A 1,153,433-nucleotide genomic window follows, 5' to 3' on the forward strand; every position below is an offset into this window, starting at 1 on the left:
ATAGATAGTTCTACAACTTCAGAATCTGGGTTAGTAGAAAGGCCAGGTGTAGCGATATGAAGACTGACCTTAGTGTTATCGTGGTTAGTAGTTACTGGGGAAGCATTAAGACTACTGATGGTCAGTATTGGTCTTTTGTACCCAGGACCAGCTGCACTAACCTCAGGATACTGAATGTCTTGGCCTGTTAAATGAGTGTTATCAGTGGTCTGGGGAGATTGTGTAGCTTGCCAAACTGATCTTAAGCATTTCACTTGGGCAGCTACGTACTCTGGTTGAGGGTCTGTCACAATGAGTGCAATATCATTGACTATAGCAGTGTTAGAAGAAATGCCAGAAGGCGCAGGAGTGATTTCCACTGTTTGGGCTAACAAAATCTGCAAGAATTAATTATCTTGTTGTAGCTCTTCAACAGATAAGGACTGCGGATCATAGTCGCAAATGTCATAATAGTTATACATGGAAGAAGGGTCAGCAAGCCAGTGAGTGTAGTACCGTGCTTGTAAATCTTTGTTTACTAAGGCGAGACTGTTCTTTAACTAAAGTTCTTGTTTGCTGTCTTTAGGGAAACTGTAGATTTTTGCAAAGGTTTCTTAACCCGAAAGGAAAGCAGCCTTGGTCTGTGTGTGCCTTTCCTGCCTATGGAACAAGACATTTTTGGCTCTTGCATTCTGTCAAGGATGGCACTCTATTAAGAGTGGCACAGGACACCCAGGAAGGATTGGGTGGTTGTGCCAAAGTAAAGAGGACAGAATAGTTCACACACAGAGGAAAGAAAGGATAGCGAAGAGTAGACAAGTGTAGAAAGGGGAAAGGTACAGCATAGATTCCCTCTTGGGGTGTATGCAGATATAGGATAAGAGTATTCCACGAACCTTAGGAAAACTCTAACCCTCTGCACAGTTTGCTATAAAAGAGGCCCACACTGTTTGCTCATGGCTTGGAACAACAGCTATGGGTGTCTGTAACGTAAAAACTAGACAAGGGAAAAGGCAGAGGTTGCCTGACGGAAACCAACAGACAAGCTCTGTACAAGGGGTTTACAAACAGTACAAGTGAAGACACTAACAGATAAATCCAGGGAAAAGGAAGTTGAATAGCAAACTAGCAGAAGAAAATGAAGGGAAAGCCGGATAACAGGATTGGATAGGGAGAAAGAACTGAAGGTTGAAAACAAGTAAGAAAGCAAGGGAGCAGCAGTCAGGAAACAGAGGAACTGTAATATCTGAAAGTAAAATAATGAAGGTAAACTGATGTAGATAACAGAGGACAATAGGGTACAAGGTAGAAAGCTCAGAAAAGCAGGGAAGCAATGGACCAGCCCAAAAGGAGCAGGGCTGTAAGGAAGGAAGCCCCGAGGGATAGGGCTTAGGGCAGCGGAGTGAAGCAGGCTGCACGGCAAGGAGCCCAGAAGGGCCGGGCAGCAAGGAGTGAGCCCAGAGGAGTAGGGCCGCAAAAATGTAGAAGGGTGCAGGAGGACTGTAGAAGGCTGCTAGACTGGAAGCCCAGCGGATGAAGACTGTAGGTTGAAGGCAATGGAGTGATCTGCTGTAAGGCAGGAGCCTGGGAGGCAATGGCGGATGGTAGCAGCGGAGTGTGATCGGCTGCAAGGCAGGAGCCTGGAAGGCAAGGGCGGAAGGTAGCAGCGGAGCGTGATCGGCTGCTTAGCTGGAGCCTGGAAGGCAATGGCAGAAGGTAGCAGCGGAGCGTGATCGGCTGCTTGGCAGGAGCCTCGAAGGCAAGGACCGAAGGTAGCAGCGGAGCGTGATCGGCTGCAAGGCTGGATCCTGGAAGGCAAGGACGGAAGGCAGCAGCGGAGCGTTATCGGCTGCAAGGCTGGATCCTGGAAGGCAAGGAGGGAAGGTAGCAGCGGAGCGTGGTCGGCTGCTATGCAGAGGAACTGCATACAAAGATACGTAGCTCGAAACAAAAAGGTGCTGGAAGGACTTTTAATGCAAGAGACTGAGCCCCTTCAGGCAGCAGCTTTTATACTGCCCAGCCCAGCACAGAGGCAGGCTAATTGGTCGCACCTGGCTAAGCACACCTGCAGACAACCGGCCACCTCCCTCTCTGTTCCTGAGCTGGTGGAAGCAGAGCAAATCCTTAAGGCTTCTGGGGATTGTAGTTACGAAGATGACGAATAGGAAGGGCCAGGAATAGATGGTTGTAGTCAAGTGCATTGTGGTAAGTGTAGTTTTGCAAATGGGAAATAAAGTCCAAGAAGTGAATATCAGTTGATCCAAGAGTTTTCCACAGATAAATGAATACCAATTTGTCCATCTTGATCGCCAATGTAGGCGCCCATGGCGCAGGCATGACAATTGCATCCACATGGGCACCATTATCCAGACTGGATTCCAGACAAGTGCTCAAGGTCTTTACCTTAGGTACTACTGTGATCTGACTGCCATCAATCAGGAAGTTCGTATAGACAAAACTCAGCTTCTCTCTGGCTTGTCTATGGCCATATAGCATTAGCATGGTCTTAGTCATGTAAAGGCACAGCCAATTGGTGGACATCCATCTCTTAACGATCTGGTAGACCGAGTCCAGCATCTGTTGGTCTTTTTCGTATTCCCCACAGATCTCCATTGCCAACAAGATGTCATCTGCGTAATTGCAGAAGAAAAGACCCATATTTTGAAGCTCCAGAGATAGTGGAATGATATGCTAAAAATCAGGGGGGAGAGACATGCCCCCTGAGGGACATGCCCTCAGGGGGAATGCCCTCCACATGTGGTAATTTTTGATGCACTATCGCCCCAGTAAACTACATCTTTTGAGAAAGGATTTGAGCCAAATTATTGCCTCCAGTGAGAGGACCTTGACAGTTGCCATTCGACCCAACAGGATCCTGTAGTCCAGCAAGTTGAAAGCTGCCGATAGATCTAACAGCATAGATCTAACAGCATCAGCAGCCCCGACTTGCTAGACTCCAACCCGGAGAGCAAATGTGTCCATGTAGATCCAACAGAGCACTCTCAGTGCCATGGAAGCTACGGAAGCCTGATTGTTTTTTATGTAGAATGCCCATTTCTGAAAAGTGAGTCTGAAGTTTCAGCATAGCTACTTTGTCAATATGTTTCAAGAAAAAGTGTTAGTATTTGGCCTCAGATTGGCCACATTATTGGGGTCTAGTCCAGCCTTCTTTAGTAGAGTCGTGACTGCTACATTTTTTATCGAGAGTGGAATGCTGCCGTTCAAAAGGATGAATTTACGAACCTGCAGAGGAACGGTGCAAAAAACTCCTTGAGTTCTAGTATAATCTTGGATGGGAGGAGTTCGACCTGGCAACTAGTATGATGCATAGTCCTCAAAACATTATGGATTTCTGATGTAGTATGCTCCCTAAACCGAAAGCCAGCCTGGGATTTCTGTGGAATTTGCTCCCCATCACCCGAGGATTGGGGACTAGCTTTAAGATTAACATTTCCCTCGTTATGGGATTTTCAGTGATGACTGTGGCATGTAAAGTTGTCCTAGTTGATTCTTCTAGGATTTTTCTTTGAGCATTTTTTCATTTATCGGAAAAGGCTTTCTGCACTCTATTACAGTCTTCATTTGTTGGTTTAATGATGAGGTTTGTACTCGCGGGTTTCGTCCAAGACCTAAGGGGTCTGAAAAGTTCCTTAGTTTGATTCCTGGCCTGAAGGATTTGTTCACTGTAAAAGTTACACCCAGCTTCCACAATGTTGATGTTATATTCCTTTGCCTTGTGCTTCCAGGCTGCCAGGTTTTCCTGAGTGTTATCTCTCAACCAGGTATGTTCTGCATGCCTTTTTATGGTTTTTAGTTCTGCTAGCACAGGAGTAAACCATTTATGATGGTTGGGGTCGTCTCTGACAGTTATGGTTTTCAGGGGTGCCACCTGATCCAACATACTTAAAATCTCTTCATTGTAAGTACAAATAAGGAATTCTGGACAGTCAGAGTCATTCGTTTTGATCATTATATTCTCTACACATTTTGAAAGACTAGGTTCTGGAACAGCCTTCAGGTTCATGTTTAGCACTTTGTGCACAAGTTCATGGGTTCTTAATAGGGGAGACGGAAGTGTCAACTGAAAGGATATTTAGAAATGGTTCGACCAAATACATGGTGTAGTGATTATGTTGTCGAGAAGAATATTTCCACTTCCCACCCCGTCAAGGATGTGTCTTTTTATATATGTTGGTTCAAAATTGTGGATTGTTATCTGACGGCTATTTAGAGCCTTCTCGAGGTCAAGAGCTTTATTGCCTTTAATGTGACCTTTCCAAAGGTTAAAATCTCCCAATATCACTACAGAGTTAGCTGTCAGGAAAGGGGCTATAACATCTACGAGATCCTCATTAAACTTTGAGGATTCACCGGGTGGACGATTGATTAAAACCAGCTTAATGCTATGATTAAAAATCAGGAAGCAGTTTAATATGTAGTAAGTCACAACCTACACACTCTATTTTAGCTTCATAAAATCCAAGCTCATTTTTACATATAACAGCCACGCTGCCTCCTAAACCCCCCTCCCGATGCTTCCCAAAGGAAACATAGCCGGGAGGTGTCACCTGTTCAATGGTGGGGCCGTGTTGTCCGTGAGCCAGGTTTCAGTGATACACATGATGTCCACACTGTGTTCTAAGAGAAAGTCGTGAACATCAATCATGTGTTTCACAAGGGACCTGGTGTTTAGTCAAACTAACGTTAGTTTTGTCAGGAGCGACCCCTTCTTAAGTGAGGTATCTGCTCTCTGGGGACTCTTTGTAATAAGATGTAGATCAGCTATTACAGCATGGTCGGGGCCAGCAGGCTGTATGAACTCTGCTATCACTGCCCCAGCTAAGTTGGGGGTAGGTAAATCATGAACTGCTCCCTTTCCCATATCAACGTCAGAGTTAACTTGATTACTGGGAGTATGATTGGTATCTTGGGTTTTAGCAAGAGTTTCCTCGAACTCTGAACTGCACGCACAAGATTGTTCTCTAGTCTTGGCAATAGCTTGGAGAACTTCTATAATACCCATGTATCAAAAGTAAGGAGATGAAGACAATAACTTACCAGCGGCCGGGTCTGCCCGTCTGTGCAAGGACTAGCACAGACTAGCTGGTCCTGTGTGCGCCAGCGCGTTTGCGCCAGGTTTGGGGGGAAATGAGCGCCAAAAACTACAGCTGCCTCTGGGTAGTGTAGTCTTTGGTGCGTTAGTGCATGCAGAGGAGGAGTTCCTCTGGTTCAATTCGCACCAGTGTGTAACGGTGAGGATACATTAATTAATGAGTGCAAATCACAATCTAGGAACAATCAGATTGTAAGAACAATTAATAACGTCAAATGAAGTGATTTAAAAATGTGAGTGCAATCAGAATTAAAACACGTAATCAACGTGAATTAGCAGCACAGCAATCAAGTTATAACACATATAGAACGTGGAATAGCAGCAATGTGGCAGCAGATAAACAAATTAAAATAAGTATTAACAACAATCTATCTATTTATGCCATTGTATGCCCATCTAATGTACTGTACACAGGAATGTGAATGAGAAAAGTAAAGGCGAGGATGAGCGAACACAGAAACAGCATTAAGAACAAGAATACAATGGCTCCTTTGGTGGAACATTGTATAACTATGAATCACAAAGAGAGTGTCTTTGTATGGACTGTGCTGGTGTCCAATCTAAATGTCAAACATGTCAAACAATGGCTATTCCAAGTGGAACAGAGACTGATCTGTAGAACAAAGTCACATGTCAATGGTTTAAAAGAAGAACTTGTATTTGGTTGAAGAGATGACTGTTAGTGTGCTGCCCTCATTAATTATTTCACTGTATACACATTCTTTTACTGTAAGATGTATGTAGAGGCAAGCAATGCTACATGATTTCTATAGCTATTTGCCACAATCACATAGCTTGACATATTTTGTGCCTGATATTCACAAAAACAGACAAGGATTTCTTGCATTATTACCAAGTCCATACCTGTCATGATCACAGGTCAGGGCCATACCACAGGTCAGGGCCATACCAGTATCCGCATCACTACACCTACACCTGCTCACAGTAGTACGCACATCAATCCCTGGTCTACACAAGGGCAGTCTCTTAAAACCCACAGAGTAAGAGGAGACTGGACCATCTTCATATGTTGCTGGCGCTGCCATGCTGTAGGCCCCCATTAGCTTTAGTGTCTCAAAAGGCATTCCAAGATGGCCACCGTGTTTGCAACAGAACAGGCTTACAATATGGCCACTTGGAGGCCTATGGAACCTGAGCTGGAGACTTGCGCTAGTCTTGCAAGGATATCCACTACTTATACCACACCTCTGGCTTTGCCTGCTGTTTTGCGCTTTACCTGTTAAGCCCAGCAGAACGCTTACTGCAAGCCCTGTTTTCCACATGCCTTCGCAGAGAAAGAGAAAGAAGGAGATATCAGTCATCTGGCCTCCGACGCCCATTCCCCGAGCATGTAAGAGCATCCTCATCTGATTCCTGCACCCGGGAAGCCTCCATTCTCCTCAACTCTGCACACAATAGATCCACTCCCTCCTCTCCAGATACATCACTCCTCATCACCTGCAAGGGAGATAAAGAGGAACAGAGTACAGGGGGGAAAGCGAAAGCAACAGAAAGAGAGACATTATATCCCTAACAGAGACAACTAAGGACAAGAGAAAGGACAATTAAACAGCAAGAGAGACAATATAACACTTATCAGAGACAACTAAGGACACAAGAGAAAGGACAAGTAAAAGAGACAAGAAAGACAGGAGGAGTACACAGCATTTGGCAAGTCGCAGCTGATCTGGACAAGCACACACTGGTGAAGTAACTGGAAACAGATGCTCAGGAGTCCACTACATGCCCCTTTCATTTATCACAGGTACGCCCAGCCTTCTCGGGGGAGAATATATCAGGAACTAGTGGGGGAACAACGGTTTTGGGAGCACTTCTGTCATTAGTTCTGACAACTGTGTTTTTGTTGTAGGCACCCGTTTCTGGCAGTTCTCAACGTAGCCTCCAGGGGTTATCCAACCATGCAGCCTCTTGGGGTATCCAATCAACATCCCCATCCCTTCCTCTTCAAGCCTGTGGGGGGTCACAGCACAGCAGCACTGGCTTGGGGGTGGTCAGTGGTGTGGGTTACACAGCAGGGAGTTGAGGCACTTCCGCAGAGTCCCTAGGTAAGCGTTACAATACCATAGGGACATGTAATCACTTATCTGTGATTGTACTGGCTACACACCCTTTTACATTGCTTATCTTTATTTATTTATTGGAAATTTGTAAGGCGCCTCTACAACAATAGTGTTTCCAGGCACCACAAGTCGAAGCAAAAGAGAGTGGGGAACAAGGGATAAAGATAACAGCGGTCCTACAAGGCCTTGTGACATTCAGACCGTGCAAGTGCAGTAACAAGAATTAGGAGGGGGGAGAAGTGCCGTAGGAGTGAAATGCCAGGGTGGGAAGGGAAGTGAGGGGTAAGAAGAGAGAGTGGAGGAGAAAGGAGTGGTGGAGGAGGGGGAAGAAAGCCAAGGGGGCCAGGCAAGTGCTACGGGGATGCCAGGAGGGTAAGTGCCAGGGATTGCAAGGGGTGCATGGGTAGAGAGTCCACATGCTAAGTGCGAGGAGCGGGATTTGGCGGGGGGACCTGGTGCCCTGTAGAACTCATAGGAAATCAGGCAGCCAGTCACTGCGGCAGATGTGGGTGTTAGCAGGGGTGGGGGAGAGGGTAGGAAGAAGAAAAAAGGAGGATCTTGAGGGTAGGAAGAAGAAAAAAGGAGGATTTTGAGGAGCTTCCGGAACTTAAGGAGGTCCGGCTCAAGCCTGAGAGGAGAGAGATCTACCCATCACTCTCTGCTTAGAGAAGCGTCTGATCAGCATAGAGTTCGAGCTAGAAGAACAGGGGGCTCAAGCAGGGAGGTATTTAGGGAGACAGATTGAATGTTGTGGGAACCGAGGCCCCAGAAAATCCTGTGATTGATGCAGCATGTCTTGAACCTGATCCTAACAGCAACCGGGAGCCAGTGGAGAGATATTTTAGGGCTTCAGAGATGTGCTCTCTGGGCTTCAGGCAAAGGATAAGTCTTGCAGTCCTATTCTGGATTAGCTGAAGGGGACAAAGGGTGGATAGAGGAATATTCAGGAAGAGGCTGTTAGAGTAGTCCAGCCTAGAGAGGACCAGAGCTCTGGAGATATGGAATTTCTGGGGGAAGGTGAGGAAGGGTAGAATGCCTCTGAGGAGGTGAAGCTGATAGTGGGCCTTCTTGGCAAGGTCTGCAATGTGAGGAGAGAAGGAGAGAGAGGAGTCAAAGATTACACCAAGGTTTTTTGCCTCACAAGAGGGCGAGGGGAGGGGACCCATAGAGGGTGGCCAGAGGGTAAGAGGGAGGGAGGGAGCTGTGGTCCCAATGAGAAGGATCTCTCTCTTACTGGCATTAAGTCTGGAATCATTGGCAGCACTCCATGCCTGAATAGCAGTCAGAAAATCAGGAATGAGAGAGGAGGAAGAGGAGTAAGTAGAGGAAAGCTTGAAGGAGAGCTGTGTTTTGTCTGCATAACACTGGAAGTGAGGAGAGAAGGAGGAGATCAGGTGAGCCAGAGAAGCAAGGTAGATGTTGAAGAGCCTTGGCAAGAGGATAGAGCATTGAGGTATGGCGCAGGTGGAGAGAGTGATAGGGGAGAGAAAAGGGCCCTGTTAAACCTGGGAAGGTCAGTCAGAGTGGAAAGAGGTCAACCAGTCCAGTACTAGGCTCGTGATGCCAAGGGTATCACAGAGCCAATTAGTCAAGGTGTCATGGTTGACTGCATCAAAGGCAGAGGAACAATTCAAGAGGATAAGAACGAATGGGGAGTTGGAATTGGGATATGAGAGCAAGTCTTCACAGGTGTTCAGTAGAGCAGTTTCTGTGCCTCTGGCTGCTCTGAAGCCAGACTGGTGGTTGTGGAGACAACCAAAATATTCTGTGTGTTATATCAATTGGGAGATGGCCAGCATTTTCAGGAGTTTGCCCAGGAAGGGGTTAATGGAGATATGGCATTAATTAGTTGTGCAGGAGGGGTCAGCAGAGGGCTTTTTGAGGAGAGCATGAACACGGGAGTGCTTGAGGTAGCAGGAAAGAGCCAGTGGCAAAAGAGTGATTACAGAAATCGGCCAAGGCTGGTGCAAGGGAGGCAATGTTGTCCTTGATGGTTCTGGAAGAGCAGAGGAGCACCTGTTTGGAGGAGACTTTCATAGAGAGAATCTGTCTAGAGACCTCATCCTATGCTATGGGCGAGCAAGAAGAGAATAGATGGGAAGGTGAGAGGGGGTCCAAGGGAGGCCTGAGACCTGGAGGGGGATCTAGTAGAGGAGAGTGAGGACAGGATGTCCTGAGTTTTAGTTAAGAAGTGGGAGGCCAGTGAAGTACAGAGGGTCAGTGAAGGCAAGGGAGAAGTGGAGACTGCAGTAAGAAGGTGAGTTCCTTGCAGATTTTGAACAGTTCACCAGTGTTGTTAGTGGCCCCAGAGATGCAGGCTTGGATATGGGCCCTCTTCTTCGAGCGTCCATGTTCAAGCATAGCTGACCACTTCAATATGGCACCCTGTTCCACCCATACAATTTGTGGCATTTTTCAAGCAATATGGCTGTACCCTATTCTGCTTAGTCGTAGCTGTCCACTCCATTATGGTACCCTCTCTTTCCCTAACATATTGGGTCTTCTTTCCGGCAGCATGGCCAACCTCTGCTTTGTTCCATCCAAACATATGATAGGTCCAGCACTCTCAGTCTAATTTTTAGACGTGCACAACCATATAATGCCAGCTCACAGGTTTAGTTTGTATTCAACACTTGCAGTACCGACACATATCCATACCCCTCGGTCAGCTCAATACTAGTAAGTTGAAATCTGTTTTTGTTTTCCCTCCCTTTTGTGTATACATTTTGACACATATCATAATACAGGATGAGTACTTAGTCCACAGCTAGAGATACTTACTGAGGTATCTTTCCCCTCCCTTTCCAGATGTTTTATCAGTCTGAGTCTCTTTAACTTGGAGGTGTACTGTTTTCCAGTGACTTGAGGGTAAGTGTTGCAATTTCTTGTTACTACCTTTATCATACACCCGTATTCACTCCGCCAACTTTCATAACCATACAGGTTGTCTTATGAAATCCCCTTTCTTGTTTCAGGTATTTCTTCTCAATTATGCGGCCTGTGGTACTTATCCCAAGATTGATTCTTTTTCGGGAAAATTAACACTATAAGTGAACATATTCCACATTGGCCGCCAATTACTAATTCTAGGTAAGACACCATTTCCTTGTCTTCCTTTTTATTAGAATTCAACAATACAATACTACACATACTTGTCCCCTTTCTAACCTCATTCACTGTTTTTTCTATGTACCCTACTCCACGTCAGTGGTCTACAGCCCCAGAAGAAAATCTCCACACTTACTCTAACGGATTGAAATATGTGGGGCTTTACAAATGAGTTCAGTCAATCATCAATATTGAACATTCATATTCTTTGGACCCCAAGAATTCAACAAAGAACTTTGATTTTTTTCAATGTGTTCTATATCATGTGGCGGGACATGTGATATTGACGCATTGTACTATTTATCTGGTTTGTAAATGTGCACAGCACTTTGCAATTTGTTTTGTGGTACCTGATATGTTTAATGTATTATGATTATCTTTTATCATTTTTGTTTCTCCTAATATGTTTTTTAAAAAGTCTAATAAATTTTACATGTACTTTTATATGAGGTGATTATGATTTGATATTCTTGAGTGTTATAGGGTATTATTTCTCTCCACAACACTCATAATATGGAACATGTGTGTTACTGACAATGGGCCTCATTACGACCCAGGCGGTAAGGGGTTAATGGCGCCGTAAAAGGTGGCGGCGCCGTTAACCCCTTACCGCCTAATTACGAGGTCCCTTTGCGGGTCCCGACCTTAACGGCTGTTTTTTAACAGCCATTAAGGATTTGACCCGCAAAGGGACCTTGGAGGTATACCGCCTTCCCCATTTCCATTGAGCACTATGGGGGCAAAAATGGGAATGGGGAAGGGCCAATGGTGAATGGGGAATTACCGCCCCGCCAACTTTGGAATGGGGCAGTAATTCCGCCATTCACCATGGCGCAATCGGTAAAATACCGGCGGCAACCATGGCGCTACTAACACCATGGTTACCACCTGGGTCGTAAAGACCCCCAATGGGTGTTATGATGTCATTGTTGAAACAAATAATATGACCAGAAAATGACACTAAGATTAGAATTCATCATCATGTATATAAACTGTGTTATCTGTCTGTGGCCTGCTTATTGTCCCATGTTATTTGCACCTTAAGAACATAGCACAAGGTTAATGTCTACATATTCAGCATCTTTAGAGTATGTGTATCATGTTTCCAATGCAGTATGGCCAGATCAAGTAATCTGCTTGAAATTCTGTCATCTTTGCTGTTTTGGGAGTTCGTCTTAGAAATGCATGGCGGTGGTGCATGTTATGGTTGCATAGCTGGCAAATGTCTATGGTTTTTTGATTGTACCTTGCAACAATAATGTCCATTGTTTTTTTCAATGAATACATAAATAGACACGTTTGAGTTGCATTCCCCATAGGAAGAGTGGCTTACAACTTTTGTGTCATTTGACTGATCTGTATGATACTTTCCAAATAACGTATATACCCAACTCAGAAAGTTTGTGTGAAGTTTGTTACGGTTTCTTCAAGGAGTGGGCAACATTTTCAACATTTGAGTTAACTTGTATGGGAAAGACATTTCTGTCCAGCTACAGCTGGAACCGCTGGATGTATTTTCATCACACCTGGAATAAGAATTTCAACCAGATCCTGATAGTGTGCGTTCACATATTTGGTGTTAATATCTGAAATGTTTTTGTTTTTTTTCTCAAAAGTGCAAAACTGTATGTACAAGAAAGTATTGATATAACTTTGGTGCCCACAAGGGACCAGTAATGCGGATAAATTGGACTTCTTTGAGATGCTAAGTGTGTCCTGCAACATGGCTAAAGTCAATGCATCAGGAAAAGTAGCCACTGGTCATAGCTGCAAGCTATGGCCAGAGGCTCATTGGCCCATTTTTGGGTTATAGTGCGACCGGACCAGGTTGCAGTCCATGGCCAATGTCTAGTATGGATTGATTCATGGGGAAGGCAATATGGCTGAATGCCCCAGGAATAGTAGCCACGGGCCACGACCACAAGCTGAGGACAATGACCCATAGTACCATGATGGTATAGTAGCCATTGCACCATAGTGCAGGCTAGGTCCAGTGGCTGGTGTAGGTGGCTTGGTGGGGCTTGGGACATGGCTGCACCTGATATCCCAGACACTTCATCATAACTCGCATATCCTGCATGTATTGTTCAAAGTGACACACATCAAGGTGCACTGTAAAATATATGCTAAATGACCTTTATAGTTTTTTCATATATTTTAAAGAGGCATTTATTATCACTGATAAACAGTGCTGGAACAGAATGAAACATCTTCAGCTATAAAAAACCGAATGCATCCACTGAATAAACATTGTTAAAGGCATGCTATTGTTAAGTTGCCTGCTCAGTTTCTACTGTAGATTGGTTGGCCAGGCCTGCAATATGGCTGAATCAGATACCCCAGGCATTTAAGCGTCTGGCCATGCCCACAAGCCATGGACAGTGTCCCATGGTCCCCTTGTGGGGGGTGGGTGGTATATAGTGGACACTGGCCCAGACCAAAGGCTAGATCTAGAAGATATTGAGAGTGGTTTGCTGAGGCCAGGGCCATGGTCGAGCCTCATGCCCAATGCAATTCAGCTATAAATTCTGTTCAAATCAGTAAGCACTGCAACCAATATGTTTTTTCTAGGTGTGTTTTTTTTCTTTCTTATATTTTAAAAGAGGAATTCTTAATGACTTACATAGAGTACTGGTGCATCATGAAACATCTTCAGTTATGGAAACAGTTGAGATTCAGTGGAACACTTTGTTAAAGGGACGTTATGGTTGCAGGACAAAATTGAAAAACACAAGAAAATTGTCAGTTAAGGAAAGCTTTGCAACCATACTGCCCCCCTGCCATGCACTGCTGATCCAGAACATCAAACATGACATCACAAATGACCTTATTGATCACATCACTGATGACATCACATATGACATCACTAATCTGTAACAATCCTGATGGAAAATCCTGACAAGAGATTGTGTTTGAGGCCTTGTTACCACTTTGTGAAGTGTGAACGGCCTCTCATAAACTACTACATGTGTCACAAAACATTCCTATTAAAAAATAAACTGTCTATTGAAGTAGTAATGATAAAATAATATTCTAAACATATATTAACATAGACAATGGCTGCAGCATTGTTGATAGATGGAGAGTATCCATAATCTGGTAGACTTGTCCAGTAGAATTATAAGTACAAGCCCATCAGATCCTTGAGTGATGTTAAACCTGGAGCCTTGGGCTAGGTATACAAGAATTACTAGTCACATGTGTAGATATAGAGTATACTTACAGCATCAATGCATATAAATCTGATACACTGGCAGGTGACAGCTAGTAAGGTGGAAGCAATGACAAAGATTAAAACTAAGATCGGAGTCAGTCATAATACATATACAGTATACAACTTGTGTCATCTGTCAGGGGTGTGCATATTGTGCCATGTATGTGCACCATGAACTCAAGACAAACCCTATTAAATCTAATATTAGAACATTCCAGAAGGTCTGCATATATGGCACTATCCACAAATGCTTGACAGATTTTCAATTCAGCATTTACAGGTCAAATCCTCTGCTTAAACTTCTTACTCACTAAACAAAAAGATCTTCCCAAGATGTGTGATGCCATCCTAATGTCATTAATGATGCCATTCATGATGTCATCTCCGATGTCCATGGTATTGATCTAAGCAGTGCATGGTGGGGGCATGACTTAAGGTTGTATTGCTTAGAATAACTGGTACAGTTTTGTTTTTGCTAATAGTACAAAGTTTTTCCACTGAATATACATATATATATTTTAGGTGAAACCTATCATCCATAAGACCAGTGTTTGAAATTCCTATATTAGGGTCGGGCCCCTCAGGACTGGAAGGTTTTGTGCAAATCTGTGCTATGTTTCAAAAGATATAAAGTGTCAAATAAAGGTATTTATTTTCACTTTTTCATTCATTTTCCAAAAGAGAAAATGTCAATTCTTTACTCATGTGCACAGCGCAAACCCTAGGACAACTTGGTGTCAAATCGTGCATGAAGCACTCAAAGGAAAACATTTCTTGTTTTGGTGCAACTCCATCAATTATTTTCTTTTATTTGGCACCAGGGGAGTTGCTAGGTCTGGAAAAGACCCCGGGCTACGCTGATGTTGGAACTGTTGGGACTGGGGGCTAGCTAGTCTTTTGGCTGTAGCTCCTGAGATTCTATCCGGGGCTACACCTAAAAGATCAGGGGCTATAGCCACCTTAGCCCCCCCCCCTAGCAACGCCCCTGCTTGGCACAGAGCAGGGTGCCCCTGTAGCTAAAATGTCATATCTTCGATGACACATTGCTGCTACCAAGCTTTTTCAGTTCAGAAAGTCTGCCATTACACTATTTGAAAATCAAGATCCCAATCAACATTGGAAAGTGCCCTAAAATGTTATCTAATGTGTAAACTGAGGGGTTTGAGGGCATGAGCATGTGAGCAGGATAAGAAAGGAATGTTGGTGAAAGTTTGGGGTTTGAGGATAGCATAGTTTTAAAAAAAAATTAACAGGCCGATTCATGGAATAATTAGCGCGGCGCAAGTGGCCAAAAACGTGCGAATCGCAGTGGAATAGCGAAAATCGCAGTGGAATAGCGAAAATCGCACGAAAAGCAGCGCACATCGATTCATGGAAGGCCGTGCGCGAGAAAACCATCGGACGTGCGATAAGAAAGTGCGCGGCGCACGTTGGCGCACAGGCCATCTAACGGCATGCGCCAGGTCACAGCGAAAATCGCACAGTCCACAGCGAAAATCGCACATAGCGCGGCGCACGCAACAAAAGTAGGCGGAACACGGGGCGTAACACTCGGAATGGGGAACAACTTGCCAAAATGTGGGCGTCACGGGGGAAGCACAGGGTAAAAGTGCGCAGAACACCCACACGCTCGCCTACAACACGTATTCATGGAATAGAATAGGTCAAAAAAGCGCACGCTCAGACCAGCGCACAGGCACAAACACGACCGCCACAAGAAAGCAGGCGGTAGCGTCTCAGCGGCTGTAAGAAATGTGCGCCAAAAGGTGCGCCAACAAATAGCACCCATATACTGCCATGATGAATGTCCTATACTGTGGCCCTCCAGGACAAATGAGGTGCAAAGGGGTACCCACAAACACGGACACGCTGACAAAAAATGCGTGTGCGCGGGAAGTCTCAAACGCGATTTGGCCGGGTACGTGGATTTCAGGGGTGCGCGGGAAGGTCCACATGCGATTCCATCAGGGTAGGTGTATTTCAGGGGTGCGCTGGAAGTTCCACACGCGATTACAGCAGGGTACGTGTATTTCAGGGGTGCGCGGGAAGTTCCACACGCGAATAGCCTGGGCGCGTGTATTTCAGGGGTGCGCGGGAAGTTCCACACGCGATTCCAGCAGGGTACGTGTATTTCAGGGGTGCGCGGGAAGTTCCACACGCGAATAGCCTGGGCGCGTGTATTTCAGGGGTGCGCGGGAAGTTCCACATGCGAATAGCCTGGCCGTGTGTATTTCAGGGGTGCGCGGGAAGTTCCACACGCGATTACAGCAGGGTACGTGTATTTCAGGGGTGCGCGGGAAGTTCCACACGCGATTACAGCAGGGTGCGTGTATTTCAGGGGTGCGCGGGAATTTCCACACGCGAATAGCCTGGCCGCGTGTATTTCAGGGGTGCGCGGGAAGTTCCACACGCGATTACAGCAGGGTACGTGTATTTCAGGGGTGCGCGGGAATTTCCACACGCGAATAGCCTGGCCGCGTGTATTTCAGGGGTGCGCGGGAAGTTCCACACGCGAATAGCCTGGGGGCGTGTATTTCAGGGGTGCGCGGGAATTTCCACATGCGAATAGGCTGGGCGCGTGTATTACAGGGGTGCGCGGGAAGTCCCACACGCGATTACAGCAGGGTACGTGTATTTCAGGGGTGCGCGGGAATTTCCACACGCGAATAGCCTGGCCGCGTGTATTTCAGGGGTGCGCGGGAATTATCACACGCGATTTGGCTTGGTACATGTATTACAGGGGTGCGTGCGAAGTTACACACGCGATTAGGCTGGGTGGGTCCTGTCACCCTCGACGGCCCCTGCAGGCAGCCCACAAAACAGGGGACTACCCTGCACACCTGCTCATGTCTCCCACCACCCCCACCCCCCAGTCACCAGGGGTACCCTCCACCAGGCCCCCACTCATGTCTCCCACCACCCCCACCCCCCCAGTCACCAGGGGCAGCCTCCACCAGGCCCCCACACATGTCTCCCACCACCCCCACCCCCCACCATCCAGGGGCACCGTCCACCAGGCCCCCACCCATGTCTCCCACCACCCCCACCCCCCAGCAGTGCAGGGGCAGCCTCCACCAGGCCCCCACTCATGTCACCCACCACCCCCACCCCCCCAGTCACCAGGGGCACCCTCCACCAGGCCCCCACTCATGTCACCCACCACCCCCACCCCCCCAGTCACCAGGGGCACCCTCCACCAGGCCCCCACTCATGTCCCCTATCACCCCCACCCCCCCGCCACCAGGGGCACCCTCCACCAGGCCCCCACTCATGTCTCCCACCACCCCCACCCCCCACCATCCAGGGGCAGCCTCCACCAGGCCCCCACACATGTCTCCCACCACCCCCACCCCCCAGCAGTGCAGGGGCAGCCTCCACCAGGCCCCCACTCATGTCTCCCACCACCCCCACCCCCCACCATCCAGGGGCACCCTCCACCAGGCCCCCACTCATGCCTCCCACCACCCCCACCCCCCCACCATCCAGGGGCACCCTCCAACCAGGCCCCCACTCATGTCTCCCACCACCCCCACCCCCCATCATCCAGGGGCACCCTCCACCAGGCCCCCACTCATGCCTCCCACCACCCCCACCTCCCCACCATCCAGGGGCACCCTCCACCAGGCCCCCACTCATGTCTCCCACCACCCCCACCCCCCACCATCCAGGGGCACCCTCCACCAGGCCCCCACCCATGTCTCCCACCACCCCCACCCCCCCGCCACCAGGGGCACCCTCCACCAGGCCCCCACTCATGTCACCCACCACCCCCACCCCCCCAGTCACCAGGGGCACCCTCCACCAGGCCCCCACTCATGTCACCCACCACCCCCACCCCCCCAGTCACCAGGGGCACCCTCCACCAGGCCCCCACTCATGTCCCCTCTCACCCCCACCCCCCCGCCACCAGGGGCACCCTCCACCAGGCCCCCACTCATGTCACCCACCACCCCCACCCCCCAGCAGTGCAGGGGCAGCCTCCACCAGGCCCCCACCCATGTCTCCCACCACCCCCACCCCCCCACCATCCAGGGGCACCCTCCACAAGGCCCCCACTCATGTCTCCCACCACCCCCACCCCCCACCATCCAGGGGCACCCTCCACCAGGCCCCCACCCATGTCTCCCACCACCCCCACCCCCCAGCAGTGCAGGGGCAGCCTCCACCAGGCCCCCACTCATGTCACCCACCACCCCCACCCCCCCAGTCACCAGGGGCACCCTCCACCAGGCCCCCACTCATGTCACCCACCACCCCCACCCCCCCAGTCACCAGGGGCACCCTCCACCAGGCCCCCACTCATGTCCCCTATCACCCCCACCCCCCCGCCACCAGGGGCACCCTCCACCAGGCCCCCACTCATGTCAGCCACCACCCCCACCCCCCAGCAGTGCAGGGGCAGCCTCCACCAGGCCCCCACCCATGTCTCCCACCACCCCCACCCCCCAGCAGTGCAGGGGCAGCCTCCACCAGGCCCCCACTCATGTCTCCCACCACCCCCACCCCCCACCATCCAGGGGCAGCCTCCACCAGGCCCCCACACATGTCTCCCACCACCCCCACCCCCCAGCAGTGCAGGGGCAGCCTCCACCAGGCCCCCACTCATGTCTCCCACCACCCCACCCCCCACCATCCAGGGGCACCCTCCACCAGGCCCCCACTCATGCCTCCCACCACCCCCACCCCCCCACCATCCAGGGGCATCCTCCACCAGGCCCCCACTCATGTCACCCACCACCCCCACCCCCCACCATCCAGGGGCACCCTCCACCAGGCCCCCACTCATGTCCCCTATCACCCCCACCCCCCCGCCACCAGGGGCACCCTCCACCAGGCCCCCACTCATGTCACCCACCACCCCCACCCCCCAGCACTGTGGGGAACCTGCCAGCAGGCCCCCACACATGTCCCCCTGGCCCCAGGTCCTGACGATACACAATCATGGCAGTAATGGGCAGCATACCCAGCACAAACACCCAGGCAAGGATTTCATCCACCCACATAGTGAATGCAATCACATGACACAACCCCAATGCCAAGTATGCAAAAGAACACATGTCCGTCACACACACATACACAATGGGTGCAAGTGAATGTCAAAACCCATATCATGACATGTAACAAACCAATTAGAAAATAACACAAGTGTAAGAAAATATAAAAAATGTATTAAATACCAAAAATAAGTGAACTTTTCAAACATACAACGATGTGGCTAAGTAAATAAATGGTCCATGTCCGAGAACAAAAGTGATAAACAAAAAAACAAAGGAATAAAAAAAAAAATTTGATTTTGTCCAAAGCAATATCATGTCATAGGAAATTAATGAAAAACCATTACGTCATGGTGAAAACAATAACAAATTAAAAAAATGTATCTCCCAAAAAAACAAACTATATACAGGAATGTTCCAGGGTCCATGAGCCCAACACCAAAAATGAAACCTACCACTAACTAATGAAAAATATATGTACAAAAAAGTGGCCATTGTCCGAGCGGTCCAAAATAATAAAAATAAATAAAGGAAACCTAGCACTAACTAACTAAATAACTATATACAAAGGCAGCGGGCAAGTCCTGCGGCTCACTTGGTGATGTTGCTGGCCAGGGCATCATCGAACTCCATGTCGATGTCCTGGAGGCGGGACTCTGTCCTGGCCCCGAGGTCTCGCAGGGACAACCCCATGTCCACCTCAAACTCCCTGCGAGCTTCCTCGAGGCACTCAGCCCGCCTCAATGCTCGACGCATGGAGAACTCCGCCCTGACCATGGCGAGCCACTCCTCTTCCGCCCGCTGCCGCTCCGCACCTATCCGCTGGCCAAACTCCTCCCACACGGAACACACCACCATCCCAGGGTTGCCCTGCCCTCCGGCCGATGCCTGCCCCTCTGATCTTGATGGCCCCGAGCCATGATGCCTCCCACGTCGAGCCCGCTGCTGCCTCCGACGCCACTGCCTCTGCCAGCACGACGGCATCCAGGCTGATGGAAACCACTGACGCCATCGTGCACGTGCCCTGCCCGATGATGCCGTCACATCTTCCATCTGCTGGGGTCCACTTGCTGTGTTGTCCACCCCTGCTGGACCTCCGACTCCCAACTGTGGCAGGGATGGGATCCCCACCGAGCTGGCTGCATTGGTCGGGGCAGGTCCACAGGGGGCCCTGGTGGCATCTGGGCCGGAAGACGGCAAGGAGAACGACCGGTGGATAGCCTGCACAGAGGAGGAGAGGGCCGTCAGATTGGCCAACACATGCAGGAAACCCCCGAACATGGCCGATCCCAATTGGGCCACGTCGGCACGGTGCACTTCGTGATGACGTGCGTGCTCCTCCCGGGAAGCACGCACGTCATCACAAATCACAGCCGTGCGCATCGCGACCCCAATCAGGACCTTCTCCACGCGGCCAGGGGTTACCACGTCCGCAGGTGGAGGGGAGTCTGGTGACATGGACATCCCCTCTACCTGCGGACGGGCCTGGGACGGGGCATCCCTGCTGGTGCATGGTGGTGCACTCACAGGGTCAGGGACAGTGACATGCACAGGCCCCTCCACGGTGACCTGTGCTGCCTCCTGCCCCTGGCCCTGGACTGCACCACTTGCACCAGCAGGGATGCTCCCACCAGGCCCCATGTGTGCACCAGTGTCGGCCTCCTCCTCCTCTGTGCAAACCACCAACCTGGATGGCTCCTCACCGTCTCCCGCCGTAGCAGGCCCCTGTGGGGGCTCACCCACCCCTTCCGCTGCAGCCGTGGGGGCATCCCCGCCGCCTTGCTCCACAGCGCCGTCTCCGCCCTCTTCTTCACTAGCCGCTGCGTAGAGGGAGACAAAGGACACAAGCATCAGGCTACTGTACAATGGTCCCCTAGACAGGAAGCAATAGCAGATGAGCACCACTGTCAAAGTACACTTCCATCATGTCCCTCCACAACACATGGGTCAGTCCAGGCAAAACACACACAGTAACAGGCATGGTGCATGCAATGGACATTTCCATGCATGTCCAATGGACTCTTGAAACATTCAATGATATGTAACTCACATGCATCATGGCTCATGCATATCACATGCACACACTTCACCTCAGTCACATCCATCTGGGCCCAAACACACCGAACACAGGCGAAACAAGGGTAAGTTGGGTGCGTCACTGAATCTGTGCATTGTCACACACATGTGTCATGCATCCATGGCATGCACAAGTCACAGACACGCAGGTCAGGCACACAGACATGGCTACCATATATGTAACTGGCATCAGCACCCATCCTTCACCCCCAGCCATGTCCAGGTACAGAGACTGGCATGCTCTCATGTCCAAAATCTGCATAGGGCTCCCCATGCCGCATTTCAACACATGCAACAACCATGTGGGTCACACATCACTGGTCGCACATGCATTACCATGATGTCCCTGCACACATACATGCATACATGGCCCATGGCACACATACAGGCAAGTATCATAGAACCAGCACACCGCAACATGCCCTGTCTCACACAGTAATGCTTGGACACATACCGCTCAACTCCAGACGGGCCTCCCTCTCAAGGACCTGGGCGTGGAGCACTGGGCGTACGCGTTCCAGGACCCTCTTCTGGATGGAACTCATGTGGCCCGGCCCCCCTCCACGAGGCGCCGGGCCTTCACAAGGGTCCTGGACCTCAAGTCCTCCCAGCGCTTCTTGATCTTCTGGACGTTGCGGGTTGCCACCCCCTCCGCGTTGATGGCAACCACACAGTCGGCCCAGATCCTCTCCCGTCCTTCCTTGCTGGCGCGGGACGATCCAAAGAGGGCATCATACTGCCCCAGGACATGCTCCACCAGGACACCAACTTCGGTGGCAGTGAAGCTGGTGCCCCTCTGCCCCTCTGGCCTGGGGTTGCCACTGGTGCCAGATGTGGAAGTGCCCGACATGGCAACCCCAGAGGCAGGTGTGGGTGGGCAACTGGGTCCTGGGGCTGGGCTGTGGAGCGATGTAATCCCAGTTGGGAGTCTTCAGTTCCAGCAGGGGTGGACACAGCAACTGGACCCCTGCAGATGGCTGATGTGCAGGCACCAAATGGCAGGGCACGGTGGCAGCAGGCAGGCAGGCAGGCAGGCAGCAGCAGATAGCACGTGGGAGGCTGCTCGGGGCACTGGGGGGCAGTAACTCGGCCTTCTGGGCAGGAGCGTGGTGTTCCGTGTGTTTCCGTGTGGCCAGCTTGATACGGAGTGATTTGGCACGTGAAAATCCTGGACGTCAGCGTGAAATCCGAGGAAAGGCCCTTAGCGCGTAAGCGCGTCAGCACGCATACGCGATTCTATTGGACCAGAGTCCCTCAGCGCGTAAGCGCGTCTGACGTGACCCGCACGGGCGTTCCCCACTCAGCACGTGATGACGGAACACACGTGGAAATACTGCACGTCAGAGTGTCATCGCGTGATTGGCCTATGTACGTGTATTTCATTGCGTGTAATTGGACAAAAGTGTGCGTACACGCGATTGGCCTATGTACGTGTATTTCATCGCATGTAATTGGACAAAAGTGCGCGTACACGCGATTGGCCTATGTACGTGTATTTCATCGCGTGTAATTGGACAAAAGTGCGCGTACACGCGATTGGCCTATGTACGTGTATTTCATCGCGTGTAATTGGACAAAAGTGCGCGTACACGCGATTGGCCTATGTACGTGTATTTCATCGCGTGTAATTGGACAAAAGTGCACGTACACGCGATTGGCCTATGTACGTGTATTTCAGGGGTGCGCGGGCACTTACACACGCAAGTACGTCAGCGCACCTGTATGCCTGCTGCGTGGGAATTTCCACACGCTATTGGAGTGGGAACTAGATTCCAGGGGTGCGCGGGTCACACGCTCGCCTAGAACACACGCAAAGCATTAATTTGCGCACTTTTCAAATAACAAGCCAGATGCCAGGATGAACATACCGTTCCTAGCAGCAGTGGCAGTGGGCTACCAAAGGAGGAGGAGGAGGAGAGTCAGGGCCAGAATATTCACACCCAGAACCAGCCTTTTCGGGATGCCTGATGACCAGGTGTATGGAAGGTACAGGTTTCCACCACACATAATACTGGACCTGGTGAGTGAGTGGGAGGATGACCTCACATCACCCACCCTGTGCTCTCAAGCACTCAGCCCCCTGGAGAAGGTCCTCAATGTACTGCACTTCTTAGCCACTGGATCATTTCAGCGGACAAGTGCCATAGTGGGTGGGGTGTCACAAGCCACCCAGTCACGCTGCCTACACCAGGTCTTGGACATCATCACTGCACGCCCATCAGTCCGCAGGCACATATACCTGCCCAGAACACCTGCTGAAAGGCATGCTGCCGCCCTGGATTTTTACGGAGTGGCACGATTCCCCAAAGTGCTAGGTGCCATCGACTGCACCCATGTGGCTCTACGTCCCCCCAGGGCATCTGAGCACATCTATAGGAACCGCAAGCACTGGCATTCCATCAACGTGCAGGTAGTATGTAATGCCAAGGGAATCATCACCTCAGTATATGCCAACTATCCCGGGTCCACCCACGACAGCTTCATTTACCGAATGTCCACCCTATGCCGGGACATAGATGCTGGGCGGCATGGCGATACATGGCTTCTCGGTGAGTATGTATGCCACTGCACATGCATGCATGTTGGATACTGAGCAAGGTCACAACCCCACCAATGATACCAATCACCACCTCCACAGGGGACAGTGCCTACCCTCTCAGCCCCCACATGATGATGCCAATTCGGAACCCCACCACGCCACCCGAGGTAAGATATAACACAGCCCACATTACAACCCGGGGCATAGTGGAGCGCACATTCGGAGTGCTAAAGTCACGCTTTCGCTCCCTTGACCGTTCTGGCGGGCAGCTGTTATACGCTCCCCCAGTAGTGTGCAGGATCATAGTGGCAGCATGTGTCCTGCACAACGTTGCAACACGCCGGGGCCTGCCCGTGGACATGGTGGTGGCCCCACATCCCCAACCACATGCACAGCCGCTGTGCATGGGAGGGGAAAGGGCACGAGGGGAGGCAGCCCGTACACAGCTAGTGGCTAATTACTTCACATAGTATTCACTCCCCTGTGGAGTGCACACTGGCCTGGCACATTCCATCTGACAATCAATGATGACTCAACCTGACACTGATCCTGAATGTCTGGAGATTCAACCGTGAAAAGCATATCAGCCTGAGATTGTTCACCTGGAAGTGTTACAATGTGTGCATCCCTACCCACACACAACACCAATGCAGTTTTGTGAAGGAACACATTCAAGCAGCCAAAATTAATACCCACTTGCTAAATGCAACAAGAGGACAGTGCCATGTCACCCAACCCATCCCCAGCACCGCCACACAACACACCGTGCCATGTCATGCTATGTGCAGGTAAACAAAGTAATCCCCACAACGTGACAAGTGTTGCGATGTACAGTGTCCCCAATTGAAACTTCCTACACCTGAAATGCTCACTGTAATGCAGGACAAACAACATACTTGAGCACGTACTACCATAAACATGACTTCAGTAATGTAATAAATCAGTTGTCTCACCACCTGGATATGCCTGCACTCCCACCACTTCCAACTGAACAGTGTTGGTGCCATGTAGAGTTGTAGGTGCACTGCTGCCAACAAGGACCCCATCTCCAGACTAGAGGGCCTTGTGTAGACATGAGGAAGGGACCTGCAAATTGGGAGGCAGACACAGATGATAAGTTACACATCAATGCAACATGCAGTGTACAACACAACAGCAATATGCACTAGGAATGTATACACAGTATTGACTAGACTACCCACACATGTAGTGGGAGTCCAATGTCACCATGTACTTCAATGTCACTTGGGCACACCCTTTGCAAGCCCATGGAAACGGGAAGCAGGAGGGGTGTGTGTGACTCAAACCCAGGCATCTGAACCTAATACATGACAAGCCTGCATGTGCCCAGCCACAATGCAGCGTATGCCCACAGGAACCACGGAAGCCAACAATTTGTCCCAAAAAAATTGGGAAAAAAATAAAAATAAAAATAAAAATTAAAAAAAAATAAAAATGAAAAGAAAATCAAAAATGGCCATTAAAGGGCCCGGGGGGGTTGGGGAGGCCACCCAGGAGGTCCGAGGTCTGGGTGCACACCAGAAACCACCTGTGTGGATCCTGGGAAAAAAAAACACCTCCATGGGCTCATGGCCCACACGGCTACCCTATTGTGGGAGTATCACTGCTGTCGCTATTATCACCCTGTGCAGCTGCATCCAGAGGTGGTTGCACTATGGGAGGCAGCCCACGCAAGGCCCTACTCTGTTCCTCCATGGCTGCAAGCATGCGGGTGTGGTAGGTCTCGTTCTGGAGGATGAGGGTGCGGAGGTCCCCATGCAACAACTCACGGGATGCCCGGACCTCCGCCCTCGTTGCTTGCATCTCAGCTGAGAGCGTCCGGGTGAGACGCTCCAGCTGCTGTTCTGTCCTTTGGTGTGTTGAAGCCTCTAGCTCAACAAGAGTCGTCCTGAGTTGATGTAGCTCCTGCCTCAGGGCTTCCCTGTGGCCCTGGGACTCTATGGAGATGGCCTCCTGCAGAGTCGCCAGTGCCGCCCGCCTGTCCCTGTTGGACGCCAACATGTCCTCCCTGTGTGACTGGCAGATGGAGTCGGTTGCCTGCTCTAGTCGCTCCATCAGCCTTTCAGGGGGGACAATGGAAGTGGCCACCCTATCCATGGCCTGAGCCATCATCTCGGATGATGCTGCCTGTTGGGTAGCCATACCGTAAATGGATTGCTCCCATACGGTATTGCCAGGTGGCGTACGGCCACCACGTCGGCGGGCACCACACCTGTCTGGGGCAAGGCGGACTGCGCCTTGCTGTGCCGGCACTGCCTGAGGCTGCAGGACTGCATTCCCCCTCTGATCTGCTGGCCCAGGAACAGGATCAGATGTCGCGGAGTGTGACCCTGCATCCGTAACCAACAAAGGCCTAGCTGCCAACACTGACATCCCCATTGAGGGTTCTGACCCTGGTGCAGGTGGGTGGGACAGAACAGATTCCCTCCCTGGAACACTCACCTGCGACGGCACGTAGGTCTCATCATCCGAGTCAACAGCTGAGTACAGCTCGGGGGAGGTGCAGCCAGAGACACCCCTTGAGAGCACGACCTGCAGCACTTGTGGGTTTTCACCCACCAGCACACCACGTCCCTCACTGGTGGTTGGTCGGCCCTCGGACCCCTCCTGGCTCTGCACCATCTCCACAACCCCAGCAGTATCAGGTGCGTCTTCCCCTGCAATGACATAATGACAAAGAAATGGAAACCCGCATTAGCACCATGGCACACAATGAGGGCTGTGAAACAAGAGAACCAGTACTTGATTGACACATGTCCCACATGACTAAGACCCTCCCATGCATGCACCCTCACTGCGTATGAAGGGCAGGCAAATGGCACACACTCATTACACAAAGATGGAAGATGAACACATTTCATGCATGCTGCCTGGCAGTGGCATCACACATTGCCCTGTGATTGGCAGGTGACACACACATGCCATCACACAGATGGCATGTGCCATTGCTATTGAGTGTAGATGGAGAGGAGGGCAGCACTTATTCATTCTGTCCAGTTCCCACATGCAATAGCTTTTCTAATTCTGACAGGTCTGCTTTATCACCTGGAGCTGCCAGTCCAATATGGTCCAATTGCACAGGGACATGTGTGAACATATGATATCCAGGTAACAAAGTAACTCCACTTTACCATGGCCATGCCATACATGTGACTAGAGGACTGAGGAATGCCTAGTATAAGTGGTGGAATGCATACAATCTGTCTGATTGAACATAGGAAAATAATCAACAATGTAGTGGCAAGGTGACACTTCAAGGCCAACTTGGGTGCTGTTGGGCTAGATGTCTACTGTTGGCAGAAGGGATACTGCAATGGCGAAATGCAGCTGCGCAGGATGTGTTGCATGAAGCACATGGCTGACCCATTCGACTCAGGCGCACACACTCTCACCTGGCACACAAACAGATGCCCTCACACACACACCATGCACATGGATGACACACACATGCATGTGCACTCACCGGACAATGCCTCGTAATCAGGCAGATCTCCCACGCCTTGGATCTGTTCCTCCGTGATGTAGGTCCCAGCGACTGACTCATGTGGAGTGAGTTCCATGTCTTCTACTGGAGACCCACCTCCAGTCACTAGAGTTGCGGCATGACTTGAGGCCAGCTTCTTCTTTGCCCTGCGCTTTAGGTCATTCCAGCGCTTGTAGCAATCATTGGCTGTGCGCCTCACGATTCCAAGGGCACTTACGATGTCCGCAATGGTCTGCCAGTGTGCCTGGCGTTGTGCAGGTGTGGTCTTGGATCCTGCAACAATGACCGTCTCGTTATCATGTCCGGACACATACTCGACAAGTGCATTCAGTTCCACATCCGTGAAGCTGGGCTTCCTCGACGGACCGGACTGTGTAGCCGTGTCGGGGGCATCAGCCTGTGCCGGACGAGCATTCTTCCTCTTCCGCGTGGAAGGTGGTGGTGATCCTGAGTGTCCTGCGCCGCTCTGGACACTAGGGGCAGGAGCCCTGGTGGGCTCTGTATCAGGTGTGTGGGATTGCACACTCAGCATGGGAGTTGGTGCAGGCATTGGCTCAAGTGTAATGGTGTCATGGGGAATGTCAGCAGAATGGACTAGGACGGACACTGTCCTGGCTGGGTGTGTGAGAGCTGGGGTGAATGGAGCTGCAGCTGCCCCTGCAGCCTCTCCGCCCTGCCTACTTGGGGCAGCAGATGACCTTGCTGCCCCAGATCCACGTGGCATGATAGCATCAACGTGCACCAGCGCACGTGTCATAGCCCTGCTGACCTGGAAGTCAGCCATGGAGTCAGCCAGGTCTGGTGCCACAATGGGCTGGTCCAACAAGGGCTGAGCATGGATGGTGTCAGCCACTTCAGCCTCAACGGGAGGGGGGGAGGGGGGGAGGGGGGGGGATGATGGGTGCCCTTGACTGGTCCTCCACACATGGGGGGACAGGCTCACCCTGCAAGTTACGACCACGTCCCCTACCGGATCCACCACGGCCACCACTTGTGGCTCTTCCACCTTTGCCACCCTTACGGAATCCTCGCCTCCCAGCCATGGCACTGATATTAATGTGCGTATGGGAGTGGCTGTAGACAATTGTCCTGGGCAATTGGGGGTCAAAGGGGTTGGGTACCAGATGGTAATTGTACCCTAGTGCTCTAGCACGGCTGATTGTAACCCCTGGGGAAAGATGACGGGTCACGCAACGCACAGGAGGCCCAAAAAAGGGAGATGACGTGCACTCAACCCCTCCTAGACCACGTGTGCAGAAAGAAAAACCTGCACTACGCTGTGGCACCCAGTAACACAAGAATGAACGTATGCGTGTCACACGCAGCCTAGAATGACCTCTGAAGGGGTAGGCTACACACGGGGCAAGCACAGAAGTTGGATACGTGCGTGACTCACCGTCTGCCAGGTAAAAGAGCGTGAAAAATGAGCGCGTTTGGCTGGCAATACCCCCGCCAAAAGAAGATGTGTACGCTGTCTGAGAAGACAGGACAACAGTAGAAGGGGACACTGTTTGAGGGAACAGGCCCAGGTAAACCAGTACAAGAGGAAAAAAGAGAAAAAGCTGTCAGAGGTAACAGGGAGTACGAACTGGAAACGCTGTGAAGTAAATCGCGTGTGAAATGACAAGAAGTACAGAATTCACCCACTCGCTCTCCACGAAAAGCACGTACAAGGAAATGGTGTTCTACATGTACCTTATATACAGGCCCACACGTACAGCGTCACTTACGCGGCGTGTACGTTCACCAATCACACGCTTTGTCACTCCTGCGTGTAGATCCATTTTCACCAATCACACGCTTTGTCACTTCTGCGTGTAGATCCATTTTCACCAATCACACGCTTTGTCACTCCTGCGTGTAGATCCATTTTCACCAATCACACGCTTTGTCACTTCTGCGTGTAGATCCATTTTCACCAATCACACGCTTTGACACTGGGACGTGTCACGCAACAATTTCCTGCACGTGCAGGTGACTATAGGCGTGCATATGCTGTTGACGGGTTTACGCGCTAAGGGCCTTTCCTCGATTCACACGCTGACGTGTGGGATTTCACTCCCTATCAGGCTGTCCACGCGTTCACACACGAGAGACCACGCTCCTGGCCAGGAGGCCAAATTACTGCCCCCCCAGAGCCCTGAGCACGCTCCCACCTGCCATCTGCTGCTGCCTGACTGCCTGCTGGCCACGTGCCCCACAGTGCTGGTGGGTGGGGGTGTTGGGAGACATGGGTGGGGGCCTGGTGGAGGCTGCCCCTGGTGGCGGGGGGGTGGGGGTGGTGGGGGGCATGGGTGGGGGCCTGGTGGAGGCTGCCCCTGGTGGCAGGGGGGTGGGGGTGGTGGGAGACATGGGTGGGGGCCTGGTGGAGGCTGCCCCTGGAGGCTGCCCCTGGTGGCGGGGGGGGTGGGGGTGGTGGGAGACATGGGTGGGGGCCTGGTGGAGGCTGCCCCTGCACTGCTGGGGGGTGGGGGTGATAGGGGACATGAGTGGGGGCCTGGTGGAGGCTGCCCCTGGTGGCGGGAGGGTGGGGGTGGTGGGAGACATGGGTGGGGGCCTGGTGGAGGCTGCCCCTGGTGGCGGGGGGGTGGGGGTGGTGGGAGACATGGGTGGGGGCCTGGTGGAGGCTGCCCCTGTTGGCGGGGGGGGGTGGGGGTGGTGGGAGACATGGGTGGGGGCCTGGTGGAGGGTGCCCCTGGTGGCGGGGGGGTGGGGGTGGTGGGAGACATGGGTGGGGGCCTGGTGGAGGGTGCCCCTGGTGGCAGGGGGGTGGGGGTGGTGGGAGGCATGGGTGGGGGCCTGGTGGAGGCTGCCCCTGGTGGCGGGAGGGTGGGGGTGGTGGGAGACATGGGTGGGGGCCTGGTGGAGGCTGCCCCTGCACTGCTGGGGGGTGGGGGTGATAGGGGACATGAGTGGGGGCCTGGTGGAGGCTGCCCCTGGTGGCGGGGGGGTGGGGGTGGTGGGAGACATGGGTGGGGGCCTGGTGGAGGCTGCCCCTGCACTGCTGGGGGGTGGGGGTGATAGGGGACATGAGTGGGGGCCTGGTGGAGGCTGCCCCTGGTGGCGGGGGGGTGGGGGTGGTGGGAGACATGGGTGGGGGCCTGGTGGAGGCTGCCCCTGCACTGCTGGGGGGTGGGGGTGCAGGGGGACATGAGCAGGTGTGCAGGGTAGTCCCCTGTTTTGTAGGCTGCCTGCAGGGGCCGTGGAGGGTGTACAGGGAACACCTGTGAGGACCCACCCAGCCTAATCGCGTGTGACTTACCACGCACCCCTGTAATACACGTACCCAGCCAAATCGCGTGTGATGATTCCCACGCACCCCTGTAATACACGTACCCAGCCAAATCGCGTGTGATAATTCCTGCGCACCCCTGTAATACACGTACCTGGCCAAATCGCATCCCTGTAATACACGTACACAGCCAATCGCATGTGATAATTCCCGCGTACCCCTGTGATACACGTGCCCTGGCTAATCGCGTGTAAAACTTCCCGCCTACCCCTGTAATACACGTACCCTGGCCAATCGCGTGTTAAACTTCCCGCGTACCCCTGTAATACACGTACCCTGGCTAATCGCATGTAAAACTTCCCGCATACCCCTGTAATACACGTACCCTGGCCAATCGCGTGTTAAACTTCCCGCGTACCCCTGTAATACACGTACCCTGGCTAATCGCGTGTATAACTTCCCGCCTACCCCTGTAATACACGTACCCTGGCCAATCGCGTGTTACACTTCCCGCGTACCCCTGTAATACACGTACCCTGGCTAATCGCGTGTATAACTTCACGCGTACCCCTGATATGCACGTTACCCGCTTTGCGTTCCTTGTTTGGCAGCCCTGTAAACTGGTCCAGGGTTAGCGCAGCCCTTTGCGATGATTTAGCGATTTTGATGGCTTTTCCTTGCGCGAGGGCGTTCTTGGGGGCGTTACTGGCGCTGCTGCAGGGTCGCTGCGATACTCTGCGCCACGGCTGGTTTGGGAGCCTAAAATCCATGAATACGCTGTGCGCGGAAATCGGTTTTAGCGTACGTGCCTGGCGCAGACAATCGCACGCGGACACTCTGCGCCAGCCGCTTGCGACACTTTTCTGCGAAATTCTATGAATTACCCTGTAAGTGTTTTTCCAAGATCGAGTACCGTCACAAACAACCAAAAAAAGATGAATGACTTGAAAACTATGTTACATAGAGAGGTGGCAATAAGTGTGGTTGCTAGTTAGGGGAAGATGAATACTTCAAGGTAATGTAGGATTTTTTATGTGGGAAATAAATATTAAAAATATGCTTTCTAAATTAACTTAAAATGTGTAGTGGGGTTGTATTAAGGGGGTTTAATGTTTGTGTGTTGAAATTGAGAATTATTTTATTTAACTTTGTTTTGTGAATATAAAGTATGTCACTGAGATTCATTCATGGTTGATCCCAGGTTATGTTGCGTGTTGTTTTCATTGGATGAGGTTTTCACATGATCTGACGGGACGCTTCTCGATTCAGTGTTCTCTTTGATGCGGCTCTTGAAGTCAGGCTTTATGCAGAAGTTGTAAAAGTTGATTTTAGATTGTTTAATGTTTGATTTGTTTAAAGGGAGAATGTAAGTGATATAAAGGAGATAGAATAGTGTTGTCAGTTTTGGAAAAGAGGCATGGAGGTAAATCTGCATGATTTCTTGATGCATAAAATGTGACTAACCGAGAGCATACAATGTAACAAAGGTGAAGTATCCATTTTAAATAATGAAATCTAGACATGTTGTGTAAAACTTTATGTTCCGAAAATAAAAGATGTTTGAGTACTGGTTTGAGAACAGTGTTTTTTATTCAGTATATTTGCACATCAGAAGTTCATGGTGTTCTGTTATCTTTGTTATGTTCATATTTGTAAACAAAATAATTCAGGAGGATTGTGCATTGGTGCATCATAATCTAAATGTATTTTTGTTTTTTTGACATTAGGTCAAGGGGCACAAGCCAATCAGGATGCTAGGAACGTGGGCTGTATTCTCCAGAATAAGCCTGCATTACGAGCAGCCTGAGTGCTGCACCCATTCCCCTGCACATCCTTACCCTCCCCACTCCCCCTCACCTTTTAGCACCTGTGTAGTTTTCTATATGGGGACTAAGTGTTTAATAGAAGACAAAAAAAAGATTCTGACTTTGTGGTGTGGTTCTGCCATGCTGTACCTTGTGAAGGCTGTTTCCCTGTTGATGATGTCATGGTCTTCAAATGGTATTCAAATCAGGAGCTAGGGTGTGTCTTTTCTTTTCTTTCTTAGTGCCTGCATGTTGCTATGGGTGTTTAATTAAACCAAAAATATATGACTTTGAGATGGCGCACTCTGGTGTGCTGTATGTTCCCAGGTTCATTTCCCTGTTAATGACATCACTGTTATCATCAGAGAAAACCGATTTCAGAAAGTAGGGTACGTCTCCTTTTTTTCAAATAAACATCCTTGGCACATGTGTAGAAACTACATAGATGTTAAGGGTGAAATACACAATGATGGCAGGCAAGTCTTTTGGTAACAGTGCCACTGCCTGTGCTGAGTGCCTTGTTTCAATTGGACATTTAACTTGGGGGGCGGGTGGTTACCGGTAGGATAAGTCATAGCTGTGGTGCTTATTTTAAAACCACCTCTACCCAATTTAGAACTTTTAAAACATTTTTATGGTGTTTCTGAAAAGAATTGTGGGGTTAAAGGGGTAGATGGGAGGGGAGAAGTGTATGTAGGAAAGATAGGTGGAAAGTAGACCATTTTTATTTTTGATGACAAGCTTTATATTATATATTTATGACATGACCCGCGGTAGCGGGCGTGTAGTTATGGTTAAGTTGCTAAACCCATAGGAAGAACACTTTTTGGTGAGGTTTCTTTCAGGGGGGGCAAAGGTATAGGGGGGCGTAGAGCTCAAACCGCTGGATGAATTTTCACCAAATTTGTGGCAGGAGCAGCGGGTTGGTTCCAAAAGCGTGCTTTTGTAAATTTGGTGTAAATCGGTACAGTATTTTATTTTAAAAAGACCAAAAAGAAGTTCCAAAGAAATAAGTGATATCTGGGTCCTCTCCGCAGACACACTTCCCTGTTCGCTCCGCGGACAGGAACCCAATTGGCTAACGGGACTCCATCATGTCTGTGGACATACAACGTGTTCGCTGATTGATTGGAGTGAAGCGTGAGGTGCGTCTTATTTTCTTGATGTGCCCGCCATGTTTGATCCGTGGATATCCGTGGACATCGCGGCGTGGACCAGAGCAGAAATCTAATTTTGGGGAGTTTGTTGGTGTGGAAGAGTGGTTGGAGAGGGTGGGGGAGTGAGAGATGGGTCAAATGCTGTATTTGTTTAGGTGGAAGAAGGCTGTGATGTGATTGCGGTGTCTGCAATCACTGCGGCAGTCCACGAACATACCAAACACTGGCCACACTGTTGGGTATTTGACTATGCTCTGATGTATTGGTTTTGGGTAGTTAGTAGAGTATTGAGTATGTATTGAAGAGTTTGTGCATTGGCTGTAATTACTGTTTTAGCATGTACATTGAAGTGTATAGGTCTTGAGGTGGTTGTATTATGTTTTTGGGTTTTGGTCATGGGGCAGGTGTTCGCTTGCATGGGTGTGTTTTGCTGCGGTGATTGTGGCCAGGTCTGAGAGTCTTGAGTGCATGCCAGGTCCTAGAGTCCTGGGTGCATGGCCGAAGGCCGTAGGCCAGAGACCATGCACCCAAGACTCTAGGCCCTGGCCACAACCACCACAGCATAACACACCCATGCAAGCAAACATGATGGGTTGTGGTGAGTGGGCAGGTGTTTGATTGCATGAATGTGTTATGTTGCGGTGGTTTTGACACCGATCATTGTGTACTTACTGTTTGCTTTGTTGAGGCTGTATCCAGTTCTTTGGCCAGGCCATGCACCCAAGACTCTAGTCCATGATCACAAACACCACAGCATAACATACCCATGCAAACAAACATTGGGTTGTGCTCAGGTGTTTGCTTGCATGGGTGTGTTATGTTGCTGTGGTTGTGACTCTAATCATTGTATACTTACTGTTTGCTTTGTTGAGACTGTATGCAGTTTTGTGCATGGTATGGGAAAATGTAGCAGACATTGTTTTTTCATTCTCTGTGATAAAAGAAAAGATCACATTTTAGGGTAGGTAGTTTTTAATGATGTATTGCATTGCATAGCAGACATGTCTGTACTTTGATGACCCTCATAGTTAGTACTTTACAAGTACTATGCTTCAAACCAGTGTACTGTGCAATTTGCTCAGTTCCTGTGTTTGCTCGTATAATCATTGGAACTGTGGGAAAAAAAAATGTTCTACTTTATAGTCCAATCTTTTTTGTGGTTTATTTCAGTAGGAGGAATTGAAAAGGTGTATGGTTTTTGGTTTGGGTGTGGTGGTACTATTGTTGCAGTTAGATACTATACTATTGAAACACTTGTGTATATGCGCGTTATAAATGCCATATCATATCATGTCATCTAAAGGCCATACCATATCATACCAGTTGGCGTAATATAATTGTTTATTACTTATTGGATTTTTAGCAGTATTCTGCTATCTGTTTGGGTGTTGCAGAATTTTGGGGCAGTTAGATACCTGTTGGCGGATTCTAACTCTTGATAGTCTGAAGTTGTTGAGGGTATTTTTATACGTAAAAAGTGTTGCAGGGTTTCCTTAGAAACATGTATATTGTAGTATTCTGGTTGTAGTTAGATACCAGTTGGCGTATTCTAACTGTTTATAGTTTTTCACATTTGAAGGGTATGTTTTGAAGCATGTTTTCTCTTGTTGATGAATGTATACTTTACTTTTAGATAGCTGTTGCCTTATTCTATTAGTTTATGGATTTATAGGTTATTGAAGACATTTTGTAGATGTTCATACTCAGATTAGGGAATACATTTTGGTTTTAAGAATATTAAGTAAGCGTTTACAAGATTTGCTAGTAATCTCTGTTTTAGAATAATGGATGTATCATTACATTCGAACCATCCACATTTCTTTTTTATGTATGCAGTGTAGTGACATGCATTGGTTGTGGCTCCTGCGTGGTAGATTATGCCTACTGTTGTGAAGGTTTTCTTGCCAAGTGATACTTGTCCATGTGTGAATCCAGTCAGCTTGCAGTTCTTTTAGGTACCATCTGCATTGTAACACAAAAGCATTACTATTAGGTATTCACTATGTGACTGTATTTGCAAGGAGGAACGAATATCGGAATTGCAAGTAGTACATAATATGCCATGGTTTGCATTTTGTACACGCTGCTGAAATGGAATGGATTCACAGTTAGGTATGGATACATACACAAAGCATTCATTAGGGACTTGCTCCTGCGCCATATGGCTGCAGAGAGCGCATCTATGTTTCCACATGTATGAAATCTGATAGGTATGTTTTTGTTTTCCAGTACTTGTTGTAGCAAGTACATTAGAAATTCTTGTGGATCTTCTTGTGTGTTTATAGTGAATGTCACCATTCCAGCAGAGTAGTCCAATTCCTGCCTTCTTCCAGAAAAACTGTGCCCCTGATTCATGCAATTATTTGCGCGTAAAATGCAGATTTGCGCCCCATTCTGCCCGAAAATCCCCATACCTCAGATAATACGTGCAGATAATTCCATGAATCAGGCTGTTTAAGTGTTGTCAGGAATTGTTGGTTGCATTTCTGTGAAGGACTAACATTTGCAAACATAATTGGTCTGTCACGTTTAAGTAAATATTTTAAACAATTGGTGGCAATTGGAATAGAATATTGATTACTACATTTGCATAGCAATTTACAACAATTGTTTTGGAAAATTTGAATGCAACAGACAGTTCTGTGTCTAAGACATTTGTTGGAAGTGTGCATTGTTTCTTCGAAGAGGTAGTTGGTTGTGTTTGTGCAGAAGATCCTTCTTTGGTTTTGATCATTGATGAAGTATTAGCTTCTTTTAATTTCTTTGGAGGTATGGTTGTTAGATCCTGTATTATTTGAGTCTGTACTAGTTTTCTTTTACAAACTTTTGCTTTTTGAGGAATAGGATAGGTTTTCAGATGGGGTGCATAGAGTTCACATAGTCTATTGTATGCTACAATGCAAGGAATATCAGCATTTACTTTACTTGCATCAGAATTGACTAGAAATAGTCCTTCAAGTGTACGTAGGTGTGACAGTGCTACATAGCTCATGGCTTCTTTAAAGACGGTGCTGCCAATATCTATCAATGCTTGATCTAAGGTAAGATCTTGTGATTTATGAATGGTGACTCTGTATGCTAAAGATAGATAAAAATGTTCTTAGCGTACATACATTTCTTTCAAAAGAAGGAATCCGGCCGTTGAGAGTCCTATCCTTTTAACTTCTGACAATTTGTCAAAGCGAATATTTACAAACTGAATGTTACTGTCACGTGGGTATGTTTGAAAGCCAACAACTGCACAAAGTGCTCCATGAACTAGTCCTTGCTCCACATCAAGGTCACGTTTGAGCATTACTCTACAGCTTAAAACAATGTTAATATTTTCACTAAACCAGCTTTGTTAGAGATAGCGTTTTCTAAGGTCTTTAGTCGTGCTGTGGCTTGTTCACACATGGGTAGTGTCATACCGTGCACGTCCAGTTTGTCTGTGGAGTAAATTTGAACTATTGGTTGCATTTCTTTTTTTAACATTGTTTCAGTAAATTTTGAATGGCTTTCAAGAGTTGGCATCAAGGACATACAGTTTACATTTTTGTGTGCTAATTGTTCCATGAAATCAGTAGCTCATTAGTGATGCCTGTAAAGTTCATGGATGTGTCTGGTATTTAATATAGATTGTGCTTCTTTAGATAGTACACCAACTCTAATACTTTTCAAAATGTTGCCTAGGTGAGGTCTGCAGACTGACACATTTTTTCAGTTAATTCTTTGTATTGAAAATGCTGCCAAAATGTTGTATTTCCTATGCTGCCAAGAGTTTTACGGTCTAGTTTAGGCCCTAAGGTTTTAAAAACAGGTTCACCTTTCACTGGTGTTCATTGAAGAAGATCTCCAAAATCAATAATGTGTTTTCCTCCAAAGAGTTCTTCGTTGTCCGTTTTGCGGACATCTTGTAATCTGAGGTGAATCAAAGCCATTATTAGGTTGGAGACCATGCTCACCTCATCTATTAGCAGCATTTTCATTTGTTTTAAAACTCTGCGTAGTTCCATTGCAGCTTCTGGTGAAAGTTTTTAGTAGTCTAATTAGTTTGGGTGGGCTACTCGAAGGAGTAGCAATCGGTGTATAGTGACACCGCCTATGTTGTAGGCACCTAAACCTGTAGGGGCAGTTACAACAGCTGACAGTTTGTTGTTTGTCAATTGTTGGAAGAACTTGCTGATGATTTTTATTAAGAATGTTTTCCCTGAACCAGCTTGACCACTCACATATAGCAGTATAGGTTTGTACTCTTGACAGTACAAGTTTTAGTTTTGTACTGCATACCATGTTCAGTTTGTTTAGTTACTTCTAAGAAGATGCTACGCTGCTCATTTTTTAATTGCACTTTGAGTATAGCATATCTGTAGACCCTTCATACTGGCACATGCTGTTTTCTACTTCAGTCATGACTAGTTCTGCCTCATTTGCTATGAGTGGCTGCCCAAGTGGCTCTTGGCTTCCTGTTAGAGAAGGTTGACTGCTGTCAGGAGTGTCTATATTTAGTTGTGCCTGGAGTTCTTCTTTTTGTTGTTGTTCATTGTCTAATATGGTTTTGTACTCTGTAAAATGTATATCTGTTGTAGTTCTTTCAATTGCTTTGAAAGCATCTTCATAAGAGACATGGGTATCTAATAAATCTACTTCTTTTCTCCATGGTTTAAAAAGTTGCCATGTAATACAGTTCTTTATGTTGAGGAGTTTTTAATGACAATTTCATGTGATTAATGAGGCTGCATTTGGTAAGTTTCACTGGGCTGCCTACACAGTTTTCGACTCTGTATCTACGTTTCTTCTCATCTGGTATAATATTAGTTTTGTATGTGAAATTTTGGGTGGTATAGACACGTGGTTTCCAAGTGCTACTCCTGTTTGGGTAGTATGTGTCTAGTAAGTTGTTTTGTAAAATGTCTTGGCTGTTGGGATCACTTTTGGCTATTGTTTCTATGTCTTCATATGATTTGAGAACTCTTTTTCTGAATTTAGCAGGACCAAGGCTTATCCATACTATGTTTTCAGATTTCCTATAAAAGGCAGTGCCGGTTAAACGGTTTGCGGCTTCGTAGCAGCCACATTCTCTATGGGAGAGCATGTTTATGCCAAAGCTGTACAATTTTTGTGACAATGTTTTGTCAGATGATATGTCGTCCCGCAGGTCTTTCAGGTCTTTCAGATCTGTATCCTATGCTTTGGTTAAGTAGGCTGTAACATATCGTGCAACTGCAGTGGAATTGTCTGCAATGTATTGCCCATCTATATTTGCATTCGATAAGAAGGCAATGATTGGATTGTAATTATTGATGTACTTTGATCCTTCTGTTCTTTTTATGCAGTATGTGTTCTTAGGTGATTTGCCTTTGACACTATGTCTAACTGAAGACATGAAGTTGTTCACTTGTCCTGTTGTTGAAACTGGTCTATGGAAACCCAAGTGGCATTTGGTGTAGTATTTATATTTGCACCGACAATACTTGCCACACTTGTGTCTTTGAAATTGTAAAACATGTGCATGTAGGTCACTGTGTGTAGTTTGTGAAGGGATTTCACAAGTGACATATTTCTGAATAAATTGCAAAACAGTGGCATCACTGTCCTGACCAAATTTAGGAGCATCTTTAATCCACACAAGCATGTGGATGTGTGGTGTTCCTCTGGCTTGGTATTCTTTTCTCCAAAAGAAGTGTTGCACTTCTCCAAGGGGAGGAACTGTTTTATAACAAATGAAGGTTAGTATGGCAATATAGCGATGATGGAAATATCTTGATAAATTTACAGGATAAAGAAAGCAGAGTTCTCCTGGTGTTTTTATGTCTATATTTGTTTTGTTTTTATTTGCTATGCATGCAAAATAGTGTAAATCTTCCCATGCATACTCTACACAACATAGGGGGTAATTCATAGAATTCAGCGCACAAGTGGCGCACGCGGCTGGCGCACAGTGTGCGCGTGCGAATCCCTGTGCCAGCCGTGTGCGCTAAAATCCATTTCCGCGCACAGCGTATTCATGGATTCCAGCCACCAAAACCAGCCGTGGCGCACAGTGGCGCAGCGACCCTGCAGCAGCGCCAGTTACGCCCCCAAGAACACCTCTCACACAGGGAAAAGCCATCAATATACCCAATCCAGCGCAAAGGGCTGCGCTAACCCTGTACCAGCACGGCAAGCGGGCTACGTGTATCACTGGGGTGCGCGGGAAGTACCTCACTCGATTGGCCCTGTGCGAGCAGGGTACGTGTATTTCAGGGGTGCGCGGGAAGTTCCACACGCGATTTCCGCAGGGTACGCGTATCTCAGGGGTGCGCGGGAAGTGCCATACGCGATTTCAGCAGGGTACGTGTATTTCGGGGTGCGGGGCAAGTTTCACACGCGATTTCAGCAGGGTACGTGTATTTCAGGGGTGCGCGGGAATTTCCACACGCGATTTCATCATTGTACGTGTATTTTGGGGTGCGGGGGAAGTTTCACACGCGACATCAGCAGGGCACGTGTATTTCAGGGGTGCGCGGGAAGTTCCACACGTGATTTCATCAGGGTACGTGTATTTCGTGGTGTGGGGGAAGTTTCACACGCGACATCAGCAGGGTACGTGTATTCCAGGGGTGCGCGGGAAATTCCACACGCGATTCCATCAGGGTACGTGTATTTCAGGGGTGCACGGGAAGTTCCACACGCGATTGGGCCCGTGCGAGCTGGGTACGCGCATTTCAGGGGTGAGCGGGAAGTTCCACACGCGATTCCATCAGGGTACGTGTATTACAGGGGTGCGCGGGGAGCACCACACGTGAATTGCACGTGTGGGTCCTCCCAGGTGTTCCCTCTACACCCTCCACGGCCCCTGCAGGTGGCTCACACCACAGGGGCCTACCCTGCACATGTCCTGCAGGCACACCATCCACGATGGCCATGACCCCCAGCCAACCCACATGTCAACTTGCACTACTGCCCACCAACGCATGTCCCCCTGCACCCCCAGCCACCAGGGGCACCCTCCACCAGGCCCCCACCCATGTCTTCCACCACCCCCACCCCCAAGCAGTGCAGGGGCACCCTCCACCAGGCCCCCGCCCATGATTCCCACCACCCCCACCCCCCAGCACTGTGGGACACCTGCCAGCAGGCCCCCACCAATGTCCAAATCATGTCTCCCACCACCCCCACCCCCCAGCACTGTGGGGCACCCTCCACCAGGCCCCCACCCATGTCTCCCACCCCCCAGCAGTGCAGGGGCACCCTCCACTAGGGCCCCCACCCATGTCTCCCACCACCCCCACCCCCCAGCAGTGCAGGGGCACCCACCACCAGGCCCCCACCCATGTCTCCCACCACCCCCACCCCCCAGCAGTGCAGGGGCACCATCCACCAGGCCCCCACCCATGTCTCCCACCACCCCCGACCCCCAGCCACCAGGGGCAGCCTCCACCAGGCCCCCACCCATGTCTCCCACCACCCCCAACCCCCAGCCACCAGGGGCAGCCTCCACCAGGCCCCCACCGATGTCTCCCACCACCCCCACCCCCCAGCCACCAGGGGCAGCCTCCACCAGGCCCCCACCCATGTCTCCCACCATCCCCACGCCCCAGCCACCAGGGGCAGCCTCCACCAGGCCCCCACCCATGTCTCCCACCAGCCCCACCCCCCCGCCACCAGGGGCAGCCTCCACCAGGCCCCCACCCATGTCTCCACCACCCCCACCCCCCCAGCAGTGCAGGGGCACCCACCACCAGGCCCCCACCCATGTCTCCCACCACCCCCACCCCCCAGCAGTGCAGGGGCACCCTCCACCAGGCCCCCAACCATGTCTCCCACCACCCCCACCCCCCAGCAGTGCAGGGGCACCCACCACCAGGCCCCCACCCATGTGTCCCCCCCACCCCCAGCATTGCAGGGGCACCCACCACCAGGCCCCCACCCATGTCTCCCACCACCCCCACCCCCCAGGGGCAGCCTCCACCAGGCCCCCACCCATGTCTCCCACCACCCCCACCCGCCAGCAGTGCAGGGGCAGCCTCCACCATGCCCCCACCCATGTCTTCCACCACCCCCACCCCCCAGCCACCAGGGGCAGCCTCCACCAGGCCCCCACCCATGTCTCCCACCACCCCCACCCCCCCAGCAGTGCAGGGGCACCCACCACCAGGCCCCCACCCATGTCTCCCACCACCCCCACCCCCCAGCAGTGCAGGGGCACCCTCCACCAGGCCCCCAACCATGTCTCCCACCACCCCCACCCCCCAGCAGTGCAGGGGCACCCACCACCAGGCCCCCACCCATGTGTCCCCCCACCCCCAGCATTGCAGGGGCACCCACCACCAGGCCCCCACCCATGTCTCCCACCACCCCCACCCCCCAGGGGCAGCCTCCACCAGGCCCCCACCCATGTCTCCCACCACCCCCACCCGCCAGCAGTGCATGGGCAGCCTCCACCATGCCCCCACCCATGTCTCCCACCACCCCCACCCCCCAGCCACCAGGGGCAGCCTCCACCAGGCCCCCACCCATGTCTCCCACCACCCCCACCCCCCCAGCAGTGCAGGGGCACCCACCACCAGGCCCCCACCCATGTCTCCCACCACCCCCACCCCCCAGCAGTGCAGGGGCAGCCTCCACCAGGCCCCCACCCATGTCTCCCAGCACCCCCACCCCCCATCCACCAGGGGCAGCCTCCACCAGTCCCCCACCCATGTCTCCCACCACCCCAGCCCCCAGCACTGTGGGGCACCTGCCAGCAGGCCCCCACCCATGTCCAACTCATGTTCCCCACCACCCCCACCCCCCAGCACTGTGGGGCACCTGCCAGCAGGCCCCCACCCATGTCTCCCACCACCCCCACCCCCCAGCACTGTGGGGCACCCTCCACCAGGCCCCCACCCATGTCTCCCACCCCCCAGCAGTGCAGGGGCACCCTCCACCAGGCCCCCACCCATGTCTCCCACCACCCCCACCCCCCAGCAGTGCAGGGGCACCCACCACCAGGCCCCCACCCATGTCTCCCACCTCCCCACCCCCCAGCAGTGCAGGGGCACCCTCCACCAGGCCCCACCCATGTCTCCCAACACCCCCACCCCCCAGCAGTGCAGGGGCACCCACCACCAGGCCCCCACCCATGTCTCCCACCCCCCCACACCCCAGCAGTGCAGGGGCAGCCTCCACCAGGCCCCCAACCATGTCTCAAACCACCCCACCCACCAGCACTGTGGGGCACCTGCAAGCAGGCCCCCACACATGTCCAACTCATGTTCCCCACCACCCCCACCCCCCAGCACTGTGGGGCACCTGCCAGCAGGCCCCCACCCATGTCTCCCACCACCCCCCAGCCACCAGGGGCAGCCTCCACCAGGCCCCCACCCATGTCTCCCACCACCCCCACCCCCCAGCCACCAGGGGCAGCCTCCACCAGGCCCCCACCCATGTCTCCCACCACCCCCACCCCTCCAGCAGTGCAGGGGCAGCCTCCACCAGGCCCCCACCCATGTCTCCCACCACCCCCACCCCCCAGCCACCAGGGGCAGCCTCCACCAGGCCCCCACCCATGTCTCCCACCACCCCCACCCCCCGGCAGTGCAGGGGCAGCTTCCACCAGGCTCCCACCCATGTCTCCCACCACCACCACCCCCCAGCCACCAGGGGCAGCCTCCACCAGGCCCCCACCCATGTCTCCCACCACCCCCATCCCCCCAGCAGTGCAGGGGCAGCCTCCACCAGGCCCCCACCCATGTCTCCCACCACCCCCACCCAACAGCCACCAGGGGCAGCCTCCACCAGGCCCCCACCCATGTCTCCCACCACCCCCACCCCCCAGCCACCAGGGGCAGCCTCCACCAGGCCCCCACCCATGTCTCCCACAAACCCCACCCCCAGCAGTGCAGGGGCAGCCTCCACCAGGCCCCCACCCATGTCTCCCACCACCCCCACTCCCCAGCCACCAGGGGCAGCCTCCACCAGGCCCCCACCCATGTCTCCCACCACCCCCACTCCCCTAGCAGTGCAGGGGCACCCACCACCAGGCCCCCACCCATGTCTCCCACCACCCCCACCCCCCAGCAGTGCAGGGGCACCCTCCACCAGGCCCCCACCCATGTCTCCCACCAACCCCACCCCCCAGCAGTGCAGGGGCACCCTCCACCAGGCCCCCACCCATGTCTCCCACCACCCCCACCCCCCAGCAGTGCAGGGGCACCATCCACCAGGCCCCCACCCATGTCTCCCACCACCCCCACCCCCCAGCCACCAGGGGCAGCCTCCACCAGGCCCCCACCCATGTCTCCCACCACCCCCAACCCCCAGCCACCAGGGGCAGCCTCCACCAGGCCCCCACCGATGTCTCCCACCACCCCCACCCCCCAGCCACCAGGGGCAGCCTCCACCAGGCCCCCACCCATGTCTCCCACCATCCCCACCCCCCAGCCACCAGGGGCAGCCTCCACCAGGCCCCCACCCATGTCTCCCACCAGCCCCACCCCCCAGCCACCAGGGGCAGCCTCCACCAGGCCCCCACCCATGTCTCCCACCACCCCCACCCCCCCAGCAGTGCAGGGGCACCCACCACCAGGCCCCCACCCATGTCTCCCACCACCCCCACCCCCCAGCAGTGCAGGGGCACCGTCCACCAGGCCCCCAACCATGTCTCCCACCACCCCCACCCCCCAGCAGTGCAGGGGCACCCACCACCAGGCCCCCACCCATGTGTCCCCCCCCACCCCCAGCATTGCAGGGGCACCCACCACCAGCCCCCACCCATGTCTCCCACCACCCCCACCCCCCAGGGGCAGCCTCCACCAGGCCCCCACCCATGTCTCCCACCACCCCCACCCGCCAGCAGTGCAGGGGCAGCCTCCACCATGCCCCCACCCATGTCTCCCACCACCCCCACCCCCCAGCCACCAGGGGCAGCCTCCACCAGGCCCCCACCCATGTCTCCCACCACCCCCACCCCCTCAGCAGTGCAGCGGCACCCACCACCAGGCCCCCACCCATGTCTCCCACCACCCCCCAGCAGTGCAGGGGCAGCCTCCACCAGGCCCCCACCCATGTCTCCCAGCACCCCCACCCACCAGCCACCAGGGGCAGCCTCCACCAGTCCCCCACCCATGTCTCCCACCACCCCCAGCCCCCAGCACTGTGGGGCACCTGCCAGCAGGCCCCCACCCATGTCCAACTCATGTTCCCCACCACCCCTACCCCCCAGCACTGTTGGGCACCTGCCAGCAGGCCCCCACCCATGTCTCCCACCACCCCCACCCCCCAGCACTGTGGGGCACCTGCCAGCAGGCCCCCACCCATGTCTCCCAGCACCCCCACACCCCAGCCACCAGGGGCAGCCTCCACCAGGCCCCCACCCATGTCTCCCATCACCCCCCACCCCCCAGCCACCAGGGGCAGCCTCCACCAGGCCCCCACCCATGTCTCCCACTATCCCCACCCCACCAGCAGTGCAGGGGCAGCCTCCACCAGGCCCCACCCATGTCTCCCACCACCCCCACCCCCCAGTCACCAGGGGCAGCCTCCACCAGGCCCCCACCCATGCCTCCCACCACCCCCACTCCTCCAGCAGTGCAGGGGCAGCCTCCACCAGGCCCCCACCCATGTCTCCCACCACCCCCACCCCCCGGCCACCAGGGGCAGCCTCCACCAGGCCCCCACCCATGTCTCCCACCACCCCCCAGCAGTGCAGGGGCAGCCTCCACCAGGCCCCCACCCATGTCTCTCAGCACCCCCACCCCCAGCAACCAGGGGCAGCCTCCACCAGGCCCCCACCCATGTCTCCCACCACCCCCACCCCCAGCACTGTGGGGCACCTGCCAGCAGGTCCCCACCCATGTCCAACTCATGTTCCCCACCACCCCCACCCCCCAGCACTGTGGGGCACCTGCCAGCAGGCCCCCACCCATGTCCAACTCATGTTCCCCACCACCCCCACCCCCCAGCACTGTGGGGCACCTGCCAGCAGGCCCCCACCCATGTCCAACTCATGTTCCCCACCACCCCCACCCCCCAGCACTGTGGGGCACCTGCCAGCAGGCCCCCACCCATGTCTCCCACCACCCATACCCCCCAGCACTGTGGGGCACCTGCCAGCAGGCCCCCACCCATGTCTCCCACCACCTCCACCCCCCAGCAGTGCAGGGGCACCCTCCACCAGGCCCCCACCCATGTCTCCCACCACCCCCACCCCCCAGCACTGTGGGGCACCCTCCACCAGGCCCCCACCCATGTCTCCCACCACCCCCACCCCCCAGCAGTGCAGGGGCACCCACCACCAGGCCCCCACCCATGTCTCCTACCACCCCCACCCCCCAGCCACCAGGGGCACCCACCACCAGGCCCCCACCCATGTGCAACTCATGTTCCCCAGCCAACATGTCATCACAATCTAGATCCCTGGTCCCTATGGTCAGCCTCCAAATGCAAAACACCCACCCGAGTATTGCATCCACCCACTCATAATTTGCAATTACATCACAGAACACCAATTGCAAGTTCCGAAACAAACACATTTCCCTCACATACACCCAATGGGTGTCAGTGAATCTCAAAACCCATATCATGAAATGCATGAAACCAATGAGATACCACACATTGAACTTCACCAAAAAATATATGTATTAAAGGAAACATAAATAGAATCAAAAATGAAGAAACAGAAATGTGAATGTACAAAAATTAAAAGAAGCATGTCCGTGAAAAAAAGCAAAACCAAAAATAAAATTCCAAAGTAATGGTGTCCAAAGTCAATGTCCACAAACCAAAATCCAATGGGAAATAAAAAAGAAAGCCATTGCTCCATGGTTAAAATGTGAAAAAAAAATACAATCCAAAAATGAACTATGTACATGGGAACAAGCCAGGGTCCATTATCCCAACAAAAGAAAGGAAACCTATCTAACTACACTAACTAATAAAATAAACTATATACAAAAATGTGGCCAATGTCCGAAAGGTCCAAATAAAATCAAAACAAAAATGAAACCTAACACTACCTACATAACTATGTACAAGGGCAGCGGGCTAGTTTCACGGCTCACTTGTGGATGTCCTGGGCCAGGGCATCATCGAACTCCTGCTCAATGTCCCGGAGGTGGTCCTCCTCCATGGCCCCGAGGGTCCGCAGGGCCGTCGACGTGTCCACCTCCAAACCCCTGCGGATTGCCTCGAGGCACTCGGCCCGCCTCAGGGCCCTCCGCATGGAGTTCTCCGCCCTGACCATTGTGAGCCGTGCCTCTTCCGCCCGCTGCCGCTCCGCATCTATGGCGTGGCCGAACCGCTGCCACACAGAAGACACTCTTCTCTGTCCTGGGTCCTCCTGCCCTCCGGCCTATGCCTGCCCCTCCGATGTTGAAGGCCCTGAGCCTTCATGGCTCCCACCACGTTGCTGCTGTGCCTCTGCCCGTGCACTGCCTCCTGCTGCCTGCACATCCTCCGCCGGCTGGGGTGCAGTCGTAGATGTGGCCACCCCTGCTGGATGTCCGACTCCCGACTGTGGCAGGGATGCCTCCTCCACCAGCCTGGCCGCACCGTCAGAGGCACCTCCACAGGGCACCCAGGTGACTGATGGGTGGGAAGATGGCACTGAGGACGACTGGCGCGTAGGGGGTCCAGTTGAGGAGGGGGTCGTAGCAAGCCCCATCATACGGAGGAATCCGGCCTGGGTGACCTGTCCCAGCAGGCTGACGTGGTCAACGAGCCATTCGAGATGACGTGCAGTCTCCTCATGAAAAGACTGCAGGTCACCTCGCATGGCCCGTTGACGCAACGCCACACCAGTCAGCACAGGCTCAACCCGGACCCGGATAGCCACGTCCGCAGGCAGAGGAAGGCCAGTTGACGTGAGCTCATCCCCTGCCTGAAAACGGGTCTGGACGTAGGCATCCCTGCTGGTGCAAGATGATGCAGGGACAGGATCAGGGACAGGATTGCACACAGGCACCTCTGCGGCGGCCTGTGCTGCCTCCTGTCCCTGGTCCTGCACTGCACCACTAGCACCAGTGGGATCCCCAACTCCAGACCCCGTCTCTGGTGCTTGCACGGCCTCCTCCACCACCAAACCCCCCACCAACCTGGATGACTCTGTGCCATCTTCCCCTGTTGGGCCCTGTGGGGGCCCAGCTGCCCCTTCTGCTGCCGAGGAGTCCAACTCCAACCTCCGCCTCTTGGACCTCCCCCCGGCAGCTGCAGCCTGGGAAGCGGCACCGGACTCCTCACTCCCTGACGAGATGACAACATGGGAGGGGAGCGGGGCCTTGCGTCTCCGGCTGGCGGTGGGATCCCCGCCGCTGTGCTCCACAGCACCTTCTCCGACCTCTTCATCAGTTGACGCTGCAGACAGGGAGAAACAAAACAAAGGCATCAGGGCACTGTACAATGGACACATACACACATGGCAGTTGTACATGAGTGGCATTGGCAGACCGCAGACATGTCATCAGAATCCCCAACACACATGTCATTTCAACTCGCACACATGAGCCATACCACAGCCATATCGCAACTGCCAGCACCATTCATACACATACAACAGCATGAGCAGGCAAAGGTGAGCCAGACATCACATGCAACACAGGAAGTGCACCACACATGTACACACACCACCACACTTGCATGCATGTGTACACCCCTGCCAAGTGTTGCAGTGTTCAGACGGGCATCCATGTCACATCTGCCAATCAGGCTTCCACATACCGCTGTCACATGCATCCATGTTGCATCACTGTTGTCAAATACACACACATGCACATGTACACAGTGCTGATACATGCAGCCGAAAACAACATACATGCGTGACATCATGGACATGTCTACTTACATACACATTCATCCAAACATGTGTGCCCACACAACTGCATTTGGCATGCAAGCCTACACACACAAGCACCATCCATGCCTCACACATTCCAGCCCTCGCATGTGTTAGCACCACGGCCCTGTACACCCCCACCCATACTCGACCCCATACAAACAGATGTGCAACCTGCACACTACTGAAAAATCACCACACGCACTGCTCACAATCAGGATGCATGTACACCCACCGCTCGACTCCAGACGGGTCTGCTTCTCTAGGACCTGGACGTGGAGCGCTGGGGATATGCGTTCCAGGACCCTCATCTGTTCTTCCGACAAGTGGCCCCGGCGCCCCTTGGCATCCGCTGCCTTCAAGAGGCGCCGGGCCTTGTTCAGGGTCCTGGACCTGAAGTCCTCCCAGCGCTTCTTGACATGTTGTAAGTCGCGGACTGCCACCCCCTCCGCGTTGATGGCAGTCACGATGTCAGTCCAGATCCAAGTCCGTCCTTCCTTGTCGGCGCGGGAACTTCCGAAGAGGGCATCATACTGCCCCAGGACTTGCTCCACCAGGACACCAACTTCGGTGGCACTGAAGCTGGTGCCCCTCTGCCTCTCTGGCCGGGGGTTGTCAGTGGTCTCAGATGGTATTTGCCCCGACATGACAACCCCAGAGGCAGGAGTGGGTGGGCAACTGGGTCCTGGGCTGGGCTATGGAGCGATGGAATCCCAGTCGGGTGTCTTCGGTTCCAGCAGGGGTGGTCACAGCAACAGCACCCCTGGCTGATGTGCAGGCAGCAAATGGCAGGGCACGTGGGCAGCAGGCAGTCAGGCAGCAGCAGATGGCAGGTGGGAGCGTGCTCGGGGCTCTGGGGGGCAGTAGTTGGGCCTTCTGGGCAGGAGCGTGGTCTTCAGTGTGCTTACGCGTGGCCAGCTTGATACGGAGTGATTTGGCACGTGCAAAATCTGCACGTCAGCATGTAATTCGAGGAAAGGCCCTTAGCGCGTAAGCGCGTCTGCACGCATACGCATTTTCATTGGACAGAAGGCCCCTCAAGCGCAAGCGCCCCTGTGACGTGACGCGTACAGATGTGCATGGGCATTTCAGCGCGCGTGAAAAACTGCACGTCCGCGTGATATATGAGGAATGGGCCCATGCACGTAAGCGCACGTGAAAAACTGCACGTCCGCGTGCAATACGAGGAAAGGGCCCATGCGCGTAAGCGCGCGTGGAAAACTGCACGTCCGCGTGCAATACGAGGAAAGGGCCCATGCGCGTAAGCGCGCATGGAAAACTGCACATCCGCGTGCAATACGAGGAAAGGGTCCATGCGCGTAAGCACACGTGGAAAGTAAGTGACGTGATGCGCGCGTGCGTTTCCCTCAGCACGGGTTAAAGGTGAGCGGGCCCAGCAGTTCGCTGTACGTGCCTTTCGTGGAGACCGACTTGTGTTGCTGCTTCCTGTTGTTTCGCGCGCCATCACAACTTCACAGCTATCAAGGACGTATCTCTTCTTTTGGCGGGGGTATTGGCTATGCGTGTTTTTCTGCATCCCACTGCGGGTGCCCCTGTGTATCGCACCCATTTTCGATGTCATAGTAGCCTGCGTGTCCCGGGAGGTTGAATCCACGCACGTAGGCTGCAGGGTTGCGTGCACGGTTTTACTGCAGTTTTGGGGTGCCTGAGCATTGTGTGATCCGTCACCACATCACTGGGGTCACATACAGCCTTGCAGGTGCAGGGGGGCTGTTAACATCTTGCTTCCCACCCCCTTCACCCCAATTGCCCAGGTCAATTGTGGTGTGCACCTCCCATTGGCACCACTCCATCTGTGCCAGCACTACTACATCTGTGCCATGGTTGGGAGGGTACCAAAGGTGAGGGGCGCCTCAGCTGGGCATCCTCCTCGTGGCAGGCGTGGTCGGGGACGTGGCCGTGGTGACCAGGGAGTAGGGGGACTCCAGGGTGTCCAGGGCAGCCACAGAGGGGGAAGAGGCAGGGGTGCGCCACTTGAGCACAATGTTGTGCCATGTGTCGGTGCAGCCATGCCACCACCCCCTGTGGTTCCGGGGGATGCAGCTCATGCATCTGGCACAGGCACCCGTATGACCCGGCAGTCCGTTCCATCGACTGCCACGGGCCCAAGGGTAGTGGTAGCTGCAGGTGCAGCTGTGGACACCGCCACCCAGGCTCAGGGTCTGCCAGCGCAGGCTGCGTTGGCACTTGAAGAGCCCTTGGTAGATCTCCAACAGGCCAGGGAGAAAACCATAGGGGCAGGCCGGGCTGCTCAGTCCAAGACACGTGTCCCTGGGGCAGTCATGTCATCTGCTGCCCCGAACAGCCGGGTGTTGGCAAGTGCAGGGGCAGATGCACCGAACAGCACCCCGGTTGTGAGTCTGCCAACCAGGATTGTTGCGGTCAATGACCCTGCCACAGCTGATGTTGCTGTGCAGGGTCCATTAGTGGGCACCCAGCTGCCACTGACACAAGTCAGGCCTTTGGTCATCCCTCCACCTGCCACTCCCTTGGCTCAATCCACCGAACCCTCTGGCCATACTGGTCAGGGCGGCATTAGCCAGCCAGGGTCTGCGCCACAGTCCAAGAGGAGGAAGGTTGCACCTGCAGCACAGGCTGGGACCCCACACACAGCCACGACCTCCTGCATGTCGAGGAAGAAGCCTTTCTGTAAGCAGGAACTGGACTTCCTCGTGGACTACGTGCGGGGCCACAACCGTGACATGCTAGTGGGTGCCAATAGTCAGACTATGGCTGCCCAACGTGACACCCACTGGAAGCATGTTGCGGAACATGTCAGTTCATTCGGCCATGAGGTGCGCACGGCGCAGGAGTGCAAAAAGCGTTGGAATGACATCAAGCGCAGCACTAAGGCTAAGCGTGCCTCAAATTACAACTTGACTCTGGTGACTGGCGGTGGGCCTGCACCAGAGGAGGAAGAACTCACTCCGCATGAGGCTCTCGTTGCGGAGTTCATACCACCTGAATTGGTCGAAGGAGTGGGAGAGATGCTGGACTTTGATGCCCAGTCCAGTGAGTGTTGATGCGTGTTTGTTGAGGATGTGTGTGTTTCACTTTTGGGATGTGATGTGCATGATTGCTGCTACATGTGACGTGTACATTGTTCAGATGTGTAAGTAATGCAATGCTTCCGTCATGCATGTCTCCTCTGCCTGCATGCGGGACTCCATGTGGGCATGCTCCCTTGCCCCTCCTCCGCCACTCTGCACCCCAGTTCCACCTTTGCACTGGTCTGCTTCAATCTTGCCAATGTGTAGTTTCTTGTTCATGTGTCCTGTGTAGATGCTAACTTCCAGCGTAGAAACTGCCAGACATATGCCGTGTGGTACAGCCTTAGTACTCGATGCAGGGTATCTCACTTGTACTGTGCATGGGTCAGATGTCCCGCAGGGACATGATTGCCCATTCATGCTCCATGTGCATTGCACGCATGCCCCTATGTGTCCTTGACTGGATGATCACTGTAATATGAGTCCTTGGTTACATACATTGCCTGCCATCTCATCGGCCTCCCCATGTAAACTGTGGCTCAGTCCTGCGTTGCACACATGTTTAGGCTCTGACAATCTGTGTGGCTCACAGGCCTCAGCCTGTTCAATGGCCAATGACTCTGTCCAACTCTTGTTGTGTTTTCTTCACACGTGGGCAGCCTCTGGAGTTTTCATCATGTGTCCTGCCCACTGTCCCAGCATCATTAGCAGTGTTGTAATTTGAATCACATTAAACTGTTGATGCCAGTCAACACTGCCTGTCAATACACAGGTGTATGGTCAGCCTTCTGATACCATGCTAGGCATCCCTGCTTTGGTGGAGGGGTGCTTGGCTTCTAGACATGGTACACATTGAATGCACAATGCACATGATGTGTGAATTTGACATTGCACTGCCTTCACATTTCCTGGCACACGCCATGGAGTGCTTGTACATGTAGGTAGTGAGTGGCGTACACATTTTCTGCACTGCATAGACCCACTTCCATGGAAACTGCCACCTTTCAACAGGTCTGATCACAGAAGCTATTCAAAGTAGACCCAGCATGCATGCCAGGTCATATGTTGTGTGTCACATGTCTGCCGGATGCCTTTGCTGTCGGTGTGTGTGTGTGTCGTGTGCTTCTGACATGTGTAGTGACCTTTTTTCTCTCTATTTTTCAGGTGATGACGCAATGGAGGCGGAGGATGGTGTTGTCATGCCAGACACAGGGTTGGTAACACCACATCAACCCGGCACTAGTGGGGGTCGTGGGGTGGTAGGCCACGAAAACCCCCAAGTGCTGCAGTCCATCTTGTCTCTGGCTGCCTATGAGTCCAGCCTTGATGACGACTCTGACGTCCATGTTGAGTTGGATGAGCATCAAGTCCATGTGTCAGGGGTGAGTGATTCTGATGTGGACACTCCTCTGTCTGCGACACCTGCACTGAGGGATCAGACAGTCTTGGTTCCTCCGCCCGTGGTGGATCGGGACGCAGGGTCACCCTCAACACCAGTCACTGATGTGCCTGGGACATCACGTCGACGGGGGCATGTAGTCGTGCAGCCGCAGGCGGTGCCAACACAGCGAGGACCCCCGGTCCTTGGGTCCGGCAGGGGTCAAGCCCGGCAACGTGGTCGCCGCGCGCAACCGCTGTATACTGAGTGGGAGCAAGACATGACTGCCAATTCAGAACGGCAGGTGGCAGCAATGGAGAATATCGCTGAAAGCATGGAGCGTGTGGCCGATCTGTGCTCCCCCCTGCTAGGCAGGTGCTTCTCCAGCAGCAGGCGGCACAGTCCACGGCCCGCTCGCTCAGGCTGGGCATGGCGGCCTCAGACAGGGCACGCCAAGCTGAAATGTCGTCTCTGATTCAAGCAATTGCTGCTCACGCAGAGGCGCACATGGATGCCCTGAGGGAGGAGTATGCTTCCCTCAGATCCACTCTGGGTGTCCTTATGATGTCCCAGAGGCAGCAGGCAGAGGAGAGGTTTGCACAGCTTGAGCGTACCATTTCGGCTGAGCTACAGGCTTGCCGGGAGCTGCAGCGGTTGTCCAGCCAGGCCTTGCAGGAGGAACTGTGTTACACGTGCTACCTTGCAAGAGGAAGCACGTGTATCACGTGAGGTTCTGCATGCAGACCTATGTCACATCGCCACACAGAACCAGGCTCACCCATCCGGCAGACTTGCTGCCGACGAGGGGCAAGCTGCGGCTAGGCGTGGCCACGTCCTCCTTTCCAGGATGAGCCAGACTCGGACGACCATCTATCTCCCACATAGTTCGGGCTGTGCAGGCGTTGAGCCCATGGAGGTTTTTTTTTTGGCTCAGCATCATCGCATGTGGATGTTGAGCAGCACCCTGTACCTCCCCCCTCCTGGGTGCCTCCCCTCCCCCCCGGGTCGTATGTGGCCATTTTTGACTTTTCTTTTAGTTTAGTTAGTTAAGTTTCTGTTTGATAGTTAGTTTAAATAGGTAATGTAGGTTTTCCATTGTTAGTGCAATTAGTTAATAGTTGATTTAGTTTAAAATTGCTAGTCTATTGTGCTTTCATGTGACGGTGCGGTGCTTTGTGGCTTTTGAAGGCATCCACTGTCTGTTCCAGCTGGGCCCTCCATGGATGTCTTGTGTATGTGTTTGCTGCTTGGGGTCCTTGACTCACATATGCCACTCCTGCCTCCCTTATCCATGGTCTCGCAAGGATGGTTCGGTGTTACAGAATATTACACAAGGGCTTTGGACTGTCATATCTGTGGCATGTCTGGTGCTGTGTGACTTGTGTTGACACCCCTAGTGGGGATGATTTTGGTGTCATTGTCCACTGTTTGGCTTTTGCTAGATAGGGTGTGTCATGAATAATGTGTACATTGATTGCTATGCATTGTGTAGTATGTTTCATATCTTTCCTGTACACGTGCTTGTTGCAATTCATGCTGTAGATAGTGTACCACACTTTGGATGTGAAAGACGGACTGATGGTGTGATTTGTGATGTGACTCTCTGACATGGTCAAGTAAAGAAATGCCTGATGAGACACACACAGATGACTTTGAAGCATTAATCATGTGTTTCATGCCCTTTCTGCAGGGGGGTGAGCCTCCAGAGCACCTTTGCAAGCAGACATGGCCCATTGGATGACGTAAATCTGGACCCGTTTGTTGGTGCCCACATGCACATGTGTGCACAAGCAGAGGCACAGGGATTGCAGACCCACATCCTAGAACTGCTGACATGTTCCAAGGTAAGGTGAGCATCACAGGGGGGCCACGACACAGCAAAGCTTGCACCAGGCGAGTTGCACATGCAGGCTTAGTCACAACACTGAGGGTGAGCTTAGACGAATATTGGTGTTGAAGCAAACAATGCAGCTCAGATGTGTTTGTGGACTGATGGCTGTTGATAGTAGGGTTGTCTGGGACACATGCAGGGGCAGTGGCACATACCCTCCGGTACACCAAGGTCCATTGAGGCACTTGCAACAACCATGTAGCCTTCCGAGACATGGAAAGGGGCAGCTCACAGGGACATACAGCAAAGGACATACTCGGGTGCAGTGCATTTCATTTCCATGTACTTTATGATAAATGCACTGCAAACTTTGTTTCGGTCATGGTGGTACGCAACTTGCACTGAAGTCATGGCTTGCTATATGGGTCTGTATGCTTACCCAGGGAACATTGCATGTTGTGTGAATTGTGACACATTGGTGTTCCATTTGCCACACATCCACCGGTGGCTGACTTACTGCATTGTCTGTGTATGACCCGTCACAGGTGTACTGATATATATGGGTATGAAGCATCTACACCAGATTGTCTGTTTGTAGAGTACTCTGTTGCTATGGGGCATGTTTGGTGGTGTGTTTTTGTGTAATTGGCACGTACTGGTTGTTGACTGTGGCTCTCTTTGCAGCATTGCAGTGCTCCTGTAACCGGACCTGAGAGTGCGCAGGCAGGAGGCCAGCACTCAAAACCAGAGCTAAGTGTCTTGTTGTTTTTCTTTCAAACTGCTCTGCATAGGTTTGCTGGGGGGGTGCACTAATGCATTGATGTATGTGTGATTCAATTTGGTATGTTTTTTTCCCCCTAATCACCCGGAATCCTATGCAATTTTGAAACCTGTACCCTCTACCCGGTGTTCCTGCTTCCCGTACCTATCCAAGCAACGTTCCCTAACCCTCTTTCCCCGCTGGGGTTGCGGATGCCTGTGTAAGCCCCGAACTTGCAGGCGCCAAAACCCTAGAGGGGGTGGTTGGTTCGTACCACTCCTAAGCCTGGACTACAGAAGGCCATAACAATGATGTCCAAGTTCGTTTGGATTGTGTATGTGTTCATGCAGGTAGTACATTTTCGTGCATTCCCTACTTTCATGTGTCATTGCTCCTCCCCTCTCCTGCCACTCATTCCAGCTATCCAGTGTGCCAACACCTGTCCCGACTGCATATCCCTGAACCTCCTTCCCCACCAGGGTCTCAGGGGCCTGTGTGAGTTTGACCTTGCAGGCACCCGGGACACGGTGGGGGTGGTTGTTTCATGACACTCCCGCGCCTGTACATGGGACCTGTGACAATACACATCCGTTCATGATGCATCATCCTATGTTATGTACCACACATGGTTCACATCCTGTTGTGACATTGTTTTACTGTGCTACCTTGGTTGTTGAATCATTGTGGTAGTACTTGGCCTTTGTGAGGTACTGCTACGTCAAGTCATCTACTGGAGGTTGTTCGGGTTCGTTTTTATGCCTTGGATTTTGTGATTTTGGAAATGAGTGTGGATTCTGAGGGTTCAGGCATCTTTTTACACACAAGGTGGGAGATGGTGACGAAGGGTAAAGGTGATCCTGTGGCCAGGTGGAATTGAGGGTTGGAGGCTCCATGACCCAGGTGCAGTTGTTCAGTGGGTCATGGTCATTTGTGAGGGAGGGGGGGGTTGTTGTTGATAGTTGCCTTGCCCTGCAGTGTCATGGGAACCCTGACATTGTAATGGTGGTATCCTATGTACATGTTGTGTTCTGCTGATCAATGCCTGTTCATGTGTTGTGTTTTCCTTTCAGGTGCGAGGGGATAGTTGTGGTTTGACATGCTGGGGTGTACACATGGTGAATGTTCACATGTGATGTGTAGGGAACACTGATGGTCACTTGAGTGCACATGCATATGTGGAGTGCATGTCCTTGCATAACCACACACTTGCACTCTGATGCACTACATGTACTCCCACCCTTGCATATCCACGTGTACACTGTTTGCCTTCTGGTGCCCACTGTGTCCCTGCAGCACATGTTCTGTGACCGATTATGGATCCAGTACATGCCTAATTTGATGTTTGATGTGGTCTGTCACTCAGATGTGATGCCCAGGGTGTGCATCACACACAATGGCTGTTCACTGTGCTGTGCGCTGAGCAGTGTGTTGCAGGAGTAGGACACTGCACACATGAGCTGCAGTGTTGATTTTGCAATGCATAATGTGCATGTAGACAGGCATTCATTGTTATGTTACGTCTACGACTGTTGTAATGCATTTGCAAATGACTTATTTTGGGTGGGAGATTTTGTTGGTCTGTCATTTCATCTGATTCCGGGTCAGGCATCATTGTCTGATGCCACTGTACATTTAGGACATGGCAATGTGTACCTTATCGTTACTGTGTTGGTGTATGGGTATTGCTTGCCATGTCATGTTGTGGTTTGGGAGGCTTTGAGTGACATGACAGTGATGGCCATGGCCTGTTTTGCAGGTGTGTGTGATGCACACCTTGCATGTCAGGGTCATCCGCTTCTCAGAGCAACTAGCTGGGGGTAGATTTCTCTCCGCGGCAGGGCCCTCCCCCTGGAACAGACTTCCTGCCTGACTTGAACCTGAGGGGAACCATCTCCAGTTCTGGAAGCACCTCAAGACCTTCCTCTTTGCTTCTGCTTACTCTCTGCCTCTTCCTTGCAGAATTCTTCACTGGAACTGCACAGGAGCTGCAACTGGGCCACTCTCACCGACCTCGGTCCCTGGCCCAGCCACTCTCCACTTGCACTGCCTCCCTGGCAACCCCTGCACTGCAGTACTGTCTCTCTATCCCTACAGCCCTCCCTTCCCAGCACTTGTCTGCACTTACCTTTGCAGTTGCCACCAGCCAACCTATGTATTATTTTTTTGGGCTACTTCCCCTGTACTGGACTCCCCCCCACCCTTCCCCTTGCACTTTTCCCTTCCCCCTACCCCTGCACTTGCACGATCTCAATGACAACTGGCCTAGTAGTACCGTTGTCTGTCTTCCCTTGTTCCCCCCTCCCTGCCTCATCGCGCCTTGAAATACTTGTGTATGGGCCATATCATGTCATATGTCATGTGTGCCTTTTGGTCACACAGGATAGCTTGTGTTTAAGTAGCTAGGGATGCAGACGATGTGGCACTTCCATGGCAACTATCTCAGGGTGGTAGGGTTGTGACAGTTGACTGTCTCTTTGTCATCATCGATTGTCACCTGGTATGTGCCAGGCCTGTGTGCACTCCACAGGGGTGGGAGTTTAGGTGAAAAATGTGGCCACAAGCTGGGTCCGGGCTTCCTCGCCACGTGCCCTGTCCCCTCCCATGGGCAGCGCCTGTGCCTGTGGTTGGGGATGTGGGGGCACCACCATGTCCACCGGGACGCCCTGCCGTGTTGACACATTGTGTAGGACACATGCTGCCACAATGATCCTGCACACTACTGGTGGTGCATAGAGTAGTTGCCCACCAGAGCGGTCAAGGGAGCGGAAACGTGACTTGAGCACTCCGAATGTGCGCTCCACTATGCCCCTGGTTGCAATATGGGCGCCGTTGTATCTTACCTGGGGTGGTGTGGTGGGGTTCCGGATTGGCATCATCACATGGTTGCTCAGAGGGTAGGCACTGTAACCTGGGGAGATGATAATAGTTGGGATTATTAGGGTTTGGATATTTGTCTGTGTGTGACTTGCATGCATGTGCAAGGGCATTTGTACTGACCTAGGAGCCATGTGTCGCCATGCTGCCCAGCTTCCAGGGCCCGGCTCAGGGCGGACATTCTGTATATGAAACTGTCATGGGTGGAGCCAGGGTAGTTTGCATAGACAGAGGTGATGATTCCCTTTGCATCGCATACCACCTGTACATTGATGGAATGCCAGTGCTTGCGGTTTCGGTAGATGTGCTCAGTGGCCCTAGGTGGACGTAGGGCCACATGGGTGCAATCTATGGCACCGAGCACTTTGGGGAAGTGTGCCACCCTGAAAAAATCCAGGACAATGGCCTGCCTTTCTGCGGGTGTTCTGGGCATGTATATGTGCCTGCGGACTGAGGTGCGCGCTGTCATGATTGCCAGCACCTGGTGTAGGCAGCGTGACTGTGTGGCCTGTGAGACCCCCCCACTATGGCAGTGGTCCACTGAAATGACCCAGTGGCCAAAAAATGCAGGACATTGAGCAGCTTCTCCAAGGGGCTCAATGCTTGGGAGCAAATGGTGGGGGATGTAAGGTCATCTTCCCACTCCCTGACCAGGTCTAGGATGATATGGGGTGGAAACCTATACCTGCCGTAGACCTGGTCATCAGGCATCCCAAAAAGGCTTGTCCGTGGTGCGAAAATGCGTGCCCTGGCTATTCTCCTCCTCCTGCGGTGTCCCACGATCAGTGCAGCGACAAATGAGGCATTCATCGTAGCTGTATATACGCGTTTGTTGTTTGCGCGCACTTTTATGCTGTGCGCAGGGACGCTTCCGCCTGCCTTCGTGTGGGTGGACACGTTGACGCCTGTGCACGTCTTTTGCCATGCGCGGGTTTCCCGTATTCGGATATGTGGTAAGACTGTACGTCCGAGTGTCATTGCGTGTGATCGGAGGGGAGTGAGCGTACACGCGATTGGCCTGGGTACGTTTGTTTCGGGGTGCGCGGGAAGTTCCACACGCGATTAGCCTGGGTACGTGTGTTCCGGGGTGCACGGGAACTTTCACACGCGATTGGTGGAAATCCACGTGTGTTCTGTCATCACGTGCAATGAGGGAAACACCCGTGCGCGTCACGTCACAGACGCGCTCACGCGCTAAGGGCCTTTGGTCCAATGAAATCACATATGCGTGCTGCCGTGCATATGCGCTAAGGGCCTTTCCTCGAATTACATGCTGACGTGCAGATTTTTCACGTGCCAAATCACTCCGTATCAAGCTGGCCACGGGTAAGCACACGGAAGACCACGCTCCTGCCTAGAAGGCCGAACTACTGCCCCCCAGAGCTCCGAGCACGCTCCCACCTGCCATCTGCTGCTGCCTGACTGCCTGCTGCCCACGTGCCCTGCCATTTGCTGCCTGCACATCAGCCAGGGGTGCTGTTGCTGTGACCACCCCTGCTGGAACCGAAGACACCCGACTGGGATTCCATCGCTCCACAGCCCAGCCCCAGGACCCAGTTGCCCACCCACTACTGCCTCTGGGGTTGTCATGTCGGGGCAAACACCATCTGAGACCACTGACAACCCCCGGCCAGAGAGGCAGAGGGGCACCAGCTTCAGTGCCACCGAAGTTGGTGTCCTGGTGGAGCAAGTCCTGGGGCAGTATGATGCCCTCTTCGGAAGTTCCCGCGCCGACAAGGAAGGACGGACTCGGATCTGGACTGACATTGTGACTGCCATCAACGCGGTGGGGGTGGCAGTCCGCGACTTACAACATGTCAAGAAGCTCTGGGAGGACTTCAGGTCCAGGACCCTGAACAAGGCCCGGCGCCTCTTGAAGGCAGCGGATGCCAAGGGGCACCGGGGCCACTTGTCGGAAGAACAGATGAGGGTCCTGGAACGCATATCCCCAGCGCTCCACGTTCAGGTCCTTGAGAGGCAGACCCGCCTGGAGTCAAGCGGTAAGTGTACATGCATCCTGATTGTGAGCAGTGCGTGTGGTGATTTTTCAGTAGTGTGCAGGTTGCACATCTGTTTGTATGGGGTCGAGTATGGGTGGGGGTGTACAGGGCCGTGGGGCTAACACATGCGAGGGCTGGAATGTGTGAGACATGGATGGTGCTTGTGTGTGTAGGCTTGCATGCCAAATGCAGTTGTGTGGGCACACATGTTTGGATGAATGTGTATGTAAGTAGACATGTCCGTGATGTCACGCATGTATGTTGTTTTCGGGTGCATGTAACAGCACTGTGTACATGTGCATGTGTGTGTGTTTGACAACAGTGATGCAACATGGATGCATGTGACAGCGATATGTGGAAGCCTGATTGGCAGATGTGACATGGATGCCCGTCTGAACACTGCGACACTAGGCAGGGGTGTACACATGCATGCAAGTGTGGTGGTGTGTGTACATGTGTGGTGCACTTCCTGTGTTGCATGTGATGTCTGGCTCACCTTTGCCTGCTCATGCTGTTGTTAGTGTATGGATGGTGCTGGCAGTTGCGATATGGCTGTGGTATGGCTCATGTGTGCGAGTTGAAATGACATGTGTGTTGGGGATTCTGATGACATGTCTGAGGTTTGCCAATGCCACTCATGTACAACTGTCATGTGTGTATGTGTCCATTGTACAGTGCCCTGATGCCTGTGTTTTGTTTCTCCCTGTCTGCAGCGTCAACTGATGAAGAGGGCGGAGAAGGTGCTGTGGAGCACAGCGGCGGGGATCCCACCGCCAGCCGGAGACGCAAGGCCCGGCTCCCCTCCCATGTTGTCATCTCGTCGGGGAGTGAGGAGTCCGGTGCCGCGTCCCAGGCCACAGCTGCCGGGGGGAGGTCCAAGAGGCAGAGGTTGGAGTCGGACTCCTCGGCAGCAGAAGGGGCAGCTGGGACCCCACAGGGCCCAACAGGGGAAGATGGCACGGAGTCATCCAGGTTGGTGGGGGGTTTGGTGGAGGAGGAGGCCATGCAAGCACCAGAGACGGGGTCTGGAGGTGGGGATCCCACTGGCGCTAGTGGTGCAGTGCAGGACCAGGGACAGGAGGCAGCACAGGCCACCGCGGAGGTGCCTGTGTGCAATCCTGTCCCTGATCCTGTCCCTGCATCATCTTGCACCAGCAGGGATGCCTACGTCCAGACCCGTTTTCAGGCAGGGGATGAGCTCACGTCAACTGGCCTTCCTCTGCCTGCGGACGTGGCTATCCGGGTCCGGGTTGAGCCTGTCCTGACTGGTGTGGCGTTGCATCAATGGGCCATGTGAGGTGACCTGCAGTCTTTTCATGAGGAGACTGCACGTCATCTCGAATGGTTCGTTGACCACATCAGCCTGCTGGGACAGGACACCCAGGCCGGATTCCTCCGTCTGATGGGGCTTGCTACGACCCCCTCCTCAACTGGACCCCCTACGCGCCAGTCGTCCTCCGTGCCATCTTCCCACCCATCAGTCACCTGGGTGCCCTGTGGAGCTGCCTCTGACGGTGCGGCCAGGCTGGTGGAGGAGGCATCCCTGCCACAGTCGGGAGTCGGACGTCCAGCAGGGGTGGCCACATCTACGACTGCACCCCAGCCGGCGGAGGATGTGCAGGCAGCAGGAGGCATTGCACGGGCAGAGGCACAGCAGCAGCAGCAACGTGGTGGGAGCCATGAAGGCTCGGGGCCTTCAACATCGGAGGGGCAGGCATCGGCCGGAGGGCAGGATGACCCAGGACAGAGAGTGTCTTCCGTGTGGCAGCGGTTGGGCCACGCCATAGATGCAGAGCGGCAGCAGGCGGAAGAGGCACGGCTCACAATGGTCAGGGCGGAGAACTCCATGCGGAGGGCCCTGAGGCGGGCCGAGTGCCTCGAGGCAATCCGCAGGGGTTTGGAGGTGGACACGTCGATGGCCCTGCGGACTCTCGGGGTCATGGAGGAGGACTGCCTCCGGGACATTGAGCAGGAGTTCGATGATGCCCTGGCCCGGGACATCCACAAGTGAGCCGTGAAACTAGCCCGCTGCCCTTGTACATAGTTATGTAGGTAGTGTTAGGTTTCATTTTTGTTTTGATTTTATTTGGACCTTTCGGACATTGGCCACATTTTTGTATATAGTTTATTTTATTAGTTAGTGTAGTTAGATAGGTTTCCTTTCTTTTGTTGGGATAATGGACCCTGGCTTGTTCCCATGTATATAGTTCACTGTTGGATTGTATTTTTTTTCACATTTTAACCATGGAGCAATGGCTTTCTTTTTTATTTCCCATTGGATTTTGTTTTGTGGACATTGACTTTGGACACCATTACTTTGGAATTTTATTTTTGGTTTTGCTTTTTTTCACGGACATGCTTCTTTTAATTTGTGTACATTCACATTTCTGTTTCTTCATTTTTGATTCTATTTATGTTTCCTTTAATACATATTTTCTTTGGTGCATTTCATGATATGGGTTTTGAGATTCACTGACACCCATTGGGTGTATGTGAGGGAAATGTGTTTGTTTCGGAACTTGCAATTGTTGTTCTGTGATGTAATTGCAAATTATGAGTGGGTGGATGCAATACTTGGGTGGGTGTTTTGCATTTGGAGGCTGACCATAGGGACCAGGGATCTAGATTGTGATGACATGTTGGCTGGGGAACATGAGTTGCACATGGGTGGGGGCCTGCTGACAGGTGCCCCACAGTGCTGGGGGGTGGGGGTGGTGGGGAACATGAGTTGGACATGGGTGGGGGCCTGCTGGCAGGTGCCCCACAGTGCTGGGGTGTGGGGGTGGTGGGGAACATGAGTTGGACATGGGTGGGGGCCTGCTGGTGGGTGCCCCACAGTGCTGGGGGGGTGGGGGTGGTGGGACACATGGGTGGGGCCTGGTGGAGGCTGCCCCTGATGGGTGGGGGTGGGGGTGGTGGGAGACATGGGTGGGGGCCTGTTGGAGGGTGCCCCTGGTGGCTGGGGGGTGGGGGTGGTGGGAGACATGGGTGGGGCCTGGTGGAGGGTGCCCCTGCACTGCTGGGGGGTGGGGGTGGTGGGAGACATGGGTGGGGGCCTGGTGGAGGCTGCCCCTGGTGGCTGGGGGTGGTGGGAGACATGGGTGGGGGCCTGGTGGAGGCTGCCCCTGGTGGCTGGGTGGTGGGGGTGCTGGGAGACATGGGTGGGGGCCTGTTGGAGGCTGCCCCTGGTGGCTGGGGGGTGGGGGTGCTGGGAGACATGGGTGGGGGCCTGGTGGAGGCTGCCCCTGGTGGCTGGGGGTGGGGGTGGTGGGAGACATGGGTGGGGGCCTGGTGGAGGCTGCCCATGGTGGCTGGGGGTGGTGGGAGACATGGGTGGGGGCCTGGTGGAGGCTGCCCCTGGTGGCTTGGGGTGGTGGGAGACATGAGTGGAGGCCTGGTGGAGGGTGCCCCTGCACTGCTGGGGGGTGGTGGGAGACATGGGTGGGGGCCTGGTGGAGGCTGCCCCTGGTGGCTGGGGGGTGGGGGTGGTGGGAGACATGGGTGGGGGCCTGGTGGAGGCTGCCCCTGCACTGCTGGGGGGTGGGGGTGGTGGGAGACATGGGTGGGGCCTGGTGGAGGCTGCCCCTGGTGGCTGGGGTGTGGGGGTGGTGGGAGACATGGGTGGGGGCCTGGTGGAGGCTGCCCCTGGTGGCTGGGGGGTGGGGGTGGTGGGAGACATGGGTGGGGGCCTGGTGGAGGCTGCCCCTGCACTGCTGGGGGGTGGGGGTGGTGGGAGACATGGGTGGGGCCTGGTGGAGGCTGCCCCTGGTGGCTGGGGGGTGGGGGTGGTGGGAGACATGGGTGGGGGCCTGCTGGCAGGTGCCCCACAGTGCTGGGGGGTGGGGGTGGTGGGGAACATGAGTTGGACATGGGTGGGGGCCTGCTGGCAGGTGCCCCACAGTGCTGGGGAGTGGGGGTGGTGGGGAACATGAGTTGGACATGGGTGGGGGCCTGCTGGCAGGTGCCCCACAGTGCTGGGTGGTAGGGGTGGTGGGGAACATGAGTTGGACATGGGTGGGGGCCTGCTGGCAGGTACCCCACATTGCTGGGTGTGGGGGTTTTGGGGAACATGAGTTGGAAATGGGTGGGGGCTTGCTGGCAGGTGCCCCACAGTGCTGGGGGGTGGGGGTGGTGGGGAACATGAGTTGGACATGGGTGCGGGCCTGCTGGCAGGTGCCCCACAGTGCTGGGGGGTAGGGGTGGTGGGGAACATGAGTTGGACATGGGTGGGGGCCTGCTGGCAGGTGCCCCACATTGCTGGGGGGTGGGGGTGGTGGGGAACATGAGTTGGACATGGGTGGGGGCCTGCTGGCAGGTGCCCCACAGTGCTGGGGGGTGGGGGTGGTTGGGAATATGAGTTGGACATGGGTGGGGGCCTGCTGGCAGGTGCCCCACAGTGCTGGGGGGTGGGGGTGGTGGGGAACATGAGTTGGACATGGGTGGGGGCCTGCTGGCAAGTGCCCCACAGTGCTGGGGGGTGGGGGTGGTGGGGAACATGAGTTGGACATGGGTGGGGGCCTGCTGGCAGGTGCCCCACAGGCTGGGGGGGTGGGGTGGTGGGACACATGGGTGGGGGCCTGGTGGAGGCTGCCCCTGGTGGCTGGGGGGTGGGGGTGGTGGGAGACATGGGTGGGGGCCTGGTGGAGGCTGCCCCTGGTGGCTGGGGGGTGGGGGTGGTGGGAGACATGGGTGGGGGCCTGGTGGAGGCTGCCCCTGGTGGCTGGGGGGTGGGGGTGCTGGGAGACATGGATGGGGGCCTGGTGGAGGCTGCCCCTGGTGGCTGGGGGGTGGGGGTGGTGGGACACATGGGTGGGGGCCTGGTGGAGGCTGACCCTGGTGGCTGGGGGGTGGGGGTGCTGGGAGACATGGGTGGGGACCTGGTCGAGGCTGCCCCTGGTGGCTGGGGGTGGGGGTGGTGGGAGACATGGGTGGGGGCCTGGTGGAGGCTGCCCCTGGTGGCTGGGGGGTGGGGGTGGTGGGAGACATGGGTGGGGGCCTGGTGGAGGGTGCCCCTGCACTGTTGGGGGGGTGGGGGTGGTGGGAGACATGGGTGGGGGCCTGGTGGAGGCTGCCCCTGGTGGCTGGGGGGTGGGGGTGGTGGGAGACATGGGTGGGGGCCTGGTGGAGGCTGCCCCTGCACTGCTGGGGGGTGGGGGTGGTGGGAGACATGGGTGGGGGCCTGGTGGAGGCTGCCCCTGGTGGCTGGGGGGTGGGGGTGCTGGGAGACATGGGTGGGGGCCTGGTGGAGGCTGCCCCTGGTGGCTGGGGGTGGTGGGAGACATGGGGGGGCTGGTGGAGGCTGCCCCTGGTGGCTGGGGGGTGGGGGTGCTGGGAGACATGGGTGGGGGCCTGGTGGAGGCTGCCCCTGGTGGCTGGGGGGTGGGGGTGGTGGGAGACATGGGTGGGGGCCTGGTGGAGGCTGCCCCTGGTGGCTGGGGGGTGGGGGTGGTGGGAGACATGGGTGGGGGCCTGGTGGAGGCTGCCCCTGGTGGCTGGGGGGTGGGGGTGGTGGGAGACATGGGTGGGGGCCTGCTGGCAGGTGCCCCACATTACTGGGGGGTGGGGGTGGTGGGGAACATGAGTTGGACATGGGTGGGGGCCTGCTGGCAGGTGCCCCACAGTGCTGGGGGGTGGGGGTGGTGGGGAACATGAGTTGGACATGGGGGGGGGGGCCTGCTGGCAGGTGCCCCACAGTGCTGGGGGGTGGGGGTGGTGGGGAACATGAGTTGGACATGGGTGGGGGCCTGCTGGCAGGTGCCCCACAGTGCTGGGGGGTGGGGGTGGTGGGAGACATGGGTGGGGGCCTGGTGGAGGCTGCCCCTGGTGGCTGGGGGGTGGGGGTGGTGGGAGACATCGGTGGGGGCCTGGTGGAGGCTGCCCCTGCACTGCTGGGAGGTGGGGGTGGTGGGAGAAATGGGTGGGGGCCTGGTGGAGGCTGCCCCTGGTGGCTGGGGGTGGTGGGAGACATGGGTGGGGGCCTGGTGGAGGCTGCCCCTGGTGGGTGGTGGGTGGGGGTGCTGGGAGACATCAGTGCGGGCCTGGTGGAGGCTGCCCCTGGTGGCCGGGGGGTGGGGGTGGTGGGAGACATGGGTGGGGGCCTGGTGGAGGCTGCCCCTGGTGGCTGGGGGTGGGGGTGGTGGGAGACATAGGTGGGGGCCTGGTGGAGGCTGCCCCTGGTGGCTGGGGGGTGGGGGTCGTGGGAGACATGGGTGGGGGCCTGGTGGAGGGTGCCCCTGCACTGCTGGGGGGTGGGGGTGGTGGGAGACATGGGTGGGGGCCTGGTGGAGGGTGTCCCTGGTGGCTGGGGGTGGAGGGGGACATGCGTTGGTGGGCAGTAGTGCAAGTTGACATGTGGGTTGGCTGGGGGGCATGGCCATGGTGGATGGGGTGCCTGCAGGACATGTGCAGGGTAGGCCCCTGTGGTGTGAGCCACCTGCAAGGGCCGTGGAGGGTGTAGAGGGAACACTTGGGAGGACCCACACGTGAAATTCACGTGTGGTGCTCCCTGCACACCCCTGTAATACACGTACCCTGATGAGATCGCGTGTGGAACTTCCCGCGCACCCCTTTAATACACGTACCCTGATGGAATTGCGTGTGGAACTTCCCGCGCACCCCTGGAATACGCGTACCCTGCTGATGTTGTGTATGAAACTTCCCCCGCACCCCGAAATACACGTACCCTGATGAGATCGCGTGTGTAACTTCCCGCGCACCCCCAAAATACACCTACCCTGATGTGATCGCGTGTGTAACTTCCCGCGCACCCCCGAAATACACGTACCCCGCTCGATCGCCTGTGTTACTTCCCTACACCCCCGCAATACACGTGCCCCGCTCTCACAGGCCCAATTGCTGTATGTTGCCACTTTTGTGATGCGCTGGGACTCTACCGCCTGCCTTCGTGTGGCGGACGTGTTTCAGCTTGTGCGTGTCTTTGGCTGTGCGTGGCTTTGCCCTATTCGATTCCATGAATACGTGTGGTTCGAGTGCGTGTGGGCGTTCCGTCTGCTTCCCTGCAGATCATCCCCAGTTACGCCCTTATTTTCGTGCATTGTTCCCCATTCCGCGCGTTACGCCCCGTGCCCCGCCCACTTTCTGGTGTATGCGCCGAGGTTGTGCGCTTTCACTGTGCGCGTCACGCACGCCTTTCGGGATTTTGCAGTGACTTGTGCGCCATGCACGGGTTTGGCGCACATCCCGAGGTAAACACGCGCAGGGACTTCCATGAATCGTTTTTTTGCGCTTGCGCCTGCTTGCGCCTGCTTGCGCCTGCTTGCGCTAAGATTTTCGGCTCATGCTTGTTCCATGAATCGGCCCCTTAATGTCACAAACCATGTGGGTGGGCCAAGGTTTCTTATGATACAGCGTACTTCTACGTTTCATCAGAACCAGTATTCTTTTGTACCACGCATGTTTGCTAAAAGATTTGTAATGCTTGACTGTAAAACTTCATCTTTTTTTTTGCGTAGCAAATATATTTTGAAAATTGGTACCTGATTTTAATGTGTGTGTACCTTGGTAGCATAGAGTTGCTAGTTCACTTTCAAAGAGAATGTTGAATATCTATTCCACATTTTGTCTGAATCTGGGGTCTTCAGAATACATTTGTAGAGAGTGGTATTCTGATGCTGTTATTTGTGTGGGTATTTCATCGTACCTTCTTCGTTTTCCAGTAGGAAAGAGTAGAGGAAAGGCTCATGCTTCTACACTTTTTTCCCACATGCAGATTGGAGATCCTTTGGCTTTCCGCATTTGGTAAGTTTCCAGTGCATCATCTATGGTGTCTTTAGAGTGCAATGAGCGAATTGTATAATGGTCTAAAATATTGGATTCTGTAGTAGGAATTAGAAGTTGAAATTGGCCAGGTCCTGACGAGTCTTGAATTATTTCAGTGGTTTCCCTCAGGTTTTGTTCTATGTTTATTTCTTTGTAGTATTCATTTTTGTCTTTTAGCTATTGCAGGGCTTCTCTAACTTTAAGTAAGTCCAGTAGTTGTGGCCAAATTATTTTGTCTTTTGTAGGTACGCCATTTACTAGGATAATCAAAGATTCATCTATTGGATGCTGCACTCCCAGAATGTCTACATGTTCTTTGAGATCTAATGGCAAATACATTACTTTGCCATGAATGCTTTTCAGTAATTCAGAGGGAGGTTGTTTTGCTGTTTTTGGTTGAAGGCGTATTATTGCTTGAAATGGGTGCACTGTTTGAATTATAATACTATCATACAAGTTATGTTGTTTCAGTGGGTTTGGCCGTGGGAATATTATTAGTTATAACAAATGAAGATATTTGGTTGTTGTCACGTTTTGCAGTACAGTATCTGCAAAGTATTGAGGGATTGTTTTCTGCTATAAGATAGAGAGCTAATTGGAACCACTTGGATTCTTCATTATCTTCTTTGTACATTATGTCTACAGTTTTTCTGCTTTTTTTTAAAAAAAGTGCTGTGGCAACACACACTCTCATGGTTTGGTACTTCAGCAGATGTGCTTTTAAGCTTTATATTTCTTTTTTGCATGCGTGTAATAGAAGGTTGCGATCTGTAATGTTGTTGCTACTCTGTTCTAAAGATATTGAATTTTGCAAGTAGGTTTCACTTCCAAAATATTTTCTTTGGATGTGCTCTATTTCTTTGAGTAGTTCTCTGGCTGTACCATGTAGAAGAATGCTATTTAAATTGGCCAGTCCTAAAGCAGGACTTTTGGCATAGTACAGTTTATGAACGAGATTTCTTACAGTTGAATAGTGTGTTCCTATTATTTTGATATGATGTAAGGTGCTTTCGCAAGTAGGTCCAGAAATGCAGGCTAATGAATGTCCTCGTAGTCCTGTGTATTTGCGCACTGGACAAGAGTCCATAATTTGTAATATTTTAATTTTTAATGTGTCTTTGCCTTTCACATACTGATTGAGGAACTGTCGTAAAGATGTGGAAGATTTTTTGTGTACATTGCACATTGATGTGCACAGCCATTTGTAGATTGGACATATTGGTTCAGTGAAATGGAGAGTTGATGCTAAGTTTGATGGGGATATGTTTGTGAGCAGTGTTTCTTGTTCCATGATGGTATTATTAACCTTTTCATACCCTTGTCCACTGCTATGTATAGCAATTGGGTTTGTTTGCTTTTGTTTGTATGCTTCTTCATTGAAATATGGTTCTGTGCTGGTGGTGTGACCCCACTCACCTGCACAGATGTTTGCAAAGCTATCTTTGTTGATATTCCGTTTGTTGAGAAGTCCTTGTTGTAGTTAATCAATTTGTTTTGTTAGTGGTTTCATTCTGTTTAAAACTAATATGAATAATTTCCTTTGGAGAAGGATTGCACTGTCTATGATTCCAGGATTAGTTTTCTGCGGTAGGTTTTAAGAGTTTAGCATGATTTGTCCCCTGTTTTTATAAGGTTCTAAAGGACTCTGTGGCGGAATTTTATTTGTAAAATAATTTTTTGGGTATGCTTACTTGTGGCTACTTCAAGATTTATAGGTGCAGTGTTAGCACTGGTGGTAGCTTCAGTCTTTTTAATACCTTTCTGTTTAGTTTTACATTTTGAAAGAAGAGTCAACTTTTCTTTCCTGCAAGCTGCTTTAGATTCGGTTAGTGACTATATTAGCTGTTTTGTTTGAACTTTTTGTGTAAATTCTGCTAAAGGTGGATGCTAATTTTGTACACTTTTAATTTGATTTGCTCTATTTCTGCATTGTTCTCTACAGAGTTGCTTTTTGGTAGGCATTCTTTGGTTTCTGTTGGGGAAAAAAATAAAGTGGCTACCTAGTGGATCCAAAAGAAATATATTGGGGGGACATGAACAGTGGACACGGCCGAAGGCCATAGCTAGTGGATCAGCAGTGTTTTAAAATGTACAGTGGGCACGGTCGAAGGCCCTGGCTACTGGGCCTGACAGACATGTATAGTGGCCGCCGCCAAATGCTGTGGCCACCTAGTGGCTCTAAAAGAAACATATTGGGGGACATGTAGAGTGGACATGTCCGGAGGCCACAGCTAATGGTCTGGCAGTGTTTTACAATATACAGTGGGCATGGCCAAAGTCTGTGCTCTCTGGCCTGAGCCAAATGCTCTGGCTAGTAGGCCCGAAAGACATTTATGCCAAAAAGACATTCAGAGTGGCCACAGCATAAGGCCGTGGCCACCTACTGGGTCCAAAAGAAACATATTGGGGGAATATGTACAGTGGACATGGCCGACGGCCATGACTAGTGCCCCATAAAAAAACCTATAGTATAACGAAACCCTTGAAATTCGCTGAAAAAACTTTGCTTGCAGTACAGTTAAAGTTGCGCAGATTTAATGCAACAAAACCCTTGAAATTCAGTGGATGTGGGAAGTCACGACCAGCTTAACTCAGTTTTCTTACCTCAACTAAAATACTAAGAGTGTCATCAGAATGTCCTTCTAAATCTAAATCAATAATCCACTGTCTGTGTCAAAAGGCCCTCCTGTTGCTTACACTGATAACTAAACTTAAGGGTTTGTGCCAATGACTCCCTTCTCCTGGACTAGGTATCCTAGGTTCTGCTTGTGATTTGCCTTACAAGTTATTTACCAAGGGGAATGACTCCCTTCCCCTGGTTTCACTAGTTCAGAAATACAAAACAGCCAATCCTACAACATTCTGGTTCAGAAAGTTCTCTATTTTATTCACTCCAGGGGGAATGGCCCACCTTTGCCTGGAACACATTTTCCTAACACAATATTTGGCCTTCTCAGTGGGAATGTGTTAGGAATGATAATTTATTGTGATAAGTTATTATATGCCATTCATTCTCTTGCTTACCATTAACTACCACACTATACAAATATATGTATTTCTTATCTTGTAAATAGATCTTATGATTAGTTCTTGCTAGTAGACTTTGTTATGATCCTGGTCACATGGCAACAATGGAACCACTGTAACATCATATGATTCTGTGAGGAAATGTGCAGGAGATGAGAAGCAGTTGCTGATTAGAAGGGAGCAGCTGATGCCTCTTAGCTGGGGGTTGTTTCTATACATATGATCTTAATAAAGGATTAGTTCATTCACAAGCAATGTGTCTGGAAACTCATTCTTAACAGAATGTCTCCCTTCCATTGGCCCCTTGGTTTGGTGTCTGGCTTTCACTGTTTCACACACAATGAGGGGAATGCCTCCCTTACCCTAGCTGAAGGTTCTGTGGTCAGCGTTCTCAATTGTCAAGAGAATGATTCCCTTCACTTGACTGTGGCTTCTCCTTAACTTGGGTGAATGACTCCCTTCCCAAGGCTTCTAGGCTCTTTTTTAGCAGATGTAGCACAACGTATAGAATGACTCCCTTCTCCTGGTATATTGGTTTCACAGTCAACCTCATACTCAACTGTACTGAGGGGAAATGACTCCCTTCCCCTGGTTTCCTTTGTTTCCCCTTTAGGCTTTGCACAAGTAGGGTCCTCAACCCAGACTTCCACACAATGGCCCACTTGGTTCTTTGGCTTGCCAAGTGCTCCCAAGAGGAAGAAGACTCCGCTTTCTCTCTTGCTTTCTTTTGTTGTGGCTATCAGACCCGCAATTCTCTATTCAATCCACTGGACACACTTGGTTCACCAGACTGCCAAGTACTGTCACAAAGAAGAAGGTCTCATTCTATCTTACTTGTTTTTGTCGTGGGTCCCAGACCCATATTTCTCTATTCAGTTTGCTGGACAGATTTGGTTCACTAGCCTGCCAAGTACTGCCAGAAACAAAATGACTTGTAATGCAATTCTGATTTGGGTCTCAGACTGTTCTCTGGTGGTCAGTTATTTTTCCCTCCCCATCAACTATTTTGGCTTTCATGTTTGGGTATTGTAATGTATCAACATCGTTACTGTTAAAGAAAAGGAGGGCCCACGTGCTGAACAGCTTGATGGACGATACATAAGGCATCATTACGAGCTGTAAAACAGGCACGGCTACCGTCAAACTCGCTACCGGCACCACCACCCACGAATGGGCAATTACCGGCCCATTACAAGTTGAATGGGCCAGGAAATTGCCCATTCGCGGGTGGCGGTATTGCCAGGCTCCCTATACCCATTCTGCCCAATAGGGCAGAATTGTGGTGGGGAGCAGGGATGCACCGGCTCCGTTGATAACGGTGCCGGTGCAATTACGAGTTATGTTTGAGGTTGACCTGGCGGGCTGTAAGGCACCTGCGAGCAGAACTCATAATTCAGCAGTACGGTATGAACGGTGCCGGTGCCTTACCGGCACCGTTCACACCGTGCTGCCAACATTATAACGAGGCCCACAGAATCTTAAACTCAATGCGCTGCTTAATAGGAAGCCAGTGTAGCTGATGGAGCAAAGGCAAAGTATGAGAAAATCTAGGAAAATTGAGTGCAAGACAAGCTGCAGAATTCTGTAGTATCTGAAGATGGTTCAGTAAGAACTCTGGCTGGCTGTCCTAGATAGATTCCATTGCAGTAATCGAGTGATCACATTATGGAAGGGCAGCACTTTTCTTAAAGCTTTGAGTTTATAAAAACCAGAACTACATATCGGGGCAATATGTGCCTCTCTAGATCCTGATGACTGAAGTTCGATGCCAAGGCTCTTGGGTGATATACAGGCCTTTGGATAATGGCCCAATGAATCAGGCCAAATGTCTACATTCCATAGGTTACTGTCTGCCTCGGTGCCAACCATCAAGATCTCTGTTTTTTCAGCATTTAACCTCAGCCAGTTTAGCCATCCAGTCCCATCCAGTCCCCAATATCAACCAGGTAATATCTAAGTTTGGCGGGAGGGTCAGTTTCATTGGTATTGAGACGAAAACAGTTGTGTATCATCTGCGTGGGTATAAAACCGTGAGACATGATCAAATCCTCAAGAGGGTGGAAATATATGTTAAGGAGAAGAGGCGATGGAGAAGATCCCTGAGGGACACCACATGTCACAGGCTTGTGATTTAACTCAAACAGAAACTAAGAAATTGTTTTGTTGCGATCTGACAAAAAAGACTGAAACCAGGCAAGAGGAAGTCCAGTGATACCGATTTCCTCCATCCGTCCAAGCAGAGTGGCATGATCGATTGTATCAAAGTCTGTGGAGATGTCGAGCAAAATAAGCACTCTGAACTTGATGCGGTCCCGATCCATGGCCATATTGCCCAGGATGGAAATCATCACAGACACTGTTCCTCTAAGGGGTGTAAATCCTGCCTGGCAAGAATGAAAATGAAAATTTGATTCGAGAAAACATGAGACCTGTGGGGTAACAATTAGCTCCATAAGTTTGGCTATCATGGGCAAGAGAGAAATCGGCCGATAGCTGGAAGGTTCAAAAGGAGCAAGATGAGTTTTTTTCAGCAAAAGTATAAGCAATGCATGTTTTAATAATTCAACAATATATCCACTCAAAAATGAGTGACGTATAGACACAGAAGCTGGGAGAGACTGAATGATCATTAAGGGAATAGGATCCAAATGAGAGGAGGATTTGTGCTTTATTAAGGCTCAGGTGACCATTTCATTTGTAATAGGCTCAAAACAGAAATAGCCACTGTCCCATTCTAGACTAACAAGGATTAGGACAGGGGGCCCGGTGAAGTTTATAATTTCAGTGAGAACAATTTGAGATTATATTTTTCTCATATTTTCTGTGAAAAAACATCACATATGGCTGGAGACTGTGAGGGATCTATTTTAAGAGAAGGAGGGGCAGAAAGCTTCTTAGCAACTTTGAAAAGTTTTCAAGAGGAACAGATTGCCTCAGTAATGCGGCTTGCATAGAAAGAAGATTTTACATCTTTAATAGCCTGATGATAGGCTAACAAGGTGGTGTTATATATCTGTTTAGCTGCCGGAGAGTTATCCAGGTGCCATTTGTGTTTGGCTTTTTGGCAGGTGTGTTTAAGCATCTTCAGATTTGAGGTAAACAGTGAGCTGAGAGCTTTGAGCGGCAGCTGGACATTTTGTTAGGAACTACCTGATCAGCTGTTGCTGTCATTGCTTTTAACTATTGGGATGAGGAGGTGCTTCTCAGATGCAAGACCCTCTTGCCACCTGCCTCAAATCCCTACCGGGCTTCCCAAGCTTCCCCTTATCTGTTACTGGGATTGGGCTGCACTCTGGTTCTTCCTGGGATCGGGCAGCTCTGTCATTCCTTCTCCTTCAGTCTATAAACTGCTTGGGTCTGCGCTCTGCTTCACTGCTTCACGGTCTCAATGCTGGTAACCGACCATCCGCTCCATCTGGTCATGGTGGCGCCACTTCACTGTTTGTTAGGACCGGCGGGGAGGTCACTTCTAACTCAACCTCCTCTGGACTTCCACAGCTGCTCACCGGCATCTGCCGTTCTGCCTGGTTCTTCTCAGGACGTGATTCAAACTTCCTGGGTTAGTCATCAGCTAAAGATACCTAATTCTTTTTTGGGTTTCTTTTTATGATGCTGAATCTGCCCTGGCACAACATCTACACCTGTGACAGTAGTTGACATGTCAGTCCTTACTCCTCCCACAGGCCACCTCATCCCAGTACTTGGGTCAGGCAACAGCACAGGGTGTGCAAAGATCTTCTTTGTCCCAGTACATTTGGTTATGTCAATGTCACATATGTTACAGAAGTACATGGGCCTACTCTCAATATAAGAGTGTGTGCTGGAAGTGGGGTTGAAGGAGTAATGGGTTTGGGTGGAGGTTTGGAATAACACACTCTCCCGAGATGTCCTCCCTTGTCCTAAGAGGGGAGATTTCCTCCAATGAGATCCTCCCGCTGAGTACCATCCCTAGGGGGACTATGGGGTAGCAGCCTCACCTCCCTGGCCTCATGGGAAAGGGCTTCATCTCAGCTCAGGGAGTATTGACAACATTTTGGGATTCATCACAATGCCAACAATACTTTGGAAGAAAAACATATTTAAAGCATCACCATATTATGTGCAGTTTTACAAAATGTCATGAATCTGCATGTTCACAATTATTTTGCAATGCATACATGATTGTTTGCAACATCCACCTCCCAAATATTGTTGACATGATTATACAAGTGCTCAGAGATTTACCATATAATTTGTTATGGTCATTGCCAAATGGAACTCTGATGGAAATTGTGTGAAATGCATTCTAGCGTCTGAATATCCATTATGCTAATCGTTTGCACGAGTAATACCAGACATAGTCCTTACTCTTAATCCCCTGCAAGCCAAGAAAATTATATTGCAATGTTGCTCTCCACTTATATGGCAATGCTAGCAATGCTATAGTAGGAGACACTGAGCATGACATTTACCTACTCAAATTCCTTTGAAGGCAAACTACTATTTGAGTTCTATAATGTGTTAACTTGCAAGGGTACCACTTCAAAGCACCTTTCTAAAATATGTCCAAAGCATAGGAAGCATGGGATGAAGTTACACATCCAAGTAGACTGCTTGCAGTCAGTATCCAATATTTGAGCTGACATGTGGGTTACATAGTGTGAATGATGCTGTTGCTAAGGACCATCTTTTGATGGGGCCATACTACCTGGAGCTACTAGAAAGATTAAACAAACATACAAAAATGTGTGCAAATCACTTAAGCATCGGCTTTTACAACAGGATGCCGAAATAATGCTGCAGATTCTTGTAAGGTCGAATGTGGGTGCATTTTGGTCCATTGTTAGTGGACAAGATACCCACTCGGCTACTGCCCTATCAAACCCAATCCTGGAACAAGTATGGTTGGACTTTTACATCAATAGATTTGCCCTTAAACCATCTCAGGAGAACGACAATTTCATAGTCAGTATACCAAACTGTCCCATCTCTAAATGGGAGCCTTCCATTGAGATCGCTACTGTACTGAGCTTATTTAGAAAATGCAAAAGATCTAGAGCCCGTGGCCATAATGGGCTAACAACCAACACCTTTAAGTGTGACCCAAACTTATGGGCCAATCTGTTGTGTTATGAGTTTAGAGACATAATACAATGTGGTGTTTGACCAGGCTCATGGTCATTAGCAAATGTAATACTGATCTTTAAATGTGGCAGTAGGTCCGACCCAAAAAACTATCGGCCTACCGCCTTGATTGAAAGAGATTGTAAAATCTTTTTTGCCCTCCTTCTTTTACATCTTACGGAATGGGATAAAAACATGGCACCCCTTGAGCGCAAATCTCATTTTACTAACATCAATAAAATTGTGGTCGAATTCATCCAGGATGCTGCCTGGAGTAGGGACAGGGGTCGTATCTTTATGGCCTCGGTGGACCTCTCGGCAGCCTTTGATTGTGTTGATCACAACAAGTTATGGCGTATGCTAGCATTTTGGGGCTTGCCGAGGGGCCTATTGAGCCTGCTGGAGGGGATTTACAACAGTTCTGGCATTAGAATACGCTTAAACCAAGAGGGAGATATGCCATCTATCGTCCCCACTTATTGTGGGGTCAGACAGGGGTGTGTCTTAGCTCCATGGGTGTTCAACCAGTATGTCTCCAATGCAGCTGAACATCTCGAATAGGAGGGCCTATTAGCTCCAAGAATGGGATCTACTAAGATCATATGGCTGGTGTATGCGGATGACTTCCTGCTGTTCAACTAAACCAAGATGGGGCTCCAGCTCCTTTTGGACATTTTGCCAAATATGCCAAGTCCAATGGCCTGATTATCAATCCCTCCAAGGCTAGAATCCTTGCACTATCTAAAAGACCTTATAATAAATTATGCTATTCCTGGAACTTGGAGGGGGTTAGGGTGACCACCTCCAACTGCCTTACCTATCGGGGCTACTATGTTGGTGCATACAGGGGCCCGAGTGGGCAGCTTGATGTGCTCTTCAACAAAGCTAAGGCACTGGAAAACCAGATCTTGAAAATCGACTGTAAGTATGGTCGATTCTCTATAAAAAAAGACCCTTCTCTTCTCTGAAGGGAAAATAGCCCCTAAATTGAGATACAGCTTGGAACTATGTACAGAGCTTACTGTCTCTAAACTTGACGCCATTGAAGGTGCAATTTGGAGACGGGTCCTCTGCCTACCGAATTCTGTCCCTTTGACGGCAATTTGTTACGATTTAGGATATTCCTCCTTAAAGTCCTGTTTGCACTGGAGAATGCTCACACTCTATGGAAAACCCATGGCCCCATTACCCAACACTTTATACAAACTTGTTGCAAAGAATACAGAGTACTCTGGGTTCTTAATTAAATTCTGTAACTCGTGTGAAAAGATTCTTCAAAATGTTGACTCCGATCTAGAACAACTAACCACCAATCCAATGAAAACGAGAAAAAAGCTGTTGGATCATGATTGGTGTCTTACTGTTGATTGCTTCCATTCAAATAATTCTATGAATCATTTATCACACAAACACAAGAAAAGAGGCTCCCTCTCCCAGATTCTCACTATCTTTCCAAATAGAATCCATCACTCCTCCCTGCTAAGATTACCCTGGAATATCCTTCCTACCTCAGAGGTTAAGCTGAGAAGAAATCAAATCAAGGTGGAGGATTGTCTATGCAGATTTTTCCAGTCAGTACCTGAAAAGGGCAAAACATCTTATTTTACACTGTACGCAACTTAATACTCTAAGAGACTCCTGTTTGAGTTCATTGAAGGATCTGTACTTGGGGCTACCTGTTGATCTGGTATGGCAATGTTGTCTATGTGTTCAAAACATGCGAGAGGGCTTGGCACTATCTGGATTCATTTGCAATATTCATTTGGACCGCCCTAGATAAACTGTATGGCCGCAAATATTTACATGTTATTTTTTCTATCTGCTGTCTGATCTTTCTTTCTTTCTTTCCTCTCTCTTTCAATTTTTTAATTACTATAGGCAAAGCTGTGCTTACTTTCAAAGGGTCTACGGATCTGATCTTTTCCGGTCTTGTACTTCACTTTTTCTTTTTTCTTTTTTTCTTTTTCTCTGTCTCCTTTCGTTCTCTTTTAAATGTAACTGTTTTTAATATATGATTGCTACATGGCTGATATTTTTGCTCTGCTGATTAATTTGTACTACTGTAAACTTCTTACATTATTATTCTGTTTCACTGTAAATTGATCACTTTTGTAAAGGTTTAATAAAACCATATACAATAAACAAATTTAAAAAGATAAGTAACAGACATTCGTTATTCATATTACAACAATCGGAAAACAAGTGCAAACATGTACACATTTGATAACCTTTTGCAGAGCCAAGGAAGGACAGGGTCGGGGTTGTCCTGCAATATCTAAATGTGGCCTGGGCAGAAATTAGACTCATAAGGTATAAATGTGGTAAAATCAAGTATAGTGTAATAACGAGACCTCCACAGGTAAGTTATTATGTATTTATTTATCTATCAAACCCGAACCCGTACATCATCTGTTCACCGCTCCTTCTCTCACCCAACTGCCACCCCCCGAACCTCCACACCCCAACATTCTCTTTTAGAACCTAAGACAGCTGCTCGCGAAAGCACGAGCAACTACTACACATCTCCCCCTGTAACTTCAATAATGAACATTCATTAATTATGAACATAGGTAAGGCAAAGGTTGGACATGAAGAATTCTTAATATGTAATAAGAGGAACATAAACATCTATATGGAAATATTGATAATGAAATACAATCCAAACATTAATCATCTGCAAATTCTAAAATAAAATCCTTACGAGCAACTACTACATATAGGAGTCACAGTCGGAAGGTAAGATTATTTGATTAATGTGTGCACAGGAATATATTTGTTAGAGCTTGTGTTCATATTAGTTTTTAACCTCTTGACTGTGTATTCTCTTTTTAGGGTTTTTAGGTTTTTAAGGTCACACTTGCACAGTAGCGTATTGTAAATAGGCTAGACCAGAATACCAAGACTAGTTTGGACTAGTTAGCTTTATTTTGAGAACAAGTAAATGCCAGTTAACTGCTGTGGCTTCTACCATATTAATTCTTGAGACGGTTGGAATTGTGACCCAAGCGCTACTCTCTTGTATCATCTAAATGTACCTAACACACTAAACCATAGCTAATTTAGCAAGAATGTTTTCTAAATCATTGTATTTAAAAACAAATCATCAAAGGCTCAGTATGTGGTTGGAGCTGATTTCTTTTTAATGGTTTGCAAATGTGTGCTTAAACATTCTTAGCGGGACCCAGATGGAAGCTGGGCAAGTACATATGCACACAGTTTAGAGAGATTCACTACCCACACCTGCTGAATTTAAAAGGTACAGTTGGATCAAATTAAAGCACCACAACACGTTCTCAAAATGTTGTCAACGAATTTCAAGGTTTGTGTTATGCTATATCTTCTTTTTGGGCAACTGGCCATGGCCAATGACCAAGGTAGAAGGCAATGGCTACTGTACATGTTGCACCAATAATTTAAAAAGAGGGGGCCAGTGGCCCCAGCCATCCAGCTGAAGCCCAACTAGCAAGTAACCAGATCCCACCAGCCATGGCCTATGTCCATAGCCATTGGTCTCAGCGTCAACTCCCCTGCCTATTAATTAACCTGATCCCACCTCTGTAAAGAGCAAAATGGCTTTTTATTACAACAATCATTTTGCATGCTAAGAATGCATGGCACCATCAGGGGAAATGGCTTGCAAATGCAAAGTCTTCCCCAACCCCACTAGCACTCATTATGTGTCCCCCTCCTCTTTTCTAGGTCCACCACACCACGTCCTTGAGCCTTTTCTCCCTAGCCCTCTCCCATTACTCCCTTTAACTCTGAGGTGCCGTGACTCATTTTCTTTTCCCAGGGTGGGTTTTGATGTTACTGAGGGAATTTTGCAAGATTCCTATAGAATTCCCCTGTAAGACAAAGGGCCTCATTCCGAGATTGGAGGTAGTCATGGTGCTATTTGCGCAATGACTGCCTCCAATAACGGGTCTGGCACCGGTATGGTTCAATGGGGACTTACCAATGTAGTCCGACCTTTGCGGGACCGGTAAGTCCCCATTGAAAAAGCCATTCCCCATTCCCATTGAGCCCCCATAGGGCTCAATGGGAATGGGGAAGGCGCTAATAACGGTACCGCAAATTGCAGTACCGTTATTGCCTTTGAATTCCCTTAATGGGTCCCGTCCATAACGCCTGGTCAGACCAGGGGTTAAAGGATGGACCCGCTAAGGGAACTCGTATTATGGCGGTAAGGGATTACCGGCACCAGTCTCCTTACCGGTGCCCGATATCCCTTACCGCCCCACTCAGAATGAGGCCCAAAGTCTTTTGCCCAAACGGGCTCCTCAGCCCACACATAACTCCCCCAATGCACATGTGGTCCTCGTTCACGTTATTCTTCTTTTGATGCTAAAGCTAAAGATGGTCAATCATTTTCAAACCTTTATTATCTTTTTTGTCAGCATTTTGAGACTGTATGGTAATTCGACCAAGGTGGTATTCTGGCTGGCCCCACAATCTCCCTTCTCCTAACCGAGGATTAACTGTTGCCAAAAGTCAGCATGAACACTAAAGACCAGCAATCCATGCTGTCTAAGCATGCTTCTCTACCCAGGGTGGGCCTAACGGACAAGACCTTATCTGTCTTACTCCCTCTAGGACTTCCTAGGGTTACCTACTCTAGTTTTACCCAAAATGATTTTCTGAATGTTGTTAATTAAACACTTTCCTGTTCACTCTCTCCCTCCCTTTCACTCCTCTCCCTGGACTGTTTGCCTCACACACAACACCTCACCTGCACTCCTATCCAACTCCTCCACAATCTCATCAACACTTGGCTTCTACTTACATCCTCCTCTGGTCTCTTGGTCCACCTCTGCACCTCCTGACGTCACCCAAAAACTATTTCATTCCTTGTGGTCTTTCATATGCTTCATTCGCTTCCTCAGTCCTTCACCCGTTATATTGGTCCCATTTTTCAGTTCACATTATGGGCCAATCTAAGTCTGTCTTTTCACCCGCTGTTTGGTGATGGTAGGGTAAGACAACAAAACCTTTCTTAGCTCTGCCCCATTTTGCTGTGCAGGGTTTTGAAGAGTCTTTGGTTTTCCCTCTGCTGTATGTCAATTCAGCGTTCAACACCATTTAAACTGTGGTGAGTAATGCTTTTCTTCTATAACAGACGTCAGAATGTCATATACCTAATGGCAGTCGCCATTTTTCCACAGCCCTCTGCTGTGCTCGCTCAGGGCGGTAGTGTATGATGATCCAGGTAGTTCTGCAAAAAGGAAAGGAGAACTCAGGACATAACTGAGCATGCATAGCATTGGGTGATTGAAAGGTGTATCAGTCCAAGCAGCCAATGCACTTTCAGGGAATACTGAGACCTGGTCCTCCCAACTCCCTCACCCCATACTATTGGCAGGACAGGCTCTGGCTTCCACCCCGGTAGGCTTCCTACCCCTGGTCGGGAGGGGTCTCTGTTCCCCCCCTGACAGGGTCAAGCCCCTGACCTTGTCACAAACTTAAATTCCTGCATCTAAGCTTCATATTCATATGGGATGACCAAGTACCTAGGAGGGGGAAGTTTGTATTTTTTGTTTTTGATAGGAGCACTTCCTGTGGCAACCTGGTTATTACGTCCATAAGGGCTATAAAGATGTTTCAAATGCTTAGAGGGTAGAGATCCATATATCCACGTACGCATATCATCTAGGTTAGTGGGCCAGGGTTAGTGGGCCATAGAGTATGGCTATTTCTCAATTCCCATATTCTATCAAGGCAATGGCAGATCTTCCTTGAACCTTCACGGAAAGATATCCAGTGGAACGGACTGCCCATGATATGGATTCTAGGAGCTCCTTTGCCCTTTGCATCTAAAAACAGATCCATAAGGTACTGCTGCCACTAGGGCTATTCCTCTGATTCTGGCAGGTGTTCAAAGGGAGATTATTCTTGAGATCAGGAAGTCAATAGTCAGATCTGTACTGATTCTTCATTTTCTGCTCAGAACAAAACCTGGTGATGTGTCCATGTTAGACACATGCATAACATTGACCTTCCAACTCTGGATTAGGATTAAGTAATTTCTTTTTCTTATCGTCCATGTCTGGGGCTTCTATTTTCTTTTCACTATTTATCTTTATTGGTGGGGATTGGTTTCCTGTAAAATGTCCTCCTTTTGTCTGGGCTGCTGGTTTTACTTCAGTGGGTTTCTTTTCTCCTACCAGTAGTTCCCCAGAATAAATTGCTGAATGACAGGAATTGGCCATTTGAATGGCTTCTTCAAGAGAGGGCTTTGAAGTTAGTAGCTGACTTCCTGCAGATATGGAGGCAAAGACACATTGAATAGTTCTAGTAGTAACAATTATTTGGCCTCGACATAATTCTTCTGTCCCAGGCACTAATTCATGAGGTCCTGCACTCATTAGCAGAGCTGTCTTTGGATCTCCCCCTGCTGTAATAGACGATGCCAGAGCCTCATGCAATAGTGCTCCTGGTCATTTTCAGTCGCTCAAGTATTCCTCGTTTGACTGCATTACACAGAACATTTCCATCTGAAATTGGATCTTGGAAAGCTTGCTGGGCCTCTGCTGTGCAGAGAGGAGCTATTTATCAGTGCAACGATCTTGGCCTCAACCCGTAGTCTCAACCTCTGCCTTAAAATGCACAAAAAAGTATATGGGGTCTTCTCTGTTGCTCCATTAGTTTACTATGTGGGGAGGCATCAATAGTTGTCTTTGTCTTCCTGTGTTGGCTCCCTGTAGTGCCGTTAGAGCCTTTTAGTGTTGTCTATTTGTCACCAGTTGTACTTTAACCAGGGTCCCCAATAACTTCTCCATGATGGTGGGTGTGGATTCAGTAAGGTTGGGCAATTCTGGAGGCTCAACTGTGGACTCTAGGTTACCCTCTTCCTCATCACTTGAACAGGGGTATGTATGCTCCTGAAATGCTGCAGTACTGGCCACGGCTGCTAGGCCTCTCGCACTGGCTTCGGCTTTTCTCTCTTGCATGGATTTTTCTGGGGCCCTGCCCTGGATCCTTAATTTCTCCCTATTTGCTATTTCAATCAGCGTATCTTCTGACCCTGCTGGTTCACAGGAGCCATCTGACCCTTTCACTGAATATCCCAGAGTAAGAAAGTATAGTTCCACTCTCAACTCCCAGATCTCAATGTCAAATAATTCAGTGGCTGCAGTTCCCAAGAATATCCGGCCTCTTCCATTTTTTCCATCTTCCTCCTGTGGGGGCCACTGTATCGAGTTCTGGTCAATCGCTCAATTACACCACTAATCACCGGTGCCTTAGGAAACTCACAAATCTGAAAGACAGGTTTTTATGGTCAAATCTGTAATATCTTTATAGTCAGGAATTTGAGACTGTGGCGTCATTCGACTAAGGCGGTGTTCTGGCTGGCCCTCAATACACTGTGGGCTCCTTTCACTCTAACACAAGCTTCCTTGTTGCCCAAGGTCAATGTGAACACTAACGATCAGTGACCTCTACTGTCTAAGGTTCCTCTCTCCCAGCAGGGCCCTACAGGCCAAGGCCTTATCTTTCTTACTCCCATTGGAACTTCCTCCGGGAACCCTACTCAAGTGACCCCAAAATGAGAGTCTTATTGGTGGGGGGCTGCCCAACCAGGTCCTGAACAATCACCCAATTACACCACTAATCACAGGTGCCTCACCAAACTCAAAAGTCTGATAGACTGGTTTTTATGGTCAAATCTTTAATATCTTTATTGTCAGGAATTTGAGACTGAAGCATCATTCGACTAAAGTGGTGTTCTGCCTAGCCCCTCAATTTACGGCTCTTTTCACCCTAACACAAGCTTCCTTGTGGCCCAAGGTCAATGTGACCCAAAAGTGAGGGTCATATTGTTGTTGAATAGAGTCAGTTTCTTCAAACACTCGTCTGTTCTCTCACTCTCCGTCTCCCTGGTCTTTTACTTCCTTACATCCTACTTGTGTTACCCTCCTGCTTTGTCTTCTTTCATCCTGCTTATACCATCTTTCCCACCTCCCATGCTCCCATTCTAGTCCTTCTGGTTTTCTCTATCCCACTCTAACAGCTTCTATTTCCACCTCCTACTATCTCTGGTTTTATCATCTGCTTGCTCTCTCTTCCTTCTCTCCTCTGTCTTTCTCCTCCATCCTTTATCCTCCACTGTCACTCTGATCTTCTGAACTCAGCTCCATCTTATCTCTACTACGCCCCTCTCCCACCAACAACTTTCTCCATCCTCCAGCCTTTACTCTAAAACTCCTGTCCCTACCTTCTCTTGACCTTTCTCTACCACTCTCCCATTACAATTCATCCATCTCTCACCCTCTCCCTCTACTCTCTCCATTATCCGCTACAGTTACCATTTATCCCTCGTATGCCCCTCTCTACTACCACTTACTCTCACACATACTCTCAAAATCATAGCTTCACTCTCTCCACTAGGTCCCACTCTTTTTCACACACCACACCATAAATGCACCCCTGTCCAACTCCTCCGCAAATTCTTAATGCTGACACTATGGTCCAATCTAAAGCTGTCTTTGCCCATGGGATTGTTTTATGGTAGTGCAAGTCTACTATACCCCCTCTTAACTCAGCCCCCTTTTGCCAGCAGGATTTTTATAAGTCTGATGGATGTCAGATCGATCAGCAATCCGCTCCATTTAGGCTGAAGTGATGAATACTTCTCTTCTATAATAGGCGTTGTTATGTAATAATATGCATGCAGTTGCCGCTTTTCTTTAGCTGCCTGCTTGCTGTGACAGTGCATGACAGTCCTTGTAGTTCTGCAATCAAGAAAAGAGAACTCAGGCCATTATTGAGGGTGCATAGAATGAGGTGATTGAAAGTGGTATTGTCTTGGGTCTTAAGGCACATTCAGGGAGTGGGGTCCTCCAACTCTCTCTCCCACCCTCTGGGGCAGGATGGGCTCTAGCTTACATCCTGGTAGCCATTATACTCCAGGCCAGGAGGGATCTCTGTTCCCCCTAACAGGGGCAAGCCCCTGACCCTAACACATCTGTTATTCTAATTTTTCAGACAGTGATGAATATGTCTTCACTACAGAGAGGAGTTCTATTTCTTTCTCTATACCTTTATTGGAGTATGAATGTGAGTCTTTTGAAGCGTGTGGTGAGTAATCCTTTTTACAGATATGGGCAATGAGGTGGACTACAGAGAAAAATATTTTGGTGTACATTTGGCATCTAGATTATTTTGGATATTACTTTAGATGTAGATTATCAGCAACTACGTGTTGTGTTTGTGGACCATTATTGTGGACCCCTTGCTCACTGTTGTTCTTCGAGAGGCACAGCTCCACCTCACTGATGAGGCCTGACTAGGATGAAACACGTGTCTGGGGTTGCTGTTGGTACTCTGGTTCAGAAGAGAATTGCCTAACATTTCGGTGCTGGACTGCCACTGGGCAGGACAAAGACTGATATGCAGGGTTATTTCTCCTCTGTGAAATGGACAGTGAGCTAAAGACTTGGGTTAGCCTCTCCCGGAGGCCATCCACCCAAGAACAGGTCAATGGGCCGTGTTTGTGCCGGTAGAGGGAATCCCAGAACCCCCCCTTGTTTGTATTATTGTTGACTGACTGTACAGCTTTTTAATTTTTTAGGAAGAAAATATTCTGAAGAAAACACACTAAGATTTGAATGTGTGCTGATCTTTACAGGGGGACTAGAAGATAAACATTGTTCAAGGACTTTGTCAGAATAGTAAAAGTCAAATATTTAACATTTTCATTAAAAAAATAGGGCTCATTTAATAGCCATCAATGAAGTGTAGTAAGGGATATGGTGTCATTTAAAATACTATCATAGTATGTATTCAATTGTTGTGAATGCACCATGGGAATGTTTGAGACTTTAAAAAGTATTTAAATATAACTTTTATTTGTTAAGAGTATAGTTGATGTTGAACATTTTATTTTTGTTGGTATGTGATTGGTATTGCATTTCATTCATCAGTTAAATTGACGCCACCATCTCGATAAAGGTTTTACATAAAAATATGGATGTAGTTATTGGAAATCCATAACATTTTTATGGGTGGTGAACAAATCGGAAATTACCTTATTGACCTTTCTCCATGATTTTTCATTTCTAGAATTCAATGTGACGGTCCACTTCCATGTTTTTCTGTGTTAAATTGGATAAAAATGGAAGTGGCATGAGAGAACAGTTATGTCATTGCTAACGAGTCTTGTTTGATTATCAAAGACAAAGAAATCCTGTGTGCATTCACCAGATCATTGCCTCCATAATGTAGCATCACATTAGGATGTTTTATATTTGTCATAGAAACTCATTTTTAGTAACATTTGATTCCATGGCACCTTTATGATGCCAAGCCAATTAATTTAAAAATGTGGGACATTAGGATCATTCTCCAAATGTAAAGATCTGCAGAACTGCAATACATCATTTACCGATACATCCATGAATTACGAAAAAAATCTAACAGTTTTACCTTGAAGCTTTTTGTCTTCACTCTGTGACAGATCTGAAGTAAATTAAAGCTGCTTTCTAAGTGTTGTGTGTTTGTATGTAGACAAATAATTCTGGGAGTGTGAACGTTTTTCTGATAGGCTGGTCTGTCTGTGTTTACTGTGTTCTGATAGGATCCGGTCAAAATTACTGAATCCAAATGACCTACACCACCAAATTACCGAAAATAGATATGTTCATAGGACAAATGTTCATTCCGACATGGGTCAGAACAGCTGTCCCCACAGCTGACCCGAGCGAAAAAACAAAAGTCTGCGGGGGTGTTCCTCCCCTGCAACACCCTGCTCCTTATACACAACAGTATAGTGAGTGGGGGTTGTGGGGGACACCCCTGCAGCTGACCCAAAAAAAAACAAAAAACAAAAAAAGGACCCTGCAACGCCAGTTCCCAATCACACAAGTGAAATGGAACTGGTATTGCAGGGACCCGCAAGACTGAAGGAAATGTAAGTTGGGAGGTGGGGAGTTAGAGGGGGGATAGGGTTTCTTTAGATTTGGAGTTGTTTTACCTTCAATGACCGAATGAGAAATGTACGAACAATTTTGCAATGCGTACATTTCTCATTCGGTCATTTCCGTCGCAGTTATTTCTGCCGCGATAAAACAACCCCAATTCTTCTGATATTATGGAGGTTATACAAAAAAGTAAATACAATTTTCCAGTGTGAGAGCAGTGTGTTCCGAGTTACCTGTGGAGAAAGATACTGTTCCTGCAATCATTCTTTGCTGGCTGTCTTTTTGGAGGAGGAGCTACTCGCAGACAGAGCCAGCACCATACCGTAAATTCTCACTGCAGGCATGGAGCATGTGCGGTGTGAGAGCAGTGCGTTTCTTGTTCGGTAGACGGCTGGACTGCTGGACCCTAAGCCTGGGTCAGTAACTCTATTCTATGCTTGTTATCAAATCATTGTTTCCTTGTTTCCTGGCATACGAATACACAAAATTCACAAGCCGCGCTGCTCGTAAGTTCATCAACCATCCAGCTCATGGTTCGCTATTGACATTGATACTAACGTACTTGATACTCCTACAGTTTTATCTTATCAAACTATAATACCCCTGCTTGCCTTTGAACAGAGGAGAGTCTGTAGGCCTTTGAGCTCCTCTCGCACTGATTGGAGCATGAATTAGCTTGTTTAAGGTAAACGGCTTACAGACTATCCACATCACCTGCTGCTAGGAATTAACAGACAATCAGAGCAACGTATGCTCTTATTCATGGGAAGTGCCAAAGTGTGGAGAGAACTGTAAACCACACAATCGCTCAAATAATATAAATTTTGGGGCGGGATTGAGTAGGAACTCTCCGTGGGTGTGACTGCGGGCATATGTGTATGCCTTTGAACACCCATCTGTTGCAATAATAGTATACCGTTCTTGGTGTGACTGATATTTTAAATGAGCATCTGGTAACTGCTCAGTGATCTTTGTTTTACCATCCAAGGCACTATCTTTGTATTAACTGAATGTGTTGAAACAGAACAGTATTTTCAAGAGGAGTGACTGCAGGTCTTAATCCAATTTTCCGGCATTGACCCGGAAGCAGCAGCAAATTATGACAAAAAAACTATGTGCTACAGATGCTTTAACACTGCAAGATGTACCAGATAGGCTCTGGAAGTATGATGTTTCAGAACCATTGCCACTGATCAATAGAGATATTGCCCTATCCTTCCCACAGACTAATGAAGAATTAGTCCAAACTATTTGCACTGAAATGGGAATTGATCAAGAGCAATTGAGCTTGGGTAAGTACAAAGTAATGGACTCACATAAAAGGGGGTTCCAGAGTAAAATCACAAGGACGACAGTTAAACTAAAGCCTGCGTCTAGTCATGCTCTCCCGCGAACAGCTACACCTATTGCCGGGGAGAATATTACTGACTTCTATCTGCATGTAGGTCTTAGTGTGGAGATTAGACGGTTAACACCCAACATCTGGGCAAGTTGATAGCAAAGTAATTACGAATTCTAATTTTGTGATTGGCTCAACAGATCAGTCTCCTGAAGGTGTAACTAGGGAAGACTACCAAGTAACAAGGAAGCAGATTAGGGGGAAAAAGGTCTGAAAAAAATCAAAAAAATGGAAGGAAAAACAAAATCAGATGTAATTCTAGGAAATTTCTCAGAAACATAAACCTTGAGGATGTGGGAGAATATAGTTCTGTGGTAGGTGGTAGGTGGTATCTATCCAGGTGATGATGACGAGGGAATCTTATTGGATTGCCTCCCTATCTGGGGAGGATAGCTGAGGGGCATCATGCTGGCCTTGGAATCAAGACGACACAGAGCAACACAGGTTCAATCCCGGGGTCCACGCTTAGAAACCTCTGGGTATTATGCGCGTTATAAATAACCTATCATATCCCTAATCATCACCTGGACAAGGTCTGTCAAACCGAGACTGAATGTGTTGAAAGCATTGATGTTACTACTAACCAGTTAATTGCTCCTCAAGTGAAGAATGTACCTAGCTGTCTAGAAGGTATGGATTGTGCAACTGTCACCAATTTGAAAAATCTAAGTATAGTGACTCCACAGATGCTGAGTTGTTCGAATATTGCTCCCTCTTGCACCATACATAAGTCCCCTTGTATTGAGCAACCACTATTAAAGCAAGGGAAGCAGTCTGGTGATAAAGAACGGTGGCCATCAATTTTCAATATGACAAAGCGCCTGCAGCACGCTTTGGTGACCTTATCCCCTTGTTCATAAACAACTAAAAGCATGGACCCATTGATCCCTAAATTGAGCCTGTGCCCGATTCAAAAACAAAAAGCTCTGTCTAGTCCCAATACTGGCCCGAATGAGTTCCTAATTATAATTATAATTGGTTATTTATAACACGCTTAATACCCAGAGGTTTCTAAGTGTGGACCTGGTGATTGAACCTGTGTTTCTCTGTGTCGTCTTGCTTTAAAGGTGAGTGTGTTGCCCTTGAGCTATCCTCCCGAGAACAAACCTCCTATTGGGGTCTGGGGCTCTACCGATTGAGAGAGTCTGATTAAACTATTTCCCAGTAAGGAGAGTACATAATCCCTGTATGGTTTGGGAAATACGAACTACCCCTATGATAGCAGCCGTGATCAAAATGAAAGGAAGGGGGACCCCAAAATTCTAAGTAAAAAAGATGATATGATTATTTACTTTGAACTTCGCCCACTTTTCCATTTTGACATCACCATCAATCGATCAAACATTCTCAGACTAATCAGGGCAATCCCAGTTCTGGAGAGAATTTCCTCCCTCGATATTGATCACATTAGCTTCCCATTTGAGACTAGGTCAGACCTGGTAAAAATCCATCTGAAGTCCTCCTTTATCATACGGTCCCTGTTTGTTGAAAAAAACGAGTTGGTAAAACTTGGATGCTTGGTTTACCAAGATAGGAGGGAAATAAGGAACATGCTACATAGTAATAACAACGTATGCACAGCCCCAAATGGGGATCAGATAAATGAGGCTGAGGGGAAAGACAACAACGCAGACATTGAAGCGGTAAGAGAGGGCACCCTGTTTGGAAAAACTGAGTAATCTCAGCATTGGAGATACACTTGGGAATTGGTTGTGGCTGTTGGAAACTATAAGGTGGGAACTAACAAAGGGAGCAGGGGCCAATCAGGCTCTGTGATGTATAATGACATGTGCCTAGTTGTATGGAATGCGAAAAGGTTTAATAGCTTCCTGAAAAATGAAAATGAAATATACATTTTTCATACTAGTGACCTCGTTCTCTTTCAAGGAATATGACTTTGTGTTGATGGGTTTACGATTATTCAGCAACCAGCTGTTAGATCGAGCAGAGGACATTCCTCTGGTTGTTTATTGTCAGCCACTCGAAATTCAAGAGTTACATCCTTGGCCATATTAAAAGAGTCCTTTCTGAGTATTTTGGCAATTGCTATATAATCAAGAATCAATGTCAATAAAGTATGTGTACTCCTCTTAAATGTCTATTGGAACTCTGCAGTAGTTGAACTTGACTCCTTTCTGACTGCAATTTCTAACATTCGCGGATCATGCATGGCTACTGGGGAATCTCAAATAATTATTAGAGAGGTTCTCAATACACAAGATCCTACTTAATGCCTGTAAGAACGCTAAAGGTCAAAATAGTCTTAACAGGAACAAATGGAAAGCCCTTTTACGTGATTGGGACTTGTTTATAACTCATGGTAATGTGGTGGGGGATTTGCAGGGAATGAACACATGGAAAAGAGGGGCAGAGTCATCTATTATCAACTATGTAATTCTTACGAGAGATTTGTTTGACGTGTGCACTACCTTCGAAGTTAAAAATTCCACCTTAAGTTACCATAACATGCTGATAGCCTCATTTAAAATGGTTACAGAATATAACATCTCTCACTGCTATAGAGACTTGGTGGTTAACTGTGGTGGGAACAAGATCTGCAAGTTTAAAAATAGTGTTCAAGTTTAACGGAAAAACTAGAAACTTTGCCAAACATGCAACTGAGGAAAACTAAGGGTGGTGTGCACTAGCCATGGTTTTAAAGCATGTCTATGGGGTAATGAGATGTCAACATTTTCACAAATTGGGAGAACTGTGCACACACACAAATTTTACCGGAAACTCTGGGCAAAAAAAGGAATCATCACTGTCTACTGCTGCAGTTAAGACTAAATCGATTAAGTAGGGACGTCTATCTTGAAAGGAAACATGTATTACTACAATCATACACACATTGGATTCACACTCACAGACATCTGTTAGTGCAAAACGATGGTGAGATGATGTTCAGTACTCTTTGTCAAAATAACTCAAGAGATTTTTGGTCATTAGTCAAATGTTTAGACAATGTGCGATTCAAATCTCAATGTCAAGGGGTTAGTGAAGCTGTTGGTTTTCTCATTGGACTGCATTAAATGGAGGCTTTGAATTAGTGGAATGTATGGTTAATACAGCAAACTGGAAACTTGATTTTGACAGAGAGGAAGTGGAGTACATCATCTCTCAAGACTCTGGGCCTCATCACGAGTTGGGAGGTAACGCCGGCGCTAATAGCGCTGGCGCTATCTGCCCTACCGCCAAACCCACCGGCGCTATTAGTGCCGGATTACGGGTTTGGTCGATTTGGAATTCCCCATTGAGCCCATTCGGGAATGCCCCATTCCCCATTGGGCTCAATGGGGAAATTTCACGCTCATACCACCGGCGGATTTCCCGGCCGGCGGTATGAGCGTGAATTTTCAGCTGATTTTCCCCCAGCTCAGAACTGGGGAGAAATCCACCGAAGCCCTGATTTGGCGGACCCTTAAATCCGGCAGTAACAGTGCTACCGCCGGATTTAAGGGTTACAGCCAAACTCGTGATGAGGCCCTCTGTCTCTAGAGCCGGAGAGCTGAATTGCTTTACCAATCATATACTGAAATTGAATCAGATCCTGTGGTCGATTCTCCTGTTGTTTCTTTTCAAGGATATTCTTAGACATCAATGTATGCCAAGATCTTGGAAAGAATCAATTATTATACCAATTCACAGGAAAGGTAATCGGGAGAATCCTAATAGTTATAGACCTTTACCATTGCTAATAGAAAAATCTTTTCTGCTTTGATTCTGGAAAACCTTGAACATTGCACCACAGAAAGCGTCATCCTTTGTAAACTTTCTCTTAACGATAGGAAAAAAATGTCAGTTTGTCATTTCTGAAAAGTCTCTCTGCTGCAAAGCACGATGGGAGATATAACTACATTTTTGGCAGCGGTGGCAGCCCCGTCCCCATCAAATATGTAAAAACTACTGGACGGATTAACCCCAAACCTGGCCTGGATTTAAGCCCATGCTTCGTGCCCAAGGTGTTTCTTATTTGGTCCACATCCGCACAGCAGTTTTTGCCCTCCAGCTTTGCAAAATGTGGACTTTTCTCTACAGCAAAATGAATGGGAGTAGTCTGAAAACAACATTGTTTTGCTTTCTTAATGACTTTTTCGTTTTTTGACCAAATCTTTCCATACATTTTCAGTCAGGGTTAAGGGGGCGGGATTGCGTGAAAAACGTTTTGTTTGAAAAATGTCATCCAAATCCTTTATGCACATCACACGTTATTAGGAATAGAATTTTCAGATTTTCCATGACTCAAGGCTATCACCTTAACTATAGGACAGTGACCGCTGTCCTATAATAATATAAATTGTGATGTTAAGGTGACGATTTAATGTGACAAAACCCCTAAAAATCTGAAATTCGGCAAGTGTTAGAAACTGCCATCTTAACTATGAACCCCCATTTCATAGAGCATAATTTCACTTATGACATCACAAATAACATCACATATGACATCTATTTTACTGGTAGAGTGAATCTCACATCAAAGCAAAAGAGAGTCAACATTTAAAAAGCCTATTTCTGCTGCTACACTTCAAGAGTTTTGTGGCATTGAACCTACTGATCTTAACTTTCTCTTAACTCTAGTGTTTTTTTCTGAATTTCAGGGGTTTTATTATTCTATTTCCCCTAAGACATGCATTTCTAGATATTTCTTTTCTGATGTAATTTGCATTGTTATCAATATGTTTTCTTCAAGTTTTTATATGATTACAATGATCACAGTTAGATTGTGGTATTCTTGTTTTACTCTTGTAAGTCAACTTAAATTCATGTTCCTGTTACGCTTGCCCCTTACCCCATAGTACTCCCTCCACACACACAAAAACAAAATACAATACAACATTGACATGCAAGAGTCAAACTAGAAGACCACAAACTACGTGTTGTTGATTTAAACACTGTGAATGGTTTTTGAGATATGCAACATGGGGTTTTCCCCCATCGTGGATCCCTCAGGGCACTGGCCGTGTCTTGTGGCCTAGCCAAATGCCTATGTTTCCCAGGGGATTGAGAAAATCCATGCCTGTGCCCTGATTTTCCACAGACAATGAAGATTAAGAGATACTGTTACAAGGAAGATGAGAGGCTTGAATTTGAAAGAGAAGGTTGAAAGAAAAGGAAGCATTGAGATGAGGAATAGGAGTGTTATACAATGTAAGAGGGCATGAAATATGAGTATGTGCCCTAGGAGTGTGAGCCATAAGAATGTTTGTCACATGAGCACACAGTGTAACAATGCACGGTGTAAAAGACTGTGGCGTGAAAGCACATGGTGTAAGAAAATATGACGTATGAGTGTACAATAAAAGTGTGTGCCATAAGAGTGTATTCTATGACAGTATATGGTGTAAGATCACATAGTGTAAGAGAAAGTGGCATAAAAGCATGTGCCATCAGCGTGTGTGCCATAAAATTGTGTGTTGAAAGAGTGTGTGCTGTAAAACCATGCAGCATATGCAGTGTACGAGTGTGGGAAGTAATGGCACACAGTGTGACAACATGTAGCCTAAGAGCACGTGGCATAAGAGCGTGTGGTGTAAAAGCACATGGCATAAGTATGTGTGGCATAAAAACGTGTTGCGTAAGTGTGTGTGCCGTAAGTTCCATTAGAGCATATGCAAAGTCTGTGCTTTAAGAGGGTGTGGCATTAAAGTGCATTGCAAAAGAGCTAGTGCTCTTAGATCTTTTGGCATAACAACATTAGGCATAAGCCCTTACTGCATACGTGTCTGGGGCATATGTGTGTGTGGCATAAGTGAGTCTGAGTTAAGAGCACGTGCCACACCTGTATGTGCCGTAAGTGCAATTGGCATAAGGGAGTGGCAAGTGCTTACAATGACCATTTCCTATGTAATATGTATATATACATTGAGTGTCATGGCCATACCTTTCCTGAATCCAGTTTGTAGTTTAAAAACGCTGGTCTCTACTCTGCATGTGGCAATGATTTACTTTTCGAAAGCCTTCCAATTGATCAATGGCATACTCTGTGGCATAAATTAAAGAACTGGAATATCCCATCGTCTTTGCTGGGCATCTTGGAACATATTCACAAAAATACAATAGTAAGGGTCAGACTAGATGCCTCGAACATCCTAACGGAACATTTTCCAAATACAAGAGGCCTAAGGCAGGGTTGTATACTTGCTCCCTGCCTTTTTTTTAATCTTGTTTTTATTGTTATTGCAAGACCTTAGATCAATACAACAACAACCGACCGTGGTCGGCAGAACTGTGCCCATCCCCACCCCCCATAACGCACCCGATAAACCAGCTCAGTCAATGCAATCATCACTAATATCAGTACTCTGAAAGGAAGAGGTGTTCATTTCACAAACAGTGGCATTGCATTAATATACTCCCAGCCAGCTATAGGCTTACATGTAGTATGGGGGAACCCCGGTAGGTCTCTGCAAGTATGCTAATCATATCTAGAGTCAAACCAAGCTGTGCACTATCACCGGAATTTAGTAAAGACACAGTAAGTACATCATTGCCAAGAACATAGGAGCGAAAGGCGACCCAGTAATCGCCTGGGGTTGATCTGCTGGAGACAGATGCTATATACATTGTTTCCCAGGATTCACAATTGTTCATCGTACCAAGTCATTCCGCCACCGTGGGAGGCCTTACTCTCTTGCATGTTTTGGCCATTGGAGACCTAGCAATCACTGAGGCCATTGCCAGTAGTTTTATTTCCATTTTATTGAGGTTTTCGAAAGGTGTGAGTAACCAGGCTGTAGGTGAGTCTTGTGGGCAGCCTGGGATGATTTTACATTGTAGGAAGCAAATTTGAGTGGGCACCACTGGGGTATCGAGTCTTTCTGGCGTTATCAAAGGTCTCCCGTGTGATAAGTTTTTGTTAAGGAAGTTAGATCCTATATATCCTATATTCTCCCAGGACCCGAGGTGCCGTCTGTTTAGACGACACCACTAGCGGCATTAAGGCACATACTATCAATATAGGATTACTCCCTAGACTCCATCTATGCAGCTTAGGCACGTTAATAACAGCATAACCTCATCTGAGGTGTTCTGAGGTGTTCATGAAACAGCCTTTACTTTTCTTTTATTTTATTTTATTTACTTTTCTTTTCTTTTCTTTTATTTTATTTACTTTTATTTTTGGGTTGAGTTACTCTCAGTATTTTTTCTATGTCCATGGAGAAAAGACAACTTATTTCCTTTTTGACTTTTAACATTACAGTCCTAGGAGGTCCACAAATTAAGTATTAAATATTTGGATTACATTTAAGTTCTTTAATTGGTTCTCAGACACGGGTCGCGGCCCGTGTTCATGGAGCCGTGATCATGTGTCTCACACAACTGAGTTGCTCGGCAACGCACCGCTGCTTTCAATCACGTGTCTTATAAAAACCAGGTTGCTCGGCAACGCGCCGATGCATTGAAGACAGTCTGCCTTCAGCAGACGCGGAGAGAGTTTCTCCACTTCGTTCTCTACATATGGTGAGTTACAATCCACGCTTTTTCTATTAGCGATTAGCCACACTTGGGATAGGTTCTTCATATATATTCACTTTAACATTCACAGCAACTGCTCGCCGCACACGGTGGAGCAGCCTGGCCTCTGAAACATAGATTTCGCCATTACTCACCTACATCAGGTAATGGACCCAATTCCCTCCATTTTTGTTATAGGATATTTTTACTTACCTTTGTACTGATTTGTTTCTTATTTTCTTTTGATCTGCCTTCTGATCCAGCTGATTACATTGTCGGGTATGTGTTTACCTTCATATCATTTTGGAAATGACTGTTCATGTTGATATTTATATACTTACGTTGTTCTAAATATGGGAATTATTCTATATGGATATTTACCATGGGATGGTTGGAACAATTGCATTTGAATGTTATATTTCAGACTTGCCCTGATGAAGGAATTTGTTGTATTCCGAAATGCATTGGCACAATATAAGTCTACGGATAGAGTGATTTATGGCAATCTCTTCCTCACGAAGAACATTATTAGTGGCTGTTTGTCACTTTTTTCTATATAATAATTTTCTACTTGATGGATAAATCAACATTGAAAAACCATTATATATTTGACTTTCGTATTTTTCAAAGAATTGGATCGAAGGAACTAAACATAGCAAAATCACAACAAATACAGAACCCAGTTTGGGATTCCAGAGAGCGGCTGCATGATTGGGTCTTCACCTAATCTTTGTTTCTTGCTATGATTCTACATTGTACCATACACTCCACACAAAAATGTCTGCTCATGTTTGCAGTTCCAAACCATATGTATATAGTCGGCAGGGTCAAGGGAGCACCGCAGGCAGGTAGCAGCTCTGTCAGGGTAATATCCGTGTAGTAGATCTGGAGAGTGATACGATTGGTGTATGTACTTAAATTGTATAAGACAGAACCTGGAGTTTAGAGATATCATCTGGGTCATTGTGCAGATCATCTGCCATTGGGATTCCATCAGTGGATCTTGTAGCACTCTGTCCCATCTAGCCATGAATCTGCTCTCGGGTGCCGATACTATTCCGGAGCGATCAGTATGTATAGTGCCAATACTATTCTGGAGAGTCTGGGGGGGTTAGTCACAAACTGTGCAAGAGAGAAAGGTATTGGCAGTCAAGGGGACCTCTTCCCACTGCGCGTGGAGCATCTCCCGCAGTCTAAAGTATAGTAGCATAGTGACTGCATTCCATGGGCCTCGGCTCTTAAGGGTATCCCATTGGATAAACTTGCCGTCTAGGAATATATTGCCCAGAGCCTGAACAACCAGTTTTGTAAATTGCGATCTGAACCTCCCCTCTAAGGTAAGTGAAATCCTGTGCACTGAGTATATGGTGTAATCAGACAAGGCTTGGACCCATGCCCAGTGGGTAACACCGATAGTTTGTATTTCATCTCTAGGGATACGTCCAGTGGAGCCCCACAATGTACCTCTCAAGTCGTCTGGGTAGGTCACCGCCCACTCCAAACCGGTGTGTGGGAACTCCGAAGAGGGGAGCCACAACCATATCGCATACTGAATCTGCGCCGCCAAGAAGTATATGTATAGGTCGGGGTAATCTAAACCCCCGGCCGCGTATGACTGAGTGAGGATGTCTAGCGCAATGCGTGCCTGTTTTCCGGCCCATACCAACCTAGTTGACAATGACCGGGCGTGTCTCTAGAACTAAGAGGGGGATAACCATGGAACTCGGTACCAGCATGCTGCAAGACGCTTGCTGCAAGGTCCGCACCATGCTCCTGTCGCGTTCTGTGGTTGTAAACATTTCTTGGCAGTAAAAAACTAGTGTTAACTGCACAATTTTATTTGGCCTGGTGTGGCTGTAGTTGGGCAAAGTCCACTCTGTTCCAGAGCAGGGAATGGATGACTAAGGCAGGCTAGCTTTAGTCCAATGACCTGAGGACTTTTGTCCCTTAAAAAAAGGGTCTTCCTCTCCTCCAGCAGATACGCTCTGTTCTTCCTTCCCTAGTTAACATTAGTTTTACTGACAAAGTATTTTTACAACCTAGAACTCAACATGAGCACGGTGCTGACCTTGACAACAATTGTCCTGTGTTTTGTCTGTTGAGAGAGGGGTCACCCTCAAGGCAGTAAGGTTAAGATGGCCGAACCGCTAAAAAACCTCAGTGCTTCTGAGGAAGCTAGAGGGATGGAGAGCTATCCGGGGACCAGCAGCAAGCTGAATCCCACAGCTCTATTGCCCATGCATCTGGGGGCATGTAAAATGCTGAGGACAGCAACAGCGATAGTGCTTCTCAACATTCCTCCCAGTGGGCGGGCACTGTGGTCTCCCAAAGGTCACATGCCTCCTGCAAGTCACGCACACCAGGGTTTCCGACACTTCAGCCAGACACCTAGGGCATCTCTCTGTGCTCAAACCCGACAATTTCACTCTCCTGGGAGAAAGAAGAGTGGCCCTGGAGGAGATGAAGCAGAGGGACTTTGCTGCACAAGATGGAACTTGAGGCCCAGAAGGAGGCCACAAGACTTCCAGTGGGGATTAAAGTGTCTTTATAGGTGGATACCAAGGAAAGCCTATGGAGGTGTAAGAGGAGTTGTGGGTTGCAGCCCTTATGAGCTGTCTACCAACGGTTTGAACTGATGTAATTATTCAGTTGACTCCTGAAGAGACGCTTATCTGTTCCAAGATGATGTCTGCCATCCTCAGGAAGTTCTGCAAGACCTGAGAACAATTCCTCAAGAGCTTTAAAGTGCTCACCAAAAAGGGGAGTCAAACCTTTGAGGCCTTTACGTATCGATCCCTGAAATGGTGGTTGACACATTTACAGGCATGTTAAACCTTATTGCATGTGAGAGCAATAATAAACGATGTGAGATGGAGTTACACCAGCATATAGTGGACAAGAGTATCACAGACCGCCTGGAGCTTGCCCAGGCAGCCAACCAGTTTGTGGCTACTCGTGTCCAGAAAAAGGCAGTAGTCGTTGCATCCAAACCATCTGACAACAGGGTTGAGTAAAGTACATTTAAAGAGAGTACGGACGGAGATCTGCACCCTCTTGCTAAAACAGGGCTGCAAAAACCAGAGTGGAAATTCTGAAGACCTGCAATGTCTGCTCCATCAGAAAGTAAAACTGAGGGTTCCCCTAGCACTGGGGCACCTACATTAACAGTGCCTCAGGGCTGCCTTGTTTGTGAAGATCGAAGGCATAGAAAGAGAGATCCTACCTGAAGGTTAGACCCAAGCCGGCCATAGTTAGCGTTGCGTTCATGAAGAAGGAGGAAGAAGTAGACATAGTCAATGTGGACATCTTAGATTATGAATTAACACTCAGCCTAGGTTTGGCCGAATGCACCCTTGTATCCCTGAGTAGGAAAAGTACTGGGTCTCCCAACAAGGCCCTGGTTCCCACGAAAACAGAGATCTTTTTGGTCCCCATGCTCATTAATGGGAGCAGAGCCCCAGGACTTTGTGACAATGGTGTATCACCACTGTCTGACAACAGTAAGGTGAGGTAGGACAAGAACATCCCTGGTCCTCCCACACTAGTCAGGGTAGCCAGTGGTCTCACGCGATGTCCACTGGCTATTGTGTAGTTCAGTTATGGGGGGAAACCTCTCAGCTCTACTTTCCTGTTAAAGATGCCATTCCAGTAAACTGTCTGCTGGGAAAAGATAGATTGATTCCGAAATTATTGCCATTGTCACATGATCTAGGGCAAAGGAAGCAGCACGGGAAGCAGCACTGGTGGCCATGAAGCAGGTGCTCTTCCAGCTGAGGACAGCAAATAACCAGCTCCTGTGGTACTACCCAGTCCAGATCCAGAATCCACAGAGACACCTGATCCTGCCTGAGAGGGTCTAGTGGCCACTGAAGTGTGCTCAGGCATAGAACCCAAAACTGAAGTGGAGGAAACAATAGCTTTAGACCTCAAGGGTCTCCCCAAGATAAGTGACTTGTACATAGCTGGGGCACTGAGTCAGGCTGACTTTTGTCAGGCAGAGCGTGACTACACAACTTTGTCATAACTGTGTGATCAGGCAGAGAAGCAGACCTAAAGATCCTGGATTTTGGGCAAGAATGTATCAGCCAGACTGTGAATTTGGCATTAGTTCAGTATTAGTGCAACTGAACTCTGAAGGGGTAGAACAACATTGTGTGTACCTGAGCAGGCGCTTGGCCAAGCAAGAGCGCAAATAGGCTACCATCAAGAAGGAGACCATTGTGATAGTATGGGCAGTATGTACGTTGAAGCCCTATATATTTGGGTCTCACTTCACTGTCCAAACCATCCACAAACCTCTGAGTTGGTTTATGGCCATGCAGGAAGAGAACCGCAAGTTACTGCATTGGGGAATTTCCCTACAGGGATTGGACATGGACATTCAACACAAACCTCCAGTTCAGATGTCATCAGTTGGTACTTTTGCCAGGAGGATGAGCCAGACCCTCAGAAGGGTGAGTCTCAACATTTTTGGCAGGGGGGCATGTGAGGAATTGGCATCTGGCAAGGGTGCAAAGTGCTGCCTTTTTTATTCTGATTCACAAATAGATTGGTGTAGGTAATTCTGTCTCAAAAAAGGGTAATCTGCCAACCAGATTCCCCCTTTCCCATCGACTTTATGCTGAAAGCATAGTTCACTCATGACCTGCTGCATCAGTAGCCTGATCTGCAGTACCTGGTCTTCTCATGGCACAGAGCAGGTTCGAAGGTCACGAGATACCCACTTGACAACTGCAGAGACAGTTCCTGCAGTGCAGAGCCGGCATTTGAGATATGCTCTCATGTACCCAAAACTATGATGATCATAAGTTGCCCATGCTGGTGGCAGGATAAACTCTAAATAAAAGCTATGCCTACACCCACCACATTCCAATTGATATCGCACATGTGTCAACTCCTGTGAGTCACTGTTGCCAGATGGCATTTCCTCACAATAGCGCCCTAACAGAGTTTCACAAAATGTTTGGCTCAAGCACCAGTGCACCACACACTCGACTTTGAATCGCTGCAGCAGACACAGCATCAAACCTCTCCTGGAGAGCAATTCGACCAGCACTACTCGATGCCGCTTTTAAACCACACGGAGCATCAACTTGACTATGACTCAACAGTGACTCGCTGCCTGGATAAAAATGACTAAACATCTCCAGACCTGATTGGACCAACAAGCACAACTGCTCAAAGCCCAGTTTGACACTGTCAAAATACCAAGTATTTAAATAATGTACATTTGAGATGCTCTGTCACCCTGGTTCACTTTTGGAACCTGAGCATCTGGCTAGATCCATTTTGCACCATTTTTATCCAAGAACATATGCTTTTTAAACTCCTCGTATTTCTTGCCTGTTTTTCATCCTGCTGAAAATCCAGAGTGGTATAACTTTTGTTAAAGTGTTAATTTCTTAGGATAATTTCCTGTTGCCAGCCTCCCTTGGAGGGAACCCACAGTGTGCAAAAGACAGAAACAGATAACGACTAGCCGGGAGTATGTTGGAATCCAAGTATTTTGGCCGTGGCTGAATTTACCGCGGGCAAATCGTTCGCATGAGAAAGGTGCGAACTACCAAAAGTTTGCACCTTTCTCATGCGAACACACATACATTTTCACACACACACACAACACACAACACACTCCCCCCACCCACACCCTCAGTACACCCCCACCCACACCCCCAACATAAACAAACCCGACTAACCTTCATCTTCACGCTGGTTCCTGCAGCGCCAGTTCCCTTCCACTTCCGTGATCGGGAACCGGCGCTGCAGGATCATTTTTTTATGGAAGGCTGCGGGGGTGTCCCCCGCAACCCCTGCTCACTATACCACAGTATATTGAGCGGGGCCCCCATTTTTTCTTTTACAATGCTACCACTAAAGGATCAAACTTTTGGTGTTCGAACCTTTGGTGGTAGCATTTTTAGACCTTTTGGTCTTTGCAACAATTTGTTTACGATAATTACACACAAATAACTCACTGCATTTCTGCATCCATCATGGTTTATATATTTTTAAATATGTCATCAGTTCTCTTCTAATATGAAACTTATAATGCAATTGGACACATTTCTTCAAGCAAAGTGTACTGCTCATTTCTATTGGATATAAACACTTCCTGCAACACATGATCATTTCCTGTCACAATTACTTAATTTATGCTAATCAGTATGACTTTGCTCTTTTTTATATTGCACTAAACTACGAGATATATTCCACAGCCTTAAAAATGAAAAAAACAGGTTTTGGAAATGATGCACGTTCCAGACTTCTAGCACATTCTGACCAAGGTAATCTCGCCTTGCTTATCTGCTTCAACTCACTGCCAAATTGTATTTATAAAAAAACCTTTGAACACCACCGTTAGAAACTGGATAGTCTTACCATTTAAACTGCTGAATCACTACATACAGCACCATATTTTCTATGTGCTTAACACTTTACATTTTTATTGGGCTTTGAGGCATGTAGTCATCTATAATTCAATGGCTGCCTTTTGCTGACTTATATTCTATATTAGAAATCTATATTCTGTGTTAATTATGTAGTGCACAATGTAAGCATTCCTTTGTTTTTATGTTGTCCTAAACAAATGTGTGGATTGTCACATATTTTCTTCCAGTCTAGCTGTCTCAATGAACAATGCTTCTGACTTTTATAATGTTAGACAGGAAGGTGGCACACATGCCCTGAATGATATTTCCACCTGTCTATCGCCAGAGAGGAAGGATCTACTCCTCTTCACTCTACATTATTAATTTCGCTATTGGGTGTTTACAGTGTTTTTTATATTTATTTGTACATTGGTGTGCATTGGTGTGCTTAATTATATCCCACATTTGTATAGAATCTTCATTGGTCATTTCTTTTATTTTTCACTGTTGTTCTTTGATGTTTGGGTAGTGACTGGATCACATTCAGACGCCTTCTGAAAGTATAGTCACCACTTAGCTCACATTATCACAAAAGGGAAGGAGGTATGGCTCTTAGCTACGCCTGTTTTACCTTTATGATTGGAAAAGCTGTTGTTTTGTAGAAGTGTGGGGATCGGGATCGAGCTACCACTCATTCCTATACTGCTGCAGAGCAGAAGTAATTTCCTCACACACGCCCACTTAGGGACCTTCAGCAGAAACATTATGTAAACATTTCCATTAAAACAGGTTGGTACTGCCTCGGATAAGCTTAATGCTTTACAAAATCACAACAATGCATCACAAAAGGGGCATGTACATGCATCAACAAACAACCCTGTTTGAATAGCGAAAGGAAATGTGAGCAAGATTGCAAAGTCCAATCTGACCCCAAGCGAATCTCACTTCTAACCATGTGGAAGTAATGTTTCCTTGGGAAGACCCCTTCTCAATGAAATGGTAAAAAAAATGACTTGTGTCAACATGTCTTCTCTTATAAAACAGCAAACATTCAGGTTCATTATCTACAAAAGCATGCCTCTCACCACAGCAGATAATCACAGCAGAATGTATTTCATCTTTAAGGATCTGGTAATACCATTTGCTGTGCTATAAAAGTGACAGCGACTTACATCACCAAACACAATGAAAATTCTATTTTACTCCTTTTGTTAAGCTTGTGTTAATATTGCAATATTTAATGAACAATGACACGTTTCTCAGGCTGTACCGTGTGGTAACAGACCACGGTTTGAGTCGCATTGGCCTTTAACAAGGACCCCACAACATTACCACCCCGGTACGGCCTGGGAAACTCGCCATTAAGGATGAAATATTTCAATACTAACGTTATTCAAAGAAATACTAACCTAACATGGCTGCCATGAAAATGGAAGTGAGGCTCCAATCAGAGTCCATCTTCCATTTTCATGGCAGCAGGTGGGCATGAGGGTAGTGTTGTTGTGGTGCTGCAGTGCCGCAACCTTGTCAGGTAAGTGGGATGGGGGGGGGATGGGGTGGTTGTAGATGGAGAGATGGCAGGTGGATGGAGGTACAATGGCGGGGCAGGCGAGGACATCTCTGAGGTTGCTCAGAACACGGGTTTATACCATGATGTGCAGCCCACATACCAAGCAACCTGATTGGCAGATGTGCTCACCCCAGGTGCTAGTAAGTTTTTCAGATGCTCAAGCATGCGGTATGCATACAGCTATGTTTGTCTTTTTCTCTCTGTAGAAAGACAAGAAAGAGGGGTCGTCTACAGAGCCTAACCAGAATATTGCTTGAAAAGGTACATTACAATAAGCCCAATGTTACATGACATCAGTGAAATTATACTGATAATGGAGTATGTGAGAATCGATTATACCGAAATTGGCTAAGTTTTAAGAGCCAATCACTTATTTGTAAGTAGGTCTCGTATAAGCTCGCACTTTGTGCAATATAGGCATACTCTGTTCGAAACGTGTGGAAAAAGTTTCCGTCAGAACTCTACGACTAGCCAATGAATTATAAATTATGTGGAATTTGATTTACGGCATCTTACAATTGTGTGCATTAAAAAAATCATCTTTCGAAAGTAAAACAAAATGCAATATGTTTATCAAATGGTAATCATTAGAGTGTAGTGAGTGTTCCACATAAGAGTTTTAAATATTGCAATATTGCGATTGGCTTATTAAAACAGGCCTACTTACAACAGCATGAAAGCGGACTACAGTAGTAGAGGAGCACTATGAAAAAACTGCTACCCTTTCTCCTGCCTATACGTACACATCTGCACAACACTTGCATCATTCCAAAATGCTGATACCAATGTTTTCCTTGTTTACTTTCTATGACCTCTTGACAGCATAGCGACTTCAAGAAATTAACTGAGCTATGCAGTTGGTTTCAGCATTAGTGCACTTCCTTGTGTGGAGACAGCGCACCCCCCTAAAACCGTGTATTAAATCCTTTTCAGATGGAACGCTGGGGCTTCTATCTAATTAAGAAACCCAAACGCGCATCCCAAGAGTCTGTAAAGTGCTTTCAGCAACTTAAACACATGCTCATCTTGTCGAAGTAACCTTGTTGTCAGGCGTTTAGATTATTTATTTGAAAGCCCAGGGGGATGTTTCGCAGCGCATATTTAATTTGGTGCAGGACCTGAAGCCCAAGACGTCTAGTACGCTATTTAAAAACGCCATTATAAATGCGTCTGCCTTGCTTATTGGTAATTTGTCTCCACGGAAGAATCTTACACTCAACAAAATCCTGACATGTTTAAGTATTTCAGTAATAGTGTTTATTGTAATCTGAGTTATAAAATTGCTCTTTAAAGATTGTTTTCTTGTTTTATTGCTCTATTCTTTGAGGTAACATCTGTGATGATTTCTGAATCTATGGCATAGAAAAAGTTTAAAAAATGCCTCATAAACATGGAGAGACTATGCAGGCCCGTTAGCTGTGAAATTTTGTTTGCAATTCGAATCAAGGTTGAGACTCATCAGCCGAGCAGAGTTTTCACTTCATTATAGATGTTTTTCACCTCCATTTTTTCACCCTACTTTCTTCCCACCACTGGCTCTCCTGTCCCCTCTGTCATGGAAAAATGACCACTAACTATCATAGTGGATGGGAGAACATTGTATTAGTAAAAACAAGCAGAGGGACAAAACAAAGCAGTGACAGTACAGGCTTCCATGCACAGCCCTCTTTTACTGAAAGGAACACATGTATTTCAATGGAAAGGAGGGCCAGATAGGGCAAGGAAGCATACTGAAACAATGTTACAAGCAGGGAACAAAGCCCCACTATACAGTATTTGTTTCCAGCTGTGAGCTTACATGTTTGACAGTATTATCAGGGAGGACAGCATAGAATGATATATTTAGTTGAGCTGAATATACTCCTCAAAGGATCACACACACACAGATTTAAGAATCAGGTTGTGACTTCAACCCAATAGTTTTCAGCTTGAAGACAAAGTTCAATTTATTTAATCAGGACAGGTGATGTGCAGGGCACAGGCGATATAAGCTCACCAGGCCAGTTGCAGCAAAGTAAATGTCACTGTTCAAAGGTTCCAACATAAATCAGGTGCAGAACAAAGAAATCCTTATTCCACAGTTCGTAATCGAAGGTACGAACTAAAAGTTCAAAGTAAAAGTATTTGAAGTACCAGAGCCTTGTGCATATAAGGGTCATTAAAACAAAAGAATGACCAGCAGTTGATACCAACAGGGGTCATAACTTGCAGGTATTGGTGAGTCCACAGTGGTGGCCTCCATTGTTTGCCAGTGCACTGCCACCTGAATGGGAATCATCATCATTGAACTCTTCCACAGGATTGCAAAGTGTACCTTTTGGGTGCTGCGTTCTGAGATCCAAAGGGTCAGGCACTGAAGGTGGTACGCCAGAAGTGGGGCCTGAATTGCGTGTGTTCCCTCCGAGCTTTAACCGACTGATGAAGGTTCCTTAGCTGTGTAAAAGTGATTCAGAAGCTATGTGTCCTGGTTCAGTATGTGACCATACTGAGAGATTGAGGGTGGCACCGTCATCTTCTGGTACTGGCTGTTCCATTCCAGCAGCACTGTGAAGGATGTGACATTGACCAATGACTGGTGGCATCAGTGGTGGATTAGTCGGTGGTCGTGGTGGAACTGGAGTCAAGCCCAGGAAGATCGGTGACAGTGGAGGTAGTGCTGTTGGCTGGGATGGCGATCTTGCTGCAATGTGATGTATGAATCCAGGCCAAGATCCCAGCACACTTTACAGCAGAGTTATAATAAAGAGAACCTGGAATGGTCCACGCCACCTTGGCTGGGATGCAGATTTCCACTGATGGCCCTTAACCAATATCCAATCTCCTGGCTGCAGAGGGTGAAAGGGCTCTCTTGCTGGTTCAGGCAGGACTTCATGAACCGGCGCGTGGAGAGATCGAGCAGTTTTAATGAACTTGTAACAGTATTGGAGTAATGCATCATCCCCTAAAGGCACACATTCGATGTGGGGAACTGCCGAGTTGCAGTTCCCATTCTCATGGGATGATCTGTGAGGATTTCATGAGCAGACCATGTGTGTTTATGCTGGGTATTCTTTGCGTGGCAAATATAGCCATGGGCAAGGCTTAGGGCCATTTCAACCGTGTTTCTTTACATACTTTAGATAGCATTAACTTAAGGACTCAGTTGTGGCATTCTACATGCACACTAGGCTGGGGATGATAAAAGCAATGGCACTGATGAGCTATTCCTAGACCTTTGCCACTTCTTTAATATGCTGACCAGTAAAATGGGTGCCTCGGTTGCTATCTATGCTGAGGGGCAAGGGTATAAACTCTACGAACAACATTTTTGCCACTGTAATAGCATCTGCCTTTCTACATGGATTGGCGTCTACCCTTCCAGAGAACACGTCAGCTATAAATGAACAATAGGTAAAGTTCATGCAAATGGGGAGCTGCATGAAGTCTATTTGCACATGTCGGAAAGGACCCACTCTCCCAACATTGTGTGTTAGACACGTAATATAGTAACCTTTAGCCACAGAGGCTAAACCAAGGGCCATCCAATCTCGATTCAATAAGGTAATCATAGCGTTTGTACTTCTATGAGCTAAGCCATGAGCTTCACAGACCAGATAGGGGAGTAGTACCTTGGGTGCCAACAGGAAGCCATTTGGGGCGCAGGGAATCTACTCACAAATTGCAATACCATTTGGTCGAGGTCATGTTTTTGGCTTCAGTAGCGTGGTCTTGGAGGATTGCCAGACTGGAAAGGGAAGTGATTGGTGACCGTGGTACTGCAACACAAACAAGAAATTAATCGGAGCCAGAGGGCAATTTAATGGCACTGATAAGATGCTAGAATCTTCAAGTGTATTTCTTTGGGCTGTGAATCACTTAGAGGGATCATGTCCTTTACATTTAGCAATAGCTACAGCTGCAGGATGTAACAATGCATTCAATAAGGCTGACACATATTTTCAATTCAATTTTGGTGTGCCCATGTATGTTAAATACACATGATGCTTCATAAGGACACCAAAGTCATGGATAACCCTCTGAGCAAAACTTGCAGTCAGTGTAGATCATGACTGATCTATCCATGGTCAAGTCACATGCACAGGTGAGGGTCATGAGTTTGTTGAAATGTGCAGTTTTAGCACTGGCAATCAATATGCTTCTATAATGGCATGGGGTGCACATACCGAATAACCTGACACCAATTCCCCAGCTTCTGGGAAACGTATATAAGAGCCGTCCATAAAGAGGATCAGACTGGAGTTCAACAAGGGCACATCTGATAAATCAGCTTCGGGTTAAGAGGCAATTAGCGCGGCGCAAGTGGGCAAAAACGTGCGAATCGCAGTGGAATAGCGAAAATCGCAGTGCAATTGCGAAAATCGCATGAAAAGCAGCGCACGTCGATTCATGGAAGGCCGTGCGCGAGAAAACCAGCGGATGTGCGATAAAAAAGTGCGCGGCGCACGTTGGCGCACAGGCCATCTAACAGCGTGCGCCAGGTCACAGCGAAAATCGCACAGGCCACAGCGAAATTCGCACATAGCGCGGCGCACGCAACAAAAGTAGGCGGAACACGGGCGTAACACTCGGAATGGGGAACAACTTGCCAAAACGTGGGCGTCACGGGGGAAGTACAGGGCACAAGTGCGCGGAACGCCCACACGCTCGCCTACAACACGTATTCATGGAATAGAATAGGGCAAAAAAGCGCACGCTCAAACCAGCGCACAGGCACAAACACGACCGCCACAAGAAAGCAGGCGGTAGCGTCTCTGCGGCTGTAAGAAATGTGCGCCAAAAGGTGCGCCAACAAATAGCACCTATATACTGCCATGATGAATGTCCCATACGGTGGAACTCCAGGAAAAATGACGTGCAAAGGGGTACCCACAAACACGGACACCCGCTGACAAAAAATACGTGTGCGTGTATACCGGGGTGCGCGGGAAGTCTAACACGCGATTTCAGCAGGGTACGTGCATCACAGGGGTTCGCGTGAAGTAATTCACGCGATCGGGCCTGGAGGAGCGGGCTACGTGTATTTCAGGGGTTCGCGTGAAGTTTCACACGCGATCGGGTCTGGGGGAGCGGGCTACGTATATTACAGGGGTTCGCGTGAAGTTCCTCACGCGATCGGGCCTGGGGGAGCGTGCTACGTGTATATCAGGGGTTCGCGTGAAGTTTCACACGCGATCGGGCCTGGGGGAGCGGGCTACGTGTATTACAGGGGGTCGCGTGAAGTTCCTCACGCGATCCGGCCTGGGGGAGCGGGCTACGTGTATTACAGGGGTTCGCGTGAAGTTCCTCACGCGATCGGGCCTGGGGGAGCGGGCTACGTGTATTCCAGGGGTGCGCGGGAAGTTCCACACGCGAATAGCCTGGGGGCGCGTGTATTCCAGGGGTGCGCGGGAAGTTCCACACGCGAATAGCCTGGGCGCGTGTATTTCAGGGGTGCGCGGGAAGTTCCACACGCGAATAGCCTGGGCGCGTGTATTTCAGGGGTGCGCGGGAAGTTCCACACGCGAATAGCCTGGGCGCGTGTATTTCAGGGGTGCGCGGGAAGTTCCACACGCGAATAGCCTGGGCGCGTGTATTTCAGGGGTGCGCGGGAAGTTCCACACGCGAATAGCCTGGGCGCGTGTATTTCAGGGGTGCGCGGGAAGTTCCACACGCGAATAGCCTGGGCGCGTGTATTTCAGGGGGGCGCGGGAAGTTCCACACGCGAATAGCCTGGGGGCGCGTGTATTTCAGGGGTGCGCAGGAAGTTCCACACGCGAATAGCCTGGGCGCGTGTATTTCAGGGGTGCGCGGGAAGTTCCACATGTGATTTGACAGTGTGGGTCCTCCCAGGTGTACCCTGTACACCCTCCACGGCCCCTGCAGGCAGCCCACACCACAGGGGACTACCCTGCATCCCTGGTCATGTCCCGCAGGCAGCCCACCCACCATGGGCATGCCCCCCAGCAAAGGCACATGTCTCCTTGAACTAATGAACACCAACTCATGTCCCCTTGCACCCCCACCCCCCAGCACTGTGGGGCACCTGCCAGCAGGCCCCCACCCATGTCCAACTCATGTCCCCCACCACCCCCACCCCCCAGCACTGTGGGGCACCTGCCAGCAGGCCCCCACCCATGTCCAACTCATGTCTCACACCACCCCCACCCCCCAGCCACCAGGGTCACCCTCCACCAGGCCCCCACTCATGTCTCCCACCACCCCCACCCCCCAGCCACCAGGGGCACCCTCCACCAGGCCCCCACTCATGTCTCCCATCACCCCCACCCCCCAGCAGTGCAGGGTCACCCTCCACCAGGCCCCCACTCATGTCACCCACCACCCCCACCCCCCAGCCACCAGGGGCAGCCTCCACCAGGCCCCCACTCATGTCACCCACCACCCCCACCCCCAGCCACCAGGGGCACCCTCCACCAGGCCCCCACTCATGTCTCCCACCACCCCCACCCCCCAGCCACCAGGGTCACCCTCCACCAGGCCCCCACTCATGTCTCCCACCACCCCCAAACCCCAGCAGTGCAGGGTCACCCTCCACCAGGCCCCCACTCATGTCACCCACCACCCCCACCCCCCAGCCACCAGGGTCACCCTCCACCAGGCCCCCACTCATGTCTCCCACCACCCCCAAACCCCAGCAGTGCAGGGTCACCCTCCACCAGGCCCCCACTCATGTCTCCCACCACCCCCACCCCCCAGCCACCAGGGTCACCCTCCACCAGGCCCCCACTCATGTCACCCACCACCCCCACCCCCCAGCCACCAGGGTCACCCTCCACCAGGCCCCCACTCATGTCTCCCACCACCCCCAAACCCCAGCAGTGCAGGGTCACCCTCCACCAGGCCCCCACTCATGTCTCCCACCACCCCCACCCCCCAGCCACCAGGGTCACCCTCCACCAGGCCCCCACTCATGTCTCCCACCACCCCCACACCGCAGCCACCAGGGTCACCCTCCACCAGGCCCCCACTCATGTCTCCCACCACCCCCACCCCCCAGCCACCAGGGTCACCCTCCACCAGGCCCCCACTCATGTCTCCCACCACCCCCAAACCCCAGCAGTGCAGGGTCACCCTCCACCAGGCCCCCACTCATGTCACCCACCACCCCCACCCCCCAGCCACCAGGGTCACCCTCCACCAGGCCCCCACTCATGTCTCCCACCACCCCCAAACCCCAGCAGTGCAGGGTCACCCTCCACCAGGCCCCCACTCATGTCTCCCACCACCCCCACCCCCCAACCACCAGGGTCACCCTCCACCAGGCCCCCACTCTTGTCTCCCACCACCCCCACACCCCAGCCACCAGGGTCACCCTCCACCAGGCCCCCACTCATGTCTCCCACCACCCCACCCCCCAGCCACCAGGGTCACCCTCCACCAGGCCCCCACTCATGTCTCCCACCACCCCCAAACCCCAGCAGTGCAGGGTCACCCTCCACCAGGCCCCCACTCATGTCACCCACCACCCCCACCCCCCAGCCACCAGGGTCACCCTCCACCAGGCCCCCACTCATGTCTCCCACCACCCCCAAACCCCAGCAGTGCAGGGTCACCCTCCACCAGGCCCCCACTCATGTCTCCCACCACCCCCAGCCACCAGGGTCACCCTCCACCAGGCCCCCACTCATGTCACCCACCACCCCCACCCCCCAGCCACCAGGGTCACCCTCCACCAGGCCCCCACTCATGTCTCCCACAACCCCCAAACCCCAGCAGTGCAGGGTCACCCTCCACCAGGCCCCCACTCATGTCTCCCACCACCCCCACCCCCCAGCCACCAGGGTCACCCTCCACCAGGCCCCCACTCATGTCACCCACCACCCCCACCCCCCAGCCACCAGGGTCACCCTCCACCAGGCCCCCACACATGTCTCTCACCACCCCCAAACCCCAGCAGTGCAGGGTCACCCTCCACCAGGCCCCCACTCATGTCTCCCACCACCCCCACCCCCCAGCCACCAGGGTCACCCTCCACCAGGCCCCCACTCATGTCTCCCACCACCCCCACACCCCAGCCACCAGGGTCACCCTCCACCAGGCCCCCACTCATGTCTCCCACCACCCCCACCCCCCAGCCACCAGGGTCACCCTCCACCAGGCCCCCACTCATGTCTCCCACCACCCCCAAACCCCAGCAGTGCAGGGTCACCCTCCACCAGGCCCCCACTCATGTCTCCCACCACCCCCACCCCCCAGCCACCAGGGTCACCCTCCACCAGGCCCCCACTCATGTCTCCCACCACCCCCAAACCCCAGCAGTGCAGGGTCACCCTCCACCAGGCCCCCACTCATGTCACCCACCACCCCCACCCCCCAGCCACCAGGGGCACCCTCCACCAGGCCCCCACTCATGTCTCCCACCACCCCCACCCCCCAGCCACCAGGGTCACCCTCCACCAGGCCCCCACTCATGTCACCCACCACCCCCACCCCCCAGCCACCAGGGGCACCCTCCACCAGGCCCCCACTCATGTCTCCCACCACCCCCACCCCCCAGCCACCAGGGTCACTCTCCACCAGGCCCCCACTCATGTCTCCCACCACCCCCACACCCCAGCAGTGCAGGGTCACCCTCCACCAGGCCCCCACTCATGTCACCCACCGCCCCCACACCCCAGCAGTGCAGGGTCACCCTCCACCAGGCCCCCACTCATGTCACCCACCACCCCCACCCCCCAGCCACCAGGGGCACCCTCCACCAGGCCCCCACTCATGTCTCCCACCACCCCCACTCCCCAGCCACCAGGGGCACCCTCCACCAGGCCCCCACTCATGTCTCCCATCACCCCCACCCCCCAGCAGTGCAGGGTCACCCTCCACCAGGCCCCCACTCATATCACCCACCACCCCCACCCCCCAGCCACCAGGGGCAGCCTCCACCAGGCCCCCACTCATGTCACCCACCACCCACACCCCCCAGCCACCAGGGGCACCCTCCACCAGGCCCCCACTCATGTCTCCCACCACCCCCACCCCCCAGCCACCAGGGTCACCCTCCACCAGGCCCCCACTCATGTCACCCACCACCCCCACCCCCCAGCCACCAGGGGCAGCCTCCACCAGGCCCCCACTCATGTCACCCACCACCCCCACCCCCCAGCCACCAGGGGCACCCTCCACCAGGCCCCCACTCATGTCTCCCACCACCCCCACCCCCCAGCCACCAGGGTCACCCTCCACCAGGCCCCCACTCATGTCTCCCACCACCCCCAAACCCCTGAAGTGCAGGGTCACCCTCCACCAGGCCCCCACTCATGTCACCCACCACCCCCACCCCCCAGCCACCAGGGTCACCCTCCACCAGGCCCCCACTCATGTCTCCCACCACCCCCAAACCCCAGCAGTGCAGGGTCACCCTCCACCAGGCCCCCACTCATGTCTCCCACCACCCCCACCCCCCAGCCACCAGGGTCACCCTCCACCAGGCCCCCACTCATGTCACCCACCACCCCCACCCCCCAGCCACCAGGGTCACCCTCCACCAGGCCCCCACTCATGTCTCCCACCACCCCCAAACCCCAGCAGTGCAGGGTCACCCTCCACCAGGCCCCCACTCATGTCTCCCACCACCCCCACCCCCCAGCCACCAGGGTCACCCTCCACCAGGCCCCCACTCATGTCTCCCACCACCCCCACACCCCAGCCACCAGGGTCACCCTCCACCAGGCCCCCACTCATGTCTCCCACCACCCCCACCCCCCAGCCACCAGGGTCACCCTCCACCAGGCCCCCACTCATGTCTCCCACCACCCCCAAACCCCAGCAGTGCAGGGTCACCCTCCACCAGGCCCCCACTCATGTCACCCACCACCCCCACCCCCCAGCCACCAGGGTCACCCTCCACCAGGCCCCCACTCATGTCTCCCACCACCCCCAAACCCCAGCAGTGCAGGGTCACCCTCCACCAGGCCCCCACTCATGTCTCCCACCACCCCCACCCCCCAACCACCAGGGTCACCCTCCACCAGGCCCCCACTCATGTCTCCCACCACCCCCACACCCCAGCCACCAGGGTCACCCTCCACCAGGCCCCCACTCATGTCTCCCACCACCCCCACCCCCCAGCCACCAGGGTCACCCTCCACCAGGCCCCCACTCATGTCTCCCACCACCCCCAAACCCCAGCAGTGCAGGGTCACCCTCCACCAGGCCCCCACTCATGTCACCCACCACCCCCACCCCCCAGCCACCAGGGTCACCCTCCACCAGGCCCCCACTCATGTCTCCCACCACCCCCAAACCCCAGCAGTGCAGGGTCACCCTCCACCAGGCCCCCACTCATGTCTCCCACCACCCCACCCCCCAGCCACCAGGGTCACCCTCCACCAGGCCCCCACTCATGTCACCCACCACCCCCACCCCCCAGCCACCAGGGTCACCCTCCACCAGGCCCCCACTCATGTCTCCCACCACCCCCAAACCCCAGCAGTGCAGGGTCACCCTCCACCAGGCCCCCACTCATGTCTCCCACCACCCCCACCCCCCAGCCACCAGGGTCACCCTCCACCAGGCCCCCACTCATGTCACCCACCACCCCCACCCCCCAGCCACCAGGGTCACCCTCCACCAGGCCCCCACTCATGTCTCTCACCCCCCCCCAAACCCCAGCAGTGCAGGGTCACCCTCCACCAGGCCCCTCTCATGTCTCCCACCACCCCCACCCCCCAGCCACCAGGGTCACCCTCCACCAGGCCCCCACTCATGTCTCCCACCACCCCCACACCCCAGCCACCAGGGTCACCCTCCACCAGGCCCCCACTCATGTCTCCCACCACCCCCACCCCCCAGCCACCAGGGTCACCCTCCACCAGGCCCCCACTCATGTCTCCCACCACCCCCAAACCCCAGCAGTGCAGGGTCACCCTCCACCAGGCCCCCACTCATGTCTCCCACCACCCCCACCCCCCAGCCACCAGGGTCACCCTCCACCAGGCCCCCACTCATGTCTCCCACCACCCCCAAACCCCAGCAGTGCAGGGTCACCCTCCACCAGGCCCCCACTCATGTCACCCACCACCCCCACCCCCCAGCCACCAGGGGCACCCTCCACCAGGCCCCCACTCATGTCTCCCACCACCCCCACCCCCCAGCCACCAGGGTCACCCTCCACCAGGCCCCCACTCATGTCACCCACCACCCCCACCCCCCAGCCACCAGGGGCACCCTCCACCAGGCCCCCACTCATGTCTCCCACCACCCCCACCCCCCAGCCACCAGGGTCACTCTCCACCAGGCCCCCACTCATGTCTCCCACCACCCCCACACCCCAGCAGTGCAGGGTCACCCTCCACCAGGCCCCCACTCATGTCACCCACCACCCCCACACCCCAGCAGTGCAGGGTCACCCTCCACCAGGCCCCCACTCATGTCACCCACCACCCCCACCCCCCAGCCACCAGGGGCACCCTCCACCAGGCCCCCACTCATGTCTCCCACCACCCCCAAACCCCAGCAGTGCAGGGTCACCCTCCACCAGGCCCCCACTCATGTCTCCCACCACCCCCACCCCCCAGCCACCAGGGTCACCCTCCACCAGGCCCCCACTCATGTCACCCACCGCCCCCACTCATGTCACCCACCACCCCCGCCCCCCCAGCACTGTGGGGCACCTGCCAGCAGGCCCCCACCCATGTCCAATCCATGCCCCCCTGCACCTGGGTCCCAACATTCCCCAATCATGTCCGTAATGCCCATCCTCCCCTGCCAAAAGGCCCAACCAACTATCACACCCACCCACATATCAAAGGCAATTACATGTTACACCCCCAATTCAAATAATGCAATTGAACACATGTCTGTCACACACAATGGCTGCAAGTGAATGACAAAACACCCAACATGACATGCCTGAAAGCAATGAGATGATACGACACATTGAAGATTAAAAAATAAATATGTATTGAACAGCAAGTAGAATGGAAATGAAATAAGAAAAAACACAAAGCAAATCAAACAAAACAAGATGAATGTCCAAGAAAATAATCTGAAAAATTAAAATAAGCCAATGAAGAACCATGAAGAAGATCATCCTGGGTCCATGAGCCCAACCAAATTAAACCTAACTATGACTACTAACTAAAAACTGAACTATATACAAAAAAGTGGTGCATTGTCCAATCGCAACCAAAAAAAAATCAAAAAAACAAAGGAAACCTAACCCTAACTATACAACTATATACAAAGGCAGCAGGCTATTCGGACGGCTCACTGGTTGTTGTCATGGGCCAGGGCATCATCAAACTCCTGGTCAATGGCTTGGAGGCGGGCATGTTCCCTGGCCCCGAGGTCCCGCAGGGATAACGCAGTGTCAAGCTCAAACTCCCTGCGAAGACCCTCGAGGCACTCAGCCCGCCTCAGCGCCCTCCGCATGGAGTCCTCCGCCCTGACCATCGTGAGCCGTTCCACCTCTGCCCGCTGCCGCTCCTCACCTATCCGCTGGCACAACCGCTCCCACACGGAAGCCACTCCCATTCCAGGGTTCTCCTGCCCTCCGGCCGATGCCTGCACCCCTGATGTTGATGGCCCCGAGCCATGATGCCTCCCACGTTGAGCCTGCTGCTGCCTCCGACGCAACTGCCTGTGCCAGCACGTAGGCATCCAGGCTGATGGAAACCACCGACGCCGTCGTGCACGTGCCCTGCCCGATGATGCCGTCACATCCTCCATCTGCTGGGGTCCAGTTGCTGTGGTGTCCATCCCTGCTGGATCTCTGACTCCCGACTGTGGCAGGGATGGGATCCCCACCGAGCTGGCTGCATTGGTCGGGGCAGGTCCACAGGGGGCCCTGGTGGCATCTGGGCTGGAAGACGGCAAGGAGAACGACTGGTGGATAGCCTGCACAGAGGAGGAGAGGGCCGCCACATTGGCCAACACATGCAGGAAACCCCCGAACATGGCCGATCCCAATTGGGCCACGTCGGCACGGTGCACTTCGTGATGACGTGCGTGCTCCTCCCGGGAAGCACGCACGGCATCACGAATCACAGCCGTGCGCATCGCGACCCCAATCAGGACCTTCTCCGCACGGCCAGGGGTTCCCACGTCCGCAGGTGGAGGGGAGTCAGGTGACATGGACATCCCCTCTACCTGCGGACAGGCCTGGGACGGGGCATCCCTGCTGGTGCATGGTGGTGCACTCACAGGGTCAGGGACAGCGACATGCACAGGCCCCTCCATGGTGACCTGTGCTGCCTCCTGCCCCTGGCCCTGGACTGCACCACTTGCACCAGCAGGGATGCCCCCACCAGGCCCCATGTGTGCCCCAGTGGCGGCCTCCTCCTCCTCTGTGCAAACCACCAAACTGGATGGCTCCTCACCGTCTCCCACCATAGCAGGCCCCTGTGGGGGCTCACCCACCCCTTCCGCTGCAGCCGTGGGGGCATCCCCGCCGCCTTGCTCCACAGCGCCGTTTCCGCCCTCTTCTTCACTAGCCGCTGCGTAGAGGGAGACAAAGAACACAAGCATCAGGGCACTGTACAATGGTCCCCTAGACAGGAAGCAATAGCAGATGAGCACCACTGTCAAAGTACACTTCCATCATGTCCCTCCACAACACATGGGTCAGTCCAGGCAAAACACACACAGTAACAGGCATGGTGCATGCCATGGACATTTCCATGCATGTCCAATGGACTCTTGAAACATTCAATGATATGTAACTCACATGCATCATGGCTCATGCCTATCACATGCACACACTTCACCTCAGTCACATCCATCTGGCCCCAAACACACCAAACACAACGGATACAAGGGTAATTTGGCTGCTTTACTGAATCTGTGCATTGTCACACACATGTGTCATGCATCCATGGCATGCACAAGTCACAGACACGCAGGTCAGACACACAGACATGGCTACCATATATGTACCTGGCATCAGCACCCATCCCTCACCCCCACCCATGTCCAGGTACAGAGACTGGCATGCTCTCATGTTCAAAATCTGCATAGGGCTCCCCATGCGGCATTTCAACACATGCAACAACCATGTGCATCACACATCACTGGTCGAACATGCATTACCATGATGTCCCTGCACACATACATGCATACATGGCCTATGGCACACATACAGGCAAGTATCATAGAACCAGCACACCGCAACATGCCCTGTCTCACACAGTAATGCATGGACACTTACCGCTCAACTCCAGACGGGCCTCCCTCTCAAGGATCTGGGCGTGGAGCGCTGGGCGTACGCGTTCCAGGACCCTCATCTGGATGGAACTCATGCGGCCCCGGCCCCCCTCCACGAGGCGCCGGGCCTTCACAAGGGTCCTGGACCTCAAGTCCTCCCAGCGCTTCTTGATCTTCAGGACGTCGCGGGTTGCCACCCCCTCCGCGTTGATGGCAACCACACAGTCGGCCCAGATCCTCTGCCGTCCTTCCTTGCTGGCGCGGGACGATCCAAAGAGGGCATCATACTGCCCCAGGACATGCTCCACCAGGACACCAACTTCGGTGACAGTGAAGCTGGTGCCCCTCTGCCCCTCTGGCCTGGGGTTGCCACTGGTGCCAGATGTGGAAGTGCCCGACATGGCAACCCCAGAGGCAGGTGTGGGTGGGCAACTGGGTCCTGGGGCTGGGCTGTGGAGCGATGTAATCCCAGTCGGGAGTCTTCAGTTCCAGCAGGGGTGGACACAGCAACTGGACCCCTGCAGATGGATGATGTGCAGGCACCAAATGGCAGGGCACGGTGGCAGCAGGCAGGCAGGCAGCAGCAGATGGCACGTGGGAGGCTGCTCGGGGCACTGGGGGGCAGTAACTCGGCCTTCTGGGCAGGAGCGTGGTCTTCCGTGTGTTTTCGCGTGGCCAGCTTGATACGGAGTGATTTGGCACGTGAAAATCCTGCACGTCAGCGTGAAATCCGAGGAAAGGCCCTTAGCGCGTAAGCGCGTCAGCACGCATACGCAATTCTATTGGACCAGAGTCCCTCAACGCGTAAGCGCGTCTGTGACGTGACCCGCACGGGTGTTCCCCACTCAGCACGTGATGACGGGGCACACGTGGAGATACTGCACGTCAGAGTGTCATCGCGTGTAATTGGACAAAAGTGCGCGTACACGCGATTGGCCTATGTACGTGTATTTAATGGGTGCGCGGCCACTTACACACGCAAGTACGTCAGCGAACCTGTATCCCGTGGTGCGTGTGAATTTCCACACGCTATTGGACTGGGAACTGGATTCCAGGGGTGCGCGGGTCACACGCTGTATCCCGTGGTGCGTGTGAATTTCCACACGCTATTGGACTGGGAACTGGATTCCAGGGGTGCGCGGGTCACACGCTCGCCTAGAACACGCGCAAAGCATAAATTTGCGGACTTTAACAATAACAAGCTCAGACGCCAGGATGAACATACCGTTCCTAGCAGCAGTGGCAGTGGGCTACCAAAGGAGGAGGAGGAGGATAGTCAGGGCCAGATTATTCACACCCAGAACCAGCCTTTTCGGGATGCCTGATGACCAGGTGTATGGGAGGTACAGGTTTCCACCACACATCATACTGGACCTGGTGAGTGAGTGGGAGGATGACCTCACATCACCCACCCTGTGCTCCCAAGCACTCAGCCCCCTGGAGAAGGTCCTCAATGTACTGCACTTCTTAGCCACTGGATCATTTCAGCGGACAAGTGCCATAGTGGGTGGGGTGTCACAGGCCACCCAGTCACGCTGCCTACACCAGGTCTTGAACATCATCACTGCACGCCCATCAGTCCGCAGGCACATATACCTGCCCAGAACACCTGCAGAAAGGCATGCTGCCGCCCTGGATTTTTACGCTGTGGCACGATTCCCCAAAGTGCTAGGTGCCATCGACTGCACCCATGTGGCTCTACGTCCCCCCAGGGCATCTGAGCACATCTATAGGAACCGCAAGCACTGGCATTCCATCAACGTGCAGGTAGCATGTAATGCCAAGGGAATCATCACCTCAGTATATGCCAACTATCCCGGCTCCACCCACGACAGCTTCATTTACCGAATGTCCACCCTAAGCCGGGACCTAGAAGCTGGGCGGCATGGCGATACATGGCTGCTTGGTGAGTATGTATGCCACTGCACATGCATGCATGTTGGATACTGAGCAAGGTACCAACCCCACCAATGATACCAATCACCACCTCCACAGGGGACAGTGCCTACCCTCTCAGCCCCCACATGATGACACCAATTCGGAACCCCACCACGCCACCCCAGGTAAGATATAACACAGCCCACATTACAACCAGGGGCATAGTGGAGCGCACATTTGGAGTGCTAAAATAACGCTTTCGCTCCCTTGACCGTTCTGGCGGGCAGCTGTTATACACTCCCCCAGTAGTGTGCAGGATCATAGTGGCAGCATGTGTCCTGCACAACGTTGCAACACGCCAGGGCCTGGCCGTGGACATGGTGGTGGCCCCACATCCCCAACCACATGCACAGCCGCTGCGCATGGGAGGGGAAAGGGCACGGGGGGAGGCAGCCCGTACACAGCTAGTGGCTAATTACTTCACATAGAAATCACACCCCTGTGGAGTGCACACTGCCCTGGCACATTCCATCTGACAATCAATGATGACTCAACCTGACACTGATCCTGAATGTCTGGAGAATGAACCGGGAATACCATGTCAGCCTGAGATTGTTCACCTGGAAGTGTCACAATGTGTGCATCCCTACCCACACAGACACCACCAATGCAGTTTTGTGAAGTTACACATTGAAGCAGCTAAAATGAATACCCACTTGCAAAATGCAACAAGAGGACAGTGCCATGTCAGCCAACCCAACCCCAGCACCGCCACACGACACACCGTGCCATGTCATGCTAATTGCAGGTAAACAAAGTAATCCCCACAACATGACATCAGTCTCACTATGTACAGTGGCACTATTAGAAACCTGAAACACCTGAAATGCTCACAGCAATGCCGGACCAACAACATACTTGAGCACGTAGTACCATTAACATGACATCACAAATGTTACATATTAGTAGTCTCACCACCTGGAAATGCCTGCACTCCCACCACTACCAACTGTGCAGTGTTGTCGCCATGTAGAGTTGTAGGTGCACTGCTGCCAACATGGACCCCATATCCAGACTAGAGGTCCTTGTGTAGACATGAGGAAGGGATCTGCAAATTGGGAGGTAGACACAGAAGAAGAGTTACACATCAATGCAACATGCAGTGTACAACACAACAGCAATATGCACTAGGAATGTATACACAGTATTGACTACAGACTGCCCACACAGCTCATGGGAGTCCAACGTCACTGTGTAATTCACTGTCACTTGGGCACACCCTTTGCAAGCCCATGGAAACGGGAAGCAGGAGGGGTGTGTGTGACTCAAACCCAAGCATCTGAACCAAATACATTACAAGCCTGCATGTGCCCAGCCACAATGCAGCGTATGCCCACAGGAACCACGGAAGCCAACAGATCGTCCCAAAAAAATTGGGAATAAAAGAAATCAAAATAAAAATAAAAATAAGAAACAATCAAAAATGGCCATTGATGGGCCCCGGGGGGTTGGGGAGGCCACCCAGGAGGTCCGAGGACAGGATGCACACCAGAACCCACCTGCGTGGATCCTGGGAAGATAAAACACCTCCATGGGCTCATGGCCCACATGGCTACCCTATTGTGGGAGTATCACTGCTGTCGCTGTTATCACCCTGTGCAGCTGCATCCGGAGGTGGTTGCACTATGGGAGGCAGCCCACGCAAGGCCCTAGTCTGCTCCTCCATGGCTGCAAGCATGCGGGTGTGGTAGGTCTGGTTCTGGAGGATGAGTGTGCGGAGGTCCCCATGTAACAACTCACGGGATGCCCGGACCTCCGCCCTCGTTGCCTGCATCTCAGCTGAGAGCGTACGGGTGAGACGCTCCAGCTGCTGTTCTGTCCTTTGGTGTGTTGAAGCCTCAAGCTCAACAAGAGTCGTCCTGAGGTGAAGGAGCTCCTGCCTCAGGGCTTCCCTGTGGCCCTGGGACTCAATGGAGATGGCCTCCTGCATGTCCTCCCTGTGTGACTGGCAGATGGAGTCGGTTGCCTGCTCTAGTCGCTCCATCAGCCTTTCTGGGGGGACAGTGGAAGTGGCCACCCTATCCATGGCCTGAACCATCATCTCGGATGATGCAGCCTGTTGGGTAGCCATACCGTAAATGGATTGCTCCCATGCGGTATTGCCGGGTGGCGTACGGCCACCACGTCGGCGGGCACCACACCTGTCTGGGGCAAGGCGAACTGCGCCTTGCTGTGCCGGCACTGCCTGAGGCTGCAGGACTGCATTCCCCCTCTGATCTGCTGGCCCAGGAACAGGATCAGATGTCGCGGAGTGTGACCCTGCATCCGTAACCACCGAAGGCGTAGCTGCCAACACTGACATCCCCATGGGGGGTTCTGACCCTGGTGCAGGTGGGTGAGACAGAACAGAATCCCTCCCTGGAACACTCACCTGCGACGGCACGTAGGTCTCATCCGAATCAACACCTGAGTACAGCTCGGGGGAGGTGCAGCCAGAGACACCCCTTGAGAGCACGACCTGCAGCACTTGTGGGTTCTCCCCCACCACCACACCACGTCCCTCACTGGTGGTTGGTCGGCCCTCGGACCCCTCCTGGGTCTGCACCATCTCCACAACCCCAGCAGTATCAGGTGCGTCTTCCCCTGCAAAGACATGAAAACAAAGAAATGGAAACAGGCATTAGCACCATGGCACACATTGAGGGCTGAGAAGCAAGAGAACCAGTACTTGATTGACACATGTCCCACATGACTAAAACCCTCCCATGCATGCACCCTCACTGCGTATGAAGTGCAGGCAAATGGCACACACTGATGACACCAAGATGGAAGATGAACACATTTTCTGCATGCTGCCTGGCAGTGGCATCACACATTGGCCTGTGATTGGCAGGTGAAACACACATGCCATCACACAGATGGCATGTACCATTGCTATTGAGTGAAGATGGAGAGGAGGGCAGCACCTATTCATTCAGTCCAGTTCCCGCATGTAATTGCTTTTCTAATTCTAACAGGTCAGATTTTTCCCCTGGAGCTGCCAGTCTGAAATGGTCAAATTGCACAGGGACATGTGTGTACAAATGATATCCAGGTAACAAAGTCACTCCACTTTACCATACCCATGTCCGACATGTGACTAGTGGACAGCGACATGCCTAGTGAAAGTGGTGGAATGCAAACAAACTGACTGAATGAACAGTGAAAAAGAAGCAAATATGTTGTGGCAAGGTGACACTTCAAGGGCAACTGGCGTGCAGTTGGGCTAGATGTCTACTGTTGGCAGAAGGGATACTGCTATGGCCAAATGCAGCTGCGCAGGAAGGATTGCATGAAGCACATGGCTGACCCATACGACTCAGGCGCACACACTCTCACCTGGCACCCGAACAGAAGCCCTCACACACACACCATGCACATGGATGACACACACATGCATGTGCACTCACCGGACAATGCCTCGTAATCAGCCAGATCTCCCACGCCTTGGATCTGTTCCTCCGTGACGTAGGTCCCAGCGACTGACTCATGTGGAGTGAGTTCCATGTCTACTACTGGAGACCCACCTCCAGTCACTAGAGTTGCGGCATGACTTGAGGCCAGCTTACTCTTTGCCCTGCGCTTTAGGTCATTCCAGCGCTTATAGCAATCATTGGCTGTGCGCCTCACGATTCCAAGGGCACTTACGATGTCCGCAACGGTCTGCCAGTGTGCCTGGCGTTGTGCAGGTGTGGTCTTGGATCCTGCAACAATGACCATCTCGTTGTCATGTCCGGACACATACTCGACAAGTGCATTCAGTTCGTCATCCGTGAAGCTGGGCTTCCTGGACGGGCCGGACTGTGTAGCCGTGTCTGGGGCATCAGCCTGTGCCGGACGAGCACTCTTCCTCTTCCGCTTGGAAGGTGGTGGTGATCCTGAGTGTCCTGCGCCGCTCTGGACACTAGGGGCAGGAGCCCTGGTGGACTCTGTATCAGGAGTGTGGGATTGCACACTCAGCATGGGAGTTGGTGCAGGCATTGGCTCTAGTGTGATGGTGTCAGGGGGAATGTCAGCAGCATGGACTAGGACCGACACTGTCCTGGCTGGGTGTGTGAGGGCTGGGGTGGATGGAGCCGCAGCTGCCCCTGCAGCCTCTCCGCCCTGCCTCCTTGGTGCAGCAGATGACCTTGCTGCCCCAGATCCACGTGGCATGATGGCATCAACGTGCACCAGCGCACGTGTCGTAGCCCTGCTGACCTGGAAGTCAGCCATGGAGTCAGCCAGGTCTGGTGCCACAATGGGCTGGTCCAACAAGGGCTGAGCATGGATGGTGTCAGCCACATCAGCCTCAATGGGAGGGGGGGAGGGGGGGATTATGGGTGCCCGTGACTGGTCCTCCACACATGGGGGGACAGGCTCACCCTGCAAGTTACGACCACGTTCCCTACCGGATCCACCACGGCCACCACTTGTGGCTCTTCCACCTTTGCCACCCTTACGGAATCCTCGCCTCCCAGCCATGGCACTGATGTTAATGTGCGTATGGGAGTGGATGTAGTCTATTGTCCTGGGCAATTGGGGGTCAAAGGGGTTGGGTACCAGATGGTAATTGTACCCTAGTGCTCTAGCAAGGCTGAATGTAACCCCTGGGGAAAGATGACGGGTCACGCAACGCACAGGAGGCCCAAAAAAGGGAGATGACGTGCACGCATGTTAGATACGTGCGTGACTCACCGTCTGCCTGGTAAACGAGCGTGTAAAAGGAGCACGTTTGGTTGGCAACACCCCCGCCAAAAGAAGATTTGTCCGCTGTCTGAGGAGACAGGACAACAGTAGAAGGGAACACTGTTTGAGGGAACAGGCCCAGGTAAACCAGTAAAAGAGAAAAAAGAGAAAAAGCTGTCAGAGGTAACAGGGAATACGAACTTGAAACGCCGTGAAGTAAATCGCGTGTGAAACGACAAGAAGTACAGAATTCACCCACTCGCTCTCCACGAAAAGCACGTACAAGGAAACGTGTTCTACACGTACCTTTTATACAGGCCCACACGTCCAGCGTCACTTACGCGGCGTGTACGCGCTAGGGCCATTTCCACCTATTACATGCTTTGTCACTTCTGCGTGTAGGGCCATTTCCACCAATTACACGCTTTGTCACTTCTGCGTGTAGGGCCATTTCCACCAATCACACGCTTTGTCACTTCTGCGTGTAGGGCCATTTCCACCAATCACACGCGATTACACTCTGACGTGCAGTCTTTCCACGTGTGCTCTGTCATAACGTGCTGTGTGGGAAACACCTGTGCGGGTCACGTCACAGACGCGCTTACGCGCTGAGGGCCTTTCCTCAGTTTTCACGCTGACGTGCAGGATTTTCACATGCAAAATCACTCCGTACCAAGCTGGCCACGCATACGCACACGGAATACCACGCTCCTGCCCGGAAGGCCGAACTACTGCCCCCCAGAGCCCGAGCACGCTCCCACCTGCTGCTGCCTGACTGCCTGCTGCCCCTGCACTGCTGGGGGGGGGTGATAGGGGACATGAGTGGGGGCCTGGTGGGGGCTGCCCCTGGTGACTGGGGGGATGGGGGTGATAGGGGACATGAGTGGGGGCCTGGTGGAGGCTGCCCCTGGTGGCTGGGGGGTGGGGGTGGTGGTAGACATGGGTGGGGGCCTGGTGGAGGCTTCCCCTGGTGGCTGGGGGTGGGGGTGCAGGGGGACATGGGTGGGCGACTGGTGGAGGCTTCCCCTGGTGGCTGGGGGGTGGGGGTGATAGGGGACATGAGTGGGGGCCTGGTGGAGGCTGCCCCTGGTGGCTGGGGGGTGGGGGTGGTGGGAGACATGAGTGGGGGCCTGGTGGAGGCTGCCCCTGGTGGCTGGGGGATGGGGGTGCAGGGAGACATGAGTGGGGGCCTGGTGGAGGGTGCCCCTGCACTGCTGGGGGGTGGGTGTGGTGGGAGACATGAGTGGGGGCCTGGTGGAGGCTGCCCCTGGTGGCTGGGGGATGGGGGTGCAGGGAGACATGAGTGGGGGCCTGGTGGAGGCTGCCCCTGGTGGCTGCGGGGTGGGGGTGCAGGGGGACATGAGTGGGGGCCTGGTGGGGGCTGACCCTGGTGACTGGGGGGGTGGGGGTGATAGGGGACATGAGTGGGGGCCTGGTGGGGGCTGCCCCTGGTGGCTGGGGGATGGGGGTGCAGGGAGACATGAGTGGGGGCCTGGTGGAGGCTGCCCCTGGTGGCTGGGGGGTGGGGGTGCAGGGGGACATGAGTGGGGGCCTGGTGGAGGGTGCCCCTGCACTGCTGCGGGGTGGGGTGATAGGGGACATGAGTGGGGGCCTGGTGGAGGGTGCCCCTGCACTGCAGGGGGGTGGGGGTGGTGGGAGACATGAGTGGGGGCCTGGTGGAGGCTGCCCCTGGTGGCTGGGGGATGGGGGTGCAGGGAGACATGAGTGGGGGCCTGGTGGAGGCTGCCCCTGGTGGCTGGGGGGTGGGGGTGGTGGGAGACATGAGTGGGGGCCTGGTGGAGGCTGCCCCTGGTGGCTGGGGTATGGGGGTGCAGGGAGACATGAGTGGGGGCCTGGTGGAGGGTGCCCCTGCACTGCTGGTGGGTGGGGGTGGTGGGAGACATGAGTGGGGGCCTGGTGGAGGCTGCCCCTGGTGGCTGGGGGATGGGGGTGCATGGAGACATGAGTGGGGGCCTGGTGGAGGCTGCCCCTGGTGGCTGGGGGGTGGGGGTGCAGGGGGACATGAGTGGGGGCCTGGTGGGGGCTGCCCCTGGTGACTGTGGGGTGGGGGTGATAGGGGACATGAGTGGGGGCCTGGTGGGGGCTGCCCCTGGTGGCTGGGGGATGGGGGTGCAGGGAGACATGAGTGGGGGCCTGGTGGAGGCTGCCCCTGGTGGCTGGGGGGTGGGGGTGCAGGGGGACATGAGTGGGGGCCTGGTGGAGGGTGCCCCTGCACTGCTGGGGGGTGGGGTGATAGGGGACATGAGTGGGGGCCTGGTGGAGGGTGCCCCTGCACTGCTGGGGGGTGGGGGTGGTGGGAGACATGAGTGGGGGCCTGGTGGAGGCTGCCCCTGGTGGCTGGGGGATGGGGGTGCAGGGAGACATGAGTGGGGGCCTGGTGGAGGCTGCCCCTGGTGGCTGGGGGGTGGGGTGGTGGGAGACATGAGTGGGGGCCTGGTGGAGGCTGCCCCTGGTGGCTGGGGGGTGGGGGTGGTGGGAGACATGGGTGGGGGCCTGGTGGAGGCTGCCCCTGCACTGCTGGGGGGTGGGGGTGGTGGGTGACATGGGTTGGGGCCTGCTGGCAGGTGCCCCACAGTGCTGGGGGGTGGGGGTGGTGGGAGACATGAGTCGGGCATGAGTGGGGGCCTGAGTCAGTCAGTCTGGAGGGTGCCCCTGGATGGTGGGGGGTGGGGGTGGTGGGTGACATGAGCAGGTGTGCAGGGTAGTCCCCTGTTTTGTGGGCTGCCTGCAGGGGCCGTGGAGGGTGTACAGGGAACACCTGTGAGGACCCACCCAGCCTAATCGCGTGTGTAACTTCCCACGCACCCCTGTAATACACGTACCAAGCCAAATCGCGTGTGAGAATTCCCGTGCATACCTGAAATACACGTACCCTGCTGAAGTCGCATGTAAAACTTCCCGCGCACCCCTGAAATGCATGCGCCCAGGCTATTCGCGTGTGGAACTTCCCGCGCACCCCTGAAATACACGCGCCCAGGCTATTCGCGAGTGGGACTTCCCGCGCACCCCTGAAATACACGTAGCACGCTGGGAGACATGAGTGGGGGCCTGGTGGAGGGTGCCCCTGCACTGCTGGGGGGTGGGAAGGGTGGTAGACATGGGTGGGGGCCTGGTGGAGGCTTCCCCTGGTGGCTGGGGGGTGGGGGTGCAGGGGGACATGGGTGGGCGCCTGGTGGAGGCTTCCCATGGTGGCTGGGGGGTGGGGGTGATAGGGGACATGAGTGGGGGCCTGGTGGAGGGTGCCCCTGCACTGCTGGGGGGTGGGGTGATAGGGGACATGAGTGGGGGCCTGGTGGAGGCTGCCCCTGGTGGCTGGGGGGTGGGGGTGCAGGGGGACATGAGTGGGGGCCTGGTGGAGGCTGCCCCTGGGGGATGGGGTGCAGGGAGACATGAGTGGGGGCCTGGTGGAGGCTGCCCCTGGAGGCTGGTGGGTGGGGGTGGTGGGAGACATGAGTGGGGGCCTGGTGGAGGCTGCCCCTGGTGGCTGGGGGGTGGGGGTGGTGGGAGACATGAGTGGGGGCCTGGTGGAGGCTGCCCCTGGTGGCTGGGGTATGGGGGTGCAGGGAGACATGAGTGGGGGCCTGGTGGAGGCTGCCCCTGGTGGCTGGGGGGTGGGGTGGTGGGAGACATGAGTGGGGGCCTGGTGGAGGCTGCCCCTGGTGGCTGGGGGGTGGGGGTGGTGGGAGACATGAGTGGGGGCCTGGTGGAGGCTGCCCCTGCACTGCTGGGGGGTGGGGGTGGTGGGTGACATGGGTTGGGGCCTGCTGGCAGGTGCCCCACAGTGCTGGGGGGTGGGGGTGATAGGGGACATGAGTGGGGGCCTGGTGGAGGCTTCTCCTGGTGGCTGGGGGGTGGGGGTGGTGGTAGACATGGGTGGGGGCCTGGTGGAGGGTGCCCCTGGTGGCTGGGGGGTGGGGGTGATAGGGGACATGAGTGGGGGCCTGGTGGAGGCTGCCCCTGGTGGCTGGGGGGTGGGGGTGCAGGGGGACATGAGCAGGTGTGCAGGGTAGTCCCCTGTTTTGTGGGCTGCCTGCAGGGGCCGTGGAGGGTGTACAGGGAACACCTGTGAGGACCCACCCAGCCTAATCGCGTGTGTAACTTCCCACGCACCCCTGTAATACACGTACCCAGCCAAATCGCGTGTGATAATTCCCGCGCACCCCTGTAATACACGTACCCAACCAAATCGCGTGTGATAATTCCCGCGCACCCCTGTAATACACGTACCTGGCCAAATCGCGTGTGATAATTCCAGCGCACCCCTGTAATACACGTACCCAGCCAAATCGCGTGTAAAACTTCCCGTGTACCCCTGTAATACACCTACCCAGCCAAATCGCGTGTGATAATTCCCGCGTACCCCTGTAATACACGTGCCCTGGCTAATCGCGTGTAAAACTTCACGCGTACCCCTCTAATACAAGTACCCTGGCCAATCGCGTGTTAAACTTCCCGCGTACCCCTGTAATACACATACCCTGGCTAATCGCGTGTAAAACTTCCCGCGTACCCCTGAGATGAAAGTTACCCGCTTTGCGTTCCTTGTTTGGCAGCCCTGTAAACTGGTCCAGGGTTACCGCAGCCCTTTGCGATGATTTAGCGATTGTGATGGCTTTTCCTTGCGCGAGGGCGTTCTTGGGGGCGTTACTGGCGCTGCTGCAGGGTCGCTGCGATACTCTGCGCCACGGCTGGTTTGGGAGCCTAAAATCCATGAATACGCTGTGCGCGGAAATCGGTTTTAGCGCACGTGCCTGGCGCAGACAATCGCACGCGGACACTCTGCGCCAGCCGCTTGCAACACTTTTCTGCAAAATTCTATGAATTACCCTGTAAATGAGTGTTACAATAAATACCTGACAGTAATACAGCTCTCCATCCTGTGTAGATGGCAGCAAAGAAGCGGACTTCAGAACCTAACATCAGTTCAAATGTAGATTAGTGGCAGAAATAAGCAACTTTTCATATCACGTAAATTGGGAGTTAGACACATGCTGTATCTTCCCCTTAAGCAGTATTGACAACAAATTTTGGAGAGCCACAATCCTGGCAGCAGAATGGCCTTGCACTAGTGAGTCAGTCTTTTCTATCAACAGAGCGACAGTGGCAACAGCTCACAACCAAGCTGGGAGCCCCGCCCAACTGGATCTCCAACTACACTATGGTAGATAATGGGCCTGTGCTTGTCACTGTGTAACTGAGTCAACAAACCTTGAACAAACACATTGCTCTCATTGCAAAACAGCACAAAGGGCTTACTATAATCCAGGAAACCTAATGCTGGAGCTGTTGCGAGTGCTTGCTTAGTGGTGACAAAGGCATCTTCTGCTTTCTGCAGCCCTGGCAGGGTCTCAGAGGTTGAATCAAGCAAGAGGTCTTGAAGGGGCTTAACTATAGTTACAAATCCCAGAACCCACTATCTGCAGTAACTGACCATCTCAAGGAACCCTCTCATTTGCTTTCTGGTCTGGGGCTTGGGGACTTGCTGGATCGCTGTAATCCGATTTTGGGAAATATATCTATCCCCAGCTGAAATCTTATGGCCCAGGTATCACACTCAGGGCAGACACAACTATAACGTGTCTTTAAATGCCTTGTGGCCCTTTTCAGCAAGCTCTGTCAACAGAATGACAGAGTCTTCCTCACATACTTCTAGGCAGGGGGAGGCTAGGAGCAAATCATCTATGTACTGCACCAGTGTCAACCCTCCTGAGAACTGAGCTGAGTCAAGCTTTTTTCTTTAAAATTTGAAAAAATAGGTTAGGGCTCTCTTTGTGTACCTTTAGAAGACAGGTGAAAGTATATTGCATGGATTCATGGATAAATGTGAACATATGCTGACTGTCAGGATGAATAGGTATGAATAAAAATGCTAAACACAGATCTACAACATTAACATATTTAGTTGTGCAGGGAATGCATGACAGAATTGTAGCTGAGTTAGATACAAGAGGAAAAAGCAGGTAACAAAGCTGCATTAACTGCACTTATATCCTGAATAAAATGATAAACCTCTTCACCTGTTTTTTTGTGGGCAAAATCAGAGTATTACACAGGAGTACGGGTTGGTACGATAATAACTTGTTGGAGAAGGGATTCTATTACAGGATTAATGCCTTCTTCCTCTTGTCAGAAAATAGGATACTGAGGTACAATGGCACATATGACCGGGGTTTATCAGGATTCAGAGTAATTTTGACTGCTTCCACATTAACCATATAACAAGCGTCATTTGCATGGGCTGACCATAACTTGTCCGGGACTCGTTCCAACAGTTCCTGCCTTGAGCAGGGAGTGTCAATCCGATCTTCAGGGCTCAAATGGGTAATTTCCTGTAATACTGCCAGCACCTCATGCTCTCTGTGAGCAGGGATATCAAGGTATACACCATCAGGGGAACAGCGACTAGAGAAAAATAGCTTACACAATAAGCCTAATCCAAACAAATTCATGGTAGAGCAGGGACTCAGCAAGAAGCATGCCAGTCAGAAATTGGACCTATTGCAATCATTAGTGGGGTAGACACAGGATGGAGTATTGCTATACCCCCTATACGTACAGCACAATGTACTTGTTGTTTAAGCACCTAACAAATACAAAATAAATAAATAAATAAATAAATAAATAAATAAATAAATGAATTAAAAATGTCATCATAATGCATCATTCGTGGGAACTCAGAAGCTTTTAGCTTGGAGTGTGATGCTCTCATGTCAACCACAGATGAAGTCATTTGACCAGCAATAACACAATCAACATAGGGGCAGTAGAATCGATTGGCATGAGTGGTGCAACAAGTTGATAGACTCCTTGGCAATCCTAACTAGTGGTGTTAAGTGATGCCAGTGGAAACTGTGACCTAGTCACTCGGCTTGGTGTGGTTGGCTGTCTGCCTCTACCGTCATACAATGGCCGATGTGGACACTCGGCATTCCAGTGTCCGAACTCTTTACAATAGTTACACTGGTCACTCTGCGTGCTGGTGCAATACCTTTCAGTAATTTGCTATGGTTCATGTGATTGTGGTGCTCCTCTCCCTCTTTCCAGTTCTCGCTGGTGTCCTTCTGGTCCAGGGCAGAACTCTCCCCTTCCCTGCGATGGTTGTAAACTCTGTATCTGCAACTTCATAAGTTTTGCCTCAGTAGTTTCTTTCTGTCTTTCGACCTTTTCATGGAAGTGCTGTGCAGCCAATGAAACCACTATCAAACCCGTTCCTTGCCATCCTGTTAACACTGCTTTCATTCCCTACGATACCTTAGGTTGCAAGCCCATCAAAAACTGAGCCACCACATCTTGTGGTGCTATAATGGCTGCATCAACAATCCCAGAGTATTGTTCAAAACATCATTTCAAACATTCAAGATATTCTGCAGGATCTTCACCCTTCCCCTGCTTGCCCGCATTCAATTTCAACCAATCAGTTGTTCAGGGACAGATTTGAAGACTAGTTTGCACCAGTCTATCAGAAAATATTTTGAAGTCTCTAGCAGTAGTGGGTTCTTCAGCTGGCCAGTTGGATCGTACTTTCAAAAGGTTAATCCTATCTGTGGGAAGCACTGCTCGCAATATTTGATTTAAATCGTTTAACAGTCTATTATAATCTGAAGCTTCTCCTGAAATATAACAGGATCTTCTCATATCTTTGGGAATCTCTACACAATATTGAACAAGTCAGTAGCACTCCATGGTGCATGCACCGTAATTAGAGCATTGCCCCCTTCAGAGAGTTGTAAGACTGCACCAGTACTAGTATTGGGCTTTAGGGAACCCTTCAAATGTAGCTGAGAAAGGCGAAACAAGTTTTGAAATCTGAGCTGGTACTTCAGGGGTGAATGGACCAAACATAGAATGTATTGGGGTGGACTGATGATAGGTTGGCATTTGGGTAAAGTCTGGGTGAGCCGGTTGATGATCTGGTGCAACAGTTAAAATGACAGGGTTGTAAGTGTCGGAAAAATATCTTTAAGGCTTTCCTTTAGCTCACATTAAGGGATCATGTGATATAAATATTTGTACCCGGCTTTATGAGCCGGAACCTGCAAGTTGGAGTACTCAATTTTCATGGATTTAACTTGCTCCTAGAGATTTCCTTCTGTGTCTTTCAGTGACTGGGTTTTGGACTCAGTCTTTCTCTTAGTAGCTTTGGTGAACCAGTCTAGATAGCTGTCCCATTGCTGTTCCTGTACACATGCAACTTTCTTTTCTAACGCCTTACGTAAACTCGTTAGCTTGTCTAATTCAAATGTGCCTTCTTGAGGAATGTGCCTGCGTGACACACTGTGAATATTCATGCCATTTATCCCAGTACATACATGCTTTGGGTGAGTAGTGAGTAAACATGAAGTGTGCAGGGCTTCCTTTAGGAGGAGGTGACACTTGTCTAGACTGACCTAACCACAATTTCACAGGGGTAAGACAAATTATGACTTATTACATATCCAGGTCCGTTCCTAACTCCATCTACATCAGGACACTATCATGTCTCGTGGCTAGCAGAGTTTGAACGGCTCATAGCTGACCACTCTGCCACTTTTATTTGGAGGCTGAGATATTACAACCTCAATTCATCTACTGTAAATACATTTCAATGATACCCGCAGATGTTGATTGGATTTCAGATGACTGCTAGTACACAGCCTATATCCACTGTTAGCTACCCACAGTGCAGAGTGGTGGTTCAGCTTGGTTCAGAGAATTGGGTAGGTAAGGATCAAAGCAAGACACATAATCATTAGAAACAAATCCAGTTACAGTTCCCGTATTAGGCTAGAGGAGAGTGTGAATTATAAAGCAGCATCGCAACTGAGTTGCACATTTAGTGATTCAAGTATAGAGGAACAGGTTTCAACAAGACAACCATTTGGCTCTCATTAAAGTATTTTCTTCACACTCATACAGAACACATCCATCCTAATCTCTGGTCATCCTACACTACTATGACCGGTGCAGCGCTCCCAAGTCCTTTTAAATCAGTAGGGCGCATGGATCAGATAAACAGTTCTGTATGCAGGACACCTTCCTTCCTGTATCCTTGAATGTTCACAACAGTTGTCGGATTTCAGATTTTAGAATTCTTTAAACAGAGACAAACATTTCAACCCAACCTGTTTCAAATAATACGTATACAAAACATGACAATACAATGACACAATTACCTGTGCTCACCAACCCCTGATGTTTGAATGGCTATTCTTTTGCCTCTGCTCTCTCCACCTTCCCTGAGTCTCTGGGTGCTCGGGTCAGTTCTCCCCTCCAACAGAATAGTTTCTCCTGGGCCCACGGGAATCACTGGGACTTGTGCCCGGCGACCCTTGTACCTGGCCGCATGGCAGCAGGAATCTGATGTTGCAGTCAGCAAACATTTTGTGCGAAGATTACCACTGACATTTCAGTTGGCTTTGTTGAACTATTTATTAGTAGAAAGCAAACAACAGGAGAAATCAAACCGATGACAGTTTGATGGAAATGAGAACCCCTTTTCCTCCCTGTACTGTTCTCTTATACCCAAAGAAACACATGCATTTCAATGGAAGGGGAGGTCCAGACAGGGCAAGGAATCTTACTGAAATAACATTACATGCAGGGAGCAAAGCCGAACTATACAAGTATTTTATGCCAGCTGAGTTCTTACATATTAGACAGTATTATCAGGGAGGACAGCATAACGTGATACATTTAGTGGAGCTGAACATACCCCTTAAAGTTCCACACACAAACTGAGGCAGGTGAGCACACTTGTAGTATCATGACTTCTGTCGGTTAAAGCCGATTTTTCTAAAAAAGCAGGAACCTAAAACATGCTTACATATGTGAAAAGGGAAACACATCAGAAGTGAGAGATTTTAATGCAAGCATAACTATACATTGGGCAAATTGCCTTTAGTGCAAAGACAGGTGTGGTAAAGCCTACAGCCTGACCGTTACGGAGAATTATCATTCTTATATTTTATCCCCTCTCCTAGTGATAACCCCAGCACTTTTTGCTGGACTTCTGGACCTTTCTCTCTTAATCCTAAATGAGTGGAGCCTTTTTCCACTCATTCTTTCTTATGGACTCTGTCTTTTGGAACTCTATACATTGGAGTCTACATGTATTATGGAATCTGTCTGCTCCATAGCTCTTAAAGGCATCTGTGTTTTTACTACTGCAGTACACAGCTCCTTATGGGCAGTGTTTCTGGGGACCCTTAGGGTCCTCCTTTGGGACTCCTTATATCCTGAAGTAACTACCATTCCTGAAGTAACTACCATTCCTAATGATGTAGAGGTACATAGTGTCTCACCCAAAACTCTATAGTCTAAGCGTTTGGCACACACCTCCTTCAGTGGAGTGCCAAAGGGATGGATAGTATTCCCCTTCTCTCTGCTCCTATGACTTTTTAGTCACAGAGACAATCTTCTAGTTATTGCTGGTGGCAGTGGACATGTTCTACCAACTATTGTGTAGTTGTTATACCTCAGGCTATGACCATAGCCTCGGTAGTGCGTAAGAGGGGGACCCAAGTACCAACGTGGAGCCTCCCTTCTTTTTTGCCATTACTAGAATGGTTGTTCTTTGCTAGCCCTTCTTGTACCATTCCGAGAGGGGGAGGTCAGTGTGTGTGTTTTGCCATTGGAGGGAACCCTTGAAATCATGCTAATGATTCACATTACTCACCCAAAGTAAATTCTGAAGAATTTGAGTGCACCTCTACCCCAGACTTTACTGTCCTGATTGGACAGCCAAACACCCCTTTCTGTAAATTGCTGAGAGAAATTGCAGAGGAGTGTGTGCTGGAACTGAATAAAAGGTGAGGCTTCTGGATTGAAAAGTAAGTCGACCACTGGAAGCTGAAGTAACCAAAAAAGAAGACAACCAGAGACACCTGCAGGCCCTTAGCAACACTGGGAAGCAAGAACTGCTGTCCTGACACCATTTTCTGTTGGACAGAGGAGCTCCGAAGAGGACAAATCCTTCCCTTTGGCTTGTAGGAACAACCAGTCCTAGGGTGAACTTTGAATTGAGCCATCTCCCGAGGTGCTAGAAGTTTCATGAACTGCAGAACCCCAGTACCAGGAGACCTGCTGCCCATTTCGAGTGCATCATCATGGAAAGGCCAAATCTGTCAAAATCTTTGCTGAACCCGGAAGGACCCTCCAGTGATCTCATCCAACTCACCCAGGCCCCTTCACCAGTGCGTGGGACTGCAGGAAGTGAAGAAGATTGACCAGGTGAACCGTGTCCATTGTTGGTCCTGCAGAAAAGGGGCCAAAACCGCAGACTGAACTAAGAAGTTGCTGGAAGTTGTGCCACAGGTCCTTCCTCATGACTGCTGCTGAGAGATCCCGTCCATTGTCCTGCCTTCAGCCATCAGACCAAGGAATCCGGAGGGCAGGTCCAGAGCTGCAACATCACAGAGTATCCAGCACAAACATTTTCTAATAACCTAAGGTACTATGGGGAAAAAGGTATTGCCTACCTGATTCCAAGAAGCTGCTCCAGAGCATTTAATGCACCTAGAGGTGTCCAGAATCACCCCCTATTAACTCAGACTCAAGCTGCTGCTTGTGTCCCCTCATCAAGTACTTAACAGGTCTCTCTTGTTAGTTGTTAACTTGCTGCTTCTATAACACTAGATACTGGAAGAAATCCACAGGAACTCTTTGCATTCTGTCGCTTGTCAACATTTTGAGCCCTCTCCAAAATACATTTAGCTAGTGTTGTGTTTTTGGACTTAAAAGACTTGCTGTGCAAAGATACCTTATCTAGAAGACTAGCTAACCATTTTCCTCCCTTTAAGTGACTTTACTATATGTGTTTGCAGAGTAAATGTATTACTGTATGAATTGATAAAACAGCAGGTGCGCATAATAACCGATAATACAATAGCATTGGGCCTCATTCCAACTCTGGCGGTAGCCGTGCCCTTATTAAGGGCATGGCTGTCGCCGGACTTGCATTTTTTCCGGCACCCACGAATGGGCAAGAACCGGGTCATGCCGAGCTCGGCGGACCTTATAATTTCCCATTTGCGGGTGCTGGAATCAAGGGCCTCCCGATCCCTATTCTGCCCCATAGGGCTGAATGGGGATGGGGACATCAGATGCACCGGCACATTCAGAGTTGTGCCGGTGCATCCGATGTGCGCTGCTCGCCGTTACACCCACCGGGAAAAACCTGACGGGTGAAACGGCACTCTCAAGCAGAGCACATAGTATGGCAGTCCGGGAACAACGGTACCGGCGTGCTTACCAGTACCGTAGTTCCCAGACCGCCAGGGTCGTAATGAGGCCTATTGTCTTTTCCCTTTCTAAACATTACAAACATAACATTACAAATGTAACCGCGAGCAAACACACAAGTGAAAGTGCCCTTTGAAGTGTATTGTCCAGCATTCTGAAGTGGTCTAGTGTAAACATCTAAAGTATTTAAAGTGATTCTGGTGTATATGTAATGAATATATAAATATATAATTGTATATAAATAGTAAGCCTAAGAGTTCATTTGATGTGCATGTCTAGCTAAGGTTCATTGTACTTACCTACAACTCACATCTTCCTCTTAAGATAAGCCTGACTGCTCTGGCACTCTACCAAGGTCCTGAGTTTGTAGAGTCTGATAATAAGAGTTGGAAAACTACAAACCACTGGCATAGCTTACAAAAGTCTTACTACCAGAAGTAATTTAGTAAAACTCCCCTAACACTGGTGTTGCAGCTGGTGGGGTTGGATTACATTGATTCCTGGTTGTATTACATTCAAAGAATCCATCCTCAAGGTCACTATACTGTAAAGACAACAACTATGTCCACAATGGAAAACAATGGAGTGGAGATCGATAATCCACTTAAGTATATTCCACAGGCAGTTGTGTTTCATCAGCTTCATAATAAGAAGTTCCCTTGGAAACGCGTAAAACGCGGTTTTAAAGTCCACAAATGCTACATACAGGGGTAGTTTTAACCTGGCATGCTTAGCAATGACCACATTTACGCATAACAGGTTAATCCCTGTGCCTAAACCTTTCAAAAAGCCAGTTTGCCATGGATCTCTTAGTCTTTTCCTATCGAGCCAGCAATTAAACTCTCGAAGCACTAGGCGGGCAAAAATCTTTCCCGGACAATGAAGGAGAGCAATAGGCCTATAAGAGGCCAAATCTAATCTATTACCTTTTTTATATAATGGAATAAGTATAGATTTTTTCCAAGAGGGAGGCAAAATTCCAGAACGCATTACCTCTCTAAATATTTGCATGAGTATGCTCAACCAGATTTCGGGATTCTCTTTGAGCATTTTATTATTTAGACCATCAGGTCCAGCAGCCTGTGAACTACTAAGTTTTGAAATGTACAACAATATATTGTCCTGATCAAATATAATTTGATGTGCCCAGTTTCCATTCACCATGGCAATTTGGTTGTCAATCAAGGGAGTTTGATATATGTGCAGGAAATACGCATGCCAAGTTTCAGCAGAAATAGAATTTATTTGAACCGAGTTTTGATCTTTATAAGTTGCCTCATTTAGCACGCCCCATATTTCAGCAGTTGACTTGGCGGAAATGTTCCTTAACATACGTTCACTATCTTTCTGAAAATATAGGGCCTTCCTTCCTTTTTGCCAGTTTTTGTATCTCATACGAAGTTGTTTAGATTTCAATATCCTTTCTTCAATTGGGAGATGTTTTATCATACGTAACTGATGTCTTAGCTCAGATTTTTAGTTTTTCACCTCTATGTCAAATGTCTGGATATGCTCATAACCATTGCCTTGTGCAGGATCATTAACTGTCACATATTGTTGCATGGAAGACACATAATCCTTCCCTGAATTGTAAGACAACTGGTTATCAAAGCTCATCAATAGAGATTCGGACCATTTCAATTGATTTCTCGCATTGTTAGCAATAACATTGCCTTTATATCTCTCCCAGCATTTTGCTGGTAACTTAGTCTCCAATTCCCACTCTAGGCATGGTTGATGATGGTCGCTTTTATTATTAGGTCTTATATTCAGGGACTGGATCATGTTCATCATTGCTTTGTTTGTGAAAATATAATCAATGGTGGCCTCAAATGGTCCATTGTGCCAAGTGCTTACAGGCGGGAAGTCACCTTCCACTGCACCGTTAACCATTACCAATTGCATATTTTCCATACATTGGTTCCATCTTTTACTCCTTCAGCTGACAGTTTCTTTTCATTTTTAGGGGCCAGGTAAAGATTAATGTCTCCCATAATTAGCACAAAGTCTATATGTTTCTCTAATGCAATTCTCAAACAGATTTCCTCTAAATGGTCAAAAAAACAATCAGTAGACAAGTGGGCTTTCCTATTGACTAATATGAAGGTATGAACTTCACCAGACAATTTAATGAATTGAATAAAGGGTGAGCCGGAATTAAAAATGGTAACTTTAAACCCTTTTGATTTTCTTATAGCTGTGAGAAGGCCGGCCATAGGTCTCCCCCTAGGAAGGAAGATGGCAGGTTCTAACACTATCTCATAACCATTCCAGATGGGGTTTCAGCCAGCTAAGTTTCCTGCAATACTACAATGTCAAAGTCATCGAGCTCTGAGCTCTGAGTGTTGATAAAATGTTTAAACCCCCGGGTGTTCCAACATACAAGGTTGTTTTTTTCTTTAGTAAACTGGAGATTCAGTCTAAAATGAGGGACAAAACAAATGAGGAAGGAACTGCAACTCGGGGGAAAAAGAGATGCAGCATGAACTAGAGATGAAATGGTTGTCCCTTGATTTCACTTCTGTTTCAGAGTCCTCTTTGCCAGACCTCTGCAGAAGAAGGAAGCCTTGTCTCCCCAAAGATCTGGTGAATTTGTATGATGTGAAAACGGATATTCTTGATTGGCTGAGCACATATGAAATTACATGTAAAGTACAAGGTATTTGTAAAAGTGAGTTTGTTCCATTGGTAATCTCTAGGCTCCACCAGAATGGCTGTGATGCTGCGTTAGAGTTGAATAATGTTGATAGACAAGATTACCAGTTAGTAAAAACTGCTCTCATAGCAAGGCTTGGGAAGACCCCTTCCCAATAACTAAAAAGGTTTAGGGACCACAAGAAGAGAGACAGTAATGTGGGGGCACTTGGGTGTGTGAAAGCCTGAAAAACTTAGATGGGTGAATTAAGGGTTACAAAGTGAGCTATTTTGAAGGCATGAAGAGTTTATTCATGCTCGAAAGCATTTTTGATGGCTGATCCCCAGAGCTGAGACGGCATCTGGTGACTCTAAACAACTGGACCCCTCAAGCTAGCAGTTGCTGCTGACTTGTAGGTGGCAAACAGGGCTACTCACAAGGATTCTGGGGCTCCCCACAAGAGAGAAGAAGGGAGAAAACATATAAAGGATTAGAAGGATAAATCCACAAATATGCCACCAAAAGAGGGCCACAAATATAACAAGGGTAAATATCCCCCTACACAGCCTTATAGGGCTAGTGAAACCTCTGGACCCAAACCAGAGGGAGGTTATCAGAAAGCCCCATTCCAAAAGCCATTTGGAAAATGTGTGGTTTGTGGGTCTGGTGACCATGTGAAAGGAGATCGCAGATATAAGGGTAAGCCTTCAGGGATCCTCTCTGTCAGCTTACTATTCACACATGATGGATATACCAATGGCAGGGGCTAGCTTTGACCCTTAAGCTGAAGAATCCATTGGTGTTCAGGCTAGAGTTTCTTTAGTATCTCTGGACCTTGGGAAGAACAGAACATTGCATTCTATAGTTCCATTCCTGATAATACTAAAGAGTATTATAAAGACAGTGTACTTGTAAATGGACAGGAAACCCCTGCCACTAGTGACACTGGGGCCAATATAACTCTGGTAGATGAAAGTTTCTTTCAACCTGAGGAAGTTGGTAATGCGCTCAAAAGGCTTTCCAAGTTAGCAGGAGGCCCAGTGCAAACGTGCCCAATACTGCCAGCTATCATTAAGTGCAATGAGATGACTGTAAAATACCTGTAAGTGTTCAGTCAGAAGTACCATGAAAGGTACTGTTGAGCAATGATTTGAAGGCCTTGTGTATAGGCTCCAGCACACCCAAACCCCCCTCAGAGATCTTCCAACTGAAACAAGGGGAACCTAGAGTTATAAAGGAAAGAAGGGACCTAAGCTCAATGGGTTCCTGTTAAAAACCTAGAGGTCCCCCTTGTGACCCCCACCACCATTTGAGCATGAGTTGGTGCCAAAGGAATCCCCTGAAGAACCCTCTTCTGATGAGTCAGAAGAGGCGGAGATTCAAACCTGTCTAGAATATCTGGATTCAAGGATTCAAAAGACCATCCTGAGCTGCAGACTCTGCTTGGAGAAGGTGAACCCTCATGGACAGATATCAGTGGGGGACAGATAGAGGATCCCTCTCTAAAAGGTCTGCATCAGCAGGAAGCTTCTCAGAGTGAAGGGCAAGACCCTGGGAAATATAGTCTATACTGAGAGGATGGACTTCTCTACAGTGAGCCTATGGAGTCTATTCCAGGAGACCTCAGGAGACTGGTGGTACCCCAAGGATTAAGACCCACATTCCTGCAGTTTGCACATGAAGTCCCCCTGGTTGGGCAAAGGAGAGGATCTCATTGCACATTTACTGGCCCAAGACGGGTGCAGAGATTGAACAACACTGTAGGAGTTCTCACACTTGCCAGTTATCTGGCAAGAGTAGAGCCAATAATATGGCACCCTTAGTGTCTCCCCCAGTTGTGGGAGTTCGTTTTGAGAGGGTGTGGATTACATTGTTGGTCCCCTAGACCCTCCAATATCTTCAGGCAACTGATTTATATTTGTTGTGGTGGACCATGCCACCAGGTACCCTAAAGCTATTCCAATGAGAACTGTTACTGCACAGGCAGTGGTTAAGGCCATACTTGGTATTTTTACTAGAGTAGGACTTCCTAAGGAGATTGGATCCGACAAGAGGTCAATGTAATGTCCCACTAGATGCAGACCATGTGGAACTCCTGCGGGACTGCCTACAAGTTCTCAACTGCCAACTACCCGCAGACAAATGGGTTGGTAGAGAGGTTTAATAGGACAATGAATGAAGAGCATGATTGGAGGTTTGTAAGAACCAATTAGGAGAAAGTGTGACCTTCTTCTGCCATGCCTTCTATTTGCCTGCAGAGAAGTTCCTCAAGCTGGAGTGGGCTTTAGCCCCTTTGAATTACTGTATGGTCATCCTGTCAGAGGCCCTTTAGCCCTGATCAAGGACAGTCTGGAGAGTGCTCCTTCCCTCAAGCCAGTAAGTATTACTGACTATGTGCTAGGCCCTAGACAGAAGATATCACTCATGATGACAGAGGCTACTGAGAATTTGAAAGCTGGTCAACCTCTGGTTAAGCAATGGCACGATCAGAAGGAAAACTTGGGGGAGTTTACTTCAGACCAACAAGTTCTCATCATGGTCCCAGTAAGACAGAGGGTCTTACAGGACAAATGGAGAGGACCCTTCAAAGTTGTAGGAATACATGGAGATGTCAACTATTTGGTAGACTTGGGCAACCCCAAGGAGGCCCCCATGATCTTTCATGACAACCGTCTGAAGGCTTATGTTTTCAGACCAGAGATAGGAGCTTTGCTCTTAGCTTCTGCTCAAGAACAAGAGGAGAGTGAACCTCTACCAGATTTTCTAAGGGGACACCCTTCGGATGGTTCAGTAGAGGAGGTGAAACAATCTACTAATATGACAGTGAAGCAACAGGAGGAGTGCAAGGCTGTTTACTCACTTTTCCCCTGTTTTCACGTACACCAGGCTTGCCCCCTTGGGACCACCATGACATTGACACGGGTGATAGAGGTCAATAATATGCTTGACCTTGGAGTGATTGAACATTCCACTGTTCCATAGACCAGCCCAATTGTGTTAGTGCCAAAAGCAGGAATAAAATAACTTAGATCCTAGATGGACTATAGGGAATTAAATGCAGTTACCAAGACTGATGCCTATCCCTTGCCAAGGACAGATAAACTGATGGACAAGCTGGGCTCAGCATAATTCTGCAGTAGATTTGACCTGACAAGTGGTTATTGGCAGATTTCCATGACTGACCAGTCCAAGGAGAAGACATCATTTTCAACCCCAGAAGGCTTGTGCCAGTTTAAGGTCATGCCCTTTGGTTTCAAGAATGCACCTGCCACATCCCAGAGAATGGTTAACCATGTTATGAATGGGTTAGAAAACATCTGAATGGCATACTTGGATGACATAGCAGTGTTCAGGCCTACCTGGCAAGAACAACCTTGCCACCTGGCACATGTGTTGCAGGCCCATCAACAGGCCATTCTGACCATCAAGGGATTTGAGTGTCAAGTTGGTCAGAGTAAAGTGGTCTACCTTGCTCATGATGTAGGAGGAGTGGAGATCAAGCTCTTACCCAATAAAGTACAGGTTGTACACGACTGGGCTATCCAGCTACTCAAACTCAAGTAAGAGCTTTCTTGAGACTTCCAGGTTACTACAGGACCTTCTTGAGAACTATGGCACCTTATGTTCTCCCCTGAATAGCATATCCTCTCCCAAGTACCCTAAAAAGTTCAAGTGGAATGAGGACTGTGAAAAAGCCTTCAAAGGCTTGAAAGATGCCCTCTGTAAAGCTCTAGCGCTGAGAGCTCCAGATTACACTCAGGCCTTCCTAGTCCAAACTGATGCTTCCAACACTGGAGAGGAGCAGTCTTGAGCCAAATTTATTGCAAGGCAGGGCCCATCTGTTTTATTAGTAGAACATTACAAGATAGGGTAATAAGGTGGGAAATCATTGAAGGTGAATGTTTTTCTATTGTTTGGGACCTGAAGAAATTCACACCATACCTCCATGGAACTACTTTCAAGATTCAAACTGACCACCAACCCTTAAGGTGGCTGATGCAGATGAAAGGAGGATACACAAACTTGTTCAGGTGCTCCATAAACCTACAAAGCTTTCACTTCACTATTGAGCACAGGTCAGGTTCCCAACATAAGAATTCTGCTGGTCTCCCCACAAAGTATGACCGACTGGATCAAGAGAGCCACCCAGGAGTGTATTAGATCCTCCTGTGCCCTAGTCTGGCGGGAGGGTGTTATGGAGATTCATCATGTTTATGCTTCATCATCTCTCCTAGTGAGAGCCTCAGCACGTTTTGCTATACCTCTGGATCTTTTTCTTTTAATGCTGAATGAGTGGAGCCTTTTTCCACTCATTCATTGTTATGGGCATTGTCTTTTAGAACTCAGTTCTTTGTATTTATCTGTACTCTGGAGTCTGTCTGCTCCATAGCTCTTAAAGGCATCTGTTTTATTACTACTGCTGCACACAGCTCCTTATGGGCAGTCTTGCTGGGGACCCTTAGGGTCCTCGTTTAAGACTCCTTTTTCTATATCCTCACGTAACTACCATTCTTAAGGATAGAGAGATACTTTGCATTGCTCCCAAAACTATATAGTCTGAGAGTTTAGCACACACCACCTTCTTAGAGACTGATACTAAGAGTTGGAGATCTGTAAACCACTGGGGCAGCTTACTAAAGTCTTACTACCAGTGGGACCTTAGGAACACTCCCCTAACAGTGGCCTGGCACAGCAGTGTTTTAAGGGGGTCAAGGGGAGGGACACATCACCACTATGGTGACTCCACTGAAGCACATGAGCAAGATATTCCCACAGCCGCACAGTGACAAGGTTTTGAAATATCACTTTAGGTGGGTAAGAGACACAGCAGAGCAACTATTCACGCCATTGTCCGTAGAGGGTACCCACAAGCGGGATATCATAGGGCATATCCATGCCTATCTCACAGCGAACTATAAAGGTCAAAAGTTAAAGAAAAGACAGGGTGTTTTGGGAATTGTTCAAATTATATGAGGAGGAGGGAGCACCCATGGACAAGGGGGGAAGGATGAAGGAGGGCGTGAACATCTCCGCCCAGGTTACCCCTGTCACTGCATCTAGCAAAGCTGCTGCTGCGAGACTGTCAGCCCCGCTGTGCGCCTTTCCTCTAAAAGCAGACGGGGTATTCCAACCATAGATAAGCCACCGAAATACAAAAAGATTATGGGAGAGCGCACAGAGATAGATCAATTAGGTATTAAAAGTGGCGGAGGAGGAGCTTGTGCATGCAGCAACTGAGCAAGATAAGGGGTGGCTATGTGCGACCGCACCCAGCCCAATGGAGATCAGGATAAACAATGTTTAAATTGGATAGCAAGCTCCTTGTCGATAGACATTTTCCATCACATGGACAATTTAAAAATGGTTAAGATTGCAGGCCAGAGAGGACGAGGAAATGGGTATATGAAGAGAGTGAACAACGGAATGACAGGCCGTGGGCAGAGCAGCTCAGCAGAAGGCCTATCTACGTAGCTGCAGCTACAACCAAAAGGGGCAGAGAAGAGAGAGAGATAAATGAATTAAAGATGCAGTTCTCCATATTGCAGAAAGGCTGTGGGGGTACTCAGTATGTTCCAATGGCTGAATATAGCCAAAAGAAACTTGATGAGTAGCCTGCCTTCCCTTACTGTGGGTGCAGGAAAATTAATTAATGTCCTGGACAAAGAGACAGCAGGAATAACTTTGGCAGACGGTTACATGAAAAGTTTTTTAACCACCGTATTGAGGGAACAAGCGAATGACGTATGGTGGAATGCGGAGTATGAGGTGGTGACGATAAACAGTGATGGTCACGAAAGCATGCTTTCAATAACTGGAGGACAAATGTATGGAACACACTAAAGGAGATGTACTCAGATTCAAACAACATGCATTCCATCCTCAGTGGCACGTTGGGTCCAGATGAGGACCCTACACACTACATTCAAGAGATTAAAGAGAAGTGATGTTTAGAGATGTGACACAAATGGGACACTAACATACCTGTTTCCTACCACATTCAGTTGAGGAGCCTCCCAGTGGGGGTACAGGCCGAACTAGGAAAGGTAGTAGGAATAGAGAAAATGGGGTGGACAGAGATACAGGCCAACATGGTACATTACTGCAAAGCATAACAGGACAGGAATAGACAAATGATAAGATGATTGTCAAAAGGCAGAGGCAAAATGAATGCAGAAGAAATTGGCTGAAATAAACATGGAAGGAGCTGTCCTAACTGCCCAACCACAAAGGGGACCTGTGCCCCAACGGGTGTTTATGCCACAAGGTTTCATAAAGCCTGGAGGATTTGCACCACAGGGAAGTTTTGCGCTACAGGGCACCTTTATGCCACTTGGAGTGTTTACACAGCAAGGAGGGTTTGCACCACAAGGAGAGTTTGTCCCACAATAGGGCGTATTATCCTAGAACACGAGGGGGGTTCCAAAGAGGAAGGGGTTTTGGATATGGAGTAGCTGCCATGTGGGGGACAGTGTTGGGCTTGTGTGGAAATAGGTCACTTTGCAAGGGAATGCAGGAGCAGAAATCAACCACAGTATGGTCCTGAGGGCACTTCATTTTATCACAATATGCCTTACTACACTCAAACACAACAGCAAATACAGCCCATGCAATACACGTTTCCTCAAAACATTCAGGTTATGTACAGCAGCAAGCACCACCCACGCAGCACATCTTTCCCCAGACCATCCAGAATATTGCACCACTACAACCACTGATTATCCTGAATGCCCAGAATATACCAACAATGCCCTAGCAACAACCCACACTAGTGTTAATTACACAAGCAAATCCACAGTCACAGCCGTCATTCGACCAGCTCACTGGTAGTGCCTCAGAGCAATATCAGCTGCTGGATCCTCTCCAGGACCAAGCACAGGCACACATTTGGGTACAGACACAGGCACAGATGATCAACCATCAATGGGATACCAAATTGTTGCCATAGGGCATGGTACCACACTAAACAGGAGCAGCAGTGTTGGGGGGCAATACTTTCCTACCTCCTGGCACCAACATAAACACACAATAGGACGGCCAACATAGGACTCTGGTGTGCCCAATCCTATCAGTAACTGCAGACCAGGACCAGGAACTACAGATGGCAGTGAGCATAGGCGGCAAGACATTCTTATTGTTGACTGACACAGGGGCTTCCAAATCCTGCTTTAAAGAAGGAAGAATACCTTTGTTGAACAGGATAATGGACACATAGGGATTCCCTTGGGCTGTTGTAATGGTTCCTTTCACCAAAGACCTATCCTTACCATTGGCAATCAGGAAATAGTTGCACCCCTATTATATTTCAAAGAAACTCCCATTAACATATTGGGCAGAGATATCATGAGCAAACTCAACATGCCTATTTCATTCACTGACAAAGGTATAGTGCTTTCAACTGCTGGGGTGCATTATAACAAAGCACAAGAAGTGCTGCAAATGTTGTGCACACACAGTGCACAGAGAGGGATCCCAGTATACCCACAATTGTTCCTCTATTGGGTACAGGTGCTGCTCGGATGGGTACCTAGGATAGGAAATCACACATTTTGATTGCCCACAGAATATTTGTTCAGAACAGTGATGCACACAGAAGTGGTGCCAGGAACAGGTATTAAAATTCACCTAGATGTGGTAATCACACAAAAGGCTACAGTGATTTTAAAAAGGATAGCTGAGAACGGTATTGAATGATGCACTGTCCTGTGTATTGGAACACACCCAATGCCTGACTGATCTGACTGATCAACAGCTTTTCGATGATGACACGGACATAGGAGAGTTGGTGTTTGAGATTAGCATATCATTTCACCTGCACATACAGCATAGAGAAGTACCACAACTCTCACTCTTTGTAAGATAAATGTTACCTTTTCTGCAGAAATATTTTCAGAAGGTACCTACAGAAATTTGGACCAGCGGGACGCATGACATAGGACTACTGAAGGGAACAAGGGCAGTGCACATCAAACTGAAGGAGGGGGTCGTCTTGCCCCAGGTTAGGCAGTACCCCTTGTGTAGGCAGGCGGATGATTTTATGACACAATTGTAGCATTATGGCAACAGGGCATAATACAGTATTCAGATTCCTTGTGTAACACACCTGTGTACCCTGTGAAAAAAGCAAAATGTGGTCTTGGGGGATGGTGCAGGATCTCCACCCACTGAACAACATTGTGGAGGCAGAGTTTCTGCTGGAGCCAAATCTGGCCACAATCTTGTGCAATATCCCTACGGGGACAAAATGCCCTACAGTGATTAACCTTAAGAATGTATTCTTTTCAATATCATTACACCCAGATTCCCAGTACCTCACTGTGTTTACTTACTGCGGTCAGCGATTCCAGCACACCAGACTTTCAAAAGCATATTATGAATCCCCAAACATATGCATTATTAGAGGGCCTGCAGTAGCAGCCGTGTAGTTATGGTTGAGTTGCTTCAACTCATAGAACAAGCCCTTGCTGGGCGAATTATAATATTAGCACCGTTCAACAAATCCTCACCATACTTTCCAAAAACAGTAAATGGGCACCTCAGAACAATTATGCTAAATGTGGTGCAGTTTCGTTCAGGGGGTGCAAAGTTATAAGGGGGTGCCAAAACATTTGAAATCATCATAGACACAATGGCAAAACTATTTTACTTATGCCTACAGCCCAAACTGCTGTATGGATTTTCACCAACCTTGCACGAGGAGCAACGGATTGGTCCCAAAACTGTGCTTTTGCAAATTTGGTTTAAATCCATCCAGGAGTTTGAAAAGAAAATGGCCAGAAAATAGGTAAAACAAAGTGTGATATCTGGGTCGGATGTACGTGATTATTTCTAGATCTGGTCTGAAGAGTAATTTCCTGATTCGGAGACTGTGGACACCCCAGGATCAATCAGAGGGTACCTTGCTGTCTGTGGACATCAAAGATGCATGCTGATTGGATGTTCGAAAATGTGAGGTGCATCATAATTTTTGAAATGGTCGCCATATTGGATCCACGGACCACGGCCATTGTCTGCAGACAGCATGGTGCAGAAAAAAGTCTAGAAAATACATTTGGGGTTATTTTGTGGCCGAAAGAGTACCTGGATAGGGTGGGGGAGTTGAAAAAAGTTGATATGGAGCTCTTTTTATAGGTGAAAAAAAGCTGTGCAGGTGCCGCTAAGTCTGCAGTCAATTCTAATGTCTGCGGACGTCATTGGGATTGGGGGGGTTCTGGGTGAAGCTACAAAACCATTATATTAAAAAAAGACAGTCACAAGGGGGTGACTGTGTGAAGGTGTATTGTATGTACTTGTTATCTGGTTTAATTCTATTGTGATGGTTGTGGTCAGATTGTTGGGGGCTTGGCCGTAGGCCTACCCCCAAGAATCTGGCTGCTGGCCAGACACACTATAGCAATATATGCAAAGTAATTATAGGTACTTTTGTGGGAGCCTATGGTATTTGTAATATGGTGGAATGATATATTTGAAGTGTACATGGTATTTATGACTGTAGTACAATTCAGTATAGTGCTTATGGAATCTGTAGGTGTTTCTTTGTGATGAAATAAAATAGGATAATACTGGGTATGATTATTTAGTTGCAGGAAAAGCGCTTGCAGGACAGGGCCGCACTGTTGAGTGATGCAGGTGTGCAGGAGACTTGCTCGATTACACTTAGCATGCTACGCTACGCCCATGCTTCCATGCCTTTAAGAACTGAGGTCCGAACCCTTTGTGGCAAAGCCCTTGCAGGACAAGGCCACAGTGTTGAATGACGCAGGTGTGCAGGAGACGCTGCCCAATTACACGTAGCATGCTACGCTATGTACATGCTTCTGAGCCTTTAAGAACGTTAAGATGTTTGAACTCTCTGCGGCAAATCTCTCGCCGGAGAAGGCTGTGGTGTTGGGCGACACAGGTTATTGGCAGTGATGGGGTAGCAGCGCAGATTGTGAGCGTGGACAACCTCACCCTCCTTTCTGCAGCCACAAGGTAAGAAGGTGCGGGGAGCGATAGCACTGCTATACTCCATGCACCCCCCTGACCTTGTACTCCTCACCGTCTGCAAACATGTTTTCCCCTGTGACCGGTCCTCGCAACCCCTCCAAGTGCTCACCTTCTCCCCACCCAACATGCGCTCCATGGCAATTTAGACCGGTTTTGCTCCCTCGTAACTTAGGTTGCGTGCGCTCCCTCGCAACTTAGGCCGCGTGTGCTCCCTCGCAAACTTAGGCTGTATGCGCGCTCCCTTGCATCAGGCCATGCCCCATCTCAGGTGGTGTGCACTCCCTCGCATCAGGTCTTGCAACTACTTAGGCCGCTCCCTCACAACCTAGGCTGTGTGTGCTCCCTCGCATCATAGGTCCCTGCATCCTGTCCACGCTTCCCCTCCCAGTGGTCCCTACCTTCCCTTTGCATCTTTCCACCACTTCGCTCTCTGACCTATTGGTTTTTCATCCCCTTGCATGATGTCTCCCTCACCATTCCATTGCTTTATTCACTACTTTCCCTTTGCATTGCCTGCATACTTCCATTTCTAGGTTTCTTCAGTTGTGTACTGTGCGTTGGTGGTTTCAGGTTCTGCATTGTATTTTGACACTGCCTCTGTTTTTCTCTACTGTACTGACATTGTGTTGTTTTCTACAGTTTTGCATTGGATTGCTTGCATTCTTTACTTCTAGGTTCCTTGTTGTGTATTGTGCTTTGTTGATGGTATGGACATTGTGTTGTTCTCTATGGTTTCAGCATTACATTGTATTGCCTGCTCTCTTTACTTCTAGGTTCATTGTTGTGTATTGTGCTTGGTTGATGGTTCTGTATTGTATCTGATTTTGTTGGTCTGGTGTTTCTTGTTCTGTGCTGTGCTCCTCTCCCTGTTATGTCCCCCATTGTGCTTCCCTACTGGCGGCCCTCAGCGCTACCCCCTCCCCCTGCTTGGGCTCCCCTCTAGCTCCCCCTCTTTCCGCCCGCACTCTCTATGGTGCTTTCTGTCTCACCTATCTTCTCTAACTGCAATTCTATGGACTATTCTATTCCTCTCACTAAGTCTGGCAGGAAGAATCTCAAAAGGGACAACCTGGTCTCCAACCCAGGCATCCCTATCACTGATGTCTACAACAGTGCTTCCTCTAGACAGACCCTTACCGACATCCTCTTTGTTGTTCCCTCTCCAGGCATATGGACCCCCCATATGGTCTCTGTTGTCTCTCCTTTTTCCTCTTCTCTCATTGATGGTGGCACTTGGTGCAAGGCCTTTTTGGCCCCCTTCCACTTGTCTAAGACCATCATTAATGTCTACTTAAATGGCACTGTCTTGTGTCAAGGGCCCTCCGGCCAATCTCCTCATTTTTGATAGACGCTTCCCATGCCTTATCAACTTCCTTTTTTCTCCTGCTACCTCTACTTACCCTTCTCTGGCTCCTCTGCTGCCTCCTTCCTTCTCCACCTCTCTGGCACCCTCTGCTGCTTCTTTGGACACCCTGTTGCCTCCTTCCTCTACCATCTCTCTGGCAATCTCTTCTTCCTCTCTAACTACCCTGCCGTCTCCTCCTTCCTCCTCAGCACATCCTCGGGCACCTTCAACACTTCTGCTGGGTGTACCTCTGGCCTGTACCCCTCCACGAAGGTCCTTTAAAGATAGCTATCTGTTCCACATCGCTACTCTCAGCTCTCGCTCTGCTGTCAAACATTCCTCTGACATCTGCCGTCTCCTGGAAGAGCTTGTACTCGGTCTCACCGAGACTTGGTTCATGGCCAGCTCTATTACAGGTTTTACATTCTCCTTCCCGATGGCTACAAGATCCTCTCCGAACCCAGATCCAACCGTCCCTGTGGGTTGTGGCCTTGATTTTCCCAGAGTGGATCCCTGCTTCTGTCATTCCGTCACAGGACTATTCCTCCTTTGAATGTCTGGTCTGCAGGCTCCCTATCTCTCCTGGCTTCTCTCTCACTGTGGCCACTTTCTACAGGCCACCCGGCCAGGCTGCTCTCTTCCTCCCTGAGAGGACTGACCTCTCCTCCCCCCTCCTTGCCTCTACCTCTCAGCTTCTCCTCCTTGGAGACCTGGACCTCCATCCACCTGATGCTACTAGGCCCACTTTGGGACTCTTTGGTAACCTCTGCGACACTCTCTCTGTCTCTCTCTCTCTCTCTGTCTCTCTCTCTCTCTCTCTCTCTCTCTCTCTCTCTCTCTCTCTCTCTCTCTCGCTCTCTCTATTTTTCCCTCTGGCCTGACTCACTCTGCAGGGCACACCCTAGATGTTCTGATCTCCGCAGACCTTCCCCACTCTGCAGGGCACACCTTGGATGTTCTGATCTCCTCAGACCTCCCCCTCTCTAACCCCTCACCACTCCTCTTTCTTATAGCGACCACTTTCTCCTTTCCTCCCACCTCTCTCTCTCTACCCCTTAGGTCAAGCAGACCCCAACACTGCCACATACCTTCTCGGTCATCCGGCCCATGAATTGTGTGTCAGTTGAGGCTGTCACAGCTATTTTCTCTCCTTCTTCTACACCTTTGGCTGCCTCACACTCTGACACAGCCCTCTCTAACCTTCATCTCTCCATCTCTAACACTCTTGACATCCTTGCCCCTCTCATGAGGATCCATTTTAAGCCCACATCCAAGTGTGACTCTTGGTACAATTCCGACCTTGAAACCCTTAAATGCAAGTGTAGGGTGGCTGAGAGGAAGTGGAGGGCATCAGGCGCTCCCTCAGTCAAACTGGCCTGCCACCTGCTCTAAAGGCAGTAGAGTACTCTGTCCTCTCTAAGAAGAGAGCCTACATACAAGCCGCATCTATGCAGCATCTCACAACTCGGCCAAACTTTTCAAAATATGCAAGGAGCTGGCGAATCCTGTTGCGGTCTCTCCACCTCCTGTTCCCTCCCAGGCCCTCTGCATGGCCCTGGCTTCTCATTTTGCCAATAAATCTTAGGACATCCTGTCCACTCTCTCTTCCTCTACCTCACATTCCTCCTCCTATACCACTCATGGCCCATCTTCAGCCATTTCTCCTCTTCCTTTCTCCTTCTTTCCACTGTCCACCCCAGACAATGTTTCTAGACAAGTCCAATATATTAAAGTCTCATCAAAGCAGGTTATCCCCTGCTCATCCAGAACCATCAAGGACCACATTGACACCATTGCTCCAGCCCTGGCGATTTCTGCAATCACTCCTTTGTCAATGGAATGTTCCACTTCCCCTTAAGCACTCCCTTGTGCACCCCTTCCAAAGAATCCCTCTGCCTATCCTTCCTCTCTGGCTAACTATCGCCCGATCTGCATCACTCATTTACTGGGAAAACTCCTGAAAAAAGCTGGCCATCTATCAGCTTAATCTGCATACTGAATCAGTTGGTTGTCCCCACGGCCACCAGTAGTGCTTCAGAGCTGTCAGAAGAATGGAACTGATCTCCTGAACACCTGTGAAGACTTGCTCTCTAATCTTCACTCTAATCTTCCTTCTGTCCTCATTCTCCTTGATCTATCCTCTGCTTTTGCCATCCTGCTCAATCGCCTCCATGACAACCTGGGTAACACTGGTCAGGCCCTGGCCTGATTGACCACCTTTCTCACTGACTGGGGTCTTTCCTCTCTTCTATCGCTCTCTCTACTTGTGGTGTTCCTCCGCAGTCTAACCTTTCTCCCTGGCTTTTCAACCACTACATGGCACCTCTTGCTCACTGCATCACTACATTCTTCTCTAAGTTTCATTACTATGCAGATGACACCCAGCCCTCCTTCAGGCTACCCTCAGCCACCTCTGTGCCACCTCTGTGCCTTCTCTCATATCAGACTATGTGGCCGCAATTCAGGAATGGTGTGCCGCCAATGATCTCTGCCTTAACCCCTTAAGTGATAGGCTATTATGCAAGTCTATGCAAAAAGGACGAACATACTCCTCCTTGGCACTTAAGGGGTTAATGCCAGTAAGACCGAGATCCTCTTCATCGGAACACCTGCTCCCTTCTTTCCACTCTGTCCTTGGCCGCCCTTCCTGGGCCCTCTTCCTGCTCCTTACTGTGAGGTTAAGAACCTTGGTGTCATCATTGACTCCACCCTCTCCTTCTCTCCTCACATCTCTGACATCTGTAAGAATTCACACTATTAACTGTTCCTCCTCAGAGGTTTTCAGCCTTTTCTCACTTTCCCCCAGAATCTTATTGTCTCCAGAGCCATGGTCCTTTCTAAGCTGGACTATTGCAACAGCCTCTTTCTAAATCTGCCTGTCTCTGCTCTTCAACCTTTAACTTGTCCTTGGCCTCAAGCTCCCTGTGGCTGCGGGGATCAAGTTCAAGACCTTCTGCATCATCCACTAGGCTTTCTGGGGCCTGGGACCGTACTACCTCCAACTTTCTCTTCCTAAACATCTTCCTTCTCGAGCTCTCAGCTCATGCACCTCCAACTCTCTGAGGTCAGATGCTTCTCCAAGCAGAGTGGGAGGCAGATCTCATTCTTTGGCTGGGGCGTTCCTTTGGAACAGCCTCCCTTCCTCTCTCAAACTTGAGCAGAACCATCTCTGGTTCCAGAAGCAACTTAAGACCTTCCTTTTTGCTTCTGCTTTCTCTCTCCCTATCCCCTGCTGAGGTCCCGACTGCTCCGTGCACTGGTCACCTGACCACCCACTGAACTCGAGCCCAGGCTCCTGCATATCCAGTTTCGCCTGCACTGTGTCCAGCACATAAGGGTCTGTATCTGAAACTCTACAGTCCCTTCTCTCTGCACTTATGAGCCACCCTCCGGCAGCACTTATTGAGTTTCCTGCACTTCTCTCTCCCCCGCTTCTTCTGGCACTGCACCCCTCCATCTTCTCCGCACTTGTACGATCTGAATGACACATGGCCTAGTAAGTTCATTGTTTTCTTATCCTTCTGTTTCCCCCTCCTTCTCTTGTCGCAGCTAGAAGCACTTGTGTACAGGCGTGTTATAAATGTCTTATATCATATCATATTTAGATAAAGCTAAACAAGATAGTTCAAAACATTTAAGTGTATACAATTGTATGTATAGATTTACTTTTTGACCCTCATAAATAGTACATTTTATGTACTATGTTTGGTACAACATTAGTGTGTGGTCCACTGTTGTTGTATTAACATAAACTAATCATTGGATCATTGGGAACAAAAAATCCATAGTGAATTAAAAAAAAGATACTGGGCCTCATTACGGGTCGGGCGGTCCGGAATTAACATTGGTGGTAAACCCGCCGCCACTGTTAATTCCGGACCGCCCGATCCCAAGTCCTGCAGTCGGGAGGTGATCTGCCCGCCAGGTCGGACCTGGCGGGTTGAACACCTCCCGCCTGCAGGCGGACGTGTAAACACCAGCACCATCACGAGATGGTGCTGGTGTTTCCACTTCCGCATTGCCATTGAGTCCTATGGGACTCAATGGGAATGGGGATTAACACCATTCCGCCTCCGTGACTCCCGGGACACCGGGGCTGTAATGCCCTGGTAATTCCGGGAGTCACGGAGGCGGAATGGTAATATAATTCCAGCGGTAACCAGGCGGTTTTACCGCCGCGGTTACCGCCATACTCGTAATGAGGCCCACTGTATTTACATACAGTTGTTGGCATTTTCATAGTTTTAAAGAATATACATGTTACAGAATACATGTGTGCAGTAGCATGGATATATTAAGTGAGGTTAAGTATGATAGGATGTTTGTGTGAAGTGTGTTGTCTATCAGAGTCTTGAGAGTCCGTGTACTGTGGAGCACAGTGTATCTTTACTGTTTCTATTGCTGGAGGAGTGAACCTGCTAAATACCAAGACTCACCGCAGAGCGGTCGCAAAGTCTAGCAGAGTCTTCAGAGTTTGTGTAGTGTGGAGCACGGAGATTCTTGACTGTTTCTATTGCCAGAGGACTGAACCTGCTAAATAACAAGACTCACCGTGGAGCGGTCGGGGAGAGTCTTGAGAGTCTTTGGAGCTCGTAGAGTGGTTGGAGCAGTGCTACAGTGAAAATGGCCCCCGCCTCCATGCAAGATAAGGAGAAACCGCCTCAACAACCGCAAACAAGATCCCAGCCACGATGTGGGCAATCGGAAGCTGAGCAGGCGGAACAAGTGCGGCAAGAAAGACAAGTACGTCAACCCCCCCACCCATTATGTCAAGCATCCACAGAAACTCCTAGTACTCCTTACAAAGCTTGATGAATGGAGGAAAGAGAAAGTACTGTTGTGCACGTGTCTGAAAATTCAGAGTCGCAACATGGTTGTGCTGGTTGTGATTGCTTGGGACGCTGTGATTGCCGACACATGGCAAAAAGCTATTTTGATGGTAAACATCAAAGATTCAACATCAGGGGTGACATACACAATTCCGTTAGTCCTCGCATGATGTCTGGGCGGTTCGTGTATGACCGACAGCCTCATGAACACGCCAGATTCCCCAATTGCGAGTGCTTGCATGGTGTGCAAACCAGGGATTGTGCCGCGACTCACTCGTTGTATCAGAATTAGATCCACACACTATAATAGACAATGCAAACAACAGACTTACATGCCAATCAACCTCATAGATGACATCTTTGACATTTGGTGTGGCACACCAGAAGAATTGACTACCTTTTTTGATTACTTGAACTCAGTACATCATAGTATTAAATTTACAATGGAAATTGGAACACCATGTTTACACTTCTTGGATGTTTGCTTGGAAGTCAAAGATAATCAGATTACTACCAATGTTTACCATAAACCAACTGATGTAAATAATCTGCTGCATGTTACAAGCTTTCATCCTAAATCCATGTTGGGTAGTTTACCATACAGCCACATTCTTAGGCTGAAGAGAATAGTCTCGGATCCAGCAGGTCTCGATGTTGAATGTACAAAACTACTGGATAAATTTGAGAAGAGGGGCTATCCACACTCTGTTCTAGAGGAGGCTAAAGAGAGGTCATCTAGTGTAAGCAAGGAACATTTTCTAACTTCAAGAGTAAAAGATAAAGAGACACCACTGCTCTATATATCCAAATATTCATGACAGAGCTTCCAAGTGGGGAGAGCTATTAAGAAACACTGGGGTGTTCTTCATAGTGATCCACTCCTCCATAAACTATTTCCCAAATATCCAATGATGGCCTTTAAAAGAGGGAAAGGGAAACAATTGCTGTTGAGTACAAGAAAGAAGGAAACTTATCCATGCCTGGGTTGCTCACACTGTAACAATGTGATAAAAGGAGAAACTGTTGCAGATCCCCAAATGGGCAAAAAGTATAAACAAAGAGACTTTGCCACTTGCATTTCAGTAGGTGCTATCTATGCAATTAAATGCCCCTGTGGTAAATTGTATGTTTGGCCAGACTACCAGACCGGTAAAAGACAGAATCACCAAACGTAAATCAGATATCCGATGTAAAAACACTAAATCTCCCCTGGCAAGGCATTTCACAGAGTATCAACACACAGTAGCTCAGGTTAAATTCCAAATATTGGAAGTGGTAAAAAAACATTCAGAGGGGGGGATTATCAGTCAATCCTCGCCCGCAGAGAACAGTTTTGGATACATCTTCTAGACACTTTGAATCCAAAGGGACTGAATGAAGAGTTTTCTCTGAGATGTTTCATCTGATGTTTATCAAAGTATCGACATAGGCTCTGTTTGACAAGTTGACTGAGTAACCTAGGTAATGACACCATATTACCTTTTGGTGATACATCTGTCAAAAAATGACTTTGCAGAGATAGCTTACCAATCCATCTGGGAGCATTTGATTGAGGAACATGGGTAATGTAATATATAGGAGTGATAACCCATACAATTCACGTATTGACGTGAAAGATCTGTTAAAGTAATGTCAGTCCGGGATTTGTCTACCGGCCCTCTTGTCACAGTTCTATGTTAAAATGTACCGACTGAGGATAACCATGTATATGCAGGAGTAACACTGGCTATATGCATATAAAAGTGTTACCTCTTCTGTTGTGACCATAATGTAATCTTTGCAGACGATTATCATTGATGGATTGAGTCGCTTGTGACTCTGGCCATTGCCCTAATTCATTTAAACCCTTGTGCTACTTTAATTACATTACATAAACTTGAGCAATTTGTAGTTCAGAATTGAGCACTATTAGGAGCAACCAGTAACTAGTGAACATTTGCAAATTCACAAATTCGCAGATGGGGAGCAGGTGCAAGTGGATCTAGGTCACCTGGCCTTAGCCCCGCCCACCTGGTGCCTTCCTGCCTGCCGCTCTTTTTCAACACTTAGCAAGCCCCACTCACCTGGTGCCTTCCTGTTTGTGCTCTTTTTTCACCACTTAGCAAACCCCGCCCACCTGGTGCCTTCCTGTTTGCTGCTCCTTTTCCCCACTTAAGGAGCCCTCCAGCCTCTGTTCCCTTGCAGATGGGGAGCAGGTGCAAGTGGATCTAGGTCATCTGGCCTAAGCCCCGCCCACCTGGTGCCTTCCTGCCTGCCGCTCTTTTTCACCACTTAGCAAGCCCCACCCACCTGGTGCCTTCCTGTTTGCCACTCTTTTTCCCTACTTAAGGAGCCCTCCAGCCTCTTTTCCTTTGCAGATGGGGAGCAGGTGCAAGTGGATCTAGGTCACCTGGCCTAAGCCCCGCCCACCTGGTGCCTTCCTGCCTGTGCTCTTTTTCACCACTTAGCAAGCCCCGCCCACCTGGTGCCTTCCTGTTTGCTGCTCTTTTTCCCTACTTAAGGAGCCCTCCAGCCTCTGTTCCTTTGCAGATGGCGAGCAGGTGCAAGTGGATCTAGGTCACCTGGCCTAAGCCCCGCCCACCTGGTGCCTTCCTGTTTGACGCTCTTTTTCACCATTTAGCAAGCCCCGCCCACCTGGTGCCTTCCTGTTTGCAGCTCTTTTTCACCACTTAGCAAGCCCCGCCCACCTGGTGCCTTCCTGTTTGCCGCTCCTTTTTCCTACTTAAGGAGCCCTTCAGCCTCTTTTCCTTTGCAGATGGGAAGCAGGTGCAAGTGGATCTAGGTCACCTGGCCTAAGCCCCGCCCACCTGGTGGCTTCCTGTTTGCTGCTCTTTTTTCACCACTTAGCAAGCCCCGCCCTCCTGGTGCCTTCCTGTTTGATGCTCTTTTTCACCACTTAGCAAGCACCACCCACCTTCTTAGCCCTGCCTCTTCCTTCCTGCTCCTAACTATCAGATCAAGGGTGTCTCTCGCCCCCGGGTGTCCTAAGCGAAGGGCAGATGAAGAAAAGGGGAATTCCTGTTTGTACCTGTTCGGACCAGGAGGACCCAGGGCCCGACCCCCTGCTCAGACAGCAGGTGGGCATGCACCAACATGTGTTACTCCCTCTGGTCCCCCTGTGATGTTCCCTTGTGCCCCCCCATTCTCGCACACAGGTGTTGCCTGTTTTGCTTGATTCTTCTACCCTGCTCCCCCCTCACCCCACTCAAGCCTACTTCTGCAGGAGTCTGTCCTGATACATTCTGGTTTCACCATCACCGTCTTGTGGACAATGCTGGATTTGACTTTTATGGACTTCATTCATTCATGGTGCGTCACCCTTTCTCAACTCTCATGCTGAACCTCTTTTGCATCTTGTACTCATGGTGGCCCTGAATCATGCTGTTCCCATCTTCATCTTGTATCCTGGCTTGCAACATTATGTGCTACTACTGACTTCTGCAATTGTATTCACTCTCCCCTCTTGCTTCTCCACTCTTTTGACTGCTAACTCTCTGTTCTCTCCTCCTTTCCCTTCTCCCTTTTCCTATCTCCTCCCCTTACTTTCTTCTATGCACTTACTCTATCAAAATTGTCCCTGGACCTAGTATGATAGCAACCTCGTCTGTCTCCTCCTCCCTCCCCTTACTGGTTTTTTCCTCCCCAAACCCCCTCCAGCACTATCTGAAATGTCGTCAGGCCTAATATGATAGTCGCTTGTTTTGTTCCTCCCCTACCTTTCTGCACCCCTCTCCCTCACCTCTTGTTTTTTTTCCGGCTCTACCAGAAATGTCGTCCGGCCTAGTACAGTAGTCGCCTGTTTGTTTCCATTTCCTTCCCACTCTCCCCCTCCATTCCTTATCTATGTTTTAGCTCTTGCACTATCTGAAATGTCATCAGGCGGAGTACGATAGTTAATTTCACATCCTTACTGTTCATGGCCTGTAAGAATGTCATTGTTTTTTCCCTTGTTCCCTCCCTTGCCTTGAAGCGCTTTGAAAAACATTGTGTATAGGCGCTATATAAATAAACTATCATATCATATCACATCAAGGGGGGTCCTGGGAGTCCCTCTGCCAGACATTAGTCCTGGTTACGAGAGACTTACCCAGAGTCTTTAGCTCACTATCTTTCACAGAGAAGAAATATCCCAAACATATCAGTCTTTGTCCTGCCCTGATATGTTTGGGATATTTCTTCTCGTGAAAGATAGTGAGCTAAAGACTCTGGGTAAGTCTCTCGTAACCAGGACTAATGTCTGGCAGAGGGACTCCGAGGACCCCCTTGTTAATTTGCATATTTAAGTAACTTTGGGTCTCACCCAAGTTACTAGGGGAATCCAGATGTGGACCCCTTGCTCACTACTCTTAGAGAGGCACAGCTCCTCCCTACTGATGAGGTCCAACTAGACCGAAACACGTGTCTGGGGATGCTGTTGGTACTCTTGTTCAGAAGAGAATTGCCTAGCATTTTGGTGCTGGACTGCCCCAGGGTAGGACAAAGACTGATATGTTTGGGATATTTCTTCTCTGTGAAAGATAGTGAGCTAAAGACTCTGGGTAAGCCTCTCGTAACCAGGACTAATGTCTGGCAGAGGGACTCCCAGGACCCCCCTTGTTAATTTACTAGTGAACATTTGGTAATTTTTTTGATATTCTAAAATGGCGCCCACAGAATACTCAATCTGGAAGGGGACCTTGTCATGAACCATCAGCAGAAGGACTTGGGCTAGTCCTTTCTCTATTTTAATCAACCTTATGCAACATATGGGGTCCTTCAGTATGTGCTGGTTTTCCGGCGTCCTGCAGGGTTGCACTGGTTACAGAGAAACCCACCGATGAATGCGTGAGAGGCGCATCGTCTCGATTGAAGCAGGCGCAGCTCCCGCAAACCGTACAGACAGCAGCAGAAACAAAGACGTCCAATATCACATCTGTGTCATTTCACAGTTGAATTCGCAGGTGAGAATAACGCTGTATGGACACACTGCATTTTATAATAGGATTTTCTGGCCAAGTTTAAAGAATCCAGCTTGTGCAAACTCCCTTTTTTTTTTACACTTCTCCATAGAATTTCATAGGATCTTGTTACCGCATAGACATATGAGAATGAGAGACACTTGTATCCACAACTGAGAACCCGGATTGCTTGGAAATTCCGGCCTTAGCCTCGCAACTTGAGAAGTAAGCCTGCTGTTCAAATGCAGTTATTATTTGCCTCAGCACTCCATGATTATCTATTGTACAACGAACCCCGAGGGCAGATTCAGTTTGTTTACTGTCTACAATTGTGTTCTTATTATCTACTCATTAAATAGTGGGAAGTAGGTACCGACAGTATTGATTAGCCGATAGAAGGTCTGGTAACAGCTTCAGTAATGGAACGATGTGCTAATATATGATTGTGTTGGCTCTAAGTAGTGAAAACATTAATGATTAAGAATGCAGAGCACCAATAGCTATAAAGAGCTCTCGACTGACAGATATATGCTCTTTTCACATTAATGTTTTCAGCCTCAGGACAGGAGATTTTTCCAGTCTTGACGCTTGAGGATTATAACACAGTAGATAACCATTACCAGAAGAAGAAGTATCTTCAGGAGTATGTTCAGTAATTTCTATCAAGGTACACTGACTCCATCGTGTAATCCTGTTTAATGTTGCACACATGCAGAAGCACCACAAATAGATCTAGATAACAGTCATCAGACACGTATTACCAGGATACAGGGGAAATTATATGCGGGATTACATACTGGTCACAACAGTCGCTTTGTCTTTTTAATGTGCCAAACAACAGTTAGAATTTCCTTTAATTATGATCAACTCTACTCTATCCCTTACAAGTGGATTCATTTAGGTTTTCTGAAACTAAATTTTGATATCATTATTCTTCCATACATTTCTTATGCTTGATCAGACAACACTTTATTGATATACTTTCCGTCCACTTTGTTGTTTTACAGTTCAAAATGTTGGCTCAAGCAGAAGGGATGTTTATCCTGAAACGCGTCAGCCTTTCTATCTGAACTGTATATATGGATTGCTGATACTTACCAACACAATTTGCTGATATTTGATTTGGTATCTGCATCTAAAGAACAAATGAAACATAATTTGTCATTATCATTAAATTACTGTGTTTTTTACTAAATTAATGTCGAGTATGTTGTTTACATTCTTATTTGTTATTAAGCAGCACTAGTTTGTACATTTAGATTTGATGAACCATCTGATGATGGACTAGTAACAGTGTGCAGGGGACGGGAGGGTTCCTACTTTTGGATCCTCTTTTTTTCCTTACATATGTGTGTTGGTGGTCCTGTGCCAGGCTCACCTTTCCTCCACCGCACCTTAAATAAGTGTTAAATAACTATATATAATTTACAAACCCCCTCTTTCTAGAAACAAATCAGTGGAGTGCACCTACAAATCTCTTCCCACATGCCAATCAACCTCAGCAAGTCCTGTTCTACTCAGCACACTAAAACAGAAATTAGTGCACATGCTCACGAACCTGGGTATGGGCGCGGACACGGGCAACCAAAGGGACTTACTGGATACAACCAAAATCTGTCTGGATTGCAAGTTAGAATGTCAGGGCATGCAAGAAGTAGTTGAGAAAGTAGCTGGACACGAGGAAGACTTTTAATTTCCCACTTATTCAAAGGGAATCCATAATCATCCAGAAAAACATGAACAAAGATACAGACGTTCCTACACAGGCCCTTGCAACTCACGAGAATGACTTGCTTGGTGCACTGTTCCTCTCAACTCCAAGTGACACGAATTGTGACAATCAACCTCTCGAGAGTAAAACAAATATGCCAATGCTATCAAATAAGGCTGTGATCTGTCCAATCTTGGAGCCAAATAAAAAAAAAAAGGAGAAAGGAGAAATTCGATTGAAGTAGCTAATAAACTTCTACATGCTCTTACACAAATAAACACGAAGCGGAACCTCAAAAATAGAGAAGAGCTTATGGAAAACAAGAAGATTGAGTGGCAAAATGGGTTGACAGACTTACAACCCTACCCTTTAGACTTCCCCCATGAAGAGGTGGCAAAGCGGGGCTCTAAAATTAAGAAGGATTGAGGCAAGCCTTTCTCCTAGCATAAACTGCTCTCAACACAAAAACAAGTAAGATTAAAAAGAGTCTACACAATCAACAAATGCAGTGTGGCAGGAACAGGTCTTGAAAGGTGCAAAACCTTCCACGAGAAGACTGCATGGTGTGGCCTCTCGCAGAAAAATATCTTCTTCTGACAAATCCTCAACAGACTCTTCGCTAATGGAAGGCGATTTTCCAAAAATAAGGCGCACACAGCCCAGGTCATATGCAAGAACGAACGAGTCGGAAACTGAACGGGGAGAAACCATAAAAAAGCTCTACAAGATCTACAGCCAACACTGATGTCCTCGATGTCAATAATCATATCCCCGTTTATAAAATTGTACGAACAACTGAATGACAATGTCAAGGACCTGACAACACTGGTTTCCTTGATGAATTCTAAGGTAATGAATATGGAATGTGACAATGGCCTTTTTAAAAAAATGTACCACGAAGTGAACAAAAAGCTGCTCGCTGAAGTCGCCAAAGAAGTCTTGGGCTTGCTAAAAGCAAAACACCCACCTCATGAGATATGCGCAAATCTGGGAAAGATCTTTGTTCATGCCCTCACATTGAAATGTGTCATATGAGTCAAACTGGAATTAGTAATGAAATCAATACAGAGTGAGACACCAGAAGTGATTCAGGAATGATAGGAACAAACACAATTATTGAAGTGGAGGATGGAGACTCTGGCCCGAACCATCTTAAGGCCCCAGCCAATTCAGCACATCGTGAAACATGCCAACGGAGTCAAAAGGGAAGCTACAATGAAACTAACTCATTGTGTCATACTGTCATGAATAACCTTATGGATTTTATAAATCCAGCGCAGGAAATGATGGTCGTCTCTTCCTTCCCCAGCAAAGTTAAAAGCTCTATTCAAAGAGAAAATCCTGCCAGTGCAGGCCTTAAAAAACCAACTACTTCAACAAATGTTGAAGGCATAGTTAATAAATCGGACACGGTACTGTGTGCCATTGCTCATGTAAATGGAAACAATGATGGGATGTTTGCTATCTTCAACGCTGAGAATACGTAAAACACTAACAAGTCCACGGCACCGAAACCACTTCAAGTGAAAAAAAAACCCTAAAAATCAAAGCATAAAGAATTCTCGAATTTGTAACAACTCGATGAAAGTTCTACGCAACATTAAAACTGTTACTGTTACGCTGAACACCGATAAAAGCGGTGGTATATTGGAGAAATTGCAAAAGAACAACTCCAATGATCAAACAAACCAACCAACCAAGAAACATGGTAGAACTTATCTACATACGAAAATGATGAGGGCTCAGAGGACAAGCAAACACAGCTTGTCGAATTAGAACAGAGTGGCAAAAGTATGACTCTAAAAGAAGAGACACCGGATGATTTCAAAATGCCGAATGACCTAATCTTACGGAGAGTCTGCACCCTGGTCGTACCTAATGTACCACTGGAAATAGAAATGTCTAAAGCAACAAGTCCAACCTTTATTACGTTAGGAGAAAAATATTAAAAAACGAGTGCTCAAATGAAGAACACGCCAAATACAGGGTGCTCAGAAATATCTACTGTAAACAACAGCACTACCACAAGGCGAACAGACAACAACATAGTAAACATCGACCCAATGATTAGGGAACAGTGTCAAGTTTTAATGCACGACATGTTACAGAAAGATCTGGAAAAGGAATCCCAAGGGCAGAGAAGTGATAACATCAAAAGTACTCAATCAAAGTCTTTCAAGAAGCCACACTCTGCCTATAGCCTAATTCTGGAACGCATTATATCAAGCAGTGATGGCTTCATTTTAAATCAAAATAACGTTCTACGTCTTTTACACTATGTTCCAAGTCTCAGGACAATAGAATCAAATGACAGAAAGACAGTAGAGTTTGTAAAAGAATCTCAAAATGATAGAATCATATGCAACTTCTTGCTTGAAGTGGCTCTGGTACTTATATCATTGGGCTTTGATATCTTTGAAGTAAAAGATGAACATAGTATTGGAACCAAAAAAAAATCCCTTAGCCCAAAAATGCTGTGTGATGCGAGTCAAAACCATAATACGGAAACTGGAAGCCAAGCGAAGAATGGGAGTCGGAGGTCAGAATCCAGGACACTTTTTTAAAACAACTCAAATAAACAACCCGAGTATTTATAAAGAGGAGTTGAACATTCGCTTTAAGAAGCCCAAACTGGTCAGCGTGTTAAAATAACGTTTGGATGTGGAAATAAAATGACCATTGGGGCCTCACGCAATGGAGGACTTTGGAATTAATCAAATGACTCAAATGATTGGAACTGGCTGGTTGAAGATTTAACCAGAAAAAATCAAAGCTAATGCCAAAAGGTAGGAGATAAGACTACTCATGCCTTTGGTTCCTGGAATACCTGAGGCTTGCTGGTCCTCTTTCAACATAACTGGCTGGACAACCTGGATCTAGCTTGCCTACAGGACACTTGGCTAGAGGAATGCCCGATTTCTGAAGAGTTTGAGATTGCTATAAATCCTGCAATCTGAAGACAAAAGGGTAGACCAATGGTAGGTCTACTGACTCTAGTAAGGAAACGTTCTGGATACAGAATTATCAGTTCCAGGAACTTATCTGCATATATTCAAGTAACAGCCCTTGATCTTGTAGGCAAATCGAACTTAGAAAGTGGTTACATCTACATATTCAACCTGTATTGGCAACATTTAGCTGCGGGGACGACTGCCTTTATAGATCAATTATCCTCACTAATTGATGAGATCAATGAAGAAGACACCTGACCAAGTATAATTTTGTGTGGAGATTTAAATATCAACTGTATAAACTTCAGACAGACTAGTAACCACAATAAGACTGCCACAGCTCAGGGGGTAGAACACAGGTGTCTCGAAATGGAATCCAGAAACATGTCAATGCTAAATGGAAACACGCTGTCATGGCCCCTGGACAAGGGGCCAGTCCTTCCTCATCCTCAGGGACCAATCAGACCCAGTCCTGGCACCTCTGGCGCAAGGCTCATGTAAAAGCGTGCAGACTCTGTACCAATGGCAGGTGCAGCTGGGCCGGGCGTGGCCGTAGAACAACATTGGGAGGCATGTGCCAGAGTCCCTGGGAAGGGCAAGGTGGAGTCAGTAGGCGAGGCTAAAGGGAGGGGCCTGAGCTAGCCTATATAAGGCCAACCCATCCATGTGCCCTTGCTTCGTGTTATTCTGCTTTCAGCAGCGTCACGCTCTCCTCTGTGCTTACCTGTGCATCACTGGATTCCTGCAGCTCCATTCCTGAAGACATCTCTGAGGACACTGCTTACCTGCTGCCAGCTGCTACATCGCTGTGTGCGCCTCTTACCTGATCTGGCTACTCCATCGCTGAGGGCGCCTCTTACCTGATCTGGCTACTCCATCGCTGTGCGCGCCTCTTACCTGAATCCAGCTACTCCATCGCTGAGGGCACTCCTTACCTGCTGCCAGCCGCTACATCGCTGTGCGCGCATCTTACCTGCATTCCCTCACCACCGGAGTCTTCATTTTACCTGCATTTCCATCACTGCCAGAGAGTTTGTTTGTTTGTTTCTTTAGTATGTATTAGTCTTTATTTTACCTAATCCGGGCACCCAGTTACCCGGAGCTCCTCTTCTCTCCATTATCTCTGCGCTATCTTCATCCTGCCGCCTCGAATCTTCATCGAGCATCAGAACGCCATTCTTCGTCGTCGGTCTGCACCTGTGAGGGAAGAAAGAACACAACAGGTTAGAACTCATACGAATAACGAACGCTTGGCCGCACCATACAAGAGACTAGAGTTTCCTTATAAAGACCAACTCACCTGTCACTGTTGAAACTCCATCAGTCTCTAGGGACTTCCCGGACCCTCCTCAGCTACGATTAATTCTTTGTACCTATGGGGATGAAATGAGACATTGCAAGAATTATTATAGACAAAATACAAACAGTCTAATCAAACAATAGTCATAACTAAAAGACTTACATTCTAAGTGGATTGGTCGCAGCTGGTCTGGATCAACACTTCCACGGACCAGTGAAGCAACTCGGTCCATTCTACGCACCCCTGCTAGGATAAGCAGGACGGATAGCTCAACATTACAAAACAACAGGTGAGCTTGTATGAGAAGACACTTGCATACTGTATTTTGGCACGAAAGGGTTGGGAGAGGTCACGATATCCCCACTCCATTTTTATTGCCTCTCGTTTTCACTCAGGGGCAACACCAGTATCTCGAGCAGCAGGCCCAGCAGCAACCTGGAGGGGGAGACGATTCTCAGGAGTCAAGTCAAGGGAGGGCTCCAACCGTGCCCCAACACCCCCGCAGAGACCAGGTGAGCATAACAGAATGCAAAGCCTCTCAAAATCTCGGCCTGGGCGTTATGGAAACTTCTGACACCGACCAGTTAGCCCAACTATTGGGGGAGCTAAAGGCTGAGGTGCATGCCTCAAGACAAGAGACTAATTCCCTGAGGAGAGACCTTATTGTAGCCCAAGAAGGAACAGATGATCTGGCAAGACAAATGCTCCAGGCACACGCAGGACAAGTCCCGTTACTCGTGATTACACCAACTCCTTTGCCGCAGCCCTCATCACCAGTGCAGGTGGTACTCCCAGGGGCGGTTCCACTTGCTCCACCCGAACACTTCTTTGGCGACCCAAACAAATATGCTGTGTTCATGAACCAGTGGCGCCTCCACTTTTTGTGCTGACCAGGTGCCTTCCCTAACAACAGTGCAAGGGTGGCATTTGTGCTTTCTTATTTGGGAGGCTGTGCAGCTGATCGGTCTATACCATTAGTGGCCCAGGATGATCCAATACTCCAGAACTTTGCATAATTCCAACGAGAATTGGAAAAACTGTTCGCAAGGCACACCCAAGGACAAGCATTAGACAACGTACTACTATCCCTGAGAAAAGGAAACCACGACTTATTGACTTATATTGCCACCTTCAACCGCCTCGTAGCACAGACCAACTGGCCGGAGGAGAAACGGACCACACTTTTTTACCGGTGGCTTCGTGGTGAGTTAAAGAACGTACTAGCTCAAGTTGTTAATCCACCGAATGCTGTTCAGACTATATCAATCTAACTGTGCGATTGGACCACCAATTACAAGACCGAAAAATGGATTGCACGAGGGTGGAAGGGAAATCAGTCTACATAAGGCCTCGGGACACTCAAGCCAGGGGTCATGAAACCCCTGAACCTATGCAATTAGGGGGATTATGAGCTCCCATTTCTAAGGCTGAAAGAGAAAAAAGGAGGGAACAACCACTTTGTTAATATTGTAGAAAGGCTGGACATTTCTTACGAGATTGCCCTACTAAACCCCCCAAGAAGGTGGTAGGTGCCACGGACAATGAAAAAGAAGACAAGGAACAGAAGCCAGAAAACTCGGATGCTCGGCAAGTGTAGCGGTCCACTTGTTGAGCGGAATCAAGAAAGTTGTAATGACATCACACCTGGTCATTCCGGTATTAATAGCCCATTACCAACAACCATCAAGAGTACATGCTCTAGAAGCCTACATTGATAGTGGTGCAGTGGGAAATTACATCGATCAGGGGTTGGCTGCACAGATAGGCCTCCCAATTCAGCAAAAATCACACTCTGAAAACATCACTGCCGTGGATGGCTCCCAGCTGTCTTCTGGGCCAGTAACTCAACACACCAATGAGGTAATGCTGACATGTCAGGATGGTCATCGGGAAAGCATTTCGTTTGATCTCATAGGGGCCCCCCAGTTCCAAATTATCCTAGGAATGCCATGGCTTGAAACCCATAACCCAAGGATCGACTGGCGTGCAAGGAAGCTGACCTTCCCCCGAGAATGTGCCAAGAGCTGATACCTTAAGGATGTGAGGAAACTGCAACACAAGGAGAAGCCCATTCTGGGAATGTCGGGTTCATTGCCTTACGAATATCAAGACTTTGAGGACGTGCTCCAAAAGGAACAAGCCAACACCCTGCCACCACACAGAACTTACGATTGCCAAATCGATCTAGTCCCTGGAGCACAAGTTCCCTGCAGGAGAATCTATGCTCTGACTGAGCAAGAAAATCAGCATCTATGAACATATCTCTATCAGTACCTAGCTAATCTGCCCATCCAAGTCTCCAGCCTCCTCAGCTCTCTTCATCGTGCCAAAGAAGGAACCTCAGGACCTGTATAGACTATAGGGCGTTAAACCGGATTACCATTAAAAATAGGTATCCTCTGCCACTCATACCTGAACTAGTCAACCAAGTAAAGAATGCTCAAATCTATACAAAGTTAGATCTGCGAGGAACTTACCATCTGGTCAAAGTGAAAAAAGGTGACGAATGGTAGACAGCATTCCGAACCAAATACAGGCTTTTCGAGTATCAGGTCATGCCCTTTGGGCTATGCAACGCGCCAGCCGCATTCCAGTTCTTTATGAACGACATACTCCATGAACTGCTGGACATCTGTGTCCTTGTTTATATCGACGATATCCTCATCTATTCGGCATCCAAGGAGGGCATGTGGGCCATGTAAGAGCCGTTTTGGAAAAGCTCTGTAAGAACCGGTTATACGCCAAATGAAAATGTATTTTTTCCACTTTACAGAAGTCGAGTTCTTGGGCCTTATGCTTACCCCACGAGGGGTACACATGGACACTCGTAAAGTGGAAGCTATTCTTCAATGGCCATCCTTGACATCAATCAAAGGAGTGCAGAGTGTGCTTGGGTTTGCTACCGATGATTCATCCCAGGATTTTCTCAAATTGTCCACCCTATAACCTCTTTGCTAAAAAAGAACAAAACATTTTCTTGGACCCCCGATGCTGAAAAGGCATTCCAGGAATTGAAATCGGCTTTTACTTCAGCCCCTGTTCTCGGGCATCCACGACCCAACCTACCTTACGTGGTTGAGACCGGCGCCTCCAGTGTGGCTATGAGGGCAGTGTTATCACAGAGAGACCCAGACATCGGACATTTACATCCTATAGCATTTTGGTCCCATAAGTTTACAGCACCAGAAAAGGACTATGCCATAACCAACAAAGAACTGTTGGTGATCAAAGGAGCCCTTACAAACTGCAGACACTACCTCCTGGGGGCTAGGCATACTGTCACTGTTATCACAGATCATCGCAATTTGCAGTATTTAAAAACAGCCAAAGCCCAATCTTCTTGTCAGCTTCGCTGGGTTATCTTCTTCGTGGAGTATGATTTCATAATCATGTACCGACCAGGAGTGCGGAACGGAAAAGCTCACACTCTGTCACAAACGGGGGATAACAAAGACGCATTAATACCATCAGAACCAGTACCCCTCATTCCGGAGGAACGAATTCAGAACCAGATCGCAGTAACCGCCTGTTTGGAAGAATTGAAGGTTGACTTCTAATCTCAAATGGATCAAACACCCAACAAGAATGGTTAAATAAGGGAGAACAGTACTCTGTCACGGACAACTTACTCTATTTTCAGGGGGGACTATACATTAGGGATAAAGAAACTGAAGACAAGATTATAGCCAACTACCACGAATCATTAGTGGAGGGACACCCGGGGATTACTAAAACACGGGCCAAGATCAGGAAGAACTATTGGTGGCCAACTTGGAGAAAGGATGTGGCCCAATTTATTGCGACCTGCAGAGTTTGCGCACAGCAGAAATCCCAAAAGGCCAGCCCCTCAGGATTATTATGTCCCCTAAGCATACCACCGGTCTCTTGGCATACATTTATCCATGGACTTCATTGCAGACTTGCCTCCCTATGGCAGCTTCAACACAATCTTAGTGGTGGTGGATTTATTCTCTAAAATGGCACACTTTATTCCACCAAAAGGACTTCCTACTGCTGGAACCCTGGCCACTGTATTCCTAGAGCAAATAGCGAAATTACATGGCTTCCCTTCAGTACTGATCTCTGATCGGGGGACACAATTCGTCTCAGCCTTCTGGAGGAGTTGTTGCAAGATAGCACAAATTGATCTTCGCATCTCTTCCAGTCACCACCCCCAGACCGATGGTCAAACTGAAAGGACTAATCAGACACTAGAGCAGTACCTGAGATGCATGCTGCAGCAGACTGAAGGATCCTCGAAGGATTTTCTTTGGTTAACTGAATTTGCTTACATTAACTCTATCCACACAAGCACGGGACAGACCCCATTCTAGATTAAGAATGGTCAGCACCCTCGGACATTTTTCTTTGACCCACTTGATGAGCTAGAAATGCCGGCAAGCACCTGCCTACATAAGACTATTACCCAAACCCTCAAGGAAGCAACTGAGGGGCCGATTCATGGAACAAACGTGCGGCGAAAATCCCAGCGCAAGGTGGCGCAAGCGTGAGAAAGCAAGCGCACGCGCATGCGTGCGATTCAAGGAAGGCGATGCACTTGTTTCCCACTGGTTGTGCGCCAAATCCGTGCATGGCGCACGCGGGCACACACGTCATCAAACGGCATGCCCTACGTGCACGGCAAAAGCACACATAGCGTGGCGCACACAACAAAAGTGGGCAGAACAGTGGGCGTAACACATGGAATGGGGAATAACGCGTGAAAAAGAAGGCGTAACTAGGAAAGTTGTGCAGGGAACTACACGGAACGCCCACACGCATGCGAACAATCCGTATTCATGGATTCGAATACAGGAATCCCACGCACGGCAAAAGACGCGCACAGGCGTCAACACGTCTGCCACACGAAGGCAGGTGGAAGCGTCCCCACACACAGTATAAAAGTGCGCGCAAACAACAAACACCTTTTTGGGATGCCTGATGACCAGGTCTATGGCAGGTATAGGTTTCCACACTGTATCATCCTAGACCTGGTCAGGGAGTGGGGAGATGACCTTACATCCCCCCACCCTCTGCTCCCAAGCATTGAGCCCCTTGGAGAAGGGCCACATTTTTTGGCCACTGGGTCTTTTCAGCGGACTACTTCCATAGTGGGGGGGGTCTGACAGGCCACGCCGTCATGCTGCCTACACCAGGTCTTGGCAATCATGACAGCGCGCCCCTCAGTCCGCATGCACATATACATGCCCAGAACACCTGCAGAAAGCAGGCTGTTGTCCAGGACTTTTACAGGGTGGCACACTTCCCCAAAGTGCTTGGTGCCATAGATTGCACACATGTGGCCCTACGTCCACCTAGGGCCACTGAGCACATCTACTGAAACCGCAAGCACTGGCATTCCATCAACGTACAGGTGGTATGCGATGCAAAGGGAATCATCACCTCTGTCTATGCAAACTATCCTGGCTCCACCCATGACAGTTTCATATACAGACTGTCCGCCCTGAGCCGGCCCTGGAAGCTGGGCAGCATGGCAACACATGGCTCCTAGGTATGTACAAATGCCTGTGCACATGCATGCATATCACACACACACACAAATACACAAACCCTAATAATCACAACCATTGTCACCTCTCCAGGGGACAGTGCCTACCCTCTGAGCAACCACATGATGACGCCCCACCACACCACCCCAGGTAAGATACAACGTGGCCCATATTGCAACCAGGGCCATAGTGCAGCACACATTTGGAGTGCTCAAGTCACGCTTCCGCTCCATTGACCGCTCTGGCAGTCAGCTACTCTATGCACCTCCAGTAGTGTGCAGGATCATTGTGGCAGCATGTGTCCTGCACAATGTTGCAACACGGCAGGGCGTACCGGTGGACATGGTGGTGCCCCCACGTCCCCAACCACTGGCACAGGTGCTGCCCATCGGAGGGGATAGGGCACGTGGCGAGGAAGCCCGGACCCAGCTTGTGGCCACATTTTTCACCTAAACTCCCAACCCTGTGGAGTGCACACAGGCCTGGCACATACCAGGTGACAATCGATGATGACAAAGAGACAGTCAACTGTCACAACCTTACCACCCTGAGATTGTTGCCATGGAATTGCCACATTGTGTGCATCCCTAGCTACTTAAACACAAGCAATCCTGTGTGACCAAAAGGCACCCATGCAAGGTGTGAATCACACAGACCTGCAAACAGGCCATGACTATCACTGGTATGTCACTAAAACCCTCCCAAAACACAGCATGACATGGCAAGCAATAGCCATACACCAACACAGTACCAATAAGTTACACATTGCCATGTGAAAAAGTAAATTGGCATCAGACAATGATGCCTGATATGGAATCAGATGAAATGACTGACCAAAAACCTCCCACCCAAAATAAATCATACCCAAATGCATTCCAAAAGTTGTAGTTGTAACATAACAATGAATGCCTGTCTACATGCATAATGTGCATTGCAAAATAAACACTGCAGCTTCTGTGTGCCATGTCCACCTCCTGCAACACACTGCTCAGCGCACAGCACAGTGAACAGCCATTGTGTGTGATGCACACACTGAGCATCACATCTAAGCAACAAACTACATCAAAAAGCAAATTAAGCATGTACAGGATCCACAATTGGTCATAGAACATGTGCTGCAGGGACACAGTAGGCATCAGAAGGCAAACAGAGTGTACACGTGGACATGGAAGGGTGGTTGTACATGTAGTAGATTATATTGCGAGTGTGTGGGTCAGTAGGGACATGCACTCAACATATGCATGTGCAATCAAGTGACCATCAGTATCCTCTACACATCACATGTGAACATTCACCATCTGTACACCCCAGCATGTCAAACTACAACTATCCCCTCACACCTGAAAGGTAAACACAACACATGAACAGGCATTGATCAGCAGAATACATCATGTACATAGGATACCACAATTGCAATGTCAGGGTGCCCATCACACTGCAGGGCAAGGCAACTATCAACAACAAAAGACCCCCCTCCCTCACAAATCACCACGAGCCACTGAACAAATGCACCTGGGTTATTCAGCCTTCATCCTTGAATTTCACCTGGCCACAGGATCACCCTTCCCCTTTATCTCCATCTCACACCTTGTGTGTAAAAAGTTGCCAGCACCCTCAGAGTTCACCTTGATTTGCAAAAGCACCAAATCCAAGAGAACTCAAAACAGGCCATCACAGAAGCCAAGCAAATAGCCTGCAGGCAGTAAAACAAACCAGAACAGCCTCCAGTAGATGACTTGAAGTAGCAGTACGCCACAAAGGCCAAGTACTACCACAATGATGTTAACAACCAAGGTAGCACAGTAAAACAATGTGACAACAGGATGTGTACCATGTGTGGTACATAACATAGAATGATGCACCACGAATGGATGTGTACAGTCACAGCTCCCGTGTACAGGCTCAGGAGTGGCACGAACCAACCACCCCCACCGTGGTCTGGGTGCCTGCAAGGTCAAACTCACAAAGGCCTCTGAGACCCTGGTGGGGAAGGAGGGTCAGGGATATGCAGTCGGGACAGACATTGGCATACTGGATAACCGGAATGAGGGGCAGGAGAGGGGAGTAAGATTGACACGGGAAAGTAGGGAATGCACAAAAATGTAGTACTCACATTAACACATACACAATTAGACCAAACTTGTTCATCATGCACATAGCAGCAAATTACTCAAATGGAAGTCAAAGAGAAACGTATCTCTGGGGTGAGTGCTGGCCTCCTTCCTGCGCACTCTCAGGTCTGGTAACAGGAGCAGTTCAATGCTGCAAAGAGAGCCACAGTTAATAATCTGTGCGTGCCCAAAACACACAAACACACCACCAAATATGCCCCAAAGTAACAAACTACTCTACAAACAGACAATCTTGTGTGGATGCTTTCGAATCCATATGTAACATTACCCCTGTGATGGTTCATACACAGTCAACGCAGTAAGTCAGGCGCCGTGGGTGCATGGCAAATGGAACACCAATGTGTCACGATTCACACAACATGCAATGTTCCCTGGGTAAGCAGACAGACGCATATAGCAAGGTATGCCTTCAGAAGAAGTCGTGTACCACCATGACCAAAATAAAGTAGGCAGTGCATGTTTCAAATTCTACTTGGAAATGAAATGCACTGCACTCGAGTCTGTCCCTTGCTGTCTGTCCCTGTGAGCTGCTTCTTTCCATGTCTTGGAACGCTACATGGCTAATACAAGTGCCTCTATGGACCATGGTGGACCGGAGGGTATGTGCCACTGCCCCTGCAGGTGCCCCAGACAACTTTCCCATCAACTAGCCATCAGTCCACTAACACATCTGAGCTGTATTGTGAGCTTCAACACCAATATTTGTCCAAACTCACCGTCAGTGCTGCTACTAAGCATGCATGTGGAAATTTTGCTGTGTTGTGACCCCCCTGTGCTGCTCACCTTGCCGGGAGTCCCTTGAAAGACGTCAGCAGTTTTCGGATGTATGATCGCAATCCCTGTGCCTCTGATTGCGCACACATGCGCATGTCGGCACCACCAAATGTGTCCACATTCCAGACGTCCAATGGCCCATGTCTGCTGGCAAAGGTGGTCTGGAGGCTATCCCCCTGCAGAAAGGCCATGAAACACATGATTAATACTTTAGATTTATCTGTGTGTGTCTCTTCAGGCATTTCATGACTGGACAATGTCAGAGACGTACATCAGAAATCACACCATCAGTCCGTCTTTCACAGCCAAAGTGTGGAACACACTATCTACGGCATGAATTGCAACAAGCACATGTACAGTAAAGATAAGAAATATACTACACAATGCATAGCAAAGAATGTACACATGAATCATGAAACACCCCATCTAGCAAAAGAAGAACAGTGGTCAATTACACCTCAATCATCCCCACTAGGGGTGTTAACACAAGTTCCACAGCAGCAGACATGCCACAGATATGACAGTCCAAAGCCCTTGTGTAATAGGCTATTACACCAAACCATCCTTGCAAGCCCATGGATAAGGGAAGCAGGAGTGGCATATGTGAGTCAAGGACCCCAAGCAGCAAACACATACACAAGACAAGCTTGAAGGGCCCAGCTGGAACAGACAGTGATGCTTTCAAAAGCCAAAAAGCACCAGACTGTCACATGAAAGCACAATAGACAAGCAATTTTAAACTATATCAACTAATTACACTAACTATGAAAAACCTACATTACCTATTTAAACTAACTTTCAAACAGAAACTTAACTAACTAAACTAAAAGAAAAATAAAAAATGGCCACATACGACCCGGGGGGGGGGCGGCGGGGGTCAGGAGGGGAGGTACAGGGTGCTACTCAACAAACACATGCGATGATGCTGAGGAAAAAAAACCTCCATGGGCTCAACGCCTGCACAGCCCGACCTATGTGGGAGATAGATTGTCGTCCGAGTCTGGCTCTTCCTGGAAAGGAGGACGTGGCACAGGAGCATGACCATGCCTAGACACAGCTTGCCCCTCGTCGGCAGCAAGTCTGCCAGACAGATGAGCCTGGTTCTGTGTGTCGATGACATGTAGGTCTGCATGCAGAACCTCCCGTGATACACGTGCTTCCTCTTGCAAGGTAGCACGTGTAACACCGAGTTCCTCCTGCAAGGCCTGGCTGGACAACCGCTGCACCTCCCGGCAAGCATGTAGCTCAGCCTAGATGGTACGCTGAAGCTGTGCAAACCTCTCCTCTGCCTACTCCCTCTGGGACATCAGAAGGACACCCAGAGTGAATCTGAGGGAAGCATACTCCTCCCTCAGGGCCTTCATGTGTGCCTCTGCGTGAGTAGCAATTGCTTGACGCAGAGGCATTTCAGCCTGGCGTGCCCTGTCTGAGGCCGCCATGCCCAGCCTGAGCGAGCGGGCCATGGACCATGCCGCCTGCTGCTGGAGAAGCACCTGCCTAGCAGGGTGGAGCACGGATCGGGCCACACGCTTGATGATCTCAGCGAGGTTCTCCATTGCTGCCCCCTGCCGTTCAGAATTGGCAGTCATGTATTGCTCCCACTCTGTATATTGCGTTTGCGTGCGGCGACTGCGTTGCTGGGCGTGACCCCTGTGGGACCCAAGGACCTGGTGTCCTTGTTGTGTTGGCACCGCCCGCGGCTGCAAGACTACATGCCCCCGTCGACGTGATGTCCCAGGCACATCAGTGACTGGTGTGGAGGGTGACCCTTCATCCCGATCCACCATGGGTGGAGGTTCCAAGACTGTCTGACCCCTCAGTGCAGGTGTTGCGGACAGAGGAGTGTCCACATCAGAATCACTCACCCCTGACATATGGACCTGATGCTCATCCAACTCGACATGGTCGTCAGAGTGTTCATCAGGGTTGGACTCATAGGCAGCCATAGACAAGATGGACTGTAGCACTTGGGGGTTTTCGTGGCCTACCACCCCACAACCCCCACTTGTGCTGGGTTGATGTAGTGATAACAACCCTCTGCCTGGCATGACAACACCATCCTCCGGCTCCATTGCGTCATCATCTGAAAAATAGAGAGAAAAAAGGTCACTACACATGTTAGAAGCACACAACACACACACACACCGACACCAAACACATCAGGCAGGCATGTGACACACAAAATAGAACCTGGCATGCATGCTGGGTCAACTTGAAATTGCTTCTGTGATTAGACCTGTGGAAAGGTGGCAGTTTGCACTGAAGTGGGTCTATGCAGTGCAGCAAATATGTATGTTACTCACTATCTACATGTACAAGGACTTCATGGTGTGTGTCAGAAAATGAGAAGGCAGTGCAAGGTAAACTTCAGGCATCACGTGCAATGTACATTCAATGGGTAGCATGTCTACAAGCAAACCACCCCTCCACCCAAGTGCAAAAGCTGGGATGCCTAGCATGGTATCAAAAGGCTGACCATAGACCTGTGTATTGACAGACAGTGTTGACTAGCATCAACAGCATCATGTGAGTCAAGTGACAACACAGCAAATGATGATGGGACAGTAAGCAGGACACATGATGAAACCTCGTGAGTACACCCACGTGTGAAGAAGACACTACACCAGTTGGACAGAGTCATTGGCCATTAAACAGGCTGAGGCCTGTGACCCACATAGATTGTCAGACCATAAACATGTGTGCAACGCAGTACTGAGCCACAGTTGACATGGGAAGGCAAATTAAATGCCATGCAATGTAGGTCATCCAGGACTTGTATTACAGTGATCATCCAGTCATGGACACAGGGGCATAAGTGGAATGCACATGGAGCATGAATGGGCACTCAAGTCTTTGCGGGGCATCTGACCTCTGCACAGCCCAAGTGAGACACCCCGCATCAAGTACTAAGGATGTACCACACAGCATATGTCTGGCAGATTGGCTGCTGGATGTTAGCATGTACACAGGAGGCATGAACAGGGAAGTACCCAACAGCAATGTTGTAGCAGACCAGTGCAAAGGTGGAATTGGGGTGCAGAGCGGGGGGTTGAGGGGCAAGGGAGCATGCCTACATTGAGTACCCGCTTGCAGGCAGAGGACACATGCACGTCAGTCATGCTATGCATAGTCCCTGGGCTGAGAGGAAGGTCACCCCACGCTACATGCAGAAGTGCCAGTGAGCTGGAACATGGACCGGAGGGGCATACTGGTAACCAGCATGTGAGTAGGGTGCAATAGTGGTGATGCGGACAGTCCCCGTCTGTTCCACATGTCCACCATCCAGCAGAGTAGACATGCATCAGGGAAGCATTGCATTACTTGCACATCAGAACCATGTACACGTGACATGTAGTGGAAGTCATGCACAACACATCACACAAGTAAAACACACATGTCCTCAACAAACACGCATCAACACTCACTGGACTGGGCATCAAAGTCTGGCATCCCTCCCACTCCTTCGACCGATTCAGATGGTATGAACTCCGCAACGAGTGACTCATGCGGAGTCAAGTCTTCCTTCTCTGGTGCAGGCCCACTGCCAGTCACCAGAGTCAAGTTGTAATTTGAGGCATGCTTAGCCTTAGAGCTGCGTTTGAGGTCATTCCAACACTTTTTGCACTCTTGCGCCGTGCGCACCTCATGGCCGAATGCACTCACATGTTCCGCAACTTGCTTCCAGTGGGTATCACGGTGGGCAGCCGTAATCTGACAATTAGCACCCACTAGCATGTCACGGCTGTGGTCCCGCAGGTAGTCCACGAGGAATTCCAGTTCCTGTTTGCAGAAAGACTTCTTCCTCGACGTGAAGGCTTCTTCCTCGGCTGTGTGTGGGGTCCCAGCCTGTGCTGCAGGTGCAACCTTCCTCCTCTTGGATTGTGGCGCAGACCCTGGCTGGCTAATGCCGCCCTGATCAGTATGGCCAGTAAGTTCGGTGGATTGAGCCAAGGGAGTGGCAGGTGGAGGGACGACCAAAGGCCTGACTTGTGTCAGTGGCAGCTGGGTGCCCTCTAATGGACCCTGCGCAGCAACATCCGCTGTGGCAGGGTCGTTGACCGCGACTGTCCTGGTTGGCAGACTCACAACCGGGGTGTTGTTGGGTGCATCTGCCCCTGCACTTGGTCAGGGCAGCCCTGCGTGCCCCTACGGTTTCCCTCCTATCCTGTTGGAAATCTTCCAAGGGCTCTTCAAGTGCCAACGCAGCCTGCGCTGGCAGACCCTGAGCCTGGGTGGTGGTGTCCACAGCTGCACCTGCAGCTACCACTACCCTTGGGCCCGTGGCAGTCGATGAAATGGATTGCTGGGTCACACGGGCGCCAGTGCCAGATGCAGAAGCTGCATCTCCCAGAACCACAGGGGGTGGTGGCATGACTGCACCGACACATGGCACAACATCGTGCTCAAGTGGCGCACCCCTGCCTCTTCCCCCTCTGTGGCCAACCTGGACACCCTGGAGTCCCCCTACTCCCTGGCCACCCCGGCCACGTCCCTGACCATGCCCACCACGAGGAGGACGCCCAGCTCAGGCACTCCTCACCATTGGTGGCCTCCCAACCATGGCACAGATGTAGTAGTGCCGGCACAGATGGAGTAGTGCCAATGGGAGGTGTACACCACAATTGACCTGGGCAATTGGGGTGAAGGGTGTGGGATGCAAGATGTTAACAGCCCCCCTGCACCTGCAAGGCTGTATGTGACCCCGGTGATGTAGTGACGGGTCATGCAACGCTCAGGCACCCCAAAACTGCAGTAAAACCGTGCACGCAACCCTGCAGCCTATGTGCGTGGAATCAACCTCCCGCAGTATGCGGTGGCACCCAGTAACACGAAAAACGCGTACCCGTGGGACACGCAGGCTACTATGACCTCGAAAACAGGTGCAATACACAGGGGCAACTGCAGTGGGAAAAATAGCGTGTGCGACTCATTGTCTGACTAGCGCGATGCAGAAAAACACACGTAGCCAATACCCCCGCCAAAAGAAGAGATACGTCCTTGATAGCTGTGAAAAAGTGATGGCGTGCGAATCAACACGAAACAGGAACACACGTTGGTCTCCACGAAAGGCACGTACAGCAAACTGCTGGCCCCGCTCACCTTTAACCTTTGCTGAGGGAAACGCCCACGCGCGTCACGTCACTTACACGCGTATGCCCTTTCCTTGATTACACGCATTCACACGCACACGTGCAGTTTTTTCACGCGCACTGAACCGCTATACCCACGTCACGAGGGAAACGCCCGTGTGCGTAACATCACAGAAGCGCTTACGCGATAAGGGCCTTTGATCCAATGAAATCGCGTACGTGTGCTGATGCGCTTACGCGCTATGGGCCCTTCCTCCATTTACACGCTGACGTGCAATTTTTTCCGTGCCAAATCACTCTGTATCAAGCTGGCCACGCAACAACACACAGAAGACCACACTCCTGCCCAGAAGGCCGAATTACTGCCCCCCAGATCCCCGAGCACGCTCCCACCTGTCATCTGCTGCTGCCTGCCTGCCTGCCTGCTGCCCACGTGCCCTGCTATTTGGTGCCTGCACGTCAGCCAGGGTTCCAGTTGCTGTGTCCACCCCTGCTGGAACAGAAGACTCCCGACTAGGATACCATCGCTCCACAGCCCAGCCCCAGGACCCAGTTGCCCACCCACGCCTGCCTCGGGGGTCACCATGTCAGGGCAAATACCATCTGAGACCACTGGCGACCCCCAGCCAGAGAGGCAGAGGGCCACCATCTTCAGTGTGAAGGAAGTTGGTGTCCTGGTGGAGCATGTCCTGGGGCATTTTGATGCCCTCTTCAGAACATCACGCGCCAACAAGGAAGGACGGGAGAGGATCTGGGACAACGTAGTGGTTGCCATTAACACGGAGGGGGTGGCAACATGCAACATCAAGCACGTCAAGAAGTGCTGGGAGGACTTGAGGTCCAGGACCCTCTACAAGGCCTGGCACCTCGCGGAGGGGGGCCAGGTCAGCATGAGTGACATCCAGATGAGGGTCCTGGAACACGTAGGCCCAGCGCTCCACGCCCAGATCCTGCAGAGGAAGACCCGTCTGGAGTTGAGCGGTAAGTGGCCAAGCATTGGTGTGTGAGACAGGGCATGTTGCAGTGTGCTGGTAGTCTGATACTTGCTTGTATGTGTGACATAGGCCATGTATGGATGTGTGTGTGCAGGGACATCATGTTCATGCATGTGAGACCAGTAATGTGTGAACCACATGGTTGGTGCATGAGTTACAATGCAACATCGGTAGCTGTATGGCAAATGCACACATGAAAGCATGCCAGTGTCTGTTCTTGCACATGGTGGGGGTGTGAGGGATGGGTTCTGCTGTCATGTACATGTATGGTGCACATGTGTGTGTGTCTGAGAAGTGTGTGTGTGATTTAGGTACGCCATGGATTCATGACACATGTCTGTGATGATGTGTACATTCAGTGCGTTCACCGTTGTATGCACTGTGTCTATCCACTGTGTCTGTGGTGTGCAAGGCATGATGCATGACCCTCCGGTGATGTGTGTGCATGGGATCAGTGTGAGCCATGATGCATGTGAGTTTGAAGGCAAGATTTTGGTTAATAGAGGCCCTTGTACATGGATGCTGATGTTGATTGCAGGTGCCGTGCCTGTTCATGCATGTGTGTTGCGTGCATTCACCCATGTGTTGTGGAGGGACAGGATGGAAGTGACGTTAGACACTGCAACTCATGTGTTATTGCTTCCTGTCTAGGGGAATGTTGTACTGTACCCTGATACTTGTGTTCTATGTCTCCCTCTACGCAGCGTCAAGTGAAGAAGAGGGCAGAGACGGTGCTGTGCAGCCAAGTGGCAGGGATGCCTCCACCGGGCGGCGACGCAAGGCCCAGCCACCCTCCCAGGACTTGCCATCATCTGGGAGCAAGGGGGCTGGTGCCGCGTCTGCCACTCTGGCTGTGGCGGAAGGGCCGGGTGAGCCCCCACAGGGGCTTGCAATGGCGGAAGACGGTACAGAGACATCCAGATTGGTGGTCTCCACAGAGGAGGAGGAGCCCGCTACTGAACCGCACATGGGGCCTGGTGGGGGTAGTACCACTGGTGCAAGTGGTGCAGTCCAGGGCCAGGGTCAGGAGGCAGCACAGGTCACCACAGAGGGGCCTGTGCATGTCCCTGTCCTTGACCCTGTGACTGCACCACCATGCACCAGCAGGGATGCCCCGTCCCAGGCCCGTCCGCAGGTAGGAGAGAGTCCCATGTCATCTGCCTCTCCACTACCTGTGGACGAGGGGTCCCATGACCGTATTTGCTCCATCCTGATTGGTGTCGCGTTGCGCACGCGTGACATTCGTGATGACATGCGTTCTTCCTGGGCAGAGAACGCACGCCATCACGAACAGCAGCATCACGACGTGGCACTGTTGGGAGGGGCCCTTGTCGGTAGGTTCCTACATGTGTCGCGCACTCTGGTGGACCTCTCCTCCTCTGTGGAGACTATGTGCCAGTCGTTCTCCCTGCCGTCTTCCGGCCCAGATTCCACTAGGGCCCCCTGTGGACCTGGCCCGACCAACACAGCCAGCTTGGTGGAGCTCACATCCCTGCCAAAGTCAGGAGTCAGCGGTCCAGCAGGGGTGGACACCACAACTGGAGACCAGCTGATTGAGGATGTGCAGGCACCATCGGACAGGGCACATGGACAGCAGCAGCAGCAGGCTGTAGGTGGGAGCAATGATGGCTCAGGGCCATCAACATCGGAGGGGCAGGCATCGGCCAGAGAGCAGGAAGACCCAGGAATGGGAGTGTCTTCTGTATGGCAGCGGTTGGGCCAGCGGATAGATGCAGAGTGGCGGCGGGCGGAAGAGGCACGGCTCACCATGGTCATGGCGGAGTTCTGCATACGTCGAGCGTTGAGGCGGGCAGAGTGCCTCGAGGCAACTTGCAGGGAGTTGGAACAGGCCATGAGTGCCTCCCTGCGAGACCTCGGGGCCAGGTCAGACACCCGCCTCTGGAACGTCGAAATGGAGTTCGATGATGCCCTGGCCCGGGACAGCACAGAGTGAGCCGCAGGACTTGCCCGCCACCATTGTATATAGTGAGATAGTGTTAGGTTTCCTTTCTGTTTTTGTTTATTTTGGGGCGCTTGGACAATGCACCGCGTTTTTGTATATAGTTCTTTATTAGGTAGTCTTTTTTGTAGGTTTCATTTCATTTTTTGGGCTCATGGACCCTGGATTGGTGATTTGTATATAGTAGAACAGTGGATTTGTCTTTTTTTTTTTTCATTTCACCATGGAGCAATGGATTTCACTCATTTTTTTTCCCTTGGATTTGCTTTGTTGGACTGAGACTTTGGACACATTTTCATTTGGATTTCTTTGGATTCTGATTTCATATTTTTTATTATTTTCCGGACATGCTGCATTTTATTTCTTCTTTACATTATTTCATTTCATTACATTCATTTTGGGTTCAATACATTTTTGTTTCATACTTCGATGTGTAGTATTCTCTCATTGATTTCATGCATGTCATGATGTGGGTTTTCACATTCACTTGCACCCATTGTGTGTGTGTGACGGACATGTGTTCATTTACATACTTGCCATTCGGGTTGTATCATGTAATGGGCATTTCTATGTGGGTGCATGCAATACTTGGTTGGGTCTTTGGGCTGGGGTGGCGTGGGGTGTGATGTGGCTGGCCATAAGGCCCATGATTGAGGATCGTCATGATGTGGGGGCAGGGGGACATGAGTGGGGGCCTGCTGGCAGGTGCTCCTGAATGCTGGGGGGTGGGGGTGCTGGGGGACATGAGTGGGGGCCTGCTGGCAGGTGCCCCTGAATGCTGGGGGGTGGGGGTGCTGGGGGACATGTGTGGGGGCCTGCTGGCAGGTGCCCCTGACTGCTGGGGGGTGGGGGTGCTGGGGGACATTTGTGGGGGCCTGCTGGCAGGTGCTCCTGACTGCTGGGGGGTGGGGGTGCTGGGGGACATGTGTGGGGGCCTGCTGGCAGGTGCCCCTGACTGCTGGGGGTGGGGGTGCTGGGGGACATGTGTGGGGGCCTGCTGGCAGGTGCCCCTGACTGCTGGGGGTGGGGGTGCTGGGGGATATGTGTGGGGGCCTGCTGGCAGGTGCCCCTGACTGCTGGGGGTTGGAGGTGCTGGGGACATGTGTGGGGGCCTGCTGGCAGGTGCCCCTGACTGCTGGGGGTGGGGGTGCTGGGGGACATTTGTGGGGGCCTGCTGGCAGGTGCTCCTGACTGCTGGGGGGTGGGGGTGCTGGGGGACATGTGTGGGGGCCTGCTGGCAGGTGCTCCTGACTGCTGGGGGGTGGGGGTGCTGGGGGACATGTGTGGGGGCCTGCTGGCAGGTGCCCCTGACTGCTGGGGGGTGGGGGTGCTGGGGGACATTTGTGGGGGCCTGCTGGCAGGTGCTCCTGACTGCTGGGGGGTGGGGGTGATGGGGGACATGTGTGGGGGCCTGCTGGCAGGTGCTCCTGACTGCTGGGGGGTGGGGGTGCTGGGGGACATTTGTGGGGGCCTGCTGGCAGGTGCTCCTGACTGCTGGGGGGTGGGGGTGATGGGGGACATGTGTGGGGGCCTGCTGGCAGGTGCTCCTGACTGCTGGGGGGTGGGGGTGCTGGGGGACATGTGTGGGGGCCTGCTGGCAGGTGCCCCTGACTGCTGGGGGTGGGGGTGCTGGGGGATATGTGTGGGGGCCTGCTGGCAGGTGCCCCTGACTGCTGGGGGGTGGAGGTGCTGGGGACATGTGTGGGGGCCTGCTGGCAGGTGCCCCTGACTGCTGGGGGTGGGGGTGCTGGGGGACATTTGTGGGGGCCTGCTGGCAGGTGCTCCTGCCTGCTGGGGGGTGGGGGTGCTGGGGGACATGTGTGGGGGCCTGCTGGCAGGTGCCCCTGACTGCTGGGGGGTGGGGGTGCTGGGGGACATTTGTGGGGGCCTGCTGGCAGGTGCTCCTGACTGCTGGGGGGTGGGGGTGATGGGGGACATGTGTGGGGGCCTGCTGGCAGGTGCTCCTGACTGCTGGGGGGTGGGGGTGCTGGGGGACATGTGTGGGGGCCTGCTGGCAGGTGCCCCTGACTGCTGGGGGTGGGGGTGCTGGGGGACATGTGTGGGGGCCTGCTGGCAGGTGCCCCTGACTGCTGGGGGGTGGGGGTGCTGGGGGACATGTGTGGGGGCCTGCTGGCAGGTGCCCCTGACTGCTGGGGGGTGAGGGTGCTGGGGGACATTTGTGGGGGCCTGCTGGCAGGTGCTCCTGACTGCTGGGGGGTGGGGGTGCTGGGGGACATGTGTGGGGGCCTGCTGGCAGGTGCCCCTGACTGCTGGGGGGTGGGGGTGCTGGGGGACATGTGTGGGGGCCTGCTGGCAGGTGCCCCTGACTGCTGGGGGTGCTGGGGGACGTGTGGGGGCCTGCTGGCAGGTGCCCCTGACTGCTGGGAGGTGGGGGTGCAGGGGGACATGAGTTGGTGATCACTAGTGCAAGTTGACATGTGGCATGGCTGGGGGGCATGCCCTTGGTGGATGGACTGCCTGCGGCACATGACCAGGGGTGCAGGGTAGTCCCCTGTGGTGTGGGCTGCCTGCAGGGGCCGTGGAGGGGGTAGAGGGGACACCTGGGAGGACCTACAGTGCTAATTCACGTGTGGGACTCCACGCGCACCCCACTGGATACACATACCCCGCTCTGACAGCGAAATTGCGTGTGAAACTTCCCGCGCACCCCCAGAATACACGTACCCCACTGCACAGGGCTTATCACGTGTGAAACTTCCCGGGAACCCCCGAAATACACTTACCCCACTCGCACAGGGCCTATCGCATGTGAAACTTCCTGCAAACCCCAGTAATACACGTACCCCACTCGCACAGGCCCTATCGCGTGTGAAACTTCCCGTGCACCCCCAAAAAATACGTACCCCACTCACACAGGGCCTATCGTGTGTGAAACTTCCTGCGAACCCCCGAAATACACGTACCCTGCTCCAATGCCGTGTGAAACTTCCCGCGTACCCCCGAAATACATGTACCCCACTCGCACAGGGTTTATGGCGTGTGAAACTTCCTGCGCACCCCCGAAATATACATAACCTGCTCCAATCGCGTGTGAAACTTCCCGCGTACCCCCGAAATACACGTACCCCACTCGCACAGACCCTATCTCATGTGAAACTTCCCGCGCACCCCCGAAATACACCTACCCTGCTCCAATCGCATCTGAAACTTCCAGCGCACCCCCGAAATATACGTACCCTGCTCCAATCGCGTGTGAAACTTCTCGCGCACCCCCAAAATACACGTACTCCGCTCCAATCGTGTGTGAAACTTCCCGCGAACCCCAGTTATACACGTACCCCGTTCCAATCGCGTGTGAGACTCCCTGTGCAGCGGGTACGTGTATTCGGAGCGGTGTGCGGGGAGTTTAACAGGCGTTTTCGTGGTTGAGGGCCTGTGCGCCATGTACAGGATTTGTGCGCTGTGCATGGTGCACGGGGAGGGTTTGGGGGCGTAACTGGCACTGCTGCAGGGTCGCTGCGCCACGGCTGGTTTTGGAAGCTAAAATCCATGAATACGCTGTGCGCAGGAATGGATTTTAACGCACGTGGCTGGCGCAGAAAGTCGCACGCGCACACTGTGCGCCAGCCGCGTGCACCACTTGTGCGCTGAATTCGATGAATTACCCCCTAAGTGCTTAACTAAAACCAAAGAACAACAAAAGAAGTTCGCTGACAGGCATAGAAGGGAAGCTCAACATTACCAAATTGGAGATAAAGTATGGTTGGCTGCCAGGAATAAAGCACTAAAAGGGCCTTGTGTCTTCTGCCCTAGGTATCTTGTGCCCTATCCCATCAAATCCATCATCAACTCAGCCGTAGTAAAGCTAGATCTACCCGACAATACGTAAATTCATCCAGTGTTTCACGTTTCCCTCTTAAAGCCTGTGAAGACTGAGACTAGTATCAAAAAACCACCGGAACCTGAAATTATTGAAGGAGAACCCGAGTACGAGGTTGAGGACATCTTAGATTCTAAAATGGTACGGTCAAAACTGTATTGTCAAAACTATACTACTTAATCAACTGGAATGGTTATGGACCTCAAGTTCGCACTTGGGAGCCTGTGGAATTTGTCCATGCACCTCGACTAATCAGGCAGTTTCATTGTAACAATCCCACCAAGCCTGGACCAGGGAGAGGATCGCCCGTGAGAGGGGCCTTACGGGGGAGTGCTGTCATGGCCACTGGACAAGGGGCCATTCCTTCCTCATCCTCAGGGTCCAACTGGACCCAGTCCTGGTGCCTCTGGCGCCAGGCTCATGTAAAGTGTGCCTTGCACACTCTGTGCCAATGGCAGGTGCAGCTGGGCTGGGCGTGGCCGTAGAACAGCATTGGGAGGCATGCGCCAGAGTGCCTGGGAAGGGCAAGGTGGAGTCAGTAGGTGGGGCTAAAGCGAGGGGCCTGTGCCAGCCTATAAAAGGCCAACCCATCAACGTGCCCTCGCTTCGCGTTATTCTGCTTTCAGCAGCGTAACGCTCTCCGCTGTGCTTACCTGTGCATCACTGGATTCCTGCAGCTCCATTCCTGAAGACATCTCTGAGGGCGCTCCTTGCCTGCTGCCAGCCGCTACATCGCTGTGCGCGCATTTTACCTGCATTACATCACTGCCAGAGCCGGAGTCTTCATCTTACCTAAACCGGGCGCCCAATTACCCGGAGCTCCTCTTCTCTCCATTACCTCTGCGGTATCTTCACCCTGCAACTGCGAATCTTCATCGAGCATCGCGATGCCATTCTTCGCCGTCGGCCTGCACCTGCGAGGGAAGAAAGAACACAACAGGTTAAAACTCATACGGATAACGAACGCTTGGCCACTCCATACAAGAGACTAGAGTTTCCTTATAAAGACCAACTCACCTGTCACTGTTGAAACTCCATCAGTCTCTAGGCACTTCTCGGACCCTCCTCGGCTCCGATTACTTCTTGGTACCTATGGGGATGGAATGAGACATTGCAAGAATTATTATAGACAAAATACAAACAGTCTAATCGAACAATATCATAAGTAAAAGACCTACCTTCTAAGTGGATTGGTCACAGCTGGTCTGGGTCAACACTTCCACGGACCAGTGAAGCAACTCGGCCCGTTCTATGTGCCCCTGCTAGGATAAGCAGGATGGATACCTCAACATTACAAAACAACATGTGAGCTTGTATGGGAAGGCGCTTGTACACTGTATTTTGGCACGAGAGGGTTGGGGGAGGTCATGATATCCCCACTCCATTTTCATTGCCTGTCGTCTTCACTCAGGAGCAACACCAGTATCTCAAGCAGCAGACCCAGCAGCAACCTGGAGGGGGATACAATTCCGAGGCATCAAGTCAAGGGAAGGCTCCACCGTGCCCCAAACGCACCCGCGGAGACCAGGTGAGCGTAACACACTAGTGGGGACATCCCTGCTAACCCAAAGTGGAGTAGTAATAGTCATAAATCAACTATAGAGTACTTCTTTGTGTCTGACAATATACATGAACGAGTAATATGATTCAAAGGACTCAGATGAAAGACAGCGCCAAAATCCAGTTTTGCAAAGAAAAAAGATTTTAATTGATCATGCCCTTATATGACACGTGTTTCGGCTATTTCCACTAGCCTTTTTCAAATTAGGGCCTTAATATATCAATAACAAAAAAACACAAAATATTAAGCAGTGGAACAGTGATAAGAGGGAGGTGGAAAGCAAGTGGGGGCGGGGGAAGGTGAGATTAACGAGTAGTATCTTTACTGGAGATTTCCAAAACACACAGTGACCATGACTTGGTCAAGCTACTTGTTGTTGCACCTGTGAAGAAATCCACCTCAAGGTGAAACCACAATGTCTCAGTAGAATCCAACAGAGTTAGACTTTGCCTTAATGGTGACGATGTGAATTTGATCTCAAATGCTAATTTTGAGGAGCACGATAAAGTTGAATATCAACACCTCCTGACACAGTTAATCGAGAAAAAACAGGGGCTATGAAATTGTGCATTCAAACCTAAACACACCTTTGACCTAGAGGTCTTAAAGAGGAAATGCCAAATGTGAGCTGAAATTAGGCAGCTCTCAGAAGTAGATAAAACATCATACTTGGCCAAAAAAATCAGCAAAACAAAAATACAAAAACTGGTTGAAATCGCACAAAGTCATCATTATGCAACAAGATGCTGAGACAATTATGTCCAAGCTAACATATAAAAATTCCTGTGAATTTTGGAGGGTGATTAACAAAGAAAGTGGGTCGTAGTCAGCATTCCAGACCAACATGGTGTCAGAAACTGAGTGGATGTCACACTATAGTCAGTTGTACAGCAAATAGGGGAACAGCAAGGAACCAGTGCTTCCCAAAGTAGATCATTGGGACCTCAAGTTTTACAAAAATGACACCTTGATCATCATCGGGAAAATAAACTCCTCGTGGGCTTCCGGCCCTCACAACCTGATGAATTATAAACCAAAGAGGAACCCAGAAAGATGGGCTGAATTTTGTACTGCATTATTCACAAAAATCACTATGAAATGTGCAACCCCCTTTCCTGGAAAAGTTGATCATTGTGCAGATCTTTAAAAAAGGCAATAGAGCAAACCCTAAAGGCTACCTTCTGATAGCAGTCTTGGACGTGTTGGGAAAAATCTATGCGACTCACCTTCAACATCAGCTTCTTGAGTGGACTACATCAAACCAGCACGTTTACCCAAGACAATGAGGCTTTGTCAGGGGTGTAGGGTGTGGCCTGAATCTTCTGATATTAAATCTCATGAAAATGGAGGCCATAAGAACTGGGAGCAAGGTGTTTCTGGCGTTCATAGACTTTTCACATGCTTTTGACAGTTTAGATCGGGAAATCATGTCCCCTGAGCTTGCTAATGGCCATTAAAGAGCTACTCACCAATACTGAAGTTAGGATCAGGCTAGATCATGTGGGAACCCTGTCATCCAACATAAGAACGTTTTGCGCTGTAAAACAGGGGTGCCCCCTGGCCTCACTTATCTTCAACTTGTTTCTGTCTGACATTGGTGCAACTATTGAGAGTGTTCTGTCTTTTCCACCAAAAATCCATGGGTCTCACATAAGTTGGCTTCTCTATGCAGATGACTTAATCCTGTTGGATGCAACTCCAATAGGACTCCAACGGTGAGTTGCATGCTCTAGAGGATTACGTTAACATCAATGGTTTGTGCATCAATACGAATAAGTCAGAAATTATGTTATTGCAAGATCTAAGGAACAATAAAACACATAACAATACAAAATTTCAATGGCATCTGGGAAAAAAAACATTAGCTCATATCAGATACTTGGGCATGAAGATCAGCTCAAATTTGAATGATGGGCCTTGGGCAGAAAATGCCAAAAACAAGTGCTGACAGCTAGCAATTCAAGCAGCCGTTTTGAACAAAAAATATGGCAAGTTTTCTTTAAAACCAGTGGTTGCCTTTAACAAAGAAAAAGTGGTCCTGGCATTAATTTACAGGGTGGAGGGTGACCTAGGCTGATCATACTAACTATGGGCCACAGTAGAATATATCTTCTGGTCAAAGGTACTATGGCTACCCAAGGGCATTCTTACAGCCTGCTTTCACTATGGATTAAATTGAACATCGATAAACGCATGCATATGCTGGAACATGATAACAATCTACCGCAAAAAGACAATGGAAGACATTCTACCACAATTCAAAATTCAACATAATCTTAGGAGCGGAGATAAACAATGTATATTGACACTGTGGACAAAACGTTGTGTAGAAATTTTGAAATAATCTGACATTGACTAAAATAACTTTACGCACCAATCCAAATTTAGCAAATCAAGAAACTATGGGGACGTGATTGGATTAAGACTGGAGAACAAAGGCAAAATCATAGGATAATGAGGAATGTGCCCACTGAAGCCAAAGCATTTGACGAACTGCAAAAATATTTAGTATTATTTCCTGACCAGCATCATAGATCCCTGTACGTGAACTTTCTCCTTAATCTTTTTAAGAAAAAAGAAAGGATAAGCTTATGGGCAAAGTATGATGGGACCTGTAGCTCTGCAACCAGCAAGACGAAACATTAAAACATTTTACGCTCATTTGCATGGCAGAAAGAACAAAACACTTGGGGAGTATAATTGCAAATAGGCAGTCTTTAAATTCTGAATATTGGTGGCAAGTGCTGTTTAACGAATCTGACAGAAAATTAATAATTGCCTTGACTTTTCTTTTTGGAAGACATAAGAGACTGTTTAACAGCAGTGAATGACATCCTGTAGAAATCAGCAAGTGAGATGACCACATGAATGAACTGTTACTAGGTCCTTGTTGTTTATTTTTATCTGCTTCTTGACTCAAGCATGTCACATGACAAACAAGTGTATCTGTGCATTAACTTGTATTTTAAAGGTTTGTATAAATCATTAAAACAAGAAAATAAAGAAGTGTGTTGTAATTAAGGGCATGCTTAAAGTAGTTAGATATTTGTTGGCGTATTATAACTATATTGGATTTTAGAAGACCTATTGCTGTAAGAATCACTGTAATGTATACAATAAGTATATTTATGTGATGGGAAAGGGTAATAAACTATTGATAGAGGAATGTGTTGAGCACTACTGGTGTTAGTGGGTAAAGGTGTGGTGGAGTGATTGAATAAGTAGGCTTAGAATGATGTTTTGAGGAAACATCAGTGGTTGTTATAATATTATGATTTAGTGCATAGGTATGAGGGTTGTGTGGGTTGTGAGGGTGTAATTGAAAAGGGGTGAGGAAGTGTGAGCATGTGTGCTAATATGTGTTAGTGATAGGGGTATGGAAGAGTAAGGAAATTACATTTTGGTATAAAAGTTGATGAGAGATGGATGTGTTGTCAGTCAGTCAGGAATTAGTTGTGTATTGAAAAAAAAAAGGTTTTGCAGCTGAGAAAGGCGAACTGACAGGATGAGATTCTGTCTTCACCACACGCAGCAGTGAAATAAAAAGCAAAAGAAATGTCTACCACCATTAAAATCAAATAAGGGACCAGGTCCCTTTTCGGATGAAAGTGCCAATATTTTTAACATGTTTTCATGTTTTCAAGGGCCGCCATCCACAAAGGGACCAAGTCCCTCTTCCATTTAATGGTGGCAGCCATTTTTTGTCATTTATTTTCTCCCGTCTGACAAAAATAAAATAAAACTATCTGCACCCTGGAAAATCCTGGGGTGCGAATAGCTTTCATGCCTCCGTGCTGGGGTGGGCATGGCGTTTAACGTCCCACAGCCCAAAGCTCGGGATGGTGGGCCGTAAAACCGCCATGTCTGCCCCGGCGGTGGGGTGTGAAAACTAAAATGTTTAGATAGGAATAGAAAGAGTGTGAATGCTGTATTTGTAATGTGTTTATAAAGAATAGAGAAACGGTGGCATAGTGGTAATAGAATGTCTGTTTGTAGTTGGAGCAGTGTACATTGTGTTGTTGGAGTTGTTGTAGGGGTTGGAAAAGAACAGTACTTTATCTATAAGGAGCCTGACATGTGATGTGACCAGGTGCACAATGCTGCAATACATGGCATTTGACAGAGAGGTTAAAAAAGTGAATATGCTTAATGAGAAGCTTATTACAGGGTAACCCAATATATTAAATGGCCCGCGGTAGGGGGCGTGTAGTAATGGTTAAGCTGCTAAACTCACCAGAAGAGCACTTCTTCGGCAGTTTATAACTTTGCTCCACCTGGACGAATCCTCATCAAACTTTGCAAAAAAAGTATAGGGCTGGCTCTGAATTCTTTTGCCAAGTTGGGCGAGGTTTCTTGTGGAGGGGGGCAAAGTTATAGGGGGGTCCCAAAAATGTGTTTTTTTCCCATAGACTGAATGGGGAAAGACTTTGCTCACGGCTACAGCCTGAATGGCTTGACGGATTTACACCAAATTCGTGGCAGGAGTGGGGGCTTGGGCCAGAAAGCGTGCTTTTGTGAGTTTGGTGGAAATCCAACTACTACTTTTGCTGCAAAGAACTGAAATGTATGTCCCAAAAAATGTGTGATATCTGATCCATTTCCCTGTTTGCTCCGCGGACAGAAGTGTCATTGGCTGGTGGTATGGCATGCTGTCAGAGAATTTTGGACGCGGCTTGTGGTTGGCTGCAGGGAAGCGTGGTGTGCGTCAACATTTTTGGGGAAAGCCACCATGGCGTATTGGAGAACAGTGCAGCGGCGGAAGGGTCTGGAAACTGTACCGTATGGAATGTGTTGTCAGCAATAAAGGAAGGAGCGGGTGGGGGAGTGAGAAGTAGTTCATGTGACATAGGTGGGTAGGTGGAAGAAGACGGAGGAGTGCCTGCAGTTTTCACGCGTACTGCATCAAGTTGCGATTAGCTAGACAGGCGACTACTTTGTGTGGTGATTGAAGGCAGGTGTTGCAACGGCCTGATAGCTTGTGCTGAGAACTGTTTGCGCAGACCTCTTTACGTGGTGAGTGGTGGTATAGCAATTTTAGAAGGGGAATGAAGTCCACATGACATAGGTAGCAAACCGATTGTGTGTAGTTTGGCAGTGCCACAATAGTTTGGGAATGGAAATGGGGACAGGCATGGTATGTGAATGAAAGTATAGAGGGGTGCAGGAGAGAGTGTTTTCTTTTTACATTATGGTAACTGGTGCAATTTGTTGCTACATAGTTACATGCCGGTGCGCAGGTTGGTCAGGAGTGTTGGTGGTAGTGCTCTGAATGTGGATGGTCGAAGTTGGTGACATGGTGCAATGGATGGTGCCACTTTGTAGCAGTGAAAGTGTTGAAGGCCTAGACATGCACTCAAGAGGCTAGGAGTTTCCGATACACTCGGCAGTACTGCATTTTGGATTGTGCATCAGTTAGCGGGTGGTGACCTGTAAATACTGGGTGCAGAGCATATTTCAGACGCAATAGAGTAGGAGAAGTGAGCTGCCATGCGTACATGTTTGGTTTTGCAGGTGAGCACACAGTTATAAAATGGTAAAGTTTTTCATGTGTACTTGTTGATGGTGCTGTGAAAAGTAATGCAGTGTGGGTACTGGCAGCTGGGTTTGCATACTATTAGTATGGAAACGGATATGGTAGCAGTGCACCTTCACTTTGCTTGGTTAAATGGTGGTGCACAGGTTGGGTAGGAGTGATGGTGGTAGTGCTGTGTATGTGGATAGTCAAAGTTGGTGACATGGTGCAATGGATGGTGCCATTCTGTAGCAGTGAGAGTGTTGAAGGCTTAGATGTGCACTTAAGAGGCTAGAAGTTTCGGACACACTCAGCAGTAATGCATTGTGGATTGTGCACCAGTTAGCGGGTGGTGATCTGTAAATAGTGGGTGTAGAGCATATTGCAGACACAATAGAGTAGGAGAAGTGAGCTGCCGTGCATACATGTTTGGTTTTGAAGGTGAGCACACAATTATAACATGGTAACGTTTTTGATGTGAACTTGGCGATGGTGCTGTGAAAAGTAATGCAGTGTGGGAACTGGGTTATAAACAAAAGGAACTCGACTTGGCGTCTGCCAGGGTGAGCGCCATGGCACGCGAAACTCTGATATCAACCCAAAATCCTAAAACCAAAAGAGAACTTAAGTCACCTGTGTATGTTTCCAAATTCTCAATCCAAAGCAATAAGATTAAGAAAACCATCAGCAAACACTGGGGGATCTTGAAAAATGACACCAGGGTACAGAATTTAATTAGTGAATTACCAGTGTTTGCATACCAGCGCAGCAAGAATCTCAGGGATGAACTGGTACATACCAGACCGCCTCTCAAAGAACCCATAACTCAAAGAACCGGTACATTCCCTTGTTTTCATTGTAGCAACTGTAACTCAATAATCAAGGGGAATGTTATCAACCACCCAAGAACAGGAAGAAAGATTCTCCTAAAAACCTACGGAACCTGTGACAGCACAAACATTATTTATGGCATCAAATGCCCATGTGGAAAGTTCTGTGTGGGCCAATCCACAAGAATGGCCAAAACGAGATGGAACGAACACCGGTCTTGCATCCGAAATGCAAACATGAACTCAGCTGTAGCACGACATTGGATTGAAAATGGACACAATCTGACTCAAATAAGATTCGTGATTTTGGAAGTAATCGTGAGAAACAATCCACACGAGGACTTGAACCAGCGGTTGAACCGCAGAGAGACGTTTTGGATCGACAAACTTGGTAGCCTGGCCCCAAATGGAATTAACGAAGAAATCAATTACCACTGCTTCTTATGATCCGTAATTTTAACTGTTTTGATTGATATGTTCTTCGTACCCTATGAATGTGGACCTATAAGTTACCCTGCTGCATTTCCTGGACACATTGTCTGGGACCCAAGGTGCCGCCTTTGACGACACCAACCGTAGCAGGGGTCTAGACATGTAAATTGAAAGCGTTACAATATATAACCATGGAGTTAGGTTTTCTTCTATGTATGACAAATGCCACTGCATCATGTCTGGTACCCTATGGACCTAAAGGGGTCCCCCTTGGACGTCCCCACCTATAACACAGTATATATATGCTAATGTGTGAACTTAAGTGTTGCCCTCTCCATGTCACTAATGTTTTTACTGCACACCACTTACCAGGGGTCATCAGCCCTTGGCACGGCCAGGCTGACATTTATACTAATTGTATTTATGGCTCTTTTGATTTTGACTTTAGCATAGTATTTCTTTTATTTCTATCATTTCAATTTTGGTTTTCCATTTTTTAATACTCCACAATTCCTCATTAATAGCCATGAGGCCAGACAAATATTCGTATTTGTCCTAATCAAACCCATAGGTTTGAATGCAGCCTCCCATTTTCGACCGCGCGCCAATTTGGGCTGTCTTGCGGTCACGTGTCTTTTAAAGGAAGCGTTGCATTAGCGACGCCTCGATGCTACAGCCGCAGTGTTTCACGAGCAGGCAACGGGAGCACCACAGTTCCCCGTGTACAGCACGGTAAGCTTGTCTTAACGCTTCTGTTTCCTACACACGGATTTCACCCGCTTACCAACACATATGTTTTCTGATTACAGCCATACTGCTGAAGGATGTTCTTCTGCGCTGATTTTACATCAGGCAGTTTTGAATTCTAAATAGCTGAAAACGCCACACACAGCACACGCAATTTGCTATTTCAGGTAAAATATTTTTTTTACCTCACTGTCCTTAACACATACCGTATAGAGCCTCATCATTTTCTATTTTCTTTTTCTCAAATTTGCTTCCTCATCTTTACCATCCACTACTGTTACTTCAACCAAATGGTATGTTCTTTACATTCTCATATATATATATGACACTGACATGTATTAATGTGTTTTGTCACATGATGATGGTTAACTTTATTTGATGGTTTGGTATATATTATTTATAGACCTGCCCTGATGAAGGAAATGATATTACGAAATGCATTGGCAATTTTTTGGTCTGATTGAAAAACTTGATGTGGCAATTTCCTCCTCACTAAGAGTGTATTAGTGACTTCTCACATAAGAGATTCCTTTCTTGGATAAAATGATGTTGAAACACAACTGAATCATAACGTTGTCATTCTTCAATCAACAACATATATTTTTTACTAACTAATTGAACTTGAAATGATTTTTGTTCACTTATAAACCCGGATTGGGTTCCTGGGAGAGCGGCTGTGTGACCTCGTATCTCACTTGGTCTTCTTCTGCTGCACATGTATTTTGGATTTGGGTGTCTCTGAATTCATCACAGCCAGCTCCCTTTTTGAAAATTAGGATAAGAAATATTTGAACTAATCGACCATTTGGTTTACATTTTTTGAAAATTGATACTCGCCGATCTATTATCAAGTGGTGCCCACTCATTTCTCTTCTTGCTACATAGTTACATGCCGGTGCGCACGTTGGTCAGGAGTGTTGGTGGTAGTGCTCTGAATGTGGATGGTCGAAGTTGGTGACATGGTGCAATGGATGGTGCCACTTTGTAGCAGTGAGAGTGTTGAAGGCTTAGACATGCACTCAAGAGGCTAGGAGTTTCCGATACACTCGGTAGTACTGCATTTTGGATTGTGCATCAGTTAGCGGGTGGTGACCTGTAAATACTGGGTGCAGAGCATATTTCAGACGCAATAGAGTAGGAGAAGTGAGCTGCCATGCGTACATGTTTGGTTTTACAGGTGAGCACACAGTTATAAAATGGTCGTTTTTCATGTGTACTTGTTGATGGTGCTGTGAAAAGTAATGCAGTGTGGGTACTGGCAGCTGGGTTTGCATACTATTAGTATCGAAACGGATATGGTAGCAGTGCACCTTCACTTTGCTTGGTTAAATGGTGGTGCACAGGTTGGGTAGGAGTGATGGTGGTAGTGCTGTGTATGTGGATAGTCAAAGTTGGTGACATGGTGCAATGGATGGTGCCATTCTGTAGCAGTGAGAGTGTTGAAGGCTTAGATGTGCACTTAAGAGGCTAGAAGTTTCGGACACACTCAGCAGTAATGCATTGTGGATTGTGCACCAGTTAGCGGGTGGTGACCTGTAAATAGTGGGTGTAGAGCATATTGCAGACACAATAGAGTAGGAGAAGTGAGCTGCCGTGCATACATGTTTGGTTTTGAAGGTGAGCACACAATTATAACATGGTAACGTTCTTGATGTGAACTTGGCGATGGTGCTGTGAAAAGTAATGCAGTGTGGGAACTGGGTGCTGGGTTTGCATACTGTTAGTATGGAAGAGGATATGGTAGAAGTACACCCTCACTGTGCTTGGTAACTATGGTGTGTGCTGAATTGTTGAAGTCGGGCCAATGTGGTGAAAAAGTTGCAGGTAGGTTGGTAGTGGCACAATACTTTGTGAATGGGTGTGGGTAGGGGTGGTGGAGGTTGTGGTATGTTTGTAGACTGACCGGATCGTGATCTGTTTTTGTGTTTGGGTGCAATACAGAGGTTCAGTTTGTGATTGGTGGGTGCGTGTACAGGTTGGGTATGAGTGCTGGAGGAAGTGGTGTGTATGTGGATAGGGGTAGTTGGTGACATGGTCACATGCATGGTGGCATTATGTTGCGGTGCCTGTGTTCAATGCCTAGAGTATTGGGTGAATGGGCGAAGGCCGTAGGCCATGCATTGAAGAGCCTAGCGCTTGAGGACATTTTGACTTTGTATATGGTAGAGGGTGGTGACCTGTAATGCATGGTTGCAGAGTATATTTCAGACGTCATAGAGCAGCAGAAGTGAGGTGCTAGGTGTGTATGTTTGGTTCTGCTGGTGAGGTCGCTGGCAGGAGATGGTAAAGTTTTGGATATGTGATTGGAGATGGTAAAATCAAAAGTCACGCAGTGTGGGCACTGGGTGCAGTGTGTGCATACTGGCAGTATGGCAGAGGCCATGGTTGAAGGGTAGTTTGTATGTGTTCTATACTATGCTGTGTGCAGATTTGTTGAAGTAGGGCCAATGTTGTGAAAATGTTGGGGTTAGGTTGGTAGTGACACAATATTTTGTGAATGGCAGCAGGTAGGGGTGATGGAGGCAGTGGTATATGTTTGGATGCAGCTAATAGCGACCTGTTTTCGTGAATGGGTGTTTTATGGTGTGAGGGAGGCGGGTTGCAGTGCTGCTACGTATGTTAACTTTATGCACAATGTTGGCTGCCCACATGGTCACATGCATGGATTCATAGTGTTGTGCTGGGTGTGGGCAAGGCTGGACTGTTGTTGCATGGCGAATAGTGTGCTAGGTGTGCCGCAGGACCATTGTGGACGCTGAAATAGGGCATCCTGTAGGAAACGTTTGTGGTGGAGGGGCTTTGGAACAAAAGGAAATGTGCTCTCAGAGCGTTTAATGGGAAATATGGAGTTGTGTCTAGAACTGAGAATGTGTAATGCCGAGGTTATTGCAGATGGTGAAATGAAAAGTTATGCAGTGTGGGTACTGGGTGCAGTGTGTGCATACTGGCAGTATGGCAGAGAGTGTGGTTGAAGTGTAGTTTGTATGGGTTACATACTATGCTGTGTGCAGATTTGTTGAAGTAGGGCCAGTGTTGTGAACATTTTGTGGTTTGGTTGGTAGTGACACATTATTTTGTGAATGGCAGCGGGTAGGGGTGATGGAGGCTGTGGTATGTCTGTGGATGTTACTAATTCCAACCTGTTTTTTTGAATGGGTGTTTTATGGTGTGAGGGAGACGGGTTGCAGTGCCGCTAAGTATGTTTAGTTTATACAGAATGTGAGCTGCCCACATGGTTGCATGCATGGATTCATTGTGTTGTGCTGGGTGTGGGCAAAGGTAGACTGTTGTGTGCATGGCGAAAGGTGTGCTGGGTTTGCCACAGGATCATTGTGGATGCTGAAATAGGGCATCCTGTAGGAAACGTTTTTGATGGAGGGGCTTTGGAAGGAAAGGGAACGTGCTCTCAGAGTGTGCAACAGGAAATATGGAGTTGTGTACAGAAATGATAGTGTGCAATGCCGAGGTTCAGTATGTGATTGGTGCAGGCGTTTTGAAATTGTATATTCGCAAACAGTCGGCACTAAGTTAGTGTTGGAAAGTTCGAGTGCAAAGGGAATAAGTATTGTGTCTGTTTTACTGGGGTGTGGCCCTAGCTCTAGCTGGGAATGCACACGTGCCACATAATGGCATTCTGAGCATGGAGGCTTCGCAAATGGAACTGTGGGAATTCTCCAATAAGGATTAGAGGGTGTGGTTGACTGGTAGGGGCGGTAACATATTCACCGAAAGTTCAATGCAGTGAAGTGGCAGAGATGGAGAGTCGGCGAGAGCTTATATTCGGTGATACCTTTGTGCGCGATCTGCACAGGTATGCCGTGGAAAGAGGCTTCGATAATGACTTTCAGTTGGAAGGAGTGCAGGCTTTTTGGAGCACAGTTTTTGAGTGGGGTTTCGGGTGCATGGATCCCCTTTGCAAATATGTTGCTTCGGTTAGTACATTAGATGTGGTAGTCGTGCATTTTGGAGGACTACATTTGGCGTACATGTCGTGCTCTCGTTTGCTGGCTTACTTAAAGAAGTTGATGACAACTGTGATGCAGATGTTTCCTACTGCAAAGGTGATTTGCTGATGACAGCTAGAGGACAATGGGAGAAAGCTGGTGTAAATTGTGCAAGAGGTCGGGAGATGTTGGATAAACAGAAGCATGTGCGACTTTATGTGCAGTGCTGGGATGTTCTGCACGGACTATGAGAGCATTAGTAACCAGTCCGATTTCCAGTGGTTTCAAGGAAATGGCATTTTTTTAACCTCCATTGGCAATGCTGTTGTGTTTGCCATTCTGTAGAAATGTAAGGTAAGCATTCATGTTCAGGTGAGAAAAAAATGAGGAGCAGAAGCAAACAGACAGTGAGCAAAAGACAGAAAAATAACGAAAAAAAAACAGTATGAATAAACAAAAACTTGGTAAAAAGGAAAAAATATATAAGTGTTTTTAGAGACAATCCTAAAGACACAATACCCACCCCTGTTTCACATCCCCCGCAAACACCACCAATACCCTCTGAACCTCTTCCCCCTCCAGTTTGTAGCACAGTAATGCCACGGATTACGCTGCACTTTGAGGATTAGATGTGGCATTTCCGGCTCTTTTTAAGATGGCACCTATGGCACTGGCCATGTGAAGGCTAAGCCATTAGGCAATGTGGTGGGTGGTTGTGGTGTGTACATAAACACTGTGACAGAAGGTTTAATGGTACCAAAAAATTTAGGAGGCTATGGTGAAAGTGTGCATGGTAAGGGGCATGCATCCCTTGTGTATGTATGCACTCCACGCACTTGCTTAACGTTGCTCATATACATTCCCTGCTGCTTTTGTGGGTTAACTTCTCTGACATTTGTAGTGCATGCATTGCAGTGGGAAGACCTTATTCTGAAGTTTACAAGGTATGTGGCAGGCATCATGTTGTTATGAGTGTAGTGTGTGTATTATATGATATGGTGTGGTATGGTATTTTGTGCCATTTGTATCGCACCTACATACAATAGAAAACAGTCCCCAAGTGCGGGGGTTGTTAAAAAGCCAGTGGAGGGGTGGAACTGTAGGGGGGAGGAGGCCTGGGGCACAGATTATAGAGTGGGTAGGAAAGCAGTGCACAATACTTTTCAGCGAGGATGTGAGTAGGGGAAAGGAGGGGAAAAATAAGAAGCACATGGAAAGGTTTTCCGGTGCTTTCAGACCCTACAATGCTTCTCCTCAGGGTCCAGGGAGACAGAGAGTGTGTTGCACTGGGAGGCTGCAGCAGAAGAAACACAACTACCAACATGTGGTTGCGTGTAGAAGCAACTGACTCTGAGGGAGTACGAGGAAGATGAGGGAAGAGCTGGAGCAAGCAGATATTTAGGAAGCCACAGAGCAAGGTATTGAGGTCCAGGGACCAGAAGGCCTTCTGTAGAATGCATAGGGCTTTTAGTTTGTTGTTCACAGCCACTGTGAGGTATTGCAGACATTTTAGTCTAGCAGAGATAGGATCCCTGGCGTTCAGGCCAAGGACAAGTTGCGCACTCCTCTTACGGATGTGTTGCTGAGGGCGCAGAGTGAAAGCTGGCAGATTTAAAAATGGCCTGTGGCAACAGTGCAGTGTACACAGCACCAGAGCCATGCAGAGACTGACCTTTTGGAAAGTGACAGTAGGTTGCTAAGATACATTTAGTGGTGGCTTTACTGCCTTCTTTTTACGTGTTATGTCGTAGGTGGTTTAGGGGGAACAATTTTTGTAGCATTGTCGGAAGGAAAGAACTGAGTTCCTGCTTCGCTAATATAGTGTATGCTGTGGGTAAATGAAAATGTCCCACGCACATACAAACAAATTGCTACTTTATGGAAGGAGATGGGAGGAACATCAGTATGCTTTTTAAACACGTAGTGGACGCTTAGAGGTAGATATCATGTGCAGAGCCACTTATTACAGAGTTGTGTACATACTGCAAAAAATCTGTCCATACCTTTCTTTTTTGCTGAAAGGTGCTTATGTGGATGAATGTGTATGTATAACACATGCAATGCTTCACTGAAGTTTCCACTGTATTTGCTTTCCAATATCAGCACACGTGTAGGCTGATTTTGTAGCGGTACATATGAAGTCTTGTGGAGAACTGACATTGTAAGCTGCTGAAGTCTTGGAGGCCTTTGTTGGATGCGTGTGTTAGTACTTAGCAATACCTAAGAAGGGCGTGGTGGGAAGAGGATAGTGGAAATGGAAGGACTGGTCATGATTTACTGGTGCGCAGCCCTTATGATACTTTGCACGTCACACGTGCTACATTCTACGTTTTTGAACGTGCTGGCCTATGGAAAGGAGATTGTTGCAATTGTTCACTCAGGTGGTTATAGTGTGCATCACAGGAAACGGCAGCCATATTTTGTTTAATTACTATGTGTACTGAAACAGGCAGAGTTGGCCAGACGTACAGTTTTCATAGTGGGTGATCGCTTTGTGCTAGATCTGCTCCATTATGCTGTGGAAAGATGCCTTAGTGGCAATTTGAATTTGGACGAAGTGGAGACTTAGTGCTGTGGTGTCATTGTCCACACTTTCAACCATTTGCTTGCAGAGTGTCGACGAGTGGCCAGTTTCGGTACTGTACACGTTGTGGTAGTGCATTATGGAGCATTGCATTTGGGTTACATAACTTGTGCAAGTGTGTACCGTCAACTCAAAAAGATGATGAAAGAAGTGCAGCACATTTTTGCCACTGCGAAGGTGTTTTTCTCATGTATTCCACCAAGTCCAGTATATAACTATCCCAATGAATGCTGACGGCAGCCAGAAGTTGGAAGATGTCTTATCAACAGAAGCATGTGTAACTTTTTGCATGCTGCTCGGATGTACTCCTGTGACAATGGCAACATTGGTAATCGATATGTGCACCTTCTCAATGGAAATGGAATTTCATTGTCACACAGTGGCAATGGCATTTGGTTTTGCAATCTACAGGCTGCACTGAAGACGGTATTGTTAGAATGTGAGGTGAAGTGCAACAAATAAAAACAATTATAAAAGCCAGAAAAAAGAGTTATTAATGTAGAAGTTGTTTAAAAACTTAACAACAAAACAGCTTTTTTCAGAGCCACGACTACAAAGGACATCCCTTACCCTAGTTGACATTTATTCCCCTACTCCCGCACGCACACACGTGAAAAAGTCTGCGCAAATCGCGTCAGTTGCAGGGTTGTACGTGTAATATACGCCACTTTTGCACATGGCCACCTTACATTTGAGATTGTGGAGGAGACGAGGTTGCTCAATAAGCTTTCTGGGTGTGGAGTGCATGCACAGACTGTGGTACACGGTATATTTGTCAACCTAAATGTCCAGGGTGAGCTTATGGCTCTGTGTTGTACGAGCCACAGCGTATGCTTTGTGGGTGAATTGTACATACATTACTTGACAGTGCATGGAAACCAGGGTCTGGTGGAAGTTATGTGTGGATTGTATCATGTAGGTTTGTATGCATATGGAGCTGAACTGAAGTGATTGCTTTTGCTTTGTCTGTGTGAGAGTTTGGTGCTGCTCTATCACACTGATATTATTGTTGATGACTGTGGAGGGACAAATGAACACCATGTAACATGATTTTCAGTTATTAGTGTAACTTAACCATAACGTCCCTTTAATAAGGTGTTTTCAAAGATAATATTACAGGCAGATTTGAGAAATGTACAGACATGGAGAATAGTGATACACTACGTGGATGACCTCCCACTATGCAGCGCCACAGAGGAGCAGTGTAGGGAGGATTCAGTAACACTCTTGACATTATTGGCAGACAAATGGTGCAAGGTGGATAGGGAAAAGCTGCAGTACCAGAAAGAGGTGGTTTACCTAGGGCAGATTTGACATCAGAAGGTAGGAAATTAACACAAAGGGAAGCAGCGATGAGCAATACACCCCACCCAAGAACAATGAAATACATTCAGCAGTTCCTGCGCCTGTGGAATCAGTGATGGTCCTGGATTTTCGATTTTTCACATTTCATTGAAACAGTATTGCAGGGGCTCAAGCCAGTGCAAAAGGTGAAGGGTCCCATCACCTGGACAGCTGAAATTATAAGTTCCTTTAGGGAACTAAAGGATGCATTAACCAATGCACTAGTATTAACAAACCCAGATAACAAAGAATGCGTCCTATGACAGCCATCCTCACTCAAAAGAAGCGCCAACGACACAAGCCACTGTTAGGGAGAATTCGCCAGAATGGCTATTTTCTCTTATCTACTGAGTCCCTCGGCAGCTTTGCTGGATTTCTAGGATTTATTTTTTTCACCTGATAAGAGTGTGAACCTTTTTTTCCACTCTTACATGTCTTTTGCTCTGTGTTTTACATTGTTGTGTTCATAGACTGTGGAGCCTCACCTACTCCATAGGCATCATCTTTTTACTGTGTGTCACACAGCACCTTTAGTGCAGTGACACAGGGTTGTCTTTTTTAGACTTCCCACTATAAACTCCATATTCTGGGACTGACTAAAGTCTCTCAGAACATGTAAAGTTGCCATTGACTTTATTATTCTTTTTAAATTCACAGACCCAGTACAAACTATCTTACATAGAATACTGGAAAGGGTTAATAGTTATCCCTTTTTGTCTGTCTCTCATGGAACATTATTTCGTTCCCCTTTCTTTAAGATTTGGCTGATGGCAGGGGTATCTACCATATTTTTCCTTCTGCGGTCTATGTAAATAGCCTTGGTACTGTTTTAGGCTATCTTGGTAGCCTCAAACTTTAATCCTCTGGACCCCATTTACTTTTATTTGGTTCCGGCTGGGTTTATTCGCCATTTCGTTTTGTAAAGATCTTTCTCGTGTTTTACTCTGCGTGCCAAACCAGGTTTGGTTCCTTTGTTCGCCGTCCTTAGGCACTTGAGAGCCTGGGGGGACAGGATATGAGGGAGGGGTTTTAGGCCCCCTGCACAGGGTTCCCTTGGAAACCCAAGTCGCACTCTGGTTTGATTGGCTAGGTGACTGCCAGGACAGCCACCCTGCTGTGTGATTGACAGCCAGGCTTTGTGAATGACCTTGCTTATACTTATTCCCTTTATTTCACATTCCTTGTTTCTGTGTATTTATATCATGCTAACAAATGTATTGTAATAACCAATTGTTGTCACCAAGCTCTAAATATTCTTGAACTGTTGCGCCCTGCTACCCGAGGGTTTGGTGCGCATTATCAAATAAACAATGAGGGAAAACTGCATAAAAAGCGGGTCTCTGGGACTAGGAAGGCAGAGTCGCCACTAGATCGAGAGAACCAAAGAGAAGCAGAAAGAAGAGGACCATTACCACGACTGAACCTCCCGGTGAAGCCCTGCTGCGGGTCCAAATCTTCAAAATTCAACGACAGAGAAGATCTGCAAGGAATCAACCAGTGACCAACCAGTTCGCCAAACACCAAGCAAGGCCTCCCTCCCCTGATCGAATTTGCTGTGCATCGCTGCAGTGAACCAGTAGCCAGGAGGCTCGGACCCTGTTTGGGTTTTAAGGAGCGCACCTTTTATTTGTTGCTTTGCTCTGCTGCTGGTTTCTTCCCTGGGCAGTGCAGGACCCTCCAGTCTTCCTACTTCGTGTCAGTCCGACAGTCGCTTCAGGAACCATGAGCCTGCAGGACCTGCCATTAAGGTACTATTCTAACCAGGTTGTTCGTTCCGTCCGACCGCAATGAAAGTTTTTGAAATCTTTTGCCAATCCAAGGGCTTGTCCTTCTCTACTCTTTTAAATTACTTTTCCTTCAACCAAATTCATTTCGAACTCTTGGCAAAGACTTAACCGCAAACTACTCTGAACTGTGTGATCCTCTGCAAAGACTCTGAACCATTAACATTGGCCCAGGCCTATTGATTTAAATCCTCATTGTAGCAAGCCTTTTCTAGATTGCCCTGCCTACTTTCTTCTTGGTGCTGCTTAATTTTGTATAACCTTGTCTTTCCCTCCCTTTTTAATTGCTGGAGTGCCATTTTGCTCACACTTAATTTTGAGCTTAACTTGTCCAGAATTCATTGGGTGTTGTGTAGTATATTAAGAGTGTGATTTTTCTGCTGCTTTACTTAGTGAATTGTTTTACAATTGATGTATAAATAAATGTATATTCTTTTACTCAGAAACCTTGAGTCAGTGTTTGTTTGAGCCATAGTAACTGCTGCCCTTTGTGTAACTGTTGATACTGCTCTCTTTACTCTTGAGATAAGTCTGGCTGCTCAGCCATTGCTACCACTTTACTGTGTAGTACAGGCTTGTACCAAAGGTGAATTTGTACTTGCACTTGTAGTCTTAATTGTGTGTGGTGTTCCCAAAGGGTACTGCACATGATTCTGCCTAACAGTCGCTGGCCTATTACAGTGGTAATTTAGATACAGTAAAGCAAGGGCATTTCCCCTCAGAGCAAGTGCTTGCAGCAGCAGCTTCACAATCGAAAAGTAATCTGCCAGAGCTATGGGCTGCCCAGTGGCGCTCTATGTAGAGCATGCAGTATTTGCAATTCTGGAAAAATCCAAGGTCACGCTCACCAGCCAACGAGTGTCAGGGTATAAAGTTATACTTTTGAACCCAGCAGTGCACATTGTGAGGTGTCACAATGTCAACCCTCTGACCTTCATCTGACCTTCATCACCAAGCCAGTAAAGGCGGGTGATGATGTTTAAGATTTCACCACGTGGGGGCGTGGCTTGGAGCGCCATCGATGTGGTCGCTCCCTTGAGGCCGCCCGTGAGATGTCCGCCGTCAAATTCAAGCGGTTCTGATCGAGTATCAGAGTCGCCAATGCCATCTACGGCGATCGGAACCGATGAGGCACAACCTGGCACACGATGACCTCCGAACGCAGGAGCGTTCTCCTAGAACCTAGCGTCCGTATCGCTCCCCCGTCACCTTTCGAAGAAACCAAGATGGCGGCCGCGCCAGAACTCAACAACATACTACGAATCCGTTGGTGACGGAGTTCTGGGGGACCGAAGAAGAGTAGCGGACGGACCCGCCAACATGGATCCAGCTGGATCGTATAGGGGTTACCCGGAGAACATGTGAGAACTTCATCGGGGGCTGCATACGCCCAGAAATACGGAGGCCACGAGATAAGCCCTGAGAGCCACCCAGAGAAGCCTCGACCTCGCGGGCCATACCCTCTGAGATCCTCCATGCACTAGTACTTCCTGGGTCGCCCCGGCCCACTCATCCAGCTAGCGACCCAGACCACTGCGGAATCACGGCTACTCCACCGGCTTCTCACTCGCTCTCCCATGCTTGAACTCTCCTGGGCGGCTGCCGCCGAAAACACTCGACCTCCCACCCCTACAACGCGGACCTAGAGGGAGCTGAGTGCCGTCTCCCACAGCTTTGGTCCCGTCGCAACTCTTCCAGCCAAGTCCGCCAAACACGATCATCATGTCCAGGCAAGCGAAGGTTGGCAAGGGCGCAGATATCTCCACCATGCTCACTGCAATAGATAAAAGCAAGAAACAAGAGCCCCCCAAACTCACCCCACAGAAACAACAGGAGGACGGGGGAGCCCTTGCTACCAAAGGGGACCTGATAGCCTTCATGGCGGACATCAAGTCGGAGTTTCGCTCATGCCTCTCAGAACTCACCACCAAAATCGAACAGACAGACCAAAGGGTTACGGAGGTCGAACAGAGGCTCGGAGAAATCGAAGACCACTCTCGGGACCACACTACCACTCTAGGGGAAATGCAAAGAGCCATTGACTCCCTGCATCAGAAATGCGAGATCCTGGAGTTTAAACATGAGGACCTTGAAAATAGGGCGCGCCGCAACAATCTTCGCATTCGGGGGGTCCCAACCTCCGCCCCCGACAACAAGCTAGCGGACTACGTGGGACGCTTCTTCGAGGCCCTCCTCCCGGACCTGGATAAATCTCAGCTCTTGCTAGACCGGATCCACAGACTCCGCCCGCGCCGAGGGACAGTCTCGGACCCCCCCCAGATGTCATTACCAGGGTCCACTTCTTTACAACCAAGGAGGCGATTTCAGCGATTAGCCGCCAAGGGGAGGAAATTACTTTTCAGAGCACGCCACTTCAAATTTACCAGGACCTCTCACCACACACCCTTCAAAAAAGAAGAGCGCTCCGACCCCTGGCACTGTTCCTCCAGGAGCAGCAAGTCCGCTATAGATGGCTGTTTCCAGCGGCTCTACAATCCACATATAAAGGCACCCTACGCCGGATCAGTCACTTGGAGGATGCAGAGAGAATCATGCATTCAACCTCGCCCCAGGAACTCTCTACACCAAAACCGGATGGAGCTGAGGACTCTGGGCCGCTTCCCTCCCCAAAACCTAAACGTATGCCATGGTCATCAACCCAGTGGATCAACAGAAAGAGATGAACAATGGCTCCCCCGCACCTCCAGGTTTCAACAGCATCTTTCCCTGGTCTCCTCTGACCCGACCTGAACTCGGATCCGCCACATAACGCTTAGTCTGATGTGCCTTGAGGGCGGAGACGGCAGACCATACCCACGGTTCATACCCACTCCAAGGACACTTTCCAACTTTCATTCCTTGGAAACCCACAGTACTTGATACGCGATGGGACAACTGGCCCCGTTGGCCAAGGGTACGCCCGTACGTACAATGTCGGTCTACCCACCAGTTAAAGTTGCGGCCCCCCGTTGGGGCTCCGCGTTAAAACCTCAAGCGCAGGATGGTGCCACAAGATCTCACGACAAACATGGCAGCTGAACCACCGACTCAAACCCCCTCCCCCAACCCAAGAGATAGAGAATGGGACACCACTGGACCACCAAGTTCTGCGAATCCTCTCCCTAAATGTTAATGGACTGAATTCCCCTAACAAATGAAAGGCAATCTTATTAAAGCTCCAGGACGAAGACGCAGCGATAGCTATGCTCCAAGAGACCCACTTGCTGCCGGCGGACGTGATCCGGCTTCGCTCTCGATTATTCCCGCTTCAATTTTTTGCCTCCGGCCCAAGCAAAAAGGGAGGCACGGCGATTCTCTTTAGAAAAGACTTGAACCCGCAAATCCTGGAAACAAAAACAAGCCCGATACACAGCAGTCAAATGCCTCCTGCTGGGAGACCTATACACCTTCATCTCGGTGTATGCCCCTAACACTGGACAATCACACTTCTACGACTTCTTGGGCACGACTCTCGCTAGTTTTGTGGAGGGTCAAACAATTGTCGGAGGGGACTTCAATGGGGTTCCCGACCCCACTAAAGACCGGTCACACCCCCCGACTCCATGCGATTTCGCCCAAGCACTTAGCCTCCTCCGGCTGTTCAGGTCTTTGGAGATAATAGACTCATGGCGGGTGTTTCACCCCGACGAAAGAGACTACTCCTACTCGTTCGTACACCGCACCTTCTCAATCTCCTCCTAATCTCCCCGCATACCTTCCCCTCAGTCAAAGAGGTCTCCATTGGCTCGAGAGCCATGTCTGACCACGCTCCAGTGTTCCTGGAACTCCGGGTTCAGGACCCCAACCTCAATAATCCACGCAAATGGTCCCTATATGACCCGATTCTCAATGACATGGCTACGAGAGACAAGATCGCGACAGGAATAAAAAACTTCTTTGACGAAAACCCAGCCTCGGACACTTCACTAGCGAATAACTGGGACGCCATGAAGGCAGTAATCAGGGGCTCCCTAATTGCTCAAGTAGCGGCCTACCACCGGAACAGACGCCAGACCCGGATAGCTCTAGAGGACGAGCTAAGAGAGGCTGAGGCAATCCACAAGGAAAAAGGCTGGAAACCTAAGACTCAACGGATCATGCGAACAGCGAGGAAAAAGCTTGAAGCCCACTACGTGGAACAAACCGCCCTACTGATGGCAAAAGCCAAACAATCAAACTACGTGAAGGGCAACAAGGCGAACAGGTTCCTGGTGGCCAAACTAGCCAAACGGAGACGTGTCAACATGATCGCAGGTCTGCGTGATCCTGAGGGGGTCACACGGTACTCGGAGCCTGAAAAACGACAGCTCGCGACAGACTACCTGACCCAAATCATGAAGGCAACCCCTCGGAACCTACCGCAACAGGTGGAATATCTGCAGAGGGCAGCGGTACCCCGTCTCGCCAACACAACGAGAGACGAATTGGAGGAGCCCATTACAGGGGAGGAGGTCGAGGAGGCCATTAAGTCACTTAAAACACGAGCCCCAGGTCCGGACGGCTTTTCAACCAGGTTCTATAAACTATTCAGGCCACAACTGACCCCCCATCTGGTGACGCTGTTCAACTCCTTTAGAGAAACAGGCTCTGTCACCCCATCGATGCAGGAATCAACCACCATCCTCCTGCCCAAACCAGGAAAGGACCCAAGGAGTCTAACCTCTTACAGACCAATTGCACTCTTAAACATTGATGCAAATATATACTCAAAAATCCTGGCAAACCACCTGAACCGCGTCCTCCTGAAGATCATCCACAACACCGACCAAGCAGGCTTCATCCTTCATCGGTCAGCTGGTGACAACATACGGAGAACCTTGAAAGCTGGTGGACCTTGCCTCCCAGAACTCCCAAAAACTGGTCTTAGTGGCTCTGGACGCAGCCAAGGCATTTGATCGAGTAGATTGGCCCTTTATGAAACTCACCCTAGAGGCCTTCGGCTTCGGGTCAACTTTTCAGATGATGGTTCTAGCCAACTATAAGAGCCCAAGTACGAGTCTAAGAATTAACGGACACAGCTCAGCTCCGATCCCCCTGTCATGCGGAACCCAGCAGGGCTGCCCGCTGTCGCCCTTACTCTTCGGACTCACCATGGAGCCTCTGGCCCAAAGGATTATGGGAAACGACCAAATTAAAGGGCTGCAGAACGGCCCCACGCAACACAAAATCGCCCTATACGCGGACGATGTCCTACTCTCGATCTCAGAAGCCCACTCATCATTGAAACAGGCGATACGAGAACTTACCACCTATGATGAGGTCTCAGGCTTCACTATAAACTTCGACAAATCCTCGGCCTTGGGCATCCGGCTCACCCCAGCAGAACGGGAGCCACTGACTGTGATGTGCCCGATGACATGGGTGAAGAAGGCCATCCCCTATCTAGGGGTCCACATCCCGGCTAATCCAAGAGACACATACAAAGCCAACTTCCCCCGGCTACTAAAAGAACTGGAAGGCGACTTGAAATGATGGGAGACCCAAGAGATCTCACTGCTGGGGCGCATCACAGCATGCAAGATGAACCTACTGCCGAGGGTCCTGTACGCCTGCGCCCCCCTCTCAGTAGCGATTCCCACACCAACCCTCAGGGACATCCAAAGGAAAATGCTGAAATTCATCTGGAAAGGTAAGAGAGCGAGAATCCCTCTCAAAACGATGCTGGGGGGCTCCAAGCTAGGAGGTCTGGAGGTTCCAGACTTGCGGGCCTATAGTGTGGCAGCACAACTAGCACAGATTCAGGCATGGCAAACTATAACAAACCGCCCCAGATGGGTAGAGCTGGAACAATCACAAGTACCCCTACCCTTGCGATTTCTGCCACACATCCCGCCTCCCCTCAGAACACACTGGGGAGACCTCCTTCTATCAACTAAACACACCCTTAACTCCTGGACTGGGCACTAAAGCAAAAGGGAGTGCCAAGAGGACTGAGCCCACGCTCCCCGGTCTTCCATAACCCATTCTTCTCACCCAGAGCGAACCCCTGCAATTTTCGGAACTGGATAAATGGCGGGCTGGAGACCATAGACCAGCTATATATGGGAGGGACACCCCTCACCTTCGCCCAATGTAAGGAGAAGTTCCAACTCCAGGAAAGGGATAGATTTACTTATATCCAGCTACGCCACTGGTGCTCGCACCCCCAAACTCTGCAGGCAGCAACAGGCCCGCCCACCACCCTGGAACTGACACTGGGGGACCTTCAAACCCGGGGCAGGGTATCCACCCTATATAGGCGCTTCTTAAGGGACTTCCTGTCCACAAAGACCCGCTGTATGGCTCAATGGGAGGCGGACTTAGGTCATCCGGTCGAGGACCAAACCTGGGTGGACATATGGACCAGAACACATACCTCTTCCACCTGCGTTACCAATAGGGAATGTGCGTACAAGGTGCTCCTCCGGTGGTATTACCCGCCCCTTCGACTTCACCACATGAACCCACAAGTGGATCACGCCTGCTGGAGAGGATGTGGCCACCCAGGCTCCTTCTTCCATATGTGGTGGGCTTGCCCAAAGATACGACAGTTCTGGAGGACATTCCTAAGGACCATCACACAAATTACGGGAACGGCGATTCCCCTGGAACCTGAACCAGTTTTGCTGGGAGCTTCGATCCCCGTGATCTACCGACGCTCAGGGACCAGGTCTAAGCTATTGACACACTGCCTTCTGGTGGGAAAAACTGTGTTGGCCAGGTCCTGGATATCCCCAGAAGGCCCTCACATAGCCCAATGGTGGTCTAAACTCTGGGACATCCTGATAGCGGAGAAGGTGACGGCAGCACAGGCGGGAACGCTCCATCGCTTCCAGAATGTTTGGAGCCCAGTGCTAGAATACGACCAGCGCTTCCCAACCCAGACCTATAAACCGACCAGGGCCCGATGGATCCTGAAACACTGAGAGAACCCTGAGGAAGACACATAGATGCTAAAGCGCGAACTGGATAACCCAGGAGGGAAAATTCTGCTCCAAACCTGAGGGGTGGAGAGGCCGGAGGGAGGAGGGAGAGAGGAAGCCTGGTGGGGGGAATGAGGACTGGGGATCAAAAACCTGAAAAAGCATTTCTTGTAATATGTTGTGATATGTGTATTTACCATCCTGCCTTGATTTAAAATAAACAAAGTTAAAAAAAGATTTCACCACGTGCAAAGAGAGATTAAATGGTTAGCACACAGTGATAGAAGAAGCACTAGAAGAGTTATGATCTTCTTCATTGATGTATCATCGACGAATGACCAGAACACAGGATGCTACCACTCTGGGGCAACATTGGTGCACTTTGAGGCAGAGGATTTTGAGGTTGCAGCACAGATGAGGTAACCATCACATTATTCAGCACAAACAGCTGGATTGGTGTAATTGATATCAGGAGTAGAGATGTGTAAGGGTTGTTGCACCACTATCTACAGTGACCCAGCCTATGTCACCTCCAAAGTACATTCTGGGTTGTCCCGAAGGAGGAGGAGAGGTTTCAGGAAAAGTGGCGGGGCACCGGTGCAGCATGCACACCTGCTATCACAATTGATAAAAGTATTACATATACCACCAGTTCTTGCAGTGGTCAATTGTGCCACCTACATGGGTGGTACAGACTTCATGTCAAGTGGCAACGAGGTAGCAGATATAGTGGCCAAACAAGCATCTTATCTGCCATGCATTACAAATCAGCCAGCCATATTGACATGCATGAAACAACTGCAGGCGAAATTAGCAGACTGCTACAATGCTCTGCCATTCAAACAGATAACATAATTAGAGGGCAGAACGTCCATGCAGGAACAAGAACTATGGAAAAGATTGACTTAATATGACATAAACACATTTCAGGGAAGCCTGTGATACCTGTATAATTACTTGGAATGGTTCTTGATCAGCTGCATCCCCAGTACACACTTTGAATGAAAACATTGCAGCTGATCTCCAGACAGAGTGGGTCATCCCTAACTTGAATGAGCATGTGGCTGAATGTATTGACAATTGCATAACATGTCTGTGGTTTACTATGGGGCATATGCTAAAAGCTATCAAAGCAACCCTACATTGCTCTTCTGGGCCTTTCTTCCATTTGAATATGGACTACATAGATATGCAAAATAGTTGCGCCAATTATCACTATGTAATAGTTGTGGCTTGTCCATACTCCCATTGCCTTGAGGCAGAACCAGGTGTCCACTGTGATGCCAAATCAGCAGCTAAATTCCTCATACGAGAGGTTTTTCCCTGATGGCGAGTGTGCAAAGTATTGAGGTTTGACAATGGGCCATACTTCTCTAATGAGTTATTTAATGAGATCACTTCCCTATTAGACATCATACACATGCTTTGTCCCATTTAACATCCTAAAGCCAATGGTCTAGTGGAAGATCGTAATACACTGCTTAAGAAGCGCCTTGCAAAACAATGTCATACACTTCACAAGAATTAGCTACACTGCTTGCCATTGTCTCTTTTTGCTGTGCTCAGCCAGCATCTGATTATCATCTCACCCATCATGAGATTGTGACTGGCAGGCAGATGCTAATTCCTCAGACCCCTGCTTGAAATGCTTGCTCTATCTCTGATGCTCACAGTGCCGCTAACATATTGGGGGAGGAGTTTAGTGGGCACATTAGGGAGCATACTCGATCTCTCAGATGTATCTCCCCACAGACTGGGCCCCGACAACACCAGCAAGCACCACCATAATCTGATGCATCATCACAGCAAGTAGAACAGGCCTCCTGCCCCCAATGCAGCTGGACCCTGGGATAGAGTGCTGATAAGGATCTTTACCAGGAAGAACTGTAGTGAGTCCCTTTTTTGGGCCCCTACACCATCACTCTTAGAACCACACTGCCATAAAAGTTGAAGGGAGTAGTGTATCTGATGGGACAAAAGCAACGCCCCCCTGCAGGAGAAGAAGGGAAGGGAAGCAAAAGGGGAGTTACTGCCAACAAAGTATTTCTTTGTAGTGTTCTTTTTGCAGCATGAGGAGATGGAACTGTCTTTTGCAGTGGGGGCAACAGAAAGTGTCAAACATGTTGAAAAATGTGATCTATTGCCTTGACTTTCTTTTACTATTTTCCCTCTTTTTTCTCTTCCCACTTTTCCTCCTTTCAAATGTCTGAGCTAGGATTTGTGTATATAACAGAAAAGAGGTTTGTTTGTTTGTTTGTTTGTTTATTCATTTGTTATTCGCACCAAACCCATAGGTAAAAGGGCGCAGCAGTATGAAGATGCAAAGCTTACATAGTTACAAATATGCATTGAATATACACAAATATACACAGAAATGACATAAGTACAGAGTATACTGAATGTGCAAATATATACAGAGGTAAGGTGGCCTTTGTAGTTACAAGAATAAACATGAGCAGTGTGCAGAAATACGCAATGCTTAGTCAGATCCTCTGTGTATCACTAAGGCATGCAGGTGAGCTGGAACAACAGGCATAACCTTACAAGTCAGAGGCTAAGGTTCTGTAGCGATAATGTGTTTTATAAAAAAATTTCTGAAGTGTAAGTAAGGTTGGTCAACTCTCAAGTCTTGAGGCAGAGAGTTCGTGCATTTAGCAGCCTTTACAGGGAAGCTATTGCCACCAATAGTGGTGAGCTTGTATTTAGGTATGGTCAGGCAATTAGCATTGCCGGCTCTGGTTAGTCTGTGAACGATTTTTCCCTGAAGCTTAGCTGTAAGGTAGCTAGGGGCAGCATTGTTAAGAGCTTTGTGGGTCAATGATAGTGTCTTCAATTGTATTTTATTGGCCGTGGATAACCATTTATGATGGCATCTAAGGGGGAAATGTGGGTTCTTTTTTTTATGCCTAAGGCTGCTGTTAAGGCGTTATTTTGTAGGGTTTGGAGTTTATGGATAGTCGTTTTATTAGCACCACTGTAAAGAGCATTACAGTAATAAATTCTGTAGAGTATTAGAGCTCTAGCCAGGATCAAGCAGCTGTCGTCAGAGAGGAAGGGCTTGCCAGCTCTGAGTAGCTTACACATGTAAGCTGTAGAGGATGGCAGGGATTTGATCTGTTTATCCACGACAATGTGGAGTCCAAGTAGAAGCCAAGGGTTTTTACCTCCTTGGATACTTTGATAGAGTTCCCGTCAATAATGAATGAAGAAAATTCCAGACCTAGTTTTTTGATGTTAGCCTGAGAACCCAAAATTATCAACTCGATCTTATCATTGTTCAAGCATAGGCCATGAGTGGCCATCCATGCTTGGATGATAAGATATACTTTGTTTACCAGCCCTGTGTCCTTGTTGTGATCCCCAGAAAGCGGGAAGAGAATCTGGGTAACATTTCCGTAATTAGTGTAGGAAATACCCAGAAGGTCCAGATCATCAAACAAGGGTTTGGTGAAAATATTGTAGAGAGTTGGTGAGATGCAGGGACCTTGAGGGACACCACACAGGATGGGGGTGGGGTCTGCAGCTGCCGAGGGAGAGAAGACGCCCATGGTTCTCTCTCTCAAGAAGGATTTAATCCAATTGATGGCTTCCGGGGAGAAGTGGGCAGCAGAATCAAGGTGTCGGCAGAGGACTTTATGGTTGACCAGATCGAATGCGGCTGAGAGATCAAGTAGGAGCAGAAGTACTGACTTCCCTTTATCTCTCAGCTCATCTATTTGGGTCTTTAAGTCAATTAAGGCTGTTTCTGTTCCGTGTAACTGGCAGAAGCCAGATTGTCTGTTACCAACGTGTTTATTCTGTTCAAGGTATTTTTGAATTTGGTTGTAAGCAGCTGTATCCAATATTTTGAGTAAGAATGGGACAGTTTTAATGGGCCAGTAATTGGTGGGGATGAGTGGGTCTAGGGTCTCTTTCTTCAGGAGAGGAGCACCCAGGACTATTTAAGGTTGGCAGGGATGGTGCCTGTGGCAAAGGAGGCGTTAATCAGTTTGGTGATGAATGGGGATAAATCTATGGCGGCATCTTTAATTAATTGTGCTGGGCAGATGTCACCTTTGCAATTAGAGGGCTTTAGTGACAGGTTAATTTTTTTCTACCTCCAGGGTAGACATTTTGGAAAAATTGAAGATGTTATTGTGAGCCGGTGGTGAAGCATTAGGTGTGGAAGTGTTGGGCGAGTGCTGTAGGTTCAACACTTCTTTTTTCTGCTGAATTTTATTTTGGAGGGAAACAATTTTATTGGCCAGTGCATGTTGGATGTCTGTACACCAAGATTTATCTTTAGTACAGATGTCAGGTGTAGCTATTGGGGACTCAAGTTCTTTCAGTATGAAAAAGAGTTGATAAAGGGGCAAACGTAAATGCACCCCAGCCACTGTTTGCACCATGACATGAGCAAAGAAAGATGTTTCATTGCTCAGAGTTGTTTTTGGACCAGGGAGGGGGCCAACCTCACACTAACTCTATGATACGATCACATGGCACTGTTAGGGAGAGAGGGAGCTAATGGAACATGCTATGTTGGCTCCCTGATACCTCAGACATTAGGAATACCTGAAAATTCATTCCAAGAGGCACAAAAGGTGCAGTGTTTACTTGAAATGGCACTGTGTAAAGTTACAAGTCTTTTTCAGGGTTGGACAATCACTATACAGTGGTTGAAAGAAGGGGTGCTATTGCATGATGACAACTACTGTGAGAAACCCGAGATTATCCTCACTCCTACTCCCCCTAGATCCTCTCCTCAGGTGGCCAGGGAAAGGACATTGCTTTTGGATCCTAACCTTGGGATGGAGAAAAGAGGGAAGACCAACTGGATGGGGGGGTCCTTGGGGATATGGAATAGGGTGCCCACACACAAGATATGGTATCCCCTTTTCCTATTGAAGACCAACCTAACCATCCCCCATCCTTTATAGGCTATTGAAAAACCTCTCTCTGCCTTGCCCCACAATTTACCAATTGCAGTAATATACTGAGACTTTAGAAGTGATGTTAAGGTATTGCAACAAAATCACAGGAAGGACCCATTCCTTCAGAAACCCAGGCTATAATATTATCCTGTCTTTTACCAGAAAACACAGAAAACAAAGCCTTAATTTCACCTGACCTCAGTAACAATCAAAAACAAGATTTATATGACCTTATAAGGCAGTTTTACTGATGTGTTTCGAGAGGATCCTAGAAGAGTGAAGGATAGTTATCATCACATCCGCACTCCCATAGGCAAAGTGGAATACTTGAAACATTATCAGATACCAGATGCTAGAAAAGATACCATAATTCAGGAAGTTAACAACATGCTAGAGGCTAATATCAAACCTTCTAATAGTCAGTGGTCCTCCCTTATCGTGTTGGTGGCAAAACCCGATGGAATTTGGAGATTGTGTATAGATTTTAGAAAGGTGAATCCATCTCTGCCTTTGAAGCTTACCCAATGCCCTGTATCAACAGTCTGATAGACTGACTGGGTAACACTGTCTACTTTTCGACGATAGATCTAACAAAAGGGTATTAGCAAGTCCATTTGCATGGACCGGATAAAGAAAAAAACTGCCTTTGTGACTCCCATATGGTTATTTCAATTTAAAGCCCTACCTTTTGGTCTGCATGGTGCTCCTGCAACATTCCGGAGACTAATGGATAAAATCCTACAACCATATTCAGAATTTTGCATAGCCTCTATTGACGGCACTGTGATTCATGGCAGGACATGGGAAAACCATGTGTTCCACCTTTACACAATCAAGAGAGTGCTAAGAAAAGCAGGGTTAACTGCTAATCCAAGAAAATGCAACCTGGCCCAATCTGCAAGTAAGTAGTTGGGGTTCTTTTTGGGTAATGGCACTGTCCAACCACAGCAAGAAAAGCTGAGAGCTTTTCTCAATACCCCCACCCCAAAAACTAAGAAAGATCTAAGGGCCTTTTTGGGACTAATTGTGTACTACCATAGGTTTATTCCAAATTTCTCCAGCAACACAATTAGACTGACAGACACATTGAAAAATGCAAGCCCCAAAATATCTGGTGGGAAGAAGAAGATGTGTTATACGACATTGAAGCAAGGCCTATACCAAAGAGCTATTTCAAAAGGTGCTGATTTTTCCAAAGAATTCATCCTCCAGACTGATGTTTGCTTAATTGTGTTAGGAGCTGTTCTGCCACAAAACCAGGATGGTCTGGATGACCTGGAACAGCCCATTTTGTATGTCAGCAGAAAGCTCTTCTCCAGAGAAAAGAACTACTCAGTTATCGAGTTAGAGTCACTGGCAATTAAGTGGGCATGTTTCACCTAAAATATTATCTCCTGGGTCGTAGATTTTGCCTAATAATAGACCATTCTCCTCTAGTTTGGATCAGTCAGAGCTTCACAATAGAACACTGGAAAGGCAGAGAGCAAGGTAATGTAGACTGCTTCTCCCAGTTTCCTGGTGAAGCACTATGGTCCAACCTGCATTCGGGAAGGGTATGTGAGAAAATTGAGGGTGTCCTTACTTCTACTCCCCCTGTGTGGGAGGGACAAGCAGGGAACCCTTCTCATGAGGTGGCTACCGTGGTGGGTCCTGAGGAGAAGCCACGATGTTGGCAGATGATGAAGAGATCCATTGGAGCCCACAGCGAGTTGGGCTGTTAGGCTGCCACACGTGTGGGAGCCTCCGTGGTTGAGGGAAAGCAGCTGGAGCTGTGAGCAAGAGAGACGGAGGAGACAACACTGTCCATGTACGTGGAGCAAAGGTGGGTCCACCGGGGTTGTAATGCACCGGTAAGTCCCCATTGAACAAGACCGGTGCCGGACCCGGTATTGGAGGCAGCCATGGTGCAAATAGCGCCATGGCTACCTCCAATCTCAGAATGAGGCCTATAGATTTGTTATTTCCCACAATTTTGCCTCCCAATTTATGGAGGCAAATCGGGAACATAGACGATAACGGGGCATTGGGGGAACATGGCCAGAACTCATGGCCACCGACATACAGAGAAAAGCAGGTGACAAACCTCAAGAGAAAATATTAGCATTACCTAATGCAATCCTTGTTAAACTTAAGATATTAGTACCAGAGAAAATGATTTTATGGGACAAATTAATGGCCCGCATGCAAGGGAAATCTGAGGGGCTAACAGGGTATTTCAATAGATTTGAGCAGGTATTTGCTGACTACAGAGGACAAGATTTGAGAACTGAATCCGGAAAGAGATTGTTGACAAGTTTGTACATTCTCTATTGCCCGAGATTCAGTCTCAAATCACAGCTTCGGAGAGTGCCTGGCAAACAAAGACACTTTCCGAGATAACTGCTGATGGCTCAGTATTATGATAACAGAGTTAACAGTGAGAAAGAAAAGATAGAAAGAAGAATGTCGATCTGCAGTCTAGGGTGTTGTTACAGCAGGTAGCTTGGGGAACCGCAAGGATATGCCCAAAATAGGGAACAGGTTATGCAACATACTGGGATAGTGAATAAGAACCAGTGTGTCTACTACAAGCAGGAAGGGCACTGGAGGGCATAATGGCCGATATTCCAGCAGAAGGGAAACAATATGTACGTGATATGAGGAAACAATGTAGTAATGGCATGCAGGAACCGAATAAAAGCCAGTTTTCCCAGCCTCCACAGTTCAGCAATAAGACACGCAATACACAACTAAGCCCGGCAACATTTTTGATAACACTCCCTCATGGAATTATTTTTCTGAGGACTACATATAAGATGACATATTCTTTGGCTAGGATAGCCCGAAACAGGGGCTTGAATCAAAAAGGACTGTACGTGACAACGTGACAATGAAAGTTGGGTTAGGCCACACCCATTTCTAGTTGATGCTGGTGCAAAGAAGTGCTCCATGAACACCTTTCGGTTCCACATATTCTTCGGTCAGGGCAACAAAATGTTTCTGTAGGATTCGCTGGCATACCTGTAATAAGTCCGGTCTTCAAACCGGTAGCTATTTCTCTGGGGCCATTCACTGATTCGTGTCCTTTTCTATTGACAAATAAATGTGGTGAAAACATGTTAGGTTTGAATTTACTAAAGCAATCATATGCTGTTATTTACTGCTCACACAATGATGTATATTTGACTATTTCACCGAAGCACACTTCTCCATCTCAGTTGTTAGCACTCCCACTACCAAGTGAATTGCAAAGTGTACCCACTCATTTATGGGCCCTTAGTGATAATGACGTGGGAATGATCAATGTAGAACTAGTACGCATCAAGTTAAAGCAGAATGACATACTACGGTGCATACCACAATACAAGGTTTCAGTGGACGGAGAAGCCACATTAAAAATCATAATTTCACATCTCGTACATATAGGTGTCATTGAACGGATTACGGGTATCACTTGGAACCGTCCCATACTTCCTGCATACAAGAAGTGTAACAATGCACTACCTTACCATTTTGTAATTGATTTACGGGCCATCAATAAACTTCATTGTCCCCATTGTATCTAACATCATGACTATTTTGACTATGATTCCTGCCCAGGCCACTCATTTTCTGTGGTAGATTAAAAGAGTGCATTTCAGCATACAGATACATGCTGACAGTAGGTTCTTATTTGCCTGTAATTTGGGGGGGGGTTGTCACTTGCATTCATTAGACTACCACAAGGATACAGCATTTTTAGTAGGGCCCTCAAGGAACAAATGGACACTTTAGAATTACCTTCATCATGCACATTGATACAGTACATTGACCACCTACTTATATCTAGGGATTCGGAGGAAGCTTCCAAGGAGAGCACTGTGTTGTTGTTAACACATTTGGCTAACAATGGTCATAAGGCTTCTTTAAAGAAATTCCAATATTGTCAGCTAGAGGTTGACTACTTAGGATACCTCCTGTCGAAGTAGGGTAGATGTCTTGCACCAGAGAAAACACAGCTTATCTCTGACATGGCGGTTCCAAACACAGAAACTGAGGTTAAAAATGTATCAGGATAACTTCCTATTGCAGGCAATGGATTCCCAATGCCCCCCTTTTTATTAAGCAGTTGTTAGCACTAACAAAAAAAGATATAGCTCTACCCCTACCTTAGGATACAGCTTGTCAAGATGCTTTTGATATTCTTCTAACTGCTTCGTGTTCCGTGCCAGCATTGGCCACACCACATTACACTAAGGTGTTTGTGTAGTTTGTGCATGAACAATATGGTTGTGCTTTGGCTGTTTTGATGCAGGAACATGGGGGAAAGAACAGACGGTGCAATTATTTTTCTTCCACCTTGGACCCTGTTGCATGTGCTTTGACAAAATGTCTTAACGCTGTGGCTGCTGCACTGCATATGTAAAACAGAGCAACGGCATGGTGTTGGTTCACTCCTTAACCATCATGGTCCCTCACTCAGTAGATGTAATATTGAACAGAACCCAAACCCATCATCTCACATCTGCTCACCTCACTAGACGGGAGCTAATTTTGTTTGCACCTCACATCAAAATTAAATAATATAACATGTTAAATCCATCTGAACTGTTACCTCGCCTAGAGGAAAGTAGCATTCCTGATACCAGTCATGATTGCAATAGATTTGACCGACATACCTCTGCCATCCCCAGATGGAGACATATTTTGTGATAGTTCATGCTTTAAACTTCCGGATGTGACTTCTACTGCTGCCTATGCAATCACCACACTAGATACAGTGGTAGAAACTAGGAGATTCCTTACATCTCCGCCCAAGCAGGAGAAATAATTGTCCCGACTCAAGCTTGTGAGGTATCTCAAGGGTTGAAGCTAAATATGTATACTGACAGCCAATACACCGTTGGTGTAGCTCACAATTTTGGGAAAATATGGGCCGATAGGGGATTTCTGACCTCCCATGGCACGAGGATTCAGCATGGTACCGGCACTAGCATTACCTGAACAGCTAGCAACAATGAAATGCACAGCCCACGAGAAACTCACTGAGAGTATTGGGAAAGGAAATGCTTTCGTAGACCGAATTGCCAAACAAACAGCCACGGAATTACAGTCTAGAAAGTACATATTGGGTCCTGCTAGATGGGTCACCAAGAGTGGGATGGTGCAAGACGGCATTAGCAGTGTATAAGAGATTATAAAAAGGTAGCAGGCACATTTGTTCACTGGTTCTTAGCCACTTTGACAGTGCGCAGCCATCTCTTTTTGCTCACTGTACTTTTCACAAAGGAGGAATATCCATTTGCATATCAGTCTTTGTCCCGCCCACAAGGGTAGTCCAGCACCGAAATGCCATGCAAACCTTCTTTGTACAAGAGAACCAACAGCAACCCCAGAAATGTGTTTCAGCCTTGTTGGGCCTCATCAGTGAGGTGGAGCTGTGCCTCTCTGAGCACAGTGAGCAAGGGGTCCACGTATGGATTACCCCAAGTAACTTAGGTTGACCAACCGCAAGTTCCTTGCAAAAATACAAAAAAGGTAGCAGGCACCCCTCTCTAGAAAGAATATGGCATGATAACCTGTTAAGTGGTTTTTACTCACTTTGATACTCCGCAGCCATGGCTTTTTGCTCACTGTACTTTTCACAGAGGAGGAATATTAATTTGCATATCAGTCAGGCATTAATCCACAGAACGGGTTATCATGACATGTTCTTTCTAGAGAGGGGCGCCTGCTACCTTTTTTGTAAAAAGATTTCTGGCTGAGGCCACAGCCAAAGAAATCAAAGTGTGCGGACCAGGACCGGCACGTGTAGATGAGGATGGTTGTTGAGTTCACCATGACAAATAGAGATGGATGTTACCTAATGCATATGTACAAGGTATAGAGACTATGGCCCAGCCCAAAGGCATCTGTAAACAACTAGACCGGCATGGAGGAACTCCAACATATGCAAAATAGCGGACCGCTTGGTCAAGAATTGCATGATCTGTTTACAGCATAACATTGGGAAAGGAACACCAGTACCTAAGGGCAGCTTTGATCCACCTTCCATTCCCTTCAAGGTAATAAACTTTGATTTCATTAAGATGGAAAGATGTCAGATTGTTAAATATGTTTTAGTGGTAGTTTGTGCATTTAGCAAATGGGTCGAAGCTTTCCCTCTGAAAGATAACACTGCAATATCAACAGCACAAGTAATGCTAAAAGAGTACTGTCCCCTTTTTGGTTTAGCAAGGATGATCTGGTCAGATAATGGTTTTACGCTATATAGCATCGGTCGCCAAGCACGTGTGTGAGGGATTAAAGATAAGAAAGAAATGTCATTCCATGAACCATCCCCAATTGGCTGGTTTAGTTGAGAGACACAACTGTACACTGAAGAACAAGTTAACTAAAATATGTGCACACAGCTAGTTAAAATGGCCTGAAGCCCTACCATTCGCCTTTTTATGTCAATGAGAATGACAGCCATAGCAAAAACAGGGTTGTCCCCATATGAGATTGTGATGGGGAAACCTGGTAATATGTGGAATGTACTCCGTCACAAGAAATTGTCAGAGATTAAGTATCCATTATTGGTAGACTATTATAACCAGTTGACTGAAAACTTGAGTTTGACTAACCAACAGGTGTGAGAACCATTGCCTCATCGATACGTGGGTCCTGGCCACTCAATTCAGACTGACGACTACATTCTGGTGACAGGCTTCCAGCAGAAATCCAGCCATGAGTTGCGTTGTAAGGGGCCACTACTAGTCCTATTGGCTACCCAGACTGCTGTGTGTGTAGATGGCAAGAAACATTGTATACATGCAGCAAATCTGAAATGAGTACCTTTGCCTTTGCCCTTGAAAATGAATGCAAGTACATTTCAGTGACGGAGAATATACTAAGCCACATTTTAAGCAGCCAGACGTTTCACCTTTGCCAACCATAGACCACTGTTCGAGGATCACTCTGTGCCGGTGGTGTCCAGATACAATCTTTGACCATGGAAATAGCTAGGGAAATAGCTAGGGAACGACTTCTTGAAGGTACGAAAGTGTGGTATTTTTTAGTACTGGGCCCACAAGAAAACAACAATATTCCCTCCATACCCCCCAAAGACGCCTGGAGGCAGAGGGGGGCCGGAAAAAAGCAGACTCCAAGTAAGATAGGCAATATGGTCAGTTACCACCCAGGTGCCACCCATGGATAACCTTATAAAGCCTATATCATTGAGGCTTCTTAACAGACACTGAGAGATTATGCCTTTGTTGTGGGTATGTAGAAGGGGCGAAATCGAAAGTTTTACCACTGAAAAGACCATGTCCAAACCAATGTGGTCAACTGGAGATAAATATGTAGTTATATCTATTGTGGCATGTATCGTACTTATATTAATCATACTTATATTAATGCCTGTTTTATGGTTTCTGGAGAGCTCAGCTCACAAATCTCATGTTCACAAATGAATTGTGCTTCAAAATGCACTAAAATGAAACACATTCTACCGCCACTGTTCAGAAGAGGTGTATGTGCATGATCAATGCATGAAATAGCAAGAATATTTCATACAATATTTGTCATCTTCATGAAAAGCACTATTGAAATTACACCTTTTTATTCTCCCAGATATCTGTTTAACATATTTCCTTCCCATTCGGACCCCTGCTCCCTCCTTCTTCCCTTCACTCTGACTTTCCTCTTTGGGCTCTCCCCATGGGCCCTCTTCTGAAGCTAGAAAACCTGGTGTCATCTTCAACTTCAATCTCTCCTTCATCCCTCACACTCAGGACATCGCCAAGAAGTCCCACTTTCAGCTCTTCCTTCTCAAAGGGATTCTCCTTTTTCTCACTTTCCCCCAGAGGCTCAATGTGACCCAAGCCCTGGTTCTCTCTAGACTTGACTATTGAAATAGCCTCCTCCTTAATCGACCATATTCCACTCTGTGACCCCCTCCAGCTAATTCAAGTTAGGGCAGCAAGATGTATCCTTGGCCTTAAGCCCAGGGACCGCATCTCTCCTGCACTAAAAAGTATTTACTGCCTTCTGGTTGCTGCACGGATGAAATTCAAATCCCACTGCACTATCTTCAACTTTATCTTACTTAATTCTGCCTCTCTAGACCACTACACTCCTCTTGCTCTAAATCTCTGTGTGAAGTGTTTTGGTAAGCAGAGGGCTGGTGGTCGTTCCCTTTCCTCATCTGGCTCCCTCCTATGGAACAGCCTCCCCGTCCCTCTTTGCCTTTAGCAGGATCTTCTTAAATTCCAGATATTCCTTTTGAATCTCCTCTTTACCTCACCCTTCCCTTCTTTTTTCCCCTGCTAATCCCAAAGTTGCTGCGATTGGGCATCCTGGGCCTGTATGCGTCCTCAGGGTCATGACCTCCCTCACCCAACTAGCCTAGCTCATGTCTATTTGCACTTGCCCTCTGCCCTAGTGGCTCGCACTTACACACCTCACGGCTCCAGGCCATGTAGCAATCAACATTCCTAGCACTTCATCTGTGGCTCACCTATGAGTTCAGACCCTACAGTACAGACCCCCTTTTTTCTTCCTTGCTGTGAAAGGGGCCCCTAGGGGTCCCTTACGTCTATGGAAACAAGGCGAGTCACCACACACGATAGATACGCCAGACACACAAGGTTGTATTCCCAAAGCTAGGGTTTATTGCAAAGCAAAAGTCTCAGTTGGCCAACTCGGTCTCACGCCCCGTGACGTGTATCTCTAGACCTCGAGGGACGCAAGAGAGTGAATTACGTACATCAGTTACATATGTACAAAATGCATATCAAACAATCAGCTATGACATGTTTAACACCCCCCCTTTATTGGGTTTCTTTGAACTTGGTGTGATGATGGACATTTTCGACAACTATGACACCTTCAAACATCTATTCTAGTAACAATTTCCAATTTTTGAGTGCGGAGGCATCTTTCAGTTGTTGAACAGAACACAGAGCTTCTGTTCTTGGAAGCAAGCTACATACGGGGGGGAGTTGCATTCCAGACCTTGCTATTTATGAGGTGCTATTCGTGTCCTGGGAGCCGACACGCTCTAACGAGGCTGAGCAAAAGGGGGGCAGTAAGAAGAGCATAATTCAAGCCTTTAGCTGCTTTATGCTAACATATTCTACCATATAACGAGATTGGCTGGCAGCTGCGAAATGATGAAATGCCTGGCAGCTCTGCTTCAAGGCTACATTCGGGAGGGAGCCGGGCATTCTTCCTGGCGCTGCTTGCGTTGTGTTTCAACAAACTCTTGTTATCCTCGCGGCCCTGCGGCCTTGCCCTTTTACGTGCGGACAACAATGTTTTACAGTCGAGCAGTGTAAGCGGAAAATGTACTGCGAAGCAATAAGAACAGAAAGCAATGAGCAATGGTTAGAAAACAAAATGGCTATTCTTGTTACATCAAAATGGCAGTTCATTTCCAAACTCGGAAACCTATATTCTGTCATATCGTGCATGAGATGGTTGGCCCACGGCCATCAAAATACATTTGCGGTCACACAGTAGAGGTATCCATTTTTCTAGACTGACAGCTGTACTTGCATGCTCTGACTACTCACAAGGCATAATAGGTTTGTTCTTTCCTCCTCTTCCTGCCACTGCTCTTATTTTATTGTGTTGTTAATGTATTTAATATATTCCCACCGCTGCTCCCTCACTTGCCCTGTGGGCACTTTGAAACAGTATTTTCTTATTGTATTTTTGCCTAAAAAGTAAACAATATGTACATAAATATATAAATAAATATTAACCATGGTCAGTTCCACTAGCATGTCTCCTTTCTATGTAAACACATACACACCTCGTCCCCTTGATCTTGAACACAGGGAGGAATATCGCAAAAACACATTCATGAGTATAATGAATGATACTCGCAATGCTGAAGAAAATCAGTTGCTGAGTATGTTCCCATCTCCCACAACACAGTGAGAAAGGGTTAGGATGGTTCATATATCCTCTTCCCTTGTGCAGTGCTTGCTATACATCCTTCAGGGCCATGTTTTTTGGTAGATGTAACGACAGTACAACAGGTAACTTTGATGGGACAAATATAGTGGAAGGGTTTACAAAATGGTCAGGTCATCTTGCTGCATTTAAGTAACAGACTACTCCCCTAATGTGTTTCAGGCTATTAAGAGATTACACACATTGGGGTCTGAAATTCATGTTAACGAAGGTAGCTAGGACATCGGTACTTGGAATTTGTTTACCACATGGGGTTGGAAAATACTTTCTGTCCTTGCTATGATCGCTTTTGCCATTCTCTGCTGTTGTTGCTGCATACAATGGTTACCTACTTTAGGATCTATACTATGCCAGTGCTGTTCTAGAGCTCTGGAACACTTACAACCCAAATGCTTGTCCCTTGAGATTTGACAAATGCACTAATTACGCAGAATATAGAAATTCAAAAATGTATGAATATCTATGTACATACATTTGAGGATGTATACAAATGGGTTAGCTTAGGCTAAAAAGGAGGGTTTGTGAAACTGCATTTATTCAGTTTAGCCTTAAGCTCCTCCATTTTGTTTTATATATGCACTCCATTTTTGCGATCTCCTATTTTGAGCTGCATGGAATATGCTCACCGCAAAAGAATGCTGAGCCTCACCGAAATGTTGCAGCAAAATAGAATTAGCTCATTGTTTATACAGCCTTGGATCTTGAACAGCCAGGACCAAGCATGATAAGATATTCTCGTCTGCATCTGTTAATTACGCAGGTCTCACAAATGCACAGAACAAATAATTCTGTATGTAGCAGGAAAGGGTTATCCTAAATAAACTGGAAAACATACTGATGTGCAATAACCCACAGTAACCCTTGGTCATGTAAACAAAATAAAATATTGGTAAGAATGTCTCCTTTCAGTGAGAACAGTATGTTGCCTGGTAAGGTCAGAAAGTTAGAATGCACAAGCATGAAATCACTGACAAATCTATGTTTCACAGAAAATCCTACACATAGCAGGGAGCTGTAAACCATTTATGACATCTATGACATAGCACTCACAGCAGAATTCATGTAAACTCGGGTGCATAAAAGACGTGATTTCTTTTCTATAAATTGCTCATTTCTCCACAGCTATTGTGTGGAACCTGGATCCACTTGAAACAAATACATTCTGTTGTTTATGCTTATCTCTGTGTCTGTTGGTCTGTTTGGAGTACAGTTACCAGATTTTGGTTTTGGAAAGAGTGGGACAGAAATGTGGGGAAGACATAAAACCACCTTAAAGCGAACTTTATGAATGGACACAGTGTGACAAGGCCAAGGACTGGCATAAGAAATGTAACATATAATGGCAAAGCCAAGATGATATCCAGGAGATGCCAGGAGAGTGTGAACCTTCACATAAATCCAAGAGGCCGACAAAAATAAGTTAAGTGAATGTGAATCTGTATACTGGAGCAAATGCAGAAGAACTTGTTTGGGCTGATGAGCCTAGGGTTTGTGGTTGTGCAACCTATGATAGGTGGACCGTGTGGTCTGATAACTGCACCTAGACCACGGAGCCCTGAATTGCAAAAGCCAAAGACATTGTGAAATAAGCCAAGAAGAAGCACTCTGAGTGAACTGTAATGTACTCCAGAAGGAGGGTCAAGTTCACCTAGATTTGTGTTGAACTTTGAAAGATTGAAACCAGTACAAGTTGCTAAGTTGAAGTCTTGGGGGGGGAAACCTAAGACTTGATGAACCGCAATTACCTCAAGAACCCTTTTTCATATGAACTGTGTTGCAGAGAGCTTGTGGAAGGGAACCCCTGAAGGAGTGTCCAGTAAAAACCCCAAGAAGAACAGTTGGGGCTACAGAGAAGGATGAAGCTAGGGAATCAGAAAACTACCAAGCTCAACAAACGTAGAGGTCAGTTTGTCGAGTGAGAAGAAAGAGTTGCTGACCTCGCACTTTGCAATACCAGTGATCTTAATTAACCACCAATAGTCATCAAGAATGCATGCCGTTGAAGCATACATCGATAGCGGAGCAGTTGGGAATTATATTGATCAAGAACTGGCAGCAGAGATTTGGCTTCCTTTGTGTTCTAAGCCAACTATGGACAAGGTAACCACCATGGATGGGACAGAAATCCCTTCTGGACCAGTAACCCAGTGCACAGCCAGGATAACCTTGCTGTGTCAGGACTGACATTGGGGGTCTATTTCATTCGATCTCATCAAGGCACCTCAGTTCAGGCTAATACTAGGGATGCCATGGTTGGTTGCTCACAACCCTTTGATAGACTGGCGGGCACAAAAATTAACCTTCCCTGGTGACTGCACCCCTGCCTGCTATTACCAAGAGGAGAAACCTGACGTCTGTATCCCCATGACTCCCGGAGCGACAGTATCAACCCTGGGAGCAACTAATACCTTGCCAAGTGAATGCCATGATTTCCAGTATGTTTTCCGAAAGGACCAAGCCAATACATTGCCGCCGCACAGGCCCTATGACTGTCAGATCGACCTTGTTCCTGGTGCACAAATCGCTTGCGGCAGGATCTACGCTCTCACAGAACCAGAAAACCTTCATTTGAAATCCTATTTAGACCAGTACCTTGCAAACGGATTTATCCGTCCTTCGAAGTCCCCCGCAGCCAGTCCTTCGTACCGAAAAAGGAAGGAGACTTGAGAACCTGTATTGACTACCCCGCATTGAACCAGATCACCGTGAAGAACCGCTACCCCTTGCCACTTATCCCTGAGATGCTAGACCAAGTTAAAGATGCCCAGATTTTTACCAAATTGGACCTTCGAGGAGCGTACCACCTGGTCCGAGTCAGAAAAGAAGATGAATGGAAAACCGCCTTCCGTACTAAGTATGGCTTTTTTGAATATCAAGTCATGCCCTTCTGGTTATGCAACGCTCCTTCGGCATTCCAGTATTTCATGAATGACGTCTTAAGGGAGTTAATTGATGTGTGCGCCTTAGTGTACATAGACAACATCTTAGTATACTCAGCCTCGGAAAAAGATCATGTCAGGCACGTTCGTTCAGTCCTCACCAAGCTCCGTCAACATTGCTTTTTTGCAAAACTTAAAAAATGCTTTTTTCACGTCACCGAAGTAGAATTTCTTGGTTTTATCCTTACTCCAGGAGGCATCAGAATGGAAGTGCACAGGGTAGATGCCATTCTGAAATGGCCTTCACCAACGTCTTTGAAAGGGGTACAAAGCATGCTGTGCTTTGTGAACTTCTACCGCCGGTTCATCCCAGACTTCTCTCAGGTTGTGCACCCAATCACAGTACTATTACGAAAAAACAATAAAAAGTTTGCTTGGACTGAAGAAGCAGAAAAAGCCTTTCAGGAACTTAAACAAAGGTTTACCTCCGCTCCAAACCTGCGACATCCTCGTCCAGATCTCCCTTATGTCGTTGAAACTGATGCGTCCAGTCTCGCAATGGGGGCTGTCCTTTCACAGAGAGACCCGGAAACCGGCCAGCTACATCCTGTGGCCTTCTGGTCGAAAAAGTTCTCACCTCCAGAGATTAATTATGCCATCACGGACAAGGAAATCCTGGCTATGAAATCCGCCTTTAAAGCCTGGAGGCACTATCTTCTGGGGGCCAGACGCACCATTACAGTCATCACAGACCATCGAAACCTGCAATATCTCAAAACAGCCAAGGCCCAGTCCTCACGCCAATTATGGTGGGCCCTTTTCTTCTCCGAATATGATTATCTAATAACATTTTCGACCAGGAGTCAGAAGCGGAAAGGCGGATGCATTATCTCGTATGGGCATCCAGACCCAGTACCTATTATACCTGAAGACAAACTCTTGGGTATCACGACAGCCTTAACATAAGCAGAACTACGAAAAGAAATCCAACGGACAATGAATCCTGATGCCTACCTCGCATGGCAAACTCAAGGAGAACAATATACCATCAAGGACCATCTACCCTTTTTTAGGGATCACCTATATGTACCCAAGAAGGAATTACAACAGCATATTATTTCAAACTATCACAATTCACTGATCCAAGGGTATCCTGGGATCGCCAAAACCCTAGCTAAGGAGAAAGAGAACATTTCGTGGCCTACCTGGCGTAAGGACATCATTCAGTATATTCAGTCCTGCGGTGTCTGCGCACAAAATAAATCACAGAAACAAAAACCATCTGATCTCCTACAACCATTGGACATTCCTCCAGTTCCATGGCACACTCTTTCCCTTGACTTCATCACTGATCTACCTCCAAGCCAAGGGTTCAACAGCATCTTTGTAGTTGTGGACTTATTCTCGAAGATGGCCCATTTTATTCCTCTCAAAGGCCTCCCAGACGCAGCCACTTTTGCAAAAGTGTTCCTGGAGGGCGTGGTTATACTACATGGCTTCCCTTAGGTTCTGGTCTCTGATCGAGGCAGCCAGTTTGTTTCAAACTTCTGGAAAAAATGTTGTGCAATGGTGCAGATCGACGTTCGGCTATCTACCAGTGACCATCTCCAAACGGACGGCCAAACCGAGAGAACCAACCAGACACTCGAGCAATATTTACGGTGCATGGTGCACCACGAACAAAGGAATTGGAAAGACCTACTATGGATAGCCAAATATGCATATAACAATTCTTTGCATTCAAGCACCGGACAAACGCCCTTCTACACCCTTTATGGCAGACATCCACGTAGCTATGAACTAGACCTTCCAGCCAGCTTGGAAATGCCAGTGGTAAAGACTCTACACACAACAATTACTCATGCTTTCAAAAGTTCAAAGGAACACCTTATTCATGCCAAATAAAAACAAAAGAGATTCGCTGACCAACACCGGAAAAAGGCCCCCGATTATCGAGTAGGAGACAAAGTTTGGTTAGCCGCTAAATTCGTACCCATCAAAGGAACTCGGACCTTTCATCCCAGATTCTTAGGACCCTATACCATTAAGACAATCATCAACCCAGCAGCCGTGAAACTGGATTTACCACCTAATCTACACATTCACCCGGTATTCCATGTGTCCCTCCTGAAACCAATGCAACCCAGCACATGGATTGGGACACCACCTAAGCCCATACTTGTTGACGGAGAACCAGAATTCGAAGTCAAAGATATCTTGGACTCTAAATACTCTAGGACCAAGCTATATTATCTCGTCGATTGGAAAGTATTTGGACCACAACATAGATCCTGGGAGCCCAGTGAGAATATCCACGCACCACGTCTAATCAGGAAATTCCATCAGAACTTCCCAACCAAACCTGGGCCAGACAGAAGGAACACCATGGGAGGGGCCTTAGGGGGGAGTGCGGTCACGACCCTTGCTCAAAACCCCCTCTGGCAAACCCATTGGCCAGGTGGAGTCAGGACTCGGGCCTGTAGAGCCTGGCATCCTCTTCAAAAGCCCTCATGGCGCCAGGCTCATACACCATGAATAAACAATGTGCTTGGGAACTACTTTATTATTGTCAGCCAACATGGAGGTATACACATAGCTTGGTTCCTAAGAACCAAGCTATGCGGTCTATTGTTTTGGGTGTGGTAGCCTAGGGACTACATTTCCTGGACTATTTTATTGGGACTATTTAAACCAAACCCGAGCAAGACAACACGCTTCACGTTACTCTGCAGCTTGCAACGTGATGCTCACCGTGTACAGCTATTCCCTCGAACCTCGGAGAAGCAGAACCTGCAAGGAGACAAAAGGAACATCATTAGCAGCAGCATCTCACCTGCAGTCTTCAACTTTAAACACTCGCAGCTAATGAGAACAGCTTCCTCGAATCTGTACGCATCCCGGACAGAACGACCAGAAAGAGGAAGATAGAGGCAACATTAAAGAAAGCAGTAGAGACATTTACAAATTACAAACTTCTCAAAAGGCTTACCTGGCTGGTCGCGTCTTGGCTGGCACCACTCCGGACATTCCACTCGTGCTGAAGAAAACTGCGACCTACAAGGAAGGAAAACACAGGTTAGCAAAGGCAAGACTTTGCAGCGCTGCGCACAGCGCTTACTTACCGCATCATAGCGCTCTAAATGCGGCAACATTTACCAGCGGGGCTCAACCAAGCCAGTTTGCCGCGCTGAAGTGCCGCATACCCAAGGGAGAAAAAAGAGACATTTTAAACAAAGAAAGGCATGCAGGATAGCAACAAAATTAAAGAACAGCAATAAGACCTATCTGAACAATATCAAACGGGCCGGCGTCAGTGAAGCAACTGGACTGCACTCGCCCTTGAAAGACAACGCGCCCCTGCAAAGAAGGCAGGACGGAGAGCACGCCTAATTCTACCACAAGGCAGAACCTTCCCCGCAGACCACATCAGGGCAAAGCTGAAAAGCATACCAGCGAGTAAACTGGCTGGGTGGTGTCCCTGTGGATACCAGGTGAGCGTAACAGGTCTGAACAAAAATTAATCAGGCATTCTCATAATCTTGCCCACTAAACCGGGTAGCCACGTTAACAAAATGCATACCCCATAGTGAAAAACTTCCAGCTCTAGCGGTGTTCCTCGCAGAGCTATTTGTCCTGTAAAGGCCATGATAGATTCACCCACATTTAAATAGTGTATTCCTGGCATGGAACACACTATGCCTACGTAAGGGAAGGAAATCGTCATATTTAGCTTCGTCATCAAATCTCTGGTGTCTGTTTTGAATACAACAATGGGACTGACATATCACACTCTCCTATAGAGACTGGTTATATCTCAGTGAAAGGAAATCTACTTGTAGCTCCAGAGAACCCTTCAGCATTCATGACATTTCCTGAAAAAGAAATTGTTCCCTCTCGTATACATGAGCAAGTTGCCCCAGTGTCTACTAAAAAAGAAAGAAATGTAAACAAATGTGTCTCCTATGGTAAGATCATCCCTTGGTTCCTCTTGAGGATTTGGCATCACCAATAGTACTGAACACATCAGGTCACCCTGTGAGCTGTCCTATTGTGGGTACTTGCTTATTCCAGTACCTGTAAAATGATTCCCTCCCACGATAGTGACCTCCCCTACTCTAGGAGTCAATACCTGTCCTGTGTTTGCACTCTGCTGTGTCTGCATGGGTGCGTGCTGTTACTGCCCTTGTGGCGGATTCACTGCTGCTTGCTGTGGTGGCAAAGCCTGTTGAGTTTGTGGCACTTGTGCTTGATACACTGTTTGATCTTGGGCAAACCTATGCATACTTTGTGTCAGAATCCCAGCAAAGGAACAGGGTTCCCATACAGGCATACCAGGGAAGCAAGGAACTTTACCTGAGTCAGTGGGTAAACAGTGGCTACAAGCCTGGCACAAATGGCATTTGTCTCATTTATAGCATTGCACCCATAGGCTCATATAGCACTTACCGTTTTTTTTTTCATACACTCAACATGGCCGCTGCCAAGTCCATTGTTAACTTACAGCTCATACTATACCTATTGCAGAAGGAGCTACATAAGCCCCACCTCTGCTGAAGTGCTTGCTGCGCGTCTTCTCCGCTGACAACGGGTAACGCTACCGGCGATCTCCTGACAGAACCTGTCAAAGAAAAGAAAGTTCAGAGACATTAGTTTCCACAGAAATTCAACAGAATTCCATTGTTTTTGAAAAGACTTACCAAAACAAATTATTTCCGCAGCGCTTCTTCAGTCAGCAGTTTATTTCATAGTCTCTGCATCTCCTGTCAGATGTTTCATCACAGCCGCAGCATCTTCTTTGCAGCGTCTTCGTTTGTTTTCGCAATGCCTTCATTCAGAAGTTTCCTTAGCAGACTCTGCATCATTCGAAGGTATTTCATCTACAGCTTTCCAAAAACCTGCAAACAAAATATATTTTCATTAATGAATGAACTTATAGTAATAAGAAAGAAGAAGTTTTACATACTTTCTTTACCTGAAGTTCCAGCAAGTTTTATTTGCTTAGTTATTACCGCACTTGTCTCTGAAGACTGCAATCACTCAGTTAAGATGAACTTTAGGTTCATGCAAAAGACTCCGGAACTCATTCAATACTGAAAGTCATCCTGAGCCCATGCAGTTAGTGGGTGTTTGAGGTCCCATATCTATGGAAGAACAAGACAAGAGAAGACAGCAGAATTTATGTCTCTATTGTGGTTCAGCGGGTCATCAATTACGAAACTGTCCAGTGAAACCGCCATGGAAACTAGTTGGAGCAGTAGACAAGGTGGACAGAAAAATCACAGAAAATGCACATGCACAACCGGAAATCTCCAACGCCCGATAAGTGTAGAGATCGATTTGTAGAGCAAGAACACGGAAATTCAAATCTCTCATTTCTTTGTTCCAGTCATCCTAAGTAGTGTCCTTCAATCTTCCTTCCAAGATGTATGCCCTGAAAGCATATGTGGACAGTGGTCCGATTGGAAACTACATAAATTATGAACTAGCAGGTGGGTATTGGAATACATCCAAAGGCTGTGGTAGAAAATGCCACTGCAGTAGATGGAACTCAACTAATATCTGGAAAAGTGACAAAATGTACTGAAGTTTGCACCTTGCTTTGCCAGGAAGGACATCAGGAAAGATATTGTTTGACCTAATTAGTGCTCCACAGTTTAAAGTGATTTTAGGAATTCCATGGCTAGAGAAACATAATCCACAGATTGATTGGCGTGCCAAATCCATAGTTTTTACCGAAGAATGCAGGACTTCCAGCTATGTTCATGGCTGAACCTTGAAGAAAGATTTTCCAGATATTTCATTTGAAAAATCCACCTTAGGGTTGATAGGAACCCTTCCACCGGAGTATCAAGACTTTCAAGAAGTATTTGAAGCAGAACAGGCTAACGTGCTGCCACCTCATCGACCATATGATTGCCAAATCATTGTGATCCCTGGTTCAAAAACCCCATGCAGCAGAATTCATGCCCTAACTGAACAAGAAAATATTCATTTGAAGATCTATTTAGATAATTACCTGGCCAATGAGTTAATTTGGCCCTCTATGTCCCCCATGACATCTCCTCTGTTTTTCGTGCCCAAGAAAGAAGCATACCTTCGGACTTGCATACACTACAGTGCCCTCAACCAGATCACAGTCAAGAACCAGTGCCCTCTTCCGCTCATTCCAGTGTTAATGAATCAAGTTAAGGATTCCAAGATCTTTACTAAACTAGACCTTGGAGGAACTTTCCGCTTAGTGAGAATCAAAGAAGGAGATGAATGGAAGACTGTTTTCTGCACAAAATACGGATTGTACGAATACCATGTCATGCCCTTTGGCTCATGCAATGTCCCAGCAGCCTTCCAGAATTTTATGAACAATGTTTTATGTGAACTGCTAGATGTCTGCACCATAGTGTACATTGACGGCATTCTCATTAACTAGAACTTGATCCAATAACACATAACTCTTCTTAGAGAAGTACTCCAGAAACTGCGACAACACAAGCTCTTTGTTAAACTAGAAAAATGCTCCTTACATGCGACCTCAGTGGAATTTCTGGGATTCTTCTTGTTGCCTATGGGAATCCAAATGGATAACCAAAAAGTTGACACAGTTCTAAATTGGCTTTCCCCAACATCAGTGAAAGGAGGCGAAAGTTTTTAAGGATTTGCAAATTTATACAGACGCTTTGTTGCAGGATTTTTACAACTGGTCCACCCCACCCAATAACTTCATTGCTGTGAAAGCACAAGTAAGGAGAAGAGGCTTTCCAGACATTAAAGAAAAAAATGATCATCGCTCCCATTTTGAGACACCCACAACCCAAGCTACCTTTTATTGTGGAAAGCGATGCATTCAGTGCAGCAATGGAAGCAGTATTATCCCAAAAGATACCAAAACTGGACAACTGCATCCAGTGGCCTTCTGGTCCAAGAAGTTCTCCACAGCCTAATTAAACTACAGCATCACTGACAAGGAATTACTAGCAATCAAACACGCATTCAAAGAATGGAGACACCACTTGTTAGGGGCCCGGCATACTGTTACAGTTTTCACAGATCACTAAAACCTGTAATATTTGCGAAATGCAAAACCTCAGTCGTCCCGACAACTCTGTTGGGTGTTATTTTTCATGGAATACGATTTTTTCATAACTTATCGCCCAGGGGTATGTAATGGCAAAGCGGGTTCCTTGTCAAGGATTGGAGAAAGAGAAGAGATTCAAAGCACAGCAGAACCTGTAAACATAATTCCAGAAGAGAAGGTGCTGGGAGTCACTGGATCCTCAGAAGAAGACTTGAAGGCACAAATTCTACATAACATGACAACTTCAGAATTAGAGGCCTGGGAGTCAAAAGGACCTAAGTTTAGTCTTCAAGAAGTTCTACCTTATTTCCAGAGTCAGCTTTACCTACCCCATCAGGAGTTACAAAAGAAAGTTATGGAAGATTACCATGGAGCCACATTGGAATGCCACCCTGGAATTGATAAAACCACAGCCAAAATCAAGAGGCATTTCTAGTGGCCAACTTGGCGCAAGGACGTCATAGATTACATTTAAATTTGTAGTATTTGTGCTCAGAATAAACAGCGGCATGGCATACCATTTCTATGGACTTTATTACAGAGCTGCCTCCTTGTTTGGGGTATAACACAATCCTTGTTGTGGTGGAATTATTATCCACAATGGCGCATTTCATTGCCCTTAAAGGGCGTCCTACTTCCTCAGTCTTAACAAAGGTATTCCCAGAACAAATTGTACATCTTCATGGATTTCCATCTACAGTGATCTCTGATAGAGGGAGAAAATGTGTACCCCAATTCTGGAGAAAATGTTGTGAGTTGGCTAAAATTGAAGTGCGTCTACCACCCACAGACTGACGGTCAAACAGAAAGTACCAATCAGACTCTTGAGCAATACCTTCGATGTCTTCTCCACCAGATAGATTGTTCTTGGGTGGGTGTCCTTTGGATCGCAGAGTATGCTTATAATAACTCTGAATATACTTCCACAGGCTTTACTCCCTTCTACATACATAATGGTTTACATTCTCGGACCTCCACCTTCGATCCCACAGAATCTTTAGAGATGTCAGCAGTACAGAGTCTTCATGATAACATTACCAGAGTACAAGAAGAGGTTCTACGACATTTGGCTACAGCAAAGGAGAACCTAAAGAAATGTGCAGATATACTTCAAAGAAAATCTCCATAGTATAAGGTGGGAGACAAGGTATGGTTGTCTTCTAAATAGATTGCACTCAAAGGCCCACGTAAATTCCAACCTAGGTTTCTGGGCCCATTTCCAGTGGAGACCATTATCAATCCCGCAGCAGTAAGATTAAAATTGCCATCCCACATGCAAATCCATCCGTATTCCATGTTTCCTTGATAAAACCCCTGAGTCCAGGGACCAGGTTACAGTCACCACCAAAACCCCTAATCATAGAAGGTGAACCAGAATTCATAGTAAAGGAAATTTTAGATTCAAGATTTTGAAAAAGAAATTATTCTACCTGGTAGATTGGAAAGAGTTTGGTCCACAGGATAGAACTGGGGAACCTAGCTTAAACGTTCATGCCCCCAAATTACATCAGGAATTTCATCAAAACTACCCAACTAAGCCCGGACCAAGGGTTCCTCCTTGGGAGGGGCTTTAGGGGTGGGGGGTAAAACAGTCATAATCCCAGAAAAGAAGCACAGTTCCCATGCAGGCATACCAAGGAAGCAAGGAGATTCACCTCAGTCAGTGGGTCAACAGTGGCTACAAGCCTGGCACAAATGGCATTTGTCTCATTCATAGAATTGCACCCATAGGCTCATATAGCACTTACCATTGGTTTTCATACATTCAACATGGCCACCGCCAAGTCCATTGTTAACTTACAGCACATACTATACCTATTGCAGAGGGAGCTACTTAAGCCCACCTGCACTGGAGAGCTAGCTTTGTGTCTTCTCCGCTGACATCGGGCAATGCAACCAGCAATCTTCTGAGAGAACCTGTCAAAGAAAAGAAAGTTCAGAGACATTAGTTTCAAGAGAAATCCATTGTTTCTGAAAAGTCTTACCGAACCAAAGTATTTCCGAAGCGTTTCTTCAGTCAGCAGCTCATTTCATAGTCTCCCAATCTCCTGTCAAAAGTTCCTTCACAGCTGCAGCATCTTCTTTGCAGCAGTCTTCGTTCGCGGTCGTAGTGCCTTCATTCAGAAGTTTCCTCAGCAGACTCTGCATCGTCCGAAGGTATTTCATCTACAGCTTTCTGAAAATCTGCAAACAAAAGGTATTTTCATAATGAATGAACTTATAGAAATAAGAAAGAACATACAGTGCTTACCTGAAATTCCATAGCAAGTTTTCTTCGCTTAGTTATTACTGCGCTCGTCTCTGAAGGCTGCAATTACTCAGTTAAGATGAACTTACATTTGTTAAACGCTTCTTCAAACTGAGTATAGTCTCAGCCATTCTGCAGCTTTTTCACAGCCATAACCTTTTATGAGAACCCAGAACCTGCAAGTTTAAAGGGAAAATATTAGAAAGAGAGATCTCTCCAATGTAGGGACTCCTCAGAATCTAATGAACTATAATATTTCCCCACCAAATACTTACCCAAGATATCTCTAGAAAAGCAAGGACATTACTCTGACAAGAATCATTTGAACACTGCAGCCTTTCAAGTAAAAACTTTCATTCCAACGCGCCCCTGTAGAATACAGGATGGAGAGCTCCACCAAACATAAACACAGGTGAGAAGAGAGGGATTATCAAAGGCACACTGCTATATAATTTGTTCCCCACAAATAGAAATTACAGTAGTTCTATTGTTATTATTGTCGTTTCCACAGAAAAAGAATCCAAAAAGTGCCCAAATAACAGATCCTCTGGCTGAGAAGGCATTACGTACCAGCAGAGTCCCAGGTAAATGTTACACTTTGTGGGCTATATGCTGAAGGATAAGATGTCCCCCTTTTGAGAATTGCCCATTCTGTACATACCATTGGCTCCCACATATTCACGCAATGTGCCGGTCATTCCACATGTCCAACACACAGGAGGGAGTCTCCTAATATGCCCTCCCTGCATGCCTTGATAATCATTCTGCACATTCTGAAAACCACCTTGGTTATTCTTTAAGCTTCCCTGATTATTCTAAAAGCCTCCTCTTCCTCTAAAACCTGGTCTCCTGCCTCTCAGCATGAATTTGTTCACTCCTTGATCCGACTGCTGATGATTATTCACCTTCAGCACCCTGGCTACTTGTTGTGTCCTCAGCCCCTCTCCGCTGGTCAACATTGCCCCTTCTATAGCCTATTCCAAAAATGTTTTCTGCACTATCTTAGCTTGCTTGAGCTTCCTAGCATCTTTCCATTTTCAATTTTTCTCCTGCAACAATCGGCAATGGTGCGCAATGGTCAGCTGGATGTCTGGCTATGGCTTTTCTTCCATACCCACATATAATAGGAGACAGAGCTAGTACCACGGGTGCTAGAGTCTAGACCTCTAAAGAATGGGGAGGGAAGACCAGACACATCTAAAAAATAGAAGCAAATTTTAATGATAACAATGGTTAAATAACATGATTAAATTCAAAAGTCCACAGTACAAATATAGACAACAGATATCAAAAAAAGCAAAAGATATCAAAAAACCACAGGATTACGTGATAGGCAGACAATGCTAGCTAAAACCAATACAAGAAAAAACTAATACAAGAAAGAAGAGGGTACATCAAGGACAACCTGCTATGAAACTCCATTTGGATAAATGTATCATATTTTTATGTCTCTGTTTTTAATCCAGAGAGCTGTCTCGACTTGTTTCTGTTCATAAATACAAATAACAAACATTCATCAGGAGAAAGTAATTACAACGATAAACCTAGTTTTTATAGAATCATAGACATGATCTGGGTCTGTCTCATAGCACCTGTGAAGTTAAACCATATAAAAAAACAAAGTATCAGCTAGTGAATAACTTAAATACTTCGAGATGTTCTAAAACATAGAACTAGAGGACCAAAAAGGTGTGATTTACCTTAATCTGGTGCTCGTGGGAGCTCTCAACTTCAATGGATCAGTTGGAGTAGGAGGAAGAATCAGTCCTACAAAGTATGTAATACAAGAAAAGCTTCTAATATGAGCTTTTACACATAACAATATCAGTGCTCAAAACACACATATTAGATCAGTAGACAAACCCAAAAAGGGCCAATATACAAGAAGAAATTACTATAAGTATTGCTGAGGACATCATTGATCTTTCTGCCTCATGGTATGGCTTTTTTTGCCAGTAATTGCCATGTATGGGTGGCACTGTTGTCATTTTCCCACGGGGAAACTAGGGTTATTGTTGACTTTATCATTCCAATGTTGGACACTATTGCCTTTTTTCCCTTTGTCCTCCTCCTTGGACGTTTCTGGATGCAGCCTTAGTAAGGTCGATGGCCTTGGTTGTATCTTGACTTTACCTGCCATTGTCTATGGATAGGATCCCTACCCTTCTTCTATCTCCTGTGCACCCTTCCTATCGGCCGCGAGCTGTGTTTTACTATTTATCACGCTGTACACAGTGTCAGCGTACCCAGCCGCGTGCTGGATACATGCGGAGGGATTCCTTTATTTCGTGTACCTAACTTCATAGTTTCTCACAAAAGGGTTTCTTAGGTTTTTACCAGTTCTTTTTAGTGGTAGTTGTCCCACAAGGAATAACACTTTATTGACAGCTACCTGTTCTAAAATGGCCGTCCTCTAATCGCACTTCTCGTTTTACCTCTACTCCATAGACATAGTTATAGGACTTAGGCCGTCTCCTTGACGACGCCTATCCTTTTACTCACCCCACATTGACAGCTTCTCTTCAGAGCTTGCTGCAATGTTACGAGGCACATTCCGACGCCGGACCCCGACATACACCATGGTATGCACCATTGATGGTTGTCGGTATGCCGACTCATCTATAGATCAGGACGCTAGTCTGATCTTGTGTTTTCTGCCTTTTTTGACAGGGTTGTGAACGGGATATTTCCCGTTTTCTATTTACACGAGTAAAACTACCACGGTTAAGTGCTGTTGGAGATAATTTTTTTGTTAGATTCACCTGTAACTCACGGACGTTGGCCTTTTCTAGCGGCAGGTATGTAATCTTGGACTCCTGTGGTTGGATTCCCTCCCTCCCTTTCTCTCCCTCGCGACTACAGGTATAGCATTCGTTTGATCTATTTGATCTTTTTGATATGTTTGATCTTTGGATAGAGTGATCCCACTGGTTATGGATGGTCACTTTTCTTAGGGTGTTGCTGTGCGGAACTGACTCACTGTGTTACGTAATTACCTGTTATTTTCATTCTTGTTCGCGTACCGATGACCACTCTGCTAGAGCCTTTCCATTATACATCAGGACTTACACTCCGCTGTGTGGTTCACGCACAGCTTAGCCTTATTTCGTTTCACGGTGCCTCAGATACTGATAATTAATACTTGCTCTCCATTCTTTCCTAGGGGTGATTTCCTGGGACTCACTCTCTTTCCTTTAAGGCTCTCCCCTCCTTTTAGTACTGCTCACCTGATGCTTACTGGATACTCACCTTAGAGTGTTCTGTTCCTTTGGCATTTGCCATTGGCCTTTCTTTCTTTTTTAGGTTCCCTTATGAGGTTCCCTTTGCCAAGTGGTTTCAAATTGTATTTGCTCAGAATGAAGACTCTCACGTACCGGTTTAGTGACGCATCGGTTGCCTGCTGTTCATCTATCTAGGCAGGTGAGCTTGATGTCCTCAGCAATACTTGTAGTAATTTTTCTACTTGTATATTGGGTTTGTCTACTGATCTAATATGTGTTTTTTGAGCAATGATATTGCTATGTGTAAAACCTCATATTAGAAGCTTTTCTTGTATTACATACTTTGTAGGACTGATTATTCCTCCTACTCAAACTGATCCATTGAAGTTGAGAGCCCCCACGAGCACCAGATTAAGGTAAATTACCCCTTTTTGGTCCTATAATTCTATGTTTTAGAACATCTCGAAGTATTTAAGCTATTCACTAGCTCATACTTTGTTTTCTTATATGTTTAACTTCACAGGTGCTATGAGACAGACCCAGATTATGTCTATGATTCTATAAAAACTAGGTTTATTGTTGTAATTACTTTCTCCTGATGAATGTTCGTTATTTGTATGTATGAACAGAAACATGTCGAGACAGCTCTCTGGATTAAAAACAGAGACATACAAATATGATACATTTATCCAAATGGAGTTTCATAGCAGGTTGTCCTTGATGTACACTGTTCTTTCTTGTATTGGTTTTTTCTTGTATTGGTTTTAGCTAGCATTGTCTGCCTATCACGTAATCCTATGTTTTTTTTTATATCTTTTGCTTTTTTGATATCTGTTGTCTATATTTGTACTGTGGACTTTTGAATTTAATCATGTTTTTTAACCTTTGTTATCATTAAAATTTGCTTCTATTTTTTAGATGTGTCTGGTCCTCCCTCCCCATTCTTTAGAGGTCTAGACTCTAGCACCCGTGGTACTAGCTCTGTCTTCTATTATATGTTGATATTGACCCACCCAGTTATAGACAGAGTAGATACTGCCAACAAGGTTGAACAGTTGTCTACCAGGTTTCCTCTTTTGATAATATTGCTTCCATACCCACCAGCTTCTTGAGCTGTCTCTGTACCTGTTCTAGCGAAACCTGACACAAAATCTGATAGAATACAGGTATTGATTTCCCCCAAGGCTTTCGAGTTTCCTAAGAACACTGTTCCTGAAAATTCTGAATGCAAGCAAGTGGATCTTCGCCTTCACATATCTTGCGTGCCATAATTACACCCATATCTGACGTATGAGGACGCTTTCCAGACTGACACTCTGCAATTATTAAATGGCGCTCCATCGAGCGCTTTGTGCGCTGTGTGCAAAAATAAGCAAGGGCCAGAGCGAGGGTGTCAATGTGGTCCTTGATGGTTTTAGAAGAACAGGGATGAACCTGTTTTGACTAAATAGTCTCATGCTTGTTCATTTTCTTGCATATTCTCCTTTGATTCCTCATGCTTGTAAGCATAAACTCAAATGCCAAATCACACTCAACCACACTCAGACCCCTATGTTCCACCTCATCTTCCAACCACTCCAACCCAACAAGGCTTTTCTCAACAAATTCACAGGCATCATCACAACTGCATCCATCAACAACACAGCTAATATATTCCTGGGAGACCTTTACCTGCCCAGGAGAAACACAATCTAGAAAGCTAGTGATAGTTGCATTTTAGACAATGCCTTTCAGAATGGTGCTCAGAAAGCACATAGATAGCACAAAGAGATCCCCATGGGATGTTTTTGGGGTGGGAAGGGTTAGGTAGTAGTTGGGAATGGCAACGGGCACTAGCATGAAGAAGAAAAGTAGTGTCCAAAATTGAAGGAATACTACTGTCCCATGCACATCGATAATACTGAGAAATATCTCAGTCAACACTTAGCAACAATAAGTAGTATCTTAATTGAAATTAATTCAGTTTATGCAGTAAACATTTCAAAATTGTACTGATCAAAATCAGTTTTTAAAGTGAGAACTGAATCAAACATAAATCAAAATTCTCAATTCATAGGGTTAGTACCAAAAGTAATTAGAAATAATGAGCTGAACGTGTTTTGAGATATTGATCCCTTCATCAGGAGCACAGTTTCTTTCTCGAAATGCTAGTTGGACAATCATGACCATGCGCTGCCAATGCGTGTCTAACTTTACCTGCTGAGTCAAGCCTTGTGGACCAATTCTGACAACGACCACAAGAAACTAGATGATTTGAGCCTAGGCACCCTGCGTGCCCATGGATAAGGAATATGGGGCATGGAAGTTGCCATCTTGATGGTGGCAATTATTTTCCATATACAATAAGAATATTGGTCAGCAGGTCAAATCTCACCAAACCACTGCAAACAGCTATTGTATCATTGTTTACCACAATATACATGCACACACATTTGTGTTCTAGTTGCTGCTGTCTTTTTTGTCTATCTTGTATTTTGTAATCGTACTGGAAACTCATTAGCCTAGGATTATAAGGTTTTTATGACAGATAGTTGGTATATACCTTTCATAACCCGGCCGTTGTAGTCTAGCGAAAATCATGAGTATTTAAAAATCTAGCATAATAAAAATATGCCCCAGAATGAGTGATCCTTCAATGAGAAATTTAAATTATTAACATCCACGTATTTCCTAATTTCACTCCGTAAATTCCTTTTTTTTTGCAAAAACATAAGCATAATATTCAATGTGCAAATGGAAAACCTGTTTAAAAGACGTGAAGACATAAATGTCAGCTTCTATTTAATGGTTGGAGAAGGTAAAGGAGAATAAACATCATTTATTCATTCTGAATTCAGAATTATTATGCAGCACATGAAGTCTCCCCAGTATACTTGGTCTACAGTGAGTCATAATGTGGGTACGTGACTTAGATGAATAACATTGGACTAAAATGTGAAAAACTACCTACGCCATCTAAATTAGAAGAATAGCGCAGAAAAACAATGTTGCACTGCAGTCTTTCAACACATGTTTTCTTCTTAGATAACAAACACACATCTTGCAGTGCCCTGAATACACTTGAGGGCATTTAAAGAAAAAAATTGAACACTACATCGGAATATTACATTCTGACATCTGCAATAGATCAGAATCATTTCAAATTGGTCATGGACTGGAAAGGTGTGTTTAACATAATCTGGCAGTGTTTTAGTCTGTAAATACTATTGTTTACTGGAAAACACCAACATTCTGCACAAAATCTATAGCAAGGTAAATGGAGACTCGATACTTATCTTCGAAAACAAATCTGGGCTAACAAAAGCACTTCATCTCTGCCAAGTGAGTTCATGCAAGTGCAAGAGAGTGTTGTGGCCCAGAATAACAAAATGGTGCTCCTAATTATCTGTGTCCTCTGTGGATGCAAAACGGGAAAACAAATTCTTGTTTGTTTGACGGCGGATTCATGCAACAAAAACCCTACTTCATGCATGTGCGTTTGCGTTTCTGAAGATGTGCGACCTGCAGGAATGCTAAAGTGTGCAATAGCATCTGAGAGTGCATCCCTGCCCACGGGATGCTCTTTGGACTGTGCGTCCCCTGTAGCACTTTACAGTAAACCCGGAGAACCCTATTTCAGGCCATGCACAGTGGAATGTGCAAAGCTTAGATAATTCTTTGCTGACTCCTCTTTGTCCTGCACGGAGAGAAAGCAAATGCCCAGGCGTAGCAAGAGAGTTTCATTATTTTTCAGATTTCCACACTTGATGTGGGGGTGGGTTTTTAAAAGATGAATTACAATGTGTTGCCCCTTTCTGGCCTGTCAAGTAAAATATGCACAATGCACTCATATACATTTTATTGAGGGTCTGGGTTGTGAGATACTTAAACTCAGCAACTGGCTTTTCATTGCATGCTGGCAAGCATGGTCAAACTGGCTCAAGCAAAAATTGAATTATCTGAATTTCAACGACTTCGACCATGTTGGTCCTCCCATGCTTTCAAGTTTAAGAAAAAAAGAGTTGGGGCTGATTCGAATATCAAAATGTTACAAATACGGATTGGAATTGTATTGCACTTGTCATTCATATAGCGCCTTTTACCATTATTATAGTCTCAATTCGCTGTTAGTGGGAACACCCTCGGAGGACTGAAGCCCAGGGTGTTAGAGGTCATGTAGTGAGATTAGGATGCATGTGTGCATTTGGCCAAACAAGGCTTAGCTGGACTGGCCATGCTCTGGTCAAGAGCAAACCATGTGGTCAGGCATCTGGATGGGTGCTGAGAGGAGGCAGGAGATGGCGTGAGTGCTAGGATTCGCTTTGTGTTCAGAGTGTCTGAATTTGTCATCAGTCTTTCCTGCAATCCAATGCCAGAGGTGTTGAGGTGTAGTCTGGTGTAAGTAGGCAGAGAATTATGTGAACAGCACAACCAAACATAGTCCTTGCTGTATTCTGATGTGTGCGGGTAGCCATGCCTGCAGCTAGTGTCAACAGAGTGGTGCGTTATACGTACCTAAAAGAATTTGGTGGTGATTTGTTATTTGTGCGCCCCCTCAGGTTATTGGTTCTTCTGTCGATTCTTGCGGCTGCAATAAAACCGTTAGTGACAGCGACAGTATGGTACTTCTAGGTGGATAGTGTGGTGAGTCTACCCAGATATCAAGCGCTTACTGAACCTTGAACGTTTTCCTGTACATGCCAAGTGCAGTGACTCATCAATCCTGTGACATTTCATATATAAGGGTATGTTATTAAGCTAGTGGTGCTTGTGGAAAACCAGGGTCATGATTGGTGTGTAATAGTGTGGGTGGTCTGGGCCGCAGTGAAAGCAGCCGTCGCTGAGAGCTACTGAGAGGTCGGGGTTGCTGCTAAGTTTCTAAGTTCCGATTGGGAATTGGGAGTTTTTATTTAGGGAGGGGTTTCAGGATAATACAGCAAATGGCAAGGTTTTGGAGAATTTTTGAAGACTTTTGATGGAAAGGTACCTTTTGTTGCAGCGGATGTGCTGAGGAAGAGTGTTCGAGGGTGAGGAGACTGTTCCTGAGTATTGTGTATTCAAAGGCATCAAAGGTTGCAGATAGATCCAGGTGGATGACTGAAACACCCATCGAGTCAGCAGTTCTTTTTAGGTCGTCCCACATAGAGACCAGAAAGGTCTGTCGCAGGTAAGGTTGTGTGAGCGGATAAGAGCTGGCAGTGGGCTTAGGTAGAAGATAAAGAGGAGGGGTGAAAATGATGCTCCTTCTGGCAACCCTTTTGTGACGGGGTGAGGGGCAGACGAGAAAGGAGGGAGGAGAATGATTTGCAAGCTTTTGGAAATAAAACAGGTGATCTAATTAAGGACACAGTCTTTGATGCCTTTGGTGAGGAGCCTGTTCCTGAGTATTGTGTGCTTGAAGGTCGCAGATAGATCCAGGTGAATGAGTGCAGCACACCCTTTTGAGTCGGCAGTTCTCTTTAGGTCATCCCAGATAGAGACCAACAAGGATTCTTTTCCACAGAGAGGTTGGAATCCCGATTGGGCTGGTTCACAGAGTCTATTGGCTTCTGTGAAAAAGCCAACTTGCGCATATGCCGTGCGGTCAATTCGTTTAGCAATGAAGTGGGTGTTGGAGATTGGTTGGTAGCTTGCAGGGGACAGTGGGTCAAGGCTCAGGTTTTCAATAGCGGTTTGACACGAGAGGTTTTGAAGGTCTCTGAGAAGGTGTCAGATGAGAGGGATTTATTTGAAATGGAGCGGGTTAAGCTGCCAGTACAGGTCGAGGTAAGGGACGTTTTTAAAAGTTGTGGTGGGCAAGGTTCTCCAGTCAAGCCTGAGGGTCAGCTAAGTGCTAGTAGTTTGCATAAATACGCCTGGAAAAGAGATGTCAATGAAGAAAAAGTTGGTCGAGAGGGTGAGGAAAAGTTTGGGTTTGAGAGTGACGGATATATATTGTGGGATACAAGCTAGTTTTGTGGTGACGGAACAATGGCCCTCATTCCGAGGTGGGCGTTAGGGGATACTGGGCACCGGTAAGGAGACCGGTGCCGGTAATCCCCTACTGCCCAATTCCGAGGTCCCTTAGTGGGAACCGTAAGGGTCGTGTGGTCAGACCACATGTCCTTTACGGTTCCCGCTAAGGGACCAGGGCGCAAATAACAAGATTGCCATTCGTGAGCCCGTTATTTGCGCCCCCTCATTCCCATTCAGCCCCATAGGAGCTCAAATGGGAATGGGGAATGGTTTGTTCAATGGGGACTTACCGGTCCCTCCAGGGTCAGAATGGACCGGTAAATCCCCATTGAACAACACCAGAGTCGGTACCGGTATGAGAGGCAGCCATGGAGCTAATGATCTAATCGCTCCATGGCTACCACCATACTCGGAATAACCCCCAATGTCTTTCAAGTGCAATGTTATAAAATTGGTTGGAATGTTCATTGCAGAGAGCTTGTCAGTTAGGGGAAGGTGGTTAGGCAACTAAGGGAGCTGAATTTTTGCTTTCTTATTTTTGTACAAATATGCCCTTTTCAATCTTGTGAGGGCCACTTTGTTTTGTGGGGTAGCGTTGGTCCTCCAGGTTTACTCTAGATGATGCTTGAGAGTTTTCACAGCTTTAAGGGAAGGGGTGTACCACTTTTGGTGTGGGGTTGATCGTTGAGAGGGGAAACGGGTTGCTGTGAGGGGGCTCATAGTTGCAGAGAGCCATTGGTCAAAGTGGTCGATGGAGGGGTGTCCTTCCTTGCAAGAGAGACCCGCAGGAGAAATAGGGGGGGCAAACCCCCAGGCTAGAAAGTGGCTAAAAAGCAGAGAGTACAGCACTCCCAAATATAAGAGCACTGTGAATGGATTCACATAGTAAACAAATGACTTGAGAGGGAGTAACATTCCACAGACTGATAATTACTTTCCCCAATGCTACTGGAGACTCGATTATTAGAAAGTACAGTAATCAGGACTTGTGGATCAAAACAGAAAGACAAGAGCTTCCATGGTTAGAAAGCTCCAGAATGTGTGCGTGAACATGAGGCATATGCCATGTGTTTCTGTGTTGGCACTGCATGTTCACTTACACTTACACAAACCAGTGATAGTTCATTTTACCGAGATGAGACTTGCTGTGCTTTGAGTTCAGGTGGGAACTAAAAAACAAACCGACCTGAACAGGCCATGTTAACGCATTGTGATAATTCCAAAATAAAGATAAATCAAATCCTCGTAATACTTTGAGGAACACAGAATGAAGACACCTCATTACAGTTTTGCCGGTCTGGTAAATTTGCTGGTATAATTGCCAGTAATTCCGACACCATCAATTTTATTGGACTGGAAAAACACAAGTTTGCTCGTGGGGGCACCGATTTATCTCCAGGCAAGAGATGGAGGTAAATCAGCCCCCTACCGGCAAATAAATGCCAGAATTATCAGTGTCAGTAATTCCGGCAATTCCCTCCATGGAGTCCTACGGGACTCCATGGAATGGGGATTTACTAGCCTTTCCGCTGCCTGCAATATCACAGTAATTCTGGGTTATCAGATGTTTGAAATGGTAGGGGCAGTTTGACGGTATCCTACGGGAATTACCGGCAGGATCCTGGCAAACTAATAAGGCTAAGTAAAAGCAGACTTTGGAAACCTTTCTTCAGGCACAATAAACAGCTTTAAAAAATGTACATAACAGATTCAAGTTTGGAATTCAATACACCAATGCTAAACAAAACAATGGCTTGACATAATCCATATGACTAGTATGGTTTTTTTGAATAGTATACATTAAAATAGTATTATGACCATAGCAATCATTGTCACTTTTAAAGGATACATTGTAATGTGCACTTGCTCTTACTGCACAGCAATACTTCTGTAATCTAGCCACAGAACAATGTATCTATAAACATTCTTGACTGATTACCTTAATGAGGTAGGGTAAAGAAACAACGTCTGTGATACTCATTTGATCAACTTCAGAAGAATACATTTCCCCCCTCCCTACAGATTTATGCAGAAGGTTCATTACCACCCAAATTCCCTTACCACAGAGCAATAGTGAAGAAGGTTATTTTGATTTGTGGCACATCAATATAATCTTGCTGTATCAGAAGTCTTTCTAGCTTCATCAGAAGTAGTATACATTGTATCTTACGCCAAACAAAGTAAACATATCAAAAATATCACTTGCCAATGATGGTTTCTCTAATCAGCTACATTTACTTATCGACGGATCAAAAATGTACTGTGGCGATGTCCCCTGACTAACCATTACAGTGTTTGTGGGAATGACTTAGGGTGTTTGACCTGGAGGTGATATAAGGAGGATACCCTGGCCACTCCAAATTACTGCGAGCATGCAGCAGAGCCCTGACATTGATGACCTGCTGCTTCTGGCATTTTAAGGAATCCAGTTCAACATATGATATGGGAATCCATCGGACCTTGTGCAAGAGGTCTGCAGTGTTTGAATTATTATGACCCCCCCACCTAACATCATTGACCAGAATACAAATATGTTCACCGCTACAGCTGTGAGCAACCTGAACGACATGGCGGGAGAGAGCGGTTCCTCTCAGCTCTAGCTGTGGAGACAGAGTGTGTGCTCCAATGTGCATTCTTGGTTTGGTGGGAACTAAGTTGGTGGACTGGCATTTTAGAGGGTCGGTTCACATTGTACAGACCACCTGCAAAAGTAAACCAAACACTTGTGCTCTAATGAAACATCTTTTGCCCCATCCAATCCCACATGGCATTGGTTGTGTATAATTAACTTGATGTCTTTAGAAGAGGCCTGGCACAGGGGGAGGTAATAATGCAAAAAGTCTTCACATTAAGAGTAGGTGTGTGGGAGTTGGAAGCAGCCGAGTGACATAGAATAGAGCAATCGAGCAATCAAAGTGGTGTAAGAGGAGGTAAAGCGAACGAATTTTGAAACATTAAAGGGGCAGGAGGAGATGAAGCAGGAGATTCTGGAGGTGGTGAAGGTGTAAGAGTAGGAGGTGGGGAGCAGAAGAGGTTGTAGAAGGTGAAGGTGCAGGCAGATAAGAGTGTAGTGAAAAGGGACAGGTTGGAGGAAGCAAAGGTGCTGAAGGAGGTGGAGAAGCAGAAGAAGGTGGAATAATTAAATCAGAGGAAGAGGGGGTGGTGTTGAGGAGTCTGAAATGTGAAAGGATACATTGGGGAGTGGAGTGGATGGAAGAACAGAGAAAAGCCACCCTTGGAGGCATTGGCAGAGCACCAGAGAGGTACAAAATACAACACAAGCCTGTCAGTTATCTAGTAATATGAGGAGCATCGACACTCAACGGGTGAATCAATCTTTGAGCAGGATAACATAAAGATAATTCTAAGGCCAGAGGCCAGGCATAGTTGTAGGTCCAAATGCTCATCCGAGCATCCACCAGCTTGGAAGAGGGAAAGAGTGAGTGGGCTGGCTATAGTTTGATATAGGGGAGAATAAATAACATAAACACCTATTGGATCGTCAGGTATTCCTCACATCTGGATAAAGCTCCTGGTCCTAGCACATGAGTCCTTGAGACACATCCACCATGCTACCCGCCATTGGCCTAACTGAACCGTCTGTCTCCAAACTGGACTACATTTAACAGGATGGCCAATTGTCAAAGCGTGTGAGTGATAAAAGGGAGAGGCCTGGAAGAATTGTTTAATGAAAAGAGAATATTCTGAACACAACAAATAACTGATGATTTATTCTTTGAAAGTTGTCAGGGGTTTGTTCATTAAGACAAATATTGTAGATGGGAAAAAACTGGAAGGAAGACCTAGCCCTCGGCTTTGGAACATAATCGCTCTTTCCAAAATCAGAGCCAGCTACTCCATTACCAAGATCTTTTCCCCTCAGGACCCTCGCTTGACTCATCTTTCTGTCACTGAAGATTTCTGAATAGAAGTCCAGATATCAGGGGGCATTAGCTTTGTTGGTTCTGATCACTATTCTAAGATTATTTGACCTAATCCAGAGCAAGATTGCCAGTGACAATTCAGAGCCATCAGCAGTGCTCTCATTCATGTCAGCTGGTCTCGCCTTATTTTCTGGGTTGCCCAGCAAAGGGACAGTGGCAAAGGGTATCTCCTATTTTCTGGGATCACCCCCCTCTCACCATCTGCCTTTTCATTGTTTTCAGAAAGTTATCTTTTTCCTCTTCCATTTACTCTCAGCCATCATGTCTGATTTCCTCCTGCCCTGCTCTCCCTGGATCACTTCTAGACTCATAACCCCAACATGTAACCCTTTCTGACTGTCCAGCACCAGCTTTCTCTCCCTCTTGACCTTCCCATTTTCCAGCACCTCATCGACATGTTCTCTGCGTGCCTTCACTCCAATACTCTGCTTCAGGTATTGCCTTTGCAGAAGTGTGGACAAGTGCAGTTGCTAGCAGAGTTCTGAGATGATTTGCTCTTCTTTTATTTTGGAGTCTTTGGTGTGTGGAGTATGGAGTGAGAGGGTGCAGAGAGTGTACCTTAAGAAGCCCACTGAAAACTACGTGAGTGAAGTGCGGAAAAGTACAGCTGCCAGCAGTTGGAGGAGCCGTCAGGAATCAAGGACTTAGCTGATCGGAGGTACCTTCCTTATTTTCCTCCTTAACTTGTGGTGCCCTCAGCTGGTCCCACCTGAAAGTCCATAAGACTGCCTCAGAATGTACGATTTGAGAAGTGAGCATGTGGGTACAGACACAATGAGCCCTGAAAGGAGAGAGCACATTATATCAGATGATACATCATCCCCCTTGAATCTCGACTCGTCCTCCGCAAACTCTAATACTGAAATCTCAGTTAGAGGCACTTATCCTCGTCCCCTAAACCGGCACTGCCAGTATAGGCTTACATCCATGAACATCAAGAAAAAAATTACTGACTTCTTTAAATAAAAGTTGCAGTGCATGTGTGGGTGATTTGCCAGCATCTACTCAAAACTGAACTTTTCTTCCGAAGGTTGTCAATAGGTGCAATGTCACTGCCATATGTAACACCGCCTCGCCAGGCACACACAATCTGAGCCCGGAGGTGGCGAGTTTGATACCTAACAGCTTGGCGACAACACATTCTTTGGGCTCCTTATCAAATACCCTTGACCTATTTGCTACCCAAGTGTAAAATTTAAAGGACTCTTCTTTTGATTCTACTCTGTCATCTGGTTCTTCATGGTTGGATAACCAGCCTCAAATGTATCCTCTTACGTAAGACTTAAGTGCTCCCTCCCTAACTGCTTTAAATTTTGCTTTAAATTATTTATTTAAAGTGTATGTCCTAATCAATCAAGAGGTCAAAGCACATACATCCATTCTTAACACTATCCAACAAAAATTGGGCATTTGCTTGTAGACGCGTCAGAATAACAGCATCACAAATTCAGGATCCCACTATGAACAACCAGCCAGAATGTGAGGAAGGATCTCTAATCTCCCCTAATGCTCATCGACCCATTTTCAATATGAACACGCCTTCATCTAGAGAATTTATGTTAGTGTTTGTGCATCTTTGTAAACTTCCCTATGAAGTGCAAGTAGTTTCTACGCCTATTCCATCACTATCCTGTACTGATTCGATTAATTGAGCATTATGGTTCAATAAAGTGATGGGCCTCGAATAACCAGTTCCACAACTCTTAAAAAAAGATCAACACATCAAACAACTCAAAAATTAAAAAAGAGCTGTTCTTTGAAACTCTTAAGAGCTCTTTCTAACAAAGACTCTATAAAAATTAGTCAATTGTCCATTGTGAAACCATTGGTATGAAGAGGGGTAGAGAAAGAAATGACAGACAGCCCCCTCAAACATCTTCAGAGAACGTGGCTAACATCAAAAAGAAAAGAACCCTAAACAGGAAAAAAGGGAGACAGAAGGTGGCAATACCAGGGGACCCACAGAGTTGTCCGGTGAGATTTGTGCCAGTGTACAAAGGGAAGAGATGGTAACAACCTATCCGATTCCACGATCAGTGGGTTCTTTGCACAGTGACTTGGGGTCCTCTCAGGGTACAACATTAACATCTGGAGTAGCCTTCAGAGGATTTCTGTCAACAAAAGAGAACTTTTCTTCAGGAAACCTTTCTACAGCTAGTTCTCTTAACAGTGTCATTTCGGCATCCCATTCTCGTTTGTTCATTGAATCAATCTTCCCCCAGGAATACAAGGTGGTGCTCAACCGACGGAGTCTACTGTCTCTGTTTCATGAAAATCCATCCCTGCGCTTGGTCACATCTAGGGACCTTAACTTATTCGACTTTATAATCAAACCAAGAAGAGACATTGAAGTCCTAGTATTTCCATCTTGTATTATTTGTAACAGCTTACAGATAGCATCAGCCAACCTTCGACACAGAGGTTATTCAGGATTTTGTGCCTAATTTTGGTGCTGCCCAGTTTCACTGTCTTAAAAAGAAAGGTTCTCCTCTAGGCCGGGCGGAAATATTCTCTTCCCCTAGTGTGTGATCAGGTTGTAAACTGCAATTTACACAGTCTCTCTCTCTCTGGCTTGGAAGGCTTTAACCAAGACTGTTCCTGGATTACCAGGGCACTTCTTGCTCCTGCGGAAAATCTGCCAGCCACTCACCATGGTTTTTTCTAGCTTTGACTAGAGACATCTTGTGGATTTCAATAGGGCATGATAACTTGTTAGAGGATTCTGCAACTTGTAACATCTTGAGAAAATATGACATTGTGATTTTACAAGAGACCTGCTTATTACAACCTGCCACTACGGATGGGTATTGTTATATGGTTTAGCAGGGGGTGGGTGCGGGGGACTCTAGGACGCCCACAGAGTGACTTATTAGCAGCCATCAAGTCAAGTGGGGCCTCTCATGCCTCTCGTCTTGATGATCAAACTCCAAGTCTACTAGCCCTCCATATTACCACTGCTGCTGACCAGCAAGAAATTCTATTGTTCAATGTTTACTGAAAAGATAAGATATGCTAATAGCTTTGGATAGGTTTATGAGTCCTCTTGCTGCAATTTTAGTTAAATGTAATGACGCTTTTGCAAATTAATATATTATAGTGGCAGGAGATTATAATTCTAATTGTTTGTATGATCATCACTTGCATGTTTCTAAAGGACAACATTTAATGCCATGTCAAGTTAAACAAATTATGAGGGGACAGTTGTGGATCCAATTATTTTCTGACTGGAATCTGAGCTGATTGAATGCGAACTTCTGTCGAAGTATAACTGGCATAGGAATAATACAAAATCCTGTATTTATTTTATGTACACGCCAGAGGTGCTGTATGACCACTGCCTGATTTTTTAGATATTAGACTCTCAGGCTAATGATCACAACATGCTAACTGCCTCCTTTAAAGATTTTGACAAAGTGTCAAAATTGATCATATACCCGATATAACAGTTAACAGGGGATGTAATTCCATAGCCTGGCACCCTGAAAACGTTAACAAATGTAATAACAACATTTCCGATATGTTTTACTCATCCTTTGAAGAAAAAAAGGAAACTTTCACCCCCGAGAATTTCCACAGAATTTCAGGAACATCATTATTAATAAGAATGTATCCCCAGGCTTGTTTTGCTAAGAGGCCTCATGCAATTTTGAATGACAGGAGAAAGAAAGGCACCTTAGAAAAGAGATTGCTTCTGTGAAAAACAGTAAAGCCTCTAAATAAAAGAAGCATCGATCCCTGTTTATCAATATAAATAAATATAAAAATAGTATAAAAGAAGTGCATGGGAAACTATTAATAGCAGATGGTGAATGCATGCAAAATTGCATTCTTAAGAAATCAGATGCCATGCCATGAAGAGGAGGTGGCAGGACCTCAAGGCATGAGTCCATTCCATCCTGTCCATACAAGCCAGTTTGGAGACAACAGCTACAGGTGGAGGTACTGTTGAGCCTCTGCAGTTGACCCTGTGGAAGGAGACGGCTAGAAGCATTGGCAGCGTACAGTGCCTGGAGTGCATCGTGGGTGTGCGCCTCTGGGACACAATCAAGCTCTGGCCTGGAGCTCTCCCTCCATCTGCTTCGGTTAATGATCCTTTTGCAGTTTCCCCAACGGAAACCTTGTTATTACTTTTTCTTTTCCTCTAGCTAATCCAGTTTGATCATCTTCTCAGCGCTCTGGCGGGGCCCATCCAAGGACCTCACTAAATCTAAATCCAAACTGTAGTATCGAAGGGCGGTGTGTACAAAGCGGAGGGACTTAATCGTCAGTTTATGACCTGCACTTACTGGCAATTCCTTGTTCATCTTAAATAATTGCAATCCCCAAACTGTTAGGCAGAATCCTGTGCAGTTCCTTTGGGGAACACTGCAAAAAGATTAAGACTACAGGAATAAGCAGTAAACCCAATTGGTAGTCTGTACCACCCAGATTTACCTGGTAGCTGTGGCTGAGCAGTCAGACTTCTCTCAAGAAGAGTAAGGCAGTATATAGAGTATACACAATAGGGCCAAAAACACAGTGGAACAAGCAAACACTGACCAGAGCTTAGTATCAAAAGTATATAATTATTTATTTAAAACACACTTTAGGTAATACACTACCACTCTAAATCAAAAGCAATTTAAAACACAGTCAGATAAAGTATAAACACCTCCTTTGATAACTATTAGACAAGTCAGAGTTAAAACATCACTATTTGTTAAAACAGATGTGAGTGCGTAACCTAGATGATACTCCAATAGTTAAGCTAAAGGGAGAGAAAAAGGCAGAGCATAAAAATAAAACAATTCCCAACACTTTTCTAAGTCCAAAGCAAGTCAGTGAAGGCAGTATACACTGTAGAGCTAAAGTTCATAGGCCAGGCCCACTTTAAATGGAGCAAAGCGAAATGTGCCCAGGATCACACGGTTTAAAATGCACTAAAAGTCTTTGCAGAGTGTTCAAAAGAGATTGGGTGATTCAAGAAGTAAAGTTAGAAGGTCTGGAGCCAACTCAGTTGGAAAGCCAAGGATTTAAGGGTCACCTTTAGCAATCCGAAGAAAGTGAGGCCAGGTGGAACACAGTACCTTAAAGAGAGAGGAAGCTCCAGAGGTGGCAGTTTTTCCTGGCAGCAGATGCAAGTCATGGTTTCGACCAGGGGAAGTGAAGATCTCGTCAAGGAGGAACCTTGTAGTCATTGCACTGCCCAGGGAAGAAACCAGACGCATAGTTCGTCTGTAAAAGGTGCGTTCCTTTTATTCGCGGTCAAAGTGGTGAAGCTTGGCTATCCGGTTGCCGGGGTACTTGGCACGGGCGAGTCGACCAAGAGACATCTTTGGAAGGCGAAGTGGCGAACTGGTTGATCCCACCAGCTCAGAGGGAGAAGACTCTTCCAGCAGAAGATCTTCTCTTGTCGTCGGGAAAGTGGTGAGGTCATTGCAGCAGGGCTCCACCGGTGGTGTCGTCGTTGCAGATGGCTCAGCTTCTTCCCTCTTCGGATTTCTTAGGTCCTGTGGCCACTTCTGAAGTTCCAGTCCCAAAAGCCCTGCTTTTATGCAGAAAAACCCCCATTCAACAGCCTAGCGGTCACTCAAACATGCTAAGTGGCGAGCCGGGCGGCTCACCACTGGGCCAATCAGAATAGAGTGCGACTTGAGTTGCTAAGGCAATGCAGTCCAGGGTGCCAATTCCCCTCCCCACACATCCTGTGGAACCCAGACAGAGTGGCACCATTTGGACCAGATGGTCTCTCCCGAAGGGCCGTGCCCACCTACAGTGACCAGTCACAAAATATTTTTTGGCTTTTTAATTAATTTTTAAAGGATATTAAGGAAACAAATTAAAAGGATAAGGGAGCCTCCCTGAGTAAGGGAAAAAGGTGGTACCTCGACCAGTGCAGGAAAAAGATAAGGATAAATATAGGAGCTCTGCATAATTAGAGAGCTCGGAAATAGTAGTGGGTGCTGTTTTAGCTTGTTATTTTAGTTTGTTTTGTTGGTGTATTTAAAGTGTAAGGAGGAGGCCCAGGCGGGGTGTGTGCGGTGTATGTGTGGGTGTGTCAAGAGAGTATAAGGTGTTTGTGCAAATAGCTCTAGTGGGAGACAGCGGGGAGGGGAGGAAAGTGATGGTTTCTCTTTTTATGTAATTTGTTGACAGCCTTTAGCTATATTACAAACAAGACCAAACTTTATATCTATTGAATTGAGCAAAGTACTGTTTAACTGTGACATAGTATCTTAGGTGCAGTCCCATGATTAAGACACACAAGAAACACGACAATGGGGGTAGAAACACCCCTAGACCACATATGGAAGGCCCTGCCCCTGTATTGTGAGAAGATTAAGAAATATCATAGCCAATGGGTGACTGAGACTAAAGGGGGGTCAATGCCCTGCTCATGGCCAGACCAGGGTTCTTTTGATAGAAGCATATAAGAACATGTGTCCACACATCTGACAGCAAAATAAAAGGGAAGACCATTGCAGAATAGAAGAGAAGTATTGAACCTCTGGAAAATGCTTGAGGAAACAGGATCCTAAGGAGGAGCGACACGTGACAGCAGCAAGGAGACAGACAAAGGGGAACACAAGAAGAGGACAGAAGGGAAAAAAGGGATATGTCCCTCAGCAACTCATCCAGCAGAAGGGTATACAAACCCAACATATGTATTGGCGGGCACAATGGTAGCAACACCAGGCACAGGCCCACCCCACGCCGTATGTCTCACCCCCAGATGTTACTGCCCATACTGGGGTGAGTGCCAGAGACCTGGAAATAGCAATACGATCCACATGGACCGAAAAAGCCAGGTTAAGAGTAGCATGCAATGCGACCAAGGTAGACACACTGTTGCTGCCCATAGAGACATCAGTACTATCAACAGGAGACAAGTGGAATTCGAGCGACTTTCCATTCAGAATAGACAGCTGACCTATAAGAACTGTTCAAGTAGAATGTAACAGAGAAACAGATAGCCTGGGCTAAGAGAATGTGGGGTCCTGCAGAGGAGACGAAGAGTATTGGAGTGATTATGATGAGACCTAAGAAGAGGGAGATTGGACGCCGAGTAGGCGCCCTAGCCCACCCCAAAGCTAGAAAGTTTGTAGGATGGAAGGTTGAGGGAAATATTTGGCAAGATAGCCTTAGCACGGAAAAAGGGAAGTGGAACTAAAGGTGGAAAAGGAAATATGAAAATTCAGATGCCACTAATACGCAAGGGTGCAGGGAGGCCTCACTATGTACCTTGGACACAGATGGATAAGAATAACCTCCTTCAGGCACTCCCACAGCTCACAGTGGGTGCTGGCAAATGGATTTATGCATTTGAAAAGAACACAGCGGGTGTGGCCTTAGCAAAAGGGGATATCAAGAGCCTGTTAGTGGTTGCGGTTGGGCACCAGGCAGAATGGGTGTGGGTCGAAGCAGGTTATCCAGGAGTGACGTTGAGCAATGATGCCCACGACGGAGCGTCATTTAACGAGATTAGAGCTAGGTTATGGGATGAGTTGCGACGAACGTTCCCCGACACCCCAGATTTACAAACGATCATGCAGTGTCCAATGGGGGATGAAGAAGACGCGGCTCACTACATTCTTAAGGATCCAAGAGATGTAGAGAGCAGAAATGGGCAGAGCCTGAGACCAGTCAACATCACTTTTCTGTTTTATAGTAAAACAGGACCTGTACAAAGGAAAAAACAGATTGACTACCCCACTCTATGGTCCCGTCATGGGCATCTGGCTAGTAAATCATACATCTACTTCCTTATTTAGTAGAGTATACCTCTCTTATCCAAATCACCTTCTTTTCAACACATATATTTATTTATTTGCTTCAATATTTTAAAAAAACATAGAAAAACATTAGAACACATTTGAACATGTATACAAATCAATATTGAAGCAAATAAATAAATAAATATATGTGTTGAAAAGAAGGTGTATTGGATAAGAGAGGTATACTCTACTAAATAAGGAAGTAGATGTACAATTTACTAGCTAGATGCCCATGACGGGACAACAGAGAGGGGTAGTCAATCTGTTTTCTCCTTTGTACTTTGCAATATTCTCACTATTTGTACAGATTTGACCCCCCGTTATCAAAAAAAGAGGGAGTTCCCAATTTTCTTTATTCTGCCTAAAGAAGTACAGAAAGCACTTGACAAAATAGTGGGAGTAGAAGCCAAGGGGAGGACCGAAATTCAAAGCCTCATAGTTCACCATTGCAGGAGAATAAACGAGCGCGAGAAGGAAACGATTCAAAGGAGACAGGCTGATGAAGCAAAACTAGTACAAAATAAACTAGTGAAAGGGGCTGCAGTATCAGCAAGGCCAACGCCAGAACAGACAGAAAAGGGAGGGTATGCCTTTAATTTGGCACATTCAAGAATAACGGCAGTTTGGGCTGAAGGAGGACAAGGGCAGTGAGGAGGAAACCAGCAATTTTCGGGACCATAGTGACAAGGAGGACAGCAACAAGAATGAGGTGGGTTCCGAGGGTTGAGAGTGAGTGGGTTTGGAGGTCCGTGACCAAGAGGAGGGGAACCTGGGAGGTGCTGGACCTGTGGGAGGTGTGGGCACTTTTCAAGAGAGTGCTGGAGTAGGCAGGGAAGAGGGTACAATTACAATCAACAGCAGTACTATTGTCCACCCCAAGGGAACCCCCAAGGGCTAACAGGATAATGACTTTGATACCATACATAATTCACCAGGCGTACATGCAGTTACCACCACAGATCCCAGGGCTCTGCCCCCACAACACCCACAGCAGGCAGTAAAGCCTAACCAGCTCCGCTCCCTAACTCACAACAAGCAGAGAATAGTAACACTTTCGGAAACATGGCTACTGGCACATTCGCCCCATTTCAGGGCGGTACAATTGTAGGGCGAACCCTTTCCCGTTCCCTAGGACAGACACTTACCCAGACTAGAACAGCCCACAGAGAACACTTGCATGTTCAGTCCTGTCAATGACCCTAAATACAGAAGAGGAACTGTTGTGGGGGCAGAGATAGGGAACAAACAATTCATCTTTATGGTGGACTCAGGAGCGGAAATCCCGTGTATCAGTGAAGGTGATTTCCCGCTATTAGAAAAAACTCGACACACAGGGATTCTCTGGTGCTGTTTTAATGGTCCTTACACAAAAGATTTAGATGTTAACGTAGGAGGGAAGGTCGTGAGGGCCCCCCTCCTGTATTCTGAGAACTCTCATGTCAACTTGATCGCTAGGGATCTGCTAAGTAAGTTGAACATGATGATCTCATTCATAGACAGAGTTATCATCTGCAGCACACATGGCATGTGTTCAATGAGGGCAATGCTTGTGATACACACCATGGCACTTGATGTAGTGATACAAGGTATTCCAGTAAATCCTGACATGTTCATTTACGGCATCAAAGTTCTAGCACAAGCAGTTCCTCAGATTATCAGAACGTGTTGGAGCGTACCCACTGACTTCATCTTTTGACCCGTGGTGTCCCAGGGCTAGTTGCAGCAACAGATATATCCCTAGACTTAGAGGGCCTACTAGTATCAGCAAAAAGAATTGTGGTTCTTGGGACTGACCCACACGGATGCCAGTGGTGCACTGTGTTATGTATAGATTCCACTGTGCCCCCCAAGTAATGAACTGATGCAGAGCTTTTTGAAGACATCAATAATGATGGAGAGATCATCCTCGAAATGTGAATAGCCTGTGAGATAATGGTGCAGTACCGGAGAATTCATAGCCCTCTCATGGCTGTGGTCGCACCACAGCCAATCAGCCAGGAAGACTTACAGTACGTCCCCACACACTTATGGACAACCAACCCACACAATGTAGGGATGTTGAAAGAAGTGACCCCTGTAAGAATCACACTCAAGGGCAGGGCAGTACTGCCCTGGGTGAAGCAATACCCATTGTCCAGAGAAGCAGAGGACGGGATGCAGGAAACAATACAGGCCCTGATACACCAAGGAATCATAGTACCCTCCACCTCACCATCCAACACGATCATTTACCCCATTAAAAAGGCAACAGGGCAGTTGGAGGATGATCCAGGATCTCTGCCCCTTAATGACATAGTACAAAAGGAATTTCCACTTGTTCCCAACCCAGCATCCATTTTTTGCAGCATCCCCAAAGAAACAAACCATTTTCCTGTTGCAGACATTGTAGAATGCCCTTTTCTCAGTACCCTTGCACACTGACTCACAGTACCTCACTGCATTGACCTTGGGCGGAAAGTGCTACGAACATAAGTGTTTGCCTCAAGGATACTGCGAAAGCCCCAGTATCTTTAACAGGATACTGCACAAAGACTTTGGTACCATTCAGGTGCCCAGCAGAATAATTCAATACGTGGATGATTTACTAGTTTGCAGTGACAATGAGCAAAGCTGTCGAAGGGACTCAATTGCATTATTGCAACTGCTAGCACGAAAGGGGCACAAAGTAGAGAAGACAAAGCTCAAGTACTGCTAACTGGAAGTACTCTACCTAGGGCAACTCATCTCTAAAGATGGAATGAGGATAATCCTTAACAGAGCAGCAACAGTGTGTGCCACTGCTAAGCCACTTACAGTGAAAGACATGCAGAAGTTCTTAGGACTGTGCAATAATTGCACAGCATTGATTCTTGTCTATGCAGCTTACACAAGGTCACTCTTACAGAGCCTCAAGGAAGCACAGAAAGAAAGAACATGATAGATTGGACCCCATAGGTGATCAAAAGTTTCAATGATTTAAAGAAGTTAATCCCCACTGCACCCGTCCTCGCTACCCCAGATTACACAGAGGAGTTTTACATTTTCTCAGACTCAAATGGCACACTCATGACAGCAGTACTGAAACAAATGAGCACAATGGACCACACGTCTTTGGCCTATTACAGCGGCACACTTGACTCTGTGATGCAGGGGCAGTTTGCATGCGAATATGCTCTTGCTGCGCAGCCTTTGCTATCAACAAAGTTCCACACTTGTAATGAGGTGCTCATTGACCATTGACATTGTGTGTGGGACATTCATTATTTGCATCCAGGATCACTCAAAGTCAACACTCACCACCCAACGGGCATCTGCCTATGAGATCACACTGTCAAGCCCGCACATCCATGTTGTAAGTTGTAAAACAGTAAACCCTGCCACGTTCCCCTCATAACCATGTACCGACGAAGATTTACAACAGCATGACTGTATAACTTATGAAGGCAAAGGGGACGATATTCCCACAGCTAAAGACAGTCCCCTGGAGGAAGGGGAAATATTTTTTGTTAATGGGCCAGCATCAATTGACAAGGAAGAAAATGAATACGAGACACTGTAGTGAAAACGTTGCCCATGCATTACTTGGCCCAAGCAGGAGAACTTTTAGCACTAATTGAAGCCCTCTGGGCATTCAAAGGTTGTTCTGTCACCAATTATTCAGACTCTGCTTACGTCACCACAATGGTGCATGCAGGTCTTTCACTCTGGAGAAGGAGGGGCTTCAGGCAAGCATATGGCTCACCAGTACAACATAGCTTAGCCTAGTATTATAATTTTTACAAGGTAACTTATGCGAGACCTGACCTTCACTCCATGGAGAGATGAGCCCAGCTGACCCATGTAGGAATTGACAGAGGGCTGAGAAATAGACGAATTGTAGCGTGGCATCCCCTATGGAGGAGGATCATGTATAGAGCCTTACCAATTATCTGTGTGGCTTTAGTCCTTTTTTGTGATGTCCTCTGTGATGCTGTAGCTGCTCAAAAGGCATCCACATTCAGTCTTGTGTCAGAACGTTCTCAAGCAGCAGAGTCCTTGACTGATATTTTGTATTCTGTACAATTAAACCTTGTTATCCTTGCAAGATATCTCTTGGCTTCTTTCCCTAGAGGGTTGTAGTCATTCTGGCGTGTGCGTATCAGGGACTTGCCTTCAATACATCGCCTGCTCATACAAAATACTAGAAATTCAAACTAGGAATAATTTTTCGGGAAACAGAGAAAGACTGCAAATACATGGCTGGTTTGAAAACTGTGTGGCTGATCCGAGACCATTGGCTGTTTTGGTTACTGCCTTTTTGTGAGAAAATACATATTGACATGGACATAACTTTGAGAGGTTTTCAATTAAATTGTTTGGATTGCAGGCAATGCATTGGTTCCAGGATTTCCCAACATTGTTACATCTGAGAAGTACAGGGCACCCAGACGTCATACTAATTCATTGTGAAGGCAATGATTTGTGGAATGTACGAGGTGTGTACCTTACTTTAATAATCAAACAAGACATGGGATAACTATTTCCTCACACCATCTTTATCTTTTCCAATTTGACTTATAGGCAAAAATGGAGATGGACCACCACATTTAAAGGAAAAATTGAGAAATCACAGAGAAATGTTAACAAAGTAGTTTCAGCATTCATGAGAGACCATGGCCAATTTCTATAGACACGTTGGAGTACACTTAACCGATGAAGGGAATGTGGTGTTCTTTCATAACATCAAAACAGTACTCCAAATATACTAAAATAGTACACTCAGTGTACCCCAAAACAGTCAATGTAAGGACTACCTATCACATATAAATACACAAATACAATAACATAATAACCAAAAAAATGTTTGATTATACCCACTGCTACAGTTCATTGACATTTATCATAACAGCCATTACTAATTCTTAGTTAAACGGGGGTTCACTTCAGGTTTTATGCTACAATAAAATGTAAAGATGAATACAGTACAACGCTTCCCATGAACTTTTGTAAAGTAGCTGAAGATAAAGAAAGCAGAGAATAACACATAACAGTAAACTGGATAGACAAACATTTCACTACGACAAAATATAATAACATAAGTGAGAATACACAAGCTAAAATACAGTGTATGGCGAATCTATAACTAGATTACGATTGCTCATTTCAATATTAATTATTTTGAACAATTTTCTTCTGCTTTTCTCCAAAGACTCACATTTATGAAAGTCTGAAAACACACAGCCAAAATAACAAAAAAAAGATTCCCAAGTACCTACCATGTCACTGACAATGGCCTTTGGTCATGGCCAGTCACCTCCCCCTTCCCCCAACATCACTATACCTATACAAATAACTTTGAAAAAGAAATAAAACACTGACAACCCAAAATATATAGCCGCGGGCACGGGACTACTCATACCCGCGATTATCTGTAGTCCTATTGTATCCTTGCATATAGCTGTGAATTACGGAAACACAGCTGTAAAAAAATAATCTTTCCTGGCCCCCAAGACCTCACCAAGCAGCCCCCTTATCTGTGCCAGCTCCCCCACTCCCCAAATGGCCTCCTCACCTCCCATACCCTCTCCCTTGCCCCCCAACAACACACCCTGTTTCTGTGATGTAGTTTGCTTTCAGATGTCAGCTATTCACGGCTATATCCAAGGCTACAAAAGAAATTGCCTTGCAAACTCAGTCCCTGTACCTCCTATAACTGCCAAATGTCACTTGCTGTCCTCAACCAACCTCCCCACCTCTAGACTAAAGTAATTTGCAATTATTTTAACCAGCAAATAGCTTTTTAACTACTTTTCTTTTCCTGTTATCTTTGGCTATATTCTCAGGTATTGCTTGCATCGACAGAAAAACAAGATTGCGGCTATTTCATTTCCAATAACACCCGGTTTGGGGGAAGTCCCAGAGATAGCTCTATCTATTTATTTTTGGGAAGGGGCACCCCCTTCGCTGTCAAATATTTAAAAAACGACTGCACGAAATAACCCCAAACCATGCATGGCTTGCGAGTCAATGCTTGGTGACAAGCTGTTTTGGACCTTGTCGCTGGTTTGGGCTGTGCACTTTGCCAAACATTTACCTTCTTTGTCTATGGGAAAATTAATGGGAAGTAGGCTGCACTTTTGCCACTTAGTAACTTTTTTATTGTTTAACAAATCTTTACTAACTTTTGCAGTCTTGGGGGGCCTGCAGGTTTCTAATCACTTTCAGAATTTCGGGCAAAACCATTACTCTTATCAAAAGTTATTAATGATAGAATTTTGAGGTCCGACTCCTTAACTATAGGGTGGCTATCGCTGCCCTATAAAATATATATATATCTATATATATATATATAATATATCCAATAGATTAATAACTCAGACAGATAATTCCATTGTTGATCAAAAAGTGTATTTACCCTACGTTTCTGGTTTCTGCCTTCCTCATGTTATGTAAGATGTCCTTCTCAGTGGCTTCTCAGTTCACTCACGGCGTAGTGCTGTATTTTCTAAAAAGCATGATCAACCAAAGTTCCATTTCAAATGTAGAATTAATACAGTTTTACCAACCATATGCATTTGCTAGCTAAGCTGATGTTGTCACTGATGTTCAGTCCACAAAGTTGCAATTATTTTAAACTGTAAATCCAGATGCTCTCTCCGGGGACCAACAGATCTGGTCTAAAGCCTTGTTTTACAGGAAAAATCCTCATGACTGACAAGGAGTGGTCAGAATGGTTAAAATGATTGGCTACAGGCTGTTCCACTCTCTTTTTACTGTTGCCTGATTTGTGATTCATGAAGCAACTAAGACAGTCATTGGTGGTGTGGCCTGCATATTGTTTTAGCAGCTCTCTGATGACACTTAATCACATAAACCACAATGGATGATCTGTATGTAAGACTATGTTTGACACCATATGTCCACTGGTAGAGCTTGTGACAGTGGAGGCCTGTAGCCCTCATTACAACACCAGAGCTCAACCATGGCACTATTAGCACCATGGTTGGTGCCGGTGTTGTAACGAGTCCGCCATGGTGAAATGGGGAAATACCGCCACATTCTAAGCTTGGCGGGGCGGTATTTCCCCATTTCACCATGGCCCTTCCCCATTCCCATTTTTGCCCCACAGGGCTCAGTGGGAATGGGGAAGGCGGGAATTACGGTACCGCAAATTGCGGTACCGTAATTGCCTGCGAGGTCCCTATGCGGGTCCCTACTTTAACGGCTGGTCCAGACCAGCCGTTCAGGTCAGGTCCCGCAAAGGGACCTCGTAGTAAGGCGCTAAGTGGTTAAGGGCACCAGAGTGTTTTACGGCGCTGTTAACCACTTAGCGCCTGGGTCGTAATGAGGCCCATTAACATGTCATACATCTTTTGGAATCACAGCAGAACACTCACAGTTTTGTCACAGAAAGGTTTCCTTGCTTATCTTTGTGAGGTTGGGTGCAGCTAAATAGTAATCCACCAACAATGGGATCCTGTTACATCTGCCCCTGCTAATGGTGTTCCAAATAAGTGTTTCTCTCTGTAATTTAACATTTCTTTGAATCTGCTGCTGTACAATATGCAAAGGGTAGTCACACAGAATAGTGATCTCCTCCATACATTTTTTTTCCAAGTGCCATCATTACTGCAGATGCACCATAATTTGTGAGCTTGACTGTAGATGATGCTGACTTTCATATGATGTGGGTGGCAGGATGTCCATTCTAAATGCAGATGGACATCTGCTGGTTTCGTGTGCAGATCTGTTAGAACTGGCTTAATAGATAATTTGGAAAGTGTGTATACCTGGGCGTGTCCTGCACCAGTAATTGACATGCAGCATGAAAAGTAAATGTGTTGGAAGTAAGGATGAGTCGTGCCAAGTTTATTATAACTTTGTGGTTTGCATTTTATGGAACTTTTGTTAAGAGCTTTATTAAGTGTCAGAAGGTCATGATCATGGGGTATATTAGTGTATAATGAAATTACATTAAACGTAGCCAAGACTTTTGATCAAAAAGGCAATTTTGGTTTAGCGTTTCAATCATTGTAGGAGATTATTGGTACCCCTAATAAATTATAGTATGTTTTGGTGTACTAAAGGGGAAGATCCACAAAGAAACATCTTGTGTGCTGACTCACATTTTTATTTGAGTATAAACATGATTGAATTACACCCCAGCACCAGTCTCAATAAAAAAGTAAATAACTGCCAATTCATCATTATTGAACATTTCAGATAGTTTTGACTTACTCTGTTGGTGCAATCGTTACTTTATTACAAATAGACTTTGGTTAAGTGCAGATGCTCTCTTAATCTTAGACTCACTCTTCATCCATTCTTTTACAATGTAATCTGAGACAGCATATATTACATCAGGATAAGAATAAGTTCTTCACAGATCTTCGGTGGCATTCAAGGACCTAACACCACAGTTAAATTAACAGTTGTTAAGGTTTTGTCGGCAAATCAGGTAAAACTCTGGACAAATGAACAAAAAATGCTGCAGGCTATCAGTTGGACCATTGCAAAAAGAGCAATGATCACACGCTGTTTTGTACCATTGCTTTGCTCTTGGTGCCAGTGGGAGTATATTCAACCTCATTTTGATGTAAAGTGAGCGTGTATATGGTGACATAGTTAACATCTGTTTTCAGAGTCAAATAAGCCCACCCAATCCCCAGTCACAGGCATGTATTGATCTTCCCATTATGTGACTGTTCTTAACAGGCCTTCTTTAATATGGATTTAATGTTTGATGGCATTATCCTTGGGCTTTTCCAGAATTGATCAAGGTTAAGAGAAGCTAGTGATTATCTGATATAGCCAAACCATGGTAATGTATGAACTCCATCACTCTTCAACAAATCTACAAAATGTTCCCTGTTTATCCCCAATTCATCGTTGGTCCAAATTCTGGCCCACAAAAGCAGTGGTGTCAATGATGCGCTTTCTTCCTTAATAGTGAGGCCCGGCCTGAATTGCGTCAGTATATTTGGTGCACTTTTTGGGAGGACCAATAATTTTTTCAAGAAAGAATTTTCAGTAGCACTTCATTTGTTCATCTCTTTGTAACCCCCAAAACCCCCAAAACACTGCACCATAGACATCCACAGCCAAGGCTTGGGTTCTATATACTTAAAATACTGGCATAAATATATTGGGCCTCATTACACTTTGTGCGGTAACCATGGTTGCCGCCGGTATTTTAACGTGTCTGTTTTGGCACCGAGCTCCCTTTGCGGCACCCTACTTTAACGGTTGGTAAAACCAGCCGTTAAGGTCAGGTCCCGCAAAGGGAACTCGTAGTAAGGCAGTAAGGGTTTACCGGTACAGGTGCCCGTACCGGTACCGGTAAACCCTTACCGCCTACCGTGTAATGAGGCCCATTGTGTCCAAAAGATCGAGCAAAGGATTTAGCAAAGTTGAAGACTACAATGCTTCTGTTGTTGAAAGTTAGTTTTTCTTTTTCAATGTGTTTGTACCATTTCCCATTCCCCCTCCGGTTGTCGAAAGAGGTATCGCTCTTCCCCTACCAGAAGATTTGTGTGTTGTGATTGTGTGATTTCAGCTTGTTCCCACATTGCATTACTTTTGTTTTCTATGAGTTGATGGTCATACCTTAGAGAATTTAGTAAATTGCTCTATTGTTTTGATTAGCCCACCTGGAGTTTGAGAAATGAGCATGGAATCATCTGCAAATATTAAAATATTACATTTTGCCACTACCAACTTTGGTGAATCAGTACACTCCACTGCCAGAGTATCTCCTACATTGTCAACATAAATGGAAAAGAGAGTGGGCAACAGGACACACCTTTGCCTCACAACCTTCTCAAAAGGGAAATCATGTGTGCATTCCTCTACTGGCCTTCCTAGCAGAAGCTACATTATTTGCAAACCGATTCATTATAGAGTTTAACAATGGGGGGGGGTGGAATGTTGCTTCCCTTCTTGGTTCTCCATAACTCTATTCTTGGAATGCATTCAAACACCTTTTGAGATCAATGAATAACATATAAAGTATACCTGCTACTAGATTAACATATTTGTCTATCAGTAGGGTCAAACTACATTCTTAATCAAACCTGCCTGTATATGGTTTATACTGTTAGATTCGATAATCGATTATATTCGTATATTTGGGAGTAGTTTGCCATATCATTTCCCCATTGTATCAAGAAGGGAGATTGGTTAATAATTTGCAGGGGCATTACGCCCCTTCATATAAATAGAGATGATCTCTGCCTTATTCCATCACACAGGTGCTTTGGCAAGTTCCACTACAGCATTATTCTGGATGTGTAAATAAGGGAAGAAAACAGTTGCTTCCAGTTTGAATTGATTCACTGAATCTTATCGGGCCCAAGTGCTTTCAACTTTTTAGGGCAACACATGGGGAGAAAATCCAGGTGATCCCTTACCTCTAGTCCGTCTACAGGACCCTGGGATGTATTATTTTCTCTGGGTTGTATAAACCAGCACTTATCATCCTTATACATTGGGGAAAATTGTTACTCGTAAATTTTTGATGAATATCAGCTCAAGAGGGTTCCTTTCCTCCCTGTCTCCTAAAAAGACAATCTGCCAAAACGCCTTCTGATCTTTATGTCTCGTAGCATTAATCAGTGTGTTTCATCTTTCATTGACTTGTTACTCCTTTTTTTGTTTAGTTAAATCTTTTTCCTCCTCCTTGAGTGTTGCGATGGCAATCTGGTCATCGCAATTAGTGGACTTCAATGCAGTCAATAATTCAGATGTTTTCTTTCTGCAATCTATATCGCACCAACTACTATGTTTCTTCTTGTCTGTAGAGTCAAAATCTCGTTTTAGGGTTAGGTCAGAATTTCATTTAGTAGCCCAACTAATAAGCTCTGTTGTACCAAACAATATACAGGTTCTCCCTTGACGGACCAAGAACTATCTCAAAAAAAGGGAGAATACCACTGAATATTTAATTCAAATCTAGATTTACCATCTCAGTCTCGTTATAATTGTTGGTGAATAGTAAAGGTTGGCTTCCGGATGTCAATCAACTACACCCCAGATCTTGCTCAAGGACTAATGTAGCTACACTTTGGTCGATAGGAGCTGGGGGAATGTCTCCTGCAATATAACCAGTACTCACCCTTACCCCTATTCTGAAGAGTATGTGTGCTGTTTCAAGGGCATGCCTGTAATAATACTTCCATTCCATTGGCTCGAGTATGGAAATATCTTTGGTGACATATACAATCTTCCAATTCTCGGTCTGGGATGAACCAGCGTTTCGCTGTCTTCTCATCACTGAGTTTACATCTGCTGCACTTCACAATCTCATCATTGCTCACTTTGTTTAGGTCTTCTCTTGGATCTGTTTCCAAAGGTTTTCATGGCAGCAACTGTCCCACCCTGTGTCTGCTAGTTTAGTCATGAAATCTATTCCTTGCTGAAGGTTGACGATATATTTTCTTTATTCTTAGTGGTGTTGACGTGAATTAATTTGGGTGTGGATTCTTGATGAGCCTGTTTATGGACGGAATGCATCATTCAAGAACAGGATCCCTTCCATATTGTGGACTCTAAGTTTTGAGAATAGGTTTTTATTTGTGACACTAAATAGAGGTATGCCCACTGATTGCAGACCATCCATGCCTTGCACTCATCATTCATATTGAAAAATTCACAGAACAATATGGGAAGCCTGATCTTCACTGAAACAGTGGAATAATGCAGCCTACAACAGGAGAGTGAGAGGCTGGGATTGGGTTTTAGGAAAAAGCAAAAAAAAGGGATAGGGGAATTGAGGAAGTGCATGGTTATATATGTAATGTTCTGTACTGTCACACTGCAGGGTTGTGTCACAGGTTAGGGACAATATGCCATGAGCTTTTTTTTTTACTTTGATGAATAGGGGTAGTGTGAATGAAAGGAGAACTGCATAATGTAAAAGGCTCTATTCTCAGAGAGGCTGGCTTGTTGGGCAGTACTTTACAAAATACATGCTCACACTTCTCCTTTACATAAAAAACACATTCGATACCAAGATTTAAAGATACAATTAAATTGGCAGCTTGGAACAACGTATGCATGGACAGTGGTGATGAACATACCTCATTAGTGCCTCAAACGTATGCCCTCACGGCAGTTAATTCATTCCACGTGCCCATCTATTACCTGGAATTATGTAGATGATTGACATGTCTTCAATTAAATTGTTCAGAAACTGAAGATTTGTTTCTCTGCTTCCACCGCTCTGACTCATGCCTCTTCGACGAAGACCCTGGATATATATATATCTCTAAGAAGAACTGATTGTGTAACAATATACAGCCTGTAGATAGTAACACCGAAATAGTGAAAAACCTTGGATATTTGCAGACAACTATGTGGTCCTATGTATCCAGCTTATTTAGTTCTTGTACAATTCTGTATGAGTTTAATGTGTTTTCTTTTTTGATTATGATTGGTTATGTTATGTTTATGTGTGGTATGTAAGAGTGGTATGAAAGCAGTAGTTGTGTCTGTCAAATGGTAGGCTAGTAGTGTCAAACTTGCATTGCTAATTAGTACTGCAAACATTCTTAGGTGAATTATGTCATGTTACTTTTGAATTCTTTGGAATAACAATATAGATAAGAATAAAGAATGTTTGTTTTATATCCATTGAAAGATTGCTTTTAAAAATGTTTTGTTATACATGGCCAGAGGACATTGCACTTCTTCTGTTTTTGTTATTGACCTAGTTTAGATTGTTTAGTGCCCTAGCCCATGTTAAGCTTTTCGCTTGCACCCTCTTCTTGTGTTCGCATGCCTCTTCGGCAGCATCTGATATACTCCATCTTTTTGAGAAACCAGTCATTCATCAAATCTCAACTTTAATTTATATCAGTGTCTCCCTTATAATTAGCAACTCAATCCAGGTCCTGAGGTCTGCAGTGTACAGTTGTTTAACATTTTGAAACTTGTTTACCCATTTTTATTGAAATTATTGCTTCATAATCTGATTGTGTCCTGTCTTAATTGCTGTGTCTCTCTTTATGTTTGTTTCTTAATATGCTGCAGTATTTACCCATTTCGATCTGCAATTATTATTTTAATTTTAATTTGATTTAGACATCCTTGTTCCCCTATTGCTTTGTATCTGTGAAAGCTTTAGTTGCATGGTGTGGTATAATGGCTTCAGTTTCACCTTCTTAGTACTGTTATAAAATGTTTTCCTTTACTAACTACTGATTATCTTTAATTCTGGCTTCATTTTCTCCACTTTTCAGGAATCTTTAGACCGCCTCCCTTTATCCCCTTGCTGTCATTGTCCTCTTCTGTACTTCTTTTCAAAATTTTGCTTATAAGGTCCGTGCCCCTAAAACTATGAAATAAAATTGCAGATGATGCTGAATTTTACCCTTCGCAAAGGCCTTAGGTTCTGTTTGCATGTCCAAAATGTGCATCCAATTGAGAATTCAACATAAATAAAACAGCTTAAAATTGACCTTCCCGAGGCCTGCTTTCTATTGTTATCACTAAAATAATCTAAAGTTCAATATTTTAAATTGTATTGTGATTGAAAGGAATTAATTCATGCCTCATGTAGTAGGAGTAAATGCCATGATCTACATTTGCTTTGTCAGTGGTCCCGGGGTGAAGAGAGGGTGAGGGGCTACAGGAGGAAGAACAGGAATTTATTCAGACATAGTAGGTGCAACATATGCCCAGCATGGAGGTATATATATCTCTGTGCCAGAAGCAGGCGTCACAAGACACATGAGTTTCAGGAATTACAGTTCCCAGCAATTTTGCAGGAACAGGTGGATGTGGTCTAAGAGTGTACGGCAAGGAATGACTCATGCCTGATTACAGTAAAGGGGGTGACACAATATATTGAAGAACTCCAATGTGGACATATTGGAGAACTCCATATCTTGAACTAGAGGAGTGATAGGTAAGAGTGGGACTACATTACATTTATTGGATTACTATCCAATGAAAGAACCTTCTCTACAGAGGTTACTTGTTATGCTTAGTTCTCCGACATCTGATGAATAGGGGTAGTGTGAATGAAAGGAGAACTGCATAATGTAAAAGGCTCTATTCTCAGAGAGGCTGGCTTGTTGGGCAGTACTTTACAAAATACATGCTCACACTTCTCCTTAACATAAAAAACACATTCGATACCAAGATTTAAAGATCAAATTAAATTGGCAGCTTGGAACAACGTATGCATGGACAGTGGTGATGAACATACCTCATTGGTGCCTCAAACGTATGCCCTCACGGCAGTTAATTCATTCCACGTGCCCATCTATTACCTGGAATTATGTAGATGATTGACATGTCTTCAATTAAATTGTTCAGAAACTGAAGATTTGTTTCTCTGCTTCCACCGCTCTGACTCATGCCTCTTCGACGAAGACCCTGGATATATATATATCTCTAGGAAGAACTGATTGTGTAACAATATACAGCCTGTAGATAGTAACACCGAAATAGTGAAATACCTTGGATATTTGCAGACAACTATGTGGTCCTATGTATCCAGCTTATTTAGTTCTTGTACAATTCTGTATGAGTTTAATGTGTTTTCTTTTTTGATTATGATTGGTTATGTTATGTTTATGTGTGGTATGTAAGAGTGGTATGAAAGCAGTAGTTGTGTCTGTCAAATGGTAGGCTAGTAGTGTCAAACTTGCATTGCTAATTAGTACTGCAAACATTCTTAGGTGAATTATGTCATGTTACTTTTGAATTCTTTGGAATAACAATATAGATAAGAATAAAGAATGTTTTGTTTTATATCCATTGAAAGATTGCTTTTAAAAATGTTTTGTTATACATGGCCAGAGGACATTGCACTTCTTCTGTTTTTGTTATTGACCTAGTTTAGGTTGTTTAGTGCCCTAGCCCATGTTAAGATTTTCGCTTGCACCCTTTTCTTGTGTTCGCATGCCTCTTCGGCAGCATCTGATATACTCCATCTTTTTGAGAAACCAGTCATTCATCAAATCTCAACTTTAATTTATATCAGTGTCTCCCTTATAATTAGCAACTCAATCCAGGTCCTGAGGTCTGCAGTGTACAGTTGTTTAACATTTTGAAACTTGTTTACCCATTTTTATTGAAATTATTGCTTCATAATCTGATTGTGTCCTGTCTTAATTGCTGTGTCTCTCTTTATGTTTGTTTCTTAATATGCTGCGGTATTTACCCATTTCGATCTGCAATTATTATTTTAATTTTAATTTGATTTAGACATCCTTGTTCCCCTATTGCTTTGTATCTGTGAAAGCTTTAGTTGCATGGTGTGGTATAATGGCTTCAGTTTCACCTTCTTAGTACTGTTATAAAATGTTTTCCTTTGCTAACTACTGATTATCTTTAATTCTGGCTTCATTTTCTCCACTTTTCAGGAATCTTTAGACCGCCTCCCTTTATCCCCTTGCTGTCATTGTCCTCTTCTGTACTTCTTTTCAAAATTTTGCTTATAAGGTCCGTGCCCCTAAAACTATGAAATAAAATTGCAGATGATGCTGAATTTTACCCTTCGCAAAGGCCTTAGGTTCTGTTTGCATGTCCAAAATGTGCATCCAATTGAGAATTCAACATAAATAAAACAGCTTAAAATTGACCTTCCCGAGGCCTGCTTTCTATTGTTATCACTGAAATAATCTAAAGTTCAATATTTTAAATTGTATTGTGATTGAAAGGAATTCATTCATGCTTCATGTAGTAGGAGTAAATGCCATGATCTACATTTGCTTTGTCAGTGGTCGCGGGGTGAAGAGAGGGTGAGGGGCTACAGGAGGAAGAACAGGAATTTATTCAGACATAGTAGGTGCAACATATGCCCAGCATGCAGGTATATATATCTCTGTGCCAGAAGCAGGCGTCACAAGACACATGAGTTTCAGGAATTACAGTTCCCAGCAATTTTGCAGGAACAGGTGGATGTGGTCTAAGAGTGTACAGCAAGGAATGACTCTTGCCTGATTACAGTAAAGGGGGTGACGCAATATATTGAAGAACTCCAATGTGGACATATTGGAGAACTCCATATCTTGAACTAGAGGAGTGATAGGTAAGAGTGGGACTACATTACATTTATTGGATTACTATCCAATGAAAGAACCTTCTCTACAGAGGTTACTTGTTATCCTTAGTTCTCCGACATCTCCCTTCGCTCGAAATTGGATTGAACTCAAAAAGGCCATGCAGCGCGTCTCTGTTGATATCTGGGACCAATCTGGGTACCTTTTCACCATTAGACGGTGTCTATCAGAGCAGTTGATAAGGGGTGCTTGGACATTAATCATTTCGTTCTCTTTACTCATCTTGAATATAGCACACCATTGTTGGTTCACCAATACACCATAAATCTTCCCTGAACACCCCTTGGCATGTTGTCACAGGTGATGGTGGCAACTTTCACTGATATTGTAAAGAATGTGAATGTATTTGTAGTTGCACATGTATAAATTGAACTGATACTCTAAATTGATTAAATCTATTTTGGTCTCTTTCCCTATAGTGTGATTTGCTCTTGAAGAAGGGAATACATCCCTGAAACGCGTCAAGCACTGAAAACATTTGTCGTTTTGGCTTCGTCAGAAACAACACCTGAATGAAAAAATGTCATGATCATCATATTAGCGTACTTGTGTATTTGATATCGTATGACACACTTTGATACATTGTATAACTCTTTGATGATTTTCAGTATTTAGTTGTGCAGGGGATGGGAGGGTTCATAGATTGGACTCTTATCTTTCTTTGGACAGACCAGCCTGGAGGAAAAGACACGTGCAAACTGCTTGCACTGGAGACATTCATTGGAGCGCCATGACGCTTATATTCACCCTCAAGGAACACCATGCCAGACCCCATGCTCCCACAGGTAACTTATGCAGAAGACTGGGGAAACATTTTGTATTGCTACTCTAAGACCAGCACAGAGAATAACACATTGTGGTTCCAGCACAACCCATTTATAGTACTGTGTTACCACAGATTTTGTTAAGCACCTCCAAGGGGCACCCAAGGAGGATTGGCCAACACCCGCTTGATAGTGTTGTGCATGAATGATAATGTGATAGTACTCTGAGTGCTAGGAGGTAATAACACTCTGATTTATGATATAATTTTGCAAGCTCAGCCGCAGCAAGTAACGTGGACTGTAACCGCGACCCATGGACCATGTGTGGAACTCTAAGTGCTGCTTCATTTTTGTTTGGAATGATAGACTGCTTAATTTTTGTTTGGAATGATAGACTAACCATTGTTAAGTGCATGATTTTTTAGTGTTGTTCTTCTAAAAGCTTACAGGTGCATGGGGTTAATGCAGTGTAATCTGTACTGTTCCTTATTGATTGTACATGTTAGAGAGGTGATACCTTGGTGCTACACACAAGCACTGTGAGTGAGCGTGCATGATAAGTCATCTAGCGTTGTGGTTGCGACTAGATAGCAGCATCTTTCCCAACAGTCCCTATCTATTCACCAATCATTGCCTAACCCTCTATTTGTCTTTCCTCAACATCCCTAACTTTCCAACCCTCTTTGCCATAGGGGTTTCAGTGATTCTTGTGTCTTCGAGTGCAAACGCTGAAACCTCTGGTGTGTCGTTGGAGCTTTCCCTCTGTATGTGCGAGGATCTAAAGCTGCCTTCAAGCTTTGTCATTGTTCTCATTTACTATTCTTTTTTTACTCACCCTTCATTTAAAACATGTTTTAAAACATAGGCAGGTCCATCTTAAGCACTTTTGGGGCCCTGGACATGGACATCTTTGGGGTCCCCCTCCACCAAACCAAAGGAATTAAGGGATCAAGAATACTGGTCGTGCCCCCCACCCGTCACTTATCACACTCACAACCTGTTGGTTGATATGCTGTCTGGCAGCATAATAAGCATGTTTACTCCCTTTAAGTCCCCTTGCCCTCTTCATTCTTGCTCTAATCAGAATGATAAACAAGTAGCATTTGAAGACACAACATTAGCAGTCTACAAAGGGGTTACTGTTTGAGTACATTAATGATACTTTTTATCAATAACATCCAGGAAGGTAGATGTAGTATTAATGCAGGACTGTATGTAAAAGATACATGTAACCTATAATAGACAGTTAACTCACATCAGCTGCCTCGCAGAATGCAAAAGTGCTCATGCATGGATAGAGACTACCAATTGGAAGGAAGGAGAACGCTACATATACTGTAGCATGGATAGTGGAGGCAATTTGAAGCTACCAGGAAGATGTCTTTATACAGACTGAGATTAGAAGTTGAACATGGTTTTGAAATAGTGTTGCCATTAGATATCAAAGGAACAAATGCCTGTGGTGTGTGATATAAATATGCTCACTATTAACACAGTGAAACCATGGATAAGGCTTTTATGAAGATCATACCACGAGAAGGAAATCACTCGGAATGGCAGACAATTTTGAAAGGTTTCGGGACTGGCAATTTCGAGAGGTCCAACAATACAAGATTAAATAAAATACCCAGGATCACACATTGGTTAAGGAGTGAAGCTGGGATTTCTACCAACTCTGTAATTTATGCATTTGAACACTTTCTTTTCCAGTTCTTACCATGAACTAAAACAATCTCATTTTATGAAAAAACAGAGTTGGAAAGTATACAAATCACATTACCAAACATGACCATTTTTAAACAAAATATTATAGAAGGGTGTTATGCAAAATGAGAATGATTCTAGCTTAATTCTCTCCATCCTCAAGGGAAGTATATAAGAACCAGCATACCAATCAATGGGCCTCATTACAACTCAGGCGTTAAGGGTTAACGCCGTCGTTAACCCTTAACGCCTGATTCCGATTTTAACGGCTGCTTTTAGCAGCCGTTAAAATCCATGGCGCTAAACCGCCTTGGTGCTAATTACGCCACCGTAATTTACGGTGGCGTAATTAGCGCCTTCCCCACTCCCATTATGCCCTATGGGGCAAAAATGGGAATGGGGAAGGGTAAAATGGGAAATGGGGATTTACCGCCCCACTCACCTTGGAATGGGGCAGTAAATCCGCCATCCACCATGGTGTAAACATGGTTTACACCATGGTGGTAAAGTTGGCGTACTTACCGCCTGGGTCGTAATGACCCCCAATGTGATTTAACACATTTGATCTGGTTTTGTCTTTTGTATTTTAAAGCTTCAAATACTTCCAGAACAATGGTTTGTGACATTTTCATTTATATATGTGCATAAAAACCTTTGACTTTTACCAAAAAGCAAACTGGTTTTTGTTTCAAACAAACATACTTTAAAATATGCTTGCCTGGGGCCTGCAACATATGGTCCGATCTCTTCTGTCTACCAACCCTTCCACCCAAATGGCCTCCATAAGAAGAAAGATCAAGTAATGGCCTAAACGATAACAGCAGCATGCAAGAAGGAAAACCTCACAGAAGACAGCACAGTAATGTAAGATATATTAGAAGATTTGACCAGGCTCACTGTATCATCTGCTGGCAAATCCAGGATACAAACATGAACGCTGTAGTTCCACAGTATTGAATTTGGATACTAATTCACCTCTTGGACTAACAGTTTGTGTCATTGTTGGAGGCGATTGCCTAGGTGTTACAACACCCCATCTGAACAAACCAATTTCTAGGCCTTCACCATACGGATGATGTGTTAGTTTGTATAGCAACCCCAATCTTGTACAGGTACATTGCTGATAATAGCAGATTTTGTTCTGCAAAACCAAGTATATATGCAGGCAGGTTTTTAAACTTCAGGCATAGGAAAGGCTCAGCCAGCTTTGCTGGAATGTGATATTCTAATTTTGCATATGAACACATCTCTGCAATGGGTGCTTCACACACTGTTCTAACTTCTGAACCATTGTGGCACTCAATGTATCAATATGCATTTCACCATTGCCTATTGCACATGATCAACATAATTCCCACAGGAAGGAAAGAATGCTGCAGAGTTGTGCTATAAGGAACACACAAACTATGTATACCACAGTGAACACATAAAGCAATACATGATGAATAGATTAAGGCAGAATGCACTTGCCAAAACATAAAGGCAATGGGTTTAGAGCCCCTTTTGCCCTCCCATAAAAACCCACGAGCACGTTGTCCTTTCTCGTTACCTCACGGTTATCCGTGTTGCTTAGTTTTGTTGCTTTACGTTGTCCTTTGAAACGGCACCTGGACAAACTATCTGTGAGCATTGTATTTCTTATCACAAAGGAACCACTGAGCTAGAAGTATGTTTTTGTTGTTGTGTGCGTTCTTCTTCCAATGTTTATGGAATTCAATGTCCTGTGCACACCACTTTAGACACAAGTGATATAATAAATGAAATAAAACAAACGATGTGTGTGAATCGAATCGTCCTGAGCAAAATGCTAGGAAGCTAGGGCTAGTTAAGAGCACACGCATTGATTCCCCACAACATCACTTGGCGTGCACGGGAGCCTCTTGTGTCTAATCATGAGAGATGGCCTCTTTCAAACAGCAGAGAACAGCTATCACTTACTGAAGGTCAGCTGGGATGCAGGCTTTGACCGCCTTGATTAATAATCAGAGTGCACGAGACTACAAATAATGGCTGCAGATGCATTAAGCAGAGCACCAGCAGGAAACTTGAGCTAATTGTAAAATTTATATTGGAGTAGAATATTGTTTGATAAAGTGATGCATGACTGTAAAAATAATAAATGGCAATACATGGATGTCCCTTCCCCTTAATTAAAATAGTATATCAGTTTTACTGCCATCTTATTTTTTCAGAGTAGGATTTATGAATGTTTTTCTGCAAATGTACTTCATGGGGCATAGTAAGAAAGCAAGGTTGCTCGCCTTATCTGGAAGTTCATTAAGGTGCTGTTCAGTGTTGGACATAATAGCATTACATTGCATTGTACTAATTTGCCAATGGCATCCATTATTCATCCCAGGGGGTAAATGCTTTCCTATCACTGCAATGTGCGCATGCGTGCACAGCAGTGAACAGTAGTGGCGGATGCCATGCAAGAAAGTGGCGGCCATGATTGCATGGGGTCCCTTTGGTTGCCTCCTGCTTTTTTCAGGTGTATAAATAATGGTAGGATCCATATGGATTGAAGCCTACCCACCCTTATTAGAATTGAACGGTGGCAGCTGTTGTATGGTCGGGGCTGGCCAGGGCCCCCACCGGCACTCACATGCACGCAAGCATGCACACGCTAGGGACCACATAGGACGCGTGTGTTCTGCTCGGGTCCCCGGCTCCAACTGCCGGGTGACCGTCGTTATTGAAACGGCGCATGCGCAAGCCTCGATGTCGCTCGCGCATGCTTATTAACCACGTATACACTACGCAACATCCCTCCTTTTTACCCAAACAAGAAACCGTTATAACCAATGCAATCAATAATAACAATTCAAACTTAGACTAACAGGCAGGGTCCATAATAAAGTCTTGGAACCTCGGCGGTGGCTTGCGCCCCGCCCGGCTCGGGTACCTGCGTGTCTCTGCTGAAGGCACCTCCGGTGTCCCTGGAGCCTCTGGCTGTCCATCGTCTCTTGGTGACGATCCTGCGTCATACTCTGGCCCCTGCATGTCGCTCTCTTCCTTGTTTGGCGCAACCTTTATGCGCTTGAAGAACGACACATTCCTGGTGATTGTCCCTCAGGCATTGGCTGCTATGACCATGGATCCCTTGACGTGGGTCACCCTCAGCAGCTGCGCCTCGTAAGGCAATGACAACTTTCCTTCCGGCCTTCGATTTTACACCAGCACAGTGTCCCCCACCGCAATCACCTTCTCCGGTAATCTTCGCCGGACAGTCTCTCGCTCGCTCTGGGCAGCCCTCTTTGCTTGCACCCGGTTGTTATCAATCTCTCCCGGACATCGACCTTCAACTTCGGGCAACAGTACTCGTGGGGCCCGTTTGAAGAGGGCCTCTGCCGGCGCGACCACAGTGGACTGATGCAGGGTCGTGCGGTATTTGCGCAGAAAGTCAAACAGGTTGAGCCAGAGTTCCTCCCCTCCATTCAGCGATATGCGGAAGACTTTATTGAGCGTCCGCATGAAGCGTTCCACCTCCCCATTTGCTCTGGGCCAGAGTGGGGTGACTTTTCGATGCTTTATCCCCCTTTCCTCACAGTATTGAGCAAACTGTTGCCCTTGGAATGGCGCTCCGTTATTCAAACATATCTCAAGGGGAAATCCATGTGTGGCAAACATCTTTTCCATGGCCAGGATGGTGTGGTCACTGGCCGTGGACTCAACAAGCTCCACATCGGGATAGCGCGACCACTGGTCTACCTCTGCCAAAAAGTACATTCCCCGGCCCGTGGACCCGAAGTCTGCATGCACTGTCCCCCACGGTCGTTCACTCCTCTCCATGGCCTGAATGGGTGGCCCTCTCTCCACCGGACTCGCTGCTTGGCAGGGAATGCAAGCCCTCACAAATTTGTCTACCCTGCTCTCCAGGTCCGGGAACCATACTTTCAACCGGAGGCATGCCTTCGTCTTTGCCGTCCCCTGGTGCCCTTTGTGGGCGAGCTGCAGCACTTTGCCCACCAGTGCACGTGGGATAACTATTTGGTGCCCCCTCAGCAGTAGACCGTCCTCTGCTACCGACAGCTCGTGGCATGCCCTCCAGAGAGACTGCAGGTCCTTTTGTGCGCTGACCTCCCTTCTGGCATTGTTCATGAGCACTTTGCGCCATTCCCCACTGGCCACAGCCTCCTTGATTCTCAGGAATACGTCATCTGCGTTTGATTCGTCTGCAATCTCGTGGCGCACCAGGGCGACGGGTAGCACCAATTCCACCACCAGGTGCACTGCTTCCACACAATCCGCCACCTCCGGCGAGTCCCTGGGCCGCAATGCTCCTGGGTGTCGGGACAGATAGTCCACTGGGTTGTGCGTGCCAGGACGAAACCGCAGCTTGACCCCGTACTCCATGAGAGAGAGCATCCATCTCTCGATGCGAGGAGGCGGCGGCTTGGACGATGCCCCGGACATGATCAGGATCAGGGGCATGTGATCCCTCACAACAACTACAGGCTTACCTAGAATGTAAATCCGAAAATGCTTGCAGCCTCATAAGATAGCCAAGGCTTCACGCTCCATTTGAGAATAATGCTTCTCAGTCTCGGTGAGAGCTTTGCTGGCGTAGGCATTGGGACGGATGGACCCCTGAGGGTCTGCCTGGATGAGGACCGCTCCCAGTCCTACCGGGCTGGCGACTACCACAATCTACGACTCCCGGTCCGGATTGAAGTAGGCCATGGTCTCTTGCCCCGACAGGGCATTCTTGATGGCAGTGAACGCCCTCTGTTCCTTCCGGGTCCAGGCCACATCAGTTCTAGTCAGCGCCCGTGGCGGGGCGGCCTCTTGGATGTCCTTCACCTTCTCCGGATCCGGGGAGATGCCCCCGTCGTGGAACACGAACCCGAAGAATTCCAGCCGGTCTTTCAAAAATTCACATTTTTGTTTGTGTAGGGTCAGTCCTAGGCTGCGGAGTCTTTCCAGGGTGTTCTCCAGGCGCTTCAGGTGCTCTGCTTCCGATCTTGCGAATACCAGGATGCCGTCTGACATGTTGATTACCCCTTTGAGCCCCGACAGGGCCCCCCTGATGGCATTCTGGAAAACTTCTGCTGCCGACGAGACCCCGCAGCTGAGCCTCTTAAACTGGTATAGCCCCTCGTGAGTCGTAAAGGTGGTAATGTATCTTGACTCGGGGTGGAGCTCCAGCTGGTGGTCGCCAGACCTCAGGTCCAGTTTCGAAAAGACTCTCGCCCCCTGTAGCTCGCCGACAATGTCATCTAGGGTGGACGTGAGGTGACGTTCCCTTTTGATCGCCATGTTTGGCAACCTCATTTCCATGCAGATGCGGACTGCACCTGGCTGTTTGGGCTTTGGGGCCACCATGATCAGAGAGACCCAAGGGGTAGGGCCTTCCACTCTCTCAATAAAGTCTAGGACGACCAGTGTTTGTAACTCCTTCTCCACCTGTGCCCTCAGGTGGAACGGGATGCGGCGATGCTTGAGCGCTGTTGGACTCAACGACCCATCGATGTGGAGCCATATGGGGTCGGCCTTTAGCTTCCCTATCCCTTGGAATAGCATGTCAAAGCGTTGTAGCAGGCGTTCCAGGTCTGTGTGATAGACAGCGAACGTGAAGTGCACAATGTTCAGTGCTTCGGAGGCAGCACATCTTAGGAGGGAGTGCAGACTCACGCTTGTAACGAAGAATCTCGCTTTTATCTTGCTCTGTCCATGGGACACAGGTGCCACGACCACCCCTTGGATGGGGAGTGGCGTGTCTCCCCTGAAGGCATACATCCGTGCCTTGGATTCTGCCAATTCGGGAGTGCCTGGGAGTGCTTCATAATGTTCAGTCGCTAGCACACCGACTGACGCCCCCGTATCTATGAGGACCGGGGTGGGAACTTCTCTGATGTTTACCGTGCATGTCGTTTGTCGGCTTCCTCTGGGGCCCGTGGCAATGCTTGAGATAAAGAAAATGTCCTCCTCCTCCTCCTCTTCCTCTGCGATGTTCATGTCCTGCATGCAGACCTTGTTCGACAGCTGACACGGCCCTCACCCTCTGGGTATTGCTCCCACCAATTCTCGCTGGTCCTCTCGAGGCTGCTACTGGTGTGGTTGCCCTGCACACCCTCGCGTAAAGACCTGGTGTGCCACACCGGCCGCAGACTCTCGACTTTGCCGGGCACTCCCCCACGTGTGGCAGGTCATACCCACAGTAGGGACACAACTGAGCATTACCAGGCGCTGGAGGGCCATCTCCTCTCTTTGGTGTCCATCTCGCCCTCCCTGGAGCAGAGCGTCCAATGGCAAATGCCTCTTCGCCCTTGCCAGAGTGCGTGGCTGCATCCATTTTTGCCCCCCTGGCTTCCGCCAGCTCGTAAGTTCTACCCGTGTCCAGGATTTGCTGTAGGGTCAGACCAGGCCCTCTCAGTACTTGCCTCCTTAGCTTCCCAGAACTGCACCCTTGCAGTAGCTGGTTTTGGACCATCTCCTCCTCATTCACCCACCTGCAGGAGCTTGCCAGGTGCCTCAGCCTTGCGCAGAACTGGTCCAGCGATTCCTCTGGTCCAGCGATTCCTCTTCTTGCTGCCTTTCCGCACACATGACAAATCTGTCAAAGTCCACATTAGCAATGGGCAGAAAATGATCTCGTAGGGCCTGCTTCACGGCATCATACGTGACCACCGGGATATTGAGAGAGTCATAAATCCTGTGTACCTCCGTGCCTGCAGAGTGCACCATAATGGCAATTTTCGTGTTGTCATCCTCCTCCCCAGAGGCCCAGAAAAACATTTCTAGTTTCTTGACCCACAAGAGCCATTTTGGCCCTAATTTGGATGGTGGACCAGTAGTGTCAAATTCGGGCATGGGGGCTAATGTGCTGTGCACTCTTCTTCTCCTTCCTCACCCATGATGATGATCAGGCAGAGTACTCACTGATTGTTGCTTCTTGACAGTGGAGATGGGACCCAGGCACCCGAGGAGATGATGGTAATCCAAACACTAATGGCTGTACATGGAAAGCCTGGAGATGCCAAGCATGGAAAGTCCTTTGCACCCCTATTGATCTTTTTGTCTTCCTCAAAGGAGATTATTATTATTATTTTTTTTTTAAGCCACAGCCCTGCAGTGAGCTAGGGCTGTGGAAGGGTCCAAAAATTTGCTTGTCACGCAACGGTGATCGCAGCCGGCACACAAGCACCGTCCTGGGCCGCAACCGCTGCAATCCTTGATGAGACAAAATGGCCGCTGGCCGTACTCGCGAGTTCGTAACAACACGGAGCAACGATTCTGACTCCGATGCCGTCGGAACGGTGATGAAATGCTCCTGAGCCTCCTCGTCACCAGTGTTGTATGGTGGGGGCTGGCCAGGGCCCCCACCGGCACTCACACGCACGCAAGCATGCACACGCTAGGGACCACACAGGACGCGTGTGTTCTGCTCGGGTCCCTGGCTCCAACTGCCGGGTGACCGTCTTTATTGAAACGGCGCATGCGCGAGCCTGGATGCTGCTCGCGCATACGTATTAACTGCGTATACACTATGCAACAGCAGCCAGAGGCACTGCCAGTTTCACTGTATGGAGCAGGGAAGCACACAATGCAGATTGCCTGCTCCGTGCCCCACTCCATTCAGGGAACACTGGTCCAAAATGGCTGGGCGACATGCAAACGTGCATAGTTAAACTCTGCATGGTTCACCGACATCGGCCGAGTTTGCACTGCAAGCAAAGTGAACCATTTTGCATTAAAGTGCTGATTTTTGTTTTGTACTCCAAGTGTGTTTCACCTGGCCGCTCGGTGGGACTCGTTGCCTATAAAACGTTGGTATACACTTCCCTTTATTGGCAACAGCAAGGGTTGTGTACATGTGTGGCACCGGCACATTTGCCTGTTGGGCAATTTAGAGTACACATTAACCACAAGGACCTTTTACAGCTGCAAAATGCTCTCTACACTATTGTGTGCTGTGGTGGCGGCGATCTGCATGTGATGCACGTGCCCCTGCACCGTGCATTTGTGGGAAGAACGGTCAGGTAGAGTAAACACGTTTTGGAATTCTTTCACTCTCCATTTATTCTCTGTTGTTTACTACAGTGGTCGGTTTTGGTTTCTTGGGAACCCCAAGAATTTCTTCTACAGAAAAAGACGAACAATCAAATGGCTCACTATTTGATGTACTGCTTACCAGCACTGCCCCAAAAGCTGAATCAGTTGTCTGTTTGCCTTTATTATTTTAGAAAAACACCAAAGCAACCACACAGCAAACATGATATTCAAATATGCTTCTTCTGCGCGATGTGACCACCAGTTGAAACAATGTATCTTTGTTGTACACTTATTACGCTTTCTTAATGTGAAAAAAGTTCAGCCGTTGGCCACAAATTAGCAGAGCTTCAGCCAAGTACATTAACCTTTCCGTAACTAGGATACTGCACAGCCCTTAAGAACGACACAGTTAGCAGCATTGCAGGACTAAAAATGTTGTACAAAATCGCTGAACCTTTCATTCAGCAGCAGTATTTTACGTCACTGAGTGATATTGCCATTTTGTGCTCTTCTGGTCATTGATAGTTTTGCATCAGTAAATTACGGTGTGTGCCAGTGAGTGAGTGTAGAATGTACTCCCCCCGCCCCCCTTAGCATGCATATCCACATTCCTATCCACCCACATTGAATTGTAATGCAGACATAGCTACTGGATTCCCTGTGAATTTCGTCTGTCTTTCGTTTGCAAAATTGCACCTACAAAATCCAGGTCGAATTATTAGGGACTCATGTTAATGTGGAGTGCATTAATGATTGTTTCTTGGAAGCTGTTTAAGAAGGCATTGGAACCCGGTACTACGTGCAGTCAGTCCTGTGCCTAAAATAGACCCCTTCCCAAAATACAATCATTCCACGACAAGGTCCTGGTACATGTACAATTTGGTGCCCATGATCCTCCCTGGTGAACATATTAGTCATCTATCAGAGCCCCCTCCCCCACCTTAAAATGAAGATTACACAACGTTTGTAACCTTGTCAAAACTGGCCCAGTGTTTGATAAAGAAAAATACTCAAGTGTGCTTATTTCTGTTTATGAAGCATTGAGAACCCGAGATAAAGCACGGACACTGACGCTTGCTTTACCTCTATGGATACGTCTGTGGTTGTATTTCCTTTGGGAGTGCATTCAAGGAGGCCTATTGCTGGTCCACCTTTAGCAAGTGCTGCATGTATTATGAGGTTGGTAGGCATGTCTTGTACATGTTGATCTGCCGCAAGTGAGGAACTGAATGATTACTTGCACCTGTGAACTTCTCCTAGCAGTGTAGTGATGGCATTCTACAAGCATGACAGGTTTCGACTGGGGAGACAGAGGTTCTGGCTGTTTCCCGTTCCTATCTCCCTACAGTCCCTATGGCAGTCTGGGGTGGTCTAAACCCTTTGTTTTTCAATGTTTTAAACCACAGTACCAATCTTCAAGGTGTGCAATTCTGACATTGCCGTGAATGAGATCTGATGCTGTATCACGTGACCTTTGTTTGCCTCATTTCTTTTTTCCCATTGTTGATCTCTCGACAACTTGTTTCTAGACAGAAACCACTCTGCCTATCTAAGAGGTTTTGTCCAAGCCAAGTGCATGAAGACGTTGGATGGTGTGCTAACACATGTACAATTCTCCGGATTTCAATATAATAGTTTTACAAATGAAGAAGGGGCAGCAGTCACCTCACATGTGAGAAGCCATGGGAAGTGGATTCAACGACCACCTCCACTAATGCCTTACTTGTTGGTGATTTTCTATTTTATTTCATTTAGTTTAGTTGTGTTGCTTTCGTGACAAAAGGCAATAAGGATTCGAAGTGAAATCTGCAAACAGTAGAAACAGAAACAGAAATGTTTTGAGCGACAATAGGCCTTGGCTAACACAGTGCAATGCTGTTCACAAAAGGCTTCGTTTTTGGGCAACCCATTGTTCTAGAGATGCTGATTGTTAGACTCCCAAGGACGCTACAGAAGGATCTGAGAATGCTGCAATGTGCAGTGCCACTCCGAAGATGGCAGACAAAGTGGGATGGTCTACTATGTCACTTCCTGTTTGTGTTGTTTACCCTCAGGAGACATGTAGTGCCCTCTGCTGGTCTGATAGAGCCTAATTGACTGAGAGGAATGTATTCCCTGCCCACTTTCCTCCAGTTCTTTTGTGTGTCTCCGTTGCCTCCTTCTCCCTTTCAGCTGCTCCCTGTCCTTTCTTGCTCCATGCTCGTGTCCTGTTGAGTCTTCTCCCAACCTCTGCTCCTGGCTTCTTCTTCTTGTTGCCCACAGTCCACAGAACACTGTCTCCTTTCCACCTTACAGTGTTTAGCGATTTCCCCAGGCACTTGTGATGTCATCCTTGATATGATATGGCATTTATAACACACCTATACACAAGTGTTTCAAGGCACAATGAGGCAAGGGAAGGGAACAAAGGGAGGCACTTGTGATGTCATCCTTGATATGATATGGCATTTATAACACACCTATACACAAGTGTTTCAAGGCACAATGAGGCAAGGGAAGGGAACAAAGGGAGGACAGACAACGATCCTACTAGGGCAGGTGTCATTCATATCGTGCAAGTGCATGGGAAGGGGGCAAGGGACACTGCAGCAAATGGGAAGCTGGTAGGGGACTGTAGGGATACAGAACAGTCCCCAAGTGCGGGGATTGCCAGGCAGGCAGTGCAGGTGTGTGACGCTGGCAGGGGAGGGACCTTGGCCCCGAGATCAGAGGCTATCCAGGTAGCCAGTGCAGTTACGGTTACAGCCAGGAGGTCAGCAGAGGAGAGGAGGAGAAAAAGCAGAAGCAAAGAAAAAGGTTTTGAGGTGCTTCCAGAACCGGAGATGATTCTCCTCAAGTTTAAGGGAGGCAGAGAGGCTGTTCCAGAGGGAGGCCCAGCCGAAGAAAGAGATCTACCACCAACTCATTGCTTGGTGAAGCGATTGACCCTAAGGGAGTTTGAGGCGGATGAGCGAAGAGCTCAAGAAGGAAGATATTTAGGAAGCGAGAGTTGAAGGTATTTAGACCCCGGGCCCCAGAAGGCCTTGTGGACGATGCAGAGGCTTTTGAACTTAATCCTCGTAGCCACAGGGTGCAGTGCTGAGATTTTAGTCCTGGAGAGGTATGATCCCTGGGCTTGAGGCCAAGGACAAGTCTTGCAGTCCTGTTCTGGATGAGTTGCAGAGGGCAGAGAGTAGAAGCAGGCAGATTTAGTCCAGCCTAGAGAGAACCAGAGCTCCAGAGACAGCGGGGGTCATTACGACCCTGGCGCTAAGGGATTAATGGTACCGGTAAGGGTACCAGTACCGGTAATCCCTTAGCGCCAAATTCCCATAACGGCGGTTGGAACCAGCCGTTATTGCAGGGACCCGCAAAGGGACCCTGTCAATAATTACGGTACCGCAATTTGCGGTACCGTAATTACCGCCTTTCCCCATTCCCATTATGCCCTATGGGGCAAAAATGGGAATGGGGAAGGGCCATGGTGAAATGGGGAAGTACCGCCCCACCAACCTTGGAATGGGGTGGTACTTCCACATTTCACCATGGCGGACTCGTTACAATACCGGCAGCAACCATGGTGCTAATCGCGCCATGGTTTAGAGTTGGTGTTGTAATGAGGGCCAGTGAGCTTCTGGGGGAAGGAGAGGAAAGGAAGAATACCTCTGAGGAGGTGCAGTTGGTAGTGTGACTTTTTAGAGCTGTCAGAGATGCGAGGAGAGAAGGAGAGTGTGGAGTCGTAGATGACCCCAAAGTATTTAGCCTTGCAGGGGGGAGCAGGAGGAGGGCCAAGAGAGGCCGGCCAGAGAGCTACAGGAAAGGAGGGAGCGGGTGTGCCAATGAGGAGAATCGCAGTCTTACTGGCATTAAGACAGATGTCATTGGCAGCACGCCACTCCTGGATAGCAGATAGACAGTCAGAGATGAGGGAAGGCGAGGAGGAGGCTGAGGGTAGCCTGAAAATGAGCTGGGTGTCATCCGCATAGCACTGAAAGTTGGGCCAGAGAGTGGCGATGCGGTGGGCAAGGAATGCCAGGTATTGGTTGAACAGCCAGGGAGAGAGGTTAGAACCCTGGGGGACAGAAGGGAGTGATGGAGATTGGGCGATAGTTAGCCAGCAGGAGTGGTCGGCAGAGAGTTTCTTAAGAAGATGGTGCACAAGGGACTACTTCAGTGGGGATGGGAAGACTCCAGTGGTGAAAGAGTTGTTGCAGAAATCAACCAGGGCAGGAGCTAGGGAGTTGATGTGGTCCTTGACAGTTTTAGAGGAACAGGGGTGAACCTGTTTCAACAAGACTTTCATAGATTGGGCTTGTCTAGAAACCTTGTCTGAGGAGAACAGGGGAAAGGCAGAGAAGGAGGGAGGAGAGGTGGCTGCAGAAGGACCAGAGGAAGAGCATGGAGTAGAGGGAGGGAGGGGATAGGAGGAGGGTGAGGACAGGATTTCCTAGGTGTTAGTCTTAGCAGTGCACAGTGGAGGCTTATGTTATGGTTGCATAGCTTACCATAACTGGCAATTTTACTTGTAACCATAGGTCCCTTTAACAAAAATAAAACATTTTCACTGAATTTCATATGTTTCTATTAGTGCAACTTAACCATAACGTCCCTTAAAGTTTTTTCACTGAATGTAATATGTTCGTATTAGTGCAACTTAACCATAATGTCCCTTTAACAAAGTGATTTTCTGAATTTCAATGGTTTTTATAAAATCATATATTTCATAATGTTCTACCACAGTATGGAAGTTATTAATAATTTCTCTTTAAACATATATAACAGTAATATGCACATCCTTTACGTTATAAAAGTATTCTACCGATCATGTAGCAGTTTAAATGTCTGCAGACCTATACCTTGTGTCGGTGAACATACCTGGAAGCCGGTTGCAGCAAATGACCCCAAAAACACAGGGGACAATGCAGTGTTCATGTTTCTTTTTTACACAAACAATGCACCAACATTACAAACAATGAATACAACTCAAACATGCATTTACACACAAGTGTACATCTCGAAATGCAAAACATATTTTGTTACCCATTCCACAATATTATGGATTATACCAAATAGTAAATATACCTGTACACCTTATGTAAGCAATACAGTTGATCACCTTTTAGGAATTGAAGCAGAACAACACAGCGCACGAAAACAAACACTCTGAACCTAATGAGTAAACATTGCCTTATCTTTTATTGTAAATGTTTTCCATAGGGCGTAAATATATTTATAATTATTTTTCTCTAACTCAAATCACTCATTCCACGTTTCTACAGAAATGTCAATTGCACTTGGAATGGCTGGAAGAGTACTTCCCTAAAGATGACATCAGCGATGAACTATCTAATTCAGTGAAATAATACATGTTGACAATCAGTTAACAAATGACAACTTTTGGATATTTTTTATTCTCCACAAAGTCCAAGAATAACAAAATGAAGACAATAATTATGAGGAAGCAATTGTAAATAGCACATAGGGACAAATAGAAACTGCTCAAACAAAAAATATTTAATTATGTACTCAGATTTCTGAAATAAAAAATCAAGTTGCTGAACTGCATAATTACATAAGGAATGATGGGATCCATAATATTGATTTTCATTGCCCCACATGAACTTTTGACCCTTTTCCTGGACAATCATCCCAAATCTTGCCAGAACATTATCACAACACACATTTTGATGACATTCCTATCCCCAATCCTCCCAATCCTGAACATGTTAAACCTCCAAATTCCCCTATTTATGTTTCCTACTCTGCTTCCTGTTAGGGAGAATTCTCAAAAATGTGCTAATTCCTTTCACCTTCAAGAGCCCCAGCAACTTTGCTGGATTTTGAGGACTTGATTTGTTTACCTGGAAAGAGTGTGAGCCTTTTTTCCTACTCTTTCATGTGTTTTGATGTGTGTTTTACATTTGTGTTCTTTGAATATGGGGTTTTAAATAACTCCATAGGCATCATCTTTTCATGTGTGTTACACAGCAACTCCAGTGCAGTGACACAGGGATGTCTTTTTTATTTCCCAAAGGTTTAAATACCTTCTCTGGGGTAAACTACTGTTTCACAGTGAATGTAAAGTGATATTGACTTTACTAGTCTTTCCAAATTCCTAGACCCAGCGCACACTCTCTTACAATGGAGTGCTGGAGAGGTTACATAGTATCCCCTTTGTCTAAATACTCATGTAGCAGTCAAATGCTACCCTTTCCTATTGAAAAGTATGGTGGCAGTGGTTTTACAACAAACTACCATGATTTTTCCCGATCGCGAACACCGGTAGCTAAAAATCATGGGAGCCATGTTTTTCAAGATGGTGCATTAAGCCCATTTGTTTAAACAGGTACCGGTCTTCTTTTTACGCTGTTTCTTTTTGGAAAGGTCCTTCTAGAGTTTGGTCCCTTTGTTCATATTCCTTTGACGGGCTTCAGGACTGAAGACCGCCTCTGGCGTCTGAGTGTCTGGGGTGGCCATGAAGTGTGGGAACTGCCGAAACTCCCTGTGCTTAGTCTCCTAGGAGACCCAAATGCACTGTGGCGTGATTGCCTGGCTGACTGTTAGGCAAGGACAGCCACCCTGCTGGGTGAGTGACAGCTAGGCTGGAATAAAAGGGAGAAAACTGTTTAAAAGGTGAGTCTCTTGGACTGGAAAGCAGAGTTGACCACTGGAACGAAAGAACCGAAGAAGAGTTGGAAGAGGACGGCTGCAGCAACTCTTGGACCGTTGGTTTTCCCGGTGAAGCCCTGCTGCAGATCTGAATTGGCAAACTCCTTTCAACAGAGAAGCTCCTTCAAGGACGGCTTCTTCCTTTGAGTTGGTGGGACCAATCAACTCATAAGCCACCTGGATACCATTCTCATGGCTGGTTAGGATTAACCAGGGAGAGAGACACCAGCTTGTGTGCTTGAATCTACAGCTACTGGAACTAAAGTGACTACATCTTGTTTGCTTTTTTGACGATCCTGTGCAGTGCAGGAGTCCCAGAACGTCCTCTCTCTTGTCCCGATGACTGAGGCTCAGGAAGAGTGAGATCTGCAGGAACTGCCAGGAACCAACGACTTCAGCAGCATGTATTTCTTCATACTACGGTACTGTGCCGACCCGATTGAGAGAACACCACTCTCGCAGTGAAAGTTTGTGAAACTTTCCCAACTTGCAGGCCTAATCAGCTTGTGACACAATATATGATTCTTTTTTGCCTAAACTATGTCTAACAACTTTTGCAAAGATTTTACCGTTTGATTCAAGAATTGCTCTTTCCTATCCAGAACACTAGCCCATTGACTTCGGCCTAGGCCTATTGACTTGAATTCAACTCTTCTGGTGAGATGAAAAACTATTTGCACTGTCTAAAGAGTTTATGTGATCTATTCTGCTTATCTTGTCCCTTTTACGCACTTCTAAGTAACTGAAATGCTATTTTGCTCCTATGTCAGGGGACCTCAAACTGTCTCAAAATCGTTTTGTATTGAAGTGTATTGGTATATAATATTAAGTTGCCTCCATCTAGTGAAATGTTGTCTAAATGATTGTGTAATAAATTACTAAGTGTTTTACCAAGAAACCTTGAGTAGAAGTGTCTACATGAACCACTGTGATTGAAATACCTCTTTGTAACCTCTTGTACTGCTCACATTCACTCTTGATATAAGCCTGGCTGCTCAGCTCGCTACCAAAAACTGTGTGGTACAGACTTATACCAAAGGTTGGTTTGACTTGCACCTGTAGTCCTAATTTTATGTGGTGGTCCCAGACATGGACGTCTCCATGGGGGGTCAAACGGGGTACGTGCCCCGGGCCCCCCATCCTGGTGGCCCTGGAGGGGGCCCCCAGAAGGAGGGGGCCCCCAAAAGTGCTGAACACATTGTGTGTGTTTTTTTTTAAATGTCTGTGTGTGTGCGAGCAGGCTGCACTGCAAGCAGCCCCGGCCCCTGAATCAACATTGGGAATCGAAACCACGGCTTCACAGATCACAGAAGTGTCAAGGTTCAGGAACAGGGCCCCTGTTCCTGAATCTTGACACTTCTGTGATCTGTGAAGCCGTGGTTTCGATTCCCAATGTTGATTCTGACTGAACAACAACAGTGGGGGAGGGGGAGGAGAACGACGCAGGACCACAACTCTTGCTCGTGCCATGCGTTACCCTCCCCCACCCCACAGGGAATACGGCACGTGCCAGCCCAATGGGCTGGAGAGTGCGCAGTGCACTGCTGCGCAGCTTGCAGCCTCCTCCTCAAGCCAGCAGTAGCAGGCAGCGACGCGTGCTGAGCTTCCGAGGCTCGACCCGACGTTGAGTGAGTGAGAGTGTAAGTGCCAAAAATGGAAATGCAACAATGAACTGTGCATTTAAGGAAAGCTACAGAGCAACCTGAACAGAGCACCACCCAGAGCAGTTGATATGGTCAATAGTTGGACTGGCTTTTAAGAATAATTACACAACATGGCCAAAAATACACGGATCCTCAGCCTATTTGTTTATTTTATTATTTTAATCCTACCCAATTGCTTTTAATGCAGCAAAATGTCTCCCGTAAATGCTGTGCAGGGGCTATGGGGGAGTGAGAAATGAGCCGACCGACTTTCTCCTTCAATGTTCTTGTTGGTATACCCACTCTTACAATCTGAGACGAAAAACACCCAAAATGCCACTCGCTGAAGGTGTGTACAGGCAATAGGTTATGATTGTTTCTCTCTGCACAACAAACTCGCCCTTTGCTTGAAGCCTTGTCATGGAGTCGTGTCGTGTGTTCTTTACACATGTGTAAGAGACGGGCGGCTGTAACTGCGCACGCTATTTACAGTTTCGATGGAATCTGAACTATGATGAATGAATGATTTCCGCAACGTTGCCTGCTATTTGAATTGCCTGTGTAATCTGAAGTAGGATGACTTTATTTCTGATTTACAATCCAAAGGGAAACTATAACGGAAACTCAATTCCACAGTTTACGAAGTTCAAGAGCATCTCCCCTCTTGAGATCTCAGTTTGCGCTCAATACCAGAGGAATGGGAGCCTAGTGTGCATAAAGCTCACTCCCCTTTCTTTCAGTGGTGTCATAGGAAATAAACACATATACCTTTAGACACGCAGTATTGTACCAACATGATGTTGTACTGACTTTACCATTATTTTAATACATACAAGAAAATCCAAATGCAATAAATGACAAACACTTCATTAATATAAACCAATATCATCAATACCAAATATTAATTCGCAACCATGTAGTAGTCAAAAACAAATCACCACCCTATGCGGAGCCGAGCACCGAAAAAAAACCAAATACATTTTAACAAGAAAAGTATTTAAAAATGTTAAAAATAGGAAGTGTTGCGTATTTCTCCAACACTGGTAGGTGTTATTGCAATTTCTTTGACGCTGCCCTTTAATCCCCAGTGTAGTTGTTGGGATTGTCTTCAGGGACTGGGAGTGATTGAAAGTGCAAGGTGCCTCACAAGGCTGTCTTTCCAAAAGATACTGCAATGTTGATCTGGTCAAGTATTAATCTAGAAGTCAATCACCAACAGCCATGAATTGTTCAAATTGCCCAGTAGCAGTATGTTTCAGGAATAGTAGACAGCTAGGTGCTGGAACATGAATGACTTGGGGGCCCCTCTGGACCAACGTTCTACAGTGGTCTGCAGACTGCAAGCAGGCTCCATTCAGAGTTGGCTTGTTGCTGTTGTTAGCCTCCGGCATGCCACAAACACACTTTGCCTCATTACGACTCAGGCGGTAAGGGGTTTACGGCGGCGTAAACAGCGCCGACCCTTACCGCCTGAGTACGAGGTCCCTTAGCGCCATGGAGGTTTTAACACCTGCTTTTAGCAGGTGTTAAAATCCATGGCGCTAAGGGACCTTGTTGTTAATTACGCCACCGTAATTAACGCCTTCCCCACTCCCATTATGCCCTATGGGGCAAAAATGGGAATGGGGAAGGGTAAATGGGGATTGGGGACTTACCGCCCCGCCGACCTCGGAATGGGGCGGTAAGTCCGCCTACCACCATGGCGTAAACGTAGTTTACGCCATGGTGGTAAAGTCACGGCCCAGGCGGTAACTTACCGCCTGGGTCGTAATGAGGCCCACTGTCATCCTCGAGATTGCCATTTGCCTTCATGGATGACGCTTGACACCTGCACGCCCCCAAGAGAGCATGTTCCCAACATGTGTCTTGGAGTTCGGTGCAGTGCTGCACGATGGTGTGCCTTTGCTGTTCCTCCAATGTGTGCCGTGGCTGTCCTGCATTATTCAGGCCAACACCACTGCACAGTGAGGCCTGCCTGGTGTCTCATGGCACTGTCTTTTCTGAGATCACCCCCTCTTCAGCACCTTCGTCTCTGGGGGTCAGAATACTCTCATGAAAGGATAACGGGGGCCCAGATGAACCGTGCTGATAACAAATAATTCAATTATCGCTGGTATTTCAGGCACCCTACATTCACATTCAATCATACATAGCTTATTTGAACACATTGCTCTTGGTGTTTCAAAGGTGCAGATTTTATTTGAGTATCGCAATATTTAATATTATCTTGTTGGTTCAAATATCCCAAACATAATTGGATGAGCACGATTTTTCTTTGATAAAGGAAGTGTTCTTGTAATCTCTGCATGAAAGCAGACTTTTTTTTTTATTGAACATTGATCATCGTAAGCATGCAAAACACACAACGTTAAAGCTGTATTTAAAAACAGACTATACCAGACTGTATACGCTGGCACAGCACAGCAAGATCCAGCCTGAGTTAATGGCACGTCCCCTACAGCCTGTCCTACTCAGCCGTGAAAGCGAGAAGCATGCAAGTATGGCAACCATGGCTGGCACGGAATATTTGGTGGAAGACGGGAAAAATGCCAAATAGTGAATTGAGAGGTTTTAAGGCCACCAACCAAGGAGTGCATTTAACTGCTGGGAGATAAAGCACCTACGCTTGCTGGATCCACACGTGTACAATGTATTTACAGTTGCTGTAGTGTGCATATCCGAGTAAGGGCAACATCGGGTGTTGAAATGAACAACCCTTAGACTGAGTGTTTGAGACACCCTATTTTGAAATCAGTGAAATCCCCATTACAGGAGTGCACTGTGCACGCTGACAGTGTCACTTAAATTGACTTAAAAACTATTATTGGTAAAGAAATGGCTCCAGCCTGCAACAATTCATGACACCCGCCCTCCTCTGTAAAGGAAGATGCAGTTACTGGAGCCCATGTGCTGGTGGGGGGTGGCAGGCCTTGCTCCCACAACCCCCTCTATAGAAGAAGGCAGAATTCCTGATACCAGATGCTGGTGAAAAATGGCTAGGGATTGCCCCCAAACCCACCTTTGTAGAGAAAGATGGCATTGCTGGTGCCAGGCATAGCAGCTGGCCTTTAAGAACATCTAAGAGGGAGATTGTGCACGAGGAAGATGGGGGTTGTGTTTTCCTTTGACTCGCATTAGATTAAAGTACATTGTAGGCGGTAGTAACATGTTAGGGAAAAAATCAATATTTAGTCTGAAAAAATGCAGAGCATTCCTCCAAAAAGGGACTGTTGGTTGGCATAGTGCCAGGCTCTTGTGAGGTGGTGGTGAGCCCCCTCTGTAGAGGGAGAGTCCCCTGGGCACACCCTTGGGAGAGCTTGGGCGGGGGCTTGTGCCCACAGCCTCCCACTGGAGCCAGATAATTGCTCCGTGCTGTGTGGGCCTGTGTCTGTGACGAACTTCTCGTTTGTGAGGATCTGCTATCACTGTGACGAGTTCCTCCACCTGTAATTACCCCCTCAATGAATGCCACTCTGCTCCCGCCCACTCGGCCCCTCTTTCAGGCCTGGATGGTTTCTGCTGCAGGCCACGGTCGCTCCTCATCATTTTAAATGTGCAAGCTTGTTCAGTGAGACTTGATATAACTCACACGACATTACTCAGAAAATGGACTCCATATGTATTTTCTTAATTATTGGCTCCAAAGCCAAAGTTTCACATACAGTTTTAAAAAATTGCTAATGAATAATCGAATACTTTCAAATGTTTTGACCAAGGTGCATTCCAGCGGCAGATTCTGAAACACGAACACAAAGGAAAAAGCGCAAATAATGCACTTTTTATTTGTGTTAGTTTTAGAAATGGACAGGTTACCTTTCCCCCAAAGGTGACCTGCACATTTCAGGGGGCTGGGGTGGAACGCAGCCCAAAAGGCACACTGGCCAGCCCCCTTCCACACACTGGCCTCAGGAGCGCAGTCCCATCACTAATACATTTCAGGGCCCAGCACCCCCCTGAGTGCTAGAAGCACATTAAATAAAAGAGGGCCTGTCACTGTATTTGAGGAATAGAAATGTAAGTGGGCCAGCAGTGGTTCGTACTGATGCTGTTCCATTTTCTAAAATAAATTCATGATAGGGTCAGGAATAACCCTTCCATGCAATGCACATTCCCCTGTGCCTGTTGCAACCAGGTGCAGTGGAATGTTTTCGTTGTCTGTGCATTTTAAGCCGCATGCCATTTTTAATACAGGGTCAGCTTTCAAATGCATAGAAAGCCCCCTGCTGTGATCTTCGCATTCAAATGCTCTTTCTGCCTCATATGGCTTCCTGCTTAAAATGCGTCATACATGCTCACATTCAAACGCCCTTTCAGAGCAGGGAAAATCTTTTTTGGCACAAAGGACGAGATGCACTAGCGCTCCATGTCCTTTCCACCAAGAAATGTTTTGAGAATATTGGCTCATGCTCTCTACAGTAAAATGACCATCATGAGTCCTGGTTATTAGGTAACGCTAAAGTGCCAGTGCCACCTGTAAGCCAAAACTATAGCATTGGAAAACCGCTAGAGAGGAATGGCATATAAGGAGGGACACAGCTTGTACGTGTTGTTCGGTTATTTACCCTCCCATTCACTGCCCATGACCATGGTGATCCTTATGGTCACTCCAACCCACTTCCTGCCCCTCTGAGCTCAGATCACATGGCCCTGTGATCTCTTTGAGCTAGCTTATTCAAGCCTTACCATCACATTTGTGCTCAAAGTGCTGGCCAGTGTTGTTTCAAAGCAGTCTTCTGAGAGTTAATTACTTAATTGGAGCTGTAAACAAGCTACTGGTGTAATAAAAATGTCAACCAAGTCTTCCCCCAGCCACTTGAGTTATAAGCACTACAGGGTGTCCCTCACTGAAGTCCTGTTAAATACAAGCATTGGCAAAGCCAACGGTTTTGGTTTGTATATAAGTATCAGGCAATTGCCAGGCGCTGCTATTACATGCCCAGGTACTCACACCTATTTGAACCAGCTATGATCGATTGCCAGTTAATACCGCTAAGTCACTGCCTTGCACATGCCTTTTCCATGCCTACACAAAAGCCAACACTTTTGGCATTGCCAATGCTTTTTTCATGTTGTGCTGCTTTTAGGCTATGTCATTGTTCACTTTTGTTTATTCTTGTTTGGTGAAATATTTGTGATGTAATGCTTTGGGCCGTATTTTCTAGATTATACAATTAAATTTGCCAGAGAGTTCATGAGTAGGACCAAAGGTGGGGTGGAGGGGGTGGGAGGGGTCTGGCCTAGCTCTGAGGGCTAAACACGCGCAGAGCTGCGTAAACACCGGGTGGCACATTATGCCAATCACACACGTAAGTCACTGCCTTGCACATGCCTTTTCCATGCCTACACAAAAGCCAACACTTTTGGCATTGCCAATGCTTTTTTCATGTTGTGCTGCTTTTAGGCTATGTCATTGTTCACTTTTGTTTATTCTTGTTTGGTGAAATATTTGTGATGTAATGCTTTGGGCCGTATTTTCTAGATTATACAATTAAATTTGCCAGAGAGTTCATGAGTAGGACCAAAGGTGGGGTGGAGGGGGTGGGAGGGGTCTGGCCTAGCTCTGAGGGCTAAACACGCGCAGAGCTGCGTAAACACCGGGTGGCACATTATGCCAATCACACACGTATTTGCAAAAACTAGAGCTAGTGTTGGGAAGATATACGATAGTGTCTACATCACAGACTGGGATCACAACCCGTGTTCACATTTAACCACAGTGTGTGATCCTGGGCAAATCATTTAAACTCACCATCTGATCTGACAAAATAGGGTGTCCCTAGAAGTGGTTCAGTTTGCGGCTTAGGTTATGAAACAAAGCCTCGCTCATGGATGGTTCACTAGACTGTGGTGCTGCTGTGACAGTGCCAACCATCTATAAAACGGGACCATTCTTACACTGCCCACCACAAAGTTGTGTCTCTTTGCAACTTCTTGCATGTTGCTTAATTGTTCACACACCTGGCAAGGGCGTGAGGAGATGGGGTATGAGCCGAGAAACAGAGGGATGGGACTGCAGGGCCATGGTTTGAATGGCAGCGCATGTGTAGGGAGTCCAACTTCTCTAGGAGTTGACGGGGGAGGGCTGTAAAACTACAATGGCACTGTGAGAGTCGAGCACTGGCACCGGGTGGGGGAGCTTGAGATGGAGATGGGGCTGGAGGAGTAACAGGGCCGGAGAGAAAACGATTGTGTTTGGGCGCTGATCCGAATGGCGGAATGGGGATAGAATGGAAGGGTGGGTCGGTGGAATGCTACAGAGGACACCAACATATACTGCTTACAAATCAAGTGGATGAATCATTTTTATTGCACGAGGAGCTGTTTACAGCTGTGATTAAGCCATTACCTGTCAGAAGACTGCTTAGAAATAACAATGGCGTCCTCTAGAGCTAGTTCAAAGCGATCCCAGTGGAGCAAGTGTTTTGGGTACGGTGGGTCAGGAGTGCTTGCCCATTGCCATAGGGACTAGCATGACCATGGGAATTCAGTGGGTATGGAATATGACCAATAAGACCCACAGGCTGTGTGTCTCTCATCACATCCCATCTGTCTCGCATGTCCACTTGCCATGCCAATAGTTTTGGTTTATGGGCAGTGCATACAACACCACCTAATAGCCTTAGTTCTTTGACTAAAAAACAATAAATAAATAAAAAAGAAAAGTCCCAAGGTGTCCCCTGTCCCCCCCAGATTTTATGGGTCTCCTACAGCCCTTCAAATGGCACAAAGGAATAGTTTGGAAATGTTTGCAGGTGTCATTTGAACACGTTTGTATATAGTATCGCAATTGATCCGCTGATGTTAGAAAATGTCAGCAGTGATGGAGCCTCTGTACCCTCCACCCTCAGCCCAAAATGCCTTTACGAAAGGATGAGTCCACAGGATCACACTATGCTTCTTGCAACTACCCTGTGCTGTCATTTTGCATGTGCTTAATGGCTTAGTAAAACAAGCATTGGCAATGCCAACAGTTTGACCTTTTTAGTAGGCATGGGAAAGACACTTGCCAGGCACAGCTGGAATGGTATTAACTGGTCATTGATGGTAGCAGGTGCAAAATGGTGTGAGTACCTCCGAGGTACTACCTTGACATCTAATAGTAATGCCTGGCAAATGCCTAATACTTATACACAAGCCAAAACTGTTGGCTTTGCCAATGCCTGGTTTTAACATGACTTTGTTAAAGGACATGCACAGTGCTTGCAAATCGAGCAGCTGAAGGGAGACCTGGTTAAGCCATTTTTATTAGACCAGTAGCGGGTTTCCAACTCCAATTAAGCCATTAACTTTCAAAACACTGTGACAGTGAGATATGTGAAGTTTGTTTATTTGTTGATCAGAACAGATATGATGTTATGGTTTTAGGTTGTGATAATACATTTTTCTCCATTCAATATGTATGTGCTATTCTGTGACCTGTGCATTGCATGTTTTTCAGCAACTGAAGCAATGGCGACTCGCTGAGGCAGACAGCCAGCAGAGGTAGGACAACTGTTTCAAATTAAGTGGTAAAACATAATTTTTAGCTTAGCTTCTCCCCTTTCAGATAATACCTACAATCCCACCTTAGTAAGAGGATGAGCACATGAGTGCCAGTAACAGCATGACAAAATTATAATTTTACATTACTGGAAATGTATATATTGAATTTCTTTTTTCTTTATGCATACAAGCATGTATTTGAGAATAGCTGGTACTATCTTGCATACAACATGGTAACAACTATTCTCAAGTACAAGCTGCTGTAAAATACATCATCACACTTACACACATAAGAATAATGTATTACCAGTAGTATGTAAAACCTAATGCTTTTTATATAATATTTCTGTGGGTTTGGTCAGTAAATTGCACATTTTGGAAACCATTTTTCAAAAAGTTTCTCGCGGGGGGACGGGGAGTGGTCTTAACTTTAATTGCAGTGTGTGTGTGTGTGTGTGGGCTCTTGGTCGGAAAGTAAGAAGGGCCTTTTGGGAATCAATGGCAACTGCACATATACCGAATCCCAGGGTTGTTGGGAATCGCCTCTCCCGGCTTGCTGTGCTCCATGCGTATAGACAGCAGAGGCGCCCCTGGTTGACTTGTCGTGCTTCACTTGTTTCTGAAAATCTACACCTGATTGTAGAAGGGAAGAGAGAGGCGGAAGCAGGCCTGATTGTACCAGATTGACTGATTTTCTAAAATTAAATGTAGGACTACACATTGCCAGTGGCTACCAATGACTACTGTTAGTAGTGGGCATGGGCAAACGGGTGCTGGTGTGTCTGTCTGGTGAATTAGGGGGTGGAACTTAGCATTATGGACACATTTCGGCTGGAGATAAACTCCAAGCGTTTGGCCTCGAAAGCAAAGGAGGTTTGGCTCGGTTGCAATTCCGGCCGGGGCTCGTTGGCAGTAGTTCCTGGTAGCCTGTGTGCCAGAAAGATGAACACTCACTGCTTCATACCTCTTGATGTCACTTGACCACTTTCAAGCACTGGTACTGGGTTGAAATGGCCATGACAACTTAACCGCCTTCTCTCACCTCTGGCCCGCTTATGGTTTGAGGTTGTGGTCATTCGTTTGCCTAGAAGCCTTGGTGTCTCCATGAAAAACTTCTCCTCAAGGACTGTGAGCTCCTGCTTAAAAATATGTGCTGCCACCGTTGCCATTCCCACAGTGTCACACCTCAAGTTATCTGGCTCATTTACAATATATGCAGTTGTTAAGTTGAAGATTTCCAATGGAATGCGTTTCCAAAATGGCCACCACAATATCTTATAATGCACAACTCTGGAATTACTGTTACTGCATGTAATAAACGGCATGCAGAAGAAATCTTGATGCATTTCGGTATTTTGCAGACAGTAGTGGCATTTCCGGCACATACGATATTACTGCGGCATCACCACATACAGTAAGATAATTATTGCATGTCAAATCGCAATGCTCATAATGAGGGCCTATCTGTTTTCTAAAATTGAAAAGTCTTATTTGTATTTCAAATTCCACAAAAACACATGTATTTACAATTATACTGATTATGCCATAGCCGAAGGGTAGTTCCACAACCTCTCGAACAATTATTTGAAATGCATTCTACAAATTAATCCCAGATGTTAGTGAATATTGCTTTGATACCCTGAACTAGCCTGTAACACGTTATCTAGTAACTTGTCTAGTCCTATGTTCCAGCAACATCTGGGGCGTGCGGGATTAGCAGAATTCCTATTTTCCGAGAAAGTGCTGTTTAGCTGCCGAGAGAGGGATTGCCCTGCTGTACTTAACTTAGTGCTTTGTTGGAATAAGCCTTTTTTAATTAAGAAGAGAGACGATCCCTGGATGGCGTAGGACCAGTATTTCTTGCATCATTTATAGTCTGCTCTCCTGGTTTTTAAAAAGCATGGGAGTTGGGACACATGGTGCCCGCATGTTTACAGCATGCACGTGTAAAGTGTTTTGAAGAATTGCTGATCAATGTGTTTCAGTTTTGAATATGCTTTTATATGTATTGTCTGATCATTCATTTGTGATCACCCGTATCAGGTGGATTTCCCCTTCTATACTATTTTTGGTTTTGGCTAATTGTTGACACAGTCACCAGCAGCCAGATGTTGTCATGTACATGTAAGAGGGATGAGTACATCGACTGGTCCAAGTACTGCAGCCCGATCATTCTATGATGACTGCACACCTCCGCAGGCAAAGCCGCACACGGCAAGCGGAAACACCTAGCAGGAAATGGGCTGAAGTGCACCACTGCGAAGTGACTCAGGCCAGCACACTTCCCAGATAATACGATCTGCACCAGTCGGATTACAAATAAGGTGCAAGCGGTCACAGAGCCTGTTGGCCAGGGAGGGGCGGTTTGTGTGTGTGGGGGCAGTAGGGGCTGCTGCCCAAACTTGCTCTTCCCTGCTGCCGAGTGCACCCCCAGTCTCCCGCTGGCGCCCTATTATCCGCCCCCACCCCGCACCAAAACCTGACTCTGCTACTGGGTGCAAGGGGAGGTTTGCTTATGGGTACATCCCAGCCCCAGCGAGATAGCAAGCTGCTACTAGGCCGTTTGCTTCAGGAATTATTTAGTATCTTTCACTCCCACAGGCGGGTGGCAGAACGCAACTGGGCGCGTTGGTTGGCGTCGCACGAAGGAGACAGGGCTTTACCCACAAGCTTTAGCACGGGGTGGGGGGACTCTGGTGTTTGTTCCTCTCCGCAGCTGGCACTCGACGGTGCCCCCGGAAAGATATATTAATGGCAATGGGATGAGTTCATGGATTTGACACATTTCACACCCAATATATCACAGGGCATGATTAATCCCCAATATATTGCCAGATTAAAAGCCCTGGGAATCACAGAGGGGACATTTCACAGTGGCACCTAGGACATCTTTGTACTCGGGTGGCTGGCCAGGCTTGTCCACCCTTGGGCCTTGGCTAATACCCCACATTGGCCGCATGTCAGCCAATGCACAGGGCTGGTATCTGCTTTGATAACAGATGTCTGCAGGTTCTGCCCTCACACCTTTGACCACATAGCAGTGCACAGAGGCAGGGCTCCCCTCCCTGTGCTCTGATGCACTGTCTGCACTGCCTGTGGAGTGGACCCTCTGTAAAATGCATATACCACCACTTCAAGGTGTTGTAATGCTGGCTGTGCCAATGTACGCCAGTATTGCCATATTCTAATTCATGTCATGTTTTAAACTTCAAAGGTACAGTACGAAAATGATTTCCTTGTACTCTGCCTTTTCAGGTTCACAATCCACGAAAAGAGGATGCCACAAGCCATCGGTTTTCAAGTCTATCTGAATGAAATGCTCTGAATGAAAGGCTCTGCTAAGTTTTAGCAAAGAAAAAAAAGCCAATCAATACATGATCTTGTCGGGGGGAAATTCTGCCGGGGTCGGCCGGGCCGTCCGCAGACCTCCAGGCAGGGAGGCCCCAACTCCTCCCGTGTGTATCCCAGATAAGATGAGATAGAGTATGAGACGCACACAAGGAGCAAGGTGACTCTGCTGTTTATTAGACAAAACGGCAGGGATGGGTCAAGGAGCGCACGCGTTCGTCCTGACACACACACAATTGTGGGGCTCGCAGGCCCTTTTTACTGTATTATGACGCGCTACTTGCGTCACTTCAGAAAGTTAACAAAAAACCTATCGCCACTCTTAATTGGATGTTCGAGTGGTAGGATTAGTATAGCACACATATAGAGAAAGATATTAGTGGATAAGGTGTAGTCAGGTGGTATATCTGGGTTGTCCCTACAATAAGATACATGAAAATTGTTACATGAAGGCTCCTGAGGATTGGCTAAATGTGCTGGCGTCAGTGATAAGAGCCCCAAGTTCTGATTGGTGCACCCGTGAGCTCCCCAGCCTGGGACCACCGTCGTTCCCAGCTCTCGGTGTACCTGTAAGTTGCAACAATGTTTCACTATGGGTACATGCAGACAATGTGAGGACTTATTCATAGCTAGACGGGGTACCGTTCCCACCGTTGCAAATGTCCATTGAGCCTTTCAAGTGTATCTGCCAGTGTCTCGTAGCGAGGGATCCAGACGCCTCTGTTCCCCAGGGTTTGGCATCTCGTCAGGTTCGGCTTGATCACGTGGGAAGGGACCGTGAAAGAGGCATAATTCTGCACAATTAATATTGTTTTTCTACTGTGCGTCTGCTTTAATTTGTCGGTGTGACTTTAACGTTGGTGCGCGGAGTGCGAGATTGCAACATCGTGCCTTTGATGGTTTGCTCTTGGAACGTGGGTTTGCAACATTGCGACCTTGGCTGGTTGCTTTGCCAAGCTCATTCTGGAGGATCAGCAACTGACTTTTGTCTTGTTGGTGTCCACGGGAGCTCTTGTTTGAGGCCTACTTTGGCCCGGTGCATAAGTTGTTCGTTTGGTGCACAGGTGCTTTAGGTTATAGGAGCATGTAATTCCATAATCGGTATTGTCTTTATTATATTTCTCATCGTTGTACCTGGTTTCAAAGAGAAGCGTGAGCAAGCTAAATAAAAGTTCATGACGCGTCTTGCGTTTCTGCATTCTGAAAGCCTATATGAAAATAATAAAGATGCACGTCCGTGAATATGCCTGTCGCCTACGTCATAGCACTGAGTATATTCTTCGTGTAGGTTGGTGTGGGAATGTCCAGTGTGTATATTTGTACAGATGTGCTTCCCGTTGTCTAGGTCGTCATGGCATCTCTAACGACGTGTAGATTTTAGTCTAGTTGATCCGTGCCGCAGGTGTCGGCATGGCCAGTGCGGGCTGCTGGGCAAGCAGATGGACACATCCGTATGTTCCTGTACCAGGGTACCTGGTCGTCTGGTAAATGGGCAAACTCTTCTCGTGGCGGGTGTTTGGGTCGTGACCCTCTAGGCCAAGCGCGAGAGGTGAAGGACGGGAGCCTGGTTTTCCATTCTCCCACTTCAATCTCATAATGAGGCGTTCATATGAAAGTGGAGCCGCCAAAAAGAAAAAAGTAGAAAGAAAAGAGAAGCATGGTAATCAACAAAAACTGTCTTCCTTTTTCTCTGTACAGCCAAAACCATCTAGTAGTGATACTTCTATTGAGGAGCAACCACAAAGCGAAAGTGCACACACAGAGGCTCATGCTGAGTCCATAGAAAAGTCCACTGAGGGGTCATTTGCTTCTCCCACTTCACCTAGCAGTGGACATCTACAAATAGTGGCTAAGCAACATTCCCCTGCACCAGGAGGAGAAGAAGATGACAACCAGCCTGCAGAAATATTGGAAACTGCATCAGTGAGCAGTAGTGGTCATCTACAAATAGTGGCTGAGCAGCATTCCCCTGCACCAGGAGGAGAAGATGACAACCAGCCTGCAGAAATATTGGAAACTGCATCAGTGAGCTTCACATGTTCTTCCACAGATCCCGCACTATGGTATCCTATCACAAACGAATTGCGGGACTATTGGATTAAAAAAGGTTCGGCAGCCTTTCAAAACCTCAACAGCAATTTTTCCAAGTCAACCCGTGTTTATGTACTTGGTGACAAAAGAATAAAAAGATGCTTAACACAAGCATTATTTAAGTGAAAAATCCGGAATGGCAAACTTGTAAACCGCGAATGGTTGCTATACTCCCCATCACACAGTTCAGTTTACTGCTTTGTCTGCTGTTTGTTTTCTAGTACTGATTCCGCATTCAGTACAACTGGTTTTAATGACTGGAAGCATGCATCTTCCCGCATTCATGAACATGAACATGCTCCTGAACATGAAAGGTGCAATGTAATACTTTCGAAACGTCAAAAGGAAACTGGCCACATTGACTTAGCATTAGCTGAACAGTTAAAACATGGACAAACCTACTGGCAGGATGTGCTTAAAAGAGTTGTAGCAGTTTTAAAGTTCATGTCATTGCGGGGTCTAGCATTCCGAGGAGAAAATCAGATTATAGGATCACAGCACAATGGAAATTATTTAGGGATTTTGGAGCTGATCAGCCAATTTGATGCCTTCCTGGACGAACACATCAAAAAATATGGAAATGCTGGTAAGGGAAATCCATCCTATCTGTCAGCAAATATTTGTGAAGAATTCATCACACTGATGAGCAAAAAGGTTTTCTCTGCTATTATTTCAGAACTGAGAGAAGCAAAGTATTATTCACTTAGTAGCGTCGACTTCACTCCAGATGGGTGTCACATCGACCAGTTAACTTTTACGGTGTGATATGTAAAGGATGATGCTCCAAAGGAGAGATTTCTGGAGTTTCTCCCAATTCATGGCCATGGAGCAGAGTACCTTGCAGATGTTGTCGTCCAGTTCTTGGAAGGGGCAGGGATCCCCATATCAGATTGCCATGGCCAGTCATGTGATAATGCATCCAATATGGCAGGACAGTACTCAGGCTTGCAGGCAAGGATAAAAGAGATAAACAAATTTTCTGTTTATGTTCCCTGTGCAGGACATTCCTTGAAACTAGTTGGTGTCAAGGCTGCCGAGTGCAAAATGCAGGTAGTTTCTTATTTTGACTTTCTTCAACATTTGTACACATTTTCTTCTGCTTCTACTCATTGCTGGAATGTGTTGGTGTCTTCTGTAGGTCCAGCTCACAAGATTGTGAAGCGCTTGTCGGACACTAGATGGTCAGCTTATGCAGATGCAGTTAATGCTCTGTGTGATGGCTATGAAAGAATTGAAGCTGCTCTTGATTCACTGAGTAGTGATAACACACAAACAAAAGACACCACACACGATGCACTAAGTCTTCTTAAAAAAATGGAGAAGCTGGAAACCATTTTCTATAACCATTGTTTGGAATGACATTCTGTTACGCTTCAATGAAACAAGCAAAACTGTTCAGAAAGAAGATATCAACCTCTCTGTTGCAGTTAATATCATCCAGTCATTGAAGTTGTATGTACAAGAAATAAGAGACAAATTTAATGAATATGAAGTCAAGGCAAAGGCAAAAGCGCCAGAGGCAGATTACAGTGACCAAGGTAAACGTGCGAAACAGCGAAGCTCTCGTCTAACTGGCTTTGAAGGAGCTGCTAGTGACAGGGTCCTTCAAGGACGGCAGAAGTTTCACATAGGAACATACTTGCCAATCATGGACTCAATAATTAATGGGTTAACAAGACGAGGTGACGATTACAAATATATCAGCAATAGATTTGGATTCCTTGTAAACCTGAGAGACATGGATGGAAAATAAATGAGTGAACATTGTATAAAGCTGGCCTCTTACTACCACCAAGATCTTGAGAAATCGAACCTAATTTCTGAATGCCAACAATTAAAGCATTATACATTTGAAAAGAAAGAAACCATGTCACGTATTTACAAGAAAATAAACAATGATAAGCTCGGCACTGCATTCCCAAATCTAGAAATTGCATTAAGAATATTCCTCTCTATGATGGTGACAAATTGCAGTGGGGAGCGTTCATTTTCAAAATTGAAGTTGATAAAAAGTGAGCTACGAAATCGTATGCTTCAAGCCAGGCTGAATTCTTTGGCTCTGTTAAGCATTGAATCTGAAATGGTTCAAGAGATAGAATTTTCAGACATAATTAAGGATTTTGCAATACGCAAATCTAGAAGGAAACACATAGTTTAATGTGGGTGGTGTAGAAAGCATATCCTCACTGTCATCTCATTCTTTCTAGGATTACTTGAATTTGTTTGCTGTGCGGGCATGAACTGAAATGCCAAGTGAATTTTGATGTTTTGTTACATGCTTTTGTCATTTCTGTACTGCATTATTTATTTCATGTTTTTCCAAGTGCTTGTACTTTGGACACATTCATACAGGCAAAAAAGTTCATGTTTTCCAAGTGCTTGTACTTTGGACACATTCATACAGGCAAAAAAGTTCATGTTGAACTGTTAAGTTTTCATCTTGTTTAATAAATGCTTGCTTAAAATCCTTTTCCTTTATTTTCTTACAAAATATATTATTTGAAACAAAAACAAAGTGAAATGTCCTTAACATAGCATCCTATTGTGGAAACAGATCACAGAGGTATAATGTTTATATTTTATTAACAACTAGATAATCCATTTAAAGCTTAGAGGAGTATCTGTTGAATTAGACTTGAGATATGGAGGGGCATGGGTGTCGTGTCACGGGGCGCGACATGGGTTTCTGAATCTGATGCACAGTGATACCATGACTAGGGTAAGGCTAAGCAATGAAGGGGAGGTTACTGAACCGATATATATTGATTTAGGGGTGAATCAGGGGTGTGTAGCGGCTCCCACACTTTATAATCTTTACACATCTGATCTTTTGGTGCGTATGGCCTTAAAATCTAACTGCCCTCCTAAATTGGGGAAACAACCAATTGTTGGTAAGGCTTTATGCCAACGACCTGATCCTGTTTAACAGGACCATGCCTGGGATGAAAAATATGCTCGACGAGTGGGCCTGTTATGCTGCCCAATTGGGTCTGACAATACATTTGGGTAAAACTAATATTCTGGTGATTGCTGGTAAGAAGATCGCCAAGACAAGAATTGAATCCTCTTTGGGCACCATTGAATTTACTCAAAACTATCCATATTTAGGACTGGAGTTTGAGGCTCTACCCCATTATGATTTGATTATCAGTAACACAAATGACGAGCCAAAACACTTACGTTTCAAGCCATCAAGTTTGCAAGAGGTATGGCGGGGTATAGCATGGCTGGGTCAGTTAAGCTTTACCAGCAGTGCTTTGTCCCGGCTGTCCTCTATGGCCTGGAGGCCCTGGCTATCCAGGACCTCACATGGCTAAACAAACTTAAGGGCCATTATTGGCGTACGATGTTTGGTTTGAGCCTGACATACCCTATGGAATACCTATGCCTGGAATTAGGCTTAACATCTTTAAGAGGTATGAAATCCTGGTCTGATCCCACTTTTAAGCTACTGGCTATGGCTGGAGACAGCTATGGCTCGGAGAGGATTCGGTATGGCTCCATTTTTAAGACCTTAAATGAAGCCTTATTTATGGAAATCGATTTGCCCTTTGCTAAAAAGAGGGGAAACCATTTTGTCCACTTAAAAAAATCTTTGAGCATAAAATCAATGGGTGGGATTGGAGTGAGGATTATAGACATCTGGCTAAGCTGAAAGGTTACGAGGCGGTAGCACATGTGGTGCACCGCTATCGTAAGATTACATTTTATCTCCAGGTCTGCCCCTCCCCAGAAGTCAGACAGTTCACCCTGAGGTTACGTATCAACTAACTCCCGGTGATGACTGTATTGGGACCTCTTTTAAAGGTACCCCCTGAACTTAGGTGTTGCCGAATATGTGCTCTGTCGGACCAGGTGGAATCAGCCCGGCATGTCTTAACCCAAACCTCAGACTCTTTTTGGGACTATTGTTTGAATACCTATTCCATCTCAGCCCACTTGCTCTTTTTAGAGTTTGGCAGCAGGTTAAAAGCCGTCTCCCTGATTATTGCACCTGATGCCCTTGAATTTGAACTTCAGTTCCTTCCATACTCTGAATCTCTGATACTATGAAGGTGGTCTTTGTACGTGGTCTTTGTACGTGGTTGATTTTGAAATAATGTCTGATATTCATATTGCATTATTCTTATGAATTTGAGTTATATACCGAGTTACATGGTTTGATATAATTGGTAATGCCTGTAGTTTTTCCTTTAAAACAGAAATTGAAACTGTAATGTCTATTTTAAGTGTTGTAATGTTTTCAATTGCATTCTAAACGTATTCTATATAATGTTTCATTATGTTTTTTAATATTGTATATTATGAGTGAAATGTTGTGTAAAATCCTAATTTTAAGATATCACAATAAAGTTTTATTGTTACTGTTGTTATTATTATTATTATTATTATTATTATTATTATTATTATTATTATTAAATACATTATAAATCTAATCTGCATATGTTAGCCCCACAAACATTTTTCGTTGTAAATAGATAATGTAAATTTAAAAATCTAATGTTGCAATGTTTGTAAAAATGATTTTTCTTTTATGCAATTTTGAACTATAATAATGTCTATGTCAGCATATTTGCATACCTGTGACGCAGTACATATATTTCCGTGTGTGGGAACATGCTGTCTACTCTGCAGAGCAAACTATGCACTTTTAATATGTCAGTGAATGTCATTGTCCGGGTGCAGACACCACATATGTGTAAGATATATCAAAGGTCACGTGGTAGTTTGCAGTTGTTGCACATGCCCGCGGACATCCCCAGACCTCATCATGGCACAGGGCCCATGCTGCACAATGAAATATACGTGACTGAGGTCCGCCCTCCCTGGGCATATTTAAATTAGATTTTTGACCAAAATAGGGACTTTAAAGTTCAAACCTTGCCCTTGCACACCTCCTATAACCATTGCCAGTGCTTCTATAAACTTTGTACACATTTCTATGCACCCTTTCCTGTACTGGAAGTCTGTGGTCTCGTAAAATCATCACAGGCATCACTGGATGTCATCAAATGACCATGCCTGTGCAGCGTAATGACGTGTCCGCAGTCGCTCCCCATGTTTCGTGTAAATCTTTAAATTCAGTTTGTGGCCACTATAGGGACTTTCAAGTGAAACCTCTGCCCTCTCACTGCTCCCAGTACCATTCCTAGTTCATTCCTAAACTTTCTACAACTTTTTAAGCCCTTATTTGGTTGCTGAAGAACGCAGACAGGACGGTAGTCTGCAGACATTTCCTCCAAAAGAACCCAAACATTTCTGTTAGTCATTCTCAGAGGGACCTCTTTTTGTGAGAGCAGAGAAGACTCATTCATCTATTCAAGTATGGTATGGCAACTGCAATGACCAACCATACTCCTCCTTCCCAGGAGCCACCACAACCACCACCTGGAGGACCTGGAAAAGGGAACAGGTGACCTGCAGCAGATGACATGCAGGAGGAAGAGGAAGAAGAAGATATAGTGGAGGAAGTGCCTACAACGTCGGGTGGGCAGAAGGAATCATGGGTGTGGATGTTTATCACCACCATCGAAGGAGTACCCGCATCTTCCACCTGGCACACTGAGAAAAGAGATTCCCTACACAGGAAGTAGGATTACCTCAGCCACTACAACATCCTCAGCCACTCCTGTCACCACTCGGGGCACCGAAGTGGGACAGAGGATTCCTCCTGCCATCTCAGAGGCTATACAGGAGGCTGTTGACCAACACCTTGGACGGTCAACAGTACTTTGTATGTTCTGTGACATAATCATCTGCAGGGGAGGGAATCAGAAGCACCTTCGAGGCAGCCATGAAGACGCATGAAAAGGATTAGCCCCTACCACCATCTTTTAGTAGCCCTGCCTCTTCCATTGTCCTGCTGTCCCTCCTCTAGCCTTTCTAAGTTTAAAAATAAAATCAGAAAAAATAATCTTATAGACTCCATCTACTTAATATGTATACTTAAAGTAGTAAAAGTTGATAAGAACATCTAGCATTGCATTTTATGCTAATGAAAATTGTAGACAATGTGCATAGCAAGGAAAAGGTGACAGTAATAGATTTCTCTCCCGACCCCGTTTCCCTTCCATACAAAATGTTAACATTAAGTGTAACATGCATAGGACGTATTTAGCCATTATTTATGCCTTTCACCCTTCCCACTAATATTGCACTACCATAAAAAAATGACTCACCGCTTTTTACCAATCATATAGTCCACAGACATCCGGGAGAATTAAAGGATGGGGGGGGGGATTTAAACTCAATTTAAAATTTTCGTTCTACAATGGTGGCTCTTAAAATAACATTCGTTGGTATGTTGTTTTTTAAAAGACCCATTGTTTTGCTTTTTCCGTTTTATGTACTATCCTAACACATACTGTACTATTTTTTTTTTAATAACATTTGCACAAATACTTCAAACATTTTTGTGTTTTTGGTTTTCATGTACTATACATATTAGCAGATGCTTTACTACACATTTCACATGCTCCTTTTCTTGGTTTTCACAAAAACTGTGTCAAGGCGTTCTGAACATTTGAAAGACAAATCTAATTTCCAACATCTGTTAAATATACTCAATCTCTGTGAAAATTGCTCACGCCATTAAACTTTATATACTCATTGTGGAAAGATGCCATTCCTACATACTGTAAAATAGTACATACAGCTTTATTCACAATCTGCCTGGATTTTTCAATTTGTAGACAAAACAAGTTTGAACCTTTCCACATTTGCCTTTGTGTTATTTGTGAAAAAATTATCTTAGAAGCTGGAAACAGTTCCATTAGTCTTTTAAATATTACTGTCATGGCAAACTGTGACAATATGACAGTCACATACCCCAAATCTTTGCCTACACAATATATATCATATGATATGACAAGGTATTTATAGCGCACCTATACACAAGTGTTTCTAGGCACCACAAAACATTGGGATCTTGAAAATGTGACAGCAAAAGGTGCAGGAGGAAGGGGGATGGGGAAGTGCAAGGGAAAGGTAGCGGGGAAGTGCGATCAGGGCAGCATGGCTCTAAGTAAGTGCAGCCAGGGCAGAGCGGCTCTGGGTAAGTGCAAAGGAGATATATTAGAATAATGTCAGGCTGTTTTAACCAAATCATACTCTCACACAATGGTAACTATGCCACTCAGTTGAATCCTCAAACTCCATACCAGGAGACTTCCACTTCTTCCAATACAAGATTAGCAGAGATGCCATGCTGCTCAGTGTAAACCTTTAACTGTTGTACCCATGAATCTCCCAGTATCCACACACTCTGCTTCTTCATAGCCATAGCCACCTTTCCACCACTTAAGACTCTTGCTATTGTGTGCTCCTGTGCACTTCAACTCCTCCTCCACAACCACAAATCCTCAATGGCTAATTCCTGATGTCTGTGGATGTTCACAACAGTTTGTGGTCTCCGCAGTCCTTTTTCCATGACCCAGATTGGCGCATGTATGTCCACGGACTATCGCAGACATCCAGGGACACCATTGCACAGGGCAGCTCTTATACCCTTTTTTACTTTTATATTTGAAACACTGCCTCATTGGCTACTTTCAAACAGTCACACATCCATCCACCAATCACATTAAAAAACTATACAGGTAACACAGTCACCTCAGTTCAACACTTCATATGTACATTTCAACTCTCAGAGTACGTGTCCTGTCATTTACAGTCTCCTGCATTTAAAACTACTGTGAACTTTTCCAAGATTTCTAATTTCAGATTCAACTATATCTACATCTAACAATCCATAGTACAGGTATGCTTATATGTTTAAAGTAATGGTTTTCACCCCCTCTATAAATATATATACAGTGTTGCTGCACTTAGCCTTTAATACGCATCTCAATAAGTATACATACTCTTGTTCTAACCACTGCTATCAAATGGATTGTAAGGCAACATCTGCACCTGCTCACATTAAGTGGCAGTTACTTGCATTTACTTCCAGCATATTGGACTCCCTCACACCAACTGCCACTTAACAGTGTTGTACACAACCTTTGCAACTGCATTTCCCTTAATTGTAATAAACGTTATAGAAGCAGCTCTAAATGCACATATGTATTTTTGTTTTAATTTTCAATAAAATGCTCCTAAAAAGAAACATTTTTAAAAGAGCCTGTTTCCTTATATATGTGTAAATGTCAGATTTTCCAATCTTTGTGATCAAATTCCATATAGTACCACTATTTTCCACTTAGTAGTACCATACTATTGTTTAACAACTGCATTTCCTTTCCTTTACAATAATATTAACATTTTAGTTTTACTGCTGTACCTACACACTGTATATTTCGTATTAAAATAAAAATGAAAGTAGGGATTACTAAAACTCATCAGCTTTCATTACATCGAAATGTGCAGTACTATACACCCAATATTACCATGTTTCATGTAGTATCACAATATTACACATCATTACAAATGCCACTTAACACAGTGGCTACAATATTTTGCAAAAACATGTTCCTTACTTTAAAAACACAGAAACACAGTAAAGTGCCAATATATATATATATATATATATATATATATATATATATATATATATATATATATATATATATACAGGTTTCCCTTTCAATGAATTCCTTCTACACACAAGCAAGCCTAAATGCAACACTTTTCCTTACATGAAAACTGCAAAGATCCACGGTATTACTACTAGGCCCAGTTTGCCCAACTTTTTAAGAACACTACAACACATTACAAATCCATTGCACCATTACAAGTGCACTTTCTATATTAGAAGAACCAGGACAAGAATTGTCCTACTGCAAAATAATAATATTTTCATGCATTTTTGCATCAAGGCAAACTTTGCTCTGCAGCTAATACCCTTCCATATTAGCCCTAGTCCAAAATGTTCCTGTGCTGCAAGAAATGCACTAAAAGTGCATTCTTTTTACACTATGCCAATTTTAAACATGTTGCTTATAATATGCCAAACCACACTTGTCATAGAGCAATTGTTGTAACAACATAGTTAACATACTTTAGCATTCCACACATAACACAGCTATATTCATTCTTTTTTTCCAATAACTGCTCATACCTCAATTAATAACAAGCTATGCTACTGAACCAACTTATCCATTATCACATATGCCAACTAACTTTCATTTACAATTAACGGAAAAAAGCAGATTGACAATCACAGCTACCAAACAAAGAAAACTCTTCACATCCTACAAAGTAAGTATATTAATACGGCATGTATATGTATATGTCTCTTATTGAAATAGCGTACTTTCACTATATATTAGCCTAAAGTATTCTTTTCTACCCAACAATATTGTACTTCACTCCTACTCATTCCAGTGCAGCATCACCCCTATGTCTAGTCCTATCTCAGCATTGCTCTTTCTTCAATACACCATCAATTCCTTATCGCCTAACACCACAATTGTCTCTCGTGAACTTCTATACCACAATTTCATTTCTGTATTCTTCCATACCCATATGCAAATGGATATGTTGCCTCTGTGAAGGGTGCAGTGAGCTAAAATGTGGTTGCAGACCATCATGAGTGGAAGAAATTCCATAGAACAGGGTGTTTGACCCATGTTCATTCTCAGTAGAAGAGCCCCCACACTCCTTTGTAACTTTGTAAAAATAGGGTTTTCACACTAAGTAACCCAATGTAATCCAGACATGGACCCGTTGCTCAATGTGTCTTAGAAAGGCTCAGCTTCATCGTTGTGATGAGGCCCGAATAGGCTGAAACACGTGTCTGGGGTTGGTGTGATACTCTTGTTCAGAATAGATTTGCCAAGCAGTTCAGTGCTGGACTGCGCTTGTGAGTGGGACAAAGACTGCTATGCAAATGGATATTTCTCCTCTGTGAAGGGTGCAATGAGCTAAAATGTACCCTCCTGAGTGAAAGAAATTCCATGGAACATGGTATCTGACCTATGTTCATTCTCAGTAGAGGGGCTCCCACACGCCTTTGTAACTTTGTAAAACTTGGTGTTTCACCCTAAGTAATCCAAGGTAATCCAGACGTGGACCACTTGTTCACTGTGCTCAGAGAGGCACCACTCCACCTCACTGATGCGCTTCAAAAAGGCTGAAACATATGTATGGGGTTGCTGTTGGTACTCTTGTTCAGAATGGAATCTCCATAGCATTTCGGTGCTGGACTGCCCATGTGGGCGGGACAAAGACTGATATGCAAATTAATATTTCCCATCTGTGAAATGTACAGTGATCAAAAAGCAATGGTTGCAGACTCTCCTAGTGGGAAAAAAACCCACAGAACAGGTTATCATGCGATGTTCTTTCTGTAGAGGGGCACCTGCTACCTTTTTTGAGAACTATATGTACAACCGTATTTACTTAAATGTATCAAAGTATGTTGTTTAATAAATTATACTTTTTCTTCTTTACAATCACAGATTGCACCCTTGTTACTTAATCAAGTAATTATCCACACCCAATGTCAATTACTGTTGGCATATATGTGTAACCATAATTACTAAGGGGAAATTATTATATGTTTTGCCATTGTCTTCAATTCTACATTACAGCCTCCTTACAATTGATAGAGGGGATGGATGCTTAGTCCATCCCCTCTATCAATTTGTATCAAGACATTACTGTAGCCAAAATCACTGAAAACAAACTATTGTAGCCATATGAAGTGTTCACAATTCTGGTAATTATACTCACCCTAGAGTAGCTATAATTACTATACACATGTTATTGAGACCGTGGTGAGCGTCCAGATTGATACTTGCCCTACAGTAGCTATAATTACTATGCAGATATTAGTGTGGCCGTGGCCGTGGCCACATTCATACTCCCACTGCAGTAGCTATAATTACTATACACATATCACTGTGTTTGTGACCAGTGTTCAGATTCTTGGGGGCAGCCCCCCAAGAATCTGGACACTGTCCACAACCACAACAAAAGAATTCAACCATATCACAAAAACACATCACACCACCATAAAACATGACTCGCCCTATGAACTGTTACTAGGATCCGGACACTGACTATAGCCACGACTAGGGCCCCAAGAATCTACACACTGGCCATGGTCACAACCATACTCTTCAAACATTTATAAACCCATCACAAATGAAACTGTACACTTTTAATGTTAATTTATAATTGGTTATGTATAACGCGCTTAATACCAAGAGGTTTCTAATCACGGAATCAGGGACGGAACCTGTATTGCTCTGCGTCATCTTGCTTCTAAGGCGAGCAACAACTATAATTATATTCCAAACACACGCATATTACTCACACTCATTACTTTAATAAAATGTGTATATTTTCAAAAACACAAAACCCGTCCAATCCCAGTTGTGTCTGTGGCTCGGAATATGGCTGTGGACAGTAAAAAAATTACTACGGACTTGGTAGCACCTTCACAGCCCTTTTCATCAATACAAATGACTCCATCTTAACTTTTATCCACCCACTCCCCTGCCTTTCCCAGGCACTCTTTCAACCACAAAATAACCCCAAATGTATTTTCCAGATTTTCTCTCACTGCACTGTCCGTGGACAAAGGACATGGTCCGTGGATCCAATATGGTGAGTGTTTCCAAAAGCTTGACACAGCTCAGATTTTTCAGCAACCAATCAGCATGCCCTTTTGATGTGTGTGAACAACAAGCCACCCTCTGATTGGTCCAGAGGTGTCCGCAGCCCCCGAACTAGGAAATGAGTCTGCGGACCAGATGCAGATATCACTATGTTTTGGTGACCTACTTTTTGGCCATTTAAAAAAAAAAATACTGCACAGATTTACAACAAAGTCGCTGCTCCTCGTGCCAGTTTGGTGCAAATCCGTCCAGCGGTTTGGGCTGTAGGCATGAACAAAATCTTTTTTCCATTATATCTATGAGTATTTCAAAAGTTTTGGGACCCTCACTATAATCCCCCCCTCGACAAAATGTCCCCAAACTTTGCAACATCATTCCGAGGTGGCCATATACATTTTCTGCAAAGTTTGGTGAGACTTCATTGAATGGCACCAAAGTTATAAGCTGCCGAAAAACTGTTCATCTGTCCTATGATTTCAGCATCTTAACCATAACCACACGGCTGCTACTGTAGGCCATGTAGTGTGCAATATACATATATTACACTGCCTGCAGTAGCAGCCATGTCGTTATGGTTAAGTTGCTCAACTCATAGGAAGAGCACTTATTAGACAGCTTATAACTTTGCTCCCCCTGGACGAATACTTACCAAAGTTTGCAAAAAAAGTATGTGGCCGGCTCTGAATTTTTCTTTTTGGCTTGTTTGGTGCGGTTTCATCAAGAGAGGGAAAGTTACAAGGGGGGTACCAAAATGTGTTTTATTCCATACACGCAATGGAAAAGAAATGTGCTCAAGCCTACAGCCGAAACCGCTGAACGGATTTTCACCAAATTTGCAGCAGAAGTGGCAGCTTTGTCCTGAAAGCATGCTTTTGTAAATTTGGTGTAAATTTGTCCAGTAGTTTTATTTAAAACAGGCAAAATGTAGGTCCCAAAAAATGTGTGATTTCTGGGTCTGCTCTGTGGACCCACTTCCCTGTTCCCTCCGTGGACAGGACTCCAATTGGTCTGAAGGGTGGCGTGATGTCCGCGGACATCCAACACAGCCACTGATTGGTTGGTGGAAAGCGTGATGTGCATCATATTTTTCCGAAACACCCACCATGTTCTATCTGCGGATAGCCGCGGCTGTCTGCGCAAAGCGCGGTGGGGAACAGGGCTCTGAAACATGTTTTGGGGCATTTGATGTTGGGAAGAAGTGCTGGGAAGGGTGGGGTAGTGAAAGATGGTTGATATCATGTATTTGCTTAGGTGACAGAAGAACGTGCAGAGCACAGCAGTCCATGGACACTGCGATAGTCCGCTGTCCAGATTTTGGGTGAGTGGCTTGTCTGGTGAATGCTGGGAGTCTTCATTAGGGGAGGGGAGTGGAATGTAGATGATATGAGGATGTTTGTGTAAGTTAAAATAGGCCATGCACCCATGAATCTAGGCTCTGGCACAACTACTGCAGTATCATACGGCCTTGCAACCAATAATTTGCTGAGAACTATTGCAGTAGGTAGTATTTGGTGGGCACTTGGAGGAACATGTTTGGGGTTGTTTGGTCACTGCACGCTGGCCTGTTAGACGAGGGGAGTGCAATCTAGATGATATGGTGATATTGGTGTTGGTGAAAAAGGGCAAATTGTTGTGTGTCGGTTGTAGTCAGTGGCCAGATTCTTGGGTGCATGACCGTATTATGCTGTGGTGGTTGTAGGCAGACCCTAGACTCTCGGGTGCATGGCCGGAGGCCATAGGCCATGGACCCAAGACTCTAGGGTCTGCGTACAACAATCACAGCATAATACGCCCATGCACCCAAGAGTCTGGCCACTGGCTGCAAGTACTGTAATAGTATGTGTAGAGAAGTGGAATTTGGGTATTGGAAAAAATAATTACAATAATATGTGTATAGTAGTCCATAGACCAGGTCTTTGGGCATATATTTTATGCGGTGACTCAATCAGGCTTTCTTAGTTTATGGGAGTGGAATGTAGATGATAGGAGGATATTTCGATAGGTTAAAAATAGGCCATATCCCAAGAATCTAGGCACTGGCAGAACGACTGCACTATCATACGTCCATGCAACCAAGATTTTAGCCACAACTATTGCAGTAGCTAGTGTTTGGTGGGCAGTTGTAGAAACATGTTTGGGCTTATTTGGTGACTGCACAAGGGCTTCTTACAGTAGGGGAGCGGAGTCAGGATGATATGGTGATATTGGCATTGGGGAAAAGTAGGATTGGCGGTCTACTTCAATATTTGCATATGGTGTTCAAATTGGGAAGGCAAGGGTACATTGTTGTGTGTGGGTTGTGGCCTCTGGCCAGATTCTTGGGTGCATGGCCATATTATGCTGTGGTGGTTGTGCCCAGCCCCTCGACTCTTGGGTGCATGGCCGGAGGCTGTAGGCCATAGGAAATAGACCCAAGAGTCTAGAGGCTGGCCAAAACCATCACAGGATAATATGGCCATGCACCCAAGAAGGTGCCCACTGGCACAAGCATTGCAGAAAAGTGTATAGAAATGCAATTTGCCCATTGGAAAGAAGCATGAAACTAATATGTGTATACTCATTATACATACTGTCCTGGCACTGTATACTTTTTGGAACACAGTGACAGAATACCAATGAGGGGGAAAAAGCACTTTTGATTAATGTGCCATTGCAGGCACACATTCGGTTTCTTGCACATGGTAATACAGGAGAAACCTTTTTTTTCTTTCTCTGTGAAAAAAACAGCATAATATGTTAGGTAAGGTACTTCATAATGTCGTATTCTACACAATTGCACATATTCATGTACTTTGTAGACAATCATAATTAGTACATTACAAGTACTATGCTTCAAACAATGTTACAGTGCAATGTGCACACTTCCTGTGTTTGGTTGCATAATCATTGGGTCTGTGGGAAAAAAATACATGCAGAATAAAAAAAAAAAAACTAGTACATGTATTTTACATTATGTGTCACACTATGTTTCATTGAAGTGTGCAGTACTTACAGGAATATTTAAGGTGCACAACTACATGCTTTTCTTGTTATAAGCACTGTTGCAGTAGAAGGAATTGAAATGGTGTATGTGTTTTACTTTTCGGAAGTGGTGGTGGTATGGGTGCAGAGTTGGCGTATTCTAACTTTTTATCAATTTCCACTTTTTAACCCTTTCCGTTCATGCAGTATGATTCCTGTTGGTGTACTCCAAGTACCATACTATTGAAAACTAATATTGCAGTATTGTGGGGGCAGTTAGATACATGTTGGTGTATTCTATTTGTAGCTAGTTTCACAGTTCTCAAGGGTATGTTTTGAAGCAGTTTGATTCCTGAAGATGGATTTTAGCAGTTTCACTAGTGGAAGTAATGCTGTAGTACTGTGGGTGTACTGAGATACCAGTTGGCATATTCTGACTGTTGATACTTTACAAGTCTTGAAGGGCATCTTCAGAAGAACTTTCATTTTTGCTGGTGGATTTTAACTTTCATAGTAATGGAAAGTAATATTGCAGTATTATGTTTGAAGTTAGATACCACTAGGCGTGTTCTAACTGTTCATAGTTCCACAGTATCACAGGGTATGTTTTGAAACACTTTCATTCCCGTTGGTGGATTTAAAGTGTTTCACTATTGGCAAGTGACATTGCAGTATTATGGGTGCAGTTAGATGTCAGTTGCCATATTTATTGCAGTGGTATGGGCACAGTTAGACAGCAGTTGGCATATTCTAACATTTGCTAGTTTTACAGGTTAGTGAATACAGTTTGTAGACCATCATACTCAGTACATTGTAAGTACTATGGGTGAAACCATATTAGTGCATGTTTTCCACAGTTTGAGTTTCTGTGTCTATAATCATTGGGTCATTGGGAAAAAAATGCATACCATTATGTAAAATGTACAACATGCACATCTGTTGCTATATTGAAACTATTTTCCATTTCAGAAACAGCATTGTACTGCAATGGATGTACTCACGGCCGGATGGTGTATGCTAAGTTCTTACGGTTTCACTGGGCAGAAGGGTATTTTTCTTTTGCACTTACATACCTGTTGGTGTCTATCGGGCAGTCGGTTATGCTACTTTCACAGGCCAGTGAGTAAATTTAGCTTTCAGGAATATTAAGTAGGCATTTGTTAGATTTGCTGGGAATTTCTGTTTCAAAGTAACAGAAGTATCATTGCATTAAAACCACCCATATTTCTTTTAAATGTATGCAGTGTCGTGATCTGCACTGGATGTGGCACCCATGTGGCAGATTATGCCTACTGTTGTGAAGGTTTTCTTTCCAAGTGATACTTGCCCATGTGTGAAGCTAATAAGCTTGCAGTTGTTTTTGGTACTGTCTGCGTTGTATCTTAAAAGCATGACTATTACGTATCGGCTATGTAAGGTTATGTGCAAGGTGGAACGATTGTCTGAATTGCAAACAGTACATAATATGTGATGATTTGCATTTTGCACCAGCTGCTGAAATGGAATGATGGAATGGACTGACAATTAGGTATAGATACATACATACACAAAGCGCTCATTAGGGACTTGATCATGTGCAACATGGTTGCAGAGAGTGCATGTATGTTTCCACTTATATGAAATCTGGAAGATTTCATTTATAGGTATATTTCTGCTTTGTAGCACTTGCAGTAAGTACATTAGACATTCTTGTGCATATTCTTGTGTGTTTTGGTGAATCTCACCCACACAGTAATTCAATTCCTGCCTTATTCCAGAGACACTGTAAGTGTTGTCATGATTGTTTGTTGCATTTCTATGAAGGTGGAGAATTTGCAAGCACAACTGGACCGTGCCGTTCAAGTAAATGTTTTGAACAATTGTTGGCAATTGGAACAGAACGTTGATTGTTACATTTGCATAGCAATTTCCACCAGTTCTGTTGGAAAATTTTAATGGACCTGAGAGTTCTGTGTCTGTCATTTGCTGGAGCACCATTTGTTTTTTAGAAGACATACTTCTCTTTGTTTGGGCTTTTGGATGTGCACTTGGGTTTGCAGTTCTTCCTTTAGTGGTTGGAAGTAGCAAAAATTACTATGCAGATATTAGTGTGGCCGTGGCCAGTGTCCACATTCATACTCCCACTGCAGTAGCTATAATTACTATACACATATTACTGTGTCTGTGGCCAGTGACCCCCACAAGAATCTGGACACTGTCCACAAGCACAACAATAGAATTCAACCATATCACAAAAACACATCACACCACCATAAAACATGACTCGCCCTATGAACTGTTACAAGGATCCAGACACTGACCATATCCACAACCATGGCCCCAAGAATCTACATACTGGCCATGGTCACAACCATACTCTTCAAACATTTATAAACTCATCACAAACGCAACTGTACACTTTATAATGTTAATTTATAATTGGTTATGTATAACATGCTTAATACCCAGAGGTTTCTAATCACAGAATCAGGGATTGAACCTGTATTGCTCTGCGTCATCTTGCTTCTAAGGCGAGCGCGTTTCCCCTGAGCTATCGTCCCAGCTCAATATGTAGCTATATTTAGCTATTGTGCAACCACTTCAGCAACAACCAACAACTATATTTCTATTCTAAACACACGCATATTACTCACACTGACTACTTTAATAAAATGTGTACATTTTCAAAAACACAAAATCCTTCCAATCCCAATGGTGTCCCCGGACACATGTCCGTGTTCACAGACACATGTTTCTGTCTGTGGCTCGGAATATGGCTGTGGACAGTAAAAATGACTATGGACTTGGTGGCAACTTCACAGCCCTTTTTATTCATACAAATGACTCCGTCTTAACTGTTTTCCACCTCCCCGCCCTTCCCAGGCACTCTTTCAACCACAAAATAACCCCAAATGTATTTTCCAGAGTTTCTCTCACTGCACTGTCCGTGGACAAAAGTCATGGACCACGGATGCAATATGGTGACTGTTTCCAAAAGTTTGACACAGCTCACATTTTTCAGCAACCAATCAGCATGCCCTTTTGATGTGCGTGAACAAGCCACCCTCTGATTGGTCCAGAGGTGTCCACAGCCCCCGAACCAGGAAATGAGTCTGTGGACCAGATGCAGATATCACTATTTTTTGGTGACCTACTTTTTGGCCATTTAAAAAAAAAAAATGACTGCACAGATTTACAACAAAGTCGCTGCTCCTCGTGCCAGTTTGGTGCAAATCCGTCCAGCGGTTTGGGCTGTAGGCAGGAGCAAAATCTTTTTTCCATTATATCTATGAGTATTTCAAAAGTTTTGGGACCCTCACTATACTCCCCCCCCTCGACAAAATGTCCCCAAACTTTGCAACATCATTCCGAGGTGGCCATATACATTTTTGCAAAGTTTGGTGAGACTTCATTGAATGGCACCAAAGTTATAAGCTGCCCAAAAACTGTTCATCTGTCCTATGATTTCAACATCTTAACCATAACTACACGGCCGCTACTGAAGGCCATGTAGTGTGTAATATACATATATTACACTGCCTGCAGTAGCGGCCATGTCGTTATGGTTAAGTTGCTCAACTCATAGGAAGAGCACTTTTTGGACAGCTTATAACTTCACTCCCCCTGTATGAAAACTTACCAAAGTTTGCTAAAAAAGTATGTGGCCCTCTCAGAATTATTTTTTTTTAGCTAGTTTGGTGCGGTTTCATGAAGGAGGGGAAAGTTATAAGGAGGGGTACCAAAATGTGTTTTATTCCATACACGAAATGGAAAAGAAATGTGCTCAAGCCTACAGCTGAAACCGCTGAACGGATTTTCACCAAATATGCAGCAGGAGTGGCAGCTTTGTCCTGAAAGCGTGCTTTTGTAAATTTGGTGTACATTTGTCCAGTAGTTTTATTTAAAACAGCTAAATGTAGGTCCCAAAATATGTGTGATATCTGGGTCTGCTCTTTGGACCCACTTCCCTGTTCCCTCCGTGGACAGGACTCCAATTGGTCTGGAGGGTGGCGTGATGTCCATGGACATCGAACACGCCCACTGATTGGCTGGTGGAAAGCATGATGTGCGTCATATTTTTCCGAAACGCCCGCCATGTTCTATCCATGGATAGCCGCGACTGTTTGCGCAGGGTGCGGTGGGGAACAGGGCTCTGAAACATGTTTTGGGGCATTTGATGTAGGGAAGAAGTGCTGGGAAGGGTGGGGGAGTGAAAGATGGTTGATATCATGTATTTATTTAGGTGGCAGAGAACTTGCAGAGCACAGCAGTCCACGGACACTGCGATAGTCCGCTGACAGGGTTTTGGGCGAGTGGCTTGTCTGGTGAATGATGGGAGTCTTCATTAGGAGAGGGGAGTGGAATGTAGATGATATGAGGATGTTTGTGTAAGTTAAAAATAGGCCATGCACCCATGAATCTAGTGTCTGGCACAACTACTGCAGTATCATACGGCCTTGCAACCAAGAATTTGCTTAGAACTATTGCAGTAGGTAGTGTTTGGTGGGCACTTGGAGGAACATGTTTGGGGTTGTTTGGTGACTGCACGCTGGCCTGTTAAACGAGGGGAGTGCAATCTAGATGATATGGTGATATTGGTGTTGGTGAAAAAGGGCAAATTGTTGTGTGTCGGTTGAGGTCTGTGGCCAAATTCTAGGGTGCATGACCGTATTATGCTTTGGTGGTTGTAGGCAGTCCCTAGACTCTTGGGTGCATGGCCGGAGGCCGGAGGCCATAGGCCATGCACCCAAGACTCTAGGGTCTGCCCACAACCATCACAGCATAATACGCCCATGCACCCAAGAGTCTGGCCACTGGCTGCAAGTACTGTAATAGTATGTGTACAGAAGTGGAATTTGGGTATTGGAAAAAATCATTACAATAATATGTGTGTAATAGTCCATAGACCAGGCCTTTGGGTGGATATCTTATGTGGTGACTGCAAGCAGGCTTTGTTACGTAAGGGGAGTGGAATGTAGATGATAGGCAGATGTTTTCATAGGTTAAAAATAGCCCATAAGCCCAAGAATCTAGGCACTGGCAGAATGACTGCACTATCATACAGCCATGCAACCAAGACTTTAGCCACAACTATTGCAGTAGCTAGTGCTTGGTGGGCAGTTGTAGAAACATGTTTGGGCTTATTTGGTGACTGCACAAGGGCTTCTTACAGTAGGGGATTGGAGTCTGGATGATATGGTGATATTGGCATTGGGGAAAAATAGGGTTGGTGGTCTAAATCAATATGTGCATATGGTGGTCAAATTGGGAAGGCAAGGGTACATCGTTGTGTGTGGGTTGTGACCTCTGGCCAGATTCTTGGGTGCATGGCCATATTATGCTGTGGTGGTTGTGGTCAGCCCCTAGACTCTTGGGTGCATGGCCAGAGGCTGCAGGCCATAGGAAATAGACCCAAGAGACTAGAGGCTTGCTACAGCCACCATAGCATAATACGGCCATGCACCCAAGAGTGTGCCCACTGGCACAAGCATTGCAGAAATGTGTATAGAAATGCAATTTGCCCATTGGAAAGAAGCATGAAACTAATATGTGTATACTCATTATACATACTCTCCCGGCACTGTATACTTTTTGGGACACAGTGACAGAATACCAATGAGGGGGGAAAAAGCACTTTTGATTAATGTGCCATTGCAGGCACACATTATGTTTCTTGCACATGGTAATGCAGGAGAACACTTTTTTTCTTTCTCTGTGAAAAAAACAGCATAATATGCTAGGTAAGGTATTTCATGATGTCATATTCTACACAATTGCACATATTCATGTACTTTGTAGACAATCATAATTAGTACATTACAAGTACTATGCTTCAAACAATTTTACAGTGCAATGTGCACAGTTCCTGTGTTCGGTTGCATAATCATTGGATCTGTGGGCAAAAAATCCTTGCAGGATTTAAAAAAAAACGAGTACATGTATCTTACATGATGTGTCACACTATGTTTCATTGAAGTGTGCAGTACTTACAGGAATGTTTAAGGTGCACAACTATGCTTTTCTTGTTACAAGCACTGTTGCAGTAGAAGGAATTGAAATGGTGTATGTGTTTTTCTTTTCGGAAGTGGTGGTGGTATGGTTGCAGAGAGATACCAGTTGGCGTATTCTAACTTTTTATCAATTTTCACTTTTTAACCCTATCCGTTCATGCAGTATGATTCCTGTTGGTGTACTCCAAGTACTACACTATTGAAAACTAATATTGCAGTATTGTGGGGGCAGTTAGATACATGTTGGTGTATTCTATTTGTAGCTAGTTTCACAGTTCTCAAGGGTATGTTTTGAAGCAGTTTGATTCCTGAAGATGGATTTTAGCAGTTTCACTAGTGGAAGTAATGCTGTAGTACTGTGGGTGTACTGAGATACCAGTTGGCATATTCTGACTGTTGATACTTTACAAGTCTTGAAGGGCATCTTCAGAAGAACTTTCATTTTTGCTGGTGGATTTTAACTTTCATAGTAATGGAAAGTAATATTGCAGTATTATGTTTGAAGTTAGATACCACTAGGCGTGTTCTAACTGTTCATAGTTCCACAGTATCACAGGGTATGTTTTGAAACACTTTCATTCCCGTTGGTGGATTTAAAGTGTTTCACTATTGGCAAGTGACATTGCAGTATTATGGGTGCAGTTAGGTGTCAGTTGCCATATTTATTGCAGTGGTATGGGCACAGTTAGACGGCAGATGGCATATTCTAACATTTGCTAGTTTTACAGGTTAGTGAATACAGTTTGTAGACCCTCATACTCAGTACATTTTAAGAACTATGGGTGAAACAATATTAGTGCATGTTTTCCACAGTTTTTGTTTCTGTGTCTATAATCATTGGGTCATTGGGAAAAAAAATGCATACCATTATGTAAAATGTACAACATGCACATCTGTTGCCATATTGAAACTATTTTCCATTTCAGAAACAGCATTGTACTGCAATGGATGTACTCACGGCCGGTTGGTGTATGCTAAGTTCCTACAGTTTCACTGGGCAGAAGGGTATTTTTCTTTTGCACTTACATACCTGTTGGTGTCTATCGGGCAGTCGGTTATGCTACTTTCACAGGCCAGTGAGTACATTTAGCTTTCAGGAATATTAAGTAGGCATTTGTTAGATTTGCTGGGAATCTCTGTTTCAAAGTACCAGAAGTATCATTGCATTAAAACCACCCACATTTATTTTAAATGTATGCAGTATAGTGATCTGCACTGGATGTGGCACCTGTGTGGCAGATTATGCCTACTGTTGTGAAGGTTTTCTTTCCAAGTGATACTTGCCCATGTGTGAAGCTAATAAGCTTGCAGTTGTTTTTGGTACTGTCTGCGTTGTATCTTAAAAGCATGGCTATTACGTATCGGCTATGTAAGGTTATGTGTAAGGTGGAACGATTGTCTGAATTGCAAACAGTACATAATATGCCATGATTTACATTCTGCACCAGCTGCTGAAATGGAATGATGGAATGGACTGACAATTAGGTATAGATACATACACAAAGCGCTCATTAGGGACTTGATCATATGCAACATGGTTGCAGAGAGTGCATGTATGTTTCCACTTATATGAAATCTGGAAGATTTCATTTATAGGTATATTTTTGCTTTGTAGCACTTGCAGTAAGTACATTATAAATTCTTGTGGATATTCTTGTGTGTTTTGGTGAATCTCACTCACACAGTACATCAATTCCTGCCTTATTCCTGAGACACTGTAAGTGTTGTCAGGATTGTTTGTTGTATTTCTATGAAGGAGGAGCATTTGCAAGCACAACTGGTCTGCACAGTTCAAGTAAATGTTTTGAACAGTTGGTGGCAATTGGTACAGAACGTTGATTGTTACATTTGCATAGCTATTTCCACCAGTTCTGTTGGAAAATTTGAATGGACCTGAGAGTTCGGTGTCTGTCATTTTAAGGAGCTCCATTTGTTTTTTTAGAAGACATACTTCTCTTTGTTTGTGCTTTTGGATGTGCACTTGGGTTTGCACTTATTCCTTTAGTGTTTGTGCGACTTGATGGAGTAGCGGCTGCTTTCACTTTCTTTGGTGGTACTGTTGGGAGATCTCTTATAAGTTCTGTTTGCATTACTTTTCTTTTAACAAGTTTTACTTTTTGAGGAACAGGGTAAATATCGCGATGGGGTGTGTAGAGTGCACGTAGTCTGTTGTACTCCATGATGCAAGGAATGTCAGCCTTAACTTTGTTTGTATCAAAATTGACTAGAAATAATAGCCGTGACAGTGCTACATAATTCATAGCTTCTTTAAAGACTGTGCTGCCAATGTCAATCAATTCCTGATCTAGGGTTAGACCTTGCTATGAATAGTGACTGCATATGCAAGACACAGAGAGAACTGTTCTCTGCGCACATCATGAAGGACGCACAATGGACCTCCTGCCCAAGCCTTCACACACTCCATATAACACAGCACTGATACCTAACCTCAGCCTCAGACTAAACAGACTCAGAGGCCGCATCCTCCCTATCCACCACCATACCACCCCTACACACATACCACACAGAAATTGCAGACTTAGCTCACGCACCTCTAAAGTGCACACACCCCACCACCGTGACAATACCTCTATATGTCACAAATTCAAACCCACGCTTACTACACCTAGCGGTAACTCCTACTCTCAATGTACCGCTATACCTAAAGCAGACACCCACACCATACCCACAAAAATCTCTTGCCCGAGATTCCAAGATGGCCGCCGGGGAGACGAGCTGCATTTAAGCCGTGCTCGTCCCAGGCCGCCGAAAAAAAGCACAGTATAGCAGCAGAATAAGCATCCAGCGAGCGGATCCCCCCCCACCTACGCCTCCCGTAGGCTCTGGATTGCGGTACGACCTTTTGGGGCGCCGAGTACGCCGGGGAGGAGAGAACCACAGCGTCCGCCCCTCCCCCATTGGGAGATTCCGCCGCCGAGCCGGCAACTACTCCGGAGCGCAATAGGTGGGCGAGCCGGGCACAGAAACAGAGGGATAAGGAATCGGAGCGTCGGGGCGTACTCCCTCCTCTCCCTGGCGCTCCGCCGAGGCATCGCGACCCCGAAGGAATCGGATCGCTAGCGGCTGCGACCATGGGCCATGGAGCGGTCATTCCGGCCCCTCCCCCACCTTCATCGAAGACACCCGGTGCCCGAATATCGGGGCGCTGGGTCCCCAGCATCGCGCTTGGCGGCAGAAAGCACAAAAAGCCCAGGGATCATGGTGCAGCGGGTGCAGACGTTCCCACTGAGGGAGGAGCGCAATCGCCGCTGAAGTACGGCGTGAGGCTACAGCAATGAGAGAGCTCCATGGATCACAGCGAGAACTCAGAGAGATTGGACCCTGGCTGGTAACAGCCCCCCCCCCAGGAGGTGATCAGAGCGGAGCAGGTGAGGGGGAACTGGGCCCCAAGTCAAGTGATCGCCCCTGGCACTCCCACATACAGCAGCCGGAGCGATACATTTCCCACAGGGAAGGAATACAGAGTCGGCAATCGGTGGCGGGGCAAAGTGGTACGAGCCCACAGGCTGCAGTAAGGGCGCCCAAGGGGACACACAACCAGAGGGCAGAGTGGACACCACATAGGGAGAAGGGGAAGTCTACTGGAACGACGCGACCTACGTGGGGAGCCCCCGCGGCCAAGATAGGAAACCCTGACGGGAAAGGAAAACCACTCAAATAGGAAAGGCCCCACCAAAGCAGACCCTAACCTGCACAGACTCAGTGGACGGGGTGACCTGGGGCGATCCAAGAAGAGAATTCCAAGAGAACCCCAGGGGGTATGCCAGTCACCACATAGGGGAAAAACAGAAGCCCGTGCGCACCCCCAGGAAAACAAACGTAACATGGCAAAAATATTGCCTCCCAACAGACCCGCAGTCCTCAAGGCAAGTCGCAAACATCCTTCAATTGTGGTCAATGGACACTACGCCACAAGCTAAAGGGAAGCCACAAGACAACCAACAAGGCGAAGGCATGTCACAGACGAACCCCCGTCATCCACCCTCTAGGGATGACATGCAATCATGGTTTCAGGAACTACAAGAAAAATTCATGTCTACTGTACAGGAACATTTTACGACGATGAAAAATGACATGAAACAGGCGGTGCAGGACCTCAGGATCGATGTGGCTCAACTGGGGGAGAGAACAGACATATTGGAAAGAACGGTCCAGGGGTTCAAGGAGGAAACACAACAGGCTAGCGAAACATAGGAACACTTGGTGAGACTCACCCATAACCTTGAGATTCAATGTGAGGATTTGGAGAATCGCACCAAACATATGGCGGAAACTGTACTGGACAAAGACCTTATGACAGCGGTGAAGGAGGTGTTCAGTGATATACTTGATGCATCTGAGATAGATTCCATCGGAGTGGACAGAGTCCACAGGGTCGGACCAAAAAGATCTGGAGCACCGGGGGAAAGACCACAGGACGTTCTGGTGGCGCTTTCCTCATACCCACAAAAAGAGCAGATACTGAGGAAGGCCAGAGAAATGGATCACATCAGAATGAACGGACAGGAAATCCAACTGTACCAAGACCTGGCCCTGGTCACGCTGCAAAAAAGAAGAGCGATGGCCCCATTAGTCAAAGCTCTGTTGGCAAAAGAAATCCGATACAAGTGGACCTTCCCCTTTGGGCTGACCTTCACATGGGAGGGGAAACAGAGAAGATCGACCACATGGGAAGAGGGCCTCAACATTTTGGGCCTACAGGACGATGGGGAGGAAGCGGAACAAGCAACACCCAGTGCGGAGCAGAGGAGAAAACCAAAAGGATGGGAAACGATCAAATAAAAAAGGCCATACATGGGAAGAGAAGCCCGTCGGAAACTACCATGATAGGAGGAAAAGGGAAAGAAAAGAATGCCGTGGACACCCAGGCGGCACCCGCACAAGGCTCCAGTGAAGGGGCTCAGTGAGAACAAGAACAGCTGCATGAGAGGCAGAGACGGCGGCCCGGGAATGACCCACCGGCTTGGAATCGGGTAAGGACAGACGGTAATGTGGGGTTTAGGATCCCCCACAAAAATACCCCCCGAGAGGATGGAGGGCAGGGAGCTGTGGGCGCAACGCCCCGGCATCAGTAGGAACCCTCGCCCTACTCGGGGGCAACTTGTTTGGTTTATGGTTAACGGTTGGGGGGGAGTTGAGGGCGAGGGGAAATGGGGATGGGGACACTCAAACTAGAGCAACGGCAGAGGAAGGGATTCCAAGTCCATTGAACTGGTGCCTATCACAATGGGGAGGATCCGCATTGTGACTTATAACATAAGGGGGATGAATCATCCCACAAAAAGGGTGAAATTGGAGATGTTACTCCAAAGGGAAGGGGCGGACCTCCTGCTCCTCCAAGAAACACATATCAGAGCGAAGGACAAACAGAAGACCCGGATAAGGGGATTTAAAATATGGGCCCAGGCGAATGCAACAGAAAAAAGATTGGGGGTCCTGATAGCAGTGAGGGTGGGAAGGGACGCCATATTGGAGGACGTCATCACAGATAAGAAGGGAAGGTATGCGTTCACAAACGTGGTGCTGGAGGGGCAGAGGATCTCTCTCGTGTCAGTATACGCCCCCAATGTGGAACAGGATGGCTTTTTGAGAGACACCCTGGGAAAACTAGAATCCTACGCAAGGGGGGAGGTGATTTTGGGAGGAGATCTAAATCTGGCATGGGACCCACAACTTGACAGAAGTACTGGGTGTGTACACGGCCATGGGGCACCGTCAAAACGTCTCAAGCAACAAATGGACCAGCTAGCCCTAAATGATGTGTGGCGGGAACTCAAGGGGGAGCAAAGGTGGTTTACATACTTTTCACATGTGCACAACTCCATGTCAAGAATTGACTACTTTTGGGCATCAGTGGGGCTCATGGGCAAGATCCAGCGGTTGGAAAAGGGGGTAATCGCACTCTCTGACCATGCACCCCTGTGGCTCGATCTGATACCTCCGGGGAAATCTAATGGTCTATGGAGGTGGAGATTACCGGAGGACATAATCCAGGACCCAGTTACGGGGGAAACCGTAAGGGAAATGATAGAAGAATACTTCACGGAAAACGACACTGGGGAAGTATCTATGAGCACAGTCTGGGAGGCGTTTAAAGCAGTGATCCGTGGGAAGATTATGGCACTGAAAATCATGAGGGAGAAACAGAGGTATTTGTGGGAAAAGGAACTGGAAAGGTCAATAACAGAGCTGCAAGGGAAAATCCTGGCACAACCTACTAGAGCTCTAAAGAGGACGCTTAGACACACTCAAGGCCAACTAGAGTTGCTACACACAAAGGGAGCGGAAAGGAGCCTGTTGTAACTAAGACAAAGGTACTACATAAAAGCAAACAAAGCAGATAGGCTACTAGTGAGACAACTCCGTGAAAAACAGAAAGATATAACGATCAAAAGCATCATAGACATGAATGGGGAACATCTCACGCGCACGCAAGACATAGGGGAAGTGTTCAGGGAATACTACCAGAAACTGTACTCCATTGACCACCCGGAGGCATACATACAGGACACATATCTGAAATCCCTAACCCTCCCACAAATCTCAGAAGCAGACAGGCAGGCCTTAGAGGACCCTATTACAGAAGAGGAAGTTAGAAAAGCAATAAAAGAAGCAGGAGGCATAGGCTTCACCTTCCTCGCACCCAAACTCTGGAATTCCCTACCTACTGACCTCAGAGCTGATGCATCTCTCTTCTCCTTCCGAAAAAAACTCAAAACTGCCCTATTCAACTAACACCGTTCTCATGTGCTCCTGCTGCTCTTCGCATATCTGTAAAAAAAAAGTATATTTTGTCCAATGTAACCGTACGGACATGAACTGTATGTAACTAAGTATAAGCAACACTGTAACTAGCGCCACAATGTCTTCGGTCTGCTGTGCGCTCAACAAATGTGAATAAATAAATAAATAAATAAATACATGTCTTTGAAAAAAAGGAATTGTGCTGTTAAGCATCCTATCCTTTTAACTTCTGAAAGTTTGTCAAAGTGGATGTCGACAAACTGAATGTTGTTGTCAAGTGGCTATGTCTGGAAGCCAACAACTGTACCAAGTGCTCCATCAACTAAACCTTGCTCCATGTCAAGGTTACATTTCAGAATTACTCTACAGTTTAAAGACAATGTTAATATTTTCTCCAAACCAGCTGTGTTGGAGATAGAGTTTTCTAAGGCATTTAATTGTGCTGTGGCTTGTTGAAAGATAGGCAGTGTAATACCGTGCACTTCCAGTCTGTAACATTGTCACATTGAATTGTCAATAAAGGTAGGAGGCGCCCCTCTCCAGAAAGAACATGGCATGATAACCTGTTCTGTGATTCTTTCCCCCTTTGAGTGTCCGCAGCCATCGCTTTTTGCTCACTCTACCTTTCACAGATGGGAAATATCCATTTGCATATCATTCTTTGCCCCGCCCAAATGGGCAGTCCAGCACTGAAATGCTATGGCAATTCTCTTCTGTAAAAGAGTACCAACAGCAACCCCAGACAAGTGTTTCAGCCTTGTTGGGCCTCATCAGTGAGGTGTAGCTGTGCCTCTCTGACCACAAGATATTCTTTTCTACAAAAGAAGTGTTCCACTTCTCAAAGGGGAGGGATATTTTTATTACATATGAAGTGTTGCATGGCAATAAAGCAGTGGTGAAAGCATCTTGATACAATGGCAGAGTTAAGAGAGCAGAATTCTCCTGGTGTTTTTATATCTATTCCTGCTGTGTTTTGGTTTGCTATGCATAGGAAGTAGTGCACATCAGCCATGCATATTCTGCACAACCAGCCTGTTTTCAATGTCTGTGCAACTCTGAAACATTTGTAAAGAGTGATATTCTGATGCTGTTATTTGAGTGGATCTTTCATCATATCTTCCCTCTTTTCCTGCAGGAAAGAGTAGAGGAAAGGCATGCGCTTCTACACTTGTCTCCCATATGCTGATTGGAGATTCTTTGGCTTGACGCATTTGATATGTTTCTAATGCATCATCTATGGTGTCGTTGAAGTGTAGTGGGTGAATTGTGTACTGGCCTAAAATATTGAATTCAGTAATAGGATCTACAAGTTCAAATTGGACAGTTGATGATGAATCCTGAATTATTTGGGTGTTTTCCCCTACGTTCTGTTCAATGTTTATATCTTTGTAGTCCTCATTGTTTTCTTTTAGATATTGTAGGGCTTTTCTAACTTTGTTTAAGTCTACTTGTTGTTTTCACATTCTTTTGTCTTTCCATGGTAAACTATTAACTAGGACAATCAAAGATTAATCTATTGGCCTTAGTACTCCTAGAGTTTCTACATGTTCTTTAAGATCTAATGCCAAATATACTACTTTGCCACAAATGCCTTTTAGTAATTCTAAAGGAGGCATTTTGGCTGTTTTGGGTTGAAGGCGTATTATAACTTAAAATGGGTGTACTGTTTGCATTGTAATTCTCTCATACAAATTAAGCTGTTGGAGTGATGTTATAAGTGAAAGTATGTGAAGGGATTTGGTTATCATCAAGCTTTGTATTGCAGTATGTGCAAAGTATTGAGGGGTCACTTATTTTGTATGTATTTTCTGTTATAAGATATAGATCTAATTGGAACCATTGGGATTCTTCATTGTCTTCTATTTTGTAAGTCAAATCTCCAATTATTGTGCTCTTTTTATAAAAAGTTCTGCGACGACACACACATACTTGGTTTGGTACTTCAGCAGATGTGCTTTTTAACTTTGCTATTTCTTTCTTGTATGTGTTTATTAGAAGATTGGCATTTGTATGTTTTTTGCTAATGTTCTCTAAAGTTACTGATTTTTCTAAGTCATCTTCACTTCCAAAATATTTACGTTGGTTCTCTTCTATTTGTTGAAGGAATACTTTGGCTGTCCCATGTAGGAGAATGTTATTAAAATGATTCAGTTGTAAAGCAGGACTTTTTGCATAGTACAGTCTCCACAGAAGATTCCTGATAGTGAAATGGTGTGTTGCTAACATTTTGATGTGGTGGAAGGTGCTTTAGCAAGCATGTCTCGAAATCCAGGCTAATGAATGTCCTTACAGTCCAGTGTAGTTGTCCATGGTTTGTAAAGTTTTTATTCTAATTTTGTAACGCTCACCTGATTCCCGCAGAGGCGCCGGTCTTGACTGGGTGAATGCCGTATCTTCAAAGATGATGTGTAACACACGGTTGGCTCTTTGGGCTGGACCTCTGTGCACTGTATGTCTGACTCGAAGAGTAAGATGTCTGCAGATAGAAAATATGGGATTAATGAACTGGGGTTATTGGGTGCCTCTCTCCTCTTCCCTTTCTCTTCTCCTGTAGAACCCCAAAGGTTAACACCCTCACTTTAGGTAAGTGAACGCCGAGCTCTAAATCTGCCTCGGGGCAGGGTGCCGTAACCAGTTTCTTCACTGGATAAGGGTGCAGGCCTCTTGACCTCAGATGACTGCTGTCTGTCGTTAACTGCACGAACGGTAAGTTCTGGGCACTTCAAATGTCTTAAAAGTCTTTTGTAATGATATCTCTTGTTTTGCAGGGTTCCGGCGAAGGCGGATGGCGGGCTGATGAGAGTTGAGGATCGAACCCGCGTGAGGAATAGAAGCGCCTGGAAGCACGTAAGTAAGCGCTTGTACCCTGCTTCACGATGCGCACTAACTGTCCCTTTTATCTTGCAGGTACAAGTTCGGAGCTTTAGAGAAGCTGAAGGGTGCTGGAATACCCACTGGATTCGGCGTGGGAAGGAGTAATGGCACGTGAGTAATAAAGTTGCCCAATGTCTTTAAACGCACCTTCTTTTGTCTTTCAGATGCGTGATGCAGCGCCGAAGGCCTCCGGAGCGTGCAAAGAGCTGGTAAGCTTTTGTCTTTCAGATGCCGGAATGCAGTGCGAAGACCTCCGGAGCATGCGAAGAGTAGGTAAGCCTTTGTCTTTCAGATGCCGGAATGCAGCGCGAGGCGTTGGTGACAGCCGATGGACCAGGTAAGAGATGCGCTGCCACTGAAGACCGTAGTGCTAACCTGTTCTTTCTTTGTCTTTACAGGTGCTGCTGAAGACTGGATTCCAGGATGGTAAGCCTTTGTTCCCTTAGGCCCAGGATCAGAAGCAGAAGACACGATGAGCGTTGTGCTGCAGAGAATGCAGAATAACGCAAAGCAAGATTCATCCATCGGGTGTGGTTTAAATAGCCTCCTGTAGTGCTTAGGTGTCTCCTTCCACAGCCACGCCTAGGTAAGAAAAGAGTTCCTGCTTTCCAGAAGAGTTCCAGTGTTCTGAACCTAGGGAGTGGCTCCTGCCCCACCCAACAGGAAAAGTAGTCCCAAACAGAAGAGGATCAGGGGTTCAACTGGCAGGTAAGTAAGCAGCATGGTCTGCTGCAGGCAAGTCCACCCAAGCATTATGAGCCCGGCGCTTCCAGCGCTGGGACTGGGCATCTTTATGAGCCTGGTGCCACTGGCGCCAGGACAGGGTCCAAAAGGTCCCAATTGGGACTGGCTGCCACTCGGAACCGGGGTTATGGGTCTGCTTCCAAGGGAGTCGGGCAAGTCCTGATCTTTTGGAAGCAGAGATCATGACAAATTTTGTGTTTTACTTCCACATAGTGATTGAGGAAATGTCGAAATGTCGTAATACCCTGCCCAATGCTCTTTAAAGCAGGATCAAACATTTACAAGTGACCTTTAAGTATACTCCATTATTTGTGCCTTAATAGAAGAAAACCAAAGTGTTTAATTGCTCGCTATTTGAATAAGTTGCTTATTTTATGTAGAATAATGTAAGGATATTAGCATAACGTACAATATAAGTGTAACAAAAGTCCTAACATTCGAAATTGGTCTTGAAAGCGTGACACATATTAACGTATGAAACAATGCTGCTAAGAGAAATGAAGTGCATAATCAGCATAATGTTGTACACACCAGTACTAAGCTACCTCATTTTTTAGTTAAAATGTAAATACATGCATAACACTGAGTAAAGCTAATATAGTAGATAGTCGTCCTGAACAGAATGTTCGTATTATAGCAACATGTGTTAAGACTGTATGAAAAGACCTTGAGCTATGAAATGGTTTAACGAAGGACGAACACTAATTCAAGTATATGTTTGATTCTTTTATGATTTTTGTCACAATGAGAATGTTTAGCTAGCTAGGAAATATAGTATATTCTAAAATTAGTATAACCTGAATTTAACACAGCAAGCAATATATAAAGGCCTTGTTTCTTTGTGCAACGCAGAATCATGCCACCAAGAGGTTTTGATTCTTCTCTGCCCCTCATGGTGTCAAGATACATTAGCAGATATTTAATGATGTTTGGACAACCGACTATTAAACCCCCACAATGAAATGCATGCCCATGATAGTATGTGCCTCTTGTGATCTATTTTTTCTAGCCATGGATTTAAAGCCTTCTTATGTTGTTTATCAAGTTAACATCCCAGATCACATTGTGATCTTAAGAGTTATACCTCTTTAGCCTCTTTAGCCATTACTCTCTGAATTGTTTAAATAGATCAAGCACTGTATTTAAGGGATGAATCTTAACCTCTGCCCAATGATAACTCAATCTGTATTTGAAATGGTGTTTTCATAGGTGTTTAAACCATATGTCTTTGAGTTTGCTGAACCAAGCAGATTATGGTAGTGAATGAAAGGGAATGTGTGGCCACAAGGGCCAATTTGAAATGGTTTCTTAACAAAGAAACAACATCAAAAGTTGCCGTTCTCACATGCCAGTCCGATGAGCCCCGTTGACCGACTGACCAAGAACACGTCATCGCTGTACCACATGCTCCCAGACAACCAAGCATCTACAACCCTATGGCATCTATAGGTCTTCGTCCCTAGTAACCACTCCCAACTGTTCATGTGACCCTTAGACCTTCTTTTTGCTTGATGACAAAGTAAATTGTAATATGTTCTCTGCAGAGCGCTCTCGGCGTGAACACAGTAGATTCTGCTTAACCTTTTTAGATAAAAGAAAACCTTTTTTTAACATCAGCACTTGGTCTTAGTCTCATTCCCTTCCGGCATGCATCTTGATTGACTCAATAGAGTCAATTGATTGGATTTTTTGGGGCCGCTCACTTACATTGGTGACCCCGACACAATAGCGTTCTTTCTGTCCTTCTGGCACGAGACGTCCCTCTGTCTATGACCCGGAGCGTGCTCCCTCAAGAGCTACCCGCCAATGGCAACTGGTACACCTAGATGTGCGCACGCAATAGGGCGAAAGGGTACGGGATCCCCTTTACAAAACCCACCGTACCACTCGACAGAGCTGGGCGTGGTCTTTGAGCGCAGAGCGGTGCACTGACCGGTCGGGTCCAGTGGGTCTTGGATCATGACGGACATGTGAGTACCAAGTGCGGGTGGTATTAAAAGGAGGTTGGGAGTCAGATTAGAAGGTTTTGGGACAAAATAGCATAATTCTGGGCAAACAGGTATTGAGATAGTAGTATAGAGGGGAACATGGAGGGTCTGGGTCTTTTCTGTCTTTCCAATCTACTTTTATCTATCGCATCTGGCCATTAGGACGGTAACAGTGAACAAGGTGAAAAGAGGTTAAGGGATCCTATCTCCGTTGGGGGGTAGAAGGCGGCGCCGCATAGTGCTATCTCGAATAGTACAGGATAAGTGGATATGGGAAAACTGAGGTAAAAGAATAAAACAAAGGGGTCTCAAAGGAAGACCCGGAGTAGTATTTAGAAATGCTTTTTTCCGACTGTATCTCTCTCTCTCTTTTTCTCTTGGGAAGTTTTGAAATAAAAAAGAGGGGAGATAACTTTTCAAGGGGAGTATAATTAAGCACGGGTAGAAGGGCCACTAGGGAGGGTGATGTAATTTTATGTTGTTTATGTTTTCGGTTGTATGTAAAATTCGTTAAGTGTTAGTCCCTCTGTGTAAGTATTGTTTGTTGTCGATGAACATTAATGAAATCAGCTTAACGTGGTATAGAAGGAGATGGTGTTTAAATGAATGTAATTCAAAATTGATGTGAAACGAGTTAACAGCCCATTTCTTTGAAATAGGTTGCATAACATATAGAGTAAATCACACAAGAAGTGTACGAGTCTAGACAAAGAGTTGCAGTTGAGTGATACGTGCAGTCAGGTACAATGGGTGCAGAAACGCCCCTAGCCAAAATTTGTAAGACCTTGCCTGGATACGCAGAGAAAATCAATAAGTACCATGACCAGTGGGTCACGGAATTTAAGGGAAAAGAGTTGCCCCAAGTTTGGCCACAAGGAGGGTCATTTGATAAAGCGGCACTAGAGATGGTTGCTACCTGCCTGTTCATTAAGTATAAGGGAAAACAGTTGCAAAACAGGAGAGAAATATTGGACCTGTGGTGGCTGTTTGAGGAAGTGCCCACAGAGAAGAGTGACGAGTGTAATACATCTCCCCTGACAACAACTGGCAGTGAAGGGCCACCTACACAGAATGAGAATAAGGTAGAGATCACACGCGTATACCCTTTATTAACAGAACCAGAGCCCGAGAAGGATATAGCGACCATGTATATGTAGCACAATCCACAGCGCCCTCCATACTTAAGCCGTCTGCCACAGCACCACCCCCATCTGAGAGCCAGGGAACAACAGGAAAGGTGAGTACCCCTACAATCGACATTGAGAAATTCACACAAGATTTAGATTCACGATTAACAACGGCTCGGACTGAGCTGTCCCGCCGTAGGACCATGGGGGAACAGGTAGGGTCACTTACCCCATGAGCAGAACAAGACGCCATGCCGCGTCCGAGTGAAGGGGCAGTGGAAGATGGATGGAAAAGGGAGAAATACTGTTCCGAATAAATGATACCCCTACACGAATCATAGAAATAAACACTGCTAACAGTGAACGCGAGCTAGAAGAGGGAGGGGTAGCATCAGACAGAGAAGAATAATACTGGTGTGACAGAGGAGCAGGACAAAGAAGAAAGTAGATTGGCAACTGCAACAGGAGGGGCTGTTTTTGGGGAGGGATTGTCCCCTACGGAAGAATAGAGATGGAGGTTAAGGAACAGGACAGGATGTATGACGGTGATAGGGAAGAGAAGGAGGAAGGTGAGTACCAGTAAAGGGGGAAAGAACCTACAGCTGCCACTAATACATAGAGGGGCAGGGAGGCCCAATTACATAACGTGGGCCCAAATGGATAAGGCAAACTTGCTCAAACAGTTAGCCCCACTATCTGGAGGAGCCAGCAAGTGGATATATACATTCGAGAAACACACAGCAGGAGTGCCCTTGGCGGTTGGTGATGTTAAAAGCCTGTTGGTATCTTCAGTGGGAGATCAGGCAAACAGGGTCTGGGCGAAGGCGGGGTTCCCTGGAATAACCTTAGATTGTGACCGCCATGATGGGACCTCATTTAACGCAGTGCGAGCACACATATGGGATGCCTTGAGAGACACATTCCCAGACACACCAGATTTGCAGTCAGTAATGCAGTGTATAATGGGAGAGGAGGAAGATACAATGTCTTTCATTCTTTGGGTGCAGGACATGTGGAGAGCGGAAACGGGTGCGGCCTGGGACCAATCAACTTCCCTGTTTTATTTTATTATAAAAAGAGGACTCCCAAAGGAAGTGCAGAAGGCCCTTGATAAAATAGCTGGGATAGAAGCCAAGGGATGGCCTGAAATTCAAAGCATAATAGTGCAACACTGTAAAAGGATCAAGGAGAAGGTTGGCAGACGAGGATAGATTAGTACAAAGCAAACTATTGAAGGTCAGTGCAGTAGCACCAACCAGCATTGCAGGAAGGGAGCGGGAGGACGACGATGGACAGATGGGAATACCAATGCAAATGGTGGCAAGCTGGACAGGTAACAGCCAGGATCCATAGTCAGGGGAAAATCAATATGAGGGACCACAGTGGCCCTTGAGAGGGGGGCGGGGCGATAGAGGAGGATTCAGAGGGTCAAGATGAGGGGGTGCAGGGTACAGAGGGCCCCGAGGAGGAGGACAAGGACAGCGTTGGAATTGTGGGAGGTGGGGACATTTTATGAGAGAATGCCGAAGCAGACCCAATAACTCATATTTAAATGAACAACAGAATGGACACCCACACCCGGGGAGCCCCTACAGATTAGCGATGGGTGGGAATAGAAGAGATAGCCAGTCCGACCCTAGGTACATGAATGAGTGCCAAATGCCCCACAAAACACATCTCCACATCCCCAGTCTCATGAAAACATTGCCCCCATGCTCAATAACACTTATGCCACCACTGCAAATGGAGCACCTACCCCGTGTAGCGGGACAGCAATAGAAACAGGAAATGTTTTTGATGTTGATCAACTCCCATGGCCTTCAGCATAGGACAGCCCACAGGGAGCACTTGCGTGTCCAGTACTGTCGATGACCCTTAACGCAGCAGAGGAACCACTGGTAGGGGCGGCGATTGGACACAAACAATTTGTTTTTATGGTGGATTCGGGAGCGGAAACATCATGCCTCAAAGAGGGCAGGTTTCCACTTTCTAATCGGACTTTGGAAACGCAAGGATTCTCTGGGGCGGTGGTGGAGGTTCCGTACACTGAAGAGCTAGATATAACGGTGGGGGGAAAGACTGTAAGGGCCCCCTGCTGTATTACGAAGAGTCACCTATTAATTTGTTGGAGAGAGATCTTCTCAGCAAACTCAACATGGCCAAATCCTTCAGTGACAAAGGAATAGTGTGTTCTACACCAGGGTGCAATTCGCGCTATGTTAGCCATATACACTCAAGTAAACTTCCCGCAAACATGTGGCATACCTGTAAATCCAGACATGTTCATACAAGGATTGAGCATACTAGTGAAAGTAGTGCCTGAATTGAAGAGCAAAGGATGGAGAGTGCCTTCAGAATTCATTTTCTGCCCAATCGCGGACCCAGAAATAATGTTAGGATCTATAGTATCCCTGGACATACATGCAGTACAAGTGTCACCACAAAGAATAGCCGTAATAGCAATGGACAAGCAGGGATGCCAGTGGAGAACGGTGCTGTGCATCGACGCCAATAAGGCCCTGCGAAACCTGACAGACGAGGAACTTTTTAATGACACAGAAGATGAGGGAGAAATAATGATGGAGATTGCAATCCCCTGTGATGTAATGATTCAAAGAAGAGAGGTACCACTACCCCTCATAGCAGTAATCAAAGCACCACCAGCATATTTCGAGAAAGACATGTTCCAAGTACCACAGCAGTTATGGACCACAGGCTCACATGATGTAGGATTGCTGCATGAAGTGACACCTGTCAAAATAAAACTCAAGCCTGGAGCCATACTGCCCAGAGTGAAACAATACCCCATATCCAGAGAAGCTGAGGAGGGAATAAAAGACACTATATATGCACTAATGACACACGGAATAATAGTACCATCTAACTCGCCCTGGAACACTTGCATTTACCCGATCAAGAAAGCAAAGGGAGGGGTGTGGAGGATGATCCAGGACCTAAGCCCCCTCAATGACGTAGTACAGCAAGAGTTCCCTCTAGTTCCAAATCCCGCCTCAATCCAATGGAGCATCCCAACAAAGGCCACACATTTCACAGTAGTAGACCTAAAAAATGCCTTCTTCTCAATTCCACTCGACCAAGGGTCATGGTACCTGACAGCATTCACGCTAGGAGGGAAGAGATATGAACACTCCAGATTGCCCAAGGGTATTGTTAAAGCCCCAGTATTTTCAATAGAGTATTACATGAAGATCTCGGAAACATACATACATCGAGTCCAATAATTCAGTACGTGGACGATTTGCTGGTCTGCGGTAAAGATGAAAAGGAGTGTAGAGAGGATTCCATTACCCTGCTAACACATCTAGCACAGAAAGGATACAAGGTAGACCGACAAAAAATGCAATACTGCTTGACAGAAGTGTTGTATTTGGGCAGCTGATATCCAAAGATGGTAAGAGAATAATACCTGATAGAGAAGCAGCAATAAAAGCCGTAAAAGAGTACAACACAGTAAAGGAGATAGAGAAGTTTCTTGGCATGTGTAATTATTGCTGAGCGTGGATACTAGATTATGCAGGATACACAAAACCCTTGCTGCAAACACTCAAGGAAGCACAACGAGAAAACACCAAAGTACATGGACACAAGAAATGCACAAAGCTTTTGACACTCAAAGAACTAATATCCACTGCCCCAGTTCTCGCGACTCCAAATTATGAGCGGGAATTCTATTTGTTCTCACATTCCAATGGCACCCTCATGACAGCTGTATTGACACATAAAACATCCCTGGGTCACAAGCCCCTGGCGTTCTACAGTGGAACACTAGATGCAGCAATGCAAGGACACTTCGCTTGCAAACAGGCCCTCGCAGCCGCCGCATTCGCAATCGAAAAGAGTTCTACCATCGTGATGGGATGCTCCGTCACGTTATACGTAGAACTCTCTCTTTTTGCTATCCTAGAAAGATCAAAAGCACACTGACCACCCAAAGGGCCACAGCATATGAGTTGATCATATCGATTGCAAACATTCACATTGTGCGGTGCAAAAGTGTAAACCCAGCCACATTCATTACAGAAGCATGCACAGTAGAGGACATGCAGCAGCACGACTGCAGATTCTGCATATATGGCAACAACAGTACATGGAGGACTAACACGGTGGGGGTGGAGAGGCTTCCGAAGGGCAGACGGGTCCCCAGTCCAGCATGCAGCATTATTAGGGGAGTTAAGTGATGCCTTGAGAGAAGCCACACTTGTAGCAGTCATGAAATGTCAGGCCCACACACGAGGTGATGATGCCATCTCACTGGGAAATGCGGCAGCAGACGCTACCACCAAGGAAGCCTCCTATTTACCAAAACCTGCAACAGGTGAGTACATATTGAAAAAGGTGGCAGAGGAGATACAGCCAGAAGGATTCAACTCATTACCAGTCTCTCAAATCATTGAGCTTCAGCAAGATGCACCCAACAAGGAGAAGGAGACATGGGTAAAAAGGGGGCGTAGCCAGTCACCCACTGATCTGTTATGGAGACAGGATAATACTGGTAAGGTAGTGATGCCAGTAAAATTACTAGAGGTAGCATTCAAAACAATTGCACTTCCCAGCCTACAATGCTAAACAGCACATTATCGCAGACATACAGGAAAATTGGTTCGCCCCAGGACTACAGGAGCACGTGACAAAGTTAATAATTGAATGTATCACGTGCCAGACATACAACTCTGGTCTGACATTACAAACACTCAGAGGAACATTGCCAAAGCCTGAAGGCCCATTCAGAGAACTGCATACAGATTATGCGGATATGGGAGAGAGATGTAATGGAGCCAGATATTTGATTGTTGTGGTAGGCCCCTTTTCCCAGTGGGTGGAAGCAGGCCCCTGTGCTCATCCAGATGCAAGGTGTGCCGCCAAGTTCTTGGTCAGGGAAGTGTTCCCCCGCTGGGGCATTTGTGATGTCATACATTCTGACAACGGCACGCACTTTCACATCACTGCAATGCTAGGAATAACCATTAAGATCTGCACGATTTATCTTCCGCAATCAAATGGGATTATTGAGAAGATGAACAGATTTCTCAAGAGTAGATTGTCAAAACTGTGTCATACACTTAAGAGAAACTGGGAATATTGTTTACCGTTGGCACTTTTTGAAATGAGGAACCAGCCTAGCAAGGACCACCACCTGTCACCCCATGAGATTTTGACAGGTAGAAGAATGTACACAGCCCATTCACCCCTGCGCAGACAATCAGGTGCCCACCAGAGCACCACAGTCCTAGGAGAAGAATTCCATGAATATATTAGGAACTTGACAAGAGCTGCACGAGCAATAGCCAATCAAATAGTGGCACCCTTTACACAGGAAAATGCCATGGATACAACCACCCCAGCCACAGATATCCCAGACTGCCAGTTGATGACTGGTGACATGGTATATGTGAGAAGTTTTGTGCGATGATGGAACAGGCCAAGGTTCCATGGTCCATATAAGGTAGTATATTGCACACCAACAGCAGTAAAGGTACAGGGTTTAAGGTATTGGGTCCACTTGACAGATGTTTGCAAAGCCCATGGGAGTACAGACTGTGCAGATTATGAAGATAACAGAAATGAGCAAGGCACACAAGCACAGAAAGCGAAGAAGCCGGGCTACAAGAATAAATAGTGAGCGTATAACAGGGACCAAAAAAACAACCAAGAGTAAACGAGAATATTTAAAAGTATGCACAATAATGATAAAAAAATTGAAAAAGTTGTGACAGGATGATACAAAAATAGCTGTTGAAGTGTAAATAAATGAGAATAGATGTACCTCCATGCTCTTTCTACCCTTCTTCCTTTCCCTCTCTATCTTTCCTTTTCTTGGTATGTATATGCGCACCCACCTGAGCGTGCTTTCTATATTGCTGATTTTGCACTGACAGCGAATTGCCTCCCTTGGTTCCTCATCCCCAGATGCAATGTGTGGGGAGGGAGAAGAAAGGGATGCAAGAATATTTGCTGATATTATGAAACAAAGGGAAGTACAATAAGAACCTAAAAATGAAAACATTTGTGAATAAGTGGTGTAAATATTGAAAGTTTAATATTCATGATTAACAAATGCTTGTATCTCATTTATCAGGAGCTACAATGGGCATGGACTGATATACACAATACAGGGCATAGAGTGGATAATCTACAACCATTAAGGAACCCAGAGAGTTAAATGGTATAATGAGGTATGGGTGGATCTGGAAGGAGATGGAGGGTTTATTTATATAACCTGTACCCCGGATGAGTATGCCAGAAGGGGGGGAAAGCCTCAGAGCGGTATGCAGAGGATGCCAATAAAGGGAACACCAGCATGTTATTGAAGTGATAGCAGAGGAGGAAGAGCATAAGAGGTTGGGACAATTACAATATTCATTTCTTAAGTAATAAAAGGGGGGAATGTGTGAGAGGAGAGGGTTTTGGAACCCCCCTCCATTCTTCACACTTCCTGGGTAGGCCCAGCGGCGGCTGCTTTGGGTCCAGGGCCCCAGAGCACTCGTGCGGGAATACCCCTGAGAACTGTGACACCCCCTCAAGACAGTATGAAACCAGAGTTGAACGAGACTCCATTTTGGAAGTTACCGACTCCATTTTGTAATGGCAGGATAGTTGCGAAGTTTCAACGCAGGCTGCAGTTCTCCCAGTCAGGCGCGCACAGCGAGCAAGCTACTCCCCCCACCTACCCCCCCCCTCTGCCGTCTTTGCAGTTGTTTGGTTCCCATGAGAGACTAGCCGCGAGAATGCAACAAACTTTATACTGTATCTTCTGTCTTCCGTCTTAATTCACTGACCCTGACATGGACCAGTACAGGGGCCAGCACAGAAGTCATTCATCTCTATAAACCTGCCCCCCCCAGAAGACCCCAGCCATAAAGAATACCCTGCCCACTGCTCTTTAAAGCAGGATCAAACAGTTAGAAGGGACCTTTAAGTATACTCCATTATTCGTGCCTTAATAGTAGAAAACCAAAGTGTTTAATTGCTCGCTATTTGAATAAATTGCTTATTTTATGTAGAATGATATAGGATATTAGCATAACGTACAACATAAGTGTAACAAAAGTCCTAACATTAGAAATTGGTCTTGAAAGCGTGACATATATTAACGTATGAAACAATGCTGCTAAGAGAAATGAAGTGCATAATCAGCATAATGTTATACAAACCAGTACTAAGATACCTCATTTTTTAGTTAAAATGTAAATACATGCATAATATTGAGTAAAGCTAATATAGTAGATAGTCATCCTGACCAGAATGTTCGTATTATAGCAACATGTGTTAAGACTGTTTGCACAGACCTTGAGCTATGAACTGTTTTAATGAAGGACACACACTAATTCAAGTATATGTTTGATTCTTTTATGATTTTTGTCGCAATGAGAATGTTTAGCTAGCTAGGAAATATAGTATATTCTAAAATTAGTATAACCTGAATGTAACACAGCAAGCAATATATAAAGGCCTTGTTTCTTTGTGCAACGTGGAATCATGCCACCAAGATGTTTCAATTCTTCTCTGCCCCTCATGGTGTCAAGATAGATTAGCAGAGATTTAATGATGTTTGGACAACCGACCATTAAACCCCCACAATGAAATGCATGCCCAAGATAGCATGTGCCTCTTGTGATCTATTTTTTCTAGCCATGGATTTAAAGCCTTCTTATGTCGTTTATCATGTGAACATCCCAGATCACACTGTTATCTTAAGAGTTATATCTCTTTAGCCATTACTCTCTGAGCTGTTTAAATAGATCAAGCGCTGCATTTAATGGATGAATCTTAACCTCTGCCCAATGATAACTTAACCTCTATTTGAACTAGCGTTTTCATAGATGTTTAAGCCATAAGTCTTTGAGCTCGCTGACCAAGCAGATTATGGTAGTGAATGAATGGGAAAGCGTGGCCACAAGGGCGAATGTCAAATGGTTACTTAACAAAGAAACAACATCAAAATTTGCCGTTCTCACATGCCAGTCCGATGAGCCCAGCTGACCGACTCACCCAGAAAACGTTTATCGCCGTACCACATGATCCCAGCCAACCAAGCGTCTCCAACCCTATGGCATTTATAGGTGTTCGCCCCTAGTAACAAATCCCACCTTTTCATGTGCCCCTTAGGCCTTCCCTTTGCTTGATGACACATTTTTTGTATAAAAGTAAATTGTACCATGTACTCTGCAGAGCACTTGGTCTTTGTCTCATTTCCTTCCGGGATGGCTCTTGATTGACTCAATAGAGCGAATTGATTGTATTTTTGGGGGCTGCTCACTTACCGCCTCTTCATTGAAATATGGCACTGTACTGTTTGTGTGAATCCATTCACCTTCACAGAAGTTCTCAAAGGTATCTATGTTGACATTGTGCATGTTTAGAAGTATTTTCTGTAATTTACTGATTCATTTTGTTAATGGTTTCATTCTGCTTAAAATGTATAAACATTGTTTTCTTTTGAGCAGAATTGCACTGTCAATTAGAGCTTCCAGGATTAGTTTTCTGCTGTACTTCTTAAGGGTCAATCATGACTTTTGCACTGTTTTCATAAGATTTTGAAGTACTCTACGGCGGAAAATGTTTAGTAAAATTAATTTTTTGGAATGCTTGACTGTGGCTATGTTAACATTGGTAGATATAGCGGTAGGGTCATAATCAGTTTTATTCTTTATACATTTTCTTTTATTTTCTGTTTTTGGAAGCTGGTTCAGTTTTGTTGACTGACTGTATTAGCAGTTTTGTTTGAATATTTGCTATACATTCTGCTAGAGGTGGATGGCTATTTGGCATGCTTTTATTTTTATTTGCTCTATTTTTCATTGTTTTCTACAGAGATGCTTTTTAGTAGGCATTCTGTTCTGTCTGTCCAAGAAAAAAGGAAATTGTGGGTTTGAAAGTTGTGGAATATATTTGCGTGTATTGTGAATGAGTGTGTGAATATGAGGGCGGACATAAAGAGGGATGTGAGATTGTGCAATGGGCTGCTAGTTGTGGTTGGGAAGGTTGTAAGAGTAGCTGTGTGTGTAGATGTGTGAACGGCTTGGGTTAGTGCATAACAGAATGGTAGTGTGAATGAAAAAGTAAGGATATTACAATGTTTTCAGGATAATAGTGGATGTTATGATAATGGTGCTCAGATGAGAATAGCAAGATTGTACATGTTGAGGTGTAATGAATAAGAGTGAAATAAATGTTGGTTTAAAAGGATTTTTAGAGGCTAATATGCGGCTACACTGTACTGTATGAATAACCGACATAATACTACTACACAAGTACACTTATTTTGTAGGATGTGAAGAGTAGTTTTCTTCAGATTGTTGTCTTCCAGAAGGTTGTTCTTAACTGCAATTGCGGAAGAAGAAAAATGGTGGGTATGTATGGTAATGGTGAAGTAATTTTAGTACAAGAAGACATTATTTGTGAATGTAGGAGTTGTTGGGAAGAAGAGTTAATAACATTGGGCCTCATTACGCGTATGGTGGTAACCCTGCCATTGCTGCAGATGGGTTGCCATCAGATTCCTGATAATTTTTCAGCAGATAGCTTCCTGGTGCCACCAGGACATTACATATCCTGTTGGCCTGGAAAGTCAGGTGTCAGAAAATGTTAGTCACTAGTTATGTGGAGTTGCATAGGACTCTACGGGAATGGGGACACAGGAGCGCTGGCAGTGTTGCTAAGTTGGCCGGTGGTCCCATGATAAGTATGTCCAATGGTGCCGTAGCAAGAAAGTCTGACATTTTTATACAATTCAAAATGGAAAATGCTGAGCATTTAAAAACCTATCCATTTTGGGAGGCTGTACATGTAAGTTAAAACATGGTTTTGTGGAGTAATAGAAGCACTGTGCGTAACATTTAAAAAAAATGGATATGGAAACAATTTGTAGAACACTTTTAATTGGCATTTGGGCAAAGGTTTATTATGTTGTCAGTACATTAGAAAAGGTGCACTGCCAATCCCAGAATGCAGAGAAAAATCGAGGAGCCAATAAGCATGTACGGATTAGAAAGTAGAATGGTAGCAAGTATGCATGTGTGGGAATGTTAAGTTAAGTGGGAAAGTTAAGTGTTATTGCAATATGTTGGAGGAATAATTTCTATTTTCTTTCATTTATTTATTAGAAGTTACACACAACACTGTTGTAAATGTATACATGCATCTATTTGTTTTAGTTGAAATGGTGCTGAAATAAATATTTGTAAACACATTTTTCATTCCATATACATGCCATGCTTTGGTAAAGTACATGCAGTTTTCGTTTTGAGTTAGCATTGTGGGAGTTTTAGTGTAACTTTGTTAGTGGGAGAAGTGGTGTTGAAAGTGGCAGAATGAATGAAAAAAAGAGCACTTGGTAGATTGTAATGGGTCATATTGGCAAGTATGCATGTTATGGTAATATATTGAACTTTGAAACAGGATCTGGCAATTAAACATTCCGTGGACATGTTTTAAATGTGGTTTTCTTTTCTTTCCCAAAAAAGACACAGGGAGTGCTGCTGAAATTGCAAATATGTGTTTTGAAACTCTTATGAAAATGCTAATTAAAAGAAAACTTTGCAATCACAGAGCATTCATTAGAAGTAATTGCCAGTTGATGTCTGGCGGTGGGAGAAATGAGAGTATGATTATTGAGTAGGTTAATGCAGGGCAAGTGGTAGGAAGCCTGTTTGTATGCATTTGTAAAACAGTTGAAAATGTGTTTTAAAAAATATATACATACCTGTACTTTGTGTTGATAGATTCAGATGTGGTTGAATCTGCAAATAGAAATCTTGGAGATTTGTACAGTAGTTTTTGAGGCAGGTGCTTGGAAGTAACAGGAGACATGCACTCTGAGTGTTCAACAGTACATCTGAAGTGTTGAAATAAGATGACGGAGTTAGATGTAGAGTTTTTGGATGTGATGTTGAATGGGTGTGTGACTGCCTGAAAGTAGACAATGAGGGAGTGTTACAAAGATTGAAGTGGAAAAGAAAGAAGGGCTGTCCTGTGTTGCGGTGTCTGTGGACAGCGCAGTTGTTCGTGGACAGGGCGTGCCACATCCAGGTTTTTTAAGGTTGCCTGGCATGGATAGAGGACTGTGGGGATTAGCCAATGAGGTCGTCTGGTTGTGCCTTATAGGATGAGATGGTATGATATGATACTTTATATAGCGCCTATACACAATGTGTTTCAAAGTGCTTCAAGGCAAGGGAGGGAACAAGGGAAATACAATGACATTCTTACAGGCCATGAACAGTACGGATGTGAAATTAACTATCGTACTTGGCCCGACCACATTTCAGATAGTCCAAGAGCTAAGACATAGATAAGGAAGGGAGGAGGAGAGTGGGAAGGAAATGGAAACAGGTGACTGGTGTACTAGGCCTGATGACATTTCTGGTATAGCCGGAAAAAAACAAAAAGGTGAGGGAGAGGGGTAGAGAAAGGGAGGCAACAAACAAAACAAGTGACTATCGTACTAGGCTTGATGAAATTTCAGTTAGTGCTGGAGTGGGGGGGCAAACAAGCAAGGGGAGGGGGAGGAGACAGACAAGGTTGATATCATACTGGGTCCAGGGATGATTCTGATAGAGTAAGTGCATAGAAGAAAGTAAGGGGAGGAGGGGAGGAGAAAGGAAAAAGGGAGAAAGGGAGAGGAGGTAACAGTTATTTTCATTGCTCTGTGTAGGGAAGATGGTTGTGGTTGTACAGATGAGAAGGCTTACTGTGTGGATGATGGGAGATTCTTGCATGGTGAATTTGAAAAGGTACACAGAAATGTGTGGCATTTCTGCTAACCTTCGATTGGATGGAGTGGAGGCTTTTTTGTGTGGTGTGCCTGGGCAAAACTGGGAGAATTTATTTGCACATTGGAAAAATATGTCTCATTTCCAATGGCCAGATGTCATTGTGGTACATTGTGGAGAACATAGTTTGGGGTATATCAGTGCAATACGTTTGCAGATTGCAGTGAAAGATATGCTGAAGGCAACTAATGGAACTGTTTCCATGTGGAAAGGTAATCTTTTCACACAAACCTCCTAGGGCACTATGGAGATGCACCAAAGTCTTTTGTTCTCTACAAGGCACCTTGTGAACAAAGGGGTATGCTCATTTTTGCATGGTGTTGGGATTACATCCAAACGAGAACATTCTGGTAGGTGGTGGATGTACTTTGTTCAGTGATGGCATCACTTTTACTGATTGTGGCAATGCAATCTTTCTTGACAATATTCAAAATGCGCTCAGAAAGATCTTGTGAAAATGATGTACAGTACATGTGAGTAGGTGTAGGAAACAAAATCTAAAAAAAAACCAAAAATAAATCAAAATACAAAAAAAGGTTATTTCCAGAGCCATCACTAAAGAGTAAATAAAGTATATTGGCCCTCATTACGACCCTGGCGGAAAGTGACTGACCGGACCGCCACAGCGTAAATAGCGTTTCCGCCATTGCAAGAAGGAGCAAAGTGCGGCCCATTCCGACCCATCGGGCACGAGCACCACGGCATGGCGGAAGTGCAAAGTCCGCGATGGCGGAAATGAACCCAAAACGGCCCACACCACCTCCGTACGGCGCCCTAGGTGCAATACCGCCACCCATCACAGCGGACACCGCAGTGTGCGCCTACCGTAAAGTACGGTGACCGGAAATATACGGAAACGGAAGTTAAAACACGGGCCCGGAACGGGAAACAACCCGCCGTACACCTATAAAACCACTAAAACCACACAACCACTAAAATCACTACCCTGAGACACAACCCAACCCGTCATCCACCCTAGCGAAACCAAGAAAAATGGGAAAAGTAGCGAAGAAAGCGTGCGACCGCAAGCGGCAGGTCCACTTCTCCCGTGAGGAACTCACCGTGCTAACAGAGACCCTCCAGGAGAATGCTGCCGTCGTCTTCTCCACGCAAATGACCAGGACGGCACTCGCAAACAAGAAGGCCATATGGGCTCTGGTGGCACAGCGGGTAAGTGCGGTGGGGACCGCACCCCGCACCCCACAGCAATGCCGTAAGCGATGGGACGACCTGCGGATACGCGTCCGCAGCATACTCTCTGCCAACCGCAACATTGCCACAGCCACCGGGGGAGGGTCGGAATCACCCATCAAGCTGACCCCCTGGGAAGAAATCTGTGCCTCCACCATCGGAATGGAGAGCATAGAGGGAGTCGGAGGGATGGAGAAAGGAGTGCAGACATCCGAAGAATCAGGTAGGTGGGCCTAATGAAACAATGCCAAAACCACAAAGTCCATCCATGTGAAGCGCCATGTGTCCCCATAGTGCAACAGAAACACATGTCCAGGAGAACGTCCACACACATCGTCCTGATAGCACACGTTAAAACCCACAATAAATACATAAATAATTAAAAACCCCTAAAACACGCACTACACGTGCAGCAGGCACACCCTAACTGCAGGCTGCCAAACAACTGCACCCTCACTCCACACACAAATGGAAGCACCTCCAAGGCCCCGACCCAAATCACCCTCAGGTACCACCCCAATGCATGTGATACAATGCCATTCCAATTCCCACAGACCCACCAATAACCCTCGCCCTCCTTTACTCCACCACAGGGTCCGATCCAAACGACGAGCTGCAGGACACCCCTACCAGCACACCTGCAAAGAGGGCCAAGACCAACGGCCAAAGACCCTCCACCTCAGCTGCACGCATCAAGACACGGCAGCAGCACAAATCAGGTGGCAGCACAGAGGAGGGAACATCAACAGGCACCCCAGCAGCCAGCATGCCCACAACACCACCACAGGTCCCCCCAACGGATGCCACAGAAGGCACTGCCTCCGGTGGCAGCAGCACCATAGGTGACACCCCATTGATGGCAGCATGCTCCGACACAGAAGACGGGGATGTCGAAGTCAGATCCATCCATGACCTGTCCCAATCCCCCTGTCTGTCCCATCCCGTACTACATGAGGATACCAAGCAGGGGCACCCACAAGACGACGACTGGCCATCCCCCACAAGCCCTGTGGCAGGGCAACATGAGGACAACAGCCCCTCTGTGACACCCCCGCAAATGGCCATGGCCCAGCAGAGGCAACAGTCCCTCGACCAGTTAATAGTGCAACAGCAGCAACTGGCCACGCTCCTCAAGGACCATGCCGATGAATGTGGGGGCACTAAGGCAGACATAGAAACATCAACTGAGACACTTAGGGCAGAAATGGAGAGAGGTACAGAGACACTAAGGGCACAAATGGAGAGTAGCACCGAGAGCCTGAGAGTCCAAATGGAGAGAAGCACCGAGAGCCTGAGGGGGGAACTGCATGCGACGTCCAAAGACGTATGTGGTGAACTTGCCGCAGTGCGCCGTGTGCTCACTGAGCTCTCGCAAACCCTTAGGGACATGCATGGACGTGAGCAGGCAGAGACATCATCCGTTGCAAGTTCCGTCCAGGGCAGCCCCCAACGTAGATCTGGGAGGAACCTGCGCTCCACAGGCAGGGGTGCCCCTGATACCCACAGAGGGGGCTTGCAATAGCGACTGCCCACTGACGATGAGCATCTTTGGACACTGGTGTTGGGGGGGGAGGTGGGAGGGTGGAGGGGGTGCGTTGGGCTCACTTGGGTGGCGGGTCGATAGGGTGTACAACATGATATCACATATGCCATAAAAATTGCACGATCAACCAATGAGATGTGTGGACATTGATCTTTGTGTACTAGGCCATCATAGGCGTACAGTCCATATTGTGCATGTCCCAGACACACACAGTGCCACGAGTCCCGTGTCCATGTATCAGCCACCAGGCGTGAGTGCTAGAAGCATACATCAATGAGATGCTGACGAATTTCACGGGCCTCCTGTGCCTCGCGGACTCCTTGAGGTGCTGCCACATCCCCACCCTCATCATGACCATCATCAGGTGCTTGCAGTTCTGCGTCAGGGGGCATGGGCACATTTCTACGTACGCACATGTTGTGGAGCATGACACATGCCATCACCATCTTTGCAACCTTCTCATGGCGGTACAGGAGTGCCCCGCCAGACCTGCTGAGGCAGCGGAAACGACCCTTCAGTAGGCCGAATGCCTGTTCAATGACTACACGGGTACGTGAGTGGGCATGGTTGTAGTCCTCCTCATGCTGGTCCCGTGGGTTCCGGACTGGTGTGAGGAGCCATCTCTTCAGTGGATATCCAGCATCACCTGTATGTGGACGAGAAACGTATGATGTGGAATGCCATTGCTACGTACGCACACCCCCCCCCTTCCTGCCAGGTCATTGCCGAATCACATACCCCACATTATCATGCATGAAATGAGACTCACCGAGTAGCCAGGATCTGTTCCCTGCGTGTCGCTCCATGTAGCGTGGTATCGTAGAGTTCCTCAAGACCATAGAATCATGGGTTGATCCAGGGAATCGGGCACAACAATGTGTAATGATCCTGTTGGAGTCACACACCATTTGTACATTCAGAGAATGAAATTGTTTTCGGTTGCGGTACTGGGCCTCCATGGCATGTGGGACGACCAATTCCACATGGGTGCAGTCGATGGCACCAATGCAACCCGGTATGCCGGCAAGTGCATGGAATCCCACTTTTGTGTTGGTAATTTCCAGCTCCGAGCGTGGTAGGGAGATGTAGTCGTCTGCGTGCTGCAGGAGGGCATCGAGCACTTGCAATAGTGTCCGTGAGAACAGTGGCTAAGAAATGCCATGCAACTGTCCGACTGTGTGCTGGTAGGTGCCTGTGGCCAGGAAGTGGAGTACAGACACCACCTTCAGTAGGGGTGGGATGGCGGTTGGGCTATCTATCATGCTGACAAGGTCAGCCTGTGTCATGTCCACAATGGCGGCTATGGTGTCCCGGTCCAGACGGTAGAGGGTGTGGATCTGCTCATCAGTGAGGTTGAACGGATGTGCTCGGAGGCGTGGGATTGCGGGCTGCCTGCGTGGTGGTAGTGGCTGTGCTGGCGGCCCTTGCTGGCCCTGCCTTGGCCTCCTCCTCCTCCTGCGTCTCCTCCGTGCGGCCGGTTGTAGTTGGTGTTCGTCTTCTTCTTGGAGTTGGAGTACTTGCAGTGCTATCAGGTCCCCCAGGGCCAACATCGCGAGTCCTGCCGGTAGCATTTCGGTGTGGTTGTGGGAGGAGACTGGCTGTGCAATTTATGTGTTTCCAGGCTGAATGGCCTCCACCTGTGGTGATTCATTCCACCTGTGCAAACTGCTCTCCCCTCTGGCCGAGCACGTCCCGCGCACAACGCTACAATTCGTGGAATGGCATCTTGCTATTGCAATCTTGTATTTGTACCCGATGGCCGTGTAACATTGGTTGATATGTTCATTCTGCTGTGGTCCCATTGTTTCACATACTATCTGTGCAGTCGCGAACAGAGTTGTGAAGGGTCAGTGGAACGTAGTACTCGAGTAACGGTGGGCCCTCATTCATCACTGTACCGAGTTGCAACGACGGGCGGGGCGTCCCATTCGTGGGTGAAGGCAGTTGCCATTTTCACACACAGCCGCACTCGATGGATTAATTAGTGTTTTCAAACGGCCACAGATGCCTCTTCGACGTGATGTTGCAAATGAGGAATTCGAAGGGCGGCGCTTTCGGTTTTCAGCTAGCGGCGAGGAGATGCCCACAGGTCTGACTGCAAATATAACGTTCTATTGTTCAATGTCCTTGGGACAGGGGCCATGGCGAGAATGCTATGATTGATATGAATAGTATGGGATGCGCAATTGCGTAGTGGACGATAAGGCAGGACGTTCCCAAATACATGTTACTTCACTAGACTGGAATTACGGGCTGGGGCACTGTGGATTTTGCAGGCTGCATAACGCACAGACTCAATGGATATTTCTAATGTTATGTGAGTAAATATTCAGGCGTTTTCATTACGGGATGAGGGAATGATGAATGGATGCATGGGCAGGTGATTTGATACAGAGTTTGCCATGTACAGGGCTTCTTGGGATCTGTCCGCCCCCCCTGCGCTATGTGATGCAGGGCTGCCATAGTGGGACCATCGTCTATCTGGCCTTGTTGAGCCCTCCCTGTCTCGACGCGCCTTCAGACACTTGTGTCCATGCACGTTACCAATCCCATCTGAAGGATTCTGTTTTGACAGACGCATGCACAGGTACACTCGTTTGTGATGGTGTTTTCACCTCGATATAGATAGTTATGATTCGCAAGTGGTTTTGGGGTGGTGATGATCCTTTGGAGTGGGCTAGCATGCATATGGCTGTGGATTTAGTGTGATCATTGGAGTGAGTTGTTCGAATGTAGTTCTGATGGCCATTCTATTCTTTTTCTTTTCTTTTGGTTGACAGGTATCTCCTCCCCTTTTGCCACTGCCATCTGTATGCCACTCCTGCAGATGGGTTTTACTCCCGACACCTGCTGCTTCGTGTTAATCAGTGGAGCAGCATTACGATCTTATGGGACGATCGCCAATGGGCCACATGCCCTTACGCAGTACTGGTGGCTCGGAGCAACATTTCGGCCTTTCAGCTGGACTAGTGCCTCCCCATTGGGACGGCCCTGCGGTTCTGTGCGCTTCCATGTTGCCTTTTCGTACGTGAATGTGGCTCTGTGTACCATGAGGGAACAGGGCGTCACACAAGTGGTGGCTGGTCATTTCTTGCGGATGCAGCCCACAATGGTGAAATGTGTTTTGGAGTTCATGGCCTGATGGCTGTATGGGCTTGGTGATATTGATGTGCATTAAAATTCTATTCTGATATGGGCCGTGTAGCGTTCTTCTTTGCAAGTGATGTGGCATATTCCTATTTGGGGAGCGATGTATTGTGAGGGGATCTGCATTGGGTTCCAGCTTCGGAGTTTTGTTGCGTGGTCCTGTACTGGGCGCGTTTGCCTACGAAGCCCGTGAGGTCAGGGATGGGGGCTGCCAATATGACAGTTTGGATGTTGTCATGCTCAGGGGCGGGGGATTGGGTTTTGTGTGACAGATGCCGGTCAGCCAGGTGGACTGGTGGAATGTTGTGATTTTCTGAATGTTGCTGGTCACAGGTGCCTGTGTTTGCGTGCGTTTCTTGGTGGGGGACTGTGGTCATGTCCATTGGGATGGCTTCTGTATTCGTGCCATCTGTGCCCTGCAGCTCCCATTGGCCCCTCTTGAGGTTCATTTGTTCGTTGGCATGCATGGGTGACTTGTGCATTTCACTGGTTGCATGTGGCTTCGTTGCACCTACGGGGAGTTGTACTTTGTGGGCAGGGAGCGGTGTACGGGCAGTCAGTGGGGCCGTTTACGGTTGATTCGCGATGCCGTACTTCTCACCATGGCGGAATGGTGCATTCCGCCATGCTTGATGGCGTTAGGTACATGTCCGCTGGGGTCGGAATTGGCGTACCGTTGCGCCATGGTGGTGTTTACGGTTTGGCATGGCGCGCGCGCGCGTGCTTGGTGCAGTTAGCGTTGGCGTTCACTACGGTGTCGCTAATGGCATCGTACTTTGCGGTGACGGGTCATAGTCGCACCGAGCGCTATTCGATGGCGGTATTGCATTTCCGCCATCGTTTTCCGATTTCCGCCAGGGTCGTAATGAGGGCCATTGTGTTTAATTTCTGTCCCCACCACCATCAATTGAATGATCTGTCCACGGACAGAGTGGTATTCTGCGGACGGCGCATGTCACATCCGGGTCTTTCGAGGATGCCAGGCCTGGTGCAGCCCAGGGGATTAGCTAATACAGTTTCCTGGGTGTGGTATGTAAGCAGAGAGTTTGGCAGAAGGTGTATTTGCTGAGAGCAGTGCAGATGGCTATGGTTATGTATTTCCGAAGGCAGAGTGTATGGATTTGGAGGGACTCATGGATCCATTGGTAGAAGATGTATGCAGAGCAGCGTGGAGTGGCTGAAAATCTTGGATTTTATGATGTTCATGTGCAATGGAATGGATTGTGCGGCATTAAGTAGGAGGACTTGCTCGCATTTTTTGTCAATTTGGTCACACTGCAACATCCGGACATTATCATTGTTCATTGTGGAGGGAAAAGTTTGGGGCATGTAACTGGAATTTCACTTCAGTTTGCAATGTAGGAGACATTTGGCAAACTAAAGGAAATGTATGCAAATTCTCGACTGATTTTTTCTTGCATTGCCCAGAGACAGATGTGGATGTGCTTAAGTTCATTTAGTCCACAAATGGAAAAAGCGAGGCGCAATGTCAACAAGGATGTGTGTTCATTTTTGCGAAATGTTGGATGATGTCTTTCCATAATTAAAATATTAAATTTGACATTGTCAATATTTTCAGCAGAGATGGAGAATATCTTACCAATGCCGGTGATCAGCTTTTTCTGCAAAACATTTTTTAAATATAGAAATCATTTTCCAGTAGGTGAAAAAAAGATGCATGGATGCATGGTGAAAAAACAAAGGGGCCAATTCATAGAATTCGGCGCACAAGTGGCGCACGCGGCTGGCGCACAGTGTGCGCGTGCGGTAGTCTGCGCCAGCCGCGTGCGCCGAAACACATTTCCGCGCACAGCGTATTCATGGATTCCAGCCACCAAAACCAGCCGTGGCGCACAGTGGCGCAGCGACCTTGCAGCAGCGCCAGTTACGCCCCCAAGAACGCCTTCCGCGCAGGGAAAAGCCATCAAAATCCCCAATCCAGCGCAAAGGGCTGCGCTAACCCTGTACCAGCACGGCAAGCGGGCTACGTGTATTACAGGGGTTCGCGGGAAGTTTCACACGCGATTTCAGCAGGGTACGTGTATTTCAGGGGTGCGCGGGAAGTTCCACACGCGAATAGCCTGGGCGCGTGTATTTCAGGGGTGCGCGGGAAGTTCCACACGCGAATAGCCTGGGCGCGTGTATTTCAGGGGTGCGCGGGAAGTTCCACACGCGAATAGCCTGGGCGCGTGTATTTCAGGGGTGCGCGGGAAGTTCCACACGCGAATAGCCTGGGCGCGTGTATTTCAGGGGTGCGCGGGAAGTTCCACACGCGAATAGCCTGGGCGCGTGTATTTCAGGGGTGCGCGGGAAGTTCCACACGCGAATAGCCTGGGCGCGTGTATTTCAGGGGTGCGCGGGAAGTTCCACACGCGAATAGCCTGGGCGCGTGTATTTCAGGGGTTCGCGGGAATTTCCACACGCGAATAGCCTGGGCGCGTGTATTCCAGGGGTTCGCGGGAAGTTTCACACGCGATTTCAGCAGGCTACGTGTATTTCAGGGGTGCGTGGGAAGTTCCACACGCGAATAGCCTGGGCGCGTGTATTTCAGGGGTGCGCGGGAAGTTCCACACGCGAATAGCCTGGGCGCGTGTATTTCAGGGGTGCGCGGGAAGTTCCACACGCGAATAGCCTGGGCGCGTGTATTTCAGGGGTTCGCGGGAATTTCCACACGCGAATAGCCTGGGCGCGTGTATTCCAGGGGTTCGCGGGAAGTTTCACACGCGATTTCAGCAGGGTACGTGTATTTCAGGGGTGCGCGGGAAGTTCCACACGCGAATAGCCTGGGCGCGTGTATTTCAGGGGTGCGCGGGAAGTTCCACACGCGAATAGCCTGGGCGCGTGTATTTCAGGGGTGCGCGGGAAGTTCCACACGCGAATAGCCTGGGCGCGTGTATTTCAGGGGTGCGCGGGAAGTTCCACACGCGAATAGCCTGGGCGCGTGTATTTCAGGGGTTCGCGGGAATTTCCACACGCGAATAGCCTGGGCGCGTGTATTCCAGGGGTTCGCGGGAAGTTTCACACGCGATTTCAGCAGGGTACGTGTATTTCAGGGGTGCGCGGGAAGTTCCACACGCGAATAGCCTGGGCGCGTGTATTTCAGGGGTGCGTGGGAAGTTCCACACGCGAATAGCCTGGGCGCGTGTATTTCAGGGGTGCGCGGGAAGTTCCACACGCGAATAGCCTGGGCGCGTGTATTCCAGGGGTTCGCGGGAAGTTTCACACGCGATTTCAGCAGGGTACGTGTATTTCAGGGGTGCGCGGGAAGTTCCACACGCGAATAGCCTGGGCGCGTGTATTTCAGGGGTGCGCGGGAAGTTCCACACGCGAATAGCCTGGGCGCGTGTATTTCAGGGGTGCGCGGGAAGTTCCACACGCGAATAGCCTGGGCGCGTGTATTTCAGGGGTGCGCGGGAAGTTCCACACGCGAATAGCCTGGGCGCGTGTATTTCAGGGGTTCGCGGGAATTTCCACACGCGAATAGCCTGGGCGCGTGTATTCCAGGGGTTCGCGGGAAGTTTCACACGCGATTTCAGCAGGGTACGTGTATTTCAGGGGTGCGCGGGAAGTTCCACACGCGAATAGCCTGGGCGCGTGTATTTCAGGGGTGCGTGGGAAGTTCCACACGCGAATAGCCTGGGCGCGTGTATTTCAGGGGTGCGCGGGAAGTTCCACACGCGAATAGCCTGGGCGCGTGTATTTCAGGGGTGCGCGGGAAGTTCCACACGCGAATAGCCTGGGCGCGTGTATTTCAGGGGTGCGCGGGAAGTTCCACACGCGAATAGCCTGGGCGCGTGTATTTCAGGGGTGCGCGGGAAGTTCCACACGCGAATAGCCTGGGCGCGTGTATTTCAGGGGTGCGCGGGAAGTTCCACACGCGAATAGCCTGGGCGCGTGTATTCCAGGGGTTCGCGGGAAGTTTCACACGCGATTTCAGCAGGGTACGTGTATTTCAGGGGTGCGCGGGAAGTTCCACACGCGAATAGCCTGGGCGCGTGTATTTCAGGGGTACGCGGGAAGTTTTACACGCGATTTCAGCAGGGTACGTGTATTTCAGGGGTGCCGGGGAGTCCTACATGTGATTTGACAGTGTGGGTCCTCCCAGGTGTTCCCTGTACACCCTCCACGGCCCCTGCAGGCAGCCCACACCACAGGGGACTACCCTGCATCCCTGGTCATGTCCCGCAGGCAGCCCACCCAACATGGGCATGCCCCCCAGCAAAGGCACATGTCTCCTTGAACTAATGAACACCAACTCATGTCCCCCACCACCCCCACCCCCCAGCACTGTGGGGCACCTGCCAGCAGGCCCCCACCCATGTCCAACTCATGTCCCCCACCCCCCCCCACCCCCCAGCACTGTGGGGCACCTGCCACCAGGCCCCCACCCATGTCCAACTCATGTCCCCCACCACCCCCACCCCCCAGCACTGTGGGGCACCTGCCAGCAGGCCCCCACCCATGTCCAACTCATGTCCCCCACCCCCCCCCCACCCCCCAGCACTGTGGGGCACCTGCCACCAGGCCCCCACCCATGTCCAACTCATGTCCCCCACCACCCCCACCCCCCAGCACTGTGGGGCACCTGCCAGCAGGCCCCCACCCATGTCCAACTCATGTCCCCCACCCCCCCACCCCCCAGCACTGTGGGGCACCTGCCACCAGGCCCCCACCCATGTCCAACTCATGACCCCCACCACCCCCACCCCCCAGCAGTGCAGGGGCACCCACCACCAGGCCCCCACCCATGTCTCCCACCACCCCCACCCCCCCAGTCACCAGGGGCAGCCTCCACCAGGCCCCCACCCATGTCTCCCACCACCCCCACCCCCCCCAGTCACCATGGCCAGCCTCCACCAGGTCCTCACAATCCCCAACACACATGCACGTCAGCGTGTAATACGAGGAAAGGGCCATGCGCGTAGTGGAAACTGCACGTCCGCGTGTAATACGAGGAAAGGGCCTATGCGCATAAGTGACGTGACGCACGCAGGTGTTACCCTCATTGCACGTGATGACAGAACACACGTGGATTTCCACCAATCGCGTGTGAAAGTTCCCGGCACCCCGGAACACACGTACCCAGGCCACTTGCGTGTACGCACACTCCCCTCCAATCACACGCGATGACACTCGGACCGTATCCGAACACGGGAAACACGCGCACGGCAAAAGACGTGCACAGGCGTCAACGCGTCTGCCACACGAAGGCAGGCGGAAGCGTCCCCGCGCACAGCATAAAAGTGCGCGCAAACAACAAACGCGTATATACAGCTACGATGAATGCCCCATTTGTCGCTGCACTGATCGTGGGACACCGCAGGAGGAGGAGAATAGCCAGGGCACGCATTTTCGCAACACGGACAAGCCTTTTTGGGATGCCTGACGACCAGGTCTATGGCAGGTATAGGTTTCCACCCCATATCATCCTAGACCTGGTCAGGGAGTGGGAAGATGACCTCACATCCCCCACCCTTTGCTCCCAAGCATTGAGCCCCTTGGAGCAGGTGCTCAATGTCCTGCATTTTCTGGCCACTGGGTCATTTCAGCGGACCACTGCCATAGTGGGGGGGGTCTCACAGGCCACGCAGTCACGCTGCCTACACCAGGTACTGGCAATCATGACAGCGCGCCCCTCAGTCCGCAGGCACATATACATGCCCAGAACACCCGCAGAAAGGCAGGCCGTTGTCCTGGATTTTTTCAGGGTGGCACACTTCCCCAAAGTGCTCGGTGCCATAGATTGCACCCATGTGGCCCTACGTCCACCTAGGGCCATTGAGCACATCTACCGAAACCGCAAGCACTGGCATTCCATCAATGTACAGGTGGTATGTGATGCAAAGGGAATCATCACCTCTGTCTATGCAAACTACCCTGGCTCCACCCATGACAGTTTCATATACAGAATGTCCGCCCTGAGCCGGGCCCTGGAAGCTGGGCAGCATGGCGACACATGGCTCCTAGGTCAGTACAAATGCCCTTGCACATGCATGCAAGTCACACACAGACAAATATCCATACCCTAATTATCTCAACTATTATCATCTCCCCAGGGGACAGTGCCTACCCTCTGAGCAACCACATGATGACGCCAATCCGGAACCCCACCACACCACCCCAGGTAAGATACAACGCCGCCCATATTGCAACCAGGGGCATAGTGGAGCGCACATTCGGAGTGCTCAAGTCACGTTTCCGCTCCCTTGACCGCTCTGGCGGGCAACTACTCTATGCACCACCAGTAGTGTGCAGGATCATTGTGGCAGCATGTGTCCTGCACAATGTTGCAACACGGCAGGGCGTCCCGGTGGACATGGTGGTGCCCCCACATCCCCAACCACAGGCGCTGCCCATGGGAGGGGACAGGGCACGTGGCGAGGAAGCCCGGACCCAGCTTGTGGCCACATTTTTCACCTAAACTCCCACCCCTGCGGAGTGCACACAGGCCTGGCACATACCAGGTGACAATCGATGATGACAAAGAGACAGTCAACTGTCACAACCTTACCACCCTGAGATAGTTGCCATGGAAGTGCCACATCGTCTGCATCCCTAGCTACTTAAACACAAGCTATCCTGTGTGACCAAAAGGCACACATATGACATATGACATGATATGGGCCATACACAAGTATTCCAAGGCGCAATGAGGCAGGGAGGGGGGAACAAGGGAACACAGAGAACGGTACTACTAGGCCAGGTGTCATTGGGATCGTGCAAGTGCAGGGGTAGGGGGAATGGGAAAAGTGCAAGGGGAAGGGTGGGGGGGAGTCCAGTACAGGGGAAGTAGCCCGAAAAAATAATACATAGGTCACCTGGTGGCAACTACAAAGGTGAGTGCAGTCAAGTGCTGGGAAGGGAGGGCTGTAGGGATAGAGAGACAGTACTCCAGTGCAGGGGTTGCCAGGGAGGCAGTGCAAGTGGAGAGTGGCTGGGCCAGGGACCAAGGTCGGTGAGAGTGGCCCAGTTGCAGCTCCTGTGCAGTTCCAGTGGAGAATTCTACAAGGGAGAGGCAGAGAGTAAGCAGAAGCAAAGAGGAAGGACATGAGGTGCATCCAGAACTGGAGATGATTCCCCTCAAGTTCAAGCCAGGCCGGAAGTCTGTTCCAGGGGGAGGGCCCTGCTGCGGAGAGAAATCTACCCCCAGCTAGTTGCTCTGAGAAGCGGATGACACGGACATGCAAGGTGTGCATCACACACACCTGCACACCAGGCCATGGCCATCACTGTCATGTCACACAAACCCTCCCAAACATCAACATGTCATGGCACGCAATACCCATACACCAATGCAGTAACGATAAGGTACACATTGCCATGTCCTAAATGCACAGTGGCATCGGACACTGCTGCCTGACCCGGAATCAGATGAAATGACAGACCAACAACCTCCCACCCAAAATAAGTCATTTCAAAATGCATTACAACAGTCGTAGACGTAATATCACAATGAATGCATGTCTACATGCACATCATGCATTGCAAAATCAACACTGCAGCTCATGTGTGCAGTGTCCTACTCCTGCATCACACTGCTCAGCGCACAGCACAGTGAACAGCCATTGTGTGTGATGCACACCCTGAGCATCAAATCTAAGTGACAGACCACGTCAAACATCAAATCAGGCATGTACTGGATCCATGATCGGTCACAGAACATGTGCTGCCGGGACACAGTGGGCACCAGAAGGCAAACAGTGTACATGTGTATATGCAAGGGTGGGAGTACATGTAGTGCATCAGAGTGCAAGTGTGTGGTTCTGCAAGGACATGCACTCCACATATGCATGTGCACTCAAGTGACCATCAGTGTTCCCTACACATCACATGTGAACATCCACCATGTGTACACCCCAGCATGTCAAACCTCAACTATCCCCTCGCACCTGAAAGGAAAACACAACACATGAACAGGCATTGATCAGCAGAACACAACATGTACATGGGATACCACCATTACTATGTCAGAGTTCCCATCACACTGCAGGGCAAGGCAACAATCAACAACAACCCCCCCCCTCCCTCACAAATGACCATGACCCACTGAACAACTGCACCTGGGTCATGGAGCCCCCAAACCTCAATTCCACCTGGCCACAGGATCACCTTTACCCTTCGTCATCATCTCCCACCTTGTGTGTAAAAAGATGCCTGAACCCCCTGAATACACACTCATTTCCGAAACACAAAATCCAAGGCATAAAAACGAACCCAAACACCCTCCAGTAGATGACTTGACGTAGCAGTACCTCACAAAGGCCAAGTACTACCACAATGATGCAACAACCAAGGTAGCACAGCAAAACAATGTCACGACAGGATGTGAGACATGTGTGGTACATGACATCGGATGATGCACCATGAATGGATGTGTACTGTCACAGGTCCCCTGTACAGGCGCGGGAGTGCCACGAAACAACCACCCCCACCATGTCCCGGGTGCCTGCAAGGTCAAACTCACACAGGCCCCTGAGACCCTGGTGGGGAAGGAGGTTCAGGGATATGCAGTCGGGACAGGTGTTGACACACTGGATGACTGGAATGAGCGGCAGGAGAGGGGAGGTGGAATGACACATGAAACTAGGGAATGCACGAAAATGTACAACCTGCATGAACACATACACAATCCAAACAGACTTGGACATCATTGTCATGGCCTTCTGTAGTCCAGGCTCAGGAGTGGTACGAACCCACCACCCCCTCTAGGGTTTTGGCGCCTACAAGTTCGGGGCTTACACAGGCATCCGCAACCCCAGTGGGGAAAGAGGGTCAGGGAACGTTGCTTGGATAGGCACGGGAAGCAGGAACACCGGGTAGAGGGTACAGGTTTCAAAATTGCATAGGATCACGGGTGATTAGGGAGAAAATAACATACCAAATAGAACCACACATACATCCATGCATCAGTACACTCCCCAGCAAGCCTATGCAGAGCAGTTTGTAAGAAAAACAACAAGACACTTAGCTCTGGTTTTGAGTGCTGGCCTCCTGCCTGCGCACTCTCAGGTCCGGTTACAGGAGCACTGCAATGCTGCAAAGAGAGACACAGTCAACAACCTGTACGTGCCAATTGCACAAAAACACAACACCAAACATGCCCCATAGCAACAGACTACTCTACAAACAGACAATCTGTGGTTGATGCTTCGTACCCATATATAACATCACCCCTGTGACGGGTCATACACAGTCAATGCAGTAAGGCAGCCGCTGCTGGGTGCGTGGAAAATGGAACACCAATGTGTCACAATTCACACAACATGCAATGTTCCCTGGGTAAGCAGACAGACCCATATTGCAAGCCATGACTACAGAGCAAGTTGTGTACCACCATGACCGAAACAAAGTTGGCAGTGCATTTATCATGAAGTACGTGGAAAAGACATGCACTGCACCCGAGTATGTCCCTTGCTGCATGTCCCTGTGAGCTGCCCCTTTCCATGTCTCGGAAGGCTACATGGTTGATACAAGTGGCTCAATGGACCTTGGTGTACCGGAGGGTATGTGCCACTGCCCCTGCATGTGTCCCAGACAACCCTACTATCAGCAGCCATCAGTCCACAAACACATCTGAGCTGCATTGTGTGCTTCAACACCAATATTCGTCTAAGCTCACCCTCAGTGCTGTGACTAAGCCTGCATGTGCAACTCGCCTGGTGCAAGCTTTGCTGTGTCGTGGCCCCCCTGTGATGCTCACCTTGCCTGGAGTTCCTTGGAACATGTCAGCAGTACTAGGATGTGGGTCTGCAATCACTGTGCCTCTGCTCCTGCACACATGTGCATGTGGGCACCAACAAACGGGTCCAGAATTCCGTCGTCCAATGGGACATGTCTGCTGGCAAAGGTGCTCTGGAGGCTCATCCCCCTGCAGAAAGGGCATGTAACACATGATTAATGCTTCAAAGTAATCTGTGTGTGTCTCATCAGGCATCTCATTACTTGACCATGTCAGAGAGTCACATCACAAATCACACCATCAGTCCGTCTTTGACTTCCAAAGTGTGGAACACTATCTACAGCATGAATTGCAACAGGCACGTGTACAGGAAAGAAATGAGACATAATACACAATGCATAGCAATCAATGTCCACATTAATCATGACACACCCCGTCTAGCAAAAGCTGAACAGTGGACAATTACACCTAAATCATCCCCACTAGGGGTGTCAACACAAGTCACAAAGCACCAGACATGCCACAGATATGACAGTCCAAAGCCCTTGTGTAAAATTCTGTAACACCGAACCATCCTTGCGAGCCCATGGATAAGGGAGGCAGGAGTGGCATATGTGAGTCAAGGAACCCAAGCAGCAAACACATACACAAGACAACCATGAAGGGCCCAGCTGGAACAGACAGTGGATGCCTTCAAAAACCACAAGGCACCGCACTGTCACATGAAAGCACAATAGACTACAAATTTTAAACTAACTCAACTATTAACTAATTACACTAACTATGGAAAACCTACATTACCTATTTAAACTAACTATCAAACAGAAACTTAACTAACTAAACTAAACGAAAAATCAAAAATGGCCACATACGACCCGGGGGGGAGGGGAGGCACCCAGGAGGGGGGAGGTAGAGGGTGCTGCTCAACATCCACATGCGATGATGCCGAGCCAAAAAAAAATACCTCCATGGGCTCAACGCCTGCACAGCACGACCTATGTGGGAGATAGATGGTCGTCCGAGTCTGGCTCATCCTGGAAAGGAGGACGTGGCACAGTAGCCTGGCCACGCCTAGCCGCAGCTTGCCCCTCGTCGGCAGCAAGTCTGCCGGACAGGTGAGCCTGGTTCTGTGTGGCGATGTAACATAGGTCTGCATGCAGAACCTCACGTGATACACGTGCTTCCTCTTGCAAGGTAGCACGTGTAACACGGAGTTCCTCCTGCAAGGCCTGGCTGGACAACCGCTGCACCTCCCGGCAAGCCTGTAGCTCAGCCGAGATGGTGCGCTCAAGCTGTGCAAACCTCTCCTCTGCCTGCTGCCTCTGGGACATCATAAGGACACCCAGAGTGGATCTGAGGGAGGCATACTCCTCCCTCAGGGCATCCATGTGCGCCTCTGCGTGAGCAGCAATTGCTTGACGCAGAGACGACATTTCAGCCTGGCGTGCCCTGTCTGAGGCCGCCATGCCCAGCCTGAGCGAGCGGGCCGTGGACCGTGCCGCCTGCTGCTGGAGAAGCACCTGCCTAGCAGGGGGGAGCACAGATCGGGCCACACGCGCCATGCTGTCAGCGATGTTCTCCATTGCTGCCCCCTGCCGTTCGGAATTGGCAGTCATGTCTTGCTCCCACTCAGTATACAGCGGTTGCGCGCAGCGACCGCGTTGCCGGGCTTGACCCCTGCGGGACCCAAGGACCGGAGGTCCTCGCTGTGTTGGCACCGCCTGCGGCTGCACGACTACATGCCCCCGTCGACGTGATGTCCCAGGCACATCAGTGACTGGTGTGGAGGGTGACCCTGCGTCCCGATCCACCACGGGTGGAGGAACCAAGACTGTCTGATCCCTCAGTGCAGGTGTCGCAGACAGAGGAGTGTCCACATCAGAATCACTCACCCCTGACACATGGACTTGATGGTCATCCAACTCAACATGGACGTCAGAGTCGTCATCAAGGCTGGACTCATAGGCAGCCAGAGACAGGATGGACTGCAGCACTTGGGGGTTTTCGTGGCCTACCACCCCACGACCCCCACTAGTGCCGGGTTGATGTGGTCTTACCAACCCTGTGTCTGGCGTGACAACACCATCCTCTGCATCCATTGCGTCATCACCTGAAAAATAGAGAGGAAAAGGTAACTACACATGTCAGAAGCACACAACACACACACACACCGACAGCAAAGGCATCCGGCAGACATGTGACACACAACATATGACCTGGCATGCATGCTGGGTCTACTTAGAATAGCCACTGTGATCAGACCTGTTGAAAGGTGGCAGTTTGCATGGAAGTGGGTCTATGCAGTGCTGAAAATGTGTACGCCACTCACTACCTACATGTACAAGCACTCCATGGTGTGTGCCAGGAAATGTGAAGACAGTGCAATGTCAAATTCAGACATCACGTGCATTGTGTATTCAATGTGTACCATGTCTAGCAGCCAAGCACCCCTCCACCCCAGTACCAAAGCAGGGATGCCTAGCATGGTATCAAAAGGCTGCCCATACACCTGTGTATTGACAAGCAGTGTTGACTGGCATCAACAGCTTAATGTGAATCAAATTACAACACTGCTAATGATGCTGGGACAGTGGGCAGGACACATGATGGAAGATCCGGAGGCCAGCCACGTGTGAAGAAGACACGACAAGAGTTGGACAGAGTCATTGGCCATTGAACAGGCTGAGGCCTGTGAGCCACACAGATTGTCATTGCCTAAACATGTGTGCAACGCAGGACTGAGCCACAGTTGACATGGGGAGGCCGATAATATGGCAGGCAATGTATGTAACCAAGGACTCATATTACAGTGCTCATCCAGTCAAGGACACATAGGGGCATGCGTGCAATGCACATGGAGCATGAATGGGCACTCATGTCCCTGCGGGACATCTGACCCATGCACAGTACAAGTGGGATACCCTGCATCGAGTACTAAGGCTGTACCACACGGCATATGTCTGGCAGTTTCTAAGCTGGAAGTTAGCATCTACACAGGACACATGAACAAGAAAACACACATTGGCAAGAATGTAGCAGACCAGTGCAAAGGTGGAACTGGGGTGCAGAGTGGCGGAGGAGGGGCAAGGGAGCATGCCCACATGGAGTCCCGCATGCAGGCAGAGGAGACATGCATGACGGTAGCATTGCATTACTTACACCTCAGAACCATGTACACGTCACATGTAGCAGCAATCGTGCACAACACATCCCACAAGTCAAACACACACGTCCTCAACAACTACGCTTTAACACTCACTGGACTGGGCATCAAAGTCCAGCATCTCTCCCACACCTTCGACCAATTCTGGTGGTATGAACTCCGCAACGAGAGCCTCATGCGGAGTGAGTTCTTCCTCCTCTGGTGCAGGCCCACCGCCAGTCACCAGAGTCAAGTTGTAATTTGAGGCACGCTTAGCCTTAGTGCTGCGCTTGATGTCATTCCAGCGCTTTTTGCACTCCTGCGCTGTGTGCACCTCATGGCCGAATGAACTGACATGTTCCGCAACATGCTTCCAGTGGGTGTCACGTTGGGCAGCCGTAGTATGACTATTGGCACCCACTAGCATGTCACGGCTGTGTCCCCGCATGTAGTCCACGAGGAAGTCCAGTTCCTGCTTACAGAAAGGCTTCTTCCTCGACGTGCAGGAGGTCGTGGCTGTGTGTGGGGTCCCAGCCTGTGCTGCAGGTGCAACCTTCCTCCTCTTGGACTGTGGCGCAGACCCTGGCTGGCTAATGCCGCCCTGACCAGTATGGCCAGTGGGTTCGGTGGATTGAGCCGAGGGAGTGGCAGGTGGAGGGATGACCAAAGGCCTGACTTGTGTCAGTGGCAGCTGGGTGCCCACTAATGGACCCTGCGCAGCAACATCAGCTGTGGCAGGGTCATTGACCGCAACGGTCCTGGTTGGCAGACTCACAACCGGGGTGCTGTTGGGTGCATCTGCCCCTGCACTTGCCAACACCCGGCTGTTCGGGGCAGCAGATGACATGACTGCCCCAGGGACACGTGTCTTGGTCTGAGCAGCCCGGCGTGCCCCTATGGTTTCCCCCCTGGCCTGTTGGAGATCTACCAAGGGCTCTTCAAGTGCCAACGCAGCCTGCGCTGGCAGACCCTGAGCCTGGGTGGCGGTGTCCACAGCTGCACCTGCAGCTACCGCTACCCTTGGGCCCGTGGCAGTCGATGGAACGGACTGCTGGGTCATACGGGTGCCAGTGCCAGATGCAGGAGCTGCATCCCCCGGAACCACAGGGGGTGGTGGCATGGCTGCACCGACACATGGCACAACATTGTGCTCAAGTGGCGCACCCCTGCCTCTTCCCCCTCTGTGGCTGCCCTGGACACCCTGGAGTCCCCCTACTCCCTGGTCACCACGGCCACGTCCCCGACCACGCCCGCCACGAGGAGTACGCCCAGCTGAGACGCCCCTCACCTTTGGTGGCCTCCCAACCATGGCACAGATGTAATAGTGCTGGCACAGATGGAGTGGTGCCAATGGGAGGTGTACACCACAATTGTCCTGGGCAATTGGGGTGAAGGGGGTGGGAAGCAAGATGTTAACAGCCCCCCTGCACCTGCAAGGCTGTATGTGACCCCGGTGATGTGGTGACGGGTCACGCAACGCTCAGGCACCCCAAAACTGCAGTAAAACCGTGCACGCAACCCTGCAGCCTACGTGCGTGGATTTGACCTCCCGCAGTACGCGGTGGCACCCAGTAACACGAATAACGCGTACGCGTGGGACACGCAGGCTACGATGACATCGGAAATGGGTGCAATACACAGGGGCACCCGCAGTGGGAAAAGGAGCGTTTGCGACTCACCGTCTGACTAGCGCGATGCAGAAAAACACGCGTAGCCAATACCCCCGCCAAAAGAAGAGATACGTCCTTGAGAGCTGTGAAGTAGATGGCGCGCGAAACAACTGGAAGCAGCAACACACGTCGGTCTCCACGGAAGGCACGTACAGCGAACTGCTGGGCCCGCTCACCTTTAACCCGTGCTGAGGGAAACGCACGCGCGCGTCACGTCACTTACGCGCATAGGCTCTTTCCTCGTATTACACGCGGACGTGCAGTTTCCATGCGCGCTTACGCGCATGGGCTTTCCTCGTATGCGCGCTTACGCGCATGGCCCTTTCCTCATATTACACGCTGACGTGCATGTGTGTTGGGGATTGTGAGGACCTGGTGGAGGCTGCCCCTGGTGGCTGGGGGTGCAGGGTCACATGCAGTGGGGGGGAGTAGTGCAAGTTGACATGTGGGTTGGCTGGTGGGCATGGGCATGGTGGGTGGGGTGCCTGCATGACATGTGCTGGGTAGGCCCCTGTGGTGTGAGTCACCTGCAGGGGCCGTGGAGGGTGTAGAGGGTACACCTGGGAGGACCCACACGTGCAATTCAAGTGTGCTGCTCCCCGCGCACCCCTGTAATACACGTACCCTGTTGATATGCGCTCACCTGTAATACACGTACCCTGATGGAATTGTGTGTGTAACTTCCCGCGCACCCCCGAGATACACGTAACCCGCTCAATCGCGTGTGTCACTTCCCGCGCTCCCCAGAAATAAGCGTAGCCCGCTCCCCCAGGCCCGATCGCGTGAGGAACTTCACGCGCACCCCTGAAATACACGTAGCCCGCTCCCCCAGGCCCGATCGCGTGAGAAAGTTCACGCGAACCCCTGAAATACACGTAGCCCGCTCCCCCAGGCCCGATCGCGTGAGAAAGTTCACGCGAACCCCTGAAATACACGTAGCCCGCTCCCCCAGGCCCGATCGCGTGAGAAAGTTCACGCGAACCCCTGAAATACACGTAGCCCGCTCCCCCAGGCCCGATCGCGTGAGAAAGTTCACGCGAACCCCTGAAATACACGTAGCCCGCTCCCCCAGGCCCGATCGCGTGAGAAAGTTCACGCGAACCCCTGAAATACACGTAGCCCGCTCCCCCAGGCCCGATCGCGTGAAGAAGTTCACGCGCACCCCTGAAATACACGTAGCCCGCTCCCCCAGGCCCGATCGCGTGAGATAGTTCACGCGAACCCCTGAAATACACGTAGCCCGCTCCCCCAGGCCCGATCGCGTGAGAAAGTTCACGCGAACCCCTGAAATACACGTAGCCCGCTCCCCCAGGCCCGATCGCGTGAGAAAGTTCACGCGAACCCCTGAAATACACGTAGCCCGCTCCCCCAGGCCCGATCGCGTGAGAAAGTTCACGCGAACCCCTGAAATACACGTAGCCCGCTCCCCCAGGCCCGATCGCGTGAAGAAGTTCACGCGCACCCCTGAAATACACGTAGCCCGCTCCCCCAGGCCCGATCGCGTGAGATAGTTCACGCGAACCCCTGAAATACACGTAGCCCGCTCCCCCAGGCCCGATCGCGTGAGAAAGTTCACGCGAACCCCTGAAATACACGTAGCCCGCTCCCCCAGGCCCGATCGCGTGAGAAAGTTCACGCGAACCCCTGAAATACACGTAGCCCGCTCCCCCAGGCCCGATCGCGTGAGAAAGTTCACGCGAACCCCTGAAATACACGTAGCCCGCTCCCCCAGGCCCGATCGCGTGAGAAAGTTCAGGCGAACCCCTGAAATACACGTAGCCCGCTCCCCCAGGCCCGATCGCGTGAGAAAGTTCAGGCGAACCCCTGAAATACACGTAGCCCGCTCCCCCAGGCCCGATCGCGTGAAGAAGTTCACGCGCACCCCTGAAATACACGTAGCCCGCTCCCCCAGGCCCGATCGCGTGAGAAAGTTCACGCGAACCCCTGAAATACACGTAGCCCGCTCCCCCAGGCCCGATCGCGTGAGAAAGTTCACGCGAACCCCTGAAATACACGTAGCCCGCTCCCCCAGGCCCGATCGCGTGTGTAACTTCCCGCGCAACCCCAAAATACACGTGCCCCGCTCGCACAATTGCTGTATGTTGCCACTTTTGTAATGCGCAGGGACGCTACCGCCTGCCTTCGTGTGGCGGACGTGTATCGGCTTGTGCGTGTCTTTCACTGTGCGTGGCTTTGCCCTATTCGGTTCCATGAATACGTGTGGTTCGGGTGCGTGTGGGCGTTCCCTCTGCTTCCCTGCAGTACATCCCCAGTTACGCCCTTGTTTTCGCAAGTTGTTCCCCATTCCGCGCGTTACGCCCTGTGTTCCGCCCACTTTCTAGTGTATGCGCAGAGGTTGTGCGCTTTCACTGTGCGCGTCGCGCACATCTTTCGGGATGTTGCAGTGACGTGTGCGCCATGCACGGGTTTGGCGCACATCCCGAGGAAGACACGCGCAGGGACTTCCATGTATCGCACGCGTGCGCGTGCGCCTCTTTTTTTCCGCTTGCGCCTGCTTGCGCCTCCTTGCGCCTGCTTGCGCGTAGATTTTCGGCGCACGTTTGTTCCATGAATCGGCCCCTAAATGCCTACTATTTTACAAGCTGAAAGAAAAAGTTTAGTTCAGTAGAATGTTGCTTGGTTTACTTTCAAATTTGAAAAAAACTTTCAAAAAATGAAAATACAAAAAAGAGGTTCTTTTCAGAGCCAGTATTTTCCCACACAAAATAGTTCAATGTTTTGATGCCACCACCACCCACATTTTTTAGACGTCGTGCACTAACGCACTGTTAGTGGACTTTGCAAGCTGCGTAGGGACCTGTAACATTTTTTAGTACTTCCATTTTTGAACTGGGAAAGGCGGCTCTGAAAAGAACCGTTTTTGAATCTTTTGTGTTTCATATTTATTTGGGCATTTTTTCACAGGAGTGACAAAGGAGGGGAGGAAAGGGAGGAAGGGGCACCAACCAAAGGGACAAATGGGTAGGTGGAGAGAGGAAGATGTTGAGTGTGCCTTAATCAGGTAGGGGACAGTGTTTCTCATGATGCTCGACCACAGCCTCAAAAACACTCCAAAACTGCTCCCCCCTACAGAGCGGTGTGTCACAGTATATACAGAGCACTGTTACCCTCGAAAGATAAGGGTTGACTGTGTCATGGACGGCCTGAAAGGATTCCGCAGGGATCCTCTGATCTACAGGAGTGGCACTTGTGGTGGCAGGAACACAGGATGAGGGTGCGGTAGTGGCCATCAGCCTACTGGTCCCTTCAAAAAGTACAACCTTTCACACTGCTATGTTGTGATTTGATCTGAGGTGGCGCCGCATGGAGGTGGACCCGTAGCTGTACAGACCTGGTTTTCGGCAACTGAGTACAACCTTGCACTCAGTGCATCTAACCTTATCCAACCGAGCCTTAGGCACACCCCGCACGGTGGTAAAAAGCTGCCACACCCAAGATTCACACCGGTAGCTGGAGAAAGACTTCCAGTATCTCATCCTCATCCTCCTCTTGATCCACTTCTCTATCACCACGCATGTTCAGCTCTCCTGGCCCTCCAGATGGAGGTGGTGGTCTTTGATGTCCTTGGTGTTAGTCTTAGCAATGCACGTGGAGGTGTGAGTTATGCTTGCTTACCTTACCACAACTGGCAAATTTCTTGGGTTTTCGGTTTTACTTGTAACAATAATATCCCTTTAACAACATTTTTCCACTGAATTTGTTACGTTTTTATTAGTGCAACTTAACCATAACGTCCCTTTAACAAAGTTCTTTCACTGATATATATTACACAGCCATGGCAGTGGCTGTGTAGTTATGGTTAAGTTGCTGTTTCCATAGGAAGAACACTTTTTGGGCAGCTTATAACTTCGCTCCCCCTGGACGAATCCTCACCAAACTTTGCAAAAAAAGTATATGGCCCACTCAGCATTTTTATGCAAGTTTGGTGAGGTGTGGTCCAGGGAGGGAAAAGTTATAGGGGGGATCCCAAAACTTCTTTTTTTCTCATAGACTGAATGGGGGAAAAACTTTGCACATGCCTACAGCCCAGACCACTGGATGGATTTTCAACAAATTTGCGGCAGGAGTAGGGACTTGGGCCCGAAAGCGTGCTTTCGTAAATTCGGTGAAAATCCGTCCAGTAGTTTTCTTTAAAATGACCAAAAAGTAGGTCTAAAAAAATTAGTGATATCTATGTCCGCTGCGCGGAGACACTTTGTTCGCTCTGTGGGCAGGACACTGATTGGCTAATCGGCTCGCGTCATGTCCGCAGACACTCAACGTGTCCGCCGATTGGCTGGAGTGAAGCGTGATGTGCGTCAGATTGTTCCAATGCGCCCTCCATCTCTCTGACAGCGCGGCGATGAACAGAGGTGAAATGCAGTTTTGCAGAGTGTTTTGTATGCAAGAGTGCTTGGGGAGGTTTAGGGAGTAAGAGATGGGTGAAATACTGTATTTGTTTAGGTGGCAGGTGCTACTGATGTTTACGCCATGGCCGCGCTGTCCGGGATGTTCGTAATTACTGAAAATAAGGGGTGTCCTAAGGATAGTATTCCCGTCCGTGCTGTGCGCAGGCAAGTTGAAACAGATCTAAGGACACGCGCGGTGTCACCGGACATTAAAATTGAGTATATGCCACAGTTAACATTTTTGAATCTATGGGTGTGATACTGAGTTATAAGCCACCATGGGTGTGATATGCTGTGGTGGTTGTGGCCAGGACCTAGAGTCTTGGGTGCATGGCTGAAGGCTGAAGGCCATGCACCCAAGACCAAAGTTATGAGCACTGAAGTTATAAGTCAGCATGGGTGTGATATGGTGCGGTGGTTGTGGCCAGGACCTAGAGTCTTGGGTGCATGGCCGCAGGCCGTAGGCCATAGGCCATACACCCAAGACTCTAGGCCCTGGCCACAACCACTGCAGCATATCACACTCATAGATCACACCCATAGAATCGAATATCTATCAGTTGGTTGTGGGCAGGGCCAAAGGCTATGCACCCAAGACCAAAGTTATAAGTACTGAAGTTCTAAGCCACAATGGGTATGATATGCTGTGGAGGTTGTGTCCAGGACCTAGAGTCTTGACTGCATGGCCGAAGGACATGCACTCAAGACCGTAGTTATAAGCACTGAAGTTATAAGGCAGCATGGGTGTGATATGCTGTAGTGGTTGTGGTATGCTGCGGTGGTGGTGGCAGGACCTAGAGTCTTGGGTGCATGGGCAAAGGTTGTAGGCCGCAGGCTATACACCGAAGACTCTAGGCCCTGGCCACGACCACCACAGCATATCAGTCCCATAGATCAGTGTTCTGGTGTGCAAGAGTGCTTGGGGAGGTTTAGGGAGTAAGAGATGGGTGAAATACTGTACTTGTTTAGGTGGCAGGTGCTACTGATGTATTCACCATGCCCGCGGTGTCCGAGATGTTTGTAATTACTGAAAATGAGGGGTGTCCTAAGGATAGTATTCCCTTCCGTGCTGTGTGCAGGCAAGTTGATACTGTTCTAAGGACACGCGTGGTTTCAGTGGACATTAAAATTGAGTATATGCCGCAGTTAACATTTTTAAATCTATGGGTGTGATACTAAGTTAAAAGCCACCATGGATGTGATATGCTGCGGTCGTTGTGGCCAGGGCCTAGAGTCTTGGGTGCTGGCCATGCACCCAAGACCGAAGTTATAAGCACTGAAGTTATAAGGCAGCATGGGTGTGATGTGCTGCGCTGGTTGTGGGTGTGATATGCTGCGGTGGTTGTGGCCAGGGCTTAGAGTCTTGGGTGCATGGCCGCAGGCCGTAGGCCGTAGGCTATACACCCATGACTCTAGGCCCTGGCCACAACCACTGCAGCATATCACAGCCATAGATCACACCCATAAAATCGAATATCTATCAAATGTTTGAAATTATACTTACGGTTTGATTTCTTGAAATTCGATATATTTTTTACATGACTTTGGTAACTGGAGGAAATATTCTTTTTCAATTTCTGTGATAAAACAAAAGAGCATGTTAGTGTATGTATTTTATAAAGACTTATTACATTGCGTAATAGACATTTCAGCTTTTTTTCAACCCTCATATTTAGTTTATAAACCAGTGTACTGTGTGTATTTTGCTCAGTTTCTGTGTTTGTTTTTGAAATCATTGGGTCTGTGGAAAAAAAAATCCATGTTGGATTATAAAAAACCTTTTTCTGTTATGCTACAGTCTATTTGTTTGTTTGTTTTCAGTGTTCACTTGTTGTTTCTGGCTAATGTTCTATCTGTTGGCTTGTTGCAGATTTTTGAAGCAGTTAGATACCTTTTGGCATATTCTAACTGTCTATTTTTTGTTATAACTTAGTGGTATTCATTTATTTGTTTGGTTGTTACAGAACCTTGGACAGTTAGATTCCTGTTGGCGTATTCTGTTTATAATTTTTTTATTGAATTTTTGCTAATGTTGAAGTACAGATTAGTTATTAAATTTTGGTTTTAAGAAGATTAAATAAGTGTTTCTAAGATTTGCTGGTAATCTCTGCTTTAGAGTAATGGTACTATCATTACATTCAAACCATCCACATTTCTTTTTTATATATGCATTATAGTGACCTGCATTGCTTGTGGCTCTTCCATGGTAGATTATGCCTATTGTTGTGAAGGTTTTCTTACCAAGTGATACTTGACCGTGTGTGAATCCAGTCAGCTTGCAGTTGCTTTTTGGTACCATCTGCATTGTAACGTTGAAGCATTAGTATTATGTAGTTACTATGTGTTTGTATTAGTAAGGTGGAGCGATTATCTGAATTGCAGGTAGTACATAATCTACCATAGTTTGCATTTTGTACAAGTTGCTGAAATGGAATGGATTCACAATTAGGTATGGATACATATATGAAGCGTTCATTAGGGATTTTTTCCTGTGTCACATTGTTGCAGAGAGTGCATGTATGTTTCCACATGTATGAAATGTAAAAGATTTCATTTATAGGTATGTTTTTGTTTTCCAGTACTTGTAGTAAGTACATTAGAAATTCTTGTGGATCTTGTGAGTTTATAGGAATTTCACCATTCCAGCACTGTAGTGTAATTCTTGTCTTACTCCGTGAACACTATACGTGTTGTCAGGATTGTTTGTTGCGTTTCGATGAAGGACTAACATTTGCAAACATAATTGGTCTGTACTGTGTAAGTAAATGTTGTTAACAATTGGTGCCAATTGAAATAGAATATTCATTGCTACATTTGCGTAGCAACTTACACCAGTTATATTTGAAAATTTGAATGGACCAGATAGTTCTGTGTCCAAGTCATTTTTTCAGAGTGTGTGTTGCTTCTTTGAAGAAGTACCTGACTTACTTTAACTAATAGGTTCTTCTTTGGTTGTGGTAATAGATGAATTATTAGCTTATTTTACTTTCTTTGGAGGATTTGCAGCAAGATCCTGTTGCATTTCAGTTGAATTAGTTTTCTTTTATAACGTTTTTACTTTTTGTGGAACAGGATATGTTTTTAGATGGGGGTGTATAGTGAACGTAGTCTATATTATTCTAAAATGCAAGGAATATCAGCATTTACTTTACTTGCATCAAAGTTGATTAGAAATAGACCCTCAAGTGTACGTAAGCGTGATAGTGCTAAGTAGCTAATGCTTCTTTAAAGATTGTGTTATCAACATCTATCAATGCTTTGTCTAGGGTAAGACCCTGGGATTTATGAATGGTGACTGCATATGCTAGAGTTAGAGAAAATTGTTCTCTGTGTACATACATGTCTTTGAAGATAAGGAATCGAGCTGTTGAGCGCCCTATTCTTTTAACTTCTGAAAGTTTGTCAAAGAGAATATTGACAAACTGAATCTTGATGTCACATGGGTATGTTTGAAAGCCAACAACTGTACCCAGTGCTTCATTTACTAGTCCTTGCTCCACGTCAAGGTTACGTTTAAGCATTACTCTACAGTTTAAGGATAATTTTAATATTTTCTCCAAACCAGCTGTCTTGGAGATAGAATTTTCTAAGGTATTTGTCTTGTTGTGGCTTGTTGACACATGGGTAGAGTCATACCATGTACGTCCAGTTTGTCTGTGGAGCAAATTTCAATTATTGGTTGCATTTCTTTTTTCAACATTGTTTCATTGAATTTGCAACAGCTTACAAGAGTTGGCATTAAGGCCATACAATTGACATTTTTGTGGGCTAATTGTTCCATAACATCCGTAGCACATGCATAATCGCCATAAAGTGCATGAATGTGCCAGGTTTTCAATATTGCTTGTGCTTCTTGAGATAATATACCAACTCTAATACTTTTAAAGATGTTGGCATAAGTAAGATCTGCAGATTGTGCATGTTGTCTGTTAATTCTCTGTATTGGAAATGTTGCCAAAGGTTGACATTTCCTATGCTGGCAACAGTTTTACGGCAGAGTTTGTGTTCTAAGATTTTAAAAATAGGTTCACCTTTCACTGGTGTCACTTGAAGAAGATCTCCGAAAACAATAATGTGTTTTCTTCCAAAGAGTTCTTCGTAGTTTGTTTTAAGTACTTCTTGCAAACTGAGGTGAATCAAAGCCAACATTATGTTAGAGACCATGCTCACTTCATCTATTAGTAGCATTTTCATTTGTTTTAATACTCTGCGTAGTTCCATTGCAGCTTCTGTAGAAAGTTTGTAATAGTCTAATTTGTTTTGGTGTTCTACTGAAAGGATTAGTAATCGGTGTAAAGTGATACTGACTATGTTGTAAGCAGCTAAACCTGTGGGGGCAGTTACAACAGCTGACAGTTTGTTGTTTGTCAATTGTTGAAGGAACTTGCTGATGATTTTGATTAAGAATGTTTTGCCTGAACCAGCTTCACCACTGACGTATAGCAGTATAGGTTTGTCATTTTGGCAGGTACAATCTTTGTTTACGTGTTGTACACCATGTGCAATTCCTTTTGTTACTTCTTCAAAAATGGACCGATGGTCTTTGTTAAAGTACAGTTAAGTCTTCTGTATCTTCTTCATAGTGACACATGGTGTTTTCTACTTCTGTCATAGCTAATTCTGCCTCATTTGCTATTAGTGCCTGTCCCAGTGGTTCTTGGCTTCCTGTTACAGAAGGTTGACTACTGTCGGAAGTGTCCTTATCTATTTGGGCCTGGAGTTCTTCTTCGTGTTGCTGTTCATTGTGCAACATTTTTTGTACTGCGTAAAGTTTACATCGGTGATAGTGCTTTCATTTGCTTTGAAAGCGTCTTCATAGGAGTCATAGTTATCTAGCATCTCTTCTTCTTTTCTCCATGGTTTAAAAGTTGTAGCAGGGACATGTAATATAGTTCTTTCTGTTGAGGAGTTTTTAATGATAATTTGATATGCTTAATTACGCTTCGTTTGGTAAGTTTCACTAAGCTGCCTTCACAATCTGTCACTCTATATCTACCCTTTTTTTCATCAGGTTTTATATTATTTTTGTATGCAAAGTTTTGAGCTATGTGGTATAGACACATGGTTTCCAAAGTGGTACTCCTGTTCGGATAGTATGTGTCTAGTAAATTGTTTTTTTAAATGTCTTTGCTGTTGGGATCATTTTTGGCTATTGTTTCTATGTCCTCATATGATTTGAGAACTCTTTTTCTAGATTTAGCAGGACCAAGACTTAGCCATACTATATTTTCAGATTTTCCATACAAAGCAGTACTGGTTAAATGATCTGCAGCTTCATAGGAGCCACATTCTCTATGAGAGAGCATTTTTATGCCTAAGCTGTACAATTTCTGAGATAGTGTTTTGTCTGATGATTGGTCATTCAAGAGGTCTTGAAGCTCTGTTTTTTTCTGCTTTTGTTAAGTAGGCTGTAAAATATTGTGCAACTGCAATGCAATTGTCTGCAATGTACTGCACATCTATGTTTGCATTCCATAAGGGGGCAATGATTGCATTGTAATCATTGATACATTTTGATTCTTCTGTTCTTTTTATGTAATACGTGTTCTTAGGTGATTTACCTTTAACACTATGTCTAACTGAAGACATGAAGTTGTTCAGTTCACCTGTTTCTGTAACTGGTCTAGGGAAAGCAAAGCGGCATTTGGTGTAGTATTTCCCTTTGTTTTTGTATTTGCGACGACAATATTTGCCACATTTGTGTCTTTGAAATTGTAAAATTTGTGCATGAAGGTCACTATGTCTCGTTTGTGAAGGGATTTCACAAGTGACATATTTTTGGATGAACTGCAAAACAGTGGCATCACTGTCCTCACCAAATTTAGGAGCATCTTTAATCCATAGAAGCATGTGGATATGTGGTGCTCCTCTGGCTTGGTATTCTTTTCTCCAAAAAAAGTGTTGCACTTCTGAGGGGAGGAACGGCTTTATTACAAATACAGTGTAGCATAGCAATGAAACGATGGTGGAAATATCTTGAAACATTAACAGGATCTAGAGAGCAAAGTTCTCCAGGTGTTAGTATATCTATGTTTGTTTTTTTTTTTTTTATATGCGTAGGAAACCATGTAAATCTTCCCATGCATATTCTGCACAACTTAATGTAACAAACCAAGTGGGTGGTCCAAGGTTTCTGATCATACAACGTACATCTCCGTGACGTCGGAACCAGTATTCATGCGTACCACGCATGTTTGAAAACAGATTTGTAATGCTTGATTGTAAAACCTCATCTTTTTCTTACACTTTTTGTAGTAATTGCATAGCTGACATATTTTGAAAGTGGGTTCCTGATTACAATATGTGTGCAACTCCGTAACATAGAGTTGCTAGTTCACTTTCAAAGAGTAGGTGGAATATGTATTCCACATTTTGTCTAAATCTGGGATCTTCAGAATACATTTGTAAGGAGCGGTATTCTGATGCTGTTATCCTAGTGGGTCTATCATCGTACCTTCCTCCTTTGCCAGTAGGAAATAGTAGAGGAAAAGCACTTGCTTCTATACTTTTTTCCCATATGCTCATTGGTGATCCTTTGGTTTGTCGCATTTGGTACATTTCTAGTGCATTATCTATGCGGTCATTAGAGTGCAATGGATGAATTGTATAATGGTCTAAAATATTGGATACTGCAGCAGGATCTAGAAGTTCAAATTGACCAGTTTCTGGTGACTCTTGAATTATTTCAGTTGTTTCCCTTAAGTTTTCTTCAATATTTATTTCTTTGTAGTATTCATTATTGTCTTATAGATATTGCTATGCTTGTCTAACTTTATGTAAATCCACCAGTTGTTGCCAAAATGTTTTTTTTTCGTTTGTTGGTACACCATTTACTAAGACAATTATAGATTTCTCTTTTGGACGTTGCACTCCTAGAGTGTGCACATTCTCTGTCAGAGCTAATGGTAAATAAACTACTTTGCCACTAATGCCTTTCACCAATTCAGAGGGAGGTAATTTTGCTGTTTTTGGTTGAAGGCATATTAGTGCTTGAAATAGGTGTATTGCTTGAATTATGATGCTCTCATATAAATTGAGTTTTTGCAGGGGTTTTGGTAGTGGGAATAATTCCAAGTTATTTGTAATAGCACGTAAAGGAGTTTGGTTGTTGTCAAGTTTTGTGGTGCAGTAACTGCAAAGTATTAAGGGGTCAGTTATTTCGTATTTGTTTTCTGTTAAAAGGTAGAGAGCCAATTCAAACCATTTGGTATCTTCATTGTCTTCTATTTTGTATGTTACGTCTATAGGTTTTGTGTTACTTTTGTAAAAAGTTCTGCGGCAACACACACACATATGGTTTGGTACTTCAGCGGATGTACTTTTAAATTTTAGAATTTCTCTTTGTATGTGTGTAGTAGAAGGTTGCCATTTGTACAACTGTTGCTTGTCTGTTGTAAAGCTATTGCATTTTGTAAGTGGCTTTCACTTCCAAAATATTTTCTCTGGATACGGTCGATTTCTTTTTATAGGTCTTTGGGTGTACCATGTAGAAGAGTGTTATTTAAATTGGCTAGTTCTAAAGCAGGACTTTTAGTATAGTACAGTTTATAGACTGCATTTCTTATAGTTGAATGATGTGTTGATATCATTTTGATATCATGGAAGGTGCTTTTGCAAATAGGTCCTGAAATTGAGGCTAATGAATGTCCTTGTAGTCCTGTGTATTTGCGCACTGGACAGGTATCCATATTTTGCAGCACTTTCTTTTTGATTTTGTCTTTACCTTTCACATATTGAGGAACTGGCGTAAAGATTTGAAAGATGTGTTGGGAACGTTACACATTGACGTGCATGGCCATTTGTATACTGGACGTTCTGGTTCAGTCGAATGGAGAGGTAATTCTGAGTTTTCTGGGAATATTTTTGTAAGCAGTGTTTCTTGTTCCATTATGGTATTATTCATTTTATCATAACCTCGTCCACTGCTATGGACGGCAATTGTGTTTGTTTGGATTTGTTTGTATGGTTCTTCATTAAAATATGGTTCTGTGGTCGTGGTGTCACCTCCACAGATATTTAAGAAGTTATTTTTGTTGGCATTCCGTTTATTGCAAAGTTTTTTTGTAGTTTAGTACTTAGTTTTGTTCGTGGTTTCATCCTGTTTAAAAGTAAAATAAATAACTTCCTTTGAGAAGGTTTGCACTGTCTACGAGAGCTTCTAGGATTAATTTTCTACGTTAGGTTTTAAGGGTTGTGCATGATTTCGCTCTTGTTTATATAAGATTCTGAAGGACTCTGTGTTGGAACATTTTTGCTAAAATACATTTTTTGGTATGGTTACTTGCTAGCATATGAAGATTTATAGGAGCAGTTTCAGCAGTAGTGGTAGCCAAATTCTTGTTAAGCATTTTTTCGTTTTACATTTTGAGGAGGCAAAGTTTCTGTACAAGAAGCTTGTTTTGTTTCGCTAAATGACTGCATTAGCTGTTTTGTTTGAACGTTTTGTACAAACTCTGGTAGAGATGGATGCTTATTTTGGACACTTTTATTTTCATTTCCTCTATATCTGCGTTGCTTTTTGGTCGGCATTCTTTGGGGTCTGTTGAAAAAAAAAGAAGGTATGGGTTGGTCTGTTTTGCAATGTATGTGTGCTGTGTGCATGAGTGTATGAGTTTGATGGGAAAGATGTTTGTGGTGGTGTGTGATTGTGCATTGGGCAGTTACAATGAGTTGGGAAGGCTATTCTTCTGTTTGTGTGTTACTACACTGCGGTTCAGATGAGAGTAGAAAGTGAGTTAGTGGTGAGGAGAAGCCTTAATGGTAAATGTAATGGTATGAAATTAAAACAGTTCTTTGTTTTGTAGTACTAACATTCTAAGGGTTGAGTATGTTATTTGTGTTCCAAAAAACAGAGATTTGTGTGCCATTCTGCCTGCTAATCTCTGTTTAATAAATGGGAATTTGTGGGCAGGATGGTTCAGAAATCGATGATTTTTTTGGTACGCAAATTACATGAATGAACCACACAGTGGCCCTCATTACGACCCTGGCGGAGTGGGTTACCGCCAGCGGTAATCGTGGCGGACCCGTCCGCCCTACTACGAGTTCCCGTAGCGCCATGGAGCCTTTCTCCGCCTGGTTTTACCGGGCGGAGAAATCCATGGCGCTAAGGGACCTCGTTGTTAATTACGCCACCGTACTTTACGGTGGCGTAATTAACGCCTTCCCCACTCCCATTATACCCTATGGGGCAAGAATGGGAATGGGGAAGGGCAAAATGGGGATTGGGGATTTACCGCTCCGCCAAGGTCGGCATGGGGTGGAAAATCCGCCAACCCCCATGGCGCTATCGGCAGCTTTCCGCCGTGCTCCGCGGTGCATTTAGCACCGCGAATTCCGCCAGGGTCGTAATGAGGGCCAGTGTCTTTGAGGAACAGTAAGAATATAGGTAGTGTTGTACTTACTCTTTTTTTGTGGAATGAGCAGGTTTCTTCAGATATGTTGTTTGAAGTTTAGATGCTGCTGATTTTCAGGAGAGTGGTCTTCACTGCAATTGTAAAAGAAAGAAGTTAGTAATTTTGTGTGTTTATAGCACTGTTAATGTACACGATGATTTTTATGTTTTTGTGGTAGTATTTGTGTTTGATATCTGAACATAGTGTATGTATGCATTTCATTTGACTATGTGCAGCCTTTATATGTTATTTACAGTATGTTAGTTTAACATGCTTTGTAAATGAGTAGAATTTTAAGTTCATGTTTATTTACAGCTGTGTTGTAGATAGCAGACAGGTTTGGAAGTGATAGTTCATTATAGTAGATGGGAAAAATTTGAATATTTTCATCTTATAGTTAGACATGCCAACAATCGGGAGCACCTGAGAGTGAGATTTCACCACAGCAATCGTGAACATTTATTTTTCTCATAGGATTGCATTGGGATTAGCATTAATTTAGGCGGGAGACAGTAAATAATTGTGACATTTTTCAATGAAAAATCTAGAGTCTCGCGCGTGAATCAGGAGGGTTGGCATGTATGTATAGGTTATGCGGGAGACAGTAAAAAATAGTGTGATTTTTCAATGAAAAATCGGGAGTCTCACGCTTAAATCGGGAGCGTTGGCATGTATGTATAGGCTATGCAGATTTAGTGGCATTACTCTGTTTATATGGATTCATAAGAGTTGTACATGTGCTCTGAATAAAATATGCATACCTGTACTTTGTAATCATGCATGTGGATATGCATGGAGCTGTAAGCAGAAATCTTCGAAACTTGTACAGTAGTTTTTGTAGTAGGTACTTTCCAATGATATGAGACTTGTATTCAGAGGGATCAAAAGTACATTTGAAGTGCAGAACTCTGATGATGGAGTGTAAAGACTGGAGGGGTGTGTCTGTACTTCCGCTCTCTATATGGTAGAGGAGAGGCACAGAGAACCCCAAACAAGATTCTCTATTATTGGTACGTGGTCGAGCAATCAAGGCCTAGCTTCTCAGTAGGTGATGCAGGCTGGTTCTTAAGTACAGTGTAGTCCCCAAGCACCCACAAAGGAATGTCCACACACTATCGGTTAAAACACAGTCTTTATATAATTAATATTCAAAGGTATATACAATATCAGGATAACGCACTGTGTGCTCGGAAAATCAACAATGGTAAATATATACAGTTCTAAAGTGGTACCACAACGATTATTAGATCTCATAAAAGTGCATCAACTATACGGTCAAAATGTCACACAGATCAATAAAGAGGAAACCAGCAGTAGAGAGAGGAAGGAAAGCAAGATGGTTGAACAATTGGCGGAATACGGCTCACTACCATTAAACACAGCTCTGTGTGGAGATCCCCCCAACTGGGCAACCTGTAGAATAAAGATACAAGCCCAGTCCATATATTGTTCACACTAGACTTCCCAATAGTTCTGCAACCCCAAAGTACCTGGCGTTGTAGCATTCCTCGTCGGGGAATCGACGGCCCTTCTTGAGTGCCCTCCCTTTAAGGCAGGAGTCACGGTCATCGAACGTCCGACGGAGAACAGGTTGAACTACGACGGTGAAGCGGCTGCGTCGTTCCTAGCGGTGCTCGTTGACAGGGAAGCGTAAACATCCTGCAAGGAAGAGGCATGCGGGGCACCTCGGTGTTGAGAGTTCTGGACCACAAAGAGTATGAAGAACTGTGGTCTAGCAAGGGCATCGAGTCGTCAGCATCTCTGTGGTCTTTGGGTGGCGGGAAACCCACCGGTTGGATGCTCCTCCACCCGCCGATGGTCAGGCCTTCTCCAGCAGGATACAGCGGCGACGATGCGGACGAGAGCGTCTTTGGATCAATGAAGTTCTTAGGCAAACGGAGCACAGCGGCTCCAGTCGGCGACGGCGGTCATTGACAGTGGTAGACAACAGTCCGGGTGCTTCTCCTTGTGATACCGCAGTGGTCCCCATCTCGGGTCGGCAGCCTGTCGAAGGTCTGTCTACCAGGTAGCTTTGGCAAAGATCAGCTGTTGCACGATGGTCCCTCGTAGCTCGGGAAGAGGGCGCCTTACCAGGTACTCTCTGGGTCAGTCCTTGGAGACTCAGCAGCTTTCAGATTGTGAAGGAGAGCAACAGCAATTCTTCTCTTCCAGCAGGACTTTAAGGTCAAGCGTCAGTTTCACTCCAGTTACTCTTCATAGTTTGGACTTCAGCTCTGAACACTTCTGAACACGATTCCTAGCAGTGAGGGGTCCCCAGATATACTGTTGATCTCCCATTCATTCCGCTGGGTCACACTTAAGCATCCAATCACTATGAAGGGCATTCATGCAGGCAGGCAACCAATCAGAGGCATAGTGCATTCAGGCCATTCACTCCTTTCCAGACACTCACAACACGTTATGTGTATTGGGGCAAGTACCGAGCCATTCAACGCTCCACATTGCATTCATACCAGTTTTAGGCTGGGCTGTCTCAGTCATTGTGTCAACCATCAGATACTATCACCCACAATATAGAATGCGTATTCATCACACTCCATTCACCCAGGTCCCACCCACAGGCGTACCCACAACATACGGTCGTTGGGAAGGCTCCAGCCAGTCTGGTCAGCACTTCCCCACACTAGCATATATGGAACTTCCACACAACAGCCAGTCAGGGGGAAGGGACAGAGTCAGGGCTTCCCGGGACTTCAGGAAGATCAAGGTAACAGGCGATGGAAGGCAAGAGGCCATGGGGGCCATTTTGTCTCCATCAGGAATCTACTGATTCCAATGACAGGGCCTGGGCATCCCAAAATGGTGGACACTCAGGGCACCAGTCAATTCAGCACGTAGCTACCACCAGCCCGTACCCTGCTCTGTGGGTCACAAACAGGTGCCCAAAAACATACACTAGGGGCACAGGGTTGCACCCCTACCCATGGGTGCCATAAGGGTATCCCATGGGTCTGTTCACCAAACCAAGAGAGAGAGCTGCGCCACCAGGAGTCCCACATTAACTCCTGCGTGGAAAACACGACAGAACACACAATAAAAAGCAGTAAAGGACAAGGATACAGAGGCCCTGTCCCTCCGATGCATTTCCAGCATCACATGGTGTTAGATGCAGAGGTCTTGGATGTGATTCGTGGATGATTTTGTGACTGCTTAGCTGTATCCAATGAGGGAATGGAACCGAGAGTGATGTGGAAAGTGTAGAATGGCTGGCTAAGAGTTAAGTGCCGCGCGGACACCGCGGCTGTCCACGGGTAGGGCGTGCCACATACAGGGTTTTCAGCAAATCCAGCATGGAAAGGGGACTGTAGGCATCAGCCAATCAGATGTTGACCTTTATGGATTTGTGTAGAAAGAGAGTGTGTGTCGTGAAGATGGCAGAGGTGGAGAAAGTCGGGGTACTGGTGCTCGGAGATATGTTTGTCAATGGTTTACAGGAATATTCTGAATGCAGACATGTTGCAAACAATTTTGATGTTAGAGGATTGGAGATGGTGTGAAGCGCTGTGCCTGATTGCAATGTAGAGGCAATTCTCCAAGTTTGTGAAGATATGCGTAGGATGAATGTCCCAATCTAGTAGTTTTGCTCTATGGTGCTTTCCATTTGGACTACGTGAGTTGAAATGAAATGATATTTTATTTATATCGCGCTCGTACACAAGTGTTTCAGAGTGCGACCAGGCAAAAAGGGAGGGCAACAAGGGAGAGAAAAAAAACTGAAAAAAACAGCGATCTTACTAGGCCCAGTGACATTTAAGAAAGCGCAAGTACATGGAAAATGGGGGAAAAGTGCAAGGAGGGGGGGAGTTGAAAGTGCGAAGCAGAGGAGAGAAAACATGAATAAATATTAAAATAGAATAAATAATTAGGGCTTTAAACCATGGTAGTGCAGCCAGCAAGTGGCAGGTGAAAGTTAGTCAGAAAGGTATATCTGATAAGTGCAGAAGAAACGTGGGAGGGTGACTGTATGGGTACAGATACAGAACCCTAGTGCAGATGGTGGCCTGGAGGCAGTGCAGGAGGGTGGCAGGGTGAGCAGATACCTGGTCCCGAAAGAATAGAGGGTGGCCAGGTGCACAATGCCATGAGAAGAAACAGATCAACAGGGGAGAATGGGGGCAAAGGCAGATGCAAAGAGGAAGGTCTTGAGAAGTTTCCGGAACCGAAGATGTTTTTCCTCAAGTTTCAACGTGGCTGGGAGGCTGTTCCAAAGGGAGGCACCAGCCAAAGACAGGGATCTACCCCCAGCTTGTTTTTTTTTGCAAAACGACTAACCCTGAGTTCCCCTACTTTGTTGGCAGATTTGGAACAGTTGGTTCAAGCAGTAATCAACATCCTTCCAAATGTGAAAGTAATTTTTTCTGGATTACTACCTAGGGCAATATGGGACAATAGTTCTGTTTTTTGTCCTCAGCAAAACATTGCTAGGTGTGCAATCAATCGAGGCATGCGTGCTTTCATGCTAAGAGCTGGTATGTTTTTCTGTAACAACAAGAATATTGTTTCGAGTAATGCTGCTTATTTTGAAGCAAATGGTGTTTCTTTATCTTTTTGGGGAAATGCCATGCTGTTTTGGAATGTAAGGGTTGCTTTGGAACAGGTTATGTGAAGATTTTAGTTGTAAAATAAGAAGAAAAAAACCCCCAAAAAATACAAAATAACAGGTGTCTGTCAGGCATCTGCAAAAAAAACAAAAACAAGGCTCTTTTCAGAGCCCACCTCAAAGGGGAAATGGGGCACACTATTTAAATGTACATTCACCATGCTCAGATCTTTTATATGTCCGCGGACATGGCGGTAGTCTGCGGACAGCGCGTATTACATACATGGATTCTGGGTTGGAGAGGCATGTAAATGAGAATGAGCGGAGCTAGGGATTGGTCAGTAAAGTTTAGTGGGTGTGTTGTGTAAGGAGAGATTTTGTGAGAACGTCTTTTTCCTGCGAGAAGAACTGATAGGTATGGCTGTGTGTTTTCGAAAAACAGATTATCTGGATTTTGGGAGACTCATGGATACATTAGTTGGGGGTGCATGCAGAACGTTGTGGTTTATCTGCAGATCTTGGATTTGCTCATGTGGAAGTGTACTGGCATGGAGTGCGTGGAATGAAGTGGCTGGACTTGGTACATCTCTATGCTACTTTACAGACAGAGCATCATCCAGACATAATAATAATTCATTATGGAGGGAACAGTTGAGGACATGTGTCTGGAATTTCTTTGCAATTAGCAATAAAAGAAGGACTTGAGAAGGTCATGGATATGTTTCCAAATTCCCAAGTAATTTTTTTCTCGTATTGCGCAAAGACTAATGTGGCTGCGTTCTTCTTCATTTGGTCCACAAATGGAGAAAGCGACGCACAATGTCAATAAGGCCGTTTGTGCCTTTCTAAGAGATGTTGGCATGTCCTCTTTTCACAATGAAAATATTATGTTTCGTAGCACATACATTTTTCGCAGAGATGGAGTCCATTTTACATATGATGGCAATCAGATTTTTCTGAGAATGTACAAAATGCATTGCAACCTTTTTTGAAATTACAGTCATCTATTTTGCATTAGATGTTGATGAATCCAAGTTTTTCAAACACACCACCAAAAGGCTCTTTTCAGAGCCACCACTTACAGCCAGAGAAAAGTGCATTGGTTTTGCCAAGGCAGCACCGCAGAATTTTATCTGTCCTAGGACTGTCTGCAAACTTTTAAAAAATGCACAGGGCCCTGAACTGTTTATTTCATACTTCTATTTTTAAACTGTGAAAGGCGGCTCTGAAAAGAGCCTTTTTTGGGATTTTTTGTTGTTTTATATATTTTTTCCTTTTTTACACACGACACACTAGGAGAGGATGGGAAAGGAGGGTAAGGAAGGAACACCAACCACGGGGATAAGAAAGGGCATATGGAGAGAGGAAGATGTAGGGTGGGTCTTATTTGGATAGATAGCAGGTCTTCTGGTGGTCCTTGACCGTAGTCTCGAAAGCACTTCGAAGACTCTCCCCCCTGCAGAGTACTGCGTCGAGTACATACACAATATTGTGACCCTCGAAAGGTAAGGGTCAATAGCATCGTGAATGGCCTGATAAGCAGCTGGAGGGATGCGCTCTCCCACAGGAGTGTCTCTTGTGGTGAGATGAGCGGAAACGGAGGATGATGTAGAGGAACTCAACCTACTACGTTCATCACAAGGTACAACCTTGTGAATGTCCGCACCGTGGAACGAAGTTAGGTGTCGCTTCATGGATGTCGTACCAAAGCTGTACGAACCACGACTCCCACGACTCAGCACTAATTTGCACTGGTTACAGGTGACCTTGTTCGCATTTGCTTTTGGTACGTTACCATAAATGGTAAACAACCGCCACACCCAACCCTCCCGGCGAGTGCTGGTAGTAGGGAGTTCCTCGACCTCATTCGCTTCATCTTCTTCATCCTCGTTCTCTACATCTTCATGCATGTTCCCCTCTGCAGGCCCTTGGGGAGGTGGTGGTGGTGGAGGGTTTGGGGGTGGTGATGAGGCAGATGTAGCAACAGCAGCCATGGATGCCATTAGGGTTGATGATGTAATCTCAGCCAGAGCAGAAAAAAAGGCAGCAAAAGTCAATCTGCAATAGCCAGAAGTACCATGAAGATCAGCTCTGGGGTGTGGCCTTTCATAGGGGTGGAGGAGTCCACCTCAAGAACATATTGAACACTGAAAAGCATACAAAAAGTTACAAAAAATATGTGGAAAGCCAGGGCCATTGTCTGGGACATGTGAAATGGTGATTTTTTACTGTAAAATAATTTGGCTTGTCTGATTAAGTTCTTTTAAAATATTGGGCAACCGGATAGAGTCTGCAAATGAGAAAACACGCTCAGTGTGGGTGCGGTGATGACATCAGGAACACGTCTGCGAAGGGAATGGGTGTCTGCAGGACAGCATATGCACAGGAGCGGTCATGCGCATGCACGCGGTTGTTCTACGGACAGTGTTCGGGTCCTGAAACTAATTAAAAGTGCGACTCAAGTGAGACAGACAGTTACGGACAGGCGCGATGTTCGCGGGACTTACGGATGTGGTGCGCATGTGCGTAGATGTTCTGCAGACTGTAGGGCCAGGTATAGTGTCCTTAGGACAGCTCCATTTTGTTTGACTACGGACATCCCGGACACCGCGCCTGTTCTACGGACAGTTCCATCTTGGTTGCGAACGGTACAGACAGGTATAGTGTCCTTAGGAAACCCCCATTCTGTTCATTTACGGACATCCCGGGCGCCTGGTGTGTTCTAAGAACAGTTTCATCTTGGTTTGCGAACGGCGCAGAGAGGTATAGTGTCCTTATGACATCCCCATTTTGTTGATTTAGGGACATCCCGGATAGCTGGTGTGTTCTAAGAACAGTTCCATCTTGTTTGTGAATGGTACGGATAGGTGTAGTGTCCTTAGGACATCCAGATTTTGTTAATTACAGACAGGCCGGACAGGTGCGCTCTCCGCTGTCATTTCAACTGCTTTTTAAAAAAAACAATAAGACACAAAGAATTTCATTAAAAGAAACATACCTTTTTTTATTATATACATATTCACAAATTATGAAAGAGAGGGGGAAGCAGAAACTGATACAAAAACAGGGGAATTAGGGGTTTGGAGAGGATGGGTGGGAGGGGATGAAGAGATGGAAGTCTCATAAAAACGTTTATCTTGTTGTTGAGGGTTTGGGTATAGTTCACTGGGACATGGAGAGGGGGCATGAGGTACAGGTGGGGCAATAGTACTTAATTTTTTCTTTTATGTGGTCCTCCACTAACTGTTTCAAACTATTGAAATTTTCCTTACGCATGTCTACTTTCTGTTCAATGCGTTCCAGAGTCTTTTCCAATGTGTCTTTTGGAGTAATATTTTCAATGTTTGTATGGTCTGTAAAAAATAAATATATATATATATATATATATATATATATATATATGTTAAGTACATATAAGGTAAATTAATTTGCTTGTATAGACAAGTGTCTACCATTATTATCACTGTCTTCAGACATTTCCTCATGTGGAAAATGTTCTTCCAGCCACTGCACATTTCTGTGTGAAAAACAAAAATATATGAATTATACTGTACCTCATACAAGAAGTAGAGCAATATATTAAAAAAATGAAGTTTACTTACTAGTTTCTGGTAAATTGTATTTGTTGTGTTGTGTAGGTCTACTGTTGCTTCTAGCTCTGCAGTTTCTGTGAGCTAATTATGTTGGAGGTATATGTTTTTTGTTATGGTATAGTCCATTTTATTACATATCGTACTTCAATGGATGGTTGATGTGTGAAATATGTAGGTTCCACTGCTTATTTATTATTATATATAATGTGTTCATGTGCTGGTTTTTGAACTTGCGTAGTGTTTATATGGTATGATAGAACAATTTCAGATACCTCCTGTGTGTTTGGGTAGTGTTGATGTCGTCTGTGACCGTCCGCGGACATCAAAATCAACGGTATATTCTATGTTACTTGTATATAAAGTAAGGGAACCCTAGTAAACATCTATCAAATTTACACTATGAAAATGTATATTTAGTAAAAAAAGTTTGTTAAAGAGACGTTATGGTTAAGTTGCGCTACTAAAAACCTATGAAATTCAGTAAAAAAACTTTGTTAAAGGGACGTTATGGTTCCAAGTAAAACGGAAAAACCCCTGAAATTTGCCAGTTATGGTAAGCTAAGCAACCATAACTCGCGCCACCACCGTGAAATGCTAAGACTAACATCCAGGACATCAATGATGACATCACAAATGTCATTGATGACATCACTGATGACATCACATATGCATTTACCTTTCATGAAAAGTCTGTACAAGGGATTCTTATTGTAATGTTAATTGAAATGTGTCAAGGATCATTGGAATAAATATCATGAGGTACGTTGTGCATTAAGTAATGCATTAATCCAAATAGCATTGTATTATGAAGTTTTTTCCCATATACTAAGGTACACATGTAGTAACATAGGCATAGTGTGCAGCAGACATGATGGAGATGCAATAATAATAATCTTGTCATGTTAAATACTAAAATTATAAATGCTTTATTATTAGAGTCTTGCATTCTGTGAAACATTTACAGGGTAATTCATGGAATAAATGTGCGCCGAAAAGGGGAGCGCAAGCATGAAAATTGCAGTGCATGCGTGCTAAAGCCACGCATGCAGCCGTTCATCGATTCATGGAATGCGCTGAGCGTGTAAAACCTGGGATGTGTGCCAAATCCGTGGGTGGCGCACGCGGGCGCACATGTCACTCTTAAAGGCTTGCGCGATGCGCACAGGGAGAGTGCACATCGTGTAGCGCACACGAGAAAAGTGGGTGGAACACGGGGCGTAACGGTGGAATGGGGAACAACACATGAAAATGTGGCCGGTACGGGGGAAGACGGGAGGTAAATGCTCGCAACGCCCACACGCGCGCTAACAACACGTATTCATGGAATCGAACAGGGGAAACCAGTGTGCCAAAAAAGACGCGTTAATCTGGAAACATGTACCCCAGCAGGAAGCAGGCATAAGCGGCCCCGCGCAGCATGAAAGTGTGCGCAAACAACAAATAAGCTCATACGCTACGATGAATATACAGTTCCTCGCAGCAGTGGTCATGGGACACCGCAGGAGGAGGAGGATAGCCAGGCCCCGCATTTTTTTACCCAGGACCAGCCTTTTTGGGATGCCTGATGACCAGGTGTATGGGAGGTACAGGTTTCCACCATTAATAATCCTAGAACTGGTCAGGGAGTGGAAGGATGACCTCACATCACCCATCCTGTGCTCCCAAGCACTGAGCCCCTTGGAAAAGGTGCTCAATGTACTGCACTTCTTGGCTACTGGGTCATTTCAGCGGACAAGTGCCATAGTTGGGGGTGTCTCACAGGCCACGCAGTCACGCTACCTACACCAGGTGTTGGCCATCATGACTGCACGCCTCTCAGTCCGCAGGCACATATACATGCCCAGAACACCTGCAGAAAGGCAGGCTGTCGTCCAGGACTTTTACAGGGTGGCACACTTCCCCAAAGTGCTAGGTGCCATTGATTGCACCCATGTGGCTCTACGTCCTCCCAGGGCCACTAAGCACATCTATCGAAACCGCAAGCACTGGCATTCCATCAACGTGCAGGTTGTATGTGATGCCAAGGGAATCATCACCTTAGTATATGCCAACTATCCGGGGTCCAGCCATGATAGTTTCATATTCAGAATGTCACCCCTAAACCGGGAGCTGGAAGCTGGTTGGCATGGCGACACATGGCTAATTGGTGAGTATAAATGCCTCTGCACATGCATGCATGTCAGACACTGAGAAATGTGAAAACCCCACTAATGACAACTATTATCACCTCCCCAGGGGACAGTGCCTTCCCTGTGAGCACCTACATGATGATGCCAATACGGAACCCCACCACAGCACCCGAGGTAAGATACAACACAGCCCATATTGCAACCCGGGGCATAGTGGAGCACACATTCGGAGTGCTGAAGTCACGCTTTCACTCCCTTGACCGCTCTGGTGGGCAGCTGCTATATGCACCCCCAGTAGTGTGCAGGATCATATTGGCAGCATGTGTCCTGTACAACGTTGCAACCTGGCGGGGCGTGCCGGTGGACATGGTGGTGCCCCCACATCCCAACCACATGCACGGCCGCTGCGCATGGGAGGTGAAAGGGCACGTGGTGAGACAGCCCGTACCCAGCTTGCAGCAAATTACTTCACCTAAAATCCCACTCCTGTGGAGTGCACACAGGCCTGGCACATACCAGCTGGCCATTTATGATGATGACTAAAGGGACAGTCAACTGTCACAACCATACCACCCTGAGATTGTTTACCTGGAAGTCCTACATTGTGTGCATCCCTAGCTACTTAAACACACCCAATGCTGTGTCAGTAAAAGGCACACATTCATGCAGCATGAAGAACTACCCCCTTGCAAAACACTACAAACAAATAGTGGTATGTCACCCAACCCCTCCCTAACCCCATCTCAGCTACCCAACACACCATGGCATGGCATGCGATGTGAAAGCAACCAAATGAATGCACATCACATGACACAAGTGTCACAAAGTGCACCGTCCCAAATGGAAACAGGCCACAGACAATTGCCTCTAACCAGTGAAAAAAAAAACCAGCACACATTAACAAATACTTACCAACAAGACAAAACATCAGTACAGGATCCAACAGTGGCAACATATATGACAGTAAAAAATTAAAGTAGTGCAAGTGTCACAACCTGACTAAGGCAGCACATCGACCTCTTCTAACTGCAGAGTGTTGCTGGTAGGCAAATGCGGCAGTGTACTGCATACAACATGAACTGCATCTGCAAAGGAGACAGGCTCATTAAGACATGAAGAAGCTACATGTATATAAGCAAAAAGTCCTGTATGTAAAACCATATAGAAATACACCATGCAGTGGAGAAATGAACAACAATCCGCACTAGGGATGTATACACAGTTTGGACTACAGACTGCCCACACAACTTATGGGAGCCCAATGCCTCTGTGTAAGTTACTGTCACTTGGTCACACCCTTTGCGAGCCCATGTAAAGGGGAAACAGGAGGGGTGTGTGTGTCAGGAACCCAAGTTTCTAACCCAAAGACAGGGCAAGCCTGCATGTGCCCAGCTGGAATACACAGTGGATGCCTACGGGAGCCACACAAAGCAACACACGGTAACATTAATTTACAATCTGAAAGAAAATGGTTATGAGCAAAAATGTAAATGCAAATGAAATATAGAAAAAGCAAAAGTAAATGTAAAGTAAAAGAAACACATTAAATAATAAAGTAAAAATCAGAAGCATAACCAAATAAAAATAAATGTATGAAAATCAAAATAAGAAATCAAGACTTAAAATAAAAAGAAAATAATAAATAGAAAAAAGAAGAAGAAATAAAGATAAGAAATGAATTAAATACTATTTTCATTTAGCAAATCGGAATGAAATGTGAAAAACCAAATTAAAAAAAAGAAAAAAAAAGAAAAAAGAAAAAATGGCCATGTGTGGACCGGGGGGGGGGCACCCAGGACGGATGAGGTACAGGGTGCACCCCAACACCCACATGCGTGGATGTTGAGAAAAAAAACCCTCCATGGGCTCATGGCCCGTACGGCTACCCTACAGTGGGAGAACTGCCATTGCTGTCATCACCCTCTGGTGGTACATCAGAATGTGGGCGTGATATGGGAGGCAGACCACGCAAAGCCCTGGCATGCTCCTCTATGGCAGCAAGCATGCGGGTCTGAAAGGTTTGGTTCTGCAGGATGATGGTACGAAGATCCCCATGTAGCACCTCACGGGTAGCACACATTACTGCCTGCAAGGCATCGCGCGATGCCCGGATCTCCTCACGGGTTGCCTGGAGCTCAGATGAGAGTGTGCATGTCAGCTGCTCCAGCTGCTGTTCTGACCTTGTGCTCTGGGACACCTCAAGTTCACCCAGAGTATCTCTGAGGGACCTGTGTTTTAACCTCAGGGCATCCCTGTGGGCCTGTGACTCTGCAGATATGGCTGTGCGCAGAGTCTCCAGTCCAGCCCATCGGTCCCTGTTGGATGCCAACATGTCCTCCCTGTGTGAGTGGCAAATGGACTCTGTTGCCTGCTGCTGGAGCTCCACATACCGTTCAGGGGGGAGAATGGAAGTGGCCACCCTATCCATGGCTTGAGCCATCATCTCACACGATGCCCCCTGTTGTGCTGCTATAGTGTATATGGAGTTCTCCCACACAGTATTGCCTGGTGGCGCACGGCCACCACGTTGGCGGGCACCACACCTGTTTGGGGCAAGGTGATGTGCACCTTGCTGTGCTGGCACTGCCTGAGGCTGCAGGACTGCATTCCTCCTTTGATCTGCTGGCCCAGGAACAGGAGCAAATATTGTGGAGTGTGTCCCTGCATCCATAACCGCCACAGGCGGACTTTCCAACACTGAAATCCCCATAGAGGGGCCTACCCCCGGTGCAGGTGGGCTGGACAGAACAGGATCTCTGCCAGAAACACTCAACTGTGAGGGGACATATGTCTCAATGTCCGATTCAGCCCCTGATTCATAGAGGTCTCTGGAGGAGTACCCACAGACACCTGTGGACAGTATGGTCTGTAGGAGTAATGGGTTTTCACCCACCACCACCTCATGTCCTCCACTTGTGCCTGGTTGTGGCTGTTAGTACTCCTGCCTCTGCACAATCTCTTCCTCAATGGCATCTAGTGCCTCATCACCTGTAAAAACTTAAAAGAAAGTAATGAAAACAGACACATGTCACACATGACAATAACTCTGGCATGCATGCACTGGCAATGAATTAGAAGGGGAGGCAAAAAGCAGATACTGAGGACTCCAAGACGGAAAAGCAACACATATGCTGCATGCTGGATAGCACTGGCATCACACATTAGCCTGTGAGTGGCATTGACAATCCACATACATGACACATGCCAGCACACAGATGGCACGTAGCATAGCCATGGCAGTTTTGACAAGGACACCCAGATGGTAGCAAATCAATACTGTCACCCATTCATGTGAGATGGGCATCATGAAATAGAACATGCAAAATAGTGTGACAAAACATGCATGTGCCACACGCTACAACAAAGCCAGTGTTCACTAATGCAGTGATGGCAGGCATATGGATACATCAATGGTTGGTCACTTCGACATGACAGAAGACAATTTTTTTTTAAATTGTATTTATAGTTACAAAGTAACTTTTACAAAAACATGATTTTTTGGTTTGTAGTAAGTAGAAAACAATTTTTGAAGAGATCACATTAAAACGTCGATTAAAATGTACCAAGTAATTTGCAACATTAGAGAAATAATATCTTACAATAATACATGCTAAAAGAATAAAACAATCTGATTTACCATAGCGATATATGAATCTACATAAAACAGCATGCAACTCCAAACTTCAAGACACATCCCGTACAACAGATATTACTAAAATACAGTTAGTATGAGGGTCCCCTTGTTTTTCACGGTGCACTAGATCAGATGCAGGTGGGATTACCCGATGACACAGATTAACTCTAACCGCTAAATGATCACAGTTACCGCGATAAATGAATTTAGAGTTATTCATAATCACGTTTTTGTTGTTTACCCCTATTTTTATTAGGTTCTTATTTTTTTTATTGTGTTTTTATTTATTTAAGTTAAGGGGGGACTGATACCGAACTTACTATCAACCAGTGCATTAGTAAACATGGTTTCATAGACCACAACATACTTTCAGGAATCTCACTGCTGCGATCTGGAGCAGGCTCCCCCATCTTTTTATAATCATTTATGATTTGATGGTATAATTTAGTCTTCTGAACCTCGGCCACCGTAAAATTCCAATCCGCATGTAACAATAATGTTTTCACTTTCAATGGATTTCTGATTAACAAATCTCTCTGTACCCCCAATTGATCAAGTACATTATTGGCTTCCTCCATCATATCCTTCAGAAATTTTGATGTGGGAACACCACTCCTGATGCCCTTCCCCATGATATCCTATAATGTTGATTCATGGCTAGTTAACAATTTTCGATATAGACTTAGTCTACGCCTTTCAAGGACACTCCTCAGCGAATGCAGACCCAACTCATTTGGGCAAGCATTTTACCATTCATCTAACTATCTTGGCTTCGTAAATTGCCACCTCGCCCCTACACCAAGAAGGGGCTATTTCTTATCCATAGCAGAATTAGGCCACGATTCTACTTTTGTACAGGCGGACACAGGGTACTAAAGAAAACTTGCCATATTTCAGATCTATTTTACGTAATTGGGCAATCATAGTTCCAACCTTCTCATTCAAAAAAGCTCTAAAATTAACTTTTTTTTAATCTCCAAAGACCGGATATCCTAAGTACCTAAAGGCCGAACTTATAGGAAGTTTTTCGTGATTTAGGAACAAAGTAAAGTTTTTTGATTGTTTCTTGCTAGATAGACATACCATAACCGTCTTGGAGTAGTTAATTTTTAGGGCGTTAGCCAGGATGTATTTATTAAAGGCTGATAAGAGACGCTGAAGGCCATTAGGGGTCAGATCGTACAGGGTCACGTTGTCTGCATAAGCAGTCCACACTAACTTACTGCCTTCGATCTTCGGAGAATAAACTTTAAGGTTTTTGAAACTATTTCCCATATCAGAGAAATACAGATTGAATAAGGTTGGGGCATAAATACAACCTTGCCTTAAGCCAGTTGTAACCTTAATTTCATGGTATAAATTGCCCTCGACACTAAGTCGCACCCTCAGTCTGGATCCTCGTGCATATGATACAGAATCGATAACAAAGGGGGGGGGCATTCCCAGGGAATCCAGTTTGGCCCACAGAAATGACCTATCCACAAGATCAAAAGCTGTGGTTAGGTCAATAGATGCAACATAAATGGGTGAATTTCCTGAGGTCCATGCTGCGTTTCGCAAGATATTAATTGCAAGACCTCCTGCATCGGTGCCTACATTTTTCCTAAAACCAAACTGATATGGCGACAGAATGTTAAATTTATTGATCCAGGACCGAATGTGCTCCAGAACCGTGCTAGCAAAAATTTTAGAATCAACGTCCAAAAGGGCAATATTTCTGTAACTTGCTGGTGATGCCCTATCCCCTTTTTTATATATGGGTACAATGTACGACATTCTCCAACTAATCGGAATAGTTTTCGTGTGGAGAATGTCTTTGAATAGAAGGAATAACATTTTTGCCCATAGGTTTACATTACCCTTCATAACGATGTTGCAGAGCAGATTCGGTCCTGGGACCCTATAGGACGAGCATTTGATAATTATACCTTCAACGTCCTTAACCCCAAATGAGATATTCCAGGCAGTATTTACAATATAGGGCGGGGGACTCCAGGCTCTGATAGATGGTGTGTACAGAGTACTAAAATGTCCTTCCCATTTGTTAGAGTTTACACATACTGTTTGCACTTTACTTTGTGCAGACCCACCCTTATTTATCGATGTCCAAAAACTTTGTGTGTTTACATCGCCGAGGGATACCAGCATGTCTACGGCATCTCCCTGATATAATTGAGCTTGCAAGCATCTGGCTTTCCTCTTCCATTTGTTTTTTAGCCGATTGAAATCACTCTGGTCAATCGCTATTTTTGAATATTTGTGACGGGTTAAAAAGGCACGTATTTTGCGATTAAGCTCCTTGAGTGTTTTCATCTCGTCTAAGAAGACATGCTTATGGGGCTCTTGTCTCCTTGGAAGAGGTATTTTGTTTTTTTTTCCAAATTTAGATGAAACTACGGACTCGATGTAGCCCGTGAAAGAATTGTGGGTATATAACATTTTTTTGTGAGTAAATACACTGCTGTTGAAGTCTTCCTGGAACAACATATTAACTTTACCAATGTTAGATTTGTGCCACACAATTCTATTCTGTTGGGCATTTAGGGATACCGTCAGATCATAAGTGTATTTCTCGACCACATTTTACGCATTTTAGTCATATTTAACATTTTATGATCACTTTCCAATGAATCAATCAGATTAAACCCATAAATGAGAGGAAAGGTTTTGGTACAAACAAAGATATAATCTATGGTGGAACTCCACTTTCCACTAGACCAATTGGAGGGGTCTGCTGTCTCCTCCATTATGTTATTTGCTCATTGCATCCCCTATAAATTAAGCCCATTGCACCCCTGAGAGAGTTTCCAGGTATCCCCCTGTTTGTTCCCCGTCCAACCAACCTTTCCTTCATACCCATCATCTTCAATGCAAATTTACGAATTAAAGTCTCCACACATTATAAGATACAGATCATTGTCCACTTCCATGCATTCCTGAATCATTAAATCAATTGAGTCAGTATAGGTCTTTAAATCACGATCCGGTTGCCAGTATATGTTTATAATTAGGCGGTGACTCAAGGTACACTTTCAGTCCACCTTTTTGAGGACAGCTATACAGCCATTATTTATACGGAAGTTTGTTATGGTGTTAAAAGTGATGTTATTCTTAATAGCGATGAGCAGTCCCCCCGCTGGTCTCCCCATAGCTTGTTTTGTTGCTGGTTCCTGAAAGATCGTGAAGCCATCTAATGATATTGCGTTGACTGCCCATGTTTCTTGGATACATAAAAAGGAGTATTTTAGGAGCTCTGAACACGTCTTGGCCGAATACAACAATGGGTGGGACCCCCTGGAGTTCCATGACAAAAGGTTATACTTAGAAATACTCTAAGTGGAGTTTTTCAAACCTTAGATCTTAACTAAAGATTCCTTCAGAGATTCTGCCAGTGATCTAATCTAGCCCACTTCATTTAGTAGTTTCTCAGGAGGGGTGTTACGACCTCCTTGTGCGGTATTATTACCATGTGTCTCAAGGGAATGTCCTAATCGTTCCCCTCCTTGATGTGTTCCCACACCCTGACTGAAGTTTACGATGTCATAGCCAAATCTTTGCAAAGCCACACCTTCAGTTAGCACAAGTTCATATGTTGCTCTTGAGTAAAACACATTCCTTAAACAGTCATATCTGGTAGGGTGAATGTAATCAATGAGCTTAATATCTCCTGAGGAGATTAAAGAGAGATGGGTAATCTCGTTAAACAAAGAGAGGATCCTCCCTCGATTTAGTGACGGGGGGCATCCCATAGTTAGTACAAAGTTCAACATAACACTAGGATCTTCTGTATATTTCGGTTCTCTCAATTCTCTCCTATCCTCTGGCCAAGCATTTTGGGGCATAGTGTTCTGTTCTTCCCACTTAGATTATTTCCCGGATTCCCACTCCCTACTAACTCCCCCTCTGGTTTCAAACAGGACCTCCTGCCCTTGATAGGACTCTCGTGCTTTTTCACGGTCCTTCTCTTGGTTCCACAAATCAAATTTTTCTCTTATCCGCTCTTCAAATTCCTTAAATGCGAGAGAGGAGGGTCCCCCCCATGGCTATCCTTGCTCGCTTTAGCAGTATTAGCCACGGTTTTTGTGGAATCACCCCCATGTTTTAAGGTGGTAGCCTGAATGATCGGCCCAGCTTCCAGAGCTAGACCCTTGAGTCCGGGCTGGGATGTATCTTTATTAACTTCAGCCATCTGATTGGGGATATCCCTCCTCTGTCTACATCCACAGAATTATGATCCATTTGCGACATGAGTAAGGGGAGGGGTGTACCGTACTTAGACGGATGTTGAAGGAGTTTAGTTAGTGCTTCCTGAACCAGTTTTTTTATATCTTCACTAGGAACCATGGTGGGTTCATTGGAATTTGATTCCATACTACCGTTCCCTACCACCGTTCCCACCCCCTCCTTCTGAGCAGAGGTAAAGACAGTGGGCCTCATTACACGGTAGGCGGTAAGGGTTTACCGGTACCGGTATTTTACCGGTACCGGTAAACACTTACCGCCTTACTACGAGGTCCCTTTGCGGGTTGGGGAATTTAACGCCTGCTTTTTGCAGGTGTTAAAAACCAACCCGCAAAGGGACCAGGGAGCTAATTACGCTACCGCAATTTGCGGTGCCGTAATTAGCACCTTCCCCATTCCCATTATGCCCTATGGGGCAAAAATGGGAATGGGGAAGAGCAATGGGGGAAGGGGGAATTACCGCCCCACCAACCTTGGAATAGGGCGGTAATTCCCCTTTCCACCAAGACGGTGCCGGTATTTTACCGGCATGGACCAAGGTGCTAATAGCACCTTGGTCCACCGCCATACGTGTAATGAGGCCCAGTGTCTGGCCCCTTAGGATCAACGTAGTTAGAATCTTTTTCTTTGTCTTTCCTCAATCTCAATAGGGATCTTTTCCTTTGTTTTAGTGTTAAAGGACTGTTGGATACTCTGCACATCTTTGTTGACTTCAGATCTACTGTCATTCTGTTTTTTTAGGTCTGATTTTTTCTTTTTATTTATTTCAATTTTTTGTTTTTTTTGTTTGACAGTGGGCATTTTCCCCTTGTGCTTCATAGCGTCTGATAAGGTGTTTAAGACTTCACCGTATTCATTCCCCTGAGCATTCAATTCAGTTTCTGAAGTTTTAAGGGGGACTCCCTCCCTCCCCTCATCCTGGCAGCCGGTGGCTGCCTTTACCTCTAGGGCTAACTTGCTTTCTTCGTTCAATTGTGTGAAGTCAAGAGTTCCTTCTTCCCCCGATAAGCTACAAATATTTTTAATATTTGTATTGAGTTCTTTATTTTGGTAGCAAGTTGATTTTGGGATTTTTTAGGTTGCGCTAATTTGCCCCCCCCTCACTCTTTGCTCTTCTTTTGAGGGTCCTTGCTCTCATTTTCTTTTCTCTACAGGAGATGACGTAAACAAATGGACGTTCTTCTTCCTGATTTGCCTCTGGGTTCAAAAAGGACTTTGATCGCTGTTTCAGAGAAGCCTCCTCCTCGATTAGCTTCAATAATGCTGATGGACTGTGAGGTTTATTTATAGTGCTTAGGTCTAGGATATGTGTTTCTTTGTTGTCACTGCAGTCTTGCCCCCTAGCCTTAAGGCTTTCCACAGATTTACAGGGTAATTCATAGAATTTCGCAGAAAAGTGTCGCAAGCGGCTGGCGCAGAGTGTCCGCGTGCGATTGTCTGCGCCAGGCACGTGCGCTAAAACCGATTTCCGCGCACAGCGTATTCATGGATTTTAGGCTCCCAAACCAGCCGTGGCGCAGAGTATCGCAGCGACCCTGCAGCAGCGCCAGTAACGCCCCCAAGAACGCCCTCGCGCAAGGAAAAGCCATCAAAATGGCTAAATCATCGCAAAGGGCTGCGCTAACCCTGGACCAGTGTACAGGGCTGCCAAACAAGGAACGCAAAGCGGGTAACGTTCATATCAGGGGTACGCGGGAAGTTGTACACGCGATTAGCCAGGGTACGTGTATCAGAGGGGTACGCGTTAAGTTTTACACGCGATTAGCCAGGGCACGTGTATTACAGGGGTATGCGGGAAGTCTAACACGTGATTGGGCAGGGTACGTGTATTAGAGGGGAACGCGTGAAGTTTGACACGCGATTAGCCACGACACGTGTATTACAGGGGTACGCGGGAAGTTTAACACGCGATTGGGCAGGGTACGTGTATTAGAGGGGTACGCGTGAAGTTTTACACGCGATTAGCCAGGGCACGTGTATTACAGGGGTACGCAGGAATAATCACACGCGATTTGGCTGGGTAGGTGTATTACAGGGGTGCGCGGGAATTCTCACACGCGATTTGGCTGGGTACGTGTATTACAGGGGTGCGTGGGAAGTTACACACGCGATTAGGCTGGGTGGGTCCTCACAGGTGTTCCCTGTACACCCTCCACGGCCCCTGCAGGCAGCCCACAAAACAGGGGACTACCCTGCACACCTGCTCATGTCCCCCTGCACCTCCACCCCCCAGCCACCAGGGGCAGCCTCCACCAGGCCCCCACCCATGTCTACCACCACCCCCACCCCCCAGCCACCAGGGGCAGCCTCCACCAGGCCCCCACTCATGTCTCCCACCACCCCACCCCCCAGCCACCAGGGGCAGCCTCCACCAGGCCCCCACTCATGTCTCCCACCACCCCCAAACCCCAGCAGTGCAGGGTCACCCTCCACCAGGCCCCCACTCATGTCTCCCACCACCCCCACCCCCCAGCCACCAGGGGAAGCCTCCACCAGGCCCCCACCCATGTCTACCACCACCCCCGCCCCCCAGCCACCAGGGGCAGCCTCCACCAGGCCCCCACCCATGTCTACCACCCCACCCCCACCCCCCAGCCACCAGGGGAAGCCTCCACCAGGCCCCCACCCATGTCTACCACCACCCCCGCCCCCCAGCCACCAGGGGCAGCCTCCACCAGGCCCCCACTCATGTCTCCCACCACCCCCAAACCCCAGCAGTGCAGGGTCACCCTCCACCAGGCCCCCACTCATGTCTCCCACCACCCCCACCCCCCAGCCACCAGGGGCACCCTCCACCAGGCCCCCACTCATGTCCCCCTGCACCCCCACCCCCCAGCCACCAGGGGCAGCCTCCACCAGGCCCCCACTCATGTCTCCCTGCACCCCCGCCCCCCAGCCACCAGGGGCAGCCTCCACCAGGCCCCCACTCATGTCTACCACCCCACCCCCACCCCCCAGCAGTGCAGGGGCACCCTCCACCAGGCCCCCACTCATGTCCCCCTGCACCCCCACCCCCCAGCCACCAGGGGCAGCCTCCACCAGGCCCCCACCCATGTCTACCACCACCCCCGCCCCCCAGCCACCAGGGGCACCCTCCACCAGGCCCCCACTCATGTCTACCACCCCACCCCACCCCCCAGCCACCAGGGGAAGCCTCCACCAGGCCCCCACTCATGTCCCCTATCACCCCCACCCCCCAGCCACCAGGGGAAGCCTCCACCAGGCCCCCACCCATGTCTACCACCACCCCCGCCCCCCAGCCACCAGGGGCAGCCTCCACCAGGCCCCCACCCATGTCTACCACCCCACCCCCACCCCCCAGCCACCAGGGGAAGCCTCCACCAGGCCCCCACCCATGTCTACCACCACCCCCGCCCCCCAGCCACCAGGGGCAGCCTCCACCAGGCCCCCACTCATGTCACCCACCACCCCCACACCCCAGCACTGTGGGGCACCTGCCAGCAGGCCCCCACCCATGTCCAACTCATGTCTCCCACCACCCCCACCCCCCAGCCACCAGGGGCACCCTCCACCAGGCCCCCACTCATGTCCCCCTGCACCCCCACCCCCCAGCCACCAGGGGCAGCCTCCACCAGGCCCCCACTCATGTCTCCCTGCACCCCCGCCCCCCAGCCACCAGGGGCAGCCTCCACCAGGCCCCCACTCATGTCTACCACCCCACCCCCACCCCCCAGCAGTGCAGGGGCACCCTCCACCAGGCCCCCACTCATGTCCCCTATCACCCCCACCCCCCAGCCACCAGGGGAAGCCTCCACCAGGCCCCCACTCATGTCTCCCAGCGTGCTACGTGTATTTCAGGGGTGCGTGGGAAGTCCCACTCGCGAATAGCCTGGGCGCGTGTATTCCAGGGGTGCGCGGGAAGTTCCACACGCGAATAGCCTGGGCGCATGCATTTCAGGGGTGCGCGGGAAGTTTTACACGCGACTTCAGCAGGGTACGTGTATTTCAGGTATGCGCGGGAATTCTCACACGCGATTTGGCTGGGTACGTGTATTACAGGGGTGCGTGGGAAGTTACACACGCGATTAGGCTGGGTGGGTCCTCACAGGTGTTCCCTGTACACCCTCCACTGCCCCTGCAGGCAGCCCACAAAACAGGGGACTACCCTGCACACCTGCTCATGTCCCCCTGCACCTCCACCCCCCAGCCACCAGGGGCAGCCTCCACCAGGCCCCCACCCATGTCTACCACCACCCCCACCCCCCAGCCACCAGGGGCAGCCTCCACCAGGCCCCCACTCATGTCTCCCACCACCCCACCCCCCAGCCACCAGGGGCAGCCTCCACCAGGCCCCCACTCATGTCTCCCACCACCCCCAAACCCCAGCAGTGCAGGGTCACCCTCCACCAGGCCCCCACTCATGTCTCCCACCACCCCCACCCCCCAGCCACCAGGGGCACACTCCACCAGGCCCCCACTCATGTCCCCCTGCACCCCCACCCCCCAGCCACCAGGGGCAGCCTCCACCAGGCCCCCACTCATGTCTCCCTGCACCCCCGCCCCCCAGCCACCAGGGGCAGCCTCCACCAGGCCCCCACTCATGTCTACCACCCCACCCCCACCCCCCAGCAGTGCAGGGGCACCCTCCACCAGGCCCCCACTCATGTCCCCCTGCACCCCCACCCCCCAGCCACCAGGGGCAGCCTCCACCAGGCCCCCACCCATGTCTACCACCACCCCCGCCCCCCAGCCACCAGGGGCACCCTCCACCAGGCCCCCACTCATGTCTACCACCCCACCCCCCAGCCACCAGGGGAAGCCTCCACCAGGCCCCCACTCATGTCCCCTATCACCCCCAACCCCCAGCCACCAGGGGCAGCCTCCACCAGGCCCCCACTCATGTCCCCTATCACCCCCACCCCCCAGCAGTGCAGGGGCAGCAGGCAGTCAGGCAGCAGCAGGTGGGAGCGTGCTCGGGCTCTGGGGGGCAGTAGTTCGGCCTTCCGGGCAGGAGCGTGGTATTCCATGTGCGTACGCGTGGCCAGCTTGGTACGGAGTGATTTTGCACGTGAAAATCCTGCACGTCAGCGTGAAAACTGAGGAAAGGCCCTCAGCGCGTAAGCTTGTCTGTGACGTGACCCGCACAGGTGTTTCCCACACAGCACGTGATGACAGAGCACACGTGGAAAGACTGCACGTCAGAGTGTAATCGCGTGTGATTGGTGGAAATGGCCCTACACGCAGAAGTGACAAAGCGTGTGATTGGTGGAAATGGCCCTACACGCAGAAGTGACAAAGCGTGTGATTGGTGGAAATGGCCCTACACGCAGAAGTGACAAAGCGTGTAATTGGTGTAAATGGCCCTACACGCAGAAGTGACAAAGCATGCAATAGGTGGAAATGGCCCTAGCGCGTACACGCCGCGTAAGTGACGCTGGACGTGTGGGCCTGTATAAAAGGTACGTGTAGAACACGCTTTCCTGGTACGTGCTTTTCGTGGAGAGCGAGTGGGTGAATTCTGTACTTCTTGTCGTTTCACACGCGATTTACTTCACGGCGTTTCTAGTTCGTATTCCCTGTTACCTCTGACAGCTTTTTCTCTTTTCTCTCTTTTACTGGTTTACCTGGGCCTGTTCCCTCAAACAGTGTTCCCTTCTACTGTTGTCCTGTCTCCTCAGACAGCGTACAAATCTTCTTTTGGCGGGGGTGTTGCCAACCAAACGTGCTCCTTTTACACGCTCGTTTACCTGGCAGACGGTGAGTCACGCTCGTATCTAACATCTGTGCTAGCCCCGTGTGTAGCCTACCCCTTCAGAGGTCATTCTAGGCTGCGTGTGACACGCATACGTTCATTCTTGTGTTTCTGGGTGCCACAGCGTAGTGCAGGTTTTTCTTTCTGCACACGTGGTCTATGAGGGGTTGCGTGCACGTCATCTCCCTTTTTTGGGCCTCCTGTGCATTGCGTGACCCGTCATCTTTCCCCAGGGGTTACATTCAGCCTTGCTAGAGCACTAGGGTACAATTACCATCTGGTACCCAACCCCTTTGACCCCCAATTGCCCAGGACAATAGTCTACATCCACTCCCATACGCACATTAACATCAGTGCCATGGCTGGGAGGCGAGGATTCCGTAAGGGTGGCAAAGGTGGAAGAGCCACAAGTGGTGGCCGTGGTGGATCCGGTAGGGGACGTGGTCGTAACTTGCAGGGTGAGCCTGTCCCCCCATGTGTGGAGGACCAGTCACGGGCACCCATAATCCCCCCCCCCCTCCCATTGAGGCTGATGTGGCTGACACCATCCATGCTCAGCCCTTGTTGGACCAGCCCATTGTGGCACCAGACCTGGCTGACTCCATGGCTGACTTCCAGGTCAGCAGGGCTACGACACGTGCGCTGGTGCACGTTGATGCCATCATGCCACGTGGATCTGGGGCAGCAAGGTCATCTGCTGCACCAAGGAGGCAGGGCGGAGAGGCTGCAGGGGCAGCTGCGGCTCCATCCACCCCAGCCCTCACACACCCAGCCAGGACAGTGTCGGTCCTAGTCCATGCTGCTGACATTCCCCCTGACACCATCACACTAGAGCTAATGCCTGCACCAACTCCCATGCTGAGTGTGCAATCCCACACTCCTGATACAGAGTCCACCAGGGCTCCTGCCCCTAGTGTGCAGAGCGGCGCAGGACACTCAGGATCACCACCACCTTCCAAGCGGAAGAGGAAGAGTGCTCGTCCGGCACAGGCTGATGCCCCAGACACGGCTACACAGTCCGGCCCGTCCAGGAAGCCCAGCTTCACGGATGACGAACTGAATGCACTTGTCGAGTATGTGTCCGGACATGACAACGAGATGGTCATTGTTGCAGGATCCAAGACCACACCTGCACAACGCCAGGCACACTGGCAGACCGTTGCGGACATCGTAAGTGCCCTTGGAATTGTGAGGCGCACAGCCAATGATTGCTATAAGCGCTGGAATGACCTAAAGCGCAGGGCAAAGAGTAAGCTGGCCTCAAGTCATGCTGCAACTCTAGTGACTGGAGGTGGGTCTCCAGTAGTAGACATGGAACTCACTCCACATGAGTCAGTCGCTGGGACCTACGTCACGGAGGAACAGATCCAAGGCGTGGGAGATCTGGCTGATTACGAGGCATTGTCCGGTGAGTGCACATGCATGTGTGTGTCATCCATGTGCATGGTGTGTGTGTGAGGGCTTCTGTTCGGGTGCCAGGTGAGAGTGTGTGCGCCTGAGTCGTATGGGTCAGCCATGTGCTTCATGCAATCCTTCCTGCGCAGCTGCATTTGGCCATAGCAGTATCCCTTCTGCCAACAGTAGACATCTAGCCCAACTGCACGCCAGTTGCCCTTGAAGTGTCACCTTGCCACAACATATTTGCTTCTTTTTCACTGTTCATTCAGTCAGTTTGTTTGCATTCCACCACTTTCACTAGGCATGTCGCTGTCCACTAGTCACATGTCTGACATGGGTATGGTAAAGTGGAGTGACTTTGTTACCTGGATATCATTTGTACACACATGTCCCTGTGCAATTGGACCATTTCAGACTGGCAGCTCCAGGTGAAAAATCTGACCTGTTAGAATTAGAAAAGCAATTACATGCGGGAACTGGACTGAATGAATTGGTGCTGCCCTCCTCTCCACCTTCACTCAATAGCAATGGTACATGCCATCTGTGTGATGGCATGTGTGTTTCACCTGCCAATCACAGGCCAATGTGTGATGCCACTGACAGGCAGCATGCAGAAAATGTGTTCATCTTCCATCTTGGTGTCATCAGTGTGTGCCATTTGCCTGCACTTCATACGCAGTGAGGGTGCATGCATGGGAGGGTTTTAGTCATGTGGGACATGTGTCAATCAAGTACTGGTTCTCTTGCTTCTCAGCCCTCAATGTGTGCCATGGTGCTAATGCCTGTTTACATTTCTTTGTTTTCATGTCTTTACAGGGGAAGACGCACCTGATACTGCTGGGGTTGTGGAGATGGTGCAGACCCAGGAGGGGTCCGAGGGCCGACCAACCACCAGTGAGGGATGTGGTGTGGTGTTGGGGGAGAACCCACAAGTGCTGCAGGTCATGCTCTCAAGGGGTGTCTCTGGCTGCACCTCCCCCGAGCTGTACTCAGGTGTTGATTCGGATGAGACCTACGTGCCGTCGCAGGTGAGTGTTCCAGGGAGGGATTCTGTTCTGTCTCACCCACCTGCACCAGGGTCAGAACCCTCCATGGGGATGTCAGTGTTGGCAGCTACGCCTTCGGTGGTTACGGATGCAGGGTCACACTCCGCGACATCTGATCCTGTTCCTGGGCCAGCAGATCAGAGGGGGAATGCAGTCCTGCAGCCTCAGGCAGTGCCGGCACAGCAAGGCGCAGTTCGCCTTGCCCCAGACAGGTGTGGTGCCCGCCGACGTGGTGGCCGTACGCCACCCGGCAATACCGCATGGGAGCAATCCATTTACGGTATGGCAACCCAACAGGCTGCATCATCCGAGATGATGGCTCAGGCCATGGATAGGGTGGCCACTTCCATTGTCCCCCCAGAAAGGCTGATGGAGCGACTAGAGCAGGCAACCGACTCCATCTGCCAGTCACACAGGGAGGACATGTTGGGGTCCAACAGGGACAGGCGGGCGGCACTGGCGACTCTGCAGGAGGCCATCTCCATTGAGTCCCAGGGCCACAGGGAAGCCCTGAGGCAGGAGCTCCTTCACCTCAGGACGACTCTTGTTGAGCTTGAGGCTTCAACACACCAAAGGACAGAACAGCAGCTGGAGCGTCTCACCCGTACGCTCTCAGCTGAGATGCAGGCAACGAGGGCGGAGGTCCGGGCATCCCGTGAGTTGTTGCATGGGGACCTCCGCACACTCATCCTCCAGAACCAGACCTACCACACCCGCATGCTTGCAGCCATGGAGGAGCAGACTAGGGCCTTGCGTGGGCTGCCTCCCATAGTGCAACCACCTCCGGATGCAGCTGCACAGGGTGATAATAGCGACAGCAGTGATACTCCCACAATAGGGTAGCCGTGTGGGCCATGAGCCCATGGAGGTGTTTTATCTTCCCAGGATCCACACAGGTGGGTTCTGGTGTGCATCCTGTCCTCGGACCTCCTGGGTGGCCTCCCCAACCCCCCCGGGCCCATCAATGGCCATTTTTGATTGTTTCTTATTTTTATTTTTATTTTTATTTCTTTTATTCCCAATTTTTTTGGGACGATCTGTTGGCTTCCGTGGTTCCTGTGGGCATACGCTGCATTGTGGCTGGGCACATGCAGGCTTGTAATGTATTTGGTTCAGATGCTTGGGTTTGAGTCACACACACCCCTCCTGCTTCCCGTTTCCATGGGCTTGCAAAGGGTGTGCCCAAGTGACAGTGAATTACACAGTGACGTTGGACTCCCATGAGCTGTGTGGCCAGTCTGTAGTCAATACTGTGTATACATTCCTAGTGCATATTGCTGTTGTGTTGTACACTGCATGTTGCATTGATGTGTAACTCTTCTTCTGTGTCTACCTCCCAATTTGCAGGTCCCTTCCTCATGTCCACACAAGGATCTCTAGTCTGGAGATGGGGTCCATGTTGGCAGCAGTGCACCTACAACTCTACATGGCGACAACACTGCACAGTTGGTAGTGGTGGGAGTGCAGGCATTTCCAGGTGGTGAGACTACTAATATGTAACATTTGTGATGTCATGTTAATGGTAGTACGTGCTCAAGTATGTTGTTGGTCCGGCATTGCTGTGAGCATTTCAGGTGTTGCAGGTTTCTAATAGTGCCACTGTACATAGTGAGACTGATGTCATGTTGTGGGGATTACTTTGTTTACCTGCAATTAGCATGACATGGCACGGTGTGTCGTGTGGCGGTGCTGGGGTTGGGTTGGCTGACATGGCACTGTCCTCTTGTTGCATTTTGCAAGTGGGTATTCATTTTAGCTGCTTCAATGTGTAACTTCACAAAACTGCATTGGTGGTGCCTGTGTGGGTAGGGATGCACACATTGTGACACTTCCAGGTGAACAATCTCAGGCTGACATGGTATTCCCGGTTCATTCTCCAGACATTCAGGATCAGTGTCAGGTTGAGTCATCATTGATTGTCAGATGGAATGTGCCAGGGCAGTGTGCACTCCACAGGGGTGTGATTTCTATGTGAAGTAATTAGCCACTAGCTGTGTACGGGCTGCCTCCCCCCGTGCCCTTTCCCCTCCCATGCGCAGCGGCTGTGCATGTGGTTGGGGATGTGGGGCCACCACCATGTCCACGGCCAGGCCCCGGCGTGTTGCAACGTTGTGCAGGACACATGCTGCCACTATGATCCTGCACACTACTGGGGGAGCGTATAACAGCTGCCCGCCAGAACGGTCAAGGGAGCGAAAGCGTGACTTTAGCACTCCGAATGTGCGCTCCACTATGCCCCTGGTTGTAATGTGGGCTGTGTTATATCTTACCTGGGGTGGCGTGGTGGGGTTCCGAATTGGCGTCATCATGTGTGGGCTGAGAGGGTAGGCACTGTCCCCTGTGGAGGTGGTGATTGGTATCATTGGTGGGGTTGTGACCTTGCTCAGTATCCAACATGCATGCATGTGCAGTGGCATACATACTCACCAAGCAGCCATGTATCGCCATGCCGCCCAGCTTCTAGGTCCCGGCTTAGGGTGGACATTCGGTAAATGAAGCTGTCGTGGGTGGAGCCGGGATAGTTGGCATATACTGAGGTGATGATTCTCTTGGCATTACATGCTACCTGCACGTTGATGGAATGCCAGTGCTTGCGGTTCCTATAGATGTGCTCAGATGCCCTGGGGGGACGTAGAGCCACATGGGTGCAGTCGATGGCACCTAGCACTTTGGGGAATCGTGCCACAGCGTAAAAATCCAGGGCGGCAGCATGCCTTTCTGCAGGTGTTCTGGGCAGGTATATGTGCCTGCGGACTGATGGGCGTGCAGTGATGATGTTCAAGACCTGGTGTAGGCAGCGTGACTGGGTGGCCTGTGACACCCCACCCACTATGGCACTTGTCCGCTGAAATGATCCAGTGGCTAAGAAGTGCAGTACATTGAGGACCTTCTCCAGGGGGCTGAGTGCTTGGGAGCACAGGGTGGGTGATGTGAGGTCATCCTCCCACTCACTCACCAGGTCCAGTATAATGTGTGGTGGAAACCTGTACCTCCCATACACCTGGTCATCAGGCATCCCGAAAAGGCTGGTTCTGGGTGTGAATATTCTGGCCCTGACTATCCTCCTCCTCCTCCTTTGGTAGCCCACTGCCACTGCTGCTAGGAACGGTATGTTCATCCTGGCGTCTGAGCTTGTTCTTGTTAAAGTCCGCAAATTTATGCTTTGCGCGTGTTCTAGGCGAGCGTGTGACCCGCGCACCCCTGGAATCCAGTTCCCAGTCCAATAGCGTGTGGAAATTCACACGCACCACGGGATACAGCGTGTGACCCGTGCAGCCCTGGAATCCAGTTCCCAGTCCAATAGCGTGTGGAAATTCACACGCACCACGGGATACAGCGTGTGACCCGCGCACCCCTGGAATGCAGTTCCCAGTCCAATAGCGTGTGGAAATTCACACGCACCACGGGATACAGGTTCGCTGACGTACTTGCGTGTGTAAGTGCCCGCGCACCCATTAAATACACGTACATAGGCCAATCGCGTGTATGCGCACTTTTGTCCAATTACACGCGGTGACACTCTGACGTGCAGTATCTCCACGTGTGCCCCGTCATCACGTGCTGAGTGGGGAACACCCGTGCGGGTCACGTCACAGACGCGCTTACGCGCTGAGGGACTCTGGTCCAATAGAATCGCATATGCGTGCTGACGCGCTTACGCGCTAAGGGCCTTTCCTCGGATTTCACGCTGATGTGCAGGATTTTCACGTGCCAAATCACTCCGTATCAAGCTGGCCACGCGAAAACACACGGAAGACCACGCTCCTGCCCAGAAGGCCGAGTTACTGCCCCCCAGTGCCCCGAGCAGCCTCCCACGTGCCATCTGCTGCTGCCTGCCTGCCTGCCTGCTGCCACCGTGCCCTGCCATTTGGTGCCTGCACATCAGCCATCTGCAGGGGTCCAGTTGCTGTGTCCACCCCTGCTGGAACTGAAGACTCCCGACTGGGATTACATCGCTCCACAGCCCAGCCCCAGGACCCAGTTGCCCACCCACACCTGCCTCTGGGGTTGCCATGTCGGGCACTTCCACATCTGGCACCAGTGGCAACCAGAGGGGCAGAGGGGCACCAGCTTCACTGTCACCGAAGTTGGTGTCCTGGTGGAGCATGTCCTGGGGCAGTATGATGCCCTCTTTGGATCGTCCCGCGCCAGCAAGGAAGGACGGCAGAGGATCTGGGCCGACTGTGTGGTTGCCATCAACGCGGAGGGGGTGGCAACCCGCGACGTCCTGAAGATCAAGAAGCGCTGGGAGGACTTGAGGTCCAGGACCCTTGTGAAGGCCCGGCGCCTTGTGGAGGGGGGCCGGGGCCGCATGAGTTCCATCCAGATGAGGGTCCTGGAACGCGTACGCCCAGCGCTCCACACCCAGATTCTTGAGAGGGAGGCCCATCTGGAGTTGAGCGGTAAGTGTCCATTCATTACTGTGTGAGACAGGGCATGTTGCGGTGTGCTGGTTCTCTGATACTTGCCTGTATGTGTGCCATAGGCCATGTATGCATGTATGTGTGCAGGGACATCATGGTAATGCATGTGCGACCAGTGATGTGTGATGCACATGGTTGTTGCATGTGTTGAAATGCCGCATGGGGAGCCCTATGCAGATTTTGAACATGAGAGCATGCCAGTCTCTGTACCTGGACATGGGTGGGGGTGAGGGATGGGTGCTGATGCCAGGTACATATATGGTAGCCATGTCTGTGTGCCTGACCTGTGTGTCTGTGACTTGTGCATGCCATGGATGCATGACACATGTGTGTGACAATGCACAGATTCAGTGAAGCAGCCAAATTACCCTTGTATCCGCTGTGTTTGGTGTGTTTGGGGCCAGATGGATGTGACTGAGGTGAAGTGTGTGCATGTGATAGGCATGAGCCATGATGCATGTGAGTTACATATCATTGAATGTTTCAAGAGTCCATTGGACATGCATGGAAATGTCCATGGCATGCACCATGCCTGTTACTGTGTGTGTTTTGCCTGGACTGACCCATGTGTTGTGGAGGGACATGATGGAAGTGTACTTTGACAGTGGTGCTCATCTGCTATTGCTTCTTGTCTAGGGGACCATTGTACAGTGCCCTGATGCTTGTGTTCTTTGTCTCCCTCTACGCAGCGGCTAGTGAAGAAGAGGGCGGAGACGGCGCTGTGGAGCAAGGCGGCGGGGATGCCCCCACGGCTGCAGCGGAAGGGGTGGGTGAGCCCCCACAGGGGCCTGCTACGGTGGGAGACGGTGAGGAGCCATCCAGGTTGGTGGTTTGCACAGAGGAGGAGGAGGCCGCCACTGGGGCACACATGGGGCCTGGTGGGGGCATCCCTGCTGGTGCAAGTGGTGCAGTCCAGGGCCAGGGGCAGGAGGCAGCACAGGTCACCATGGAGGGGCCTGTGCATGTCGCTGTCCCTGACCCTGTGAGTGCACCACCATGCACCAGCAGGGATGCCCCGTCCCAGGCCTGTCCGCAGGTAGAGGGGATGTCCATGTCACCTGACGCCCCTCCACCTGCGGACGTGGGAACCCCTGGCCGTGCGGAGAAGGTCCTGATTGGGGTCGCGATGCGCACGGCTGTGATTCGTGATGCCGTGCGTGCTTCCCGGGAGGAGCACGCATGTCATCACGAAGTGCACCGTGCCGACGTGGCCCAATTGGGATCGGCCATGTTCGGGGGTTTCCTGCATGTGTTGGCCAATGTGGCGGCCCTCTCCTCCTCTGTGCAGGCTATCCACCAGTCGTTCTCCTTGCCGTCTTCCAGCCCAGATGCCACCAGGGCCCCCTGTGGACCTGCCCCGACCAATGCAGCCAGCTCGGTGGGGATCCCATCCCTGCCACAGTCGGGAGTCAGAGATCCAGCAGGGGTGGACACCACAGCAACTGGACCCCAGCAGATGGAGGATGTGACGGCATCATCGGGCAGGGCACGTGCACGACGGCGTCGGTGGTTTCCATCAGCCTGGATGCCGTCGTGCTGGCACAGGCAGTTGCGTCGGAGGCAGCAGCAGGCTCAACGTGGGAGGCATCATGGCTCGGGGCCATCAACATCAGGGGTGCAGGCATCGGCCGGAGGGCAGGAGAACCCTGGAATGGGAGTGGCTTCCGTGTGGGAGCGGTTGTGCCAGCGGATAGGTGCGGAGCGGCAGCGGGCAGAGGAGGAACGGCTCACGATGGTCAGGGCGGAGGACTCCATGCGGAGGGCGCTGAGGCGGGCTGAGTGCCTCGAGGGTCTTTGCAGGGAGTTTGAGCTTGACACTGCGTTATCCCTGCGGGACCTCGGGGCCAGGGAACATGCCCGCCTCCAAGCCATTGACCAGGAGTTCGATGATGCCCTGGCCCATGACAACAACCAGTGAGCCGTCCGAATAGCCTGCTGCCTTTTTATATAGTTGTATAGTTAGGGTTAGGTTTCCTTTGTTTTTTTGATTTTTTTTTGGTTGCGATTGGACAATGCACCACTTTTTTGTATATAGTTCAGTTTTTAGTTAGTAGTCATAGTTAGGTTTAATTTGGTTGGGCTCATGGACCCAGGATGATCTTCTTCATGGTTCTTCATTGGCTTATTTTAATTTTTCAGATTATTTTCTTGGACATTCATCTTGTTTTGTTTGATTTGCTTTGTGTTTTTTCTTATTTCATTTCCATTCTACTTGCTGTTCAATACATATTTTTTTTGATTCTTCAATGTGTCGTATCATCTCATTGCTTTCAGACATGTCATGTTGGGTGTTTTGTCATTCACTTGCAGCCATTGTGTGTGACAGACATGTGTTCAATTGCATTATTTAAATTGGGGGTGTAACATGTAATTGCCTTTGATATGTGGGTGGGTGTGATAGTTGGTTGGGCCTTTTGGCAGGGGAGGATGGGCATTACGGACATGATTGGGGAATGTTGGGACCCAGGTGCAGGGGGGCATGGATTGGACATGGGTGGGGGCCTGGTGGAGGGTGCCCCTGGTGGCTGGGGTGTGGGGGTGGTGGGTGACATGAGTGGGGGCCTGGTGGAGGGTGCTCCTGGTGGCTGGGGGGTGGGGGTGGTGGGAGACATGAGTGGGGGCCTGGTGGAGGGTGACCCTGGTGGCTGGGGGGTGGGGGTGGTGGGAGACATGAGTGGGGGCCTGGTGGAGGGTGACCCTGCACTGCTGGGGTGTGTGGGTGGTGGGAGACATGAGTGGGGGCCTGGTGGAGGGTGACCCTGGTGGCTGGGGGGTGGGGGTGGTGGGAGACATGAGTGGGGGCCTGGTGGAGGGTGACCCTGCACTGCTGGGGTGTGTGGGTGGTGGGAGACATGAGTGGGGGCCTGGTGGAGGGTGACCCTGCACTGCTGGGGTTTGGGGGTGGTGGGAGACATGAGTGGGGGCCTGGTGGAGGGTGCCCCTGGTGGCTGGGGGGTGGGGGTGGTGGGTGACATGAGTGGGGGCCTGGTGGAGGGTGCCCCTGCACTGCTGGGGTGTGGGGGTGGTGGGAGACATGAGTGGGGGCCTGGTGGAGGGTGCCCCTGGTGGCTGGGGGGTGGGGGTGGTGGGTGACATGAGTGGGGGCCTGGTGGAGGCTGCCCCTGCACTGCTGGGGTTTGGGGGTGGTGGGAGACATGAGTGGGGGCCTGGTGGGGGGTGCCCCTGGTGGCTGGGGGGTGGGGGTGCAGGGGGACATGAGTGGGGGTCTGGTGGAGGGTGCCCCTGGTGGCTGGGGGGTGGGGGTGGTGGGAGACATGAGTGGGGGCCTGGTGGAGGGTGACCCTGCACTGCTGGAGTTTGGGGGTGGTGGGAGACATGAGTGGGGGCCTGGTGGGGGGTGCCCCTGGTGGCTGGGGGGTGGGGGTGCAGCGGGACATGAGTGGGGGCCTGGTGGAGGGTGCCCCAGGTGGCTGGGGGGTGGGGGTGGTGGGAGACATGAGTGGGGGCCTGGTGGAGGGTGACCCTGCACTGCTGGGGTGTGGGGGTGGTGGGTGACATGAGTGGGGGCCTGGTGGAGGGTGCCCCTGGTGGCTGGGGGGTGGGGGTGGTGGGAGACATGAGTGGGGGCCTGGTGGAGGGTGCCCCTGGTGGCTGGGGGGTGGGGGTGGTGGGAGACATGAGTGGGGGCCTGGTGGAGGGTGCCCCTGGTGGCTGGGGGGTGGGGGTGGTGGGAGACATGAGTGGGGGCCTGGTGGAGGGTGACCCTGCACTGCTGGGGTGTGGGGGTGGTGGGAGACATGAGTGGGGGCCTGGTGGAGGGTGCCCCTGGTGGCTGGGGGGTGGGGGTGGTGGGAGACATGAGTGGGGGCCTGGTGGAGGGTGACCCTGGTGGCTGGGGGGTAGGGGTGGTGGGAGACATGAGTGGGGGCCTGGTGGAGGGTGACCCTGGTGGCTGGGGGTGGTGGGAGACATGAGTGGGGGCCTGGTGGAGGGTGACCCTGGTGGCTGGGGGGTGGGGGTGGTGGGAGACATGAGTTGGACATGGGTGGGGGCCTGCTGGCAGGTGCCCCACAGTGCTGGGGGGTGGGGGTGGTGGGGGACATGAGTTGGACATGGGTGGGGGCCTGCTGGCAGGTGCCCCACAGTGCTGGGGGGTGGGGGTGCAAGGGGACATGAGTTGGTGTTCATTAGTTCAAGGAGACATGTGCCTTTGCTGAGGGGCATGCCCATGGTGGGTGGGCTGCCTGCGGGACATGACCAGGGATGCAGGGTAGTCCCCTGTGGTGTGGGCTGCCTGCAGGGGCCGTGGAGGGTGTACAGGGTACACCTGGGAGGACCCACACTGTCAAATCACATGTGGAACTTCCCGCGCACCCCTGAAATACACGCGCCCAGGCTATTCGCGTGTGGAACTTCCCGCGCACCCCTGAAATACACGCGCCCCCAGGCTATTCGCGTGTGGAACTTCCCGCGCACCCCTGAAATACACGCGCCCAGGCTATTCGCGTGTGGGACTTCCCGCGCACCCCTGAAATACACGCGCCCAGGCTATTCGCGTGTGGAACTTCCCGCGCACCTCTGAAATACACGCGCCCACAGGCTATTCGCGTGTGGAACTTCCCGCGCACCCCTGAAATACACGCGCCCAGGCTATTCGCGTGTGGGACTTCCCGCGCACCCCTGAAATACACGCGCTCAGGCTATTCGCGTGTGGAACTTCCCGCGCACCCCTGAAATACACGCGCCCACAGGCTATTCGCGTGTGGAACTTCCCGCGCACCCCTGAAATACACGCGCCCAGGCTATTCACGTGTGGAACTTCCCGCGCACCCCTGGAATACACGCGCCCCCAGGCTATTCGCGTGTGGAACTTCCCGCGCACCCCTGAAATACACGCGCCCAGGCTATTCGCGTGTGGAACTTCACGCGCACCCCTGGAATACACGTAGCCCGCTCCCCCAGGCCCGATCGCGTGAGGAACTTCACGCGAACCCCTGTAATACACGTAGCCCGCTACCCCAGGCCCGATCGCGTGAGGAACTTCACGCGAACCCCTGAAATACACGTAGCACGCTCCCCCAGGCCCGATCGCGTGAGGAACTTCACGCGAAACCCTGTAATACACGTAGCCCGCTACCCCAGGTCCGATCGCGTGAGGAACTTCACGCGAACCCCTGAAATACACGTAGCACGCTCCCCCAGGCCCGATCGCGTGAGGAACTTCACGCTAACCCCTGTAATACACGTAGCCCGCTCCCCCAGACCCGATCGCGTGTGAAACTTCACGCGAACCCCTAAAATACACGTAGCCCGCTCCCCCAGGCCTGATCGCGTGAATAACTTCACACGAACCCCTGTGATGCACGTACCCTGCTGAAATCGCGTGTTAGACTTCCCGCGCACCCCGGTATACACGCACACGTATTTTTTGTCAGCGGGTGTCCGTGTTTGTGGGTACTCCTTTGCACGTCATTTTTCCTGGAGGGCCACAGTATGGGACATTCATCATGGCAGTATATAGGTGCTATTTGTTGGCGCACCTTTTGGCGCACATTTCTTACAGCCGCAGAGACGCTACCGCCTGCTTTCTTGTGGCGGTCATGTTTGTGCCTGTGCGCTGGTTTGAGCGTGCGCTTCTTTGCCCTATTCTATTCCATGAATACGTGTTGTAGGCGAGCGTGTGGGCGTTCCGCGCACTTGTGCCCTGTACTTCCCCCGTGACGCCCACGTTTTGGCAAGTTGTTCCCCATTCCGAGTGTTACGCCCGTGTTCCGCCTACTTTTGTTGCGTGCGCCGCGCTATGTGCGAATTTCGCTGTGGCCTGTGCGATTTTCGCTGTGACCTAGCGCATGCTGTTAGATGGCCTGTGCGCCAACGTGCGCCGCGCACTTTTTTATCGCACATCCGCTGGTTTTCTCGCGCACGGCCTTCCATGAATCGACGTGCGCTGCTTTTCGTGCGATTTTCGCAATTGCACTGCGATTTTCGCTATTCCACTGCGATTTTTGCTATTCCACTGCGATTCGCACGTTTTTGCCCACTTGCGCCGCGCAAATTATTCCATGAATCGGCCTGTTAATCTTTTCTGAGTTGATTAATATCAATCTCATTAATTCCTTCACCTCTTCCGACTTGTTCTCTTGCTCAATTTTAATTTTGCAGGGTCCGGAAGTACCAAAAGATGATTCTCTAATTGCCCAAAGGTTTCTGCTTTTGACCATTTCTGGATTCTTACAATCTCTACCCTCATCCACTGTTTGGGAGCCTATATTATGTCTCAATTCAGGTTCCTTTGGGGGATGCGATAAGGTATAGAGATTCTGGGCATGTACAAAGCCTTCCAACCTGCTAAGTTTTTCTGAACACTCCACCAGCATATACCTGAGCTCCTGTAGCTCCCCGTGGGTCATTTCGTGTCCCTTATCCAGGAGATTCAAAATCCTGGCAAGGACAGGAAAGGATTCAAAAGTGGGTGCATTCTCTTCCACAGTGAATTCATTTCCTAAGTGGTTGGAGGGCTGTTCCTTGAACTCATGATTCTGGGGAGGAGCAAGTAAAGTGGGGCTTGAGCATTTATGAGTACCATATTCACGCTACCGAACATGCCCCTCAATTCCCCCATAGAGTAGACGTCTGGTCGAACTATTGGCATTGACAGGTGCACCTCCACTCTTCCAATCAGAGGTTTGTAGAGGCGAACGTTGTCGAGACCTCCTCCCCTCGCCCTTACCGGAGTTGAGGGTCCAGTGGAGAGTCTGACCCTTCTATCCAACTCCGCAGACACCACAGGGGGCAGAAGGGATGTGTCCAGTTGGGGTGTAGGGGGCAAAGTATCATCCAGATGTAACATTGAAGGCCTTATTGGTATGTCCTGTACGCTTAAAAAGCGTTTTTGCTTTGGTTCTTCTGGACAATCTAGAGTCTTGGAGTGTTCACTAGAATCCATTGTAGGGGCCCCAACTAGACTCGGAAGCGGGGGGAAATCAATACCACTTAGGTCCCATTTTCCAACTTCCCTCTCCCCCAATTGTTCCTTTAGATCTTCTACATTCATTTTCCCGGGGGACAGGTTAAAAACATGGGGATATTTGGTGTTTAGGTATACAAAGGTTCCACTTGCAATTGGTGTTTTTCTTTTTTCAATTTGTTTTTAAGCCCCCACACGGCGTAGGTATCGTCCCACTTCGTAGGGTTCCTACCGTGCTCCGGGTTTGGCAGCACGATCGAGCCTTGAGTGAAGAGTGTTACACCACTTGTCTATTTTGTTGTTAAATTTTCCTTACGTGTGTAACGCCCAAAAAAGTGGCAGCTCACCATACGTCAGCCACCGTACTATTCAGCACAGTCACATGTTTTCTCGAGCATACGGGATGTAGAGTGTTAGGAACTTGCCGATGCTAGCAGTCAGTGACCCACTCTCAAACCCGTATTTGTGTTATGCTTGGTGAATAGGCGTATGCTCTAGTTGACGGATTTCCCCAGCGAGGGCAAAGAGAGAGAAAATGGCAATCCACCACCCCCTATGCAGCGCTCAGCTCGATGTGTGGGGACAAAGTATACTGTGTTGAGTATACAGCAAGAATATAAAAAATTCCCTCCACACGAGTATACAACAGCAGTAAAGACAATTCAGTAAAGGCAATTCCCTCCACATACAATGAAAAACACAGCGTGCTGCAAATGCGGACAGTTTTCCGCTGGGCATTCAGGATTTTCTCCCCACTCCCGGCTCCCGTAGGAAGTCAACACGAGATAGCAAGTGACTCAAAGTAGGAAGAGTTTGCAGAGGGGAAAGGCAAAGTGTTACCAGAGAATTCAAAAACAATTACCTCATTTACATAGACACTCCGATGTGCCGTACTTACAAATCCTCTAGGGCGCTGTGTAGAGACTGTGCAAAACCGGTACGCAGCACAATGGAGAATGGAAAGAGTAACACTGCCCGCGCCCCCTGCTCCCGGCTAACAGGCAAACAGGCACTTCCTGGGCACTTCTCGGTGCGCGCGCACTGGTGCGCGCGGCCGTGCCTATTTAGGAGGTTTGGCGCAGGTGGGCGGGGCTTGTTACTGAAAGGTAAATATAAAGATATAAGTTGTCTGTTAAAGTGAATATACTGAATGTCACATCCAAGGTGAGGTGATTAAAGCTCACCCAGGCAACAAAGTAAGAAAGTCCACAATAAGTCCACAAGGTTTTTCGAGAGTCCACGGGGTACGGGAGAGAGCCTCCAGGCAAACAGGCACTTCCTGGGCACTTCTCGTTGCACGCGTGCTGGTGCACGCGGCCGTGCCTATTTAGGAGGTTTGGCGCAGGTGGGCGGGGCTTGTTACCAGGCAACAAAGTAAGAAAGTCCACAATAAGTCCACAAGGTTTTTTGAGAGTCCATGGGATATGGGAGAGAGCCTCCAGGCAAACAGGCACTTCCTGGTTCAACATTCAAACAGGGCCCCGAAGTTATTGTGTGCAGGCCATGTGTAGGTGCCAATTACTCAGTCAGCCTGATTGATGAACTCATTCCCATAATAAGGAAACATAAGTGGGCCATTGTGGGCTGCAATCTATGTCTGAAGTATGTTACATTTGGGCCAGAAGGTCACAAAATTGTGTGATAAACATGCAAAGGATTTCATCAATCAGGCAGAATGAAAAGGAAAACAGTATGAACAATGTTGTGGCAAGATGGCAGTTGAAGGGCAAGTGCAGTAATCAAGTGCCAATTGTCAACTGCGGTCATAAGGGATACTTGAAAACCCAAACCCAAGGCCGGGCTATGGAGGCACCACATGGCTGACCCATAGCAGTCATAACTACACAGCCTCACCTGGCACTCAATCAGAACACATCACCTAAGCAACAATCACATGGTTTGCAGACACATGCATGGCCACTCACCGGACATTGCCTCAAGATCTGGTAGGTCTCCCATGCCTTTGATCTGATCCTCTGTGATGAAGGCTCCAGCGTTAGACTCATATTCTCTGAGTACTTCCTCCTCTGGTGGAGACCCACTGCCAGTCACCAGAGTAGAGGTATGATTGGAAGCCAGCTTGTTCTTTGCTCTGCATTTGAGGGTATTCCACCGCTTAGAGCAATCATCAGCTGCGTGCCTGACAAATCCAAGGGCACTAATCTGGTCCGCGATGCACTGACAGTGGGCCCTACATTGAGCAGTCGTAGTCTTGCACCCTGCAGTCACCACCATTTCGCGGCCATTGGCCGACACGTATCCCACAAGTGCGTCTAGTTCCACATCATTGAAACTACGCTTCCTTGACTTGCCGGAGGGGGGAGCCGTGTCTGGGGTCCCAGCCTGTACCGCAAGAGCACCCTTCTTCCTCTTGGGAGGTGGTGCAGACCCTGAGTGGCTTACGCCTCTCTGGTTGGTAGGGGCTGAAGCACAGGTGAACTGGGCACTGGAAGTAGCCAAAGGCACGATGACCAAAGGTCTCACTGCAGGCATTGGCTGCTGGGTTATGTTGGCAGGACCAACCTCGGTGTGATGGACTTGGACCAACACTGTCCCAGCTGGGAGACTCGGAGCTGGGGTGGATTGAGCTGCAGCTGCCCCTGCAGCCTCCTCACCCTGCCTACTTGGGGCAGCAGATGACATTGCTGCCCCAGATCCACAGGGCCTGATGACAGCAACTTTTACCGCCACACGTGACTTTGACTTGGTGACACGGAAGTCACCCTGGGAGTCATCCTGTGCCGGTTTGGTTGACAATATGGGCCGGGTTAACAAGGCCTGAGCTGGGATGGTGTCAGCTGCATCTCCCCAACCCATTGGGGGGTGGCATAGGTGTCCCTGATTGGCCCTCCACTCTCGGGCCACCCTGCACATCCTGGCCACGTCCCCTACCGCGCCCACCTCTTGGAGGTCGGCCACTTTTGCCTCCCTTACCATTTGGTCGCCTCCCAACCATGGCACTGATGTTCTTGTGCGAATGGGAGGTGCAGTAAACAATTGTCCTGGGCAATTGGGGTTAAAGGGGCAGGGCACTAGATGGAATAAGCACCCTAGTGCTCTAGCAAGGCTGTCTGTGACCCCTGGGGGAAGATGACGGGTCACGCAATGCTCAGGCACCCCGAAAACAAAATTTAACATGCACGCGACTCCTGGTAGCCCACGTGCGTGGAATAAAGAACCCGCACTACGCTGTGGCACCCAGAAACACAAAAAGAAGCGTATGCATGGTACAGGCTGGCTACAGTGACCTCTGAATGGGTACGTGATACATGGGAGCAACCACAGTTGAAAAATACGTGCGTGACTCACCGTCTGCCTGGAAAAGAACGTGAAAAAGATGCGCATGTGCGCGTTGGCAACACCCCCGCCAAAAGAAGAATTAAACGCTGTCTGAGTATACAAGGAGTACGAACTGGAACCGTTGTGAAGTAATTGCGTGCAAACTGACAAGAAGTACAAGAATCACCCACTCGCTAACCACAAAAAGCATGTACAAGAAAATTGCGTCCTACGCGTACCTTTTAACCCAGCCCACATGTGCAACGTCACTTACACGCGTACGCGCTAAGGGCCTTTCCTGCAATTACACGCAGTGACACCCAGACATGCAGGTTTTGGACGTGTACAATCAACATGCACCCGTGTGGAGGGAAACGCCTGCAGGTGTTACGTCACAGACGCGCTTACGTGCTTAGGGCCTTTCCTCGAATTACACGCTGACGTGCAGTTTTTTCACGTGCCAAATCACTCCGTATCAAGCTGGCCACGCAACAACACACGGAAGACCACGCGCCTGCCCAGAAGGCCATTTTCCTACCCCCCAGAGCCAAGAGCACGCTCCCACCTGCCAGCTGCTGCTGCCTGCCTGCCTGCTGACCACGCGCCCTGCTGTTTGGTGCCTGCACGACAGCCATCTGCAAGGGTCCAGTTGCTGTGACCACCCCTGCTGGAACAGAAGACTCCCGACTGGCATTCCATCGCTCCACAGCACAGCCCCAGGACCCAGTTGCCCACCCACACCTGCCTCGGGGGTTGCCATGTCCGACACAACACCATCTGGCACCAGTGGCAACCCCCCAGCAGAGAGGCAGAGAGGCAGAGGGCTAACAGCTTCAGTGCCAATGAAGTTGGGATCCTGGTGGAGCAAGTTCTGGGGCATTATGATGCCCTCTTTGGAAGTTCACGCGCCGACAATGAAGGACGGAAGAGGATCTAGAAGGACATTGTGGCTGCCATCAACGTGGAGGGGGTGGCAGCCCGCGACATGCAACACGTCTGGAAGCACTGGGAGGACTTCAAGTCCAGGACCCTCAGCAAGGCCCGGTGCCTCTTGAAGGCAAAGCATGCATAGGGGTGCCGGGTCCGCCTAACCAAAATCCAGATGAGGGTCCTGGAACGCATACACCCAGTGCTCCACCTCCAAATTCTTCAGAGGCAGACACGTCCGGAGTCAAGCGGTAAGTGTCCATGCGTACTGATTGGATGATGTGCATGTTGAGGTGTGGCAGGGGTGTGCAGGTTGCACATATGTCTTGGAAGGTCCATGTATGGATGTGTATGTACAGGGACATGAGCCTGCCGCATGCAAGTCCAGTCATGTGTGAGGCACATCAATGGTGTATGTGTTCAAATGCATGGTGCCCAAATGCATGTGTCGGTGCACACATGTGTACAATTATGTGTATGTACTGTGGCATGGTTGTGGTGTGACACATGGATGCTGGTTCCACCTTCATGTATGTGCACAATGTACATGTGCGTGTGTGTGTATTTGATATGTGTGCCACTGTGATACACCATGAATGCATGTGACACCGACATGTAGGAGGCTGATTGGCAGATGTGACATGGATGCCGATGATATAACTGCAACAAGTGGTGGAGATGTACAGATGCATTTATGTCTGGTGGCGTGTGTGCATGTGTTTGGCACTCCCTGTGTTGCATGTGATGTCAGGCTAACCTTCGGATGCTCATGCTGTTGTACGTGTATGGATGTTGCTGCCTGCTGCAACATTCCTGTTAATTTGCGCATGTGTGTGGGTTCAAATGATAGGTGTGTTGGGGATTGTGATGACATGTGTGAAGTTTGACACTGCCACTCATGTGCAACTGTCATGTGGGTATCAGACCATTGTGCAGTGCCCTGATGGCTGTGTTCTGTCTCTCCCTATCTGCAGCGTCAACTGATGAAGAGGGCGGAGACAGTGCTGTGGAGCACAGCGGCAAGGATCCCACCGGCAGCCAAAGACGCAAGGCCCAGCTTCTCTCCTAGGTTGTCATCTCGTCGGGGAGTGAGGGTATGGTGCCGCGTCTGCGGCCGCAGCAGTCGAGGGTAGGTCCAAGAGGCGGAGGTCAAAGGTGGACTCCTCGGCAGCAGAAGGGGCAGCTGAGACCCCACAGCGGCCTATGGAGGAAGATGGCACCGATTCCTCCAGGTTGGTGGAGGGTTTGGTTGAGGAGGAGGCCGTGGAAGGGTCACACATGGGGTCTGGAGGGGGGGAATCCACTGGTGCTAGTGGTGCAGTCCAGGGGCAGGGACAGGAGGCAGCACAGGCAGCCGCAGAGGTGCCTGTGTGTAATCATGGCCCCGATCCTGTGACTCCATCATCCCTCATCAGCAGGGATGCCTTCGTCCAGACCTGTTTTCAGGGAGGGGATCCGCTAACAACTGGCCTTCCGCTCCGTGCGGACGTGGCAATCCGGGACCATGTTGAACCTGTCCTGGCTGGGGTGGCGTTGCGTCAACTTGGCATCTGGGATAATGTGCAAGGTTCTCGTGAGGACGCTGCACGTTACTTCAGATGCCTCGTTGACCACGTCGACTGGCTAGGAGGGATCACCGGTTCTGGGTTCCTCTGTGTGTTGGGCCTTGTGCCGACCCCCTCCTCAACTGAACCCCCTATGCACCAGTCATCCTCCGTGCCATCTTCCGGGCCAAGTATCACCTGGCCACCCTGTGTAGCTGCCTCTGACCCAGCGGCCAGGCTGGTGGTGGACACATCCCTGCCACAGTCGGGAGTCGGAGGTCCAGCAGGGGTGGCCGCCCCAACAACTGGACCCCAGCAGGAGGAGGACGTGCAGGCATCAACAGGCAGGGCACATGCACGGCAGCAGCAGGCTCAAGGTGGGAGCTCGGGCCTATCAACATCAGAGGGGCAGGCATCAGCCATTTTCATTTGGATTTATTTGGATTCTGCATTCATATATTTTTCATTCATTTTGGAAATCCAGCCTTTTGTTTAATCTTTTTTTTCTTGTGTGATTTTCTTTCATTCTGTTGATTTTGTATTTAATACATTTTGATTTCATACTTCATTTGTGTGGTATTCTCTCTTTGGTTTTGTGCATGTCACGATGTGGGTTTTCTCATTCACTTTCCCCCATTGTGTGTGTCTGACGGACATGTATTGATGTGCATACTTTTCATTTGGGATCTATCATGACATGGGGATTTCAATGAGGAGTGGATGGAATACTTGTTTGGGTGTTTGGACTGGGGTGGCGTGGGGTGGGATTTGGGTGGCCATAAGGGCCATGAGTGTGGATTGTGATGATGTGTTGGGGGGACATGAGTTGGGGCCTGCTGGCAGGTGCACATCACTGGGGGTGGGTGGATGGGTGGGGGACATGAGTCGGGGCCTGCTGACAGGTGCTCGTCACTGCTGGGTGGGTGGGGGTGCAGGAGGACATGAGTGGGGGCCTGCTGGCAGGTGCCCGTCACTGCTGGGTGGGTGAGGGTGCAGGGGGACATGAGTCGGGGCCTGCTGGGAGGTGCCCATCACTGCTGGGTGGTTGGGGGTGCAGGGGGACATGAGTCGGGGCCTGCAGGCAGGTGCCCATCACTGGGGATGGGATGGGGGACATGAGTCGGGGCTCACAAGAGTGCTCACAAGTGCATGGTGCCATGTGGGCTGCCTGCAGGGCATGGTGAGGGTTGTAGGATAGTCCCCTGTGGTGTGGGCTGCCTGTAGGACATGGTGAGGGGGGAAACCGCACACCCAGGAGGGCCCACAATGCCAAATAGAGTGTGAAACTCCCTGCATTACCCCCCAAATACATGTACCCCGCTTGCACAAGGCCTACCGCTTGTGAAACTTCCTGCCACCCCCAAAATACACGAACCCTACTCGCACAAGGCCTATCACGTGTGAAACATCCTGCGCACCCCCAAAATACACGTACCCTGCTCGCACAAGGCCTATCGCGTGTGAAACTTCCTGCACACCCCCAAAACACAGTACCCTGCTCGAACAAGGCCTATCACGTGTGATACTCACTGCGTACCCCCAAATACATGTACCCTGCTCGCACAAGGCCTATCGCATGTGAAACTCCAACCATACCCCCCAAATACACGTACCCCGCTCTCGCCTGGAGTGTCGCGTGTGAAACTCCATGCGTACCCTCCAAATACACGTTCCCCGATCGCACAAGGCCTATCGCGTGTGAAACTACCTGCATACCCCCCAAATAAACGTACCCCGCTCACACAAGGCCTATCATGTGTGAAACTCCATGCGTACCCCCCAAATACACGTACCCCCCAAATACACATACCCCGCTCTCGCCTGGAGTATCGCATGTGAAACTCCTTGCGTACCTCCCAAATACATGTACCCCGCTTGCACAAGGCCTATCGCGTGTGAAACTCCCCGCGTACCCCCCAAATACACGTACCCCGCTCGCACAAGGCCTATCGCGTGTGAGACTCCATGTGTACCCCCCAAAATACACATACCCCGCTCGCACAAGGCCTATCGCATGTGAAACTCCATGCGTACCCCCCAAATACACATACCCCGCTCTCGCCTGGAGTATCGCATGTGAAACTTCCTGCGCACCCCCGAAATACATGCAGGCACCCCATCCACCGTGGCCATGCCCCACAGGCTGCCCACTCACCCTCCCCATGCCCCACAGGCAACCCATTTTCACGCTTTTGGGTGCCGTGAGCTGGGTGCGCGTAGTATTTTCACGCAATTACAGTGTACCGACCCTGTAAGCTGGTGCAGGGTTAGCACGGGCCTTTGTGCTGCATTGGGGATTTCAATGCCTTTTCCTTGCGCAAGGGACGTGTTCTTGGGGGCGTAACTGGTGCTGCGGGATGTTCTCTGCGCCAGTGCTCAAAATGGCTTGGGAATTCCATGAATATGTGGTGCGCCAGAATGCTGTTTTTTGGAATTGTTTCCTAAAGGTTGGATATTGACACAGATTTTCTCTTGCGTTTTCCCCCTAGCTACATCTTGCCATACTGTGCGTGCCATGGTTTCCAGATGCTGAGTGACGGCTTCTTTCAACGCCAGATGCAACTGCTCGTGACCGGCTGCATGACCATTACAATGTTGTGGTATGACCAGCCAAGCCCCCTCTGTCCCTACACTGAACTAGCCATTAGGAGTAACTTAACATCATTTATGGTGGTGTAGGGCAATTGTGATGGCGCCGTCTTGGAAATACCTGTGCAAACAAAGTGGGTGCTTTAACAGAAACGCATACTTTGTGTGTGCGAAAATAACTGCATGTGTCTCACCATGAACATTTTCAATGTCACCCTTAGAACCATTGTTACAATTTAATTGAAAATGGGATTAGTCCAATGGTCTCTGACAGTTGTTTGTTAAATAAAACTACTTTACAAATTCTAAAATGTTAACGTTTTCTTTTAAAATCCAGTGTATCATTTCAAAATTTAAGGTACCACGTTGTACATCGCTGTATGTTTATTTACAGGTTCTGCGTCACGGCACGCACTTTTGCTTTTTGCTGGCTGCCATGGAAAGCGAAGAGGGGCCATGTATGGAACAACCACCTTTCCTTTCAATGGTGGCCATCTTGAAAACAGATTTTGTTTTGTAATCCTAAATTTCAGTAGCACACGTTAATGCTTTACACATCTATACTATTACTGATAAATCTTATTGCGTCTATGTCCTTTACTGAGAAATATAAAGTACATTGAGTGTATATTTACACTGTGAAAGGTGGTTCTTAACGCAACATTTACTTTGTTAACGGATGGCTTTCTTTTTTGGTAGGACAGCTAATAATGCCATTTGCGAATGGAAATGAGGAAAGAGGCAGCAAACAGTGATATGGGGGGTGGGTCTCCGGTGCAAAAATATTGTGCGTTTGTTATTTCTAAGGTTGGGGCAGTGTTTGTCATGCTCCTTCATTACAGCAGTGCTGCTGTTTCTTGGTGAGGAGGGATGGCCTTAGCTGATGTCATTTTCAGATAACTAGAACTTTTGCTAAAAGTATGTAATGTGTACTACATTGTTAATGGCTGACTACCAATACATGTTGGCGCTGTGCAAGGCAAATGTTGCAGGTGGACATTCCTACATCATTAGGAACTGTTCCCACCTCCATTTAGAAGTGTACCCAATTGCAGTTGTAAGTTGCGCCGGATAGCCTCTCTGAGAAAGTTGAATTAGAATTGTTCCCTCTTGCATGTAGAAGTGTACCCAATTGCATTTAGAAGCTGCACCCAATAGCCTCTCTGTGAAAGATGAATTTAGAACTGTTCCCACTTGCATTTAGAAGTGTACCCAGTTGCACCTGAAAGTTGCACCCAATAGCCTCTCTGTGAAAGTTGATTTTAGAATTGTTCCCACTTGCATTAGAATTGTTCCCACCTGCATTAGAAGTATACCCAATTGCATTTAGAAGTTGCACCAAATAGCCTCTCTGAGAAAGTTGAATTAGAATTGTTCCCACTCACATTCTGAAGCATACCCAATAGCCTCCCTGAAAAAGTTGAATTTAGAATTGTCCCCACATGCTTTAGAAGTGTACCCAATTGCATTTAGAAGCTGCGCCCAAAAGCATCTCTGTGAAAGTTGAATTTAGAATTGTTCCCACTTGCATCTAGAAGTGTACCCTACGGCATTTCAGAAGTGTCCCCAATTGCATTTAGAAGCTGCGCCCAATAGCCTCTCTGCGAAAGTTGAATTTAGATCTGTTCCCACCTGCATTAGAATTGTTCCCACCTGCATTTAGAAGTGTACCCAATTGCATTTAGTAGTGTACTCAGTTGCATTTGGAGGCTGCGCCCGATAGCCTCTCTGTGAAAGTTGAATTTAGATCTGTTCCCACCCGCATTAGAACTGTTCCCACCTGCATTTAGTAGTGTACTCAGTTGCAGTTGGAAGTTGCGCCGGATAGCCTCTCTGAGAAAGTTGAATTAGAATTGTTCCCTCTTGCATGTAGAAGTGTACCCAACGGCATTTAGAAGTGTACCCAATTGCATTCAGAAGCTGCACCCAATAGCCTCTCTGTGAAAGCTGAATTTAGAACTGTTCCCACTTGCATTTAGAAGTGTACCCAGTTGCACCTGAAAGTTGCACCCAATAGCCTCTCTGTGAAAGTTGATTTTAGAATTGTTCCCACCTGCATTAGAATTGTTCCCACCTGCATTAGAAGTATACCCAATTGCATTTAGAAGTTGCACCAAATAGCCTCTCTGAGAAAGTTGAATTAGAATTGTTCCCACTCACATTCTGAAGCATACCCAATAGCCTCCCTGAAAAAGTTGAATTTAGAATTGTCCCCACCTGCTTTAGAAGTGTACCCAATTGCATTTAGAAGCTGCGCCCAATTAGCCTCTATGTGAAAGTTGAATTTAGAATTGTCCCCACCTGCATTAGAATTGTACCCAATTGCATTTAGAAGCTGCACCCAACAGCCTCTCAGTGAAAGTTGAATTTAGAATTGTTCCCATTTGCATCTAGAAGTGTACCCAACGGCATTTCAGAAGTGTACCCAATTGCATTTAGAAGCTGCGCCCAATAGCCTCTCTGCGAAAGTTGAATTTATATCTGTTCCCACCTACATTAGAATTGTTCCCACCTGCATTTTGAAGTGTACCCAATTGCATTTAGTAGTGTACTCAGTTGCATTTGGAGGCTGCACCCGATAGCTTCTCTGTGAAAGTTGAATTTAGATCTGTTACCACCCGCATTAGAACTGTTCCCACCTGTATTTATTAATAGTGTACTCAGTTGCAGTTGGAAGTTGCGCCAGATAGCCTCTCTGAGAAAGTTGAATTAGAATTGTTCCCTCTTGCATGTAGAAGTGTACCCAACGGCATTTAGAAGTGTACCCAATTGCATTCAGAAGCTGCACCCAATAGCCTCTCTGTGAAAGCTGAATTTAGAACTGTTCCCACTTGCATTTAGAAGTGTACCCAGTTGCACCTGAAAGTTTGCACCCAATAGCCTCTCTGTGAAAGTTGATTTTAGAATTGTTCCCACCTGCATTAGAAGTATACCCAATCTTATTTAGAAGTTGCGCCCAATAGCCTCTCTGAGAAAGTTGAATTAAGAACTGCTCCCACTCGCATCTAGAACTGTACCCTGCACCCTCTCTGAGAAAGTTGAATTAAGAACTGTTCCCACTCGCAACTAGAACTGTACCCTGCACCCTCTCTGTGAAAGTTGAATGCAGAATGGTTCCCACCTGCATTAGAAATATACCCAATTTTATTTAGAAGCTGCGCCCAATTAGCCTCTCTGAGAAAGTTGAGTTAAGAACTGTTCCTACCTGCATCTAGAACTGTACCCTGCACCCTCTCTGAGAAAGCTGAATTTAGAATTGTTCCCACCAACATTTAGAAGTGTACCCAATTCCATTTAGAAATTGCACCCATTAGCCTCTCTGAAAAGTTGCTCAAGTCAGTAGTATACCCAACTGCATTTAGAAAGTGTACCCAATTCCATTTAGAACCGTACCAAGTTGCACTTAGAAGTATACCCAATTGCTTAGAAGCACCAATTAGTCCTTGACTAGTTGAGCCCAGAAGTGTACTTATAAGTGTGAGTCACCGACCCTAGAACCACAATCAGAAAACCTTCCTAAATCAACCCAAAGCTCACACCAATCATGAGCGCACCAACTCCACCAGTGCCCGTCAGAAACGACTCCCATGGACCCCATCCACTCTCCAATCTGCCCTCCTCCCCCCCTCCCAAGACAACCCACCATCCTCCGCAATCCCTGCCAGCACCCTCACCAAACACCAAGCCAGGGGGGCACGATGGCGTGCCACCCACCCCAAGACCACTCATCTCCTGAACCCCACTGCCGACCCGCCACCACTGCCCATGCTCGCTCCCCCCACTACCACACCCCACCCTGCAATCACCCTCCCCCCGCCTTGCCATCATACCCCTGCCACCTTCCCCCCCGACTGCACCCTTTCCCCTCCCTAAAAACTGCGCGCCTAGCCCTAGCGAGAACCGAATCTGCCTCCGTCTCCCCCTCTGACCCCCCTACCCTTTCTCTCACACCAATCGCAGCAAAGAAACTAAAGAGGAAGCGTTCCTGGTCCCCCTCAACCTCTCTGCTCTCCTCGCCTCCCTTGTCTCGACCCACCACCTCTCTCCCACAATCTCCCCCCTCCCCCGTGTCCCTGTGGCCTCTCCCTTCCTGAAACCCCTCTCACTCGATTTCTCCTCAACCGCAACTGAAACTCCCAACCGCCCTCCCCCCATCCTCAAATCCCCCTCCCCAAACCCAATCATCCCACAACACACATCCACCCAACCCCACCGGAAGCCAGCAAAACTCCCGGCTCGCCCTCTTTTCCCTAGCATCACCAACCCTACCCCTCTCCCTCCACTCTCTCCCCCTCCGCCCAATCCCGCTCCAGCACCAAAACCAACCTTCCCTGCCGATGTGAACTGTATCCTATTTAACGCCCGCTCTGTAGCAAAAAACAGACATTGCATCTTTGACCTGCTCACCTCCGTCAAACCAGACCTAGTTTTCATCACCGAAACCTGGTTCTCTGATGACTTCAGCCCAATCGCAAATGAAGCCTTTCCGCCCAACTACTGCCTCATCCCACTGAACCGTCCGTCCAGAGGAGGGGGGGTAGCATTTGTCTTCAAATCTCTCTTGCGCGCCTCAATCATGGACAACCAACCCTCCATTCCATCCTGCGAATCCCTCCTCGTTAAACTATCCCTCTCCCGTCGCTCTCACACACCTTCCTAATAATCTACAGGCCCCCTGGCTACGATAGACATTTCGCAAACAACCTTTGCGACTCTATTGCCACCCTCCAAATAAACCATCCCAACCTCACCCTTCTCGGAGACTTCAACATATGGCTCGACATCTCCACCAATCCTATGACACACGCCCCGATCGACGGTCTAGATGCAATTAATATCCAACCCCACATAAACGGACCGACTCATTTTAAAGGACACACTCTCGACGCCATCTTTAGCTCCAACAACCAGATTCGGTTAAAGCCCCCCACTCCTATCATCTGGTCCGACCACTTCATTCTCTCGTTTGCCATCCCCGCACCCGGCCCCCTACCCATACCCGCATCTGAACCTCCTAACCTACGAAAATGCTGGAAAAAACTAATAATCACCCCGGACCTAGCCGAGGCACTCCTCCAGTCTCCACCACCTACCTGCCACCCTAACAACCAACTAACACCTGAGGCCTTTGACTCATGGCTCAACACATCTCTGATGCGACTCACCCCTCCATGCAAACCATCAACTCGCCGTGGCCCGTTCCCCAGATGGTTCACTCCTGAGCTGAAGACCAGTAAACGACACTACAAATACCTAGAACGCAATTGGCAAAAAGAGAAAACCCTCGAGAGCAGGACCACCTTGGCCCGACACTTGTACCGTTATAAGGCCGAAATCCGGAAAGCTAAAAAAGCCCACTACAACACCCGAATCCTAAACTGCAAAAACCCAAGCAAAGAACTCCATGAAATCATCTCCGAATTAACCAACCCGACCCCGTCACAATCACTGTGTGACTCACTCTCCCTCCACTTTTACACCACAGCTATTGAAAGGACAAAAACTCTAAACACCAAACTGGCTCTCATACAACCAATTAACAATCCCCCTCCCATACCAGCCAGCCCATCAACTGCAACCTCTACTCAACCAACGTTCAAATCCTTTAGTCCAATATCACCAGAACAATTTCTCAAACTTCTATCTGCCCGCAAACCATCTGGATCCCCTCTGGACCTCTGCCCAACCACAACCCTTAAAGAAATCTTTGCTTCCACCAGCGCAGGAGAACACGCAAGTTCTATCATAAATGCCTCCCTTTCCTCCGGTATTTTTCCCGAAGCATTCAAAATGGTACACGTCAAACCTCTAATTAAAAAACCCTCGCTCGACCCTCTCGAGCCCAAAAACTACCACCCAATCTCAAACACCAGATTCCTTGCCAAACTCATTGACCGAAACGCCTACTCCCAACTAAACGCCTTTGTCGAAGCCAACAATCTCCTTGACCCCGCCCAATCAGGTTTCAGAACTCGGCACGGAACCGAAACAACCATAACCTCGATCTGGGACAACCTTAAAATGACAGCAGACTCCGCAGGATTTGCTGCTCTAATCCTTCTCGACCTATCCACTGCCTTTGACACGATCAATCACTGAATCCTCCTAGACCACATCCACTCCCTAGGAATTTGTGGAACCGCTCTTAAACGGATAGCTTCATTCCTCAAAGACAGGCACCAAATAACAACACTCTCCAGCTTTACCTCCCAAGCTCGACCAGTCGACACTGGAGTCCCTCAAGGAGCATGTCTATCTGCCCTCCTGTTCAATCTCTACCTGACCACCCTCCCACCAATAATTCGCTCACACAACATCCTATGTTACAACTATGCCGACGACACTCAACTAATTCTAAAATTCCTGAACTCGAAACCCAACTCCCAACCCGTCCTGGCAACCTGCTTCGTAAACATAGAGCGCCGGATGACCCAAAGTCACCTCTTGTTAAACCCCTCCAAAACAGAAATCACGGTTTGCGGCAACTCCGACCTTCTTCTGCACCCACTACCCTGGCCACCCGCCATGGGCAACTCACCTACACCCTCCAAAACAGTAAAAAATCTCGGATGCACCCTAGACTCCGACCTAACACTCTCGTGCCAAGTCAACAATGTCTCAAAGTCCTGCCACTACCACCTTAAAAACCTTAGGCGCGTCTTTCCATACCTCTCATTTCCCAACAGAGTCTCCGCTGTCCAATCAATCGTTATATCCAGACTGGACTACAGAAACCCCCTATACCTCGGAACCCATGCCTACCAACTGAATAAACTCCAAAGAGCACAAAATGCGGCGGCCAAAATGCTACTTGGGCTCAATCCAAGAGACCACATATCCCCAGCCCTTAAAACATTGCACTGGCTTCCAGTAGCCCGTAGGGTTGCTTTCAAAACCTTATGCCTCTCCCATCGAGCACTGCATAAAACTGGACCGCAATATCTTCAAGACAAACTAATACCTTATCATCCCACTCGCACACAAAGATCAAGCTCAGCCAGCCTCCTAGTAATTCCCAAGACAAACTCAGTCAGGCTAGGCGGATCATCATTCTCTGCCCTGGCACCAACCCTGTGGAACTCACTCCCACCCCACATCCGCCTAACTGAGGACATAGCGTCCTTCCGCAAACTACTGAAAACCTGGCTCTTCCCATAAAACCAATCTAGCATCATCACAATAATACCGACCCATCAAACTACATGAAGCGAGAAATGATAGCTAAATAAACTCGAATGTAAACTAGAAAGACAAAACAGGCCTAAACGAGTAAAGTAGATCAAAACAGTGAAACAGAAAATAGGAATAAATCATTGAGAAACTTGAAGATCTGAACCGATGAAGGGGACATAATGAATGAGAAGGGAATACAGTGAATGACATAAATGAAATAGTTAGAATGGATGAAGCGTACAGAACAGACAAATACACTAAACGGAAGCGTGCGGTTAAGACTGGAGAGCAGATGAGTTGTGGAAAACGGATGAGTGTGGAGAGCGGATGAGTGTGGAGAGCGGATGAGTGTGGAGAGCGGATGAGTGTGGAGAGCGGATGAGTGGGGAGAGCGGATGAGTTGGGAGAGCGGATGAATGTGGAAAGCGGATGAGTGTGGAGAGCGGTAAGAGTGGATAGCGGATGAGTGTGACGATCGGTAAGAGTGGAGAGCGGATGAGAGTGGAGAGCGGATGAGAGTGGAGAGCAGATGAGAGTGGAGAGCGGATGAGAGTGGAGAGCGGATGAGTGTGGAGAGCGAATGAGTGTGGAGAGCGGATGAGAGTGGAGAGCGGATGAGAGTGGAGATGGAGAGCGGATGAGAGTGGAGAGCGGATGAGAGTGGAGAGCGGACGAGAGTGGAGAGCGGACGAGAGCGGAGAGAGGACGAGAGTGGAGAGAGGACGAGAGTGGAGGGAGGATGAGAGTGGAGAGAGGATGAGAGTGGAGAGCGGACGAGTGTGGAGAGCGGATGGCGGATGAGAATGGAGTGTGGAGAGCGGATGGCAGATGAGAATGGAGAGCTGATGAGTGTGGAGAGCGGATGGCGGATGAGAATAGAGAGCGGATGAGAGTGGAGAGCGGATGGTGGATGAGAATGGAGAGCGGATGAGAGTGGAGAGCAGATGGCGGATGAGTGTGGAGAGCGGATGAGTGTGGAGAGCGGATGAGTGTGGAGAGCGGATGACTGTGGAGAGCAGATGAGTGTGGAGAGCGGATGAGTGTGGAGAGCAGACGAGTGTGGAGAGCGAATGGCGGATGAGAATGGAGAATGGATGAGAGTGGAGAGCAGATGGCGGATGAGTGTGGAGAGCGGATGAGTGTGGAGAGCGGATGAGTGTGGAGAGCGGACGAGTGTGGAGAGCGGATGGCGGATGAGAGTGGAGAACGGATGGCAGATGAGAGTGGAGAGCAGATGGCGGATGAGGGTGGAGAGCAGATGGCGGATGAGAGTGAAGAGCGGATGGCAGATGAGGGTGGAGAGCGGATGGCAGATGAGAGTGGAGAGCGGATGGGGATGAGAGTGGAGAGCGGATGGCGGATGAGAGTGGAAAGCGGATGAGAGTGGAGAGCGGATGAGAGTGGAGAGCGGATGAGTGTGGAGAGCGGATGAGTGTGGAGAGCGGATGAGTGTGGGGAGCGGATGAGTGTGGAGAGCGGTTGAGTGCGGAGAGTGGTTGAGTACGGAGAGCGGTTGAGTGCGGAGAGCGGTTAAGTGCGGAGAGCGGTTGAGTGCAGAGAGCGGTTGAGTGCGGAGAGCGGTTGAGCGTGGGGACCAGAAGAGAGTGGAGGAGCGTGGAGAAGGGACGAGTGTGGAGAGCAGATTAGTGTGAAGCGGATGATTGTGGGGAGCGGATGAATGAGGAGAGCGAAAAAGTAAATGTGTAGCGTGGATGGGCATATGGAGAGGATGTGTATATGGAGCGAACAAGTGTCTGATGCGGATGAATATAAGGAGTGGACGATTGGGTGAAGCGGGTAAATGTGTGGTGCGGACGAGTGTGCCCAACAGATGAATGCATGGAGCGGACAAAAACATAGAGCAGATGAGTGTATGGAATGGATGAACAGACAGAGCAGACGAGTAGTTGGCTTTTCCAATGAGTGGATGGACCGGACGACCATTGTGGACTGAACGAGTGCCCTATCTGGAGCCGGTAAGTAGACTAGACGAGTATAAACTACAAGAGTGTGCGGACTGGACGAGTGTGCGGACTGGACGAGTGTGCGGACTGGACGAGTGTGCGGACTGGACGAGGGTGTGAACTAGACGATGATAATGACTGGACGAATGTGTGGAGCGGACGAGTATGAGGAACGGACAAATATGTGCAACGGACGATACTTAATTTGCTTTGGAATGAAGGAAACACTTGAAAACATACATCATACCACACCCCACGCTTACTCTCCCCCTTACACCACCACTCATCTAGAACACAGAGATACTATGACACCATTCGGTATAACTGTTCTCATATCTACATCTCCTGCTTACTCCACATCACTCTAAGTAATCATTGCTGCTTTCACACCCCCCAGCCAGGCGTTCTCCTCAGGCCTAACGCAGCCACACTCGTTCTGGGTAAAACCGACCAGAGCGAACACATACTCCTGACCTCTCAACCACCACACCTACAGCTAAGAAGAAGCTACCACTCGATTTCCGCACCAGCTGCACACATACCTGGTGCGCACACGCACTTTTGGACTCCCTCTACTCTCTCTACTGACCTGAACTTCGGTTCCCAAGGGCGTTCAACCTACTAGCGCCTTCAGACCATACCAATGGTATATAAGGCGCTATATAAATGCAAAATAACATAACATCAATATAAAATCTCTTTCCACACTGTCCACGAGGCAAACATCTTACTGTTAAGTGTTTACGGATTCTGGGACACGTTACGGTGCTGTACACCAGCATATTGTCATGTGGTATTCTCCGCAAGGTGTGTAAATAAGTCAGAAGTTACTTTACATTTTGGTTACATGCCACTACTATAAACCGATCATCTTTAGCAAAAAAAACTTTGCAAAAAGGACGGTATGGGTAAGTTGCTGCACTGAAAACCTGTGAAAGGCGGCTCTGAAAAGAGCCTTTTGTTTGGTTTTTGTTGTTTTATTTCTTTTTGGTTTTTTTACACACGACACACAAGGAAAGGAGGGGAAAGGAGGGTAAGGTAGGGACACCAACCACGGGGATAAGAAAGGGCAGGTGGAGAGAAGAAGATGTAGGGTGGACCTTATTTAGGTAGTGGGCAGACCTTCTCATGCTCCGTGACCAACGCCTCGAAAGCACCCCGAAGACTCTCCCCCCTGCAGAGTACTGCGTCGCAGTACATACACAATATTGTGACCCTCGAAAGGTAAGGGTCAACAGCATCATGGATGGCCTGTGAGGCAGCTGGAGGGATGCGCTGTCCCACAGGAGTGTCTCTTGTGGTGACAGGAGTGGAAACGGAGGATGTTTTAGAGGAACTCAACCTATTACGTTTATCACAAGGTACAACTTTGCGAACGGCCCCACCATAGAACGAAGTTAGGTGTCGCTTCATGGATGTCCTACCAAAGCTGTACGAACCAGGCTTCCCACGACTCAGCACCATTTTGCACTGGTTGCAGGTGACCTTGTTTGCACATGCTTTTGGTACGTCACCATGAATGGTAAACAACCGCCACACCCAAGACTGAGTGCTGGTAGTAGGGACTTTCACTACCTCATCCTCTTCATCCTCTTCATCCTCCTCCTCCTCTACATCCTCATGCCTGTTCCTCTCTGCAGGCCCTTGGAGAGGTGTTGGTGGTGGAGGGGGTGGGGGTGGTGCTGAGGCAGAAGCATCACCAACTGGAAGAACAGCAGCCATGAAAGCCATCAGGTTTGATGATGCAACAGCAAAGGCAGCAAAAGCAGGTCAATCTTCAATAGCAGAAAGACAGAATGAAGTTGAGCTCGGAGGTGTGGCCTACTATAGAGGTGCAGGTGCGCACTCCGCGGACAGCCGCGCTGTCCGCGGACAGATCAGACATCCCAAAAAGGCTCAAAAAGTTCCAAAAAGTATTTAGAAAGCCAGAATCATTGTCTGGGACTTGTGCAATGGTGAATTTTTACTGTAAAATACTTTGAATTGCCTAAAAAAGTACTTTTTAAATTTTCAGGGTCCCGGACAGTGTCTGCAAATCAGGACACATGCTCAGCGTGGGTGCGGTCACATGATGACGTCGCAAACACATCCGCGAATGGGACGTGCGACCTCAGGACACCAAATGCGTAGGACCGGTCCTGCGCATGAGCACGGGTGTTCTACGGACAGTGTTCGGGTCCTCAAAGTAATTATGAGACGGACAGTTATGGACAGGCGCAATGTTCGTAGGACTTATGGGTGTGGTGCGCATATGCCTAGATGTTCTACGGAGAGTACGGACAGGTATCGTGTCCTTAGGACACCTCCATTATGGTTAATTGTGGATATTCCGGACACCGGGTGTGTTCTAAGAACAGTTCCATCTTGCTTGCGAACAGTGAGAACAGGTATAGTGTCCTTAGGACACCACCATTTTGATTAATTCCGGACATTCCGGACACCAAGTATGTTCTAAGAACAGTTTCATCTTGCTTGTGGACCGTACGGACATGTATAGTGTCCTTAGAACACCTCCATTTTGATTATTTGCGGACATTCGTGACACCGAATATGTTCTAAGAACAGTTCCATCTTGCTTTCGGACAGTACGGACAGGTATAGTGACCTCAGGACACCCCCATGTGGTTAATTGCAGACATTCCAGACACCCACGCTGTCCGCGGACACCACAACTGCCTTTGAAAAAAAAAATAAGACAAAGGAATGAAGTAACAACACATATATTTTATTATTATATACAAATATAACATTTATGAAAGAGACGGGGAAGCAGAAACTGACACAAATACAGGGGAATTAGGGGTTCGGAGAGGATCAATGTGAGGGGATGAAGAGCTGGAAGTCTCACCATAACCTTTTTCTTGGTGGTGAGGGTTTGGGGATAGTTGACTGGGACATGGAGAGGGGGAACAGGTGCATGTGGGACAATGATATTTATTTTTTTCTTTTATGTGGTCCTCTACAAAATGTTTCAAAAGATAGACATTTTCCATAAGCATATTAATTTTTTGTTCCATGCGCTGTAGAGTATTTTCAAATGTCTTTTTTGCTGTATTATTTTCAATGTTTGTATGGTCTGTTAAAAATATATATATATGTTAAGTACACATAAAGTAATGATTATTAATTTTCTTATATAGAGAAGTGTCTACCATTAGTATCACTGGGCCTCATTCCGAGTTTGGAGGTAAGGAAAAAACGATGCCGGTAAAGGATTACCGGCATCACTTACCACTACTGGCTATTCTGACCAACCAGACCGTTATTAACGGCACCATAAAGTACAATGCTGTTAATAGCGGGCTGGGTGCGCGCATGCGACCCACCATGCCGGCATTAGCGGCATGCCGTAAACCGGAGTAGATCACAAGTGAGGCGGTCGTGCAAATAACGGCCTCATGAAGGTGGAAAAAGTGCCTACCGGCATGCCGTAAATACCGGCATCGCTGACCTGCCGTAAATAGCCCTGAGCAGTGTTTCCAACTGCCACAAGTGCACACAATCAGCACAGGTGGAGGCAATGGAGTCAGGGCCACTACAAAAGGAGCACACCCACACCACACCCCCTCCCACACCAAGATGATTCCAATAGTAGTAGCATTACTGGAGCTGGAGGACCCGCTTTCATTGCCTCAATATCAACATCAACAACAGCCGCCACCACAGAGGAGATGCAGGAGGAAAAGGAGGGTGAGACAGGCCCAGCATGCCCCACCAGTACAGCCACCGTTACCACGTCGGCAGCCCCGAATCCCTCGCATCAGAGCCACTCCCTTCAATCTAACCCCTGAGCAGATCCGCACCCTGTACCGTCTGGACCTGGACACCATCACCACCATAGTGGACCTGATACACGACGACGTAGTGAGCCTCATTGAAATATGCACCGCCATCCCACTCTACTGAAGGTATTGTCTGTGCTCCACTTCCTTGCCACATGCACCTACCAGCACACCGTGGGGCACATGCATGGCATATCACAACCCTTATTTTCCCAGATCCTGAACCATGTGCTGCATGCCCTCCTCAAGCACACAAGGCACTACATATCCCTACCACGACTCCCCAGGAGATATTTGATACAAAAGTTGCCTTCCATGCATTGGCAGGCATGCCAATTTGTGTAGGTGCCCTCGACTGCACCTGTAAAAGCAAGAGGAAATATCAAGGCTGAATACCACAAAAGGAAATACACCAAACACAGGCTTATAAAGATTCACAGATCTTTCATACTGTACAGTTTACAAAGAACAAAATCAGATAGCTATCTGACCCTCAGTACATCACAGTGAATACCACCCCTTCAGTGTGAGAAGTGAGAGGTACTGGACATCTAGACATTTGTGCATTTATACATTTCAGAAATAACGTTCAGCCCCTCTGCAAGTTAATAAACCATGGTCTAGAGTTCGTGCCGAGTTAACTTATGGCTTGTACGACAATATGCACACGGATTACATTTAGTTTACATACAAATAAGTCACAATGGCAACAGTGTAGTCCCGGATTTAGCAGTAAGCCTTAGAACATATCCCTTCACAATGCAGTTCAGCCAGTGTCCACATTCGATATCTGCATTATATTGTGTCGATGTATGTCCGTGGATCAGGCTTATTGGTGCAGACAATCCTTAGACCACAAAACAGGCATGGGACAAGGTTTTCTCTGCCTAAACATTCGGCCAACTGACAGTCTAAACATTAACTAAGGTGCAAGGTTCGGGAAGACTTGGTTACTAGTTGGAAACACAGTCCACCATTTTAGAACACAGAGTCACTTTTAAACAGAAATCAAAATGGCGGATGATTCCAGGATGGCGGTGAAGTCGATCCAAAATCGGCACATTTGAAACACGGTTTTCTTCGCAGAGCGACTGGGCTTAGGCCAATATATATAAGAAAGGAGGCACAATATGATTTTTCGTTTAACAAATCCTCCTTTTGGCCTAAGCCAAGTGCTAAACTACTTCTAGTCACTTTACGAGTAACTCCACGTCTCAATGTCCATACACCCTGAATCACTATCAGAAATATCGATCGCCATGAGGTCAGAAACAGATATATCTTTCAACACAAATTCGTTTTTTCATCTTCTGTGGGACGCGTACCTTTTGTCCTAACATACCCATCGCTTGTGCACAACATCCTCCTAACACCGAACATATGCCAGGAAGACACTGTATAGAGCAACAGAAAAACAACAGAATACCCAAAATAATCAGCAAGATTGAAAGTAGCTTTCATCCCCAAGATTGTAAGAAGTCCCAGAACCAAGCATAAAGATCCCAGTTTCCCTCGGGAACTTGCACTTCTGATCTAAGGACGTGCAGATTTTGTATTGCCTTAAAAATGGTTGGGGAGGAATCTGGCATGAAAACGCAGCAAGCGGACCCCACTAATTTACATACTCCACCACGCTCAGCCAAGATGATGTCTAAGGCCATCCGGTTCTGAAGTGCCACTAACCTTATCGCTTGTTGCTCTAAAGTCATGTTATATAGTATGTCAGTGGTCCGGTTGATGGTCCTCTCCAGTACTCTCGTTAGTCTTCTGATATCCTCAGAATTTAATATTTGCCCCCAAAAAGGTACAAAGGATTTAGCTACGTCACCCAGAACTTATGCTGAAGTATTGCCATTCTCGTCCCGCCTTGGACGAGCCGTAGCGATTTCTATGGTGCTTGCTATGAATACCCCGGGTAACAGAATCCCTAAATAACAGGTTCCCTGCTAATCCCTAGGTAACCATGGGAAAGCTTCATTACCACAAACAAAGTTTCGCCTACATACAGAGGTCTGTCCTCACTGGTGAAATTCGCAACGTTGGCGCAGCCCTTGAAATCACCCATGGACTGAGTACCATTCCTCTGTATGCAGAAAGAAACTGAATCGGGGCTGTGGCTAACAGTGTAGGAAGGTGGTGTGGCATCCCTATTGCCTATAGGAGCCATCTTGAAAGAGATCAAAGATTGAAAAGGACTAGACAATTTATCAGAAGGCCTAATAGAAGCAACATTAAGCTTGCTCCTATTCGCAAAAGGTAAGCATCCCAGGGGCGTTAGAACTCGTCTCTCAAAATCATTCAAATTAGTTCCCTCAAAGTTCCCCGAGATGCTATTGTTCCATCGGCCAAAGAATAGTGCCCTTAAAGATGCATAGTATGCAGTAGTCAGAGGTAAAGGATGAATATACCAGCCGAACCCCTTATCTCCGTGTTGCGTTAAATGCGAGCAGACCCAACAATTAGATCTATTAGAAGCAAGATGCGGCATTCATTATGGGTAATAAAGTGTTATTGTGGTAACTCTGTCTGTGCTGGGAGTCTCTAGGAGATAGAGTGTGCAGATGCACAAAAGGTGTAGATACAGTAGGTACATTTTCAGTGGGTAAAAGAATTTCAAGCGGATGTACTTCCTCCAAACACCAAAATCCTAAAACAATTACTATTGTGAAGCCGATTAACATAATCACAAGGCAACAATACGTTTTCGGGGACCACGCATTCAATTGTTCATTATTACAATCGGGTACAGTCTCTTATTTGTTCTGTACGAGTGGGAGCGGTTGCAGGCATTGTTTCTTCAAACGAATACTCCAGAGTTTGTTGGCTGGCGATCTCCTGATTGTGCGTTTTTTTAGTCCTTCGCTAACCCCAGCCAACAGAATTCCTTACGTACACAAAGGAACAGGGCCCAAAAGACAAGCCCTCCGATGATTTTTCCTGATGGCACAGCCGAACCGTGCAGTAAGTCTAACTCCTTGGGCGCAGATCATACCTTGTGACTCCTGGTACTGCGTGATCTGAGAACAACGTGTCGTTGCTTCCTCATGGAAGTGGTGGATCCGCGACAGACCCTGACAATGGCAAAAAAGGATCTGTAGGAGAGTGTGGAGATAAAGCGGCTGTTTCCCCAGGCCCCACGGGCTCAGGGAAGAGTCTCTGAAGCACTCTCGATGCTGCTCGATGCTACGTGATCGTTGGGAGCAGCACTGGTAAGGATTTCTGTGTCTTCTGTATCATTTGGCAAAGGGAAGGGAATCCTCTTAATATGTGACGCGTGAGTCCAAAGCTTTCGCCCCGACACTCGTACTGCGGTCTGTGTGGCCAATAGAACTTAATGCGGGCCCGCCAACGCGGTGCGAGACAGGATGCTCTTTCAAATGATTTGACGAGAACCCAGCTTCCAGGCCGTATGCTGTGACCTGTGCCCTCGTACTTTAAGGGGAGGGCTTCTTGCACCTGTTGATAAATCAAATACAGATTTTTAGTTAACTGGCCACAGTAGTCAGAAAGAAGTACATGTTCAATGTCACACAAAGATCGGGGCTTAGGTAGGTTCCATATGTTAGCTGGCCTACCCATAACCACCTCAAATGGGGAGAGCCCAGTCTTAGTCTGTGGGGCCGTTCTCATTGACAACAACACGATCAGTAAGGTGTCCGGCCATTTCAGTTTGGTGCCGGCACACGTCTTAGCGAGCTTGTTCTTTATGATGCCGTTATGTCTCTCTACCAAACCAGCACTTTGAGCATGTTTAGCCGAATGGAACCATTTAATCGATCTGTAATCCCGCGCATATCTGCAGAATTACAGCAGCGATAAAATGTGGACCATTGTCCGACCAGATGACCCTTGGCAAACCAAACCTAGGAAAATATTTCTTAAGCATGGTCTTGGCCATTGTCATTGCTGTGGCATCCTTAACAGGAAAGGCTTCAATCCATTTACTAAAGGCGCAGATAACAACTAGTACATACTTATAATTGTTGCAACGCTCCATTTCAATGAAATCAAAGTGGATAACCTCAAAGGGGACATAAGGTAGAGCAAAACTACCCCTTGGAGTCGATGTGCCCTTTCCTATTTTAATGCTGCAAACAAATCATACAACTTGGAACAAAACTTTCAGCTACTTTGGAGATTTTATCATTCACCCAGACATTTTGTAACATTATGGACACCTTTCGTGCACAGATGTGGGTGGGGCTATGAGCCATAGAGACCATCATTGTAATGTACGCATCTGGCAGCATCCATTTTCCTTCTAACTTATCCACCCAACACCCATCATCATCCAATCTTGCCAAACCCTCAGCCCATTTCTTAGATTCCTCTAATGTGGCATCAGATTGAATACTTTTCACAGATTCGATACCCTCATCCAAAGTACAAATATTTGTGGCTTCCCTTGAAGTACACATTTCTGAATAGAGATCAGTGGCAGTCTGTTTGGCTATCAGCGAAAGCGTTCCCTTTTCCCACATCATCTATGATTTTCTGATGTGCTGCGCATTTCATGATTGCTAACTGAGTGGGGAGTGCAAGTGCTGAGAGTAACCGTACTATCAAGCAGCCATACTGGATATCAGTTCCATGCGAGGTCAAGAAAACTTTGTTCTGCGCAAAGTCTACCGAAGCTCTGAACCACCCCAAAATCATACTGACTATCAGTATATATATTTACTCGAAACCCTTCGGAAAGTTCACAAGCTCGGGTCAATGCTTTAATCTCTGCAGCCTGCGCAGTTATGCGTGATTCTCTTGGTTTCCACAATCGTGCTCAATGTGGTGATTGCATAAGCAGCCGTGGATGTACCATCCGGAAGTTTGAAACAGGAGCCATCACAAAACAGCTCCCCTTGTGGATTGTTCAAAGGACTATCTCACAGATCGATTATGCCTTTAGTCTCTTGCTCTGTCGTGTAAAGTCAGTCATGTGATGCTTCATCACTGCAGCAGTACCTTGCGGGAAAGGTAAAAGTTCAGCCGGATTCAGAACGCAACACCTCTGAATTTTAATGTCCGGAGCAAACAAGATCAATTCGATTCTCGTTAATCGTGCGGAGGTGAGCTGTTGTGTTTGTGTTCTGTTTAATAAAACATCTACAGAGTGAGCTACCATCAGGGTTAAAGCATAGCCTAGGACCATACCCTCGCTCTGCTTTACAGACGCAGCAGCAGCAGCGACAGCTCTCAAACATCTTGGCAAAGCGCATGCAACAGGATCAAGGGCGGAAGAAAAGTAGCTGCACAGTCTATTCTTCCCTCCATGTTCCTGCGTTAAACAGCCAAAGCACATCCATCACGTTCATGCACATACAACACGAAGGTCTTTTCATAATTTGGTGTGCCCAAAACTGGTGCCGAACACAATGCAGTCTTGAGCAGATCAAACGCTTGCTGGTGTTCCAAGTTCCACGGCAATGGCGAAGGAATGCCCTTCTTCGTCAAAGCCAACATTGGTTTAATCGTTAACGAGAAGTTCGGGATCCACTGCCTACAGTAAGAAGCCATTCCTATCAAGGCACTGACTTCCTTCAGTGTATTTGGGACATACATGCTAGAAATGATTTTTATCCGTTCAGGCGTCAACCTTCTTCCCTCCTTTAACAGGAGATAGCCTAAATAGGCGGCCTCCTGTCGACAATACTGAAACCTTTTGAGTGAAGCTTTGTGTCCATGTTTTGCTAGATGAATAAGCAACAACACAGTGCCCTCCTTACAGGCACTCTCTGAGACAGCAGCTAAAAGTAGATCGTCCACATATTGGAGCAGTGTACAAGTGGAAGGAAACTCGAGCGTGTCAAGCTGCTCTTTCAAAGCCCTACTATAGATACTCAGACTTTCCATGTAACCTTGCGGCAAACGGGTGAATATAAACGAGTGTCCTCCTAAGGTGAACACAAACAGATATCTGCTATCCTTGTGTATAGGAATGCTAAAGAAAGAATTCTTAAGGTCTACAAAACTAAAGAAAGTAGCAGAAGCCGGACTCATGGTTAATATTGTCATCACATCAGGCACAATAGGAAATTGTGGAGCAACAATCTGATTGATGGCACGTAAATCAATGATGAAACGAAAAGGAATTGCATTATTACATTTTTTGTACACAGGCAAAATCGGACTATTGCACAAACTACCTGCAATTTCCTCAATTACCCCACAATGTACAAAATCGGACACTATGCATTTCAAAGCTTGCTCAACATCGACCGAAATCTTATGTTAACTCCATGTTTCAAAATGATCTTAACAGGCTCAATTTGTAGAACACCGACATCATTGTCATCAATTGCCCACAAACACTCCAGAATATCACTAAATTCCGGCGGCAAAGGTCTAGTCAAGAACTGAGAGACAGAAAGTTGCTGTGGTGAAATCGTCAAACGCACTCCATCCGAAGAACAATGAATTACCGCATTTAATTCTTTCAACAGATTCAACCCCAACAAATTCTCTCCACAGTTCATAGTCAAAAGAAATGGACAGTGGTCGTGAATGGACCCAAAGTAATCGGTACCGGTGAAGAAACCAAACAGACTACTGGCGTACCAGAAAACCCTACAGAAACATTGGTTTGCCCTGACAGTGGAATGTTTGGAACCAGTGAATGGTCAATGGAACACTTCTGTGCTCCTATATCTGTCAAGAACAGATGTTTCCTATTTCCCACCATCATTTCAACGTAGGGACCTTTCTGATTAACGGGAATAGGCATCGGTTCAAAACCCTGCTTCGGGCAATTCTAGCGAAACAGAATGTAATGAAAAGGAAGTTCTTCAGAGAGATATGCAGCAGAAGGATGATCAAAAATGTTCCTATTATCCACACTCAGTGCCTGACTATCCTGTGAAAAAGGTTGCGAATCTTGAGAAAACTGACTTGTACCAGGACCCCCTGCCCCTGGGCGGCCTCTGGATTATCTACCCATGTTACCAAATGTGTTATTCGACCTCTGTTGGAGGATCGGGCATTGTGCACGCAAATTACCCTCTTGTCTACAATAAGAACACTGGTTCACGATTACAGGACCCAACGGCACATTTCCCTGTGGAGCATACTGTCCCCTAAATTGTGAAGTACCCCCTCTAGGGCCTCTAACAATTTGTTGTAATAGAACTTTAGTTTTCAGGTCTCCCTTTCTCTTTTCAATTCTTTCTTTCTTGTTATTGACTCGGTTCTCATAGTACTGAGCCATATGCAATACTTCAGACTGAAACTTAACTTGCCAAGCGCTCTCAGAAGACATAATTTGCGACTGGATGTCAGGCACCAATCTACACACAAATTTGTCTACAAAAAGGCATTTTCCAGACTCTCTGCTCAAATTTTGTCCACTATAATCTGAGAACACTTGTTCGAACCGATTAAACAATTCGGTAGCACCTTCAGATTTCCCTTGGACACAGGCAGTAAATTTGTCCCAAATAATCCTTCTTTCAGGAATTATAGCTTTTAATTTTGTGACTATTCTATCAGGCAAAGTCAGTATTACCTGTGGCGGTCTCTCGCCGGCTGGCCTCCTCTCGCCAACTGGCCTTTCTCTATCATGTCGAACTATATTAACCCATGTGTCCCCTAACCCTGGTACATCATCAACAGTCCTAATCTGTTTCCACAAATCAACAGGTAGGAGCATGGGAAATAACAAATCTATATCGCTCAGAGTGAATACTGATGACTGCAAGACAGATTCTATCGCTTTATAGAACCCTGTCAGATTCTTTTGAATATCGGGAATGGATTGTTAATGGTGTTCACTTCCTGTCTTGAGAACGGGACGTGAACAAACTGCGACACATAACGTGCAAGAATATCCTGAGCAGCAGTACCTGTTGCAGGATTAGCTGGAATCTCGACTTTTGGGACAAATGTCGGCGGAACCTCTCTCATAGGTAACTGAGAGATAGGAAACTCCGAACGCTTACTGAGCAACAGAGCTAAATCGAGCGCTAAAGCAGCTGAAGGAGTGTTAGAAGAAAAAGCTCTCTTGTAGATATTCAATAATTCTGCGGGACAACAAATCTTTCTTTTTATACATTCATCCTGCAGGTTTTCTACCATTACCTGTATCACTTTCCTCTGCATTTCTGGCATATACTGACTATACGTGTCATATACTTCTACGGGAGATATCGACATGTCTGAAATCCACCTAATCGCATCCTTTGTGCAGATTCGTGTTTCCTCATTTATCGACTTAAAAAAAGGAAGAAACCGTTTCTGTACAAACATAGCGTTTTAACTATCACCATCAATTCCTTCTTTCCGTAACCTTTCCATAGACTCCCTTCTATGCTCAAAAACCCTCTCGACGTGCTCATGTACTTTCTCCGCAGTATCTCTTGAATATGCTAAAACATTCATATCCCTCAACTCTTGTGGGAGATCTATATCATCTAATCTGTTCCACATTACACATAAATGAATTCACAACCCTTCAATAAAAACGTTTTTCTCAGGAAAACTTGCTAGATTAGAGAGTGTGGCAAAAACATCAGCTTGTTCACCCTTCTCCATGCATTGTCTAGACCATGCAGTCAAATCGCGCTTTCTCTCTTTAGACAATGTATTGCTAGTTACAATCTTTGATTCCGATCCCTTATCGACTACAAGTGGGACAGAACCACTTGGAAGAGAAAGAGTAGAAAATCTTGTACATTCGGTAACAAAGGTGCTATCACTGGTGCAGAAGCCAAATCTACCAAACCTGTAACAGTAGGCAAAGGTGGAGGAGCAATTAGAGGAGCAACGATAGGAGGAGGAACAACAGCCAGAGGAGGAGGAACATTAAGAGGAACGATAGGAGGAACAGGAACTACTACGGGAGGAGGAACAACAGCAGGAAGAGGCAAAACAACAGGAATAGGTACATACGGAGGTGGCGCAGTGGCACCAGGCCTTTGTTCATTTAGAAGTTTATCAATTAGTTCATCAGATACATGAAAGTCTTTAGACGGATACCTTTTCTGAATACCAAGTGAAAAAGCCCTATCCATATTCCTAACTGACTCAGACTATTTATTTTGATCATACAATGCTTTTTCAGCATTGGACATATGACGGCGCACATGTTTTTCCCTACTTTTAAGTTGCTGCATAGGTTCTTTCTTCCAATTCTGTAATACATGAAATGTTGCAGGTCTAGCCTTTTTCTTTAATAATATAGACTCTAAATATTCTATACGAGGAATTTCAAAACTACCATTGGTTGGCCACTGAAGTTCGGACGCATGTCTAGTTTGTCTGTGCCAAATATCATTAAACACTATACTACCAATGCCGTGCCTCCTGTGGCGCCGGTCAGCCAAATTCCAAAGATTGTCTGTCACTGCGGAATAACGCCCTGAAGCAGGCAGACAATTTCTTAGGCATGTCAGATTACTGGTGTTACCTGGTCAATAATTGTACTCGCAAGTGCAATGCCCCTAAACAAATTATCAGGATACTTAAGCATCGGGTCACGACTCACCTGATCAAAGAACTAAGGAGGTCCAATCAGATTTCTAAGGACACAAAGGACCCACATGATTGGTGATTTCAGCAAAACTGCCCGCCTCGATATATGGACCCTCGTCAAGATGCCGTCTCGGACCACAGGCTCACCGTCCAGGCATCGGGTCGTGCAGTACTGTTGAGGTATCGCTTCTCATCCAAGAAAGGGGCCCCCTTTTTCACAGTCCGATCCCGGTCCGATAGCCGCATCAACCTTCAACGAGATGGCATCAATCTTGATGGTCCCTATTCGGGAGGCTGAATACCACAAAAGGAAATACACCAAACACGGGTTTATAAAGATTCACAGATCTTTAATACTGCGCAGTTTACAAAGAACAAAATCAGATAGCTATCTGGCCCTCAGTACATCACAGTGAATACCAGCCCTTCGGTGTGAGAAGTGAGTGGTACTGGACATCTAGACATTTGTGCATTTTTACATTTCAGAAATAACGTCCAGCCCCTCTGCAAGTTAGTAATCCATGGTCTAGAGTTTGTGCCGAGTTCACTTATGGCTTGTACGACAATATGCACACGGATTACATTTAGTTTACATACAAATAAGTCACAATGGCAACAGTGTATTCCCGGATATAGCAGTAAGCCTTAGCACATGTCTCTTCACAATGCAGTTCAGCCAGTGTCCACGTTCGATATTTGCATTACATTGTGTCGATGTATGTCCGTGGATCAGGCTTATTGGTGCAGACAATCCTTAGACCACAAGTCAGGCATGGGACAAGGTCTCTTTACTCAGCCTAAACATTCGGCCAACGGACAGTCTAAACATTAACTAAGGTGCAAGGTTGGGCAAGGCACGGTTATTAGTTGGAAACACAGTCCACCATTTTAGAAGGCAGAGTTACTTTTGAACAGAAATCCAAATGGCGGATGATCCCATTTTGGTTATCCAAACATTCTACTGTAATTCCAAACACAATTTGGGGAGAAATATCGATACTTAATGAGATGGGATTCACCCTTAGTCAGGAAATCAATCTAAATGGAGCCAAAATGAGAAACTGGAAAATGAAAACCTTCAAATTTATGGAATAGTAAGCCCAAGTGTTCCACAATACCAATTACAAACTCAGAATATGTACAAAATTGAGAACTGCAACCAATCATAACAATGACCGACAATGAAGTCTATCTCCTTAGTATCCTGGAACACCAGAGGCTTCCATCACCTTATTAATTCAACAGAAAGAAATCTGAATGACTTTGATATTGTAGTCCTATAAGAAACATGGCTGACTAACATTCCAATTTTGGATGGATATCAGATTCTGTTTACATCTGCAGTAAAGTTAGCAAGAGGCTGTCTCATAGCTGGTTTGATGGTAGCAGTAAGGAAGTCAAAAAACTTCCATGCACAACTATATGAGTCGATTTCTCCATTCATTCAATTGATTACTTTGGAAAAAACAGACTACACAATGGCGATAATTAATATCTACTGGGCTAGGGCCCAACTGTCTGCAGAAGACTTCTTCATGCAGATAGAGACAACATTAGATAGATTGGCAACCATTAGGAAGATTGACTCAGTGATGATTATGGGGGACCTAAATCTACATATAATATTTGAAGTGTTATCGAAGCAAAATCCTGAAGAATCACGATGGATCAACCTAATGGAAGAAAGACAATTTGTTATGCTAAATGGAGCAGTAGAAATGGATGTTCCAGCCCATTACACATGGCATAGAGGGGGTTCTGAAACCATAATAGATTATATCTATACAAATAGCAAGCAGCTGCCCTTGATTGAGTCACTGTCTATAAGGCCAAAAAATTGGAGTGACCACTGTCACTATGCTTACCATTTTTATAGAAAGGGGAAATTATTAGCAAGAAAAGAGTGTTTTTTTAGGAGATCAAGTAAAAACAACGGTAAAAATCGGTTACGATGGTCAAAGAACACTCTTAAGGAATTGGATGAAGCAATCAAGGTACAAGGTGCAAGTAGTTATGTAACACTAATGCACAAATATGTGGTAATAAAACCAAATGCCAATTACCAGGGGAAAAGACATAAGCATGCCTTTGATCGAGAAGTAAAAATCAGGAAATGTAAACTCAGATTTTAAAAAATCGAAAAACACAATATCTACCAGTCACACAAAGATCAGAGCAAATAAAACATTTAAAGTCAGTACACAAGAACTGGATTAGAAGTAGGAAGGCAATAAGTTACAAGTTATCAAAATGACAGCTAGCAAATGTTAAAGAAAATGGCAGCTAAATCTACAGCAGAGATATGGGTGCTGTTGAATGAAGCAACAACAGAGTCACAAGAATTAATTCAATAAAACATCATAGCGGAAAAAACATGGTGTGAATAATATCAAGGCATTTATAAAGCACCGTTTACTATGGATCAGGTTATAATTCAGGGTGTCAAGGGGAGCCATTTTTTGAAATTCGATGAAGATGATGTAAAATACTTTATTGCAAAACTAAGTGCATCACGTGCAGCAGGGCCGGATGGTCTAAATAATATAATGTTGAAAAAATATCCGGACATGCGGGTAAAGATCCTGAATAAGATCTTCCTGAATTTTATGCCAACAGGTGAAATACCGGCAAATTGGAAACAATCATTGATTGTACCCCTGTATAAGAAAGTAAATAGATCTGATCCTTCTTTTAGGCCAATAGCCTTACTCGACTGCCCTGGCAAGATTTTTGCATGCATTTTGTTAAAAGAGTTTAATGTATGGCTAACAGAAAGGAAACTAAACAGGGTTTATTGCCGGGATTGGAACCAGTGTAAATCTTTTAGCCCTAAACGCTATTATTGCAAGCCATCGCAAAAAGAAACCAGTGCTGTAGGTAGGTTTCATCGATTTCAAAACAGCCTTCGATGCAGTACCGAGAGAATTATTGTTTATGAAACTCTTGAAGCAAAACTGCCCATGGAATTTATTGAAATGGATTATGGAACTTCACTCAGATACTTCAATTCAAATAAGATTGAGCAGAGAGGGTATTCTTTCAGAGAAGATAATGACAGCAAGAGGACTGAAGCAGGGGTGTATTCTCGCATCCACTCTGTTCAACTTCTTTATTTTTGACATGGATGAAAGTTTCAGAGACATCATAACAGATTCTCCTAAGCTTGATGGCCAGGAAGTAAAATGGCTATTTTATGCTGATGATTTGTTGTTGCTATCAAAGACACCCTCCAGGGTAAAAAATATGCTTAAAAGCCTGGAAAATTATGCTAAACAAAATATGATAGCAATAAACACACAAAAAAACAGATTATGCAGTTTGAAAATGGAATACAATGCTATCGAACTCCGAACGGTACCTTCTTATATATACCTAGGGGTTAGTATAAATAATCATCCCCGGGATCTACCATATGAGGTAAATGTAAAAGCGAAACTAAGTACAGCAACTTCACAAGCACGAATCATTGACAGCAGATTTGGAAAATGTTCTGTTTATCCTATTGTAACATACTACAAACAAAAAAAACTATTCCAATATTAACTTATGGATCAGAAACCCAAGCTGCAAAAAATGGTGTATAGTGGAATAAATTGGAAGGATTTTTTGGGAAATCAGGCCTAAAACTTCCAACTTCTGTCCCAATAAATCTAGTTAGACATGAACTAGGCCTGATATCCATGTATGCACATTACCAATGGAAAGTATGCATGCTGTATCGCAAATGTCTATTGGCTGAGAAGAAAACTAATTTTTCATCAATAGTGCCTAATTATGTTAAAAATTTTAATCAAATGTTTATGCTTAAATGGAGGTTGAAAGCACAGGAGATTATGAGCGATGCTTGTATATCGGGGAAGATTCTTCTTCTAAACCCAGAGTTGGCTAAGAAAAAATGGGAATTTGATTACATACAAACAAGGGAAGGTTGTGGTGATTATAAGGTATTCAAGAATAATCCATTTACGCACAAAAGTTCTGGCTTAATGGAACCGTACCTATTGCAATGGCCTGATAGAAGGCACCGCTCAGGTCTTTTGTGACTGAGATTAAACATTTGGAAAATGCGTGAGGTAACAGGCAGATGGCACTTCATTTCACCCCAAGAACAACTATGTCGATATTGTAAGAATGCAATGGAAACCTTAAAATATTTCTTGGTGGAATGTGTAAATCTGCAATCATTACGTATCAAATACTTTTGGAGCCACTGTGAACAATATGCAAATATTGATGTGGAGATGATGTGGTATTGCGTCTTTCATATATATTCCAAATCATTGGGTTTTGCGACCATGAACTTCTTGGCTGAATTGGATTTGGATAAAGATGAATCTCTGTCATAAGAATTAATTAGAAAATAAGGAAACATGCAAGAATTATAAGAGTTTTAATATTGACCGTAATGATGAAATGTGATCATTTTTAATTTTGTTTTATATTGTGAATTGTGCATGTGTTAGTGGTTTTTGTATCTTCTCTTTGTTTTACATTATTAAATGTAATTTTGAAAGGTTGATTGAATCAGCCAAACAAAATAAAAAAAAAGAATTAAAAAATAATATATTTTTTGTACTACAAATTTGTATTTATTGTTGTGTGGTATTCCTTTGTTTTTCTAAAACTCCTATTATGAGTCTGTGGACCATGTGACTGTCTCGGGTGTCTGCACTCAAAATGGAGGTGCCCCCGGACAGGAGGAATGTCTGGACATGTCTGGTTTTGATGATGATGCACTTTTAATTAGTCCACAGACAACGTGCCTGTTCTATGGACACCCGGTGCATGCACACTGCAATTCCCGCCTACTAACAAAACTGTTGCTACCCTCTCTACCTGTAAACCACACCCAGGAAACCTGATTGGCTGATCAACCAATGTCAGCAGACACCACAACTGTTTGCAGCCTCCGGAATCCCCTTTCCATGTCAGGCAACCTCAATACACCCGGATGTGGCATGCGCCATCCGTGGAGCACTGCGGTGTCTGTGGACAGATTGTCTAATTGAAGGGGGTGGGGAAGGAAATTAAACACAATGTAAGTTATTTGATCTTTACTAGTGGCTCTGAAAAGAACCTTTTTACGGGGTTTGTTAACAAATACCCTTTTTTTTGCTTTTATGTTTTTTTGTTTTACTTACAGGACCTCTTCAATGCATTCCTAAGATTGTAAAGGAAAATTGCATTTCTGACATCTGAGAAGTGAATTCCATCCGGACAAAAATGATTCACACCCTGAGAATTGATATCATCATTCTCAAAAGATGACATTCCTGCAGCATACAAAAAAAGCAGATACACCTTTATTGACAATCTCCATGTGCGTATCTGATTTATTTCCTAGAAAATAATCTGAGCAGCAGGAAACAGTTGCATTAGGCTTTTAAAGAAATCCTTCAGCGCAACTTGCAAGTCACAAACCCCAAGCTGCCCCCTCCACAATGGACAATCACAATATATGGACATTTAAAGTGAACCATAATCTCACTGAATGAAAGCAAGAGTGCCCAATTTGAGCCACAAACTGCATGCCAGGCAACACCCACTTCTGCCAATCCAATATTTCCAAGAATGCCATGATTATCAACATATACCTGCAATGACCGAATTGAAGCGTCCCCCAGAATCTGCACAGTCTGCCTGCTCAAACACATAGCCATAGCCAATATCAATGCTCTTGCAGCTCCTGCAAACTAAACTCCTACAGCCCTTTCTTCATGTACACCACACCCAGCAAACCTGATTGGCTACTGCCACAGAGCCCATTCCATGCCAGGCATACTCAAAAGATCAGGATGTAGCACGTGCCATCCACAGTCTACCGCAGTGTCTGTGGACCCACTTACAAAGGGCAGCCTTTCTACCCTTTTCACTTCCATGTTCTCCACACACCCTCATTGGCTGTTTTCAAAGAGTCACACATCCATCCAACAATCACATCCAAAACGTCTACATCTGACCCCGTCATCTCACTTCAACACTTCAGATGTACACTTGAACTCACAGAGTACATATCTCTTGTAGATGAAAGACGTCTGCATCAAAAACTACTGTGCAACTGCCCAAGATTTCTATTTCCAGATTCAACAAGATCTGCATCTAACAAAACATAGTACAGGTATGCTTAATAAGCATATTCTTTTTTTAACCACTCTAGCAAATACCATGCAGTGCAGCATTCATCATCTGCTCACATGAAGCAGCAAACAATTAGAATGTTCTGCATTTCAAAATGTTTCTTTTTTCAAGCATTTTGATGAAAGTTAAAAAGGTAAAAAATGCATATGTGCATGTACTGCTGCACTGTCACTTTTCCATTAAATAAGGCAAAACCAGATAAAATAGACCTGTAGATGATTTTGAAGTGTCACTTGGTGTATCACGGTTTAATATGTTGGCAGCACATGCATACATCCCAACATCACACATTCCAATGTATAGGTGATTTTTTTCCTTTGCATTCTGTCACTTCCAATTGACTTTGCCCATTATAAAACTGAAACTACAAGTCCCAGAATGCAAAGAAAAAAACACGACTGAATTTAAAGGTTCGAAACTGTGACATGTATATCAAATAAACATATATCATGCTGTGCTTTTCAAAATATGTTGTGCTTTTCAAAATATTTTTTGAAACCTTTTTAAGAAAGTAAAAAATATTTGCGGAAGCCTTTTTAAGAAAGTAAAAAAAAATGCATATGTGCATTTCCAGCAGCACTGTGTCACGTTTTCACAAATGAATTGCCAGTCACTGTATGACTGTTTAATATATTAACAGGACATGTATACTTCCTAACATAACCCATTCCAATATTCAGCTGCTTATGCAGTCCTACTTGTTTCTCTACATTCTGTGACTTGTACTCCAACTTTCAATATTTTAAAAGTATAACTACAAGTCCCATAATGCAAACAAAACCTCTAGGACTGCATAAATGTTAGGGAGAATTCTCAAAAATGTGCTAACTCCCTCTACCTTAGAGCCCTCCAGCTCTTTTGCTAAACTTTGGGGCTTTGAACTTTTTAATCATGTTTGTTTTCTGTTTTTATTTCTTTTGAATATGGGGTTTTAGATAACTCCATAGGCATCATCTTTTTATGTGTGTTACACAGCACCTTCAGTGCAGTGACACAGGGATATCTTTGAGACTTCCCAAAGGTTCAAATACCTTCTCTGGGATAAACTACTGTTTCCAAGAGAATGTAAAGTGAAATTGACTTTACTAGTCTTTCCAAATTCATCGACCCAGCACACACCATCTTACAATGGAGTGCTGCAGGGGTTACATAGTATCTCATGTCTAAATACTCATGTAGCAGTCAAATGCTATCCTTTCCTATTGAAAAGGCTAGTTTGTTTGTTTTATTATTTATATAGTGAACCAGACCCAGGGGTATTCGGGCGCGAAGGCAGCAAGAGGGTTGTTCAGCTTAGGTTACAGGTTGAAGATTGGACATATTGGTACAGCTATGGTTACAATGCTGTAGACATGTGATGTCATGGAATCACAGAGATATATACAGTACGTTTACAAGAATACAGGTGTAACATAATCAAAGCAAGTCAAATATACAAAATATACATGAGATCACACAAAATATACATGAGATCACAGATGGCATTAGGGTAAAGTTAGGCATCATGTTCTTTTAGCCGTTTAATCAGATTGGATCTGCTAGTGGCAGTGGTTTTCCAATGAACTACCATGATTTTTCCCAACTGCGAACACCGGTAGCTAAAAATCACAGGAGCCATGTTTTTCAATATGGCGCCATAAGCGCCTTTGTTTAAACAGGTCCCGGTCTTCTTTTTTCTCTGTTTCTTTTTGGAAAGGTCCTTCTAGTGTTTGTTTCTGGATGCCAAATCAGGTTTGGTCCCTTTGTTCGTGCGCCTTTGGCAGGCTTCAGGAGTGAAGACCGCCTCTGGCATCTGAGTGTCTTGGGTGGGCAGGAAGTGAGGGAGGTGCCCCAAACTCCCTGTGCTTAGTCTCCTAGGAGACCAAAATGCACTCTGGCATGATTGGCTGGCTGATTGTCCGGCAAGGACATCCACCCTGCTGGGTGAGTGACAGCTAGGCTGGAAAGAAAGGGAGAGAACTGTTTAAAAGGCGAGTCTTAGTCTGGAAAACAGAGTCGACCACTGGAACAAGATAACTGAAGAGCTGGAAGAGGATGGCTGCTGCAACTCCTGGATCATTGGTTTTCCTGCTGAACCCCTGCTGCAGGTCCGAATTGCCAAACTCCATTCGACAGAGAAGCTCCTTCAAGGACGGATTTTTCCTTTGAGGTGGTGAGGCCAATCAATTCATAAGGCACCTGGATACCATTCCCAAGTCTGGTTAGGATTAACCAGGGAGAGGGACACCAGCTTGTGTTCTTGAATCTACAGCTACTGAAACTGAAGTGACTCCTTCTTGTTTGCTTTCTTCAACAATCCCGTGCAGTGCAGGAGTCCCCCGACGTCCTCTCTTATGTCCCCACGACTGAGGCTCAGGAACCGTGAGATCTGCAGGAACTGCCAGGAACCAAAGACTTCAACAGCATTTGTTTCTTCAAATGAATGTACTGTGCCAACCCGATTGAGAGAACGCCACTCACGCGGTGAAAGTTCGTGAAACTTTCCCAACTTGCAGGCCTAGTCTGCTTGTGACCCTACATATGATTCTTTTTTTGCCTAAACTACTTCTGAGAACTTTTGCAAAGACTTTAACGTTTGATACCAGAACTGCTCTTTTGTATCCAGAACACCAGCCCATTGACTTTGGCCTATGCCAATTGACTTCAATTTGGTGAACAGAAACTATTTGCACTGTCTAACAAGTATATGGGATCTATTCTACTTACTTTTTGCTCACTGCTAAGTAATTGAACTGCTATTTTGCTCCTACTTCAGGGGAGCTCAAACTGTCTCAAACCGTAGAATTTTGTATTGAAGTATATTAGTGTATGATATTAAGTTGCCTCCTTCTAGTGTAATGTTTGATAAATGATTGTGTAACAAAGTTATAAGTGTTTTATCAAGAAACCTTGAGTAGAAGTGTCTACTTGAACCACTGTGATTGAAAGACCTCTCGGTAATCTCTTGTACTGCTCATATTCACTCTTGAGATTAGAATGGCTGCTCAGCCCTGCTACCACTAAACTGTGTAGTACAGACTTATACTAAAGGTTGGTTTGGCTTACACCTCTAGTCCTAATTGTATGTGGTGGTCCCAGAGGGTACTGCATGCAATTATGCCTAACAATAAACACCTGCAGATTAGAATGCATCATGTAGGCAAGTATGCATATACTCCTAACACATTAAACTTATACACACCAACTGCCCTTTGAAAGTGTACTGCAACTCGTTTCAATCAATCTTTCCTCTCTTTTACAAAATGTTAGAGAACATCTGCAAATGCACATACAAATTTCTTAAATTTCATGAAATTGCTCCTGTCCACCAATTTTATTAACTGTTTCCCCACCACTCCTCCTTCCATTGTAAATATGAACATTACTTCCTAACAGTACGTTGCCATTACCACTTATCCACACTAAGTTTCTTTTACAATTACAGGAAAGAAGCACATCACTGCAATCAGCAACCGAAACATGAATACCCTTCGCATCTGACAAAGTACATTAATGTACCAGGTATATGTAAGTAATTAAAGCAGCACAGTTCATATATATATATATATATATATATATATAACCCCAGACTATTCTTTTCAAACCAACATTTATTTCACTCTATCCCATTATATTCCATCATTCACACTCCTACTATCCCCATCTACACACCACCATTGCAACACCCGCTCTGTTCCTCAAAACAGCACAATCACTGTATAGATTCCATCACACCACCACTGCCTTCTTCATTAACCCAACACCATCACACCTCTGTAACCTTGTATCCTCACAATCTTCTCAACCACACCTAAAATACCACCTCACACTCAAACAGCACTCTCTACAATCACAGCCACACACCCATGCACCGTACATGCATATACATTGCACACATTTCCAATACAACCTTTCTCTTTTCGCAACAGGCACAAACACATTTCTACTTAACAGCAGCTCTGTAGAAAAGAAAGAAAAAGTAAAGCAGATAAGACTGCATACCTCAAAATCATCCACCTATAAAAAATGTATAGAAAATATTAAAACAAAAGAGCTAGTAACCTCACTCAACAAAACTAAACTAACCACGACTAAAAAAGGTCAGGCCCCGCTTGCAAAAACAAAAAGTAAAAAATGATGCACAAAGAAAAACAGACCAACTAACAAACCCAATCCTTTATCTAGCAGTTTTAATGGAATCACGGTAAAAGAATCCAAAAAAATTATGTTACAAAAATCTTTCCACTGTAGAGTTTTTTCACATTCTAATAAAAACATCTGAAAAGTCACGGTCTTCCCTTAAAATTTACTACAGGAGAGTAATCCTGCCAGCTCTAATTAACAGCGCTTTTCTACTGAAGAGAAAGTGCTTTATATTGATTTGAAACAGAATGAAACCACTAACTCAATTAATCAATAAATTACAACACATACTTATAAACATATGCAGTGTCAATATAGAAACCTTTTCAAACTTCTGTAATGGTGAATGGGTTCACACAAGCAGCAAAGAACCATACTTCAATGAAGTAGCTTATAAACAAGAACAACAAAAAACTATTGCCATAGAGAACAGTGGTCAGGGGCATGAAATGGAGGAAGAAACCATTATGGGAAAAGAAACATTTATAGAAAAAAAAAAAAAACTTTGAACCAAATGTTCCTTTTATATACAAATGGACATGCAGCTCAATGTGTAATGTACGCCAACAATCCTTTAAGTCGTTACAACAATTACTCAACTGACAATGTAAAACTAAAAGACAAAAGTAAAATGAAAACTTTACAAACCATAGACTCCTGTCCAATGCACAGCCACACTGGCCTTCGAGGACATTCATTAGCCTGCATTTTAGGAACTGCTTGCAAAAGCACTTTCCACCACATCAAAATGTTAGTGACACACCATTCTACTATACAGAATCTTGTGCATCGACTATACTATGCAAAAAGTTCTGCACTAGAACTGCAAAATTTAAATAACCATCTCCTACATGGAACAGCCAAAGAACTCCTTCAAGAAATAGAACACATCCAACGTAAACACTTTGGAACTGAAGGTGACTTAGAAAATTCTGTACCTTCAGAAAACATTACCGAAAACCTCATAAACACAAACATCATAATTAAAGACATACAAAAAATAAATAACTAAGTTTCAAAACACATCTGCTGAAATACCAGACCAAGTATGTGTCTCTTGCTGCAGAACATTTTATAAAAAGAGCACAAAAATAGTAGATCCAGCTTACAAAATAGAAGCCAATGAAGAATCCCAATGGTTTCAATTAGCACTATATCTAACAGCAGAAGGTAAATACAAAATAACTAACCCCTCAAGAGTGTGCACATGCTGCAACAGAAAGGTTGACAGTGACCAAATGCTATCACGTGCTATCACTAATGACTTAGAAATATTCCCACTTCCAAAACCTCTGCAACAGCTTAACTTGTACGAGAGCATTATAATACAAACAGTGCACACGTTTCAAGCTATAGTACAACTTCAATCAAAATCATCTAAATTACCTCCATCCGAGCTACTAATGGCCATCCGTAGCAAAGTAGTATATTTACCATTGGATCTAAAAGAAAATGTTCAAACACTAAGACTACAACGACCAATAAATCAATCTTTGTTGCACTAGTTAATGGTGTGACAACAAAAGACGAAACAATTTGGAAACCAATTTAGAATACTCAAAATTATCAGCAGAAGCTGCTATTGACATATGCAGAATTCTAAAAGAAATGAAAGTGCTCCTGATAGATCACGTAAGCATGGTTTTCAACCTCATCTTGGTTTTAATTCATCTCAGAACGCAAGAAGTCCTAAAAACCAACAACAAGGAACTGTTCAGAGGAAAACATGTTATTGTTTTCGGAAACCTCCTGCAGTTAATGCCAGTTAAAGGGCAACCTATTTTCAAAACTTTAGGACACAAAGAATACTGCAATACTCTTGGCAGCATTGGAAATGCACATTTCTGGCATCATTTTCACTACAGAGAACTATCTCAAAACAACATGCGCGAGTCTTCAGACCTGACACATACTAACATTTTAAAAAGCATTAGAACTGGGCTGCTTACTAAAGATGCAAATCCATCTAAAAAATTAGACTGCTCCTGATGTCATTGAATAATTAACTCAAACCAATCTAAAATGTATGTCCCTTAATGCCAACCCTTGCAAGCTGTAGTCAATTGAACAAGACAATGATGAAAAAAGAAATGCAACACATACTGCATATCAGCTCCACAAACAAACTAGAAGTGCACGGCATGACACTTCCTATGTGTCAACAAGCAACAGCATGAATAAATAGCTTAGAAAAATGCATCTCCAACACTGCGAGATTGGAGAAAATATTGACCTTATGTTCGAACTGCAGAGTAGTAATAAAACGTAACCTTGATGTAGAACAAGGCATAGTCAATGGAACAGTTGTTGGCTTCCAAACATATCCACATTGCAACAACATTCAGTTTGTCAATACCCACTTTGACCAACTTGTAGAAGTTAGAACAAATGGCCGGACAATAGGACATTTCGTTCTTTTCAAAGACATATACGTACGCAGAGAGCAATTTTATCTATCTCTTGCATATGCTGTCACTAAGGGAATATAGGGGCAAGAAAGCCTTCTTTTTTGTTTAAGGGGGGCTTGACTCAGAAAAGGCGTTTTGGCATGAACAAGAAAAGAGGAGAGTCAACAGCTACCCCTGGTCAATCGTGTAGAGGAAGTAGGCTTAAAAGAGGCAGGGAGCTACTTTGCAAATACTAGCCATTGCAGGTCACAGATAGGTTAGAGAGGAGTTGGATAATGATTAAATGTATTCATAGATTCGGACACACATCTAAAAATAGTAGGTTCACAACAGAAAAAACAAAAACAAAAAGAACCTTGAAAAATCACATATTAGCCTCATTTGGCTTACAATGGAAAGTAAAACAGGTGACAAACTGTTGTTACATCATAGTTGGGCAAGTGAGGGTTAGTAGCATACATATATAGTGTGGATTTCAAATACTACTGTTAGACTGGTAGTATGTTATTGCGGTCTTCCTCCACACGATTGACCAGGGGTAGCTGTTGACTATGCTGTCACTATTCACAAATCACAAGTTCTAACCCTAGATCAAGTAATGATTGACATTGACAGCACAGTCTTTAAAGAAGGTATGAGTTACATAGCACTTTCACATCTCCATATACTCAATGGTCTTTTCCTAGTTAACTTTGATGCGCACAAAGTCAATGCTGACATTCCTTGCATCTGGCATACACAGGCTACAGGCACTATACACCCCACATCTAGATATGTACACTTTACCCCAAAAGAAGAAACCTTTTAAAAGACAAATAATAGACAGAAAAGCTATATCAGATTTCCCAACAATAGCAGTAAAATACAACAACCAATTCCTTCTGCAACAAACAATACAACCACAAAACTGGACTGGCTAGTACAAAATCAACTACACATCCATCTGAAAAGAAACACACAAATCTCTCTTCTCCAGAAACATCTGCAGGCCCATCAAACGATCCACAAACATAACTCTCTGGTCCATTTAAATTCAGAAACACAATTGGAGTAAATTGTTATGCTTATGTGACAATAAACCTTCTCTTTCAATTGGCACCAATTGTTCACATAATTCTCTTAAATGTCTTGAACCAGTTGTGTTTGCAAATGCTCGTCCTTCACAGAAATGCCACAAACAATCCTGACAACACTTACAGTGTCTCAGGTATAAGACAAGAATTGAACTACTGTGCAGGAATGGTAACATGTACCATAAACACACAGGAAGATCCACAGTAATTCCTAATGTAGTTAATACAAGTACTGGAAACAAAAACAACAATCCCATAACAGAATTCTTCCAGATTTCATACATGTAGAAACATACATGCACTCTCTGCAATCATGTTTCACAAGACCACATCCCTAATGAACGATTTGTATATCTATCCATACCAAATTCTGAATCCATTCCATTTCAGAAGCTTCTGCAGAATTCAAATCATGGCATGCCCTGTTTGCAATTCAATCGTTCCACCATACAAATGAACTCAAATAGCCAATATGTGAGAGTAATGCTTCAAAAGGTAGAATGCAGATGGTACCAAAAATAACTGCAAGCTTATAGGCTTCACACATGGCCATTTTTCTCTTGGAAAGAACACCTTCACAACAGTAGGTATAATATACCAGGCTGGTGCCACAACCACTTCAGGGTACTACACTGCATATGTCAAAAGAATAAGTGGTTGGTTTGAATGTAACAATTCCTCTGTTACTCCAAAACATATGTTACCAGCAAATTTAACAAATTGCTACTTAATATTCCTTCAACCCAAATGTAGTCACTAAACTATAGCACAATTAACACTTAGAATATACCAGCAGGTATCTAACTACATCCATAATACTATAATACCACTTTTGAAAGTCAATCTAGTTAAAATATGGCAACAGGTATCTAGCTATTTGAAAAACACCCTTCATTGCAAAGCACTTCAAATACGCCATCTTAATTCTTATACAACAAAACATCCTCTAACCTCTAATGCAGTTAGAATACACCAACAGGTATCAAACTATTCTACTTCAAGCATTCCTTTAATTACAAAATACTTCAAAAAACATACTACCACCCTTACAGTCATGTAACTTTAAATAGTTTTTTTAAATATCCAGTACAGATATTTTTTTTCAGTAATTATGTAATGTAAAAACAACAGCAGTGTGTGATACACTAATGTTGTACCAAACGTAGTACTTCAAATGGACTGTTTATTAGGGTCTAAAAAAGAAAATGTATATTTAAAATTGTATTCCACTATAGCTTTTGAACTATCATGCATAACCAATTTTGCAGTTTGTTTTCCACAGAAAACAAACCAGAGAGTGCAGCTTCATGATGCTACAACACTAAGTAACCACAACAATTGTGATCAACTACATATTCTGCACGCACTATCCTCAATTGTACTACAATCATAAGTACCATATACAGTTAAATTACATAATTCCTCCATAATACAAAAACGTTGTACTCCCACTACATTATCTACAATTACTGTACACATATTGCTCCTTTGGTGATTTTGGTGATACTCCTGCTACATTACCTATAATTACTATACACATATTACTACTGAGGTGGTTGTGCCCAGTGCACATATTCTTGACCCCCTGCAATCGAAATGATGTTGGCAGCATTTCCAAACCCCTTTTTCACCTATAAAACAGCTCCACATTAGCTTCATTCCACTTCCCTACCATTTCTACACCCTCTTCCAGTTAGCAAATAACCCCAAATGTATTTTCCAAGCTGTCCATTCACGGTACTGTCTGCGAACTACCGCGGTGTCCGCGGACAGCTATGACACCTGCCCGGCCTTTTTCAACCTACATAAACAGCCCCATATCATCTTTTCCCACTCCCCCACCGTTCCCAGCCCCTCTTTCTACCACCAAATGAACCAATACTTTTTTTTGACACTTTTTCCTCACTGCACTGTGCGCGGTTGGCTGCGGCTGTCCGCAGATCCATCATGGCAGGCTTTTCCAAAAATATGACGCACCTCACACTCTTCAAAATCCAATCAGCAGGCACATCCAATGTCTGCAAACCTTGCGTGGGCCCCTGGGCCAATCGCAGGCCCGTCCGCAGACCGAACAGGGAAGTGGGTTGGCGGACCGAACTCAGATGTCACTAATCTTCTTTTATGTATTGTTGGGCATTTTGAAAACAATTACTGGACAGATTTACACCAAATATACAAAAGCACACTGTTGGGACCAAGCCGCCACTGCTGCCTCAAATTTGGTGAAAATCCATCCAGCGGTTTGGGCTGAGACGTGAGCAATTTCGACGAATGTGCACAAAAGATTTTAGAACAATTATAGACAGAACATGAGTTTTTCTGAAATTTCTCAATGTATTTTGTCAACTGGGAGCTAGGTTATATGACTATTTGGATATGGGTTAACAGCCTCGTATTGCTTGCAAGGTAGCTGGTAGGATTTTGTGTCCCACAGAGGTTGGCTATGTGGTTACAGTATTGGTTAAGTAAAATGGGGTAGAGGAAGACATTTCCAACAGTGTTAAAGAACTGCCACATCCAATGATTGTCTCAGGGTGTTAGAGGTAGGCGCTTCTTTTACCTCATCTTCCTGGTCTTCTCGATTGTCTTTTGAAGTATTGCTCTTCTTTTGTTGTGAAGGTCCTCCAGCTGGTGGTGGTGGTGGCTCTTGGAGGGATGGCAATAGCTGATGCCATTTATAAGATAATTAGCAGTTTTCCTAATATTCTTCCAAGTATTTGCTTTGTGCTAGATTGTTAATGTATAATGAGTATGAATAGGTGTAGGAGCTGTGCAAGGGTACATTTTGAGCTTCAACATTCCTAGATGAGCTGAAAAATGCAGTTCCGAACGGTTCTTTGAAGCACAGACCCATTTGTGAAGTGCGGATGCGTTCGTAAATACGTCATTATGCCGCGTGCGAGTATGTGGTCACGTGACACTGTCTGAAACGTCAGCGATGATGTCAGATGTTTGCAAACATCGGCATAGACAAAGGGCCTCATTACACGGTAGGCGGTAAGGGTTTACCGGTACCGGTATTTTATCGGTACCAGTAAATCCTTACCGCCTTACTACGAGGTCCCTTTGCGGGTTGGTGAATTTAACGCCTGCTTTTTGCAGGCGTTAAAAACCAACCCGCAAAGGGACCAGTGGAGCTAATTACGGTACCGTAATTAGCGTCTTCCCCATTCCCATAGAGCCCTATGGGGCAAAAATGGGAATGGGGAAGGGGGAATTACCGCCCCGCCAACCTTGGAATGGGGCGGTAATTCCCCTTTCCACCAAGGCAGTGCCGGTATTTTACCGGCATGAACCATGGCGCTAATAGCGCCATGGTTCACCGCCTACCGTGTAATGAGGCCCAACTGTGGTAAAAGCTGCAAACAGTGTATAGAAGTGTTACATTATATGCTAGAAGGTGGGGGATGGCAGAGTTTTAAGGAGAAACTTTCCAAATTGGAGAAAAATGTTGCTATATTGGGGTAAGTATGAGAATAGTAAATTGTAGCAAATTAGGGTGCGCTGGAAAAAATCCATGAAATTGACTGAAAAAACTCTGTAAAGGTATGTTATGGTTAAGTTGCATTAATAAAAACCCATGAAATTCAATGAATAAACTTTGTTTAAGGGACATTATGGTTCATTGCACTAATAAAAAGCCATGAAAGTAAATGAAAAAACTTTTTTAAAAGAATGTTATGGTTACAAGTAAAAACGAAAAACCCCAGAAATTCACCAGTTATGCTAAGCTAAGCGACCATAACTTGTGCAACTACCGTGCCCTGCTAAGACAAACACCCAGTACATGAAAGGGATTTTTCAATTTTAATTGTAACCTTAACGTACGTCTCTTTAACAAAGTTTTTACATATAAATATATATACATACATACATATATACATACATACACACATTTATTTCTTCTTTTCTTTTTTAAGGTGTAAATGTGACTCTTTATTTTGCACAGGTAACCCAATAACAAAAATATTTGCTCGGTCTGTGCGTGTCTCTAGGGGATTCAGTGTCCTTTAATATTCTTGCTGCTAATTGGCCCATGCCATAGACCTCATCTGCACTCTTCTCTGTTCTTCTCTCTCCTTTGTAGAGCTTGATGTCACAGAGGTGGATCCAGGCTCTTCTTCCATAGAGTTTAACTGCTCTCAGAGAAACCTCTTCCACCACAAAAAGCCGCTCAAACCGTGTTTTATGCAAGTGGCGCGTAAAGTTCATGCAGCGGACTTTGCCCCCTGGATACAACGCTAAATGTTTCAGAACTGTTGTAGAATCAACTTGTTTGTTGTCTTCATCCATCTTCTTCGACATCCCCTGCCATGCTTGAAGCGTCGAGGCATCAAGTTAACAGACTCTGTCAGAGCAATCAAATAATTGTGCATTTCGTTGCCAAGTACAATACCTGCATTCTCCTCGTCAGTGTGAGCACAATATGGTGGAGCAAGAGGTGTGTGCATTTGTTGTCCCATTACAAGCTCATGAGGAGTCAGGTGATGATCGGAGTGAGGATGGCTGCGTAATGCAGATAGAGCAAGAGGAGGGCAATGGAGCTAACCCTTTTTCAGTGCGACTTTTAGCTTGGAAATGTGCTCCTTTAGGAGGCAGTTGAGGTGTTTTCAAATTCTGTTTTCTTGCGGCAGATAAGCAGATGGAAAATGTATGCTTGACACCCAACCGAATGGTAATGTACTCAAATACCTCATTTACAAAATATGGTCCATTGTCAGACCAGAGCACTTTGCACACTACCCACTTGGGAAGACCTCACGTACAAAGACATTTTCTGCACATGTGACATCAGGATGTGTACATGGCCCTGCTTCAAACATGAGGAAAAAAGGAGAAACGACTAACAGCATATTGTCATGATCCATACCCCTGACCCCCTCAGGTATAACAGCCCCCTGGAAGCAATGGGGCTAAAGCCCTTCACACTGGCCCCAAGGGCCTTAAAACTCCATCAGAAACATACATGAGTCAGTCCTGCTGCCTTTGGTGCCAGGCTCATTATCAGGAATAAAGTAATACCAGTTTTGGACCTTAATCCAAATTGGAGGCCTATTACACAGCTCAGTTCTTTAGAACCAAGCTATGATAAAGAAGTGCTGGTGCTAGGTGTAACAAGTATGCTACCAAGGAAATACCACGATTTCCAAGACATTTTCCAAAAAGAACAGGCTAATACCTTACCCCCTCACAGGCCATATGAATGTCAGATCGAACTCGTACCTGGTGCACAAATCCTGTGTAATTGAATTTATGCAGTCACCGAACCTGAAAATCTCCACTTGAAATCATATCTGGACCAATACCTGGAAAACGGTTTTATCCGCCTGTCCAAATACCCGGCAGCCTCACCCCTATTCTTTGTACCCAAGAAGGAGGGAGACTTGAGAACGTGCATCGACTACCGCGCACTAAACAAGGTAACAGTTAAAAACATACCATCTCGTGCATTCCAGTACTTCATGAACGATGTACTATGGGAATTGATTGACCTAAGTGCCCTAGTTTACATCAACGACATCTTGGTGTACTCCTCTTCTAAACAGGACCATGTTGGGCACGTTCGCTCCGTCCTTGCAAAACTCCCGACAGCAGCAGCTATACGCCAAACTTGAAAAATGCCAAGTCTAGGTCCTTGGTTTTGTCCTCACTCCCAGAGGTGTCCGGATGGATATGCGCAAAGTAGACGCCATCCTTAGCTGGCAATCACCGTCTTCAGTCAAAGGTGTCCAAAGTATGCTCGGCTTTGCGAACTGTTATCGCTGATTCATCCTGGGTTTCTCCCAGATTGTACACCCAATCACTTCTTTATCACGAAAAAACAACAAACTGTTCCAATGGACAGAAGAGGTGGAGAAGGCCTTCCAGGAACTCAAGAAAAGATTTACCTCAGCCCCGGTGCTAGGAAACCCCCGCCCAGATCTCCCATATGTTGTGGAAACAGATGCCTCCAGCATGGCAATGGGGGCTGTTCTTTCCCAAAGGGATTCCGAAACAGGCCAGTTACATCCCGTGGCCTTTAGGTCACGAAAATGTACTTCACCTGAATTTAACTATGCAATAACAGACAAGGAACTCCTAGCGATCAAGGCAGCATTTAAGGCTTGGCAGCATTACCTCCTAGGCGCCAGACATACCATCACAGTAATCACCGACCATCGCAACTTACAATACCTCAGGATGGCAAAGGCTCAATCATCCCATCAACTCAGATGGGCTCTATTCTTCAAAGAATATGATTACATAATCACGTACCGACCTGGAGTCCAGAATAGAAAAGCCGATGCCCTATCCCGCATGGGTATTGATGAGAATGCATATTCAACCCCAGACCCGGTGGCCATTATTCCAGGCGACAAACTACTAGGACTTACAACAACGTTATCTCTGGACGAACTCCAAAAGGAAATTCGGCTCCTAATGAACACTGAGGCTCTACAAGACTGGACCATTCAAGGTGAACATTACACAACAAAGAACCAACTCCCGTGTTTCAGAGGGCTTTTATATCTACCGAATAAGGCACTACAAAAACAAGTCATTTCTGGTTAGCACAACCCCCTGATAGAAGGACATCCAGGAATTGCCAAGACCCTAGCCAAGGTGAAAAGAAATTATTGGTGGCCGACCTGGCGAAAGGACATTCCGCAGTTTATTCTGTCATGTGGCATTTGTGCACAGAATAAATCCCAGAAACAAAGACCTGCGCGCCTTCTTCAACCACTGGGAATTCCACCTGCACCTTGGCACACACTCTCCCTCGATTTTATCACAGATCTGCCTCCTTGTCAGGGGTTCAACACTATCCTAGTGGTTGGTGACCTTTTCTCTAAAATGGCCCATTTAATTCTGCCTAAGGGTCTACCAAATGCATCCAGTCTGGCAAAGGTGTTTTAGAGCAAATCGTACGATTACATGGTTTCCCCTCTGTTCTGATTTCTGACTGAGGGAGTCAGTTTGTGTCTAACTTCTGGAGGAAGAGTTGTGCAATTGCCCAAATCGATATTCATCTGTCCACTAGTCACCATCCCCAATCTGACTGCCAAACGGAGCAGTCGAATCAGACACTAGAGCAATACCTACGGTGCATGTTACATCAAGTGGAAGAAAGCTGGAAGGATATGCTGTAGATAGCCGAATATGCCTACAACAACTCGCTACATACCAGTACCGGACAGAGTCCATTCTATAATGTATATGGAAGGCACCCACATACTTCCGAATTAGATACGCCCATGGCCTTGGAAATGCCCGCGGTGAAGACTTTACATACAACCATCACTCAAGACTTCAAAAAGGCAGCAGAACACTTGATCCAAGCCAAAGAAAGACAGAAAAGATCCCCTGATCAACACCGAAGAATAGAGCTAGACTACCGAGTCGGAGATGAAGTCCGGTTGGCGTCTCGGCACGTGCCCGTAAGAGGAACTCGAACATTTTGTCCCAGATATCTAGGGCCGTATACCATCAAGGCTATTATAAATCCTGTGGCAGTAAAACTAGCTTTACCACCAAATATGCAGATCCATCCCATATTCCACGTGTCACTCTCAAAAGCTGTTCAGCCTGGAACTCGGGTCAAAACACCACCAAATCCAGTACTGGTTAACGGAGAACTCGAATTTGAAGTCAAGGACATCCTAGATTCTAAACTCACCAGGTCCAAGTTATTTTACTTAGTGGACTGGAAGGGAAATGGCCCTCAGGACAGGACATGGGAGCCTAGCGAGCACGTACATGTGCCACGCCTGGTAAGACGATTTCATCAGAATCATCTGACCAAACCAGAGCCAGATAGAGGAAATACCTTGACAGGGGCCTTAGGGGGGAGTGCTGTCATGATCCATGCCCCTGACCCCCTCAGGTATAACAGCCCCCTGGCAGCAGAGGGGCTAAAGCCCTCCACACTGGCCCCAAGGGCCTTAAATCTCTATCAGAAAAATAAAATACATGGAGTCAGTCCTGGTGCCTTTGGTGCCAGGCTCATTATCAGGAATAAAGTAATACCAGTTTTGGACCTTAATCCAACATGGAGGCCTATTATACAGCTCAATTCTTTAGAACCAAGCCATTCGGTCTAGTGTTTTGGGTGTGGCTGGGCCTGGAACTACTTGGCCTGGAACTACTTTACCTGGGCTATTTAAACCACACCCAAACATCAGCACACGCTTCGCGTTATTCTGCACTCCTGCAGCGTAACAATCACTGTGTCCAGCTCCTGCTCATCTGCTTCTCCGGCGGCCCGATCCTGAAGCCCTAGATCCAGATTCCATTAATAACCTGCAAGAACAAAAACAGCATTAGCAAGCAAGAACACTTACCTGTGAAGTAACCGGCCTTGAATCCATCCTGCGCTTCGCTTACCTCGCCCATCTCCGGAGTTCGCCGCAACCTGGAAAGGTGAAGAAACAAGGACAGCATTAATAACAATTCTTACTTGGGCAAGCAGCGAGTCCTGGCAGCACCCTGCACTTCTCTTACCTCGCCCATTTTTGGGTTTCACCACAACCTGCAAGGGAGAAGGAACAAGGTCAGCATTAACAAAGCACTTACCTGGGCAAGCAGCGCTTTGATTGCTCATCACTCCGGAACATCACCGCAACCTGTACAAAGAAGAGAAGAAAACACAGGTTAGCAATTAACATCAATAAACAGTGCAGCGCTCCACGCATCAATAACTCACCATGGTCTTCGCCATCGGCGTGGAAATTCAGAGATCGCAACCATCCTTGTGAAAACAAAAGAGACATTGTTAGGGAACAGCGTAGTGGCGCAAGACGCCGAGAAGACAGAGAAAACAGAGGGAAAGTAAGAGACAGAATAAAGACGGAAAAGACATTATAACTCACCGGGAAGACAGCAAGCAGAGTCAGAGTCATAGCCGGCTTGGACCAGACATAAGGGCACACGGACAAGTGAAGCAACTAGGTCCACGGAACGCCCACACCAACCACGCGCCCCTGCACAGAGACGCAGGACGGAGAGTTAAACGCACAAAAACCTAAGGTGAGCAGTAACCCCAAGGGAGGGGATTTGGCCAGAGGGAGGTGGGAGTCCACCCGTCAGAGAACCAGTATCTTAACCCTCCATTCTCCTGTTATAGGCGCTACCCAACGTCTGGCACATAACCAAGCAGAGAGGGGTCCGGATACCGCATAGACCTCCATCCAGTATCGTGTGGCACGCTCTTGGATACCAGGTGAGCGTAACAGATATATTTATAGCTATTACGAATTTGGATAATATCAAAATAATCTATATGCAAATGCTGGAATTCTCCATTGGGACAGGGTATTGCTCCTCACACTGTTCACAAAATGTGTACAACACTAAACTTCTGGCAAATTAAATAATAATGAATTCTCTAACATGTTCCACCAGATTTGTAATACACCAACACTCCATGATCATTGCTGCAAGACATTGGGCCTCATTACACGGTAGGCGGTAAGGGTTTACCGGTACCAGTAAGGACACCGGTACCGGTAAACCCTTACCGCCTTACTATGAGGTCCCTTTGCAGGACTCGACCTTAACGGCTGGTTTTACCAGCCGTTAAGGAACGGGCCCGCTAAGGGACCTTGGTGCTAATTACGGTACCGCAATTTGGCAATTTGCGGTACCTTAATTAGCGCCTTCCCCATTCCCATTGAGCCCTATCGGGGCAAAAATGGGAATGGGGAAGTGCCTTGGTGAATGGGGAATTACCGCCCCCACTCACCTTGGAGTAGGGCGGTAATTCCACCATCCACCAAGGCGGACACAGTAAAATACCAGCAGGAACCATGGCACTAATAGTGCCATGGTTACCGCCCACTGTGTAATGAGGCCCATTCTCTAGATGTGTGTGCTGGGAAATGCAGTTGTTCTAATGCTACTTTAAGGAGCCCAGGGATGACTGGTTTCCTTGTGCTCTCCTGCTGCTACATTACATCTATGGAGGACATTGAGCACCCCCTTTGTTTCCATGAATCCTACTCTACTGTTGGGGCTCTTCCCTGCAATTCTCTAATCTGTGCTATGGGCAATGTATTTAACCCCTCCAATATTACCATATTGCACACGTGTTTATTAATTTGGTGCAATCTCAAATTCCAATACTTCAGAAAAATATGCTGCTCTTTTAACTTCAATTTTAGAGGCCTCCTTAACACAAGAAATAAAGTCTGTACCTCTTGTTTTTGCAACGCACTTCACTATGGAGAAGGCTGATGGGAGATGCAGTGCGCTTATGAGCCTATCCAACAATGGTGTGTGCTGCACTGGTTTGCCATCTGTGCAAAAGAAGCAAAGCCTCTTCCGTTGTGACAGTCCTTCATGTGCTGTTGATGTCATGTAGGCACTGTTACTGCCTCCTCCCTTATGCGCTTCAAGTGCCAAAATCAGTGCAACAAATTCTGCTGCCTGTCCAGGGAAATACAATGGCAATCACACTTGTCATTGTCTCAAATTTGTCAGTCAGTGTTGATTTTATTACTGCTGACCCAATGTGTCACTCACCTGTGCTCTGGTCTATTGAGGATCCGTCAATGAAGAGGATTGTCCCCCCTCCCTTCCACCACTCGCTCTGTTACAAACGTGGCTGTATTTACCACTCGATACCTAACAATTTTAATAGATGGATTGGATATGATGACCTCATATCCAGAGGCTTTCTCTGAGGTGAATGTGCTTTTGTGCTTTTCAAGGATGGTGAATAGTACATGATCCACATATAATGTGACTGTCAATCCCATGCGCATCCCATGGTTACACTGGCAGATTTCTCAATCGCAAAGGCTCCTGCCACTTATGCATGTTCATGACTGGATCTAGGGTCCTTCTGTATGCTAATGGTTTGTGCCCCAGGGTGGTCTTTTGTGTGAGGACAGCTGTCATCACCACTCTGTTCCTATGGGAAAATAGAAATAATTCTGCATTGTAATCAGGGACCCCTAACACAGGTGCTGTGTTTATTGTCATCAAAAGCATCTACCATTTCACCTGTCCAGCCAATGTCACTGTTGTCCTTCTGTGCGTCCTTGAGTCCTTTTAAAAGTGGTCTCACATATGTGCTGTAGTCAAAAACCTATGCCCTGCAATAATTGCAAAGGCCCAAGAATTTCTGCATTTCCCTGCATTTCACTGTGGTTTGGCTGTTTTCGTAATCACTTCTGCTCTTTCAGGGGGTCACTGTTCTTGCTTCTTGGGATATTATATTGCCTATGCACATGACCTTTACCTGAAAATATTTCATTTTTTTTCTACCTTGTATCCTTTCTCTGCCAACTATGTCATCTACTGTGCTGAGCCTCTCTTGCACTGTTTCTCCATTTTGCTTCACACTAAAATTATGTCTGCATATTGTATTACTGTACTGTACACTTGTATATTTCCCAAGTCCATCTGAAGTGCTAGGTTGAAGACTAAGGATGACTCACAGTACCTCTGGTGTACAGTACATCTGGGGTAAACAAGTATGTTTTAACTTTTTTCTGTAATAGGTAAAGAAGATCAAATAGTGGGACTCCTTATGAAGGGGGATCGAAAAGAAGGCCTTCTTTAAGTCAATCACTGTGAAATATTTAGCTGTGGGTGGGATATTGCACAGTATTGTAGCTGGGTTTGGGACCAATGCGAACTCACTCAACTCTATTGCTCAAAGGGCGCAAATCCTGAGTAAATCTCCACGACCCCACTGCATTTTCACTGGGTACACAGATGTGTCACATGGGGATTTCGATGGCACTAATATTCCCTGTCTCATGAGGGCAGTGATGGTATCATAAATGCCTTCATCAGCTTCTTTTGACATGGTATACTGTTTCCCTCGAGGTAAAATAGCTGCTTGCTTCAATTTTATTTTGACTGCCCGCACTCCTTGAATTAGGCCAGCGTCATATGGACTGCTAGTCCACAATGTGCTTGGTAGCTCTGCCAAATCTTCCTGGAGGAAGGTCGGTATCCTTATTACTAGTGACATTCTCTGGGGTGCTTCTCTGTTCTCAATTTGAAGCCGTTATGTGAAACTTATATCAATCACTGCTTCGCCATCTGTATCATCACCTTCACATCAGTCATTCATTGCCCTTCATCAAAAGCTATCACTGTCCTCCAAGTTAACTCCATGCAAAATCGCACTGTCTTCTCTCAATATTGCTGCATCTTGCTGTAGTGTGATCACTTGCCCTTCCTCCGCATTATGGGTACTTCTGGTCTAAATACAAATTCAGTAGGCAGTCGTACTATTATATCCTGTATCCTTGGGAGCCATGCTAGCAGTATGTATACTCCATAGAGGAACACTTCCAGGTCTAATGGCATGCCTTGTTGTGCTTGTTGATCATAAAATGTTGTTATAAATTCTTGGCCATTTACACAATGGATCCCTGTGGTTGAACATATTATTCCCTGGTCAGTGAATTATATTGTCATGTTCAGTATGCTAATCAAATCTCTCCCCAGTATGTTAACTGATGTCTTGTGGGAATATAATAGTAGCATGGAAAGGTTGTGTTCTCCAATGGTGATAGGTAAGTCGTCAGTAAAAGGAGCCATACTTGTTACCCCAGAAAAACATTGTGCACTCATGGCAATGCCTGTCATTGGAAATTTTCCCTCACTAACACCAGACCGAGTCACCCCTGTGTCTACTAAGAAGGAGAATGTTTTGTCAACTATCATCACTCCAACCTTGGTTCCTCTTGTGGGTCTGATGTAATTGATAGGATGGAACAAATCAAGTCTTCCTGTTGGGTGTTCTATTGTGGGTACATGTCCAGTCCTGTGCTAGCAAAAGGAATCCCTCCCAGTACTGTCACCCCCTATCCTAGGTGTAGGTGTCTGTGTCAAGGTGTTCACGTTCCATGGCGACACAGAATTATGTTGTACTGGTCCATATGGCTGTGCAGATGCTTGCTCTGTCTGTGCTTGCTGCACTTTTATTGGTGCTGATTGCATGTGAGTCGGCATTCCTTGATGTACAGGCTGTATTTGTATTGCTTGTGTCCGATACTATGTGATTTTGGATATAATATTCTGGCTGCTCTGTGCTATTTGGTGGGCATAGACTGTCCCCCCTCTTGGATCAGCCCCATGTCAGTTCTGCTGCATCCCTCACCTGCCCCTGCATTGTTGTGAAATGTTCCCCACCCTCCCTCATATCCAACATTTTAGTGGTAGTCCCCCTACTATAGGTTGTCCCCCATCAAACTCACCCCATTGCGGAGCCTGTAACCATACCCTCGGCCTCTGTGTGGAATCCTTGCCCTCATGGGTAATAGTTACACTCATCTTCCTGCAAAATTCCTGTTAACAGGCAGTTGTACCTTTTGTGCCCCTTTTGTGTTAACAAATTATCTTCTGCTGGTCAATACTGCTGCTTCCATTGATAATTTCAACAATGTCTTCAGCACTAGTTTTGCTACCTCCATCTTGCTCTCCTCCTCTTTATTTCTGGCATTCTCTTATAATTAACATGGTAAACAATAGTCAATTGAATCTCTGCCCATGTCTTCTCTTCCAAACCCACAATATTTTTCAATTGCCTATGCACTGCATCGAGTAGCCCTTGACATAAAATATGATAAAAGATTGTTAAATTATTGTCCCACGGCTCTCTCATTTTAAGCTGGTCTTTTCCATGAATTTCCTGAATATAAGCCATTGGATCTTTGTCCAGTCTCATTTTGTGCATCATAATAGCACTCATGTCTGGTGAGTCTGGATATTGAACCCTAAGTGTGCTCTGTCATGGGCAGTGTTTTGTGCAGTCAGTCCAGAACAGCCCACCCATATCCAAATGTTGGCTGACCACTCCCCCAATATAACAGCAAGCAAGAGTTTGATGTCACCTACTGCTAACATCATTCCAACTGTCATTCTTTCTAATTCATATATCCATCTACCCACCCCCAAGATCAGGGTTAGGCGTTTGCAAACCAAATCATTTGTGTCCATTTGTGGCCACTGAATATATTGTGGCATTCCTCCCCCTTTCTCTCATAAGCGTGGGATGTTTAATCTTGGTGCTTGTCCAAACACCACTGCACCCTTTGTTTTAGTAAACCTTCTTTCATCCCAGTAAATTTATCAACCTATTTATGTATGGGGTTCTCACTTCCAGACTGTTAGATTGCACGTCTGGATATTTTAAAGGAGGGTTGTCCAACTCTAGGCCTCAAGGGCTGGATCCATGTCTGGTTTTAAAGATACCCCTCATTAAAATTCATGAGATACATTTGCATACAATGATTCTAAATGTATGCATAGGTATCCTCTTGAATATTGATGAGGGATACCCTAAAAACCTGACATGGACTCCGGCCCTCGAGGCCTGGAGTTGGACATCCCTGTTCTAAAGGTTCTGGCTTCCTCCTTTCTGTTTCTTCCAAATCTGACCATGCTGTCTCTTTAATCATTCTTGTGCTTATAGAGGGGGCTTGTGTGGCCTTTTCCTCTTCATCTTCCTCCTCTTCTATAATTGTATCATCACTTTAATCTCCTTTATCCTGTCTTCAAAATCTGGTCTTCAAAGTGGACTTGTTATATACGTCACACTCATTACTTCTTCCAATACATTCCTTTCCTCAACTTGTGACCCTTTCCTATTTTTCATTATGTGGATATAACCATCCCTTCTGTTCCTATACAGGTTAATAAGCCTCCTTTGTGTTGCCCCTTCCTCTCCTTCATCTCAAACAGTATGGTTCTCAAAGATTTCATCTACTTCCTTGCACCGTCTCTCCAAGCTCCTTTCTATTTCTCTCTGTTCCTGTCTTTGGTAACTCTCCTGGTCTGGGAGTGTATGCCTGTTGATAAAATAGTCAACTTTTCTTCTCTGTCTTTCTATGCTTATTTCTATTTCTCGTTGCTTTTCTCTGTCCCTCTCTTCCTCCTTCCACCTTCCTCTTTCCTGTTCCTCATCTTTCTGTCTCTACCTTCTTCTCATCTCTTTTCTCTTACTATACATGTCTCTTGCTTATCTCTTTCTCATTGTTCTTCATTCCTTCTTTCCATCTCTCTCTCTCCTTCTCTCCCTGCTCCTTTTTCTTTTCTTCTTTCTCTGGCCTTTCTTTAAAATCGTCCATGCCCTTTCCATCTAGTTCGAACTTTGTCTTTCCTCCTACCCACTCATGTGGCACCATCACTGTTTCATCTCTACACCCTGCCTGCCTCACGCTTTCCAGACCTCCTCCTTGACTTATGCCAATTTTGCCTGCAAATCGCAGCGCTCATCATATTCTGCACCTGTGGACACTGGCCTTTCTCTGTTTCATTTCTCCCTGTTCACAGTACCTGCTATACACAGAGGCACATATGTGGGGATAGTGTATCCTGCTGCTTCTTTTAACTCCCATGATAGGTATAATCCTGCGCTTTAGAGGACGGATTGGTACTCTGGGGAGTAAGAGGAGGAACCGTGGGTGCTGTGTCCCCCTGCATGCTGATTAAGTATTCATTCTTTTATGGACAGTTCCTCCATCTGCTCTCAATACACCTTCCACAATTTTAAAATGGCTAGTTTATTCTTCAACTTTTTACCTTTGTATGCAGCATGTAAATATGTTGTCACATGTTGCAGCACTGATTTGAAGTGAGTGCCCTCCTGTGGCCAGTGCATGAACATCTTGCCCACACTGGCCCCCACTCATTGGGTGTAGTATTTGAGAATAGTGTCCTTACACCGGGGTAATGCTTTACACAAATGAATAACGGGAGTATCCCCATCATAGTATGTCACAGTATATATTACAAGTATACCGTTACCAATTTATTTACCTGATATTTCTTTCAATTACCCTCCACCCTCTCATTACCTCCCTTCTCACACCCTTCCACAACAATGCTCTTCTCTCTGCGTCTCTCTGTGTGACCATGCCTACCCTGAGACCCAATACTCCAAAACAACACTACATACATCATTTACACCCTGGGCAGCACCAATTTACCGCTCCTGTACTAGACCACACCCTTTGGGTAAACACTGCTACTTCTTGTCCTTCACAATATATACAAAAACTCACTTTACACACAACCTAAACTACCCTATAACAAAACGCTGGCACCAGCAATCACTGCACAAATAAATACACTAACACCAGCTTCCCAACTCTTAGTGAGGTTTTCCTTTCATCATTATAATTACCTCTACAAGAGGTGAACTATGCAATTTTCTGTGACATTGTCACAGGATATCCTTTCCTCGCCATTAATATCTCGTAAAAGGTTATTGAGTAGATTTGTGTGACCCTGATACAGGCTATCATCAGTCCTTTCTTTGATCACAATTCCCCCAATATACAAGCAGTTCCTCCCCCCATTTCAATTTTTCCAGGCCGATGCTATACTTGCTTTCCTTGGATCAGCGGAGTGGGTTCTGTATCGAGCCTTAATTGCCAGACACCCTCTGCCCTAGGAGGCATCCTACGGGGATTGGACAGGAATTTTCTCCAAGGGGCCACCAGTTTACCTCTCTCAATTTGCACATGATACCGCTCTACCATAGGTCACCTCGCACAGCTGGGAAACCTCAACAATCCGAGTCCTCAAACATCACATCTCTACCATCTGTAATGATGCAAAAGAGGTGGGCCAATAAAACTTAGACTCAATGATAGAAATAGTCAAAGTGAAAGGCACAAACCACTTTATTAACAATCCTACATTAAGAGAAAATTAAGAGAAGATAGCACATAAGCATCAAAACATGTGACTCTGAGTGTCTCATACAAAACAAGTTATAAACCAAAACACATCATGATGATGTCATAGTATCAGTTACGTGATGAGGGGATTTGTTAGAGGAATTGACTGTATACACATTATATATATATGGGTTAGTCTTCTAATTGGATATTACATATCTGATGGCTCCAGTGGAGAACTCCTCTAATTTGATAATAGTGACTACAAGTAATCTCGCAAACTGCTTTCCTTTCAAGTAAAACATATACTATCCCTTATTTGTAGGGCATCGCAGAGTGACTTATTTGCAGTTAAGCCTGTATGGCGCTTCATGTCTGGAAATATGCGTGGGGAGTAAGACATGTGTCCTGTCTGTGTCCGGGGCTAATGATTGGACGCCGTTCTTCAAGTTGGTTCACGTGTGATGAGACCACGTTTTGAAATTATTTCACCCTGCATTTATTTGTATTTATTTTATTTGTAGTGTGCACCTTGCCCCGGGTCATCTGGGCATATGTTTAAGAAGCAGTTACAAGTTACAGCAGATAGATACAATGTACATTTTACACATATATACATAAAGTTCTGAATATCGTATAATGAGGAACTCAGCAGATCTACATATACAGTATATACAGTCTAACAGAGTGAGCAGTTGGTAGGGGTAAATTAACAATTGTAGGTTTATAGAGCGGCAGATAAGGCATCCTGTTCATGTAACCACAGTTTGGTTTTAATTTTGAAGGAATGAAAGTATGGAACGTTTCTAAGAGCATTGGGTAGGGTGTTCCAGAGCTTGGCGGCAAGGACTGCGAAGCTCGACCCCCCTGCTGTTCGTAGCTTGAAACTAGGAATAGTCTGTGTGTGAGCCTGAGCAGATCTCAGGGGTCTGGTTGCTGTATGTTGTGTGAAATGCGTGGATAAGTAGGCAGGGGCTGCGTTGTTCTGTGCCTTGTGGGTGAGACTGAGTGCTTTGAGGGATATGCGGCGAGTGATAGGTAGCCAGTGCAAGTTGCGTCTGGTGTTGGAGATGTGAGAGCGTCTGGGTATGTTGAGAGCTGCCCTTATGGCGTTATTCTGCATGACCAGGAGTTTATCAAGGTTTCTTTGACTGGTTCCTAGGTATAGGGCGTTGCAATAGTTGATTTTAGACATGATGAGGGTTCTTGCGAGAATCAGACAGTTCCCCGATGTCAAAAAGGGTCGACATGCTGTAATCAATTTACAGGTATAGGATGACACGGAGACAACTGCGTTGGTTTGTCGATTGAGGGATAAGGTGGAGTCTAGATATATTCCAAGAGTTTTTGTAACGTTGGAGACTTTGATATCATTCCCGTCAATAGTGAAGGATTTGTATTTAGGGTCACGTTTCGTGAGTTTGGGTTGAGAGCCTAGAATTACTAGCTCCGTTTGTTCATCATTAAGGCAGAACCCATGATGTGCCATCCAGGCCTGGATGACAGTGTAGACTGCATTGAGAGCTTTGACATCGGTTACATAGTCGCCAGTGATAGGGATGAGTATCTGGGTGTCATCCGCATAGTTCGTGTAGGAGAAACCCAGATAGTCAAGTATATCAAAAAGCGGTTTAGTAAACACGTTATAAAGTGAGGGAGATACACAAGATCCTTGTGGGACTCCGCACGGGACGTGGGCTGGATCAGCTGCGGCTAGGGAGGAGAAGACTCTCATGGTTCTGTTTGCTAGGAAGGAGCTGATCCATGATGTGGCTGGGTCCGAAAAGTGGGCAGCAGTCTTCAGGTGGTGGCAGAGGATTTGATGATCGACAGAGTCAAAAGCTGCCGAAAGATCAAGGAGAAGCAGGAGTGCCTGTCTGCCCTTGTCTTTAAGACCCTCAATTTGGGTTTTCAAATCAATTAAGGCTGTCTCAGTACCGTGTCTAGGACGGAAACCGGATTGTATGAGCCCTAATAGGTTGTTGGTTTCAAGGTAGTCCTGGATTTGAAGATAGGCCGCTTGATCAAGAATTTTGATAAGGTATGGCACCGTGGTGATAGGTCTGTAGTTAGAAGGATTACTGGGATCGAGATTAGGTTTTTTGATTAGAGGGATGACCCAGGCATCCTTGAGGTTGTCAGGTACGATGTACGATTCGAAGGAGGCATTAATGAATGAGGTAATGAATGGGACAAGATCATGTGTGGCATCCTTTATGACCGGTGCAGGACATGCGTCACCATGGCAATTGGAAGGTTTGAGCTTCGTAATGATGTTTTCTACTTCCCTGATGGTAAGTGGTGAGAAGCAGAAAGGTTTGAATGAATGTTTAGGTGAGGCAGTTTTGTAGGACGGGGTATTACCAGTTCAGTCCGAGAGGTGGCTTTTTTTGTGTTAATTTTGACTTGGAGCAAGGCAATTTTGTCAAGCAGAGCCTTTTGTATATTGGAGCACCACTCAGCATCAGGGGTGGACATATCGAGCGGGGCAACTCGGGACTCGAGTTCATTGAGGATCTTGAAGAGCTCCTTGGTATTAGATTGGGCTTGAATGATCCTTTTATTGTAAACTTCCTTTTTTGCAGCTAGTATGGCTTCTTTGTAGGTAAGGGAGGTTGAGGTAAGGTAACTTAACTAATATAAGTGTGAGTGTTATTACGTGAGTTTTATTACTTTCTCAACCACTAGGACGTTTTTAGCTTAAAATTATTCTGCACATGGCCTTCAAAGACCGGTTGTTCTCCTATTAATCTTATAAAAATATGGTTTATGCCTCAGGAATTATTTTCTGGTGCTCTTTCTGAGCCATCCAGGCCCTCTTTCATTTCCTGGAAACTTTGTCCTGGGTTGCATTACTACTGTCTTTGCCCTTCACGGATCTGTATTTCACTGAATTCCCCCGTTTGAATCTTCATGGAGTCTCAACGCCTTTCAGCCACTTAAATGCGTGCTGCCGCTTCAATGTTGGAAAATATGGTTGCCCATTACTGTCGCATTAGTGAGATAAATTCATGTTATATTCAACTTATATATTGTTTATGTTAACATTCTTTATGTCTAAATGGATACAATCCATTTTCTTTGTGTGTAAATGCATATTTAACCTAGAGTTCATTTTTTTTTCATGATGAGTGCATTTATATTTATATTATACTGTAGCCCTTGACAAGCTTTACACATACATCAGGGACCCAACTTGCTCTCCTGGAACCCGCGGTAGCATGCCTGCTGAAACACCCAAGTCACATTTGCTTCCCTGCAGTGCAAGCATAAAGTTCTGGCCGGGAAATTGCAGCACATGCAAACGTTCTTTCTTCCTGGATACCTTAAAAAAACACCACAGGGCCTGGGTACATGCCTATTAGGTTTTGTATACAAGGTAGTCACCATGAATAGCATGATCAAGTACAGGAATGACAAAACACTTTTAAAATTGTGAAATGTCCAAAAGAGATTCTGAGCCCCATAATAGCCTTGCATACAGACACCAGAATGAAAGTTCAACTAAGCAATCAGGGAACACTGTCTGAAGAAATATCAACTGATTGGGGGGTAAAGCAAGGCTGCCCCCTGGCTCTAGCCCAGTTCCTCTCTTATTTGGGAGACAACAAAGAAGTGGAAGACAGAGTAAGATCATTCCCTACTACACATGGCCAGGAAAAGATACCCAGATTATTATATGTGGACTTCGTGATCCTTTTAGACCACACTCAGATCGTTCTACATAGACAGTTGGACAACTTTTCGAAATATATTGCCTAAAATGACTTGGAAATTAGTCCAAAATCATGTGCTTTGAGTAAAAGGCAGTGAAAGGAGAAAAACAAAAGTGGTACCTTGAGGGTACAGAAATTGAAAAAGTCTCGGAATTTAAATATCTTGGAGTGATGTTAGACAGCTCACAATCTGAAACCTCCATGCATAACGCCCTACACGAAAAAATTTGGAAACTTACAACACAGGCATAAGCCATCGACAAAAAGTTTGCCCGCTTTTCACTGGCTCCTGTAATAAACTTCTACAGAGCGAAGGTCGTCCCGGCCATATCATATGGAGTAGAAGCAATGCCATCTCTTCCAAAAACAATCTGGCAGTCTCTGGAAAGTCATTTTGGAGGTTGGTTCTCTTCTTGCCCAAGTCGACTCCTCTGGTCTTGATTAGATGCAAACTGAGCCAACCCTCTCTCCAATCAATCATCGAGACAAAGGGCATAATGCTGTACAGGAAAACAATTTTGGAAACCCGCCCTGGCTTTTTACCTTGGTAAATAGGGAACAAGCAGGAAATTGTTGTAAATTGTTTACTCTCTGGGAAAGAGAATAAGACCACAAACTGCTAGAAATTTCAAGTTCAAAAAATGAACTGAGTGAAAACCCTACAAAAGTGAAAACTTAGATAAATGAACTTGATTGGATAAATACTCTTGACAAGGCTTCAAAATACAAACTGGTCTCTCATTTACCACCTCAGATAAGGAAACTAAATGAGACTCAAGCCTTTTTGAAAAAGTACCCAAGTAGAGTGTCCAGGAACATCTTTTTGAGGACGTGTTTGAATCTCATGTCTACAAAAGAAATCCTTGCAATTAGAGGGCAGTCGATAACGAAAAATTGCAGATTTTGTGGATACAAGGTCATTACTGAGACTGTGAGACATCCATTGCTGTCATGCCCAGGAACTGATAATATTAGAGCACCTTTTTTGAAAAATCTTTTCTCCATGGCGCACATCTTTGAAGAAGATCTTTGGAGGTAGCACCTGATTGGAGGCGAAAAAAGTAATCTTTTCTGGGTGACAGCGACAGCGAAAATTATGGAACAGGCTCTGTTAAAGAAGAATGACGAAAACCATGAAGCGACTGCCTAAGAAAGCAGTCAAACAGTACTTTCTCTTCTTCCGAGGAAAGCCCAAACACCTAAAGTGAAACAGTTTCTTCTGGACTTTTATGCAATGCATGTTCTACAACTTCAAAAAACGTTGTAGAAATCACAGCAGTTTTTAAACCAAGAATAGAATTTTTTTTTTAAATGGTGAACACCAAAAAACGAAAAAACACTCATATAAACCAATTACATTCAGCCAATCACAGGCCCAAACACATTCATCTCCACAGGTACAGACCCTCATAGGAAGCCTAGCCCAAGGTGAATCAACAGAGAGCAAAGTAAGCCTAACCTCTCAATCATGTATTTTGGTTGTTTGGAGCAATAGAGAAGGATAGAGCTGGTAGAAGGGTGTAAAGAGTGCCAAGGATTGCAGAAAATCGGATCAAGTTGGAGAACAATGAAATAGTTGGCTAGACTGGAGACAGGTGGAGGTTTGGAGATAGATCATCATGAGAAGGATGTTGGATTGAGAATTAAGGAAGAGGCTGGATTGAATCACCAGCAGTGGGTTGGATTAGGTCATCAGAAGGAGAGGTTTGGAAAGAGAGCTAAGAACGATGTTGAAGTAAGTCATCTGGAGGTGGAGAAGATTGCAGGAGCAGAAAGGATGTAGCAACCCTCTTAAAAGCTTCCATGCACAAATATATAGGGAGGGAAATATATATTGCCTCAGGAACTAAAGCAAAAACACAAGACAATACCCACAGGAGATAAGTTGGGTACAGGTGCTAAACAGCTGAGGTAAGAAGGATGTGACCAGAACCACCAAGAAGTCTCCCTTGGGAAAGAGGTATAGTGGATGGGGGAACCCCTTTAAACCATGACAGAGACAAAAGATAAAGAAGATGAATGAATGTCAGAGACAACCGATGCAGGAACACCTTAAGCCCGATAATGAGGATTAAGTGGAATGAAAATACCCAGGAATACCTGAGTAGAAGGATGCCAGTGCATGTACACCCGACATGTGACTAGAAGGTAATACTCTTTGGGAGAAGCGAAGCAGCAGAAAGTGTGTGAACCCATTTGAACCCAAACTTGAGTTTTATCAAGTCCAGAGAAAACTCAGTTCCCGTTTTTTGTTTTGCCGTGTTAAATGTATCAAAAATGAAGAACGTTTTTTAACTGGTATTTCCATATCAGCTTGGTTATTCTCTGTCACACTCGCAGCACCCAGCAAACAAATATCAATATGCTCTGATAAGGAACAAGCCATTGAGGACTGTATTTAAGATGGTGCTTCAAGAAAAAATGAAATTTCATGCTTGTACATGCTCTGTGGTCCACTCCTTCTCTCCAAATTAACATTTTAATATGACTGTACAGTTATTCACTAAGCATTTAATATCCACCTGCTGCATATGATAGACCTGAATCACTTGCAATGCATACAGTCATTGGCTTAGAGATGTGTACAATTCTGAGTGTATCTGTAGGTGTTGGACATTCCAAAAGTCCTGCATTGGCTCCTAACTAACAGAATTTTACTCACATCTTATGCCATATAATACCATCTAATACCACATCAATGACAAACTTCACCCAAAGTGTTTTTATAATACTCAATAGCGTATCAAATGGGGATACTATGGAGAGTTGTACTTTGTACAGTATACTGTAGGAGTTGGAATACCCATATATTCCGCCGATACAAATTTTGGAAGGTAGACACCTACCAAAATAATGCTACTTTTCCCATACATTTCTCATTGATTTGTTCTTTCTCTTGCCTAAATCTGTAGGTGGTGCACAGTCTCAGAAGGGGACAGTGCAAAATAACAGAATGGGTGCAACCCACAGGCTCAGAAGATCTACAACTGGATGAACTTGAACTACCTCAAACTCAACCCAGGCAAAACAGAAATAATGATCATCACAAAAAATGGAGGAGACAACCACTACATCCCTTGGCCAACAGAACATGGTACAACCCCACCCCCATCGTCGATTGTAAAAAAAACCTGGGAGTCCGGATGGACAACAAACTTACTCTAGAGCCACAAGAAAACGCTCTAATCAAGAAATGCTTCTTTCTCCTGCAAGCAGTAAAAAGGAATCCTACCATTCCTGTCATTCAACAACAAAACACTCACCGTAATCGCTCTTCTCATGTCCAGAGTAGACTACATCAATAGTCTATATATGGGCATGCCAGAACGACTTCTAAAAAAACTCCAATGCATACAAAATGCGGCGGCCAGATTGCTCCTAAAAACACCTCGAAGAGAACACATCACACCAGCGCTGAAAACGATACATGACTACCATTAAAACAGCGAATCAAGTTCAAATCAATGTGCATAACGCACAGAGCAATCCACGTCCGGGGTGCAGAGTTCCTAAGAGAAAAAATAAACATACACCACCCAACTAGGCTACTGATATCCAGCAGCGACATCTGTTTGGACCAAAGCCATACAACAGAAGAACTTTTGGAGGATGCTTCTTCTCTCACCTCACTCCAAAAACCTGGAACGAGCTACCAAAGAACATATGTAACACAAGAGATCACCTCCTATTCAGAAAACTCCTCAAATCTTGGCTCTTCACCCCATAACTAGAAAGAGTGCCCATGGGGTACACACACAGCAGAAACAATGCTGAGAAATGAAACTGGTCATCCCTATTTCCCTAACTACCACCTATCAACTGAAGTAAGGGAAGAACAATCTATGGCAAATGAACTTACTTATTGAAAGATAGATACGCTAGAATCATACCAAATAACGATCATGCAGAGATCGAGATGGAAGGGTAATGGTGATATGTCAATAACACCTTGGCCCACAAAGTAAACCCAGGCAGTAATGGTTCACCAACAGGAAATAGATAGGAAGGGAGCCGGTGATTGTAAAAAAATACAGTACCAATACAAGAGTGGAGGACAATACATGCCTCAACCTGGTACACAAAGGTCGGAAATAACACAGCTAGGAACTTGCCACGCCATCACTCCTAAAAATTAGATGGACAGGAAAGAAAAAGAGAAATAATATGCCGACTCCATAGGACAACTGGATACATAGAACAAGAATTATAAGGACTAAGAGACATATAACCCACTAACCCAAAATCTCAAATTTCTGCATCCTTAACTCACACAAAAATCCACATAACCACCCTCTCGCACAGCAAACTGCACAAAACTTCATCACGCTGCAACAACAAACAAACAACACATAACTCGCACCAACACCACAAGAGGACTCACATTGATCCGATATTCACACCGAAGCCCAGCGCATGGTGAAAACTAAACTAAAGCTGCCAACAGGACATCACTTTTCTCACTTTCCTACTCTCTCTTTACCCGATTATAAACCCCCTCCCCTGTCTTCTTGTTTGCAGGTCCACTGAGCGCCTGGGAACCAATTCCATTGGTGATGGTGCGCAGTACAAATACCTTTAACATTAACATTGCTTATAATGACCCAAAGTGACCAGATATTTGAACAGTGTGTGAACCATATAAACTTGCCTCTGCTTAAAGACATTAATAATGACTTGCTCATCCTCTGCTGAAATGGTTTTCAGGACTTAGGCAATGGAGTATCTATATGTGTTCCTTCAAAGCACAGGAAGATGCTGTGGATTGCGACCCTCTGGCTCTCCATGAGCATGTGCTTTTGAGTCAGTGTACTTCAATGAGGATGTGTTGCAAAATCCACCTTTGTTCTAAAGTTTGGCAACCTTCGCTACATACTGAGCGTTTCATGTCAGAAGGTCAACAAGGGCACAACTTTGGTGAACTCACTTGTGATGGAGTTAGGAAGTGAGGAAGACAGAGGCATACAGAAAGAGAGAGGGACTCACACACATATGACAAAGAGTGAGAAGGTGAGAAAGAGAGATACATTCAGAGAGAGAGAGAGAGAGAGAGGGAGAAAGATGGACACACACAGAAATGAAACAGAGAGACACATGCAAAGAGAGTGACAGGGAGGCACACAGAGATGACAGAGAGAGCAGGAGGCATAGAGAAGCATATAGAGCAGAAGGGAGACAGGTACCCAGAGAGATGACAAAGAGAAAAGAAGAGAGAGAGGCAGACATTTTCAAGGGGGTGTAAGACAGAAAGGGACATACAGAGAGATGACGAAGAGTAAGAGCGAAAGATACAGAGAGATGATGGAGAGGGAGAGATTACAAGACAGAGTGACACCCATAGAGAGAGACAATAAGACCTACAAACACAGGCAGATGGCGAACAGAGAAAGTCAGTGAGTGCCTTATACAGATATATACAGAGAGAGCGAGAGGGAGGCAGAGCCATATACAGACCATTTACATCCAATACAATTTTTGCTAAATGGATAGCCATCTTTCAACTAAAATAGTAGCCTGTGGGGCTCATTACAGCTTTGCCGGTGCAGTAATAACATGCCACTAATTCTGTCTACCAGCACTTTTCCCGCGCTGGCAAAGCACTTGTTGGCCTGTGGGGCACCTGATTTACATCCATTTAAGAGCTGGAGGTATGTCAGGCATCTTATTGGCAAAAATAGCCGGTAATAGCAGCAAATACCACCATGGAGTCCAACTAAACTCCGTGGAATTGGGATTCACCACTGTTAACAACACTCATAATCCAACCAAGTTTATGAGGCCCACTGTCCCATAAAATGCAAAATGAAGACAGAGCACATTCAGAGCATATTGGAGTAAGTTAAAGATGAAAGGAAGAGAGTTCAGCAGCTGGACTGCTAAGTACATACCATGTGCAATACTGAGATGAATGGGAACTTCCGTCAAAAGAATTAACATGAAAAATGTCATTAATGATCCCAGATTGTATGCAGAACACATTGTATCATATTAACAAAGGAAGGAAGGGTGTTTATCAGCTGGACGGTACAATACTTGCCAAGTTGATTGCAGTGAACCATGTTCTCCCATGACACCATTAGGCGCTCTGGTGTCAGGTCCTGTTTCCGAATTGATGACAGGTGTGGCCGTGCAATTTGGGGGTGATCATATCCAAGTTTCTGTGGAAGCACAGCAGCCACAGTAGGCAGACCCAGGGAAGCAGCGGACTCTGTGGGAATGGGGAACAACATTTTACTGGTGCCTGACTTGCTGTGCCGCCTGGGTTATAATCTCCTGGTGGCCCTGGGAAGTCAGGCGCTGGTAAATATTTAATGGTTCAGCAGCAACCTGCTGGTAGCACCGGCACGGATACCGCTGGACCCGTAATGAGGCCCAATGTGTGCCTAATGCTGCATGACATACATAATGACAGGGAATGCCCAAATGGTAGGATATGTTTCGATGGTTGCAGTTATTTACTAGCAGTTAGTGAGTGCTGAGGTACTATAACCATGAGAAGTGTCATGTTACAATAAGCAGTGGCTAAAAATCTGCCAATCGGGCCCATCAGGGCCAACTTTTCTATTAAGGTATCAGCCCCTGCATGCTTAGAGGAGTACTGGCAATAGTGGCCTCGTCAAACATGTTCAATATTTAAAGCTGTATTGTACATACATGGAAATAAAGTAGGGGCATCCATATGACAAACCATTAACACTCACTGTTCTTTTCTAACTGAAGCAACCTACTGTTTTAGACACCATTCCAGCCCCGTTTTAAACTCCTGCATATGTGTTACCACAGATCTTGTTTTAGGGATGTGGTTTGGAACCATTTGAAACAATAGCAACTGCAATGTGTTTGAGGGCAGGGGAGGAGCAATGTTAACAAAGTGAAGGCTAGAGTCTGATTTACATAATAACCCCCAGTGCCAGAGGGGAGGGGCTAAAGTACTTGATGCCAGGCTTACTATCGTCCACTAATTAAAGGCCCATTAAAATGCAATTTCTAAAATCAACGCCTTGGAACAGATTACAATCTAGTGTGAATGCACCGCTTTGCTGCAAGAGCAGTCAGAAAGAGAGGTAAGAGAATAAAAGAGTGGCATTCCTAGACAGCATTTGGTGGGTTGGGATAACAAGCGACAAAAAGTGTGTGCCACCTTCTCAGCTACATGGTAATTAAGACATTCCACAAAATAATGGTGCTAAATGTGTTGCCAGTGGGGGATATAAGGATTATGCCATAACCTGAAGCATTGCAGAAATGGTACCTCAATCACACATTCTGGATACATCAGTCAAATCTGTTGAATGCACTTTAGGTCCAATGTACTATACAAGCATAAACAACAACTTTTACAAAGCATTGTTAAAATAAATGATTTTTTTTAAAATACTTGCCACATTTTTTGGATCAGCACTTCTGTCACCTCTTCACATGAAATTAATGGTGAAAGGCTAATGAGAATTGAAGTTTGAATAATTTTGCAACCCACAGGTACTGTATCAAATTCAAATTATGTAACGACTCTGATATGAATAGTGTATGTACAGTATGTGTACTAATGTGTGTATTATACAGGGGTCAAGTCCTAAAAATGTAAGTGGGAGGACTCATAAAAAATGCAATGGGATGTGACGTCGCCAGAAATTAGCATATCAAGGTGACATGTGCACATTTCATTACATTAGCTTTGCATAACCACCAGAAATTGCCCAGGACGAATGGCATTTTCCTTTCATAAAATCAAAAAACACACCCACCCACACCTACACCCAAGTGAGGATATTTTCTTGTAATAGTGTTTTTGAAAACGTTAAAAGGTGTGCATATTTTAAACTCCAAGAACCATAACAAATGTTTTCTCTGGGACTTGCAGTATAGAAGTGGTACATTTTACCTTTAGTTGCTTGTTATTTTTCGTCAGGTTACATAGTGCAGTGGTGAAGTGTCCCGCCTACCTGTGGCGTCGCTAGAGAGGGTCTGGGGGGGCCGGGCCCCCCCTGTGAAACCCTGTGCCCCCCCTTGTGCCCACCCTACCTAAGACGAGCAGAGACCATGTTCTCCCCCTACTTTTGTCTATGACCCCTTACTTTTATCTTTGGACCCTCTGTGCCCCTCCTAAATTTGATTCCTGGCGACGCCACTGCCGCCTACAAACCTGACGACTGTGCTTCGATCCCCAGATCCCCGACCACGGAGCATACATTCACAGACGACATTCAATGTTTCTCATTTTAGCTGGGGGGGACTAAGTCCACCCTCTGAAAAAAGTGGGTGGACTCCGTCCCCCCACGTGTACCCTCGACTTGAGCCCTGGTATTATACCAATGGTAGAACAGATTTGCAGCTGCACGAGTCTGCATTATATACAAATTCTTAAAAACATTAAATAATGATTTAAAAATATATATGTGTACTCACATACACCAAGGGATAAATGAAATCAATAAATAGTAAAACATTAAAGCAGGGTACACATTAAAACAAAGGGCCTCATTACGACTTTGGAGGCAGCCAAGCCCTTATTAAGGGCATGGCTGCCTCCAAAATCGGGTCTGGGTTCCCTGATTGGGGAATTACCGGGACATTCCGAGTTTGAAGGGCCCGGTAATTCCTCATTCAGGGAACCCGGGCCCAGACCTTCCCCATTCCTATTTCAGCCCCAATTGGGCTCAATGGGAATGGGTGCGGGAGATAACAACGGGCCGATTACGACTGGCCGTTGTTAACTTCCTTTGGTCGCCTCCCGGGACCTGATCTGGACGTCTGGTAAAACCAGGGTCTCTGACACCATGGGCTACCAGAGAGGGAGTCCTCTTGAGTCCAGGAATTCGGCAGCCTGACCCTACCGCCAGAGACCTTCTGACAGTGCCCACCACAATCTGATACCGCTGCAACAAACCTGTAGCACTTCAGTGCTTCGGGCACGTGTCTCCCTGACTTCACCTCCAGCTTCTCCATCTGTACCCATTCGACATGCAATCTCCCAGGCAAACTCACAGGAAATCTCATTAGCCTCACCTGAGTGGGCCATTTAAACTGCTCCTTTGGGTTCAGATGCAGGCCATTCACATTGATTACACAACAATCTTGGTACTCAGCATCCCTCTTCCTCAGCCCAGTACCAGAATGGTGTTTGTGTAGGTCTGAGTGTGTTGGGATATGGTTTTCTAATACGGTGAAATTTCATTGACATGGGCAAATCTTAGAGAAGAACATGTTTACATTTTCAGATGTAAAGCATATTTTAACTTTAACGGCAACCACACTTGATGCATGGTTTGTACAATGACAAGATCGATTGACTTTAAGCAAATTATGCTCTCCCCTATGAACAAGAAATGCAACAAAACACCCAAGACTTAGTCCTAACATCATCCTTTCCTCACAGACCCTATCCTACTCAATTGGTCTGTCTACGCTGCCATCTCACTATTGATCACCCACGCAACCACAGCCCACTAAGGTCAGACTAAATACCCCCTCACTCAGCACTGCAAATTCTAAACCTTCCCTGTCATTGATCTAGAAATGAACTTTGCAGGCCATCCCACCACAGAGAATGCCTCGGTCTTAGTAGAAGCATTCAACAATTCAGCTATGAATCTGGTGGAAACACATTCCTCCCACAAAACACCCAGGATAACACCAAACAATTCACCCCTTGGTACTCCCCCAAGCTCACTCCAAACAAATGCTCAATCAGGGCCCTAGAGAAATAATGGCACAAAAACAGTAACCGTGAAGATCTCACTTACCACAAATCTATTAATCTCTCCATATCAACTGGGGGATTCTGCTTACCAAGGCCAAAGCTGCTTATTACAACACCACTATTGGGACAGCCTCTAACGGGAGCAAAGCCTACTTTGAAATAGTACAATATTTGACCAAATCCTCACCTGACCCGAGGTGCCTGCAACTCAGGAAAAATGTGATGGAATCAACAACTGTTTTATTGAAAAATAAGCAAAATCTGATCATCTAATCAAGCTTCCACAGCCTTACCCCCTCTAACTCCTGACCTCCAGCACGCTCATTGATCTTCTGGACTGAACTCTCCTCTCTGTCCCCCAGGCCTCCTAAAACAATTACCTCTCTCAAACCTAGCTCCTACTCTACAAATATCAACCCAGCCTCCATCATTAAACAATTGATGGGCCTGGGGCAGAATGCACTCCTCAGCTTCATTAATGCCTCCTTCACAGAAAGGTATTTTCCAGACACCCTAAAGAATGGCATCGTATGACCTCTTTTGAAAAAGCTGATCATGAACCCAGGTGATGTGGCCAACTACTGGCCCATTATGAAAATTCTTGTTTATTGGCAAGATCTTTCAAAAGGTAGTCACTTAACAACTACTCACCAGAATTGAACTACACCTCCTAACCAACCATCAGTTTGGATTTCCATCCTAAGGGTAGCAGGAAGACAGCCACCATCCAGGCAGTGGTTGATGCCCTTCAAATCATGGATAAGGGTTACTCATGCCTCGTCATCCTCTTTGACCTTCATCAACTACAGCATCATCATCTACTTCCTAGTCGCACAGGATGGCATTCTATGGCACTGTCCATAAATAGTTTACCTCCTTTCTCTCAGGCAGATATAGGTTGTCCAGTAAACATGCTGCATTTTAACTGACTCCTGCAGAGTCCCCCAAGACTCCATCCTCTCAGCAATCCTCTTTAACCTTTACATGTAGCCTCTGGGGAAAGTCCTCAAAGATCCCAACATAGCCATCCACCAAAATGATACTCAGTTGTACCTAAGGGTAAGAGCCGCAAAGGACAACAGAGTTCTCTGATTACCTAGCCATCATTGAGACCTACATATTGAAGCAATCTCGTAGGTAAGTGAACAAACAATGCCAGTCACTTAGTTCATGTACGTTTACTCGGTAGTTGTACGATTCACAAGTATAACGCATAGATCTTACAGAGGTGAACACTGGGCATCCCACCTGGCAGTTATGGTCTCTCTCAACTGTCACTCCTGGAATATTCCCCTACGCACGTCACACAGCCACCAGCTCCAAGGCACAAACACGCGCTAGAGCTTGATCACTACACTTCTCCTCCTGTACCTTGACAAAAAAACGAGACTTCACTACACCAGCTAGAGCTTGATCACTACACTTCTCCGCCCGTACCTTGACAAAAAAATGAGACTTCACTACACCGCTCCACTGATAATCTCAATAGACCACGAAACACCAATATCCCCAAAACCTACGTGTGGCCAGCACGCAGAACCCACTCCTGAATACAAAACACACCCCAACCAAAAAGACATAAGCAACCCAGGAATGGAGCTAAAAGCCCTAGACAAGCAACCATAAACAGTGAGAAAAGCAAACAGTAAAGGAATGCCCATAGAATCAAAACAAGGAATTACCACTCCCAAGCAATAGATGAACAAACCATCCAACCAAATTCTTATGAAACTAAACAAGACAACAGGACCCAATCCCACGAGAACAAAAACAAAAAAAACAAGAACTCCACCAGTTTCGCGCTGCCCCTCAGAACCTGGGCCTGCCACACCCAACCTCCACGCAACTAACCACTAACTCCAAACGCCACCAAGCACACACGCCTTCCGCCCCAAGCTGCCCCTCGAGACCTTGGATCTGCCACATCCAAGCTCAAACCAGCTCAAAAAAGCAACAGACCCGCAACTATCATGGGCCCTGCAGACATAACCAGCACCCCCCCATGAAGGAAGGAAACGAACCTAACTTGAGAAATGTCCCGCCAACACAAGGCTCAACTTAGCCACAACCAAGTGCTAGCAACCACTAGACATCAAACCCTCCAAGTGTGGCCCCTGGCCACTGCCAATACATTTCAACACAACTCCAATGTAGCCCCAGGCTACTGCCACTGGTGAAACTCCGAACGCCAATACACCTAGACACCCTCCAAGTGTGGCCACAGGCCACTACTGAACTACACCTCGACCCCACTAGACTGTAGCCCCAGGCTACAGCCACTGGTGAAACTCAGAACACCAAAAAAAAAACTGTCAAAGCCAATGGCGCAGATAAATCACTCCCGTGGGCCCACCCGGCCGCCCACAAATTGCTAGCCATTTCAACAGCAATTAATCATACACACCCCGTATGGGCCCTCCCGGCCACCCACGCATGAAGCAACCACACACAAGGAAAGATCAGAATCATTACGACCCTGGCGTTAAGGGTTTAATGGCGCCGTAAAAGGTGTCAGCGCCGTTAAACCGTTAACGCCTGATTACGAGGTCCCTTTGCGGGACCCGACCTTAACGGCTGGTTTTACCAGACGTTAAAGTAGGGTGCCGCAAAGGGACCTCGGTGCTAATTACGGTACAGCAAATTGCGGTACCGTACTTAGCGCCTTCCCCAGTCCCATTGAGCCCTATGGGGCAAAAATGGGAATGGGGAAGGGCCATGGTGAAATGGGGAAATACCGCCCCGCGAACCTTGGAATGGGGCGGTATTTCCCCATTCCACCATGGCGGACTCGTTACAACACCGGCACCAACCATGGTGCTAATAGCGCCATGGTTTAGCGCCGGGGTTGTAATGAGGGCCATCTCCTAACCCTATAGCAAAAAATGCAAAGTAGCACCACCCGGTGACTACCTCCATTAATTAGAGCATGTAAAAGCGAACACCTGGGCACCTAGGTTCTCCAATACCCAACACTACCAATATTACACTACCCTCCTATTGAACTCCCAACACCACCTGAACATACATAACCTCCATGTATGTTCTAACTTCCGTTAGAACACATACAGGTCATGCAAAAAGACCCATTAACGGATGAATCTAAACAATTCATAACACATAAATGCATATTTCCAAAAATAGCAAATACAGAGCTATAAAGCCAGTAACAATTACATTTCCCACACCCACTTACATGGAAAAGTACAACATGAACATTGTGCAGTAAACCAATAACCCGCAGTTGCGTGCTGAAAATAAACGAAAACACGCATATAGTTCATAAGTCTGTTAGAACAATCCTTTTCCCACCTGCAAAGGAAAACAACGTTATAAAGCATATCATTAGCAATCAGAATAATAAATAGACACATGACAGGGCCACAACAGTCACGCACAAGCACCCACACCATACGGCCCCAAACAAAACACACAATCCCCACTCTCTCACACGGCCTCACACAGCACACGATCAATGCTATTAATCTTCATTTAATGTGAGACCAACCAGCCCCTCATAGAAGTCATATAAATCAGGATAAAAGCCCTGTAAAATGGAGAGGAAGGAAATACATTTATCACAACGGATTCCGCCATGGCGACTCTCCTCTCCACATAGCGAACACTTATAGTCACATTTCCTTTTCATATTAACACAGTACTTGCCACCGCTAACCGCTACCGAACTCCTCTTCCTTGAAGCGGCGTGACCAAAGCCGGAAGCCTCACCTAACTGTGCAAGATTACACGCGGATTGTTGAACGGGCTGTTGCTCTACCTCCATACTGCCATCCATACCCCGCGCAACAGCTGCCAACCTGCCACTATTCATGCCCTGCGCCTCATTACGCAACACGGGGGCAGCGTATTCCTAGCCGCCCTCACAAACACCCTTAGCCGATGGCAAGTTAAGGCTAGATGCGTGCACAGTGAACCGCGCTCCGCGATGAAGCTCATCCTGTTGGCACTCTGATGTGTCGCGCGCCTCTAATAAAATGTCCAAAATAGCTCCAATGAAACACCCACAGTATGAACTTCTTCTTACGCCACCAGAAGTCCCAAAGCAGCTTCCTAAGCGACCACGGAAGTTTCCCAATAAACTTCCTGTCGGGAACTCCACCTGCTGGATGGCAACAGCAACCAGGAAGGGCTCTGTCCGCACCAACGAGACCTTTAAAATGATTGTGTACCCCGGCTTCAGCAACAGCTGGCCTCCGGCTACACCATCCAATGCGGACCCGGCTACAGCATACAGATGGACCCCGGCCAGACAACAAATATGTGGACACCGGCTTCAGCAACTACTGGACCCCGGCTACACTGCCAATACTTGGACCACGACTTCAGCGGCAACTGAACCCTGGCTACACAAAAGAAAAATGTGGACCCCGGCTACAGCAGACAGAAGGTCCCCGAACAACCATGAGGGCCAGCGTACGAACCACAATTACTTAGAACGCCAGGCCTGGTCCTGCAACTCGTTGCTACCTGCCGGGTGGGATGGGATATCAAGGGCACTCCTCCTACCTCAACGCTCGTCCCCTCCCCATCCTCGTCGCCAGTGAAGCGATCTCGTAGGTAAGTAAACAAACGATGCCAGTCACTTAGTTCATGTATGTTTACTCGGTAGTTGTACGATTCACAAGTATAACGCGTAGATCTTACAGAGGTGAACACTGGGCATCCCGCCCGGCAGTTATGGTCTCTCTCAACTGTCACTCCTGGAATATTGCCCTACGCACGTCACACAGTCACCAGTTCACGCACTCCCACACACACGCGCCAAGGCACAAACACGCGCTAGAGCTTGATCGCTACACATATCGACTTCCTACCTCAAATTTAATGCATGTAAGATCAAATGCATCTTTATCTCTCCACCAGCCAAACAACAAATTGTCCCACAATGGCTCAATGATATGCGCCTAGAAGGATCTGATCAAGCAGCTTCTCCTTCCAGAAACACATTGTCAAGAAGGCCCATAGGGCCTGGCTCCAAATCTCCACACGTCACAAAATCAAACCCTTGACCCCCCATCATGACTTCCGGACCGAAGTGCAGGTCCTTGTGATCTTGCACATTGGGGAAATACGCTCATGATGGGGATCCTGCTGCTCACTTGTTGCCCCCAAAAACAATCCATCATGCTGCAGCATGTCTTATTAAAAGTGTGTGGAAATGTGACCGAATCACCCCAATCCTTCACAAACTACATTGGCTTGCTATCTAGGTCAGGATATTTTTCAAGATTGCAGGAATCACCTACAAAGCAGTTATGGGTTATCCATCACTGCAACTGGTGGCTAAGCCCCACATAAATCTGGTGGCACACTCTCCTCATGCAGCAGATTAACAAATCGCCTCAAATCACAACTAGTCCCCAAAGGACCTGCAAACAGTCATTCTCTTATCGTGCACCCACACACTAGAACTCAATCCCATTATTGGCTTGGAATACCCACACAATTCTGCCATTTCCAAAGTCTCTCAAAACATAGCTTTTCCAACACTGGCTACACCAGAAATGTACCACTTTCAGCTATGATCTGTAACTCTTACCAGTATTATCTTTACAGCTCCAGAATCTTACTGCATGTAACATTAACAGTAATCCTACTACCTGAACGGTAACCTTTCTATTGCTGTGATACCTCTGTGTCTGGGAGCTATCAACAAATAAAATACATAAAATAAAAAATAAATAAACTAATCCCAATGGATGCACAGACTGCAACTCATAGTTTTGCACTACTATTAAATATTGCCACTCCAAACATTGGTTACCTACACCCTGTACAGCGCTCTGGTGCTCTTGAAATAGGTTACTGCTTTAAGCAATAAAATTAAAAAATAATAATAAAGAAATATTAATGAGTCAGCAACAGTCTCTAGTAATGGTTATGTTTAACTCCTTCTAGGAAGAGATCTTTTCAGATACAACTTTGCTGCTGCTTGATTAGTTGCATAAAACGAATGTTTATTCTAACTTTATTTGTGATTGGAATGTCTAGTGCAACTATGTCTAGGGTTTTCGTTACAGAGGTCTTTACAAATCTTTTTTTCTCATGCAAATTCTCAAAGGCCAATTTTCGCTCTCACCTTCTATGATGAAATGACCATTGCTATGCAGGAGTACAGGGATGAGTAGTGGTTTCTAAACTCCTACTCACCATCACACTACTCTAATTCTGGAGTGATCTCAATCATAAACGTTAGAAAGGCAAAACATGAATGCTACATCATGTTTTCCTCATGAACGTACCATGGGCCGTGGGCAGGATGTACTCTTCAAGAGGTGTGTGAGCCTGCATAGATGGAGCACTCAATAGTACTGTGGACCCAAAATAAAAGAAATGCCCAATGATGGTTCTATACAGATACAAAATATGTATCAAACTAAAGGGACAGACAAACTCATAAAAACATTCTGAGGCCAGTTCTCTCTCGGGGCCTCCCTATTAGATGTACTCCTCTCCTGCCTAAGTCAACATAGACTTTGGCTACCAGTTTATCCTGCTATCCATATAGAGTGGGGAGAATAAATACAAATACTATCTCCACCCCAATCAAGAAAAGTCCAGGGAACAAGTTTCTTATATTATAATTATTATAAGGTGCTATCTTCCCAACCTACCATTGTCCAGGATAAGGAAACAACTGCAGTAAACCTTGATGGGCACTTGTGGCCCTCCATGTGCTCTGTTCCACAACCAGGGTAATGAGCAGCAGGACTTTGTGGGGGTATCTCGACTAGAGTTCCCTCATTGATCACTGACTATTCTCTCCTCTGTGAGATCACAGTAGAGCAGCCATACCCGTGTGCTGCGTAGCCCCGATAGACTTGTGAGATGCTCTGTGTAGAAATGAAGGACACTTGTGATGGTTGACAGATGCTTTTATGTCAGCATAAACCCTCAGCCCAGCAGGACTCAACCAGCATACTGCTCAACAGAACATGGAAACCTCCATCACAGGTAAACAGGCAAAGCTCCATGTGGAACCATGATGTACATTCCACACATAAGGTTCCACATCATCCAACTCACAATCTAATCCTTCTCCTCCCCTATAATTCCAATACAACAAAACACACACACACACTCATACACTACGCACCCACCCCACACATTCAAGCACTCAGTGTGATTAATTCACAGCAGCACCCAACACATAATCCTTGAATGTAGACGACATCCTTCTTTCCTGTACAGGCTGACAACTATCCCTTCTCAACCCCTCTCCCCCACCTACAGGTATTGTTGTCACCACTCCTCCCTCCACAACAACCAGTGCCTCAGTGGACTGTCTCTCAAGGGTAACAGGGGGGAATCTTGAACCTCTGGCCGCAGAGGGAACTTTGGAACCTTCATCTACCTCGTCATTATTTCTCTCTCACACACCAACATATCGGAAATGCTTCCCTCACCAGGCCTGTCAGGCATGTTCATGGTATGCCCCTTCTCAATCACTACAGCTCTCCTCTTACTCCATCTGGATCCATCATCCAATGTAACATACCCTCGTCCCACTTTAACAACTGTACGAGGTTGCATGAAGACATTGGTACCCTTGGCCACATACTGTAAAGGTTTCCTGGAACTATGTTTTCTTACCTCCACCTGCCTTGAACAAACTCGCTCCAGTACCTTGCATGCTGACTCCTGAATGTTCACCACCACCCAAAGCAGACACTCTTAACTTGGTGCCAGCCGCTCTGCCACGTATCAACTCGAACGGCGAACATCGTGTCAATGCGGACGGCGTGCACCTGTAAGCTTGGAGGGCTTCTGACAAAACACTCCACCAAAATAAACCATTGGCCACAGCTAATTGGACGGCAACCTTAACAAACCTGTTCATTTTTTTCAACTAGACCATTAGCTGCAGGGTTGTACAAAGTGGTTTATGATTGCGTATCCGCAAGCTCTTCATGAATTCCTGCATATGTCCAAATTGCACCACATTATCAGTGACAATACTCGCTGATACGTCTTCTCTGTCGAACATCTTCTTTAGAAAATCCACAACCTTCTCTGCCATGACAGTTTCCAAAACCGTTGCCTCCACCCATCTCGGGGTATAGTCCACGAGAACCACAATAAATCTAAAATCACCACCTAAAATGTCCATGGGACCCATGATGTTGACTGCAACTTTCATCCACACAACATCACGAACCTCCACAGGAAGCACAGGTTGGGGTTTAGGCACCTTACTTTTGTCACTTGTGGCACGTGCTGCACACTCTTTTACTTCCACTTCCACATTACTGTCCGTTTTTGGCCACCAATAAGATTTTCTCAACCTTTTTTTAGTCAAAGACCTGCCCAAATGTCCTTCATGAGCTAATCTGACAAGCCTGCCCCTCAAGGGAACTGGAGGCACCAACCTTTGACCTCTTGATATTCCCCACGGTCCCTCTGACAGTTCCTCCCACACATGACCAAAACTATTGTTCAGCTCTTTGTCTATAATGCCATTCCTAAGCGCATCTCTGATTTTGGCCAAAATCGAATCAGCAGCGCTTTCCCTGTGCCACTCCTCCTCATCAATTGCAGGAATTACACTGGCAATCATAGTACACTCCTCCACATTAACTTTAGCGTCACTGGCTTCGCTAGTGGAACTTGGAAGATGTGATAGACAGTCAGCCACTGCATTATTTGTTCCTGGAATATACTCCACCTAAAAGTTGAATTCTTGCATATCTGCCATCCATCTAGAAATTCTAGAAGAAGCATTTGACAAACCCCTAGTAGTTAAGGCATGTACGAGGGGCTTACGGTCGGTCCTTAATATGTATGGAACCCCCCATAAAAAGGTCCTGCAATGTTTAGAAGCCCAAACAGCGGCTAGTGCCTCTCTTTCAATCACTGCATAACTCTGTTCTGCATCCCTCAAGCAAACGCAATTGGGCGATAGCCTCCTTCATCCCACTGTTCTAGTACTGCTCCAATGCCCACTTTGCTAGCATCAACAGTGGTTTTCCCCCCTCTCCCTGCTAAGGGTATGATGTGTCTATTGGAGGGGAGTCTTCCACTGGTCACCTGAATTGTGTAAATGGGCTCACTACATTGACCATAATTCCTAGAGACTGCAACTGCATTTATATTGGTTTCACCTGAATTGAATGGCAACTCAGCCTCCCTGATGAGTATTGCAGATACGAAAGCGCTTGGAGGAGTACAACAGTGCAAGAAAGTAATCAACCCTGTGAACTATTGGGCAGTAATTGGGATTTAACCCTGTGAATTCTTTGGACACTTGGAGGAGCACAACAGTGCAAAAAGGGAATCAACCCTGTGAACTATTGGGCAGTAATTGGGATTTAACCCTGTGAATTTTTTGGACACTTGGAGGAGCACAACAGTGCAAAAAGGGAATCAACCCTGTGAACTATTGGGCAGTAATTGGGATGTAACCCTGTGAATATTTTTGACACTTTGGGATTTAACTCTGTGATTGTTTTTGGACACTTGTTCAGGTAATATATTGGCCAAGAATTGGAGTGCGCGCCTCGCCCCTCCTTTTTTGAACATTAAGTCTCATAGTGGGTGTGCTCTGCTGGGTGCTATCCTGCATTCTCTTTCTGTTGCTGTCTGTAACTAGACAGTTTTAATACTGTAGTAGTTTCCTGTGTTTATTATCTGTTTTGTTCCGTAGTATGGCCCTTGTTGCTGTGGCCCCGCCCCTTTGGTGGTTGAATCTCTTTTCTCTTTATGGATAGATCCCCCTGTACTTGCATGTCGTCGGCGGAATTACCAGAGCCTTCCGTTTTGTGGGCGTATTAGGGCCTTGTAGCTGTAAGTTCCGCCCCCGGTCACCTCTATGATTGGCCGAGGGAGAGGAAGGGGGTTGTTCCTTACCTCTTGTGCTGTTGTTTCAATTCCCTGTGCCTCGCTGGATTTGGGATATTCCGATATTGCGGCCAGATTCGGCCGCCTGCCAGCACTCAACCCCCATTGCTTCAGGGGAGTGCGGCGGCGACCGACAACTTCTTCCTCCACCCCGCTTCTGGAAGAGAAGGGCAATATGACAGCTCTCTGCCACCGCTCCTCTTCTGGGTGGTGAATGTTGCCGGCACTAGACCCTACTTCCTCAGGGCAGCGCAACGGGCAACGTCCGAGGCCTCTGCTGCGGAGGGATCAGTCTGTTGCATCACCTCTGGCTGCAGACACAGTCCCGCTGGTCTGTCAAGAGCACAGTTCCTTGTGGGTTCACACAGGGCAGCGCTGACAGTGATCCTCGTCGCCAGTGTGGAAATGAAAGACACTCGTGATGGTTGACAGATGCTTTATTGTCAGCACAAACCCTGAGCCCAGCAGGACTCAACCAGCATACTAATCAATTGTTAACCAACAGAACATGGAAACCCCCATCACAGGTAAACAAGCAAAGGTCCATGTGGAACCATGATATACATTCCAACATAAGGTTCCACATCATCCAACTCACAATGTAACACTTTGCTAAGGCAGGGGCACACGATTAATGGCCGTTTGCTTATTGCGTCATCTCCTGATACTATGGTGTTACTCATGGTGACCAGGCAAGGCAATACACACCTCGTGGTAATTTCATTGATAGTTTCATAGTCCTAAGGCATTGACAACCCACCCTATGCTTTACTGAACTACAGGATCACGGGCTTGCCTCTCATGAGAAGCCAATACACTGTGTGCCCCTCCCGATTGGGGGTAGCACATCTGGATTCACATTCTCCCTGTGTCTGGGGAGGACACTGTCATTAACCCATCATTTTGAAAGTCAATTTTGTCCTGGGGGTGACATAAATGGGAGAGACTGGAGGGTAGCATGCACTGGGTTGTTGTTCTGGCTCTACTCAGAGTGGTCAAGGGGCAGCTTTCCCATCCAGGAGCAGAATGACTCAACTGGATTAACCAGATGTCTCTTTGGGATGTAGGTAGGCATCATCTGAGCACTCACACTCAGAGTCCGTCAGTGTTTGTAGCTGGTGAAGATAGGGACGGAGTGAGGCAACAGTTTCCAGGTGTTCTTGTGTTAAGGGTTTCTGGACAGCATGCATATATATCATTTTTTCATTCACTGCATCCTCCAGTTTAGAGGTTTCCCTCTGGGTTGAATACCTACCTGTGGGCAAACACCTTCCAGGTCAGCATGCTCTTGCAGCATCAGGCTTGAAAGAGTCTGTTTTGGGCCTCCTGGTTACTGCAACTCAGTCAGCACATGCAAGGCTTTTAGAACTAGGCTTTTATATTGAAGGGCATATTCACCATAAACTCCTCTTGGGTCACTGGCCTTACTCTCAGCAGAAAGGACCTGGAACAGTTCCCCTGTCCATGGGCTACATAGCCCATGGACCATTAGGAGTCCTTTCTGATGCCCCTGCGGGCATCTCCTGACAAGGATCACTCAGAGGATTTAATGTCATCATTAGGTTTAAAACCTTAGGGGACAGTTTGTGAGTACCACTCTCAGGCTCTCTGTCATCTTTCTCCTTAGAGACATCAAGGGCCAGTTCCCTTGCCCACAGGCAACAAAGACCAACTAGGTGAAGCACACAATTCTGTCTCAGAGAGTGCTGGACTGCCCTTAGATCAGCAACCAGTGGCAGGGGCCTTTGAGACAGAAGTCTCAATGTGCTCTAAGGGAAAGGGAACATAGCCAATAAGTATAGATTTCTCTCCTCCCCTCTCACATTATCCATTTCTGGGTTGTCCCCCTACCAGAGGACACCCTGTGTGCACAGAACTGTCAGGTCAGGTTCCTCCTATGGGATTTGGTGAATGTCACCATGTATATGGGACTTCTGTTCAACCTTTTTGGCTTGGTGGAGCACCCAGCCCTCGGTCTTATGGTCTGACAGCCAAGACGTACTCTGAGGTGGGGCCTGTGGTTTGCAAAACAATGTCTCCAAGAACATTGAAGACATTGCCCAGGAGACACTAAGGGGTGAGAGACATACAGCTATATTTGTTATCCAAGAGATCCAAGAGTGTTCACCCTCTCAGTCATAGTCCCTCTAGGAACTATTGGAATAGTTCAATCCTTTCACCAGCTCACCTCCCACTTTATGGCTGCTTCCTATGTGGCTTTGCTTTCTTTATCACTGGTATTTTCTCAACTGTGTGGTTATGCCTGCCTTCAAGGCCTCTTTGTCATATCCCCGTGTCACCTTCAGATTCTTCTCCTCTGTCTCCTAGAGCTCTTGTAGCATTTTCCCCTCACAAGCAAAAAGGGAGTACCTTAAGCAGTCCTGCATCCTATTCAAGTTGGGCCCCTTAAACATACCTCTGCTTCTCTCTGGAATCTGATGCTGCTGTCTACCACCAGTCTCTGTGTTGCTGGATCTAGCATTGCACGTTTGCGTTGCGGCAGAAGTGCCCACTCCTAAGTTTGTTCAGCCACCTGCACTTCTTTCTTGATAGGAGTGATTGCATTACTAGATACTTAGTCAGTTAACCACTTAGACCAGTACAATTGAGGCAACCAAACGGGGCTTTCTTTTGTGCCTTCCAACTCTGTACTCCAGCCTCCTTTCCAGTCATGCTTAGTCCTTTGCTCCCCCACCTCACAGGTCGCACAAGTCCTTTTTTACACTTTGCTCTCTTTTATTTCCCTGATCTCCTTCCAATAGGACTTTCTGTCTATGCTTTCTCCAAACTCCTGGTTACTCAATATCTTATTTTCCAGGTACACCCACTCGAATCTATGTGATCATTGCGCCGCCCGTAACTGCGTCGATGAAAATGTCAATGCCAATTGCGGCGCGGTGCAGTGATCAAATAGATCACTTTACCTACGTCCCCCGGCCAGCATTCCCTTAACCAACGGCCCCAATCGCACTTACCTTTATGGCGGCACAATTCTGTATGCACCGCCGACTCCTGCTATCCCTGCAGCATCGGTTTCTCCCAATTACGCGGGTCGGAGCTGACATTGCAGGGTGCTTTTTATTTTTTTACTTTGTCTGTCCCCTGCTTATCACAATTGTAAGCGGGGGACACCCCCGCAACCCGACTCCCGTTACTGTTCCTGAGGAGAGTAGGGGACAAGCCCCGCTCTGCTTGGGTGCAGTAATGGGTGTCAGTATTTTGTGTGCCCCCAAAGTCGCAGTAACTGTAGGGGCGCACTACTGAGGGTGACATTTATGTATATTTGCCACTGGCTCATTTATCTAGCATAATGCTTTACTCCCCTTCTGGAGATCAGGGTGCTCTGCTTGCTGGCTTCTTGAACCCTCTGCCTATCCACCAGCATATGGAACTGACCTGACTTGACCTTGACTCGTCATTTTAGGCTCATTCCTTTTGCCGTGTTGTCCTGCTACACAGATAAGCTGTCTTCTATTCATTTTTTGTCAAGCTTGGCAGATTCAGCATCTCATTCTATCAGAAATAGCACCTTTAAATCCCTGTTTACATTTCATTAGTTCCCAGTGCGCAGTGTACACCGGAATACTACGCGTGGATTGGCTCTTTTCCGAGCCATACCACACGGTATTCCCATGTACGTTGGTGCGTCGCGGACGTGCCGGGTACTCTGCAGCCCATGAGGAGGCTCGAAACTGGGCAATAATGTCCCGAGCCTCCCCATGGCTGGAGGCTGCCTTCGTCCCCCGCTGGGGACTCAGGTACGTTTTTATTTTCCTCCAACCCCCTCCTCCACAAATTATCCACTCCCCGCCCTCCCAACCCCACTTAGCTTCTTTTTCCTTCTCTTCTTGGGAGCGAACGCGCTGGAAACACTTTTGTTCCCAGCGCATCCGCTCCCGATGGCCGCCATGCGGAGGGAAAAACGGACTACGTTTTCCCTTTCCCGGTGGCCATTTTTGTTAATTTTTTTTTTTCTGTTTCGAAACGCGGCAGCATTTCGAAACAGAAAAAAATGCCATTAATACTCCGGTCTAACGGGCCGGGGAACTAATGGCTAGAAGACCCTAGGTGGCTGGCCAATACCACCAAAGTAATGCCCCTGGGGCTTCGTTAAGGCCCTTGCTACGCTTGGGCCTGTAACTATGGCCCAACAGGGGCATTACCTGGGGCGGTATTGGCCCGCCGCCTCGGGTCTTATTGCCACAGACACACATGATAAGCTCATCAACTCTTGTTCAAAGAATGAAGTGGTTCTACCCATTTGCGAAAGTTTGCACATGTGGGTCAGTAGTTCGAAGATCAGCAAGTGCAAAAGGCAGCTACGATGGTCCTTCCAACTCAATCTGTGTGAAATGCATGGAACCACATCTCAGTGTCAGGCACCAGTAAGCACAGGAGGATTCCTGCATCCTACTTTATTTTTGAATTAGACGGTGGATACTGGGCACATGCTCTAGGATTTGATATCGCTAGAAAATACAGAAACCTTATCCGTTATGCTTTTCTGTTCTAAATGATACATGTCTCAATGTTGCATGTTGTGCTGCGCCTCTAGTCTTGTTTCCTCGCGGAACACGTAGCTGTTGCAAGTCGAAATATAATCACATTATTTAAGAAATCTCAGAAAGTCAACAGGGAGGACAATCAAATATTACAAGAGTTCAAGCTGATGTTCTTCCTTCTCTCTTTCTGTTGTCAAGTAATTAATTTGTATACTACGTTCAATGACAAGCAGTTCTATGGTTCTCATATAGCATCTATAATATCTATAAATATACGTGAGGCATCCTTTATGGGTAGACGTGTTGTTCCCTGCTATGAAACTGACATCTATGCAGCACGCTCTTGTGTCTGTCAGCATTTGTCGCTCCATGTTGCATTCTTACCACAATTTACAATTCTGTCAGCCGAGTCCTCATTAAAGCAACAGAATCCGGTTTTCTAGAAGTGCACGTCACATTTTCGCTGTCAGATATTCAGCTTGTGTGTCTCTGTTTTTCTTGTTGTTCTTTCATCATGCTGAGCCATGGGAAACGCTATGTCTGCAATTGCGGGATATACATTTCAGTGAAGCGGTCTGACGTACCTATATGCATACACTCTGCCATTAGCTGTAATGCCCGCCGCCATGCTTACAAGATCTGCTGCTGGTGACATTTGTTAGGATTTTGCAGTGGAAACCAGCAGTCTCATAAACAACTGTTTCTCTAGTACAAGAACACATGTGACAAAGAAGTAAAGCGGCCCGATGCGAGGAGCCATTGGAAATGCAAAATGCATGCAGCATAATTGGGATAGACTCATGGTGCACTTAAGAATGGCGAGGGAAGAGCAGACAAATGGGTACACGCGCATTCCCGCAGCTTGGAGTCTGTGTTTATGCAAAACACTGTACACTGAAATGCTACTACTTGTAAAGGCGTAGTGGGATGTAAGGAATATGTTGTAATGGGAGACATTCAGTTATGTGTATGTTCACATTGTTATTTTAAGAACCATTTCTATCCTGCATCTTGCATTGTGTTGTAACTCTGTTCCATGAATGACATTATGCCCATGCAGAAGGGGAAATAGTTGGAGAGGTGATAGTGTCTCGTGGGGTGTTTGACAAGCACTTGCAATGCCAATTATTTTTGGCGTTTGCTGCTATTCTTTGCATTTTGCATTTATAGGCACCAGGGTGCAAGGAGGAGAGTGCAAAGTTTCAAAAGGAGGATGAGATAAGGGGTGCAGTTGTGCAATAGAATGAGAATGTGAAGGGGAATAGAGCAAGGGAGGAAGCCATTGCCTGAACTTGCCATCAATGAAGAGCAAGAGGAAATATGACAGAGAATGCTTATAGGGTAAGAAATAAAGCGAAAGTGTGAGAGGAAGGTTGAGAGGGAATAGGGAGGGGGTTAAGATGGGTGGGGAGTAAGGTAGGGAGGGGGTTAAGATGGGTGGGGAGTAAGGGAGGTAGGATGAGGTAGTGTGGGTGGGGGAAAGGGTGTAGGGTGGTTGGTGGGGGTAACGAGAGAGGTGAAAGTGCTGAGTAAGGAAAGAGGGGATAGGATGGGTGATGATAGATGGGGTTAGGGAGGGTGGGGATAGCACCTGTGGATGGGGTAGAGAGGGTGAAGGTATGGTGGGTGGAGTAGAGATTTGTTATTGTCGGTGTCAGGAACAAAGAGTTGGTATGGTGTGTGGGAGTAGAGTGTTGGTAACCTCGGTGGAGGGGGTCGTGAGAGTAGGTAGGGTGGGTGGTGGTAGAGAGAGTGGGGGTATGTAGAGAGTGGCGGTTGGGTGGGTTGGTTTCAGGGCAGAGAGAGTGGGGGTAGGGTGGGTGGGTTGGTAAGGTAGAGAGTGGGTATAGGGTGGGGGCTGGAGGTAGAGTGGGGGTAGGGTGAGTGGGGTAAAAAGTGTGGGGCAGGGTAGGTGGGGGTAGAGTGAGTGGGGGTAGGGTGGAAGGGGAGGGTGAGTGTAGAGTGGGTGGTTGGAGGGTTGGCGGGGGTAGAAAGAGTGGGGTTTTGTAGAGAGAGTGGGGTACTCTGGGTGTGGTATAGAGTGCTGCAGGTTGCTGACAAAGTCTTGTCTCCATGGTTTTAGAGTTCACTAGGTGCTGCTTACAGTAAAAATAGTCGGCTATATGAAGCTTCGCATAAGGTGAGAGAAAGAGGGAGAGCAAACATGTCTACCTCAGTCCTGGTGCCCCTCCACTTGCACAGGAGGGTATCTCCTTCAACAAAATAGTGGTGCTGTGCATGCCTCCGCCCCACATTGCGTAATCATTTTAAAAATATTGCTACTCTTCATTTTGGAGCTGCCTCTAAAGCCATTCTTCTTCCATAAATATCTAGAAAGGCCCTGAAAATTTGGCAGCTATTTCAAAGCAGGATTTACGTACATTTTTTGGGGTAGGGATGAGGTCAATTGGTGAGAGGCTTACTTCCGCAGACAAAGGCGGGATGGGGGACGCTAGAGAGCCTGGGATAGCCTAGCCTTTTTTCCATATATTTCCTGATTCCTTATCTGCTGCATTTACATTTTCAGCAAAGCCTGGATTTCCATACAGTGGGCCTCATCACGAGTTGGGTTGAAATCCCGGCTGTAATACTGCTGACTGCAATAGCCCTAGCACCAACCAGTCCGGTGGTATTAACACCGGATCACGGGTTGGGCCTTAATGGTAAATCCCCATTCCTGATTGGGTCCATTGTCTCCACTGGGGTATCGGTGCCCCATGCCGCCTGTCTGTGTTTCTGACTCCTGATTCCTCAACATGAGGGATGGTCTTGCAAGAAGAAGACCCAACTATGTTTGGCATGAGTATGAGGTGCATGCCAATATCTGCGGCTTTCATATCTGAGACCCCCCCTGCACCCACCTCTCTGGCGTGCTGTGTCCCCCCCAGTCAAAGAGGAATGGCGGGACCACGTTTGGAAAACAAGCTGCCTTGCATTGCAAACATTGCTGCAAGAAGTTAAAGGCCAGAGGAAAGACGGGTGCCTTACAGACCATTATTGCCGAAGACTTTGAGTTATATGCATTCAGTGCCTCGGCCAAGAATAGGGAAAGACAGTGACTACACACATACAATAGGGGTTAAATAAAAATAAAAAAAATGAATAAAAATACGTGCCCCTAATACCCGACTGAAGATATATGAATTTATATTCCATTGTGCTACCTTGCTGTCACGAGCCTGAAGGGTGGCTTGAACCCTGTGTTTTGCTATCTATCGGTAGAGCCACGCACTAAACAATGAGCTATCACTGACGCATTGGATATCAAGAAGGAAACATCAGATGAAATGAGCCTGTTCACACCCAGGGACCATCACCAAACTATTAACAACTGGAGCCGGCTTGCATTCCTCATCAAGCCCCAAAACAACCAAAAGATGCTATACAGATGTATAGACAGTCCCAAATCCACGGACTGTCATGGGAGCCTGCAGCGGGAAAGAAAGATCAGTCTGCCGCTTAAACATAGTCCGACAGGATTTGAACTAAAAAAAAGCAATGGTGCATAGAAATGAAAATCTAACGGGCATATAGTTAAATACATTAATTTTCCTTTTACGCATCTCCCCAGCAACAGCAGCAGGCCAGCAGACTTCAGCGAGAGGTTGAAGGCCCAGCTGGTGCTTTGGTAATTTCATTTCCAAGCTTTGGCATGTTGCCATGCCAACGCCATACACTGCTCCTGAACTCCCCTTCACAACTGATTTACAGTAGCAATGTTTTGGCAATATATTGGTGGTTACACCACCAAAATGCGCCAAAACCAATAAACGACTTCACAAGTACCTGTGATGCTCATAAATCATCATTGAGAATAATTGAACTGCATGCAATGGGGTTTGTTAGGCTCCATCAGTGATCACATGCAACAAGATTTTTTTTAAAACGGTCATTGCCTTTTTAAAAAACAAATGAAGTCCAACACTGCTTAAAAACAACATATACATGTTCATGAATGTACATGGAGTTAGAACATATATGAATGGATAATACTACAGCAATCACCCCCACATCGGGGACCGTATCAGACTGGTAACAGCCTTCCAGCCTGAACCTCCGTGAGGAATAAGAGCCATTACTGGCCCAGTATGCCCCAGGCAAGGGAGTGTTAACTATTGAAACTGGGTGCAAACAGTATTTTTTTCTTGTGCAAGTGAGATGGGCTTCGCAAGTATTGTACAAGCCCAATCTCCTGTGAAAAAGAAAAAAAAATATGACAGCCATCACCACAGAAAATGGAAAAGTGACCATGTTTCTTTGACAGCGCCCAACAAGAAGGACCTTCTGTGACGTGGGTCTGTGTAAGTGGGGTGGGTGTGGATTGCTGTTTGGTTGGGGGATGTCTTGGGGAATTAGATGGGTTGCGAGGGCCATGGAAGGATGAGCAGACAGGAAGGCCAATAAAATGGCAGCACCAGGAGAAAAACCTTTGGTGGCTGGTAAAATGTGGGAGATACACACACAGTTCTCGCCCCCGCATTTCCAGCCACCAGATTGCCTGAACGCCCTTCGCCGAGTGCTAATTTGGCATACTCTGAAAAAAAGAGTGGCTGGAATAGACATTCCAAGTTGGTGGCCACTGTTCCACAAGTTGTTTTCCCTTCTGGTTTTGGCAGAGAAGTGAGGGAGGTAAGAGAAAATAGTGAGTGTGCTGTCAACAGTATGCCGCCAATCGTATTGTGAAAAAGGGCACTTCATATATAGGTGCACACATTGTGTTTAGGTGCATTATAAATGCCTAATTAATAAAATAAATAGGTTGAGATTACAAATGTTGATAGACACTCTGCCAATAGTCAATGCTTCCTATTTGCTGTGGGACGAAAGGTGCCGTTTCATACACAACTACACAGCGAGAGGTGGAGTTACGAGGGAGCAGCCCCAAATCTGTAGAAATAAACCGCTCAGATGCTGGACCCTGGAAACATTCATCTTTGTAGATCCAAATCCGATTATCTAAATGCCAAGGAAGCTAGGGATCAGAATGAGAGAGATCACAAAGTCGAGAAAAGATGGGACGAAACAGTGGACAAAAGGAAGTGCATGGATGATTGCAGCAAGTGAGGGTCAGGGGTCAAGCAGCCTTGAATGGATGGACAATGCCTGCAACAGAGATAGAGCAGTATGGTAGCAAGAGGATCAATAACTACCCAGAAAACATTCATATTGGTAGATTGTCAGGAAAAGAAACAACAGCCATCACAAGAACACAGGCCTGAAGCAGAGTCTGAGAGACCACAGGTAAAGGCTGTCCATTCAGAGCAAGGGATTAGGAGTAGCAGGCAAGGAAAAGGAAGGTGTATCAAAGAAGCAGCAATGCGGTGTATAAGCTACAGGATGGTAGTAACTTCTAAAAAACAGGTTGCAGGATTAAGAAGACCTGATGAGAAAGGGAGTAGGAAGGAAAGAGAGTAAGAGGGCTATTTCACAGAGGGATAGCAGGCAAGGAAAGTCAAGGAAAGCTTGACAAACCTGCAACCTGGTCCGATTGGCACTCTAATCTCTGTCCGCTTCCCAATCAGCCTGGTCTCCTTTCTCATACACGTCTAAGCCAGAACAATGTTTTTTTTTAAAAAATGTTTTTATTTAAAATGATTTAGTTTATACATGAACTTTTCATTTCATATTCACAAGACATTATCATTTAATTTCCTATTCAATGTATATTCTTTCATAATCAATTAATTTCCTTATACATTTGTCCGATCAGGCAGTGAATATGTTTTCATTGACTTGGTAGCATGGACATTTTTTTCCCCCCAGAATTTTATGATAATGTAAGTCAGTTTTTTCTCTTTCCCTGCCATTATTTTAGCCCATCTTGCTTCCGGGCTGAGGGTTTCATTGAGGGTGCTATGGTATGTCCTACATAGTGTTCTTTCGGCCTGCGGTACTGGATATATCATGATGATATGATTAAGTGTTTCTATCGTTTCTTTATTTTTGCAGAATCTGCAGTGTTTTCCATTCATTTCCTGCTTGGTTATAAACAATCTGGCTCTCGTTGGCAGAGTGTTCATTCGAAATTTCAGGAATAATGTTCTTATTCTGTTATCTGGAAATAATATGTGGAGGTAGTTGGTGCTCTTATTTCTGTGTTACATGTCAAGTTTTCTTTGTAGGTTGCTTTGTCTGTGCATGTTTTTATCTAGTAATTTTGCATTATTTTCGTTTTCGCATATTGTGGTTGGTTGAGTAGCGTCTGTTGTGATTTCTTCTTGTATCATTATTTGTGTCATCTGATGCTTCCATTCAGTTAAAATGTTCACGTTTATAGAGTTTTGGTTTAGTCTCAATATCTCAATTGCTGGAATTTTCTCATTGGTTATGATCTTTCGGTAGAGTTGTAATTTCTTCCATGACACGATTGATCTCAGGGATTGTATTTCCACTTCAAAGCATATCCGTGCAATCGGGAATGATGCCGGAAGTGCCATGATCTTTCTCCAAAATATTGCCTCCAGTTTTGGCCATATATTTGGATGTTGTATTGCAAATGTTTCACTTCCATGTGTCAATGCTGGAATAGCTTTATTCCTATAGAAGGTCATGATAGGAAAAAGGACATTTTCCAAATTTATGGTGGATTGCCTGGCCTTGTCTAGCAAAGGCATATACTTTTTACACAGTATTTCTGTCCATTCTTTTTCGTCCTTTGTTTGGTTAATTGTTAAGCCCAAATATTTTAAAGTTTGGACTTTGTCTAGTATTAATCCATCAATTTTGAAAATTGGTATTTGTGTTTTCTTCGTTGGTTTTATTATGGACATTATTTTTGTTTTTTCCACGTTTATTTCCAGTTTTTTTTTTTCATGTATGTTTCCATTGCATCCTGACTGCGCTGAAGACCTTGAGGAGTTTGATCAAGCAAGACGAAGTCCTCCGCGTACATCATTAATGGCACTGGGGTGAATTTAGCCTTGGAGGGTTCGTTATGGACTACCACATTTCTTGTTGGACATCAGCAGTGAAAAGATTGAACAAGGTTGATGGCAATGGGCAGCCCTGTTTGAGTCCATTCCATATTTCAATGTGTATGGTTTGCATTCCCTCGTTGGTCTGTATTACTCTGATTTTAGGGCCTCATTACACGGATGGCGGTAAGGGTTTACCGGTACCGGTATTTTACCGGTACCAGTAAATCCTTACCGCCTTACTACGAGGTCCCTTTGCGGGATGGGGAATTTAACGCCTGCTTTTTGCAGGCGTTAAAAACCAACCCGCAAAGGGACCCAGGGAGCTAATTACGGTACCGCAATTTGCGGTACCGTAATTAGCGCCTTCCCCATTCCCATTATGCCCTATGGGGCAAAAATGGGAATGGGGAAGGGCAATGGTGGAAGGGGGAATTACCGCCCCGCCAACCTTGGAATGGGGCGGTAATTCCCCTTTCCGCCAAGACGGTGCCGGTATTTTACCGGCATGAAGCATGGCGCTAATAGCGCCATGGTTCTCCACCATCCGTGTAATGAGGCCCTTAGTCTCTTAATAGAGTACTTTAATAGGCTGTAAAATGTGGTTTGGGCATTTCCATTTTTCGAGTTTAGTCCATAAAAGCTATCAGTTTACGGAGTCAAACGCCAGGTGTAAATCCACAAATGCCATCCAAACTGTTGTTTTTTTATTGAAGGCTTCATGTTTCAGAACATTTAGAAGGAATAGGTTGATGTTTTTACCTATTAATTTAGTGCAGCCTGTTTGTCTTTTGGCAAAGGGATTTTGTACAGTGGCCCATACTGAAAGTTCGTGGAGCAGGATGGTTGCAAAGATTTTGCCCAGGGGATCAAGAAGGGCACTATGTCTATAATTTGCAGGATCTTCTTTGTCCCCTTGCTTATAGATCGGTATGAGTGTTGCCATTCTGCAGGTTGTTAATTTGTTTATACCGATTGATTATGGTGATTATGGTTAACATTTGCACTTAGATGTCAGCCCAATGCTCTGGTGACTTTTGAAGTATTTCGTTGGTTAGTCCGTCAGGTCCAGGAGCTCTTGATGAGTTGAGCTTTTTGATGATTTGAACAAGTTCTTCCTTTGTTCTGGTGATTGTCCAGTTAACTGTGTCTTGACAGAGGGGTTTGTCAATGTTCGTTCTTCTGTATAGTTGCAAAAAATGGGTTTCCCATCTATCTTGTGTTACGTTTTGTATGAGCTTTTGTTCATTCACATAAGGCGTATTCAATAAACCCCATAAATTACGTGTCTTACGGTTTTTTAAACATTTGAGCATAAATTCTGCATCATTCTGCATCATAGTAGCTTTATGAGTCGTGATCCAATTTCGGTAGCCTTGTTTTGCAGTTCTAATAGCCAGGAGATCTGGTTTGTTGGTACTTGAACATTTCTGTCTACATATACTCCTGAGTTGCTTTTATTTTCTTTAATTTAGGAGTCAAAATGTTGGGTATGGTATTGATTAGCCTTACGTCCACCTTTCTTTGTTCGAATAGGGGTGTACCGAATAGTAAACTTACCATTCGGCCGAATGCCGAATAGAAGACCAAAGTATTCTGCCGGAGCCGAATAGTTACCGAATAGTAGATTACCACTGTGTCAAGGTATGCCTAACAAGCCAAAACTGTTGGCTTTGCCAATGCTTGTTTTACAGGGCTTCAGTGCAAGACATGCTTGTAAATGGATCATAGCTCTAGCTAAGCTTGTAACTAAGCTTTAGAAGGGGAGGACAAGAAAGAAAGAAAGAAAGAAAGAAAGAAAGAAAGAAAGAAAGAAAGAAAGAAAGAAAGAAAGAAAGAAAGAAAGAAAGAAAGAAAGAAAGAAAGAGAAGGAATGAAAGACACAGAGAAGGAAAGAAAGAAACAGAGAAAGAAACAAAGAGAGAAGGAAAGAAAGAAAGAAAAAAGAGAAAGAAACAGAGAAAGAAAGAGAAAGAAAGAGAAAGAAAGAAAGAAAGAAAGAAAGAGAAAGAAACAGAAGGAAAGAAAGACATAGAAGGAAAGAAAGAAAGAAAAAAGAGAAAGAAACAGAGAAAGAAAGAAAGAAAAAAGAGAGAGGAAAGAGAAAGAATTGCAGTGTGCCGTCCTCCAGGGATAGGATTAAAGAGCACATCACTGCCGTGCTTTCTTAAGCCATTAGAGCTCCTCTCTAGCAGTCTTTGCGTTGGGGAATTCGATGGCTCCTCAACAAAGTGCCCGAACCCTGGGTACATCGGGAGGCCCTCCCTGCTCCAGGGGGTGCCTCCTTGGAATATAATAGCTGCTCTCGGCTGCCATGGAAGTGTTAAATGCAGTGAAACCAAAGAGCCTGGGAGACAGCTGCAGGCCCCGCCCCCGGTATGTCTGGACAAGAATTCAGAGGCTACTCCCTCCCCAACCCCATGAGCTCCCAGCATGCACACATTGTCATGCAGTTTGGGAAATTATTTGAATATGTGACAGGCGGCCCCCCTTTAACTTTCCCACCTCCTCGCAGGTACACCTCCCCTGCCCCCATTCCTCATCTGTGCCACAGAAAGCAAACAGGGAAGCAGCCAGCGACGCATTCCATTGTTGAAATAACATCCACAGAACTCCTCACGCTCTGTACTGTACAGCGTTTTCTATCAGCTGTTTTTCTGATGCGCATGACTGTTTGATGCTTACCTCAATGTACCAAGAGTTTTGTTGGTCTGCGGAGGCTAAAGGGGGGCCTCTCGTGCACACACCATTATTTAAGTGGCCATTAACCCCAGACATGGCTGAATCTCGAGAGCCAAAGTGCCACAGACGGAGCACTCGCTCCCTGTGCTATAATTGGATGGGCTGGGACCTCCTGGGTTTCCGCCCGCAATACGCGACAGCGTGCCTGCTTCCAGTGCTAACTGAAAGTAAATTGCCTTTCAGAACATCATTGGCAGTGGGTTCTTCTTCCGCCAATGTACAAAAAGCAAAGGCAGAGGAAATCGGGACAGAAGAGAGTTGACAAAACGCAAAGGGGAACCTATTCGGCTTCGAGTAATAATTAATTAATTATTCGGCCAGAGGCCGAATAGTTAATTTCAGCCAGAATTCGGCCGAATAATTACTCGAAGCCGAATTTCGGTACACCCCTAGTTCTAATAACCATTCATAATTTATTTTTAGTAGAGGGGCTTTCTCAGAGTTCTGGAATTTGTCCACAAGATCTTCCATTTGACCCGGGTGTATTCGCAATCTTGTTTGTTGTACATTAAGGTCAAGGGTTGGGAGCAGTTGTTTATCGCTGTGCTCCATGATCTGCCCAGGTTAGTAGTAGGATATGATGGTCACTGTTCTTTGTCGGCAGGATCTCCATTCGGGGTCTTGCAGCATGTATGGCTGGTGATGAATATATGTAATCTAGAATGATTTTCGATATCTGCCCTCCCGAGTCCAGGTCGTAATCATTTGTCTTTGCTTTGTTTGGTAGGTTCCCACACTCACCAAACACCTCATGTCCATTTCTTTAGCCCATAGTCTTTCTTTTATTGTCAGTTTAGATCTGTCTTTGAGGTTACCCATTTTTTCGACTAGATGAATATTCATGTCCCCACATAGCACAATATCTATGCTTTGATATTTGGCTATTATGATATCAAGCTCGCTCATGATTATGTCTATGAAGATCAGTTCGTTGATAGCCACGGGGTTAAATACTACTAATGTTGGGATATCTCTCAGAAGCATATAGTGGTTGTCATCTTTGTTCAGTTTCTGTGGGATGGTATATTGAGACCATAGATTCAAGTTTTTTTATTCAATTGGGGTCCATATGGACTCTATTTTGACCAGTGTCAGTTGAGCTGAGGATGGTCTTCCTTTTTGTTTAACTTGGGCTGGATTCATGAATATCTTATAGCCATCACAGGCTGGAGGGTGAGATATCCATGTCTCTTGTAGACATATAATTTGACTTCCCGCCAGGATCAGATGCATCTGATTGAAGAGATGCTCGTGGCCCATTGTGTGCCCTGAGGTCAATTTCATTTCAGTTTGGGTTCTCGATATTGATTGTTATAGATGGTGTGAATCCTGATCTGTTCTGTCAATGTGCTTGTTCTGAAAATCGTTTCTGGTGGTTTGTCTTCTATTTCTTTCATTTGGTGCGGGACTATTCGAACTCTTTTTACTATGTCGTATACATGATGTATCTGAGTCTTAGCTAGTCTCCTGATCGGTATAGTAGCTGTAGTCACTAAATTCACGATAGAATGCGTTTCGATTTCTGAGGTGACTATCGTCTGACTTTTGGCTGGTATATCGTGCTTTCCATGCACAGAAATTCTATAAATTCCAGTTGTTTAGATGCTTTTAGGATTTCATGCATTATAATGGATGACTTTACTTCAATTTCCACTCTAGAGACTGTTCATCCGTAAATCTCACCAAATTGATGGCATGTGACCTTAAATGTTTCAACTCCGGGATTGCTCCTAGTAGCTGTAGGATATTAGTTCGATTGAGTATCGCCAGAGTTTTGGCATTTTTTACGCTGTGCTAATGTTATCACAAAATGTTCCTGAAGTTTCAAAGGATCTATAAATATGGGCATTCTCAGTTGTGGAAATGCTAGTTGTCTCTCTTCATTGTCTGGCACTATCGGTGTGTTTGGTGAACTTATTTCATGATTTACCAGTTTTTAGGCATTTTCTACTGAAATGTCTTTTTTTCTTTCGGTGTTGCTCTTCCTGAATCATGTGAGTCATCCAATTCTTCATCTGAGATTTCTTCGCAGGTCATGTCCAGAAGATGATTGTCTGATCGATGTGCATCAGGATATTGATCTATGATGATCATGTCTTCATTTTCAGTTTGGCATGATGCTCTCAATTCATCAGTGTCATCAGTGACTTCATATAACGAGAGTTCCATTAAGTTTACTTGTTGTCTCGCTTCTTCTTCTTGTTTTTGCAAGGCAGTGATCGGTTTTGCTTTTGGTTGGGTCAGTTCACTCTGTTCCGGTTGTGATGCTTGGCCAATTTTTTTCATTAGACAGATGAGCCATAATCGACGTTTGGTTTTGTTGGGAGGTAGAATTTTCCATAAGAATGCTCTTGATCCATTCTGCATTTTCTTAATCTTCTTATCTACCATTTTTTTTTATTTGGCAGTGGGTTTGTTGCGTTTTTATTTCAATTATGTGGAAGGCCGGCTGTTTGATCTCCGTAGATATCTGTGGAAGCATCCTCGACGTCTGGGGTAGGCCTTTGGGCCTTCATTTGTGATTTCAGTGCTCAACTGGCCTCTCTTCTTCATTGGTTTGTTCACTGTCGATTGTGTCTGTCAGTTGTGTGGTTATTTTGGACATCTCCCTCATCAAGGACATCAGAGCGGTTGTGGATTTCATTCTCGCCAGTCAATCAGAGCTATCAATGTCGGCTAGTCTCGATTGCCAGAGACGACTTGTCTCTGCTTCTTGTTCTAGTCGTTGTTGTATCTGCACTATAAAGCTTTCTATATGGATCTGTTTTGTATGCATGAGGGCAATGAGTGTCACCTGATATTTAATTGCCTCAACGTTTGCCTCATGCAGTTTGATAAATGTGATCAGTGATTGTTAAGTTGTGGTAATTAGGAGGTTTTGAAGTTCATACATTGTAGTTGGAATTCTAGCCAGTGACTGATTTCCAGAATGGTTTTCTTCCTGGTATTGATCTTGGTCTATTATTGATGGTTTCATAATTTAGTTGATGTTGTCCCTTTTCTAGTATGCGTGAGTGCTCCCTTTGGTCTTCCTGGGCTCGATGTATGTCGTTTGGCATACAGTAAAAATGTTGGGCATTCTGTTTTAATGCAGGGGTAGATGTATAACATGGCATGGACTTCTTTCCTTGTGCTTGCTCATCCAGGTCCTCCCATCTTTTGTCGTGCGGGCTGTAGCCAGAGTGCTCTTACTCTTAATGCTTTTTCTTTTCTGTTGCATTTCAGGTCTTCTGTAGGTGATCAGTCGTATTGTCAGCGGGTCTTTTTTTTTGTATGTCCATGTTAGCATCTGCTGAAATGTGCTGGGTTTTAGAGCCTCCATTTTGTTGTGGGTTAGTTCCAATTGTTTTGTCGTTCGATGGTGAAGGTTTTTCCAGTTTGGATCCATTTGGTGTAATTATATCATTCTGATGATGTTGTTGGGCTGGGCGGTGAAGGTATGGTTCTTCTTCTCTCGTGAACTCGATTTTCTCAAGGGTGATGTGCTGAACTTCTGCTTCATCCTTCTCCATTGTTCTTTCATAACTCTCTTGCAAAGCTTTTTGATTGCTGAGTTCAATAGGTAAAGTTGTGTCATTTGTGCACAATTGTTTTCCAGGGCGGAAGGAATTGTCGATTTACTCTTACTTCCTCATCTCTCTGGGAGGGCGTGGTCTGATCTCCCGATCAGGGTTCCCCCACGGACGTATTCTGACTCACAGTCTGTGTTTCTCCTGACTCCTCAACGTTACCAGTGGGGGTATGTATCTTCGTTGTTTTAGCTAGAGGTGTTGGTAGAGCAAAGTTTCTTTTTTGGGAGTCGTGAGGGTATGGCTAAAGAGGCATTATGTTTATCTGTTGAGGGATGTGATCGTGGCAAATATTGTGACCTGTTTGCCTGGTTTGTCTTTGTGTTTGAGGATCTTTGCTTTTCCCTCGGTCCTTTTAGATGTTTCTTTGTATTGGGAATGGCTTGTTTGTTGAGTCCTTTGGCTGTAATTGTAGGGGCTCTTGTTTCACTGGGCCTCATTACGACCCAGGCGGTAAGGGTTTTACGGCGGCGTAAACAGCGCCGACCCTTACCGCCTGAGTACGAGGTCCCTTAGCGCCATGGCGGACTTAACACCTGCTTTTAGCAGGTGTTAAAATCCATGGCGCTAAGGGACCATGGAGTTAATTACGCCACCGTAATTTACGGTGGCGTAATTAACGCCTTCCCCACTCCCATTATGCCCTATGGGGCAAAAATGGGAATGGGGAAGGGTAAATGGGGATTGGGGACTTACCGCCCCGCCAAGGTCGGAATGGGGCGGTAAGTCCGCCAACCACCATGGCGTAAACGTAGTTTACGCCATGGTGGTAAAGTCACAGCCCAGGCGGTAACTTACCGCCTGGGTCGTAATGAGGCCCACTGTCTTGAATCTGTGAGTCTGATTCTTGTGACGATATGCCACACATCACTTGCTTTTCCGAGAGAGATGTAACTTTTATCTTTGTTGGTTTCGAAAATATTTAAAGTATCGACAATTGCCGCTCATCTTCTATGTTTTTTGTAGTTACAACAGGTTCTGTGTCTATTTTTCCCTGGCGGCGGTTCCTCGGTCCCACCGAGTTTGGCATTATTTTACTTACTTTGATCGCACGGTATGGCGATATCAGTGCTATAGAACCGGGCCATTGGCACTTGTTAAGATCTTACTCGCCGTGGACTATTGCTAAGTGATAGGTGGAACAGCGGTCGTAAGCCTATGTTGAACTTAGGTTGTCATTCAGGGCTGCGATTTTCGAGTCGTTGGGGGGGATCGTTTGCGAGATCAAAGGGCGACACCCTGCAGTCTCTCGCTCATGGCAGACACTTTGCTTTGTGTGTAATCTTGTGAATTAACTTGTTGCCGTTTGAATTTGGGGAAACAGTTTACATAGAGGTATCGTGTGAGGGATCAAAGGGTTATGCCCCACAGTCTCCCGCTCACAACAAACACAATGTTTTGTATGTTATCTTGTGGTGATTTGAATAAGTTGTATTAAAGTGGCTTGTCTTACCCGGTTGTTCGAAGGCAACGATCGGTGGGCTCTGTTAACTTCACTTGACTACAACTGCACAGGCTTCTCAGGATCTTCTTTTGCAATGTATCCGATGTTTGAGTAGAGGTCATTATTCTACTAACTTGTCTGGCCCGCGGTACGCAGTCTCAGCCTGCCCACCTGCACCACCGAGCCAGAGACAAGAGACTCTGCAACCCGACTCCGCGGCCGGGTCTGGGTTTTGTAGAGTAGGATAAAGAAAGAGGACTGTCTACACACAGTAACACACAGTTCCTGGTCTCTGACAAGAGACTCTGCGACCCGACAATGGGTTTGTGATCATTAAACATTCAATGCATGCTAGCACCCAGTCATGCGTGTACTCTGGGACACTTCTGATGTATCCACCAAACAGATTCCAGTGGATAATTGAAAACTAAGAGTTCTTGAAAACTGCTGTCATGATTTTTTATCAGCTGCTCATTTGAGCAAATAACTTTTGTATGGAAAGACCCACAGGATGAGTAACTGAGGTAATTACTGGCTAACATGCTAATTTATGAATGTGAAGGATATTGCATGTTTCCTTTTCTCCACTTGAGATGCATTGCATAGTTAGCACACAAGTTCACCTCTTACTTAGTTGGAGACTTTTTCACCCTTTATAACTTATGCAGTAAAATAATGAAGACATGCAGTGATTTGCATGATATTTACCATCTAACGAGAATTTGCACCTCTAGGTTCTCATTTAAAAACTAGGCTAAAATGTGCTAGAATGTCATGCAATGGTGTAGGCTAGTATCGGTCGGGATTCTTGTTTGCTACATCATGTCTGAAACTTTATAGGAAAGGCTCTGTAGCCAAGGCTTAGGTACGGGTATCCCTTGTAGTTACAGTTGTCCGCTTAGCTACCCAGATTAAGACATAATTTAAACAGATAGAGTGGGCTATCTCACTTTTTGGCCAAATTTGAGAACTCACTGGGCCTCATTACAACTCTGGTGGTAGCCATGCTGTTAAAAACGGCATGGCTGCCGCCGGAGTTGCATTTTTTCCGGCACCCGCGAATAGGCAAGAACCCGGTCATGCCGAGCTCGGCGGACCCAGTAATTGCCCATTTGCGGGTGCCGGAATCAAGGGCCTCCCGATCCTCATTCTGCCCCATAGGGCTGAATGGGGATGGGGACATCAGATGCACCAGAGTTGTGCCGGTGCATCCGACGGGCTCAGCTCACAGGTGCAGTTACACCAGCCAGGAAAAACCTGGCGGGTGAAACGGCACCCGCGAGCAGAGCATGTAGTATGGCGGTCCGGGAACTACGGTACCGGCATACTTACCGGTACAGTAGTTCCCAGATTGCCATGCTCGTAATTGGAGAACATGGTTGTTCAGAATGCTTTTCAGGTTTTAGAACACAGTGCAACAATTCTCTGAGAATTCATTTGCAATTGGAGTGAAACTAGGAGTGAAACTAGGAGAGTGATTACACTTCTGGGTAATTCCAACGAGGCACCTAAAAGCCTTGAAATCCCACTAGTTCTTATAAGGATTAACTTTAAAATCACAATGTTTTGTGTCCCTATGTTAGGACAGTTTTTATGAAGTCCAACTAAGGATTAGTGAAACCATACAACTGAGACAGCACAAGTCTCCCCTCCTAGTATAAGGCTGTACCACTTGAGTTTATGGTAGCATAGAGAGAGCAGCCAAACACCTACAACCAGAAGTATTATGACACATACAGGTTTATTATAAATACAGTTAGGCCAAGTTAAGTCTTGGGGTAAATATTTTGTCATAGAGTCATGAACACATTTATAAAAAAACAACACAATGCTTGACGGTACACAGACCAGAGCATAAACCTTCTTCAGAGAACCTTACAGTAATTCTAGGGAAGTCAGACATTATCATACACATTTAGTATAGGCCAAACCTATTCATGGGGAGTAAAACCATATGTTACTTTCTGATTACTTTCAGTAATACAAGGGTAGTAGACCCTGTCAGTTATGCAGTTATACTCGGCAAAGAATTCACTAAGTAAATCAACCTGCAAGTGTACTTTTCTGACCAGTGGAACACTCATTAAAGGAACAATGGAAACCTATAACACATAGTTATACTAGGTGAGTAAGACCTTTTGGTGTAATATACAAGTACTGTTGCTTTTCAGCTCAGTGGAACACAGACTAGGGTAAGCAAGAACTATTTAGACTAATTTCGGATTGCATCAGGAAGACCAAGTTCAGCAACACATACAGAACACTTTTTAAGAATGGCACACAGCTATTCTAGGCAGGTGAAACCTAATTTTGCAATATACTATTACAGTTGCTTTTCAGGTCAGTGGAACACAGACTAAGGTAAACAATAACAAGACTGTGTTAGCTTCTGTATAAAACAGACCAGGTTAAGCAAAACCCAAAGTTAAACTAAGAATGATCCATGTTATTCCTGGTAGGTAAAACCCAAGGCAGACTTAGTTTAGACAGGTTATACAGCAGGTCAGGAGAAGCAAGACCCCGTTGGTGAAAGTATACACTAATATTCTGGAAGAAAATAGTTAAGTGAAGCCAACAGAATTACTTTTGGGAAGAGGCACAAACAATTCACAGGTGAGTAAAACAACCTTATACTTTTCAGAATGGCACAACACACATTCAAGGTAAGAACTTTTGTAACTGCTCACTCTCAGAGTTAGTTACCAACCAACTCATTTACGAGTAAGTACACTTTTAAAAACGTGATCTCTTTTCTACGCATCAGCCCCAATTATTAGAAAGTCTTTCCCTTATTTTTGGAGCATGAGTGTTCTCAGTGGCAGAAGTGGGGTCAGTAGGACTCTAGCATCCAACAGTTCAGGAAGGCACAGAAGTAGCAAAAGTCAGAGTTCCTACTTAAGACTGTTCAAACAGGTATGTATTACACTTAGAGAGGAATAGAGGGTCCAGGGACTTCTGAGAAGACACCCTACGAGGATTCTAGCAGTGGGCCTGGGTGAACTGGATGAGAGGACTCCCAATCACAATAAACAACCCAAAGTTTTACAGAAAACACCAGGCTTAAGGTAAGTACATACCCCAGCCAACACAGTACCTCAGCATGGAAGAAGAGTTGAGGTGGGGGAGACTCCAGGATCTGAAACCAAAAACATGGTAATGGATTCCTTTGTCATGAAGATGGAAGACAGGTCTTTGGAAAGGATTCTGCAGCAAGTGTCAATGGGGAAGGTTCCAGACAAGAGTTTCTTCATAGATGGATGTGGCTCTGTGGTTTTGGCACCGGTTTTGGCACCCTTTTCAGGAGCCAGAAGAAGACTGAATATCGCTCATTGGATTTTTGTCACTAATCTGGTAGGCCACACTCATGAGGAGACTTCAATGACTGATATCATGTTTCTGGAGATCCAGCAAAATGTAGCCAAAATGTCGTCTCGATTCGGAACTCGGAAGTCCATGCACTGCACAATGGCTTGAGTTTCCAGGGTATTGGGGTATTGCAGCCCCGCAAAGTTGCAACTCAATGTGGGATGGCTCAAAATGCAGGTCCTCTTAAGTCCAGTAGATCTCACCATTCTCTGGGTTGGGGTCATCATTTTTAGAGGCCCCAGGTCACTTGGAAGGAAGGGTAACAGTAGGCTTTGGTTACACAGCAGACTCCCTGGTCGCTGGAAATCATCTCAGCCATGTTTTCTTCATCTACCTCTTTGGATTCAGGTCCAGTGGTCGATTACCTCTTCAGCTTCCAGGATTAGACTTTTATGCAGGAACCCAGCCAATCAAATAGGCATGCAACATTCAAACCTCTGGGGTTGGCAGTTTTTTCAGGAAAGCCAGCCTCCCGGTTGGAACTGGATTCTCACGGTCAGGCTGGAAGACAAAGGACTGCAAGGTTTGGACTTCTCCCCTGCCTCCTGTCTTCAGAGACACTCTGGAGCCTAGCGAGCTTCACTGAGGTCTCCCACCGAAGATAAAAATAACACAAACGAATTTCTCACCCTGGAGGTCAGGGGAAGATCCAATAAGGGGCAAGAAGTGCAAAAATGGCAAAAATAAGAAGTCAAAGGGCATCTGGTAAAATGGGCATCATGGTTACCTTTACTGCAGTCGTGAAAACAGCCAGTGTAAAGGTGCATCGAATTTGTAAAAAGGTTCACTGCCACCAGTAATTTAAGGTAAGCTTGCCCCTTTAACAGAATTGTTACAGTGCTAGTGAGAGAGGGAATACACTGTATTTCCCCAGCACTCCACATAGGAAGTGTGTGCTCGTTTTCACCGAACAAAATGTAGAAGCGATATGAATGTCCTTTCTACCCTGTGGAACTGTAGCCAGAGAAAGTAAAAGAAGAGCCCATAGGCCAACTCTGTAACAATAAAAAAGTATATACCAAACGTTATCAAAGAGGATACAATTAAAAGGACACTATGGAGAGTCTTATAAATGACACCCATAAAAAGAACAAAAGGATCTGTGAGTGTGGAAAAAGGTTTCCACTCTCTGAGGTATAAGGAAAAATAATCTACAAGTCCAACAAAAAGTTCTGGGGTTCTCACAAGTGAGGTAGATTTAGCACCAACGTTAAAATCTTACCTTGCACACTAAATATTTCATTTTTGAGTCAAATCATATTTGCCTGCATGGAACTTCTTATTTATTTGAATGCATGCATTAATGACTGTTGCTCGCCCCATTAGACTGTGTGCTTTTTGACCTCTCCTAAATCAGTGGACTATTCCTATTGTGTTGCTGAATTTATGAAACCTGATGACCTGACACTACTACACAAGTAACTAGAAGTTCTGAAGAGAACTGAATGGTAGATGTGTTTCCCCAGTAACTCTAGCAAGAAGGAATTAAGTTTTCTTCAGCTCACCCTTGAGACGTCTAAGCAGAGACAAGTTGACGAGCTTGTGAGTTCGACAGTGTGATAAGAACACTGTAGGAGCTGATAAATGGCATATGCCATGTTGGTAATTAGACCAGTGTCGTGTCATACTTTGTTAATTGGTGACTTTGTATGAGAAGACCATTAGAGCCCCATTCATGGGAACTTTTGCACGATGCAAAGTGACTTTGCACTGCCAACAAACACCCTGATTCACAGAGTGGTGCAACACTTATTTTTGCAGTGCAAAGTGACTTTGCACCACTTTGGTGGCAGCGCAAAGTGACTTTGCACTATGCTAAAAGTTTCATGAATCTGGCCCTAATTTTTAGTTAAAAAGCTGACAAAGACCAAACCCAGACTCTGACTTCTGTTGGAAGCAAATTTGTTTTAAAAGTCTTTTAATGAGAGCTCTTGCTGAGCCCTTTGAAAAGCATTGGACCTGCATTAAACCAATATGTGACCTTACACTTCTTGGGAGTCAAATAATTTGTGTATTACCGCCAAAAACATGTGGGAGATTTGATCGAATTTTGGCTGTATGAAATTTCGTACATACGAAAATTACGATGAATTCTGGATAAGAGGAGGCTGGAAACACCACTACTATGTCGATCTCCTGACTTCTCACGAACAAAGAATAAGGAGCCAAGTATCCTGCAACTAAGAAGCTGAGTCGAGGAATCACTGGTGACCCGCTGAAGGTTTGGCACCCTGCACTGCTGTCGTCCTGCGAGACCACTCTGCCTCTGATCGAACGAGAAGGCCTGTACTGGCGCTTCGACCCTTTAGAATAGTGGGAACAACTATTCTCGGCATCTTCACCAAATCCTGTACGTAAGCCTTCGGAAGCGTCCCTGGGCCATCCAGTGGACTGACCAGCCTACACAGGAACCTTGCTCTGTCACCGCCATCTGGCTTACTGCTAATCCCGTGTCCTCTGCACTCTCACACGATTCGTACACTTGGCATTCCCAGGTCTGAAGTGAGACATGTGCTTTGGGACCGGAATACCTGTGGTTGCCAAGTTGCCCTGCTGTGGTAACAAACCTGTGCGGGTTCGCTGCATTTGGGACACCCTCGACCCTGACTCCTGCTGTCGCGGAATCTACACGGCGTTGAGACATCCTGCTGATTGCATCTGAACCTGCCAGTACCGAAACAGAACCGGAGAAGCCTGGGTCTGCCTGCATCGGGGACCGGTGAGTAGTCAATACCCTAACCGGTCGCCCTCCCACAGGAGCTTGTGGCTCTCCACCGCTGTCGAAAACTCTACATTTTATGGTGAATTGGGGAATACTCATTTTATTTCAGCACAGCTTTCCTGGAATGAGCTGTCGTTTTTCTTGTTTTTTTCCTGAGTTGAAATAGTTACAAAGATGACACTTCACAATTCAAGTATTAATTCCACATTCTATTAGTTCACCAACTTTTGAGTTCCTCTGAATTTTGAGAACGCCATTATCATGGTTTTCTTCTTCATTCATCCTTCATTTCTCCTTCATTCATCCTTCCTCCTTTCTCCTTTGGCATCAGCGGCAAGAGCAGTTAAGTAATTGAAATCCTTTCCCCCGTTGCGCGAAAACTGTTTGAGTCTAGCTGGGGAACAGTTGGTAACTGCCTATCCCGATAGCCACTCCGCTCTCGATGGGACAAAATAGGCTCAGTTGTTCAGGTGCAGGCAGTCCTCCCTTCTTCCTTTGCTCAACGGTGGCAGCAGCATTCCTCACAGCTAGGGACACCCTGCCCTGCTAGCTGTTCCACTCTTCATGGGCTAAAATAGGCTCATGTGCTCAAGCACAGATGCTCCTTCCTTCTCACTTCTCTCATGGTGGTCACATCCCTCGCAGCTGGGATCAGCCTGCCCCACTAGCTTCTCCCCTTTGTGGGTGTGTGCGAGAACCTGAGCATGCAGGCAGTGGAGAGGGCTCTGGGACTATCTAAGTATGGATTGCCCTTTACTTTTCTTACAGCCCACTGATATTCACCTCCAAAGCTATCTGTGCCAGACCTTCCTGCCTCTACACCACATTCATGGGAAAAGATGACAGAGCCTGCCCTGTCCAAGTGGTGTTGGTCCTCTCTCCTTCCTAAATCACCTTGATACAGGGAGTGTAATGATTGTGAGAGGGTGGGTGATTGCCAACATCAGTCCCTGTATGATGAAGGTGAGTCTAAATCATGACACAGCAATGTATTCCTCAGACTGTGAAAGCAGTAAATGTGTAGCTTTCTTTACTGAGGTTATGCAAAAGCTCAGTTCCCCAAATCAAGTTTGTATTTGCATTTAAATGTTTGTTAAAAGACTGAAATTGTGCAGCTGTTATACATCATCAGTCCCGCATAATGAATTTAATACATATAAGTGCTAGACTAATCTATATGTCACATCTGTACCTTCTATGGATGTATTGGAGTGTAACATTAGCTTGTTTGCTGTGTTACGACTCCTTTCTCCAATAACAGATCTGCTATTATTTCAATATGTGCAAATATGTGTGATTTCATTCAACACTCTATTTGAGGAGCTAGTCTTGAGTATACTAGAAATGTATGGGGAGGCCACCTTAAATACTGCCTCACCTCTGCTTCCCAGGCATTGCATAATTTAAGATGAGTTAATTTTCCATTGCAGCTTTTAAATATACAGGTATAGTTATTGCTTCACATTTTGAGACTTATCTCACATAATGATAAGGACAGTCTTGAAATGTCAAGATTCCTTCTTGTTTAATATGTAGATGAGCTTCAAGAAATGCCTCTATTTCTTTGATCTGCTCTCCCTCAGTTGTTTTGAACTACAACTGATTAGTTATTTAAGATTTGTCCAGTAAGAGTAATTACCTCAAACATATTATGAGCCTGTATATGATCTCAATGTGTTGTATGACTTGTCAAAAAATGGAAAGGTCTAATCAAGAATTAACATAATCTCAACTCAATCATATATATTCAGTGTTTCTTAGACTTTCCAGTGTATTCAATATATTTCCATGGTCTATTTATATAGATGCAGTGTGCTCTTTCTTTGCTTTCTTGTCTGTGTATTTTGGGGTTTCGAGTATTCCTGTGTTTTCCCTTGCTTGGAGCGAGTCAAGCCAGAGTGAAGGGTCACATGCTCTTGGGATATTCAATTTACTTTCTGGTTCTGAACTCATTATCAAGCGATTGTCGATTAGTTTGCCCATGACCTATCCCCATTGTTTTCTTCCACAATTTCAACTATACCAGGATAGAATATCTCCTTCCGTGGTGGCTCTCTTATGTTTTCGTTCATATTCACAATAGCTGTATTCCTCTATTTTTGTGAGGCTTGTATTGAAAGTTCTCTCCCTTTTCTGCAAGAGAGGTTTTTGCTAGCACTCTCTTTTCTCCCTTGGGGATATGCCGCCTTACCAGTATGATTCCCCTAATGACTCTCTGCAGGTCTTCTACCTGGATTGCTCGGTTGCAATTACAAGATCTCCAAATGTGTCCCTTTTTGGAGTGCACTAAGTAGTACTAATGTCCATTTAATTCTAATATTCCTTGGGTTCCTCTGAATTAAAGTAATATTATTCCTTCTACCAATTGATAATTGCATGCTGCAATTTCCAATTCAAGATTTATGGCCATTACATCAGCCTAAATGTTTGTTATGTCTCCCATAGTGGAATACAGGGCAGTTATTGAGGGTGTGACAATTAATTGTAGGTATAGCCAACTACATACCAGCACCCAACTATTGCAGCTTGAAATGGAGGATTACATCCTGTAGGTACCATCATGGCTATAGGACACTGCCTTCTGTAAAAGGTAACTTGTGGGTATGAAGCTGGTAATTGTCCCAGTGTGTCTGAATACCATTATGCATTTCCTTGTATTCGGTGTAGCATGTTCCTAATAAAGCTTGCAATTACTGGAATTGCAAACTTTAAATTTTTGCAGGCAGCCCTCAAATAATGTTTTCTACAGTCATCCCATCCATTGCCAGCTGTAAAGTACAAATGCAGACATTATCAACAAGTGTTCTTAACATTTCATAATGTTTATGAGTATAGGACTATTTATGTTTTGATGCAATCTAGCTTAGTGATTCAATGTCATTTTGTTTTATTAAGTACTAGCAAAATGTACCCGTTCTCCAAAGGGGTTCTGTGGACAGAAATGACAACACTCTCATAAACTGTTGAAAATCAATGATCCTGTAGGTCACTGCTCTGAGTCGCTTATCAATTGATGTGCTTTGCACTCTGACGTGAACTACACTGAGAATGGGAGTGTGTGGCTGGCTGACATACCCCATAGCAGACGTCGAGGGAAGGAAAGAGTTGGTTTGCTGCTGCATACTGGGACTTCCTGTGCTCTCTCGCAACCTGTTGCCTGACTCTGGTGGGGTGCAGTTCGTTACAGTGCATTGCGGCACAAATATCCCAGAAACCGTGCATTCTAGGGATGAGGACTGGTCTTTCTAAGACCACGATGTTTCGCTGATTTCAGGCAACCGTCTCATGTGTGAAGGTGCTGAAATCCAGGGAAAGGGGAGTGGGTCCAAATGATATGTAGCCAGCAATGAAGGTCCTAATAGGTGACTTTGCAAACTTTGATGCAGATTGGTGCAACAGTGTGAAATTGTGTAAGGAACAACACTTCGTCAAGCCACAAACCCACAAACAAATGTTGAATTTTACTGAAATAAGGGGAACAGGGTGGGCTATCCATATGTCATGTAGCCAGTATTGTCCACAGGGTAATAACAGGTAACTATGTAAAAATTGGTGCAGATTGGTGAAGCAGTGTGGAATTGTATAAGGAACAAGGCTTCGCCAAGTCACAAACCCACAAACAAATGTAAAGTTTTGCTGAAATCCAGGGAAAGAGGTGGGGTTCCAAATGCCATGTAGCCAGCAATGTCCTGAGGGTCCAAATAGGTAACTGTGCAAAAGTCAGTGCAGATTGTTGAAACGGTGTGGAATTGTATGAGGAACAATGCTTTGTCAAACCACAACAAACACATTTTGACTTTTGCTGATAGCCAGGGAAGGGGGTGGGGTGTCCAAATGTCAGGTAGCCAGTGTTGTCCGGAGGGTTCTAACAGGTAACTATGCAAAATATGGTGTAGACTGGTGAAATGGTGTAGAATTGTAGAAGGAAAATCAATTTGTGATGCCACAAACAAACCCACACATTTTCACTTTTATAAATATAGAAGATTGTATGGCTAACAAATAGCCATTTATACATACAATACAATTCAAATAACAATCGACAACCTTCATAGTCACAGATCAACAAATAATTAGCAAAATTCCAAACTATAACACCAAAATGGTTTTCATGATTGCCATATTAAAATATAAACATTCCAGAGAAATAAACTAAAATGTATTGTGTGCACTTACTTATAGGTTTTCATAAATTAAGATCCATTATCTCATACAGTGTATGCAAACAGAATTGTTTTATCCAATAACAGTCAGATTCCATATTTCTTCACGGTTTCTCTAATCACATTGATGAACTTTGAATAAATACAATATGCTTGATCAAAGGAATCTAAGTCAACCTATTGTTAATGGTTTTGCATGATTTGTTGAAGCCATGTTGACTTGATGAAAGCAGTGGGCCTTCCCTCTCCATTTGCCTGTTATTTCCTGTGTGGGGAGTAAAATGAACCATAAACAAGTATAATCTTTCCTCGATTTAGGAAGTGAAAATAGTCCACAAACTGATGAGCTACACATGGCTTAGTAAAATACTTATTATAGGTATTAACAAGGTTACTCAACATTTCAATATTCTGGCAAGAGTTAAGTTACAGCATCTTGTATTTAATATCCATATTCGGGATGCTGACATCTGCCACCTATACATTATTTAGACTTATTTCACTTAGCATTTCTTTACACCATCTCCGGAATGCAGTGCCGGCAAGTGTTTCATTACTATATGTAGTAAATATATCAAATGCAGATTGTGTTCAGAATACAACTCAGTGTGGGTAGAACATTTAATCGTAATGTTTCAGTGAAGACTACTTCCCAAACCAGAGAGAGAGAACCCTCCACCCATAAAGGGTAGGTAAATACAGCTGATACCTAATGGTCAGTGTGTTTGATTCGTCATGGACAAATTGCACATCTCATACAGTCACCTTTGCCATTGGCTCTCTCACCTAATAAGCCTAGGTATAGGAGTGCATGTCTTAACTATTGTTTTACTTTATCCATAAGCGTCCTCCACAAAGCATCAGATGATATATATATATATGTATATATATATTTATTTACATGGCCTGCGGTAGCAGCCATGTAGTTATGGTTAAGTTGCTAAACCCATAGGAAGAGCACTTTTTGGGTGGCATATAACTTCTCTCCCCCTGGACAAATCCTCACCAAACTTTGCACAAAAAGTATATTGCCCGCTCTGAATTTTTGCAAAGTTTGGTGAGGATTCATCCAGGGGTAGCGAAGTTATAGGGTGGTCCCAAAATGTCTTTTTTCCCAAACACTGAATGGGGAAAACATTTTGCGCACACCTACGGCCCAAACCACTGGATTTTCACCAAATTTGCAGTAGGAGCGGTGGCTTGGTCCCGAAAGCATGCTTTTGAAAATTTTGTGAAAATCCGTCCAGTAGTTTTTTTTTTAAAATGACCAAAAAGTGGGTCTAAAAAAATGAGTGATATCTATGTCCGCTTCGCGGACACACTTCCCTGTTCGCTCATCGGACAGGACACCGATTGGATAATCGGCTTGCATCATGTCCGCAGACACCTGACGTGTTCCCTGATTGGTTGGGGTGAAGCGTGAGGTGCGTCACATTGTTTTGATGCTTCTGCCATGTTGGATCCGCGGACAGCTTGGTGTGGAAGTGAGCATAAATCCAATTCTGTGGAGTGTGTTGGTGTGTAGGAGTGCTTGGAGAGGTTGGGGGAGTAAGATATGGGTCAAATTATGTATTTGTTTAGGTGGGAGAAGGCTGTGATGTGTTTGTAGTGTCCACGGTCACCAAGGTTGTCCGTGGACATACCAAACACTGGGCACACTACTGGCTATTTCACCTTATTATGATGTTTGTTTTGGGTTGTTAGTAGAGCATTGAGTGAAGAGGGTATGTATTGAAGAGTTTGTGCGTTGGTTGTAATTATTATTTTAGAATGTTAATTGGAGTGGATAGGTTTTGAGGTGGATATGTTGTGTTTTTGGGTTGTGGTAATTTGGTAGGTGTTTGTTTCTATGGGTGTATTATGCTGCGGTGGTTGTGGCCAGGGCCTAGAGTCTTGGGTGCACGGCCATCCATCCAAGACTATAGGCCCTGGCCACAACCACTGCAGCATAACACACAAATGCTACCAAACATTTTGACTGTGGTATGTGGGCTGCTTACGGGGTATGTTTTAAAAAAATGTGAGTGCTGATTGGCAGAAGTGTAATAGTGTTTATAGGATACTGAGATGATGTGTGTTTGTTTGTGTTCAGAATGTTGATATTGAAGACTGTAGCCATTTTGGGTTGTATTTATTGGTCAGGTGTTTGTTTGCATGACTGTGTTATGTTGCAGTGTTTGTGAGCTAATTATTACATACTTAATGTTTCCCTTGTTGAGGTTGTATGTAGAGTTTTGGCCAGGCTATGCCGTCACGATTGTTATGTTTGGCAACAAGCACTGCAGCATAGGATACCCATGGAAGCAAACATTTTGGATTGTGGTCTATGGTCAGGTGTTTGAATAGGTGTGTTATGCTGTGGGGTTTGTGAGTCCAATCATTATATACTTACTGTTTGACTTTTTGTGGTTGTATGCTATTTTTTCATGAAATGGGTAGTTGGAGCAGACATTTCTTCATCACTGTGATAAAAGAAAAAAACACAAGTTAGTGTAGGTAGTTTATAATGAGTTATTGCATTTCATAGTAGACATTTCTGTATTTTGTATGTTGTCGACCCTCATAGTTAGTACTTTAGAAGTTCAAACCAGTGTACTGTGCAATTTGCTCAGTTCCTGTGCTTTTTCATTACATTATTGGGTCTGTGGGAAAAAAATCCATGCTGGATTTAAAAAAACCTCTTTCTATGTTGTGGTACAATATATTTATTTCATTGATCTCAGTAGGAAGACTTGGTTTATGGTTTTTGATTTGGAAGTGGTGGTAGTATTGTTGCAATTAGATAGCAGCTGGTGTATTCTATTTGTATATCTCTTTTTCTATTTTTGTGGTATTCATCTATCTGTTGGCTTGTTGCAGATTTTTGGGGCAGTTAGATACCTGTTGGTGTATTCTAACTGTTTATTTCTTGTTTCATTTTAGCGGAATTAATTTATCTGTGTGCTTGTTGCAGATTCTTGGGGCAGTTAGATACCTGTTGGCGTATTCTAACTGTTTATTTTTTGTTTCCTTTCAGTGGTATTCATTTATCGGTTTGCTTGTTGAATAATCTTGGGGCAGTTAGATACGTGTTGTAGTATTCTAAATGTTCATAGTTTTGAAGATGAAGTTTTGTTTATGTTCATAAATACAGTAGTTATTACATTTTGGTTTTAAGAATATTAAGTAAGCATTTACAAGATTTGCTGGTAATCTCTGTTTTAGAGTAATGGTCGTATCATTACATTCGAACCATCACAATTCTTTTTTTATATATGCAGTGTAGTGACCTGCATTGGTTGTGGCTCCTGCATGGTAGATTATACCTATTGTTGTGAAGGTTTTCTTACCAAGTGATACTTGACCATGTGTGAATCCAGTCAGCTTGCAGTTGTTTTTGGTACCATCTGTATTGTAACATAAAAGCATTGGTAATACGTATTTACTAGGAGTCAGTATTTGTAAGGTGGAGCAATTATCGGAATTGCAGATAGTACATAGGTTGCCATTGTTTGCATTTTGGACACGTTGCTGAAAAGGAATGGATTCACAGTTAGGTATGGATACATATACAAAGCGTTCATTAGGAAGTCTTCATGTGCGACATGGTTGCAAAGAATGCATGTATGTTTCCACATGTATGAAATCTGCAAGATTTCATTTATAGGTATGTTTTTGTTTTCTAGTACTTGTATTAAGTACATTAGAAATTCTTGTGGATCTTCTTGTGTGTTTGTAGTGAATTTGACCATTCCAGCACATTAGTCCAATTCCTGCCTTATTCCAGAAACACTGTAAGTGTTGTCAGGATTGTTGGTTGCATTTCTGTGAAGGACTAACATTTGGAAACACTATTGGTCTGTCAAGTTTAAGTAAATGTTTTCAATAATTGGTGGCAAATGGAATAGAATTTTGATTGCTACATTTGCGAAGCAATTTACACAAGTTATATTTGAACATTTGAATGGACCTGAGAGTTCTGTGTCTAGGTCATTTGTTTGGAGTGTGCATTTTTTCTTCGAAGAATTGACTGACTTTGTTAGTGCAGTAGATTATTCTTTGGTTGTGGTCATTGATGAAGTATTAGCTCTTTTATTTATTTATTTATTTATTCAAATTTGTTGAGCGCACATCAGCCCAGAAGCATCGTGGCGCTTGTTACAGAAATCTTAGTTGCAAAGGAGACCGTAGTTACAATCAATACATAAATTACATAGGAAATATATACAATAGCAAGGCAGTATATTTACATGGCTTCCTGAAATTTGCTAGTTATTTAGCAAGGAACAAGGTTTTCAATTTCCTGCGAAAGATGGGAAGTGAGTTTTCCGTTCGGATGTCTGAAGGGAGAGCGTTCCATGTCTGTGCTGCAATGTAGGGAAAACCTAGACCTCCGGCTTTGGTTTTTTTGATGCGTGGGGTGCAGAGTAGGTTGGCGTATTGCGTCCTGGTGGGACGTGTGGAGGAAGGTTTGAGGATGGTGTCTGAAAGATAGGACGGGGCGGAGAAGGAGAGGCATTTGTGAGTGAGGGTGAGGATTTTGAGGGTGATCCGTTCTTTGACTGGGAGCCATTTGGCTGAGAGCCTGGCCTGGGTGATATGCTCTCTTCTTGGGATACTGAGAGCGGCCCGGAGAGCGTTGTTCTGTGTGATTTGTAGTCTATTTATGTTTTTGGCTGATGTGCCTGCTAGGAGAGCATTGCAGTAGTCCAATTTGGCTCCTATGGTTGCCCTCGCTATGAAGAGGCAGTTAGGTTTAGAGAGGTAAGGCTTAATGGCGTTTATAGGTTTGGTAGTGTGTGCGGATGCGGAAGTGATAGCGCTGATTTGTCTGGTCATGGATAGTGAAGAGTCAAGGTATACTCCCAGTGTCTTGACGGCTGTGGACACGGGAATGATGGAGTTGTCAATTGAGAAGTTGGTGTACAGTTTGTCCAATTTGTCCAGGGTGTTCTGTTGGCCTAGTATCAAGATTTCGGTCTTATCCCCATTGAGGCAGAGGCCATTAATTGCCATCCAAGCCTTGATGATGGAATAGATGGTGTGGAGTGCCTTTGCGTCTTCGTTGTATGAGCCTGAGAGGGGAAGAAGTACTTGTGTGTCGTCCGCGTAGTTCGTGTAGGTGATGCCGTGTGAGTCAAGTTTGTCAAAGAGGGGCTTGGTGAACAAGTTATAGAGTGTGGGTGCAGTGCAGGAACCTTGAGGGACCCCGCAGTGGATTGTTGTGGGTGTGGCGTTAGCGATGTCCGAGAAAACTTTCATGGCCCTACCTTCGAGGAAGGAAGTGATCCAGGCGGCTGCTTTTTTGGAGAAGTTGGCTGAGTGTGTGAGATGGGAGGTGAGAATCTTGTGATCAACCAGGTCAAACGCGGCTGAGAGATCTAGAAGAAGCAGAAGAGCCGGTTTGCCTTTGTCCATGATTTGGGTGATCTGACTCTTCAGGTCTACCAGGGCTGTTTCTGTGCCATGTCCTTTCCGGAAACCCGATTGTCTCGTCCCGAGGATGGAGTGGGTTTCCAGAAAGTGTTGGATTTGGCAGTGTGCGGCTTTGTCCAGTAATTTCAGCAAGAATGGCACGGTGGTTATGGGTCTATAGTTGTTGGGTTGTGAGGGGTCAAGAGTCGGTTTTTTTAGGAGAGGCCGGACCCAAGCCTCTTTGAGGTTGGCTGGGATGATGCCTGTTTTGAAGGACGCATTGATAAATGCCGTGAGGAGCGGCGCAAGGCAGTCTGCGCAGTCTTTGACTAGTTTAGGTGGGCAGATGTCGCCTTTGCATGGGGAGGGTTTGAGGTTTATTAGAAGATTAATAACTTCTGTTTCAGTGACATCTCTGAAGGAGAAGTCAGGTATGGTGGGCTTGAAGGAGGTGGGTGGGGTGTTGGTCGGTTTGGTTCCTGTCTGGTGTGGAAGTGCTTTGCAGTGGTCTTTGATTTTCCTTTGGAGAAGGTCAATTTTGTGAAGCATGGCAGCTTGAATGCTGGTACACCACGCTTCATCTTTGATTATTTCATCTGGAGTATTAGGGGGGGAGATGAGCTCATTAAAGATTGCGAAAATCTCTTTGGAGTGTGACTTGGCATTGGCGATGCGAGTGTTGAAGGCGTTGGCTTTGGCATTGGAGAAAGCTCTCTTGTATTGGCGGGAGATTAAATTGAATATGTTTTTGGTATTGGTGCAGGGGTCAGATTGCCAGTTTTTTAGGGCTGCTCTTTTGTGGGATCGCATTGAGTGCAGTTCTTCAGTAAACCAGGAGTTGGAGTGTAGGGATTTCTTATCTTTTTTCCATTCAAGTGGCGCTATTTCATCAATGGCTTTGGTGAGGACATCTTTGTATATGTCGGCTAGGATATTGGGATCGCTCGCAAATGGGGGGGCTAACACTGGGGTATTGAGGTATGGGCCTAGGTTCTCCTCTGTGAGTTTTTTATTGCTTCTGACTTGTGCAGCGCTGGCAGGGGTCAGGGTCTTAAGGTTCTTGGTGATAGGAATAGAGAACTCTATGCAGTTGTGGTCAGTCCAGGGCAGTGAGGAGTTGGAGGTGATAGTGGAGAGGCAGTTGTGGTCTGCGATCCAGTCAAGTATGCGGCCTTTGATGTGAGTAGGACTTTCTACTTTTTGGATGAAGCCCAGGTCATTGAGTTCCTTGGTGAGAGTGGCTGCGGATTTGTCCTTGGGATCATTAAATCCGAGGTTGAGGTCACCTAGTAGGATGGTTTTGGTGGAGCTTTTGATATTGTTGCTAAGGATGTGCAGGATGTTGTCCTGGGAGTCTGTGGAATTGCCTGGGGGGCGGTATAGTAGGTGAATGTTGATGGTGCTGTTGGGAGACAATGTGAGTTTGGTCGATAAGAGGTCAGAGTTGTTAGTCGGGGGGTGACTGATAGGTCGGAGCTGTAGGTTCTCTTTGTAGATGAGGGCTACTCCGCCTCCTATTCGATCTGGCCTATCTTGTCTGAGTATGGAGAAGCCCGGTGGTAGCGCAAGTGTGACGGCAGGGCCTGATGCTTCGTGTAACCATGTTTCGGTAATTGCTAACAGGTCAATGTTATTACTGGTTATAATGTCATGGATATCAGAGGCATGAGCTGGGAGTGATCGGACATTGAGGAGGGCACATTTGATGTGAGGTGTGTGATGTTTGCTTGTGGATGTGTGAGTGATAGTCGTGTCTGGTATGTTCTGTGAGGTAGTATTGCAGGGTGTGGCTAGGCTAATGGATGGTGGACTGTGGGTGTGTGGGTATACTGTGCGGGGGCAGGGTGTGGAGGTGGTGCGAAAGCTCAGTCTATAGTTTCTGAATTCCGTGGGAAGGGCTAGTGTGCTAAGTTCTGGGGTCTGTGTGCGCGCTCTAAGTCTTTCTAGTCTGTGCAGAGTTACTACACAGGGTGCACGATCTGTCATGGTAGGTGTGATATCCTTAATAGCGAAATGCTTGAGGCAGAAGAGTGAGCTGGGTGGTGTGTGGATGAGGGGATGAATGGGAGGATATAGTTTGAGAGTGGTGAGTGTGGAGAGGAGAGTGAGCAGCGTGGTGGCGGTAGCTGTGAGCTTGCAGGACGCTAAGGGCATGATTGTGTACTTGGTAGAGGTGTGAGTGGGGGACTCAGTACAGCTACAAAAATGGTCTGTAGGCGACCATGGGCACAACACAACTTCGAAAGTGGTCTGTAGGCGACCATAGGGCACAACACAACTTTAAAAGTGGTCTGTAGGCGACCATAGGGCACAATACAACTTTAAAAGTGGTCTGTAGGCGACCATAGGGCACAACACAGCTTCAAAAAATGGTCTGAATGCGACCATAGGCACAACACAACTTTAAAGGTGGTCTATAGGCGACCATAGGGCACAACACAACTTTAAAAGTGGTCTGTAGGCGACCATAGGGCACAACACAACTTTAAAGGTGGTCTATAGGCGACTATAGGGCACAACACAACTTTAAAAGTGGTCTGTAGGCGACCATAGGGCACAACACAACTTTAAAGGTGGTCTATAGGCGACTATAGGGCACAACACAACTTTAAAAGTGGTCTGTAGGCGACCATAGGGCACAACACAGCTTCAAAAAATGGTCTGAATGCGACCATAAGGCACAACACACTTAAAAGTGGTCTGAATGCGACCAAAGGCACAACACAACTTTAAAAGTGGTCTGTAGGCGACCATAAGGCACAACACAACTTTAAAAGTGGTCTGTAGGCGACCAAGGGCACATAACTTTAAAAGGCAAGCGGCAGCAGGCTACTATGAGTGCAGTTGCTAATGTGGCTGCTAATCATGGCAGTTTTGAGCGATCAAGATATAGTTGGGTAAGCAGGCAATTGAGGGCGATTAGCAAAAACAGTTTTGGGATAGTCCAACAATGAGTGTTTTATGCATATTAGATGTCATTTCCTTGAGTGCCGCAGGCGAGTGTGGTGGTAGGCAGTCGCAGGTGTGTGACTAGGCATTGCATCAAGATGATAATGCAATATGAACGTAGAAGTTACCTGGTGAGTGACAGACAGGGGGTCTGGCAGATGGCAGATACAGGCACAAACAGGCATAGAACAGGAGACGGCCTTGTTGCAATGGGCCTTGGGAAAAATGGGCCGGCTTCGCCTGCCGGCGCCCAATGGGAGGATAAGTGGGTAAAGGCAGCCAATCAGGATGGCTTGCTGGGCCTCAGTGGGCATTGGAGGCAAACATCAGGAAGCAGACAGCCATTTTGGAGCAGTAAAGTACCTCGTGTAGTTTAATGGCGATTTTCGTAAGAATGCAGGCAGTAACTATAATCAGGCAGCACATTGGCCTGCCCTTGCTTGGGGAAAGGAGCGCTTTGCCTGATAATGCGGGTGCAATATTTTAATTTCTTTGGAGGAATTGCTGTGAGATCCTGCATAATTTGAGAGTGAAGTTGTTTTCTTTTACAAATTTTTGCTTTTTGCAGAACAGGATAGGTTTGTAGATGGGGTGTAGAGTGAACGCAATCTATTGTATTCTGGAATGCAAGGAATATCAGTATTTACTTTACTTGCATAAAAGTTGATTAGAAATAATCCATTAAGTGTAGGTAAGCGTGATAGTGCTATATGGCTCATGCCTTCTTTAAACACTGTGCTACCAACATCTCTTGCTTTATCTAGGGTAAACAATGTGATTTATGAATGGTGAGTGCATATGCTTGAGTTAGAGAGAATTGTTCTCTGCGTAAATACATGTCTTTGAAAAGAAGGAAGCGGGCTGTTGAGCGTCCTATCCAATTAACTTCTGATAGATTGTCGAAGAGAATATTGAAAAACTGAATGTTGTTGTCACGTGGGTATGTTTGAAAGCCAACAACTGTACCAAGTGCTCCATTAACTAGTACTTGGTCCACGTCAAGGTTTCACTTAAGCAATACAGTTTAAAGATCATTTTAATATTTTCTCCAAACCAGCTGTGTTAGAGATAGAGTTTTATAAGGTATGTGGCTTGTTGTGGCTTGTTGACACATGGGTAGTGTCATTCCATCTATGTCCAGTTTGTCTGTGGAGCAAATTTGAAGTATTGGTTGCATTTCTTTTTTAACATTGTTTCATTAAATTTTGAACAGCTTGCAAGAGTTGACATCAAGGACATACAGTTTACATTTTTGTCTGCTAATTGTTCCATGACATCCGTAGCACATGAATGCATGGATGTGCCTGGTTTTCAATATAGATTGTGCTTCTTGAGTTAGTGCACCAACTCTAATACTTTTCAAAATGTTGTCATATGTGAGGTCTGCAGACTGACACATGTCTTCTGTTAATTCTCTGTAGTGGAAATGTTGCCAAAGGTTGTCATTTCCTATGCTGCCAAGAGTTTTATGGCATAGTTTATGCCCTAAGGTTTTAAAAATAGGTTCACCTTTAACTGGTGTTAATTAAAGAAGATCTCTGAAAACTATAATGTGTTTTCCTCCAAACAGATCTTCATAGTCTGTTTTCAGGACCTCTTGTAATCTGAGGTGAATGAAGGCTAACATTAGATTGGAAACCATGCTTACCTCATCTATTAGCAGCATTTTCATTTGCTTGTAAACTCTGCGTAGTTCCATTGTAGCTTTGGAGAAAGTTTGTAATAGTCTAATTTGTTTTGGTGTTCTACTGGAAGGAGTAGTAATCGGTGTAAAGTGACACTGCCTATGTTGTAGGCAGCTAAACCTGTGGGGGCATTTACAACAGCTGACAGTTTGCAGTTTGTCAATTGTTGGAGGAACTTCCTGATGATTTTGATTAAGAACGTTTTGCCTGAACCAGCTTCACCACTCACATATAGCAGTATAGGTTTGTAGTCTTGGCAGGTGCAATTTTTACTTTCATGCTGCACACCATGTTCAATTTGTTTTGTTATTTCATGGAAAATGCTACGTTGCTCATTGTTTAGTTGTGATTTTAGTAGAGCAAAGTCTTCTAGAGATTGCGCATGCTGACACATGGTGTTTTCTACTTCTCTCATGGCTAATTCTGTCTCATTTGCTATTAGTGGCTGTCCAAGTGGTTTTTGGCTTCCTGTTAAAGAAGGTTGACTACTGTCAGGAGTGTCCACATCTAGTTGCACCTGGAGTTCTTCTTCTTGTTGCTGTTCATTGTGCAACATTGTTTTGTACTGTGTAAAGTTTACGTCTGTTGTAGTGCTTTCATTTGATTTGAAAGCATCTTCATAGGAGTTACAGGTATCTAGTAAAGCTTCCTCTTTTCTCCATGGTTTAAAAAGTTGTAGCAGGGACATGTAATGCCGTTTTTTATGTTGAGGAGTTTCTAATGACAATTTGAAATGATTAATTAAGCTTCGTCTGGTAAGTTTCACTGAGCTGCCTTCACCATTTTCCACTCTGTATCTACCTTTCTTCTCCTCTGGTTTAATATTATTTTTGTAGGTACAATTATGGGCTGTGTGGTATAGACACATGGTTTCCAAAGTGGTACTTCTGTTTGGGTAGTATGTATTGGCTGTTGGAATCATGTTTGGCTATTGTTTCTATGTCTTAATATGATCTGAGAACTCGTTTTCTAGATTTAGCAGGACCAAGGCTTAGTCATACTATATTTTCAGATTCTCCATACAAGCCAGTACTGGTTAAACGGTCTGCAGCTTCATAGTAGCCACAAGCTCTATGGGAGAGCATTTTTATGCCTAAACTGTACAATTTCTGTGATAGTGTTTTGTCAGATGATATGTCATCACAGAGGTCTTGGAGCTCTGTTGTTTTCTGCTTTGGTTAAGTAGACTGTGACATATCGTGCAACTGCAGTTGAATTGTCTGGCATGTACTGCACATCTATATTTGCATTCCATATGAGGGCAATGATTGCATTGTAATAATTGATGTATTTTGGTCCTTCTGTTCTTTTTATGGAATATGTGTTCTTAGGTGATTTACCACCTCGCGCCAGGTAAATTGCGTGGAAAAAGTCTGTCCCCCCTGTGGTGTGGGCTGCCTCTGGGGCATGGGGAGGGTGTATGGGCTGCCTGCGGGGCATGGGGACGGTGGATGGGCTGCCTGCGGGTCATGGGGAGGGTGGATGGGCTGTCTGTGTGTCATGGGGAGGGTAGATGGTCTGCCTGCGGGGCAAGAGGAGGGTGGATGGGCTGCCTGCGGGTCATGGGGAGGGTGGATGGGCTGTCTGCGGGTCATGGGGAGGGTGGATGGGCTGGCTGCGGGGCATGTCCAGGGGTGATAGGCTGCCTGCGGGGAATGTTCAGGGTCAATGGGCTGCCTGCGGGTCATGGGGAGGGTTGATGGGCTGTCTGCAGGGCATGTCCAGGGCTGATGGGCTGCCTGTGGTGCATGGGGAGGGTGGATGGGCTGCCTGTGGGTCATGGGGAGGGTGGATGGTCTGCCTGTGGGGCACGTCCAGCATTGTAGGTGGCTCCCCTCTGGTGTGGGCTGCCTGCAGGGGGTGCATGTGGCTCCTCACCCCACGGGTGCGGGAATATGGGGATACACAAGTGTGCTTTACATGCCAATTGGCAGTGCGGGCCCTCCCAGGTGTGCCCTCACCCTCCCCATGCCCCACAGGCAGCCCACACCACAGTGGACCACCCTACAGCCCTGGGCATGCCCCTCAGCCAGACCATCACTCCTGGGCATGCCCCACAGGCAGCCCACATGGCAACATGCTGATGTGAGCCCCAACACATGTTGCCACCCCCAGTGATGCGCACCTGCCAGCAGGCCCCGACTCATGTCCCCCACCCCACCCCCAGTGATGGGCACCTGCTAGCAGGCCCTGACTCATGTCCCCCACCCCGCCCCGAGTGACGGCAACCTGCCAGCAGGCCCTGACTCATGTCCCCCACCCCGCACCGAGTGACGGCAACCTGCCAGCAGGCCCCGACTCATGTGCCCCCACCCAACACGTCATCTCAATCCAGACCCATGGCCCTTATGGACACACAAATCCCACCCATGCCAACCCAGTCCAAACACACAACCAAGCATTCCACCCACTCCACATTGAGTTCCCAATGTCATGACAGATACCAAATAACCAGCATGCCCATTAATGCATGTCCTTCAGACCCACACAATGGCGACACATGACTGAGAAAACCCACATTGTGACATGCACGAAACCAATGACAGAAGACCACACAAATAAAGTAGAAAATAAAAATGTATTAAATACCAAACTGAATGAATAAAACGAAAGCACACAAGAAAACCAAAAATAAATCCAAGTCCGGATGTCCAAAATTAAGGAACAAAAATTAATGCTAAAAACAATAAAATCCAAAGTAATATGTCTCCAAGGCGTCAGTCCATAAAACAAAATCCAAAGTTCCAAAAAAAGCAAAGCATTCTTCCATGGGTCAAGAAATAGAGTAAATCCAGGTCCATAACTATATACAAATAAATATTCAAGGGTCCATGAGCCCAACGATCCAAAGGAAACCTGACCAAAAACCTACCTAATGAATAACTATTTACAAAAAGGCGGGGCATAGTCCATGCGCCCCAAAGAAAAATAAAAAAGCAAGGAAACCTACACCTATATAACTATTCACAAAGGCGATGGGCCAGACCCACGGCTCATTTAGCGATGTTCCGGGCCAGGACATCATCGAACTCCACATCGATGTTCCGGAGGTGGGCCTGTTTCCTGTCCTTGAGGTCTCGCAGGGATGCAGCCATGGAATCCATCAACTCCCTGTGCATTTCCTCGAGGCCCGCTACCCGCCTCAAAGCCTGGTGCATGGAGTTCTCTGCCCTGACTATCCTGAGCCATGCCCGCTCCGCCCACTGCCTCTCTACATCTATTCACTGGCCCAACTGCTGCCACATGGAAGACACTCCCAGTCCGGGGTGCTGCTGCCCCTCAGCTGATGCCTGCCCTGATGATGTTGATGGCCCCGAGGCACATGCTTCGTACGCCGAGCCTGCTGCTGCCTTTCTGCTGCCTGGCACCACCACCACCACGACTGCATCCGTGTAGATGGCAACACCCGGGGCCGTCGTGCAGGGACCCTACTTGAATGTGCCGTTACATCGTCCTTTGCCAGGGGTCCAGTTGCTGGGTGACCACCTGTGCTGGGGCTCCAACTCCCGACTTTGGCAGGGATGGGATCTCCACCAGGCTGGCTGCATTGGTTGGGGCAGGTCCACAGGGTGCCCTGGTGGCATCTGGGCTGGAAGAGGGCACAGAGAACGACTGGCGTATAGTGTGCACAGAGGAGGAGAGGGCCACAAGACAGAGGGACACATGGAGAAAACCCTCGACCACGAGCCCTCTCAAATGGGCCATGTTGGAACATGTTTCTTCGTGATGACGTGCGCGGTCCCCCCAGGAATCACGCACGTCATCACGAATTACATGTGTGCATAACGCAACACCAATGAGGACGGACTCGATCCTGTCACGGGTCCCCATGTCCGCAGGTAGAGCAGTGCCAGATGACATGGACCTCCCCCCTACCTGCGGACGGGCCTGGGACGGGGCGTCCCTGCTGGTGCATGGTGATGCATTCACAGTGTCAGGGACAGTTACATGTACAGGCCCCTCTGTGGCAACCTGTACTGCCTCCTCCCCCTGGACTGCACCACTTGCACCAGTGGTACCACCCCCACCAGGCCCCATGTGCAGCTTGGATGCGGCCTCCTCCTCCTCCATACACACCACCAACCTGGATGTCTCTGCGCCATCTTCCGCCATTGCCAGCCTCAGTGGGGGCTCACCCACCCCTTCCACTGCAGCCGTAGTAGCAGATGCGGCACCAGTCCCCTCGCTCCCGGATGATGAAATGTCCTGGGAGGGTGGCTGAGCCTTGCGTCGCCGTCCGGTGGAGGTATTCTTGCCACTTTTCTCCACAGCGCCTTCTCCGCCCTCTTCTTCACTCACCGCTGTGTAAAGGGAGACATTGAACATAAGCATCAGGGTACTGTACAATAGTCCACTAGACACAAAGCAATAGCACATGAGTGGCACTGTCTAACATCACTTCCATCATGTCCCTCCACAACACATGGGTCAGTGCAGGCAACACACATGCAGGAACAGGCATGGCACATGCAACAAACATTTGCATCCATGTCCAAGGCACCGTAGAAACATGCGATGGTGGGTTGAAACACACATGCATCATGGGACATGCTGATCACATAATAATAATAATAATAATAATAATAATAATAATAATAATAGTAATAATAATAATAATAACATGCACACACATCAACGGAGGGTCATGCATCTGGCCCCGTATACCTCCAGACACAGTGGATACAATGATTACTAGGCTGTATTAGTGAATCAACACATCGTCATGGACAAATGTGACATTCATCCATGGCATTTACCAGTTACTCACACACTATTCAGACACACAGACATGTACACCATGCATGTCCATGACAGCAGCACCCATCTCTCACACCCCAAACATGTCCAAGTATAGACACAGGCATTCATACATGTGTGCATTCCGCATTCTGCTGCGCATGATGCATTGGAACACATACACCATCCATGTGGGTCACGCCTGACTGGACTCACATGCAGCACCATCATGTTGCTGCACACACACATCCATACATGTGTTGTCGCGTGGTCAGCTTGATGCAGAGTCAATTGGCACATGAAAAAAGCGTGTAATTCGAGGAAAGGGCCTTAGCGCGTAAGTGACATAACGCACGCAGGCGTTACCTTCTGCACATGTAAATTCTCTGCGCGGGTCTGCAGCGTGCTGTACGTGTTTTCAGTGGAGATCGACGTGTGTGTTTTTCCTACTTTTGGGTTCACACGTGATTACTTCACTATGCGTATTTCTTTTACACGCAGACGGTGGTTCGCACACGCTATTGCACACTATTTTTCCCACTGCAGGTGCCCCTGTTTGTCGCGTACCCCATTTATTGAGGTCATAGTAGCCCGCGTGTTAATCGTGTATGCCTTTTTGTGTTCCTCGGTGCCACAGCGTACTGCATGAGTTTTTTTTTACATGCACGTGGGCTACAGGGGCTGCCTGTATGTTTTTCCTGTAGCATTGCGTGCATTTAATTTATCCCCAGGGTCCCCAGGCCGTCTTGCAGGAGCATAGGGGTGCGTCTACCATCACATACCCTGCCCACTTCACCCCTATTGAACAGGACAACTGTGCCATGGTTGTGAGGCCACCAGAGTTTAAGGGGGGGCTCAGCTGGGTGTCTTGCCAGTGTTGGGAGTGGTCAGGCATGTGGCCAGGGTGACCAGGGAGTACGAGGAGTCCAGGGTGGACAGGGTGGCCATAGAGCAGGAAGAGGCAGGGGAGCACCACAGGGGCTGGATGTCCATCCACGTGCTGGTGCAGCCATGCCACCACCCCTTGCCGTTCCATGTGATGCTGCTGTTGCATCCAACCCTGGCACCCTTGCGACCTGACAGTAAGTAACATGTGCTGACATGGGCCCACCGGTAGGGGTAGCTGTAGGTGCAGCTGTGGCGACCACCACACAGCCCGGCACCCGCCAGGGTTACCCGTAATTTGGCGGTACGGTATGGACGGTGCCAGTGACGTACCGGCACCATCTATGGCATACCGCCATACTCATAATGACCCCCTTTGTATGTGTGGGAGATTATTTTAAGTGAGTTCATCAGGTTCCATGTCAGGTGTGAATGTATCATGCCTGTTTACATTTCTCACGTTGCACTTAATGACAATAGTGTCATGTGTTGTGTATTTGGTTGGCTGTTCAGCTGTTGCATGCCATGGCAGGGGTCATGGGTGTTGGGAGGGTTGGTGTGACATACCAGTGATTTACATGGCCTGTTTTGCAGGGGGGTGGTGGCATATGCACCTTGCATGTGTTCCTTTTGGCCACACCAGATTGGTTGTGTTTAAGTAGCTAGGGATGCACACAATGCATCACTTCAGTGAAAACATTTCCAGGGTGGTAAGGTTGTGACAGTTGGCTGTCTTTTTGTCATCATCGATTGTCACCTGGTATGTGACAGGCCTGTGTACCCTCTGCAGGGGTGAGATTTTAGGTGAAAAATGTGGCCACAAGTTGGGTCCGGGCTGCCTCGCCACATACCCTTTCCCCTCCCATGAGCAGTACCTGTGCATGTGGTTGGGGATGTGGGGGCACCACCATGTCCACCGGTACGCCCCGCTGTGTTGCGACATGGTGCAGGGCACATGCTGCCACAATGATCCTGCACACTACTGGGGGTTCATATAGTAGCTGGCCACCAGAGTGGTCAAGGGAGTGTAAGCGTGACTTGAGCACTCTGAATGTTCACTCCACTATGGCCCTGGTTGAAATATGGGCTGCATTGTATCTTACCTGGGGTGGTGTGGTTCTGTATTAGTGTCATCATGTGGGTGCTCAGAGGGTAGTTACTGTCCCCTGGGGACGTGATGATGGTTGTCATTAGTTTGGGTTTGTGTATTTGTCTGTGTGTGACATGCATGAATGTGCACAGGCATTTGTACTGACCTATGAGCCATGTGTCACCAAGCTTCCCAGCTTCCACGGCCCTGATACATGAATCTGTCATGGGTGGATGCTGGATAGTTTGCATGGACAGAGGTGATGATTCCCTTGGCATCGCATACAACCTGCAAGTTCATGGAATGCCAGTGCTTGCGGTTGTGGTGGATGTTTTCAGTGGCCCTAGGTGGACGTAGGGCCACATGGGTGCAATCTATGGAACCAAGCACTTTGGGGAAGTTTGCCACCCTGTAGAAGTCCAGGACCACGGCCTGCAGTTCTGTGGGTTTTCTGGGCATATGTGCATGCGGACTGAGGGGCACGCAGTGATGATTGCCAACACGTGGTGTAGGCAACGTGACTGCGTGGGCTGTGAGACCCCCTTCTCTATGGCAGTTGTCCGCTGAAATGACCCAGTGGCCTAAAAATGCAGTACATTGAGCATCTTCTACAAGGGTGGGTGATGTGAGTTCATCCTCCCACTCAGTGACCAGTTCTAGGATGATATGAGGTGGATACCTATATCTGCCATAGGGCTGTTCATCAGGCATCCCAAAAAAGCTGGTCCTGGTTAAAGAAATGCAGGGCCTGGCTATTCTCCTCCTCCAGCGGTGTCCCATGATCACTGATGTGAGGAATGGCAGCTTTATATGCTTGTTTGTTGTTTGCATGCACTTTTATGCTGCGCGCGGGCGCTTCCGCCTGCTTTCGTGTGGCGGACATATTTGTGCATGTGCGTGTGTTTTGATTTGTGCCGGTTTTCCCTATTCGATTCCATGAATATGTGTTGTTCACTTGCGTGTGGGCGTTGCGTGTGTTTTCCAGCGGTACTTCCCATGTTACGCCTACATTTTCATGCATTGTTCCCCATTCCCCGTGTTCTGCCCCCTTTTTAGGTGTGTGCACGAGAAGTTGTGCGCTTTCCCCGTTCCTGTCGCGTACGCGTTTGGAAAGTCACAGTGACGTGTAATGTTAGCGTGGATTTAGCACACATCCCGGGAACAACATGCGCAGGGCCTTCCATGAATCGCACGCTTGCGAATCGCACGCATGCACTAGCTTTTTCACGCTTGCGCCAGCTTGCGCCACAAATTTTGGCGTGCATTTATTCCATGAATTACCCCCTAAGTCTAACTGAAGACATGAAGTTGTTTACTTGACCTGTTGTTGAAACTGGTCTAGGGAAACCAAAGCTGCATTTGGTGTAGTATTTCCCTTTGTTTTTATATTTGCAACAACAATACTTCCCACATGTGTGCCTTCGAAATTGTAAAATGTGTGCATGAAGGTCACTATGTGTCGTTTGTGAAGGGATTTCACAAGTGACATATTTTTGGATGAACTGCAAAACAGTGGCATCACTGTCCTGACCAACTTTGGGAGCATCTTTAATCAACAAAAGCATGTGCAAGTGTGGTGCTCCTCCGGCTTGTTATTCTTTTCTCCAAAAGATGTGTTGCACTTCTCCAACGGGAGGAACAGTTTTATTACAAATGAAGTGTAGCATAGTAATGAAGCGATGATGGAAATATCTTGATACATTTACAGGATCTAGAGAGCAGAGTTCTCCTGGTGTTTTTATATCTATATTTGTTTTGTTTTTGCTTGCTATGCATAGGAAATCATGTTAATCTTCCCATGCATATTCTGCACAACTTAATGGCTGATTCATGGAATTATTTGTGTGAAAAACTGGGATCTGTGTGCCATTCTGCCCTCAAATCCCTTTTTGACAAATGGATCATCTATGGTGTCTTTAGAGTGTAATGGGTGAATTGTATAATGCTCTAAAATATTGGATTCTGGAGCAGGATCTAGAAGTTGAAATTCACCAGTTTCTGATGAGTCTTGAATTATTTCAGTGGTTTCCCTCAGGTTTTCTTCAATATGCATTTCTTTGTAGTATTCATTGTTGTCTTTTAGATATTGCATGGCTTGTCTAACTTTATGTAACTTCACAAGTTGTTTTGTAGGTACACCATTTACTAAAATAATTAAAGATAGCTCTATTGGATGTTGCACTCCCAGTGTGTGTACATTTTCTTTGAGATCTAATGGCAAATAAACTACTTTGCCACAAGTGCCTTTCAGTAATTCAGAGGGAGGTTGTTTGCTGTTTTTGGTTGAAGGCGTATTATTGCTTGAAATGGGTGCACTGTTTGAATTATGATGCTCTCATACACGTTAAGTTGTTGCAGGAGTTTTGGTAGTGGGAATAATTCCAAGTTATTTGATATAGCATGTGAAGGTGTTTGGTTGTTGTCAATTTTTGCAGAGCAGTAACTGCAAAGTATTAAGGGGTCAGTAATTTCGTATTTGTTTTCTGCTATAAGATAGAGAGCTAATTGGAACCACTTGGAATCTTCATTGTCTTCTATTTTGTACATTATATCTACAGTTTTTGTGCTATTCTTATAAAAAGTCCTGCGGCAACACACACACACATGGTTTGGTACTTCAGCAGATGTACTTGTAAACTTCAGTATTTCTTTTTTGGATGTGTGTAGTAAAAGGTTGCCAACTGTACATTTCTTGCTAGTCTGTTGTATAGCAATTGCATTTTCTAAGTGGCTTTCACTTCCAAAATATTTTCTGTGGATAGGCTCTATTTCTTCGAGTAGTTCTTTGGCTGTACTATGTAGAAATGTTTTATTTAAATTGGCTAGTGTTAAAGCAGGACTGTTGGCACAGTGCAGTTTATGAAACAGATTTCTTAAAGTTGAATGGTGTGTTAATATCATTTTGATATGGTGGAAGGTGCTTTTTCAAATAGGTCCAGAAATGCAGGCTAATTAATGTCCTTGTAGTCCAGTGTATTTACGCGCTGGACAGGAGTCAATACTTTGTAATAGTGTTATTTTCAATTTGTCTTTGCCTTTCACATACTGATTGAGGAACTGGTGTAAGGATCTGAAAGATTTTTTGGCTATGTTACACGTTGATGTGCACGGCCATTTGTAGACTGGAGGCATTGGTTCAGTGGAATGGAGAGTTGATACTAAGTTTTCCGGGGATATTTTTGTTAGCAGCGTTTCTTGCTCCATAATGGTTTTGTTAAGTTTTTCATACCCTCATCCACTGCTGTGTATGGCAATTGGGTTTATTTGCTTTTGTTTGTATGCTTCTTCATTGAAATATTGTCCTGTGCTGGTGGTGTGAATCAATTCACCTCCACAGATGTTTGCGAAGCTATCTTTGTTGATATGCCGTTTTTTAGAAGTTTTCTTTTTAGTTTAGTACTTATTTTTGTTAGTGGTTTCATTCTGTTTAAAACTAAAACAAATCATTTCCTTTTGAGAAGGATTGCACTGTCTATGAGAGCTTCTAGGATACATTTACTAAGGTAGGTCTTAAGGGTTGTGCGTGATTTCTCTCCTGTTTTTATAAGGTTTTTAAGGACTCTGTGGCATAACTTTTTTTGTAAAATAATTTTTTTGGTATGCTTACTTGTGGCTACATCGAGATTTATAGGTGTAGTGTTAGCACTAGTGGAAGCTGTAGTCTTGTTAATCACTTTCTGTTTTGCTTTACATTTTGAAAGAGGAGGCAAAGTTTCCTTACTGGATGCTGGATTTGTTTCGCTTAGTGACTGTATTAGCTGTTTGTTTGAACTTTTTGTACAAATTCTGCGAGGTGGATGCTTATTTCGGACACTTTATTTGATTTTGTCTACTTCTGCATTGCTTTCTACGGAGTTGCTTTTTGGTAGGCATTCTTTGGGGTCTGTTGGTGAAAAAAAGAAAGTGAGGGTTAGAATGTTGTGCAGTGTATGTGTGCTTTGTGCATTAGTGTCTGAGTATGATGGTAAGCATGTATGTAGAGGTGTGTGATTGTGCAATGGGCTGTTACTTCAGATTGGGAAGGCTATTCTGGTATTCGTGTGTTACTATACTCGTGTTTAGATGACAGTACAAAGTATGCAGCTGCTGAGGGGCAAGCAGAAATACTGAATCTAATGCTGCAGGGTTAATACAATTGTTTGTTCTACAATACTAGTATTCTACAGTGTTTGAGTAACAGTTAGAACATTATGGCAGTATTGCACTTACTTTTTGGGATTTTTGGATGGAAAGCGTAGGTTTCTTCTGAGTTCTGGTTCCAACTTCAGGCACTGCTGGCTTTCAGGAGAGTGGTCTTCACTGCAATTGTGAAAGAAAGAAGTTAGTAAATATGTGTGGTAATAGTACTGTTGTTAATGTAGACATTAATTTGTTTCTTTTTGCAATAGCTGTGATTTCTGATAACTGTGCATAGCATGTAGATGCACTTTCCTTTGTCTATGTGCATTCTGTATATTTTACTTAGAATCTGTCAGTTGAACGTGCCTTAAAATCAATTACAATAGTAGGCACACAGAGCACACATGGCTTTTCAAGGCAGAGGTATTGGATGCTAGGAGATAGGACAAATAACTGTATGCTTTTCTTGCTATTTATACTGGGTGAAATGGCAGGAACTGTGGGGAAAAGCGTGCAATGTATGCATTTGTGAAGGTTTGGGAAATAAAGCAGAAAGATTTGATGGGTTCAGCAGCTTATTATTTTCCAGGATATTTGTAGGGTAGAGGGTTCAAATAAGAAAACCTGGAAAAGTGGCAAAGGGACAAAGCAAGTTTACCAGACTGTAGGTGATTAGCAAACTACTGGGTGATCGTGTGGTACTTGAAGATGGGGGAGTCTGCAATAAAGTAATGGTTGCAATGAAGGGTGTGGTGCTTGTACTGCAGACTGAAGGGAAAGGGGAGATGTTGTATGTGTTGGTTTACTACACTGTTTGTAAATAGTTGTACATGATGTGATAGACATGAATAGTTCAATGCTGTGGTAAATTCTAGAACGGAATGGGAAACCAGCTGGAATGAGAGAGCTGTCTAGATTGGAATAATAGTTTTAGAGGCAGTGGTGTTGTTTCAGCTGGGAGCCTTTCAAATGATAACGGCTATCGGTTTGCATGAATAAAGATGCATGTACTCATCCTGGCTGCATGTCATTTTATAACACACTGCAAAGTCTTCTCCCACAATTGTATTGTTATTTCTCACATCTTTTAACATGAAATGACACTTTGTTAGACAGCTGTGTGTGTGTTGTGTCTGATTACTATTATAATCAGAGATAAAGAAAGTTCAAATGATAGATTGTGTAAAATATCCAGATTATATAGAAAGGAAACTGTATGAACATCCTACGCACTCTAATGCATTAAATGCTATTGTAGTTGAAATGTGGATAAATAGGTGGCAGTGGTTACACAAATGTCAGAATGAATGAAGAGAAGAACAGTTTGCACGTTACAGTTAGTAATATGGGTAAATACAAATTTGGAAAGCAGACAGCTTTGCAAGTGACACTTGATTGTAGAAGATGGGAGGACTGGCAGTAAGCTTTTTTTACAGGTTATACAGGGTAAGTGGCAGTTACCCCATTTATATGCAGTTATACAAGAGCTGTACATTTACTGTGCAGAAAATATTCATACCTGTAGTTTGTGTTCATTCATGTGGATGTGGATGTATATGAATCTGCAAGCAGAAATCTTGGAGCGTTTTAAGTAGTTGTTGTGGTACGTGCTTTGCAATCACAGCCCAATTGTACTCAGAGTGATCAACAGTATATCTAAAGTGCTGAACTGCGATGATGGATTAGATGTAGAGTTCTTGGATGTGATTGGTGCATGGTTGTGTGACTGCTTCACAGTAGCCAATGAGGGAATGATGCAGTGAGTAAAGTGGAAAGGATAGAAGGGATGGCGCAGTGTTACTAACACGCTCCTCGGACACCGCGGATGTTCGCGGACAGGGCATATCACATCCGGGGCTTTTGACCATGAAATGGGAGTGTATTTTGGGGATTAGCCAATCAGGTGTTGAGGTTCAGCTTTTTATTGAGAGAGTCTGTGTGTAGTGAAGATAGCAGAGGTGGTGAAATGTAGGGTGTTGGTGGTTGGAGATATGTTTGTGAATGGTTTGGAGCAGTATGCTAAATCTCAGAATGTGGCTAACAATTTTGACACAAAAGGAGTGGAGGTGGTGTGGTGCATTGTGCCTGGTTTTAATTTGCAGGCAATGCTAGAAGTTTGTCAGGATATGGCTAGGTTTATTAGTCCACATGTGGTTGTTCTGCACTGTGGTGCTTTGCATTTGGGCTATGTCTGTGCCCCTACTTTGTGGCAAGATCTGCAAAACCTGGTTCAGGCAGTCATGAAAGTAACCCCAATTTTTTCTGCTTTGTTACCTAACCAGTATGGGACAATAGTTCTGTTTTTTGTCCTCAGCAAAATGTTGCTAGGTGTTCAATTAATCAAGGCATGTTCGCTTTTATGATTAGAGCTGGCATGTTCTTTTGCAATAATGACAACATTGATTTTGGTAATGTTGTGTACTTTAAAGAAGATGGCATGTCTTTATCTTTTATGGGAAATGCCATGCTGTTTTGAAACATAAGGATTGCTTTGGAGAAGCTAATGTGAAGATATTTGGAGGAAAATAAAAAAAAATTAAAAAGTACAAAATAAAAGGTGTTTCTGAAGCATCTTTTAAAAAAACACAAAAAAGTCTCTTTTCAGAGCCAACCTCAAAGGGGAAATGGGGCACTCGATTTAAATTTTCATTCCCCACTCTCCAATTTTGCAATTTGTCTACGAACACTGCTATTGTCCGTGGACAGCGCGTATTACATAGAGGGATTTTGAGGCTGAGAGGCATGCAAATGAGACTTAGCAGGGCAAGGGATTGGTCAATAATTTTTACTGGGTGTGATGTGTAAGGTGAGACTTTGTCAGAAAGTCTTTTTCCTGAGAGGAGAGCAGATAGCTATGGCTGTGTCTTTCAGGAGGTAGATTGTCTGGATTTTGGGAGACTCGTGGATAAATTGGTTGTAGGTGTATGCAGATCACTGTGGAGTGTCTGCACATCTTGGATTCCCTCATGTGCAAATCCACTGGCATGGAGTGCGTGGAATGAAGTACCTCTTTCCACCTTTTTGGTACCTCTTTGTGCTACTTTGGTGACACAGCGTAATACAGACATTATTATTATTCTTTGGGGAGGGAACAGCTTAGGACATGTCTCTGGAATCTCTTTTCAATTTGCAATGAAAGAAGGACTTGTGAAAGCCATGGACATGTTTCCAAAGTCCCGAGTAATTTTTTCTCGTATTGCACAGAGACAAATGTAGCTGCGTTCTTCTTCATATGGTCCACAAATGGAGACAGCAAGGCACAATGTCAACAAGGCTGTTTGTGCCTTTTTGAGAGATGTTGGCATGTCCTCTTATCACAATGAAAATATTATTTTTCGTAGTATACACATTTTTTGCAGAGATGGAGTACATCTTACTGGTATCGTACAAAAATGTCACCCTCATTTGTGCGCCCCCACAGTCACTGCGACTTTGGATTCGCACAAAATGAGGGTGACATTTACTGCGCCCCAGCAGAGCAAGGGTTGCGGGGGTGTCCCGCGCTCTTCCTGGATGCAGTAATGGGCCGCAGGGGTTGCGAGGGTGTCTCCCACTTACCATTTTGGAAAGCAGGGACACGTTAAAAGAATTTAAAAAAAGAAAAAATTAAAAGCACCCTGCGGCGCGTGGGAGGAGCTGACACTGCAGGGATCACAGTGTGCGGGTGGCACATGCAGAAGTGTGCCACACTAAAGGTAAGTGTGTTTGTGTGGGGCTTGGGGGGGCTGGGGGAGTGGGAGAGGGCACAGTGAACTATATGATCCATGCGCTGTGCTGTAACTGCCGTCGGCATTTTTGGGGTTGCAGTTGTGGGCAGCGCAGTGATGACATAGATCCCATCTTACTTATGCTGGCAATCGCATTTTTTCTGTAAAATATACAAAATACATTGCAACACAAAAAGGCTCTTTTCAGAGGCACCACTTACTCCCGGAGAACAGTGCAATGGTTTTGATAGGACAGCACCCTAAAAATTTTAAATGTCCACAGACTGTCCGCAGACTTCTAAAAAGGCACAGGGCCCTGCAGCATTTCATCGGCCCTTCTATTTTTGAACTGTGAAAGGTGGCTCTGAAAAGAGCCTTTTTTGGGGTTTTTGTTTTGTATTTTTAGACATGACACATAAGGAAAGGAAGGGAAGGGAGGGTAAAGCAGGGGCACCAACCACAGGGATAATAAAGGGCAGGTAGAGAGAGGAAGATGTAGTGTTGGCCTTAATCAGGTAGTTGGCAGTCCTTCTTATGATCCCGGACTGCAGCCTCGAAAGCACTTTGAAGGGTCTCCCCACTGCAGAGTACTGTGTCGTAGTACATACACAAGACTGTGACCTTTGAAAGGTAAGAGTCTACAGTATCATGTATGGCCTGCAAGGCAGCTTGAGGGATGCGCTGCCCACAGGAGTGCTTCTTGTGGTGGCAGGAGCAGAACCAGAGGATCTTGCAGAGGAACTCAACCTACTACGTTTATCGCAAGGTACAACTTTACAAATATCCCCACCGTGGAACAGCCTTAGGTATCGCTTCATTGAGGTAGTACCGTAGCTGTACAAATCTGGTTGGCCACAACTCAGCACCAACTGGCACTGAGTGCACCGCACCTTGTTTGCACTAGGTTTCGATACTCCATCAAGAGTGGCAAACAACCTCCACACCCAAGAGTCATGGTGAGTGCTAGTAGTAGGGACTTCCACTACCTCATCCTCGTCATCCTCTTCATTTTCCTCTGCATCCCTATGCCTGTTCCCCTCTGCAGGCCTTTGGGGAGGTGGTGGTGGTAGAGGGGTAGGGGTGTTACTGGGGCAGAAGCAGCGCCAGCAGCAGCCATGGATGCTATCAGGACAGCTGTCAGGAATTTTCCAAAAGGAATTAATGCACTAGCAAAAGCAGGTCCACCAAGGATCAATGTCTAGCAATGCTCTGTCTTGCATAGAAATCCAAAAGCAGAATGAGTATTAGCTCTGGGCTGTGACCTTTTACAGGGGTGCTGGGGTGCACTTCGCAGAAATCCGCGCTGTCTGCGAACTCTTCGAACACCAAAAAAGGGCTAAAAAAGTTCCAAAAAGTATGTACATCACCAGGGACATTGTCTGAGAAATGTGCAAGGGTGAATTTTCCCAGGGAAATACATTGAATTGCACAAAGAAGCACTTTTTTTAATGTCCGGGGGCCTGGACTGTGTTAGCGAAAAAGGACCCACGCTTAGTGGGTGCGGTCACAGGATGAGGTCGCGAACACGTTTGCAAATGGGATGGGGTTGGGTGTACGCATGTGTGCGGGTGTTCTACAGATAGAGTTTGTGTCCCCGAACTAATTAAAAGTGTGCCACATGTGCGGCAGACAGTTACGGACAGGCACAATGTTCGTAGGACCCAAGGGTATAATACGCATGCGTGAGGGTGTTCTACAGACAGAGTTCAGGTCCTCAACCAAATTAAATGTGCGACACAACTTAGCGGACAGGCAGACGAGCATTGTGTTCTACAGACATAATAGGTTGATATTATTTATTTATTTATTTATTTATTTATTTATTCACATTTGTTGAGCGCACAGGCAGCCCGAGATATGGGAATAAGGTTACTCAAATGCGCCAGCTCATAAGGAAATAAAAAGTTTCTGTATGGTGAGTCAAATCAGGTTTATTCACTTGATTTTCAATTCAGAAATCAGTTATCAATGTTATCTTCACATTGGTTCCAATAAATTCTTGGATTTTGTTTGCAGAAATCAATTCTCATGTCAAATTAAATCAAATCTCAAAAACAAATCTCGACACGTGTTTCCCCATTGACAATTATAATGGTTCATCAGGAGAAAGTGAAATAGTATTGTTCTCCACTTGAAATGGCAGATTGCTTGTTATAAGTTGTGCTTGGTATCATAAATCAAAGGTTGATATATTTGTCCCATAAGGTTAATTTATGCTTCAATATTATTTTTCAAATTTTTTCGAAAAAAATGTGCCAGTTTTCAGTAGTAGTAGCTAAACGAGGCTATTGTGAGCCACGCATCCTCATTCTCTTCTGGTGCTTTCGCATAGCCTTGTTTAGCTACTACTACTGAAAACTGGCAAATTATTTTCAAAAAAATTTGAAAAATAATATTGAAGCATAAATTAACCTTATGGGACAAATATATCAACAAGTAAACCGAAAACCCCCAGAAATTCGCCAGTTATGGTAAGCTAAGCCACCATAACTCGCACCACCGCTGTGCACTGCGAATACTAACCCCCAGGACATCAAAGATGACATCACAAACTTAATCAATCTTAACAAAGTTTTTTTCACTGAATATATATATTACATGGCCACAGTAGTGGCCATGTAGTTATGGTTAAGTTGCAGTTTCTGTAGGAAGAGCACTTTTTGGGCGGCTTATAACTTCGCTCCCCGTGGACGAATTCTCACCAAACTTTGCAATAAAAGTATATGGCCCACTCTGAATTTTTTTGCAACGTTTGGTGAGGATTCGTCCAGGAGGGACAAAGTTATAGGGGGGTCCCAAAACTTTTTTTTCGCACATACTGAATGGGAAACAAATGTTGCTTTTGCAAATTTGGTGAAAATCCGTCCAGTAGTTTTTTTTAAAATGACCAAAAAGTAGGTAAAAAAAAATTAGTGATATCTATGTTCGGTCTGCGGACACACTTCCCTGTTCGCTCTGCGGACAGTACCTGATTGGCTGAGCGGCTTACGTCATATCCGCGGACATGTGGCGTGTTCGCTGATTGGACGGTGTGAAGCGTGAAGCGTGTCAGATTTTCGGTAGCGCCCGCCATCTTGGATTCGCGGACGTCCACGGACAGCGCGGTGAAAGTTTTTTCAAAATGTGTATTAAGTAGAGTGTGTTGGTGTGTAGGAGTGTTTGGGGAGGATGGGAGGGTATGAGATAGGTTAAATGTTGTGCTTTTTTATGTGGTAGACGTTCTTTTTGTGTTCGATTTGTCTGCGGACATCAGAGGTGTTCTGAAATGTTCTAAATAAACTGAATGGGGGTGTTCTGAGGACTCAATATGTGTCTGTCTTGTTGGCAAGTAAGCTGAAACTGTTCTAAGAACTTTCGCGGTGTCCTGAAATGTTCGCAAATAAACAAAGTGGGGGTTCTGAGGACGCTGTCCGTATTGTTCTGTGGTAAGGTGAATGTGTTCTAAGAACACTTTCGGTGTCCTGAAATGTTCACCAATAAACAAAATGGGGGTGTTCTGAGGACACTGTCCGTATTGTTTGTTGTCAAGTTGAAAGTGTTCTAAGAACACTTGTGGTGCCCTACAATGTTCGTAGGTGGTGTCCTGAAGACGCTGTCCGTATTGTTCATTGTCAAGTTGAAAATGTTCTAAGAACTCTTGCGGTGTCCTGAAATGTTCGTAGGGGGTGTCCTGAAGACGCTGTTCGTATTGTTCGCTGGCAAGTTGAATGTGTTCTCAGAACACTCGGGGTGTCCTGAAATGTTCGCAATCAAAATGGTGGTGTTCTGAGGACGCTGTCCGTATTGTTTGTTGTCAAGTTGAAAGTGTTCTAAGAACACACGCGGTGTCCGTATTGTTCTTTGTCAAGTTGAATGTGTTCTAAGAACACTCGTGGTGTCCTGAAATGTTCGCAAATAAACAAAATGGAGGGGTTCTGAGGACGCTGTCCGTACTGTTCGATGGTAAGTTTAATGTGTTCTAAGAACACTCGTGGTGTCCTGAAATGTTCGTAGGGGGTGTCCTGAAGACGCTGTCTGTATTGTTCATTGACAAGTTGAAAATGTTCTAAGAACTCTTGCGGCGTCCTGCAATGTTCACAAATAAACAAAATGGGGGTGTGTTCTAAGAACTCACGCGTTGTCCTGAAATGTTCGTAGGGGCTGTCCTAAAGACGCTGTCCGTATTGTTCAATGGCAAGTTGAATGTGTTCTAAGAACACTCGTGGTGTCCTGAAATGTTCATAGGGGTGTCCTGAAGACGCTGTCTGTATTGTTCACTGGCAAGTTGAAAGTGTTCTAAGAACACATGCAGTGTCCGTATTGTTCTTTGTCAAGTTGAATGTGTTCTAAGAACACTCGCGGTGTCCTAAAATGTTCGTAAATAAACAAAATGGGGGTGTTCTGAGGACGCTGTCCGTATAGTTCTTTGTCAAGTTGAATGTGTTCTAAGAACACTCGTGGTGTCCTGAAATGTTCACAAATAAACAAAATGGGGGTGTTCTGAGGACGCTGTCTGTATTGTTCGTTGTCAAGTTGAATGTGTTCTAAGAACACTTGTGTTGTCCTGAAATGTTCGTATGGGTGTCCTGAAGACGCTGTCACTATTGTTCGATGGCAAGTTGAATGTGTTCTAAGAACACTTGCGGTGTCCTGAAATGTTCGCAAATAAACCAAGTGGGGGTGTTCTGAGGACGCTGTCCGTATTGTTCGTTGTCAAGTTGAAAGTGTCTAAGAACTCTCGCGGTGTCCTGAAATGTTCATAGGGGGTGTCCTGAAGACGCTGTCTCTATTGTTCGCTGGCAAGTTGAAAGTGTTCTAAGAACACTGGTAATGTCTGCGGACATTAAAAGTTTCAATAGGCCATAGTTGAAATGTTTGACTCTATGGGTGTGATATGCTGCAGTGGTTATGGCCATGGCATAGAGTGTATAATATACTTACTGTTTGGTTTAGTAACTGGAGTACATGTATTTCTTGTTAATTTCTGTGATAAAAGAAAATAGTATGTTAGTATTCATATTTTGTAATGACTTATTACATTGTATAATCAACATTTATTTATTTTTTGGACCCTCATATTTAGTAGATTACAAACCAGAGTACTGTGCAATTTGCTCAGTTTCTGTGTTCGTTGCTAAAATCATTGGGTCTGTGGGAGAAAAAGAAAATCCATGTTGGATTAAAAAAAAAACTTTTTCTGTTATGCTACAGTTTATTTGTTTGTTTGGTTTCAGTGTTCACTTGTTGCTTCTGGCTAATGCTTTATACATTGGCTTGTTGCATTTTTTTGGAGCAGTAACACATTATTTATTTGTTTGGCTATTATGAAATTTTGGCGCAGTTAGATACCAGTAGGCGTATTCTAACTGTCTATTTTTTTATATATTTTAGTGGTATTGATTTATCTGTTTCGATATTGTTAAATTTTGGGCCAGTTAGATACCAATTGGCGTATTCTAACTGTCTATTTTTTGCTCTAGTTTAGTGGTATTCATTTATCTGATTAGTTGTTGTACAATCTTTGGGCAGTTAGATAGCTTTTGGAATATTCTAACAGTTTATATTTTTTACTACAAGTTTACTTAAGGTTTAAGTACAGTTTAGTTATCAAATTTTGGTTTTAAGAACATTAAATAAGCGTTTGTAAGATTTGCAGGTAATCGCTGCTTTAGAGTAATGGTACTATCATTACATTGAAACCATCCACATTTCTTTTTTATATATGCAGTCTAGTGCCCTGAATTGGTTGTGGCTCCTGCGTGGTAGATTATACCTATGGTTGTAAAGGTTTTCTTACCAAGTGATATTTGACCATGTGTGAATCCAGTCAGCTTGCAATTGTTTTTGGTACCATCTGCATTTTAACGTAGAAGCATTAGTATTACGTATTTACTATGTGTTTGTATTACTAACATGGAGCGATTATCTGAATTGCAGGTAGAACATAATCTACCATGGTTTGCATTTTGTACAAGTTACTGAAATTGAATGAATTCACAATTAGGTATTGATATATATACAAAGAGTTCATTGGGGATTTCTTCTTGTGTCACATTGTTGCAGAGAGTGCATGTATGATTCCACATGTATGAAATCTGGAAGATTTCATTTATAGGTATGTTTTTGTTTTCCAGTACTTGTAGTAAGTACATTAGAAATTCTTGTGGATCTTCCTGTGAGTTTATAGTGAATTTCACCATTCCAGCACAGTAGTCCAATTGTTGTCTTATTCCATAAACACTATACATGTTGTCAGGATTGTTTGCTGCATTTCTGTGAGGTACTAACATTTGCATACACAATGGGTCTGTACTGTGTAAGTAAATGTTGTCAACAATTGGTGATAATTGAAATAGAATATTCATTGCTACATTTGCGTAGCAACTTACACCAACTATATTTGAGAGTTTAAATTGACCAGGTAGTTCTGTATCTGACTGTTTTTTTTGGAGTTTGTCTTACTTCTTTGAAGAAGTACCTGGTTTACTTTCCCTAATTGATTCTTTTTTGCGTGTGGTACTTGATGAAGTATTACTTTCTTTTACTCTCTTTGGAGGATTTGCAGTGACATCCTGTTGCATTTCTGTATGATTTAATTTTCTTTTATAACGTTTTAATTTTTGTGGAACAGAATGTGTGTTTAGATGGGGGGTGTATAGTGAGAGAAGTCTATTGTATTCTAAAATGCAAGGAATATCAGCGTTTATTTTACTTGCATCAAAGTTGATTAGAAATAGACCGTCAAGTGTACGTAAGCGTGATAGTGCTACGTAGCTCATGCTTTCTTTAAAGACTGTGTTACTAATATCTATCATTGCTTTGTCTAGGGTAAGACCTTGTGATTTATGAATCGTGACTGCGTATGCAAGAGTTAGAGAAAATTGTTCTCTGCGTACATACATGTCTTTGAAGAGAAGGAATCGAGCTGTTGAGCGTCCGATCCTTTTTACTTCTGAAAGTTTGTCAAAGAGTATATTGACAAACTGAATTTTGTTGTCACGTGGGTATGTTTGAAAGCCAACAACTGTACCCAGTGCTCCATTAACTAGTCCTTGGTCCACGTCAAGGTTACGTTTAAGCATTACTCTGCAATTTAAGGATGATTTTAACATCTTTTCTAAGCCTGCTGTGTTTGAGATTGATTTTTCTAAATTATTTAGTCTTGTTGTGGCTTGGTCACACATGGGTAGTGTCATACCATGTACATCTAGTTTGTCTGTGGCGCTAATTTCCATTAGTGGTTGCATTTCTTTACTTAACATTATTTCATTGAATTTGAGACAGCTTGCAAGAGTTGGCATTAAGGCCATACAATTGACATTTTTGTGGGCTAATTGTTCCATAACATCTGTAGCACATGCATTATCGCCATAAAGTGCATTAATGTGCCGGGTTTTCAATGTTGCTTCTGCTTCTTTGGAAAGTATACCAACTCTGATACTTTTTAAGATGTTGGCATAAGTGAGATCTGCAGATTGCCGCATGTTTTCTGTTAATTCTCTGTATTGGAAATGTTTCCAAAGGTTGACATTTCCAATGCTGCCAACAGTTTTACGACAGAGTTTGTGTACTAATGTTTTAAACATAGGCCCCCCTTTTACCGGTGTCAATTGAAGAAGATCTCTGAAAACAATAATGTGTTTTCCTGCAAAGAGCTCTTCATAGTTTGTTTTGAGTACTTCTTGTAATCTGAGGTGAATCAAAGCCAATATTAGGTTGGAGACCATGCTCACTTCATCTATTAGTAGCATTTTCATTTGTTTCAATACTCTGTGTAGTTCCATTGCAGCTTCTGCAGAAAGTTTGTAATAGTCTAATTTAGTCTGGTGTTCTACTGGCAACAGTAGTAATCAGTGTAAAGTGACACCACCTATGCTGTAGGCAGCTAAACCTGTGAGGGCAGTGACAACAGCTGACAGTTTGTTGTTTGTCAATTGTTGAAGGAACTTACTGATGATTTTGATTAGGAATGTTTTGCCAGAACCGGCTTCACCACTAACGTACAAAGGTATAGGTTTATAATTATAGCAGGGACATTCTTTATTTTCATGTTGTACACCATGTGCAATTTGTTTTGTTACTTCTTGAAAAATGCTATGTTGCTCATTGTTTAGTTTTGATTGTAGTATAGTTAAGTCTTCTTTATCTTCATACTGACACATGGTATTTTCTACTTCTATCATAGCTAATTCTGCCTTATTTATTATTAGTGGTTCTCCCAGTGGTTCTTGGCTTCCTGTTACAGAAGGTTGACTGCTGTCAGGAGTGTCCTTATCTAGTTGGGCCTGGAGTTCTTCTTCGTGTTGCTGTTCATTGTGCAACATTGTTTTGTATTGTGTAAAGTTTACTTCAGTTATAGTGCTTTCATTTGCTTTGAAAGCATCTTCATATGAGTCATAGTTATCTAGTATTTCTTCTTCTTTTCTCCATGGTTTAAAGAGTTGTAGCAGGGACATGTAATATACTTCTTTATGTTGAGGAGTCTTTAATGACAATTTGATATGATTAATTAAATTTGGTTTAGTGAGTTTAACTAAGCTGCCACAGTTTGCCACTCTGTATTTACCTTTTTTTTCATCAGGTTTTATATTATTTTTGTATGTGTAGTTTTGGGCTATGTGGTATAGACACATGGTTTCCAAAGTATTACTTCTGTTTGGGAAGTATGTGTCCAATAAATAGTTTTTTAAAATGTCTTGGCTGTTGGGATCACGTTTGGCTATTGTTTCTATATCTTTGTATGACTTTAGAACTCTTTTTCTAGATTTAGCTGGACCAAGACTTAGCCATACTATATTTTCAGATTTACCATACAATGCAGTACCAGTTAAACGATCAGGTGCTTCATCGTGCAACTGCAGTAGAATTGTCTGCAATGTACTGCACATCTATGTTTGCATTCCATAAGTGGGCAATGATTGCATTGATATATTTTTCTTCTTCTTTTCTTTTTATGTAATATGTATTTTTAGGTGTCTTACCTTTAACACTATGTCTAACTAAAGACATGAGGTTGTTCACTTGACCTGTATTTGTAACTGGTCTAGGGAAACCAAATCGGTTTGATGTAGTATTTCCCTTTGTTTTTGTATTTGCAACAACAATATTTTCCACATTTGTGTCTTTGAAATTGTACAATTTGCACTTGAAGATCACTATTTATGGCTTCTGATGGAATTTCACAACTGACATATTTTTCAATAAACTGTAAAACAGTGGCATCACTGTCTTGACCAAATTTAGGAGCATATTTAATCCATGAAATCATGTGGATATGTGGTGCTCCTCTGGCTTGTTATTCTTTTCTCCAAAAGAAGTGTTGCACTTCTCCAAGGGGAGGAACAGTTTTATTACAAATAAAATGTAGCATAGGAATGAAGCGATGGTGAAAATATCTTGAAACATTAACAGGATCCAAAGAACAAAGTTCTCCAGTGTTAGTATATCTATGTTTGTTTTGTTTTTGTTTGATATGCGTAGGAAATCATGTAAATCTTCCCATGCATATTCTGCACAACTTAATGTAACAAACCAAGTGGGTGGGCCAAGGTTTCTGATCATACAATGTTCATCTCCATGACGTTGAAACCAGTACTCTTTAGTACCACACATATTTGCTAATAGATTTGTAATATTTGATTGTAAAATCTCATCCTTTTGTTGCACTTTTTGTAATAATTGTGTAGCAGTCATATTTTGAACGTGTGATCCTGATTTTAATATGTGTGCAACTCCGTAACATGAAGTTGCTAGTTCACTTTCAAAGAGTAGGTGGAATATGTATTCCACATTTTGCCTAAATCTGGGATCTTCAGAATACATCCGTAATGAGCATATTCTGATGCTGATATTTGAATAGGTCTATCAATGTACCTTCCTCCTTTGCCAGTAGTTAAGAGTAGACGAAAAGCACGTGCTTCTATACTTTTTTCCCATATGCTGATAGGTGATCCTTTTGTTTGACGCATTTGGTATGTTTCCAGTGCATCTTCTATTGTGTCATTAGAGTGCAAAGGATGAATTGTATAATGGTCTAAAGTATTTGATATTGTAGCAGGATCTAGGAGCTCAAATTGACCAGTTTATTGTGTTTCTTGAATTATTTCAGTTGTATCCTGCAAGTTTTCTTCAATATTAATTTCTTTGTAATATTCATTATTCTCTTTGAGATATTGCAAGGCTTGTCTAACTTTATGTAAATCTACCAGCTGTTGCCATATTTATTTGTGTTTTGTAGGTACTCCATTTACTAAGATAATTAAAGATTGCTGCATTGGACGTTGCACTCCTAGAGTATGCACATTTTCTTTTAGATCTAATGGTAAATAAACTACTTTTCCATGAATGCCTTTTACCAATTCAGAGGGAGGTAATTTTGCTGTTTTTGGTTGAAGGCGTATTATTGCTTGAAATGGGTGCACTGTTTGAATTATGATGCTCTCATATAAATTAAGTTGTTGTAGGGGTTTTGGTAATGGGTATAATTCCAAATTATTTGTGAAAGCATGTGAAGGAATTTGGTTGTTGTCAAGTTTTGTAGTGCAGTAACTGCAAAGTATTAAGGGGTCAGTTATTTCGTATTTGTTTTCTGCTACAAGGTAGAGAGCTAGTTCAAACCATTTAGAATCTTCATTGTCTTCTATTTTTTATGATTGGTCTACAGTTTTTGTGTTACTTTTATAAAAAGTTCTGCGGCAACATACACACACATGGTTTGATACTTTAGCTGATGTACTTTTACATTTTATTATTTCTTTTTTGTATGTGTTTAGTAAAAGGTTGCCATGTGTAGAATTGTTGCTAATTTGGTTTAAAGCTATTTCATTCTGTAAGTGGCTTTCACTTCCAAAATATTTTTTCTGGATATTGTCAATTTCTTCAAGTAGGTCTTTTGCTGTACCATGTAGAAGAATGTTATTTACATTTGCTAGTGCTAAAGCAGGACTTTTAGCATAGTACAGTTTATAGACTAGATTTCTTATAGTTGAATGATGTGTTGATATCCTTTTGAAATCATGGAAGATGGTTTTACAAGTAGGTCCTGTAATGCAGTCCACTGAATGTCCTTTTAGACCTGTGTACTTGTGCACTGGACAGGTATCCATATTTTGCAGTAGTTTAATTTTGATTTTGTCTTTGCTTTTTACATATTGATTGAGGAATTGGCGTAAAGACTTGAAAAATTGTTTGGGAATGTTACACATTGACGTGCATGGCCATTTGTACACTAGATGTTCTGATTCAATTGAATGGAGGGGTAATTCTAAGTTTTCAGGGCATATTTTTGTCAGGAGTACTTTTTGTTCCATTATGGTATTATTCACTTTTTCATAACCTCGACCACTGCTATGTATGGCAATTGTATTTGTTTGCTTTTGTTTGTACGCTTCTTCATTAAAGTATGGTTCTGTGCTCGTATTGTGAATCCATTCACCTCCGCATATACTTAAGAAGTTCTTTCTGTTGACGTTTCGTTTATTGAGAAGTCTTTTTTCTAATTTAGTTATTAGTTTTGGTTAGTGGTTTCATTTTGTTTAACACTAAAATAAATAACTTTCTTTTGAGAAGAATTGCACTGTCTATCAACGCTTCTAAGATTAATTTCCTACGATAGGTTTTAAGGTTTGAACCTGGTTTCTCTCCTGTTTTTATATGATTTTGAAGGACTCTGTGACAAAACATTTTGGCTAAAATACTTTTCTTGGTATGCTTACTTTGAACTTTATCAAGATTTATAGAAGTAGTTTTATCTGTAGTGATAGCTGATTTTTTGCTAATTGTTTTCTGGTTTGTTTTACATTTTGATAGAGGAGGCAAAGTTTTTCCACTTGAAACCTCTTTTGTTTCACTAAATGACTGTATTAGCTGTTTTGTTTCAACTTCTTTTAATAATTCCGCTAGATATGGATGCTTATGTTGGACACTTTTATTTTTATTTGATCTACTTCTGCGTTGCTTTCTATGGACTTGACTTTTGGTAGGCATTCTTTAGGGTCTGTTGAAAAAAAAAAAGAAGGTATGGGTTGGGGTGTTCTGCAATGTATGTGTGCTGTGTGCATAAGTGTTTGAGTAAGATGATAAGGATGTATGTAATGGTGTGTGGTTGTGCATGGGAACTACAACTAGTAGGGATGGGTATTCTTGAATTTATATGCTACTAAACTGGTGTTCAGATGACAGAAAAAGGTAAGCTAGTGGTGTGGAGAAGTACAAATAGTAAATCTAATGTATACAATTAAAACAGTTGTTTGTTCTATAATATCCAAATTGTAGCGGTTGAGTTGGGTAATTTGTGCGTCCAAAAATAGGAATTTGTGGGCCATTCTGTCTGTAAATCGCTGTTTGTGACATGGGGATTTTTGGACAGAATGGTGCACAATCTCTATTTTTAGGCACAGCAATAGCATGAATTAACTTTACAGTGTGTTTCAGTAATAATACAAATATTATTGTGATATTCTACTTACTTTTTTTTTTAAATGAACAGGTTAATTCTTAGTTCTTCTTTGTTCTTCAAATTCGGTTGCTTCTTTTCAGGAGAATGGTCTTCATTGCAATTGTAAAAGAAACAAATTAGTAATTTTGTTTGTATATAGCACTGTTTTTAATTTAGACATTGATTTTTTTTAATTGAAATCCTCAGCGCCTTCCTCAAAACCATTAAAACTATCTTATTTACATAAGATACGGCGCCCCAGTTCAATACACATGATATGTTCTTAATGAACAAATTGTATTGTAATGACTAACTTTAGCAAACAAAATATCTTTACTTTTTTGTGAAATTCATAATGTACCACTGAATACCACTATTTCTGTAACTAAGCTCTTCCAGGTAATAGTGTCTCAATGTCATGCTTAAATTAAAGTAATTGAATAAATAAAGAAATAAAACAAAAATATTAAGTCAGTTTGAAAATGTGTTCATGTATTGTACAGAAAATATGCATACCTGTAGTTTATGTTCATGCATTTGGATAAGCATGGAGCTGCAAGTAGAAATCTTGGAGACTTGTACAGTATTTCTTGTAGATGGTGCTTGCCAATGATATGACACTTGTACTCAGAGAGATTCCCAGTACATCTGCAGTGCTGATCTATGATGATGCAGTTAGATGTAGAGGTCTTGAATGTGATTGGTGGATGGTCATGTGACTTCTTAGCTACATCCAATGAGGGAATGGCACAGAAAGTGAAGTGGAAATGGTAGAAGGGCTGTTCATGTTACGATATGTCCGCAGACATGGCGGTAGTTCGCGGACATCGGGTGTTACATCCAGGGATTTGTGGGTTCAGAAGTCATGCACATGAGAATGAGCACTGAAAGGGATTGGTCAGGAAAGTTTAGTGGGTGTGTTGTGCAAGGAGAGAGTTTCTCAGATACTCTTTTTGCTGAGAGAACAACAGATAGCTATGGCTGTGTGTTTCAGAAAACAGATTGTTTGGATTTTGGGAGATTCATGGATACATTGGTTGAAGGTGCATGCAGAACGCTGTGGAGTAGCTGTAGATCTTGGATTTCCACATGTGGAAGTACACTGGCATGGAGTACGTGGAATGAAGTGGTTGGACTTGCTACCTCTTTGTGCTCGTTTGGAGACAGAGCATCCAGACATAATTGTAATTCATTGTGGAGGGAACAGTTTAGGACGTGTGTCTGGAATTTCTTTGCAATTTGTTATGAAAGAAGGACTTGGGAAGGTCATGGACATGTTCCCTAATTCTCAAGTAATATTTTCACGGATTGCACAGAGACAAATGTGGCTTTGTTCTTCTTCATTTGGTCCACAAATGGAAAAAGCAAGGCGCAATGTTAATAAGGCTGTTTGTGCCTTTCTAAGAGATTTTGGCATGTCCTCTTTTCACAATGAAAATATTATGTATCGTAGTGCATACATTTTTTCGCAGAGATGGAGTCCATCTTACTTATGCTGGCAATCAGATTTGTTTGAGAAATATACAAAATGCATTACGACCTTTTTTAGAATTACAGCATCCATTATGAAGTAGGTGTTAAGTTATTATATTTTTTGACATACAAACACCTCCCAAAGGCTCTTTTCAGAGCCACCACTTCCTACCAGAGAAAATTGCAATGGTTATGATAGGGTAGCAACCCAATTCTTTAGATGTCCGCGGACTGTCCGTGGACTTCTAAAAATTAGAAAGGGCCCTGCTCCATTTATTTTCACTTCTATTTTTTAACTGTGAAAGGCGGCTGTGAAAAGAGCCTTATTTTTTTGATTTTTGTAATTTTGTATTTGTTTTTGTTTTTTATACACAACACACTAGGGGAGGAGGGGAAAGAAGGGTAAAGGGGGGACACCAACCACAGGGATAAGAAAGGGCGAGCTGAGAGAGGAAGATGTAGAGTGGGTTTTATTTGGGTAGTGAGCAGGTCTTCTCATGCTCTGAGACGATAGTCTCAAAAGCACTGCAAAGTCGCTCCCCCCTGCAGAGTACTGTGTCACAGTACATACATACAACTGTGACCCTCGAAAGGTAAGGGTCATCAGAATTCTGTATGACCTGTGAGGCAGCTTGAGGAAGACGCTGTCCCACAGAGGTGGTCCTTGTGGTGACAGGATCAGAAACAGAGGATGAAGTAGAGGAAATCAACCTACTATTTATTCCAATGCCATCAATGACATTTGTGATGTCATCTTTGATGTCCTGGGTGTTAGTCTTAGCAGTGCACGGTGGTGGCGCAAGTTATGGTTGCTTAGCTTACCATAACTGGCGAATTTCAAGGGTTTTTCGGTTTTACTTGGAACCATAACGTCCCTTTAACAAAGTTTTTTTCACTGAATTTCATAGGTTTTTAGTAGCGCAACTTAATCATAACGTCCCTTTAACAAAGTTTTTTCACTGAATTTCATAGGTTTTTAGTAGCGCAACTTAACCATATTTGAGTAACGTACTTGGCCGATATTCCGAAAGGGATATAAAGGCTGTAGCCCGCCCCCCAGACTGTGAAGTCTCATTAAGATTCATTAAATAAAGTGTGCCCTACTTCCCATTCATCTGCCCATGAATAAAAAAGGTCAATTTTTCCCAAAGCGCATAGCCCAAACCGCTGGACGGATTTGGACGAGGTCCAAAACAACTTGGGCATGAAGCGTTGACTTGCACGCCATGCATGGTTTGGGGTTCATCTGTGCTCTGGTTATTTTGAAATGTGACTAAAAAGTAGGTGCCACCTCCTCCAAAAATTATAGTTATACTCCCATGGTGCATTGCAGAATCATGGTTTTCAGAAATGAAATGACCACCATCTTGTTTTTCTCTCAATGCAAGAGATATTCAAGACTATAGCCGAGGTTATAGTCTGAATATCTCATAGAAAATGAAATGCAGTAAAAAGCTATTTCCAGATCAAAAAACATACAAATGCCATCAGGGTAGAGGTGGGGGGTTGGCTCGAAAGCACTGAGTGAAATGTGTGAGTTGGACTGGTTCCAGGGACCCAATTTGCAAAACAAAGCTTTCTGTAGTCTCGGCTATATGTGCTTTGGGGTAAAAGGGAAGGGCAGGGTAGTTAAGGAGGCCGTCTGGGGAGTGGGGGGAGCTGGCACATTTGAGGAGGGCACTTGGTGATGGCCTGGGAAACATTTTTTTCTATCTGTTTTGCTGATATTTGCGGCTATATCTGAGGTTACAAAGGACTACTGATAACCATGGGTATGTGTAGTTTAGTACCCGCAGTTATATTTTTTAACACTGAAAAATCACTGGCCATGGCCATGGTCACAGCCAGTGATCTAATTGCCATGAAGGTCTCCCATTCATTCTGTGACCAGAACAGACTCTGCTTAGTTTCAAAGCGAGGAAGGGGCCAGTCTCCTCTGGCCATGTTGTCTGATAAACGAGCCATACTTACAAGACCACTTTGCGGATTGCACCATCCCTTTTCTAGCTTTGAAGGTAAACAGTGCTACTGTCAGTCCTTGAAGGTTTTGCACTCAGAGCCATTTTTTTTGCTTTTCCCGTATTGGATTCTGATATTTGTAGTCTGCCAGTCAATAATAAAAAAAATCATAACAGGTATTTTTTACAGCAGCAGTGGGTAGTAACTGGGATGCAACTTGCTTAGCTTCAAAGTGAGGAAGGGGTCAGCCCACTAAGGTCATTTGCTTACCATATGAGATCCCCCTTAAAGGAACACTTAGAGAAACATGGCTTTTGAGGCTGTATCCTTCCTCCCTTTGCAATTAAACTGGGTCGGTCACGGGTTACTGCATGGATGGGAGACAATCCATGTTCCTGAATGCTGTGTGTTTTCTTGGTTTTAAATATTTCACAAAACACGGCATCCGCATTTTTATAAAACAGAAAAAATGACATTAAAAATATCACATTTATGCTGAACACTGCAATCAGAGAACTTAACGTAACTTAAGGAGTTTGAGATGCAGCACTTAACCATTATCCTACAGTGATGTTTTTGTTTGGATTTTCAAAGGTTTATACCAAGCCACTTATCATTGAACATATTAAATTATAGGCTAAGTATGAAATGTATGACCCCTGAAGCAGCAAACCTTTTTGGCCTAGTGGTTAAATCCTGGTTCTTGATCTCTGGAAGACCACGGTTGAAGGCTGTATGTTTCTTTTTTATTTGACTAATTCATTTAATTAAAAGAAAAGCAACGCAAGTGGGAGGTGACAAGGTTTGTTGCAGTGCAGTCCTTTGATCTTATTTAGCATGAGGGCATTTAGACGTAGCTGTAAAGTCAGCCATGCCCAAACTTCCCTTGTGGCAAAATAATGGCGCCAGAATGAATTTTGCGCCAAAAAGGGTGTGCCGAAATGGGCGCTGCAGCGGAATGCCCATGCTCAATCGACACGTGTCAAAATGGTGGTGCCGAAAAGGGGTGTACTGCTTGGAGAACGCTGCTTAACCAAAGTGTATGCTCCATTGCAAACAATTTAATCTCACTGTGCATTGCATAAAAACATTGTGAATTCTCAAAGTTTTAAATATCTCATAACACTCAGAGGCAATTCTTTTGCCTTTTGCTAAATTGCATTCAGGGTGAAGCCCTGAGGAGAAAAGGGCTGAGGACTGCTGCTGTTTTGCTGTGGTGAGTGCAAAGAAATTCCCACTCAACTTTCAATCAAAATTGCGAGGTGCGTGTGCCTTTAAAACATTGTCAGTCAGCTGGGTCAGCTGACTACATAAAGAAGCCTCGATCGCCCTTGCGGCGTGAAGCCCTGAGGAGAAAAGGGCTGAGGACTGCTGCTGTTTTGCTGTGGTGAGTGCAAAGAAATTCCTACTCAACTTTCAATCAAAATTGCGAGGTGCGTGTGCCTTTAAAACATTGTCAGTCAGCTGGGTCAGCTGACTACATAAAGAAGCCTCGATCGCCCTTGCGGCGTGAAGCCCTGAGGAGAAAAGGGCTGAGGACTGCTGCTGTTTTGCTGTGGTGAGTGCAAAGAAATTCCCACTCAACTTTCAATCAAAATTGCGAGGTGCGTGTGCCTTTAAAACATTGTCAGTCAGCTGGGTCAGCTGACTACATAAAGAAGCCTCGATTGCCCTTGCGGCGTGAAGCCCTGAGGAGAAAAGGGCTGAGGACTGCTACTGTTTTGCTGTGGTGAGTGCAAAGAAATTCCCACTCAACTTTCAATCAAAATTGCGAGGTGCGTGTGCCTTTAAAACATTGTCAGTCAGCTGGGTCAGCTGACTACATAAAGAAGCCTCGATCGCCCTTGCGGCGTGAAGCCCTGAGGAGAAAAGGGCTGAGGACTGCTACTGTTTTGCTGTGGTGAGTGGGCGAGCACATGAGTACCAGCGTTCCATTCTCACTGATGTCGGTATCAACCTCGCCCGTCCTGAGAACACAGGCACAGAAAAGACGCAATTGCGCGGATGGAACTACTGGCAGTGCAACAAATCAATGACCTCACACAATCAAAGTAAGTCGCTATTTTTCATGTAGCTCTACTGCCGATGAACAGGCTACCCCTGTCCCTCACACCATTGATGCAGTATCAGCATTAAACACTAGTGTACTGACATATGGAGCATTGCCCAGTATCTCACAGATTCAGAAAATAGGATGTTTGGATGTTAATGTTGATGTGACAGCAAATGTGGTCACCGACTGCATGAATAGCTAGTCCGCTACGAAACAGACATCACATGCGTTATCAATATTGAGAGACAAGATTAACAACAATGCTCAGCAAGCGCCCTCTGCAAATGGTTTAGTGCTTATTGACTCATCGCGTACGGCTGTTGTGGAATGTGCGGAAGGTTCTCTGAGTGCTTTGAGTGAGGGTCGGGGCCAGGGACTGTTGCATCCGGCAACCTTGCAAGTCGGCGCGTTGCACGCGATAGATGATCTAGGAGGTGCTGTCGACAATGTAGAAATAGTTACTATGGCGAAGCAAGTGCCGTTTCTAGAATGTGCGGCACAGAGAGGGGGAGGAGGTCACATCTCCTGAACGACCAAAATGAAACGGCCTCGGCTAATGTGTGTAGTGATGCAACACAACTCAATACTCAAGGCAATACTCAAGGCAACACATCCGAACACACGTTGGTAACTCCGATTGACTTTTTATCAGAGATCACTCGACCGGTGAGTGCTGGTCATTTTTGCACAACTGGTGTCGATTGGTGCAAGCTCGCTGGTAAGCGAGACAAACAGGTCACAAACCACGGAACACAATAATGAGGTGTTCTGCCCATTAAAATCCATAGATGCCCTCACAGGTCACGAGGCTGACTCTTATCGACATGATCTGGAAGTATTTCAGCCTGCAGGAGTTCAGCAACTCGTAAAGAGCCATACAAAGAATGATGCAAGAAGAGACTCACCCGATGTTGTGAACAACGTGCTCCCAAATTTGGTTTCAATGAATAAGCCTGCAATGTGAAATTACAAAAAGGGCCCATGTTACCTTCTGAAATTATGGAAAAACGTCACTAAAACGAAATAACAATCAACTAACGGAAGCCAACGAGGACATATGGCCACGTGTATGTTACAAATGAATGAAAACATCTGAACACACTTCGAAAGGAGACTCTCTGCATGATTCATTCTTTATCCAGCTGAATCCCCAAAAAAGGATGACAATCTCAAAAAGAAAAGAGACTGTTGTTGCAAAATCGACAAGTAGAAAATCACAGTCGCCTTGTAACAATGTCTTAGTCTTTGAGGATACCTTGGATTCATCAGTGATGGAAAGTCCATTTCCTAAAATCCGGCGTGACAGAGATGTCTCAGAGGGCTCGGAAACATCAAAACCGAGATTCCAACACTGAGGTGACAGAAACCATGCCATCAACAGAGCTTCAGGCTATACTAATCTCAGCAATGGCGATTTCATTAGCACCCTTCATGAAATTATACGAAAACATACATGAATCTACTAAAGATCTGACGACAGTGGTGGCATTAATGAACTCCAAAATGATCCACCTAGAGCAAATATGTGGACAATCATATAGAGAGCAACATGAAGCGATTAAAAGGTTACATGTGTCCTATAAATCGCTAAGCAACCAAAAAATAAATGATATAACTGACAAAAAAACTTTTTGCAGAAGTTGCTAGAGAGGCAATTGCGGTATTTAAACATGTAGGAACTTGCATAAGTAGGGTTAGACAATCAGAAGACCTTGAGGTTGAAAGAGTGTTATCAAAGGATCATAATGGATCTCAAGATGATCGAGTGAAGATTCCGACAAAGACAAACTGCTTAGTTCATTCTAGAGGGACAAGTACTCAGGCCATTCAACATTTGGAGACGATTAACCTGAGTGGCCATTGATTAGAGCACTCTAGTGCAACATCTGAATCGGGACTGGTCAATATGGCTCCAACGACACCATCAATCAAGGCTACCTCCATATCGAGTAAAAATGGCCATCAAACTCCGGAGTCAGCAGTTATTGATAACATTGCTGATATTTCTTTTCACACAGCATTTGAGAAGGCCAGAAGTGTGAATCAAGTACGTCTTGACAATCAAGTGGCAACAACCTCAAAAATGTACTCACAAATCGAGGAAGATGCAAGTGGGATTCCAACCATTTCCATAGTTGAGAGCCCAAACGTTTTTCCAATTTTCACTAGCGGGCCTCATAATTTGACCAATCTGGCAAAAATAAAGCACCATAACCAACAAACTGCCAAAAAAAACAAAAAAACAAAAAACTTAATTGGCAGGAAAAAAGAACACATTAAAAGGGGCATGGAAATTCTTGCGGAAAATAAAAGTGGTCCAGATATTGGCTAATGACACCAATACGTCTCTCTTGGTAATACCATCAACCAACAACAAAAAGAAGCAATGGGAACATGACAACCTGAGTAAAATCCTGGTATCCAAATACTTGAGCAAGCTTCCAAACCTCAAAAAAAAACAAAGGGTTGCATCCGCTCTCTGAAAGAAATCTACGCTGTCCACTCACATGTGCCCTTTACTTGTGCCCTGAAAAGCAACCGCAATCACAGGAAAATAACTCACCAGTTTCCAGGATTGCAAACTCTCTTGCCACATTGTGGGCAAATACTCATGACTTACTTGCCCTCTCACCATTTCCCCTCCTCACCTCCATGTTTGTCTTTCAACAATAATCTGCTTTATAAAGCTAACTCCAAAAGTATACATACCATAGTGACACTCAATAATTTAATATGTTCAATGATAAAAGGCTAGGTATGAAACCTGTCAAATCCTTAAGGCCTGGGTTCTCTGATAACAATCTTCAGCATAGATGTTATTTTTTTTTCATTTTTTTTTTTCGGTTTAATACAATTGCGGATGCAGTGTGTTATGAAATATTTAAAACTAAGAAAACACATGGCATTCGGGACCGTGGACGGTCTGCTATCCATGCAGTAACCGGGACCGACCCTGCTTACTTTAAAAGAGAGGAAGGATCCAGCCCCTATGTTTCTCTAAGTGTTCTTCAAAGATGGGTCATATATTAGGCAGCCTGGCCTTAGTCAGCTGCCCTCTTGCTCACTTTGAAGCTAAGCAGGTTTTGTCCCAGTTATTGCAGGGATGAGAAACCCACTGTAAAAAAAATAAAAATGTTATTATTGACTGGGAGGCTACAAATACCAGAATGCAATTCAGCAAAAGGCAACACATTTTCTCTGAGTGCAAAACCTTCAAGGACTAACAATAGCATAGTTTTAAAAGAGTAAATAATTCAGATGGCCATCCATGCAGTGACTGGTACTGACCCTGCTCAGCTTCAAAGCGGGGCTGACCCTGCTTAGCTTCAAAGCAAGAAAAGGCACGGACAATTCCTCTAAGTGGTCTTGTATGTCTGGCTCAGTTTTCAGGCAACATGGCCTGATGAGGCTGGTCCTTTCCTTGCTTTGAAGCTAAGCAGAGTCTGTCCTGGTTGCTGCATGAATGGGAGACCTGTATAGCAATTGAGTCACTCTTTAATCTGAGAAATATCTTTTACAAAATGCAACTGCAGGTAACTAACTACAATATCAGAAAGCGACCTTCCAGGCCATCACCAAGTGCTCAACTCACACCCCAGACAGCCTCCTTACCTCACCTGCCCTCTCCCCTTCACCTCATAGCACACTTTGTTCTGTGATGCAGTTTGCTTTCAGATGTAGGCCACTGAAAGCGTCATGTTGCAAACTCGCTCCCTGGACCCCCTCCATCCTGCAAAATTCGCTCAGTGCATTCTAGCCATACCTCTACACTGGTGACATTTATATGTTTTTTTAAATGAAAATAGCTTTTTACTGCATTTAAATCCATGTCCCGGTGTAGGAAGAAAAATCCTTTTTTATTAGAACCCCAGGTTACCGCTTTGGCAACCCAAGGTGCTAATGGCCTTCATCCCTCATTGCAGGGGCTGGAACAGGGGATAACAGTCCAGAGCCTTCATTATCCACCCTCACTTTGCTTTGACCGATAACTTGGGGTGGCAAGCCGTTATCCCCTGTTCCAGTCCCTGGAATGAGGGATAAATGCCACCATTTTCCATTAGCATAACACAAAATGCCAATTGAAATGTTGGAAAATCTTATTGAGTCTATGTACTTTACTGAGAAATGTAAAGTAGATGGAGACTATAACGTTTTTTTATTAGTTCTTTTTTTTACTGTGAAAGATGGTCCCTAAAGGAACTTTTTGTGTTGTTTTTGATTTATTTTTTGTTGCAGGAGAGGATAGAATGTAAGGTGGGGAGAGAAATGTCAAAAGAGGCCCCAAGCATTAATATGGAGGGGCAGGTGGATAGGGGAAGATGTTATGTGTTTGTTACATTTAAGGTAGGGGGCAGTGTTTCTCATGCTCCTTGATTACAGCTTCAAAATCACTTTGAAATTGCTTCCCCCTGCATTATATTCAGAGGACTGTTGTCTTCGAAAGATATGGATCAAAAGCCTCTTTTATTGCTTGCAAGGTAGCTTTTGGGAATTTGTGTCCCACTGAAGTAGGCTGTGTGGTTCAGTAATGGTTGAGGAAGATGAAGTGGAGGAAGACAGCCTACTACGTTCTAAGAAAGTAACAGCCTTTCTGAGATCATTGCAGTGGTTGGATTCGGTCTGGTGGGGCATATGGTCCCGTAGGAGTACTGTCCAGTGACTGAGTACAACGTTATTTAGGGTGTGTATTTTCAATTAAGGTTTTCAGTTGTGTGGCTGTGGAATGTTAGCCTACCTAGTTTATTGGTACATATTTTTATTACTGTTCAGTTATTCAGTTATTTCATATACGTACATGAGCATTGTTGTTCTGTAATGATTATTCAAGGTGTATAGTAGTACAAAAGTTAAAGTTAGTCCCCCTCTCAACTAACTTTTTTTAACCGCGGCTGTAAAAGTCTATGAACTGTAGCCGCGGGTATAATATGTTTTGTTATAATTTTTTTGTATGTTTGTATTTATATATTCAGTGAAAAACTTAATTAAAGAGATGTTATGCTTAAGTTGCACTACTAAAAATCTATCAAATTCTATGAAAAAGGTTTGTTAAAGGGACGTTATGGTTCAGTTGTCCTAAAGAACTATCAAAACCTTTTAAAGGGATGCTATAGTTATTTTGCACTAATAACAACCTATCCATATTATGGTTATTACAAGTAAAACCGAAAAACCCAGAAATTCACCAGGTATATTAAGCTAAGCAACCATAACTCGCACCACCACCATGCACTGCTAAGACTAATGTTGTTTTAATACACATCTCATCCCCTGGGTCCTACGAATACTGCACCTGTTCGGAACTGTCCGCCGCACATGTGTTAGACTTTTAATTAGTTCGGGGAGCCCAACACTGTCCGTAGGACACCTATGCACATGAGCACAACAGATCTCGCACAATAGGTTTCCTGCGTACTGCCATCCCATTCGCGAACATCCGCTATGTCTCTATGTGACCACACCCATGCTGAGCATAGGCCCTTATTCGTGGACAAGGTCCAGGTCCCGAACATCCAAAAATAAATTTGGACCAGAAAAGGTGTTTTACTATGACACTTCACCTTTTCAGACGTCCCAGACCATGCCCTGATCATCTGGACACTTTTTGGAACTTTTTGAGCCCGGATTGGGGTTTGAAGTGTCCATGGACTGCGCAACTGTCTGGGAAGTGCTCCCCAGCATCCCTATAAAAGGCCACACACCAGTGCTGCTCCTCATTATGTTTTGGCTGACCAGGTCAGAGCACTGCTCCATATGTGGCCTTTTGGCTCTTTGCTGAATTGCTTTTGGCTCCTTGCTGGAATTGCTTTTGCTCCTGGCTGAATTGCTTTTGGTTCTTAGCAGGAATTGCTTTTGGCTCCTTTCTGGTGACCAGGACTACTGAGCACTGCTGCAGGAAAAAGCTTGGCTGTTTGGCAGATTCCTTCTACTTGGATAATGACATCCATATCTGGCTCTCCTGTTATCTCTAGCTCAGCAGCATCCCCACCACCACCAACACCAACTCCCTGAGAGCCTGGGGAGGGAAATTGACGTGATGATGCAGAGGAGGAACAAGAGGAAGAAGAGGATGAGGTAGTGAAAGTCCTCACTACCAGCTTGCAGCATGAGTCTTGGGTGTGAAGGGTGTGAAGGCTTTTTACCACCATAGATGGTAAACCCAAGGCTAGTGTGGCCAAGGTTTGCTGCTATGTGTGCCACATGGTACTCAGTCATGGCAAACCTGGGCTGTACAGTTATGGGACTACCTCCATGCGGCGACACCTAAGTTCCAATCACAAGCAGCAGTTCAGAGAGTCGTCCCCTTTGAACAGGGTAGTAGGTTTAGTTCCAGTGCAGCATCCTCAACATCCTCTCCTGTCACCACAAGTGAAACTCCTGTGGGAAAGAGGATTCCTCAAGCAGCCCCCCAGGCCATACGCACCACTGGGGATCCTTACCTTTCAAAGGCCACTGTTTTGTGTATGTACTGCGACGCAATACTCTGCAGGTGAGGATGAAGGAAAGTGCCCCCTACCTCCATGAGGTGCACCCAACATCTTCCTCTGTCCATCTGTCCTTTCTTATCCCTGTGGTTGGTGCCCCATCCCTATCCTCCCTAGCCTTCCCTCCCTTGTGTGTCATGTTTAAAAAATCTGAAAAAAAACACAAAACAAAAAAATCAAAAAATAATTCACTTTTCAGAGGCACCTTTCACAGTTTAAAAATAGAAGTGCCAATGAAATGGTGCAGGGCCCTGGGCATTCCGAAAAGTGTGCGGATAGCGCGGTAGTCCGCGGACTTCTCAGAAATATAGGGGATGACACCATCAAAAACATTGCATTCTTTTCCGGGAGAAAGTGGTGGTTCTGAAAAGAGCCTTTTTGGGGATTATTTGTTCTTTGTGAAAGATTTCAAGTGGACAACACCAACTGCGAAAATGCTTGCTACAGTTGCAAAAGGGCTGCAATGCGTTTTGGATATTTCGCAATAAATGCTGATTTCCAACATCAGTAGGATTGTCTCCATCTCTGCAAAAAATGTTGTTGCTACAAAATGTAATATATTCTTTGTGGAAGGAGGACATGCCAACATCTCTGAAAAAGACGCAAACACCCTTGTTGACATTGCACGCCGCTTTCTCCATTTGCAGACCTAATGAAGAAGAGCGCAGTCACATCTGTCTCTGGGCAATGCGAGAGAAAATTACTCGGGAGTTTGGAAACATGTCTATGACTTTCCCAAGTGCCACATTCATCGAAAAACTGCTATGCGATTCCAGTAACATGTCCTAAACTGTTTCCTCCACAATGAACAATAATAATATCTGGATGATGCTGTGTCACCAAAGTGGCACAAAGAGGTAGCAAATCCAGCCACCTCATTCCACGCACTCCATATCAGTGCACATCCACAAGAGATAATCCAAGATGTGCCGCCACTCCACAGTGCTCTGCATGCACCTCCAACCAATGTATCCAGGAGTCCCCAAAAATCCATACACTCAGCCTCCTAAAAGACACACCCATAGCCATTGCCATCTGCACTCCTCTCAGCAAATAGACCTTTTGCCACACTCATTCCCTCCACAGCACACCCAGGAAACCTTATTAACCAAACCACTGGCCTCCACAGTCCCATTTCCATGCCTGCCATCCTCAAAAGCCCCAGAGGTGGCACATGCAATCCGCAAAAAACCACAGTGTCTGCGGACATATCGTGCGAAGCACAGGGGTGGGGTAAGATATTTCAGTCAGGGTAAGGGACTTCCTCTTTAGTGGTGGCTCTGAAAAGAGCTTTTTTTCTTAAAGGTACTTAAAAAACACCTTTTATTTTGTATTTTTTTCTTTCCTCTTTATATCATCCTCTTAACAGCGTCCCTCAGATTCCGGAAAAACAAGAACTCCCCAGAATGGACAACGAAACTCCATCAGCATTAAAAAATTACACATTGATGGAGTCAATGTTGTCATTGGAAGAAAAAAAACATATCACTACACCCATGCCTTTATTCACATAGCACCTTCCAACATTTTGCTGGGGATTGAACACATTTGGTTTGTTCCATTGTGCTCTGGTAACATTTCAGCGAACACCACCTTTACACATGGGAACATTTGCATTAGTCTGTCCACAAAGGACTTCAACACAGTAATCAAACTTCAGGCACTGATGTACCCCAAATACTCTCCTCCACAGTGCACCAACAAGATATCTGGACTACCAAAAGTAGATATGTTTCTACAAAGAGAAACCAGTTCCTCCAAATTGCGTCCACACTCACTCCACCACAAAACTTCCAGTTGCCTGGAAACGCAACATCTGTAGCAACACCTCTTGATTTTGCATATCTCTCCAGATCAGCAACAAACCTATCTCCAAGTACCAAGACACACATTACTGCCATCTTCACCAAACAATCAACACAGTTGTGACAAAAAGTATAACCCTCCCTTCCTGTAAAGCACATCCTTAACACCTGATTGGATAATCCCCATAGTACACTCCGATTTCCATGACAAGCATGCTGACAAGCCACGGATGTGGCACGTGTGATTCACAAACTACTGTGGTGTCCACGGACCATGGGGGCAGCCCTTATTCTCTTTGCAATTCACTCTTTGCATCACTCCCTCATTGTCGGTCACCCACCCATCCACCAATCACATCCAAGATCTCTACATCTAACTCTGTCATGTCAGTTCAACACTGCAGATGTACTGTTCAACACTCAGTGTACAGTTCTCCTGTGATTCCCAAGCATCTACATCCAAAAGTACTGTAAAACTCTCCAACACAAACTACAGGTATGCATATATTTTGTAATGCACACAGAAAAATAAAACTGCATGTGTGTTACCAAAGCATAGCAAGTACATAAATTGCATGTATGTGAACAGGGTGTCTGCCACTTACCATGCATAACCTAATCAATAATCATACTTTCATTTGCCCCATCTCCTGACATTAAGTGGCAGTTACCAACAATGCTGTGTGCTTTCAACATTTTCTTTTAATGTCCACTTGAATAGCAGCTGCAAAGCACATATATTAATTTTAGCAGCACTCTCTGATTTTTTTGTAAAAAAAACATTGGTAACATTTGCACAGCAAGTTCAAGAGTCAGATCCTTTGTAAAATTTCAATATTTTACCATGACATACATGCTTGTCCATATCACCCATTGTAATGTGCAAACTGTTATTTTCTTCTTTTCTTATGTCACTTTCACAATAACTTCTCCCACTAACACACCTGCTGTAAAATGACGAGAATGCTCATAGAAAATGAAAACTGCATATATGTTACCAAAGCATAGCAAGTACATATATTGCATGCATGTAAACAGGGTGCCTGCCACTTGCCCTGGATCAAATAATCATACTATCATTTCTTCCATTTCCTCACAGTAACAGACAGTTACATACAATTCTGTTTGCTTTCACAGTTTTCGTGTACTGCCCATTAGCGTAACAGCTGCAAACCACATATTTCGATTTCACCACCACTGCCTGTGATATTTTTATAAAACACCACATTGAGTACATTTCCACACCACATGCAAGAGCCAGATCCTATGTCAAATGTCCAGAATGCACACAAAAAAGAAAAACTGCATGTACATTAGAAATCATGCCAAGCACATGCATTGCATTATTGACAAAATGCACCATTGCAAAGCAAGCAAAGAAATGCATATGTACATTGGAAACACTGCTATCTGTACATTTGCATACACAAATGCAACAACTGAAAATAATTTCTGACTCATATAAAAAGCATCTGTGAGTCAGAAACTTAACAGAATTCCACACACAGTAACATTCTCATTTCCTGCCCTTTTTCTCACTCTACTATGGCTTCCACTAATCCATTTCCAAAACAAATAGAGCAAAAGCATCCCACACACTTCAAAAATGCAGCACTGGCCCCCATACCAACAATGCTAATACTCCCAAGTTGCAACTCATATGCAGTGCTGTACAATTGCACACACATACTAACTCGTCCTGCCAAAAATCCTCCTACAATTTAAAACAATGTGTTCTGCTACTGCTGTTAGTGTACCATTAACACACATACCCAGTAACTTCCTTTTTGTTGCAATTGCTGTTAAGAACTACCTGCTAAAAGCTAGTGACATCTCTGCTGGAAGATAAAACTCAGAAGAAACCTACTCTTCACATCCAAAAAAGTAAGTGCAGTACTGTTGTAGTGTTCTGCCTGTTACGCAGACAGTGCAGTGGTGTTGTATTGTAGCCTAGACAATGTTATGTGAGCCCACAGCAGTTGTTTCACCCTTTCCCATTGCACCTTTCCAGGTGCAATGTTTCTATTGTCATCAGAACAAAAGAACACCACGCACACTGAAACAAACTTGTCCTACAAGAAAACACACACATTTCACTACAACCTTCCCAACGAAAACTAACAACCTTATGCACAATTACACTCTTATATATATACCTATCCTCATATTCAAATACTCATCCACAGTACGAACAAATACATTGCACAACTTCCAAACCCACACTTTCCTTTGATTCAACTCAAGCCATGCAAAATGCCCATCCACCTCTAGCAGACTTTGTACAAAAAGTTCAAACAAAACAGCTAATACAGTCACTAAGCAAAATGGAACCAGGCAACAGGAAAAAAGCGGTGACTTCTCTTTCAAAATTTAAAAACGTATTATCAAGAATGTAATTACCAGTAGTACAAACACTATCAGGGTAATTCATAGATTTCAGCACAGAGGCAGCGCACTCAAGCAGAGCAGAGAGGCAGCGTGCGCCAGCGTGCGCCAGCGTGCATCAGCCGTGTGCGCTAAGCAACATTCTGGCACACCGCGTATTCATGGAATATCAAAGCCATTTTGAGGGCTGGCGCAGAGAACATCCCGCAGCGCCAGTTACGCCCCCAAGATCGCTCCTTGGGCAAGGATGAGGCATTGAAATCCCCAATGAAGCGCAAAGGGCCGCGCTAACCCTGCACAGGTTCACAGGGCCGGTACAGTGTATTTGGGGGGTGCACGGGCAGTTTCACACGCGATAGGCCTTGGCCGAGCGGGGTACGTGTATTCTGAGGGGTGCGTGGGAAGTTATACATGCGTTAGGCCTTTGGCGAGCAGGGTACGTGTATCTTGTGGGTGCATTGGAAGTTATACACGCGATAGGCCTGGCCGAGCGGGGTACGTGTATTCTGAGGGGTGCGCAGGAAGTTATACACGCGATAGGCCTTGGCCGAGCGGGGTACGTGTATCTTGGGGGTGCGTGGGAAGTTATACACGTGATAGGCCTTGGCCGAGTGGGGTACGTGTATTCTGAGGCCTGAGCGGGAAGTCATACATGTGATAGGGCTTGACCGAGCGGGGTACGTGTATCTTGGGGGTGCGTGGGAAGTTATACACGCGATAAACCATGGCCGAGCGGGGTACGTGTATCTTGGGGGTGCGCAGGAAGTTATACATGCGATAGACCTTGGCTGAGCGGGGTACGTGTATTCTGAGGGGTGCGTGGGAAATCATACACGTGATAGGGCTTGGGTGAGAGGGGTAGGTGTATTCTGAGGGGTGCGCAGGAAGTGATGCACGCGATAGGCCTTGGCCAAGCGGGGTATCTGTATCTTGGGGGTGTGCAGGAAGTTATACATGCAATACGCCTTGGCCGAGCGGGGTACGTGTATCTTGGGGGTGTGCGGGAAGTTATACATGTGATAGGCATTGGCCGAGAGGGGTATGTGTATTCTGAGGGGTGCGCGAGGAGTATCACACGCGATAGGGCTTGGGCAAGTGGGGTACGTGTATTCTGAGGGGTGCGCAGGGAGTTTCAAACACAATTACGTTGGGTGAGCGCTGTACGTGTATTCCCGGGGTGCACCAAAGCGAATTGGCAGTGTGTGTCCTCCCAGGTGTGCACTCTCCCCCCTCTCCAGGCCCTGCAGGCAGCCCACAACACAGGGGACTACCCTGCACCCCTGGCCATGCCCCCCAGCCAGCCCACATATCACCATGCACAAGTGAGCACCCACACATGTCCCCCTGCACCCCACCCACCCAGCAGTGACAGGCACCTACCAGCAGGCCCTGACTCATGTTCCCCTGCACCCCCACCGACCCAGCAGTGACAGGCACCTGCCAGCAGGTCCCGACTCATGCCCCCCTGTGCCCCCACCCACCCAGCAGTGACAGGCACCTGCCAGCAGACCCTGACTCATGTCCCCCTGCGCCGCCACCCAGCCAGCAGTGACAGGCCCCTGCCAGCAGGCCCCGACTCATGTCCCCCTGCATCCCCACCCACCCAGCAGTGACAGGCACCTGCCAGCAGGCCCCAACTCATGTCCCCCTGCACCCCTACCCACCCAGCAGTGACAGGCACCTACCAGCAGGCCCCGACTCATGTCCCCCCAACACGTCATTATGATCCACAATCATGGACCTTATGGCCACCCAAAGCCCACTGCACGCCACCCCTGTCCAAAGAGCCAACCAAGTATTCCATCCACCCTACATTGAAATGCCCATTACATGACACAGCCCAAATGGCAAGTATGTACATCAACACATGTCTGTCACACACACACACAATGGGTGGCAGTGAATGTGAAAACCCACATTGTGACATGCATGAAACCAATGAGAGAATACCACAAATTGAAGTACGAAACAGAAATGTATTGAACACAAAATGAAGGGAATTAAATGAAAACACACAATAATGGAAATAAGAAATACAATGCAGCATGTCCCAAAATTAATAAAATATATGAAATCAGAATCCAAATAAATACAAATGAAGATGTGGCCAAAGTCTCCGTCCAACAAAGGAAATCCAAAGGGAAAGAAATAAGTAAAATCCATTGCTCCATGGTCAAAAAAAAAAAGTAATGACGAAAAATCCACTGTTCAACTATATACAAATAACAAATCCAGGGTCCATGAGCCCAACTATTGAAATGAAACCTACAAAAAAGACTACCTAATAAAGAACTATCTACAAAAAGGTGGGGCATAGTCCAAGTGCCCCAAATGAAAGAAAAACATAAATGAAACCTAACACTAACTAACTATAGAAAATGGCGGCGGGCAAGTCCTACGGTCACTTGTCGTTTTCCCGGGCCTGGTCATCATCAAACTCCTGTTCTATGTCCTGGAAGTGGGCCTGTTCCATGGCCCTGAGGTTTCGCAGGGATAACGCCATGTCCACCTCCAACTCCCTGCGAATTGTCTCGAGGCACTCGGCCCGCCTCAGCATCCTGTGCATGGAGTTCTCCGCCCTGACCATAGTGAGCCGTGCCTCTTCCGCCCACCGCCGATCCGTATCTATGTGCTGGCCCAACCACTGCCACATGGAAGACACTCCCAATCCAGGGTCCTCCTGCCCTCCGGCTATTGTCTGCCCCGCTTATGTTGATGGCCCCGAGCCATCATCTCTCCCACCTTGAGCATGCTGCTGCTGTGCCTGTGCTCTGGCTCTTGATGCCTGCACGTCCTCCTCCTGCTGGGGTGCAGTTGTTGGTGTGGCCACCCCTGCTCGACCTCCGACTCCCAACTGTGGCAGGGATGTGTCCTCCACCAGTCTGGCCGCTGGGTCAGAGGCAGCTCCACAGGGTACCCAGGTGATACATGGGCCAGAAAATGGCACGGAGGACGGCTGGCGCATAAGGGGTTCAGGTGAGGAGGGGGTCGGAAGAAGGTCCAGCAGATGGAGAAATCCAGCACTGGTGACCCGTACGAGTAGGTCGACACAGTCAAAGAGGCATCCGAGATGACATTCAGTGTCTTCACTAAACACTGCAGGTCATCCCGCATGCCCCGTTGATGCAACGCCACCCCAGCAAAGACAGGCTCAACACGGTCCCGGATTGCCACATCCATGATGCAGTGAAAGGATCAGGGACAGGATTACACACAGGCACCTCTGCGAAAGAGGCAGCCTGTGCTGCCTCCTGTCCCTGCCCCTGGACTTCACCATTAGCACCAGTGGAAAACCCCCCTCCAGACCCTGTGCCTGTTCCTTCCACGTCCTCCTCCTCAACCAAACCCCCCACCAACCTGGATGACTCTGTGCCATCTTCCTCCATCGGACCCTGTGGGGTCTCAGCTGACCCTTCTTCTGCCGAGGAGTCCACCTCTGACCTCTGCCTCTTGGACCTACCCTCGGCAGCTGCAGCCACGGACGTGGCACCAGACTCCTCACTCCTCGACGAGATGACAACCTGGGAGGGGAGCCGGGCCTTGCATCTCCGGCTGGCGGTGGGATTCCTGCTGCTTTGCTCCACAGCACCATCTCCGCCCTCTTCAGCAGTTGACGCTGCAGACAGGGAGAGATAGAACACAGGCATCAGGGCACTGTACAATGGTCTGATAAAAACATGACAGTTGTACATCAGTGGCAGTGTCAAACTTCAGACATGGCATCACACTCCCCAACACACATGTCCTTTCAACTCACACACATGAGCAAATCAACAGGAATGTTGCACCTGGCAGCACCATCCATACACATACAACAGCATGAGCAGCCGAAGGTGAGCCTCACTTCACATGCAACACGGGGAGTGCAGAACACATGCAAACACACCACCAGACATACAGCTTTACAACCTCTAGTACAACAGAATAAAACGTACCTAGAGGGCACTTCTCATTTTCTGCGATTACTACAAGAAATCAACATAGATGAACCCTCACTTATACTGTTCACATTGGATGTGAACAGCCTGTACACTTCTATCCCACATGCAGAGGGAATTGCGGCATTGGAATGGTTCCTACTCAATCATGACAACATTGAAATACATATAGAATTTGCTATTGAATTGATTAACATCATTTTATATAACAACTACTTTCGTTTCAACAGAAAATATTATTTGCAGATTTCTGGAACATCTATGGGCTCATCTGTAGCACCTGCCTACGCTAATATTTGTATGTATTATTTTGAAACAACCCATATACTCGACAAAGAACTATGGAATCAGAAACTGATCTTTTGGAAGAGATTTATCGATGACATTTTTGGGATCTGGAAAGGTTCTCAAGAGGAATTACACATTTTTTCGATTATCTTAATAGTTGTCATGACAAAATACAATTTACTCTGGAAATTGGTAACCCAAACATCCACTTCTTAGATGTCAGTATTTCAAGAATAAATAATGTATTCACAACAGAGATTTACCGAAAACCAACGGATGCAAATAATACATTGCATTTTTCAAGCTTTCATCCCAACCACTTGAAACAAAACTTACCATATAGCCAGTTCCTTAGAGCCAAAAGGATAACATCTAGTGCAACACAACTGGAAACAGAATTGGAAAAAATGAAAGACGGATTCAAGAAGAGAGGATTTCCGGAAGAACAAACATTAAATACCGCTATTGAACGGACAAGAGGACTGGACAGAGCAGACTTACTCAAAGAAAATCCAAAAAGGAAAACCCGAGATTGATTCATACTCTTAAATACTCAAGTCAAAGTTTCCAAATTAAGAAGATAATACACAAAAATTGGGAATTAATAAAAGCAGATGCAACCCTGAACAAATTATTCCCTGAACCACCAATGCTAGCCTACAAAAGAGGAAGAAATTTTAAGGATGGACTTATCAAAGCTGAAAAACTTCAGAAACCAAACCAGAGGTTCATTACCAAACCAAAACAAGGAACTATTGCTTGTTTAAATTGTCAGCATCATTCAAACATCCTAAAAGGCGACCACATACGCCATCCAAACAGTGGTAGGAAAATGCACCTTAAAGACTATGCAACATGCGATAGCAATCATCTGATTTACGCCTTAAAGTGCCCATGTGGCAAGTACTACGTGGGTAAGACCACGAGAAAGATCCAAGAAAGACTAACGGAACATAAATCCAATATCAGAACATGCAATACCAAATCCCCGGTCTTTAGGCATTTTCAAGAGAACAGACCCAACATCTCACAGTTGAGATGGGTGGTCTTAGAAATCTTAAAACAATTGCCCAGAGGAGGCGATCTAGCCAAGTGTCTGGCTCAAAAATAACTTTTGTGGATTCACAAATTGGATTCACTTGCACCATTAGGGCTCAATGAGGAATTCCATCTGGTCCATTTTTATGAATGTTTGACAAAAGTGTGAATCAAGTATGTTTTAAACAAAAAAAAATTAAATAAACATTCACAAAAGTGTGAATCAAGTATGTTTTAAAAAAAAAAAAATAAACATTCACCCTTGTATATAAATCACTGAATTTAGGCTTGGTTTGACTATGTGGTAAATATCATTATCTATTTTTGAGATCCCTTACCTTTGTATAGACTGTGAGCTGCTAGAGGGACAGAGTTATTCTCCACTGATTTGACAAGAGTCATTATTAACCAAGAAACAGTCACATTTTGTATGCTTAGAAAGTTAATTGAATAATGCAACCTTGTGGGTATCCTGTCTTGTTAGGTAATGCACAAGAGAAATAGAACTCTATGACATGTTTTTCTGAAATGTTATCACACTTATAATAATGCTCCAGACTAGCCACACTGGTACCAAAGATATAGAACTCAGTGATGTGTTGTTTAACATGATATGTTATCACATTTACAACAATGCTCCACACTAGCATCGAGGTGATATTTCCCTCTATGATGGTCTATGCAAATTCATTTACTATGAGTGCATTGTGTGCAATCTTTTCAGACTTAGGTCCCCGCTACCACTGCAATTAAGGAGTATCCAGTCAGGCTTTTACGTTAGTTATAACCAGCCATTTAGCATTTCTTCTCTCTTGTTAACATACTTATAGTATATTCTGATGATTTTCTTCACCTTAGCACCTTGGGGCTATTGTACAATTATATCTATCCCTCGGCATCCGCTTGCCTTTTTTTCTTACTTCATGACACGCATGCGCGTTTATATGTCATAGTGTTTACACTGTGATTCACTGATCAACATCATTCGCCCACGAACGTATTTGTGGTGTTTTTTCACTCAGGTGATGTTTATTGTTTCCACGTCCTCCTGAGGTGGCTGCTAGATCCCCCTTCATCGACCGGGTACATTATCTGTAATTTATTTTTACCATTGGCATTACTTACTTTCTTACAGACCCATTGGGCTTTTTGACTAGATCTCCTCTTTACCGTGAATCTCGCATGATACGCATGCGCGTTGTGACATCACAGTGTTTACACTGTAACGTCCCACCACACGTCATACGCATACGCAAACGTTGCACCTTACTACGCATTACGTCCGCTTCCTAGTATATATAGCCGTGCCTTCCTGGTCTGCTCATCCAGGAAGCACATCGGCTGTGAACAGACACACTTGTTCCAAAGTAAGTTATTGGAGGGTTTTTTTCGTACTTACCTGCGCTTATTCAACCATCTACCATTTTTTTACTTTATTTACTCTGGTCGTTTCTATTACTTCCAGGTGATTTCTTATGGGACCTTTGCTGGTATTTTGGCCAATCTGCAGCTATATTTCCTGTAATGACCCTTACTTCTGGTGACCGATTGGACTGCACAACCTCTATTTTATACTGACTCGGGGTAAGCTACTTGTACTCTTACCTCTTGCCTCCACGAGTTTGCAATATAGTATCCTTGAATATTTTCTGTATTTACATCTTTTTAGGAATCCTCTTTCCTTTACACTTACCTGAGTTGATTAACTTTGGTTACGCTGTACATAATGAAAAACTCCTTTCTGGTCCGTGGACTTCTGGTGAGCATTTATTATTAGGTCAGTTTTAAACACCCTGTTCTTTTTAGTGATTAGGCAGAATAGAATCATGCACAATTGATTATAGACTCTGTATTTGAAAGTATGATGAAAATTTAAAACAATTTACGTTTAAAACATTGGAGCACACAAAGGTAACATGTTATGGACTACTTAGTTAACTTAGCTACCTATCATTAATTGAAGACATGTCTATGCAAGTGGATTGCAATATGCATTATTATGGGTATTAGGGTTGTTTTGTAAAAACACAAATCTCATTTATTAACTTTAGGATAAGATTGTCAATAATTCATTTTGCTGTTTGAAAGAATTGTTCGCTATGCGTCATTTCATATTAATGAAATATTGTTATAAATTATTTTTCCATATTTTAACATGAAAAGTAATTATGATTTGCCCCCGAAGAAGTGATTGTTCACGAAACGCATTGGGCCTACAATAAAAGAATCACGTTTTATGAAATAACTTGTGTATCTTAACATCATTGGGATGTGCATTACAATTTATATGTGTATATGTATGTTCAGGTTTGAATTTTGTCAAAAACACATCATTATGCAAAAATCCTCTTTCTATGACAGAAAGTGAAAATTACTCATCAAATATTCCCTCAATTAACAGCACTCATTATTGAGGCTTTTTTGATAGTGTGCAGAGAACGGGAGTTCCCATATACAGGAACTTTTCTGTTTTTCTAACATCGCCATCCATGTCACATCTGGCAATTAGCCTCCTACATGTCAGTGTCACATGCATCCATGGTGTATCACAGTTGCACACTTGTCAAATACACACACATGCACATGTACTTAGTGCAGATGCATGCAGGTGGAACCACCATCCAGGTGTGACACCACAACCATGTCACTATACATACACAGAAATGTAAAAATGTGTGCTCCCACACCTGCATTTGGGCAGCATGCTTACCAACACATGCACCATCGATGTGTCTCACACATAAGATGACTCACATGCGGCAGGCTCATTTCCCTGTACATACACATGCATACATGGCCCACACAGACATATGTACAACCTGCACACTCCTGCCACACCTCAACATGCACAGCGTCCAATCAGTACGCATGTACATTTACCGCTCGACTCCAGACGGGTCTGCCTCTCAAGGACCTGGAGGTGGAGCACTGGGCGTATACGTTCCAGGACCCTCATTTGGTTGTTGGTTAGGCGGACCCGGCACCCCTTGGCATCCGCTGCCTTCAAGAGGCGCCAGGCCTTGTTGAGGGTCCTGGACCAGAAGTCCTCCCAGCGCTTCCGGATGTGTTGAATGTCGCAGACTGCCACCCCCTCCACGTTGATGGCAGTCACGATGTCCATCCAGATCCTCTTCCATTCTTCATTGTCGGTGTGCAAACTTCAAAAGAGGGCATCATACTGTCCAGGGACTTGCTCCGCCAGAATACCAGCTTCACTGGCACTGACGCTGGTAGCCCTCTGCCTCTCTGGCTGGGGGTTGCCAGTGGTAGCAGATGGTGTTGTGTCCGACATGGCAACCCCAGAGGCAGGTGTGGGTGGGCAACTGGGTCATGGGGCTGGGCTGTGGAGCGTGGTATACCAGTCGGGAGTCTTCTGTTCCAGCAGGGGTGGTCACAGCAACTGCACCCCTGTAGATGGCTGACGTGCAGGCACCAAACAGCAGGGCACGTGGGCAGCAGGCAGGCAGGCAGCAGCAGATGGCAGGTGGGAGCGTGCTCGGGGCTCTGGGGGGCAGGAAAATGGCCTTCTGGCAGGAGCGTGGTTTTCTGTGTGTTGTTGCGTGGCCAACTTGATACGGAGTGATTTGGCACGTGAAAAAACTGCACGTCTACGTGTAATTCGAGGAAAGGCCCTTAGCGCGTAAGCGCATCTGTGACGTGACAGGGCGTTTCCCTCAACACGGGTGCATGTTGATTGTACACATGCAAAAACTGCATGTCCGGGTGTCACTGCGTGCAATTGGAGGAAAGGGCCTTAGCGGGTACGAGTGTAAGTGACGGGCTGGGTTAAAAGGTACGCGTAGGATGCCATTTTCTTGTATTTGCTTTTTGTGGAGAGCGAGCGGGTGATTCTTCTACTTCTTGTCGGTTCACATGCGATTACTTCACAACGGTTCCAGTTCGTACTCCCTGTATACTCAGGCAGCGTTCAATTCTTCTTTTGACAGGGGTGTTTTTCACGTTATTTTTCCAGGCAGACGGTGAGTTGCGCACGTATTTTTCAACTGTGGTTGCCCCCGTGTGTCACGCACCCATTCAGAGGTCATTGTAGGCTGCGTGTACCACGCGTACGCTTATTTTTGTGTTTCTGGGTGCCACAGTGTAGTGCAGGTTCTTCATTCCACACACGTGGTCTACCAGGGGTTGCGTGCACGTTAAATATTGTTTTTGGGGTGCCTGTGCATTGCGTGACCCGTCCTCTTCCCCCAGGGGTCACAGACAGCCTTGCTAGAGCATTGGGGTACGTACTCCATCTAGTACCCTACCCCTTACCCCAATTGCCCAGGACAACTGTTTACTGCAACTCCCATACGCATAACAACATCAGTGCCATGGTTGGGAGGCGACCAAGCAGTAAGGGAGGCAAAGGTGGCCAAACTCAAAGAGGTGGGTGCAGTAGGGGACGTGACCAGGATGTGCAGGATGGCCCAAGAGGCCAGTGTGGGGAGGACCAATCAGGGACAACTATGCCCCTCCCCACCAATGGTTCAGGGAAATGTAGCTGACACCATCCCAACTCAGGCCTTGTTAAACCGGCCCATATTGTCAACCAAACGGCACAGGATGACTCCAAGGCATACTTCCGTGTCACCAAGTCTAAGCCACGTGTGGCGGTGAAAGTTGCTGTCACCAGGCCACGTGGATCTGGGGCAGCAATGTCATCTGCTGCCCCAAGTAGCCAGGGAGAGGAGGCTGCAGGGGCAACTGCAGCTCAATCCACCCCAGCTCCGAGTCTCCCAGCTGGGACAGTGCTGGTCCAAGTCCATCACACCGAGGTTGGTCCTGCCAACATCACCCAGCAGCCAATGCCTGCAGTGAGACCTTTGGTCATTGTGCCTTTGGCTACTTCCAGTGCCCAGTCCACCTGCGCTTCTGCCCCTACCAACCAGAGCGGCGTAAGCCACTCAGGGTCTGCACCACCTTCCAAGAGGAAGAAGGGTGCTCTTGCGGTACAGGCTGGGATCCCAGACACGGCTACCCACTCCGGCACATCAAGGAAGCCTAGTTTTCAATGATGCTGAACTAGATGCATTTGTGGGCTATATGTCAGCCAATGGCCGCGAAATGGTGGTGACTGCAGGGTGCAAGACTACGACTGCTCAACGTAGGGCCCACTGGCAGACCATCGCGGACCACATTAGTTCCCTTGGATTTGTGAAGCACACAGCTGATGATTGTTCTAAGCGGTGGAATGACCTGAAACATAGAGCAAAGAACAAGCTGCTTCAAATCATGCCTCTACTCTGGTGACTGGCTGTGGGTCTCCACCAGAGGAGGAACAACTCACTGAACATGAGTCTATCGCTGGAGCATTCATCACAGAGGATCAGATCCAAGGCGTGGGAGACCTACCAGATCTTGAAGCAATGTCCGGTGAGTGACCATGCATGTGTGTGCAATCCATGTGTATGTTGCTTGGGTGATGCATTCTGATTGAGTGCCAGGTGAGGCTGTGTAGTCATGAGTGCTATGGGTCACCCATGTGGTTCCTCAAAACCATTCCCCGGACTTCTGTTTCCGTTTCACAGTATCCCTTCTGACCACAGTTCACTTTTTGCACATGATTACTGCACTTGGCCTTCAGCTGTCCTCTTGCCACAACATTTTTCATACTGTTTTCCTATTCATTATGCCTGATTTATTAATTTTTTTGCATTTTTACCACACATTTTTGTGGCCTACTGTCCCAAATGTGACATACTTCAGTCATAGATTACACCGCACAATGGGCCACATTTCTTGACTTATTATGGTAAAGATTTGAACAGTCAGGCTGATTGAGTAATGTGCACCTACACATGGCCTGCACACAATCATTTTGTGGCCCTGTTTGAATGTTGAACATGACAATTGTATCCTCTCATGTCGAAGTGACCAACCCTTGATGTATCCATGTGCCTGCCATCACTGCATCAGTGAACACTGGCTTTGTTGCAGCTTGTGGCACATACGTGTTTTCACACTCATTTTTCCATGTTTTATGTCATGATGTCCATCTCACATGGATGGGTGACAGTACTGATTTGCTACCACCTGGGTGTGCTTGTCTAATATGCCATGGCTATGGTACGTGCCGTCAGTGTGCTGGCATGTGTCATGTATGTGGATTGTCCATGCCACTCACAGGCTAATGTTTGATGCCAGTGCTATCCAGCATGCAGCACATGTGTTGGTTTCCATCTTGAAGTCATCAGTGTGTGCTTTTTGCCTCCCCTTCCAACTCATTGACAGTGCATGCATGCCAAAGTTATTGTCCTGTTCCAGGGCCAGCAGATCAAAGGGGGAATGCAGTCCTGCAGCCTTAGGCAGTGCCAGCACAGCAAGGTGCACATCACCTTGCCCCAAACAGGTGTGGTGCCCTCCAACGCAGTGGCCGTGCGCCACCAGGAAATACTGTGTGGGAGAACTCCATGTACACTATAGCAGCACAACAGGGGGCATCGTGCGAAATGATGGCTGAGGCAATGGATAGGGTGGCCACTTCCATTCTCCCCCCTGAAAGGAAGATGGAGCTCCAGCAGCAGGCCACTCACACAGGGACGACATGTTGGCGTCCGACAGGGAGCGACAGGCTGGACTGGAGACTCTGCGCACAGCCATATCTGTAGAGTCACAGGCCCACAGGGAAGCCCTGAGGTTGGAACGCAGCTCCCTCAGAGATACTCTGTGTGAACTTGAGGTGTCCCGGAGTACAAGGTCTGAACAGCAGCTGGAGCAGCTGACATGCACACTGTCAGCTGAGCTCCAAGCAACCCGTCAGGAGATCCGGGCATCACACAAGGCCATGCAGACAGAAATGCATGCTACACGTGAGGTGCTGCATGGGGATCTCCGTACCATCACCCTGCAGAACCAAACCTTTCAGACCCGCATGCTTGCTGCCATGGAGGAGCATGCCAGGGCTTTGCGTGGTCTGCCTCCCATATCACGCCCATCTTCTAATGTACCACCAGAGGATGATGACAGCGATGGCAGTTCTCCCACTGTAGTGTAGCCGTGCAGGCCATGAGCCCATGGAGGTATTTTTTTTCTCAACTTCCACGCATGTGGGTGTTGGGGTGCACCCTGTACCTCGTCCCTCCTGGGTGGCCTCCCCCCTGGTCCACACATGGCCATTTTGATTTCTTTTTTTTCTTGTTTTTTTTTTCAACAGTTTGTTGCTCTGTGTGGCTCCCGTAGGCATCCACTGTGTATTCCAGCTGGGCACATGCAGGCTTGTCCTGTCTTTGGGTTAGATGCTTGGGTTGCTGACACACACACCCCTCCTGCTTCCCCTTTCCATGGGATTGCAAAGGGTGTGACCAAGTGACAGTAACTTACACAGTGACATTGGGCTCCCATAAGTTGTGTGGACAGCCTGTAGTCAAAACTGTGAATACATTCTAGTGGGTATTGTTGTAGAAATCTCCACTGCATGGTGGATTTCTGTATGGTTCTACATCCATGACTTATATACGTGTACCTTCTTCATGTCTTAACAAGCCCGTCTACTTTGCAGATGCAGTTCATGTTGTATGCAGTGCACTGAAACATTTGCCTACCACCAACAGTCTGCAGTTGGAAGGGGTTGATGTGCTGCCTTAGTGAGGTTGTGACACTTGCACTACTTTGATTTTTAATTATCATATATTGCCACTGTTTGAACATGTACTGATGTTTTCTCTTGCTGGTAAGTATTTGTTCATGTGTGTTGTTTTTTATTCATTATTGAGAGCAAATTGTCTGTGGCATGTTTCCATTTAGGACAGTGCACTTTGTGACACTTGTGTCATGTGTTGTGCATTCATTTGGTTGCTTTCACATTGCATGCCTTGCCATGGTGTGTTGGGGAGGTGTTGGGTGACATGCCACTATTTTGATGTGGTATTTTGCAAGGGGGTAGTCATTCATGATGCATGAATTTGTGCCTTATTCTGACACAGCATTTGGTGCCTTTGAGTAGCTAGGGATGCACACAATGTAGCAAGTCCAGATGAACAATCTCAGGCTGGTATGGTTGTGACAGTTGACTGTCCCTTTTGTCATCATCATTGATTGTGAGCTGGTATGCGCCAGGCCTGTGTGTGCTCCGCAGGGGTGGGATTTTAGGTGAAGTAATTTGCCACAAACTGGGTCCAGGCTGCCTCACCACGTGCCCTTTCACCTCCCATGCGCAGCGGCAGTGCATGTGGTTGGGGATGTGGGAGCACCACCATGTCCACCGGCACGCCCCGCCGGGTTGCAACTTTGTGCAGGACACATGCTGTGATGATTCTCTTGGTATCACATACAACCTGCACATTGATGGAATGGCAGTGCTTGCGGTTCCGATAGATATGCTCAGTGGCCCTGGATGGACGTAGAGCCACATGGGTGCAATCAATGGCACCTAAGACTTTAGGGAAGTGTGCTACCCTGTAAAATTGCTGGACAAAATCCTGCCTTTCTGCAGGTGTTCTGGGCATGTATTTGTGCCTGCGGACTGAGGGGCGTGCAGTCATGATGGCCAACACCTGGTGTAGGCAGCGTGACTGTGTGGACTGTGACACCCCCCCACTATGGCACTTGTCCCCTGAAATTAACCAGTAGCCAAGACGTGCAGTACATTGAGCACCTTTTCCAAGGGGCTCAGTGCTTGTGAGCACAGGGTGGGTGATGTGAGGTCACCAGGTCTAGGATTATGTGTGGTGGAAAACTGTACCTCCCATACACCTGGTCATCAGGCATCCCAAAAAGGCTGGTCCTGGGTAAAAAAAATGCGGGGCCTGGCTATCCTCCTCCTCCTCCTGCGGTGTCCCATGACCACTGCTGCGAGGAACGGTATATTCATCGTAGCGTCTGAGCTTGTTTGTTGTTAGCGCGCACTTTTATGCTGCGCGGGGCCGCTTACGCGTGCTTTCTGTTGGCGTACGTGTTTCCGGATTAGCGCATCTTTTTTGGCGCATTTACCTCCTGTACTTCCCCCGTAATGCCCACATTTTCACCTGTTGTTCTCCATACCACGTGTTACGCCCCGTGTTACGTCCACTTTTCTTTTGTGCGCTACACGATGTGCGATTTCCCTGTGCGCGTAGCACACGCCATTTAGTGACATATGCACCCACATGCGCCACCCACAGATTTGGCACACATACCAGGTTTTACTAGCGCAGCGCATTCCATGAATCGATGAATGGCTGCGTGTGCGGCTTTGGCACGTGTGCGCTGCAATTTTCACGCTTGCACTCCCCTTTTTGGCGCACATTAATTCCATGAATTACCCTGTATATCTACCAACAGTAACTTTGGCACAAATAAGAATTCCAAAAAAACAATTTTACAAAAAATCTTCCACCATACAATCCTTCAGAACCTTATAAAAACAGGGGGAAATCACGCTCCACCCTTAAAACGTACAGCAGAAAACTGATCCTGGAAGCTCTCATAGACAGTGCAATGCTCCTCAAAAGGAAATTATTGATATTAGATTTAAACAGAATTAAACCACTAACCAAATAAATTAGTAAATTACAAAAAGTACAGGCGCAATTTCAGCATAGATACCTTTGCAAACGTCTGTACAGGTGAATGGATTCACACCACCAGCACAGTGCCATATTTCAATGAAGAAGCATACGAAAAAGAGCAAACAAACCCAATTGCCATACATAGCAGTGGCCAAGGTAGAAAAGGTAGACAATACCATTATGGGAGAAGAAACGCTGATTGCAAGAATATCTCCAACAAACTGACAATGAACTCTCCATTCCTCCGAACCAATCTGTCCCGTCTACAAATGGCTGTGCACCTCAATTTGTAACGTGCAAAAATAATCTTTCAAAACTTTGCAGCAGTTCCTCAACCAGTAGGTGAAAGCCAAAGAAAAATTAAAAATTAAAATATTACAAACTATGGACTCCTGTCCAGTGTGCAAATGCGCAGGACTACAAGGACATTCATTAGCCTGCATTTTTCGGACCTGCTTGCAAAAGCACATTCCACCACATCAAAATGTTAGCAACACACCATTCTACTATATGAAATCCAGTTCAGACACTGTATTATGCAAAAAGTCCTGCTTTAGCACTGGAGAATTTAAATGACATTCTAGTAAATGGCACAGCCAAAGAACTTCTCGAAGAAATAGACCACATACAAAACAAATATTTTGGATCTGAAGAGCACTTACAAAATCCAGTAACTTTAGAAAAGAACACCAACAACCTTGCAGATGTCAACCTTCTATTACACACGTACAAAAAAGAAATAGCAAAGTTTAAAAGCACATCTGCTGACGTACCAAAACAAGTATGTGTGCGTTGCCACAGAACTATTTATACAAAGAGCACGAAAACTGTAGATATAACATACAAAATAGAAGACAATGAGCAAACCCAATGGTCCAATTAGCTCTCTATCCTATAGCACAAAACAAATATGAAATTACTAACCCCTCAATACTTTGCACATGTTGCACTGCAAAACTTGACAATAATCAAATGTCTTCAGAGGCTATCACTAATAACTTGGAAATATTCCCACTGCCAAAACCACTCCAGCAACTTAACTTGTATTTAACGCATTATGATCCAAACAGTGCACCCATTTCAAGCGATAATACACCTTCAACCGAAAACAGCAAAACTGCCTCCCTCTGAATTATTGTAAGGCATTTGTGGCAAGAGCAAGAGCCAATTTATCAATCTTTGATTATCCTAGTGACTGGTGTACCTACAAAAGACACAAAAAAATTGGCAGCAACTAGTAGACTTAAACAAAGTTTGAGAAGCCCTGCAATATATTAAAGACAACAATGAATACCACAGAGAAATAAACATTGAAGAAAACCTGAGAGAAACCACTGAAATAATTCAGGATTCCTCATCAACTGGACAATTTGAACTTCTAGATCCTACTACAGCCTCCAATATTTTAGACCAGTACACAATTCACCCACCACACTCCAAAGACACCATAGACGATGCACTAGAAACATATCACATGAGGCAATACAAAGGATCTCCAATCAGCATATGGGAAAAATGTGTAGAAGCATGTGTCTTTCCCCTACTGTTTCCTACTGGAAAAAGTGGAAGAGACAATGAAAGATGTAAACAAATAATAAAATTAGAATACCGCTCTTCATGAATGTATTCTGAAGACCCCAGATTCAGATCAATTGTGGAAGACATATTCCACCTTCTTTTTGAAAGTGAACTAGCAATTTTATGCTATGGAGTTGCACACATATCGGAAACATTCCAATTTTCTAAACATGTCTGCTACACAGCTGCTTCAAAAGGTGCAAGAGAAAGATGAAGTTTTACAGTCAAGTATTACAAATCTCTTGGCAAACATGCGTGGTACCACATAATACTGGTTCCGATGTCACGCAGACGTACGGTGTATACTACGCAACCTTGGCCCACCCACATGGTGTGTCACTTTAAGTTGTGCAGAGTATGCATGGGAAGAGTTGCATGATTTCCTATGCATAGCAAACAAAAACAAAGCAGGCATAGACATGAAAACACAGGATAGCCTTGCTCTCTTGACCCTGTAAATGTGTCAAGGTATTTCCATCATCGCTTTATTGCCATGCTGCACTTCACTTGTAATAAAACAATTCCATCCCTCAGAGAAGTGGAACACTTCTTTTGGAGAAAAGAATATCAAGCCAAGGGAGCACCACACATCCAATGCTCCTAAATTTGGTCAGGACAGTGATTCCACTGTTTTGCAGTTAATTCATAAATATGTCACTTGCAAAATCCCTTCAGAATGTACACATAGTGACCTACATGCAGACATTTAGCAGTTTCAAAGACACAAGTGTGGAAAGTATTGTCGGAGCAAATATAAAAGGAAGGCAAATACTACACCAAATGCCGCTATGGTTTCCCTAGACCTTTTTCAGAAAAAGGACATGTAAACAGCTTCATGTCTTCTGTTAGACACAGTGTGAAAGGCAAATTGCCTAAGAATACATGCTACGTAAAAAGAACCGAAGTACATCAATGATTACAATGCAATCATTGCCCTCCTATGGAATGCAAACATAGATGTGCAGTACATTGCAGACAATTCCACTGCAGTTGCACGGTATATCACAGCCTACTTAACCAAAGCAGAGAAAACAGAGCTGGAAGACCTCTGGGATGACATATCATCTGACAAAACGCTGTCAAAAAATTGTACAGCTTTGGCATAAAAATGCTCTGCCATAGAGAATGTGGAGATCTCTACTGGATGATTTTGTCATTAATCTTTTGACGAGATAGTGTGGTGCATTTGAATTCTGGATCCACAATTATTGAGTGTCGGAACCAGTGTCGGAAGCGGCCAGTTCTCTGCTCTGTGGGCGTGAGAGCTTGAACGTGGTGCGGCTTGACACGTTCTGACGAGTGGCACAGGTCCCTTACTCTAAGCTACGAGCCCGAGCCCGCGTCCCGCTATGAGCCCATGTCCCACGAACGTCCCATGAACCATGAACCACGAACGCTAGCACCTTGGTGCTCTCGGTGCTGCGGCGCCGTGTTCTCTGAGAAGACCGTGGGCCGGGGAGACACTTTGGAGACACTGTGGAGGCATTAAAGGACATCAAGTTGATACCACGGAAAAGCCTGGCATCTGAAGTCTGGAGTCTGGAGAAACAGACAGACTTGGCGGTGAAGACTGTGAGGGCTGAGTGAGGTCTGAGTGCGGTGCAGCAATGTGCCAAGGTCGTGAGGGCAGAGAGGCGTGCCCATCAGCAGTAGCATGCTTACTAGGGACTGGTAAGATCTGTTGTTGGCTGATTGCAGCAGTAAGGGTCTACTCCTGGGCTTCTGAGCTCCTGGGCCTTGCTGCTGGATCTTAGGCGTGGAGCCGCTGCAATTTAGAGATAGCCGGGGAGTCAGGGAGTGGAATTGAAGTGGAGCAGAGTTAGGCTCTGAGAAGCACCTACCCCTTATTGTTCCTCCCCCCTTTTTCTGTTCTTTCCTCTTGCCTACCCCCTTGCTGCTCCCCTCTTCCCCTCTCTCCCTCCCCCTCTTCTTTCCCCCCCTCTTGATATTTGGTGACAAGAGGTGGGTGTGGTAGCTTACTTTGCAGGAAGTGAAAGTGAATACCCTAAAGTGACAACTAGGACGGGCTAACCTATATTTGCCTTGCCTTGCCCCATCAGCGATCACTGGGATACTACCAACTGATCCCTTGAGAGCCTGCGGACAGCCGGGGAGATCTTTAGCCTCCTTGTGAAGGACTATTGAGCTATCCGAGAACTCAGGCAGAGGGTCTGCAATACATAGAAAGACCAAACCTATGTAGGTTCAGAATCATCATTTGCCCCAACTATATCAGGAGACTGCTGGCCTTGTGCCTTTGATCCTGAGGCGGATTGGAAACGGGCCCTGGAAATAGGCACTGGTAAACTGAGTATTGTGATCAGTATACAGCCAATTGAGATTGACAGGGTGCAGAAGGTGAAGGTGAAGGTGAATTACCCTGGAAATTGAATTGGTTCAACGTCAGGGGATTAACAATCTGTTGGCTAATGCAATCAGGAAAAGAGCGGAACCAAACTACATTCAATTTAAGAAAAACCAAGGTGACATCTACAAACCGGAGCCTTGCTAATAAGGAGGGTGAAATGGAAAAAACTTGGTCCAAAAAAAAAGGAAGGAAAATGTCTCCTACAAACCAAGGTGTGATCACGGAATTCTTTCCACTGAATGTAACTTGTGAAATAAATTCCACTGCTATTGAAGAAGACATACCAGCTCATTGCGAAAATGAGGCTATAACTTCATTAAATTTTGAAGACATCGATAGCAACTCGCTATTAGACCTATGTCTAAATATCCAAAGGAACATGACACCCCACCCGGACACAAGGACAAGTAATAACTGTGGAATACAGGCAGACAAACTGATGACCACACTTCCAGGAACATCAATTGTGGAGCTGGCTTAGACAGACTGTCAATCTCACCTAATTTAGCAATGGTCTCAACAGAGGATGTGCCCGAAGCTGAAACAGAGCCCCTGGATAAGTCTTACCCAGGGGCAGCCGAAATAGCGGAAATTCAGGCATCAGTAGCATCATTACAATGTGCGCTCAAGATCCTGCTTAAAATGTCTGGGCGAATATTGGCTATTGGCACTTTCCATGGAAAATAAAGGAAGAGTGATACCAGCAGAAGATGTAGAAGCTAATCTCTCCGAGGCCATTGAAACCGAAGAGCAACAAAACCTGGAGTTTGTACAGGAGGTGGATAGCCCTGACCCTTTCTTCTCAAGAAAACAACAGAGACTAGCAAGAAGGGCCGGAAAGGGCAAAAGATTTAGTTCCATGACACGCCCGATGCCAGAGCAGGGAGAGACAGGACTGCCTACCAAAAAGAGCAGGAAAAGAGAGGTAAGAGCCAAGAAAAGGAAGGCAGCCAGGGAGGGATACCTTACCAGCTGGCTGCTTCCCGCACAAGCGGTTGTAAACGAGCTGGAAGAGGAGATGGAGATTGTGGAGTTGGAAGAGGTGTATAACAGTGAGTTGGAAGAGGTGTGCAACAGTGAGGCCACCAACACGGACGAAGCATCAAAACTTCCTATGGAGCCAGAAAACCAAGCAACCACAGCAGCTGCCGTCATAGAAAACAAAGGGGAGACGAGAGGAAACAGCATATGTCTGATCAAGAACTTATATCACAGTAAGGATAGTAAATGGATATCATGTTCTGAATTCCTGATAAGACTAGATTCGGTTCCACAACTTTGGGTCCTCAAATCCGATGATTTTTTGTTTGTTGAGCCCTTGAAAGGTCCAAATTCTAAAGTATCTGCGCTTCACTGTAAGTTTTTGGCTACTGCTGAACTGTTAAGAAACTTTAAAGAGGAATTAAAAGCAGTGGATGTTGAAGTAGATGCTGATCTTAATGAAACTGACCCGAACAGCCCAATGGAAGAAGCAGATATTGCTACGGTAATAGCGGATTGCTCAAGCTCACCTAAGGAAAAGAAGGTTGATGCATTAGAAGTCCAACAAGTGCTAAAATGGTTAGTAGATGCACTTCCCGAGATTCTGTCTAAACAATGAGATCTAACCATACTATCTTGGAACTGCCGAGGCTGTGCGCATCTCATTTTGCTGGAGGGCTCAACAAAGCTACTTGATAAATATAGCTGCTTCTGTTTACAAGAGATTTGGGCCATCGAACCGCTAATACTGGATGGCTATGTGTTATACCACTCGGCAGCAAAAAAGGCAGAAAAAGGCAGGCCATTTGGTGGACTGACCATAGGGGTGTCTAACATATTGGGTTCGAGACAGATTGATTGCAACCTTGAAAGCAATATGATAGCAGTCGAAGTAATTCCGAACTGTAAGGATCCTAAGGGCTCCTTTTTGCTGGTGAGCTTATATAATCCACCTGGGGCGAAGTTAAGTGAACAATTGCAGGACTCTCTCCAGGACCTATTGGCTAATTCGTTGTTCATATCTAGTGACACTGGAATTATTGTTGTTGGAGATTTTAATTGCCATATGTCAGGGCATGAGAGTAAAATGCAGAACCTAGATTAAAAAACAGAGGAGTTATGGCTCATAATAAAAAGGATCTTGAGGGTGGAGCATGGGAATATTTGTTTGAGTCCTGGGACATGGAAATGCTTAATGGTAGAACAACAAGTGACTATCCTGGGCACCATACATGGTCAAATGGGAACTCGTATAGCACACTGGATTATTTATTTGTATGCCCTAGGATCCAGTTACAGGTGATGGATATGACAGTGATTTCTAATGAATGGAGCGACCATGCCGCCTTGATATGCGAGATTAGCATTCCCAGAGAGCAGTCCTTGCCCAGTAATATAGGCATGGTAAAAACCAATAAAATGGGTACCAGGATTTCCTGGTCGGATAAAAACATTTCCCATGGTACTGAGGCTCTGGGGGCGGCAGATTATAGTAAGCTCCCTAACTTTAATGATCTGTCTATTGACTGTATAGAGGACTGGGTCTAGGCTTTTGCAGAAAAGCATGCAGCTTTACTAATGATAAGTTTGGAGGGGAAAAAATTGACTTATGACAAACTATCAGAGATATGAAAAGGTTTCTCAGAGCTGAGCTCCGCAAAGCTAAGAAATATATGGCCCTTGGGGAGACATACTATGCAAAAGTGAGAGTGATCAAAAACAGATATAGAGCGGCCATTAAAGCAAAAAGAAAAGCAGACAAATTACTTGCCAGGCAAAGAATGGTGAAGACTATATGTGAAGGGAAAACACGTAACATTTGGTCCCTATTGGGCGAGGCGCAAGGTGCCCAAAATGGGCCAATGACTAACCCCATTGAAGCCAGGGTCTGGGTAAAATTTCTGGAAAATCGGAATACGGAGGATGATAAACTAACAGTATTGGACAGTCCCCCACTAGTAGCTCCATTTGATACATCATATGAACTTATCTTGAATAAAATTAAAGAGATCAAATCTTCATGAGCTCCTGGTCCTAACGGACTGGCCAATATTGTTATTAAATCATACCCCGAGTTTTGGGCCAGCTTACTGAGAATACTATTTGAGAAAATTTTAAAATCTGGCAAAATACCCCGTTCATGGAAAACGGCAATATTAATCCCCGTGTTCCAAAAGGGAGATAGACTTGACCCTAACAACTATAGGTTGCTCTCAATGTTAGATGCCACGGGGAAGATATTTGCCTCACTTTTGCTAAAAGAACTACAATTATGGCCAGAGGGTTCTGGTGTACTGTCCAAATTTCAAAGTGGGTTCAGACAGGGATATTCCACCTTCCATAACATCATGATTATGGACATCTTACGAGCTAGAGCTCTAAGAGGAGGGACTGCTTCACTATATGCCTTATATATAGACTTCTCAGCGGCCTTTGACTCCATTCCCAGAAGCCGCTTGTGGTGGAAATTGAATGTAATGGGTTGTCCGAAAGGTTTACTATATTATCTAAAACTCCTACATCAAAATAATTCAGTGAAACTGAAATTAGATCAAGAAGGCCGCAATACTGTTAATGTTACACAAAATAGGGGAGTAAAGCAAGACTGTGTTACAGCACCTTTAATCCATAATCGTTATGTGTATGACATCCCCGAAGCATCTGCCGTAAGCAACTGTTCCCCTAAAATTGGTAAAGCCCTCTGCCCTGTATTAGCGTATGCCGATGATCTGGTGATTTTTGACTATACCATCAGTGGGATTCGTAGATTGTGGGATGCATCTGCTGACGGCCTTGTATACCATCTGGCTGAGGGTTGAAGCTAGTCTGGGCCTAACAGTTTAAGTATTTGATTAAGCAATTGCATCTTAATATTGTACAGATTATTGTGTGCTGTATATCTGATTTACGATGATGATTTTTACATTTTCTATATGTTTTATCTTTATAATATGACTTTTTATATATATATTTGGATTATGTAGTATTAATGTGTTATATTATTTTTGTATGTCTTCTGTAAAGTTTATAATTTAAACTATATCACAATAAATACATAAATAAAAATAAATAGAGAATGTGGCTGCTATGAAGACGCAGACTATTTAACCGGCACTGCCTTATATGGCAAATCTGAAAACATAGTCTGGCTCAGCCTAGGTCCTGCTGCATCCACAAAAAGAGTTCTCAAATGGTACCAAGACATACAAACAATAGTCCAAAAACAATCCCAACAGCCAGGACTTTTCGAAAAATAACTTATTGGACATTATCCTAACAGGTGTACTGCTTTGGAAACCATGTGCCTATACCACATAGCCCAAAACTTCTCATACACAAATAATAATAAACCAGATCAAAAAAATGGTAAATACATAGTCAAAAGTTGTGAGAGCAGCTTGGTTAAACTTACCAAATGCAGCCTGATTAATCATATGACGCTATCATTAAAATCTTCTCAACATAGAGAACTGTACTATATGTCCCAATTACAACTTTTTAAACCATGGAGAACAGAAGAAGATTTATTGGACACCCATATCTCCCATGGAAATGCCTTCAATGCAACTGAAAGCACTATAACTGATAACAACTTTACACAGTACAAAGACATGTTGGACAATGAAACCAACAAGAAGAAGAACTTCAAGCACATCTAAATGTAGACACTCCTGAGAGCAGTCAACCTTCTCTTACAGGAAGCCAAGAACCAATTGGACAGCCACCCATAGCAAATGAGGCAGAATTAGCCATGACAAAGTAGAAAACACCATGTGTCAGTGTGAGCAATCTGCAGAAAACGTTGTTCTACTGAAATCACAACTAAACAATGAGCAGCGTAGCATTTTGCTAGAAGTAACTAAAGAAATTGAACATGGTGTGCAGCACAAAACTAAAACTTGTACCTGTAAAAACTATAAACCTGTACTCCTTTTTGTAAGTGGTCAACATGGTTCAGGAAAAACATTTCTTTAAAAATATCATCAGCAAGTCCCTCCAACAATTGACAAACAACAAGCCTTCGCTGTTCTAACTGGCTCCACAGGTTTATCTGCATACAACATGGGTGGTGTTACTTTACACCAATTGCTACTCCTTCCAGTAGAACACCAAACCAAACAAATTAGACTGCTACAAACCTTCAGCAGGAGCTGCTATGGAGTTACAAAGAGTTTTGAAACAAATGAAAATGCTCCTAATAGATGAGGTGAGCATGGTCACCAACCTAATGATGGCTTGAATTCACCTCAGATTGCAAGAGGTCCTTAACACAGACTACAAAGAACTCTTTGGAGGAAAACACATTATTGTTTTCGGAGATCTTCTTCAATTAACACCAGTAAAAGGTGAACCTATATTAAAACCTTAGGACACAAACTGTGCCGTTAGACACTTGGCAGCATAGGAAATGTACATCTCTGGCAACATTTCCAATACAGAAAACTAACTGAAAACATCTGTCAGTCTGCAGACCTCACCTATGCCAAGATTTTGAAAAGCATTTGCATTGGTGCGCTTTCTAAGGAAGCGCAGTCTATCTTAAATAGCAGATCCATCCATGAGCTATACAGGCATAACACATGTGCTACTGATGTCATGGAACAATTAGCACTCACAAATGTAAACTGTATAGCATTAATGCCAACCCTGGCAAGCTGTCCACAATTCAATGAAACAATGTTGAAAAAAGAAATGCAAGCACTAGTGCAAATTTACTCCAAAGACAAACTGGCCGTTCCCGCTATGAGAGTACCTATGTGTGAACAATCCACAGCATGACTAAATACCTTAGAGTACTCTACCTCTAACACAGCTTGGAAAATATTTTAACATTGCGTTTAAACTGTATAGTAATGCTAAAGCGTAACCTTGACGTGGAACAAGGTTTAGTTAAAGGAGCAGTTGGGACAGTTGTTGGCTTCCAGAAATACCCACGTAACAACAGCATTCAGTTCGTCAATATTCAGTTTGACAAACTTTCAGAAGATAAAAGGATGGGACGCTCAACAGCCCGATACCTTCATTTCTAGACATGTATGTACGCAGAGAATAGTTCTATCTGTCTCCAGCATACACATTCACTATTCATAAATCACAAGGTCTAACCCTAGATGAAGCATTGATTGACATTGGCAGCACAGTCTTTAAAGAAGGCTTGAGTTACGTAGCACTGTCACGCCTACGTACACTTGAAGGACTACTTCTAGTCAATTTTGATGCAAGTAAAGTCAAAGCTGACATTCCTTGCATCGTAGAGTACAACAGACTACCTGCACTCTACACACCCCATCTCAAAATGTAACCTGTTCCTCAAAAATGCAAAATTTGTAAAAGAAAACTAGAGCAAACACAACTTATACATGATCTCCCAACAGCACCACCACAGAAATTGAAAACAGCTGATACTCCATCAATTACCACAACCACAGAAGGATGTACTGAAAAGGCAAATGCATACACAACTCTTCAAACAAACCACATGGACTTCCATCACATGATTGAGACTCAGTACTGTCTGGTCCATTCAAATGTCTAATACAACTGGTGTAAATTGCTATGCAAATGTAGAAATCAATGTTCTATTCCAATTGCCACCTATTGTTGTAAACATTTACTTAAACGGCATGGACTAATTGTGTTTGCACAGAAATGCAACAAACAATCCTGAGAACACTTAAAGTGTCTCAGGAATAAGGCAGGTATTGGACTACTGTGCGGGAATGGTGAGATTCACTATAAACACACAAGAAGATCCACAAAAATTTCTAATGTACTTACTGCAAATACTGGAAAGCAAAAATTTACCTATAAATGAAATCTTCCAGATTTCATACATGTGGAAACATACATGCACTCTCTGCAGCCATGTCGTGCAGGAACAAGTCCCTAACAAGCGTTTTGTGTACATATCTATACCTAACTGTGAATCCATTGCATTTCAGCAACGTGTACAAAATGGAAACCATGGCATATTATGTACTACTTGCAATTCCAAAAATCGCTCCACCGTACAGATACAATCACAGTAATGTTTTTATGATACAATGCAGATGGTGCCAAAAGCAACTGCAAGCTTACTAGCTTCACACACGGACAAGTATCACTTGGCAAGAAAACCTTCACAACAATAGGCATAATATACCACACAGGCACTACAACCAGTGCAGGTCACTATACTGCATACAAAATGTGGATGGTTTGAATGAAATGATACTTCCATTACTCTGAAGCAGAGATTACCAGAAAATCTTGCAAATGGTTACTCAATATTCTTGAAACCAAAATGTACTCACTGATGTACTGACCAATACCCACCATCACATATGAGAAACTGTAAACAGTTAAAATATGGCATTTGGTATCTAACGACAATCATACTACTAATATATTACTTCCCATTAATCCACCAGCAAAAATTAAAGTTCTTCTGAGGAAACCCTTCAACACTTATTATGTATAAACAACCAGCATACAACAACTGGTATCTTACTGCACCTGCAGTACTACAATATTACTTCCAGCAGTCAAACTGCCAAAGTAAACCTTCAGCAATCACAGTGCTACAAACATACCCTCAACAACTTTCAAACTACCAAAAGTTAGAATACGCCAACAGGTGTTTAACTGACCCCACAATCCTGCAATATTATTCTGCAATACAACAGTACTTAGAAAACATCAACAACAAGCAAATGCATAAACAAATACTGCAAAAAAGTGAAAACAAATAAACAGTTAGAATATGCCAACTGGCATCTAACTGCATTCATAGTACCACCACTTCCAAAAGGAAAATCATACACCATTTCAATTCCTACTTCTGCAACACTGCCTAGACCACAATACCACATATATAAGCACCTTAAACATTACTGTAAGCAGTGCACACATCTCTGAAACAGAGTGTTCCACATAACAACAAATTAATGTAGAAGTTTTTTTTTTATCCTGCATGGATTTCTTTCCCCACAGACCTGATGATTATGCAAAAAAACACAGGAACTGAGCACATTGCACAGTACACTTGTTTAAAGCACAGTACTTGTGAATTACCAATTGTGAGAGTCCACAAATTGCACAAATGTCTGCAATGCAATACAACATTACGAAGTACCTACTTTAACATGTTATGTTTTCTTCTATCACAGACAATGAAACAACGTTTTCTCCTGCATTTCCACATACCACATTAGGCATATCTGTTATTTCCGCTTTAACAGTATTCTGCAGTGCATGCAAAACATGTGCACATGGCCTCAACAATACATACAGTGAGTATACAATTATGGGTGTCATACTTCTTTCTAATCTTGAAATTGCATTCTATACACACATTTATGCAATCCATATGCCACTGTCAAAAGTTGAGTACATGGCGTATTATGTTGCAGTGGTTGTGGCCAGGGCCTAGACTCTTGGGTGCATGGCCTATGGCCCACAGCCTCCGGCCATGCACCCAAGAGTCTAGGCCCTGGCCACAACCAAGTTGAGTGCATGGCTGTATTATGCTGCAGTGGTTGTGGCCAGGGCCTAGACTCGTGGGTGCCTGGCTGGAGGCCTCCGGCCATGCACCCTAGAGTAGATGCCCTGGCCACAACCACTGCAGCATAATACAGCCATGCATGCAGACATCTGTCCACTTACCACAACACACACACATAACACAGCCACCTGAGGCCATATCCACTTCAGTTGACATACTATTACAGTACTTCTAGCCAATGGACAGACTCTTGTATGCATGGCCTCTCCACCCAAGACTCTACTAACTGCCCACAATCAATGAAGCATAATACAATAAAGTTCTTAAAAATCTGCCCAGTGGCCACAACCCAAACACATAAGGCATCCACGAGGCCCTGTCCACTTCTGTACACATAGTATTCCAGTACATGAAACAAGTCAGCGCACTCTTCACTCCAATAAACCAGCCGCCAGAGGCCCTGTCCACTTTTCTGTACATACCATTACACTACTTCAACCAGTGGGCACACTCATGGACTCTTGTGTGCATCACCTCTGGCCATGAACCCAAGACTCCAGAAGTTAGTCACAATCACCACAGCATAATACAGCCATGCATGCAAACATTTGCCCACTTACCAAAACCCACACATATAACAAAACCGCCTGAGGCCCTATCCACTTCAGTTGACATACTATTACAGTACTTCCAACCAATGGACAGACTCTTGGATGCATGCCCTCTGCACCCAAGACTCTACTAACTGCCCACAACCAATACAGCATTATACAGTAAAGTACCCACAAAATTGCTCAGTGGTCACAATACAAACACATAAGCCATCCACCTATGGACCTGTTGTCCACTTCTGTACACATATTATTACAGCACTTTCAACCAGCCAGCACACTCTTGACCCAAATAAGCCAGTTGCCAGAGGCCCTGTCCACTTCCCACACATACCATTACAGGACGTCAACCAGTGGGCACACTCTTGCACTCTGGAGTGCAAATCCTCCGACCATGCACCCCAGACTCTACTAGCCAGTCACAAATCCCACAGCATATTACAACCATGCACCCAACAATCTGTACACTGGCCGCAACCTAAATACATAAGCCAGCCACCTAAGGCCCTGTCCACTTCTGTACACATAGACATGCAACCAGTCAGCACACTCTTGGGTGAGTCTAGTAGATGGCCACAAACCCCACAGCATAATACAACCTATACAAACATCCTAATACATCTACTCTCTACTCCCCTAACCTAATGAAGCCTGCCTGAACTCACTAAGTAAGCTACCCGCCTGAGGACCTAACCATTCACATTCCACTCCCCTACCCTAAACCGCCTGCAGTCCTCTACACTTCTCTACACATACTATTACAATACTTCAACCAGTGGGCAGACTCTTGGGTGCATGGCCGGCAATGCGCACAAGAGTCGGGTAGCTGACCACACACACCACACTATAATATAGCCTATCCAAACTTCCTCATATCATCTACATTCCACTCCCCTACCCTAATGAAGCCTGCATGTAGTCACCAAATAAGCTGCTTGCCTGCGACCTACCCTACCATAATGAAGCCTGCCTGCAATCACCACATAAGCTACTTGCGTGAGGTCCTACCCACAAAGTGTTGCAGAATACTTGCAACCATTCACATTCCACTCCCCTACCCTAAACCGCCTGCAGCCCTGTACACTTATCTACACATACTATTACAGTACTTCAACCAGTGGGCAAACTCTTGAGTGCCATGCACCCAAAACTCTAGTAGCTGGCCACAAACACCAAAGCATAATACAGCCTAAACAAACATCCTCATATCATTTACATTCCACTCCCCTACCCTAATGAATCCTGCCTGCAGTCACAGCATAAACTGATCGCCTCAGGACCTATCCTACCCTAATGAAGGCTACCTGCAGTCACCACATAAGCTACTTGCCTGAGGATCTATCCACGATAAACAAACATCAGATGAATCATCTTTCACTCCATCGCTCTTTCTAGCCCATCTTTCCAACATCAGATGCCCCAAAACATGTTTTCCAGCCTGTTTGCCACTGCGCTATCCGTGAATATCTGCGGATACAATGTGGCGGAGGTTTTAGAAATATAGGACACTCATCACTCTTCTGTCCAGCCAATCAGCAGGCCCATCGTATGCCCACAAGCATCACGCGTCCCTCCAGGCCAATCAGAGTCCTGTCCACGGAGCGAACAGGGAAATGGGTCCGCAGAGCGGAGCCAGATATCACTCATTTTTTTGCACCTACATTTTGCCTATTTAAAAAACCTACTGGATGGATTTTCACCAAATTTACAAAAGCACGCTTTTGGGACCAAGCCGCGGCTCCTGCCGTACATTTGGTGAAAATCCATCCAGCAGTTTGGGCTGTAGGCATGAACAAAATTTTTTCCATTCAGTCGAAAAAAAAAATGTTTGGGACCCCCTTTACCTTTGCCCCCCTTCACAAAACCTCATCAAACTTTGCAAAAACATTCCGAGCGGGCCATATACTTTTTTGAAACATTTGGTGAGGATTCGTCCAGGGGGAGCAAAGGTATGAGCTGCCCAAAAAGTGGTCTTCCTATGGGTTTAGCAACTTTACCATAACTACACGACTGCTACTGCAGGCCGTGTAATGATAAGTAGTCCTTGACAGGACTATATGGGGGAACCCTGAGTTTATAACTTTAGCACATCAGGAGTACGTTTTGATTTTATCAAGGAACACTCAATTTCCTTCATCAGTTAGGTGTACTCTATCATGTCTATAGAAATTGGCCATGTACAACTGTATGTTGTTGTTCGAAATCCAAAATGCCACTATCCAGGTGGTTCCCAAGGTGAAGACTCTGGGTATGATGGTCGATTCAGTGGTCGACTCTCACGCCCAAACTAATTTCCTCCAAAAAAACTCAGCATACTATCTCAGGCTTATGAAAGCAATTAAACCACTGCTTAATGAGGAAAACAGGGCAACGATAGCCAGAGCCATTATTCTCTCACAGCTCGACTACGGGAATGCCCTGCTTTTGGGGGCCGCATCCAAGGATATATCTTGTTGTCAGGTGATCCAGAACAACACGGTCAGATTAGTGAAAAATCTGAAAAGTAAAGACCATGTTACTGAAGAGAGGCTTGCTCTGCACTGACTCAGAGTAGAAGAGCGCATCAAGTTCAAAGCTCTCTGCCTTGTACACAAGTGCCTTTATGGCACAGCGCCTGCCTACTCGAAAACACATATAGTGCCCTACAACCCCAGCAGAAACCTACGCTCGGGTGGAAAATGCCTCTTGCACGTGCCCAAGTTTAAGCTAAAAACTGGGCTGGGCAGATCCTTTCTTGTGCTGGCTCCTAAACTGTGGAACAGCGTCCCCGAATCCCTTAGGTCTGAAGTTAATCACTCTGCTTTTAGGAAGATGCTGAAGACACACCTCTTTAGATAAGAACTTGGGCGAAGTAACATCTCTCAGGGATTTCGTTACGCAATAGCTATTTGTACTCATCGTCCGTCTCATACTTGTTGTCCGTCTTGCAGTACCAGTGTTTTATGTACAAGCGCCCTGATGCCCGCGGGCTACCTTCGCTATACAAAAATTAAATACATACATACATACATACATACATAATTGGTTGTGGTCTGTCATGAATGCTAAAACTGCTTTATTAACATTTCTCTGGGTTTTCTCAATTTTACCATTAAATCAGGTAGTCCATCCCCTTTTTTGCCTCTGAGCTAGATGGGAATAAATGAAGATGGTGTGAGGAATTAGTTCCATTAGTTTTTCCATGTCTTGTTTCATTATTCAAGTAAGGGACACTCCCCTTATATCTCCCAAATCATTGCCTAAACAATGAATGAGTATGACATCTGGGTGCTGTGTTCTTCTCAGACTTAACAATTTGGGAATAATTCCATGGTAATATTTAGTTTCTCACAAAAAGCCAGCAACCAAAACAGCCAACTGCCTCCAATCAGCCACACAGTTTTCATTCAAGTCATGATATCTGCAGTCTTTCTCTGTTTCCAGGAAAATGGAAATGCCTATACACATACATTTTGTGTGCAATAATTCACATGTTCCTGTGCATGATACAGTACTGATTTTTCTTTGTCTAGATTATTCACTTATTTCATTTGAAGTTTTGAAGGGAAATTTATTTTGATTTTGGGTTTGCAGAAAAATGTTCATGTAGCCGCTCGTAGAAACCAAGATCTTTATCTGTGTGGAAGAGCCAGAGGTATGCAAGAGGGTAGGTGGGGAGAACATAGATTTCTGTCCATTTCATTGTTTGCTATTGGTTGTTGTTACTTTTGCATTTGTGTAGGACTTACTGATAGATTGTGCTGAAAATGTGTCAGCCATGTTAGTAGTTCTATTGGTACCTCTTTTTTGGTATTCATTTTGAAAAGTATAAAAGCAACAATTTTCAGCAGTTTTATGCTTTTGATTTTTGAACTCTCACTGTGCACAGGGTAGGAGTGTGGCGGATGTGAAAGTAAGTGTTAATCACCATTTACATATTTTAAGGATTATTTGCAGTGGGGTGTGTGTGTTCATTGTAGAGTGCACTTCAATCAGATGGTGTTCTTTATAATTATTTAATTTGCTTTGTTTGAGTGGCAAGTATTTTCTAATGTGGAGATGTAGCTTTTGTATTGGTTATTAAGGTTGAAGGTTGTTAGATTTTACTTTTTGTACTTCTTGTGCTTCTTGTACTTTTAATGTATTTTGAGGTATAGAATACTTAGGTTTCTTAGTGACCTTTCTAGTATTTGCAATGATTTTCCACATGGAGTGGAATATCTCCCATTCCTTAATTGTGACATCTTCCTTAAATACCCATTTGCAGCATCTTTTACACATGACTTAATCATGTTTAGATTGGGTGTCGGTAAAAGAGATTTCAGTGTACTGGATAACATTGCTGATGTCGAGGGTGCATTTCCAGTTGGCGTTGGTGTTGTGCTGGTGGATGGAGGTGCTGCCGGTGGTGCTGATCTTGGTCTATGGAATTATTGGGACCCAAGCATTTTTATTTTTATGATGTTCATGTGCTTTATGATACTCATCATCGACATTGTCCCAGTAGTTTTGCATTAGAGGGCTAATCATTATTGATGTCCCTAGATTTTGGGACGGGTCATCGGAAGGTCCATGGCATAGAGTTTTGTTGCAGAAGGTGCACAGTACCTCCTCCAACTCTTTTCTCAAGCAGTGTTCCTTTACTTTAAAGAAGTGGCAACTGTCTGCATTTATGATGCTGTTGTCACTACTTGAGACTTGAATGGCTTCTTCTTCTGTTTGATAATATTTGAAATAGTTTTAAACAATTGAAGGTATAATACACTTTAAAAATATTTGTGTTGGTTGCCTATCTGTTTGGTGACTTATTGTCCAATTTTGCTTACCTACCCTATTTTCTCTTGCACCAAGTTCATTTATCGTACCCTATGTTCTCTTGTTCTCCAAGTTTACTTAACCTTTCCATCCCTTTTCCTGCATGAAACTAGTATAGTGTTCTTTGTTGGTTTTCACCCAGATTTTATATAACAGTTTGTTTTTGAAGTGGTATTTTCTTATAGTTTTTTAATATTGGTGTATGTTTTTTTTTAAATTCAAGTTGGATTTTTTCTCAATGACCCAATAATTAATGTGTTGAAAGAGAACAACAATGTCCTATAGTTGTATCTTTCATAAAGTCATTTGATGCACTGCATATAAAATATTAGGGTCATAAAAATGTGTGCATAGAATTGTGTTTATAAAAGCATGTGTGTCATTGAACTGATTTTGTTCTCTTTTTTTCAGATAGGAGCAGATTTTCTTTTTTAATCATAGGTGTGTAGCGGCAGCTACGGTTTAGCCAAATTGGCCATTTGCATTTGGAGATGCAGATCACTGCAGCAAAGACGGTGGGGTAACCTAAGCGTGAACTCTATGACATATACCTACAGCTATGCGTGTAATGTGTGGAACGTGCATTCTTTACGTACTTTACATAATTATTTTTTGCAATGTCTTTTGTTATTATTATTGTTATTACTATTTTGCAATAAATTAATGAGAAGAAACAAAGGCAATAGTATAGTCACGGCTATAAGAATTGGGGCATAATTGTTTTTTTGTATAGCCGTGGTTATACTTCATTTTTGGAGAATAAAATAACTGGAATATTTGTTAACATGTATTCAGTGTAATATGTGTAAACAGCTTTTGTAACAGTTACAATACTTTTTAATCATTATTAATGCATATGAATGTATGTACTTCAAAAGGGTAAATAAATATTGAAACACACTTTGTTGAAAACAAAACAGGTTTATTAAAGAAAACGGGTTTATTAGAGTGGATGTGGTTGTGGGTTTTCTATTTCTTTGGGTTGGAGCACATGATACATCTTCTTCTTTAGGCCAATTATTGGGATTTCTACTGTCCAGGATTTGTTTTAAACTTTGAATGTATTTTTTCATTGATTCGATTTGTTCTTGAATATTAAGTAAGAGTTATTTTAGTTTTGTCAATGAATTCATGATTACTTTTGTGGGTACTGCTTGTGGTGTTTCCTGCTTGATTATTTTTGATACTTGAATGATTTCTTCATCGGTTTGAAAATATTTGCAATATTTGTAAATAATTGAAGATATGATACACTTTAAAAATATTTGTGTTGGTTGCATCAACATTTAAAAGTATTTAGATAAACTATATCTGTTTTGAGACTGATGTTTGTTCAATAACATAGTGTTTCTTCTCTAATTTCACATCAAAATAAAGAAAGTACTCACAGTATCCTGCATGTGCTGCATTTTCTTCTGGTTCCATTTCTTGAGTATCTTCTTTTTTATTTCTTCCTCTATTGGATAGTTTTCCTCAAGCTATTCCATGTAATTTTCCATTGTACTGTGATAGAGAAACATACTGTTTGTCACCTCAGATATTAGAATTATCAGTGGAGGAAGATTACATGAGGAGAGAAAGTGGACATTGTTGTATGTACTCTCTGATTGGTTATTTGTCTATGTGGTGGGTGGTTGCCAATGGATGTCAAGTATCCCAGATGATATTGAATTCATGTCTTTTTTTGAGTGATGTTTATATATGCCAATACAACTGTGGATTATATTGTATTATTATTATATTAAGAGTCTTTCTACATATTGCATTTTCATTGTTTAAGGGTGAAGTGTACCTTCAGGAGATAGTGCCGTTTTTGGGGAAATATGTATTGTTTTATTTGATATTTGAAAATAGAGCCAACTTCAGAAGGAGAGGAATCTGTTTGTTCAGAAGATTGTGGATATGTTTTTGAGAATGGGGTTCATAGTGATGATCATGACAAATGTGATGAGTTATCGAAGCATTGGCTTACACAGTTATTTTGGTTATACAATATTGTTTTAGATGGAGTGTTTGAAATGAGAGGTATATGTTGTCATTGTGGAGAAATATTTTTGACAGGGAGCACAGTTTTCTATCTCTTTGGGAATAGGAAATTAATTCATCGTCTAAAAAAGTGCATAGAGGAGTTAATCAAAATTATTTACATCATCATAGAGGTGAAGAGTATTTTTCTGATTGAAAATATATTTTTTTATAATATGTTGGTAAAAAACAAAGGCACTTTTAAGAGCCACCAAGAGAACATTTTAAGTATTTTGGGAAACAAATACCTTTTGAGGTCTTTTTTTAAAATAATAACCATGGTTACGACAGCAGCCAATGAAACATTGTGTCCTGTCAGATGGTTTATAGCCACGGGTAGCAACCGTGGGATGGATTAATGCTGTGGTTATGAGCAAGCCAATGGGACATCATGCATTTTTGATGGGTGTAGCCACATCTATGACTATCGCTGTAGCTGCGGGTGTAGCGATTCTAATTACTGTGCATTGACCATGTTGTTGCATTGATTTTACAGCACACAATTTAACATGTGTTTATGATTCTATGTCCTTATGTGTACCTTTATGTTCTTATAATAGATACACTTTGGGAATATATCTAGGTGAACGTGTCATAATTTTATGGGTAGCTGCGACTACTAACGGTCGCCAATCGTACATCGCACTGTGTGGTGGGCTTTGGTAGCCGCGGGGAAGAACCCATTTGTTGTACTTGCGGCTACACCTGTCTGTATTTTGGTGCAGTGATCATATTATATTATGGATGTTTTTGCACAGATTTGTACATGTGTTTCTGTTTGGATGTTCTTTCCTGAAAGTTAGTGTGAGTTTATTTTCAATTCTTTGTAATATGTGTTGTTCAGTACATCTGATCAAATCTACATCTAGCCATGTCTATAGGCTGGTTTTCATTGTGTAGCGAGGGTTAGAGCCGCGGACATACCCAGAAATTTAGAAAAAATAAAAGATGTTTTTAATGTAGTGTGTATATATTGTGTAAAATATTCTTTGGAAAATTGTGTTGGAGATTATTTACTGATATAGCTTGTAATAAAAATGTGTTTGCCATTTCAATTGTTAGCTTTCTAAGGTCCTCTTTTAATGGTATTATATTGTGAAAGTTATGCAAGTCACATATTTCTGAAGTTCTGACAGTCTGATCCCAAAGCTCAGAGTGTGCACATGCTCTTTGTTTGTTTATAGTAAAGATCTATTCATTATTTGGAGCAGCTGAAGGTGAGTGGTGATAGTCTGTATTCATATATTTTATGTACAGTGGGAATTATTGAAGTTGTAAGATAAGTGAAGTATGTTCAGGTGACTCGTTTGGTCAAATGTATAAGTTTTGATTGGAAAGTAGGGTTTTCTGTATTTTACTTCAGTGTTTTCAAGAGAGTGATGAAGCATTATCACATGTTATGCTATATTTAAGTTTGACAGAAAATACATTTGCAAATAAAGGTTCTTTTTCTGTGACATTGAAAGATACCTTTGACAAATATTGTGGCTGTGTGTGTGCGCTTTCTAGTTGGTTATTAAGCTGTTTTTTCCGACAAAGACAACGCACAAGAGAAAATGTATGTTTTTATCTGGTTCCAAAATTTCAAGTGGTCCGGCTCAAGTTTGAGAGGGGCACAGACACCATAGCAGAAACATGTTGCAGCAGAGAAGAAAGATACACATGACTTACATGGTTGGTTAGTCGCTGTGTAGACCTTTAAATTCATGATATATACAATAGGTTTACTGTGTCTTCTTGGTAACTTAAACATGCAGAGTGACAAGGGAATCACTGAGATGTTCATGAATTGGAGCGGAATTGAAGTGGACTGCTAAAGTTGCAGTGCCTGTAATAGGGGGTGTGAGTAAGTGGGTTTATTGATCAAGATTTATTGATCAGTCACCCTTACCGTGTGTAGAAACACTTGTGTATAGGTGCATTATAAATGAAATATGATATGGTATCATCTAGGATGTTCTTGGGGATATATTTGGTAATTTTAGGTCATATGTTGACTCTCTCCCTTAAATCACACGTGCCCCATCACACCCACTTACGGGCACTCATTCATGAACACCTCAGTCAGTTTGTTGTCACTGTGAATGTTTTACTTACTAAGGAGATACAGTTTGATGCCAGTGCGGATCATTGAATAGTGAAATGTGCCAGTAAACCTGTTGTATATGTCATGAATTTAAAAGTCTGCACAGCGACTAACCAACCATGTAAGTCATGTGTATCTTTCTTCTCTGCTAGAGCATGTTTCTGCTATGGCATCTGTGCCCCTCTCAAACTTGAGCTGGACCACTTGAAATTTTGGAAAACAGATCAAAACATTAATATTCTCTTGTGCTTTGTCTTTTTCCTTCCCCTGTTGACCTAACTGACTTACCTTTCTGCTGTATCAACTGGTTGTTTGGCTATTCTCAGACTCTCACTGGATACCAACCTTTTTATTGATCTGTCAGCCTTGAACTGTATCTGGGCCTAACACCATTTTATGGGCTGTAAATGTAATTCTAAATTCCCTTGCTCTCTGTGCACTACCAAGAGTCACGCTGCCCTGGCTGCACTTTCTTAGTGCATGTGTGTTCTGTTTTCCTTTTTCCTCTCCCTTGCACTTGCTCCCTGCCTTCCCCTTTGCACTCTTTGTTTTTGTATTTGTACAGTCCGAATGACATAAGGCCTAGTAAGATTGTTTGTGTTATCTTTCATCTGTCTTTCCTTCTTTGTCTTGCCGTGTGCAGAAACACTTGTGAACAGGTACATTATGAATAAAACATGATGTCATATCATTTAGGATGTTCTTGGGAATATGTTTGGTAGTTGTAGGTCATATGTTGACTCTTCCCCTCTTAATCAAACTTTGTGTTGATTAGCAGTAGTAGTTTCATAATATAAAGAAACACAATGTGTGAAGTTTATCATTTTTTTATACAGACTGTTTTTGTAGGATGCCATCAAGAAAGCAAGAACAACGAACCAATAGGAATGGTCATTGGCAGGGAAGTATGGTACTTTTTTTAAGTAGTGATTTTAAATCTGTAGATACTAATCCTGTAGATAATGTAGCAATTTCTAGAGTTGGGGATACTTTTGAAAAAATGGATGTAGAAGTAACAGAAATGCCAATACATACTGTTCAAACAACCTGCAGTGTTTTTAGTGAAAATAAAAAAGAAATCTTTTTTAAAATGTGTTACCAGCTAGTAAATAAAGAAAGATTTTTACAAAAAAAGGTGGCAAATGTGCCATCAATGTGAAACAGCGAAAGATATGTATAGGAAAATGTATCACTCCAGAGTTTTTACAAATCTTTTGAGGAGTGTGAAACCAAAATCTAAATATGTGGTACAATGTTTTTTGCAAAAGAAAAAAGTAGAAGTAGCCATTAAGAAAGCTTTTTATATGAAAAGAAAATTGTTCATTTTCATATTAAATAAGCGTAAGAAATTGCCTGAGGTGACTACACCATTCCATACAAATATAAAAACAGTTAATGTGCTTACACATGACTACTTTTGTGACGTCTTTGGTGGACAGTAGAAACACACTTCTCATACTGAAAGATTTTTTAATGAGGAGAGTTAGATTGAAGGAAAGAATGTTGCACTAGCCATTGATGAGAGTTGATGTAGCTATGAAGTCGCAAATGGTGCAGTTACTAAAAAAGAAGAATTTATACAGTGTAAAAATACGGAAATTGATCCTGTAGGTCTCAAAAAGGAAATGAAAGAAGGAATGTGAGGTATTGCAATTCTTTTTCAATATTGATACGTCTTCTTATAAAGTTTTAAAGTCATTTTTGCAAGTTTTGCACAAAAGTTATAATATTCAAAGATAGATCAAGATGCTAAAAAGAATAGATGAGTTTGAAAATCTTGAAAAAACAGGGATTTTGGGTCACTCTCTAGCATGTCTTGATAAAAGTAGATGTAAGAGTCAGTTTCATCATATATGGATGCTAGCTGTACATTATACTAAAATGAGATATCCTTCTAGTTAAACAGTATGAGTGCAAAACACCAAGTACGTCTCTTACAGTTTTAAATTAAATACTTTTGACTGGAACTGTAGAACGTTTTGTTTCTACAATGCATATGATAAATATTTTGCATTTAAAAGAGTATGTGTACGTAGATGAAACACTCATAGGAAGTGGAAATGATGATCCTTTGAAAGGATCTGATTTTTCAACAGTACAAAATAAGTATTGCAATGTTTGAGTTCTCTTCTACCGAAGGACCTGGCATTGTTTGTGTATCTTGTTGATGCACTTTTTATAAGTCTCAAGTGCAACTACTGTATGTTGAGAACAAAATTAAACACACTGTTGAAGATGTTTTGAAAGAACTTTATCTATATTTGTTTGTAGAATAATGTTTTCACACAAGTGAGGCACTGTATGTTTGTAGACACTGTGTTGGATTTTATAATGAAACACGTATTCTGCCAAGAAGTGTTCTAAATGATATCGTAGTGCCTGAATCCCTGTTGTGCTTCAAAAATTGAACATGTTTGAAGTGATTGCACTGCAAACTGTTCATCCTTTCCGAGTTATTGTTAGATTGCAAACGAAGATGTCAAATCTGCCTAAGAAGTCATTAGTGGAAGGTGTGAGAGGGAAAGTTGTTTCTTTACCCGTAAATTTGAAAGAAAATGCGAATACTCTAGGAGTGAAGCGTGACATTGCAGATTCTTTGTTTATTTTAGTAAATTGTGTTGCCGTTAAAGATAAGAGCATTTGGCAACAGCTTATCGATATTGGAAAAATGAAAAATCACTTTGTCATTTCTATTCGAGCACGATGATTTATACAAAAGCAGTCTGACTGTACCAGACTTGTCTATGCTTGATGTTGACTCAACAAACTAAAGCAGTGAAGGTCAGTCTCTCTGTTGCAGAAGGGAATAGTTTGTAAGAACATTACACTATTCATCCTCTACACCCACGTAAAGTTATGGGTGACAGAATTGTATCAAATGAAAGCAATGAAAGGTGCACTAATTAGTATCTGGGTATAGACATTAGAAGCCTGTTGTTTCCCTATGCTTTTTCCAACTGGTACTGAAGGGAGAAAGGATAATCAGAAGGTGCAAATCTCTTCTTCAGAATATCGTTGTAGAACAATTTATTCAGAAGATTCACGATTGTGCACCAATGTTGAATATATTTTTCATTTATTGTATGAAAGTGAATTTTTAACATTATGTTATGCTGTTGCTCATACACTTCGGACTGGAACTAGATTCAAAAATCTTTCTGCATGTGAGATGCTGCAGCAGGGGAAAGAATAAAATGAAGTTTTAGAGGGCAAACATATGAATATTCTTGCTACAATTAGCAGAATTAAAGAATATTGGTATAGAAAACACTCTGAAGTTAGATGTCTGATCAGAAACTTGGCATCTCCAACCTGGTTTATGACTTTATGTTGTGCTGAGTATGGTTGGGATGACCTTGCAGATTGGATTTGTGAAAGTAATGCAGAGAAAGACAACATAGAACACATGCCACCAGGAGAATTTTGTTTTATGTACCCTGTAAGTGTGTCGTGTTCTTTTCATCACAGATTTTTAGCCATGTTACACTTTATATGTAATCAAGAAAATGATCCACTAGGTCTTTTGTAATATTTCTTTTGGAGAAAAAAGTATCAGGCACATGAAGCTCCACATAGACATATGCTGTTGTGGATTAAAGATGTTCCTCAGTTTGGTAAGGAAAGTGATGACTGTGATGGAGTTAATTGAAAAATATGTTACTTGTTCCATTCCTGGTCTATGGAACAAGGTGGAAAGGTTTCAAAAGCATTCATGTGGGAAGTATTGTCAAAGAAAATACTAAAGTAAAGACAAGTACTACACTCAGTGCAGATTTGGCTTTCCAAGGCCTGTGACTGCAGTTGGTCAAGTGATTAGTCATATGTTCACCACCATTTTACTGGTAAGTCACAGACAAATACCAATCATATAAAAATAAATAAATAAGGAATGCAAATGTACTAATGATTACAAACCTGTAATTGCCCAGCTGTGGAATGCAAATACTGATGTACAGTTTATTGCTGATGATTCAACAGCTGTTGCTCATTATGTTATAGCATACATGACAAAGGTAGAAAAGAGCAATGCAGCTGAACTATGGGAAGATTTATCATCAGACAAAACTCTCAGTCAGAAGCATTTAAGCTTTGCTTTGAAGATGCTTTCCCATAGAGAGAGTGGCAGCTATGAAGCTGCACATCAGCTTACTAGTTTACCTCTGTATGGCTGTGGCATTAATGTAGTTTGGTTAAGTCTTGGACCAGCTAGTAATAGAAATTGGGTATTGAAGCCTTTGACTGAAATTGAGCAGTTAGCTGAAGCAGCACCTGACAGTACAGAGATTTTGGAAAACAACTTGATCAATACATATTATCCAAATTGATGTCAAATGTTAGAGGATCTTTGTTTACATGTAGTAGCAGAAATGCTATACTATTATCGAAATATTTAACCAAACAGTGTCTATTGAGACATGAAAAGGCAAGTCTCATGAAACTTTCTCGCCAAACTACAGAGAAAAAGGAATTGTTTTATTTGTGTCTTTTGCAGTGTTTTTTACTTGGCGTGCAGAGGGAGATTCACTTGGAAGTTTTGAAACTTTTGAAGAATCACTTTCTGCTAAAAAATGTTTTATTACATATCCAAAATGTAAGCAGTACTTGGAGTTACTGGAAAAGGAACTACATCAAGAAGAACTTTTGGCAGCAGTATTGGCAAAATAGACTCCTTAAAGCAGTTAGGCTTCTGCAGTAGGAAGTCAAAATGTACTTGACGATCCAACTATTCAAACTGATGTTGAGCTTGCTGTGGAGGAAGTAGAAATTGCAATGCAACAAAATAAAGTTGTAGATGTGAATTGTGATTAAATGGTTAGTAAACTTAATATAGAACACAAAGAAGTTTATTATAAAATTAAAGATAGGTTCTTACACAGTTTACAGCATAACAAGCGTAAATGTTCTTGTGTGCAATACAAATATGTATTGTTGTATGTTAGTGGACAAGCAGGAACAGTTAAATCTTTTTTAATTAATGCAATAAGAGCTATGATCCAAAATTAAATGGATTGGTCTTTGTCATGTATTGTAACTGCTCCAACAGGTTTAGCAGCACTCAATGTAGGAGGTGTTACATTACATCGACTGTTGATGTTACCAGTGGAGCATGACAACAAACTCGAGTATCCAGAACTTGTGTAAAGTGCAGCACAAGAAGTAGGAAACATTCTTAGAAAATGAAATACCTTGATTGTAGATGAAGTATCTAACTTGATGCAAGCTGTCAATCACTTGCGCTTGCAAGAGGCTTTGAAGACTGACTACGTTTTGTTTGGAGGTAAACATGTACTTGTTTTTGGAGACTTGTTATAATTAACTTCTGTGAAAGGTCAACCAGTTTTCTGAATGCTGCAATCCAAGGATGCTCAAAAACTAACAGGAAGTATTGGTCATTTTAACCTTTGGAATTGTTTTGAATTTCAAGAACTTACCATTAATATGAAGCAATCCAGAGACTTTGAGTATGCAGAATTGCTTAATAAGATCTATATAGGAGTTATTGAAGAAAATGTAAATGCAGTTTTAAAAGGAAGACTAATTTCTAATATGTTTCATGCAGGTTACAGTCCGTCTGAGGTCATATTGACTCTTAAGGAAAATAAAATTCTTGTGTTGCTTTTATGTGCACACTTGCAGACTGTAACACTCTTAACAGTACAATGCTATTGTCAGAGAATCAAAATATTGTGGACATAAAATCATGTGATGTTTTAGATGTTAATTTTATGCCTTTAGAATCAGATAAGTGAGCAAAAGTTTGATTAGTTCAACTAGAGAATTCAATTTCTAAAACAGCAGGTCTGGAAGGAGTTTTAAAACTATGCATCAATACACGAGTGATGTTAAAGAGGAACTTGAATGTACAAATTGGTCTTGTGAATGGAGCAATGGGAAGACTGATTGCATTTCACATTTTTCTTCACAGTACAAATATTGAACATGTAGAAGGAACTCACTTGATTTGTCAGAGCTCTACACGCTTCATGCTTTTTAAGGATACCTTTGTGAGAAGAGCTCAGTTTCCATTGTGTTCTGTTTATGCAATAACTATTCATAAATCACAAGGTTTGACTTTAGAAGCAGCACTTATTGACATTGGTCAGACAGTGTTTAAAGAAGGAGGGGATAAGTCATAGAATTCAGCGCACAAGTGGTGTAGGCGGCTGGCGCACAGTGTGCGCGTGCGAATCCCTGCGCCAGCCGCGTGTGCCAAAACCCATTTCCGCGCACAGCGTATTCATGGATTCCAGCTACCAAAACCAGCCGTGGCGCACAGTGGTGCAGCGACCCTGCAGCAGCGCCAGTTACGCCCCAAGAACGCCTCTCGCGCAGTGAAAAGCCATCAAAATCCCCAATCCAGCGCAAAGGGCTGTGCTAACCCTGTACCAGCATGGCAAGCGGGCTATGTGTATCGCTGGGGTGCGCGGGAAGTACCTCACGTCATTTCAGCTGGGTACGTGCATTTCAGGGGTGCGCGGGGAGTTTCACACGCGATTCCATCAGGGTACGTGTATTTCAGGGGTGCGCGGGAAGTTCCACACGTGATTTCAGCAGTGTATGTGTATTTCAGGGGTGCGCGGGAAGTTCCACATGCGATTTCAGCAGGGTACGTGTATTACAGGGGTGCGCTTGAAGTTCCACACGCGATTCCATCAGGGTACGTGTACATCAGGGGTGCGCGGGAATTTTCACACGCGAATGTCCAGGCTATATGTATTTCGGGGAGCGCAGGAAGTTCCACACGCGATTCCATCAGGGTACGTGTACATCAGGGATGCGCGGGAAGTTCCACGCGCGAATGTCCTGGCTACGAGTATTTCGGGGTGCGCGGGAAGTTTCACACGCGATATCAGCAGGGTACGTGTATTCCAGGGGTGCGCGGGAAGTTCCACTCGTGAATGTCCAGGCTACGTGTATTTCGGGGTGCGCGGGAAGTTTCACACACGATATCAGCAGGGTACGTGTATTCCAGGGGTGCGCGGGAAGTTCCACACGCGAATGTCCAGGCTACGTGTATTTCGGGGTGTGCGGGAAGTTTCACACGCAATATCAGCAGGGTACGTGTATTCCAGGGGTGCGCGGGAAGTTCCACCCGCGAATGTCCAGGTTATGTGTATTCCGGGGTGCGCGGGAAGGTTCACACGCGATATCAGCAAGGTACGTGTATTCCAGGGGGGTGCGGGAATTTCCACACGCGAATGTCCAGGCTATGTGTATTTCGGGGTGCGCGGGGAGCACCACACGCGATTACATCAGGGTACGTGTACATCAGGGGTGCGCGGGAATTATCATATGTGAATTCAGCAGGGTACGTGTATTCCAGGGGTGCGCGGGAAGTCCCACACGCGATTTCAGCAGGGTACGTGTATTACAGGGGTGCGCGGGGAGCACCACACGTGAATTGCACGTGTGGGTCCTCCCAGGTGTTCCCTCTACACCCTCCACGGCCCCTGCAGGTGGCTCACACCACAGGGGCCTACCCTGCACATGTCCTGCAGGCACCCCATCCACCATGGCCATGCCCCCCAGCCAACCTGCATGTCAACTTGCACTACGGCCCACCAACGCATGTCCCCCTGCACCCCCAGCCACCAGGGGCACCCTCCACCAGGCCCCCACCCATGTCTCCCACCACCCCCACCCCCCAGCACTGTGGGGCACCTGCCACCAGGCCCCCACCCATGTCCAACTCATGCCTCCCACCCAGGGCTTTAAGTGGGCCGGGGCCTGCCGGGGCTGGGCCCCGGCAGGCTCCGAAATTTCGCTTTGAGGCGGGGCCCTGCCGGGGCCCACTAATCTCCCCTAGCAGCCCCGGCCACAACACTAAAAGGCATTTTTTTCTACAGCCTGAAGCTCTCGCTCGTGAGCGAGAGCTTCAGGCTTCAGAAAAAAATGCCTTTTAGCCATAATGGTGGCGCCACACCTGCGAGGCATCCCTTTAATCAAGTGATGCACGTGGGCCGGCGCCACCATTATGGAGAAAACGTGAGGCCGCTGGAAGCAGAGGCCTTGCTTTCTAAATACTGAAGCTCCCGCGGATTCGCGAGAGTTTCAGTCTTTAGGAAAAAGGCCTCTGCTTCCAGTGGCCTCACCCTTTCAGCCATGAAGGTGATGCTGCCTCTCCCCAGCTGGCGAGGGGCAGCACCACCATTAAGGCTGAAGAGGCGAGGCGCCGTCCCCTGCCAGGCAAGCCTATAAAAATAAATGCACAGATCAGCACCCTCTCCCCCATAGGGGAGAGGGTGCTAATCTCTACAAAAGGCTGTCTGGCAGGGGTGCCAGTAGCCCATTGAGCTGGGGCTCGTCAAGGGGGCGTGGCCTAACGGGCCATGAAGACCCCCGTTGTTAGGCCACGCCCCTCGATGAGCCCCGGCTCGATTTGTAGTGCCACTTAAGGCACTGCTCCCACCACCCCCACCACCCAGCACTGTGGGGCACCTGCCAGCAGGCACCCACCCATGTCCAACCCATGTCTCCCACCACCTCCACCCCCCAGCACTGTGGGTCACCTGCCAGCAGGCCCCCACCCATGTCCAACTCATGTCTCCCACCACCCCCACCCCCCAGCACTGTGGGGCACCTGCCAGCACGCCCCCACCCATGTCCAACTCATGTTCCCCACCACCCCCACCCCAAAGCACTGTGGGGCACCTGCCAGCAGGCCTCCACCCATGTCCAACTCATGTTCCCCACCACCCCCAGCACTTTGGGGCACCCTCCACCAGGCCCCCACCCATGTCTCCCACCACCCCCAGCCCCCAGCACTGTGGGGCACCTGCCAGCAGGCCCCCACCCATGTCCGACTCATGTTCCCCACCACCCCCACCCCCCAGCACTGTGGAGCACCTGCCAGCAGGCCCCCACCCATGTCCAACTCATGTTCCCCACTACCCCCACCCCCCAGCACTGTGGGGCACCTTCCAGCAGGCCCCCACCCATGTCCAACTCATGTTCCCCACCACCCCCACCCCCCAGCACTGTGGGGCACCTGCCAGCAGGCCCCCACCCATGTCCAACTCATGTTCCCACCACCCCCACCCTCCAGCACTGTGGGGCACCTGCCAGCAGGCCCCAACTCATGTTCCCCAGCCAACATGTCATCACAATCTAGATCCCTGGTCCCTATGGTCAGCCTCCAAATGCAAAACACCCACATGAGTATTGCATCCACCCACTCAGAAATGGCAATTACATGACAGAACACCAATTGCAAGTTTCGAACAAACACATGTCCCTCACATACACCCAATGGGTGTCAGTGAATCTCAAAACCCATATCATGATATGCATGAAACCAATGACATGATACTACACATTGAAGTACAATAAAAAAATATGTGTTAAAGGAAACATAAATAGATTCAAAAATAAAGAAACAGAAATGGGAATGTACAGAAATGAAAAGAAGCATGTCCGTGAAAAAAAGCAAAACCAAAAATCATAATCCAAAGTAAAGTCACTGTCCACAAAAGAAAATCCAATGGGAAATAATAATTGAAAGCCATTGCTCCATGGGTAAATTGTGAAAATAAAATAAAATCCAACAGTGAACTATGTACAGACGAACAAGCCAGGGTCCATTATCCCAACAAAAGAAATGAAACCTATCTAACAACACTAACTAATAAAATAAACTAAATACAAAAATGTGGCCAATGTCCAAAAGGTCAAAAAAAAAACAAAAAACAAAGGAAACCTAACACTACCTACATAACTATGTACAAGGGCAGCGGCTAGTCTGACAGCTCACTTTTGGATGTCCCGGGCCAGGGCATCATCGAACTCCTGCTCAATGTCCCGGAGGCGGTCCTCCTCCATGGCCCCGAGGGTCTGCAGGGCCGTCGACGTGTCCACCTCCAACCCCCTGCGGATTGCCTCGAGGCACTCGGCCCGCCTCAGGGCCCTCCGCATGGAGTTCTACGCCCTGACCATTCTGAGCAGTGCCTCTTCCGCCTGCTGCCGCTCCGCATCTATGGCGTGGCCCAAACGCTGCCACACGGAAGACACACTCTGTCCAGGGGTCCCCCTTCCCTCCGGCCGATGCCTGCCCCTCCGATGTTGAAGGCCCCGAGCCTTGATGGCTCCCACCACGTTGCTGCTGCTGCTGTGCCTCTGCCCGTGCACTGCCTCCTGCTTCCTGCACATCCTCCGCCGGCTCGGGTGTAGTCGTTGATGTGGCCACCCCTGCTGGACGTCCAACTCCCGACTGTGGCAGGGATGCCTCCTCCACCAGCCTGGCCGCACCGTCAGAGGCAGCTCCACAGGGCACCCAGGTGACTGATGGGTGGGAAGATGGCACGGAGGACGACTGGCGCATAGGGCTTTCAGTTGAGGAGGGGGTCGGAGCAAGCCCCATCAAACGGAGGAATCCGGCCTGGGTGACCTGTCCCAGCAGGCTGACGTGGTCAACGAGCCATTCGAGATGACGTGCAGTCTCCTCATGAAAAGACTGCAGGTCACCTCGCATGGCCCGTTGACGCAACGCCACACCAGTCAGGACAGGCTCAACCCGGACCCGGATAGCCACGTCCGCAGGCAGAGGAAGGCCAGTTGTCGTTAGCTCATCCCCTGCCTGAAAACGGGGCTGGACGTAGGCATCCCTGCTGGTGCAAGATGATGCAGGGACAGGATCAGGGACAGGATTGCACACAGGCACCTCTGCGGCGGCCTGTGCTGCCTCCTGTCCCTGGTCCTGCACTGCACCACTAGCACCAGTGGGATCCCCACCTCCAGACCCTGTCTCTTTTGCTGGCCCGGCCTCCTCCTCCACCAAACCCCACACCAACCTGGATGACTCCATGCCATCTTCCCCCGTTGGGCCCTGTGGGGTCCCAGCTGCCCCTTCTGCTGCCGAGGAGTCCAACTCCAACCTCCGCCTCTTGGACCTCCCCCCGGCAGCTACGGCCTGGGACGCGGCACTGGACTCCTCACTCCCTGACGAGATGACAACATGGGAGGGGAGCCGGGCCTTGCGTCTCCGGCTGGCGGTGGGATCCCCGCCGCTGTGCTCCACAGCACCTTCTCCGCCCTCTTCATCAGTTGACGCTGCAGACAGGGAGAAATAAAACACAGGCATCAGGGCACTGTACAATGGACACATACACACATGACAGTTGTACATGAGTGGCATTGGCAAACCTCAGACATGCCATCACAATCACCAACACACATGTCATTTCAACTCGCACACATGAGCCATACCAAAGCCATATCGCAACTGCCAGCACCATCCATACACATACAACAGCATGAGCAGGCAAAGCTGAGCCAGACATCACATGCAACACAGGAAGTGCACCACACATGTACACACACCACCACACTTGTATGCATGTGTACACCTCTGCCAAGTGTCGCAGTGTTCAGAGGGGCATCCATGTCACATCTGCCAATCAGGCTTCCACATCCCGCTGTCACATGCATCCATGTTGCATCACTGTTGCACCCTTGTCAAATACACACAAATGCACATGTACACAGTGCTGATACATGCAGCTGAAAACAACATACATGCGTGACATCACAGACATGTCTACTTACATACACATTCATCCAAACATGTGTCTCCACACAACTGCATTTGGCATGCAAGCCTACACACACAAGCACCATCCATGTCTCACACATTACAGCCCTCGCATGTGCTAGCCCCATGGCCCTGTACACCCCCACCCATACTCGACCCCATACAAACAGATGTGCAACCTGCACACTACTGAAACATCACCACAAGCACAGCTCACAATCAGGATGCATGTACACTTACCGCTCGACTCCAGACGGGTCTGCCTCTCAAGGACCTGGACATGGAACGCTGGGGATATGCGTTCCATGACTCTCATCTGATCTTCCGACAAGTGGCCCCATTGCCTTCAAGAGGCGCCGGGCCTTGTTCAGGGTCCTGGAACTGAAGTCCTCCCAGCGCTTCTTGACATGTTGGAAGTCGCGGACTGCCACCCCCTCTGCGTTGATGGCAGTCACGATGTCAGTCCAGATCCAAGTCCGTCCTTCCTTCTCAGCGCGGGAACTTCCGAAGAGGGCATCATACTGCCCCAGGACTTGCTCCACCAGGACACCAACTTCGGTGGCACTGAAACTGGTGCCCCTCTGCCTCTCTGGCCGGGGGTTGTCAGTGGTGCCAGATGTTGCAGTGCCCGACATGACAACCCCAGAGGCAGGAGTGGGTGGGCAACTGGGTCCTGGGGCTGGGCTGTGGAGCGATGGAATCCCAGTCGGGAGTCTTCGGTTCCAGCAGGGGTGGTCACAGCTACAGCACCCCTGGCTGATGTGCAGGCAGCAAATGGCAGGGCACGTGGGCAGCTTGCAGCAGCAGATGGCAGGTGGGAGCGTGCTCGGGGCTCTGGGGGGCAGTAGTTCGGCCTTCTGGGCAGGAGCGTGGTCTTCCGTGTGCTTACGCGTGGCCAGCTTGATACGGAGTGATTTGGCACGTGAAAATTCGGCATGTCAGCGTGTAATTCGAGGAAAGGCCCTTAGCGCGTAAGCGCGTCTGCACGCATATGCAATTTCATTGGACAGAAGGCCCCTCAAGCGCAAGCGCCCCTGTGAGTGACGCGCACAGGCGTGCATGGGCATTTCAGCGCGCGTGAAAAACTGCACGTCCATGTGTAATACGAGGAAAGGGCTCATGTGCATAAGTGACGTGATGCGTGCGTGCGTTTCCCTCAGCACGGGTTAAAGGTGAGCGGGCCCAGCAGTTCGCTGTATGTGCCTTTCGTGGAGACCGACGTGTGTTGCTGCTTCCTGATGTTTCGCGCGCCATCACAACTTCACAGCTATCAAGACGTATCTCTTCTTTTGGCGGGGGTATTGGCTACGCATGTTTTTCTGCATCGCGCTAGTGAGACGGTGAGTCGCACACGCTCTTTTTCCCACTGCGGGTGCCCCTGTGTATCACACCCATTTTCGATGTCATAGTAGCCTGCGTGTCCCACGCGTACGCGTTATTCGTGTTACTGGGTGCCACCGCGTACTGCGGGAGGTTGAATCCACGCATGTAGGCTGCAGGGTTGCGTGCATGGTTTTACTGCAGTTTTGGGGTGCCTGAGCGTTGCGTGACCCGTCACTACATCACCGGGGTTACATACATCCTTGCAGGTGCAGGGGGGCTGTTAACATCTTGCTTCCCACCCCCTTCACCCCAATTGCCCAGGTCAATTGTGGTGTACACCACCCATTGGCACCACTCCATCTGTGCCGGCACTACTACATCTGTGCCATGGTTGGGAGGACACCAAAGGTGAGGGTCGCCTCAGCTGGGCGTCCTCCTCGTGGTTGCCGTGATCGGGGACGTGGCGACCAGGGAGTAGGGGGACTCCAGGGTGTCCAGGGCGGCCACAGAGGGGGAAGAGGTAGGGGTGCGCCACTTGAGCACAATGTTGTGCCATGTGTCGGTGCAGTCATGCCACCACCCCCTGTGGTTCCGGGGGATGCAGCTCCTGCATTTGGCACTGGCGCCTGTGTGACCAGGCAGTTTGTTCCATCGACTGCCACGGGCCGAAGGGTAGTGGTAGCTGCAGGTGGACACCGCCACCCAGGCTCGGGGTCTGCCAGCACAGGCTGCGTTGGCACTTGAAGAGCCCTTGGTAGATCTCCAACAGGCCAGGGGGGAAACCATAGGGGCATGCCGGTCTGCTCATACCAAGACACGTGTCCCTGGGGCAGTCATGTCATCTGCTGCCCCGAACAGCCGGGTGTTGGCAAGTGCAGGGGCAGATGCACCCAACAGCACCCCGGTTGTGAGTCTGCCAACCAGGACCGTTGCGGTCAATGACCCTGCCACAGCTGATGTTGCTGCGCAGGGTCCATTAGTGGGCACCCAGCTGCCACTGACACAAGTCAGGCCTTTGGTCATCCCTCCACCTGCCACTCCCTTGGCTCAATCCACCGGACCCACTGGCCATACTGGTCAGGGCGGCATTAGCCAGCCAGGGTCTGCACCACCATCCCTCCACCTGCCACTCCCTTGGCTCAATCCACCGGACCCACTGGCCATACTGGTCAGGGCGGCATTAGCCAGCCAGGGTCTGCACCACAGTCCAAGAGGAGGAAGGTTGCACCTGCATCACAGGCTGGGACCCCACACACAGCCACGACCTCCTGCACGTCGAGGAAGAAGCCTTTCTGTAAGCAGGAACTGGACTTCCTCATGGACTACGTGCAGGGCCACAGCCGTGACATGCTAGTGGGTGCCAATAGTCAGACTACGGCTGCCCAACATGACACCCACTGGAAGCATGTTGCGGAACATGTCAGTTCATTCGGCCATGAGGTGCGCACAGCGCAAGAGTGCAAAAAGCGTTGGAATTACATCAAACGCAGCACTAAGGCTAAGCGTGCCTCTAATTACAACTTGACTCTGGTGACAGGCAGTGGGCCTGCACCAGAGGAGGAAGAGGTCACTCCGCATGAGGCTCTCATTGCGGAGTTCATACCACCTGAATTGGTTGAAGGAGTGGGAGAGATGCTGGACTTTGATGCGCAGTCCAGTGAGTGTTGATGCGTGTTTGTTGAGGACGTGTGTGTTTCACTTGTTGGATGTGTTGTGCATGATTGCCGCTACATGTGACGCGTACATGGTTCTGATGTGTAAGTAATGCAATGCTTCCGTCATGCATGTCTCCTCTGCCTGCATGCGGGACTCCATGTAGGCATGCTCCCTTGCCCCTCCTCCGCCACTCTGCACCCCAGTTCCACCTTTGCACTGGTCTGCTTCAATCTTGCCAATGTGTACTTTCTTGTTCATGTGTACTGTGTAGATGCTAACTTCCAGCGTAGAATCTGCCAGACATATGCCGTGTGGTACAGCCTTAGTACTCGATGCAGGGTATCTCACTTGTACTGTGCATAGGTCAGATGTCCCGCAGGGACATGAGTGCCCATTCATGCTCCATGTGCATTGCACGCATGCCCCTATGTGTCCTTGACTGGATGATCACTGTAATACAAGTCCTTGGTTACATACATTGCCTGGCATCTCATCAGCCTTCCCATGTCAACTGTGGCTCAGTCCTGCGTTGCACACATGTTTAGGGTCTGACAATCTGTGTGGCTCACAGGCCTCAGCCTGTTCAATGGCCAAGCACTCTGTCCAACTGTTGTTGTGTTTTCTTTACACGTGGGCGGCCTCCAGAGTTTTCATCATGTGTCCTGCTTACTGTCCCAGCATCATTTGCAGTGTTGTCACTTGAATCACATTAAGCTGTTGATGCCAGTCAACACTGCCTGTCAATACACAGGTGTATGGTCAGCCTTTTGATGCCATGCTAGGCAACCCTGCTTTGGTACTGGGGTGGAGGTGTGCTTGGCTTCTAGATATGGTACACATTGAATGCACAATGCACGTGATGTCTGAATTTGACATTGCACTGCCTTCACATTTCCTGGCACACACCGTGGAGTCCTTGTACATGTAGGTAGTGAGTGGCGTACACATTTTCTGCACTGCATAGACCCACTTCCATGGAAACTGCCACCTTTCAACAGGTCTGATCACAGAAGCTATTCAAAGTTGACCCAGCATGCATGCCAGGTTATATGTTGTGTGTCACATGTCTGCCGGATGCGTTTGCTGTCCCTGTGTGTGTGTACTGTGTGCTTCTGACATGTGTAGTGACCTTTTTTCTCTCTATTTTTCAGGTGATGACGCAATGGAGGCGGAGGATGGTGTTGTCATGCCAGGCACAGGGTTGTTACCACCACATCAACCCGGCACTAGTGGGGGTTGTGGGGTGGTAGGCCACGAAAACCCCCAAGTGCTGCAGTCCATCTTGTCTCTGGCTGCCTATGAGTCCAGCCTTGATGACGACTCTGACGTCCATGTTGAGTTGGATGAGCATCAGGTCCATGTGTCAGGGGTGAGTGATTCTGATGTGGACACTCCTCTGTCTGCGACCCCTGCACTGAGGGATCAGACAGTCTTGGTTCCTATGCCCGTGGTGGATCGGGATGCAGGGTCACACTCCACACCAGTCACTGATGTGTCTGGGACATCACGTCGACGGGGGCATGTAGTCGTGCAGCCGCGGGCGGTGGCAACACAGCGAGGACCCCCTGTCCTTGGGTCCCGCAGGGGTCAAGCCCGGCAACGCAGTCGACGCGCGCAACCGCAGTATACTGAGTGGGAGCAAGACATGACTGCCAATTCTGAACGACAGGGGGCAGAAATGGAGAACATCGCTGAGAGCATGGAGCGTGTGGCCCGATCTGTGCTCCCCCCTGCGAGGCAGGTGCTTCTCCAGCAGCAGGCGGCACGGTCCACGGCCCGCTCGCTCAGGCTGGGCATGGCGGCCTCAGACAGGGCACGCCAGGCTGAAATGTCGCCTCTGCGTCAAGCAATTGTTGCTCACGCAGAGGCGCACATGGATGCCCTGAGGGAGGAGTATGCCTCGCCCTCAGATCCACTCTGGGTGTCCTTATGATGTCCCAGAGGCAGCAGGCAGAGGAGAGGTTTGCACAGCTTGAGCGTACCATCTCGGCTGATCTACAGGCCTGCCGGGAGGTGCAGCGGTTGTCCAGCCAGGCTTTGCAGGAGGAACTGCGTGTTACACGTGCTACCTTGCAAGAGGAAGCACGTGTATCACGTGAGGTTCTGCATGCAGACCTACGTCACATCGCCACACAGAACCAGGCTCACCCGTCAGGCAGACTTGCTGCCGACGAGGGGCAAGCTGCGGCTAGGCGTGGCCAGGCTACTGTGCCACGTCCTCCTTTCCAGGATGAGCCAGACTCGGACGACCATCTATCTCCCACATAGTTCGGGCTGTGCAGGCGTTGAGCCCATGGAGATTTTTTTTTTGGCTCAACATCATTGCATGTGGATGTTGAGCAGCACCCTGTACCTCCCCCCTCCTGGGTGCCTCCCCCCCCCGGGTCGTATGTGGCCATTTTTGATTTTTCTTTTAGTTTAGTTAGTTAAGTTTCTGTTTGATAGTTAGTTTAATTAGGTAATGTAGGTTTTCCATAGTTAGTGTAATTAGTTAATAGTTAATATAGTTTAAAATTGCTTGTCTATTGTGCTTTCATGTGATGGTGCGGTGCTTTGTGGCTTTTGAAGGCATCTACTGTCTGTTCCAGCTGGGCCCTTCAGGCTTGTTTTGTGTATGTGTTTGCTGCTTGGGGTCCTTGACTCACATATGCCACTCCTGCCTCCCTTATCCATGGGCTCGCAAGGATGGTTCGGTGTCACAAACATTTAAACAAGGGCTTTGGACTGTCATATCTGTGGCATGTCTGGTGCTGTGTGACTTGTGTTTACACCCCTAGTGGGGATGATTTTGGTGTTATTGTCCACTGTTCAGCTTTTGCTAGATGGGGTGTTTCATGATTAATGTGTACATTAATTGCTATGCATTGTGTAGTATGTTTCTTATCTTTACTGTACACGTGCTTGTTGCAATTCATGCTGTAGATAGTGTTCCACACTTTGGATGTGAAAGACGGACTGATGGTGTGATTTATGATGTGACTCTCTGACATGGTCAAGTAATGGGATGCCTGAAGAGACACACACAGATGACTTTGAAGCATTAATCATGTGTTTCATGCCCTTTCTGCAGGGGGATGAACCTCCAGAGCACCTTTGCCAGCAGACATGGCCCATTGGACGTCTGAATTCTGGACACGTTTGTTGGTGCCCAAATGCAAATGTGTGCACAAGCAGAGGCACAGGGATTGCAGACCTACATCCTAGAACTGCTGACGTGTTCCAAGGAACTCCAGGCAAGGTGAGCAGCACAGGGGGGCCACAACACAGCAAAGCTTGCACCAGGCGAGTTGCACATGCAGGCTTAGTCACAGCACTGAGGGTGAGCTTGGACGAATATTGATGTTGAAGCACACAATGCAGCTCAGATGTGTTGGTGGACTGATGGCTGTTGATTGTAAGGTTGTCTGGGACACCTGCAGGGGCAGTGGCACATACCCTCCGGTACACCAAGTTCCATTGAGGCACTTGTATCAACCATGTAGCATTCCGAGACATGGAAAGGGGCAGCTCACAGGGACATAAAGCAAGGGACATACTCGGGTGCAGTGCATTTCATTTCCATGTACATTTTGATACATGCACTGCCGACTTTGTTTCGGTCATGGTGGTACTCAACTTGCTCTGAAGTCATGCTATATGGGTCTGTCTGCTTACCCAGGGAACATTGCATGTTGTGTGAATTGTGACACATTGGTGTTCCATTTGCCACGCACCCACCAGCGGCTGACTTACTGCATTGACTATGTATGACCCGTCACAGGGGTAATGTTATATATGGGTACGAAGCATCTACACCAAATTGTCTGTTTGTAGAGTAGTTTGTTGCTATGGGGCATGTTTGGTGGTGTGTTTTTGTGTAATTGGCACATACAGGTTGTTGACTGTGGCTCTCTTTGCAGCATTGCAGTGGTCCTGTAACCAGACCTGAGAGTGCACAGGCAGGAGGCCAGCACTCAAAACCAGAGCTAAGTGTCTTGTTGTTTTTTTTTCAAACTGCTCTGCATAGGCTTGCTGGGGGGTGCACTAATGCATGGATGTATGTGTGATTCAATTTGGTATGTTTTTTTCCCCCTAATAACCCTGAATCCTATGCAATTTTGAACCCTCTACCCGGTGTTCCTGCTTCCCATACCTATCCAAGCAACGTTCCCTAACCCTCTTTCCCCGCTGGGGTTGCGGATGCCTGTGTAAGGCCTGAACTTGCAGGTGCCAAAACCCTAGAGGGGGTTGGTTGGTTTGTACCACTCTTAAGCCTGGACTACAGAAGGCCATGACAATGATGTCCAAGTTTGTTTGGATTGTGTATGTGTTCATGCAGGTAGTACATTTTCGTGCATTCCCTAATTTCATGTGTCATTCCTCCTCCCCTCTCCTGCCACTCATTCCAGTTATCCAGTGTGCCAACACCTGTCCCGAATGCATATCCCTGAACCTCCTTCCCCACCAGGGTCTCAGGGGCCTGTGTGAGTTTGACCTTGCAGGCACCCGGGACACGGTGGGGGTGGTTGTTTCGTGACACTCCCGCGCCTGTACACGGGACCTGTGACAATACACATCCGTTCATGGTGCATCATCCTATGTTATGTACCACAAATGGTTCGCATCCTGTTGTGACATTGTTTTACTGTGCTACCTTGGTTGTTGCATCATTGTGGTAGTACTTGGCCTTTGTGAGGTACTGCTACGTCAACTCATCTACTGGAGGGTGTTTGGGTTCGTTTTTATGCCTTGGATTTTGTGATTTTGGAAATGAGTGTGGATTCTGAGGGTGCAGGCACCTTTTTACACACAAGGTGATAGATGGTGACGAAGGGTAGAGGTGATCCTGTGGCCAGGTGGAATTGAGGGTTGAAGGCTCCATGACCCAGGTGCAGTTGTTCAGTGGGTCATAGTCATTTGTGAGGAAGGGAGGGTTGTTGTTGATAGTTGCGTTGCCCTGCAGTGTGATGGGAACTCTGACATTGTAATGGTGGTATCCTATGTACATGTTGTGTTCTGCTGATCAATGCCTGTTCATGTGTTGTGTTTACCTTTCAGGTGCGAGGGGATAGTTGTGGTTTGACATGCTGGGGTGTACACATGGTGAATGTTCACATGTGATGTGTAGAGAACACTGATGGTCACTTGAGTGCACATGCATATGTTGAGTGCATGTCCTTGCAGACCCACACACTTGCACTCTGATGCACTACATGTACTCCCACCTTTGTATATCCACGTGTACACTGTTTGCCTTCTGGTGGCCACTGTGTCCCTGCAGCACATGTTCTGTGACCAATTATGGATCCTGTACATGCCTGATTTGCTTTTTGATGTGGTCTGTCGCTTAGATGTGATGCTCAGGGTGTGCATCACACACAATGGCTGTTCCCTGTGCTGTGCGCTGAGCAATGTGTTGCAGGAGTAGGACACAGCACACAGAAGCTGCAGTGTTGATTTTGCAATGCACAATGTGCATGTAGACAGGCATTCATTGTTATGTTACGTATACAACTCTTGTAATGCATTTGAAAATTACTTATTTTGGGTGGGAGGTTGTTGGTCTGTCATTTCATCTGATTCCTGGTCAGGCATCATTGACTGATGCCACTGTACATGTTGGACATGGCAATGTGTACCTTATTGTTACTGTGTTGGTGTATGGGTATTGCTTGCCATGTCATGTTGTGGTTTGGGAGGGTTTGAGTGACATAACAGTAATGGCCATGGCCTGTTTTGCAGGTGTGTGTGATGCACACGTTGCATGTCAGGGTCATCTGCTTCTCAGAGCAACTAGCTGGGGGTAGATCTCTCTCCGTGGCAGGGCCCTCCCTCTGGAACAGCCTTCCTGACTCACTTGAACTTGAGGGGAACCATCTCTGGTTCGGAAAGCACGTCAAGACCTTCCTCTTTGCTTCTGCTTTCTCTCTGCCTCTCCCTTGTGGAATTCTTCACTGGAACTGCACTGGATCTGCAACTGGGCCACTCTCACCGACCTCGTTCCCTGGCCCAGCCACTCTCCACTTGCACTGGCTCCCTGGCAACCCCTGCACTGCAGTACTGTCTCTCTATCCCTACAGCCCCCCTTCCCCAGCACTTGTCTGCACTTATCTTTGCAGTTGCCACCAGCTGACCTATGTATTTGTTTTTTGGTCTACTTCCCCTGTACTGCACTCCCCCCTTCCCCTTGCACTTTTCCCTTCCCCCTACCCCTGCACTTGCACAATCTAAATGACACCTGGCCTAGTTGTACCGTTGTCTGTCTTCCCTTGTTCCCCCCTCCCTGCCTCATCGCACCTTGAAATACTTGTGTATAGGACATATCATGTCATATGTCATATGTGTGCCATTTGGTCACACAGGATAGCTTGTGTTGAAGTGGCTAGGGATGCAGACGATGTGGCACTTCCATGGCAACTATCTCAGGGTGGTAGGGTTGTGACAGTTGACTGTCTCTTTGTCATCATCGATTGTCACCTGGTTTGTGCCAGGCCTGTGTGCACTCCGCAGGGGTGGTAGTTTAGGTGAAAAATGTGGCCACAAGCTGGGTCCGGGCTTCCTCGCCATGTGCCCTGTGCCCTCCCATGGGCAGCGCATGTGCCTGTGGCTGGGGATGTGGGGGCACCACCATATCCACCGGGACGCCCTGCCATGTTGCAACATTGTGCAGGACACATGCTGCCACAATGATCCTGCACACTACTGGTGGCGCATAAAGTAGTTGCCCGCCAGAGCGGTCAACGGAGCGGAAACGTGACTTGAGCACTCCGAATGTGCGCTCCACTATGGCCCTGGTTGCAATATGGGCGGCGTTGTATCTTACCTGGGGTGGTGAGGTGGGGTTCCGGACTGGCGTCATCATGTGGTTGCTCAGAGGGTAGGCACTGTCCCCTGGGGAGGTGATAATAGTTGAGATTATTAGGGTTTGGGTATTTGTCTGTGTGTGACTTGCATGCATGTGCAAGGGCATTTGTACTCACCTAGGAGCCATGTGTCGCCATGCTGCCCAGCTTCCAGGGCCCAGCTCAGGGCAGACATTCTGTATATGAAACTGTCATGGGTGGAGCCAGGGTAGTTTGCATAGACAGAGGTGATGATTCCCTTTGCATCACATACCACCTGTACATTGATGGAATGCCAGTGCTTGCGGTTTCGGTAGATGTGCTCAGTGGCCCTAGGTGGACGTAGGGCCACATGGGTGCAATCTATGGCACCGAGCACTTTGGGGAAGTGTGCCACCCTGAAAAAATCCAGGACAACGGCCTGCCTTTCTGCGGGTGTTCTGGGCATGTATATGTGCCTGCGGACTGAGGGGCGCACTGTCATGATTGCCAGTACCTGGTGTAGGCAGCGTGACTGCATGGCCTGTGAGACCCCCCCCCCCACTATGGCAGTAGTCCGCTGAAATGACCCAGTGGCCAAAAAATGCAGGACATTGAGCAGCTTCTCCAAGGGGCTCAATGCTTGGGAGCAAAGGGTGGGGAATGTAAGGTCATCTTCCCAATCCCTGACCAGGTCTAGGATGATGTGGGGTGGAAACCTATACCTGCCATAGACCTGGTCGTCAGGCATCCCAACAAGGCTTGTCCGTGGTGCGAAAATGCGTGCACTGGCTATTCTCCTCCTCCTGCGGTGTCCCACGATCAGTGCTGCGACAAATGGGGCATTCATTAGTAGCTGTATATACGTGTTTGTTGTTTGCACGCACTTTTGTACTGTGCACGGGGACGCTTCTGCCTGCCTTCGTGTGGCGGACGCGTTGACGCCTGTGTGCATCTTTTGCCGTGCGCGGGTTTCCCGTATTTGGATCCATGAATACGGGTTGTTCGTGTGCGTGTGGGCATTCCGTGTAGTTCCCTGCAGTACTTCCCCAGTTACGCCTTCTTTTTCACGCGTTGTTCCCCATTCCGCGTGTTACGCCCACTGCTCCGCCCATTTTGGTTGTGTGCGCCGCGCTATGTGCGCTTTTGCTGTGTGCGTAGCGCACGCCGTGTATGCCTGCGTGCGCCATGGCTGGATTGGGCGCACGGACAGCGGGAAACACGCGCAGCGTCTTCCTTGAATCGTCCGCGTGCACGTGCGCTGCGTTTCTCACGCTTGCGCTCCCTTGCGCCTGCTTGCAAATGGATTTTCGGCGCACGTTTGTTCCATGAATCGGCCCCGGAATGTCATATGTAGATGTGTCACATGTGAAAAATATATGTTTGTTTTTAATATACTTTGATGAAAGGAAAGTGACAGCTGACATTTCTTGCATTGAAGAATATAATAGGTTGTGTGTAATGTATGGTCCTCACCTGAACCTTACACCTGTACCTACGAAGCACTCATCCAAGAAATGTAAGGTGTCAGTGAAAGCATATTCACATGAAATCAGTCTGTGTAAGACTGTAAAACAACCAAATTTAGTGGAGTTGGAGAGTTGTTCAACTCTAAAATACTCTCATTGAAGGTTTAGTAATCGTACAGGAGTTGAATGCTATTGTAATGCAGCTTTGTGTATGTTGTTTCAAATGACTCCATTTATATAAAAAAGCTTCCACAGCAGACAAGTAGCTATGTGTGGAACTTTCAACTCTTAAATCACACAGTTCACATTCGGCAATGTCAATCTGAAATGTAGTAGCTGTTGCAAGTGGAAATCAACAATTTTCTCAAAATACATAGGACGATATTCAAGAATTTTGTATGACTGTTTTGGATTCATTATCAAAGGAAACTGTTAATGTAGATGGGTATGTAGGGATTATTTACGAGTGGATTCATATGTTTCCACAGTGTAAGAAACATTATTCTACTAGAGATCCTTGTGAAAAATGTATGCATCTGTATGTCCCTGATCAGAAAAGTGTATATTTTTCTGATTTCGTAACTAAATTATTCCATGATATGCAATGCAATGACTTTGGTTGTAATTTACAATCAACACTGCAAAATCTAGTATTTAATAAGTAGGTGTTAATTATGTTTTAAAGATGCAGAGTAGCTTGTAGGAAAGCTAACACGTCAATAAAGAATTTGGAAAATAGTCAAGTTTATATTAGTAAGCAAACATTTAAAACATGTGCAATTATTTTTCATGAGGGGGCATCCATTGAATGTGGACAGTACACAACATGGGTGCGTACAGAAGTAGATTGGCTTGTTTGTATATAGTCACACACCAAGCTAGATTGCCAAAGGGTTTTAAAAATGCTTACTTAATGTTGTTACAGGGAAAGTTTGAAATTACATGCGTAATCATTTTTGTGAATATATACATGCAAAATAAATGTTTTAAATGGAAAAATAGGCTAATACGTCTTTTATGTAAATAGGATATGGATTGTTACAAGGATGTTTTTAAACAGTTTAAAATAAACGTACAGGTAATATTGTGAAGATTATTTAACTTAGGAGAGAAAACAACATTCTGCTATCTTCTACCTTTGGTTTATTGTGTGAAACACTGTGTATTTTAATAAGTACAGGTGTTTCCTAAGAGTGCTAGATTACATAAATGGTTCCATGTACATTATTTTGAGTGTGAGGGAGTGTAGAAGCTGATGACTGTTTACATATGAAACAAGTAAACAGTAGGTTGTAGATACAACAATGTATAGTGCTATTAACATAATATAAAATAAAAATAAGTTACTGAACAGGTTAGTTTGTTAAATGTAGAAATATGTTCTATGTGCATTGTGGAGTTTTTAGAAAAGTTGAATAATCTATTCAGTCATTAAACCATGCATGTCCTTTAACTTTGTAGGCTAGGTTTGAGATTATTGTGATACATTTCTAAGGTGTGTAGATGGCCAGAAAAAGGACACACACCAAATTATAAAAGAAGCTATGACATACTAATGTAGATATAATTTGTTGGAATACATTTTGGAGTAGTAAAAAAGGTTTTTAACACTGTGTTAAAAACTGTATTAGCGCTTAAAAAGTGAATAGAATAATTTGTAGTTTTAAAATATTTGAAAATATGTTGTGTATAATATGAAATATCATTAGCAACTTTGTATGTATGTAGATGGTGAAGCAAAGGACACACACATATTGTATAAGAAGTATGGAAATGACATTTGTTAGGTTATTAGTGTAGTTTTTGCTAAGTATTAATATCTTTATTCATTACGGTTTTTATTTGCTATTTATTACTTATAATATATGCTTGACTATAATGTAAAAAGACATGTTTATGCTATATGTCTTGGTTTTCTGGTGAAGGTTGCAAAAACTAATTTGCAAAATGTAGCATACAGTAATATTTGTATAGTTTTGTAACATGTGTCCATTGTACTGAAATGCTTTAATTTGTGTATGAGCTATGGATGTTGTAGGCAATTCCTTTTCGAATTTGCTGATGCAAGAATTCGTTTGTAATAACTTAGCTGTTGTATATTTAAAATAGTATAATAGAGGTTTTTTTCTACAATGAGAAGTTTTTTTCCTCTACAGAATGATTAATGAATGCAACTTGGTAATGGTTTTGTACTTGGAAAACAATCAGTATTCTTTTAGTATCATTATGAGAAAGAAAAAAAAATCATTTTGTATTTATTTTGTGACACTACATGAAAAGACTGGTGGTGATAGTACCCGGTATAAATGGCATTTAACATTAATATGAAGTATGTTTCATTTTCATTTTGTTTAGCAATCACATATGAAAGAGTCAAACAACCATTAAGGTATTTGTTAAGAATTTTGAGAAATATATATGTGTAATGCAATATTTTTTATTTTTTTAAATATCTAGCTGCGGCTACGGTATTAGCCAATGAATAGCAGGAGTGCTTTTATGCAGCCAAGGTGAACACCGGCTGGAGTGCTTTTACCCACGCATAAACACCTCTATTGACCACGGCAACAGGCAAGAAATGGCAATTTTGAGTTCTGAAACTGCATAAAATACATTACGATAGATTTTGCAATATATGTTTGCACTCTGTGTTTAATTTTATATATATTGTAACATAAAAGGTAGCCCTTAAAAGCACCATTTTGGGGGATGGAAAGAGGGGGTGTAATAGGGGAGGAAAATACATAAGTACGGAACATATAATAAAGGGAATACAAATAAAGTCCAACATATATATTTTTAGTACATTCGTTTTTAAAGAAAAAATGGGGGAACAAATTCAACTAAGGATGACATTAGCCTGATGTTGGGACATTATCTGCAGCCATTGCTCAATTGTTGCATCTCTCTGGACTACCCATTTGCAGCATATTTTATGAATAACTTTCATCATGCTTAGATCGGGTGTCGGTAAAATAGGATTTAGTGTAGTGGATACCACTGTGGATGTAGACAGTGCATTTCTAGTTGGCATTGGTGATGCACTGGTTGACGCATGTTCTGCAGATGCTGCTGATCTTTGTCTGTGCAAGGAACGGGCCCCTTGCATCTTTATTTTGTGGTGTTCATGGGCTTTCCGATAATCATCCTTGACGTCGTCCCAGTGGACTCACACCTGAAGGTTAATCATTATCAATGTCCCTAGACTTTGAGACAGGATAACATCACTAATTACATTACAATAGTAACTGTCATTAAGCATGGGCTTCAGCCATGGTTAGTGTGCATGGCCAAATATATTTTAAAACTTGAATGGGTAGTAGCCATGACCTACAGTTATGGACAGTGTCAAAACCTTCACCCATGTGCACTGAATATTTTAAAACACGAACAAGCCACCAACAATATATTTTGGCCTTTACCAGTGTATGCAGCTTTCAACAGTGTCCACTGTATAATATAGACACTGAACAGCCCCTAGCCATGGGCTTTAGCACAATACTGGCCAGTGGCCACAATCTTTCACTGTGTGCACTATATATTCTAACAGTTCTACGTGATTTCGCCGACCTATTTTTGGTTGTGGTACTTTTCATTGCCAGATTTTACATCGCCAGAAACCCTGTTTTTGTTTTTTTTTTATTCTGGTGGGGTTCCCCCCACCAGAACCCCCCCTTACTATTATAATAATACCCCAACCTCAACAAAACACCCCCCAAAATAAAAAAAATAAAAAACTGGATTTCTGGCGATGTAAAATCCGGCGATGAAAAGTACCACGACCAAAAATAGGTCGGCGAAATGCGTGTATACCATATTCTAACATATAAATGTGTCAGTAGCAACAGCCTTTAACCTTCAGCAGTCTGTACATCTTTTGGCCATGTCCAGTGTACATTGTAAAATAAAAAAATGCAATAAGCGATGGCCGTCGCGCGTGCCCCCTGTGTATTACACAACACTAAGCAGGCACTAGCTATGGCCTTCGACAGTGCCCACTGTATATTATATACACTAACCAGTCACTAGCCATGGTCTTCAACACAATACTAGCCAGTGGCAACAACCTTTGGTTGTGCAGACTGTATATTCTGACATACTAATGGACACTAGCTATGGCATTTAGCCATGGCCACTGACTACAGCTTTCAATGTTGCCTACTGTATCTTTTAAAACAGTGACAGGGTACTAGGCATGGCTTTTAACAATGCACATTGATATTTTTGAACAGTAACTGACCACTAGCTATGGCCTTTGGTGCTGGCCAGTTACCCCAGCCTTTGAAATGGCCAAGTCTTCAGACTACATTGTTATTAAGGTAATCAAACTTTTCATGAGTTAACTTATAAATGATGTTATGTCTAATTCCATTATTGATGTAATCAGTAATGTACAATTCAATCTGTGTTGTCACCAGTGATGGCATTAGTGATGCGAATTGTAATGTTATCATAAAACATGTAATTAGTGATGTCATCAGTGATGTGATCTGTGATGTCATCATTGTGGTCATAGTCTGTGAAACAAGGGGCACAAAGTTAAGGCTGCTTTAGCTGAATTTCCAGGGTTTTGTTGCATTAAGTTCTCACCCTAACGTCCTTGCAACTAAAGTTTTTTCCTTGAATATATATTACATGGCCACAGTAGTGGCCATGTAGTTATGGTTAAGTTGCTGTTTCCATAGGAAGAGCACTTTTTGGGCGGCTTGTAACTTCGCTCTCCCTGGACGGATCCTCACCCAACTTTGCAAAAAAAAAGTATCTGGGTCACTCTGAATTTTTTTGCAAAGTTTGGTGAGGATTCGTCCAGGGGGGGAAAAGTTATAGGGGGGGTCCCAAAACTTTTTTTTTCCCATAGACTGAATGGGAAAAAACTTTGCGCACTGCTACAGCCCAGACCGCTGGACGGATTTACACCTAATTTGCGGCAGGAGCGGCGGCCTGGTCCCAAAAGCGTGCTTTTGTAAGTTTGGTATAAATCTGTCCAGTAGTTTTTTTAAAAAATGACCAAAATGTAAGGCATAGAAATTAGTGATATCTGTGGTTGCTTCGCGGACGGACTTCCCTGTTTGCTCCGCGGACAGCACCCCGATTGGCCCATGGCCTTGCGTCATGCTCGCTGATTGGACGGCGAGGGGCGTGGAGCGCGTCAGATTTTCTGTGGCGCCCGCCATCTTGTATTCGCAGTCGACCGCATACAGCGCAGTGAAACGTGGATAAAAAATTGTATTTAGTGCCGTGTGTTGGTGTGTAAGAGTGTTTGGGAGGGTGGGGGAGTATGAGATAGGTTCAATGTTTTGTTTTTTAATGTTTAGACGTTTTTGTTGCGTTCGATTTGTCCGCGGAGAATATGGCTGTTCTGACATTTTGTAAATAAACTAAATGGTGGGGTGTTTAGAGGACGGAGTATGTGTCATTTTTGTTCGCAAGGAAGGTAAAAATGAACTATGAACACTCGCGATGTACTTAATTGTTCGTAAATACACAAACTGGGGGTGTCCTCAGGACGCTGTCCGTATTGTAATCTGTCTAGTTGAATGTGTTCTAAGAACACTCGCAGTGTCCCGAAATGGTTGCAATTACACAAAATGGGGGTGTTCTGAGAACGTTGTTTGTATTGTTCGTTGTCAGGGGGAAAGTGTTTTAAGACTACTCCTTTTGTCCGCTAATAGTACAATTTCCTAGGGGCGTCAACCGACTTTTTGTCCACTAAAGAAACGATAAATCTGGCTGGTGTGCGCCGACATTATGTGATAATCCTATGACTGGCGCTATTGACCGGGCTGACTTGCTTTTGCGACACTAAATCATATCTCCCGCCCCTAAGCCTGATATTATCAAAGCATTCATATTCCCTGCCTCTCTCCGTGAGGTTACAGGGTGCATAATCAAACACGCCCAGTTCTCTGCAGTCCCAAGTGACTTTACACAGAACCCGGAAGACAACACATATTATGTTACAACACAGCGCGCCACAATTCGGAATATGAAACAGTGATTTAAAAGCAAACAGCAAGATTGTAAATGTGGTAAAGTACATTTATTTGACATCAAATGTTTAGAGAATATTCAGCAATTTGCATTTGTCTTTGTTGTCGATCCTCAAAAGTTCATGTTGAGGCACGCGATGTTCCTTTGCGGTACAGAGGGTGTTAGATCAGCTTACAACTCAGTGCGCCACAATTCGGAATATGAAACTGTGGTTTAAAAGTAAACAGCAGGATTGTACATTTGGTAAAGTACATTTATTTCACATGAAATGTTTAGTGAATATTCAGCGATTTGCTATTGTCTCTGCTGTCGATCAGCAAAAGTTTATTTGGAGCCACGCATTGTTCCTTTGCGGTAGATAGGCTGTTGGTTTATGATAAAAGCAGTAAATGGTCACTCTGATAATCGGAAGGTTGCTCCAACAACGAGCCATTAGACCACCCTATTGGTTGGTATGTTGTGTGTAGCCGCTAGTACTGCGTAACGGCATATTGGTCCTTGGCGATTGTCCCATAAAATGGTGAGGGTCATGCAGTTGCATATTTGGACCTGCACCTGGCAGTTGAAGACCCCATCCGCTGGAGTCTGTAAATCGTGACAAAGGCAAAATGGAGCCACATACCTGTTTTAAAAAACATAAATTAGTCTCACCAGCCGATCTTCATTAAAAATCATCATTTTATTTATTAGGGCGTGAAACTATTTGCTATCGAAGATAGTGCAACAGAGTATGTTAATAATAAAATAATAATATTTTCCCATTCATATAGCGCTAAGAACCGAGCGCTGTACTCGCTGTGCCACTTGACAGGCTACAGTGAAGTGACACAGCGAGTAGAGTGCTTGACCGCCTATAGACCGGTTAAATTATTTCTATTAACCCACCCTGTGTCGTCTGCCTTTTTCACAGCCCTCTTAACGACAGGGGATCAATTCGGCGGTGATAGTGCGCGGTAGAAAACATTATGCCACTTTCAACGAACAAGTTCAACTTGAGCGGTCTTTAATGCTATGCTATTGTAATTATATTTGGTATAAAATAATCTAAAGGGTTACTTACAGTACAATTGCAATTTCCATTGTCTACGAGTGGTGCAGTCCCAAAATACGACTCTGCGTGTGCCAACGATCTTTCGCATAGTGATATAATATATAGAAGTGGTTTCGTTTCAGAAATTTCATCTTTATCTTCTCTTACGTTTTAGCAACACTCCTTCAAGAGAAGTCTTTCATCACAATCTCTGTCTGTCAAGGTCAAAACACAATACAACCTTATAGTCCGCTTCGTGAGCCTCTCCGGGGCCCGAGAAGAAAATGGAAGCAGCTGACCTTCACTGTGAACGAGCATAAATTCTTACTTTGCAACATTCTGTGTAAAGCAATCTGTAGAAGTTGTGGAAGCAGCTGACCTTCACTGTGAACGAGCATAAATTCTTACTTTGCAACATTCTGTGTAAAGCCATCTGTAGAAGTTGGTTTTTGCACGCCCGCCATGTTTGTATATTGTTTGCGTGATATTAAAAAAAGTTTGTTTAAAGGACGTTATGGTTCTAAGTACAGCCGAAACACCATTGAAAATCGCAAGTTATGGTAAGCTATGAAAAATAACTGGCGCCACCACCGTGCACTGCTAAGACTAACACCCAGGACATCAAAGATGACATCGCAAATGTCATTTATGAAATCACTGATGACATCACATGGGTATGTTCTTTTCATGGAATTTGTGTACTAGGGATTTTTATTATAATGCTGCGAAAAAAGTGTCAAGGATATTGCAATAAATATCATACCGTTATTAGTGCTTTGAACGATGCATTGATATAAATAGCATTGAATTGTGGGATTCTATCTAGTATACTGAGCTACTAATGGAGAAACATAGCATTGTGTGCAGAGTACAAGATGAAAGTATAATATTTGTAATGTTAATATGTTGAATAATGAAATAATAATTGCCCTGAAATGTTCGAAAATTCACAAAATGGGGTTGTTCTGAGGATGTTATTCGTATTGTGTGATTGCTTAGCTGTATGCAATGAGGGAATGGCACAGAAAGTAAAGAGGACGCCGTCCGCGGACACCACGGCTGTTCGTGGACAGGGCGTGCTACATCCAGGTTTTTCCAGGAAATCCAACATGGAAAGAAGACTGTACGGATCAGCCAATCAGATGTCGAGGTTGTGGATGTGTGTTGAAAGAGACTGTGTGTGGTGAAGATGGCAGAAGTGGAGAAAGTCAGGGTGTTGGTGCTCGGAGATATGTTTGTGGATGGTTTACAGCAGTATGCTGAATGCAGGCATGTTGCAAAGAACTTTGATGTGAAAGGAGTGGAGGTGGTGCGGAGCAGTGTGCCAGATTGCAATGGACAGGGAATTGTACAAGTTTGTGAGGATATGGCCACGATGAACAGTCCGCATGTGGTAGTTTTGCACTATGGTGCTTTCCATTTGGGCAACGTCAGTGCCCCAACTTTGTTGGCTGATTTGGAACGCTTGGTTCAAGCAGTAATGAAGATCCTTCCAAATGCAAAAGTAATTTTTTCTGGATTACTACTTAGGGCAATATGGGACAATAGTTCAGTTTTTTGTCCTCAGCAAAATATTGCTAGGTGTGTCATCAACCGAGGCATGTGTGCCTTCATGCTTAGAGCTGGTATGTTCTTCTGTAACAATGAGAATATTGATGCCAGTAATGCTGTTAATTTTAAAGAAGATGGCATTTCTTTATCTTTTACGGGAAATGCCTTTCTATTTTGGAATGTAAGGGTTGCTTTGGAGAAGGTTATGTGAAAATTTTAGGAGTAAAGTAACGAAAAAAAACAAGAAAAAAAATACAAAATAACAGGTGTCTGTCAAGCATCTGTAAAAAAAAAAAACGGCTCTTTTCAGAGCCAACTTCAAAGGGGAAATGGGGCACACTATTTAAATTTACATTCACCACGCTCAGATCTTCGATGTGTCCGCGGACATGGCGGTGGTCCGCGGACATGAAAATCACTACGAGGGGGTTAGTATGTTCTATGTTACATGTTTATGAAGTCAGGGATATTATGGTTAAGTTGTGCTACTAAAAACCCATGAAATTCAGTGAAAAACTTTGTGAAAGGGACGTTATGGTTAAGTTGCGCTACTAAAAACCTATGAAATTCAGTAAAAAAAACTTTGTTAAAGGGACGTTATGGTTAAGTTGCGCTACTAAAAACCTATGAAATTCAGTGAAAAAACTTTGTTAAAGGGACGTTATGGCTCAAAGTAAAACCGAAAAACCCCTGAAATTCGGCATTTATGGTAACATAAGCAACCATAACTCGCGCTACCGTGCACTGCTAACACTAACACCCAGGACATCAAAGATGACATCACAAATGTCATTGATGACATCACTGATGACATCACATGGCTGGCTCTCCCTTTTTATCCTTTACTGACATATCGAAGCCACATAGTTTTCTTCAGTAACAGTCAGGAAGTAAAAATTGAAAAGGTACTATATTTGTAGACTTAGGGTCCAGTCACATCATATGAAACATATAGATAGCGGAAGATAAAGGCTTGAAAGAGAGCAATCCTTTCTGTGCATGAAGATAATCATTATGGTTATCAGCACTTTCTCATAGTTTTATTTTTATTATTCTACCTTCCCTCTATATGCTCATATTTGTATACATTATACTCACTCTCTATAGACTGAATGGGAAAAAAATGTTGCTCGTGCCTACAGCCCAAACCGCTGGACGGATTTCCACCGAATTTGGACCAGGAGCAGCGGCTTGGTCCCGAAAGCGTGCGTTTGCAAATTTGGTGAAAATCCGTCCAGTAGTTTTTTTTAAAATGACCAAAAAGTAGGTAAAAGAAAATTAGTAATATCTGTGTTCGGTTCGCGGACACACTTCCCTGTTCGCTCCACGGACAGTGTCCTGATTGGCCAATCGTCTTGCGTGATGTTCGCGGACATGCAACGTGTTCGCTGATTGGATGGCGTGGAGCGTGAAGCGCATCATATTTTTCGGTAGCGCCCGCCATCTTGGATTCGCGGACGGCCCCGGACAGCGCGGTGAAACTTTGTTCAAAATGTGTATTTTGTAGAGTGTGTTGGTGTGTAGGAGTGTTTGGGGAGGGTGGGAGTTTACGAGATCGGATGAAAGTTGTGTTTTTTATGTGTTAGACGTTCTTTTTGTGTTCGATTTGTTTGCAGACATCACGGGTGTTCTGAAATGTTCTAAATAAACTGACTAGGGGGTGTTCTAAGGAGTCAATATGTGTCCGTTTTGTTCGCAAGCAAAGTGAAACTGTTCTAAGAACACTCGCGGTGTCCGGGGAGTGTTCGTAGGGGGTGTCCTGAGGACGCTGTCCGTATTGTTCTCTGTCAAGTTGAATGGGTTCTAAGAACACCCGCGGTGTCCTGAAATGTTCGCAAATAAACAAAATGGGGGTGTTCTGAAGACATTTTTGAGAACACTCCCGGTGTCCTGAAATGTTTGTAAGGGGTGTCCTGAGGACGCTGTCCGTATTGTTCTCTCTCAAGTTGAATGTGTTCTAAGAACACCCGCGGTGTCCTGAAATGTTCGCAAATAAACAAAATGGGGGTGTTCTGAAGACGCTTCTAAGAACACTCTCGGTGTCCAGGGAGTGTTCGTAGGGGGTGTCCTGAGCACGCTGTCCGTATTGTTCTCTGTCAAGTTGAATGTGTTCTAAGAACACCCGCGGTGTCCTGAAATTTTCTCAAATAAACAAAATGGGGATGTTCTGAAGACGCTTCTAAGAACACTCCCGGTGTCCTGGAATGTTCGTAGGGGGTGTCTTTAGGACGCTGTCCGTATTGTTTGTTTTTAAGTTGAAAGTGTTCTAAGAACTATCGCGTTGTTCTGAAATGTTCGTAGGGGGTGTCCTGAAAACGGTGTCCGTATTGTTCGCTGGCAAGTTCAAAGTGTTCTAAGAACACTCACATTGTTCGCGGACATTAAAAGTTTCCCATATATCATAGTTAAAATGTTTGACTCTATGAATGTGATACGCTGCGGTGGTTGTTGCCAGGGCATAGAGTCTTGGGTCCATGGGCATTTGGCCATGCACCCAAGACTCTATGCCCTGGCAACAACCACAGCAGCATATCACATTCATATTTGTTTATAACTTTGGGTGAAAAACAAATGTATAAGGAACAAAGATATTAGCTACTATGGATGTGATATGCTGCTACGGTTGTCCTTATTATTGTATACTTACTGTTTGGTCTAGTAATGGGAGTCCATGTTTTTCTTCTTCAATTCTGTGATAAAAGAAAATAGCATGTTAGTATTAGTATTTTGTAATGACTTATTACATTGTATAAGCAATATACTTTTATTTATTTTCCGACCCTCATATTTAGTAGAGTACAAATCAGAGTACTGTGCAATTTGCTCAGTTTCTGTATTTGTTGCTAAAATCATTGGGTCTGTGGGAGAAAAAAAAATCCATGTTGGATTAAAAAAAAAACCTTTTTCTGTTATGCTACAGTTTATTTGTTTGTTTGTTTTCAGTGTTCACTTGTTGTTTCTGGCTAATGCTTTATACTTTGCTTTGTTGTATTTTTTTTGGAGCAGTAACAGATTCTTCATTTGTTTTGATATTATAAAATTTTGCAGCCGTTAGATACCAATTGGCGTATTCTAACTGTCTATTTTTTTAATATATTTGAGTGGTTTTGATTTATCTATTTGGATATTGTTAAATTTTGGGACAGTTAGATACCAATTGGCGTATTCTAACTGTGTATTTTTTGGCCTAATTTAGTGGTATTCATTTATCTTATTAGTTGTTGTAGACTCTTTGAGCTGTTAGATAGCTTTAGGAGTATTCTAACAGTTTATATTATTTTAACACAAATTCATAATTTTGGGACAGTTAGATACCAATTGGCGTATTCTAACTGTGTATTTTTTGGTCTAATTTAGTGGTATTCATTTATCTGATTAGTTGTTGTAGAATCTTTGACCAGTTAGATAGCTTTTGGAGTATTTTAACAGTTTATATTTTTTTAACACAAATTTATTTAAAGGTTTAAAAACAGTTTATTTATCAAATTTTGGTTTTAAGAACATCAAATAAGCGTTTGTAAGATTTGCTGGTAATCTCTGCTTTAGAGTAATGGTACTATCATTACATTCAAACCATCCACATTTCTTTTTTATATATGCAGTGTAGTGCCCTGAATTGGTTGTGGCTCCTGCGTGGTAGATTATACCTATTGTTGTGAAGGTTTTCTTACCAAGTGATATTTGACCATGTGTGAATCCAGTCAGCTTGCAGTTGTTTTTGGTACCATCTGCATTGTAACGTAGAAGCATTAGTATTACGTATTTACTATGTGTTTGTATTACTAACGTGGAGCGATTATCTGAATTGCAGGTAGAGCATAATCTACCATGGTTTGCATTTTGTACAAGTTGCTGAAATGGAATGGATTCACAATTTGGTATTGATATATATATGAAGCGTTCATTGGGGATTTCTTCTTGTGTCACATTGTTGCAGAGAGTGCATGTATGTTTCCACATATATGAAATCTGAAAGATTTCATTTATAGATATGTTTTTGTTTTCCAGTACTTGTAGTAAGTACATTAGAAATTCTTGTGGATCTTTCTGTGAGTTTATAGTGAATTTCACCATTCCAGCACAGTAGTCCAATTGTCGTCTTATTCCAAAAACACTATGGGGGTAATTCATAGAATTCAGCGCACAAGTGGCGCACGCGGCTGGCGAACAGTGTGCGCGTGCGAATCCCTGCGCCAGCCGCGTGTGCCAAAACCCATTTCCGCGCACAGCGTATTCATGGATTCCAGCCACCAAAACCAGCCGTGGCGCACAGTGGCGCAGCGACCTTGCAGCAGCGCCAGTTATGCCCCCAAGAACGCCTTCCGTGCAGGGAAAAGCCATCAAAATCCCCAATCCAGCGCAAAGGGCTGCGCTAACCCTGTACCAGCACGGCAAGCAGGCTATGTGTATTTCAGGGGTTCGCGTGAAGTTTCTCACGCGATCGGGCCTGGGGGAGCGTGCTATGTGTATTTCAGGGGTTCGCGTGAACTTTTTCACGCGATCGGGCCTGGGGGAGCGGGCTACGTATTACAGGGGTTCGCGTGAAGTTTCTCACGCGATCGGGCCTGGGGGAGCGGGCTACGTGTATTCCAGGGGTTCGTGTGAAGTTTCTCACGCGATCGGGCCTGGGGGTGCGTGCTACGTGTATTTCAGGGGTTCGCGTGAAGTTTCTCACGCGATCGGGCCTGGGGGAGCGGGCTACGTGTATTTCAGGGGTTCGCGTGAAGTTTCTCACGCGATCGGGCCTGGGGGAGCGTGCTACGTGTATTTCAGGGGTTTGCGTGAAGTTTCTCACGCGATCGGGCCTGGGGGAGCGGGCTACGTGTATTCCAGGGGTGCGTGAGAAGTTCCACACGCGATTAGCCTGGGCGCGTGTATTTCAGGGGTGCGTGGGAAGTTCCACACGCGATTGGCCTGGGCGTGTGTATTTCAGGGGTGCGCGGGAAGTTCCACACGTGATTGGCCTGGGCGCGTGTATTTCAGGGGTGCGTGGGAAGTTCCACACGCAATTGGCCTGTGCGCGTGTATTTCAGGGGTGCGCGGGAAGTTCCACACGCGATTGGCCTGGGCGCGTGTATTTCAGGGGTGCGCGGGAAGTTCCACACGCAATTGGCCTGTGCGCGTGTATTTCAGGGGTGCGCGGGAAGTTCCACACGCGATTCCATCAGGGTACGTGTATTTCGGGATGCGCGTGAAGTTCCACATGCGCATCCCATCAGGGTACGTGTATTTCGGGGTGCGCGTGAAGTTCTACACGCGATTCCATCAGGGTACGTGTATTTCGGGGTGCGTGTGAAGTTCCACACGCGATTCCATCAGGGTACGTGTATTTCGGGGTGCGCGTGAAGTTCCACACGCGATTTCCGCAGGGTACGTGTATTTCAGGGGTGCGCGTGAAGTTCCACACGCGATATCAGCAGGGTACGTGTATTTCAGGGGTGCCAGGGAGTCCTACATGTGATTTGACAGTGTGGGTCCTCCCAGGTGTTCCCTGTACACCCTCCACGGCCCCTGCAGGCAGCCCACACCACAGGGGACTACCCTGCATCCCTGGTCATGTCCTGCAGGCAGCCCACCCAACATGGGCATGCCCCCCAGCAAAGGCACATGTCTCCTTGAACTAATGAACACCAACTCATGTCCCCTTGCACCCCCACCCCCCAGCACTGTGGGGCACCTGCCAGCAGTCCCCCACCCATGTCCAACTCATGTTCCCCACCACCCTCACCCCCCAGCACTGTGGGGCACCTGCCAGCAGGCCCCCACCCATGTCCAACTCATGTCTCCCACCACCCCCACCGCCCAGCACTGTGGGGCACCTGCCAGCAGGCCCCCGCCCATGTCCAACTCATGTCTCCCACCACCCCACCCCCCAGCACTGTGGGGCACCTGCCAGCAGGCCCCCACCCATGTCCAACTCATGTCTCCCACCACCCCCACCCCCCCAGTCACCAGGGGCAGCCTCCACCAGGCCCCCACCCATGTCTCCCACCACCCCACCCCCCAGCAGTGCAGGGGCAGCCTCCACCAGGCCCCCACTCATGTCCCCCTGTACCCCCACCCCCCAGCACTGTGGGGCACCTGCCAGCAGGCCCCCACCCATGTCCCACTCATGTCCCCTTGCACCCCCACCCCCCAGCACTGTGGGGCACCTGCCAGCAGGCCCCCAACCATGTCCCCCTGCCCCCAGGTCCTGATGATACACAATCATGGCAGTAATGGGCAGCATACCCAGCACAAACACCCAGCCAAGGATTGCATCCACCCACATAGCAAATGCAATTACATGATACAACCCCAATGGCAAGTATGTAAATGAACACATGTCCGTCACACACACATACACAATGGGTGCAAGTGAATGTCAAAACCCATATCATGACATGCATGAAACCAATGAGAAAATACCACAAAAGAAAGTAATAATGACATGTATTCTCGAAGAAAATGAAGTAAACAAATCAAACATACAACAATGGGGATAACAAAATAAATTGTCCATGTCCGATAAGTAATGTAAAAAACCAAAAAACAAAGGATTCCAAAAACTAATGTTGTCCAAAGCAAAATCATGGTGAAAAAAAAAATGAAAAACCATTGCCTCATGGTGAACACAAATATAAATCAAAAAAATGTATTTTAAAAAATCCAACTATACACAAGAATTTTCCAGGGTCCATGAGCCCAACACTATAAATGAAACCTACTACTACCTAATAAAAAAACTATATACAGAAAAGTGGCCATTGTCCGAGCGGTCCAAAAAAATCTCCAAAAATAAAGGAAACCTAACACTAACTAACTAAAGAACTATATACAATGGCAGCGGGCAAGTCCTGCGGCTCACTCTGTGATGTTGCTGGCCAGGGCATCATCGAACTCCATGTCGATGTCCTGGAGGCGGGACTCTGTCCTGGCCCCGAGGTCTCGCAGGGATAACCCCATGTTCACCTCAAACTCCCTGCGAGCTTCCTCGAGGCACTCAGCCTGCCTCAACGCCCGACGCATGGAGAACTCCGCCCTGACCATGGTGAGCCGCTCCTCTTCCGCCCTCTGCCGCTCCGCACCTATCCGCTGGACCAACTGCTCCCACACGAAAGACACTACCATCCCAGGGTTCTCCTGCCCTCCGGCCGATGCCTGCCCCTCTGATCTTGATGGCCCCGAGCCATGATGCCTCCCACGCCGAGCCTGCTGCTGCCTCCAACGCCACTGCCTCTGCCAGCACGACGGCATCCGGGATGATGGAAACTACCGACGCCGTCGTGCACGTGCCCTGCCCGATGATGCCGTCACATCCTCCATCTGCTGGGGTCCAGTTGCCGTGTTGTCCACCCCTGCTGGACCTCTGACTCCCGACTGTGGCAGGGATGGGATCCCCACCGAGCTGGCTGCATTGGTCAGGGCAGGTCCACAGGGGGCCCTGGTGGCATCTGGGCCGGAAGACGGCAAGGAGAACGACTGGCGTATAGTCTCCACAGAGGAGGAGAGGGCCGCCAGATTGGCCGACACATGCAGGAAACCCCCGAACATGGCCGATCCCAATTGGGCCACGTCGGCACGGTGCTCTTCGTGATGACGTGCGTGCTCCTCCTGGGAAGCACGCACGGCATCACGAATCACAGCCGTGCGCATCGCGACCCCAATCAGGACCTTCTCCACACGGCCAGGGGTCCCCTCGTCCGCAGGTGGAGGGGAGTCAGATGACATGGACATCCCCTCTACCTACGGACGGGCCTGGGACGGGGCATCCCTGCTGGTGCAAGGTGGTGCACCCACAGGTTCAGGGACAGCGACATGCACAGGCCCCTCCACGGTGACCTGTGCTGCCTCCTGCCCCGGCCCCTGGACTGCACCACTTGCACCAGCAGGGATGCCCCCACCAGGCCCTATGTGCGCCTCAGTGGCGGCCTCCTCCTCCTCTGTGGAAACCACCAACCTGGATGGCTCCTCGCCGTCTACCGCCGTAGCAGGCCCCTGTGGGGGCTCACCCACCCCTTCCGCTGCAGCCGTGGGGGCATCCCCGCCACCTTGCTCCACAGCGGCGTCTCCGCCCTCTCCTTCACTAGCCGCTGCGTAGAGGGAGACATAGAACACAAGCATCAGGGTACTGTACAATGGTCCCCTAGACAGGAAGCAATAGCAGATGAGTGCCACTGTCAAAGTACACTTCCATCATGTCACACCACAACACATGTGTCAGTCCAGGCAAAACACACACAGTGACAGTCATGGTGCGTGCCATGGACATTTCAATGCATGTCCAATGGACTCTCGAATCATACAATGTAATGGGACTCACATGCATCATGGGTCATGCCTATCACATGCACACACTTCACCTCCATCTGGCCCCGTACACCCCAATCACAGTGCATACAAGGATGACTAGGCTGCATCAGTGAATCTGTACATTGTCACAGACATGTGTCATGCATCCATGGCACTCACAAGTCACAGACACGCAGGTCAGGCACACAGACATGGATACCACATATGCTTCTGGCATCAGCACCCATCCCTCGTCCCCACCCATGTCCAGGAACAGAGACTGCCATGCTCTCATGTGTGCGATCTGCACAGGGCTCCCCATGTCGCATTCAAACACATGCAGCAACCATGCGGTTCACACATTACAGGTTGCACATGCATTCCCATGAACTCCCTGCACACATACATGCGTACATGGCCTATGTCACACATGCAGGCAAGTATCAGACAACCAGCACACTGCAACATGCCCTCAAGGACCTGGGCGTGGAGCGCTGGGTGTGCGCGTTCCAGGACCCTCATCTGGATGGAACTCATGCTGCCCCGGCCCCCCTCCACGATGCGCCAGGCCTTCATGAGGGTCCTGGACCTCAAGTCTTCCCAGCGCTTCTTGACCTTCTGGATGGTGCGGGTTGCCACCCCCTCCGCGTTGATGGCAACCACACAGTCGGCCCAGATCCTATCCCATCCTTCCTTGTTGGCGCGGGACGATCCAAAGAGGGCATCATACTGCCCCAGGAATTGCTCCACCAGGACACCAACTTCGGTGGCACTGAAGCTGGAGCCCCTCTGCCCCTCTGGCCGGGGGTTGCCACTGGTGCCAGATGTTGATGTGCCCGACATGGCAACCCCAGGGGCAGGAGTGGGTGGGCAACTGGGTCCTGGGGGTGGGCTGTGGAGCGATGTCATCCGAGTCGGGAGTCTTCTGTTCCAGCAGGGGTGGACACAGCAACTGGACACCTGCAGATGGCTGATGTGCAGGCACCAAATGGCAGGGCACGGTGGCAGCAGGCAGGCAGGCAGGCAGCAGCAGATGGCAAGTGGGAGGCTGCTCAGGGCACTGGGGGGCAGTAATTTGGCCTTCTGGGCAGGAGCGTGGTCTTCCGTGTGTTTTCGCGTGGCCAGCTTGATACGGAGTGATTTGGCACGTGAAAAATCTGCACGTCAGCGTGTAATTCGAGGAAAGGCCCTTAGCGTGTAAGCGTGTCTGCACGCATACGCATTTTCATTGGACAGAAGGCCCCTCAAGCGCAAGCGCCCCTGTGACGTGACGCGTACAGACGTGCATGCGCATTTGAGCGCGCGTGAAAAACTGCACGTCCGCGTGTAATACGAGGAAAGGGCCTATGCGCGTTTGTGACGTGACGCGCGCAGGTGTTTCCCTCAATGCACGTGATGACACAACACACGTGGATTTCCACCAATCGCGTGTGAAAGTTCCCGGCACCCCGGAACATACGTACCCAGGCTAATCGCGTGTGGAACTTCCCGGGCACCCCGAAACACATGTACCCAGGCCACTTGCGTGTACGCACACTCCCCTCCGATCACACGCGATGACTCTCGGACCGTATCCGAACACGGGAAACATGCGCAGGGCAAAAGACGTGCACAGGCATCAACGCGTCTGCCACGGAAGCGTCCCCGCGCACAGCATAAAAGTGCGCGCAAACAACAAACGCGTATATACAGCTACGATGAATGCCCCATTTGTCGCTGCACTGATCGTGGGACACCGCAGGAGAAGGAGAATAGCCAGGGCACGCATTTTCGCAACACGGACAAGCCTTTTTGGGATGCCTGACGACCAGGTCTATGGCAGGTATAGGTTTCCACCCCATATCATCCTAGACCTGGTCAGGGAGTGGGAAGATGACCTCACATCCCCCACCCTTTGCTCCCAAGCATTGAGCCCCTTGGAGAAGGTGCTCAATGTCCTGCATTTTTTGGCCACTGGGTCATTTCAGCGGACCACTGCCATAGTGGGGGGGGTCTCACAGGCCACACAGTCACGCTGCCTACACCAGGTACTGGCAATCATGACAGCGCGCCCCTCAGTCCGCAGGCACATATACATGCCCAGAACACCCGCAGAAAGGCAGGCCGTTGTCCTGGATTTTTTCAGGGTGGCACACTTCCCCAAAGTGCTTGCTGCCATAGATTGCACCCATGTGGCCCTACGTCCACCTAGGGCCATTGAGCACATCTACCGAAACCGCAAGCACTGGCATTCCATCAATGTACAGGTGGTATGTGATGCAAAGGGAATCATCACCTCTGTCTATGCAAACTACCCTGGCTCCACCCATGACAGTTTCATATAGCCGGGCCCTGGAAGCTGGGCAGCATGGCGACACATGGCTCCTAGGTCAGTACAAATGCCCTTGCACATGCATGCAAGTCACACACAGACAAATATCCAAACCCTAATAATCTCAACTATTATCATCTCCCCAGGGGACAGTGCCTACCCTCTGAGCAACCACATGATGACGCCAATCCGGAACCCCACCACACCACCCCAGGTAAGATACAACGCCGCCCATATTGCAACCAGGGGCATAGTGGAGCGCACATTCGGAGTGCTCAAGTCACGTTTCCGCTCCCTTGACCGCTCTGGTGGGCAACTACTCTATGCACCACCAGTAGTGTGCAGGATCATTGTGGCAGCATGTGTCCTGCACAATGTTGCAACACGGCAGGGCGTCCCGGTGGACATGGTGGTGCCCCCACATCCCCAACCACAGGCGCTGCCCATGGGAGGGGACAGGGCACGTGGCGAGGAAGCCCGGACCCAGCTTGTGGCCACATTTTTCACCTAAACTCCCACCCCTGCGGAGTGCACACAGGCCTGGCACATACCAGGTGACAATCGATGATGACAAAGAGACAGTCAACTGTCACAACCTTACCACCCTGAGATAGTTGCCATGGAAGTGCCACATCGTCTGCATCCCTAGCTACTTAAACACAAGCTATCCTGTGTGACCAAAAGGCACACATATGACATATGACATGAAATGGGCCATACACAAGTATTCCAAGGCGCAATGAGGCAGGGAGGGGGGAACAAGGGAACACAGAGAATGGTACTACTAGGCCAGGTGTCATTGGGATCGTGCAAGTGCAGGGGTAGGGGGAATGGGAAAAGTGCAAGGGGAAGGGTGGGGGGGAGTCCAGTACAGGGGAAGTAGCCCAAAAAAATAATACATAGGTCGCCTGGTGGCAACTACAAAGGTGAGTGCAGACAAGTGCTGGGAAGGGAGGGCTGTAGGGATAGAGAGACAGTACTGCAGTGCAGGGGTTGCCAGGGAGGCAGTGCAAGTGGAGAGTGGCTGGGCCAGGGACCGAGGTCGGTGAGAGTGGCCCAGTTGCAGCTCCTGTGCAGTTCCAGTGGAGAATTCTGCAAGGGAGAGGCAGACAGTAAGCAGAAGCAAAGAGGAAGGACTTCAGGTGCTTCCAGAACTGGAGATGATTCCCCTCAAGTTCAAGTCAGGCCGGAAGTCTGTTCCAGGGGGAGGGCCCTGCTGCGGAGAGAAATCTACCCCCAGCTAGTTGCTCTGAGAAGCGGATGACACGGACATGCAAGGTGTGCATCACACACACCTGCAAACCAGGCCATGGCCATCACTGTCATGTCACACAAACCCTCCCAAACATCAACATGTCATGGCACGCAATAAACATACACCAATGCAGTAACGATAAGGTACACATTGCCATGTCCTAAATGCACAGTGGCATCGGACACTGCTGCCTGACCCGGGATCAGATGAAATGACAGATCAACAACCTCCCACCCAAAATAAGTCATTTCAAAATGCATTACAACAGTTGTAGACGTAACATCACAATGAATGCCTGTCTACATGCACATCATGCATTGCAAAATCAACACTGCAGCTCATGTTTGCAGTGTCCTACTCATGCATCACACTGCTCAGCGCACAGCACAGTGAACAGCCATTGTGTGTGATGCACACCCTGAGCATCACATCTAAGTGACAGACCACGTCAAACATCAAATCAGGCATGTACTGGATCCAAGATCGGTCACAGAACATGTGCTGCCGGGACACAGTGGGCACCAGAAGGCAAACAGTGTACACGTGTATATGCAAGGGTGGGAGTACATGTAGTGCATCAGAGTGCAAGTGTGTGGTTCTGCAAGGACATGCACTCCACATATACATGTGCACTCAAGTGACCATCAGTGTTCCCTACACATCACATGTGAACATCCACCATGTGTACACCCCAGCATGTCAAACCACAACTATCCCCTCGCACCTGAAAGGAAAACACAACACATGAACAGGCATTGATCAGCAGAACACAACATGTACATGGGATACCACCATTACTATGTCAGAGTTCCCATCACACTGCAGGGCAAGGCAACAATCAACAACAACCCCCCCCTCACTCACAAATGACCATGACCCACTGAACAACTGCACCTGGGTCATGGAGCCCCCAAACCTCAATTCCACCTGGCCACAGGATCACCTTTACCCTTCGTCACCATCTCCCAACTTGTGTGTAAAAAGATGCCTGAACCCTCAGAATACACACTCATTTCCGAAAACACAAAATCGAAGGCATAAAAACGAACCCAAACACCCTCCAGTAGATGACTTGACGTAGCAGTACCTCACAAAGGCCAAGTACTACCACAATGATGCAACAACCAAGGTAGCACAGCAAAACAATGTCACGACAGGATGTGAGACATGTGTGGTACATGACATAGGATGATGCACCATGAATGGATGTGTACTGTCAGAGGTCCCCTGTGCAGGCGCGGGAGTGCCACGAAACAACCACCCCCACCGTGTCCCGGGTGCCTGCAAGGTCAAACTCACACAGGCCCCTGAGACCCTGGTGGGGAAGGAGGTTCAGGGATATGCAGTCGGGACAGGTGTTGACACACTGGATGACTGGAATGAGCGGCAGGAGAGGGGAGGTGGAATGACACATGAAACTAGGGAATGCACGAAAACGTACAACCTGCATGAACACATACACAATCCAAACAGATTTGGACATCATTGTCATGGCCTTCTGTAGTCCATGCTCAGGAGTGGTACGAACCAACCACCCCCTCTAGGGTTTTGGCGCCTGCAAGTTCGGGGCTTACACAGGCTTCCGCAACCCCAGTGGGGAAAGAGGGTCAGGGAACGTTGCTTGGATAGGCACGGGAAGCAGGAACACCGGGTAGAGGGTACAGGTTTCAAAATTGCATAGGATCACGGGTGATTGGGGAGAAAATAACATACCAAATTGAACCACACATACATCCATGCATCAGTACACTCCCCAGCAAGCCTATGCAGAGCTGTTTGTAAGAAAAACAACAAGACACTTAGCTCTGGTTTTGAGTGCTGGCCTCCTGCCTGCGCACTCTCAGGTCCGGTTACAGGAGCACTGCAATGCTGCAAAGAGAGACACAGTCAACAACCTGTACGTGCCAATTGCACAAAAACACAACACCAAACATGCCCCATAGCAACAAACTAATCTACAAACAGACAATCTGGTGTAGATGCTTCGTACCCATATATAACATCACCCCTGTGACAGGTCATACACAGTCAATGCAGTAAGTCAGCCGCCGGTGGGTGCGTGGCAAATGGAACACCAATGTGTCACAATTCACACAACATGCAATGTTCCCTGGGTAAGCAGACAGACCCATATAGCAAGCCATGACTTCTGAGCAGGTTGCATACCACCATGGCCGAAACAAAGTTGGCAGTGCATTTATCATAAAGTACATGGAAAATACATGCACTGCACCCGAGTATGTCCCTTGCTGTATGTCCATGTGAGCTGCCCCTTTCCATGTCTCGGAAGGCTACATGGTTGAAACAAGTGCCTCAATGGACCTTGATGTACCGGAGGGTATGTTCCACTGCCCCTGCATGTGTCCCAGACAACCCTACTATCAGCAGCCATCAGTCCACAAACACATCTGAGCTGCATTGTGTGCTTCAACACCAATATTCGTCTAAGCTCACCCTCAGTGCTGTGACTAAGCCTGCATGTGCAACTCGCCTGGTGCAAGCCTTGCTGTGTCGTGGCCCCCCTGTGATGCTCACCTTGCCTGGAGTTCCTTGGAACATGTCAGCAGTTCTAGGATGTGGGTCTGCAATCACTGTGCCTCTGCTTCTGCACACATGTGCATGTGGGCACCAACAAACGGGTACAGAATTCCGTCGTCCAATGGGACATGTCTGCTGGCAAAGGTGCTCTCGAGGCTCATCCCCCTGCAGAAAGGGCATGGAACACATGATTAATGCTTCAGAGTCATCTGTGTGTGTCTCATCAGGCATCTCATTACTTGACCATGTCAGAGAGTCACATCACAAATCACACCATCAGTCCGTCTTTCACCTACAAAGTGTGAAACACTATCTACAGCATGAATTGCAACAAGCACATGTACAGGAAAGAAATGAAACATACTACACAATGCATAGCAATCAATGTCTACATTAATCATGATACACCCCATCTAGCAAAAGCTGAACAGTGGACAATGACACCTAAATCATCCCCACTAGGGGTGTCAACACAAGTCACACAGCACCAGACATGCCACAGATATCACAGTCCAATGCCCTTGTGTAAAATGCTGTAACACCGAACCATCCTTGCGAGACCATGGATAAGGGAGGCAGGAGCGGCATATGTGAGTCAAGGAACCCAAGCAGCAAACACATACACAAGACGACCATGAAGGGTCCAGCTGGAACAGACAGTGGATGCCTTCAAAAGCCACAAAGCACTGCACTGTCACATGAAAGCACAATAGACCAGCAATTTTAAACTAAATCAACTATTAACTAATTACACTAACTATGGAAAACCTACATTACCTATTTAAACTAACTATCAAACAGAAACTTAACTAACTAAACTAAAAGAAAAATCAAAAATGGCCACATACGACCCGGGGGGGAGGGGAGGCACCCAGGAGGGGGGAGGTACAGGGTGCTGCTCAACATCCACATGCGATGATGCTGAGCCAAAAAAAAAACCCTCCATGGGCTCAACGCCTGCACAGCACGACCTATGTGGGAGATAGATGGTCGTCCAAGTCTGGCTCATCCTGGAAAGGAGGACGTGGCACAGTAGCCTGGCCACGCCTAGCCGCAGCTTGCCCCTCGTCAGCAGCAAGTCTGCCGGACGGGTGAGCCTGGTTCTGTGTGGCGATGTGACGTAGGTCTGCATGCAGAACCTCCCGTGATACACGTGCTTCCTCTTGCAAGGTAGCACGTGCAACACGGAGTTCCTCCTGCAAGGCCTGGCTAGACAACCGCTGCACCTCCCGGCAAGCCTGTAGCTCAGCCGAGATGGTACACTCAAGCTGTGCAAACCTCTCCTCTGCCCGCTGCCTCTGGGACATCATAAGGACACCCAGAGTGGATCTGAGGGAAGCATACTCCTCCCTCAAGGCATCCATGTGCGCCTCTGCGTGAGCAGCAATTGCTTGATGCAGAGACGACATTTCAGCCTGGCGTGCCCTGTCTGAGGCCGCCATGCCCAGTCTGAGCGAGCGGGCCGTGGACCGTGCCGCCTGCTGCTGGAGAAGAACCTGCCTAGCAGTGGGGAGCACAGATCGGGCCACACGCTCCATGCTCTCAGCGATGTTCTCCATTGCTGCCCCCTGCCGTTCGGAATCAGCAGTCATGTCTTGCTCCCACTCAGTATACTGCGGTTGCGCGCGGCGACCGCGTTGCCGGGCTTGACCCCTGCGGGACCCAAGGACCGGGGGTCCTCGCTGTGTTGGCACCGCCTGCGGCTGCACGACTACATGCCCCCGTCGACGTGATGTCCCAGGCACATCAGTGACTGGTGTGGAGGGTGACCCTGCGTCCCGATCCACCACGGGTGGAGGAACCAAGACTGTCTGATCCCTCAGTGCAGGTGTCGCAGACAGAGGAGTGTCCACATTTTAATCACTCAACCCTGACACATGGACTTGATGGTCATCCAACTCAACATGGACGTCAGAGTCGTCATCAAGGCTGGACTCGTAGGCAGCCAGAGACAAGATGGACTGCAGCACTTGGGGGTTTTCGTGGCCTACCACCCCACGACCCCCACTAGTGCCGGGTTGATCTGGCGTTACCAACCCTGTGTCTGGCATGACAACACCATCCTCTGCCTCCATTGCGTGATCACCTGAAAAATAGAGAGGAAAAGGTCAATACACATGTCAGAAGCACACGACACACACACACCGACAGCAAAGGCATCAGGCAGACATGTGACACACAACATATGACCTGGCATGCATGCTGGGTCTACTTTGAATAGCTTCTGTGATCAAACCTGTTGAAAGGTGGCAGTTTCCATGGAAGTGGGTCTATGCAGTGCAGAAAATGTGTACGCCACTCACTACCTACATGTACAAGCACTACATGGTGTGTGCCAGGAAATGTGAAGGCAGTGCAATGTCAAAATCAGACATCACGTGCATTGTGCATTCAATGTGTACCATGTCCAGAAGCCAAGCACCCCTCCACCCCAGTACCAAAGCAGGGATGCCTATCATGGTATCAAAAGGCTGACCATACACCTGTGTATTGACAGGCAGTGTTGACTGGCATCAACAGCTTCATGTGATTCAAATTACAACACTGCAAATGATGCCGGGACAGTGGGCAGGACACATGATGGAAACCCTGGAGGCCGCCCACGTGTGAAGAAGACACAACAAGAGTTGGACAGAGTCATTGGCCATTGAACAGGCTGAGGCCTGTGAGCCACACAGATTGTCAGAGCCTAAACATGTGTGCAACGCAGGACTGAGGCACAGTTGACATGGGAAGGCTGATGAGATGGCAGGCAATGTATGTAACCAAGGACTGATATTACAGTGATCATCCAGTCAGGGACACCTAGGGGCATGCGTGCAATGCACATGGAGCATGAATGGGCACTCATGTCCCTGCGGGACATCTGACCCATGCACAGTACAAGTGAGATACCCTGCATCGAGTACTAAGGCTGTACGACACGGCATATGTCTGGCAGATTCTACGCTGGAAGTTAGCATCTACACAGGACACATGGACAAGAAACTACACATTGGCAAGATTGGAGCAGACCAGTGCAAAGGTGGAACTGGGGTGCAGAGTGGCGGAGGAGGGGCAAGGGAGCATGCCTACATGGAGTCCCGCATGCAGGCAGAGGAGACATGCATGACGGTAGCATTGCATTACTTACACATCAGAACCATGTACACGTCACATGTAGCAGCAATCATGCACAACACATCCCACAAGTGAAACACACACGTCCTCAACAAACACGCATCAACACTCACTGGACTGGGCATCAAAGTCCAGCTTCTCTCCCACTCCTTCGACCAATTCAGGTGGTATGAACTCTGCAACGAGAGCCTCATGCGTAGTGAGTTCTTCCTCCTCTGGTGCAGGCCCACCACCAGTCACCAGAGTCAAGTTGTAATTTGAGGCACGCTTCGCCTTAGTGCTGCGCTTGATGTCATTCCAACGCTTTTTGCACTCCTGCGCCGTGCGCACCTCATGGCCGAATGAACTGACATGTTCCGCAACATGCTTCCAGTGGGTGTCACGTTGGGCAGCCGTGGTCTGACTATTGGCACCCACTAGCATGTCACGGCTGTGGCCTTGCACGTAGTCCACGAGGAAGTCCAGTTCCTGCTTACAGAAAGGCTTCTTCCTCGACGTGCAGGAGGTCGTGGCTGTGTGTGGGGTCCCAGCCTGTGCTGCAGGTGCAACCTTCCTCCTCTTGGACTGTGGCGCAGACCCTGGCTGGCTAATGCCGCCCTGACCAGCATGGCCAGTGGGTTCGGTGGATTGAGCCAAGGGAGTGGCAGGTGGAGGGATGACCAGAGGCCTGACTTGTGTCAGTGGCAGCTGGGTGCCCACTAATGGACCCTGCGCAGCAACATCAGCTGTGGCAGGGTCATTGACCGCAACGGTCCTGGTTGGCAGACTCACAACCGGGGTGCTGTTGGGTGCATCTGCCCCTGCACTTGCCAACACCCGGCTGTTCGGGGCAGCAGATGACATGACTGCCCCAGGGACACGTGTCTTGGTCTGAGCAGCCCGGCGTGCCCCTATGGTTTCCCCCCTGGCCTGTTGGAGATCTAGCAAGGGCTCTTCAAGTGCCAACGCAGCCTGCGCTGGCAGACCCTGAGCCTGGGTGGCGGTGTCCACAGCTGCACCTGCAGCTACCTACCCTTGGGCCCGTGGCAGTCGATGGAACGGACTGCCGGGTCGAACGGGTGCCAGTACTAGATGCAGGAGCTGCATCCCCCGGAACCACATGGGGTGGTGGCATGACTGCACCGACACATGGCACAACATTGTGCTCAAGTGGCGCACCCCTGCCTCTTCCCCCTCTATGGCTGCCCTGGACACCCTGGAGTCCCCCTACTCCCTGGTCACCACGGCCACGTCCCCGACCACGCCCCCACGAGGAGTACGCCCAGCTGAGGCGCCCCTCACCTTTGGTGGCCTCCCAACCATGGCACAGATGTAGTAGTGCTGGCACAGATGGAGTGGTGCCAATGGGAGGTGTACACCACAATTGACCTGGGCAATTGGGGTGAAGGGGGTGGGAAGTAAGATGTTAACAGCCCCCCTGCACCTGCAAGGCTGTATGTGACCCCGGTGATGTGGTGACGGGTCACACAACGCTCAGGCACCCCAAAACTGCAGTAAAACCGTGCACGCAACCCTGCAGCCTACGTGCGTGGATTGAACCTCCCGCAGTACGCGGTGGCACCCAGTAACACGAATAACGCGTATGTGTGGGACACGCAGGCTACTATGACATCGAAAATGGGTGCGATACACAGGGGCACCCGCAGTGGGAAAAAGAGCGTGTGTGACTCACCGTCTGACTAGCGCGATGCAGAAAAACACGCGTAGCCAATACCCTCGCCAAAAGAAGAGATACGTCCTTGATAGCTGTGAAGTTGTGATGGCGCGCGAAACAACAGGAAGCAGCAACACACGTCGGACTCCACGAAAGGCACGTACAGCGAACTGCTGGGCCCGCTCACCTTTAACCCATGCTGAGGGAAACGCACCCGCGCGTCAGGTCACTTACGTGCATGGGCCCTTTCCTCATATTACACGCGGACGTGCAGTTTTTCACGTGCGCTGAAATGCCCATGCATGCCTGTACGCGTCACGTCACAGGGGCGCTTGCGCTTGAGGGGTCTTCTGTCCAATGAAATTGCGTATGCGTGCAGACGCGCTTACGCGCTAAGGGCCTTTCCTCGAATTACACGCTGACGTGCCGAATTTTCACGTGCCAAATCACTCCGTATCAAGCTGGCCACGTGTAAGCACACGGAAGACCACGCTCCTGCCCAGAAGGCCGAACTACTGCCCCCAGAGCCCCGAGCACGCTCCAACCTGCCATCTGCTGCTGCCTGACTGCCTGCTGCCCACGTGCCCTGCCATTTGCTGCCTGCACATCAGCCAGGGGTGCTGTTGCTGTGACCACCCCTGCTGGAACCGAAGACTCCCGACTGGGATTCCATCGCTCCACAGCCCAGGCCCAGGACCCAGTTGCCCACCCACTCCTGCCTCTGGGGTTGTCATGTTGGGGCAAACACCATCTGAGACCACTGACAACCCCCGGCCAGAGAGGCAGAGGGGCAGCAGCTTCAGTGCCACCGAAGTTGGTGTTCTGGTGGAGCAAGTCCTGGGGCAGTATGATGCCCTCTTCGGAAGTTCCCGCGCTGACAAGGAAGGACGGACTCAGATCTGGACTGACATTGTGACTGCCATCAATGCGGAGGGGGTGGCACTCCGCGACTTACAACATGTCAAGAAGCGCTGGGAGGACTTCAGGTCCAGGAACCTGAACAAGGCCTGGCCCCTCTTGAAGGCAGCGGATGCCAAGGGGTGCCGGGGCCACTTGTCGGAAGAACAGATGAGGGTCCTGGAACGCATATCCCCAGCGCTCTACGTCCAGGTCCTTGAGAGGCAGACCCGTCTGGAGTCGAGCGGTAAGTGTACATGCATGCTGATTGTGAGCTGTGTGTGTGGTGATTTTTCAGTAGTGTGCAGGTTGCACATCTGTTTGTATGGGGTCGAGTATGGGTGGGGGTGTACAGGGCCGTGGGGCTAACACATGCAAGGGCTGGAATGTGTGAGACATGGATGGTGCTTGTGTGTGTAGGCTTGCATGCCAAATGCAGTTGTGTGGGCACACATATTTGGATGAATGTGTATGTAAGTAGACATGTCTGTGATGTCACGCATGTATGTTGTTTTCAGCTGCATGTATCAGCACTGTGTACATGTGCATGTGTGTGTATTTGACAAGGGTGCAACAGTGATGCAACATGGATGCATGTGACAGCAGTATGTGGAAGCCTGATCGGCAGATGTGACATGGATGCCCATCTGAACACTGCGACACTTGGCAGAGGTGTACACATGCATGGAAGTGTGGGGTGTGTGTACATGTGTGGTGCACTTCCTGTGTTGCATGTGATGTCTGGCTCTCCTTTGCCTGCTCATGCTGTTGTATGTGTATGGATGGTGCTCCCCTCCCATGTTGTCATCTCGTCGGGGAGTGAGGAGTCCGGTGCCGCGTCCCAGGCTGCAGCTGCCGGGGGGAGGTCCAAGAGGCGGAGGTTGGAGTTGGACTCCTCGGCAGCAGAAGGGGCAGCTGGGACCCAACAGGGCCCAACGGGGGAAGATGGCACGGAGTCATCCAGGTTGGTGGGGGGTTTGGTGGAGGAGGAGGCCGTGCAAGCAACAGAGACGGGGTCTGGAGGTGGGGATCCCACTGGTGTTAGTGGTGCAGTGCAGGACCAGGGACAGGAGGCAGCACAGGCCGCCGCGGAGGTGCCTGTGTGCAATCCTGTCCCTGCATCATCTTGCACCAGCAGGGATGCCTACGTCCAGACCCGTTTTAATGCAGGGGATGAGCTCACGACAACTGGCCTTCCTCTGCCTGCGGACGTGGCTATCTGGGTCCGGGTTGAGCCTGTTCTGACTGGTGTGGCGTTGCGTCAACGGGCCATGCGAGGTGACCTGCAGTCTTTTCATGAGGAGACTGCACGTCATCTCGAATGGCTCGTTGACCACGTCAGCCTGCTGGGACAGGTCACCCAGGCCGGATTCCTCCGTATGATGGGGCTTGCTACGACCCCCTCCTCAACAGAACCCCCTACGTGCCAGTCGTCCTCCGTGCCATCTTCCCACCCATCAATCACCTGGGTGCCCTGTGGAGCTGCCTCTGACGGTGCGGCCAGGCTGGTGGAGGAGGCGTCTCTGCCACAGTCGGGAGTCGGACGCCCAGCAGGGTGGCCACATCAACGACTGCACCCCAGCCGGCGGAGGATGTGCAGGCAGCAGGAGGCAGTGCACGTGCAGAGGCACAGCAGCAGCAGCAACGTGGTGGGAGCCATGAAGGCTCGGGGCCTTCAACATCGGAGTGGCAGGCATCCGCCGGAGGGCAGGGGGACCCAGGACAGAGAGTGTCTTCCGTGTGGCAGCGGTTGGGCCACGCCATAGATGCGGAGCGGCAGCGGGCGGAAGAGGCACGGCTCACAATGGTCAGGGCAGAGAACTCCATGCGGAGGGCCCTGAGGCGGGCCGAGTTTCTCGAGGCAATCCGCAGGGGTTTGGAGGTGGACACGTCGACGGCCCTGTGGACCCTCGGGGCCATGGAGGAGGACCGCCTCCGGGACATTGAGCAGGAGTTCGATGATGCCCTGGCCCGGGACATCCAAAAGTGAGCCGTCAAACTAGCCCGCTGCCCTTGTACATAGTTATGTAGCTAGTGTTAGGTTTCCTTTTTTTTTGGATTTATTTTGGACCTTTTTGACATTGGCCACATTTTTGTATATAGTTTATTTTATTAGTTAGTGTAGTTAGATAGGTTTCATTTCTTTTGTTGGGATAATGGACCCTGGCTTGTTCGTATGTACATAGTTCACTATTAGATTGTATTTTTCTTTCACATTTTAACCATGGAGCAACGGCTTTCAATTTTATTTCCCATTGGATTTTGTTTTCTGGACAGTGACTTTGGACACCATTAATTTGGATTATGATTTTTGCTTTTGCTTTTTTTCACGGACATGCTTCTTTTCATTTTTGTACATTCCCATTTCTGTTTCTTTATTTTTGATTCTATTTATGTTTCATTTAATACATATTTTTTTAGTGAACTTCAATGTGTTGTATCTCATTGGTTTCATGCATATCATGATATGGGTTTTGAGATTAACTGACACACATTGGGTGTATGTGAGGGAAATGTGTTTGTTTCGGAACTTGCAATTGGTGTTCTGTCATGTAATTGCCAATTATGAGTGGGTGGATCCAATACTCAGGTGGGTATTTTGCATTTGGAGGCTGACCATAGGGACCAGGGATCTAGATTGTGATGACATGTTGGCTGGGGAACATGAGTTGGACATGGGTGGGGGCCTGCTGGCAGGTGCCCCACAGTGCTGGGGGGTGGGGGTGCAGGGGAACATGAGTTGGACATGAGTGGGGGCCTGCTGGCAGGTGCCCCACAGTGCTGGGGGGTGGGGGTGCAGGGGAACATGAGTTGGACATGAGTGGGGGCCTGGTGGAGGCTGCCCCTGCACTGCTGGGGGTGGGGGTAATAGGGGACATGAGTGGGGGCCTTGTGGAGGCTGCCCCTGGTGGCTGGGGGGTGGGGGTGGTGGGAGACATGGGTGGGGGCCTGCTGGCAGGTGCCCCACAGTGCTGGGGGGTGGGGGGGTGGTCGACATGGGTGGGGGCCTGCTGGCAGGTGCCCCACAGTGCTGGGAGTTGCGGGGGGTGGGAGACATGGGTGGGGGCCTGCTGGCAGGTGCCCCACAGTGCTGGGGGGTGGGGGTGCAGGGGAACATGAGTTGGACATGAGTGGGGGCCTGCTGGCAGGTGCCCCACAGTGCTGAGGGGTGGGGGTGGTGGTAGACATGAGTGGGGGCCTGGTGGAGGCTGCCCCTGCACTGCTGGGGGGTGGGGGTGGTGGGAGACATGGGTGGGGGCCTGCTGGCAGGTGCCCCACAGTGCTGGGGGCTGGGGGGGTGGGAGACATGGATGGGGGCCTGCTGGCATGTGCCCCACAGTGCTGGGGGGTAGGGGGGGTGGGAGACATGGGTGGGGGCCTGCTGGCAGGTGCCCCACAGTGCTGGGGGGTGGGGGTGGTGGGAGACATGGGTGGGGGCCTGCTGGCAGGTGCCCCACAGTGCTGGGGGTGGGGGTGGTGGGAGACATGAGTGTGGGCCTGGTGGAGGCTGCCCTTGCACTGCTGGGGGTGGGGGTAATAGGGGACATGGGTAGGGGCCTGCTGGGAGGTGCCCCAAAGTGCTGGGGGTGGGGGTGGTGGGAGACATGAGTGGGGGCCTGGTGGAGGGTGACCCTGCACTGCTGGGGGTGTGGTGGTGGGAGACATGGGTGGGGGCCTGCTGGCAGGTGCCCCACAGTGCTGGGGGTTGGGGGGGTGGGAGACATGGGTGGGGGCCTGCGGGCAGGTACCCCACAGTGCTGGGGGTTGGGGGGGTGGGAGACATGGGTGGGGGCCTGCAGGCAGGTGCCCCACTGTGCTGGGGGTGGGGGTGGTGGTAGACATGAGTGGGGGCCTGGTGGAGGCTGCCCCTGCACTGCTGGGGGGTGGGGGTGGTGGGAGACATGGGTGGGGGCCTGCTGGCAGGTGCCCCACAGTGCTGGGCGGTGGGGGTGGTGGGAGACATGGGTGGGGGACTGCTGGCAGGTGCCCCACAGTGCTGGGGGGTGGGGGTGGTGGGAGACATGAGTGGGGGCCTGGTGGAGGCTGCCCTTGCACTGCTGAGGGGTGGGGGTAATAATGGTCATGGCGGAGAACTCCATGCGGAGGGCCCTGAGGCGGGCCGAGTTTCTCGAGGCAATCCGCAGGGGTTTGGAGGTGGACACGTCGACGGCCCTGTGGACCCTCGGGGCCATGGAGGAGGACCGCCTCCGGGACATTGAGCAGGAGTTCGATGATGCCCTGGCCCGGGACATCCAAAAGTGAGCCGTCAAACTAGCCCGCTGCCCTTGTACATAGTTATGTAGCTAGTGTTAGGTTTCCTTTTTTTTTTGGATTTATTTTGGACCTTTTTGACATTGGCCACATTTTTGTATATAGTTTATTTTATTAGTTAGTGTAGTTAGATAGGTTTCATTTCTTTTGTTGGGATAATGGACCCTGGCTTGTTCGTATGTACATAGTTCACTGTTAGATTGTATTTTTCTTTCACATTTTAACCATGGAGCAACGGCTTTCAATTTTATTTCCCATTGGATTTTGTTTTCTGGACAGTGACTTTGGACACCATTAATTTGGATTATGATTTTTGCTTTTGCTTTTTTTCACGGACATGCTTCCTTTCATTTTTGTACATTCCCATTTCTGTTTCTTTATTTTTGATTCTATTTATGTTTCATTTAATACATATTTTTTTAGTGAACTTCAATGCGTAGTATCTCATTGGTTTCATGCATATCATGATATGGGTTTTGAGATTAACTGACACACATTGGGTGTATGTGAGGGAAATGTGTTTGTTTCGGAACTTGCAATTGGTGTTCTGTCATGTAATTGCCAATTATGAGTGGGTGGATCCAATACTCAGGTGGGTATTTTGCATTTGGAGGCTGACCATAGGGACCAGGGATCTAGATTGTGATGACATGTTGGCTGGGGAACATGAGTTGGACATGGGTGGGGGCCTGCTGGCAGGTGCCCCACAGTGCTGGGGGGTGGGGGTGCAGGGGAACATGAGTTGGACATGAGTGGGGGCCTGCTGGCAGGTGCCCCACAGTGCTGGGGGGTGGGGGTGCAGGGGAACATGAGTTGGACATGAGTGGGGGCCTGGTGGAGGCTGCCCCTGCACTGCTGGGGGTGGGGGTAATAGGGGACATGAGTGGGGGCCTTGTCGAGGCTGCCCCTGGTGGCTGGGGGGTGGGGGTGGTGGGAGACATGGGTGGGGGCCTGCTGGCAGGTGCCCCACAGTGCTGGGGGGTGGGGGGGTGGGAGACATGGGTGGGGGCCTGCTGGCAGGTGCCCCACAGTGCTGGGAGTTGCGGGGGGTGGGAGACATGGGTGGGGGCCTGCTGGCAGGTGCCCCACAGTGCTGGGGGGGTGGGGGTGCAGGGGAACATGAGTTGGACATGAGTGGGGGCCTGCTGGCAGGTGCCCCACAGTGCTGAGGGGTGGGGGTGGTGGTAGACATGAGTGGGGGCCTGGTGGAGGCTGCCCCTGCACTGCTGGGGGGTGGGGGTGGTGGGAGACATGGGTGGGGGCCTGCTGGCAGGTGCCCCACAGTGCTGGGGGCTGGGGGGGTGGGAGACATGGGTGGGGGCCTGCTGGCAGGTGCCCCACAGTGCTGGGGGGTGGGGGGGTGGGAGACATGGGTGGGGGCCTGCTGGCAGGTGCCCCACAGTGCTGGGGGGTGGGGGTGGTGGGAGACATGGGTGGGGGCCTGCTGGCAGGTGCCCCACAGTGCTGGGGGTGGGGGTGGTGGGAGACATGAGTGTGGGCCTGGTGGAGGCTGCCCTTGCACTGCTGGGGGTGGGGGTAATAGGGGACATGGGTAGGGGCCTGCTGGGAGGTGCCCCACAGTGCTGGGGGTGGGGGTGGTGGGAGACATGAGTGGGGGCCTGGTGGAGGGTGACCCTGCACTGCTGGGGGTGGGGTGGTGGGAGACATGGGTGGGGGCCTGCTGGCAGGTGCCCCACAGTGCTGGGGGTTGGGGGGGTGGGAGACATGGGTGGGGGCCTGCGGGCAGGTACCCCACAGTGCTGGGGGTTGGGGGGGTGGGAGACATGGGTGGGGGCCTGCAGGCAGGTGCCCCACTGTGCTGGGGGTGGGGGTGGTGGTAGACATGAGTGGGGGCCTGGTGGAGGCTGCCCCTGCACTGCTGGGGGGTGGGGGTGGTGGGAGACATGGGTGGGGGCCTGCTGGCAGGTGCCCCACAGTGCTGGGCGGTGGGGGTGGTGGGAGACATAGGTGGGGGACTGCTGGCAGGTGCCCCACAGTGCTGGGGGGTGGGGGTGGTGGGAGACATGAGTGGGGGCCTGGTGGAGGCTGCCCTTGCACTGCTGGGGGGTGGGGGTAATAGGGGACATGGGTGGGGGCCTGCTGGCAGGTGCCCCACAGTGCTGGGGGGTAGGGGTGGTGGGAGACATGAGTGGGGGCCTGGTGGAGGCTGCCCCTGCACTGCTGGGGGGTGGGGGTGGTGGGAGACATGAGTGGGGGCCTGGTGGAGGGTGACCCTGCACTGCTGGGGGGTGGGGGTGGTGGGAGACATGGGTGGGGGCCTGCTGGCAGGTGCCCCACAGTGCTGGGGGGTGGGGGGGTGGGAGACATGGGTGGGGGCCTGGTGGAGGGTGCCCCTGGTGGCTGGGGGTGCAGGGGGACATGCGTTGGTGGGCAGTAGTGCAAGTTGACATGTGGGCTGGCTGGGGGGCATGGCCATGGTGGATGGGGTGCCTGCAGGACATGTGCAGGGTAGGCCCCTGTGGTGTGAGCCACCTGCAGGGGCCGTGGAGGGTGTAGAGGGAACACCTGGGAGGACCCACACGTGCAATTCACGTGTGGTGCTCCCCGCGCACCCCTATAATACACGTACCCTGATGGAATCGCGTGTGGAACTTCCCGCGCACCCCTGGAATACACGTACCCTGCTGATGTTGCGTGTGATACTTCCCCCGCACTCTGGAATACACGTACCCTGATGAGATTGCGTGTGGAACTTCCCGCGCACCCCTGTAATACACATACCCTGATGGAATCGGGTGTGGAACTTCCCACGCACCCCTGGAATACACGTACCCTGCTGATGTCGCATGTGACACTTCCCCCGCACCCTGAAATACACGTACCCTGATGGAATCACGTGTGGAACTTCCCGCGCACCCCTGAAATACACGTACCCTGCGGAAATCGCATGTGGAACTTCCCGTGCACCCCTGAAATACACATACCCTGCGGAAATCGCGTGTGGAACTTTCCGCGCACCCCTGAAATATGCGTACCCTGCCCGCACGGGGCCAATCACGTGTGGAACTTCCCACGCACCCCTGAAATACACATACCCTGATGGAATCGCATGTGGAACTTCCCGCGCACCCCTGGAATACACATACCCTGCTGATGTTGCATGTGATACTTCCCCCGCACCCTGAAATACATGTACCCTGATGAGATCGCGTGTGGAACTTCCCGCGCACCCCTGTAACACACGTACCCTGATGGAATCGCGTGTGGAACTTCCCGCGCACCCCTGGAATACACGTACCCTGCTGATGTCGCGTGTGACACTTCCCCCGCACCCTGAAATACACGTACCCTGATGGAATCGCATGTGGAACTTCCCGCACACCCCTGAAATACACGTACCCTGTGGAAATCGCGTGTGGAACTTCTCACGCACCCCGAAATACACGTACCCTGCTCGCACGGGGCCAATCGCATGTGGAACTTCCCGCGCACCCCTGAAATACACGTACCCTGCTGAAATCGCGTGTGGAACTTCCCGCGCGCCCCTGAGATACACGTACCCTGCGGATATCGCGTGTGGAACTTCCCGCGCACCCCTGAAATACGCGTACCCTGCTCGCACAGGGCCAATCGCGTGAGGTACTTCCCGCGCACCCCAGTGATACACGTAGCCGACTTGCCGTGCTGGTACAGGGTTGGCGCAGCCCTTTGCGCTGGATTGGGGATTTTGATGGCTTTTCCCTGCGCGAGAGGCGTTCTTGGGGGCGTAACTGGCGCTGCTGCAGGGTCGTTGCGCCACTTTGCACCACGGCTGGTTTTGGTGGCTGGAATCCATCAATACGCTGTGCGCGGAAATGGATTTTAGCGCACGCTGCTGGCGCAGGGATTCGCACGCGCACACTGTGCGCCAGCCACGTGCGCCACTTCTGTGCTGAATTCTATGAATTACCCCCCCCCAGTGTCTCAGAGATTAGAGCATGGGTTTACCATTGGCTAGTTGCAGGTTCAAGTGCCCTCATTGACAGGAAAATAATACATTTGCTACTTTGATCAGTGCATTGTGAAGAAATAGGCAATGGTTTTCATTATTGTTTTACTTTCATAAAAATATTCTCTTAGCGTTATGCCCATTACAAATGTAGAGACCAGCAATGTGTATGCCAAATGGCATTGCTAGCTCCCACATGCGTCTTCATCAATTACACCTTTGAATACCATGTAATAATTCAAACGGCTTTGCTGTCAGAAGTGAAGACCAGTGTCTCAGAGGTGAGAGCAAAATTCTACCAATGGTAAGGTTGTAGGATAAAGTCTCCTCATTGGCATGAAAATACTCAAACTGCTAAATTGAGCTTTGCGATAGAAGGAAATAGTTAACATTTTTAAGTTCAATTTACTGTTAAAAATAGGGTTGGTAATTATTTCCAAAGGAATATGTGTTAGGTTTCAGTTCTGGGTGAAATAAGTGAACTGAGCCACACGTAGGTATATAAGGCTTTTTTTTAATTTATTATGTGTTTATAGTTCAAAGAACCTTTACAAAATAGAACATTAATACAAAACAAGGAAGAAAAAAAAAAAAAAATGTGAAAGACCAAATAGAATACAGAACACCTCATTAAGATTATAAAAATAGCACAAAGCATTAACACAATTTCTATATGAGAACAGCCCAATAAAAACAAGATTTTAACACTGAAATAACGAAATCTCTTTCTCAATTACTTTCAAAAATTCAACCAAGGCAAAGATTAAAGCTCTCTCATTTCCTTGCATCAATCGAGTCCAAAGAGATATCATACAATCTTCATAATTTATATTTATGAAACATAGAAAATGCTTTGTACGTATATCTCTAAAATGTGGGCATTCTAAAATTAAATGTTTAAGAGTTTCCTTCTGTTCAGTACACCTCGAAAAGCGACATTTAGTGACGCCTAGATTAGTTCCTAGAGTTCGCCAGAATTTTGTTCGTTCAAGGGTATGAAATTTATTTAATCTAAATCTCATGTAGTACATTCTGATTTTATTACACGGGAACAACGCTATATAATCACAACAATCATCTCTTTTGTGAAGGAATTTTGCATATTCCTTATAGGTACTCAAAGTTGATATTTCATCTAGAGTTTTACACCAGTCGTTCGCAAACAATTTATGTTTAACATAGTTAGGACGTATAAGCAAATCATCATTATCGGTGCCCAATTTAATTAAAGTTTTAGCCATGGTTTCAAGGTAGCTGGTGAATGAACTGGATGAGCAACCCTTTGTAAATTCAAAAAGATCCTGGTATAAAGAATTATCAGGATATTTAAGAATTTTGGAATAGTTTGAGAGAGCTCGCCAGGTAAACCTAGTGGACAAGGAAATCAGTCCCAACTCATGTCTAATGACACAGTTCGGGATTGATATAGATAAACATAAAGCTCTCTTCACTAAAGTACCCTGTATGGATCAAGTTGCCCATGCAAATTACTGACACAAATATCCATGGCATTTAGAATAATAGGCTCAACCTTCAATTTAAGAAACTCTAATAGCGGAGTCATTGAAAAATTACACAGCTTATGAAAGATAAATTTCATCTGGCTTAATAGTGGTCTGGCTTTCATCTTTATATATTCCACCCATAAGTTTATGCTATTCGCACTACTCGGGCGATATCCTAAATAAGTCGATTCTTGTAGTTCACACAGTTGAGTCCCCCCGATATTCCAGTAGAACTTTTTGAGTTTTTTATTTGATTTAAAAATCATTATACATGTCTTGGATGGGTTAGGTCAAAGATTATGTTCATACGCAAAATCTGTGAAGATATTTAACTTAGCTTGAAGACCAGCAGGAGTTAAATCGAAAAAGATGAGGTCATTAGCAAAGGCTAACCAGTGTATTCTTAGTGAGCAAAGCCTTGCTGGTATCGTGAGTGTGGATTCCCATAGTTTATCTATGTCAGAGAGATAAAGATTGAACAGCAGGGCTGCAAAATTGCAGCCCTGTTTTAAACCAAGATGAAGTTGCACTGGTTCAGTTAAAGAACCGCCCTGAGTAAGACGAATTCTTCAAGATGTATTGGTATGGAATTTCTTGATCCAATAGATCAAATATTCCGGAATTCCAAACTTACGCATTTTGGTCCATAAAACATTGCGCACAACAGTGTCGAACGCAGAAGACATATCAATGGATGCAATATAAATTGTGCTCAGTTCATTATTATTCACTCCGGCAATCAGATGTTTCATTATAGTTGCATTTAGTGTTGTTCCCATTTGACGTCTAAATCCCACTTGGCATTTCGAATATATCTTATAAGTTGCTAGATGTTTGTCAAGCTCATTGATAACTAGTATAGCGAACACTTTTGCCGCCGCATCTGTTAGCGATATTGGTCTATAATTCTCGGGCATTCGAGGGTCACCCTTTTTATACAATGGAATGAGAATGGAAGTAACCCATGAAGACGGGATAGTGCCACTCATTAAGATACTATCAAACTTGATTTTTAGGATCATACTCCAAAAATTTGGATCGGACCTATAAACGCAAGATGGAATTCCATCGGGGCCAGGGGCACGAGAATTAGATAGTTTTTTAACGGCCCACATAATATCAAAAGTAGTCCATACAAATTGTGTATCAGTAAATGATAACTCTACTTCATCTTGGTTTGTTGCAAAGCGTTCTGGTAACTCATATTTTTGTTTAACATAAGCTATCCAAGTTTCAGCGTTGATTAAAGATTCATTACATAAATCCGCCGTATCCCCTTTTTTTAGGGCAGCCCAGATATCTCGGGAATTTCTACTGCAAATAGCTTTGATCATCTCGCAATTTTCTTTGTTATATTGCTCTATATGTATTCCCTTTACATTAAATTTGTATTCTTGGATTATATTCTTCTTTTTTAGTAAGTAAAGTTTAAGAGGTAGTTTCGCTAATTCTAGCTTTCGTATATCACAATTTTTATTTCTTTTCAGAATTTTAATCTTATAATTAAATCTATATTTGTGATTTGTCACAATAGAAGCTTGTTTTATTCCAAGTTTTATAAGAGTTTCTCTGATACACTCATTTATCATCTGATTTAAACATTCTATAGAGTATAATTCCGGCATTAAAGGATTGACCTCATGTCAGGTTTGAAACATTCTCCACTAATCTCTTACATAAGGTAGGATTCCATCTAAGTGATATATTTTCTCTTTTCATCTCTAAGGCTTGCAAGCACTGATTAGCATGCCATTGATTCGTGACCATGGAAGTGTTAAGAGTAATGGGGGCGTGATCACTATAAATAATGTCCCCAATTATAACAGATTCAATGCATGGTAACAACAAATCAGAGACACAGAAAAAATCAATCATTGATGTAGTATCACCCCTTTTCCAAGTATAATTGTTAGAATCCATAGCGAACTTCACAAACGACATACCCCAGTCATCAAAATAATTCCGAAATGTAGTTCCTCTCTTAAGGCTATTTGAATTTGCCTGTTTGTGGTCTTTATAATACACTGGTGTTCCAATACAATTTGAATTAAAATCACCACCCATAATAATGTCGTATTCGGGGTAAAGTGTTGATGCTTGGTCAAAACAACAATCTATATCATCGAGTATCTACAACAATTTATACTTCAAATGATTACAATATACATTCATAACTAAAATAATCCTTTTGTCATGTTTGTTTGGATTCAAAAAGACCGCTATAACATGTATGGATGAGTATACCAGAGTTATAGTGCCGGCGATGGAATTACTGACAGCAATTGTTAACCCACCAAAAGGTCTTCCTTCAACCCCTTTACTAGCTGGAGAACAATAAGAACAATAATCAGGGATAGCAAGTGGTTCAATTTTCATTGTTTCTTGAAACATAAAAATTGATGGCAATTTAACAAGAGTGGGCAGCCAAGTCTCAATGTTTTTAAATCCACATGAGTTCCATGACAGTACTGTAAGTACTGTCTTATCCTTTACTTATGGGGTAAATAAGTTAGGACTTGCCTCAAATATCGTTTTCAATAGTGGTTCAATCCACGCCATTTCTCTATTTGTTCGAGCAGTCGTTAATAACTGCGAAATACACATTTTTTGATGTCCTGTGCTAGATGACAATTCTCCATTTGTATTTTGCTCAGAAAGTACGGATTTTTGATTATCAAACAAGAATTCTCCTGCCAATTTTTCATCATTAAATGTGAATAGCAAGAAACCCATTTCCTGTAGTTCCCTTCTAAAAGACCAGATAAGTTTCAGCACATGTTCAGAAAATAAATGACATGTCATGCGGTAATTATTAGTTGGAGCCAAAGAAATACAATCAATATCACTAGACGCAATTATCCTCAATGATGGAATTGTATATAGAAGATCCAAAAAATATCTTCTATTAATACGTGCATCGCCTAGAATTTCTTGCTTGCCTTCCAGGCCCAACATATTAATGCATTTCTTACTATTTACCGTGGTGTGGCAGGGCAAATGTCCAGTAATCTTACCCCGAACAGCCAAACAGCCTTAGCACTTCCCATGCACTTCCGGATGCGCGCGCGAGATGCGCGGGCACCGGAGATGATGTAGGGAAGATGCGATCTGCAAATGGGCGGGTCGGAAGGCGGGGCTAGGGGGAGAGAGAAAAGAAAAAAAAAAAGTTGGCACGTATCGTCAAAGAAAGAAAATGCAAAAGTTGCACACAAGTCCAGCACAAGTCCAGCAGATCTTACTAAAAATCTACACAATATTGGTTAAGGTGTTTCCACACACCTCGCGCTTCCTCTTGCCGACGGCTTCACTCGCGGCATGAAACGAGGAACAAAAGCGAGGAAAAACAATCATTGAGCAGCGGTCCCAGCCAAACAGCCTTATCACTTCCCATGCACTTCCGGATGCGCGCGCGAGATGCGCGGGCACCGGAGATGATGTAGGGAAGATGCGATCTGCAAGTGGGCGGGTCGGAAGGCGGGGCTCGCGCTTCCTCTTGCCGACGGCTTCACTCACGGCATGAAACGAGGAACAAAAGCGAGGAAAAACAATCCTTGAGCAGCGGTCCCAGCCAAACAGCCTTAGCACTTCCCATGCACTTCCGGAAGTGCATGGGAAGTGCTAAGGCTGTTTGGCTGTTCGGGTGAGCTGGAGGGCGTTCGTGGTTTATTCTTGGATTAAATATAGGTTCTTCCTTTTATATTAGTACACTTGTAGAGTCCTCTATTGTATTCTAGGTAGGATCCTGCTATTTAAAATCCATAGCTATTCTGTGATCACTATAAAAATAATAAAAAAAAAGTGTGAGTTATTCTATCGGGCACTTATTGTGTCATCATATATGATGGCCTGTGGTCTGAGGAGCAGAAAATGCTCAGAAATGGCGATCCCCTCTAATCTTATTGACCAAACTAATAATGGGGCATCTTCCATGAGTACTGCCGATATGGATATTACAAGACATCCGGTTGATCTGAATATAGTATCAAAAAAGCCCGATGACTTGTCTCCAGGCACTCCTAATGAATTACAGCCTTGTAATAGTATATAAGGCTTTACTAAGTTGACACGAGAGACAAGTTTACATGAAGAAGTAGATTAGGTATAAGGGCAGGGAGAGACATCCACCGGCCCCCTTCATCATCAAAGCTCAGGCCCCAAATGACTTTGTGGAACACACAGACACAGTTCATCCATAACATTCCACAATAACATTCCATAAGGGGCTCATACATACAAACGTATTAAGTAGGAGGAAAAGCACAAACATAACAATATGCTGAGAGAGAGAGCCCAGCAAATGTGGTTATCCTTACTGCAATTGCATGCTCACACAGGAATCTTCATCCGTTACAACTTTGACTGCCATGTCATAATGCACAAAGCTATGCTTTTACTGAGAGCCACCGCATCTAAGAGGATAGTGCACAGGTTTGCTAATGGTAAGCTTATAGGCTCAAATCCCCTCATGGGAATTAAAGTTCTCACACTGTCTGGTTGTGACATGCAATAGGAGGAAGTAATTAACAGCTATAGAAATATTGATGTATCCTTGTTTCCAGTACTGTAGGCTAAGAGAGAGGGAGACCAGCAAGGTTTTTATCCCAACCGGCAATGCTAGTTCAGAGATGCATTTTTATCCATTACAATGTTAACTGCCATGTCATATTGCAAACAGCTGTGTGTTCAGAAGTGAGACCCAATGACTCAGAGGTTAGTACATATGTTCACCAATGGCAAGGTTGCAGTTGGTTTCCCTCACTGGCATGACAATACTCAAACTGCTACATTGAGCTCTGCAATGGAACGAAAGAAGTCATTTTTTTACTGTTATAAAATATTGTGTTATCTTTATTTCCATTACACATGGTTCAGAGACATATCAACACATGTTTCCATCCAACCCTCATTGCTAGTTGCCAGATAAACCTTCATCCATTATAACTTTAATCTCCATCTAATAAGACAAGCAGCTACACTTTCTAAAGTGAGACCCAGATGGACAGAGGTCAACACAATGGTTTACCAATGGCAAAGTTCAGGTTTGAGTGAACTTGTTGGCATGAAATTGCTCTGGTTCGTGGGTTGACCTGTGTGTTGGCAGGAAATATGTAACATTTTTAATTTTTTTAATGTTATAACCACATTGTTTTTTCTCTATTTGCATTATTGATGGCTAAGAAAGAGAGACCAGCCCCTTTGTTTATTCCGAGTGGCATTGCTGGTTCCCAGATGAATCTTCATACATTACAACTTTGACCGCCATATCATAATACAAAAAGGTATGGTTTCTGTAGAGCGAGCAAGTGATTTAGATGTGGGAGCATGGGGTTACCAATGACAAGGTTTTAAGATAAAATACACAAATTGGCATGCAATATTCAAACTGCTAGATTGAGCTGTACACTGGGAGAGAATAGTTAACATTGTTAAATAAATGTTACTGTTATGAAATATGTTTTAAGAATTATTTCCTCTAGAATAACCTGAGAGAGAGACACACAAGTGTATTTATCCCAACCAGCATTTCTAGTACCCAGAAACATCTTCATCCATTACAACATTGACTGCCATGTCATAATGCACACAGCTACAGCTCTGAAATGACCCAATGTCTCAGAGGTTAGAGCAAAGGTTTACCAATGGTAAAGTTGTAGGAAAAAGTCCCCTCACTGGATGAAAATGCTCAAACTGCTATGTTGTGTTGTGAAATGGGAGGAAATAGGTAACCATTTTAATGTGTTTAATAGTATACAAAATATTGGTTTATCTTTATTTCAATATTTTTAGAGTGTTTTGTTTTATAAATGATGCTACCTTTATTATATTCTCAGCAAAACTGAAGTTGTGTTGTGTTATGATATGTTGCACTGCTGCCATTGCCATGGTCTCCAGGAGTTCATTGGTGAATTGTGACAACAATTGTATGCATATTTATGTTTGCGCTGATATTTTGCCACAAACTTTAATTGGGAAAACATTTATGAGGTCATTAAGTGTGTTAACAGTAAAAACTGTGATATTTTCATAACATCACTTTTTTATTGGCCCACCCAATTCACATTTGTGCAGGAAAATTCCTTTGGAGGTATTCCTAAATAAAATTAGACATTGTTTACGTATACCCCAGATGTGGTGCTTAAAATGGTAAATTGGCCCAGCCTGTATTTTCTTTTTTTCTTTTAATTTTCACTATATTAAATGAAAGCTCAAGTGCTGTCCTTCAATATGGCAAAACATGTTTTACTTTGTCCCATTGCAAGGGTTGGAAAAGGATGGAATCTAGGATGCCCACTCTCACTACCTTACCCCATGCAATGCTTGAAAGGGTCCGACTCGACCACGGTGAAGATTTAAAACATTGTACAGTTGTGGCATAAATCTTATGGTGGAAGGGATCAAAATACACAGTGCTTGAGTATCACCAGAGGCATATTCCAGTAATACCAGCCTTGTTACCGCCAGGCCAAGTAAAGACCCACTGGATTGGCCAGATTTCAAGAATACCACATGTGAGGTGTTCATTACTTTCATCAATATTTCTTTGCAAATATCTGCCCAACTTCTAATGATGCCCTTAGTCTGCTAAAAATGTGGCGCTGGCAAACAACTTTGCTGATTGGGTGGAATTGAAAAAAAAGGTATACTCCACAACTTCACATAGCTGCGTAATCAAGAAATTCCCACACTATTTTGCAGGCAGAATTGTTTTTAGCACATACATGCCTACAGTTGTATTTCAGAATATACTATGAAAAATATTAAACTTATAATAGAACGACATGTGTATTTAAAGTTGAAGATTTAAAAGATTGTTTTTGTGCTTTTTATCTCAATGTTCCTTTGACATCTAATATATGTTAGGCGGAGGTAAGTGGTAGGAAACAAAATGACGTTAGAATACAGACGGTAAAACAGTTTACGGAATCATTGTGAAACACAATTCTTGCCAAAATGTATAAAATATTATACAGGAAGAAAAATTTGCTGAAACAACAACATGGCATGATTTCCATTTCATTGTTCCAAGGTTGGCCAAACGTCAGCATTTCCTTTTCTAACAAACTTGCTTCCTTCCATGTGAAGGTTTAGGCGATGTGGGACAAAGATGGTGGTAACAATGTCGCAATGCAGTTACGTTCTATTTTCCACCACTTTCCGGCACTACCAAATTCAGAGTTTCATGTCAATGCAAAGGAGAAACATCCAACAAGGGCAGGCGGTCATTCCAACACTTTAGTGGCAACCGCAAGAGGAATTACTGTGGGAAGAGTGGTTATAACAGTAACCATGTTGGCAGTACTTCCGAAGGGAATGCCACCCAACTCGTAATGAGGCCCACTGTACCTATACACTTCTGGGAGCAGTCAATTCAGATTTTCTCATGGAAATAGCAAAACAACTTTGAAAGGTATCTTGGCAATATGCACAGAACATATTCCATGCGTTTGAATGAGGCTCCTGCCACACCAGCTGTGGTTATCTTTATGAAGCTATATTAATGGTGTACAGTCAGTGGGGACAAGATCGAAGAATTAAAAAAAAACAAAGGTGTATAAGATATGTATTAAAGGGGACTGTTTTAACAGAAACATGGAAGAGCATTGCAAATAAGTGACTGACAAAAACTGTGTTGAACTCAATCAGAGGCTTTTCCAATAAGGCAACGGTGGTAGCTATAGTTCAGTGAGAAAATAAGTGCAATATTTGCATTTTTTCATTTATTTGAGTTTGATATATCGCTTTAAACCAACACGCTGTACATGAGAACAAGACGGTACAATAAAATGCAGATAAAAGAGGAAACACAGAAGGAATCTCTATTTTCAGGTACTTTGTTACCCAGAAGAGAGAAAGTGAGATCTCAAAGAGACTCGGAAAGTAGAATAGAGAGCCATAGAACAAAGAGAAAGAGGGTGAGCATTCCAGTGTAGAGGGGCAAGGAGAGAACAGGAACGAAAATGAGACTGAGCACAGGTAGGACGTGGAACAGCAAGAAGGGAATGGGAAGAAAGCAAAGTGAACGAGAAGGAGTATACAGTGAAACAAGAGAATAGAGATATACGGTTGCCAGTCAATTCGTCGAAAAAAATTGGTCGACCAGACAAATGGTCGAAGCAAATTGGTCGAAAACCATTTCGTCGAAATTTTTTTTTTCTATTTTAACCCTTTTTTTTTTTTTTTGGGGGGGATCCCCCCCAACCCCCTTTTTTTCTCTAAAAACCCCTTTTTTAACTAAACGAAAACCCAAAAAATAAATATATAAATAAAAAAATGTTTTCGACGAAATGGTTTTCGACCAAATTGCGTCGACCAAATTGCAGTCGACCAGTTTTTTTTCGACGAGTTGACTGGACACCAGATATACAGGTGCGAGGCCATGGAGAGATTTAAAAAAAAGGCACACAAAGTGTAATTTTAGACAATGATGGACAAAAAGCCATCCCAGATCGGCCAGGGAAGAAGAAGTTGAGTCACAAGGAGCTAGGGGAAATAGGACACTAATAGGGGCATTGAATACAGATTTCAAAGGGGCGAGGCGGGACGGTGGAAGCCCAAAGAGGGTGGAAGAACAGTAGAAGAGCTGAGAAAAAATGAAGGCAGACACAAGGAGTTGAATGGCCTTAAAGGTCCTGAAAGGATGAGCTTTCCGAATGTTGTGCAAGTGAAAACAACAGGACTGTGCAGATAAAGAAATGTGATGACTGAAGGATAGATCTCATTCTACACAGATCCAGATTACAGGCCATAGCAGAGGTAGGTAACTGAGCTGGGGGAATCAAATGAAAGACGGGGGGAAGAGGAGGTGGAATGGTAATGGAAGGAAAGGAAAGAACCTCAGTCTTAGCAGCATTGGGTACCAAGAAGTGGTCTGTCATCCAATAATTAATATCAATGAGACTTGAGCTGAACTTGTTATGGATATCATCAGTGAAGTGTGGGAAGGATAGAAAGAGTTGAGTGTCATCATCATAGAAATGGTGGGATAGTCCAAAAGAAGAGATAACATTCGCAAGTGAGGACGTACAAAGAGAAAAGAGGAAAGGACCGAGGACAGAGCCTTGGGGAACACCATAAGTAAGCAGGAATATGTTGGCAGTAGCCCCAGTTTAAGAGACTGAAAAATTCCTCTGGGACAGGTATCCTCAAAGCAAAATAGGACAGAACCAGTGAAACCAAAAGAGAAAAGGGCAGATAATAGAAGAGAGCGATAAACAGTGTCGAAAGCTCCAGAAAGATCCAAAATAATAAGAATAGAAGAGAGTTTAGATTGACGTGCAGAGTGTAACGAGTCACCAACAGAAAGGAGAGTAGTCACAGTTGAATAGCCAGGACAAAAGCCAGATTGAAAGCAGGGAAAATGAAGTTGCAAGAGATAAAAGTGCAGACCTGAGACTAAACAATGTGTTTAAGAATTTTAGAATGATAAGGCAAGAGCAAGATAGGATGAAAACTAGAAGCAGAAGATAAGTCAGCAGAAGGTTTCTTTCGAATCGGGGTGATGGTAGGGTGTTTGAATGAAGATGGAAAGATTGAAGTGTATAGAAATGAGTTAAACAGAATTGTGAGGTAGGAGACAAAAGAGGGATAGACTTTAGGAATAAGTACTGATGGAATAGGGTCCATTGGGAAAAAGGTTGGGTGAGCTTGGGCAAGCAGGAGAGAGGTCTTCTCATTGGTAATTGGAGTGAACTTAGTGAGATTCTCCCTAGGAGGTATCAAAGAAACAGTAGGAGTCGATTGCATGATAGAAGATTCAATAGCAGAACAAAAAGAAGAGACCTTAGAGGTGAAATCGAATTCAAAGTCGGAGGCTGAAAGAGTGGAGTTGATTGAATGATCTGGGATAAGGGGAGAGAGAAGACGATCAATAGTGATATAAAGGAAGGGTGAAGCATATTGCCATGACAAGTGTAGTACAAATAAGCAGGCTGGATTTGATCTATACCTGTTGTGGCTTATTAAAAAATAGGATCGTAATATGTGGATTGAGTCTGCATGGACATGTATTGTATGCCCAAGAGATTGATTTGGGACCAACCTGAGTTTTGCCCCACTGGGAAGCCACAGAGGAATATTAGGACTGGCCTGTGATAATATACAGGCTCAGACTGACCTATAGGACAATAGGGCAGTGCCTGAAGTGGCAGCCAACGATTCTAGGATGGGCCCATTTTTTAAAAAGAATGGATCACTTTTTTTATCATAGTGTCATAAGTTACTGCACTAGTTTTAAACAATGGTACCAAGCAAATATTGTTTAAACAATATTATTTGCAACATATGTAAACCAAATCCTCCCCCTTGGATAGTACTCTACAGTCTACCCAGGATAGTAATGAATATGAATGTGTCATTTTGGGTTACTTTATCATTAGTACCTGGATGGATTGTATGACACAAATCGACCCAGGCTAGATCCCAGATACTTCTTCATTGATTACACCAACTATGCTATAATGCAAAATGCTGTGCAATTGGAAAAGAAAGCCAGTAGCTCAGAGGTTACAACATAGCTTCACCATTCATAAGGCTGCCTGGTCAATTCTCCTCATTTGTGTGAAGATGCTTAGACTGATAGGTTGACCTGGGTTTTGGAAGGGAATAGGTAAACAATATATTCTTAACTTTCTTTGCTGGTATAAAAATATTGTTTGAACTTTATTTCCATTACAAGTAGCTCAGAGAGCGCAAGACCAGCAACTTTGTGTACATGTCCATCAACTGGAATTGATAGTTCCCAGATGGATCTTCATCCATTAAAACGTTGACCACCCCCATACCATGATGCAAACAACTATGCTTGCTCATAGGAGACTCAGTGGCTCAGAGGTTAGAGCATGGGGTTTCCAATGTCAATGTTGCAGGTCCAGGCATGAAAATACTCTGGCAAGTTGAGCTGTCCATTGGTGAGAAATAAGGGATATTTGTAATTGTACATTTTTTTACTGTTATAAAAATATAGTTTTTATCTTTAATTCCATTACAAATGACTCAGATATTCAACCATTGCATCTTTGACCTCGGTGTCATAATGCATATTGTGACAGCGTAATTTCTGACCATGTCATTATTATGATTTGTTTTAAGTCTGTCAGCCATGGGTTAAACTAGAGTTGTCACACTTGCGTTTTCTTCCCGAAAAAAGGTATGATAATGTGTTTTTGTCAGGCATTTGACCAAAAAAGGCCATGTAATGGCACATTCTGGTGTAATGCACTCCCAGCAACTATGTGGCTGCTGTAAGCCTGCCATATATTAGTGCTGAGAGTGTGTGCCCAATATTAATGAATACAAGTTGCCTGGACACTGCTTCTTTCCGTATTGTCCAGCCCCTCCTGAAATGCTCAGGTCACTTTTGTGACTAAGGTCACCCTAGCATTTTGGCAATGAGCACCAATGAATAAAGCACATTATCTGCACTTCTTTCATTTGCACTCATTTTTGAGAATCTGGCCTAATATTGTTATGCAGCTTTTTTCTCCCCATGCAATTTATCGCAAACAACTGTGCATGAGCAACAATAAGGGCAGAAACACCTTACACCATGTGTGAGTAGACTGCCAGTTGCATGGTTTTATTCTCATTGGGTCTTGAGGATGCATGTGGGGGCTGTGGGTGCTTAGAGCACACTCACCACAAATGTATTCATTAGTTGGGTCACCCACATTAGTGGGAAGCTGAAATATCCTCCCACCTATGAAACAAACCTGACTTTATTTACAGTGGCAGACCTGAAAAGACCCTTATTTTTAAATGAATTTTCTTCCATTCAGAGCTCAGTATGAGTGATGAAACTACAAAAATAATAGAATGGCTAATGTGTTTCTGCACATTGAATGAGAACGCACTCCGAGGCCCATGCAAACCTTGGACAGCATATTTGTTTTCCCTTCAATGGGAATTTGGCTCAGAAAGAGTGTCCAACACCTTTATTCCAACTGGCATTGCTAGTTCCAAGATGCATATTCATGCGAGGACGAGGAAACTAATCTTTATTCCTACTCGTTTTGCTTAGCGTAAAGATGAATATGTGTGCTTTCTAATATGGTTTGTGTTCTTTTAAAGTAATTGATATTAAAACAGATCAGTATTTCAGCTAATTAAAGCCATACATGAATATGTGTTGATATGCCAAGGAGCTGATAAGGTATTTCATCAAGTGTCTAAAGTTCATGCAGGGCTCACATCTGAACATCACCTCTTAATTAGGCTGGGTCAAAAATTGGTTAACTCGCTGTGCAATATCTGCCAACATTGAAATGGCATGCATAGCTTTCCTACTGGGGTGGGGATGGAGAGGGAGGGTGCAAGGTAAGGGTTTTGTGGGGTGATGTTGGTGATGCAGAATACTACGTGTTGATTTGATGTTGTGGGAAAGCATGACGTTGTCATAATGCAAACAGCTATGCTTTCTGAAGGGAGACCCAGTGGCTCAGAGGTTAGAGTATGCCGGCTCGTACTAATCTATAGGGAGCCAGTGCAAGGCTTGAAGTGCCACCCCAGGGTTCTCTGATGGGCCAGGTGTTTTTTTTAAGGATGTACTGATTTTGTGGCCAGAGCAGTCCATCTTCATAAGTAAATAAACTAGTTCTAACCAATGATACTAAGTACATATTTTTTTCAATGTACTATTTGCTAAATATTTAAAAACATCCCCCGTGGATAGTACTTAAATAGTCTGTTCTGACTAGTAATGAATTGTAATGTGTGGTTTCGGCCTCTACTTCATTGGTGTCTGGATAGATTTTATGCCCCCTGCCCCCCCTGATGCATCTTCATTGATTACACCTTTAACATTTATGTTATAGTGCAAAAAAGCTACATTTTTGGAAGGTAGAGCCAGTAGCTCAGACGTTACAGTATGGGTTTACCAACAGCAAGTTTGCAGGATCAAGTTCCTTCATTTGGCATGAAACTACTCAAAGGGTGGGCTGTGCATTGGGAGGAAATAGGGAATGTGTGTGTTCTGTTATACATATAGTTTTATCTTTAGTTCCATTAATGGCTGAGAAAGACCACATTGCTAGTTCCCAGATATAACTTCATCCATTACACATTTGGCCGCCTTGTCATAACGCTTCAACTGTTAGAGCATGCAGGCTTGGACTGGGCCATTATGCAATAGGGCAAACGCAGCCATGATTCAAGGATGGGTGAGTTTATTTTTAAAGAAGGGACCATGTTGTTGGCCAGAGTGCTCGAATTTTGTAAGTTACAACACTAGTGTTAACCAATGGTACAGAGCAAATATTTGTTCAAATGCATTATTTGAAACGTATATTACCAAAACCTCCCCTTTGGATAGTACTGGGACAGTCTGTCCTGTGTAGTAATTAACTGTAATATTTTTCAGCCAGTCTTTCATTGGTGCCTGGACTCGTTTTATGTTTTCAGCTGCAGCCTCTGCAGTGTATTTAAATGAAAGCACATTGGCAGCACTAAACCCTGCGAGCATGAATTGTAAGTGGTAATTGGCTGCGTGGATTTGAACAAGAAAGAAACCACACAGGTCTGGCATCCTACCCCAGGCAGTCTGTGCCTTCTTCCAAGACAAATGGAGCTACAAAACAAATGCCCTTTTTAAAAAAAAAAGAGTTTAATTACTATGCGTGTTTGAGACTCACAAATAAAGGGCATGCTTTTCGTGAAACTTAAGATTGTCTTCACATGATGCATGTACATGCTGGTGCTTCTTCAAACAATCAATGCAGCCCGCTGGGATTTTCAGAGTTTTGTTATTTGTGTTTCTGTGCCTCTTTAAGTATAACAAATACAGTTGCAAACACGAGAAAATATGGTTAAGGCTGTTGTTACTTTGCATTGTTCTACTTAATGTCTTCCACTAATGACGAGGAAACTAATCTTTATTCCTACTCGTTTTGCTTAGCGTAAAGATGAATATGTGTGCTTTCTAATATGGTTTGTGTTCTTTTAAAGTAATTGCTATTAAAACAGATCAGTATTTCAGCTAATTAAAGCCATACATGAATATGTGTTGATATGCCATAGAGCTGATAAGGTATTTCATCAAGTGTCCAAAGTTCACGTAGGGCTCACATCTGAACATCACCTCTTAATTAGGCTGGGTCAAAAATTGGTTAACTCGCTGTGCAATATCTGCCAACATTGAAATGGCATGCATAGCTTTCCTACTGGGGTGGGGATGGAGAGGGAGGATGCAAGGTCAGGGTTTTGTGGGGTGATGTTGGTGATGCAGAATACTACGTGTTGATTTGATGTTGTGGGAAAGCATGACGCAAAGTCTGGGTTTTATGCTGTAGGGGTGGTGAGGCAGGGCACCATGAAATGATGTTGTGTTGTGGGGTTTGGGATGCACAATACCAGGTCTAGGTTGTGTGTTGAAAGGTAGCAGGACGCCGGGAATGGGTTTTGTGTTGTAGGGGTGTAGGGGTGGTGGTGCAGAATGCCAGCTGTAGGCATTTTAGAGTTTGGCTCTTGAAGTGAAGGGAGACCATTTGTCCCGGCTCTGCATTGGCTCGTCCCATGACTTCTCTGACTCCCCCATCACTAGCATTATTACCATTAAAATGTGGGTGTGATCTCAATATTATTCAGATGCAAAAATTGTGCTTAGTGCATGTTGCAGGCCACCGTATTGTTAAGAAAGGCCCCGCCCACAAAGCGGTGGGTAGAATGATGTGGACGTTGGGGGGAGGTTGTTGAGGGAAGGCGCGTTACGAGCCAGTTATGGTTGTAACTTGAATAAAGTTCATTGATTCAACCTCCAGCCGTTTGTGTGTTTTTCTTTCCGCCCGATCCCGGGCAACACTGGTGACGAGGACCGTCGCACACATGCCGCAGTCCTCCTTTCCGGGTATCCGCCGGGTATCCGCCAGGCTCCTTGGCCTCTGATGGCCGTCACGCCTCCTCCTCCTCCTGCTGATTCTGGCTATCTCGCCGTACAGATGCCTGGACTAGGCAGCCCGCCAGGTCTCCTCCTCCATCAGATATCGTCCAAAAACTCACAGCATTGAGACTCTGACCCACATTGTGGGAAAATGTGCACGTGCTGGCCAAAGCCTAGTGCCAAGGATGACTGCAAACATACACGAAGCATAACTATGTGCAGTTGACGACTTGAAATATCGCCCTGAGCCATTACCTGAAAGCACGATAACCTGGCAAGTTGGAATACCTGTGGCATGTACGTCTTACGTGCCCAAATCAAAATGGAATCAACAAATTAGACATTCAGGCCTTCCAGCAAACATGGTTGCTACATTAACCATGTTGGGATGATCACAGTATTGTTTTCCTCAAGGTAATTTCTGCTTTAAAAGGTCGTCCGACCTCTGGGCTTATGGTAGCAGTAAGAATAAGTTCAGGATTTACTATACAAGAATGGGTGGTGCCCAATAATTTTATGCAGTTAGTCAGGCTTCACCACCAGCACCGTGCTATTGCTTTGGTCAATCTATACAGAAATCCTGCTGGCATCTCAGACAAGAGATTCTTTCATGACCTGGGATCCCTGCTATATGCAATTTCCAGTGATCCATCAATCAAAAATACAATAATTACTGGGGATCTGAACTTAAGATCCTTAGACAGCACAAGAAAGAACTGTGAAAGCCTAATTAGATGGTCCTCTTTGATGAAGGAGTGAGGTTTTGTGATGGCAAATGGATCACTAGCTGGGGACCTCCTGCTTCGGGCAACATATTCGAGAGGGTCCTTGAAAAGTATTATCGATTATGTATATGTAGATAAACAACTGTATAATCAAGCAGACAAGTTTGAAATAATTGACCAATTAAATAGCGATCACAACATGCTTATGCTATGCTGGCATTGGCAGCTAAAGGAGACAGATGAAGTAAGGGACCAATACACCTCTCAGATCAGCACCAACAATGCAGGTACTCGACTTAAATGGAACACAAATTCCTGCAACTAAATGATATGCTGTTAAATAATGAATTGATACATGGAAATACTTTATACACCATGGCACTCATCTTCTTTAATTCCTGCACTAAGAACAACATGTGTAATTCACCACACAAGGCGCACTGCTTTGATCTAGCCCAAAAAGAAAAAAAAAGAAGAATTGTGACGCAAAGACAATGCCATTGAGACCTTGCTGCAGTCCAAAAGACTGGCAGCTTTACGGGCAGTCAAATGTGAATATGGAAACTGGACTCATAGTCGACAGGCAATTAGGTTTCAGCAAGATAGTGAAAGCCTCCTATGAGACGTTGCATTTAAAAACATGGCCTTTGTTTGGACCATGCTTAATCAGTGCAAATAAACAGGAACATCAGTGGACAGAACACTCCGTGCCCTGTACGATAACTCCTTATGGCCAGCAACTGGGACCAAACTCACAGCACATTCACCATGGCGCTTGAGCATATCAGTTGAAGACATTGAGGATTTTATTAAAAAATCAAGTAGCTCGCGGGCACCAGGGCCTGACGGCCTAGCAATTACATGCTGAAGGCCCATCCACACAGATGGGCTATAATCTTATATAACATATTCTCCAATGTCATCAAAAAGAGATGCATACCAAACTCTTGGTGCAAAGCTGTCGTTATCCCAATTTACAAGCACAGGGATCGGGCAATTGCTGGAAATTACAGACCCATCCCACTGCTTGACGCTGCAGGAAAATATGTTGCACGGTTTGTGCTATGGGATTTCAATCTATGGACCCTGAACTGTCGGAAGCGAGACCCGCATCAGACTGGGTTTATAGCAGGGATGGGAACAGCTATAAACTTAACAACGCTATACACCATTAAACATCAGTGCCATTTAACAAAACAGCCTTTATACTTTGCATATATTGATTTCCATGCAGCATTTGACTCCATTTCAAGACAGCTATTGGTTAATAAACTACAGAAAGCAGAATGTCCAGCCACCATCGTAGACATTGTAAGTGAACTACACAGCGGAACTTCACTACAAGTCAGACTAAGTATGAAGGGGGTGCTTACTACCCCAGTGCACACTACGAGAGGGCTGAGGCAGGGGTGTAAACTGGCCTTAGCCCTCTTTAACTTTTTTTTAATTTGAAATGCTTGATGTATTTGAGAATGTTATCTTAGATGCTCCAAATTTGGGACAGAAGAAACTAGCAGTTCTTCTCTACACCGATGATTTAATGTTAATCTCAAAAACCCCATTAGGTCTGCATAACCTATTACAAGCTCTATCTGCGTATATAGACACAAACCTGTTCATAGTTAATATTAAAAAATCTCAAATCATGATTTGCAAAGCCACGAATTCAAGAAGAAATAGAATGCGGTGGAAATTGCAAAATTCGGAGCTGGAAGTAGTGGAAGTGTATACATATCTAGGTATGCGAATTGATAACCAGCAACTCAACAGTATGCACTTACAAACTTTGGAAGTAAGGTTAATAACAGCTATTTCTCAAACCAAAATGCTGCTTTGTAAGCATGGGAAATGTTCATTAAGCCCGGCAATTACATATTACAAACAGAAAACCGTCCCAATCATTCTCTATGGCCTGGAAACATGGCCTAACTTAAATCGAATAACCCTTCAAAATATAGAAGGCAAATATTGGAGAAAGATATAAAATTTTCCTCAATGTGTACCGATAGCATTTTTAAGATATGAGCTTGGCCTAACCTCCTTGAACACGATCTTCCAATGGCGTCAGAGCGCCCTGTTTTGGAAGTGCATCCTAGCTAAGGGTCCCGGCACTTTGCTCCTGTCCCTATCTGAATATATGCTTACATCAAGTCATGGTTTTGTCGTAGAATGGAGAATTGCAATCTATAACATAATGGCCGCTGCTGAACTTACTTTAGACGTTCTTTTTGAAAACCCAGAGAGAGCAAAGAAAAGGTGTACTTAGATGATTGTATCAACACATGGGAGCAATGTTGCACATATAAAGATTTCAAAGCTAACCCATTTTCAGGGAAAAAGCTCTGGACATGTGATTCATACCTGACTGTGCATCCATCTGTAACTCTCCGGTCGGCATTCATAAGTTTTAGATTTAATCTGTGGCCCACTAGTTCGGTTTTGGTAAAACGGAAAATAATTAGCTGATCACTGGACTTTTGCAGGTTCTGTGAAATTGAGAAACAAGAGGAAACCTTACATCACATCATGCTAGAATGTCCAGCGACAAGGGGCATTAGAGAACAACACTTGTTTAAACACTATATGCATTTTAGCATGCTTGATGACGATGATAAGTGGAATTTGCTTTTCTCAACGAAGCGTATGTCAATTTGCATTGTAGTTCTGAACTTTCTTGAAGCTGTATTTGCACTTTGAGAAAGAGCAACTTATGAAATGTAATGATCTGATGCTCAATACATAGACAGTTTGAAACATGAAAGAAGTTTTTTTGGTTGTTGTTATCTCACTGGCCCTCATTACGACCCTGGCGGAAATCGAAAAACGATGGCGGAAATGCAATACCGCCATCGAATAGCGCTCGGTGCGATTATGACCCGTCACCGTAAAGTACGATGCCATTAGCGACACCGTAGTGAACGCCAACGCTAACTGCACCAAGTACGCGCACGCGCGCCATGCGAAACCGTAATTACCACCATGGCGCAACGGTACGGGAATTCTGACCCTAGCGGACATTTACCTAACGCCATCAAGCATGTACGGCATCGCAAACCAACCGTAAAAGGCCCTACTGAGTGCCTGTACACCACTCCCTGGCCACATTGCACAACTCCTCGTAAGTGCAATGAAGTCACACAATGCAACCAGTGAAATGTACAAGTCACCCATGCATGCCAACGAACAAATGAATGTAGGGGCTCCAAGTGCCTTGTGAGTGGCCATCCATATTTGCCATGGCACCATTGCCGTACTGATGCAGCACAGGCATGTGAAGGTTCAAGAACAGCAACATGAACTGAAATATGAGACAAACAAAAACAGGCCCCCCATCGCTTGACACCAGTGTAAGGCAACATTCAAAGCAGTATCCTGAGTGAGACTGCACCAGCCCTGTACTCCTGCCAGTAAACAAACCAACCATCAGCATAAGCATGTACCACACAAGTTGGCAGAGTGACTGAGCAGCCAGGCTCATCTCAAGAGGGGCCAATGGGAGCTGCAGGGCACAGATGGCACGAATACAGAAGCTATTCCAATTGACATGACCTCAGTCTCCCTCCAAGAAACGCACGCAAACACAGGCACCTGTGACCAGCCATATTCTGATAATCACATCATTCCACCAATCCACCTGGCTGACCGGCATCTGTTACACAAAAGCTAATCCCCCGCCCCTGAGCATGACATCATTAAAACAGTCATAATGGCAGCCCCTATCCCTGACTTCACTGGGCTTCGTAGGCAAACGCGCCCAGTACAGTACCACGCAACTATACTCAGAAGCCGGAACCGAATGCAGATCTTCTCACAATACATCGCTCCACAAATAGGAATATGCTACATTACTTGCAAAGAATAACGCTACACGGTCAATATCATAATCAAAATTTAATGCACAACAAAATCACCAAGCCCATACAGATATTAGGTCATGAACTCCAAAATATATTTCATTATTGTGGGCTGCATCCGCAATAAATGACCAGCTTCTTCTTGTGTGACGCCCTGTTCCTTCATGGTACACAGGGGCTACATTCACGTTCAAAAAGGCAACATGGAAGCGCCTAGAACCGCAGGGCCGTCCCATTAGGTAGGCACTAGTCCAGCTGAAAGGTCGATATGTTGCTCCTAGCCACTAGTACTGCGTAAAGGCATGTGGCCCATTGGCGATCGTCCCATAAGATCGTAATGGTGCTCCACTGATTAACACGAAGCAGCAGGTGTCGGGAGTAAAAGCCATCTGCAGGAGTGGCATACAGATGGCAGCGGCAAAAGGGGAGGAGATACCTGTCACCCAAATGAAATGAAAAAGAATAGTATGGGCATCAGAACTTCATTTGAATTACTCACTTCAATGATCACACTAAATCCACAGCCATATGCATGCTAGCCCACTCAAAAGGATTATTCCCACCCAAAAATCACTTGCGAATCATAACTATATAAATCGAGGTGAAAACACTATTACAAACGAGTGTTTGTGTGCATGCGTCTGTTAAAACAGAATCCATTAGATGGGATTAGTAACGTGCATAGACACAAGTGTTTGAAGGCGCGTCGAGACAGGGAGGGTTCAACAAGGGCAGATAGACGATGGTCCCACTATGGCAGCCCTGCATCACAGGGGAAGTGGATAGATTCCAAAAAGCCATGTACATGGCAAACTCTCTATTAAATCATCTGTCCATGCATCCATACATCATTCCCTCATCCCGGTATGAAAACGCCTGATTATTTACTCACATAACATGTGAAATTTCCATTGAGTCTGTGCGTAATGCAGTCTGCAAAATCCACTGTGCTCCAGCCCGGAATTCCAGTGTTGTGAAGTAACATGTATTTGGGAACGTCCGGCCTTATCGTCCACTACGCTATTGCGCATCCCATACTATTCATATCAATCATTGCATTCTCGCCATGGCCCCTGTCCCAAGGACATTAAACAATAGAACTTTATATCTGCAGTCAGACCTGTGGGCGTCCCCTCGCCGCTAGCTGAAAACCGAAAGCGCTGTCCTTCGAATTCCTCATTTGCAACATCACGTCGAAAAGGCATCTGTGACCGCTTGAAATCACAAATCCATCCATGTAGTGCGGCAGTGTGTGAAAATGGCAACTGGCTTCACTCACAAATGGGACGCCCCGCCCGTCGGTGAACCGCGGTACAGTGCTGCATGAGGGTCCACCGTTAATCGAGTACTACATTCCACTGACCCTTCACAAGTTTGTTCGCGACTGCACAGATAGTATGTGAAACAATGGGACCATAGCAGAATGAACATATGAACCAATATTTCACTGCCATCAGGATTAAATACATGATTGTAATAGCAAGATGCCATGCGTCGAATTGCAGCGTTGTGTGCGGGACGTGCTTGCCCAAAGGGGATTGCAGCTTGCACAGGTGGAATGAATCACCACAGGTGGAGGCTATACAGCCTGAAAACACATAAATTGCACACCCAACCCCCTCCCACAACCACACCCACTCCAAAATGCTACCGGCAGGACTAGCGATTTTGGCCCTGGGGGACCTGATAGCACTGCAAGTACTCCAACTTCAAGAAGAAGACAAACACCAACTACTACAACAACCGGCCGCACAGAGGAGACGCAGGAGGAGGAGGAGGGCAAGGCAGGGCCAGCAAGGCCCACCAGCACAGCCACTACCACCACACAGGCAGCCCGCAATCCCACGCCTCCGAGCACATCCGTTCAACCTCACTGATGAGCAGATCCACACCCTCTACCGTTTGGACCGGGACACCATAACCGCCATTGTGGACATGACACACGCTGACCTTGTCAGCATGATAGATAGCCCAACCGCCATCCCACCCCTACTGAAGGTGGTGTCTGTACTCCACTTCCTGGCCACAGGCACCTACCAGCACACAGTCGGACAGTTGCATGGCATTTCACAGGCACTGTTGTCACGGACACTATTGCAAGTGCTCGATGCCCTCCTGAAGCACGCAGACAACTACATCTCTCTACCACGCTCGGAGCAGGAAATTACGAACACAAAAGTGGGATTCCATGCACTTGCCGGCATACCGGGTTGCATTGGTGCCATCGACTGCACCCATGTGGAATTGGTTGTCCCACATGCCATGGAGGCCCAGTACCGCAACCGAAAACAATATCATTCTCTTAATGTACAAATGGTGTGTGACTCCAACAGGATCATTACACATTGTTGTGCCCAATTTCCTGGATCAACCCATGATTCTATGGTCTTGAGGAACTCTACAATACCACGCTACATGGAGCGACACGCAGGGAACACATCCTGGCTACTCGGTGAGTCTCATTTCATGCATGATAATGTGGGGTATGTGATGCGGCAATGACCTGGCAGGAAGGGGGGGGATGCGTACGTAGCAATGTCATTCCACAAACATCCTTTTTTGTCCACATACAGGTGATGCCGGGTATCCACTGAAGAGATGGCTCCTTACACCACTCCGGAACCCACAGAACCAGCATGAGGAGGACTACAACCATGCCCACTCACGTACCCGTGTAGTCATAGAACAGGCATTCGGCCTACTGAAGGGTCGTTTCCGCTGCCTCAGCAGGTCTGGCGGGGCACTCCTGTACCGCCATGAGAAGGTTGCAAAGATGGTCATGGCATGTGTCATGCTACACAACATGTGTGTACGTAGAAATGTGCCCATGCCCCCTGACGCAGAACTGCAAGCACCTGAAGATGGTCATGATGAGGGTGGGGATGTGGCAGCACCTCAAGGAGTCCGCGAGGCACAGGAGGGCCGTGAAATTCGTCAGATTATCATAGATTCATGCTTCTAGCACTCACGCCTGGTGGCTGATACATGGACACGGGACTTGTGGCACTGTGTGTGTCTGGAACATGCACAATATGGACTGTATGCCTATGAAGGCCTCGTACACAAAGATCAATGTCCACACATCTCATTGGATGATTGTGAAATGTTTATAGCATATGTGAAATTATGTTACACACCCCATCGACCCGCCACCCAAGTAAGCCCAACACACCCCCTCCACCCTCCTACCTCCCCCCCGAACACCAGTGTCCAAAGATGCTCATTGTCAGTGGGCAGACGCTATTGCAAGCCCCCTCTCCGGGTATCAGGGGCACCCCTGCCTGTGGAGCGCAGGTTCCTCCCAGATCTACGTTGGGGGCTGCCCTGGACGGAACTTGCAACGGATGATGTCTCTGCCTGCTCACGTCCATGCATGTCCCTAAGGGTTTGTGAGAGCTCAGTGAGCACACGGCGCACAGCGGCAAGTTCAGCACATACGTCTTTGGACGTCGCATGCAGTTCCCCCCTCAGGCTCTCGGTGCTTCTCTCCATTTGTACTCTCAGGCTCTCGGTGCTTCTCTCCATTTGTGCCCTTAGTGTCTCTGTACTTCTCTCCATTTCTGCCCTAAGTGTCTCAGTAGATGTTTCTATGGCTGCCTTAGTACACACACATTCATCAGCATGGTCCTTGAGGAGCGTGGCCATTTGCTGCTGTTGCACGATCACCTGGTCGAGGGACTGTTGCCTCTGCTGGGCCATGGCCATTTGCGGTGGTGTCACAGAGGGGCTGATCACCTCATGTTGCCTTGACACAGGGCTTGTGGGGGATGGCCAGTCGTCGTCTTGTGGGTGCCCCTGCGTGGTATCCTCATGGTGTACGGGTTGAAACAAACAGGGGGATTGAGACAGGTCATGGATGGATCCTACATCGACATCACCGTTTTCTGTGTCGGAGCATGCTGCCATTAATGCAGTGTCACCTATGGTGCTGCTGCCACCAGAAGCAGTGCCTTCTGTGGCATCCATTGGGGGGACCTGTGGTGGTGCTGTTGTGGGCATGCTGGCTGCTGGGGTGCCTGTTGAAGTCCCCTCCTGTGTGCTGCCACTTGATTTGTGCTGCTGCCGTGTCTTGATCCGTGCAGCTGAGGTGGAGGGTCTTTGGCCGTTGGTCTTGGCCCTCTTTGCAGGTGTGCTGGTAGGGGTGTCCTGGAGCTCGTCGTTTGAATCGGACCCTGTGGTGGAGTAAAGGAGGGCGAGCGTTATTAATGGGTCTGTGGAAATTGGAATGGCAATGTATCACATGGATTGGGGTGGTACCTGAGGGTGATTTGGGTCAGGGCCTTGGAGGTGGTTTCATTTTTGTGTGGATTGAGGATGCAGTTGTTTTGCAGCCTGCAGTTAGGGTGTGCCTGCTGCACGTGTAGAGGGTGTTTTTAGGATTTTTAATTATTTATGTATTTAATGTTACTTTTAAAGTGCGCTATCAGGCCAATGTATGTGGACGTTCTCCTGGACATGTGTTTCTGTTGCACTATGTGGACACATGGTACTTCACATGATTGGACATTGTGGATTTAGCATTGTTTTATTTGGCCCACCTACCTGATTCTTCGGATGTCTGCACTCCTTTCTCCATCCCTCCGACTCCCTCTATACTCTCTATTCCAATGGTGGAGGCACAGATTTCTTCCCAGGGGGTCAACTTGATGGGTGATTCCGATCCTCCCCCGGTAGCTGTGGCAATGTTACGGTTGGCGGATAGTATACTCCGTACGCGTATCCGCAAGTCGTCCCATCGCTTTCTGCATTGCTGTGGGTTGCGGGGTGCGGTCCCCACCGCACTTACCCGCTGTGCCACCAAGGCCCATATGGCCTTCTTGTTCGCAAGTGCCGTCCTGGTCATTTGCGTCGAGAAGACGACGGCAGCATTCTCCTGGAGGGTCTCTGTGAGCACGGTGAGTTCCTCACGGGAGAAGTGGACGTGCCGCTTGCGGTCGCACGCTTTTTTCGCTACTTTTCCCATTTTTATTGTTTTCACTCAGGTGGATGACGGGTTGGGATGTGTCTCAGGGTAGTATTTTTAATGGTTGTGTGGGAATTCTGATTTTATAGGTGTACGGCGTGCTGTTTTCCGTTCCGGGACCATGTTTTTGCTTCCGTTTCCGTATATTTACGGTCACCGTATTTTCCGATTGCCGCTCATTACAGTGACCGCTATGATGGGTGGCGGAATTGCACCTAGGGCGCCGTACGACGGCGATGAGGGGCGTTTTGGGGACATTTCCCCCATCGCGGACTTTGCACTTCCGCCATGGCGTAGTGCTCGTGCCCGATGGGTCAGAATTAGCCGCACTTTACTCTGTCGTGCAATGGCGGGAACGCTATTTACGCTATGGCGGTCAGGTCAGTTACTTTCCGCCAGGGTCGTAATGAGGGCCACTGTGTTTAATAGATTTTTTGTAAAGAAAAGCAGTGAAATTATATGAGTTTTAATATATCTGATACTTTTCCCTTCTTTCTGTCTTATTCATTTTTCTTTATTTTTTCCCTTGTCTTTTCTTTTCATAAAGTGTAAAAAGTTGGTAAATTTTGTCTTTGTAATTTTGTATGAACTAATATTGTAAAGTTGAGCAATCAGCTAAATCAATAAAAAAAGAAAATAATTGAACAGTGTTCACTTATTGGTCTAATTCCGCATCTTTTACTAGACCTTTCCTGGATCATTCTTACGCTGATAGTTCACTACAGTAGGCGTGTCATCTTGAAACAGCACTCCACAGTTCCATGTTACAGGACATGCTTTGTGTCATTTACCTTTAAGTCCATCTCTGTTCCACAATGGCAGGTCACCTTGTGGGGCACTGTATTGCCAAATAAAGGAATGCGGGCATCTAAGGAAGCCAAAATGCTACAAGTAGCCAGGGCCTGATGCGATCAGAGCTGAAAAAATGCAAAAAAGAAAAACACATGAACAAGGTATTTTCAATAAACAACCCAGTCTGTAGAACCCCATCCCTTCAATGTAAGCAATGTTAGACCCGCACCCACCCACATGCATTTCACAAAGTAGCTCAAGTACTTCCTCTTCAAGGAACATCTTGTTCATACATTGTAAGAAGACGGCAAATATCTCTGTAAGTGATTGTGGCAACTTTCAGTGGCCATACCAAATACTAGTTATAGAAAGTAAAAGTCATATATTTTTGGCAGGTAGGCCACACATTGTACAGGTGATTTCAACCTACTCAGTGGGATTCCCAAGGGTTTCCCCAAGGGTTAAAATCTACCTTGGGAGTCATCATCCAATCATGAGGATTCGGAACAGGGGGCAATTTGAGGGCCTTTTCTAATGCCCAGCTTGTTTCCTTTTTCATTTGAAGGTTTTATAGTCCTCTCAGGTTAAGAGTGGACAAGACAGGCTCATAAACTGGAGGGGCTTGATGTGCTTAAGTGAGTATAAGAGAGTTTTGAAAGGTTTGGGAGGAGTTTGTTAGTTGTCTGTGCTGTTTGTTGTTTTGTTTATTAATCTGTTTTATTCTTTTCTGTTCTGTATTTTTAGCCCCTTCTATACTCTTCCCTTATACTACCTTATGAAATAAAATGAAAAAAACAAAAATGTTGCTCTTATAGTTTCCCCTGCCTTTTTCTATTTTTGCCTCCAATGTATTTGTAAAAAGTTTCCTAACAGCTTCCATTTGCTGTGTTTGTAGAAACCTGTGGGTGAACCTGAAGAAATCTACTTCCGCTGTGAATTAGTCAGTCACAAACACTACTTTTGGGTGTACCAATACTCATAGCAAAATCCCTTTTACAGGGTAGAAGTCTTGTTATGTCATTCTTTTTTATTTATTTTTCACATTGAGACCTTAGGCACCAGGTCCTTATATTATATTTCGAGGGAGTGCCAGGGAAAGAAGAAAACTCCTCAGAGGAGACAGAAATGAGCATGTGCAGGCATAGGTTGAGACACGGCTTGGGGGATGAGGGATTTCGGTGGTTGAGAGGGTGAACAAGTTTGAGGAGGGTCAAGATGAGCGCACATACAGAGTATGAAAAGGAGGAGATGGACGAAGCTGGATGTAATTGAAATACTAGGGGTTGATACACTTTCCTCGGCTTCCAGATTTGCTACTTTCCTTTAATTCTTGATACTCTGTATCAATCCTGTCTCCAATACCTCTTATATCCAAGTTCTTTTTGTTTAATGTTACCCTAGATGCCCTGACGTTGCTCTTTTTAACGGGAGGAACTCTTCCTTTCCGTCCCATCATATTGCTGGGCTTGGCCCTACTGGCTCCTTTCGAATGAAACCAAAATCAATATCCTGCTGTCTCCGCCTGTAGTCTAACTCTTCATCTAATTCTCTTTACTTTCTCGCCTCCCTTCTAAATCTCTCCTCCTCTTGTCTTCGTTCTTCTCTCCTTTCTCCTGCTCTCCTTTCTTCCTCTTCTCTTCATCTCTGTATTCATTTGTCCCTTAGTTTCCGTGCTTCCTCCTCTTATCTTTTCCTTACTCGTTTGTCCCTATATTCTATTGCTCTCTGTCTGTTGTCAAACTTTCTTTGCTCATCTGCCCTTTCTACTTTTTTCTCTTGCTCTTCCAGGTATATGTGTTATCATCGCTACTTGCTCTTTCTTTTATGCTCAGCTCCCTTCAATCTTTTTTTCTCATTCCTTGTCTTTTCTATCTTGCGCGTCCTGATCTTCTCTTTGCCTTACTTCTTCGATGATTTGCCCATCTAGCTTGAGTAATATCTGTCCTCCGATCCATTCGTTTTGCACAAGCGTTACCTCGTCGGCTTTATCCTTCTCCCCTTTCCATCTCTTAATATCTCATTCTATTTATGTCGATACATTCAATCACTCACTTTTCTCTTCCTTGTTTTGTATGATCTTAAAGATCTCCTCTTTTGTCTTACTCGCCTATGAACTATCATCATTGCTATAAATGGACAGTTCGTATATGGGATTGCTATACCATGACGCTGCTTTCAGTTCCTTTAAAGGATACAAGCCTACTTTTTCCAAACTAGCGCCTTTTATCTCAGGTGAGGTAAAGGGAGCAGAAAGCTCAACACCTTCCTCTTTCCACTGGTTAAGCATCCACTCTTCGGGTGGCAGATCTTCCCTTTCTTCTTGATACATTTTCCAAAGCTCTAAAGTAGCTAGTCTTTTTTCCCATTTCTTGCCTGTGTATGAAGCGTGCAAGTATGTGCTCATGTGTCGCAATACTGCTTTTGACAGTGATCCCCTTTGTGACCATGGCATGAACATCTTATCTGTTGTGCCTTTCACCCATTCTGCACTATACTGTTTGAGCTTGGGCATATGCCTTGGCAATGTCTTACATAAATGCATTAGAGGAGGGTCTCCCATTGTGATGAGACTCAATCGACTGTCAATACTTACCAGACTTCATGAAGCACTTTCACCAATTCTTGTCAATACCTTAAAAACAACAAATTTGAGTACGCTCCAACAACCACCACTCAAAACCGCTATTATTTCAATTATCTCTGTCTATCATCTGGACTGGTACCAACCACTTCCCTAGATAGTACATTTAGCTCCTTAACTTCATTTCAATTTGTTTACAACGTATATCACTTTACAGACACCTTAACTCAACACAAACACACAGACAGACTAGTCGACTTTAGACATTTACTAAAAAATACTCTATGATCACCTTTTTTCTCCCTGCCCCTATTCAAGTGACCTGTCACAGGATTTAAATTTTCTCTTTTTATGAACCTGTTCATACATAGCCTAGTGACTCTGAGTGGAGTGTGGGGCACTTTCTTCTAGACCCCCTTGGTTCAGGCTTCTGGGCGCTTCTTATCTCTATCGTCACACAATATTTCCTGTTACTCTCGTTACCGTTCTACTCACCATTTGTTCGTTTGAATCAAGGCCCTCGGTATTGTCTCCTCCTCAAACCAACCACTTTCGCCTTGAATCCGCAAAGAGCCTGTGGAAACCAGGTAGGGATTTTGTCAAAGAAGGACCCTGCCCACCGTCTTGGTTTTCTTGCAAGTTTTCTATTCGACCGCTCTCCATAGGAACCCAGCAATCTTCCGGCTAGGTGGCAGAGGATGTTCGATCTTCCGAAATACTGAAGCTAACTTATTCAATGGATCTAACCATCCTACCACTGCTACCATGTGAGCTTTTGGCCCTTAATAGATAGCGTATTGTGCAGTAGATGGGATGCAGAGTAACTCTTACACCTTTTTTATTATCAATTGTCTAAAACAGGGAGTTACAACCGACATCAACGGACATTGCACAGCATATCTCACAAAGCATTTAATAAAAACAACATTTATTTAGTAAAACTCATCATACGTGATGTCATAATACTTGCCAAATAAGCGAAAACCTATGGGAAGTTGTGGTTGACTTAAGGGGAACATCTGAGTATACTTTCTTTAAGGGATAAGATTGTGATTGGGTCTCTGCAGTCAGGTAGACAACTTATGCCCAGTGCAAGTCATCTTCATTAGAAAATAGACACACAGTTCATCATTGGCTATCAAATTATATGGCTCTTCATTATATGACCTTCTACAATTGGTTGGCATGCTTGTGCCCATCCAGAAGATTTGGCTCACTGGAACCATGTAAGCTCATACTCCAGGTGTCAGGAGGTGGACTGAACTGTACCTCCCGACCCAATTAGCCCACCATCTCTCATCACTGATGCCGTCTGCCATGTAGATTGTCTTTGAACTTGGCCTTGCAAAGTATCCTTGCTCCTGGGAATATATGGGAGTGTGAGCATGCATTGTGATAAGTCTAGAGCTGTATGCACAACTCCTATTTCCATCCTTAGCCCACATGAGAGGAGACCGCAATTCAGCCTCTTTCCTCGCATTTAATTGTATTAAATGAATAAACTTGCCACCCATGGTGTTCTTCCTTTGCACCTTAACAAGGGATGATTCAGCGTCTCAAGCTCACTGTTCTTCAAGGATAGATCAAGAGTTCTTGGCTGCTTCAGCCTTGACACCAGGCCAGGCAGCGCTTCCAGGCCTTTCCATGATTTCAGCTAATTGTTTGCTGCCACACAGCTACAGTCTTTCTACATGGGCTTGAATTTACTAAAGTTGTGACGCTGATGTCCAGATTCTATATAATGGCGGCACCGCCTGCAGTCTATTCACTACATATAGTTAGCATCTAAGATTACTTAGTCTACTTGCGTTTGCTGCATCTGTACAGTTATAAAACGGCTTTCATTTTCTACAATGCTCTTCATTAGTGCAATCTTTACTTCACACTTGAAGGTTTACTCGATTCTTTACTTCATCATCAGTTTCTATAGGGTCCATACGACCTTTTCTTTAGCCAGTCTTTTCTGCGCATCATACTCGTCTCTTATGACATCACCAACTTCTCTTTCTTTCATCTTCATATTCCTTCAGGGATTTCCTCCAAGAGACTGTCATCACTGCGGGGATACATCAGATCGGGTTTTCTCAGTGGATACCTTTTCTCAAAGACTCTCCACGGAATAGGCACAACCACTGGTGCCATGTTTGACATGATTTCTGGCTTCCAGCATAAAGGTAGGAGGGGGGACTTCCTGCAGAGGCATTGGCTGCTCCTCTACACATCCGGGAGGGATTTGTACCTTGCTGGGAATTCTTGCGAACGCTGCTGGGGTTGGGGTCAGTCAACACACATGGGAGACAGGCACCCAAGGCCAAGGGCAGCAAACCCGGCCATATTGGACCTCTGCCTGGGATGCATTGCAGATGTTGACTCCAAGGAGGGATGGGGACCCTGCTGGGGCTCCCCGAACTGCTGCTGGATTTGGGAACTGTCCACCCACATAGGAGACAGGCCCTTAAGGCTGGAGACAGCAGCCCTGGCCGTCTTGGAGCTTTGACAGGGCATTAGATGCAGCTTTTCCCTCTGGGTAGGTATGGAGAACCCGTTGGTACTCCTTGGGACCGCCCCTGGATGTATGTACAGTTGGCCCACATTGGAGACAGGTGCCCATGACCTGGGACATCATCCCAGGCTGTCCTGGAGCTCTTGCCATGACATGTTACAGCTTAGAGGGATGGTGACCCTGCCAGAGCTCCCTGGGACTGCTGATGGACTTGGGAACGGTCGACCCACATGGAAAACAGGCACTCAATGCCAGGGACATCACCCCAGCCGTCCCAGACCTCTGGCTGGGCTGCATTACAGCTTTTCCCTCCAGGGAATGATGGAGACCCTACCACTAGACTTGAAGATGATTGAACCACATAGAAGACAGATGCCCATGGCCAGGGACATCACCCCCAACCGTTCTGGAGCTCTGGCCTGGCTGTGTTACAGGTTTTACCTCCAGGGAGGGATAGAGACCCTCCCGGGGCTCCCTGGGACCGCCGCTGGACATGGGGATTGGGGATGGTCGACCCACATGGAAGACAGGTGCCCAAACCTGGGACATCACCCCTGACTGTCCTGGAGCTCTGACTGTGCTGCATTATAGCTTTTCCCTCTGGGGAGGGATGGGTATGCTGCCCAGGTTCCTTGGGACTGTTTCTGGACTTGTGGGCGGTTGACACACATTGGATACTGGCTCCCAAGTCCAGGGGCAGTACCCCCGGCCATTCTGGAGCTCTGGCCATGTCACATTGCAGCTTTTCAGCCTGTGGATCAAAAGGGACCAGCTGTGGCTCCCCTGGGTTGCTGCTGGACTTTGGGATGGTCAACCCACATGGGAGACAGGTGCCCATTGCCAGGGACATCACCCCAACCATCCTGAAGCTTTAGCTGCACTTCAGATTATCCCTCCAGGGAGGGATGGGGACCCTGCTGGGTCTCCCTGGAACTGCTGCAGGACTTGTTGATGGTAGAACCACATGGGAGACAGATGCCCAATGCAAGCACTAGCACCCCTGGCCTTCCTGGAACTCTGACTGGGCTGCATTAAAGCTTTTCCCTCTGGGGAGGGATGGGGACCCTGCTGGGGCTCCCTGGGACCACGGCTGGACTTGTGGATGGTAGACCCATATTAGAGACAGGCGCCCAAGGCCGGGGGCAGCACCCAGGCCCTCCTGAACCTGTGGTTTGGCTGCTTTACACTTTTTCCCTCTAGGGAGGGATGGGGACCCTGCCGGTGCTCCATGGGACCTCCACTGGACTTGTGGACAGTTGACCCACATTGGAGACAGGCGTCCATGAACGCCCTGGAGCTCTGGCTGCGGTGCATTACAGCTTTTCCCTCCGTGGAGGGATGGGGATGCTGCCCGGGCTCCTTGGGACAGATGCTGGACTCGTGGATGGTTGACACACAGTGGAGACAGGTGCCAAGGCCAGGGGCAGCACCCCTGGCCATTCTGGAGCTCTGGCCATGCCACATTGCAGCTTTTCACTCTGAGGATTAAAAGGGACCCTGCTGTGGCTCCCCGTGATCGCTGCTGGACTTTGGGATGGTCGACCCCTGACCATCCTGGAGCTATGGCTGTGCTTCAGAGTTTCCCACCAGGGAGGGATGGGGACCCTGGAGGGGCTCCCTGGAAGTGGCACAGGACTTGGGGATGGTCGAATCACAAGGGAGACAGACACCCAATGCCAGAGCCAGCACCCCTAGCTTTCCTGGAGCTCTTACTGGGCTGCATTAAAGCTTTTCCCTCCAGGGAGGGTTTGGGGACCCTGCTGGGGCTCCCTGGGACCACAGCTGGACTTGCTGACGGTGGACCCATATTAAAGACAGGTGTCCAAGTCCGGGGGCAGCCCCCCTGGCCATCATGGAGCTCGGGACATGCCACGTTACAGCTTTTTTTTCCAGGGAGGGATGGTGAACCTGCCAGAGCTCCCTGGTACTGCTGCTGCACTTGGGGGCCATTGACCCATATGGTAGACAAGTGCTAAAGGCTGGAGACATCCCCCCTGACCATCCTGGACCTCTTGCATGGCTGAGTTACAGCTTTTCCCTTCACAGAGGGATGGGGACCCTGCTTAGGCTCTCAGGGTTCCCTGTTTTCCTTGTTGTCTGTGACACACCAGACTGTGTGAGTTGTCCACAAGGCCAAAACCAGTCTTCCCCAGGGTGTTTGGTGTATCAGTTTTTATGCCTTGTCCCTTTGTGCCCAGGTCAGTGCACCTACACATGTGAGATACTGTTTTCATTGGGACACCTCTGGGTATGTGGGAAGGTAGTACATGTGTTGTTGCATGCGTGTTTCGGTGGTTTACTGGTCGGAAATGTCTCAAATTGTGCTTTTTTCCTTACATTTTGGATTTAGCAAGATATTCTGGGTAGTAAATTGTAGTGTGACACTCACACAAGTGAGACCTCTTTGGATTCCCATTGCTGTCCTGTTTTCCGAAATGCATGGGGTTCCCTGTTTCCCTTGGTTGCTTCAAAACCTCAGGCCCAAATCTGTGGGTTGTCCAGAATGCTAAAAGCACAATAAACATTGTCTCTCCAAGGCGTTCGGTGTACTAGTGGTTTATCCTTTTCCCTTTGTGGCAAGGTCAGTGCACCCACACATGTGAGATGACGATTTCATCGGGACACCTGTGGGTACGTGGGAAGGTAAAACATGTGTTGTTGCACGTATGTTTCTGTGGTTTTCTGGTCCAAATGTCACAAAATTGTGCTTTTTCCCTACATGGATGTTTCAAGGCATTCTGGGTAATACATTGTAGCTCTACACACACAAGTCAGACCTCTTTTGATTTCCACAGGTGTCTTCTTTTCACAAATACATGGGGTTCCCTGTTTTCCTTGGTGGGTGCAACACTCCAGGCTCAAATCTGTGGGTTGTCCAGACGGCCAAAAACACTAAATATTGTTTCCTCAGGCATACAGTGAACCAGTGGTTTGGCCTTTTCCCTTCGTTCCCAGGTGATTGCACCCACACATGTCATGTACCGTTTTCATCAGGACACGTGTGGGAACGTGGCAAGTTAAGATATGTGCTTTTACACATGTTTTTTGGTGGTTTCATGGTGGCAAATGTCTCAAAATTGTGTTTTTTACTACATTTTGGAACTTGCAGGGTATTCCGGGTAATACATTGTAGCATGACACACGCAAGTGAGATCGCTTTCGATTCCGACAGGTGTCTTCTTTTCAGATATATATGTGGTTCCCTGTTTTCCTTGTTGGCTGCGACATGCCACACCCAAATCTTTTGGATGTCCAGATGGCCAAAGCCAGTCTTCCTCATTGCATTTGGTGTGCCAGCGGTTTAGACATTTCCCTTTGCACCCAGCTCAGTGCACCCACACATGTGAGATATCAATTTCATCCGGGCATCTGTGGGTATGTGGAAAGGTAGGACATGGGTTGTTGCACGCGTGTTTCATTGGTTTCTCCGTTGCAAATGTCACAAAACTGTGCTTTTTCCCCTGCATTTTGGACTTTTCAAGGGTTTCTGGGTAATATATTGTAACCCACCACATGCAAAAGAGACCTCTTTGGATTCCCACAAGTGCATTTTTTTCAGAAATACATGTGGTTCCTTGTTTTCCTTGGTGGGTGTGACATGCCATTCCCAAATCTGTGGTTTGCCCAGAAGGACACCAACACTGTAAATATTGTCTCCCCATCCAGTTTGGTGTACCAGTGGTTTCCCTTTTTCGTTCATGCCCAGGTCAGTGCACCCACACATATGACGTCCCATTTTCTTTTGGACACCTGTGGGAATGTGGGAAGGTAGGACATGTGTTGTTGCACATTTGTTTCAGTGGTTTCCTGGTGGCAAATATCTCGAAATTGTGTTTTGTTATCCCTACATTTTGTACTTTGCTGGGCATTCTGGGTAATAAATTGTAGAGCGACACACACAAGTGAGACCTCTTTGGATTCCCACGGATGTCTTCTTTTCAGAAATGCATGTGGTTCCATGTTTACATTGAAGTCTGCGACACGCCATGCACAAATCTGTGGGTTGTACAGAAGGCCCAAACCAGTAAAATATTGTGTCCCCAGGGTGTTCGGTGTACCAGTGGTTTAGCCTTTTCCCTTTGTGCCCAGGTCAGTACACGCACACATGTGAGGTACAGTTTTCATCAGGAAATCTGTGGGTACGTTGGAAGGTAGGATATGCGTTGTTAAACATGTGTTTCAGTGGTTTACTGGTCGCAAATGTCTAAAAACTGTACTTTCCCCCCCTACATTTTGGATTCTGTAGGGCATTCTCTGTAATAAATTGTAGCACGACACATGCAAGTGAGACCTGTTTCAATTCCCACGGGTGTCTTCTTTTCAGAAATTCATCTGGTTCCCTGTTTTCCTAGGTGGCTGTGACACGCCAGGACTAAATCTTTTGGTTGTCCAGAAGGCCAAATCATTTCTTCCCCACGGTGTTCCGAGTACCAGTTGTTTAGCCTTTGTCCTTTGCGCTCAGGTCAGTGCACCCATACATGTGAGATACGGTTTTCAACAGGACACCTGTGGGTATGTGGGAAGGTAGGACATGTGTTGTTGCATACATGCTTCAGTGCTTTTCTGGTCAAATATATCTCACAATTGTGCTTTTTTTCCCCTACATGTTGGAGTTTGCAAGGAATTCTGAGTAATGTACGGTAGCCTAACACACACAAATGAGACCTCTTTTGATTCCCACATGTACCTTCATTTCAGCAAGGTATGTGGTTCCAAGTTTTCCTAGGTGCTTGATACACGCCATGCCCAAATTTTTGGGTTGTCCAGAAGGACAATTCCAATCTTCCCCAGGGCATTCGGCTTATCAGTGGTTTTGCCTTTACCATTTGCACCCAGGTCAGTGCACCAACACGTGTGGTACCGTTTTCATCGGGATTACTGTGGGATTATGGGAGAGTAGGACATGTGTTGTTGCACAAGTGTTTCAGTGGTTTCCTGGTGGCAAATATCTAAAAATGTTGCTTTTCCCCTAAATTTTGAAATTCACAAGGCATTCTTGTTATTAAATTGTAGTGTGACACACACAAATGAGACCCTTTGGATTCCCCAAATGTCTTATTTTCAGAAATGTATGGAGTTCCCTGTTTTCCCTGGTGGCTACAACACCCCAGGCACACATCTGTGGATTGCCTAGAAAGCCAAAAAACTGTACATATTGTTTCCCAGGGCAATCGGTTGCAAATGTCTCAAAATTGTGGTTTTCCCTACATTTTGGAATTTGCTGGGCATTCTGGATAATAAATTGTAGCACGTCACACACAAGTGAGACCTCATTGGATTCCCAGGGGTGTCTTCTTTTCAGAAATGCATTTGGCTCCCTGTTTTCCTTGGTGGCTGGGACACGGCAGTCCCAAATTTGCAGCTTGTCCAGAAGGCCAAATCCATTCTTCCATATGGCGTTCAGTTTACCAGTGGTTTAGCCTTTTCCCTTTGTGCCCAGCACAGTGCACCTGAACATGTGAGATACAGTTCTCATCAGGAAATTTGTGGGTACATGGTAAGGTAGGACATGTGTTGTTGCACACGCGTTTCAATGGTTTCCTGGTTGCAAATGTCTCAAAATTGCATGGCATTCTGGGTAATAAATTGTAGCACGGCACACACAAGTGAGCCCTGTTTAGATTCCCACAGGTGTCTTCAGTTCAGAAATGCATGTTGTTCCTTGATTTTATGGTGGCTTCCAAACGCATGGCCCAAATGTGAAATATTGTTTTCATCGGGACACCTGTGGGTAAGTGGGAAGGTAGAACATGTTTTGCTGCACAAGTGTGGTTTTATGGTCGCAAATGTGTGAAAATGTTGTTTTTTCAACATTTTGGACTTTACAGGGCATTCTGGGTAATATATTGTAGCGCTACACATACAACTGAGACTTCTTTCAATTCCCACAGGTTTTCTTCTTTTCAGAAATGCATGTGGTTCCCTGTTTTCCTTGTTGGCTGCAACACACCAGGCCTAAATCTGTGGGTTTTCCAGATGGCCCAATCCAGTCTTCCCTAGGGCGTTCGGTGTAACAGTGACTTACCCTTTTCTTTGCACCCAGGTCAGTGCACCCATACATTTGAGATACAGTTTTTATCGGGACACCTGTGGGTACATGGGAAATAGGACATGTGTTGTTGCAAGTGTGTTTCAGTGGTTTCCTGGTGGCAAATGTCTAAAAACTGTTTTCCTCTCTACACTTTGTCATTTGCAGGACATTCTGGAAAATAAATTGTAGCACAGCGCATGCAAGTGAGACCTCTTTACATTCCAACGGGTTTCTTCTTTTCAGAAATGCATGTGTTTCCCTTTTTTCCTAGGTGGCTGCGATACACCAGTTCCATATCATTATGTTGTCCAGAAGGACAAATCCAACCTTCTCTAGGGCGTTTAGTGTACCAGTGGTTTAGCCTTTTCCCTTTGCACCCAGATCAGTGCACCCACACATGTGAGATACGGGTTGCATCCCGTCATCTGTGGATACGTGGAAAGGTACGACATATGTGGTAGCATGCATGTTTCAATGGTTTCCTGGTCGCAAATGCCTCAGAATTATGCTACGTTCCCCAAAATGTTGGACTTTGCAGGGCAAAGGTAATAAATACATTGTAGCACGACACACGCAGGTCAAACCTCTTTGAAATACCCACGAGTGTATTATTTTCAGAAATTAATGTGTTTCCTAGATACACCTCTGGGTATGTGGCAAGGTAGGACTTGTGTGTTGTTGCATGCTTGTTTCGGTAGCTTTCCGGTCACAAATGTCTCAAAATTGTGCTTTTTCCCCCTACATTTTGGACTTTGCAAGGAATTCTGGGTAATAAATTGTAGCATGACCAATGCAAGTGAGACCTCTTTGGATTCACAAAGTTGTATTATTTTCAGAAATGGATATGGTTCCTTGTTTTCCTAGGTGGCTGCATCACCCCTGGACCAAATCTGTGTGTTGTTCAGAAGAAGAACAACACTATAAATATCATCTCCTCAGGGCGTTTGGGGTATCAGTGGTTAGCCTTTTCTCTTTGCGCCAAGGTCAGTACACCCACACATGTGAGGTACAATTTGTGTAGGTACACATGTGGGAATGTACATGTATTGTTGCACACGTGTCCTGATGGAAAATGTCTAGAAAGTGATTTTCTCTCTACATTTTGGAATTTGCAGGGCATTCTGGAAAATAAATTGTAGCACGGTGCATGCAAGTGAGACCTCTTTACATTCCAACAGGTGTCTTCTTTTCAGAAATGCATGTGTTTCCATTTTTCCTTGGTGGCTGCAACACGCCAGGCACAAATCTGTGAGATGTTCAGAAGGAGAAAAACACTATAAATATCATCTCCCCAGGGCGTTCGGTGTATCAGTGGTTAGCCTTTTCCCTTTGTGCCCAGTTCAGTGCACACACATAAGAGGTAACATTTTCTTTGGGACACATGTGGAAAGTGGGAAGGTTGTCCAAGTGTTGTTGCACACATTATTCAGTGGATTCCTGGTGGCAAATGTCTCAAATGTGTGTTTTTCCCTACATTTTGGATTTTACAGGGTATTCTCTGTAATAAATTGTAGTGTGACACACGCAGGTGAGACATATTTGGATTCCCATGGGTGTCTTTGAACTGGGGTCTCCCAGCCCTTTAAGATGAGGTAGCAATACCCTTGAGATGGATGGGGATGCAGAAGTTACTCAAACATGAAAAATCAAAATGACTCAGGTAGTTGGCAAAATGATAACTGTTCTAATATCAATTACCTAAAAGGGAGAGCACAATGGACATCAACAGACATTTCAGGGTAAGAACTCTCAATGCCTCTAAAAAAAGGATTCTTTTACAGCAAAAAATCATCATAGGTGACGTCAACCTACATATTTACTAACGTCATCCTACGTGGCAAACTAAGAAAACCTAATGGCAAGTGTGATGGGTCTATGGGAATATCTAAGTATAAGATTCATACTTGTCTAAAGCAGTGAAAGAAAGTGATTTGTCTCTTAACATCAGGTGGCAAAACTAAGCCCTCTGCCAAAACAGGTCACTACGAATGTCACTAAATACACAACGTCCCATTGGCTACACAAACTTTAGGACTCTTAATCATGCAGTCCTCTACCATTGGTTGGCACACTTACCTCTGTCAATAATTTTCCACTGATGTTAGCAGCATGCAGACTGGGATTCCAGGTGCTTGTGAGCTCGTCTTTGACCATAGCTTCCCACCAATTAGCATAGTCATCCATCATCACCTCAATGGTCTGCTGTCAATTAGGGATTCGAACTTGTCCTTGGGAGTGTTCTTTGCTCTGGAGAATTCAGGGGAGTGAAGGCACGCTCTGCCCTCATGCGTAGGTGTGACCATCATGTTCGTCCAACTTAATCACTCCATGTGACTGAAGACCTCAAAATCAAGCTTCTGGTGTATTAAAAATACTATTTTCTAATAGACCTCTGACATCTTCCTTGTTTTGTTCATGCCTCCTGAACAGGAACTTCATTCTTTCACACAATTTGTATCCAATGTCTGCTCACTCCAGCCTGATAAGACCTTGGCTTCTTGGTTCATCCAGTCTCACTTTTCTGAGATTCACTTTGTAATTCACTTGTTTTCGAAGTGTGACATACTGGCAATGAGGCCTTCCTTCTTTAACCCAGCTCTGCTATGACACGTATGTAACGCTCACCTGATTCCCTCAGAGGCGCCGGTCTTGACTGGGCGAATACCGTATCTTCAAAGGTGATGTGTAACACACGGTTGGCTCTTTGGGCTGGACCTCTGTGCACTGTATGTCTGACTCGAAGAGTAAGATGTCTGCAGATAGAAAATATGGGATTAATGAACTGGGGTTATTGGGTGTCTCTCTCTTCTTCCCCTTCTCTTCTCCTGTAGAACCCCAAAGGTTAACGCTCTCACCTTAGGTAAGTGAACGCCGAGCTCTCCATCTGCCTCGGGGCAGGGTGCCGTAACCAGTTTCTTCACTGGATAAGGGTGCAGGCCTCTTGACCTCAGAGGATTGCTGTCCGTCGTTTACTGCACGAACGGTAAGTTCCGAGTATTTCAAATGTCTTTAAAAGTCTTTTGTAATGATGTCTCTTGTTTTGCAGGGTTCCGGCGATGGCAGATGACGGGCTGAAGTGAGTTGAGGATGGAACCCGTGTGAGGAATAGAAGCGCCTGGAAGCACGTAAGTAAGCGCTTGTTGCCTGCTTCACGATGCGCACTAACTGTCCTTTTATCTTGCAGGTACAAGTTCGGAGCTGCTGAAGGGTGCCGGAATACCAACTGGGTTCGGCGTGGGAAGGAGTACTGGCACGTGAGTAATAAAGTTACCCAATGTCTTTAAACGCACCTTCTTTTGTCTTTCAGATGCGGGATGCAGTGCGAAGACCTCCGGAGAACGCGAAGAGTAGGTAAGTCTTTGTCTTTCAGATGCCGGAATGCAGCGCGAGGCGTTGATGACAGCCGATGGACCAGGTAAGAGAAGCGCTGTCACTGAAGACCGTAATGCTAACCTGTTCTTTCTTGTCTTTATAGGTGTTGCTGAAGACTGGATTCAGGATGGTAAGCCTTTTTCCCTTAGGCCCAGGATCAGATGCAGAAGACACGATGAGCGTTCTGCTGCAGAGGATGCAGAATAACGCAAAGCAAGATTCATCCATCGGGTGTGGTTTAAATAGCCTCCTGTAGTGCTTAGGTGTCTCCTTCCACAGCCTCGCCTAGGTAAGAAAAGAGTTCCTGCTTTCCAGAAGAGTTCCAGTGTTCTGAACCTAGGGAGTGGCTCCTGCCCCACCCAACAGGAAAAGTAGTCCCAAACAGAAGAGGATTAGAGGCTCAACTGGCAGGTAAGTAAGCAGCATGGTCTGCTGCAGGTGTGTCCACCCAAGCATTATGAGCCCGGCGCTTCCAGCGCTGGGACTGGGCATATTTATGAGCCTGGTGCCACTGGCGCCAGGACAGCGTCCAAAAGGTCCCAATTGGGACTGGTTGGCACTCGGAACCTGGGTTATGGGTCTGCTTCCAAGGGAGTTGGGTAAGTCCTGACCTTTTGGAAGCAGAGATCATGACAGCACCCCCGCTCAAGGCCCCTCCCAAACAGGGCTTCTCCGGGGGTTTGGGTTTGTCAGGAAATGTTCGATGGAATCTTTTGATTAGACGAGGAGCGTGGACATATTCTGCAGGTTCCCAGGATCTTTCTTGGGGGCCGTAGCCTTTCCAGTCAATTAGGTAAAATAGTTTAGATTTGGAGATCTTGGAGTCCAGGATGCTTTTGACTTCAAACTCGAGTTCTCCATCAACTAGGATAGGTTTTGGAGATTTAGTTAGTCGGGTTTGAGGTTGCACGGGTTTTAATAGAGAGACGTGGAAGACCGGATGTATCTTCATGTGAGGGGGCAAGTCCAACTTGACCGCTACTGGGTTTACTATGGTAGTGATGGAATAGGGACCAAGGTATCTTGGGTTGAATGTGCGTGGTCCTTTTAGAGGTAGATATTTGGTGGATAACCAGACTTGATCTCCTACTTGATATTGGGGGGCTTCCTTCCGATGTTGATCTGCTCCTTTCTTGTATTGTTCCTTAGCCCTTTGAAGGTGAGAAACGGCTTCCTTAAAGGCTTGGGTGATTGTAGAATGCAGGTAGTCTACTGCTGGTGTTCCAAGATCTTGGAGTGGATCCAACTCCAAGGTTCGAGGGTGACTGCCGTATAGAAGAAAAAACGGGGTTTTCCCAGTTCCCGAGTGGACAGAGTTATTGTAGGCATATTCGGCTATCCAAAGGATATCTTTCCAAGTTTTTTCAGTTTGTTGCAGCATGCAGCGTAAATACTCTTCCAGAGTTTGATTGGTCCTCTCGGTTTGTCCGTCGGTTTGAGGGTGGTGACTGGTCGATAGTCTCACATCAATTTGAGCCGACCGACAGCAACTTCGCCAAAAATGAGAAATTAATTGACTACCTCGATCCGAAATTAGAACTGAAGGAAAACCGTGCAGTCGTACGATGTTTTCGAGAAATTCTCGGGCCAGAGTTGTTGCTGTTGGCAAGCCTTTGAGTGGAATGAAATGCGCCATCTTGGAGAATAAGTCCACGATAACTAGGATCGTATTGTATCCGGAGCATGGAGGTAGATCGCTGATGAAGTCCATAGAAAGCGTATGCCAAGGGCGAGGTGGGATGTCAATAGGGCGTAAGAGGCCGGCTGGTTTTTCCTTTTGACTCTTGTTTTGGGCGCATACTCCACAGGACATTATAAAGTCTCTGATATCTTTTTTCCAAGACGGCCACCAGAAGTAGCGCTTGATCTTTTCTGAGGTTTTGGCCATACCGGGATGTCCTTCCATTAAGGAATCGTGATAACAAGAGATTACCTTTTTCTGTAAATCTGTGCTGGGCAGGTATAATCGTTCTTGGAAATACAATAAGTTGTCCTTCACTGCAAAGTCCTTTCCCTGCAGATGCCAATTCTGTATGTCTGCTGGAGTTACAAGTTGCCTGGCTTTATCCTTAACTTCCTCTATGGATTGTGTGGCGATTACACCCAGAATTCTTTGTTCGGGAATGATAGGTACAGGTTTAGGGTTGATCAAGTGTTCTTCCACTCCCATCCGAGAAAGGGCATCAGCTTTACCGCTTTTTGTACCAGGTCGATAGGTAATTATGAAGTCAAACTCGGCAAAGAATAGTGCCCAACGGAGTTGTCTAGAGGATTGGGTTTTTGCGGTTTTCAAATATTGCAGGTTTCGGTGATCCGTAATCACAGTAACGGTGTGTCGGGCCCCCAGAAGATAATGCCGCCAAGCCTTAAAAGCAGACTTGATAGCCAGAAGTTCCTTATCAGTAATAGTGTAATTGATTTCAGGAGGCGAGAATTTGCGGGACCAAAATGCCACGGGATGCAACTGATTGGTTACTGGGTCCTTTTGTGATAGAACTGCCCCCGTGGCAAGGCTCGAAACATCAGTTTCAACGATGTAGGGGAGTTCGGGGCGAGGATGTTTTAAAATTGGTGCAGAGATAAATTTAGTCTTCAAATTCTGGAAAGCTTGCTCCGCCTCGGTAGACCATTCAAAACGTTTGTTTTTCTTTAACAAGGCGGTGATGGGCTGGACTATTCGAGAGAATTCGGGGATAAACCTGCGGTAAAAGTTAGCGAAGCCTAACATGCTTTGAACACCTTTTACGGAGGATGGTGATGGCCATTTGAGAATTGCATCGACCTTCTTTGAATCCATACGCACACCGCTAGGTGATAATATGAATCCCAAGAACTTCAGTCACGTTGAAAACACATTTTTCCAACTTGGCGAAAAGTTTGTGTTGACGCAATCTCTCGAGGACCATTTTCACGTGTTTCTGATGTTCAGATTCCGTTGAAGAATAAACGAGGATGTCGTCAATGTAAACAACAACACACACATCTATGAGCTCTCTGAGGACATCGTTCATAAAATATTGAAAGGCGGCCGGGGCATTGCAAAGTCCGAAGGGCATGACCTGATATTCAAATAGCCCATACTTGGTGCGGAAGGCCGTCTTCCATTCATCGCCCTCTTTTACTCATACCAAGTGGTAGGCTCCTCTAAGATCCAGCTTTGTATATATGCATGATTTTCTGACTTGGTCCAGGAGTTCAGGGATCAAAGGTAACGGATATCTATTCTTAACGGTGATCTGGTTCAGGGCACGATAATCTATACAAGTTCTAAGGTCCCCTTCTTTTTTTGGAACGAAGAACAACGCTGAAGAAGCAGGGGACTTGCAAGGACGAATAAACCCATTCGCTAGGTATTGATCCAGGTATTGTCGGAGGTGAAGGTTCTCAGGCTCGCTGAGGGCATAAATTCTACTACAAGGAGGAGTAGATCCAGGTATCAGGTCTATCTGGCAGTCATAAGACCTATGAGGAGGTAGAGAGTTAGCCTGATCCTTCCGGAAAACATCTTGGAATTCTAGGTATTCGGGAGGTAACTGGGGAGTCTCCGAAGAAATTGCTGCCAGTGCAACACCAGGTGGAGGGTGACAAGTAGAGACACATTCTGGAAACTGAACCGTTCTTGCTCGCCAATCGATCTGAGGATTGTGTTTCTCTAACCAAGGTATTCCTAGAATAATCTGGAACTGAGGGGCCTTGATCACATCGAACACGATCTTCTCATGGTGTCCATCTTGACTTACTAGCGTCACTTCTTGAGTGGTATGCGTTACTGGTCCGGAGGCTATCTCCGTACCATCCACTGTAGTAATGACGTCCTTTACAGCCTTGGGACAAAGAGTTAGATTCATCCTCAAAACCATTTCATGATCCACATAATTGCCGATGGCACCGCTGTCGACGTAAGCTTCAATCGCATGTAATCGATCGGGATGATCAGGGTTAATGAGGACCATAGGTATCACGAAATGCGAGGTCACGGAACTGGTTTTAACGCTCGGCAAGAGGACCTCTATTCTTGTCGGGCGAGGTTGTTTCCCTGCTCAGAGTTTGTGACCTTGGTAACTGCAGCTCCTACTGCCTTCTTGGCTGGTTTCACCGGACAGTCTCGAAGAAAGTGCCCTGAGTTTCCGCAATAGAGGCATAATTGCAACTGTTTTCTCCTTTCCCGCTCCTTTTGTGTTAGTGGTCCTTTCAGGCCCCCTATTTGCATGGGTTCCCCGGAGTCTACTCCTTTGGAAGGAGTTGGTGGTTTGGAAAATACTCGAGCATCAAACTTGGAACGATCGGCCTTCCTGTTCTGCAGTCTGTGATCTATTTGAATGACTAAGTCTATATAGTCCGAACAGTCTTGCGGGGGATTCACTACTTGGGCTAACACATCTTTGAGCTCTCCACGTAGACCTCTATAAAACAGCGTAATCCTTTTTTCCTCAGGCCATTGAGTTTCCACTATCAGTCTGTTGAATGACGCAATATAAGCCAAAAGGTCTTGATTACCCTGTCGCAACGAAAGAAGCTCATTGTCAAAGGCCTGCCCCTGTGAATGTCTTGCGAACAGTTTTTCCATACTGAGCTGAAAAGCTCGAAAATCATGGAGAACCGGATCATCGTGATTAACTAGAGGGATCGACCAGTCTGCCGCATTGCCACTAAGGTACGAAAGCACGAAAGCTACTTTAGCTTGATCAGTTGGAAAGGCTGCTGGCCGGCATAAGAAATGCAACCGGCACTGATGAATAAATACTGCAAACTTCTTTGGGTCACCAGAAAATCGTTCGGGCAGAGCCAGAGGTACATTCCCAGGTAGGTTGATTTGCACTGGATTCATAGAGGATGTTGAAGGAAGATTTGCCCCTGATGCGGGTAATGGGGTCTGTCCGGCTTGTGACTGTAGCAATTGTCTAGCAAGATCGTCTGTTCGCTCCTTGGAAATAATCAGTTCCCTTCTTAGAGCGTTCGTTTCCTGACGGGCTGCATGCACTTCTGCTCTTAGTTCCCCAAGTAACTGGGCTAGCTGGTCGGTATCCGAGGTTTCCATAGCGTCTGGGCGGGAGTTTTGCGGTAGGCTTTGCGTTCTGTAACGCTCACCTGATTCCCGCAGAGGCGCCGGTCTTGACTGGGCGAATACTGTATCTTCAAAGGTGATGTGTAACACACGGTTGGCTCTTTGGGCTGGACCTCTGTGCACTGTATGTCTGACTCGAAGAGTAAGATGTCTGCAGATAGAAAATATGGGATTAATGAACTGGGGTTATTGGGTGTCTCTCTCTTCTTCCCCTTCTCTTCTCCTGTAGAACCCCAAAGGTTAACGCTCTCACCTTAGGTAAGTGAACGCCGAGCTCTCCATCTGCCTCAGGGCAGGGTGCCGTAACCAGTTTCTTCACTGGATAAGGGTGCAGGCCTCTTGACCTCAGAGGATTGCTGTCCGTCGTTTACTGCACGAACGGTAAGTTCCGAGTATTTCAAATGTCTTTAAAAGTCTTTTGTAATGATGTCTCTTGTTTTGCAGGGTTCCGGCGATGGCGAATGACGGGCTGAAGTGAGTTGAGGATGGAACCGTGTGAGGAATAGAAGCGCCTGGAAGCACGTAAGTAAGCGCTTGTTGCCTGCTTCACGATGCGCACTAACTGTCCTTTTATCTTGCAGGTACAAGTTCGGAGCTGCTGAAGGGTGCCGGAATACCCACTGGGTTCGGCGTGGGAAGGAGTACTGGCACGTGAGTAATAAAGTTACCCAATGTCTTTAAACGCACCTTCTTTTGTCTTTCAGATGCGGGATGCAGCGCCGAAGGCCTCCGGAGCGTGCGAAGAGTTGGTAAGCTTTTGTCTTTCAGATGCCGGAAAGCAGCGCGAGGCGTTGGTGACAGCCTATGGACCAGGTAAGAGAAGCGCTGTCACTGAAGACCGTAATGCTAACCTTTTCTTTCTTGTCTTTATAGGTGTTGCTGAAGACTGGATTCAGGATGGTAAGCCTTTTTCCCTTAGGCCCAGGATCAGATGCAGAAGACACGATGAGCGTTCTGCTGCAGAGGATGCAGAATAACGCAAAGCAAGATTCATCCATCGGGTGTGGTTTAAATAGCCTCCTGTAGTGCTTAGGTGTCTCCTTCCACAGCCTCGCCTAGGTAAGAAAAGAGTTCCTGCTTTCCAGAAGAGTTCCAGTGTTTTGAACCTAGGGAGTGGCTCCTGCTCCACCCAACAGGAAAAGTAGTCCCAAACAGAAGAGGATTAGAGGCTCAACTGGCAGGTAAGTAAGCAGCATGGTCTGCTGCAGGTAAGTCCACCCAAGCATTATAAGCCCGGCGCTTCCAGCGCTGGGACTGGGCATATTTATGAGCCTGGTGCCACTGGCGCCAGGACAGGGTCCAAAAGGTCCCAATTGGGACTGGTTGGCACTCGGAACCTGGGTTATGGGTCTGATTCCAAGGGAGTTGGGTAAGTCCTGACCTTTTGGAAGCAGAGATCATGACAACGTAGTGGAAAAATCCATTCTTTACTTGCTTATTACAGGGCCCGCGGTAGCAGTATGGTAGTTATGGTTAAGTTGCTAAACCCATAGCAAGACCACTTTTTGTGCGGTTTATAACTTTGCTCCCCCTGGACCAATCTTTACCAAAATTGCTCCAGTATATGGCCCACTCTCAATTGTTTTGAAAAGTTGGGAGAGGTTTCGTGTAGGGGGGCAAAGTTATAGGGGGGTCCCAAAAAATGTTTTTTCCATAGACTGAATGGTCAAAATTTGTGCACACCTACAGGCTGAATAGCCGGACGGATTTTATCCACATTTGTGGCAGGAGTGGGGGCTTGGTTCCGAAAGTGTGCTTTTGTATGTTTGGTGGCAATCCGACCAGTACTTTTGTTGCAAAGAACTGAAATGTATGTCTAAAAAAATGTGTGATATCTGACTCCGCTCCGCGTACCCATTTCCCTGTTCGCTCCTCTGACAAATGTCTCATTGGCTTGCAGTACACTGTGATGTCAGCAAACATTAATTGTGGCCAGTGGTTGGCTGGAGGGAAGCGTGGTGTGCGTCAACATTTTGGGACACACGCGTCATGGTATATCAGAGGACAAGGCGGTGCCGAAAGAACCTGGCAAACATACTTTACACTATGAGTGGTGGGAAGAAGGGAAGGATATTGTGGGGGAGTGAGAAGTGGTTCATCTGAGAAATGTCATTAGTAGACATTTGTCTACTCTTACAACATCATTCGAAGTACTAAAAACCAAGGAGAGTGATCACAACTTGTTGGTGTTAAAGTGGAAGACTAACTCAACTCACAGTTTGGTTATGCCCGCTCCTGTCGAGGCGAACAGCCAACAAACACGTCTAAAACTGTCAGCAGCTGCTATTTCTGCAATAAAGTTTCAGTATGAGAACACAGGCAAAGAACAAAAAGAACAGGAGTTTCTGCGATTACCAGATTACCAACCACTTCTGCTATTTTACAGGTCAGACTTCAAGGGTCAGGGACGACAAAACAAAGTCATCTCACACGAGTACAGTAAAGAACTGGTTTTGAAAAGGCGCCAATTAAGACAAGCAAAAAGAAGGGTGAAAGCATTCCCTACGCCAGAAAATCAGGCGATCTTTACGCAAGTGCAGAAAACCTATAGAACATGGATTAAACAACAACGGTGTAATCTTTACCAAAAAGACGCGGAAGCCATGCTAAAATTGGTTAGTGGTCATCATCCAAGAGAATTTTGGGCTTTAATTAGATCTACGATCTTGCCTTTCGGCGAACCACTAACAAACCCAATTGGTGAAACTGTTTGGATAAAATTCTACTCAAACCTTTTTCAGGCACCCATATACTCGGGGCCTTCACTGGAAAACACAAACTTGGAACCGTGGGTTGATCTGAGCAATGAAGAAGAGATCATTAAAATACTTCGTAGGCTTAAACCGTCCAGAGCCCCCGGCCCGGACGGTGTTACAAACCTGGACCTAAAACAATTTCCAACAGAATGGTCTGCATTGATTAGTGACATCTTCAGACGATGCAAAAAGGCCAGACAAATCCCGCTCTCATGGACAACTTCAATAGTCGTCCCTATCTTTAAAAAGGGGCTAAAAGACGATCCCAAGAACTATCGTCCTATAGCTCTCTTGGACACGATTGGGAAGGTGTTTGGTTCCTTACTACTTCAGCAATTTCATCGATGGTTCGATAATACAGATCGCTCAGACCCATTTCAAACGGGTTTTACCAAGAAAACTGGTACATCCACAAATATTATGTTTCTCAGTGCGCTAAAAAGTAAGGTGCTAGCAGGAGCTCCAAGAGTGTTCCTGGCCTTTATCGACTTGGCGCAAGCCTTTGATCAAGTCAATCGAGCAAACTTGTGGAGGAAACTGTCCCAGTGGAATTGTCCAGCAGAAATACTCCTTGTTATCATCTGAAATTCTGGTTGGCAGAGGAGTAAAGCAGGGATGTCCACTTGCGCCCGCACTTTTTATCGCTTACCTCAGTGACTTCAAAGATTCAGAGCAATTAATTCGCTCCTTTCCACCGTTATTGGGAGACCGCAAAACTACAAGGTTACTCTATGCAGACGATTTAATCCTAATGGATTTGACCCCAATCGGTCTGCAGCGTCAGCTTAATAACCTTGCTGCTTATGTTTGCGAGAACAACTTAACCATCAACGTTGCAAAGACCAAAATCTTGACGATGGAAAAATTCAAACGGCGACAAGAAAAATTATCCTGGTATTTGGAAGGCAAGGTTCTTGAGAAAGTGCCAACTATAAAATACTTAGGAGTAACCTTGGACAGTTCTAGAACAAATGTAGCATTCCAGATGTGTCTGATAGATAAGGCAAAGAAACTGGCAGCACAGGCGCGAGCATTAGACAGAAAGTTTGGGCGTTTTTCTTTGCTTCCAGTGATCAAATTTTACCGTACAAAGGTAGTTCCATCAATCACCTATGCAGCGGACGCTCTCCCTCATGTGCCTTTCCATTTATGGCTGAAATTAGAGGGGTACTTTTGGCGCACGGTTCTGGGGTTGCCAAAATCCACATCGGCACCCTTAATCAGAAGGGAATTAGGTTTACTTTCACTGCAAGGATCTGTGGAGATTAAATCTATGATGCTCTACAGGAAAATGCTGTTACCCGATTGCCCTCGCGTGTTAGCGATGATCCATGCTGAGGTCAAAAGGACGCGATGCTTGGAGCTAAAATCTTGGGAAACAGCAAGAAAAGCAAAACTATTGGAACTCCATTTCTCGGAACAAGAGCTGGTGCGAAATCCTTCAAAAATAAAAAATAAAATGGCAGAGTATGATTGGATAAAGACTCTGGACTTTGCAGAAAAAGCGAAATCAGTTCAACATCTCCCGCCCTATAACAGCAAATTAAACACGGTCCCCAACTATCTGAGCAGGTTCCCAAACAAAGCTGCCAGAAACCTGTTTTTGAGATTACGTTTAAATCTACTGCAGACAAATGAGATTTTGAATCGTAGAGGACTGAGTGACTCAGATACATGTCGTTTTTGTAAAGACAGTTCAAAAGTCGAAACTATTCGGCATTTGCTTCTCAACTGTCCAGGTACCCAAGATATTGGTGAAAAGTATCTGCAACAACATCTTCAGGCATCCTACATCAGGGAGGAAGAATTCTGGTGGGGTTGCTTAATGAGCGGAGAACAAAATACCTGGACAATCGCGACCACTCAAACCTTAAAGTCCATTTTGTCTTTATGAATTTCCTTTGTTAAGAGTCTTCTACTTTGACTGTAAATGTTTCTTCATCTCTATTTTTCTACTGATTTCTTCAACTATGTTTTGTAAAAATCATTAATTTGATTAAATCAACGAAATAAATAATAACTAGGTGGAAGAAGACAGTGGTGTGCCTGCAGTATCCATGCGTACTGCCCCAATTTGTGGGTCCCTCCACAGGTGACTACCATGTGTGGGGAATGCAGGCAGCCTTCATTAAGGCACGATAGCTCGTGCTGTGACCTCTTACCGTGGTGCCTGGTGGCAGCTTGACTGCAGAAGGAGAGTGCATTGCACATGACATAAACATTGTAACATCGCGTGTGCTATGCTGTGTTGTGTGTGGTAAGCCCTTAGCCCTTCCAAGCATGGCTGGAGGCCTTGCACCAACAACTATGGGCCCTGGTTGCAAGTAGGTTTGACATTGTTGCCTTGTGTGTGTGGTTTTGTTTGTTTGTTTGTTTGTTTCATTATTTGTAATGCACGCCAGACCCAGAGGTATCAGGGCACAGAAAGCAGTAGGTATATTTTCAGCTTGGTTACATTTATGTACAATAATATACATATAAATGCAGAAGTACATGTATACAGAGAATGCAAAGTACAATATACAAGATAAATGCAAATGTCAGAAGTTTATCATATGTACATAAGAGTTACAGGTCGCTGGAGGGTGGGGCCGGGTGGATAGAGGTAGGTTAGCCGTTGTTTTTCTTGATCCAATGAATGTAATTGAGCCTGAAGTATGGGTACGTTTGGGTTACTCTTAAGGCGGGGGAAGGGAATTCGAGTGTTGGGCGACTTTCACCTGGAAGCTAGAACCTCCAGTTTTGGAGCATTTGCATCTGGGCACTGTGATGAAGTTGGAGTTTGCAGTTCTCATAGGTCGGTTGAGGGAATACCTCCTAAATCAGTCTATGAGGTATCGTGGGGTGGCGTTATTAAAGCGCTTATGTATAAGTGAGGCTACCTTTAGCAAAAGTTTGTCTTTAGTGGTGAGCCAGTTGTTGGTTCTCCTTATGTCAGAGATATGTTCTTTTTGGGAATGCTCAGTGCTGCTTTGAGAGCATTGTTTTGTAAAATCTGGATTTTGTTTGTAATATATTTGTTAGCACCTAGATAGAGGGCATTATAATAATCCAGTTTTGACAAAATTAGGGCTCTGGCCAGGGTGGTGCAGGTGTTGGTGGAGAGGAAGAGTTTGCTGCTCTAATTAATTTGCAAGTGTAGGCTGTAGAGGAGGCCATGGAGCTGACCGGTTTGTTTTTCGGAGAGGGTGGCGTCAATGTAAAAACCTAGCGTTTTAACTTCCTTGGCTACCTTAATGTTGTTTACGTCAATAGTGAAGCTTGTGTAGTTATGACTGAGTTTGTTGATGTTGAGGGCGGTGCCAAGGATGCTGAACTCAGTCTTGTTATCATTCAGGCGTAGACCATGAGCGGCCAAACATGCCTGGATGATGAGATACACCCTATTCACCAAGGCAAAATCCTTGTTATAATCTCCCGTCAGCGATATCAGGACCTGGGTATCATCAAAATACTTGGTGCAGGTGATACCAAGGCCATCGAGATCTTCGAAAAGGGGCTTCGTGAAAATGTTGTACAGTGTAGGAGAGACACAAGATCCTTGAGGCACCCCACAGGTGATCAGGATGGGGTCGGCAGATGCAGAGGTGGAAAACACATGCATTGGTCCTGTTGTTTAGGAACAATTGTATCCAGCCTATCGATTCCTGCGAGAAGTGGGCTGCCGAGTCTAGGTGGTTGCAGAGTATATGGTGATCTACAAGATCAAACGCTGCTGATAGGTCGAGGAGTAGTATTAAGGTGGCTTTCCTTTATCTCTGAGAGTGTCAATTTGTGCCTTGAGGTCGATCAGTGCTGTTTCAGTCCTGTGTTGAGGTCTGAAGCCAGACTGACGGAGTCCCAGGAGGTGGTTTTGTTCTAGGTATTGTTGTATTTGAAGGTAAGCAACCTTGACAAAAAAAAACTTTAAGTAGTAATGGGACAGTGGTGTTGGGTCTGTAGTTGGTGAGTATAGAGGGGTCCAGAGGTTGTTTTTTGAGTATTGGGTGAACCCAGGACTCTTTAAGGTTGCTAGGGATAGTTCCAATGGAGAGGGAGGAGTTGATGAGTTCAGAAATGAAAGGTGAAAGGTCTCTTGCTGCGTCTTTTATGATTTTCAAGGGGCAGGGGTCACCTTGGCAGTTTGAGGGTTTCAGGGTGAGTATGACTTTTTTGACCTCTAGGGTGGATACTTTGGAAAAGCTGAGGCAGTATAGGGTTTAGGTGTGGGTTTTGTGTAGATGGGGTGAGGTTGGTAGTAGGTGTGGTGCGGAGAAGGTTTTCTTTTTTGTTCGTTATCTTAACCTGTAGGGCTGCAACATTGTTGGAAAGGACATTTTGGATACTAGTGCACCAGTGTTTGTCTTTCATACATGTGTCTAGGACTGGGATGGGGGTTTCCAGTTGTTTAAGGATGGTAAACAATTCTTTTATGCTTGAGTTGGATTGGGCGATTCTCTGGTTGTAAGAGTCTTGCTTAGCCAAGATTATTTCTTTTTTATAGAGGGTAGCTACTTTGATGAGGTTAGTTTTGTTGACCTCTGAAGGTGATTGTCCCCATATCTGTTTGCTATTACGTTTTTCAAGTCTGAGTGTTTTCAGGTGTCAGGAGAACCATATGTTCAGGTGCCTTTTAGGTTTGCTTTTTCTTAGTTTCAGTGGGGCAATGGAGTCTAGTGCTGAGGTCATTATTTTATTATATTTGTCTACGAGGGTGAGGGGGTCATTTGAGCCAGTGAATGAGTTCAGGGTTTGTAGAATGAGGGGGACAAGGTTTTCGGCTATGACGCTCTTTTTATTTCTAGTGGGAATGGCTGGGGCTAGCATGTTGTTGGGTGGAGTCGGAGTTAGGGCCACAAGGGAGAAGGTGAGGAGCTGGTGGTCATGGCTGGGGGAGATGGCGGTGACAGAGGCAGAGCAGTCAACGCAGAGCAGTTGTAGTCTGCAAGCCAGTTGAGGGTCCTTCCTTTATTGTGTGTGGGAAGGGTCAATTTTTGGTTGAAGCCTAGTTCTGCCAGAGTATCGGCAATTAGTGTGGCATGTTGGTCTTTAGGGTCTTTGAACCCCAGGTTGAAGTCGCCTAAAAGAATGCTCTGGGTTGTGTTTTTAAGTTGTTGGCGGAGATAGTAGTGAGGCCCTCTTCTAATGATCCAAAGGAACCAGGGGGTCTGGAAAGAAGTTGGATAGTGAGGGTTTGGGAGTTGGCTATGGGCAGTTTGTCTGTGAGTGATTCGCAGGAGTCAGGTTTGTCAACTGAGTCGAGTCTCATGTTCAGATTAGTTTTGGCGATGATGGTGAGGCCTCCACCTTGGGATTTGATTCTGTCTGTTCTGAGGATTGTGTAGTCCTCTTGGACAGCTAGCATGAGGGCGGGGCCTGCAGCAGTGTGGAACCAGGATTTGGTGATGGCTAGGAAGTCCAATTTATCTGACTGAATGAGGTCTGCTATTTCAGTTGCATGGGCTAATATGGACCGGGCATTTATTAAGGCACCTCTGATGTTTGGCATGATGGATTTGGTGGATGTTACCGGGGGCCAGATAGTTGGAGTTGTGGATGGGTGGAGCTTTGGCTGGATTGTGCGTTATCGGGAGGGTTAGTAGGTGTGGTGTTGGGCCTTGGTATCCTACTGATTTTTGTTTTGGAATGGATCGAGGAGCAGGCGGGCGGTTCGTATATCTTAGGGAGCCTAGCGCATAGTCTAAGGTTTCTGGTGGTAAGGTTACACTGGCTAACCGTTTTGGGTGGATTTAGCATGTTGGCACGGGGTGTGAGGGAGTGAATAGGCACCATTGGATGGTGAGAACGCTGTTGGGGTGGGCGTGGTGTGTGTGTTTGAATGGCTGGTCGGTGGAACAGGTGAAGGATTGTCCTAAGTAGGACTGTGTAGATGCCTGCTAAATACATAGTGTTTAGGTGCTATGCTAGTGTGTGGGTAGTCAGAGGGTGGGAGTCTGGGTCCTGTAGAAGTAAGAGTGCATGGGCGAGGTAGGAGCTAGGTGGGCCAATTAGAGCCTGGTAGAGTGTAAGCAGGGGTAGGGCTTGTGGGTGCTGGTCAGGTGGCTTCAGTATAAGTGTGGGAAACTGGTGGAGGTAATGATAGGTCAACCTAGTTGCCTGTGTTAGGTGCTGACAAATTCACTAGTTATGCTGATAGTCATAACAGTAGTAATGTGTGAGAACACTATACACTGGGTGGATGTAGTCACAAGGTGGTAAAGTCACTATGGGGTGCTGAGGTGGCTTTGAATCCTATTTGGTTTCCTAATAACAGCAGGGGATGTGTGGGCACAATGGTGGAGCAGATCAGGCAATAGTGGACTTTGCTAGGTTAGTTGTAGAAGGCCAACAAGAATGCGTTGCTGCAGCTATTAGTTTGAGTGCTAATAGAGAAAGGTGGTGGGCAGCAAAGTGAGCGGGGTAGGTGGGAGCGCATGGGAATCTGAGGAGACTCAGGTTTAACAATTAAATGGGGCGGGCAGTCATAATCGCGGAAATGCACATGGCTGGTGTTTTTCATAGGAGCATGTGCAGTTTCACGAAGATGCCGTGGAGGACACAGGTGCGTAATGTGGAATAGTTCAAAGCATAGTATTGTTACCAGCATACGCAGGGGTCACAGATAGAGTGCGGATGGTACCGATCACAGCGTGAGCGCAGGATGCAAGTCAGCCGGTGGCTTGGGTAGTGAGAGGGCTTTAGCTGGCACAGGTGACTAACAAATAAAACAAGCAAATCAAGGCAGTGCAGTGCAATTAGCCAGTCAGATCAGGGCAAAGCAATGTGAGTTCAGTAGGCAGATCCAGACAGGAATTATGATTGGGTAGGCAAATCAGGGCAGTTCAGTACTTTTCAACAGGCAGAATAGGGCAGGCAATGCAAATAAATCGGCAAATCAGGGCAATGCAGGGTAATTCAACAGGCAGATCTGGGCAGGCAATACACGTAGAATGGCAAATCAGGGCATTTTGGTACTTTTCAACAGGCAGAATAGGGCATGCAATGCAAATATATCAGCAAATCCGGGCAATGCAGGGTAATTCAACAGGCAGATCTGGGCAGGCAATGCAAATAAATTAGCAAATTAGGGCCATGCCTTACGGCAAACAGGTAGAGTAGGAAGTACAGAGAAGTGCAGATTACCGTGGCAAGAGTAATGTTCCATCAGATAGAATTGGTGGGAAATGTTGGCACGTTTCTGGGAAGCGGGACTCACCATCAGATAGATGGAGCAGGCTAGTAGTTTCTCATGAGATGGGTGATGGGTGATGGCATTGCACAGTTCAGGTTAGAGCCATAGCGGGAGAGGGGTGGGCAACAAATTAGTCAGGGGACATCACCAAGCGCTGGTTGCGCTCGGTCAGCTCAGTCAGAGCCTTCTTTCCTGGGCCATACTTCCGATGGCCGGCTCTTGCCTACTGGCGAATCACAGTAGCTTTAGGTGTGTAGCAATAACCAATCCGCTCGCACCTACAAGCAGGGTGGGACAGGCACAAGAGAGGACAGGCGGATTCGAATCGGGTGGCCATCTTAGTATAAGGAGCACCTCGTGTGTTCCAATGGAGGCAGCTTCAGATTGATGATGCTACAAAGCACTCGCTCGATATAAGAGCATGAAAGAAAATTATTTGAGATGATGTAGCAGATAGTGTAAATTGCAGTGATAACTGCAGCGGGGAACTGAGGGGCTTAGAGGCAGCTGATAATGAGCCTCAAGCTTATCTCTGAATCTGTGCCGGCTTGGCCTGAAGCGGTGCTGCTTCTGAGACACTGGGGAGCTCCTGCTCAGCATTGCATTCATTGTTGGTTCGATGGGAGCACCAGAAGTGAGCTGACATGTGTATATTGTTGGTTCATCCTACAGTTTTCGGCGTGTGGCTGGAGATGGTGCACTGACAAGACCTGCAGTGTGCCCACTGGGTGCAGTGCAGTGCAGTGTTGGAATACTGTCAGTATAGAAGAGGGTATGGTTCAAGTGCATCGTCTATGTGCTTGGATACTGCAGTATGTCAACTAGGTGTGGTGTCTGCATAGCAGTGGATAGGGTTGAACTGCACATTTTAGGTAATGTCCATTGTGTGGACTGCTGACTACGATACTGCACTATGTAGTATTGGTTTTGTGCACTGAATAGAGTGGTGGGAGCAGGGCCACTGCTGTGAACAATTCTTTGGTTTGGTTGGCAGTAACAACATAGTATGTGGATGACAGTGGGTAGGGGGGCCGGAAGCTTTGTTATGTTTGTAGATTCTGCTAACTGTTGCATGGTTCCATGTATAGCTGTATCACAGTGCAGAGGTTGGGTAGGAGTGCCGGTGGTTGTAGTACGATTGTGGATTGTGGTACTTGGTCACATGTTGGCATGGCATGCATGGTTGCAATACCTTATGGATGGTGTGTCCAAGGCCTAGACTATTGGGTGCATGGCAAAGGCTGCAGGCCATGCACCCAAGAGCCAAGTCCTTGACCACACCCACGGCAGCAATGCAGTGTGGACTCTGCATCAGTCAGAGTGTGGTGACCTGTAAAGAATAGTTGTGGAGCACATTTTAGACTTGATAGAGCACCAGAAGTGAGCTGACATGTGTACATTGTTAGGTCCATGGGTGTGGTCATTGTTAGAACATCCTAAAGTTTTCGCTGTATGGCTGGAGATGGTGCAGTGACAAGTCCTGCAGTGTGGCCACTGGGTGTAGTGTTGGAATACTGTCAGTATAGAAGAGGGTAGGGTTGAAGTGGATCTTCTATGTGCTTGGATACTCTGCTTTCTGCAGATTGGTGGGAGTAGGGCCAATGTTGTGAAGATTTTGTGGTTTGGTTGGCAGTGACACAATACTTAGTGAATGGAAGTGGGTAGGGGTGCAGGAGGCTGTGTTATGTTTGTGGATTCTGCTAACTGTTATAAGTTTACATGCATCACTGTGTTATGGTACGGGGGTTGGGTAGAAGTGCCGCTGGCTATGTTACGTTTGTGGATTGTGATATCTGGCCATATGTTCACATGCATGGCTCCATTATGTTGTTCTGGGTGTGGGCAAGGCCTAGACTCTTGTGTGTATGGCCAAAGTCGTGATGGGTGCCGCTCTGGATGATTTTCGATGCTGAAATCGTGGATTCTTTTGCAGAACTTTCTACTCGAGAAGCTTTGGAAGCACACACGATGGGCACACAAAGTGTTTAACAGTAAATATGGAGTGCTGTATATAAATGATAGTGTTGGATGCAGAGGTCTTGGATGTCATTGGTGCATGCGTGTGTGAATATTTCAAAGTACCCAATGAGGGAGTGCTGGAAAAAGGACATTGGAAAGGGAAGAATTATTGTCCCTGCTTTACTGGGGCGTGGTACTCACCGTATCTGGGAAAGCGTGCTTGCCACATCCTGCAATTCTGAACATGGTGGGCATGGAAATGGAACTGTGGGGATTATCCAATCAGGTGTTCAGGGTGTGGATGACTGGAAGGGATGATTCTATTTTTTTTACAATACTCTGTGTAGTGAGGTTGGTAGAGATGGAGAGATACCTAGTGCTGATCGTGGGTCATACCTTTGTGCAGCATCTGCAAATGTGTGCCGTGCAAAAGAGGCGTTGCTGCTAATTTTTGGTTGGAAGGATTGGATGTTTTGTTGGGTACTTTCTATGAGTGCAGTTTCCACTGGATGGTTCACCTTTTCAAATATGTGGCTACCGTTAATGTTGTCATGGTGTACTATGGAAGTCTATATTAGGGTTACATGTCTTTACTCCGTCACCTGAAGAAGTTGCTGAATGCAATGATTCGGATTTTTCTCATTGACAAAGTTGTTTTCTCATGCATAACACCAAGAGGAGAATGGCACCGTGCCGGTGTAATTTGTCCCCAGCCAGTGCTCGGAAAGAATCTTATAAACAGAAGCATATGTGAATTTATGCACACTGCTGGGGTGTTCTCCACCCACTATGAGATCATGAGGTCGCAAAATATGCAGTGGTTCCATAGAAATGGCATTTATTTGAATGCCATTGGCAAAGCTATTTTCTTTTACACTGTGCAAGAAGCGATGACCAGAATTCAGTAAAAATGTAAGGAGGAGAAGCAATCAGAAACTTATGTAAAGAGAAAAAAAAGGTTGTTTGCAAGCATCTAAAAAAATGAAACAAAAAACTTTTCGGTGCTACCACAACAGACACAATCCCCTACCCTATTTCTAATTTCTTTCCTCCCCTCCCCTTCCTAACACCGATAACTCACTGCATTCCGCAGTAGTTTCAGGATTACACGTGCCACACACAGGCCTTTTCAGGATGGCAGGCAGGGAAAGGGACTGTGGAGGCATTGCTCAATGAGGTTTCTGGTTGTGGTGTGTATGCAAAAACTGTGGCAGAAGGTCTGTTTGTGGTTTGTACAGAGAACTGCAGAAGGCTATAGTTGAAGTTTGCAAGGTAAGGGGAAGGCATCCTGTTTTTATGCATGCACTGCATGTACTTGTATGTTGCTAAGAAACATTGAATGCTGTTTTTGTGCAATATTTTTTACAAATTTTGTAGGAGATGGGTAAGTGCGGAACAAAATTTGTAGCATTGTCGGAAGGAAAGAAGACAGTTACTGTTTGGATATTAGAATGCCTAATATGGGTAAATGAAAACATTGAAAGCATAGTCCATTGCAGCTCTAGATGGTAGGTGATGGGAGAAAAACCAGTAAGTCTTGTTAGTACGTTGTGGACATTCAGTGGCAGACAGCCTGCTCAGAGGCACTTATAACAGTGTTGTAAAAATAGTGTACAGAAAATATTTCTACCTGTACTTTGTGGTGAAGGGTGGCCATGTGGATGAATGTGGATGCAGAAATCTTGGATGGTTTTACAGAACTTTCTACTGGAGGTGCTTTTGAATCACATGCCACTTAGACTCTGAATGTGTAACGGTACATATGAAGTGGTGTACAGAACTGACAGTATTATCTGCTGATGTCTTCGATGTGATTGGTGGATGTGCATGTGACTATTTAACAATACCAAATGAGGTAGTGTTGGACATAAAATAGTAGTAAGGGAATAAGGACTGGTCCTGCTTTACTGAGACGCGGCCCTCACGGTAGTTGGGGAAGGACACATGCCACATCCTGCCCTTCTCAGCATGCTGGGAATGGGACTGTGGGGATTATCCAATCAGGTGCTGTGGTTGTGCTTCACAGGAAGGGGTGTTAACATTTTTTTATTACTCTGCGTAGGGAGGCCGTCAGACATGGAGAGACACACAGTGTTGTTCGTCGGTGATGCCTTTGTGCAAGATCTGCACAAGTATGCCATACAGAGAGGCTTTCATTGCAATTTTGATTTGGAGGGAGTGGAGGCTTTGTGGGTCAGTGTCAAAGTGTGCAATTTCGGCGATGTGCTTGCATTTTGTAGAGAAGTGGCCACTTTCGCTACTGTTGACGTATTAGTGGTGCACTATGTAGCTGGGAAAGCGTGCTTGCCACATCCTGCAATTCTGAACATGGTGGGCATGGAAATGAATCAGGTGTTCAGGGTGTGGATGACTGGAAGGGATGATTCTATTTTTTTTACAATACTCTGTGTAGTGAGTTTGGTAGAGATGGCGAGATACCTAGTGCTGATCGTGGGTCATACCTTTGTGCAGCATCTGCACATGTGTGCCGTGCAAAGAGGCATTGCTGCTAATTTTTGGTTGGAAGGATTGGATGGTTTGTGGGGTAGTCTCTATGAGTGCAGTTTCCACTGGATGGTTCACCTTTTCAGATATGTGGCTACCGTTAATGTTGTCATGGTGTACTATGGAAGTCTATATTAGGGTTACATGTCGTTGCTCCGTCACCTGAAGAAGTTGCTGAATGCAATGATTCGGATTTTTCCCATTCACAAAGTTGTTTTCTCATGCATAACACCAAGAGGAGTATGGGACCTTGCCAGTGTAATTTGTCCCCAGCCAGTCCTCAAAAGAATCTTATAAACAGAAGCATGTGTGAATTTATGCACACTGCTGGGATGTTCTCCACCCACTATGAGATCATGAGGTTGCAAAATATGCAGTGGTTCCATAGAAATGGCATTTATTTGACCGCCATTGGCAAAGCTATTTTCTTTTACACTGTGCAAGAAGCGATGACCAGAATTCAGTAAAACTGTAAGGAGGAGAAGCAATCAGAAACTTATATAAAGAGAAAAAAAGGTTGTTTGCAAGCATCTAAAAAAATGAAACAAAAAACTTTTTGGAGCTACCACAACAGACACAATCCCCTACCCTATTTCTAATTTCTTTCCTCCCCTCCCCTTTCTTGCACAGATAACTCAGTGGATTCCGCAGTAGTTTCAGGATTACACGTGCCACACACAGGCCTTTTCAGGATGGCAGGCAGGGAAAAGGGACTGTGGAGGCATTGCTCAATGAGGTTTCTGGTTGTGGTGTGTATGCAAAAACTGTGGCAGAAGGTCTGTTTGTACAGAGAACTGCAGAAGGGTATATGTCAGGTGTATTGACCCACGTTTGAGTCATTAAGCTTCAACATTTGGTGCTGTGGACTTAGAAAATCCAAGATGGCCAAAAAGCCCACATGTGCGCAAGAATCTAGGAGAACGGCGCAGTTTGTGCGCACACCAAAATCGTCGCCTAACCTTCCACCGACCAGTGCGAGGGTGATGGGCCAGGGGTGCCATGAGTGGAATGTGTGCCAAAGGAAAAACAGCAGTGCCTGTTAGCTTAAAAAGCCCTTTGAAATCACCTTGGTTTCTCTGAATGCAAGCTAAAAATGCCTATGTCAAACATTGCAGGATATTCAAAAATCTCACTGAACAGCAGCAGACATTTGGCAGAATGAAGTTTTGTGTGCATACAAAATCTGGAAATAAAAAGAGCCCAAAACAATGTTCTTAACAAAACTGGCTGAGCTGTGGAGGTCAGCAGCTTAAGTTAAACTGAACAGAAAACCACTAAAATCGAAATGTTTAAATTAAATGAGGGACCTACTTTTGAGTGTCACATAGTTTGTAACTGTTGAAATGTCATAGTTTTGAACTTAGAATCAGCACTCTAGCTGCATGTGTAAAAATTGTCAGTTTGATTTGAATGTAGAAAACTGGGAACAAAAAGTGACATTTAGCTGAAACCTGGCTTAATGAAACTGGATTCTGCCTGACAACTACCCCCGACAGGAGTTGAAACTGGATCAACAGTTGTGTACCCAGGCCTGGCTGCATCCTGCTTTCCCACCAAAAGGAATTAAACACCTCTCTGATTGAATTACCTGGGGACTGCAGGAAACTGAACAATGGACTCAGGCAAATGTTATATTGCGGGGGCCGTAAAGTGGCTTCCTCTTGGGAGAAGTGGGAGGAGAAGTGCCTGTGAGAGCCAGCTGAGCTTGGGGGAAGTGGAATAACCAGTTCTTCCACCATGTGATGTGGGAAGCCACACCCCTTTTTTTGACCAGGGCATAAGTTAAAAAGATAGATAACTCATAGTGCGGACTGGTCAAAATTATATAAGTAATATCATTATTCTTGTGATTTTTCTGTGCACGTTTTAAGAGGCGTTAGGACCCTGTGGTGTATTCTGGGGGGTTGCTAGCGGAAAATAGAGTCTTACTCCAAATGTCTGCATGTTAAAAATCTGACACTTTATCATCTGAAACCCATATCCCTGGTGCACATTTGTGTAAAATCTGGAAAGGTTTAGAGGTCGTTATCTGGATGAAAAGGGGAGAATTCTGTCATCAGTGGACACGACATCGTACAAAGACAGGGATCGGATGGTTTGGTGCTACAGAAAATATGTTAACTGGACCTATAATATGAGAAAAATGGTACATAGATAAATATGTATTTGGATCAGAAATAGATTTGACAAGGGGAGGTTCCTCTGACCATAAAACCTACAACATCACTATGACACTCCATTTCTTTCCCCAATCAAAGGAGAGAGGAGGAACTGGCCAATGACAAGTAGAGAGGGGCAGGCTCAGTTATGCCACGCACACACCCACTTCCAAAACACATAAAAAGAGACTGCTGGGACAGGTAGAGACATTCAATTCCATTTTCTGCGGGGCGCTCTGCCGGGAGACTCCAGACTTCACATCGATCAATCTTCAGAGACCAGAAATTTACTTCAGAACTTAAAGCAAGGGCCTAAACCCACAAACTGAGAACTCTTCTCAGCAGGCCTCAGCATCCTTAAAATCATTTGCAAACTATTCCACAGCCGGGCGAGCTGTTTGAATTCTTTGCCAAGAACAATTGCCAGAGACCAGACCAGAGATCCAGAGAGCTGACCCAGACCACTGTGAGCAGAACCAGAGATCCGGATCGCTGTGAGCAGAACCGGTGTCTGATAGACCCGCCGAGCAGAGAAAACCGCCGCTGGACGTGTTGACCAGATCCGTGACGAGACCCATTCATTTCAAAATTAGGAGTGAGTATCCGCCAGAACTGTGCAGAACCCAATCTCTTAGTTAAAATAATCTAATCCAAGCTATTTTAACCTAATTAGAACAGCCTCCTAGAAAAGGTGTCATCTGTCATTTTTAAAGCTGCACAACTGTCACCTGTCAATTCTGCAGCTGCAAGCTGTCACCTGTCATTTTGAGTTTTACTTTAAATCCGAAAATCTACCTTTATTAAATCTTCCGTATCTCTTGAACCGTTTGGGCTAGGAACGAAATGTAACTTTCATTTTAAATCTGTGATTGTCGGCTTTCCAACAAACCTAGAACCTACTCCCTATACTTTTTTCGCAATCGCAAAATTTACCGCGATTTGCGATTTTGGCTCAATTTCTCCACTTGTCAAAATAGCAGCTCCATTCTTTCCTTTGTTAAAAATCCTTTTGCAACCTGGTAATAACTCATAGAGCATTGCTAAAGTGAGCCTGAACTAATACCAACAAGCATCTCTCACTCACCCTGAATATCTAGAGGGAATTAAAAGCATTTTTAGCACATTTCTCACTTCATTGTCATCACATTCAAAGCATTTTTGGGCCTGTGTTTCAAACCTCTACCTGTTTTCCTCTAAGCTTGCTGGGGGGGAACTGCATTTCGTATTGCATTTTGTTGGGATTCTTGAACACTGTGTGCTCTCCTTCCATTTCTTACATTGGATAGGGGGGGGAGTGAATTGTCAAGGAAAAGTGATTACATTGCCTTTTGTTGAAGCCATATCAAGTTATTTTTTGTACTGCATTTCATTCATCATTGTGTTGTCCTTGAAGCCATAAAAGCACTCTCAGCTACCTCATCCTCTATACTACTCCTAAGTAATCAAGTGTACCACTGTAACATTACCCATTGTGGATCCACATCATATGTCTCAGTGTACTATCAGATATTAATTTATTATAAAAGTGTGATATATATATATATATATATATATATATATATATATATTGTTACATTTTTCAAATAAACCTTTTAATTTGCAAAACAAACCTACTTCTTGGCTCAGTGGGGTCACGGGGATTCTAAGAGGGGAGTGTTATACAAGGGTTGTCATCCAGAGTACTGAACTGGACATAAAAATACATCAATAAGGGTTTTTCTCAGCATCCCAGACTAGGCATTGACTTAGCTGTAGTGTTGGTTGAATATCGCTTACAAAGTGGGGGCTCAGAGCCGGGATATTCTGGGTTAGATTTACCACTTGTGCAGATTAATACAGTGTGCCAACTGACCAGATACACATATCCGGTTAGATCACCACGCTGTTTTACACTGTGAAAGCATCCCTCAAAGGAACACTCTAAGGAAACGGTCTGTTTTGCAAAATAAAATACAAACTTCTGTAAGTCAGGAAGGAACTCAAATTCCAGAATGACGACCTTGGTAGATATGAAAATAGCCAGAGAGCACTTCTTACATAAGCTATTTGTGAGAGGTGAGTGGACTCATCAGGACCAAACGGTCTGGTTGCAAGCAATCGTGCAACAGGTCACTGAAACAGGGTCAGATACATGGAGAGATCAGGGTCCATTACATGTGGCCCTGAGTGAATTATACATGGCTTCTAAAGCTAAAGATGAACACGACAAGATGGTTAGGATAGCGACATATTTGTATCTATATATGGGAGCCATGCAGGACAAATGTGCTGAAGGCCAAGATCTGGCAAGTAGGCAACAGATGGTGTTAGAAAAGGCCCAATCTGACCTGGTCTCTTCTGAGCAGAGGCTGCAGAGGAGCCAGGAGTCGAAAATGATAGTAGGCAGTGTATCATTAACATAAAAGAGGACATGGATATACTGCAACAGGAAAAGACAGACCAGGATACCAGATTTCTGGCTTTGCAGATGGAGCACCAAGACAGTTTGGACTCCTTACTGCAGAGCCAGAAAAAGCTGGAGCAACAGATCAATTTCAACAGGGCATGCACAGAGCAGATAGCACCCTGCAAATCTAACTAGACAGAGAGAAAGAGGAAAGCAATAAATTGATTTTGAAAGACCTGGATACCCAGGCAGAGTTTGATGAAGAACGCCAGAAAGCTGGTGACTTTCAAAGGCAGAGGGACAACCTGGCGTCACAAATGCAGGCTCTTGGTCAGGAAAGGGATACCTTAGGCCAGGAAGTCTGCATTTAAATAGAAAAATTGAAGAAAATCACTTGGTTCTCCAGGGGCTGGGTGACCTCCAAAAAGAGCATCAGGGCTTGCTAGATAACACCAGGAGGGTGGAGGAGGCTCTGGCAAGAAAGGAGCAGGCCAGTAGGGATGGGACTGAGGAGGTAACCCTCCTGCAGCAGAGACTGGCCCAGTACTCCAGGACCAATCAGGAGGCACAGAGAGAAAATGAGGCTCTCTGTCAGCACAATGATAGGCTCCAGCAACAGGTAGCCATGCAGGAGAGACTGATAGAGTCTAGTAAGGCCTTAACTGAGGAACTGAAAGCGCAGGCTCTTGCATTGCAACAGGGAGCAGGGGCTGATAGAGACGAGGTTCGCTGGGAAAGGGAAACGCCTGAGCATAACCTCAGGAGCCCTGGTACCAGAGGCCTTCATCTCTCCCAGTCCCTGGACTCTGCCACCCCCATGTTCCCTGGCGCGCATGAGCACAGGGCCACAGGAATGGCAGATTACTATCCAGCCAAAAGTATGGGGCTCATAGGCCAGTACCACCCAGGAATGGAGGGGCGGGCACCCAAGCACAGTGCAATTTAGTGGGAAACCCCAGGAGAGTAGGCCCATTAAGGGCATCCTGAAAACCTCTGCCCAGTTAGGTCAGTGGGGGGGATACCCATCAAATCCTGGCAGCAAGGAGGGATCTGAAGACTCCTCTGAGCGTTACAGGACACAGGAGACCAGGTCCCCACATTCTGCCAGCCATTCCCAGGCTCACAGAATCCGGGAAAACTTGGAAGATCAGACAGGAACCTCTGGGAGCAGTGCTTCGGAGTCAGAGGATGAATGGACCAGGGTGACCCGAACCAAAAAACCAGGGAGGAGGAACAAGGGGAAGGGGGGTGTACCAAATAAAGGCAATAAGGTGTGTCATCACGCCTTATCATAAGAACGCCAAGTATTCTGTTTGGGAACACTTGGAGCTCTACGAGCAAATGATGGAGACTTTCCATTTGAAGGACAGCAGTAGCTGCATCCAGTACGTCAAATGGACCTTCTCACCAGAATACTCCAGTTTCTTTGCAGGGCTGGAGGATCAAAACCATTCAAGGTGGTCCACATACAGGGCGGCCATCTTGAAACATTTTTCTGTGCACAGAAATCCTCAAGAGGCTCGCAAGGCAGCCTACAATTTGCAATGTGGGGAGGATCAGGCCCCACAAGAGTTTGTGCAAGAATTAAAGCGTGCTTTTGCGCAGACCACCAGAAGGGTGCGCACGGATAGCAGAGAATTTATCAATACGTTTTTCCATGCCTTACCCAAATACATAATGACCCAGCTCGTGAGAGATTTTCATGAGAAAAGATCTTTAGACTGGGTCATTGAACAGGCTACCCGGATCTATGAGGTGCAGAAGCCCATCGAAAATAAAAATAATGCGCCGAAAAACCCCAAAACCAACAGCACCCCTGCTGCTGCCATGGTGGCAGAGGTAAAGGTTGCCCCCGTTTTAGATTTGGAGATGGGGGGGCCTAAAAACCTGCCTGCACCAAATAATTCACAGCCCAGAAGGCCCTCGGGCCAGTCACAGACAGGGAGTCGAGGAGGTAGTCCCACAAATGGGGTCCCCCGCTCCCCTGACTATGCAAGTCCCCGCTACAAGGGAAACCAACCAATCCTGGGTTATGTGCGGACTCCTCCAGCCCAAGGGGGGGATCCAGCCAAGCACCTGACCCGGGGAACTTCCCTCCTAACTTCCCCCAGGAGGGCAGAAATTCACCAAATCCTGGACAGAACTTTTTCCCCAGGTATCCACCCAATTTCCAGCCCCAAAATCATCCATCCTTCTTTCCCCAATTCCCTGAGCCCAGACAACCTAATCCGGGAGAGGGGAGGCCAAGGGTGGAGGGGTACCCAAATCTTCCCAATCCGGGGTATTACCAGAGAAGGGATAGCTACCCTTCCCGGGATCAGCCCAGGGGAGAAAATAGAGCCCCGTATCAGCCTGAGCGGGTTTCACAACTTGAGCGCCAGGTCCAAAATATGGCACGAGATCTGGGTCACATACTGAGGGCTCAACAGAACCCTCAGATAAGCATGCCACCGCAGAATGCCCCAAACTCTGGACCTGGTGCTCCAGAACAATGAAGGGGGCAGCACCCCGATAACCCACCGGTTCCCAGGGAGGAGGCACAAGGGGAAGGGGGGTGTAAAGCCTTGGAGGAAGCTTCCTTCCTCACTTGTAAACAGCCCCTGCAAACCCAGGAACCGGAAATGAAATCTCCTGCCCCTGAAAGTCTGCCTCCAAAGGAGCAGAGGGGGGTAGGAGAAACAAAGTACCCAAACAGGCCCAGTTTGTGGAGGAGATACAGATCTTCCAATTTGAGGGAGAGGAATCCCCAGAGGAGCCTGGGAAAAGGATCTTCTCCTTTAGAGATGGGGGAACTCCTCCCAAAGAAAAATGGGTCCCAAGGGATTCCAATCCAGACTGGGGAGATGTGGAGACTGAGCTACCGCCGCCCATCATCTCATCCCAGAACCGACAATACCAAAATCCCATGGGTCAAACCCATCCTGATGACTTCCTCCAAAAAGGGGGGGCCGGCCCAGAACCCGAAACAATTTCCAGTTGACAACTTTTTCTTTCAGATTCCCCAGGCTCTTCACAGAATTCTGCCCAAATCTAGCAATGTCCAAAACCAGAAGTTAGCCCACCAGTTGTCCAAAAATGTGTATTATCTGTGCCCCCTTGAGGATAAGGAGGGAAGATATTATGCCCCGGTACAAGTACAGGGGCAGGGTACAATTGCGCAACTGGTCGACACTGGATCTCAAGCTACCCTTCTGTCCAGAAGGGCCTTTGATGAACTGAATGCAGGAAGGGGAGAGAATTACCATATTCCTCTCACCTCTCTTCCTGGACAACTGCAGAACTTTGACAGGAAGGAAATTCCTGTCGAGGGGACTGCAGATTTGGACATCAAAATTGGCCGACACAAGGTGAAACACCCGGTCATATTAGTGACTCCAGAGGGCACCCCTTGTTTACTAGGGAATGACCTCCTGAGAAGGTTGTCACCCCTAATAGATTGCGTAAACAAGGTCCTCTGGACCCAGACTAGCCGACCAATAAAATTAAAACAGAGTGTCAACCATGTTAGTTTAAACGGCACCTGCCACATGGTTGAACAAAAATCTGACCAAGTAGAATTTCACTTCCAGAACAACCAAATTCCAGACCTGACAGTAATAGCAGTAGGACAACAGATTGGTGTTGGGGGATCCTCTCTATTTCTGAAAATCAACCTTCCTTCCGTTTAAGGTGGTATTCCACACTGGAAGGAAACACCCTGAAATTCTTTACTAATCCACAATCAGAAACTCCCACACCTATAGTCCAGGAAGATGTGAAATCAGCTCAGAGCCTGGCTGATATTCAGAAAATTGGAGAGCAGTTGTTCATCCCTGTTCAGTTAAATGATGGGAAGGACTCTGTTCTCGCTCGAGTGCGTGTGAACAATGGTAAGAGCTTCATCAGCGAAGCCATGTTCCGCCAACTCCCAAAAGATCCAGCGATTCCCACATTCAAACTGCTAGACAAATGGGAAATGGACCTGGAAGCACCTAATTCCAAACATCTCCTGCCAAGCAGGTGTATGCTCAAAATCTCCATTGGCAACAAGAGCATAGTCCATAATTGTTGGGTCGTGCGAGACGTCACTGCCACCTTTTACTTAGGCAGTGACATTCTCAATTGCTTTGCCATTAGTTTGGACCTAATAAACTTCAAAGCTTGGTCCCGATTAGCGGTTAATCCCATGAGCTTTGATGATCAAGAAAAAGCATTTAGGTCAGCTCAATTGCTACCTTATTCAGTTGAAATTCAGCTTAAAGAGGAAGTCACCATCCCAGAAAGGACCCGACAATTATCCCTGGAAGTGAAAGTTCAAAGAGGACAAAAATTGAAAAACCCTGATGCTTATATTCATCTAAATGCTTGTCTCCAACAGCAAGGGTTAGGGGAAAACCCAACACCATTAGTCAACATAGAACATGACAACATTCCAATAGAGGTAGATAACAGCGACTTAAAGAGTATTACTCTAGCCACAGGCACCATTATTGGAATGGCGGTTGATGACCGATATTTCTCCATTGATTTAGGAAATGAACTGTTAGGACCGATCCCCAAGGACTGTTTTGATAGTGACAGTGAGGACAATACAACACCAGACAGGATTTTCACCCGGCATGGGGGGAACATCCTGGTGTACACTTATTGCCCTTATGGTAAGGAAGATGTGACTTGTGACTTCAGGAGGGATGAGGTGATTTTCCAGGTCCATGAGGGCTGCCTTTCCCACCTGAGGCCTCCAGTCCAAATCAGCACTCTTACCAGGGACTTCTTCACCCAGATGGCGGAGGCCGCGGAGATAGCCAAACCAGAAGTCTTTCCAGGCTTCAGGCATATGGTGGAAGAGAGAGTCAACCTAGCTGATGCCTGTGTGACTCTGGAACAGAAGCAAAATTTGAAACAAGTTTTCTTGGATTTCCAAGATCTCTTTGCGGTAGACTCACATGACTGTGGTTGCACCGACATCCACACGACAACAATTCCCACGGACCCTGGCATGACTCCGGTGTTTGTGAAGCAATATCGCTTGCCTCTCGCATCCATGGAGTCCCTTACTGAAATAATTAAGAACCTTGAGTCCCGGGGAATAATCCGTCCAGTCCACAGCACTTTCAATAATCTGGTGTTGGGAATATTGAAGCCAAACGGCCAGTGGAGCCTCTGTGCCGACCTTAGGGAGCTCAAAAAACGGGTCCATACTTCCTGATGGCCTCTGCCCTGCATTGACCAAGGGCTGGCCCAGATTCAAGGGTCACAAGTATTCACTGCAATAGACCTGACCAATGGATACTGGACCGTGCCTGTCAGTAGGGAGGACCAATACAAACTGGCTTTTACCTTTGGGGGCCAGCAGTACACCTGGACCCGGACTCCCTTCGGATACCTCAACTCCGGCAATGAATTCAACATTTTCCTACATAAGGCCATGCCCGACGTGGGTGCGAGGGGTAACCTGGCTTATGTAGATGATGTCCTCATCAAAAGTTCATCTGTGGAGGAACATATAGCGGAGATCCGTTATGTTCCGACACAGTTGAGGGTCGCCGGAGCAAAAGTTTCCTTTCAGAAAGCACAGTGGTGTAGAACCCGTGTTAATTTCTTGGGACATGAGATTACTCCTCAGGGTCTCTATCCCCAGGAAAAGAAAGTGGAAGCACTTCAGAAACTGAAAGACCCCACAACTCTGCGGGAACTAAGGAGCCTCCTTGGACTGACTGATTACAGCAGAAATTCATTGAAGGCTATGCAGAGATCACTAGACCCCTGATTCATCTCTTGAAGGGGGGGTCAAGTGGGAATGGGGTCCAGAACAATCCGAGGCAGTAAGACAACTCAAGAGAAGCCTCTCACAAGCGCCTTGTCTAGCTTACCCTGTCAGAAACAAGGAGTTCTTCCTGGAGACAGGGTTCTCTAATACGTGCTTGACGGCAGTATTATACCAAAAGCATGACAAGGTCAATAAATTAATCTCCTATGCGAGCAAAACTTTATCCTCTGTGGACGAAAAATTCAACGATTGTGAGAAGGCACTCCTGGCAACGGTGTGGGCATTGAAGAATTACCGCCCGTTTATCCAGGGGGAACACATCATAGTGGAGACTCCACACCAGCCTCTGCAATATCTCCAAAGTGACAGAATCTGGGCCGGAAATGTGAGTAATTCCCGAATTACTTCCTGGATTCTGCCAATGCAAGGCTTTCCTGTGGAGGTCAGATATGGCCAAAACAAGAAGAGTCCCCTCGCGCAAGGTCTGGCTGACTTGCATGATTGTGCCAGAGAAAACTGTATCGAGGACGAAAGTCTAAAAATCAAGGACAACATGGAGGCATACCTTAATTCCCCACACAAAGTCTTTGAAGAAGACAAGTGTGAGGGAATGCCCACTGTCTATGTGGATGGATGCTCGTACCATGTTGACGACAACGGGGAGAAAGAACTGGTGGCCGGCGTAGGGAATGCATGGTTGAATGAGTCACCAGAACCCTCCGCTGGATACAAAATTGGTCCCCGAAGTAGTCAGGTGGCAGAATTGATGGCTGTGCATCAGGCCAGCCTCATTGCTGTCCAACATCAACTCCACGAACTGGTCATAATCACAGATTTGGATTATGTACGGAACGGGTTCGTGGAGCACCTGGTTAATTGGAAAACCAGAGGCATGTTATGTGCTAATAACAAACCCTTGAAACATGGGAAGTTAATCCAAAACATTGATGATCTGGTCACATCGAATGGGATGACCATCTACTGGAAAAAGATCAAGGGTCATTCCAAAGTAGAGGGACCAGACAAAACTGGAAATGACTTAGCTGATCAGCTGGCCAAAACCGGGGCCATCCAAGGGGATCTAATAGAAATTATGTCCCTGTTGGGGGAAATCCAGGTCACTGCTATCACTAGGTCCCAGACGAATGCTCACAATGATCTTTCAACTGCACAATGGAGTAAGGAGACCCCTGATGCTGATTTGATTACAGCTCAGAAGGGGGATCCAATAATTGGTAAGTTTTACCAACACATTGAGGACCCTGAGAACTTTCCCCTGACTAATACTGATTACATTGGGAAGGAGGACCTTAGAGTGTTGATGAAATGTCCAAAAAGTTTCCGAATCCAAGACGGTTTGTTGGTAAGGAAATTCCAAGGTGGCCATGATCAGTGGGTGGTTCCTACCTCATTCCGAAGCCTGATGTTAAGTCACGCCCATGATGTGGCCACCGCCGGTCATAGGGGGTTTCACACAACACTGGAAATCTTAAGAGAGGTTGCATACTGGCCACACATGGGGCAAGACCTCGACCAATACTTGAAGGGGTGTCTTGTGTATACACACTTTCAGCCATCATCCCTCACACACCGTGTGCCTCTCCAAAAGAGGGGGATGACACTGCCATGGTCAGATTTGCAAATCGACTTTGTAGGCCCTATAATCCGCTCGTCTAGAGGAAACAAGTACATGTTGACCGTTACATGGTTGTTTACCAAGTGGGTGGAATGTCTCCCAGCCCCAAACTGCAAGGCAAAAACAGAAGCTGCCCTGATGATTAACCACATCTTTTCCCGTTTTGGTCTACCTCAAAGGATTGAGTCAGACAGGGGTAGCCACTTCACTAGTGAAGTAATGACAAAGATGTGGGAGATACTGGGGGTCAAAAGGAAGTTACATATTGCATACAGGCCAGCTTCTTCTGGAGCAGTGGAGAGATACAACCGAACCATTGTGAGCATATTAAAAAAGTTTGTGGCATATTCTGGGCCAAGTTGGGATGTCCGATTACCTCTGGTCCTAATGGCCATCAGATCTACCCCTTCATCTGCAACCAAAATGTCACCATTTGAGTTGATGACGGGGCACAAGATGGTGCTTCCCCAGCATTTGCTCTACAGGACCCAAGAGCAGACAATGATAAATGCCTCCACAACTCATGAGTATGTGGAGAATTTAAGGAAACACCTTCAACATGCTTTTGCCTATGCTCAGCGGAATCTAGAAAGATCAGCCGCGAGCATGAAGACCCACTATGATTTGAAAACTACCCGAAAGGAATATAAGGTGGGTGATCGGGTCTATCTATACAATTTCCAAAGGAACCAGGCCAAACAGCGAAAATTCTTGCCTACATGGAAGGGACCGTTTGAAATGATAGACAAGATCTCCCCTGTTGCCTATAAGATTTGCATCCCCAAAGGCAGTTCGGCGGAAGGGGAAGACAAGTGGGTACATATAAATCAGCTAAAGTGTTGCCATCCCAGGCACACGCTGCAGCAACTGGAGGAGTCCTCTGCAATACCAGAGGGGGCCGCTTCAGAGTAAGTCAGTTCAAACTCTAAAATATTCCACTTATCAAAAATAGAGTAACATAATGCAAATGTTCCCTGTTATATATTGTTTTTAAAATCAGACTGCAAAATGCATTCGGATGTATAAAATGTACATGTTCGCCACACCATTAATAGTGGTGGAAAAATGTCTAGGAATGTGTATTGCCGCTTTTGCTTTATCATCCTAGGAGAGAGGAAACCATGGAGACTGACCACGGAAGGCGACCTGGGGACCGGGAGCGAAGATCCGAGGGGCCCGGGGTACCGCCCAATCCTCCCATCAGGACCAGCAAGGAGAACTGATTGACCAACCGGATGGAGGAAAAGATGCTGAACTATGCCATTTGCGGAATTGGAAGAAGATGATGCGGACATACCAGTGCGTGGGTCAAAACATTCTTCGCACCCGACTCCCCAGCGACTAAAATTCAAAGTGCAGTCAGGTGGGGGGGCTTTGTCAGGTGTATTGACCCATGTTTGAGTCATTAAGCTGCAACATTTGGTGCTGTGGGCTTAGAGAATCCAAGATGGCCAAAAAGCCCACATGTGCGCCAGAATCCAGGAGAACGGCGCAGTTTGTGCGCACACCAAAATGGTCGCCTAACCTTTCACCCACCATTGCGAGCGTGATGGGGCAGGGGTGCCATGAGTGGAATGTGTGCCAAAGGAAAAACAGCAGTGCCTGTTAGCTTAAAAAGCCCTTTGAGATCACCTTGGTTTCTCTGAATGCAAGCTAAAAATGCCTATGTCAAACATTGCAGGATATTCAAAAATCTCACTCAACACCAGCAGACATTTGGCAGAATGAAGTTTTTTGTGCATGCAAAATCTGGAAATAAAAAGAGCCCAAAACAATGTTCATAACAAAACTGGCTGAGCTGTGGAGGTCAGCAGCTTAAGTTAAACTGAACTGAAAACCACTAAAATCGAAATGTTTAAATTAAATGAGGGACCTACTTTTGAGTGTCACATAGTTTGTAACTGTTGAAATGTCATAGTTTTGAACTTAGAATCAACACTCTAGCTGTATGTGTAAAAATTGTCAGTTTGATTTGAATGTAGAAAACTGGGAACAAAAAGTGACATTTAGCTGAAACCTGGCTTAATGAAACTGGATTCTGCCTGACAACTACCCCCGACGGGAGTTGAAACTGGATCAACAGCTGTGTTCCCAGGCCTGGCTGCATCCTGCTTCCCCGCCAAAAGGAATTAAACACCTCTCTGATTGAATTACCTGGGGACTGCAGGAAACTGAACAATGGACTCAGGCAAATGTTATATTGGGGGGCCGTAAAGTGGCTTCCTCTTGGGAGAAGTGGGAGGAGAAGTGCCTGTGAGAGCCAGCTGAGCTTGGGGGAAGTGGATAAACCAGTTCTTCCACCATGTGATGTGGGAAGCCACACCCCTTTTTTTGACCAGGGCATAAGTTAAAAAGATAGATAACTCATAGTGCGGACTGGTCAAAATTATATAAGTAATATCATTATTCTTGTGATTTTTCTGTGCACGTTTTAAGAGGCGTTAGGACCCTGTGGTGTATTCTGGGGGGTTGCTAGCGGAAAATAGGGTCTTACTCCAAATGTCTGCATGTTAAAAATCTGACACTTTATCATCTGAAACCCATATCCCTGGTGCACATTTGTGTAAAATCTGGAAAGGTTTAGAGGTCGTTATCTGGATGAAAAGGGGAGAATTCTGTCATCAGTGGACACAACATCGTACAAAGACAGGGATCGGATGGTTTGGTGCTACAGAAAATATGTTAACTGGACCTATAATATGAGAAAAATGGTACATAGATAAATATGTATTTGGATCAGAAATAGATTTGTGTGCAATTTGACAAGGGGAGGTTCCTCTGCCCATAAAACCTACAGCATCACTCTGACATTCCATTTCCCCCAATCAAAGGAGAGAGGAGGAACTGGCCAATGACAAGTAGAGAGGGGCAGGCTCAGTTATGCCACGCACACACCCACTTCCAAAACACATAAAAAGAGACTGCTGGGACAGGTAGAGACATTCAATTCCATTTTCTGCGGGACGCTCTGCCGGGAGACTCCAGACTTCACATCCATCAATGTTCAGAGACCAGAAATTTACTTCAGAACTTAAAGCAAGGGACTAAACCCACAAACTGAGAACTCTTCTCAGCAAGCCTCAGCATCCTTAAAATCATTTGCAAACTATTCCACAGCCGGGCGAGCTGTTTGAATTCTTTGCCAAGAACAATTGCCAGAGACCAGACCAGAGATCCAGAGAACCACAGGCCGCTGTTTCCAGAGAGCTGACCGAGACCGCTGTGAGCAGAACCAGAGATCCCGATCGCTGTGAGCAGAACCGGTGCCTGATTGACCCGCCGAGCAGAGAGAACCGCCGCTGGACGTGTTGACCAGATCTGTGACGAGGCCCATTCATTTCAAAATTAGGAGTGAGTATCTGCCAGAACTGTGCAGAACCCATTCTCTTAGTTAAAATAATCTAATCCAAACTATTTTAACCTAATTAGAACAGCCTCCTAGAAATCGTGTCACCTGTCATTTTTAAAGCTCAACAACTGTCACCTGTCAATTCTGCAGCTGCAAGCTGTCACCTGTCATTTTGAGTTTTACTTTAAATCCGAAAATCTACCTTTATTAAATCGTACGTATCTCTTGAACCATTTGGGCTAGGAACAAAATTTAGAACCGACTTCCTACTCCCTATACTTTTTCCGCAATCGCAATTTACGCACTCGCGAAATTTACTGCAATTTGCGATTTTGGCTCAATTTCTCCACTTGTCAAAATAGCAGCTCCATTCTTTCCTTTGTTAAAAATCCGTTTGCAACCTGGTAATAACTCATAGAGAATTGCTAAAGTGAGCCTGAACTAATATCAACAAGCATCTCTCACTCACCCTGAATATCTAGAGGGAATTAAAAGCATTTTTAGCACATTTCTCACTTCATTGTCATCACATTCAAAGCATTTTTGGGCCTGTGTTTCAAACCTCTACCTGTTTTCCTCTAAGATTGCTGGGGGGGAACTGCATTTCGTATTGCATTTTGTTGGGATTCTTGAAGACTTTGTGCTCTCCTTCCATTTCTTACATTGCATGGGGGGGAGTGAATTGTCAAGGAAAAGTGATTACATTGCCTTTTGTTGAAGCCATATCAAGTTATTTTCTGTACTGCATTTCATTCATCATTGCGTTGTCCTTGAAGCCATAAAAGCACTCTCAGCTACCTCATCCTCTATACTACTCCTAAGTAATCAAGTGTACCACTGTAACATTACCCATTGTGGATCCACATCAGATGTCTCAGTGTACTATCAGATATTAATTTATTATAAAAGTGTGATATATATATTGTTTAATTTTTCAAATAAACCTTTTAATTTGCAAAACAAACTTCTTGGCTCAGTGGGGTCAGGGGGATTCTAAGAGGGGGGTGTTATACAAGGGCTGTCATCCAGAGTACTGAACTGGACATAAAAATACATCAATAAGGGTTTTCCTCAGCATCCCAGACTAGGCATTGACTTAGCTGTAGTGTTGATTGAATATCGCTTACATATAGTTGATGTGTGCAAGGTAAGGGGAAGGCATCCTGTTTTTATGCATGCACTGCATGTACTTGTATGTTGCTAAGAAGCATTGAATGCTCTTTTTGTGCAATATTTTTTACAAATTTTGTAGGAGATGGGTAAGTGCGGAACAACATTTTTTGCATGTTGGAAGGAAAGAAGACTGTTACTGTTTGGATATTAGAATGCCTATTATGGGTAAAATGAAAACATTGAAAGCATAGTCCATTGCAGCTCTAGATGGTAGGTGATGGGAGAAAAAACAGTAAGTCTTGTTAGTACGTTGTGGACGTTCAGTGGCAGACAGCCTGCTCAGAGGCACTTATAACAGTGTTGTAAAAATAGTGTACAGAAAATATTTCTACCTGTACTTTGTGGTGAAGGGTGGCCATGTGGATGAATGTGGATGCAGAAATCTTGGATGGTTTTACAGAACTTTCTACTGGAGGTGCTTTTGAATCACATGCACATGAATGTGTAACAGTACATATGAGGTTTTGAACAGAACTGACAGTATTACCTGCTGACGTCTTCGATGTGATTGGTGGATGTGCATGTGACTATTCAACAATACCAAATGAGGTAGTGTTGGACATAAAATAGTAGTAAGGGAATAAGGACTGGTCCTGCTTTACTGAGGCGCGGCCCTCACGGTAGTTGGGGAAGCACACATGCCACATCCTGCCCTTCTCAGCATGCTGGGAATGGGACTGTGGGGATTATCCAATCAGTTGCTGTGGTTGTGCTTCACAGGAAGGGGTGTTAACATTTTTTTATTACTCTGCGTAGGGAGGCCGTCAGACATGGAGAGACACACAGTGTTGTTCGTCGGTGATGCCTTTGTGCCAGATCTGCACAAGTATGCCATACAGAGAGGCTTTCATTGCAATTTTGATTTGGAGGGAGTGGAGGCTTTGTGGGTCAGTGTCGAAGTGTGCAATTTCGGCGATGTGCTTGCATTTTGTAGAGAAGTGGCCACTTTTGCTACTGTTGACGTATTAGTGGTGCACTATGGAACGTTCCTTTTGGGTTTCATGACTTGTGCACATGTGTTCCATCAATTGAAGAAGTTTATGAAAGCTGTAAGGTACATTTCTCCTTCTGCGAAGGTGCTTTTCTCATCCATTCCACCAAGAAAGGTATGGGACTATTCAAATGCATTTTGTCGTCAGCCAGAGCTCGGAAGGTGTCTTATCAACAGAAGCATGTGTGATTTTATGAGTGCTGCAGGGATGTTTTCTTGTGACAATTACATCATTGGTCCTCGAAATGTGCACCCTTTCAATGCAAATTTTGCAATTTCTTTGTCCATCGATGACACTGATACTTTGTTTTACAATCTACAGGCTGCATTGAAGATGCTTTGGTAAGAATGTGAGGAGGAGAATAAAACAAAGACCAAACAAAACAAGGAGCTTCTTTGTAAGAACCAGAAAAAAGGCTCTTCTCAGAGCCACCACTAAAAACGAAATTCCCTACCTGGTTGAAATGTAGTCACCCACTCCAGCACGCACACAGCAGGAAATGTCTGCAGACATTGTAGTTGTTCTAGGATTACACGTGCCCCATCTGGGGATTTTGAGGATGGCAGGCATGCACATGGGACTGTGGAGGCTAAGGGATTGCACAGTAAGGTTTCAGGGTGTGGTGTGTACGCACAGGTTGTGGTAGAAGGTATATCTGTAGAGAGGGATGCAGAAGCGTACGGTTGTGACTGTGTGTTGCAGGAGTCAGACTGTATGCATTTTGGGGGAGTCCTACATACATTGGTAGAAAGTGAATGCAAAACACTGTGTAGTGGCTGTTCATTTTGGGTTCTATCATTTGGATGCGCACTGGTATGTAGTACCTGCAATAAAGTGGCTGAGTGTGGTTCCTCTTTGTGGCATTTTGGTGACGCATGATCGTCCACACAATACAATTTTTCATTGTGGAAGTAAAAGTTTAAGGGCCTCATTACACGGATGGCGGTAAGGGTTTACCGGTACCAGTATTTTACCGGTACCAGTAAATCCTTACCGCCTTACTACGAGGTCCCTTTGCGGGTTGGGCAATTTAACGCCTGCTTTTTGCAGGCGTTAAAAACCAACCCGCAAAGCAACCAGGGAGCTAATTACAGTACCGCAATTTGCGGTACCGTAATTAGCGCCTTCACCCATTCCCATTGAGCCCTATGGGGCAAAAATGGGAATGGGGAAGGGCAATGGTGGAAGGGGGAATTACTGCCCCGCCAACCTTGGAATAGGGCGGTAATTCCCCTTTCCACCAAGGCGGTGCCGGTATTTTACCGGCATGAACCATGGCGCTAATAGCGCCATGGTTCACCGCCATCCGGGTAATGAGGCCCTAAGACATGTTACTGGAATTTCTCTGCAGTTTGCAATGAAGGACGCACTTGGGCAGGTCATGCGTATGTAGCCAAACTACTGCATAATCTTTTGTACCATTACACAGGCACAGATGTGGCTGCGTTCTTCTTGATTTGGCCCGGAAATGGAGAAAGCGAGTCACATTGCCAAGAAGGCTATTTGTGCCTTTTTCCAACATGTGACAATGTCCTACTTCCACAATGTAAATATTACGTTTCATAGCACAAACATTTTTCCCACCAATGGCGTTCATCTCCTTGATCCTGGCATTCATGTGTTTCTGCTACATATGCAAAATGCATTGCTGCTCTTTTTGGAAGTGCACCACGCATTTCTCTAGTAGGTCCTGCGCACTTCAACACTTTGCAACGCAAAGAAACACAGGAAGAACTCTCTTCTTACAGGCAGCTCTTTGTACCCGAACCGACTGCAATGTTTTCTACAGAGCCATGCCTCCTTTTATTTTCCACACAATGGGCCTCATTACACGTTATGCGGTAAACCATGGTGCTGTTAGCACCATGGTTGCCACTGGTACCATACCGGTACCACCATGGAGAAAAGGGGAATTACCACCCCATTCCAAGGTTGGTGGGGTGATAATTCCCCCTTTCTCCATGGCCCTTCCCCATTCCCATTTTTGCCCCATAGGGCTGAATGGGAATGGGGAAGGAGCTAATTACGGTACCACAAATTGCGGTACCGTAATTAGCACCAAGGTCCCTTTGCGGGTCCCAACTTTAACGGCCGGTCTACACCAGCCGTTAAGGTCGGGGCCTGCAAAGGGACCTCGTAGTAAGGCGGTAAGGGTTTACCGGTAGCGGTGCCCTTACCGTTACCGGTAAACCCTTACTGCCTACCGTGTAACGAGGCCCAATGTGTGGAGCATGAAGACAGCATGGCGGCCTGCATCCTTTCATTGGCAAATTCATTTTTTACCTCTGAAAGGAGCTTTTTCTTTAATGTTTTCCTTTTTTTGTTGTTTTGCATGTTTCTTGGTCTTCTAACATATGACACAGAAGTAAAGGAAGGAATGGGAGAGCGCGGAGGACCACCACAAACAAGCATAAAATAGGGCCAGTGCAAACAGAGGAAGATGTTGGGTGGCCTTCACTTAAGTAGGCAGCAGTTATTCTCATGATCCCAGAATGAACATTTCCAAGCACCTCGAAGTAACGCCCTCCTGCAGAGTACTGCGTCGCTGTACATGCACAATACAATGGCCTTTAATAGGTAATGGTGTGCTGCACAGCATATGGTCTACAACAGTGCTTTAGGGCTCTGCTGCCCTACAGGAGTGTCCCTGGTGTTGGCAGGAGCAGATGCAGAGAATGCTGTACAGGAAAGTAACCTAGTGTGCTGTTGGAAGGGCAGTACACTGCACACTGCTGCCTTGTATTTCGATTTGAGGTGCCGTCACATGCAATATGGTCACTTGATAGTACCGCATTAGCCATAGCACCAGCATTGACGGAGATGAGTAAATTGTGAAATACGAGAATGCTTTCAATAAGGACAAATGTAGCTTCATTAAGTTGAGGAAGAACATAATTATTCAGGCAGCGCCACACCGCCACAGTTCCTTTCAAAGCAACACTCATATTGTTTGAGATCCGAAGGTTCTGCTGTTGGTACGTTTAGTTGTACAGAAGTAACCAAGCAGGAACAGTGATACACTTTTGCAGACTGACTACAGACTGTCACACTTGCAGTGACATCCATTCTCTGACACTAGAAACTGCAGGCAAGAACTTGACACTTTATCTCACAGTGCTCAATGCAGTGATGCTGTGTCAGTTTCACGGGTCATGGAAGGGCTAGCAGCACATTAATCAAAATAATAGGCCATTTAACACACCTGCCGTACACTGGAGGATGCTGCTCCTTGCTCCCATTGGGCCTCAGGCAGCCAGGCAGTCTGACTGCTTTAAATGCAGTAGCCTACAGCATGATTCGGTAGAGTGGGCAACAGGGGCAGTGTTACCAGTACACAGAGGATGAAATACGTCTCTGAGTAGCTGTGGAATGGACATATGAGCGCTCCTAAAATGAATTACCAGTGCATTAGCAGATGTGGACATGCAGCCAGTACTTGAGTCCTACAGATACCTGCATTGTGATTGCACATACGCCAGGCAGGTACAGTCTCCCTAGGAAACCTCAATTTTGCTTACCTGCTCCCATCTCGCACACTGTTCTGTGCCACAGACTCACCATGCAATTTCACCACAAACTGAAAACCTACTTACACACTCACCAACACTTTACATGTACATGTTTAATGTGCACGATACATACACTTTGCTAGCAAAGGGAAGGGGTAGCACAAATGGATACATACACAGGGGAATTTGGCATTTCAACAAGTTTATCTTGAGGGGAGCCGAGGATTAAGGTCTCATCGTAATGTCTTTGCTCACAGGGATGTTCTTGGGGATGTTGCACTGCGAAATGGGGAAGGGGTAGACGTGAAGGTAGAGCAGTGGTATTTCATTTCTCCAATAATACGTCCTTGTACAACATCTTTTAAGGTCACTAAATTGTTTAGCAATTGTTCTACTTTACCGTCCAGGCTGCATAAGTTGCCTTCTAAAGCGGTTCCTTCATTTCATGTGACCATATTCTGTTTTGCCAGAGGTGCCGCATCTGATGCATTGCTTTCATTTCCAGAGTGTCCTGTTAAAGATAAACATATCTTTTAGGTGTACATGAAGGAATACATATTAACTGTCTTACTTTTCAGACTGTGCTAAGTGTCAATGACTTTACTATTGTTAATCATTTCATGAAGAGGAAACTTCTCTTCCAGACATTTTTGGGTGCTTTGCATTGCTGCATACAAAAAAAAAACATCATGTTGTTCAATTGTTGCACAGTGCACAAGTTGTGCAATTATATGAGAAGCTTCAGTGTACTTACCGTGTTGTAGAGCCGTTCTGCTCTCACTACTTTGCAGTCCTTACTCTGGCATTTCCTTCTTCGTTTCTATGTAAAGCAGCAGTGCAGTAATGTTGTTGAACGCAGGCTTCACTTCGCTTATTGGTGCATTCTATTATGGTGTATACTCTATGCTTTTCCTCTGTTTGTTTAACAAGTACAGAGTTTGCGGACCTACACCATTTCTCCTTGCAATGCACATACATGGTGTTCTTTGTACATGTGCCTTCTCTTTGCTGGATGCAACCACCATGTACGAGCACCCCAGCCTTTCTCAGCACATTGGATGCCACCCGATGTCCGCCAACTGATGGATAGTTTGCAACCACTGTGGCCATTACTATGGAGACACCGGTATCACTATGATCTATAGTACATCTATAAAATGTAAAAGTATCCTGATAAAACCCTATGGAATTCAGTGCAAAAAACATTGTTAAAGGGACGTTATGGTTAAGTTGTGCCACTAGAACCCTATCACCTTTACTGAAAAAATTATGCGAAAGGAACGTTACGGATAGAGTGCCCTACTCAAAACCTGTGAAATTCACTGACAAAAAACATTGTTAAAGAGATGTTATGGTTCAGTTGCCCTAACAAAAACCTATGCAATTCAGTCCAGCAACCATTTCAAAGGGACATTATTCTTACTTTGCACTAACAACTACCTATCCATATTATGGTTACAAGAAAAACCAAAAACCCCCACAAATTCGCCAGTTATGGTAAGCTAAGCAACCATAACTTGAGCCACCACCATGCGCTGCTAAGACTAACACCCATGACATCAAAGATGACATCACAAATGTCATTGATAGCATCACTGATGAAATCATATGTCTGCCTCCCTTTTTTTTTCACTGACATATCTAAACCAGGTGGTTTGGTTCACAGACAGTCAGGAACTAAACATTCAAAAGGTTCTATATTTGTAGACCTTACCCTTCTCATACATGTCGCCTAAGCAAGAATAGGCAAGACTGATATCACAGCAGCCTGTTGAAGACTCCAGTCTCCTGCACTCTGTCTGTTTTCTCTGCACACAGAAGCGAGACCTTTTTACAGAACTGTATTATGATGCAGTACAGCTAATGAGGACTACACGGTTCTAAAATGAAAAATGAAGGTTAGCTGCTTAATACACCCATTACGTATTATCAGTTCAATATCTATTTCCTATCTTTCACCTTGATTTAAGCCTCTGTGTGTTACCTTTCAGGTACACATCCAGGCATGCAAGTTGGAACACATGAATGATGAATAATAGGCTCTAAGGCCCTGAAGAAGGATTTAGAAGAAATCCGAAACGCGTTGGCAATATCTACATCTCTAGAAGTGCTTATTAGATGTGAATGAACACACACATGTCTAAAAACTGTCAAAAGAATTGTGTCTATGACTGTACTTAATGTAGTTGTGTGGAGCTTATAATACAACTCATGATTGCTATGTGATCAACATATCAGAAGAACTTGTGTATGTTTTACATGCAAACCAATACCTCTGATTTTGGTGAGTTATTGTTTTTCTTCATGACATTTATCCTCCGATAATATATTTTGAAATCAACTGATCAAATCTGAAGTGTTTATTTGCCTTTTGTCTAATGTTTCTAATATTGAATATTCTGGGCTAGTGGAAAGCCCACCCATGGAATACTGTATTTTTAAGTATGAATCAACAGTCTATTATTTACTAGACATTGAAAATCTGTGAAATCTGGGCGGTCTGTTTTGTCACACAGCACGTGAAAAAATTAGTTTTGGGATCGTTTTATCTTTAATCTTACAGAAACTGATTAGAATCACTTTACTACTTTACTACCATACCCTACCCTACCCTACCATACCCTGCTGAAAACTCTGTTGTGCCCCCCTCCCACAGGTGAATTATTTCCAAAAATGTATGTGGTTCCTTGTTTTCCTAGGTGGCTACATCACCCCAGGTCCAAATCTGTGTGTTGTTCAGAAGGAGAAAAACACTATAAATATCACTTCCTCGGGGCGTTCAGGGTATCAGTGGTTAGCCTTTTCCCTGTGCGCCAAGGTCAGTGCACCCACACATGTAGGTACCATTTTCCTAGGGACACATGTGGTAACATGGGCAGGTTGTACATGTGTTGTTGTATGTGTGTTTCAGGGGAAAATAAATGGTAGCACAGTGCATGCAAGAGGAACCTCTTTGCATTCCCAAGGGTGTCTTCTTTTCAGAAATACATGTGTTTCCCTGTTTTTTTTGGTGAATACAACACGCCAGGCACATATCGGTAGGTGTCTTATTTTCAGAAATGCATGTGGTTCCCTGTTTTCCTACGTGACTGCGACACGCCAGGCCAAAATCTTTGAGTTGTCCAGAAGGCCAAATCCAGTCTTCCGCAGGGCATTCAGTGTACCGTGGTTGAGCCTTTTCCCTCTGCGTCCAGCTCAGTGCACCAACACATGTGTGGTACTGTTTCCATCGGGACACGTGTGGGATTATGGAGGGTAGGACATGCGTTGTTGCATATATGTTTCGGGGGTTTCCTTGTGGCAGATGTATCAAAATTGTGCTTTTTCCCCTACATTATGGAATTTGCAAGGCATTCCGGGTAATAAATTGTAGCGCAACACACACACGCACATACAAATGAGTGAACCCCCCTGAGCCGCTTTCGAAATTTGCCGACTGGTATCTAAAACCATATGTGTCTGCTAGGTACTCTTTTGTACAAGACACAACAGAGATAATTAATATGGTTGAAGATATGCAATTTGATCAAACAAGACAACTGCTAGTTAGTTTAGATATTGTATCTCTATACACCTGTATACCCAACATGAGACCCTTAATGTGATAGAGGAAACATTGCTCATTAAGAGGACAGAGGGAACGACACCCAATAGTTTCATTTTATGGTGTGCGGAAATGGTGTTGACTGAAAATGATTTCAGTTTCAACGGCCAGCTATACCAACAAATCCATGGTACAGCCATGGGGTCATCCGTGGCCCCCTCAGCAGCAAACCTCTTTGTTGAATCTTTTGAGCTTCAGACCATCTATAGCGCATATTACCCTTACCTTCCTAATTTGTGGTTACGGAGGCGCTACATTGATGACATCCTAATTATTTGGGACGGATCAACTGCCTTGTTTGATGAATTTATGGACTGGATAAACAATCAAAACCAGTTCCTGAAATTACTGCTTCACAGAATAACTTGGAGATTAATTTTTTGGATGTCACAATTTGGGTAGACAAAGACAGAACATTCTCCAAATGAAACCATACCACAAGCCTACTGATCGTAACTCATTACTTGCTTTTGACAGTTGTCATCCACGTCACACCAGGGAAAATCTCCCTTTTGGTCAATTTTTGCATCTGAAGCAAACTAGCTCGACGAAGGATATTTTTTTGTCTAAAGCCAAAGCATTGAGTTAAAAATTGAGTGCGAGACAGAAACCCAAACGAATTGTTAAAAGAGCGTTCAAGAGGTCTACAAATAATAACCGTGAGGCACTCCTTCAATATCGTGCAAGGTCAGAGGACAACAGAGGGATTGTTTTTATTAGCACATTCACCCCCTTAGCGAATCAGATTACCAGAATCGTTAAGAAGAATTGGCACATTCTGATGGGTGGTGAATGCCCTCTTAAATTATCATTATGTGCCTTTAAGAGGGGTGCAAACCTTAAAGATCTTCTAATGAAGTATAATATTTCCAGAACAGCCCAATCAAAAAGGAGTGTCGGTGAAGTTTGGGGTCTGTCTAATGTCTAAACTCTTAGGAAATTCTCCCTGTGGTATGTGTGTTAACTGCAGTCTAACCAGTAGGACCACACATGTCGAGTTAGGGTTAGACAAACCATGAATACAGCAGGTCTTTACCAATTGCAATACCAGTAATGTGGTTTATGCAATTTGGTGCCCATGTAAAAAAAATCTACATCGTCATGACTACACGCAAGGTGAAGATCAGGATTTCTGAGCACATGGAGTTAGCATTAAAAACACAGTACTTACAGCTCCTCTTGTAAACCACTTTATGATAATGGAACATTCAAATGATGATTTAAGGTGGAGAGTGCTCTTGCATAGTGCAACATCTGGTAATGGTGTATCTAATTCAAGTAGTTTTTTTGCAAAAGAGCAGTGGCTTATTTACTTACGTAATGCAGCAACCACAGGATTGAATGAACAGATTGAATGGCAAAATGTATCCTAAATGAGTGTTTTAATATCAGGTGGATTCTTTGCTCCATAATATAGGGCTTCAGGCATTAGAACTTACTGTAGAGTCTCTGGTGCCTGTTTATAATATGATCATAATCAATGTATTTGATCAAAATTCTCTAAATATAATAAGAGTGTTAAGGGACATCACTCGACTTAACAGCAGTGAAAAACTCGAGAGAATTGGGATCACCTGTGTGTATGCCGCGCGTTGGATCCTTCTTTCCTTTTCAAGTGTTTTCAGATGACGATTGATCCAAGTGAGGTGTGCAAAATGCACGAACTTCCCTAATTTGGCAATTGAGGTCACATTCTGTATGTAATAGAGATCTACCATTGGACGAGGGACCTTTAAAACGAGTAGTTGGATCACGGTAAAGTCGAAAAGCAGCTGACCGATGACACGTGACTGGGATGTATGCTGTTTGAAGGAGACAAGCCCCACGAATGCAGTAAGTTTTCACTGAACTGGCTTTGCAACATTTTGGACTTGTGCACTAATGCTGTTAGGGATTCGGGGAGCGTCTTCTCGTCAGAAGAAGGATGAAAAGGGTTTTTATTTTACTTGCCCTTTCTCCCTAGATATTGTGTACTTGGGCCATCGCATGGTGAACAGTTAAATGAAAAGGAGGAAACAAACAAACAAATGAACTAATAACGTACCGTGCACTAGTATACAGATTTAACTCGTTCCGAGGTTGTCCTGCTAGACACATGGGATTTAAGAACATCCTTAAGATTGGGTAAGTAGCTGGCCAGGTTACTTTAGCTCAGATATCTGATGGGTAGTTGTATTCTGCAGTCACAGGACACGTTTGAGTTTGTTTCTAAGCCGAATTTTACAATACGCTGTACCGTTATAATTTTATTTTAATGGTGACGGAAGTAGGTTAAATTAAAGATTTTTTCTATGTGCCTGCCTATTTGCAACATTGTGTTGTACCAATGCATGCAAGTAACAGTTTATTGAGGGTAGCTTCTGAAATATCACAGCCATTTGAGGTTCTAATACTAACGCAGAACAAAGTTGAAAATGTTATGTTTATGTGCAAAGTTGGGTGGCTGGTGAACTCATAGCAGCGTGTTATTTTTAACAGATTACAGTCCACTATGAAGACAACCCCAATTATCCGTTGAATGGTCAAACAATGTGTACCTTTACGGTGAGCCTGTCGAAAGAGAAAGTATATCTTGACTCCTATTGTAATAAATATATTAATATTGGCCTATGCCAAGCTGCTCGAAAGTCGCTTGCGAAAGAAATCCGTGTTGCAAGGTCCTGACCTTAAATCCATGTAAACCGGCATTGTAGGTCAAACCGCCATTTTAGGATTTGCTTTGTAAAAGTCACCCTGTGAGTTAAAATGGTGGACAATGTCATTCCAGAATACAACATGGCCGTATTGACCTCTGTACATAGCTAATGTGTAACTTGCCTGCAGGCCACTTGTTGAGGTCATGAACTGAGACCTTGTCCTTCGTTGACCTGTGTGTAAGAGGATTACTCGTGCAATGAAACTAATCTACGAGCATATGTTGAAACAATGTATTCAAATACTGAACATAGAACACTTGTTTAACTACATTGTATTAATGTTTGAGAAGGTGTGCATGAAAAATCTTAGAATACACAGTTATTGCATAGGCTTGTTGATACATGTATTAAAGGCAAACCAGTTATATGCGGTTGTTCGAGACTTGGCACAAACCCTAGATCGGTGATGTATTAAGTGGAATATTAACCCGAAGTGGGGCTGGACATCGTGTCCACCAAGTGTATAAAAAGCGAATGCATTCTAATGTACAACGTCTCTCACTGAACACATTGAACCACGCTGGAGTTTGTTGTGTTGTACTGAGGGCCGATAGCTATCTGATTTTGCTCTGTTTTTTGTAACTGGATTCAGTATAAAATAAAGTACTTTGTATGTTCCTTTGTAACCCGTGTTCGGTGTATTTCCTTTTGGGGTACTCAGCCTCGATATTTTGATTTTGTTTTCACACAAGAAGAGAGCTTTCATTCAAGCCCGCATCTCTGCAGCCTCTAACAACTCGGCTGAACTTTTCAAAATCTGCAAGGCGCTGGCCAAACCTGCTGCAGTCTCCACGTCTCCTGTTCCCTCCGTGGCCCTTTGTATGGCACTGGCTTCTCACTTCACCACTAAAACTCAGGACATCTTGGCCACTCTCTCCTCTTCCTCTCCCTCTACCATTCCCGGCCCCTCTCCAGCTGTCTCTGCTCCTCCTTGCTCCTCCTTCCCCGTGTTCACTGACGACAATCTTTCTAGACAAGTACGATCTATGAAAGTCTTGTCAAAGCAGTTGCTCCTGTGCTTCTTCAGAATGATCCACACCCTCGCTCCATCCTTGTACTATTTCTGCTATCACACTTTTGCCACTTGAACCTCCCCTTTCCTCCTGAAGCACTCTCTTGTGCACCCCCCTCCTCAAAAGGCCCTCTGCTCATCCTGCCTCTCCGGCAAACAACCACCCGATCTCTATGACTACTTTCCTGGGAAAACTCCAGGAAAAGCTGGCCTTCTCCCAGCTTACTCTCCATTCTGAATCGGTGGGTTGTCTCCATGACCACCAGTCTGGCTTTAGAGCCGCCAGAAGCATGAAAACTGCTCTCCTGAACACCCGTGAAGACTTGCTCTCTAATCTCGATGCTAACCGTCCTTCTGTCCTCATTCTCCTTGACCTAACCTCTGCCTTTGATATAGTCAACCACGCCATCCTGATCAATTTTTTTGTAACAACCTGGCCATCATGGTTTCAGGCCCTAGCCTGGTTGACCTCCTTTCTCTCCGATCGATCCACTCAGGTCCAACTTGGGTCCTTTCTCTCTACCACCTCTCTCTCTACACATAGTGTTGCCCAGGGGTCTACCCTCTCACCCTGGCTCTTCAACCACTGCTTGGCACCTCTGGCCCACCTCATTTCTACCTTCTGGTCTAACTTTCAGTGTTATGCAGATGACACGCCGCTCTCCTTCAGGCTCCACACAGCCTCAGTCTATCCGCGATACAGAAATGGTGTGCCTCAAACGATTTCTGCCTTAATGCCAGTAAGACTGATATCCTTCTCATTGAGACCCTTGCTCCCGCTTTCCCTCTTTCACTCTGGCCTCCCACCCAGGCCCCCTGCCTGCCCTTCCTGTGAGGCGAAGAACCTCAGGTTGAACTTCGACTCCACCCTCTTTTTCTCTCCTCATATCTCTGACATCTCTAAGTAGTCTCACTACCAGCTGCACCTCCTCAGAGGTATTGTTCCTTTTCTCTCTTTGCCCCAGAAGCTCACTGTCTCCAGAGACCTGGTTCTCTCTAGGCTGGACTACTGAAACAGACTCCTTCTAAATCTGACTGCCTCTACTTACCCTTTGCAACTAATCCAGAACAGGTTTGCAAGACTTGTCCTTGGCCACAAGCCCAGGGATTGTATCTCTCCAGCCCTGAAATATCTCCACTGGCTACCGGTGGCTGCAAGGATCAAGTTCAAGACCCTCTGCATCGTCCACAATGCTTTCTGGGGCCGGGGGCCGCAAAACATCCAACTCTCTCTTCCTTTGCATCTTCTTTCTCGAGCCATCTCCTCATCCACCCCCAACTCTCTGAGGGTCAGATATTTCTCCAGGCAGAGAGTGGGGGCTAGATCTTTGTCCTCGGCTGGGGCCTCCCTGTGGAAAAGCCTCCATGCCTCTCTCAAACTTGAGCAGGACCACCTAGGGTTCCGGAAGCAACTCAATAGCTTCCTCTTTGCTTCCACTTTCTTCCTCTCCCCCCCCCTCTCTCTCTCTCTCTCTCTCTCTGTCTCTCTCTCTCTCTCTCTTTCTCTCTCTCTCTCTCTCTCTCTCCCCTGCTGATGCTCCTGTCTGCTGCACTAACTGGTTATCTGGCCACCCACTGAACCTCACATGCCCCAGGCTCATGCACAACCAGTAGCCCCTTACGCTGCCTCTGGGTCTCCCTCCCACTTAGGGACTGTATCTGCAACCCTACAGTCCCCTGCCTCCCTGCACTTACTTGAACTCCCCCTGGCAGCACTTACTGTGTTTGCCGCCACTGTGCTCGCTTCCTCCCTCTGCCACTTCTCCTCTTCCCTCCCCCTTGCACTTGCATGATCTGAATGACACAAAGGGCCTCATTACACGGACGGCGGTAAGTGTTTACCGATACCGGTAAGGGCACCGGTACCGGTAAACCCTTACCGCCTTACTACGAGGTCCCTTTGCGGGTAGGTACTTTAGCGCCTGCTGTTTAGCAGGCGTTAAAAACCAACCCGCAAAGGGACCAGTGTGCTAATTACGGTACCGCAATTTGCGGCACCGTAATTAGTGCCTTCCCCATTCCCATAGAGCCCTATGGGGCAAAAATGGGAATGGGGAAGGGCAATGGAGGAAGGGGGAATTACCGCTCCACCAACCTTGGAATAGGGCAGTAATTCCCCTTTCCACCAAGGCGGTGCCGATATTTTACCGGCATGGACCAAGGTGCTAGTAGCACCTTGGTCCTCCGCCTACCGTGTAATGAGGCCCAAAGCCTAGTAAGATTGTTTCTTTTGACCTTCGTCTGTCTACCCTTCCTTGCCTTGTCGCCAGTGGTCGAAGTGGGTGGGAGTGGTCGGGAGCTGTGCTCCTCTACTTCTTTTAATTAAGTTTTACCGTTCCTATACTTTTATTTTAAAAAGAAACCGTTCCGGAACGGTTTCGTTTTAAAATAAAAGTGTAGGAAGAGGTTGGAACTTGCACTATCAGTGCACTGCACAGGACGTTTCCTTGTAGAGCAGGCACATTTGTTTTGGGGTTTTTATTGTGCATGGGATGGGGCGCGGTGATGGGGTCTGTGGGGAGCGGTGCAGGCCAGTAGGGAACATAGGTCCACTACTTCTTTTCGTACACTTCGACCACTGCTTGTCGCACCTAGAAACACTTGTGAACTTGCCGTAATAAATGACTTTTCATATCATATCATACATAGTTGTTGCCTGACCTGCTCAAATTATCCCTTCCTGAACTTGGAATTGTATCTACTTTTCAGAAATATATGAGCTTTCCTACCCTCCTCGTCCATTCCGTGCAAGCTTGTCATACTTAGGGTGGAAATCACCTACATCCCCCAAAACCGAAGGTACACTTCTTTCCTCTCAACCTGTTCTTGAAAGCTTGGGAAATGGCAAATTCAGAACACCAAACCTTTTTGTTCCTAACTATTACAACAAAAAAACACAGGCTTATTTGTACATCATGTTGTAGGCATTTTCTGAAAAAACACAAAATGTGGTCACTTTTGTGTTATTTTTTCGCACTGTCCCACAGCAAACTAGGAATCCTTGGGGGGGGGTGCAAATTACGCCAGGATATCATTTGTAACAAAAATGTTACAAGGGATTGAATGCAACATACCAAAATGTCCAAAAAAGGACTCGCCACTGGGAGCGAAAACCCTCAGCAGTTAAGGAGTTAATGAATTTAAACACAGCCTCAATTTTGTATTTAGAGCTAATTGTAAGGCAGTTAGTCTCTCATTCAATTAAACACCAATGCATTGATTAATAATAACCCTTTATGCATATTGTGTTCAAGGGGCATTCTCCCTTGATGTGGTTCAATCAGGTTGTCCGGAGCGCTTGATGCTTTTATGCCACAATCACAGCCACAATCACAATTTATCGAGTTAATTGGGCAGAATTGGCCACGATTATTTGGGCATTATTTAAACAGAAAGAACCTCTTCTTGGGCGGATTTTGGAACCAAGTTGCCCTCTGCACCTTCAGCTTCCTGACTTTGTTTTGTTGAATGCATAATATTCTAGAGTCTCCCCAAGGCACTACTGCCCCTAAGTGTACCTAACCCTTATCTGATGTAATATGAAGAAACAATTCAACACTATCGCTAATAAAAGCGAATCCTGTATAGCACTAAAGTGTTAAGCTAGCCAGGAGAAAAAACTTCTTCCTTTCTACTCAACAAATTGGGGTACTGGCTTAACCCCGACAGCTCCTGTGATCTTGCAAACGCCAAAATAACCCACTATTCTCAGATAAAAGAGGAGCCTAGCACAGGCTGTTTCCATACCTAGAGCCAACCCAGATTTCTCCTTATTAAGGTGTCACAAAAACTCCCTTAGAATCAAAGTTCAGGACTTTGATTGGATTGCCTCTGTTCTTTAGGAGAGGGATCCGCAGTGAGGACAGGCCTATCTTTTTCCAGACCATATATCCTTTCATGCATCTGGTGTACCCCAAGGCTCTGTACTCTCATGGCTACCGTAAGCCCCTTAAAGATCTTGTGACGACCTTCCCCATTGCCATCCAGATGTATGCCAACAATACCCAGATTGCCTTCAATCTGGCTAACCATAGTCATAGTGCTTCTTCCATATCTGCCGGTGTGTCTAGTATATGTTACTGGATGGTTACAAACTATCTGTGCTTCCACCCCCATGACCTGGGATTATTAAATTTGGTTCATCAACCTCTCCACGTTTGACATTCACATGGCTTACAACTGTGGGTGCTGCCTCAGGCCTCGTAGGAATTGCATACAACGTGGTTTTCACCTTTGTTAGGCAGCTTTCCTTTGCCTCTCAAGTACAAACATCCTGCCTCTGTTCAACATGTCTCACAAAGTAGCGTTGATGAGGGTCATGGTCCTCTCCCGTATTAACTATTGTAATAGCTTGTAGCTACGTGCATCAGTTGCAAGTCAATCAGAACAAGGCTGCTAGGCTGAGCCTGAGCCTAAATGAATATTGCAGAGCATTTTGGTCCTTGCATTGGCTTACTCTGGATAGGACAGGTCACCCGTAATATCGTGTGCACTACCCATTGTGCTTCCTGGGGAGCTGTTCCAAAATATGCAACAGAACATCATCAAGATTTGCCATGTCAAAGCCTTAAGGAAAGCCAACTCATTCCCCGGCTGACTATTCCAAGAAACACATTTTTGGTGACAGTTGAGTTCTGCAGGAGCCTCTCCGGAACAAGCTTCCCTTCGCATTGAGAGCCATGAATAACCATCTCCAGGTCAGGAAGTCATGGGCGACCCTACTCTCTGAGAGCGTTCAGCTGATTCATGGCCATAGTTTGACAATAAAGTCTCTGATGACTCCAAGACCCATTTGAATATTTTAAATCTTCTATATTGTGTTGACTGTTTTCTGCTGCAGAAATGTTAAGTTCGGAAAAGCAAATTCCCTGATGTGTCTTGCATTGCATCAGTGTGGTTATATGCACTCACCCTCTCCCACTTTTCATTGCACATAATATTTCACGGTGTTCCAGGGCTTTGAAGGTTGAATTCCTATTTTGCAGCTCTCCCCTGGCACCTTTTAAAACAGCAATCACTCACTCATTCAAAAAATGCTCAAATAAGCAAATGGCTCAATAAGAGGTATGAATCAGGTGATCTGTGGGCCGTTTTCTCCGCCCCTTTGTCCCTGGCCTGCTGTACTTAATCACCGCCCTCCAGCGCAACCGCGAAGGACTGCAAAGGGCTGTTTGCTGTGCAGCGCCGTGTTGTGCTGTGTTGAACTCTGAGCATCGGATTTTGCTCTCCCACTTCCAGCGCCTGGTGTATCCGCGCTGCTCGTCGCCGGGAGGAAGTCTATCTGTGGAACACTCATTCTGCCTGACTCGCATGAATCAGGTGATCTGTGGGCCGTTTTCTCCGCCCCTTTGTCCCTGGCCTGCTGTACTTACCGCCCTCCAGCGCAACCGCGCTGCGCACCGCGAAGGACCGCAAAGGGCTGTTTGCTGTGCAGCGCCGTGTTGTGCTGTGTTGAACTCTGAGCATCGGATTTTGCTCTCCCACTTCCAGCGCCTGGCGTATCCGCGCTGCTCGTCGCCGGGAGGAAGTCTATCTGTGGAACACTCATTCTGCCTGACTCACATGAATCAGGTGACTCTTTGTGCCTTCGGTTACTGATCGCCATTTGAAAGTAAAGACTCCCAAGCACGGACTTCCTGGACTGTGTGTAAATTGCTTGATATAATCTATAAGTATAATACTTATATAGTTTTTTTTTCTTTTCGCTCGTATAGGTGATCTGTGGGCCGTTTTCTCCGCCCCTTTGTCCCTGGCCTGCTGTACTTAATCACCGCCCTCCAGCGCAACCGCTCTGCGCACCGCGAAGGACCGCAAAGGGCTGTTTGCTGTTCGCGGTGCGCGGCGCGTGGCGTTGGGCGAGCTGAGAGTTTCACTGAGCAATTTTGGGTTTTGTGAGGTATTGTGATCTACCTGTATCTGAGGCTCAGTGAGAGTGCATAGCATTGTTTTTTTTCTTGCCCTTCAACCTGGTTAGCGTGCTCGTCTTGTTAAGGTGACAGAGTGCAGCTACTCAGAAAAATGGAGTGTTCATTTACTACTTTAAGGAACGGTAAATGTTTGATGGATACGGGTAAGATTCCAGCCAAGATGAAGCTGTCTTTGGCTCCCCTAAATACAGAAAGCGCACATATTACTTCCCCTGACAGCCCTTTGCAGGTTGTCGCTCCAAATGCCTCACTGGAAGGTGGTGAGCATAGTGTAAAAGGCACTCATCTGATTGAGCCGTTACTTGAGCAAAATATTTATACGCCCTTTTCGTTGAAAACAGCCAATGATGAAGATCACAATGCAGAAGTATTTTTAGGAGAAATGTGTAAATCTCCTCTTGTGATTTCTGATACCTCCATGTTGGTCTTTCGCTGGGCCCTTCTACTCCAGCTGCAGCCTCACGTGGCCTACATGAACAGGTTCATTTTCATTCTAGCCTGCTGCCTACTATAGATGTCTCTCAGTCAAACAATCAAGCGTACTTGGTTGAAAGGGATACGAGCATTTCATTACCCAATGCACCTTTATTCCACAACCAGGCACACTGCGAAAAACAATCGAATCATGAATCCCCATTTAAACCGCCTCCTTCTGGGTTTCCCTCTGAGTCTGTTTTTCCTCAAACTTCAAGTTCTCCTTTTGCGAATGACAGGAACTCCCCCAATTTATTAGCACAGGAAATTCATTCATTTCCAGTGTTTACTCGCATCCTTAATCTCTTAGACAAAGGACATGAATTTACTCATGCAGTTCTGAAAGATATGAAGGACTCAATTAGTGCCAATTCTTTACAGTTGGCTAGGATTGAGGGATACATTATGGCACAAGAGGCCTGCCACAAATTTCAGGCATCTTGCCCTGAACGAATGGTCGATATTGCAAGGAGGAGTATGCTGATGACCTCTTTCACGCATGCCTCAATTTCCCAAAGCACGCAAACGATTGAGGCACCACTACTTCTTCATGGTCTGCCCACTTCATTTGCAAAAGCAGTGGGTAAAGAATCTGCAGAGGCTTCATCAATCTCTTCATCCCATTCTACAGAGTGGGCTGAAGTAGCCAAACTGCAGCACGATAGAATCCTACAAATTGAGAAAACCATGTACAACTCAAAACTTTTCAATGTGGAAATGTGCGAATTTGGAACGATTCCTCCGACCACTACTGTGGCCGAATCTACTCCTGATAGTCCGTCCGCTCTTACAGCGTTAATGGACCAGTCTGTCTCTCACGAGAAAATTTGTGATTCGGAGGGGCCTAATCATATGTATCATGCCTCACGCAAAATGAAAAAAGCTTATCAGAGAGCGGTAAAACGCAAAAATAAGACGAAAAAAAACGCGAATTGCTCAGGCAACAATAGCATTGCAGTATCCTCCTTGCAAAACTTGGCAACCAATGGTGTTACAACTGATGCGGTTGTGAAGTTGGCGGACATAGAAGATGCAGAAGTGCTTTTTGACTCTAGTCAATTAAATGAGGAGAGTCGGATTGCACTTCAATGGCAGGCCCCCAAAAACACACGGAAAGGTAAAAAGAAGGGCTTTCTCACTTCTGATCTTCACCCAAGATCGGAAGGATCTGTTGAAACTCGGAGTGATTCCCCTAGCCTTTCTGGTGTTGTGGGCAATTTACCACAGGCAGCTAATAATCAAGCAAATTTGAATAGGTTTTTTCTTCCGATTGAGAATAAAAAAACAGCCTGCCATGTGGCTTCAAGCACCTCTGAGAATGACATAATTGCTTCAGAGGCGTCGAATGTGGCCTCAGTTCCGATAATGATTTATCAACCTTCTGATGACACATCAGTGCTTCAAATTCCATGAGCGTCAAACGCAGAGCTTGATGCCGAGCCATGAAAAACATGCTGTCTCGGTTGATTCGGCTAAACCCTTACTCACTATGTCTAAAGTGGAACATGAAATATCTGTTGACCAGGCCGTGCGCAGCCCAGTATCTACATGTGCTGGAGCAGCGTTGGGGACTTCGTCTCTGGTAGAAAAGCAGGATGGGTTGAAGCAAGTTCTTCAACCCGTTAACATGAGGTTGCCTTTACCGTCAATAACATCCACCAATATAGATCCTATGTCCCTGAATGAGATTTCTGAGGAAAACCAGACCTTAATTGGATGGTCTAGCAATCCTCAGATTAATGGTAACGTACCCATTAACCGTACTTTTCTGTTGAACACTCTGTATAAAATTCCCTCATTACGCAACTTAGTCTCTCAAGATGTAGAATGGATTAGGTTGCCTTTGATTAACAACAATCGAATGTTGTGCAAAGTAGTATCGCCCATCATCGCTAAACTCATTTGGGAACACAAAACTGATTTGATATCTTTGGGACTGGAATTGCAAGCCTTTCCATATTTGGAAAAGGCCATGCAATTCTTAGAATTCACGCCTTTGGTGGTGAAACAAGACAACAGTAAAAAGGAAATGCCATCAGAGCAATCGGAAAATTCAAAGATCTTGGCACAATTGGCTTCTTTGACCTTGGCCCTAAATGGTTTAGTGGGGATTCTGCCCACTCCCAATGCCTCATCACTTTTAGGGTCTTCTCTGCCTACTGCTGAAACAAATTCGTAATGCATAAACCCCATTATTCATTCGTGGAATTGTTGTGGTTTTAATAACCTTTTAACACGGTTCCATGATAAGGCCATTAAAATCTTGCCTGCTATTTTATTGCTTCAAGAAACTATGTGTGTTCACGACCTTCAACTAGACGGATTTACGGCCGTCAATCAGTCAGCTATTCAACCGCCAGTCGGTCGCCCGGTAGGTGGTTTGTCCATTCTATTAAATAATGATCTCAACTTTGTAATAAATCACAGAGTCTCTACCCAACTGTTTCTATTGGTAGATGTGACCATTAATATGGACATACCACGTAGAGTAATGTTGATTTCCCTTTATTGGAACCCGATTTCCATAATGCTTGTTGATGCTATAACCATGTTAAACGATGCTCTAATGGACATTTGTCATATCGCCCCAACAGCTGAGATATTAATTGGTGGCGATTTTAATTCTTATTTATACACATATCCTAACGATTCCCGTCTGCTTGAATTGGCACACCATGTTAAAACTTCTTGTGCGAATGGCTTAAGATGGGCCAAATTTTTCTCTTGCTGGGACCTATGTATAATTAAAGCTGCTTGCCTAAAAGCTTCATTTACATGGCACAGGGGGAATGCTTTCTCCACCATCGACTACATAGTCAGCTCAACTCATCTTTCGGGCCTACTATCTTCGATTAAGTCCCATTTTCCGCCTTATGGAGATCATGCAATTTTAGAATGCTCATTAGCGGTAAACATTGAACCATTTGATAGGGTACATTCGCTAGGCTTAGTTCAGTATGATAGACCGTACATCTCCATCAGTTGGAACATGTCCACATGTCGTCGACTGACTTTTTTAGTTAATCGCGACTGATGGCCTGATAACTCATCAGACGATATCGCCTCTCAGGCTATCTCGCAGTGGAATAGTCAGATGATACAACATCACCTGAGAGCGTTGGCTGACTCTGCCGAGAATAATCTGAATACTGCACGACCTTGCAGAATCTTAGAAAGAACCATTGCGAAATTAAAAAAGGAGAAAAACTCTGCATTGCGTGCAATAAGGAATGAGTATGGTAGGACAAATTGTTACAACTTGTCTAAAGCTAAAAAAATGGTTTTGAGTCACTTCAAAAACAAGTTAAAATCGGCCCGAATTGCATTTCATTTGACGGGGAATCAGAATATGGTGCGTCTAATTTGTAAGCACAATATTCGGGACATCTGGAAACTTCTTAGAGCATCCAAGTACTCTGTTCCCTCCTCCATGGAGTCGGCTATAGATGGCAACTCATGGTATACATTTTTTGAACAAAAATATCATCTACCGGAGAGATTCAATCAAGTAAATATTCTTGATTTAGTAAAATTTATTCCAATGACTTGTCCATGGGACGTCCAAGATGTCGTGTTAGCAATCTCAAAGCTTAAATCGTCAAAGTGTGCAGGCCCGGATGGGCTTCCGCCATGCGTTATAAAAGACGATCCCATTTTCTGGGGTAACGTATTTTTGAAGATGTTCCAATCCATTTATAAAAGTAAAACTCTGCCAATATCTTGGGTTAAATCCATTATTATTCCTCTCCACAAAAAAGGTCCCATGGATAATCCACTCAATTTTAGACCAATAGCACTGATTGATGTCGCTGCTAAGATCTTTGCGCTTTTGCTACTCAATGAGGTGGAGCAACACATTAAAACAAACAACAGTATTAACAAAGTCCAAACAGGATTTAGGAAAAAAATGGGAACTCAATTGAATGCAAGTATTCTAGCACATTTAATTGCTGAAGCTCACACCTCTACTAATGGACCAATTTTTATTGCTTCATTGGATCTATCATCGGCCTTTGATTGTGTTATTCGAAGCAGGCTATGGACCAAAATGTTGGATCTTAAGTTTCCTCCGGGTTTGGTGGCGCTAATAGCGCTTCTACATCATAACACCACAATCAGAGTTCGTATTACTAGCAAAGGCCACCTAACACATTCTATTCCGACTGCTATTGGTGTTAAACAGGGCTGCAATCTTGCAGCAGTCCTGTTCAACTTATATCTTTCGGATATTGAAGGGATCTGGGATCCCCGTCATTCCTTTACAGTCAAGTTAGGTAAGCTTCGTCTGTCTTGGCTTGCATATGCAGACGATGTGTTACTTTTTGACAGTACTCGTTCTGGACTTCAGAACAAATTAGAAACATTTGAGTTATATTGTAAACGAAACAACCTTACCATAAACTCATTGAAATCGAGCATTCTCATACTATCTTCTAAAAAAAAGCTACGAAAGTTTCGATGGAATTTGAATTCAAACTATATTAACATTGTTGCTCAGACAACCTACTTAGGGTACAACCTGGCAAACAATTCTTCTGCAGTGTTCTGGCAACAGACAATTGCGGAAAAAGTTCTCCCTCTACAAAATCAAATGAGATTAATTTTACGCAAATATTGCAAATTTTCCCTAGTACCCTTATTTGAATTTTACTTAAAAAAGGTAGAGGCCATCATCTTATATGGTTTTGACCTGAATTTAATAGATCTTTCTTCTTTTCTGAATAAAGTACAAGCTGGGTTGTGGAAAGCAACCTTACGCCTTCCTGCGTCCCTTCCCAACGCAATTGTACGACATGAGCTAGGTTTGAATTCTTTGGCTTCTCAATATAATTGGCGTTTGTTGAAAACTTATCATAACATGAGTTTTCCAGAAGAAAACTCTTTATATGAAGATTTTTTCATTATGCTGAGGGAATCCAAGCCTAGGTCCATTGCATGTTTCAAGCAGCGAATACAGCTTATTCTAAACAACATCAACATAGCAGCAGACGACTTACAAAGGAGGTTCTGCACAGCTCATAAACGTTTATTTTGGAATGATTGGGCCGAAACGTGCGAACAATTAACACAGTATTCTTCTTTTACTGAATATGCAAATTATAGACACGCTCAAACACCTCGCCTGCAATATCTATTACTATCACCGAGTGAAGAAACTCGTATAATATATATGCGCTTTCGTTTAGATCTGCTGCACACCAAGATGAGAATGAAACATTGGGCAAACAAAGAGACCACTGTTGTGGATACTAGATGCAGATTTTGTAAAATGCCTGAAATCAATGAGACCTTAAAACATCTTTTTTTGTTTTGTCCAACTTTTGAAATGGAACGTTTAAAAATAATTTCCTCTTTTAGTCCCACCAATACTCCAAGCAGTAGAGAGTTAATTTGGACCAGATGTATGTGGGGGTCATGTAACTCGATAATTCTTGCGACTGTCCGTTTAGTGAAAATTAAAGATGCAGCTCTTGAATCGCATGTAGTTGAGACTTAACTTTGCCAAGTAATGAGATTTTTTTTTTTTATAGTATGTATATTGTATATTGTGTATACAAATGATTTTGCTAAAGCAATTAGAGTTTTATAAACGTAACTATTTTTCCTTCGTACATATTTCAATTACGCCTTTTCTGTATTTATACCTATGTGCTCATATGTTTGTTTACGAGGTGTATTGATTTTCGATGTAAATTTTGTAAAGGTGCGTATGCATCAAAAACAAAATTTTTGTTTTAATAAAAAAAAAAAAATAAAAAAAAAATAAGAGGTGTCTCTGAAATCAGGGCGGCTAATAAGCTGTTAAATATAAGAAACACACTGTTTGTTCAAGTCATTTGGTTGACATGTTCTCTATAGGAAGTTACATCCAAAACCCGTCTGCATGTGTGAGATTGCCCTTCTATGAATTTAAGCCATCACAAGTACTACACATTTTGTGGGACTCTGGGAATGTCAAGCTAATTCTGTGCTCATAGGTTTTTATTTGGAGTTGTATCATTAGGTATGTTTAAAGAAGGCGGTATAGGCAATCTGGCTTGAATCATATTAAGCAATAGCGGTTTTAATGGGCGATAACAATTTGTCCATATGGAACTGAGGCTCTTAGAGCCTTCGATAGTTCAGAACACATAATCTGGAGCAGAGCCACTGTTTATCAACAGCATTATTGCTTAACTATCTCCGGTGCAACGTTGCCCACCCACCGCCTCCTCTACATGCACTTTGGTGCTGATCTTTCCTGCTGTACCTGAACATAAAAGTAAATGGTTCTCTAATCTTTTTCATCCTCCACAGTCTACAGAGTCATGATGATTTTGGAGGCAAAGGGAGCCCAGTCGAGAGTCCCTTCGTGGTTTGTGGAATACATGAACATTGAAAGATCACATATGGGGAAATGCAACACTGTCCTTTTTATAGATTCTTTTCACCTGACAGTACAATACTTCCTCTATAAACCACCATCCTCTCCAATTCATCCAAAGTCTTTTAATACCATATCTGGAGCTTAACTGAAAGCATGTCCGCCATGTGATTCTGACTGGATGATTCCCTGTGGAGGTGCATACATCCTTGGGTGCATGCTCGCCTTTATTATTGCTACATTCTTGGTATATGACAGAACGCAGTCAATACATTGCTCAATACTTTAAAAAAGCCATCTTATGTCGAGTGGTGCATTTCATACGGGAACCATCTGGGCCCATTCGTCAAACGTCTTTTTTTTTTATCCCATTTGAACATCAACCCTAGCAAGACACCTTACTCAGAGTCATCTGAATGATGGGTGAAGCTGGTCTCTGGGTCTCAAAAATAAAGCATCATGCTATCTGCATAGAGAGACACACAAGAACTATAGAGCCCCATCTGCGGGCCTTGGGGAATATGTAATCATGCTAAGTATGCTGTCTGTGTGAATGTTGACTCAGTAAATAAGGTATGTGTCGTCCACCTTGTCCTATATTTTATAGTAGTTATAAATTAAGCCACTTAAAACCTTATCTTGGCTTTGTTCATGTTCGTACACCAAGAACACACCACCGGTAGTGGACTTCGTCTTACAGGTAGGTGACAGGCGGGGGTTTCATGTCTGCTTTTTCTCCTTGAGTTTTGAGATGGAGGGGCATGGGGAACTTTTCTACATTTTGTCATCATACATTCTGATGCGGGAGCACAGTGCAGGTTTGGGTATGAAACTGCCTGTCTGGCTGCAGGCAGTGGATCTAGCTGGTAGACATGAAATTGTCATCCCTATCTGCGAATCAGAGGGTATCCCAGGTGTCCCACTTCACCCTGACATTTTACTCAACCTTTAAATGAAGATGAGAAGATCTAACAGTAATCTGCATGGACTCCATCTATCAGCTCTCTGCCAACTACCAGTTATATCTCAGGCTGTAATCAAAGACTGATGTTTACCAAAAAGTCCACGCTTGCTAAATATGATACTTTCTTTTGGCCGCATTAAACCTTTACGGACTACTTCTAAATCTTGGTGGAAATTAAATGCTAGTTGGTCTACAGGTGTGCTCCTTACCCAGGAAGACATTTCTTCATTCTGCAGCAGCGTGCATTTCAGGGTGAGATCGTTTTAGATTCCTTCTGCCCACCCATGCTATCCCAATCCACAGGGAGGCCCACTGTCAAGACGGATATTTAGCTAATCATGGATCCTGAAAAATATGAACTTTGCTATTCATCTCTGACAACATTTCACCGGGGCACATGATCATTGATTTGTCCCACTCATTTCTTTCTTGGTAGTATTGGTTCGTTGCTTTAGACACTGATCTGAAGAGAATCGCTTGACTGCATATTTACCTATCAACTCACCTGTGTTGTGTGCAGCTTTTAGTATCATGTCAGAATATCTATAATTACAATGTTTGGGGAGGATTAGGAAATCGTATATCTGGGTTGGGCCAGGGGTCAACAAACCAATGTGCTCACTCCTCGGAAATATGTAATTAGAGATGTGGTTCCCTGAGCATTTTTAGTAACACTGTCCGCAGATGGTCCCAGCTTTTCCCTTTTGGAACTCCTTCATATCAGCCTAGAATACATTTGTCATTATTGTGCGGTCTTTGCTCCAAATCTTCAGCATTTTCCAAGATGGGTTCATGTGGGTATCCCAGACTTTATGCCCTCTTTCACATTTCGAATTTTTCCAGAGTGGACTGTGAGTTAGACACTTGCTTCTGATGCCTTGTTGTGGTGATGCCAGCACCTGTCTCCCATGTATTAATGTCAGCAGTTCATGGTCTCCAGGCTACACACTACTACCGCCAGTGGTTGCCCAGCCCCTCTAACATCCTCAAAATAACTCTCGCCACCCCAGTGCCCACACCTTCTCTATGTTCACGTACCCTCATGCTGATCAACACCTGTTCAGCCAACACACAGGCGCATGACTTCTCAGACCTCATCACCCACCACAAACCCAATCCGTTCCTGATCACGGAAACATGGTTCATACCAATCACCTGCCATTCCTTATATGTCCTCATACCAGCCAGTTATAGCATTCAACAATGGTCCAATGAGAGGTAATTGGGCTCGCAGTCATCCATAAAAGTGATAGGTCATTTTTTGTTCATACTTAACCACCCCCTAACACAATGGAAACCATTATGTGAAAATTCCCCTCTCCATAAAGACTCAGCCACCTTCCAGCCAGCTACAGACCACCTCTCAGTTGCGGTACCTCCATAGGTGAGATCACAGACATAACCACAACTGCCTCAATCTTCAACGCAAATAGTTTGTTTCTCAGAGACTTCAATCTCCCCAGATCCACCTAATTAAGAATGCCAGTGAAGTGCTCTTATCCCTAGATGAACGGCTATGCCTAACTCAGCATGTGCATTTCCCCACTCACATCCAGGATAACACACTAGACCAAATCCTTGCCTACACATTGCTCCTACACTGTGCTGACTCCATCTCCCTTAAATGGTTAGACCACACAGTTTCCCCTTCCCCCTATCACACACCATGGCAGCTCATAAAGGCCCAGATAAACACTCTATGGTTGCACGATGATCATTCAAAATATTCCTGGTCCACACCACCCCAGAAATATTTCCTAACTTCCTTTTCTGGGAGAAGATTTCCTCACGTTTTCACTCTTTTTGCCAAACCTCAAAGTAGCTGGCTGACACCTATGCACCATACAAACTAAGCTTGGCCAGATACAAGCCTCTGCCTATTGGATCACCCAAGAGCTCCAAAGTAACACACATGTAAGTAGGTCATTAGAGAGACAGTGGAACAACGTACACAAACCAGAAGACCTCTTAGCCCTCATGGCCTTATGGCTCATCTGTCAGAACCTCATAACTGAGGCAAAAACTATCTATGAAACCAACACCATTGCAGCAGTGCCTAACAGGAGCAATGCCCTCTTTTCAGCTGTCAGGCAATGATCTAACCCTGTGCCCATAGTATAGGATTTACAAGAAACATATGGGGCTATAAATGACTTCTTCATCAACAAAATCTACACCATTAGTGCACATATGGAACCATTTCAGCAATTAGACCCCCATTCACATCCCCTCGGAAATTGTACAACCAGGGACTGACTTCCCTAACCTATCACCTGAGGACCTTCATAGAACACTTGCTTGCCGTAAGCCCTCTAACTACCCAGAACACATGATCCCACTGAGCACCCTCAAACAATTTAGCAGTGCCATCATGACTCCCTTTCTAAGGGTAGTCAATTCCTCTCTTAGTGAAGGCAGACATACTAAAATCAAGGCTCATTCACCCAACCTCTTGAAAGAAATACCATTAACCCTAAAGATCTTGTGAACTACCATCTGATCACCAACCTCTCTTTCATCAGAAAGATCATTGAGAAGGTAATAGCCAAAAAACTACTTGCTAACATTGACCAACTTTATTATCAATCTGGCTTCCACACCAGATGCAGTACGAAGACAGCCACCATCCAGGTGGTCGATGACACATTGTAAATTATTAATAAAGGTGAAGTTTGGCTATTTGTCCTTCTTGCGCACACTGCAATATTGTACACGGTAGACCATGACATGCTACTGTCCCTCCTTACTTACAGAATGGACTTTGGAGGCACCATGATGGTTCCCCTCAAACCTGTCTGGGAGACACCAAGACATCCACATGTGCTCCCTAAGGGGTGCACACCACCACGTGGCCTTCGGTGTCACCAAGCCTCCATCCTCTTTCTGATCTTATTCATTCCATATATATAACCCCTCTGCACAATCCTAACTGACTCAATACACAAATGGAAAACACATACATATGGTTAAATGTTAGAGGTCCTCAGGACATCGCCCAGCTAACATTGAAACATGAGGGTCAAGAACCTAATAGAAACTTTACCCTACAAAGAGAACTTCTCCTCCCAGCCATGCAGTTTCCTACTCAAAGGTGGTTGGATGGATTGCACGTTTACGAATTCAACCTGCCACTCACAAACTCAGCTAAATCACCCTGATATATTGTGGACAGCAACCTAGCCTTAATCAGCCAGGAGCTAAAAAAGCCCTAGCACTCTGGCATCAAATCACCTTACTTTAAAAGATCAAACCATTCCTGCCATCACAGGACTTCCAAATGGCAGTGAAGTCTCCGGGAATCTCTCAAATAGATGGTGGAAATACCATACTAGCAGGGCACCCAGCAACATAGCAGGTGCGCCCTAAGGCGGTGAACCATGTGGTGGTTGGGTTCATGGCTGGGGCATCCATGTTAGTTTCGACCTCATCTCCTCCCCCCTATGCAAGCTGCCAACCTTACCCTCACCAGCTAGGATCCTGTTAAGAAAATGCCTGTATCACTAAAATGCTAACTCGGCCAGCACATCACCTTACCTGATGACTAAGCTAAACAGACCTGAGACTAGACGGATGCACGCTGAGAAAACCAGGAAACAGTCCTTCGCTAAGCTCTGGTTTAATGGAATTCCATTCCAGTAGAAATCCAGACGTCTCCATTCCTCCTCCTGTTGCAGAGAAAGCTAGGATCTTTACTATTTTAGTCATACCTCGTCATTACCCACACTCTGAGACTTCACACCAGCCATAGGGGGATTTTCTGAAACTCACCACAGTGCTACTATGTTCATTTTTTCTGTGTACACATGCAGTATTGTCTTACTGTATGACCCCTCAACACTCCTGCCTGCTAATGATACCCTAATCCTGCTGTACAGCGCTCTGCTGCTTCACATTATTGTAACTAGCTATTGTCATTAGATGCCAGGAATTCACATTGCATGAGAGGTATTTTCAGCAAATCACAGGCACGCACCTCTCAGGCCAAGCATTACCTTGAAATGCAAAGTAATCGAATCATATAGAAGGTCATTGTCAAGAAACACCTGGCTTGGGTTCTGATTGCATATGCTGCTTATGGCCACTACATTTCTAATACTGGTATTGGCAGATATTCATACCAAACTCCTGGGTATTCATATCATACCAGGTCCCTGTTTACGTAACTTTTCTTTTAAATATGTGTTTGTGGGGCCTTCACTGGTTACTAGCATGCTTTGGAGATCTACTGTGTCCCCTGATGAGCCTACCATCACCCCTCATGTTAAATCTAGTCCCGAGTCCTAAGGTCAGACTCATTCCATGGGAAGAGAATGGGATATGGATGTGTCCATATGGATTTAGCTCTGCCATCCTTGGAGTTGCAAGACCATGTAACTATGGCCAGAGAAGCCCAATTTGTGGATGGTTTTAGTTACAACAGCTTTAGCTAACTTTGTCAGGATGTAGGTAGAACAAAAAGGTGTAATGCTCTACCCTGAAAGTGCTAATACACAAAACCAGTTTCCTATTGTACTACAAACAATTTCTGGGATTTAATGCCGAGCACGTTTCTTTGGTTCACTCACTGCCCCAGGAATATTGTGTCCAGCATGCTTCTTTGCTTACTCTTTGGCTTCTTCCTGGCTTATAACTACAAACCCAGACTTCCTGGATGAATCCTGACTACAAAGTGGCAAGAGTATCAAACCAGGATGCTGTGACAGCTGGCAGAGTGTGAGACATATAGCTGTTATGCGCCAAGATCAAACACTGAACAACATCACACACACACACAAAGCACACACACAAAATAATTTCCTAGCTGAGGGCATCACTGCAGACCACATGCAAGATTGGATTGTTCTGTTTCAGACCCCAACTTTGGCTCTATAACTGTAGGAGTGCCATGCTTCTCGATCTGCAGCTACCCCCACATTTCATTGGACCCGCAGGACTATTGGAAGTGCACTCCCGGAATCTTGAGACTCACTAGAGCTGAGCAATTACCAGCTCCAGTTGTAAAATGCAAAGATGCTAAGCACGAGGTAACCAAGCAACAGACAGTCCTTCAGGGGAATCTTGAAGGGACTTTGGCAGTGCTGCATATGTTAACATTTGTCAGTTATTCCAGAGGTGCTTACGCAATTCTGAAAACAAGCCCTGTTCATCCATCTTAATCATGCAGCACCATATTAACCTCAATCTGGTTATTCTAATGGCGTGCTGCACTATGGTTGTGTGGGAAAAAGCCTAACTTTCTTCCATGCACACCCATTAACAAATGTAAAAATTTGACTTTACTGACTCCGGGGTCCAGAAACTAACTTTCAGATATGGCCTAGTCGTTAGGAGATAAATACTACTTCCTAATAAAATGAGTATTTGCTATACCTCTGCAATGGACATTCCTACATTCACATATGATGGTGTTTGCTATGCTCCTCTACACCCCACTGATATCCTGAATGCACGTCCTTGACTGCTTGAAAAAATGAAAGAACCCACGTCTGCCTATATCAATGGCCAACGTGGACTCTACGTCATGGCTCCATGGAAAGATCAGTGAGCAGCTATTTGTGTAGACAATCCTTGCTGTCTGCCTGTACAGCTGGCGCTTGGACTGCAGAGAGAACTATAAAGGTTGCTATGTCACAAACTCAACAGGCTGGATTCCTGATAAAAATATTCCTTTAAAAAAAAGATGCTTCCACTCAAGTGATGATGTAGCATTATAGTCCTCTTTGTCAAAAAGGAGAACATTCATGAATTCATTGCCTTACAGCTCTGCTGAACTCAACGGATACATTGTTTGCCATCTATATATTGATCCAGCACCGTGTCTCGTTACTTTACTCTTTGCTCCCCTGCCAATCGCATCATTGCTACTCATGTCAAAACTCACTCCTCACCCAGTGGCTTGCCCATTCCACACCTCACACCTTTCTCAATACAGCGCCTGCCTCCACCATGCTTCTGCTAGGCGATTCCATTTTCTTTTTACAGTTTGAAAAACGTTGAAACGTTAAAAGAATATATTTGTGAAACGGTTTAAACGTAAGACAAATGAGCACAGATTGTGAATAAGTTTCAAAGCATTGCAAACGTTTTGCAAATATAATGTTCACTCATCAAACGTTTGAGTGAAACACGTCTACATTTCAAGTTTAGATAAAGATTGCAAAATAGTTGTAAACTCTTGGAAACCTTGATTTTTCAATTTTCACAACCTTGGCAAACTTTAAAAACCACATTTGTATCATGGTTTACAAACATGTAAACCATAGTAACTGGAAGGTGTGTTTATGGTACACAACCTTGTAAACAATTTGCAGACAGAATGTACACTCGTCAAAATGTTGTGTAAACACTAACAAAGCATCGAGTTTGCAAAGGTTTTGCAACATTGATGTAAACTACTGTAGACCTATGGTTTTGCAAAGGTGTACACTTACTGGAAAATGCATAAACCATTGTTTACATGCAGTGCATGCACCCGTGTGTTAGCGGCCTCCACAAGCCTACTTTACCTAACTTTCCCCATATCACAGGTGGTGCATCACTCAACCCCAGCCACCAACCTACCAGACCTTAAAAAACACCCAGAGCTCAAGTCGAGGGGAAGGAGTCCACCCACTTTATTCAGAGGGTGGACTCAGTGCCCCCAGCTTAAATGAGAAACATTGAATGACATCTTTGAATTTATGAATTAAAGATGACCTCGGGGATCAAACTGCAGCCGTTAGGTTTGTAGTGTGGACACTTCACCACTGCACTATATAACCTTACAATAAATGACAAAAAACTAAAGGTGAAATGTCCAATTTTGGTTATGCGAGTCCAAGGAAAATATTTGTATTGGTTCTTGGAGTTTAAAACATGCACACCAGGGACGTCATTTCACCAAAATTCCAGGGGTAGCGGAAGTGTGGTGTCAGATGACAATTGACCCCCGATGACATCACAAGAAGTGATGTCATTTGCACCCCGAAGTGATATCGCGGAAAACGGTGGAACACGACCTTTCACCCGTTGACAAAACAGGAAGTGGCATCACATAGCATTGTACGCTACAAAACATATGGTTGCGATATTACTATAATATGATGTACATTTCATAAAAGAATGGATCGTCATATGTGTCATTAAGATCAGTGTTTATAGGCCCATATTACCAAATTACTGCGAATTAAAGCAGAAGTCCATGACCAAATGATAACGATGTGTAATTATATACAACTTACGCTTAAGTGCTTTATATAGAAAAAATATACACCCAATATCACCCAACCTATGTTGGTACTCATTTATCGACCTCAGAAAGATGAAAGGCTGAGTTGAGGCGTTTAAGAACAGACTAAATCAGTGACTCATCCCCTGAAGTGTGCCTGAAATAAACCTTTAATGAGTCTAGCAATTATTGTTTAGAATTCCAGAAAGACACATTTTTAGGTATTTCTATTCATTCTAATTTAGGGTCAGTGCTGAAAGTGTTAGACTTGTGGCACTCCTGTTCTTCATTTTCTTCGTTTTTTAAGGCGCCTGAACAAGAGAGCCAGCCACTCCAGAAGTAAAGAGCCACATGGTGCTGGCCACAGCCCAGGACTTTCATTAAAAAAAAAGTTGCGATCTCTGGCGACCCCTAAAGGACGTCCCTGATGCACACCTTTTAACGTTTTCAAAAACACTACTAGAGGAAAATATCCCCTCTTGGTTTTGTGTGTATGTTGATTTTATGAAAGGCAAATTCCATTCGTCCTGTGCAATTTGGGTGTTTATGCAAAGACAATTTGATGAAATGTGCATATTTCCCCTTCATATGCTAATTTCTGGTGACGTCGCATCCCATTGCGTTTGTTCAGCTTTTGGCCTTGACAGACAGGACAGTTCACGCTGGCAGCAGCGCAGGCCGCAGAGGACCAGTATCCCAGAGGCCAGCAGGAACGCAGTGCTGCTGCCATCTCCTTGTCAATGAAGGATTCCTCAATCTGAGGCATCATTCTATATCGGCTGCTTCCCCTGTCTGCATGTTTGGGTCTGGTTCTTTCGGATTTCCGGCTCGGAAATGATGTCGTTTAGACCACGGAGGGCGTGCCCTCAGCTTTTGACAGCTCTCACATGTCCACAAAATCCTATCCTACATAAAAAGAACTGCTCCTGATGAGTACACATGCAATTGTAGCACAAGGAACCTGGATAGGCACGCGCATCTTGTGCGTTTTGACCAGTATTTTTAGGATTTGAGATTTACATTTTCCCTGTCATTATTTTGTGGCCTTGGACTGCGCACTGCAGACCTGCCTTTGGACTTCTCTTCTTAATGGGTAATGAATACACAGCATCCACTGGATAACAAGATATGTGCCACATGCCATGAAGGGAAGAACAAATAGATAGTGGTATTCACAGTGATGTGCAAATAGCTGACCTAATTTCATTATTTTGGAATACAGAGTCACTGCCGACTGTTCTTTTTGTATGTATGTCAAGTTTAAGAAAAATGGTTTTCCAAATAAATTCGTTTTTGAAATGAGATATTAACTGAAGTATTGATTTTTTTTCATTTTGTAATTAAGTAAATCATTTTATAATTTGGTGATTTGTATCGCTCTCAATACCGGATTGTTCCAGCTCCTAAACATTGCAATCATTGGTGCCCCATCTATTACCACTTTGTGGTACTAAATCTATCGACCTCGGTAGGATGAAGGGCTGAGTCAACCTGACTGCGTTGCCAAATCCATGCACCTTGGCACTGCCCTGTTCCCAAGGCGATGCCGTGGACTTGAGATGTCAGCAGCTTTTATAGTTTTAATTAAAAAATGGTAAATCTGATAAACAATACGAATTAAATGGATGAATGGAAAGTGTTTGTACATCATTGGTGATATCAGTTCCTTGGCCAACATGAAAGTTCATTTACTGTTTTACTTTAAACATGACCAATACAATGTGTATCGGTGTTGTGATATCTTTGCTGTACATGGGATAATGACAGCAAGCGCCACAGGATAGAGGGAATACGTTCAGAATGATATACCTATCGTCATGCATCCCTGTAACACCGAGGGTCGAATGTAAGGGACAGTGAGCGAGTAAAGTGACATATTTATCAGCGGCCAGCACACTCCATGAAGACTGCCATCCCTACTAGAGGGAGTGACAAGGTCCTATGAAGTAAACCTGCTCAAGTATTCCACTCACCCTGTGCCAGATCAGCCTGCCAGGTATTCTTGCATGTGAGTGCCGGAAACAATTTGACGTAATGGAGAACAAGATGATTACATACATTCTGCGTTGTCAAAAGGCTTGGCTGGGAAGGGCACCCACACTGTGCAACAGAATATGCGGGCAACAACGACAATATTCTGGCGTCTCTTTCCTTTTAATATGATCATACGATAAAACCCCGTGGTAACAACTGGACAAACCCCCCACAATCCTTCTTGTTAGGTCAGTGAAATTACATGTTGACAAACCATCGACAATGCATTTGATGTCTTACTGCACTGGCGAAGATTTGCCACTGACGAGGCTTAGAAAGTGACACGTTCTAGTTAAATGCTAGCAAATGATAGACGTTAGCATCAAATGGACTGCCAATTTCCTCTGTTGTCAACACTGCAGCGCTGCCAAACACTGTTTTATAATGCGGTTGTAAGTCAAAACTCTAGAGAAAAGTTTTTTAAAAGTTTCAAAATGGCGTCTTTCAGCATGGCTGACCTTGCAAGAGTTGATATAGACTTGGTAACTAATAACCACCTAAGAAGTTGAAGAAGCCGTACAATGGGATGTAGCTTAGTCAATAATATTGGGAGAGTAATTATGGGATTTTCATATCAAGCTATGTGGTGGTCCCAACCAAATAGAAGAGCACAGCGATTGGCTCGCCAGCACTTTACTTTCTAGTTTTAAATTAAACAATATCCATATTTTAATAGGATTGCTCTGCTCTCAGATCTTTCATTGTGATGCGCTGGGATAGAAGGGTGTGTCACAGCAATAATCTCATCCTGTCACAGCAATAGTCTCATCCTGCCATGCCTCCTACCTGAAATTCTGTATTACACTACCAAAGCACCCACCAACAATCCTATACCAAGCTAATAATGATTTGAGTATTATATATTTCCCTTTCTCTATGAGGAGGGACCCCTAGCTTACATTTGATGTAGCCATGAGTGACATAAGGGACATGTTATCCTGTAGCATCTGCTATAAAGAGGGTTAATATTAATATGATATACATTGCAACGCTGTTCTTTGTTAAACTATGCATGATGCATGTGTAGCATGAATGTTTAGTGCCACATAAAAGAAGACCTTCTAGGTGATACCAATGTTGTCAGCTAAAGAAAGGAAGACACAGTGATTAAAAGTGATTTGTCCACAATCACATACTTTGGTCAACTGGACAACTGGTTTTTTAGCCCAATTTTCCCAGCTCTACGGTTTGTGATTCAGACAGTAATTTACATATCCTACAATTACAATCTTTAGTTTTTTGTCAATGTACATTTTGTTCTGTAGAGATGTATTTCTAAAGCTACAAACTAGCACTATATGTTCAATAAAGCTGTCTTGGAAAGAATCAAATCACATAATAAATCAACCAGACAGTATATAAGCATTTTCTAGAAGCATGTTAGGTAAAAATATATTCAAACATCTGATTCACTCTGAAAAGGCAAAGAGCACAACAAAGAATGCTTATCTTCAAAATTACTTCAAGGCAATCCACTACAATATGTGTAGGAGTATGTTTAGTATGTACATAAGTATGTTTTAACACTACACTCCTTCCAGAAAACATAGGGCCAGTAATGCTGCACTATTACTTGTCCCCAAAATAAACAAGAACAATCAAGGAGGATCCACTTTTCCACTTCTGGCCATGAAAGTGTGGAACACCCTATCAAAACTCTCTACCGGGAAGTGAACCACCTGACATCCGGGAAACAGCTAAAAACTTGGCTTGTCAACCAACACCATGTTCGAAAGAAATGAAAACTAACAGCAACTGACTAAAAACTGTGCACCAGAAATGTGGGCTAATTTCCCGAAAAGAACTTTTCAAAACTATTGCCACTAACATCTGTGGCAAAGCAATTTTATTCATGTAACCTCCACTTCGTGACACTGGTCCGCATCTTAAGCTCAGTGAAATCTACAACAAAAAACCAAGAAGCAACAACACCCTCACTGCCCCCATCCCGTTCAACCCCCTCATCCCTCAATGAACTCCTCATTTCTAAAACATTGCATCCTTACAACTCTCACACTCCTTCAGATGGTCACCAGGTCTAGTGTACTTAACAGATTTAAACCCTACACCTCTTCTATCAAAAACAATGCTGTCAATTTTTCTACTCCACAACGCGAAGGTCTGTGCCTATGGCTAACATGCCTGGCCAGTACCAATCGCAAATAACATGGATTTTCATCTCGGCACACAGGTATGAAAATCAACACCAACGTTTTCTGCGTCTGCCTTCCTGCTATCCGACGAACACACTCTGCCCTCATTTGTTGCAGAGCAAAGTGCAGCGAGGCCAACATTACTGGCAGAAATATATAAGTAATATATTATTATAAAGTATATTAGACATTATATTATTTTACAGTATGAAGCACTTTATTACATAATATTTTCAAATTGAATCTGAGCCAAAGTACAGTGTCAAATGCAATGAAGAGAAACAACTATAATTATAATAAAATCAGCAAACTGTGCTGATATTCCATGAGTAACTTTTTGAGAAGTTGACAAACTTGTTAAAATAAACTCATTCCAAGCTTCTACTTACAATATAGTTATTGATTAGTGTGGTGTTTAAGAATTTACCTTAACAAACCAGAACATTATGACAACATAGCTCAGTATATTGAAGTCATCCTATAGAGGTGTGTGTGTGTGTGTGTTCTGTGTTCTGTTCTTGCTCAGAAGAAAATGGTGTTTCATTTTCTGAGACCGATAAAGAAATTATCCTGTCATGTAACTACTATTAATGACACACAGATAAAATACAAATGCAGGGCCTGTTTATAATATACACACATTCTGCCACTAAACACCTGAAGGTGGGCAACAGACACAGAAAACCAGAGTCCTCTAAATGATGCAATTACCAATCCACTAACTATTTTGGCTTTCCTAGGAAGATATTCACTTGATCTGACTCCTGAGGCAAAGGTCCCGGTGTGCCACCTCCAGTATTGACACATTGTAGTTGTTCTCCAGTTCAGTTGTTCTTTTCAGTTCACCTTTATTTCGGGTTATATATACATCGATAAAAATCAGCATAAAGATACATACGAAATTAAACACATAATAAAGGGTAACAAATACAATATAAAAATGTACAAATATAAAACATGAACACAATACAATCAAGCAGGAATGTACACCTTCAAGTCAATTTATATTTAAAACAAACAGCTAGTAAAAGATGATTTAGACTCCAGCAAATCTTTGGATGATTAGTTTTCTTGTGGTAAAAAATGTCGGTCTACATTCCATAAAGTTAGTTCTTAACAGTGCAAGCCGATATTTATTCTGTTGGCCAATGTAGTATTTAGAGAAAAAAAAACTGGTTATTTGTTTCCAGAGAATTACAGTCCAGCTTGAAAGTATGATCAAGTTCTGTTAACCATGATGATTAATTAAATGCTAGTGGAAGTTGCAATTAACACAACTTTGCAATCAAAATCCTACCTTTTTTGTTGCGAATTAGATTCAAATTGTTATCAGGTTCTGCCATATGATTCATAAAAGGCAAACAAATCTGAAGGGTTGATTTGGATTGCATAGTTTGAGAAAAGCATAGACCATCCCTTCTCGTTGCAGCTTAAAACACAGTGAAAATATCTCTTTAACGTAAGACAGCTGTATTTCTGAGTGCCAAGAGCATAATTCACACAAAAGCCATTTTGAAGAATCCTCTCAATCCAGGGCTGACATATCTTTGAATCTGAGCTGGTTAAGAACTTGATTATTCCATTAATTGTTTTTAGAAAATCTTACACTTAGATAATTAGGGATACACCATTGTCATAAAATCTAGTAATTTTCATAGCATTCCTTTGATAACACATCACACACAATTTCCAAGAATTATTAACCATTCATCGAGATGTCATATCATGTTCTTACCTCTGTTTACAGTTTTTGCAATTGGGATAACCTCTATCAAAACAACATTGTCGTCATATTCAAGGTATGGTACACATCTGTGTGGTACCCCTGGTACTACAGACGTAAGTACATTAAACTCTAGAGAATTTAAAAAGAGATTAAATAAAAGAGGCACCATAACAATCCAAGTCAAACTCCTCAACCTGTCAGAAAATCTTCAAAAAACCTACTTCTACTTGTTACCAATGACTTGCATCTGAGTGAAACTAAACAAAAACACTTGGAAGTTCTATGAATTCCCAAAGAAATTGGTGTGCCCAAGAACTGAGTCCTATTAACAGGATTGAAAGCTGATGGTAACTACATTAAGGCCAGATGGATGTTTCCTCTTCTCATCTCGAAGTAGTTATCAATAATCAATGACCGGTTCAGTCACTGTTCACCAGTGCCCAATCCAGTTAAAAAAAAAAAGTTCGCTAATGGACAGAATCTGATTTTCATTGACTTAATTCAGCAAAGGAATAATCCCATTAATTTCAATTAAAGGTCGCTCAGGGCAATATGCCTATAACAGCTTGGATCCTCCCTGTTACTGTTCTCAAAAACAAGTACAATTGATGAACAAGAATAGGTTCCAGGCACAAGTGTAATTAAAAAAATTTGCTTGAAACAAGTTAGTAAATACATCTATCTAGCCTATAAACCTATCTCTTTTTATTGTGGCCTGCTGACATACTTCCACTAGCACGCTTATTATTGCATGCCAAGATTTTCACGAAGCTGCACAGAGCAAATGAGCCTGACAGTATCTCCAAACAACTGATAAGCCAACATAACTCCTTCCAAGATCATAGAACTCTAGTCCAAACTGAACTGCACCTGATGCCCCAACCTCTTTGGCTTGCATTGACCTCTAAGCGCAGATCTGGGGATAAAGGAAATATGGCCCCGCTACTGCAGGATCTTCAGTTTGTTAACTACCACGCTATTACCATCCTTTCTTTGGAAGAACATGGAACCCACCCAGTGTGATCTAACCTTTTTCTTAAAGCCAACATTTATATTCTCTGGAGGTCCCTGTAGCAGAAGCGAGTGGGAACAACTCTATGACCTGTGAGCTTGGCTATGACTCCGATGTATATTACAGGGAGACAAAGTGCTCTCTATAATTCCATTATGACCAGTATTGCCTTGGATGGGTGATGACTCAAAGTGGAGGCCTTGTCTTCTATTAGAATGCCAAGAAGGTATTGTTTATCCTTGGGCAATGGGATGAATTGAGAGCGAAGAATAAGTTGGCGAGAAGTAGAATTGTAACCAAGGAATATACTTCCTATCCTTGGACTAAGAGCAGTATTGAAATGGCCACAGTGCTAATGTCACTTCGGGTATACTGAGAGGGTTACATCGCTTAAGTAAGAAAGCTAATTTGATGTTTTTGCAAGGGCAAATTATGGGTTGATTGAAATAATGTTTTATTCCAAATGAATGTGAAATGTGAGTTATTATGAAAGTAGATGTTGTATTGTTGATTGACAAACTCACACGCAGTTGCTAAAAGCTTATTGAAAATAGAGAATCAACAATTAGAAAAAAAAACGTTTTCAACAGAGACTCATAGGGTACCTGTTCTTGGGTATAGGTTCACTTCTAATTGGTGCCAGGGTGGAGGTGGGTGGGCCAGCGAGTAGGATGTTTCCACATTCCAGGTGAGAAAGGACGAGGGTCTTCTTTGGATCAGAAGTTATTTTTTGAATGGAAGGGCTTGGTTTTCCACAAAAGAGATAGTGCCAATCAGTCTGGGTTATCTTCGCTACGTACATTTCTTAAGTAGAATGCATAATTGTATACAAAATGTACAACTCTTTGGTGAAAGCCTAATATAAATAACAAATTGCTATAACTGTTTGCATTTAATCTATATATTATGTCTATGTGAAGCTGCTATGTAACCTAAGTAAGCTGCCCGGATGCCCTTGGTCCTGGTGCGCTATACAAATAAAAAAAATACAAATACAAAATACAAATAACTTCTGAAAAATACATAGAACCAGAACAAAAAATATGCAGACTGTATCATGTGATGGTGACTGGCATTTCTGCTGGTCCTGTTTTGGTTCTTGGCTCATGCCATTTTGTTCCCTTATAATACATTAAAGTTGAATTATTCCCACATATGTGTAAATGTGTTAGTAACAGACGTGCAGGGTGATGTGAGTCTTTCGGTCAAGACTTGTGGACTATCTAACCAGGAACATAATTTCACCAAAATACCAGGGGTAACGGACATGAGCCACACAACCTTTGACCTTTGATGACATCACATGAAGTGATGCCATTTGACCCCACCCCTAAGTGACATGACGGAAAGTGATGGCACATGACCTTTAAACCCTTGAGAAAACAGGAAGCGGCATCAGATAGTATTGTTCCTCAGTACACTAAGAAAAATATGGTTACAATATCACAGTGATCTATATATTAAGGTGAGAACTTACTACAATAAAACACTGTAAATTCAGCTAAAGCCAGCCACATAAACTTTGCATCCCATGTTCATCACAGATCTACTCACAGATGACATCACTAATTACATTACAACAGAAACTGGCATTAAGCATGGGCTTCAGCCATGGTCAGTGTGCATGGCCAAATATATTTTAACACATGAATAGGTACTAGCCATGGCCTTCGGTTATGGACAGTGGTCAAAACCTTCACCCATGTGCACTGAATATTTTAAAACGCTAACAAGCTACCAACCATAGATTTTGGCCTTTACCAGTGGATGCAGCTTTCAACAGTGTCCACTGTGTATAAGAGACATTGAACAGGCACTAGCCATGGACTTTAGCAAAATACTGGCCTGAGGCCACAATCTTTGACTGTGCGCACTATATATTCCAACATATAAATGGGCCACTAACCATGGGCTTTGACCTTCAGCAGTCTGTACATCATTTGGCCACACTAACCAGCCACTAGCTATGGCTTTCGACTGTGCTCGTTGTATGTTATATACACTAACCAGCCACTAGCCATGGTCTTCAACACAAAACTAGCCAGTGGCAATGGCCTTTGGCTGTGCCGACTGTATACTCTGAGATATTAATAGACATTAGCCATGGCCTTTAGCCATGGCCAATGACTACAGCTTTCAACGTTGCATACTGTGTATTTTAAAACAGTGACCGGCTACTAGGCATGGCTTTTAACCATGCACATTGGTATTTTTTAACACTAACCGGCCAATAGCTATGGCCTTCGGTGCTGGCCACTGTCCCCAGACTTTGTCATGACCAAGTCTGCGGCCTAAATTGTTATTAAGGTAATCAAAGTTGTTGTGCGCTAACTTATAAATGATGTTATATCTAATTCCATTATTGATGTAATATACAATGCTGTGTTGTCACCAGTGATGGCATCAGTGATGTGATTTTTAATGTCATCATTGTTCTCATACAACATGTAATTAGTGATGTCATCTGTGATGTGATCTATAATATCATCATTGTTGTCATTGTCTATGCTTCAGGGGGCGTGAAGTTAAGGCGGCTTTACCTTAATTTCCAGCGTTTTGTTGCATTAAGTTCTCACCTTAACGTCCCTGCAACTAAAGATATGTCCTTGAATTTCAAGGGTTTGTTACAAGGTACTGCTCACCTTAACTTCCCTGAAACTAAATTTTTGTCCTTGAATTTCAAGGGTTTTGTTATTCCATCCACAAAGTTGCATATTTTTAAATATTATTATTTGTAGCCGCAGCCACAAAATCATCCAATGAATTGCAGGATTTTACGTGTGAAACTAACACGAGCAACAACTGGAGTGCTTTTATTTACAGCTTAACTACTGCCCCTGTTAATAGTGTACCCATGGAAACAAACAAACAATTGGGAGATGTGAATTACTGAAACTGCATAAAATAAATTACAATAGATATTGTAATATATTTTTGCAGTCTGTGTTCAATTTGATCTATTTTGCACCTTAAAAGGCGACTCTTGAGAGGGCCATTTCAGAGGACCGAAAGAGGGCGATGGAAGAGGGCAGGAAAACACATACGAATGAAACATCTCGCAAAGGGAATAAAAATAAAAAGCAACATATATATATTTATTTTATTTTTTTAAAAAGGGGCAAACTGCCTCTTAAAACAAGAAATAAGAACTACAGGTAATCAGGTATTCAGCTATTAACTTCTACCTATCCTCAAATGTAGCACCTCCCTTGACTACCCATTCAAGAAATCATCTACACATGACTTGCATCATGGAAAGTTCAGGAGTTGATAAAACAGAAGGCTGTGCAGTTGACACCACTGCTGAAGTTGTAAAGATAAAGATATAGACCACATATAAGCCAAACAAGACTGCAGCCCAGTGTGGTCCAGACCATCTCATTCAGTATCCAGTACACATCATCCAGTGATTCCTGAAGATTTGCACCAAATCATTTATCATAATTGATGTTCCCAAGCTTCATACCCCACATTCTTTTTTCATTTTTCAGTTCCGAAACGCTGCACAGTCTTCAACAGAATAAAAACATTATTAATACCCCGGGATGAAGTCGATGAAGAATTCCGGCAGATACATTGCATGAGAAAGAAAAGATCCTGCGAAGGCCTCTCGCTCATCCAAGTGGTACTGATGGACATACAGCACATCTGTAGACACTTCATTAAAAGCCTCCTGTTTGAACATCTCTACCATTTCATGACACTCTTCAAATGGAGTAATCCAGTGCTACCAGTGTTTGAATACTCTGGCTGTTGCTAACCACACCTTTAATGGGTGGAGGTTGATTTTGCAAAACTACTGCTCACAGCTACAATAAACATATCAGACCACATATAATCCAAAAACGACTGCAGCCCAGTATGGGCCAGACCTTCTCATGCAATTTCCAATACACATCATCCCAAGAAACGCGACCATGACCTTATGCCATGACTTGGACAATCTGGTCACTGCCCATGGCCACAGGCTATACCTCAATCACCACAGACATATCACAATTTTTTGTACCTACATTATGACACTTGTCAAAAAATAATCATGGTTTCAGGCCCTTGCCAATGCTCTTTACATGACGTTGCTGGTCATTCGTCCATGTATTATTTTTACAAAACTGTCAAAATGTATGTCCATAAAATAATCATATGACTTAGCCCCTACTTCACAAAATGCATTCAGACTTTGCACAAACATTCAAAGTTGAGTTTATAATCTTTCTGAAAATGGTTGTCCACATTCTTCAAATGGCAAAACAAATATAAACCATTTAAACATGTTGAGACCCCCCTCTAATTTTGCCGGCTCTTCACAAAATCCCACCAAACTTTGCAAACACATTTATATCGAGATCTAAAATCTGTTTGCAACCTTTTCTGCAGATTCATCAAATGGCACCACATTTATATGCCTTTACAATATTTTGGGACCCCCCCTTTAATTGTGTTCCCTCTTGACAAACCAGCACCACACTTTGCCAAACGAGTCAGACTCAGGTCTAGAATGAAATTCCCGAATTTCATGCAGTTACATTGAATGGCATCAAAGTCGTAAACCATCCAAAAACTGCTATTCACCAACCCTATAATAGGTGGCACATTTAGCTGCATTTACAACTGCCTTTTTCAAGTACAGCACTGATATCTACTCTTGGCATTGCATCTTTGTCCAGTGGCCATGGGGTAGCAAGGACAATTCTAGGGCTAGCAGAGAGGGAGCCAGGGGCAGACGCTGCTACCCGTGGCAGCCCCCAAATGGCATCCCTGTATCTAAACAAACACTTCACATGACAGCCCAGAGAGGGAACCACATCCAACATACTTTCTAAGTATGGCTAAAGTGCCCATTAGGCATGTCTGACAACTTCATATATCACTGCAGCTCAATGAATCAGCAATTTATCACCTCTACATACTCTACATTGTGGTTGTGATGGAGAGATACATGTTCCCTCAAACTATGCTCCCAACTTCTTTGTTCCTTTTGCATTATTTTACCTGTGCTGTATTTTGATTCTACAAAAATCACAGAACTACAGGTACCACGATTTAAAGAAAACATAAAAGAAAGTTCTGTGCTGTTCGCATGTGACATTAGACCAGTTGAGATGTCTGTGTATTTGTACATCATGGTGCGGGGCAAAATAAAATAGGATACTGAACTGTGGTTGTCTAGAGCTGATGTCCCCCGGTCTGGGACACAAAATGATTCCCAGCTCTTGGTGTATCTTCTCAAGGAAATAAGAACAATTATTTGTCTGCATTGTAACTTGTGTGTACCACCATAGTTTGCAACACTTGTTTCTCATTGTAACTTCTTTGTTGCAAGCCTCCGTCTGGTGGCATGAGATAGCTCTTCTTTCCCATCGTCAGTTTTGATTCATCATGTGGGTCGGCTGGATCACGTGTTCAAAGACTGTGATTTGAGCTTCTGTGGGTCTGAATTTCTCAGAATGATGAGGATTTATTTAAGCAATATAACCCGAGCGGCGGGGGCATTACCGACTCAGGTAATGCCCCGGGGCCATAGTTATAGGCCCGAGCAAAGCGAGGGCCTTAACGAAGGCCCTGGGGCATTACCAGAGTCGGTAATGCCCCCGCCGCGAGGGTCATATTGCTATTAGTATCCCGGCCCGCAATATTTGCGTGACCGGGGTACTAAAAGCAATTTTTTTCTGTCCCGAAATGCTGCAGCGTTTCGGGACAGAAAAAAAACGACCAAGAAAATGGCCGCCGCCATGGAAAGGGAAAAGGGAGTCCATTTTCCCTTTCCATAGCGGTCATCGGGAGCGGACGCGCTGGGAAGACATGTGTTCCCAGCGCGTCTGCTCCTAAAAAAGGATCAAGAAAAAGGTAAGTGGGGTTGGGAGGGGAAAAAAAAAAGTACCTGCGTCCCCGGCGGGGGACGAGGAAAGCCCCCAGCCGCGTGGGGGCGCAGAGCTGGGATGGCCCTGCTCCGCGCCTCCACACGGCTGAAGACTTCCCTCGTCCCCCGCCGGGGACACAGAAACAAGAGGGTAAGTAGGGGGGTGGGAGGGAGGGAGGAGAGGGAAGGGTAAAAAAAATACTTACCCGATTCCCCGGCGGGGGGCGAAGGCAGCCTCTCAGCCTCGGGGAGGCCCCGCTTCGAGCCTCCCCATAGGCTGAGGGGTTGGCACCCCCCCGCCAGCGAAAAAGGCTGTGGAATCCCGATGGAGGGATTCCCAGCCGGGTATGGACCTGGCGAGAGCCAATCAGAATGCTTGTTTCATTCTGATTGTCTCTCGCTGGGGTACTAATTGTCTTTATTACAGCTGGTTTTACTGCCGTTCAGAGAATGGAATGTCACTCGTATCTGGTGGCCTTAGCAGCGGGCCATGTCCCACATGTTCGCTCTTCTGTTCAGCCAGAATCCAGCTCAGCTCAGCTCTTGCTGAGAGTCTGTGGCCTGCTGTAATTCCTTAGCCATAGCATGGCTTCTATGTGTCTGTGTTATTTTATATTCTTTATATGTTAATCATACATGGCTCTGTCAGGATCCATAGGCGCTCCTGCAGCCTAATAAGGTTAATTGCCTATAAGCATATGCAAACTTTCCTTAGGATCTCTTGCTTCTTGCTGTTTCTGCGTGGCTGCATTAGCTAATGACAAAATAATAAAGCAAAGACAGTGTGTATATGTGTCTGTCCTGTAACTTATAGAACTGTTACAAATGCATTATTTATGTATTCGGGTGTGTGATTGTGTCCTGATGTACGGATGGCACGTGTGCTTCCTGTCTAACACTGCAATGTCGTGGTGTCTCTATTGACGTAAGTAACGTGGCTTTTCAGCGATTTAATCGATACTGTTGATAAAGTCTCCTTAGTTGCAGCTTGAGGTTCTTCATCCACTCTGGGTAGGGTCTGTACTGCTCCTAGTCTGTAAGGCTGGCCGATTGGGTACCTCTCGATATATTGATCGATCATTGGAGCACTGGGAATCGGTCCAAAATAGTATGTGCAATCGTGGTTTCTCCTGTTCTTCTTTTGTGCCATGTAACTTACTTATAGGGGGGGGGGTGGGGTGAATGTGCCCATCCCTCTTCAGCCCCCCCTCTGGTAAACTTGTTGACAGCATCTTAATATGACCGCCCCTTTGCTCTGGGCTGCCATATTTTTGTTATTCCTCCAAGGTGTCCATAATAGTTTGTGTGATCATCAAATGGCCAGTGTTTTTAGCAGCATTCTCCTTCAGGGTTACACCAAACTCATGTCCCTTCATAGAATTTTCGATCATGGGGGTTGTACTTTTTTATTATTTCCACTGGGAATAGTTCATACTGCACAATCCTTGCTCGTAATTTGGCTCACTCCGCGACAATCTCATGCTTTGTTCCTATGTTTACATCCATCAGTATCTGCATCCCAATAGCCTCTTCTGCTGTTTTCTTGCACCTCCCAATGCATATTTTCATTCCACATAGTGATACTGCTCCCAGCAAGAGGGATCCAGCTACCACCTTCAGTCTGTCTGACAGCCATGTTGGCGTACATGACCACATATACGCTAGCCAGATCTTGTCCTTCCCTGTCCCTCGTGCTTCATCTTCCACCTTTGCATGCATTTGTGCCAATTGTGCAACTGCATCTGAGAGAGGCCCATTATCTTCGTTGTTAGCTGGTGTGAATGTGCGACAGGACCTCCCTATTCTGCAACAAACTCCTCCTTCCATAGCCGTGAGTAGATCCAGAATGTATCTATTCTGGAACACCACCAAACTTATTGCTCTGAGCTCTTCTTTTAAGGTGTTCAACCCATTCACTGTTGAGTTAATTGTTATCATCAGCTCCCAACGAGTGATCTGTAACCACTCAGCATTTGTGCACGTCTATATTCCTGGTATTATTGATGCATAGAACATGTATGTTCTGCTAAACAGCGTGTCTTGTGCTGGGATCTCATCCAATGCCATTTTTGTTGTCTCTGAAAAGTAATCCCCTCTCTTTTCACTCTGCTCAATCCTGTCTGTTTCTCAGCCTTCTGATCCATCAGTACTGCTGTTCCTGCTCTCATTGCTGGAAGCTGTTCAACTGACTTGCATCCTACATTCTCACCAACTTCTACATCACAGTTGTTCTGATAGCACACTGCTGACATCTTCAGGGGAATAATTGGCATTGGTCCAGCTTCGTTCACTACCCATGTCAGCAAATTTGCACTCGTATTCCATTCTTTCAGGCAATTATCGTGTTCTTCCTGCACCTTGTTCACCGCTGACTGTGCCAAGGTCAGTGCCTTGCTCCATAACACTCCAACTTCCCATCCGTTGTTAGTATAAACTCATCCATACATTACTATCAGCATCAGGCTCTCCTCATATCTCTTTTACTCTTGTCCAAGGACACAGTAGCTCCTTCAGTGTGATAGTCTTTATCTCTCCCTTCTCTGGTCCGTCAGTTATGTACTGTGACCCTTCATCTACCTGCCAATAGTTATTCATCATGTGCAATGTCTTCATGTAATTATCTTCATATGGGAAGGGCCCTTTGGACATCCATCTCAATATTGCTGTCTTCCCTTGGAATCTTCCTCATGTTTGCACCATCGCGAGATACATCAGGCATTGTGCTCTTGCTGTAGGTATTTCATTTGCTATGAACATTCTAGAAGCACTCATTGCATAGGGGATAACATAACAGCTCTCCCCAGTGGTTTCCTTACCTTCTTTGGTCATGTGTGTGTGCCACATGTTGTTAGACACTCGTGATGTGTCAGTGAGCTACATGTCAACCCCTTCATGTCTGTGTCAACAATGCGCTTACCTCTCCTTACCTTATCAGCAGTGTCTTCTCGTCCACCTGACATGGTTGTCCCTCCTGCCTGAGTCAGGGAAATATTAGTAGAGTGTACAGCGGTAATACTGACAGCCATGTGGGGTTGCCAAAATACAATTCCCATTACGCCACTGGGAATCAATAAACACACCATGATAATAATGTTTTTTATTGTTCCTTTCATGACCAATTACGCTGCTTGGTCTTTGAAGCCTGGTGATAAAATTGCCCCATTGAAATTTGCAGAGAAATGTGTTATTTTGTTAATATTTGTCAGTACCCTCAAGGTCCGCGAAATAAAAAATCACTGATGGTGAAGGCAAAGACCTCCTCCCAGACCTTCCTTACTGAGGGGTCTCTTAATGTGGCCAACACTTTGAACTCTTTGTGTTCAAGTGGCAGATATGTTTCAGCCAAGTATTCTAGGAAAACAAGATTGTATACTGCAGGGGATCAGGCTCTGAATCGTCTGGGTCTTCTTATATAATGCACAGACTGATAAGAAAATGCTTAAGGTTTATGAATGGGAGGTAACATTGGAACAACAATCTACCCAATCTTCACTACATTCACTTCATGTAGACCTGCATGTGCGGAAAGAAAAACAACAGACAAATGGTGTTTCATTCATCACTCTGTACAAGTGGTTATATTGCTGTTGCTGCTTGGGATCATCGAACCATGGGATGCCCTGGTCTCCCTAACTCAGTAATGTCTGCATGCACTTGTAGCTCATCAATGTCTTGAATGTTGGCCCTGTCAATTATTGAAACTCTGTTGCCAGGTGAGGCCACTGCTTTGTAGGGCTTGATGTCTTGAAGATGATTCCAGACCATTTTCCCAGCAAGTCTTACTGCTTTGTCCGCTACTGCCTCAACCACATGATGGCCAGAGCACCTTGGCGCATTCCAGTGCCTAATGAAATTTTGGAGAAGGACTATGTCCCCGACCTTCAATAAATGGGTTTTTTCATTATCTGATTCTGTATCATCACAGTCAATCTCCTCGTTGTCGTCAGTCCTGCCCTGGGTCCGCTGTATCTGCCGAGAGATAAAAGAAGTGCTAGATTCCAGAGAAGTAATATACTCAAACATTTCCTGTCCTAACACATCTGCACTGTTCTCACAGTCCTTCAATGCTCCTGTGGTGTGGGAGGATCCAGGGGAAGATGCATGCACCATCCTGTCGCCACCTCGTGGGGCGTTAAATGTTGGTTGGACCCTGGCTTATTGCATAATCAGTCCCACATTTTATAGTATCACTTCATACCCTGATGCTCTCTGTATCGTCAGTGTGCTCTTTGGTTCATGCAGTATTGCAAAAAGGGCGTGCTCCACATAAAGGGTGGTGGTTCACCCCATTTTCACTGCTGATGACCTTTCCATTTCTAAGGCTGCAGCTGCCAATGATTTTCCACACTGACAATGTCCTCTCATCACTGGATCTAGTTGTCTGCTGTAATAAGCAATTGGCTAATGGACATGCTTGTCCTCTTTGTCAGGACCAGTTTTATCGCTAAACTTTCAGTGTGAAAACAGGAAAAACATTTTTTATAGTCTGGCATCCCTAACACTGGAGCTGTACTCATGGCTTCCTTCAGTTCCTCAAAAGCCTCAGTCATGTCTGTGGTCCATGTCAGTGTCTTTGTTCCCTTCTGTGCCTCCTTCTGAGCACCCAATAGTGGTTGTGTTTATATACTGTAGTCAAAAACCCATGCAGTAATTGCACAACCCCAAAAACTGTTGCATTTCCCTCACTGTCGTGGGTCAGGTGTGTTACGTATTGTTTCTGCTCTCTTTGGGGCAATGTGTCGGCCGCCCTTTATCATCTGTCCAATGTAAAGCACCTCCTTCTGACAGTACTATAATTTGGCCTTGTCCACTTTGTACTCTTTGTCATCTAGCACTGTCAGCATGTGTACTGAGTCCTCCCTGCACTGATCTTCTGTCTCGCTACAAATCAAAATGTCATCTACATAGTGCAAAACTGTGCTTTCTGTCAAGTTGCTTAGATCCATTCGGATCACTCTGTTAAAGATAGATGGTGACTCACAGTACCCCTGTAGCAAACTGGTATGTTTCCACTTCTGATTTCGACACCTAAAGCTGGTTAAATCTTGTGAGTCTGGGTGTAGTGACACTGAAAAGAAAGCATTATTTAAATCAATGACCATGAAGCAGGTGGCTTCGCTGGAATGCCACACAAAATTGTTGCTGGATTTGCTGCTACTGGGTACTCTTCTTCTACAATGTGATTAAGAGGTCTTAAATCCTGAATAGAATGGCATGACCCCCCGTTGGCCTTGCACTTGGAGCACACTGCTGTGCTGCATGGAGATTCTGATGGTACCAGAATACCTCTCTCAATGAGTGCGTTGATTGTCTGAAAAATGCCTTCATCTGCCTCCTTGGTTAGGGGGTACTGTTTTGGAAAAATTGCTCCTGGTTTCAGCTTAATCTTTACTTCCCCCATGTTGTTTATGCAGCCCATGTCAAAAGGACATGTGGTCCACAAACTGTCAGATACTTTGGCCATGTCCTCCTCCCAAAATGATGGTGGTGCCTTCAGCACCATTGCCATTCTTTGTGGCACCTCTCTGTAATGGATCTGTAACCAAAAGGTTACAATCATTTCAAACACCATCTCCAATTCCAGTCTCTCTTCTCGAAATAGTTCTTCATGTGTCATTGTTGTCAGCCTGCACCCTTCTACAACTGCAATGATTGCTCGCCATGTCCTCCCGGTGTCATCTGTTGCATGCACTTCCATCCAATCCTCTCTCGCCAACACTGCCTCTATCTCTATTGAAGCTATCAACCCTTCTGGCTCATCCACTGGTGTCTCTGGCCTGAGCAGATACTCGTTTGGTACTCGCCAGACCTTCCTGCGATGCATGTCATACATGCAATGGCGATGTCTGTCCCACATTGAACCATTCTTGGGCCCACTGGCACCCCCTCTGTACCGTGCTTTCACAATATACCTGGACGATCTGTTTTATGTTTAATATGCATATGCCTGGTATTGAGCACACTATGCTCTTGTCAGTGAATGAAATGGTCATGTTTAATTTGCTCATGATGTCTCATCCCAATATGTTTACAGGTGTCTGTTGAGAGTAAAGTAAAGTCATGATCTCCTATAGATAGTGAGATGTTATCAGTAAAATGAACCACTTCTCGAGTCCCGGGAGAATCCTTGAGTGTTCATGGCATTGCCTGATAACGCAAATGCCCCTTCCCAAATACATGATCTAGTCACCACAGTGTCAACAAGAAAGGAAAATGTTTTGTCACCTATCGCCACCCATATGTGAGGTTCCTCCGCAGGGTTGGGTGTGAATGACAGGATGGGACACACCAAGTTCGTCTGTGGGCTGTCCTGTTGAGGGTACATAGATAATCCGTTTCCTGTAAAGGGGTTGTTCCCCAACACAGTGACCCCTCTCAGTCTTTGAACTGGTACCTTTGCCACTGTGTCCATGTGCTCTGTTTTGTCATCATCCTGTATTTGTTCTAGCTGTTGTGTGTTCCCCTGATCTGTGGTGATTGTAAATGCTGTGGTAAAGGTGTTGCCATTTGTGATGCCTGTGTCTGTATCTGTTGCTGCATTGGTGCGTGTGATTGGGCTTGTGGCATTTGCTGATATGTGGCTTGCATCTGCCTCTGTGGCTGTTGGTCCTGTACATAATAATCTTCTTGACCCCCTTGAAAGTGCTGCTGGCCTTTGCCCTCCCCAATTCTGTTGTGTTCCCCTGAATCGACATGCGCGTGAAATGTGTCCTAGCTGTCCGCAAGTCCAGCACTGTGGTGGCTCCCTCCCTTGTCCTGGTAACCCTCCTGGAAATTCTATGTTTTTTTGCATCTGCTTGTGGGGTGGGACTGGTTATGACTGCCCGCTCCATCGCATACTTTGATACTTTCTTCTATACTAGCTTGGCATCATCTGCCTTCCTTTCTTCTGCCTTTTGCTTAACTTTCTCCTGCCACAATCTACAATGATGTACTATTGTGAGCTGTATTTCTGGCCATCCATTCGCTTCCATCCCCACCAATTTCTTCAGACTATTTTGTACCTTCTCTGGTAGTCCGTGCACTAAAATATGATAAAATATTGCTATTGTTTTGTCCCAAGGCTCTCGAGTTTTGAGGCGACAAAGCTCTTGAATCTCCTGAATGTACTGAACGTAATCGTCCCAATGTCTGACGTCTGGGTATTTTGTTCGTAATGCTTGCCATAGTGCTGCTTTACAGTTTGCAAATGGTGCTCTGTTGTGTGCCATGCTCTGTGTCGTCTCCGCTGGGAACCCAGTCCTCTTCCATACGTCATCAGCTGTGTCTCCTAGTATGGATACTTATATCCCTTTCACGTCACCCACTGTCGACCTATGACCCTCTTTCAGTTTCTCCATCTGATAAATCCATTTACCCACTCCCTTGCTCAGTGATGGTAGTCTACACTTCACATTTTCCTTGTCTGTGTGTTTCGAAGGCACATACTGTGGTCTAGTCCCTCCCCTTTCTAATAAAGGCATCTGGGAATATGCCTCCCTCTCTTACAGTGTCCTTCGGTAGAATCTAATTTGTCAAGACCATCTCTCGTCCTCAATTTCTGTTCATGTTTCTGCTGGTTTTAATATGCATACTCGTTTGCTCTCGTCATAAACTCTAGACAATCGTCCTCGCAAACAACCCCTTGCTGTCCCCTCCCTCCTATGTCCTGGCAGATCCCTTAATCTGTTGGCATACATGTTGTGTGTGGTGCACCTGTCGTTCACTTGTTGTGCTTGCCCTTCTGCATTGGCCCCTCCTTCTTCTTGTCTATCTGCCCTAAATTCTCATGACGCCCACTTGTCTGTCCCAGAAGACTGTGTCTGGTGCTGCTCCCACCTCTTGTCCCTATTGTGTTTGTTGTCATTGTCGGATCCTGTGTCCATGTTGCTACAGAAATCATCTGCAAAACGTAGTCTCCTTGATGTCAAGTCTGTGTTAGGTTTCATCCTAAGATCGATGTCCCCTAAATCATATTTGCTGCCCCCAGCTCAGGCCCCTATACCTGCTCCACCTACTCCACCTACTCCCCTGCACTCTTGCCTCGTGAATTTGTGCTATTTGGCTCTGCCCGTCTGTCCCCCTCATGTGTATTCCTCTCTCAATCCAATGCTGCTGTGTCTTTACCGCCCTCAATTGCTCATTCATCTTCATCCCTATGTATTTGTTCTATCGCCAATCTATCCAACTTTAACTTCCTCTGTTGCCTCTCTGCTACCTTGCATGTTTCTTGCTCTGCTATCTCTCTCTGTCCCTCTGACTTCTCCATTTCCCTCTCCTGCTTCTCCCTCATCTCTCTTTCCACTCTCTTCTTTTCTTTGAGATCCCTCTCTATTCTCTCTTCTCATTCCCTTTCCAAGCGATCCTCTCTTCTTCCCTTCCAGCTTCAGTTTCTCCTCTTTCCTTCTCTCTCTGTCTTCGAGCTCTAACCTAATTTCCCTGCCCTCCGCCCTTCCTCGTCTATTAGTTCTTAGAAGTACCTTTTCTATGTTTAGTGCACATTCGGTCTTTCAGGGGAAAAGGTTCTGGTAAACAACCTCAAAAGCGGAGTTTGTAAATAAAGTTGGGCGTTTTAGCTTGGGTCTTAGATACTATTCCTGTGAGATTTGGCGAGAGAGCCAGCCTAGATTGTGGAAGGTGAATTGACTGGTTTAGTCTCCTGGAGAGAGGTGTTTCACACTTTAGGTGACCCAACGGGTGCAGTGGGATGACAAGAGAATTTTGGTATACTCTGCCTGGAGAGCAGGAAGACAGCTGTGGGGGTTTTGTGTGGGCTTGGGAGTAACGGGCTATTTTTGTGTGCGTGCGATATTCAATCTACCTATATTGTTTATTGTGTTGATAGCTTGGTGACGGCACCATTAGGTTTTTCACAAAGGACATGGAGAGCATGGGACAGTGAGAAGCTAGAATTGATAACTTGGGATAGGCAGACGAGGTGAACCAGTGGCGGTGCGCGTAAGGCGCAAGCACAGGAATGTGGTTTTGTACCTGGGCAGGCAGCGATTGTAAAGGAGGGAAGATGCGCGAGCACGCCTGGTAAGGTGCAGAGCCAGAGAGGCTAGTAGAAATTGGAACATATCATCATTGCATTGTGACTTTCATTCCTGAACAGCAGATTATCGAAATCCTCAACTTGAGGTGAGGTAAAAAGTTATTGAAATGTATCAAGGCAATAGTGGGGGAGTTACTCCCCTTCAGCATTTATGTAAAACACTGCCACCTTATAAATAAACAATCTTTAAATATAGCATAGAATGGTCCAAAAGTACAGACGGTAAATGAACCAAACCATGGCCACCTTGTGGTAGTTTCTCCAAAGACCTGCAGCAATCGCTATTGACACACATACAGGGTGCTTACAAAGGGAGAACATTGACTAAACACATGGCCATCTTCGAGTTGTGGCGCATGTTTCAGGAGGGAGAAGGCAATGGATGCTAAACCATCATGAAGTGAAGGAAGAGGGGTCCCACCTCCCCCTACCCTTCCCCCTGCCTCCAAGTGTAGTGTCCGATGACACAGACGATGAACAGGGCATGTACCCATTGAGGGAACTAAAGACAGTAGAGGGGTATTCAAAACCGACATACAAGCCCCCACCATATACTAAGGAGAATAAGCCAAAAGCGCAGGACAACCAGCTAGTGGTGCATGAGCGAGTGACTAGGAGCTAGAGCACACAATGGAGCGGTTCGAATGCATAAGCACAAACAAGCGGATAGCAGCACATGTGTTCCTAAAACTTCAGGGGAAAACGAGGGGGGAGGCAGAAGGGGTGACCTTGGCAATAGGAAGCCTGAAAAGGGACAGTTACAAGGCAGATTTGGCAGAACTGTGTGTGACCCATGGATATGGTTTTGAGTGCTGTGTGCGGCCCTCCGTGTTCCACTGGACTGCCCATGGGGAGTGGTCCATTGGCCCCTTTGGCACACTTCAGTTGTCTCCTTAATTCTGTCCATGACAATCTGTGGGGCCAGGTATCTGCTCTGTCCTCTCTCAGCACTGAAATGATGTCTGTGCAGCTAAACAGTCTCGTGTTACCCTGGGTTTTGCAGATAAATGCCTCTGCACAGAGCAGGCCTTGTTCCATGCACCATCCTCCAACCTGAACTTGCAGTTAAATGCACACTCTGGCCATTCTCTGGCTGCTGCTGCCGGCACTATTATGGGTATTCCCCGGGTTCTTATGTCATTCTGTATCTTACCAGCTATTCCTCATCATGGTCGGTCGGCTGTGGGATCAGTCGCTAAAAAATCTGTTACAGGAGTTTTACCATTTGAATTGATGAGAGGGCGCAAAGGATATTCTTCGGTGTGTCCCCTTGAATGGAAAGGGGAGTGGAATCAGATTGTGGGATTGAAAAGTTGAGAAAAGATCTCAGAAATAAGAAAGAGCAGTTTGTTATGAGGGAGAACCAGAGAAGAGGGAATAAGGAACTCAGAGTGGAATGTGGAGATTGTATCAGGAAGGCAGTGATCAAGAAGAAGGGAGATCCATTGTATTTGGATCCCGTACGTGTGGTAGCAGTGTCGAGGGGTGCTGTGAGGGTCAGTGGAGGACAAGTTTGGAATGAAAATAGAGTTGCTGTGGTGAGAAGATCATGTGGGTAATAAGAGAGGGAGATATGTTATGAAGTTGTCTCACTGTATGTAAATAGCAATGGCCATGCTTGCTATTCATAGAGAGCAGGGTGTTAATTGTGTATGATGTATTATAGTTCTATGTGGAATGTCACAGTGTAATATAGTTCTGAGCAGGGTGTTCATTGTGTATGATGTGGTTTAGTTCTATGTGGAATGTCACAGTGCAATATAGTTCTGGGCAGGGTGTCATAGCCTGCCGTGGCCAGAGAATGTTTACTCTTAATGTTGCTTCTATTACTGTTCGCACTAGCCAGCCAGGTGTAAGGTTGAGCTGGGGGTCTGTGCTTCATGACTTGTAATAAAGGTTATTTTATATCACTGGAAACTGCATGGGTTTATTCTTCAAATACGTTTAGTTGAAACATCCATAATTCCATTATCCCTATATGTGTTTACGTTGGTGCTTGCCAGCATCTATTCCCTATAAGCTTAAAGCTAGCTTCACCATGACTTTGCTGCTTACGTTTCTTTTGCATCTGTACACGTGTAAAATAACTTGATATCTTCATCTGTTTCTGTGGCATATGCTTCTTCACCTTGAGCCCAAGATGTCACTTATCCTTATTACTTTCTTGATGCCTTATAGAATATCTGCATTCTCTAGTCACTGCATCTCTTCTATGTACGTCATCTTCAGCTCCATGTAACATATACTGGCAATGGTTAGTGACATTACCATATATCTTTGCCGCTTATCGGCTCTGCTTCTTCAGGGATTTCTTTCAAATGGCTATCATATTTACTTGTATACAGATATGGTTTTCTCAACGGGTACCTTGGCTCCCAGATTCTCTTAGGTCCTGGCACTTTCACTGGTACTGGACTGAGTCCATACTCTTTGTCAATTCAACTGTTCTGTGTATGTCACATACTCTATTTTTCAGCATACAGGTAAAAGGGGCGGGTCAGTTGAGGTGGGGGTATTTGGCTCCTTCTCTACACTCCCCCCTCTAGGCAATTCATTGACCACTTTCACATCATCCTTCACATCCAGGCAGCTTGGCCTGAAGAAAAGCTTCTTTGGACCCATATCATTATGACTCGCTTCAGGCATCCTGCTGTTTTCACATGTTCATCTTTGTTCCATGTCATAAGACTACATCATGCACTTGGACTACAGTAGATCCATCTTCCCACATATTTCTTGTGATTCTTTGGATACAGGAACTTCGTCCCCTCAGGCGCATGGATACTAGCCTTCACAAAGTCTCTGATTTCTTCATCTGTCAAGTCTTTGGTTTTCCGTTCTGATTCAACATTGATCATGATCTTCATCTCTATGGCTTTCTTGGCTGTCTTCTTGCATTGTGAGATTGTTATCTTGATCACACAAAATCCAAGCAACACCAACACAATCAGGGCTCCAACAAGCTTGAACATGTCTGCCATCCATTGTGGAACCCAACAGAAAAGTGATCCTAACCAACTGTCATCAGAAATGTCTTCCACTTCATCTATCATCTGGCCATTAAGTTTTGTCTGCATGTCCATAGCCTCTGTCAAGGTTCTATTCTCGTCATCATGAGAAGGTATAAATGTGCAACATGATTCTCCGATTTTTGCACAAACACCTCCATCCGTTGCTATAATCATATCCAAGACGTATCTGTTCTGAAGAGTCATCACTCTTATAGCTCTCATCTCTTCTCTGATCACATTGAATCCCTTTATTGTAGTGTTAATTGTCTGCAGCAATTCCCATCTGGTAATCTGGAGTCACTTGGTGTTTGCTCCAACCTGGATACTCGGCATGAGATCAATGAGAACGCAGATTAGGTCTGGCTGAACAGCTTATGCTCATATGGTATGGCATCAAAAGCTTCTAGTGACTTAGCTGAGAAATAATTCTCTCTCTTCATCCTCTTTATCAGCTCCACAGATCTCCTTTTCCTCAGGTGAGCATCTGCTTTTGGAAAATTGTCAAGGTACAAATACATTTTTGGAATCACCAATGCTGGAACATGGACATTCACCAAGGTGCATATTCCTCCCCAGTCTTTGGGCAACTTCCTGCATGCCTTGGATCCACAAGACCAATAATGATCCAAGTTCACTGCTCTACCATGTACCATTCCCGGAACATCAAAGATTCGGCCACAATTCGTATTCTCTCCAACTCTTCTTGTGCCATTGTTCCTGAAACACAGCTGTGAACTTTCAAGAGGTACTATATGCATGGGCCCTCCTCTATCTTCGACCTAAGTCAGTAGCTTAGCAGGTCTTGGCCATAATGGTTTGCAGCCTTTCTGCACAATGTCAACGACCGGTTTATTACATCCAATGATCACCCAGGCTCTACAGATGACCACTCCTTCTTCTCATCCATCTGGTGATAATTCAGATCCCCAGATTTGCATTTGTCCTCTGTTCTTCCATCTTAGAATGTCTTCTGCAGATTTTCCTGCAACCTCCAGTTTCTTGTTCACTTCCCATCTGATTCCAGCTCCTTTTTTACTCCAGGCTTCTCATATCTGATTACATGATTCTTAGTTTGGGCTCTGTTTCCTGTCTTGGTATCTTGCACATAGTCATCTTCATCTGGATATGTCCATTCAGTTGCCCATTTGAGGTAGGCATCTCGTCCTATGAACTGGCCTCTGGTTTTGCAAAGTTCGACGTGTGAAAGACAATGAGCTTGTTGGACATCCATTTTGATAGCTATGAAGATTTTATACTTCGCCATACTGTATGGCAGGAGTGCACACACAAAGCATTCCTCATCCGAGGTTCTTCTTCACACTTCTTTCATATGTTGATATGAAATGTTATTTCCTAGGTGAGGTGTACTGTCCAAGTAATCATTCAGTTCAAAGTCTTCTTCTTGAGCGTTCCTTTTAGTTCTCATTCTCCTCATGTGACCTTCCATAATCATGTCATGAAGTGTACCAGCATAACTTCTTCTTTCTGGATAAATCATAGGCACATCTATTAGTGGATGGTGTACACTTACGTGTGGTGTGTGAGTAGGAGAAAGTTCAGAACATCGTATCGGCTTAGCAGACCACTTAGGCATGAAAAGGTCTTGCAAAATCTCCATGTGTTTCTTTCTTTTAGGGATTACCTTTGGATTATTTATCATAGGACCAAGTGTGTTTGCATGCATCACCTGTATAGGCTCAACATCTAACAACCTCTTCTCTTGTCTGTCTTGCCAAGCCTGCTTTTTGTGTCCAAACTACATTTCTACAACCTTTCTTGCATGTTAATGATTGCTAATGACACATATCTCAGACTCATGTAATTGGTCATCTTTCTTTGGAACAGGAATAATTACATAGGGCCTTGGGTGTCTAGTGGTTGACACAATTGTTCCTTCCTTCTGCTCAGGAAGATTCACTGGAGTCTTATCTCCATGTACATCAATGTAGTATAACGTTCGAACTGTGAGTGAAAGCAACACTATGATGAATAAAATGCAACATAAATGATGCAAAGATATGTCAATTTGCACATCTACTTCGTGTGCACCGTGGATTTCTCTCTGCATCAGACATTTTGAAATTACTGTTGGTGCTGCCCATCTTTTCTGCCTAGGGAAGGAAAAGGTCATCTTTAATATATCAGCATTATGCACTATTTCTGGAAGCTGCTGTCTTGACTTGGCAATTTTGTCCTCGATCTACTGTCTGCTTACTGGATGATAAGAACATGTTCTCAGACTCTTACTGGAACATGTTTTAAACCACACGAAATGTAGATGTCTCTCCTAAAAGAAGTAAAACCGCTCTCAGTATGTCTAGTCAAGCTCAATGACATACGCTAGCTCCAAGTGAACTCCTCGGATTTGCATTAACCCAGATGACATGATGAACTTCTTTCAGCATGAGCCAAGAGTCTGAATTTTATCAGCGACCTCTCGATCTGTCTGTCGAAGGAAAGTTTCACAGCACTGACCTGTGGGTTCACTCAGAGTATAGGCTCACTTGGATTATAATAACTTCCAAGATTACATTCAAATTTGCAGTGTTTCTAGGATCACTTAGAAATGTGAGCACATCTGTGGGTCTGCCAACAATATGCGGGTACTCTTCAATTAGACGAAAGATAACCCTTCTGACAAGTCTGTGTGCAGCATCAGTTGATAGGAGCATGTGTACTATCACCAGTAAACTCAGGTAACTGCAAAACTTGCTCGATGATTGCTGTGAGTAGTCACCTTACAATAGGACCATTCTTAGAATTTTGCAAGAAAACACAAATATTAGAAGCTTTCCCCACAATAAGAGCACAGAACGAAGAAAAAAACTTCAAATACGATCCTTGAAACGTTGTCATTGGATAACGCCATGGGCAAATCCAAACAAAAACTCTGTGTGAAAAGAGTCAGGATACTGCATTCTATTCCAATTGTCGAAACCACGATCAGATTCTGGCATATTCCTCTTCTTATCAAGGCTTAAGCATGCCTCAGTCCAAAGTTTTTAACAAGGTCCTGTGGCTTTAAGAACAAACTATTTTTATTTCACCCTGAAATGACAGCACAGAGTGTTCACATCAGTTTCCCTTAACCCTTTCAGAGATGGCTAAAAGAGCATCCCGAACCAAGCCACAGTAAAATTAACTCTTGTCTCTCTACTTGTTAGCTTCTGCGTCCTTCCTCATCATAGATCTCATATGCACTGCTGTGGTTCTTCCCCAATGGTTGCACTTGCTTCTAGTAGGGTTGCGGGCAGAGGGTTTTTTCAAGCAAATATCTTAACATCGCCTAGGAACATCCAAGCATGCCTGGCCTGCACTTTGACAGCACACAGTGCAACGTGTTCCACAATAAATAGCCCGTTGAAACAGGGTTCGTCCCACATTTTCCTCGTGTGGTTGCGTATTAGGACAGCATCTCTGGGGAATAGTTGGGGACACACGAAATTCTTGAGATTCACTAGTTGAAGCATCTCCTTCTGTGTTCTGTACTGCCCTGCACCCTTGTCGCTGCAGCTGTCCTGAAGTGACAGAAACACTGGAAGTCATACAGTTCAAATAGTCACACATTTCCATTCCTAGCAAATCTGCAGTTGGCTGAGCATCACTTCAAACTCTGGATGGAGGCATTAGGGGTGTTCTCATTTGCTTCCCAGTCACTATCTCGTGGGGCATGAGATGGTGGTCAGAACCCCGTTGGTTCCTTAAAGCATATAATGTCAGTGGTAGGCAATGCAACCACCCTTTTCTCAAGGTAAGTTTCAATTTGTCTATTCTTTCTATTAGCAGGCCATTGAGCCTTTCACAGATCCAATTACCTTGCGGATAATAAGCCGAAGAACACTTGTGCTTTATACCAGGCAAGAAGCTGATCTGCTCAAATGTTTGATTCACAAAATGTGGGCCATTATATGACCTCATTACTTCACATACTCCCCATCTGGGAAACACTTCCTGCACTAAAAATTAAGCTGCACAGGTGGAATCTGGGTGTGTACAGGGACCTGCTTCAATCCACCTTGAAAAGGGCACACTAAAACAATAGTTTATCTATATCCATTACATACTTGTATCATATCAACATAGTCGGTTATGTAAATGCTGAAAGGGGCCAGTGGGTCTCGGAATAACCCCCCTAACTGTACGCAGTGTATGCCCAGCTGTGAATTTTTGACAGACTATACAATTTGTCATAAAAAATGCAACATGCTCTAACAGATTTGGCACAAACTAATCTTCAGCAATCGTTGCTGCAAGGTTCTCCCTAATTGTGTGCGCAGGGTAGTATAGCTGTTCCATCGCCACCCTAAATAAGGCTACAGGCATCACTGGTTTACCAGGGCTATCTTGTCACCACAATGCTTCAGAGGGGTTTAAAGAACACCCCCTTCGTGGCCATAAATCTTTCTCATCATGAGGTGCTTCCCCCTGAACCTCCATAAACTGTGTTTTTGACAGATCACTGTATTTTTCAACCACATTCATCAATACAACCATTTTCTCTTTTACATCAGGTGTTTCAAAATTCATTACGTTTTCTGAACATGCAGTGAGTTTTGCCACATCGTCTGCTGCTTGGTTTCCACGTGAGATAAAATCTGCCCTTTTAGTTTGAGCTGTGCATTTAACGACCGCAATGATCACTGTGAGTTGCAGTGCCTCAATAAGCTTGTCCAATAAGGCGACGTGCTGCACTGGCGTGCCATCCGCTCAGAGGTAGTCCCTCCTTTTCCAATGTGCTAACCCTGCATGCACCGTTGACGTCACATAGGCGGTGTCGCTGTACTCTGTCATTTCCTGGTCTGCATGATTCTCGAGCATGACAATCAGCACCACTAATTTGTCAGCCTGTGCTGAATTGTGAGACAGGAGTCGTGCACTTAGCAATGTCTGAAACTCCCCATTGGCTGTGTGTTTTACCACAGCAGCACCCATATATCTCTGTCCATCATTTTGATCGATTCTTGAGGAACCATCAATAAAAACAATTTATCCACCTGGCAAGGCATTTTCTTTTACGCATTGTCCGCGGAGCACGTAACTCTTAGACCGCCCTTCTACCATTTCCACTTCACTCCCTCATTGGATACAGCTAAGCAGTCACACAACCATCCACCAATCACACCCAAGACCTCTACATCTAGCTCCATCATCATAGCTCAGCACTTCCAATGTACTGTTGATCACTCTGACTACAAGTCTCATATTATTGGAGAGCACCTACTACAAACACTACTGTACAAATCTCCAACATTTCTACTTGCAGCTGCATGCATATCCACATGCATGAATGCAAATTACAGGTATGCATATTTTATGCACAGTACATGTACAACTCTTATAAATGCATATAAACAGAGTAACTACCACTTAACCCGTATAACCTATAAAATGAACTTACTGGTATGTTTCCATCTGCTATAATAAACTGTCACTTCCTAACCTGTCTGCTATCTAAATTCTTTTTTTACACACACAGATATCTAAAAAAGTATAATATTAAAAGATGGGAGAAATAACAGTATAATTGTAGAAAAACACTTAGGGGCCGATTCATGGAACAAACGTGCGCCGAAAATCTACGCGCAAGCAGGCGCAAGCAGGCGCAAGCAGGCGCAAGCGGAAAAAAAGAGGCGCACGCGCACGCGTGCGATTCATGGAAGTCCCTGCGCGTGTCTTCCTCGGGATGTGCGCCAAACCCGTGCATGGCGCACACATCACTGCAACATCGCGAAAGGCGTGCGCGACGCGCACAGTGAAAGCGCACAACCGCAGCGCACACACCAGAAAGTGGGCGGGACATGGGGCGTAACGCGCGGAATGGGGAACAACATGCGAAAATAAGGGCGTAACTGGGGATGTACTGCAGGGAAGCAGACGGAACGCCCACACGCACTCGAACCACACGTATTCATGGAATCGAATAGGGCAAAGCCACGCACAGCCAAAGACACGCACAAGCTGAAACACGGCCGCCACACGAAGGCAGGCGGTAGAGTCCCAGCGCATCCAAAAAGTGGCGCGCGGGAAGTTAAATACGCGATTGAGCGGGTACGTGGATTTCAGGGGTGCGCGAGAAATTCTACACTCGATTGGCCTGGGTACGTGGATTTCAGGGGTGCACGAGAAATGCTACACGCGATTGGCCTGGGTACGTGTATTACAGGGGTGCGCGAGAAAATCTACACGCGATTGGCCTGGGTACGTGGATTTCAGGGGTGCGCGAGAAAATCTACACGCGATTGGCCTGGGTACGTGTATTACAGGGGTGCACGAGAAATGCTACACGCGATTGGCCTGGGTGCGTGTATTACAGGGGTGCGCGAGAAAATCTACACGCGATTGGCCTGGGTACGTGGATTTCAGGGGTGCGCGAGAAATGCTACACGCGATTGGCCTGGGTACGTGGATTTCAGGGGTGCACGAGAAATGCTACACGCGATTGGGCCTGTGCGAGTGGGGCAGTGTATTACGTGGGTGTGCGGGAAGTTGAAGAGGTGAATTGCCAGTGTGGGTCCTCCCAGGTCTCCCCTCTACCCCCTCCACGACCTCTGCAGGCAGCCCACACCACAGGGGACTACCCTGCACCCCTGGTCATGTCCCGCAGGCAGCCCATCCACCATGGGCATGCCCCCCAGCCAAGCCACATGTCCCCTTCCACCCCCACCCCCCAGCACCGTGGGGCACCTGCCACCAGGCCCCCAACCATGTCCCACTCATGTCCCCTTGCACCCCCACCCCCCAGCAGGCCCCCACTCATGTCCCCTTGCACCCCCACCCCCCAGCACTGTGGGGCACCTGCCACCAGGCCCCCAACCATGTCCCACTCATGTCCCCTTGCACCCCCACCCCCCAGCACTGTGGGGCACCTGCCACCAGGCCCCCAACCATGTCCCCTTGCACCCCCACCCCCCAGCAGGCCCCCACTCATGTCCCCTTGCACCCCCACCCCCCAGCACTGTGGGGCACCTGCCACCAGGCCCCCAACCATGTCCCACTCATGTCCCCTTGCACCCCCACCCCCCAGCAGGCCCCCACTCATGTCCCCTTGCACCCCCACCCCCCAGCAGGCCCCCACCCATGTCTCCCACCACCCCCACCACCCAGTCACCAGGGGCAGCCTCCACCAGGCCCCCACCCATGTCTCACACCACCCCCACCCCCCAGTCACCAGGGGCAGCCTCCACAAGGCCCCCACCCATGTCTCACACCACCCCACCCCTCCAGTCACCAGGGGCAGCCTCCACAAGTCCCCCACCCATGTCTCACACCACCCCCACCCCCCAGTCACCAGGGGCAGCCTCCACAAGGCCCCCACCCATGTCTCACACCACCCCACCCCTCCAGTCACCAGGGGCAGCCTCCACAAGGCCCCCACCCATGTCTCCCACCACCCCCACCCCTCCAGTCACCAGGGGCAGCCTCCACAAGGCCCCCACCCATGTCTCACACCACCCCCACCCCCCAGTCACCAGGGGCAGCCTCCACAAGGCCCCCACTCATGTCCCCTTGCACCCCCACCCCCCAGCACTGTGGGGCACCTGCCACCAGACCCCCAACCATGTCCCACTCATGTCCCCTTGCACCCCCACCCCCCAGCAGGCCCCCACTCATGTCCCCTTGCACCCCCACCCCCCAGCACTGTGGGGCACCTGCCACCAGGCCCCCAACCATGTCCCACTCATGTCCCCTTGCACCCCCACCCCCCAGCACTGTGGGGCACCTGCCACCAGGCCCCCAACCATGTCCCCTTGCACCCCCACCCCCCAGCAGGTCCCCACTCATGTCCCCTTGCACCCCCACCCCCCAGCACTGTGGGGCACCTGCCACCAGGCCCCCAACCATGTCCCACTCATGTCCCCTTGCACCCCCACCCCCCAGCAGGCCCCCACTCATGTCCCCTTGCACCCCCACCCCCCAGCAGGCCCCCACCCATGTCTCCCACCACCCCCACCACCCAGTCACCAGGGGCAGCCTCCACCAGGCCCCCACCCATGTCTCACACCACCCCCACCCCCCAGTCACCAGGGGCAGCCTCCACAAGGCCCCCACCCATGTCTCACACCACCCCACCCCTCCAGTCACCAGGGGCAGCCTCCACAAGGCCCCCACCCATGTCTCACACCACCCCCACCCCCCAGTCACCAGGGGCAGCCTCCACAAGGCCCCCACTCATGTCCCCTTGCACCCCCACCCCCCAGCACTGTGGGGCACCTGCCACCAGGCCCCCAACCATGTCCCACTCATGTCCCCTTGCACCCCCACCCCCCAGCAGGCCCCCACTCATGTCCCCTTGCACCCCCACCCCCCAGCACTGTGGGGCACCTGCCACCAGGCCCCCAACCATGTCCCACTCATGTCCCCTTGCACCCCCACCCCCCAGCACTGTGGGGCACCTGCCACCAGGCCCCCAACCATGTCCCCTTGCACCCCCACCCCCCAGCAGGCCCCCACTCATGTCCCCTTGCACCCTCACCCCCCAGCACTGTGGGGCACCTGCCACCAGGCCCCCAACCATGTCCCACTCATGTCCCCTTGCACCCCCACCCCCCATCAGGCCCCCACTCATGTCCCCTTGCACCCCCACCCCCCAGCACTGTGGGGCACCTGCCACCAGGCCCCCAACCATGTCCCACTCATGTCCCCTTGCACCCCCACCCCCCAGCACTGTGGGGCACCTGCCAGCAGGCCCCCAACCATGTCCCACTCATGTCCCCTTGCACCCCCACCCCCCAGCAGGCCCCCACTCATGTCCCCCTGCCCCCAGGTCCTGACGAAACGCAATCATGGCAGTAATGGGCAGCATACCCAGCACAAACACCCAGGCAAGGATTGCATCCACCCACATAGTAGATGCAATTACATGATACAACCCCAATGGCAAGTATGTAAATGAACACATGTCCCTCACACACACATACACAATGGGTGCAAGTGAATGTCAAAACCCATATCATGACATGCATGAAACCAATGAGAAAATACCACAAATGTAAGTAATAAATATATGTATTAAAGATGAAAATGAAGTAAAGAAATAAAACACACAACAATGGGGATGACAAAACAAATGGTCCATGTCCGAGAACAAATAGAAAAAATCAAAAAACAAAGGAATCCAAAAAATAATGTAGTCCAAAGCAAAATAATGGGGGGAAAAATAAGGAAAAACCATTGCCTCATGGTGAACACAAATATAAATCCAACAAATGTTTTCCAAACATCAAACTATGTACAAGAATATCCCAGGGTCCATGAGCCCAACACCATAAATTAAACCTACTACTACTAACTAATAATAAAAATATATACAGAAAAGTGGCCATTGTCCGAGCGGTCCAAAAAAAACTTAAAAAATAAAGGAAACCTAACACTAACTAACTAAAGAACTATATACAATGGCAGCGGGCAAGTCCTGCGGCTCACTCTGTGATGTTGCCGGCCAGGGCATCCTCGAACTCCATGTCGATGTCCCGGAGGCGGGACTCTGTCCTGGCCCCGAGGTCTCGCAGGGACAACCCCGTGTCCACCACAAACTCCCTGCGAGCTTCCTCGAGGCACTCAGCCCGCCTCAACGCCCGACGCATGGAGAACTCCGCCCTGACCATGGTGAGCCGCTCCTCTTCCGCCCGCTGCCGCTCCGCACCTATCCGCTGGACCAACTGTTCCCACAGGGAAGACACTGCCATCCCAGGGTTCCCCTGCCCTCCGGCCGATGCCTGCCCCTCTGATCTTGATGGCCCCGAGCCATGATGCCTCCCACGTCGAGCCTGCTGCTGCCTCCGACGCCACTGCCTCTGCCAGCACGACGGCATCCAGGCTGATGGAATCCACCGATGCCGTCGTGCACGTGCCCTGCCAGATGATGCCGGCACATCCTCCATCTGCAGGGGGACAGTTGCTGGTGTGTCCACCCCTGCTGGACCTTCGACTCCCGACTGTGGCAGGGATGGGGTCCCCACCGAGCTGGCTGCATTGGTCGGGGCAGGTCCACAGGGGGCCCTGGTGGCATCTGGGCCGGAAGACGGCATGGAGCACGACTGGCGCATAGCCTCCACAGAGGAGGAGAGGGTCGCCAGAAGGCCACACACATGTAGGAAACCCCCGACCATGGCGGCTCCCAAATGGTTCACGTACGCACGGTGCTCTTCGTGATGATGTGCATGCTCCTCCCGGGAAGCATGCACCTCATCACGAATGCCAGCCGTGCGCAACGCGACACCAATCAGGACCCTCTCCACACGGCCAGGGGTCCCCTCGTCCGCAGGTAGAGGAGTGTCAGATGACATGGACATCTCCCCTACCTGCGGACGGGCCTGGGATGGGGCATCCCTGCTGGTGCATGGTGGTGCAGTTACAGTGTCAGGGACAGTGACATGCACAGGCACCTCCACGGCGACCTGTGCTGCCTCCTGCCCCTGGCCCTGGACTGCACCACTTGCACCAGCGGGGATGCCCCCACCAGGCCCCATGTGTGGCTCAGTAGAGGCCTCCTCCCCCTCTGTGGAAACCACCAACCTGGATGTCTCCACGCCGTCTTCCGCCGGTGCAAGCCCCTGTGGGGGCTCACCCACCCCTTCCGCTGCAGCCGTGGTGGCATCCCCGCCGCTCTGCTCCACAGCGCCTTCTCCGCCCTCTTCTTCACTTGCCACTGTGTAGAGGGAGACATAGAACACAAGCATCAGGGTACTGTACAATGGTCCCCTAGACAGGAAGCAACAGCAGATGAGTGGCACTGTCATACATCACTTCCATCATGTCCCGCCACAACACATGGGTCAGTGCAGGCAAAACACATACAGTAACAGGCATGGCGCATGCCATGGACATTGGCATACATGACCAAGGGACTCATGATTCATACAATGTTGGTTTCAAACTCACATGCATCATGGGTCTTGCCATCACATGCACACACCTCACCGTAGTTCCATCCATCTGGCCTCGTACACCACAGACGCAGTGGATACAAGGATGACTAGGCTGCATCAGTGAATCTGAACATTGTCACAGACATGTGTCATGCATCCATGGCAGTTACAAGTCACAGACACGCAGTTCAGACACACACACATGGGCACCATACGTGTACATGGGACCAGCACCCATCCCTCACCCCCACCCATGTCCAGGAACAGAGACTGCCATGCTTCCATGTGTCCATTCCGCACAGAGCCCCCCATGTTGCAATAGAACACATGCACCAACCATGTGGTTCACACATCACTGTACTCACATGCCTGACCATGATGTCCCTGCACACACACATACGTACATGGCCTATGTCACACATACAGGCAGGTATCAGACAACCAGCACACTGCAACATGCCCTGTCTCACACAGTAATGCTTGGCCACTTACCGGCCAACTCCAGATGGATCTGCCTCCGAAGGATCTGGGCGTGGAGCGCTGGGTCTACGCGTTCCAGGACCCTCATCTCGATGTCACTCAGGCGTGCCCGGCCCCCCTCCGCGAGGCGCCGGGCCTTATTGAGGGTCCTGGACCTCAAGTCCTCCCAGCGCTTCTTGATGTGCTTGATGTCGCGGGTTGCCACCCCCTCCGCGTTGATGGCAACCACTACATCGTCCCAGATCCTCTCCCGTCCTTCCTTGTTGGCGCGTGGTCTTCCGAAGAGGGCATCATAATGCCCCAGGACATGCTCCACCAGGACACCAACTTCCTTCTCACTGAAGCTGGTGGCCCTCTGCCTCCCTGGCTGGGGGTCGCCACTGGTCTCAGATGGTGCTTGCCCCGACATGGCGACCCCCGAGGCAGGCGTGGGTGGGCAACTGGGTCCTGGGGCTGGGCTGTGGAGCGATGGTATCCCAGTCGGGAGTCTACTGTTCCAGCAGGGGTCGACACAGCAACTGGACCCCTGCAGATGGCTGATGTGCAGGCACCAAATGGCAGGGCACGGTGGCAGCAGGCAGGCAGGCAGCAGCAGATGGCACGTGGGAGGCTGCTCGGGGCACTGGGGGGCAGTGATTCGGCCTACTGGGCAGGAGCGTGGTCTTCCGTGTGTATTCGTGGCCAGCTTGATACGGAGTGATTTGGCACGTGAAAAATCTGCACGTCAGCGTGTAATTCGAGGAAAGGCCCGTAGCGCGTAAGCGCGTCTGCACGCATACGCATTTTCATTGGACCAAAGGCCCTCAGCGCGTGAGCGCGTCTGTGACGTGTCGTGCGAGGGTGTATCCCTCATTGCACGTGATGACAGAACACACGTGGATTACAATCAATCGCGTGTGAAAGTTCACGCCACCCCGGAACACACGTACCCAGGCTAATCGCGTGTGGAAAACTGCACGTCCGCGTGTAATGCGCGTAATCGCGCGTGAAAAACTGCACGTCCGCGTGTAATGCGCGTAATCGCGCATGAAAAACTGCACGTCCGCATGTGACGTGACGCGCGCGTGCGTTTCCCTCAGCACGGGTTAAAGGTGAGCGGGCCCAGCAGTTCGCTGTACGTGCCTTCCGTGGAGACCGACGTGTGTTGCTGCTTCCAGTTGTTTCGCGCGCCATCTAATTCACAGCTCTCAAGGACGTATCTCTTCTTTTGGCGGGGGTATTGGCTACGCGTGTTTTTCTGCATCGCGCTAGATGCAAACGCTCCTTTTCCCACTGCGGGTGCCCCTGTGTATTGCACCCATTTTCGATGTCATCGTAGCCTGCGTGTCCCACGCGTACGCGTTATTCGTGTTACTGGGTGCCACCGCGTACTGCGGGAGGTCAAATCCACGCACGTAGGCTGCAGGGTTGCGTGCACGGTTTTACTGCAGTTTTGGGGTGCCTGAGCGTTGCGTGACCCGTCACCACATCACCGGGGTCACATACAGCCTTGCAGGTGCAGGGGGGCTGTTAACATCTTGCTTCCCACCCCCTTCACCCCAATTGCCCAGGACAATTGTGGTGTACACCTCCCATTGGCACCACTCCATCTGTGCCAGCACTATTACATCTGTGCCATGGTTGGGAGGCCACCAAAGGTGAGGGGCGCCTCAGCTGGGCGTACTCCTCGTGGCGGGCGTGGTCGGGGACGTGGCCGTGGTGACCAGTGAGTAGGGGGACTCCAGGGTGTCCAGGGCAGCCACAGAGGGGGAAGAGGCAGGGGTGCGCCACTTGAGCACAATGTTGTGCCATGTGTCGGTGCAGCCATGCCACCACCCCCTGTGGTTCCGGGGGATGCAGCTCCTGCATCTGGCACTGGCACCCGTATGACCCAGCAGTCCGTTCCATCGACTGCCACGGGCCCAAGGGTAGCGGTAGCTGCAGGTGCAGCTGTGGACACCGCCACCCAGGCTCAGGGTCTGCCAGCGCAGGCTGCGTTGGCACTTGAAGAGCCCTTGGTAGATCTCCAACAGGCCAGGGGGGAAACCATAGGGGCACGCCAGGCTGCTCAGACCAAGACACGTGTCCCTGGGGCAGTCATGTCATCTGCTGCCCCGAACAGCCGGGTGTTGGCAAGTGCAGGGGCAGATGCACCCAACAGCACCCCGGTTGTGAGTCTGCCAACCAGGACCGTTGCGGTCAATGACCCTGCCACAGCTGATGTTGCTGCGCAGGGTCCATTAGTGGGCACCCAGCTGCCACTGACACAAGTCAGGCCTTTGGTCATCCCTCCACCTGCCACTCCCTCGGCTCAATCCACCGAACCCACTGGCCATACTGGTCAGGGCGGCATTAGCCAGCCAGGGTCTGCGCCACAGTCCAAGAGGAGGAAGGTTGCACCTGCAGCACAGGCTGGGACCCCACACACAGCCACGACCTCCTGCACGTCGAGGAAGAAGCCTTTCTGTAAGCAGGAACTGGACTTCCTCGTGGACTACGTGCGGGGACACAGCCGTGACATGCTAGTGGGTGCCAATAGTCAGACTACGGCTGCCCAACGTGACACCCACTGGAAGCATGTTGCGGAACATGTCAGTTCATTCGGCCATGAGGTGCGCACAGCGCAGGAGTGCAAAAAGCGCTGGAATGACATCAAGCGCAGCACTAAGGCTAAGCGTGCCTCAAATTACAACTTGACTCTGGTGACTGGCGGTGGGCCTGCACCAGAGGAGGAAGAACTCACTCCGCATGAGGCTCTTGTTGCGGAGTTCATACCACCAGAATTGGTCGAAGGTGTGGGAGAGATGCTGGACTTTGATGCCCAGTCCAGTGAGTGTTAAAGCGTAGTTGTTGAGGACGTGTGTGTTTCACTTGTGGGATGTGTTGTGCATGATTGCTGCTACATGTGACGTGTACATGGTTCTGAGGTGTAAGTAATGCAATGCTACCGTCATGCATGTCTCCTCTGCCTGCATGCGGGACTCCATGTGGGCATGCTCCCTTGCCCCTCCTCCGCCACTCTGCACCCCAGTTCCACCTTTGCACTGGTCTGCTACATTCTTGCCAATGTGTAGTTTCTTGTTCATGTGTCCTGTGTAGATGCTAACTTCCAGCTTAGAAACTGCCAGACATATGCCGTGTGGTACAGCCTTAGTACTCGATGCAGGGTATCCCACTTGTACTGTGCATGGGTCAGATGTCCCGCAGGGACATGAGTGCCCATTCATGCTCCATGTGCATTGCACGCATGCCCCTATGTGTCCTTGACTGGATGAGCACTGTAATATGAGTCCTTGGTTACATACATTGCCTGCCATATTATCGGCCTCCCCATGTCAACTGTGGCTCAGTCCTGCGTTGCACACATGTTTAGGCAATGACAATCTGTGTGGCTCACAGGCCTCAGCCTGTTCAATGGCCAATGACTCTGTCCAACTCTTGTCGTGTCTTCTTCACACGTGGCTGGCCTCCGGATCTTCCATCATGTGTCCTGCCCACTGTCCCAGCATCATTAGCAGTGTTGTAATTTGATTCACATTAAGCTGTTGATGCCAGTCAACACTGCTTGTCAATACACAGGTGTATGGGCAGCCTTTTGATACCATGCTAGGCATCCCTGCTTTGGTACTGGGGTGGAGGGGTGCTTGGCTGCTAGACATGGTACACATTGAATACACAATGCACGTGATGTCTGAATTTGACATTGCACTGCCTTCACATTTCCTGGCACACACCATGGAGTGCTTGTACATGTAGGTAGTGAGTGGCGTACACATTTTCAGCACTGCATAGACCCACTTCCATGCAAACTGCCACCTTTCAACAGGTCTGATCACAGTGGCTATTCTAAGTAGACCCAGCATGCATGCCAGGTCATATGTTGTGTGTCACATGTCTGCCGGATGCCTTTGCTGTCGGTGTGTGTGTTGTGTGCTTCTGACATGTGTAGTTACCTTTTCCTCTCTATTTTTCAGGTGATGACGCAATGGATGCAGAGGATGGTGTTGTCACGCCAGACACAGGGTTGGTAAGACCACATCAACCCGGCACTAGTGGGGGTCGTGGGGTGGTAGGCCACGAAAACCCCCAAGTGCTGCAGTCCATCCTGTCTCTGGCTGCCTATGAGTCCAGCCTTGATGACGACTCTGACGTCCATGTTGAGTTGGATGACCATCAAGTCCATGTGTCAGGGGTGAGTGATTCTGATGTGGACACTCCTCTGTCTGCGACACCTGCACTGAGGGATCAGACAGTCTTGGTTCCTCCGCCCGTGGTGGATCGGGACGCAGGGTCACCCTCCACACCAGTCACTGATGTGCCTGGGACATCACGTCGACGGGGGCATGTAGTCGTGCAGCCGCAGGCGGTGCCAACACAGCGAGGACCTCCGGTCCTTGGGTCCCGCAGGGGTCAAGCCCGGCAACGCGGTCGCCGCGCGCAACCGCTGTATACTGAGTGGGAGCAAGACATGACTGCCAATTCCGAACGGCAGGGGGCAGCAATGGAGAACATCGCTGACAGCATGGAGCGTGTGGCCCGATCTGTGCTCCCCCCTGCTAGGCAGGTGCTTCTCCAGCAGCAGGCGGCGCGGTCCACGGCCCGCTCGCTCAGGCTGGGCATGGCGGCCTCAGACAGGGCACGCCAGGCTGAAATGTCGTCTCTGCGTCAAGCAATTGCTGCTCACGCAGAGGCGCACATGGATGCCCTGAGGGAGGAGTATGCCTCCCTCAGATCCACTCTGGGTGTCCTTATGATGTCCCAGAGGCAGCAGGCAGAGGAGAGGTTTGCACAGCTTGAGCGCACCATCTCGGCTGAGCTACAGGCTTGCCGGGAGGTGCAGCGGTTGTCCAGCCAGGCCTTGCAGGAGGAACTCCGTGTTACACGTGCTACCTTGCAAGAGGAAGCACGTGTATCACGTGAGGTTCTGCATGCAGACCTATGTAACATCGCCACACAGAACCAGGCTCACCTGTCCGGCAGACTTGCTGCCGACGAGGGGCAAGCTGCGGCTAGGCGTGGCCAGGCTACTGTGCCACGTCCTCCTTTCCAGGATGAGCCAGACTCGGACGACCATCTATCTCCCACATAGGTCGTGCTGTGCAGGCGTTGAGCCCATGGAGGTATTTTTTTTTGGCTCGGCATCATCGCATGTGGTTGTTGACCACCACCCTGTACCTCCCCCCTCCTGGGTGCCTCCCCTCCCCCCCGGGTCGTATGTGGCCATTTTTGATTTTTCGTTTAGTTTAGTTAGTTAAGTTTCTGTTTGATAGTTAGTTTAAATAGGTAATGTAGGTTTTCCATAGTTAGTGTAATTCGTTAATAGTTGAGTTAGTTTAAAATTTGTAGTCTATTGTGCTTTCATGTGACAGTGCGGTGCCTTGTGGTTTTTGAAGGCATCCACTGTCTGTTCCAGCTGGGCCCTTCATGGTTGTCTTGTGTATGTGTTTGCTGCTTGGGTTCCTTGACTCACATATGCCACTCCTGCCTCCCTTATCCATGGGCTCGCAAGGATGGTTCGGTGTTACAGAATTTTACACAAGGGCTTTGGACTGTCATATCTGTGGCATGTCTGGTGCTTTGTGACTTGTGTTGACACCCCTAGTGGGGATGATTTAGGTGTAATTGTCCACTGTTCAGCTTTTGCTAGATGGGGTGTGTCATGATTAATGTGGACATTGATTGCTATGCATTGTGTATTATGTCTCATTTCTTTCCTGTACACGTGCCTGTTGCAATTCATGCTGTAGATAGTGTTCCACACTTTGGAAGTCAAAGACGGACTGATGGTGTGATTTGTGATGTGACTCTCTGACATGGTCAAGTAATGAGATGCCTGATGAGACACACACAGATCACTTCGATGCATTAATCATTTGTTCCATGCACTTTCTGCAGGGGGATGAGGCACCAGAGCACCTTTGGCAGCAGACATGGCCCATTGGACGACGGAATGCCTGACCCGTTTGTTGGTGCCCACATGCACATGTGTGCACGAGCAGAGCCACAGTGATTGCAGACCCACATCCTAGAACTGCTGACATGTTCCAAGGAACTCCAGGCAAGGTGAGCATCACAGGGGGGCCACGACACAGCAAAGCTTGCACCAGGCGAGTTGCACATGCAGGCTTAGTCACAGCACTGAGGGTGAGCTTAGACGAATATTGGTGTTGAAGCACACAATGCAGCTCAGATGTGTTTGTGGACTGATGGCTGTTGATAGTAGGGTTGTCTGGGACACATGCAGGGGCAGTGGCACATACCCTGCGGTACACCAAGGTTCATTGAGGCACTTGTATCAACCATGTAGCCTTCAGAGACATGGAAAGGGGCAGCTCACAGGGACATACAGCAAGGGACATACTTGGGTGCAGTGCATGTCTATTCCACGTACTTCATGATAAATGCACTGCCAACTTTGTTTTGGTCATGGTGGTACGCAACTTGCTCTGTAGTCATGGCTTGCCATATGGGTCTGTCTGCTTACCCAGGGAACATTGCATGTTGTGTGAATTGTGACACATTGGTGTTCCATTTGCCACGCACCCACCAGCGCCTGACTCACTGCATGGACTGTGTATGACCCGTCACAGGGGTGATGTTATATATGGGTACGAAGCATCGAGCACTGATTGTCTGTTTGTAGAGTAGTTTGTTGCTATGGGGCATGTTTTGTGTTGTGTTTTCGTGTAATTGGCACATACAGGTTGTTGACTGTGTCTCTCTTTGCAGCATTGGAGTGCTCCTGTAACCGGCCCTGAGAGTGCGCAGGCAGGAGGCCAGCACTCAAAACCAGAGCTAAGTGTCTTGTTGTTTTCCTTACAAACTGCCCTGCATAGGCTTGCTGGGGAGTGTACTGATGCATGGATGTATGTGTGGTCCTATTTGGTATGTTTTTTTCCCTAATCACCCGTGATCCTATGCAATTATGAAACCTGTACCCTCTACCCGGTGTTCCTGCTTCCCGTGCCTATCCAAGCAACGTTCCCTGACCCTCTTTCCCCACTGGGGTTGCGGATGCCTGTGTAAGCCCCGAACTTGCAGGCGCCAAAACCCTAGAGGGGGTGGTTGGTTCGTACCACTCCTGAGCCTGGACTACAGAATGTCATGACAATGATGTCCAAGTTTGTTTGGATTGTGTATGTGTTCATGCAGGTTGTACATTTTTGTGCATTCCCTAGTTTCATGTGTCATTCCTCCTCCCCTCACCTGCCACTCATTCCAGTCATCCAGTGTGTCTACACCTGTCCCGACTGCATATCCCTGAACCTCATTCCCCACCATGATCTCAGGGGCCTGTGTGAGTTTGACCTTGCAGGCACCCGGGACATGGTGTGGGTGGTTGTTTCATGAGACTCCCGCGCCTGTACAGGGGACCTGTGACAGTACACATCCATTCATTGTGCATCATCCTATGTCATGTACCACACATGTCTCACATCCTGTCGTGACATTGTTCTGCTGTGCTACCTTGGTTGTTGCATCATTGTGGTAGTACTTGGCGTTTGTGAGGTACTGCTACGTCAAGTCATCTACTGGAGGGTGTTTGGGTTCGTTTTCATGCCTTGGATTTTGTGATTTTGTAAATGAGTGTGGATTCTGAGGGTTCAGGCAGCTTTTTACACACAAGGTGGGAGATGGACACGAAGGGTAAAGGTGATCCTGTGGCCAGGTGGAAATGAGGGTTGGAGGCTCCATGACCCAGGTGCAGTTGTTCAGCGGGTCATGGTCATTTGCGCGGGAGGGGGGGGTTGTTGTTGATAGTTGCATTGCCCTGCAGTGTGATGGGAACTCTGACATTGTAATGTTGTTGTCCTATGTACATGTTGTGTTCTGCTGATCAATGCCTGTTCATGTGTTGTGTTTTCCTTTCAGGTGCGAGGGGATAGTTGTGGTTTGACATGCTGGGGTGTACACATGGTGGATGTTCACATGTGATGTGTAGGGAACACTGATGGTCACTTGAGTGCACATGCATATGTGGAGTGCATGTCCCTGCAGAACCACACACTTGCACTCGGATGCACTCCATGTACTCCCACCCTTGCATATCCACGTGTACACTGTTTGCCTTCTGGTGCCCACTGTGTCCCGGCAGCACATGTTCTGTGACCGATTATGGTTCCAGTACATGCCAAAAATTTGATGTTTGATGTAGTCTGTCACTTAGATGTGATGCTCAGGGTGTGCATCACACGCAATGGCTGTTCACTGTGCTGTGCGCTGAGCAGTGTGATGCAGGAGTGGGACACTGCACACATGAGCTGCAGTGTTGATTTTGCAATGCATAATGTGCATATAGACAGGCATTCATTGTGATGTTACGTCTACGACTGTTGCAATGCATTTGGAAACGACTTATTTTGGGTGGGACATTTTGTTGGTCTGTCATTTCATCTGATTCCGGGTCAGGCATCATTGTCCGATGCCACTGTACATTTAGGACATGGCAATGTGTACCTTATTGTTACTGCGTCAGTGTATGGGCATTGCTTGCCATGTCATGTTGATGTTTGGGAGGGTTTGAGTGACATGACAGTGATGGCCATGGCCTGTTTTGCAGGTGTGTGTGATGCACACCTTGCATGTCCAGGTCATCCGCTTCTCAGAGCAACTAGCTGGGGGTATGTTTCTCTCCGCAGCAGGGCCCTCCCCCTGGAACAGACTTCCTGGCTGACTTGAACTTGAGGGGAACCATCTCCAGTTCTGGAAGCACCTCAAGACCTTCCTCTTTGCTTCTGCTTACTCTCTGGCTCTCCCTTGCAGAATTCTTCACTGGAACTGCACAGGAGCTGCTATTGGGACACTCTCACCAACCTCGGTCCCTGGCCCAGCCACTGTCCACTTGCACTGCCACCCTGGCAACCCCTGCACTGCAGTACTGTCTCTCTATCCCTACAGCCCTCCCTTCCCAGCACTTGTCTGCACTTATCTTTGCAGTTGCCACCAGGCGACCTATGTATTATTCTTTTGGCCTACTTCCCCTGTACTGGACTCCCCCCCACCCTTCCCCTTGCACTTTTCCCTTCCCCCTACCCCTGCACTTGCACAATCTCAATGACACCTGGCCTAGTAGTACCGTTCTCTGTGTTCCCTTGTTCCCCCCCCCCTGCCTCATTGGGCCTTGGAATACTTGTGTATGGCCCATGTCATGTCACATGTCATTTGTGTGCATTTTGGTTGCACAGGATAGCTTGTGTTTAAGTAGCTAGGGATGCAGACGATGTGGCACTTCCATGGCAACTATCTCAGGGTGGTAGGGTTGTGACAGTTGACTGTCACTTTGTCATCATCGATTGTCACCTGGTATGTGCCAGGCCTGTGTGCACTCCGCAGGGGTGGGAGTTTAGGTGAAAAATGTGGCCACAAGCTGGGTCCGGGCTTCCTCGCCACGTGCCCTGTCCCCTCCCATGGGCAGCGCCTGTGCCTGTGGTTGGGGATGTGGGGGCACCACCATGTCCACCGGGACGCCCTGCCGTGTTGCAACATTGTGCAGGACACATGCTGCCACAATGATCCTGCACACTACTGGTGGTGCATAGAGTAGTTGCCCACCAGAGCGGTCAAGGGAGCGGAAACGTGACTTGAGCACTCCGAATGTGCGCTCCACTATGCCCCTGGTTGCAATATGGGCGGCGTTGTATCTTACCTGGGGTGGTGTGGTGGGGTTCCGGATTGGCGTCATCATGTGGTTGCTCAGAGGGTAGGCACTGTCCCCTGGGGAGGTGATAATAATTGAGATTATTAGGGTTGGGATATTTGTCTGTGTGTGACTTGCATGCATGTGCAAGGGCATTTGTACTGACCTAGGAGCCATGTGTCGCCATGCTGCCCAGCTTCCAGGGCCCGGCTCAGGGCGGACATTCTGTATATGAAACTGTCATGGGTGGAGCCAGGGTAGTTTGCATAGACAGAGGTGATGATTCCCTTTGCATCGCATACCACCTGTACATTGATGGAATGCCAGTGCTTGCGGTTTCGGTAGATGTGCTCAGTGGCCCTAGGTGGACGTAGGGCCACATGGGTGCAATCTATGGCACCGAGCACTTTGGGGAAGTGTGCCACCCTGAAAAAATCCAGGACAACGGCCTGCCTTTCTGCGGGTGTTCTGGGCATGTATATGTGCCTGCGGACTGAGGGGCGCGCTGTCATGATTGCCAGTACCTGGTGTAGGCAGCGTGACTGCGTGGCCTGTGAGACCCCCCCCACTATGGCAGTGGTCCGCTGAAACGACCCAGTGGCCAAAAAATGCAAGACATTGAGCAGCTTCTCCAAGGGGCTCAATGCTTGGGAGCAAAGGGTGGGGGATGTGAGGTCATCTTCCCACTCCCTGACCAGGTCTAGGATGATATGGGGTGGAAACCTATACCTGCCGTAGACCTGGTCGTCAGGCATCCCAAAAAGGCTTGTCCGTGGTGCAAAAATGCGTGCCCTGGCTATTCTCCTCCTCCTGCGGTGTCCCACAATCAGTGCAGCAACAAATGGGGCATTCATCGTCGCTGTATATACGCGTTTGTTGTTTGCGCGCACTTTTATGCTGTGCGCGGGCGCGGGACGCCTCCGTGTGGGCGGACTCGTTGGTTTCCCGTATTCGGGTGTCATCGCGTGTGATCGGAGGGGAGCGAGCGTACACGCGAATGGCCTGGGTACGTGTGCTTCGGGGTGCGCGGGTAGTTCCACACGCCATTGGCCTGGGTACGTGTGTTTCGGGGTGCGCGGGTAGTTCCACACGCCATTGGCCTGGGTACGTGTGTTTCGGGGTGCGCGGGTAGTTCCACACGCCATTGGCCTGGGTACGTGTGTTTCGGGGTGCGCGGGTAGTTCCACACGCCATTGGCCTGGGTACGTGTGTTTCGGGGTGCGCGGGTAGTTCCACGCGCCATTGGCCTGGGTACGTGTGTTTCGGGGTGCGCGGGTAGTTCCACACGCCATTGGCCTGGGTACGTGACGCCATTGGCCTGGGTACGTGTGTTCCGGGGTGCCGTGAACTTTCACATGCGATTGGCTGAAATCCACGTGTGTTCTGTCATCACGTGCAATGAGGGATACTCCCTCGCACGTCACGTCACAGACGCGCTCACGCGCTGAGGGCCTTTGGTCCAATGAAAATGCGTATGCGTGCAGACGCGCTTACGCGCTAAGGGCCTTTCCTCGAATTACACGCTGACGTGCAGAATTTTCACGTGCCAAATCACTCCGTATCAAGCTGGCCACGCGTAAGCACACGGAAGACCACGCTCCTGCCCAGAAGGCCGAACTACTGCCCCCCAGAGCCCCGAGCACGCTCCCACCTGCCATCTGCTGCTGCCTGACTGCCTGCTGCCCACGTGCCCTGCCATTTGCTGCCTGCACATCAGCCAGGGGTGCTGTTGGTGTGACCACCCCTGCTGGAACCAAAGACTCCCGACTGGGATTCCATCGCTCCACAGCCCAGCCCCAGGACCCAGTTGCCCACCCACTCCTGCCTCTGGGGTTGTCATGTCGGGGCAAACTCCATCTGTGACCACTGACAACCCCCGGCCAGAGAGGCAGAGGGGCACCAGCTTCAGTGCCACCGAAGTTGGTGTCCTGGTGGAGCAAGTCCTGGGGCAGTATGATGCCCTCTTCGGAAGTTCCCGCGCCGACAAGGAAGGACGGACTCAGATCTGGACTGACATCGTGACTGCCATCAACGCGGAGGGGGTGGCAGTCCGCGACTTCCAACATGTCAAGAAGCGCTGGGAGGACTTCAGGTCCAGGACCCTGAACAAGGCCCGGCGCCTCTTGAAGGCAGCGGATGCCAAGGGGCGCCGGGGCCACTTGTCGGAAGAACAGATGGGGGTCCTGGAACACATATCCCCAGCGCTCCACGTCCAGGTCCTTGAGAGGCATACCCGTCTGGAGTCGAGCGGTGAGTGTACATGCATCCTGATTGTGAGCAGTGCGTGTGGTGATTGTTCAGTAGTGTGCAGGTTGCACATCTGTTTGTATGGGGTCGAGTATGGGTGCGGGTGTACAGGTCCGTGGGGCTGACACATGCGAGGGCTGTAATGTGTGAGACATGGATGGTGCCTGTGTGTGTGGGCTTGCATGCCAAATGCAGTTGTGTGGGCACACAAGTTTGTATGAATGTGTATGTGAGTAGACATGTCCGTGATGTCACGCATGTATGTTGTTTTCAGCTGCATGTATCAGCGCTGTGTACATGTGCATGTGTGTGTATTTGACAAGGGTGCAACAGTGATGCAACATGGATGCATGTGACAGCGGTATGTGGAAGCCTGATGGGCAGATGTGACATGGATGCCCGTCTGAACACTGCGACACTTGGCAGAGGTGTACACATGCATGCAAGTGTGGTGGTGTGTGTACATGTGTGGTGCACTTCCTGTGTTGCATGTGATGTCTGGCTCACCTTTGGCTGCTCATGCTGTTGTATGTGTATGGATGGTGTTGGCAGTTGCGATATGGCTGTGGTATGGCTCGTGTGTGCGAGTTGTAATGACATGTGTGTTGGGGATCGTGATGACATGTCTGAGGTTTGCCAATGCCACTCATGTACAACTGTCATGTGTGTATGTGTCCATTGTACATTGCCCTGATGCGTGTGTTTTGTTTCTCCCTGTCTGCAGCGTCAACTGATGAAGAGGGCGGAGAAGGTGCTGTGGAGCACAGCAGCGGGGATCCCACCGCCAGCCGGAGACGCAAGGCCCGGCTCCCCTCCCATGTTGTCATCTCGTCGGGGAGTGAGGAGTCTGGTGCCGCGTCCCAGGCCGCAGCTGCCGGGGGGAGGTCCAAGAGGCGGAGGTTGCAGTTGGACTCCTCGGCAGCAGAAGGGGCAGCTGGGACCCCACAGGGCCCAACGGGGGAAGATGGCACAGAGTCATCCAGGTTGGTGGGGGGTTTGGTGGAGGAGGAGGCCGTGCAAGCACCAGAGACAGGGTCTGGGGGTGGGGATCCCACTGGTGCTAGTGGTGCAGTGCAGGACCAGGGACAGGAGGCAGCACAGGCCGCCGCGGAGGTGCCTGTGTGCAATCCTGTCCCTGATCCTGTCCCTGCATCATCTTGCACCAGCAGGGATGCCTATGTCCAGACCAGTTTTCAGGCAGGGGATGAGCTGACGTCAACTGGCCTTCCTCTGCCTGCGGACGTGGCTATCCAGGCCCGGGTTGAGCCTGTCCTGGCTGGTGTGGCGTTGCGTCAACGGGCCATGCGAGGTGACCTGCAGTCTTTTCATGAAGAGACTGCACGTCATCTCGAATGGCTCGTTGACCACGTCAGCCTGCTGGGACAGGTCACCCAGGCCGGATTCCTCCGTCTGATGGGGCTTGCCACGACCCCCTCCTCAGCTGGACCCCCTACGCGCCAGTCGTCCTCTGTGCCATCTTCCCACCCATCAGTCACCTGGGTGCCCTGTGGAGCTGCCTCTGACGGTGCGGCCAGGCTGGTGGAGGAGGCATCCCTGCCACAGTCGGGAGTCGGACGTCCAGCAGGGGTGGCCACGTCAACGACTGCACCCCAGCCGGCGGAGGATGTGCAGGCAGCAGGAGGCAGTGCAGGGGCAGAGGCACAGCAGCAGCAGCACCATGGTGGGAGCCATGAAGGCTCGGGGCCTTCGACATCGGAGGGGCAGGCATCGGCCGGAGGGCAGGAGGACCCAGGACAAAAAGTGTCTTCCGTGTGGCAGCGGTTGGGCCACGCCATAGATGCGGAGCGGCAGCGGGCGGAAGAGGCACGGCTCTCAATGGTCAGGGCGGAGAACTCCATGCAGAGGGCCCTGAGGCGGGCCGAGTGCCTCGAGGCAATCCGCAGGGGTTTGGAGGTGGACACGTCGACGGCCCTGCGGACCCTCGGGGCCATGGAGGAGGACCGCCTCCGGGACATTGAGGAGGAGTTCGATGATGCCCTGGCCCGGCACATCCAGAAGTGAGCCGTGGAACTAGCCCGCTGCCCTTGTACATAGTTATGTAGGTAGTGTTAGGTTTCATTTTTGTTTTTGTTTCATTTGGACCTTTTGGACATTGGCCACATTTTTGTATATATTTTTTTTATTAGTTAGTGTAGTTAGATAGGTTTCCTTTATTTTGTTGGGATAATGGACCCTGGCTTCTTGCATTGTACATAGTTGTAGACTTGTACATACTTTATTTTTTAACATTCTCCATGGATCAATGGCTTTTATTTTTATTTCCCATTGGATTTTGTTTTGTGGACATTGACTTTGTACAACATTACTTTGGATTTCAATATATTTTTATTTTTTTTATTTTGAACGGACATGCTTCTTTTCATTTTTTTACATTCACATTTCTGTTTCTTCATTTTTGATTCTATTCATGTTTCCTTTAATACATTATTTTTTTGTTGAACTTCAATGTGTGGTATCTCATTGTTTTCATGCATTTCATGTTATGGGTTTTGAGATTCACTGACACCCATTGGGTGTATGTGAGGGACATGTGTTTGTTTCAGAACTTCCAATTGGTGTTCTGTGATGTGATTGCAAATTATGAGTGGGTGGATGCAATACTCGAGTGGGTGTTTTGCATTTGGGGGCTGACCATAGAGACCAGGGTTCTGGATTGTGATGACATGTTGGGTGGGGAACATGAGTTGGACATGGGTGGGGGCCTGGTGGAGGCTGCCCCTGCACTGCTGGGGGGTGGGGGTGCAAGGGGACATGAGTGGGACATGGTTGGGGGCCTGCTGGCAGGTGCCCCACAGTGCTGGGGGGTGGGGGTGCAGGGGGACATGAGTGGGGGCCTGCTGAGGGGTGGGGGTGCAAGGGGACATGAGTGGGACATGGTTGGGGGCCTGCTGGCAGGTGCCCCACAGTGCTGGGGGGTGGGGGTGCAGGGGGACATGAGTGGGGGCCTGCTGGGGGGTGGGGGTGCAAGGGGACATGGTTGGGGGCCTGCTGGCAGGTGCCCCACAGTGCTGGGGGGTGGGGGTGCAGGGGGACATGAGTGGGGGCCTGCTGGGGGGTGGGGGTGCAAGGGGACATGAGTGGGACATGGTTGGGGGCCTGGTGGCAGGTGCCCCACAGTGCTGGGGGGTGGGGGTGCAAGGGGACATGAGTGGGGGCCTGCTGGGGGGTGGGGGTGCAAGGGGACATGGTTGGGGGCCTGGTGGCAGGTGCCCCACAGTGCTGGGGGGTGGGGGTGCAAGGGGACATGAGTGGGGGCCTGCTGGGGGGTGGGGGTGCAAGGGGACATGAGTGGGACATGGTTGGGGGCCTGGTGGAGGCTGCCCCTGGTGACTGGAGGGGTGGGGGTGGTGGGAGACATGGGTGGGGGCCTTGTGGAGGCTGCCCCTGGTGACTGGAGGGGTGGGGGTGGTGTGAGACATGGGTGGGGGCCTGGTGGAGGCTGCCCCTGGTGACTGGAGGGGTGGGGGTGGTGGGAGACATGGGTGGGGGCCTGGTGGAGGCTGCCCCTGGTGACTGGGGGGGTGGGGGTGCTGGGAGACATGGGTGGGGGCCTGGTGGAGGCTGCCCCTGGTGACTGGAGGGGTGGGGGTGGTGGGAGACATGGGTGGGGGCCTTGTGGAGGCTGCCCCTGGTGACTGGAGGGGTGGGGGTGCTGGGAGACATGGGTGGGGGCCTGCTGGGGGGTGGGGGTGCAAGGGGACATGTGGCTTGGCTGGGGGGCATGCCCATGGTGGATGGGCTGCCTGCGGGACATGACCAGGGGTGCAGGGTAGTCCCCTGTGGTGTGGGCTGCCTGCAGAGGTCGTGGAGGGGGTAGAGGGGAGACCTGGGAGGACCCACACTGGCAATTCACCTCTTCAACTTCCCGCACACCTCCGTAATACACTGCCCCACTCGCACAGGCCCAATCGCGTGTAGGATTTCTCGCGCACCCCTGAAATCCACATACCCAGGCCAATCGCGTGTAGAATTTCTCGCGCACCCCTGAAATCCACGTACCCAGGCCAATCGCGTGTAGATTTTCTCGCGCACCCCTGAAATCCACGTACCCAGGCCAATCGCGTGTAGATTTTCTCGCGCACCCCTGAAATCCACGTACCCAGGCCAATCGCGTGTAGAATTTCTCGCGCACCCCTGAAATCCACGTACCCAGGCCAATCGCGTGTAGAATTTCTCGCGCACCCCTGAAATCCACGTACCCAGCCCAATCGCGTGTAGAATTTCTCGCGCACCCCTGAAATCCACGTACCCAGCCCAATCGCGTGTAGAATTTCTCGCGCACCCCTGAAATCCACGTACCCAGCCCAATCGCGTGTAGAATTTCTCGCGCACCCCTGAAATCCACGTACCCAGCCCAATCGCGTGTAGAATTTCTCGCGCACCCCTGAAATCCACGTACCCAGCCCAATCGCGTGTAGAATTTCTCGCGCACCCCTGAAATCCACGTACCCAGGCCAATCGCGTGTAGAATTTCTCGCGCACCCCTGAAATCCACGTACCCAGGCCAATCCAGTGTAGTATTTCTCGCGCACCCCTGAAATCCACGTACCCAGGCCAATCGCGTGTAGAATTTCTCGCGCACCCCTGAAATCCACGTACCCAGCCCAATCGCGTGTAGAATTTCTCGCGCACCCCTGTAATACACGTACCCAGGCCAATCGCGTGTAGAATTTCTCGCGCACCCCTGAAATCCACGTACCCAGCCCAATCGCGTGTAGATTTTCTTGCGCACCCCTGTAATACACGTACCCAGGCCAATCGCGTGTAGAATTTCTCGCACACCCCTGAAATACACGCTCCCCGCTCTGCGTTTGCTGCTGCCCTTTGCGCTGGATTGGGGATTTTGATGGCTTTTCCCTGCGCAAGGGGCGTTCTTGGGGGCGTAACTGACGCTGCTGCAGGGTCGCTGCGCCACTCTGCGCCACGGCTGGTTGTGGATGTTGGAATCCATGAATACTCTGTGCGCCTGAATGTGTTTCGGCGCACGCGGCTGGCGCAGACTACCGCACGCGCACACTGTGCGCCAGCCGCGTGCGCCACTTGTGCGCCGAATTCTATGAATTGGCCCCTTAGTAGTGTATTATGAAATTACACACAGCCAGGATAAGTTCATACATCTTTATACACTCACGCAGATAGACACTATCGTTAAAAAGCTCCCAGCTGAATTAACACCACTGCCTGTACATCACATCCTTCTGCTTTATTACCCACACATTCACAAATGCATACATGCAATGCTTTTCTATACAGTTTCTGCCATTGACCCTATAAAAATAGCAAAATAAGTACATGATTATTTCTTCTATCTCCTAACATCCAATAACACAGCCTTAAGAAACCAAGCGAGTTTCATACGCTTAGTATTATACTCATTTGCAAAGCATGTTGAACTAACAGATTGTAATTAAATATAAAGGGTGCACATAGTCAAAGGAAACTGCATGCACACACTATGTTCAGTGAAAAAACAACAATACTACTACAAAAACATAAAAATCAACATCTAAATTAACAACAGTGCTATAAACACACACAATTACTAACTTATTTCTTTTGCAATTGCAGTGAAGACCACTCTCCTGAAAGGCAGCAGCATCTGAAGTGCAAACAACAACTCAAAAGAAACCTGCTCATTCCAAACAAAAAACATAAGTACAATACTACCAAAATGTTCTAACTGTTATTCAAACACACTGTGAGGTTGATGCATGGAATGTGTGTGCCGAAAAACAGGGATTTGTGTGCCATTCTGCCCACAAATCCCCATTTGTTAAACAGAGATTTGCAGGCAGAATGGCACACAAATCCCCATTTTTCGGCACACAAATTCCATAAATCAGCCTCTAGAATGTTAGTATTGCAGAACAAAGAACTGTTTTAATTCTATACCATTAGATTTAGTATTAGTGCTTCTCCTCATCACTAGCTTACTTTGTATTGTCATTTGAACCCCAGTATAGTAACACACAAATACAATAGCCTTCCCAACTAGTTGTAGCTGCCCATTGCACAATCACACACCTTCACATACATCCATGGTTTTTCCCCTTTTGTAATGGCTTGGCAGGCGAAGAACGATGGTCTGGAGGGTTGCCCAGAGCAATGCCAGAGGTCAAGATGTATTCTAAACCTTCCAGCCATCAACTCTTTTGTTTTGCTATTGTCACCCCGAGTGGGAAGGGTATGCCCAGACGTGGGTCCCTTGCCTGCTGGGCCTAGAGACCCAAGATACTCCTCACTGATGACGCCCAACAAGGCTGAAACATGTCTGGGGATGCTTGTGGTCTCGTGCAAAAGGGATGTGACCTAGCAGTTTGGGCTGGACTAACCCTTTGGGGGTGGGACCAAGCCTGATTTGCATATGGTTTTTCCCCTTTTGTAATGGCTTGGCAGGCGAAGAACGATGGTCTGGAGGGTTGCCCAGAGCAATGCCAGAGGTCAAGATTTATTCTAAACCTTCCAGCCATCAACTCTTTTGTTTTGCTATTGTCACCCCGAGTGGGAAGGGTATGCCCAGACGTGGGTCCCTTGCCTGCTGGGCCTAGAGACCCAAGCTACTCCTCACTGATGACGCCCAACAAGGCTGAAACATGTCTGGGGATGCTTGTGGTCTCGTGCAAAAGGGATGTGACCTAGCAGTTCGGGCTGGACTACCCCTTTGGGGGTGGGACCAAGCCTGATTTGCATATGGTTTTTCCCCTTTTGTAATGGCTTGGCAGGCGAAGAACGATGGTCTGGAGGGTTGCCCAGAGCAATGCCAGAGGTCAAGATTTATTCTAAACCTTCCAGCCATCAACTCTTTTGTTTTGCTATTGTCACCCCGAGTGGGAAGGGTATGCCCAGACGTGGGTCCCTTGCCTGCTGGGCCTAGAGACCCAAGCTACTCCTCACTGATGACGCCCAACAAGGCTGAAACATGTCTGGGGATGCTTGTGGTCTCGTGCAAAAGGGATGTGACCTAGCAGTTCGGGCTGGACTACCCCTTTGGGGGTGGGACCAAGCCTGATTTGCATATGGTTTTTCCCCTTTTGTAATGGCTTGGCAGGCGAAGAACGATGGTCTGGAGGGTTGCCCAGAGCAATGCCAGAGGTCAAGATTTATTCTAAACCTTCCAGCCATCAACTCTTTTGTTTTGCTATTGTCACCCCGAGTGGGAAGGGTATGCCCAGACGTGGGTCCCTTGCCTGCTGGGCCTAGAGACACAAGCTACTCCTCACTGATGACGCCCAACAAGGCTGAAACATGTCTGGGGATGCTTGTGGTCTCGTGCAAAAGGGATGTGACCTAGCAGTTCGGGCTGGACTACCCCTTTGGGGGTGGGACCAAGCCTGATTTGCATATGGTTTTTCCCCTTTTGTAATGGCTTGGCAGGCGAAGAACGATGGTCTGGAGGGTTGCCCAGAGCAATGCCAGAGGTCAAGATTTATTCTAAACCTTCCAGCCATCAACTCTTTTGTTTTGCTATTGTCACCCCGAGTGGGAAGGGTATGCCCAGACGTGGGTCCCTTGCCTGCTGGGCCTAGAGACCCAAGCTACTCCTCACTGATGACGCCCAACAAGGCTGAAACATGTCTGGGGATGCTTGTGGTCTCGTGCAAAAGGGATGTGACCTAGCAGTTCGGGCTGGACTACCCCTTTGGGGGTGGGACCAAGCCTGATTTGCATATGGTTTTTCCCCTTTTGTAATGGCTTGGCAGGCGAAGAACGATGGTCTGGAGGGTTGCCCAGAGCAATGCCAGAGGTCAAGATTTATTCTAAACCTTCCAGCCATCAACTCTTTTGTTTTGCTATTGTCACCCCGAGTGGGAAGGGTATGCCCAGACGTGGGTCCCTTGCCTGCTGGGCCTAGAGACCCAAGCTACTCCTCACTGATGACGCCCAACAAGGCTGAAACATGTCTGGGGATGCTTGTGGTCTCGTGCAAAAGGGATGTGACCTAGCAGTTCGGGCTGGACTACCCCTTTGGGGGTGGGACCAAGCCTGATTTGCATATGGTTTTTCCCCTTTTGTAATGGCTTGGCAGGCGAAGAACGATGGTCTGGAGGGTTGCCCAGAGCAATGCCAGAGGTCAAGATTTATTCTAAACCTTCCAGCCATCAACTCTTTTGTTTTGCTATTGTCACCCCAAGTGGGAAGGGTATGCCCAGACGTGGGTCCCTTGCCTGCTGGGCCTAGAGACCCAAGCTACTCCTCACTGATGACGCCCAACAAGGCTGAAACATGTCTGGGGATGCTTGTGGTCTCGTGCAAAAGGGATGTGACCTAGCAGTTCGGGCTGGACTACCCCTTTGGGGGTGGGACCAAGCCTGATTTGCATATGGTTTTTCCCCTTTTGTAATGGCTTGGCAGGCGAAGAACGATGGTCTGGAGGGTTGCCCAGAGCAATGCCAGAGGTCAAGATTTATTCTAAACCTTCCAGCCATCAACTCTTTTGTTTTGCTATTGTCACCCCGAGTGGGAAGGGTATGCCCAGACGTGGGTCCCTTGCCTGCTGGGCCTAGAGACCCAAGCTACTCCTCACTGATGACGCCCAACAAGGCTGAAACATGTCTGGGGATGCTTGTGGTCTCGTGCAAAAGGGATGTGACCTAGCAGTTCGGGCTGGACTACCCCTTTGAGGGTCGGACCAAGCCTGATTTGCATATGGTTTTTCCCCTTTTGTAATGACTTGGCAGCCAAAGAACGATGGTCTGGAGGGTTGCCCAGAGCAATGCCAGAGGTCAAGATTTATTCTAAACCTTCCAGCCATCAACTCTTTTGTTTTGCTATTGTCACCCCGAGTGGGAAGGGTATGCCCAGACGTGGGTCCCTTGCCTGCTGGGCCTAGAGACCCAAGCTACTCCTCACTGATGACGCCCAACAAGGCTGAAACATGTCTGGGGATGCTTGTGGTCTCGTGCAAAAGGGATGTGACCTAGCAGTTCGGGCTGGACTACCCCTTTGGGGGTGGGACCAAGCCTGATTTGCATATGGTTTTTCCCCTTTTGTAATGGCTTGGCAGGCGAAGAACGATGGTCTGGAGGGTTGCCCAGAGCAATGCCAGAGGTCAAGATTTATTCTAAACCTTCCAGCCATCAACTCTTTTGTTTTGCTATTGTCACCCCGAGTGGGAAGGGTATGCCCAGACGTGGGTCCCTTGCCTGCTGGGCCTAGAGACCCAAGCTACTCCTCACTGATGACGCCCAACAAGGCTGAAACATGTCTGGGGATGCTTGTGGTCTCGTGCAAAAGGGATGTGACCTAGCAGTTCGGGCTGGACTACCCCTTTGGGGGTGGGACCAGCCTGATTTGCATATGGTTTTTCCCCTTTTGTAATGGCTTGGCAGGCGAAGAACGATGGTCTGGAGGGTTGCCCAGAGCAATGCCAGAGGTCAAGATTTATTCTAAACCTTCCAGCCATCAACTCTTTTGTTTTGCTATTGTCACCCCGAGTGGGAAGGGTATGCCCAGACGTGGGTCCCTTGCCTGCTGGGCCTAGAGTCCCAAGCTACTCCTCACTGATGACGCCCAACAAGGCTGAAACATGTCTGGGGATGCTTGTGGTCTCGTGCAAAAGGGATGTGACCTAGCAGTTCGGGCTGGACTACCCCTTTGGGGGTGGGACCAAGCCTGATTTGCATATGGTTTTTCCCCTTTTGTAATGGCTTGGCAGGCGAAGAACGATGTCTGGAGGGTTGCCCAGAGCAATGCCAGAGGTCAAGATTTATTCTAAACCTTCCAGCCATCAACTCTTTTGTTTTGCTATTGTCACCCCGAGTGGGAAGGGTATGCCCAGACGTGGGTCCCTTGCCTGCTGGGCCTAGAGACCCAAGCTACTCCTCACTGATGACGCCCAACAAGGCTGAAACATGTCTGGGGATGCTTGTGGTCTCGTGCAAAAGGGATGTGACCTAGCAGTTCGGGCTGGACTACCCCTTTGGGGGTGGGACCAAGCCTGATTTGCATATGGTTTTTCCCCTTTTGTAATGGCTTGGCAGGCGAAGAACGATGGTCTGGAGGGTTGCCCAGAGCAATGCCAGAGGTCAAGATTTATTCTAAACCTTCCAGCCATCAACTCTTTTGTTTTGCTATTGTCACCCCGAGTGGGAAGGGTATGCCCAGACGTGGGTCCCTTGCCTGCTGGGCCTAGAGACCCAAGCTACTCCTCACTGATGACGCCCAACAAGGCTGAAACATGTCTGGGGATGCTTGTGGTCTCGTGAAAAAGGGATGTGACCTAGCAGTTCGGGCTGGACTACTCCTTTGGGGGTGGGACCAAGCCTGATTTGCATATGGTTTTTCCCCTTTTGTAATGGCTTGGCAGGCGAAGAACGATGGTCTGGAGGGTTGCCCAGAGCAATGCCAGAGGTCAAGATTTATTCTAAACCTTCCAGCCATCAACTCTTTTGTTTTGCTATTGTCACCCCGAGTGGGAAGGGTATGCCCAGACGTGGGTCCCTTGCCTGCTGGGCCTAGAGACCCAAGCTACTCCTCACTGATGACGCCCAACAAGGCTGAAACATGTCTGGGGATGCTTGTGGTCTTGTGCAAAAGGGATGTGACCTAGCAGTTCGGGCTGGACTACCCCTTTGGGGGTGGGACCAAGCCTGATTTGCATATGGTTTTTCCCCTTTTGTAATGGCTTGGCAGGCGAAGAACGATGGTCTGGAGGGTTGCCCAGAGCAATGCCAGAGGTCAAGATTTATTCTAAACCTTCCAGCCATCAACTCTTTTGTTTTGCTATTGTCACCCCGAGTGGGAAGGGTATACCCAGACGTGGGTCCCTTGCCTGCTGGGCCTAGAGACCCAAGCTACTCCTCACTGATGACGCCCAACAAGGCTGAAACATGTCTGGGGATGCTTGTGGTCTCGTGCAAAAGGGATGTGACCTAGCAGTTCGGGCTGGACTACCCCTTTGGGGGTGGGACCAAGCCTGATTTGCATATGGTTTTTCCCCTTTTGTAATGGCTTGGCAGGCGAAGAACGATGGTCTGGAGGGTTGCCCAGAGCAATGCCAGAGGTCAAGATTTATTCTAAACCTTCCAGCCATCAACCCTTTTGTTTTGCTATTGTCACCCCGAGTAGGAAGGGTATGCCCAGACGTGGGTCCCTTGCCTGCTGGGCCTAGAGACCCAAGCTACTCCTCACTGATGACGCCCAACAAGGCTGAAACATGTCTGGGGATGCTTGTGGTCTCGTGAAAAAGGGATGTGACCTAGCAGTTCGGGCTGGACTACCCCTTTGAGGGTCGGACCAAGCCTGATTTGCATATGGTTTTTCCCCTTTTGTAATGACTTGGCAGCCAAAGAACGATGGTCTGGAGGGTTGCCCAGAGCAATGCCAGAGGTCAAGATTTATTCTAAACCTTCCAGCCATCAACTCTTTTGTTTTGCTATTGTCACCCCGAGTGGGAAGGGTATGCCCAGACGTGGGTCCCTTGCCTGCTGGGCCTAGAGACCCAAGCTACTCCTCACTGATGACGCCCAACAAGGCTGAAACATGTCTGGGGATGCTTGTGGTCTCGTGCAAAAGGGATGTGACCTAGCAGTTCGGGCTGGACTACCCCTTTGGGGGTGGGACCAAGCCTGATTTGCATATGGTTTTTCCCCTTTTGTAATGGCTTGGCAGGCGAAGAACGATGGTCTGGAGGGTTGCCCAGAGCAATGCCAGAGGTCAAGATTTATTCTAAACCTTCCAGCCATCAACTCTTTTGTTTTGCTATTGTCACCCCGAGTGGGAAGGGTATGCCCAGACGTGGGTCCCTTGCCTGCTGGGCCTAGAGACCCAAGCTACTCCTCACTGATGACGCCCAACAAGGCTGAAACATGTCTGGGGATGCTTGTGGTCTCGTGCAAAAGGGATGTGACCTAGCAGTTCGGGCTGGACTACCCCTTTGGGGGTGGGACCAAGCCTGATTTGCATATGGTTTTTCCCCTTTTGTAATGGCTTGGCAGGCGAAGAACGATGGTCTGGAGGGTTGCCCAGAGCAATGCCAGAGGTCAAGATTTATTCTAAACCTTCCAGCCATCAACTCTTTTGTTTTGCTATTGTCACCCCGAGTGGGAAGGGTATGCCCAGACGTGGGTCCCTTGCCTGCTGGGCCTAGAGACCCAAGCTACTCCTCACTGATGATGCCCAACAAGGCTGAAACATGTCTGGGGATGCTTGTGGTCCCGTGCAAAAGGGATGTGACCTAGCAGTTCGGGCTGGACTACCCCTTTGGGGGTGGGACCAGCCTGATTTGCATATGGTTTTTCCCCTTTTGTAATGGCTTGGCAGGCGAAGAACGATGGTCTGGAGGGTTGCCCAGAGCAATGCCAGAGGTCAAGATTTATTCTAAACCTTCCAGCCATCAACTCTTTTGTTTTGCTATTGTCACCCCGAGTGGGAAGGGTATGCCCAGACGTGGGCCCCTTGCCTGCTGGGCCTAGAGACCCAAGCTACTCCTCACTGATGACGCCCAACAAGGCTGAAACATGTCTGGGGATGCTTGTGGTCTCGTGCAAAAGGGATGTGACCTAGCAGTTCGGGCTGGACTACCCCTTTGGGGGTGGGACCAGCCTGATTTGCATATGGTTTTTCCCCTTTTGTAATGGCTTGGCAGGCGAAGAACGATGGTCTGGAGGGTTGCCCAGAGCAATGCCAGAGGTCAAGATTTATTCTAAACCTTCCAGCCATCAACTCTTTTGTTTTGCTATTGTCACCCCGAGTGGGAAGGGTATGCCCAGACGTGGGTCCCTTGCCTGCTGGGCCTAGAGACCCAAGCTACTCCTCACTGATGACGCCCAACAAGGCTGAAACATGTCTAGGGATGCTTGTGGTCTCGTGCAAAAGGGATGTGACCTAGCAGTTCGGGCTGGACTACCCCTTTGGGGGTGGGACCAAGCCTGATTTGCATATGGTTTTTCCCCTTTTGTAATGGCTTGGCAGGTGAAGAACGATGGTCTGGAGGGTTGCCCAGAGCAATGCCAGAGGTCAAGATTTATTCTAAACCTTCCAGCCATCAACTCTTTTGTTTTGCTATTGTCACCCCGAGTGGGAAGGGTATGCCCAGACGTGGGTCCCTTGCCTGCTGGGCCTAGAGACCCAAGCTACTCCTCACTGATGACGCCCAACAAGGCTGAAACATGTCTGGGGATGCTTGTGGTCTCGTGCAAAAGGGATGTGACCTAGCAGTTCGGGCTGGACTACCCCTTTGGGGGTGGGACCAAGCCTGATTTGCATATGGTTTTTCCCCTTTTGTAATGGCTTGGCAGGCGAAGAACGATGGTCTGGAGCGTTGCCCAGAGCAATGCCAGAGGTCAAGATTTATTCTAAACCTTCCAGCCATCAACTCTTTTGTTTTGCTATTGTCACCCCGAGTGGGAAGGGTATGCCCAGACGTGGGTCCCTTGCCTGCTGGGCCTAGAGACCCAAGCTACTCCTCACTGATGACGCCCAACAAGGCTGAAACATGTCTGGGGATGCTTGTGGTCTCGTGAAAAAGGGATGTGACCTAGCAGTTCGGGCTGGACTACCCCTTTGGGGGTGGGACCAAGCCTGATTTGCATATGGTTTTTTCCCCTTTTGTAATGGCTTGGCAGGCGAAGAACGATGGTCTGGAGGGTTGCCCAGAGCAATGCCAGAGGTCAAGATTTATTCTAAACCTTCCAGCCATCAACTCTTTTGTTTTGCTATTGTCACCCCGAGTGGGAAGGGTATGCCCAGACGTGGATCCCTTGCCTGCTGGGCCTAGAGACCCAAGCTACTCCTCACTGATGACGCCCAACAAGGCTGAAACATGTCTGGGGATGCTTGTGGTCTCGTGCAAAAGGGATGTGACCTAGCAGTTCGGGCTGGACTACCCCTTTGGGGGTGGGACCAAGCCTGATTTGCATATGGTTTTTCCCCTTTTGTAATGGCTTGGCAGGCGAAGAACGATGGTCTGGAGGGTTGCCCAGAGCAATGCCAGAGGTCAAGATTTATTCTAAACCTTCCAGCCATCAACTCTTTTGTTTTGCTATTGTCACCCCGAGTGGGAAGGGTATGCCCAGACGTGGGTCCCTTGCCTGCTGGGCCTAGAGACCCAAGCTACTCCTCACTGATGACGCCCAACAAGGCTGAAACATGTCTGGGGATGCTTGTGGTCTCGTGCAAAAGGGATGTGACCTAGCAGTTCGGGCTGGACTACCCCTTTGGGGGTGGGACCAAGCCTGATTTGCATATGGTTTTTCCCCTTTTGTAATGGCTTGGCAGGCGAAGAACGATGGTCTGGAGGGTTGCCCAGAGCAATGCCAGAGGTCAAGATTTATTCTAAACCTTCCAGCCATCAACTCTTTTGTTTTGCTATTGTCACCCCGAGTGGGAAGGGTATGCCCAGACGTGGGTCCCTTGCCTGCTGGGCCTAGAGACCCAAGCTACTCCTCACTGATGACGCCCAACAAGGCTGAAACATGTCTGGGGATGCTTGTGGTCTCGTGCAAAAGGGATGTGACCTAGCAGTTCGGGCTGGACTACCCCTTTGGGGGTGGGACCAAGCCTGATTTGCATATGGTTTTTCCCCTTTTGTAATGGCTTGGCAGGCGAAGAACGATGGTCTGGAGGGTTGCCCAGAGCAATGCCAGAGGTCAAGATTTATTCTAAACCTTCCAGCCATCAACTCTTTTGTTTTGCTATTGTCACCCCGAGTGGGAAGGGTATGCCCAGACGTGGGTCCCTTGCCTGCTGGGCCTAGAGACCCAAGCTACTCCTCACTGATGACGCCCAACAAGGCTGAAACATGTCTGGGGATGCTTGTGGTCTCGTGCAAAAGGGATGTGACCTAGCAGTTCGGGCTGGACTACCCCTTTGGGGGTGGGACCAAGCCTGATTTGCATATGGTTTTTCCCCTTTTGTAATGGCTTGGCAGGCGAAGAACGATGGTCTGGAGGGTTGCCCAGAGCAATGCCAGAGGTCAAGATTTATTCTAAACCTTCCAGCCATCAACTCTTTTGTTTTGCTATTGTCACCCCGAGTGGGAAGGGTATGCCCAGACGTGGGTCCCTTGCCTGCTGGGCCTAGAGACCCAAGCTACTCCTCACTGATGACGCCCAACAAGGCTGAAACATGTCTGGGGATGCTTGTGGTCTCGTGCAAAAGGGATGTAACCTAGCAGTTCGGGCTGGACTACCCCTTTGGGGGTGGGACCAAGCCTGATTTGCATATGGTTTTTCCCCTTTTGTAATCGCTTGGCAGGCGAAGAACGATGGTCTGGAGGGTTGCCCAGAGCAATGCCAGAGGTCAAGATTTATTCTAAACCTTCCAGCCATCAACTCTTTTGTTTTGCTATTGTCACCCCGAGTGGGAAGGGTATGCCCAGACGTGGGTCCCTTGCCTGCTGGGCTAGAGACCCAAGCTACTCCTCACTGATGACGCCCTACAAGGCTGAAACATGTCTGGGGATGCTTGTGGTCTCGTGAAAAAGGGATGTGACCTAGCAGTTCGGGCTGGACTACCCCTTTGGGGGTGGGACCAAGCCTGATTTGCATATGGTTTTTCCCCTTTTGTAATGGCTTGGCAGGCGAAGAACGATGGTCTGGAGGGTTGCCCAGAGCAATGCCAGAGGTCAAGATTTATTCTAAACCTTCCAGCCATCAACTCTTTTGTTTTGCTATTGTCACCCCGAGTGGGAAGGGTATGCCCAGACGTGGGTCCCTTGCCTGCTGGGCCTAGAGACCCAAGCTACTCCTCACTGATGACGCCCAACAAGGCTGAAACATGTCTGGGGATGCTTGTGGTCTCGTGCAAAAGGGATGTGACCTAGCAGTTCGGGCTGGACTACCCCTTTGGGGGTGGGACCAAGCCTGATTTGCATATGGTTTTTCCCCTTTTGTAATGGCTTGGCAGGCGAAGAACGATGGTCTGGAGGGTTGCCCAGAGCAATGCCAGAGGTCAAGATTTATTCTAAACCTTCCAGCCATCAACTCTTTTGTTTTGCTATTGTCACCCCGAGTGGGAAGGGTATGCCCAGACGTGGGTCCCTTGCCTGCTGGGTCTAGAGACCCAAGCTACTCCTCACTGATGACGCCCAACAAGGCTGAAACATGTCTGGGGATGCTTGTGGTCTCGTGCAAAAGGGATGTGACCTAGCAGTTCGGGCTGGACTACCCCTTTGGGGGTGGGACCAAGCCTGATTTGCATATGGTTTTTCCCCTTTTGTAATGGCTTGGCAGGCGAAGAACGATGGTCTGGAGGGTTGCCCAGAGCAATGTCAGAGGTCAAGATTTATTCTAAACCTTCCAGCCATCAACTCTTTTGTTTTGCTATTGTCACCCCGAGTGGGAAGGGTATGCCCAGACGTGGGTCCCTTGCCTGCTGGGCCTAGAGACCCAAGCTACTCCTCACTGATGACGCCCAACAAGGCTGAAACATGTCTGGGGATGCTTGTGGTCTCGTGCAAAAGGGATGTGACCTAGCAGTTCGGGCTGGACTACCCCTTTGGGGGTGGGACCAAGCCTGATTTGCATATGGTTTTTCCCCTTTTGTAATGGCTTGGCAGGCGAAGAACGATGGTCTGGAGGGTTGCCCAGAGCAATGCCAGAGGTCAAGATTTATTCTAAACCTTCCAGCCATCAACTCTTTTGTTTTGCTATTGTCACCCCGAGTGGGAAGGGTATGCCCAGACGTGGGTCCCTTGCCTGCTGGGCCTAGAGACCCAAGCTACTCCTCACTGATGACGCCCAACAAGGCTGAAACATGTCTGGGGATGCTTGTGGTCTCGTGCAAAAGGGATGTGACCTAGCAGTTCGGGCTGGACTACCCCTTTGGGGGTGGGACCAAGCCTGATTTGCATATGGTTTTTCCCCTTTTGTAATGGCTTGGCAGGCGAAGAACGATGGTCTGGAGGGTTGCCCAGAGCAATGCCAGAGGTCAAGATTTATTCTAAACCTTCCAGCCATCAACTCTTTTGTTTTGCTATTGTCACCCCGAGTGGGAAGGGTATGCCCAGACGTGGGTCCCTTGCCTGCTGGGCCTAGAGACCCAAGCTACTCCTCACTGATGACGCCCAACAAGGCTGAAACATGTCTGGGGATGCTTGTGGTCTCGTGCAAAAGGGATGTGACCTAGCAGTTCGGGCTGGACTACCCCTTTGGGGGTGGGACCAAGCCTGATTTGCATATGGTTTTTCCCCTTTTGTAATGGCTTGGCAGGCGAAGAACGATGGTCTGGAGGGTTGCCCAGAGCAATGCCAGAGGTCAAGATTTATTCTAAACCTTCCAGCCATCAACTCTTTTGTTTTGCTATTGTCACCCCGAGTGGGAAGGGTATGCCCAGACGTGGGTCCCTTGCCTGCTGGGCCTAGAGACCCAAGCTACTCCTCACTGATGACGCCCAACAAGGCTGAAACATGTCTGGGGATGCTTGTGGTCTCGTGCAAAAGGGATGTGACCTAGCAGTTCGGGCTGGACTACCCCTTTGGGGGTGGGACCAAGCCTGATTTGCATATGGTTTTTCCCCTTTTGTAATGGCTTGGCAGGCGAAGAACGATGGTCTGGAGGGTTGCCCAGAGCAATGCCAGAGGTCAAGATTTATTCTAAACCTTCCAGCCATCAACTCTTTTGTTTTGCTATTGTCACCCCGAGTGGGAAGCGTATGCCCAGACGTGGGTCCCTTGCCTGCTGGGCCTAGAGACCCAAGCTACTCCTCACTGATGACGCCCAACAAGGCTGAAACATGTCTGGGGATGCTTGTGGTCTCGTGCAAAAGGGATGTGACCTAGCAGTTCGGGCTGGACTACCCCTTTGGGGGTGGGACCAAGCCTGATTTGCATATGGTTTTTCCCCTTTTGTAATGGCTTGGCAGGCGAAGAACGATGGTCTGGAGGGTTGCCCAGAGCAATGCCAGAGGTCAAGATTTATTCTAAACCTTCCAGCCATCAACTCTTTTGTTTTGCTATTGTCACCCCGAGTGGGAAGGGTATGCCCAGACGTGGGTCCCTTGCCTGCTGGGCCTAGAGACCCAAGCTACTCCTCACTGATGACGCCCAACAAGGCTGAAACATGTCTGGGGATGCTTGTGGTCTCGTGCAAAAGGGATGTGACCTAGCAGTTCGGGCTGGACTACCGCTTTGGGGGTGGGACCAAGCCTGATTTGCATATGGTTTTTCCCCTTTTGTAATGGCTTGGCAGGCGAAGAACGATGGTCTGGATGGTTGCCCAGAGCAATGCCAGAGGTCAAGATTTATTCTAAACCTTCCAGCCATCAACTCTTTTGTTTTGCTATTGTCACCCCGAGTGGGAAGGGTATGCCCAGACGTGGGTCCCTTGCCTGCTGGGCCTAGAGACCCAAGCTACTCCTCACTGATGACGCCCAACAAGGCTGAAACATGTCTGGGGATGCTTGTGGTCTTGTGCAAAAGGGATGTGACCTAGCAGTTCGGGCTGGACTACCCCTTTGGGGGTGGGACCCAGCCTGATTTGCATATGGTTTTTCCCCTTTTGTAATGGCTTGGCAGGCGAAGAACGATGGTCTGGAGGGTTGCCCAGAGCAATGCCAGAGGTCAAGATTTATTCTAAACCTTCCAGCCATCAACTCTTTTGTTTTGCTATTGTCACCCCGAGTGGGAAGGGTATGCCCAGACGTGGGTCCCTTGCCTGCTGGGCCTAGAGACCCAAGCTACTCCTCACTGATGACGCCCAACAAGGCTGAAACATGTCTGGGGATGCTTGTGGTCTCGTGCAAAAGGGATGTGACCTAGCAGTTCGGGCTGGACTACCCCTTTGGGGGTGGGACCAAGCCTGATTTGCATATGGTTTTTCCCCTTTTGTAATGGCTTGGCAGGCGAAGAACGATGGTCTGGAGGGTTGCCCAGAGCAATGCCAGAGGTCAAGATTTATTCTAAACCTTCCAGCCATCAACTCTTTTGTTTTGCTATTGTCACCCCGAGTGGGAAGGGTATGCCCAGACGTGGGTCCCTTGCCTGCTGGGCCTAGAGACCCAAGCTACTCCTCACTGATGACGCCCAACAAGGCTGAAACATGTCTGGGGATGCTTGTGGTCTCGTGCAAAAGGGATGTGACCTAGCAGTTCGGGCTGGACTACCCCTTTGGGGGTGGGACCAAGCCTGATTTGCATATGGTTTTTCCCCTTTTGTAATGGCTTGGCAGGCGAAGAACGATGGTCTGGAGGGTTGCCCAGAGCAATGCCAGAGGTCAAGATTTATTCTAAACCTTCCAGCCATCAACTCTTTTGTTTTGCTATCATCCTTACCATCATACTCAGACACGCATGCACACATCTTACATACATTGCAGAAAGCCCAACCCATACCTTCTTTTTCCCAACAGACCCAAAGAATTCCTACCAGAGAGCAAGTCCATAGACAGCAATGCAGAAGTAGATGAAATAAAAATGAAAGTGCCCAAAATAAACATCCATCTCTAGCAGAATTTGTACAACAAGTTCAAACAAAAGATCCAATAGAGTCATTAAGCGAAACAAAACAAGCTTCCAGTACAAAAACTGTGCCTCCTCTTTCAAAATGTAAAACGAAACAGAAAGTGATTAACAAGAATTCATCTACCACTACTGCTAACAGTGATGCTATAAATCTTCATGTAGTGGCAAGTAACCATACCAAATAAAGTATTTTACAAAAAATGTTCCGCCACAGAGTCCTTCAGAATCTTATAAAAACAGCAGAGAAATCATGCAAAACCCTTAAAACCTACCATAGAAAATTAATCCTAGAAGCTCTCATAGACAGTGCAATCCTTCTCAAAAGGAAGTTATTTATTTTAGTGTTAAACAGAATGAAACCACTAACAAAACTAACTACTAAACTACAAAAAAGACTTCTCAATAAATGGAATTTCAACAAAATAACTTCTTAAATATCTATGGAGGTGAATGGAGTCACACCACGAACACAGAACCATATTTCAACGAAGAAGCATACAAACAAAAGCAAACAAACACAATTGCCATACATAGCAGTGGACGAGGGTATGAGAAACGTAATAATACCATAATGGAACAAGAAATGCTGCTTACAAAAATATCCCCAGAAAACTCAGTATCACCTCTCCATTCAACTGAACCAAAACGTCCCGTGTACAAAATGGCCATGCACGTCAATGTGTAACATTGACAAAAAATCTTTCAAATCTTTACGCCAGTTCCTCAAACAGTATGTAAAAGGCAAAGACAAATTTAAATGAAACTACTACAAAATATGGGTACCTGTCCAGTGCTCATATACACAGGACTACAAGGACATTCATTAGCCTGCATTTCAGGACCTAATTGCAAAAGCACCTTCCATCATATCAAAATGATATCAACACATCATTCAACTATAAGAAATCTAGTCCATAAACTGCACTTTGCTAAAAGTCCAGCTTTAGCATTAGGCAATTTTAATAACAATCTTCTACATGGTACAGCCAAATACCTACTCGAAGAAATAGAGCATATCCAGAGAAAATATTTTGGAAGTGAAAACCACTTACAAAATGCAATAGCTTCACAACAGACTAGGAACAATTCTACAAATGGCAACCTTCTACTACACTCATACAAAAAACAAATACTAAAATTTAAACGTACATCTGCAGAAGTACCAAACCATGTGTGTGTGTTGCCGCAGAACTTTTTATAAAAGTAGAACAAAAACTGTAGACATTACATACAAAATAGAAGACATCGAAGACAATTAAGATTCCAAATGGTTTGAATTAACTCTCTACCTTATAGCAGAAAACAAATATGAAATAAATGACCCCTTAATACTTTGCAGTTATGGAACTGCAAAACTTAGCAACAACCAAACTCCTTCACGTGCTGTCACAAATAACTTGGAATTATTCCCACCACCAAAACCCTTGCAACAACTAAATTTATATGAGAGCATCATAATTCAAACAGTGCATCCATTTCAAGCAATAATACGCCTTCAACCAAAACCAGCACAAATACCTCCCTGTGAATTAGTGAAAGGCATTCGTGGCAAAGTAGGTCATTTACCATTATATCTGAAAGAAAATGTACGCACTCTGGGAGTGCAACGTCCAATAGATCAATCTTTAATTGTCTTAGTAAATGGTGTACCTACAAAAGACACAAAAATTTGGCAACAACTCGTAGAGTTACATAAAGTTAGACAAGCATTGCAATATCTAAAAGACAATAATGAATACTACACATAAATTAATATTGAAGAAAACCTGAGGGAAACCACTGAAATAATTCAAGAGTCACCAGAAACTGGTCAATTTGAACTTCTAGATCCTGCTACAGTAGCCAATATTTTAGACCATTATACAATTCATCCATTACACTCTAAAGACACCATAGATTTTGCACTAGAAACATTCCAAATGCGACAAACCAAAGGATCACCAATCAGAATATGGGAAAAAAGTATAGAAGCACATGTTTTTCCTATACTCTTTCCTCCTGGGAAAGGAGAAATTTACGATGATAGACCCACTCAGATAAAAGCATCAGAATACTGCTTGTTACGAATGTATTGTGAAGATCCCAGATTTAGACAAAATCTGGAATACATATTCCACCTACTCTTTGAAAGTGAACTAGCAACTCTATGCTACGGAGTTGCACACACATTGAAATCAGGAACTCATTTTCAAAATATGTCAGCTACGCAATTAGTACAAAAAGTGCAAGAAAAAGATGAGGTTCTACAATCAAGCATTAGAAATCTGTTAGCAAACATGTGTCGTACTAAAGAATACTGGTTCTGACATCACAGAGATGTACGTTGTATGATAAGAAACCTTGGTCCACCCACTTGGTTTGTTACATTAAGTTGTGCAGAATATGCATAGGAAGATTTACATTGTTTCCAACGCATATCAACCAAAGACAAAACAAGCATAGATATACTAACACCTGGAGAACTTTGTTCTCTAGATCCTGTTAATGTTTCAACATATTTCCATCATCACTTCTTGGCTATGCTACACTTTATTTGTAATAAAACTGTTCCTCCCCTCAGAGAAGTGCAACACTTCTTTTGGAGAAAAGAATACCAAGCCAGAGGAGCACCACATATCGACATGTTTTAATGGATTAAAGATGCTCCTAAATTTGGTCAAGACAGTGATGCCACTGTTTTACAGTTTATCGAAAAATATGTCACTTGTGAAATTCCTTCACAAACAACAAATAGTAATCTTCATGCACAAATTTTACAATTTCAAAAACACAAATGTGGGACACATTGTCATCGCAAATACAAAAGCAAAGGGAAATACTACACCAAATGCTGCTTTGGTTTGCCTAGACCAGCTACAGCAACAGGTCAAGTAAACAACTTCATGTCTTCAGTTAGGCATAGTGTTAAAGGTAAATCACCTAAGAACACATATTACATAAAAAGAATAGAAGAAGCAAAATATAACAATGATTACAATGCAATCATTGCCCTCTTATGGAATGCAAACATAGATGTGCAGTACATTGCAGACAATTCCACTGCAGTTGCATGATATGTTACAGCCTACTTAACCAAAGCAGAAAAAACAGAGCTTCAAGACCTCTGTTATGACCTATCATCGGACAGAACACTATCTCAGAAATTGTACAGCTTAGGCATAAAAATGCTCTCTCATAGAGAATGTGGCTGCTATGAAGCTGCAGACCGTATAACGAATACTGCTTTGTATGGAAAATCTAGACATATAGTATGGCTAAGACCTTTTCCCACTAAATCTAGAAAAAGAGTTCTCAAATCATACGAGGACATAGAAACAATAGCCAAAAATGATCCAGACAGCCAAGATATTTTAAAAAACAATTTACTAGACACATAATAACCAAACAGGAGTACCACTTTGGAAACCATGTATCTATACCAGATAGCCCAAAATTTCACATACACAAATAAGATAAAACCAGATGAAAACAAAGGTAGATACAGAGTGATAAACTGTGAAGGCAGCTAAGTGAAACGTACCAAACCAAGCTTAATTAATCATATCAAATTGTCATTAAAAACTCCTCAACGTAAAGAACTATATTACATGCCCCTGCTACAACTTTTTAAACCATGGAGAAAAGAAGAAGAGTTACTAGATATCTATCACTCCTATGAAGATGCTTTCAAATCATATGAAAGCACTATAACAGATGTAAACTTTACACAGTACAAAACAAATGTTGCACAATGAACAGCAACACGAAAAAGAACTCCAGGCCCAACTAGATAAACACAACCCCATACAGTAGTCAACCTTCTGTTACAGGAAGTCAAGAACCACTGAGACAGCCACTAATAGCAAATGAGGCAGAATTAGCTATGATAGAAGTAGAAAACACCATATGTCACTGTGAAGAAGATACAGAAGACTTAACTGTACTGAAATTAAAACTGAACATAGAGCAGCGTAGCATTTTTCAAGAAGTAACAAAAGAAATTGCACATGGTGTACAACATGAAAATAAAGAATGTACCTGCCAAAATTACAAACCTATACTACTATACTTCAGTAGTCAAGCTGGTTCAGGAAAAACATTCTTAATCAAAATCATCAGCAAGTTTCTTCAACAAGTGACAAACAACAAACTGTCAGCTGTTGAAACTGCCCCCACAGGTTTAGCTGCCTACAACATAGGCCGTGTCACTTTACACCGATTACTACTCCTTTCATTAGAACACGAAAACAAATTGGAATATTGCAAACTTTCCACAGAAGCTGGAATGGAAATAGCAGAGTTTTGAAACAAATGAAAATGCTACTAATAGATGAAGTGAGCATGGTCTCCAAACTAATGTTGGCTTTGATTCAGCTCAGATTACAATAAGTACTCAAAACAAACTACGAAGAGCTCTTTGGAGGAAAACCCATTATTGTTTTTGGAGATCTTCTTCAATTGACACCAGTGAAAGGTGAACCTATTTTTAAAACCTGTTGGCAGCATAGGAAATGTCAACATATGGCAACATTCCCAATACAGAGAATTAACAGAAAACATGCACCAGTCTGCAGACCTCACTTACGACAACATTTTAAAAAGTATTAGAGTTGCTGTACTAGCTCAAGAAGCACAATCCATATTAAAAACCCAGCACATCCATGCACTGTATGGCCATAACTCATGTGCTACTGATGTCATGGAAAAATTAGCACACAAAAATGTCAATTGTATTTCCTTGATGCCAACTCTTGCAAGCTGTTCACAATTCAATGAAACAATGTTGAAAAAAGAAATGCAAACAATAATTGAAAGTTGCTCCACAGACAAACTGGACGTACATGGTATGACACTACCCATGAGTCAACAAGCCACAACAAGACTAAATACCTTAGAAAATTCTATCTCCAACACAGCTGGTTTGGAGAAAATATTAAAATTATCTTTAAACTATAATGCTTAAACATAACCTTGACGTGGAGAAAGGACTAGTTAATGGAGCACTTGGTACAGTTGTTAGCTTTCAAACATACCCACGTGACAATAACATTCAGTTTGTCAATATTCTCTTTGACAAACTATCAGAAGTTAAAAGGATAGGACGCTCAACAGCCTGATTCCTTCTTTTCAAAGACATGTATGTACGCAGAGAACAATTTTCTCTAACTCTAGCATACGCAGTCACCATTCACAAATCACAAGGTCTTACGCTAGATAAAACATTGATATATATTGGGAACACAGTCTAAAAGAAGACATGAGCTACATAGCACTATCACGCTTATGTACACTTGACAGTCTGTTTCTAATCAACTTTGATGCAAGTAAAGTAAATGCTGATATTCCTTGCATTTTAGAATACAATAGACTACGTTCACTGTACACCCCCATCTAAAAACCTATCCTGTTCCACAAAAAGCAAAACGTTCTAAAAGAAAACTACTTCAAACAGAAATGTAACAGGATCTCACTGGAGATCCCCCAAAGAGAGTAAAAAAATAATACTTCATCAATTACTACAACCACAAAATAATATTCTACTCAAAGTAACTCAGGTACTTCTTCAAAGAAGCAACACACACTATGAAGAAATGACTTGGGCACAGAACTATCAGGTCCATTCAAATGTTCAAATATAACTGGTGTAAATTGCTACGCAAATGTAGCAATAAATATTCTATTCCAAATGCCACCAATTATTCACAACATTTACTTACACGATACACACCAATTGTGTTTGCAAATGTTAGTCCTTCACAGAAATGCAACCAACAATCCTGACAACACATACAGTGTTCATGGAATAAGACAAGAATTGGACTACTGTGCTGTAATGGTGAAATTCACTATAAACTGACAAGAAGTTCCACAAGAATTTCTAATGTACTTACTACAAGTACTGGAAAACAAAAACATACCTATAAATGAAATCTCATACATGTGGAAACATACATGCACTCTCTGCAACCATGTGGCACAGGAACAAATCCCTAATGAACGCTTTGTGTATGTATCCATACCGAACAGTGAATTGATTCCATTTCAGCAACTTGTACAAAATGCAAACCATGGCAGATTATGTACTGCCTGCAATTCAGATAATCGCTGCACCTTACAAATACAAACACATAGTAATACTAATGCTTTTCCATTACAATCCAAATGGTACCAAAAACAACTGCAAGCTGACTGGATTTACACATGGTCAAGTATCACTTGGTAAGAAAACCTTCACTACAACAGGTATAATCTACCAAGCAGAGCCACAACCAATGCAGCTCACTATACTGCATATTAAAAAAATATTGTGGATGGTTTGAATGTAATGATAGTACCATTACTCTAAAGCAGAGATTGTAGCAAATCTTACAAACGCTTATTTAATATTCTTAAAACCAAAGTTTAATAACTAATCTGTGCATAAACATTAATAAAACTTCAATTAGAAAACTATAAACTCTTAGAATTTGCCAACAGGTAGCTAAATGCCCCAAGATTCTGCAACAACCAAACAGATAAATCAATAGCACTAAAATATAAGAAGAAAAAACAGTTAGAATACGCCAACAGGTATCTAACTACCCCAAAATCTGCAACAGCCCAACAGATAGATGAGTAACTTCAAAATATAAATAAAAAACTATAACCAGTTACAATATGCCAACAGGCATCTAACTGCCCCAAAAAATCTGCAACAAGCCAACAGAGAGAACATTAGCCAGAAACAGGAAATACATTTTTTTTAATGGATTTTTTTCCCACATACCCAATGATTTAAGAAACAAACACAGAAACTGAGCAAATTGCACAGTACACTGTTTTGTAAACTACTAAATATGAGGGTCGAAATCATGCAGAAATGTATATTGTGCAATGCAATAACTCATTATGTACTACCTACACTAACATGATCTTTTCTTTTATCACAGAAATTGAAAAAGAATATCTGCTCCAGTTACTCAAGTCATGAAAAGATATATCCAATCACAAAAAGTCAAAGAGTAAGTATATAATAATTCAACTCACAAATACTGCTCCATAACACAACCATTGAAGCAAACATCTAACCATACACCACAATCCAAAATGTTTACTTCCATGAATATGTTATAATGCAGTGCTTGTTACAACATTCTTTAATCTTAATTGCATGACATAGCCAAAACATACAAACTATACAACTCAAACAGTACACAAACTGTAGATCTGTGGATATTTGATGGATGTTTGATTCTATGGGTGTGTTATGCTTCGGTGGTTGTGACCAGGGCCTAGAGTCTTGGGTGCATGGCCATACCCTACGGCTTTCGGCCATGCACCCAAGACTCTAGGCCCTGGTCACATCCACCGCAGCATAACACACCCATAGAATCAAACATTTTAACTGTGCTATATGGGCTACTTATGCAGGATATTAATTACAATCAACGCTGTACTAACAACCCAAAACCAATATCATAGTAAAGTAAAATAGCCAGAAGTGCATTTTTTATGTCCGCAGACAGCCGCGGTGACCGTGGACATGATGAACACATCTAGGGCGCCTGCCACCTAAACTAATACAGCATTTGACCCATCTTTTACTCCCCCACCCGCCCCAACCACTCTTGCACACCAACACACTCCCGAAAGTTGTGTTTTTCCCCATTTGTCGCTGCGCTTGGATCCAAGATGGCAGATGCATCAAAACAATACGACGCACCTCACGCTTCAACCAGCCAATCAGCAAAAATGTTGCATGTCCGCAGACATGATGCAAGCCGTTTAGCCAATCGGCATCCTGTCCGCGGAGCAAACAGGGAAATGTGTCCGCGGAGCGGACATAGATATCACTAGTTTTTTGTGACCTACTTTTTGGTTGTTTAAAAAAATAATTACTGGATGAATTTTCACCAAATTTACAAAAGCACGCTTTCGGGACCAAGCCGCTGCTCCTGCCGCAAATTTCGTGAAAATCAGTACAGCGGTTTTGGGCTGCAGGCGTGAGTAAAGTTTTTTTCCCATTCAGTCTATAGGAAAAAAAGAAATTTTGGGTCCCCCCCTATAACTTTGCCTCCCCAATCTTTATAAAACAGTTCAGAGTGGGCCATATACTTTTTTTGCAAAGTTTGGTGTGGATTTATCCAGGGGGGGGCAAAGTTATAAGCCACCCAAAAAGTGCTCTTCCTATGAGATTAGCAACTTAACCATAACTACATGGCCACTACCATGGGCCGTGTAATTACACTATTACTCTCACGTTATATTTTATCCCGCCACCCTCCGTTACTCACTTTTTTCTTCACTCATCGCCCATGCTTTTGTCAACTCACTCAATTTTTTACTCACCGATATAATTTTTGTCTTCCGACTCTCGGGATCATATGCCTTTTTTACTACCTCTTCAACCCTACCGATCGATCCACTTCTTGTAGAAGTTGAATGGGATTCTATGGAAACTAGGGAACCCACCACACCCGGTCTTGCAAGATTTTTAAATTACACTAACCACTATCTATGGGGAGCTTCACGTCCTTTCAGCCGAATTGCAAATCTCTTCCGATATTGCCGAAACTCTAAAGTTTACTCAGATTGATGGCTCTGAACCATCCTCTCTCTGATACCAAGTGAACTGGATAGTCCATCCCCTTTTTATGAGTAATAATTACCCTGGAGATGGATGGGGATGCAGACTTTACTCATACATCAATAATAGAGCCAACTCAGGAAGTTGCCAAAAGGAAGACTCTTTTAATCTTTTTTATTTTTCATTTATAAGTTGTTTTAATCAAGAAAACCTGATTTTTCAACTGATACAAAATACAGAATTTATATAAACAAAATAATGTTAATATTTACATAGTTAATAACATGTACTGAAATAAAAGAACAACATTAAAAGAAAAGACTTAAGTAAAAATTAGATATGATTCATTAAAAGAGGAAGTGCCATTCGATTACAATTCATTGTACATGATTATAACATACCATTAATGGAACAACCATTAGTCCTACTTCATAAAAAATCTGAAATACAACCAAACATCACAATTTGCTTTAGATTGTTGACTTATCCGTTAGTCTCAGACTATATAAAAAATTCAGAATAGCATATTTTACCACCTGTCTTGTACAATGAAACAACAAGCCCCACAATTTAGCACTAGTGACAATAATATGGTCCTGAAGCAAAGGTTTGAAAAAACATAATTCTCTGAGAGAGCAATGTTGGACATTCTGTGCAGAGATGTTTCAGCGTTTCAGGAAAAGATTTACAAAATCGACAAGGCAGTTCGCTCACTGTGATTAGTCTGCGTTTACACAGAACTTCGTGTGTGGGCCAAATATTTAGACGATAGTGCAGAAAGTCATCTCTCATACGTGAACTAGGAAATAAGATTAGGTAATTTTCAGTTTCTCCATAGCGTTTCATAGCTAAGGAAGTATCAATGAATGTATGATATTGCGAGCAAGCCCTCCTTGTTTGTATCCAATGATATTCCCATAGTCGTTTTTTAGCTTTATCTGGATTTTCAAGTAAAAGGGTTATTGATATACCTATTTCACTGATGATTTTCTGTGCTTTTGTCCTCCAAGTCATAGGAAATACATCCGGTGATGATAGAAGATATTTTGCAACAATGTTTAATAAGCCAATGTTATTGGCAGCAAGCACACATTTTCGATAAAGTGAGCACATTTTCCATTTATAGATGGCATGTAAGGATAATAGCCCCAATTCGTGCCTAAAAATACATATGGGTTCGGATGATGGCAGGTTTAAAATTCCGTTTCCAATAGCATCCCTCTATGACTGCCCAATAACTGTATGCTTTCTTCGCAAATGCCTCAGTTCCATATGTAATAACAGGAATTTCTTTTTGCTTGTAGTAAGTTATGATTGGTACTGGTGAAAAATATTTGTTTTTGATTAGTCTGGCTTGGGACACAGCTGTTAAGACTTTTTGTCTGACATGATGTTCATCAGCATTATGACTTGGAATATGCGTTATATAAGTACCCAGATAAATATATGATGAAACTTTATTTAGGGTTGTCAATTGCAATGGCCATCGATGGGCTGCGCATCCATGTTTCGAGGTGCCAAACTGAATTACTTTGGTTTTCGCTATGTTAATTGTTATGCAATTAGTCACAGAGTATCTGTCTAATACACTTAGTAAGGCATGCAGTCCATTTGGGGTCTTCAAGAACAACACCATGTCATCTGCGTACAATAGAAATTTAATTTGTACACTGTTAATCTTTGGTGAGTCTGCTATGACAGTGTCAAAATAGGGCCCTATGTCCGAGATAAAAAAGTTAAACATTGCCGAAGCTAATAGGCAGCCCTGTTTTAAGCCACAAGCAGTCTCTATAGGTTCAGAGAGAAGGCCTTTGTTATCTAATCTGATCTGAATGGAAGTGTCTGTATGCAGATCATTGACCCATTTCAATATTAACCAAGGGCAACCTTTGTCCATTAGTTCCTTGTACAATATCTCACGTGGAATTGCGTCAAACGCCATGCGAAATTCAATAAAAGCCATTATACAGGGTTTGTTTTCGCTGGCTTGCATGATGGATAACAATGTTTAGAGTAATTATATTTACTGCAGTTCCCAGTTCAGGGAGAAAACCTGTTTGAAACGGGTCACGAAACTCATTCATGTCCAACCAGGTATTAAATTGTTTCAAAATTAGGCAGGCAAATATTTTACCCGGGCAATCGAGAAGGGCAATATGGCGATACGCTTTTGGGTCAGCCCTATTGCCCTTCTTGAAGATTGGAAGTATTATTGATCACTTCCAAGACTTGGATATTTCACCCATGGCAAATATATGTTTAAAGATTTGACTGAGAATAGATGCCCATTCTTGTGGATGGTCTCTTAACATTCCGTTATGAAGGCCATCAGTGCCGGTAGCTTGAGAGCAGCTCAGATTTTTGATGCAGTGTATTATGTCTTTGTTTTCCAACGGAAAGGAATGGGTTATTGTCGACATATGGAGATTCCAAATACACTCTGGGAAGGGAGAGTAGTAAAGATCTCGAAAATACACGCACCACTCATTATTCGCTATGCCAGAAATTACAACTGCAGCTTGCGGCTTTAACGTTGCTGCATCTAAGCAATTCCAAATGCCACTTGTTTATTTAGTAAGTATCTGTTTCAACATGCGTTCACCATTTTTCTGGTATTAAAGGCTCTTCCAACCTTTCAGCCAGTTTCTGTAAGTAGTTTTCAAATGCTTTTTTATATCTGCTCTGGTGTTCACAGGCTCATACCTCAGATTACGTATGGCACGCCTCAAATTAACTTTTCTTGTTGGATTTCTAGGTCGAAGATATGAGGGTGTCTGTGTCTGATACTAGAATCGGGCATTTTTTCTTGCTTAAAGATTTGCATCATATTTACATAGCAGTTTGAGGCTTCAGTTAGCATTGAATTATAAGATTTAGTGAGAATATGTTTGTAATAATTCAATTTCTGTGGATTCCATTTAAGGCAAGTGAAACTATTGTTGACTTGGAGATGCGGCATGTGGATATTTTTACTCAGTGGGTGTGACTCAGAAGAAAACTTAAAATGCATGACTAACTTGTTGTGATCGCTTGCACGCGATGGAGTCACTCGCATAGATTGCACCTGAGGCAAAAACTTTGTATTTACATAAATGTAATCTATGATGGCGTGCTGGGTACCGCATCTCCATGTGAATTGAGCAGGCATGTCACCAGGCACAGTATCATTTACCATGGTAAACCCCCTTTCCTTCATAATTCTACAGCAGGTACGTTATTCATGTGTTTGCTCGGCATTGTCGATGGACAGTATATGAAGATTTAGATCACCAAGTATTATGGAGCAGACAATACTTTGATCAGCAACTATATTGTCTAGATGCCATAGTAAATACGTGAAAAATAGATCTTCTGTTATATTTAGTTTGCTATGTTGATGATAGTAATGCTCTTGTTACCTCGAGTTAGTTTTAAAGCTTGGAAGTAGGTGGAAGGGGAGGGGTATTTCACTGCAGAGAACCCAATAGCATGTTTGACAGCCAATAAAAGGCCACCGGATGGATGTCCTATTGTTTTTTTAATATCAAAAGTAGAGATTATTGAGTGTGATGCCCAAATCGGGGCAACCGTGAGACACGTCTCCTGCAGAGAAACAATATCAAAGTCCTCCAATTCGCTGCTACGAGGATTTAAAAGATGACTATTGCCTCTGGTATTCCAGGAGACTAGGCTAACCACATCTTCTGCAATCTTATGTTATGATTTTGCTCCAAAAATTTGAATGCCTGATGTTATTGTAGATGTCTGATTGGTGACCATTTTTCTAGATGTATCACATTGGCTTTGTCGATATATCTTTATTTGAGGTTTCTCAGATTGGTGGTTACTTGAATTAATATCTTGGCACAAAATGAAACCCAAATCAAACAGAGTCATTCTTGCCTGCCAAAGTAAGTTATACACCAAACCAGATTGTACAGCTTCGGATAGATCATTCTGGTTAGCAAATTCTACTAACTCAATATCTGTAGTAGCTAGCTCCTTCAGGCTCGGAACATCAGTGCAAATATTTAATATGCTTGTTCTATTAAGAACATATTTTGGGAATGGTAGAGCATGACATTTCAAGTTTAGACAGTAGGAAAGTGACTTGCTTACTGGATGAGAATTCTGTGTACTCATAGGTGTTCTATGCATGTGAGTATCGATGGCCACATGAGTATTCTGTTGTGAACCCTGTTGTTTGTTCATCATGTGGGGACCTTGTAGAAGGGAATTCATGTCAGGAAAAGCTGACAGTGTCTTAATTTCATGGCCACCCACTTGTGATTCTAGCAGATATGAGTCGATAGAGGACTTATTGAATTCTCTTAGGTCCTGTATGGGGAAAGTGGATTGACTCAGGGACTCTGGGTGAGTTTTTCAGGTGAGTATACGGTTCTGTTTAGGACATTATTGGGATTGTGACTGCATTAGAGTCTCAGTCTGACAAAGTTTATCATGGTCCTCATGACTAGCGAATGTGGTTGGAACATGTGTCGCTTGTGGAGTTGTGTCAGCATTAAAATGATCAGTCGAGTCAGTAGGACGCATTATAGTTGTAGTCGTTATGGGCTGAGTGGATTCTGCCCGAGAGACAACTGGTATTTGAGGCAATATCGTTGTGGCCGTTATGGACTGAGTGGAATCTGCTTGTGAAGCAATGGCTACTTGAGGTTTGAATGGGGGCTGCAGTGTGTATGCATTGATGGAAGCTCTAATTTCTTCTCGGAGTTGAGCTTGATTAATTAATTGTCTGGACTTGATTCCTTTCTTCCATGCGGGATGTTGGTGGGACTGGGGATACCGCATGGTCCGGTTTTCAATTATTGAAAATAATAGTTAGGGGGACTACAACCGGAGATTGAGTCAAGGGCAAAAACAGAGTGTTTTCTGAAACGGCTTGTTTAGTTACAGCCACTAGGTCGTCAAGTGGTTTGTATGTCATTGTTGGGGAAGTTGTGGCGATAGGTGGTTTTATGGATAATGACTCGGAAGGTTTCTCCAGTCTGGAATGGATCTTAAGATATTTCCGTGCCTGGTCTTTGGGTCGAGGGCAACATGTTTTTTTACTCGATTTTTTGGCTCTCTTCCATTCTCTCTTCGAAAGTTGTTGAGTTGTGGGTTTATTTGTCCGGGTGTTCACGGATGGAACAAAGAGCTCAAAAACATTGGTTGACTTAGGGGGGATCAATTTGGTACTCAGCGCCAGGTCAGACTCAATCATCGACTGTGTGGAGTCGTCAATGACAACCTGGGATTCTATCAGGTTCTGAATGTCTGTTAGGTCCTGAACAGGAATGATCTGAGTCAACTCGAGCACTCTGCTGTTAGGAGCTCAAGGTGACTGAAGATCGTTGATGATCTCATTAGGATCACTAGGCATCGTGGGTTCTATGTGAGTATCGTTTGCAATAGTATGAATGTCAGCTAAGCAGACAATATCCTTATTAATGTATTGTTCTAGTAACTTTGTTTGATAGGTCATTTTACTATCCAGAACTTCACACAGTTTTGCGATGGTCAACAGAGCAGTGTTCATTGCACTTAATGTATTATTTAGTGCCGGGCTTCTGGGGATGAAAAATGCTTTGAGTGGGTCTTATGTATGAAGAATTCCGAGTCTTGGGCTATTTCTTGGAATCTTGTGCGCCTTGGTGTGGGCCCTATGAAGGAAGGGGATTCCTCTATGATTTGATTATAAGATTTATCCAGCGCTGGTGGTGATGGTAAGTTGGAAGGGTTTGTTATCAGGGCGGGAAAGGCTCATAGCAGGTATAATTGTATTGTTGCGTAAGGGTTCTTCCTGTAATTGTATCAAATCTCCAATATTTGAGCAGATGTAAAGAACATCAGGAGTGGGGGAGGAGGAATTATTGGGCAAGTCCATGAATCCATGGTGTCCTCGTCCACCTCTCCCACTATTCGCAGTTGCTAATGAGCTTGGCGTAGTTTCAGCTGGGCTGCCACAGAACACCAAATAGCTTCCATGATCTTACTCCGGCCATGCTGTCTGGCAATTGCGGTGCATCGTTAGTTTCAGGTTCTCCATTTGGACTGGCACCCTTTTGCAGACGGACTCAGGATCAGCATGGCAATTCATTCTAATTGGTCAATGGATTGCAGTTTGCCCGCTATGCAGGCTGACTCTAATGTTGTATCAGTGACCTCTCTTACAAGAGACACATTCGGTAAGTTCTGGGAGCTGGATGGATTAACCATAGTTACTGGAAGAGGTCGCTGTGGGTCTATTCCTGTGGTTATTTTAAGTTCGACTTCTTTAGAATTGTGATTAGCTGTTATGGGTAATGGCTGTGACACGCCATTAATGATCGGTTGCAAAGGGATTATAATTCCATCTGCCCGCAATGTTGGCACATTTGTGGGGTCATGTTGTTCTAAATTTTTGGCAGATGAGTTGTTACTATAATAATATCGAATGTCAGAAGTTAGAGAGAGTGAACGCTGCAATCTGGTGCCAGCAGGGTTTATAGATGATGAAGCAGATTGCTGCGAGGGAGGTCTGAGTACGGCCGTCCGTGAATGGACCTTTGCGGAAGACTCCCATGGGGTAACACACGGCATGCCGGTTTTCAAAGTAAACTTGCAGAGCACCATTGTGCTCAATGACAGTTGTATGACACTACTTTGGTAACACACAGATGTACAATTTAGGGGCCTACCTGGGTGCACATAGAAGCGTGGATGCTGCCAACGCCGTACACTAGTTCGCTAGACAGCGAGACAGCACCACCCTCCTGCACCTCACTTCCTCCACTGTGCGTGTGCCACTGCGTGAGCACGCTCACAATATGGAATGCTGGGAAGTGGGGCGGGATCGGGCCTCTGTAGACAAATAGAAACAGAAGGCTGGTGAATATCTTGGCAGTAGATCTTTGCCAAAGTGTCTCTGAGTATTGGACAAAGTCACTCATACTGTTGTAAACTGGCCAATAGGAGAGCAGTTGGATCACGTCACACGCAGGCTCACAGATGCAGAGTCTTGAATCCGGCAAAAGAAACTCAGTGAAAAGCAGCAGACAGCGAGACAGCACCACACTTCTGCACCACACTTCCTCCACTGCGCGCGCATACTGTTTTAATATCAATTTTCTAAAACAGGGAGCATAACGAACATCAACGCAATTGCTCAATCCTCTTACTCAATGCATTTGAGAAAAAACTGAACATTTATAAGTAATATTCATCATCAATGACATTAAAGTACGTGTGTACTATCGTCATCCTACGTGGCAAACTACAAAAACCTATAAGCATGAGTGAATGACTCTGAGTGAACATCTAAGTACATGATCCATACTAGTCTAAAAACGTCTAACTATGTGATTGCTTACTTAACATCATGTGGGGCAACAAAGCCCTCCCCTAAAAATGACGACTATGAATGTCACTAAATACACAACGTCCCATTGGTTTCCACGCTATAGGACCCCTGCATACGCAGGTCCTCGTCAATTGGTTGGCACTCTATCCTCCTTTAGTACTTTTCCACCTACATTAGCAGCCTGCAGGCTGGCCATCCAGGTGCTGGTGAGGTCGTCTTAATTTTACCTTCCCACCAATTAGCATATCAATCTATCATCACCTCAGTGGTCTACTGTCAATTAGGCTTTTGAAGCTCATCCTTAAACGTGTTCTTAGCTCTGAGAAATGTAGGGAGTGAGTAGCACAGTCTGCTTCCATGCGTAGGTGTGACCATCTCATTCATCCAAATTCATGCTTCCATGTGACTGGAGACCATGGAATCGAGCCTTTTTGTGCATTTAATATTATTTTTAAATAAACCTCTGACATCTTCCTTGTTATGTTCGTGCCTTCTGAACAGGAGTCTTGTTCTTTCACACAACTTTGTAGCCAATTTCAGCTCACTCCCGTTTGATAAGACCTTGGTTTCTTGGCTCGTCAAACAGCCTCCGTTTCTGAACTTCACTTGTAGTTCAACTTGCTTTTTAACTGCGACATACTAAAATGAGGCCTTTTTTGCTACTGTCCAACCGGCTATACTACGTTTGGTGGAAACATCCATAGTTCTCTTATTCCTATATAGGTATACATTGGCGCTTGCCGCAATATATCCTCTATAAGCTTAAAGCTAGCTTCACATTTACTTTGCTGCTTACGTTTCTTTTACATCTTTACACTTGTTAAATAACTTGATATCTTGATCTGTTTCTGTGGCATAAGCTTCTTTATCTTGAGCCCAAGACGTCACTTATCCTTATTACTTTCTTGATGCCTCATAGAATATCTGCATTCTCTAGTCACTGCATCTCTTCTATGTACATCATCTTCAGCTCCATGTAACATATACTGGCAATGGTTAGTGACATTACCATTCCTCCTTGCCGCTTATTGCCTCTGCTTCTTCAGGGATTTCATTCAAATGGCTATCATATTTCGTTGTATAAAGATATGGTTTTCTCAATGGGTGCCTTGGCTCCCAGATTCTCTTAGGTACAGGCACTTTCACTGGTACTGGACTGAGTCCATACTCTGCTCTGTCGATTCAACTGTTCTGTGTATGTCACATGCTCTGGTTTCCAGCATATAGATAAAAGGGGCTGTTGAGCTGGGGGTAATGGCTCCTCTCTACAAAAGCGCTGTACCAACTGCTTTGGGACTATTGAAATACCCCTTACAGCGCCACAGGCAACGCCCTATTTGAAATCATGTTTGGCCGTAACATCAGAACATGCCTACTCCACTTTACCCTATCAGTGGATGCCTATGCGGAAGATCTGAGCATGAGAGAACATGAACCCCGAGCCAAGGAGGGAATGAAGCGTCAAGCAGATGTCAAGAGAAAAGCTAGTGATACAAGCATACAGCAAGGGGACACAGTGATAGTGTGAAGACCCCATACCCACAAGCATACCACAGCATTCAACAGTGCCTCATTGACAGTCCTGAAAATAAAAGATGACATATGGAACCCACATGATTTCCTGAGCCCAGAGAGGGTCCGGGTGAGTCATCCTAGCCGACCCCATAGACCTAGGAATAGACCTCACGGATTCATTAAGGAAATGGTTAAAAGTTAACTGTTTAAAAAGGGGGGAGGTTGTGGTGTGAAGCCATGACCCACATATCCTGTGAGAAGGGAGGGGGTCAGAAGGCATGGGGAGCAGGGTGGGTGGAAAGGGAGGGGCAGAACATTGTAGGTTTTGGAGGAATAAAGGCATGTGTAATCATTCTGCAGTGTCCACTGCTGTTGTGGGGGCACGCAGTGGGAAAGCAGAAAGGCAGGATCAGTGACATCAAACATTACCCATTAAATCATGCATGGAAAGGACTGTTGTTGCTGCTCTTGCTGTCATCACAGTTGCATGTAGGCAGTAAGTAGGTCTATGTCACTCGTTTGATGGCATGGTGTCCAGAAAGATGTTCAGCCATCGCTGACATTCCATGTGAAAATGGCCCTTGGGATCCCTTCCAAGATGGCCCCTCCCACAAAGGTTGTAGGTGACATCAGTGGCCGGTTGGGTGGTGTATTACCATCATATCCAGGACAAAACTGAAGGAGGCAGTGTCTTGGGTCCTTGGGGCTGTGATGTGCTAGTTCTACCTCTTGTCCAGGCTGCGTGTAGAGTGGTGCTGGTGCTCTCTCTGGTCCAGGTTGGTCAAGTGGTGGTGCTCTCTCAGGGCTGGGCTGGTGATGGTCTCCTCGCTGGTACTCACTCCAGTTCAGGCTGGGCTGGTGGTATTCCTGGAACTGGGCTGTGCAGGTGTTGATGCTGGACCAGCCAGTGGTTGTGGCTTGCTGTTGCTGAAATCAATTTGTGGCATGATGAAGAAATCCAGGCAGAAGATATCTGTGGCTTCACGTGCTGTCATTGCCATTTTGGTGCTGAAGATCATTGCTGTTGTCACAATGTAAGCTTCTGTCATCAGTGGTGGCTGCTTCTGTGTTGGCATCTGGCACTCCTCAAAGTGGGGTGGTACTCTGCTGCTGCGGCTTGCTGCTGGCGGCAATCCCGCTGAATCCATCAGGGGGTTGCAGGCCCTTCCTGCAGGAAAACAGGAACAAAAGGGGAGATGCGGGGGAGGGAGGAAAGGTCAAGGAGGCAAGGGGTGGTAGAAATGAGGTGTGGTACCCATTACCAATTAAAAAGTGGGTGGGCGGGGCCACCGGAAAGTAAGGAGGCTAAAGAAAAACAAAGGGGAGAGAACGTGAAAAGGCGTGCTGGATGATAACCTATCTGGAATAGATTGCAGAGAAAGTGTGGGCCAAGGGATTTTTTTAGCCCACTCATATATAAAGGGGCATCATATCAGTATTATTGGAGGACATCCCAGTGAAATTGGTGGGTCCGGATTCGACATTCAAGTAGCGTGAGACAAGGGAGGTTTGAACGAACGCAACTGTGCCCTTTATGTCATGGCAGCTTCCATGGCGGTATCCAATGAACACGTTGCCGGAGATGAGGAAGGCTAAGATGAAAGCAGCAGCACCACTCACATCACATTCATAGCTTCAGCACAGGGATTTTACGACTGCATCACCAGAGACAAGGAAGGTGGGAAGAAAATCAAGCATGTCACTTATGTCATTGTAGCTCCTTTGCAGAGATTTGATGAACACATCACTGGAGATAAGGGAGGCAGGGACAAAAGCATACTTCTCACAGGAAAGGAACTCCTCTGTGGGAATTTGAAGAATGCATTTCAGCAGACAAGGAGCACCCACATCATCGCACTTCCCGCACAGCGATTTGGTGAATGCTTTACGGGAGTCTCTCACAGGGCAATAAAGAGAATTTCCACTTCCACATGGAAAGGAAACTGCATCTACCAGTGGGCGGCATCACGGCTGGATGTGGAAATGTGTGCCAAACCACAGAAAACTTAGGTGAAAATGGAAAAAATGAATTCTGCTCAATCCTAGATAGCATTGGTGGGTTCACCCTCTCTCTGTACTTCAGATATATAATTTAGACTTATCTAGAACTCAGACTCAGCTGTCTTCCTGTATGACTCACCTTTATCTATTTATAACACAGATACTTATATAAAGACTTATATATCATACATATGTAAATAGACTCAGAGTGAGAATTATACTAATAAGAATGAACATGCCCAATCTGCTGTTCTCTATTTATGGCCCTACCCGGGATTTGCAGCTGGGTGGCATCGAGCTGTTAGAGCGGGATGGCTGGTGGGGTCTTTCTGTAAAATGGTATTGTCTCAGCTAGCAGATGGAATCATGTGCCATGGCTGGGCTCAGGACTACTGGTTCTACTGGAGGAGAGAGCAGAGAGTGGCATTATCAGTTTCTAGGAGTAGTCGCCCTACCATACTGCATAGTTATTTGTTCTGTACGAGGCAAGGGGACGACAACACCAGATGTTTGGTGAGAGCAGAGCATATCCTACTGCACTTTGCTTCTGAGGGTATCACCCCTTTACTGAAAACACCATTACTGCACGTTCCAAAATGTGGCAATTTTAAAGCCCCATTTCAATGTGTATATGCATGTGGGGGCTTGGTTAAGTTAATAATAAACGTGGAGTATGGTGGAATGCGAGGGTCTCCCCTGCATATATATGCAGTGAAATGGGGTAAAACAAAGAAAATCAACATTTTGGTGATGCACAATAAATAATGTGCAGTAATCACAGATTCCTTCTGAGTTCATATGCTTTATGAAAAGTGCCTTTCATCACAATGGGCATCTCTGCGTTGCACTTACATCAGTTCAAATATCAATTCAGCTGCATATTTCTGCAATCGGGCGGGGCCAGAAAATGGATTCATTACTAGTGCAAGGCAAGATAAATGTTTGTGTGGCATATGTTTTTGCTGTAATTTTTTGTTGGCTTTATACTTCACAGCCCCATGCTGCCCGAAGCTGGCCAAGAGGATACTGAGGGCAGTGCACATGTACGAAATGATGGTCAATGCACTCACCAACTACTGCTGTAATGTAACCAAGGCTGGTCCAATTCCTGCCTTCTCCTAGGCTTGTTTCAAGGACAGAAAACAGACCGAGTGGGGAGGCAACCTGAGGCCGGTAATAATGATTGCCAGCAAGCGGATCCTTCTCAGTTGATTTCCTAGAACATGAACAGATTTTCCAGGTTATATCTACATATAATCACACACCTTAAACCAAAGATGAAGATTGAGGTCATACCATTATGGTTTACTTTGGTTCAAAAGACTGACCATTGTTTTACTGCATTATTTTGAAATTCGGTTAACACCACCCACCCCCTCCCTATCCAATATTGCCATACCCAAACCTGCCAACTACTTTTTTGAGGGAAAATCTGATAACATGTTTGTGGTATAAAGATATTTGGTGACTATTATTTGGTTAAAAGTGTGGATGCCACCAGCTTGACTTATGAAGTCTGCAAGCTAAAGAGTGTGCATGTCTCTTCAACTATCCATGGAATGCAAGCTAGATTGCTCTAAAATTATAATGTAGTGCAGTGTGTAGCATACATCAAGAGATAATTGATAGCACCCTATCAAGTACACAGTTACACACTTTCCAGACCTGCAAGAGTTATCAGAAATCCGTCCAAACATGTTTTAATATCATTTTTTTCAAACTGAGTCACTCAATGAAGTAGAACATATGTCAAAAAATGTATATTGACATTTCAGATGAGACGGAATTCCTTTATTCATAGCAAGTGTGCAACTGTGTTCTTGGTAAGGTGATATCGGACATTATCTCTTTCGTGCATTCAAGGTGCTCATTTCCACAAGGACTATTTTAAAGAGCAGATCCTCAATACCCTTTCCAAAATGGATCTCTAAGATATGATGCAAGAGCATAGTAATCCAAGGACATTCAAGTTCACCATAGCTCTATCACATGTCTACACCACCCTTTTATTCTCAAATAATTCATAATGTTTAACTGATGAACAAGCTAAAGGATACAACAGTTTGTATAACGTCTGTCTGCAACTTAACCTTTGGTCACTGATGTTCCTACTCTGGCCCAAATTTAGATTGTATCACTGTTTACTTTCAGTTTATCAGTTAACCTTTCTTCTGGTTTTCATTAGAATCCTGCCTTAGAATAGTTACTGAAACACACTGTTTGAAATTAATTTAACAACATATTTGTACCAGTGTGTGAGGCATGGTGCCACGCTTGCCCACAGGTTGCTAAGCAAGCAAGTTCATTGTCTGATGCAACCCACATGTTTAAGTCTTTTTGGAAATGCCTGTAATTCCTGAATACATTCTTGCTTTGTGCTGTGGCACGCATTCATGATCTTATAGAGGTGCAAGCAGCAGGATTGGGGAAGAGAACACCTAAAGGTAAGTGTTTGTAGACTGTATACATGCATGTGAGCATGTTTGAATTTTATGCTTACAGTGTGCGTGTGAGAGTTTTGAGTATGCATGTGTTTAGTATCAGTGTGTGCATGTGTGTGTGTGTATATATGTGTGTAGGTGTGTGTGTGTGTGTGAATGCATGTGGAAGTCTGGTGTCTGAGTATGAGTCTGAATACAGAACATGTATGTGTATGACAGGATAATGGGGGAGTAGCAAGGCTGATTAAATCTAATATGTGGACACAGCTCCATGAAAATGATTTAAGGTGGCAGTGCTAGTATGGATTGTGGGCTCAGTTTCATGAACATGATTTACTGTGACTATACCGTGATAGATTGATTGAGGGCTCAGCTTCGGCAAAGTGATATACCGTGACCATGTCTGGCATTGATGGATTGTGGGCACAACCTTATGAAAGATGATTTCCTGTGTTGCCATTACTCATATTGATAGATTCTAGGTTCAACTTCATGAATGGATTTAGTGTGCAACCTTGATTAGAATGGAAAGTAAGTGGGCATTGCTTCTTGAAAGATATTTAATGTGTGACCAATACTGTTATCGATAGATTGTGATGATGGCTTTATGCAAGTGACTTACAGTTATAATTGATAGCTACATAGATTGTGAATGCAACTTCATGTATATTTTGTAAAATGCACCTGTCTACAGTTGGTGGCATAGCATTTCCTGTATTTGTTTACGTTATCCTAAAGAATACATTTTTAATTGGTTGGGTTTTTAATCACATTTTTCTCCAAAATTGTGCTGTAAAATGCATGATTTGAGCAGATAAAATGTACAACATTTCTCAGAGGGTGAAGCCCTCAGACTCTCCATAAATTAGTTTGGCCATCTTCCCTTCAGTCACTTGGAAACTATTTAGGCCCACTCTAATGGAACTATCCACCAGCAGTGACCGGCAATGAATCATGGCATTTACAGCATTTCTTTAAGTGTTACCCTATATTAAATGCTATTGCTTTTTGTCCTATTTCTCTCAACAATTGTTCTGTAAGATGCATCATTTCAATACATTTTTTAGATAGAGTTTCTCAGGAGGCGAACTCCCAAAAATGCCAACATTATATGGGGCTCCCTCGTTTCTCTCAGGGGTCAATTCTGAGGTCTGTACATACATAGAAAAGTTTCGTCCATGAATGAGGAACACTTCCCTTAAAAAAACATTTTCTGATAAAGAAAGAACATGGTGCAGGGACATGAAAGGCTCAGCTTTTGCATGTGCCTGATTTATGGCTTGACTACAGACCTAGAAACCATCAGGAATGCAGGACAGCCACATGGAGGGATTCTACTCCCAGCAGCACTGGTTTGGCACTAGAAAAAAAAGTAGTTAAAACACAGCACTTTTGAGGTGCCCTTCATCACTACTGAACACTTCTTCCATACATATAAATAGCATTTGTTAGACTGCAGCACCACTTTTCTACTTGAATGAAAGTTTAAGAAAACTTGATTAAATTAGAAAAGATGCAGTCTTTTAAAAAAATGCTTGCAATGGCACTGGAGAACATGTTTCCCCTACAACGAGAGATTTTAGCATCTTTTGCTGCTAGAAAGCACAACTTCTCCCCTCTAATACTTGGAACCAATTCAGAATGGTGGTGGTGGAAACTGGTGGGGAGAATGTCGTATTTCCACACAATTTTTATCATGAGCTCAGAATCATCCCCTCAGTCGCTCACACTAATTTTGTATACTATATAAGAAACTATTCACTGGCCAAGACTTACCTTAAATCAATGCATTTCCTGGATATTTCATTTTCTATCCCAGAGATTAGTTATACATTGCTTGGTGTTTTACCCATTTTTTTTTTTTAAATGTGCTGTAAAATGCACCATTTTGAAACCACATTTTAAGAAAATACTTGGGGAAAAACACTTTCTAGAACTCTGCATTGTACTTGGTCACTCATGCTAAGTTGAGGAAATATTTAGACCCTTGTCACAGAAAGTTTTAAAAACATCCAGATTTTAAATGATGTTCAACAATGTTTATTTTGTAAGACTCAGAAGATTTGGTATTTCCACTGTAGGTTTCTGAAATGTGCTACACAAAAGGCTGTCCCTGTTCCGTGGGCTCCCCACTTTCCATGAGCCCCAGTTGTTCAACTAGAGATCAGTAACACAAGCCCCAGAAGGCCATGCAGCAGATGAAAGTCACTGTCCTCTGCTGCATGAAACTGCCAGCTTCATGAATTAATGTGATATGCCAGCATCAGTCCAGAGAACCATTCCAACATCATAGAAAGACTTACTGCAGCTCTGTGACCACAGAACAACTTCTGATACATGCATCAGCGATATGAGCAGAACGTGTGCAGAGCTAAAACAGGCTTTTACAGCTTCATGGTGCTGTGCATAACCATGGGGAAAATATTAAGAATAGAATGGGCCAAAGAAGAAGGTAAGCAAGAGTTACCAGGCAATTCCCAGTCAGCTAGGTCCCCTTCTGGTCTGTTTTTCCCTCTAGTCTGTCTCAGGTAAAATATCCTCTTGCCAGGATACCAGCAAAGGCTATTACTTTTTTCTAGCACTCGGTGCGGTGGCATTACCACCGGATTACAAGTGCTGCAGTGACAGTGTAAATCCCCATTCGTGCAGAGGATTTGGCATCATTACCGGCACCGGCAATACCAGTGTCAGTAATGAAGCCTTTTTTTCAGGTAGGGTGTCTGCCTTCATGTGCCCCATCGGCAACACAGTAGTCGGCCGGGTCTGTTTAAAGTGCTGGTATACATGAATGAGGCCCATTATTCCTTTTGGCTATAAGTCATTTCATTGTGGAGGTATGTCAAAGAATACGTTTAAATGCATGAATAATGCTAATTCAATTTGCCTAGTACATTTCTGTTTGTGTAAGCACAATAACCCATGTGATCAGCTCTCAGAGACCCTTTGTGAAACCTTTAGTCCATGATTGATATGGTTAGCTGACAGGCATTTGGCTTCATTTAAAGCCCTGTTTCTGGAAATCAGAGTATTATGTTATGTGCTCGTGCCAAGACAGTTTTCAGACCAGAGGATCATATTTGAGGCCTCATGCAATGTTTACATTTATTTTGGTTTAAGAACATTTCTCTTGGGATGAGCCCATTTGCATGGGGGCATGCCATAAAGAGCAGGGAGAGTGGGCACAGCTGACAAGGTATACACATTGAAAATGCAGTGAGAACATTAGTACGCTGAGGCTACCTAGCTGGCACAGAGTGGATAAAACAGAACAGCGCAGTAGATTAAGACCAGCTATTCGTAATGCTGCATACTCACAAAGTAGGTGCACTAGTGCACCATAAATTATAGAATCCAAGAAAGTTCATCCAAAATTAAGATGTCTAAGATAAATGATGACAAGCAAAGCATTGTGTGGCTGATTATAATTCATACAAACGTGTATTCAAACAGAGGAAAAACAGATCACCTGGCCAATGCATTTTGCATAGAGATCTATCTTTCATCAGGGAGACTCTATCAACAGAAGTAACACAAAACATTAAAAATGCAAAGTAATTACAAAGAAATAGTAGTTACACAAAATAGTAAAGGAAATCACAGAAAAAACATCATAATAATGTAATGCAATGCAATTACACAAAAAAGATTGTAATCCAAAGATACCAAATGGTGAATGCATAAAACACATGATACAGAAGAGAAAAAAAAGAGAGGTTAACACAGTGCATGACCAGTCATCATAGTGTAATACAAGAGTCAACAGTAACTGAAATGATACACTGAAGAAAAAAGAGAGAATGCCAGCACCTGTTCCTCAAGAGAAAAAGCATACTGTTAGGCGGAAACCTGTGCAGTTCCCTCTGGGACCACTGCAAAAGATTTAGGACTACAGGTGTTTGGCAGTAAACCCACTTGGTAGCGGTCTGTACCACACAGATTCAATTGGTAGCTGTGGCTGAGAAGTCAGACTTCCCTCAAGAAGAGTTAGGCAGTATGTGGAGTATACAAAATAGGGCAATCCACACAGTAGAACAAGCAAACACAGAACAAGGCTTTGGTGTAAAGATATAAAGGTATTTATTTATAACAACACATTTATAGAAAACACTCTGGCACTAAAACGGCAAACACTTCAATCACAATTACTATAAGAAAAAGATCAATCCCCCTAACAATAGTTCGACAAGTCTAGGTTCAACGGCATCACTTATTTGCAGACAGAGGTGTATGCTTTAACCTAGATGGTACTCTAGTATTCGTTAGGTCGGGAGAGAAAAATAAGGCAGGTTATGAAATCAACTCGGTACCAATGCTTTACGGACAAATGCAAGGCAAGTAAGGCAGGGTCTACTGCAGATCACAAAGTTCAGAGGCCAGGCCCACTCGGAGAGAGGCAAGGCGATATGTCCCAAAAAGTGTCTCAGTGGAAATGCGCTTCAAGTCTTTATCGCAAATTGTGATGGAAAGATTGGACCAGTTCAGAACAACAAGTTAAAGAAAGCTTGGAGGCGACCCAATGGAAAGGCGAGGATTAAGACACCTCACTCTATCCGGCAGAAAGGGAAGCCAGGCGGAGACGGTACCTTGTTTGTGGAGAGACAGCTCCGGCGGGGGAAGTTGTTCCTGGTGGTGGATGCACGTCGGGTCTTTGCCAAGAGTAGAGATGATCTCGTCGTCGAAGAAAAGTGAAGTCCGGTGCACCACCAGGGAAGAGACCAGCCGCGGTGTGCTCCCTCACAAGGTACCACCTTTTGGTCGCGGTACAGGGGTAGTGGCTATCCGGTTGCCGAGGTGCTCTGCACGGGCAATTCGACCACTGCGTCCTGGAGCGAAGAAAAAGCAAAGGGGACTGGTTGTTCCCACCAGTCAGGGGAAGAGACTCTCCGGCAGAGAGATCTCCTCTGTCGTCGGGAAGTGGTGAGTCGGTTCAGCAGAGCTCCACCGGAGGTGTCGTCGTTGCAGGTCGGCTCAGCTTTACCCTCGTCGGATTCTTAGGTCCTGTGGCGACTTCTGAAGATCCAGTCCCAAAAGCCCAGCTTTTATGCAGAAAACCCCCATTCATTCAGCCTAGCTGTCAATCAAAACACGCTAAGTGGTGAGCGGGGTGGCTCACCACTTGGGCCAATCACACCAGAGTGCGACCGGAGTTGGCAAGGCAACTCGGTCCAGGGTGCCTAAACCCCCTCTCACACCACCTGTGGTAACCCAGACAGAATGGCACCACTTTGGAGGGTCTCTGTGCAGAAGCCCGCCAAAAGTGGAACAAAGGGCTCAACCTTTGGTTTAGGAGTCACAGAGGCGAACACAGACGCCATTTTAAAAACCGAGTTCTGGCAGAAAATACCATCCGATAGACTTATTTAAGATAAGTAAACCGGTGGTATGTTAGAGATTAACGAGGAAAAGTATTAACCTCCAACAATGGGAAGAATCCCATAGAGTTATATTCGGGGTCGAATATAACGAGTAGTTTCCACTGCCACCAGCCAAAACTCGACGAGGGGGGACGGGACAGTGCCCCCCTCGAATAACAGACCTACGAGTAATCGAATTACCCCTACTAGCACGTCCACAATAGGATGGTTTGTACTAGTTCTGTTAGTAAATTTAGGTCTAGTAAAGCCAATGGTCACTTTACATGCCCGGGGAGACAGTAGTCAGTCCCCGGGTATGGAGTCTATGGTGGAGGTCCGCTAGGACGCTCCAGTGCTACGGCACGGAGGGTGCGTTGTAACACACATAGCAAAACATATGAGACCCTATGGAGTAAAAGACCCCATAGTCCATGGAACACATTGACATTCAAAGGAATTACACACATTCATGTCCAAGAGTGGGAGAAAAAGAGTCTCACTCTTGGCAGGATGGAAAAAAAACAAACTCCAGAAATCCAGCAAAGCTGCTGGGGGACTCACTAGGTTAGGAAATTCAGCCTAAACAGAGAATTCTCCCTAACACTCGCCCCCCCCAGACTAAGGGACAGGAGGATTTAATCCACTCCTTGATGAATCTCATACCTCTAGTCGATGACATACATCCTAGAGAGACCATCAGCATTTTGGTGGTGACACCCTGACCTGTGCTCAATGGTGAAATCAAACCCTTGCAGGCAGATCGACCATCTCAATAGTTTTGGGTTTTCCCCTTTCATTTGCATTAACCATCTCAAGGGTTGGTGGTCAGTCTGAATGACAAAAGTAGAACCATACAAGTACGGCCTAAACTTCTTCAGAGCCCACACGATAGCAAAGCACTCTCTTTCGATTGTTGCCCACCTTGTTTCAGGATCCTTCATCTTGCGGCTGATGAAGCAAACGGGGTGCTCCCTACCTTTCCCATCCAGTTGACTGAGTACGGCACCTATTCCTACATTTGAAGCATCTGTCTGCACAATGAAGTGTTGGCGGTCATCAGGAGCTCTGAGTACTGGGGCTTGGCAAAGAACCTTTTTCAGGTTTTCAAAAGCCTGATTGCACTCCTCGTTCCATCTAACCTTTTTAGGAAATTTGGGCGAGGAGATGACATTCCGTGGAGAAGCTATGGTCCCATAGTTCTCTATGAAATTCCTGTAATACCCAGTGAGGCCTAGGAAGGCTCTCACTTGTGTTTGAGTAGTAGGCGTTGTCCAATTTTGCACAGCTTCAATCTTACTGAGCAAAGGCCTTATTTCTCCACCTCCTACCTCATGTCCAAGATAGACTACCTTACTCTGTCCAATTTGGCATTTACTCGCCTTTATGGTCAGATTGGCTCGTCCAAGATCCTGCAAAACATCTCTCAGGTGGGTTACATGTTCTTCCCAGGAATTGCTGAACACTGCGATGTCATCCAAGTATGCCATGCAGAAGTCCTCCATCCCAGTCAGAACCTGGTTTACCATCCGTTGAAACGTAGCAGGTGCATTCTTCAATCCGAAAGGCATTACCTTAAACTGGTATAATCCAACGGGGGTAGAAAATGTAGTTTTTTCCTTGGCATGGTCTGTCAGGGCTATTTGCCAATAGCCTGACGTCAAGTCAAATGTGCTGAGGAACTTGGCGGCGCCAAGTTTATCCACCAACTCATCTGTTCTTGGCAAAGGGTGGGCATCAGTCTTGGTGACTGCATTAAGAGCTCTATAATCCATGCAGAATCTAAGCTCTTTAGATCCGGCCTTTGGTACTAACACAACTGGCTCTATTACCCTGAGATCGAGCATCTTGCTGACCTCACCTTTGATGTGGGTTCGTACATTTTCTGACATTCGGTATCCTCTGCTTTTGACTGGCAGACAGTCACCAGTGAGTATGTCATGCTGGCCCCAAGGGGTGAAGCCTGGCGAAAGCGAGAACAGGGAGGCAAACTGATTCAACATAGATTTGCACTCTTCTTGTTGCTCGGGTGTCAGATTTGAAGAGAGATTTAATCCTTCAATTTTTTCGTCTAAATGTAAGCCTCTGAGGGGATCCGGAAGAGCTTCACTCTCTTCTTCTTCCTCAGATGATGCTAGAAGCAACGCTCCTACATCAGGTCTTGAGACATACGCTTTGAGTCGATTGGTGTGGAAGACTGTCGGAGCCTCCTTGGGATTGCCCAAGTCCACCAGTTAGTTGACCTCTCCGAGTTTACCCACAACTCTGAAGGGTCCCATCCATTTGTCTTGCAAGGCCCTCTGCCTTGTCGGGATCATAACGAGAACGAGCTGGTCTTGAGCGAACTCAACCATGTTAGCCTTTTGATCGTGCCAGTGCTTGACCAATGCTTGTCCAGCTTTCAAGTTATCGCTTGCATCTGTCATCATGTGCGACATTCTCCTCCGGAGACCTATCACGTAGTCAGTCACTCTGACTGGCTTGGGGGAAGGAGCACTCTCCAACCCCTCCTTAATCAGGGCCAATGGACTTCTGACGGGATGACCATAGAGAAGCTCGAAGGGAGAATAACCTACTCCCTCCTGAGGGACTTCTCTATAAGCAAATAGAAGGCATGGCAGTAGAAGGTCCCACTTACGCTTAAGGGGTTCTTCTAAAGCACCTATCATGCTCTTCATGGTTAGGTTGAACCATTCTACCAACCCATGTGTTTGTGGGTGATAAGCTGTTGAGAACTTGTAAGTAACTCCACAGGTTTTCCACATGGCTTTCATGTAGTGGGGCATAAAGTTTGACCCCCTGTCAGAGATTACTTCCTTAGGAAACCCGACCCTAGTAAAAATACCAAGGAGGGCCTTAGCCACAGCCAGAGCTGTAACAGTCCTCATAGGAATTGCCTCAGGATACCTAGTAGCATGGTCTACTACAACAAGTATAAACCTGTTGCCTGAGGAGGTTGGAGGATCAAGGGGACCAACAATGTCAATCCCTACTCTCTCAAATGGGACTCCCACAACTGGGAGAGGCACTAAAGGTGCCACATTCTTGGAGCCAACCTTACCAGACGTCTGGCAGGTGTGGCAGCTCCTGCAGTGTTTATCTACTTCGGCCCCCATCTTTGGCCAATAAAAGTAGAGAGGGAGCCTTTCCTTAGTCTTCTTGAAACTCAAGTGACCAGCCAAAGGAATCTTGTGGGCTAACTGCAAGAACTGTGGTCTGTTCTCTTGGGGTACTACAAGTCATTTGTAGTCTCCAGGTGCAGACTCGGTCGGTTCACTGTAGAAGAGGCCATCTTCCCAGTGCAACCTGTATTTCCCAGGCTCTTGCCCTTCAGCCTGAGCTTCTGCCTGGTGGCGAGGACCTTCCAGAGTTGGACATTCTCTCTGTCCCTTACTGAAGTCTGCCCTGCTGGGTCCACCTTCTGCCAGTAAAGACTGCAGCTCAGGATGGTCAACAGGATCCAGATCTCCAATGAGTTCCTGGCCTTCCATTAGCTCCTCTTCAGAGTCTAATTCTACCACACAGGGTTGTAACTCCCTCTCAGCCTCAGCTGGAGGTGGAGTTACGGGTGTAACTTTGGACAACTGCGGGGAAGTCCTTGTTGGCTGTACTGAAATGCTGGCTGCTGGTTTCGGGGTAGAAGTCTTAGGTTTCACTTTCGCTTCTGGTTTCTTCGAGACAGTGGCCGACAATTCCAGTGGAGTAGGAGTGATTTCTTTCTTCATCATCTCCTGGAGAGTACCACGCATGGTCCTCTCTCTTGCAGGTCTGGTTAGCTCGTGTAACCATTTACTAGGAGGTCTGGGAGTATGCGATACAACTCCGAGAGTTTTCAAATCGTTACCCAACAGCACCCGTCCTGGTACCTCACTCTGTATGCTGACAGGGATCTTCACAGTCATGTCGTTACACTGGATGAGAACTGGTAATTGGGGAAGCATCTGCACAGGCCCTCCAGTTAACTTGGTGAGGCGTTTGGATGCCTTAGCAACATCCTCAGCCTGAAAACATGATTTATCCACCACAGTTATGCTGGCCCCAGTGTCCCTAATGGCAGGAGTCTCCTGACCATTCACCTGGACACTGCCCTTATAATACTCTTTAGTATTATCGGGGATAGAATTATAGACGTCTAAATTCTGTTGTTCCCACAACCCCAGAGATACTAAAGAAACGCTGGCTGAGACTCCAATGGGTTCATCAGCTAGCAGTAGAAAGTTTCCACTTGCCATTTGGACTTCCTCCTCTGGAGCGAAGGCTAAGGAGACAAGCTGGATCCCTGAAGGTTTACCATTACATCTGAGATCTCCTTTCACGTGGTCAGTCGAGCCACAAACAAAGCATTTACCGAATGCTTTTTGGAATGGTGGCTTGTTCTGGCCTCCTTCTGGTTTGGCACCAGAAGACACACTATTCTGCTGCGGTTTTCCTTGTGGCTTTCTCTTCTGGTTTTGTTTGGGGCCCTCTTTGGAATTTGAGTTATTCGAATTCTCTTTTGAGTCTTTCTTAGGCTGTTTTCCCTCATCCTTCTTCTGAGTTGCCCCGGAATCCTTATGAGTAGCCCTGTTGGCAACCCATAAGTCAGCAGCCTTAGCCAGCTTCCGGGAATCCAATTCCTTCGAGTCAACCAAGTGCTGTCTGAGCTCAGGAGATCAGGCATCATAAATCGACTCCAACATAAAAAGATTCTTCATACCCTCATAAGTGTTCACTTTGTAACCCTTAATCCACCCCTCTAGGTTTTTCAACCGTTCACTCACCCAGGTAGCCCAAGGGGTACCATCATGCTTTTTGAGGGTTCTAAACCCCTTAAGATACTGGGAAGGGGTCTTCCGAAATCTAGCTATCAAAGCTAGTTTCACACTTTCATAATCCGTCTTATCCGCCTCCCCCAACTCCATTACCACATCAGTCGCAACAGGGGGGAGCCTAGAGAACAGCCAGGGAAGTAAACCATTCCCGGTGATGTCCTGGAGCCCATGATTGTACTCAAACAGTTTTAACCAATCCAACACATCCAATCTCGGTTCATACATACCCACTAATTCCTTCGGCATCCAGGGTCTTTTGGGACTGGAGCTCCTAGAGGAACCAGAGGAGAGAGAAGCATTTTCCACAGACAACTTTTTCATCTCTAATTCGTGATTAAGTTACGTTTCCCTGAGCCTTAACTCAGCTTGCTTCTGCTCAGCCTGGGCATTCATCCGTCTGAACTCGAGCTCTTGGTTGCTTTCAGATTGAGCCAAGAACCGTTTGTATTCTAATTCGAGCTTAATTTTTTCAATTTCAAAATAAGCAGGGTTACATTTGGGACCTGGTATGGGCCCCGTAGGTACAGCTGGTAAAGCAGGTAGAGGAGCAGGGGGGACCGTTTCGTTAGCCTCTCCTTCCTCTTCAGCCTCTTCATCACTATCGTCAGAATTACAATTTAGATCAACACCATCACTGTTATCTACATCTGCTGGAGAAGTTGGTCCTCTGAACCAGTACCCAGACTTTGGTTTTCCAGCAATCTCGCTATCAGTTCTAACTTCTTGCCTCTTACAAAAAGATTCTCTTGCCTACAGAGAGCTCGTAAACTCTCAGTATTTTCACCTGACAAGGATTCTTGACTGTAAGCTTCCATAGTAGACATGTTTTTGAAAGTTGCTTTTTAGTGCTAAGCTTTGTGGTTAGTTATCCTAAAGTGTCGAAAAGCACTCTAAACTGTATACTCGATACAAATCCCACCGCTGTACACCAGTGTTAGGCGGAAACCTGTGCAGTTCCCTCTGGGACCACTGCAAAAGATTTAGGACTACAGGTGTTTGGCAGTAAACCCACTTGGTAGCAGTCTGTACCACACAGATTCACTTGGTAGCTGTGGCTGAGCAGTCAGACTTCCCTCAAGAAGAGTTAGGCAGTATATGAAGTATACAAAATAGGGCAATCCACACAGTAGAACAAGCAAACACGGAACAAGGCTTCGGTGTAAAGATATAAAGGTATTTATTTATAACAACACATCTATAGAAAACACTCTGGCACTAAAACGGCAAACACTTCAATCACAATTACTATAAGAAAAAGATCAATCCCCCTAACAATAGTTCGACAAGTCTAGGTTCAACGGCATCACTTATTTGCAGACAGAGGTGTATGCTTTAACCTAGATGGCACTCTAGTATTCGTTAGGTCGGGAGAGAAAAATAAGGCAGGTTATGAAATCAACTCGGTACCAATACTTTACGGACAAATGCAAGGCAAGTAAGGCAGGGTCTACTGCAGATCACAAAGTTCAGAGGCCAGGCCCACTCGGAGAGAGGCAAGGCGATATGTCCCAAAAAGTGTCTCAGTGGAAATGCGCTTTAAGTCTTTATCGCAAATTGTGATGGAAAGATTGGACCAGTTCAGAACAACAAGTTAAAGAAAGCTTGGAGGCGACCCAATGGAAAGGCGAGGATTAAGACACCTCACTCTATCCGGCAGAAAAGGAAGCCAGGCGGACACGGTACCTTGTTTGTGGAGAGACAGCTCCGGCGGGGGCAGTTGTTCCTGGTGGTGGATGCACGTCGGGTCTTTGCCAAGAGTAGAGATGATCTCGTCGTCGAAGAAAAGTGAAGTCCGGTGCACCACCAGGGAAGAGACCAGCCGCGGAGTGCTCCGTCACAAGGCACCACAATTTTGGTTGCGGTACAGGGTTAGTGGCTATCCGGTTGCCGAGGTGCTCTGCACGGGCAATTCGACCACTGCGTCCTGGAGCGAAGAAAAAGCAAAGGGGACTGGTTGTTCCCACCAGTCAGGGGAAGCGACTCTCCGGCAGGGAGATCTCCTCTGTCGTCGGGAAGTGGTGATTCGGTTCAGCAGGGCTCCACCGGAGGTGTCGTCGTTGCAGGTCGGCTCAGCTTTACCCTCGTCGGATTCTTAGGTCCTGTGGCGACTTCTGAAGATCCAGTCCCAAAAGCCCTGCTTTTATGCAGAAAACCCCCATTCATTCAGCCTAGCTGTCAATCAAAACACGCTAAGTGGTGAGCGGGGTGGCTCACCACTTGGGCCAATCACACCAGAGTGCGACCGGAGTTGGCAAGGCAACTCAGTCCAGGGTGCCTAAACCCCCTCCCACACCTCCTGTGGTAACCCAGACAGAATGGCACCACTTTGGAGGGTCTCTGTACAGAAGCCCGCCAAAAGTGGAACAAAGGGCTCAACCTTTGGTTTAGGAGTCACAGAGGCGAACACAGACGCCATTTTAAAAACCGAGTTCTGGCAGAAAATACCATCCGATAGATTTATTTAAGATAAGTAAACCGGTGGTATGTTAGAGATTAACGAGGAAAAGTATTAACCTCCAACAATGGGAAGAATCCCATAGAGTTATATTCGGGGTCGAATATAACGAGTAGTTTCCACTGTCACCAGCCAAAACTCGACGAGGGGGGACGGGACAGTGCCCCCCTCGAATAACAGACCTAGGAGTAATCGAATTACCCCTACTAGCACAGGATGGTTTGTTCTAGTTCTGTCAGTAAATTTAGGTCTAGTAAAGCCAATGGTGACTTTACATGCCCGGGGAGACAGTAGTCAGTCCCCGGGTATGGAGTCTATGGTGGATGTCCGCTAGGACGCTCCAGTGCTACGGCACGGAGGGTGCGTTGTAACACACATAGCAAAACATATGAGACCCTTTGGAGTAAAAGACCCCATAGTCCATGGAAGTCATTGACATTCAAAGGAATTACACACATTCATGTCCAAGAGTGGGAGAAAAAGAGTCTCACTCTTGGCAGGATGGAAAAACAAAAAACTCCAGAAATCCAGCAAAGCTGCTGGGGGACTCACTAGGTTAGGAAATTCAGCCTAAACAGAGAATTCTCCCTAACACATACACTAAAGGTTTCCGATGCTCTCTCAAGATAGTTCTGGTGTAAAAGAAAAAACATGATGAGGGAGTCAAACGAAAGACAGCACGGGTGAACAAGGACCCCTATGGAAATGAAGAAAAGCAACCAAGAGCAGGCACGAGACTGAAGGGTCAAAATGACCATGGTATGCAAGCAATATAGAAAAGCAATTTCAAAGGCTGCCAACATTGATGGAAAATGATGAAAAAATATCAATGAAAAAAATACTAAGTAGGAGACAAATATGTGTCTGGCTGTAATTGGAAGTCATAAGTGGTTAGCAAAGTACTGATACTTACATTAAAGTCTACCGACCTTCTGAGGTATATAGGACGGGAAGTAGTAAACCAACAAGGACACATACAGAGATCAAAATAAGAGACCAGGAAAAGTCATGACGTAATCATGGACAACGTGGTTACTAAGCACACAGCACCATGGAAGGTGTACATCAGTGAAGTGTAGCTACAAGAAACCAGCATGCAAGAAGCAAAGGTGAACAGTCATGTGGAATCAAGGAGAAAGAAGTAAACTATGGCAGAGAGCAAACCAGGAAAGGAAATGGAGAGTAAGTGAGCAGGAAATAAAGCACACAAACCATAGAACAATGTATTAGATAAAGCACAGGGAAAATAAACACACAGTTGGAGACAGATACTAAACTGAGTGAAGCAAATAAAAAAAAAATAACACAACTTAAAGGTGCATAATATCAATGCCAACCAACCAATGTACAGAAACATGTAAAACATGTACAAGTAAAGGAAACACTAAACAAATTAAACAGGAAAAAGTAGCCTTATTGAAGTGAGGTCAGTCTCTGCATAAGAAAACCAACCAATGGTAACTAAAACATGATAGAAATGCTCGTCCATACTGCACAGCAAATACAGTAAAACAGTCGATCACATGGCAACCAGTGTACATAGAACAGGTGTATAGGTAAAGTGGTCAGCTAAAAAAGATGAAAGAAAAATATGATAGCCTTATTGTAGTATGGTCAGTCTGTGCATAATGGTACCTACACATAGGCAACCTACAACATAAACGAAGTCGTTGTGCATAAAGAATGCAATACAACTATGGATCACTTAGCAAACAGTACTGTTAAAAGAAGAAACATGATGAAAATGAGGCAGAAAACTGAAAAACCATACTATTGCATATACAAACCGGCAGAAGTCCAGAACTAGTACAACAAAACAGATTCATAAGAAACATGCCAGATTTTGCTCTTCATTGATGCCACCAGGTGTCAGTGTGTCCAAATGATGAATCCAAATGCCTCTATGCGGGCAAGTTTGATGTGAATTTTCTCATGTGGGTCACAGAAGATCAAATCAAGTATCCGAAAACAGATTTGGGAAAGCTAGTGTCTGTACTCCAAGAAGTGTCTGTCCACCAGAGAGTTGATGTCATTAACCAGAGGCCTTGAAAAGATGGGTCTTTGTTATAGGGATTGCAATTTGTTTCATTGTTGCAAGATAAATGAGTCTGTTTATCTCCAGATGACCCGGTTGATCTCCACACACCTAAGCCTTCCCCTCATCAGAAATCTATGCAAGGCTAAAGAGAAAACATTACTTGTTTTCAGCAATACTAGCACTGGCAAATCTACATCAATCTGGCCATGCAGATTTAACCAAAAGTGTTCCTTGTTTAAAGTCTAATAAATAGTTTTAACATGTAACACATTCACAATAAACTTCTATTTGCATCTATATGTAAATCACAGTATTCTTCTGACATATATTATTGAATGGATAATCCACTTTGCTTTTATTGCTGGTGCAACAAGAAATGCATGATTTACATTCAACATTAGCAAACATGTATTAAATGAAATAACGCAAAGGTAAAGCAAAGTATTTCACATTATGATGCTTTTTATACAGGGTTTTATACTGTGATGCTTCATTTGCATTTGAAAACACATGACAACAACATTTTGGTTTATGAAATACCAGGTGAATAAATGAATCTCTCTTTAAAACGTAATAATGTTTTCTGTCTAATGTAAGGACTGGTGCCATTGTTTTGGCTTTCTAACTCTCACCAGCATCTTAAGTGGGTGTCCCTCCTGATGGTTCTAGACCCCAGCCTCACCTTCCCCAGGCCACCACCACTCTTTATGCACCTAACACAATGATCTCAGTGCACCTGCACTTCCCCCTCCTCCGTACTTACTGTGCCTTCCTTGTGTCATCAGCGGCATCTATGCCATCTGAGTGCTCACCATCCTTGCCCAAAGACATACATAGGGACCACCTGACTCACCATGCATGCGCAAAATGAGAGGTAACAAACACATAGGCCGATTCATGGAATGAATGTGCGCCGAAAATTCCGGCGCAGAGGTGCCAAAACGTGCGATTCGCAGTAAAAGTGCGAAAATCGCAGTGCAACTGCGAAAATCGCAGGGAAACCAGCGCACATCGATTCATGGAAGTCCGTGCGCGAGAAAAATATTGGATGTGTGCTGAAAAAGTGTGCGGCGCACGCCGGCGCACATGTCATCGTACGGCGTGCGACACGGCCGCTGCGAAATCGCACATAGCGCGGCGCACATTACAAAAGTAGGCGGAACACGGGGCGTAACACTCGGAATGGGGAACAACGCGTGAAAATATGGGCGTCACGGGGGAAGTACAGGAGGCAAGTGCGCGGAACGCCCACACGCTCGCCTACAACTCGTATTCATGGAATCGAATAGGGCAAACCAGCGCACGGTCGAAGACGCGCACAGGGCCAAACAAGTACGCCACAAGAAAGCAGGCGGTAGCGTCCCTGCGCCTGAAATAAATGTGCGCCAAAATGTGCGCTAACAAAAAGCACCCATATACAGCTATGATGAATGATCCATACAGTGGCCCTCTAGGACAAATGAGGTGCAAAGGGGTACCAACAAACACGGACACCCGCTGTGTGAAAAATAGCATGTGCGTGTATTACGGGGTTCGCAGGAAGTTCCACATGCGATTGGCCTGGGCACGTGTATTCGGGGTGCGTGTGAAGTTTCCCACGCGAATTAGCAGGGTACGTGTATTTCGATGTGCGCGTGAAGTTCCACATGCAATTTCAGCAGGGTACGTGTACTCCGGGTGCGCGGCAAATTCCACACTCGAATCCAGCAGACTACGTGTATTTGGGGGGTGCCGGGGAGTCCCACACGTGAATTGGCCATGTGGGTCCTCCCAGCTGTTCCCTCTACACCCTCCACGGTCCCTGCAGGTGGCCCACACCACAGGGGACTACCCTGCACCCCTGCACATGTCCCGCAGGCAGCCCATCCACCATGGCCATGCCCCCCAGCCAACCCACATGTCACCTTGCACTACTGCCCACCAACGCATGTCTCCCAGCACCCCCACCCCCCAGCATCCAGGGGCACCATCCACCAGGCCCCCACTCATGTCTCCCTGCACCCCCACCCCCCAGCACTGTAGGGCACCCTCTACGAGGCCCCCACTCCTGTCTCCCTGCACCCCCACCCCCCAGCACTGTAGGGCACCCTCCACCAGGCCACCACTCCTGTCTCCCTGCACCCCCAACCCCCAGCACTGTAGGGCACCCTCCACCAGGCCCCCACTCATGTCTCCCTGCACCCCCACCCCCCAGCACTGTAGGGCACCCTCCACCAGGCCCCCACTCATGTCCCCCTGCACCCCCACCCCCCTGCATCCAGGGGCACCCTCCACCAGGCCCCCACTCCTGTCTCCCAGCACCCCCATCCCCCAGCACTGTAGGGCAAACTCCACCAGGCCCCTACTCCTGTCCCCCTGCACCCCCACGCCCCAGCAGTGCAGGGCATCCTCCACCAGGCCCCCACTCATGTCCCCCTGCACTCCCACCCCCTGCATCCAGGGGCACCCTCAACCAGGCCCCCACTCATTTCCCCCTGCACCCTCACACCCTGCATCCAGGGGCACCCTCCACCAGGCCCCCACTCCTTTCCCCCTGCACCCCCACCCCCCAGCAGTGCAGGGCACTCTCCACCAGGCCCCCACTCATGCCCTCCTGCACCCCCACCCCCCTGCATCCAGGGGCACCCTCCACCAGGCCCCCACTCCTGTCTCCCAGCACCCCCACCCCCCAGCCGTGCGATTTGCCTGGGTACGTGTATTCCAGTGGTGCGCGGGTAGTCTCACACGCGATTCTATCAGGGTACATGTATTATGGGTCCGCGTGAACTTCCACACGCAATACCAGCAGGGTACGTGTATTACGGGTTCGCGGGAAGTTCCACACGCGATTGCCCTGGGTATGTGTATTTCGGGGTGCGCGGGAAGTTTCACACGTGAATTTAAAGGGTACGTGTATTTCGGTGTTCGCGTGAAGTTCCACACGCGACTCGGCCTGTGAGAGTGGGGTACGTGTATTCCAGGGGTGGGCGGGAATATTTACTCGCGACTGGGCCTGGGAGAGCGTGTTACGTGTATTCCTGGGGTGGGCGGGAAGATTTACACGGTCGCCTACAACGTGCCAAAAAATAAAAGGTCCAATCATGAAACACGTACGCCAACATGAAGCAGGCGCACGTCCCGCGCAGCATAAAAGAGTGCGCAAACAACAAACAAGCTCAGACGCCAGGATGAATATACCGTTCCTAGCAGCAGTGGCCGTGGGATACCGCAGGAGGAGCAGAAGGATAGTCAGGGCCAGAATCTTCACACCCAGAACCAGCCTATTTGGTATGCCTGATGACCAGGTGTATGGGAGGTACAGGTTTCCACCACACATAATACTCGACCTGGTCAGTGAGTGGGAGGATGACCTCACATCACCCACCCTGTGCTCCCAAGCACTCAGCCCCCTGGAGAAGGTCCTCAATGTACTGCACTTCTTGGCTACCGGCTCATTTCAGCGGACAAGTGCCATAGTGGGGGGGGTGTCACAGACCACGCAGTCACAGTGCCTACACCAGGTGTTGGCCATCATCACTTCACGCCCATCAGTCCGCAGGCACATATACCTGCCCAGAACACCTGCAGAAAGGCCGGCTGTCAGCCAGGATTTCTACAGGGTGGCACAATTCCCCAAAGTGCTAGGTGCCATTGATTGCACCCATGTGGCTCTACGTCCCCCAGGGCATCTGAGCACATCTATAGAAACCGCAAGCACTGGCATTCCATTAACGTCCAGGTAGTATGTGATGCCAAGGGAATCATCACCTCAGTATATGCCAACTATCCAGGGTCCACCCACGACAGCTTCATTTACAGGATGTCAACCCTAAACCGGGACATGGAAGCTGGGAGGCATGGCGATGCATGGCTGCTTGGTGAGTAGAAATGCCACAGCACACGCATGCATGACAGATACAGAGTAATGCCAATACCCCACTAATGATCCCCATCACCACTTCCCCAGGGGACAGTGCCTACCCTCTGAGCACACACATGATGACGCCAATTCGGAACCCCATCACGCCTCCCGAGGTAAGATACAACACAGCCCATATTGCAACACTGGGTATAGTGGAGCGCACATTCGGGGTGCTCAAGTCACGCTTTCGCTCCCTTGACCGTTCTGGTGGGCAGCTGTTATACGGTCCCCCAGTAGTGTGCAGGATCATAGTGGCAGCATGTGTCCTGCACAATGTTGCAACACGCCGGGGCGTGGCTGTGGACATGGTGGTGCCCCCACATCCCCACCTTTGATGTGGGTTCGTACGCCCGCTGCGCATGGAGGGGAAAGGGCACGGGGTGAGGCAGCCAGTATGCAGATGGTGGCTAATTACTTCACATAGAAAGCACACCCCTGTGGAGTGCACTCAGCCCTGGCACATACCATCTGACAATCAATGATGACTCAATCTGACAATTCTGATGAATTAAGGGACAGTCAACTGTCAGAACCATAGCAGCCTGAGATTGTTCATCTGGAAGTGTCACAATGTGTGCATCCCTACCTACACAAACACCACCAATGCAGTGTCATCAAAAGACACACTTCCATGCAGCAAAAATGAATACCCACTTGCAAAATACAACATGAGAACAGTGCCATGTCACCCAACCCCTACCCGGCACGGCCACACAACACACCATGGCATGTCATGCAATGCGAGAGCAAACAAATTAATCCCCACAACATGACTCAAGTGTCACCAACTACAGTGTCCCTAATGGAAACTGGCCACACATTAAATGCTCACAGTAATGCAGGACCAACAACACACATTACCAAATACTTACCAATAATACCATTCACCTACACAACCTCCAACCTACCATAAACATGACAGTACAGACTTAAAAAATTGGTAGCTTCACTACCTGATAATGCCAGCACTTCGAACACTTCTAACTATACAGTGTTAGCGCCACGCAAAAGTGTAGGTGCACTGCTTACAACATGGACTCCAGTTCCAAAGTAGACCGCCTTGTGAAGACATGAGAAATGGACCTGCAAATTAGGAGGATGAGATGGATGCAGAGGCACATATCAATACACCATGCAGTGTACAATACAACAACAATATGCACTAGGAATGTATACACAGTATTGACTACAGACTGCCCACACATCAAATGGGAGTCCAACGTCACTGTGTAAGTCAATGTCACTTGGGCACACCCTTTGCAAGCCCATGGAAACGGGAAGCAGGAGGGGTGTGTGTCACACAAACCCAAGCATCTGACCCAAATTCAGGACAAGCCTGCATGTGCCCAGCCACAATACAGCGTATGCCCACGGGAGCCACACAAGGCAACACACTGTCCAAAAAATCAAGAATCAAAAATCAAAAAAAAAAAATCAAAAATCAAAAATGGCCATGAATAGGGGTGGGGAGGCCACCCAGGATGTCCGAGGACAGGGTGCACACCAAAACCCACCTGTGTGGATCTTGCGAAAAAAAACACCTCCATGGGCTCATGGCCTGCAGGGCTACCCTATTGTGGGAGAATCGCTGCTGTTGCTCTCCTCACCCTCTGCAGCTGCATCAGGAGGTGGTGGCACTATGGGAGGCAGCCCACGCAAAGCCCTAGTCTGGTCCTCCATGGCAGCAAGCACGCGGGTGTGGAAGGTCTGGTTCTGGAGGATAATTGTGCAGAGGTCCCCATGCAACAACTCACGGGATGCCCGGACCTCCTCCCTAGTTGCCTGCATCTCAGCTGAGAGTGTACATGTGAGCCGCTCCAGCTGCTGTTCTGTCCTCATGTTAGCTGAAGCCTCAAGCTCAACCAGAGTTGCCCTGAGCTGACGGAGTTCCACCCTCAGGGCTTCCCTGTGGCCCTGGGACTCAATAGAAATGGCTTCTCGCAGAGTCTCCAGTGCCGCCCGCCTGTCCCTGTTGGACGCCAACATGTCCTCCCTGTGTGACTGGCTAATGGAGTCTGCTGCCTGCTGTAGTTGTTCAATTAGCCTTTCTTGGGACAATGGAAGTGGCCACCCTATCCATGGCCTGTGCCATCATCTCAGTTGATGCTGCCTGTTGGTTTGCCATACCGTATATGGATTGCTCCCATGCGGTATTGCCAAGTGGCGTACGGCAGCCGCGCCGGTGGGCACCACACCTGTCTGGGGCAAGGCGAACTGCGCCTTGCTGTGCCGGCACTGCCTGAGGCTGCAGGACTGCATTCCCCCTCTGATCTGCTGGCCCAGGAACAGGATCAGATGTAGCGGAGTGTGAACCTGCATCCGTAACCACCAAAGGCGGACCTACCAACACTGACATCCCCATTGAGGGTTCTACCCCTGGTGCAGGTGGGTTGGACAGTACAGAATCCCTCCCAGAAACGCTTACCTGCGACGGCACATAGGTCTCATCATCCGAATCGACACCTGAATAGAGCTCGGGGGAGGTGCACCCAGAGACACCCCTTGAGATGACGGTCTGCAGCAAGTGCGGGTTCTCACCCACCACCACACCACGTCCCTCACTGGTGCCCGGTCGGGCCTGAGACCCCTCCTGGGTCTGCACCATCTCCAGAACCCTAGCAGTATCAAGTGCGTCATCCCCTGCAAAGACATGAAAGAAAAGAAATTGGAACAGGCATTAGCACCATGAAACACAATTAGGGCTGAGAAGCAACAGAAACAGTACTTCATTGACACATGTCCCACATGACTATAACCCTCCCATGCATGCACTGTCACTGCGTTTGAAGGGGAGGCAAATGGCACACATTGATGACACCAAGATGGAAGACCAACAAATTTGCTGCATGCTGCCTAGCAGTGTCATCACACATTGGCCTGTGATTGGCATGTCCAATACACATACATGACACATGCCATCACACAGATGGCATGTACCCTAGCCATGTCACACATGTGACAATAGGACTGAGAAATGCCTAGTGAAAGTGGTGGAATGCAGACAATCAGCCTGAATGAACACAGAATAACATGCAACTATGTTGTGGCAAGATGACACTTCAAGGGCAACTGGCGTGAGGTTGGGCTGAATGTCTACTGTTGCCAGAAGGGATACTGCAACACCCAAATCCTGGAGCGCAGAATGTATTGGATGAAGCACATGGGTCACCCAAACCACTAAGGCACACACCCCCTCACCTGGCACTCAATCAGAAGCACTCACACACACACACCATGCACATGGATGACACACACATGTATGTGCACTCACCGGACAATGCCTCGTAATCTGGCAGGTCTCCCACGCCTTGGATCTGTTCCTCCGTGAGGTAGGTCCCAGCAACATACTCATGTGGAGTGAGTTCTATGTCCTCTGCCGGAGACCCACCTCCAGTCACTAGAGTTGTGGCATGACTTGAGGCCAGCTTTTTCTTTGCCCTGCGCTTAAGGTCATTCCAGCGCTTGCAGCAATCATTAGCTGTGCGCCTCACGAATCCAAGGGCACTTATGAGTTCCGCGATGGTCTGCCAGTGTGCCTGACGTTGTGCAGGTGTGGTCTTGCATCCTGCAGTAATCACCATTTCGCTGTCATGTGCGGACACATACTCCACAAGTGCATCAAGTTCGGCCTGATTGAAGCTGGGCTTCCTTGGTGGGCCGGACTGTGTAGCCGTGTCTGGGGCATCAGCCTGTACTGGACGAGCACTCTTCCTCTTCCGCTTGGAAGGTGGTGGTGATACTGTGTGTCCTACACCGCTCTGGACACTAGGGGCAGGAGCCCCGGTGGACTGTGGACTAGGAGTGTGGGAATAAACACTCACCATGGGACTTGGTGCAGGCATTAGCTGAAGTGTGATGTAGTCAGGGGGAACGTCAACAGGATGGACTAGGACCGACACTGTCCTGTCTGGGAGACTCAGAGCTGGGATGGATGAGCCACAGCTGCCCCTGCAGCCTCCCCACCCTGCCTACTCGGGGCAGCAGATGACATAGCTGCCCCTGATCCACGTTGGCTGGTGACACCAACTTGCATCGCCACACGTGGCCTCAACCTGCTGACCTGGAAGTCATCCATGGAGTCACCCTGTGCCAGGCCTGGTGCCACAATGGGCTGGTCCAACAAGGGCTGAGCAGGGATGGTGTCAGCCACGCTACCCTCAACCAGGGGGCGGGGGGGCATGGTTGTCCCTGACTGGCCACCCACACATGGGGGGCTAGGTGCACCCTGCAAGTCCTGGCCATGTCCCCTACCATATCCACCATGGCCACCTCTTGTGGCTCGCCCACCTTTGCCACCCTTACCGCGTGCTCGCCTCCCAACCATGGCACTGATGTTGTTGTGCGTATGGGAGTTGCAGTAAACTATTGTCCTGGGCAATTGGGGTCAAAGGGGTAGGGTACTAGATGGAATTCGTACCCTAGTGCTCTAGCAAGGCTGTATGTGACCCCTGGGGGAAGATGACGGGTCACGCAACGCACAGGCACCCCGAAAAAGGGAGATAATGTGCACGCAACCCCTCCTAGACCACGTGCGTGGAAAAAAAAACCTGCACTATGCTGTGGCACCCAGAAACACAAAAATGAACGTATGCGTGTCACACGCAGCCTAGACTGACCTCTGAAGGGGTAGGCAACACACGGGGCAAGCACAGATGTCAAATACATGCGTGACTCACCGTCTGCCAGGAAATATCACGTTAAAAATACGCGCATGTGTGCGTTGGCAACACCCCCGCCAAAAGAAGAATTGTACGCTGTCTGAGGAGACAGGACAACAGGAGAAGTGAACGCTGTTTGAGGAAACAGACCCAGGAAAAAGACAAGAAGAGAAAAAGCTGTCAGAGGTAACAGGGAGTACGAACTTGGAACGCCGTGAAGTAAATCGCGTGTGAACCGACAAGAAGTACAGATTTCATCCACTCGCTCTCCACGAAAAGCATGTACAAGGAAATGGCGTTCTACACGTACCTTTTAAAGATGCCCACATGTCCAGCGTCACTTCTGCGTGTACGCGCTAAGGCCCCATTCTCCAATTACACGAGCTGACACTCTGACGCGCAGTCATTGGACGTGTAACATGCACCCGTGTACAGGGAAACGCCCGTGCACGCACGTCACAGATGCGCATACGCGCTGGTGGCCTTTGGGCCAATGAATTCGCGTACGTGTGCTGATGGGCTTACGCGCTAAGGCCCTTTCCTCGAATTACATGCAGACATGCTGGATTTTCACATGCAAAATCACTCCATATCAAGCTGGCCACGCGTAAGCACACGGAAGACCATGCTCCTGCCCAGAAGGCCGAATTACTGCCCCCAAGTGCCCCGAACACGCTCCCACCTGCCATCTGCTGCTGCCTGATTGCCTGCTGCCCACGTGCCCTGCCATTTGCTACCTGCACATCAGCCAGGAGTACTGTTGCTGTGACCACCCCTGCTGGAACCGAAGACTCCCGACTGGTATTCCATCGCTCCACAGACCAGCCCCAGGACCCAGTTGCCCACCCACTCCTGCCTCTGGGGTTGTCATGTCGGGCACTGCAACATCTGGCACCACTGACAACCCCCGGCCAGAGAGGCAGAGGGGCACCAGCTTCACTGCCACCGAAGTTGGTGTCCTGGTGGAGCAAGTCCTGGGGCAGTATGATGCCCTCTTCGGAGGTTTGCGCGCCGACAAGGAAGGACGGACTCGGATCTGGATGGACATTGTGACTGCCATCAACGCGGAGGGGGTGGCAGTCTGACTATTCCATCATGTCAAGAAGCGCTGGGGGGACTTTAGGTCCAGGACCCTCAACAAGGCCCGGCACGTCTTGAAGGCAGCGGATGCTAAGGGGCGCAAGGGCCACTTGTCGGACTATCAGATGAGGGTCCTGGAACGCATATCCCCAGCGCTCCACGTCCAGGTCCTTGAGAGGCAGACCCGTCTGGAGTCGAGCAGTAAGTGTACATGCATCATGATTGTGTGCTGTGCGTGTGGTGATGTGCCAGTACTGTGCATGTTGCACATGTGTTTTTATGGGGCCAAGTATGGGGGGCGTGTACAGGGCTGTGAGGCTAACACATGCGAGGGAAGTCATGTGTGAGACATGGATGGTGCTTCTGTGTGTAGGCTTGCATGCCAAATGCAGTTGTGTGGGCACACATGTTTGGATGAATGTGTATGTAAGTAGGCATGTTCGTGATGTCACACATGGATGTTGTTTTCAGCTGCATGTATCAGCACTGTGTACATGTGCATGTGTGTGTATTTGACAAGGGGGTGTGCAGTCATAATGTCGACATCAATAATGTCGACAGTCAAAATGTCGACAAATTAATGTCGAAAAACAATAATGTCGACAAACAAAAATGTCGACATTATTCAATATTTTTTCGAAATTTAATTTAGTGTATGAATAAATAAATAAATATATATATATATGATGTGTTGAGTATGAGGGGTGGTTGGGGGGGTGTGGGGGGGGTGGCAGGGGGGTGTTGGGTGAGGGGGGGTTGGGGGGGAGCCCCCCCATAGTAAATACAATTTTTATTTATTTAATTATTGAATAAATAAATAAATAAATAAATAAATAATTGGTATGTGTTGAGTATGAGGGGTGAAAGGGTGGTTGGGGGGGTGTGGGGGGGTGGCAGGGGGGTGTTGGGTGAGGGGGGTTGGGGGGGACCCCCCCATAGTAAATGATCCTTTTTTAGGTTATTTATGTATTGAATAAATAAATAAATAAATAAATAAATAAATAAATAAATAAATAATTGGTATGTGTTGAGTATGAGGGGTGAAAGGGTGGTTGGGGGGTGTGGGGGGGGGGGGGTGGCAGGGGGGTGTTGGGTGAGGTGTTGATAGTTTTAAGGGTTTATAGTTATAATGTCAAAAAAAAAATGTCAACATTTTTTTTTCGAAAAAATGACTTTTTACATTATAAGTATAGGATGTCGACATTATTATTTTCGACATTTTTTTTCGACATTTTTGTCTGTCGACATTTTTTTTCGACATTATGACTATAAACCGACAAGGGTACAACAGTGATGCAACATGGATGCATGTGACAGTGGGATGTGGAAGCCTGATTGGCAGATGTGACATGGATGCCAATCTGAACACTGCCACAGTTGGCAGAGGTGTACACATGCATGCAAGTGTGGTGGTGTATGTCCATGTGTAGTGCACTCCCTGTGTTGCATGTGATGTCTGGCTCACCTTTGCCTGCTCATGCTGTTGTATGTGTATGGATGGTGCTGGCTGTTGCGATATGGCTGTGGTATGGCTCATGTGTGCGAGTTGAAATGACATGTGTGTTGGCGATTGTGATGCCATGTCTGAGGTTTGCCAATGCCACTCATGTACAACTTTCATGTGTGTATGTGTCCATTGTACAGTGCCCTGATGCCTGTGTTTTATTTCTCCCTGTCTGCAGCGTCAACTGATAAAGAGAGCGGAGAAGGTGCTGTGGAGCACAGCGGCGGGGATCGCACCGCCAGCCGGAGACGCAAGGCCCGGCTCCCCTCCCAGGTTGTGATCTCGCCGGGGAGTGAGGAGTCCGGTGCCGCGTCCCATGCCGCAGCTGCCGGGGGGAGGTCCAAGAGGCGGAGGTCGGAGTTGGACTCCTCGGCAGCAGAAGGGGCAGCTGGCACCCCACAGGGCCCAACGGGGGAAGATGGCACGGAGTCATCCAGGTTGGTGGGGGGTTTGGTGGAGGAGGAGGCCATGCAAGCAACAGAGACGGGGTCTGGAGGTGGGGATTCCACTGGTGCTAGTGGTGCAGTGCAGGACCAGGGACAGGAGGCAGCACAGGCCGCCACGGAGGTGCCTGTGTGCAATCCTGTCCCTGATCCTGTCACTGCCTCATCTTGCACCAGCAGGGATGCCTACGTCCAGACCCGTTTTCAGGCAGGGGATGAGCTCACAACAACTGGCCTTCCTCTGCCTGCGGACGTGGCTATCCAGGTACGGGTTGAGCCTGTCCTGACTGGTGTGGCGTTGCGTCAACAGGCCATGCAAGGTGACCTGCAGTCTTTTCATGAGGAGACTGCACGTCATCTCGAATGGCTCGTTGACCGCGTCGGCCTACTGGGACAGGTAACCCAGTTAACCCAGGCCGGATTCCTCCGTTTTCTGCAGCTTGCTCCGACCCCCTCCTCAACTGAACACCCTATGCACCAGTCGTCCTCCGTGCCATCTTCCCATCCATTTGTCACCTGGGTGCCCTGTGGAGCTGCCTCTGACGGTGCGGCCAGGCTGGTGGAGGAGGCATCCCTGCCGCAGTCGGGAGTCGGACGTCCAGCAGGGGTGGCCACATCAACGACTGCACCCCAGCCGGTGGAGGATGTGCAGGCAGCAGGAGCCAGGGCACGGGCAGAGGCACAGCAGCAGCAGCAACGAGGTGGGAGCCATGATGGCTCGGGGCCTTTGACATCGGAGGGGCAGGCATCGGCCGGAGGGCAGGAGGACCCAGGATGGGAAGTGTCTTCCGTGTGGCAGCGGTTGGGCCACGCCATAGATGCGGAGCGGCAGTGGGCGGAAGAGGCACGGCTCACGATGGTCAGGGCAGAGAAGGCCCTGAGGCGGGCCGAGTGCCTCGAGGCAATCCGCAGGGAGTTGGAGGTGAACATGTCGTCGGCCCTGCGGACCCTCGGGGCCATGGAGGAGGACCGCCTCCGGGACATTGAGCAGGAGTTTGATGATGCCCTGGCCCGGAACATCCCAAAGTGAGCCGTCGTACTAACCCGCTGCCCTGTAAATAGTTCTGTAGTTAGTGTTAGGTTTCCTTTGCTTTTTTATATTTTTTGGACCTTTTGGACAATGGGCCACATTTTTGTATATAGTTATTTTTTATTAGGTATTCTTATTAGATAGGTTTCAGTTCTTCTGTTGGGATCATGGACCCTGGATTGTTTATCTGTATATAGTTGACTGTTGGGATTTTTTTTTTCATTTTGATTTTACCCATGGAGCAATGGTTTTTGGTTTTAATTTTCCATTGGATTTACTTTTGTGAACTGTGACTTTGGACACCTTTCCTTTGGATTATGATTTTTGGTTTTACATTATTTTACGTACATGCTGCTTTTTGTTTTTAATTCACATTTTCATTTGTTTCTTTTCGATTCCATTTATGTTGCTTTTAATACATATTTTTTCATCATACTTCAATGTGTAGTGTCGTCTCACTGGTTTCATGCATGTCATGATATGGGTTTTGACATTCCCTGACACCCATTGTGTGTATGTGAGGGAGATGTGTTCATTTACATACTTGCCATTGGGGTTGTATCATGTAATTGGCATTTCTAAGTGGGTGGATGCAATACCTGGGTGGGTGTTTGGCATGTGGAGGCTGCCCATAAGGGCCAGGGATCTAGATTGTGATGACGTGTTGGCTGGGACACATGTGTGGGGGCCTGCTGGCAGGTGCCCCTGACTGCTGGGGGGTGGGGGTGCTGGGAGACATGAGTTGGACATGAGTGGGGCCTGGTGGAGGGTGCCCCACAGTGCTGGGGGGTGGGGGTGGGGGTGCAGGGAGACAGGAGTGAGGGCCTGCTGGCAGGAGCCCCTGACTGGTGGGGGGTGGGGGTGCAGGGAGACAGGAGTGGGGGCCTGCTTGAGGGTGCCCTGCACTGCTAGGGGGTGCAGGGAGACAGGAGTGGGGGCCTGGTGGAGGGTGCACCACAGTGCTGGGGGGTGGGGGTGCAGGGGGACATGAGTTGGACATGAGTGGGGGCCTGGTGGAGGGTGCCCCACAGTGCTAGGGGGTGGGGGTGCAGGGGGACATGAGTTGGACCTGAGTGTGGCCTGGTGGAGGGTGCCCCTGGATGCAGGGGGGTGGGGGTGCAGGGGGACAGGAGTGGGGGCCTGGTGGAGGGTGCCCCACAGTGCTGGGGGGTGGGGGTGCAGGGGGACATGAGTTGGACATGAGTGGGGGCCTGGTGGAGGGTGCCCCACAGTGCTAGGGGGTGGGGGTGCAGGGGGACATGAGTTGGACCTGAGTGGGGGCCTGCTGGCAGGTGCCCCTGACTGGTGGGGGGTGGGGGTGCAGGGAGACAGGAGTGGGGGCCTGGTGGAGGGTGCCTCTGACTGGTGGGGGTGGGGGTGCTGGAAGACATGAGTTGGACATGAGTGGGGGCCTGGTGGAGGGTGCCCCACAGTGCTGGGGGGTGGGGGTGCAGGGGGACATGAGTTGGACATGAGTTGGGCCTGGTGGAGGGTGCCCTGCACTGCTGGGGGGTGGGGGTGCAGGGAGACAGGAGTGGGGGCCTGGTGGAGGGTGCCCCTGGATGCAGGGTGGTGGGGGTGCAGGGGGACAGGAGTGGGGGCCTGGTGGAGGGTGCCCCACAGTGCTGGGGGGTGGGGGTGCAGGGGGACATGTGTTGGACATGAGTGGGGGCCTGGTGGAGGGTGCCCCACAGTGCTGGGGGGTGGGGGTGCAGGGGGACATGAGTTGGACCTGAGTGGGCCTGGTGGAGGGTGCCCTGCACTGGTGGGGGGTGGGGGTGCAGGGAGACATGAGTTGGACCTGAGTGGGGGCCTGCTGGCAGGTGCCCCTGACTGGTGGGGGGTGGGAGTGCAGGGAGACAGGAGTGGGGGCCTGGTGGACGGTGCCCTGCACTGCTGGGGGGTGGGGGTGCAGGGAGACAGAAGTGGGGGCCTGGTGGAGGGTGCCCCTGGATGCAGGGGGGTGGGGGTGCAGGGGGACAGGAGTGGGGGCCTGGTGGAGGGTGCCCCACAGTGCTGGGGGTGGGGGTGCAGGGGGACATGAGTTGGACATGAGTGGGGGCCTGGTGGAGGGTGCCCCACAGTGCTGGGGGGTGGGGGTGCAGGAGGACATGAGTTGGACCTGAGTGGGGGCCTGCTGGCAGGTGCCCCTGACTGCTGGGGGGTGGGGGTGCAGGGAGACAGGAGTGGGGGCCTGGTGGAGGGTGCCCTTCACTCATGGGGGGTGGGGGTGCAGTGAGACAGGAGTGGGGGTCTGCTGGCAGGTGCCCCTGACTGTTGGGGGGTGGGGGTGCAGGGAGACAGGAGTGGGGGCCTGGTGGAGGGTGCCCTGCACTGCTCGGGGGTGAGGGTGCAGGGAGACAGGAGTGGGGGCCTGGTGGAGGGTGCCCCTGGATGCAGGGGGGTGGGGGTGCAGGGAGACAGGAGTGGGGGCCTGCTGGCAGATGCCCCTGACTGGTGGGGGGGTGGGGGTGCTGGGAGACATGAGTTGGACATGAGTGGGGGCCTGGTGGAGGGTGCCCCACAGTGCTGGGGGGTGGGGTGCAGGGGGACATGAGTTGGACATGAGTGGGGCCTGGTGGAGGGTGCCCTGCACTGGTGGGGGGTGGGGGTGCAGGGAGACATGAGTTGGACCTGAGTGCGGGCCTGCTGGCAGGTGCCTCTGACTGGTGGGGGTGCAGGGAGACAGGAGTGGGGGCCTGGTGGAGGGTGCCCCACAGTGCTGGGGGGTGGGGGTGCTGGGAGACTTGCGTTGGTGGGCAGTGGTGCAAGGTGACATGTGGGTTGGCTGGGGGCATGGCCATGGTGGATGGGCTGCCTGCGGGACATGTGCAGGGTAGTCCCCTGTGGTTTGGGCCGCCTGCAGGGGCCGTGGAGGGTGTAGAGTGAACAGCTGGGAGGACCCACATGGCTGATTCACGTGTAGGACTCCACGACCCCCAGAATACACGTAGGCTGCTGGATTCGCGTGTGGAATTTCCCGCGCACCTTGGAATACACCTACCCTGCTGAAATCGCGTGTGAAACTTCACGCGCAACCAGAAATACACGCACCACGGACAATCGCGTGTGGAATTTCCCACGCACCTTGGAATACACGTACCCTGCTGAAATCGCGTGTGGAACTTCCCGTGCACCCCGAAATACACGTACACAGGGCAATCACGTGTGGAACTTCCCACGCACCCCGAAATACACGTAACCAGGGCAATCGCGTGTGGAACATCACGCGAACCCCGTAATACACGTACCCTGCTGATATCGCGTGTGGAAGTTCACGCGGAACCATAATGCACGTACCCTGATGAATTTGCGTGTCAGACTACACGCGCACCCCTGAAATACACGTACCCAGGCGGATCGCACTGCTAGGGGGTGGGGGCAGTGATAGACAGGAGTGGGGGCCTGGTGGAGGGTGCCCCTGGATGCTGGGGGGTGGGGGTGCAGGGAGACAGGAGTGGGGGCCTGGTGGAGGGTGCCCCTGGATGCTGGGGGGGTTGGGGGTGCAGGGGGACATGAGTTGGACATGAGTGGGGCCTGGTGGAGGGTGCCCTGCACTGCATGGGGGGTGGGGGTGCTGTGAGACATGAGTGGGGGCCTGGTGGAGGGTGCCCCTGGATGCAGGGGGGTGGGGGTGCAGGGATACAGGAGTGAGGGCCTGGTGGAGGATGCCCCACAGTGCTGGGGGGTGAGGGTGCTGGGAGACATGTGTTGTTGATCATTGGTGCAAGGTGACTTGTGGGTTGGCTGGGGGGCATGCCCCTGGTGGAAGAGCTGCCTGCGGGACATGAGCAGGGGTGCAGTGTAGTCCCCTGTGGTGTGGGCTGCCTGCAAGGGCCGTGGAGGGTGTAGAGGGAACACCTGGGAGGACCCACACGGACAATTCACGTGTAGTACTCCCCGCGCTCCCCTGAAATACACGTGCCCTGATGGAATCGCGTGTGATACTTCCCGCGCACCCCGGTAATACACGTACCCTGCTGAATTTGCGTGTGATACTTACCGCGCACCCCTGGAATACACGTGCCCTGATGGATTTGCGTGTATTACTTCACGCGCACCCCTGATGTACATGTACCCAGAACATTCGTGTGTGAAACTTCCCGCAAACCACTGAAATACACGTTCCCGGCTTGGCGCTTGCTGTTTGGCAGCCCTGTGGACTGGTCCAGGGTTAGCGCAGACATTTGCGATGAATTGGGAATTTTGATGGCTTTTCCTTGCGCGAGGGCGTTCTTGGTGGCGTAACTGGCGCTGCTGCAGGGTCGCTGCGCCACTCTGCACCACGGCTGGTTTTGGAGGCTAAAATCCATGAATACGCTGTGCGATGAAATGGATTTTTTCGCACGCGGCTGGCGCAGTGTATCGCACAGGGACACTGTGCGCCAGCCGCGTGCGCCACTTTTGTGCGAAATTCTATGAATTACCCTGACACTGTAGTGTTACAGTTATATGAATTCAAATCCGTTCTCATTCAGATCATTGTTGGGGAAACAAAACAAACAAAAATACAATAAAATGAATAAAATAAAACAATTACATTTATGGCCATAGAACAGGTCATGGTCCTATTACGCGATGGTAATAGACACCTGACATTATGGGGAAATGGATTTGTAACCTTCAAGCTATGTCCGTTAATTAAATGCGGATGCGAAATTATATTTTGTCCCTAAATACCTTAGAATCAAACTGATATAGCCACTCTGTATCAGGAATACACTAGAAATAATATGACCAAATAAAGTTCCTAAAATATTTCTTTTAAGGTATATAACTAGTTATGTAGAACTAGCTATGTTTTAAACTGCTATGTGAATGTAGCTGTGAGAATAGACACACTTTCAATTGAAAATGTCTTTTCAGTGACTATGAAGGGCCTCATTACAAGTTTGCCAATATCACGCCGGTATTACTGACGGGATACCGGCAACTCTTAATACCGTTGCCGCCACTCAGTCTGTCGAATTACTGGCAGATTGCAAGTGGTATAAACACTGGTAAATACCCATTCCATGGCATACTACCAGTACCAGTTTTACCGGCCCAGTAAGTTTGGCTGTTTTTTGTCGGTCAGGTGCCAGGTATACCTCCAGCTCAGAGCTAGAGGCAAATCTGCCACCCTACCAGCAAACGTGGAGTGTGCCGGTGTGGTAACGTGTCAGTATGCGGTAATACCGGCACATTATTAACACACGGCACACTCGTAATGAGGTCCTGTTTGCTTCAATACCCTTGAAAAAATATATGTTTCAAATAGAAATATATTGGTAAATTAGACGTTTAATAAATATATTTACATATATAATTTGAATTGATGACAAATCTACTATTTTTTCACCTTCTCGCACTTCACTTTTGTACTAAATAGCTGTGGTATATCATCAATGTTTTCATGTGCATCTTTTGGGACCATTGAGATGCAACACATGCTTGTTAGAAGTCTACAATAATAATGATATTGGATACTTTCCAATCATTTCATATTTCCTTTTCTGTAAGGCTTTTTTACCAGTTCTTACATTTTATATATTTCTTTTCCCTTTTTAATGATTTCAGAAGGGAAGCAATTGCTGTTGCATTACTAACATACAAGATATTCTGAATGCAAACCAGATAAATACATATATCTAATCTAACATCTGCATTAATTAAAAAGGAGATACACCTGTTGTAGCTTCCCATAATGCCAACTGGATGACAACCTACTGTTTAAATGATGACTTGTTTCTGTCCAGTCTCTTCTTCCCTTAAGTAGATTTAGGATGCAGTGTTGTTCAGAAAAGTACCCTGCACGACCTCTGGGTATCAATTTGTTACCCATACTGACTATATTAGCTCTCTTTAGCTTGTGTTGCTTATTAAACGTTTCTAATAAGATGAAAGTGCCATAAATAAAAGAAAAATAATTCTACACTGCGTGGACAACCGCAAGAAAATTGCCGACATTTGTTAACAGTAGGGAAACAAGGTGCCTACCTTGAAAAGAAAAGCCTGGAGAAAGAAGAAAATGCCACTGCCAAAAACAAAGACAGTTTCAGTGCCTTTGAGGATGAACAAGGTCCTCTTGATCCGCAATGGTTAAGATGTTGTACTGTACAATATATATTTGACATGTCTCTTCCCCTACCACAAACACATTTACATTGTAGGGGCTTTAGAGGAAATTCATATTGGAGTACAATAGACTCTCCCAACCAGCCTCATGCCTATCAGTGGAATAACTGTCCCAGGAACCATCCAACAACCTCCAAATAAATGTTCATCTAGATTGAATAGGATTCTGATCCCAAACCATCTGACTTCACCACTTTACTATGTACACCATGTCAACATAAGACAATCGTGTGCATGTTTACCACACCACAGTGTGCACCGTTCAGTAGGTGGATGGTGAATCCCCCACAGTGTGAACCCAAGTGGACTAGTACATACCTGAAAACAAAAGCAAAAGGTGCCGCAGTGGATAGTTCACCACTTTCCACAACTGAAGATCATATGAACTGAGTGTCAAAAAAATGAGGCATCTTAGGAAACTGACAATATAGTAAAAGCATATGGTCACCTGTGCAGTAAGAGCATAGTAACAACACTGTATAAACAACATGGGTGTGGATATTAAGCACTGCATGGGCTTGAGCAATATGCAACAGCACTACCACCATATCAAATCTCGCCAAGGCTGTAGTATGCCATGCTCGCAGCCAATTCTGTTCCAGAGAAAAATGTGTATTGTTTAAGAAATATCAAACACAATGGACCTCATTACGAGTTTGGCCGTAGCCATGCCTGCATTACAGGCACGGCTACCGCCGAACTTGCATCCGGCACCGCCACCTGTGAATGAGTACTTACCGGCCCATTACGAGTTGAATGGACCAGTAATTGCCCATTTGCAGGTGGCGGTAATGCCGGGATCCTCATCCCCATTCTGCCCCATAGGGCAGAGTGGGGATGAGGATCATGGATGCACCGGCGCCGTTTATAATGGTGTCGTGGCATCCATGTGTTTCCGTTGCGGGTGCTGCACAGCCTGCCAGATCACACCTGGTGGGCTGTCAGGGACACGCGAGGGAAACTCAGAATAAGGCGGTACGGTATGAACGGTGCTGGTGCCATACCGGCACCATCCATACCGTACCGCCAGGGTCATAATGAGGCCCAATGCATTTAATGTCTATCCTATTTTGAAATTTGGCGTGTTGGAGGACTCATAGATCAAGTGTGGATAAACTGTGCCTACCACCTCTCATGTGTCCTCTTACCCACACTAAAGGCCGTTTACCTGTAGACAACCATATACTGTCCTTTAATCAAGAATGGCATTTGGACATTTCCCTCTTTCTTTTTTGACATACAAAATGGCTGTTTCAGCAACACATATCAACAATATTTTCGCTCAGAAAGCCAGCCATATGGGGGCATTAGGACTCCCACCATGCATTTTCAGTAGGAGGGAAAAGTATGGGTGTGAAAGGTGTGAATGATTCTCCTCCTTGTGGTGGTGTGGATGTGAGATTCTGAAGCCGCCTTAACATGGTATTCTCCTATTGTTGCTCCAAAATGAAATATGGAATGTGGGTAAGTACATCATATAACTGTAAGATGTACGTTGTAAGGTCATGGGAGATTATTTTTACTGGCTCGATTTTGTGCTATATGGTTTCTGTTTTTGTATGGTAGACAGAGATTGGGGTGCATGTTTTATGACAACTCAAAGCATTGTTTCAAACATAACTTAAGAGTGAAGATTCAACATTGTTATTACAATAAATAAAATGTTAGATGCTTAAATACATTACAGTAGTTATCCTACCCAGGTCATAGGCAGTCAAGTGGGAGGGTACAGCACAATCACTAGAATTCAGTCTCAATTGCTCATCACAGCCCTATTCTCGGTAAAGACCACTGGCAGTACCATTTTCAAAATTGTCAATTGTCCTGCGGCACATTTCCATGAAAAGTATCCCTAGCCAAAATTATTTATGCCATCCAACATCTCTGCATTGCTCATTGGTTTTTAACAGACTTATAACTCATGATCTGTGCCCATATTATTTCTATTGACGTCCTGACCCAAAGGACACCCCCCCTCCCCGGATTGACATAAAAGGCAGTGTGTAGTAAAGCTCTGGGTCAATGTTGATACCTATCCAGAGTTTTCAGCTACTCTTGGCATAAAACATTCTTACAGGCTGCACCAGTTCATCTCAGATCATATTCATTTTAACTAAAGCTATTATCCCATTAATACATGTTTGGACATTATTAGACATGCCCCCTTGCCCAGACATGGACTTTCCCTTCCGTTTTGTCTGTGCCTTACTGGACAGGTGTCTTATCTTTCTGAAATGCCATCTGATTGAAATGCTCCAGTGTGATAGACGTTTTCTCAGTGGACAGCATGTCTTTGAAGTCACCTGTGTCTCCATGTTTGTTTCATGGATCAGTGGTGACATCCCACAACTGACAACTGCACTGTACGTTAAACACACAAAAAGTAGGTTCCTTCCCCTCTCATATTTCAACCTTCCCCCATCTGTCTGCAGGAACATTTGTAATTAAAGACAATACACATTATGTCATTGGACATGTTTTGATGTCGTCTTTATTAATGAGTCCCCTCTCATGCAATACATTTACATTCCATATCATGGAAAATGCCCTAAAGGCTGAAATATTATGATTTACTGAAAAGAACTGTATACAGACCATTCAACATTTGAGAAAAATTAAGAGGGAGATGTTTCACTCATACAAGGTATGTTTCTCTGCATGCCAAGGCATGTTAAAGTTAGCCTTATTTTGCAGTGGTAACATTTTCAACCTACCAACCATAGCTCAATGAACATGCTTTACTACTCCCTGAAAATTGGGGCCAAGAGAAATTTCCACTCAAATAGATACAGTTATTTCATCATCTTCATAAATAAGTGCATGAAGGATCTCAGAGAGGTGTGGTAAAGGACAGTAAAGCAAAATACAAGTACATTGTACAGAGCAGCACAAGCCATTTGATTTCTAATGTATCATACAGCATATCCCCCAGCCCTATAGACTACCCAACAGCACTTACTCATCTTGAGGCTTAATTATCTTGTTACATGGGTGTGCTTCTCCCCCTTTGTGTAATAGTCAGTAGACTGTGTTAGGCGGAAACCTGTGCAGTTCCCTCTGGGACCACTGCAAAAGATTTAGAACTACAGGTGTTTGGCGGTAAACCCACTTGGTAGCTGTCTGTACCACACAGATTCACTTGGTAGCTGTGGCTGAGCAGTCAGACCTCTCTCAAGAAGAGTTGAGCAGTATGTGGAGTATACAACATAGGGCAATTCTTCCCAGCAAGACAAGCAAACACGCAACGAGGCTTAGTGTAAAGATATTAAGGTATTTATTTATAACGAAACATCTATGGAAAACACTATGGCATGTTCACGGCAAACAAATCAAACACAATTACTCTACGAAGAAGAAACGATCAATCCCCCTAGCAATATTTCGACAAGTCTAGGTTCTACCGGCACCACTTATTTACAGACAGAGGTGTATGCCTCAACCTAGATGGCACTCTAATATTAGTTAGGACGGGAGAGAAAAAGATAGGCAGGTTACGAAATCAACACAGTTCAATGCTCCACGGGTAAAATGCAAGACAGGAATGCAGGAATCACAATAGAGCGTAAAGTTCAGAGGCCAGGCCCACTCGGAGAGAGGCGAGGCGATATGTCCAAAAAGTCTCTAGCAGAGACGCATTCAAGTCTCTGTAGCAAATTGTTATCGGCAGATTGAACCAGTTCAGAACAATAAATGAGAAAAGCTTGGAGGCGACCCAACGGAAAGGAGAGGATTAAGACACCTCACTCGAACCGATCGAAAGGGAAGCCAGGCGGACACGGTACCTTGTTGTGGAGGGCAGCTCCGGCGGGGGCAGTTGTTCCTGGTGGGGGATGCACGTCGGGTCTTTGCCAAGAGTAGAGAGGATCTCGTCGTCGAAGAAAAGTGAAGTCCGGTGCACCACCAGGGAAGAGACCAGCTGCGGAGTGCTCCGTCACAAGGCACCACCTTTTGGTCACGGTACAGGGGTAGTGGCTATCCGGTTGCCGAGGTACGCTGCACGGGCAATTCGACCACTGCGTCCTGAGGCGAATAAAAAGTAAAGGGGACTGGTTGTTCCCACCAGTCAGGGGAAGAGACTCTCCGGCAGGGAGATCTCCTCTGTCGTCGGGAAGTGGTGAGTCAGCTCAGCAGGGCTCCCCCGGAGGTGTCGTCGTTGCAGGTCAGCTCAGCGTTACCCTCGTCGGATTCTTAGGTCCTGTGGCGACTTCTGAAGATCCAGTCCCAAAAGCCCTGCTTTTATGCAGAAAACCCCCATTCATTCATCCTAGCTGTCAATCAACACATGCTAAGTGGTGAGCGGGAAGGCTCACCACTTGGGCCAATCACTCCAGAGTGCGACCTGAGTTGGCAAGGCAACTCGGTCCAGGGTGCCTAAACCCCCTCCCACACCCCTGTGGTAACCCAGACAGAATGGCACCACTTTGGAGGGTCTCTGTACAGAGGCCCGCCAAAAGTGCAACAAAGGGCTCGAGTCACAGAGACGAACACAGAGGCCATTTTAAAAAAACCGAGTTCTGGCAGAAAATACTATCCGATAAACTTATTTACAATAAGTAGACCGGTGGTACGTTAGAGATTAACGAGGAAAAGTATCAATCTCCAACAATGGGACGAATCCCATAGGGTTAGGTTCGGGGTCGAACGTAACAAGTAGTTTCCACTGCCACCAGCCAAAACTTGACGAGGGGGGACGGGACAGTGCCACCTCGAGTAACAGATCCAGGAGTAATCGAAGTACCCCTATCAGTACGTCCACAATAAGATGGTTTGTACTAGTTCTGTTAGTAAATTTAGGTCTAGTAAAGCCAATGGTGACTTTACATGCCCGGGGAGACAGTAGTCAGTCCCCGGGTATGGAGTCTATGGTGGGGGTCCGCTAGGACGCCCCAGTGCTACGGCACATAGGGTGCGGTGTAACACACATAGAAAAACATATGAGACCCTATGGAGTAAAAGACCCCATAGCCCATAGAACACATTGACATTCAAAGGAATTACACACATACATGTCCAAGAGTGGGAGGAAAAGAGTCTCACTCTTGGCAGGATGGAAAAAACAAACTCCCGAAATCCAGCAAAGCTGCTGGGGGACTCACTAGGTTAGGAAATTCAGCCTAAACAGAGAATTCTCCCTAACACTCGCCCCCCCCCAGACTAAGGGACAGGAGGATTTAATCCACTCCTGGATGAATCTCATACCTCTAGTCGATGATATACATCCTAGAGAGACCATCAGCATTTTGGTGGTGACATCCTGACCTGTGCTCAATGGTGAAATCAAACCCTTGCAGGCAGATCGACCATCTCAATAGTTTTGGGTTTTCCCCTTTCATTTGCATTAACCATCTCAAGGGTTGGTGGTCAGTCTGAATGACAAAAGTAGAACCATACAAGTACAGCCTAAACTTCTTCAGAGCCCACACGATAGCAAAGCACCCTCTTTCGATTGTTGCCCACCTTGTTTCAGGATCCTTCAGCTTGCGGCTGATGAAGCAAACGGGGTGCTCCCTACCTTTCCCATCCAGTTGACTGAGTACGGCACCTATTCCTACATTTGAAGCATCTGTCTGCACAATGTTGGCGGTCATCAGGAGCTCTGAGTACTGGGGCTTGGCAAAGAGCCTTTTTCAGGTTTTCAAAAGCCTGATTGCACTTCTCGTTCCATCTAACCTTTTTAGGAAATTTGGGCGAGGAGATGACATTCCGTGGAGAAGCTATGGTCCCATAGTTCTCTATGAAATTCCTGTAATACCCAGTGAGGCCTAGGAAGGCTCTCACCTGGGTTTGAGTAGTCGGTGTTGTCCAATTTTGCACAGCTTCAATTTTACTGAGCAAAGGCCTTATTTCTCCACCGCCTACCTCATGCCCAAGATAGACTACCTTACTCTGTCCAATTTGGCATTTGCTCGCCTTTATGGTCAGATTGGCTCGTCCAAGAGCCTGCAAAACATCTCTCAGGTGGGTTACATGTTCTTCCCAGGAATTGCTGAACACTGCGATGTCATCCAAGTATGCCATGCAGAAGTCCTCCATCCCATTCAGAACCTGGTTTACCATCCGTTGAAACATAGCAGGTGCATTCTTCAATCCGAAAGGCATTACCTTAAACTGGTATAAGCCAACGGGGGTAGAAAATGCAGTTTTCTCCTTGGCATGGTCTCTCCGGGCTATTTGCCAATAGCCTGACGTCAAGCCAATTGTGCTGAGGAACTTGGCGGCGCCAAGTTTATCCACCAACTCATCTGTTCTTGGCAAAGGATGGGCATCAGTCTTGGTGACTGCATTAAGAGCTCTATAATCCACGCAGAATCTAAGTTCTTTAGATCCGGCCTTTGGTACTAACACAACTGGGCTAGACCATGGACTAGTAGAGGGCTCTATTACCCCGAGATCAAGCATCTTGCTGACCTCCCCTTTGATGTGGGTTCGTACGTTTTCTGACATGTGGTATCCTCTGCTTTTGACCGGCAGACAGTCACCAGTGAGTATGTCGTGCTGGCCCCAAGGGGTCAAGCCTGGTGAAAGCGATTACAGAGAGGCAAACTGATTCAACATAAATTTGCACTCTTCTTGTTGCTCGGGTGTCAGATTGGAGGAGAGATTTACTCCTTCAACTTTTTCATCTAAAGGTAAGCCTCTGAGGAGATCCGGAAGAGCTTCACTCTCTTCTTCTTCCTCGGATGTCGCTAGAAGCAACGCTCCTACATCAGGTCGCGAGACATACGCCTTAAGTCGGTTGGTGTGAAAGACTGTCGGAGCCTCCTTGGGATTGCCCAAGTCCACCAGATAGTTAACCTCTCCGAGTTTACCCACGACTCGGAAGGGCCCCATCCACTTATCTTGCAAGGCCCTCTGCCTTGTTGGGATCATAACGAGAACGAGCTGGTCTTGAGCAAACTCAACCATGTTAGCCTTTTGATCGTGCCAGTGCTTGACCAATGCTTGTCCAGCTTTCAAGTTATCGCTTGCTTCCGTCATCATGTGTGACATTCTCCTCCGGAGACCTATCACGTAGTCAGTCACTCTGACTGGCTTGGGGGAAGGAGCACTCTCCAACCCCTCCTTAATCAGGGCCAATGGACCTCTGACGGGATGACCATAGAGTAGTTCGAAGGGAGAGTAACCTACCCCCTCCTGAGGGACTTCTCTATAAGCAAAGAGAAGGCATGGCAGTAGAAGGTCCCACTTACGCTTAAGGGGTTCCTCTAAAGCACCTATCATGCTCTTCATGGTTCGGTTGAACCGTTCTACCAACCCATTGGTTTGTGGGTGTTAAGCTGTTGAGAACTTGTAAGTAACTCCACAGGTTTTCCACATGGCTTTCATGTAGTTGGCCATAAAGTTTGACCCCCTGTCAGAGATTACTTCCTTAGGAAACCCGACCCTAGTAAAAATACCAAGGAGGGCCTTAGCCACAGCCGGAGCTGTAACAGTCCTCATAGGAATTGCCTCAGGATACCTAGTAGCATGGTCTACTACAACAAGTATAAACCTGTTGCCTGAGGAGGTTGGAGGATCAAGGGGACCAACAATGTCAATCCCTACTCTCTCAAATGGGACTCCCACAACTGGGAGAGGCACTAAAGGTGCCACATTCTTGGAGCCAACCTTACCAGAGAGCTGGCAGGTGTGGCAGCTCCTGCAGTGTTTTTCTACTTCGGCCCCCATCTTTGGCCAATAGAAGTAGAGAGAGAGCCTTTCCTTAGTCTTCTTGAAACTCAAGTGACCAGCCAAAGGAATCTCGTGGGCTAACTGCAAGAACTGTGGTCTGTTCTCTTGGGGTACTACAAGTCGTTTGTAGTCTCCAGGTGCAGACTCGGTTGGTTCGCTGTAGAAGAGGCCATCTTCCCAGTGCAACCTGTATTTCCCAGGCTCTTGCCCTTCAGCCTGAGCTTCTGCCTGGTGGCGAAGACCTTCCAGAGTTGGACATTCACTCTGTCCCTTACTGAAGTCTGCCCTGCTGGGTCCACCTTCTGCCAGTAAAGACTGCAGCTCAGGATGGTCAACAGGATCCAGATCTCCAATGAGTTCCTGGCCTTCCATTAGCTCTTCCTCAGAGTCTAATTCTACCACACAGGGTTGTACCTCCCTCTCAGCCTCGGCTGGAGGTGGAATTACGGGTGTAACTTTGGACAACCGCGGGGAAGTCCGTGTTAGCTGCACTGGAATGCTGGCTGCTGGTTTCGGGATAGAAGCCTTAGGTTTCCCTTTCGCTTCTGATTTCTTGGAGACAGTGGCCGACAATTCCAGTGGAGTAGGAGTGATTTCTTTCTTCATCATCTCCTGGAGAGTACCGCGCATGGTCCTCTCTCTTGCGGGTCTGTTTAGCTCCTGTAACCGTTTACTAGGAGGTCTGGGAGTATGCGATACAATTCCGAGAGTTTTCAAATCGTTAGCCAACTGTACGCGTCCTGGTACCTCACTCTGTATGCTGACAGGTATCTTCACAGTCATGTCGTTACACTGGGTGAGAACTGGTAATTGGGGAAGCATCTGCACAGGCCCTCCAGCTAACTTGGTGAGGCGTTTGGGTGCCTTAGCAACATCCTCAGCCTGAAAAAACGATTTATCCACCACAGTTATGCTGGCCCCAGTGTCCCTAATGGCAGGAGTCTCCTGGCCATTCACCTGGACACTGTCCTTATAATACTCTTTAGTATTATCGGGGATAGAATTATAGACATCTAAATTCTGTTGTTCCCACAACCCCAGAGATACTAAAGAAACGCTGGCTGAGACTCCAATGGGTTCGTCAGCTAGCAGTAGAAAGTTTCCACTTGCCATTTGGACTTCCTCCTCTGGAGCGAAGGCTAAGGAGACAAGCTGGACCCCTGAAGGTTTACCCTTACACCTGGGATCTCCTTTCACGTGGTCAGCCGAGCCACAAACAAAGCATTTACCGAATGCTTTCTGGAATGGTGGCTTGTTCTGACCTCCTTCCGGTTTGGCACCAGAAGACACACTATTCTGCTGTGGTTTTCCTTGTGGCTTACCCTTCTGGTTTTGTTTGGGGCCCTCTTTGGAATGTGAGTTATTAGAATTCTCTTTTGAGTCTTTTTTAGGCTGTTTTCCCTCATCCTTTTTCTGAGTTGCCCCAGAATCCTTATGAGTAGCCCTGTTGGCAACCCACAAGTCAGCAGCCTTAGCTAGCTCCCTGGAATCCAATTCCTTCGAATCAGCCAAGTGCTGTCTGAGCTCAGGAGAACAGGCATCATAAATAGACTCCAACATAAAAAGATTCTTCATACCCTCATAAGTGTTCACTCTGTAACCCTTAATCCATCCCTCTAAGTTCTTCAACCCTTCACTCACCCAGGTAGCCCAAGGGGTACCATCATGCTTTTTGAGGGTTCTAAACCTCTTAAGATACTGGGAAGGGGTCTTCCCGAATCTAGCTATTAAAGCTAGCTTCACACTTTCGTAATCCGTCTTATCCGCCTCCCCCAACTCCATTACCACATCAGTCGCAACAGGAGGGAGCCTAGAGAACAACCAGGGAAGTAAGGCATTCCCGGTGATGTCCTGGAGCCCATGATTGTATTCAAACAGTTTCAACCAATCCAACACATCCAATCTCGGTTCATACATACCCACTAATTCCTTCGGCATCCGGGGTCTTTTGGGACTGGAGCTCCTAGAGGAACCAGAGGAGAGAGAAGCATTTTCCATAGACAACTTTTTCATTTCTAACTCGTGATTAAGTTCTATTTCCCTGAGTTTTAACTCAGCTTGCTTCTGCTCAGCCTGGGCATTCATCCGTCTGAACTCGAGCTCTTGGTTTCGTTCAGATTGAGCCAAAAACCGTTTGTATTCTAATTCGAGCTTCATTTTTTCAAGTTCAAAATAAGCAGGGTTACTTGTGGGACCTGGTATGGGCCCCGTAGGCACAGCTGGTAAGGCGGGTAGAGGAGCAGGGGAGACAGTTTCGTTAGCCTCGCCGTCCTCGTCAGCCTCTTCATCGTTATCATCAGAATTATGATTTAGATCAACACCATCACTGTTATCTACATTTGCTGGAGAGCTTGGTTCCTCTGAACCAGTACCCAGACTTTGGTTCGCCAGCAATCTCTCGATTAGTTCTAACTTCTTGCCTCTTACAGAAAGATTCTCTTGCCTACAGCGAGCTCGCAAGCTCTCAGTATTTTCACCTGACAAGGACTCTTGACTGTAAGTTTCCATCGTAGACATGTTTTTTTTTTTAAAGTTGCTTTTTGTGCTAAGTTTTGTGGTTAGTTATCCTACAGTGTCGAAAAGCCCTCTAAACTGTATACTCAATACAAATCCCACCGCTGTACACCAGTGTTAGGCGGAAACCTGTGCAGTTCCCTCTGGGACCACTGCAAAAGATTTAGGACTACAGGTGTTTGGCGGTGAACCCACTTCGTAGCTGGCTGTACCACACAGATTCACTTGGTAGCTGTGGCTGAGCAGTCAGACCTCTCTCAAGAAGAGTTGAGCAGTATGTGGAGTATACAACATAGGGCAATTCTTCCCAGCAAGACAAGCAAACATGCAACGAGGCTTAGTGTAAAGATATTAAGGTATTTATTTATAACGAAACATCTATGGAAAACACTATGGCACGTTCACGGCAAACAAATCAAACACAATTACTCTACGAAGAAGAAACGATCAATCCCCCTAGCAATATTTCGACAAGTCTAGGTTCTACCGGCACCACTTATTTACAGACAGAGGTGTATGCCTCAACCTAGATGGCACTCTAATATTAGTTAGGACGGGAGAGAAAAAGATAGGCAGATTACGAAATCAACACAGTTCAATGCTCCACGGGTAAAATGCAAGACAGGAATGCAGGAATCACAATAGAGCGTAAAGTTCAGAGGCCAGGCCCACTCGGAGAGAGGCGAGGCGATATGTCCCAAAAAGTCTCTAGCGGAGACGCATTCAAGTCTTTGTAGCAAATTGTTATCGGCAGATTGAACCAGTTCAGAACAATAAATGAGAAAAGCTTGGAGGCGACCCAACGGAAAGGAGAGGATTAAGACACCTCACTCGAACCGATCGAAAGGGAAGCCAGGCGGACACGGTACCTTGTTGTGGAGGGCAGCTCCGGCGGGGGCAGTTGTTCCTGGTGGGGGATGCACGTCGGGTCTTTGCCAAGAGTAGAGAGGATCTCGTCGTCGAAGAAAAGTGAAGTCAGGTGCACCACCAGGGAAGAGACCAGCCGCGGAGTGCTCCGTCACAAGGCACCACCTTTTGGTCGCGGTACAGGGGTAGTGGCTATCCGGTTGCCGAGGTGCGCTGCACGGGCAATTCAACCACTGCGTCCTGAGGCGAATAAAAAGTAAAGGGGACTGGTTGTTCCCACCAGTCAGGGGAAGAGACTCTCCGGCAGGGAGATCGCCTCTGTCGTCGGGAAGTGGTGAGTCGGCTCAGCAGGGCTCCACCGGAGGTGTTGTCGTTGCAGGTCGGCTCAGCGTTACCCTCGTCGGATTCTTAGGTCCTGTGGCGACTTCTGAAGATCCAGTCCCAAAAGCCCTGCTTTTATGCAGAAAACCCCCATTCATTCAGCCTAGCTGTCAATCAACACATGCTAAGTGGTGAGAGGGAAGGCTCACCACTTGGGCCAATCACTCCAGAGTGCGACCGGAGTTGGCAAGGCAACTCGGTCCAGGGTGCCTAAACCCCCTCCCATACCCCTGTGGTAACCCAGACAGAATGGCACCACTTTGGAGGGTCTCTGTACAGAGGCCCGCCAAAAGTGGAACAAAGGGCTCGACCTTTGGTTTAGGAGTCACAGAGACGAACACAGACGCCATTTAAAAAAAACGAGTTCTGGCAGAAAATACCATCCGATAAACTTATTTACGATAAGTAGACCGGTGGTACGTTAGAGATTAACGAGGAAAAGTATCAATCTCCAACAATGGGACGAATCCCATAGGGTTAGGTTCGGGGTCGAACGTAACAAGTAGTTTCCACTGCCACCAGCCAAAACTCGACGAGGGGGGACGGGACAGTGCCCCCTCGAGTAACAGATCCAGGAGTAATCGAAGTACCACTACTAGTACGTCCACAATAAGATGGTTTAAACTAGTTCTGTTAGTAAATTTAGGTCTAGTAAAGCCAATGGTGACTTTACATGCCCGGGGAGACAGTAGTCAGTCCCCGGGTATGGAGTCTATGGTGGGGGTCTGCTAGGACGCCCCAGTGCTACGGCACATAGGGCGCAGTGTAACACACATAGAAAAACTTATGAGACCCTATGGAGTAAAAGACCCCATAGAACACATTGACATTCAAAGGAATTACACACATACATGTCCAAGAGTGGGAGGAAAAGAGTCTCACTCTTGGCAGGATGGAAAAAACAAACTCCCGAAATCCAGCAAAGCTGCTGGGGGACTCACTAGGTTAGGAAATTCAGCCTAAACAGAGAATTCTCCCTAACAGACTGCATGATGTAATTGCTGGATTTCTTTGTTTTCACAGCACCAACAGGCTCCCTTATTTTACTGATCATGCCTGGCCTAATGATTGTAATCATCGTGTAATATAACATAATTAAGTAGCTCGCCAGTAGTAATGCAGAAATAAAGGAAGGTGTCCTGAAAAGGTCCTTTATTGGCCCAATCGGGCCTTTAAAGGATCATCTAGAGTCTTGAGGTTAGCGTTTTACTTGAGCGTACAGTTGGGGTACAGTAATCAAGGCTTGGTGCCTCTATCAGCAGGGCCACTTGGCTTTTGACTCCCAGTAGATATAAATTGTCTTTCTGAAATAGTCGAATCCACACCTTGAGATCAGAAGCTGCACAACCCCAGGAGGTTAATGCATGAATCAAAGTCAGTCGGCCCACCAGTCAGTATTACAATAACATGTGAGAAAGAGAACACCACAAAGCCAACCTGTCCTGAAACAGTACTAGGCAAAAACAAAGAGGTGATGGCTGGAAGGTTTAGACTGAATCTTAACCACTGGCATTGCTCGGGGCAACCCTCCAGACCATCGTTCTTCGCCTGCCAAGCCATTACAGAAGGGGAAAGACCATATGCAAATCAGACTTGGCCCCACCCCAAAAGGGGCAGTCCAGCCCGAACTGCTAGGTCACATCCCTTCTGCACATGACCACAAGCATCCCCAAACATGTTTCGCCCTTGTTGGGGCTCATCAGTGAGGAGTAGCTTGGGTCTCTAGGCCCAGCAGGCACGGGACCCACGTCTGGGCATACCCGTCCCACTCGGGGTGACAAAGCAAAAACAAAGAGGTGATGGCTGGAAGGTTTAGACTGAATCTTAACCACTGGCATTGCTCGGGGCAACCCTCCAGACCATCGTTCTTCGCCTGCCAAGCCATTACAGAAGGGGAAAGACCATAAGCAAATCAGACTTGGCCCACCCCAAAAGGGGCAGTCCAGCCCGAACTGCTAGGTCACATCCCTTCTGCACAAGACCACAAGCATCCCCAAACATGTTTCGCCCTTGTTGGGGCTCATCAGTGAGGAGTAGCTTGGGTCTCTAGGCCCAGCAGGCACGGGACCCACGTCTGGGCATACCCGTCCCACTCGGGGTGACAAAGCAAACAGTACTAAACTGCAACCTAGCTGATGTATGACCTGGCCTTGTGTAAAAAAATTGTAAACAGTAGTCTATCATTGATGGAGGTGTATGAGCCTAACTGTCATGGCAGCTCCCTTCTAGTGCTTCCCTGTAATGGAATCCTTACTTTAAATCTTTTTTTGTAGCTGGGTAATCTCTTTATTGCAATTGTAGCACACATTAAAATCAAGCAGAATACCTTAATTGTAGGCCATGTTAGGTAAATGACACAGTATACAAAATGGAGCACTAGCTTTTTTTTTATTTTTAAGCTTTATATTTCAAACTCAGCATACATGACTGATCCTTGTTATTCCTAAAATCCCGTCTGTTCATCTGCACCACCAACAATACCTTAGTTCTGAAGTTTGAACAAGCATAAGCACATGTGTCAGAATGCACCAGGCTCTATCTCAAGGATCGCATTCAGTGTGTACATCGCAGGACAATAGTTCATGCAACATGGTGGGTGTTGTTAAACCCAGTGTATAGCCGGAGTGGTTTGCATCTAGCAGCATGTTGCTAAGTCAAAGGATTAGTGCACTTCACTTACATTTAGAGATGTGTCAATAATGTGAAAAAAGCACAAGCGTGTGGAAAGTGGCTCTCCTAGATGCAAGGTATTGTATTGTGCAAAGGGGCATTGCATGCAGTCTGAGATTACAAATGACAAGAACAATACTTCTTTACAGTGTTCTCAACCTAACTCGAGTATATATATACGTTCAGTATAATAGCTTGGATCTTTTGTCAACTTACCACCTGGCACCTAAATCCCCCTACTGGATGTCCCGCTCATGATTGGGCCTAGGAGACACATTTATTTATTTTATTTATTATTTCTAATGAATGAAAATACTTATCCAAAATGGCTGCCATGGGTGTACAAGACGGGGCTCTGTACGGAGCCCTTCTTCTATTACCTGGGCAGCGAGGAGGCAAGCTACTGCGGCAGCTACCCACCACAACAATCAGGTTAGTGTGACTGGGGAGGAGGGTTGGGAAAAGTAAAAAAAAGGGAAAAAAAGGGATTGGTGGGGGGAAGATGGCAGCCCCCGGCAGGGGAGGCAGCCTGCTGGGTCCATGGAGCGCAAGTTGAGATTAGCAGTTTCTGCCCACGGTTCATGGATCCTGATTGGCTGCTACCCCCCCCCCGCCCTGGGTTCTAAGTCTGCTTTTTTAACAATATTTACAACTTGATGCAATGTATAGTTGAGTTTGGGTCTTTCCCACTTTCTTACACAGGCCTGTCAATCTCATAGTGAGGTTCCACCTGCGATTGTGACTAGAGTCATATGCCCTTCCCCTCAAATATATCTACAGACTCTCAGGCAGCCTTTGCACTCATCCGCCAGGTAAGGCACATGATCGTAAAATCATCCAAATCTTTATTTTGCTCTCATATTTATCAATTATAATTTTGCTGCTAGGAATTTTCCATTGTTAATTTGCTTTTAAACTGTTCCCTAGTGCTATTCTGCTTTTAAGAGGTCCCCACTCAAAATCTGCCCTTAGAGGTTTCCTATTGTAAACCAGCTTTACCTTGTTTACTATTGTATTTGTGGTTTTAGTTTTATTCACTCTAATTGTGCTCCTATGTTAAATAGTCCCCATTGTGATGTTGCTTCTCAGGGTTTTCCGTAGTTTTTTGTCCCTAAGTATGTCCCACTATAATTTTGCCCGTAGGTGTTGCTGCCCTAGGATGTTTTGTTTTCACAGCTTCAACTGCCTGTACTCTTTGCTATCCTTCACAGATTCGGACTTTCCATTCTGTACTACACCCATAACTAAGCTACACACACAAGCCTCTCCCAGGCACTTGTACAACACATTTGAAGCCTTCACATCCTCATGCCAGAGACACAAGGAGTGTCTGTCTAGATACAGAATTAATATTCAGAATGAATAATAACGGCCAACTCTAATAGTGATGAACATTTCAAGGTATATAAGGAACTTATCACTCTGGAAGACATAGTAGATCAAATCACACCAACTCAATGTTTATGTGACGAAATGGCATATTTATTTACCTACATTCATAAAAGAGCACATTTAAGTGGTAGCAGAAGACTTAGTTACTATCATTAATGCTTCCTTTCCAAGATAAATTTTCCTGCACTATTAAAAGAAGCACAAATAACGCCTCTCTTGAAAAAGTGCGCAGATGTGGAACATTTTAGACCAATATCCAATCTCCCCTTCTTGAGCATGTTTATGGAAGGAGAAGCTACTGCACAATTGTCTAAGTATTTAGAAAATAATAATTTGTTGTCAAGCTCACAATCAGGCTTTCACCTTTTCCATAGCACAGAGAATTCTATTCTATACACTCGGGAAAAATGACCCCCCATCAAAGATCGAGCTGCTCCTGCAGCCCTGATCTATCTGGATTTGGTGTCTGCGTTCGACACAGTCACCCATAATATTCTGCTACAGCGTCTTAAAACACAAATGCATATTGTGGGAGCTGTGTTAGCCCGGCTGGAATCCTATCTAAAAAACATATGGCAGAGGATTCAGCTGGCAAATGTTCTTTCTGTTAGCAGCCATGTAGCCTGGAGCTGCCAGAACCATTGGAACAATACGGGACGTCAATATGAAGACAGACTGGGGAAACAGGATTTCTGACTGGCCCAAAAACAGCCACTAAGTCCTTTAAAGTCTTGGTGGTGTCTGATTAGCACAGTAATCCAATTGGAAGTGTATCAAGCAAGCTTCAATGAGGATAACCAATACCAAGCCATGTTTGAGAAACATAAGCACATGGATGAGTAATTAGTAAGGGGCCAGTTCCGCACGCAATGAGGGAACAAAGCCCACAATATATCGCAGACTGGGTCTTAGACCAAAACACATGGAAAACAGACAGATATCGGAGTTAGGCAAAATCAAATTACTGCTGACAGTTACCCAGACAGCAACAGATAGAGGAGATCCCATGCATGCCAAAAGAGAAAGGCGGATAACTGGTGTGGTGTGATGCCACCATGATTCCAAAGTCTGATCTCAGTATGGCACACCTGTGCAGAAGCCCGACTTGAATTTTCACAACAACCCTCAACAGGAATTAGGGAGGGGGAGAATGGATCCATAATGGGAGTAGGTGGTCTCACAGGGTGAAGGCAAATCAGGGCCACGGAAGCCCAGGGAGGAATGGGGCAGTGAATCAAGACCCCTTATTACACCAATCTCCTCTTTTACACTATATACAATTGAATGACCTCCACTAGCTTTGTCAGAGACAGTCCAGCATTCTAGTGAGGAGAGTTTGAAAGAGGATCGGGAGGAGATGGTTCAGGAGTAGGAGCAGAAGGAGGAGGTCAGGATTTGTGGTAGTTTACCAGGGGTCATATTGGAGAAAGGCTATTATACGGACGAGGGCACATTATAGAGAACCACAGTGATGATGAGCCTAAAGTGAAATGCCAGGAAAAAGTAAGCACCTGGGCAGAGAAACCGGTAGGGGCCTAGCAGAGGTTGATATAAAAGGTGGAAAAAGCAAGTAAGGGGTGCTATGTCCTGTAGTATTTGTGGTAGCGGATAAGGATGTCTATATCCCCTAAAACTGTCAGGCCAAGCAAGGTTTTATATCCTGAAGTACTGGAAGAGTGAGAGCAAAGAGTGTGGTTTGAGGCTCAAAGTGAGGTGATGCTGAGTGGAACATCCACACATTCCAAGAACTCAAGAGTTAGAATTAAGATAGGAGTGACCCTGTCTTGAAGTATCCACATCGGGAAATACCTACAGAAGTTGTCGCAACAGAAATCAGTCAACCAGTCCCTGATGAACATAAAGGCGTAAGGGGGGGGCTTGTCACAAACCCAGCGTCCAGGGACAGAGCAAGTCCTTCAGGGGAGATGTGCTTTAGAGGGGATTTTTTACTATTGTTGGGTTTTCCCAGCCAGCCAACTACAGATGATCCTAGCAGGGAAGCTAGACTTTGGAGGGAGCCTTTACATTTTGTGTTCCCCCTCGTTATTACATGGAGGGCATATTATTTTGTACTGCTCATCGTATCTGCACAACACTACCCAATCTATTCTATGCTATTTATTCAACACACTCTTTCGGTCAGTAAGCCAAATGAAAAGCAATTGAATTCAGGTCTCAGGTGGTTCTGTTCCTTCCACATACATTTTAGATGTACAGTTCCTTAAACCGAGAGCATATGCCCTCATAAAGGATATTTGTATGTGTCTTTCCCTTCAGGGATCAACATTATGTTCTTCAGCTTGTCCTCACATTGCAGGTTGATATTTGTTTTCCAGTTGCATAATATTATCTTCTTCACAAAAATAAAGGTGTGGTAAATCAAGTATTCCATGGCACAAGTTAAGGGGCTTTCTTCAGGTAAGTATCTAAAGAATAGTGTAAGAGAAGTTCCCTTTGGGCCATAGATCCATTACATTTCTGTTCATCGTAGTACACCTCCAAGAAAGTCTGCAAATTACTAGAGGCCCATAATATGTGCATGTGGGTGCCGGCCACAACACAACAAGACATCACATATTACTTGCTAGTAACTTCAAGAAATATGTCTTTATCTGTGAACAATACATTCATTGAATTATGATCTTCATGGTACAATGCATTGTAAGGTCAATGGTTTTATACTGTGGGTTTGAATGAATCGATTTTCTTCCAAAATATCATAACATATGTCCAAAGCATGAGGGTTTGTGATCTGTGGGTTATGACCCTGTGCAAGTTAGACTGAGACAGGAGGAACGCTGAGAACATATATAAAGGGTGGAATAGCATATTCATTGAAAATATTGTGAACCATTAGCATAAAAAAGGTATACTTGTCGTTTCACATCCCTTAAACTTAAACCCTATGCTTAATCTGAAACTCCAGAAATTCAAAGCTTAAAATTGAGCAATTCACAAATACATTCTTTATGGTAATGATACAAGCATAAGTGCAGGAATTTCAGCAGATGTTTTTAAGTTGTGACACATTGACACATCTCCAAAAAGCATGTGATTCTCACCTTTTGTCACTCTAGCACGTCTTCATGTTTTATTGAGAAAGGAGTTCCATGAGCAGGTATTTTCTTGTCTATAGTAAGCAAGAGCTCTAATTGATAGGGTGCCACTGAACCCCTATCTGAAGAAACCATGGTAGGTTCATCAGCATCACCAGGATGGAACCAGTAGACAACAGAGGCAAAAAGCACAATGATGGCAGCTAAGGTCTTGGAACGCAAAATCATTACTGTCTACTGTGTCACATACAGGACTCTATGATCGAACTGGTGTGCCAGTATGTGGCCATGGGTGAGCAAACACGCCGTGAAAAACGGTAGGCGAATGCAGGAACCAATGCGGCCATCAATTCGAGTGCAATACTCATACGTGACAGTTTAGGGGTCGTCACACAGGTGCTTACCAGGATGCTAGAACATATGCAGCACTAACAACCTTCACCGGCAGTGTATATTCCATCCACCTCCACCCCATCGACCACACCTGCAAGCTTGACTCCCTCTAGCCCAGTGCGGATGACGAGGCGCAGTGCAAGGCACACAGAAATGCTGCCCCTGATACAAAAAAAGCCTGCAAATAGCTGGTCCAACCACATCGTGTGTGGGATGACAATGGGTGAGGGGGGAGGTGGTGTTGGTGGTGTAGAGGGGATTATGGGGGTGTTCATTGGGGGTATGGGTTGTTTGGGGGAGTATGGGGTGTTGGGGGGTATGGGTTGTTTGGGGGGCATGAGGTGTTGTGGGTATGGGGTGTTGGGTGGGTATGGGGTGTTTGGGTGTTTTGGGGGAGGGGGTAGGGCGTGTGAGTGGTGGAGGGAGGAAGCACTATATTGTTATTTTTCTTAATACACCCGTTGTGTTCAATATCATTTCATGACTGGACATTGTTCATTTCGTGTGTGTACATTTTATTTGTGACAGCACACATTGCCCAACTCCCCACACACCCTGTGTCCATGTCCACACGGTCCCAGTGCTCAGTGTAGTACCGACACAACCGTCAACGTCCCTGTGGTTCAGAAGTATTCGTCAATCAGTGATTGGCGTACAGCGCGGCCATCTTGTGCATCATGTACTGCCAGGGGTGCTGCTTCTCCTTCATCATCATCCTCAACATCCTCACCGTGGCATGCATGTCAATGGGCCTCATTACGACCCTGGCGGTCCGGAAATAACGGTGGCGGTAAACCCGCCGCCACCGTTGTTTCCCGACCGCCTGATCCCGACCCCTGCAGGCGGGAGGTGATGTTCCCGCCCGGTCTGACCTGGCGGGTTTAACACCTCCCGCTTGCAGGCGGACGAGGAAACACCGGCAGCATTACGAGATGCTGCCGGTGTTTCCATGATCCCGATTCCCATTGAGTCCCACAGGACTCAATGGGAATGGGGATTTACACCATTCCGCCTCCGTGATTCCCGGAAAACCGGGGTTGTAATGCCCCGGTAATTCCGGGAATCACGGAGGCGGAATGGTAATACGAGTCCGGCAGTAACCAGGCGGTTATACCGCCGCGGTTACCGCCGGACTCGTAATGAGGCCCAATGTCAGGTGGCAGTGGTACATTTCTCCGGATGCACATGTTGTGCAGCATGACACAGACCATGGGGATCTTTACCACCTTCTCAGGCCCATAGAGGAGTGCTCCACCAGACCTGCTTAGGCAGCGGAACCGTGCCTTCAACATGCCAAAGGTCTGCTCAATCGCAACACGGGTACGAGTATGGACCCGATTGTACTCCTCTTCGTGCCTGTTCTGTTGGTTCTGTACAGGGGTAAGTAGCCATGTCTTCAAGGGATAGCCTCCATCACATGCATGGGAGCACAAAGAGGCATGTGTGATTCAATATCTAAGCTGACACCTTTAGGATTAACGACCATGGCTGCAGCTATTTGGTGTTGACATGCACATGCCCGTGGATGTATGCACACAGGTTCATTTGATGCATTGTGTACTGCACAATGGTCTACTAGTGTGGATTGCGTTGTACAGATGATGCAGGGTGTCCACTTGCATGTGGATGCAGATGTACTGTGGATGCAGAACAATGTCTTACCACCCATTATTGCAGTGTATGCTACTCTGTGCCTAATCATACTAGCGGCATTGGCACAGTTGTAATCATGTTTAGTCATGCATCGCTTGACATACCCATGGTGGCCTGCTTGTGCATCTGGCATGTTGACATTGATGTGCGGCATTGGTCTTATGTATGGCATTGATGTGTCATGTTCAGGTTGGGATGTTCAGGACAACAGTGTTTAGCTCTGAGTGCATTGTCAACTCACTGCCCAATCCCACCCAGGTGGAGTATGCATCCCCCAAACCCACCCAGGTGGACTATGCACCCCCCCAATCCCACCCAGGTGGAGTATGCAACCCCCCATTCCCACCCAGGTGGAGCATGCATCCTTCCCCCAATCCCACCCAGGTGGAGTATGCATCCTCCCAATCCCACCCAGGTGGAGTATGCATCCCCCCAATCCCACCCAGTTGGAGTATGCATCCCCCCCAATCCCACCTCGGTGGAGTATGCATCCCCCCACCTCACAACCCCAATGCACTGCCATGGCCCAGTCAGGCAACTTACCAAGCAGCCAGGCACGTCATCCAGCATGTCGCTCCATGTAGCGGGGTAGCGTGGAGTTACGCAGCACCATGGCATCATGTGTAGATCCGGGATATCGGGCGCAACAATGTGTGATGATCTTGCTGGAGTCACATACCATCTGCACATTGATGGAGTGCTATTGCTTGCAATTAAGGTACACCGCCTCATTGGCAGGAGGGGCCACCAATTCTACATGGGTGCAGTCAAGGGCACCAACGCAATTGGGCATGCCTGCCAGTGCATGGAAGCCTAATTTGGTGTCAGCAAGCTCCTGACCAGTCCGTGGTAGGGCAATGTGGATGCTTGCATGCTTCAGGACGGCATCAGCACTTGGGTCAGCATGCGAGAAAAGAGTGGTTGTGATATGCCATGCAGCTGCCCTACTGTGTGCTGGTAGGTGCCTGTGGCCAGGAAGTGGAGCACAGACACCACCTTCAGTAGAGGGGGGATGGCAGTGCGGATTTCTATCAGGCTGACAATGTTGTCGTGTATCATGTCCACCCTGCTGGTGATGGTGTCCCGGTCCAACCTGTACAGGGTGTGGATCTGCTCATGGGTTAGATTGAATGGACTGGGTCTGATGCGAGGGATTGGTGGCTGCCTTTGTGGTACCACTGGCTGCACTGGTGGAACTTTCCGAGCCTGTCTCACCCTCCTTCTCCTCCTGCGTCTCCTCTGCGCTGCCTGTTGTTGTAGTTGTAGTTGTTGTTGCTGTTGTTGTAGTAGTACTAGCATGTCCTCCAGCCCCATGATTGCAACAGGTAGTGGGATCATTTTGGTGTAGGAAGGAGTGTGGTGTGTGGGTGAGCTCCTTTTGTACTGGGACAGGCTCCATTGACTCCACCTGTGGTGATTGTGTGCACCTGTGGCAGTTGGCTACACTGCAGGTTGCTATTTATGGGTGGACCGCAATGCCTGTATTGCCGTCTTCGTGCATGCCCTAATTACCACCTTCGGGATGCCGGTAAGGGCATGCCCACGTAACTTGTGATGTTCTCCTGTTAACGGCATCCCGGTTTTCCCTCCACAAAGGGGCGCGTGTATGCGCGTATGCCGGTAAGAAGGGGCACGGTATGGGCGGTGGCTGTATTGGCGGGTTGTCGGCTCATAATGGCCCAGACCCGTTAACAATGCCAGCAATGCCATTCTGCCTTTCCTTTTTTCATTACCTCCATACTCGTAGTGAGGCCCAATGGCTACCTATCAGTTGCGTTCCCTGTGTAAGGTGTATGTACAACATATTTGTGATCCATGACTAGTATTCATGTCCATCCCTCCCTTTTCTATCTAATACTGTGCTTCCCTTCCAAAAACCTTCAGCTGTTTGTGGGGGAGGTCATGTGCCGTCTTGCCACTCACCCACTAGGATTCCCTATGCCTTTAGCAACTTCACAGCGGGCCTCAGAAACAATAAGCCCTCACTTTACAATTGATTGGCTCAGAATTCCGCATTCCTCCATTGCAGACAATGGGCCTCATTACAGTAATGGCGGTAAGGCAACAACGGCGCCGGTAGTGCTACCGGCGCCGTTGTTACCATGCCGCCACATTACGAGTTCTGCTCGCGGGGGCCGCTCTGCACGCCTGGTCAGACCACGCGTGCAGAGCGGCACCCTCGAGCAGAACTGGATGGTAGCAGCGGTACCGTTACGAACGGTACCGCTGCTACCATCCTCCCCATTGCTATTTGAGACCAAATGGTAATGGGGACGTACCGGCTCCGCGTCCTGTGAAAGGGGAATTACCGGACCGCCAAGGTCGGAATGGCCCGGTTATTCCTCTTGCGTGGGACCCGGAGCTGGACCCGAGTTTGGGGGTAGCCATGCCGGTATAAACGGCATATCTACCTCCAACCTCGTAATAAGGCCCAATGTCACATGGGCAAAGGACAACGGCATTACTGTAGTGGATGCCATGTGCGCTGCCTGGCTATCCAGACTCCTCCCCGCATCCTGATGTTTATGAGCAAGCACTGAACATGTGAAACGTGTTCAGCGATTCAAAATACAACAAAAATAGTTTCAAATGCTAAAGAGCTGTGTTTAAAACAAAAAAAATGTGATTCCACTATACTTTTTTCCTGTGATAGGAAATTCACTAATGTTTATAATAGAAAATAATGTGCAGCATCCTGCGAACGACCTGTGCCGTGCTCTTGTGATGTAATCATCTGCTTTGCCTCTCCTTTGTTTTTTGCAATTCAAAAGTTGATCATATTGTGTCTAATGTCTTTATAGAGGATCTCATTTACAGAATGGACAGGACAATCTCTGTAATTGCCTCCATTCGCTCGTGGAATGGGCTCCTTTCTACAGTCAGTGTTTAATCTCATCTGCATATCATATTATAATGTACATAAATCATACAGCAATCTAATTACCAGAGAAAACGCCGAGCTCTTTAGCAAACATTTCGCTGTATACCTTTTTCCCAGGATGAAGAATTAAAGAAGACTTTTACTTCGGGCTTATGTTTCGAATTAATTAGCAGCATAGTTTATCTACATACAGTAGTACTAAGAGACAGAAGAGGTTTAAAAGCAAGGCGTCAGGACCAACACGCCTACCACTCCGACATATAGAGTGCTTATTTCACTGTGAATTTGTAAAGGTGCTTCACAACATATTCATATTCAGGTCCAAAGTGCCACGTATTCATTAATAACTCCGCATTTGAAAGACGAAAAAACAGAGAACAGAGTGCAGACGGACCCGAAAGGGAGTGCTTTGAAACGAGTGGCATGATTAGTGTTGTGATGGGGTGGTAGATGGTGTTTACACGACACAGGCTCTCAGAGGTCTTAACAATCACAGCTGCAGTGAGGGAGCACAAAACTCACGCAAATAATCATGCATTCAGGGATGCTATGCAGGCATTCAGCAATGCCAGTTGGCCCTGTGCAGATGTTTTGTATATATTGCAGGTCAGTAATCATATCAGCCAGTTACCTATTTTAAAATCCTATGGGTGATGTTGGCAGTATGTACCTGCGTTCATTTATTCAGTTTTCATAAGGTTTGATTTTGATTTTGATCTTTTTTTACATTTAAAAGCGCACCAAACGAAATGAACCGTATATCGGCACAGATGACACAACTAAAGGTAGATAAAAAAAATAGAGAAAGATCCCAGATGAAATAGGACCATCTATCTCAAAAGGAAAGTCTTCAGTGCCTGGCGAAATTGAAGAAGTGAGCTCATAGTTCTTAATGATAGCGGCAGAGAATTCCACAACCTGGGACCAAAGACAGAGAATCTTCTGTCACCTCTGGTTATAAAAACCGAGTGAGGGATAGTTAGGAGATGTCCGTCACAAGATCGCAGTTGTCTCATAGGTTGATATGGCTGTATTAGCTCTTGTAAATACAGCGGAGCAATGCCATTAACACATTTATAGACAATGCAAGCTGTCTTGAATTTGATACGATCATCGACTGATAGCCAATGCAGCTTCCGGCGAAAAGGTGAAACATGATCAGTTTTCCTCAGCCTAAATATCAGTCTGATGGCCGCATTTTGTGCCCTCTGAAGCTGTTTGGTAGGAATACCCAACAATTGACAATTGCAATAGTCTATGTGGGCACTAGTTAAAGCTCCTACCACAGATGCATGATCTTTGGTTGGTATATAGGGGAGTGCTCGACGTAGCATTCGGAGTTCAGAATGTACTGCTTTAGTCTTGGCTCCCACCTGAGCTTCACAGCCCAGGTCTTCTTGCCACATAAAACCCAGACTTTTTACTTTGGATACAAATTTAAGACTCTTGCCCAAGAGTAATGGAATAGGCAGTGTCTTGGCTGCTGTCAACCGGTTTTTTGGTCCAAATCGAATTAATTCAGTTTTAGCTCTATTGAGTTGCAAATAATTCTTGGACATCCAGCTGCCTATTTCTTCCAGGCAAAGCCCAATTTTGTTAAACGCCTACTGAAATTTGCCGATTCGTATGAAGATCTGGGTGTCATTGGCATATGAATGAAAATTCAGCCCATAGCGTCTCAGAATTTCAAGTAATGGCCGAATATACAAATTGAACAACAGTGGGGATAGGGAGGATCCCTTTGGAACCCCACAGTTCAAGCAAATAAGGTCCGACAGGAACTCCCCCATTCTCACCCGCTGTTGACGGTTGGTCAGAAAAGACCTAAACCATTTCAGTGCTAAATCAGATACTCTTCCTACCTCCTGTAGTCGTTCCAGGAGGATTTGATGATTTACTGTATCAAAGGCTGCGGACAAGTTTAACATTGGTTTAGGTAGTGGAACATACTACTGAAACAATCTGTTTCCTTGAGTGTACATTGTATGTTTTCTATACTTTCGTCCCATATAGGCAGACACATGGAATCAACTTGCCTTTGTCTAACATAATGAGAAGCATGCCAAGTAGCACATTTCATTGGCTCTAATTAGGGCCAGTGCTACCACTAGGTCAATTAGGCACTCGCCTATGGCAAACTGAGCAGGGGGCAAGGTAATGGGGAGGCGGGCACCACCTGTGATCAATATATTGTAATCTGCTTAATATACACAGTATTTGGACCAGACGGCAACCACTGTTGCAAACGGGGGGGACAGCTACAAGCCCCTAGGACCAAGGGGTGAATTCAGGTAGTAGATAACTGTCATCCATCCATATATAATTGTCATGATCTCTGCTTCCAAAAGGTCAGGGTTTTCCCAACTCCCTTGGAAGCAGATCCATAACCCAGGTTCCGAGTGCCAACCAGTCCCAATTGGGACCTTTTGGACCCAGTCCTGGTGCCAGTGGCACCAGGCTCATAAATATGCCCAGTCCCAGCGCTGGAAGCGCCGGGCTCATAATGCTTGGGTGGACTTACCTGCAGCAGACCATGCTGCTTACTTGCCTGCCAGTTGAGCCTCTGATCCTCTTCTGTTTGGAACTACTTTTCCTGTTGGGTGGGGCAGGAGCCACTCCCTAGATTCAGAACACTGGAACTCTTCTGGAAAGCAGGAACTCTTTTCTTACCTAGGCGTGGCTGTGGAAGGAGACACCTAAGCACTACAGGAGGCTATTTAAACCACACCCGATGGATGAATCTTGCTTTGCGTTATTCTGCATCCTCTGCAGCAGAACGCTCATCGTGTCTTCTGCATCTGATCCTGGGCCTAAGGAAAAAGGCTTACCATCCTGAATCCAGTCTTCAGCAACACCTATAAAGACAAGAAAGAACAGGTTAGCATTACGGTCTTCAGTGACAGCTCTTCACTTACCTGGTCCATCGGCTGTCACCAACTCCTCGCGCTGCATTCCAGCATCTGAAAGACAAAGGTTTACCTACTCTTCGTGCGCGCCGGAGGTCTTCACACTGCATTCCGGCATCTGAAAGACAAAAGCTTACCAACTCTTCGCACGCTCCGGAGGCCTTCGGCGCTGCATCCCGCATCTGAAAGACAAAACAAGGTTCGTTTAAAGACATTGGGGAACTTTAATACTCACGTGCCATTACTCCTTTCCACATCTAACCCAGTGGGTATTCCGGCACCCTGCAGCCGCTCCGAACTTGTACCTGTAAAATAAAAAGACAGTTAGAGCGCATCGTGAAGCAGGCAACAAGCGCTTACTTACGTGCTTCCAGGCGCTTCTATTCATCACACGGGCTCCATCTTCAACTCACTTCAGCCCGGCATCCACCATCGCCGGAACCCTGCAAAACAAGAAACATCATTACTAAAGACTTTAAAGACATTAGAATTACTCGAAACTTACCGTTCGTGCAGTAAACGACGGACAGCAGTCCTCTGAGGTCAAGAGGCCTGCTCCCCTTATCCAGTGAAGAAACTGGTTACAGCACCATGCCCCGAGGCAGATGGAGAGCACGGCGTTCACTTACCTAAGGTGAGAGCGTTAACCTTTGGGGTTCTACAGGAGAAGAGAAAGGGAAGAAGAGAGAGACATTCAATAACCCAGTTCCTTAATCCCATATTTTCTATCTGCAGACATCTTACCCTTCAAGTCAGACATACAGTGCACAGAGGTCCAGCCCAAAGAGCCAGCCGTGTGTTACACATCACCTTTGCAGATACGGTATACGCCCAGTCAAGACCGGCGCCTCTACGGGAATCAGGTGAGCGTTACAGAACGCAAAGCCTACCACAAAACTCCCGTCCAGGCGCTATGGAAACCTCGGATACCGACCAGCTAGCCCAGTTACTTGGGGAACTAAGGGCAGAAGTGCATGCAGCCCGTCAGGAAACGAACGCTCTAAGAAGGGAACTGATTATTTCCAAGGAGCGAACAGATGATCTCGCTAGACAATTGCTACAGGCACAAGCCGGACAGACCCCGTTACCTGCATCTGGGGGAAATCTTCCTTCTACATCCTCTATGAATCCAGTGCAGATCAACCTACCTGGGAATGTACCTCTGGCTCCGCCCGAACGATTTTCTGGTGACCCAAAGAGGTTTGCAGTATTTATCAATCAGTGCCGGTTGCATTTCTTATGCCGGCCAGCAGCCTTTCCAACTGATCAAGCTAAAGTAGCTTTCGTGCTTTCGTACCTTAGTGGCAATGCGGCAGACTGGTCGATCCCTCTAGTAAATCAAGATGATCCGGTCCTCCATGATTTTCAAGCTTTTCAGCTCAGTATGGAAAAACTGTTCGCAAGACATTCACAGGGGCAGGCCTTGGACAATGAGCTTCTTTCGTTGCGACAAGGTAATCAAGACCTTTTGGCTTATATTGCGTCTTTCAACAGACTGATAGTGGAAACTCAATGGCCTGAGGACAAAAGGATTACGCTGTTTTATAGAGGTCTACGTGGAGAGCTCAAAGATGTGTTAGCCCAAGTAGTGAATCCCCCACAAGATTGTTCGGACTATATAGACTTAGTCGTTCAAATAGATCACAGACTGCAGAACAGGAAGGCCGATCGTTCCAAGTTTGATGCTCGAGTATTTTCCAAACCGCCAACTCCTTCCAAAGGAGTTGACTCCGGGGAACCCATGCAAATAGGGGGTCTGAAAGGTCCTCTAACACAAAAGGAGCGGGAAAGGAGAAAACAGTTGCAATTATGCCTCTATTGCGGAAACTCAGGGCACTTTCTTCGAGACTGTCCGGTGAAACCTGCCAAGAAGGCAGTAGGAGCTGCAGTTACCAAAGTTACAAACTCTGAGCAGGGAAACGACCTCGCCCGACAAGAATAGAGGTCCTCTTGCCGAGCGTGAAAACCAGTTCCGTGACCTCGCATTTCGTGATACCTATGGTCCTCATTAGCCCAGATAATCCGGATCGATTACATGCAATTGAAGCTTACGTCGACAGCGGTGCCATCGGCAATTATGTGGATCATGAAATGGTTTTGAGGATGAATCTAACTCTTTGTCCCAAGGCTGTAAAGGACGTCATTACTACGGTGGATGGTACGGAGATAGCCTCCGGGCCAGTAACGCATACCACTCAAGAGGTGACGCTAGTAAGTCAAGATGGACACCATGAGAAGATCGTGTTCGATGTGATCAAGGCCCCTCAGTTTCAGATTATTCTAGGAATACCTTGGTTAGAGAAACACAATCCTCTGATCGATTGGCGAGCAAGAACGGTCCAGTTTCCAGAATGTGTCTCTACTTGTCACCCTCCACCTGGTGTTGCACTGGCAGCAATTTCTTCAGAGACTCCCCAGTTACCTCCCGAATACCTGGAATACCAAGATGTTTTCTGGAAGGATCAGGCGAACTCTCTACCTCCTCATAGGTCTTATGACTGCCAGAAAGACCTGATACCTGGATCTACTCCTCCTTGTAGTAGAATTTATGCCCTCACCGAGCCTGAGAACCTTCACCTTCGACAATACCTGGATCAATACCTGGCAAATGGGTTTATTCGTCCTTCCAAGTCCCCTGCTTCTTCAGCTTTGTTCTTCGTTCCAAAAAAGGAAGGAGACCTTAGAACTTGTATAGATTATCGCTCCCTGAACCTGATCACCGTTAAGAATAGATATCCGTTACCTTTGATCCCTGAACTCCTGGACTAAGTCAGAAAAGCATGCATATATACAAAGCTGGATCTTAGAGGAGCTTACCACTTGGTACGAGTAAAAGAGGGCGATGAATGGAAGACGGCCTTCCGCACCAAGTATGGGCTATTTGAATATCAGGTCATGCCCTTCGGACTTTGCAATGCCCCGGCCGCCTTTCAATATTTTATGAACGATGTCCTCAGAGAGCTCATAGATGTGTGTGTTGTTGTTTACATTGACGAAATCCTCGTTTATTCTTCATCGGAATCTGAACATCGGAAACACGTGAAAATGGTCCTCGAAAGATTGCGTCAACACAAACTTTTCGCTAAGTTGGAAAAATGTGTTTTCAACGTGACTGAAGTTGAATTCTTGGGATTCATATTATCACCTGGCGGAGTGCGTATGGATTCAAAGAAGGTCGATGCAGTTCTCAAATGGCCATCACCATCCTCCGTAAAAGGTGTGCAAAGCATGTTAGGCTTCGCTAACTTTTACCGCAGGTTTATCCCCGAATTCTCTCGAATAGTCCAGCCCATCACTGCCTTGTTAAAGAAAAACAAACATTTTGAATGGTCTACCGAGGCGGAACAAGCTTTCCAGGATTTGAAGACTAAATTTATCTCTGCACCAATCTTAAAACACCCTCGCCCCGAACTCCCCTACATCGTGGAAACTGATGCTTCAAGCCTTGCCATGGGGGCAGTTCTATCACAAAAGGACCCGGTAACCAATCAGTTGCATCCCGTGGCATTTTGGTCCCGCAAATTCTCGCCTCCTGAAATCAATTACACGATTACTGACAAGGAACTTCTGGCTATCAAGTCTGCCTTTAAGGCTTGGCGGCATTATCTGCTGGGGGCCCAACACACCGTTACTGTGATTACGGATCACCGAAACCTGCAATATTTGAAAACCGCAAAAGCCCAATCCTCTAGACAACTCCGTTGGGCATTATTCTTTGCCGAGTTTGACTTCATAATTACCTATCGACCTGGTACAAAGAACGGTAAAGCTGATGCCCTTTCTCGGATGGGAGTGGAAGAACACTTGATCAACCCTAAACCTGTACCAATCATTCCCGAACAAAGAATTCTGGGTGTAATCGCCACAGAATCCATAGAGGAAGTTAAGGATAAGGCCAGGCAACTTGTAACTCCAGCAGACATACAGAATTGGCATCTGCAGGGAAAGGACTTCGCAGTAAAGGACAACTTATTGTATTTCCAAGAACGATTATACCTACCCAGCACAGATTTACAGAAAAAAGTAATCTCTTGTTATCACGATTCTTTAATGGAAGGACATCCCGGTATGGCCAAGACCTCAGAAAAGATCAAGCGCTACTTCTGGTGGCCGTCTTGGAAAAAAGATATCAGAGACTTTATAATGTCCTGTGGAGTATGCGCCCAAAACAAGAGTCAAAAGGAAAGACCAGCAGGCCTCTTACGCCCTATTGACATCCCACCTCGCCCTTGGCATACGCTTTCTATGGACTTCATCACCGATCTACCTCCATGCTCCGGATACAATACGATTCTAGTAATCGTGGACTTATTCTCCAAGATGGCGCATTTCATTCCGCTCAAAGGCTTGCCAACAGCAGCAACTCTGGCCCGAGAATTTCTGGAAAACATCGTCCGACTGCACGGTTTTCCTTCGGTTCTAATTTCAGATCGAGGTAGTCAATTTATTTCTCATTTTTGGCGAAGTTGCTGTCGGTCGGCTCAAATTGATGTGAGACTATCGACCAGTCACCACCCTTAGACCGACGGACAAACCGAGAGGTCCAATCAAACTCTGGAACAGTATTTACGCTGCATGCTGCAACAAACTGAAAAAACTTGGAAAGACATCCTTTGGATAGCCGAATATGCCTACAATAACTCTGTCCATTCGGGAACTGGGAAAACCCCGTTTTTTCTTTTGTACGGCAGTCACCCTCGAACCTCGGAGTTGGATCACCTCCAAGATCTTGAAACACCAGCAGTAGACTACCTGCATTCTACAATCACCCAAGCCTTTAAGGAAGCTGTTTCTCACCTTGAAAGGGCTAAAGAACAATACAAGAAAGGAGCAGATCAACATCGGAAGGAAGCCCCTCAATATCAAGTAGGGGATCAAGTCTGGTTATCCACCAAATATCTACCTCTAAAGGGGCCACGCACATTCAACCCAAGATACCTTGGTCCCTATTCCATCACTACCATAGTAAACCCAGTAGCGGTCAAGTTGGACTTGCCCCCGCACATGAAGATACATCCGGTCTTCCACGTCTCTCTATTAAAACCCGTGCAACCTCAAACCCGACTAACTAAATCTCCAAAACCTATCCTAGTTGATGGAGAACTCGAGTTTGAAGTCAAAAGCATTCTGGACTCCAAGATCTCCAAATCTAAACTATTTTACCTAATTGACTGGAAAGGCTACGGCCCCCAAGAGAGATCCTGGGAACCTGCTGAATATGTCCACGCTCCTCGCCTAATCAAAAGATTTCACCGAACATTTCCTGACAAGCCAAAACCCCCGGAGAAGCCCGGTTTGGGAGGGGCCTTGAGGGGGGGTACTGTCATGATCTCTGCTTCCAAAAGGTCAGGGTTTTCCCAACTCCCTTGGAAGCAGATCCATAACCCAGGTTCCGAGTGCCAACCAGTCCCAAATGGGACCTTTTGGACCCAGTCCTGGTGCCAGTGGCACCAGGCTCATAAATATGCCCAGTCCCAGCGCTGGAAGCGCCGGGCTCATAATGCTTGGGTGGACTTACCTGCAGCAGACCATGCTGCTTACTTGCCTGCCAGTTGAGCCTCTGATCCTCTTCTGTTTGGAACTACTTTTCCTGTTGGGTGGGGCAGGAGCCACTCCCTAGATTCAGAACACTGGAACTCTTCTGGAAAGCAGGAACTCTTTTCTTACCTAGGCGTGGCTGTGGAAGGAGACACCTAAGCACTACAGGAGGCTATTTAAACCACACCCGATGGATGAATCTTGCTTTGCGTTATTCTGCATCCTCTGCAGCAGAACGCTCATCGTGTCTTCTGCATCTGATCCTGGGCCTAAGGAAAAAGGCTTACCATCCTGAATCCAGTCTTCAGCAACACCTATAAAGACAAGAAAGAACAGGTTAGCATTACGGTCTTCAGTGACAGCTCTTCACTTACCTGGTCCATCGGCTGTCACCAACTCCTCGCGCTGCATTCCGGCATCTGAAAGGCAAAGGCTTACCTACTCTTCGTGCGCTCCGGAGGTCTTCACACTGCATTCCGGCATCTGAAAGACAAAAGCTTACCAACTCTTCGCACACTCCGGAGGCCTTCGGCGCTGCATCCCGCATCTGAAAGACAAAACAAGGTGCGTTTAAAGACATTGGGGAACTTTAATACTCACGTGCCATTACTCCTTTCCACATCTAACCCAGTGGGTATTCCGGCACCCTGCAGCCGCTCCGAACTTGTACCTGCAAAATAAAAAGACAGTTAGAGCGCATCGTGAAGCAGGCAACAAGCGCTTACTTACGTGCTTCCAGGCGCTTCTATTCATCACACGGGCTCCATCTTCAACTCACTTCAGCCCGGCATCCGCCATCGCCGGAACCCTGCAAAACAAGAAACATCATTACTAAAGACTTTAAAGACATTAGAATTACTCGAAACTTACCGTTCGTGCAGTAAACGACGGACAGCAGTCCTCTGAGGTCAAGAGGCCTGCTCCCCTTATCCAGTGAAGAAACTGGTTACAGCACCCTGCCCCGAGGCAGATGGAGAGCACGGCGTTCACTTACCTAAGGTGAGAGCGTTAACCTTTGGGGTTCTACAGGAGAAGAGAAAGGGAAGAAGAGAGAGACATTCAATAACCCAGTTCCTTAATCCCATATTTTCTATCTGCAGACATCTTACCCTTCAAGTCAGACATACAGTGCACAGAGGTCCAGCCCAAAGAGCCAGCCGTGTGTTACACATCACCTTTGCAGATACGGTATACGCCCAGTCAAGACCGGCGCCTCTACGGGAATCAGGTGAGCGTTACAATAATATTCAATAACCAAAATGGGTTTCATTAAAAACTAGAGTCTTTAATTGATATATGATGTGGAAATCGTCCAATGCATTTCGGATCTAAACAAGTCCTTCTTCAGGGACCACAACTATACAAACAATATCACATTGAACATGACACAACAGGAACAATACACACAACAAAGTAAAACACAGGAAAGAAAGAAAAAGAAAAGAAACAATGATAGAGTTGGTTAAAGATAGGATAGTGAATATTTACCTGCAGGAACTTGAATCTGTAATATAGACTCTGCCTCTAGATGGCAAGATTGGGGAGCATTAATACGTATAGTTAGGTCCCCTGTCAAGATGACAAGTGAAATCCAAAAACAATATCCAGAATACAGAAACTTACTCATGGCCATGTGGCAGAAGGTGACATGGTACTGCAGCACAGTTTGTCAAGCTGGTTCCATGTACGGATAATGCAATCCTGTTAAATACCTATGTAGCCTAGGAGCAGGCTTGCATTGTGGCTTTGTGACATCATCAAGAGGATGTGACGATGTCACGGGTGGTGACATAGCAGGAGCTACGTAGCGTGCAAAGTAAGTAAAGTAAAAAACAGGAGTGTGTGAATCAGCCGGTAAAGAACTTGTGTTGCTGCTAGTTCAACAAACTTGGTGAAACTCTCTGAAAAGAATTGAGATAAAGGGAAGGCATACCAAATGGGGAACATTTTCCAGATCAGTACTGGATTAACCAAAAAGAGCAATGACGGAATATGTCCCCAGAAAGAAAGATACTGCTGTGTTGTAGTAGCCATGTTTAGGAAAATATACGGAAAGTAAGACCACATGAAAAAGAACTGTATGACAAGTCCCACAGAGGCCCTCATATGATGTCAGTACTCACAGCAATGAGTTAATATCAAAGGGATGCAGTCCCGTATGGCGTATCCATTACAACTTCAGTATATATCTGGCACAGAAAGGGCCATAATACAGTGTAGTACATTACAGTCTCATAACAGAAAACTGACTACAAGTATTATCAATTCCCAACTTGGTAACAATTGTTCTAATGCATGATCAAAATTGTCCAGTCAGGTACATATCATTTAAATGAAACAGGAGAATCAGGCATCGCTCAGGGAGCCCAAGTCCTTCTGATAGAGGCTCACCCCGTGGTTGGTGTTAGGCTGGTAGCAGCACTCGTCTTGCCGGGATCGGATGCCGCAAATACCCCCCTCTCACGCTCTTCGCTCCTCTACCTCTAACTCCCTCAGGGTCAGTCGTTTCTCAAAGAAACGAGCTGGGGGTAGATCTCTGTCTTCGGCTGGGGCCTCCCTCTTGAACAGTCTTCCTGTCACTCTAAAACTTGAGGAGAACGATCTCCGGTTCTGGAAGAACCTCAAGACCTTCCTTTTTGCTTCTGCCGTCGCTCCCCCTCTCCCCTGCTGATCTGTTCTCTCTTGGCACCATGCACCTGGCCACCCTATGTCCTCCGGGCCCAGGTACCTGCTCACCCTGCCACTCTCCTGCACTGCCTACGGGCCACCCCTTGGACTGGGGGATGTATCTGTATCCATACAGTCTCCCCCCTTTTTCTTCCTGCACTTATCAGACCTACCCTGTCTGCTGCCTTAAATCCAGCACTTGCCAATTGCTGGCTGCACTACCGCTGTTTGTTGCCTTTATTATTAATTATTTATTATTATTTATCTGTTTCTCCTTTGCTCCACACTGTCCACTTCTTCCCCTTCCATGCACTTTTCCCCTCCACCTCACCCATGCACTTGTGCGTTCTCAATGTTTTGTTCTCCCCTGTCCCCCTCCCTTGCCTTGTCGCGTTCTGAAACACTTGTGTACGAGTGCAATAGAAATAAAAAATCAATATCAATATCAATTCTTGTTCTTTATTCATCCTTAGAGGTTGTAATGAATGCAAAAGACCAATCCACAGTGTCTCCATCTGTTACAGCACCCATTCAGTGTCCATATTCTGCCTGATGTGTTCAATCTTGTCCAAAATCTGAAACCTCATCTGTGTGATATTGTGCCTTGCATCTTGGAAATGTCATACCACTGATGATCTTGAGTTGTCGGTACACACATAAGAGTGATGTTCATTCCAACATATCTTAGATGTTCTGATTGCGTAACCAACATAGTAGATGCCACAGGGGCATGTAATTGTGCATAGCAAGTTTTTTGTGTCACAACTAGCAAAACATCTAAAAATACGTTTTTTGCCAGTTGTGGGATGGAAAACCACATTTCCCTTACATTATTACAGTTGACACATTTCAGACATGGAAAGGTGCCCACAGGTTGTTTGCTACCTGTGTTGCTATTGTCTCTACCATCATTATGTACCAGTAGTCACTAAGGTTCTGACTATGCTGGTAGGCAAAGACAGGGTAGTCATTAAAGGTTCACCTAGCTTAGTTTCTTTCCTGAGGATTTCCCAATGTTTAGGAACAGATTTTTCAATTGAGTTACTCTGTATGCTTCACTCAGAAATGAATACCAGTGGGGGTGTTGTTTTTTTGAGAACCTACTTTTGGGAAGTAGTTTCTTCCTATTTATGTCAAAAGTATGTGTGATAGCCTTATCAAGCTCATCTTGACCATAACCTCTTACTGAGAATCTCTCCAGAACTTTAACCAATTGTTCCCCACTTTCATCTGCATCACATACTATGTGCTTGACTCTAAATAGTTGAGTAAAGGACACACCTCTTAATGTGATTAGAGGGCGGAAGCTCACTCTGTGTAACACGTTGTTCCTTTATGTTTCTTTCTTGAAAACATTAGCAACAAACTTGTGTTGTATGGGCAAAACATATACATACAGGAATTGTATGTCAGGATTACCAATCATAATGATGAATTGGATCCGGACATCTATCTGGTTGAGATATTCAAAAGAATTGTTAAGCATGTCCTTTGGGCCCCTCCAGACACAAAGGATGTCAATATATCAACCCCAGAACAGAATATACTTGTGCCAAACAGGGGGGAAAAGTATGTGGTCAATTTTAAACGTGTTACTAAACCCATTGGCATACGTTGGGGCCATGTTAGCTCCCATGGATGTAACTGAGATTTGTGAGTAAAACCAGTCTTTATATCTGAAATATGAATCTTCTGATATGAAAATCAGTAATAGCATGATGAACTCCTTGGAGGCACCAATTTCACCTTGATATAATTGTAACCACTCAATAGCATTAATCCATGAGGAGTGCGGTATTGAGGTATCTGGACACTTTACGTCTATGGTAAATAAGGTATCTGAATCTGTGATGTCCATTTCTTTCAATTATTTCAGGAAATGTATAGTATCCTCAGCAGGGGTGCCAGTGTATGCAGGAAGGGGCAGTCCTGCACTGAGTTGATAAATTCATTCACTTTGTGGAGTTTGTTTTCAAAAATTCCTTTTCAGGTATCCTTTCTGTGAAAATCTATGAAGTCCATGAAGGGGAGGTGAGAGGGGTTTGGTTTGAGGGCAAGGTGAGGGCATATTTTCCCCTCCACATCTCAGCACAATGATGAGAAGCAGGCCTGTGAATGTATTTGACATCTGATCTCTTATGTGAACCTTGCAATATGCTTATGGAGGAACACTTTACAGAAATGCAAGTGTAATGCTTGTACCTTGCCAGGGCTATGAGGTGCCACGTTATCTGCCAGGCCCATGCCACATCCAAGCCTGAGGCCTGAAGATACACATACAGTCAACTGAAAATCAAAGAGAGTTGAACAACCCAGCAGGCTAAATGGCAGCAAGGCAGGGCAGTTACAGCATTGCATTCCTTAGACTGGCTATCCTTATACATTTTAGACAATAAATCTTAGTTTTATAAAGGAGTATTCCAGAAGAAAATGTGTGATGCTCCAATGTAGTCCGCCAAAAATAATGGTTTAATTACATTAAAAGATTTTTGTCAAAGGCTTTTGTGTGGTTCTCACCACATGCTATTACAGTAGCTCTGCATATTAATGCAATAAACAAAAACCATAAGTATAATAAATTACATACACAACTTCAGAATACATAAATTAATTATCCTTATCCGACACATGTTTCGACCACCTTGGTTGTCATCAAGGCTATTGATTGGGGCATACCATAAGTTAACATTATACTTTTCTGGTTGAGCAATTTAACAAACCACATTGTCAATATAGTTCTTGATTCATTTTGGTTGCACATTATATTGTCATAACAAAAGAAGAGGGAGGGATGCGGATGACAAGAAGAAAAAGAAGTAAAAATTAAAACACATTAGGTTTACCATGATATCACATCCTTCAAAATTGAAGTTCCAACCATCACTAAACAGCCTGTCATTGTAATAGGTTCTAGTAACACGGTACCCTTGGATCTCAGACCAGCAGCAAAATCCTGCGCTCCATTTAAGTAGTGAAGCCTTAATCATAACAGTTGCATGCTACTATAACTGTCTGGTAGTTGTTTCACTCCCAGTGTGGTCATAGTGTTATTAAACATGCGTGTGACCCATTATTGCGTCTTATTACTAATTGGAAGATGCTATTTTGCATTATTATCACTTACCATTGTAAGTATATTTTAGGGAGAATTCTCCAGAATGGCTAATTTCCCTTTTCTGTTGAGTCCCTCGTCAGCTTTGCTGGATTTCTAGGATTTATATCTTTCACCTGGTAAGACTGTGAGCCTTTTTTTTCCACTCTTACATGTGTTTTGCTGTGTGTTGTACATTTTGTGCTCATAGTCTATGGAGTCTCACTTACTCCATAGGCATCATCTTTTTACTGTGTGTCACACAGCACCTTTAGTACAGGGACACACGGTTGTCTTTTTAGACTTCCCACATTAAACTCAATTTTCTGGGACTGACTACTGTCTCCCTGAACATGTAAAGTTGCCAATGACTTTACTAGTCTTTTAAAATCACCGACCCAGTACAACCTATCTTCCAATAGAGTCCTGGAAGGGTTAATAGTTATCCCTTCTTGTCTGTTTATAATGGGGCATTATTTTGTTCCCCTTTCTTTGAGATTTGGCTGGTGGCAGTGGTATCTACTATTTTTTTCCTACCGCGGACTATGAAAATAGCCTTGGTACTGTTAGATTCTATGGTGGTAGCCTCGAACTTTAATCCACTGGACCCTTTTTAATTTTATTTGGTTCCGGCTGGGTTTATTCGCCATTTTTTTTTGTAAAGGTCTTTCTCGTGTTTTACTCTGCGCGCCAAACCAGGTTTGGTTCCTTTGTTCGCCATCCTTTGGCGGGCTTCTGCTCAGAAGCCCTCCTTAGGCGCCTGAGTGTCTGCGTGGACAGGATGTGAGGGAGGGGTTTTAGGCCCCCTGCACAGGATCTCCTTGGAGACCCAAGTCGCACTCTTGTTTGATTGGCTAGGTGACTGTCCTGCCAGGACAGCCACCCTGCTGTATGATTGACAGCCAGGCTGTGTGAATGGGGGAAAACTGCTTAAAAGCAGGTCTCTGGTACTTGGAAGGCAGAGTCGCCACTGGATCGAGAGAACCAAAGAGAATCTGAAGGAAGAGGACTACTGCAACTACTGAACCTCTTGGTGAAGCCCTTCTGCAGGTCAGAATCGCCTGAAACTTCAATGACAGGAAACATCTTCAAGGAATCTTCTCGCCTTGAGCTGGCGGGATCAACCAGTTCGCTAAACACCAAGCAAGGCCTCCCTCCCCTGGTCGAATTTGCTGTGCATCGCTGCAGTGAACCGGATAGCCAGGAGGACCAGACCCTGTTTGGGTTTTAAGGAGTCCACATTTTATTTGGTGCTTTGCTCTGCTGCTGGTTCCTTCACTGGGCAGTGCAGGACCCTCCAGTCTTCCTCGTTCTTGTCAGTTCGACAGTCGCTTCAGGAACTGTGAGCCTGCAGGACCTGCCAGAAACTTCTGCCTCAACTACAGCATTCTTCTTCTACTAAGGCAAAACAGAAAGGTGATGGCTGGAAGGTTTTGAATTAATCATAACCACGGGCAAAGCTCTGGGCAACCCTCCAGACCATCGTTTTTCAGCCTGCCAAGCCATTACAGAAGGGGAAAAACCATATGCAAATCAGGCTTGGTCCTACCCCAAAATGGGCAGTCCAGCCCGAACTGCTAGATCACATCCCTTCTGCACGAGACCACAAGCATCCCCAGACATGTTTCAGCCTTGTTGGGCATCATCACTGAGGAGTAGCTTGGGTCTCTAGGCCCGGCAGACTCGGGACCCACATCTGGGCATACCCGTCTCACTCGGGGTGACTTTGGCAAAACAGAAAGGTGATGGCTGGAAGGTTTTGAATTAATCATAACCACGGGCAAAGCTCTGGGCAACCCTCCAGACCATCGTTTTTCAGCCTGCCAAGCCATTACAGAAGGGGAAAAACCATATGCAAATCAGGCTTGGTCCTACCCCAAAATGGGCAGTCCAGCCCGAACTGCTAGGTCACATCCCTTCTGCACGAGACCACAAGCATACCCAGACATGTTTCAGCCTTGTTGGGCATCATCAGTGAGGAGTAGCTTGGGTCTCTAGGACTCTTGTTCAGAGGAGAATTGCCTTGCATTTCGGTGCTGGACTGCCCCAGGGCAGGACAAAGACTGATATGTTTGGGATATTTCTTCTCTGTGAAAGATAGTGAGCTAAAGACTCTGGGTAAGTCTCTCGTAACCAAGACTAATGTCTGGCAGAGGGACTCCCAGGACCCCCCTTGTTAATTTGCATATTTAAGTAACTTTGGGTCTCACCCTAAGTCACTAGGGGAATCCAGACGTGGACCCCTTGCTCACTATTCTTAGAGAGGCACAGATCCACCCTACTGATGAGGTCCAACCAGACCGAAACATGTGTCTGGGGTTTCTGTTGGTACTCTTGTTCAGAGGATAATTGCCTTGCATTTCAGTGCTGGACTGCCCCAGGGCAGGACAAAGACTGATATGTTTGGGATATTTCTTCTCTGTGAAAGATAGTGAGCTAAAGACTCTGGGTAAGTCTCTCGTAACCAGGACTAATGTCTGGCAGAGGGACTCCCAGGACCCCCCTTGTTAATTTGCATATTTAAGTAACTTTGGGTCTAACCCTAAGTTACTAGGGGAATCCAGACGTGGACCCCTTGCTCACTAATCTTAGAGAGGCACAGATCCACCCTACTGATGAGGTCCAACCAGACCGAAACACGTGTCTGGGGTTTCTGTTGGTACTCTTGTTCAGAGGAGAATTGCCTTGCATTTCGGTGCTGGACTGCCCCACGGCAGGAAAAAGACTGATATGTTTGGGATATTTCTTCTCTGTGAAAGATAGTGAGTTAAAGACTCTGGGTAAGTCTCTCGTAACCAGGACTAATGTCTGGCAGAGGGACTCCCAGGACCCCCGTTGTTAATTTTCTTCTACTAAGGTACTGATCAAATCCGGTTGTTCATTCCGTCCGAACGAACGCGGTGACAGTGTTTTAAATCTTTTGCTAATCTGAGGGTTTGTCCTTCTCTACTCTTTTAAATAAGTTTTCTTCTGACCAACTTCGTTTCAAACTCTTGTCAAAGACTTAACCGCAAACTACCCTGTGATCCTCTGCAAAGACTGAACCATTAACATTGGCCCAGACCTATTGATTTGAATCCTAGTTGTAGTAAGCTTTTTCTAGATTGCCCTGCATACTTACTTGTTGGTGCTGCTTGATTTTGAATAACCTTGTCTTTCCCTACCTTTTTAAATTGCTGGAGTGCCATTTTGCTCACACTTCATTTTGAGCTTAACTTGTCTAGAATCCATTGGGTGGTGTGTAGTGTATTAAGATTGTGATTTTCTGCTGTTTTATATTAGTGAACTGTTTTATAACTGATGGTTTAAATCAATGTATATTCTTTTACTCAGAAACCTTGAACCATAGTCATTGCTGTCCTTTGTGTAACTTCTGATACTTCTCACTTTACTCTTGAGATAGGTCTGGCTGCTCAGTCATTGCTACCACTTTACTGTGTAGTACAGGCTTTTACCAAAGGTGAATTTGTACTTGCACTTGTAGTCTTAATTGTGTGGGGTGTTCACAAAGGGTACTGCATATGATTCTGCCTAACAGTATAGTCCAAAACGTACTAATGCGTTGTAATCGAATCTATATATACTTATGAGATAAACTAATTGACTACTTACAAACCATGCTATATTATTGAAGAGCATGGTACACATTAAAATGTATCCATTTACTCACCCATCTTAGTTGCAGCTAGTGGAGCACTGATTTATCATGCCACGCTCACATTTATTGTTTTTCAAAAACGATTGGACCTGTTCATCCTGCAGACAAATAATATTAGGTATATTATATAATCATGTTAATGTCTAGTTAGTTCCCCATCCTACTGTGATATTTACTCGCCCAGTGATATTTGGGGTAGGGTGATATAAAGGGACTGATATAACTCACCAGTATAAATAAGTTGCTTGACAAAAGAGATACATAAATATCTCACAAGGGGAGATCAGTAAATATTAGCCAATGCTTGCTAGAAATAAAGAACAATAAATACTTATGCATTGCACCATACCATATATTGAGGTCAGTCTACTAATACCAATGTAGCATGCATATACAACAAGCAATATACACACTACCCCAAACTCATTTTGTATGTGCACATGTTTAAATTTGTATCCAATTTCGCAAATCTCTCAACACACGGCTCCTTCAACAACACCTGACCAAGGACTAATTCCAATGAACGCACATACCGACTCACAGACCTCACAGTACTGCACTATTGTTAAAAGATGGCAACCAAAATGCTGGCTACCCGCACTATGTACAGAGCTCTGCTGCCCTCTAGCTAGGTTTGTACGTTTAAACAATCAAAAAAAGAAAATACTTACTGAGGGATATCCATGCAGAGGCTTGGCTTTAATCTTGTAGGTGTCCCAGATCAGCCTTCTGACTCCCTTTCCCATCACATGTCCACTCTGTAATACAAGTTTAAACTTCCAAGCCAGATGTTGAAGGAAGGAAAGTGGTGCTAGAGAGCAAAGTCAGGGGATAGCACATAGTGACGAGCTTCACTGAAATAATGGTGAAGGAGTGCGAAGGAGTGAATTCAGAAACGGTCTAGGGAAAGGATGGGTAGCAGAAGTATGGACAAGGGATGAGGGGTGAAGGAGGAAATGGAAGGAGGGAATGTGTGGTGGTGAACAAAGGCTGCAGCAAAGAGAAAGTGAACATAGAGTTTAGGAGTGGATGAGAAAGGAAGGATTTTCTTATAGGTAGAGGAGAGAGGGATGATTGTTGGACGATCAAAGGAGGGGAAGTTGTCAGAAGAAAGGATAGGGGACAGTGGAGAGGAAGTCCTCAACACATATTGGAAGGGTTCAAGGAAAAAGGATGGGACTAACTTCCTAGTGTCCCATTTAATTTGTGGCAGCACACCCCAGGCCTGACTTTTTAGCCAACCGCAAACATTTTGCATTCTGGCACATGTAGACCTATAGTTTTTGAAAATCTATATTTCAGAATAGAAAATGAAACTACAACCACCAGAATGAAAACTGCTCAAGGTATACCATGCAACATAGAGGTACTTAGCAGCTGCACTAAGGGGGGAGGAAGGGATGAAGTGAGAAAAATTGGGAGGAGAGGAAGGGTTGGTGGGTGGAGGATAAGGGGAAAGTAAAGGCTAACAGGGAGAGGAGGACAGGAAAAATGGTGCTGCAGTGCAAAAGAGAAAGTGCATGTTGGAGGAGAGGAAGGTAGGAGAAGGACAGTTTGAAGGTGGATAAAACAAAGAGGAGAGGAAGTGGTGCATTCTTTTAGGGGAGGACAGAATTATAGAAGTGGTGTGGTGAAGACTGCTCAAAGGAGTGATGTTTGCATTGTAAACTAGTCTTGTAAGCACTGTGGAAGAACAGTGATGCATTTTCCACAATTAATTTTGACACTGTATTGCTTTACACAATACTATTTCAATTTCCATACCTAATAGTAATTATCAAATAGGCTGTATAATATTTTATTTGTTTATTTTATTTAATGTGTTATAGTAAAAAGAAAAAAAGACTTTTCACATATACCTACGAAATTTAAAACATAGACAATACTTTTAAACAGTCTTATAAAAAAAATTAAATTTGGAGCTAAAACAGAATAACGAAATTAATCACACAACATTTTGCACATTATTTCGAAATTAAGTCCAGCTCCATCAGCACTTTCAGAACTTTGTGTTCCAACCGTAACCTCTCCCAGAAAGAAACTGAAGATAGGCCTTCGAACTGATGTATAAAATGAAACAGATATTTAACTCTCAAATCCCAAGTTCCCATGCATTCAAGCATTATGGGCGCGATTCATGGAGTAATCTGCGCTGAAAAAACAGGACTTGTGGGCGAAATTGCGCCCAAGTCCCCGTTTGTCGATTCATAGAATACAATGTCCAGGGCTTACCTGGGACTTGCGAGGAACTTGAGCCGGTCCAACATGTCACTGCAAGCCGACAAACGCTTTGCGCAAGACTCCAAGAGAAGGGCCGGCTGGGCCAGCGCAGCCACCTAAAAAGGGTGCGGAACACGTGGAATGAGGAAGAACAAGTGAACATGTGGACGTTACGAGGGATGTTCCACCGTCAAACAATCACACCACCCATATGCACGCAAAACATCCGTATTCATAGAATTGAACAGGGAACGCCGGCGCGTGAAAAATCACACAAAAATCCCGAAACACCTACACTACACAATAGCAGGAGTAAACATCAACGTGCACACTAACAAATGCATAAAAAGCATGCAGGATCAACAAACACATGTATACAGCTACGACGAGTGCACCATTTGTTGCAGCAATCATCCTAGGACAATGCAAGAGGAGGAGGATGGCCAGCGCCCGGATCTTCCACACAAGGACCAGCCTTTTTGGGATGCCTGAGGACCAGGTCTATGGCCCGTATAGGTTTCCCCCATATCATCTTAGACCTGGTCACAGAGTGGGTAGATGACCTCACATCACCCACCATGTGCTCCCAAGCACTGAGCCCGTTGCAAAAGGTGCTCACTGTTCTGAATTGCAACTCACTGCATCTCACAGACCACGCAGTCACCCTGCTTACACCAGGCGTCAGATATCATAACTGCACGTCCTTCAGTCCGTCGGCATATCTATATGCCCAGAACACTGGCAGAAACGCACACAGTGGTCCAGGACCTTTATGGGGTGGTGCACTTCCCAAAAGTGCTAGGTGTCCTTGATTGCACACATGTTGCTCTAAGTCCACCTCGAGCAACAGAGCACATCTACCGCAATCAGAAACATTGGCACTCCATCAATGTTCAGGTTGTGTGTGATGCCAAGGGCATCATTACTGAAGTGTATGCCAACTATCCAGGCAGCACCCATGATAGTTACATCTTCAGGATGTCCCCACTACACCAGGCCCTGGAAGCTGGGAAGCATGGCAACACATGGCTCATTGGTGAGTATGAATGGACATGCACATGCATGCATGCATGTTACACACAGACCAATAGATACTGTCAACAAATGACAATGACAGGGGACAGTGCCTACCCTCTGGATACATACATGATGACGTCCATATGCAACCCCAACATACCTGCCCAGGTACGGTACAACACTGGTCATATTGCAACTCAGGGCATAGTGGAGCGCACATTCGGAGTGCTCAAGTCAGGTATCCGCTCCCTTGAACACTCTGGTGGTGTGTTGCTATATTCCAGTAGTCTGCAAGATCATTGTGGCAGCATGTGTCCTGCACAATGTTGCAACATGGCATGGGTTCCTGGTGGACATGGTGGTGGCACCCCATCCACACCTACAGGCACATAACTTGCGTATTGCTGGGCAAAGGGCATGTGGAGAGGCTGCACGTAGCTTGTGCAATTTTTTTCAACTAAAATCCTTCCCATATGGAGTGCACACAATAGCGCCAAATTCAAGGTGCCATTCAATGATGACAATGGGCGAATCCACTGTACACTCAAAACCACCCTCAGAAAGTGCCCTTGGAAGTGCAAATTTGTGTGCATCCCTTAGAACTAAAAAGACATTTCTTTTAGTGTTTACAAAAGAAACACATTGAAGAGTGATGACACCAATTCCGCCATGCCAACCATTTAATTAAATCACCTCTTTGGCACCAAAAACCATCCCATGTGTAAAGTCAAAGGGTATTGATACCATGCACTATCCCACTGCAGTGGGCCCCTGGCGCTCTGGCGGATCTGGCTAATATACCTGGCAAATATGTAAGCATCAATAAATCCTGAAAAGTCATATCTGAGCTGCAAGCCGTGCATTTCCTCAACAATTTGCTTGGACTCAAAATACAACAATCACAATTCCAAATAGCTGTACACATGTCCTCCAACGTGCATGATGCACACAAACAAGTCCCTTACTGTGGGGTGTAGAAAAGCAATGCAGTATTAACGCACAAGTTACTCAACATGTCAACATGACCACAATAAACCCCACCCACAAAATAAATATTAACAAGAAGTAATAGACAAATGTGACAAAGTGTGTGACCCACCAGAATTTCCACATCCAGACAAGCAGCAACAAAAGTAGCCATTCCATAACGATCAAGATAAATGCACATCTTACCTGTCTCCTTGGCATGCAATTGCCATTCAAATTATATCCCATGAAATAGCCATCATTCCCTGATGGAAGGATCTGCAGACAATGAACAAAACGAAACTAAGTGCAGCTAACACATCCATGCACCCAAAAATTCAAGAGCCACAGGCACCCCTCAGAGACATACAACACATGCAAACAACTCACAAGACAACCATCAACATGTGTCCCAGCACACATGCAGCAACACCTGCACATTGCATGCAAATCAAACAGAAAAAACATAAACACTGACAAACAAGAACCTCCCCCACACTGCCTGTCCTCCTCAATGACATGCAGCTAGTGTGCCTGTCACATATCCCCATTCACTAGCCGACGGCACATACACAACACACGCATCAGTCAACATGCTGCATGAAAACGAGAAGTCATCACATATCACAATGCCCAAAAAATATGAATTATTCAGAACAACGCCCTAAGAGCTGCACTAAATATCCCCAGAAATTTAAATATCTTCGACGCTAGACGCACTGCCCATTGGCTACCCATCATAAACTGCATCAAATTTAAGACCCTCACCATCACACACAAGTGCATTGCTAACACAGTCCCGAAGTACCTCACAAACAAAATTACCAAACCCCACTCTGAGAGACCCAGCTGAGCCATCACCTCCCACCTCCTCACCATGCCTACATTAAAAAGAGGTAAAGCAGGCGGCTGCAGCTTCCCAATAGTGGTGGCCAAACAATGGAATGCTTTACCCCTCTCACTCAGATCTGACCATTAGCTATTCTCCTTCTGTACAAAACTGAAAACCTAGCTCTTTACACAAGACTGGTAGATTCACTCCATCAAAGTGCATCATCTCGGTCATAGTTATATTGAATTATGCCTACTCATCCATATCATGCAATATGCCTGTTGACTGTTTCACCTATGTACCGTAACAAGTGGCCAGATACCTCTGGGTGAGGCGCACTCTACAAATGGACATACATCAAATAAAATTGATAATTGAGCACACAAAAAAAGCATGCACACCCCTGGAAGACTAACAATCAAATGACAAGGCATGCCATCACCTGCGTAGTATTGGGACAGTGCACTGAACACAGTCATGGGAGCACATTTATTTATTCTTTTATGTATTGTTCACTTGTTAGGCACTTATACAATTATCAAAACTGTTTCAAAATGCCCACGGGGCAACAGGGTGGGGACTCGGTGAAGTTAGACAATGAATTACAACAGAGATAAATAATTGAATGAATAGTACATACAAATCATGAGAATAACTGAAAGGGGCTTCAAACACTCCATGCCTTCTGAGTGTTCAGAACATGCAAGTGTATAGGGGAAGGGGATAAGGGAAAAGGTGCTGAGGTGCTGAGGTGCATATGGAGAAGTGCAGTGGGTGAAGTGCTAAAAAAAAATAATAATAATTAAATCCAACCTCCCATGAGCCTGAGCCAGTGCCGTATATGCACAGTGGCATGGATGAGAGATGTGGGGAGGGGGGGGGTCAGGGCACGAGGATACATAAGGGCCCTGCACATCAGTCACACTACTGTATGAATAGCAGGGAAGAGAGGAGGAGAAGGAAGAGGAGAGGATAAAGGTCTTCAGGCTTTTGGGGAACTTAAAGAGGTCCTGCTCAAGATGCAGAAGGAGATGGAGGCTATTACATAGAAAGCAGCCCGCCAAGGAAACTGGTCAACCACCAGCTCTCTCTTTAGCAAACCAATTCACATGCAGGGAGTTGGTGCCAGAGCAAGCCAGGAGTCTAGAAGGGGAGTATTTGATCAGGAAGCATTGAAGATAGAGTTGTCCCCTGCCCCAGAAAGCCTTGTGGATGATACAGATGAATTTGAATTTATTCTGGTCAGAGACTGTGCACCAGCGAAGGCTTTATAGGTCAGGAGAGATGTGGTCCCTGGTCCTGAGGCCTAGGATAAGTCTTGCTGCCATAATCTGGTTAAGCTGGAGGTATTGCAGGGTGAACAAAGGAAATTAAGGAGAAGACTGTTGCAGTAATCTAGCCTGGAGAGAACCAGAGCATGGGTAACATTGAGTCTCTGGGGGAAGGTGTGGAAGGGTACAGTTACTTTGAGAAGGAAGAGCTGAAAGTGGGACTTAGTGACAATGTCCTGAATATGAGGGATGAAGGAAAGGGTGGAGTCGAAGATGTCTCCAAGAATCCTGGCTTCAGAGGAGTGGGCAGGGTGGTAGCCCATGGTGGAAGGCTAGAGTTAAAGGAAGAAGTAGGATGCAGGGGATCCAATAGGGAGACTCCAGGTTTTTCAGGCGTGGAAGCAGAGGTCATTTGCAGTGCACCACACCTGGATGGTGGAGAGACAGTCAGGGATGAAGGAAGGTGCAAGGGTGTCAGTAGGAATTTTAAGGGTTCCATGTAATAATGTCACCACAAGAATCTCGCCATGCAAAAATATCGCCGAAAAATGGCCTTTTTTTGAGGCAACATTATTGCATGGAACATGCGGGGGACACCCCCCCCACCCCCAAACTTTTTTTATTTTCTTTTTTTTAAAAAATTTTTTGCCCCTGTCCCCATATATATGGTCACCCAAATAATATCGCCACGACATTTTGCCGGCGATATTATTTACAGCGGCCATATATATGGCGATATTATAACCTGATACCATTTTAAAGAAGAGTTGTGTGTCTTCAACATAGCATTGGAATTTGGGGGAGAAGGAGGCAATGACGTGTTCCAGCAGACTGAGGGCTTGGAGGTCACCATGCACCACCTCACAAGTTTCACGGAGTTCTGCAGCAATAGTCTCACTCAGTGATAGCCTATCGTGGTGGAACAGTCTCCTGGTGGGTGCCTCTTCCTCACGGATTACAGCTCTGTGGGCCAACAACTCACGCCTCAGGGCTTCCCTGTGTGCCCGACCCTCTGCAAGCAGGGATGCCTACAGAGACCTCAGATCTGCCCATCGGCCTTTGATGTTGGCCGCCATGCGCAGCCTGTGGAGTGGCATGTGGACCACACGACCTGCAGCTGTTGCTTCATCTGTGTTGCTGGGGGGATCATGGAACTGCCCACCCTATCCATGCCCTCAGCAAAACTCTCATAGGCAGCACCATGTCGGTGTGCAGAACACAACATCTGCTGCTCCCACTCTGTCTGCCCAGACTGCACATGACCCCCATGTGGGCGAGTCCCATGCCTGCCTGACCCAAGAGAGCATGACCCTTGCTGTGATACCACTGTTTCTGGCTGTAGGACTGCAACCTTCCCTCAGACATCTGCCCCAGGACATAAACCAATACATGGGAGTGTGACCTTGCAGCACAACCACCATAGACGGGTGTGACACCACTGACTGGACTTGTGAAGGCACCTGACCACCTGCAGACTCACAAGGCCCCAACTTATTCTCCCATTGGTGCACTCACCTCTGCCAGCATTGAGGACTGCACATCCGTTTCAGCATTAAAGTTACTGGAGTCCCAAGAGTCAGAATGATCTGCAGCAAGGTTCAGGATGGTCCGTAGCACCAGTGGATTCTCACGGCCTGTCACACCATGTCCTCCACTGGTGGTCGGAAGTGCCACAGACTATTCTTCCTCCTCTTCCCCCTCTGCATCTGGGGCCTCCGCACCTGCACATGGACAGAAAAAGACATGTGGAGTCATCTGCAATGTGTCTATGGTAAACATGTGTATCACATTGCTGTCATGCAACAGAATGCAGGGCATATCACCATAAGAGAAACAGCATCCACACACTATGTAAAATAATCTATCTGATCATGGCATATGCAGACTGGCAACAACATTCCCTGCTCAGGGCCATGCTGCCTGTGGACACATTGCCAACCAACATGATCGTTAGCCAGCACAATATGGCACATGGCACAGCTAACTGTTGACTAATACCAGTAAAATGGGCATGGTCATGTGGCTCTGTGACGTGCAATTACCTGACATGTCAGCAGGCAGACACACATATTCACATCCAAATCTGCATCCATCACATGCTACACCAGTGTTGACCTGGCACAGGGACTGTACACAATGGGAACATGCCATAAGTGTGAGAAAAAGGAAACAGTCCCTGTTCATGTATGACTGTAAGAGTACCACCTAGCCAAGGTCTGTGAAGTGGAGAGAGCAAGTAAATGGAGTTGGAGATAGGAACAAGGACAGTGACCCACAAGAAGGACAGGAGCATGGACCCATGGAGTGTGTGCTGAGTGTGGGAGGGTAACAGGGATCGGGCCTCACATCGATTTAACTCTGGAGTGATTGCCATAGCGGCAGCAGAGAAGTGCGCAGTCTAGACATATGTACACTCACTCAGGGCACGCCGTAGGCATGTTGGTTGTCAATGTGGATGTTTTATGTAGCATGGTAGCACCTATGTACATGTGTGAATAGAGAATCTATACCCTGCAGGGCATGAAGTGTAACTCGTTTTTCAGACACAAGCACATGTCTAGCAGAGCAGAGTCACTGACATTAAGGATGCAACTAACAAGAGGGCACATTGTGGTATCATGTTGCAGATGTTTGGTGGGTATGCTAGTGGGGGATGAGGACTGTCACACTGACATGTTCAACTGATGTATAACACATGGGTTGTATCCATTCTTGAGTGCACTGGACAGGAGTCAGTGCACCATGACATGGTTCAGCCGGGGCAGTCATTCAAATGCAGCCAGGTGCGCACCACAATCATACATTTTTTTTTTTTTTTTTTTTTTTAAATGTATTTTTATTTTATCTCAACCAAACAACATTACAACGAAACATAAATAAAACACTTCAAACAACAAAGCCAAACGAACAAAAAGTAAGGCACTGCAATCCCCATCCCTCCCCCCTATGAGCCTGTAGAGTGTTCACCATCAGTGTCCGTTCCGTGCGGTGGGGCCTCATCGCTCTCAAGTCCAGCCGAGGCCGATCCCGCACAAAACAGTTCAGCTAACAACAACTTCCATGCCATGAGAGAGCCTATTTCTTCCCCATCGCCTGCCATACTGCCATCTTGCCACGCTGTCGTTTCAGCATCCGCCCATTTTTGGAGATCCCGCCACCAGACCTCCACTCGCGGCTTGTGACATTTCTTCCACTCCATGGCTATCCTACGTTTGGCAAGCACATAGGCCAGATCTTTAAGTTTATCAACATGTCGAAGCTTACGCGCCCTGGGATACCCTCCCAGCAGACAAGCCCACGCCGAATCCACCTTAAGTGTAATACCCCTTCCTGCCAGCCTCTGCGCCACTTCACCCCAATAAGTTGCGATCACTGGGCACGCCCAGAACATATGTATCATGTCCGCATTCTCTTCGTTACACTTGGGGCACGCCTGGCGACCACTACCTAGGAATTTGGAAATTCTGAGGGGGGTCATATATGCCCTGTGCGTAATATAGAGCTGTATCTGCTTGAACCTGGCGTTCCTCGATACCTTTTTATGGTACCCCAGGGCGCGCTCCCACATCCCATCCGACATCGGAGCCCCCACCTCTGCATCCCACTCCAGTCTCAGGTACCCTAAATCCTTCCCAACCTTTGTCATCAACATCTCGTACAACCTAGAGACCTCGTGTCCGCCCTCTGATGCGTCATACATCGTCTCCAGCGTGGCATCCGGTTCATCGGCCAAAGTAGTTTCGGGCCACGTGCTCCGGACCTCCCGGGCCACCCTGTGATATGTTACATATTGACCCCTGTGTAGTCCCGACCCTGCCTCCAGTTCATCGAACTCCATCAGGGTCCCCTCCTGCCAGATGTCGCCCATTGTAATCAATCCCACTGACTCCCAATACGTCCGGATAATAGTTCTCAGCTGCCCGTCCTCCTTTGCCAGGGCGATAAGAGGGAACTGCGGCATACACGGCGCGGGGTCACCCATCATCCGACAGGCACGCCGCCATATGTTCCTGCCAAGGGCCAGCATCTTAGGACGCTCTCTCATCCATGAGCCAGTCACCCAAATCACCTCCCACAGATAGAAGGGGGAACAGTCTTTCCCTAGCAGCCTATGTTCGGGGGTCTCTTCATCTGAAAGCCACCTGGCCACATATTGCAGTTGCGCCGCGATATAATAGGCCTCAAAGTTCGGCAGCTTCACGCCACCTTTCTCGTAAGAGTTCTGCAATTTCCATAATGCGACCCTGTTGCGCGTGCCGTGCCACAGGAAATTCCTACACACGCTATGCAACCTGGCGAAAAACTTCCTAGGTATCATATGCGGGATGTTATTAAAATAATGCAGGAGCCTGGGCAACACCACCATTTTAAGCATAGCTCCGCGACCCATCATTGCTAAAGGCAATCTTTCCCAGAACCTCATGCACCTCTCAATCTTTCCCACAGCTAGTTCAGTATTATACTTGTGTTCTTCCTCGGTCGTGTGATACACGTCAATGCCCAAGTACCGGAAGGAGCTCGTTGCCCACGGAATCCGCAGCACCGGCAACCTCTCCGTCGGTATCCCCACATAACTGCCCAGTGGGAATAATACGGATTTCTGAGGGTTAACCGCTATGCCGGACAACCAGGCGTACCTCTCCAATACCTCCAAGATATACTGCAAGTTCTCTTCCGGGTGTTTCAGGTATAACAGCATATCGTCTGCATACAGGGATATAAGATGACACTCTCCTCCCACCTCTATGCCCACCGGATCATACTGCTGCCGGAGGTAAACGGCTAAGGGTTCGAGGGCCAGTATGTACAACATTGGGGACCAAGGACATCCCTGCCTGGTACCTCTGCCTAACTGCCATCTGTCTGACACTACTGCACCCGTACGGACCCTAGCCAGAGGCGCACTATATAATAGCTCGGCCCACCTCATGTAGCATGGTCCCAGTCCGAACCGCCCCAAAGCCGCCAGGAGCCATGGCCATCGGACGGAGTCGAACGCTTTAACCGCGTCCAGCGCCACTATTGCCATTTCGCTGTCGTCACTGCCCCCCTTTTCCACCACCCTGTGAAGGCGCCTGTGATTGTGGGTAATATTCCTGTTCGGGACATAGCCCGTCTGGTCAGGATGGATCAGCTTGCCTATTACCCTCCGCATTCTGGCCGCCAGGACAGCTGTTAGGATCTTGCTGTCCTGGTTCAGCATCGACAGGGGTCGGTAGGAGCCACAATCATGTCCCGGTTTATTGGGTTTGGGGAGCGGTACTATAATCGCCTCCCTGAGTGATTCCGGCAACCGCCCCACCTCGAACGCTTCATGAAACATCTCCAGCATGGGCGGGAGCACCTCCTCCCCATATGCTTTATAAAATTCACTGGGGAACCCATCCGCTCCTGGGGCCTTGCAAGTGGGTAGCTGCCGCACAATCTCCTGCAGCTCCTCCAGAGTGATCGGAGCATCCATCTCCTCTCGCTCTTCGTCACTTATCTTGGGCAGGCCTATGTCTTCAAGTACTACCTCTATATCCTCCCGGCTTCCCCCCTCTCGATCCTCATATAATGCTTGATAATATTCTGCGAATGCTCCATTCACCCCTTCCTGGGTGTTCTGCTCCACTCCCTTTTCAGTGATAACTGACCGGATCGGGGATCTTGGGGTCTCGCTCTTATACAGCCAAGCAAGAAGTCTGCCCGTCTTGTCTCCCCCGGCATGCAACCTCTCAATGTACTTCTTGTAATTCAGGTTACAAAGCCTGTCCCAATGTTCTGCGCACCTCTGTTGCAGTTTAATGACCTCCTCCATGTCCGTCCCCCCCTCCCCCAGCTCTCTCTCCAACTCAGTCTCGGCTCTACGCAGATCTGCCAGGACTCCTCCCATTAGTCCTTTGGATTTAGCCATGGCAACCCCCCTCATTACAACCTTAAAGGCCTCCCACAAGGTACCAGCCGACTTGACGCTGCCTGTGTTCGTTTCAAAATAAGCAACAATCTCCTCCCTCACTTCTTCTCTGAAGACTGGATCCCTGAGCGCTTCCGCCCTGAGGCGCCATGTTGGAATACGCGCACGTGGGGGACAAAGCTGCCAACGCATGACCAGGGGCGAGTGGTCCGAAAGGACTCTCGCCCTGTAGTCTATCTGGTCACACTCCGCGACAATGTCCGGAGTGGCGAAAAAGTAATCCAGCCTTGTGTGTAACTGGTGCGGGGCCGAGTAATGTGAATATTGCCTCACGCCAGGGTGTCTCGTCCTCCACACATCTGCCAGGCCAAGGTCTACCAGCAGCGCCTGCAGTACCCTAGCCGCCGGGCTGGGCCTGTCCATCCTGTCGTCTGACCTGTCCTCCTTGGGGTCTAGTACACAATTAAAGTCCCCTCCCCAAATCACAGGACCCCCCATCCCCTCACCCAGTCTAGTGGTCAGTGTCCTAAAGTATGTCGCCGTGTCACGGTTGGGGGCATAGGTATTTACAACGCACACTACTTTATTTTCCACAAGCCCCCTTACCATGACCAGCCTCCCATCAGCCTCCACAACCTCCCCAAGTAGCTTAAACGGGACATGTGGTGCAACCCAAATCAGCACACCTCTAGCATAGGCAGAATATGTGGATCCAACTACAGTCCCTCTCCACTTTCTCCCCACCAGTTCCAACTTATCCCGTGTCAGATGTGTCTCCTGTAACAGGGCGATGTCTATCCTTTGTCTTTTTAGGTACAACATGACCTTGTTACGCTTAAGATAGCTGTTAAGACCTCTAACGTTCCACGTTAGTATCCTAAGGTCCCCCATGACGCATCCATAGCTCCCATCCCTCTCCCAGGACCACTCGCCTCCCCCCTACCGCAAGGGCCCCCATCACCAGTTTCTCTCCCAGGCTCATATAAAAACTGACCCACCCCACCCCCCTAACCCCCTTAACCCAACCAACTGCCCAGCTCCATCCCTGGATCTCAGGCATCCCTGTGTTCGGTTCTCTCTGGAACCCAAGTAGAGAACCCGACAGGGTGTCACCCCACACACAGTGACTAAACTAAACTCAAACTGGGGTACAAGGACCAGCCCTCGGAGGCTCCCCTCCCGCACTTCCGTATCCGCGCACACGGACCATGTTTCAAAGTCCTAACGCATACACTACCAAACAGAGTCATCCCGACTATATTCCAGTCCCAATGTTCATAGCCCAACCGGGCCCGCAGCATCACTTATCTCTTCCCGTTCCATCCGCCGTCCGCTCATCTGGCTCCTGAGGACAGTTTTGTGCATCGAGCCATTCCATGGCCTCCTCCGGAGTGTCAAAGAACAGCATCTTAGTCTTGAAGAAAACCTTCAATCTGGCCGGGTAAAGCAGCATATACTTGTACCCTGCTGCCCGCAATCGCCTCTTGACCGCCCCAAAGTTCATGCGACTGCGCTGCACTTGCAAGGTGTAATCGGGGTAAGCAGTAATGGTCGCCTCTCCTCGCCGTATGGTGCCCCCCTTACGAAAGTGCTCAAGGATCCTTTCCCGATCCCGATAATTGAGGATCTTGGCGATCACAGGCCTAGGTGGGTTCCCCGGCGGTGGTCTTCTACTCAAGGCCCTGTGCGCCCTCTCCACCGCAAACCCCTGCGACAGGGCTCCCCCAGTGATCTCCTGCAGCAGCAAGTTCTCAATAAACTCCGTGGGATTCTGGCCTTCAGCCCCCTCCGGCAGGCCCACGATGCGAACGTTGTTTCTCCGGGCACGTCCTTCCGCCTCTTCAGCCCTACTTTCCAAGTTGCCCACCCGCTGCACCAGGGCATGGATATCGCGCTTATGTGCAGTGCAGTCCGCTACAGTAGGGCTCATCTCCTTTTCCAAAGTTTCCGTGCGCTCAGCCAGGGCTCGCACATCCTGCCTCAGGAGGTTCACGTCCTCCTGCACCGCTCCAACCTGTAGTTCCAACGCGGTTTTCAATTCGACCACAGCAAGTTGGAGCCTGGTCTCCCACGTCGCCTTCAGATCCGCGATCGCAGCGAGAACCTCCTGGTTCGCACCACCGGCGGCCATCTCCTTGGTCTGAGCCTTATCCTTGCTCCTGGCACCCTCCAGGCCAGGCGACGTCTTGGCGTATTCGTCGAGCGTGGGCTGTTTATTCTTCGCCCTCAGAGGCTTGTTCGACATATCTCCAGTCAGGAGCGTCCCTCCGGTCGCGCCCCGGTCCAAACCAGGGAGGCACTGTGCCCATACACCACGACTCTGTTGAGAGTCTCAGCTCGCCCAGCAGTCTCAGGCACCGCTGTTATCCGGCGCTCCCCCCAGGTGGGCAGGGTCGCGCTGCCCCCTTCGTACCGCTGAGAGGGCGCACGTATGTTGTGGTCCCGATCTACCGCTCCTTTGTCCCCTCGTCAAGCGGCGGCGGCCATTTTGTCATCCGCCGAGGTTTGGCCGCCAGTGCTTCATTCGGCTCTTAAGTGTCCGTGCGCACTACGAACCCATATAAAAATGTGTCCTCGCGTGCAGCCGGACTTCATGTACACAGTCTTCCAATTTTCGCCAAATCACAGCGGTCCTTGCGCGGTATCAGTCGGATTATGTACGGATCAGCGGGAGCTCCCGTACAAGCACGTCCTTTCACATGGCTACCAAGCCACGCCCCCCCACCACAATCATACATCACTGGATGTGCGCTCGTCATTTGGCAGACCTCCCACACCTAGCACCTGCTCCAGTAGAGTGAATTGGCTCATAGCCTCTTCATGCTCAGTCAGCTCCTCAACCTCTGGTGACCCCCCTCAGTTCCCAGAGCAGAGGCGAGGTTGGCACCCAGCTTGGACTTGGTGTGACAGGTGAGGTCATTCCAGCACTTCAATACCTGAGCAGCAGTACCCTTCTCAATCCCTAAGGCATCAATCTCATCCGTGACATGCTGCCAATGCACCATATAATGAGCAGGTGTATGTGTGCTCCCCAGTTGCTAGCACATGTCATGGAGGTGCATTGTCACGTAGTCCACTAGGATCTGAAGTTCTTCATCATGGAGGTTCATCTTCCTCAATGTGCCAGTGTCCTGTGCTGTGCCATGATGTTGAGTCTGTTCCTGCTGTGCAGGCTTTGCCTTCTTGCCACATGGAGTTGGTGTTGAACCTGTGTGACTGGGACCACTCTAGGCACCAGATGCTGGGGCAGCTGCTTCTGCTGCACGTCCCTTACCCTTTTGGGCTGGGACAGCTGCTTCAGCTGCACATCCATTTACCCTTCTGGGCTGGGACAGCTGCTTCAGCTGCACGTCCCTTACATTTCTGAGCTGGGACAGCTGCTTCAGCTGCACATCCCTTACATTTCTGGGCTGGGACAGCTGCTTCAGCTGCACATCCCTTACACTTCTGGGCTGGGACAGCTGCTTCAGCTGCACGTCCCTTACCCTTCTGGCATGGGACAGCTGCTTCAGCTTCATGTCCCTTACCCTTCTGGGATGGAACAACTGCTTCAGTTGCATGTCCCTTACCCTTCAGGGCTGGGACAGCTGCTTCAGATGCACATCCCTGGACCCTTGGTGGTGGTACAGCTGCTTCCGCAGGAGTTCTCTCGACCCTTGGGTCTGTGATAGCTGTTTCAACAGGAGGTCCCTGACCCCGGACACCTCTGCCCTCTTTTACTCTTGGCACCTTTCCTCTCATGTTCCAGGTGTAAGTGGAAAATGGAAGGCACACCAAGCAATTGTCCTGGACAATTAGTGTGAGGGGGCAGTGCAGTGTACATGATGGAAGACATACTTATGTGGTCCAGCAAGGTTCAAAATTACCCCAGGTGTCAAAAATATGGTATGCGTAACACACAGGCACACCAAAAAATTTGAAAAATGCATGCGCAAGACCAGGTTAGCTTCCGTAAAAAGAAAAAAAGCACTCAGCTACACAAGAAATGCGTATGCCAACCCCGGAAAGCTACCCTAAAGGCAAGGACAATGGTAAATCAGCTATGCTACTCCTCTTTGACCTATCAGCAGCCTTCGACCTGGTGGATCATGCAGTCTTATGCAACCATCTTAGGTCAGCTGCCCATTTCTCAAGTGATGCCATAACCTGGGTGCAATCCTTCCTTGCGAACCGTACAATGAGAGTCTTCTCCCCCCTAGCAGCTGCTGACCCCATTCAAGTCTCCTGTGGTGTTCCTCAAGGATCATGCGTATCTCCTACCATGTACAATATCTTTACTAAGCCCATGTTTGACAAGTTGGACAGTTTAGGTGTCACCTACACTAACTATGCAGAGGACACTCAAATCCTCATCCCCCTTTCGGACAACTTCTTGGAAGACTTGGCCTTAGTAAACAGGATATATCTCCTCATCTAGGCATGGATGGCATTCCATGGCCTCTGCCTGAATGACGATAAAACGGAGCTACTGATCTTAGGCTCAGAGACGGCCATTAAAAAACTTAACCCTAGTTACGCCTCATTCAACATTGATAATAATGTTATTAAAGTGATGCCTGTGGTCAAAACCCTTGGTTTCTATCTTGACTCAGCACTCACCTTCAAGAAGCAAGTTAACTCTCTAGCTTCTTCTACAGCCTATACGTGCAAACTGATCCGAGCCTGCAGACAATTCCTTTCTGAGACCAGCTGCATAACACTAGCCAATGCACTTATTCTATCTAGACTGGATTACTGCAATGCTTTATATGCTGGATACAATAATTACATTATTGATAAATTGCAAAGACTCCAGAAGAATGCCCTCAGAGCAGCCTTAAATATCCTGAACAGAGAGCATATCTCTGCATTTAGAAGAAATGCTCATTGGCTCAAAATAAAGGACAGGATTTCCCTTAAAACCTTCTCTCTCACATCCAAATGTCTTAATAATATAGCGCCTCCCTACCTTGTAGAAAGAGTAAACAAAAGAACGTCTGACAGACTCACTAGATTATCCAACGCCTACACCTAGAGGTTCCTAGATACAAACGGATCACAGCCGGCGGCGCTAGCTTTCCGGTTTTAGCCGCTCAATCCGGGAATGGACTTGCCCTAGATCTTAGAACTGACCAACCTTACTCCACATTCAGACGGAAACTCCTCACCTGGCTACGGACTAGTGACGCCTAACCAGACTACCGCTCTGATCATCTGACCCCTTCTGACCCTATTTGACCCCTCCCCTTACCCACATTTGAATGACCTCCTAAGATTGCTATGCTAACCATTGCCAACTGTATTTGGTATTTTTATTGGGACCACTTGGCCACTGCTAACTCCGGCTGCATTCTAAGTTATCACTGTTTATTACTGTTTATTATTCACTGTATGTACCTACCCACCTATGTAACTAAGCCTCCTAAGTATTTTTGTATGTTCTGTAACTAAGCTTCTTGAGTATCCTTGTATTGCCTGCGCCCAGCTACCTGAGGGTTTTGGTTTGCGCTATACTAAATAAATAAACAAACAAACAAACAAACAAACAGGAATACAGGTACGCGATATGCAGGGGAAGCCAGAGTTGGAAAAATGTGTACACGACTCAAAAGTAGATGAGCAGATGCACGGAGGCAAATCCCCCACCAAAATTAGAAGTTTGTACAGTCCCTGAAGTGAACGGATTGCGTGGCACCCCAAGTCCTGTCACTCTGTTTCTGGCTGTCATCCGAGATATACAGAAAAAACCCACACTCCTGTCTCCATGCCAGTTTACCTGCCTTCTACTGCCCTGTGATGCCTCCTACTTAGCTCTCTGCTTCCGCCTATCTAGTGCGTGTGCCTGCTGCCCACCTACACTGTGTTTTGAGTGCCTGCTGTCCAGCCATTGCCAAGGCTCCTGTCCGTGGCCCTGTAACCACCTCAGCTGCTTCAAGGGACTCCCACTGTGCCATACCACCACCCCCGCTCTACAGCCCAGCTCCAGGAGCACCTTGCCCACCCACACCTGCCTCTGGGGTTTCCATGTCTGCACCATCATCTTCAGACAAGGGGGGCAACCCCATGGCAGCGAGGCAGAGGGCTGTCAACTTAACCGCCAGGAAAGTTGACATCCTGGTGATGAAGGTCCTGGAGCATTATGATGCCCTCTTCAACCCTGTGATGCAATGCAGCAAGGAAGGACGGCAACAGATCAACGTGTAGGGAGTGGCATCTCACACCTTCAAGACCATGCACAAGTGCTGAGAGGACCTGAAATCCAGGACCCACAGAAAGGCCCTGCGCTACATCCAGGCCGGTGCCACCACGGAAGTGCACCTTCTGCGCAGGTGCCGGATGTCAAATACCAACATGTGGGTCCTGGAGAAGTTCTACCCAGTGCTGCACACCCAGGTCTGCGAGTTACCTGAACGTCTGGAGTGGACTGGTGAGTATGTGGTGCAATGATCTAGAGTGCATGTGCATGTCACTGCATGTTGGCAGTAAGCCCTTAGGCTTGCAGCAAGTATGCTTCTCAGATGGATGCCTGCATGTATGCCCCATGCATTGCTCTCCATATGTGCATTCAGACAATAAGTATTTTGAATGAGCTATCACTTGCATGGTGTGTTGTAGTGCTGCCTTTCATACTGTGCACATGCAATGTTACTTGTGTTTGAGACGTGCCAGTGTGACAAGTGTGACAGTTTAAGTAGTGTTGCCCGCGTCATGTGCATGCATGATGCTCATGTGTATGTGCCAAAGATGGGAATATCACTCACGCCTGGATGCAACATGTGCATTTGGATGTCTGGCTTAGTCACATAGAGGGATTACAGTTCACGGGACTCTTATGTCATTGGACATCACATTGCTTGGGGCCTCTCAGTGGATGTGTGTGCATGAAATGTGTATGTGCTTGTTGCTGTAGCATGCTGACATGTGAATGTGCAAATGATGCATGTGTGTGTAGCATATGCAATTGATTTGTTGTGACAGTGGCAAGTAGCCTGATGTGAATGTCTGGAGTGATGGCCAGGCATGTGTCTGCATGGATGTGGATTGCATGTATATGTGTGTGGAGGTTGATAGTTGTTCCCTTGTCTAGTCATGTTCATGTGAATGTTGGTGTTGCCATGCACAAATTGGTGCAGTACACTGATGTTTCTGTTCTGTGTCTCCTTTTCCACAGTTGCATCTGATGAAGAGGGAGGAACCAGTGCTGTGGAGCATGGCAGCAGTGATGCCTCCACCAGGCAGAGGTGCATGGCCCAGCCACGCCCCCATGAAAGCACATCTTCGGGGAGCGATGTGGCTGTGGCAGCACCAGTGACATCGGGCATTGTTGCTGGGGGGAAGTTCAGGAAGGTGAAGGTGGGAGTGGACTCCTCAGCAGTGGTGGGGACAGGTGATGCCACACAGGGGCCATCGATGGTAGAAGACGCCCCAGAGTCTTCCAGGTTGGCGGAGGGGATGGGAGGGGTGGCCGTTGTAGCCCAGCCCATGGGGTCAGGTGGGGGTGTTGAGGTGGGCATGCCTACTGCAGTCCTGTCCCAGGGACTTGAGGCTGTGCAGGCCATCGTGAAGGTTCCTCTGCAAAATCTAGTCCCTGGGCCATCGGATGCAGCAGTATGCGCCTGCCGAAATGCCTCCACCGAGACCCACCAGCCGGTGTTGGCTGATGTTTCCACCCAGACCAAAACCCCCTTACCATCTGGTGTTGTCATCCAAAACTATGTGCTACCCCTGCAGGCCGGGGGTAGAGAGCCGGACAGCAGTCATTTGTGATGATTTGCAGGCTGCACAAAGTCTGCTTGCACATCATCACAGGGAGGTATGCTACCTCATCAGCTGGCTTGCAACATGCCTGTTCCAGGTTGTGCTCCATGGGCTGCTCACTGCTGCAACCCCCTCCTCATCTTCCTCTTCTGTATGCCACTCATCCTCCAGAGTGACTTCTGGCCAAGATACCACCAGGGAACCCTGTGCACCAGTCCCACCACATTGTCGAGTCTGGTGGAGCCAACATCCCTGCCCGAGTTGTGAGTCCAAGGTAAATCAGCTGAAGTGGTCACCATGACTACACAGGCACTGACATGGTCACCGGCAATGGAGGAACAGCAGGCACCAAGAAGCAGTGCATGTGCCGTACGCCCCAGGTAGCGTCATCAGCTCGGAGGGTGTACACACATAGAAGGCACCGAGAATTGTGACAGCAGGTGGCAACAAGGTGGAGGCTACCTTTGTCAGAGCAGAACATCCAAAGGGGGCAGGTGCATGGTGTGAGGCGGGAGGCACATGTGGGCCTGAAGGATAGTGTGTCTCATTGTTCAGAGGATATAGATCGGAGCAGTGAGGCAGTGGGCTCGGGAAGCGATACTTGTATTGACCAGGGCTGAGATTGCGCTGCATCAGGTGAGGAAGCAGGTTGCCATTCTGGAGGCCACTTCCAGGGAGGCGGAGGTGATAGAGACACAAATGCTGGAGACTCTTCAAACCCTACAGGCAAGAACGGAGGCTCACATGAGGAGTGAGGAGGTGGCACTGGACTCAGCCCTGGTGGAAAGGCTAAGTGAGATTTGGCAAGGAGGAGATGGACTAGCCTGCTGCCTGTGTACATAGTTCTTTAGGTGTAGGTTTACTTTCTTTCTTTATTATTTTCCCCAGACTTTCAAAACATTCCTTCCCCGTTTTTATTGGATATAGTTGTTTAAGCATAAGATATTCATTTTATTACATATTTACCATGGACTACATTGCACTTTATTCCAAGTTTATTTGTGTACATGTTTCTTTCAAATACATTGGGGGTCATTACGAGGTTAGAGGTAGCCATGGCGCTATTAGCGCCATGGCTACCCCCTTACCGCATTCCGGGTCCGGGTTCCCGGAATAGGGACTTACCGGGTCATTCCGACCTTGGAGGACCTGATAAATCCCCATTCCGGGAACCATTCCCCATTCCCATTTGTGCCCCCATAGGGCTCAATGGGAATGGGGTTCGAGCTAATAACTACCAGGTAAAACCAGGCGTTAAGGAAGGGACCCGCTAAGAGACCTCGTGGAAGGGCGCTAAGGGATTACCGGTGCCCTTACCGGTGCCGGTAATCCCTTACCGCCCACCTCATAATGACCCCCATTGTCTGTTTGTTACATTCCACACTTCATGCAGTTCATTTGTGTGTCGGCCTCTTTGACAGTTCTATTTTCAGCCAGTGAATCTCTCCACTGCAAGTCATGTGTCTTGTGGCGTGCATGCTTCTGTGTTGTTGCTGGGATGGTTGCGGATGGCAGGAGGCACATATGTCTGACATGTGGGTTTGGGTCCATCAGACGACTGGTATGCACTGTATTTTTCCATTAGCATTTACCTGGGCAGCATCACTGTGTGTTTGGCATCCGTTTGGTTGGGGTGGAGGGAGGTGGGCTCAGTGTGGGAGTGTTCCATGGTCACGTTCATAGCACATTCGTTTGTCATTGCTGTGTAAACCAATGAAGTGCAGACACATTCACCAGCACGTGCAGTGACACAATGGCTTCTCTCATGTGCTGCTCAACCTCTACCACTGGCCTGCAGCAGTGGGCCATATTTGATCTTCCAGAGTGGCAGGACAATTCTCCAGTCTCTGTGAGTCATGCTCTCTCTGACTGTCCTACCATCACCCATGCATGGCCATGTTATGTGATTGTTCCCTGACAGATATTTTTCCACGCGGGTCACTCATGCTCAGGCCGTGACAGGCCTGGCCATTGTTTGAGGATCTTGCAACAACCTCTGGTAGGGCAACATGCACATGTTTTTCCATTCACTCGTCACATGTGTATGGTGGGGGATGATTAAGGCCTGGAAGGGTGTGTGAGCAGATGCTCCACTCATGGATGGACCCCCAGTGATTCCATTTTGTCAGATTTGCGGACTACATGTTGGTGTTGCAATTCATGGTGCAGTTTGTTAGGCAAAGTTTGTATGCAGTACCCTCTGGGAACACTACACACAACTATGACTACAGGTACAGCAAACCAACCTTTGGTATAAGTCTGTACTAGACAGCGTTGGTAGCGAGGCTGAGCAGCCAGGTTTATCTCAAGAGGGGAATGTGAGAAGTAATTATGTTATACAGAGGTCTACAATCACAGGTGTTCAAATAAACTCTTACACTCTAGGTTTCTTTGATAAATATGTATTAATTTATTTATCAGTCAGTTATAAAACATTCATAAGAAGGAGGCAATTATATAACACACAAATATACAGAATACTTTTCAAAAGGAGTTAAAGGCAAAGGTTATTAGAACATGAAAGGTTACAATTATTCTTAGACAGTGTAAATACTTTAAGCTCACCAGAAGAGTCATTTCAATTCAATAAGCTAGGCCAAAGTCAATAGGCTAAAGTCTTGGATAGGATAAAGCAGTTCTGGTAAGTAAACTGGCAAGTCTCTGCACAAGTTCAAGAAGTAGTTTGTAAAAAGAAGAATTATATGTTGGGTTACAAGCTGATTAGGTCTGCGAGTTGCAAAGGTTTCAAGCACTTTCACTGCGAGACGTAAGTACTCTCAGTCTCGTTTCACAGTACCTTACAATGAAGAAAAAGATGCAGCTGATGAATTCAGTTCCTGGCAGTTTCTGCAGATCTCGCTGTTCCTGTGCCTCAGTTGTGGGGACAAGTGGGAGGTCATTGGGGGACTCCTGCACTGCACTAGGACTGGTAAAAAAAAACTTGCAACTGCCGAACTTCAATTCCGGTGGCTGTGAGTAACGCACACAAGCTAGTGTCCCTCTCCCTGGTCCTACGGTTTCCTTGAACAACTCTGAGGAAATTCAACCAGCTCCGAGATGGGTATCCAGGTGGCTTACTTTGGAGTTGATTGGCCCCACCAACTCAAAGGGAGAAGTCGTCCTTTGCAGGGCTTCTCTGTTGATGTAAACTTGGCGATTCGGACCTGCAGCAGGGTTTCACCGGGCAAACCAACGGTCCAGGAGTTGCAGCTGTCATCCTCTTTCAGCTCTTCTTCGGTTCCTTCGTCCAGTGGTCGACTCTGCCTTCCAAGCCAAGAGACTCACCTTTTATTCAGTTCTCTCCCATTCATTACAGCCTAGCTGTCACTCACCCAGCAGGGTGGCTGTCCTTGCCGGACAGTCATCCAGCCAATCACCACAGAGTGCATTTGGGTCTTCTAGGAGACTAAGCACAGGAAGTTCCGGGCACCTCCCTTACTTCCTGCCCACCCCAGACACTCAGGTGCCAGAGGCGAATGAACAAAGAGACCAAACCTGGTTTGGTGCGCAGAGAAAACTCTAGAAGGACCTTTCCAAAAAGAAATGGCAAAAAAAGAACACCGGGCCCTGTTTTAACAAAGGGGGCTCAAACGACATCTTGAAAAACATGGCTCCTGTGATTTAACGTTACCGGAGCTACGAATAGTTCGCGGTCGGGAAAAATCATGGTAGTTCGTTGTAAAACCACTGCCACCAGCCATTCTGAGAGGACAGGGTAGCATTTGAATGCTTCATGAGTATCTAGACACAGGGGATACTAAGTAACCCCTCCAGCACTCTATTGTAAGATAGGGTGTGCTGGGTCTTGGAATTTAAAAGACTAGTAAAGTCAATTTCACTTTACTTACTCTAGGAAACAGTAGTTTATCCCAGAGAAGGTAGTTAAACCTTGGGAAAGCCTGAAAGGCTTCCCTGTGTCACTGCACTGAGGGTGCGGTGTGACACAATTGAAAAAGATGATGCCTATGAAGTTGGTTAGACTCCATAAACAGAGAAAACACAGAGGTAAAACACATATCAAAAAACATGACAGAGTGGGGAAAACGGTCACACTCTCGCCAAGAAAAAAATCCTCAAAATCAAGCAAAGTTGCTAGGGGTCTCTAAGGTGAAGGGAATTAGCACATTTTTGAGAATTCTCCCTAACACTGTCAGACCACGGAAGCTCAGGCGAGCTGCAGACATGCATTGCCCTGGGATTGTGTAACATTGTCAGGGTGCTGCCTGGGGGGGTGTCACAGGTGATGGGGTCTGGGGGTGGTGTCCAGTCTGGAGGGCATTGACTGTGGGGGTTGTCACAGGTGAGGGGGATTGGGGTGGTGTCCAGTCTGGAGGGGGCTACCTGTGGGGGTTGTCACAGGTGAGGGGACCTGGGGGTGATGTCCATCTGGAGGAGTCTGCCTGTGGGGGTTGTCACAGGAGAGGGGGGCTGGGGTGGTGTCATGTCTGGAGGGGGCTGTCTGTGGCTGGTGTCCAGTCTGGAGGGGGCTGTCTGTGGGGATTGTCACAGTTGATGGGGTGACCAGTCTGGCGGGGGCTGCCTGTGGGGGTATCACAGGTGAAGGGGGCTGGGATGGTGCCGGTCTGGAGGGGAGCTGAGGGTGGTGTCCAGTCTGCAGGAGGGCTGCCTGTGAGTGGTATCCAGTCTGGAGGGGGCTACCTGTGGGTGGTGTCCAGTCTGGAGGGGGCTGCCTGTGGGGGGTGTCAAGTCTGAAGGGGGCTGCCTGTGGGTGGTGTGCAGTCTGGAGGGGGCTGCATGTGGGGGGTGTCCAGTCTGAAAGGGGCTGCCTGTGGGGGGTGTCACAGGTAAGGGGGGCTGGGGGTGGTGTCCAATCTGGAGGGGGCTACCTGTGGGGGGTGTCACAGGTAAGGGGGGCTGGGGTGGTGTCCAGTCTGGAGGGGGCTATCTGTGGGGGGTGTTCAATCTGGAGGGGGATGCATGTTGGGGGTGTCCAGTCTGGAGGGTGCTGCCTGTGGGTGGTGTCTAGTCTGGAGGGGGCTGCCTGTGGGGGTTGACACAGGTGAGGGGTCTGGGGGTGGTGTCCAGTCTGGAGAGGCTTCCTGTAGAGGGTGTCCAGTCTGGAGGGGGCTGCCTGTGGTGGTGTCTAGTCTGGAGGGTCCTGCCAGTGGGGGTTGACACAGGTGAGGGGTCTGGGGGTGGTGTCCAGTCTGGAGAGGCTGCCTGTAGAGGGTGCCCAGTCTGGAGGGGGCTGCCTGTGGGTGGTATTTAGTCTGAAGTTGGCTGCCTCTGGGGGGTGTCACAGGTGATGTGGTCTGGGGGTGGTGTCCAGTCTGGAGGGGGCTGCCTGTGGGGGGTGTCCAGTCTGGAGGGGGATGCCTGTTGGGGGGGGGTCCAGTCTGCAAGGGGGCTGCCTGTGGGTGGTGTCCAGTCTGGAGGGGGCTGCCTGTGGGGGTTGTCACAGGTGAGGGAGGGGGATGGGGGTGGCATCCAGTCTGGAGTAGGCTGCCTGTGGGGATGTTCAGTCTGAAGGGGGCTGCCTGTGGGGATATCCAGTCAGGAGGGGCCTGCCAGTCGGAGTTGTCACAGGTGAGGTGTCTGGGGGGTGGTGTCCAGTCTGGTGAGGCTGCCTGTGGAGGGTGTCCAGTCTGGAGGGGGCTGCCTGTGGGTGGTATCCAGTCTGAAGTTGGCTGCCTGTGGGGGGTGTCACAGGTGATGGGGTCTGGGGGTGGTGTCCAGTCTGGAGGGCATTGACTGTGGGGGTTGTTAAAGGTGATGGGGGCTGGGGGTGATGTCCAGTCTGGAGGGGGCTGCCTGTGGGGGTTGTCACAGGTGAGGGGGGCTGGGGGTGATGTCCAGTCTGGAGGAGTCTACCTGTGTGGGTTGTCACATGAGAGGGGGATGGGGTGGTGTCCAGTCTGGAGGGGGCTGCCTGTGGGGGTTGTTACAGGAGAGGGGGGCTGGGGTGGTGTCTAGTCTGGAGGGGTCTGTCTGTGGGTGGTGTCCAGTCTGGAACGGGCTGCCTGTGGGGGTTGTCACAGTTGAGGGGGTCTGGGGGTTGTGACTAGTCTAGTGGGGGCTGCCTGTAGGAGTGTCACAGGTGAAGGAGGCTGGGGTGGTGCCGGTCTGGAGGGGGGCTGAGGGTGGTGTCCAGACTGCAGGGGGCTGCCTGTGGAGGGTGTCCCATCTGGAGGGGATTGCCTCTGGGGGTGGTCACAGGTGAGTGGGGCTGGACGTGGTGTCCAGTCTGGAGGGTGCTGCCTGTGGGGGGTGTCAAGTCTGGAGGGGGCTGCTTGTGGGGGGTGTCACAGGTAAGGGGGGCTGGGGTGGTGTCCAGTCTGGAGGGGGCTGTCTGTGGGGGGTGTCCAGTCTGGAGGGGGATGCATGTTGGGGGGGTCCAGTCTGGAGGGGGCTGCCTGTGGGTGGTGTCTAGTCTGGAGGGGGCTGCCTGTGGGGGCTGTCACAGGTGAGAGAGGGGGCTGGGGATGGTGACCAGTCTGGAGTGGGCTGCCTGTGGGGGTGTCTAGTCTGAAGGGTCCTGCCAGTGGGGGTTGACACAGGTGAGGGGTCTGGGGGTGGTGTCCAGTCTGGAGAGGCTGACTGTAGAGGGTGTCCAGTCTGGAGGGGGCTGCCTGTGGGTGGTATTTAGTCTGAAGTTGGCTGCCTCTGGGGAGTGTCACAGGTGATGTGGTCTGGGGGTGGTGTCCAGTCTGGAGGGGGCTGCCTGTGGGGGGTGTCCATTCTGGAGGGGGATGCCTGTTGGGGGTGTCCATTCTGGAGGGGGCTGCCTGTGGGTGGTATCCAGTCTGGAGGGGGCTGTCTGTGGTTGTTGTCACAGGTGAGGGAGGGGGCTGGGGGTGGTGTCCAGTCTAGAGTAGGCTGCCTGTGGGGGTGTTCAGTCTGAAGGGGGCTGCCTGTGGGGATATCCAGTCAGGAGGGTCCTGCCATTCGGAGTTGTCACAGGTGAGGTGTCTGGGGGGTGGTGCCCAGTCTGGTGAGGCTGCCTGTGGAACGTGTCCAGTCTGGAGGGGGCTGCCTGTGGGTGGTATCCAGTCTGAAGTTGGCTGCCTGTGGGGGGTGTCACAGGTGATGGGGTCTGGGGGTGGTGTCCAGTCTGGAGGGCATTGACTGTGGGGGTTGTCAAAGGTGATGGGGGCTGGGGGTGGTGTCCAGTCTGGAGGGGGCTGCCTGTGGGGGTTGTCACAGGTGAGGGGGGCTGGGGGTGATGTCCAGTCTGGAGGAGTCTACCTGTGTGGGTTTTCACAGGAGAGGGGGCTGGGGTGGTTTCCAGTCTGGAGAGGGCTGCCTGTGGGGGTTGTTACAGGAGAGGGGGGCTGGGGTGGTGTCCAGTCTGGAGGGGTCTGCCTGTGGGTGGTGTCCAGTCTGGAGGGGGCTGCCTGTGGGGGTTGTCACAGGTGAGGGAGGGGGCTGGGGGTGGCGTCCAGTCTGGAGTAGGCTGCCTGTGGGGGTGTTCAGTCTGAAGGGGGCTGCCTGTGGGGATATCCAGTCAGGAGGGTCCTGCCATTCGGGGTTGTCACAGGTGAGGTGTCTGGGGGGTGGTGCCCAGTCTGGTGAGGCTGCCTGTGGAGGGTATCCAGTCTGGAGGGGGCTGCCTGTGGGTGGTATCCAGTCTGAAGTTGGCTGCCTGTGGGGGGTGTCACAGGTGATGGGGTCTGGGGGTGATGTCCAGTCTGGAGGAGTCTACCTGTGTGGGTTTTCACAGGAGAGGGGGCTGGGGTGGTTTCCAGTCTGGAGAGGGCTGCCTGAGGGGGTTGTTACAGGAGAGGGGGGCTGGGGTGATGTCCAGTCTGGAGGGGTCTGCCTGTGGGTGGTGTCCAGTCTGGAGGGGGCTGTCTGTGGGGGTTGTCACAGTTGAGGGGGACTGGGGGTGGTGACTAGTCTAGTGGGGGCTGCCTGTAGGAGTGTCACAGGTGAAGGAGGCTGGGGTGGTGCCGGTCTGGAGGGGGGCTGAGGGTGGTGAGAAGACTGCAGGGGGCTGCCTGTGGAGGGTGTCCCATCTGGAGGGGGTTGCCTCTGGGGGTGGTCACAGGTGAGTGGGGCTGGAGGTGATGACCGGTCTGGAGGGAGCTGCCTGTGGGGGGTGTCAAGTCTGGAGGGGGCTGCCTGTGGGTGGTGTCCAGTCTGGAGTGGGCTGCCTGTGGGGGGTGTCCAGTCTGGAAGGGGCTGCCTGTGAGGGATGTCCAGTCTGGAGGGGGGTGCCTGTGGGGGGTGTCACAGGTAAGGGGGGCTGGGGTGGTGTCCAGTATGGAGGGGGCTGCCTGTGGGGGGTGTCTAGTTTGGAGGGGATGCCTGTTGGGGGTGTCCAGTCTGTAGGGGGCTGCCTGTGGGTGATGTCCAGTCTGGAGGGGGGCTACCTGTGGGTGGTTGCCACAGGTGAGGGAGGGGCAGGGGGTCGTGTCCAGTCTGGAGGGGGCTACCTGTGGGTGGTGTCCAGTCTGGAGCAGGCTGCCGGTGGGGGTATGCCGTCTTAAGAGGACTGCCTGTGGGAGGTGTCCAGTCTGGAGGGGGCTGCCTGTGGGGGATGTCCATTCTGGAGGGTGTTCCTGTGGGTGGTCTCTAGTCTGCAACGTGGTGCCTAAGGGTGTTGTCACAGGTGAGGGTGGCTAGGGGTGGTTGTCTAGTCTGCGGGGGGGCTGCCTGTGGGGGGTGTCCAGTCTGGACGGGGCTGCCTGTGGTTGAGGTCCAGTCTGGATGGGGCTGTCTGTGCGGGGTGTCACAGGTGAGGAGGGCTGGGGGTTTTGTCCAGTCTGGAGGGGGCTACCTGTGGGGGGTATCCAGCCTGGAGGGGGCTGCCTGTGCGTGGTGTCCAGTCTGGAGGGGGTTGCCTGTGAAGGGTGTCACAGGTGAGGGGGGCTGGTGTCCAGTCTGGAGGGGGGCTGAGGGTGGTGTCCAGGCTGCATGGGGGCTGCCTGTGGGTGGTGTCCAGTCTGGAGGGGCTGCCTGTGGGGGATTCCAGTCTGGAGGGGGCTGCCTGTGGGGGTCGTCACAGGTTAGGGGGCCTGGGGTTTGTTTCCTTTCTGGAGGGGGCTGCATGTGGGGGGTGTCACTGGTGATGGCGGCTGGGGCAGTGTCCAGTCTGGAGGGTGCTGCCTGTGGGGGTTGTCACAGGTGAGGGGGACTGAGGGTGGTCTCCAGTCTGGAAGGGGCTGCCTGTGGGGGTTGTCACAGGTGAGGGGCTGGGGTGATGTCCAGTCTGGAGGGGGCTGCCTGTGGGCGTTGTCAAAGGTGAGGGGGCTGGGGTGGTGTGCAGTCTGGAGGGGTCTGCCTGTGGGTGGTGTCCAGTCTGGAGGGGGCTGCCTGTGGGGGTTGTCCAGTCTGGAGGGAGATGCCTGTGGGGGGTGTCCAGTCTGGAGGTGGCTGTCTTTTGGGGGTGTCCAGTCTGGTGGGGCCTGCCTCTGGGTGGTGTCCAGTCTGGAGGGGGCTGCCATTTGGGGGGTGTCCAGTCGGGAGGGGGCTGCCTCTGGGTGATGTCCAGTCTGAAGGGAGCTGTCTGTGGGGGGTGTCACAGGTGAGGGGGCTGGGGGTTGTGTCCAGTCTGGAGGGGGCTGCCTGTGGCGGGTATCCAGCCTGGAGGGGGCTGCCTGTGCGTGGTGTCCAGTCTGGAGGGGGTTGCCTGTGAAGGGTGTCACAGGTGAGGGGGGCTGGTGTCCAGTCTGGAGGGGGCTGCCTGTGGGGGTGTCACAGGTGAAGGGGGCTGGGGGTGGTGGCCGGTCTGGAGGGGGGCTGAGGGTGGTGTCCAGTCTGCATGGGGGCTGCCTGTGGGTGGTTTCCAGTCTGGAGGGACTGCCTGTGGGGGATTCCAGTCTGGAGGGGGCTGCCTGTGGGGGTCATCACAGGTTAGGGGGCCTGGGGTTTGTGTCCTTTCTGGAGGCGGCTGCATGATATGATATGATATGATATGGCATTTGTAACGCGCCAATACACAAGTGTTTCAAGGCGCGAGGGGGGTGTCACAGGTGATGGCGGCTGGGGCAGTGTCCAGTCTGGAGGGTGCTGCCTGTGGGGGTTGTCACAGGTGAGGGGGACTGAGGGTGGTCTCCAGTCTGGAAGGGGCTGCCTGTGGGCGTTGTCAAAGGTGAGGGGGCTGGGGTGGTGTGCAGTCTGGAGGGGTCTGCCTGTGGGTGGTGTCCAGTCTGGAGGGGGCTGCCTGTGGGGGTTGTCCAGTCTGGAGGGAGATGCCTGTGGGGGGTGTCTAGTCTGGAGGGGGCTGTCTTTTGGGGGTGTCCAGTCTGGTGGGGCCTGCCTCTGGGTGGTGTCCAGTCTGGAGGGGGCTGCCATTTGGGGGGTGTCCAGTCGGGAGGGGGCTGCCTATGGGTGATGTCCAGTCTGAAGGGAGCTGTCTGTGGGGGGTGTCACAGGTGAGGGGGGCTGGGGGTTGTGTCCAGTCTGGAGGGGGCTGCCTGTGGGGGGTATCCAGCCTGGAGGGGGCTGCCTGTGCGTGGTGTCCAGTCTGGAGGGGGTTGCCTGTGAAGGGTGTCACAGGTGAGGGGGGCTGGTGTCCAGTCTGGAGGGGGCTGCCTGTGGGGGTGTCACAGGTGAAGGGGGCTGGGGGTGGTGGCCGGTCTGGAGGGGGGCTGAGGGTGGTGTCCAGTCTGCATGGGGGCTGCCTGTGGGTGGTTTCCAGTCTGGAGGGCCTGCCTGTGGGGGATTCCAGTCTGGAGGGGGCTGCCTGTGGGGGTCATCACAGGTTAGGGGGCCTGGGGTTTGTGTCCTTTCTGGAGGCGGCTGCATGATATGATATGATATGATATGGCATTTGTAACGCGCCAATACACAAGTGTTTCAAGGCGCGAGGGGGGTGTCACAGGTGATGGCGGCTGGGGCAGTGTCCAGACTGGAGGGTGCTGCCTGTGGGGGTTGTCACAGGTGAGGGGGGCTGAGGGTGGTCTCCAGTCTGGAAGGGGCTGCCTGTGGGGGTTTTCACAGGTGAGGGGGCTGGAGTGGTGTCCAGCCTGGAGGGGGCTGCCTGTGGGCGTTGTCAAAGGTGAGGGGGCTGGGGTGGTGTGCAGTCTGGAGGGGTCTGCCTGTGGGTGGTGTCAAGTCTGGAGGGGGCTGCCTGTGGGGGTTGTCCAGTCTGGAGGGAGATGCCTGTGGGGGGTGTCCAGCCTGGAGGGGGCTGTCTTTTGGGGGTGTCCAGTCTGGTGGGGCCTGCCTCTGGGTGGTGTCCAGTCTGGAGGGGGCTGCCATTTGGGGGGTGTCCAGTTAGGAGGGGGCTGCCTCTGGGTGATGTCCAGTCTGAAGGGAGCTGCCTGTGGGAGGTGTCACAGGTGAGGGGGCCCGGTGAGTGGTGTCCAGTTTGGAGGGGGCTGCCTTTGGGGGTTGTCACAGGTGAGGGGGGCTTGTGGTGGTGTCCAGTCTGGAGTTGGCTGCCTGTGGGTGGTGTCCGGTCTGGAGAGGGCTGCCTGTGGGGGGTGTCCAGTCTGGAGGGGTTCTGCCTGTGGGGGGTGTCACAGGTGAGAGGGTCTAGGAGGTGGTGTCCAGTCTGGAGGTGGCTGCCTGTGGGGGTTTCCAGTCTGGAGGAGGCTGCCGGTGGGCGGTGTCCAGTCTGCCTTATCGCTGGGTTGCAGCCTGGGCTTGTGTGGGAGGGCACTTGTTTTCTCTTGGGTACGGCCTAGGATTGCGAGGTGAGGCGTGCGATTTCACTGGGTACGGCTTGGGCTTGCGAGGGAGGGTGCGCGTTTTCTCTAGGTTGCGGGCTGGGATTTCGAGGTGAGGCAGACTATTTTGCTGGGGTGCAGCGTGGGCTTGCGAGGTAGGGCACACATTTTCTCTGGGGTGATGCCTGGGATTGCGAGGTGACGTGCATGATTTCACTTGGTTGCGGCGTGGGCAGGACCCTGCTTGCACCAATTTTTGGGATCTGTGGAGCGCAGAAGGATATGAGAAAATATACCTCTAAAATAATTCATCTGGGAGGGCCATCTGGCATTTGGGAGGAATTGTCAAAGTGTGGGCAGCTGTCATACAGGTTTCAAAATGGCAGACACACCCTTTGGTATATTGGTTAGCAGAGCTAGGTGTGTTTCACTCTGCAGTGCAAGCGATCTGGGGAGTTAAAGTTTTGTGCACACCCTACTCAATCACAGAACAGATCTAAGCATCTGAGTGGAGGTGTCACATTAAGTTACTCAGCCTATATCAACGAGGTTCCAATAACCACACCAATGTGTTCAAATGATTGGCCTGAAATGCTTACTTAACCATAATCTCTATATATAAAAAAAAAAACGATATATATAAAAGGGAAATGTGTGGATGTATGTGTGCCTGTTCGAAATGTTCGGCATACTTCCCAACATGCTACAAAACTGCAGTTTGCCATGTGGATTGGTTACATGGTGAGGACAATGGGCCTCATTACGAGTATGGCCGGTAAGGATGCTGGTGCCGTTAACCCCCTACCGCCGCTGTCTGTGGTCCCTTAGCAGGTCCCACTAGGGCCGGGTGGTTTTACCAGCCGCCCTTAGCGGGACCAGTTAAGGGACCAGGGAGCTAATAACGGGCCCGCTATGTGCAGGCCCGTTATTAGCTCCTTCCCCATTTGGGGGCTCGAATGGGAATGGGGGATGGTTTTCGGAATGGGGACTTACCGGGTCCTCCAAGGTTGGAATGACTCAGTAAGTCTCCATTCCGACTACCCGGACGCGGACATGACTTTGGAGACAGCCATGGTGCTAATAGGACCATGGCTGCCTCCAAAGTCATAATGACCCCCAATATAAAAAGTATCAAATCTACATTTATTCCAATTTTGATTTGTAAGCGGCCTGCTATGCCTGGATACATGTGTATGTTTATTAGAAATGTTCAGTATACTTCCCAACATGCTACAAACCTGGAATTTGGCATGTAGGTTGGTTCCAGGGTGTAGACAATGTAACAAGTATAGAGTAGACATTTTTGGGATTTTCTTTATATTTTAAGAGGTATGCAATGCTTACCCCTGCCATATGGCTCTTTGTGCCGTAGTTCTACGTTCATTGTTCTTAAATTTCAGCAGTTCACAAACATTTCAGCAGTTAATTTTTAATGTTAATGTTAATGTTAAAGGACATTTGTACCGCGCACTATCACCACCGTAGTCGTCCCTTTGCGCTCTGGCGGCTCTGAAAGAGGAGGGGAGGATGAGTTAGTGGGAGGAAGCAGGAAAAGTGCAAGAGAGCAGTGATGTGCTGTTGGCGGCATAAGCCCGGTGGGTCTGTTGGCTGGGCCTGGGGTGTTTGCGGCCGGTAGTTGTGTACTGTTGTGCAAGGCTATGTGTGTTTTGTTTTGTTGTTGCCATGTAGTGAAGTCTGTGCGGTTTGTTGTGTTGTAGGTTTTGTTTGTGTTTGGTTTGGAGTTTGAGAGGTGTATGCAGAAAGGGAAATTGTAAGTAGGGTTGGTTAGTTTACGTCTATATCCTGAATTTAAGCGCTCGGCTTGCGTAGTCTCCCCTGTTGCGGCTCTGTCCTGATCTGGGTCTGACTGGCATGCAGGTTCCATACTCCTCTATTCCCCGCCTCTAATATGCTCTCTGATAGCTCCCCTTATCCTCCATTTAGACTCTATTGGGCCTGCCAATGACACCTCTCGGGTAGTGGGAGAGGTTGCCAGTGTCTCGATAATTCCACACCAATGTGGTGCCTGGCGGTAATTTAAATTAAGGGGCGGGCGAAAGTGTTGGTGGGATTGTTCCAGACTTTCCACACTATCAGCATTCTTACTGACATTAGAGGCACTCACTTTTGAAGTCATGCGGGGGACACAAAACAGTGCTTTTGTAATAATGGTGACAGGAAATGGTGCATGTCTCTTCAATAATGTCTGCAATGATTGTATCCGCTAAGACAGCAGGTAAGCATACACCAACACATGTTTACACCCTCTGTCCCCACAGGCCATCCCCACCCTCTCCGGTCCCCCCGTGTTGTTCTCTTGTGCCCCACCCCTTCCCGCACACAGGAGTCTGTCCTGATACATTCTGGTTTCACCATCACCGTCTTGTGGCCAATGCTGGATTTGACTTTTATGGACTTCATTGATTCACGGTGTGTCACCCTTTCTCAACTCTCATGCTGGACTTCCTTTGCATCTTGTACTCATGGTGGCCCTGAATCATGCTGTTCCCATCTTCATCTTTTATCCTGGCTTGCAGCATTATGTGTTAGTTCTGATTCTGCAATTGTGTTCACTGTCCCCTCTTGCTTCTCCACTCTTTTTGACTGCTTACTCTCTGTTCTTTCCTCCCCTCTCCCTTTTCCTATCTCCTCCCCTCCTCCCTTTACTTTCTTCTATGCACTTACTCTATCAGAATTGTCCCTAACCTAGTATGATAGCAACCTCCTCTGCCGATCCCCCATCTCTTTACTGCCCCCCCAGCACTATCTGAAACGTTGTCAGGCCTAGTACCATAGTCTCTTGTTGTGTTCCTCCCCTCCCTTTCTACACACCTCTCCCTCACCTTTTGTTTTTCTCCGGCTCTACCAGAAATGTTGTCAGGCCTAGTACGGTAGTCGCTTGTCTGTTTCCATTTCTTTCCCACTCTCCCCCTCCCTTCCTTATGTATGTCTTATCTCTTGCACTATCTGAAATGTCGCCAGGCCGAGTACGATAGTTAATTTCACATCCTTACTGTTCATGGCCTGTAAGAATGTTGTTGTATTTTCGCTTGTTCCCTCCCTTGCCTTGAAGCGCTTTGAAACACTTTGTGTATAGGCGATATATAAATAAACTATCATATCATATCATTTCACATTGTGCCAAATCTCTCACTATAATACAGGAACTTAATTTCCCACGGAAGTTGATGGATGTATGCCATCTCAACAGTGGGAAGCGTACATGCTTCAACCGTACACGTCCTGGTACGGCACATCAAGTCTACACGCTTCAGCTCTACAGGTATGGCACTTATGTTGAGGCCGCTGTTGCCTCGGCTGTAGATGGGCACACCAATAATGTTGCTGCTCAATCTCAATCCTCCTACTCAAAGTAACTTGAATCCATTTACGGGATTCATACTTTTCTCATGGCCAGCTTTATGCGGCTTGCTCTAGAGTTGGAAACAAAGACAGTTTGTTCACACTAGCTCCTACAAGAAACACTGACAATATTGTCTACATAGAAGCATTGGTTTAGTTAATTAAATAAACTGCAAACTAGGACTTAAGTAGGAATTACCTTGCGAAGCACGGGTACATCTGCTAGTCTCTATATATTGTCAGAAACCTGAGGGTATTCTCACTCCTACTCCTCTTGCAGCATCTACACAGGTGGCCAGGGAAAGGCCATCGCTTTTAGATTCTGACCCAGGGGTGGAGAAGCGAGGGAGGATCACTTGAGTGGATGGTCCTTGAGGATTGGGAGTGGTGTGTCCTTGGGAGAGACATGGTATCCCCCTTTTCCTAATGACAACCAACATAACCCACCCACAACATTTATGGGCTATTATAAGCCGATTCCACTCAATCTTCCACATTTGACAGTGCTGGGATGAAGCCCTGAGAGCAGTGAAGATTACCTCTTTTCACCACTTTGGCACAGGACAAGGAAGATGCCTACTAAGAGTTGTGAGGGTCAGGCATGTCCCTCTTATTATAGTCAGGCAGGTCTAATGAGTCAGCCTCACTTGCAACCTGTCAAGGGGCTGCAGGTGTAGGAATGGAAATTAAACAGCCAGTGGAAAAGAGAAGGAGCGCGAGACAGGGAACAATGTGTGAAGTAGCAGCCATGGTGGAACTGGAGCAGCACAAGTCAGGTTGCCGGTAAGACACCCAGCAGACTTGTGGGACCCAAAGCAAGTGTGCCGTGTGACTTCCACATGCCTGGGAATTTCCAGTCCCCTGAGAGCGCAGCATGAGCTTCCATGAAGCCAGAACAAAGAGGATGCTGCCTGCGTGCTGACCACCTGCGTGCGGAGTGAAGCGCAAGGCTGGTGAGCAAAGCTCATGCCGCTAATATACAGAAGCCCGGTGAGTGTCAGGAGGTCTGAGAGGCTCTGGGGTACTGCAACCAGACTGCAAAGAAACTCTGGTCTGCAGTGTAGAAACAACGATGTGGTTTTTAAATACAGAGCCAACGAGAAGCGTTGCTTTGAACAATGAAATGCTCATTGAATTCCAAGCTAAAGAAAAACTTTGCTTTGAACCATCAAATGCTCATTAAATACTGAGCTAAAGAAAAACATTACTTTGAACCATTAAATGCTCATTGAATACCGAGCTACAGAAAAACTTTACTTTGAACAACTAAAGGCTCATTGAATATAGACCAAAACAGACACTTAAATATTGAAATAAAAAAGTGCACATTGAATCCTGAACTGAAAGAATAATAAAAAATGTGATCATTATAAGTGCACATTAGAAGACTATGAAACCTTTGTAAATGCATGCAATGTGGCAAGGCTGCAGCGTGGCAACGGAGTAAGGAACACATTGTGGCAGGGCCACAACGCTAATAAGGAAAAGCCAAGGAAGTGTCAGATTATCCCCAAAGCCAAGAGGCCAACAAAAGGAGCTAGGCCACAACTTGACAGGAGGTGGGGGAACACATAGTGGCAAGGCCACAAGGAGAATCCAAGGAAGTGCAAGAATGACCCCAAAGCCAAGCGGCCAACAAAAGGAGCCAACTGAAGGTGACTTGGTGCACAGGAGCCAGTACCAAGTAAACCTACAAGTGTGCCAATTTGTCTTGGGCCCCTGGTTGCATGTCCTCTAATGGGTGGACTTTGTGGTCTAACAAGTGCACCTAGAGAAGAGATCCCGGTATGGTAAAACATAGGAACTCTTCACCACAGCCTAAGGAAACCAATGTATCCGACCTGGCAAAATGGGCCATAAAGAAGGGCAGGTTGACCTGGTGCATTTTTCTTTGAAAATACCATAACAAGTATAGGCGGCAGAATTGAAGTCTTGGGGAAGGGAACCCTGAGGCTTACAAGAAACACCTTTGTTGTCTTGAGAATGGAGTCTCAAGACCCCTTTTGCTTTTGGATTGTGTTACGTTAACCGCGGTGAAGAAGGAAAATGGGACGATCCCGTCCCCCAATTCTCATCCAGACCATGGCCTATGACGTCACGACCCAGGCACCCACCATGGGAGGAGTTCAACCTGCTCACTGCTGCCCCGGACATCAAGATCCATCGTGGCCATGCCCCGCACACCCAGGCAATCTGCGCATCATCCCAACCTCAGGCTGGGACTTCGGGTGGAGCTGACACCGACCATATGGACCAACTCGATTAGACATCACCCACAAATATCGCCATTGTTAGTGATGCCATGACGACATAGCCAGCGGACAAGAACACACGTGACACCAAGCACATGTATCAGACACACACCAACCACACAAAGAACATACTCAGTGCTATGACGTAGAGGACCACTCTCACTCACATATGCATTGTTGTTATTTTTCACATAAGCCAACTACAGCACTGCAGAAACGCAAGATGCCAGAAGAGCTTGTGTATATGCTTGCAGATGCTTCCTTGCTACTAAAACCATGAAGATGTAGCCCTGTATGTGGACTAGTGCATAAGAACCCTTGTCGCCCCTAGCGAGTCCCCATATTATGGACTGTATATCGCCACCCATGAGCTAGGCCAAAGTAGGCCGCAAACCAGATTCCCCAGGCCGGAGCAGCTCAGACGAAGCTGCAAGATGCAGATCATGCAAAACGAACCCTGACAAGAGCCCCACAGCCAAGGCCACGAAGTTGCCATTTACACGCTGCGCTTCCCACACCAAGATTACACCTGCTACTGCTAAACGCTCCTCAGATCCGAAATACAAATCAAATACCCGTAATTCTGCTCCAGCCACGGTCTCCCAACGCATGACCAGGCCGACCTGATATGATGCCAAGCCCCAAGGACCAGAGAAGCTCTGGGGTCTCACGTCTGGGACACAGACTGCAACAACGAAGTGACAAGTTGAAGACTGACAGCGATGAGAAAGGGACACCCAACAGCCAGTAGTCAGACCTGTCCATTGTCTGCCACTGACACATAGTCATACATTGTTGCTAGCATCAGGTACACCGCAAGCTGGGAACAGCGATGTTCCCAGGCTTGGGGGCTTGCGGGCGGACCAATCAAAATACAAGGGGCTTGCCACTGACACCACTATAGTTTAGCCAATCACTCATTTTCCCCCTTGTAACAATTCTCATGTAGCAACTATTAGGGATGACCCAATCGTACCACCTGACCCCTTCTCTACCAATAACCTTTTCCTCTATACGGGTCCATACTGACCCTACCACTCGGGGATCCATCCCGAGATAGCATTAGATTTAGGGGCTAGTTTTCCCAGGTGACGCACGTAGTCATGTCATCCGGTTAGAAAAAGGGCCTGCAAGCCCACCCCGAATTAGACGTTTCCTGGGTACCTGTGATCCGAGAACCTGTCCCTGTCTGTTTTGTGCAATAAACAGCAGTAACTCTTTGCTCTTGCGTGTGCCTCATACTTCTTTGGGACGCGGGAGGAGTTGGGGCCTCTCCAACCCCGGAGGTCCACGGACGGCCCTGCCGACCACCAGGAAATTACCCCGACAGTGGGGAAGGGAACCCCAAAGTTTGGTTCGGAAGTGTGCCGCCCTGAATTGGGAGAAGGTAAACGTTGAGCCCTTTTCATGGAACTTTCTTGTATTTGGGGATGGGGAGCTGAAAGTAAGCTATGAGCTGGAAGAAGATCAGAACTTTAAATTGAACATTATTTCCTTTGACTGTGACATCCCTACACATTGGTAATTGTACTTGTGAGGGCAAGGATAGGTTTTGGACAAAGATAGACTTTTAAGTTGAACTCTTTGACTCAGACTTTTCTTAGTTTCATTCAGGTACTGAAATCCCACCTTAGCATAGGGCACGTTAGACCTTCAACCATCCTGACATTTAAGTTAATAAATATATTTTGTTTGAATTTTAAGTCTGTTGTCTGTAGCGTACTTCATGATGTCTTCACAATGTATAAAAGGAAAATGCGTGGATATGTTTGTGTGTCTGTTCGAAATGTTCAGCATTCTTACCAACAAGCTACAAACCTGAAATTTGGCATGTGGGTAGGTTCCATTGTGTGGAAAATGTAAAAGGTTTTTACATTTTTCTTTACAATGCTCTGTATGCTCCCTTTTACTCTCACTACTTTCTTACTATACTCACTCCTAGATCCTCTCCTCCACGGCCCTGGATTACACCTTTCATCCCCACCCTGAAAACAAAAATGAGGAAAAAGCTTTGTACTTGGCAAAGGTCAAGACACAGTGGAGATGCCTGTGGATTTCCCATTAAAACCCTACCTGGAGTCTCATCCCAGGTCGGCAGGAGAGGGCAGATGCTTTCTGATCCCAATCCTGGGGTGGTGTACAGCGGGAGGATCACCTGGGTGGAGACCAGGCCCAGGGATGTAAGGAGTTTCCACACAGTGAGACATGGTATGGTTTCTTGGATGATTCTAAAATCATTCCCAGAGAGGTAATTCAGATGAAGGTCAGTCTAGGATTTCCAGAAAACCGGTATAATCTGAGACACAGATGCCGAAAGATGATTTTTCTGAACCATTATTATTTACCCCCAAAATCCCATATTATCCACAACATCAATCGTATTCCAACAGGAATGGTAAAAGTGTGACCTTTTCTGCCCCTTCTGTCCCCCAAAGTGTAACATCTTATAATTCTTCTATTAAGAATGTCTCGGGAAGAAAATCCATCTTAAAACCTTGTATGAAATTAGAGAAACTGAATTTCCCCAAGATAAACTACAAGACCCAGAAACCCCCAGATGAAGAGGGCTGAAGAGGCAGAAAGGAGTCAAAGTCAGGCAGGCAAGCCTAATGGTTCTAAACAAGATCAAGCAATTAATCTTCAGGGCCTCTATCTGAAACTAATTAGCCCAACTGAGGGGCATAAAAGGCTGCAGCTGGGAGAAGCAGTAGAGAGAAGCGGGCGAAACAGCTGGAAGGACGGCAGTAGCACAATCAGAAGAAAGAGAGCACTTAACCAGCAGCTCACAAGGAAGTGTGGCCACAACAGGAATGCCGGAATAGAGAGGAGGTAGATTTTACCTCCAGACTCTGAGTTGGTCCTGTGCTTACAAACACTGAATAGCTGTGCCACCACTGGAAGGGGCTGGAGTCAACAGGAAGTCTTTCCAGGTGCAACTCATTGCTGTGAATGCAGACCTGAAGTTGCAGTTGTTCCAAAGGCCTGTGTGCCGAGTCAAGCCGAGGGAAACTGGAGAGTAAGAGTCTCTCCCTGAAGAGGCCAGATCAAAGACACCCATGCAACAGAGCGGTGTGGATCCCAAGAGTGCGCACAGAAGTAGCAGGAGAAGAAACAAAGTCAATGAAGCAGCAGCGCCTGCAATTGTTGTAATTAGGAGTACGAAACAGAATCTACGTACTCCTGAACAGCAGAATTACCTTGCCGGTAACTGTAATTAGTTTTGATTGTACTCGCGCTTCCATCTAAGTGAGTGAAAGTTAACTGCAGAAGTGGGAATTCTTTTTTTGTTAATGGGAATGCAACACGCACTAATAGAAAACACTTGCATCTAGAGAAAGCCTTTCTTTCCCTAATATCAGTATTACTTTGTTGACGAGCGGTTGAGTCTCTCCAATTAACATGGAGAACATTGCAAGTAGCTTAATTAGAATAAAACGGACTCTTCCAAGTGTTGCAAGCAACTTTTGAAAAGCCACTGCCTGAGACAATGTTTCCCAATACCTTAGAAGTTGAGTGCTTACCGAAAGGTGGGAACGTGTCTCTCTTTGAAGTGGCAGTTCAAGAGAAAAACAAAATTGTGTGTGGCTTATTTTGTTTCTAGTCAAAAATATATATCTTGCAACACAATGAAGACTGGAGCAGAGGTTGAAGCTGAAGCCAGAATAAGTATTACCCAAGCCTATAGAGCAAACTCTATAAAAGTGAATCATTCCCTCAAAAGAACTATACACCATTAAGGTGTTAAAGATATTGTTACCCAAGATTCCTCTAAATTGAATGGGACAAGAACGTCCAAAGCTGGAAGAGTGGCACAATAGCTTTGGGATAACCATTAAAGGAAGAGTGTATATGGGGAAGGTAGCTGGGTACTTGTTAACGGAAGTTGTTTTCAAATCTGCATGGCGAAGATTATATGAAGGAGGAAGAAGTGGTCTAAAAGATAACAGCAAATTTTGTGGTAGCTGCAAGACAGGCATGGAGGCGGCCCTATCGTATGGTATAGAAAGAAGAGTGCCTTGCCAGCCTGTAGAGGTCGAACACATCTTGTTAAGTTGCCTATATTTGAAGTTGCAGTTGTAGCAGCAAAATCACTTAATTTCAGAAGTTGTAGAGGCATCAGCAGAACTGTGACCTAATCTCAGAAGTTGTAGTAGCAGTGCTAATGCTGTGGTTGTCCATATTCTTGTCAGAAGTATAAAAGCTAAAAGAAGTAGAAGCTGAAACTAACTGTGGGGCAAGGAAGTCTGCTCTCACAGCTATAATAAAGAGGAAGTTGTTGAGAAGGGAGGAAACCTTAAAGCATCCTGACAAACTGTATAAATACGACACCGGAGAAGTTAAAAACAGAAAGTTGTTGTCAAAGTGGATGGAAGTGGTACATTTGTGTTCAACTTTACCTTTTCTTTCCTGGAAGGAAGTTGTCCAGGAAAAATCATTGGTACTATTACTTTCTTTATGGAACTGTAAAAGGAGAATCTTTTAATTAAGCAAAGAAGAGATTTTTTGCCAGTGGATTTTATTTGTGTGAACTTTTGTTTCTATGGAACTTTCCAAGACTTTGTTTGAGACGTTTTGTTCCTTGTAAGAAATTTACTTTCCTGGGGAGCAGGATCTGCCCAGGATCACTAGTAGTCCTCCAAGACACTGGGTGTTTGGTAACCTTTTATTTATGTTGTTGTTGTGTTGTTTTGAATGTAATGTTTAGATTGTTTAGTGTGAGGGGTCTTTTTGTGAATGCTAGCAGGTTTTTCCATAGATTCCGATAGAGTAGGTTTATTTGGGGTTTACTTTATAATTGTGTGCATAATAAAATGAAAATGTTTAATCTTGATAAATATAAATCCAGCTGTGAGCCTCACATTACTGACCCCTCACAACACTCCTCTGATCTCCAACTCTATCTCACTGCTCTTCAAACTATTTTTCTATTCTTAACTCTGCCAGACGTGACTTCTATCTGTACATCTTCTGCCAGGAGCTCACTGTCTCCAGAGCCCTAGTTCCCTCTTGGCTGGACTAATGCAACAGCCTTTTTCTCAATCTGCCTTCCTCTACTCTCTACACTCTACAACTAATCCAGAATAGGAATGCAAGACTTATCCTTGGCCTCAAGCCCAGGGACCATATTTCTCCAATCATGAAATCTCTCCACTGGCTCCCACGGCTGCAACAATCAAGTTCAAGTTCCTTTTCATTGTCCACAAGCCTTTTTTGAGGACGGGGACCACACTTCATCCAATACTCTCTTCCAAAATACCTTCCTTCTCGAGCACTTCGCTCAGCTACCTCCAACTTTCTAAGTGTTAGACGCCTCCCTCTAGAATGTCCTCCCTGCCCCTCTTGAGCCAGACCACCAGAAGTTCTGGTCTACCTGACCTACCTGTCTGCTGTACCGACTGGTTGCTTGGCTACCATCAGAGACTCACTGGGTACCAGGCTCTTTCTTGATCACTCACCCATGAACTGGCTCCGGGTCTACCACGAACATAGGGGCTGTAACTGTAACCCTACAGTCTCTTTTTCTCCTTGCACTAACCAGAGTCATGCTGCCCTGTCTGTAATTACTCGGAGCATTGCTGCCCTGTTTCTCCCCTCTCCCTTGCACTCCCCCCCTACCTTTCCCCTTGCACTTCTCATTCTGGCACTTGAATGATCTGAATGACACAAGGCCTAGTAAGATCATTTGTTTTGTCCTCTGCCTGTCTTCCCTCCCTTGCCTTGTTGCGCCTATAAACACTTGTGTACAGGCTCGTTATAAATGACTTATCATATCATATCATATATCATTTGTCTCAATCCGCCCAACCAGGATGCCTCCAAAAATCTCTCAACTCTATTCCCTCACCTCCTAAACCCACCTCCATCTCCTCTACCCTTTCTGCAAATGATTTTGCTCTCCCTCCACTTTGTGTAGAAAATGTCTTTCATTCACAATACCCTCGCTAATTTCCTTCTATCCTCTCCTCCTGTGAATTTTTCTCCACTACTCATACCCTCCTCTCCCACTACTCTGCCTGATGGGATTATTGCCCTACTCCTCAAAGGTAGCCTATCATGTACCCCCACTGCCCCTGCATTTTCTGAAGCACATAGCTCCCAGTGTTGCTCCACATCTTACTTCTCTTGGCAATGGCACTTTTCACTCATCCTATAAAACAGCTACTGTCATCTCTTTCATTAAGAACCCTGGTTTAGAACCTAACCGTCTTGGCAAGTGTCCCACTTGTCTCTCTTCTACCACACTATTTTTTTTTATTGGTTGGTTTAATTTAAACATTTCAAAATTAGGTAACAGCCAGTTTGAGTATAAAGTAAAGGCTTTGAGGCGCCTGTTTACATATGTTAATCAAGTGAGGCTTCTTGATGTGTCAGTGTTCGTTTTGCGGAGGCTAATCCAACTTCCTCTAGAAACTTCATTTTAGATAAAATCATTGCTATGTTTTTTCCAACATTCTGTGGCGGAGAGGGATGATGTTCTCTTCAGGATAGCTCCTAGGTGCTTTGTTCTGTTGTCGCAAAGTTGTTTACATTCTGTTATGATGTTGTATAGAGATTCTCTGGAATCTCTGTCGTGATAAAATCAGCACCAAGGTGGGTTGGTCCTATCTCAGGATCTGTATTTGAGAACTTCACCTGTAGGTAAAGTGTTTAGTCTGAAGCATAAGAATAGATCTCTGTAATGGCGCGATGGGAAGTTGCATATGTATGGGGGAGTTGTGCTGAGACATCGTCTTTGGGAGTTATAAGGTATGTGGAGCTTGTATTTGTTTCTTTGTTCTTGCATTGAGATCCATTCGTATTCTTTCAAATTCTTTTTAACTGTGTCCGGATTCTTAATTAGCATATCTAATGTTGTGCCAGTGGACTTGATCCAGTTATGTGCCCATTCCTTTATTATCGAGTCTATTCTCTGTTTCCCAGAGTTTCTGGTGATTTCCAGCACTGGTATGTCATTGGCCATCATGGCTTTCCTGTAAGGTGATAGTGTTTTCCATCGAGCACTTGATTCGAGTGATTGGAGTCTGAGTTCATGTCTGATCAGTGTAATCGGGAGACTAGTTGGAAGGTTCAGGACTCCTCTCCAGAAGAGTCCTTCAAGAGTGTTCCAAGTTTGCCATGGAAGGACTAGTGATGATTCTGCTCCATACATGATGATTGGTAATACTTTTTGTTTGTAGAATGTTATTATTGGCGTCAGCATGTATGCTTCATATCATTTGAGTATTGCTTTGGCTTGTGATAGTAGGCATTTGATCTTGGTTCTTATGATCATGTTCCATTCAGCATTGCAGCTTGATTTGTTATAACGTACTCCAAGGTAAGTTACCAAATTCACTTTGGCTATTTTTTCATTACCTAGTGCCCAGATGAAACTCCCTTCTTTTTCCATATGCATTTGTTTAGACTTGCAAGTTCCATTGTTGTTTTTTTTCTGAAAGTTTATCTTCATATCATTACTGTCAATGTAATTTAGCAGGCCGGTTAATCTATGTTGCAGGCCTGTCAGGGTTTTGTCCATAAGGACCAGGTCGTCAGCAAGAGGAGCCAAGGAACCCCTTTGTTTTGGATTTTTGGCGGGTATGCATGTACTTCATTTTGTGCTGGTTGTAGGTCTGATATGTAGAGGTTAAATAGTATCGCTTCTAGAGGGCATCCTTGTTTGAGACCTCGATAAGTTGGTATTTTTATGAGTCAGTTTGCCGTCTTTTGATAGTCTTACTTCTATGGCTGTACCTGAGTACATGGCCATGATAGCCTGCATGATGTCTTTGGGGCATCCCCATGTGTCTAATTTGGGCCACAACGTTTCTCTGTTGATAGAATCGAACGCTTGCACTAGGTCGATGAAGGATAGACAATAGCATGTCTTTTTTTTTTTGTCTGATGTCGAGTTTACCGCTTCTCTAGCTCATTTGTTAAGATGTTGCAGGAGAACTGATCAGAAGATTTTCCCAATGACATCTAGTAAGGCTATCGGACGATAATCCTGTGGGTCTTCTCTGTTTCCTTTTTTGAATCTAGGAATTATTATTGCCCTTTTCCAAGATGTTGGAATTGTACCTGAATGTTTGATCTGAGTGATCACTTTATAAATGAATTCTGGCCAAAGTAGGTTATGTTCTTTCAGCATGTCATTTGTGAGGCCGTCGGGCCTGGGGCTCTGGATGAGTTTAGGGACTTGATTGAAATTAGTATGCCCTCGATAGAGCATTCAAATGTCCACATACCTGTGATGGTCGTGGCTATTGGCTCTTTGTGTACTAATGTGAACAGCTCTGTGAAGTGGGTTATCCATGAGTCCTCTGAAATGTTTGAAGCTTGAGTGTCCTCTTAGAATCTCCCGTCATTGTAAATAAGTTCCCAGAGTTCTTTGCTGTTTTTATTCCCCATAGCGGCTAGAATTCGCTCTGCGTTATGTTGGGCTCGCATTGCTTTCGTCGCTTTTAGCCAGTTTTTGTATTGTTGTTTCCTTTTTTTTAGTTGCTGGTGCATTTTTAGGTCTTTCTTTGCCATCATTTTTCTTAGATCTTTGCACAGGGATTTTCTTTCCTCTGCGATTCTTGGGTCATTTAGATGTTGCAATTTGGGGGGGGTTATGTTATTTGGGGGGATTGTATCTCTATAGGCCTCCAAGATCCATGTGTATTCCGAGGAGTCCTTGTTATGGTGAATCAGGCTGTTTAATTTTTTTTTTTAACTTTGTTTTTATTGACATAATACATATAAGGTAGGGTGCGCAGCAATCCCTGCCAGCAATACACTAAGCAAACATAACTGACGGTATTTTTTACTTTTTAGTCCCATCCCGCCTCCCCCCTCCCGCCCCACCCCCCCAACTTTTTCAACATAATCCCCTTCCCCCACCCACCACCCTGCCCTCCCCCCCAACTTTGCAACATACCAAGTTTTGAGGTTTTTGCAGGTTACAGAAGCAGCAGTGAGAACTTTCGAACATCGTTATATGCACTTGTTATACAATTTGACATCGTGGGAGCAGCGCGGTTCAGAGCAAAATGATGGACAGTCTCCAGTTCTAGGGCCGGCGATGGGGTAAGCCCGGGGGATACATATTGGGAGCCATCATTACAGTCGCATAGAGACACATTCATCGTGGAGGAGAACTGCTGTCCATTCCTGTGAGAACTCCGAGACTTTATCGTTTTTCACTGCCGTAAGTTTTTCATAAGTAAATATAACCCTTAATTTACAGAGCCATTCCTCCTTGGTTGGTGCTAAGGCGCTTTTCCACTTTTGGGCCAATGCTAGCCTCCCCGCCCTCAGCATGGCCCCGATGACCCTCGGGAATGCACTCTGTTCCGTTTCCGGCATGGGAGTACCCAGGAGGATTTCTAAGGGGAGAAGCGATGGACAGAATCCCTCTATATCCTTAATCCAGCTGAGAAGCTCCGACCAGTACACCTGAATAACCGGGCATACCCACCACATATGGAACCATGTGCCTCTTTGGTGACATAGCCTAGGACAGTAGGGGGATACTTCTGCGAACATTTTGGAGAGGGTGGCTGGGGGGGCGATGCCAGGAGTGGAGAATCTTGAAACTATGCTCCATGGCTGCGGTGTACAGAGTACCGGTGAATATGGTTTTGAAAACTGCCCTCCATGTATGGTCATCCAACGCCATGCCCAGCCTTTCTTCCCATATACGTTTGAAGGGTTGCCTACCCTCCAGATTAGCTGTTATCAAGGTACTATAGAACTTGGACAGGGAGCCCTTTCGAGAGACACTTTTAGCTATTACTTCTTCAAAGGGGGTGAGGGGGCGGGTTAGGTTGTCAGCCCACCGAGGGTGAGTCAGAATTCCCTTCAAACGCAAGTACTCAAAGATCGATGGTGGTTTATCACCCAGTGCTTCGGTCAATTGTTCATAGTCTATGAAGCCCTCCTTACGGGAGAGCTGGGAAACTCTCTCCAACCCCATGTCTGACCAAGCTTGCGTGTCGCGGAAGCCTCTGGTGTCTAGGTTGATAGGGGGACCCCATAGCGATGTTAAAGGGGCCGGCCAGGACGACAGCATTTTGTTATCTTTATTCGGCTTCCAGAGTGCCCATAGGACTGCCAGTGTGGGGTGTTCTCTAAGATAGGAGGGGATAGTTTTAGGGGAGGCCCATAGTAGATCTCTAACTTTTTTAGGGTGGGTGTGGATATCTTCTATATATGTCCAGTACGTCCTCATATCCTCTCGCATGTGCTCCATCATCACCCGGAGCTGAGCTGCTTTATAGTATAATCTGAAGTCGGGGAGGGCGAATCCACCGTGAGACTTCGGCAGGGTCAAGGTGGAGAATTTGACTCTTGGTCTCCTCCCGTCCCATATAAACTGGAGGACTCGGGCCTGTAGAACCTCGAAGAAGGATTCAGGAATGGCCACAGGGAGGGCTGCGAAGAGATACAGGAGGCGAGGTAATATATTCATTTTAACCGTCACCATACGGCCAAACCAGGAGAGTGTAAGGGGAGCCCAGCGTTTGAGATCGCTGCTGATTTTGGCCAAGATCTCCGGGAAGTTAAACTGATATAGTAGCGAGAGGTTCCTAGGAATGCTGGTGCCCAGATACCTGGTGGACACACGTTCTATCCTCACTCCCAAGAATTCCGAGCGATCCCCAATGTCTTTGTCCCCGGGACCCATTGGCATAATACTAGACTTGGAGGCATTTATCTTAAGCCCCGAGAAGGCCCCGTAGAGGTTTATAAGATCAAATAATCTAGGTAGTGAGACCTGGAGGTTGGTTAGGTACCCCAAGATATCGTCGGCAAATAGTGAGAGTTTAAAATCGCAGTCGCCACAGCGTATCCCCGTAATTTCACCGTCCGCTCTGATCGCTATGGCCAGAGGCTCCATTGCCAGAGCGTATAGAAGGGGGGGAAGGGGACAGCCTTGCCGGGTTCCTCTAGATAGAGCCAAGGGTTCCGACGTGCCGCCGTTAACCAAAACTCTTGCCATGGGAGTATTATATAGTGTCGAGACCCATCTACAAAAATTCTCCCCGAGGCCCATTTTCTGGAGAACTTTGCCCATATAAGGCCACTCGACACGGTCGAAGGCCTTTTCTGAATCTAAAGCTAGCAGGTAGCCCTCTTTCCCCTGCCTCGAGGCCTCGTACATGAGGCCTAGGGTCTTTCGTATGTTATCGGACCCCTGGCGTCCTGGGATGAACCCTACCTGATCTCCATGTATAAGTGAGGGGAGGAGTTTCGCCAGTCTGTTCGCCAGAAGTTTGGCCAGGATCTTGACATCCACGTTAAGAAGGGAAATGGGGCGATATGATTGACACTGGGAAGGGTCCTTCCCCTCTTTGGGGATTACTACTATCAGTGCTGACATCATCGAAGGTGGGAGGGGGCCCTGGTGAAGTGCCGAGTTGAACATTTTGGCCATAAATGGGGCTAGCGTAGACCGGTAAGTCTTATAGAATTTGACTGTGAACCCATCATCGCCTGGGGCTGTTCCACTCTTCAGGGAGGATATGGTATCTATTATCTCCTCTGGAGATACGGGGAGATCCAGTATGTCTGCTTTTTCAGGTGAGAGGCCGGGAATCGGGAGAGAGTCCAAGAAATTGTCGATCTCGGTTCCATCCCCTACGTATTCCAAGCTGTATAAGCGTTCATAATAGTGCCGAAAGTGTTCAGCTATTTTGCTATCTCTTACAGTTGGCTCCCCTTCCGGTGGCCGGATGGAGTTAACCCTCCTACTATTTCTGAGCTCCCGGAGCCTCCAAGCAAGTATTTTATCAGCCTTTTCCCCCTTTTCCATGTACTTCTGTTTCAGGAAGGACAGCTTTTTTTCTGTTTGTCCAACCTGGAGGTCTGCTAGGCTTGAGCGCAACCTTTGGAGTTCCTCCCACTTCCCGGGGAACATTTGTGTTTTTAGTTTCCCACCAGGTTGGATAGCCTCTATCTTTTTCCTCAACCGTGTCTCCTCCTGTCCCCTCTCCCTCTTTTTTCTTGAACCTGTCTCGATGAGAATGCCTCTAATGGTCGCCTTCCCGTTGTCGTTGATAGAGAAGTATTCGGTGATGGCTGTGTTGGGATTGGTTGCTTATGACTGTGGAAAGTGTCATATTTACCGTAGTTTGACATGATACTAGGTAATGACATTGTGATGTAACCTTATTCCATCTGGAGCTTATGTATGTGTTGGTTCTATTCAGAATGTTTGCAATGTTTTCTTTTGTTACAAAAGGGCAGTTGGAGCCAGCCTCTTCAGGAGGGCGCCTGCTGTGTCTTGCGGTCCGTTTACTTTAATAATAAATATACAACCAAAAGTTGCGTTCGCTTCCTAACTTAACAGGTTGTAAGGAGGGATTGTCGCACCTCTTTATCATGTAGAAGGAGGTCGTTACACCTCCATAAGGACCCAGGTGGCGGGGCCGGGGGCACACCCATTTTTATTCTAACCATGTCGTGGTCTGTCCAGGGAACCACCTCTACCCCTGATTCCGTGACCTCGCCCCGGATCGTGGCGTCAACCAAGATATAATCAATACGGGAGAAAGTAGCATGGGGTTTCGAGAAAAAAGTGAAGTCGGGGTCTCCATCTTTTTCTGTGTGGTGTGTGTCGCTCAGGCCCAGATCGTCGTTAACTGATTGAAAAGCCTCGGCCAGTTTTTTTTGGAGGCGTTGGTTAGGACATGGATTGGGCAAGCTCCTGTCTCTATCAGGGCAAAGAACCATATTAAAATCCCCCCCGACCAGTAAAGTACCCTCGGAAAAAGCTACGATTTTTTCTCTCATCCCCTTCCAGAAGCCATCTTGCGCCTCATTCGGAGCATAAATACCAACCAGGGTGAACAGCCGACCCCTCACCTCCCCTTTAACCATGACATATCGTCCTTCCGGGTCTGCCCTCTGGGCTTTGAGAACGAAGTGAGCCCCGGGGGAGACCAATAGGGCCACTCCCCGTTTCTTGGCCTGGAAGGACGCTGCATAGACTTGTTCAATAGCTTTAGCTCTCAGCTTTGGTTCCCTGTCCCGAACCCAATGTGTTTCTTGTACAAATAAGAAATGGAGCCGGAGCCTTGTGAATTCCCTCACCAGCAACAACCTTTTGGTGGGAGAGTTGAGTCCCCGCACATTTAGCGAACCCACTGTCAAATATTGCAAGGAATCATCCATCATAGCAATGGTAAGAGCTCATGTCTCCCTTCTCGGGACGAATAATTCCAGCGCTCCCGCAGTGCTTCCACCCCCCGCTATAGTCCAATAACAAAACCACAGTTACAAAACAGACCAGAAAACTTGGCTTGGCCCCATTAGAATCCTCTCAAACTAACCCCAACCTTTCCCTCCCCCCTCCCACCTCCCCCCTGAACGCCTGGTAGACCAGCGGCTTCATCCTGTCGCTGAGCCAGGCCACCATTGTCTCCCTCCTCCGGGCTCTTAAACTCTCCAGCAACCACAACTTGAGCCCCCCCCCTATCATGTTCAGAATACAAATGATCACAGTGCTTCCCCCAATGACATGAAAATCAAACTAGACCGTGAAGCTTTCTGGGGTTCCTCAGGTGTCAGGTTGCCCAGGGGATGCCGGAGCCACTCTTCTGAACTTCCTGTGGCCTCGGACTTTACGTCTCTCCTGAGAAGCCTTAATTCTCCCGGGTCCGACGGGCTCTCTTCCACGTTCTCGGTCTTCCCCCTCCACGTTTGGTTCTCCGAGAAGTTCGCCCGACACCCTGCGAATGTCATCCTCCGTGACCAGGGCATATTTGTACCCTTCCAGTTCAAAGGAAAGCGAAAAAGGGTATCCCCACCTGTATCGGACCCCCTTGGTTTGGAGCATTTTCGTCAGCGGGGAACAGAGACGACGTCTTGCCAGGGTGAAGGCGGACAGATCCTGGTACACCGAAATCCGGGCTCCCTCCCAGTCCACCGGGCCCCTCTTACGTGCCAGTTCCAGAATTTTGTTCTTCTCCGTGAAGTAGTGGAAACGCACGAGAATGGACCTGGGGCCTCTGTTGATCGCTCCCGCCCTGTGAGCTCTGTCAATTGTGGGTTCATTCGTGTTCGCCCCATCGAAGAGAGATCCCACTACTGCGTTCACAGCTTTGATTATGTCCATTTGCGTTTCACCTTCCCGCTCCGGGAACCCCAAAAAGCGAAGATTACAGCGTCGTTCCCTATTTTCCAGGTCATCCAGTTTTAGGGACCATTTCTCTTCTCTCCTCTCGAGTTCCGATAGGCGCATGTCGAATTGCGTCTCGAAAATGTCATTCGAGGCTGTGTTGTTCTCAAGCGCCTGGACCCTGTCGTCTATGTTGTCCACTTTTTTATCCAGGGTATCCAGCCGTAGCGTTATGTCTGCTCTGAAGCCTCTTATTTCCTCCAGGAGGGCCGCCATGCCTTTGGTGACCGTGCTAGTGTCAGACATGTCCAGGGGTGCCGGGGCTGCCATCTCCGGGCGGGTTGGCGAACCTGAGGGTTTACGTCGAAATCTCTGCAGGGATTCCTTCCAGTTCATAGGCCTCCCCTGACCATCTCCACGGGATCCTCTGCCTAATGCCCTAGGCCCTATGGGCAGTACCGTCGGGTCACCAGACTACGCCAAGGGGAGGGCAGCGGGGGGTCTTCCCTGTATACGGCCTCGGCGTTGTACTCACTGTTGGGGCGGGAGGTTGCTCAGGGCAAGTCTCTAAGGCACAGCCGATACGGGCCTATCACTCCTCGTCCCGGGTTTGATTCAAGTCGCCACTGAACTGGCGGTCTTTGTGGTCGCTATTTTGGGGTCATTCAATAAACGCTGTGGTTGGCCCGGGGGGGTACCCCTTTCTCCGTGATGCTGGTTGCAGGTTGTTGATTTGGGGCACCCTCGCCCCTGAGCTCCCATCGCGCAGCTCCCAAGCTGTGTGGGAAGGCCCGCCTGGGGTGGGGTGGAGGGGTTGTCGTGGGCACCTTTGCGGGGGCCTCCGCCTCTGGGGGTCCCCGATGAAGACTGGCCCCACGGCCGTCGATGGGGTTGAAGATCTTGGGGGGCAGGCCGTGCCTCCTGAGTGCACTCCTGCGCCAGCTTCACAGTCCAGCGGTGGGCTCGGGGGAGGCTCGATCTGCCGGGCCCAGCACGCAGCTCCCCAGTGAAGCGGGGAGCAGCCCGGAGCACTGCGTGATCTCGTCCGGATTCAGGAGGACTCGTAAGCCCCCGCTACGAGGTCCAGAGGGAAGCGGGGGGGGGCGCTCTTCCGCGCCGACCGGCTGTGTTGTAGGCCTCACGTAGGCCGTGGCTTGCCGGCGCCCCGCGCAAGGGGTCGCGGTGCTGGGGAAGGCTGGGCTCACTCCCTCTCCCGGTTCTGAGCCGTGTACTGCTCGCGGCCTTATGTGGCCCCGCTCGGGGCCCTGGGGAGGCGGGATCCGCCCCAGAGAAGTTCGGTGTGGAGGGGGGCAGCACCCGCGGGGCCTACCCGAGCCGCGGCTCTCCGTTACTTCCTGCGGAGCCGCGGCGCGGGGGAAGGCGGAGCTCCTTCTCCTTCCTCTTTCCGAGGGTCCGATCTCGGCAAAATCTCCACGCCGGGAGATCGGAGTTGGGGTCCGCGGGGGCTCCGCTGAGTCAGTGATCCGCGGGGGGGGGTCAACACTGCACTCCTAGGGGTCTGGGGGGGCTCAGGTCCCTCTTACGGCGCACTTTGGAGGAGACCAGTGCGGATGCGTCAGTGCATCTCGGCGCCCCCTGGTGGATCCCAGGCTGTTTAATTTGTTGGGCATTTGGGGAATGTCTTGAGCCTTTAAGCGTATACTGTGCTTTCTTTGTGAACTTGAATTTGGTGGTTGATTGTTTTCATTTGTCTCATGTTGGGGAGCATGCAAGATATTTTGAGAAGGTCGTGATTGCTAGTTGGCCACTCTATTATTCAAAAATGTGATACGGTGTGTAAAAAGTTTAGGGAGGTAAATGCATAGACTATGCAGGCTGAGGCAAGGCCTTTGCTGCATGTGTATTTCCCTGGTATATGTCCCACTTTTTGTCCATTGAGCATGTGTAGATCTTGGTTTGAGGTTTCAGCTATCCATTTTTGTACTTTGTTAGTTAGCTTCTCCTTGTGGGTAATTCTACCATGCTCATCTAGGGGGCACATGTTTAGAACACCACATAGCAGGATGTAGGGGTTTTTAGTATCTGCTCTGTAGTTGTCTACAAAATCTATTACGTCTTCCGTGAAATGGTCGTAGATCGCCTTATCTACACAGTTGTACATGTTGCAGATGATCATCGGTGGATTGGTAATTTATTGTTTCTTGGAGTGATAACAGTTGTATGTAAGGAGTCGGGTTTGAGATTTCCACTACAGAGAATCCAAGGGCTCTTCGTATGAGGGTTAGAAGGCCTGAATACGGTCTACCAGTTGTCCCTTTTTTTGCTTCGTTTAAGTAGCAGTCATAACCGTCACACACGGGAATTTCTGTTAGCCATGTTTCTTGGATGCAAAGTATGTCGTATTTCGCCAGGAGTGAGTTGCCGGTATTAAAAAGATGTGAGAAGCGGTGAGTGTTCCAGGATCCAATCAGCACATGGTCTCTCATGTCCTGGCTCTAGAAGCCTTTTGTTGGGGTCGGATTAGGGCTTGAGCCAACGGTATATAGGTTGTCTATCATTGAGAATGACAGGTGGTCTATTGTGTGGGGTTTTGGATGTTGGAGGGGGTGTGGTTTTAGGGGTCTTGGCAGCTAGATTGAATTTGATGGCAGGGGTGCCAGGATGGAAGGGATCGGGCAGCTGATTACCTTAGGCTTTTGGTACGGTAGGGGTGTGCAGCACGCACCATGTAAGAGGAGTGCTTGGGCAGTCAGTGGGCACATCACTAGGTGATAAATTAAAGGCATGATGGGTATCAATGTCACTCACCACGTCTGGGATGGTTGATATGCAGCCATGTATTGTGGCTTCTCTGTGCCTCTATTTCTGATGAGCGATGAGGCCGTTGGTCGACATTGGTGTGGCAGGTCTCTCCACACGTCACTCGGGAACCTCGCTGAACACTGAGGAACACTTTCCGATACACTTTGCTTCATGCTTCGTGGCGAATTCGGACATTTGAAGTGTCTCCTCCTCCTCTTCCTCAGGTTATTAAAGGGTATGCACCAGTTTTGCAGCAGACTCGGCAGGTAAACACACAGTGGGAAAGGACAGAGCATTGTGGGAACACTGATGAACACTTCCCGACACTCTTCGCTATGTGCTATTGGTCAGTGAGTGGTGGGTGAGTGAAAAGAAATGTGATATTGTGTGACTTTGTGTTTGAATGTTCGGGTTGGGTGAGTGTGTGCCTGTGTGGAGAATGCCATGTGTACTGCCACCTGCCATGACCCACAGTGATGTAACTGTGCTGTCCTGACTGCAAATTTGCTGTCATCTTCTACCACACTATTCCAAAATCCTAGAGTGAGAAGTATTCAATCGACTCACTGAGTTCCTTGATACTCAGAAGCTATGGGATTCTCTTCAATCTGCTTCCATCCTCTGCATTCTACCATGACAGCTCTCCTCAATGTCAACAACTTCATCTCTTCCTCTCGGCATGGAAACCTTTCACCTAATCTTATTCTTCTTAAACTCTCTGCTGCCTTCACTACTGTTGACCATTTTGACCTTCAATCTACGTTCACTCTGCTTGGTATCAGAGATACAGCCCTTGCTTGGTTTGCTTCATAATTTGCCCACAGAAATGTTCAGCTGTCCATGAACAACCTTACCATCATGCTCACCCCCATACTGTTGGAGTTCCCCAATGGTCTGTCCTTGGTCCACTTCTCTTCACTGTTTATACTTCAGGTCTTGCCGCCCTGATCTACTCTTATGGTTTCTTCTATCAATTCTTCACTAACAAAACTCAGATCATCTTCTCCTTTCACTACTTATCCGACCAGCTGTTGCCAAAAATGTAAAACTGTCTCTTAGCCATCATATAGTGGATGGCGTCTCACTGGCTCATGCTCAACTGCACTAACACTGACGTTCTCTACTTCCATGAAAAACAGGCTATCTCTTCTTCTCTTGCTCTTCTTCTCTGCTCTACTGACTACCTTCCTAATTCTGCTTGCACTTGTAAACTTGGTGTCATCTTCGACCCATCACTCAATCTCTTACACTTCATCTTCAAATCTGCCACCACAGCCAGATTCAACCTCCTAAATATCAGAAAAATCTGTCATCTTCTTCCTTTCAATACTGCTGAACAACTAATCTCCTCCTTAGTCTTTTCCAGATCTGACTACTTTGCCAGTCTCCTCTGTGGCCTTCACAACTATGCTTTCTCACCTCTAGAAAAGGTCCTCAACTATGCAACCTGCACACTTTTCAACTTTTCTTGCTTTACCTCTACATTATCTGCCTGTCTCCAAGTTGGGGAAAAAAAGGAACAAGTATAAACTTCTTCTCGACATCTTCAAAACTATTCATGGACTTGCCCCAGCCTACCTATCCACTCCCTACTCTCCTCCTCACTTGTTTAGATCATGCTCAGCTCTCCTGCTTGCCACCACTCGAGCCCCCTGCGCTCTCTCTTGTTTCAGCTCTTTCTCTCTCCTTGCTCCCCTAATCTGGAATGCTGTTCCTCTCCAGCTCCATACTATTCCAACTCTCCCACAATTTAAATCCAATGTCAAAACTATCCTTCTTTCTAAAAAACCTGATTCCAGGCATTCTGTGCTACTGCATTCTATGCTACTGCATCCTCCTGTTTTCCTCTTTCCCTACCCTTCATGAACAACCCTCCAGCACTTTTATGTCACCCCTCCATCCTTAATGGAGCACTTTCTCCACCATCCCATTCTTATGTCATGTTGTCCTGTTCTCGGCCCTGGTTAATGTTTCCAACTTCCCCTGCAACATCCCGTCTTCAAATCACATTCTCTCACCAGATTGTCAAGGACCCACATCAGCCACTGTGTTAGAAATGGTAAATTCTGTATGCGTGTCTGTGCCAAAAATGCATTGCTTTACCTGTGATTTCTATTATTAAATAAATTAATTTAAGACATACATGTATATCAATATACTTTGATCATCAGAAAAGAGGTTACTCCTGTACCGTATCTTACAAGCTCACAACAAATCATCTGAGTTATTCAGGATATGTACTTCAAAACTGGGTGCAGGTGACTGGATGTCTCACCTCCCTTAATATCTAGATTCTATAGGTTATGTCATGAGGTCTGCTGCAAAGGGGTTCCCTTAGTCCACACTTTAAGATGTGCATTCTAATTAATAAAGAAATTGGTTCTGGGTAACCACCACAATGACTATCTCTCTTCTTCTTACATAGAGCCAATAATTATCAATGAACATGTAAGTGGCACTGAAATGTTTAAAAAAAATGTATATCTATGGATACAATATTGATTTAATTCCTTTCCTCTTACATTGATTTTGGTAAATAAACACATAAATATACAAAATAAATGAAGCACGTTTTTCAAAATATGATAACACTTTCCACCTTTGCGTGGCTAAAAGACTATTTTTCAAGGATGTTAACACTCAATCAAAACACTGATTTGTGATCAGCACATATCTAAAATAAAGATGAATATGAAATAACAACACTGTCAACATCATACATGTATTGTATTATTGGAAATACAAAGGAATTCTTTATATGATGACTTGTTAATATACTTCCCTTTCAATGACATTCTCATGAGGTTAAATAATTGTCTAACAAATCATGGACAACACTCGTTGACTCACATCCTTTAATACATATCATTTCTGATTTTTAAATATTTCATACCAAGCTATTTTCAGCATTTACAGAGAACGAATAGGCCTGGAAGAATGTGGCTAAAAAAATCCACTTCACAAAAATTCACTGAAGGTCTAACCTCTTGCTTCTAAAACAAGGTTAATGAAATCCTCCCTACCATTAGCTCAATTGGCAGGGTCAAACACATCCTCCATCTGGTCTGACATTTCCACAGCTCCTTCAATTCGTTTCAACCCATCAGTCTGGCAGTGTGGAATTGCAAGATGAATGTTTCATTGATGCAATTCCACACTATACCAGAAATCAGCATAAAAGAATGCTTTGACACAATTGCAACAGTACTAACGACCTTCATTCATAAATGCTTCTCCAATGGAGATATCATTAACATTCTAACCACCTTTACAATCCTCCCCAAAAAATGTGTGGAATACAATATGCACGCAAACATTTAATTAATTACTAACAACACGCACAGAGGCAAGATTCTTGAAAGAAATTCTTCTAATCACCTCAGTGAATACAACAAAAATAGGAAATGTGTTCCATGAACTTGAATCAGGTTTCCATGCAGCTAACATCACTGCACCAGCACTGTTCTACATTATGGAGGCTCCTTTAACGACTGTTGTTTAAAGTAATCAAGCAGTCCTCTTCATGTTAGACCTAGCATGTTCGTTTGACCCTGTTAACCATTAGATCTTCCTACGACAGCTGCAACACCTTTTTGGTGGTATTCATCGAATGGCCATGAAATGAATGTCCTCTTTGCTGCATAAAAGAGACTCACTGTTGAATTCATGCACCTTCCCCTCAAAGGCTGTCCCCATATTGAAACAAGTTCCCCATGTCTCATTCCTCTCTGTGTGGCTCTTCAACACCATCATAAAACCTCTTGCAGATCTTCTCGAGCCTTTCTCTCCAACTTACCACATGTTTGCAGATGATATGCTGATTGCCTTGAAACTTCAGAATCCTGATGGATCATATTGATTTGTAAGCAATGTTATCCAGAATGCTGTACAATTCACAGTAACAGCACACATATATGAACAGTATAATAACATTATGGGCACAGTATGCAGCAATAGCAGACTTCAAGAGTAGAACTATACTTGCCTAAGCAAAAGCACAATGCAGAATATGTTAATTTTAGCTGTGATTTGAATTGGACTAGTGAAGTAGATAAACATAGATTTAATAGTACATAGATTTAATAGTAAAACCATCCATAATTCGGGAGCTAACTGTTGGAAAGAATAAAAACGAGACATAGCACTGAAGAATGTAATTGCCAGAATCTTTGATTTACAGAATTTAAAGCAGGAAGATAAACAGGCACAGGGCCATGCACACATTTAAATGCAATGCAGTAAAATGACATACATATACATATACATACACATATACATATACCTATTGAATAACCAATGCAAAAAAGCTAGGTACGATGACATACACAGGGAAATACTCAGGTTAAACAGAATCTGGACCAGAGAATCCAGAATAGATCATAAAGGCAGGCCAGCAAACAAACAACAATAGTCATTTAGTTGAGACAGAATCAGAGTCAGAAGTAGGATTTATGTTGCTGAGAATGTTATTAGGTGGTGAATTGTTTTAATATTATATGGGAAAAGCAATATAAGGTAAGGTAGGATAAGGTAAGTGGTCTTATACAGCATTCTTATACCAATAAACGCGGCCACACATGTGTGTGGTTCTGTAATAAAAAGGGGTGAGGGATTGTTAGTGGGATAGGGGAAAGGCAGAAGCAGAACGACTGTGTTGCTGATAAGTGCAGGTCCGAACCACCTGTGTATTTATATGTTCTTTTTCCGTTTTTTATTCGGTTTTACATACCTTCAAGTCAATACATACATTTTAAAATTACCTCATAATTAATTCAATGAGAAAGTAAAAAAAAGGCGAAAAATAAATAAATGGAATGTTTAAAAATAATTTGTCACAATTCGAATTAACATTTACTTTCAATTAAGATTAGACACTGTTTAGGCACAGATCTTTCTTCCTTCTGTTCCAAGATTGCGTGAAAACAGCTACAGGAAGAAAACCTATTCACAGACACAGGTACAAGGATTTTTCAAATGGCAGATAAATCATATCCAAATAATCCTTTTGCCCAGACATACCACATTCAATATAACCAGGGCCTGTTTTTAACCTCAGCGCATCTGCCTTCAGTTGGTCAAGCGCCATTAGTCCTGCCTGTGCCTTCATTGCCAGATTCGTGTCTCTACACATATTCTGTGGGGCATCCCCTATACTAGTGTATTTATATGTGTTCTACTGTGATCACATGGGCAAATCCTAGGTCCACTGAGCATCCCAGGGTATTCAAAGCAGCTGCGGATGTGTTAGGGTGGCATTGAGTGGGATGTTGATATTGAAGGGTAGAAAAGGAGTCTTCCTATAGTGTGAGGGCCTTTTTGGGTCATGTGGTGGTATGAGTACGTGCTGCAAAAAGTTTAAATATTTAGCAGATTTAGTAGTAAGAAATTAGTAAGGGGGATGGGGAAGGAGGTGTGTGTTGCAATGGGATAAGTGTGAAATATATCTTCAGGTGTTGCAAGTATAGTTTGTTTAAAGAGTAATGTTCAGATCTAAAGAGTGAAAGAGAGGTGATGGGTGACTGGGGAGTGTGTCTGATTGATTCTAAGGTTTTTTCTAGTTGTATAGGCAGATTGTCTACTTAGTTGGTGGTTTGCCAGGCGTAAGCTTTATTAGTAGTGCTAAATGGAAAACAGTGATTCTAGTTGACTTGATCTAGGTAAAGTGTTGTATTTTTAATTCGCTAAATTGAAGAGCTATGTTTTGAGTTCTTTCCTGAAAGTTTAGTGATTTGCCTCCATGTGGAGATAATGGCCTAGGGAGTTCCCGAATTTGGAGGCCCGTATAGAGCAAGAGGGTCCTCCTTGTCTTTCTCTTTTGAAGTCTGGAACAGGGATTTAGGCAGCATTACTCGACATAGGTATCCTGTAGGGTGTGTAATATGGAATAATCTGCGTAAAACAAGCTGTACCTTTCCAAGGTAATTGTGGTGGGCAATGAAGAGGGGTTTTAAGTGGATGTATTTTTATGGTGAGTCAGTGCAGCATGCGCAGTGCAGGGTTGATGTGTTCAAGCTGATCAAGGAGTAGTTGGGCTGCAGTATGTTCGCGCTTTATAGCTTTTCAAAGAGGTATTTTGGGATTCAAAGGAAAAGGCTGATTGTGTAATGCAGGCTTCTTAGAACAAGTGATATTACTGCATGGTCCTGCAAGTGAATGAGGGGTATGGTAGTATGCATTGTACCCTGCAGAGGTGGAAAAACAGCTTCTAGAAATAGCTCTCAGTAGTGATTCTAACGTGAGTCTTCTGTCCATAATAGTTCTGAAGCTCCTTATCATGGATGATGGCCTTGGGCATAGTCCCAGCTCATTGGACCAGGGGACTGAGGAAGTGTTTGATGGGACTGCACTGCCAAACATGATCTCTGTTTTGGAACGGTTGAGTTTTACTCCATTTGTCGTCATCAAGGCATCCACAGGTGCAAGGCATCTTTTTATGTCTTGGCAAATAAAATGAAGTGTGGTGTACCAGTTTTGTAGTACTTTAAGTGCTACGTGCATTCTTGTAGCAGGTGAGGCCAGCTAGGCTGATGAGTTCCAGTGCCGGGCAACTGTAAATGTTGAACAGGAGAGGTGACAGTGTGAACCCTGTGAAACTCTCGGGTCCAGATGGAATGGCTGCAATCTGAAAGAAGACTTAATAGTGGTTTGGTTTTCTTTGTTGTGGAAGGAAGTAACATAGCGTAGGCTTGCTCCTATCAATTGCATGCCTTGAGGTCTCTTCAAAAGAATCTCATGGCAAAAGTACCCATGCCTTCTGAGATGCAGAGAAGGAGGAAAGTGCTCTGCCTGAAAGTCACCTGCGTTGTTCTTTAGCATTGCAAATAGCACACCCTGGTAACAGACAAGAATTGATTAGAAAATGTATAATCTAAATAAAATCCCACATTACAAGCTGCGGGTGAAAATTGTAATTGTAGATGGGTAAACTAAATTAAACAAGTTCAAGAAACAGTTGGAGATGCAGGACACAGCAACATCTATTTTTTTAGTTTTTAACCATAGAAAATTAGTGGCCGTCCACCTGTTGGCAGTTGTTCAATGCTCAGATATTAATTCATGAGTAATGTATGTGAATAATGAAAAATAATAGAATATGTGTTTATCATCAGCATTGAAATGAGTTTGAAAAACAAACAACCAAATAAGAAATGCGATTGGAATAATGTGCAAGGTAAATAGCAATGGACCAAGAACAAAAGCTTGTAGAATTCCATAGGATTAGATCTGAGATAGGTATTAAAACTGTCCCAAGAGCCTGAAAAAGAATGATGAGAGAAGCCAGAAGACAAATAATAAAAACCAGTGCCAAACGTACCAAGGAATGAAAGAGAATTCAACAGAGTAGGGTGAGCCTCTCTGTCAGAAATATCTGATCGCTCAGGTAGTGCAAGAATAGAAGAATGATTATGGGGATAAGCATGAATTGTGACATTTGAGGCTGTTAATAATGGTTTCTCCACAGAATGACTTGTCTGAAAACCATATTGTAATGAAGGAAATATATTGCTAGTACTACAATAAACCATTGAAAATGAATGTTCAAGTAACTTCAACAAATAAAGAAGACATGATATGGTAATGTGAAGTATTTCAGTCACCAAGATTAGATTTTTTGCAATAATGGAATAATTGTGGCCTGTTTAAAGTTAAGTTTGAAAGTATGGTAATTAAAGAAATGTATTAAATATATTCATAAGATATGGTACAAGGAGCAATCAAAATGAGCAGCTGTAGAACTAGCATATATAATAACAGAATTAACATCAGTGTCTGAAGCTAAAGAAAAAGAACAAGTAGCTGAGAGAGGTATGAGCGGCAATTTCATTTTAATTACCTGACTGAGGAAGAGAAGAAATGTCCTCAATTGTTTCAATAAAACTAGAAGCAAACTCTTTAGATTCAATTGAAGATAAATGTCAAGACTAGGATGAAGGGGCAACAACCAAACTACTAACTTAGAAGTGTGGTAATGAGGCAAAGGAACAAGAGAAGAGATACGCTCTTGACAGTACTCAAATGCAGCTTATTTTAAATTGGTTTCATAAACTTTAAGTAGTGATGTGAACATTACAAATTCTAAGGTTTATTTTTATGCATATTCATATTTGGAAGCCGGTGGCCTAAATCCTTGACATGACGGACAGGAACGTTTGAATCTATCTGGGAACGAAAAAGGCAGTATTCGGTCAATAATGATCAATGATAGCTAGTATTGCTGTATGAATCGAGTCACCTCATAAATATGTGTTATATGTTGAAATATTATCAAGAGGAGCAAGAGAGGATTTAGAGTAATAGGAATACTGTTCATTGGAATTGATAGAGCAAAACATGTGTAGAGTAAACAATTATCTGCTGAAGGAATGACAATGGTGTAGATATTGATTCAAAATGAATAATTTCCATTGAAACAAAGGTAAGATCCATAATGCCACCCTTAATATGTGTGGGACTCGAGGAAAGAAGATCACGCATCAACATGTACCATTGTCTTGTCTTGATTCAGGATTGGAGTATTGGTAATCATTTGTGCCGGAATGCTTCAAACGTGGAGACCGGGCAAAGTCAACACATAGTCATTGTTGCAGTACAAAATGACTTGGCCCGGATTTTCCAAATACAATTTGCACAGTTCCACGAATCGGGGTTTGTGTCGGCAGTGTAAAGCCACTTTTCAGCAGTGCAAATTCACTTTGAATCAGGCAATTATTCCATGAATCAGGCCCAATATGTCTTGGATTTTGAAAATGTTCACTGGCACGCCTTATGCCTTTACTCTAAAATTGGCAGGTGATGTAAGCCAACACTTAAATTAAGAATGTCAGGCTTTTGCCTAAATTGAAATACATGGCTAGTCAGTTACCTGTCAGTCGGTCTGGTGCACATCGAGCGAGAATTTTTAGCTTTGTTGGAAAGAAAAAAAGGCATTTATATAATATGACAACATCCAAAATGCATGTAATTAACTTCAGGTGAGCACAGCGTGCAACGATTACTAATCCACTGGATGTGTTGCTCACCTGTGCTGAAATTGCCCTAGCACCCTATGGTGATAAAAGCATCTGCTTTATTTGAAATGCATAAAGGTGAGAGTACTCAACTTTGTGTGTATAATTATATGGGTTTTACTTGTTTGCCTGCAATCCAAAGTGCTGCCTTTGACAGATGTGAACACCTCACTAAATAGACAAAGACAATTCCTGCTGACATATATTAGCATCATAAATAGAATCTAATTATCGTTGCATTTATGTTTTTTCCACAGGTACCGACAACATAAATCTGTTTACCGTTTGTACAGCTGATCTAAAATATACATTTTAAACATTTTAAGTATGAATTAAACAATAAAGTTGAAGGAAAGGAAAGATGAAAAAGAAGGGATTCTAATGTTGGATCATTTTCTGTTCATTTCTGCAAAATAAATCCCTTAAACTGTTTCTGATCCTAGGTTCTACGTCGGTCTTCTTCATGGGATGCACTTCCCCTTGGTTCCTCATGTGTACATAGGCTGGCATCAGCACACCTGACTACATTCTTGGATATGCTTGTCAGCTCCTCCCCGTCTCGCCTTCCCTCACTCAGTCATTTCTCCTCTGCCCTTCACCCATGGTACCCAGTAGTGGTGCGTCATTCGCCTGACTTTTAGTTTATTTAGTTGTCTCATCCTCTCTGATTCCCACTGCTTCGTTGTGGTGTATCCAGCACTGCTCTTTCTCAGGCCTCTCGGCCTCCACTGCGATTCCTCTTATCCTCCAGCAGAGCTGTCCCCTCAGGGATCCAGCCCCTCTAGCCAACTTCTCATTGCTTTTTTCTGTTTGCAATGCCATGCACTGGCCATCATTTCTTTAAAAAAAAAAAAAAGCTCATCACAAAGTCAATGCGGTAGCAGTGGAAAAGAAAAGCGTAGAGTTTACTTAGCTTATTGTCTAGCATGTGGGTTGGAGAATTACAAGTGAAATACAAATTGCACGCTGCGGGTGCGTTCACCCCAAAATAAAAATTAGAATTAGAAGAGAGTGTTGCAGAGTTAGGTTGATATATGAAATTTAAGTATTATCATTGATTAGCTGTACTTGCATGCAGATAATAGTGTTAGTGCAAATCAAGCTGCAGCAAAATGTGAGCAGATATATGAGTGACAAATGACAGGACTCAAGGAAAATCCAGCATGTAGAAGTGTTTCTCTTTAAATTAAATCTTGAACAGGAAAACATGCATTATTCATTCACAATGGAAGGTGCAGAGAGAACAGGGGCATGTATCCAAGGCTTGCGCACGCAGGCCTAAAGGAACTGATTGTTGCGAAAGTAAAGTGTGGATCCAAAGAAAGGACAGGGCTAGTGAGAGAAGGAGAGTTACTGACAGAGCACCTGGTATGAGAACAGGTGATGTAGGCAATAGTGACAGAAGTGGTTGGAATTCGAGTACAGAAATCTATATGTGTGTGTACCAGGAGGAAAAGCTTTTAAATAGCGCTGCATGTATTTGTGTGTTTTAATTAAAAAAAAAGGTTCAATCATTTAATTGATGACGTTACATCAATTATAAAATACCTTAATAAAAACGAACAAATTACATACTTACATGATATGCACATTTGATTCATCCGGCCATTATGAGAATTATAAAATACATTAATAATAAAACATACAAAAGTGTCACAATAAACCGTGTTATAAAAGAAGGAGCATTTTTATCTGTTTATTGCATCTCTGGCTGGCATTTCTGAAGCTGTTTTTGAGGCTGGTGTTGGTAATGCAATACATTGTGGATCACCTTGGAGCTAGTACCAACAAGACGAACTAAAGTGTGTACCATTGAGAGATGGTTGGCCAAACCCAGTCAGTGCTTTGGGGACCTGAATCCTTTGTTAGGAGAAGTAGGAAATTCCGAGTGATTACCTAAGCTATGAATTATTGTGGTATGGGGGAAATTGACGAATAGCAGAGAGGTCAGGGGAAGCTCACCTGGGTAAATTTGAGGACAGAGTGGTCAAAAAGCATCCCATCACAGTGCAAAAGGTAAGTTGTAATACAAGGATAGAACTAGTGAAGGCATGCCCCTAACAGCTCACACCAGAATAAATACAACCCACTAGGGACAAAGGCCCAAGAAACTCTTCCAAGGATAACACGTTTTTTTTCTACAACAATAGGTGTGTCAGAAAAGAACTCTGCTACCATGGAACGTTCTGCTGAAAACGGGTACAAGCAGAAGTTAACAGGAGACACAGCATCATAGAGCAGGTCATTGTATACAGTGGAAACCCGCGTGGCTGCTTGGTGCAACCCTATACATGGTTGGCCTGCTCCAAAAGGGAGGCCAGGCCATTGGTCCCAGCCAAGTCCATCCGTCTTCCATCAAATTGGGTCTGCTGGGTTCATCGTCTCCAGGGAACCAAAGAAGCAATTAGCTACATTTGTGAATAGTGCTACAGTATCATTATACAGTGCACCTGGCATGCTCTAAGACTGGCACAGGGGGAGTCTCGAGATCACACTAACCCACACATACTTCACTCATCCTGATCATGTCTCTCGGCTTCCAAGGCTTCCACCCTCGCATTTGAACTATAATAGATCCCTCCCGGGTACCTCGCATTACAAATCATGTCATTATGGAACAAAGGTGGGACGACCTTTCTCTTAGATCTTTTTGTGTTTGATTGGTTAAGGGTCGGTGGTCTGGGGTCAACTAGTATCTTGGAATTCAGGGGTCTCGGGACTAGAGCAGCTGTAGGTGCAATAACTCATAGTTGGCTGGGTGGAGGTTGGAGGCATGCTCTGGCTTGTTTTTGATAACTCGTACACCAAGGTGCCCAGTACTGTCTCGTGGCCTTGCCTGGCACATTCTTTCTAGAACAAACATATTGGCAACAACTTTAGAACAAAGAAAGGTTTCTGTGGACGGTGGCATTGTGGGGCTTTCTCATCATTGTTGAGCCTATTCAGATTTCCCCTTCAAGCTTGCAGCCTATGTCTAACACATTAAATATTGCATGGCCGGGTAGGCCCTATGCTGCGACAATGGCAAAATGGCGTCAGCTTATATGGGTGCACTATGTTTAAATGTCTAAATTGCGTATAATGTTATGATTGTGTGGGGACCTTTAAATGCCCCCTTCCCCATGGGCTATAATAGGTCTATGGGATTGGAATGGGTTTGCTCCTTTCCCAACATTCCGCCCTTTCGTTACTGCTACAGTAACACACTCCCCCGCTCATTTTCCCTTCTCACTACTGCCTCATATGGTGGGGTCCCCTTTTGTGGTATCTAGGCCTTGCACACAGACTGTAAGCTTTCCCCTGATAGCGCATATTCCTCCGGAGTACATGTCATATAAATGCATCCCCCCTTGCCTGCCAGATCTACCCATACTTCCTCATAGTTTTCAGGGTCAGCGGGTGGGACAATACTGGTGTGATATAAACGGTCCACTTCGTCTCGATAGGGGATGGGGATCATGTGAGCGATGGCGTGGTCAGTTTTTATTTCACTATCTTTGAAACCCCAATTGACACCATCATCATTGCCCTACTAGGAATTGCTTTGGCATAACACTGGAGGCCCATATGGCAGGTGCAGAAGATGAGCAAGATGAACATGATGATGGGTACCAGCATCTTCATGATGGCGCCTAACCAGGATGGGGCCCAATGGAATTCAACGTCAAACCAGTAATTTACTTGTATTGCTTCTTCTTGCAATCTCCTAGACCATGTACGGCTGCAAATATATGGGATAATGACCCGTTCTCCGCATCTTCGGGAGGCACTAACGTGCAGCATCAATCCCTGATTTTTCAGCACATGCGTCCTTCCATTGCCATCAACATATCGAGGATGTAACAGTTCTGCATCGTCATCAGTCTTAGGGCCCGCAGCACGACCTTTATGAAGTTGAACTCATGCTCAGTATCATTTGCCAATTGAACCATTCCCAGCATACATTTTGCAGCCATTTTGCATTGGCCACTGCCTGCACACCAGGTAGCAAAAAGCGAGGCAAAAAACTTCTCTGCTGAGCTTAAAAGTCAATATTCTTCAGGGATTTCCACGAGCAACGAGGTTGAGTCTCTAGATAGATATTTTCATTCTCTGCAACTTTTCATATTGTCCTCTTCCGGGAAGGATGTGAAACTCTGCCGGAGGTAATGGATTCCGTTAATCAAACGCGGGAGAAACAGTCGGGCCATACTGGCTATTGGTTCCCCTAGTAAGTGTTCTTCCGGGATTGCTAATAGGTCTGAGTGCAGCGTTGACAGCGAACAGTAGCCTCTCCATGTTGGCGGGAGGTGCAAGTACACTTGTTGGCTGCAGACCCAATAGTAATCCATTACTGCCGCCGTACCCCTCTTCAGGTCTGGAATCAGGAGGGACTTGTTGTATTGTTCGTTAGATCGGATAAAAATAGTTCCTTCACTGTGGAAGCAACGTTTATATGATTCTTCTCGGTGCACTTTGACTGTTTTTTCCATTGCTGCAATCCATGTCAACTTTGTAATGTGCTCTGTCCAGTTTTGTGCGCAGGTTGTTTCCACTCGAGCCAGGAGTACCTCTTCATATCCCAGTAGGCCCTTTGCCAAGCAGCTGAGTGTGGTCTCTTGCCATCTATTGTTTATATATTTAAGTCCTTGGATCACCAAATATGGTTGCTGCAGGCATTTAATGTCTCTCAGATTATCATTACATTGCAGGGGATCTGGTTCAATGAGCTCAAGTCGCACTCTCTGTGCCTGGAAGGTGCCTTCAACCCTATATAGCGCAAGATGAACTGGGCACTGTGCCTCTATGATTGGCACTTCTTGTGGTACTAATACCTTGGATTCCCCCGACACATACAGGATTAGTGAACATACATAGCAGCTGCCATTTGCTGTTTGTCTCCCTCCCGCACTGATATCCATGTACCATTGTTGGTCATCTCGGTGTGCCATACATCTTCAATAGCATCAAGGCCAAGCCCATGGTAGGCATCGTACTTCGCCCTTCATGCTTGCCATTTCATTCTTTTATGTGGCCCAATCAGTTTGCTCACAACACTTCTACTGCTAATATCACCATAATTGGTTATGTTACGAAATGTATTTTTAAAAACAAATGGGAAAGTATTTTCCAATATCGTGCTCACAGACATACTTATGCATACAGGGGTTCTTGTTGATCTGTTGTCATTGTTATTGTTTGTATGTTTGTTTGTTTATTTATATAGTGCTCCAAACCCACAGGTATCTGGGCATGTTACAAAGTTTCAAAGTATACATACAAGGCATTAACAAGGAAGAAAAGTATTTACAAGATAATTACAGATAATTACATGTGTTATGAACAGAGATATACAATGAGTTGATTGGAGTATGATTATACATCAAGGGCCAGGAGCCAAGATGTTGTGTTGTTCCTGAAACTATAGTAGGAAGGATCTGCTCTTAGGTCAACAAGTAGTGAGTTCCATAGCTTAGAGGCCATCACTGGAAAGCTACTTCCACCTGCTTTTTGTAGTTTATATCTAGGTACAGTCAAACAGTGTGAGTGTGCAGTCCTCTTTGGGGCATACTGAGGATTTCTTGATAGATTTGTCAGCTAGGTGTTTAGGTGCAGAATTAGCTAGACATTTGTGCATGAGAATTAACATTTTTGAAGTTAATTCTGTCTTATGGACAGGAATGTTGAACACTGCTCTTAGTGCATTGTTCAGTAAGGTGTGTAGTTTTGTTATATTATATTTACTGGAGCCTTGATATAATGCATTACAATAAACTAATTTTGATAAAATTAGAACTTTAGGCAGTGTGGTGCAGCTGGCAGTAGAAAGGAAGGTCTTGCAAGAGTTAATTAATTTGCACATGTACGCTGTGGCTGATGCTGTTGCATTGACCTGTCTCTTTAACTTTAGAACTGAGTCGAGGTAGAAGCCCAGAGTTTGCACTTCTCTTGAAATTACAATATTGTTACCATCAACGTTGAAGGATTTAAACTGATTAATTATGTGGAGCCAACGAGGAGAAGCTCCGTCTTCTCATCATTCAGACAAAGGCCATGGGTGGCCATCCATGCCTGGATAATCTGATATATTTTATTGAGGAGGGTGGAGTCAGTTTTGTAATCACTAGAGATGGGTATGAGAATCTGAGTGTCATCTGCATAGTTAATGTAGGTGACACCCAGATTATCAAGATCATCAAAGAGGGGCTTAGTAAAAATATTATGTAATGTTGGAGAGACACAGGACCCTTGTGGGACTCCACAAGTGATAGGTATAGGTTCGGCTGAAGCGTTACGTGAAAAGACTCTTATGGTACTATTATCCAGGAATGACTGAATCCATGTCATGGCTTCATTGGAGAAGTTTACAGCTGAAGAAAGATGGTTACAGAGGACCTTGTCAACTAAAGTGAATGCAGTCTAAAGTTCTAAGAGGAGGAGGAGAGCCAATTTCACATTGTCCTTTAGGTTGTACATTTGATTTTTTAGATCAATTAAGGCCGATTCAGTTCTGTGTTTAGGTCTAAAACCAGATCGTCATAGACCAAGGAGATTGTTGTTTTCTAGATAAGACTATATCTGGAGTTAGGCAGCCCTGTATAGTATTTTAAGAAGGAAGGGGACGGTGGTTATAGGTCTGTAATTGTTAGGTCTGGTAGGATCTAGATTGGGTTTTTAGGAACGGGAGGACGCATGTGTCTTTTAAGTTAGAGGGGACAGAACATAAATTGAATGAGGATTTTATGAGGGTGGTAGAGAAGGGCGCTAGTTCTTTGGTCGCCTGTTTGATAATTGGTGCCGGGCAGGTGTCACCTTGACATCTTGATGGCTTGAGTGATATTATTTCCATAACTTCCTTGAAGGAGACAGGGGTGAATTTGAAGCAGTTGCAGGATCGTGACGGAGCTGTGTGAGATTTAAGTACGGGCAAGTCCTTGGCTATGTTAAGTGTTTACTTTTCTTTTTTCTTTTGTAGAAGTGAAACTCTGTTAGGTAGTGCAGTTTGAATATTGGTGCAACAGGTCTTCTCCTTAATGCACAATTCTGATTGAGGAGTAGGTGATTCTAACAATTTTTCTCTGGTGTTCTCTGGTGTTAGAGTTTGCTTTGTTGATCCTGTTGTTCAATATGTTTTTTTGGTTTGAAGTATCTCATTCTTATATTTATTTTAATATTAGAGCCAGTTTTGCCTTATTATCAACTGTGGGGTTAGTTTTTCAGAGGGTTTCTATATTTCGTTTCTCATTACGTAAGGCTTTGAGATTAGGGGTGAACCAGGAGTTGAGGTGTGATTGGGGTTTCTCTTTGCACATTTTTAGAAGTGCTATTTTATCGATAGCTATGTTGTTGGTATTGTTATACAGTTCCACAAGCGCTGTGGGGTCTGAGTTAGCGAGTGTAGGGTTGGTATGGGTAGGATTAGTGGTGGTAAACTATCCACAGTTATGTTGTGCTTGTTTCTGGTAGGAGTAGGGGGGGGGGCTATAGTGTTCAGAGTGGCTTGAGGTTTAGCTGGCAGGGTGAATGAGATTACGTGGTGGCCGGTGGTCGGTCCAGGCACATTGTTCATTAGATATAATTTTAGTATTGCAATTAAGGTTGGCAAGCCAATCCAGTGTCCTACCTTTGTTGTGGGTAGGGAGGTTTATATGGTGTGCAAAACCCAGTTCCGTGATGGTATTAGCCAAGGTTAAGGCGTTGTTGTCATTGATGTCATTGAGTCCTAGGTGGAAGTCCCGTAGTATTATAATCTGTGAGCTAGGTTTTGTATTGGCAGAAAGTTACGTCTTCCTCAAATGGACAAGATAGGGTCACGGGGCCGATATATGAGGTGTAAGGTTATGGTGCGTGAAGGTGAGAGTGTCAATTTAACTGTGAGTTCTCCAGAGGGCAAAGGGAGGTGCGGGAGTGCTCTGAGTACCAGTGGGGTTCTGGCAATGAAGGCAATACCTCCACCTCGGGAGGTTTCTAATCTTGTTAAGGTGTAGTTATCGGGTAATGCTAATGACAGGGAGGGGCCTGAAGCAGCATGCAGCCAGGTTTCAGTTACAGCAAGGAAATATAATTGGTTAACAACAATAAGGTCTGCAGTGTCTAGAGTGTGGGCTGTTATTGACCTAGCATTTACCAAACTCACCACTATTTATTACGCTCATCGCTATTGTTATACATATTTACAGTAATGTTGGTTATGTTTGTGAATGCACCCGATCCCCCCCTTTTATATGAGCTCCCCGTATAAAGGAAGTTCCCCAATAAATTCCAAGAATAAACATGAAAATGGTTAATAATCCTGCACTAAAATGCATGCCACACATATATGCACATGAACATCTAGGAACAATCTCATAGGTAATACTTTTTCTAACACAAACTGAAGTATCTGAAGCTGCTGATTCAATTGTCTTCACACCCAAGGAAAAAAAAAGAATAAACACAAAAGGTAGGGTAGGGAGGAGATGGGGAGAGAGAGAGAAAGAGGGAGAGACAGAAAGAGAGAGAGAGACAGACAGACAGACAGAGAGAGAGAGAGAGAGAGAGAGAGAGAGATCTTATAAAATATGTCTGACGCTGTGCATGTGCAGTAATGATAGGAGGGCTGGTATTAATTGATCATTAATGCTGAGACTTATGAACAATATCAAGGGCTTTTAAGGTATTGTGCAGTGTTTGGGGGCACCCTACGGACGGCAGAAAAATGTATCCATTTACAAAGCCCCTTCACTTTTACAGCAAAGGGAGTGGAAAACACAGCTTCGTAGGGACCATGAAATCTGTGGTTAATCCATTTCCTTAGAAAACTCCTTACGTAAATTAATTCTCCAGGCAGCAGCGGTTGGGTTGGTGGGGAAACTTGCAGTGCCAGATGTGTCTTCTGGTCAAGGCAGTGGAATCTGTCGGAGATATATTTTATTGCACATGTTAGGGTAGTCAGATACTCTTTAATTTCTTCCCCTACGATTGCTGCTGCCCTATGGGTATCTGATGATTCCCTCCTGACAGTGAATATTAGCATATTCATGCATCAGCCAGTAACCACCTCATGGGGTGATGAATGGAGGTCCTTACTGGGCTGTGTGCATAGACTGAAGATGGCCAATAGCAAGCAATGAATCCAGCTCTTTTTCAGCGTGGTACAAAGCTTAGATAGTTTGCTCTTGAAGAGGCAGTTGATCCTCTCCACAATGCTGTTGGCCTGAGGGTGAAGAATTGAGCACATCCGGTGCTCAATGCCAAGTAGTGCTCTGATCTCCTTGAAGAGTTAATTGAAAATGTGCTGACAATGTGCCAATTTGCCATTGTCAGACCTTAACACAGCGCACACACCCCATCGAGGGAAGACCTCAAAGACTAAAGATGTAGCTGCACATTTGGCATCCGGATGTGCACATGGTCCTGCTTCAACGCACCATGAAAAAGGGCAGACAACAACAATCAAATATCAGGACCCATTTCATCTCTCACCCATGTCAGCGTAATCTATGTGTAGCTCATGAAAAGGCCAAATAGGCTGGGGCAGAGTGCCCCGTAATGTGTGGAGCATCATGCCTGTGCTGAAACTTTGACAAGTGTTTCTTTGTACGATCATGTCAGTGATGTGCTCCTGAATATTGGGCATGAACAGTATGTCAGCTGCAATGTGCTGCTTTAAGCTCTGGGAGGGGTGGTGGAGTTGGTTGAAAGCTATTGTCAACAGTTCGTATGGCATTACTGCTTTGCCAGTGCACTCATGTCACCACAACAAGTCAGTCGGGGATTGTCTGCCACCTCTCTTTGCCAATAGTTCTTTCTCTTTATTTGGTGCCTTGCCCTGCAATTCAATAAGCTGTGCAATAGGCACGGCTGTATATGGGGTGCTTTGTTGATTATTTGAAGGTGTGGTCATAGCGTACTCAGCCGGTGTGGATACCGGAAGATAAGCCCTCATTTTGGTCATTGCGTTAGCGGCAGCATTTCCCAGTGAAATTTCATCTGTGTTATTGGATTGGGTGGCACACTTAACGACTGCCACTACACACGGTTGGGACAACACAGAGATTAAAATGTCTAGCAATACGGCATTCTGAACTGGGTAACCGTCTGCTCGTCGTAAATCCCTCCTTTTCCATCATGACAGACCGGCATGCACTGTTGTAGTGATGTATGCCGAGTCAGAATAGATGGTCACGTGGCACCGCTGCGACACCCGCAGCACTTCAATGAGTTCTATGAGCTACACTGATTGGGCCGAGTAATGCATTGGCAATCTTTTCATAATCAGTGTCTCATATTCACCTGCCTCGAGGTGCACTACTGGGGCACCAGTATGTCTCTGGCCCATTTCCTGGTCAATTATTGCTGACCCGTCAACAAAAGGAACTTCCACTCGCTCCAATGGGCTGTCTCTTGCCTTGGGAATGTCATCTTGCCCCCCTTCGTACGTCACGCAGTCATGCACTGGTTAATCTTCCTCGGTACACATTTCTGTTAAAAAGGTGGCAGGGTTCACTGTTTTGAACTTTACAATATAAATGTTTGGGCTCGAGAGGATGATTTCATATGCTGAGTCTCTCTGTGTGGTTAGGGTACATTTTGATCTCTCTACAATGGCAAATACGGAATGTTCCACGTACATAGTGATGGAACATCCTGTGGAAATGTTCTCAATCGTGAACGCAGCTGCAGCAAGTGCTTATTCGCAGGTGAACTCTCCCTGCATCACAGAGTATAGTGTGCCACTGTAGTAGGCTAATGGCTTGTGCCCATTGTACTCTTCTGAGTCAATACTGCAGTCATGAGTTGGAATTAGAATGCAGGAATATGTAGAATCCCTGTGAATAGTCGAGCACTGGGGCTATAGATATCACTTCCTTTTAATCATTGACATTTTATATCATGTCTGCTGTCCATTCGACTTTATGATTGCCTTTTTGTGCTTCCTTGAAGGCCTGCAGGAGTGGTCTGGTATATGCTGGATAGTCTTAAATCCATGCTCTGCAGTAGCCTCATAGCCCTAATAATGTTTGCATATCTTTCACTATTATGGGTTGAGGGGTGGCACGCACAAATGCAGCTCTGTCTGGTAATATTCTTTTGCCATAGAAATAGCCCCAGAGAAGCCCCAAGTTTTGCCTGATAATAGGAAGTCCTCATCACATGATTTTGCAGCATGATTTCGCAGCACTTGAATCAACCATAAAAATGAATTGCTTGTTTCCTATCTGTGCCCCCACCAAGGGTTCCCCTTCAGGGTTAAGGGTCATCCACAGGACCAGACATGCAAGAGTTCTCTGTTGAGTGTCCTAGTCAAGATATGTATTTGTCCTGGGGAACGAAAAGGGATTTCCCCCAACCACAGCTACCCCTCAAAAAGGGGTGACCATCCCTTTTGGTGCTCCATTGAATGGGGCTGTTCCACCCCCATGTAGGGATGTATGCTGGGGTGTGAACTGTTATACTGCTTGTTGCTGCTGTGCAGGTGGACCAGGTATCTGCAGGGGTAACTGTGTGTAGGCTTGCTGGATTCCGTAGGGTTAGAAGTCATTCTAGGCATTGGCCCTTTTGGGGGCCCTGGGGTGGTGGGTCGCAGTTACACCCGTAGTTATACCCTATCCCTGGTCTGCTCCTACAATCTCTTGAAAAATGTCCCCATTCTTCACAGTTCCAACATTGTGAAGGTCTCATTCCACCCATACACCTCTGGGCCCCATTCCCCTGAAACCTCTCCCCCAGGCTCCTCAATATCCACCTCTTCCTCGCTGCAGCCCTCCTGGTTGCAACTGTGGGCTGGTGTACTGTGAACCTCTGCCCCACCGTCCTTGCCATCCTTCCAACCAAATTGAAGCTATTCTTGCAGTTGTGAAATCTTGGGCTTTTCCTGTCACCTCTCTTTGAACTGGTGATGATACTGACGCCGCCACAGCAATTTTGGCTAATTTGTTTTGTACTAGTTTTGCTTCCTCTGCTTGCTGCCCCTTGGTCATTTCCTTGTTGCGCTCCTTTATTCTCTTGCAATGGTTTACTATTATGCTCTGTATTTCGGACCACCCCTTCAACTCAATGCACAGGATTCTGTCTAGTACCTTTTGCATTTCTTTGGGCTGGCCCTTTTTAACGATAAAGTAGGAAAAGGGTATTGACAGGTCCCATGAGCTACCTGTTTGTGCTCTCCACATCTCCTGAACTTTAGAATAAACTGAGAGGGGTCTTCGTTATCACCCATAGTACATTGCATTATCAATTGTAGGTTAGGTGTATTAGGGAACGCTTGCTGCAGTGTATCCCATATTTGATCTCGGATCTTGTTGAACAATGCTCCATCATGTGCATCGTTCCCCAAAGTCACTCCTGGGTATCCTGCTTTTAGTAACACATCCTGAGCTTGGTCTCCAATAGTAACTACCAATAAGCTTTTGATGTCACTGACTGTCTGGGGTACCCCAGCTGTCTGTTTTTTTAATGCATAAATCCACATACTGTGCCCGCCGTGAGGAGTGGGAGCGCTTTTATCAAATAGTTTTTATCTATCTGCACCCAGGGCACATAGTGTGGAATGCCTGATCCCTTATGTTTTAGGTGCAACTGCATCTTTGCTCTACTGTCAACCTTTTTTCCACTTCCCTTTTTCCTTGCCACTGCCACCCGGCAAAACCTGTTGCTTAACTTACCCGGGGGTTTGTTCAGACACTTGCTCTGCCTCCTCATTATCTTTAAACTCATCAATTGTACTCCAACTGTCTTTCTCTCCTCTGCGAGATCCTGTATTCTCGTACCCTAAGCTGTCCGCCCGCTCGCCCCCTATACCTTTGGTATATGCATGTTTTTTTATGGATGTGCTATCTATTCTGACCAAAAAGTCTCCTGTTTTCCACCCATTTGATCCTTGCTCTGCTGGTTTATTGGTTTTCACTTCACTCTGTGCTGCCCACAATCTAGTCAATGTTGTTCTTTCTGCTGCCAGTGCTACTTCTAGGTCTCTTTTATTGGCATCAGCATGCGCGGGGACATCCAGAAGGGATGCATATGGGGGTGGTGGGGCTGTCGCTGTAATGGACACAAAATTGGTGTTGGCATTAGCTACTGCAGGGCGGGTTGTCAATGAGTATATTCCCTGTGTTCTGTCTGCTGGTGCCCCTTCCTCCTTTCCTGAACAGTCGCCCGTGCTATCATCATGCTTTCCCCCTCCCTCACAATCTTCTGTGTCTTCAAACATTTTCCAGAGTTCTAATATCCCCTTGTATTTAGCTGTCAGAAATATGGACATACGTTCCAAAAACACTCAAAACACAATACTACTTACACAGAGCGCCTCCTCAGGCATCCGCCCTTCCCAATAAAAACATGAACGAAACAAGCTAAAATCAAAAGCTAAAATAAAAACGACGACTATTTCTGAGCCCACCAATTATGTAGGGCTCCTATTTATTTCCTTTTTCCTCTGTTACACAATATATGTGAAACAACCTTCTCCCCTCACTCTGGAATGCTCCCTACCATTCTGTTTTCCTTTCCTTAATATTCTCCTTAAAAGGTTAATGATACTAAAAAATAAATCGAACCACATCCATGCCACTCCAACAATCTCACTTTCCACATGCTCATACTCTTCAAACCTTCCCATATACCCATCCCCTACTTGTTATCACTTGCAAGTGTATACTCACATGCACATGTTCACCATAACTCCTCCACCACAGGGTCCCAGTAACACCAGCCTGCACTCTCCTCGGAAGCGCCCCGCTCCAAAGAGTAAACAGGAATTCTGCAAAGATGGCTCTGTAAAACAACTCGGTAATATGCGTTTTTCGGGACTGGTCATTGTAGGTGGGCACAGCCCCTCTGGAGAAGCGGGCTTGAAACCTCTGCAGGCATGGGGGGCACTGGCATCACATCAGGGTCACCAATTGAAGGTATGCCCCTAAACGCTCACACCAGAAAAAATACAACCCGTTAAGGAAAAAGGCCCAAGAAACCATTGCAAGGATAACAAGTTTTATTTCTACAAGAATAGGTGCGTCAGCAAAGAACTCTGCTGCCATGGAACATTCTGCCAAAAAAGAGTACAAGCAGAAGTTTAAAAGGAGACACAGCATCATAGAGCACATCATTATATACAGTGGAAACATGCATGGCTGCTTGGTGCGACCCTATACATGGTCGGCCTGCTCCATTTGGAATGCTAGACCATTGGGCTCATCGTCTCCAGGGAACCAAGACCAAAGAAGCAATTAGCTACATTTGTGAATAGTGCTACTCTGTCATTATACAGTGCTCCTGGCATGTTCAAAGACTGGCACAGAGGGAGTCTCGAGGTCACACCAAACAACACATACTTCACTCATCCCACCCTCGCTTTTGAACTAAAATGTATCCCTCCCTGTACCTCGCATTACAAATCATGTCATTATGAAATAAAGGTGGGACGGCCATGCTCTTAGATCTTTTTTTGGTTGATTGGTTTATGGTTCGTGGTATGGGGTCAACTAATATTTTGGAATTCAGGGTTCTCTTTAGCTGTAGGTGCTATAACTATTAGTTGGCTGGGTGGGGATTGGAGGCCTGCTCTGGCTTGTTTGTGATGATAATGCGTAGAGCAAAGCACCAGTACTGTCTCGTGGCCTTGCAGGGCACATTCGTTCTAGAACAAACATATTATTTATTTTCATTCATTTGCATTTTTATCGAGGCGCTGTTACAGAAAATGTTTTAGTTATTTTAGTTGCGTAATTGTTTTTTTTTTGTCTTAGTTGCGTATTTATAACATGCTTAAATACCCAGAGGTTTCTAAGCGCAGACCCGGGGATCGAACCTGTGTTGCTACGTGTCGTCTTGCTTCCAAGGCGAACACGTTGTCGCTGAGCTATCCTCTCGGGACGATTATATTGGCAACAACCTTTGAACAAAGAAGGGTTTCTGTGGAGGGTGGAGAATGGGCCTCTCTCATCATCACTCGGGCCTATTCAGATTTCCCCTTCAAGCTCGCAGCATATGTCTAACACACAAATTATTGCATGGCCGTACAGGCCCTATGTTTCGACCTTAATATCTGGAAAATTGCGCCTTCTTATATGCATGCACTATGTTTAAACGTCTAAATTGCATATGATATTATTTAATTTTGTATTTTTCTTCATTTTTAAAGCGCTCTCACTGCCCGGGGGCATCGAGGTGCTGTTACAGGAATTTGTTTCTTAGTTGCATATTTATAACGCGCTTAATACTGTCTAAGGTGTCTAAGCGTGGACCCTGGTATCAAAACCTGTGTTGCTTCATGTCGTCTTACTTCAAAGGTGAGCATGTTGCATCTGAGCTATCCTCCCTTGATTATGCTCGTGTGGGGACCTTTAGGACACCCCCCTGGGCTATTATGGGTCTTACATCGGTATTTGCCTCATCCTAAAGTGCCTAGAGGATGGGATCGGTTTGCTCCCTTCCCAACATTAGTCTCAAATAACTGATTGGTAACGTATGTCCATTTTGACATAAAATCATCATTTCATTAACCTTCTCATATTGGGGGCATGCAAATATGATGAATTCCATTTTTATTTACGTTGCTGAGTGCAATGTGTCTGAAATTCGGTTTTCTAAAGGGCTGGGAGGTTAGCTCAGGGGCAACGCTTTCATCTTGGATGCAAGACAGCGCAGAGCAGTGCAGGCTTGAATCCCAGTCCTGTGCTTAGAGACTGGTCTCTGGTGATAAGTGTGTTATAAAAGGATATTATGTTTTTTTAATTGATTTTTACTCAATAAAAGAACTGAGTTTTATCAAAACTTCAAACTCTCTTTTCATGCGCAAGGAAAATCTTCACACAAATCCCACGTCCTAACTTGTTCGTGTTTTGTGTTGTAGAAACATTCCGAGGATTTGCGTCTTTGCCCAATTCACCGGAGTGGTTCGACTCTTGACTAAAGCTTCTCCGTGGCCACTTGGGGATTTGTTTTTTTCATTGCTAATTCTGTTAGCTTTGCCATAGGCACAGTCCAACTCGTTTTTTCACCTGAGATCAATCTGTTCCACAGATCATCAGACTCTAAAAATGTGAGGCATTGAGGTGATGTTGAAAGTACATGTCATTTGTGATGCATTCATGAAAAAATGATTGCATTATGTTACAGATACAGTATATGTGGGTGAGAAGGAGCCCCCATGGCTTACTCAAAGATTAGCAAAAAGCTGCGTTTTGAGTACTTTTTGCAGTACCCAGTAGGATTTCTTCATTCATTTTGTCTGAGTGATAAAACGAAATGCAATTAAACAGATATGCTATTGTATATTTGCTTAACTTTGGTAATAATGCTGATCCTTACTAAATAAAAAGTACGTTCACTAATATGAAGATTGAGACTTTTGTGTGCAACGTTTTATGTGTACAATGTAAATAACATAGCCTCAGCCGTCCAAAATTCTGAGTGACAGTGCTAGGCCTGAGAATGCGTTGTTGAGATCCTCCCCAAAAATAAGACAATGCAAAGTGGGAGTGACAAGCTCATCCTCCCACAGTGGAGATTAACTCGACCCAATGGTGCCTGTGTTGCAAAGATAAGGTCGGTTTGCCTGTGGAACAAGTCAATTCTGTTCATTTTTATAATAATAATGTGTAGTTTGTCAATTTGCCAAGTTTGGTTCTCAACATTGTTGTGGGACTTTTTATTCCGAGCCATAGGAATAATCAGCCCACAGAAACCCAAGACCTGGTTAACATCAAAAAGAGCTATAGATTGAAAATTATTTCTTAGATGTTTGAGGGGCCGATTAGTTCTCATAAAAAAAGAGACACGTTCGGTGACCAGCCCAGAAAATATTCAATGCTAGACTAATAATTCCTGACGGAGGTAATGGGAGCAGTATAAAGGACAGAGGTGAATTCCTTGGATAGAATGGGCAACAAGCTGGCCCAGACAACTTGTTTGACAATGCCACCCATGCAGAATGATATGAGAAGAAAATCAGGCCTAAGATATGTACAGTAAAATTATCGGAAGTAGCAGAATGGAACATGAGAGATGCCAAGACGTTTTGAGAAGTAGTATCTGTGATTGGGGAGTTGGTAATGGCTATCTTTCTTAATATTATCATATTCAGCAAGATGTTTAATGAGAATAATGAATAACTTGTAACTGAAATTCCCGCAGAACATTCTGTATACATAAAGTGACCACCATTCTTTACTTTTTTCTTGTCACATTAAGGTTGCTCACTCAAAGATAGGCTTGGGTGTTTGTTCTCACCTCCTCCCAACTCATCTCAGTTTTTAATCGGTTCCCAGTGCAGTGTTTTTGAAAAGAGAGCACAAGGTATAAAAGTTCAGAAATGTTTCCACACGTTGTAATTTCAATGCTCTACATTTTAAGACCTTTCCAAGCACAGGGAAAGGCAGTGATTGATGATAATGTTTGTCGACACTTCTTCTGGTTCGGATCACATTCCATCATATTTAGCTCTTCTGTTGCATTAGGGAAGGGGGCTAGCCAGATGCTAATCACCACATTGCTAGGCTGCATCCCTTGAGCACAGGAACAAAAGCAACATCTACTCTGTCTCGGACTTGTTGAGCTTTACCAATGCACCACATCTGGACTTACCCACCTGACTTAGGAAGACTCATTCAGAAAAAGAAACATGTGACAGATGTAAATATTAGAAATAACGCCCTTTAATCATGGCAGCCTTTTACGTTCTCTACACCATTACACAGGAGGACCATTGATAGGCAAATCAGTCTTGACCATGTTACTATAGGAAGCAGACCAAACTAAACTTTGCAGAAGAAGAATCCCCAGGGCATCTCAAGAGAGATGTGCAATGTGAAGTCTTGGACACAACATGCTTGAGCATCATATTTAGATATACCTACTCATTCAATGAAAAAAGCACAATTGTAGTTGGAAATGTTTCAGTGCCACACACAATCCATGGAAAAGGTGGAATAATATCCTGAGGAATTGTCAGTGGCTAATATGAGCCAGTTGAGATGTTCCTTATTTCTTTCACTCAATGGTCCAATGTACACATGACAGCATGTTTTCTTTGTGTGTACTAAATTGTGTAGTACTGCTGGCAAAATCTAGCAACTACCACGATTTTGCAAACTGCATCTTCTGCACTGTTCTTGTTCATGTCCCCAGTGGTACCTGTAGGGCCAGCCCCTGGCACGCACTTCCCCATCCAGTCACTCTCCTCCTGACCCCATCACCAGTTGGTCGCTACATTTTCCATTTCTGGGGCGCAACAAACCCACCCAAAAATACCAATTCCTCCTTTAATTTGTCCCCTCCTCAAATCCTCCCCCGTGCATTGCTCCTTTTTCGTCATCTGCAATCCCTCTTGCTTACCGCACTGACCAAGTGCATGGCTTTTCAGGAAATATAACCCTATTTTGATTACAGCACTAATCCCCCACCATATCTCCACATTTGCCTTGCTGGCTCCCTCTGTCCAGCAGAATTCTTTTGGTCTGCTCTCCACTGCACCTGTCTTCCAGATTCAGCCACAAATCACCTTTCCCTGTCAATCTTGCAGCAAAATGACTCTTCCCGCATTGCTGGTCTTGCCAATGTTTAAAATAATTTCTTGCTCTATCATTTTTTTCGATATACTGACCGGATACCCTCTCAATATCTTTTTGTTATGCCTTTTGCTATTGCTCCCTTGCTACTCTTTCATTATTTTATTTCTCTCCTGCTTGCTATTCTCCCTTTCTTGACTTCTAAACTTTCCTCTGTTGCCCCTATCAAATGGACGTATACTAAACACTGTTTTTCTCCTCTGCCCTCCTTCCTCTCGCTTTGCACCTCTCCCTTCTTGCCATGTTCTGCTTCACCTTTTCTTCTATTACATTCAATCTTAAACTTGCATTTTTACCTCCTTTGTTCCCTTTCCTCTTCACCCTTTCTCCGTCCTGTGACAGCCCCTTTCTTTCTACCTCCTGATGCAGGTGATCGGTATAATTATTTGTAGAAACATAGCACATTTGCACATTTTTCAGGATGAGATGATTGAAAATATGGCATTGTTAGGGAGAATTTTCATTTTCTGTGCTAATTCCCTTTAACCTTAGAGACCCTCAGCCCTTTGCTAGAATCTGGGACATTATTGATTTTTAACCTCCTTAGTGAGTGAGCCTTTTTCTCACCCACTCATGCCTTTTCCCTCTAGCAAAGATGTTGTGTTCCTTATGTTTTAATGGAGTCTTGTAAACTCCACAGGAATCTGCTTTTTATATAGTGACATACAGCACCCCTTGTGGAGTGCCACTGAGGAGTTCCTTGGACTCCTCTAAATGTTTAAATACATTTTCTTGTGTGAACTACAGTTCCCAAGAATAGTAGGACAACTTTTGTCTTACCTTTTTCCTTTGTGGGTCCAGCACATCCCACTTATGTAACTTTTAGTTACAGTAACTAACTTGAATGGCTGTTGGCAGTGGTTTCTTTTTACTACCTTTTGTGCAATGTATATGCAGCTGATTTCTCAGCTGCAGTACAGCACCGATGGGTGAATATTTTACCAACATGGCCCTTGTCTTAAATTTTCACCATTTCTCAATTTTTTTTGTTGCTTCTGGGCTTTTACTCTGTCGTTTAGATCAGGTTTGAGTCCATTTTGTGTTTTGCCTTTGGCAGGCTTCAGCCCTGAAGTCCGCCCAAGTTCCAGTGTGTCTGGCAAGGCAGGAAGTGAGGGAAGCACCCAAAACTTCACTGGCCTTTGTTTGTAGGCTTGTCTGGCCAAAACCAGTTTCAACTGGTGGTTGTACTAGAGGATGGCCCCCAATTTACAGCACACAAGGCTGAATCCATTCAAAGATAGCCGCCCGTGTCTTCTGAAGCCTCCCCTCCTCTGTGTTTCCTTCACCTGACCTGAGAAGACTGATGATTGGCTCTCCCACCCTACTTCTCCACCCATCTCCACCCATCAGTCCCCTGGTAAGGTGCTGAGGGCAAGGCCAACAACTGTCCAGAGACGGTCCTGAGCTGACCAGAGCCCAGGGCCATACCCCCTACTCGTTTCTTATGAGGTTGTGAGTAATCCATATTTGTCTTACCTACTCCACCTGTGCCCCTTACCTTGTCCACTCAATCTGATCCCTTTACTACCTTACCAGCATCTGCTATGTGTCCCAGCCACTGCATTGGACGATAAGGTTGCTTAAAACATTTGCAACAGTATGCCACCTTTAGTCGGACCGATGTACTCTACATTCTGGTAGACATCTCTACTATCCACTCTCCTCATAGACAAATCACATTTATGTGTTCGTTACTAATGCATTTGAACTTGTGCCTCTCTGCATTTTAATCGACTGCCTTTTTGGCTCCCTCTGCTAAAATCGAATCTAGGTATCTAGGTATCTAAGTATCTGTACCCTAATACACTGCTACCGCGGTTACTGCTGCTTTAATTTTTGTGCATGCCACTGCATCTACGGTGGTCACTGTTATTATTGTTTAACATTGTGTGCAATTGCCTACAACAGCACCTCTACCTCAACCACCCTTTTTGTAGATCTGACAGGCATCTGCTTTTGGACTGTATTAGGCCAACCTGCCCTCCACCCTCACTACTCTGTTTGCAAGAATACTGCCCACCCTACTCTACCTCACACGGCACACCGGTGGGACAGCACCCAATTACACCACCGCCTCCCTCCACTACCCCAATCTTCACAACACCATGACTATGCCATCCACTGCTCACCACACCAACCCTTACCTCAACAACCCAGCCTTATGGCTCCAACACTTTGCATCCAGACCTTCACCAAACATACCATGTTCCATCACTGTGAGAAATGCCAGACTTGGCTCGTGACTCACGCACGCCTCCCATCACTCTGTGCATCTTAACAAACAGCCTCTGACCTCCACCGCATCCACACACTTGAAAAACCCATCATCACCTCACCCCAACCTCCCTAACACTAGCAATATTAAGGGTGCATTCACCAATGTCAGATCACTCACGGCTCACGCTCTAGAAGTGGCTGACCTTATTCTTACACTCGACCTCGACTTTATGGCTATCACCGAAACTTGGCTTCACGCAGCCTCTGGCCCACTACTCTCCCTTGCCATCCCTCCAAGTTACAACATTATCACACACGATCGTAACTGTAACCAGTCCAAAGGTGGTGGCATTGCCATCATCCATAAAAATGCTCTAAACTTCCATCTCTCCTCTGTGCATCACTTTTCCTCTATGGAAGCACTGACAGACAAACTAGCCATCACTCCTAACCACTCTATCACCTTCCATCTACTTTACCGGCCTCTATCCACCTTCGCTGAGGACCTCTCCAACAACATCACTCATAACACCAAAACCAAATCCCAAGCCTCGATATTAGAGGACTTTAACCTGGGCCTCACTGATCCCAATGACACTGCTGCCATGACTATTGATAATATGCTTATGAATGCAGGATTCATACAGCTTATCAACCAACCTACCCACGTTAAGGGCAGAACCCTCGACTGGCTAGCCTCCCACAATTGTCCTATCCATATCATCTCTAACCAACAGTATGCATGGACCGACCACAACTTAATTACATTTAACATTCAGTCCATACCTGCCAGCCTCTCTCCTACCATTGCACCGGCTACTGCCACCCGCAATAAACGTGACATCACTTGCGACAGACTCCTACCCCTCCCCCTCCTCCTCCCGGCTCTCAATGACCAGGTTTGCTCATGCTCCAACCCCACGGCTATGGTTGACACCTTTAACCTCGCTATGCAAAAAGCCTTAGATATCATCGCCCCATCCAAATTGAGAAAACCCAAACCTCGAGCCCACCTGAACTCTTGGTTCACACCCCAGCTCAGAACCCTGCGCAAAGAAAAACGAATTGCGGAATCACATTGGAAAAGCAACCAGTCCACAGCCAACAAACCGTGCCTCCTCCTGGCCACCCTTAACTACAAGGAAGCCATATTCCAGGCTAAAAATGACACTTACAATAAACGTATCGAACAAGCCAAATCCAACACCAAAGAATTGTTTAGAATTCTAAAAGAACTTGAAACCCCTGTCACTGCACCAGACACTTGCATCAAAGATAGCACTTGGTGTACCAAAATCCAAGAGGCTCTCCTCGGCAAGATTGCCACCCTCCAAATTAAAATCAATAACAAACAATCAAGCCTACAATCCAACCCACAACCCAACCCTATCCCCACCCTAAACCACCCCATCCCAGACTCTCTGACTCCTTTTTCTCCACTCTCCATTTCCGAAGTGGAAAAGATCATCACCAGCCTTAAACCGACCAATTGCCGACCAATTGCCAAGGCGACCTCTGCCCGGCAGCTATAATCAAGAAAGCAGCTCATGACCTAGCGCGAATCATTACTACGCTCATCAACTCTTCCTTTAGCTCTGGGATCATACCTGACAATCTAAAGGATGCGTGGGTCATCCCCCTATTGAAAAAACATACCCTGGATGCTAGTATACCCACAAACTACAGGCCAATCACCATGGTCCCGTTTTTACTAAAAATCCTCGACCGTGCAGCATATCTACAAATTCAAGATGACCTTGAATCTAACAAACTCTTGGGACTTAGGCAATCTGAAACTGCCCTCATAGATTTAAAAACACAGATTGAAGATCTAAAAGACAAAGGCAAACTTGCTCTCTTACTCCTCTTGGACCTTTCGGCGGCTTTTGATCTCGTCAATCATGAAATCCTCTGCCACCACCTTAAATCAGCTGCACACTTCTCCGATAAAGCTACAACCTGGATTAGCTCCTTTTTAGACAATAGATCTATGCGCGTGTTCTCTCCACTAGCAGCCGCCCCACCTGCACCTGTCGCCTGTGGCGTGCCACAAGGATCTTGTGTTTCACCCACGTTGTATAACGTGTTCACCAAACCTCTCTTCGATATCTTGGACTATCTGGGTGTCACTTACACCAACTACGCCGACGACACCCAGATACTAATCCCTATCTCAGGTGACTACACGGCTGACTCCCTCGCTATCAAAGTCATCTACCAGGTCATCCAGGCGTGGATGGTTCAACATGGACTGTGTCTTAATGATGAAAAGACTGAGCTCCTCATTCTTAGTTCGCCACAAAAACTTAACAAACTCGACGCTGCGTTCAAGTCCTTCATCATCGATGGAAATATTATCCCAACCGCCAAGGACACAAAAACCCTAGGGATCTACATTGACTCGACCCTATCCCTGACCAGACAAACTAACTCAGTCTCTTCCGCAGCGGCATATACCTGCAAGCTTATTACAGCCTGTCGCCCTTTCCTCTCCGCAACCAATTTTGTCACCCTGGCTAGAACTCTTGTATTATCCAAGATTGATTACTGCAATGCACTGTACCTAGGCACCAATTGCTGCAACCTAAACAAGTTGCAAATTGTCCAAAACAATGCGATTAGAGCTGCCCTCAACATACCCAGGCGCCAACACATATCCGACACCAGACGCAATATTCGCTGGCTCTCAGTCCCACACCGTATCTCCCTGAAAACCCTGGCTCTTACCCACAGATGCCTTCATAACCAAGCTCCCTGCTACCTGGCCAACTGATTTGCCCTCCACAACTCCATTAGACCCCGCAGAATGGCTAATTTAAACTGCCTTGAGGTTCCACGTTTCAATCTCCAAAGATCAGGTGGAATTAGCTTCCCTATCTTGGCAGCTAAACTCTGGAACACGCTTCCTAATGAGCTTAGAGCAGAACCCTCATTCCCGAGATTCAAACACCTTACAAAAACCTGGCTGGCCGCCCAGGACATTTAGCTCTGGGTTCTCTGCTTAATTTGTACATGTATATATAATCTGCTTGTCCTCTCATTGCTATTATTATACCTGTAAATTCTGTATTATACTTGTAAACTTTGTAATTATGGTGCTGTCTGTTTTTCCTATGTTGTAACTAAGTGATGCGCCCGGTTGCCCCTGGGCCTGGTGCGCTATACAAATAAATAAAATACAAATACAAATGATTGACAGCTTAGTGATGTGAATGAATGGGATTTCGCACATAAGGCAAGGGATTTGAAACTACAGGCAGAGTCAACCTATTGAACATCAAATACGAAGAAGACGATGCAGAGAGATAACAGCAGCACCTTCCATGACCGCAAAAGCACCAGTGAAGCCTTGCAGCTGTGCTGACCTCGTTATCCCATCAACAGGGGAGCTCCGCCAAGGACAACTTCCTCCCTCAGGTTGATAGGACCAACTAGACTCAAAACCTGCTTCGTTTTGAGCCAACCCCTGTGTTGCTGCAACATTCCTGGTCTTCAATTTCCCAATACCGGGGTAACTAGACCACCGATGAGTGCAACATCTTCCCAATAACGAATCTGGCCAAAACTTTGTGGGCATCTTCAAGGACCTCCAGAAGCAGGTATTCTTCATCTAAGGCCCCCACACCAGAGTCCAGTAGTGAGGGACCAAGGAAACACCAACGGGAGCTATTTGTTATTCTTTGGTGCTGAGAAAAAGGTGCCAAAACCACAAAGCGCCACTGAAATGAGTGGAATCTATTGCTGCAGAGTGCCTCTCAAGAGTGCTGCTGCAGAAGCCCACTAGAGATCCTTCCTTTCATCACCATGACCAAGGTCCAGGAACAAGGGTCTGCATTGCTGCATCAAGACATAAGTTAACTGGAACATCTGCTTCAATTCTAAGGTACTGTGGGGCTTTGGGTTTAACCACCTTTAGCCAAATGTAGTGCTTCCTCTCTTGGTGAGTACTCCATTCTATCCTCTTGAATTACTGCAACTCACTTGTGCAGGCCTAAACAGCTTGTGCACCTTAGGTAGGCTTACTTGAGCTCCTGGGGTTTTCTTCAATGAACTACTGACTGTTCAACTAACCTTTACCAAGAAGATTGCATCAGAACTAAATCTGTCTTATTGACCTTGGCTGTCCTGGCTCCCGAAAGGCATCCCTTCTGAACCGTACTGGCTTTGGCAGTGCTTGTTCCCTGTAAAGGTCTTAATTGTTTTACACTCTTATTGCTGGGGAAAAGACTTACTGCTTCCTTCTGGGAGAAAAGACTATTGCTACAGTGCACCAGTGTTCTATTGTACTCTAACACATTTTCCCTCAAAATTCAATTGTGTATTGTGAACCATAAATGCTACTACTGGCCTTAACTGATGTCACTCCATGTGCTGGAAATGTTTTAGTACAAAAAGAATGTAATTACCTGCATTATTATTACTTGACAAACTTGATTCTGTAATCTGCTTGACACTACTATTAGTTGCTGTGTAACCTAGTATGATTAATTTGCTTTGTGTATATATAAATAAATAATTGTAATATAACTTTTAAAGTGTGTGCTTACTTGTCTACTTGTCTCTGCCTATTTCATTCTACTGCTCTACAGTTCACTGTACCCCTGCTAAGATAAGCCTGGCTGCTCAGCCACTCTACCGACTTGTGTAGCACAGGCCTATGTTAAGAGTTGGTTCACTAATACCTAGCACATAAGTCTTGTTAAGTCCCAATCCAGTTGGACTCTTCAAAATCTTACCTAACAGGACTATCTTTAGTTGATCAATTTCTGCGGAATCAATGGACCGGGTCCAGGGCACTGAGTCAAATGCCTCACACGACATTCAGTAGAATATATTTAGTTCTGCGTAAGTCGATCCTGCAGCCTACACTACCAGAGGAGGTACATCAGGACCGCATGTCATGTGACATTTATTGACACCTGAGCCAATAGAGTGTGCAATGAACACAGGTATGAACACAATTTCTGCACAATAGATGTTAAACCATATAAATTAAATATAGTCTAAAGTCCCAACATGCTCTATGGTGGATAACATAGTATCCCTCTAATGCTTTTTTCATGGGCTCCGATGGCAGATAAGCGCTGGGCTGTGATTGGGCCTCAATTGACTAAGGTGACTATAAGGCCTGCAGAGAAAAATCGTTTTTAGTGCTAGAAATATTTGAGGAGTCGAGGTCTCTTGAGTCACAGCACGCAGAAGAAGTGTTGGCAGCTGGCCTCAGGGTGTGGCGTTGCCCCGCAAGGGCTGCGCACGGGGCGGCGTGACGTTGCACGTCGCCGCGTGCAGCTTTAATAAACGGGGCGTTCCCGGAAGCCGGCAGAGCTACCGGGTAGCCCGAAGCCGACAGACGTGTGTGAGTGTGCTCTGTCGGGTTGGGGGCTCACGGGCACGCATGGGGGGCCAAGGACCAACCCCCAACAGTGGCGACGAGTGGTGACGGATGCCCGGGCCCGGCGGTGAAAGGCTTCCGGAATTTTTCATCATAACGGAACGTTCACGGACGTTTCGTTTCACGCCGTGGCTGCGGACCGCGCATGCGGCTGGCGGCCATTTTGGACACAAGGCCGCGGAACTTCTCAGGGCTTCGGTTTGGAACGAGAAGGTGATCCGGGTCTAATTTTTGGATTTCATGGTAGCAGACTGCATAACCTGCACGCCCATGCCTAATTTGTGTGTTTAACTCACATTTTGGGACTGTTACGTCGAGTGCAAGCTAGGACAAGGACTACTATGGCAGGGCCTGCTTAGTCCAGTCCACCCACACAGCTTAATTTTTGGGACCTCTACACTGCAGTGCATTGCTGCAAGGTGGCGACAAGGCACTTCCTCGCCCCTTTCATCATCAGGACACTCTCTCTTGATCCTCTTCATCATCACAAGGTAGTGGCAGTTGGTGTTTTTCTTTGTGTGCAAGACTCTTTGGTGGTGCTCAGGGAAGGGGACACACTTCACCGTCGTCTCCGCTCTCCAAGGTGGACCATTGCTGTGCCGGGCATGGGGGTGAACCCACCTGCATGGTGATGGTGGGGATCTGAGTTGCGGCCCCAGGACTTGAAGTGGGGGTGCCTGTGCATTCAATCCCATGTACGACAGCGACCAGGACGGTGACGCTGCGGATCCTGTGGAAGACTCTCAGGACGAAGGTCAGGCGGCCCAGCCTCAGCAGGGCCCACAACGTCCAGTGCAACAGCCTGCATCACTGCTACCATTGCCACCGGGGAATCAGGCGTCTGCACCCCAGGCATTACTAGGAGCGCAGACAGCCGCTCCACAAGGGGCTCTCATCATGGCTCAAGCGGGAGCCCAGGCCGCCCTACAACCGATACCAGAATTTGATCCAACGGGCCCCCCGTCCAGCCTGGGGCCCCGATGGAAGAGGTGGGTGGCCCGCCTGGATATGTACTTTAGGGCTGCTCGGGTGACGGATGACGACAGCATGGTGGCCACCATGCTGTACTCAGCAGGAGCCGCGGTTCAGGAGATCTTCGAGTCGCTGACACCGGTTGACCAGGCCTATGGTGAGGCCAAAGCGGCTCTCCTCGCATATTTCCTTCCCCTCGCCAACGTGGACTTCGAGAGGTTTGTCATGCTGTCGGCCAAACAAAAGGAGGATGAGACCCTGGACACTTTTTACGGCCGCCTGCGCCGCCTTTCCCAAGGGTGTGCGTGGGGGGACGCGGATGATATGATATGAACAATGCTGATCCAAGCATGCTCCTCCGGCAAACTGAGGAGATAGGGCTCAGAGAGCCGGGGATCACTCTGCCCCGCATACTAGAACTGGGTCGATGTCACGAAGTGGCCGAGGCACGGGCAAATAAAATGGAGGCGGGATCACGCTCGATCAAGGCCGAAGAGGTGTGCGCTGTTTGGCGGGGCGGCCGAGGAATAAGAAGGCCTGGTGGAAGCCCCCGCGACAGAGCCGGAAGATCGGGGGAGTCATGTCAGAAGTGTGGCTATGACCTCCCCCACACAACAGAGTGCCCAGCCGCAGGAAGAACATGTGGCCGATGTGGACTGCCTGATCACTTCTCAAGAGTGTGTAAGTCGGCTCTCCCTGTTATGGTACCGAGGGGCCCTGCCCGGATCTGGACTCCGCGCCAAAACAGGCCATCCAACGTGGCCCAGGTAGATCAAGCGGAAGAGGAGACCCATGACCAAGGTCCAGGAACAAAGGTCTGCATTGCTGCATCAAGACGTAAGTTAACTGGAACATCTGCTTCAATTCTAAGGTACTGTGGGGCTTTGGGTTTAACCACCTTTAGCCAAATGTAGTGCTTCCTCTCTTGGTGAGTACTCCATTCTATCCTCTTGAATTACTGCAACTCACTTGTGCAGGCCTAAACAGCTTGTTCACCTTAGGTAGGCTTACTTGAGCTCCTGGGGTTTTCTTCAATGAACTACTGACTGTTCAACTAACCTTTTCTAAGAAGATTGCATCAGAACTAAATCTGTCTTATTGACCTTGGCTGTCCTGGCTCCCGAAAGGCATCCCTTCTGAACCGTACTGGCTTTGGCAGTGCTTGTTCCCTGTAAAGGTCTTAATTGTTTTACACTCTTATTGCTGGGGAAAAGACTTACTGCTTCCTTCTGGGAGAAAAGACTATTGCTACAGTGCACCAGTGTTCTATTGTACTCTAACACATTTTCCCTCAAAATTCAATTGTGTATTGTGAACCATAAATGCTACTACTGGCCTTAACTGATGTCACTCCATGTGCTGGAAATGTTTTAGTACAAAAAGAATTTAATTACCTGCATTATTATTACTTGACAAACTTGATTCTGTAATCTGCTTGACACTACTATTAGTTGCTGTGTAACCTAGTATGATTAATTTGCTTTGTGTATATATAAATAAATAATTGTAATATAACTTTTAAAGTGTGTGCTTACTTGTCTACTTGTCTCTGCCTATTTCATTTTACTGCTCTGCAGTTCACTGTACCCCTGCTAAGATAAGCCTGGCTGCTCAGCCACTCTACCGACTTGTGTAGCACAGGCCTATGTTAAGAGTTGGTTCACTAATACCTAGCACATAAGTCTTGTTAAGTCCCAATCCAGTTGGACTCTTCAAAATCTTACCTAACAGGACTATCTTTAGTTGATCAATTTATGCGGAATCAATGGACCAGGTCCAGGGCACTGAGTCAAATGCCTCACACGACATTCAGTAGAATATATTTAGTTCTGCGTAAGTCGATCCTGCAGCCTACACTACCAGAGGAGGTACATCAGGACCGCATGTCATGTGACATTTATTGACACCTGAGCAAATAGAGTGTGCAATGAACACAGGTATGAACACAATTTCTGCACAATAGATGTTAAACCATATAAATTAAATATAGTCTAAAGTCCCAACATGCTCTATGGTGGATAACATAGTATCCCTCTAATGCTTTTTTCGTGGGCTGCGATGGCAGATAAGCGCTGGGCTGTGATTGGGCCTGAATTGACTAAGGTGACTATAAGGCCTGCAGAGAAAAATCGTTTTTAGTGCTAGAAATATTTGAGGAGTAGAGGTCTCTTGAGTCACAGCACGCAGAAGAAGTGTTGGAAGCTGGCCTCAGGGTGTGGCGTTGCCCCGCAAGGGCTGCGCACGCGGCGGCGTGACGTTGCACGTCGCCGCGTGCAGCTTTAATAAACGGGGCGTTCCCGGAAGCCGGCAGAGCGACCGGGGAGCCCGAAACCGACAGACGTGTGTCAGTGTGCTCTGTCGGGTTGGGGGCTCACGGGCACGCATGGGGGGCCAAGGACCAACCCCCAACAGTGGCGACGAGTGGTGACGGATGCCCGGGCCCGGCGGTGAAAGGCTTCCGGAATTTTTCATCATAACGGAACGTTCACGGACTTTTCGTTTCACGCCGTGGCTGCGGACCGCGCACGCGGCTGGCGGCCATTTTGGACACAAGGCCGCGGAACTTCTCAGGGCTCCGGTTTGGAACGAGAAGGTGATCCGGGTCTAATTTTTGGATTTCATGGTAGCAGACTGCATAACCTGCACGCCCATGCCTAATTTGTGTGTTTAACTCACATTTTGGGACTGTTACGTCGAGTGCAAGCTAGGACAAGGACTACTATGGCAGGGCCTGCTTAGTCCAGTCCACCCACACAGCTTAATTTTTGGGACCTCTACACTGCAGTGCATTGCTGCAAGGTGGCGACAAGGCACTTCCTCGCCCCTTTCATCATCAGGACACTCTCTCTTGATCCTCTTCATCATCACAAGGTAGTGGCAGTTGGTGTTTTTCTTTGTGTGCAAGACTCTTTGGTGGTGCTCAGGGAAGGGGACACACTTCACCGTCGTCTCCGCTCTCCAAGGTGGACCATTGCTGTGCCGGGCATGGGGGTCAATCCACCTGCATGGTGATGGTGGGGATCTGAGTTGCGGCCCCAGGACTTGAAGTGGGGGTGCCTGTGCATTCAATCCCATGTACGACAGCGACCAGGACGGTGACGCTGCGGATCCTGTGGAAGACTCTCAGGACGAAGGTCAGGCGGCCCAGCCTCAGCAGGGCCCACAGCGTCCAGTGCAACAGCCTGCATCACTGCAACCGTTGCCACCGGGGAATCAGGCGTCTGCACCCCAGGCATTACTAGGAGCGCAGACAGCCGCTCCACAAGGGGCTCTCATCATGGCTCAAGCGGGAGCCCAGGCCGCCCTACAACCGATACCAGAATTTGATCCAACGGGCCCCCCGTCCAGCCTGGGGCCCCGATGGAAGAGGTGGGTGGCCCGCCTGGATATGTACTTTAGGGCTGCTCGGGTGACGGATGACGACAGCATGGTGACCACCATGCTGTACTCAGCAGGAGCCGCGGTTCAGGAGATCTTCGAGTCGCTGACACCGGTTGACCAGGCCTATGGTGAGGCCAAAGCGGCCCTCCTCGCATATTTCCTTCCCCTCGCCAACGTGGACTTCGAGAGGTTTGTCATGCTGTCGGCCAAACAAAAGGAGGATGAGACCCTGGACACTTTTTACGGCCGCCTGCGCCGCCTTTCCCAAGGGTGTGCGTGGGGGGACGCGGATGATATGATATGAACAATGCTGATCCAAGCATGCTCCTCCGGCAAACTGAGGAGACAGGGCTCAGAGAGCCAGGGATCACTCTGCCCCGCATACTAGAAATGGGTCGATGTCACGAAGTGGCCGAGGCACGGGCAAATAAAATGGAGGCGTGATCACGCTCGATCAAGGCCGAAGAGGTGTGCGCTGTTTGGCGGGGCGGCCGAGGAATAAGAAGGCCTGGTGGAAGCTCCCGCGACAGAGCCGGAAGATCGTGGGAGTCATGTCAGAAGTGTGGCTATGACCTCCCCCACACAACAGAGTGCCCAGCCGCAGGAAGAACATGTGGCCGATGTGGACTGCCTGATCACTTCTCAAGAGTGTGTAAGTCGGCTCTCCCTGTTATGGTACCGAGGGGCCCTGCCCGGATCTGGACTCCGCGCCAAAACAGGCCATCCAACATGGCCCAGGTAGATCAAGCGGAAGAGGAGACCCAGATGGAGGGGGCTGAAGAAGAGGAGGAGGAGAACATCTTTTTTGTCTCAAGCATGGGGGTCCTGAAAGGCAAAAGCAGGAGGCAGCCAAGGTGCGTGGTGGAGGTGAACCGCTCGCCTGTTCCCGTGTTGGTGGACACAGGGGCATCTGTCAATGTAATGGCGAGGGGACATTATGACGCTCTTGACCCGCCACCCAATCTGGCTGTGCCAAGGGCTCGCATATTCGCCTTTGGTGGACTTGAGCCCATACCGCTGGACGGGGCGTTCGTGGCGAAGGTGGAAAATGAAGGCTCGATGATCAGGGCTCGATTCTACGTGACCCCTATAAGCAACAACACCCTGCTAAGCTGTGCGGCTGCGGAGGCACTCGGGATAGTCAGTTTTGCGTACTCGGTATACCTGGAGGACATTAACGATCTACTTGGCAAGTACGCGGCCCTGTTCAACGGCATTGGGAGAATGACCGGTGATCCAGTCAGGCTGCACATTGATAATTCAGTACAACCCATTGCCCTGAAACACCGGAGAGTTCTCTTCCATCTGAGGGAGCAGGTCGACAAGGAGCTGGATAACCTGGTGGCCTTGGACATCATCGAGAAAGTGGAAGGCCCCACACCATGGGTGTCCCCCATTGTCGTGGCCAGAAAACCAAAACAGCCGGACTCAGTTCGCATCTGTGTGGACATGAGGCTGCCCAACAAGGCCATCAAAAGGGAGCGACACCTGACTCCGACCATTGACGACATAATCGCTGAGGTGCAAGGGGCCAGATACTTCTCCAAGCTCGACCTCAGAGCAGGGTATCATCAAGTTGTCCTCCATCCGGAGTCCCGGTATATAACAACATTCACCACCCACCGGGGACTCTACAGATACAAGAGGTTAAGCTTCAGGGTGTCGTCGGCTGCGGAAGTGTTTCAGAACATTATCCGAGGTGCCCTTGCTGATCTTGAAGGGGTGCTCAACATCAGTGATGACATTTTGGTGTTTGCCACCACGGAGGTGATCCACCTGAAACGCCTGGCCAAGACTTTCGAGAGACTGCAGTCATTGGGCCTCACCCTCCATAGGGACAAGTGCGAATTCCTGCGCCCCTCCATAGAATTCTTTGGGTTCGTGTTTAAGGAGGGAGGAGTGTCACCCGACCCGCGGAAGGTCCAGGACATAAAGAGGGCACAGCCCCCGGAATCGGTGTCGGAGGTGAGAAGCTTTCTGGGCATGGCGACCTACTGCGGTCGGGTCATCCAAAACCTGGCCTCAAGGTCTGAGCCGCTCAGAGCTCTTACTAAGAAAGACACGGCCTGGCACTGGGGTCCACTGGAGCAGTCGGCGTTCGAGGACATCAAGAGCGCCTTAACAACGGAGGACACCATGGTGTTTTTCGACCCAGCGCTACCCTCGGAGATCGTGGTCAATGCCAGTCCGTTTGGCCTGGGGGCGGTTTTGACGCAGGTGGACCGGGATGGAAGCCTCCGTCCCGTAGCGTATGCCAGCAAAGCGCTCTCGGAAACGGAGCAGCGGTACTCCCAGATTGAGCGGGAGGCCCTGGCGGTCCTGTGGGGATGCCGACACTTTTGCCTCTATATGCTGGGGCGCCCGGTGACTGTGGCGACTGACCACAAGCCCCTGCTCCCGATCCTGGCGGGCTCGTCCTCAAAGCCCCAGGCCAGAATTGAGAGATGGATGCTCGCATTGCTGGAGTACGGGGTCACGCTGGTGTACCGGCCAGGAGCTAACAATGCAGCGGACTACCTCTCCCGGCATCCCGGAGTGCGTGGGGGAGTGGCGGGAGACACCTGCGCGGAAGAGGCGGACGACCATGTCCGGATGGTAGTGGAAGGAGCAACACCAAATGCGATGCCCCTGTCGGAGCTGGAGGCTGCAGCGGCCGAGGATGGGTGCTTACAAATACTGAAGCAGTCGATGCAGAGCGGATCCTGGAAGTTCGTCTTGGAAGCTCTCGCGGGGCGGACCCATGAGGCGAAGGCCGCCCTTGAACAACTGTGGAAAGTGAAGGACGAGCTGTCATTCTCGGAGTCGGGACTCCTGCTCTGAGGGGATCGCATAGTGGTCCCCCACTCCAAAGTAGGTGATGTGATCATGCTGGCCCATCACGGGCATCAGGGTGCCGCCAAGACTAAGGCAAGGCTGCGGATGAAGGTCTGGTTCCCGGAGCTGGAGAAAAGGGTTGACGACTTTGTGGCAGCCTGCGTATGGTGCCAGGCAGCCTCCCCGGTGCAGAGAGAACCGGCCATCGAAGCCATGCCTCGGGGGACCCGTCCCTGGGAGGTTGTTCATGCGGACTTTGGGTCCACGTCCGTGGGCACCCACTTTCTGGCCATAGTTGATGAGTACTCCTGGTACCCCGAGGTGGAGTTTGTGGAGTCGGTAGCGTTCGAGCATGTGGTAGTCGCCGTGCAAAAGATATTTGCAACCCATGGATTTCCCCTGACGCTATGCTCGGACAACGGGTCGCCATTTAAAAGCGAGCGGTTCTCAGAATTTCTAGCCAGCTGTGGAGTCAAACATCGGAAGATATCCCCATTGTGGCCTCGAGCCAACAGTGACGCAGAAAGGCTGATGCGAACCCTGAACAAGACATTTCGGATTGCGCAAGGACAAGGTCAGCCTCTCCAATGGGCTTTGTATCAATTCCTGAGAGTGTATCGCACCACTCCACAGGCATCTACTGGGGTCGCCCCGGCGGAGGCGTTATTCCGGCGATGCCCCCAGGGGCTACTGCCAGAGGTACAGGAGAAAGAACCCGGTGTGATCAATGACCAGCAGGTTGAGGCCGACCGGCTGGCCAGGATCAGCCAAGAGAACTTGCGCCGGGGTCTTCGTCCCCAGCGGCTGGAACCCGGGGATGAGGTGCTCATCCGGAACCGACATCCTCACGGGAAGCTGTCCCTCCCTTACGAACCAGAGCCCCTGGATGTGGTCGCCGTGAAGGTGTCGATGGTGACGGCCTCAGATGGGCGATCGGCTGTCACCCGAAACGTCAGCTTCTTCAAGAAAATGGGGGACTCGGGAACTGAACCCCCTCTGGACCCTGGTGTCGCTGAGATACCGGAGGATGATGGGCCCCCTCTCGGTGCCCTGGCCTCTCCGGTTCGAGGAGCTGCTGCTGATGGACTGCTGGTGCCGGAGGTGAGCGGGAGGTACCCTCAGAGGGCTGGGCGAGGGAAACCCGCTTACCTCAGCGAGTATGTGTTGGGACAGTTGGAGAGTCATCCAGAGTGAGGGGACCCGGGTGGCTGACATTAAAGGGGCATGGGCTCAGGACGGGCAGTCTTGTTTTGTTGTGTGATGTGTCGTGTTTGAATAATGTTGCAATTGTGTTTCCTCCTGGAAAAGGAGGAGTGTGGCGTCGCCCCGCAAGGGCTGCGAACGCGGCGGCATGATGTTGCACGTCGCCGCGTGCAGCTTTAATAAACGGGGCGTTCCCGGAAGCCGGCAGAGCGACGGGGGAGCCCAAAGCTGACAGACGTGTCTGAGTGTGCTCTGTCGGGTTGGGGGCTCACGAGCACGCATGGGGGGCCAAGGACCAACCCCCAACACAGGGTATCTAACTGACCTGACAGACAATTATGTTACGAGTGGTTCAAGGGCATGAAAATCCCCAGAGGGAAAAGGCTCTTTTGAAAGCAGAAAAAGGGTCCCCGATTAAACCTGCCGCCCTCCCTGCTCAAGACTTCTCGGATGAATGCTCTATAACATCACGGTTGCTTGGAGTGGTTTCTCGTGAAAGTGGTGGTAAAGCACACAAGCAGCATGCTTCTTTGTTATCACAGGAAGGGGCATTCGGGAGGTAAGGCTATCATGCATGTTCCCTGCTTAGCCGCATGGACAATTGACACTTAAAACCGAAACTAAAATGCCATACATGTTGCTTGAGTGGAGGGTTGATGGCAGCATTCACAGCATCAGCAGGCAGGACTATGCATTTACAATGGATTTCCTGCAGAAATGGCCGGGCATTTCTGTAATTAAGCTTGCTATTAACACTTCCTCATTTCCCCCAAGTCCTTCTCACAATACTTTGAGTTTTTTTGTTGTTACACTTTATCACTTCAAAAGCGTACTTTAGATCTATTCGCAGACACAGAAACCATGAAGGAAAAATACACCCTCCCGCTGCTAGTGTGAGCTGTACTAAACTCCCAAAAGGGCTCTCGTTTGATAATCACTCTCGTAGGATGTTGTGTGTTTCCTAATGAGCTCTGCATCTTGAATAGCCACCATATGACAACCTTCATGCTGTTCTTAATATGCTCAGCGTTACATTAATTATTTAACTAAAAGTACTTCCATCAGATTTTCTTTTTACTGGTGTTGTTTTCAAATAGAAGAATTAACGTTGCAGTTTTTGAATTCTAATCAGACAATCACAATTGCTTCTGCGTCATTCCAGTTTATTGGAGTTCCTATTTTCAACCAATTTTCACAATATGATGACGCACTAAGAGTGTGTTGTTTTTATTATGATTACAGAAAATAATATATCATTTCATAAGGTGTTGACAAGACCAAGAAGACCGTCGATGGTGTCGTGCTCTTCAGCACGTGCATTACTAATGACAACCGTGAAGAAAAGAAACATATAACACATTGATGCTTCAAATATGAACATAGCAGCATGAACGACTTCTTCAATACTGCGAGCGTGCATTTCTTGCAGAGGCAGAGGCAGACTCAAGTGTTTTTGTGGGAATTTAGCGGGAAACTTAAAAAGGGCTTCTGAAGGATCACTGAACACGCCTTTGGAATAACCATAAACATTTTCATTAGATACTAAACTCTCTTTTGCCACACTCCCACATACTGAGTATGATATGATATGATGATCTGATATGGAATTTATAACGCGCCTATACACAAGTGTTTCAAGGCGCGACGAGGCAAGGGAGGGGGAACAGAGGGAAGACAGAGACAACGATCTTGCTAGGCCAGGTGACATTGAGATTGTGCAACGGAGGAAGGGGAGAAGTGCAAGGGGAAAGGCGTAAGGGGCAGTGCAGCGCATAGGATAAACAGTAAATAATAAGACAATAAATAAAAAGTGCAGCCAGATGATGGTAAGTGCAAGGGAAGTGCAGACATATGGTGTCAAGTGCTGGTAGGGGGCTGTAGGGATACAGAAACAGTCACCCGAGTGCAAGGGTTTCCAGGGGGGCAGTGCAGGTGTGCAACTGCCGGGGAGGGGACCTGGGCCCGAGAACAGAGGGGGCCAGGCAACCAGTGCAGTGTCAGTTTCAGCCAGGAGATCAGCAGGGTAGAGAAGGAGAGAATGCAGAAGCAAAGAGGAAGGTCTTGAGGTGCTTCCGGAACCGGAGATGGTTCTCCTCAAGTTTTAGAGAGGCAGGGAGGCTGTTCCAGAGGGAGGCCCTAGCAGAAGAAAGATATCTACCACCAACTCGTTGCTTGGAGAAGCCACTGACCCTGAGGTAGTTGGAGGTGGATGAGCGAAGAGCTCGAGAAGGGAGAGATTTAGGAAGAGAGAGTTGAAGGTATTGAGGCCCAGGCCGTAGAAGGCCTTGTGGACAATGCTGAGGGTTTTGAACGTAATGCTCACTGTCACTGGGAGCCAGTGCAAAGATTTCAGTCCTGGAGAGATACGATCCCTGGGCTTGAGGCCAAGGACAAGTCTTGTAATCCTGTTTTGGATTAGTTGCAGAGGGCAGACAGTAGAAGCAGGTAGATTAAGAAAAAGGCTGTTGCAGTAGTCTGGCCTAGAGAGCACCAGAGCTCTGGAGACAGTGAGCTTCTGGGGGAAGGAGAGGAAAGGAAGAATACCTCTGAGGAGGTGCGGCTGGTAGTGTGACTTCTTAGAGATGTCAGAGATGGGAGGAGAGAAGGAGAGTGTGTAGTCGAAAATGATCCCGAGGTTTTTAGCCTCACAGGTGGGAGCAGGAAGAGGGCCAAGGGAGGACGGCCAGAGAGTGACAGGAAAGGAGGGAGCAGGTGTGCCGATGAGGAGAATCCCGGTCTTACTGGCATTGAGGCAGAGATCATTGGTGGCACACCACTCCTGGATAGCAGACAGACAGTCAGAGATGAGAGAAGGAGAAGACGTGGTGGAAGGGAGCCTGAAAATTAGTTGAGTGTCATCCGCATACCACTGAAATCTGGGCCAGAGAGCGGCAATGCAGTGGGCAAGAAGTGCCAGGTATTGGTTGAAGAGCCAGGGAGAGAGGTTAGACCCCTGGGTAACACCACAGGTAGAGATAGAGATAGAGGAGAGGAAGTACCCAAGTTGGACCTGGGAGTGTTGTTCAGAGAGGAAAGAAGTCAGCCAAGCCAGGGCCTGATCAATGATACCCAGATTATCATGGAGACGGTTGAGCAGGATGGCATGGTTGACTATGTCTAAGGCAGAAGAGAAATTAAGTAAGATGAGGACACAGGGTGTGTTGGAGAGCAGGTCTTCACAGATGTTCAGGAGAGCAGTTTCCATACTTCTGGCAGCTCTGAAGCCAGACTGATGGTCCTAGAGACAGCCAACAGATTCAGTGTGAAGATTAAGCTGGGAGATGGCCAGCTTTTCCAGGAGTTTGCCCAGGAAAGGAGTGATGGAGATTGGGTGATATTTAGCCGGGCAGGAAGGGTCAGCAGAGGGTTTATTAAGAAGAGGGTGCACAAGGGAGTGTTTTAGGGAGTAAGCAAAGACTCCAGTGGTGAAGGAGCGGTTGCAGAATTCAGCCAGAGCAGGAGCCAGGGTGTCAATGTGGTCCATGATGGTTTTGGAGGAACAGGAGTGAACCTGTTTTGACAAGACTTTCATAGATCAGACTTTTTTAGAAACCTTGTCTGGAGAGAACAGGGGAAAGGCAGAGAAGGAGGGAGGCGAGGTGGCAGAATAAGGGCCAGAGGAAGAGCCGGGAGTATAGGGAGGAGGGGGAGATGAAGAGAGAGAGGACAAGATGTCCTGAGTTTTAGAGATGAAATGAGAAGCCAGAGCTGTACAGAGGGGCTGGGAGGGGACAGGAGATGTAGAGACTGCAGCAGGATTGGCCAGCTCCTTGCAGATTTTAAAGAGTTTGGCTGAGTTGTTAGATGCCACAGAGATGCAGGGTTGGATGTGGGCTCTCTTCTTGGTGCAGACAGAGAGCCGGTATTGCCTTTGAAGCAGGCAGCAGGCCAGTTTGTCAGAGGGTGTACCAGAAACACGCCATTTCCTCTCAGCCACCCTGCACTTGCGTTTAAGGGTGGCGAGGTCTGAGTCGTACCAAGAGTTGTACTTGGCTTTGGGCTTCAAGCGGATGCTCATGACGGGGGCAAGAACACAGAGAGTGTCAGATATAGCAGAGTGGAGCATGGAAAGTGCTGTGTCAGGGTGTGAGCCAGCCTGAGAAAGTGGCAGCGAAAGCATATATGTGAGAAACACTTTCATATGCCCAAATCCAGTCCTCTCTGCTTAATCAGAAAATGCCAGGAACAGTGTGATGCGCCTATGGTGAACCGTGCATGGTGGTGTTCCTTTATGTTATGCCTGTAGCTGCTTCATGCACTGTCTTCTCTACCAATCTATTGCTATTGTATGCCCGGAACATCTTGGTATACACAGTGTCACAGGTCCATGTTTCATTCAACAAGCCTTAACTATACTAACCCAATGTACGTCCTCAGATGCATATATAACATCCTCTGTGTGTACAACAGTATTTGCAGGAGGGTCTAGCTTCCCTGCAGTGGCAGCACACCATTGGAACGCCTTTCCACCCAAACTAAGAGCAATGGAATCCAACTGGCCTTTCCATTAAGGGCCTACAAACGTGGCTATTTGCCTAAAAGACAATGCAAGGCGACTGTAAGACTTAACCCATCTCCTAAGCTACTCTCCAAAACGAGCTAACACCCCCCTGACTTTTCCTTAACCGAGGAGCCAGCCTTTCCTGTCCCAGTGCTACTAGCTTCATGTGTAACTGGTTCCATCAACAGCGCCCTGATGCCCCAGGGTTAAGGCGCTTTACAAATGTAAAAAATAAAAAAAATAATAAAATGTGCCCATATTCAAAATATTACATGCTTGATTACTGACTCATATACCAGGAAACGTTTCATGCGCTCAGGTTTAGTGCCACATGCACTGCTGCAACCTCACATGCTCAGCGAGCGCCTCTTGTGCCCACATGACTAAGAATATTCCTGAAAAAGCTTCACATGTCAGGGTTGAAGCATACATGCCAAAGTTCTGGTTGCTCAAATAAGCACACCTTGATATTCTTCTTTCAACATTTTCTCCAGAAAGTGGATATGTAACCGTCCATATGTTCATCCTACATAAAGCGCAGGGAGCAACTATGGGCAAACCCCTTATTTATAGAACAGTGCCAGCACAGATGGCAACTGTACAAGCTTCCCTGATGACAAAATATGTCGGTCACAAGCAATATCAGTACTGGGGTTGTGGTTGTAAAGAACATATGAAGGACTGACAGCATCAGTTCATGTTTCACTCATGCTCACTGAACAAGAAGATCACATGCAGTAGTAGTGCAAGCTTCCCTCACTTAAAAGATTTGCCCAGTGGAGATATCACTGTACCAGCTTCCCACATACAAGGCCCAGCACGTGCAGCACCAGAAGGGTCCATCCCACAGAATATTTACAGCACAAGCAGCCACAATTCCAACTTCATTTCCATGGGGCAAGTACATTACAGACAACAGCACTGCAGGTATCAAACAACAGGTCCCATAAAGAAAAGGCTCCAACCACAGGAGAGTTTCAGCATGTGTAGCAGTAGTAGAAGCGCCTCACACACAACATATCTACTACAGCTACAGCACAGCTACAGCACAAGCAACAACATTGCATTTTTATCTCAATTACCTTCTTCTCCACACTGTTAAATGTAAGTTCTTACGACGGTCATTGGCACAGGTAACAGTTTTTTTTACCTTGAGCTAGGTTTTCAAGCGGTGATCCGGGGCTGGGTAAATGATAGCAGCCTGGTCTGGTGTGCTGGAGACAGTGTGGTGTACAATATTCACAAAACACCTGTCATTCTGTTGGTTCAGGAGGACCGCTCAGGCCCGCTACATATTTAGTCAACTGTAGCTGGCACCCATATAGCTTCCTAAATAAAAGCAGACTTCTACATGATAGGCAATGTGTTATGAATTTCCACGTGCTAGGAGGGATCTCCCATGTGTTTATTTACTTTAGAAGCTCTAGTAAATAGATTCTGCAATGAAAGTCAGAACTGCTAAACAGTCTCACTTTCAAAAAATGTGGTTGTAATCAAGTGGGTCTGCTAGGTGTATAATTGAATTTACCAGCATCAATATATAACAAACCCCATGTATACTTGCGGCTGGGCAACAGTATTGGCCAGCAGCAAGGTACCTGACAACTTGGTCACTAAAAAGTGTAAAACTGTTTTTGATTTGCAAATGTGGTACAAATGTGCTAACAGTCTACAAATACGAGGGTACATTTACATGTCTGACCATCTCAGGAAGGTGGTGGCACAGGGATTTATTGCTGACAATGTGTATCCCAACAAAGGTGGTTGACTCCGTTCAGTAATTGCCTAACACCACGACATTAACCCTGGGATTGTAACCAACATGAAGGATCAACAATGGCGAACCTTGCCAACTAGGGAGCCTACCACTGAAATAGCTTGAAGCACAGCTATATCATCAATAGACCACCAACCAAAAATAGTCACAAAACATTGTCAACCACTAATATACCCTGTCACAAGAAGAATACATTAACAATAATCTTTTTTTTAATTATTTTTTGAGTTTTATTGGTTAATCACATTTTTAACCTTTAACTTATACCATTTTAGCACTAATAAGTGCTTCCTCGTACATTAATCCATACCATACATTTCCAATTGTTCATCATATTAGGTCTTTATCCTTTAACAATGCCTCAACAAATTTTGTAGCATCAATCGTTCTTCCCATTTTATCAACAGTTAATATCCTCTCCCAATATTCTTCTTCCTGCAGGGGGTCACAAAACTGGATGTTTGCCCCCAAGGCCATCGTTCTTTGTTCTATTAGAGAGGTGCAGTTCAACATCAAGTGTCTGATTGTTTCAATTTGTTTCTGGGCTTTACAGAAGCGGTAACAAGCCTCTTGTGGTTTGATCTGTTTTATAATCAATAAGACTTCTCTAAAGCCCAGAATGTTTAATCTGCACTGCATCAGTAAGTCTCTATAGTGAGACGATGGAGATTTTCTCAAATATTCAAGTGGTTGATTTAACTTTTTCCGTTCCCATATGATGTTAGTGCAGAGTTTGTTCCCACTCTTCAATTCTAGGGTTTCCACCCAGTCGTTTTCCTGTAAGATCTTCTTAACCTCATTAGGGTTATTTATTAGAGTTTCTGTCTCAATGTTATATGTTTCCAAATATTCTTTTCATCGAGATTTCCATCGCATCAGATTTTTGTCCTTTGTTATCGATCAGTTATTCAGGATCTCAAATGGCATGGGAGGTGAGTTCTGCACACATTTTCAATTAAAAAGAAATGGATTTCCACATCACCATTGATGTCAGCGATTGGAGTCTTAGTTCGTATCTTATTGTACGTACCGACAAAGAGGTCGGCAGCCTCAAGATTTTTCTCCAGAAGAAAGCCTCACAGACTCCCCATATTCTCCAGGAGAGGTTCAGAAGTGCCTCAGACCCATACGTTAGGACAGATACAACCTTTTGTTTGTAAAAGGAAAGTGTCTGAATCAGTGAGAAGGTTCCATATCTTCAATGGAGAGTTCTCCTCTGATATGTTAATTTCATCAACTTTTCCTTGATCAGCAAATAGTGCCCTTGTTGGTTCACATTTTTATTAATTCTTATTCCTAGGTAGATTATTGAGTCTACTACTTCCAAGTGCTGATTTTCAATAGTCCATCTGAAATTTGTGGCCTTTTTTTGAGTGCCACAAGCTTGTTCCATTATTAAGACCTTTGATTTCTTAATATTGATCTTCATGTTTCTCCTATTGTCGTCTGATCTATGAAGACCAAATCATCCGCATATAGGATCCAAGGTATCATTTCTTCTTCCATTTTGGGTGGAAAGGCCCTAGTACTCCTCTGTGCTTCATTCATATCCGCCAAGTAGAGTGCAAATAAAAAAGAGCCAGTGCACATCCTTGTTTGATACCTATGCAGGTCTTGATTTTTTTTTTTTTATATGGAGCCATCTCTTGACAGTCGAACCTGTATGGACGTATCTAAATAAAGAGCTTTGATGGCTTTGAGTAGATCTTCCGGGCATTTCCATCGTTTTAATTTGGCCCACAATAGTTCACGACTAATCCCGTCAAACGTTTTTTCTAAATCTATGAATCCAAGGTAGATCTTAGACTTGGATTCCAATGCACGCTGTTTCAACAGGCTTAATATGAATAAATTCAGTGATGTGCCCACTCCGCTTATGAAGGCTGTTTGCAGCGAATCCAGTATACCCGCCTTCATAGCCCAACACTTGAGATATCGCAGTTGCAAAGAGGCAAAAAATGTGCCTATTGAGTCTAGTAGGGCTATTGGACTATAGTTACTAGGTTCTTCACAATCTCCTTTTTTTAAAATCGGGATTACTATTGCATCCTTCCAAGACAATGATATGGTCCTGATCTTTACTATTTGTCTAAATAGTAGGTATGTTAGATCTGCCCAAGATTCTATATGTTCCTTAAGCATGTAGTTTGATATGCCATCAGGCCCAGCTGCCCTTGAGGCGCTAAGCTTTTAAATCATCCATGATAATTCTGTACGGTCGAAATTCACCAACCATGCTTTTGAGTTTTTATTCCTCTCAGAGTAATTATTGTGTAGGTTCTTCTGAAATAGTGTTGTGTAGTATTCCAGCCAGCGTTCTTCCGAGACTTGGCTGGTAGCTACTGCTGCTTGAAAATTATCACCCTTGTTGATGATGTCCCACAAATTCCTTGCGTTACTTGCATATACAGCTGTCAACATATTTTCAGAGTCCGCCTGGGTTCTTTTTGACCTGATCGCTTTAAGCCAGCTCTCATACGTTTGTTTACATCTCCTAATCAGCTCCTGCTTATTGGGGTGTGCATTCATCCAAAGTTTTTTTAAGTTGGGCTTTTTATTTTTTCCTTTTTTCCACCAGTTCATTGTCATAGGCATGCTTTCTGATCACCATTTGCTTCCTACTTGAATCCTCTTTAATTTCAAATTATTTTAGTAACCATCTATATTTCACACCATCTGGGTTATCAAGCATATGGCTTTCATATCTCCCTGCTAGCTTTGGCAATTCCTTCAGTTTTATACTTAATTTATTTTTCCCACAGGTAATTTCCACTGGGGCTATCTTAGACCTTTCCAAGTTCCTTGCTGGAATTTCCATTTCGATCCTTAGTAGATCAGGGTCACTAGCTGATTGTTTTATCACTTCAAAGACATTGATCCATTGCAAGGTATTTCCTGCCACAAAGCAATAGTCTAAACAGGCACGACTGATGCCACTGGACTAGGTGTCGGCATCATGTAGATCCCCCATTGTCATGCCATTTAGCATCCTCATGGTTCGGATTTCCATTTTGTTTGTCCACCGCCAAGCTTTACCTTCGAGCTGTTGCTCAGTCTTTGGCTTCCCTTCTTTGTTTAGTAGTTTAATGTTCAGATCCCCACATATGATGATTAATTGATTTTTATGCTCTAGCATAGACTTGTCAACTTCATCCATAATGTCTTTTATATATTTCTCACTGGGGCATTTATTTTCACTCGAATATGTGTTAATTAGGAGTATTTGAATCTCCTGCTTTTCCCAACATTTCTTAATTTTTAGAATCTCTATGAAGGGATTCGAGGTGTATGTTCCGTTACTTGCAATTTGCTGTCGGTATTAATCAAGGTTAGGAAACCCACATGGGGCCTTCCCTTCTCTCCTTTTCTCACTGGATTTGCATAAACTTCATATCCCTCACATATAGGTTTCATCCTTAACCACCTTTCTTGAAGCCATAGGATTTCATATTGTCCTAGAAAGTAATCTTCCCCTGTGAACAGATGTTTAAATCCACAGGTATTCCATGAGGCACATACCACGTTTCCCTTTTCTTCCTTCCTTTCATTCTATTGTTTATTTTTTTTCGCCCAGCACTTCGGCCATCCAGGACCAGTCTGCTTCCTTCTGTTCCTTTTTTTGTGTGTTTTTTACTGCTTTCAGTTGCTTTCTGGAGTTATCAATGGTGAATCATAGCTTTTTCACTTGGTCTGCCGAGGGCAGGGGACACTCAGGACCCTTCTCTGTGTCTCTCTGGGGCTTTTGCATCCCCCCCTTTTCCAGTGTGGTCTTTCATTGCATCCATTTGCCTAAAATTCCTTTTTGTGTCAGACGTCGTTTTTTTCCCTTCATGACGGTTCTTATCGTCTAACGTCCCAGGTTTCAGCCTAATTTTCTCCTTTTTTAATTGTCCTCTTTCCTTTGAGATACTCAGGTCTTTACCAGGTTTTCTGTCTCTTCTTTTTTGTTCGCTCAACTTGTAGCCTAGTAAGGTGATTTTTTCTCTCATTTCCATTACTGAATCTTTAATTATTCAAGATTTCAAGTGTAAGGTCACCCAGTCTAACCATTTTTCATTAATGAATTCTACAATTAAGATGTCATCAGATGAAATAAATCGCAATGCAAGGGATCTATCTAAGGGAATAGATCACTTTTTCTCTATTTAAGATGACCTTCTTTGAGTCTTTCGTTATTTTCTATAGTCGTACTTTATGGCCTCTTTCTTCTCTTCTTGCTTTTTCATCATCATCCCAATCTTTCCTTTTAGCCCGAGAGTCTGTCCTTGCTGCTCCTTTTTTCTCATCTATCTTTAACGTGTTCTCATTTTCATTTAATTGCATTCTTTTTTCCTTTACAGAGCTTTTTTGTCTAATATTCTGAAGTCTTCGGGGTTATGTCTTTCCTTACTCTCGGCATGACCTTTGCATTTTTCCTTTAGCATAGAGGTGGCCTTCTTTACTTTAGTATCTCTCGTTTTAGGAGATGTTTTCTCTCTATTTGATTCATTTGGTAGACTCCGTACCTGCTTTTTAATTTCATCCCATTCTGATAAGCTGAGATTGTCCCAGTCATCCTCTTTTTCATTTTTTTCGATGATCTCTATGAGATCACTCAAACAAGCTTCTGACTCAAGTTCCTGGTAATCCTCATCCTCTGAATTATTAATGGTTATACTGGAAACATTCACTGCTAGTATATCAGAGTGGTTTGTTACTGTAATCCTTTCTCTTCTGGACTTCTTAGATCATTGAGCTACTTCCAATCTTGGTGGAGTTCTTATATTCCTTAAGAATGCTCTTGATTCATTTATTTTCTGTTTCATTGTTTCTTTCATATTTTTGGATTTTGTTTCCCTCTTATTATCCTTCTGCATCAGCTGGATTTCATTATCTCCTGGGACCAGTGGTGTTCCTGCTGGAAATCAGGAAATTTGATTTTACCAGCTCTCCCAATGTTTGTCGCAGAGAGTAATCAAATCCTCTTGCCCATTTGATTTGGGCCCCAATCCATTAGGTGTATTTCTCTTGCCTTTTATCAGATGAGGCATCATCTCATTTATCTCCTTATTAATATTTTCATCTTTTTTCAAAACAGTGAAGTTTCCATTTGCTCTTCGTTTTTGGGGTTCGTTCTGCCAGCAAATGATTTCAGTTGGGGCTGTCTGACCCCAGTCTGGTTCATTCTGACCTTCATTGTTTTTGTATAGTCTCCTCATCCACTTGCAGTCTTCTAAAACCGCCTTCATTAATAGTAATTTGTCATTTGTCTCTCTTCTAGCCAGTTCACTCAGGCGGTTTTGCCATATGCTTGTTAATTTGACTTCTTTATCTAGCCTCTGTTCTACTTTTTTCATGAAACATTCCAATCCAAGCATTTGATCCTTGGTCTTTGAATTCACTGTGTCGATATCTTGCATGGATCCATTTATATTTTCATATAATTTTATGAGAGGGGCGACTGCAATGGTTAAGGCTGCCATCACGGTATTTTGGATGTGCGCTAGATCATCCATTCTTTCCTTATTCTCCTTTTCGTACTGTCTTGTTTTTATTGCCTCATCTTGTTTTTTCCGGTTACCAGACATTTGGTCGACAAAAATAGTCACCTTTTTTTTGGGGGGGGGGGTCCCCCCAACCCCCTTTTCCTTTTTTTTCTAAAAAAACCCCTTTTTTTCCCTAAATTAAAACCTAAAAAATATATATAAAAAAAAATTCGACCATTTGGTTTTCGACCAAATTCCGTCAACCAAATGTCTTTCGACGAAATGTCTTTCGACGAAATGTCCGGACACCATTTTTTCCTCTGCAGGAAGGAAATATTTATCTCCTCAGACATGATTATCCTCGGGGGATTTAGGCTTTCTTTTTCCCTCTGGGCACATTGTCGACAATCCAGCGATTGGGCAGAGAATATGAGCCTTGCCTGTCCTCCCTAGTGTCCTCCCACATTTGGGGCAAGAATACTGCTTCATTATCCAAGGCAGCAATCTTGTCTTTAATAAATGAGAGGCTATTTTGTTTCTCTCACGCTATTTTCCCAGTAAGGGCTGAAATATCTTGTAAAAGTTTTGTCAGCCAATACCAAATGACTTGGGTCCCTTATGGGTGGTCCAGCGTTCATGCTTGGTGTTAGGCAGAATCATATGCAGTACCCTTTGGGAACACCACACACAATTAAGACTACAAGTGCAAGTACAAATTCACCTTTGGTACAAGCCTGTACTACACGATAAAGTGGTAGCGATGGCTGAGCAGCCAGACTTTTCTCAAGATTAAAGTGAGCAGTATCAGAAGTTACACAAAGGACAGCAATCACTATGGTTCAAACAAACACTGACTCAAGGTTTCTGAGTAAAATAATATACATTTATTTTCACATCAGTTGTAAAACAATTCACTAAGTAAAGCAGCAGAAAAATCACACTCTTAATATACTACACAACACCTGATGAAATTCTGGACAAGTTAAGCTTAAAATGAAGTGTGAGCAAAATGTCACTCCAGCAATTTAAAAGGGAGGGAAAAACAAGGTTATACAAAATTAAGCAGCACCAACAAGCAAGTAAGCAGGGCAATCTAGAAAAGGCTACTACAGTGAGGAAATCAAATCAAGAGGCCTGAGCCAAAGTCTGTGGACCAGAGTCTTTGCAGAGGATCACAGAGTTCAGAGTAGTTTGCGGTTATGTCTTTGCCAAGAGTTTGAGACAAAGTTGGTCGGAAGAAAAGTTACTTAAAAGAGTAGAGAAGGACAAGCACTCGGATTGGCAAAAGATTATTTCAAACACTTCACCGTGGTTGGATGTAACGAACAACCGGGTTAGAACAGTACCTTAAATGAAGAAGAAGGCTGTAGCTGAGGCAGAAGTTCCTGGTAGGTCCTGAAGGCTCACAGTTCCTGAAGCGACTGTCGGACTCACATGAAGTAGGAAGACTGGAGGGTCCTGCACTGCCCAGGGAAGAAACCATCAGCAGAGCAAAGCAACAAATAAAAGGTGCGCTCCTTAAAACCGAGCAGGGTCCGATCCTCCTGGCTATCCGGGTTCACTGTAGCTGTGCACAGCAAATTCGACCAGTGGAGGGAGGCCTGGCTTGCAGTTTGGTGAACTGGTTGGTCGCACCAGCTCAAGGGGAGAAGATTCCTTGCAGATCTTCCCTGTCGTCAAAGTTTGGAGATTCGGACCCACAGTAGGGCTTCACCGAGAGGTTCAGTCGTGGTAATGGTCCTCTTCTTTCAGCTTCTCTTCTCTCAATCCAGTGGCGACTCTGCCTTCCTAGTCCCAGAGACCTGCTTTATATGCAGTTTTCCCCCATTCACACAGCCTGGCTGTCAATAACACAGCAGGGTGGCTGTCCTGGCGGGACAGTCACCCCATCCAATCATACAAGGAAACCCTGTGCAGGGAGTCTCAAACCCCTACCTCACATCCTGTTGCCCTCAGACATTCAGGTGCCTAAGGAGGGCTTATGTGCAGAAGCCCACCAAAGGGCGGCGAACAAAGGAACCAAAACCTGTTTTGGCGTGCAGAGTAAAACACGAGAAAGACCTTTACAAAAAGAAATGGTGAATAAACCCAGCCGGAACCAAATAAAAGTAAATGGGGTCCAGCGGATTTAAGTTTGAGGCGACTACCTTAGCCTAAAACAGTACCAAGGCTATTTAAATAAACCATGGTAGGGAAAATATGGTAGATACCACTGCCACCAGCCAAATCTTAAAGAAAGGTGAACGAAATAATGTTCCATGAGAGACAGACAAAAAGAGTTAACTATTAACCCTTTCCAGAACTCTATGTAAGATAGTTTGTCCTAGGTCTGTGCATTTAAAAAGACTTATAAAGTAAATGGCAACTTTACATGTTCTAGGAGACAGTCGTCAGTCCCAGAAAATGGAGTTTGAAATGGGAAGTCTGAAAAAGACAATCCTGTGTCACTGCACTAAAGGTGCTCTGTAACACACAGTAAAAAGATGACGCCTATGGAGTAGGTGAAGCTCCATAGTTTATGAATGCAAAAATGTTAAACACACACAGCAAAACACATTTAAGAGTGGGAAAAAAAGGCTCACACTCTTACCAGGTGAAAAAAAGAAATCCTAGAAATCCAGAAAAGCTGCTGAAGGACTCAGTAGATAAAGGAAATTAGCCATTCTGTAGAATTCTCCCTAACCCTTGGAAGTTCTTTAGCCAACCTGAAAGGGGGTCTTTCCTTTACTTCGGCTGTCATATTTTTATTGGATTCTAGATCCACCATAGTAGCTCCTTTGGACCTCACCGCTGGGGCGGCTTGTCCATTGATTAGTTCTTCAACGATATGATTCAATGACAGCAATCCGTCTTTCGCCTGATCCGTATTCCTGCTGGCCGACTGAGCTAGTTCCTTGTGCTCTTCCTCCAACTGTTCTATAGCAGCCAGTTCCTCTCAAGTTATACTACTCGGTTCACTGGTGTCTAGATCAGAAATGTTATCTTGTTGGTGTTTTATGACCTCAATGTCAGTCGCTTGAGGGATACTTGCCAAGGCTTTAAGCTCCATCTGCTCATGCATCTTACCTGGTTTATGAGAGTAATATCCCTTGGGGTTTTACCCTTAACTGGCACTGCCAGTATTAATCGATTAGACTGTAGATCTTTGTGGGCACAGTTAACACCAGCGTCCGTTTCGATCCTTTTGCTTGAGAGTTCTGCTCTGCTATCGGGAGGGTGTGAGTCATCCTCTTGCTCCCTCACTCTCCCTTTCCCCTCCCCATGGATGTCTTTATTTCCAGGCTCCAGCCCGGGTATTCACTCAGCGGACTCTTTATTTGATCTTGCCCCCAATTCCTTGTCCACCAATGCTTTTTCTATCTCTTCTAAGTGGATAGTCAAGTTTTTAACGACTGGTGCCAGCAGATCTATCTTTGGGACGATGCTTGCTGCATGTAGTTTTAAGGTGAGATCTCTGGGATCGCTGAGATTTTCTTTCCCCCCTGCATCCTCAAGACTCTTTTTGCCCTTGACTTTTCCAATGATATGTTCTCTGTATGGAGGTTGGGGCTCTCTGTCTCGGCCTTGACCGCATCTACATCTAAGGACCGCAGCAGGTTAGCACTGGCTGCGCTGGCAGTCGCTTGTTCAAGGGGGGACAGTCATTGTCTTTCGTTCGCTTTTGGGTCTCATTATTTACCTGATCCCCTAGGATGGATTTTGGTCAGGCATAAGATGCCAGGGGCTCAAGCACATTAAACAGCAGGCGCGACTGTTTTAAGTTTCTGCCGAAAGTCACAGGGGAAACAAATGCAGGTAGCAAATTCACATGCTGTCTCACCTGGAGTCTTGTTTGTGTTCCTGACAACTCCCCTGTTTCTTGCTGTTGATCACCCATCATTTTCTTCATGGTCGCGCAGATCCTCTAGGGCAGTATAGGCACCTGCCAACACCGGCACACACCGAAAACACTACTTGTGCACCACTTCTGTTCTGCTTACGCGGAAGAGGGTGCTAATAAGCAGTGTAGGAAGTGGCGTACAGCAGAGGCTCCTCCTCTTACTGCCTTATGGGCCAGTTGCACGCCATTGGCACGCCTAGTGTTTACATGTCATTTCTCCATGCTGACCACCGAAAACACCACTTGCGCACAACTTCTATTAACAAGAATGGAAAACAGAAAAAGAAAGACAAAAAGAAACCACCCCCCACCAAGCAACAGGAACTACCTACCAGAATTCAGAACACCTCTAAATCATCAGCAACCCCCACTAAACAAACTGAATGTCCGGACAAAGACGTGAACGAAGACATCATACATCCCTCACTACCTCTCCAACTACAAACCAGCCATATCAGATATCAAACAATCTACAAAGAAGGACCCAGTAAATAGTAGGATAACAGAGAAAACAGCTTTAATAAAACACCTATGAGAGCTAAAGCTAAACTAGAATCCCCAGCCACCTACACTCCTTATATAACCAGAGATTAGAAAAAGGGCGGCCCGGAAAACCAAACACCTAACTACAATGGCTCAGAACAGAGAAACCCATTGCACAACCTATTGGAAGTCCTCAAAAAAGGGACAGATGATAGAACCACACACCAGGCAGCAAACTGGCCCACCCAACATAGTCGAAGGACTGATGGATGTCGCCCCCACTGAAACACTAGATATAACAGCCAAAAATCAAAAAGCCAAATTGCACACACTAAACTGCAGCATACTCAATGCACGATATATGGCAATGCACAAAAAAGAAATGCACGTGTTCCTAAGCAAAGGCAGCATGGTTGCTCTCCTCTTCACAGAAACATGGCTCTCAGAGAACTACGAATTAATCACTCCTAAAACCATACAAAGAACTACAAACTAATACAATTGAAAAGAAAAACTGGAAGAGGAGGAATCGCTCTAGTACACAAAAATCACATCAGCTCCACATCCCTACTCTCGACAGTCATAGAACACTACAATTCACTCCTTGTCAACCTCAAGCACAACAACCAATTAAACATACTCTTCCTTCTGATCTACAGACTGCCCACCTACAACCCTAACTTTGCTGCAAATATCAATGATGCCATAGCTAACCTTTCCACAAATCACAACAACATAATTGTTATGGGAAACTTCAACAACTGGTTTGGAAGAGAAAAGGAAACCACAGCAAACACCCGCAGTGCCTACTGGAAACCCTTCATTTCAAATAAATAATGGACGGACCCACTCACAGAGCTTGATACACACTGGATGCAATTTTCTGCAGAGATGGACTTTTCGACCACCGCCCCCCGGTGCCAAACATATGAAGCTACGATTATATGATCTGTTTCACCATCAAAATCCAGAGCTGCATGATGCCCACAAACATAAATAACCTTTTGACAAACAAAGAAACTGGAAAAGACTTGTCCTTGAAACATTAACACAACTACTAGAAACTACCAAACCCGACACCTCCCAGCTAAACCAAATGATACCAGACACATTTGAAGAGAATCTTCACACCTGGATCACAGAAGAGTTAGATCAACTAAGACCCTTAAAACTCTTCAAACCCACACCAAAAAAAGTCACAGCAAGATGACGCACAGTGGAACTGAGGGATTTTAAAATGAGTGTGAATTTGAAAAGCGATGAAAGAAGCAATAAGAAAAAAATAAATAACAACAACAAATTCGGTTCAACAATCGGCAGTCTTGAAAGATAAGAAAACATACTATGCTGAGAGAATCCAAACATCAACAAATCCACAAAAATCGTAATCAGAATCATCAAGGAAATAAAAAAAAACTTCCAGCATCAACAACATTGTACCCTCACAAATGCAATGTGACAGCATCACAGCCAATCCAACAAGCCATTGACAGATCCTGTAGGGCCACAAACAACACCCCAACAACCAGCACAACACTCAATCAATTTGAACCTATAATCAGGGGGAAATCATTTTTGGGGATCTCCCTGCGACCTGCTTTGCGGGATGTATTAACTCACTCATGCTCTGCCCTGCAACATGTCTGCATTCTGATGGTGCCAGAATTATCAAAATGGCATCAAAACACTTGTGCGCACCAAAACCTATGGATATCGTGCTTTGTAACACGAAAAGATGGCTGCCAAATCTACCATGCATGTTGTCAGTGGTGGAACGGAGATCTCACTCCTGAAACATGTCACTGGGCTGCCCAAAAAGTAAAAATGGAGCCTGCATGAAAAGCAGTGCTTTGCTCAAAGAAATCTAGAATCTTGTTTTTAAATCTTTTTCTTGGTTGCTGAAACTGCAAAATGCCAGTACAAAACACCATCAAACATCCAATAGGCTTGCTGGGTGCTACAAGTCACTTCGTTCAAGAAATCATTATGAACAGACAATGTTCTGAAAAGCTGAATTTGTCACCAAAACATTCACAGCAAAAATGTGCCTGCCTGTGAAATCTTTCAAAATCTGGGCGCAGTACCCGTGGCCGCCTGTATGACAGCTGTCAGTAGGTTGCATGATAGAATTTAAACTTCTACAACTGAAATCTAATGTCTGAAAACTAAATGACCTGTTATTGAGAGTAACATAGGTTGTAACTGTTTAATCCCATGGTTTAGAATCTGGAATAAGTGTTCTAGCTGTTTGTTTTGAAATTGCAATTTTGTTCTAAACCAAGAAAGAAATGTAACAGAATGACATTGAAATTAAGCCTGCATAAAAGCAATCCAAACAGTCCAACAGCTTCCCCCACGGAGGCCAGGCATCTCCCTTCTGCTTCACTCCACTGGGAAATCACACCTCTGTGATTATTAGATTAGGGCAGGAGAATTTGGGGCTGCAGGGGAAGGGGACAATGGACATCCTCTGGCTGAAAGGACATGCAAAGTGTGAAGAGTCATAAATGGCCTCTCCCTGAAGGAACTGGGAGGGGACTGCTTCTGAGCTGCAAGGGGAAGAAGAAGGCGGACACAAACCACCATTTGCTGCTTTACAAAGGCCAAAAGCACATTTTTAGAAAGACTGATAAATTACTGTGTAAAATTGTGAAAATTGTAGAAATAACAGCATAGTTAATGTGATTTCTGGATGCACGTTTTGAGAGATGCCAGAACTCTGTGAGATGTTCTGGGAAGTAGTAGCGGAAAATATGGTTTTAACCCAAATGTATTCATGCCAAAAGCATGAAACTTCATACCCTTATGCCCATATTCAATGCACACATTTGTACACATCTTCTGATAAACTGGATATTGTGTTCCAGACAAAAAGGGCAAAATTCTTTCGAAAGCAGACACAAGATCCTACAGCGATGAGGTTTTGAGGAGTATCTGCTACACAAAATATGTAATCTATATATGTTATTGTTATAAAGATTGCGCACATGTAAATATGTATTGTACCAAAAGTAGATTTTATGATCAAAGGGACAAGGGGAGGATTCTCTGACTCATAAACCCACATCATCATGGTAACACCCTGTTTCCTTCTCCAATCAAGGGAGAGAAGAGACTCCAGCCAATCGCCTGCCTAAGAGGCACGCTTAGGATAAACCAGCACACACCCCCTTTATCATAAGCATAAATAGAGACAGCTGAGGACTTAGAAGGACACACACAGATTCACCCACTAACCGATTGCTGCAGAGCACCCTGCAAGAAAACCATCTATTTTCCTTGCTCCTGACTCCAGAAACTTGGCAAGCAGAAAGGCCCATTCCATTAGTTGAACCATTTTCAACTAGGCCTTGAATTTCCAGAACCAGAAAGAATCCCACAAGGGGAACAAAAGAAACAGCCAGGCTGTGCTGTAACTGCTTGCTTTCCTGCTAAAAGAATTATTACCAGAACCAAAATATCTAATCCAGTTGTGCTGTGCTGTGACCAGAACCATTGCAGACCCAGTTCAATGCGGTGTGCCCAGCAGAATTCCCAGAATCAGAATCCCTGACTGGAATCCCTGACGGTTCCGTTTGAAACCCATATAGTGAGTATCTATAGATAGAACTGTGTCACTAGCATATGTACTGTCCATAGTAATCCCTGTCTTAAACCCATCCTCTCTTGTATTCAGAACCGGTAGTGTTAGGAGTATTTTTGAATTGTCAGAGAGTTTTCTTGTGCTAAGTTTCTCTCATTTGTTTTCTAAAATCATAAATCATTAGTATTGTGAATAAATAAATTGAATCCCAGAAAGAAAGTGAGTATCCACCACGTGAAGGGTCTGTGGCCAGGACTATGGAGATTCATGTGTGGCATTCTCGTTTTCTATAGTCATAGTATACTAATAAGAAATCCTATTTGTCTTTTAAAATCACATCTGTTTTCCCATTCTTGTGCCTATCTCAGAAAAACAACCTCCACTAAAACATCAATAACTTTCATAATTTATATGCTAGAAACAGAATTTCAACTTCTGCTTGTAGCTAACATCACAGCTTTCTATGGAACCATTCCAGTTCGTTCTGCAAAATATTACACGTGTGAAACAGCTTTAGATTGCACCCAACCTCAATTTTAAGATTTCACATTGCTTATTAGTAATAATTCATTGCTAGTGTTTACCTGTAACTATCTAAAGCGGCTCCCATAAGAATTTAAACAATCTCAGCAATTTAAACCATATTCAGTGTTTTACCCAATCCATTCTCAAGATAACTTTAAAACCATTTTGACAGTTTGCCAATCAATTCTGTTTCTCTCTTGTGTTTGCTGGGGGAAATTGGGATTGACATTGTGTTTGAATTCTGCATTCCTGAATACCTGCTCTCTCTCCTCCTATCTCTTTACATTGCCTGTTGGGGGGGTTGAGGGGTGTGCAGGGGGAAATAGTAACCATACTGCTATTTGATCTGAACACACACAAAAGGATTATTTCTGTGCTGAATTGTTTTGCTCCATATTACTCCTTGTGATTAAAGAGATTGCTTAGTGTTACATCACCCCATTGGTGATTATTATATACCCATTAAACATAGTGGCCCTCATTACGACCCTGGCGGAAAGTGACTGACCGGACCGCCACAGCGTAAATAGCGTTTCCGCCATCGTTTTCCGATTTCCGCAAGGGTCGTAATGAGGGCCAGTGTGATTATATTGTGAATACATAAATAAATATTTAACTTTGCAAACCAGCCTGATTCCTGGTTCAGTGTGACTGGGGGGGGGGTTCCAAGAGAGGGGTGTGATATGAGTGGTACATTGTTCAGAATAAAAGAACTTTTAGACACAAAATAAATAAGGATTTCAGTTGTGCATTACACGGTAGGCGTTGACTTATGTGAAGTGCCGGATTGAAATCACGTACAATGTCCACCGGATATCTCCAAAAAGCTACTCACCTACAGAGTACTAGCCCTTTTAACCCCACTATTCTCCATAAACAAAGAAATAGTAGAAAATTCATTCAAATCAGCATACATCAAACCCCTCCTAAACCGAGAAGGAAAAACTGATGTCCCTGCTAATTACAGACACATATCACATTTACCATACCCAATGAACATCTTGGTGAACCAAATGTACAAAGAACTACTCAATCATGTAGAAAGCAACGGAATACTTGACCAATCCAAGGTTTGTTTCAGACTGATGAGAGGAATGAATCTGCACTGCTCTCTATATGGGACAACCTAAAAATAAACATGGATAACAACACCTAAATGTCACTCATACTACTGGACTTATGAGCTGCCTTCAATTTGATCAAACACACAACTCTATTCAAGAGACTGGAAGAATCCGGTAATCAAAGCTCCACACTACAATGGCTGAAATATTTCCTTGTCAATCGAACTGAAAGAACCCACCTACTATCATTTACATTGAACACATAAAACATCACATCTGGCATACCACAAGGATCAAGTCTTTCCCCACTGCTCTCCAACATTTATATGACCTCTGTAAGGAACTCATGGTGGCAACAGTAAAGACAGACACAAGTGATCACAGTTCAAGGGTGTTCATTAATCTGTAAATGCAAGGTGGAAAAACTCCTAACCTAAACCTAAATCTAAGATGGGAACAAGTGTCAACCATCAAATGGAAAATAAGGCAGTCCTTGTGGTGTCTTGTCAAAGTAAAAGGGCCTCTACTAAAATAAACTATTGCCAAATCCTTGCAACTAATTACAGAACAAGTGTGTAAAAGGGTTTTCAATAAAGGAAACAGTGTTCATAAATAATAAGTCAGGATGTGATTGCCAGGGGTCTCCCTTCCCACGTTTTTAGCACAGGACATAATGGGACTTTGGAGGACAGCACACACTGAAGTCTTCTCATCACGGGCCAACAGTGCCATATCAGCTATCAGGTTCTTCAATGGTTAAATCTCCTTTCAATAAAAGTCTCTTGACTTCGAGGATCTTATGCATTCAACAAACAAACACAAAGTTCTGTTCCACTTTGAGTAACAACTTCACTCCTGGGTCCCCTTCTTCTGGGCACAGACCCCTCACAAGTCATATTCCACAAAACAACTAAACAGTTCCTTTTCTCAATTAACTTTGGGTGACAGATTTTCACCCCTGGATCTCCCTCGTTCGAGTTCGGACACAACTGACAAAGGGGGGACAATTCACTTCACCTGGTCTTCCATTCACAAATCTTCAATGTCTTTTTAAACAGTTGATCAGGCTTTGCCCTTGGTTGTCAGCTTCCTTCTGTAGGGTTCTCTCTCTCCAACATTAACCAAACAGTTCACTATGGGACTATAGACTTCACCCCTTCTCGTTGGCATCCTTCTGCTGGGTTCACTCTTGCCAACTTTACAAAACAAAGTTAATTACTGATTTCACCATGTAGGATTCATTTCCCTTCTTAACGATCATCTGTTGGTCAAAGACGTTCGATGGTAGAGAGGATTTTACAAGACCCTTATGACTACTTTGATTTCTCTTCAACTCTTCCCAAGGTCTTCTGGTTACGGTTGTCTCTACCTTTGGGTAATCACCCAGAGTTTTCTGCATGAGCACCCATGTGGTGCCGGCCGCCTCCGTTGCAGGCTTTCCCTCACTTTCTCAATAGTTCCTTTAAGCTTTCTAAAGTTCAAATGATATGTTTGCTACATTTCGTTCAAAACACTGTTTCTTATTGACTCTCCCCTCGACTCACCGGATGTGATGAACATGCTCGGCTTTCTTCTCCTTTGAGTCAAGGTTGATACCACTGAGACAAGCGTCTCACCCAGGCTTGGTTATCAGCGGAGGAGGGTCTCAGGTACCAATGACATCTGCTGCAACACATGCTGGCATTTATTTGCAATCTTATGTTTCCATCTATGGAAGTTTCATGGGCCGTGATTGGAAAGGGTAAGGTCACTTCTCTCCTTGTCACCCTCCCGGTATATGCTGTCTTTCGCCTCCTCTTGAACTGCTGTGCTGAGTTAGCTGTCACGTTGTGCGGTCTGCCTTGCTCATCCTGTGCTCTTGTGCTCCACCTTTTATCCCTTTGGGGAAGAGAAAGGGCCATCAGGAGTGAGTGATTCTGGTCAATTGCCTGACATTGCCTGACACTTGCGTTGGGACATGTCTGGTAAACGGCTCTGGTATTAGTCCATTGTCTTTTGTGCTGTGCAAAAGTGTTTGTGTTGGAAAAGGGGGGGTAGTGTTATGGAATATCCAACATGGTAGGGTGAGGAAAAGGTGTTGAAACAAGGGGAATACTGTGTCTCACTTATCGGTGGCCCAATCCCACTGCCGAAGGATTCCCCATCCAGGTGATCCTGCCTCACTGGTTCACCTCCAGGAACTTGATCCAATAGCGCTGGCCATGTCCTGGCCACTTGGACGACAGATCCCCGGAGACCAGCTAGGGAGACACCTTCAGGTTTCTCACCCCCCCCCCCTAATGAAGCCCATCGAAACCCATGGACTGACTACAGCTAAGCAGACTACACCCAACTCATCATCAAGATAAATGCTGACCACGATCCTGACAAGGCCCCCAATAAAGGCCCCACCAATATAAACACCTGAGTGGCAAAAAACATCCTCAAACAAAACCCAACCAAAACAAAATAATGATCTCCCCATGAGAAGACAATTTAACACAGATATCCCCCACCTGGTCTTTGAGCATGAGAACCCAACCAGAGGTCTCACTTTGGAACCACACGTCAACGCAATAGCACAAAAATGTTTCTACCACCTACGGTTAGTAAAAGGGATCCTCCGTTACCTGAATATTCCACACAGAACCCTTGGGATAATTTCCTTGGTATTATTAAGAAACTAAATATAAGAGACCACATTGCACCTGTCTACACCATCTACCAGTAAAGAAATGCATGCCCATAAATCACTACATGGATAAGGAGATAGATTCCTCCAAACAAAAATCACCCATTAGCAACCGAGAAGATATCTTAGATCTAGCACTGACGTCCAAAGAGAAACAAGGAACCTCCTTCTTCTATCTGATAGTCACATTATGGAATTCAATCCGGAAAAAAATAAGAACAACAGAAGACCAACTAACTTTCAGGACCGATGAAAAGAACCTGGCTTGTCAACTCATCGAGATAAACACAGAGCTACTATATAACAGCCACCCCCACAAGCAGACCATCCCAGCTTCGTACAACATTTGCTTCCACAAACTATAAGCCCAGAACAAAGATAACAGGGGATAAATACCTGCAGAAAGAAACAAAAACATAGCTACACAATACTGACATACCACCCAAAACAGACTTACCACCCCACTGTTTTCTGTTCCACACCTCTCACATACCAGACATGCCCAGAGGGCTAGTGAAGCAACCCACCAAAGCACGCCAACCGCATATCACTCTGTAAACAAGCTAGAAAACCAATAACCTCCAAACCAAACAACTCAAATACTGGAAGCCACCCTCCTGGAAACAAGCGATAGTGTACAAAACAAAGCACACCCAGAAAGCTTAGACGCCGAGAAACAAAATGCTCCTGGTACTGCAACAGATCAGCACAACATCTATCTTATCCCTCTCTCGCTCACTTACCAACCCAACCCACTTTACCTTGCTGAGCTACATGAGTACCAGGAGACCGTAGAAATGGCAGCTGTATGTGGTATAAATCAGCCTAGAATAACTTAACATAACATATCTAGAACCAAAGTTATTCTAAATTTTGCAATGGACATTTTTGGAATAAAAAATCGGAATAACAATTCCTCAATGCCTGGGGCAGTTGGTTTAATATAAAAATAAAACTATATCTGGTTTGATATAGTGTCTTAGCAGTGATTCAGTGATAAATTGCCAAAGCCCATTTGATCTTTTTTTTTAACTGGTTTTAGCTGGTTTTAGCTGATCTAGTGTAGTACGTACAAACAGTTGTGTTAGCACCCCATAAGACCCCTTGATCAATCTTTACTTTTGTAATGCCACAGCCTACCTTCATTGCTCTATGACTAAATTGTGTACCATATTACCCTACTTAATGCTTGAACTGTATAATGTTTCTCTTTTGACTGTTTTGACACCAACTAGAATTGTTTTGGCAGCTGGTAAATGTAATCTGTCACGCTTGAAATTGACAATGGTCTCTTTTTGATTGTTTGGTTACCAACTAAGAATCATCTTTGGTAGGTGATGAATGGAATCTGTTATATCAGTCAATTGAAGGAACCACTCAAGTGCCATCAGTACTCGCACTGCATTATGACTGTTTCTGTCATGATCTCTGCTTCCAAAAGGTCAGGACTTGCCCGACTCCCTTGGAAGCAGACCCATAACCCCGGTTCCGAGTGCCAGCCAGTCCCAATTGGGACCTTTTGGACCATGTCCTGGCGACAGTGGCACCAGGCTCATAAAGATGCCCAGTCCCAGCGCTGGAAGCGCCGGGCTCATAATGCTTGGGTGGACTTACCTGCAGCAGACCATGCTGCTTACTTACCTGCCAGTTGAACCCCTGATCCTCTTCTGTTTGGGACTACTTTTCCTGTTGGGTGGGGCAGGAGCCACTCCCTAGGTTCAGAACACTGGAACTCTTCTGGAAAGCAGGAACTCTTTACTTACCTAGGCGTGGCTGTGGAAGGAGACACCTAAGCACTACAGGAGGCTATTTAAACCACACCCGATGGATGAATCTTGCTTTGCGTTATTCTGCCTTCTCTGCAGCAGAACGCTCATCGTGTCTTCTGCTTCTGATCTTGGGCCTAAGGGAACAAAGGCTTACCATCCTGGAATCCAGTCTTCAGCAGCACCTGTAAAGACAAAGAAAGAACAGGTTAGCACTACGGTCTTCAGTGGCAGCGCATCTCTTACCTGGTCCATCGGCTGTCACCAACGCCTCGCGCTGCATTCCGGCATCTGAAAGACAAAGGCTTACCTACTCTTCGCATGCTCCGGAGGTCTTCGCACTGCATTCCGGCATCTGAAAGACAAAAGCTTACCAGCTCTTCGCACGCTCCGGAGGCCTTCGGCGCTGCATCCCGCATCTGAAAGACAAAAGAAGGTGCGTTTAAAGACATTGGGCAACTTTATTACTCACGTGCCATTACTCCTTCCCACGCCGAATCAAGTGGGTATTCCAGCACCCTTCAGCTTCTCTAAAGCTCTGAACTTGTACCTGCAAGATAAAAGGGACAGTTAGTGCGCATCGTGAAGCAGGCTACAAGCGCTTACTTACGTGCTTCCAGGCGCTTCTATTCCTCACGCGGGTTCGATCCTCAACTCTCATCAGCCCGCCATCCGCCTTCGCCGGAACCCTGCAAAACAAGAGATATCATTACAAAAGACTTTTAAGACATTTGAAGTGCCCAGAACTTACAGTTCGTGCAGTTAACGACGGACAGCAGTCCTCTGAGGTCAAGAGGCCTGCACCCTTATCCAGTGAAGAAACTGGTTACGGCACCCTGCCCCGAGGCAGATGGAGAGCTCGGCGTTCACTTACCTAAGGTGAGGGTGTTAACCTTTGGGGTTCTACAGGAGAAGAGAAAGGGAAGAGGAGAGAGGCACTCAATAACCCCAGTTCATTAATCCCATATTTTCTATCTGCAGACATCTTACTCTTCGAGTCAGACATACAGTGCACAGAGGTCCAGCCCAAAGAGCCAACCGTGTGTTACACATCACCTTTGAAGATACGGCATTCACCCAGTCAAGACCGGCGCCTCTGCGGGAATCAGGTGAGCGTTACAGCGATAATCTATATAAGTTCTAAGGTCCCCTTCTTTTTTTGGAACGAAGAACAAAGCTGAGGAAGCAGGGGACTTGGAAGGACGAATAAACCCATTCGCTAGGTATTGATCCAGGTATTGTCGGAGGTGAAGATTCTCAGGCTCAGTGAGGGCATAAATTCTACTACAAGGAGGAGTAGATCCAGGTATCAGGACTATATGGCAGTCATAAGACCTGTGAGGAGGTAGAGAGTTAGCCTGATCCTTCCGGAAAACATCTTGGAATTCTAGGTATTCAGGAGGTAACTGAGGAGCCTCCGAGGAAATTGCTGCCAGTGCAACACCAGGTCGAGGGTGACAAGTAGAGACACATTCTGGAAACTGAACCGTTCTTGCTCGCCAATCGTTCTGAGGATTGTGCTTCTCTAACCAAGGAATTCCTAGAATAATCTGGAACTGAGGGGCCTTGATCACATCGAACACGATCTTCTCATGGTGTCCATCTTGACTTACTAGCGTCATTTCTTGGGTGGTATGCGTTACTGGTCTGGAGGCTATCTCCGTACCATCCACCATAGTAATGACGTCCTTTACAGCCTTTGGACAAAGAGTCAGATTCATCCTCAAAACCATTTCATGATCCACATAATTGCCGATGGCACCGCTGTCGACGTAAGCTTCAATCGCATGTAATCGATCCGGATGTTCAGGGCTAATGAGGACCATAGGTATCACGAAATGCGAGGTCACGGAACTGGTTTTAACGCTCGGCAAGAGGACCTCTATTCTTGTCGGGCGAGGTCGTTTCCCTGTTCAGAGTTTGTGACCCTGGTAACTGCAGCTCCTACTGCCTTCTTGGCTGGTTTCACCGGACAGTCTCGAAGAAAGTGCCCTGAGTTTCCGCAATAGAGGCATAATTGCAGCTGTTTTCTCCTTTCCCGCTCCTTTTGTGTTAGTGGTCCTTTCAGGCCCCCTATTTGCATGGGTTCCCCGGAGTCTACTCCTTTGGTAGGAGTTGGTGGTTTGGAAAATACTCGAGCATCAAACTTGGAACGATCGGCCTTCCTGTTCTGCAGTCTGTGGTCAATTTGAACGACTAAGTCAATATAGTCCGAACAGTCTTGCGGGGGATTCACTACTTGGGCTAACACATCTTTGAGCTCTCCACGTAGACCTCTATAAAACAGCGTAATCCTTTTGTCCTCAGGCCATCGAGTTTCCACTATCAGTCTGTTGAAAGACGCAATATAAGCCAAAAGGTCTTGATTACCCTGTCGCAATGAAAGGAGCTCATTGTCCAAGGCCTGCCCCTGTGAATGTCTTGCAAACAGTTTTTCCATACTGAGCTGAAAAGCTTGAAAATCATGGAGAACCGGATCATCTTGATTAACTAGAGGGATCGACCAGTCTGCCGCATTGCCACTAAGGTATGAAAGCACGAAAGCTACCTTAGCTTGATCAGTTGGAAAGGCTGCTGGCCGGCATAAGAAGTGCAACCGCTACTGATTAATAAATACTGCAAACCTCTTTGGGTCACCAGAAAATCGTTCGGGTGGAGCCAGAGGTACATTCCCAGGTAGGTTGATCTGCACTGGGTTCGTAGAGGATGTTGAAGGAAGATTTGCCCCTGATGCGGGTAACGGAGTTTGTCCGGCTTGTGACTGTAGCAATTGTCTAGCGAGATCGTCTGTTCGCTCCTTGGAAATAATCAGTTCCCTTCTTAGAGCATTTGTTTCCTGACGGGCTGCATGCACTTCTGCTCTTAGTTCCCCAAGTAACTGGGCTAGCTGGTCGGTATCCGAGGTTTCCATAGCGCCTGGGTGGGAGTTTTGCGATAGGCTTTGCGTTCTGTAACGCTCACCTGATTCCCGCAGAGGCGCCGGTCTTGACTGGGTGAATGCCGTATCTTCAAAGGTGATGTGTAACACACGGTTGGCTCTTTGGGCTGGACCTCTGTGCACTGTATGTCTGACTCGAAGAGTAAGATGTCTCCAGATAGAAAATATGGGATTAATGAACTGGGGTTATTGAGTGCCTCTCTCCTCTTCCCTTTCTCTTCTCCTGTAGAACCCCAAAGGTTAACACCCTCACCTTAGGTAAGTGAACGCCGAGCTCTCCATCTGCCTCGGGGCAGGGTGCCGTAACCAGTTTCTTCACTGGATAAGGGTGCAGGCCTCTTGACCTCAGAGGACTGCTGTCCGTCGTTAACTGCACGAACTGTAAGTTCTGGGCACTTCAAATGTCTTAAAAGTCTTTTGTAATGATATCTCTTGTTTTGCAGGGTTCCGGCGAAGGCGGATGGCGGGCTGATGAGAGTTGAGGATCGAACCCGCGTGAGGAATAGAAGCGCCTGGAAGCACGTAAGTAAGCGCTTGTAGCCTGCTTCACGATGCGCACTAACTGTCCCTTTTATCTTGCAGGTACAAGTTCGGAGCTTTAGAGAAGCTGAAGGGTGCTGGAATACCCACTGGATTCGGCGTGGGAAGGAGTAATGGCACGTGAGTAATAAAGTTGCCCAATGTCTTTAAACGCACCTTCTTTTGTCTTTCAGATGCGGGATGCAGCGCCGAAGGCCTCCGGAGCGTGCGAAGAGCTGGTAAGCTTTTGTCTTTCAGATGCCGGAATGCAGTGCGAAGACCTCCGGAGCATGGGAAGAGTAGGTTAGCCTTTGTCTTTCAGATGCCGGAATGCAGCGCGAGGCGTTGGTGACAGCCGATGGACCAGGTAAGAGATGCGCTGCCACTGAAGACCGTAGTGCTAACCTGTTCTTTCTTTGTCTTTACAGGTGCTGCTGAAGACTGGATTCCAGGATGGTAAGCCTTTGTTCCCTTAGGCCCAGGATCAGAAGCAGAAGACACGATGAGCGTTCTGCTGCAGAGAATGCAGAATAACGCAAAGCAAGATTCATCCATCGGGTGTGGTTTAAATAGCCTCCTGTAGTGCTTAGGTGTCTCCTTCCACAGCCACGCCTAGGTAAGAAAAGAGTTCCTGCTTTCCAGAAGAGTTTCAGTGTTCTGAACCTAGGGAGTGGCTCCTGCCCCACCCAACAGGAAAAGTAGTCCCAAACAGAAGAGGATCAGGGGTTCAACTGGCAGGTAAGTAAGCAGCATGGTCTACTGCAGGTAAGTCCACCCAAGCATTATGAGCCCGGCGCTTCCAGCGCTGGGACTGGGCATCTTTATGAGCCTGGTGCCACTGGCGCCAGGACAGGGTCCAAAATGTCCCAATTGGGACTGGCTGGCACTCGGAACCGGGGTTATGGGTCTGCTTCCAAGGGAGTCGGGCAAGTCCTGATCTTTTGGAAGCAGAGATCATGACAATCGCGCCCTGAACCAGATCACCGTTAAGAATAGATATCCGTTACCTTTGATCCCTGAACTGGACCAAGTCAGAAAAGCATGCATATATACAAAGCTGGATCTTAGAGGAGCCTACCACTTGGTACGAGTAAAAGAGGGCGATGAATGGAAGACGGCCTTCCGCACCAAGTAAGGGCTATTTGAATATCAGGTCATGCCCTTCGGACTTTGCAATGCCCCGGCCGCCTTTCAATATTTTATGAACGATGTCCTCAGAGAGCTCATAGATGTGTGTGTTGTTGTTTACATTGACGACATCCTCGTTTATTCTTCATCGGAAACTGAACATCGGAAACACGTGAAAATGGTCCTCGAGAGATTGCGTCAACACAAACTTTTCGCTAAGTTGGAAAAATGTGTTTTCAACGTGACTGAAGTTGAATTCTTGGGATTCATATTATCACCTAGCGGAGTGCGTATGGATTCAAAGAAGGTCGATGCAATTCTCAAATGGCCATCGCCATCCTCCGTAAAAGGTGTTCAAAGCATGTTAGGCTTCGCTAACTTTTACCGCAGGTTTATCCCCGAATTCTCTCGAATAGTCCAGCCCATCACCGCCTTGTTAAAGAAAAACAAACGTTTTGAATGGTCTACCGAGGCGGAACAAGCTTTCCAGAATTTGAAGACTAGATTTATCTCTGCACCGATCTTAAAACATCCTCGCCCAGAACTCCCCTACATCGTTGAAACTGATGCTTCGAGCCTTGCCATGGGGGCAGTTCTATCACAAAAGGACCCAGTAACCAATCAGTTGCATCCCGTGGCATTTTGGTCCCGCAAATTCTCGCCTCCTGAAATCAATTACACTATTACTGATAAGGAACTTCTAGCTATCAAGTCCGCCTTTAAGGCTTGGCGGCATTATCTGCTGGGGGCCCGACACACCGTTACTGTGATTACAGATCACCGAAACCTGCAATATTTGAAAACCGCAAAAGCTCAATCCTCTAGGCAACTCCGTTGGGCACTATTCTTTGCCGAGTTTGACTTCATAATTACCTATCGACCTGGTACAAAAAACGGTAAAGCTGATGCCCTTTCTCGGATGGGAGTGGAAGAACATTTGATCAATCCTAAACCTGTACCTATCATTCCCGAACAAAGAATTCTAGGTGTAATCGCCACACAATCCATAGAGGAAGTTAAGGATAAAGCCAGGCTACTGGTAACTCCAGCAGACATACAGAATTGGCATCTGCAGGGAAAGGACTTTACGGTGAAGGACAACCTATTATATTTCCAAGAACGGTTATACCTGCCCAGCACAGATTTACAGAAAAAGGTAATCTCTTGTTATCACGATTCTTTAATGGAAGGACATCCCGGTATGACCAAGACCTCGGAAAAGATCAAGCGCTACTTCTGGTGGCCGTCTTGGAAAAAAGATATCAGAGACTTTATAATGTCCTGTGGAGTATGCGCCTAAAACAAGAGTCAAAAGGAAAAACCAGCCGGCCTCTTACGCCCTATTGACATCCCGCCTCTCCCTTGGCATACGCTTTCTATGGACTTCATCACCGATCTACCTCCATGCTCCGGATACAATATGATCCTAGTAATCGTGGACCTATTCTCCAAGATGGCGCATTTCATTCCACTCAAAGGCTTACCAACAGCAGCAACTCTGGCCCGAGAATTTCTCGAAAACATCATCCGACTGCACGGTTTTCCTTCAGTTCTAATTTCGGATCGAGGTAGTCAATTTATTTCTCATTTTTGGCGAAGTTGCTGTCGGTCGGCTCAAATTGATGTGAGACTTTCGACCAGCCACCACCCTCAAACCGACGGACAAACCGAGAGGACCAATCAAACTCTGGAACAGTATTTGCGCTGCATGCTACAACACACTGAAAAAACTTGGAAAGATATCCTTTGGATAGCCGAATATGCCTACAATAACTCTGTCCACTCGGGAACTGGAAAGACCCCGTTTTTTCTTTTATACGGTAGTCACCCTCGAACCTCGGAGTTGGATCCACTCCAAGATCTTGGAACACCAGCAGTAGACCACCTGCATTCTACAATCACCCAAGCCTTTAAGGAAGCCGTTTCTCACCTTCAAAGGGCTAAAGAACAATACAAGAAAGGAGCAGACCAACATCGGAAGGAAGCCCCCCAATATCAAGTAGGAGATCAAGTCTGGTTATCCACCAAATATCTACCTCTAAAAGCACCACGCACATTCAACCCAAGATACCTTGGTCCCTATTCCATCACTACCATAGTAAATCCAGTAGCGGTCAAGTTGGACTTGCCCCCTCACATGAAGATACATCCGGTCTTCCACATCTCTCTATTAAAACCTGTGCAACCTCAAACCCGACTAACTACATCTCCAAAACCTATTCTAGTTGATGGAGAACTCGAGTTTGAAGTCAAAAGCATCCTGGATTCCAAGATCTCCAAATCTAAACTATTTTACCTGATTGACTGGAAAGGCTACGGTCCCCAAGAAAGATCCTGGGAACCTGCAGAATATGTCCACGCGCCTCGTCTAATCAAAAGATTTCATCGAACATTTCCTAACAAGCCCAAACCCCCGGAGAAGCACGGTTTGGGAGGGGCCTTGAGGGGGGGGGGTGCTGTCATGATCTCTGCTTCCAAAAGATCAGGACTTGCCCGACTCCCTTGGAAGCAGACCCATAACCCCGGTTCCGAGTGCCAGCCAGTCCCAATTGGGACCTTTTGGACCCTGTCCTGGCGCCAGTGGCACCAGGCTCATAAAGATGCCCAGTCCCAGCGCTGGAAGCGCCGGGCTCATAATGCTTGGGTGGACTTACCTGCAGTAGACCATGCTGCTTACTTACCTGCCAGTTGAACCCCTGATCCTCTTCTGTTTGGGACTACTTTTCCTGTTGGGTGGGGCAGGAGCCACTCCCTAGGTTCAGAACACTGGAACTCTTCTGGAAAGCAGGAACTCTTTTCTTACCTAGGCGTGGCTGTGGAAGGAGACACCTAAGCACTACAGGAGGCTATTTAAACCACACCCGATGGATGAATCTTGCTTTGTGTTATTCTGCATTCTCTGCAGCAGAACGCTCATCGTGTCTTCTGCTTCTGATCCTGGGCCTAAGGGAACAAAGGCTTACCATCCTGGAATCCAGTCTTCAGCAGCACCTGTAAAGACAAAGAAAGAACAGGTTAGCACTACGGTCTTCAGTGGCAGCGCATCTCTTACCCGGTCCATCGGCTGTCACCAACGCCTCGCGCTGCATTCCGGCATCTGAAAGACAAAGGCTTACCTACTCTTCGCATGCTCCGGAGGTCTTCGCACTGCATTCCGGCATCTGAAAGACAAAAGCTTACCAGCTCTTCGCACGCTCCGGAGGCCTTCGGCACTGCATCCCGCATCTGAAAGACAAAAGAAGGTGCGTTTAAAGACATTGGGCAACTTTATTACTCACGTGCCATTGATCCTTCCCACGCCGAATCTAGTGGGTATTCCAGCACTCTTCAGCTTCTCTAAAGCTCCGAACTTGTACCTGCAAGATAAAAGGGACAGTTAGTGCGCATCGTGAAGCAGGCTACAAGCGCTTACTTACGTGCTTCCAGGCGCTTCTATTCCTCACGCGGGTTCGATCCTCAACTCTCATCAGTCCACCATCCGCCATCGCCGGAACCCTGCAAAACAAGAGATATCATTACAAAAGACTTTTAAGACATTTGAAGTGCCCAGAACCTACCGTTTGTGCAGTTAACGACGGACAGCAGTCCTCTGAGGTCAAGAGGCCTGCACCCTTATCCAGTGAAGAAACTGGTTACGGCACCCTGCCCCGAGGCAGATGGAGAGCTCGGCGTTCACTTACCTAAGGTGAGGGCGTTAACCTTTGGGGTTCTACAGGAGAAGAGAAAGGGAAGAGGAGAGAGGCACCCAATAACCCCAGTTCATTAATCCCATATTTTCTATCTGGAGACATCTTACTCTTCGAGTCAGACATACAGTGCACAGAGGTCCAGCCCAAAGAGCCAACCGTGTGTTACACATCACCCTTGAAGATACGGCATTCACCCAGTCAAGACCGGCGCCTCTGCGGGAATCAGGTGAGCGTTACAGTTTCATATACATTTTGATCCCACAATGTATCTGCAGCATTCGATGTCAACCTGTGAACTGTAATGGTTTTCTGTGACCTATTCTGTACATGTGTGGTCTGCCTACCAAATATTTCACGGCTTGGATAATGAGAGCAACTGCAATTGTACGTGATATGAGACTTAATCACTTTATTCAAGATATGTGACATTACATCTCACTTATTATAATAATGTTATTGTGACATGCCTCTACATAGTGAGGACACTGAAAATGCACCCAACTAGGATAGGTCTGTGAACATACTTGCTCCCGGATCTGCCATTTTCTATTTACTTGTTTAACGCTTCTGTGCAATGGCTGAACGCTCTGACATCACACTACTTAACACACATACATTATTTGCAGGCATAACGCTGCTGCCACATGGTAAGTCATAGTCCCTGGAGGAGCATTTCTAGAATTCAGACCACAAGGCAACTCTCAGCCCTCTTTATTTTCATTTGCAAATTGAGTTTACCAGCATGTAACTTGTTCTCCTTTTGTTGAATCTTGAATCATTTCCATCCTTCCCCACAGCGGATGCAGTGATAAGGACGTATTTGCCCTGAACTCGCCCTGAACTCTCCCCCTTTTGAGCTAGAAATGAAATTTTAGAAGTTTCTGGATTCATTTGACGCATGTAACATCTTGGAGGTATGTCTTCAGTCTTTAATATTTTTGAACATTTGCTTTAACTAGAATTTTACTTTATGGGCACATGGCACTCACATATAGTGTTGCTGATCCCTTTTCATTTAATTTTTTAGAGCATCACAACCAATATGGGACTCATACCGGCGCTGACTGTTGCCGGCTCCTGAGGTATGTCCTAAGCTCCAAACTCTGCTTAAATCATTTCATATGATCAAGATTAGATCTAATAATCAGTAGGAGCAGTACATTATCTATTCCTAGCTCCATTTTTTAGATCAACACATCAGTGTCCCTCAGATTCCACTTTTTGGGTGCACTGACTAAAGCACACCCCAAGAAATATCGAATGACACTGAGCAGTTAAATAATCTCTTCTGCTAAATTTAGGCGCATTCCAGTCCTGAGAACAGTGAAACAATTGAACTCCCCGAAACGCTTCTTTGTGCCTCTTTTGGCTCAACTTGGCATTGGGAATTTTTCCTGATAGTGTCTGCGGATGCAGTGATGAGGATGTATTTGTCTTGCACTCTCCTGCTTTTGAGCTGGAAATGACATTCTAGCAGTTGCTGGACTCATGTGCCGCGCATAACTTCTTGGAGACCATCATAACCAATATTGGACTCATAACTGCGCTGACTAGTGCTGGCTCCTGAGATCAACAAAACAGTGGCCCTCAGCTACCACTTTTTGGGTGCACTGACTAAAACACACCTCAAGAACTATGGAATGACTCTGAGCAGTTAAATAATCTCTTCTGCTAAATTCAGGGCATTCCGGTCCTGAGGAGGTGAAATAATTGAGCTTTCCGGAACACTTTTTCGTGCCTCTTTTGGCTCTTCTTGGCATTGCAAATTCTTCCTGGAAGTGTTGACCGTGGCTTCTCCCTAGACATATCTGTTTATGTGGGGATTCAGATCACTTCCATACTTTGTACAGCACTCTTTGATGTCTCACACCACACGCATAAACAATATAAGCAGTCTTCTGTTTTTTTCTTTCTGTAATCTTGAATGATTCATTATGCTGTGAAAACAGTTTGACTTTGTATGATCACATAATGGGAAACAATTGGTTGTGTGATGTAATTTGTAAACATCATGCAACCCAAACTATGTTGATATATATAAAAAGAATAAAGTATATCATAAGTAGTTGCTAGATCAATGTTTTTTTTAAAGTTTGTTTTGGCTGTGTTCCCTACTATGCCAGTTTTAATTCCACCAGGAACGACCCCCTCCTGTGGTTAATAGTGAAATCACATCAGGGATGTAATGACTGGAGTGTTTTTCATGTAAGGCAGACAGGGAGAAATAGATGTTTATTGTAGCATAGGAGATGAATTGTTTCCAGGAGAAGGGTTCCACCATCATGGCCACACACACTTCCTGTCCCTGTCCTCCTCCCACCTTCCTCCAGACAAGGCAATCCAGGGGCTGACATCAGCTGGCAAGACTCTCATCACAGCCGTACATTTTGGCCCATGACCAAAGGCTTCAAATGGATCAAGCCGGAGTGGAACAATGATCATCTAAGTACGTGAGACCCCTGCTCCTTATTTAAATAATCTTGAAGACTCATCTTGTACCAACTTGAAGATGATTTCCCAAGAACGTCTTTGGGATTAAGTGTGCCCTTAGTCCCCAGTCCTTGGAGTGATGATAAAGGTTTACACGGATAGAAAAAAGGCCTTCTCCATCCGACTTCACGGGAAAACCTGAAGTGACCTGCTGCTGAAAAAGCCTTGACTGCTGACCCAAATGGTGTCAATATGCTGGGCCGAGGGGTGGGACCTTTGCAGCGATCGGCGGAGCTGGAGGCTGAGAGAATCGCACCGTTCTGCGATGGAGGTAAGGAGAAATGAGAGGGGAGCCACGTGGTAACGAGGGGAGACATAACCCAGTCGACTGAAGTGCAGAGAGGGGAGAATCGATGCTAATCAAGGGATCCACACGCTCTGAAGGCGCAGCCCCTGAACAGGGAGTGAAGGGAAGGCCAAGGCCAGGGGTAATCACAGGGATTACCTAGAATTCGGACTTGGCTAACCAGTTATTGACTTTATTTCATCCAGATTTGCCTTAAAATACAGAAAACAGAAGACATTTAATTTTCAAAATACAATAAATAATGAAGTCAGTCTGGTAAATTGATTGGGGATGTGGAGCCCAGATAGACTAGAGAGCTTGTGGTGCATAGAGAGGGGTGAATCCCTCGAAGAGATCAGTAACATGGAGTGAACTGCATCAACAGAGACTCCTCTATGGAATGGAAGCAGCAGCTGATAATCAGAGAAGCTCCGGCACTAACAGCTATATTGGCCATTCCAATCGCTTTGCAGGGTTCCTGCCTGGATCTACAGATACAAGACTGCTAGGGGACTGGAACTCTCTTGCTGCAACAAAGAAGGGGTTATTCACTTTGGCTTCTTCTGCACCTCTTTTTCGCTCTTTTCACCAATTCCTGCACCCAAGTGTGCTCTTGCATTCTGTCTGCTGCCAGGCCTCCTGCTTGGTGTGCCGTCCTGTCCCACAAATGCATTAACTTTAGTTCCTTACTCCCTAACCAGCTGCATTAATGCTGACTGACTGTGTGCCCCTGTTGAGCACAAAATAGACGCTGGCTCTTTCCTTATTCGTCATCTGCTCTGCTACTTGGCCACCTTCCTGTTGCATGTTCATGAAGTATTGGTTGTTCCAGCTTGAGAGATCGTACGGAGACCGACCCAAAGGAACACAACCTCTCAATAGTCCATTGAGGCACCTGCAACCCCCACTCCCATTTTGACGCCCTGTGCAACGATCTGCACCTGATTCACCTGTGTATGTTTTGCTGCTAGGATGCCTAGTGAGTTCCTTTCATGCACTGTGCTGTCTCTGTCCTCTCTCTCTCCTGGTTATCCCTCTGCCCCCCTATGGTGTGTTCCACCTCCCCTATCTATTTTAATTGCTACTCTATTACCTATCCTCCCTCTCTTTCAAAGCCTGGAAGGAAAACTTTTAAGAAGGGTCTCCCGGTCTCTAACCCATGCCTGCCCATTGTTGATACCTATGTCAATGCTTCTTTCAGGCAGACTATTACTGACATCATCTTTGTCATCCCCTTGCCAGAACTATGGACTACCCATATGGTCTTGGTCCTCTCCCTTTTCTCTTCTTCGACCATTAATGCAGGAACCAGATGGGAAATGTTCTTGGCACACGTCCCATAAGCCAGGTGCATCATTAATGTCTACCACAATGGCACTATCATGGACCATGGCTCTCAGTCCAACCTCCTCCTTCTTGATAGGCATTTTCCGTCTCTCATTAAATTCCTCCCTTCTCCTGCCACTCCTCCATCTGCCAACCCCTCTATCCTCTTTGCCCCCACTGAAAAGTGTACCTCGTCCCTGTACCCCTCCTAAGAAGTCCTTCAAAGGGGGCAACCAGCTTCACTTAACTACCCTTAATGCTTGCTCTGCTGTCAAACACTCCTCTGACATCCGTTACGTCCTTGAAGACTTTTACCTTAACGTCCTTGCTCTCACTGAGACATGGTACAATGCCAGCTCTGTCACTGGTTTTGAAACTCTCTTTCCTGAGGGCTACAAGATCCTCACCAAGCCCAGGCCTAATTGGTCGGAGGTGGAGTGGCCATTGTCTTCACTGAATGGATCATTGCTTCCATCATACCCACTCAATCCTAGTCTTCAATTGACTGCCTTGTCTGCAAGCTTTGTAGCTCCCCTACCGTCTTGCTCATTCTCACCACCATCTACAGGACACCTGGGCCATTCGCCCTCTTCCTTTTGGAGTGAGCCAACCACACCTTTTGTCTCCTGACCTCTACCTCTAAGCTTCTCCTCCTCTGAGACTTTAATATTCATCTTGACTCTCCTGATGCGGCCACTTTACTCTTCTGCAACCTCTGTGACTCTCTTTCCCTCACCATTCTTCACTCTGACCCGACCTACTCAGCTTGCAGACCTTTGAAACACTCATCGCAGTGGACATCTCTTTCTCTATCCCTCTCACTACACCTCTCTCTTGGTCTGACCAGGCTCTCCTCTCATCTGGAGCTACTGGGCTCCCCGGCTAAGCCTCTGCCCGCACTGCCAGTCTCCTTCTCCATCTTTCAACTGATGAAGTGAGTGCCAGTAGCTGCTTTTGTTGCCTCTTTCATTCTCCCTCCCAGCCCTGCTTTTGACTCTCACACTGACTCAGCCCTTGCTAACCTCCACCTCTCCATCTCCAACACTCTTGACACCGTTGCCCCTACCATCAGGATCCGCATGAAGCCTGCCTCCAGGTGCAATAGCTGGTATGATTCCAACCTGGTCTCGATGAAACGCAAGTGCATAGTTGCGTAACAGAAGTGGTTGGCTTCAAGCAAATCATCTGACAAACTCACCTGTCACCTGCTCCAAAGGCAATACAGACTTTACATCCGCTCCGAGAAGCCAACCCATATCGAAGCCTGCATCTTTGGGGCCACCAACAACACGGCAATCCTACTGCAGCCTCCACTCTCCCCTGCCTTCCCAGGCCCCTGCACGGATTTGACCTCTCACTTCACAACCAAAAGTCAGGACATCCTGTCCTCACTCTCCTCTGCCCCCCTCTCTCCTCCACCTGCTCACAGTCCTGCCTTGGCCCCATCCTCTCCTTCCCTCCTACTCTCTACCTTCTCATCCATAGCACCAGATGGGGTCACCAAGACAGTCTGTTCAATGAAAATCTCCTCCAAACAGGTGCTACCCTGCTCCTCTCGGACTATCAAGGACAACATTGACTCCCTCGCTCCCTCCTTGGCTGAGATCTGCAACCTTTCATTTGTCACTCGCTCCTTACCACTACCCCATAAGCACTGCCTTGTGCACCCCCTCCTAAAATGCCACCTGCTGACCCTTGCTGTCCGGCTAACTACTGCCCGATCTCCAGCACCCCCTTCCTGAGCAAACTCTTGGAGAAGTTGGCCTTTTCCCAAATTATCCATCACACTGAATCTGTTGGCTGTCTCCACGATCACCAGTCTGGCTTTAGAGCAGCTAGAGGCACAGAAACTGCTCTCCTGAATGCCCGTGATGACCTGCCCTCAAAACCCGATTCCAGCTCTCTTCTGTTCTCATCATCCTCGATCTGTCATCTGCCTCTGCCTTTGACATGGTCAGTCAAGCAACCCTCATAAATCGGCTCCATGATATCCTGGGCATCATGGACCAGGCACTAGATTGGTTGACCTCTTTCCTTTCTGATCGGCCCTGCCAGGTTCAACTGGGCCATTTTCTCTCTTCCACCGTGCTCTCTACCTGTGGCATCCCTCAAGACTCTATCCTCTCGCCGTGGCTTTTCAACATCTACCTTGCCATCCTTGCCCACTTGATCGCCACCTTCTCTCCTCTTTTCGAGGCTTATGCTGATGACACATAGCTCTCCTTTAAGCTTCCCTCTTCTGCCTCCTCACCTTCCTCTCTCATTCTCGATTGTCTGCTATTCAGGCATGGTTTGCTGCTAACTATATCTGCCTTAATGCCAGTAAGACTAAGATCCTCCCCAATTGGGCTCCTGCCCCCTCCTTCCCTCCTACTCTCTGGCCGCTCTCCTTGGGCCCCCTCCCCTGACCCTCGTGTGAGGTAAAACCTCTGGGTGTCATCTTTGACTCCTCTCTCTCCTTCTCACCTCTTATCGCTAACCTTGCCAAGGAGGCCCACTTTCAGCTTCACCTCCTCAGAGGCATTCTCCCCTTCCTCACCATCCCCCAGAAACTCAATGGGCCTCATTACGAGTCCGGCGGTAAAACCGCCTGGTTACCGCCGGACTCGTATTACCATTCCGCCTCCGTGACTCCCGGAATTACCAGGGCATTACAGCCCTGGTGTCCCGGGAGTCACGGAGGCGGAATGATGTTAATCCCCATTCCCATAGAGTCCCATAGGATTCAATGGGAATGGGGAAGTGGAAACACCGGCACCATCTCGTGATGGTGCTAGTGTTTCCACATCCACCTGCAGGCGGGAGGTGTTCAACCCGCCAGGTCAGACCTGGCGGGAAGATCACCTCCCGCCTGCAGGACTCTGGATCGGGCGGTCCGGAATTAACAGTGGCGGCAGGTTTACGGCCACTGTTAATTCCGGAACTCCCGACCCGTAATGAGGCCCAATGTCTCCAGAGCTCTGGTCCTCTCTAAGCTGGACTACTGCAACAGCCTCCTCCTCAATTTGTCTCTTTCCTCCCTCTGCCCTCTTCTACTAATCCAGAATAGTACTGCAAGACGTATCCTTATCCAGGGACTGCATCTCTCTAGCCCAAAATTCTCTCCACTGGCTCCCAGCGGCTGCAAGGATCAAATTGAAGACCCTCTTCATCATCCACAAGGCTTTTTGGGGCCTGGGATTTTGCTACAACCAACAGTCTCTCCCTAAATACCTCCCTGCTAGAGTCCTTCAGTATTCTAGCTTCAACTCTCTGCAGATCAGATGTTTCTCCAGGCAGAGAGTGGGGGGTAGATCTCTTTCATCGGCAAGAGCCTCCCTGTGGACCACCCTCTCTGCCCCTCTCAGGCTTGAGCCAGATCCCCTTAAGTTCCGAAAGCTTCTCAAGGCTTTCCTTTTCTTCTACTCCTTCCCATCCTTTGCTAATGTCCCCATGATTCTGCGCTGGGTTGCCTGGTCCCTTATGAGTCTTACAGGGGCCAGGCCATCCTCGATCATTCTACCCCAGAACCCTTATAACCAGCACTTGCCCTCGGGTACCCTTCCCTGACTAGCTACTGACTTTGGCCCACCCCGTCCTCGCACTAGTTGACCCTTATCCCTTTGTTCCCCAGGTACTTGCCCTCATGGGCTCTCCTTACTCCAGCTCCTGAGCTTCCTCTCTCCTGCACTCCCCCTTTCCCTTTTACGATCCCTTCCACCCTGACCTGCCCCCTCCCCTGCACTTCTTGTCACTGCACTTGCACGATCCAAATGTCACAAGGCCTAGTAGGACCATTATTGTTATTTCTTCTCTGTCCCCTCCACCCCCCTTTTTGTCTTGTGGCACCTGGAAACACGATTTGCTGTATAGGCACCATACAAATATTCAAGAAATAAAACAAAATAAATACATTGTTGACTGATACCTGATGCCTATTGAAGTGGCAAACCCTGCAAGTGTCATTGGCAACCTTCCAGTCTGGGATGGGCATAATAAGGGTTTAGCTTTCCTCAAATACTCTGGGCAGGGCCTCACAACACACAAATACATTGCTGCTGGAAAGGCCTTCTTTTTGCTTGAACACTAGCACCCAGGACTCTGCCTGCTGAAATGGGAAACTCTGCAAGCGCCCTTGGCAACCTTCCTGTCTGGGTTGGGTAGAATAAGGGTTCACCTTTCCTCAGAGACTCTGGAAAGGGCTTAACAAGCACCCCAGGAACAAAAATAAAAGCGGCATGTGGCTCTCTGTGGAACTTTAGACTGCTTAAAGTGATTGCGAGCTATGCTGACCTGAACATCACCTGCCTATCCCAAACTATCCCAAACTATCCCAAACTTCTTCAAGCCAAGTGCTGTTGCCACTTGTTGAATTTCACTGTATTAGTGAACCCTTGTGCAATCTCAAACCTGGTCAGTGCTGTTGAGCCCCAGAAGCAAGGCCTCATTACAAGTGTGGCGGTCTGGAAACAAGGGTGCTGTTAAGCTTACCGGCACCATTGTTTACAGACCGCCACACTTCCAGTCTGCCTGCCAGGGCTGCTGCGCCCGACAGGCCTGACCCTGACAGGCGAATCAGCCCTGGTAGGCAGAGTCAGCACGGAAGCACCGGCACCATTAGCAAAGGTGCCGGTGCTTCCGTCTTCCCACTCCCATGGAGCCCTATGGGACTTGTAATGTCCTGGCAGCACCGGGAAGTCAGGCACCGGATTAAGTGTTATGCGGTTGGTGGCAATTCGCCGGTTGCACTAGCGGGTTACTGCCAACCTCGTAATGAGTCCCATGGTATCTACAGTGGCTCTGTCCCATTGTCCTTATCCAATGGGCTCCAGTGGCTCCTTACATTAGTAAAACACTAATGTACTTTAGCTTGAACATTACTGCACATTGGCTCGGAGGGATAGCTCAGGGGCAATGTTCTTGCCTTGGAAGCAAGACGACATGGAGCAGCACAGGTTTGATCCCCGGGTGCACGCTTAGAAACCTCTGGGTATTAAGTGCGTTATAAATAACCTATCATATCATATCAATTGCTTGCACAACCCTGTCTTCATTCCCAGAGTTCCCTTTTCAACCAAAGGTCAGCATATTCCATGTATTCCAATACTGGGGTAGGGTGTTCGTGATTTTATTAGTATGTTGGCCCTTTTAGTTGTATTAAAGACTTGTGTTACTTTTGAACCTTGATTAGACTTTGTTTTTGGAACCACAGTACTGTTGCTATTGTGGATGCCTCCTTGCTAACTCACTGCCCTCTTGAAGAGCGTAGTCTGCCCTCAGGCCATGCTAACTAAAGTGGTGAAGGGGGTGTACCATTCATGTTGTGCCCGTTTTACCTTTATAGTTTGGATCACCAGTGATTTAATAGTAGTGTGGGACTGACTAAGAGTTTAAAACCCCTGTAACCATCCCTGAACTCCTATGCAATGCTGGTTCTGAAATAGTAATTGCCGACCAAAGCAAGTGCCTGTCTAGATGTAGTGGCAGATATGGGACACCTGCGTATGTTACAGGACTCCACTCATGGCCCTACCTGTTGTAAAGGACATAGCTTAGACAATATCTTTGCATTTTTTCAACCCAAGAAGATGGGGAATATTATACCTTTAACTTGACTGGCCACTCATGGATTTTTATAACATCAGAGCTACACTATTAGGCATTTAAAGTCACCCTATGAAATACCTCAGGAGCATCATGGATGGAAATACATTACTACGCGCACCTTAGAAGAAAAAGCTAAGCTCCTCTCCCGCCTACGTGAATCACTGGGGCAGTGCAACCATACTCTATCTAGCAGAGAAGGTCAGTTGCATACAGTAACTCCTAGATATAAAAGCATGAAAAAGGTCCAGTACCATCTTTTTTTCCGAGACCCTTGTCTTATCACAAATAAGCCATATTGGTATGTAAATACAACTTCATAACCATAAAAAGAAGATTTCCAGGAGCAAGAATATTACACTATCCCTCTCGACTTTCTGAAGCTATTATCCCCTCCAAATAACTCTTATACTGTGCTAAATCAACAGCTGACATCTTAACACTCTCCAATATTCTTGGTGAGGTACTTTCTGTGTAATACCAGAATAGAGTTTAAAGTCAACTCCATCAGACAAAATTAGAAAGTGAAAAGACAATAGTAAGTGACAATATTATATTAAGCCCAAAATACTAAAATGTAATCCTCTTATAAATCTGGCTATGACGAACCTAGTTCAGAAGATGGAACCATCAGGTGCTCTCCAGGACCCCGTCAGGCAGCAATTGTGAAACAAACTAGTGCTCTCCTCTGTCAGGAATTAGCAAATGTCACCAACACTTCCCATTAAATAGGTTTGACAGTGCCTGACCTTAAGTTAGCACTGCTCTAATCTCAGCTAAAAAAGCCTACACTGGACCTAAAAAATGCCACCAATTTTAGGCACATATCAATTTTGCCTTGTAGTCCACACTGGTACGACAGATTCAGAGTTTCATGGAAGAACATCAGATGCTGGGCTCAATCCATAGAGGATTTCCTTCATCCCACGTAATGGCGGCAATGGTGATGTTTATGGCAGAATGTGCCCTGTCCCGCCCAGCTCGGTACACTATGCAACTCGGGTTCGGGGGCCCAGCTATTAGGAATTTTGAAGCCAGTCACTCCATCCAAATACAGCCTGGCAGTGAAGGCCAAGATGCCCGAGCAGTGCAAAAAGCTCCTAGACTCGACTTACTTTGAGCAACACTCAGTGAAAACAGTTCCGCCAGTGTGCAGTACCCTTGAAACCAACCAAAATAACATGGACATGATTAGCCCCTCCAGGGCTTCAGAAAAAGAGCTGTCTGTTACTTCAGCCCAGATTTTATCCACCACAAGACACGATAAGGACAGTGCAAAGTCACAAATGAGCTCACAACCATGGGCCAACGTCCATCTAGACAACTATCGTTTGGGCAGACTGTCCTTACCAGCGATTCTAATTTTGGCTCTTTTAACTCCAGTCGGGAGGATCTGTCGATGTCACCGAGAGCCCGAATAGTTCCTTCTGGCTATCCTTTTTCATCTGAAAATGCACCTGACACTCAGTCCCAATTGAGGGATTTAAGCGATGTGCCATCAAGAAAAAGACCTTCCTCAGAGACTTCGGGAGATTCGAGCAAAGGGTCGCCCAAGAATAGGTTCGACCTAACTGCAGTCATGTCAGCTTTTACCATCGCCCTATCTCCTTTTTGTAAACTTTATGAGGCCTTAAATGATTCTGCAAAAGACAACACGTCCATACTGGCAACAATCCAGTCTAAATTGACTTTTCTAGAAGGGCACATAACTGCCATTGAAACCAAAGTGGCGACAAAGCAAGCAATCCTTGAGGAAAAGTTATCCCGGATAGAAACGCAACTAAAGAAAGGTCCATCTGTTGCTCAGAAAAAACAACAGACGCATGAGAAGGCATCTCAATCATCAGTCTGCAAAAATCAGGACAAAATAGCACCCTTATTTCATAACCACCAAAGCAGAATCATGCAGGCTACTCACACCGCTTTGACCGGAACAGCTGAAGAAAAAATGGGTGCCAGCCCTTTACGAACACTAAATCTGGCCTTTCAACTACCAAGTCTGAATTCAATGTCTGAGAAAATTCCTAAGGCATCAGGGCCGAGCAATCAGGCCAGTAAAGAGAACCAAGCTAAGCCCGAAACTCATCAAAACAAACCTCAAAAACTAGGCGATCAAACTGAGATTCAAGTGTTTATCGATCTAAGCAACTCCCCCAAGACACCAGCGGAATTCCTGGTGTTTAGTAGCCTTATGGACGTATCACAACATGTAGATGAAGAAGATTTCTCCTTGATCGAGACAAATCAAAGTAGCCCAAAATCAGTTTAGAGGTTAAACAGGAAATTCAACAAGACCCGATCCCTGTGTTAAAAAAAAAACAAATCTCGAAGCTACAGCCGATCCAGTGCCGAGAGGAAATCAAGAACTCTGGTAGACAGAGCTGAAGTATGTAAGCACCAAAACCCAGAAGCTTCACAGAAAGAAACACAGGATAGAACATTGACAAACAAACAACATACTCCCCTAGAAGAAGAAATCAAACACAATGAACAAGGTGATTCTTCACGAAGTAATTCACTCAGTGATCAACAAGGCACCAGACTCTTCAAGCTGGAACAAACTTCACATAAATCAGGATACATGATCCTGAACAGGAAAACGGTGCTAAAAATCTTGAGCAAAACCAAATCACTAAGGGCACTAACAACGGGCGACTTCCGGCTAATCGAACCCTACCACAGAGAATAGAGGGCAAAGGCATTTCTGCATTTAAAAGCAAGGGTGCTGCAAACAGGAATGGAAGAGGCTTATAAAGAACAGAGCAAAATCGGCCTCCTATTAACCAAATTGAAACTACCATCGCACGAACCGGTGACTAGCAAGAGGGAGCCCATGTGACCTCACAAATCAAGCAGCGAAAGAATTAAACATAGACCGCACAGAGATCACCAAGCGGAGTATGCCTCACACCCAAAATCAGACACTTCGAGGAAAACCTACGTCGTCTCTGCACCCCACAGGTCTCGCCAAATTGAAAACAAACGGCGAGCCAGATTTGACATGACACCAACAAGAATGACTTCTGATGAAAATCTTGGCAGCAAAGATACGTCACCGACTCGTGACTCAACACGCCACCCGAAAGGCCCATGGGAATGGCTAAAGTCTGCTGTAAATGGGAAGACCAGCAAATAGCAACCAAGCTGGGCTAATACCACGCTAGCCCAAGATACATTGGAGTCCAGATCAATTTCCATGGCTTCATGGAATACCAGAGGCCATGCCCATCTAACAAGCAGCAACAACCAGACATTAGTGGGCTTTGACATCATATGCCTCCAGGAAACCTGGTTGACCGAGAAACCTTGCCTGGATGGCTATGAGATTGAACTTTCACCCGCCAAATGAGGTCTATTTGGATGTCCATCATCCGGCCTACTACTCGCAGTGAAAATAGGATCAGGTATTAAGATCCGGGAAAAGCTATCGGAGAGCTATGGAACATTAGCAGTCCTGACGTCATGGTCGTTTGAGGATCCGAAGTCCAAAAAAATGAACACCATTGATCTGGCGATATTAAACTTGTACTGGAATCTGCAACAAACTTCAATCATACATTTTTCTAATGAAGTAACAGAAGCGATAGACAACATCAAAATCGACTCTAACACAGACCATGTAATTATTTGCGGAGATCTAAATGCAACTTGTGTACAAGAAAACGCCACTGGTCCCAAAAACAGGCCCAAACTGTCATCGGAAGAGAGAGGAAAAGCTTGGATGATTGCCATGAACTCAAGAAACTTTCACAATCTGGCCTGGTTAAAATCTTGGGACAACATCTTACCTATGTGGGAACTGGACAACTGAAGGGCCACGCTTGACTATATTTTTGCATCTGAAAATCTATTACCTCTGATCAATTCATTCAAAGTCACACGGACAAAAGAAAGCGACCATAATCTGCTTGCAATAACCTGGTCATCTCTACATCTCAAAAATAAGCTTTCTCTTCCCGCACTAGAAGCCAACACTTAGCGAACTGGACTTCGCTTAACAGCTACAAATATCAAGAATATTTCTGACACTTATGGCAAAAAGATAGCAGTCAACTGTAACGAGTGTGAAAGACCAGACTACCTTCCCTTTTTACTACAGTTCAGGTCTGATTCAAAGAATGGTAAAGGCCCCAGTCAAAATCATCTGCATGTACTTGATCAGGATTTAGTTGACAGAGGAAAACTCCTGACGAAAGCTAAAAGACGAGCAGCTACTGAACAATCCGACTCGGCCAGGACAGATTGTTTAGCGGAAATCAACAGCTACAAATCATGGCTATCGAGTCGCAGGCGGTCAATGTACCAAAATGATGCAGAACAAATGCTCAAGATACTTAGCACTAAGAAATCTAGTGACTTTTGGGCCCTGATTAAATCAACAACGTCCAGACAGGAAAGCGAACTGGTAAACGCTGTCACAGAGGAAAAATTGACAAATTTCTTTAAGACCATGTTTGCCCCACCGAAGGACCAGTTAGAAAGTAAATCAGAACTGTCCAGTGACAGATGGACCACCCTCTCAGACAAAAAATACATCATCAATGTAATTAAACATCTGAAATCCTCGAGAGCCCCGGGCCCCGATGGCCTGAGTAACATCGACCTGAAGCAATACCCGGAAGCCTGGGCCAGATTTATAAGTATCATATTCCGGCACTGTGAATCAGCTAGAGCCATTCCTTCGTCTTGGACCCATTCAATAATTGTTCCGCTATTCAAACGCGGTAACAGGGAAGAACCACAGAATTACAGGCCAATAGCCTTGCTAGACATTATCGGCAAAATGTTCGCAACGCTTCTGCTAAAAAAGTTCCAAACCTGGGCAAAGGCATCTGCAGCACATGACCCCTTTCAGATGGGTTTTCTCAAAAATGGCGGAACCTCGGCAAACATTTTGATGCTAAATCTAATCAAAAGAGAGTGTTTTCCTATTAGGAAAGCTTCGTCCCCTGCACACTATCTAAAAGGCCAAAGCCTAATGGTGATTAGAGAATCGTTAAAGATGGAAAGTCTTTTAAAGGCATTTCAGATATATATTCAACATTTCACTAAATAATTAAATTTTGACAACTTGAAGGATAAATTCATAAGCAAGACGATTTATTATTCATACAAGATGGTAGGCCCAACGCGTTTCGAATAGCAAACAACTCTTCATCAGGGGCATTTTTTCTTTAAGAATAACATTTCTATAAAGAAAAGAAACATTTTAAATTTAAACAATATAATATTTTTAGTCAATAAGCAATTTCGAAAGCAACAATTTCAAAACAACCTCAATTCAAGGACATCTCTGAGATACATGTCAACACACAGATCCTGGACTTAAAGTGTACAGTGCATAATTCAAATGGACTTAATTGTTTTAGAGTGTCTAACAGCCTTTAGAGTGAAACCGTTATCAAAAATTGACAAAAACTTAAAACTCTTAATTTGAATCAAAACAGATACATTTTTCAACAAAACAGATACATTTTTTCGTACAACCAGGTTATTACTGGGGCTAAATGCCTCTATATGCTATTCACGGAGAGAATAATTAAGTGTTTTTGAACAAAAATGGATAAACTGAAGTTGTCACATAAGGAACACTTATAGCTAGTTGTTCTTACCTATTTAAAATAGGCCAAAAAAGATGGAGTGTCTTGTATGGCCATAGATGAAAGTGTTCCTGAGATGATTTCGCAAAGTTTGTTCTTGACCTGTCGTGAGATCTGGTCAAAGAAGCAATATTCAGATAAGGAGAAAGACGCTGTCTTAATGACAAGAATATAGGTATCTGGTTGTCATGTTTATGCATAAGTGAAAACACACTTACAAGTGTTTGGTTGAACAACTGGTCCAATGGTAGAGCTGACCAGTCTAGTAAGTAGACTGATAGTAAGTATCTTATTTCGATTCTACATAACTAAGTGATACCAATAAAGTGATAAAGTCCATGCCTTAACTTGTTCTATGCCAGGTACTTTGGGGAATAAAGCTTTTCTTCTGCCAAACACTTTTATGTAGAATCATAATAAGAGACTAACCATTTCCATTCTGGCCACATAGCCTTTACTTGGTCCGTGACAGCTTTTCTAAAAAATACCCCGTTTCCCCTTTACTTACCTCTACCACCTTGGTTTTTTAGGTTACTCTTCTTGGAAACCGTTGATTTGGATTAGTTTTCTTCGATTAACCGTTTACCAGATTAAGATACCCAGTGACCATTGACTGGTCAGCTCTACCATTGGACCAGTTGTTCAACCAAAGACTTGTAAGTGTGTTTTCACTTAGGCATAAACATGACAACCAGATACCTATATTCTTGTCATTAAGACAGCGTCTTTCTCCTTATCTGAATATTGCTTCTTTGACCAGATCTCATGACAGGTCAAGAACGAACTTTGCGAAATCATCTCAGGAACACTTTCATCTATGGCCATACAAGACACTCCATCTTTTTTGGCCTATTTTAAATAGGTAAGAACAACTAGCTATAATTGTTCCTTATGTGACAACTTCAGTTTATCCATTTTTGTTCAAAAACACTTAGAGTATTGAATTATTCTCTCCGTGAATAGCATATACAGGCATTTAGCACCAGTAATAACCTGGTTGCACGAAAAAATGTATCTGTTTTGATGAAAATTAAGAGTTTTAAGTTTTTGTCAATTTTTGATAACGGTTTCACTCTAAAGGCTGTTTGACACTCTAAAACAATTAAGTCCATTTGAATTATGCACTGTACACTTTAAGTCCAGGATCTGTGTGTTGACATGTATCTCAGAGATGTCCTTGAATTGAGGTTGTTTTGAAATTGTTGCTTTCGAAATTGCTTATTGACTAAAAATATTATATTGTTTAAATTTAAAATGTTTCTTTTCTTTATAGAAATGTTATTCTTAAAGAAAAAATGCCCCTGATGAAGAGTTGTTTGCTATTCGAAACGCGTTGGGCCTACCATCTTGTATGAATAATAAATCGTCTTGCTTATGAATTTATCCTTCAAGTTGTCAAAATTTAATTATTTAGTGAAATGTTGAATATATATCTGAAATGCCTTTAAAAGACTTTCCATCTTTAACGATTCTCTAATCACCATTAGGCTTTGGCCTTTTAGATAGTGTGCAGGGGACGAAGCTTTCCTAATAGGAAAACACTCTCTTTTGTCCTCTATCTCCAGCCTAGGTACCAAGGCTGAGCACCTCTCCCCCGCACCTTTACTTTGTTTAATATCTCTAGATATATATAAAAATATACAACCTATATGTAATAAGATTGTCCAAATCAAGGTGTGCACAGTGTGTTGTCCACGTTTCTGCTAAATCTAATCAAAGCCAAGGTAAAGCAGGGCTCTCCACCGGTGTTCCTGGCCTTCATAAACCTCTCGCAGGCCTTTGATAGAGTGGACCGGAGTCTCCTTTGGTCCAAATTGCACAAATGGAAATGCCCGAACGAAATACTACACCCAATAAAAGCATTACACACAGCCAATAAACTTTGTGTGAGACTTGACAAATAAGGAACGCTATCAGAAGGGATTCCAGCAGAGAGTGGTGTAAAACAAGGGTGTCCCCTAATTCTGGCACTCTTCATAAGCTTCCTCAGCGACTTCAAGGACTCTGAAACCTCTGTTCGAGCTTTTCCACTGAAAATAGGCAACACCAACATATCTCGCCTTCTCTATGCAGATGACCTAATTTTATTAGACCAAACTGAAATCGGACTACAGCGCCAACTGACTAATTTGGCAAATTACATAAAAGCAAACAACCTCGAAATTAACAAATCTAAAACAAAAATCTTGATTTTGGCGAAAAACAACTCCATTAAGAACCGTAACAAAGGATGGTGCCTGGAAAATACTAAGATCGAAATTGTTGACAACTATAAATACCTGGGAATAATGATAGACAGCTCAGTTCGGGAAACATGTATGCAAACTACTCTTTGGGGCAAGACGAGAAACTTAGCAGCCCAGATGAGATCCATTGACAAGTGGTATGGTAAATTCTCACTGGAGCCTGTAATCCAATTTTACACAGGCAAAGTTGTCCCGACGCTAGTTTACGGTATGGGCGCGACCCTGTCAATGCCAACCTCAATCTGACCAAAAATTGAAGGCTTGCTATGGCGCTCAGTTTTGGGTCTACCAAACTCGGTGGCTATTGCAAACATCAGGCGTGATTTGGGCCTTCAGTCTTTACTGGCATCGGTGGAACAAAATGCTATCCAAATCTATAGGAAAATCATCCTTCCTGACACGCTCCCAATATTTAAATTGATAGCCGCAGAACTTTCAACCGGCTGTCTAAACAGTCTAACAAAATGGTCGCTAATACAGACAACAAAATTGAAGGAAATGGCATGCACTGAAGCTGAACTGGTCGGAAACCCTCAAAAAATAAAAAGAAAAATGGAGCTCATGGACTGGATTGGCACAGTTGACAAGGCGCAATCAAACAAATTGACCACACACCTCCCTCCAACTTTCAACCAGCTAAAAATTCCTTTGCCATACTGCCAAAAATTTCCGGCCAAAAAACTAATGAGGACCATTTTGAGAGCTTGTCTGAATCTAATGCCCACATGCCAAATCCTTTGCATCAGACTCCAGTCGGCCTCCAAAGAATGCAGATTATGTCAATCAGCAGATGAACCTGAAAATCTGAAACATCTGTTGTTGCACTGCAAGGCGCTTAGTCATGAAAGATGCGCCTATCTCTCACCCCTTCGGATGTCAGTTTCAGTTCTAGATGAAGATGTGTGGTGGAATAGATTGATGTCAGGGGAAAAGTCAAAATGGACTATTGCAACAACAAAACTTCTGACAATCCTTTTTGACAAAATGAAAGCACATGAAACATAGAGATGTGAAATCAGTAAATACCAGTAACAGTAACTACTTTCGCCAAGTCATCTCTACGAAGATTGTGTCCAGAAACTTTTAGAAATCTTCAGAATTCATAGGAAGCAAATTGTCTTTGTAAAAATCACAAGTTGATTATATACAAAAAAAAAATGTTGTTTCCAAGATGAGCTGCGCTGTCCAGGTAATCATTAAGTTCATTGTTATCTTCATAAGGGCTTCTCTTGATCCTCAGTGTTCTCCTGTAATTTCCTATTACTATGTCTCTGAATGCGTCGGTGTTGCTTATCCGTTTTGGGTATCTTGGTGGAGCAGGCTGCCTTGTCGGCATCGTTGTGGTAGGGGATGGTTTTGCGCTTTCCCTCTTTTCATCTTGTAGTCTGTCGTGAGCTACCCCTTACCCCTTACTGTCTGCCGACTTCTCCATACGTGGCTGCATTGTGGGCCTGCGGCTTGCCCCTTTGGTTGGAACTGGTGTGCTTGCTGTCATAGTGTCTGTAATCCTGCCTAGCAGCTCCTTGTGCAATTTCTTTGTTCTGATTATAAATGGGAACAGATAGTCAAGTAGCATTTGTGTCTTCTCTGTAATTTCCTTTGTGGCTACTTCCGTTCTTTTGAGGGACTTGGTTATTCCCTCCGTCCTTAGTGTTTCACTTGGTTTTTCTTGGTCGCTTCCACTACTTTCTGGACTTGGAAGTTCAGTAGGCAGCTTTCTTTTTTCTGGCGTCTTTGTTGGAAGCCTTGCAACCATTGACACTTGCCTTTGTTTATGTGCATTCTGTGTGTGCGTGCTTGTGGTGGAAAGTGCTAGGTCATCATTCATTCTGTGCTGACCCTGTCTCCAGCTTTTCTCTCCATTCATCAACTCACGTGTGTATGTGTCACTACTGATTACAGTCAATTGCAAACTCTTCGCTTTATCATCCATTCCTCCCGGAACAGGGATTACTATATACGGTCTGGGTGCTTTTGTATGCCCAGACGTTCAGTATCGGATGGATGCATTGACATTGTGACACCTCGTGCACCAATAAAAAATGCAGTTCTTATAGTCAAGGATAGAAACACAACGATAATTACTATGCATATACACATCATGGTTTTGTATGAGAGGTGGCAGCATTTCCTTCCAGGGAATTGGGGGTGCCCCCCTGCCTGGGTTAAGATTATGTTACTGTTTTGGGCCCCCATTTCGATCGAGTCCATAGTCAATTGTTTATTTGTTTCTTGTTCCAATCTCACTGTTCAATGTTTATTACTGCTACAGAGCCGGGTGCTTTCCAAGTGTCCCCCCTCTTGCAGGTGATGATGACGATAGTTTTTGGATGTGCAACACGGTTTCATCAGCTAAACTATGGAGAAAGGTTGGACTACTGTTTCTAGCACATCGTGTTCATTCTGCATTTCTATAATAAACACAGTCCCAGGGCACTTTTCCAGCACGCCTTGGCCCTGTGGACATGCAGGAACCTGTTCGCAAAAACACTGTGAAGAGAAGGAATTGCTACTCATCACGCAAAATAAAATTTTGGAAAAATTCAAATAAAAATAAGAATAAAAGTGAACATATGAGAAGGTAGGAAAAAATAAGAGAAATGTTGAAAACGGTGAACACAGCGGTGAAGTTCGTGTCTCTATTACCTTCCCTTGGGTTTTCGATGACAAGTTGACGAACAGTCTCTCCTTCTCCCATTTGTTCTTCTGCGAGGTGATGATAGAAAAATAAAAATTAAAATTAAGAAAATAATAAAATAAGAACGAGATGTTGTTGTCCTCGTTTCTGCTCTTCTCGATCTGTCCTATGTTGGAAGCATGAAGAACTGTGTCTTTGTTTCCTGCTCTATCCCGGTGGGAAGATTATGAAAAGTTCTAGCGTGGATCTCCCCCTTCCAAGGCTCTCCTCAACAGTGCGTGTATGTGATTGCTTCTCAGCTGTGATGCAATAGCCCTCAAGAGCCTGTTAAGTTGTGCATTCTTTGCTGGATCACTGAGAAAGGTGGGCACATCGATATTGCTATATCTGCCCACTAGTTCTGGAAAGTTTTCAATTAGGTGGAAGAAGACTCAGAATGCATATCTGCTGTCTTCTGGTGTTAGTGACATTTGCTCTTATTTTCTACTCTTTAGGTCTCAGGCTTGCCTTACAGCATGAACAGTCTTTATCTCCTCGATCTGTCCCCCGGTGAAAGGTCTCACTGGAAACTTCTTAGGAATTCTCGCTGGAAGTTGGACAGCTCCACCTGGAACATGATGCCATGGAGAAGAGTCTTCATGTGTAGTAAATTGGCAGGAAAGATGCACCTAAGTGACAACGTTGACATCTGCAGGCCTTCCCACCATTTCTGGATAGTCTGTGACTAGTCTAATCAGGACATCATGGGATAGCTGCGTGTCTGTGGGTGACAAGGACATTTGCTTTGGTTTGCTGTTTCCCGATCACAAGTCTTTCTTTTGTCGTGACCAGTTTTTGCACTTTCCTGCTGCGTGGATCGCTACCACATGGTTCAGCTTGTACCAGACCTGGTTTAGGAAGCTATTATTTCAGGGGTCTCTGATAAATGTCAGTGTGTCCATGGTTCTCCCAACTAATCCTGGGCACTCCTCTTTGATTTGGAAGAATAAGGTGTAAGTTATTTCGTCAACGATCACCTGAGGTGGGAGCATTAGTCTCTTGTTCACTGTGCTCGGGCAACTCGGCGAAGACCTCTGTGATGACAGTCAGCAGTTGCCTGATTACGTTCTTATTTGCAGGGTCTTGAATGAATTCAGTAATGCTACTTTCTCTGCCTATGAGCGCCGGGTATGATAGTATCACAAGCTGTAAGTAGGTCAGTACATCCCACTTGAGACTTCTGTTGGGATGAACCATGTTTTCGTGAACAACGTCTTGATACTGGATGCTTCAGAAAGACAGTTTTTTGTCCTCGGAAATGTCTTGCTTTTCTAACTTATCAAAGTCTTAGGCTTTAAATGCTTGGTGTGGCTTTCAATGTTCATGAGGTCAATGCTTTTGCTGATATGAATACGCAATTTCCTTCTTTTACCCTGCAGTTTGGCTGCACAGGGTGTTAGCTTTACTTGTTATTGTCTCTTTCGTGCATAAAGAAAAAGTTCAGCATGGACTCGTTTTTCACAATAGTTCTCTTGTTGGCTACATGGAATATTCATGTAATTGTCCTTTTGACACCGTTCACTCGTTCACTCGGCTTGTGGAACTGTCTTGTCTTGACGGTCTACCCTTCACTTAAGTTCTTGTCGGTTGGCTGCTCATGCTCATGGTCAATGTTAATGGCGTCAGTGATAAGAGCCCCATGTTCCGATTGTTCCGCTCGCGAGCCTCCCAGCCTGGGACTATCGCTGTTCCCAGCTCGCGGTGCACCTGTCATTTGCAACAATGTTTTAATATGGGTAGGTGTAAACAATGTGAGGATTTATTCATGTGTTGGGAGGTCGACTACTCCCACTGCTGCAGATGTCCAATGAGTCTTTTAATTGTATCTGCCTGTGTCTTGGAACGTGGGATTCAGGTGTCTCCTTCCTCCTGGGCTTGGCATCTTGTCAGGTTTGGCTTTGTCACGTGAGGTGGGACCGTGTTTGAGGCAAAATTCAACATAATTAATATTGTTTTTCGTACTGTGTGCCTGGTTTATCTTGCAGGTGCGACCTTGGCGTTGGCTTGCAGCGTGCGAGATTGCAACATCGTGCCCTTGGCGGTGTGCTTTCGCCGGGCTCATTTTGCAGGGTCAGCAACCCAGTTCTTGCTCATTCAATGTTCATGGAAGCTTTTGCTTGCGGCCTACTTGGGCCTGGTGCATAGGTGGAACCGTTTGATGCAGAGCGCTTTAGGTTACGATATCATATTGCTCTATCCTCAGTATCGTGTCTCCGTTATATTCTTCATTATGGTACATGGTTCTTAGAAGAAGCGTGAGCAAGCCTTTTTAGATAAGTTCATGATGCGTCTTGCGCTTCTGCATTTTGAGAGCCTATGTGGAAAATAATAAAGATGCATGTCCGTGAGTGTGTCTGTTGCCTACGTCATAGCACTGAGTATATTCTTCGTGTGGATTGGTGTGGGAGTGTCCGGTGTGTATATTTGCACAGGTGTGCTGACCGTGGCTAGGTCGTCATGGCATCTCTAACGACGTGTAGGTTTAGTCGAGTTGATCCGTGCCGCAGGTGTCGGCATGGACAGGGCGGGCTGCTGGGCAGGTAGATGGGCACATCCGTATGTTCCTGTACCAGGGTATTTGGTCGTCTGGTAGATAGGCAAACTCCTCTCATGGCGGGTGTCTAGGCCGTGATCCTCTAGGCCAAGCGCGAGAGGGGAAGGGCGGGAGCCTGGTCTTCCATTCTCCCACTTCAATGGCTTCAGCCCTTTCTGGGGTTACCTTCTTCCCCTCATGTGAGATCAGTTGCCCTATGTACAACACCTCCTGTTGGCAATACTGCAGCTTATCTTTGTCAACTTTGTACCCCTTCTCTGCCAGCGCAGTCAATGTCTGGACAGAGTAGTGTCGGCATTGCTCTTCATTGGTGCCGCAGATCAGAATGTCATCTACATACTGCTAAACAACACTGTCCACCGCAATATTGCTAAGGTCCATCTGCAGGACTCTGTTGAATATGGATGGAGACTCGCAATACCCCTGCGGCAACCTCGTACTTTTCAGGCGCATTTGTCTGAAAGTTAATGACATTAGGTCTTGTGAGTCACGGTGCAATGGAACCGAGAAAAACACATTTTTCAAATCGATCACCGTGAAGTATTTTGCCTCAGTGGGTATGTTGCACAAAATTGTGGATGGATTAGGGACTAGAGGGAACTCAGCTTCGACTATGTTGTTTAAGGCTTCTAAATCCTGGATTAAACACCAGGACCCTCCCTTTGATTTCTTGACAGGATAAATCACCGTGTTGCAAGGTGATTCTGAAGTTACTAAGATGCCCTGCTCCATCATGGCGGAAATTGTCTTTGCGATCCCTTCATCCACTTCTCTGGACATGGGATATTGTCGTGCCCATGGTAGAATCGCTCCTGGCTTTAATTTGATTTTTACTTCGCCTGCCCCCTTCCGGAGACCTACGTCATAGGGCCCTGCAGTCCATACTTTGGCAGGCACTTGGGCCATGTGATCATCAAAATATTCCGGGCGTACTAGTGCTAACATCATTCTCTGTGGCACCTCTCGTTTGATCAGTTTGACCCAAAATATGAGACTCGCTTCCAGTCATGTCTTTTCTTGGTGAGGGTGTTCTTCGAACAGATCATCATCAGTGACGTCAGTCACTCGATACCCTTCTTCGATGGCGACTATCGCACACCATGGTCTGCCTTCATCGTCATATCCTTCAACTAATACCACTTTTCCTCGTACCGCAGAAGATTGTATCATTAAGGGAAATACTTGACCCTCCTCTTCATGCATGGGTATTCTTGGTCTGAATAGAAACTCATCAGGGGTTCTCATAGTTTTTTCTGTGAGGCCCGGCAATCCTGCCATAAGTACTCGCACCCCATATGCGAACACTTCCGGCTCCAGTGGTACAGCTCTCATGGCTGCACGTCCAGAGTATGCTCTAATCATTTCACACACATTTGAATAATGTATTCCTGTTGTGGAGCACACTATGCCATCCTCAGTAAAAGAGATGGTCATATTTAACTTTGTCATCAAGTCTCGACCCATGATATTTACTGGAGACTGACGAGAATACAATAAGGGTACATTCATGTCGCACTCTCCCACCGAGACTGGGAGTGCATCAGTAAAGGGAACTCTGCTATGAGCTACAGTAAAACTCTGGGTATCTATGGCCTCGCCGGACAAGGAGAACTTGCCTTCTCGTATGCACGAACGCGTTGCACCCGTGTCAACTAAGAAGGAATATTCTTTTTCCCCTATGGTGACTTTTACCCTAGGTTCCCTATTAGGGTCTGGTGTCACTGATAGGATAGAACACATCAGAGTCCCCAGTGAGCTGTCCTATTTCATAAACAGGTTCGGTCCACTGTATACTTGAGGGTTTCCCCCATTTCCAGGGTTAATTTCCCCTCTGGGATTAACACCCTGAGCCATTTCTGGCAGTGTCTGCTGGGGTTGTCCTTGTGGCAAGCTCCCCATGTTCAGTGGCTGAACCGCTTGTTGTGCACCTTGCTGCAAGCTAACCTCGAGAGCGTACTTTGAGAGCTTCCTTTGCACCAGCTTCGCCTCCTCTCCCTTGCGAATTGCCTCCTTTTTCCGATTCTTTTCCTGTAATAATCTACAATAGTGAGTGATTGTCAATTGTATTTCGGCCCATGGTTTAGCTTCTATTCCTACAAATTTTTTGAGTTGTTTTTGCACCGGTTCTGGTAACCCCTGGCACAATATATGGTAGAATACTGGGATAGATTTCGTCCAAGACTCATGCGTTTCGAGTACCCACGCGTCCTGAAAATTCTGGATATAAAGTAATGGGTCCTCTCACTCTTTCATTTTTCGTGTCATTATAGCTCCCATATCAGATGTGTCTGGATACAGCGTATTCAGCGCTTTCCATACTACTGCTCTACAATTATTAAATGGTGCTCCGTCATGAGAGGTGTTAGTTATGGTTACCCTAGGGTAGCCTGCCCTTTTCCACATGTCGTCTGCTCTTTCACCGAGTATAGCAATTAAGAGACCCTTAATGTCCCCTATAGCTAGGGTGACACCCCCTGTCATTTTCTCTAACTCATATATCCACTTTCCGGCTCCCGATGTCAGCATTTGAAGCTTATTTTTAAGGTTCTCTCGGTCCATGTGTGGCCATCGAATATATTGCGGTCTTGCTCCTCCCTTTTCTAGCAGTTGGAATTGGAGCACGCAATCCTCCTTTTCCTTTCCAATACCTCCTCGGTCTCTCGCCAGGGCAGTGTTCTCACCTTTCCGCCTACCTGGCAATGCCCTTAACCAATCCGCATAGGCGGGTGCTGACGCCCCCCTCTGACCGTGGGGTGTTTCTATATGTCGGCTGGACTGTCCAGTGGACTTCGGTGTCCTACTTGTGGCCCCGCCAACATCTGACCATTGCACTTCTCGGTCCCCTGGGAGCCGCTTTTCACACCGTCTCCCAACATCATGCGGCACCTCCTCCGTTTCCCCACCGGAGTCAGACTCTGAATATTCCCAGTTTGCACAACTTCTTACATCATCTTCATTCTGCCCAATCTCTAGCCTGTCCAGGGACATTCCCCTGCTCCCACTACTTCGGGTTACATCCTCTGTGTCATATAGCTGAGTGCTCTCTAAGCGCTCATCTTCCCTTCCCCCTTGAGATATTAATTCCAGGCCCATCTAATCATATATTTTATCAATCGTCTCCCCGATGCGTCTGGTGTCGAAGTCATCGTCAATATTTGTCCCGCTTGTACCAGGCACTGCATCATTTGCAGGGAAGAATTCTTCTATGTCTTCCCAGTCTACAACAGGATTGGATATTTTAACTCCCTTTTGCAAATATTCTAGATCTCGCGCCCTTTGTCTGCGCTTACGTTCTGCTTCTTTATCTATTTCTTTTCACTTCTATGCTTCTTCTCTAACCTTATCTACTTCCCTCATCTGTTCGTTTCTATGTTTTTTTGCCCTTCTACTTTCCTCGTCTTCTCGCTTCTTTAACTTTCTTTCAAGCACTCTCCTTTCTTCCTCTAACTTTAGCATGTTCTGCCTGTATTTTTCATAGGCAGTATATTGCGTGCGACTGAGCAATATTTCTTGCTCTTCGCGATATAGTTGATCTCGCTTCAACCTATTCTTCTTTCTTGCCCTTTCGTCTCTCATATCCTTTTCACTATTATGAGCGAGCACCACATACGCAAGCTCCAATCCAACTTTTCCGCCAATTTGTATACCAACAGTTTACTCAAACTCATCAATCCAGTGGCGATTCCCTCTTAGTTACAGAGTCGCGTAAAGCAAAAATGCATTGTAATTAATCAATAACACAGCAATTTCACATTCATCATACACAGAACATATAAGACAGACGCTTGACAGACATGACGAACGCCAGCTGGTTATACTTATACCTGCCTTCTAATTACTACCCCACCATGGGTTTGAACGGACCCCCTATAATTCCGGAATCGCAGCCTAATCTTCCCCCCTCTGTGGGCACTGGGTTCACGTTCATTCTGACCACTCTTTAAAGTGCAGGAACAAGGCGAATTTTACAGTTTTCTCTTAGGTGCCCCCCCCCCGGTATCCCTTACGTTTTTAATTTCAGGTGCCCCCCTGATATTTTACAGTTTTTCTCTCGGGTGCCCTCCCGGTATCCCTTACGTTTTTAATTTCAGGTGCCCCCCTGATATTTTACAGTTTTTTCTCTCGGGTGCCCTCCCGGTATCCCTTACTGGCTCTAGTGTCTATATGACATTTGCCAAAGTAACGAGTTTATTGCTTCACTTACCAATCGCATCATTTCCTCTCTGGAGCTTCAGGATCACCGCCCCTTCCTCTTCCTGCTTTTAAAGTTTTTGTCCGATCCGCTGCCTGTGGGAATGAGAAAGGTTATGCTTGGAAAAGCGGGTTCCTTCAGACCCACTGCAGATTTTTGGAATATTACACTATCATTGTCCACGGGGAGCTTCTCAGCCTACTCAGCCGGAATGGCGAAAGGACTCGCAATCTCACCGAAGGCCCAGAGTTCCTTCATGCCTTTGGTCTAAGGGTGTCTTATACTATATCAATCGATTATCAATAATCAATGGCCGAAACCATCCTCAAGTGTTCTCGAGGAGAGGAAATTGCTGACGGGCCCATTGGTCAGCACTCACCCTCAAGGACTTGTAAGACAAGATGGCTGCACCATATGAGGACACGGGGTGCAAGATTCACTTACTTCAACACAACTCAATAACGAGGACTCAGTAGTTTGGCAAATGGAAGTCAGTTTAATGATGCATACATCAAACAGGGAAACAAATGGGAATCAGCTGTAGTGCGATCACCGGTCTCGTTCCGACTTCCAAGTTCTTCATTCAGACAGTAACTTTTATAGCTGATTCTCGTCATCGTTGAAGTCTACTTTCTATAAAAATCATTGTGCAACATAATTGGTCAGGAAAGGTAACTTACGTATAGGTGCTATATCTGTATATGATAATAGGGTATGCGGATTGGATAACTCTTATCGGGTGGGCGTCTACGCCCATCCCTCTACAACACACGTGATCGACGTCACTATGAGTACGACGTCTCATTGGATATAGTGTCTATAGGACACTAGATTACATGGTCCATCGTGATTGGGCAGGTTACACCCCTAGACATAAGTCCCATTTTAATTAGCAGCATGCAGAATGGACACCCAAGGACTATGTGTACCAAGTTTCACCCTTCCTTTCTCTCATCAATCAGCATCATAGGGCTATGTGTCAATTAGTTGGCTGAGTTTGGCCTCGAAGCTGTAGTCTCTTATCGGGAAAAGTTATGGCATCCTGGGTTCTGGATGACATCAGGCGGTGGTACCTCTTCACTCCTGGTTGGTCACTGTCTGTTCACCGTGAATCTGCTTCAGTTCCTAGCTTTTATTGTATTTAATTCTGCTTCGGCTCTGCCTGGGGCCTCTTTTGTCTTGACCTTGCATGTGCAGGTGGTATGCTCTGAAGTTGGAGTCCTGTGAGCTCATGTTCTCCTACCCTTATCTGGTTGACCTCGATTTCTTAAGCCTGAGCCGCTTTTGCAGAGTTTTCGAGTCCGCTCCCTCTCCTGCCTTTAGCTGATTGTCGAAACTTGGTCTGTCAGGCCCCTGGCCGCCTGGGTACATTTCTGCTTTTACAAAATGGAGTCGCACTTGTACAATGTGCTTTGTTGAGGTAAATATGTGGTTGGCGCTTGCCGCTTCTGTCTTCTACTAAGCATTGCAAGCAGTATCGATTTCTTAGCGTCTTGCGTTTCAAGCCTATTTACACACGTTAACTCATGGCGGTTGCTTCCATCTTGTCTCGTAGCACCATTTTTCTTACATTTTAACATTGTCTCTTCTCTGTGTCCATTACAATTATTTTCGTAGCTACTTGCACTGGCGTGTTTGTCTTTAATAGCTTCTTTTGCTCCTTCACGTCTGTTCAGGCCCTTGTCATTTCCACTGGCCTTCCATTATGGCTTTTGGGGTCTCTCCGTGGATCGTGTGTAGGTATTCCTCATTTCGTGTCATTGGTTGGTATGGCTGTCTGATAGGCTACTGTGCTGCCCAGGGTTGTCTGGTTATGGGGGCTTCAACAGGTATGGATCTTCTAATATACACTGGGCAGAGTCCCAGTGCAGCTCTCTGTTGGTTCATTTGCTCTTCATACATAACAAACCTTGGTGCGCACCCTTGTGGCAGTTCGGAATGAGGGACAGGGGTGCAGGTCATGTCTGGGACCTCCTTTACACCCCCCTCCAAACTCCAAAGGTACAATATGGGTTTGCCAAGCCAAACTGTCAGAAGTAACAGAGCTAATAATTGGCTTTGTAAAAAGTTGAAGGCAGAGACTACAGTGGGAGATAGATGCTCGAGTAGAGGCAGTGAAATTAGCCTTCCCAGGAGAGTGTGTGCACTAACCACCCTAGGCCAGCAGATCCAAGAATAGTGTATTTGTATTGTATTTCATCATCATCAAGTTTATTCGGATTTGTATAAGAAATAATTCATAAAACCATTGCAAGATATAAAGAATGCATAACAGTTATATCCCACCAAAAACACATAGCATCATAAAACCACAATGAATAGGGATAGTTACAGAATCATTTCATTAAAATATAAAAACACAATTATATCATGATACAAATGCATACCTTTATAGAGCCACAACAAAGGCAACACCAAGTGGGAAGGATTACAAATTGAATTTATTGTTCAATATATAATAGCTCAATATATCAAGCAGTTGTTTCCTATGACAGAGTGCAATTTTTAGGTACGAGAGGAACGACCAGCCCACTTGTGGTGGGTTTACCTATAATAGGTAAGTTAGAGCTGGCCGCCCTGTTTCCCTTAGAAGCTGTTGTGTAAGCCGTTTTCACGCCTGTGCATATGCAGGGCAAAACAATCAGGTGTGCCAGGTCCTCGTATGGAGCTTCACATATTGGGCAATATTGATCTGCACCTGCCCAGGCCCATACTGCCACCAAAGCCTTCAGGCGGATGCAGTTAAACCTCGCCCTAGATATGAGGACGCAATCTTTGGGCAATCCTGCCGATAATAGATGGTGCTGAACACCTGGGTACATTATAGTCATCAGCCCACGATTTTTCGGCTTCATAATTTCTCTGCTTTCTTTGTCCAAATACACAGACTAACGAAAACAAGCAGACCATTGGTTTATTTCTCCACTGGAGAGCATACTGCTAGGTGGTAACAGATGCATGCAGTTTATCCCCCTTAACCGTTTCCTGATGTCCGACAGCTGGGATCTTATCTCCCGGGTCCTTAACTATCAGGAAAAGTATTAATTCGCGTGTAAGTGACGGCTTGCCATTGCCCCATAACCTAAGCCAGTGCAACACCGGCTGCAAAGAAATCGCGTCAGTAATTGGTGTGCAGCCCAGTTCCATAATTTACTTAATTGTGAGTCCCAACGAGTTTTTCAGAAATTGGTTCTCCAAAGTCTGGTCTGCCTTGGCATTGGCATGGCCCCACAGCTCCATTTCAAATTTGGCAACGAAAGCCGCTTTTCCCTTGTATAAATGGAGCAAGGGGGATATTGGCTTTGCTTTGAACATAAACATGGCCCCGGAAAGCCCACCCAATGTCTGCTTGAATTGCAGGGCCTGCTTGTTTGTATGAGCCATAGCACCCTAGTTGGCAGAATATCTGACACCCAGGTAATCAAAATGGTCATCCTTTGGGATAAAACTCTTCCCACAATACATTGCCCTACAATTAATCCTTCATCTCCCCTTCCAGCAGGCCATGACCGCAGACTTTGCTGTGGGGACCACCAAGTCCAGGCCCTCCATAAAGGTGGCATATTCTGAAATTAGGGCCTGCAAGGCCCTTGGAGTATGGGCCATCAATATAGTGTCATTCGCATATACCAAAACTGGTGGGAAAATCGAGGGATGACTTTAAATGTTTATGAAGACCATTTATATGTAAACAGAAGCAGGGGCACCAGCACACAACCCTGGCACACTCTCAGTTCAACTTTAAAGGAACTCGTACAACAATCCTTCACACCACTTCTTATGGATGCTTGTGTGGTACCATGCAGTTTGGCCAGGAGGTTCACCATTGCTCCCGGGCAATACATGGACCTGAGCATATCCCACAACTTGGTACGATTAACTTTATGAAATGCTGTGCTCAGGTCCATGAATGCCAGGTAGATGGGCTCCTCCTTCAAGTAAAGGGGAATGGGCCAGTACAAAGTAGAGGTTAAGTACATGTTCTGCTGTACCCAGCCCTGTTTTGAATCCTAGCTGGACCTGCTAGAGAACTCCACTATTCATTACCCAGTCCTCCAGTAGAGCGGCGCAACCCAATATTTTAAGAATAGAGTCAAGGAGTGACATGGGTCTAAAAGAGGCGCGGGAAGCGCGACCCCTTCTTATAAATAGGCTAGATTACCACAATGGACCATGAGGATGGTATAGGCCCCCAGCAAATATAACATTGAACCCTTGGCTAAGCACTGGTGCCGAGAGATCTGGCTCCATGACGAATAAATCTGCCGGGATATTATGCTGGCCCGGGGGTTGGTTGCATCACTGGCTACCAATGTCCTTCTTTACCTCATCCACTGAGAACAAAATACTACCCTCAGTGCTTGTCTTGTCACAACATTCCAGGCTACTCCTATCTACTTGTTCATCTCCCTCGGCCCTGCTCCCTGCACTGTAAAGTGAGGAGAAATCGTCCATCAAAGACGTATCTGTAATGTTATTAGTCGGGTGTCCATGTTAAATTAGTTATAAGGGCCCTTCCGGGTTATCTCCCAGAATAGTTTGGAGCCATTTTCCCTTGCGGCTAACACCCAGACTTCCCCTGCTTTTCCCTCTATTATTCTTTTTCTGTTGGCCAAGATTTTCTTATAATTTGATCTGGTGCTTATGATGGAAGTTCTGGAGGTTCTTGTACTACCCAGCACATGTAATAGGTTCTTCCTAGCTCTAGTACAGTCAGAATAAAACAAGCCCTCCCTTCTCTTTCCTCCCCGTTTAAATGGAGTGCAGAGAACACCTGAGAGAGCTGGCTCAGCATACTTCCAAACTCTTCCAGTATGCCTTCAATCTCCAGATTCTCAGACAGCAAATTGTCAAGTTCTCGTGAGCTTGGCACTACTGCTTTTTTATTAATGTGTCCTTCCTTTCCCCCTTCTATTTAAGTCTACACTGGGAGGCATCTAGACATACCTCCAAAGGGTATACTTGGCTCGGCATGTCCACCCCTATGGATGACTTGATTCAGAGTTTTAATGGGGAAATGGTCACTGCAAAAGTCAGCCAGTAGCACAAACCTTTTTATGAGCCCCCAGTGTACTCCGGAACACAAATATAATCTATTGTGGAACTACCTATTGCTGAGGAAAAAGTAACTCTGCCCGGGATTTGCCCAGCCAACCGCCAATTTGTTGACCGTAGTCCCCACTCATCAAGGTAGTGCCACAGGTGCAACCCTTCCACACAGAGCCTAGTATCCATCATGATGGGCAAGGGTATCCTTGCCACAGCATCTTCTGTATTATTGTATAGATTATCTAGAGGACCACCCCCAATTACGCATTGAAGCTACCTCCTAGTATCCATCACACATTACTCATAGGGGACCTTGCAGATAGTTCCTCCAGCGCCATAGCCAAAGCACACAGACCATTTTTCATATATTGTTTGTGGGGCTGTTATAAAAATTCACTATTAGGAGATCCACCTGGCCTGATTTGGAAATTTTAAGCATCAATATGAATGGCACTGGAGTTGTCAGAGCCACCTGCCACTCTCTAAGTGTTTTTTGACCGGAATACACAACCCACCATAGCTTCTTCCTTGCTTTCTCTGCCACCCACTGCTAAGAGGCAAAGCCATCGACATTGATTTCACCCCGGGACCATTTTTCTTGGAGTAACACAATGGCCCTCATTACAACCCTGGCGTTAAGGGGTTAACAGCGCCGTAAAAGGTGGCGGCGCCGTTAACCCCTTAATGCCTGATTACGAGGTCCCTTTGCGGGTTGGAGATTTTAACGCCTGCTTTTTGCAGGTGTTAAAAACCAACCCGCAAAGGGACCTTGGTGCTAAGTACGGTGCCGCAATTTGCGACACCGTACTTAGCGCCTTCCCCATTCCCATTGAGCCCTATGGGGCAAAATGGGAATGGGGAAGGGCCATGGCGGCCTGGGGAATTAATGCCCCGCCAACCTCGGAATGGGGCGGTAATTCCCCATTCCGCCATGGCGGAGTCGGTAAGTTACCGGCATGGACCATGGTGCTATAAGCACCATGGTCCAACGCCAGGGTCGTAATGAGGGCCAATGTCTGTCCCGCTAAGTAACACCTGTGTCTCTGCACACGCTAGTCTGGTTTTTATTCCAGCCACTTTCCATGACAACAATGACAAGTTATCTCCCCCATCCATGGTCTCCACACTAGGGAGGCCCTGGACCGTGCTTGATGCCACCTCTTCCAATATACCCTGGGCCACCTCGTGGGATCAACATCATTCTATGTCATCCATATCACTGAGGCAGGCAAATTGGTTCTGGGACAGCACTGAGTCAGGCACTCTAGCAACAGTGTAAACCAAGAGGAACTCCAAACACCTCGGGAACAAAGTGGAGTATAAAACTGAAATTCAACAAAGAGATGTTCCCGTGTAGATAAAGTCGAAGAATTAATTAAGAGGCTGCTAGTAATTTATTAGACTGGTAGCTATACTGAATAAATCATTCAATTTAGTACAAAAACTATCATGCTTGACTCGTATTGTGCGTATTGTTGATAGCACATACCACAGAGACTCAAGAATACAGAAAAAAGTATAATTATTAAAATGGAAAAAACAACAAATTGCTCGATCTTATGTAGACAATTTTTGATTGCATCATATTTTCTAAATGCATTGGTGAACAATTTCACAGAAAAATGGACAAATATTTACAAACCTTGTAATATTTGCAAATGCATTTGGCTTTTTCGGAAAGAGAAGAGAGAAAAGGGGGGAAAAAAAGGAAAAGAGAAAAAAAAATTGACATATAATGTTCTGTATGACAGCAGCCTTTGTCTGTCTATACAGCTTAGTGTGCTAAATTGGGCATACACCAGACTATAGCTAACTGTCACTAGCTTAGTTAAGGCTAGTCTTTTTGGCCTTGAATTTTAGTTGCAAAGCAAGTGACCATTGAATGAGAAACCTTATTCAAGTAAAACAAGCAACTGAAAAATTATACATAAGGCTGAAATAATGTTCATTGTAAAGCAAATGTCCAATGAATGATAGCCTTATTCAGTTGAAACAAGAAACTAGAAGATTATACATAAGGCTGAGATAATGTTCTACTCTACCAACAGTGCCAGTCTCCCCCTCACACTGTGGCCCACACCATATGGGAGTTCAGCCACTTGGGGCGGCATACGGTAGGGACTTGTGGGCCTGTTCAAATGGAAACAGCTCACAACCCTAGATGCTATCCCTCCCTTTTCCCTATTTTGAGGGCAGAAAAAAGTTTAACGGTACCAATCAAGCCCTACGATTGTGACTGGGAGTGCCCGGATTGGACCCAACCAAGTACTTGGTTACATGTGCATTTTTAAATGTTACCACCTCACAGTCTCCTGCTACTGATTTAGCCTTGGAGCCCACCCATGGTATTCTATGGGCCATTCGAGTCAGACGAGGATCTATGGAGACTCCTTTGATGTGTGAGTTAACCAACTGGGACGATTTATTGGTCAGGGCCCTACAATCTTCAGTGCACACTGATACCAAAATTGATACATTTAGTATCACACCCACTAATGGTAATGCTTCCAGGGGCAACTGCAGAGGGTATCGCCTTGGGTCTGCCTTGTCCTGTACCTGCACAGGATCTCTTCAAATTTTGGATTGCTCGCCTTGGGTCCTTGGAAGTTTCGAGCACAATGATGTTGGGTGGGATGGCTCTAACATTTGGTGGGGCATGCCTTTGTTGGGAGGGTGACCTGAAGGGGGATGTATCTCCGCGGAAACCAAAATTCTTTGGACCAAGGCCTGTTTCCCATTTGATCCAACACTTCTTTCCGGGACGCTAAGCCGTCCAAGTGATAGGTTGGCTACTCCCTGATCAGCCGCCCTCCCAGATGTGTTACAAATCAGGCTTAGCTTAATCTGATTACCCAGCGCCTCAACCTCATACTTGTTTTAAAAGATAGCAAAACATTCATAACTTGTGCCATTGAATAATTATTAAGGCCCTCAATATCCCACCGTCCTGGCATACTTTGTAAATCCATTGTCCCCAAGGAAGCAATATTGTTCAAACGATCATGGGTAAAATTATGTTGCTCAGCCTGGAGCTGGGCACCCATAGCGGTAATCAGTGATGAAGCTGAGGGTGCACCATCCAACCCAGGGGGACCATCATGGGGTTTATTGCGTCCCTCTCCCTCAGATTTATGCTTGGTGTCCCTTGCATGCCTACTGTGGCAGATGTGCGCTTGGTAGCCCTTCTTCCTGTAGTGGCAATTGCCAACTGGGCCACCGGGATCTCCTCATCTAGACAGATGACTTTTTATAAATAGGAGTCCAGCCTCCCCACCCCCATCTTAGAGCTCTGCAACACCTTAGGTGCACCCTCTAGTTCTACTGTTTCTAGCAGCGGGGTTTATCTTTATCCTTGACCTTTCTAGGTTTCTACGGGACCTGAGTAGCCAGGAGGCTAATGTTTGCATTATATTTCACCATAATTAGAACCCCTTATTTCCTGCTTTCAATGATATGCCTCCAGCACTTCTGGAACAACCTTAGTTTAGAGGGCAACATCAGTGGAGGGTTAAGAATAAAGTAGGTAATATTATAAATCTGATATAATTTAAAACCAAATTAAAACAAATGGATATGTAAAAGAGGAATATATAAAAAAGACTTAAGAGATGATGATGTCCAATGTTCAATTAATAGGAAAAAAAAGAGTTACACAATTTTTAAGGTCAAAGACGTCCTATGATGAGTTTGCAGGTCAGTCCTGAGTGCTTACACCACAAATATTGCCACACACCATGCCCGTTTCTCAGTCACCAGCCCCCTGGGGGAGAGCATGCTTGCAGCCCTCAGGGGTCTCACTGGTGGCATAGACCTATGGGTGCTTCTGGCAGTTTTGGCAGTTTTAGTAGTTTAGCAGTGTGAATCAATAGATTTTGATATTGAAAAAGGGAGACTCACCAGGTTCACCATGGTCAATGCACCACTTCGCAGCCTCTCTTAAAGCATGCTGAAACTCTGAGCCTAGAGCAATTAGAACCGTCAGAGGCAATCCGGAGGCGGGAAACACCTGACAGCTTGAAGAGCTGCCCTAGTCCATCTCTCCCCCCGCCATACCCGAGAGTGTAGTTGTTAAGTGTTCTTCCTTATATACAGTACTATCCACTGGATACAAACTTAACATCAGAGGACGCAAAAGAAGCAGGCTGTAGGATTTGGCCCCTTTAAATGGAAGGCACAATATAAACAGTTGGAGGAAATATTTCTGTGTCCTTGATTCCTCACATTAATTGCGTAAATAGCGAGTTTATGAGGAGCCCTCGCTCTGTTGGTCAGTCTTCCCAGAAATACCAATGATACCGTGCAGGGAGATGCAAGGAGAGCACAGTGAATCAGTAAATCAGTGGGCCAGTAGTTGCAAACAGTGGCAAATAGCAAGTCGCAACTGGTACATCACTCACTTGCTCGCAACCCTACAGCCCTGCTCCATAACCATATCAATAAGCCAACGTTATAGTGTTAAAGTGCTTAGAAATGAAGAATGCATGGACCAGGACCATAACGGACCACAACAAAGTTGACCAAAGTCTTACCCGCAATCAACCTCATTCAGAGGCCCCTTCAATGAGGTAATCCGAGGACCACCTGTGCGGCACACACCAGTGTGGCAAACACTGCACCCTTACCGTGGGCTTCACCCTGCAAGCCGCTGTCTCTCCTTTTCAAATCAGGGGACGTGGCTTAGTAACCGGTGTGGGATCCTGCCGCGGGATAGCACTTCCCTTCTCCTTCCAAAGCTAAACACTGCGCCCTTACCATGGGCTTCACTCTGCGGGCTGCTGTCTCTCCTTTTCAAATAAGGGGCCGTGGTTTAGCAATCAGCGCGGGATCCTGCAGCAGGATTGCACTTCCTTTCTTGCACCAAAGACAAACACTGCACCCTTACTGCAGGCTTCACCCTGTGGGCCGCTGCCTCTTCTTTTCAAATCAGGGGGTGTGGCTTAGCAAATGGCGCAGGATCCTGCAGCGGGATAGCACTTCCCTTCTCCTTCCAAAGGCAAACACTGTGCTCTTACTTCGGGCTTCACCCTGAGAGTCGCTCTCTCTCCTTTTCAAATCAGGGACCATGGGTTAGCAACCGGCGTGGGATCCTGCAGAGGAATAGCACTTACCTTCTCCTTTCAGAGGCAACCACTGCACCCTTACTGTGAGCTATTGTATTGGTATTTGTGGGTTTCTTAGAGCACAGCATAGCCACTGCTAAGGAATCATCCCTCTATAAGAAATGAGAGACATGAAGTTATTACATAATCAGCACCTCAAACCTCAATGCAGCCAGCTTTTCTGATGCTTTCTGGTGTGCAAAAGCTTTGGAGAAGGATTAATCACCTTGTCTAGTTTTCTTTATTTTATGAGGATGTCTACTAGGGAGACACTCAAGTAATCAATGCAAGAGGATGACACTACTTGAACAATGTATAGCTTTGAATTGAACTCTTTCCTTAACAGTGTGGCGACAACAGACAGGTTGAAATAAGCTCATATGTTTTCACTCCAAAAAGCATGCTGCTAAATTAAGATCCTGCTTAATAGTGCTCAATGTGTTAATCACCTTGATTGTATGAGAGAAAGTTCTAGCAAAAGCCATGAAACTATGAGGATGCCCAGGTTCTTCACTTGGACAGCTTCCAAAAGAGGCAAGCCAGAACGCAGAATACCATGGGATTGCAGCTGCATTGACCACCAGACTCTCTGTCTTATTGGAATTCATCATTAAGGAGTTGGCATCCATGCAGTTCTTCAAACTCAGTAGGCAATCCCTTAACTTGGCAAAAGGCAACTTTTGAATACGAAAGATCGTAACCAAAATGTATATATCATGTGCATAATTCAGAAAGTGAAACCCACCTGATTAATAAGAAGTACCAATGAATGTATATATCGATGAATCAAAACAGGGGAAATGCATGATTGCTGGCGAACTCCAAATATTAGGTATAATATAAGTCTCTGGAGGATAGCTCAGGGGCAATGTGATCGGCTTGGAATAAAGACGGGTTCGATCCCTGGGTCTGCACTTAGAAACCTCTGGGTATTAAGCTCGTTATAAATAACCTATCATATCATATAATTTCCATTCTAAAGAAAAGGATCCCAATTGTTTCTTATCTGATAGAAAGAAGACTAGCCATGGAAAACCAGGCTGTCCAAGACCAATGCATTTTATGTGTCTAAAGAATTATGTTGTGACAAAAGACTGCTGCCATTATCATTCTTTTCTTTAGTGCTGATTGACATACACATTTTTTTGAATTACCAAATTCGGTCCTGCCCTGACCAAACTCAATGTAGCCTGCTAAACTCAACCTTCTAGGCACCCAGAGTAAAGCAGGGTTATGAACCAGCCCTTGCTGAAACTTGGGGACCTTGGGGACCAGACAATTGGCCACTACATTTTTTCTACCTGTGCTGTACAAATGTTGAACTGAAAGACCTCCTTCCTCTTTTGTAGTAATGTGTGCCAAAGGTAGGCAATGCTTTGAAGAGGAGTATGAATGCGATAGACATAGCAAACCAAAATGCAACAGTACAACAATCCAAGATAAAGGAATAACCAATCAATGTTCTATAAACATATATATACTTGAATTAAACACACCAATATGCAGTGACAAAAGGAATATGTCTTGTTGAGAAAAGGTGCAAATGGGTGGTATAGCAATGACTAGTGTCCCAAAATAATACCAGGGGGGCTGGAGCCTCTCTTGAGTGCCTTTATCTGTTCTTTTGCAGTTCAACAGTGTAAAACCAGGCTTCAGAATCATGTTCTTGTGGGTAGAAGTTTGGATGGGGCGAGTCATGATGGCCCAAGTAGCGGCTGGCATCAAGCCGGTTTGATGAAGGCAGCATTCAAGCAATGCAGTTCAATGGACTCACAAGGGGCAAGCTTGTTAGAGATGTTGGCAACCGCTGTGTCGAGTAGATGAGTGACAAGATGCTTTAAGAATTATGAGTCAAAGTCCCGAGAGATTTGATGCTGTGAATTTGTTGGCTCAAAGCAATGTTCAAAGAGGTGGCAGTTCGGAGTTGTCCACCGTGTCAAGCTGGTTGTTCGAGCCAAACATGTGTCATGCTCTGCTTTTTACAATGCAGCAACAGCTGTTCAAAGAAGTAGCAAAAGCAGCACCGTGGGTCCTAGTGTTTTGAAGATATTCGGACTTGGTAAAATCTGATTTCATAACAGTTAAAAGCTAAAGAATTTTGGAATCCATCTCCTTTAATTCTGACGCTCTGAATCCCAATCCAGGGACCCAGTGACAAGAACAGTCCATGTTCTCTTAACTGCCACCTGGGGAGGCTACTTAGCACCTGCTGGTGTCCTTCATTTCCAGTGAGGAGTCTGGATACCATTGCACCAGCCAGTGAGTTCAGGTCTTGGTCCAAAATCTGTTCTTCCTGAATGTTCTTTGGGGATGGGTAGGAGGCAGAGCTTGTCTCTACATTGCAACACACGCCTTCACCTCACAAATGGAGGACAGCTTGTTTTATTTGTTTGTTTTTATTAGTCAAAGTCCCGAGAGATTTGATGCTGTGAATTTGTTGGCTCAAAGCAATGTTCAAAGAGGTGGCAGTTCGGAGTTGTCCGCCGTGACAAGCTGGTTGTTTGAGCCAAACATGTGTCATGCTCTGCTTTTTACAATGCAGCAACAGCTGTTCAAAGAAGTGGCAAAAGCAGCACCGTGGGTCCCAGTGGTTTGAAGATATTCAGACTTGGTAAAATTTGGTTTCATAACAATTAAAAGCTAAAGAATTTTGGAATCCATCTCCTTTAATTCTGACGCTCTGAATACCAATCCAGGGACCCAGTGACAAGAACAGTCCATGTTCTCTTCACTGCCTCCTGGGGAGGCTACTTAGCATCTGCTGGAGTCCTTCATTTCCAGTGAGGAGTCTGGATACCAGTGCCACAGCCAGTGAGTTCAGGACTAAGGCTCTGGCCAGAGTGCCGAAACTGTCGGGTGAGAGGAATTGCATGCATGTGTTTATGAGTTTACAGCTCTCCCAACAGTGTCAACATGAATTATTTTATAGTCCTTAAAAGTCCAAAATGAATCAAAGAAGGACTGGGTGTCCCTTTCGTCCCACAGGGGATTGGTGAATCAGAGCTGCTTTATGGGATCCATCCCCTGTAAAGGTAACAACTGACTTTTGCCCTCTTGCATCATACCGAAAGTGAATTGCTCTGCAGGAAGTGGAGGAGACAGAAACAAAAGGGAATCCCATTGAAGAAAAAGATGTAGGAAGACTTTCGTCTTCCTCCATTTCATTCTGCTCTTTCTGACTGTATAATCATGCCCTCTTCCCAAGCCTGCAACTTTAAAGACCCTTTGGTATGCAACAACCTGGTATGAGGCTGTCCCCTTTGTTTAGGGTGTGCTCTTTGAAGCCCTTGTTACCAGGATTCCACTACTGAGAGTTGATATGGCTTTAATAATAATGTGAACTATCAGCCACCATACCAAAACCTAGGTATGGCATATTTATTTATTTATTTAACTTGATGCTTATATAGCGCGTCAAGCTGAAGTTACATTTGTTATAGAGGTTACATATAAACAGGGCATAGTATGTACAGTTCAGATGCATTATTATTATATATACAGTATTAACATAGTTGTATGTGGGAGGACAGGATGGATGGTAGGGGTTCAATGAGTACAACAGGCGGGGTAGGTGGGTTAATTAACCAGGTCTTGAGTGAAAAGGAGTGTTTTGAGTTGTTTTCTGAATAGTCAAAAGGATTCGTGTGATCTTAGGTGGATCAACAGGGTGTTCCATTGTTTGCTGGCTATCTTGGGGAAGCTACTGCCGCCTGCTTTTTGGAGTTTGAATCAGGGGGTAGCGAGGAGGTGTAGGTAGGGAGTTCTTGTAGGTCTTGTGTGGTGTGGTATAATGATTTTGTCTGACAGGTAGGCGGGGGCCACCCGGTGGAAACATTTGTGGGTCAGAGTTATTGTTTTGAACGTGACTCTGTCTTTTATCGGTAGCCAGTGGAGTTTTTGTCTAGTTGAGGAAATACTCCCTGATCTAGGGATGTTGAGCACAGCTCAGAGGGCATTATTTTGTAGGACCTGGGGTTTATGGATGTTGAGTAACTTTGTGCCAGCATATAATGAATTCCAGCAGTCGGGACAGGACTAAGGCTCTGGCCAGAGTGACGCAACTGTCGGGTGAGAGGAATTGCATGCATGTGTTTATGAGTTTACAGGTGTAGGTTGTGGCTGAGGTGGTGGCATTTAATGGTTTAGTAAGGGTCAGTGACGAGTCTAGGTAAAAGCCTACTGTTTTACCTCTTTGGAGACTAATATAGTGTTACCATCAATGTCGAAGGATTTGAAGTCATCATTAAGTTTGGCAAGTCTGAGTTGGGATCCTATGAGGAGCAACTCAGTCTTTTTGCCATTCAGGCACAGCCCCTGATGTGCCATCCAAGTTTGAATAATGAGGTAAATGGTATTGAGAATGGCGGAGTCAGAATTTTGGTCCCTGTGATCGTTATGAGGATCTGGGTGTCATCTGCGTAGTTAGTGTAGTTGACACACTGGTCGTCAAGTCTGTCAAACTGAGGCTTTGTACAGATATTGTAGAAAGTTGGGGAGATACACAATCTTTTGGGTACTCCACAAAAGACAAAGGTAGGCGGTGATTCAGCTTTAAGGGAGAAGACTTTCATTGGCACCATGAAGGTTTTAGGCTAAAGATGATTTTGAGGACTTCAGAGTTAGTGACTTCAGTAAATTCAAAATGAGACATTTCATTGTTGTTAGGGGCCTCCTTATGAGGACTAGGAGGAGTGGGAGGTTTAGCTAGGCTATATCTTTTTATTTCAATTTTGGTCTGAAGTTGAGTTATTTTGTCTTGGATGGCCTTCTGGATGTTCAGGCACCAGCAAGCATCCTTGTTGCAGCTTTCCACCAGAGGAATCCCGGTTTGTAATTCCCTGAGGATTGAGAACAGTTCTTTTGTTTTTGAGTTCGCTTTGGAGATTCTGTCATTATAAAGCGTACTTGTAAGGAGCACTTGTTTTTTAATTCCCGGGTGGCCTTGTTGAAGGCTTTTTTATTAACTACTCTCAGTGATCTCTTTCAGTGAGATTTGGCTATCCTTTTAGTTGGTCTTAGAGTTTTTAAGGTAGGGGTGAATCAACCGTGTATGTGGGCAGGTTGTTTGGCTTTGCGTCGGGCAAGTGGAGCTAGTTTGTTTATGGCTGTAAGTATGGTGTCGTTGTAGAGTTTGGTCGTATTGGTTGGTTAAGAGTTCCCTGTGAATTGGACAGGTTGAAATGATGGTACTAAGTTATTGGCAGTGATATTCCGTTTGTTTCTGGACGGTGCCGCAGGGGCCAATTTAAGGGGATAAGTTTGGTTGCTCATGATGTATATATTGAATGTTATGAGGTGGTGATCTGACCAGGGACAGTGATCGTTTGATAAGATGGTCGAGTTGCAATTAATATCCGCCAGCCAGTCGAATATTTGACCCTTTGCATGGGTGGGATTTTGGATTCTATGTGAGAAGCCAAGTGCTGATATGGTGTTAGCTAAGGATAGCCTGTTTTTGTCAAGACAGTCGTTAAGACCTAGGTTAAATTCCCCCAATATGATGGGTTGTGATTTTGGTTTGACATTGGTGGATAAGATTTGCGTTACTTCATTCTCGAAGGCTAGTATCGGCGCTGGCGGTCTGTAGATGAGTTGTATATCCAATGTACCTGATGCAGACAGACATTTTTACTGATAGGAGTTCGTTTGAGGTGATGGGAGTGATGGGGGTCTCTCTCTCATGTTCAGGGAAGCTTTAGCGATGATGACTATGCCTTCACCTTTGGACGAAGGTCGATCCATCCTGCAGATGGAATATCTTTCTGGACAGCCAGTGAGAGGGCGCGGCCAGCTGCAGCTTGGAGCCAGGATTCTGGAAGTCCAATTTATGCAATCTTTATGTCTGCAATGTCTAGTGCATGAGCTGGTAGGGATCTGGGGTTGATGAGTGCCCCTTGAATGTTGTAGTCAGGAGTGTTAACGTTGGTGTGGTGTGGAAAGGGTGGGAGTGTGTTGCGTGAGCAGTTCTAAGTGTAAGGAAAGAGTTCCTTCTGCGGATGGAGGGGGCATTTGAATAGGCAGAGTGTCTAGTGGGTTTTGTCCTGGATGCAAGGCTGTCATTTTTATGTGTAGGTGAGCATGGGCGACAAGGGGTGTGACTTTGGGCTTGCTGTGGTGTAGATGTTTCAAAGTTGTGCGAAATCAGGTTATTGAACTGATGGAGAGTTTTGAGGTGGTGGTTGGGAGCAGCAGATAAGGGGTTGGTCAGATGGAAGGATCTGGGATTGGTGTGTTAGGAGAAATGGATAAGGATCAGGCTAGACTAAAGCTGGATCAGGTTAAGGAGTGACTCGCGTGACAGGTTTTTGATAAGGGAGGTGGACATGATGGATGTAGGGCGATGGGGGTGACAGGTTATGGCATGCAGGAAAAGGTACAAATATCAGCTTGGCACACATACTGCAGTGCAAGTATCAGCTATGTCATGCAGGCTAGAATGCAGTTATCAGCTATGGTGCACAGGCAAGGTACAATTATCAGCTTTGCGACACAGGCTAGAATGCAGTTATCAGCTATGGTGCACATGCAAAGTACAATTATCAGGTTTGGGACACAGGCTAGAGTGCCGTTATCAGCTATGGTGCACAGGCTGGAGTGCAAATATCAGTTCTGGGACACAGGCTAGAATGCAGTTATCAGCTATGGTGCACAGCCAAGGTACAGTTTTCAGTTTTGGGACACAGTCTAGAATGCAGCTATCAGCTATGGTGCACAGCAAGATACAATTACCAGCTTTGGGACACAGGCTAGAATGAAGTTATCAGCTATGGTGCACAGGCAATGTACAATTATCAGCTATGGTGCACAGGCTAGAGTGCAAGTATCTGCAATGCACGCTCTCTGGGGCCCACGTAGTGGGCACAAATATCTGGAGTGGACCCCATTCAGTAGCTGGGAAGTAGAAGCAGGACAAATGTGGTTGGGTAAGGTAGGGTGGAGGACAGCGTGGGCATAATGTGTGTAAAAAGGTGTATGTGACAAGGGAAACATATGTCAACAATTTAAAGAGGCATGCAAGAGATGGGGCCACTGAATTGAAAATGTTCTGTGTAGGCAATTTGCAGATGAAGTATTGTTCTGCACCGTGATGCAGTGGGAAGCAGGCCGATTGGGTGCCGCATGGTACCGTGAAGGTTAGGACAGCCATAGGGTGAATGGGCTTACCTCCGTTATAGTGAGGTCGGGAGTGCGTGTCTCCAGGCTCCACGACGACACAAACAGGCACAAACAGGGGCTTGAGTGAGAGCCTTTGTTGGGGCTCCCGATTGGCCCGTTTAGATGGGTAAATGGCCAATCACAGCAGCAGCCTGCTGTAGTGAGGAAATAAGGCAGGCACTCTGGTGCCAGATGGCACGGCCACCTTTTTGGAAAGGGTTTCACCTGGTAACAACAGCGTTGGCCGAGTACAGTGAAATACAGCGATGCACAATTCAAGCAGCAGAAATCAAGGAACAGGATTCTGTAATGCTTAGCGCACCATTACTGGAATTTAGAATGCGGATTGTGGTTGCTTGTCAAAATTCACAGTTTTTCCTTCTCGCACAACGGTTATACCATGTATAGCCCAAGTGAGCTTACCTTTACGAGATCAGGTGCTGGTAGCCATCTGAGCGGATCCATATGCGAGGAAGGGCAGCAGCTTCATTGCAGGGATGCAGGACAGGAATGAGGCAGGATCAAGAACGGGGCCTGAGTGTGGGCTTTTGTTGGGGGGTCGGTGTTCGCCTGCCGGCTCCCATTTGGCCCCTTTAGGTGGGTAGATGACCAATCACAGCAGCAGCATGCTGTAATGAGGAAATAAGGCAGGCACTCTGGTGCCAGATGGCACAGCCGCTATTTTGGAAAGGGTATCACCTGGTAACAACAGCCTGGGCCCAGTACAGTGAAATACAGCGATCCACAATTCAAGCAGCAGAAATCAAGGAACAGGATTCTGCAATGCTTAGCGCACCATTACTGGAATTTAGAATGCGGAGTGTGGTCGCTTGTCAAAATTGGCATTTTTTCCTTCTATATTTTAAGAGCAGAGGGCAAAGACCAGCAATCAGATTTCAGAGAGCAGCAGAGGAGGAGTGAGCTGTGTGTGGCAACACTCATTACCCTCATGGAACCAAGCACTAGCGTAGCTGAGAACTGCAAATGTACCAAAACCTTTGGCTTTTAGCAGTACACACAGGAAAAAAATACTCAGGATTCTAGATACTAAGGACTTTGAATGTATTGAACACATCAAGAACACAAAATACCAGTTTAGTAGATTGCATTGCTGTACAAGTGAAACTGTGCAAATGCTCAGATTTTATAAAGACAGATAGGCTGAATTGGGCTATGAACTTGACGTAATTGAGGGGTTCTTAAGCAAAGCAATGCACACAACATGGGGACTTTGCATGAAACTTTGAACATAGCCAGTAAAAAGGTCGAAAGCACCAATAGCAATCATTCCCTACAAGTAAATATATTGGGCATTTTAAATTGGCTTATTCAAAATAACGAATGTTCTCCAATAGCTGGAGACTAATCTGGAGAGATCACCACTTGGAATACCCCAGGATTCAGCCATATACTGGAGGCTGGATGGTCTTTAAAATTATTACTGCATAGGGATATTTTCCATCTGCAAGAATGTTGGTTGCTCTCTGAGTTGATTGTGGATGGAATCCACATATTTCAAATAATGGCCAATAAAGAGTCGAGAGGCCGCCCTCACGGGGGTCTCATTGTTGGCGTAAAAAATCACTTAAAGGCCGAAAGAATATTACTTATAGTTGAAAAGCCATCCATTCCTGCAGTCAGAATAATCCTAAGTAATTCTAATTATGGGATAAATGTTATTAATATCTACGAACCTCCAGGTTCAGGTAGAATGGATGATATCATGGAAGCAGTGTCTGAACTGATCTGCAATAATTGTTTTTTTTTCTACTTTTATTTTTTATTAGCATTTTAGCATTCAACACCAGGACCTCAGATACATGTCCCTTTGAAGCTTAGTTGGTTCCCTTAAACAACACATTTACCCTCCCTCCCCTAAACAAACAAACAATGGTGGTTTCCAGTGCAATTAGTTCAAGCAATTCGGTGTTCCTTCACACTGAGTGGGCTCTCCTTCCAGGGACAGTACTCCCAGTCTTTGGATTCGTATTTCGGCGATAGTCCTTCTGGACCCGCCAGGGGTCATCTACCCCTCTTCAAACACTCTGACTCGTCCCTTTGCGCTCCAGGTGTCTATCCTGCTTCTTACAATTCTTGCTCACCATCTCATCCCCCTCCCTCGAAGGGGAAGCATCAGAATCACCCCTCCACTAGTGCACATCCCATCCTAATTTCTGCTTGACCCCATCCCAGACTGTCCTGAACACCCTCATCATTCACCATCGCTGTTAGCTTGTCCATCAGGAACATATTTTTCAATTTGATCAACCAATAATTTTTGCTTGCAATTATCGAGCTTTTCCATTTCTCTGCCAGCGCCACCCTCCCCGCCTGCACCCTTGTCTCCCACATTCTGGGGTACCTATGTGTCTCTGCATGTCTTGGTGGGATCCCAAATAACATTTGCAGTGGATCCAGCAGGAGTGTTTCTCCTATGACCTCTGCCATGCACTCCGTAGGTTCTCCCAATAAGCCTGGACCTGTGGACAGTGCCACCACATATGCCCTCTCGAACCAATCTGGCTGCACCCTTTCAGGCACAGCGGGACACCCCAGCGAACATCTTGGATATTCTAAGAGGACCTCTATGCCACCCCTGGAGTACCTTAAAATGATGTTCCATATCAGCCGTAAAGAGGTCCCGTGGAATGCTATCTTGCATATCCTGACCCACATCTCCTCTGTTAGTTCCTCCTCTGCTAGCTTGTTCCAGTATTGTTGAAATCCTTGCCTGTCTTTTTTGTCACTAATGTTCACAACCTTGTATAGCTTGGACACCATCCCTTTCCGTAAGCTGCCGAGTCTAACACTTTCTCAAACGGGGTTAGCGGTATATTTAAATTCTCAGCCCATTTTCGATCATTCAGGAGGCCCTCCGGCTGGAGGTATTCAAATACTGAGATTTTACTGACTCCTAGAACCTCTACTACTGCCTCATCTGGTTGGAACTCTCCCTCTCGAAACAGCTGTCCCACCCTTTCCAGCCCTGTGTCTGACCACTCTTGTAAATTTCAGAACCCCTTGTCTCCCAAGCTTATCACAGGACCCCAGAGCGAGATCATTGGGGAGGGCCATGTTGATATGGTCTCTGTATTTTTATCACCCTCCACAGTGACCACAGCACACCTAGGGTGGGGTGATTGAGTAGCCTTTTTGGTATGTATTTGTGGGGGACCCATAACAGATCCCTCACTTTGGCCAGGAACGCATCCATATCCTATAGGTAGGTCCAATATGTCCCCAATTCATCCTGCACATGTTCCAGTAGCACCCTAAACTGGGCTGCTCTCTGGTATAAGCCAAACCCCCCTCCTCCCTAGATCGCTTAGTCCTTGGGTTCTTGCCCTGCCATATGAATTCTTCCACTGATAACTGGAGTTCTTTGAAGGTTGCCTCTGGTACCTTTGTGGGGAGGGCAATAAACAGGTACAGGAGTCTCGGTAGAACATTAATCTTAACCGCCGTCAAACAGCCACACCACAATAGTATCATGTTGCCCACCAGTTCATATTGGTTTTAATGGTGGACAACAGCGTGTCAAAGTTGGTAGTTGCCAGCATAGAGAGGTTTCTGTGTACTTGTACTCCCACGTATTGGATTGCTACTTTTATGACTTTGACACCTAAATAGGAATTCAATGGGTCTAAGACCGGATGGTCTTCTCAGAGAGGCAGCAACATACATTTAGATTGATTTATTTTTAAGCCCGAAAAGACTCCGAAAGTGTCAATGAGGGAGATCAGGACTGGGAGCATCACTGGGGCATCAACAAGGTACCCCAAGATATTGTCTGCAAATAGGGAGAGTTTGAATTCGACCTGACCCCTTTGAATCCCGTGGATTCCGGGGTGAGTCCTTACTGCTATCGCCAGGGGTTCCATCGTGAGGGCGTATATCAAGGGTAATAGGGGGCACACCTGTCTCGTACCCCTGGTAAGGCAGAAGGGGGCCGATAGTACCCCATTAACCTGCACTCTTGCCGTGCGTGGCCTTTACAGCGCCCCTACCCACTTTCGGATATGTTCCCCATATCCCATTTAGTGTAGGAGTACCATCATATACTGCCATTCCACTCTGTCAAAGGTTTTCTCCAAGTCCAGCGACAGCAGGCTGGCATTGAAGCGCAAAGTGCATTAGGTCAATGGTCTTGAGTATGTTATCCGATCCCTGGCACCCTTTAATAAAACCAACCTGGTCTCTATGGACCAGGGTGTGCATAATCCCTTCCATCCTCTTACCGAGCACCTTCGCTAGGATATTGACATCCGTATGCAAAAGGGAGATTGGGTGGTAGGAGGATCTCTCTGTTGGGTCTTTCCCCTCTTTCAGCAGCACCACTATATTGGCTCCCAATCATTGTCTCGGGAAGGTGGTGCCCATCGAGGACTGTGTTGAAAACCCTGGCCAGGTGAGGGGTCAGGGTGGACTGATATAGCTTAAAGGATTTCACTGTGAACCTGTCCTCTCCCAGTGTCGTACCCACCTTCATCGCCTTTATTGCCTGCACAATTTCTTCCTCTGTTACCGGGACCTCGACTTTCTCTGCACTGTCCCGTGTCAAACCCGGTATGGGCAATTTAGCTAAACAAATCTTCTATGAGATTCTCATCCCCATCGAATTCTGATGTATATAACCTTTTGTAGTATTGCTTAAATGCCCCCCTTATCCCCGGGGTATCATAACGCAGTGTCCCCTCGTCTGATTTCATAACTTTAACCATTTTACTCTTTTGGGTCTCGCTCAGTTGGATCTTATACTGGAATAGTGCTGCAGCTTGCTCTGGGGAGATAGAACTACCAGAAATCAGTCCCGGTTGTATGTGTGCTATCTTTTCTCTTAAGGCCTTCTCCTGGCTTTCCCTTTTTTTTGGGCCCCTACTTCTATGAGGACACCGCGAATGGTGGCTTTAAATGCGTCCCATAGAATATGTGGGCTGACCTCCCCATTATCATTCAACTCAAAGTATTCCACTATATTTTCCAGTACCGTTTGCGTGGTCACTGTGTCTTCAAGAGGGCATCCCCCCCCCCTTCGCCGGCGTCCCCAACCCCCCTCCCTAGCGTCCCCAACCCCCCTCCCCAGCGTGACTCGTGCCATGTCAGGGTCAGACCAAGGCATTGGGTCCATCCATGGGTTTTGTGTATGGGCTAGTAGCACGCTTTCCACTAGGGAATGTTTAGTGGATTTTTGAATAGTATGTATATGGGGGATCCCCCACGGTTGAGTCAAGGAGTGTGTCCACTAGGCCAAGGTTGAGATTAATTCTGCAGAAGCTCCGTGACATGGAGTCATCTGCCACTTGGGTCTTGTGTGTGACATTCTTTTCCTATCTCTAAAAGGGTCTAGCACCATGTCCAAGTCCCCCGCCACTATGAGAGTGCCCTCCACAAATAATCTCAATTTGTCCCACACACCCCCCTCCCAAAATGGCACTTGCCATTCGGGCCATAGATCACTCCCAGCATGAGGGGGGCAACCTGTAATTCCCCTCTTACGAACAAGTATCGACCCTCCAGGCCCTTAACCGAGGCCTCTATCTTGAAGCACAGTTCGTTGGCCATAACGATCGCCACTCCCCTCTTCTTGGTCTTATAGGAGGCATGGTACAATTCTCCTCTCCCTCCACCCTAAATGCCCAGTTCTTTTCCCCTCGCCCAGTTGGTCTCCGGGAGAAAGAGCAGGTCTAATTTAGCTTGCCTGAATTCTCTACTTAAGAGGGATCTATTTGTCGGTGAGTTCATTCCCCTGATGTTTAAAGAGCCTATCTCCAAGACTGGCAACTGGTCATCCATTTAGATGCTTGTTAATCTCTCTCTCACTGACCTCATTCTGCATCCCCGGGGTGTCCCTGTCTCCTACTTCACCCTGCCATTGGCCTGTAACTGAGGCCTGCTCTATACTTGAATCCACCATCACTGCCTCCCTCCGCAACCCTGTCCTTCCACCTCTCCCCCCAAGAGGAGCCTGACCTCAACTGCACCCCTTTACACAGTACCAACTCCCATACCCTGTTCCTCCTATTCCCTGCTCCCCCGGGGCCCAGTCAAACATTTTGACCATTCCTGGCACTTGACTGGACCACCAGTTTGCCTGCCTCCTCTGGGCCACTCCTTATTGGTACTGTGTAGCTAGAGCCCCCCCCGGTTTTTCCCCCTTTCTTCCTGACTAAAACTCCATCCCCCCACCACCCTGTACCCCCTTAATGCCTGCCTCAATACAGCCACCTCACTCAACGGTTCACCCCACGTACTTGCCACTAACACCAACTCCTAAATTGTTCTCTGGCATATTTTCTCTTTTGCCCCACCCATGTCGTTCTTTACTCGGTGGAACCTCCTGGGCTGTCCCTGTGGGGGGTCGGGGGTGAGGGAGTGTTACATTTCTTAAACGTCCTTGATCTCAGGATCCATCACCTGTCCATCATGATTCCTCACCTGCCTTTCCCTTTCACCACTTCCCCGGTAGGCTGTCTCTGGTCCTCTGTTGTGTCCACGTACCCCTGGATAGCCCCTTTAATGTCGTCCTCAGTGACCAGTCGCGATCGCTGGCCTATATATTCAAATGAGAGCAAGAAGGGGTAACCCCACCAGTATTGGATTCCCCTGTCCCGTAGGAATTGCATCAGTGGGACACACATCTGTCGTCTAGCCAAGGTGAATGCTGAAAGGTCCTGAAAAATAGTTATTGTTGTATTGTTGTATGTGATGTTATTGGCTTTCCTGGCTTCCTCCAGGATTTTCACTTTTTCAGCATAGTAGTGGAAGCAGACAAGGACGGAGTGAGGACCTCCGGCTTGGTCTCCTGTCCTATGAGCCCTATCAATAGTGGGGTCTGCTGTCTCATAATTCCCAAACCGGAGGTGGATCACATCTTTGACCACTCGACATATGTCCTGCTCATTTTCCTCTCCGCTTCCGGCAGGCCAAAGAACCGTAGGTTGTTTCTCCTTTCCTGTTCTCGAAATCATCCATTTGCAGGGCCCTCTCCTCATCCTTCTTTTCCAGGGCGGACAATCTGGTGTCCATCTGTGTTTCCAGGATATCGACCAAAGTTTGATTGGCCTCCAATTTCTGGAGCCGGTCTTCTACTTTATCCACTCTCTGGTCCATTTTATGAACCCATGACCAATATCCACTTGCATATCTCTTATTTCCTGCAATATCATAGCAATGTCCCTTTTCGTGGACATGGGGTCCTCTACTTGTTCCACTGATCGATCCAGGATGCTTCGGTTGCCTGTAAATTCCTGGTAGCAAAGCTCCTGGAGTAATTCCCTCCAGCTTATTCAACTTCATCTCCAGGCTATTGGAGCCTTTCTCGGCTGGCCAGAGGGAGGAAGGCCCCTTCCCTCTCCTAACAGTGGCAGAGACATTTTGTCCATCCCTGACCTCCCCTCTGAGTGTGGGTAACCTTGTTGCTCGGCCTCTTTCAAGGTGGGCCCACACCCCACGTGCGATTCCTGGAGGCCCTCACCTTTGGAAGGTTCTCTAGATGATGTTAAGGCCCTGTAGGACCGGTTAGGATCCTCTCCAGCTTTTCCCCTCTGGGTCATCCCCTCTTCCTTCTCTAGACTGTGGAGATGGAATCCTCACCGAAATAGGGCTCGCAGGGTCGGCACCCCACGTGGTGGGCACACACCCCAGATAGGATCCGGGGCCTTCATCTGTGCCGGCTTTCCCTGTGGGGTGCCTCCATGCATGTCGCTAGCTGAATTTTGGGGAACAGGTCCAGGGTGGTTTACCGATGACCCCACCCCTCTGGTGGTGGTCCTCCTTACTCCTCTCAAGTCCCATTCGCCTTGACCATTTCTCCTGGCCGGTTGCGGTAGCCTGTCTCCCCTGGGTCCTCCTTCCTCCCTGTTCCAATTGTTTTGTCAGTTCATGGAGCCCCTCTGGGGTGGTGGGCCCCGGCTCCACATGAGGGGTGATGATAGGTGATCCCCTGGGGTCTTGGCTTGCGATTCTGTTGCTGTTGATCCAGAGGGGCCCCCTGAGATGACCATGTACCTTTGGCGTAGTCCTGCCCCGATGTGGCTCAGTGAGAACCACACCTTGTCTCTTCCACTGGTAATCATCCCCTGTGCCCTTCTTCCTGTCAGCCGGCACCACTGTCCCCCAGGCGGGTGTGCCTCCAAACTCCTGTTCGGCATCTTCTCTTCCGTCTGGAGGGATAGGAGTCAGGAGGCAGCCGGGATGCTGGCCGCCAGACTCAGCACCTGATTACTGTTCTCCGAACAGCATTGATTCACTAGCGGTGGGGCCTTGGTACCAATCTCTCTTCGTCGAACATTCTAGGGCAGCCCACCAGGTTTGCCTCACTGCGCCTCCGCTGTCTTCAGGAGTTCCTCTGCTTCCCAGCAGTCTAGGAAGACTGGAGCAGGACCTGGGGAGCCTTATTGCTTCAGCCACCACAAATGGGGTGATCACGTGACTGTCCAGGGGTGATCCGGGGAGACTCACCCCGTTTTTCGGCCCGCAAGATGAGGACCTGGACAGAAAGATGTTTACATCGTCTGCGCTCCCTGGTAGCCACACTGATCTGCAATATTAACAATCTAGCAGAACAAAATCCCATTTTTATTGGGGACAATTTTAATGCCCATTGCCGCTGCCACTATGACTTCTTGGATACAGATTTTGTCAAAAGTATGTCTGAAATAATCGGCAGGAATAGATACCGTTGCTGGGTGAAAGATTGGCTGGCCTCGGCAAAAAATGCCCATTGGCAGCTCCTTGTTGCTGTAGCCAAGATTAAGGATACACACAAGATGTGGAAGTTGCTGAGTACTTCTCATTCTAATTCGACGGCACAGGTGTTGTGTGGCATTGGAGAACAAGAGGGGGTGTAGTATATAAGTGACACCTTTAATGATCCAGGAAAACAAGCAAGTCCTTGTGGTAGGTTCAATATTTCCTTTGTTCTCGCAGAGATTTAATCTAAAATTGGTGCCCTCAAGGTATCTACAGCACCTGGCCCTAATTGCCTCCCCCATTCCATAGTAGAGCTATTATATACTCTTTTCAGAAAAGTAAGAGAAGAAGAGCTTATTTCTCCTGGTGACAATCTATACACGCAACAATATATGATAGAGTATCCAGAACCAGCCCAGAGAATTATAGGCAGTTAGCCATGTTTGATGCATCGGGACATTTTTTTGCTTCCTTACTACTGGAGAAATTAAATCCACCACCTATCAGGCAGAAGTACAAGAGCCCATGCGTAAAAAAAATATAACTAAATTATATATGTTATTTTGTAAAAGTCAGCAGAAAAAGTTAATACAGAGAGACATGGAAATGATGCTGCAGGCCCTTATTAAGAGTGATGCAGGAGCTTTCTGAGAGTCAATGAATGCGTAGCAGGTCTCCTCTGCTACTACACAGAAATGTGCACTTTATTAGGTTTTCTCCTTTTTAAAGGAAATTGCGGCTTTGAAAATTGTCAAAATTATCTGCACTAATGTACTTTGAAATTTGGTTTGAATTGAAAACTATGTGTGATATCCGGCTTCATGAAATAGGGCAATTTTATTGCATAATATGAATATGCTTTGTGTATGGAAATGTTTTTAACTCTGTGTACAGGAATACAGTTTTGATCTAGACTTTATTTACATGCTTTTCTGTATATTTAGCATAAATATTTTGTAAAGTTTTTTTTAAAAAACTATACACAATAATATATATATGTTAAGTTGCTCAACTCATTTGAAGAGTACTATTTTGGGCAGCTTATAACTTTGCTCCCCCCGGACTAATCCTTACCAAACTTTGCAAAAAAAAGTATAGGGCCCCTTCTGAATTATTTTGACAAGTTTGGTGAGGTATATATATATATATATATATATATATATATATATAACAGAGAAAAAAAGAGGAAAAAAACGCCATGGAGATGGACAGTTCAACCTGCACTCCAAGTCATGTAAAGAAGCAGCAAGGTCCCGTTCATGGATAAAAAAAGCCAGAAACTTGTAACGGATAACTTTCAAGTTTATTAAAGATACAAAAGTTGCATCATGTTTAAAAACAAACTGTCATAGACCCCAAAACAGAGGCAGGACACCCAGAGAGCAGTCCTGTATGGACGTGTTTCGCGATATACACAGCGCTTGTTCACCAATAGGGAGGAGGGGCTAAGCATAGTATAAATAGCAGTTTAAGTCCCTTCATGGTTTCTACACCTCGGCAAGTGGATACCTGTATGGGTAAAACAATGGCAGACATCTTGTAATGTAATGGCAAAGTGCTTGTACCTAGAAACAAATAAATGACATTAGGACACAACCCGATCACAAAAACACAGGGGTAACAGAATAGATAAAATTACCCGAGCTAAAATTTGTAAAAGAGTCAAAATTGTTCATACAGTTGCATGTGTTATAAAACATACAATGCAAAATCAAACCAAACAGTGCAAATGCTGAATGGCAATGAAATAATAGCAAAATGCAATAGCTTCAATATGACATGGCTAAACATATTAGAATGAGCTAAAATCATCCACCAAAGGTGTCGATCACAGTATAAACAGCACAAGATAAAAGCAAAGTGCAAGTGCTTAATAGCAGGATATTGTTGGCAAAGTGCAAGTGCTTAGTAGCAGCATAATGTTTTGCAAAGTGCAAAGCTATAAAAGCAGCATGAAAAATAGCAATAAGGTGCAAGTGCATATAAATGACTGAAAAATTCATCAGTCAAGATAGCAACCTGAAACAACAGTTAAAGCACAAGTGCTTAAATACAAAACAATAATCAATAACATTGATGGATGATAAAAAGATCAATAGGCTCAAAAAGTGCAGATGTCAATCCAAAATTTAAAACCTGAAGAAGCGAAACAGCAACCGGACAAGATATGCAAAAGAAAATGACGGGAGTGTCCAGGGTCAGAAAATGGATGACGCCAAAAGGAACCTATAAATAATGACCATGAACCATCCTCAAACTCTGCCATTGATGCAGAAACCAAACACAGCAAAACAATGTATAAAAACAAAGATTATAAATGAGAAAATAAATCAACCTCATGCTGGCAAGTGAAGGACTAATACAAGTGCCAGTCAAATGAGCAAGAAGAAAAGGTTAACTCAAGCAGACACCGCCACTGGGCAACAACTATATTTGACCAGTGTGTAAATTTCAGAAAAAACTGTGTGATACCACATGAAATGACACTTAAAATGAAAAAGAAAAAAGTTCTGATAGATAGAAAAATCCTCTATGAAAGCCAATTTAAACTCCCAGAAAGGTATATAACTCCTCGTCAACATTGTGACCATTTGGTGTCTTCGTGTCAAAGTCCAGTATATATTTAGTTTCAAGTTGTTGTAATTTCAAGACACAGTCGCCACCTCTGGGGTTCTTGGTCACATGTGCCACTGCAAAAAGAGTGAGCCGCCGAAAAGTCATTATCATGTGTCTCTTTAAAGTGGTTGGCCATTGGGTAGGCTGGGTCTGAATTTTTTATGGCTCTTAGATGTTGCAACACTCTCAGCTTTAATTTACAGGCGGTGCTGCCAACATACCATTTCTGGCAAGGGCAGCATAAGACATATACCACAAATGATGTATCACAAGTCATGAGAGGCTTAATGTCATGATGAATAGAAGTCACTGGGTGAATAAAGAATTTCTATATGGTAGCATGTGCACAAACTTTGCATTTAGAACATTTTGTAAACCTCAACCGGGTAGCAGCAAACCAGCTAAGAGTCTTGGAAGTACTCGGTAAGGGTGATAAGAAACTGGATACAAGTTTGTCCTTTAGAGATGACGCTCTTTTGTATGTGAGAGTAGGACGCACAGACAATAAAGGAAAAAGATCCTTGTCCAATCTTAAAATGCACCAATGTTTTTGGATAATTTTTCTCACTTGACCAGATGACCCGTCATAGGTGATGATGAGACTTGGATCATCATTGGAGATAGACTTAATAGGTCTGTTGCCATGCAACAATTCATCCCTTGATAGGGCACGTGCCTTGTTATAGGCCGTATCAATAACTATTTTAGCATACCTTTGTCTTAAAAAGTCTGTGGCTGCTAAGGAACAAAAATGATCAAATTGTGCTTCATCACTGCAATTACGACGATACCGAATGAACTCCCCATACAGGAATACTTTTTTTGCAGCTCGGTGGATGGCTGCTGCTAGCATGCAAAGGTATCCCTGAGGTGTCAATATTAACATTGACACCCAGGTACACAATTTCAGTCACACTGTGTGCTTCTGTGAAAATCAAATTCATCCGATTGATGTTGATAAATTTAACAAATGATAACCAGTCCTTTTCCGTGCCCTTCCAAATAACAAAAACATCATCTATATACCTCCACCAAGAAATAATCTGTGTGAGGAAATAAACAGAAATGAAATCAGACAATGATGTGGCCTCCCTCCATCCCATTATGAGATTGGCATACGAGGACGCAAATGTACTGCCCATCGCAGTGCCTCTCATTTGGCGGAAAAACGTGCCCTCAAACAAGAAAACATTATTGGTCAGACACAAAAGTAACATTTCCAACATCATGGTGGTATGACTCAATAAATGTAAAGATTGTGAATCCAAAAAATGCTTGCAGGCCCTCATTCCAATGTCATGATCAATAGAGGTGTATAAAGAAACAACATCCAAAGTGGCCAAAATAAGACCCTCTTCCCATGGAATGTCACTTATATGTTGCAGAAAATCTTTGGTATCATGTAAATAAGATGGTAAAACTGAAACAAATAAAATCAGAGTCTCATCTATAAACTGTGCCAAGTGCTCTAACAATGAACCACATAAAGTGACGATGGGTCTGCCAGGTGGATGTGTGGATGATTTATGTGTTTTTGGAAGAAAATAAATCGTGGAAATGGTAAAACAAGAGGGAACAAGAAATGTACAGAGATCCTCATCAAGCAAACCATTTTCCAACCACTTAGCACATAATGAAGTCAATTTCAACTGAATTTCAGAGAAAGGATTGGTAGGTAAAGGAAGATAACAAGAATGGTCATGAAGTTGTCTGTTTGCTTCTGCCACATAACTGACACGATCCTGAAGAACAACGTTAGAAACCTTGTCCGCTTGTTTTATCACTACGTGGGATACATTTTCCAACTCAACCATAGCTTTACGCTGGGACAGGGTGAGGTTTTGTTTATGATTGAACGTGGAACTTCTGCGTAGTTTTCGAAGGTCGCTGACACACAGATCATGAAAGGCTTCAATGCAACCACCGTCTGGCATAGGTGGATTCAATCTTGATTTTGATTTCATTTTAGTTTGAATATCCCAGTTCGGATCAATGTCAAAGTCAGAGAAATCAAAATTAGAAGGATCAAAAGAATCATCATTGAGGGAAGCCAAATCAATCAGTGAAGGAATGTCTGAGATACAAAGATTGGTATGACCTGTGCGTAAAGTCTGTGGCCTGACATTGGCTGGATTGAGAGCAAAAAACGTTTTTAGTTTGATTTTGCGGTAAAATTTATCAAAATCAAGATGTGATTGAACATAATCAAATGAGGTGTTAGGACAAGAATTCAAACCCAAAGATAAAAGTGCCTTTTGGGAGTTGGTAAGAATATGCGAAGAGAGACTTATAATCTGACAGTTATTTATGGTGGGTTTCATTGTTTGGCTCCAGAGCGTGTTGGTCTGCCCTGTTGATCCGTTTTTGAGCCGTCTCCCACGCTGGCCTTGGCGGGTTTTCTTCCCGCTGGTTGTTTGTGACCTCTTCCTCTGCCTTTGCCCCTTCCACGACCCCTGCCACATTTTTGGTTTTTGCCATCCTGGCACAGGAGTCGCATTTCTTCTAAAAAATTCAACCTTATTGCAGGCTCCAGATTTTCTGAATTTGAAACATCTGATTCAGACGAAATGACTCCAACTTCCAAAGGCTCCGACATTAAGGGTTGCTGTTTGGTAATTTTGTGTAAAGGGTCAAATCGCTTGGCGAATGTAAATACTCTACCAGATTCATAGTCAAGCTTGTCTCTGATAAATTTTCTTTGTTTTCGTTGCTTGATCTCATCTTCATAATTAGTCAATGACTCATCAATCTTGGCATGTAGCTTATTGCTCTCCTCCGTAACTGGAATTTCTTTCAGTTCGTTTTCAGTTTTTTCAAGTGATTGTAATGCAATTAACCAATCTTTTTTGGCACATTTAACCAAAATGGTGAGGAAACGGGCTGAGCAGTCCTTACTAGCTCCACCCCATTCCTCAAGCATTTCTGCATCCTGGTCCTCAAATGACAGTGAAGTCATGATGCGTAGAAGTCTAGGTACTCGGCCAATGTCTAAGTAATTTGTTAAGGAATGCTCCTCCCACCATTTAGATATTTCTATTTTGCAGAATTTTTCTATGTCTCTGAGTAAGGTTAACTCCTTACTGACGTTTTCATCTTTTTTCTTCTTGGTATTGATGGCAATGCCACCCAATGGCAGTGTCTGTTGCTCATTAAATAAATCTTTTGCCTGTAATAGGCGAGCTGCCTCTCTGGTATCCTGCATGTTTTAAGATCAAGGTGGAAAAATAAAACAATAATATGAAATAAACTGGCAAAAATGAGTAAACGGGACTTCGGGCACCACGACTTGACAAAGCCAACCTTTAGAAAAGATCAATCTCGCCTCAGAAATGTCAAAAAATGGTTGGTGTAGGAAGGCAAACTTGTGTGGAGGGTACAAGCAGCACTATACCCTTTAGTGCATGCCAGAGAATGGCTAGACAAGACAAACAGAACCCATATATATATTTCACAATTACCCTGTCATTGGTGACTTTGCTCTCTAAGCAGCTGCTAAATATGACAACTGTTACCTCTGAACACTACAAAGCAGTAGCTGCATATCAGCAGACTCAAGCAGCAGGGCACATCTGTCACTATTCTTTTGGCATGGCATGGAGCTGCTGAAAGGCTGGGTCTGTGTAGCAGACCACCTTTTCTGAGATGGATTACCTGCATCATTTTGGTATTAATAGCCTTTTTTTTTTAAAGCCAGAGCTTCTATATCCTTGTTATATGGCAATCATTCGCACATGTGCTCTACAGATGCAAAGGCTGCAGTTACATCTTAGTTTGATCTTAGCCCCTGGTCACCCATTGCCTACTTCTTGTGTTTAAAGCAGTTTGTCAATGACAATTGTTAAATGCTTCTGTGAATGGCAATTGAGTAGCGCAATTGAAGGTACAACCTGAGAAGACGATTTGGAGCCATATTGTCTTCCCATGCGGATTTAGTAATACAGTGCAAGATGAAAAAACAATCACATAATGTGGTATATCTTAATGATACCTGATTGTACAATTAGCCCTTAGTAATAACAATCAAATACAATCCAACTTGAAACAAAACCCCATAAAGAACATAGCAGGATCAGAATTAAGATGGGGCAAAAAAGCGGGGGGAGGTTTGGGTGTTAAGAGCTATAGATTATTCTGTATTTCTGCCAGTAGTGAGCGTCACTAGGACCTGCGCGGGTGTGCTTCATACTTGGCATCTTGAACCCTCCCCCCACCCATGCTGACTGTGACGCTCAGGGAAAAGAGTGTGAAGAGGAGCTGTCAATTGCCATGAGTTGCTGACAGTAATCGATCTCACTAGGATCTGCTCACAGGTGCTGCAAACCTGCCAACTTGAGAGCTCTAGCATGTCACAAGCTCACATCAAAAGCCGTGGGAAATGGTGTGATGACTTTGAGGGCGTTGGAGAAGGTGATAAAAGTTTAAGCCAATGTGGGTATG

Source organism: Ambystoma mexicanum, chromosome 6p, assembly GCF_040938575.1.
Source record: "Ambystoma mexicanum isolate Mex_15411 chromosome 6p, UKY_AmexF1_1, whole genome shotgun sequence".
Classification (NCBI taxonomy): Eukaryota; Metazoa; Chordata; class Amphibia; order Caudata; family Ambystomatidae; genus Ambystoma; species Ambystoma mexicanum.